Source organism: Podarcis cretensis (assembly GCF_951804945.1).
Source record: "Podarcis cretensis genome assembly, chromosome: 5".
Taxonomy (NCBI): domain Eukaryota; kingdom Metazoa; phylum Chordata; class Lepidosauria; order Squamata; family Lacertidae; genus Podarcis; species Podarcis cretensis.
The window spans coordinates 34,671,689-35,825,121 of NC_137174.1; the positions used below are offsets into that span (position 1 = coordinate 34,671,689).

Genomic DNA, 1,153,433 nt, shown 5'->3' on the forward strand with positions numbered 1-1,153,433 from the left:
AAACATTTCTAATTATTTCTAGGTTAAATCAGCATAACTTTGCTGAAGCCAATGGAGCTTTGTAAATTTACAACTGCTGGGGAGCTTCCATAATGGAATTCTTAAGCTATAAAACTGTTCTAAGTGAAACATGAATCAGGCCCCTGGTATCAGCAATATACTCATTATATAATGCAATAACCTTTGTAGATGCATAGAATGGAAGATTAAAGATGATGCAAAATCATTTACAGCAGGGATGTTTGTGATAATTAATCTTGGGAGGTTTTTTTTTTAAAAAAAATTCTATCTTCTCTGGTAAAGCTGTTTCCCCTCTCATGCATCCGTTTTTGTTTGTGTCTACAGCTTTTATGATTAATCAATAATTTCTTTACCTTATGGCAACAGCGGCCAGAATTAAAATGAGAATGACGGAGGCACTTGAATGATGTCAAGAGACACAAAAGGTAATCAGGCGATGAACTCAGATCCATTTATTTTCAGCTACAGCTTGTCTTTGGGCTAAAGAATGCAAGACAGATTCCAGGCCAAAAGGATTCCACCACAAATTCCACAAGGCCAATGAACACTGAACCTTTAATAAGCTTAGCTTACATAAAAATGACCTGTCAGGGACAAAAAGGTCTGGGCACATCAAAGAAATGTTTGTTTGCATAAAGTTAAACCATGATATATTACCCCTGGGGAAAACTGGTTATAATGATATTTTGACATTTCCCTTACAGCTCTGGCCTGCTTTGTTGGAGCCCAATCAAATGTGACTGCTATACAGAGCCAGTGATCCCCCTTTCACACTTTTAAGAGGGTATTTCTGCATACAACCCATATAATTAGATTGACAGAAAAGGTCTGCAGATTAACTTGTGCCTGCATAACACGTTGCACATGTGGAAACGCTCATTTGAGTGATGCAACATCCTCCCAAACACATTATTACCCACATCTTAATGCAGCAGCAGTAGCAGCATCAAGGCAGAGCAGTAATTTTTTTGCTGGATTCAATCCAGCACCTGTGCAACCTAAGAAGGGGGAAAGCCTTTATCCTTGACCAGTCCTGTGACCATTTGTGTGAGTTTTAATCCAGGGCTTAATTTAAGCCCAGATCTACCAGAGCTTTGCTTTAAAATCTCCCTGAACAGGTGAAGCAATAATAAATGCCTTGCACAGGGTGAGGGGAAGAAGGCATTCAGGTGAGAGGGCATTCAAACAAGGGAAGAATCACCCTTCACTCTTTCAGTTACACTGCCCACTTCATGGCCAATGTTTCATGTAAATTCCAAAACGAAAATAAGACATTTCATTAAGCAAACAAACAAACCTAAATATAGGTACTACTTGTGCCCCATTAAATTGGCTAGGGAACTGAATCTGCCCCACAGCCAGATCTAGAACTGAGCCACCCTCCCTGAGCTACTATTAACAACTGGGCAAGGACATCCACCTGAATCACCCACCAGGTGATTCAACTTGAGTAATCAGGAGCACATTCTAAGTGCACTCCTCTTTCTTCCCTTGCAGCCCCAGCTTTAATTTAAGCAAGGGCTGCAAAGGACTGTATCAGGCTCCTCAATTCTAGTGGGACTTGCACCACAGCAGATACCATTTCTTCAGCCTCTTTCACCCAGCACCTCCACTGGACTTTATCTTCACCCCATGGCTCACAGATTTGGTAATGTACTCCTTCTCTGTTGTTTCTTGTCTGGCTTTGAATGTGCCTGCTCCATGATTTAGTCTTCTTTAGCAAAGGGTTCACAAATACATTTACCAGGAGGCCACTGGTGATCTGTACCTCCCCACCCCCACCTTTAGTTGTAATAGCAATGAGTGACCAGCCTTCCCATCTGTGGAGGAAAGCAGAGGTTCATCCTCTCCAGCCCAGTTATGCAGTGTCTTGAGCTCAGTATAAGGTCTCATGATTCTGATGACTTCCCCTAAAGGCAGGACAGGGCCAAGGTGAAAACTGTTGGAAAATTACATTCTGCCTTAAATAGCAGACATGGGATTGTTACGTGTTACATGTCTGTTTACATTCCAGCACAGCTTGCTGGGAACTTCCGTTCTGTGTATAGCTTTTGCTTCAGCCAGTTATGAAGGCCAGCCAAGATTGATTGGCACTACCAGCACCTTGGTTCCATTTTGTCTTCTTCAACTCTTATCAAGAGAGATGTGCTTTTGATGTGGAGATTATGTTCCTATGTTTCCGCAGGGGGGCTGTGTACCATCTTTTGATGAGACTGAAAATTGTGGGGAAAGAAAACCCATTTACAGCCCCTCAAACTGAGTTTTATTGGATGTCTGAAGTTATAATGATATCCATCGTAAACCCACTCTTAATATTACTGCCTCATTGTACATATTTTGACGGAGTACTGAAATTGGGATAAAGGATACAGATTGGAAAGAATTATATTTTGTATTCGGAGCATAGAATGGTAAAGGAATATGCACAGAACTGTGTGCCTCATGTGCATTTTAAAGCACAAAATAATGAAGCAGAAGCTTGTGGAGAGCTTTGGCAAAGATATATGAGGGCTGCTCCCACAAAGCAACAGTCTGTTAATTACTGATCAGTGTGATAAAGTGTGTTTGAGTTCTGTCCTGCAAACAGCACAGCATCCTTCTCTACAGGTGTAAGTTAATCTCATCCCTTAAGTATCATGAATTATGATTTATTGAATTTTTAAAAAAACATTGCTAGTGAATCTGAGGCATTATTGCATTTTAAAAAGTGTAGACATTTTGGAATCAGTATTTCTGAGAGGACATGATTTTAAAATAGGGTCTATGCTTTGTTGGCAGCATAAAGAATAGATGTTATTTGTTTTGGTTGCTGTTTTAGAATGAGCAGAACACAGAGTTTTGCACGTATACACAAAACTTGCCTACTGGTAAAGCACACCAGCTTTTTTTATCAGGAGGTGCCACATAGAACTCTGGCAGAAAGCACTTTCCCTGCTCCGTTCAAACTTCTTAACACCATCAGGAATCTTCTTCAGAGTGAGGGTAATGATTCCTGCCCTCTCTTTAATTTGTCTTTGTGATGCTGTGGTCAAGACTGGCCGCATGATCATGTTTTCATGTCACCTCCGTGATCTCTGATTAGTTAAGATTGCCTCAGGATAATGCTATTGTTTTAAAAAACGAATTGACATTTCCTCATTGGGGAGAGGAGCAGCTGCAAAGAGGCACAAGGAAGTTAAGCCCCTTCTTCCCACCCCAGCTTCTGTGGATGAATTTTTTTTTTAACATCACTCTTTTGTAACACTTTCGTCACAATAAGCCTGCAACTTACACACATTTAACTTGTGCATATTCAGCTTTGCATGCTTGTGAAAAAATAAAAAATAAAAAGAGGATGGAAAAGGAGTGGGCATACAAGAAAAAAGAATTTGGCAATCCCACCTGCCATTGAACCCAATATGGTTTGACTATACACAATTTTGGTTTTAGGCATGATCTTCAGAACGGAACTCCTGTGTAAGTTGCAGGCTTACTATGTTTGTTTGTTTAATTGTTTTTATTTAGTATTTTCTTGGGTTGCAAAAGCACATACCTCGTCTCTATTTTCAGATCATAAAGGTTGTATACCGTATAAGGTTGGGGGAGAAGGGGGGGAGACTCTCATTCTTTTAAATAGTGTGTGTACAAGGTTTTTGTGTCAGTGTCACATGGGTAGGTTCTGTTTTTACTCATTTATTAGTTTCCATTGGTGGTGAGAGAGATTGGGGGCCCAGGGCATGGTTGATTGCCTTCAGTTGACTGCAGTGAGTTTTGGTTGTATGTGAGAGGGGGAAGGGTTCTTGGTCAAGTTAGCCATATAGATTCATATGCTGTTGGTACATTGTTGTTGCGCTGTGTGCATAATAAAAGGGAGCCACACCAGGGTGAAGGCATCCTCTTTTATTTGTCCCTGTGCTAGTTTCAATTTGTTGGTTAGCTTTTATAGTAAGGCTGTTTCCCATACAGTTTAGTGTCATGTTCACTCCTGACAGGTCCCTCCAGTGTCTAGCTATGGTGCTCCTGGCTGAAGAGATGAGCTCTTCGTAGTGTGAGGGCGCATTATTGTTTTGGAAAATATTCATTAGGGCCAGTTCTGGGGGTGGCTTCTAATACAGTCATACCGCCTGTTGCATTTGCTTCATGATACGTTTTTTCAGGTTGCATCCCGCGGCGACCTGGAAGTACCGGAGAGGGTTACTTCTGGGTTTCACCGCTCACGCATGTGCAGACACGCAAAATGACGTCACGCGCATGTGCAGAAGCGGCGAATCATGACCCGTGCATGCACAGACACGCAGACGCGGGTTGCGTTCTGCTCATGTTGCGAACGGGCCTCCGGAAAGGATCCCGTTTGCAACCAGAGGTACCACTCTACCTGTTTAGTTATTTCTTGTTGGACTGATGTCCCAAATGGTTGGATTTGGGGGCAATCTCACCACAAGTGGAGGTATGTGCCTCTCCAGCATTTTGCTGACTCGACTCTGTTTTTTGTTTGCCAAAAAAAAAAATCACTTTAATGGTTGCCAGTAGAATTAAATGTTGAAAGCGGTGCAGTAGGGATGTCAGTGGCACCACCCACCCATGTTACTTTGGCAGCATGGGAGCTCAGCCCTGTCCCACGTGAGAAGCCCTAGTATGGCTTCTCCCCATGCCAGCATCATCTATCCTAGATATCGGTCAGTGCTGGCACAATACAGAGTCGTGTTGTGAGTTCTCCTTTTGTGATTCAAGAGCATAAATAAATGCAGGATAGGATTCTGCCAGAGTCATTCTCACCCCACCAACCTAACATGAAAATGGTGTGCAGGTGGCAGCTGTGGTGATGACATAGTAACTATATTTTACCATAGGAAACAACATCTGAAATGGCAGGAGAGACTTTGATTGCCCTTCCCTCCTGTTCCTACCACACACTGTACAAGCTTTGCTGCCAAAGCCAATTACGCTCTGCTGGCTGCGCTTGTTTCTGTAGATTGATACATCCAAGACACCTGGACTCTTTTCTTACCTGTTAGTTGTGCTGGGTCCCATGGTGGAACTCTCGGGTTTTGTTATACAGGAACAGCTAATGTCTTGGCAGAGCTTCATGGCATGGGGCTCCCTTGTACATAAATAAATTGGGAGCTTCATAATTGAGAATTACTATGGCTTGCAGAACCTTTTCTATCCCATTTTCCCAGGAAGCGCAACTCATTGTCACTGTGCATTGTTTCTTTGACCCTGGTAGCTTCAGAGAAATCTTGTTGTGCCATTTAAGTTTTAAGAATGAAACATACTCAGTGGAACTAATAGAATTATGGAGGGTTTGGAAGTGCAAACCTGGTGGTGGTTATGAACTCTACCAGAGATGATGAATGACAGCAGCATCCATTTTCTTGCTCTGCAGAAGAGTGGCCAGATACACAGCTTTTGCAAATGAGCCCATGCATACATTAGTGGAAATAGCACACTAAATGCAACATATTAGGCAAAGCTGCATGCAAAAACAAGTATATTAGATGTAATTAGATGAATTTTCATGAATTCTTTATTTTTAAAAAAATGCAAACTCGTGGAAATGTGAATAACTCAATTGAAGATTGGAAAAATCTTTAAAATGCACCTACTAATGTGTATGTGTGGCACTCCCCCCATGTGACCGGAGGAATCTTGACTCGAGCCGTCCCGAAGTCTATATATAATATAAGGGTCTCTAAGCATGTATAGAGTGCACCATGATAATAGAAATTTAAAAAGTAATGTTACTTGTTGTAACTTTAAGAATTGATAACTGAACTGGTTTGCTTTCCTCTTCTCTCCTCATCCATTTTTCCTTTTGTGTTGTGTCTTTTGGATTGAAAACCTGGGGGCAGAGACCACTCCCTCTGGGAGTCTTGTTGGCCAAAGAGTGAAGTACCTGCAGTAGAGGGTAAATAGCAACGGGCTTTATTCACACATTGGCAAGATAACTGTAAAGTCTGTTACAAAGTTAGAAAACATTATCTTTATATGAAATAAGGCTCAAGTTAAAAAGAACATAAAGCTCCATCTTTAATGCTGCCTTTTGTTTCTGGTAGCCATGCTAATGTTCAGACACAGCTTCACTAAAATCCAGGTTTGGTTTGGGTTTTTTTTAAATGGGAAGCTGTCATCACTTTTGTTCTGAAGGAGAAAGTGATACTTCAATTCATTATAGAGAATTACTGAACGGCAAGCAGAAACCCTTAGCTAAATGGAGCTATTTTAAAACCATGGCATAAAATACCATTACCTTACATTAAATGTTATAATCGGATTTATTGTCGCAGAAACCATAGAGCTGGAACAGCAAATACAATTTCAGGCATGCATTTGGGGGGATCTTATAGAAAAGAGGCAATTCCCTTTTGATAACCCTCCATTTGTTCACCTCCTTTTTCAAAGCGTGAATTTGCGTAAGGTTACCATACCAGCCATAATTACCAATCGCTCTTAAAGGCTTTAATCATAAGTTTTTTAAAAAGGGTTTATGGCTATACGTAGAACAAAGCTGTCCTGTTATACATGGACTACATGCCCAAATTATAGGTCTAGGAAACCAATACATTTCATAAACACATAGGCCTGGGCATTACATTTTGAATAATTCAAAACAGATGGAAGATGGGCTTGGCTCGCATTCGTTAGCCACCAACCAATCAAAAGCACTGAGGGCCTAGAGGAGAGGCAGAGTACAGTCAGGTCTAGATCTGTGAGGGAACCTTCCATCAGGCCCTCAGCCAGCGCCCAACCTGACAGACCGCCAACGCTGGGCCTGTGGCTACCTGTGAAAATGTTTACTAATACCAATGACGCTCTTTGAGATAAATGATTATGAAGGTTCCTTGGTTTTGAGGGCAAGTCTCCCTTGCCCTTAGTGGCTTCTGTTTCACAGCTTCAAATGACACTGAAATGTCATCACGAGTGGAGTATTCTAGGCCTGCTTACCTTCACATTAGAAAACAAAAGTGGTGATTCAGCAAAATGGCTCCTGAACTTTCCCATTGCTTGCTAATGAATCATTCACAACCCATTTTTCTTCTCTGTTTATAGCTGACAGCTCCTTAAGGAGATGTGCTCTTCCACAGCCTTGGCACATGACACACACGCAAAAAGCTTCCCAGGTGATGCTGATGTTAAAATATAGACTCTGGGTAAAGCCTGATTGCTGGTGCTTGAAGGCTCAAAGAGTCGTTGCGGGGATTGGTACAAACTGTTGCATTGCACTAAAGCCTCCGCTCTAAATAGCTTTTCGAATCTGAACTTTTCACAGAGCTGCCTCGGGGATGCAATCATCTTATACTGTAAACATACAGCAAGGAAGAGGAAGTGGTTGTGAAACTGAGGGAATTAAGTCCCAAAATCCATATTAGGACAATGCCTTTATTTCACAATTAGAATTATGATTTTTCACCTTAAACCTCTGTGAATGACCATCCGAAAGCCATTTCATATTTTGAAAAATGTTTTCATGTGATACAGAGTGGTATTCCAATTGGTTTTTTTATCTGTTGTCCATTCCAGCTGATGAAAGCAACTAGAGACTACATCTGCAATTTTATGTCGCAATCTATTCCCATGTAAAGTTGACCTCCATGAGACCTCTGATTGTATTATCAATGAGAACTTTCACAGTTCTTATTCAACATCTCTCTGTTGAATTATTGCACATAGTGGATGGATGAATGGAATGGATTATAAAAAAAATTAAAATAGATTTTGATGGATATTAATAGATTAAACTCTGGAGATTTGGGGCAGGGTGTTCATTGATATGCTATGCTGAGAACATTTAGCTCTCACTCACTCGTTCTCTATTCCTTCTGAATCAGGAGTGGCTGAGCAGGTGCTTAGCCAATGCCTGGAGGCAGTGATGGGCTGGACTGAGGTCACATCCTGATAAAACAGAGGTGGTGTGAGTAGGTCTGGGACTTAGATGGGCAAATGTGGGTCCAGGGAGAAGGCCTCTTTGAAATGGAGTTTCATGCCTCCTGAGGGGAAAAAACACCTACATACCTTGGGGGTTCCCTTTGATTCAAAGGTGTCATTGAAAGTGTAGGTAGTCTAAGTGTTGTAGACTGCTGTTCACTGCCTATAGACATGCAGTTTGGACTCTGATCTGTGCTTTAATAACTTCATAAGTGGATCACTGCAATGCACTCTGTGCAGGGCTACTTTTGAAGATGGTCCAGAAGCAGCAGCTAGTGTATGACATGGTTGCCAAGCTGTGAAACAGGGCAGCTATATAAGGCCATGTTGACACTGGTCCTTGCAGTTCTGCACTGGCTACTGGACCCAGTTTAAGGTGTTGCCACCGGCAGACAAAGCTCTAAATGGTTTAGGACCCAAGTACATAAATGAGAAGGGATGCAGGTGGCGCTGTGGGTTAAACCACAGAGCCTAGGGCTTGCCGATCAGAAGGTCAGTGGTTCAAATCCCTGCGACAGGGTGAACTCCCGTTGCTTGGTCCCTGCTCCTGCCAACCTAGCAGTTCGAAAGCACGTCAAAGTGCAAGTGGATAAATAGGTATCACTCCGGTGGGAAGGTAAACGGCGTTTCCGTGTGCTGCTCTGGTTCGCCAGAAGCGGCTTTGTCATGCTGGCCGCATGACCGGCTGTACACCAGCTCCCTCGGCTAATAAAGTGAGATGAGCGCCGCAACCCCAGAGTCGTCTGCGACTGGACTTAACGGTCAGGGGTCCCTTTACCTTTACTTTTACATAAATGAGTGCCTTCTTGTGCCTACTGGCCTGTGTTCTGACATCACCAGGAGAGGCCCTGCTTGCAAGCAGTTAGGTGGGCATGGTTTGTGGAGCTGCCATCAAGAAGGTGGTAGCTCAGACCAGAGAGAACAACCTTTTTGATGGCAGCACCCCACTAGTGGAATTCCCTCCCCAGGTAATTGCAGTTGACTCCCACATGCCACAGTGGAGATTTGAACCCAGGTCTCATAAGTCCTAGTTTGTCACTCTAACCCCTGTGGCACAGTGAATGAGGCACAGAGGCTGCAGCAGGCTGAAGGGAGCATTGCAGTCATATGAACAGTCCTAAAATTCCCTGTATCTCTGAAGGAACCTCCTTACTCCGCTCTCTGTTCCTCAGATTTCATGTTCTGATTTATTCATACTTTTACTTTCTGTTTTATCCTTAGGAGTGAGTGGGATGGTGGGGTAGAGCCAGCTGAGAGAAAGGCGTTTGATGCGAGGGAGGGGCAGGTGGGAAATCTGTTGCCTCTGTAAAAAAACAACAACTGATGAAACGTCTATGAGCTTTATCAAAATTAAAACAAAAATGCCTTCCTATAGTTGGCTGCAGTACATTTAGTTTCCAGTAGGGGTCACCACAGGACAAGGGACTAATGAAGTCAAGGCAAACCAGGAAAAGTTATTTGATAGAAATGTGGTGTTGATAGGAGGACAGTGACTGAGCTGCTTCTAATTTTAGATTTCTATTTAAGAGACGGTATATATTTATTATTAGTAAGCGATTAGAACCATTGTGCCTGCAGTCTAAGAGCTTGCCATAACAATGCAGAGCATCCGTTTCTGAGGCTGGTTTCATGGGCTGCCTTATAATAACAAACTGGCCTCTAAAACAGGTTTTATAACTGTTTTGTCAAAACAAAATTGAAGGGTAGTGTGTGTGTGTGTGTGTGTGTGTGTGTGTGTAGCCAGCGTGAGAAAAGCATCTCTTTTTGGCCATAAAAGGCCTTGCCAGCTGGTCATCTGTGAGGGCTTCATTCAAAACAAACTTAATTTCTTTTTTTTTCTTTTTTCTTTTGCCTTGCCTTACCAGAACTACGTTCCTTCCACCCTATGCTTCCTCCATCCCAGATTATATTTAAATAAGGGTTTACGTGTAGTAAAAAGATGAACAGTTGCTTTCGTATATCCATAAGCCAACCTGCTACTTAAATGGATTTTGTGCCGTTTATTTTAATGGTGCTGGTGGAGTACATAATGGTCCTTGAGCTGTATCTTTAATGAAATGTGTTAAGTGTCTGCATGTGACTGAAAATACATATAATTCCCCCCAGTACGTGCCTTTTGTACAGTCTCTTTAATATGCTGTGGCCCAGACGCCTGTTCCAAAATTTCTGTCCTCCAGTTTCTATTATCATCTGGGCTTCAATCCAGTGCACAGTTATGCAAGCTTTTCCATCAATTCCAACAGGCCTGGAAACTATTTATAACTGAACTGGACTTTTATTATTGCACTTATTTAGATTTATAACCCCACCCTTCATCACTTTCCTGATCCCAAAGTGGGTAAGAGCTATTTATTCTGTTTTAGTTACAGATTTATAAGCTGTTTCGCAACTCAAAGTAACAGAAACAGTGCACAGTCAAATATAAAATACAGTAGACCTGCAACTTGCTTACATTTAACTTGTGCTTAGCAAAAAAAATAAAAAATAAAAATAAAAATTAAAAGGGGCAGGTGTCTGGGAAAAGGGGATTTTGGCAATCCTTCCCGCCATTGCACCCAAAATATTTTGACTATACTTGATTTTGGCTTTATGCACTATCCTCAGAAATTAACCCTCCATGTAAGTTGCAGGTCTGCTGCATAAAAGATTACAAACTCAGTAAACTAACAGCAATAAAGCCTCTTCTACAGTTGTGCAATTATAACTCCATGAAGTGACTGGGTCGCACTTTAGGGAAAGCTTCCTTCTTTAAAAAGCTATTAACAAAATTAAAGCTATCTACAACAGAAACACAGTATAAAACAGCAGCCAACAACGGTCCAGGAATATGCAAACAAACCCAACAGCTGAGCTAGGATGAAGGATCTCCTGCCTGTAGGCGTATTGCCGCCTGAACCAAGATGACTAGGAAAGCCCAAGATACAGTGGTGCCCCGCAAGACGAACGCCTCGCAAGACGGAAAACCCACTAGACGAAAGGGTTTTCCGTTTTGGAGGCGCTTCGCAAAACGAATTTCCCTATGGGCTTGCTTCGCAAGACGAAAATGTCTTGCGAGTTCCTGCGGCTTTTTTTCCCTCCCCCCCCTTTTCCTAAGCCGCTAAGCCGCTTATCAGCTGATCCGCTGATAAGCCGCTTAACAGCTGATCGCTAAAAGCCGCTAAACCGCTAATAGCGCTAATCCACTAAGCTGTCAATGGGCTTGCTTCGCAAGACGAAAAAACCGCTAGACGAAGAGCCTCACGGAACGGATTAATTTCGTCTTGCGAGGCACCACTGTATGCCAAACCAAACTCTCTCATCCCAGAAGATCTTGGGTTTGGATTTCATTGCTGGTGCACTTAACCCTGCTATTATAAAACTAGCTTTTGCCCTGTTTGATAATGTCACACCACTGGGATGAATTTTTTGCATTTGCTTCAGTGGTGAATGGGATTCCTCTTCTTCATGCTTTGTTACTGAGTAGTGTGTGGCTCTGCCTGTGGAAGCCTTCACAGAGCCATGCTAATAAAAGAAGCACCTCGTCCTTAACCTCCAATGAATTGCCAGGTTGCTTGCTGGAGAAATATACAAACTGCAAAAGCAGTCTCCTACCACTGCAAGTTTATAGCTCCGGGCATTAGACATTAAACAGTGCAGCAATGACACATCAAGCAGCAAATAAACCAGTCAGAATATTTCAAGCTTGGAAGTTAATAAGGCACAGATACCAAGTCCTGGAACTTGTTTTCTCACCATTGGCAGCTGGGTGTTTACTTGCCTGGCTCCCATCTAAAGGCTGTGGCTTCTGTGGGATCTACTTGTGAGTCTGAGATGCCCAGGCAGCTTCAGCTAAGCTTCTTCCTTGAATCATATTTTACTCTGGTGGATGAAAACAGTGAGCCATTTACTGGAAATTGTATTTGACAAGAAGCTAGTGAGGGTTTTTGTACCTCTTTGGCTGAAATGAAATTGATTTTATTGTCATGATATTGTTGTGAAGGGGTTTTTTTTGGTGGGGGTAGCCTGTATGCCTCGGTCCCTTCTAATTCCTGGATCCAATAAGATTTCAGTTGCTGGAATAGCCAGGCAAGGTTTATTGGGGGTAATGGCTTAAGTACAGTTTAATAAGGTCACAAAGGGAGTGGGTCTGTGCTAGATAGGTAGGAGCCCCTCCCTCAACTGACTGTTAGCTAGAAAGACAAAAGCTGGAGTTAAGGTGTGTGAGCTTGAAGCTAGAAGCAGGCTGGGCAGCTGAGAGACACAGCTAGGCCTGATTTCTGCTGGCATCCAAGGCTGTGGGAATGGGAGAAGCAAGACCCTCTTAGGGTGTTAATACTGTGAGCCCCTCTGTCTTAGGTTCAGGTTGTATAAAGTAAAGGGTAAAGGGACCCCTGACCATTAGGTCCAGTCGTGACCGACTCTGGGGTTGCAGCGCTCATCTCGCTTTATTGGCCGAGGGAGCCGGCGTACAGCTTCTGGGTCATGTGGCCAGCATGACTAAGCCGCTTCTGGCGGACCAGAGCAGCACATGGAAATGCCGTTTACCTTCCCGCTGGAGCGGTACCTATTTATCTACTTGCACTTTGATGTGCTTTCGAACTGCTAGGTTGACAGGTTGTATATGTATCAATAAACCATATATCATAAAGACACCACTTAATGAGCCCTTTTGGCCTGATCCAACAGGACTCTGCTTGTGTTATTCTCTACCTTATAACAATCAAAAATGGTAATTCAATATTTTTAGTCTAACCCCTTTCCCTGCCCCAGATGTGTATTAGAGAATAATTCCAGTAAGTTTCCCTCTACTGAGTTGTACTGAGTTTTTCAGTGTCATAATTTGGCTGACTATTGTAGATGTATTTGCAGAATCGGCATCCGCTCTCATTTTCTGCCCAGTTGACTCATACTGGTGTTAAGCAGCTTCTGTCTTTTCATATTTGTTTACTGACTTGTGGTTTCTATCATCTGTTGATAATTGTCTTAAACGCAGTCCTCCTTTGCTTATTTGCATCCGATTTCAATACTTTTTCTTCTGTTTCATTCCATTGTCTTATAAGCGTTCTTTTGGATTTTTGTTCTTTCCCTAATACTTGACTATCTCCTTCCGATAGTTACTTCTGCTGCATTTTCTTTTACTGGTCTTCTCTTTTCCTCTGTTGCTTCATCCTGATAAACATACTGACAGGATTAGATTTCTTTATTGGTTTTAGGTCTTGGCTGTACCTCCCTTATTTTTTTCCTTTTTAAACTTTTTAAGTTTCCTCCTGTTGATCTTTTGTAACATGTTGATCTTTTTTGTCCTACTTTCCTTCATTGCCCTGTCTGGATTTACACTGGTATTTTTTGCTATTGTTGTCCTGCTGAAGCTTTTAGCTGCTGCTTTTGACACTGCTCTGTATATTTTATGAATTGCATGTTTTTTACTATAATAAGTTTTTACCTCCTGCTTATGCTCTTAAACATGTTGCAGGTTGTTTGGAGCTCTTTTTTGTATAACAAGCAACTATATGAAACCACAAAGTTTTGGAGTATGTTGCCAGCAATACGCTGGTGAAACATAGCTCTGCTTCTCCTTTACATCTATAGCTGTGGCAGTGGATATTCCCACAGGGTCCAGTCTGCCCTCTTCTCCGTTTTTCCTTTTGCCAGGCAACTGTCAATTCCAGTCCCATGCAACTGCCTGGAGTCTCTGGCACAGCCATTTTAATTCTCCCACAATGCAGTGCCAGACAGACAGCTAGCGGTGTTGGCAGAAGAGTCCAATCTGTGCAGTTAAACCTTTTTGGTTCTGCCATTTTAATTCCCCACCTCCCCAGAAAAATAGTACTACAGTGGTACCTCATGTTAAGTACTTAATTTGTTCCGGAGATCCGTTCTTAACCTGAAACTGTTCTTAACCTGAAGCACCACTTTAGCTAATGGGGCCTCCAGCGGCCGCCACGCCACCAGAGCACGATTTCTGTTCTCATCCTGAAGCAAAGTTCTTAACCCAAGGTAATATTTCTGGGTTAGTGGAGTCTGTAACCTGAAGCGTCTGTAACCTGAAGCGTATGTAACCCCAGGTACCACTGTATCTTCTTCTTCTTTGGCGATCACTCGTAGCCGAGTAAAATTGTCTTCCATAAACACGGTTTTAACAATGAGTCCGTAAGTGACTGTGGAGGCCAATTCTGGATCCACACGTCCTTCCACAGTGGGGACATTGGTTTCTGGGTGGGAGTTGATCACGGTGTGGATTTGCCAAGCGTGCCTTCCTCTTAGCACGTTTCTCCCTTGCATCCTGAGTTCGAGTGTCTTCAAAGCCCATGACACCTTTGGTAAAGTCTGTTCTCCAACTGGAGTGCTTGCAGGCCAGTGTTTCCCAATTGTTGGTGTTTATACGACATTGTTTTAGATTTGCCTTGGGACAGTCTTTAAACCTCTTTTGTTGACCACCAGCATTACGCTTTCCATTTTTAAGTTCGGAATAGAGTAGTTGCTTTGGAAGGCGATCACCAGGCATCCGCACAACATGACCAGACTATACTATACTATACTATACTATACTATACTATACTATACTATACTATAGCATTTTGCCCCTCCCCCCACCAATTTTCCAGCCGTCAATGTACCTGGAGCCAGCCCTGCCATTGGATATTTCACCCCTGGTGCTGTCCCATGCTGCTTGTGCTTTGTGACTGCTTGGGCAACTTTTTCTAAGGAGACCCCTAGGTTCTTTGATCCAAAGCCAAGTCTGCTTATGCTGACATTGACTTTATCTCTGAGGCAAAACACCAGCTGATGAAGATCCCATGCACTTTACTCCTATCTCTTAGGCATGCTTTTCTGTTTAGTGCTTTTTTCCTGTCTTGCAGTAATGCCTGGGCGTTCAAGCCCTATTGCTTCAAAACCTTATCATCCTGGTTCTGCATCATCATCTTGTTTAGAGGAAATATTCTGAGTGCATGATTTATGACGGCCTGCTTCTGTGGCTGGCAGAATAATAGCGTGTTGCAGAAGAGACTGATGGAGCAGAACATAAAGTGGTTTATGAGGAATCACAAGGGTATCAGCCATGCCATTTTTCTTTCCCCAAGAAACTTCTGTGATGGTAAGTTGGTAATTAGCACTGTTGGCTTACATTGCTACCTATTCAAAGAGCCCAGTGCCAGTATGATTAAAAAAACAACAATACAACATTAGGTTTGCCAACTAACACTTAAGAACTTTTCATTTTAGCAAGGACAAGAATCATTGTCAGATGAATCTGACATTGTCAGATTCCAGCTCACAGCAGAACCAATAGTCAGGGTTGATGGGAATGGTGTCCAACAACACCTGAAGGGCAAACCCAAAACATTTTGCTGCCTGATCCAAAGGACAAAATTATTTATTTATTTATTAAAATTTGCATATTACCCTTCATTTGAAGATCCCAGAGCAGTTCACAACATAAAAGTACAAAATGAGAGTACAAAATACAGAATAAAATAAAAACAAACCAAGAAACCGCCCCCCCCCATTCCCATAGACACATTTAAGAAGCCACAGACTGTTAAATCAGCTGAACACCTGGTTGAAGAGAAATGTTTTCGCCCGGTGTCTAAAGTATGCAACGAAGGTACCAGGTGAGCCTCCCTGGGGGGAGTATACCACAAACAGGAAGCCACCGCAGAAAAAGGCCCGTTTCCATGTTGCCGCCATCCAGGCCTCTCATGGAGGAGGCACATGAGGAAGGGCCTCAGGACAGTTCATATGGGGAGTGGCGGTTCTTGAGGTGTTTGTAGTCTTGAGCCATTTAAGGCTTTTATAGGTCAAAACCAGCAGTTTGAATTGGGACCAAAAACTAATTGGCAGCCAGTGCAGTTGGGCCAGGAGCTGCATAATATGCTCGAACCATCTTGCCCCAGTGGCTGCTGAATTCTGCACCGGCAATAGTTTCCGAACTGTCTGTGTATAACGTGTTGCAGCAATCTGACCTAGAGTTTACCAGAGCATAGGCAACAGAAGTTAGGCTATCCCTGTGCAGATAGAAGCGCAGCTGAGCCACCAGCCGAAACTGATGAAAGACATTCTGTGCAATCCAGAAACTATGCGCAAGCTGCCTACACACTCTATCAAAGGGTGTGTAATCCCACCAAGAGCAGAGAAACCCCCAACCACTTGGTCTAGGGAACTCCCCACTAACTTTGCCTCAGTCTTATCTGGCTCTCATCAAGTTCACTTCCATGGCAAGACAAAATGATGACCACTGCCTCTCCTCCATTCCATCTGTAGAAGCTTCCTAGAGTGGCAGTTCAATCTTACATCTAGATTCTTGATGAGTATAGGGCAAGGTCTATGGCACACAGTCCCGCCTTCTGACACTCCTTAGCATCTGCTGCCTGAGGCAGCTGCTTCACTCTGCCTAATGACTTTGCCTCACTTTCAGTAGACAGCCTTTGTTTAAGCTAAAATTCAAAAAGTGACTCTAAAATATAAGTATTTAATACAGAAAAAACTGTTCTATTGAGTAACTTTTGGAGACATGCACATTTCACCATCACCTCGTGCTGTAGCAAAAAAATAAAAATAAAAATCGGCTCTTGATGTCCTCACCATCTTAACACCACTTTCAATTTTTGATTGCGGGCCAATCAAGACAGAAATGGGAAGGAACTGTTGAAATCATATTGGCATTTATAGGTTCTGAGGGTGCCCACACCTGAAAGAATTTCATGTACTGTTGGAAAGAGGGGGGAGTTTTAAATAGGCATAGCTATCAGAGTCAAGTGCTTTCAAGAGTTGATTCGAAAGCTGGCACCTCTAGGTCTAACTAATGTGGCATGCTTATTTGCACAAGGGTGAAAACATCCCAAACAAGAAGGAGAATTGTTCATTTGCCGCCCCAGTGAGATCATCTCTTCAGTGGGTGGTAAAACACTATTTTTCAGCCCTCTACTCCTTCCCAGCGTTGACCAGTGTTAATTATCCTAATCTCGCTTGGTTTAAACACATGTAATGCCGGATAAAAACTATTTCTTTGGGAGGACAGTATTTGTTATCCATATTATGCCTATTCCAAAACTAGGCAGAAGAGGGCGCTGCCTGCATTTCTGATACGTCTTTTAAAAAAACAAAAACAAAACAGCTTTCCAGTAAAGACTCACTTTCATTCATTGGAGGGAAGAGTTCTTTTTGGAAGCGTTTTGTTTAATCATTTATGCCCTTTGTTTGTTCTACTTGTGACTTTCTTCAACCACACTTCTTGTGGTATAAGCCATTTAGCCGAACCTGGAAGTTTCATATCAAAATCCACACAATACAAAGGTCAACAATTTCTGGTAAGAGCTTCCCAGCTGACATCACAACCTTGTTATACAAAAGCTTAAATGAAGTTGTGTGTTCAGGCTTAAACAGACATCTCTTTGAAGCTCCTAAGGGAGAAAAAATACAGAGGGATCTGGCAAAGGAAGCTTTGTGCAGCTATAGCTTTATTCAGTGCTTTTTTCTGGGGGGGGGGGACACAGAGGTACGCGTACCCCTAAACATTCTGTGAACCTTTGCGCTTTTGTCCATTTACTGTATTTATTCTCCCCAATTTGAACTATAAAATGGTGATTTTTCTTGAATCAAAATGGGAGCACCCCTAAACATTTTTTTAAAGAAAAAAGCACTGGCTTTTTTACATTGTCAAAGTAATCAGCAAACTGTAATGCAGACCTGCACAAGTTGAGGTCCACCAAGCCAAATGGGATACCATTAGCTTATGTATGATAGCCTGCAGAGTGTCTGATAGCCCACCTGTTTTTTAAGTTCCTGGCAGGCACAGAAAAAGAGTCTGATGGGCTACCGTCCATGACCAGTGAGCTAGAAGAATACATACAATAGTCATAGTATCATGACAGTATTAAAAAACAGCATAGATGTATTACAAATACATACACTGAGATTCCGGGGAAACGTCTCTATTTACTAGTGGGGAGTGCCTGGGAATTTGCAGAAACAAAGAAAAAGTGATTTTTAATGGATAGTGCAATTTGCGAGTTCTCCTTCAGGCTAAAGGTCAGCAAAGTCAAACCAAATCCACATTTGGTTCCATCATCTTGATTCAAAATGGTACCCGACATCCAACAGTCAATAAAGACCTCCCCCCTCACCTTGGCAACCCTTATGCCAAATTTGGAAACAATATCTCAAGAGGCAGCTGGACCTATGGAGGTTAGATGGGCAGACAAACCATTTTCCAAAGCTTATGGTAGAATTATATTTATACTCTTGACAGAGTGGATCACAGAATTACAACATAGGAATCACCCTATGCCATATCAGACCAGTGGTCCCTCTAGGTTGGCTGGCAGTGGTTGTCCAGGGTTTCAGGCAGGGATCTCTCCCTTTCCTGCTTGCAGGCCCACTCATGAGGCAGGATGAGGGGACTGCCGCAGGCAGCAGGATCCGTAGGAGCAGCAGAACCCCTCGCTCCTGATGTGGATCTCCCCTCACCCCTTCTGCCCTAGTGAGGAGGGGAACGCCATTTGGTTGTTTGCCTCAGATGCCAAAATGTCCTGGGTCGGCCCTGCCTATGTGAAAATGCTGGGAATAGGAAGCTAGGCCCTTCTGCAGGTGAAGCAGATACTCTACCACAGAGCTATGGCTCTTCCCCATAGAGAAAAGCACCACTCCCTCTTTTTCCAGTGTCTGGGACATTGGGTGTCAATGTAGCCAAAACAGCACAACCAATAAACAAAAGAGTGGAATCGGCCTATGCGGCAAGTTTTGCCCAAGTTCAAAAATAAAATAAAATTAGGGGGGAAACAGCTGTAAAAGAGAGAAATCCCTCAAAGCAGCCAAATTAGGACAAATGAATTTCATTTGTTGAGAAAGCTGGAAACCAGGGTGGTGGTTGAGTGTTGCCCTGTGGCATCAAAGTCCAGCAGACCAGGAGCCCTGTAACTGCAGGTGCAACATGGTATTCCACATTAAGCACCTTCCTCTCACCAAGACTGATTGTAGTGAATTACCAAGTCGGCTACAAAAGTGCATTCATATTTAGCTTCCCTCTCAGTGAAACTGCCATGAATCCGTGTTCATTGACAGTGCATGAAGAAGTTGATTGATACTGCCCTCAGTGACTTTGCTCTCAAGGACCTTCTTGTGGATTGCAATTAACATGACCAGATCAGTCAACTGAGCAGCCTTTTGTTTGGAAGCTTCTCTGTTTGAGTTGATTCTGCCCAGCAGCTCTTCTCCATCCAGAGCTAATACATTCTCTTGTTCCCAGATAAGGTTCTTTTGTGGGTTGAAATCTCAGGCTAGCCTCACCAAATAATCCAACTACTGCTACCAAACTGTTATGCCCTAGGAATGTTGTTATCACGTTAGTTGCCCCTCTGTTTTGAGTTCCTCATGCCACAGCAGTTTCAGTGCTGCTTTGCAGAAAGCCCATCAATACCAAGATAATAACTCATTAGTAAATCCAAGGACATCTGGTAACTCCCAGATTGGATGGTTTGTCCTGCAAGCTCCTGATTGCCAGGAGAGGGGAGAAGAGGTCAAGGGACCCTTACTGACACCCACAAGCCCCACTCAGTGACCCCAACCAATAGTGCCACAAGTTGGCCAAGCTGCCCTTCCACCAGGCTGATGCAAACCCCAGGGGTTAATAAACTTGCACAGTCAATATGACTGTTTCAACGTATAGGAGCCAAATATGAATGCTGATAACCCCAATTCTATTTCTAAAATTCTGAGTTCCTGGGGAACAGGGATTGACTGTTAAGCAGCTCTGAGAAATGTGAGAGGAATAGGGATCTCCTTACAACTCTCAGGACCCTTTTAAAACAAAACAAAAAACAAAAACCTACAGTTCCCAGGAAGCCAGGCCAGTTTGAAAAGAGTTATGACACTGCTGTAAATGTATAGTGCAGATGAGACTTCAGTCTGAGCATAAGATAGAAGGGCTCAGAGCATTGATGCTGCAATAGACACCCCATTAGGTTTCAAGGTGGTCTCCCAAATGATATAACTGGATTCTCACCAAGAGCAAAATCAGGCCTACGGATGTTCCCAGCTCCAGCTGCAAAATTAAACTAGCTGCTCTTATTTCACACTCAAGGGAGGAGTGTGACAGCCATGATTTCCATGTGGGTCTCTCCTTTTAAGAAAAGCCCATCCATTTAGAGACACTTCCTTAAAAGAAGAGAGTCATTGACAACTGTCCCAGGGCCATCAAGACAATCTCCAGCAGTCCTGCTTGTTCCCTTAGCCCTCTCCTGATCAAACCTCAGTCCTTCAGCCAAGAGCACAGGGCTTCAAGGGACTATTTAAATGATATCTAGACAAACCCACCCAAACTAACAATGCAATACACAATTTTTGCCAAATCAGTCTCTTCCCTATTTGTTCTTCAGTCACCATTGTTTTAAAGTGAAGTTCCATCTCAATGAAGTCTTACTAGCCCTTCTGTAATTATTCTGTTGATAATGCATGTGTATAGTCAGCATTTTGAAGAACTGTCAATACAGCTTCAAATAATCCGGGGACGGGGAAATTTCACCCTCCTTGAAAAGCAAAACCCTTTTGTATTCATAAATTGTGCAGCAGCAGACTGGTCTTGTACAGATCCCAGGTAGATATTGCAACTAAGAATGGAAGAACCTCTTGTAACATACTCCCTGTATAGTTTCTTGTTTTTATCATAGTAGCTTAACTTCTCTGCTTTTTCACTTCATTTCTCGCTGAGATCTGTTTCTAAAAATACAACTTCAATATTTGTTGCATGTAGAAAACTGATGGCTCAGATCAAAAGCCTGATCTCCTCAAGCTCAGATCATATTCTGAAGACAACAAAAGCTGCTTCCAAGTATGTGTTTATTGTGGGACCAATGCTTCATGCTGGCAAGGGTCTCTCCCCCCCCCCCCGGAGTCTACATGATCTTGCTGCCATCAAAATGCCAGTTTGTATTTTCATCCATTTAATTCATTTTTTAAAAAAAAGCACAAACTCACTTGTGAATATTTCAAAGGCTTGTTTGCACATAATTTATCCACCTTACGGAAGGTTAAGCCAGTCTGAGTCTGATCATTGCCTAAATAAGTGTCTGCTTAGGAATCCTGTGTACAATGCCTTGAATTCTGTGATGGAAGAGAGGTGGAATATGAATTTAGTAAATAAATAAGATAGTTATACAACTCGGATACATCCCAAATGTATTCAGCATAATCCTAAGGCACTTATGCACTTTATGCGCTTATATCCCTTATGCACTTTACAGCTGCTTCTCCCCTGTAAACCATGGCACAAGTAGATCTCAATACTACCCAGTGTGAACTGCAGTAGGGACCATGACAAGGTTATCCTTTTATGTACCTCAATGGCTGACTTGCATGAGAAAGTCAAAACATAGGCAAAAGGAAGGGATCAGCTGAGGCACATAATGGAAGAACCTCTGCTGGAGTGGGGCCCAGTGAACCTATGAAATGTCTCAAGAGTGAAGGTTCTATTTGTTTATGTCATCGTAGCTTGGAATGATTATTTAGGACAAGGATGGTGAACCTGTGGTCAACCAGGTGTTGGACTCCAATTTCCATCAGCCCTAGTCAGCATCAGGGTTCAGAGATGATGGGAATTGTAGTTCAGCAACATCTGGATAGCCAAAGGTTCCCCAGTCCTGTGCTGGAGAGTCCTGCTCTCCCTGCACCTCACCTGAATCAGTGTCTGGTTCAAGCGCCAACCTTGTGTGGTCTGTCCTAACAGACAAATAAATTGGTACCAAATGCCCAAAATGCTTGGAAATGTATTGATGCTGATCTCCTTTGGGGGGGCAGCATTCTTCAAAGGTTTCAGACTTATAAAAGGCACTTAAAATGAATACACGTAGGATCTAAACTGATTGATTAAGAGATGAAAAGGGCAGATCTAATGGAATCCCAAAAGAAAACAGCTTGTAATACCTTTGTAGTCCACACACATTACTGAGATTCCCTGAAAGCTTCTCTTATCATCATAGTTCTAGGTCAGTGACTCACAGGCAAAGGCATCTGGCTGAAGGGAGGGGAGGGGGCTTCTCTATAAGGGACTGGTTGAGATATTTTGTAGTTAAGCTACAATATCCACTGACGTCTGGCACTGTAGAATTCAGGACTGGGATTCATCACACCAAAAAGAGGCTGTATCTTCTGCAGGTTCTTTATTGTTGAATTTGGTTATTTTAGTCTTGATATTTAGTTGCAGGCAACTTGTTCCAACTAACCATGAGGAATTTATTTTATTATTTATACCTTTTATTAGATTAATTTATCAGTTTAAGCATAGAATATATAAACTGTATGGGTATGATCCAGTGATGTCATTCAACTGATGGTTTCTGGGTTTCTATCAGTGGAAACACCCTCTCTAACTCTCTAAATCTGGTGACCCTCCAGAGCAGAATTAGGGGAAGTATGGGGAGCTGCCTGTGGAAGTTAGCTATGGTTAGATTATAGAAGCTAACTTCAGGCTATGGTTTATGGAGCTGGTTTGTTTCAGCTAAGAATACTTAGGATTAATGATAGTTTGTCCAGGTCTGGATGGCATGACTGTGTTCAATCTAAACAGAAGCTTTTGATCTTCTGTCTGCCAAACTGAAGGAGAAGAGAGGAGGAGTATATGAAGGCCCAGTTCTTACCATGGCTCATCCTCAGAATGCTAAACCAGTGTTTAGCAAGCTGGGCAATAGACCCACCCTTTTTTAATAGATTCAAATGAGACACATTTGTTCAAGAATGACATATTTAATTTATTGGAAGGAACAGTTATATTCTAGTGTGATTATGTGTGCAATTATTTTGCTAAGTGCAAAACTCAGCATTCCCATGGAATGGGAGATTATTGTTGAGAAAGCAACAGATTTGAACACTAAGGATCAAGAAAAGAGATGATTGACACAAAAGGGAATTTTGCTTCTTTAAGGAATGTAGAAATTGACCTTGAGTGTCCATGGTAAAAATAAAAAATATGAGCTTTAAAGGACCAATAAACTTAAAAGTAGGATTTCCTATGGAATGATAAACAGAATTGCAGGCGACACTGCACAGGAAATACTTTTTTTAAAACCAGTATACCATCAAAAGAAAAGCAGGATACATAAAACTGATTTAAATCTGACTGAAATACTCAGAATGTCTACATCATGCCTGCGAAAACCAAAAAAGGCGTACAAATTATGTTGTTGAATCATGCCAAGACCCAACTAAGGCTTGTCAGATGCTGGGACAAAGTGTCTGTAATTATGGCAGTCAAGCAAAAGAGCTATTCTACTCAGATATTCCCAAATGTTCCCTCTCTATGGCTCATAATCTAAATACATTATGTGGGAGATCTTACATGGGCACCTCACAGGATTCTTGTGAGGGTGAAATGAGGAGGAGAACCATATACACCACGTTGAGCTTCATGAAGGAATGGATGGTGCATCAAGGTAATAAATACATGTAATAAATAAATTAAAATGAATTAAAATTGTGGGTGAATCATAACCACCTGCCACAGTTTCACATGCCAATGCTGGCAAGCCCTGTCAAGCAGCCCTAGTTCAGTGGGGACTCTCAAACCTAGAGCTGACCCAAATGTTGCTCTAACTGTTATGTACTGAAGTTCTCACCCTGGGCCAGCAGGGGGATACTGTAGATAGTTTTCACTCAGGTCCACATATGCAAATAAAGGATTGAAAGTGACGTTCAGTGATTGGATAGTTACAGAAAATGGTTACTGTTGTGTTCTAGTGGAGCTGTATATAAGCAGGCTGGCTGAACCCTTCAGTTCAGTTCTGTTCTGGCCTGTGAATAAACAAGAGCTGTTTGAAGAATCGCTTTGTTGTCTGATATGTTCACCCACAACTTAACACTAACTCTATAGATAAAATCAAAGTGAAACCAGCATGTTGTCCAAATGGGGGTTTTCCAGGGGTATAGCTGAAAAGCAGGTCACATTTCCTGCTCTTATGGTTGTTGCAGGAAACTTTGTATGGCAGCTTGATTCTGGCATGTCGTTTTTTTTCTCCCTCCTTCATATGATATGCCTTCCCTAGAATCTCTCCAAAAGCGCTCTTGCAGTGGGCAAATGTAACACCAGTAGGGGGTCCTTGAATGCTATTAATCAGGAAACGTGATGACAGAAATGAGCTATTTTATTAGCATGGAAGAGGATGTGCTTGCCCTAGTAAAACAGAGAGCTATGAAAGCCAAGCGTTGCGCTTGGTGGCGGCAACAGAGAAAGCATTTGGACCATGCAGCGTGGCTCGCCACAGAGATTCACATTATAGCTTTATCTAACAGATTTGACGCTGTCATCCTCGCTGCTCAGGGCCACCCATCACTGTCCAAGGCATGGTTTTGATCTCCCAACCACCTCTACCAAAAGGCAGGCTCCATACTTGGGATGAAGAAAGAGAAGAGAGCAAGAGTGATCTGGTGCCTCCTTCAAAAATCATTAACTCAAGGCTAGAGAAACAAAGCTCACGGTGACAGATGTGGTTTGTGACATAAGCAGGCTGTTGTCTCCATGGGTATTAGCACAGACAAACAGCCTGGAGCAGGGCAGAGACACACTGCTCTGGTGTGGCTCTGTGCAAGAAAACAGGGAGAGCACAGCCAGCTGCGTGTGTTTTGTATTAGTGGAGGGGATGCTTGGCGACAACTTCACCATGGCTAAATGACTGACAGCCATTTATCACAACAGGAACTGCCTCCCCCCCCTCCCAACTGCTGATTGATACAGCAATCAAAAGATTTTGTGTGTGTTCAAATGGTCTTGAATCAAACTTTCCATACCCACCCTCTTTTCTATGTAACACCAAATAATTGCTTTTTTAATTCATTTATATACATATATACTATATGCTCCGTGACATGATAATACTTAGTTTATTTAAGAGGGCAGAAATATTGAGTCGATTTGTACATTGTTACATCAAAAAGGACCCAGAGTTCTCTTGCTAGGTTTTATTTCAGGCAAAGTGAGTTGTCCATTTCCAGGTTTATACAGGCCATACTCTCTAAAAACTTTAGGAATGTTCATTTGTGGTGTATAAGGGTTAGAAATAGATCCTCGGTCCCTGGCTTGGAATGCTAAATGAGAGCTAAGCTACACATTATGTTAATAGCTTGTTTAAAAAGTGCTTAAGACCCATGATGTGGATTGAAAGATTGTTCGTGTTCCAGGAGATTGGCCATCTCTTTGTCCTCTGTGGGTTTACTCTCCCCTCTGAAAGAACACATGTAGATTGGAGGTGCTCCTCAACCTATTCTTGTCCCTTGAGGCTCAGGTACCCTCCATAGTTAGGAGTGTCTACTATTAGCTCTGACTAGTGCACCAAATACAGGTATTCCTGGACAGCGGTAGCCTGGCTGCAGGGATTCATTGTTAAACTCAAAACTTCATCATTGCAATTTGCTCTCTGTGGGGTAGAATCTAGACACACACATATATATATATAAAACCACCAGGAAAATGCTCCTTTTTTAAGCATATTGAAAAACATATTGAATTTGCCATAAACTCACCATCACCCTCTAGTGTCACATTTGTAAAGGTAAAGGTAAAGGTACCCCTGCCCGTACGGGCCAGTCTTGACAGACTCTGGGGTTGTGCGCCCATCTCACTTAAGAGGCCAGGGGCCAGCGCTGTCCGGAGACACTTCCGGGTCACGTGGCCAGCGTGACATCGCTGCTCTGGCGAGCCAGAGCCGCACACGGAAACGCCGTTTACCTTCCCGCTGGTAAGCGGTCCCTATTTATCTACTTGCACCCGGAGGTGCTTTCGAACTGCTAGGTTGGCAGGCGCTGGGACCGAGCAGCGGGAGTGCACCCCGCCGCAGGGATTCGAACCGCCGACCTTTCGATCGGCAAGTCCTAGGCGCTGAGGCTTTAACCCACAGCGCCACCTGCGTCCCTGTCACATTTGTATAATGCACTTAAAAACACACTTAAAATATTATGATTGCAGCTGTATAGCTGAGTCCTGGGGCTACCCTCCCACCTGGTTAGGAAGCTCCAGCTGCTGCAAAATGATGTGGCTAGACTGATGATGGGGATAGACTACCACCATGCCAAAACCCCAGTGCTTAAAAGTTTGCATTGGTTGCTGGTATGTTACCAGGCTGAGCTCAGTGTTCTTGTATTAATTCTCATGGCCCTTAACAACATGGTCCGGGGTATCCTAAGATGATAGTGGTGCTGCAATGAAACTGCTTGCACATTTGCAAAGCTAAGCAGGGTCCAGTATCATTTTGAATTGGATGGGGGACAGTGTGTTGGGATGCCTGCATTGCAGTGAGTTGGACTAGTTGACCCTTGGGGTCCCTTCCAATGCTACAATTCTGTTGTTCCTTATATACCAGCCTGATCACTGTGATAGTTGGGTATAGCTGTCAACTTACAGATTTGAAAATAAGGGACCAGCAGCCTTGAAAATAAGGGACCTGCAGCCTCACCTGTTCCAGGCACTCCAGTCTTCCTGACCTCCTGCAGACTGGTCAAACTCACGCTGGTAGCTTCAAGAACACTGTCCAACCAACTTTGTAACCAAAGGTTCAACTGACTAGAATCTGAATCACATGCACCACAAGGCCTATGCCACCTCAACTTAAGATGGCTCCCCAGCCTGGCTTTGCACTGCAAAGTTTGCAGCAGCACATGCAACAAAATGGCATCCAGCATTCAAAACCCCACTCAGCTTGCATTAACTAGCCACACACAAGGAATGCAAGCTCCACCCCCCCCCCAGTCGTTCTTAGAGTTCTTATTGGGTGAGCAACACAGCCAAGCAATGCAGTTGGAGCCTCCCTCCTCCCTGGCTGGCAGGGAGGGAGGGAGAGGAGCTGCTTCCTTTGAAATTTAAGGGACATCATTTAAGGGACATTTAAGGGACATCCATCAATAAGGGACAGCAGTGGGACATGGTGCTGGAATAAGGGACTGTCCCTTCAAATAAGGGACACTTGACAGCTATGTAGTTGGGGAAGTCTCTGTTGGTGGTCCCCTGTGACTCGGATGCATGGATTGTAACTGCTAGCCCCGAACAAAGTGATTTTTCCTGGTGCATTTGGCAGATATGGAAGCTGTGCATCCAGCATAGTGGGCCAAAGCCTATGGAACTCCTTCCTCAGCTGAGATTAGAGAGCTGAACTGCAGGGACATGACTAAGACTCATTGTTGCAGCAGGGATTTTAAAGTAGTTTTTGGGTTTATGATAGGCTTTTATTCTACTATGCAAATGAAGGCTTTTATAGTAGTGACACCAGTACCTTGGAACACTGCTCCTATTGAAATCAGGCAAGCCACTGCAATTCTGGTATTTTCCCTCTTGCTGAAAACATTTCTGCTTCACCAAGAGCTTTTAGAGAATTAATTTGAATCGGTTTGGTCATTTCTTTTGCATTTTATGGTTTTATAATTTTATAGTGTTTTAAAAATGTTACATCACTTTTGAACAAGTTTGTGGTGTGGAAACAAATAAAATAAGTACATAAATAAAATATTTGTTTATTGAATTAAAGTGGGTGAATTGTTTTTTTCCACCTGCACTCTTTGTAATATTGCCCGCACAATACACAAATTGGTTGTGTCTCCCAAGTCAAGAAATACGGCTCTCTTCTCTCCATTTCTCCCCCTTTGCTCTTTAAACTTGGATGCAATTTGAGAGACTTGGGTCTCATATTAGTTTTAACTGCTAGCATTGTAGACCTACTGGCACCATTAACAAAAGGGGAGGGCTCTGACACTCAGAAAAGATGCTATTATTTCACTAGCCAACAAAGATTAAATAGCAAACCCTATTATTAGTGCTAGTGACACACAGATTTACCATATGATTAATCACTGAAGTCAGAATCAAAATTCTGGCTGGCTACTGAGAGTTTATCCAGAGCTCATTAAGCCTGTCTTTTTTAATAGGACTTGTAATTTACTATTTCTATGATATCAATAAACTTCTTTTGATTTAATATTTTTTGCCAGCATCTCAGGACATAAAAGTGGGTGGGAGAGCCTGTTGCAATTTATGATGGAACACTATTTCCCAAACCCTTTAAGGAAGGTAATGAGAAATGAAACAATTATTTCCTCTGTGTGTGTGTGTGTGTGTGCGTGTGTGCGCAAAACTGTACACAAGTGAAAGACAGGGCAACCCCTATTATTACCCTGTTTTACTTCCGTATTTTGCGATGTAAAGTTGAAAAAGTTCATTTAAACATTATCTATCCCACCCAGGCTTATAGATATAGATATATAGAGATATATATATAGTGAGAGAAATATCTGGCTGATAAGGTATTGTCTAGTGACAGTGAAATCAGTTTTACATACAGATCTTGTGTTTTAAGTTGTCTAGAGAAGCCATTACCTTGTTACATATCACCATATTGTGCCACTAATTACGTATTCTGGTTTGTTTGTTTAAAAAATGGATAAAACAGAAGCAGATTAGCCAGTTAAAACATGTATTTGTTTGAAAGGTCTGTTTACAAACTTCCAGAAACAGGATCCTTTCCATTCCCCATTTGCAATACAACGGGGTCCGCTGGGATACATCTTGTCCATTTAAGCAGAGACACCACCTCTGGTAAGTTTCTCTTGTAGTGAGGTTAATAAGCAGATACAGGGATGACATCCCGGTACTTTTGACTTTGATGCTACGACAAGGGGAGGGACAGCAGGAATGTCTCCTCATTGGCGTCAAACAGTCCCCCTGAAGCACGCATGCAATTTAAATTATTACAAGGCAATGTTACAAGTACGAACTCTGGTACAAAATAAAGTAATTACATTTAATTAGGCAGTCAGAAAGGGGTAGCCAGCCACTCGCTGCCTTAGAGCTCAGCCTTTTGTTGACTTAACACAGGACAGGTATTGAATGAAACTTCAAAGTGCAAGTAGATAAACTGCTGCTTAATTAGTGGAGACAAAGTTAAGAAACACAAGCAAAACAACAACAAAATCCTCAATTTTCCTTTGCCGGGGAGTTCAGATAAAGACTGTTGTGTCTCCTTTGCGGGTGACCCCATATTAGGATGGTTGTTCGGCTCAGAGTTTGATGATGCACTTATGTTCAAAAGGAAAGATTTTGGCTTTAATTAGAGTAGCACTTCAGAAAGGTGCTAGATTGACAGGCCTAAAGATGGGGGATTCCTGGCTAGCTCAATGAACGTTTTTGTCTGCAAATAAGTGGTTTAGGCATAAACCGCTCCTGTCTGCCGCTGTGATTAAGTACAAATACTTAACCTATTTTGTGCTAAGTTTTAAAACTAATAGTCCCAGAAGCTACAGAATGAACAAATGAATTTTGCAGGGAATGCTGAAGGACCTAGCCAGATCAGACACGTCCAGTTCAGCATCCTTTTTCTAGATAGTCAAATGTCTGTGGGAAGCTGACTACTATGACTACTGACTACTATGACATGAAGGCAACAGCCTGGTATATTGTCATTGAACATGAAATATCTCACCTTCTTAAGTTTGTGTAAACCATCCCTAAAGCCATTTAAGCCACAGGCCGTCATCACAGCTTCTGGTAGGGAATTGTGTATATGAACCTGTCTAAGTCATCCCATTAGCTTCAGAGACCCTGTCATCATCAGGTCAACCTCTGTGCTCATACCAGGTGCAGAGCCTTTTCAGCGATGGCTCCCCAACTGTGAAATGATCCCAAGGGGGATCCCGCTGCCTTTTAGTGTCATTTTATTGATTATAGTGTTTTCATTAGTTTAACTTCTGTTTTTGCTCACAGTTTCTTATGAGCTCTACAAAACAGTTTATAAATTACATGAAATAAATAGTAAGTAATGTTGTATGGGTAATGGATTCAAGCATATTCCATGATGTAGGCATCACAATGAATTTTTTAATTTTTTTACTGCTGTTGTTGTTCGGTCTTTTCTTCTGTGGCAAGAAAAAAAGCTTTGGTTTGCTACATATATTTAAACAAATTCTGCATCAGTTCTTTTATATCCGCTAAAGTTCACTGTGAACAAGCCAGAGCCCCATTGTCTTCAATAGGACTCAGTCATGACTAACTTTAGCAGGATTTGGATCATTGGCTTTGATCTCATGCACAACTATTGTAGAATGGAATATCTTATTGATTTCAATGGAAGTCACTAACAGGAACAACTGACAGGGTTAGTACCTAAGTTTTATCTGAAGATAACAATGTCCAGGTCAGCCTTTCCCAACCTGATGCCTTCCATATGTTTTGGACTGAAGTTCCCATCAGTCCTTGCTGGCTGGGAGTTGCTCTGGTCCAAAACTTCTAGAGGGCACCAAGTTGCAAAAATCTGATCTATGTCCTGGCTGTCCTCAGACACATTGGGGGAAGCAGGTGATAACATTTGTAAAGATGTAGGGACTTGCAGTGGATATACACGCAAGGATCTCTGATTTGCCATGGCTCTCTAGCACATGTTCTTGGTCATCCAGCTCTAATCCCATTTAAACAAGCTGTTACTACATGACTAAAAGGTAAAGGTAAAGGTACCCCTGACCATTAGGTCTAGTCACGGACGACTCTGGGGTTCCGCACTCATCTCGCTCTATAGGCCAAGGGAGATGGCGTTTCTCTGCAGACAGCTTCCAGGTCATGTGGCCAGCATGACTAAGCCGCTTCTGGCAAACCAGAGCAGCGCATGGAAACACCGTTTACCTTCCCACTGGAGCGGTACCTATTTATCTACTTGCACTTTGATGTGCTTTTGAACTGCAAGGTGGGCAAGAGCTGGGACCAAACAACAGGAGCTCACCCTGTTGCAGGGATTCAAACCACCAACCTTCTAATCGGCAAGTCCTAGGCTCTGTGGTTTAGACCACAGAGCCACCCGTGTCATGACTAGGTGCATGACTAGGTGCATGCAAATGTGGACAGGCACGTGCATTTTTGGAATGCTTATCCCATTCATATTTGGAATGCTTATCCCATTGAAAGCATTACAGTGGCAATAGATCATGTCCTCACTCCAGTTCACATTCATACAGTGGTGCCTCGCAAGACAAAAAGAATCCGTTCCGCGAGTCTCTTCGTCTAGCGGTTTTTTCGTCTTGTGAAGCATCCCTATTAGCGGATTAGCGCTATTAGCGGCTTAGCAGCTATTAGCGGCTAAGCGGCTATTAGCGGCTTAGCGGCTATTAGCGGCTTAGCGGCTTAGAAAAAGGGGGGGAAGGGGGAAAACTCACAAGACATTTTCATCTTGCGAAGCAAGCCCATAGGGAAATTCATCTTGCGAAGTGCCTCAAAAAACGGAAAACCCTTTCGTCTAGCGGGTTTTTCGTCTTGTGAGGCATTCGTCTTGCGGGGCACCACTGTATATACATCCAGATGATGCAAAGTTCCCAGTCCAGCAAATGGTACATGTAGACAGGCTTATCTTTATAAATACATGTCTCTTTAGGTAGGTTGGTACGCCATGTTGGTGCAATGTTGGGAAAGGCCATATCTCAGTGGTTCTATGCTAACATCTCTTGGCAGCACACTGGGGAGAGAACCCTGTCTGAAATCCTAGAGAGCTGTTGACAGTCATTGTAGACAGTACTAGATGGATCAATGGTCTGTCTCACTATAAACCCATTTCCTATGTTTCCCTGCCAGTGGAAGAGAAGTAGGATCAAGTTGATTCTTAGGTTCCAGATTTTTTGTTCATGAATTGATAAAGTACTACCTGTATTTCCTACCAAAGGAATGGAAATGGAAATATTGAACTGTGAGCAAGGAAGAGCTGAGAGATGCAAGGAGGGAGGTAAAGTGGGGGAAAAGAAGTAAAAAAAATATCGGGGTGCAAAGGGGCATGCAGAAAAGGAAGGAGTAGGAGGTACAGGAATTGGGTTGAAGACAAAAGCAGGGGCATAAAAGGGTCTGAATAATAGGAGGGGGTGGCGACTTCATAATTAGGCAGAAAGTGAAAAGGCTGTGAGAGGATGAAGATGCAAGAGGATTCACCAGGGGTGGTTTGTGTGCACAAAAGGATGGGCTGAGGCATTGGCATGAGGGTGAATGCGGAAACAGAGGTGCTAAGCAGGGTGGCAGAAGACAGAAGTGCCTTCAGAAATGGGGTTGGGAAGGTGGAAAGGTAGCGTAGTAATTGCATAGGGTGATTAGAGGAAGCTCTAGGGGGTTAATGTGGGGGAATGGCAAGGAAGTAGGCAAGCATAGCGGGCAGGGACACAGATCGTAGTAATACATACCTGTAGCCAGTATATGATGCTACTTTTCTTTGATTTCCTATGATTTTTTTGCAATTCACACTTTAAAAAAGAAGCTTGCGAGCCAGACAGTGTTAAATACTGCGGAGTTCTATTGAAATGAATGAAATGTAAGCACACGGTTGGGAAGTTAGATCCCAGGGCCTTTGATCCCAGCATCACAATTTCTACTTGTGCAGCAACCAAATATCCTTTTTATGTTTCTTCCTTTATCTTTCCGTTCTGCAGGTGATAGCAATCTGATTTCTTAATCATCTGCTTTTCACACAGAGGCTATTGAATTTTCCACTGTATTCTTCAACAGGAAAGATTTTCAAATTCTATGAAACTGTGACAAATAGACACCAATTTGATCTGAAAATTCAGTGCAAGCCTGTGTACAAGGCTTCCTTCTGCAGTTGAACTTCCCCATTGTTCCTTCTGCTCTCCTTGGCTAGTATCATTTTATTAAAGACATAAATAGCTACTTATAAATTTCTATATTTAAAATGCCTCGCTGCCTTCGTGCTGACTCTGACAAGGAACTTTGATGACAAGTTATGGACAGCATTTTTCATTTTTATCCTAGCACTAACATATTCTGGGTTCATGGACTTGAAAGTGATAATTTTAGCAAACAACTTACTTCCTGTTTTTCCCCCCTCTTGGATCATTCCCCCCCCCCATCCTGGCAGACATACAGACTCCTCAAAGGTACTTTCATAATCATCTGTTCCCTGCTCAGTTACCCACTTCCGCCTGTTCCTCACTTTCATTTCACATGGTGCTGATGCTCTCAACGCTGGTTCAAAATCTCATTGCATATCACACAATCCATTCAATTTAATATAGGAAAGAGGATAAAAGGAGCAACCACAGACTGTCTAAATCCACCACTTTTCATTCCCTTATATGCATACTATAAGCACCAGAGATTCAAGGTATGTGCTTCTACTCATACCATATTGCTCAACTGTCCTGACTTAAGTAGGACATCCCGGAACCACAGAAGCCATCCCGGCTTCTGATTGGAACCTGAGGTGTTCCATTTTGGTTCCCACAAGATCACAGCCCCAAAAGACACCCATTTGGCGGGGGGGGGGGAGCATGGTCCACGAGTGTTGCTTGGCTGCCACGACAAACTTCATGCATGCATAAGAACTGTCTCACTGCCTTTGCAGAGCAACCTTTCTTCACACTGGTAAAGTGGAGGCAGGATAGGCCTGCTGACTCCCACCTGGACACATTTCCACATCAAGCTGGCTGCTGGGGGTGGAGGGCCGTGGGAGGACACTTTTCCCCCCCTGTCCCCATGACTGTGATGTGCTCACTGTTGCCAGCTTCCCTACCCATCCTCAACTGCAGTAGTTTTGAATGTGGACAGTGTCAATCTCTAGTGAATGGGACCAGGAAAAGATTTTACTCCTTGCCTTAACTGGCCATATCAGCTACCCTATAGCAAGGCTGTAGTATCTATTACTACTTAAAATATTTATGTATCGCCCTTCAGCAAAGATTCCCAGATTGTTTACAAAAACAATAATACAAAATAAAATCAGACTAAAATATAATAAATTGCAGTATGTTCTTTAAAAATCATTAACAGTGCAATCTTATACACGTCTACTCAGAAGTAAGTCTCATTGAGTTCAGTGGATCTTACTCCCTTGTAAATGGGTATAAGATTGCAAAAGGTAGGCGAGAGTTTTTGCTGAATCAAGCTTATTTTTATCTGATTATCTGAACAACGTTCGATTATAATTCTTACGGACTTTCCTCTTCCTACACAAATTAAAGCAACAAATTAGCTAAAGGCAGCAATGTGGAAGAAGACTGGTAGACTGTGGTCAAGACAGATTTATGGGTTTTCCCCTTAAGCTGCTTTCTTGAGGAAGCTTTGATAAAGAACACATGATCTCAATTATCATTAACTCTGTGTGGTTTCTACATTGGGATCTCTCAGACTTTAGAAAAGCAGAGAGTGAGATGTTGTGAGACTATAAAGTCTTTTGAGTATGCCTTCTGACAGAGAGTGGTATGTAAATGTAATGCGAATTTATAAGCGTGCAAATATAAATTAGCAGAACATACAGTAGTATCTAATAAATATATTGCATACTCATTTTAAAGTCAGTTTTGTCCTCACTAGAGCTGTGCAATTACTCTGCCCAAATCACAGATTCCAAACCTAAGTGGACCAATATTGCCTGTGTCTCCTTCTCTCCCTCTCCTCTCCCCCCCCCCCCAATCACATAACCTTATGTTGAATAAGGTTAGAAAACTAATTACACACTGTGTAAATATCCCAGGTTTAGGACTTGGATATGGGTTGGGTCAGTGGCGTAGCATGGGGGGTGCAGGGGGGCCGGCCGCACCGGGCGCAACATCTGGGGGGAGCACACTCACCGCCTCCGGAGTCACCGAAGAGCCTCGGGCGCAGGCTGTAGCAGAGCCCCATGTCTCACGGAACCGACGAGCTGTGCGCGCGTCCGGGCTGAAGGCGTCCGGCAGGCAGCGGCTCTCAGCGCTCGCCGCGGTCCCCACGTGTCAGGGCCGCGGAGGGCGCGCCAGGCAGCCCCTCCTCACAGCCCCGCCGCCGCTGCTGCTGCAGCTGCTGGGCCATGTTGCATTTTCCTCGCCTCTCTGCCCTCCTCCTCCTCCGGGCAAGCGGCGTCGTTTGGGCGGCAGCGCCAGCGGCAACTCACCTCAGATCACCTGACACGGACCCGCCGCTGCCGCCGTGGCTACCTTACCGTAAATACCCCAGCCCAGGCAGCAGCAAGAAGAAGCTGGCAGCGGCGGCAGGTTAGGGGTTAGGGGCGCGAATTACTTGCCTTGCCCCGGGTTAGGGGGCGCAAATTACTTGCCTTGCCCCGGGTTAGGGGGCGCAAATTACTTGCCTTGCCCCGCGTGCTGACAACCCACGCTACGCCGCTGGGTTGGGTCGACCCCAGATCATTCCGAGGCTGTTCTGAAATGCTGAATCAGGCCCCAAATTGGATTGGGGCATGTGCACAAACCTAGTCCTAACCCATACATCTGTATTCATAGGAACCTCATGTTCCTCCATACCAAAAAATTCCAGGGCATAGAAAATGTGCATGTTGGGATGAATTAGAGTTGTACACTTCCTGATATCTAATTTGCTATGTGGGGGGGGGGGTTATTTTACAAGCAACGGCCATTTCATGTAGGGGTTCCGTTCCCAGCCCCTGTGCATGTCAGTTGTGTGTGCATAAGCGCATCTTGCCCTGTTCTGTTCTGGCCCATTCTTCCCTCCTCCAGGTCCAAAAGGACCCGTGCATTGGCAATTGTGTGTCATTTGGAAGCAATTAAAATGGTCACCCCCTTGTATTTTAATGATTGCTATGGAAGAGTATGCAGTCATGTAACTTGCTCCTCCATCTGAATTTGTGTAACTGAGAAACCAATTTGCACCTAGAAATGGGGAAGAAATTCAATTTTGTTTGCACTTTATTGAGTAACTACCTAATTTTGATTTTTTAAACCAATATGTTAACTCAAAGACAATTCTCCTTATGTCCCTGAATTTTGTAATGCAGTTATCCAGCCAAACATTGTATAAAAATACTTATATTAGGGGAAGGTGTTCATAAAAAATGCAAATATTAGTAAAACACAATGCATATAATGTGGATTATATTTGGGGAAATTGTCTGCAAAAATCTGTATTATTAGTCATTTTACATTGCCAAAGGCAGACCAACAACCTGGCACTGTAGTAAAGTCAATCCAGGTAACTGGTTTGTTAGTTTCCATAATCACAGCTGAAGTAAAACGCACCAGTCAACATGCAAAATGAAGAAGAAGAAATCCAGTAGGCAGCCAGGTTGGCAATGTCCATATGAGCTTGCCTTCTGGACTGAAAAGTCACCATGGGGAAGAGGTGAATCTCATCTGGATTGCAGCAGGGAGGAAAGAATAAACCTTCCTCCCTGTGAAAACTGTAGAACGATCACAGTGGCTATTAACAATAAAAAAAGACACTATGGTTCAGTATACCTGAAGGAGCGTCTCCACCCCCATTGTTCTGCCCAGACACTGAGGTCCAGCACTGAGGGCCTTCTGACAATTCCCTCCCTGCGAGAAGTGAGGTTCCAGGGAACCAGGCAGAGGGCCTTCTTGGTAGTGGCGCCCACCCTGTGGAACGCCCTCCCAGCAGATGTCAAGGCAATAAACAACTAGCTGACTTTTAGAAGACATCTGAAAGCAGCTCTGTTTAGGGAAGTTTTCAATGTCTGATGTTTTATTGTGCTTTTAATTCTGTTGGGAGCCATCCAGAGTGGCTGGGGAAACGCAGCCAAATGGGTGAAGTATAAATAATAAATTATTATTATTATTAGTGATGGCTTTAACACCATCATTTCTTGTTTGGCCCTACACATATCTTTTTTTTTTTAATCAAAGCTAGAATCCTCTAGGACCAGAATTGGGATCCTGTGGCTCTCCAGATATTGGTGGACTACAACTCCCTTCATTCCTGATCATGAGCGCCACTAGCTCAGGCTGATGGAACTTGGAAGCTAATGACACCTAGAGGGCCAGACATTCCCCATTCTCTGCTCTAGAAAGTAGCTGTAGCCTCTGGGTTGTATCCCAGCCCATTTAATATGCTCGTGTTTATTTTTACATTAATATCTCTTCATGACTATATAATTTATGAATTTAAATCTATAACTATAGTTGAATCCCACATTTCCACGAATCCATTTGTTTCTCTGCATGACTTCCACCATCAAATGTGCAAAACAAATTTAATAGTTTCTGGATGCCCAAAGCAAATTGTTTGGCTCGAGTCTTGATATTAGTGAGCAGGCATGGTCTAGCGCTTTTACTTAAATTTACATCTATTAACTTGCTGGGTTTTTACCCTTTTAAATCTCAGTTCCACTGTAAATGGGACTCATTTAACTAGAATCCGGTTATCAGAGACCACAGGCTTCTACAGTAGGCAGGCACCACTACCTAGAAGTAATTTTCAGCATCACTAAATAACAATTTGAAATGCGTACTGCAGGAGAGTGTTTCCATATCTTTCCTCCACGTACTTATTAATCAATTAGTAAAATAAGATAGGTCTGAATTAATTTTGGAAACTTATGAAAACATTCACTTACAGCAGGGGTCGCAAATGTGGCACCCTTGAAGTCTGATCCCCACAAAGCCTCTGGGACCCTTTGCTGTCAGGTGGAGGGTTATCGTTTTGCCTCCTTAAAAAGTACATAGAGTAGGAATTTGGAAGAGTGAGACATGCTCCCCCAACATGTCCTCAAAAAGCTTGGAGTTTTACCAGCCATGGGGCAGGCATAGTAAATTCTCTCCCACTGGTTGCAATGGGAGGGGACAAAATTATAAACGTATTCTCCCCCAACTTAGCTGCTACTAGCCAGCAAGACTCTGGGCCTTCTCCTAGTAGAGAGGATTGCTCTGGAGCATAAGAAGCCACCTGTCAGGCTTCAGGGAATCGACTTGCTCCCCGTGGCAGTAAAGAAAGGATCAAACGAAAGGAACATCTTACCAGTTGGAATCTTTAATAATCACAGTGAGAGAACAAAGAACATGTCTCCTACAGTGGCGGTGCTCCCAATTAAGGGCTACTCCCCACTCTGTCCCTATTAATATATGTCACTCCTATGTCTTGTAATCTGAGTTTGTAACCTCTGCACTTTCTGTTCTGACACTTTCTGAGCTCTCTGTGACTTTGGAAAGGGAGGGGGTGGATACTCTCTAGAGACTGTGAATCTGTTAACTCTCTCCCTCCTAGTGTTTCTCCTGCTAGCTGTTCCCAATCCAGTATTTCCCAGCTTCTGCCTTCTGAACTATGCCCCTCTGCAAACCACTGCTACAAATCTATACTGTCCTCCTGCTCCTGGGAAGATTCAGGGTCAGGAGGAGGGGGTGACTCCCACCATTCTTCCTCAGTGCTGCCCTCCTCAGCACTGTCCCTGATACCACCTTATACTAAGTCAGACCATTGGTCCATCTAGCTCAATACTGTCTGCACTGACTGGCAGGAGATCTCCAGGATTTCAGAGAGAGGACATTGCCAGCACTACCTGGAGAAACGTGGGACTAAACTGGAGACCTTTTGCATTCAAAGCAGATGTTCTGCCACTGATACAATTGGAAGCATTCATTGGTCTATGTCCTAAAAGCTGAGATATATATTCATTCACAAAAGGCATGTTGGATTGTTGTCAGCATTTACATGTAAATGTCAGTATTCAGTTATGTATATTTTGCACACAACCCAGAGGTATGTGTGCATTGAATGGTACTTAATTGCATGGTTTTTTAGTTACCTTTTAAAAAGATGCCTGCACAGTAGAAATTGCCGTAGAAATTTTTTTAAAAGAGTAATAATTAGAGGAAACTGAAGAAGCGGAACAGTACTTGTAAGATAACAACATTTCTCTGTTTACTTTGTGTCATGCTCTAATATAAAATATGCCTTTTTCTTTCCTGGAAGAGGTATGTCATAGAGGCCTTTGATTTTACCGTAATTATCAAAGTTTACATTCTGTGTTCCTTGACGTACCAGGATTAACTAAAAGTCTAATCAACTAATCCTCAGATTTCTAAAAAGTAGGATGTGCTTGTTATTTTAAGGTTCAGATTCCCAAAATGGCAATCGTGGTAACATCTGGAAATGCAGAGGAATGACAAGAACAATGTGAGCAAGGTTTTGGCAGAGCTTAGAGCTCTTTTATAAAGCAATAGCTTTATAAAATATTTATCTGAAATGATACCCCTGAATTATTTAAAGTCAGAGGTGTTCACATATATTTGAAGAGAAGCAACCAATACAGAGGGGAAATTTGACATGAATTCTGTTTTATACATTTTCCCAACTGCTTGGTCAAAGGCAGGAAGTACACTTTAAAAGCAGTGAGCGCAAGACCTTCAGAAATCAAATTGCAGTGCTTTGGGCTCAAAATAAATCTAATGTCAGGAAGTGGTCTTTTAGTCCAGTCTGCAGATATTTTATTGTTTGTGTATATCTATAAATAAATGTTTCCACTGCCCACTCATTATATTGATAAATTGATATGACATCTTTCACAGGCAACCAAAGAAAAGTGTGGGTGCATGGAGGGTAAGTTATAACTGACACAACTGGTGACATTGCACAAAATTATTGCTGGTCATGGATAGAAATGAAGATGAATTTGGCAATGAATGCAAACTGAATCAAATTTATAAAAAATCACTCTTTCCAAAACAATATGAGAAGTGCAACACAGCTATCCATCAAAATTGTGGCTAAGGTAGAATAGAGTTGGTACTGTTACTTCCTTTGATTGGGACACTAGACTTCTGTTGATGCAGCCTAGAATAGCATTAGCTTTTTTGTTATTGTTGCTGCGGCTGCATCTTACTGTAGGCTTGTGTTCAGCTTGTGGTGTACTAAGACCCCTAGATTTTTACATGTACTACTGGCAAGCCAGGTGTGCCCCCATTTTATATTATTGCCGCTGATTCCTAAGTGTGGAACCTTACATTTGTCCCTGTTGAAATTTATTTCATTAGTGTTGGCCCAGTTTCTCCAACCTGTGCCAAGCTAACAAAATTAATTTCAATAGGGACAAATGTGAGGTTCTGTCAGCTTTAAAGCAAGAGGGCCTTTGAGAGCACTGCAGACCAAGCTGATCTAATTTATTTTTAAGGACACTGGCATGTGTCAGCGAAGGAAGCCAACACATGGGGAGGGAAGGTCAATCACAAGCTCATACCCTCCAAGTGTCCCGATTTTGCAGGGACAGTCCCAGAATCATGAACGCCACCCCAGCTTCTGATTTGATCCTGGAATGTCCCCATTTTCCTTGCCAGGGCCGCCAGTGCCAAGCTCAAGGAGGAGGAGGCAACACTTGTCCTGAGCGATAGCTCAGGTAGTGGTAGTAGTGGTAGTAGTGGCAGCTGCGAGGGAGCCACCCACTGCCTCTCCATGGACGCTGCTGACAGCCCTCCTCCCTTGGACAGTTCATAGCAGCTGCTGGAGAGCAGGCAAGGAGGAGGAAAGGCCCAGCCCTGTGTGACTTGCTAGCTCTGAGGGGCAGGCAGAGGGCAGGGCCACCCTGGAAGGGAAGAAAGGGTGAGCAGAGCAGAGTTCAAGGAGTCTTGGTTTTGTTTTGTTTTTTAAAAATGCTTTGTTCGTCCACATCTAATCTTTCCCTTACCAAAAAGCAATGAAAAAACGGATTAAGGAGTTTTCTCAGGACAGTGGAGGGTGGGTGTGCTGTGTCCAGTTGTAGTGGTAGCTTTTGCCTTTCTTCTGATAGGAAATGCTTGGGGGAAAAGACACAAAAAATGGGGAGGGGGTCAAGGAGGATCAGTTGGGTGAGTGTAAGAAATGTCTCTATTTTCATCTGAGGAATGTTGGTGGGTATGCAAGATTGCTGAGCAGTTTAGATTTCACTGTTTTGCTTCTCTTGAACAGACAAGAATAAAAGCATGAGCCTGTCGAAGTGAACATATTGTTTACTTCATGTGATATATGAGAAAGGGAGAATGAAAACACCCAGAGACAGATTTGTATGTCGGTTGTCGGTTTACTCATGCACACACATGCACACACAAATGCAGTCCATAAGATGTTTCTTGTTATATGTGTCTATTGTATTCAGTAGGCCTCCCTTCCTACATCTGAATTAAATATCACCAAAAATAGATTTCTGTAACAAGTTATTTCAAAGCACTGAATCCTCTATACACTGGGTGGGCAGGAATTATCATTTCACAAACCACTTTCAACAAGACAGTATATATATGTATGTATATATATATATACACTCTTTCTTTCCCTCTCTAGGGGTATTATCTTCCAAAGTTCTGAAACCAAGGATTAGCAAATGTGACTTGCTGCAGCTTTGACTTTTGTAGGGAGTCCTGCGAACATAAAGCTTTTAATATTCCTGGGAGTCGTTACAACCACATTAACATTTCTTTTTAGTAATTCATTTTATAAAACCTTTAAAATTAGGCAAAACCCGCACATCTTGGGTCGCCTTAAAGTTGAATGTGTTTCTTGTGGTATAATGTTGCATGGACTAAAGTCCACTTCATCAGATGCATGAAGTGTCATTCTCAACTGGCAAGTCAAGAAATAAGTTCACCCAAAGTCAGTGGCATGGTTCAAATGATGGTTCAAGACTTCAAAGAATTACAGAGTTGGAAGGAATCCCCAGGATCATATACTGCAACCCATTGCAATGCGAGAATTACAGCTAAGGAATCACAATTAAAGAATTCCTGACAGATGGCCATCCAACCTCTGTTTATAAACCTTCAATGAAGGAGAGTACACCTCATTCCAAGGGAGTCCATCACTTATGCATTTGGAAACTTGTGATGTGGTCAAGCACATCCCTTAGTCCTATCACACACTGGCTTTGGCAGAAAGAACCTGGCCTGTATTAAGGCAGATTTCCTGTTTACAGAAAAACTGCGCCACTCTGGCTTAATGTTAGATATGATCCTGACGTCTTCGCCCAATTTGTTACCCAACATTAAGCCAGAATTTCCTGGTTTACTCACAGCATAGCCAATGGTGTGCTTGTCAACAATCTTGAGGTGCATGTGAAAAATGACTCAACCCCAACACTTGTTCCTGGCTGGAAGCTGTGAACAATTGTCCAAATCAAGCCATTGAGATGTACTTCATAGATATGTTTGTTTGGCTATCTGTAACTTAAACATTCCCAGCAAGGCAATCAAATGACATTTCAAACTATATATGTGTGTGTGTGTGTGTGTGTGTGTTAAATAAATGAGCAGTTGCATAGGATCCAAATATTCCCCTTCAAGAAGACGTTGATCCTGTTACAAAATGATAGCATATGTATATTGTACCCATCTGCCAACAGACTGTTACTGGGAAAATCTGATCCTATGCATCCCTACTAATTCTACTATTCATAATGTGGTTACAATATGGAAGGTGGCTGTTTTGAGCGTCTTCTACTGGGCTTCGCCTGTGGCTTGAATAATAACCAATGCAACATTGTTTAGAAATGTTAATTCCTTAAATAAGCAAATAAGGAAACAATTTTTTCTCCCAAATCATATTGCTTTTGACCCTTTTTTCTTGTTCGTTGCATGCAGGCAAGTGTTGGACACTCATTCAGCAACTGCTTTATGAGCTCCTTTCTGAGATAGCCCTCACAACAGTTTCTGCCACTGAATCTGCGCAACCGCTCTTATGTGCAAGAGGACATTGTCCCACTGCTATAGCTTTCTTTAAAGGGGAAGCAAAGAGCAACACAATCTCCCTGTTTCCTATAACATTGTGGAAGAGCCATACAATTAAAGCACATAATAAAAAAAAGTCTGAAGACCTTGTTGAGATAGTGCTTTGCCATAATATGGTTTCTTCATTGGGAAGGGCAAGCAGATTCAGCTGGGTAATATATAAGATAATTTTGGCTCTGAAAACCTAAAGCTGTGGCATATTTCTGTGTAAGTCAAATGCTTGCATATTGGCCCAGCAAAAAGTGCATTTTCTGTGTAAAGGTTTATAAATAGAGTGCAACAAACTGAGTGCCGAGCCCGACTTCTTCAACACTTGAGTCTGGGCAAGACAATATTTTCAGGTTTTCCATTTGTGTGCTGTTTAAGAACTCCCAGTTAGCAGTTCATCATATTGCCAGCCACATGGAGCGTATCACATTAGGAATTTTTAAAAGCCCCATAATTCCAATCTGTAAAAATACATCAGTTCCAGAGGGGCAAAATTGTTACCTTCTTGGGATATACAATGTCACCATTTTTCCTGATCCTATTACTGCTTGGGACTGAAGCCTACCTTGTTTATGATTTGGCTACCCTGATCAGTAGTAATTGATATTGCTCTAATATACAACTTCAGTTGGTAGGAAGGCACCTTTTGTATTCAAAAGACTCAATCTGTTCATTTTCTGTGGTAGTAATTAAGACAGATCATTAAGCAAGGTTTGCCAGCTGTGGTTTCTACAAGAAGGCAACAACTACCTAATGCTAAACATTCCTTAGTGGGGTTGTTTTCAGTAAATCTTTGACTGAGTTTTCATGAATTTGTGCAGAGCTCAAGTTTCCTCTTTGCAACGGTGAAAACCACATGGCAAAGTTAAACTGCTGTAATTGGATGTAGACAAAATGAATTATGGGGAAACTAGTTTAATTTGGGATATATTTGAATGAGTTAAGGACAAATACAACATGAAATAAAATCTGCTTAAAAGTCTTAAGAAAACTACATGGAGATCCCAAAACTACGGTTTCTAGCTGAAATGTTAAAATGAAGGACATTATTTAAAAAGCAAAACTTTCTATTGTGGTATCTACAGTCACTTTAAGGGCATTATGATTGTTGCAAAGTTGAAAATAAAATCACCTACTATTAATCACATTTCTGGTCAATAGTGTAGCACAGTACATGTGATAATGATGCATTTTCTATTTATAAATGGTGCAGTGATATCTCAGTTCATATGCCAAGTATCTAACAAGATACACGTACAGTGGTACCTCTAGTTACAAACTTAATTCGTTCTGGAGGTCTGTTCTTAACCTGAAACTGTTCTTAACTAGAGGCATGCTTTCGCTAATGGGGCCTCCTGCTGCCGCTGTGCCACCGGCACACCATTTCCGTTCTCATCCTGGGGCAAAGTTCTCAACTCGAGGTAACTCTTCCAGGTTAGTGGAGTTTGTAACCTGAAGCATTTGTAACCTGAGGCATTTGAAACTTGAGGTTCCACTGTATAGTGCACAACTTACTCAATTCCACAAAAGTGAAAGCGCTAATCAAATGATACAGTACAATGAAATATCAGGTCAGATAAAACACAACAACAGCACACACAAATCTACAAAAAAGGGTGTTGTGTTAATCTCATGGGAATGAAAATATAATTTAAGAGAACCACACCTCTAGAGTCTAACCATTTGTAAAATAATGATGATGATGATGATGATGATGTTTTACAACAAAGCATTCCTTGGATAGTTTAGGCATATTACTAAATCCTTTGCCTATCTAGAATTTAAGCTGTAAGATATTTTCCTTGACACCATTTGAACTACATTATAAATTAAGACATGGGAGAGGGGGGCTTTTGAATGCAGCTTTAGCCTGGGGCAGGGGGAAATAACAAGTGTGTGTGTGTGTGTGTGTGTGTGTGTGTGTGTGTTCCTTTAAAATTAATTGTATTATAATCTCGGATTAAGCTGTTCATAATAAGATGAACTTTGTACACATCAAACTCAAAGTAAGGAAAAAAAGTAATTATACATTTTTAAAATTTTCTTATTACTTCAGAATTGCCAGTTGCACACCTATAATTAATGCATTTACACATACAGTGATTTCAAGACTCAAGAATTCCCTCCTTGAGAACTTAAATTGCTGGCCACTGATCGTTGGTCTCCACAAGCCTGCCTTCATGGAGTTCTCCTTGTTGTTGACCATGTCAAGTCAATATGGGAATGGCATTCCAGTGAGACTTCACAGTTTAATACACCAGGTCTATGTAGGTTTCAGAAATGCATGTCTTTAAAATATTGGAAGTGACATGGATACCAAATGTGGTGGATTTTTAAAAGTTAAATTACAAATTCCTGCACATAACGTTTGTTCTCTATTGCTTCCACACTTCCTTTTCACTGCCTTATCCCCCCCAACCCTGCACCCCACCCCCCAAAAAAGTCTGTTGCTTTCATGTTAATCTTGGCTGGACCCATTTGATCTTGTTTAATAATAATAGTAGGACTTGGTGACGCAAGAGAATCAAGACATTTTCGTAGCGCATCTCTTCTAGCCTGAAATTCAATGAGTACGGGTTCTCTCCTTGGTGTTCTCAAGCCATAAACACGTGGTTTTCTTTTTGTGGTTACAGCCCAGATGAAAGCCATGTGCTTATAGTGGGAACTACCATGAAAAGCAGTTTTCTCATGGCATTCCATCAAAGAAGAGAAATCTGAAGATTAGCAAGGGGGGTCTCAGAACCTCATTCAGATTATTTATTTTAGCTTAACACAATGCGGAATATTGCCATACATTTTCATAATGAGCACGGGTAACATTAAGGCATCCCTGCCGGGTTTCAGGGAGTTCTGCCCCTTCTGAAATGGGGAACTAGCATTGAAAGACTGATCATGTCTCAAATATATTGAGCTGGATACAAAGGTTCTTTACCTCCGACTAAAGCCGTTTCCTCTGCAGTACTATGTCCTCTATGCTGCAATTGCAAATTTGCAATTTCCTGGAAGGGGGCATGGTTAAGTGGAAGAGTGCTTGCTTTGCATGCAGAAGGACCTATTTTTAATCTTTAGCATCTCAGGTAGGATTAAGAGAGACTCCTTTCTGAATCCTGGTGAGCCTCTGTACTAGATTGACGAATGGTCTACCCAGTGGCGGAGGAAGAGGAGTGCAAAGGGAGCGCTCCACCCCCAGCAGCGCGATCCTGGTGGGGTGCCATTGCAGCTGCCCCCCTGCCCACGCAGGGTGCCACACCCCCACAGGCAGTGTGCCACAATCCCGGGCGGTGCGCCCCGCCCCTGCCTGCTCTCCGCCCCCTGGTGCCGGAGCATGAAGCTCCACCACTGGGTCTACCTCAGTGTAAGGCAACTTCCTAGGTTCCTAGCTTCTTGTGATAGAATAATTCCAACCAACTCTAACTTTCCTTCATTGAAGGTCTTTGTGTTGTAATGCATTATCAGGCTTGTGTGTCCAAGCCTGATAAGGAGGCTTGTGTGTCCAACTGAATGGGCTTACAAACAGCCTTCAGACTTCCCCATTCAACATGGAATGGTCAGGGGTTTGGGCAGGCAGCTCTACGATTCTTACGTGTGGATTCAGGTTGATCAGTCAGTGAACTTTCTCCTACAATTTGAGTCTAAGCATTTCTCATTACTGTTGGCTTAGGAGTATGTTCATCTGAGATGCCTTAATGAACCAACACCTCCCATACATCAACCAGTTATCAGTACTGTGGCTTATATTGTTCCATGCTCCCTGTTTTCCTGAGTGGTAGGATATTCCAAGAGAAGGCTTCCACACACCATCCCTTTCCTTGTAGGGAGAGAGGACGTGTTTTAACCCTGTCCATTTATTTACAACCTGAACTCTGTGCACAGGATAAATAGCAGCACAGCTCCTCAAACAATATCAATCCCCAAAATTAGCAGCGGTCCTGAGATTATTTTTTTCTTGCCTGCCAGTGGCTAAAACCTGAGATCTTTGGCCAGCTGAATACAATCTGCTCCACCGTCTCCTTCAGGAAGGTGAGACATGTCTCAAATCCCAGTGGTTCAAGGCATCCTCTGGTCACCAAGCTATACAAAAATCTAGAGACAAGACCATGATTTAGTTAAAATACTGATTTTATTAGACGGCTAATAGCTGTTGCTCTTTCGGCATGTGAGAAAGAGAAAAGGGGGAAAGAAATGGAAATTTAAACAAAGCAAAAATCAGCATCAAATATGAAAACATCCTTAAACTGAAAAAAGGACTAAAAACTATACCAAACAGCAGAAATAACAACTATAAAAACAGTGGATTTAAAAACAGGAAACTTAAATGAAGCCAGCTTAAAAAGCAGCAAGTTTTAAAAGCATGAGAGAAAAGAAAGGGTTTTGCCTGCTGCCAAAAAGATATCAAAGTAGGTACTATCTGAGGAGCCCATTCAATAGCAATGGGGCCACCACTGAGAAGAGCCTTTCTCTTGTAGCCACCCACTATATATTAACTGACAGTAGCAATCAGAGAGGGGCCCTGTCACTGATGGTTTCAAGTGCATACCAGAAGAGGTGATTGTTCAGATACTGTGGGCACGAGCCATGAAGAGCTTTAAAGGTCAAGCAGTCCCACCTATACTCTACTAGGACAGCCTATCTAGAAGGATACCATGGCTGATGGAATCATAAGCCCCATGAGGTCCAGAAGAAGCTGTAGGGTTGCACTCTCCCAGAATAAGTCATTCCACAAGGCAACCAAGGAAGTTTCAGTACTGAAACCAAACTAAACCATGATTGAAATGCATCCAGAAAATCATATTCACCCAAATGTGCCTGGGCCCTTTTTTAAAAGCACAACTGCCGTAATATATATTCAGGCTTATCATTCACAGAGTTTCCTGGACTTTACAACTCAGGAAGAGAGCTGCCTCTAGATATTCGAGCAGCATAGTAAACAGAAGAAATGAACTAACATTGTCTGGCTCTAAGAGACCAACCTTATGAAGAATCAGGGAAGACCTGTATTTAAGTAGTTTGGATACTGCACATTTTAGCTCCTTGGTCTTCAAGGCTGTCTCCTTTAGAGAATTGATAATTATAGTTCCCTGCCTAATGGTATGGTATCCCAAGCAATTACAGGTATTGAAGCTGCCATTAAGTTGCTTTATCATAAGCAAGGGGCTGATAAGGGGCACATAAATAGTACTTAATGTCAAATGCCATGCCATGTTATGGAAAATGTAGGTGAAATGGTTATCTATACTACGTATGAGCAAATAAGTGATATAATTATTTCCTTTCTTCATAAACTATGCATTTTCAGATCAAAGGTATCAATCAAGTCTTGTTCAGCTCATGTTCTAACAGCAACCGTTCCTTTTCTTCCCATTTCCCACTAAAATGTAAATCTGAACTGGCATAGAGCCAACAGAATCTGAACTGGCTTAGAGCCAACAGAAGTTGCTCTGAAAGGGGAGAGTAAATATCTTAAGAAACTGGAGAATGCCATACAGGAGGGTTTTTTGCTCCTTGGAATGAATGAATAACGGATTCAGGATTGTAGTAGCTGCAGTTTTCCTCTTATACCTAGTTGCTGCATTGTAAATTGCTGCTGGCTAACAAAGGGCAGGGGAAAGCAAGAGCTTTACAGGACTTGAGACTTTTGCTTTGTTATAGCAAAATGCGGAGCTGAGCATTTGCTGAAAAAATAACTCATAAACCACATGTTGCCAAAGGCTCAGAGGATCCTGAAAAACTCTATGCTGTTTGGTGGAATTTTATCATATATACAACAAATACAGACACACAGGTCTCCATCTCCATGATGCAAAATAAATTTTGGCTTTCCTAATAGAGTATTAAGTACTCCACTTGCATGTCCTGGTGCGCTCACAACTGCAAGCCAGATCCTTAAGGGATTAACTGTGATTACTACTGTGATTCAGAAGGATACTGATGTCTCTGGAAGATCTAAGATAGCGGTGGAAATATCCAGCTTGTTAGCCTAATTTATACCAAGCCACACTCACCTGCCCCTCACCTGACATCATAAGCAGCACCAGGTGTGAGGCAGGTAAAGATATGTCGGGGGGGGAGAAGAAGGAACCTTAAAGTTCATATTCCTTGGCAGGCATATTCCTTTGTATTTGACATCATTTAAATTTGGTGCCAAAGGCAAAACCTACTGGTTGCACTTGGGAGTTCCCTATTGGAGTTTGCATCTGGCAATGGCCGGCTGATTGAAATCAGCTCCACTCAAGAGTCTCTGGATTGCAGCCGATTTCTGCCAAAGGAGGGGATTGCAGTTAGTGCTAATCAGCTGGTTGGCAGCGGCTGCAACCTTGCTGAGATCAGCTGAACTTGGGAATTCCTGAGTGGAAATTATCCAGGCAAGTCAAAACTGAGGTTGGCATCTGATGCTGATCAGCTGATATGCAGTGGCTACAAATTGCACTTCCTTTGCAGCTCAACTTGAGTTCAAGCTGAGCTGAAAAGGAGGAAATGAAAGAATCAGAGTTGGGTCACCTGGTGATGTCAGGTGATTGGCAGGTGGGCACCTCTGCCCACCTATCAAAGCAGCCATAGGAAGTGAGGCCACACTTTCTCTGCCCCTTTTCTTGTATAGTTGTTCCACCAAGATAGCCAAAGGCTGTTTCCATGAACATAAGATAAAGTTTCCTGAACTTTATCTTCAGCTATTTCAATAATGCACCCAATGTCCACACTTTGTTTCCTGTTGTGGAAGAAAATGCTGCTGACTTTAAATGAGACAGACTAGATTCTTTTTAAATGTTATGCGTAATATGTATCCTGGTTCTAGGATGCTTGAAATTATCATCCCATTCAATGATATAGGATTTTAAGCGATTCAACCAAAATAAGTGGAATGCAGGTTTATGGTGATATAAAAGAAACAAGCATTTAACATAAAATTGTGGCTAAATTCCTAATCCTTTTCTCCTTGGGGCACCAGTACATTCTGATGAAATAGCATGATGAATGATGGAAGAATTATATCTGCATTTTTACTTTACAATGTCTCTCAAGATCCATAAATGTTAACAGAATGACAAATCATAATAGTTAATATTGTTAAGCTCAGATCTAATCATTGCACTTCATGCATCCATTTCCTTCATTAACCAGCTTATAAACTCAACACAGTTTGACCTTCAGTAAGTGAGCAGGGGTGGAGGGACCCAGAAAGGCACCCTGTCAAAACTGAAAATAGCCCTTTCAGGAAGCGATCTGGCCAACTGATTACATGAGGCACCAGAACTTAAAAGAGGATGGGGTGATTAGCAGCAAATACTACACAATGTTTTAATTCTGTTTTGTAGCCTTAATTTTTTATAAACTTGCAGACGTTATAAGCCTTGTCTTATACTTGGGATCCTTATCATTTGATTGTACTCACTGAGATTAAAGGACATGTTTCTATTAGCCAGTAGAATGCCTTTCTTCTAAGATGCATATGGAAACACTTCTCTGGAATATTGTGCCATTTTCTTTTACAACGTATATTTTAGTTACCCATTAAATGTATTCTGAATGAGCCATATAGACAAGTCATAGGAAGCAGGAAATTATTTTATGTACTACCAAGAGAGCAGTTTTCCAAATGTTTCCTTGTTATCATTCAATAGTTACCCTACAGTTTAAGATCTGCTAGTTGGAACTCATCTTCAACAGTTGCTTAATTTTTTTTATTATTATTTTTGAAAAATCAAGCCAGGGGGATTATGAATAAAGATGTTTATCTTTATAGCATCAGCGTTTTTTGAGTTTCTGTGCATTGTATTCCAAAATTGAAACAAACTTTCTAAAAGCTGAACAAAAGAGCATTAGCATTTAACATGGTACTCCAAATCTTCCTCTGTATTGCTTTTCAAGATCCATAAAATATTTATTTATTATTTGTACTTTATAATGGTTCCAACAGGTTACAAAAAATATCACAATTAAAACAAACACAAATTATATTAAAATCATAAAATATATGAATACAACTAAGCAATAGCAAAGTTAACAAAATAGCAACTCAGAACAGCAGTGCAGGAAGAGAGAAGACATCCACTCAGCCCAAGCCTTGTGTAAGGAGATACATGCTGACGGATTGGCAAAAAGCATTAAATGATGGCCCAAGACACATCTTAGAGAAGATGTCATTCCTCAAATTGTAGGGCCACCACAGAGAAGGCTCTTTCTCTCATGCATTGTCTCAAACCACAGACAGTGGCAGCTGGTCCCACAGGACCTCCCCACTAATCCTAACCACCCAGACAGGTTGACATGGGAGGAAATGCTCCTTCAACCATTTGGGGCCTAAGGGCTTTATATTTCAGTGTTAACACCCTAAATTGGGCTTGGTAGCAAATTGGCAACCAGTGCAGATATTTCAAGACCAGGATAATGTGTGTCTGGTCAGAAACCCCCACCAGCAGCTTTACTGAAACCATCTTCAAGAGTAGCCCCACAGTGAGCACCTTGCAGTAGTCTAGTCTGGTAGTTGGCAGAGTGTTGATCACTGTTGTCAGGCTATCCCTGTCCAGGAACAGCCATAGCTGTTGAACTATCTGGAATGGCTGAAAATAGGCCATTATAGCCACCAAAACTACCTGGGTCTCAAGGAACATAGATCAAGGAGTAACCCCCTCCCCCTGCCTGAGACACAAACATCTAAACAAACGATACACTTGCTCCTGCCAGGGAATGAGACTGCATTCAAAATAAGAAATCATTTTTTTTCTTTCTATCTTATTCTGAAAACCGACATTACAGAAATTGCACCCCCATAATTGTAGTTAAGGTACCAACATAAAAGCATTGAGTATATTATTATTACAATTTTGCAGATCTAGCAAAACTTCATTAATTCAGATTGAAAATCCCAGATTGTTTTGATTACTTTTTACTTAATTTCTTTAATAGTGATTGAGTGTTCTCGTGCTTGCTCCTCTATCATATTTTCCTGCCCCCCATTGTATGATAACTAGGAGCTAATTTATATATCCAAGCAGCACATTTTTTAATCTCCATGAAAATCACTCATCATCATGCCTAAATATTGGATCACATAGATAACGTCAGTGTGAACCAGGCTGAGTGTGCACAGATAGAGGTAGCAGCATCTGGCTGCAATTTCCACTATTGTGGCTGCACTTTTTCTCACTGCCATGATGACAAGAATTGTCGCTGTGGGTATCTGCTGTTGTTCTTTTACTTTTGCCAGACCACAGGGAAGTAGCCAAAATATACATATATCTGTAACTATAGCTGGTGCCTTCCTGACAGCTGGGGCTATGGATGACCAGACACACAGGATACTGGGGCTATGAGTTTCAGCAGAATTGAACTTGAACATGGAAGGAACTGCAGAACTGAGAGCAGATGTAGGCATGCCTGGAACGGAAAGAAAGGGAAGTTGGGGAGAGTTGCTGCTTAGAAATGCCACACCAAGTCATAATCCCCAGGTAGCCATTTTGTGACTTGCACCCACAGAACTCTCTCAGAATTCAAAAATTTGGTCCACTGATCCAAAAGGTTAGTAATTTATGCCTTAATTAACTACACAGAAGCAAGTCCTATTAATTTTAATATGACTTACTTTCAAAATATGCTTTTAGAATTAAAATGCACGTTTCCAAACCCATTTTCAGCGCATGATTTCAATATCTTCACACTTAGAAGTCAATCTGTTATTTGCAGGGCAGAGAAAAACTTCCAAGTTATTATGTATAGGAATGTGTATATGCACACCTTTATCAATTATATTTGTAGATTTTTACACAATTCATACAATATATGGCTCTATAACCTTTTCCCTCTCTATTTGCAATATGCAGTGCCTCCTTGTGATAGTCTACTTCTTGAACCCCTGTGTTGTTGAGAGTTTCCTGTGCTTTACCACCTCTACCCCCTTAATCAACTCAGTGTTATTAGAGCCATAGACAAAATTTGCATGCATCTAATGATGCATGGTAAACTGCGGATGTTTTTGGAGCTGACTGGTGCCATGCATCCCCAGATGTCATTTATCAAAACCAGATGTGCTTTGTATCAGTAAGACTTCTAACGATGTCTACGTGAAGTTAAATGAAGAGTAACTGAAGCCAGATAGGCCTGTTTTGATTTAAATAAATCAAAGCCCATCATAGCCATAGCAATTAATAACCTAAGACGAGAGAAAACATGAACAATAAGAGAAGTCCATTTAGGTTTTTTTAAAAAAAACCCAACACGGAAGTCTCTGAAGAATGGAGGCAACATCCTTTAGTTTAAGCGTAACAGCTCTCGTTCTAATCATTGGAACTAATTGGTAAGCCCTGAAAATTAAGAGCCCAAATAGCAGGAATAAATCAGCAATGGAAATTTTGATTGTAATGACTTTTTAGTCATGACAGCCTCTGAAAAGCAATTCTTCACTCAAATCATTGTGGGCACAAAAGCCAAAGTTCTGGTTAATGATGTAAGACAAGGTCTTGAGCTGTAATTATGTTTCTTACATCAGATATCTGGCAGAGGTATTAATGAATCAGGGCTCCAATGATTTTAAATAAAGGAAAGAAGTTCAAAAATGAAGAAATATCTGATCCTACATCCAGTGAAATCAATGAAGATTTGAGCTGCTTACCTACAGGGGGAGGGGGGATATTTTATCCTTTTAACATCTCACAATCCTTGTATGTTGTGCTTGTATTAAGGCGATATATTAATGCAGGCAATTATTAGGAGCATTTTGAGCAATTGTATTCGTAATAACTCCACATACAACCAGTGTAACAAGTTGAGTAGTTTGGTTTTTATTTTATCAAGGAGCTTAAGGGGCGCCCAAGATCTGGTGTAAGATGTGTTATTAAACTAGTTGGGAGCAGGGATTATAGTGCTATTAAATTAAATCTACATGTAAATGTCCAATTGCTTAGAAAATCCAACACAGTCACATTTGAAGTTGATGAGCATTGCCATTCAAATGGTGTGTGCACCCCTTCTCTTGTGATCAATTATACGGGGTGAAGCTTTCATTCTTCCCCCAATATTTTGTTCCAGTTGGCACCCCTGCATACTATCCTAACTCCACCCAGTCTGTTGTTCTTGCTTGTTGCAAGCTGCTCAGAGTTTAAATAATTTTTAACTTGAAGGGGACGATAGACCACTTAGTTCTATCACCAAAATATTTCCCAAAGCAGCACTTTCCGCATAATATGTTACTAGTGTTTTGACACTACAATGTATATCTGTATCTATACACACATAAACACACACTATGTGCACATATAATACACACACACACACACACACACACACACACACGGTGTGATGAAGGTGTACAAGGAAAGAGGGCAATTCCCAATCCATACAGCAAAGAGCAGTATGATTAGCCAAGTAAGCTCTGGAACATATTTTGATGCTTCTATATTTCTTGATAGAATTCCTTCTATGGAGGGAAAAGCTTGATCACCATGAAAGGAATGTAACCATGTTACCAACAAGGCCAGTGAAATGATGGCCTACTTCCTGATTGTATGTTGCCCATATGGTGGAGGAAGAACATGTGTGATGTAATACTGTTATGGGTATGTGTGGAAGACCAGCGGAAGGAAATGTTACTAGGTTGTTGCAGGTTGTTGCTTGCAACCATAAAATTAAAATCCATCAGTGACAAAGCACACAGTGTGTAGGCCTTCCATAAGGGATATAACACAATGCATACATTTGAAATGTCTTTTTTTTACTGCTTACAGAAAAGATGGGGGGGGGGATGTGAGTAGCCATAATAAGTTGCCTCTTTATTCATTCATGCAAACCAATGAGCAAACACACACACACACACACACACACACACAGAGAGAGAGAGAGAGAGAGAGAGAGAGAGAGCCCTTTTTTGCTAAAAGAATGTTTAGAGGTACTCTCATTTTTCCTACTCCTATTGAAATACTGCCCCTCAATGAGGCCAAACTTAGATTCACAAAATGTTTAGGGGTATGCGTACCCTTGCGTCCCCCCCAGAAAAAAGCACTGTGTGTATATATGTATGTATGTATGTATACGTACACACACATGCACAAAATTCATATATCCTTTAAAAGACTATATGCCATATATGCTTCAGAGTTGGAAGCTTTGCATATATATGGATGTTGGCTGTCTTTTGACATAGTTAAGCAGTTAACTTGTTACTGATGGGGATTCTAATGTAGGTTAGCGTGTGTAAAGGAGTCCATCAGTCATTGTCGAACAAATCAATGACTATGATGAAGCAAACAAATCACTTGTGATTTGGAGAGTCTATTACTGACTCAGTAATCCAATGAATTCCCATTTCCACAATGGAAAAATGCTAAGCAGAATAGTCAGTTGATAGATGAGGAGAGTAGTGCTTCAACTAGCTTCAAATAACCAATGCACACAATGTCATGAACGCCAGAACTACTATTCTCAGCATCTGCCAGTGGCAAGAACAGCCCTGAATGCAGTGTTTCTCCTTTTATATACTAGCAGGTAGCAGTTCTGAAATGTGTCTTGGTGCAATTTCAAACTATATCAGTCATGAGGGAACAGGGTTGTAACTGTAGGGTCTGGGGAGGAGGGTCAGGTTCCTTTGCACCTTGATGTACCTCTTGTTGGCATCCATCTGTCTCAAGAGACAATGGACTGTACCTCCAGGGGTGAAGTCAAACCAAGCCCGGGCAGTATGTATGGAGGTCCTGCTCCCCAGACGACAATTCCCTCTCTTGGCTTTACTGATATGGTCCAAAGGAAAGCAGAGCACTGTAGTTGGCACCAGCTTGGCTGCAGGAGTTGCCAGTAGGAGGCATACAAGATGCCACCCAACCGTCATAGGGACTCCACTCTGGAATGGTTTAGGATTCACTCCTCAGCCTTTTCTTCTCCCGAAGATATCCTGCAAGGCACCTCAGTCCCACTAATAATGTCTGGGTGGGGACCTTCCATTGATAGCTATGGCTAATATCAGCTTCAAACCATGGTCTCACTCTAGCTCTGCCCTATATTTAAATAATTAAAATGTACATGTTAAGTCACAACTGCAGGATGTGCTGCTTATAGTAGAATAAAGGATGCTAGCTATACAGAGGAAATGTGTTGTTTAAGGAAAACCCCATTAGCACCCAATACATATGCTTTTTGCTGCACCCTTAAAAAATATATATGGCAGTGGGATTGCAAACTTATGTGCTTCAACTTAGAAACCCTCCACTAAATTAGGACATAAAACTCCTTCCTTCCTTAATTTCTGTACTGTATGCTGGTGGTTTCTACTGTTGATAATTAAAGACATATTTCCTATGAGCTCTTAAGTTCCATAGAGTTTTGGCTTTGCAAAAGATGAGTGCTTAGTGAAAACTCCATTCTCCTGGCTCCCAAAAAGCGAGAGATAACCAGAGCATGTATCCCTCTAGCGAGGCAGTCTGCAGGCAGGTAGGGTCTCAGCCAGTGTACCAGATGGAGCTGGTAGACAGTTATTGTCGTCAAATCCTGCACCAACCAATAAGATATACTTACAAGCTGATTGGAGTGCCTGGTTGCCCAGCCAAATGCACAGTTGAACTGTTGCAGCCCTTAATAGGATTCTAAGTGATCACAAACACTTAGAAATAACTGCTACATGGTGCCTTGGATCATGTGCAATATGTTTGGGGCAACAGCAGGCTTTAAGAAAACTAACTGAACTGCCTGGGTGTCTTTGGGGGAAATGAGGTGTTGTCCTATAAAACAGATTGGATCTTTATATTTATATTTCTATCTTCCTTTTCTTCAACTTAGCAGTGGAACATAGAAAACTGCCTTGTACTGAACTAGACCACTACCAGACCCAAGCCCAGTATTGTCTACAATGACTGTTGAAAGGCAGCCCTACGTAGAATACATTACAGTAATCTAGCCTTGAGGTTACCAGCGCATGGATTATAGTGTTGAGGCTATCCCTGTTCAGGAATGGCAGTAGCTGGTGAACCAGATGAAGCTGCTAAAAGGCATTCCCAGCCACAAAGGACACTTGCTTGCTATGGCATAAACCAGTAAACAACAGAAATTATCTAAACGGTGGCCATGAGCTATATAATTTTCAAAATAGATGATCCACTGAAAGAATATTTGTCAGAGCTGCCTCCAGGTCCCAGCTCACAGAGGACCAACGCTAGGCTGTAGTTATGTACAAAAGTCTTTATTGAGATTCAGTTTCCATTTTAAAGCCGCAGCGTGCAGCTCTACGTCCCGACCTTAGACCGGCGAAGTCCCGTCTGAGTCTCCTCCCCTTCCACACCAGTTTAAGACTCTCGCTTTGCTCCACCTCTTTCTAAGTTCCTTTCTCCTCTGGGCCCTCCTGCCCGCTAGGGTCTCATCCTTCCTGGACTCCTCTGACGCTGACCCTGACGATTCTTGCCCCTCCTTCCGGCGGGCTTTAGGACCTGGTTCCCTATCCGGGCTACCTTCTGTGCCGCTCGCCTGTACCTTTGAACTTGGCGCGCGCGCCCAGCCTGCAACTTTCCTCTTGACCGTTAACTCGCTCTCCGATGGAGGCGTGGTCAACCCTGACTCATCTTCTCTCGCTGGTGGTGCATATGTGGGCTCTGACACCTGGAACTCCTCCCCCCCACTGCGCTCTGGTGGGGAAGCTGGTCCTGATTTCCAACTGCTGCTCTGGGAGTCCCCGCTGGCCCCTTGCTTCTGGGGTGTCCCCCTTGGCTCGCCCCTTGCCCTGCCCATCGGCGCCCCCTTCTGTGAATCTTCCGATTCGCTGGAGAGGCTCATGGAATCTCTCGGGCTGCTGTCATATTCTCCTACGCTGCCCTCGGATTGCTCCCCCTCGCTCTCCATCTCTTCTCCTCCCTGCGCTCCCACTGAGTCCCTGACAATATTGTTTTTCAGCTTCTCCTTTAGGAAAAGCATTCATGTTGGTTTCAACATTCCCTGAGCTTCGATGGTTTTTAAACTGTCAAAGGAAAGCACAGTTCATAGGAATTGTTTTATTTAGTTTGTCAGTTTGTTTTATGTTTCATCCAAAAGGATTATTTTCTTGTAAACCACAGATAATTCCTATAAACTGCTTCCTCCTACAATACATTCAGTGAAATCATTCTCCTCCCCCGTGAATTATATTTAAATACTTTTCCCCCCCCCTCCATCAGATGACATTGCACAGAAAATGCCAGAACCACATGGAAGAAATGGTTTCATGTGTTTTTCTCGCCTGCAATTTCCCCTCCTGTTTTATAAACTATAGCAGGCAAAGCAATAGAATCCTTAAATTTGTGAGACTTCATCTTCAGCTTAGTTGAATTCAGTTCTATAACCTACCTATTTATTGTCATTTCAAGGGCATTCCAAAATGGGAACAAGACCAGTTTTTTGTTTAAAATAAAGAGAAAAACCTTATAATTATGATAAGATGAACATTTGTAACGTTCACCTCTCCACCCTCCTAGTCCCCAGACACCCCACTCCTATTTCTTGGGGGTGATAAATGGTCCTGTGAAAGAGGGTGCATATTCAGTTCAGCTTGACCAACAATATCCAAAAGGTTGTGGAACATCTAACATTAATGGTGCCAAACAAATCACTACATATCCAGGAATTGGTGTTTGGGCACATGATAGAAAAACACTCCCAATTTATTGAGGGAAGGGCTCTATGCACTTCTGATTGCAAGTATACACTAATGAAATAGATCCTTTTTTTAAGGGAAAGGACAAGATATATGTGGAATATGCCAGTGTGTGTGTGTGTATGCTAAACCAAGCCAAATTAAAATGCATGCATTTCAAACCTTTTCAATATATTTATATTAAATAACAAGCTAACGTAGCTATAGGCCAGTTTTGAGACTTCTTTTCTTGCAGGGTTATGGGAAAGGAAATAATTTTCACTGAACACGAAACTCAAATGAAAAGGTAACCCAGCTGTACTGAAACAATCGAAGCAACTCTAAGGTTTTGGGAATATCCATCCCCACAAAAATAATGATAATAACAGGCAGCTCTGTACTGCAACACTCCACAAAGGTCTGGCATATTGAAAGGCCAATCGTTCCAGTGGAAGATCAGGAATACTAGCAAGTCAGTGTTTTGTCTGAGATAAGAATGTAGGCAGAAGCAATAAAAGAAACTGTAGAAGCAGAAACACTAAACTGAGATGCTTTTGGTACAAGGTGATAGACACCATAAAAAGCTGAGAGGTCTCCTATTCCTTCCTCAGTTGACTGAACACTGCCTTTAATTCAATCATGCTAAAAAAAAGTAGAAGCAAGCTCTTAACCGGATGTGCCTAGATACTGCTTCTTAATGAGATTGATGTGATTTTTTTTTTAATCTTCTGGCTCTGGCAATTGTACAGACACAGAGGGGGAGTCTTAGGGACTACAAAAGAATTAAATCAATACAGCAGAGTGCTGCAGCAATCTTCCCATTGGAAAGGACTCTGGGCCACATGGTTCAACACTGTGTAAGCGACACTTCCGGAATTTTTTTAAAAACCTCCTTAAAGAGGATGCTTAGTGTCCAACTGTTCGTGTAATAGTGGAGGAAGTGTGGCAGCAAACAGTCAACAGGAAGTGGGCGTGCCACCTCCATCTGACCTCACATAAGTGCTGCATGCTGAACAAAATGTTTTATCAGCAGATCAAATCTCAGAGGAACACATGGAAAAGTAATTGCTAGCATGCATGCATGCTAACATACTAAGAACAGATAACTGGACGGGTCCCTTCCTAGGGCTAAGGTCCATGGGTGAGTTGATGAGAACTGCAGTGTGTTTTCTTATCTAAAACAGGAAACATTTTCCTCTTAATTTTCTTGACAGTATTACTACACTAAGCCTGAAACAAAGCTTTTGCTGCAGTTTGACAAGACCAAATCCATATTTTCTGAAACAATGTGCAATGCAAAACACAGCTACCATTTGAAATTTAAACTTATCTGAATTTTGCAATCCAGCCAAGTAAAGTGTGTGTGTGTGTGTGTGTGTGTGTGTGTAGACACACTAGAGTAAAGTGTGCGCCAAAATGCATATATTGGTAAAATAGCATTCAAAAAAGCATTATATTAAGAGGAATTGCTTTTCAAAAATGTGAACATTAGGTAAAGATGCATAAAGAAAAAATTGTAATAGGCTAGTGAGAAAGGATTTACTTATGTAAAAGACATGCTGCTTCTGCTCCAGAAAGTCTTGTTTTTTGACATGCTTGGTTATTTTATCTAAAATACTTTCCACCAGTTTTTGTTAAGCAAGTCGGTCTACAATTGGGCAAACACACTTGTAAAATGTGTATTGTGGAGGAAATTTGCACAAAAATGCTGATGAATTTTCATGAGTGCTTTTCTTAAAATAATAATAGTAATCACAAAGTGATGTGGAAATATGGAGAACTCGAGATTGGAAAAATGAGAAACTGAAATTGATATATTTGCCCATCCATACCTGCAGGTAAAGGGACAGGCATCATCCTCTTCATTCCTGTGGTTCCTTTCCTAGCAGAAAATTCAGGTGCCCATCTCCCAGCTGGCTCCTGGAGGCACTAGGAATGGCTCCAAGGCCAGAGACCACTTATAGCTACAGGCGCCATCTTTGTGTCATAGGGTTAGTTTTTAAAAATAAAATAGTTAACCAGTTCAATTGTATCTTGGAAGCAAACAAGAGTTGAAGTGAAAAAATACACTCTTGCAGAGTTCTCTGAGAAGAAGGATTGATAGTTAAACCACTCTTGAGAATAGTAATTCTGTGAGGAAAACAGGGCTGTTCTAACAACTCTCAGTATCTTTAGCAAACTATATTTCCCATAATGCATTTTTTTCTTTGCTCCTTGTCCTATAGCCCGCTAAAACTTGAATTTAGCAAAGAACAGATTAAGAAGGGTCGACAACAATATTACTGTAGCCACCTTAGTGACACATGTAAGCGGTCTCCTTGTGTGAGCAGTTTTACTTCAAAATAAAGAAGTCACACAGGCGGTGGCGCCGCTGCCTTGGGTTTCTCTGTTGCCGCTGAGTCGGCTGGCCAGCTCTGCTGTGTGCGCCTCGACTGCCTGCCCAGAGCGCTCCTTGGGGTGGTTTGTTGTGCTGGGCTCCTCTGCTAAAAAAAGGTGGACAATTCTGGGCAACCTGGGGGGGGCACCAGGCGGATCTGTGCACCCTGGCGCCGCATATGCTTAAGAAAGCCCTGCATAGTTCAATCACTTTGGCATAAAATAGGCCGCAACTTGAGTGATTAAGGATCTTGGCAGGCATTGGGTGTGTATCCAGTATCAATGAATCCACAGCTGATTGATTGTTTGGCAGGGTTAACCAAGGTTAAGACTTGCCCTATGACATACATCAAATGGGGGCCACTCTCCAATATCACCATTTTGAGATCACCATCAGCCACCATTTGGGCATCTGGACAGAAGCACCTCCCCTTGGATCCCCTTAATGCAGCAGTTCTCAACCTGTGGGTCCCCAGATGTTGTTGGACTACAACTCCCATCATCCCTGAGCTCTGGCCTTGCTAGCTAGGGGTGATGGTAGTTGTAGTTCAACAACATCTGGGGAACCACAGGTTGAGAAAGGCTGCCTTAATGGGATATTGTCAGGATGCTGTCAGCGGCTCCTGGCTGGTTGCCCAGAAAAGTATAAGGACAAGGAAAAATTTCTTACCGTCCTTTTTTTATTTCTGTCTTTACAGAGAGAGGCTATAGAACCCAGCCTCTTGGATAATGGTGTTGTCCTGAGTGAATCTCCATCAGCACTGCCCCATCTCTCCCACTTCCCCCATCCGTCATCATCATCACCCCTTCTATGGGTGCTGCTACGTGCCCTCTGTCTTTGAGCTCTTTGCTCTCCTACTTTTAAGGATCATCGGGTTCTGGGAGATGGGGGGTCTGGAATGCTTTCTAATGACAACGTGTTGTTCCGGCTATCCCATGATTTCCTAGCTTTCCCCCTCATCTGCCTCTGAGCTGTGACCTGCCTCAAACTCTGTTGTAAATCTATGCTGTCTTCCTCTTTCTCCTCCATGGAAGGGTCAGGATGGGGAGGTGGTCTCCACCACTCCTCCTCTGCCCAGTCCCTGACAAATACCCTTCCTTAGGATCACAATGGGTGGGACTCCAAGGATGTCCACCTTGACTAAGAATCCCACCCTATGCCTTAACTGCTATCAGGTTGTGGCAAAAGCCCCAGTCCAATGCAGTCTGAAGACCAATTCCTCCCTGGCCCCGAATACAATAGCTGAAAAATTATGAGACCTGGAATGTAACACTAAGTGTGGGGTGGTAGGGAATTCAGCGCTAACTGAGCCCAGGTGCAGAGCGTGACTAGCTTATATAGGCAGGGAGTAGAGCAGAGGAAAGAGGTTTCCCCTCTGGTCCACTTCCGAAGCCATGCCCCTCAGCTTGCCCACAATTAGCTGCAGTTGTGGGCAGGCCCTGGAAGCCTAGGGAGAAGGAAGTGGTATCCTCCTCCAGTCTGCGCCGGCACCGGAAGTCCGCCCAGTCACCATTGGGGCCATGCCAGACCACAAACACTGCCCCCCATAGCAGCCGGTAAGTGGTCTATTTGGGGCTCTCTCCAGTCACCGCTGCCAGTACTAACTGCTAGAAGGAAATCTGCTTGTTTGATTATACATGTATAACACATGGATTGGCCTTTATTTATGGAGCCTGAAAAGAAAACAAGGCACAGCCATTGTCCTCTGGGTGGGAGCAAGTATTATTGGCCTGGTGATCAGCCTAAATGCATCATGTACAGCTTCCATCCATATGTGTTTTTTCTGCCTTTGTGGCCACTACTGCTGCTAAACGGCTATCATTTTGTACACAAACATGTCTATCTTAATTTACTCATTCAGTAAGTTGAGAAACCACATAATTGGAAGACAGCAAATAGTTCAGTATGTGTATGCTGCTGCTGTTTTGTGTGTTTCAAAGAAATGATTTTCTAAAATTAAGATCTCATATGAGAATGTCAGCAAAGACTTCCTAGTTTTTACTACAGGGAGGAGTGGGGAAAACTTACAGCAGTTCAGAAATATAATGAACAAGAGGCTGCAGCAGTTTCCTCCACAAAGATCTGTAGATATATGATGATGGCATGCGTTGCATATTAAAAATTAGGATCACTCTGTCAAGCCGCCACTTGGAGATCAATTCATGGTGGTCTCAAGCAATGTTTTTTGTTCTGGCACATTAAACAGACTGAAGACATATGTCTAAATTTAAGACATCCTTTGGGTTGTGTATACATATGAGCCAACTGAGAAATTTGAACTATTTCAAAGCCTTGGAAAAAAGGAATTGTAGACACATCCTTTGTTTCGGCATATATTTCTAATTATCTTGCCTTTTACTATTCTTCTCCAGTCGAGTATAATCAGACAAAATAGATCCTGCTGGGCATCGTCATGCTTAATAAAAGTAAGGATGAAAATCTGCAGATTTGGCGACACTGTGGCGCATGTGATGCACCAGTGGCTCTGCTGCAGTCTTATTTAATTATAACACCACATGCAGCTGTAATAAGGTAATTCTCTGTTTACATTCATTCTGGCACTCCTGCTATACTTTTGCTCATCTGGGGTGCTAAGGATTTCCAACTAGTAGCACTCTCCATTATGGAGGAAACCCAAGTGAAAATAGTGGATGGAGAAAGGAAGTATACTGCTCCGACCAGGAATGCAGGCATTTAGGAGGAGCATCGGTTGTTGGGACTGATTGGGTCACACCCTCTCATGTAAATCAGGAGGAAAGCAACCCTACTGGAAGAGATGAAAGGATATCAGTGTGCACCAACAGAATAAATTAGTTGGTTTTTCCTTTGTTCATAGGCGTGAGTTTCCCAGATTATATTTTGAGGCTGTGATCTAGGAGTAGGTGATGTGGAGCTCTCTAGAAGTTGTTTGAGTCCAACTGTCATAAGCCTCAGCCATCATAGCCAAAGACTACGGGAGTTGTGGTCCAGCAACATCTGGAGAACATCATGTTGGCTACCCTTGCTGCAATCTTTTACACACTTACCTGGAAATAAACCCAACTTGAAACCAGTGAAGCTTACTTCTGGCATGAATAAACATGTACCGGATTGTACTGTTAGTCATGGGAGAGTTCATTCAAGTTACTCCTGCATCTTCATTTTATAAATATGCCAATTAATAACTGAGACATGAGAAGTACTATGCTAAGATTCTGGAACAGATTCCCCAGTATATGGAAAGGGTTTGTTCCCTGGACATGGTAAATATCATCTCTGTGGACTGTGACTGTAAATATTCAACACTATGAATGAACGCGTGAACCTATCTAATATGATCGTACAGACTTTTTGCACAACTTAAAAGCCTGATTTGCCTGCTTGTTAAAGCTTCATGCTGGATGGCTGAAGTCCTAGTACTTAGGTTTCACTCATCACTGTTGGTCTCTTACGCAAACTTGCTTTAACATGCATTGTAATCTGTTGTGCTAATTAAGTTAAATTAATTTAGCAGGAGGGAATTGATTCAATAGCATTAGTAGGACATAGCGGTGTTAGATCCAAGTATCTTGCCCTACACATGAGGTAAGGCAATCTATGTCATTCCCCAAGTAGTTCTCAGGCATTTAATGATTAAGATCTATATTCTACCTTTTGTAAGGTAGGAAACAGGCTGGTAGAAGCCTCTGTGTAAAGCCTAACAATTATTTGCAGCCCATATTCATGATCAAGGATCAGTAAGTGCCATGTCCCCTTTGTTGGGTAAGGAGCGGTTTGGAGAACATTTATAATAAAGTACAATCTTCATGAGTACAGCATGAATAAATCCATCATTCAGCAGATTTAGTGAAGCATAGGGATAGGCTTTTAAACTATTTTTAATACACTCCAGCTGCTTTAAGGTAGCTGCCCCCCACCCTCTGCTCAGGACCACAATACCTCAAGGACCGCCTCTTCCAATATGAAGCTACCCGGACCCTGAGATCATCTTCCGAGGCCCTCCTCCATGTGCCACCTCCTTGAGAGGTCTGGAGGGTAGCAACATGAGAATGGGCCTTCTCGGCAGTGACTCCCCATCTGTGGAATGCTCTCCCCAGGAAAGTTCGCCTGGTGCCTTCATTATACACCGTTAGGCACCAGGCAAAAACATTCCTTTTTAACCCAGCCTTTGGTTGATCTTATTGACATCCAACACCCTTTTAGAATGTGGCTCTTTTGGGGTTTTTTTATTGGGTTATTGTTTTTGGTTTGATTTTATATGTTGTGGTCTTGTTTGTGAACCGCCCTGAGACCTCCAGGTATAGGGCGGTGTATAAAATGAATTAATAATAATAATAATACCCTAATGCCATGAAACAGACCACACTCTGAAGTAAGTTCAAAAATGATTTACTTACTTGATCCAAGGTCACAATCATGTGTTATGTTATGTAGCAATAAGAAATGCAGGTCTATGTTCTTAGGTAGAAAAAAATAGCAAAGGCAGCCTCAGACACATGTTTGACACAGATACCCATGTTGAGGCATGTCTGACTCCATTGCATGCAGTGTGAAGAGAGGAGGAGGGAGAAGAGAAACAGGAAACAAGACTTACTTCGTCCCTCTTAGGAGAAGAGGAGATGTGGCATATCTGACACTACTTCAGCAATTAGAACTCTGTGGTCCTTAACCCCTTCATATACTAACTTGCAGTGTTAGGTTTGACTCCCACAGAAACTACAATTCCCATTATCCTTTGCCATGTGCTTTAAATCATGTGTTTTAAATGTGTGCTGGATGCACTTTCAATATATGGTGTAGTTCTGCCCAAGCTCTTCTGTACTCCCTAGCTGTAAACTGTAAACTTTGCGCGCATATATATATATATATCCCATCCCATAAGTAAGAGCACTGCAGGAAGGTAACAGCCTTGCTGGGGAGTGCCTACAGTACATATGTGTGCTTTCCAGCTGGCTTCTCAAATTCTGATTTGGAGGCAGACCAAATAAAAACAGATGTTGTAATTTTAGGAAGCTGACATTGGGGACAAATTTCTTATTTGGGCTTGGCTCTTGAATCTTGTGTCATGGAGGCAGGGAAAGGGAGAAAAGTATCACTCCTTCATTAAGGCCACAATCCTATATACACTTACTTGAGAGTAAGACCCACTGAATCAAGTAATATTTGCTTTGAATAGGATTGTGCTTTATGGGTAGTTTGATGACTGTCCCCATAGACTATGTTTGGGCAATAGTTTGTTTCAACAGTTTGTATACCACTTAACACCATAGTCTCTGGCTATGTACACACATTTAAAGCACATCCTCCCCCGCCAAAAAATGCTAGGAACTGTAGCTTACCGCTCACCGAGCTAAAGTTCCCAGCACCCTTAACACACTGCAGTTCCAAAGATTCTTTCAAGGGGGTCCTAAAAAGTGCTTTAAATGTATTGGATGTATACAGCCTCTGTGGGTTTACCTTTCCCCCATCTTCTTTTGCGGCTTTCTGGTCCTGTGTGGTCAAAGATAGGTATGCAGGTCTTAGTCCATAGTCTCCAAGTCTTGCTTTCCTCTTCTTTGCTCTTGTTTCCTTTTGCATCATAGCTTTTAGATGGTGAGCCTGCAGGCTGTCTTATTTTTTATATCCATATAATGCTTAGCATAAATATTAACAACTGCACTGCGGTCCAGCCCTCTATTTTGCACCATACTAGCTACTACTTCATGGCGCCTGAAAAGACCTTCTTGAACCATGCACTACTAGTATGCATGGTACAAAGGAAGAGCAATCAATGGGGATGTGGGAGGCGATGCTCTTTGCAATGCCCCTCCTCCATCTGTCATTTAGTAGCTGGAGGAGGCAAGCTGGATTTCAGCAGGTCTTGTGAGAATTCAGTTTCCAGCATCATTTTACACATACCCAGATTAGATAGGTCTTTAGTCTGTCAGATTTGACATGATAAAATGATTAGATTTGTTGCACAGTGTTCAGAAATTTACTCCTGCTTGTTGTTTCTTCACCAGCATTTACCATTTTTAGAGCGTTGCTGTCTAGTTGTTGTTGGTTTTGTTTTCTTTCTCTCAACAGCTGAACAATTCCACTGTAAATATTCCACTGCATCCCAATTCTCCAAATCTTTGTGGCTGCCCAGAAGAGCTTCTGTAATGGGGACAGCTTCTGGCAGAGAATCATGACTGGTGGTTAGCAAATGGCCACAAATTGAAGACAGCAGAACACTGTAAACCGCAAACAAGAGATTAAAAATAATAAAGTATATAAGAAGGAATTTTTTTGTGTGTAAACCAACAGTAGAACTGTTGATGTATGGGTGGCCTTCTGCACTTTCAAATGCATCACTACTTGTTCTAAAGGTAAAGGTAAAGGTAAAGGTAAAGGTAAAGGTAAAGGTAAAGGTAAAGGTAAAGGTAAAGGTAAAGGTACCCCTGCCCATACGGGCCAGTCTTGACAGACTCTGGGGTTGTGCGCCCATCTCACTTAAGAGGCCAGGGGCCAGCGCTGTCCGGAGACACTTCCGGGTCACGTGGCCAGCGTGACAAAGCTGCATCTGGCGAGCCAGAGCCGCACACGGAAATGCCGTTTACCTTCCCGCTGGTAAGCGGTCCCTATTTATCTACTTGCACCCGGAGGTGCTTTCGAACTGCTAGGTTGGCAGGCGCTGGGACCGAGCAGCGGGAGCACACCCCGCCGCAGGGATTCGAACCGCCGACCTTTCAATCGGCAAGTCCTAGGCGCTGAGGCTTTAACCCACAGCGCCACCTGCGTCCCTACTTGTAGAACTACTTGTTCTACAAGTGGACAAATGTATTCTGTTCTTAGGAGCAAACCTGGGTGCAGAGCTGCCTATAAGGCTCCAATAGGGAGATAAATAAAGGAATGGGCCTACTTATTCTCTATTGGGTCCAGAAGTGGCTTGACTGGTGGTGGGGTAGTTCTGCTGTGCAGGCTTCCCATCAGATGGGTCACTGCTACTTACCAGAAGGTGGATGGTCAAGGAGGAAAGCACTGATGCCAGTGCATTTGCATCATGCCAACCTCCCCACTGCCTCACCTTTTCCCCACAGTAAGCTACAACAGGGACGCGGGTGGCGCTGTGGGTTAAACCACAGAGCCTAGGACTTGCCGATCAGAAGGTCGGCGGTTTGAATCCCCACGATGGGGTGAGCTCCCGTTGCTCGGTCCCTGCTCCTGCCAACCTAGCAGTTCAAAAGCATGCCAAAGTGCAAGTAGATAAATAGTTACTGCTCTGGCGGGAAGGTAAACTGCGTTTCCGTGCGCTGCTCTGGTTTGCCAGAAGCAGCTTAGTCATGCTGGCCACATGACCTGGAAGCTGTACACCGGCTCCCTCAGCCAATAAAGCGAGATGAGTGCCGCAACCCCAGAGTCGGTCACGACTGGACCTAATGGTCAGGGGTCCCTTTACCTTTACCTTTAAGCTACAATAACCCATCTCTGCCACGATGTTCCTACACAAAATCAGGTCCCCATCCTGAAACATAAAGCCCTTTGCTGCAAACTATTCAGGCTGGTGATTTATATGCAATATAATTCAAATCAAGTCATGCATTTGTGCTGAGTTTTGCAACATCCCTGTTCTTCCTGCCACATTTTGATTAAGAGATTATCTTGATGGCGGGATTCACCAAACTGTCATGCAACATGAAAATGCTATTAAGAGTATTCATCCTCTCCTGTCTCTCTTCACCTATGGTAATAGAGATAGGCAAGAATTAACACAAATGAATTGTCCACCACTGTATAATGCCTCTCATTTAGCAACAGGAATGATCCAGTGCTGGGTAATACTTCTCACTGAGCAATGTGAATCACCTGAAAAGACTGAACTATAATGCTCAGGATTATATTTTTGGCTGAGTCCCCCAAAGCTCAGTGTATGTGTAAACCTTAAAATGCTTCTATATGAAATGGAAGTGTTGAACATTTTCACTTGTGACTGCAGTCTCTCGTGTCCCATTGGATGCCACTCCAAAAAGACTGCCAATCTTTCTGGAGGTGCAAGTGGTAGGAATCTTCCAGAAGCATGAACAAATCTTTGCATGTGACCCATCCTGGACATATTATTTCCTAAAGACACAAAGGCATTCCATTGCACACAAAAAACCCCCAACTTTATTAAGTGTAGAGCTAAGGCATGAGCAATAAAAGCAATCAAAACATTTTCACAATTAAAATTGGGCACCAGCATTTCATTTCAAAGGTGGGTGAGGGGAAGTCTGCTGTTTGATCTGAAAATACCACTGATCTCATGGCACTTCCCAACCACTGTAGCCTTGAGAATGACTAGTGGTGTCTTTGATCCTCAAATCCATGTTAGTAAATTTTCCATGTTTGGGTGGTGTGGCCGGGGTGTGGGGGTGTGGGAGACTGCTTGTATATAGAAGAAACAGACTGTGTCAAATTGCCCAGTACTTGCGTGTCAAGGCCCCCAAGCCAGCCCCCCTGTTAGAATAAAGAAATTCACACTGGCACAGAATTTTGGTTTAAGATTATTGGGCAAAATTTAGGTCACAACTTTATTGATTACAGAAAATGTGAGCAGTATTGGCTTAGGCATTGGCAAAAGACTATAGCAGACTCCTGCCCCCTTTGCAGGAAGTCAGTAAGGGTAAACCACCAAAAGACGGAGCCACATTGGGGGAACCCGCCTGCAGCTTTCCTCGGTGTTCCCAGAGGCCTAGCGTGGCCCTAGCCCCTCAATCGGACTTCGGACAGTGTGAAGCAGGTGCTTGGCACACGTCGTGCTGCCGCCTTTATACCCCCTCATGATCACCCCATTCAAAATGATTGGCCAATAGGCCTGGGGTGATCGTGGTGCCACCCTGGCATGAGGGTATTACTCCACCCATGCCAGGGAGGGGGTGAATCTGAGTTGAGGGCCTGCCTGCAACCAGGACCATCTTTTAAGATGATCCTATTTATCTTATAGGTTCACAATCAAAATTCATATTAGCCCTTGGAAATTTTCATTTTGGGACAGGATAACTTCTGAAAACCGCATTTAGACTGCTGGTCTATACTTACTAAATCATAAGCTTGCCCATGGCTGGCAAACTTCATATTGAAACATAGGATGGGTGTGTGGGTACGCGTGCTTACACACACACACACACACACACACACACACACCAGTGAAAAGACTGTGTTAGTCTGATCACCATTCTGTCTAATGTGCAAGTTGTTTACTGAATAAAGTGTTTGGGAGCCGGTTGCCGACAATCATAAGCATAAGTTAAAATTATATATACTTTATTCTGAAGTGACTGTTGGCAGGCTGAAACCGTTTGTCAGCCTGGTACATAGATAATAATCTACGTGGAACTTCCAGGAGTGACAGTGTAAATACAGGCAGTTTGCTCTTTTTAAAAAGTAGTGCTTTAGCAGGAGAGGGGGATGGAGAAGCGACCTAGCCCATAAACATTCCTAGTGTGCCAAAAGAACAACATTTGCGCAGTTCAGATTTGAGTTGCAACTGCAGCATAACTCAGCTAGAAGAGTTGGGGATAAAGGGGGAGGAATAGGAAGGGGAGAAGCACTGTATCAAATCCTCTTGCTGTTGTAAGAACAACATGAGGGACTTGAGGAAGATGTGGAAGCTCTAAGGAGCTACACAACCCTTGCTTTCTCTATCCTCTTCTGCAAAACTGTCATGCAGCTCTTGGTCTGAGATCTGCACTGGCCAAGCCAAAAGAATCAGTTAATCAGGTTGCAATAATCTGTTAAACAATATAACAATATAAAGAAAGTTTTATATGCTGTAATGACACTTACAGTTTTTACAAGCACCCCACTTCCCTGAGCAGTGGAAAGATCCAGGGGCAGCACTGTCTGGATTTGGCTTCTGAATTTGGAATCATAATTCTGAAGAATTATGATTGCTGTTTTTGTGATATATATATATTTGGCTTATTTAGAAGCCGAGCATAGGTGGAGGGGAAGCAGCACTTGCATGCCTACCAGGCAGCAGATCCACTGCCAACCTTGATGCTAAACATGGCAATGCTATTAAGAGCTATAACAGTAGGAATTTTCATCATGACCACAGCAAGGAAGCAAAGGACTAACTTCCCCTCCCTGTGCGCAGCTGTCCCAATGAAAATCATTGCTGGGGGAATATGGTTAAAAACAAACCATAGACTTCAAGTTAAAGTCATCTCTAGTTTGGACCCAAGATACTTCCAGCCTTCAGCTCATTCTTCTCTCTATGCTTCATTCTTCTCTGTCCCCCAAAATGCTTCTTTTGATCCCAGTATATCTGAAGGAGCGTCTACACCCCCATCGTTCTACCTGGACACTGAGGTGCAGCTCTGAGGGCCTTCTGGAGGTTCCCTCACTGTGAGAAGTGAAGTTGCATTCCTGGTGGAATGCCCTCCCGTCAGATGTCAAAGAAAGAAACAACTATCTGACGTTTAGAAGACATATGAAGGCAGCCCTGTTTAGGGAAACTTTTAATGACTGATGTTTTAATGTATTTTTAATCTTTTGTTGGAAGCCACCCAGAGTGGCTGGGGAAGCCCAGCCAGATGGGCAGGGTATAAATAAATTATTATTATTATTATTATTATTATTACTTTCCATGCCTTACATAAGTCCCTTCCTCCATCTTATGACTAATACTTAAGATCAGTCTCGACTATTAGCTCCTGTTGAGGAAACATTAATCACCACATTAACAACCAATCTTACTAATAAAGAAATGCCTATCTGGTACAGTAGTGTTTGCTGTGTGGAAATACTTCAGCACCTGTTGAAGACCTTCCTCTTCCCACAAGCCTTTTAAATGCAGATAGTTGAATTGCTTAAGGTTGTTTTATGGGAAGTGATTTATAAACGCACTTGATGATTGACAGTGACAATGAGGATGAGGATGACTAGCCGTAGTACTTTACTATAGAAGTATTAATGATGGCATTCGAACTGGAAATTCATTTTCCAATATGTTGGTTCTGCTAGAGATTCCCTCTGCTGTATGTTTTGTCAAGAGACATTGGTCACTTGAAAGTTCCCATGGTGAAGGAGTTTTAGCCTCTGTTGTGGCCGAGTCTATTATGCCAAAATTGTTACTATGCATGGTTGAGGTTTTGTTATATGGAGGAAGCTGAGGTTGCTTGGGAGCATATGTATTGGCTACTGACAAGTCCGGATCAATTGATCAAAAGAAAGTTATCAGATTAAAGTTGATTAAGCTTTCATTAGAGGAATATGCTGCAAAACGTCTTATTTGAGATCAGGCATCTCCAGCCCCATTTCTTGCACATTCAGCATGTAAAGAACCAGGACTTTCCATAGAAGACAAATGAATTGCATCTTGCCACAAATGCTTTACAGTCACTTCTGCCTCTCTTGCTCTGGCTGCTCCAGTTGTTGATTCACAAGAGTCTAGCATAGATTTCTGGACTAAATTTGGCAATGGAGTTCCAGACGATTTATCTGAAGCACTGCAGGTCTGTCCTTGCGTGGTAACCATATTAAAACTGCAGTCTCCTTCAGTTGAGCTAAGCGCTGAGTCAAAACAGCCTTTGTCCCACTGCCTGCCCTCCAATTAAAATATATGGCTTTTAAGCCCATGTGAAAGTAAAAGTAAAATAGATAAAACAGATATGCTCATTGCCTGTATGTTTCAATTAACATTTAACAGCTGAGTCAACTGACTTTAAAACTATTCAAAATTAAAACAACTTAAAACAGACCATGGAGCTCAAGGACAAGCAGCCTTACTCGTTGCCTTCTTCAACCGAAAGTCAACAGGCCTACACTGGTGTCAACAAAATAAACTATATGCTGTTTCAACAACCTCTTTTATTAACTGCTTTTAGCATTGTTTTAAAGTTTTGGTTATCCTTCATATAATTTTACTGGTCTTCTTAATCTTTGTAAGGTGTTCTGAACGACTGTTTAAAGCAGGATAATTATGAATATGTGTGACCTGCAACAAAACGTTGCAGTATTTCCTGACCTTACTCCTAAAAAAATAGTACCTCTATTTCCATCCAGTCAAGCATGTCATTCCACCCCCACCCCCCAACCATGTACTATTTTTCTAAGATGAGGGTTCTCTCCGTGTGTGATATGACATGCCACTCTACATTCCACAGCCATTAAGCATGTTCAGTTCTCACTGGGCTATTGATGGAGTTGACCCCCGTGAGATTTTTGTTTTAAGTAAGTGTTGTACTTCTGCTGACATTGCATGCCAGTTTATCCTTCTTGTTTCTCAGTGGCCTTATTGTAGCTACTGTCCTGCTGGCCTCACCACCTAAGTTCATTATTAAAAGAGGTGATAATAGAATTGTTGCTGTTGTTTATCAGAATCACTTTTCAAATGACTGGTGTTTCAGTTTTTGGTAGGTTAAATGCAGAACAAAATTTTCTTTTTTTTATTGAAAGACCCTGCCAGTTTTAGATTTGACCACCAACAGCATTAAGTAAACAGTATATTTATTCAAGGGAGAACCTGGTTCTTTATTAAAAGCATTCTCAGCTCACCTGGGTTTTCTATTTCATAGCGTCTTGGAAGCCCTGCACAATTTTGAGGACTATTCCATTGCTACAAACAATTATAAATTGTATATTGGGGAGGGTTGGGAAGAAAAACTTACTGTTTGCAGAAGTCCAAATTATTACAGAGAAAATTAGGGTCCCCCCCCCCCCCCCCGTAAATGATCCTTACCTTTTAGTCACACCACATGCTGTGTTTGTTCTAAACAGCATGAAGCAAATACTCTGGCTTTTCATGGCTTTAAACATCCTACTTCTCAACCTTGCTACATCCTTTTAAAAAATAAGTGTTCCTTTCAAAATGGTCAAGATGAAAGTTAGAAATAATTTCAATTTTCAAAAGCCAACGGCAATTGAATTAAATCTGGTTAAAGAATACTGGATGTGAAAGCTTTGTGTTTGCTAAGTGGACTAGGCTTTCATCTTACAGCTGCATTATCCCAACACATTGTTTGTTGTTACCAAAGCAGTAAATGTTGTTTGGCTTCTGTGGAAAACCTAGGGCCCAGGAGACTTTGAAGTATTTTCTGTGACTTAGTGTCACCTACTGTTCCTGTCAGCAAACTGAGATAAATGTGATGGACTCAAGGTGTCTGGTCTAATTCCTTTATTGACACATTGTCTTGTCTTCAAAAACTTGTGTAAATGAATGTATCCAGAGAGTAATGCGTCAGTAATGGCCTTCGAGATAAAGGTCATTGTTTATGTACTGATTCCTTGCTTCCTAAGTTCTTAACAGCCTCCAGATCTTACAAATTAGCACCTCACTGAGATCAAAGTCCTCCCTATTCTTTCTTCAATTAGTTGCTTGCCTGGTGGAGCCAAAGGAGACACTTCTAGAATCTTCTGGTCTTGGCTGAAGTCTGTATTTTGTAGAGGGCAAATGGTGAAACTATGCACTGTCTTTTTACATTTCATTGAATTTCTGCAGACACATTCAAGACCCAACAGAACTCCCACAGTTTCCAGCCTATTGGAAGCAGCGGGTGAAACAAACTTTGCCCATCTTAACAATGAATCTCCCTGACTCTTGGGAATGGCAGCAGCAGTTGTACATACTACGTTGTATATATTAGCTAAACATGAGCAATGTGATGTGGCAACAAAAAAGCTAATGCAATCTGAGGTTGCATCAACAAAGTTCTGTGCAAAGACTGTGAGAAAAAGAACATTATTATTGTTTGGTCAGACCTCACCTTGGAGTACTGTGTCCAGTTATGGGCATTGCAGTGTTAAAAGGATATTAACAAATTGGAAAATGTCCAGGGGAGGGTACCAAAGATGGTGAGAAAACAGTTGCCAACAGGATTTTCTGGACCCAGTGAACTATATGTCCATCCCACATGCAAAAGAGAACACTATTTTTGGAGTTTATTTATTTATTTATTTATTTATTTATTTAAGAAGAGTTGATTAGAACTATCCCGTGTACAAAAGCTTTTCTTGCTACACAGTAAAGTCAAGAGAAAATTAAATCCTGGATTATCCCCAATAACAACTTTATTTTATAAAGAATAAATGTAAAAAAGCAACTTTGCCAGGCAATTTTCATTTCTGGAAAATGTATAGATTGACTGAGATTAAAAATTGTTTAGAAACAGATCCTTTATATTGGACAACTATGAACTACCCAGAAGTTAAAACATGGCCCTATTTGAGAAAACACCGAATTTGAATCTCTAATGCTAAAAGATCAGTCTCAGAAATTACGGAGCGAAATATATGGTATTATGAATATAGATAACAGCAATTAAAACCTATCAAGCTCAACACAAAGAGATCTGCGACATGAAATACCTGTATCTGCATGAAAATATTTGTGGCAGTAGGTTTCACAGCAAACAAACAGCACTGCTGTGAAATATTGATTGATTGATTGATTGATTGATTGATTGATTGAACACCCTCAATATTTATGGAAGATTAAATAGTTTATGTTGGAAGTCTAAAGCAATTAATGGTGATAGATACCATGTTTTTTGGTCTTGCTCAAAGATATGATATTACTGAACAGCTGTTATAATAGATAGAAATCACTATTAGGTGAGACTTACCAGCATATCTAATAGCTATGCTAAAGATTTAGTCTCGTTAGAGGAGTGCCAATAGCCCACACAACTATTAGTTACACTTGGTGGAAATAATCAATGTACTAACACTGGAGGACAATACAAAGAGTATGAGGAAGAATAATCACTTCACTGAAAAATGGAGCCTTTTTGTTATGTACTGGTGCAACGAGACACAAGATAATGTGGAACAATATGCACTGCTGGAAACATTGTAATTCATACTAACGCTTAGATTCTTGCATGTATAACTTCAGACAAGGAGAGGAAAACAATTAGCTTTAAACCTCCATTGTAAACAATTGATCAGGCTTTCATTAGTTTTCAAAAGCCACTCATTAATGAATCCTGGTTCTTCAAATTTCAGTAGGAGGCAGATGCATTTACCTGTTACTAGAACATTTCCCATATCTATAGGATCAGAGGATCCTCTCTACTGCTATTACATCATGCTCTGTTTATAAGCCTCCCAGGAGCATATTGAAGACTTGACTAGATCCAGAGCATAACAACTATGTAGAAAGCTACGTAATTGTGTAGGGAGTTGCATGAGTAGGAAACCGATACTATGATCTCATATCTGTTTGGATCTGCCCACCTGGGACTTGCAACATCTCTTCCTGTTCTGTGTTTGTTCATACATGATCATTTGTAATGAGCGGATTGATAATATGAAGAGTAGAGGGAAGAAGGCCTATTCTTTCCTTTATCTCTTCCTACATTATGCAAGAATTCTAATATATTTCTTCCTTCCTTGCCCACATGTGTTCATGATAAAGAGGTTAATAAGTGCTTGAGGGTTACAATTACAAATATATTGGACTAATTACAATTTTAAAAGATCACAGTTACCTAGCTGCACTATTAATATAAATGAAAGCATTTTGCTTGGTCTCATCCAGGGCTGAACTTGCATTCGGGGAAAAAGTCAAACGGTTCAGCTAGGGATTGTGCTTCCTCATCCCACATCCAAGGGCTGTGAGTGGAAAGAAACTCTGCTGCGATGAGGGTGCTCATCCACCCCCACAATGCACTACCTGAGGCAATGGTCTCTTCCTGCCTCATGGAAGCCCTCTCTCTCTAAACCAGGGGTGGGGGAACCTTTTATGATCCAAGGGCTGCATTCCCATCTGAGAAACCCATGCCAATGATGCAGTGGCATAGCTAGCCATGAGGGCGCCTGGGGCAGCACGTATGCCCTGACCCCAGGGGTGGCGTGAGCAGTCCATGGCACAGGGCGAGCTGGGGCAGGGCACCCAGTGGAGCCTCCAAAGAGTCCACTTGCCACCTCCCCCTCAGTAGTAGGGTGGCTGGGAGGGAGGCGGCAGACACATGCAAGCCCCATGCTGCTGTTTCGGGCAGCACGGAGCTTGCATGGAGTCCATCTGTCGCCTCCCCCTTAGCCGCCCTACAGCTGAGAGGGAGGCGGTGGGCAAATGCAAGCCCCGCACTGCCATTTTGGGCAGTGTGGAGCCTGCAGGTGCCAGAGCTACCGCATCACTCCCAGGAGAGACTCATGGCTCAGGTGTGCTGCAGGCCCATGGTAAGTGCCGTCCCCCCATGGTGTGGTGCCTAGTGCGTCCCACCCACCGTCCCTCCTAGCTATGCCTCTGCAGTGGTGGGTAGAGCTAGAGGGCGGAATTTGCAGAGCAATTAATGTACATTGTACCTTTGCACAAAAGGTTATCTTCTGCACACACTCATCCAACCATCCCTCTCCATCCAGACAAGTAAGAGGCTGTATCAGAATTCCAGGATACATTCCAGCCAGACAAAAACACTCAATAAGGATGTGAATCAGGGGTGGAGCAGGGTGTGCATGAGAACAATCTGAAGGCCAAACAAAGAGGCCTAGACATCTGCATTTGTTCCCCACCCCAGGACTGAGATGACTCATCCCTGCTGTAAACTTTGCCTTCATCAATTCCTAGAGCATCACAGTTGAAAGGAAGGTTTACTTGTATGCAGTCAAGCAACCATTCTGCTTATCCTCTTGCCTTGGTTTTCTGCTCCATATATGAGGTTAATTATTAAAACTGGGTTTTATGCTGATTCTACAGAAGACTTAATTGCCATAAAAATAAACTTTTTTGTTAATTTATTTTCTTCCTTCATTAATGGGAACAATATGCTTTCCCCCTAAAGTTAAGTGTTCTGTCTTGGCAGTGAAGAACATAACATTCCGCTCTATTAGCAAAATTAAGTGATATGAAAGCAGCTAATGACTTGCTTTGGGAATTGAGAAGATTAGCTTTTCAAATCATTTTAATTTTGAGCAGTCCGACTCAGTCCGTTTAACTTTACAGGAGGGACATATTCGTTTCCAACACAAGTGCTCATTAAAGCCAAGCAGTGAGATGTTTTAAATTTTAATTTAATTTATTTTTTTTAATAAATGAAGCTTCAGGTTCAATTAATAAGTGGGCTACCCAGGGCTTAAATTCATTGAAGCATCCCAAGGAATAAACAGATAAAAATACCTAGTGCTGGAAGTTTCACAGGACTTACTCACTGAAATCACTTCTATTTAGGGAACTATACTGTTACAAGTTGGGGACGCAGGTGGCGCTGTGGGTTAAAGCCTCAGCGCCTAGGACTTGCCGATCGAAAGGTCGGCGGTTCGAATCCCTGCGACGGGGTGCGCTCCCGCTGCTCAGTCCCAGCGCCTGCCAACCTAGCAGTTCGAAAGCACCTCTGGGTGCAAGTAGATAAATAGGGACCGCTTACCAGCGGGAAGGTAAACGGCGTTTCCGTGTGCGGCTCTGGCTCGCCAGAGCAGCGATGTCACGCTGGCCACGTGACCCGGAAGTGTCTCCGGACAGCGCTGGCCCTTGGCCTCTTAAGTGAGATGGGCGCACAACCCCAGAGTCTGTCAAGACTGGCCCGTACGGGCAGGGGTACCTTTACCTTTTACTGTTACAAGTTAGGGATGGAAGAACCCCCTAAACCTAAGAAATTAATGGATGTCAGGATCTACCGTATATACTCGAGTATAAGCCGACTGGAATATAAGCCGAGGCACCTAATTTTAGCACAAAAAACTGGGAAAACTTATTGACTCGAGTATAAGTCGATTCACCACACCACAAACTTGGTGGTGGTGGCAGCGGCGGAGGAAGAACAAGCAGCCCACAAGGGTTGCTTTCAGGCTGCTCGTTCCTCCTCCTCCACAGCTGACAATGGCAAAGGTGAAGGAGGAGGAAGGAGCAGCACAAAAGGGCTCCTTTTGGGGCCGCTGGTCCACCCGCCGCCGCCTCTGCCACTCGCAAGAGCAGGCATAGGAGCCGCGGTTGGGAGAGGCACAGCACAGCTGTGACCTCCCACAAACCACTGTTGTAAATCTACACTGTCTGGAAGGGTCAGGATGGGGAGGTGGTCTCCACCACTCCTCCTTCTCTGCCCAGCCCTTGACATCACCCCCCTCTCCAGTGCCCTCCTCTTCTGCCCTGTCCCTGACATCTGGATGCATAAGTAAAAAGGAGGGCTGGATGAGAATAGGCTGAGGTTGGTGGGACAATGCCGCATTCACACTTATGGAGCAGCCCACATTGATGGAGCAGGGTCTGTCCAAAGAACATGTGGGATCGCAGCAAGCATAACAGGCTGGATACCAGGAAGAAGCATCAAGCCATGTCTTTGGTGTACCAACATGAATGGAACACTTGGACACTTAACACTTCTAGTTTGCATCAATGGAACATGACTAATACTAACGTAGTAGAGAAAGCATTGGGACATAAACGAAGGTTGGTCTACAAACATTAATTTCTAGAAGTTTAGTGGACACTGAATTCTGGTTAGGCTTTGGGCCTAACCCAGAATCCAGCCTGCCAGTAGTGCATTTGTTCAGTTTAAAGGAGAGATGCTAAGTCCTTATTTTGTCCACAGTCTCTCATTTCAGCATATCCCTAAATATACTGTGCATGCCAAACAGACAAGCAACCTGCTATCAAGGGTCTTCTGGTCTCTCTTTGTGCTTAGAAAATTGAGGGTGCTTGGCACCTTAGAGTAGATGCCCAGTATTTTGTACTGTCAAGCCATAAATAAACAAGACTTATGTGGCTATTCCAAGTTTGGTAAACTAAAACTGAGGGTCCATTCAGTTCAAACCAACCTTTGCCCTATGTTATTTGCAATGTGCTATCTTTAACTCAAGATCACAGTTTTTAGCAAGTTGGACTAGAAAGTCATTTAAGCAGGTTGGAATTTGGCTGGCAGCTGGCAAGCTTTGGGTACTTATTTCCTGTTCCTGTTGTTTAGCTACTTCTACAGCTGACACCAAATTAGTGCCGCAGGTCACAGCATCCCCCATTCTAGCTGAATGGCATGATCCACAAGTATTGATGCTGCTGATCTTTTCTGAATATAGTGGGGCTGGGTTGGGGGGAAAGGAATAATTACTGTGGGGCAAGTGGCACATTATGAAGATGCAGACAAGCAGAGTTCCCGACTGAGCAAACATCAGTCACAGCTGCCTGACAAGACTACCAGTGCGTTATACATAAATCTGTTTCCCTTTTCCCTTCAGAGCAAAAAAAATAGCTTGAGGGGGATCAATTTTGACAGCAATATCAGCAGGCATGCAAAGGGTTAGCCATACTTCATCATCTTAATGTCACACATAAATATGTAATGTGACAAGGAGATCTCTAAATTATTATCTTTCTTTTTAAGTTTTTGTTTTTTTAAAAAAAATTACAACTAGTTTTCATCATCAGTGCTATAGGGGAGTGAAACGTAATCCTCATGTGAGAGGTAGGGAGGGCAAGTGCTTTTGCAAAGGGGTGTTGCTGCTGCTTCATTTAAAAAGAAGGCTTGCCCTTTAGCGCTGGCATACCCTTCCAAGGAAAGAACCATAGCTTATCAGTAGAACAATGCTTTTCACATGCGGAAGATCCCTGGTTCAGTCCTTGGCATATCGTGTTAAAAGGGTCAAATAGCAGGTGTTGTGAAAGACCCGCTTGAGACTCTGGAGAGTCACTGACAGCCAGAGTTCAATAGACAATATTGGGCTAGAGGGGTCAATGCTTACCTTGTTTAGGAACATAGGAAGCTGCCTTGTATTGTGTCAGACCATTGGTCCATGAGTAAGAGGTTCCTGGTAGTGGTTGTGGGCAGAAAGCACCTAAAAGGGGGCAGGGTGGATCTTGACTGTCCATGGACCCCCTGGATCAGGCATAGGCAACCTCGGCCCACCAGATGTTTTGGACTACAACTCCCATGATCCCTAGCTAACAGGACTAGTGGTCAGGGATGATAGGAATTGTAGTCCCAAATCATTAGGGGGTTGGACTCGATGGCCCTTGTGGTCTCTTTCAACTCTATGATTCTATGAAAACATCTGGCGGGCTGAGGTTGCCTGTGCCTGCCCTGAATCCAAAGCATCTACAGTTCCTCTGTTATGCCACAAGAAAAACATGCCACCACCTTCCACCCCGAACAGCAGGAGTTGGCAAGGTTGTGAATGCAGTGGTAGCCCCATCGCTCCCTTCATCCTACAAGCTGCATCAAGATTGCTCTGTAATTGCCCAACCCAATGCATGCTTACTCAGGAGCAAGTCCCACTGTGTTTAGTCAGACTTAACTCCTAGAAAAGTATGCATAGGATTGGATCTTCAAATATGTTTCCAGTAGCTTACCTGCACAAATTATTCATTGTTCTGACTGCCACTATGTGCTTTAGTCCTTCTTTAAAAGATTCCCCCCCAACCCCAGTTCAAGGGCCATAAATCTCCTTGCTAAGGAGAAGAACCACAAGCCAATTGGAAGTTAAATTGTTGGGAAACCCACAATCTAATTTAAACTTTGGCTGCTTTATTTTTACCATTTGGAGAAAACTGTAGTTTTGCATAGGGTATAATCATGTTTATTTAAGTGCAATGTATATCTCTATGGGGGAGAAACAGCCAACTGTGGCAAACTGCTTTCAGCAGAAACATATGGAAAAGACCTAAGAAGAATGGATGGCTCAGTGAAGGTAGCTATGAAGTGCTTTTTAAAGGTAATATGTAGAGAAAGATGCTGAGTGGATTCAAAGCAGAGAAACCCAGAAGATAAACTGAACTCTCTGTTGTGCACGTTTAGGGGCTGTGTGTCTACTATATATTCTGAACAGTGGTTTGATTGTCTGTCTGTCTGTTCTCTATGGCAGAGGTTTTCAACCTTTTTGAGTCCACGGCGCCCTTGACCAACTGCATTCTTTCTGTGGCACCCCTGTGGGGCTCAGGAGCCCAGTTATGTCACCCCTTGCCTGCAGAGCTGGCAGCCTCTCACCCCTTTTCGAACACTCTCCCTTGCGGAGTGTTCCCTCAACCTTCTCTCCTCTCTTCTCTCCTGAGGACTCCTCTGGACAGCCGCAGCTGATGCCCCGGTCTCTGAGATGCACATCGTGCCCCAAAGAGAGATGCCTTCTCACACTGCCCCACCGGGGCCTGGGAAGCACACCCCCCCCCCCCAGCCAGCCACAGAGGCACCATTCACCTGAGGAGCTTGTAGCCAGGGCTGATGCAACAAACAGTTGTGCAAGTCACTGGGAGTCAGAGACACAAGAAGGCATCAGAGAAGGGAGGGGACACTGGTTAAAAACTACTGCTCTATGGATTTGGCCACATCCTGAGATATCATCACCAAACTTGGCACAAGGGTTCCTGAATTGTGGGTGGCAATTTTGTCAATGTTGGACTGCTGCCTGTAATTTGAATCAAGATGACAGTCCAAAACATGGTTTAGGCATGACTTTGCCCATATTTTGGCATAGGTTTGGCCGCCTCTCAAAATATCATTGCCAAATGCAGCATGAGTGCTTCCAAAATAAGGCTGGTGGTCTTCATGGAAGCTGGGTACCATTTTGATGCAAGATGGTGGACTGAAACGCAACTTTGGACCAACTTTACCTGGTTTTTGGTGTGTCACCCCTAAGAACTCACAATTTAAAAATTGTGAACTCTATCAATTTAAAAATCACGTTTTTGTGTTTTCTACACATTCTCAGGCTCTGACCATGTTTTTTGGTTCCTGTTTTTTGGCTCCTGGCAGGGAGATGTCTTATTTGATGTAACGGTATTTGTAGTACAAATTGCAAAGGCTACCATTCTTCCAGACAGAGCTTTCTCCTCTGTATAAAAACCATATTCTGGGAAGTGTTTTACTGTAAGAATGTTTTAATACTTTAAATGCTGATCAGAATGTGAAGAGTTAACTGTAAGAAGAATAAACATGTATTTTACATTGACTAGAGCCGAAATATACAAGGTCAGCCAGCAGTGGGCCAAGTGACAGTTAAACTGTCAAAGTTGATCCCTGTTGCTAAGAAGATGGCAGAGTACATGCTGTGTTTTGATTTTTATATATATACCAAGCAGTCGCATCCAAATGTGGACAGCTGATGGCTGGTCATTTGGTGGACATTCCATCCAAATCTATTGGTCTGTAATTATAGGCCAATGAAAGTTTTGAACAGGAACAAATGGATTGGCTTGATAGTCTTGACTGAAAGGAATTTAAGGTCAGGTCCGGCACTGTTTGAAGTAAGTCAGTTGGACAGTCTTTGCTGTACTGTAAACAGCTTCAGCCCAGGACTCAAGAACAAACTCTGAAAGCCAAAAAAAATAATCTGAGAGAAAGAGAGAGATTGAAGTAGCAGCAGCTGGGGAAGCCCACCTGGAATCTGAAATTACTTGAGGTGAGAGCTAAGAAGGCTTCCAAGAGCATAGTGAGTGATTTGAGCATCAGGCTTTGGAAGAGCTGAGGACAGGGTAGGGATGGGCAAATCTGTCCATTTTGGTTTCTTTCAGTATTTATAATATTTATAATCTTAAATTCAGTTCTGCATCCTTCCACATCAGTTTGCAGTTTTAAAATGAAAATCATCAGCAGTTTAGTGTGCATTTCTCCTAATACAATACTGCACGCACATTTTTGTATGCAACTTTTGCCTAATAGGCTTTTTTTAAAACCAGCAATATTACCAAAAATGTGGTTTTTGTATGCTATTTTCACTAATGCATGCATTTTTATGCTTAGCCTAGTATAAGCACTTTTGAATAAATTCCTTAGCTTGCTTGACTTCAGAACTGTGCTGCAAAATTGAGAAAAGTGGGAATTTCAAATGATGCCTGTGTTCTGGTTCACCTATTGAATCAAGTTGGTTTGTCTTTAAATATGAATGGAATCCAATTTCTCTTCTATCTCTAGGTCATAGTGACTGCAGAGGGAAGCTGTCCTGAGTGAAGACTTCTGATGAGGCCCTTTGTAAAGCTAGAAAGGAACCTAACACTCACCCAGAGGGAACATTTCAGGTAAAACTCTCTTAACAAGCCTGCTAATTAATAGAGGGTGAAGTTAGGAAGGGCACTTGTCTCAAGTTATTGTAGAGGGAAAGGAGCTAGAGCAAATACCTAGCTATCTCCGTAAAGCAAGAATAACACCATAAATGTTTTATGTAACATCTATTTAAACCAACAGTAAACGTTACATAATGACATCTTGTATCTAAGTCAAGTTTTATTTTACAGCTTGCCTGCATGTAAGCATGTTATGTGTTGTAATAATAATAGCCAGAAAATGACACGGTTATGCTAGAGCATGATACTGACAAGGTTGCAGGTTTGATCCCCATAATGAACAGCTGCATATTCCTACATAGCAGGTAAAAAGGTAAAGGTACTCCTGCCCATACGGGCCAGTCTTGACAGACTCTAGGGTTGTGCGCTCATCTCACTTAAGAGGCCGGGGGCCAGCACTGTCCGCAGACACTTCCGGGTCACGTGGCCAGCGTGACAAGCTGCATCTGGTGAGCCAGCGCAGCACACGGAACGCTGTTTACCTTCCCGCTAGTAAGCGGTCCCTATTTATCTACTTGCACCCGGGGGTGCTTTCGAACTGCTAGGTTGGCAGGCGCTGGGACCGAGCGACAGGAGCGCACCCCGCCGCGGGGATTTGAACCGCCAACCTTTCGATCGGCAAGTCCTAGGCGCTGAGGCTTTAACCCACAGTGCCACCCGCATCCCACATTGCAGGTAGTTGGACTAAATTATTCCCAGAATCCCTTCCAACTCTATGGTTCTCTGATAATAAGTTGCAATGTTTTCGTTTGACTTCTAAGTGAGAATCTGTTTTGTTTTGTGATCGTAGAGAGTTTCCTGTGTTTGTTGGGCTCTGAACTAGATTCCCTTAGCAGCCCTTTCCAAGTGCATGTTTCTATGGCTGCATTCAGACATGGGGTTTGTTGCATTCATTTTACTGGTTATAATGCTAGCACTTACGTCCTGGTTTCTAACATTCCTTTTGCACTGCAATCCCTGTTACATTAATGGAGACGGGGTTCAGACCTGTGTCAGGTCAGGGAGGGACAATATGTTTACTGAGGAGTTAAGCAAAGGAATCTGTGTACAGTGCTGTGCAATAGAGAAGCAAAAGTCAGTTTATTAATAGATTTGGCATGATTTGTAGCGATGCAGAGAGTGCATGCTATGGCGCAAAGAGAGGTTTTTTTAAGTAATAAAAGGTAAAGGTAAAGGTACCCCTGCCCGTACAGGCCAGTCTTGACAGACTCTGGGGTTGTGCGCCCATCTCACTTAAGAGGCCAGGGGCCAGCGCTGTCCGGAGACACTTCCGGGTCACGTGGCCAGCGTGACATCGCTGCTCTGGCGAGCCAGAGTCGCACACGGAAACACCGTTTACCTTCCCGCTGGTAAGCGGTCCCTATTTATCTACTTGCACCCGGAGGTGCTTTCGAACTGCTAGGTTGGCAAGCGCTGGGACCGAGCAGCGGGAGCGCAACCCGCCGCAGGGATTCGAACCGCCGACCTTTCGATCGGCAAGTCCTAGGCGCTGAGGCTTTAACCCACAGCGCCACCTGCGTCCCTTTTTAAGTAATAGAATAGGTTAAAAAGAAAACACTACATCAAAATTATAATAAATGTCTTCTAGCAGCATGGTCCTTGTGGGATAGCAATACAGCAAAGCGGCTTTCTGAGTTGTCCAAGTAGGGCATCCTTTCTCCATGATGGGCAACACAGCATCCTTAGTTAAATAGTACTTTCTGCTCTGTACATATCATCAGGTTATCTTTCATCTCCAGACACAACAAACTCTTTGACTCATCATTCTCGCACACACATAACCTGTCAGACCTGAAATTTCAATTCCTCTTGAATCCCTCCACATTTCTACAGTCTCAGGTCTCATCCTCTCATAAAAGAAAACTAAATTAGGTTTACAGAAATCATGCCCTCCATGCAGCTAATGCACTCCGTCTCTTAGAAACCAGACAGCTGCTGTCTCCAGCAGTAATACTTTAGTTCCATTCATTACTTGTCAGCCAACCTGCTCCTTGCTTCACCATTTCTCCAGCTTGCTCTTCAAGACAAATATCCAGTGCTGTTGTTGTTGTTGTTGTTTAGTCGTTTAGTCATGTCCGACTCTTCGTGACCCCATGGACCAGGCACTCCTGTCTTCCACTGCCTCCCGCAGTTTGGTCACACTCATGCTGGTAGCTTCGAGAACACTGTCCAACCATCTCGTCCTCTGTTGTCCCCTTCTCCTTGTGCCCTCCATCTTTCCCAACATCAGGGTCTTTTCCAGGGAGTCTTCTCTTCTCATGAGGTGGCCAAAGTATTGGAGCCTCAGCTTCATGATCTGTCCTTCCAGTGAGCACTCAGGGCTGATTTCCTTAAGAATGGATACGTTTGATCTTCTTGCAGTCCATGGGACTCTCAAAAGTCTCCTCCAGCACCATAATTCAAAAGCATCAATTCTTCGACGATCAGCCTTCTTGATGGTCCAGCTCTCACTTCCATACATCACTACTGGGAAAACTATGGCTTTAACTATACGGACCTTTGTTGGCAAGGTGATGTTTATAAATACATCTGCAGTACAGTGGTACCTCGGGTTAAGAACTTAATTCATTCTGGAGGTCCGTTCTTAACCTGAGGTACTACTTTATCTAATGTGGCCTTCCACTGCCGCCGTGAGATTTCTGTTCTCATCCTGAAGTTCTTAACCTGAAGTACTATTTCTGGGTTAGAGGAGTCTGCAACCTGAAGCGTTTCTAACCTGAAGCATCTGTAACCCGAGGTACCACTATAGTGAGCAAATGCAGAAGGCTTAGAAAACTACTGTGCCATGTGCAGTGGATAACTATGTTAACTTTTACAGAATCCTGAGAACCTTAGCTTGTATTTTTAGACAAAGTAAGTTTGTAGTCCTTAACATACCTTAGTGCCTCAGGAAGCAAAACTCTGGTATAATTCCATATGCTCATGCTCCCACTTCCAAACATTCACAAAGAAAGATATTAACTGTTCACAATAAGTACCTGTAAATGTATAAGGTTTCCAAATAGTTTTCATTGTCAACTTTTTCCCACAGAGCAACAAGTCCTGTAACTAATAACATTGGCTCCTATTGACTTAATTAGTGTTGTGAGTTTGTGGGTGCTAGAGACCCTGAATTCCTGGGTCTAGTAGGTGTTGGAATTTAATCAAGCCTTCTGAACCCCTAGATCCTGCAGGGGTTAAAATATTTTTTTTTTTATTACATATTTATTAAAGTTTTTTGAAAACAAATGCATAAATAATAAACAACATTATTTATATCATAGCATAGTTTCATCACTTCTTTGGACTTCCTCACATCTCCCGCTCACACTTACATCGTTACAAAAAAAAGTTTTTCCAAGCAAATTACCCACTTGTTTACAATCTTATCTCCGCTCATTTAAATAAAATCTAACAATTCTCCAAAAAATTTATATTTTCCTTAATCTCACTTATCGTCAAAATCAGATCTAATTCAGTGGTGGGCAGTTATTTATGATCTAGCATCCTTCTTAACATTCAACCAAATTACAATATTTTTGTAAATAAATCTTGAATTTCCTCCAGTCCTCCTCAGCCCTCTCCTCTCCCAGGTCTCGGATTCTGCCATCCTGCAGGGGTTAAAATATCAGGCCAGTCTCCTGATGAGGTAATTGCCTGAAAAACGAGCCATTAAGATATCTATGGAGAGGAGCTCTATGCCAGAGGTTAGTAGGTGGGACCCGTCCTCCAACTCTAAGATAGTTAGTAAGAAAACAAAGGCAGAGTTTGAAGTAAAGTTGGCTGGATGTGACCTGGGGTGGGGGGGAGGTTCCAGGCTGTTAAAGTCAGCAAGGTGGAGAGAGCGTCAGTATACAATAGCTGGTGTCTTTTCGAATCCTAAGCTGTGTCTGTGGAAGAAACAAGACCCTAAGCTGTATATATGTTTAGGTCAACCACATATAATAAAGACACCACAGTCTCCGCTGTGTCTCATTCCCAAAAGGCAACATGGGTAAACATGCCTTAAACCCCTGGAATCTCACACTGCTTAGAAATTGGAGTGGGAATTGTGCAACAGTAGTATTTAAACACCTGAAGGTAGGACAGCAGCCAATATTTGTTTAGAATAGAATTATATGGTTTTCATAATTTCCCTCTGCCTCTTTGTCTGTTGACAATATGAAAATAAATTGAGAACTGGCTATTTTCACCAGGGGAGGCCTAAAAACAGTATGTAATACTGGGCTGCAACTCTGACATTTATATTCTCAGATGTTTCCAAAAGCAGGCTTTTAATTTAGAAAGGACAATAGGGCAGGTACTATGTAAGAGACACAGTGTGTGTGCATAACAATAAACTATCATATTAAATATTAAATTATTAAAGGATGTAGACCAAAAAATACTTTTTTCCAAAATTTATTAATAATGTTGCATTCTAGAATCTAGATAAATAGACATGATCCAGCCAAAGTTAAGCATTTTTGTTTCCCATATATTCAAATCAGAACTAGTTGTAGCATACATGCATCTCTACCTTTCAAAGCAAGGGCACTTACATGCCTACCAACATTACTCCTATGATAATAGGGACATCCCATTCCATTGTTTTTATTTTATTTTATTTTATTTATACTCCGTCCACCAGGCCCCAGCCACTCTCTCAAGGAGACAAGTAACTATAGAACCTTTAGAAGACATCTGAAGGCAGCCCTGAATAGGGAAGTTTTTTAATGTTTAATGTTTTATTACGTTTTTATATACGTTGGAAGCTGCCTAGGGTGGCTGGGATAACTCAGTCAGATGGGTGGTGTATAAATAATAAAATTATTATTGTTGTTATTATGGAAGAGGAATTCCCTATTTTCATCTAAGAAATGTTGGAGTGTATTTAGATGCATAAGTACAGTCCATTGAATCTAGGGTTGCCATATTCCAAGCGGTAAAAATCTGGACACAAAAAGTTTGCTTTAAATTCTAAAAATCCCCCCAGATGGGCATTCAGGCCCCACAATAAAGGACAGGTCCGGTACTTTCCGGACGTATGGCAACTCTAACTGAATCCATGTACAGAATCGTTTACAATAAAACAGCTCCAGTTGCTTCACCACCTGAGTAGCGTAATATGAAACAGAACATATATTGTGGACCAGCTTGTATGTAACATAGTTTAACATTACAGTAGTGAGCCTGATCGAGCTTATAGGGCATGAGTGCTTCCTCCTTCTATCCAGTGAGACTGCTAGGAGCAGATTAGAAACATCAGCTTCCTGTTATCATTACATCTTAAGTAAGAACTGCAAATAAGTTATAAATCAAGATGCACTGAAACAGCTCAAATCAGGAACCGCAATTTCAGTTTTCTGTTTCTATAACCCTGTGCATGATTTCGACAATATTGCAATCCCTGTACAGTGGTACCTTGGGTTAAGAACTTAATTCATTCTGGAGGTCCGTTCTTAACCTGAAACTGTTCTTAACCTGAAGCACCACTTTAGCTAATGGGGCCTCCCGCTGCCGCTGTGCCTTAAGCGATTTCTTTTCTCATCCTGAAGCTAAGTTCTTAACCCAAGGTACTATTTCTGAGTTAGCGGAGTCTGTAACCTGAGGCGTCTGTAACCTGAGGTACCACTGTATTAGGTGTATTAGGTGTGCTCAAGAACTCAACTCAAGAATAAGCGATGCAAGATTTCCCACTTTTTCCCAGGAAACTCACCAGTTGCAACAACCTTCCCTCACCACACCTCATTCTGTTCAGAACAATTTAGGCTGCTAATGCACAACATTTTATTGCAGATGAAGAGTGGGTAATTTTTTTCCTGCATAGGAAAATCTGTTGCATATATATATATTTTTGCTCTTAAAAAGCATTCCAGTGGGTTTCAGTGCAAAAAAAAAACAACCCCCAAAAAGTTCATTGTAGATTGATTATGCATTACTACACAGTGTGCCCCTTTGAAAACAAATTAAAACTGTCCTTACAATGGAGTGTGTGTATCCACACCTGCCTAGTGACCTGGTGGGTGGGTGTATACCAAGATCACAATCACCACTTCCTTTTTCATTCACCCAGGATATGTGCAAGGAAGAAAAGGTGTAGAAAGGTTTGCAGATGTGTATTGAGTAACCACACCCACCCTTGTGGGCAACAGAATCAATCTAGGTTGTTGAAGTCAAGGCATGATTGAACTCCAGATTAAAAAGTACATTTTCCTATGAAAAATGGGTTAGTGCACAGAGGTGTAGAGAAAGCAGGGTGATGTGGTCCCCTCTGTGACTTCATTGTTTCCAGAATGGCATTCACTTGGGGGGGGGTTGTTTGTTTTACTTTTGGAAATATAAGCCAATAAGTGGGTTCTCCTCCCGTTTTCTGTTGCGTTCATGGAGCAACACAGGCAGTGCAGATGTTCCTTAACCTACTTCCCTACCCTCAATACTATTTCCAAAACCTTTAATTATTGGCAAAGAGAGAGAGAGAGAACAGAATCAAGCACATATAAATAAACAAACAAAATTAAAGCATTGTTTTTAATTGCCCAGGGATGTAATCCCTTTGTTGAAGAAAAAGATGAGGTTTAATAAACAACACCCCCTTTACAATAGTAGTTTTTATTAGAACTGAAATAATTGGATATTTGGCCAGCTGTATGCATTTCCCTACCTCAAATGGGATCAAGATTCAGTTACCCAGCCCTGTAGCCAAATTAGAAGAACAGGAGTGAACAGCTTAAGCAGATGGCGTACCTTGTTCTTTTCTTTTGTTTAATCATTAAAACTTCTCTACCAGAAAGCAAATCACCTGCTCCCGCCCCCCCTGCTTTTCAGTAAGTGGTTTTTTTTTAAAAAAAAAAAAAACTGCACATATCACTTACTTAGTGGGATCAAACAAGGAAGCTTGAAATAGGTTTAACCTGATTCTCTGTACCCTTCTGTAGCCAAAATGGAATTAAAACTACACATGCTTGGCAAGTAAATTGTCAGGAGGGTGGCATTTGTTTTAAGAGGGAAATTGTGTATCCTGAGTTGAACATTGTGGGCATATCTAATATAATGAATGTTGCAGTCTCGTTCATGCATTTATTTGCAGGGTTATTTATATACCACATTTGGGAGCATACCTCAACCGAGGTATATAACAATGTTTTAAAAATAAAAGTACAAGCAATCTAAAATGATCAAAACTGACAAAGGGGGTTATTGTTTGAAAAGGCTGTTCACATTTAATTTAGAATAAAGCCCACTGAGTATAATAGCCATGGCTTATGAATAAACACAAGGGACGTGGGTGGCGCTGTGGGTTAAACCATAGAGCCTAGGACTTGCCAATCAGAAGGTCGGCAGTTCGAATCCCCGCGACGGGGTGAGCTCCCATTGCTTGGTCCCTGCTCCTGCCAACCTAGCAGTTCGAAAGCACATCAAAGTGCAAGTAGATAAATAGGTACCGCTCCGGCGGGAAGGTAAATGGCATTTTCGTGCACTGCTCTGGTTCGCCAGAAGCGGCTTAGTCATGCTGGCCACATGACCCGGAAGCTGTATGCCGGCTCCCTCGGCCAATAAAGCGAGATGAGCGCCGCAACCCCAGAGTCGGTCACAACTGGACCTAATGGTCAGGGGTCCCTTTACCTTTACCTATGAATAAACATACGTGTGATTGTGCTACATGCTTGCAAGACTTTCCCCATTATTAATTTAGGACTCCAATAAGTGGTGCATTTAGGAAAATTTTAGACTCCAACCTTCATGATCTTGGAATCGGGTCTCTGTCCATCTTCTGCTTCAAGACCTCCAGAGAGGGATAGAAGGGACAGCCCAGCACCTTTGTAGATAATTGATTCCATTGTTGGGCAGCTCTTACCATGGCAATGTTTCCCCTAATGGTCAGCTGAAATCTACACTCCTGTAACTTGAGCCCATTCAATATAGTCCTGTCCTCTGGGGCAGCAGAGATCTCCTCTGTGACAGTCCATGTATTTGAAGAGCACTCTTGTTGTGTCTCCCCTTAGGCTTCTTCTCAGGCTTAACATGCTGGTAGTGCCTGCAAAGTACTGTATGAGTTAGCAAAGGTGTTTGCAAACCAGCAAACATATTGAGAGTTAGGCAAACCTTATGCATAAGATTGTACAAAGTTTTGTGCCAGTACACCTTTTGCAAGGCAGGGTGTAAAAGTTTTTACAGTGCCTTACGCTAGTAGGCATCTTGAGGTACTGTGCAATAGACTCAACAATCTGGCGCTAAGAGAAGTATACATCTAGATTTCAGTTTTTTTCTCACACAACAAATGTATGCTAAGTTGGAAAAAAGCCTTATAGAGTAAGAGCCTTGCACTGTTCAAAGGTTCCCCTGAATCCTGTGAGTTTAAATGCATTGCCTGAATCATAATGTGGCCATTTGTTGTCTCATCCCTATGCACGTTTATTGAAAAGTAAGTTCCAAGTGTTTAGTCTCAGATAAATGTACAAAGAATTGCAGACAAAATTTTTGACCTTGTGTGATCAGGCACCTGGTTCTAGTTTACAACCGAACAAAAATCTTAATGGTCAGATGTGATTTATAAATTAATATCACATTTGAATCAATAAATTATTTCAACCAAGCTCCATTACAGAGGAAACTTGTTGATTTATGTCCATTGTAGTCCTCAAAAGTCCCACTATGTTCAACTAAGCTTACTCTCAGGTAAGATGCACAGGATTGCAGGCCCTATGTGCTTAATGACTAACAGGGAAAGTTTCAGAAGGCAATTGCATGGCGTTGCAGAAAGCAGCCAACCATTTGTTCCAGGGGAAATCCATTGTGAAGTTAAAGTAAGTGACCTCAGATTAGGTGCTTCTGTGACCTCGGGGAAACGATATTTTGCAACTAATTGTATTTGTTATTTAAGAAACAGAAAACACTTTTGAGATCCTCTCCTTAATGGGACTGTGTAAATACAAAGAGCTATTATTATGGGTTACTTTGATGTTCTGTCTTCATATTATCAAAGCACTCTTTTAAGAAAATAAATGTTAAAAAGGCACCACACCCACAAAAACCCTCTAGACTAGAACATTGTATGTAAACTATCTTTAAAGTAGGGGAAGATTCATATTAGGTGTTACATGATGATCAGAAAGTAAGCACACACCCAGAATTCAGGGCACCCCAGACTTTTTCGAAATGGTGCGCACAATTGAATGTCCATCAAAGAAGTCCTTGGAAGGGGTGGGAGAACCCCTTCAATGTGGTTATTTCCTGAATGTCTGTTCAAGCTGCTTCTAATTGATGGTGTGACTGCAGTTGGAATACTGTTTATGCTCTGACCATATAATCTGGAAAAGGACACTTTAAGAAGGGATAGATAATCTGAAGAATATGTATTCACTCAGTAACAGAAGAACCACTATGTTGTGGCCATCCATGGGAGATGAAATTCCAGTTGGGGAGCCACAACAGAGGAGGCCCTACCCCATGTCACTACACAGCAAGCTGCACCTGCTGGTGGGACACTGGGAAAGGGGCCCCCTGTTGATCTCAGGGCCCAGGTCAGCTGAAACGAGGGTAGGGAGGCACGACTGTGCCAAATATCTAAAGTTATTTAGTGCTTTGTGTGTTAACACTGACTCCTTAAATTGGGTCCAGTAATGTATAGGCAGGCATTGCAAATCCTGCAGAACAGATGTTGCATGACATTATATAGAAGTCCCAGCCGAAACACTGCATTCTTCTGTAGCCCTTTGCAAAACATATTACAGTAGTTGAGACATGAGATCAGTAGAGCATATAAAGCTGTAACCAGGCTATCACAGGAACAAGCAATGCATGCAAACCAGCCAGAGCTGTAAATAGGCACTCCTTGCTACCAAGGTCAGGTGTGCTCAAGTAACAAAGCTAAACAGCACCTACAGTACCTGTTCATTCAGGGGGAGTGCAGCTCTCAGTAGAACAGATCAAATATCCAGCTCAGATACAAGAAGCATCGGTCTCTGTCTTGTCAGGATTCAGTTTCCATTTATTAGCCCCAGTTCCAATCCAATGCAGCCTCCAGGCAGTGGTTCAACACCAACACATATGGCTAAGATAGTAAAGAGCGGTAGAGGAAGGTGTCACCAGCATACTGATAACACCAGACTCCCAAATTCTCTGATGACTGCACACAGCAGCTTCATACAGATATTTAAAAGCATTGGGGACAAAGTGGAATCCCGTGGAACTATACAGAATATTTGCCACTGGACAGAGCAGAAGCCACCCAGCATTACTCTCTGGAAACACCCCTGCACCTAGGAGTTAAACTATTTTATCACAGTGGCACCTGAGGCCAAAACCCCCAAAGCACCTCCCCCTGGGATGAAGAATACAGTAACAATAAATTTAGAATTTTCCAATTTGAAGCTTTGTCATGACACCCCAAATCAGCTGCCTGCGGTAGTCAGCTCACTCAGTCTAATGGTCAGCGCCAGTTATAGGGTGGTGTGGGCAGTTCCCCCCCTCCAGGTCATCAAGCAGATGGGGTGCAAAACCATGACAAAATGCACTTGAGAGCATGCACAGAATGCACTGCAAGAGAAGGGAGGATGCTGAATTTTGTCCTCACTCAGTGCATTATTTTACCCAAGCCCACCCCTGCTAATAGTGCAGAGAGTCCAGTGGCTGTGGAGACAGGGCCTCATCTAACTATTCAAAGCTGAGTTTAGATATCTAGATGCTTCCATGTATTTTCACAGGGACTTAGCATGGCGAAGGTCACTGTAATGGAAGAACAGTTTGTAGCATTCAGTGGGTGAGATTGCTCAGACAGAGGTGATTCTTTCGGCAATGTAGGAAGTGTATAATCATATATTAATATCACTGCTTACATATGAGAAATACACACATTCATCAAACATCTAATACAATCCAGGACAGCGATATAGGAAACAACTCAAAGACATTTGCTTCAGGTGCGCTCCGCAGCAGGCGTTTCAAGGTGGGAAGATAAAAGCAGGGAGCTTCTGATCTCAGCTTGTTAAAACTTCAGGGTCAGGCACATTGCCAAGGTGGGTGGGGGACTTGCTGAAGTATACAAAAGCATGGGCAGCTCCAACAAGGTACAGGAATCACCTGCTGAAGACACTGGTTCAGGCTTTGATTACTTCTCATTTGGATTAGTGTAAAGCTTTGTTTTCCAGCCGGCTTTTCTTCCAGCTTCACTTCTTGTTAAGAATTCTGCTGCCTATACTAGGTGGCAAGATGCAAAATAAAATAAAATAAAATAAAATAATAAAATAAAATAAAATAAAATAAAATAAAATAAAATAAAATAAAATAAAATAAGTGTGTGTGTGTGTGTGTGTGTGTGTGTGTGTGTGTGTAGCAGGGCTTGTACACCTTTAATGGTTGTGCAAAGAATGGGATTTCAGTAGGTGTAATTTCTGTGACAATCTACTCTTCTACAGAACTCTTAAAGGTGGAGTAGCCCAGTACACACAACCACCTTTATCCACTTAGCAGCTTTGTGATCATGTGAGTTGATGCTTTTCATCCCATCGGCTCCTTATTTCTTTCCAGATCCAGTATCGGTGCTCAGATTAAACGCTCAGTTAGTCCAGCCTCTTCTTGTTGTCACTTCTTGTGGCAAGATATACAAGGGACATATAGGTCCCCATCCAGAATCTAGTTTGTGGCCCCCGAGACTCAGTTTCTTGCCAAAATCTCCCCCACCCCTGCGCTACTTGTTGTGAATTATGGAATTTGCATGCAATGTTGCAAGTGAGCAGAAGGCTGTTGTTCTCCTCTCCACAATCTTGAGATGCTTCCTTATCCAGTCTCTGTTGTCTCATCAGCTTTTAATTTGTCTCTCAAATCTTCAACTATTCCTGCCTGAATCTTTTAGTCCAACTCTTCTTCCGTACTACATGGTAGCTTCACAGGGCTAAACCTTTCTTTATTTCTGTCTCTTTATACTATCCACTTTGCAACTGCATTTTCCTTCCTGGGTGCTCGTAGGTAGTTCTAGGAATCGTTAACCGCTCTTCAAATTCTCAAGTCCCCTTCATACATGAACCAAGTAGAAATGAATGTAGAAAGCAGAAGTCTCATGGTCATGTAGCTCCTTACTCTCATCCGCAACATCCATTCGCACATTGAGCGCATTGGCTTCTCTTTCGATGGAAATAGGGTTTAATTTTGCTCAAAGTGCTATTAGATTCCCAAGGGAAGCCAAAGGTATAAGCTACAGTTTGAAATGGGATACAAAGGAAGTGAAGTACCATTGTGTGCACTGCATTATGTTCGCAGAGCTATTATGCTGGGTGTCCCTATTAAACATAAAACTGCCTTCAAAAAGAAGCCACAGCTGGGAGATAACCCACATCAATGCGCTAATCTGGTTTGCATAACAAGCGCAATTTATATAGGCAGATAAAATAGGGGAGTCGAAGCCAAAAAAAATGGAGTTTCTCATAGAAGCAAAGCTCAGCAGTGTTTTATTTTGCAAACCCTTACTTGAACCTTTTTGTCCCCAGGCTATACCCATAAAATGTATATCAAAATTAAGAAGATAGTTTAAGTAACCTCAAATGAGCAACTCTATATAAACAGCCCAGGCTCACGAAGAATCAGATGTATTTAAACACATTGCTTTCAATAGCCTTAGTCATGCCTAATGCTGCTCAGGCTTAGATTGCAGTAGGTAAATTTTAATTGAGCTCAGTGGGACTTGTGAACATGATGAGTAGGATAAAATTCCTTCATCTCACAAAGGTCCCACACTGGGGAGCAGTCTCTGTGCTGTGTGCTCAGATGTATCATCTGTATGCCAGGCAAAGGGATTCCACTGAAAACTGCATCGGGCCACTACATTATTGCCATTGAATAACGTGTTTAGGTTGGAATCCTCAACACAGTACTTCCCAAAATGAAACATTAAAAGATGCTGCATGGATGCAGGTGGAAGACTTTGCGTGCAGCACATGCCTTTGAGAAACAATATTTCACTGCTTCTGCCTCTGTGCCCATTCAACTGAGCTCCCTTTATGATGGTGATTAATGCAGGAGTTCTTATAGAAGTAGCATTCTGCCTTTCCTCATTCAGGTCATTTTCCAGGGTTAAGTTTTCCTCCTCTGTTCTGGCCTTATGTCTCCCAAGGCTGCACAGGTGAATTTGATCTGGGGCATTGTAAGTGGCAGCAGGGCTGGGAAGGGGGAAGGAGGATGTGGTTTGAAAAGGGAACACTTAATAGCTTTTCTCCCTCTAAGGAGCTGCCTGTCACTTCCCTGCAAATGATGTTTCCTTCATTCTGCAGCAAGCGGTTTCCGGTTTCCTCTCCTCTGTTGTGTCTTCCTGAGACCCTAGCCACAGATGATCACTGGGAGGAGAGCTGCATCTTCTTGTGGCAGATAAAGGCTGGCAGAGGGAGGGGGGATAATAAGCCTTCCTCATCAGGCCACCCCACCACAAGGCAGTGTCACAGCAATCACATTTCCTTTGCTTTGAAACCACCCTGATGTCTTTGCAGCAAAGCCCCTCAGGCCAATTTACTGAAGCTTAAGATGGCACTGGAGAAACATACAAATAATGGAGCAATGGCTGACCTTGCCTGAATAAAGAATGCAGCTGATAATGATCTATGGGGGATTGTGTGCCTTAACCTTTAAGAAGTGCTGATTCATCATGCCAAGAGAATGTATACTGCTGAAAAGGCCTCACAGTCAAATGATTAGCTTTAAAAAAAAGTGCAGGGAGAAGGGAAGAGTGACCAAATCCATCTGGGAGAGGAAACTAAATAGAAATGACAAGCAGCCCTATCTGAATGCTTTCTCCTGGAGTTGGCATTTGTTAAGACCACCTTCTGTCAGTGATGGAGCATTCCTGTAATTGGAAAGCTCCATCTTCAACAGCCCCATCATGCAATAACAACGTATTATCCCATTAAAAGTAATCCACAACCCTGAAGCAAAAGTACTGCTATCAAGAAGAATTGGTGTTCCCTAGGTTTTGTCTCTTGAATGATGAGCTGGAAGGGAATGGAATGAAGTAAAGAACTCTAAAGTACTCACAAGACCATCCTCAAGTCCCAGCCATCCTCCCCTCAACAATGAGATCCTGGGAAGCTTCAGCAAGACCTGTATGAAGGCATTTCAGCTCTTGCTTGAATTTCCAAAGTAGTTCAGTTTGAGATGCAGATGAATGCACCTCAAGCTTGCTTGGGGTAGCTGCATATTTTATTGTTAGCCACCTTAAAATATCAATGAAACATGTGTTCTTAGAATTACAAACAGAACACACATTAGATGTCTATTCACTGGAGAAAGCATACTTTATAAACAAAGTTCTGAATGAAGATCACTGTGGGTGGATTACCTTTTAATTTTGAGGGTTGTCAAGCATAATGGTGCAATACTTGCACACACAACGCTTTCAGAGCCCAATTAGTTTAGCAGAGATAGAAAATTTATCTAGGTGGCAATTTGCTGCAACCCCTATACTTGTACTGCTGTTGAACGCACCTCTGAAATTGCCAGGAGAGAGGAAGAGTAATATTTCATGCTAGATATTCTCTAGACTTACTGTAGAAACCCAGCAGTATAAATCTGCAACCCACAGAATGGGCTGAAGTGATGGGGAAACAGTTACCAGAGTTACAGCCTAGCACACCTACAATTAGAGATCTGAAACTCTTCCCCAGTGTTTGATCAAAACTGAAGAGTGTCAGATGTTTCAAACCTTTTCTAACTTGCAAGTATAATCCCTCCCTATAATTCTTAGGTTGGTGCTTCTGCACTCACGGAGACAGTATGTGATCAGATATTACTGTACAAAAAGATTCACAAATGATGGCTATAATTATTCCAACTAACAGAATCACCACCCAACAGATAATTAAAAGAAATTTATTTCACTTGTCAAAACAATAGGCTCAATAAAATAAAACCAGTGTGTACAACACATGTCACAATAGACAAGATCATGCAGCACTTCGGGAAAAATTAAAATCTCCCATCGTGTACAGTTAAGTGCCACACCCAAGAATTTACAGACACAGTAATTTACTGTAATTAGTCACTTTTAAAAATAGTTCCCTAAAGAAACATGCTTCATCCTCCAGTTTTGAGGGGGCAAGATGCTGGAGTACTTTAGTGTAAACTCTAAAACATGTCAGTCCTTGGAGGTGATTTTTCCAGAACAAGAGTATCCCACACCTCAGTCTCTTTAAGTCCATCAGGTTAAGTAATAAAAATGCAACAGTTAATGCCTCTGGCAAGTATGTAGTCTGGGTGAGTTGCTGATTGTGTGGTCTCTTTGTATCCGACAAGTCAATCCATCCCCACAGCTGCATCTCTGGAAGATCTCCAAACCATGAGCACCTTTCTTGCGGTGTTTTGTGCACACTTGGCCTTCCTTAAGAACCGGTTTGCAAATCTTGGACCAGAAATGACGGGCACAGCACAGTCCTTCCATACAATCTGAGGAGCGGAGACATGAGTCACCTTCTTCACCTGAGGAAATAAAGGAAAGGGTAATTGAGAACAGAGTGATACTTGTTTATCCCTAGTCCTGTTTTCTCCTTAAGCAACTGCAGTGAAAGCCAATGGTTTTCAAAGTGCTTCCCTGAAAATTTCACCGTAACTCGCACATGCTTTGCACATACCACAGGTATATATGTGTTTATGCAGGAGCATAGGAAGGCCAGAGGCCAGTGCCACACAAGCTGAGTATGTGCCATAGAACCCTCTAACACAATTTGACAATATTAAGAGTTCCTTAGCAGATCCATTGTGTAAATGTGTTCCCCGCAAACAGGAATTTGCAAGCCATTGAACCGAACAAAGGATGCTGCCCAGTTCTGAGAGCATGTCTTTGGGTTGCTGCTAACAGTTGTTGACATGTGTGTCCCACTATATAAGTACCATCCGTTGCAAGGAAAACTTTGTGGGGAAAGCATGCTCAAAATATTGGCCACCCAAGTGCTAGAAATGTGTACATAGTTATTGAGAATGTCACCATTTGAGGTTTCGAAAAGAAGCCTTCACAGCGGAAGGCATCAATTTTAAGAGAACCCTGGAAGGGATGAAATGCCTATATAGGGACAGGCATAAAGCTATCAGTTTTTTAAAGCACCACTGCAGTGGTCAAAACAGCAGTCTCTACAACACATGAGTTTGCAGTGGGACAATCACCCCCAATGCATCCATTATCTGTCAAGATCTACAATTGTTCCAAGACTTTGAAAAACCTTAAAAGTGCCACATTTGCCTTCTTTCCCACACCACCCCAGCCCGTATAGCTGCTAACACCCTTACCTTTTGCATAGTGAAACTGGGATGAAATTGTGGTCCTTTTGGGGTGAAGGTCCAAAGTGCCATGGTCTGAATTCTCTATGATAGTCTCCTCAATCTCCCCAGGATGGAACTTATCATATTCCACTGGTACACAGATCCCTAATAAAAACAAACAAAAACCAAAACTCAGTGAAAACAAGCTGATAGCTATGGAAAACCATTTCAATCATCTGCTTTGTTGTTCCTGGGTAGACTCCCTCAGATGCTGGAGAAAATCTTGGTGCTCTGTTTATAAAACACATTTACACAGTGAAATACTAATACTAAGTTGCATGCCTCTTATCCCTGAAGCCTATAACCTGTTCAGGACCTCTGTGCTAGTGCCCAGTAACCCAGCTGTTTTGGGTAATTTACCTAGTTCTTTCTCCTACTGTTGGGAGTCCTCCTTCAGGTGTTACTGAAAACCTGAAACACCACCAGTAAGGAAAAGAAGCCTAAGCACTGGAATGGGCTTGCTCCTCTGTATTCTTCAAACGCTTAGCCTGAGACAGCACAATCTATTCTGGAGCCAACTTCAGGGAGGGATCATAACTCAGAACACATGTCAGGCATGCAGAAGGTCTCTAGTTCAATCTCCCACATCTCCATTTAAGAAGGTTAGGTAGCTGGTGATGGAAAAGCCCTCTTCTTGTCCAACACTGGGCAGCCGCTACCACTCAGGGTAGACAGTGCCAGCCTAGATGAAGCAATTGTGACTCTAGCTAATGCAATGCCATTTATTACTGTGTTTTATCATCAGTTCTGAAATCCTAGCAGTCGGCCTCCGTAAGTAACAGTCCCTCACTATACCATCAACTTTTGAGAGAGCATCCCAAGGCTCTCTGGCAAGATTAAACCCGAACATTCACCATAAATAAGCACATCCTGCATTTAATTTAGAAGGCAGTCTCCCTATATTCAACGGTGCTTACTCCTAGGTAAGTGCTCTAGCAATTGCACATTGTCAGCCAAGCTTCTCCCCCAACTCCATTGACAGGTAGGATGTTGGCCAAAAGGCCAATAAGACTTTCCATTACTTCCAGCTCCAACACACGCACATTCAGATGGGCAGGTTTGGGGAGTGTGTTCTTTAAACAACCACATCAATTTATTTCGCTATTTTATTTCTACCTCCAGCAGTAGAACACATTGCCCCCCCCCTTTATGCCGGTCTTATCGACACCCAGCAGGTCCAGCCTCAGGCAAACAAGTAAAGCCAAGCAACACTCACCGTTACTGCAATAAGTGCCCGGACAGCACATGGAGTCGCGATGGCAGCGCTTGCGGCGCCTGCGGCAGGCAAGGCAGATCTGTGCCGCCGGGTAGCCCGGCAGGGCAGGGGTGGCGCAATACTCTCCCGCTCTGCAGTCGTCGTCCCCGATGCACGGATAGCCCTGCAGGCGAGGAAAAGCCAAGTGAGGAAGCGCCAGCGAAAAGGAGAAGGCTCCCAGGAGCCCCGTGGGTAGACGGTGACCCCCACCCCACTCAGCCTCTCCCTCTCGCGCGCAAAAAAGGAGAGACACACACACCCCAAACACATACCTGGTGCGGATCGACGGGGTGGTGCGTGTTACTCCCGTCGTACACCGACGGCGCCGGGGTGACTGGAAATCCGGCCGCCGCCGAGCTCTTAATGATGGCGTTAGAGATAGAAGCGGAGTTCTCCGCGGCGTCGGCGCAGCCAGAGAAAGAGAGAGCCAGCACCACCACTGTAACTAGACGGCAGGATCCGTCCGCGCACAACGTTAGCATATTTGAGACGGCGAGAATATTGTATAGCAGCTCGAAAGGTCACGGGTTCAGATCCAACTCGGTCTTGATTTTTTATTTTGATTTTTCAAAGCCCCCAAGTAGAGTGTGTGTGCAAATTCCCAGGAGATAAGGGTCCTTCGAGCCTTGCGGGGGAGTTTAGGAATCTCCGCTCTCTTCCTTTGAGCTGACTTTATACTCCCCGGGGTCCTAATTCCCGCCCCTCGGGGGGAGGGGGAGGGCGCGCAGCCCCGCCGAGGATGGGATTACAAAAGGATCATCCGGCGGAGGTGGGGGGGGGGGAGAAGATGCGACGCACCCCCGCAAAGCCATTCGCTCATTGGGCGGATGTCCTAATTGGGTATCGGCCGGCAGGGGAATTCTCACTTGCTGCAACGCCATGAATCTTGATTTGATTTGGATACAGACAATTATTCATAGAAAGCGGGGGGGGGGGGGGAGCGGGTGTTCCGCTGGCTTCGCAGCAGCTATCCCTTCGGAGCACCCAAAGAGGAAATTTATTGGTGTGAATTCTCTTCAGACAGTTCCGTGTTTTAGCTGTCCATGTAGGTGCGCTGCCTAGGGAATCGGGCAACCCCCGTGTGCATATTTTAGCTCTGTGGCAATTACTTCCGAGTAAAAACGCATAATAAAACACTCCCTTTCCAGTGAACGCGTCCGGCTGCAATCTCTAGCACCGTAACTTTGAAACAATGAGCATAGTGCTTACTTTCGAGAAAAATGAAGAGAAGATGGGGAACGAAGGGTGACTCTGACTTTATAACAATGTCACCCCTCTTTCTCTTGCAGCCCCTATCATATTCAGTAGCGAATTAGATTATTAGTGAGAAGAGAGTGTTACCTTTGCAACCTTAAGTAAGCTTTCCTGGAAGCAGGTACCACTGACCTCAGTAGAGCTTGCTTCTGAGTAGACATGTACAAGATTTTTACCATTAACAAATTAGTTGCAGTGGAACAGGGCAACATTCCTTTGCTATGGAACATTAATAATAACTGAAGGTGACGATCAGGGCAAGCCCAAGACAGTTGTGTTTTTCTCTTTGTTTGTTTGTTTGTTTACATTTCTATCCCACCTTTCTTCCAAGGAGCTCAAGGTGGTGCATGTAGTTCTCTCAATTTAATCTTCACAACAACCCTGTGGGGCGGGTTATGCTGAAAGTGAGTGACTGGCCCGAGGTCACCAAGCGAGCATCATGACAGAGCGGGGATTTGAACCCTGGTCTTGCAGGTCTTACCGTCCAACACACCAATCACTACACCACACTGGTGACCCTGCCTCCCATCCCATGTACAGAAGCTAACTGGACTGGCAGCTGAATCTTACTTCAGTGCTCCTCATGGCATCATATTCTCCCCCACACCTGGGGGCAGAATAGTGGATGCAGGGCTGCCCACATGGCACACACAGCACTGTCCTCTAAAGAGGATAAAGGTCTATGCTTCCTTTAACATCTGCTACCTGAAGCAGTTGCCTCACTCAGCTTAATGATAGAGCCAGCCCTGGAGACAACTATCAAAGATGCTTGAGTGTAGTTGATTCCACAAGTTACGTTAAAGCAAGCCATTTTCCTCTGAGATGGCACTGATGTTGCACTGAAGTATCTTACGACTAGTGTCTGTGGATTCTGGGCTGTTTCAAAGCAACTTGATGAAAGGACCCCTCTCCCACCTTCCAGTTGTCTGTTTTAAAGATATATTTTTCATTACAGAACTTCGTAATAGGAGGTTGCAAACTGCCCACAGCTGGATTTCTCTTGATGTTTCACATCCAGCCATTCCCACTCTTACCTTTGGTGTGGGGAAACTTATATAACGAGGCTTCATTTTTTAATTTTGGGGCATCAAAAAAGATGGACCAATGGGAACAGAGCTTTCAAGTTGCTCTTTGATGGCCTATTAAGAGGCAAGGCAATAGACTGGAGTTTGTTAATTGCAGATTAGAGAGGGGATGAGTTGCACTGTGGAATTTGAAAATAAATAATTAAATGCAAGATTAGCCTAGTCTGCTTTCCAACCCCCCCTCCCCCTATCGTGCATTTATTTTTTTCTGCTAAGATTTTTGAATTTGGTATCATTGGAGATGCTAGTTAAACAGCCAATGGAGATCAAAGAACCACTACAGGCTATGAACAAAAATCATTCTCACCCTTTTAGTCCTCTCAAACCATATGTAGTTTGATCAGCTCATGTTGATAAGGAATCCTCTGAACTGCAGCTTCTTTGGAGGTGCAGAGAGCTAATTGTTTCTAGCCATGGGCCTAGATCTTCCTAGGGAGCTTAGGTTGGTCAAGGAGTTCAAAGAGGAACAATTTTAATGGGTGCTAGCCACGCCATCCACAAACCATTTCTGTGTCCCTTTTGTTCTTAAATTGGCATTGTTCCTTCAAAACAATGGTTGTGCCATATGTACTAGAGAGCGAATAGATGGGAATTCCTTGTGACAACATCAGTCTCTGTCACCTAAAATAAACTCTGCTAATTATCCTGTTTTTACATCTCAGGAGAAATCATAGCTTTGAAAATAAATAAATTTATATTACGCTCCTCTGCATGTTTGCTCAGAAGTAAATCCCACTGTGTCCAAAAGACTCACTCCCAGGTTGTATGCTAAGGATTGCAGTGTGCTAGAAGCTCTATTGAGCCAATATTTTTTATAAAATACAGTCAGATACAGATTTTATATTTATAGCATTGGAACAAATATGTAGCATACATATAGCACAACAGATTTAGATAAACTGTTGTTGCAGCCTAAAGCCTATTGAACTTTTCCACCAAAAACTGTAACTTAGGGTGGCCAGGTGGAAAAGAAGAAAAGGCTCCTGCACCTTTAATAATTATTTGGCATAATTTCAGCAGGTGTTCCTTGTCATTAAATTGCAGATAGGAGCAAATTTCAGTGGGTGCAGTTTGTCATGCGGGCTACACCGGCTGAGATTCCCTCTTATGCAGGTACTTATCTTTTTAACTTTGCCACCATAACCTTGGCATATCTAGTTCATAAACATTTTCGAATGTTCATGTCATCTGTTTTCTGCTTGTATCCAATTACATGTTATCGTGGCAGTTTGCATTTTGTAATTAGGCTGTGTTGTACTATAACATCTAACAGCTCTCTGGTATACCTTTTTTATTGCGTCAGATTTATCCCTATGCAAGGATAGAACATAACCATATGAATCACTTTACTGAAGCAAGTTTGTAACAAATGAGAAATGAAGTAGTCATATTAGGTTTATTTTTATATAACTTTTCTTCAGTTGCTGTGGTACAGGTACATTGAGAGTACTGCTTAAAAATGAAACAAAAAACAAATGGATCAGACCAAAGGCCCAGCTAGTCCAGCATTCAGTTCTCACAGTGCCCAGCTAGCAGGCCTGAGCGCAACAGCACCCCAGTCACTTATGATCCTTAGTAATTGGTATTTAGAGGTATACTGCCTTCAAAAGTGGAGGTAGAATATAACTATCTTGACCAAGCTGATGACTACCACACACCAGAAATAAATCCAACAATGATTGCTGCGAATAATGATGTTCAATACAATAATGAAAACTGAAAATGGGCTGGCTCCGGGAAAATAATTTCAGTAGGCAATCAAATAATATTCAGTTCCTAAAGATTTATTACACTAGACCAGCGATGAGGAGCCTATAATCCTCCAGATATCGTTGGACTCCAGTTCCCATCAGTCCCTGACAGCATGGCTAATGGGTAGGCATGATGGAAGTTACATCTGGAGAGCAATTTGTTAGCCACCTCTGCATTAAACAATTCATTTGTCCAATTAAAATGAATCAACCACAATTTAACTTAATCCAACCAGGCAGGAGTGCCATACTAGGCTCTTCTGAGCAGCTTATTTTCTACTACCTGAAAATACAATTTTCTGACCCCTGAAGACTTTGCATTTTGAAAGTCACATCTCTTCCAATCATTAAGTAATAGTAAAGGCAGAGGTAAAGGTACCCCTGATCATTAGGTCCAGTCACGGACGACTCTGGGGTTGCGCGCTCATCTCACTCTATAGGCCAAGAGAGCCGGTGTTTGTCTGCAGACAGCTTCCAGGTCATGTGGCCAGCATTACTAAGCCGCTTCTGGCGAACCAGAGCAGTGCACGGAAATGCCGTTTGCCTTCCTGCCATAGTGGTACCTATTTATCTACTTGCACTTAATGTGCTTTCGAACTGCTCGATGGGCAGGAGCTGGGACTGAACAATGGGAGCTCACCCCGTCACGGGGATTCGAACTGCCGACCTTCTGATCGGCAAGCCCTAGGCTCTGTGGTTTTAAACCACAGTGCCACCCGCGTCCTTTCATAGTACACACTATAGTACACACTTTAATTTGATACACATAATGTCTGTTTTCAGTTCATAAAGTCCTTTCTACAAGTCAGTTATATTTGCTGCAAGACACAGCTGTCATAGTCATTGTGAGGTTTTTTGGGGGGAGAAGTGGGAGAAAGAGATGGGGTAATGATAGTTTATGCGTGAAGTTTTGTGACTGTGTCTAGTGGGTAGGTTCTTTATGTATTCCTTTTTTTGTTTTTGTTGGTAGTGTGAGAAGTCAGAGAGCCCAGGGCCTGGTTGGTTGCATTCGGTTTCTTGCAGCAAAGTTTGGTTGCATGTGTGAAGGGGTGGGGGGATCGTTGGGTCAGGTTAGCCATATTAATTTATATGCTGTCGAGGGCGGGGTGAGGTTGTTGTCTTGTTGGGCTCTTTGTTTGTCCCCCATGCTAGTTTTAATTCATTGGTTAGCTTTTCTAGTGGGACTGTTTCCTATACAGTTTGGTACCAGTGGTCTATGGTCACTCCTGATAGGTCCCTCCAGTGTCTAGTTATGATGCTCCTTGTTACTGAGAGTAGGTGTCTTATGAGCCTTTTGTAATGTTGTTGTCTTGGAAATTGTTTAATAGGGCCAGTTCTGGAGTTGATTCTAATACCTGTTTTGTTATTTTGCAGATTTCTTGTAGGACTTGATGTTGTTTGTTTAAGTGAATTCAGTTTCTAAATTAACCAGTCACAGGAGAGTGTTGTCTGCCATATCTTAGCATGATTAATTGCTCTTGCCTTGACTTGTCCCAAACTGCTACTGGGAATTGACCATTCTGCTGTATCTTTGTATCAGATTGACGTGTACCTCCAGTTTTTAAATTCCAGGCAGTGAGGAAGTGCTGCTAGGAAATACTAATAAATGTAGTCTAACAATATGGGGTGTGTGTGTGTGTGTGTGTGTTTGGGTGTGTGAGGCTGAGTGGGTTGATTTGTGTACCAGGGATTCTGAACCATTAACTTCCTTATTTCTATGGCCAGCTAGAGAAACCTAATAGAGTAAAGTTGGATATTGCAATATCTGCCTAAAGGAGGTTATGGTTATAGACACCTGCATAACCATAAAAAGGTAAAGGGTAAAGGTACCCCTGCCCGTACGGGCCAGTCTTGACAGACTCTGGGGTTGTGCGCCCATCTCACTCAAGAGGCCGGGGGCCAGCGCTGTCCGGAGACACTTCCGGGTCACGTGGCCAGCGTGACATCGCTGCTCTGGCGAGCCAGAGCCGCACACGGAAACGCCGTTTACCTTCCCGCCGGTAAGTGGTCCCTATTTATCTACTTGCACCCGGAGGTGCTTTCGAACTGCTAGGTTGGCAGGCGCTGGGACCGAGCAGCGGGAGCGCACCCCGCCGCAGGGATTCGAACCGCCGACCTTTCGATCGGCAAGCCCTAGGCGCTGAGGCTTTAACCCACAGCGCCACCTGCGTCCCTACATAACCATAAGACACTGTAAAAATAATAATCATTCAAATACATTGCACCTTAGGACAGTTGCCTGCTGGAAAAAAATTATTTTTCAACTGGATGATTCTATGATTCCATTGCAACTGGAATAAGATTATGATTTAAAATGTTAAGTCCTGTTCACAGGTTCCCATTTTCATAGGCATGGAAGAGGAAATGACAGTAATCTACCCTGTTGACGTCAGCAGGGTTTCATCCTGGCCATAGCCCAGACATTGGTGCATTCAGCTGACTGCATGAAAAGAGCCTGTTAGTGTGCATAGGGGCTTATATACAATAGGAAAACCTTATCCTAAAAGTTACTATGACTGTGCATATTTGTATAGAAGTAAATATAGCTGTGTTCAATGGTGCTCACTTCCAAAATGTATGCATTGAATTAATAAGTTTTTAAAAGTACTGTTACAAGTTATTATTGGTCAGCAGGCCTAGATTCTGAGATATTTTTCTTAGAAATCAGTGATTTCCAAGTAAGTTAGCATCTTGTTGTAGAAGTAGAAATTGTGGTAGGTTCCCTTGGTGGTCTGCTACTCCGACATCTATAGCCAGATTTCAAACTTCAAACCTTTTACTTTTCTGTGCATTTTTTCATGTGCTAAGCAGAAGACACCAATGTTGTGGGTATAAGTCACACCTCTGATATCAATGTCTCTTTAGCCAAATTCATAAAAATGATATCTATGTATGCCCAGATGTACATGAATAGGGAGAATCACGTGATCAGCAATGCTCATGCTTCCTTCCCTGTACAGGGAAGCACCCAGCAGTGGTTAATGCCTATGGGAAGTCCAAGCTTCAACTCCTAAGTCACATCTCTGAATTGATCCAGGCATTTGTGTGGTGGACTAAAGTTTCTATGGTAATGCAATTCTGGTTCTAAACGCAGCATAAGGGGTCTCTGTAGTATAGGTAAAGGTAAAGGTACCCCTGCCCGTACGGGCCAGTCTTGACAGACTCTGGGGTTGTGCACCCATCTCACTTAAGAGGCCAGGGACCAGCGCTGTCCGGAGACACTTCCGGGTCACGTGGCCAGCGTGACATCGCTGCTCTGGCGAGCCAGAGCCGCACACGGAAACGCCGTTTACCTTCCCGCTGGTAAGCGGTCCCTATTTATCTACTTGCACCTGGAGGTGCTTTCGAACTGCTAGGTTGGCAGGCGCTGGGACCGAGCAGCGGGAGCGCACCCCGCCGCAGGGATTCGAACCGCTGACCTTTCGATCGGCAAGTCCTAGGCGCTGAGGCTTTAACCCACATAGTGTATTTTAAATTGGGGTTTTAGAGTTTTTAGGGGTTTTTGAATGTTTTATGTAGTTTTTATGTAGTTTTATGTAGTTTTTCAATTTCATTGTTCCGCAAGGGACAATGACAATAAAGATATCGTAATCGTAATCGTAATCGTGACCAGATGCAAGGGAGGATGAGACCTCTGCAGCTTTAATGGTTGTGTAGAACAGGGACTTTCAGCAGGTGTAGCATGCATGACAAGCTACACCTACTGCAATTCCCACATCTACACAACTATTAAAGGTGCAGAATCCCGTTTTTGAAAATGACAACCCAACGTGGTCTGCTTGTGTGTTCTTTTAGTAGTAGAGAGCATGCAGTACATGCTGTTTTTCCTTAATGCATTCCAGGACATAAGACACACACATTCTGAATAGAAATAAAGTTCTCCCTTTCACTGCTGTAGTAGCCCTCTCAGTGCTGCTGCAGAGTAACCTAAACCTATTTTACCTTGCCTTTACGATAAACTCTCCCTGTTTGGTGGGTACCCATACCCTAGTTTGGATAGCTATTCTAATTGGAGAGCTGCCTCAAATTATCACAGCTACAAGAACTCTGTTTAATGAGGGCAGGAAGTCTCCCTAGCTGTGGCACTTACTTTGTGAGCCATACATCCAGCCAAGTCCTTTATGAGGGCTGTCGGTCTGGGGGCTACTAGGAAATAGGTGAGTGCATTCTTCTACTGTATCTTCTTGATGATAAAAAAACAAAATAAAGGAAGAATTTTAATGCCATCTAGCTTTTCAAGAGCAGTCTGAACAAATTACTAACAGGAAAAGAAGAGGGGGTGACTGCTAGGCTGAGTGGGTTGATTTATACATCAAGGGCTTTGAAACAAAAGAAAATCTCCCGACAAGAAAGAATTAAATTCCAGGAGAGGGAGTTAAGAGATAAAGTAATTAGGCAGGAAGAATTGTTTGCTGCTTGCATATACTAAGCTATACAATCCTAGGGAGCATAATCCAGTGCACAAGACAGGCCACCCAACTTCATAGGGAAGTTGAATGCTATTGCTGTAACACTACCTTAAAGTGGGCCACACATACCCCCGTAGCAACAGAGAGCCCTACAGCATGTAGCAGACTGACATATTTGCTATGGCGTAAGCTCTGATGGTCTAAACCACAGAGCCTAGGGCTTGCCCTTTGGAAGGTCGGTGGTTCGAATCCCCGCGACGGGGTGAGCTCCCGTTGTTCGGTCCCAGCTCCTGCCCACCTAGTAGTTCAAAAACACATCAAGTGCAAGTAGAACGGCATTTCTGTGCGCTGCTCTGGTTTGCCAGAAGTGGCTTAGTCATGCTGTCTGCGGAAGCTGTCTGCGGACAAATGCCGGCTCCCTCAGCCTATAGAGCGAGATGAGCGCGCAACCCCAGTCATCTGCGACTGGACCTAATGGTCAGGGGTACCTTTACCTTTACCTTTAAGCTTTGATGGACTTTAGTTCACTTCATCTGCTCTCTGAAGGGTTATCCTCAGTTACTAGGTCTATACACATGATGAATGTAAAGGAATTCTTTTTTATATTGTAAGTAATGGAGTCAAATAGCAAAGGAGCCAATTTCCCAGGCCACTTGGATTAGTTCGCTTTTCACCAGCACCCGCCTTCCCAACACAAACACACACATACACATGGGTTGGGGCTGGCAGTTGCCAGAAGCAAAGTCTTTCAGTTCTGAAGACCAAATATTTTATCCTAAGCATTTATTTAATTACACCCTGTGAGGGTTTAATGTGTGATGGTGTCACAACTGAGGCACCAACTTAACTTAACCACCCTCCCATCCTGATTGGCTGATGGTCTCACTAGCTCTCACTGGATGCTGGGTTACCTGGAGCCCCTCCCCCTGATGTATTGTAGAGCGTTGAGATGGGTCATAGGTGTACATAGCAGCACAAAAGGAAACTAAATGTATGTGTCCTGGTGCCATTAGAAAAGGGAAGGACTGCAGCTTAGTGGTGATCTGCTTTGTCTGCAAAAGGTCCTGGGCTCAAATCCTGATATTTCTTGTGAAAGGCCACCCACTCTCTGAAATCCTAGAGAGCTGCTGCCAGTCAGTGTAAACAGTGCTGAGTTGGATGGAGCAGTACTCCAAATGTGGACAAGGTTTCAATGCTCCAAACAGCCTTCTTCAGACATTCAATGAACATACATCAGACAAAGGCAGAATTATGGTGGCTCGCTCTGCCCCCTCCCATTTTATGCATATTCGCTCTCATTCTGTAATATGACATGTGTACAAGTGCCAATACGCGGCAGTAACGCAATGGAACTTTCTATCCTCTCCGTTTTTGAGGAGAATTCTGTTGCCAATTGGTGTAGACGGCATTGAGCCACGTGGACCAATGGCCTGACTGGGTGTGTAAGGCCGCTTCCTTCACTTGTTGGGCGTACCCGCAATTCGGGAATTATTTGCTACAGCTGAGTTGTTGTCTTGTGCTGAGAACTGCCCCGGTCCACGCCTCAGGGCTCGCTTATCGCCTGTGTTTTGGTAGGGAAAGACCTGCCCCGAGTTAGATCTGGAGGGGAATTTTATCTAAGGCAGGGACAACACACACAGAGATGGGGTTGTGCGCCCTGCGCAAAATACTCCTCCTGACCGGCCTTTGAACACAAAGCGAGGCACTGAAGCGAAATGGGAGGCCGCCTGTTGCAGGTAAGCAAGCGGCCGCTCTGCTTGGCCAGCTATAAAAGCCAAACCGGGCGCGCGGGACTTGTGGTGGCACTGCCTGAAAAAACAAACAAGCCGGGCAGCCCCTAGCGGCCTCGCAGCTGCCTGGAAGCCGTAATTTGTTCGCTGCCATTGGCGCCTGCGCCGTGTTTTCTCAAGCCGTCTCTGGCGAGCGGCGTCGAGTGAAGCTCCAGCTCAGGACTCCCTTTGAAGCGCGGGAGATCAAACGCCTCCGAGACCCCCGTCCCACCCCAAGGCCTTAATCAGCCCGGCTGGCTGCGCCCGTTTTGCTCTCTCGGCTCTCTCGCGGTAGACACATCCGAGCCCCGCTCAAAGCCACCATTCACACGACCACGGGCGCCGCCTGTTTGGCCCGGACAGCAAACAAACGAGGCGCATTCGAGGGGCTTTAATGAAAGGGCGGGAGATGAGAAATAAACGGCGGCCGCCGGTGCTTCGCTTTACTCTCGCCGGGCGACTGGGCTCTCTCTGCTCCCTCTGGTGGAGACTTCAAAGTTTTGGCTTGTGCGCCTCCGTGAAAATGGCTTTTTCTTGCTTTTTTTCCCTTTTGGGACTTGGCTATGGAGGGCGGTTTATTAATCATGACGTGTTTTTTCTCAGAAAACTGCTGGGCATGTTTTCTCTCAAGTTCGAGCGGTCCTCTCCTCGTGTCAGCAAGGAGGATTACTAGAGGCGGGAGGGGGGGATAATCCCTCCATGCAGAAAAAGGCTCAAGGAGAGGGTGCCAGGCCAGTGAGGGGCGTGGGGCTGGGTAAGAGTGTGTGTGGGGGGGGCTGCAGAGGATCCCCACCCCTGGTTTAGGGTGGTCTTGTTATGCACAAAATTTGAAATGGCTTGAAGGGGAACAATTGAGACCAGTAAGTTGAAGCAGAACTTGGAAGAGCACCTATTGCAGCAATTGCAAGATCTGGAGGAGTGTAGAGATGATCTGGATGCAGGCAAGTACGAAATTCAAGATCTTTAAAACAACAACAGCAACCACATGTCAGTAAAAAAAGCAGAGAGAGAGGGCAGGAATGCCCCCCCCTTTAATTGGCAGGTTGTGCAGGTGAGCTCTCTCTGGGCATGGGGACAAGTGTCACGGCCCTGCTGGTAGTCTGAGGTGAGGACCAAGCTGGCATGAAAGGCACAGGAGCAGGCCAGGCCTGTTCATGTTAAGTTGGTAATAGTATCTGTAATAGTAGACTGACCCAGAAACTCCAGCGGGTGCAGAATGCCGCAGCGAGACTCCTTACGGGGTCTTCGCTTAGAGATCACATTCATCCGGTGCTATACCAACTGCACTGGCTCCCGATGGAGTACAGGATCAGGTTTAAGGTGCTGGTTTTAACCTTCAAATCCCTATACGGCCTAGGGCCCTCGTACCTACGGGACCGCCTCTCCTGGTATGCCCCACAGAGGAACTTACGATCTTCAAATAAAAACACCTTGAGGGTCCCAGGCCTCAGAGAGGTTAGGCTGGCCTCAACTAGAGCCAGGGCTTTTTCGGCTGCGGCTCCAACCTGGTGGAACGCTCTGTCACAAGAGACAAGGGCCCTGCAGGACTTGACATCTTTCCGCAGGGCCTGCAAGACAGAGCTGTTCCACCTGGCATTTGGTCAGGGCGCAGCCTGACCCCCTCCTCTGGCAATCTTTACAAAGCTTTAGTTTATGGTTGCCATCAATTTTGATTTTAATTCATTTTTATAATGTTTTATAATGTCATATTGTTTTATTGTTGTTAGCCGCCCTGAGCCCGGCTTCGGCTGGGGAGGGCGGGATATAAATAAAATTTATTATTATTATTATTATTATTATTATTATTATCTCTATTCCCATACCATTCAAGGGCCTCATTTTTGGCCTTGGGAAGGAATCACGAGGGCCCCTTCCCCAAGCCCTAGTTAGTGCTTACTTGGCTTTGGGAAGGAGGAAGCACCCGGGGGGCCTTGTCAGAGAGCCATTCTGCCTCCTGCCCATAGAAGCCTCTTGCTTTTCTCTTGCCATGCAGGAGGGGCTCACTTTGTTCTCCCGCACCTCCAAATTTCCCCCTCTCAACACACCCCTAACATGGGAGTAAGCCTTGTTGAAATTGGTGGGCTTACTAGGGGAAGCCCCTCTTGTGGGCGAAGTGGGACACAGCCCTGCCAGGATTCTGAACTCCAGCCTTTTTTCTTGTCACACACTGTAATAGCAACACATTTCCAATACATTTCCCACTCCACATGCCACCTTTCTGAAAGGAGAGGTGCTTGTGAAGAATTGCCCCCCTCCGAATATACCCAAGAGTTAAGCAGTAAGTGTGTGTGTTAAAGGGGGGGGAGGGAGTGATGCTGTGCAAGAATAGCAGATCCTCGCATAGAGACAAGAGATAATTATTACTGTAATATCCTGCAAGAAATGGTAGCTCACTGTGATTTCAAACAAGGGCAAGGGTCTGTTTGTGTGTGTTTTTTGCAACTTGGGATCTTCTGTGTGCAAACTTGCTTCTGAGTAGACATAGGGCTGCGCTATTAAGTGTTGCATTTTCTGCATGAAATAGGAAAGGCTGCAGCTGGCATTGTGCAGGAGGTTGGACTAGTTGACTCTTGTGGCCTCTTTTCCTTGCTCTCTGCCTGGAGCAGCCAAGAGGTTCCTGCCGCTTGACTCAAGGTTTAACAGCAGCAACAGAACTTCCAGTTCCTAGAGTGGAAGGGAAGGTTGTCAGAGAGAGGAGCTTATGTTTCACCCTCTTCCTAGCTCTGCCTCTGTTACTGGAGAAGAGGAATGTAAGTGAGCCCAGGCTAAGATGTATTCCAATGAACTGGGCCCCTGAATGCAAAGTCAAAAATCAAAGAGTTTACACAAAGTTTATAAGTGCAAACTAACTTTTCACCACCTAACGCTTAGATCTTCCACTAAGATGTTATCATGTAAGAGGGGAGAAGGGATGAGAAGTGAAGCATGAGGTTATTAGAACATGGTGATGTAGCAACACTGGGCTTCTTCATCTTCCTAGTGCATCCAGTGTTGAATTCACATTATCATGCAGTGTGTATGCACCCTAAAGCACCCTGCCCAAGAGTAATGGGAACCCTAGCCCGCTATACTGGTGAAAATCGAAAAATTAGAATATCGTGGAAAAGTTTATTTATTTCAGTAATTCAACTTATGGGTGAAACTAGTATATGAGATGGACTTATGACATGCAAAGTGAGATACGTCAAGCCTTTATTTGTTATAATTGATGATCATGGCGTACAGCTGATGTCATGAGTCTATCTCATATTAGTTTCACCTTTTAAGTTGAATTACTGAAATAAATGAACTTTTCCACGATATTCTAATTTTTTGAGTTTCACCTGTAATTTTTTCTAGGAGTGCTGAGAATCATAGTTCTATGAGAGGTGAACTACAGTTCCCAGGATTCTTGGAGGTATGCGCTTTAAATGTATGGTGTGTACACAGCCTGTGAATGTAGAACTTGTTCCATAGCCATATCCAGTATTTTTTTTTCCCCAAGAGGAAAAAATGCCGGAACTCACCATGAAGCTGTTACAGTAAGTTGTGGAAGACTCGGGGCAGCCCTGAACAGATCCCAGAGCCCCTGGGAGTAAATTAAATGTACTCCCACCTCCCTTGTTCCCTTAGATTCAGGTGGATGGCTAGGGCAGCTTGGAAGGGCCCTCGTGCAAATGCAAAAGTTTTTGTCCCTTAGAATATCACAGCAGTAGAGTACAGTATAAAGGGACAAGATAGTGTCCCCCCCATAACTTGTATTAATTTTTATTATATCTAGTTTACTGTTTGTTCTGGATCCTCAGTACTGTAGTCATAGAATCATAGAATTGTAGAGTTGGGTTTCCAAGGATCCTCTAGTCTAACGCCCTGCAATGCAGGAATCTTTTGCCCAAGGTGGAACTCGAACCCACAACTTTGAGATGAAGAGCCTCATGCTCTTTCCCTTTTCTTGTGCTATGTGGCAGCTGGTGTTCAGAGGAGAGGTACCCTGCCCTTGAGCCGAGAGGCATCTTTAAGATAACATCTTGGTTTCCTGTGAATTATGGTGTTTTGAATGTATACTTTCTATTGGACTACCATGAAAAGGTAAAAGTCTTTGCTAAAAGTCTTAACGTGCAAGAAAACCCTCCCCGCGCCAGTGATACTGATGTAGAATGGAATGTCGCTTTTTTCCTCTGAGGGATGTTGGGAGGGTATGTCTTCTGAGTTTGGGTCCCAGAGTGTAATGTTTCACTGGCATTGGTATTACCATTTATTAGATCCATACTCTTCACCTCTCTCTGAAAGAGCCCAGAGCTACAAGCGTACCATCTTAATACAATTAAAATTTCTAAAGGACAGTGTAAAACAATCTTTTAAAAAACAATTTGAAACTGCTAAAAGTAATCGTGTCCTCTCAATTGCAGGGTTTCTAGGGTCAGAACTTTCAGCCAGCAGAAGCCTGGGTAAACAGGAATGTTTTGTAAATTTCTTGTAAAAGTTAATATTAAAGGTAAAGGTAAAGGTACCCCTGCCCGTACGGGCCAGTCTTGACAGACTCTAGGGTTGTGTGCTCATCTCACTCTAGAGGCCAGGAGCCAGCGCTGTCCGCAGACACTTCCGGGTCACGTGGCCAGCGTGACGACGCTGCTCCGGCGAACCGGCACCAGAGCAGCACACGGAAACGCCGTTTACCTTCCCGCTATAAAGCGGTACCTATTTATCTACTTGCACTTAGGGGTGCTTTCGAACTGCTAGGTGGGCAGGAGCTGGGACTGAACGACGGGAGCTCACCCTGCCACGGGGATTTGAACCGCCGACCATGCAATTGGCAAGTCCTAGGCGCTGAGGTTTTACCAACAGCGCCACCCGCGTCCCTTTAAAAAGTTAATATTATTTTTACTAATATTTAGGGCATTTATAGTCCACCCAAGGAGCCCAGGGCAGTAAACATATACAAGTTAAAAACAAAAAGGAAAGCAAAAACATTCAAAAAACAGTTGCAGTTAAAAACATCTAAAAGCCTGTACCTTTGCTAAACCACCATTCCCAGGATGCTTTAGGGGAGAGACATGGCAATTAAAGTGCTATAAACCTGATGCATTTGTAACATAAATGTGCTTAGAATCCCATATAGAAGAATAATGGATTGTCTCAGGCTTTAACTTGCTTCCTTGCAAGTATCCTGTTAGACCCCCTTTAGACATTCCCTTACATGTAGTTGCTCCTATGCTCATCAGAATGTCAGAAGACTTTAATCTGTGAGGATGTATCAGATGTCATGGTTAGTAACTATGCAGGCAATGTAGATCCCAAGGGACTGGCCTTAATTGCAACCGTGATGTCTGAAGAATGAGCAACCAAAACATCTAGGAGGGCTCAAAATCCTTATTAAAAAAGAAAGTCTTTAACTGCCCTCTTAAACCCAAGCAATGAAGGAGCCATATGGACCTCTCAGGAAAGAGAGTTCAACTGTTGTCACCTTATGAATACCTGAGAGATAGTGAGAAGCGCCTCTGTAGAAGATACCAGTTCTTACCCAGGGTGATATGGAGGAAGGTGGCCTTCAAGTAAACCTGGGACTAATCTACACTGGTCAGTTACAGCGTTAAAAACTTGCTATAAAAATGTGGCACCAGAAGGCACTGTAGAGCAGCAGTCCATTGTCAATGGGAAATTGTATTGAGAGTTATATTACGTGGTTTCTTTATGCATTTTTTCAGATCAGTGTAGATCCAGCCCTGGTCACAAGCCATTTGGACTTTGAGGCATAACACATAATGTCTGCTGTGGTGGCTTGGTATAATGGCTGCTACATGTAAAAGAGCCAATGGGTTTTATCACTCACCATGCCCCAAACAATTAAATTGAAATAGGACAAGTGGGCTTGATTTATAACCATTTCTTTTTGGAGAGACAATCCAATATTTCCATTTCCTTTTATTGTGTTGGACAAAGCTCAGCTGTAACGCCATAAATGGGTAACAATAGCACGCAAATAGGTTTGACTAAATTCAGATTAATTTTATACTGCTACTGGCAATTTGAGTACTCCTAAGCATAATAGAGCAGTACTGTTACTTCCCTTGATCTGGACGCTATGCTTCCGTGGATGCAGCCTAGAATAGCATTTTTTTTGCTGTTGCATCAATCACACTGTTGACTCATGTTAAGCTTGTGGTCCACTAAGACCCCTAAACTTACTGGTATAAACTGTTTTTATTTTGAGTATGAATGAATAAAAATAATTTCCTCCCTTTAATCTGTGCATAAAGGAAGTGGAGTTACATTATAGGACCTTTCCTATACTGTCAAGGTCTCCCATCAATTTCAGTCCTAATTCAGGTATTCCAAATTGCAGGTTTTAATTTAATGGGACCACAGGCAGGACTTCAAATTGATGGAGGTCGAAGGCAGTTACATTTTATTTGGTCATTCTATTTTCTAATGAGGAAGAGGTGCTATGACACCCCCCTTGAACACCAGTACCCTGAAACTAACACACTTTATAATAAGGACAGCAGGGGAAGCTGATAAACCAGTTACTAAAGCCCCATCCTGGTTTTGTGTCTCTTGAAAATGCCGCCTAGCTGTGAAAATTCTCTTGATAAAATGAAAAGTGACAGAGCAACTGGGATTTAATACCAAAAAAATCGGTCAAAATCGGGTTATATGCTTCCTCAAGTCTATGGAAACCATGCTTTTTAATCCTGTGCTGACTTCAGATCACTTTATGATGAGATGATGTAGTGCATGGCAATTAAGTCTTCTGTAAGAAGCTACGGTAATCCATATAGAATTCAACACTATTTGAACGTTGCACGGGTGACCGAAAACCAGTGTTGCTCCCAGTCTCAAGTGGTGGTGTGATGTGGTTTCTTGGAGTTTATTTTTAGGAAAAGCAAAGAAAACCTACCAAGCATTTATTCAGAGTCTATCACTGAAATTTGTTATTTAGGGAAGCATGCAGCAATTAGGTTTGCTTGCGGCCTGATCCAATGCAAGAGGTAGTTCCCACGGAGCTCAGCTGGCCGTACTGTTTGGTACATGTGTATAGGATTGCAGGCATTCTGTGCAGAGTTTGGCATGTTGCCTAAACCCAGGAAATCAATAGATTTTCACACTGTTCTTCTGTGTGCCAATTACAGAATTCCTGATGAGTTGCATAAGATAGCTTTTCCAGATTATATGTCCCCTCCTGACATTGTTGCTGCCTAATCTATAAGGAGAGAATGGTGTATCGCAGTGGCACTGAGACAAATTCATCACTAGGGGGTTCCATCAGGTCTTAATTTCCCCTGCACTGAGCCATGTTGCTTAATTCATTCCGATTCCTTTGAACAGTTTCTCAATATTCCCAGAGAGCACAGGCAATTCATTTTACTGATTTCCTTCACTGAGGATAGATAAAAATATCATTAAACTTATCAGCATGAAAATGGTTTTGAAGGCAGAAAGAGGCAAGCAATAAAAAAATCCCCCTCAAGATTGCACCAGTACCCACTTCATCAAAGCAGGACAGATTATAAATGTTAATTTCCCTTAAAAGCTGGGTGTTTATTTCATAAAATACAATCCTTTAATTACAGCTGTGTAATAACTGACCACCCACAGGCAGCATTGTTGTGGGTAGGATATTGTCAGGTCTTGCAAGGAATTTAGGTAAGGCCAGTAAGTGTGTGGGGATAGAAAACCTTTTCAGTATTGCAAACTGCAACACTCTTTGCGCTTTTTTGGAAGAAAAAGGAAAAGGGTATTCTCCCCGTTTCTAGAATGGTAATACAGTGGTACCTCGGGTTACATACGCTTCAGGTTACATACGCTTCAGTTACAGATGCCGCTAACCCAGAAATAGTACCTCGGGTTAAGAACTTTGCTTCAGGATCAGAACAGAAATCATGCTCCGGCGGCACGGCGGCAGCGGGAGGCCCCATTAGCTAAAGTGCTTCAGGTTAAGAACGGACCTCTGGAACAAATTAAGTACTTAACCCGAGGTACCACTGTATAAGTGCAGGTAACATGCTGATATTTCTTTTTAACCTGTCATTAAAATGCTCTGATTTTTTTAGTGGACTGCCCCTTTCCACCCCACCCATCACTTTAAAGTTTTATATTATCCTGTTGGTGCTGCATTCTGTTTATTAATCGCTTATATAACTATGACTGATATAAAAGGGACTGCCTATTTCTGTATAAATGTACCCTCGGGTTAAGAGCAGCCTCTGAGGCTCTGCTCCAGGTCCCAACACTATCTGAAGTAAGTTGGGATGTGGGATCTTTTCTGATGTGGAACTCTGTTCCCTGAACCAACTTATCAATTGGCACTATCTTTATTTTCATTTCAGCACCAGACAATTCTTCTAATGTTAGTTTTTTATAAAAATGTTTGTTAATTTAATCTATTGACTAGTGTGGCTGTCATGGTTTTACATTTTTAAAGTATTTAAAAATACTTTAAAATATTTACTTAAAAGACCCTGGTTTTTCTATATTTTACTCAAGACTATATAAACAACTGTCCAACAGCTGTGTAGTATTCATAACACTAATGCTTCTTTATAGATTTCATGTCTACTTAATTTTTATTTTATTAATAAAGTAAATCAAAGTTAAAGAGCAAAAAGAAGTTACAGCAGGTTGAAAGCAGCATAAAGTCGGACATTATAAATGAAATTTTTTTTTTGATCCAAAATATTGTAAAACATATCCATTCCCCATAAACCTCTTAGGCTGGCTTGCACGTATTCTTTGGTAATAAGTAATGTCTTTGAGATAACCAAGCAGAAATCATTTAAGTTCCACAGGTAAATATCAGAGATATTAGCCTGAACGGATTTCTGGAATATTTCTATTTGAGAACAATTCCAAAATAGGTGTATGTAATCTGCTTTATTGATTAAACAGAGCCAATTAATTATTAAATAAGACAGTAGTAGAGAGGCAGCAACGGAAGTTAACAGACTCTCCAAGTGTCCCTATTTTCCAGGGATTCCAGTCCTGGATTTACAGAAACTGTCTTGGTTTCTGATCTGAACCCAGAATATCCCGTTTTTCCTTAGGACGTCCCTATTTTCATCAGAGAAATGTTGGAGAGGAAAAAGTTATGCAACTCACAAGCCAATGAGATAAGTAACTATACAACCTTTAGAAGACATCCAAAGGCAGCCCTGTATAGGGAAGTTTTTAAATGTTTAAATTTTATTTATTTATTTATTTATTTATTAAACAGGACATCCATATTTTCGTTGGAGAAATTTTAGGGGGTATGAGTTAAGTGGGAGTTAAGTCAGGGTGTGTGCAGAGAGGCATAGGCTCCCTAAAAAAAGGTAAAGGTACCCCTGCCTGTACGGGCCAGTCTTGACAGACTCTAGGGTTGTGCACTCATTTCACTCTATAGGCTGGGCGCCAGCGCTGTCCGCAGACACTTCCGGGTCACGTGGCCAGCGTGACAAGCTGCATCTGGCGAGCCAGCGCAGCACATGGAACGCCGTTCACCTTCTCGCTGGTAAGCGGTCCCTATTTATCTACTTGCACCCAAGGATGCTTTTGAACTGCTAGGTTGGCAGGCGCTGGGACCGAACAACGGGAGAGCACCCTGCCGCGGGGATTCGAACCGCCAACCATGCGATCGGCAAGTCCTAGGCGCTGAGGTGTAACCCGCAGCGCCACCCGCGTTCCCCCTTTTTTTTACAAATATTTTAGGGTAGGCTCCCTACCGCCTTGCAAAAGCAGTTGCCTGTCAATAGGTTTTACATGGTTTCATACCCACACAGGGCTGTGGGTGTGTGAATTTGTGTGTGTGTTTATTTCTGGCATAACTTCTTTACCCTGAAATGAGGAGTAAGGGATATGCTTCCACAAAGTTGTGAAAGTACTGAGCGCAGGACAATACTGTATGCCATGGGTAGGCAAACTAAGGCCCGGGGGCCGGATCTGGCCCAATCACCTTCTAAATCTGGCCCGCGGACTGTCTTGGAATCAGCATGTTTTTACATGAGTAGAATGTGTCCTTTTATTTAAAATGCATCTCTGGGTTATTTGTGAGGCATAGGAAGTCGTTCATTCCCCCCCCCCCAAAAAAAATATAGTCCGGCCCCCCACAAGGTCTGAGGGACAGTGGACCGGCCCCCTGCTAAAAAAGTTTGTTGATCAGTGCTGTATGCTGTCTTTCCTTCAGCTAGTATTCAGTGTTGAAATAATTGACAGCTTAACAACTGTTTAAAATGCAATTCGAAACACATCAGAAGGTAGAAATATGAACAAGGCAAAAATATTCAAAAGTAATTTTTTTTATTTCAACTCTATAAAGTATACAACAGGCACTCGGCAATTACAGCTGCAGGGAAAATACAAAGCAAAACAAAAGCAGTTAAGTTTATGATAAAAAGTTTTTGTTTTCGTTTTAGTCTACATCAAAAGAGTGCAACTGGTCAAAGACCATTTGATGAAAGTGTATTCTTGGACAAACAAAACTAAATCCTCCTCTTTCATGTAGAATCCTCAGTAAGAAGAAAACCAAAGGAAAAATAGCCATTAAGATTATAAAGGAAGCCACCAGTGTAAAAACAGCATACATTGGAATAAGTACGGTAGTAGGCAACGCTGAATCAATTTCCCTTTGCTATTAAAGCCTGAAACATCAATGTCTCAGTGCTGTGGTCTGTTTATGGAGTGGACTGTTCACAGAGGAAGAGGACAAATAACACACTTTCAGTGTTTAGCTTTCTAGGTGTACTACTGAGAGTTTGTCTCAGAAACATTTGCATATACAAGGAAACTCATAGAAAGCACTGGTCCTGTTTTGTTCAGTGGTGCAACAAGATTCACTCCTTCTGCAGTCATTGGTTTCACAATGGAAATAATATGTTTTTTTTGTTTGGTGTAAATTTGACAGTCAGTTTGCTAATCATTGGTCTGATCGGAATATTTTTGCAATGGAGCCTATTATAAAATGTGATATGTTAGAACTTTTACTGCACTACAGTTTTAAAATTTGCACAGCTTAGCAAAACAGGAATACCTGTATACAGACTGATAGTATGTCATATATTAATTTGACCTGCACATACATTTATACATTTCACAGAAATGACGCTGTATCTCATTAACAGATACACAGCTCTGGTACATTTATAACAGAAATAAGAGAACAACTTCATCATTTCTGTAATTCATCAATATTATATAATAAAGGCTTATAAACTGTTAGCCGAAAGAACTGTAAAACGCAGCAAGCTAAGAAAGGACAACATTTTGAGGTGTGTTTGTCTTTGTCATGCAGCATAACACCAAATTTGTATTTTTTTTAAATAGGATGCCATGAATTTTAAGGCACTTGCAACAATGCCAAATAACTAGATGATGATCTAAAAACTATGGGACAGATGGACAACGGTACAGTTGACATAAGTTTCAGTAATACTGACAATTATGACATTAATTCAAGTCTACTTTGATCTAAAAACATTACCTTACAAATAAGAAAATGAAAGAATAATGCAATGAAGTTCTAAATAAAAAGCTATATGTGTACCACAAAATATCAACACGAAAAAAATATCTATTTACATAAATATTTGCTTGTGGTCCTATTATTAAATAAGAATTTTCTGTGAATGATGCAGCACTGTAATAATAAGCTAAAGCTTACCTGTACCTTTAGAACCCAGTTCTAGCAAATGTGTCTCCATTATGACAGCAAATTTCTTTTTTATGCAGATACACCATCATTTCATATGTTAAAGGGAAGCAGAGATCCCAAGCACATTTATAGGGAGTAAACTCTACCAAAATGAAGGGACCTTACTCATGAGCAAATTGATCTGAGGACTGCAGCCATAAGTAATAAGTAGTCTGCATACAAAATTTCCAAACAGAACTGCTGGCAAGCTTTCATTCCCAGCCATGTGATTTGGACTTGGGTCATTGGGTGATACAGTGGTGCCCCGCAAGACGAATGCCTCGCAAGACAGAAAACTCGCTAGACGAAAGGGTTTTCCGTTTTGGAGGTGCTTCGCAAAACGAATTTCCTATGGGCTTGCTTCGCAAGACGAAAATGTCTTGCGAGTTCCTGCGGGTTTTTTCCCCTTCCTCCCTTTTTCTTAGCCGCTAAAAGCCGCTAAACTGCTAATAGCGCTAATCCGGTAAGCCGTCAATGGGCTTGCTTCGCAAGACAAAAAAACCGCTAGACGAAGAGAATCGCGGAACGGATTCTTTTCGTCTTGCGAGGCACCACTGTATTCAGTCAACTTGGGAGTTGACCCATTGAAATTAATGGTCATGACCAACTTAGCTTCACTGATTTCTACTCTGAATAGGATGTAGTTGACTTATTTCCACACACACACACCCCACCGCCCTCACCCTCAAATTGTGTGGTTTTTCCACTCTGGCCTGCAGCTACTAATGATATGTGTTGGAGCTAGGGACTTCTGTAATAGTATGGCCCTGCTTCATGTCCTAGCCAGGCACAGAAAACTCACCATGGGATGGATTCCATTCTTCTGTGGGATCTGCATGGAAAGAGTAGCATGTGCACCAGTTGTAAGTTGCAGTACACTGAAATGTGAATGTGTGTGTATATGCTTTTGTATATATATGTGTGTGAATAAAATGTATTACTTATAAATGCAGGGTTTATTAATACACACACGCTAGCTTAAGATATTTAAAATACATTTGGTGAAGAAGATGCCAGTGAGTCATATGAAAAAATAAATCTGTATTAAGTGCACACCGCACCAATTATATACTATTGAATGCGGCTCAAGGACAAACGGAAGGAATCAAGCCTAATAATTCATACCAAGCTCCCTTTGAAACTTTCCTTGCATAATTATTACTAAATTTGTGTGTGACTACTCTTCAGCTGAATGCTTTTAGTTTAACACATTGTCATTTGAGCTATTTAGAGTGGAAATAGCATGTTCTCGTGTTTATAACCAGGAAAAGTCAATTAATCAAAAAGAACAAATTTTGCATTTAAGTTCACTCAGCGTAGGAGTATGAATTAAGCTGGAGTTCTGGGAGTGCTTTTTAGAAGTGAGTCCACCTGCCACCTACAAGGTGACTTTTGTCCAAGATGACTAGTCATGTTCTAGCCCTATTGTATAAAATGTCAGGAAATGCTTCGGATAGTGTTCAAATGCTTAAGTTGAGAATTGCATATGTGTTGGATGGTGTATAAAAGTAATTGGCAGATGTAGCAAATGCTGTGCTGTACTGGTTTAATGAGCAGCAGAAATGATAAATTATGATGTAAAGTTTTTTGCTGTCTTTTATTGGTTTATACTTTAAAAAGGAGGAGGCTGACTATTAGTTTTAGAAGCCTGAGTGACATGAAATTATGTTCTTCTAGAAAACTGTTGATATACATCATTCTCCAATAAGTAAATATATCTGTTTAGAAAACCTCTGTTCAAGTTGTTGATAGCTACATGAATGTGAAGAATTGTTGGATTAAATTGTAGGATAGCGCTGAAGTGGCATATTTGATTTCATGCACTTGCAAGCAAAGAGAACCCTGTTTAATGATTTTGACAAAGGGTAAAATCAAGGTAAATGTGGTTAATTTTACAAAGAAAAAGCCTGACCCCCATTTTTTTTACTCATTTAAAAAACCTGTCCAGATTTGGACAGAAAAGATCATGGGTAGGCAAACTAAGGCCCGGGGCCCGGATCTGGCCCAATCACCTTCTAAATCCAGCCCACGGAGAGTCCGGGAATCAGTGTGTTTTTACATGAGTAGAATGTGTCCTTTCATTTAAAATGCATCTCTGGGTTATTTGTGGGGCATAGGAATTTGTTCATCCCCCCCCCCCAAAAAAAAATACAGTCCGGCCTCCGACAAGGTCTGAGGGACAGTGGACTGGCCCTCTGCTGAAAAAGTTTGCTAACCCCTGGAAAGATTATGGGTCCATCCAGCACTATCTGGGATTATTGCCACAATGGTTAACTAGCTTTTGCATGCTGGGAGGTCTGTGATTACAGCTACCATATGCAGATTCTGTAATAATTCCTGGTATGCAATAAAGTACCTCCTATAGACTGATTTTATAGGATTAAATAAAGTAGCAATTTATTTTTGTTTTTACTTCACTTCCTTCTGCTTTACTTACCCATATTTTAATTGCAATATTTTAATATAGTTTTATGTCTCGTTTGATAAATTGTAGTAAGCAAACAAATAGCATGCCCTCTTCAGCTTCAGCACAATCCAGTACAGTACTTAGGAAATGGTGATATCTCTGTCTAGCTGCACCTCACTAGTCAAGAAGGCTTCATAGTCCTTGCTGATGCTGGGTTTGGCCAGAACAACTCTAAGCAGCTCATAAGAAGCTGTGTGAGGAAGAGTGTTCAAATGCATCAGTATAGGGGAAGACTTGTCATGTTATAGTGGTGTAAGTTTTGGAAGCTCTGAAGTAGACTGCAAATGGTGCTGCTGTGTTTGCTTTGTGGTTGGGTCCTAGTGTTCCCACAAATATTCCTATGTACTGGAAGAAGAGTGCTCTTTCCTAAGATCCAGCGCTTATGTTGTTCCTGACCACTAATGCTCATGGTTGTTTTATCACAATCAATCACGTGGATGCCACAACAAATAGTGGGAAGGCATTCCTGCTCCTAAAAAGGGCTTAAATATCTTGGTTATTTCCACCAGTAATGAGGTGGAAATAGGATCACAAGTTTGCTGTAATGTATACCAGTGTCAAACAGGAATGACTCCTGAAAGAGTTAAGCTAATGTCAAATGTGCAAGTATATAAGGAAGGCCATGGCATCTCTTTTTCACTCCTTAAACCCACATGTTCTCTTCCAATGTATAAGACTAGGAGCCTGGCGGCCTTGAGAAACTGAAAAGGTTGATTGAGCAGCTGCTAATTTTTAAGAAACGAAGATTTTGAGGGCTATTTCGCAGTTTATATTGAGTTAGTAAAAAAACTGCATTGTATCTAAACATTGCAAACTGAAAGCACAATTCTGCTGTGTTTCCTAAATCATGTAAGTCTTAAAAAATTGCAGTGACGTACATTTAACAGAAAGTGCTGTTGCAAGTTATAACTAACGGCTTTGAATGCATATAAACAAGGGAGGGTTTGAAAATTTACATTAAACAAATTGGGTTGGATCTACACTGAGGCTGCTATCGTATGCATTCTTTTTTTTTGCATGAAAACAGTGGGATTTACTTCTGAGTAAAGCATGCACTGGATCGTCCTGTGAGTTAGTTGAACTTAAGTCCCATCTGGAATCAATGAATAAGTCAAGATTTTATAGTAAGTTAAACAAGTTAGTTTTGCCTGAACTTAAACCCTTTTAATCCCAAAGGAAGTGAAATATTGAAAAGGGCAAATCAAGGAGGAGGGAGGTGTAAGTACAAAAAAGATGGAAGCTAGGAGATACACGGATTAAAAAAAAGAGAGAGGGTTAAGTTAACTCATAAAGAGCAAAACTGGAGATGAAAATTGCTTTTTTGGATTCAGGTTATTGTGAGACTGCAGTGGTGTTACTTTGACGGAAATGAACAAGGGGATAGATGTGTTTATCTTCAGTGGCATTTCATATTATGTGATGGCATCTTAAAAGTGGGTTGTAGGGGTTGTTTTTTATTGAACTAATAAAAACTCTGTTGTATACGTAAGGCTGCATTAGCAGTGAGATTACTTCATCTAAAGGTGCAAGTATATTGGAAGTACATGTTTCCTGGTAGATGTCTTCACCGAGATTGCTATCATTATTCTATGTTTTTATAATCTATTACTGTCAAAAGAGTGACACATATATGTTAGAAAGCTCAAGCCTAGTAAGTATGATTCACCCAAACTGGAACATTTTAAACTCTCATTAATTTCCGTATGCACTCAACTCTCCCTTTGAAATGAATGGGATTTTGAAGTGGCCCATTTCAGCTGCACACATTTCAGCTCCATGCTTTTTAGACTGATTGATATAACTTGTGGTTGTATTACGTTTCACGAGGAGAGCGGAATTATTTAACGTTTGCAATAAATAAAATACAGCTAGAAAACAGTGGGACTAAGGATTTGGCAAAAAGCAAAACAAATGATGGCAATGCTATATGAAGGAGCAGCAAAAACGTGTGTGTGTGACTATTATTTTGAGATTTTAGTTGACAATCACATTCTTTGCTACATATTTTCCTGAAAAATGATTGTGGATGTTTGGTTATTTCATGGATTAAAAAATGTACATAGCACCTATATAGTATGCAGTGAGTCTTGCATTTTCCCTCCTTGGGCTCTAAAAGGTAAATGTTATTTTAAGTTCAGTGTAAATTCCTATTGGACCAGTTGGCTGCTATCATTTCCTTTCTAGGACCTTTTGATAAGCACATTTGTCTTTGTTTATAATATAGTTATTATATATATATATAATATGTAAAATGAGTAGTTTTATGAATAATCTTCTACATGCTCTTATGTAGCTGTACCAACAAAATTAAATGTTAGATATACCATGTTCTCACATATGTGTGAGAACCGACCAACCCATACTTGCTTTAACAGTTCAGTAAAAACTGTAGCAGTTGTGCTTTTGTTATCAGTTTGGGAGGGGAAAAGCACATCAGAACTTAAATATGGAAAAGGGTAACATTCATTCTTGTCATGAATACTGCTCGAAAAGAAAGACAACCTATATAGCACTGCTTTGACATGAACTCCAAGACCAATAGCTTTGTGGTCCTCATTGGTTTAATACGTTGGCCCGCTTTAAGAGGCCCAACACACTCCTTTTGCTTTTTTGGGAGTACCCCAGATCCCACACTGTAGATTCTACAGTACTTAACATTTCAGAACAGAATTAGCAATACAATGATATTGCAGCTAGAATTATGTGCATCTTATTCTATCAACTTTCAAATTATGACTGGAGCGAGTTCATTACAGTGATAGAAAACACATTTAATTACTGGTGAAAAAGGCTTTGCTTCAGGACCACCATGTCAACTGCTATGTTAAGTTCAAACAGAAAACATGTGAAGAGCACTATTGTCATCTAAGCAAGAAGTCCTAATGCCACTGTAGTGTTACTGTAGCAGCATCAATCAAGGCATCATGGTGACCCCGAGCACTAATCCTTCCCAATTCCTTCAGGTCTGCTGGCAGCCATGTCTCAGGAAGCTGTCTTCAGCAAGGCAGAAGCAGGTAAGAGAAATACATTAAAAGTCTATGTCCCATCCTGAGTTGTCATCAGGTGGTGGTTCATCGTTGTCCTCAGGGAAGCTATCAAAATTGCTTGTATCTGTTGGAGATGCAACCTGTCCAGTGGGGAGAAAAACAGACTTTGTACTGTTGATGATGATGATTTATGCCCAAGCTGTTTGGAATCATTAGACAGTTTTCCGATTTCAAAACTATAGCTTCATGCTTGCCAGTGAGAATTCCAAAGAACAGCTTTGGAAAGCTCAATAATTCAGATACTACAGTTTCCATTTACAGTACTGCCATGAGATGTTTTGTTTGTTTAAATTTTCTGAACAAGCATGTCATGGGTTTTGCATTTCTGGTTATATAGTTTGCGATCTGACTAATGTAAATGTTTTTTTACTGGCTGCTGATGGTCACTTGGATGAGAAATTTATCTGCAGCGATGGGATCTGTGATGAATGCTTGGAACAGAGGCATAGGGGGTGGGGCTGGGGCCATGGGCACAGTTTTTTGTGGGGCAAACCTCTTATGATGCCCTGCCAGCCCATGGGCCTGACAGTATGTCATGAGCTGTTGTGTCCTTTTCACAGTGCCCCCATAGCTGGAGGGTGCTATGAGAAGGACACAAGAGTTCACAGTGCCTGCAAGCCTGGCACTATTTTGCACCCTGCCCTGCTGCGTCCTTCTCAGCTGCTCTCAAGCAGGAGGGTGGCTTGAGAAGAATGCAATAGGCATGCTGCACCTTGCCTGACTTGCACCACTTTTGTAAGTCTTGCAAAGCAGTGCTGGGCTTTGCATAGGTGACATGAGTGAGCCCCTTGAAGCAGGACAGGGCTTCCCACTGTGGCACAGCACAGCCCTGTTTAGCTCCATTGGCCGCCCACAATGAATGCTCTGTCACTGTCTTGGAATATTTTGCATGAGAAACAGCAGTTCAGGAGCATTCAGCAGTTTGGAAAAGGCATGAAATGACATGAGAGAAAGGTGCTGAGTGGGTCAGGGTACAAAAGGAGACTTTGTAAAACCTTCTCAGCCATGAAACTTACTGGGTGACCTTGGGCAATTCACCTTGATCTCTCAGCCTAACCTATCTCACAGGTTTGTTCTGAGAATAAAGTGGACAGGGGGAGAACCATGGCCGCCACCTTGAGCTCCTTGGAGGAAAAGGTGGGGCACAAATGTAGCAATAATCATACCAATTCTATAAGGTACAGATAAAAATAGTACATGCTTTGTTCTTGAAAAGAATTGATTTGTTTATTGAATTATATACAAATGGCTGTTGCAGTAGAAAAACAAGAACCAGTACAATGGCCAGAATAAACACAACGCTAGTAGAACAGACGTAATTGGAAATGGTTGGGCCCAAATAGCAATGGTTAAGCATAGGGCACCACAGATACAAAAATATATGTTTGTATTATAAACATGAAAGCCAGTGATACAGTGGGCTAGTTTGCATGACACAGTAAGCCAGACTATGACTCCATGAATGCTGCAGGCAAGGTTTGTTCTTGATTACAGCTCAAAATTAGTGAGGAGCCTGCTAAACCACAAATCCCAGTTTGGACAACTTGGGAAACCAAGCCTTGACTTAGCTCCTCTCCAGGAGACCGCACATTTGTGTGTTAAAAACTAGTTATAAAGCTTACAAATTCATAAAGCATTTTATGCATCCTTATCATTCCTTTTTCTATGGGGTCAAGGGGGGGGAAGCCCCTGACCACAGCAGAAGTTGGTGGTGAAGGAAATGTTATTTTATCCATATAAGTATATTTTGAAAAGAAACAACAGGTGACAGTGTTAAATTTGGAAACATGGAGAGAAGGAAAGAGAGTTTTGAGTTGGCTGAAGGCAAAGCATCTTGGGGTGATGGAGGAGCTCTCTCTCTCTAGGGATCCATACAGCATAATGGAATTTCTAGGTTTCAGGACTGCCTGTTTGTCTCCACTTAGGTTCTGCTTGGATATTTGGAAATAAAGCAAATAGTACAAAGACACCTTAAGTCTCCAGTGCTCGCTCATCCAAAGGAAACTAAACTCGGAAGCGCTGCCCCTGGAACTTCTGACTGCTTGGGTAAGTGGGGAGAAGGTAACAGTCGGTACCTAAAGATAGAGGGGAACCCACTATTTTCAGAAAACTAAGCTTCATGACTCCTAAATAAATTTCAAGGTTTTGTACATTTAAAAGTGATAAATTCATTCATAATTTGCTGCTTTAATTTGTAATTTACTATTTGTTTTAGGGATTTTCAAAATTGATGGATTGTTTTTCAATATATCACATGAGTTGCAGACGGGGAAGTGGGTGCTTCAGTTTTCACAGTGAATTCTTAAAACCAGAAAAGTGAAATATTAAAGCATAGTTCACTGTATGAATCAAAATCAAAAATTCACTTTTATTCGAACATTGGAAAAACACAATTTGGTTAAGTCATGAAGCTCATGCTTTCAGGATTATACATTGCTTAGCAATATAATATGGGGAAAGGGTTGCTGAGGATCTGAGAATATTTGTTATCTAAACTAAAATATATCAAATTAGATTGTATCCAAAGAAAAACCCTAAAACAACCAGAGCTTTCACCATTCCTCCTTTTGGAAAAATCTGTGGGCTTAAAAGGTGAATGTTTGCAAGTACCGTATTTTTCGCCCTATAGGACGCACTTTTTCCCCTCCAAAAATGAAGGGGAAATGCGTGTGCGTCCTATGGGGCGAATGCAGGCTTTCACTGAAGCCTGGAGAGCGAGAGGGGTTGGTGCGCACCGACCCCTCTCGCTATCCAGGCTTCAGGAGAGCCGCAGCGCCAGTCCCACAAGGTCGGGGGACAGCGGGGAGGCGGAACGCCGCCATCCTGCTGTCTCCCGATGTGGTTTGGAGGCTGACGGCGGGGAGATGCGTGCTTCTCCCAGCTGCCAGCCCCGGGGACAGCTGGGAGGCGCAGCGCGTCCTCCTGCTGTCCCCGGACCTGATCTGCAGGCGGGCGGCGGGGAGAAGTGCGCTTCTCCTCGCTGCCTGCCCCGCAAGCTCCGGGGACAGCTGGGAGGCGCAGCGCGTCCTCCTGCTGTCCCCAGACCTGGTCTGCAGGTGGGCGGCGGGGAGAAGAGCGCTTCTCCCCGCTGCCGGCCCCACAAACGCCTGGGGGGGGGAAATAATTTTTTTTCCTTTATTTCCCCCCCAAAAAACTCGGTGCGTCCTATGGGGCGAAAAATACGGTATATAGTGACTATGGAGAGCTTTCTCCCATTGCTTCATTCCCTGTTGCTACAGTAGGAAACATGGAGGTACATCCATGAAGTTTGGAGCTCTGGTACAGAAACAGCTGTGCTTCTGTTTAGTCACTTATACAAAGATTCCTCCAAACACAGTAGTTTATGACTGGTGGAGGGGGAGTGAAGAGGTACCAAAAGCAAACTATTTTGGACTACTGTACTTTTTTTGGTGGGGAGTGGTGGTGGGGTGTGCCATCAGCTTTGACTCTGCTTTATCATTTGGACTAGCATGGAGTTAGTACAGCAGTTGCAAGTGATAGATATATGCCTGACAGCAAAAGCACAGCCTTTAGCACGGGTATAGAATCGCAGGAACTTGGCAATTGGGAAGGAAATAAAGGGCATGTTGGAGAGACAGGAGGAAGGAGTAAAGGGCGAAGCACAAGAGAGCTAAAGCAAACAAGCAGCTTTACTACAATAAAAAGAAAACAAAATGTCTCTGGAAATACATCTCAGTCCAGGACTCCATCTCTACATATGTGCACAAGCTCTGATGCATCAACGTCAGGGAAAACTCTGCACTCTTAATGCATGCCCCTGACAACAGCATCAGTGAGAAACATGCTTATATAGATAAGCTCCAGTATAGCTGGAGGCCCACAGAGCTTTCAACCAAAGCTGTTTGTTGTTGTAGCAGTGAGTGTCTCCAAAAAAATTCTTAATTCTCATCTAGCATGTATGAATGAATAACAGAATAAATGGTATACTCACACTTGGTATTATAGGAGGTGTCAATGTACCTTTTCTTAAACCTTCCCAGTTAAAGCCTTCAAACCACCTAAAAACAGGGAAATGATACTATAAGGCAAGGAGCAGGATTTGCAGCCCCCCTAAGTCTCCTGAGGGTTGGGGGAACTGTCTACAACTGTATGGGATATGGCATAGAGGGTGGCAGTTATGGCAGTTGGTAGGGGGAGTGGGTAAATGGGGTGCCTCATTATGCACCACCCACAACCACTTCCGCTAGTGAAAAGTCACACTGCATATATAGCACTATAGGAACAAGAATGGCATTTCTCTATACATGGTAAATGTCAAACAAAATGGGACATATATATACAGAAAGCATGATGTTTGGCACCTCATTGATATGTTGAGTGGGAACTATTCCTGCATTGGTATTTTTTAAAAAATATATAAATTATTGTCAAGTAAAAACCACCAATATATTAACCAACGTTCCACGTATTTGTTTCAATGTAAATAGCTCACAGAGCCAATGACACCCAGTTTTAGGAGCTATAAAGCTCAAGTCCATTGAATTCCCATCAGTGGGAATAGGGACTGCACAAAGAAATATTGGTTGCACCCCAAAAGCCTAGAGGTGGTTTAAATTCAAAACAGATGCCTCATAATAAGCAATGAACTTGTTTCAAGCTTCAAACTAAAAGAAAGCCTAAACACTGCGTATATACTTCTCCTGTTGCCCTTGCTTCTCTCAGAATTTTCTCCCTCCGTTTAGTACTGGGGCAGGACTGTTGCTGATGGTAATAACTTTTCAGCATCTGAAACATACGTACTTGTGCTTTTGAATATCCTTGACACCGTTTTTTAAGTTCCCTAGTCTTTCTGATGGGTTGTCCCTGTAAGAAAAAGAAAAAATAACACCCCAGCACACAACAGAGTGGGATGAAAAAGCTGGCAGGTAATTCCATTCTCTACTGTCCTCTATTTATTTAAACATTCTCTATCCCAGTGTTGTTCTCAGTAGTATGCAAGGGAGCTAACAATCAAAACAGTGGACTGTCCAAGCATGACTCTAAGGCTGTAATCTCAACCATGTCTATTTTACACCCAGGCCTTTGACACCTGAGATGTGTTTTCAAGACCCACCCTATTATTGTGAATGTAGTATGCTTTATAACTGCCTTTAATTCAGAAACAGATAGGTAGCCGTGTTGGTCTGCCATAGTCAAAACAAAATAAAAAAATTCCTTCCAGTAGCACCTTAAAGACCAACTAAGTTAGTTCTAGGTATGAGCTTTCGTGTGCATGCACACTTCTTCAGATACACTGAAACAGAAGTCACCAGACCCTTCTATATAGTGAGAAGGTGGGGAGGGGTATTACTCAGAAGGGTGGTGGGAATGGGTGATTGGCAGATAGCTGTGATGAGCCTGTTGACGACTCTTAACGACTGCAATAGGTCTGGCTCTGTTGATCTGTTGTCTAACTTCATCTGCTGGGTATTTTAGTTCTAAAAAGGTTTGCTGTAGATCTCTTAGGTGAGAGTCTCTGTCTGTAGAATTAGAAGAGATGCGGCTGTAACGTAGTGCCTGGCTATATACAGAGCCAGACTGATACCCAGAGAGAACTTGCTGCAAGACAGACACAAAAAAGAAAATAACAGAACACCTCTAGTCATCACATACAGCTCCCAAGTTAAAACAGTACAACGCATCATCAGAGATCTACAACCTCTCCTGGACAATGACAGTTCTCTTTCTCAAGCTCTGGGAGGAAGACCTTTCATTGCCTACAGCCAGCCACCCAATCTTAAACAACTCCTAACCCACAATAATACTACTACCAGACTTAACACGGACACTGGCACCAGAGCCTGCAATAAACCCAGATGCCAACTTTGCTGCCACATACACCCGGACAACACCATTACTGGCCCCAACAACATCACACATACCATCTCGGGACTATTTAATTGCTCATCGTCTAACATTGTGTATGCTATCAAATGCCAACAGTGTCCTTCAGCTCTCTATATTGGACAAACAGGCCAAACCTTACGCCAAAGGATAAACGGACATAAATCCGACATCAGGAATCACAAGACAGAGAAACCAGTAGGAGAACACTTCAATCTCCCAGGACATTCTATACAAGATCTCAAAGTAGCTGTTCTATTACAAAGGAATTTCAGAAATAGACTGGAAAGAGAAGCTGCTGAATTGCAACTTATTACCAAACTTAAAACCATGGAGAGACCTGGTCTGAACAAAGACATTGGATTCTTATCTCATTATACATGACAAAGCCATTTTTCACCTTCTCACCCCTTGCTTTTTCCTGTAAGACCTATTGCAGTCGTTAAGAGTCGTCAACAGGCTCATCACAGCTATCTGCCAATCACCCATTCCCACCACCCTTCTGAGTAATACCCCTCCCCACCTTCTCACCATATAGAAGGGTCTGGTGACTTCTGTTTCAGTGTATCTGAAGAAGTGTGCATGCAGACGAAAGCTCATACCTAGAACTAACTTAGTTGGTCTTTAAGGTGCTACTGGAAGGAATTTTTTTATTTTGTTTTAATTCAGAACATTAGGTTGTTGCAATCCACCCTGTGACCTGCTGGTGAAGGGCAGGTAAAAGAATTGATAACAACAACAACAACATCTATTCAGAAGTACATCAGGACCAACCCAAATACCAAAACATGCACAAAAATTCTATAGAATACAACCAGCATCAAAATAGCAAGAACTTGTGGTGCTAATTCACATTCCCTTCTTGACAAAACTACAAATGCAATCTACAAAGTGTTTACCTGCATAGTTTTTTAGTTAGGTTAGCAGCATTTTTGGCAATCTTCTTTGGAAATTCAATCATGTCAATCCCCCTTAGTATGATGTTATAAGTTTTCATGGGGTCTGGGCCTGAGAATGGTGGACTAAAGAAAAGAAAAGAAAAACCCAAAGTTAAAAATCTGTTTTAATATGTCGTCAATGTTATAAGATGAGGCAATAAAAATGTGTTAAACTCAAGAGCATTCATTATCTAGCAGTTACGTTCAAGCTGATTTTAGTGCTGTTACTAGATGCTGTACCATCTACAGTAGCATTCCCCATTGTGGTGTCCTGCAGTTGTTTTAGACTACTACTCAATGGCTGGGGTTTATGGAAGCGGTAGTCCAAAACATCTGGAGGGCATCAGGTTGGGAAAGAATGATGTGTAGGCCCTTAAAACCAGCAATACCCATGTTACCAGCAGCAAATACATATTAAGTTCTGCAACTTTAAACACAGGGAAACACACATTTTAATGTGATATGCCTATTTATTTTAAACTCTGACAGAATGCAGAATTTTTGTGTTTCTTTGGTGTAAGGTAATACAACTCTTATCATAATTCCTTCTGAGTTGTAATATAGTCATCATGTTGGGAAAATCTGAGAATTATACTGAGTGCATCATTCTAGGAACAGTCAAAGGTACTTTAAAATGCATATATTTGACCCTGATTTTATCGCACAACAATTCTGAAAACTCTCCTGTAGGGGAGAGATAGAAAAGGGGTTGGTTCAGAATTCCTATGTGCTTAAAGTTCATGGATAGAAAAAGGAAAGGATAGGGTGCCTTAATGACTTCCCAACTAAGTGAAATATTGTCTTACACAGCAATGTTTCCTTTAACGTTTACATTCCGCTAGCACAACAGTTTAGCTGAATAAAGGCCTTTGGTGTTCTTTAAAAAAAATGCCACAACCATGGCCAAAACATATTTTGGAGGACAATATTTTTCCAGCATGTTTTGTGAATTGTAGCTTGCTAATGCTAAAATAATGAGGACCCTAGACCATAGCATCATGAAATTGTTTTGTCCTGCGTGAGTTAAAACTGAATAACTTTTTGTGGCTATTCTATTATTTCTAGACAACAAGTGATAATTTGTCTGCTTACCAAATAACATAGTTTTCTTAAGTTGTAATATCTGGAAATTACACAAGGTGTGCTATTGTTATTAGAAACGGTTTCAGTACCACATCTTAGCATTCAAAGTGCTTTACAGGAATACATTGTCCTTTTAAAGCTGGCACCCCCAAACTCAGTCGTCCAGATGTTTTGGGACTACAGCAACCATCATCCCCAGCTAACAGGACCAGTGGTCAGGGATGATGAGAGTTATAGTCCCCAAAATAGCTGGAGGGCCGAGTTTGTGGATGCCTGCTTTAAAGGCTAAGCTGTGGTGCTCCAGATGTTGTTGGACTCCAACTCCCACAATCCCTGACCATGCTTCTGGAAGGCCACAGGTTAGCCACCCACTGTTAAATCATTCCTGACAGATGCTATGCTGCCTCTTAGAAGTGTAAAAACAGACCTGTTTTACATGTGTTTGCTGTACAAAAAACAACAAATGGCTCCCAGAAGAACAAGGAATGGAAACCAAGAGATTTAAATTTGTAACTCTGCACCTCTGTTGTCCAACCTTTCCCCTTCTGTCTGTTCCATACCCTTTATTTGCTAGAATGCTGACTGTGAACCAGAGCAAAATAATAATGAGCAACCTCAACAATAAGTTTTTAGACCTTTTTTTGGGGGGGGGGGCATAATCATTGCATATGCAAGCTCTGAACCTCTAGTGCTCCTAATCAAAGTGACAAAGGCAGAAATATTCTCTAATTTGCTGATCTATTTTTATCAGTAGCTCCAATTCAATGCCCATACCTGCCAGTCAAGAGTTCATACATTAAGATTCCCAGTGACCAGTAGTCTGCTGAAATGTCGTGACCTTTGTTCAGGATGATCTCTGGGGCTACATATTCTGGAGTTCCACAAAAAGTCCATGTTTTCTTTCCAAATCCTATTTTTTTTGCAAAGCCAAAATCGACCTGTGAAAGAAAGTTCACACACCCATCAAGAAAGAAAAAAATAAAGAGCAATTATGCAGACACAAAGGCTTGAGGAGATGCTCATGCTTTGCTTAGAAAAAACCAGTTCAGAAAGAAATCTTTCATGGGAATATACTCAGAGTGAGAATGTTGATTGCCATATAGGGCTGTCACAGAAAGCAGAAGTACAGGAAGCTATGTAGGAACATCTTTCAGACTTAAGATTTGTACAAAAACAAAATGAGTTCATAACACTTGTTTAAGACTTCGAGTTTTACAGATGGTCAATAATTTGATCTGTCCATCTGTCAGCCATCATAACTGGCTCTTTTATGTAGGAGCTAACCATATGCAGGCAACTTCTGTTTTGCTCGCATTCAAAAAGTGTGCAACCATGCACGCATGGGCCATTTCCGAATCGGGAAGAGGGTGGGCTTATGCACACTCCACCAACACACGCAGTGACCCAGAACGTAACCCCCACGCAAAGCAGGGGTTGCCTGTAAATAAATAACGTAGAGCAGTGTTAAACAGGTTCAGCTGTCCCTAGTTTCAAAATGATTCTATTGGGGTTAAGTTACAAGAGAGTAGATTTTGTCTCAACATTAGAATAAGCTTCTTAATGGCACTAATGGCCTAGATGGGTGGTGAGCTCTCACTGGAGGTCTTCAAGCAGAGGCTGGGCAGCCACCTGTTAGGAACACTTTAGTTCTGGATTTCTTGCATCAAGCAGGGGTTGGATTAGATGGGCAATGAGCCCCTCCTCCAGCTCTGTGATTCTGTGTGGTTTGTACTTGAACACTTGATGGTTTATAGCATAAAAGGAAAGGCACTCCTATCAGCCTTAACGATTGTCCCATCTGCAGCCATGAAGATCTCTTTCAAGAACAGCATGTAATAAGTCAGGCATGTCTGAGGCCTAATTATTTTTTTATCGATAATAGTGTAGCACAGCACACAAAAACTAGGGGATTGAAATAACGGACTATTCGCAGAAATAACAAAGGTATGGTTTGAAAAAGAGCCGTTATAGATTTAGTGTTTCTTTGGATGAAATGTTGGGGAAGATGTCAAGCTCTTTATCTAGTACTGGAATCATGTGTTATGAACAATAAATTTCCGAGCATAATGCCACAAAGGCTATTTAAAACCAACTGTGAACTTCAACTTCTGCTCGCCTAAGATTCGGAAACAGTGAGATTAATTTGTTTTCATTAGTCCTTTTTACAAACTGATTTGTCCTGGCAGTACAGAACTGAGTACTGCTGTTCAGCCAGAAGCACTATTTTATGGCTGTTATAAACCCATTGGAGAAGGCATTTTATTATAATGGCGAAGGAGACAGACCCTTAACTACAATGCAGTGAGCATCTCAATGTAATATTTTATTGCTTTTTGGAAGACAAACATCATGAGTACTCACCAGTTTGGCATAACCTCGGTGATCTAAAATGAGGTTTTCTGGCTTGAGGTCCCTATAAATGATTCCTTTGGAATGCAGATAGGCAAAAGCTTCTACCACACATGCAGTATAAAATCTGGTTGTAGAATCTTCAAATGAACCTCTGCAAGCAGGGATATGGGGTGTGGGAAGTGAGAGGAGAAAGACTGAGAGATCAACAGTGCTTTACATTTATGCTTCACATGAACATATTTGTATTTAAAACATTTCATACACATTGTTTCTGTAACAAACACATCTGTTTGGGGTTTTTTTTTAATCTCCATGTTGCAGATAATGAAATACAGTAGCAACTTACCTTAAGGCCACTTGCCACCATGGGCTCCTTCAGGAGCAAGGGCAGGATATAAATTGACATCATCTCATGACAAAGGTTAAAATTGAACTTAGGGCACCCTGGTTCATAGCTCAATGTCTTAGTTATTACACAACACCAGCAGAGAGGCAAATCGTATCATTTTAAGGACTCTCTCTTCTGATATAAACTTAAACCAGTCAACTTAGCTCATCTCCTGATGCCCAGTGCTATATCCCCCTACCATCTGACATACAGTGAGACAGAGCTCTTCTGGAGCTACTGATACAGAAATGTGCTGCAGGTGCTGGAGGGTTTGGATGAGAAAAGGAGCAAAAAGGCATCCCTTCCCTTCTATACCTGCTAGTTGAGCAGGTAATGGGTACTGGGGCCTCTTGGGGATTTTGAGGATGAACCTGACCCTGTTAATGGTCCTCGTTATGACGCAGTGGATGCTGCAGTATAATCTGACTAGTAATTGGGTTCAGAATAAGCCTAGATATCCCCCAGTTTTGTTTGGATGGAGGAGGGGGAAATTGCTGAGCCTGGTTGCTGAGCTTGGTTACAAGTCATACTAGAGAAGGCTTCACCAATTGCTAATCTCTCACAAACCACCCTAAACACTCATAAGCCACTTTGTCCATTTTCCTTAGAAACCTAAATCCTAGGTGACAAATGCCCCCCTCCCTTACCCTGTAGGGAAGGATCAAAATAGCAGGGACTGGCCAGTTAGAACCACAGAGCATGTCTAATTTGGGACACAAAGAACCTAGAAGCTCCATCATTATGAAGGTAGGCATCAGATTAGTTTTGGTCTGCACTGTAAGAAAGGTTGTCTTTTGCATGGCTGAAAAGTACTTTGGGGGACATTGCAGTGACTTGTGTAACTACATACAGGGCTTTAAGTGTGGAGTAATTGCTTTTATCTCCACTGGCAGCAGTAAACCTTACAAACTGAGAAAGCATCGTTCAACCATTTTTAGCATGTAATGCATACAAAAACAACCTAAAGGACTTGTGGTGTCAGGAAAGCATATTTCATATATTTAATGACTTGACTGCAGCAGCCCCACTGGCTGCCAGAAAAACACTACTGTGAAACAGCTGTAAGGTTATCATGGAATCATATTTCTTTGCTTGTTTGCTTAGTTGTTGAAGGCTTATGATTTTTTAAAAGCCACAAATATCTTCCTCACATGCTGCACTAAAAATAAAAATAAAAGTATTCCAGTGGGAACAAAGAAAGGTATTGATACCACAATATTCTCACGAGCATACCGCAAGGTCGAAAATAATTGGTATATATTACAGTCAGCTGTCAAACATTGTATTTCAGGAATTGGAAATATTAGATCTTAAATTCTTTAATAATACTCCAAACTGTTTATTAGAAAGATGTTTGCAGTATGCCCCCACCCCCCGTTAATAGAAAAAAAGTCTGCAGGTACAAACTTGTTTTCAACAACTATTCTACTCTTACATTCCCCACAAATACTTTAAAGAGAGCACTTTAAACCCTGGGCTGAAGCTTTGAAAGTGTTTCAAAAATCCAATCATTTACGAGCCATTTAAATATTGTACCAAGCATTTCCCCCCAATATAAATTCAGCTTCTACCTTGAATTTCAATGTAAGCTGAGTTTCAATCATAGGTTAACATTTCTATTTCTGCCTTATAACTGGTCAGGAAATTACCTTTAAATCTACTGAAACTTTTTCTATTTCCAGAGGTGAATGCTGTTTTGATACCATAATGTTTCAGTTACTAAGTAATATTAATGGATGGTCTGAGGAAAAGCAAAAGATAAACCCTTTTCAAAGCTAGATGGCAGTATATACCATGACTATCAGCAAAAAAGAATTACAAGCATTTCAAAGTTTTTTTTTTTAAATAAGTAAATAAACAAACCCCAGCGCCTTGCAATTTGAATGTGTTTGTGTGTGTGTGGTTTTTGTTTTTTTTTATTAAAGGTTAGGAATTTACTACTGACATTTTTTTGAAGGACAAAAGAAAAGTAACTTTCGGTAAATAATTATTATATCCTTCTTCCCTTTGTTGTGCTATTATGTTAATGCTGCTGGTTACTAACTTTCTCCCTATTATCAGTAGTTTATTCTCACTAATTCTTAGTGAGAGTGACCATTCAGTATGCTGGAAGAATTTCATTTCCTATCCAAAGGAATGATGCAGTTTCCCTTACCTGTCCCTGAGAATTGTCCAAAGCTCTCCACCTAAACAGGCTTCCATCAACATATATAAATATTTGCTGTCCTTGAACGTCCTGTATAGCCTATTCGAGAGGGAGAAGAAAACTGTAATTTTATGTTGTGAACTGCCCTGAGTTCTACAGGTATGGGGGGGTGTTAAACAAATTTAATTAATAATAATAATAATAGTACTAGGATTTGAACATTTTAATCAATATAATCTATGTATTATTATAATCTAGGGGGCAGGAAGGAAGAACTGATCTCCAGAGAGTTTAGGGATGATATTTTTGATATTCTGAAACTATAATGCTATGCCCATTTGCTTGGATGTGACTCACTGAACTCAGTGGGGCTCGCTTCTAAGTCAACATGCATATGATTTCACTTAGTCAATTGATGCATCCAGCAACATTGTATAGGGCAGCCTATACAGGCAGAGAGGCACCTGACTGCAGAAGTTAACATTCCAACTCATTGAAAGTGACGGGGACAGCAATGGGGCTTAAAGCTTAGCATGCTTATCTCTCCCCCCCCCCCCCATCTTACGTTGAGTCCACTTGGAAGAAAAATGCCTTGTATCTTTACTAATAAAATGCATATATATATTCCTGTATTTTGATCTCTTCTGTTATTTTGGAAGTTTTATATTGTGCTAGGTTTTACCTTCAAATACAGACTACACTGCAACTCTCACATAAATCATACATAAAGATAGAGTAAAAGATAATTCACACACTATGCACACATGTACAAGCACAGCTTGCTCCACCCCTTCTTCCGTCTCTTGCTAAGGTTGTTAAAACTGCCAGCGAAGAAGGGATGGAAGGTGTGTTCCCTTCCCCTGTTTGAATGTTCTCCCATGCTTTTGAAGTCTCCTTGAAAGGGTTTGAGATTGGATTATCAAGGTATTGGTATAAATCAAAGCTGTTGCATTTGATGCCTCAGGCCGTTTGAATGTTAGCTGTAATGTTTAGAACACATAAGGAATAATCTATGTTTAATCAAACACTGCAAGTGGGGTTGAAAAGCAAGTTCCATCTGCACACACACCCTTATGGTAGGTCAGATCAGTGATCCTTCAAGCTCAGTATCGCCAACATTGCCTGGCATCAGCTCTGCAGGATTTCAGACAGGTCTCTCGAAGCCCTACTTGGAGACAGTGGGGTGGGGCCTTCTGCATGCAAAACAAATGCTCTAACGCTGAGATACAACCTTCAACCAGTAAGGATTTATCAAGGGAAACCACAATAGTACCTCACAATAAAATCTGAGTGAGCCCCTTGCATGATCTGCTTCTCTGAGCGGATGTGCTCCTGCTGTCTTGTGTCCACTATGTGGCGTTTCTTTAGTATCTTCATTGCAAACGTTTTTGATTCATCGCTTTTCAACTGGACCTTAAGAGGGGGGGGGGGAGAAAATGGCAGATTGGAATCAGGGCACACAATGACTCCTCAAGTAGCTAAAATGCTGAACTTTGAACTACAAGTGAAGATAAAAGTTAATTCCGTTGATATATTTTAACATCTGGACCCTATAAAGTTTCTAAAAGTGCAAACACAAAACAGGTGGCCACACACACATATACATACATACACATAAGAATAGTTGGCCTCAAACTGTTGGAAGGACTTGCAAACTTCCCTTTCCAGCATGCTCACCAACTCTGCATCCTGTCTCCTCGCATCGTGTATTCTTCAGTTACAGTGCCTTTTGCAATGAACCACATGCTAGCATTGATTTCAATTCAGAAATTCATCAGTCTCAACAAAACAGATGAGCTTCTCTGATATATATGCACTTCAAACTGATATTAAAAACATGTTTACCAAACAAAAAACAAACCCTATAATCCCTATTATCCACACCAGCTGCAGTTCTCATGTCATCTTCAAGGTCATCACACAGTAATCAGATCAAGAGGCTACCAGAGGATGGGCTCCTGTGGATTTTCTGTGCAGGAATGTCTGCAGCTGGCTGACCAGCCAAAGTGGGCCAGACACACTTCAAGCAACTGAGGTCACCCAGTCCACAGCTGGGCCTAGAAATACCTCCAAGTGTAACCCCTTCTAGAGTATGCCATACCTGGAGCCGAGAACCACAAACCCACACCTGTAGCTTGTCAGGATCCAGCTTATTAGCCCTTATCCTGCTCACTTGATTCACATGGCTAAAAGTAGATACTGATGGCACCACACTCTGAATCCCCTGATTACCACTCCCACTGGCTTGAGGTATTCCACAGCTTAATTGCCATTGAGCAGAGCAAAAGTCACCCAATGCCACCTTCCGGAAGTAACCCTGCAGTTAGGAATACAGCCAGTTACTACATTTCCCCCTCTGTTGGGGCAAAACCACATTTGCAATCCATTAAACAGACATACTTTGGAGAAATTTGCTTATTCAGTTCTCTAACATTTGCTTTCTCACATACTTCTGGTGGCTGTCCCCTTTTAAAAAACAAAAAAACCCCAAAAGCACCAGTACTCATTTTAGATGTTTGTTCATCATGTTAGTTTTTGAAGAAGAAGAATGAAAAAGTTGAAATTTGCTCCATGGATTAAGTGGGCAACGGTGGCAATGAAAGGTAGATTTGTGATGAGGCAGTTAACATCCAATCACCTTTCTGCACAACCTCTTTCTACTAACTGGAGGAACACATTTTCTTAAACTTAATCCTGGAAAGGAAACTGTTCACCTGAACACAATTCAGTGCATACACTTCCATAGCAACTTCACTGCTCAAGTAATATCCATTTGCATGCAGCTCCAGACCAAAAGCTGATTTGTTTAACAACCCTGTGCTCTGGGATGACTTGATATCACCAGTCTGCAGTGGATGAGGAAACACTCTTTCATTCTCAGTTTCTTTGCGGTCACTAAAAGAGAGACAATTTGGTCACTTAAAAAGGCTTTCTGCCTGGATTCTTCTTTTGAATTCAATTGACATTTTCTCCAATAGGAGTAAACTTGAGCAATTTAGCAGTTTGGTTTCAAGAGCTAGGATGAGATACATGTACAAATGTCTCACATGTATGGTTGGTTGGTGTGTATGTGTGTGTGTGAGAGAGAGAGAGAGAGAGAGAAAGAGAGAGAGAGAGGAGGGAGGGCTTTATTCTACAGTAGTCCAATTAAGGCCACCAGAAGTATCCTACAACCAATGGCTTGACAGCTAAACTAATAATCCTAAAAAGAAAAGAAAAATGGCAGGTCATCTATAATTCAGGTGTAATAGAAAAGAATGCTAAAATTGAGACATTAACTTTTAAGAAGTTTCCAATTTATTTCAGTGGGAGAGTTAAACCATTTTTTTTTAAAAGGCTTCTAAGTGAACCTCTTTCTAACATTTGAAAAGCACATAAGCTAGGAATGAAATACCTGTGGGGTTCCTGGGGCCTTCCTCAACATTAAAATGAGTTGGACAGCTCACGCAGAGATCTATATGTACTATGGAGCTGCTGGATTGAAGTAGTAGTTTCAGAAGTTGACTTGGGACAGAAAAAGTATGTATGTATGGATTGAATGAATGTAATGAAGGTGCTTACGAACCAATCCCATTGTTCTTAAAAAGTTCCACCTGTGTTTGTCCTATGGCATGATAAGGCTTTTTACCATGAATGTCTGCTTGTGTATCAGTGTGCCGAACATCACAGCTGAACATTCAACAGCAGTTCAAAGCTGGCAGAGTGAGGGATAGCAGAATTAGGACACATTCCTAGACAGAGCCCTTCCATGCCCTCCTTTCTGCTTGAGAAAAGAGGCTACTGGGTCATTCCCCAATTGACTTGATTCTTTACCATAATACAACTGGCAAATTATTGCTCTGAAAACCATTCAGAGAACTACAAATATTCATTATAAGTACAAAGTACAGATGGACTGTGAGGGATGCTTATATGGGGTTCCAAAATACACACAGCCTGATAAAAACAAACACAATTCAAATTGGGTGGGTGATGCTTATTTTTTAAAATATATATATGTTTTTATAGGCTTTGTCAGTGATTTTCTGTTTATGTATTGGTTGGTTGTCGCAGAACTATTCAGCTATAAAAATAAATGACAAAAGAAAACAAATCCTATTTGTAATGCCTGCATTACTAGCCTGGATGGCGTACTTGCTTTTGTTTGAAATTATTCATGTTGGCAGCTGTTTTCTTTTTATTGAATGCATAATTTTGAGAGGAGCCTGGGCAATTTGGCAATGCTAAATGGATTGTGCAGTAAATGCAGTACTAATTTTTAAAGCTTTGTAGACATAACACACAAAATAGAGGATAAATGCAAAACTTCCAACAGTGGGAAGTTGAAGGAAAACATTTCCCTTCCAGCTGACCAACAAAACTACACATTATTACATCAATTGCAGTCATAAATGTAAGCGCTGCATGAATGAGTGTAACCTTGTGAAAAGCAGAACGGCTCTTCCTTGCAATAGGGTAGTTATGTCAGCCTAGGAGTATTGGTAGAGCACAGTAAGCTGCCTTATATTGAATAAGACCTCTGGACCATCTAGCTCCGTATTGTCTAGACTCTAGAGTCTCTAGACTTACTGGCAGTGGCTCTCTAGTGTATCAGGCAGGGGACAATCCCATCCCTGTCTGTAGATGCTGGGGATTTAACCTCTGCATGCAAACATTTGCTCTGCAACTGAGCTATGACCCTTTTCCCATTCTTAGTTCCATGATGGATTGAAACAGCTAGCCAAAAATGGAAAAACTCAAACACCAGAAATGAAATAATACTGAAACTCAAAAGCCATGATCCATCCTAATGTTTGTGCAACAGCCAAGGGTGTGCACACATAGCCTGATCAGTGAAAGAAGCTTGGATCCCACTGTTTGGCAGGAAAGAGAAGCTGGGGCAGAGCTGCATCCAAGTGCTCTGTTCTTCCAGATTTCCTGGGATTCCAGATCTTTGTTTATTGGCCTCTATATGTAGCATCTTGGTTGCTAGATTGGAGTGGGGAATTCTGTATTCAGCATTCATTTACACACATGAGTCTCCTCTAGGAACCCGACTTCTAGCTGGATCCAGATGGAAGAATTTCAGAATTTCAGAAAAATATATTGCCTCTTATTCCATAGGATCCATTTTCCTTTTACAAAAGGCAACAACACAGTTGCTCCAACAGCCGTGGTAATAGTTTAAGCACACCAGGCTTTTGCAACAAGTAAGAAATGAACCCCGTTCAACTGGCTTTTCTGAAACAAAGCAGTTTTTTCTTCAAACAGGCAGGAACCTTTGCAGAAAGTGGATCCCTGGCAAGCAATATGCAAGAAATCTAAGTAATCTGAAGGAGTGCTATCTGTCTTAAGTTTCCTGATATCATTAGAATTCATCAATCTTAAATAAACTGTGTCATACATAAGTCAAGAACTTCTGTCGCTTTTTCTAGGGGCAAAGAGTAAAAGTGATTGATGTCTCCGACAAACATCCACACGCTTCCTGTGTCTAGGGTCATTATAGGTGGAACTTCTTGTGTAGACTCAATAAAGCAATGATTTTATGAACATTTTGTCTGCAGGGGGAAAAATGGAAAGTTCACAAGCAAAGGGTTTTTTTCCTTCAAATATACATTTAAAAACTCTTAAATTCTTCATTGTAACATTCAAATTTCTGTGATAGTGGGCCCAAATCCTGCAGCTGGATAATCTTTTAAGGCTTTACGGAATGTGCTTATTTTACAGTTTGTTTCGAAGGCTTTCCGCACCCCCAGCAGAATTTATAAGTTTTGGGATTCACATCTCCTTTTGGGAACAAGGCAAGTATAAGCTATTATTATTATTATTATTATTATTATTATTACCCCAATCCTTTCGGAGCTAGGTTCTTGAATTGCTGGCTGCTGCTATTACTTATTTGCTCTTATATGATATTTTAGGTTTTTTATAATGTTTCACAATGTTTTCCTTGTTTTGATGAAAACAATATTTGTGTATTTCTACTTAGGGTAGAAAAGTGATATGTAGATAACAATAATAATAAAATGAGATCTCCATGTTTTCTATCTGGAACTGTGCAGGATAAACTGTAACCACATTACTGTGGAACTCAGTATTGCAAAACCTATTCCCATACTCACAAGTGCATGAATAGTTGAAGAGCTTCCTATGTATATTAAGTAAAGGCTGTGAAAAAGCATATGTGAAGCTTTAGTATGCTATAATGCTGTCTCATTTATTTTACAACTCATAATGCTAAACATCCATAATTGGCCTCAATTCATGCCTTTGTGCATCTTTTTATTTGCATATTCTGCACCCTGTTTAGGAGACATTTTACAGTTTCTGCTAAATATCTTTTTGTTTGGACATAAGATCTATTTCTGCAGGGCATTAACTGAATAACAAAATGCAAAGAGACAACAATACTTGATATGATCTGGACTGCTCATAGCATGGGTCTGTGCACGTCCTCTTTATGGATTCTCGTAAATGAATGCTCTCTCATGCATAATGAAACACTAAAAGTAACCTTGGTGCTTGAATCCCACACTGATATTTGCAGCATAACTGTACATGAGGCACACAAATAGAACTGAGGGTCTCTGTCTCTCTCTTTGGAGGGAGGGGGAAATGGTCTGCAGACTAATGACATGAGCAGAACGAATCCTTGGTTAAAAATAAATTAGCCAGCACAAGCTGAAACATGAGAAAAGCGGTGTCCTTTTTATTTTCTGAAATGCCTTGCTTCATCAAACACCATCATGCCTAAAATGCTGCATGGATAATTAACTAAACCACAGAACCTTATTTAGCCAATGCATGTGGTCAGTACAGTGTATTCCTGCTCAGGTTGCTATGTTCATGGTGACAAGATCAGCTGAATTTGTGTGTTATGGCATCTGTGCAAAAGTTATGTGGATTGTCTGATTGCCCATTTGGAAAACAAAAACAGCCAACCACATTTTAGTGGACATTGTAACTGGTCCTGATACATATAGAGAGCAGGCCAAGATGTAACATTGGTTCCCTTCTAATTACAGTGAAAAATTGGGAGCCAGCTTCATGAACGTGCACTTCCTCCTTGTAGCCCAGGGATGGGGAACCCAACCTTTTCAAAGTACTTGAACTGCTTAACACTGTAGTGAAGGACTGCCCTGGAGAGCAAAGAAGCTGTAGCATCTCCAGATGTTGTGGGCTACAGTTCCCATTATTCCTGACTGATGGCTCCACTTGCTAGGGCTGATCTGATGGCGCTTGAGTTCAACAGCATCCTGAGTGCCATGGGTTATTCATTCCTGCTACAGGTTTTTTCCTTCCTGGAGCAAACTCCTTCACTACAAGTTACAGTTAAGCAGTTCAGTGCTTCTGAACTTAGCTTAGGTGAAGTCCTGGTCTCCCAAGATAGGAAGATAACAACAAAAGAAACATTATGGGGAAGTAGGATCTGACGGAATGTTGATGCTCTGAACCTCCCACATTATGCTTAGCCTATATGAATACAAACCTGTGTGAATAAAATCATCAGGCTCAAGTAATCCTCATTCCAAGGAAACCAAACTCAAGGTACGGCTGGACCTCTGAAACTACTCACGTATCCATGATTGGGATGTGCAAAACAACATTATGCATTCTTAACACCCTGTACGTGCTGCTTGCTGCAAATACAAAGTGCAAGAAAGATGTTGATCAGCCTCCAGACTGATTTACACCCATTTTTAGGAAACTGGATTGAAGCTAATTTTGAATATTTCGCCTTTATGTATATGGGAAAGATTTGGCCTGCCTAACCTTACAAACTTCAATTCTAAGAGGTTATATAAATTTCTGGCCCATCTCCATGACAACAGGAAATTAGCTCTCCTCTCCCCCAAATATCTTAAATAAGTTAAATAATTGGACAGCTTTGTCCATTTCCTTTTTTTTCTTCAGATGCTCAGCTGACCTACTAATCAACCTTATTGCCAGACAAAGTGAACGAGGTCACCATGCTTTGAGCACCTCTATTTTTTCTCTGTCTCACAAGTTATGCATCTTATAGATTCAGAAACCACTGTTTAAAATAGATTTGACAAGCTTAACTGTGGTTTGGAAGGAAGGAGCGTGGGGGAGTGAATTGTCTGGGAGTGCAGAGCAGGAGGGAATCACATTGTAGACAGGAAACCTAAGGCATTAGGGAGGCTGCATCCCTTCGCGCTCTAGGAAGAAAAACATGGCAAAGGAAAGACCAGCTTAGCCCTATCCTTTGGCCAGAGAAGGAGAAGTTGCAGAGGATTTGCTTCTCCCCTCCTTCCCTGCAGAGTAAGAGGGAAAACCTGTCCTGGTTCTGTCATTGCCCAGGGAACTAAAAGCTACTGGATTTAAGGCATATGCATGAGCCGGAGTGTCTGTGTTTGTACTACTGCAACCGTGGGAAAATTTTGACTGAAAGGAGGGCTATAGATTTTAAAAATAAATAAATAATAGTGTTATACAACAATGACTAAACAGACTAGTGAATATCCTTGGGGGGGAGGGGGGGAATCATGATTAAAACTATCTGTGTTTTTCTGTTGAAGTTAGGAGTCTCACTTCTGGGAGATTCAGGTTTCATTTGGAGAACTGGTTTCAGTTTAACCTCTCTGCCATGGGTAATTTTGATCCTCTTTTTTGTTGTCATGGAGAATATGTGCTGGAGCATAATGGAGGCAGGTGATAGCCTTGCTAAGTCCTAGATATAGCCTTGGACATGGACTCAGGTCTCTTAAGAATACTGTAACTGCGTAAGTATACAGCTCCTAAGTTGTGCAACTCCCCACAGAGGTTCATCTGGCAACTTCAGCCAGATGAACCTCTGGCTTCCAGCAAATGCTGAGGACATGCCTCTTTACCTTGGCTTTTGACATTTGAGATGCATATTTTTAAGATCAATCTTATTTCCATGACTGGAAGTTGTTCTGCAACTGTTTTAAATATTGTGTTCTAATGTTGTAATCTGCCCTGGGACCTTAGGGTGAATGGCAGAAATAACAACAACAACAATATACCCTACCCCCATGAGGTAAAGATATACTATGCTATTTGTTTTAAACCCTCTGCATCTAACCCACTTGTCAACTTACAGAGTGGAAGAGTAGATTGGGATCAAGACATGCACAGAAGCAATTGCATGAGCACGTACTCAGTTGAGGAAAATCTCAAACCACATGTATTCAACCAATATCTCCACATTAAAAATCCTGCGTATGACGGGGCTCTATGAATTATATGAAAAATCCAACAACTATGATACAGACCAGTCAGGCCTATTCCATGCAGACATCACATCATGTTCTAAAACTGATTCGGGAATAGATGAAGTACTGCCAATTTGTAAAGTCTGCCCTTTCATATCTGATCACTCTTCCACATGAACAATGCTCAGTTCTTAAAGTTCCCATAAGTACAGTACATATTCACTGAGCTATCTTAGAAACAAGGAGTAAGTTTTTTAAGAAAACAACATTGAATTAAACAACATCCCCCATAATTCACTTCAGAATACAATAACACACAACTATACAATCTATACATCATCAATCATTACTGTTATCTATTACTAATCTACAGAACAGAAAGAAAAAAGGAAAGAAAGAGAATTAAGAGAAAATAAAGTTGACTTCCGATTACACCCATTGTACTATCACTTAATTTGATTGTTTTACACACAACATCATGGTATTATTTTGTTTTCCTAATTCTTATCCAAAGTACATGATTATTTATCACATTCGTCTTACAATGAATAACTTGGAGCTTTAGACTTGTAGTCAGGCTCTAATTTTATTTTTCAACTAATTTTGTACCTGATTAAATTTGCTGAACACTGCACATAAGATCACTTGGGTCAGGAGGTGCTAAAATTAGGCAGAATATTCTCCCACATTGTTCTTGAAGTTCCCATTTCATTTTCTTGACATGTGTATGGTTCACTCAGCTTCATATAAAATGTTTCCTTGTAGCAGTTGGTCCTAGGTTGCTACACTAATTGCATACAGGGTTGACATTTTTCTTGTATCATTTCAAACAATGATAGATATATTTTGATCTTTTTCTTTTTTATATCAACTGTTAAATAAATGTTCATTTTGCTGGAGAGTTAACAAATGACGGAAGCAAAGTAACAAACAAAACCACCCCGTTGAAAAGCTTCATGGTGTTTTACAGGTTTTGGAGTAAGGAATTCCTGAGCACACTTGTGAATAATTAAGAGTTGCATGTCTTGCCTTATTTTCTCTGCTTCAAATACTTGCTTGGGTTTGCTCTTTAAACTCTATTGTATAACTGAATCTCATCCATTGATTTGAGTTAGTAAAAAGCTTAAAAAGATAAATGAAGGCCACAATTCAATGAAGGTTACACAATTTAAGTTAGAAATTGTCACAAGGGGAGAATTAATGGGACTGAAAAGTGCTTAACTTTTTCCAAAATGTAGCCCAAATAAATAAATAAATAAATAAATAGATAGATAGATAGATAGATAGATAAGCAGACCAGGAAGCACAAAACACTGTAATTATCTTAGAGAGGGAAGAAAGGGACATATCAAAGCAAAGGATACTCTGAATGCTCACAATCTTTTAGAATTCTGCTATTCATTTCATCAATGTAACCTTTGAATATTGATTAGATGAAGAAATTGCAATCACCTAATTCGCAATTATTTGTCTCCACAGGATGTAAGTTAATGATCTAGGTCCTCTGGTGTATGAACTTACATTGTTTCATGAGCTTATGCTCCATAGTATGGTTACATGCATTTCTTTCTTCTTCTTCTTTTTGAATGACTCTATTCACTCTGAGAACATTTAGAGTGGTCAAGAGTGATTACTGCTCTGCAGAATGGCACAGTTTTTATAGGATACAGCATCCTAACCAATGTAAACCACCTGCCCTGGTATGTGCTGTGTTGGGAGAGTTAAGCGGGCCCCCACTTCCTCAAACCCTCCTTTAAATTAATGGATCCACAAAGTGTATGTGTACTTCTGACAGGCCACGTGTAGAGGTCTTCATTTGTAAAGATAAAGTGATGCCTAGGCACCACTTGACAAGTATTAATTCATTGGAGGATAGGCACAAGAGCATACTTTCCTTCAGTCCTTCAGTCCTGAGTCCAACCAACTCTCTGCAAATGCATTTATGGGAATAGGGAAAGAAGCATTCTCAAGGATGGATGGCGGCTAACAGATTGAGGTTGAATCCTGACAGGACAGAAGTACTGTTTGGGGGTCAGGGGGTGGGCAGGTGTGGGGGACTCCCTGGCCCTGAATGGGATAACTGTGCCCCTGAAGGACCAGATGCACAGCCTGGGAGTCATTTTGGACTCACAGCTGTCCATGGAGGCGCAGGTCAATTCTGTGTCCAGGGCAGCTGTCTGCCAGCTCCATCCGGTATGCAGGCTGAGACCCTACCTGCTCGCAGACTGTCTCGCCAGAGTGGTTATCTCCCGCTTGGACTACTGCAATGAGCTCTACGTGGGGCTACTTTTGAAGGTGACTCAGAAACTGCAATTAATCCAGAATGTGGCAGCTAGACTGGTGACTGGGAGTGGCCGCCAGGACCATATAACACTGGTCCTGAGAGACCTGCATTGGCTCCCAGTACGTTTCCAAGCACAATTCAAAGTGTTGGTGCTGACCTTTAAAGCCTCAGTCCTGTATACCTGAAGGAGCGCCTCCATCCCCATTGTTCAGCCGGACGCTGAGGTCCAGCGCCAAGGGCCTTCTGCAAGAAGCAAAGTTACAGGGAACCAGGCAGAGGGCCTTCTCGGTAGTGGTGCCTGCCCTGTGGAACGCCCTCCCATCGGATGTTAAGGAAACAAGCAACTATCCTACTTTTAAAAGACACCTGAAGGCAGTTAGAAAAAAGCTCCTCTATCATAATTTTGTGCATGTATATGTGTGGAGAAGGGGGTCGGGAAGAGATATTATTTGAACTTGAAGCACCAGTGACATTGTAAAAAAGATACTCCACTGATTTTAAGGGAAAGGAGAAGGTGGTTTTCAAAAGCATGTAAAGCAACCACTATGAGTTGTGACTGAAAAGCCATAAGAAGTCAGTGCACATTCTTGGCACTATTTTGGGCACACACAAAATAAGCTGATGGATAAAGTATATCTTAATAAGCACATGCTAATTTACACAAGGCATATGAGTAATTTTAAAGCAGGCATAGGCAAACTCAGCCCTCCAGATGTTTTGGGATTACAACTCACATCATCCCTAGCTAACAGGACCAGTGGTCAGGGATGATGGGAGTTGTAGACCCAAAACATTTGGTGGGCCGAGTTTGCCTATGCCTGTTTTAAAGCATAGGAAGAAATGATATACTGAAGTGGAATCTTGGGCTTTGTACCAATGTACTGACAAGATCTGTACACAGCAAGTCAATAACAGAACCTCTCTGATAGCAATATGTTATGCTTAAATGATAGGTATTGCAGCAGACAGCCACTATATAATGGACCCACGAGAACAGTGGTAAACGGAAAGCATTTCCAAATCAATAGTTCTGACTGACAGGGCTTGGGGAACAGACTATAATTTCTGCCAAAGTGTCCAAAAGTTTCAGATATGTTTTGTATTCACTGATTATTCTTTTTTGTCTTTCTATAAATATTCTCAACTTTAAAAGTGTTCCCCGCCATATACTCAAACAATTTTATCCCACCTTTCCACAATTATACACCCAAGTTTTGCGAACAATACAAAATAACAATTACAACATAATAAAAGTTTTAAAAATAAAACTATAAAAGCATATAACGCAAGCCACTAAAAAGCAGTAGTCAACTTCAGTAATAAGGTTCTTCTGTTTAGCTTTAAGAGTCCACAAGGATGATGGTGATCTTAATAGTACATCAATGCATGGGGGAGCAGCATATGCACTCCCTTTTTTTCTGGATATACACTCTAGGACAGGCATGGCCAAACTTGGCCCTCCAGATGTTTTGGGACTACAATTCCCACCATCCCTGACCACTGGTCCTGTTAGCTAGGGATGATGCGAGCTGTAGTCCCAAAACATCTGGAGGGCCAAGTTTGGCCATGCCTGCTCTAGGATCGCCATTATTTTTATAAATTTGTATTTTTGTTAGCAGCCTTGGATGCTTAATTGTGGAAATGCAGGATAACAATAACAAATAATAATAATTATTAGTTCTTGGTCAGATCCCCATTGGAAGCCAGAGAGATCATACTGTCTTGCTTTCAACACCCTACATTCATTATCAATAGGAGATTGAGCCCCCTGCACCCAACTCAAAAACTTGGATTATACATCGAAATAAGCCTAGATCCAGCTGCTGGGAGGATTCTTTTCCAGGAGCAATAACAAAATAACTTTCCCACAGCTTTCAAAACTTTGGCACATGTCAGTGAACCTCATGCATCAAGAGCAAATGACAATTAGCATCAACTTGATCCTTTGGATAATACTTTATATTTCTCATGACTGCTACTTCCCTGCTACCATCAAAATCTCCCTCCAAGTGTGTGCTCATATGGAAGGATCTTGGCAGTGTGATGCCTCAATGGAAACCCACTGCTAGTGTGTCTTTCTTGTAGTTTAATTAAAAGCTTATGTTTTTACAACAAGGACAAAAAGAAGTGGAATACCTGAATGATAAGGCCCATCAGGCCTGACCAGCACCCTTTAGGAATTAAGTGTGCAGTTTAGAATATGCCCTAAAGTTCTCTGGAGAAGACAGGATTCACTGTGGGTAGGGACTTTGGAAGCCACTATGAGAAAACTATTAAGTTACATTCATAATTGTTGATAGCTGACAGGCCCCATTGGGACTAAAACCAGGTATCCTTGGTTTCCTTTTTTGGCTACTCCATGTAATGAGCCACCATGGCTGAAGCTGAGAGAAGCTTCTTAGGCAGTGAACTGTTGGACTTCCCATGCTCTGATTTGCTCCCCACCCACCCCTGCTGGCCATTGGTTCTTCCAAGACAGGACAAAGTATAAAACATTCCTATCTAGACTCAGGCGTGTTCTTCAGCTTTGCCTCCTGGATTTGTCCCTCATCCTTGACTCAACTCCTAGTTCCCAGCACCTGGCTTTCCTCTGACAGCAGCTGACAACTATCTTCAATGTATAAGCAGGGTCTTATCCAGTTAGGAGATTTGTTCATTTCCTGTCTTTCATTGTAGTAGTCGCTGCTAAAGGCTAGATTTTAGTTTTTTGCATTACAGCCTATGTGCTTTACAAAAGAGATGTTCCGTATGGCGCAATGTATGAGGTCTTACAGGCAGGCATAAAAAAGTCAGCGTGTGGAAACAGCCTCCCAGAGGGAAGGTAATATGTAGCTCATCTCTTAGTCAAAAGACAAGAATGACTTTGTTTATTTCTGTGGCGCTATAGCTGTTAAAACAGGATGTCTGGCTATCTTATATTGCTTCCTTTTATTTCATCTTAGGCAGAAACATGAGCTGGATATTTCTTGGAATAGCCTCTATTTACTTGGCAGACTCAGTAGAGATTTATGATGGTGGCTGTTAGGAGGTCACTAAGTCTGATAAATGTGTAGGTCAGGCATAGGCAAATTCGGCCCTCCAGATGTTTTGAGACTACAATTTTCCCATTATCCCTGACCACTGGTCCTGTTAGCTAGGGATGATGGGAGTTGTAGTCCCGAAATGTCTGGAGGGCCAAGTTTGCCTATGCCTGGTGTAGATTGTGGGCATCATGAACTGTTATTTTTATGCACTTCATTTATTTATTCATTTATTTATTTACAAAAACAGACTAAGGGGGCAAAAGGGGTAGATTATTTTCTATGGTTCTTTGATAGGAATGAATACTGAGGGGCCAGAGTTACAAACCCCGCAGTCCTTTGTATGATTACTTAACCCATATTTCAAACACCTGATTTCTAAAGGCAACGTTACCAAGGCTATTGTGTTTGAATTATTATCAGTATTAATACCAGCATTTATTTATTTATTTATTCCACTGGATGCCAAAATAGGCTTCTAAGCGCTTTGCAAATTTCATTATGTTCTTAGTGGATGTGTGGAGATAGATTTGTAATTATTCTCGCTAAAAACCCAAATCTGCGAGCCATTTATATTGTTTGCTTGAAAATTGAACAAGTCTCTTCCTGTCTCTTTCTGCAAGATCCTTATGGACGCCACCAGCCATTTGAGGTGAAGAACAGGACTAAAATAGTACCTACTGAGAGATAGTGTAATATGAGACTAAGGCCAGATTCCTTAAAACAAAAAACCACCCAGGGAACTCCATGAATAGTAATACAAGTCTTCTGGAAATGTCTATTAATTTATAAAGACAACCAAATTATATAGGAGGGACCCCATTACTGCATATGATAGCTCACACTTTTCACTGCGTTAAGTTTTATGATGTGGCTTACTATGATGTGGCCTTTTATGCTGAGGAAAACTCCAAATTTGCTAAATACCATTCCAATCTTCCTTGAATTGACAATTATTTAAATGTCTGTCTTGTTTAATGGACATGTACCTGCATCTAAATTGGTCCAGGGAACACATTCTTAAAACAACTGGCACTCACAAAAGTGTCTGGAGCACTATCCATGTACTTATAACAAGCCACATCTTTTTTTTTTTTAATTTCTTTTTATTGAGTTTCTTTTACAACATACACAAAAAAAACATAAATTAAAAAAGAAATACAGCTACAAATAATACAAAAAAGAAGATAAAAAAAGAAGAAAAAGACTAATGTACATAACAGATTTAGGTACATAATTAAAATACACAAACTGACTTCCTTCCCTGCTGATTACGGGTTTCTTAGTTTGAAAACTTCATTTTCTACAGCTGGTATTGATTACTGGTTTATACATCGTAAGATTTATAACAGTCCTGCTATAGTTGGTAAGTTTCTATAATTTCCCTCAATATAGACCATAAATTTATTCCAATCACCAATTAACTTTGTATTTTTTTGATTTCTAATTTTTTGCGTCATTTTTGCCAATTCGACAAATTCAAATAATTTTGTTTGCCAATCCCTCACCGTTGGTATATTTGTGCTTTTCCAATTTTTTGCAATTAATATTCTGGCCGCTGCTGTCGAATATTGAAACAGAGTTTTGTCTTCTTTCCTTATTTCTTCTCCAATAATACCTAGTAAAAAGGCCTCTGGTTTTTTAGGGAATGTGTACTTAAATATTTTTTTTAATTCGTTGTAGATCAAATTCCAGAATTTCTTGACCTCCTCGCATGTCCACCACATATGTATGAAATTACCTTCTTTTATTTTGCATTTCCAGCAGGCCTTATTACCGGTCTTGTACATCTTGCTTAATTTTACTGGTGTTATATACCACCTATATATCATCTTCTCTAGGTTTTCTCTAATTACAACACTTGCCATGAATTTTATTCCGTCATTCCATAATTTTGACCATTTTTCATATTCTATGTTATGTCCCAGATCCATCGCCCATTTTATCATGACCTCCTTAATTTCTTCGTCTTTTGTATCCCATTCTAGTAATATATCGTACATTTTAGATAGTAACTTGGTTTTGCTTTCAATTATTTCAATCTGGAATTTGGATTTCTTTTCATTCATTCCTACTTTTTTATCTTCTGTCCATATTGCATTTATTTGATGGTACTGTAACCAGCCTGTTAATTTTCCTTTCAGATCTTCGTATGGTCTTAATTTCCAGCTGCCTTCAGATCTTATCAATAGGTCTTCATATGTCAGTCTTTGCTCTTCCATGTTTATTTTTTTGATTATTAGGATATCTGTGGGGGACAGCCACCAAGGTGTTTTCCATTCCAAAAGTTTTTTATTTTTCTCCCAAGCTTCATACAGTGGTCCTCTAATAATATGACTTGAAAACCCTTTGTGAACCTTCTCTTTATTTGACCACAAATAGGCATGCCAGCCGAACCTATTGTTAGACCCTTCTAAATCTAATAAATCAGTGTTTTCTAGGGTTATCCAGTCTTTAACCCAACATAGGCAAGCAGCCTTGTAATATAATTTTAGGTTCGGAACTGAAAAGCCCCCTCTCTCCTTTCGGTCTGTAAGTAATTTAAATCTGATCCTCGGCCTTCTCCCCTGCCATATGAATTTCGAAAGGGTTTTCTGCCAATCTTTAAATATTTTAGGACCTCTGATCACTGGAATATTCTGGAACAGGAACAACATTCTTGGGAGTACATTCATTTTTATTGCCTCCATCCTGCCCATCCACGAGAGTTTGACTCTGTTCCAAGTATCTAGGTCTTTTTTAATTTCCTTCCATGTTGTAGAATAATTATCTTGGATTAAATTTATATTTTTTGGTGTGAGCCATATACCCAAATATTTAATTTTTTTAGCCACCTTGATTCCGTATTGTCTCTCTAATTTTTCTCTTTCGTCTTTTCCCAGATTCTTAGTCATCATTTTTGTCTTTGATTTGTTCAATTTAAAACCGGATAGCTTGCCGTATTCCTCTAATACCTCCAGCGCTTTGCTAATACTTTCTTGCGGCTCTTCCAAGGATAGCATCAGGTCGTCTGCGTAAGCTTTTAGTTTATATTCCTTTATTCCTACTTTAATTCCTTGGATCTCTGGTATTGTTCTTATTTTGTTCACTAACACTTCTAATACCATAATAAATAAAAGCGGGGAGAGAGGGCATCCCTGTCTTGTTCCTTTTTCGATTTTAAATGAATTTGTAAGGTTATTATTTATAATCAATTTAGCCGATTGGTTTGAATATATTGCCTCTATTCCTTTCATAAATTCGCCCTCAATCCCTGCTTTCTCCATAGATTTTACTAGGAACAACCAAGAAACACTATCAAACGCTTTTTCCGCATCTATGAAAATCAGCGCCGCCGGTATTTCGTTATTGGTTTCCAAGTATTCAATTATATTTATAATATGTCTTACATTATCTTTCAAAAACCTATTTGGGAGGAATCCTGCTTGGTCTTTGTGGATTAAATTTACTAAACAATTTTTCAATCTGTTCGCCATGATATCTGCGAAGATTTTATAATCATTATTTAATAAGGATATCGGCCTATAATTCTTGATATTCAGTTTGTCCGTATCCGGTTTAGGGATTAACGTAATATGAGCTTCTCTCCAGGACTCTGGTATTCTTCCTCCTCCTAAGATGTTATTCATAGTATCACGAAGTGCTGGTATCAGTTGATTTTCTAAAACTTTGTAGTATTTGGCAGATAGACCATCCGGTCCTGGGGCCTTTCCCAATTTCATTTTTTTTATCGCATTCTGGATTTCTTCTATTTTTATAGGTTTATTTAACTGAATTCTTTCTTCTTCTGTTATGGTCTTCCCTCTGCAGTCCTCTAGATATTTTTCTATTTGGGTTGGATCTTCCTCTTCTTTCTTATATAACTTCTCATAAAATTTGAGAAAGGTTTTTTTGTATTCTTTTTGGGTCTTCTATCACTTCTTCCTCTATCTTTATTTTGTTTATCACATTTTGTTTTTGCCTTCTCAATTGCCAGGCTAGTAGTTTTCCTGTTTTGTTCGCTGATTCGAAATATTTTTGCTTCATTAACTTAATTTTCCATTCGATTTCTTGGTTTGTTAATAATGAGTATTGTGTTTGTAATATTTTTGTTGTTTGTATGTTTTGTTCATCTTTCGGGTTTTCTATTAATTTTTTCTCACACTCTCTTAGCTGTCCAAGAATTTCTTCTTTCTTTTGCTGTCTTGTTTTCCTCTTATAATTGTTTTGTTGAATGAAGAAACCTCTTAGAACAGCCTTGCTGGCGTCCCAAACTACTTCTATGTTTGTTTCTGCATTGAGGTTCAGATCAAAAAATTCCTTTAGAGTTGTTTTAGCTTTTTCAATAATTTCTTCGCTATCTAATAAGTATTCGTTCAGCCTCCATCTAAAACCCCCCTGTGATACACCTTTTATTTCCAATGTTATCGGATTGTGGTCAGAGAGGGTTCTCGGTAGGATTTCACATTTTGTAGATCTTAAGGTAAGTTCCCTCGAAATCCAGATTTGGTCTATTCTGCCCCAGCTTTTGTGTACTTCTGAGAAGAAGGTAAACTGCTTTTCTGTTGGATGCTTATGTCTCCAGATGTCTATTAAGTCCATGTTTTCTTCCAAATCTTCAAATGCCTTCGGTAGCTTCCCTTGGTTTCGTTTTTTTCTTTTCTGTTTGTCTATCGATTTCTGGTGTTGGCACTGCATTGAAATCTCCCAATAGTATCGTCCTGTTGTTTTCTAATTCTAATAAGATTTGTTCTAATTTCTTGAAAAACTCTAATTTATTTGAGTTTGGGGCATATATGTTTACCACATTTAGTTTTTCCCCCTGGAAGTTGATTTGCACCCCCAATATCCTTCCTTCCTCATCTTTGTAGATCAGTTTAGGTTCCCATTTTTCATTGACATATGTTACTACTCCTCTTTTTTCTCTACCGTGGAGTTTATAAATTCTACTCCTAATTTCTTATTTATCAGAATGTGTTTATGCTTTTTGATCATGTGAGTCTCTTGTATACAGATTACATCCAACTTTTTCTTTTTCAAGACACTTACAATTTTATTCCTTTTGGTTTTTTCATTCATACCATTTACATTCCATGTTAAGATTTTTAGGTTCATTGTTACGTTTGTCTACTAATAGACCAGTAAGTTACCAATTTAGATTCGGGTGGTTTTGCTTTCTGCTTCTTCTTCCTCTTCCGCTTCCTCCTCCCCTCCTCCTTCTCCTTCCTTCTCCTCCTCCTCTCCCTCCGCTCCCCCTCCCTCTCCCCACTCGCCTTCTCTTTTATGCCTCCTCTCTCCTCGATATCTCCGCTTTTCCTTCCATATCACTCCTCAATCTTCCCAAGATCTTTTTCATATCTACGCAGAAATTTACCCACTTCCTGGCTTTCAGTAATCTTGAATCTTTTTTCCTCCCATCTATGTTGTATGCTGTTCTTTTTCAAAGTATTTACTAACTGTTTGTACCCCTCTCTTTTACGCAGGAGCCTGATTGGTATTTCTTTGAAGATAATAATTGGTCTACCTTCAATTATTAGTTTTTTTTGGTAACTTTCTCTTAGTATTACATTTCTCATCTCTATCGATTTGAAAATCACTAAATAGTCTCCCAGAACCTTTTTCAATTTAGTTTGTTTGGACCTTATTTTTATTCTAAAGGCATTTTCTATTGTTTGCGCAACTTCCTCTTCATTGAGTGCTAACCACTTTGCTAGTTCCTTGATCATTTTTCCTTTAATATCCTCATTAACAACTTCTCCTACTCCTCTGAATTTTAAATTTAGCTGTTTTTGTTTCATTTCCATCATTGCTAAATTATCCAAAACCTGGTCCTGGGTCCTACTCAATTCTCCAAAATTCTCTTTTAATTTTTCTGCCTCCTTTCTCTGATCTTTCATCTCTCTTTGTATTTTTTTATTTGAATCTTCTAAAGTCTTTGAACGGGTCGTTAGTTCTTTTATCTTATTTGACAATTCCCTCTATCTTTTTATCAATCGATTCGTGCATCTCTCCTAATTTTCTCTCCATATGAATTTCATTCTGTTTAAATTCCTCCTTTATTTTCAGCCATAATATATCTAGATCTTTAATTTTCTCTTGTCGAGATGCTTTTCTCTCTGATGGTGTTCCTACTGGCTTTTTCCCATTCTTTCCCGACATTCTCCCCACAAGCCACATCTGAACATTAAAGTGTCGGCCAGTGCATTCTTGACAGCCCACCAGCCAGTACTAGCTCTGAATCACAGACATTCCAGTTTTCAATCTTACCACTGATTACATGATAGCAAAGTTACACCTTGGTGATGGGAGAATTCCCACCACAGAAGTCAAGTTAGTGCTATAAACAGCATGTAAGCATTTTTTTTTTTTACTTAATGTTTTTCCAGAGAAATAAAAAATACAGCTCTAAGAACATAAGAAGAGCCAAGCTGGATCAGGTAAGTGGCCCATCTTGTCCAGCATCCTGTTTGCATAGTGACCAACCAGATGTGCATGACATTCTACACCTGTCACTGCACAGCAATTTGGTGCTTGGCGGGGAATGGAGAAGAAATTGGTTCGGTCCACTTTTCACAGTGGTCTAACCCATTCCAAAGTTCTTGAACTTGCTTGATATGAAGTCTTTTAGCTTAGCATTTTCTTTTCACATGCCTGTAGTTAGGTTGGCTGAGATTATTCTTAGTCTAGGTAGATGAACCGGGCATGTCCAATTAAATGCCGGACATCCCTCCCAAATGGCAGGCCCCCAATGCCATATCACAATCTCACCTGGAACCCCCGTCTGTTTCAATATGCATTATATGAGCTGTTCTTCAAGGAATTGTGGCACAATCATATGCATATTTACTTGGAAGTAACTCCCACTCTATGAGGCTTACTTCTTCCCTGGTAAGTGCATTTAGTATTGCAGCCTTAGCTGCAAAGTTCTTTGGCTCATAGCAATCACCTGCTTAAACTTTAAATACAAATAATTATGGGTGTACTGTGTGTACATCTCTGGATTGTGCTCACAAACTGCAAGTCAATCCAAAGAAAAGGTTGTTAATGGCATGACTGCTTGCTTGCCTTGCTTTTATGGAAGGGATATCCCTTTATTTTTGGAAAGGCAGCAGAAAACCTGTTTACTGCACTGTACATAACTTAAAGGAGTTCCTAAGAGTCTGACAGGTGTCACGTATCAGGGAGTCCTCCTTGTTGCTATAAATCTGTTACTCACAAATGAGTCACCCAACTAATAATATATTCTCCTCTTTTTATACATTTGAAGCATACACATATATAGAACCAAAAAAATACATATTGATCACCAGTATCTTCATTTTATATATATTTAAAGGTCGATATAATTCTGTTAATATTGTTTACTTATTTATGTAATATATATCACATGCCTTCAGCATAAATTCCCATGGGACCTAACCATACAAAGCCATATAAAACAGAATGCAAACAGAATATATAAAATTAAAGCAACAACAACAGCACATTAAAATTGCTATTTTGGTTATTGCATAATTCTATTAAAAGTTGGAAAATGGTTGTTTTTTATCTTAATTGCAAATACCTAGAGCAAAGCAAACATAATAGCAATGAGGAAATGATAAATATTGCATTATTTCTGAAACTGTACCACAGCCCATGTGAGTCCTTATTTCAATATATTGGCTGGAAGATTCCCCTGCTCCCCCAGCTGTCACATTATTTAAATACAAGGTACTCTGGAGAATGAAAAACCCAGACTTACAAAGGCAGTGACAGGAGTTTATTCAGATTTATTTTTTTCTCACTACTGCAAAGTTTATCACTGCTTTTTAGTGACTGACAGCTTTCCACCCTTATCTTCACTAATATTTCTCTTCATTGGGTACCGAACAAGGAAAAGATAAATATCCTTCCCAATCCTCTCTCCCCCCCACAAGCAAACCCACAAAACAGAGTTAACATGTTAAAAAGAGAACTGTTACCTACCAGCTCAACTCTTCCAAAACCTCCAACTCCAAGTGTGTCAATGATGTTGAAGTCAGATAGTTTCAGGTTGGCAAAGAAGGCAGCTTCGGCTTCATATCTGGATTTTTTAATGCGAAAAAATGGAAATTTCTTAGAAGTGCAAACATGAGTGCTACATAACTCTGTTCCTGGATGACATGCGCGCTGAACGGAGTTTACAAGCTTAATTTCCATCTTGTCTCTCAAAGTTTCTTTGTTTTCTCGCCCATTGTCTTATTGGTCCACGTTCAAAACCTGTTTGCATTTCCGCCCCCAAAATAAACCAGAGGTGCCAACAGAATGTCTGTGTAATGCAAATGCTTTGCGCTATAATTCAATTCCAGTTATCAACTGAAGGCTACATCTTGACAGTTTCTATTAATCTTCTCGTGAAGGTGGACGGGGTGGGGGTTTTTTTTGGAGGATTTTAATTTTTTTTTTGCTTTTCAATATTTCTGGAAGATAAAGTCTTTCATATGAGTTTCTCTTGTCCGCAAGCTGGCAGTTTCTATAAATGTTTATTGAAAGTGGCAAGATCATTAAGGTCCCCGGAGAGAAACCACAGCCAGGTTTTATGAAATCAGATCCAATAAGCTGAGGAACTGGCGTGTGGATGTCTGAAAGGAATTATTTCAGACACCCATTAACATTTCTAAAAGAACGTTTCCCCTCCTCCTGCGTTTAGAAACTCAGCCTACAAATTGAAAAGCTTTGTGGTTCCCAGATCCAGGAGTTGTCTCTCGAGTCTGTGTACAGAGAGGCTTGTAATAAGTGTGCACAGTCCGAGCTATGTAAGCCATGTGAAACTGACACATGTGCACATGCCAAAACTAAGCCTCCCAAGGGTATACCCATGCAGATGCATCTCCCAAAATAGCTTCTTCTTGGGGATTGCAGTATTTTTAGAAAGGCTAAGAGGGCAAATGGGAGAACAGGTTCCACTCACTTACTGAAGTTTCATCTGGGAAGTACTTGGGTGCCAGAAAAAGAAAAGACCTCACCCATGTGCTGCCACCTTTGTTCTTCAGAAACTGTATATGGTTCTAACATTTACCATGTACAGAACAGATGGTTTCTCAAGCATTCCAAAACAGACTATGTGTAAGGTCACATGGGCTAACTAAGTAAAAATTAGAGGGAACTTATTTAGCCGTGCCCTTTTAGCTCATTTATTCCAGCTGGATGTAGGTGTCTTCCTGAAACACATTCAAAAGCGCTGCTTCTTTTTTTAAGTATAGTCCTTTAGGTTTCAAAAACAGGTGACCATGTATTATGGGGGTGAACACAGTTCAGAAGAAACTCTTGGGCATTTAAAACTAGTTACACCTTGGTCAGTGTGTTTAATTTACTAGCATGCCTAATAAAAATGTGAATGTTTGGTGTTAATGGCATTTTTTATTAATTACACATGTTTATTTTCTGCTGGTTGTCATTACTCGGGAGCACACTAAAATGCACACCTTCATTTGTGCCGGAGAGTATACTACCAGCAACAAAAATAAATAAATCACATGACCAAAAATAACCGCATTTGACTGCTAACATGACCAGCAACATATATATATATATATATATATATATATATATATGTTAAATGTTATGTTAAATATGTTAACATATATATGTTAAATGCATGTGCAAAGCAACCCTAAGACATTATGCTTGACTAAGGTTTCAACATTTTATTCACATTGCTAGACTAAAAAAAAGAATGTAATTCTGATAGACCTTCATGAATATTATTTTTCTCCCAGTTTACTATATGTATATAGCAGTGATTCTGTCATACCTGTAACTGTTTAGAATCTAATCCATGTGTCTGGACAGGATTGTGTAAACAAAAATGTTTTAAGCAGGTGCAAACAAGAGTTCAGCAAAGGCACCTGCCTGATGTCAATAGGCAGGAAGTTCCAAAGTGTAGCTGCCACACAAGGTACAAATTTCTTACAAGCACAGATATTATTTGACACTTGTAAGCAAGCAGTGCTGGTTCCACAGACTGAAACAAGTTAACCAGTGCAGATCTTTGAGCAGAGGTGTCACATGCTGACAGCAACTGCAGTTTCCAGGTAAAGTGTAAGGGAAGCCCCGCATATAGTGCAGTGGTACCTCGGGTTAAGTACTTAATTTGTTCCGGAGGTCTATTCTTAACCTGAAACTGATCTTAACCTGAAGCACCACTTTAGCTAATGGGGCCTCCAGCTGCCGCTGCGCCGCTGGATCACGATTTCTGTTCTCATCCTGAAGCAAAGTTCTTAACCCGAGGTACTATTTCTGAGTTAGCGGAGTCTGTAACCAGAAGCGTATGTAACCCGAGGTACCACTGTACATTGCTTAGGCTCTCCTTTAGTTAAAGAACTTTGGGTGGGTGGCTGAGGTATGGCCAGCTGTCTTCTTTGCCCCTTGATCCACTGGTCCATTCACAAAACATGGGTTAGCTTTAAGGTAGAGAGTGTTCCCACTCTCTCTACAGCTGTTATTTTCCTTGTGTCCACTACTCAGTGGGTCCAGACAGAAAGGTGACAAGCAGCTGCAGCAAAAGTCACCAACATCCCTCTCTCTCTGGGCATGCCATGTGGCAGTTCATGTTCTTCATCCTTTTTCCTGCTGCTACCTGATGGACCCAGAGGGAGAAGGCTCTGGTTCTTGTGGTAGTCCCTGTTGCTGCTGCTCTCCCTTAGCTGATAATATTATGAGCACTGAGGAGCATACACACAGTGATAAAGAAAATTCAGCCACAATGTTGGGAACTCCAATCAGGGCTCCTGTCAGCTGTTGCTGTCTGGGACTTGGGCCATGGCAGCTGCCCAACTATGTTGTCCCCTAATGGCCGTAGGTGGGGAGGGGGATGCTAGAAGTCAGAGGCGCAAAAAAAGATTACAAAAAGCAAAAGTAAATAAAAAAACTGCAAAAGCATATTGTGAAGCAATCCTGGTAATCCTATTTCAAAAGGTTCTGATGGGAAATAAACTCCATTTGATTGTTTATTAGGTCCTTTCCATAACCTTGCATCTATGGCCAACACATTACATCTGATCTTGGAAGCTAATCAGCTCAGAGCCTGTGGTGGTTCATGGAATAACCTTGTTTGACACAGTTGCTTATTGATCATTTTACACTTGCCATGATGTGCATGTTAAAGGGGGAGAAGGCTAAAATGCTGCCAAATGGAAGATCAGCTTACAAATCTCTTCATAGCTGAATTATAAAGAACATATTGTGATAAGCTTTGTAACCTAGTCAATGTACTTCACAGATCTATTTTTAATCCAGTTAGGATGCTTTTTTTAGCTCTTACATCTTCCATCATAGTTTATACTGGGATGTTTCTATTTGTAATGTAGGTAAAATGTAAAGGTAACAGACCCCTGGACAGTGCAGTCAAAGGTGACTATGGGGTGTGACGCTCTTCTTGCTTTCAGGCCAAGGGAGCCGGTATTTGTCTACAGACAGCTTTCTGAGTTATGTGGCCAGCATGACTAAACTGCTTCTGGTGCAATGGAACACTGTGACAGAAGCCAGAGCGCACGGAAACACTGTTTACCTTCCCACCACAGCAGTATGTATTTATCTACTTGCACTGGTGTGCTTTCAAACTGTTAGGTTGGCAGGAGCTGGGACAGAGCAATGGGAGTTCACCCCATCACGTGGATTTGAACTGCTGACCTTTGGATCACCTTATGGTCTAAAGCAAGAGACTCCGTGGTTTAGACCACAGTGCCACTGCGTCCCTCTTATTTGTCACAAGTCTTAGCTGAAATTACTAATCTTATTTATGTGGAAGCAAGTCTCACTAATCCAGAAACAAGTGCTTCAGAAGAATCCTCCCTGTTGAGGATTACAGCAAAAGAATGGATTTGGAGGACCACACCATTCACATGATGATTACTAAAAGATAACCTGCATTTAAAGGTAAAGGTAAAGGTACCCCTGCCCATACGGGCCAGTCTTGACAGACTCTAGGGTTGTGCGCTCTTCTCACTCTAGAGGCCGGGAGCCAGCGCTGTCCGCAGACACTTCCGGGTCACGTGGCCAGCGTGACAAGCTGCATCTGGCGAGCCAGCACAGCACACGGAACGCCGTTTACCTTCCCGCTGGTAAGCGGTCCCTATTTATCTACTTGCACCCAGGGGTGCTTTCGAACTGCTAGGTTGGCAGGCGCTGGGACCGAACGACGGGAGCGCACCCCGCCGCGGGGATTCGAACCACCAACCATGCGATCGGCAAGTCCTAGGCGCTGAGGTTTTACCCACAGCACCACCCGCGTCCCTAACGTGCATTTAATAAAACAGTAAGTAGCCATACAAGGTCTATTCCTTAATGGAAAGACAGTTCCATATTAATGGGCTGTTAAACACATTGTCTGAATCCACTTTAACCATACATTGTTAAAATAACATAGCATCTTGTTTCCTTTGGGAAACAGGAAGCTGGAATAGATAGGCCTTTGGTGTGATGCAGCAGGAGTATTTTCCTTATGTTTGCATATTTATACAACATCCTAGTAATCATAACCACATTCACCACCTAATTGTAGCCACACTGACAGTCCAAGGAAATGCCTACAGTGGTACCTCGGGTTAAGTACTTAATTCGTTCCGGAGGTCTGTACGTAACCTGAAACTGTTCTTAACCTGAAGCACCACTTTAGCTGATGGGGCCTCCCACTGCCGCCGCGCCACCGGAGCCCGATTTCTGTTCTCATCCTGAACCAAAGTTAACCTGAAGCACTATTTCTGGGTTAGCGGAGTCTGTAACCTGAAGCGTATGTAACCTGAAGCGTATGTAACCCGAGGTACCACTGTATTTGATTTTTGTTCCAAACATCCTATTTTGTAGAATCCTTTAAAATGTAGCTTTTAGCTCACAGCTGCTACATATAAGTCCTTGCCTCTACTGGCCATCCAAGCATGGAGAATAATGTTTTAGATTCATGCCCTATCTGCCATGAGCAAAATCAGAAAATTTACTAGTCGTGTTGCAGTTTTTTGTTCCTCTTTATACTCCTCAAATTTTTATCTTGAGCAAGAATTTCCAAATTCACCTGGAAATCATGCTTCATGAAATAGTTGGTAGATACAATAGTGGTGCATTTACCGTATTTTTCGCCCTATAGGACGCACCAGCCCATAGAACGCACCTAGTTTTCAGGGGGGGGGGGGGAAATCAAGGAAAAAAATATGATTTCCCCCCCGCAGCTCTGGGAGCAGCGGACAGGCTGCACGCAGCCTGTGCGCTACTCCAAGACCTTCTTCCTGCTTTTGCGGGAGGTGGCGGAATTCCCCCACCTCCTGCAACCAAGACTTTTCAACCAGGCTTTTCAACCAGGAGGGAGAAGGGACAGAAATGGCCAGTCAGTCCCTTCTCCCTCCTTGGGGAAAAGCCCCCAAGAGCGGCACGCTCTTTAAAGGCTGCGCGGCTCCTACGGGCTTTTCTACGAGGTGGGGGAATTCCCCCATCTTCTAGAAAAGCCTGCAGAAGCTATACAGCTGCTTTAAAGAGCGCACAGCTTTTGCCTGCTTTTGCGGGAGGTGGGGGGAATTCCCCCACCTCCCGCAAAAGCCCACAGGAGGGAGAAGGGACGGACTCCACCAGTCCGTCCCTTCTCCCTCCTTGGGGAAAAGCCCCCAAGAGCTGCGCGCTCTTTAAAGGCTGCGCGGCTCTTGCCGGCTTTTCTGCGAGGTGGGGGAATTCCCCCACCTCCTAGAAAAGCCAGCAGAAGCTACACAGCCGCTTTAAAGAGCGCACGGCTTTTGCCTGCTTTTGCGGGAGGTGGGGGAATTCCCCCATCTCCCGCAAAAGCCCACAGGAGGGAGAAGGGACGGACTCTGCCAGTCCGTCCTTTCTCCCTCCTTGGGGAAAAGCCTGCTTTCTACCACCGCCAGCCTCCAAGCCAGGTTGGAGAGTAGCAGGAAGGCTTCGCGCGCCTTCCCACTGCCCCCCATCCTCTGGGGCTGGCGATGGGGGAAGCACTGCTTTCCCCACCGCCAGCCTCCAAGCCGGGTTGGAGAGTAGCAGGAAGGCTTTGCGCGCCTTCCCACTGCCCCCATCCTCTGGGGCTGGCGATGGGGGAAGCGCTGCTTTCCCCCACCGCCAGCCTCAAAGAGCAGACTCTCCTGGCTTCAGCGGAAGCAACGCGAAACCTCTGGAGCGCAGGCTTCGGAGGCTTTGCGTTGCTATCGCTGAAGCCAAGGAGCCTGCATTCACCCCATAAGACACACACACATTTCCCATTCATTTTTGGAGGGGGAAAAGTGCGTCTTATAGGGCGAAAAATACGGTAAGTCACTGTAAACCTGGTCTTATGGGAGTCTCTTCTGGCGGTTCCCTCATTGCGAGAAGCAAAGCTACAGGGAACCAGGCAGAGGGCCTTCTCGGTAGTGGCGCCTGCCTTGTGGAACGCCCTCCCATCAGATGTCAAAGCGATAAATAACTACCTGACATTCAGAAGACATCTGAAGGCAGCCCTGTTCAGGGAAGTTTTTAATCTGTGATATTTTAGTGTATTTTTGGTTTCTATGGAAGCCGCCCAGAGTGGCTGGGGAAACCCAGCCAGATGGGCAGGGTACAAATAATAAATTATTATTATTATTATAGATGGCAATGTGTATTACTTGGATTACTTCTAAACATGGTAAACCAGGTTTGCTGCATTTGAGGACCCTCTTGCATTTTTTTGAGTGAGGAGCAAAGGCTTCTGTCTCAAAGGCATTCCCTAACTATCACCCTTGCTGCCCACACAGAATTTCTTAATTGTTTCAGAACACCAAACAGGACATCTAATCCTGGTAAGAAGCAGACGATAGTCCACAACACAGTTGGGCAACTTGCATTCATGTTTTTCTGGGTGCCAATACCACCCCTATCAAATTTCATTATTCCTCGCCCCCTCAACATTCATTTTTCCTTCCAATCTAAGCTCCAAGAACTCACTTTAAACCAGGTTTGGTGACCTCTCTACTCAGATACCTACAAGGACATGCACCACTTGAGTTCTAATGCTGCATGATGCAACTGGAATGACAAAATCTCAAATGCAATTCTTTGAAATGTACTGAAAGCAACATAGCGTTGGAGCAAAAAGAAAACTAAATTTCTGTCTGATCATGTTTCTGAAACCAGTTATATTACATAACATTTTATTAATTTTAAAGTGAATTGCTCATATAAAGAGAAAATCCGCTTGTGCTTCGAGCCCCCAAACCCATCCCCCATGGAAATAAAGACACAGTGGAGACAGAATTTAGTTTAAATGTTAATGGGCAAATTTTGGCCACAACTTTATTAAAATACACAAATGTGACTAGTATTGGTTTAGGCATTGGTATCAAACTATATCTGGCTCCTGCCCCACCCTGCAGGAAGCCTGGAAGGGTAAACAACCAGCAGGGGGAGCTCCGTCAATGTATATAGACTGGTGCTCACCCCTGGGGTTCCCAGGGGTCCTGGCATGGCCCTAGCCCCTCTCCGGGCTTTGGACAAGATCCAGACCCCCGGATTCCTTTAACGGAATACCCTATTCATTTGAGGGGCAGGTGATGGCTGCACATCCCCTCCCCACATTCCCCTAAACCAATGCCTAACTGCCAAACCTTACAAAGTTGTGACGATTGCTAAGAGGTAGGCAAAAACCAAGTGGCCACAGCCAATTTGCCACATTGGAAAAAATTCCTACCTGGCCCCCATTCCAAAACAGGCGACCAACAAAGTCCAAAGCAAGGCCAAACATGACCTAATTAACGGGTGGTTGGGTGGGTGTTCGGCAGCGTGAAGCAAAAGAAGGTCCCTACGTCGTACTGCCAAATAAATACCCCAAGCCTTGCCACACTGCTGATTGGCTAATTGGCATAACTGTGGCACCACTGGCCTGGAGTGGGGCAACCCCCCCCCCAAAGCTGATTAGGGAAGAGTTTCAGGGCCAAGCACAACATGGATCCTCTGTTAGGAGGATCCAACTTGTACATCAACATTATGGGGGAACAGAAGGAGCTCATACAAAGAAGCCCAAAAGCATCAGGGAGATTTTATTGTTCTAAAGTTAAGAAACTCCTGTGTATACCTGTCAGTGTTTCATAGTTCACCTGGGCTGAATTTGGTGTAACAGGCAATTATAGCAGCAAACACCAAAGAAAAATCCAATCTCAAGGCTATGAAGTTTAAGTATGTAAAACATGGCTACATTTAAACTCATCTCTTTTTACTCCTTCCTCTTTTACCTTTCCATCTGTAGTCTTCTTCCCATACACTGTCAAAATTTAGATTGTTAGCTCATTGGCGCACAGATCACATAACCATTCCCTCTAGTAGCAAATACGGTGGCTTTGAGCCAACCAGAAGGGCAATGAAACTGGGTCACCCACAAACAAGGCACATGTTTCTGCATACACTCTATATATGCAGAAAAGCATTGCATTGTAAAAACGTAACAAAATCGCCCTGGAGCAAATCAAAAAACAAAACAAAACACCCAGAATACTGTCAAGAGCTACGGATGAGCAAATTCCTCCAATAAGAATGGAAATTAGAAGCACTTTAGAGGCCTGACAATAAGAAAAGTGGGAGAGGGGAAGTTGGGTGACAAGAGTTGAAAATGACAGCCTGAACAACTGGAGCAAAGTATCAGGAGTATTGTAGACTTCGTAAGAAAAAAGAAAAGTACAGAATAAATCACAGACCAATTTCTGAGACTGAGGGTGGAAATATAATAGGAAAGTGTTATAGCATAAAATATTCCATTATATATCTAATGACAGAAGAAGGGGAAGAAAATAAACTATTGGCAGTTTGCAAAACATCAATAAGATGTCCAGATTTCAAGAGCAGCAACTATTGAAATTGAGCAGATAGGTAGTCAAGTAAGTCATGAATTGGAGCCCCATGTTGGGCAAAAGATTCCTGCATTGCAGGGCATTAGATGATCCTCGTGGTCCTAACTCTACAATTCTATGAGGCATTCTAAGTCAAGGAAGGAGAAATGAAAAATACAAATGTGAGTTGACTTCAAATTAAGACACTAACCACTAATAGCAAGTCCAAACAATAGCTCAAGAACCAGGGTGCTAAGAAGCATTCATCCAGTGCTATCTTTTGGAACCATCCCTGGGGATAAAACCAGAACCACTGCAGAAAAGTGCCCCTTATACCCATCTCCCATAGACAGCCCAGGAGGATACCATGGTCAATGGTATCAAAATCTGCTGAGAGATCTAGTAAGAGCAACAGGATCATACTCCCCCTGCCCCTCTCTCTATAGAAGTCATCATCCACTAGGGCTACCATGTCAGATTTAGTCCTGAACTCAGGCATGAGTTCAGATTGGAATGGGTCTAGATAATCAGGTTCCTCCTTGTGAAATTTGGAACATCAAAAATAATTTGGGGAAAAAGATAATTGGTTCCTGCCTGCAGCTACATTGCCATGACTGGCAGGGGGTCCAAAGGACCCATCATTGGGCTCATACTTGCAAGCCCCTTGTAAACCTCATCAGGCTGCAAAAAGTAAAACTGATCGCACAAAACATGGCATATTATGTCATTGGAAACCTCTTGAGATTGCATCTATTGTGGCATCTAGCTCACTACAGAGATGAATGACTTTGTCCTCTAAGTGCCCAGTAAAAAACTCACAGAGAGTTTCAGAGGTGTCTCAGGCTCCACCCACTGAATGGACCATTATGAATTAGCAATTCTTAAAATAGATGAATTGTGAGGGGTGGGGCGGGATTTGAGCAAAGGACATCTATCATTTCGAAAGATAAAAGTTGGGTGTTTGGTTAAGAATGGGCACAGAAAGGTTGTAAGGGCTGGATACTTTGAGGTACCTATGTGTAAAAGTGAGCAATCCTTTCCCTCTCAAACATGGGAATTTGAATGGGTAAGATGGAGTTAGGAAGCTGTAAGTGTTATCTTCTATGTAGGATTCTCCATAAATGTTCCTATTCTTGTGGTTTCTCAGCTGGTTCTTACTTGTGATGGCAGGTTTGTGGCTGTGGGCTGATTCTCCCTTTCCCAATGGACACATTCCCACGCACTGTCCTGATTCCAAGTCCTGGTTTTATACAACAGCTGCTATGAAATAGTTAATTATTAATGGCACATTGGAATCTAACTAATCAAAATGCAGCATATCTGTAAAACAATGAACAAAGATATTCCAAAAGTGTGCCAATGCAAACCTCTAACAATTCTTGTTGTTATAGTAGAAAACTGCATAACAAATAGGGAAAAGTGTGTGAGAAGCAAATTGTTGCAAGCCCTATGTTTAAATGCTCCATTTTACTTAAAAGGCACCACAGTTCTAATCATTCACAAAATGATAAATGAGGTCTGAGTTTTGTAATTATTCCGCTTTAGGTTTATGAATTTGGTTTTAGTAAATAAAGGAGATGTGTTGAGAAACATCAGACATCTGTTACGTGCAGCATCCTCTCAGATAATCAGCATAGCTTAATTCAGCTACGCAGTAAACTACTATGTAGACAGGAATTATAGCCAGCTGGGAGACAGCAATATCTGAAATCAAAATAATCTAACATTAAATGATGAAGACCTGTCTTTCAAAAGGAAAGTTCATGCATACTGCCTGAAAGATTCCAAGTACAGTGGTACCTCGGGTTACAAACACTTCAGGTTACAGACTCGGCTAACCCAGAAGTAGTACCTCAGGTTAAGAACTTTACCTCAGAACGGGAACAGAAATTGTTTGTTGGCGGCGCAGCAGCAGTGGGAGGCCCCATTAGCTAAAGTGGCACCTCAGGTTAAGAATGGTTACAGGTTAAGAATGTACATCCAGAACAAATTAAGTTCGTAACCAGAGGTACCACTGTAGTATAAGGCTACAAGTCAAAATATAGTGGTAGCAACTTCCCTAACTGGTTAGCCACATTTTGGACCTCTTCTAAACAATGACACATTCCTTGAGTACTCAAGTAGCCAGCTCAAGGTAGAAAAATCAGCCCTATATCTTTTGCACATCCCATCAATTTGGCAAGCAGATGGGAGTTTGGGCTGCAGCTTCTTCCCACATCACTCCCACTTGCTTAATTTCCTTCCCCTTCCTTCCTTGTTTTAACTTCTTCCCTTTCATCCCCCAGATGGCAGAACAGGCACCCATTATCTTGTTTATTGCTGGTTGCATATCACTGTAGTCTTTGTACTATTATGTACTTAAACAGGAAGTATTCCACGTTCTGTATGTACATATATATTTGTTGTCCTAACTACAGATGAGTGCATCCATTTCAATTCCTCTCAGGTTCTAATTCTTCCTATCTTAAATTCAGCTCTCCTCATTTGGTTTAAAAAAAAAGTCCTAATGAAAATTCACCAGCATTTTAGTGTGAATTTTTCCTAATTCACGTTTTTGTATTCAACTTTGCCTAATATATTCACTTTTGCAAAGCAATTTCTTTAATATAATGTATTTTTGTAAGTTATTCTCACTAATACATGCACTTTTATACACACATTACCCTAGTATATACTTGTTTGTACACATTTGTCCACTGGAGAACTGCATTTGTAAAAAATTGTGAATTTCAAAGGCTGGCTGTTGTTCAGTTTGCATATTGTTCCAGAAAGTGAGAATTATGTAGGCTTGCCTTTAAATGAGAACTGAATAAAATTGCTCCCCGTATCCCCTTGGCTGCTTGCAGATATATCCACATGAAGAATATAATAGGAGTTCAAGGAGACTATGCTGAAGAAAATATATTCAGGACATTTTGTGCATACATTATTTTAAATCAGAGAGAGCAAGGGGCAAATGTTCAGTTGCAAAGTTTGTTTCTCAAGGTAATGGTGCCAGGACTCATGTTTGGCTTCGATCCTCTTAAGGAATATGTGAGAAGAAATTCCTTTCTAGTATAGACATAATTTCTGTGCTCAAATATCGCTGCCAAGATTAATGTGAACCCTTGGCTCAAGCTAGCATAAAAGCACTTCAGCCAAGTAGCTATGCAAGCCAACATGGTTTTTGTGTGTGTGTGTGTGTGTGCGTGCGTGTAATAATAGATTTTGGATGAAACATTTGGTCTAGGCCTGGCTGAATGCAGGTGTAGGTTATAAAAAAAGTAGCCAAGATGAAGCTGCCAACTATGATGCTTTGTTACTCATGAAACTCAAAGGAAACACTAATGGACTGGCAATATAAATCAGTTGCAGTTGACTATGATAGATAGTCTCACTGCTCTAAAACAACAGCTCTGGGTCAATGACTTGGTCTCAAGAACCCACCATATTCTAATACTCTCTTTGGTTCATTGCAAAAATTTCTCAAATTGCTATGCCATAGTATATCATAGATAGTGTAGGCCTAGTACCTGTTAAATTCAGGCTTGGTAGGGCTTATTTCCTTTTTCTTCTCATTTCAAAACAAGCACTAGGGCATGCCACTGTGATCCAATCTTTATTGGTCAAGCAAGGAATACTAAGAAAAGTGGAAAATCTCAATAAGATTAGGCAATGGAGGCAGGGCAGTAAACCAAGCAGGGCTCTGTATCACATGATCAGCTTCTAAAAACCACTGTAGCCATGGGAAACAGCTGCAAATTGAGCTATTTTTCTACCTTTCTCTTCCAAATTTTAGGTGCAGTTTTCCTAACACACATTTAGAGACATCATGTACATTCTCAGATAATCAGAGGATGTAAGCCAGGGTTGGCCCACACACGAAGCCAAGTGAGGCAACCCCCTCAGGTGGCAGGAACCACAGGAGCAGCAGATCCTGATGTATAGATTTAATCCCCTGCTTGTTCCAGATGTAGACTGTCACTAACCTCTTCTTCCCTAGCAGTGAGGACAGTGCCATTTTTGTGGTTCGCCTCAGGTGGCAAAATGTCTTGGGCCGGCCCTGATGTAAGCACATCTATTAAAGATGAAGAAGAAGAAGAAGAGGAGGAGTTTGGATTTGATATCCCGCCTTTCACTCCCTTTAAGGAGTCTCAAAGGGGCTAACATTCTCTTTTCCCTTCCTCCCCCACAACAAACACTCTGTGAGGTGAGTGGGGCTGAGAGACTTCAAAGAAGTGTGACTGGCCCAAGGTCACCCAGCAGCTGCATGTGGAGGAGCGGAGACGCGAACCTGGTTCCCCAGATTACGAGACTACCGCTCTTAACCACTACACCACACTGGTACCCTTGGAGGGGCATGAGGCTTTAGGTTTATGAAACATCTTTAAGGATTCTTGTGGGAATCTCCCATATGTTCATGTGCATCATTATGGCAAATGTTAGGTGACCACAGCGAACAGCACTTTGAGCTCTCCTGAATACCCCCATTCAGGATTCTGCAATTATTTTCTTGGGTTGTACTGCCGTTCATGCAGATTTCTGTGAAACATCTGCATCTATAAATAATTGCTGCTCTCCTACAATACCTGTCTTTGCTTCTACCTCTCAATAGCTTAAGTGAGGCAGATAAATACATATCGAGTTCTGCAATGCTAATGGATTAAAATATGATCATTAATTTTTTTTATTAGTCAGCAAATGGGACTGTTGCACTGATGTTATAATATTGGCAAAGAGCTCCTAATTGGTCAACTGTGCTAATTTTGTACAGTGAATTCCACCCTACCTCTTTACCAAGTCTCACGAGCAGATAAATATATTTCACATTGTTAATTAGAGGCCGTTAACTCAAAATCTGATCATCTAAGCATGTAAATACTTGATGGGCCTCTTGTCTCTAGTCTGGAGACTGAAAGATAGCATGGCTTGCATAAATAAAATGTTCACCACGGCAACAGCAATGCTCTGCTGAATAACTTAATTGCTCTTTTTGTTTATTTTTTAAAAAGAGAAACAAAAAAAATGGAAAGGAGAAAAAGAATCACATACCATCTGCCTGCCATATATAACCTGTTTGGCATGGTGCATATTTATTTGTCCTGCTCTTCATGTCCTTTAATAACTATGTATTGATTGAAATTGCAATGGGGAACAAGTCATATTGCAATTGCTCAGATCTCTGGCTCTTGGGAAACTATCATATTAACCTGTTCCATGTTCAAAGATTTCCTTTCAAAATCAATTGGAAATATTCCCTTGACAAATTCATAGCCTCCAAGCTTAAGCACTTGGACCTGTAAATATATCCAAGGACAATGAATATTGAGTTCATTGTATGTTTTATATGCACTGACTTCTTGTTACAAATCTTTATTTACTGTAAATCATTTTGGGATATTTTATAGTAAGATGTCTGCAAGATGAAGAGATAAATAATATGAGAAGAATACATTTGGATTTTAGTTAGCTATTTCGTCAAAACCAAAAATCAATTTTTGTATTCATCAAGTATTTAAAAAACGTAAACATCATCTCTGATAGTGACTCAGGTTTAAACAATACATTTTAAACTCTTTAGTTTTATAGCTATGCCCGTGTCACAAAGTTCCCTAGTGTAAAATAATGAACGTCTATTGCCATCCTTATTGGTTCTGCCCCCAACTCCAAAGTTGTAATCAAAGTATTCAACCATATTTCCTAACAATGAAGAATCAGGACCATATCTATATTGATTTCATAGGACTGAGTGTTTTAAACAAAACAATAAAGGCGAAGATATTCTAATCAGTGTTGTCTGTTGCTCTGTTTATATTTCCCATTTCGTTGTTGCAACTGGTGATTTCATACAAGAACATATTAACTACAGTGGTCTCCCTATAATTAGTTAATAGTGATTGTTTTACCATTTTAGCAGATTGAATAGCTACAAAACTCTGTCTAGAAGGGAGGGGAGGCTAGAGTCAATGCATTTCCTCATTCCCCCACACTCACATTTCATTTTCCTGCTAAACAGCTGATTTGCAGGATTTCAACACATATCCATATATTTTAAAAGGCTACTTGTGCTGTTTGGAGTTTTAAAAAGTCATTTAGGAGATTTAAAAACAACAATTTAAGTTCATTTAAAATTGATTTTGTGTAAAATTGTCCATGTGTAAGTATCGGTGCACATAGATACAGGTTTAATAAATGAGAAGATGATACCAAATAATGGCCTGAGAACAGTGGTGATTGCATATGCAATGCAAAACACAGAATTCTGCATAGTGAAGTGGTAGTTTTTTAAAAAGTTTTTGCACTCTCTCTTACACAGCAGACTTAACATGTGCTAAAGGCTGCTGTGAGGTATGTTTTATACTTCCACTGGGGGGCAAACATGTTCTAGTCTTTAAAAAGGAAGAAGACCTTCTTGTAAATGTTATTCATTTAGCATATACAGTGATGGACTTACATTCACTTGAGGAAAGGTTTTTATATCATGTAAGCTTTGGGATTTCCTGTAGATTTCTTACCAATCTAGATTTATTTATTTTTTAAAATCTAAACAACTGGGCTTTCAGAGGAATCAGTGCTATCCATGTTTTTGTGCTATAAAATGCAACTATTTGAATATAGCACAAGCCTGCATTTAAAAATAATGTATGCAGTCTTAAGGGGGGGAAACAATTCCCCTATGTAAACATTTATTTATTTATTCAGTCATTCTTTCATTTAAAGTGCTATGTTTCCGAGCCGAAAAGATAAAAAGACAGCTCACAGTAATAACAAAAATAGTATCAGAATATGAAATGTTACAATTAAAACAACAACTTAATAGAATGAAAACCCAGCTCTGCAATCCACAGAAAACATAATGAGACTAAGTTGTGGTATTTTAAAAATCCATCAGATTTTATTAATAGTGGATTGGGGGGGAGTTACTTAAGCCTCATTTAGAAACGGCTAATGAGGGGGCCAAATGTTCATCCTGTGGGAGAGCATTCCACAAAGGTGAGGCCACTGCTGAAAGGGCCCTGACTCTAGAGCCCACCAATCTGATTATGCATCATTTAATCTATTTAATACTTGCTGATTCCACTTTTGAATCTCCTCACAAAGCAGCAAACATAACATATTGTTGCATGCCACCCCAAACTTCAAGTGGTGCAAGTTGCCAGGGGTTTCAGGTGCTTACCCAGGGTATTTTTGTTTGGAATAAGGTACGGAGGAGACTGAGGTGTCTTTATCCACAGAAGCCGGAAGGGACCACAAAGGCCATCTAGTCCAGCCCCCTGCCATGCAGGAAACTTTCTGTGCAACGTGGGGCTCGAACCTACAAACTGGAGGTTAAGAGTCTCATGCTCTACAGGCTGAGCTATCCAGCTGGCAAGTCATAGGGGTCATTTACACATACATACAACCTGAGCCTACAATGGAGGGGTTGGCAGCTTTAATACTGCAAGAGGGCCTTGCTTTCCCCATAGCCACAGACTTGGATTCAAACAGAAATCAAGCATCACTCTGCCCCTCTGGCTTCTCAGCCTGCTGCTTCTAGCTTCTGTCACTCAACCCTCAACTCTCACCTTTGTCTTTTTAACTATTAGCCAGTTGAGGAAGGGAGCCCATCCATTTGCTGCCTAGCACAGAGCTACACCACCTTACCAGGAAGCGAGCTTGGCTATTCCAAGAATTTGAGTCCCTGCTTGAATTTTAACACTTGCTGGATCCAGGAGTTAGAAGGGTCTCTGCATACAGCCTACTCCACACAAATCGTAACAACATGATAACAATACAAAACACAATTTTATGCTTTAATACACCTTGGATCCTTAAAAATAGCCAGCATATAAAAGAAATTCAGCTAACATGGCTACAAAGCACAATAGTACCAGCAAAACAAAACAGCAGCAGCAGCAACAGCAGAACACTTAAAATCATTCAATAAAGGGGGCAGAGTACAGATATCAATGTAAATTTTTCCTAAGGGTAAAGCTATACACTACACAAGAGATCAGTGATTGTATTTTCTGGTATATATATTCAAGTGCAGTTGGGGTCTGGGTTCTACTAGTTTGCATAACTGAGAAAGGTAACCATTCTCTCCAATACCATTTTTGTGCTCTAAATCCCCTCTCTCAAATCTGTTATCAGACCCATGTGCGAAAAACAAGTCAACGTTCCCTTTGCAGCGTCATCTCCCCTATCTAAATTGACGCACTCCGTGCTACAATTAGCCTTGCGGGGCGGGGAGCATTCTCAAGCAAAGGTAAAGAAGGTAAAGAAAAATGGCTTTAGGAGAAACAGCTCTGTAACTTTACACTTCCCTCTTATTCTGAAGATCATATTTCTGTGTTTTCTCTCCCTTAATGGGCATATTGTCAATTGAAACTCCCAGCAGAGCTTTAATGGCTTCTATGTTTCCGGAAATTAGCACTAGTGGTTTCAAATTAGTATCTATTTCTACAATCTGGAGCTGGAAATGCACTTGAGAAGTCTGAACTTTCCTGGGCCTTTTACTGTAAAACACCTGACTATAACATAGAATTTGCTGTCTGATTAACAGTAGTGAAATCACTAACCTTCTCTTTTCCCAGCCCCAGAAAATTCAAATCTGGAAATGGCATCGTGAAATGCCACGGGCAATAATCCTGGACTTGGAGATGACATGAGAGCAGAATGCACAACATAATATCCACAGTCCAAGTGGGGGCAATTGTCATGTAAAGCAGAGGCTGGGGTTGATGGGAGCTGGGAATCTAACAGTGTCTAGAGGGCCACAGGGTCCTCACCAGGAATTGTGAAAAGATTGGAAGACAACTTCAGTAGAATATTATTATTACTGCATCTCATAGAAAGAAGGGGAATGTAAATCCATCAGAAGTGCTACCTCTCCTTGTATTCCATAATGATAATTCCTTAGGAAAACCATATGTCTAGCGAGTTCATTGATTAAACATGCTGATTATTAACCCAACTCTGGCAGAACACAGGACAGACTGGTTTAGAGAGACAATTAGAAAACCATAACAACATGAAGCTCAAATGTACTGGGGCATGCATCTCTTAACAATATAATAAAATAATAATAATAATAATAATAATAATAATAATAATAATTATTATTTATTTATACCCTGCCCATCTGGCTGAGTTTCCCCAGCCACTCTGGGTGGCTCCCAATCAAGTGTTAAAAACAATACAGCATTGTCAGGGAACTGACATCGGAGCCAGAAGTGGAGGCAGGGCTCCCAAGCGATGCCGGAGAAGGGCCAAGCAGGGAGAGAGGGAACTCATTGGCTGGGGAAGGAAGCGTAACACCAGGGATAAAGGGGGGCGGTTGGGGGAATCGGAGAGGGGTCTCCAGGACTCTTCGCACAGGTCCTCCTCTGCCCATACCCACCCTGCGCAGAAGACTTCCGCGCAGGGAAAGTAGACGTAGACTTGGCATCAAAGAGCGCTACTGACGGATTCTGCTAGCGACTGAACAGCCACGAAGTGAAGGGCTGTCCAGTCAGGAAAGGTTTAACCAGGCTACCTAGCCAGGTGTGGTGGCAATTTACGCACGAGCAACCCCCATACATTCATTACAAGCATTAAATATTAAAAACTTCCCTGAACAGGGCTGCCTTCAGATGTCTTTTGAAGATAGGATAGCTGCTTATTTCCTTCACACCACAAAATTTGCTGCCCCTCAGAACTCCCTAAGCTTTAACTGCAACAACTGAGCTCTTCCACCAGGTGCTGTAAAATAATGCTGCAATCTATATATGGGTTAGTTAAAGATGTTATTTTCATTACCTGAGGACTTCATTAAGTAAATCTATCTCACTATCTACTAGACGTCTGCTTCCAATGAAAAAAGCAAAGAAAAATGATCTGTGACAGTTTTTACACCCTAATTGAAGGGGGGGCAGGACAGTAATTGTACACAGGCTAAAGATATCAAGCTAGGGACGCAGGTGGCGCTGTGGGTTAAAGCCTCAGCGCCTAGGACTTGCCGATCGAAAGGTCGGCGGTTTGAATCCCTGCGGCAGGGTGCGCTCCCGCTGCTCGGTCCCAGCGCCTGCCAACCTAGCAGTTCAAAAGCACCTCCGGGTGCAAGTAGATAAATAGGGACCGCTTACCAGCGGGAAGGTAAACGGCGTTTCCGTGTGCAGCTCTGGCTCGCCAGAGCAGCGATGTCACGCTGGCCACGTGACCCAGAATTGTCTCCGGACAGCGCTGGCCCCTGGCCTCTTAAATGAGATGGGCGCACAACCCCAGAGTCTGTCAAGACTGGCCCGTACGGGCAGGGGTACCTTTACCTTTACCTTAAAGACATCAAGATAGCAGTAGAAAATAATACAGACCAATATGTTGGATGAACAGAAAACAAATAGTATGGGAGTCATACAGTACCAGGAAAAGCCCTATGGTACAATTGCAATTCTCAGAATGGCTTGAAGTATATCTGTCAGGGGTTCAGGGAGAGAGGCGCAGAGGAGGGAGGAGACCGAGAGTGAGGGAGAAGGATTCCAGCCTGACGAGGAAGAGGACGACAATGACCCGAGATGGTCCATGAGTCCGTCCAGTGAATCGGAGGATTCCCAAAAGGGAGCCCCCCTGGTCAAGCCAAGGGGAGCCCAAGGGGGAAGCAGTCAGGAGCAGGGGAACGTAGGGGGAACCGCCAGTGGGAGTTGGAGATCGAGACCTGCTTCTCCACCGGAACGGAGTGAAGAGGGTGGAGTTACCAGTGTGTCGGGAGGAACAGAACAAGGAGCAGAGGGGGGAAGGAGATCGGGGCAAGACGTCCTGCCGGAAGGGGCGGAAAGCAGTACCGGGAGCAGTGTGGCTGTTGAAAGGAAGGTCAGGAGCAACGTACGCGCGCCAAGTTCAAATGTGGAGGCGCGCGGAAGTGGGGAGAGCTCTGGGGAGGAGCCTGGTGCTAAAGCACGAAGGAGGGGGCAGCAGGCAGGAGAAGACTCAGCCTCTGGGGAGTCCCGGAGAGAGGGAACACAGGGGGGCAGGAAGACCCTGCGGAAAAGGAAGGAGAGGAAAAGGTGGAGCAGCACAAGCCTCTTAAAGTGGTGCAGGGGAGGGACGGACTCAGAGGGGACTTCTAACATCTAAGGGTAACAGATGCGGAGCCACGGAGTTTGGATGTAATGACGACAATGATCTTCAATAAAACCTTTTGTATATAACTTGGACTGGACTTCGGTCTCTTGTGAGCTGGGACCCAGGGTGGCTCTGACAGTAAGTCCCCTCCAAAGAACGCAAAAATTTTTTTTTGCAAAGCTCACGAACGGTGACAGCCATGAGTGCGGAGGAGCAGTTGACAGCTCTGCGAAATACAGTTTCCGAACTCACTGCTGCAGTCCTTGCGTCTCAGAAGGAGCATGACGAAATGGAGAAGCGCTGCCAGGACCTGCAAACCAGGTGGGAACGTGCAAGCAGGGAAGGGTTCCCAGGGTCCAGATCAGAAGGGATTGGACTTGGACGGAGGGGGGGCCGCCTAGTCACCCACTTCGATGGGAACCTGAAGCACTACCCCAGTTTCAGAGCAGACGTTTTGTATGCATTGCACTTGCTTCGTCATGACTTTAAAGATGAGGAGGAGAAAGTGGGGTTTATTGTTTCTCACTTGCATGGGCCGGCCAGAGACTGGTTGCGCAATTTGTGGCGTGAAGATGGCCCTGCCCGCCGCGATGCAGATGAATTCATTAAAGCAATGGATGCCTGCTTCCAGTCAACTGTAGATGTGGATCTTGCACGCAGGGAAATTTTTGGATTGCGGCAAGGCAAAGCCACTGTGCGTCAGTACCATTCCAGATTTTTTGCTTTACTGACTGCGCTAAGCTGGGAGAAGGATTGTGCACCTGTGAGGGATTTGTTCTGGGAGGGGCTCAGCGGTCCCATTCAGGATGAACTTGCCAGGGGAGACAGACCCCAGACCCTGGAGGAGCTTGTGCAGAGGGCTTTGGCGATTGGGATAAGGCACGAGGGACGTCCTTGGCACACTGAGGAAGAACGTCAGGTGCGTCCACCAGCGAGGACGTCTTCTTTCATCCCCAGGGAGTTCAGTCAGTCACATCCTTCGCCACTGGGAAGGCAGGGGGAGGAGCCCATGGAACTTGGTGGTGCTAAGGCTCAAGCAACAGCCAGAGCTCCAGCTTCCGGTGCAGTAAAGGCAAAGCCTCCTAGAGGGACCAGGAAGTGTTACATTTGCGACAGTGCACAGCACATGGCGAAAGAGTGTCCCCAGAGGCTGCAGAAACACACTGCAGCTTTAGCAACTGTTGCAGCAGAAATGATGCAAGCAGAGCAACCTCAGGGAAACGACAGTGCCTGGCTGGAAGCAGAGCTGCTGGGGCTCAGCCAGGCGAATCTGTAGAGCAGTCCCCAGCGCTTTTGCAACGCACAGACCCTTTACCACCCAAGCCAGCGGTGCAGCTCACTGCAACGCTTCAGTTGCCGAATGGGACCACCCTGGAAGTCCCCATCACGATTGATTCTGGGAGCAACGCAGATTTTGTGGGGACGCACTTTGTCAAGCAGCATCGCATAGCGCTTCTGCCAGCGACAACACCTCTGAACGTAGTCACGGTGGATGGCAGGAAATTGCTAGGAGGACAAGTTGTGCAACAGACGCCTCCCATGGTGATGAGGATTGGAAATCATCGAGAAGTCATCAGCTTCAATGTCACCCGCCTTTCAGACACGCCTATAGTATTAGGCATGAGTTGGCTGGAGAGACACAGTCCTGCTGTAGCGTGGTACCAACGGCAGATCACCTTTTGCTCATCGTACTGTGCTCAACATTGCATCCAGTCCAGCCAGGAGGAGGGAGCTGAGCAGCAGTTGCAACTTGGCATGGTGCAGGCAGTACCCCGCAAGTACGAGGGGTTCCTGGAGGTTTTCTGCGAGAAGGAAGCTGACCAGTTGCCGCCCCACAGGCCTTATGATTGTGCCATCGACCTGGTGCCAGGGGCGCAGTTGCCGACTGCAAAGCTGTATTCCATGTCTGAGGACGAGATGCAAGAACTCAGGGAGTTCATAGAGCACAATTTGAAGCGCGGATTCATCCGAGAATCGAAAGCGGTGGGGGGCAGTCCTGTTTTCTTTGTAAAGAAAAAGGACACGCCCCAAAAAAGACTCATTGTGGACTATCGATTCATAAACAGTAAGACCAAACCCAAGGCCTTCCCCATGCCCAAGATAGATGATCTCCTGGCAACCGTAAGGAAGGGGAAGATCTTCACCAAATTGGATCTGCGTGGAGCATATAACCTCATACGCATCCGGGAGGGCGATGAGTGGAAGACGGCCATGTTCACGCCTCTGGGCACGTACGAATACAGAGTGATGCCATTTGGTCTCCAAAATGGATCTCACGTCTTTCAAGCATTTATGCATCACGTGCTAGCGGGACTTCTCTACAAGAAATGCGTGTGTTTCCTCGACGACATCCTGATCTTTTCGGAAACGGAGGAGGCCCATGAGAAGGACGTAAAGGAAGTCCTGCAGAGACTACGGGAGAACAAGCTCTACGCCAAGTTAGAGAAGTGCCAGTTTGATGTGACGGACGTGGATTTCCTAGGCTACAAGCTGTCCGACAAGGGGCTGGCCATGGACAGCGCCAAGGTCCGCGCGGTGTTGGACTGGAAGAGCCCTCGCAATCGGAAGGAAGTCCAAAGGTTCATCGGCTTCGCCAACTTCTACCGCAAATTCATCAGAGGTTTTGCAAAGGAGACGGCAGCGATCACGGACACTCTCAGTTCCAAGAAAAAGAGGTTCGTGTGGACGGAACAGGCGGAGCGCTCTTTTCAGAAGCTTAAAAGCCTTTTCGCCTCCGAGGAGCAGCTGCTGCACGTGAATCCAGGCAAGCCCATACGAGTAGAGACCGACGCGTCAGACAGAGCGGTTGGAGCCGTACTCCTGCAAGAAGATCCACATGGAAACTGGAGACCCGGTGCCTTTTACTCCAGAAAGCTCAGCAAAGCGGAGCAAAACTACACCATATGGGACAGGGAGCTGTTAGCCATTCACGCAGCGTTCAAAGCGTGGCGACATTTCCTCATTGGAGCCAAGCACACAGTGCAGGTCCGCACGGATCACAAGAATTTAGAGTATTGGCGCACGGCGAAACTCCAGAGCCAAAGACACATGCGCTGGGCAGAGTTCTTCGCGGATTTCGACTTCAGGATAGAGTACGTCCCAGGGGACTCCAACGTTATAGCCGATGCGCTCTCCAGGAAACCGCAATATCTTGAGGAAGCGGCGCCAATAGCATCCAGGCACATTTTTGCACCGCAGGCGTGGGCGTGCGCTGCCATCGCTGTCGACCTGGACGCAGTGCGACGCGCGTTGCAGGTAGATCAGTTTGCACAATCCAAAATAGAGGAGCTGCGTAGGGGTTCGCTGAGAGACGATGAGTTCCAGTTACGCGACGGACTGTTAACTCACAAGGGTGCCCTCTACGTGCCGAGCGACGAGCTCCGAGCAAAGGTTCTGCAGCAGTTGCACGACGCTCCCAGTGCGGGCCATTTCGGCAGGGAGAAGACAATAGAACTGGTGGCCAGGGACTTTTGGTGGCCCCAGATGCGAGGAGAAGTAGCGGAGTACGTCGCCAGATGTGACACTTGTCAGAGGTCCAAGCCAGTACACCAGAAGCCGGCGGGCTTGCTGGAACCACTGGAAACACCACAGCAACCGTGGGAGAGGGTGGCGCTGGACTTCGTCACTGACCTGCCCAGTTCCAGAGGCAAGACGGCGGTACTGGTGGTGGTGGACTTGTTCACCAAGATGGCGCACTTCATTCCCTGCGCGAAGGTGGCGACGGCGGAACAGACCGCCAAGCTCTTCATCGACCACGTGTTCCGGGCGCATGGGCTGCCGCGGGCCATCCTGTCCGACAGGGGGCGCCAGTTTATTTCCAATTTTTGGCAGAAGCTCCTAGGTATCCTGCGCGTCAAGATCAACCTAGCGTCGGCAAGACATCCACAAACCAACGGCCAGGCCGAGAGGGTCAACGCGATCATGCAGCAGTACCTGAGATGTTATGCAAATCAGCGACCCACAGCTTGGGTGGACTACCTACCGATGGCGGAGTTTGCCTACAACAACACGAAGCATGCGTCGACGGGGGTGACGCCGTTCTTCGCGAACAATGGACGTCATCCCAGGACCTTCCCGGGGTTCGTAGCACCAAGAGAGGGGGAGCCGCAAGAGGCCGACCAGTTCGCTGCAGAACTACAAGAGGTGCACGAGGAGCTGCGGAGACATTTGGAGCTAGCCAAACAAGCATATAAGGTGCAGGCAGACAAAGGCAGAAGAGTGGGAGAGGACATCCAGGTGGGGGACTGGGTGTGGTTAGCGGCCCAGGCGATGCCAACCAAGTCGTTGGCCAAGAAGAAGCTAGGGCACAGGCAGCTAGGACCATACCAGGTGGAGGCTAAGATCAACCCCGTGGCTTTTCGACTGGCCCTCCCCGAAGGTTCCAGAGTCCACCCGGTTTTTCATAGGTCGGTGCTCACTCCCTACAAGGCCCCGCACAGGTTTCAGGAGTCTGAAACAGTACCGCAGCCACGCACAGAGTCACCTAGGAGGGAGGGATCGCCTAGGGTCGAACCACTCAACGAGGTCACAGAGATCCTGGACTCGAGATGGGGGGAAGAGGGAATAGAATACTTTCTAGTCAGAGAGGGTGCACCAGTCAGTGCCAGTGGGTGGGTGCCGGACTACGCTTTAGACGAACCTCTTTTAAAGGACGAGTTCCATGCCCTTTTCCCACATAGACCCATGCCAGCCGAGTACTTCGATGACTGGCTCTTTACCCCCACATGTTCAGGCAGCACTTTCCACGGCTTCTCTTCAGCCGAGGAAAGAACGCCGAACTCAGACTCGCCCAGGGGATCGTGTTCGGGGGTGGACACAGAGTCCTCTTATTGGTGGGATGAGCAACCAGAGGAAGCCTGGCGCAAGAAATGGCTGAAGGGGCCTTGGCAGGCAGCACCAGACGAAGTAGCAATGGAAGAGGGAACTGCGAACATTTTGGGTGAAGAACCCGAATTCGAACACACGTACACCGAGCTGCCAGCAGAGGTCATGGACGTAGCCGAACTGTATCCTGCATCTACCTCCGAGGAGCTGCAGTTCCCACAACCCGCACCCGATGGGGGGGAGGGGGGAAGGGGGGGCTTCGAGGGGGGGATGGATGTCAGGGGTTCAGGGAGAGAGGCGCAGAGGAGGGAGGAGACCGAGAGTGAGGGAGAAGGATTCCAGCCTGACGAGGAAGAGGACGACAATGACCCGAGATGGTCCATGAGTCCGTCCAGTGAATCGGAGGATTCCCAAAAGGGAGCCCCCCTGGTCAAGCCAAGGGGAGCCCAAGGGGGAAGCAGTCAGGAGCAGGGGAACGTAGGGGGAACCGCCAGTGGGAGTTGGAGATCGAGACCTGCTTCTCCACCGGAACGGAGTGAAGAGGGTGGAGTTACCAGTGTGTCGGGAGGAACAGAACAAGGAGCAGAGGGGGGAAGGAGATCGGGGCAAGACGTCCTGCCGGAAGGGGCGGAAAGCAGTACCGGGAGCAGTGTGGCTGTTGAAAGGAAGGTCAGGAGCAACGTACGCGCGCCAAGTTCAAATGTGGAGGCGCGCGGAAGTGGGGAGAGCTCTGGGGAGGAGCCTGGTGCTAAAGCACGAAGGAGGGGGCAGCAGGCAGGAGAAGACTCAGCCTCTGGGGAGTCCCGGAGAGAGGGAACACAGGGGGGCAGGAAGACCCTGCGGAAAAGGAAGGAGAGGAAAAGGTGGAGCAGCACAAGCCTCTTAAAGTGGTGCAGGGGAGGGACGGACTCAGAGGGGACTTCTAACATCTAAGGGTAACAGATGCGGAGCCACGGAGTTTGGATGTAATGACGACAATGATCTTCAATAAAACCTTTTGTATATAACTTGGACTGGACTTCGGTCTCTTGTGAGCTGGGACCCAGGGTGGCTCTGACAATATCTAAAACATTAATGTCAAGATTTTTACAGAGAATCATTTCACACATTATGCAGAGGCAAAACCAAGTGTACATTCAGCAGGGAACTGCAACTAATCACACATGATACATGTTTTTTTCAAATCTGTTTGTGCAGTCACATAAATGCAAAGTGGCCCAGAAAGACAGTATATTGCTTAAAATTCTGTGGGGTTTATTTTGACTTTGCTTGGTGGCTATACACCTCCTTTGTAGGGCAGTTGACTCTCAGAGTGAAACTCTCAGTGGAACCTTACTTGCACCAAGGGGAGCAGACAGATCAGGGTGGCCATGTGTTTAAGAGACGACAATTCTCAATTCTCACAAGCTTTCAGATGAGTCCTCTATTTCAGGGGTGGGGAACCTTTATGGCACTTTGTGGACCAACTTTGACAGACGGGTGGGGCAATACACTTGTCTATCACGTGGCATCAAATCTCTTATGCCAACCATTTAAGATTGACCCCACAATCCTGTCTGAGCACAGGAGAGCTGGGACTCAATGCTCTTTGCAGCAGTCTCAACGCCCCTTTAAAGATCACTCCAGCAACCTTTGGAGGGGTAGGGAACAATGCTTCAAACAGTGCTGAAAAACACGTGCCTGTTTCTTTATCACTGTGCAACTGGGTGGTCCTTGTCAGAGTCAATGCCTGTATAAAGCAGACATTGCCTCTGGCAGGGATGCAGCAATGAAGAAAGAAAGAAAAACAAGAGTCTGCTTGCTTTCACTGCACATGCTGATTCTTTTTGGAGACTGAAGGGATCAGGGCAAGGTGGGTTTACATCACCCATTATGGCACCTGATGGACAGCTGGACATGGTTTGGGAAAAATGGGTGTGTGGGCCAAACTGGACTTCCTGGTGGGCCCAGATTGGCCCATGGGCTGTAGGTTTGAAGATTTGTGGGCTCTCTAGCCTGAGTCTGGTTTAAGAATAAGTAACCATAAAACAGAAGAGGAGCCTAAATCTGCCAATTAGAAACACATGGCTAGCAGACTCAGTAGATATACAAATTCCCTTCCGTATTCTCTACTGTGGTAAGATTGCATTTTTATTTACAGCACTGCTGCACGCCACTCCAATCTACAAGTGGTGTGGAATTCCAGGGTTCCAGGCACTGACCCAGGGTTCATGTTTCCTTTTGGAAATGAGGCACAGCTAGGACTGTGGTGTCTTTATGATATATGGTTTATTTACACATATAGACAACCTGAGCCTATGGTGGAAGGGTTCACAGTATCAACACCCTGAAAGTGTCTTGTTTCTCCCATAGGACTGGATTCAAACAGACATAAAACGCTGCTCTGAAACGTTGCTCTCCATCACATTACTGCCAATTCTCACCTCTAAACTCAGGCCTTTGTCCTCTAAGAGTTGGAGGAGTGGCCCCACCCATTTCCTGTCATTCCCTTTGCTCTCTCAATGGACCATCAACGTCCCTCTTTTCTCTTAATGACCCATCACCTAAGCAATTACCTCATGAGCAAGCTAGCCTGCCTTGTTTTTTCAAAAACACTTACTGAATCCAGGGGTTAAGAAAACTTTATTAATTTCTAACACATACTGGATTAAGGAATTACAGTGGACGCTCGGGTTGCAAAGGTGATCCATGTGGGATGCACGTTCACAACCTGCAGCATTCATAACCAGTGTCTGTGCGTCTGCGCGGGTTGCGATTCGGCACTTCTGTGCATTCGCGACTGCTGAAACCCGGAAGTAACCCGTTCCAGTACTTCCGGGTTTCGGCGGTCCGCAACCCGAAAAAACACAACCTGAAGCGGCTGTAACCTGAGGTATTACTGTATAGGTATCTGGCACCCACAAACTCATAACACTATAGTAATTGTTTATAAATTTGACATAAAAACAATCACATGCAAAGTAGTGTCCTAATTTATAATTTTCTTTGGTGATGCAACTTATATTTTTTGGTCATGCACAACCCTCCAACAAATTATTCTGTGAACCCCTGCAATTTGAACAAAGTTGGATGGGGATAATTTCATGCATACGTATGCCAGTGCTTTTACTCTAGAAAAAAAGGTGCATACCCTTGAGTAAAGAAAAAGGACTGCTTATACCATATGGTCTGACATTGGGCTGCCTTTGGGAATCTCACCGAGCTCTTTCCTTCAGAGCACTTCCCATTTCAGTGCATAAATGAACCAGGCACTTTAGTTATGTCAGGAGAACCAGAACAAGTTAATAATTAAGTTGAACAGAATAGGCTGTGCAGCGGGCATGGCTGCTTCCCTATGCTGAAGGCACTGAATTCTCAGGACCCCTGCCTGCCAACTTTAGTTCTGTGAGGTAGCTGTCAATTGAATACATCCTGAGGTCTGCTTCACATGGCCATTCAATGCTCTCAGGGGCAAGTTTACCCACATATTTTTATGCATACATACGAAATGTCTCAGGCCAATCGTTCATCTATCCAGGTATGCTTTTCTCTGAAAAACAGTCTTTCACATTACCTTCTACCTGATTCCTTTTCCTTTCAATATTCTTTTATTAGCAGAAGCCAGGAAAGTAACCTGGGACCTACAAAGCATGTAGTCTGTGGCTGAACTATGGTCCCATACACACAGTGTCCTTCAAATGTTATGGAAAAACGCTGTTGTGGAAATGTAAGAATTCATTATCTCAGCAACATGTGAATTCTCAACAATGAAACCGAAAGGCACCAGTGGAAAGATAAAAAAGACATTGTTCCATGGCCATAAATATATTTGGTACATGGTGACATGTCCTCTGCATGGTACAACAATATACTTATGTTTTCTTTTTAGACATTTACAGCACCATGGTTTTTATTTATATCTCTATGAGAATGATTTGGTCCATTGAAAACCACTGTTCTTTAGGAGTAGGAATTTAGTAGCTATTGAAATAAACATATTATGGTTTTCAGCTTATTATGGACATACCTTTGTATGAAATCTCCTATTTGGATAAAGGCCAGATGTCAGCCTCTTCCAAGACTGGGTTTATTTATAAGATTTTATTAAAGATTTTTCATGATACAATAAAGCTTTTCATCTTTGTCTATATAAGTGTCTCTCTGTCAGTAGTGCTGACTTGGGCCCTAGATTGTGGATGCCCAGCAGCACGAGCACAACATGACACATGACATGTGCGCACCCACTGCATAGTCTCTGCCTTCTGGTGCTGCCCACTGCCTTGCCTCTGCTGGCTCTCTGTTGGGGCCTGCTGTGGCCGCAGACATGCTTGGGCACCCATAGTGGACGTTTTGTGGGTACCAAGGCACCCAGGGCCCCCCAGAGTTTATGCCTATGCTCTCTGCTGTCATAATATACTGAGATATTATTCCGTAGTTCTTTTCTTACCATGTATTCATTATTTTGCACCCAGTTCAGTATATTCGGTCCCATTTCTTGTTGTATTTGCCATAATTTTCATTCCATTTCCTTTTCTTCCATTCTTTTTCCAAAGAAGCACGAGAGGTTTTATAGCATTTTCCTCTGAATTCATTCCAAATTATACACAGAATCCTTTCTCTCTGAACTCTATCTCTGCCATCTTAGAATATCTCTTGATCTCTCCATCCACACCTTTGTTCCACTCCTCCAACATCACAACTCTGCCATTTGGCTGTTTCAATTCTTCTAGACACCTGTGTGAAGGACTTGTCTATTTCACCATCTGTTGCCTCCAGTTCTACCATTTCACTCTCCTGTTCTGGCAATCCATTATCAATATTGTTATCTAAAGTCTCTGATTCCCCTTTAATTTCATTTCATTCTTCTCTGTTCCAGTGTCATGCTCCATTTCATCAATCCCAGTTCTAATTTCTTTTAATTGCTTATCCAATAATTTCTGTAAGGTGCCAAGAGTCAATGGAATGTCCCACAATGTATTTCCCATATTGAATGTCTTTTTGAGTATAGGTGCATGGATTACTAATAGAAACAGACTAGTAAATTAGACTATGCCCTTTCCACTCTCCCTCCATAAAATTTGCAATTTTATTTTCTAGAATATACACAGCTCAAATGCTAATACCTAGATTATTTCTGACGGGTATATAATCCATGGAATTCTATATTGAGTTCATTTATATCCTTGAAGAACTGTCTTCATCTCTTTATTCTCTGTTGTCATACCAATTCAGGTTTCCATGGAAACTGAGACGAAATAGGGAAATTGTAAAATCTAAATGAGCAGGAGTAAGTTGACAATGTTATGTTTCATAATACATAAAAATGCAAATAAGCCAAGAAGTTATGGAATGAACAAACTAGATATAAACCTAAAAAGGTTACAAAGTATTGTAAAAAGTGATATTGCATTTTAATGTGAAAACTAGTCGATAAACCTTAATAGCACACACTTGTACTAAATGAGATAATCTGCTATATATTAGAAACTGAGCACATTCAATCACCATATTTGTGGAAATTACTGTTTATTTCTGTTGAAATTTTGGTGCTTCAGCTTTGGTGTGACATTTGCATCAGAATCTGCAACAGCTGAGAAATGAATTTGATTAAAGCAGTACAATTATTTGGTAACTTGAAATAAATAGTACAGGTCTACAAGAAGTAAACCTGAGACATGGATGGGAAAACACACTTGCTTAAAAACTTTCTTGAAGTAGAAATCAAATGGCTATTCCAACTTTTAAGTACAGATCCATGGGCTCTTTCTGTCACATATGCCACCAGATTGCCTGGGACAAAACTATGTGTGTTACATATATTTACATCATTTCTATGCTATTTGACACTCTTTTGTCCCTGTGGCTGCTGCCGTTTATTAGACCCTTAAAAAGGTTGTCCTTGCTGCCAGTCCAACTTGCCATTATGGTATTAAATATGTTTGGCTGTGATGCGCCTGGTGGTTTTGTTGACCACTGTGATGCTCCCTCTAAAGTTCTGATGTCATAAACATCACAACACACACACACACGTATCAGCACAGCTAATCAGATAACATATCAATGGTGTCCAATGGGGCCAAGGAAAGTGAGAACAAGAATTAAGTTGAACTATGAAAATGAGAGACTTTCAATGTTTGGCAAAGTATTTTTTCAGCTATTTGTTATTTGGAACACATGCAAATTTTAAAGCAAATATTAAGTATTAAGACACTATCCAAGTGAATACTGATAATTATTTGGTTCAGGCCCAATTTATATACACCTGTTTCTGGCAGGTGTGTATGCACACAGAGTATATTTTTCTATCTTACTTTCCTTCCAATGTATGGCTAATCTGTAGCACAATGTACTTCAATGAAGAGCTGCAAACACACAATCAACTGAAAGATTTTCACCTTTGCAAATGTAGGTTAAGAATGCAATCAGGAAACTAATTAACTACTCAAGGATCTCATTGACTTTAACAGAACTTCTCATGAGTAAGCTGTTGAACACTTAGAGCAGTTTAGAGGAACAGATGCAAAGATAATTGAGTTGTCCTTACATATGGTTTCATTTCATCTGATACGATAAGGAGTCGCTTTCACTAAAACAACAGCTTCTATTGCTGATAACAGAATTATTTTAGCAACTTATAATGCTTATCTCATAAACCTTTTCGGTACTCAAAGGTATGTCCTGATCCTTTCCAAGGGAATCACTTTATGATGCTGTAAACAATGCATTTTGTAAATTAGATACGTTGATGAATTAAAGACACAAAATTAGAGTAATTTTGATTTGCACTGGGACCTGAAATTTCAGATGAGACTAGAGCAGCATTTTCACTTCATAAATAAGATGGGGGAAACATATAGCAATTAGAACTCAGATACTTTGAGCTACAAACAACCATAAAAAGAAACACATGCAAATTTTCATAGGAAATAATTTAAAAGGAGTCAGAGAGTCATTTGTCTTTCTTCCAACTAAAATTGGTTATATTAAATATGCAAGTAGACACTTTAAATGTTATGTTTTATTTTATCCTTTATAAAACAACCTAAGCTTTATTCTTATTTTATTTGTTTTGCTTTTTTATTTATCACAGCCTTTTTGATACCAAGGCATGTTCTAAACATAGAAAAACAATAAATAAAATGCACATGAATTGCATACTATACAAAAAGCGCAGATAAAAACCAATACTCAGATCAATCTGCTTTATTATTAGTTACAGGTAGGTAGCCGTGTTGGTCTGCCGTAGTCGAAACAAAATAAAAAAAATCCTTCCTGTAGCACTTTAGAGACCAACTAAGTTTGTTATTGGTATGAGCTTTTGTGTGCATGCACACTTCTTTTTTTATTTTGCTTTATTATTGTTTACTACAGCTTATTGCTTATTATAGTAATTTTTATTATAGCTATTGCCCCGATCAATTGAACCACATTCAACGTTATCTCTGAGTATCATCTTATATTAATTCCACACTCAACACACCCCTCTCTAGACTACATCCAGGCAAGCAAGAAGAATTATCAGAGTTCAGGGATACTTTCCATCCAGACAAAAACACTCAAGGAGGGTATGAAGCAGGGTCAATGAGCGATGAGGCTTGGGAAGGTTGTAGCCAGTCCAGAGGGCCAGGCAGAGAGCTATGAGGCCCATATTTGGTCCCCAGATCTGAGGCCCACCCCCCAATCTATCCCATTCAGTACAGCTTCTCTCTGTGAGAGTGGCAGTAGCTGAATAATGTGCCCCCCCAGCCTGCTGATGGGGGGAACTGCCCACACTATTTTGTGGTCCTGTCTATTTTTCTTCTCTTTTAGATATGGCAGTCATGGGATCTTGAAGGCCTCCCAGAGGCTTCAAAATCCTTTACCTAAGATGGTTACACGGCTAAGCTTTATCTGCATTATTTACACTGCTGAACAGCAATGAAATTTCAGAGTAATGAAACATCAATAGTGACATTGTCTTAAATAGTTTGGACTAGCAAATCTCCTCCATTGTATTATAGGGCTACAGTTTTGGCTTTATGTGAAGGGCGAGACAAATGAATCACAAATGAATCTGCCTTTATAAGCAGAAATTGGAGCAGATGGGTGGGGTAGGTGCTACAGCTTTTACTTAGAAAAATGGCTTAATTCAGCAAATTTATATATGATTCATTGAAAACATAAACTTCCACAAATGTTGACAATTAAAAAGGTTACATACATTATATAAAACTTCAGACATTAAAACTGTTCAACATTAGGTAATTAACACTGCAGTACTGGTCACACTTCAGGGAAAACTGTGTAAAAATACATATTTAGCAAATGTCTAGTACAAAAGGAGCTTGCTTAACATGCACTGGAAGGGAGTTCCACACAATCAGTGGTGCCACATTGAATAATCTGATCCTGGTGACCACAGAGTGGGAATTGCACAACACTATTAAAAGCACTATTATTTATGAACATGGTGGTTGGACTGGAACGTTGTTGTTGTTGTTGTTTAGTCATTTAGTTGTGTCCGACTCTTCGTGACCCCATGGACCAGAGCACGCCAGGCACTCCTGTCTTCCACTGCCTCCCGCAGTTTGGTCAAACTCATGGATCACTGCCTTGCCATGGTGAAGGGGCCTGAATAACTCAGAGAAGCTATGAGCAATGCCGTGCAGGGCCACCCAAGATGGATTGGTCATAGTGGAGAGTTCTGACCAAATGTGATCCACCTGGAGCAGGAACCAGCAAGCCACTCTGGTATCTCTGCCAAGAAAACTCCATGGACAAAGACAACAGGACTGGAATATATGTGGCAAATAAACTGTCCCCCTACTTGCTTTTGGCCTTTAACATAACATGTGAAGCAGGAACGTTTTCTGTTAATTGAACTGGGTTGAATGTTTCACTCACATGAACTTAGTGGTCTTTTTGCAGCGCAGTGTTAGATTTCACAACATTAGAATCTACATAAGCCAGAACATAGTTTTTGTAAAGAAAAGAAAAGGCACTATCCTGTTATTTTCAAACATTAACATAATGAGCAGCCCCATTACTTTGTGGAAAGATGTTTAATTTGGGAATAGAGGGCCAATAAACACATTCAACTTCTCATTATAGCTTTCCCTTGAACTAGCTTAATTGGTCTTTCTTCCACTCATTGGCAAGTTTACTGAAGTTTCATGGATAAGGAGGAAAACATTCTTAGGCTTCAAGACATGTTCTTAGCTGTTGGCACTTTTTAAATGTAAAAAGTTGTTCTTATTCAAGTATTTTCTTTGTTTAAAGATCAAAACGAAGCCATTCAGCGTCTTCTCCTCAGTGCCTCTAGTGCTTTGTTTCCATCTACCCTACATTGCTCTTGGAGCCTGAGCAGCAGCATAATAACTGCAATGAGGAAAACTGCCTAAAGCTAGAGGAAAAGCCAGTGCTGAGTGCTGGACAGATTTGGAAACCAACCCTCTGCTCAGCCATGAAGCCTTGGTCCAGTCACCATCTCTTCACGTCACAGTTTATGTTGTGACTATAACATGCAAGACAACAACCAGGGTTTTTCTTCAGCTGGAACTCACCAGAACACAGTTCCTATACCTCTTAGGTGGGTGCCATTGCCATTATAAGAGAACAAAGGAGGCTGGTGAGTTCCGGCACCTCTTCTTCTAGAAAAATAGCACTGACAACAACAAAAGGCCCATGTATGCCCCCCTTGAGATCCTGGGAAGAAGGGTAGTTTGCCAAACATCATTAAAATAGAGAATTTCTTATTTGGGGGGGGGGGAATGTAATGGACCCAAAAAATGACATCCTGTATATGTAAAAAGTAAATGGAGTCTGCCTTAATTTTAAGTAAATGTAAAGAAGGGATTTTTGTATCAATAAAAATTGTAATTTGTTCTAATTTGATGTGACCCAAGTATAATGCATGGGACCAAGGATAAATATTACACATAACTTTATGTGTACTTTATTGCACTATTATTGTATATTTCTTTTATATTCATCTGCTTCACACCACTTTGGGAGTCTATGGTATATACACAAACCATCACGTGACAAATATATGCCATCCAATTGCTTCTTAAGCAGTCTATAAAAATGACAGCAGGGCATGCAATAGGCAACAGCATTTGCTCAAAGGCCATAAAGGATTCTGAAACAAAAATGAATTCCTACAGAGGAACAGAATATACAAGCCTAATTTCAGATAAAGGGATCTACCTTTGCAATGCTCATTAATTTCAGTGGATCTACTCTGAGTAAAACTTAGCTGGATATTACTCATAATTTTTAGGCAGGTAGGGCCAAGCTGTCTATATATACACACACACACACACACACACACACACACATATTTAAATGTACTAAACAGTCATGGATAACTTTGATATTCAAAGTTGATGCTTCCCATTATAGGAGATCAACTCTTTTTAAAGAGTGGTAGTTCACAGTGGTTCTATGAATATTGAGTTTATTATTATTTTATCCTCCCAGCAACCCCTTCAAGGAATTTTTTTTAAAAAAAGCATAATAGGTGGATCACTCCAAAATACACAGCAAATTAAAAACAATAATTCAAAACAGCACAACTACATACTAGTGAGCTGCAACTGCTGAGAGACAATGAAGGGGGAGATGATTCCTCCACTTTCTTATGAAAAGGCATCAGTGAGAGGAGAGACAGCAGAAATAGGGGGGCTAAAGGCACTAAAGGGTGCTATGATGGTGCAGAGCTGTTGAAGAGCTAGCAGCACCCAGCAAAAGACATGCTGCCAAACACTGTGTTCCTTTCCATCCTGATCCATCTACCATTGATTTGGAGGGTTTTCAGAGGTTCCAATTGTAGCTGTTACTTTCATATTAGTAAAGGCAAGGAGTCCTGAATTTAAAAAAGGAAGGAAGGAAGGGGGAAGGGCCAACTCTACGTAACAGGTAAGATCCAATTCTTCTCGCACAAGTGGAACACACTGTTGGCCATGTCCCTTTTAGGGCAGACAGAACAAGTAATCACTACTGATGAGGAGTCCATCATAGCACACAGAGTGCTGCTCCAGAGTATGATTGCTACAGCCACCCAGCCCAGTTCTTCTCCACTAAACGATGGGCCTTTAAAATATTTAGCTTTCAAAAACTAAGCAGGTTCATCAGCACATCTTTGTCTGGTAAGCTCCCAGGGTGTGTTGAGGCTCCCACAAAGCCATTTCCTCACCCCTCTCCCCAAATCAGAACTGGGCCTGTCTGCTGTGAGGGAAAATGGGATAAAAAATACATATGTATGCCAAACCAAGTGTCTTGAAGGAAAGACAGGAGACCAAAATAATAAAGATTTAGATATTCCATAACTTAGGAAGCAAATTAAACATTAAAAAAGCAGACTTTTGCTGGCAATGAGTCAACTGCTTTCTTCAGCTGTTGCATATGGAATTTGCTTCACAGATAGGCAACAAGAATTAAGTCCTAATCTAAAATGCAGAGCGAAAATAGGGTTGGAAATTATTTTTTGTAGTGTTGCCATCTGTAATTCATTTAAGTTGATAGGAGTTCTTTCCCAGTCTTATTTCATGTGCAGCATAATTAAGCCATCAATAAAACAATGCTTTTTTTTTGAGAACTCAAGAATATTTAAAGGAAAACGTGTAGATTCTTGTTCTTTTGGCGCTACCACATATTTTTTTTTGCAACATGATATTAATATTGATGTTTGAAGCAGAATTTATGAAGGAATTGCTTTGAAATGTCTGTTTATGATATACTGAAGCACTGTAATTTTTGTTTATTTTATATCAGTATTTAAATGTAAGTAGCTGGGTGAGATTCACCATAGTGCAAGTGGGTCTCTGTTCACTCAGTAGGGTTTCTCCTTTCTTTTGCCACCCCTGGCAGCTGCCCCTGTTCAAAAAACCCCCTGCTCTGGAGGGTTGGGGGACCCTGCAGAGGTTTTGAGGGGACACAATGGGCTGGAGGGTGAGAAGAGATGTTCTACTGTGCAAACAAATTGCAGTTGCGCATCACAGGATGTCATTCATTGTTTACTTGATGTTACAGCTGGAATTCTACTCATATGTAGGATTTACACATTAGAGAAGATTAGTATTGTATATGCATTTACCAGGCTGACAGTATTTATGACTATACCATAACTAAGATAATGTGGTACTGAAAGGCATCCCCTTGTGGCTGCTTGTCTATAGGAAGAAAGCAAAGTTTTCTAGAGCACTGCCAGCACAAAGGCTGCATTCAGACATCACACAAAGCCACGGTTTCAACTGTGCTTGTTTCAGAGAAAAACAGTTAACGTTAACCAGTTTGTCAGTTCAGACACGACAAGCTGTGGTTAAGTAAAAATGAAAGCAACCGCTTTTGAGCTCTTCGCAGCTATACCAGGGGAGAGGGGAGTGCAAGTGCCCAAGGCTTCCTGAAGCTCATTCCAGCTCATTTACACTGCACTACAGTATGGTTTAGGGATGTGGATGGTGCTGTGGTCTAAACCACTGAGCCTCTTGGGCTTGCCGATCAGAAGGTCGGTGGTTCGAATCCCTGCTGCAGGGTGAGCTCCCATTGCTCGGTCCCAGCTCCTGCCAACCTAGCAATTCAAAAGCATGCCAAAAAAGTGCAAGGCGGGAAGGTAAACGGTGTTTCTGTGCCCTGCTCTGGTTTCTGTGTTCCGTTGCGCCAGAAGCTGCTTAGTCATGTTGGCCACATGACCCAGAAAAACTGTTAAGCGAGATGAGAGCCGCAACCCCAGAGTCATCTGTGACTGGACTTAACTGTCAGGGGTCCTTTACCTTTTTTACAGTATGGTTTAGAGCGACATCCAAACATGGCAAAAATCTTTTCATTATTCATAGCAGATTATATGCAATAGTGTTGTGGAAGAAGAATCACAAACACTTTAAGCTTACTTAAGACACTGTTTTATCTGAAATATATATATATATATATTACTTCTTCACTATCTGGGAAATGCACAATCTGTTCCCACATCTCTGTTGCACATCCCCAAATGAGTGATATCAAAAGTCTGTGTTCCCTTGCACACATCATGTTGTTTTGCAACGCCACTTTATCCGAAGCTACTAATAGTAGCTCAGGCTGACAACAACCAAGTACAGTGATATTATTGATATGTACAAGATAACTAGTCAATGCTCATTGGCTGAGAATTATTCAGCATGATAGATTAAAATTGATCTGGTGATGGGAAAAGGAGACAGCAACATGCATGGGAATGTGAAATTGGGATTCGGGCATAGGTGATGCCAAACAAGTAGTCTATGTCCCTGCAAGTGACATAGGACTTTCTCCTATTTGTGTACCTGCGCCGCCCCCCCCCCCCCATCTAGTATTTTTCTCTGTCACTGCTACTAGTAGGAGAGGCCAAAATAAAGCCACTGGTTGCAATCCAGCAATTCAAATGCAAACAATGAGATTTCTGTGTGAGGGGATTCTCCATTCCCTTCTCCAAGAAAGATAATACTGCACAATGTGAAATACCTGGGCACATTGGGGTTTATATTCTTTTATAGAGCAAACTAGAAGGAACCTCAGATGTGATAAATCTTTGAATTGCACACATTGTGGCCAGGAATCAATCACTGAGTCAGCTTTCTATATATAAATAAGTAACTTAAACATTCCTCAGAGTCACTATGATCGGTGCTCAATAATGTGATATTTTCCAGTGCAAACTGACAGAAAAGAATATTCTGCCACTTATCTTATTAGCAAGTGTGCACCTTGCTTACACAGAACTGTATCTCCTGCTGTCAATTCACAGCCTGATACTTGAAATATATTCCCTTGAAAGGCAATTAGTTGAAGTCAATTAGAGCAACATGAAAAACCATCTTATAGGAGCTCTGCCAGATGAAGGAACTGTTGAACAGAACACCTTTATGAAGCAGGTTTCAGTATGGCTTCTGTTAGATACAACGTATTCCATATGGATACTTTCAACAATCCTAGCAAATCTGTGTGTGGTATTTGACTAATATATTTTCTGAAAAGTTGTTGTGCTTTGTAACTTCTAGATGTATGAAGCAGTGATACCTTCATCTTAACAAAGTCAAAGACCACTTAATTCAGCCACTTTAGGATTGCATAGACATGCAAGAAAAGGATGGGCAGAGCAGTCTTAAGAGGGGCCTGGGAAGAGTGGAGAAGCAGATTATCCACAGCATCCTCAGCCCTGCCAGCTCCTGTCAACCAGGATGGAACAATGGGAGATTATTTTTTGCAGCACTAGCCCCAGGCTGGCATAGCAGAGGCCCAAATCAGGCCCCCTCTGGGAAATGATTCAGCAGATCTATGAATGCCTCAGCTCTGCCACCACCCTAAAAATTAATGCCCTGTGTCAGGTTCCTCTGCTGGCTTCCACTGGAGCTTGCTAGACATCTATCATGTTCTGACTTAACATCAGGATCAAAAACATACTAGGCTCTCTTACACATTTCTCAACAATACCCTAGAGTAGTTGTAAATATGGCAATAACAAGTTACCATTTAAACTTTATACTGTTTAGGCACCTTTCAATTTGTGCCTCTCAAGAACCTTGAATTCTGCTCATTTTATTGCAAAAAAAAAAAAAGTCATTTCTGGTTTCACAGAGAAGATTAAACTATAATGCACACTTGTAAGACTTTCTATTAAGATCGTTCAGGCAGGAGAATGTCTAAGTCGCAATTATAGCAGCCCTTATCATCAATTTGTTGGAATGTGTACTATTATATACAGATTTCTGAGGAGTTGAGAACATATTCCCAAGTTGTCGGTGTTGTGATTCCAGCTAGTCTGCTGGTGGGAATATTATTCCTTTCTTAATATGAATGTTGACTGAAGCACTAGTTAGTCTGTCAAACCAACCTTTCTAACCTGCTAGTTATTTTTAGCTGCAGTTTGTGTAATAATTCCTGATGTGGGGAGGGGGGGGAGTTGGGTTTATCAACTAGGGGTGAAAAGGATGGTGTAAAGGGAGAAATCAGGCTGTCCTCCTCTCCATTGTCCTCTCCTTTCTATGTGCAGGACCAAGCAATCCAGAGGTTGCAATTGCTGCTGCAATGTGGTCACTCAGCCGATCCTGGGATGTAGCTGCCTTGCTTTGGTGTTAAGAGTGAATCTACCAGCTCATCTTCTCCATGTCTTAGGCCAGAAGGGCAACTGCCTGCCTCCTTCCAGCCCATCCCAGGCCCATATCTCCTTGTGTCACCACTCCTCTTTGGCAGGACAAGCAATGGGAATAATTGCTGCTATAGGAGCCAGCCCAGGTCTGCACTACTTGAGAGCCACACATTTTTTTTTGACTTGTTGATCTTTTATTTATTGTCTCAAAGAAATACTGTGCAACATAGTTGTACTTTTGGAATACGGTAAAAAAATATACAGTGGGACCTTGGGTTACAGACGCTTCAGGTTACAGACTCTGCTTACCCAGAAATAATACCTCGGGTTAAGAACTTTACCTCAGGATGTGAACAGAAATCACGTGCCAGTGGTGTGACGGTAGCAGGAGGCCCCATTAGCTAAAGTGGTACCTCAAGTTAAGAACAGTTTCAGATTAAGAACGGATCTCCAGAACAAATTAAGTTCTTAACCCGAGGTACCACTGTATATACATTGGTACTGATCACATTTCTTTAATTTTATATTTTTAGGAGTTTTCTTTTACAACACTAAAGGACTGTTTTCAGAAATATTTTAATTTGGTTCCCCCTCCCCTTTCTTTTAAATAAAGAAGCACAAAGGCAAGTATATTGAAAGAAAGTATATAAAAGAACCATTGACTGACACTTACTTTGCTTTTGCTTCGGCATCCTCATATGCTTTATTGGAAACATCATCCAGGCCTCCAATCAGATGTTTGAAAGAGCTGTAAAGTAAAAGGCACATATGTTAAAAAAATATTCGAGTATAATAAAAACACCGTACAAAAAAATCACTCATTAATTACATATTCCTTTCAAGAAACTTCTAAAACATCATGGTGGGAGAGGGGGAATGGAATATAATAGAGGTTGCAATTCTATACTGGTCCTGTTTGTTGCCAGTAATCAAGCCTAGTTGCCTTGCTTTCTTAAAAGCCTTTGTGGGCCTGCCAGAGGCTTCAACTTATTGTTAAGAAGGACTGAAAGATGAAGTACAAAGAAGAACCAAATTTGCTTTTGTGGTAACATGCAACAGAAGAATTATCTGCCTTTAATGTGCAGCAACAAATATAAGTGCCCCATTCCTGAGAAAACCAACAATTAAGTGGATAATAATGGGATGCTCAATATGGGGTGGATCTTAGTGATTACTTATTTGAGATTTTTTTTTTTTGAGGGGGGACAGCTTTTAACCGCCAGAATACTTGCTCATCAAAGCAAACAATGGATATGTTTTTGACAAAATCAGCACTATTTATCTGATACTACGGAGACCTTGCTCCTAGTGTTGTAGAGCACTCCCTCCAGAGGCAGTGAGGGGCACCAATCCAGATGGCTTTAAAGAATGGTTTAGAAAAAAATCATGGAGGACGGCTTTCAGTGGTTATTAGCCATGATGTCTGTGCACTGCCTCCACGGTTGGAGGCAGCAATGCTTCTGAATACCAGTTGCTGGAAATCACAGGAGGGGACAGTGCTCTTGTGCTCAAATCCTTCTTGTGGGTTTTCCCAAGGCATTTGGTTGGCCACTGTGAAAACAGGATGCTGGACTAGATGGGCCATTAGCCTGATCTTCTTATGTTCTCACATTAGTATATCAATGAAAGAAGAACAAGCTGCCTGCTAATACAGTAGTAACATGGCCAGAGTTCAATTCTCCTTTGAAATGGAAGGTTATAGGAGGGTTCATATGTTATAACCAACTAAAATGGTATTTTAAAAATAAAGAGTATTGGGGAAATCAATTCTTGGCAGAGTGAACATTAATATGTATTTAACTTTCACAATTTTTGAACTTCAACAGGAATGCAGAAATACTAAGGACATGGGCCAGTAAAGTCAATTCTTAAAGTATCACCTTGAGAAATGAGATAAGGAGCATTAAGCTGATCATAGCAACAACAAATACAAACCATTAATTAATTATTTGGTAGTGGTAATTGCCCGAAGCAAATGTAAGAAACTAAATTAAACTTCAGCAACTTTCTAAATTAATAACTCTCTGAACTAATAATTAAAAAGGTTGCTGCTTTGGCTCTGTTTTTTATTCAACTGTAAAATACGAGATAAACATAATATTAAACATAACAAAACCATAGCAAAAGGATTTCACAGTTTTTGACATGCAGAATTATATGATTCCTCATAATCCCCTCCAGCCACTCATTTGTGCTTTCTACTTTACCTGTCATTCTTCTTTTTTCTAAAAAGGTATCTACACACACAAACATGGGAGGTTTTCCCCCACCCCATAAATTGTATTGACTTTTCATCGTAAAATAGACTAAAAAAAAATCTAATCTAAAAAAATTAAAACAAAACAAAATAACATCAAAAAATAAAGAGAGGAAGAGCAAAGAAAATACAGAGCCCTCTCTCAAAGGTAAATATTAATCCTTCTCTCACACTGAAGGGGGTGGAACTCCCCCTAAATCACAGCACATCAACATCCTTGACTAATTAACAACATATATATTTTGGCACTTTTAAGTCATATATCAAATAACATTTCCAGAATAATGGAGACTATGGCATATGTGATTAGTTAAAATATATGGTTGAGGTAAGCACAAATTTTAATTTTATTTGCAATCATTTAACATTAAAAATATGATGGGATTCATCTCTTAGGCATCATAAACCAACAATATTTTGAAGAGAGAAACATTTTGCACATACTCAGCTGCACCTACTTGTTTTTGCACTTACAGAAATAAATTGTAACATTTAATGCACAGGTTTTCCAGGGCTAAGATTCATCCATGCCAACTGGAAAGACATGTTGCCTTGCCAATCAGCTGAGAAAAAAAGTGGCATAATACCTGAACGGGGGAAGGAAAATGAAAGAATGGTCTATCCAGGGCAATGTTGCCTTGGATTAGTGCTTTCCATACTGTCTGCTGGAATACACTAGTGTACTGCAATAAAATACTTTTGTTAAATATTTAAAACAGGCATAGGCAAACTCGACCCTCCAGACGTTTTGGGACTACAACTCCCATGATCCCTAGCTAACAGGACCAGTGGTCAGGGATGATGGGAGTTGTAGTCCCAAAACATCTGGAGGGCCGAGTTTGCCTATGCCTGATTTAAAAGCTATGATGACCCTAATTTCAGAAGGGGGCATGCATAGAACCTGTGAATGGCTGCTCCATCTGGTGAGCTATCAGAACTGCAGCTTGGAACATCTTTGCGTCAAGCTCTGGCTTTGATTTCAGATCTCCATTCTCAGTCCAGGCACCAGTTAAATCTTGCAGCACACTTATTTCAGAAATTCCATAGCTAGATAGATATTTTATGGGATGCAACAGTAAGCTAGTGGAGACAGTACTGCATCCAGTTTTCTTGTAGAATTAATGGTGCATGAGTAATGCAAAGTTGAGGGAATGATTCAGGTTATATTATGGAGCTTCCTTTTACTCAAGCTCTTGGTTCATCTAGCTAAGTACTGTCCAGTCCATCTGGCAGAAACTCTGCAAAGTTCCAAAGTTTGTAGCTGAAACCCATTAATTAGAGGCAGCAGGGACTAGAGTTGGGAGCTCCCAAATTCTACCCGAGAGTAGAAAAACTGCACTTTTTTAAAATCATGGAAGCAGATCATCTGCGAGTCTCTTCCTCTGACATGATACCAGTCATATGAATAGAGTAGCATTCATAGGTTGGCCAGCTGTAGTAACATTCTGGGCCAGTTCAGTACAATGCTATGTCTAAATGCCATTGATTCCAACAGCCTGATTGATAGATATGGGTCTGGCAAATGGCTCGATTCCAACAGCCTGATTGAAAGATATGGGTCTGGCAAATGGCTGGGAGCTGCTGGCAGAGTCTGAACAATCCTCAAAATTACAATATCAATAGCAGAGCTTTCCAAACTATGTGTTGTGACATGTTAGTGTGTCAGCTGCAGTGTGTAGGTGTGTCGTGTGAACTACAGTTACCAGCATTCTTTGGTGGAAGTCCATATGCTTTAAATGTGCTTTAAATGCATGGTGGAAGGGACGCAGGTGGCGCTGTGGGTTAAAGCCTCAGCGCCTAGGACTTGCCGATCGAAAGGTCGGCGGTTCGAATCCCTGCGGCGGGGTGCGCTCCCGCTGCTCGGTCCCAGCGCCTGCCAACCTAGCAGTTCGAAAGCACCTCCGGGTGCAAGTAGATAAATAGGGACCGCTTACCAGCGGGAAGGTAAACGGCGTTTCCGTGTGCGGCTCTGGCTCGCCAGAGCAGCGATGTCATGCTGGCCACGTGACCCGGAAGTGTCTCCGGACAGCCCTGGCCCCTGGCCTCTTAAGTGAGATGGGCGCACAACCCCAGAGTCTGTCAAGACTGGCCCGTACGGGCAGGGGTACCTTTACCTTTACCTTTAAATGCATGGTGTGTGCACAGGAAACCAAATCTACCAAAATTCATTTTTCCTTCACCCATTGTGAAGCCATATTCCTGTTTTATCTGATAGCAGAAGATGTAGTTACTTAACTGGATTTATAGAGATGGTACAGCATTCACATTAAAAATTTAGAAAGGTACTATGAGCAAATGGCGAATTTATAACTCTGAAAAGCCTGAGAACATGTAATGCAGCAATCAGCACATTTTTACTTGTTCCTGTTACTCAGAGGCGGTAATAAAAGAAAGAAACCTAGTCAAGCAATTATGCAGATGATGCGTTGAACAAGAGGACAAACATTCCAGTTTGATTTCATGATAAGGTATGACATGTGCGTTCCCAACATAGGGACAACATATTTTTCTGCTGTTAACAGCTCCACTTTTTCCTCATTCTTTAATCACTTCCTCTAATAGCAAACACAGGCATTAAATAAGGCTGGAAAAAGGGGGGAGTATCAACATTCCTTTTCCATTTGGAAAATGAAAATGAAAAACTGGGGTCAGGGATGGAATGCCCTGCGTTATCCCCTTAAATATCCTGGAGAAAGACATGGCTAAATATGCAGGAAAATAATTTTGAGGAGATATGGAAAGTTTTTGTAGAATTTGTACAAATCATCGCAAGAGGTGTTTGGGAGTTTGGATAGTTTCACTGGAATGGTCTCGGGGGTGGGGTGCACATTCTTATCCTTATTTATTTATTATTATTACTTTGTCAAGGAGGAGGCGGCGGCAGAGGAATCCTAAATATGAATACTCCTTCTAGCAGGAAGCATACTGCAGTATTCAGTTGAAGGTCCCATCATTCAAATATAGAAACCAGTCAAAAGGGGGCACAATTAAGAAGCAACAATAGCATACACACTATGCCAAAATGGTGTGCTGAAATTTAAACTGCTTATAGATATCCCCTAAGCACTCAAAAAAACAATCTGCATTTCAGTGCACAATTGTCAATAAATAGGGGTGTGGGGAAATATGGCATGTCTACTTTTATTTTTATTTGCTCTTTGGCTAGTTGCCAGATATGCAAGATGATGATGATAATTTTTATTATTTATATGCCGCCCATCTGGCTGGGTTTCCCCAGCCACTCTCATTCCTTCCTATTTTTCTTGCTATGTGCCTAATTTGATTCAACAATGCTTGTGCTGGGCTGTGGCTCCAGACCTCCTAAAAACTGCTGGTATCAAAACCGCTGATTTCAAGAGCTTGGCAACCTTCCTTCAGTGATGCAAACTGCGGTAGGGAAAGCAGATAAAACTGATTACAGTCAGAGACTTCAAATATGAGTCTAAGGGAACTGTAAGTAGTTTTGAACTGGGGTTTTCAGATGTTTAGGGCTTTGGGCAGAAACAGTCAGGAGTTTTCTGAGTTTGTTGGGCTTGGATTCTGTCTTGGGAATCCATCAGTCTAAGCTGGCTGTTCCTTCTCTACCATTCCTTCTCAGCTTTAGACTTCTAACAACAAATATATTTTCACAAATTCACCAAACAACTCCAATGATCTTTTCTCCAAAGGACAATGCCCTGGCAAATGTTGCTCAAACTTCCTACTGCCTGGGGTAATAAAAGCTGAAGAATTCTATTATTTTAATATACCATCCTGCAGAGTCAACTAAATATCCTAAACGAAGAAACAATAAGTTACTTGGGGAAGACTGTGATACCATAATTCAGTTCACAGCAAAATAAAACATGGTTATAGACGTGGTGAAGGTGAAACCTCCTTCTCATGTGCAAAAAATGAAATGCAGCTCAACAGCTTTTGCTCTTAACATTGTGTATACATATTAATTAGACCAGTCTGCTTACCCACCTTGGGTGCAGCCGCATTGCAGGCTGGCAATGCCTCCTGGCACTGAGACCTGATGAGGACTTTGGTATCTGAGGATTGCCCTGCTGGCATGGGACAGCTTAGAGCTCACCTTGCTGGCTGGTGTCTTGGATCCAAGCCTGCCTGCAAATTGGCCAATGACAGGCTTGGAGGCACAGCTGTCCCAGGGGGAGGGCCTGATGTTTTTTATTGCATCTCCCTGTTGAATGGTCTCTTTAAATGTGAAGGTTCATTATTGTTTCACAAGATGTGTATGTCTTTAAGGGCTAGGGCAAATAACGAGACCCAGTTTTACAGCTGTGAAACATAGCAGGTGCTGCTAAGTTGTGTTAATTAAGCTGTGTCAGCAATTGGGTATAGTATATAAAGAGCAGCACCTAGCTCAGTACCTTGGGGGATGGGTTGGTGGTTGAGTCATGCTTGTTGTTATCTTTAGTGTAAAATGAGTTTTTGTTATTAAAACCTTGTTAAAGTTATTTTGAGTTCCTTGTTATGCATGGTCTCCCCAGCAAGTTCTCTGCAGCGCTACTAAACTGCAAATAGCCAACACTCCCACCCACCTCCTTTCATGCTGTCTCAGACCTTACTATGGTATTGGTGGTCATAGAATCATAGAGTTGGAAGAGACCACAAGGGCCATCGAGTCCAACCCCTTGCCAAGCAGGAAACACCATCAGAGCACTCCTGACATATGGTTGTCAAGCCTCTGCTTAAAGACCTCCAAAGAAGGAGACTCCACCACACTCCTTGGCAGCAAATTCCACTGTCGAACAGCTCTTACTGTCAGGAAGTTCTTCCTAATGTTTAGGTGGAATCTTCTTTCTTGTAGTTTGGAACCATTGCTCCGTGTCCGCTTCTCTGGAGCAGCAGAAAACAACCTTTCTCCCTCCTCTATGTGACATCCTTTTATATATTTGAACATGGCTATCATATCACCCCTTAACCTCCTCTTCTCCAGGCTAAACATGCCCAGCTCCCTTAGCCGTTCCTCATAAGGCATCGTTTCCAGGCCTTTGACCATTTTGGTTGCCCTCCTGTGGACACGTTCTGGTTTGTCAGTGTCCTTCTTGAACTGTGGTGCCCAGAACTGGACACAGTACTCCAGGTGAGGTCTGACCAGAGCAGAATACAGTGGCACTATTATTTCCCTTGATCTAGATGCTATACTCCTATTGATGCAGGCCAGAATTGCATTGGCTTTTTTGGCTGCCGCGTCACACTGTTGGCTCATGTCAAGTTTGTGGTCAACCAAGACTCCTAGATCCTTTTCACATGTACTGCTCTCAAGCCAGGTGTCACCCATCTTGTATTTGTGCCTCTCATTTTTTTTGCCCAAGTGCAATACTTTACATTTCTCCCTGTTCAAATTCATCTTGTTTGTTTTGGCCCAGTTCTCTAATCTGTCAAGGTCGTTTTGAAGTGTGATCCTGTCCTCTGGGGTGTTAGCCACCCCTCCCAGTTTGGTGTCATCTGCAAATTTGATCAGGATGCCCTTGAGTCCATCATCCAAGTCGTTGATAAAGATGTTGAATAAGACCGGGCCCAAGACAGAACCCTGTGGCACCCCACTAGTCACTCTTCTCCAGGATGAAGGGGAACCATTGATGAGCACCCTTTGGGTTCGGTCAGTCAGCCAGTTACAAATCCACTGAGTGGTAGCATAGTCAAGTCCGCATTTTACCAGCTTCTTTACAAGAATATCATGGGGCACCTTGTCAAATGCCTTGCTGAAATCAAGGTAGGCTACATCCACTGCGTTCCCTTCATCTACCAGGCTTGTAATTCTGTCAAAAAATGAGATCAGGTTAGTCTGACATGACTTATTTTTCAGAAATCCATGCTGACTATTGGTGATCACAGTATTCCTTTCTAGGTGCTCACAGACTGTTTGCTTAATGATCTGCTCCAGAATCTTCCCTGGTATTGATGTCAGACTGAATGGACGGTAATTATTTGGGTCCTCTCTTTTACCCTTTTTGAAAATAGGGACAACATTTGCCCTCCTCCAGTCTGCCGGGACTTCGCCTGTTCTCCAGGAATTCTCAGAGATGACTGCCAGTGGTTCTGAGATCACATCTGCCAGTTCTTTTAATACTCTTGGATGCAGTTCATCTGGCCCTGGAGACTTGAATACATCTAGACTAGCCAAGTCTTCTTGTACTATCTCCTTAGTTATTCTGGGCTGTGTTTCCTCTGCTGAATCATTTGCTCCAAATTCTTCAGGTTGGGCATTGTTTTCTTTATCGGAGAAGACTGAGGCAAAGAAGGCATTGAGGAGTTCAGCCCTTTCTGTGTCCCCTGTTTGCATTTCACCATCTTCTCCTCTGAGTGACCCCACTGTTTCTTTGTTCTTCCTTTTGCTACGAACATACCCATAAAAGCCTTTTTTGTTGCTTTTCACCTCTCTAGCAAGCCTGAGTTCATTCTGTGCTTTAGCTTTTCTGACTTTGTGTCTACACGTGCTGGCTATTTGTTTGAATTCCTCTTTGGTGGTTTCCCCCCTTTTCCATTTTTTGTACACATCCTTTTTTAATCTTAACTCAGTTAAAAGTTCTTTAGATAGCCACCCTGGCTTCTTTAGGCACCTTCCATGTTTCTGTCTCATTGGTATTGCCTGAAGTTGTGCTTTTACTATCTCCCTCTTAACAAACTCCCAGCCATTATGAACTCCCTTTCCTTTTAGTATTACTGTCCATGGGATGTCACCCAGCACTTCCCTAAGTTTTATGAAGTCAGCTTTCTTAAAGTCAAGAAATTGAGTCCTAGTATGCTTGGCTGCTCCTTTCCGCTGTATAGTAAACTTCAGAAGAGCATGATCACTCGCGCCTAATGATCCTTCCACTTCTACCCCACTAACCAGGTCATCAACATTGGTTAGGACCAGATCTAAAATGGCTGTTCCTCTTGTTGCTTCTCCCACTTTCTGGACAATGAAGTTGTCTGCAAGGCCAGTGAGGAATCTGTTTGACCTTATGCTCTTGGCTGAGTTTGACATCCAGCAAATATCCGGGTAATTGAAGTCCCCCATTACTACTATCTCCCTTCCTTTTGCATGCTTGGCCATCTGTTCCAGGAAGGCATCATCTATGTCCTCCGTTTGGCTTGGGGATCTATAGTAAACTCCCACAATGAGGTCACTGTTATTCTTCTCTCCCTTAATTTTGACCCAAATGCTCTCACTTTGGCTTTGAGGTTCTAAATCTTGGATCTCTTCACACGTATACACATCCCTGACATATAATGCCACTCCTCCTCCTTTCTTGTCTGGTCTGTTTCTCTGAAATAGATTGTATCCCTCCATTGTTACATTCCAGTCGTGGGACTTATCCCACCAGGTTTCAGTGATGCCTATTATGTCATATTTACTTTGCTGTACCAAGAGCTCAAGCTCATCTTGTTTATTTCCCATGCTTTGCGCATTAGTGTACAGACATTGAAGTCCATTAATCATTCCCCCGTGTCTCTTATTTAAGGATTTTTTCCTCCCACCACTAGGTCTGCGTGCTGTTTGCTCCATTTGGTCTATGACATTTGGATGATCATCTTCATCAATTGATAGACTCCTACCTTCAGGAGCACTGTCTCCCTCCCCCACATTAGTCAGTTTAAAGCCCTTCTGATGAGGTTTCTGAGATTTTTGGCAAAAACATTCCTCCCAACTGTTGTGAGGTGCAGCCCATTGCTTGCCAGAAGTCCATCTTCAAGAAACTGCAGAACCGTTCCTGTTTACACCATTTGCGAAGCCAGCTGTTCACTTCCACTATTTTCCCCTCTCTCCCTGGGCCATGTCGTTCAACTGGGAGGACAGATGAGATGACAATTTGTGCATTTAATTGCTTCAATTTCCTGCCCAGAGCCTCATAGTCTCTTTTGATCTTCTGGAGGCTATTGCTTGCAGTGTCATTGGTTCCCACATGAACCAAGAGGAAGGGGTATTTGTCAGTGGGTTTTATGATTCCTTGCAGTCGTTCAGTTACATCTTGGAACTTAGCCCCGGGGAGACAGCACACTTCCCGAGACATCTTGTCAGGACATTGGTCCTGACATGTTCAGGCCTGAGCAGAAATTTGTCTACTAGGCAAATTGGCTCCAGCCTGGTGTTTTTGCCCACCTCATACCAATCATCACAACTTTGGAAGTTTAGGCATTGGGCAAACATTTGTCTTGGTTGGGGGAGGTTGTAGTTTCTGCCTGCCCTTCCCAAAATCTAGGGTATCCAGTTAAAGGGGTCTGGGAGGAGCTGCTTCTGTCTGTATGCCCAGGCGGGGGCTTGGACATCAGGACTCCTTAAGGCAGAAACCCCCATGGGGGTCCCCCCATTTGATGGAAGTCACAGGAACCCCCATTGCCAGATTGACCCTTGACATCACTTCCGGCAGGTGGACTGGATGTAAATGGTTATCCAAAACCTATGCCACACCTCTTTCATATGTTGTTAATAAAGTTATGACCTGATCTGAGCCCATTCAAGCTGTGTTGTGTCCTTTATTTACTGTTCAACTGGAGAGGTGGGGGCTGGGGGTGGGAACTGCGTAGTCTGAGCAGGCAACCATAGAAGTTTCCTATTTGAGACACTGGAAAACAACAAAACAACTCTTAACTGCATGGGGTTGGGCAAATCAATATTTGTTTCCCTCATGCTGCCCCAAGCATGTATACTTGGCTCAACATTTAATTCTCTTCTGCTTTTTTATTTATTATATGCAGGTTTTTGAATCTTTTCATAAGGATTTAGCTGTGAATACCCACAGAACAACTTTAGTTGTTTCGGGCCACAAACTCATTCCAGCAACTGTTGAATATTTACTGCTAAATAGTGCCAACTTTATTATGGAGCTGGCTGCTCTTGAGACCACTGTCTGGAGAGTAGCATGGCCCACAAGATTACAGAATTTGGCCATCCCTGATCAACAGGCATTTTGTGATGTGACAATGCACTGACTGCTGGGGTTAGGATTTTTGAAAGAGCCTTTAGGAAACAGCTATGGGCTGAAGTAGAAAATAAAAATAAAAATCTGCTTGGGGTGACTGACCTGAAATACAGATAAACTAGATTCTATAGTCACTCCTTTTTTACATACGCTCTTCAAAAAGCCTGAGGAAAAAATAATTTATCCAAAGAGACTGAACTGAGCCACAGTCAGTCCATAAAAATAAAGAAGTATTTGAAATCTAAACCATGACTGAAACCTATACTGCATAAATAAAATGTGTTTGGTATTATAACAATCACCAGATGTAAGTGCTCCGTGACCAAGAGAGTATAAAACTGACAGGAATAAATGGTACTGAAAGTAGATGCAGCAAGTAGGTTTCTATAAAATTAGTCAGATCGTTTGGTAAAGTGATGTAAGCTAGATAATGGTAGATGCTCCTTTTAATTTGAAAGGACATCAAAAGTTGTAACATCTACTCCAAAGGGTTTTGCTATGAATTTGATTGTGGCTTTGGAAACAGCATCCTCAGCCTGGAGTTGGTGCAGGGTCAGGCCCAATCTGCCTGCCTCACCTCACTCTCAACCTCTGACACCATGATGCAGATACGGTGGTTGTTCTGCTGCTCTCCAGAGCCCCAGTGGTGGCAGTGGGGAGTTGGGATTGCTATGTTTGTCTGTGGAAGAAGAAGATAATTCATATTCAGAGGAACACTGTTTCTGTGTTTAGAGGGGGTGCATCTCTGAACACCCGTTGCTGGAGAAAAAACAATGCAAGCAGGCTGTCACCTTCATATCCTGCTTATTAAAGGTAAAGGTAAAGGTAACCCTGCCCGTACGGGCCAGTCTTGACAGACTCTAGGGTTGTGCACTCATCTCACTCTAGAGGCCGGGAGCCGGCGCCGTCCGCAGACACTTCCGGGTCACATGGCCAGTGTGACATCGCTGCTCTGGCGAGCCTGCACCAGCACAGCACACGGAACGCCGTTTACCTTCCCGCTATAAAGCGGTACCTATTTATCTATTTGCACTTTAAGGGTGCTTTCGAACTGCTAGGTGGGCAGGAGCTGGGACCGAAAGACGGGAGCTCACCCCGCCGCGGAGATTCGAACCGCCGACCATACGATCGGCAAGTCCTAGGCACTGTGGTTTTACCCACAGCGCCACCCGCGTCCCCTATCCTGCTTATTGGCTTCCAGCAATTATCTGTTGGGGAAAGTAGGACTGGCCTGAAAGTGGCTCACCCTCTCTGAAGCCTTGTTCTCAGGCTGTAGAGATGGTAACTCAGTTTCTGCACATTTGAGAAGGCACTAAAGAAATTGCTGTGATTTTCAGGAGTGAGAGATGAGTGAGGAACTTACCGTTATAGAATTCTGGGAGACTGGAGATGTTTCTATTTGTCGTTTACATGTTTATTTATTTATTTTTAAAAACGGGTTTGCCTTTGTGGGAAAGTGGTGGCAGTGATCTGCCCCATCTGGGTCCATTTTTGCCTGCAAAGCATCTGAGGAAGAAATCTACATCACATTGTAATATCCTTCAGAGTGCATTGCCAAGCCCACCATCCTACCACTACTACTACTACTACTACTACTACTACTGTATGGAACAGGAGACAGTCGTGTTTTCCTCTATCTGGAAATGAAACTTTTAATTTCTTCCTCAGATGCGCTGTGGTGACAGTGCCCTGGAAATGGGGGTGATCATTGCCACCACTTGCCTATGCTGATAAAATCTATAAAAATCTATAAAAAGTGAAGGGGCGGGGAGAGAAGCCCCTGCTGGTGACTCATAGATTACAGTTGTAATGGGGTTTGGGGTTGCTTGTGCGTAAGGCGCAAACTGCTCCAAGCTGAGTAGTTTGGTTAAAACTTTCCCCTGACTGGACAGTCAGTACTCCGTGACTGTCTCAATCACTGGCAGAATCCGTCAGTGGGCGTTTCCTGAATTTCCTCCAACATAAAAGTTCTTTGACACCAAGTCGCCGCCTAGCTTCCCTGCGCGGAAGCTTTCTGCGCAGAGTGGGCGTCCCAAGGGGAGGTCCTGTGCTCTCCCCACTGGTCTCGCTGGAACAGTCCCGGAGCCTTCCCTCCGAAGCTCCCTCAGCCTCCCCTTCCTCCCTGGCGTCACGTCTATTTCCTTCCCCAGCGGAAGCTCTCCCTCTCTCCTTGCTGGTTCCCTCTCCAGCGTCATTGGGGAGCCTTACCACCACCCTTGGCTCCGATGGCAGTTCCCTGACAACAGTGTTTCTTAAATTTGGGTTTCCAACTTCTGTTGGATCACAACCTCCCATCATCCCTGGCCATTGGCTCTGCTAGCTAGGGTGGTGGGAGTTGTAGTCCAACAGCAGCTGGGGACCCAAGTTTGAGAAACACTGAATTACTTATAACAATAAGTCACAGCTCAAAAAAGTGTTCCAGGCATCTTGATAGTGTTTTCATGCCATTGTGTTTTCTTGCCCTGCCCACACCCTCACGAATGTGCCAAAAATATTCTCAAAAGAATGTTCAGCACAGTCCTAGGGTAAAGATGGATGTTTCATCTGATCTAGCAAGGCTCTTCTTGTGTTTTTATTTACTTTTCAATTGTCTATTTTGTTGTTACTTTGGACTTCAACACATATACTCATTTGGCTAGTGGATAAAATGGGAAATTGCTGCAAATACTTTACTGGCATATTTCCTTTAATCCTGTAAGCTATTCTCAGCATGGTATTTCACTTCATATCACCAGTATTCTGTCAGCACTAATGAGGCTCTCTTAAAAAAACATAAAAAAGAACCAGAACAACAAATTCAGAGAATTGATGTTGGGAATACTCGGTAAATCCATTAGTGTTATATTATACCAGCTGCCCTAGACCAAGCTATTTTAAGTCCTAACCTGTCTGCTCATACATCTGTTGTTAACATAGGGTTGGTTTCAGATAACCTTTTCTTTTTCTTTTTCTTTTTTGGTGCCACAATATTTTTATCCTTCAATTTCCTAATGTTTAAACATGGAGCTGTACTTCAGAACAGGTACTTATTTGCCTCAAAAGTCACGATTGTGAAAAGGAGAACCCATCTGCTGGTTGGATCACGAGGTTCGGCAGAGGTGTTTGGAGAGTTTGACATGCAGGTGTCTGCTTGATGTGATCTCTACTGGTAGGGCAGTAGAGCCCAGTGGAGAGGACAGGTGTGGTGCTTTGCCCACAGTGATGTGTGTCACTGAGATGCACAGAAATGGAACCCATGCAATAGACATGAGATCCTCTTTCTTGGATTTGATGAAGATCCAAACCTCTGAGCTGATCTTTTCTACTTGTTCTGGAGGAAGAGAAGTTGGACCTCTGGAGGTGCCCAGCAGGGTTTTCAGGTAGACTAGCTGATTGTTTGGATTGGCTCTTCTTGAAGTTTACCAGTAACCTATAAGTCTGGAGGGTGTTGAGAGTGGAAATTTTCTTTGTCCCAGGTGATGGCAACCCATGCTGTGCCACTGGCCAGGAGCAGGGTTCCTGAAGGAAGATGTCCACAAACAGCCTGCTTAATCTGTATAAGCATGGCTTCTATTGACTGAAAAGGTGGAGGAGAAAAATCAAAAGTGGTCTGAGGCAACAGGTGCCTTAGCAGTAAAGAAAGGGGTCTCCCTGCGATTTCCCACCCCAGTGAATGCTTGCCACCAAGTCTTTTCTGGCTACCCGCTTATCTGTGTGGTATGAGGTAACAACATTCTTGCCTAGTGAAGGCAGAAATTGTAAATGCTTCTGGCAAACTGATCTAACTCCAGAGAAGGAGCTTGTGGACCAGCAGAACAGAGCAAGAACAAGCTAATGAATTAAAAACAGCAATGTAAGAAGGGGCAAGACAAGGTATGTGTATTAAAAACACCCAAGGAGAGAGCAAAGAATGGGACAAATGGAGATATGGCTACATTCAACAAAGGCATAAGCAAACTGAATTCTGGGAGCCCTGCATCCCCAAATGCTCCTAGCTACCTTTGAGCTGCGGGCAGAGCCAAGACCCAATCTGCTGACCTTTCATTGCAGGTATGGGTAAATGGTAATTCTCATAACAAAAACCTTCTTTATGCTTTCTGTTCAGATTTAACCATTTCATGGGATTATACAGGAGAGGCTCACATGTGATTAAATACTCAAGTGTGAAAATTTTGCAAGCCTGGTTAAATTGGAATCCAAGGGATTTAGATTCTCTGTTACCTGTGATTAACTCTCTCTGGGGTTGCACTCAAGTTTTCAAATTCAGTGGTCTTGTGAGAGCAGATTTCATTCACTACAAAGCTAGGGATAGTTCTGTGGGGCCACTCCCTTTGTTCCTAAAGAGCCGCCACCTTCACGGAATTGAATAGAATTTAAGAATACAAGAGCAGCTCCTCTGGATTAGATCGAAAGCCTATTAAGTCCAGCAACCCGTTTCTTGTGGTGGTGGACAACAAGATTCCTCTGAGAAACCCAGAGACAATTCTTAAAGAAAATAACCCTCTGCTGTTGTTGTAGCCCAGCAATTTGGGGGAAGAGCTGTGGCTTAATAAAGCATCTGCTTTACATGCAGAAAATCCAAGATATTCCCAAATTCTGGTGAGCTACTGCCAGTACATGTAGACAATACTGAGCCAGATAGACCAATGGGATGACTCAGTGTAAGGCAGCATCCTACGTATGAATGACATTCAGTGGCATAATACCTTTGAGCATGGTGATAACATATAGCCACTATGACTTGTGGCCATTGATGGACCTAAACATGTATTTGTTGAATCCTCCTTTTAAAGCCATCTAACTTTGTCATATTCTTGTGGCAGTGACCTTCATACACTAATCAGAGAATATTCATTTACATCAAGGGAGCTCTGACACCCACAATAAAATATGTAAGTTTGACATCATTGATTTTAAGGGACATAAGCAAGATGATGATGATGATGATTAATGGTTTCAGGACTACATCCTCTATATGCAACTTGAATAATGTGTGAGGGGGAAAGCATTGACGTAAGCTATTAAAGGAGACTTCAAGCATGTACTTTATTTATTTATTTTACAAAGCCTAATAGGTTTTCCATAATCTACAACGAGTTTCTCCACTTAGCTTCATGTATATAATTAATTGAGTGTTGGAAATGGATACGCTGACTGCAAAATCAGATTCTCCAGGGTCACAATACAACTAAGTACATATTCCACTATAAATAGCATGAATGCAGTCACACTCAGCTGCACGACATTGTTGAAATCTCTGGTACGCAGTGGATTAACTTTGAGTCCCAGAAGTTTAGAGTTATATATGCACTCTCCTGCTACTTCAAGGACATTGTCAGTAGTAAAAGAAAAGCATATTAAGCTACTGTCATAAGAATCAAAAATAATTACCAAATGATTAAAGACTAATTTTGGATTAATTCTACCTATTTATTTTGATTATGATTAAGTTCCAATTGCAAAATGTTTGTACTGAATAGTTCAAATAAAATGTGAGTAATTATTTAGCGGCTTTCCTCAATGAATATCTGTCGAATGTGTCTAATTGGGTTCATTAATTTCCATCTTTCCCTATGGATTTATGCAGCATAATGGCTGGTTTATGTAACATGGAACCTTTCTTGTAAATGTGTCACAGAAGCTATTTAGTTCAAATTCCTAACAGCCCCCATCTGTTTATATCAGATACAGCCCCTGTGAAATTCCGGTGGGTCGTAAGTTAAATTAACAATGTATTTCCTTTGAAGGAGTGTTTTCTTACACTTCAATAAATAGAATACATTGTGAAATTAACTTCTTGCAGCTAGTATGTATGTATGTATGTATGTATGTATGTATGTATGTATTTAACCCCCCCTTACACATTTATGGTCACAATAGAGCTCAAAAGTAACAAAATAATCTAGAACTTTTTGCCATACTCCATGTATTCTCTCAACATTACCATCTAATGTTTCACCCTCCATCCCTTTGAGTGTAGTTCAATTTGAGGATTTCATTAAAAGGGTATGGGGATCATTTATAGATTGATTAAAGTGAAATAAGAGTGCATCCAACATATTGTAATTTAAATGAAAACTCTCATTTAGCAAAGACTCTCCTCCCTGAAAGAGAGGGGAGTGGTTGTGGGCGGGAGCCCGAACACCGCTCCTAGCAGGGGGCGTTGCCCCCTGCCTCCAGCTCACCTGGCTGGCGCTCACGCCCCCCCCCGGTGGCCGTCCAACCAGGTGCCATGGGGGGGGGCGTGTCCAGCAGCCTTTATGCTGCAGCGCCAGCCTCTCCCCGGCCTCATTTCTCTTCGTCGTCCTGTGCGAGTCACCTTATATCACGTGTCCCTGTGTCTTCATTTCACTTCGCGGGGGTCGGGTCCTCGAACCACAACCCAATAATTGCTTCATATTGATGTAGGAATTAAGATAAAGAAATGCTAATTATTCTGTGGTTTTTTTAAAAAAATTCACATCCCCAGGAAGCTTTGAACTGCTGAATTTTTCTGTTGCGAACTGCCCTGGGACCTTTGGATTAAGGGTAGTAAACAAATTTTAACAACACACACTGCACGATGCTTCCCTTGAGGATGGTCCGGAAACTGCACCATAGTCTTTGGCAAAACTGCTGCCATGGACCAGTAAAGTACAAAAAGTAAGGCTTGTTTAAGGCTGCTTGTTTCTTTGCTGTACTATGTGAAGGTGTGGCTGTTTGAGTATCTGAATCTACAATGTGTACAGTGAGGTTTGGGTACCAATTCCTCATGTTTGGATAAGTGGATTTTTCTTATAAAGAGCATTTGGCTAGCGGGACCTAAGTGTATACAGTATTGTCTTAAAAGTCATCCTGTGATCACTTGTATGATGAAGGGCAATACACACAACTTCAATAAGGATCAGTTTGAGATAATTGGTATCATAGGGTAAAAAATGGCACACTTACTCTCTGTCGATGACAAGACATGTTACGGCTTCAGCAGCGATAACATTGGCTGTCCGAACATCTTCCCTGAAAGGACAATAATGTGCATTTTACACAATTTGCCAACAGTCTCTACAGTAAAGTAAACAAATGAGAATTATGTTTTAGTGATTTATTATATTTTAAACCATTACAATATAATGTCTTGTTTTGTTTTAAATCTTGCGGCTCTTTAGAAATGTTTCCAAAACAACATTATCATAAGAAGTCATTTTCTCAGCAGATAGGTTACTCAGTCATTTCTATGCCTTTTTACAAATTCATTTATCTTGAATATGGGTCTCTCTGACTTTGCGGTTCAGTATGAGAGAAATGAGCAACTAATTCAGCACCAAGGGCCACGTAAGAAGCATGAATATTTAACTGAGTGTTATTATCATTATCTGCACGTCATTTTTAAAGATGCCAAAAAAGTTCTTCAGAAGATCACATCCCAAACTAGATGAGATTGCTGCAGAACTGCGGCTTTAAAAGCAAGCCTGTTCAGGATTAAAATCTATTTTATTTATTTATTTATTTATTTAGACTATTTAAAGGCCACTTTTACAAGTTGAAATCACTCAATACCACATGCAAAATAGCAGGTAAAATACAATTCTTATCATAATAAAATATAATACATTACAAAACTTCCCATAAACCCAATTACTAAAACCAGTGATAACAAATACACATTCAGCCCTAAGGCAAAACACAGCATTTTTTAAAGACCACTAAAGAACTAAAATGCAGCATCACAGAGAATCACACCTACACATGCCAGTGAAAATAATTAATTGGGTTTTCAAGGCTTTTCAGAGGAACCGAAATGCAGCAGCTTTGCTGGTAGTGAACTTCAAAGTCATGGGGCCACCACAGAGAAAGCCCTCACCTTTGTACCTGACAACAGGCAGTTGAGTTGCAATTTAAATAGTCAAATGTACTAAGTCTGCCCTTCTGCTTGGGTTCCCCCCTACAGCTTTTAGAAGACCACCTTGTGGTACTGGACTGTCAGTTTGTGTGTGTGTGTGTGTGTGTGTGTGTGAGAGAGAGAGAGAGAGAGAGAGAGAGAGAGAGATGGGTTGCAGGGACAAAAGCAGTTGGCAGGGGCCCATTTACAGACCTCCAGTCTGCCACAGTCATGTAGTTTTGGGCCTTTATACCATCATTATTTTGAGCCAGTACCGGTATTTACCATATAGCCCACAGCCAGGGATAATGGGAGTTTTAATCCAGTGAAATCTGAAGAGTCATAGGTCCCTCACCCCTCAATATATACATATTGCAAACTCAGGAGGCAATACATAAGGTGCTAAAACTTCAGCAGGGCCTCTGACAGTGGGAGTCACAATGGCCCAATGAAGATTGAGCATGATCAGTGGCAATAGAATATACAGTGACTATTAAAGGAGGAGGGGGAACTGAATGGAACAGTCTTCTGGACAAGAAAATGGCACACTACAACATTTCACTGTAGCTGCCACTTGTTATCCTCACATTTGGATTTTATATTGTACCTGCAACACCATCTCTGTAATGCTGTTTGAAGGCCATTTGCAATATTGCACTGATAGCTTATCAACACTTTCCGTAGAAGTACTGCTCAATCAAAAGGGGTTTTAGTACAAAAGAACTCTGTTCTCTTACTGATAAAAATGATACTTTTATATGATATACAAGTATACAAATTGACTCTCAACTTTATAAATCAAAATCTGATATGAAGTTGGCAGTGTAATATGGCTTTTTAAAAAGGTATGTATGTAATAAAATTATGGTATCAGCAAACCTGCAGTAACACATCAATCCTGATCCACTGCTTTCAAAGTTTTAGCTAATTGCAGAATACTCCATTTCTTCATTGCATTGTGTATGCATCTTTAATGCTGCCCTCTGGTTACCGTCATTGATGACACTATATGTATTGCCTAGTGAAAATTGATTTTTAGTGTCGAAGCACAATGTGCAAAACACAGAATTTACACATGCCTTCTTTTTCTTTTTTTAAAATGCATTTCAGTACTGGCTGTGAAGGCAGGGGTAGATCAGGAAGAAACAAATGTTACTTAATGTTTCCTTTAACGTAAAGCGTCACACACAATGAAAACAGTAACGTAACAGAGCTTACTACAGTTTATTTTAGAAACTGAGCTCAAACTTTTAGAAAACTAGCAAAAAAGAGCCAAGTTTAATTACAATTTAGGAATACTAACCCAATTACATTAAGTTACATATCTGTCTGGCTATGGTGCTTAATATACCTCTAAGTTAATAACAGTTTGTTTACGTCAGTAGATTAAGATGTGAGAAATGATTCCAATTCCAAACATGCAGCAAGTTATTAATACTCCTTTCTATTAGTCTAATCCAAATGTTCATTATAATGCAGTACACAGTAAAAAATCACAGTGCCAACCCCGCTCCCCCCCCCCCAACACACCAGTATAAAATCATTATGAAAATACAATCTGGTGAGCACTGACTCGCAGGTTTGTTCAACTTCTAGGCTGTATTCTTCATCACTACTTCCAGAGAGATAACCCTCATTTTCAGAGTCACTTTCACTGTCAGAGTAGCCCATAGTTAAGAGCTTGCGGTTACCATTTTCCTCCTTGGGAAAACTACTGTTCCCTTCTATCCAACGACCCTACCTTGGGCTCTGGCACAGCTCAGGAATTTTACAGACCTTCCAGCTTAAAACCTTTTAGGCTTGGAAAAGGTCACAGCTGCTCTGGGAAGTATCTCCTGCAAGCAGGATGCAAAATATAAGCAGAGCATATTGCTGAGCCACAAAGCAGCACAAAGTTCATCTACTTGAAGGCACCTCCTCTCATCATCCGCACTCTCTTAACAGCTCTGCTGCATTGAGACCTTCTGCCGCCAACAGATGTAGTGGCAAATGCTTTATACTAGCACACACTTAAACATGACACCTGTTAACCCCACAAGAGATCGAGCTAATCTGCAAGCCAAAACTTTTTTTTATTCTTATTTTCTTGTCTAGCTCAGCAGTTTCCTACAGTTCCTTGTGAAGAACACATTCTGTTCTTCAGTATAAAAATGAAGCTGCTTGCTAAAATAAAAAGAAAACCCTTAAAGGCGGGTGGGGAGGAGCTTTATTCGGTTAATGATTCCTAGAATTGGTTCAAGATGCATAATAGTTTTATGACAGTGCTACTCATAAGTAAAACCCATTGATTGCAATGGAACCCAAGTATGAATAAGATTGCAGCCCCAAACAGGCCACTAGAGCAATATGACTATTAATTGAAATACACCACGTGTTATTCTGGAGAAGAATAAATTTTCATGAATATTCATGCTAATAGTAATAATAAAAATAATAATCCATAAATATAATTCAGATATATTTATTTCTTTCTAGTTATATAAATACATGTGTTAAGTGTTATTTGTAGGTTGCAGGGAAATGCAAACTTTCTGCTGTTGTATTCATTAACATCTGATTGTGAAAATCACCTGATATATGAAAAATGAAGGATAACAACTATTATTTGAAAAATTGAGGTTTAAATTATTGGTCATTTGATTGTACTTCAAATGAGAAATGCACAATATATGTTTTTAAAAATGAATGTCAGACACAGGTGTCATGTTTTACTGGGATCTTCACAAAGTACTATTACATCTGATTTCAGTATGGAAATCCTGCCTACAATCTCATGTACAGTTAAATGGGTTTAATCCTGTGTTGGATTGTGGCCAAAGTGTTTTACAATTCTTATCTATCTTTCCTTTGAGGTAGGATGAGTGATAATGACTTGTTCCAGGCTGCCCAGATAGTGTCATGACAATTTCAACATTAATCTCCTATGTCAAATGCTATCCACTTCACCACACTGCCTCCAGGCAAATATGAATGAGAAATACATGTCTCCCACCAAAACCCATTGAAATAAATCCCTGTAGTTCCCAGTGCATGCCATTTCAAAAAAGGAGACAAGAGGTTCCTGGTTGAGGTTGCACATTTGACAGAGTATCTCATGCCACTGTAAATTGAAGGGCAAAGAAGAATGCAAGCATTTATTTATTTTTAAAGGAAACAAACAGGAGTCTGCACCTTGGCATAATCTCTATAAATGCAGGATTTTGACAGGGAAACCAGAACCTGTTAAACCTCTTTTGGCCAAGCTGCTATGAAAGCATTCCAAGAACTGGCCGTCATAATAAAAGACAGTTGTCTGCAGTGGCTGCAAACTGCAAAAGCTGAGGATCTCATTGCTCAGTATCAAATGGAAGAGAAGTTGTGAAGGAAATGGATTTAATATTCTTTATGCTTGAGTATATAATTTATGGCACCATATGCCATGTTTCCTAAATATTTTTTATTAATTGCCACTGAAACCCTGCTAAGTGTAGCTTTTCAAATGAACCCCTGATTAATACAGTCAAGCTATAGTTTTCTGCTGTACACAATCTGTGCTAAGCAGGTGGCTATGCTGAACTGACAGTATTAATTTTTTTCTTAATTCACCAAAGAAGATTCAGATTACAGAGCAGGCAGAAGAAAATTATATCAGCCATGTGTAATTCATAGCCATCACTGAGTCCTGGAGATTAGATGCTTCTGAAATGTCCCCTTTATCATGATTTAGTCATGCACTTCTTTCTGATTTCTGTTAGCAGGTTCACGCTGTGAGATTCTTTTCTTTTACTCCCTTGCTAGCACCACAGAAGTTCTGGTGCCAAGACATATTATTCGCCTTTGCTTTATATGTTCTACTGTGGCTGCATCCTCTTGTGACTGGCATCTCCCCCCACCAATCCGGTACACCTCTGTCTATGCCCATGCATGTGTGTGATCTTGGCATGCATAAGTTTGGGAACAACATGGAGCACCACCCTTAGACTATAATTCAGGGGTAGGGAACCCTTTTCAGCCTGAGGGCTGCATTTCATCAGATGCAACATTATGGGGGCCAAATGCCAGGGATAAGTGTGGCAACGGATGCAATTCTTATCTCTGTACAGTAGGCTGAAGTCCAACCACGAAAAATTCCACCGTTTCTACACATGCATATATATATATATATATATATATATATATATATATATCTCCAGACAAGCAAAAGGCATTGCTGTGCTGTAGGACACATTCCAGTCAGACAAAAGAACTGGAGGGGCCTGAAGAGTGGGTGTGTGGCCTGATGAGAATCTCAACGGTCACATAGAGAAGTCTAGAGGGCAACCAATGATCCCCTCCCCTGGCCCTGAGGTTTCCCATGGCCCACCCAAGTCCCCCACGCTATATCCCATTCTGTTCTGAAGGGTGCCCCAATCTTCAGAAGCAGTCTTTGGGGATTCATACGGTCACTGGGCCGTATGATTCACTGATCAGTGAATATTAGTCTCTAGCCTTGCATGAGTCAAACCATAATCTTGGGTATGAGCCAAAGTAATCCCCCCAGCCCAGGCATCATCGTTAATGTTTTATATTCATAAAACTCAAAGAAATTAACTTTTGTTGTTGTGAAAAATGTGTTATAAATACTTCTAAATTCTCCTTTTTGCTGGAGGGCAACAAGAGTGGAACACAAGGAATAATGAAACCTCACAAAGGTAACAGAGTAGAGTTAAGAACACCCACTCATCCCTAGTAATGCCCAGAGGTCACAGAATGGACCTCTAGGGGTTTTGGTTGAGGGATATAAGGTTAATCTCTGGCATTTTAAAACATGTTTTTGCCACTGGGATAACTGTAGCTTCAAAATTGTAAGATATATTGTCAAAGGATTTTTATGTTTGTTTAGCAGAAAGCTTCTAGCTTTTGCGTTGAAAGGATGCTTCACCATCATCATCATCATCATTACAATGCCACCTGCCTTCTATGGCAGTGGTTGAGGAAGAAGGGAGGCATGAGTATTGGTTTGTTTGCACACTCCAATCACAGCTGAAAGTAACACAGCAATATCTTATAATTTCGAATCTAAAACAGTGCCAATGGCAAAAACATATTTTATGTTACCAGATATTAGCTTTAAGAAAATAAACTCTAAAATGAATTTTTACCGACACTCCTTTTGAAGTATCATAAATATTTTATGCAAAGCTGCGCTCTGTAATCTTAAAAAGTCCATCCAAACTACGGAGCTGACTTGAAAAGAAATTAACTACTCTCTAGCTCCAGTGGGGGGTGACATTAGTTCGACCTACAGGAAATTATGTTGCTGGGCATATGATAGGAGTGTTAAGAGAGCAATTAGGGCTGTCATCCACCATATTCCCAGAAGGATAGGGATGGATTTTCATTTCTGTGTTTTACACAGACAATGCCTTGCTGTTGAATGTAACTCTTCTCTAAATCAAATCTTAAAATCAAAGAGCAGGCTTATCAAAGTTTGTACAGTGGTACCTCGGGTTAAGTACTTAATTCATTCCGGAGGTCCATTCTTAACCTGAAACTGTTCTTAACCTGAAGCACCACTTTAGCTAATGGGGCCTCCTGCTGCCGCCGCGCCGCCGGAGCACGATTTCTGTTCTCATCCTGAAGCAAAGTTAACCTGAGGTAATATTTCTAGGTTAGCGGAGTCTGTAACCTGAAGCATATGTAACCTGAAACATATGTAACCCGAGGTACCACTTTACTTTTCTTTTTATGCTGGAAAATCCATCCCTGAGCTTTCGTTCTGACTTCTAACCAATGCATTAATTACATTTTTTGTCAACTTTATGGAAATTAGGTATATGTTCATTTGCATATAATAAAATACAGCTAGAACACAGGTCGAGGTTTGGTATTTAGCAAACTCTGAGGAGCCACAATTGGCTATTGACATGGTGTCAGAATGCTTTGCCTTCGTGACCTTGCCTTCCCTCACCTTTTCAAGCTTGCAAAACGTTTTAGTTCTTACTGATTCTGCTGTTAACACTTGCTTTCTGGCTTGCTGTTATGTATGTGTCACAGCTTTAGCCTGCATACAGTGAGGGATGGGAAAAGATGAAAGACAGGGTATAAATTTGACTTCTGAAACACTTGAATAAGCATGTTGGACCATTCTCCTGAAGGATTTCAAAACTTCAAGATGAAGGATGGAGCCATCCATTCTGTTTCTTGGAAAGCGTATTGATATTTATAATTCTGTTTCACAACAGAGCAACACAGCTATTCTGTTAGATGATGGCAAATTCTAAAAACAGATCACCTCCATATGCAATGTGTTGAGATGGTAAGGGAATCTCAGAACCAGTTATAAGATGCCAGTTACTTCCTCCAAGAAACTGGGAAGAATTTGTTGGTTGAATATCTGTTATGACTATTTTATGAGCTAGCTTGCACTTACTTTCGGTAAAAGCCCAAAAGAAAGACCTACTTTAGGGAGGACAAAGTGTAGGGTAATGGGGGGGGGGATGCACCCCATGTGCTACCCTCTCCACTCCCAACTTTTGTGTGCTTAACACTAATGTCTGCACAGAGTTTCAACGCAGGTTCAGCTAAGAACATTTTGAAGGCTCCCTATAACTGGGATCTGTATTATCAGTGTTCTAAATCACAAGAAGGTTTCTACACGTTTAGACAAAGCCACACTTTTGTTTGTCAAGTCACAGGCCTGAGAAGTTTTGTGTTTGGCCTGCTGTTTTCCCCATGAAAACCCACTGTTTACTGCAGAATTGGAACAAATGTCAATTTGCAGAAAGCCTGATAGATGTTTGTGGCCTATTTAATGCTCAAACAATGTGTGTGTGTTCCTTTTGGCCTTGTCCTGCAAAAAGTTGTATTCAAACGGCAATATGATCATATCTCTTTCATAAAGCTTCTTAGAGCCACGAAGCACATTTACATACAGGTGAGGTTTGCACATACAGTATTTGACTTATTAGTTGCGAAACTAGTTATTTAGTTCTGACCATGTTGGTTGAAACGTGCTTGGTTATGCTTAAGGCTCTAACCTTTATTTGTTCAGTTTGTTTTAATTCTTGTATATTTTTATGGAAGTTCATGAGCCATACTAATCAATTTTGAAAATTTTTGCTTTGGACGTTATTAGAGAAATAGTTTTCAATTGGTATTAGATGTTATTAAAATATCTTTAATATACTATAGACACTCCATCCATTTATATTTCCCCATCACATACAAGGAAGTCCCACACAGTGCAACAACACTTAGAAAGTATGGCAAGTGTTCTTATGCTACAATATTCAAAATGTGTCTCCTTGCATTTCAAATCATTCTAGAAATCCTTAGATTTCCCAGTGAGTTTTCAGAGCAATAATGGAACATGGCATTTATACTGAACACTGAAAGTGCCCTTCCTATCGCAAAAATTATTGTGTGTCTAAGAATATAGCAGTAGGTACAGTTAATTTTATTCCCAATAAGAAGTAAGCTCTGAATAATTGATTAATTAGATGCATTCATTTACCATAAACTGCAGATTAATTTAGCAAAGTTCCACACTTAAAGAAATAAACAAGATTACAGTCTTCTTATTCCCTTCTCATTTCACACAAATTTCCTAAGTGCAATATGTGATTAACCATATTTACATAAGGCAAAGGGATTCTTTAGGTCATTAACATCATGTAACTACCAAACAGGGAAAGCAAGCACAGAGGAAAATGAGACTACCTCCACAAATGTCAGATTTCATTAGAATGATATACAGCAACTGTCAGATAGCCACGTGCTCTGAATTTCACTCGTTTATTTTGCAATTCGCTTGGTTGTATTTAAAATCCAAGGATCTATTTTCAACTAAATGATGTATGAATTTTTTTTACAATTTTGACATAAATCTTTAAAATTACTAACATTGGTAACTAAGAGATCAAGATCAAATATGAGAAAGGGCCGACTGCTAGGAACTCCTAAAGTGACATATTATTTGGTTGAACAATATAAACAACTCAGGCCTGTGACCCACAAGGTTATAATCCCAGACTGCAGAGTAGAATGGCTTGATTTAAGCAGACCTTTCTAAACATAGGGTGTTTTTATTTCACTGTCCGATGCCCTTTTGCTTCCCTTCGCTGCTGCTTCTCAATACCATTTAACTTCTTTTTTGCCCTCATGGCACTCAGCGTATTACTGCTGCCTGATTTGATTGGTTGGAAGCTAATGGGATTTGCTTAGGGATATCAGTGATGTCATCACGTCAGGCATAGTGTTATGACATCATCAATGAAAATAAAGGTCTCCACAGCCAATCAAATCAAACAGCAGTGAAGACAAACAAGGCCAATGTAGGCAAAAGAGGAGAAAAATGCCACATACACTGCATATTGTCAACAGCAAACAGCTCTAACCCACTTAATCCATGTGATGACACAAAGCGGCTGCCTTCTGCACACATGACCCATTTGAACAGGAAATCATGTGTGCAACTTATGGCCTCGTGTGCAGTTCCATCTCAGCTCAGTTAGCCAGGGCAGCCCATCCAGGGTACTTTGGTGTGTGTGTTTTTTTAAAAAGCTACATAATGATGTGAGCAGCACTGGGGGGTTGAACTCAGTCCCTCCTGCCCCTTTCCCCTAACAAACAGCTTCTTAAGGTTGTTAATAAAAGACCTGTGAAGCCCTGAATGATCTGCAGAGCAACATTGGATCAGATCACTTTTTATGAGGCACTCAGAAAAGTTTTCTGTTTGGTTTCCATGACAGTAAAAGGTTTGACAGACAGCTATCATAGTAGCATAGGAAGGATTCAGGTTGGAGGGAAAGCATTCATGTAGAATGAATAAATAAAATTTTAACAGTGCTGAAAATATATAGAAATGTATGCTCTTCTTTGTTACCACTTGTGCATAGCATGTTATCTGTTTTAAAGGATTATAATTGCAAAGTTTTGACAGTTATATTCTCTTGCTTCTCAGTGAGGATTCTTCAATAGATTCCCATGACACCTGCTCTGTAAATCAAGTACAGCTCCAAGGAACAGAGAACAGCAACATTTCACTTCACTACTCTAGTTTTTGTTTAATTCACGATCTCACTGTTTGTAGGCAGCAAACAACTTGGTTGCATTTTTAAGCAGACTGATTTCTTAGATGAACAGTTTTTCAGAGAATATGTTTCACAGTCCATATACAGTATATATATATATAGAGAGAGAGAGTTATCATTTGTTACCTTCTTTATTTCATTATTAGTATTTGGGAGAAGTGATAAATCAGAAATCTAGATTAAAATAAAAGTTGACAAAATTAAGAAGTGCCAGAGAAGTAGGATACATTTAATTTAATAGAACTAGACAGCAAATACCACACAGGTGGAATAGGGAATATGTGGCCCTCCATATGTTTTTGGATTATGACTCTCATTATTCCTGATCATTGGTCATACTGGCTGGGGTTGATGGAGGTTTGAATCTAACAACATCTAGAGGGGCAGAGGTTCCTCATCCCTGACATGCAGGCAGTGCTGGATTTATGTATAAGCTAAACAAGCTATAGCTTAGGGCCCCACTCTCTTGCCCCTCCCCCAAATTTAAATTCTTCTTATTTGTATTTCAGTTCAACAATTACTTTGATAAAATACATATTTTTATGTGCAAATGGCTTTAGATACCTATTAGGTCCATTAATTACCATATAGCATATATTCAACACAAAAAACAGCAACAATTTGTTGTTGACAAAGGACAGCTGGACATATAAAGGGCCCTATTACCTTCAGTAGCTTAGGGCCTCATCAAACCTAAACCCGGCCCTGCATGCAGGGTTGCAATAATTGTACTACAAGTGAGATCTATACAAAATTATTCCAGACAGAATGCTCAATCTTGATTGGGGTTGCTTTGTCTCTTTAGGGCAGGCATGGCCAAACATGGCCCTCCAGATGTTTTGGGACTACAGTTCCCATGATCCCTGACCACTGGTCCTGTTAGCTAGGGATCATGGGAGTTGTAGTCCCAAAACTTCTGAAGGGCCAAGTTTGGCCATGCCTGCTTTAGGGTTTTTGTTTTAGTGATTCACTGTAATTCCACAAAACTTGGGTTTCCACTGAACAAGCTGATGCCTCTCCTCTTATTTCCCATATTTTGATGCTGGTTCTACTGGCAGTCACTACTTGAGTTTGCTATTAGAGCAGGCATGTCCAACTCCTAAGAGACTGCGATCTACTCCCAGTATAAAAAACTGGCAGTGATCTACCCATTGTCATTGGAGAGAGGAGGAGTGTGTGGGGGGTGGGTGGATTGCCCAGAGTTGTTGAGCTTTCTTTTTTTAGGAGGGAAGTGCCCAGAGTTGTTGAACTTTTTGGGGGAGAATTGCACAGAGTTTTAAAGCATTTTGCACACGATAAGGATCCCACAATCTACCAGGATCAGCCAGGAATCTACCAGTAGATTGCAATCTACTGGTTGGACATCCCTGTATTAGAGGAAGGGCCAAGAAAGGTTAATGAGATGGAAAGAGAGAGAGAGAGAGAGAGAGAGAGAGAGAGAGAGAGAGAGATGCATCTGTCTAGCTTAGAAAAAGAGAAGATAGGGAAGACACAAGATATAAGGTTATCATCCTTCACATCCACAATATACATTTAAAGCACATGGTTTCCTCCAATGAATACCGAGAATACCTCTCAGAGCTACAATTCCTAGAACCCATAACAAACTATAGATCCCAGGATTCCTTGGCGAAGCCACATTCTTTAAATGTAATTAAAATGTATGGTTTGTGTTATGTAGTGAAGTTTCACCCTGGGCCAGCAGTGGGATACTGTAGATAGTTTTCACTCAGGTCTGTAGATAGTTTTCACTCAGGTCCACGTCAGTTATTTTAGGCGGGAAATTCTGGGTTGTTGTTGCTACAATGTTGACAGCCGGCTGCCTATAAAAGCAGGCCGGCTGAGCTGTTTGCAGTCAGTTCTATTCCAGCTTACAAAATAAAGAGCGGCTTTGGAGAAATCACTGTGTCGTCTGCTATGTCAACCCACAACATAACAGTTTGGATATGACCAAAGTGTAAATAAGGTTCAGTTGGCTACTATGCACAGGAAATAAATAATCAGTTCAAACAAACCAGGGTTGGATGTTCCACATAACACAAGCAGAATATCCTAGCTGCACAGGGGATATGGTGAAATCTTAATTGCTGGATAACTTTCAAAGCAAGTTAGACAAAAATGTGTTGAAATGAATTCAATTCCTGAGGCAGGAAGATCTCTGCTGGCCCATTATATATATTCCTTTATATCCAAGAGCACTGATAAGTGGGGGTCCTTTAAAATGAATTCTATTGTGTACTATCAAAGTGTGCATGCACACAAAAGCTCATACCAATAACAAACTTAGTTGGTTTCTAAGGTGCTATTGGAAGGATTGTTTTTATTTTACCCCTTGATGTATATATATATATAAAATGTATTATATTTGTACAAATACTGCAATGCACTTTCACCTCAGGGACTCATGGAATAAATCTAAGCATTTACATTTTGCTCCTTCTAGTTAGTTGACATTAAAACAAAAGAAATTCAGAAATATTCTATTTACAGGTTTTCATGTTATTAGCAGCCCCGTTCAGAGATTTTCTTTACCTTCTTGCAACAATTTTTTCTAACTCCCACTGAATTATTTAATTGGTGTCATAGTCACATAGGTCGTGAGCAGTTTGTGGAAAATGCTAGATAATTAAAGAAAAATCCAACAAATGAGGCGAATTCCTCTGGTGCTCATGGTTTATTGATCAGTTATGGGTCACACTTTGTAAACAGTGTAAGAAGGGACTTCTGTCATTAGCTTTTTACACAACACATTCTACAGGAAGAGGCCTACTAGCCTGATTGCATAGATAGTAAGACTGATAATGAAGTAGCGGTAATTGTTGTCTTGCAAAGCAGCTTCAGAAATTCTCTGCTATTTTACCTGCCATTTACAGCTGCAAGCTTTTAGTGTATTTTATTTAATGCATGCATAAATCTAAAGGAAGGTTACTCTGCTTAATGTAAATCGGAAGATGAGTATATAAAAGTTTTTGATCAAAAATTGATCCATGTAGTCTATATAAGAGGCAGACATCTAGACCTAGACAGCTGAACCTGAGTGCCTCTCCCTGTACTGGCTTGCTCTAGCATTAAAATCTTATGAGAAGGCCTTTCTCTGCATCTCACTTTCAGGAGCTATGGGGACACAAAGGGGGACCTTCTCCATGGTGGCACCCTGCCTGTGGAAACTCTCCCCTTCTCTGAGGTTTGGCTGGCGCTGACTTCAGCATTGTTTCAGTGCTCTGAGACCAGTGTGGTATAGGCCAGGCTATAAATAATTTAAACAAATAAATATCTCTGGCTGATTTTTGAAAAAGAACGTTAAGTTGGGAGTTCTATTTACGGAAAGCCATTATAACCTGTAGTTTGGTCCTCGGATTTTCTCCTGCATACATGTACTATAATAGGCAGTAGAGGAAAAAATAGTAATTAATAAGGGAATATGAAGAGAATCTTCATATGAACATGCACTTTTATTTTAGGTTTTGAAATCGATTTTAAAGGTCAAATGAAATAAAACAGATACTAAGATATTAATGCAAATTATTCACAAATTCTGTTAGCTGTTTTAACAAATTACTCTTTCAGTACAACAAATTATTGGTTCACTGATAAAATTAGCAAAAAGCTTGTTACCTAAAATCAAGTAGGGGGAGCAAGTAGAGTACTCTTAATGGAATCCATGTGCTTAGAGAACAATGCTTGTTCCCCTGAATTATTCCCCCAGAAGAGTTCAGTTTGTTTATAATGCACTGAGATTTCTTGAATAAATATTATTTCTTTTACCATTTTCTATGTTATAGCTTGAAGGAGTTTTCTGTGAAAAAGATTTCCCAGTGTATAAACACTGAGCCAAATATTTCTTTGCAGCCTGAAGAAAAAACTGGATGTCCCAAATTTATACCATGAAAGATAATGTGATATTTATGCCATTTAATTAAGTCCTTTGACATTATGGCTTTGGAAGATGTTGCTAAAAAATAATATCCCATGTAGATGTATTTCTCATTAAAGTTACAAAGCAATTTACCTACCTGAATACGAACAGCTTAGTAAATGGAAAAGTTGGCATATAAAGATAAGTAGAAAGTACAGGTGTCTTTTACCTATTCTTGCAACTCAGATGCGGGGAGATAACAATAACTGTACATGCTTCTTTCACAGCTTCTGGCTGCATTTCAAAATCCCAGTTGTGGAATTTGATGTCAACTTCTTCCCCATATAAACACTTTCCCACTGAGAAGCTACTTGAAGACTCAGGGAATACATTTCTGAGGCAACCTTTGAAGATGGCAAATGCATCGGTTGCAGTCCAAAGCTTTCTTGGATTCAGAAAGGTATGTGCAGGTGCCCTTCGGCTTGTTTGTTTCTAAGGAATGTGAGCCTCTTTCATGACATGGAAAAATATTTGTTGCTTTTTCTCCTTCCACATGAAATCCTTCAATTCAGAGGTTAATGTGTCTGGCTGGTCTGCAAAGTAGAGAAGTTTCTGAGGAAACGGCTTGTATGTTTCCAGCAGGGCTTACCTTCAATCAGTGGTCTTCCTCCTCTTCCTCATTATGTACAGTTTTCCCCCCATTAGTGGCCAACACTCTCTTGGCTCACCTCAATTTCTGTTGCATGAGTTAAGTAAACAGTGTACTAGAAGAAAGCCTCCTTAGAGATCAAGACAGGCACATGATTAAGGCCTGCCACTGCCTTTTTCTCTCTCTCTCTTCTTCCCTGACCCTTACCCTCTCTGGTGGTCTCTGCCTCCCGTTGTCATGTTCTCTGTCTCTCTTCCAGAGACTGGAATATAGCAACTGCATATCCTAGGTGCAAGGAGCCCCAGTGAAATTAATCTCCAGAGCTCCTGCCAATGGATAACACCCATGTGCATTGTACTGAATGGAGTTTCTGTTAAACCTTTTCTCTGTGATAGGTCATGTCTAGGACGGAATCAAAAGATCTCTGTCTGTATATTTGTGCATCTTCCATTTCTTTGGACCTAAACTATGTATATTCATCTTTTATTTGGCCTGTTCCACGTTAGCTCAGTTGCTGCCTTCCCCCCACTCTGAATCTCTGAAAAGCAACATCATACTGACTGACTACTCTATAGAAAGACAAATAGCAGACATGCATAACGATCTTTAAATGCCATTTACAGATCTGTGTGACAATGTTTTCTAAAGATGCTTCAGGACTCCTGAGTGCAGAAAAGTGGCATTTGAAAAAATAAAACAGGCTGGCATTTGAGAAATGTGCTTATCTAGAGACCTCTTCCCCAAATATATTTAATAATGTCATTAGGGTCAGTCTGTACAAAGAAAGCATATGGGAATCCATTCTTCTTGAAGTATATCCTAGCCTGGGATACAGTTATAACTAAATCTGATTAAAAGATCAAAAGCATTGGCTGGAAGGAAACAAAGCCCTATTATTGGGGAATCAATGACTTTTCAAATCATGTTAATGAGCTGAATTTCATGTAATTAAATAGGAGGAAAGTCTAGGATCAAAGTCTAGCTAAGGAAAACAGATGCTCTCTGGATTAACTTGAACAGAATCAGTCAAGAATATGGATTCCCTCCCTTTCCTTCATGTCCTAATTTAAGGCATTCTCACACATTTAAGGGACGCAGGTGGCGCTGTGGGTTAAAGCCTCAGCGCCTAGGACTTGCCGATCGAAAGGTCGGCGGTTCGAATCCCTGCGGCGGGGTGCGCTCCCGCTGCTCGGTCCCAGCGCCTGCCAACCTAGCAGTTCGAAAGCACCTCCGGGTGCAAGTAGATAAATAGGGACCGCTTACCAGCGGGAAGGTAAACGGCGTTTCCGTGTGCGGCTCTGGCTCGCCAGAGCAGCGATGTCACGCTGGCCACGTGACCCGGAAGTGTCTCCGGACAGCGCTGACCCCTGGCCTCTTAAGTGAGATGGGCGCACAACCCCAGAGTCTGGCAAGACTGGCCCGTACGGGCAGGGGTACCTTTACCTTTACCACACATTTAAATTTTACAAAGGAGGGGAAAGTAAGGAAGAAATGGTGGGTGGAGGTTTTCCTTGTATTAATATTTATCTGACAATACAAACAATGGGTGGCATTCAACAGAATTTTACTCAAAGTAGACCCACTTAAATTAATATCACCCATTGTTATAGGCATGTTTTCTATTGTGCAATGTGGCTCCTTCATTGAGCTTGGCATGACATCATAGGGGAAAGAAATCTATTAACTATCCCAAGTATTTTGAGGTAATTAGAGTGGTCCGAGTGGGAATTGAAAGCTAATTTGTAGTCTTGGGGGAAAACAGTGTGCAACAAGTGAGCTGAAGGAGAACAGGTTATGTTTGGGTTTGGAGCTAACCCCAGATGTTCAGGGTTTCTAGTTAATAAGCAATTTTGAGGTGTGAGGCTGATGTTGGTTTAGGAATAGCACTGCCTTCTTGAGTGTTTGCTTGCTGCTTGCTCTACTTGTAAATAAAGTGATGAAGCCAATATCATGTTAGGCTCCCAAATGACTTTCAGGGTTATGAATGAGTTGTTTCAAAAGAGTTCACAGAATACAATTTTGATCATTATTTAATATGATCAAGGTAGTTTTTGAGCCAGTGTGGTGTAGTGGTTAAGAGCGGTAGTCTTGTAATCTGGGGAACCAGGTTCGCGTCTCCGCTCCTCCACATGCAGCTGCTGGGTGACCTTGGGCCAGTCACACTTCTCTGAAGTCTCTCAGCCCCACTCACCTCATGGAGTGTTTGTTGTGGGGGAGGAAGGGAAAGGAGAATGTTAGCCGCTTTGAGACTCCTTAAAGGGAGTGAAAGACGGAATATCAAATCCAAACTCTAAAAGAGTAGCAGATTGACTGCTGTTATACGCAACTCAATCTAATCTCTGAATTGATAAAACAAATTACAGAAAACAAGGGACTAAGATTTTGAAAAGGCCACACCACACTCAGGGGCTAAGTAGTATATTTCTGCATTAAGAGAATCACTTGTCCACTCCACAAGGCCTGCAATTTATTTCACGTCCTCCCCCAATTCATTGCCATTGGTGACCTTCCAGAGCCAGAAGCTAAAGGTCACCCTTCTTCAATTTCCATCTTCAGTATGGCTATCTCAAATTAGAATTCCCAGTCCTATGCAGGTATATGCGGACGTAAGCCTCAATTGTGTTTTATGGGGTTACTCTCTCAATAAGAGTACAGAGACATGGTTTTTCTGCAATAAAAGATAAAGCTGTTCTGGAAAGCAACAGAAAGTAATTCTTGCCTGACTTTAGTGTGCCACACATGCACACATCACAAAGCCTGCCAGTTTGTTCTCAGATACCTAGGTAGGGTGGGATTCTTTTCCCCAATCCATACAACAAAAATGAAATGAAATGTAATTGGTTTGATCAAATAAAATGCCTCCCAATTGTTCTAAAACTATAGAGGACACCTTAAAAAGCTAGGAAAAATAATAATAGAATATACAGGAGTGAAGGAGCTTTCAAGGGATGAGAAAATTGGGGTGTGTATGGAGGTGTTAGGGCCTGCACAAAATGAGGTTGGGGGTCCATGTGGCCCCCCAGTCACTGGTGGCCCACTTGTGCTTTGAGAGGAATAAACACAGGCAGAGGTCATCTGGTGTCAGCTTCTTGCCCCAATGAAGGGACAATGTGGTCACTAATATACTAGTCAGGGGAAACAGAACAGCCCTTTGCCTTTCATTTGATATCTCCAGTTCAGCACACAAAAAGAAACTGTGTTTCATTCCTTTGCTTGTAAATTGAGAGCATAATTCTGCGGAAGGTTAAACAAACTTTTTTTTTAGACATAACAAGAAGAACTGTGTTAAACTATAACATGCTTTTCTAAATTAGTCTGTATTCCTCTGTGATTTTGTGCTTGGAAACATATTTGAAAAATGTCAAATCTTTCACAAGTGCACAATGGCATTAATGATGGAACTTAAACCTTTTTGTAATTATTTTGCAGCAGCAGGGCAATACACCAACAGGAACAAAAGAATTTTGTGTTCAAAGTATTGCCAAGTCTCTTACATAGGACCTTCTTCTGCAAAAATGTCAAGCTGTTAATTTATTTCTTGGAGACGAGTGAAACCTTTAGCTCACAGGATGTGGCTCTTTGTCTAGCTGAAAGGCAGGTATCCTACACAAATGGCCTCACGCAACATTACAACACTGGAATGAAATAAATGGCACTCTATTAGAATTAAAAATGAAGTCAGTGGCATTCAGTGCAAATACATCATTCACAGCATAATGCGTCAAAGTACCTAATAAAACCACTTGTGAAGATCTTAATCTTGGAACTTTATTTTCATCTTGAGATTGTCCTATTTGAGTGATTTTACGCCAGATATGTGGACACCAATGTTTGCAGAGCTAAAGGCTTGCTGATACATAATTTGCTTGCAATCTACAGAAGATCCCATGTTGGGCTCTTAGCATCTCTAATTAAAAGATCTTGGAAGAGATCTGAGAGTCTGGAAAACCCATACAAACCAGACTAAAAGTACTGGGCTATACAGACCAGTGTTCTGAATCTATATAAGATGACTTCCTATTTCCAACTCCATAAAACGTAAGGAATGTAAGTTTGCCAACAGGGACACACAGTGGATTTTTACCAGCAAGCCCAGTACCAACCATGGTTCTTATGGTCCACCACATGTGCCCAAGTATTTGGAGATATCTGTCTGTCTTGTATAATAAATAATAATAATAATAATAATAATAATAATAATAATAATATATCCCGCCCTCCCCAGCCGAAGCCAGGCTCAGAGTGGCTAACAACAATAAAAGTGACACAGCATTCTAAAATCAATTCATTTTAAAATCAATTCAAAATCAAATTAATGGCAACCATTGGGCTAGAGTTCTGTGAGGAATTACCAAAGGAGGGGGTCAAACTATGCCTTGGCCAAAGGCCTGGTGGAACAGTTCTGTCTTGCAGGCCCTGCGGAAAGATGTCAAGTCCCACAGGTCCTAGTCTCCTGTGACAGGGCATTCCACCAGATCGGGGCCACAGCCAAAAAAGGCCCGGCTCTGGTTGAGGCCAGCCTAACCTCCCTGTGGCCCAGGACCTCCAAGATGTTTTTGTTTAAAGACCGTAAGGTCCTCCGTGGGACATACCAGGAGAGGCAGTCCTGTAGGTATGAGGGTCCTAGGCCATATAGGGCTTTAAATGTACCTAGATGCAGAGCCCCACCCCCACCTCCAGGACCCTGGCCAACTATGGGAGTAGGAGAAATGGAAACAGCCACCCACCCTGGAACCTGGTGAGCAGCCATTTCCTGCACACTTCATGGTATTTGGTATTGCTTACCAAATACCATGCACTTACTATGTAAAGTAAGACCTAGGTTTGGTCTAGGTTGCCACTATGAAGCGTAGAGCTCCTTGAAAAGTAAACAATTTTTCCTTTAGAATTACTTCTTGAGGTAAATTAGCCCTTTCTGTGACACACACACATTCCTATGTGGTTGTCGATCAATTTAGACACTTGCACTCAGCTAATAAGCTTAAAATAGTACTTTCTTTCTCTCTGTATACTGATTTAATAGTATACATTTACTATGCATGTTTGCTGAAAAGTAAGCCCCAACATGGCTTCTTCCCAAGAAAGGGCGCACAGGTTTTTAATGCATTGGGAAATAAGTTTTTTCCCCCCATTCTACAACTTTTGTTAAATGTTATTTGTAATCATTAAGCATTTCAAACAAATTTGACCACTTTGCAAAGGCTTTTCTGTTCTGCAAGGCTACAATGACAGAAATATCTTTGTTTCTTTGACATTATGTCAAAGAACTCTTAATTACAATTACACTGCCATTCAATTCATGGCCCAAGGAACAGGAAAACCATCTGATACGTAGCCAAGAGGAACAGTTGATGGAAGAGAGAACAAGTTGCTTAAAATAAAAATTTCAAAGATGGCTGTGTTTATCTGCAGATACATGATGTTATGCAAGCCTGAATTATGATGATTTCACTTTTGTCATACTTGTCAAGAATATACCACTTGCGTAGTTTACCATTTAAATACTAGCCTCCCATTGTCATGTCTAACCATTTTGATGCAAATGTTTAAAACTCCTAAATGTGTGCTTTTAAGAAGTTTCCCAAGAGCTGAATTTAAAAGAAATCAAGGCCCTTTTCTGCGAGGGTGCTAAGTGAACCACACAATAATAGATGTTTCTTGATATCATATTCCCTGGTTCTGCTACTATTTAAACTATGAAGGTTATAACAGAACTTGGCAGTACAACATCCATTCCACAAACTCACAAAGTGTTCCAGAAAATCTTCACAGTTACATTTATTTTTCTGGTAAACAGCCATGAGTGTAAAAGAAGGAACAGGGAACTGAACTCATATGTACAAAGTTAGCATGGTGATGGTCAGTAATAAATGATAATGCCATGCATTTAAAGGTTTACTGATTTACATGTGTTTATCTTTCACCCTGTCATAAGTGCTCCATGCAGATAACAGCTTTATATCCCTGAATATATTTCTTAGTCTCAAAGTGCTGTAGCCCTTTCCACATTTACTTGGGAGGTTCACTGCACTCAGTGGGACTTACCTCAGAGTGAACAGGTATAGTCATGAACTTATGATTCCCTTGTTGTTGTTGTTATTTAGTATTAGTATTATTAGTATACCACCTTGCATCTGAAGATGCAACACAAAACATAAAACGAGAATACAAAATACAAAACAAATAAGCAAAAAACCAACAAGAAGAAAAACCCACATTGGGCCAGGGCCAGGGGCAGAGGAAGGTGTGTGTGGTGGGGGCGGGCCATCCCAGGTGTCACCACTGAGGGGGAGATGACAAAATGCCGGGTGGCACTCACCACGGGGCCTGCAGCACGCCTGAGCCATGCATTTCTCCTGGGAGAGACGTGGTGGTTTTGGCGCACGCAGGCTCCACGCTGCCCAAACAGTCCACCCACTGCCTCCCCCCAGCTGAGTGGGAGGAGGCAGGTAGACTTCTCAGAGGCCCTGCAGAACATCCTACATCGGCTCACCCCACCCCTGCGGGCGTCTGCCCCCCCCACCCCCGTGCCGCCCCAGGCGCCTGATCGGCTTGCTCCACCACAGCATTGGGCCACATACCCAACTGGCAATACCTGCCTAAGGTAGGCAGACATCTCTCACAGTAATGCTTTTAGCTGACAAAGCTGTGGGTTGAACACATTCCCTTTTGAGTGAAATGTATGTTCTCTAGCACTACGCTATGACTCAAACATTCTTGGTTTTCTCCTTTCTGTTACTTTCTTTTAAAAGATAATAAATTAAATCACCTTATTTATTTTTAAGTCAGATTCATCTTGACACTAGGATGTGAATATTTTCCTCCAAAGCTACCCTATTGCATCACAAATCATTCCCTCTCCTTCCCAACATACTATAGCTATAATCGTGAAGATGATTCCAAAATATCTAGCACAGCCACCAAAAATACCTCTGATTAGGTGCTGTCCCCTTTGACAGTTAAATTATGGCCCTTGAATTCAAGACTGGGAGAATGAATGTGTTTTAATTAAGCGACAAAGGCTCATCAGTGACAGAGCCATTTATACCTCCAGGGGGATGGAGTTCCAGAGTCAGGGCACAAGGATCGAGGCAGCCCTGTTTCTATGTACATATAACAGTGAGAAAAGTATCCAGATGATAACAGAAAATGACATTAGAACAACCCCTTCTATGCATGCAAAGGTTAAGAACAATATGTATTCCATTTGGAAGGCCATGCTCAGATTTCTTGTTTACTTAAAAACAACATGTGACCACGCTTATTAATAGCACTGTCGTTGTATTTTTAAACACTGTGGGCACAATGCACCAAGCAGCGCTCCTGCTTGTTCCAGCTGAGCTTATTCAGGAGCCTCATGCAAACACCTATGAAGTGAACTGAGGCCAGTTGCAGTTTGGCAGACTGGAATTTCCTGTCCGCAGGACAGAAAGACAGAATATGCTCTTTGAGAGGCTTTGTCAATGAAGTGGTGTGTGTGTGTGTGTGTGTGTGTGTGAGAGAGAGAGAGAGAGAGAGAGAGAGAGAGAGGGGGGGGTGAGGAGCGAAAGTAATTGGGATGCAATCATTTTTCCTTGTGCTGTCTATTCATGTTTTCTTGTCCTCTTTTCAGAAACATACTTGTTCTACAGAAAGCAAATGAACGGTGGAATTTAGTCATTTACTCCTGTACAATGAATTGTTAATGAGTATACTCTTAATGTAAAATACTGTTCTCAAGCGTGTCAAGACTGTGCCAGTTAACTGGTGTGTGAGCGCTTTTGTGTGGGAAGTTGGAGGCTAATGAGTGGAGGGTGTTTGATTCCTCAGAAGTTGGGCTAGATGTCCAATTGGTTCTTTCTAATACAGCGTATTTTAAGAAAATACAAAAATAATCTTCTAGTACTTACAAGATGAAATAATCTTCTAGAACCCTGTAAGATTCATTGTGGAATAGGATTTGTGTACCATTCATCAGAATCCTTTTCCTTAAGGTTCCACTAAATTATTTTCTGTGTTTACTATAATCTTTCTGTAAGACTTCAAGTACCATTCCCAGCTCTATAAATACTGAAAAGGTTGTGCTGAGTAACTTTTCCCCACATCTTCATTTGCATTCTCTCCCTTCACATACTTTAATTGCTCCCATTTCCAGCTTCCTTGGAGATCAGTCTTAGGGTTGGGCACAAAGCACAGCCAATGTTTCCCTACTTGCTTCAAAACCAGCCCTTTATACCTTAGGCAACCCTCACAAGTGGGAGCAAATCCTTCTGGGATGCATTAGCACTCAAATAATTAGAATGGAAAAAGGTGGCTGGGGAGGGGAGAGAGAGATGATAAGCTGAAGACAGGGATGCAGCAAAATTAAAATACAGTAAACTGTAAGAAACAGACATGTTATTTTGCTCCATTAAATGCTGGAGCAATCTCAGGCCAGGGAAGCAAGTGAGAAGGCTCTTAATTTCTATTTAGAAATCTCCTGTGTTATAAAGGATTGCCTGGGTCTATCTCATAGGCAACTGAAAGACTAGAAATGGTACAGTAAAATCTATGAAGATCAACCACTTCTGTATTACCTGAATGTTTCCATAGGTTGTAATCAAACTATTTATTCCGAAAGAGAGCTACTAAGAGTTCACCTAATTAGATTCACACAAGGGGCTATTGGGGAAGGTGGCGGTGAAGCTTTTTCCCCATGAAATTCCTTGAGTTAGCTTATTTTGGGCAATTCTCTCCTTCCCTAGCAGTACATTACTTCTCATTTCCCATTTCTCAGGAGGCTTTTTGGGGTGGAGCACAAGTAGCTGCAGGGGAAAAGAAGGGGACAAGGAACTTTATTTCCATGAACTTCATTTGTTACATTATTAGGTAAGTTTTTTAAGGTGGTTGTAGCCACTTGTCCTGGTTTTATCCTTAAAATTATTTTTCTGCACTTCAGGTATTAAAGGTGAGTGCTTTTCCTATCCCTTCTATAACTCCACTGCCACCATTTAGTTGCAAATAATTCCAGTATTCACCTTTTCCCCAATATAATGGCTGTATTTAGGAATACAATATGATACAATATTATTGACAAGTAAAATGTAACATCTTTGGTAGTTATTTGCTTTAAGATGTAATACATACTTTAAAGAGAAGACTATTGGCTTGTTCTTGTTCTCTTTCCTAATCTAAAGTAACAGCCAGTTGCCTTTATGCTTCTCCTCCCTCAGTTAATTCACAGAGAGGAGTTCATCCAAAGTCTTCCTTCTGCTCAGGGATTCATTCACCCAGTAAACCTACAGAATTCACCAGGGTCTTTACCCAAAGTCTTCTTTCTGGTCAGATTCATTGCTTCCTGAAGAAAACTGCCCCCAGCTGACTATTAGCTCTTCTGCAGAATTGCTGGATGACACTGACTGACTGACTGACTGACCCCCCAATAGTGCTGCCCCAGTGCTCCCCAGTCTGAAGGCTCTCTCACCTGCTAAACTGTCTCTGGTGGTTTCCCTTGGTGGCAGCAGCTCCTGCTCCTCTTATCTGAAGCCTAGGGTGGGAGTCTTTTTAGAATAAAGTTATAAACTCAAACAAAAAAAGCAACTGGTCCCTGGCAGGACCTCCTGGCTGTCTTAGCCCACTGAGGCCTGGGACAACTGTACCTGGCTGCTCTCACCCTCAGCACAGGCCTGCTCTCAAGCTGTCTCTTACCTCTTCTTTAGTGCCCCAACAAATCACATCAAGTCTCCTATAGACCAGCCAACTGATTTAATGGCTGCTAAATGGAGCCTACCCTTTTATTCTCTCCAGAGCCCTCCAATCAATCACCAGGTTCTTATTGAAAATCGAAAACCTTGTTGGCCTGTAACTGTGAACCAATTGGTTTCAGTGAGATGTCTACAAAATGACCTTTTAAACTGTACCCCATCATTTAAAAGCTAAATTCCACAGCCATTCTCACTAAAAACCTCACAAGTTACCTAGGGTGGATCTAAACACAGGGAAAAAACTGCTATAAAATCATTACAGCAAAAGATGTAAAAATGCTATAAGAAGGTTATGTGCTCTCTGGTGCCATCTGGTATTTATGTTGTTGTTGTTTAGTCGTGTCTGACTCTTCATGACCCCATGGACCAGAGCATGCCTCCCGCAGTTTCGTCAAACTCATGCTGGTGGCTTCGAGAACACTATCCAACCATCTCATCCTCTGTTGTCCCCTTCTCCTTGTGCCCTCCATCTTTCCCAACATCAGGGTCTTTTCCAGGGAGTCTTCTCTTCTCATGAGGTGGCCAAAGTATTGGAGCCTCAGCTTCAGGATCTGTCCTTCCAGTGGGCACTCAGGGCTGATTTCCTTAAGAATGGATAGGTTTGATCTTCTTGCAGTCCATGGGACTCTCAAGAGTCTCCTCCAGCACCATAATTCAAAAGTTACATGTTTATAACACATTCAAATAGCTGTATTTTGACTAATGTAGCTGAGTCTCTAGTCTTCAGTGACACTATCGGCTCTATCTGTTCTTGTAGACTGTCAACTGAACCCCAATATCTCTCTAGTTTCGGTAAGGTCAGTCATTTCCCCTCCACACGGTTAACTGTTAGAAGAGAATTTCTCCCAATAAAGATCTGATTTCTTCACAGACAGACATACAGTTGTTTTAAAATATGGCCAGACAAATTAAACATGAAGCCTGACCTAGTATTTTTTCTTTGTAAATGTGTGACTAACTTACCTGGAAACAGCTTTAATTTATATTTTAATTATATTTCTCTTCATGTGGGGTAACCCATATTTGTCAAAATAGGACATTCTTAGAGACTTTTTTTTGGGGGGGGGGGATTCTAATTTCCCAACAGTGAATTATGCCTAAATCTCCAGTCCCAGCAAAAACTTATTTTTAGAAAAAAACCAATTGTGTCATTCCTAAATTAGCACACTGCCAGTAGGGGAAGCTAGGCTGTCACAAACTGGAGGCACAGCTGGGCTCTATTATACCATGTTTACCAAAAGCCATGCGCAAGCCACAGCGCCACTTGAAACTCTTTGAATCATTTGCGCAAGCTCCAGGTCTGGATTGGAATGCACTGCATTTATGGCACTTCTGAATCAGGAGCACTGACAAAGGAATGCAAGATCAGAGCAAGAACATAGGAAGTTTAAATAAGAAATTTCTGACAAAGTCAACCAATATTCTACTTCCCACAAAAACAAATGGTTCCAAAGATTTTTTTTTCATTAAACTCTGCTTTTTACCTTTGCTTGAAGCCTTGTATTGATTTTGGAACTTCACTTTATAAAAATACTTGTCTTACAGATTAAAAAAGTGGACAACTTTACTTCTCTTTTCTTGAAAGAAGCATAAACTATTCATGCATATTAAATAGAACTATAATTTATCTTCTAATAGACTTTTGCCAAGGGATCTATTTTTTTATCAGGCAGTCAATTAAAATTTGGCATTTTCTCCCTCTTACAATACATAGAAAGCAGGTTTTATTCATGGAATTTTTATTAACACGATTGTTTCCTTTGAGTATCTAATGCATTTCATTATTTTGTGTTTTATGTAAACATGTTTTTTTGAAATGCAAAGTGGCAATTTGAAATTCAGCACAGAAGGCAGACAGCTGATAAGGCACAAAAGATTTCAGTTTCAGTGTTCACTGATCTTCCAGCTCCAGTGTATATTATATTCATTTGTTCATTACCCATAGTGCTGTATTTGCTAATGTTGTTCAACTGGGATGAATTGCTGTGGTTCCGTTTTATTATATAGGAAATCTACATAAAAGCACACAGGCAATTGCACATCATTTCAAAAAGTCTTAAGACATTTGCTGAAAAGTTGAAAAATAAGCTCTTGCTTATAATAAAACAAGCTCTTGCATTACTTAAATCCAATATGACTAGAGTCTTTTTATGCAACTAATACAACAGATTTTCAAAAGAGTTTCATTTAAGTCATAATCCCTCCCCATCAAATACATTCATGTTCCCACTTGAAAAACCTAATGAAAATTCTCTCAGGTATGTCAGCTGGAAAAGTCTCCCAGATGCACACTTGCTGAACGCTAATGTATCAGAATTCAAGATGACCAGCTGCTGATTTCACATGATATCTATGCATCTGAAGAAGCAGTTTTTCCTCAAGCACAGATTGCAATGTGAACACGAAGAAGTAATTGCCTGAATCATTCAAACTAAGCTGTAATCTTCCATGCCAATCAACTTCCATAAACATGTAAAACTGAGTGATGGCCCTTTCTCCAAAAATGTTGCCTGCATCATACTCCAACCATTTTGTATTTATTCTGAATGCTAAGCAAGTACTTAACTTTTCCACTGAACTCTATGGTATGTCAGAGTACTTACGTTTGCCTGAATCATGCCTTGAACTCCATCAAACTTGTCTCTATTAACACCATCAATACTACAAATGTATTTTTTTATTTTTGCCATTTTCCAGAATATGTATGCAAAAGTAAGTTTTGACATATTAAAAAGGAATATGCAATATATTGGATATCAAATTCGAATAAATGTTTTGAAATAAACAATGGAAGAATTAAAATGACAGTATCTTATAAATAAACGTTGAATGAATGAGAATAAAAATAGGATGTGATCTTATTTGTTACCTCAGTAGGTCTGTCATTTAAGCTGCCTACATGCCCATAGTATTAAAGATGTTCTTGAAATCATGTTTAAAAAGGAAACTATAATAACCTTTCTCAAGGGGATCACATGTACAGCACTGGAAGGTTATTTCTGAATATAAGCAACATGCTCTCCATGACAATGCCAACCACTAAAAGTATGATTTTTTTAAAAAAAATGTGATCATAAGTCCCTATGGTCCCACATATGTGCAACAAACAAAGGTGTCTGCTGCTATAATTTGGAGCAAGGCCATAGCTCATTGGGAAGCCTCATGATTTGTATGCAGAAGGTACAGGTGAAACCTATAGCATCTCCGTGTAAAGAACCTCATGTAGTAGGGCTGGAAAAAACACATTGACTAAAATTATACTGAAAGCACATGATGTATGTGCTTGTGCTCTCAGTATTTTGATCATATGAAATAAACTTTGCTGAAACACACATTCAATCAAAACAAAGCTACTAAGGACATTTCTATTGCGTAGGTCTGCAGCTTTTAGCTCAGGGGATGTACACAACACAGCTTCAGCATTTTTTATTGTCTTATTGAATAGCATTCCTCTGAACTTTAAGCAGATTTTTATTTTTATTTTTTTTAAAAGAAGAGCTCAGAGGTTAGTTTAACGTAATATTTTTACTACAGGAATGTAGAAATACTATCTTTTTCTCTAGTACTTCCCACCTTGTATATTGGAGCTCACCTGAAATCTTACTTAACTGAGATCAAACTTTCCTAATCATTGGGATTCCCACACTCTACATATTGGTTTACTACATAACAGAAACATATATAATAAGATAAACAATGTGGCACGCATAAAGACAGTCATCAATCCCCCTATTCTCTCTCTCTCTCTCTCTCTCTCTCTCTCTCTCTCACACACACACACACACACACACACACACAATTACACATATTTCCAATTCTCCACCACTGCCACCACACACACATTTGCAGGGTGTGGGAGACAGCAAGTCTTTCCTCCATTAAATATCGCCATATATATTATTTCCCACTCATCCCTTTGGTTTATATATTAAGTCATTTTACTAATCAGCTCAGGATGAAAAAGCTCCCAGCACCTGGTCTATCTGGAGCAAATTAAGCTGCATTTACACATCCATGCAAACAGACTGTCAGAAGCATCAGGAAGATCTCCACAGGAGCACTCATGTGCACTAAGGTATTTTCAGAGTGGCTTTGAACATGCATTGCACGCAAATGCCACCAGCTGCCTGCACAATTCCTTGTACACTTCTACCTTAAGAACTTGTTTGCAATGTTCAAATGATTTAGTGCAAAGGAAAGTTATGTTGGCTGTGTAAACAAAAACAACCTAGGCAGTAGCTGATAACAAGTCACCTGTAAAACCTGAAACTGCTCTCAGATTTCACTAAAACTTGCCCTAACTTGAGGTTATTCCTCACACACTCTTTTTAAGGATCAGAAGGTACAAGCATCAAAGAAGTTACAAGTAACTAGAATTTGCTGTATTTTTACTACACTAAGATCGCTTAAATAAATTCCAGATTTGTTGATATAAATTGTCTAATAAATCCTACTTTCTGCAGAAACTGGAGATAATTGTGTTAAGAATCCAGCAGCTATTGAGATTCAAATGAAAGGCATGGCATTATACAATCAGACTGACTCCAGAACTGATGCACCATGTTGATATTGAATGATAAATCTACCAAAGGCGATTCAAATGGCATTAAAATACACAACTATTCAGGCATAGCATAGACTGAGAGAAATGAGAATGAATTTAGTAAATTAAAACTTGCATTATCTATCCCAACAGGTGATTTGTAATACGTTGTAACGTCCCTGTGTCAAATGAAGAGGAAAATAGGAAGCCATTTGGCAAACAATGGACTGAAAGAGCAGGTTATTTCTATTTGTAACAGGAGACTAGCTTCAACAGAATCTCATTTTGTACCTGAGATTTTGGTGGAAATGTACAGTCGCCTTGTGAACCTGGGGCCGAATCTACCTAGATGCTATCCTGTGTCACTAACATGAAAGTGGCAGTGAAATGAATATGAATATCAAGACAAATCTCAGGAAGACTAAGCTCAAGACCACATCCTCTGGGTCAGCTACAGTTCTGGTGGGGAATTGCACCAGAGCTTTTACAAAGCTTTTGTTCATTTCAGTGAGGCTTATACAGAAGAACTTGCAGATGGTTCGTGCCCCTTACCACCTTGTGAATATGCAACAAGTATATATATATGCTCAAAAATTTGAAATTTTTCAACATTTTGAACTAGGGAGGAAATTAAGAAGCAATTATGGAAAAAAATAGGCATCTCAGTTCAGTAACTCAAGTAAACATAGTACAATTATTTTGAACATATTGTGTGGGATAGCTTTAGTTTTACTGTTGTTTAGCTGTTGTTTTAAAAGAATGTTTATATGCTGTGGTTTCAGTTTTATTGCTTTCATGGTGGTTTTTATTGTTCCTTGATATCGTACCCTAGCTTGGTTGACAGGATAGATAAAATTTTGCTACAGTTCTACTTTGATGGTGCAAGTTCTATGCTGGAAATAAAGAATGGCAGACAGATCTTCTGCAACGTGTTGAAGTAAAGACCTGGTTCACACATAACACTAAACCATGGTTTATGAAACTATATTAAACCATGGCTTAGCATTATGTGTGAACTCTTCCCAGCAGCTTAACTATAGTTTTTTTACTGCCAAAAAAGCACAGTCTGGAGTCATTGTTTGTTAAAATATGAAGCTTGGTTTGTTTTAACTATAGATCAGTGTTATATGCAAACTCAGCATCTCTTTTAACCGGGACTTGTTTGAACACCCCACTGCAGATATTTGCAAAACTACAAAAACACTAGGCAAAAGTGACTGAAAAACAAGAGGAATTGGGGGGGGGGGGCAAGCTGTAGTTTGTTCCATCACTTGTGGGAAAACTCATGAATAATTCATGTTTTGTTAAGAAAACATTGGCTTTACACAAACCATGGTTAGCCTTACGTGTATGCCAGGTGTCTCTCAGACCCAGAAAAATCCCAGCAAGCATTCTCTCTCCAATCCATCATAGCTACTGATGATCAATATGGTATCCCACACATTCCCAAAGTTCTTTTGGGCAGCAATGATGCTGAGTGAACTCTTGAACGTTGAAAGGTTGATCTTGATTCAAAGTGGAATATACAACTTACTTAACTCAGATGCACAAGACCTATTTGCTCTGTTGGATTGTGAATTGACTCCTATCAGCTATAGCTTTGGGATGTTCCTCCATTCAAGGAAAAATAATACCCTACTCTGCTTGGCTTTATGTGAAATAAGAAACAAATAGGATGAGAAATATAATGATTATACTGCACAGAAAACCTCCCGGGGTCTAGAACAGAAAAAATAGGTGCTAAAATGAAAATGTAATATTTGTATTTGTGCCTCTGAATAATTAAAGCATGCATGCATAACCCCCACCCGCCACAGGTATATATTAAAAAATCAGCAACATTGCCCAAGCCACAGTGCATTAGTGTTCTAATGCATATTGATTTCTGGGCAAATATCATCTTCTATAAGCTCTTAAGAAACTCTCTTTGGCTCTTTTTACAATCCACAAAACTTTATATAGATTTTACGCTCTAAAAAATTCTATATCTGAAAACCAACCTTTCCTAATGCATTTTTTCTAACTATTCATGGTAAGGTTTTTAAACTCTAGTGAATACAAGCAAAAAGACACTGCACATTAGGCAAGGGAGCATAAGAGGAGCCAAAAATAAAATCCCGAACAGATTATCTTTCATGCAAAACTGCATGAAATCTAAACGTCATATCTAGTGTAGTCTCCTAGTTTTGGGGCAAACCCTATAGAAATGTTCCTCCTTGAGTGTCACAGGACACACAAAAGGATGGCATTAATTTAAGATTTACTAGTGTGCAATAAGGATACGGAACACATTGTAGATATCTATCAGACCACAGAAAATAGCGATTATAATGGAAAATGTCACACACAGGGAAGCATAACAAAGCTTGTGGTCAAAGGAGCATTTAAAGATTTAAAAGGGGGGAATGACCAGTAAACAGAATAGTACAGTGCCCTTGTCAAATGGTCTATCAGATAGCAAAGAAGATGAAGCTCAACCAATAGTCAAGCTAAAGTTACCATCAACAGACCTTCTCATGGTATAAAAGATGGGTAGTTCCCTGATGTGCACATACTTTCCAGATTATTTTTTAAGCCTCATGGAAATTTCCCAGAATTTTAGTACAAAACATTTCTCCTAAGGGCCACATTTTTTAAAAAAAGCAATTTACTCTACTACAATGGCTTTCTATAGGTTATTTGCACTGACATGCATTTTTGTACACTTTTTGTTGTTGTTGGAGAACTGCCATCTCACAAAAATGGAAGAAATGAGAATTTGGAAGCACAGCTGCATTTCACTTTGTGTATTTTTTTTTTTTTTGAAATGCAAATTAAGTAGGTTTGCATTAAAATGTGAGGTGTACCAAATTTCTCCCCATCTCTAATGGTGGCATGCTTTTGTTCAGGGTTCCAGCTAGCCAAACATGCCCATTTTCAGGATACTGTTTTCCATTTCTTCACCCCTAGCCTGATTTTCTGGTTCTTTTCCCACAAACAGAAACGCAGCATCCTGTAGTCTTTCTTCATGTCCAGCCCTTACTAAATAAGGGTGGGAATGTGTATTCACAGTCCACCCTCCAATATTCTATTAATAGTACTTCTGCAAATTGGACTTCACCTAAGCCAAAACTGCCTTCTTGTTTGCCAGTGTTCTAGGTTTGGCAACATAGCTGTCGCCACTCAGCATCTGAGTTTGCTATCATAGGGTGTGATGGGCCAGGCTGCCTCGGAATCCCTCAGGCATTAGCCATTCAGAGTGAGGGAAAAGCAATTAGCTTCATTTGCCCTCTAGGATATAATTTAATTCCTGTCATAATTTTATTTGTATGTACAGGTTGCCAGAGAGGAAGAAGAAAGAAAACATAGTGTTGCTGCAGCAGTTGTTTTATGCAAACTACTATGGAAAAAGGAGAGAATTAGCACCAAGGAAGGCTTTTTTTTGGGGGGGGGAAATATCTTGTAAAAGTGCAAAATTTGCTCTAAAAAGTTAAGAAGTTGGATCAGCCCAAATATTTTTTTTTCTTCCTGTAGTTGTAAGAAATTAGATAAGATTGTAGAATCAGCTCATCATTAGGAGCTTCACCCTTCCTTATGATATGAAGAAAGGTGTTTGTGGGGCAACACTGCCATGAGGAGAACATACAACACAACCTCCTCTCATATGGTCCATGCCTTCTGACTTTGCTTGAGTGATCTGTGAAGGAGCCGCACTGCAGCAACTTCTGTTGTGCAGAGATTTCCAGAGCTGGAATTGTCCTTTCAAAAAGTTTAACATCTCATAATCACAGAGTAAATATTCACAGCACTGGTTTAAAGGTCTTGCCCCATATGAGAATCAACGGACAACAATCAGCTAAAATGCCAAAGAGGCTTTGAAAATATAATGCTAAAACACAGGTGGGGAAAAATGATCCAATCTGTGAAAATAATAACATGCCAGCTGCTTATCTTGGGCAACTATTCACCAGCATATTTCACTGATATGTAGTGATATCTCAGCAATTTAACAAGTATTGCTGAAATCAAGTCTTGTTCGAACACAACAAACTTGCTAGCAATCTAGGCCCTGCAGGAGTTCAAGAATGTATTTTTATTCAAAAAGGATTTGCATAATTAAGCTTTCCTCTATAAACTGGGAACGCTTGATAAATAGTCCCACTGTTTCACCTGAATTTCAGAAATCAAAGTAATGGAGTATTTTAATGTACAAAAATTGCCCATGTACCCTTGTCAATGAATAAGAATTCAAATGAGTAAGAACTGCCATTTTGGAATAAATAATATCAATACAAACTGCTTAGGGAGATTCATCATTTCATTTTGAGCATCTGGTCTTCTGCTGAAATGGATTAGTTTGGTTTCTTCTAGTTTTTACGTTAATTTAATGAAGGATAGTTTATAACAAGACAACTATAAAGTATCAATACTGGGAGGTGATGAGGAACACTCTGTGCTTTGTATACCAATAGAGTATTTAGGAGAATGTGTATTATCTATTATATGAAAGAATGGAGCTGTACAAAACAATAATATTTGGTAAATATTAATGCCAATCTTAGAAGTAGGGATGCCTGAGGAATTCAGTCTCTGTAAATCTGATATAAACTGAGTTAATGTGCACCTCCCAAACTAATGTGCAGAGTAGAATTTAGATCAACTAGATTTCACCTTTCTTGAATGGCCCAGCTCAAAATGCATATTAAAATACTTTTCAAAACGCTATTTGAGGAAAAAAATGTTTAGAAATTGGGGGGGGGGGGTTATATGAATTAAAATGTGAATTTGTGCGGGAATTCTTAAATATACAATGCAAATTAATGAAAACAACAGGACAGGCTTAGGGCAGATAAAGATGTTTCACTAGATAGCACTCACTGGGCAGTATCTAACATAGTACTTCTGCTAGTGCAATGGAACTTCTCCTCCCTTCCCTCCCACCCCAGGCCCTCCCCAGATTTGCTCTAGAGTGTTTAGGGAAAACACAAATTGGGGGTGGTTTGGAGGGGTGCAAGGGAAGGAGGGGAAATTCTATTTTGCAGCCCAAAGTCATTGCACTCTTGGAAGTACGTTGTTGGATAATGACCCCCTGTCTCCAGTACTACCCTGGAACAGGTGAATAAGGAAGGAGATTTTTTCACACTACAGCTATGATCATCGGTTTGTACTAGTGAACTGCCCCACCAGCCACAGAGTCTTCTCTTCACCATTCTTGCATAAAGTAATAAAATACAAATCTGAAAAGTCTATTTAGCAATCCAACCACAGCTTTATTTTACATCTTTTGACTTCTTGCAATGCCCCAGCAAAGTTCAATGAAGTGAAAATAAAAGGGGAAAGTGGGAGGCAGGAATGAAAGCAAACATTTTAGCAGCTTGATAGATCATTTAGAATCATAACAAGGCTTACATACAATTGCAAAGAATTATAAATCATATGCAGCCTGCCTTCTGCTTTAGTACAAAACGATGAGTGAGAGTGGCCGAGAATTCTATTTCCTTAAGTTCTAGCTTACAATTTAGCACAGCTTTCATTATAATGTGGCATTTATGCCACTAATTTTTCAGCTATTCAAGACAAACGTTACTTGAAGCAAATCTAAATTGTGTATGTAGGCAAAGTTTAATACTTACCCCTGGAGTGCTTTTTCTCCAAACCAATCTCCCTTTCCTAAAGTACGGAGGAAGATTGAATCTTCTCCAGGCGAATCTTCACGAGTAACATTTACCTGAACAGAAGAGTTTTTAAAAAATGACAGTGAAAGGATATTGGCTCTGAAAAGGTATATTTTACTGAGAAAAAGCTGTAAACTAAATTTTCTGTTCATATGCTAGTTCCATAATGAAGCCTTCAAGAGACCTTTTCCAAGCTAGCATTTTCAAACGTAGGCACCATCTTGAAAAACGGGGCTATAATACTGGACTAGGAATCTTGCAAGTGTTACTAAGTTAATTTAAGGGTATACTACAGAGCACGGCATTTCTATGTGCTGCTCTGGTTCGCCAGAAGCGGCTTAGTCATGCTGGCCACATGACCCGGAAGCTGTACGCCGGCTCCCTCAGCCAATAAAGCGAGATGAGCACCGCAACCCCAGAGTCGTCCACGACTGGACCTAACAGTCAGGGGTACTTTTACCTTTTACAGAGCAAAAAGAAAAGATGTCATATCAATACTTTGCTATCCTCTTCATCGTAACACTGTGATGTCAAATACCTAGATTTTGTAAAAGCATCTTATGATGCAGAATATCATGTGTTTCTCCACCCAAAGCCAACAGATTTTGTTTCACATGATTCACAACACATAACTAGAGCTGGATTGGGCCAGTTTTCTAAGTCTTACATTTATATAAGCCCTGGCTCATCCTGTTTTGAAACAGAAAAACAACAGAAATACTAAACAATACTCAACCATTTATGCAGTTCAACAACAGGGTTATAGGACACACACAAAGAACTCGAGTTATATTTTAAAGAACTGAGAAAATACTTGAGAATCTTTTTTTCCTTTCCCAGAGGTATGATTGGCTCCATCGGTTACTATAGGGGTGGGGAAAAGATGCTGCAGGAGATAAATCTGCAGGGGGCAGGCCTTCACTGGGGCATGGGGACTTTGTCCAACCCCTAGATTTGGCCCTCACGTGTTTTAAAATCATCAATATGCAATGCAATGTGGGTATGTGGCCAACTTTCAGAGGGTTTTGGGTATCTTTGCCAGCTGAAACAATTGCCAAAGCGCACACAATCCCTGACTGACAAAGGCTTTGCTCAAGCAGTACAAAGCATTTTTCAGGCGGAGAAGGCAGTAATTCTTCTCCTGATGGATTTTCATCCAAGCGGGGGTAGGGGGAATGAAGGTTTTAAGAGCTTGCATCTCTCCTTTGAGACAGGCAATTTAACAAGCCCATGAAATTCTTTCCTGAGCCTGGCGCAGGAAATGTTCACTCACATTCCCAGTTTGGGTTGATATATTTTTCTCCTAATAGTTTCACAAGGCTGGAACTGAATGTTATGGCAGGTGCTGGGTTGCTGCCCAAAATAGCAGCCCCTCATTCTACCCCCTTGTTCATAATGTCAGGAATATGCTACATGGGACACAGACAACATCATACAGCTGCGAGTTTTCCTGTTTAAGAGTGGAGAATGGAAACTTGCAATGTAATAAAGTCATGCAACATCAAGGATCTCCAGATATTTAAGGGAGAATGAAAAAGGCATGTGGGTGAGGGGCTCATATCTGTCATAAGGTGAGGTTTCAGACTCAGAACTGGCCCAACTTCTGCTGGCAATTATGAAAGGTGGGGCTCCCCACCTGCCAGTCACATGACATCATATGACACCAGGTGATTCAACTTCAAAAGCAGGCTGCAATGGATGAATCAATTCAAACTATGGGTGTAAAGGAAGATTCTCCATTTGCAGCCATGACTTGAATTCAAACATGTGTCTGATTCAAGCCGCAGTGGCAACTGCAAAGGAAGAACTAGAAGTGCACACGGTGACTGCATTCCTATGGCAGTTTTCTCTAACTGTTAAGTTCTGCATTATATCTGAGCTTTCACACGACGTAAAGCCACTTCCAAAACTATAGTAGAACATAGTGTAAGTTTAGTATCAATTTCTGTGTTATTTACTTCCAGAAAAAAAGCAGTTTGCAAATAATATGGAAATGAGTTTTAAACTTATGCTATATTCCACTATAGTTCTGGAACTGGCTTCTACATTGTGTGAAAGCTCCAATATAATGTGGAAATTAACAGTTAGGGAAACATCGTGAAAGTGGAATAAACAGCTATCTGAACGCTCATCATGTATACTGCCAGTTCCTCTTTTCCAGCTTTAATTTGGTGCTTTAGCTCTTTATTCTGTTGTCAGAGAGACAGAAAAAGGCATCAAATTCAAAAACTGAACTCCACCCACAGGTGGGAAAGGAAGAATTGGGAGTGCATTTCAATTTCTTTTGAATTTGGTACTACAGCTTTACCTGTCCCATGCCTGGTATCATATGACATTAGATGATGGACAGATGGGTGTGTTTTGGGCCAAGTCACAGCACAGGTCAAATGGGGAGGCTGAACTGTTGTAATTAGGCCTGTAGGCTGAGGTTTCCTACCACTGATACTAAGCTTCATTATTCCCTCTAGAAAAGCCAATCCTCCACATGTTTCCTCCTAAACACAGTTGCCATGAAATCAATTGCTGGAGTTATGGCCAGGGAGGTGGGGGTGGGAGGAGAGAAAACTAATATGTAGTATACTTAACATAAATATAATAAATCCACTTTATTAATTTCTAAGGTATTTACATAACTTATGCTTTGAGCTTAAGTAAATATCCAACATTAGGGTCATTATGTTCGGTTACCAACTAGTCTTTGCTCATTCTAATTACCCTCCACATTAAGCAAACAGATAAAGCAAAGTTCACATCCAGTAGCTGAGAAACAGAAGAACTGCAGATTATGCAGTTTAAGGAGGAGGTCTCCATAACAGGTCAGAGACAGTTGCAAGTTTGAGGGCCATGTTTCTGGCAGGCTGCCCTACATCCTTTCTCGATAAACAAAGCTGATCTCTGCAATAAGAGGCAATGCATGTTCAGGACTTTCCATCTAACTTATTTTGTCTGCCATACTAATTTGTTTCATCCTTGTTAAACAAAACATATTAATAAAAATTAAAATAGAGCACAGCAAAACTATTGGGGTATAATTAATACAAAGCATGTAATTTAATGTAGAATGCACCAACAGTAAAATCTCAGAGCCAGATTAAAATATTACTAAACTGGAAATAGCTTTTCTCTCAAAAAAGAACTCTACTTTCAGCCTGCTGTAACAGTATTTATTTATGCTCTACATCTTTGGTTTACTTTGTTTATTAGTAATAAATAAAGAACTCTACTGAGTGGGCACTTCCACTGAAACCCTACCACCTACCATGGGGCCTGGCAGATTGGAGAGCCAAGAGAAGGGCATACAGAATAGTAATCAGATGAATCAGCTAGAGACAAGCCATAAGATTCATATGGTGCAGACTATTTAGACAAGTAAAGATGATAACCAGCACACTGAATTGGTCTGAAAAATAGAAAGAAAGCTTTTTCAGACAATCTAGAAATGGAATAATGTGCTCTCATAACCTGTTCATGATAGATGTGGCACAGAATTCTGCACTGACCACAACACAACCATGACTTAGCATTGGTGACAGGCCAAGTCCTCCCATCCTAACCAGATTTTCTATAAAAGAAGTTGAGTTCCTTTCCAGAAAATAATAAAGATAGACAGTTTGGCTCACCCCTTCCCTCTTGCCTGGTCATCCTATCCCTGAATTGTCTTCCCTGATATTCCCCTGATGCCCCCAAACCCCTTATACCCTTCTGTTCAAATTATATTTAGAGATGGCACACTAGGAGCAGAAATGGCGGTGAAGACTACAGCAAGGACAGAGATAAGCCCTCTCCAATCTTTCCTTATAATATGCTACTACCATGCAGGACCAAAAGTCCTGGCAGCCCTTGCAGGTTGTAGTTTTTCCAAGGGTTACTGCCTCTCTCCTTATCTTAGTCTTTGATGCTGCCTGCCAACACTATTGCTGCCTCACTTTCCAGTACAAGCGTTATTTAGGGGGAAAGGGATTAGGGAATCAATGAACTGATGGTGAGGAGGTCTGAGGTATTGGAGAAGCCAAAGAATAAATTCTGGAGCTCCTATCTGAGCCTGTTCATCATTAATCTGCACATTGACAGTAATTCACAATTTATGTAAGTACCAAGTTTCAAAACTCTTGAGATTCAAAAGCCGTTTGCTATACAGTCTGAGTGGGCTGACGTGTCAAAACAGATGCAAAAAACTCCAGAGAAACGTGCAGATCTCCTGGATGTAACTTTGTTGTATTAGAAACCAGCGTGTTTATATTTCTGTACAGATCTGGGGATCGTTCACAGGAGTCTTATCGTGTTTGGGAAATGTAACAGGTAAATTAGTTTTAACAGCTATGCAATCATGTGATCCCTGCAAGGGAAAAATGTGTACAGCTCTGTGTAATAAAACTCTTTAGGTTTTTCATTTGAAAAGTGCAGCCTCCACCGCCAACACCAAGTCACAACATCAAATTAAATGTGAAATATTGCACCCCCCTTGGCACTGCATGGGGAAAAAGCGAGGGTTGGTGTTACATCCCTATAATATGCAACTATTGCTTATGACATGCACTTTAAATAGGGTGCCACAAGAGCTTACCTTGCCTTTGCTGATTATGAAGAAAGTGTCCCCGCGAGCACCTTGCCTGATAATGTACTCTCCATTTTCATAGTGCGTCTGCAGAAAATAAAAAATTACAAGAACAAAAGAAATGTTGAATGCTTGTCACCCAACTTGCAGCTTTACAGTTTCATAACATAATTCTTAGTGATGCAGCAACAACAACAACAACTTTGTTCAGGCATTGCAACTTGCATACTTTAAGAAAATACCTGTGGCAAGGAGTAAAAACAACTCAAAAGAAATAAACAGTCTTTGTCATAGTTTTCATCAAAGTATATTTCACACACTGTCATATACAAATCTGGTAATTAAGAGACGCTTCACAAGTCCTCCTATCATTGTTTGTAGTAGTAATTCTGCTTTTCACTTTTCTCATTATCAGTAGTCATGATGAAATGGCAAGATAATATAATTTTATTTCTGAACCAATCTGAATTTGGCCATTTAACCCACCAAAACATCCAGTCCTAAACTTGTCATTTGCAGAGGACCCAAGGGCATATTTTCCTGTTAAATTGACAGCTCTGCAAAAAAGGAAAGGTCCTTCCGGCAGAGCAGGAGCTTAAAGGTAGCTGATGTCAGTATAGAGGCTACATTCCCAAAGCCGGGGGATGGGAAGGTTCCTCTTGCCCAAAAATTAAGTCCACTGAGGTAGTCAGTTCTTCTTCAGCAAGGATAATCAGGGGACAGTGTCTTTTATCAAAGTTTTAAATTACATTGTTCATTAAATGACATTCTATTATGTGGAATTCAATGTAAAAAAACAACAACCCTGAACAAATAATCATTGAAGCATAAAAAATGAGGAGTATTAAAAAGGTGTAACAAAGTATAGACCTAGTTTCCTTCCAGAAAGTTGTTCACCATACATACTGATTTGCTTGCAAGGAAATTAGACAATGTCAGCTATTTATTATAGCTCCCATATAAAACACAGTCCACAGCAATATGCTTGTTCCTCAACTATGGGAAAAAGTAAGTGTATGTGTGTTTGTGTGTAGATCAGGAAAATAGTATAGGGGAAGGCCTTGAGGGATTATTGTCTGGAGTAATAATGGATTTTCCACATCTTGCTTGCTTAGGTCCTAAATTTAAACCAATAAACTTTGGCTGTGATCGCTGTGTCTCTATTTGGGGTTCGGAGACAGTGAATACTTCCATGAGAAGTAATCAGGGCTGACCCACCCATGAGGCAAAGTGAAGGGGGCAGGACCCAAAGGGGTGTTCCAGCCTTCAAGGAGCACATTACCAGCTGCTACAGTGCCAAGAGTGGCTGTAGCCACTTGGAGGCTGGGTCAGCCTCCTCCTCAGCAGCCCCCCCCCCCCCGCTAATTCCACAGCACCTCTGGGCAAACAGGCAGCACTGCTGGTCTCCTCCCACCCTTGAGGAGGGAATGTGGAGACTGCCCTCTGGGGTGTCCTGGACAGGCCTCTTCATCCTGTAATCACCTTTGTTTCCCAGTTCAGCTGTTGGGTGAGGTTAATTTGATTCCTCACCCCCTTGTTCCCAATGTAGATCTTCATTCCCCCTCGTCTCTGGCGGGGAAGCACCATTTTGTGGTTAAACTCAGCTGCCAAAATACCGGTATATCAGGCCAGCTTTGGAAGTAATCACATTATTGTTTTTAAAGGGGGAGGTTTAGAAATAGTAAGATGCCTCATTTTAATTTCTGACAGGACTAACTGCATGGCAATTATTTGTAGAATGTAAATAATAAATTTATTTATTAGTGGGATTTTTTTTTATTAAACTCAGGGAGAAATTGTAAATTCTTCATGGGGTGGGGGGGTAACCAATAGGAAGGCCTCAGTTATCCAATAAAATAGCATAACATTTCATAGACGCTGTAGCTAATTATGCCCTGAAAGAATCCAGAATTTTCTTTGTTTTCCCCGTTTTCCTTTCCCTGTTTTTTAGAGACAAACATACATTTCAATGTATTCTATTAACTGTTAGCATAACATTACAATAACTCTAAGACTTGAAAATATATGCAAACTAGTTGTTGTTGTTTTTTACAATGTTAATACCTAATACCTTGAGGCAAATAATTCTATTGTAAAATTATCCAGAGTAGCAACAGAATCCTATACATGTCTACTCAGAATTAAATCTTATTGGATTCAGTGATGCTTTCTCCCAGGTAAAAGTTTAGAATCCAATTCTTATGTTTAAATTATTTATTTCTGAAAGAGCAGCACCCTTCCCCATCTCCTTTCAAAAGAGACACCTTCACTCTTTTTAGACTCCATGCTCTTAATCGTTCTAGCTGCCCTTTCTGAACTACATTCAGTCATGCAATATCCGTTCTGAGATGAGGTCAGCAGTATGGCAAGCTATATTTCAGATGAGGATGAACCATTGACTTCTATAATATCATTATGGTGTTTTCTGTATTCCTCTCTATCCCATTTCTTACAAATCACACTCTAGGCAATTTACCCATGTAGAGCAATGCAGTATACAGGAGACACATTACTTACTTCCATTCCACTAATGTGAATGGCACTACTGTGATTGACATTGAATTTCATTCACACTAGAGAAGTTGAATTGCTAAGGTTAAGAAAGGCCAAGCATTATTAAATCCTCCTCCTCTTGGAATAAGTTAATTGTTGGTCCTAAATATAGTAGTAGTAGCAATATATAAAAAAGGTAAAGGTAAAGGACCACTGGACGGTTAAGTCCACTCAAAGGTGACTATGGGGTGCGGGGCTCATCTTGCTTTTAGACCGAGGGAGCCAGTGTTTGCACACAGACTTCTTTCTGGGTCATGTGGCTAGAATGACTAAACCATTTCTGGGACAATCGGACACCGTGACGAGTACCAGAGTGCAAGGAAACACTGTTTACCTTCTCGATGCAGCGGTACCTATGTATCTACTTGCACTGGCATGCTTTCGAGCTGCTAGGTTGGCAGGAGCTGGGACACAGCAATGGGAACTCACCCTGGCAGATTTGAACCACCAACCTTCTGATCAGCAAGCCGAAGAGGCTCAGCGGTTTAGACCACAGTGCCATAATAATAATAATAATAATAATAATAATAATAATAATGCTCATTGCTATACCCAAGCCAGGATGGGAAGGTGCCTTATATATTGCATAAACACAACTGAGATTTACCAGTCAAAACCCTGCTTATGTGTGGCATTCATGGGTTGTTCTTGCTAGCACTTGGTGATGAAATGGCAGGGCAGTAGGTGAGGCAAGGTATAATGTTAAAAGCATGCTGCCGCTTTCAGGGTTTTTCTTGCTACAGCCCTAAGGTCTTCTGCTGTCTTAATGACTCAATTTTTCAACTTTGCTATCCGGCATATCTCCCCACGGAAGCCCTCTGCAGATACATCCTGCATTTTCTGGAATGCAGCTGAAATTCCCTTAGGTAGCAGTTAGCCAAGAATAATAGGGCTCACAATGGGGTATTTTCACTAATAGCAGAAGCTGAAGGATCACATGAATCTTGACAATTAGGCAGTGTTGCCAATAACAGTTACTTGGATCTCTCATTAAGTTCAGTGGAAAGGTTTACTGCACTATCCAATGAGCAAAATGGGGAACATAGTTTTCACTTGCACAGATGCAGTCAGTACTTTTTATGCCTTTTCTCTCCCCATAGAGGGCTTAATGGAACTGCCAAACCTATTTTACTGTAAGTTTGTATATGTGCAGGAAATCTAAAATGGGTCATTTTTGTGAAATACCCAGCAAAGCCCTACAATTTATGGTGTGTGTTTTTTACCACTGTGGATTATATGTTTTCCTCAATCAAGCAATTAGTTTTTGTATTATGCAAATAACCCCTTCTCAGAAGCAAAGTCAAACACCTGCTAGATACTCTCAGGATTATAAAAATAAAAAGTTTGTTACCATTTAAAACTGTCACGTGAAGGTTTACATTAAAATTTTGGTAATTAGATTTCTAGCTGATTCAGTTTGCATTTAGCAGAAGACTGTGACACACTGAACAAATGAATAGGTGTTAAACCACAGCAGTATACAACAATTCAGAGGTAGCACTCCTGATGGTTAAAGGAGACAAGCACAAAGTTGTCACAAAATTCTTGTCAAACTCATAATCTAACCTCCCTCCTGGTATTGGGGGTGCTGAATCTTTTCCCGAGGTACCTGAGCACCTAGGGGAGATGTCAGAAATGACATCCCAGTGCTCAGTAACACATGGGAGATGTATCTTTAAGGATGCTGGATGTTCATATTAAGGACTAAGGCACCTTGGAAACTACAGTGGCCTGGCAGTGGTTAGTTAGCCAAATGTTTCGCAGAGACTTAAAACCAGGGGCATTATGGTAATATTCATCTCCTTTGGTTACTCTACAACATTTAATAATGAACGTTTATTGTCTTAAAAGGCCAATAGCTTAATTTATTGATCAATCCATCAGTTGACTAGAGCAGACTAATAATCACAATAATTTATGACAAGTGAATGGGGGCGAGTCATCTAGATAGGTTGGTGGACCAGGATGCTATCAGAAAACACACATATAACTAATTAGGAGTTTTAGAATGAAGGCTGCAATCCTGTCAGTGGTACTTGTGGGCAGGATTAAATTCCAGGTGAACAATTAAGTTAAGCAGGGTGACAACAAATCATAATCAAAGATAGTTGATTCCATGTTGATAATTTAATTCTTCCAGCTACTGTACTTACAATCAGTCTAGGAATACTGGACAGCTAGGAGAGTAGCAGTTAAGTTATTAACAAAGATTGAGAACTGTTATTAGGAGGTCTGCTGCCTGGCGATGAATCTGTTTGCAGGTGGCAAGTGATGATTGCCTCTCATAATGAGAACCTTTCAGTGGGGTGTGGCACTGTCTGCTTATTATTGTTGCTATTACCATTTTTATCTTAGTCTGCCTTTTGTTCAACAGGTCCTCAAGATAGCTTACCAAAATACACAGAAATATAAAGCATACTCAATAAAACCTCTCTAAAACAATCACAAAAACAGTTCCTGAAGTAAGTCTGCTGCATGAAATTAACTAACCATCAATATTGCATTCATTTCCCAAGAAGTGGTAAGAAGAGGATTTACAAGCCCTTCACATTTCCCCCTATTTTGGTCTAATTCCTGGAGCCATTCACTTATTCGGCAGTTATATAATAGCTGAAAAACAACCTCAAGTCATGTATTCTCTGGTTATTCTATTAATTGGAGGAAGTGAGAAGTGGTAGCGTAAAATTTCTGCTAAACATCGCTGGATGACAGCGTGCCTTCTCTGGGCTGCTGAGTGTTGTAAAACCAAGCTCTTGAATGGCACTATAATTGCATTTGACAGATGTCTTGACTGTAATCTGTATTTAGAGTTTATGATGACTAGAGCTTATTTTAGGTATTTAATATATTGCCCTATGTTACCAAATTCCAGGTCAGCTTTCAAAATACAAGCTGCATATTTTAATACAACAGTATCTCTAAACATCAACACAACAAACCACAGTAAAAAAACAACAACACACAGCTTGTTATTAATATCAACAAATGCTTGACAAAAATACTTTTATAACTTTTGCCAAAATACAATTAGTGTCATGGAACATGCCCCATTTGGGAAGATTGTTTTCATGTATGTTTTCTTAATTAACTCGTTTTTATTCCTTAACTTCTCAACTTGTTCTCAAAAAGCAAATATGACAATGATCAAGTTTTACTGATACCCGAGTGTCATTACCTGGGACCCAGGTGAATGTCATAATCTGAGACCCACTGGGGTCAACATAGCAGGCAGGCATTTCTGAGCATACATTGCTCTCATACATTGCTTTCACAGCACTCATATTTCTGCTTTGAGTCAGTTTCTACTGAACAATAGCTTACAGTCCACTATCAGCAGCTCGCAGGACAGCAAGGAGAGGTTGTGCCGATTAGGAACACAGGAGATCTGCCAAGTTCCTTCATGCTAGCTGGAAGGTGAAGTACAGAGTACCCCTATACTGACATGCTCTCGCCCTCTGTCACAGAACAGGTTTCTGATACACAATTGACCTCAGCCTGCTGAGCCTGCATAAACATTTTCAGTCACAACCACAACATATCTGTGCCATTGTCCTGCATAAAGGTATATAACTAGCTAAGCAGAGATTTTTCATGCACCTCAACCTGTCTTTTTGCTAATAAGCAGGGGCTCGCTTATCAGCTTTACATACCAGAAATGTGAAGTGGCCTTGAAGAGACTAGAAGCTCCAAAATGATCGCTTCATGTAACAGACGACCAAAAATGCAACATTTTGAACAAGACAGAAGAGGAGTGAATTTATAAACTTTGTTCAGAACTATCTGTTGCCATGCTTATTTGTCAACCAATTAGAAGTAAACATGAAGAGTCAACAAGCTGTCCACAGATTCTGTTATCCAATCATGTTGCTGAAAGGGATTGTTCATGAGCTAAGCATGTAAAGAAAATGCTATAAAAGTATCTTGAATTTTGTATTTGGGCTCCAGAATTTGGAGAACTCCTCTGGATCATTTATTCTTACCGCAGTCTGCAATAAATCTGAACTCTTTCCATGATGTTGCTGTCTTTATTTAGCTAAAGAGGACTGGCATATTTCCAGACCCCCTTTGTAGGGTAGCATTACTACTCCTTCAATAAATCCTTACATCATTTGCACAAATACTAAATATGAAATCAATATTGTGCAACAGGAGCTGGCAATACATAGTGCAAACCAACATATTGGCGATTACATTTTCTCTTAATTTGAATACATTTCCTTTCCCTAACTATCCCTTTTTCATATTTTGCCACAAGGAAAATATATATATATATTTTTTCTGGTGAAATACAGGGTGTTGGTTTAAAAGAAAGACGATAAAAAAAAAGATTAATTGCAGCTGTTCATACAGTTTCAGTGACATGCTGCAATATAATTGTATTCTTAGAGCCTAGATTGCAAGGCTTACCATACAAATCACAAGGCCTTAAGAGATGCACATATCAACAAAGAAATTATTACTTAAGCCATGAGAAAAGTTACAGTATTGTTGAGTTGCATAGCTTTAGAATTATGCAAAAGTGAGACATTGAATTGTATAGTTGGAAAGGGGGGTCATCTAGACCAGCCCCCTGCAATGCAGCCATACACAACTGCTCCATGCAGGAATCAAACCTGCAACCATGGGATTATCAGCACCAGGCTCTAACCAACCTCAGCCACTTCCATCTGATCATGGAGCACGGAGCACTCCTTCACACAGCACATAGGTAAACTATGGAATTCTCTGCCACAAGTTGTAGTAATGGCCACCAACTTAGACCACTTTAAAGGGGTCTAGACAAATTCATCATAGCAATAAGGCTATTAATAGCTACCAGCCACAACGGCTGTGTACTGCTTCTAGTTTCTTGGGTGGCATGCCTCTGAATACCAGTTTCTGGAGAATTAGGGAGAAGGTGGTTTTGTTCATGTCAAGCTTATGGGCTTCCCAAAGGCATCTATTTGGCCACTTTGTGCGTAGGTCACTGAAACAGATGGGCCTTTAATCTGACCCAGCAGGGCTCCTCTTTTGTTCTTATTTATACCCTTGCAGCAAGTCACCACAAACAATATTTTGCTAAAGCTGCTATTTAAAATGAGAGATCTTTTACAATTACACACACACACACACACACACACACACACACATTTTCCACTTAAAATAGTAGGGAGCTATGATAATGAAAACAGTCACAAACATTCCTTTCAAATTGCAAATATGGCTGAATCAATTTGAATGTTTAACATCCATTTTCCTCCCTAGAAGGTACAGAGCCAAAAATGAAAATCTAACCAAGCTTATTTCTAATACCAACAAATCAGGCAAACATTTTGGACCTTGTACGCTTCAATGAAACAAAACAAAAACCACCTCTCTCTGAACCATAATCCCAGTACATAAATAATCTCAGTACCTATGTTAAAACTGAGTAATCCTCTGCACCAGAAACCAGAGTTATTAAGAAAAAGGGATACTAGATGTCATGAACTGGCAGGACAACAGGGGGAGGAAGGGGCGGATCCCAGCAAGGGCTGTAGCTGGGACTGGGACACACCAGGGCAAGCTGGGGATGGGGAAAGAGAGGTTGGTATAGGAAGTACTCACAGGGAAGATGATGATGAGGTGGGAGTCAGCGCATAGGAAGCAGAGCAGCAGCACCCATCACCAGAGTGGGCCCTGTCTCCACTAACACAGCAGGCTCTGAGGTGTAGGGAGCAGCAGGCAGGTGCTCCAGTAGGCTGAGGCAGGCAAGGGCCCACTAGCTAGCTCTGGGAGGAAGTGTGTGATTCCTCAGTTGGAGTAGGCTTGGAACAGGTGAGGGTCATATGCCTCGTCAAGCCCAGATGCTGCAATCAGCAGGCAAAGTGCAAAAGGGAAGCAGAGCTGAGGTGCTGTGTCTGCTCAATTGCCTATGCTGATGGGCCTTGATTTGGATGCTCCTGGACCTCCATGGGACTGTGCTTCAGGCTTGACTCTAGTATCTTGACTGCTGGCCTTGGCTACTTGGATTGACCCTGAACCTCATTTCCTGAGTCAAATCAAATCCCTGCTCATCCATGAAGCTAACTGTATTATCTTAGCCAAGTCACGCAAGAAGAGTTTTGCTGGGTCAGGCTGACCTAGTCCAGCAGTGTAACTGGTCAACCAGATGCAGTAAGTTCCATCCTTAGTTATGAGATAAGTATGTTATCACTTGAAAGAAACAGCAATGTGATTATTAGATCCCCTTTGAAACCTCTTGCCTGCTGGAATGTTAGGATTCGTTTTACCCCATTTCTTAATTAAACAAAACAACAGAGAAGTGTTCGAGTTTACTTGCTTTAATGTTGGAGTATGTTTTCCAAGTATGCCATCATTTTGGCACCATGTAATAGTTGTGAATGTCAACCAGGCTGCTTGCTCAGCGCTCAGAGGATTCCCCCTGCATTTGGAATCTAAATACAATATTGGCCCACTCCACATAGAGGGGCTTCTGCCGCACCACATCTGTCAGTTCTGACCTAGCTATAGGGATTTGGTAAATAAGAAAAATGATGCAGGCAGCTCATGTTATAGCCTCCAAGCATATAGTCATTGTGACAGCTAATATTTCATTTCTACTGCTAGACATCTGTTATATCAAAGTTGTAAACTGCTGATGAAGAATCAAGTATCATGAATCAGGGGATTAAAGTTCCTTTTGCTGTGTATAACAAAGGTCCATAGAGAGAAACCAAACATGATTCACTCAAAACTGACACTTGCCCTTGCAGCTGGTGTGTAACATCTAGGAATCACTAAGGCTTGCACATTGTACAGCTGGATGTATCTGCTCGTTAAACAATAAACATCTAAAGCTGTATTTGAAAGGCATGGATCAAGTTCTTTACAAAAGCCTGCAAAATTTTCCTGTTTCTGCCTATGTTTTCCTATGAAAACTATTTCCATTTTTATGAGGGCATTTGATGCACAATCCCCCCCCCCCCACGGGAAGCTGGGTTTCTGGTGTTTTCATGCCCACCTGATAGGCAAATTGTTTTCATCTAACAAGTTGGTGCTGAACCGCATGCTCCAATGTCTGAAAATGACCACTATGTATCAATGCACAATGGTGTCTGAAAAAGTGCACAACTGCTTGGAGTCAGTGTGTGCTATGCCATGTTTAATTGCCTTTGCAGGCATTGCTATTCCACATGGCTTCATATCTGAAAAATATCAGCATGTATTAGTCCACAGCCAGTATAAATCTAGTGCTTTTCTGAAAAAGTGCACAACTGTTATGAAAAACTGAGCGACATCACCACACTAAGTTTTTTTCACTTTTGTTTAACATAATGGTGTTGTATTCTAATGAACACCAAAAGAGCATTGTGAAGTTTACATGGGAACATATAGATATGCCTTACTATTGGTCAGACTATAGGCTGGCAGTATGGTCTAAGGTATTTCCCAGCCTTGCTACATAAGATTGATCTAAATTGTAGATTTCAGAGACTGATCTTGGGTGCTCATGGATACAGAGAATTTGGAATACCATCGGGCTATGTGTCTTCCCAATCAGGCAGCTAGACCTCATTTGGCAAGCAAAGATGCTGGTCCATGTACTAACATGTTTTGGCAACTTTGGTTCAGTGCACTGTTTGTGTATTGCTATTTGACCCTGCTGGGTGACATTTTAATGCCCAGAATCCTTTGAAACAATATTAATAAACAAACAATCTTGATGGTGAGCTGAAAACCATTTTTCTATTTAATGGAAAATAATTGTTTGAACAAAATGTTTATAATATCAACCTTTTCGACTAAAGGTTAGAGGCTTTTTTTTGTTTTTTTAGGATACACTTTATTAAGTTGTTAAATGTCATGTTCAAAAGAATATACAGAACAAATGAAAGAGAAATGTCCCAATCCAAACACCTATAAGTCACAACAATGAATCTTCTACCCCTTGTGTTAAATTCAGAGCATTCTTCTCAAAGCATATAACTCAACAGGTGGTGAAATCTAAAACTGAACAATCATTCCTAGTATGAAATAAAATATTAGTGCCAAGTTCTTTTTACATAAAGGTATATTATTTTAAAGCTATATGCTGCCTTATAGGTCCAGACAAGGCAGTGAACACAACACAATGCAGTATTATAATAAAACTTTAAAATTAATATGTGTCAGAAGGCAGTACATGAAAACCAACCAGTATGAAAGCCATTTCCAGAGGCATCGCAATAAAGCATCAATAAAACAGCAGCATGACAATAAAACATACATTAAGAGACACGCATAACTGGTTGGTTTTCAAAGCGTTTTGAAATACTGCAAATGAGGGGTCCAAGCACACCTCTTAGGTGGGGTTGGATTACACAAGGCAGGGATCACTACTGAGATGACACAGCCCACCAGTCTAACTCAAGACCAGTAAGTAAAGTGCGGCCTCCAATGCCAAGCTTAAAGCATGGGCAGGTTTGTGTGGCATAGGCTGTTCTTTAAACAAGTTGGGCCCAAACTAGGGCTTTAAAGGTCAAGTCCAGCACTTTAAACGTATCAATAAAATATGTTGTCTGGCCTCAACAGTCACACCAGCGGCCACATGTGGTAACCAGCTGGTTTCCAGATCATCTTCAAAGGCAGCCCTATGTACAGTGCATTAAAATTTTAGTTAACTAGACTGCAGTCTAATGCTAGTTAACCCCTGTTCTCTTCACACGCTTTAGCTGACTTATTACTGGTTTCAACCTACGGTATATTTTTGTAGGCTACTTTGAAAATGTTCCTTTAAAGTGGGTCAGAAATTCATCATTCTCAGCATTAGAATTTATATACCGCCCTATACCCAGAGGTCTCAGAAATCATTTTAATGTAATCATTTAACGAATAAATTGTCTGAAATATCTGCCAGGGGCAACAAAAGACAAATGCATAAAAGCAGCTGGTGTCGAGGTGAGCACTGACATCTGGATTGAGGCAGAAGGTTGTGGTGTGTATGTAGATACAATATTAATTATTCCTTAATTGAAATAATTTGTTATTAAATCTGATATTGCATCACAAGTCCATAATATCACAGAACTAGATTCAGCTTAGCAATGTATTTATACCGCAGAAGGTTAAACAGGAAGAAATTTGCTTTTAATGCAGCGATATATATATATATATATATATATATAGGCTTTTGAAAAAGATAGATATTCTCATTGATTATTTTTAAAAACCAAGGCAGAATGGCGTTCTCTAAAACATTTTACCCTCTATGTTTAATCTTCAGCATTGCTTCACAATATGAATTAGGTCACAAAGAGTAATAATCTATTTTCACTGGGACAGAAAGATGCGGCCAATATGAGGCGAGATCTTCAGGGCTGCTATATTTTATACAAAAAGATAAAACTGCACACGTTTCTAAGAGCAGCCAGGGTCAACTAATAAATCAGAGTGATAGGGCAAAGTGCCGTAGCAGAGCACTACATAAAGCTTTCTAATCTAAGATATAAATCCAAGATGAAATGTTGTCATCCAGCAAGAGAGACAGACACAGCACTGGGGCAGTGTGGCTTGAAACATAGCAGAGGGCAGCACTGGAACATGCTGATTTCAGTACTGAGTGAGATTGCTCAGCGGTTCTTGCAGAATTGAGCCCACATGGCAAGATGAGGATAAATCATATAGCAAAGCAAAAAAAAAAAAAAAAAAAAAAAAAAAGTGACATAAAAACTAATGGCTATGCCCATCTCTGAATATCAGTTATTAGTGGGGAATGAGTGCCATTTCAGAAGTTTAATTTTCAGTGTATGTTGAAAGCATAGTATCTGAGGGATAGAAGCATGTTTTAAAAAATGATATATACAGTGGTTCCTCAGGTTACAGATGCTTCAGGTTACAGACTCCGCTAACCCAGAAATAGTGCTTCAGGTTAAGAACTCTGCTTCAGGATGAGAACAGAAATTGTGCTCCGGCGGCACAGCAGCAGCAGGAGGCCCCATTACCTAAAGTGGTGCTTCAGATTAAGAACAGTTTCAGGTTAAGAACGGACCTCCAGAACGAATTAAGTACTTAACCCGAGGTACCACTGTACATATTTCTGTGGGTCTCTCTCTCTCCCTTGTGTATACATACATATATTCTGTAATATGTGTAAGTGGTTCTAGTGATGTTCAGCACTGTGTTCCCTTGTCTGTGAATCGAGTACAGTACAGGCAGCCCCCGATTGCACTCTGGGCCATTGCGTGTGATGGCAGAGCATGCATAAGCCCATGCCACCCTGTTATGGCCCCTTTCTGGCCACTTCCGGGTCACAGTGATATGCACATAAATCAGTTGTTGCCCAAACATTGATATGAACTAATTACATTGGCTGTAATAGGATGAATTTTCACCCTCAAGGGTTTCACAGTAGCCTGGGTTCTGTTAAGGCAGAACTTTAACATTAGTGTGTGTCACGGCACATTAGTGTGTTGGCTGCAGCGTGTAGGTCTGTCGCACCTAGTTCAACCTCCAGTTTGTCAGTAAAACTGAATCACTGTGCTGCAAAATGATGTGTGTCTAAAAAGTGTGTCACCCACACGGAAAGTTTGGAAAGCTCTGTATTAAGGGGTCAATGTTGCTGGCTGTGGGAGCAAAGGAAGGAAAGGAGAAGTGCGACGAGATAATCTTCCATTATGTTGATGATATATGCCTTAACCAGTGCTGCGCGTTACTACAGACGGTAATGGCAAGCAACAACAGCTATTCTTGTGTATCTTGGGCCAAAATGAAATGGTTTAATTTTACCTTTCCCTTGTATCATCTGATAATCAAACGTATGAATAAGGTCAAAAGGCCATGGCTTCCTATTTTACTATTTATAAAACTGTTTTCATCCTGTCTTTCACTTAAAAATATGTCTTAAGGAAAAGTTACATACTTGTTCAAACTTCTCTGAAGCAACACCCTAAGGCAGTATTATAACACCACACTCTTTAAATAGTAGCTCATCAGCCTTAAGTTTACCCATGAATAATTCATTATTAAAACAGTCATTTTCTGCTCTTCAGTCCTTTAATTACTTGGCTGTCTGTTAGGCTCTGCTCCAATTGTTCACTCAGAACCACTCAGGATTATACCAGATGAAATAACCAGAAAAGAGCCCCGTGTTTAAAAAAAATATCACAAATGATGTAAATATATGAAATTATGGTTTATTTATTTATTTAGAAATCCAAAGAAATTCAATTTTTTTCTTTGTAAGAATAAGCTTATAACAATTTATTTTATATATATATATATATATATATATATATATATGAAATGTAACTTCTCCTTTAACAACAATTAGCACTTCTGACCAGCACCCTATCTTCCATGTACTGAAATATAGAAACTAAAAAATATTTCCCAAAGGCTGTTGGGGAAAGAAATAACAGCAAAAGGGTAAAGTATGGATTCTGACCTGCTGGGAGCCTGAAAGCCCCCGGTTCCTGCCTCTTTCCACCTGGCCTAGGGCGGGGCCTGACAGGCTTCATAAGAACTGCTGCTGCTCCTGCCCAGCAAGGACTGGGGTATTTTGGGGAAAGTTTTGTCAGGAGTTTTTGCTGTTATTTATATTAATTATAACACAGGTGGTGCTGTGGTCTAAACCACTGAGCCTTGGGCTTGCTGATCAGAAGGTCAGCGGTTCGAATCCACACGATGGGGTGAGCTCCCGTTGCTCGGTCCCAGCTCCTGCCAACCTAGCAGTTTGAAAGCACGTCAAAGTGCAAGTAGATAAATAGGTACCGCTCTGGCGGGAAGGTAAACGACATTTCCGTGCGCTGCTCTGGTTTCAGTGTTCTGTTGTGCCAGAAGCGCTTTACTCATGCTGGCCACATGACCTGGGAAAATCATCTGCGGACAAACCCCGGCTCCCTTGGCCTTTAAAGCGAGATGAGCGCCACAACTCCAGAGTCGTCTGCAACGGGGTCCTTTTTATATAATTTTTTTTGTTTCTTTATTTTTATGTGGAGATTGTTCAGTTTGGTTATGTAGTTTTGATGTTATTTATGTATTTTTATGACTACTTTGCTATGTTTGTAATTATGTAAATCTTTTCATATTGTAAGCCGCCTTGAGCATTGTTTTAACTGTGGAAAGGCGGCATACAAATAAAATGATGATGATGTCAAAAAATAAAAACAAAAATATTAAAAATCCATCTCATAACATAAAACCAAGGACAGGATGAAACTAGCATTGAGGTAGGAGAGACAAACTTAAAATTAAAAGCTAGGAAAAAAAATTCTAAATTCTGAAGAACTGGCCTGAAGCGTAAATGAGAGGAAAGTAACTAAACTGCTCAACCTGAAAACACATTTTTGCAAGAATTTTCACCCCCCCCCCACACACACATTATACAGAGGGTAAATGATACAGCTAATTAGTATTATTTTTTATATGCAGACCACTAGAGGAAGTGCATGACTGATGCACCACCCATTCTTTACTGCTCTCCTGCAGTGAGTAAAATCCATCACTAATTATAGAAATGGTGAATGAATGCTGAGGAGAGCACCATGTTCTGAGTTACAGCATTTCAGTGTTCATCAATATAATATTTATGAGATGGCTGTGCATACATGGCCTAATTGAATTTCAGAAAAGTTAAAGCAGTTTTAAATCCCTTCTGAACAATTTTGCAGAGCTAACACCCTAATTTATAAAACCACCAGCAGATGATCACAAGGTACATTTTAATCTGCTTGCAATTCAATGTTTTCTGGATTTCAACACACTTTTTTATTTGCTTAAAACAAAGATGGTGTGTCATCGCTGGGTCAATCCTTTCGTTTCTATCACAACTACACAACAAAACACCAACACAACTTTTTAAAATGCCTCACTAGAAGATATATTCCTAGGGGTTGACAAATACCATGAAGGAAATTATGTAAATCCTTTACTTCTTTAGCTTCACACATTGGCTTAGATTCATACATTTGTGAAATGGGCATGGGCCACTATAGAACAGGGTCAGTGCCAAACTGGAGACCCAACAAGAGAAAAATGATATGACACTATGTATGATCTAGTTGAGATTCCTGCAGAGGGTTGTGTTACAGTTAGATGATCCTTGGGGTCTCTTTCAACTCCATGATTCTATGAATCCATTACCACAATGGTATGGATAGTATTGTTATTCTGGTTATAAAGAAATTACCCCAAGCACATAAGATGATAACTTTTCCTTTATTACATAACCAAAGACCATGTTTCTTGTTGTGGGTGGCGGGGATCTGCTATGACCAGTGTATTTTTCTGGGGAGTACATAGGGGTATGCATACCCCTAAACATTTTGTGAATCTAAGTTTGGCCTCATTGAGGGGCAGTATTTCAATATGAATAGGAAAACGAGAGTACCCCTAATTTTTTTTTTTTTAAGGAAAAAGCACTTTTACTGTAATCCTGTGTACACCTACCTAATAGTAAGTACCATTAAAATCAGTGGGCTCTACTTCTGAGTAAACCTAATTAGTATTGTGCTTCACATAGTGTACAAGAATCAGAGAACTTGTGCCCCCAGTTACACCAATCAATAGTGCAATCCTATGCACAGTTTGCGTGGAAGTAAACCACACTAAACTCTAAGTAAAACCAGGCATAGGACTGCTTCAGATTTATAAGCATTGCCACATATTTCTTACCAGTGGAGATACTGCAGTGAGGTGACTGAAGGTGGCAGGGGAGGAAACAGGAGGCTACAGAGGAGCAGGCAGCAGTGAGGGGGCAGAAGAGGGTGAGGAAAGTGGCTGACAAGTATGGATGGCGGAGAGATGCACACTCCTCATGGACCCGGATCTGCCATACCCTCCCAGCTGCCCCCAGCCTGCCACCTGAGGCGGCTGACTCACAAAGCCTTATGGGTGGGCCAGCTCTGTTCTTGCAGAATGTAACAAACTTAGGGGGAGAAAGAAGTTTGCATTTCTTAGTACAAATGCTCTCTGCTGTGAGAAAATGACCTTCTAGCTGTGAAAAGTTAATGGGCAGATTTCTATATAACTATGCTATTTAATAATGGAAGAACAGCATGTGGCATCAGGACAATGGCTCATCTAGTCCAGCATCCAGTGGGCAAGCAGATGCCTGTGGGAAACTCACAGGTAGCACATGAGCACAACAGCCTCTGCCCACCTCCAGTTCATATTGCCTCTTGACCTCCGAGGAAGGGCATTTATCTACTTGTCATTTGTTATATGGTCACGTTGATAACAACAGGAAATAGAATAAAATCCCCATGAAACCAAGCCCTAACAAAAGCATCTTACAGAATGGCAGGTGGATTGGCTCACTTGTTTATGTTTCATGGAACTATTGCTTTATGGACCTCTTTTATTCCCTTGAACATATTATTTGATTAAAGTGCACTGAGATTCTTGGTTGTCTAGGCTGAACTGTAGTAAGCTACTGTTTAGAAATCAATGTGCTTTGCTGGCACAGACTGTGCAATCTAATGTTCAGAACTAGTTTTGTTTTTGTGTTAGCTAGACTTTAGAATTTAATAATCTTCCTCTCTTCTTCCCGAAGTTTGGGACTGACTTCCCCATACCTTTTATTCTAGACTCCTTTATGCTCCCAGAGTGTTCTGTGCCACACTATTGCACTTGAATTTATCTTGAGTTTACAGATCAGTTTCTTTTTATGAGGTATGCTATTCAATTCTGTCAGCCTCTCCACTCTCATTATTCACAGAGAGTTGAATACAAACCTGTTATGGGAGCACTGAACAATTGAGTCCTCCCCACTTCAAAAATACTTTTTAGTGACAAATACTTGAGTCTGACGAAACAAACAAAAAAAAAGGGTCGCTTTAACAGCTTGCTCTAAAAGCCAGTTAAACTGAAATGCTAGAATTTTGTTGATAGCATAGGGGAAACTATTTTTCTCCCATCCAATGATTCAGGGCTCACATATCCATACTTAAGACTCACACAGAGGTACGTGTGTGCATGACTGGAGTCATGGACTGCAATTTCTTACTTTATTTATAAAAAATATTTATAAACCAACCACCTGCATAAAATATCAAGGCAGTTTAAACCAATGCATACAGATACAGGCAACCCCCAGTTTGCATGGGGGTTGCTTTCCGGGTCATTGTGTGCGATAGCAGGCCATGTGTAAGTCCACCCCACCACATTATGCCCTATTCAGTGTCCAACCATGGTGCATGCATGTACGGTCATGCGTGCCTTGAACACACACAAAATGGTCTTTGTCTGTACGACACATATGCACCAGATCTATGCATGCATCTTTTGCTAAATGCCAACACTGTTGCTCAAATCCAGTAAACATTGTAAATATTTAAAAGTCAGGTTTTTTACCTGGACCTCTGCTGGGTTGTTTTTTTTTTTTTTTAATGTTATTACTATCACCTTTTTTTCTATGCAAGTTAATGGGATATGTATCCCCCAAAATCTGTGGTTGGGGCAGAAAGTCCTATGTCTTAGCAATCACCCTTGCTGGGAAGATGACATTTCTCCCAGGACTCAACTAGACTGGTAAAGAAAAAACGATTTACCGTATATGCGTTGTATGGGCGATATGACATGGCACTACCAGATGGCGACATGGAGTCCCATTTTTTCTCTACCTGCTTTCCCTGGTTCAATTTACAATGCTTTAAACTGAAACACTTCTTTGATGTATCTAGATCCAGCCCCAGTCTTTCCTCAGGATCCATGGTCTTCCCCCGCTCTTTCCCCCTCAATCTCTTCTCAAGTTAATGGAGAGATTTCTCTCCTCCAGTGAGAAGAACCAAAACTCAGGGGTAGGGGAGCCCACCACCACCAAAGACCTTGCGATACGAGGGCCCTTGCTAGAAAGGGGACAGTTTCTTCCACTACCATCTTCTCTGGTGATCCAGAGTCTTTTTCCACCTATACAAGTCAAGAGAGAGATCTCTTGTCTCCAGGGAAAATAGGCTATAGCCCCCAAAATTGGGGGGTGGGCAAGGCACAGAAGTCCACTTCTCAGCAACAACCCTTTGGGCAACAGGGACCTTACTGGGGATAGACATTTTCTCACATCAGTCTTTCTTGGGGATCCATGTTCCTTCCCCCTCCCCCACTACCTTCCTGCTATGATTCCTATTTCACTCCCAGCTCCAAGGTGAGATCTGTTCTTAAGGGAGAACCACTGCAGGCATTCTGAAGCTTGCCCCTTCTGAAGGGGTATACTACAGTTCACATTATGTGGGGTAGGGAAAGGGGGAGTTGCAGCCATTTTTAGATTCCCTATTATAGTGAATGGGGCTGAAACCAGAGTTGTTAAAGTAAAACAAGTCAAATTGGAAAGGCCCAGAGTAACAAATCACACTGCTTCCCACAGCTACAAATACAAGCTAGATCTTGGGGCTGGTGTGCACACCATCCACACACACTGAGATGAGATGGGGGAGGGTATTATTTTTGTGTGAAAGAGCTTTCAATCATATTAGCTCTCACCTTTAGTCTAAAGTTGCACTGTGCATTGGAACAGACAGAAATGTTTGCACAGAATTGTGGTCTTAAGCTATTTTAGTTCAATGATCAGTATTATTCTTATACTATATATATTTAAAATAATTCACTGATATTAAGCATGCCATAGGATGATGACTTGCAAGGCTGTCTTAAGCATATGTGGTGCTAGTGTGCAAAGATCTGCCTGGCGCCCCCCTGGTTGCCCAGAGTGGTCAACTCCCCCTTTTTTGGGGGGGGGATAAGCCCAAAGTTGACCTTTTTTTAGGGTGGGCCGGTGAGGCACACACGGCAGAGCTGGCCTGGCCGGCCATCTCAGCAACAACAGAGGAGCCCGAGGCAGTGGCGGCAGAGCAAGGCCTGGGCCAGACACCGGGGAAGGAGCAATCAGAGCCCAGTGCAACACTGCCTGAGGCGGTGGCAACTGAGCAAAGCCAGGCACCTCGTGTTAGCAGCGTGCGCAGGAGGGCGGAGCCGGCCGGCTGACTCAGCTCCTCGCTTGCCCATAGCAGAAGAGCTGCGGTGCTCCGACGGGCTCTGCTCCGCTCAGCAGCGACTGTCGGCTCTTCCCAATTCCCGGACTCCAAATCTTGGCCCCGGACTCTCGGCCTGGCGCCCCTGAGAGCCCAGCGCCCTGCACCCCTAGCGCCTATGGGTAACACGGCCCTGATGACTTGGTGCTTTGATAATTCACATCCATTACAGTATGCTAAATAAAATCATCATACAATTTCCAAGTTTAAAGATGTGATCTCATTACATAACAGCCTTTTTACCACCATCCTCACAACAGCATTTGCACATAAGAATCGCCTAATGGGCAATTTCAAGTAGCTTTTTTTTGCTACTGTGTATTAGCTAACAGTTTGTAAGAGAGCTGCACTTCAGCCATGCTAGATTATTCACAGTTTCATAAGGAGAAAGAGGATATTAAATTGTGCTATGAAGAAAGGAGAGATTATTCCTTGCCTCAAACAGTGCCTGTCAGCTATTCTCATTCAGTGCTTGTAAGACTACCAACCTAGATAAAATGCAGTTACTTTGAAAGATAATTTAAGTACCTTTGATTTTGATGAAACATCACAGGCAGAGAGATTTCTATCATGCATATGGAATGCTATCCATAAATAAAAACAAAACAGAAATCCAGAAAACCTTCCGAGATAAACCATATTAGATAAGGTTGAAAAAGAAAAGCTGTGCTCCTAAGCACATGTATTGGTAATAGTGCAATCCTATATATTAGCAGTGTGCAGAACCACAGAATTTGGTTCAGACCCTGCTTATGTGCTCTGCAGATCACCTGATTCAGCTTGGGGTCCTTAAAAAAAATCTAATTAAAACTCCTCTGCTTTGCTGTCTGATGGAGGCTGAAGTTCCAAAACCAGCCCTTAGTATCCTAAATGCAATCAGAGGGATGGGAATGGGATGGAGGGAAGTGCAACTGGATGTATTTGCAAAAGGAAAAGCTATTGAGAAGGCTTCCATGCACTTTTCTACTCTGCTTCCAGCCATTAGCTCCTATGTCAACAAGTTACCTACTTGTCCAACTCTTTGGTTATGTATAGAGAGAAATTTCTCTAGGGCCATGCCATTCTCAAAGGAAGTGGAAACTGATTTGAACATTTTTTGAAGTTTCTTTTATGGCCTAATGCAATGTATGCAGAAAAAGGAAATTGCTAAAATGATACTGTATATCCATTATAGACACTTTATTTATTTATTTATTTATTTATTTAGATCATTTTGATACTGCTTAATCTATATTTAAAAAAAAAATGAAAGTAGTGTTTACAAGCATATAATACGCGAGTGCACAATTGTAGTTGTTTATATTCTAATGCAAGCTGGAATGGGGAAACTGAGAGCAAGGAGCAAGACAGAAATTAGGGGGAAATGGTGCGGAATAACCCAACATTGAGATTTTTTAGAATGGTTTTCATTTCTAGAGGGGAGGTGTCTGATACTTGTGTACATCTCATGTCATGCTTCTTATCGTTATTGATGGCTGATGTATTTAAAATTAGGATGCAAAATTAGGGTGGAACTATACAACACAAAGAACAAAGGGCTCCTTCACTGAATAATATTTAGTTCAGCCTGATATCATTAAGATCCGCACTAACAGCAGCCAATTATGTAGAGTAGGCAAAAGAAATGTTCATTGTAATAACATCAGGCACTAGAAAGAGAAAAACAGGTACTGTACTTGAAAAGGGGGCTATGGCTCCCAGCCTCAATTTTTCTTAACATGTGGTGTGGCCTGGGAATATTTAATTATAGTGTTTGTTCTGCAGGCTCACCACTTTCCCCATATACCTTATGTTTCAAAGGAACAGTTTACATGTTATACAATTTGTAGCTCTTTCCCCAAATTACTATTTTTCCTTGCACATCAATCTCATTGTCCATGTGCTAGAATCTAGCAGCTAGATAAAAGCAGAAAAAGACAGTATATAAATATTAATGAAGGTCAGATGGTAACTGCTTTTAAAATGTCAAAACTATCCTTGTGAACATTTAAATAGTGAGTTGTTGCTCAAGAAACACAGCTTATTTTCTTGTATAAACCAAGAACATGTGAAAATACATAATCGCAAGGAGAACAGCACACAGTTTGCATGTATAGATGTCATATAATTAACGCACATAAGATGACATATTAATGGACATTAATTGTGCCTACAGGACTTGCTAGTATGCAATTTTGCAGGTGCAAAAGTAGTAATTAAGAAGCAAATTACAAATAACATTCACAAGTTGCTTGATGTGAAATTAACATGTATTTAATACATTTTGAATGAGCGGATACAAGACTTCCCACATCCCCCAGGACTTGAGGGTCATTAAAAATGGTTCATCAAAATTCTAGCATTAGTATACCTTAATTGCATGGAATTATATGAAGTCTAGCTCATCAGAATTCCACTGAAAAGTGAGATGGGGCAGAACTGCAGAGAAGATGGAAGGCATAAGGCTACAAGAGTGATGGAGAAAAAGAAGGCACCGACTCTCCTATAGGCAGTGAAACATGTATTCATTTTAAAAAGATTCATGCTAGCAGTGCAACTGCCGAAAGGCAATGTATTTTAAACCTAGTGAGCTTAATTTCAATGGAAACATTTGTTAGACCAAGTAGCATAAGTTGGTCAAAACTTCTGTAGTGCCAGACCAGTCAGAAAAGACAAGGAAGTCTGGTAGAGAGGTATCTGGGACCCTGTTTTAACATTCCTTCAGGTCTTTTATCACTTACAGTTTTCAGCCAGTCTGACATCTAGGAGCACTATGTCAGCTGTACATGCTGAACTCAACTCTACAAAAAGCTGTGTTAACAATTGGACACGTGATTTCCCTTGAGCTGAAATCTTAATTGACTAGATATTTTACACTTTTTTTTCTCTGCGAGAGCTTGGAAAGACTGAGCCCAAGTGAGTTGTTACCAATCCTCCACAATTTCTGCTCTCCAAATTTTCTTAAACTTCCCTTGCAAGTTGAGGAAAGGGAACCTAACAGTGAAGGCTGACAATGGCAGAGACCTCTTCCTGAGGTCTCTAAGCTCCCTAGCAGAAATTGATGCTTTTGGCTTTCTTGGCAACTATGGCTGCTATATGACTAAGGCATCCCCTACCATCTAAAGCCATTCTCCATTCCCACTGGAGGCTACGTTTAGGAGATTCTGAGCTGATTGTGGTGGGGTGGCTGTTAGGCTTCAGGTTGTAAAGAGCTGGGGATCATTCCTGAATTCACAATTCCAACCACAACCCCCATAACAGCACCAAGCACCACTATTAAATGAATGCCAAACCCAAATTGAGGACTGAGGTTAGTATCTGGTGCCGTGCTAATTCACATCCAATACAACGAGTATGAGTATGCTAAATACACTTTTAAAGTTGTTTTTTCCAACTTTGAAGGTGTGATCTCATTGTTCACTCACAGTGTTTAGTCTACAAGCGCTATGTGGACAAGTCTTCAGGAAAATGTCAATTTTGTAATTCCCTAGAAACAGAATTTCTGCTGAAGTAGACTATATGCCACTTGATCTTTTCACCTTATTTTTTTTTTCAAAGGACATCAGTTGTACCATAAACACCATTATCCAAGAGAAGATACTTTACTTCAGTAGAAGTGCCCCAGAAGTGGCTGGCATAGGTGAACTACTTTTGTAAACAAAAGACTTCCTACTATACTCTTCTTACTAACACAAAACATTAAAAGTTAAATACCTCTTCCAGGACATCAGCAAGCTTACTGAGTATCTCTTCAGGAAGGCTCTGGAATGTAGGAACGCTGTAATATAAAGTGAAAAAGGCCATAAGGGTATAGATAAAATCACATCTAGATGCTCGTAACCACTTACAACAGCAAAGTAAGTTATAGCTTTTAAACAGGTTCAATAGTTCTTTTCCAAATAAAAGGTTAAATGCCAATTTTATATTTAGCTAGAAGCATCAAAGTGTTTAGAACATACTAACAGAAAAAATTGACACCATTTTAGGAGGCAGATCAGAAATTCTGTGTATCTTTTCAAACTGTGTACATGCATATACTCATGAGGAACTTCTGTGTCTAGCAAAAGGAGATCAAGGACTGTAATATTAATCGGCACCACAATTTTAATGATATTAGGTTATTCTGAGTTTTCCTGGCAATAAGGATGTGAGTAAGAATACAAAATAGAAAATCAGTGTTGCGCCAAAATTTGTCTTCTAATTTCTTAAAAGTTTTCTTTCACCAAAAAAAGAGGCTTCCATCTTTCTGCTCATTCATAGGGCACTTTAAAATTTCTTTAGAATTTTGGGAAGTGGGAGGTTGCACTTATCACTGCTATATATGTGTTTTTCTTTCCATTAAACATTTCTCTAGCGCTCTGCTGCCGACTTTTCCTGATATGAAAATGCCCCATGGATAGAATTAACTCATGTCTTTCCCTGGGCTTTAACTGAAGCATGGGAAGCTGGCTACAAAGTGCCGCAAATCAGCGTTCTTGGTGGTTTGTTTTTAAATGGGAAGTCCTTCCTTATATTTACCTTGCCTGCATATATATATATATATATATATATATATATTATAGATTTTCACAAGAATACAGTAACATAAGCAATAGACATTTCACATAACAGTAAACCACAGATCCATCCTTCTGAGAACTTTCAAATTCCTATCCATGAGCATACTATCTAAGATAAGGTATTTTCCAGTAGTGAATAAAATTCTGTTAGGAAATAAACTCTGCAATGTTGTGCAAGTCTGCAATATGGTTAGTGAAAAGACAAAGGCAACAAAGTGGTAATGCCCAGATCTCTTTGTAGGCAACGTATTCACACCAGCTCTGTTCCACACTGTCACTTGGGGAAAAAAGAGAACGAAGCAGCACAGTAAAAAATTGCTGTGGAAATTGGTTAATTTTGCCCCCTGTCGTGCTCTGAATCACAGATTAAAGTCATAATTAACAGAAGCTAACTCAGCAAATTAGTGCAGGCAGAAAATGGAATGATATTTCAAACTGTTAATAATGGATAAAGATGGAGCTACCAAAGGGTATGCCCACAGGGAAAAGATTTCTGTGAGGGCTGCTGCTGGACTTGATTAAATCATTTCCTCGAACTTTGATATATCTGATGAACTTTATCTCAATGAACTAAAAAATCTCAACGTTGCAAATATAAGGTAAGGAGCAAATTAAGTTCACACGTAAGTAGGGAAAATTGGGGGGAGGGGGAGCATTCATTTCTAAAGCATTATTTCAGCAACAGAGCAGATAATTAGGCAGTTAGAAATGTTGACAGAGCACAAGTCCAAAATAAATGATGTCCCAGAGTGACAAAATTACTAGAATAGTAAACAAGACACTTTTAACAAGGATTGCCAACAGTACACATAACCCATGAATGCTTCTAAATACCTGGAAAGTGACAGCATTTATATATTTATACCTTATACTACTGAGATAGCGTGATTTTTTTTTAAAAAAGAGCGCGATGAAAAATACATATTTACAAGAATGTATAAATGCAGAATTTCATACTTGAATTATCAGCAAAAAAATATGCTTGAGTTCCTTGGCATCATCAAACTGATGACTAAAGACTTAACAGCATTTCAGTAAATGATTTGACAGCATGGCCCATACATAAAATTCTGTGGAATTTCTATGCATATAGAAAACAAGCAGAGGAGATTCTTTAAGGCGGGGAGTTCTTTATCTATTATCAGCCAACCTGAGAGGTTTAAATATGGTCCTTCCAGTGCATTTGCATTGCTCAGAGGGGCTTACAACAACGTTTAAAATACAAGGCTGTAATAAATCAATATAAAAACAGTAAGTGTGATGTCTCCTGCGATGTAAGGTTTTTCCAGCTGGGGATGGTGGAGATCTTACAGGTTTAGGATTATACAGCATAGCAAGACAAATCTACTCTGTCACGATGCATTATTTAGGAGCAGGGTACAGAACAGCCCCTCTGAAATAGTCTTTTTTCTTACATGTATTGAAGTTTTAAATGTCTGCAAAACCAAAATAATTCTAGCACCTGGAATTAATTTTATTTCTATCCTACTTCTCAAATATTGTTTCCCAAAGCAACTCACATCAATTTTTAAAAATGAGATAAACTGTGCCCTTTGGTTTAAAAACTAAAAAGGCATAACATACAAGGAAATGGGTGTGGAGGGAAAAGGTAGAGGAGAACCATCACAGCAATGCCAAAATGAAATACATAAGTATTTCATGGCCCACTGGTTTTCAAACTTCCTTCCCATTAAGCACTTTTAACTTTAACTTTAACAATAATTCCTCTGCTACAAAGCATCTCCTGTGCATTGCAAAGGATTCTGGAAATCACCATCTCTGTTGGGTCAATGTGGCTCCCATGCACTAAGACGTAACCTGGAAAATATAAAAGCTCCCCTACAGTTGCATATTGAAGGGTAGAAAGGCTGTTTTTCGAGGGATATTTCTCCATCAGTACTGATCTTATCAAGGAACTTCAATATTCCTTATTTTAAAAGCCTAGATTTTAGTTTGCACTTCTGCGATCTGTTGATAAGGGGAACAAATGTTTTACAAAAGCCTTTTAGTAGTAATCGTGCTGCCGTGCTTATCCTTCACTTTTTCCTTAAGCCAGCAGTCTTTACAGATGTGTATATTGAATGAACAAAGTACTAGAATGAGCATGGGAACAACTCTCTATTTCCCCCCATGCTTCTGTGACTTATGAGCCACAGCATGTACTTTCCAATCACAACATCGTTTTTAAACTATCATGTAACAAAATTGGGGCAGGGTGGTACATGAAATGACCCAAAAGGAAAAACTATATATAATAAAAATGCCCAAAATAAATAAATCAGCCAGTCACATGATTTGGAGCTATCAAGTCACATTACGTTAGGTTGCCTGAAGTGTGAATGATGAAATGAACTCTGATACCATCCTGCATTTAGCAGGCAAAATTTCTGCAGCAACTCAGAAGTATGGCAACATCATTTATTATGCATGGGATCCCACAATTTCATGCTGGCTGTAGCACACTCATGACTCTCCATGAGTTACTGTGTAAGGCAGGGATGGAACACCTTTGCCAGCCTAAGAGCCACATTCCCTCTGGAGAATCAACTGGGAACTGCACAGCAGTGGTGGGCGGAGCTGGAGGTGAAAGTGGGTGGAGCAAAGGCAAAATTGGGCAGAGCAATGGATGCGATAACACTCTTTGAATAGCAGGCTACATTCAAGCCACACTAAAGCCAGGAGTTTGTACACACACACACACACACACACACACACACACTTTCCATCCTCCTCGCCAGGCAATGAAGATACTTCACACTTCATGTCAGCTAAGCAAAAGCACTTGAGGAATATGAAGCAGATGATGGGCGGCGAAGGGGGGGTGAGGGTCAGATAGAGAGACCTCAATCACCCCCAGGTTTCTGATTTTCAACATAAGAACAAAAAAAAGTCTTCAGAAGAATAGTTGCATTATTTGACAGTTAATTTCTTTTTGATATTTATGGATCTGTTGGACACAAGATTACTTCAAGACTCTGACATTTGAACCTAGGAGGCTGTATTCAATCATGCCCCTTTGATAACTGAAGGCTGTTGGTATCTGCAGGGGCATTTGTTAGTGGAACAGGAAAACTAAACATCCCCCCCCCCCCCATATTTACACCCTCCCTTCAGCTCCATCACCCCTAGTTTGGGATATGCTTTTAAAACAGTGGGGAGAGGGGAGTGAAAATTGCATCCTTGCCCATTATATTGATTGGAGCTTCCACTGAATCAAAGAGTCATCAGTCAGCAAACTGGATACAACTGACAATCATTTTGAAGACCATCAGGAAGCAATAGTATGCAATACAGGTTGCTTTCCGAGAAAGATGCATGGTACCTTGACATAAAGAAATAGGTTTTCTTTTTTCTGTTTAGCAAGTTACCTGAAAACAGAAGTGATGTGTGATAAGGGCTATAGGTTCAATATGACAACTTTAGAAGCCTAAGTAGATGGAGCTGTGGCAACACTGTTATCTAAGAATGATGTTGGCACTAACAAGATGTTACACCTGGTATTCAGGGATTTCTGCATGGACAGCCATTGCATTGTTCAAGGGAGTGTAAGAAAATTGAATTTTAACAGGAGAAGCCAATAAAGTGTGGCATTTACCAATCTGTCAGCCATACTAATATTTGTCAAAAGGGACAGGGAGTACCAAATGGACAAAGTTTTGCTTCTACACAGAATATATGATCCATACAAGTGTAACAATTACATAGGCATCCTTGACTTGGAATATCATTTCAGAATTGTGCATTCACTCTTCTAAGAGTGTCCAAGGAAGTACTGTCTCTAAAGGCTATTTTTATATATCTAGACATTTGGGTATTAATCTCCTTAAAGACCAATGGGATCATTAGGGCAAGGGGTACTGAACCTTGTCCGATATGTCTTCAATCAGTGATGGGAGCCAAATGCTCCAGGCCTCTCTACCCAGCCTCAGGACTCTCGCCAGAACACACCCCACATTGCCCCTGCTTTGTGCCCACCTCAAGTACTTTTGTCTGACTGAAAGATGCCCTTGAGCTACAAAGCCTCTTGCTTGCCTGGGTGGTGTTTGGGCGTGTGCAGAACCCTGTGATTTTTTGTGTGCCTGGAGTATAGCCTGACGTATGAAGTTAAGTCACATCTATTGCACTGCACACTTTTTGCCCCCTGGCTCCACCTATCACTGGCATCCAACACCTATAAGGTTGCCCATGGGTGGGAAAAAAATTCCCCAGCTCTAACACAAAGGTTGCAGGCATTATCCCAGCCATAGAATATCTTTTTTAAAAGGGTCTCACTGGATGTAACAATCTAAATGAATTCTTTTGCATGGCAAAATGAGCATCTGATCCCCATAAAATCATAGAAAGCATACTGGAGGGAGAAAAAAGCCAAGACCTAATCCTCTTACTATTTTGACACTTTTAGAGATAATAAAAACAAAACTGTCTTTGTAAAAGACAAGCTGAAGCTCCAAGTCACAGACAACACTAGCTCCTTAGTCTTAGTGAATGTCAAAGCTTCTAACTGAAGAAAAGGCATCACTACACTGCAATTTACATTCATTGAGATATGAGCCTTATGATTTCAAAACTAGTTAAATATTCACTGACAATATCTACAAAGGATATTTATGATAACCTAAATCAAGTTCAACTGACCATTTGATTTCAATCTAACAGCAATGCCTGCTACACTTGACAGTATATCAGCATAATAATATATGTTTTGGATATTACTTTGGCAGGACAATTGCAAGTCATTTTTCTCATTATTTTCAACAAAAAAGGAAGGAATTGTACCATTCATCTAATAAAATAGGCTTCTTTTCTAATATTACACATTTTCTATACAGAATTCTATACAGTCATACACCATGCTGTATTTTTCCTAGAGCATAATCATTCGGCAAATGAGGATCTTCTGTATGAAAATAATTGTATACGCTTTCTGATGGACTTTTGGTACAAACAGATTGTTCTGAGCATAAAGTAGGTCCACACCTTACAAAGAAATGCAACATGTTTTTCACTGCATGCAATATTAACACATTCAGTACACTCTGCTTTGCCAAATTTCAGATGCAACCTCTGATGCAAACTCCTTGAAGGAAGGAATTTATTGTTTCTAATTATATTAAAATGTGTACCTTGAATGTGGAGGCAAAATGTATACAGGTAGAAAGGTCCTCCAGGAACATCGGAGGAAGAGCCAGTTGACTGCTTCCCAGTGGGTCCTTGGGGTCTCAAAGTTCAGTGGTGCCCTGTGCAATGCCAAAATTTGCCTCCCCACTGCTTCTCATGCTCTCTAAATCACAGTTGTGGTGTCCCCTGCAGCACCCCCAAAGCTCAGTACCCAGTACAACCGGACCAGTTGTGCTCCCCTAAATCCGCCTTTGCAGTGGAGCACTTGAGGGTACGTGGCTCCTCGCTGGACTGAAGCTCTGACTCAATAGCTCCAAGGAACATCTGCCACAGCTGAACTGCATCAGTTGGACAAAAACATTCTTCTCTCAGACCTTTGGCTAATGAAACAATCTATGGCCTTTTAAACTGTGAGGGAGTTCCTATTTTTTGTTTATTATTGTATTATGTATTATTGTGTTTTTATATTGTGCTCTTCAGATGAAGGTAACATAGAAATTTATTAATAAAATAAAATAAATACACTCAAGATGGCTTACAATGCCTTAAACTAAAACATGGTAAAATATAATCAAATAATATTTGATATCAATAAGGAAGACTAAACTGTCTGGAAGGTATTGCTATCCTTGAGAAATGGTCACAATATTTTTTTTTATATAGTCTAAATAGGTATTCATATTTATCTTACAAAAGAGGTATATGTTATAATGCATTGATAATGGGATCTTTTCCACAATGAATCCAAATATATTTAGAATTGTTTACAAGCAGAGATGCCAACAGCAGTAGTAAAGGTGTTCCAGATCTCTTGAAAGGCTGATACATCGGTTCAGAGATCTTTAGTTCTGAACACTAATTTCACTGAGCAGTTCAATTAGTGTGGTAGGACTCCATGAAAGCTGTTGTTTGACTAATTCCTGTGTCTCCCAACTAACATAGCGAAGAACAAAGTATCCTCTTAATCATATAACCTGCACAAGCTAAAGGCTAACCTAAGCAGAATGCTTCAATAATTGATACTTGTGCAGAGATGGAGGAAGAATACCCACTTCAGGATTTGCCCAAGGCAATAATATACTGACAACAAGTCTATGCCTATTTTAAGAAATGTCACCACTATCTTTGCAATCTTCTCATTTGCTGGTTTTCTAAGTATAAATGGAACAGACATTATTGATTGTATGTTTTGTAATTCAGGACATTTACCCTCTGTGGATTCCTGAAAACTAACAAATAGTTGATGTTTTTAATTCAGCATTTAGGCCTGATTTTTATTATCACTGTTCAGTATTGACCTCTGTCCCAGTGTTTAACTTGACATGTAAGTGACTTATGTTCAAGAATTGTGTCCTTTGTAGTTCAGCATGTACCACTACACTTGTCTACTTACAGATAACCATCTACTTTTCACACAATTTTCCATAAAGAAACCTTCCTTCTGCTATAAAATTAGTGGTTTAGTAGAACCACAGACACTATATCCTAGCACCAACAATTACTGTTAATCTGACAAATGAACAGACAAAAGTAGGGCTGGACCAAATATCCATTTGGGGATATATTTGGTGGTGGCTATTTGACAATTTCTGCATGTGAAGCATGTTCTCTGCTGGTAAAATATCTCTTCCTCTTGACAATGGAAACAGTGACAAAACTGGTTCCAAAGTCTCAGCATATTAGGGCTTCATTCACAGATGTTATAAATATTATTATGCCTTGGCCAGGATGAAACTCGACAGATGATCTGGCCTACCGCTTTCCCATTATAATGGAATCTGATTATTTCAATAACTTGTTGATCAGCACCAAAAGTGCATATTTTACTAAAATCTACCAAAATGTGTACAGTACAGAAATACATCTTGCATACAAATACATCCCAACTTCACCTGGGTGTGGGTTAGAGGTCAATGAGAATGGGGATCATGAGCACAACTGGGCTAATGGAGATGCCATATTCCAAGAGTTGCTAGACGTTCTGCTCAAGATTTCCCCAACATTGACACTGATGATGATAAGTAAAGCATGCAAGTAGTTGCAAGCTTCACAATTCTGGCCCAGTTTGCATGTCACATATTTAACCCAACCCATGGCTAAGCATGCATATGCAAGCATGCAAGCACATTGACTGAATATCATGGGTGATTTGTGCCTCATGTGATTGTGCTGCTGCCACACCACCCAGAATTAAGCCATGGCTTGGGTTTAGCAGTAATCCAAATCCAAACTCATGGCATGCCTTGGCCATGTGAGAGAAACCACAAGTCTGGGTTCACTGTTCTAACGTAGACTTGGGAATTCAGAAATGTGATATATTTCATTCTGTCCCATAGCAATAGATAATTCCTTGCCACTACACCATTAAAAACTAAAATGTTTAAAGGCAGTTAGATATTTTAGTGTCTTGTTCTGCTGATTGCCAGGTTCCATGATAAGGTAGTTTTATTTGAAATCAATAGAAGTTACTACCCAGTAAAAGTGTTATAATTAGAAGGCTGATCTACTATTTTTGACTATGCTAGTATTTCATCATTCAAGACTGCAGGACATGTTCATGTTCCAAGTTTTAGAATGCTGCTGGCTGTGATATACAATTCCTTTGAAGTTACTGTTACAAACAGGATATTGGACTAAAAGGGTACAATCCTTCAATTCTGTTCTAACGTTATTTAGTATATTCAGCTTCAGATGGCTGCTTTTCATGTCACACATTAAAGAAATGCAGGAGTTCTCAGAAGCCATGCAAAAGCAAAAGCACTTATGAACAGCTGTTCATTTCTCATAGATTACCACAGTGAGTAATCCACCCATTTTGCCCCAGGAAAAAAAAGCAAATTGGGTTCCCCTGATTTCAAGTGTGGTGAGTCATAGTCAACAAGAAGTTAAATTACAACTGCTTTTATACAACACACTCTATTAAACATAGGGTTTTAAATAAGGTCTCCTTTAGATACTGCTTCTTTCTCTTATAATTTATTTTCTATTAATCATAAACACTGATATGTATGTATCAAAATACATTTGATATCTTAGTTCTTCAGCCTGTATAATCCCTTTAGGATAAGCTCATTATGGGTACTTTGTGGCGAAATGCCAAATCTCGAGTCAATTGCAAATCATGCTCTGTGCAACAAGTAAATTGAAAGGTCAAAATATCTGTCAAAGCATTCTCACAAATGACAAGATTTAGCCCTCCCTTTGCAGTTGTGTAGAGAAGGCCTTCCAAAAAGGGCATGGATAGTTGCCGAAAAGGTCATAGATGAATAGAACTATACTAGATATTTTCCTATCTTTTAAGAATTCTGAGAATTTTAATAGTTTGCACCAACTGGGTGGATTTTAGGACCATTTTTCAGGTTTATATAAAGCAGGTTTTGATCACCTTCTCCATTCCTTATTTATTTTCCAGAATACAAATAAAGCATGGAGATGAGCAGCAGGTAAATTGGGGAGTTTGGGAGCTAAGTGAGCTAGATATTACATAGCTCAATAGTAATAGTTCAGAGGAGACTGAGAGACATATACCCTCACTGCTAGTATCTTTTATTTTCTGGTTGTGGGTCATTGTTTGCAGTTGGATCTTCTCTCTGGTATTACCTGCTGCTCTGGTGTTGTGGTAACTCTAGGCTTCCCACTGGGCTTACTGCTACCTTCACTCCTGAGACTGAAGGGGAGAATCAAGAATCTAGGCAGGGCTTGGGATGTGGTTGGAGTGGATATTGAGTTGCTCATTCAATATATTCATGATACAGGGCACTCTAGGCTGTCTTTTCATAATTTTTGCATTGAAAGTATTTCAATGAAAAAAGATAAAGTTGGAGGTAAAAAAGGAAACAAAAGGTGCATAAAAATTACCCCAAAATAAGAATTTAAATTATTCATTATTATTTATACCCTGTCCATCTGGTTGGGTTTCCCCAGGGATCAGAGCTACTCCTCCTCCTATCCTGCAACTACAGTGTTGTGTCATTGTATAACTACTGGTCCAAGACTCCCTGGGGGGAAATATTGACTATTAAGCCAGTTTGTGTAAGTGATGTAGCTAGTTCCTTAAAATACACAGGATTTTTGAAAGCCAAATCTGTATAGTTTCTATGGTGAAGAGTTATATAGGGGTCTGGAAATAAATTCCCTGAGAATGAAAATGACTCTCATTCTCACATGTAAACTGGCACTCACAAGAAATGAAAGAGCGTTGCAGTTATAATAATTTACATTTACTGAGATTTTTTTTTAAGTCTTAACATTAACTCAGGCTACAAAAGGAAGATTAGCAAGTTGGAGATACTCTGAACTACAACTCAGATCACCATAAGAAATATGCAACATTTAAGAACTGAAGCTGGGTTGTATTTCTTAATACAGTTTTTAAAAGGCCCTTGCATTAAGTCACCCTCAATGTTATATAAACCAGATATTAAATCATTGCCATAGCAACAAAGCTTGTATTGCCTGCCCTACGTTTATATCTTATGGTCATCATTCTCAGTATACTATTTTGCTGAATCAATTATAGCTCAGCTTGAAGTAGGAAAGCTATATATAGTTGTATAAGGTACCCAAAAGGCACTTCCCCCTTGGCAGGAATCTGGTGGAAATTCATTGGGGAGGAGGGAAGAGAAGAAGAAAAAACCATTTACAGTTTAATGGAGTTTTAAAATCAATTTTCAATAATTATGACAATACAGAGGTGAGAGCAACTCAGATAATGAAAATATGCACAGAGACAACATAATACATGCATGAAAACAAAAATTCTGGGTTGAATCAAGTACCAGCCATGGTCAGAGAAGATCCATTGAAATTAACAAATGTTACTAAGGTTCATTAATTTCAGTGGTTTAACTCTGAGTAGGACTTAATTGCCTACAACCCCTAAGTGCCTTAGACAATTTCTTATATGCTATACAATTCACCCTACTCCCATCAGAAGGATTCACAAATCACTGTCTGCCACCAAACTTAATGCAATCTAGACCTCTGTGTGCAACAAGCAGAAAGAACTGGTGTTTCACATTATGCTGCCTGAATGAATGAAGTATAGCAGCACATGCTTCAGTGGAAGGTACAACTTCCGAACTTTCAAAACAGATGGCGCGCAACATGTTAATAGCAGAATTCAATAGAATCTTTCTACATGCAAGCAGTTGGGATTTGAGTAACAAACACGGCCTTTTTACAGATTCAGTGCAGCTCAAAATATACAGTCATCCCGTGCTGAAAACTGTGAGTAGACGTGCTCCTGGGCTGTACCAATCATAAACTGGATTAATCCATTGAAGGACTGTTTAGTCCGAGTCTGATTTAAAGATAAATAATCCCAAGGGCAGGGGCCTTGAAGTTGTCAATCAACAATTATTACCTAGACAACCCAGTGAGTTGGAGCACAGCTTACCTGCTAAGCCTGCTATTATGAGATATATTGCATTTCTATCTAAATTATAGTAATTGTAAGCTAATTTTCATATAGCTTTGCAAATGAGCACATACAATTTTTCTGCAAACCTGTGCCCCCTTTTATTCTCTTTTTGAAGATGTTGTGTTTTATCGCCTCATTGAAGATGGCTACTGGGAAACATGGTCAACATTATGGGTATGTTAACAGAGAAGACTCGTTCTGTATTCACACAGGGAAAGTCTATAATTAACTATTTGTTGTAGCAAAGTGTTACAGTATATTTATGTGAAGGCTGCCAGTATCATCCACTTAATCCCCACCCAAAGGTTCCAAGGAGGAAGACAAAACTGTATTTTTATTTAATTACATTCTATAAGGGTTTAATGCTTGATGGTTTTGCAAGTGAGGCACAAAACTTAGTTTACCGTAAACTCTTAACAGATAAACTTTTAATCAGCACTATTTTCCAACCAAGTCTCAGGTAGACTTTTCCCATCTAAAATGGCGATCAGTGTTCCTAAACAGCAACACCCACTCAGTCCTTCCAAGGATTTGACTTTCCCTCAGGGAATCAAAACCAGCTTGCATTGCCTAGCTAACCCCACTCAAGAGTCCAACTTTTGTCTGCCCACAGACAATCCCTATCTCTGAGAGCCAGTTCACTATCTGTCTCCGCTGACAGAGTACTGTATCCTATCTGAGTGCCACTCAGATAGAGACCTCTTCTGCCCACCCAGAAAGAAAGTCCCTATCTGACTATTAAATTGTCAGCAGCTCACTTAAACTCCACTCTCTTCTGATTGGCTGATGGTCACACCAGTTCTGGTTACTGGGAAAGCTGGAAACAGAAGCAAGGAAAAGGCTGACAAGCTGGGGAAACTAGATGGCTGTGAGAACTCTTCTGCAGAAAAAAAGAGGGAGATGTGTAACAGAAGTGTCTCATAGCTTCTGCATGATCAAACATTTCAGTAATTTATAGACTGAGATTAAAGAGAGCGTTGTTTCTTGATCTTCCTGATATGTTACAGTAGGTAATTTTTGAACCCACAGGTTAAGGAACTTTACATTTGGGGAGAAAAAAAATCTGAATTTAATTAACTTTCAAATCATTGCCATTTGTTTATATATGAAGTGGCATCCTCTAATCCTCCAGATCTGCCTCCTAAAGCACCCTGTAATAATTAATGACCAATTGCCCAGTCAATAAAATATTATTATTCCTTGTCAGTTGTATTTAGGCACTTGATTTGCTCAGTTCCAAAGGATGTGTCTGCTGTTGTATTAAATACTGGAAATGGGTTTGAAGAATATTTATTTTCAGTCCGTTCTATCATTTGCTTGGAAATCACTGCAGTCAATCAAGTGACAACGGTTCAAAAGATTTAATAAAAAGTCACCATCTAAATTCAGGCAGTGTTCACACAATCATTTTACATGTGGGAAAAGGCAAATCATCCCCCTAACCCCCCCCCCCCCCGATATTTATTTAATATCCTTTAGCTTGTTAAGACAACATGAAATTCCACTGAAATGTCACTATGAAGCAGACAAAAAAAGGATAATGGGCCCTGTTTCCAATTGTCACTCAATAAAAATTCATAACTTTTCCTTCCTTTTTACAAGACAGCAACAACTAAAATCATTGTGTGTCTGTGTGAGAGAGAAACTGCGACGCCTTGGTCATTTTAGGGTTTTTGGGTGTTTTATAAATAACTCAATGATTTTACTGAGGTCATTTTTCATGTGCTTACTTCCACGAGGGGTCTGGAGGATGGCAATGGGCGTTTTCTGCAGCAGCTTCCTGCTTACTGAATGCTCTCCCCAGGGAGGCTCGCCTGGTACCTTTCGTTACATGTCTTGAGGCACCAGGCAAAAACATTTGACTTCTCCCAGGCCTTTGCCTAATTATGGCCTTTTAAACTGTGTGTGGGCTTATTGGTTTTTGTTTGTTACTTTGTTATGTACTTGTTGTGCTTTTTTATTGTGCTCCGTGATCCTCAAATGAAGGGTGGTATAGAAGTTGAATAAATAGATAATAATATTGTTTCTTCAAGGGGAGTATTGCCCCATCCAAAACACACCAAATTCCTGTTCTTCGCAAGAAAGACCGCTACCTTGTGTGCATTAAGCTTCACTTGTTTTGGCCCCCTCCAGCTCTGCACTGCTACCAGGTCAAGCCACCTCAATCAATCAATCATCTGGCCACTCTAGCAATGCATATTGAAGAATCAAATCCATAGGTAACCCAGAGACTACTGATACTAACAAATAACACTGTGCACTGAAACACGCTATAGAACATTAGTAACAAATTATAGTTATTTATGTGTATGCAGTTCAACCTACACACACATTCCTACACACAGCCGTAATGAACCACTGTTTATGCTGTTCAATTTCCTTTCATAATGTGAGCAAACGTAATCATTTGACAGGATAATTGTCCAAAATTAGTCAATTTACATTTGTTTGGATAGCTCTCTCTCATTTTTCCCCGAGTGTGAATTACTCTAATCAGGAAATGAAGGAACAAAATCTGTGAAAATAAAATAGATAGTGATCATCGGGAAATCTGTAAAGAAAAAGAAAAAAAGAATCTTGCACTCAAGGAACCACAGCAAAACAAAGTCAGGAAAGCTCTTTCATTTTCTTAATTAGAGATATACAGCACGTTGGTTCCACTTCATGTATTTAGAACAAATATAACTGGAGATTATTATTATTATTTGTTTTTAAAGTAGCTTAAAATTACCATCGCTCAGCTGTGTAGATTAATAAATACAGACCCATGGCCACAATAACCAATCGTCATTATGTGTGTTCTATTACATATTATCATTAAATAATTGTCCTGATTAGTACAACTGTAAATAGGATGAATCTTTGGCCCTGCAGTAGTTCATGCAAACATTAGCCTACACAGCTGACTTATGTCCAGCGTTTGTTTTATTTTGTTTTTGAAAGGAAATACTTTTACATTCATTGAGCTTTGTCCATCCTCATCCAAGATGAAGCTGAGAGTGCATGAATATCAATAATAAAAAATACATGCAAGCATATTATAAAATATAGCAGCTGAAAGCCACAGTAATCATGTATAACCCATATGGAGACATTATAAGCCAGTGATGTAACAGCACAATGGTAGCCAGTGGAAACAAAGTTTGTTAATTTTTTGTGGCAAATGCTATACTTCTGCCCAGGGTGTACTTTAGAAATAGACTTTCTGTATGCATCTACTGGCAATTTTCCTGAGAATGGGATGAACCAGACTAAGTTGTTTGAACTTAAGTTCCATTGATTTCAATGAGAACTAAGCAATGACTAATCTTGCCCATTTATTTCAATGGTACCTAAATGTAACTAACTTATTCTGGAACCAATCCAATATACATAAAAGTAGCAATGCCTCAGGTGGTGCAATGGGTCAGTGTGTCTGGCTATTAACCAGAAGGTTGATGGCTGTGGCAGGACTAGATGACTCTCAAGGTCCCTTCCAACTCTACAAAAATTCTATGACTACTGAACTGATAGTCGTTGGAATGATGTGATATTTATTTGTTTAACAAACTTCTAATTCGTGTTTTAAAATACATCCTTCACAAAGCAGCTTACAACATTACCCCCCCAAAAAAAATCCCAATTAAAACATTACTATAAAAACAATACTATAAAAATGTTAGTACAAAAGCAGCCAATAGCCCAGCATAAGGGAAAACTTGCTATTTTAGTGGTTGCTATTTTATTTATTTATTCAAAGGCATTGATAAACCACTTAATATCAAACAGCAGTATGCTGTAGACTGAAAACAGGCTCACCTCAACAAATATTTCTCTTAAAATAAGCACTGATCTCCTTTACTTCCTTTGGCTGCTCCAAAATCTACAGTTGGAAGCTGTTATGTACCTACGGACTTGGAATCCGTCGAACATAATTACTTATTTCCACTTACAAGGCTTTGACATATACAGTGCATAAACTTTACTATATTATGACCAAATAATATAGTAAGTTTTCTTATTTACACAAGAAAGGCATCAAGAAAGGGCCTCTCATGCGACTGAAGTGAATCAACAGAACTAGATACCCTTATACACCCATACGAAGCAAGAAACTTGTTCTATTGCAGTGATTCCAAGCTCATGCTACTCAGCATATACAAATGTCTGAAGCTGAATGGCCAGATGTTTTACGTATGTTAGGACTGCAACAGGGACTAGAGGATACTTTTTTGAAACTTGCAGCAAATAACCTGGGAGAACAAAATCAAATATAACTCCTTGTAAAGCTTCCAGTCATACATCTGAAAGAATTGAAAAACCTAAGAGCAAATCCCCAAATCTCTGGCAGCCAGAGCAGTGACCCCATCTTTCTTGTTTATAGTGTGAGACAGGTCACTTGATTGCTTACAGCTATTTCTCCGATATCTGAAGATACAGCTGAACACCTAAAGGGCCGATATGATTTAGTGAAAATTGCTGCCTAATTGAGCCAATTTCTTGTCAGAAAGGCTTTTTTGTACTATTCCATCCAGCTGTCTACGGGATGGTCACCTACTGTATCCACTTGTTATTTCTTCCAAGGGGGATTGCTTTCCCAAAGGTTCACAAAAAGTGTAGCCAACTTGGACACAATTCTCTCTTTAAAGACACTGCAACTTTATGAATTATCATTCCCAAGCCAAGTGGGCGGGGGGGAAGGAATAGTACTCAAAATTTGCTAAGCTTTAACAAGGACTAAAAACAAAACAGACAGCTGAAGTTAGATAAACCTTGCAAAAATAGAGGGCTGTCTCATTGGCTTCTTACACAGCATATCAATAATAGAAGCAAGCCTAGGCTATCCAGGCGTTTGCCCAAAACCTTTGGGCTAAAAGTGGGGAACACATGTAAGCCTTGCCTCAGGGTCTTCACATGTGCTGGATACACTTCAGATCTTCCTGCACTGATAGGGGAGGTATGAGGGGGCTTCAGAGTATGTTTAGCTAAATGTGCTTTAAATCTGCCCCATGACTGAAAATCTTGATAAGCTGGAAAGTGCTGAAGTGGAACAGCCACATGCAGGGACGTTTGGGTTTGTATGCACACCCTGATGCCTACTCCTCCTTTTAGCCCGTGCTAAATACAGTTTCAGCCTCTACCTAATGTAGATTACTAGATCTCCACTCCGAATGTGAATATAGACTTGCACACTGGGAGAGTGAGGTGAAACCTAGGGAAGGTTTAGGGTCCTTGTGGGTAAATTTATGGGGAGGTAGGTTATAAGGTAGATCTTGCTTCTCTGGCACACCAACCAATCCCCCTACATATCATTTTGATTATTTTGTTTTTACATTGGTACCTCGGGTTAAGTACTTAATTCATTCCGGAGGTCCGTTCTTAACCTGAAACTGTTCTTAACCTGAGGCACCACTTTAGCTAATGGGGCCTCCCATTGTCGCTGTGCTGATGGAGCACAATTTCTGTTCTCATCCTGAAGCAAAGTTCTTAACCTGAGGTACTATTTCTGGGTTAGCGGAGTCTGTAATCTGAAGCATATGTAACCTGAGGTACCACTGTACAGTGGTGCCTCGCAAGATAAAATTAATTCGTTCCGTGAATTGCTTCGTCTTGCGATTTTTTTCGTCTTGCGGAGCACGGATTCCCTGGGTATTAACGGCTTTAAGAAAAAAGAAGCAAGCCCATAGGGAAAATCGTCTTGCGAAGCAACTCAAGAAATGAAAAACCCTTTCGTCTTGCGCGTTTTTCATCTAGCGAAGCATTCGTCTTGCGAGGTACCACTGTATTGTACTTTAAAACCCTCCCCTTACCCTTTTTATTGCTATGCAAATGCATGCTCCATTGGGAGACGACCCAACAAAAATCCAAGGAATCTCACAGTAACTCTTCCATCAGAATCCATAGGAAAACTCATATACGGTGGTACCTCCGGTTGTGGACGGTATCCATTTTGGAGGTTCGGTCAGATCCCGAGGTTTCCACAACCTGAGGACCGCTTCTGCGCATGTGCAGACCATAATTTGCTTGCAGAAGTTCCAGTTATGTTGTGGCAGTGAGCTAGAGGAGTTGCAGATGCATAACTGTGTATGCAGTTAAGGTAAAGGTAAAGGTACCCCTGCCCGTACGGGCCAGTCTTGACAGACTCTGGGGTTGTGCGCCCATCTCACTTAAGAGGCCAGGGGCCAGCGCTGTCCGGAGACACTTCCGGGTCACGTGGCCAGCGTGACATCGCTGCTCTGGCGAGCCAGAGCTACACATGGAAACGCCGTTTACCTTCCCGCTAGTAAGCGGTCCCTATTTATCTACTTGCACCCAGGGGTGCTTTCGAACTGCTAGGTTGGCAGGCGCTGGGACCGAACAACGGGAGCGCACCCCGCCGCGGGGATTCGAACTGCCGACCTTTCGATCGGCAAGCCCTAGGCGCTGAGGCTTTTACCCACAGCGCCACCCGCGTCCCTGTGTATGCAGTTAAGGATCACTAAATAGATCTTACACTGGCATTTCTTATAGGAAAAGATCTGTACCACTCTTTGGAGACTGGTTGGCTATAAGAACTACTGTGATAAAGCCTTCATTGTATGCACCGATCTTTTGCATAAACACACACAGCTTAATTGGATTACAGTTTGCATTGATAACATTTTCAAACACCACCAAGCTATGTGTTAAGTTTATTCTGACAAACCAGATCATTTGCCAACAAAAAGCAGTTTCTTCCTTTCATTAGAAGCCAGTAGAGTAAATCTAGTGAAAAGAACACTTACAATGAAGGTTTTGGTTTGTTTTGCTTTGAAACTTAACATTATATCTTCTAAAACAACAGACCCTCTGGCAAATTAGACCTTATCCCAGTAAGAAGACTCGTGGCTCTATTGAAAAGGACATTTTTTAAAAAGTCAAATACTTCAAAATCCTTAACATCCGCAGATGTCTTATTACCTGCTACCACCTGTGGCCTCTGTTGCAGAGTCTGTGGCTTTCATTTTTATGTGCTACAGTTCTGTATAACAAGCTGTTTCCTAGCAGACATACCAATTCATCATTTCAGGAAAGCCCTAAATTGCCCCACAGATGGACATTACAGAGAACAGGAACAGCCAACCCCCAGCCTTTTGTGAATTATTTGACAAGTCAGAATTATAAGTGTCACGGGCAGAGGTAATCATATGTATAGCACTGGGATGTATTGTGTTGGTTTTTTTAGCTATTAGGCAGGCCTTTGGTAAGAATGCAAAATAGCATATCCATATGAAAGAAGCAGAGAAAATACAGGTGGCAGCTATAAGAAATAAAATAAAACTGAAAGCATCAGCAGCGTTTGTTGCAGAACCTGTAATTATATAACTATAATAAACACCAGGTTATGTAGCTGTAGATTGAAACCACATGATCTTATTCAGCTGCTGCCATTGCTGAAAAGTTAAGAGAGTGGGGTCAATGGATTTGAGAATTCCATGTTTCAAAAGCTTTTGGGGGCAACCTAAACTGCCAAGGGCAGAGCCCTACAACCTAATTGCCATTCTCATTATACTGATGCATATTTATTTCATTTAGAAAATATTGCCCAAGATACGTGTCTCCTTCCAAATTGTTTCTACATCTTTCTCAGAAGATATGCCTCAGAATATCTACCAGGGACCCATCTCCACAGAAAGTCAGGGAACAGATAATTTATGGTTATTGTATAAATATATATTCACTGGTTTGCCCCAAGACTGAAAAAGAAATAGAGGAACAATGAGAAATTCTTGTTCCTGCTCTATTTCATACAAAAATGAAGAACTGCAATGGCCTGGTGGTATACACCTGTATGCAGAGGGTACCAACGCTTGGCTTATGGACATCTCAAATGGTATTTGAGAATGGTTGCAGGAGCAATAGGGTTGTCAGCAAGCCGGTAAACTGCCATCTTTGGTAGCATAGGAGGCATTAGGCCAGGGGTCCTCAAACCTTTTCAGCAGGGGGCCACTGTCCCTCGGACCTTGTGGGGGGCAGACTATATTTTTGGGGGGAGGAGAATGAATGAGGGACGATGAGCGGCGCGCAAAAGGGCTCCGGAGAGGGGCTGCTTTAAATGGCGGCCGCTCGAGAAGGGTGCTCAGCCAACAGCGGCTCCTGTGTCTTGCGAGCAGTAGGGGCTGGTGGCGGAGGGATGATGAGCGGCACACGAAGGCTCCGGAGAGGGGCTGGCACCAACAAAGCCCAGCCCCCTCTCCTCTAGGCAAGGCAGGAAGAAGCCAGGAGGAGGGAGGGAGGGGGCACCGCCGCTGCGGTGTGAGGGAGAGTAAACAAACGCATGCGCTGGCGATCCACACAGCGATTCCTGGATCATCCGCGGGCCCGATTTAGAAGGCAATTGGGCCTGATCCGGCCCACGGACCTTAGTTTGCCGACCCATGCATTAGGCTGAAGGGATAGGGGAGGGGCACTGTGTCACAGCCCACAAGGATGGGGGGCGATTTATGTCCTGAAGTCTAGCTCTGGGGCTGATGGGCCATGATGCCCTAGCTGCGGCTCATACCATGGTGAATCTCAGCAATTGTCAACCCCTGCTGTCAAACCCCTGCTGTGGTCTACTTTTATCCAGTGCAGATTGTGTTTTTCATTCTTTACTACCAACCCCACAGCTAAACTGTATAAGGGTCCATGATTATGTATGCTATGCTATGCTATGCTATGCTATGCTATGCTATGCTATGCTATGTATGTTTGCTCAAAAGTAAGTGCACATAGGATTTCACCCTTAATTTATCTAAAACAGATACCATTGACACTGCAGGTGGTGATATCTGGAAATTAATTTTCAATATGTGACTCTTAAATGTGATAGCATCTCTAATCTTTACTGTAGAGACTACAGCTGGCCACTAACGACATGCCATTTTTCTTGCTGTCTGCTATTTAAATATTTTGAAGCTCATGCTTAATTCTGAACTTAACCGACTTTCACATTGAATCACATCTAGCTTCCAGTACAATCCCTTATTGATATGCATGGGTTCTCCAGCTGTAGGAACTATTAGCATTAAAGTGAGTGCTCCATAGATGTCCCTGAACTTTATAATGATAGTAAAGAATCAGTGAAGGCTCTACTAATCAAAATATTGAATACAGTGAATACCTAATTTAAAATCACTTTACTACCTGTAAGTAGGCCTAAGGTATGTTATATAAATCCCCACAGACTTGTTAAGGAAAAGTTCATTTCCATTATTCAGATTTCCTTCTGTGTAAAACCAGTGAACCATTTTTTTTAAAAAATGTGACAGAAAAGGCACAAGCATTATTTCCTCTTCGGCTGGGGCATATTAACACTACAGAAGACACCCCAGAGAAAATTCCTAAGAAAAACTCAGTCCAGAAAAAAAGACTTCATGTATATAAAAATATAACATAATCTACTTTACATATTTTGCTAGTCATTGCTCGGTGTTACCCTGGCTGAGAAGTGATTATTAAACTTTCACACCCAATGTTAAAATTCTCAAAATGCCATCCCAATCCTATGCAGACTTTTAAATAAAAATAGAAAGTCAACTGACCAAGGCAAAAAAACCCCCAAACTTATTAAAATGGGGAGTATAAAATTGACAGCTTGATACTTTGGCACTTTAGTTCCGCTCTACTGCTTGGCTGTGCTCACAGTTTTAGTGAAAAACACCTTATTGCTTTCAGTTCTTTACAAGCAAACCTCCTTCAGAAATAATATCCATGTGTTTGGACTTCTAGATGCATTTAAAGCAGTATGGAAAAAGAGGATAAATAAGGAAGGGACCTGCTGTTCTTATAAAACTTGTGCCATATGCTGCCCTGAGGACCCACTTTAAGCCCAACATTTGTCTCGTAAAAAAACTACCCAATGCTGGAAGAAACTTGCACTGTGGCTTGAAAGCTGCCCTGTCTGTGCCAGTGCTTGATGGTATTTCACTGGTGATGAAATAAATCTTCCTACCACACATCTGTAGGACCACATACAGCAGGAGGAACAGCTTTTGCCATCCTGGTGCCCTCCAGATGTTTTGGATTACAACTCCAATCAGCCCCAGCCAGTTTATTATTTATTATTACTATTATTTTTAATAATAATTTTGTTCTTATTATTTCTAAAGAGCAGTGCGAAACAGGGCTGCGTTCTCACCCCAAATCTCTTTAGCATATTCTTCTCCCTGGCGCTCTTATATGCCTTCAGCATGTAAGAACTGTTTCACTCGGCTCTTTATAGGGAAGACATTATAAAGATGTCTGAAATGTGTGACATGGAAGCTGCCAAAATCTTGGTTCAGTGAATTAGGTTATCACTAGCCTTCAATGAAATCTGTTTAGCTAATGTAGATATAACACACTCTGTGTTAGCATTTCACACCTCTGATGCTGCAGATGAGATTGGTGTAAATCACATGCTTGTCTGGGAAGATTGTGGGAACGGAAGACAGTCTTATCTCTTCCACTGTATGTACTGTACTTTTGCTTTTACTTCTGCCCATATCTTCTCTTGGAGCTGGAGAGAGAGAGACGCCATGATTCCTTTGTCTGTACATAGTGTGTAAATAAATAAATACGTAGATTAGCTCTACAATGTCTCATGCTTCTTGCTGTGTTATGCTAGAAGATTAGTGTGCATATATCATTTGATATATGTCGCTGAAGCGCACTGGAGAAGAAGGGAAATGCCTTTTCCAGAGCTGCGCATACCAGAGGAAGCTCAGACTTTGGGGGCTGCAGGGGCACCCCAGGACGTTTTCCAACATGCTGTACCAAGAGAACTTGGGATCCAGATCTTGGATCCCCAGTCCTCTTTTCGCTGCAGAATCTACACAGAAGTAGACCTATTGCATAGTCATCCTAGGACAGGGTGGAAAACCTGTGGCCCTCCAAAGGTTGTTGAATTCCAACTCCCATAAGACTCAGCCATCATGGTCAATAGTCAAATATAGTAGGAGCCTCAGTTCTACAGATTCTCCATTCATATTTTAGCTTCTGATACCTGCATAGAAGCAAATAATGTCCCTGAATTTCATTTAACATTACAGCTTTGTATCTGGCACAAAAATTGTACAGAATGTTTCTGGAGCATTTGAATTTGCTGCTGGGATGTCAATTTGTACCAGTTAATCTTAACATACTGTAGTAATTGAAACTCATCCAATGATGAAGATCTAAGTGTTTAAAAATTTTCTTTTGAAAACCAGAAAGAGCCTTGGGGGGGGGGACTGCCCCAAGAAATTCTGATTTTTGCAAAAATGTTCCATCCTATTTTTCAAGCAATAACTGATCCAGGAAAGCAAATATCTACAGACATCACATTTGGGGAGTGGGGTGGGGCATTTTAGTATCCCAAAATAAACCAATACTTTATTGCGGTCCAAAGTCCCACAAAACAATTTCAAAACAAGATACAGTTAAAGACCAGACAGACAGATGGAAGAAACCAAGGCAGTCATTTTGTTTTATCTAGGGCATAATGATCTCTGTTTCTTACAGCCTCCGAAAGAAACTTTGCCACGGCCAGTGTAATATCATTTGACCTGTCTTCCAAAAGATATTTAATATGGGAGGCTTCGGATTTTCCTGGCAAATTTGCCAGTAAGGGTTTGATCAGTGGATCCCTTGCTTGCTCATACTGCCCACAATGCAGTAGGATATGCTTCATACAATTGATGTCCTGGGAACATAAATAAAGCCTATTCTGATAGGGGATGCCTCTCAGTCTGCCATTTAGAACTTCCAAGGGAAATACATTTAGTCTGGCTTTGGTAAATAAACCCCGATAGGTAGGTACAGAGAAATTCCTAAGGTATGAGGGTATCTGAAAATTGTACCCGTATTGGATTCCAGCTGATACTGGGATACAAATTACATAAGACTGGGATCGCAGGTCGCTATGTAAGGTGTCCCAAAGCCTTTGCCTCAGGGATTCAAGGGCAGTGTCGGAACCCAGATGATATAAGAGGAATGATGGCAGTCCAATTGAGGTGGCTTTTCTGACCATAGTTTTTAGCCATGGGCTGTCAAACTTCTCGTTGGTTAAATGTACTAATAATCCCTTCCCCAGGCCGAATACTGAGATCTTGAGTCAGTATCTCAAGGAAGCCCACCATGCTTTGGTGGAGAGTGGGCATTCACCTGTTTCCAGAAATAGAATAAACTGGAATGTAGCATGGGTCAAAAAAATACTTATAAGTTTTATTATAGTCCTGTGTCACAGGCCTAAAAGGAATGGGGAAGACAAGAGGAGGAAGGGGCTTGGTGAGCCTCAGAAATGATTAGGAAATCCAGAGACTTTACATCTGCACCAGGCCAGTATTAGAAAGCTCCTCTTAATTTCTGTCACATACTGCTTGCTTTCAAATTAAGGATGAGCAAACTCTGTGAAGTCTGCATCTAAATTAATCTTGACAATCTTTTAGAAAAGCTCTACTAAAATCTGAAGCTTAATCAGTTAATATTGGCAGAGCTTAGAAAAAGACAGAGGGATAAAATTATAATTCTGAGATTGGAACTGAAAGTAGTCAGTGTATCATTTTGGGGGGTTCATAATTTCAGAAATCTCCTTAAAAGAACAAACCAACATTTTCATGCCTTCACCCAAAATAAAGTAAAATGTGACAAATCTGTGGTGATCATGATTCAGAACCATTTTGTACAGAAACTCAGATATATAAGCTAGGCGCCAAAAGGCTCCTTAATCCAGGGTTACAGTTGCCAAAATGGAATGTCTAGTTGCCATTTTGGTTGTCGAAAGAGGCATGTTATTTTCTCTCTATTTTTGGTCAACAATATACTTTCCACTTAAAACTTTTGATTACATTACCTTGTACTATATGAAACTAACTTGCATCTTGGGATATTTTCTAAACAATAAGCTTTGATTCCATGGAGATCATCTCTTCTCTTTTAGACTGGGATGGAAACCAAGTGCAACAAAAGTAATTATCAGCGGCTGATTGCACAATACCTAGGCAAGATAATAACTTAATCGGTGTACTCAATCAGATCATTTTTCCTGCGGGTTTTTTTTTAGCACTGACCAAAATCAGCAAGGAAATTGGAACCAATGAGATAGTGACCACTATGTCCCTGGTGTGAACTGGTTATTGTAAGAAATAATAGATGCCAAAGGCCAACACAGAAATGTCTTGAAATGTCTCCAGCTCTATATATGTCTATGCTGCAGTTACTTAGGGCCTTGTGCATCCTGGGGACGATTAAGGACTGAATCAACCATAAGCACTACAGTGTCATGATGCTTATGATTATTGAACATATTCGTATAATGAGTTAGATGGTCCATTGCATTTGCCTTTTAATACATGAGTGTTTTTATCTGCAACATAATTTGAGCTCAGGCCACTGTTCCACTCAATTGCTATGAACCAGCACTAGGAACAGAATCAGCCTTAAATATTAGGATATCCAAGGTCTGCTTGGTTTTGTTTTGATTACAGAACTACAAGCAATAATAAGATCCAGAAAATTTAAAATATATATATGAAGTATCATAGTTGCAATTCACTTTACAAACTATGAGTAATCATACCAAGTCTGTTTCAACTAGGTGTAGTATTACGAAATCCTATTTTCCTGAGGAAAATTATTTTTGTATTGGATTCTAATAAGAAATTCTGCCAAGTTGCAACCCATCTACCTGAATGGAGATAACAGAATTCCTCCTGTTATGACTCAGTCCTTGTACCATTTGCAATAGTTTACTACCTATGCCATTAATTAACGTCACCCCCCCCCCCGCCGAATACAACCTATCACTCTTACCACATGAATGTCAAATGGATTTTACTTTATCAAAACCTGGTGGTAAGAATCACTGCTTGCACTTGGGTTTTGTGATGTACAAACATGATAGATTTCATCTAGTTGAAATGGACCCTTACTATCATTCTGTAATAATCAATATGATCATTTATATTTGCATGGTGCACTGCAATTATGATAATGTAAAATATATACATATATATGTTATATATATATATATAGCATTTTGGCTATATATATGTTATGTGTGTGTGTGTGTTTTATATATATATATATATAGAGAGAGAGAGAGAGAGTGTATTTTGGCTCTCACACCGGTTTTTGTATTTTCTAACTCAGTACCACAGTACCTCAAGGACCATCTCTCACCATATGCACCAACCCAGACCCTGCAACCATCATCTGAGGCCCTTTTTTGTGCCCCTCTTCCACAAGAGGTCCAGAGGATGGCCACACAAGAATGGGCCTGTTCTGCGGTGGCTCCTTGTTTGTGGAGAATTGACACAGACCTAATTCTTTATCATGTGAGCCCCAGCCTATTGAATTACACTGGTCATGGGGGGATTCTGGTGCCCTTACCAGTTTTGTTGGTCATCTTTGTGACTGCTTGTAAAAAGCTACAGGGAGATATCAAATGGCTAAAATTTGCAGATATCAAGGAATGACTTGTGAATTCCATTACGGCCCCCTCTACCTTTCTCTTATAATTTGAACACTACAGTACCATCCCATAATTTAATATGCTCTAGACATAAATTGGAACCTCACTAAGAACTAAGCTTTAGTTGGGCCTAATAGCCCACTCAGCCCATTAGGACTGGAAGAGCTGTTCTGTTAATGGGTAGACAAAAAAAGCATAATTAAAACCATTCACTAATGAATAAAAGCAGCAAGGGGAGCTCAAATTATCTGAATTTCTAGATCTCAGCTAAGGAGTTCAGAACAAAATCTAAGTGACATATACATTACAATTCTACTATGTGAGTGTACAGGCATAGATTCTCCAGTCTTCAAAGTTTTTCTTTCAGTATTTTCCACATCCAGTAAATCATTTGTCATTTTGCTGTGCTTTGGGGCTCAATGTAATAAAGCAGGTATCTGAATTTCAGCAACACGACTGGCTGGGACCAAAGTCCATGTCCTAGTGTTAAGATTCCCCTGTTTGTTTTCAATCAAGCTGAAAAAAGATTTCCACTCCAGTCTCAAGCCCTTGTCACTCCCTGTTATTGTGTTATAGGTTGGAATTGTGCAAGACAGCACGTTGTGACAGATTGTAGTGACAATGCTTATAAAGAGGGTGGTGGCATTAGGCAATAAGAAGAAGACAATTTTACAAAGATCATTTCAGGCACTATGAAGAGTGCAATCCTTATTACTATATGGGAAATGTTCCAAAATGTTTAAATTTGTACAAAATAAGCAAATTTAATAACTATTCAGATTTGCTGACTTCATTGATTATATGGAATTTTAATATACTTTTTTCACGTTGTATATCCAGTCTACATTGCACTGTCTGGTGCTCTAACCACACTGTTCTTTCCTCCATTAAATATATGCTGATCAGAGTGTTCTCTTAACAAATTATGCCAAATTAGGCATGTTTCATGAATTAGTATACCAGCTGATCTAATCCACACTACCCATACTAATGTGCAGGCTGGAACTCAAGTTATTTCACACTTCCCGAATGTCATAACACAGTTATTGGCTCAATTAAAAAAATATCAAAATGAATATTTTAAGACCAAATACAGGAGCTTGGCATGTTTAACCTGGAAAAGAGGAGACAGAGATGAGATAAGATAATCATCTTCAAATATCTTAAGGGTTGTCACAAGGAAGATACAGCAAGCTTGTTTTCTCCTGTTCTAGAGGGTAGGACTTAAACCAATGGCTACTAGTTAGAAGAAAGCCGATTCCAAATAAACATCAGGAAGAACAAGCCTCAGGAGGCTGTGGACTCTCCTTCACTGGAGGTTTTTAAGCAGAGGTTGGATGGCCATCTATCTTGGATGCTTGGAATAGATTATCCTTGGGGGTCCCTTCCAACTTTATGATTCTATGTTTCTAAAATTCTATGTAAAACTATACAATTAAGAAATAATAATTCATAGCTTAATACAGGAAAAGATAGCCCAGATTTAAAAGTGAACACATACAAAAGTGCCATGGATTGGAAATAGTCTGATTTGTCCAGACCTACAACAGACACGCTCAATTAATAGATATAAGCAGCATTTGTATGTTTTGGGGACATACTATATGGACTCTGAAGGTAAATAAATCTTATAAGTAGGTCCCATGTTTTTTTTTAAAAAAATCCTTCAGAAAAACACGGCTTAGAATCAATGTCAAGTTGTCTACTGTATAGCAAAATCCCTTATACTTCAGCTCTCATCACCCATTAACCCATAAAATATTTTTATATAGTATCATATAAGCAAAGTGATACAACATAATACAAGCACAGTGTAATAGATGCAAATACAAGGTGAGACATAGCTCAGTGGTAGACCATTGCTTTTCATGCAGAAGATTCCAGGTTCAACGCCTCGCATCTCCAGGAAGAGACGCCTGTCTGAAATCCCATCTCAAATCTTGGATAGCCCCCTAACAAGTCAGTGTAGCTAGATGGACCAATGATCTGACTCAGCTTACTATGTTCAAAGCAAATAGTTCTGGATAATTCAAGTAAGTGTGCCAAGTTAATCAATCCTCTTCCACCCCAGAAGAAGGACAAAGCAAGCAATCTAGCTTGGAGACACATTTTTTATGATCCCAAATATTCCCAGTAGTAAAACTGAGAGAATGTCTAGAAACCATATATCAGATATTCCCCAAAGCTGTTTTCTAGGGTACCACCACCCAGTATTCAGTTGCTACAGCAACAGATGTAGGACAAGCAGAGGAAGGAGAAGTACGTATTTATCAAAGGGCACTATGGAGCTTCCATTGATCTTTGTGAGTTCAGAGAAATTCAGTGAGACTTGTTCTCTAGTAATTCAACATAAGCATGCAGCATAAAGTCCAACCTTATGCTGAGTCAGGTATACCTAAGCCTGGGAGACATACAATGATGCCCACCATGTTGCAAAACAAATTTCTGCTTCTGCTTCTTCTCACTTGCCCTGTAGCCCCCAACCCTCTGAACCAGGTTTTGGTGATGTGAGGGGGGCTGCAGGGAGGCAACAGAGGAAGGAGCCACACTTGCTTGCACAACATTATCCCTAGCTCCACATGGGATCAAGATGAAAGCATATTTATTGATAATGGCTTTAATTTTTACAATTACAGATTCACCATGAGATTAATCGACTTCATTTGGAAATGGCTTTAGCATATTTACTTAGTACTTCAGTTCATTAATCTACAAGATCTGTTCTCTTTCCAGGGCTCTGCAAGCTTGACACATAGAAACAAACCAATCATTCGACTGAAAGATTCAATGGGAGTAGGACAAAAGGCTAATGGGAACACTGTTGCCCAGGCAACAAGACTTGTTGGATATTCCTGGTGGCTTTTGGTGGTATTCGTTTTTTCTCTGAACGAGGACCACATGTTTATTTTTAATTTTTGATTATTTATAATTAAAATACAACTAATATATACATTAATCAGCTGTGGTAGGTTTATAATGTGGTAGGTTTATAATGTGGTAGGTTTATAATGGTAGGTTTATAATGATGTGGCGGGGAAGAAATACTAGCATAATTTGTGAGAGTTTAAATTCAAGTTTAAGGGATAACAAGACACATCCTTATGCCTCTCTTCTTCTATGACTCATTTGACCCATATTTGCAGATGCCTCCAGCAAAAAAGCTTTTGTTTCTCTTAAGCCTCATAAATTGCCTCTATTTGGAAGTTATATATATGAAAAAATGTTTTAAGTGCAACAGTTTGCAAATTAGGTCATATACCATTTTTCTAAAACACATTTTTCTGAAATGTCTTTTTTTTAATGAGAGATCTTTGATTTGCACATATTGAAAATGGTATTTATATGCTTACTGTATGTTTGATGTTGTTGTTATTTTTCCATAAACAACCATGCAGATGAATTATAATGAGTGAAAAGCAAACAGTTAACGAGGCTGAGATTTTCAGTTATCATTTCCCCTTCTTCAAGCTCTTATGCCAAACAAGTGGGTAAAACATAAAATTAAAAGTGATGAGCAGAAATGAGTGCTCATTACACTGCATTCAAAAAAGAAAGAGAAAAAAAGATCCCCACAAAAACCCAAGAAGTGAGGGCAGCAAATTTAGTGTGTGTTTCAAAAAATAAACAAGTGTCATACCTTTTTAAAAATTCCATATACTCTGTATGCTTGATGAGGCCTGTCCTCATCATTATTGTTTGAAAACATTGCCGATCAATAGCCCAAAGTTTCACATTTACGAGAGCTGGAAAAAAAAAACAAGACAAGGGGAAATTTTAATTAGCAAATCTTAATTCGAGGGGAAAAACCTTTGTGAATTGCAAAGAAAATAATTTGTGAGAAAACGTGAGAATGATCAATTTCTTTTTCCAAACTATAAAATTAAAAAGAAAGAAAGAAGGAGAAAGAAAGAAAGAAAGAAAGAAAGAAAGAAAGAAAGAAGGAAAATCTACCAAGCAATGGATTTCAGATGCATTATTCCAACTAAAGAAGTTTTATTCATCATCAGCTGATTCAAAGATCTCATCATAAATTTGGAAACAAACTTAGAAAGAGTCATATCCTCAAGAATAATGAAAGGAAGATACAAAATGAATTTTCTTAAGCAGAGCTCATACCTAGTAATTTAATAAAAAACCTTTTGACACGGCACAACCCTTTCCTAAGATCATATGATCATATGACATATGTAGTAGAATAAATTCATTTCTCTTGTTTTGTTTGAAATAAACAATCAAATTCCTAAGTACATCTAAAATAAAAAATAGGATTCTCCAATGAAAAGCTGACAAAATACAAGTTAATAAATACTTATTTATGACTGTCTACTATTATAATAGTTTATTGAGTCATATGACTTTTACAGAAAAGTTTTTTTAAAAAAACTTTAATAAATACTTATTTATGACTGTCTACTATTATAATAGTTTATTGAGTCATATGACTTTTACAGAAAAGTTTTTTTAAAAAAACAAACAAAATATATACATTAGGATATATAACCATTTTTTAAAATTCTCACTTTTCAAAAGTCTGCTAAGTTCACAATGTTGGCAACTACAAGTGTGCACTGAAGTTAACCTGTGTAACAGTCCATCAACCTAAAAAGCTGATTTGACTTTTCACACCCAAATATCTACATCAGTTTTTAAAATATGCCTAGTCATTCTTATGATGATGACCATGACAATTTGAAGGCCATGCATTTCAAAGGCTGAGACACTAGACTGCTCACCAACTCCCAATCTCCCAGCCTCAGTTTCTCTCCCACAGAATATCCCTCTCCAGGACCACAATACCTCCCTCTGCCAGCCTGTTTCCCTCCCCATAACCACAACATCTATATTCTCCATTCCTCAATTCCACCCCCCCCTCCGGCCACAATGTGTTTTTCACCCTCAAAAATTCTCCACAATAGATCCCCCACAGATCACACTTTCTCCTACCCACAGTACCCTGCCAAATGATATATATCCTGACAGAAAAAGCTTCCATTTATTTGGGACTTCCGGGTTAGCGCTGCCGATTAATGGCGGATTCCCTCCGAGCTCCGGAGGGAATCGGCTCCGCAGGATCGGGTCTTGTCCGCGCCGGCGACGCGGGGACCCTTAAAAATCACAGGCGCTGATGCCTGTGAATGTGGTGACTCGGCGGGCACCATTTGCGCCCCCCCAAACCGCGAAGGAGCCTTTTTAAAGGCTCAGGAACGGGGACGGCGCGGTGCTGTGAGTCGATTGCTCCTTCTGCGGAGCGAAGCCGCATGCCATTGTCGGAGAAGCGCTGACTTTTTCCTTGGAACATTCGGACTTAAAAACAAGAACCCGTGAGTAAATATGGAATTTGGATCTTAAACAAATTTTTTCTGAATTGGGAACGAGCGGGGAAGGGTCAAAAAGGAAGTCGCCCCCCCCCTTTGAGTAGATATTCTAACGCAAAGAGCTTGCAACTTAAGGTCGAGAGAACTCTTTTTTTTATAAAAAAAAAACAACCTTCACGGCTTGACGCTATAAACTTTACTGGAGGATAAACTTAACGTTTGGAGCTAAAGTTTCACCCCCCCAGAACCCGGGGGCGCCCCGTGAGAGAACCTGTTGAGGAACTATTGAAGATTTTGACAGCTGTCAAAATAGCTGTCAAAAGGAAAGGATAAAGGGAACTCTGTCTTTGTTGCATCTGCTGGCTATATTTGTTGCAACTTCTAGAAAATAAGGGAGAGCAGCTACAAATTAACTTACTGACTGGTTTTTAAACTGAGAGACACTGCAAAAATGGCTGAAAGAAGCAATAATCAGACTAAACTCAACAAAATACTGGCTCTCCTGGGAAAGTTACAAGATCAGACAGATGTTTTGACTACAAATGCGAACACTCTGGCCCTGGCAGTAAACAACATTGTTGAAGCTGACAGGGAGTGGAGGCAGGAAGTTTATATACATCAACAACAAGAGGAATCTGAGAGCCATGAGACTGTGGATTTTGAGGAAAAGGAAGGTGGACTGGTAATTTTGCAGATGTCAAGGGAGAATTACAGTTTGGGGCCTGGCATGCAGACAACAAAGGAGAATAAAAATTTGAGGTGGAAAGTTTGGACTGAGTTGGAAATTGCAAATTTGAGAGTGGAGCACCTCATTAGTATTAATCTTAAATATGGAGGGCCAACTGGAAAAATCATGGATCTTGTTGGGTCAGAGCCCCTTCGAGCCTTGGGGCTTAACCTAAAGGACTATCCAAGAGGTCGGCAGAGAGGAACTGAGGGTGACTTGAGAGCCTCGGACGTGAGATCTCCAGGTTAAACAGTATTGATTGATGAACATTTATTGGGGACCAAACCGGGAAAGGGGGGTTGGAGTTTGGTAATCCAAAGGGTACAGAATTCTTAATTACTTACTTTTAATTTGTTTTGATATTTGTATGGAAGTTGGGAAAGCCATGGAAGGGAAATATTGACTTTAAGAAATATGTTAAAGAATAAGAAATGATGTATAAGATGTTTAAGATTAGATAAGCTAAAATTGGTGTCTAAAATGGTTAAAATGAAATGAAAATGAGGAATGCAATAATAATTTTATGGAAGAATGAGGAAAGGTAAAATTACAGTATGTTAAAATTATTAAGTTTAAGGTTGAGAATTAAGTAATAAGGATTTGCAGGACTAATAATTTGAACTGGAATACAAGAAGGGGAGGGGAGAGGAGGTCTAAGAAAGAAGTTATATGAAAATAAGCAATTGAAATTTCATTTGTTTTTAATTGTTTTCTTTTTCTAAATTTTTGTATTTTTTGTTATTTTTTCTTTTTTGTGTGTGTGTGTTTATGTGTATTATTGAAATGCTAATAAATATTTATTAAAAAAAAAAAAAAGAAAGAAAAAGCTTCCATTTATTTGTGCAGCATGTAGAACTTGACTTCCTAAACATATGCTGTGTGATGGGGGGCGGTGTTCAAAAAATTATTCTCTGAGAAAGTTTGGCTCCACCCTAGGATTAATAACCAGAAACGACCAAAGCCACTCCTCCCTCTAAATGCCATGCTCAGTTCTTCTTTCATATAAAAAAACTATCTTAATTCAATAGAGCTGGGGGAGGGGGGAGTTCCTTAAAAGCAAAAATACATGAGTCCAAAACTAAGAAAGCAGAATGAAAATTTCAAATGATCTCATGATTTGAAAACATCCTGCATTAGGTGTTTGGATTGTCATTCAGCTTTTCAGGCTGGGGCTTTCCGTACCCTGAATGAATGCATGGCCACTTGCATGGTGCTGAATAGCAAATACTCTGGTTGTCTGCAAGATGATAGAGCGACTGCAGAATGAATTGAGGCAGTGTGCTGTCATGCGTTTGAAGCTGGATTAAGAAGTCACTTAGAATTTTGCCACTGAAGTTTGCCATGCCTGCTGCATCCTTTTTTGGCCTATTTTTCTGGTTCTCTAAATCAATCACAAAACGATTCAAAATGCTCAATAGTAAAAAAAACCACACACACACAAAACTAAAAATCAGAAGAGTTGCCTTGAAGATAATGAAAATGTTCTGGTGCATTCATGCATCTGGTAAAACTCATCAATAGCCACTTGTTCAGTTTTGCTGAGGGATTACCTATATCCGTGTATATAAATATTATCTCATATGTAGACATAATACAAAGGCATAATTGTGAGGGCAGACGTTGCTGTGAAGTGGAGATAGACATGAAAACGCTTTTGAATTTGACTTGGTATTCTGTGTTTGAACACTTTGTGTTTTAATTTATCAGCTAAAATACCTAGGGAAAGAAGAACATGTTGTACTTGCTCCCCAAAAATGTGTCTGGTGATAAATGCAATATGAAGGAAAGCATTTGCTGGGCAGAAATGGCTTCGTGTGTTTGTGTTGCTAACCCTTCATGAGTTAGTCAATTTTAAAATGGAAATAACTTCACCTTCCTCAGTCATTTCTCTATGTGAGGAGGAAATAGGGGAAACCTGGCCAGGTAGCATGTGCAAGAAAGAATTGCAGCAAGGGTTAAACAATGGCACCTGCCCATTAGCTGTCTGCTGCAAATCCTGTCTCAGTCCCACCTCCGCATTACTATCCTGAGGTGAAGGTGAATTTCCTTCACAATACACAGTTCTTCTCCAAGTCTCCATTTTTTAATAGATACCCTCTACTAATGTCTCCCTTACTGAGGAACATCATCTCAGGCAACATTATCAACTTCCATGAATATCCACTAATATAACAGAAATTCACAAATATCAATTTTAGTTATAGTTGCTGTGATATTTAGTGGTTAAAGATTCTCAGCCTAGGATTTAGGAGAGCCACTCAGGCACAAAATCCATAGGATGACCTTGGGACCATCATTGTTTTTCAGTCTATAACCTGTTTCACGGAACTGCAGTCCGCAGGGATGGAGCGGGTGCTACTTTGAGCTTCTTGTTAGGGAGGGGAGAGAGAATGCAGGATATATACATAGTAATAATAATAAAAAAATGTAATCTACTTGCACTTTGATAGTGCAAGATATTTATCAAGAACAAATACATGCATGCAACATTACTCCACTGACCATTTTTAAATACGAAATCAGCTTACAGAAGAGTAATCTTAGAAATGGAAGCAGGGGGTATGTAACCCTGACCTGGTCCCACTTTTCCCATGAAGCCTTTTCCAGTGGGGCTCCATGTTTGCAGTGACCCTGATACTGATTTGCAGTGAGTTTTCAAAAACCAATTGAAACACTACTGAATGTGGCAGTTCCCTCACACTTTCAGTAACCACTAGCCTGTCTCAATCAGGTACAGTTGGAGACTCGTCTCTATTTAGACAGAAATGCATAATTCTTATAAATTTGTTGTGGCACCTTGAAACTTGCTGTGCATGCCATTCAGAGCTCATACATACAGTGGTACTTCGGGTTATGAATGCTTCAGGTTACGAGCTCTGCTAACCCGGAAGTAGCTGCTCCTGGTTGCGAACTTTGCCCCAGGATGAGAACGGAAATCGTGTGCTGGCGGCACAGCGGCAGCAAGAGGCCCCATTAGCAAAAGCGTGCCTCAGGATAAGAACAGTTCAGCTTAAGAACGGACCTGCAGAATGAATTAAGTTCATAACCAGAGGTACCAATGTAGATCCATGTGCAAGAGATCAGGAGTATCTTATGTGACTGCAGTGAAATGCTTAGATAAAAAGTATCTTTTACTTGCTACAATAAGATTCATAAAAACTTATCAATGGTTTGTGAAGATACTACATTCATTCGAAACACACCTCAAAGTCTGTGTGTGTGTGTGTGTGTGTGTGTGTGTGTGTGTGTTGCGATAAGCCACATGTAGATACTTGTATGTTCTTCATCAGCAAAGGCATTCTGAAATAGAACATCTTTCCCTCTCCACCACCCTTGCACCACAAAATATATCTCAGAGGATCACTGCTCTAATGCACTTGCTGGGTTCATACTTGTTTATAATTTGTTTCACAATCAAAGGCCCAATGAATTCAATTTAGTGTGCTTTTGGCAAAAAACTTATTGCTGTAAGTCTATGCCATGTAATGAACGTACATGGACTACTTATTAAAGGTAAATTAGGTTGGCCTATAATCAATCACACTTAACGGCTGCTGTTTATGCTGTTGCCCCTTTCAGCTGCAAATTAATATATGAACCTGAAAAACACTTAAGTGCTGGACTACGCAGTTAACATTTTAGTACACATTTGGGTACTATGCAAAAACAAAAACAAATCACAAATGAATAATTATAATCTCTGGGTTCCGCCAAGGACTATGAATTGTGTCTAAGGACTATCATCTTTCTCACTCTGAGGATAATAATGTATTCAACAGTAAAAGAACAAAACACTTTTTTTGTAAATTGCTTTAAGCTGCAATCCATATTCGTGTTCCTCAGGCTAAGTCACAGTGAACTCACTTTGTGGGGTTGGGATGTTAAGAGCTTTGTCTTTCATTCTACATTTGTGCACACATCTGAATAGTAGTAATAATAATTCAGCATAGGACTACTAGAAAGAATCTTCAGAATGATCCAGAGTGTGAATTTGCTTTTGATTGTTTAGGACAGGGTTTACTACAGCACGATCCAAAGCTATGATACCCCAGAACAAAGTAAAACTCAAGCGCACGCTCTCTCTCTCTATATATATATATATTCTAATTTTAAAATAAATATAAACTGACCTGCGTTTGCATGGCATCAAAAGCAAAATGAGAAAATAATGCCATTCAGAAAGGACCAAAACAAGCAGAATTGTGGAGCAGAGAGAGAGAAAAATGATGCTTGTCAATGCAAGTCAAAGCCTTGTTTTGAAACTGTCATTTTTATTCCATGCTGAAGCACGGGAAAGTGATTGTAAAGTATATATGGAATAGAAAGCAATCTCAGCTTTTTGTAAAACACAAGCAAAAGGCTAATTCCTTTTCATATTCCAGAGTGGATGGAGATATTATATATATATATATATATATATATATATATATATATATATATATTACACACACACGCTTCTAAAGTCTGCTTAGAGCTATCAGGCTAAAGCTATTTTAATAATAATACACGGTAACCTCTCTATAGCCGTTTTCCAGTAAGGCAGACCATTATAATGTCACTGTTTTTCCTTTGAGCTATAACTCACCCACTACTAAAATATTCAAGAAACATTGTGGCAGTTGTGATTACATGTTTGAATGGTTTACTTTCAAATATATGTAATATTATACTCAGCATTCACTGTGCTGAGCGCAAATAAATGTAATTTTAGTCCAGGCTTACAATTTCACTAGGGGATGGGCTGCTGCCCCTTATTTGAGCTCCTGTTGCTTCTTCTCCCTTCCAACTGTCCACCTTTCACCAAAGGAACCACAGATGCCAAAACACTGCTGTCTGCCCCGAGTTTGGATCTTATGGTATGTGACACCCAACTTTGATGCGTGAATAAACTGAAGCTAAATCCTGGCAAGATGGAAGTTGCATAGGTAGGTGTTTCATCTGCTAATGGAGATGGGGTTCCACAACTTCTGGATGCAGTGACACTCTCCCGGAAGGTACACTGCTTGGGGTGCCCCTCAATACATCTTTGATATTAGACGCTCAAGAACAAGCAGCTTCTGTGGAGCTTAGTGCCTTCTACCAGCTGAGGTGGCTGTGCCGGCTGTCTTCTCTCCTCAGCAGAGATAGCTTGGCCACAGTTATCCATGCTCTGGTGACATTCAGGAATGTCTGCTGTATTTTGTTCTACATCAAGCTGCCATTGATGATTATTTGGAAACTGCAGTTAATACAAAATACAGCAAGCTGGGTAGTAATAATTGGGACTGGGTGCAGGAAACATAGCACACCAGTGTTTTAATAGATTAAATGGCTCCCTGTCTTTTCTTCTTCCTTTTTAGCAGACGTCAAAGTACTGGCACTCACTTTTAACACCATACACAGTTTGGAGACCTGGGTATCTGAGAATGCCTGATCCCATATCAGCCTGTTCATGCACCAAGGTTATCTACAAAGGCTTTCCACTGAGTGCTCCTTCAGTCTTATGTGAGACAGGCAGTGACCAGTGAGACAGCCTTCTTAGTTGCAACACACACATAATGTTTGGAATTACCTTTGTAAAGAAAAGTTTGCTTGACAGCCACATTGTTATACTGTTAGACCAAAGTAAAGACTTTTTGTTCTCCAATCCCTCCGAATTTGATGTATTGTTTTAATTTACCCTTTTATGATCTTGCATATTTACTATTTTTATACAGAACTCTATTGCTGCAAATGCAGAATATACATCACAAACATACACACACACACGAGAGAGGGAGAGAGGGAGAGAGGGAGAGAGGGAGAGAGAGAGAGAGAGAGAGAGAGATACCCTGCATATGCAACACGGAAGCCAGACCTGAAAACCTGAAATTTGCCAAATTTGAAGCAAAACATATGCAATAGTTACCCCCACGTTCTAACTTAGTATGTATTAATCATCCACCTCAGCAGTGCTAGTGTACAGACTGAGAGACACAGCAAGACATGGAGTGCACTGTCCAGGTGGTCCCAATTAATGGGGAGGGAGCACAATTCTGTCATGTTTGGTTGTACTTGTTGCTAGGTGGCAGCAAAGGAAAAGGTGAACCAGGGTTAAAATCCAGTAGTACAGTATGTTGGCACAGCTTGCTTACATTGGTTGCTGTTGATCATGGCACCTAGAGCAGTGAATGATGGCCCACCCCCAATTTTCCGCCTCTGCCAAGTTTTGGCTCCTACCAGTTAATACAACCTGCCCTCATCCTTCTATTCACATAAATTATTGAAAAGAACATTTTTACTGTTAGCTCAAGAAAGTATTTATTTTTTTTTTTAAAAAAAATTAATAGTACAGAATATTCTTCTTCTTTCGATTTCTACTTCCTACAGTTTTCTGGATAAAGGGATAAAGAAAATAAATTTCATCAAGAAGCAGCACAAGTGAATTTAGTAGTTTTTCTTTTATGTCCGAAAAAGGTCAAGTGATGCCCTATGCTTCAAAGCCAGGCAAGAGCATAATATAAATTCATGATACCTAATTCCATCAATAAGTTACTGATACCACAGGAATGGTCCAAAATGATAATTTAAAGCAAGCTGATTTACGGTATATGCTACATCTTGTTTAGAGTGAGCATTTTCACCAACAGGATTGGATATGACACTTTGAAGTGAATGCTAAGATTAAAGACTTGTTATGTAACCACAATAATGTACAGAAGATGTAAAATCATCTTGACAAGCTTTTAGAAAATCTATTAAAGAATTGCAGATTATCTTTTCAAATATGAACTGTTCTGTTCAACATTTCTTCTGAATTGCTACAATAATTGTAGTATACACCAGGCATTACTCTTTTTCTTTCTTTTGCTAGGAATTCATTCCTCCCATCTCCCAAGTACACCATTGTTTTTAGGCTATAAAAATTATCTTGTACTAATGTGGATTAAGGAAACATTATAAAGTTTGGAATTGAAGATAAAAAAGGTATCCAGATGATAATATGAATCAACTTGGTATGTAACTAGATAAGAAGCTTGTACATTGGCAGCTAGAATTGTGATAGTATATTCGTGGGTCCCTCTGAAGCTGGTCAGAAGGCAAAGGGGGATTTTGAAATTGCAGCCGGATTTGCTATGGAGGTCAGAAACGAAGCATGTGGTTCCTTAGCAAGAAGATATAGGTCAGAGAATAGGTCAGGCAAAACACCCAGAATTTTCAATAATGTCTAGCTAAATTTGTAGCATAACATTCACAGCGAGCTTGTGCCCAATATATTTATGACTGCAATATGTACAGCACTGCTGTTTGGATCTAGAGCTTGGAGTCTGAAGAGGAGAAATGGGAAGCCAAAATGGAGTTTGCAACAGGAGCAGCCTGCAGGGAGGGGGTGGTGCCACAGACCTGGGCTCTTGGCACCAGCATCACTGTTATGCACAAAGATGTGGAGGTTCAAGGCAGTAGTGAGGTTGCAGAAGGCAAACACACCAGTGGAGACAATCCAGTGCTCCCATCAGTGAGCCCACACCACCACCCTGACCTTGCCTCTCCCTTTCAGTATCCTGGTCAATGGCAGTGAGGCCAGTGCTAGGGGACTATCTTCATACTTTTCTGTCTGTTTTCCGGGGTGGGTGGGTTGTCTGCTTCTGTTTTGGTGAACTGACCTCAACTTGCTTCTTTTGGTTTATGGCTCTGCCCTACCCTTCAGTGAGATGCTGTGTTCCAACTTGCTTTATAAAGAAGCCCAGACCTTACTAAGAGGAGAAATGAGGGTCTCCACAGTGTGTGGCTTAGCCCTGTCTTGCATTACAGCTGATTTGGCAGAAAAGCAGCATGTGACAAGGGCATATATGAAAATTCAACTCAGAACTGTTCGTCTTAACTAGTTGTTAACAACTGATGGCTCTTACATGTTGCAAACACCTGAGGAATTTTGCTGAAAGCTAAAAGCATTTGGATAAGGTTAGAAAAATAATAATTGGTGTGGTGGTGAGGTACCATGTGCAGTTTTGCATCTACTGCACCACTGCTAAGTGTAGGCAGGAGTAGATGGAATGATCATGGTGTGGTGTTCACCTGACCTTCTGACAGCTGAATCACTACTAATTTGTGAGGAAGAGAGGAGGACCAAGGAGGTAGGGAGGTCAGCATGGTGCAAACACACCAGCCAGGAGTGCCAGCTTGGCTCTGCACTATGCCACCTCAATCAACTGACAGGTGAGAGCAGCAGACCCACCATGCTATTTACTACTGTGTGTTGGATTTTTCTCTATGGGCTGAGCACAATGATTAAATTATCAACCTATCAAATCTGAGAAACTGAAAATATGTCCCCACCTTGTTGATAAAAGAGAATGATAAAAGTCCACCAGTATGCAGAATTGTGGAATCTTACTCACCAAAAGGAAAAAGAAAAACAGATGGCAACAACACTTGGATTAACGTTTAGGATTTAACCATGCATAATACTGTCACCATTCATATTTTCTACAGCACATCTCTACATAATTTCTACAGCACATTAGTCTGGAGACTAATTATCATATTTGTCCTTAAGATAGCCTGCTGACATAGGCGATTGTTACTGTTCTTTTACAGAATGGAAGAAAATGACTTGCCCTTGTGCATCTAGAGCTTAAGAAAGACTCCAGCCGAGATCCAAGTACAGCATTCAAGAGTCGTGCAAAGCTATATGCAGGCTAAGAAGACAGATTAGAAAATAAATAATTCATTCAAGATAGGTCAATCGCATAACACTTTGGTAAAATACATTTATGACTAAACAAATTGTGGGAGGTAGTTTAATTTCATTATGTTTCATAATAACTAAAAAAAAAAGACATTATTTTCATGTCCTTCCAATTCTAAAGGATGCTTTTTGTGATATTACATCATTAGCTGGACAGATATATGGAAAATGGCTAGTGGAGTACACTCCTTATAAAGCTTATTCAAGCAACAGACCAGCATGAAGCCATGTGGAAATCCATTTACGCAGTTAGATACTTTCACTTACAATCCAGCCCTGCTGGATACTTTAATTCATGAATAATAACAACCCCCAAAAAGAGAGAGGGCGAGAGAATGAGGCCTAGGCATGGCTTTGTTGTGTTTGAGAAACTCACAGAGCATCTCACAGCAATTCATTTTTTATTATTTGAATACCTCAAAATAAAAATAAAAACCTCTTGCCTCTAATTAGAGCCACAAACATTAGTAAAAGCAGAAAGAGAAACCCCATTCATTACGCATAGCATAACAAGCATCAAAACATCCTTCTACTACTGCATCTCATGGTTATATTATGCATGGTAGCACCTGACACTTTTGAGTACAGAGTTTACTGCTAAGCCTAATAAGTCCCCCAGGGTTTCATCCACAATTTCACTACTTTCTCATCTAACATTCTCTCTCTTGGAATCACAGAACGGTGTATAAACTGAACAGCATTGAGAATGTAAAAATGTTTCATCCTAGCAACCTCCCCCAATTTCAATGATTGTTTCAGCAGGAGAGAAAAACTTACATACAGCACTTATTCATAGTAAAAAAATATAAGATAAAATTAAGTTAAAACAAAAACCATCCACACACCAAGAATACAGTACATTGGCAGGGCTGGGGGCAGGGAATTACAGTCAGATTTTTAAAAAGCAAATTCTGCACATATATGTTTAGAAAGGGACATGCCGAAAACTGTACTAGCAGGGTATTACAAATCACAGTATGGTGCTGGAATGGAGGGAGATTTGTCAGAATAAATATACAGGACTGAGGTACCTAAGAGGCAAAACTAATCTGAGCACCTTTGGTCTAAGATGCTGTACTATAAGGAAAGCTGGAGTTCCATTCTGGGTCACTGTGCACATCACCATGACATATACAAGTGGGTATTCCCTGTTCTGCCCATGCCCCGCTCTGCTCTATCCCCTTTCAGTGCCATTTTTGGCACATGTGTCAGCGCGCGTGCTGATCGTGTGCAAGTGGAGACACCCCTGTATAGAATTCCGCTAAAATGTTTCCTAACGAAATTGCCTTCTTGAATTTTGCGACATTTCTTATTTCTTTCAACATTTTTAATGGACAATAATATACCAGTGTTGTCGGCTTTCTTAAATCTGAGGATGAAAGCCCCTGGCAGATTTATGCATCCTCAAACCCTATAGCAAACACTACCTATAGAAAGTACTCATGGTGTCTGAATATGTTAGTCCTTTATTTAAATGGAAACCTGTTTTATCTGCTTAATACATCCTTTCTAATACTTTGAGCTTGCCTTATGCACACTAGAAGCAAATATTTTCTTTCTACACCTCTCTCATTCAAGCAAATTTTAATCTTGCAATGTAGAATTTCCTCCTGGACTCATTTCTGTCAACCACTTTCTATATACAAACTTATCTTTCACTCTGTGTAACGTGGTCAAAGGTTGACCGTTATCTGTACTCCCTCTCATTCTTTCTATCTCTAAATTGATGCTGTAGCTAAGTCATATTGCTTCTTTATGATGTCGCGGAAATTCATGTTTTACTTTGTACTGACTCAGCAAAATCCTTTAGCTTTTATTGCACATTTCTGCAAAGCTATATTTTCAGTTGTTTCATAGTGCAAATACATCTTTGCCTCTTCTTCTTGTGTTATATAGCTCCCTTGCCGGAATGATCAAGTATCTTCACTTTTCTCATCATCAACTTCTCCCATCATATAAAGTTGTTCCATCTTACTTTTTAAAAGTATTGATGGGCCTGGCATTCCCTATCCCTCTTCCTTACTCTCTCTTTACCTGCCTTTCCACACACATTCTTTTAGTTGAACTTTCTTCTCCCTGCACTCTTTTCTGTCTCACTGAATAAGGTGATGTTCTATTTTATTTAAAACTCTCTTCAAGTATCATTCACACCTCCAATTTCCTTTCCCATTTTGAACATTGACTCACCTCTCCCCAAATCTTTACTTACTTCCCTTTTTCTTCTTCCTAGCATCTAATGAATCTCTTTCCCTTCCTCTCTCCATGTCCCTCCTACCTTCCTTTTTTGGTGTACGTGTGTGTTTGTTAAACACACACACACACACATACACACACGTAATATATATTAATAACAAGCACCATGACCAAAGTTAAACTGTTAATAGATGGAAGAAATATAATTTAGTACTATTACCTTCTTCCAATCTCACCACATGAAGCTCTATAAATCACTTTCAGCCTTAAAAAATAAAAAAATAGTAATGAACTAAATGCCAGGTGTTAACATTTGCTACAGATGATGAACAAATACTTATTAAAACAAGGCAGACAAAGGGAGCTTCACTGTCTGCAGAACATTGCTTCAGAGAAAGCACAGCAAGAGATTTACATTTCTGGAGAGAGCTATAATAGACTGCAGCCCTACAGGGTGGAACAGCTGAAGATAATGTGCCACACAATGATCCATTTTAGAAAGCCAATGCCAAAGCAATGAGTAGGCTTTCTTCCTCTTTTCAAGAAGACACAGCTGTTGTTAAAGCATCCTCTTTATTTCCAGAAATGGTAGGGAGAATCCATTTATATTAAAGGTTTGCATTGTTCATGTATGTTTACTTTTGCTACATGTTTACTGACAGCATTTTCAAACAAACACATATGGAAGCCAAATTCAGAAATGAAGTAGAAAATAATTAATATTTCTAACCACAACAATGTTAAGCAGATTATTGCTTAAGCCACAGATGCATTAAATCTACTCAAGATAGAAAAAGCTCTGCAACTTGCCAAATCACTTTTTGGCTTTAAAAAAGTCCTTGATAAATGAAAATAAAGTGGGAAGGCTATGCACAACATAGTAAAAATCAAAACTAAACCCTTAATAAGTTCAGAGTGGTCTCAAGAATTTAAAAGGCAGCTTTGTTCAACTAAAACATTATTTTTTAGTAAAGGTTTGCTCCATATTAATAGATATAGTATTGCAATTCCATGTCTGTTACTTCTACCAAAAAGATGCCCTAGATAGTGAAAAACCTTCTAGAGTTTGTTTTTATTTACATTATTCTGGCTGTTTGCTTGAAATCTACCCGATGATAGATATGGTTGGAAGTTGCCATTAACTATTAAGGAACTCAGACTCCTTCATAGCAATCCGATAGGAAGCATATAATAATACTTTACCAAAGATAGCCTTCTTGCTGTACAAAGATCCAGTACGCAGAGGCTTCAATGGGGCTTGTTGAGGAGAGATAGAGCAGAGAAGTATGGTGCAGAGATGGAGGCCAGGAGGGGACTGCAACGGCTGGTGTGGGTATGAGGAAACAGTAGCAGGGTTGCACATTCTGATAACGATGAGGGATTGGCACAAGTTCTGGAAGAGGAAGATGTGGCGATGGAGGTATGGGAAGGTATGTCATGGCCCTAGCTTCCAAGTTCAGAGGAAAATGAGTGGCCAAGTCCAAAGCTTCTGTATCACTGGCTGAAGAACTGAAATGGGTTCCTAATATTGAACATGAGGTTAGCATGTAAGGAGCATGCAGAATCCAAGGTAGGATGAATTCACCCAAGCCTGATTCATCTGAACACCCACCCATTTCACAAATGCTGCCCAACAGTGCAAGGCGCACACTAAGTAGGAGGTCACACAAAGCAGTATACTTGCTTGCCTTCAGGGCAAGGGGATGGCCCACATGTTTCAGGTGAGGGGGAATGAGCTTGGAAAGGGTTGACTATATTTGGAGTATGTTCTTCACGATGCTGCAACCACAGGACTGCCTTGGGGTACTTCCTATCGATGGGTCAGAATGGTTTGCATGGTTTTTTTTCTTAAACACTCTCTTGATCACTTCAACAGATTAGGAGTCTGAGCAAGAATTCCAAATGGAAAACATCCGACTCGGGTGGCAACCATTCTGCTGATGTCACCATGCTTGCTTTTAGCTAGAAGAGATTGGATCGGATGTCAGTATCTAATCATTGTGCCATCCTTTCTTTTCATAATAATAGAACTAGAAAACAAATCAGCTGGATTACAGGAAGGATTTGCTGCCAGTGAAGCTTTTTCCAGGAGGAAAGGAAAGTGTGTTTTCAAGCTTTGCAAACTAGTGACCATATTTCAGCTGCCTCTGATGATAACCGATAACAGTGGGTAATAAGAACGGCTTTCACAATATTCTCCCGTGAATTCAATCAAAGTGCTCATTGCTCTAACATTGAACTTTTGTTTGTGCGAAAAAGAAAAAGAAAAACCATTTTCTATCTGGGGACTGTGTGGCTTAGAGACTGGAAATAGCACATAAAGCTCTTCACCTCTGGGGTGACTGCTCAAATCTGGCTAGGTCAGTGGAGCACCAAACTTACCACTGCATGCTGGTTATTAGCTGGCTTATATGGGGAGTGAAAGGAAGAAAGAGTTAATGATTTCAGAACTAAAGCCTGATCTGTGCACACTTCACTGAAACCATTTGCAGCAACAGAACCCATATTGTTAATTTAGATAATCTCCCATAATAAGATGGGCCACATAAGGAAAAGTCAACTTCTGAGCAACAGAAGCGTATCTAACTTCCAGAACAGGAAGGGTTGTACAATCTGTCAAAGAGGAACCCCATTCCTTTTGCTGAGGTTCAGCCAACAGCAAATGCTTTGTATCACTGTGTAGGGAGAAATAGCACCTCCTGCCCCAAAAACTATTTGCCCTGTTGCTTAGTGGATTAAGCATTAACGACGTCTTCTGAGTGATCAGAAATAGGTATCTGCTAGAAATGCAAGCCCCACACCATGTGGTTCTTTGGATCCGGGCTCATGAGGAGACACAGGATTTTGTTCCCACCCGTTTCCTTCATAATGTAAAGGCATACATCTGCAGATGTAAATCAGCAAGAAGGAAGAGTGTTTAATAATTTCTTTGCATTCCAAATCTCTCCTGCAAATGCTGCCCACCCCCGGCATTTTAAGTTGTTCCACCCCAGGCTTTGAGACCAAAAGAAACCTGCAACAAGAAAAAGCATCCCATGGGCATTTGCTGAAGGGAATCAACAATGCAGAAAGTGTTCAACATCCCTCTCTCGCCTACTAATCCTTCCTTCCAAATGCCCCTGCTCCAGGATTAGCATTCACCAGCAGGTGCGTGTTTGGGAAAAATATCTGTCATTATAAAATCCAGTTCTGCCCTCAGTCTTTAGCACTCACAAAGAAAATGATGATGCGACATCCACCCCTGGGTAGCCTTATTACTCAGGCAAATGAAGAGTGCAAAACAATATTGTGTGCGAGGTGGCCCTTAGAATAATGCATAGTAGCTTGCCTAGGAGCAGTCTATATGTGAATGCATTTTAAATTATTTTTAATTATGTTACAAATGGGACCTTCAACCAGCGGTGGACCTCGGAGTCTTAAATTTCAGCAGCACCTTGTGCAACAGCAAAATTTGGCACCCCCTTTGATTCTCACCTTCCATTTTACCATAGTAGTGGCGGCCCTGGCAGTGCCCCAGAGGCTCCATGCCCCAGTGCGACCAAATCAGTCATGCTCCTCTAAATTCGCCTTTGCTGCAACAGTGTTATTCTTCCCAGTTGGTGTGCTCATGTTCAGGGTTCCAGCTATCCCATTCTCTCCCCCCCCCCCCGGTCTTTTCATTTTACTTCTACTACCAACATTTAGCATCCTCTAGCTACTGAGCATGCTCAGTCCTCACTGGTCCATGATGAATCAACACCATCTAAACAGATGGAATGGATATTCCCCTACAGTTAATCAGATTGTGCTTGTTCTGGTCATGACAGAAAAATCACAGCCAGCCTCTTTAGTCTCTCACATGGGCTCTCCCAGGATGCCAGAGCGCTCTTGCAGAATATCATGAATCCTGTTAAGAGTTCAGTTCTTAAAAAATAAGTCATTTTTTCCTGGCTAAAACCTGAAAAATGACTCACAGCTTGGTATGTTCCTTCTATTGACATCACATCCAGACATTAAGAATATACAGTGGTACCTCGGGTTACATACGCTTCATGTTACAGACTCCGCTAACCCAGAAATAGTACCTCGAGTTAAGAACTTTGCTTCAGGATGAGAACAGAAATCGTGCTTCGGCGGCGTGGCAGCAGCAGGAGGCCCCATTTGCTAAAGTGGTGCTTCAGGTTAAGAACAGTTTCAGGTTAAGAACAGACCTCCAGAATGAATTAAGTTTTTAACCTGAGGTACCACTGTACTGTTTAAATTTAAGTAGCTGTGCCCCTTCATTTTCTTTGTCAATGAGTTTTACACTTCGTTGGCTATTTTCCAAGCTATTGAGTACATACCAAATCAAACACAATTCTGTACATTTTATTAGAGAAAGCAGCGGCTTTTCAAAATACACTGCAGGATGGCACTTAAGAGGGGGGAAACAACTCTCCTTCTGCTTCCTTTGAAACTGTGTGGGTTGCACATCTAACACGAGCTGTTAAGTGAATAGAAATATAGTGCTGTAGTACAAAGGCACCATTCTACTGTTATAAACAATCTCTTTTTTAAACCAAAAAATACCACTTAAATCATTGTCTGAAATGAGAACTCATGCTGAATAGGGTCTAAGGGAGCTCTTTTGTAGAGAGAAATAGATCTTTAAGGAAAATCATATTTTCTCCTTGTGGGCATTTCATACAGGTGCACTGATGTCAATAGAGACTAATACCCACTTACCGAGAGTAAGCCCTATTGAAACAAATAGAGTTTACTTCTGAGCAAGCAGGCATAGTATTGCACTTTAAGACACCAACAATGGCTGCAATTAGGTGTAAGTAATACCATAGAGCTGGTGGGCTGAGAACATGTAGTTTTCCATAGGACTGGGCTGCAATTCTGCTGGTCTTTACAATTCAACTTATCACAGAGATCAGCAATATAAAGCAGTCCACAATCTGCCTCAGTATCAGAATTTCATTATGGACAGTTCCTTGGGCCAGTCACACTTCTTTGAGGTCTCTCAGCCCCACTCACCTCACAGTGTTTGTTGTGGGGGAGGAAGGGAAAGGAGAATGTTAGCCGCTTTGAGATTCCTTAGGGTAGTGATAAAGCGGGATATCAAATCCAAACTCTTCTTCTTCCATTTCTCATTTTCCCATTATTAAATTCAGCCCTCCACAGTTCTGCAGCAATTTGCCCATAAAAAATTACGAAAATTGTTCAGCGTTTTAGTGCATTTCTCCCAATAAACCTATTTTTGTATGTAGGTTTTGAATAGTGTATGCATTTTTGCAAGCAATTCATTCTAATCAATGCATTTGTGTGTGCTATTTTACTAACATATTCATTTGTATGCACATTTTACTCATTATATGCATTTTTAGAAACACTGGTCAACTGGCAAACTGCATTGCAAAACTGGGATATATACAAATTTTGAAGGATGTATGTATTCCAGTTCTAATATTGTTTGAGAAGGTGCAAGTCTGAAAAGATTCAGCTTTTAATGTCAACTGAACTGAAATTTTCTCCTATCGTTCAAGCATGGCAGATACCCAATGAGTCTGTGATATGTACACATTAAAACAACAGAACTCACCCAAGGAAACAAAGATATTTCTTGGTTCTACAGATATCACTCTATGGAACAGTTTTCTTTGTAACTCTGTTTCTTATGCTAAACAAGCCGCGAGCATTACATCACCCAGATATTACCCTTGCACATGGAGTTACCTCAGAGCAGCTCCAAAAGGAACTAGAGATTTCCTGAAGCATAAGCTATTTTGGGAAACCAGAGAGGATGACATCATTTGCAGAAGTGGCTGGGTTTTGCTTTTAAAAGCAAATTTTCCCAGCTCCTGTTGGAAATATTTCAGTGTCTATTACCTATACCTCCTTCAAAGCCTGCTTTTTACTTCCTCTCATTGGTACTGCAGATTTTCAAAAAAAATTCAACTACCTAAGGTCCCTTTATGGACTTGATCTCTGTACAGCAGGCATCATTTTAGATTTTGCCAAATGGATGTAGCTACTGGTTTTTCTGTGTTGCATTGATTTATTTTTATCTTTGAAATGCAACGTATCTTTAAAATGATGGAAGCTGAAATAAACATAATTAAACTCCTGCCCCCATTGAAAGAGTACAGACCTATGTAAAGGATAGCATATGACACTCTGCTTAGCACACAAAGAAAACATTTTTAAAATACTGAATTATGGCTACAGGAATACTTACTGCTTTAATTTATTTATGGAATATCACTTTTCAGCTGACATTCCAAAAGCAGCTTGTACAATAGAAATTAAAACCAATCCATAGAACAGTGCTCATTTGAACACAACCTATGTAGCGGGGGCTGTTGTGGTGTCATTCCCACTGTGTCCAGAAACAGCACTATTGAGGCAGTGGCTTCGAGATCAAAGCCAAGGTTTGCTCTCTTACAAAAGTAGTTTTCTTCCATTACGCTGGAGTCAGATTCCTCCTCTTCAAGGGGAGGAAAGTGAGGTATCTGAAGTAGAAAGGAATGGCCTTGCAGGGCGAGGTCCAGAAACACTCTCAGATGAGTCTATGGGGCCAGTGAACAACCAGCTCATCCACCATAAACAGGGCCGGATTTAGGTTTGATGAGGCCCTAAGCTATTGAAGGTAATGGGGCCCTTTACATGTCCAGCTGTCCTTTGTCAACAACAAATTGTCGCTGTTTTTGTGTTGAATATTTTAGGGAGCAGGCTAGCAGGCAGGGCCCATTACTTACATAATAGGAGCCCACAACACAACACAAAACACTGTTGCTGTATGTAGGTTTTATTTTATTAGTTTCTTATCTTATATTTTGTAAATGTACATCCAGGTTTTTTTTCCCCTTTATACTTTTTTGGTGCCCCCAAAAGAGTGGGGTCCTAAGCTATAGCTTGTTTAGCTTTTAAGTAAATCCAGCACTGACCATAAACTGCTGTAATAAATACTCAGAGATGAGGTGGAGGGGAAAAGGAAATGGCACCTGGGACCTTATGCATGGAAACAAAATGCTTTACCATGAGGCTATGGCCTCTCCCCCTTCCCCACTCCCAATTACTTGCTACAATTTTACTGTTGTTTAATGTGATCTTATCAATGTACAGTGGTGCCCCGCAAGACGAACCCCTCGGAAGACAAAAAACTCGCTAGACGAAGGAGTTTTTCGTTTTCTTAGCCGCTTCGCAAGACGCATCTCCCTATGGGCTTGCTACGCAAAACGAAGCTTACCCCGCAAGCTCCGGGGATAGCGGGGAAGCGCAGCGCGTCTGCCCGCTGTCCCCGGACCTCTTTTGAAGCAAGGGGCGGCGGGGAGAAGATCGCTTCTCCCCGTTGCCAGCCCCGCAATCTCCGGGGACAGAGGGGAAGGCGCACACCTTCCCCTCTGTCCCCGGACCTGTTTAAAGCAAAGAGCGGCGGGGAGAAGATTGCTTCTCCCCGTTGCCTGCCCTGCAATCTCCGGGGACAGAGGGGAAGGCGCGCGCCTTCCCCTCTGTCCCCGGACCTGGTAAAAGCAAGGGGTGGCGGGGAGAAGATTGGCGGCGGGGAGAAGATTGCTTCTCCCCGATGCCTGCCCCGCAATCTCCGGGGACAGAGGCGAAGCAATCTTCTCCCCGCCGCCCCTTGCTTTTACCAGGTCCGGGGACAGAGGGGAAGGCGTGCGCCTTCCCCTCTGTCCCCGGAGATTGCAGGGCAGGCAACGGGGAGAAGCAATCTTCTCCCTGCCGCCCCTTGCTTTAAACAGGTCCGGGGACGGTCTCCATAGGAACGCATTGATTGATTTTCAATGCATTCCTATGGGAAACTATGCTGCGCAAGATGAAAAACTCGCAAGAAGAAAAAACTTGCGGAACGAATTAATTTCGTCTTGCGAGGCACCACTGTATTTTAGTCCAACTTGTAAACTCACCCCCAGTACGTAGGGATGGGTGAATCTGTCAGTTTCAGCTTCTCAGTTTTCCAATCTTTTCTACAGATTTCCACACCAGCTTTGCAAATAAATAAATAAGATCAAAACAAGTCTTCACAAAAAATTATGAGCATTTTAATGTGAATTTCTCATAATATATACAGTTCTGCAAGCCATTTCCCTTAATATAATGCATCTTATGCTATTTTTATGAATATGTGATTGTTTATACACACACTGCTCTATTAGATGTATTTCTGTATGTAGTCTGTGGCTGGAGAACTGCATTGCAAAATTCAGAGAAGGGTGAATTTCCAGGGAAGGCTGTGTTTCTATTTGCATATTATTTCAGAAAGTGTGAGTTAGTTAAGTTTGTTCAAAAATGTGAACCGAATCGAATTTCTACCCCACCTCTACCAGTAAGGCAGGATATAAACAATTATAATGAAGAAAACAGTGTCAGAAATAAGAGAAGGCAGGGTGGCCGTTTAGTTGAATTATTATTTTTTCCTAGCTCTTTTCAGTCTTTCTGAGGTTGAGTTGTTGTATTAAACTTATTTCTTTTAAGCTGCTTTGGATGTGCATTTGCCCAGTATGGACATTTGTGGGATTAAACACCATTTTGCAGAGAACTCTCTTGTTGATGTATGGACATTTGACCTGTGGTGGTCCAAAGAATCATCTTGGGTGTCTACCCCCACTTCCTTATTCTTTCTCTACACATTTTGGTGTGCTTATATGCACTTGACAATCTCTTGAGGAAGCTTTGGCCTGGCAGGATTCAACACTCTCCCAGAAGCTTGGATGTATGATTTGTGGTGGCCCAAAGCATATTCTTCAGTGGCCTCTGCTGGTTCCTTATTTTCTATCTTCATGTTTCAGCTATTTTGGAAGCGCATATATAGACTTCAACTGTGCATTTACTTTGTTTTGAACATGCATGTAAATAGGGGACTGAGAATGAATAACCAACTTCAGCATAGTATTTGTTATTTGTTAGGTATGTGATAGTATAATTTATGTCACCCACCAGCATAAACCAAGGATAAACATTGGTTTTACAGCCTCATGGTTAGTCTGGAGAGAGCTAAACCACAAGCCTGGGTTCCAACGATATACTAAGCCAACCTGTGGAAGTGTGGCACAGCAGCAACATGAGCAGAGAGGAATAAAATGTCCACAATCTCCTCCCCAGGAGCCTGCATGTGTGGGAGCATAGTTTGGCATCACATGACATGCAAACCAGGCCATTCTCTTCAAATAAACCCAGCTTCTTCAGAGTACATTTCCAGTTCCACTTGTTTATCTAGAACAGGATTTACCTGAAGAAGACTGATTAGCCATGTTTCTTACTTCTTGCACGCACACATGACCTCCAGGACTACTCAGTCAGCTTCACACACACAACCAAGTTCAATGAAAAATGCAATAGATGCAAATACACATTGTCCGTTTATTTTGCTCCTTCATTCTCCTTACTGTGTCTCTTTTCATTGTACAGTGGACCCCCCAGATATGAACTTAATTCGTTCCAGGGGTTTGTATGTACGCCAAAAAGTCAGCATCTAGAGGTGTCACTTCTGTGCACATGTGCAACGTGATAGAGCTCTTCTGCGCATGGCAAAATCCTGGTTTACTGCGTTCGCAACCCGAAAGTTATCTTACCCAAGGTAACGTAACCCAAGGGGCCACTGTATTTGTGTAGCACCTACAAATCTAGACACAAAAAAATCTAAACAGATGCCATTCATATCAAGAGTGAAAGCCAGATAGACAGACATTTCTACAGAAAAGCATATATAAATTACTGTATACTAATTAAAAGGATAGCATAGAAGAGCAAATATTTTAGAAGGCACAATATACATTAGACTGAGTTAATTCGCTCCAAATGAAACCTGCCAAATTTTACAAATGACAATGTCACATTAAAGAAAAACACCTGAAGTTACACTTTATGGATTTGATTATGAATTGTATATAAATCAACTTCAATGCTAAGAGAAAAAAACCCACAGGGAAAGAAATTGTTTTGATTTGGGGTGGGGGAATGAGAATGACAATGCAATCCTGCATTCGGTTTTTCAAAAGCAAGTTCCACAGTGTCCAACAGGGCTGAGTCCTGGATAAATAGGTTTAGGACTACAACCGAAAAGAAAGATGTAGGGAGGGAAAGAAGGAGAAGCCGACAGGATATCTTTAATATTACATAAGCATAGCATCTAATGGGCTTTTCAGCACAGAAAACACAACAGTGTTTCAAAACCAGTTCAGCATCCTTTGAGCTGGTGACAGTTCAACCTGAACAAAACAAAGCCCAAAACATACTGAGAAGGGTAAGCATATCCTCTTGCTCTCCCAGGAGTTTGCCTTCATTGGTAACTCCAGTAACAATTGACAGTCTCTACACTAGCTGTGCTAATGGCAGTTGTCACAAAGGCAAGCATCTGTGCTTCAAGCTCAGCTATATTTACCCACACCTGGGTTTTCTTGCTCCTTTCTTTCTCCATCATCACAAAGTTTAATTATTGTCATTATATATCCTACTTATACAAAGGAGGCAATTCTCAGAGTGTCCTGCTAATGGAAGAAAGGTGGGGAGTCCGGAATATACTATAGTGATTTCCCTATCGTTACAGAATCAACTTCCCAGACACGCCAGGTTCACCCTTTACTGTGCTTCAGAAATACAGCTTTTTGTCAGGCGTTACCTAGTTAGCTGCTTTTTAAATAGCCATTTGTTTAAATAATTGTTTTCAATTACTTGTGCTCAGAGCTTAGAAAGTTTGTTTTGAAAAGGAACTAGCTGTAGTTTGAGTCCAGCATGTCCCAAAAGGGACTAATTTTTGCTTACATTTGTCTCTTTATGAAACAAACAAGTTCTGTTCATAGTTCAATTCAATTTAATCCAAATGGTCGCCAGCATTTTTTTAATCATTCATAATACAAGCTGCTGTGCTGAAGTGTAAAATATATTTAAGGAGACCATGAAACCATCAAAGCACACATGCAGTAGGATGTGAGCTGTTTAGTTTATTTTCCCCAGCAGTTTTGATCTTTAAGAGCCCAAAGAGTCAGTGCCATGTAGTGGTTAGTGTGTTGGACAAGGACCTGGGCCACCAGGGTTCACGTCTCCATTCAGCCATGACCTTTGGCCAGTCACTAACTCTCAGCCTAACCTAAGGTTACCAGATGTCCCTGTTTCCCAGGGACATTCCCTGGATTTACAAATCAGTCCCCATACAAAATCCATTGAAGTTGAAAGGTGTCCCTGGATTCATTGAAAAAAATCTGGTAACCTTAGCCTAACCTACTTCACAGGGTTGTTGTGATGATAAAATGGGGAGGAGGAAAACTATGTTGCCACGTGAGTTCCTTGGAAATGGGATATAAGTGCAATAAATAAAAAACAAATAAAAACAAATAAGGAGTAAGACAAAAAATGTAAGAGAATAAACTTGAAAATTAACTAGAGATCATTCAAAGTTCTACCCCGAAACAAATTTAATTTACAGTCAGTTCACGCAGGAGTGATGAGAACTACTTTCATGTATATTTCCGATTTTTTGGAACTAATTCAGTGAACTTCATTAAACTGAACTAGTTCACTCCAAGCCCTGATTGTGTTACTCACTGCTATCTTTTGGGGTGCTTATCTTCATTTGTGAACCTCTTGGACAACTTTGGCAACAAAACCACACTAGTGTTATTCTAAATATTAGCATTGATAAAACATAACAAATGCTGTCTACATATGCAGTAAAATGACGTACATGCATCTATGAATCATCCCTCACTTTCCACAGAATGTATTTAGCATTGGGCTGCAAGATTGCATTCCCCAATCCATTTATGGCAGGACATATTAAAGCCCAATAAAAAACAAGTGGTGCTTGCTTCATAATGTGTTGTGAGGTGCTCCTACTCAGAGTTCTGGCCAGTCTGCCATGCCCCTTTCAAGGATACTTCATTTCAATCCCCTACCCGACAGCAGTCAGTCAACCTTCATTAAGCAGTTTCAGTTCCACCTTTAATGACATAGTTTTGGGCGTTTGTGTGGGTGGGTGGGGGATATGTTTTCTGCTGTTTTGACTACATGAGGACCGGCACTCAGAAAATTGAGCACAATGATGACTTCTGGTTAGTTTTCAGACGCATCATTTCATACCATCTGAAAGCTGACTCCTAGTCAGTCTTTTATTTTTTTCAACGGATTAACAAGAAGCTTCAACTTTATTTTATGAAACTACAATTAGAATCTTACAAATGGTATAATTTGGGAAAGGGAGAGGTTGTAATCTATGCATGTAGAGGCATTCCTGTGTACATGCAGACATGACTCCGTAGAGCAGTGCTTTCCAAACTGTGTGTCGTGACACGTTAGTGTGTCTGCTGCAGTGTGTAGGTGTGCTATGCAGACCTCTGGTTTGCTAGTAAAACTGAAGTACTGTGTCACAAAATGATGCACGTATAAAAAGTGTATCACCGACATGAAAAGTTTGGAAAGCTCTGCCACAGAGTGCTACTTCCATTGAAATGAACAGTGTGGCCTGCAAAGCCAGGGACTCTATATGCATTAGAGAAGCACATGCTTTGTTGGGACAGTTGAATATATAAATCTGTCTTTACAGGATATCATATGCTTATGGATTTTTTTATTACTCTTTCCATTCTATGTATTTATAATGAACAAAAATGTCACCAGCTAAAACGCAAACATTATTCTTAATTTACTACAAGATGAAAAGCATTAAGAAAACATGTACAGCATATTTCCGACAAGAGATAATTCTCATGTGAAATTAAATATAACTGCTCATTCCTCATAGGCAGAGGAACGTCTATGCAGAGTCAGGCTGTATGTCAGGTTTCTTTTAATAAAGGAAATAGCTTTTTATTGCTCTTCATGTTAAGCTTAATCTAATGTCTTTGGTAAAGGCAGTTAGGTCCAGCGCCAAGGGCCTTCTGGCGGTTTCCTCACTGTGAGAAGCAAAGCTACAGGGAACCAGGCAGAGGGCCTTCTCGGTAGTGGCACCCACCCTGTGGAATGCCCTCGCAACAAAGAGATAAACAACTACCTGACATTTAGAAGACATCTGAAGGAAGCCCTGTGTAGGGAGTTTTTTAATGTGTGACATTTTAATGTATTTTTAATCTTTGTTGGAAGCCGCTCAGAGTGGCTGGGGAGACCCAGCTAGATGGGCCGGGTACACATTATTATTATTATTATTATTATTATTATTATTCATTCATTCTTAGGACACCTCCAGATGGAATGCTTTTTGAGTGTCAGGCACACTGATTCTGGAAGGTTAGAAAATTACATTGGGATATGGAACAGAGACAAGCTTTTTGATGCAGAAATTCCAGCCTAAAAGAAAATAATAATCAGTGGAATGGGGTTCTTTGGAAGAGAACTCTGCTAAATTGACCAAAAGCTGTGCTAAGCTTCACACAATCAAAACAAACTCAGCATTATTAAGCTTATAAATGTTGGCAGCTCTATCATTTCTCAAGCAACCATATAAACTTTGGTATTACTTTAGTATTGATTTGTTTTCAGTTCCTTATTCCTCTAATGCAACAAGACATCTCTTTCATAAAATCCATGAAATGAATCCTTCAGAATTGTAAATGCTAGACCAAACATTGCTCCCCCCCTGCTTTCTACTTGAAGTATCTTATCCAGTTGCTCTCTTGATGTTTGATATTGTCGCATTCCACCCCAATCTCTGAGCAGTGCAAGATTCCAGGGGTCCCAGGCGTTTACCCAAGGTTTGTGTTTTCTTTTGGAATGAGGCACAGTGGAGACTGTGGTTTCTTTATGATATATTGTTTATTTACACATACACAACCTGAGCCTACGAGGGAGGGGTTCGCAGCATTAACACCCTAAAAGGCTCTTGTTTCCCCTATAGCCACAGCCTTGGATTCAAACAGAAAGCAAACATTGCTCTCAAAATTTGCTGTGACTCTCCTTCCAGGTCACATTACTGCAAACTCTCAACTCCAAACTCCAAACTCTGTCTTGATTCTTCTAACTAACCGTGAGCTAGGGGAGGGTCAGATTTCGGTGAGATCTTGCCAGAAGAGGCTGCTGCTTCTCCAGCTGAGGAAGCAGGCTGAGCAGGAAGCCTGAAGGGGCACTAGCTCTTGAGGGTCCACCACCCAAGGCGGCTGTCTCAGCCCTGCCTGTAGGGGCATGTGTGCTAACACACTAGAAATAAAACACAGGTTTCTCTGGAGGAAATCAGGAGGCAGGGTGGATACTTACAGAACCATGTATGCTCTTACAAGTTGTGGGAAAGGCCTTACCTCATATGTTTGATTCAGCATCTAATAAATGCTTGAAAAATGGCCTTTGCCAAATATAGGCTGAATTATTGGGCGTGGCAAATAAAAGCTGCAGTTCATCAAGCGGATTTTACTAGAGCCACCACATATCTAGTTGGTTGTCTGAAACTTAAGTAAGAAAAAAACTGGTATTTTCTCTTCTGCAAACTGCCCTCCCTTTTTTGTCAACCTGTGGCAAACTTCTGAACTGAGTTTTGCATGTGCTAGTTTTATCACTGAGGGCTGGTGCTTTGAAACATTTGCAATGACTCAAGAGAGAACCAATGAATTCTAACTGATTCCCTGGATGTTCCATGAAGATCTCCTGTCATTATCGGGCTATGATTTATTCTGAAGAAACCAATGGTTTGGTCCATTTCTAAGAAAAATTGTTCCTAGAAACCTATGTCCAGGGTAAAATACATTCCCAGAACTAGAAAAGACTATTTAAAAGACACATGTGTTTTGAAGGTTTGAAAGGTTTACAAACCCAAACTGGAAAACATTTAGGGTGCATACCCATCTGCCACAGATTTTCTTTATTAAGTAAGTTATATTAACTGAAGTACCTAGAATTGTTGCAGATCCCAAAATAAAGGCTAAAACCAACTTGTTTTAACACCAACCAGGATTCAGCTAATACTCAGTGTAGCTCCTAGAGCTCAGGTCTGATATGATCTCTAGCTGAAACACCACTTAATAAAGCACTTTTCATTTTCTCTCCATCTGCTTTGGCACTTGAGATATAAAGCACCCTTTCTCCATTTAATAGATTTTTTTTGCAGCAACAATGTGCTCTCATGCAGCTACTATAAAGGCAACACTTAATTTTATTTTAGTTAAAACTTCTGGTTCATTTTGTGAATGCTTTCTGATAATGGAGCAACTCCTAAGTGGCTGGAACTGTGGCTCACCTCCGAAGCAAGAAAGAAAAACAGAGGTCCTGCATCTTGCTGTATACTGAAATACACAGACCCTAAACATGTTTACTTAGAAGCAAGTTGTACTGAGCTCAATGGAAATTACAATACTGCATGGGACTGCAGCCTATGAAGCGTTATTTATGACAGCTAAACCCCCAAGGCATAACATAAGCAGAGCTAAGCTGAAATAATCTTTTTAGTTCTGTTTTCATTGTCACTATTGCTAAAAAAACCACCTCTATACTTTCAGTTCCCTTTTCAGAATTTCATTTAGCTTTCATCTTGCAAGTCCTGGAAAACTGGAATGCACTATGCAAAAGCCTCCAAAGGCTGGCATTCAATAATCCAGGGAATTGTGCAGTCCCTGAGCTACCCTACAAAAAGTACCATAAATATTCATGCTTTTTACAATAAAAAAGCTCGTGGACTCTCATCGTACTAGACAACCAGTACCACCTGTTAACATAGGAACATAATACCGATAATATCCCTGCTGGATCAGGGCAATGGCCCATCAAGTCCAACATCCTGTTCTCAAAGTAACTACCCAGATGTTCACGGGAAGCTTGCTTACAGAAGCTAAACACAGCAGCACTCTCACCTCCTACAGTTTTCAGCCAATGGTATTCAAAAGCTTAACCCTCCAACCATGGAGGCAGAATATAGCCATCGTGACTAGTAGCCATTAATAACGTGGTCCTCCGTGCATTTGTCTAATCCTCTTTTAAAGCCACTCAAGCCATTGGCCAGCACTGCTCTAATGGAAGGGCATTTCGCAGTTTAACTATGTGGAGAAATAATTTATTTTGTCTGTTCTGAATCTTCCTACATTCAGCTTCACGAGATGTCTGTGAGTTCTCTTTTCTCTACCCGCTTTCTCTATGCCATGCAAAATATCACACACTTCTATCACGTTGTCTCTTATTTGCCTTTTCTCTAAGACTAAAAAGCCCTAACTTCTGTAAACTTTCCTCATGTAGAAGTTTCTTCACGCCCCTGATCATTTTAGTTTCTCTTTTCTGAACCTTTTCCAAATCTACAATAACCTTTTTGAATTTAGGTGACCAAACTGCACACATTATTCAAAATGTGTTTTTACCACCTATTTGCATAACAGTATTATAATACAATTTTTATTTTATTTATGACCCCAGCATTAAGTTTCACAGAGCAGGAAAAAAAATTGTGGATTAGCTTCAATGTGGTCAAATTCCAAACTACAATCCTTTGATTTCATATTTTCACCACTGAAATTATTGTTATTGTGCCCCCCAGGTAATCCAAGAACTGGGTATCTCAGTGACAAGGGAGCAAAGGACAGCGATTAAAAAATACACTTGTCACAGAAGTTTGTGATAAAGTGTCTTGATAAAATCAGTGGAGTATTCCTTCTCTTTCAGATGTAGGCCATTTATTGTAGCATCTGTTTATAGTCAGATAATTTCTGTTAAAACACACTGCTTTCTTCCAACATCCTTCTCAGGGTTTTAGAATCAGTATCTTTGCCCACTGGTTACAACCTTATCGCTTATGCACTTCTGAGATAACAACAGAATCTGAAACATGTTCCGCTCCTGATTCAGTCTACTTTTTTTTCTTTTACGCATTCCTCTCCCATCACTGTGTTTTTTAACAAAGCACTAGGTATCCTGCTGGGTGTAAGAAAGTATTTGGCTGCATACTTAGCTGCCTAAAGGAACTGAATTTTATTTAGCACACTTTGTTGACAGCCTTGCAATATAAGCGTGGGATAAACAGTTACACATTTATGTGGGTTAAATGTTAAGTATCAACTTTATTTGGGCTCATAGCATTCCCAAAGTGATAAAAGATAAAAAAAAGCTTTCTTCCCTCATGATTATATTCTATGTATCCATACTTTGTGACTGCTTAAAAACTTATTGTGGCATTATGCAGTATATACAGTAAGTAATAGTTGTAGTAGTACTAATAATGATGGTGTATTCTCCTCCACAAAGGGGAAGATTCTTCTGTGACATTTCATACCCCTTTCTCACACTCTGCATGTGTTCCAATGGTGTGAAGATTTCATCAAAAGGGATTTAGAGTAAGCTAAATTGCAGTTAACATGAGAAGAAAAATGAACAGCATGTTATTGGGACCTAAATTACTCCAGCACTGTGAAAACTTTAACTTTACAGCAGGATACCTACTTTACGTTGATAATTAAGGAGGAGGGAATCATTCAGTGGTCCCCCCACCCCATGTATTTTAACTAGAAGACAGCAAATCAGTACAACCCCATACATGTAATGATGTACAGCACAGCTCTGCCTGTTCCCCAAATGACCATTGGCCAAAACATCAAATTGCTGTATGTTTGGTAAGCATTAGAAAGGATTCCACACACAAGGGGGAAACCTAGGCCAATCTGGAATGCTCCTTGTGCAATGTTTATACATGGCTGAGCCAGGATCCACCCCTTACATGTAGAAGACCTCATGCTTGCTGAACATGTGGCTGAGAATGATACTTTTGGGGGTTGAGGCTATACAGTGTGACCCTAAAGCCTCCTCACATGTTTTTAAATGTGATTGGATAATCTGAACCCCAACCTCATGTATAGACTTGAGGTAAGAAGTGAGTAGGAAAGGTTTCAGAAGTGTGTGAGGCCATCATAATGTTCTACCTTACCATCCCTGTATGATTATACTCTAAATAATATCCTAATAAATTGTTACATTAATTTGGAATCATCAACAAAAGTAATTTAACTGGGATTTATTTGATTCTAATATCACACACACACTCATACACACACAAAGTGTAGAAAGGTCAAGAGTTCTGTTTACTATTTATAATCAACTTGGTTTTTTCCTCTGTGCTGTTTGTTTGTTTTAGCCTCTCATTTCCTCTCCTTGCTGTATTAATAAATGCAGTGGAGTATATCTTACCTGACAGCTATGAAGTGCTGCCACAAAAGCACTTATGGGGTATATATATTTTTAGCATATAAAAATCCACCCTATGAATAACACAGGCTCATTAGTAACAAACATTATCATGGGAGAAAATAATAAATGATACAATGAAACCACTGTCTGATCTTGTTTGCATACTGCAAAACTGGTTGTGCCCCCTCAAGGAATGTCTTCCTGTCAAAACATATAACTCTACAAAGCCAAACAACCACGGGTGGTCATTTAAAGATTCATGTATGAGTAGGATGGAAAACAGAAAGACGATCCATTTGTTGTTTTAAATATACAACCACTGAAAGAATTTGTGTCTGAAAATATGTGTTTCCTCACTGAAGAAGTGAAGAAACAGATGGAAAACAATATGAGCAGATTTAAGTACAGAAAATAAAGCTTCATTTTAGGACACATTTTAAGTTCACCTAATCTCAACGTCTCTCCAGGTTTTGGAGCTTGGTTTTGTTTCCCAGGCGGAACCAATGCATCAGAAATTCTCCAGTGCAGACAGCACAAAAGAGACAGACTGATACTGGATTTTAAAAGGCCACAAATTTATGTAGTAAACAACAACCAGGCCAGTGGCGAAGAAAGTACTGGTTTGGCTCTCCTGCCACAAATGTCCCATGAGCCCTCTGGTCAACCTGAACTGTTTATATTTGGGCAAGGGGACCCTCCCACCAAGGATGAGCAATGATCTCTTCAAGTCTCCTGAGCACCACCATCCATATATTACCCTTGCTATCCCTGGAGAACTCACAGTATCCACTGCTGTCTGATCACTTCCCTATAATCCAACTATTTGTGTGTGTGTGTGTGTTCTTTTCCACCCAATAGCTCCTCCTCCACTGCTGGTCCACCTGCTGAGTTGTACTAAGAATTCCCATGTATAAATTGGCTCCATTCTGAACCCTCCATCAGTGTCTGGGGAGGATGAAAAACATATTCTACCACATGTGATCCATTTAAAAGTATTTCCCTGAGAGAAAAAATAGGGCACATGCTCCTGATAAGAAAAAAATAGGGGGACACGCATGAAGCCTGAGTGGCTCAAATTAAGTGGAAAGGGGTGCATGAAACTGGTTTAAATAGCCCCATTTCTGGTTTATGTTTAAATTCTGGCAGTGCTTAGGAACTCCCAACTACCATAGTATTTCAACTGAAATGCCGTTCACTGATCACCACAAACCCTCATGCTGCACAGTAGAGATGAGAGGTCTTATTCTACTTTTTATTATTTCTTAATGTTGTTATTATTTATATTATTTCTGAATTTTGTACAAAGCACTGTGTACAGTGGAACCTCAGGTTACATACCATCCTCCTTATGAATGCTTTGGGTAACGAGCTCCACTGACCCAGAAGTAGATGCCCCTAGTTGCAAACTTTGCCCTGGGATGCCAGCAGAAGTCACGCGCCGGTGGCACGGCAGCAGTGGGAGGCACCATTAGCGAAAGCGTGCCTCATCTTAAGAATGGTTTTGGCTTAAGAACGGACCTCCAGAACGAATTAAGTTTGTAACCGGAGGTACCACTGTATTTCAATTTTCCACTGTGTTCATATTAATATACGCATGCTCCCACATTTTTTTTTTAAAAAACCCTGATGTGAACAATACATAATAAGTAAGCTCCCTCTTTTTAATAATATTGGTGTGGCCAGAGCAAATAAAGAGGCCCCTCTTTCTTGTATTTTGTTCAGCTAGTACATTATGCTTTTTTCAGTGAATACTAATACTACATCATGTTACAGATTTCTTTTAATGTTAAGTGGTATATAATTTTATTCCCCCCCCCCAACACTTCTTGTAAAGGCTGGTGCTTACTAGCAATCTTATTTAATATTTATTTATTGAAACAACTTATATAGAAGCAACAACCATTTTAGGCGCTTCTAATTGACGTCTGATTACCAATGTGTGGGTCCTTTTGGACACAGAAGAGGGCAGAACAGGAGCGGGGCAAGACATAATGGGGGGCAGTTATATGTGCTCCACTGACATGTGTGGGGGCCAGAAATTGAACCCCTTGTTTTAAATGGTCATTGCCTGTACCACTTATCTACAAATGCAATAAATAAAAATAAATGTCTCTAAGCATTGTACAAGTAAATACAGGAAAAGCTAAAAATTAGTAAAGTAATATTGATGTGATTTTATTCTTGACTACATGCCACGTTTATTGACACATGTATATCAATGAATCATCCCTAAATTTGGTGTGTAATTCAGAATTAATTCAAGTGGCTATAGTTATCTGATGCTTTTTCGTAGAGAACTGATTAAAAGCAAAACAAAATTCAAAAAAAATAAAATGTAAATGCCACTTAATGTATCACAAAAGCCTTACAGGAAATCCTTTCATTGTCGGGAAACAAATGATTTAATTTGGCTGATAAGGTCAAAATGATCAGCAAGTCATCAGAGCATTATGGATCAAGTTTTTCATTAGATGATTAAAAAAGGAAGTTAAGTATTTCTGTGACTGTTTCAACTGCTTGAGATTATTACTGTACTCTGTAAACACTATAAAGATGTTGTTTGAAATATTTATCTCACTCTTTGCAAGTTTATTAGGAAATATTAGCACCAGCTGTCTTTCCTGTGTGATGAATTCATCTCAGCTCGTATCCATGGTTAGGTTGCTAATTCTACCTTTCTTCCTGGGGAAATCTGTTACCCATTAAGAGGTACCAACTTTGAGACATTAGATTATAGCACAAGAGAGTAGGAATCCTGACAGTGTTTGGAAAACTGAACTAGTTCTAGTTCACTCTGTCTAAAAAGGAACTAATTCCAGTTCACCCTTTTACAAAATGAATTAGTTCAGCTCAAGTTCATAAAAAGTTGATTTGAAGAAGAAAAATCAGAATTCAGTATTCAGAATGTTACAAACTTCTACACTGAAATATAGGTTCTAAAAGTAAACCAGGAGCCACACACAATTTATAAGATGTCTCACAGACAGAATGTCAGCTGGTGAAGCTTATTCATACCAAGTATGTGATTAATAAAATGTGGAGACAAGTACTTCTGGTACGTTGGTACTGCATGATTTGCTTCTCCTAATGCCTTGAAGAGGGGATAATGATCCCTGGCTTTATGTCTGAACCAAGGATTTAGCTTGTTTCTTTTCTAACAAACCAATATGTGTAGCCAAGGTTTATCTCCTAATCACGGTTTGCCTTGAGTGAGATAAGCTGTGACCCCCAGGTTGGACATAACACTAGAGATTGTGGTTTGGTTCTCCTGCATGCTAGCATGGAGAAGCAAGGCAGACACGATTATTGTGTTTGTGGTAAACAATAAAGTGTGACTTATTATGATGGAGGAAATGTGATGGGCATTAGTGTGACATTGGGCCAGATGTTATTAATTATTCCAAACCGCTAGCATTTGCCAACAATTTAATTGGCTGACTTCAGCAGCATTACCAACTCTAGTTCGGGGGGGGGGAGGGGGGAATTATGAAAACTTTCATACTTCACAGTCCTATTATCATAGTAAAGAGTCAGAAAGGTACCCAAACAATCTCACTCCTCATCAGGTGCCTTTATGGCCCCAGGGCAAACACAGCATTGCTGGGAATAGCAAACAGGATAAACCAACTTCAGTCAGTTGTCTGTCAAGTTGCTAACCAAAGTCGCCCAACAAAGGTGCTAAACAGTCCTTTGGGGCTCTGCTTCACAGCAGGTTTCATCTCCAGTTCAAAGACTGCTGCCTAAAACCTACACACAGTTCTGAACTCGACCCTTTTTCAGATTGACATTATATTTCCTTCCCTTTCAAATTTGCTGGAAGAGGCTTTAAAGAATATATTGACAATATGCATTTCTCAAAGGGGCAGCAAAATGACCTCTTTTGCAACCTCTTTATAAGCCAAGCATAGAACCTATGATCATTAGATGAAAAACAGCTCGCTGCTCCTGACATTTCTAGAGTCTAGGCTCCCTGAAATCTGTAATGAGACCAAGATGTGCCTTGCAAAAAGAAGCTCAAAAGTGCAGAGATTCACTGAAAACTGTCTGCATTACAGAAGGATCATTTGATCGAGGATGGTCACTTAGCAACTCGTACTAGGCAGAGCTGAAATAAAATTCTGAAAATCATTCCAACTATTTATTTTTTTACTCTTTCTGTTTAGATAAGCTATCTATTCTGTTGAACCAGGGGAGTTAAAAATGTGGTTTGCTTGTCTGGCAATAATTGATGGCTGCAGGAGTGAAAATTTGAACAAAACATCCAGCTGAATACAAGCAACAGTGCTTATAATATTTAAGAAGTATGACAAAACCTTTATGAAAGAAGCTGTAGATACAATAGTCTTTTGCGTTGCTTACTCATTTTAATTAGGATTTTGAAAAACTATTAGACTAATAACGTTTGCAGAGCCAGATCACACTTGGTGAAAATAAACAGTGGGTCTGCTTTGCCCAGTTCAAGTGTGGAGATGCTGCATGTGCTCAGAAACTTATAATGAGCAGCGCTAGCAAAAAACAAAACTGTAAATTTTCACACATGGACTGCTGATGTTGTAAAGTTGTTCATGTTGCCACTAAATTCCTATGCTGACGAAGTAGTGGATGCCCTGTTCCTAAAATTAATGCACTATTAGATGCAGCTGGTACATGTCTCAGCAAAAGCCAATCACACCTTAATTCACTGTAACATTGCTAAGCATTTGCTTCAGCAGGCTGGTGAGCATTCAAGACCTTACCATCAAAAAAGTTGATGGTATATACCATAACCCCTTCATGGATCACTGCCTTGTCGTGGCGAAGGGGGCTTGAATAACTCAGAAAAGCTATGAGCTATGCCGTGCAGGGCCACCCAAGACGGACAGGTCATAGCCGAGAGTTTAGACTAAATGTGATCCACCTGGAGAAGGAACTGGCAAACCACTCCAGTATTTTGCCAAGAAAACTCCATGGATATAAAAAAGGAGAAGCTTTAAGAATAAAGTGAGAGTTTCCAAGGCATGCTCTGGTTTATGGGGTCACAAAGAGTCAAACACGACTAAGACAACTAAACAACAATATACCATAACACTTTCTGTACAGGTACTTCATTCAGGTGTTAATTCTTAAGCACACATTTAAGCATTTCACTGAATTACCGGTACCCTACAGTGTTCCTGTTTCAGCTCTAATGTGACAGTCATAGTTCCAGAAAGATTAAAACCAAATGGTAACAAGTCTCCAGATAATTTAATTATTGTAGCAGGAGCATGCTAGCTAGCTTGTAATAATAATAATAATAATAATAATAATAATAATATGGAAAACACTGTCAAGTTTTAAAAGATTTGTCCCACCAATTCACTTTTTTTTTTCTTCTGCAGAAGACAACACAAAATCAGGACACAATTATTTAGTTAAGATCGTTCAGGACCAAATCTAGGCATGGGGAGAGAAAGTATGCATAAAAATGCATGCATTCATGAAAATAATATACAAAGTGCATTGTGTTGGGGGGAATGCTTGCAAAAGTGTGTATATTACATAACATTGCACAGAAAATTGTGTATATTAGGAGAAATATCCACTAAAATGCTAATGCATTTTCAAGAGGATTCTCCATATATTTTTTAAAAAATGCAAACTGACATGAAGATGTGGCAAACAAGATTTTAAAAGATTTTAAAAAACAAGAAGCAGAGAGAAACAGAAATTCTTATATTCTTATGTGATCTAGACACTTGTGACTGACATGTCAAGGAACATGTATCAGTATCAGTTGCTTATCTAAAAGTATATATGCTTGATCTGAAGTTTTAACAGATAATAAGTTCACCTGAAAGAACAGTTCAGCTCTTAAGATGTTCACAGGTGGAAATTAAGACCTGGACTTCCAAGTTTACATCTTGGCATTCCTTTCTAGAGACCATGCAAGGTATATTATACCTTTTATAACTAATTTTACTTGTTGTCACCATAAGCTTAAATTTGTCTCTTCTTTGAGTGTTTGCATTTACCGGCCCAATGCTACTGCAAAGGTAATCCCTCACCTGCTTATGCATAAAGCCCATAATTAATATTTATTCCCAAAACTTGGGGTGATTGCTTTCAAGCTAATGTCACAAAATCACAGACTATTCATCAGAGGATTTCAAGTTTCAATTGCTACATCTAATTAACCTTTGCAAAATTTTGACACAAGTAGATAGATATATTAGCATAGATTTGATAGAAATAATATTTTGTCCCTGCATACCAAAGAGCTATCTAAGAAGCAACTGCATTAATATTTTCTCACCAAAAAACCCTTCTTTTAATTACATCAACTTGATTATATCACAACAAGCACTTAATGATTCAACAGACTCACCCAATTAAAATGACCTATGATGATCGTTCCTGAAGAAACAAACCCCCAAAATGTTATTCTTGGGGGAAAGGGATAGAACGAGAAAAACTACTAAATTTCATTATTTTAATCCAGATCTTGAACACTTAATCAGTCAAACATACCATGGAATTTAATTTTCATATTGCTCCGGAACAGGACTATAGCCCTTGAAGGGACTGCAGTGAAATGCACCCAGACACTTCACTTTCAAAAGTTATCAGAAATGGCTCCTAAGCCTTGCTCAGCTTTGCTATAGAAATTCACCTGAGGACACCTGTATTCTTCAATTGCAATATACCTTATTAAAAAAAGAAGCAGGCAGAGACTGCCGACCGGCTGGTGTTATTAATCACTCCCCTTGGCTGTGCTCTGAACTCCCCCTTTATTTATTTATTTATTTATTTATTTATTTAGTTGCAATACATATATGATTTGAACTTTTTTCTTACTCTTTTGTTATTTGCCTTGCTTCCTGAATCCTCCTGGGTCTATCGGCCCTTGTATCTTATTTATTTACTGGAGATTATACTGCTTGCTATAATATAGAAATCTCTAAGAGGCTTATATAAAAACAGTAAAAATACAACTGTATTCAATAAAATTCCCTAAAACCAGATAAAAACAAAGTAGAACTGTATGTCTGTGGGTTTTGTGGGGGTTATTGACATATGTAATGTAAAATAATCAGCTGATATTTTGTAAATAAAACTGAGCAGTGTAGAAGATAAAACATTAACAACTAAGAGTGAGAGTCCTTGAAAGCTTGGGTACAGATTCCTCAAGGGTTAGCATTCAAGGTGGGTGCTATCGTCATGAAGACCTGCTTCCATGTTGTCACCAAGTGACAATCTGCTGACTATTAGCACAGGGTCTCATCAGAATCATTACCCTGGTGTGGAACTTCTTCTCATTTGGGGCAGGAGCATGGGGTAGTGCTACTCAGTAAGTCACTATGTGGCCAAGAAAGAGAGCAGAGAAATGGTACAACAGGGAACAGGTAAAGGGATAGCGAAAAGCCCCTCTATATATGGCACCTTGTGCTCCTTAGTGGGACAGCAAAATACAATTCAGTCAACTTCTTCCTTTGGGTAATCAGGAAGCCAGCTACATTGCCATAAACCTACTTCCTTTCCACAGATACATTAATCTTTCTATCTAAATAGCAGTCTCAAGTCTTCAAGTGTGGAGTGTGTGTGGCTAAAACGACATCCTCCACATGTAAGAGGGAGGTATCAATAGGCTTGGGAGAAAGTCATGGTTGCAGAACTACAACATATGTTTAGAGGGAAAACTAAATGCAGGGGAGGCAGTTGTACTATGGGGAAGAATTATCTAGTCTAGCTTCTGTCTGGATTCATACCCACATCCATCCTGGTGGGATGGTTATATTTTAATCAGCTTAGGTGAGTTGGAAAGAAGGAAAGAAAGAGAAAGGAAGAGTTGCCCCAAGCAGTTTTCCAAGAATCAGTAAAGAAAGTCTATTCATAAATGGAGGGGTGGCAGAGATTCCAAAAAGAATCCAGGGAGGACTGAGTGTGCTCACTGGCCACAAAACTTTAACCGGCTGTTGCCACAGGCGGGGTAGAGCAAAGAATGGGACATAAAAAACAAATGGAAAGGGGAGCAGAATGGAGTACCATAAGGGGCATCTCAAGAGACTGTGCTGCCTGAGTTAGGAGGAGGGAGCCGCCCTTCACACTCTTCCTCCATTGTGGAAAGTGTTTATAATCAAATTGTAAGTCAGAAACAGCACAGATAGCATCCGCACATGCTACACGTTGCTGGAATAAAGGTTGAAACTATTCTGAATGGCAGTACTGCAAGTATACATATTTGTAAGATGCAGCAGAGATGTTAGTAAAAATCCTATATACAGTGCTAGAGAGTAAGTTGTGGTTGGTACGTAGCTTTCAAACAGGGATGTAATCAAGAGTGGCGAATTAGCCAGACCGACATCTGTCAATTAGGCAAATTGCTTTTCATCCCAAGATCTTTTAAACTGTTGACTCACAAGGCATTTGGGCTGAAAATCTTTGAATAAGGCAGAGTTTTAAAAGATGTTAGTCATCAGCTGTATTCATTTTTCTTGCTTGTGATTTAGACAGAGGTGAAGCTGTTTGTATAAGAAAATAAATGTGCATAATTGCAGTGTTTTGTGACTGAATATAGAATGATTTGAGACTCTTCTAATTGAAGTGAAACAAGGAAAAATTACTTTCTCTTTTTTCTAGAAGGATCATACTTCAGTTAGTGCTATTTCACTCACCATAAAATCAAGTCAGCGTATCAAATGAATGTTTTCTAATTTTCATGATCAGAAACCAGAACCATTACCAGAGTTTCACTAAAGGCTCTAACCTGCCTTTACAACTTGTAACCACAAAACCAAATGCTACCAGTCATGTATTGCTTACAGCTGAGCGATACCTCCCCCTATCAAACAGCAGAAACAAGTGGTTTATCAAGCCCTATGGCTAGCAGGCTGCCATTTGCTTGAAGGCTCACAAGTTGGGCTAACCTAGTTTTAACTGAGAATAATTCTTAAAGAAAAACTTATAAATGAAATGATTCGATCAACAAAACCAAATAATCATATTTCCAGTATTCAATTATCAGCCACAATGGACTACAAAACAAACTGCTGGATAAAGTGTTTGTATTTTCTCATATAAAGCTATGGTTTAAAATAAACATACCATTCCTTATTAAATATAATGAAGTCCAAAATTAGTGAAGAATTCAGTAATATGCCTTCTAGCATGGGGAAAATAGTGTTCAAACATGGAGTTTGGGTCCTGTTTCTGCAGTAGATGCCATGTAAGTGGAACCATGAGCCTCAACAGATTATTCTAGAGCAGTGTAATGTTTCAGAAGGGTAGAACCTGGTGATAAACATGTTTATTGAAATAATACAGGTTCATCTATCTCTCTTGCAGACAGTACCAGAAATCATATTGCTTTGACATGTCCTTGAATACCAGTGCACTAGAATATCAAAAGCACCCACCCAATACATGTGCAGCCAGCCAAGCCCTAGCAAAAACCAATGGCACCTTCTGCAGTTGGGCTGTGATGGAGGACCCCCTTATGCAGAAAATATGTCAGTGACAAAGAGCAAGGCACCAGTTGACAGAGGTAAGAGCATAGAGAAGCAGTAGCAGTGCAGCAGTGGGTCAGCCCTAGATGCATGAAACCACTATCCAAATATGGGTTGAGACAGACTTTGCCTGCTGCAAATGGAAACACTCATTTTCATCCACAGAATACTTTTAATCCAGCAGAGGTATCCCACTGATGGAGGGGTAGAAGCAACTTTTGTGGAGCTTCCCCTTCCCCTGTGGTTACAGTGTCATATCCCACATAGTTTCAGGCAGACCCCAAAGCCTTCAGGACAGTGTTGGGAGTGATATTGGGGAAAGAAGAAGAAGAAGAAGAGTTTGGATTTGATATCCTGCCTTTAACTCCCTTTAAGGAGTCTCAAAGGGGCTAACATTCTCCTTTCCCTTCCTCCCTCACAACAAACACTCTGTGAGGTGAGTGGGGCTGAGAGACTTCAAAGAAGTGTGACTTGCCCACGGTCACCCAGCAGCTGCATGTGGAGGAGCGGAGACGCCACTCTCTTCCTCTCCTTCCCCCCTCCCACTTTTCCTGCTTTCTCAACAGTTGTTGACCCAGATTACGAGACTACCGCTCTTAACCACTACACCACACTGGCTCTCGCCAGTGCCTCCACTGGCGGAATCTTCCCCTGGGGAGAACCCCACTTGCAAAATATTCCCACTGGTGGGAGCAAAGCCTCATCGAATCCCGGACGTTTTATTTCGGCACTAAACCCAATGAAACTGTATGGCAAAGTAAACCAAATATTACGCCAAGGAAATCAAAATAATCCTACCGGATTTGTTTATGTTGCATAATTCATTCTGTTTCAGCTACTCAGCTTTGGTTGGCCCGGAGGCTACAGATGGTGTGGCTTGGGTGGTAAATAGTGCTTCATGTCAAACACATATCATGCCAGTGCTAAGGAATCTGCTTCCTCTTAACCAATGAACCATTTCTAAAGCCCTGCTACTTCCATCCATTCAGTGTATTATCCAGTGTTTTGCCATGGACGGATGGTTATCAGATTGTGGTAACAAGGCAGGATATTTCACTGGTGGCACCAATGTAGTGGAACGACTTCATTGCTTCAGGCCCCATTCCTCCTGTTTAGCAAGCATTCCCCTGAATATGGACTCCTTGATCTAAATGTTTAAATTGTTCTTTTAACTGTTTTAACTGTTATACTGTATGTTGTAATGGGCTTGATTTACTATATAATATAATTACAGATGCTTTTTCTGTTTTGATAGAATTGTTTATTTCTTCATTTTAATTATGTACGCATATTTTATGATTGAATTTATACTTGTAAACTGTTTAGCAGCAGTATATACATTAATAATGATACTACTCAAAGGAGCTGTAATAAGATCACTCCCTGACTTATGAAGCTTCAGTAGACATTGGCGACACCCATGCATCACTATTTTGACAGCTATAAGAACTATCTTGGATGCTGAATTTTACACTGAAATCTATGCTTTGAGTGCAGTTTTTGTATCCCTTGCTTATGAACCCTCCATGTAAGGGTGAGCCGTTAAATTTAATGGATGTTGGGGTCTACCTGCAGACCTTTGAAGGAGATGCATTTTCTACCTATTTTCATTAATTTGTCAATGGCACAAGATACTGTTCTTCTTTATACAGGTATTTTTACAAACTAATTATCACATTATTCTGGTAATTGCAGCAATTTATCAAACTGTGCTCAACTAGATCTTTCTTTTTTAAAAAATGCTACTTTTGCTGGTGGAAGGAGGGACTGTCAAGTCCCATCTTGTTATAACACAGCAAATTAAACCATCCTCATTATTATGTATGTCTAATCATAGTTCGTCAGGGTTACTGGTAGAAATGACTCCGGCAAATTTAGAAATAAATCAATGCCAAGAAAATGCTTTTAGGTTCTTAACCTTCAAGCCTGGTACAGCAGGCAATGTGTGCTTCCCTAGAAATGGAGTCATCCATGTCAAGCTATGTGTCATGAATGTGTCATTATTAAAGAATGCAACTCATTAAGAGTTTAGCCATTGTACACACATGAACAATTCCATATATTCCCTTTGTACTTCAGAACTAAGGGAATATATCATACTGCAGTTGCTTCATTCTGGACAAAATATATATTATTCTGTCGTAAGTTAACTTACAGCAAAACATGACCTTACGGCATTAAAACATGGCTCCCTAGTGTCCCTGCTTGAATATTTTCAGTCTTACCAGAGGGGCACTGGACCGTGTTTTTCCTTAGAAAAATAAATAGCTGAGGCACTGTACCAGCTACACCAGAGGAAGTGAATTATGTTGCAGAGAGAGTTGGAGGAAGGCAGTTGAGGTTTATGACTAAAAAATACGAGCTACAATCCTCCATTCATAGCCTTTAAAAATGGCACTAGATATTTTGAGTGTGTAAGAAATGCTCAGTCAGACCCTTTGTGGCAGTCTGCAAATCTAGAAGGAAAACTTGGAGGCATTAGATTACTCACTGGCATGTCAGATGTCAGGAAAGTTCACCCAATTTTATAGTCATGCTGGTATCTCAAGTTGTAGAAACAACTGTAAAGTTAACATGTCCCTTTGGGATGCTTTCATAGCTGAACTAACTTTTCGCTGTGTAGTGTCTAGACATTTTATACATTTCATTACCAGACTTGTCACTGGTAGACTTCACTTATATGCATTATTTAGGAGGACACAGCTAGAGTTTGCATATCAATCTGAGGTTTAGACCAAAGTTTCCTGGTGAGTATCTACTACCTAGATTCCAACACAACTACCAGCAGCCCTTATAACCTTTACAAGCCAAATACCATATTCTCACAGGGGTCACACCTCAATCTTTTTTCATGTCCAAGAAACCACAGCTCTAGTTTCTTGAATCTTCTTTTAAACACCTACTGGATTTTCGTATCAAACTGTATTGGAAGAGACTGGCCTGCATTTTAATGAAATACAAGCAGCTAGTTCTAGTGCAGCTGTTCTTGAGTCTGCATTTAATACCTTAGAATACCGGCTACCCAAAATTTCAATACATAATAACATGACAGTGACATTTGTGTCAGTGTATGCTGTATGCTGGGACAGTCTCCTCACAAGTAGCCTGGTGGTAGCAGAGAGCACATGCATAGCTCTCTTATTTGGCAGCTGCTGGCGAGAGAAGGATGAACACTATTGAAAAAACTATTACAGATAAGGTCTTTCAATGCGTTTTATAATTTAAGATAATACATAACTGTTGCCACTCTGCTGAAGGCAGAGTCACTCTACACACTGAAGGAGAGTTGTGCTTTGGGATGCTTTCCATGAGCACATCTCTCCTCCTGCTCAAAGAGCCACAGTGTTCAATGACTGAAACTGAGCAACAAGACACCCTCTGAGTGACTTCTTGCATACTGTGAAAGGAGTGATTACTCTGAGGTCACAATATGAGACGTGGGAGAGCATACAATGCAGCCACAAGGGTGGTGGCAGTACAAAGCTGATTAGGGTAGAAATACTCAGAAGGTCTCCTAACTTTTTGAGCAGCTATTAGCCCAAGTGAAGAAAAGAACATATGCCTGTATCGTGCCTGGCTTTCATGCAAAACAGGCCAACAGCAATTGGGGAGGTGATATTCTGCTCAGGAAAGCAGTGCAAGGACAAAAAGTTAACCTTACTTCCCCAGTTGTACTTCTTTCACTCTATCCTAGTTAGATCCTAACTTCTTCTGTAAGCCAAACACTTTAGATTCCAGTACAATATTTGTACATTTGGCCAGAGTCACATTAGGCCTGGATTACTACATGTTTCCTATCTAGGCATCAGGTCAAAAGCATACCACCAGCACACTTGAAAAAAGTATAATGTGCAATAACAGGGGTGCCAACTTGAATAAAATATGGGGGCCGGGGACCAAGTATGCTCCACCCTGCATGATCAATCACATGACATGGTGTACGCCCACCATTTGAATGGCAATGGCCATCAACTGGAGAGGGTGGCCCCCTCAAATGTTTTATTGCAGGGGCTGAAGTCCCCATGGCCCCTAGGAGTTGGCTCTTATGTGCAATAATATCTGCTCTTAGGGGCTCAGGCTACATACATCAGTTATAAACACCTATATAATGTGTACACTGGTGTCTGACCACACATTAAATTCCCTAAATAAAAAGTACATTTACTCATTATCTCATAGCTGTAATGTTCTGTACCCCTCTAATTAAGTTTATTTTTTTGACTTTTCCTGCTAATTTGTTCACTGAGTACTTAGTGTCTGTGATTCAGAACTCTGGGCCAAATACAGCTTGGAGACATCCTGTACAGCTTGAAGCATCCCAGAGGATCACTATATCTCAAGTGTGGGGATGCTGATGGGAAATGTGAACAAAGCCTTCATCAAATAAATGTGAATCATTATACTTTTCATAGGCTGCATACAGCATTATACATCGAAAGCATTTTCTCCATCTTCATTTAAGAAAGCATTTGAAGCTTTGCACTTACTTGCCTTAAAAGCACACAGCAATTCAAAGGGTATCTTAGATATCTAGCTCCAGTATTCCCTTGGTAATTCAATAGCCAAGGAAAGTGGTGGTTAAACAAATAAGGAGAAAAACATTATGGCGTATGACATATTTACTTCTCAAGTCTTTGCAGTCTTTTAATGTCTGTGGTTCTTACAATGTGATGTAATTCCAGTTAGCCCCCCCCCCCAAAGGTAGGAAAATGAATAAAACTAATATAAAAATGTGGAATCGAAATGCCTATCTGTGAATTATTTGGCAGTGGGAATTATATCCAAACAGCAACTATGTACAGACAGTACTTTAATGACTGTACTCTTGATGATTCTATACTTTTTGTTTTCCCCCGTCACTGGCCTCTGGAGTACCACAAATGCCTTCAGAAGGGCCTGGTTCAACAGCCCTAGGCTCTTTGGAAGAAACTAGATCTCTGCATTGTCCTCATTCCCAGCTACTGAAACCCTAAGAGTCCCTAACCAGTCCACACGTGCCTTTCCAATATACTAAGAAAAATTCATTATGTAGTAAGTACTTAACTTTGTGATACAATCCATTTTATTGATGACCAGTACCAAAATAATCCCCCAATTATTATGCTGTTTTACAAACATCTCAATTTTCCAGTACCTGTGCAACATCTTTTAACACTTTGACATTTATTAATCTAAGTTTGTTTCAATTTGTCAAAGCTTTAGAGCAGCATTCTTAAGTAGATTACTGCCTTGTCCATTGATTGTTAGCTACATGTCTGCCTTGAGTCAAAGCTTTTACACATTATCCTTCTCAAAATCTGGACTCTTCAGTGTAACATACTTTGACAAGTGTAACTCTTGTTCATCAATAATGACGGCACCACATATAATCAAAGCTGTCAACTTTTCCCTTTTTTTAAGGGAAATCCTATTCAGAATAAGGGAATTTCCCTTTAAAAAGGGGAAACATTGACAGCTATGCATAGAATAGGCATGCAGGTTTAAAAAAGGTTCAGAGCAGAGAAGTAAGGCAAATATTTTTCACAGGAGTCATTCTGCAATGTAGCCTAATGAGTAGCTGGGAGGAAATTTGCTTTAGTATGTTTTCAACAGATTCCTCTTAATGTCCCTAATCATAAAGCAGATGCTTTCCTCAAAACTCTTAATTATTTCTCATAAAAGACAAAGACATGGGTGGCAAGTACTATCTAAGAAAATGCATTCCTTTGCACTTTCAAATTTAAGTGAAAAATTAGAGAAAGTATCCCTTTCCCCCTCCATACTTATAGCCATAGGTAAAATTAATTAAATTGATTAATTAATTAATTAAATTGACCTCAAGTTTTCCTCCCAACATTTCTCAGGCTATGGATTTTGTTATAAAAATCCTCAGCTCCCTTTCCAAAATGAGTTTTTAGCCCATGTGTTTTCCACATGTGTACATTACCCAAGGATTTGCTTTTCCTGTAAAATATACTGGTAGTTATCAAACAGAGGGCTTCTGCTAGTACAGAAAAATAATCTGACTGCAATAATTTAGGAGAAATAAGTTTTACACAGTAGAAGCCCCTACAACAAGTGAATGCGTTCTAGCAGAGAGGGGAAATACCTTGCCTCTGTCCTCACAAGGAGGACATTTATAGATCAAACAGCTGGCAGGTTACCTCACAGGTTACAACACTGAAAGATTTTTAAATAATTCATTTTCAGCATTCAAGTATCCCACCTGATACCAGTCTTAACTCCTCAAAATACCATCTGCTGTTCTTTTCAGTAATGTAAAGAAGTAATTTAACTTCTGTATTTATTTGGGCAGGGTTTGATCAATGAGCAGGTTTTTGTCTATGTCTGGATACAGCTGGACTTGATTTTTAATCAAGATGAAGAAATAAACCTTTCAAAACTGCTGTGTATGATACAAGAAAAATATTTTTGTGTCTTGCCATCGTTTAATCTGTCTCCTTCTGTTCTGCAACCTATACATAATCCATGCACTCTAAACACACTGAGGATCTTGGGGGAAAATGGTAGTGCTGCTTTTCTCCAGTTTGTTCAGCACTCCAGCCACTAAGCTCCAGGTTACAGATGTGGGTTTGCAGATAATCATTTTATTGTGGTAGAATAGAAAAAGAACTTGTTCAGCTCATGTAACTTTTATAACAATGGGACTCCAATTTATACTGAACAAGTCAGCCTAGTCGTTGGAGGTCCATGGCTTAATTGGCTGCGTATTTGTCAGTTCCAGCATTTATTGGCTGATCCTATTCTCAAGGCACAAGCTTCTTGATACTTCTGTGGGCCTATTAGGTTTCACATTTACCTGGGAGAAGGACCTACAATTAAAAATAAATGACTCTAAGTGGAATGCAATATGGGCATCCTAAGTCCTACAAATCAATCTCAGCCTATATAAAGGAATGCTTCTTAAAAATTCAGCATAGGCAGCACTGTATTCCTGCGCAGCTTTCTCAAATAACCTACAGGCAGTGCTTTTTTCTAGAAAAATTGGTGCTGGTACTCACCATGTTGTTACAGTAAGTGCCACGGGACTCTCTCTCACACACACAAATTACACATTTCTAAGGGTAAGGAAGATAAGAATTCTATGCCATTTGATACATTTTCACTTCTTACATGTCAAACTCAGATATACAAAACTCTCTTCTCTCACCAAATCATGAAATTTGACTTCCATGCTCTGTTTTGCTGCTTTTCATAGAATCATAGAGTTGGTAGGGACCCTGAGGTTCATCTAGTCCAACCCCCATGCGATTCAGGAATCTCAACTAAAGCATCCATAGCAGATGACAATCCAATCTCTGCTTAAAAACCTCCAATGAGTCCACAATGTTCTGAGGGAGTCTGTTCCACTGTTGAACAGCTCATACCAGCTCTTTCTGGTGTTTAGTCAGAATCTGTACCTATATTTAGTCAGAATCAGTACCTATATTTAGTCAGAATCTGTACCTATATTTAGTCAGACTTCAACATTGACAGTATTTGTTGTGGGCCAGAACCTGCAGATATGATATAATCAGAAATGTTTTTTTATCAAAGGTTAGTATTGTGGAGACAAAGGAAGATTCTTCTTGAGGAGTCTGAAATGTTAATCCCCATTTAACACAAATAGTAATTTGAATTGTTTTTTCAAAAATAATAAAATAATTTACATAAATCTCTGACCCAAGATAACTACATTTTATTTTTTACTTGTTTTGTTTGTCATAAGTCCACCTGACAAATGTTTATACTTTGGAGAGTCTGAAATAATTTGAGGCCTAATAGGAAAATTATTTATAACGTATTTCAAGAATAGTCTATCTTATACTCACTAAGGATAAGTGGATACTTCCATTTTAAACATGGTCTGTGTCTTGAGAATTTAAATTGTACTTGGGCAATTATGCTTTAGCCTCAAGTTCAATTAACCTCTATCTCTTTAGGTCAAATAATGGCAGACCTTTAATAGCTACAATAGGATCAAGCAGGAAGATATACAGGTTTTCCTCCTGCTGAAGCAAACTCTGCAGCAAAATGACAATGATAAGGACATTCCCACTTGTGTGAATGTGAAAGGTGACGGTCTCTTCCAAGATGGGGCGTGCTGTCTGTAGTCTTATATTAAAGGTAAGTTATCTTTCTTTAATGTCTGCCCCAATAATCAGGGACACCTTTTTGGATTTTAATATATTAATCCAAATGATTAATCAACAATTAAAGGTGATACACCTACTGCCAATGACTGGAGCTCATTCCACCATTTCATCATTCTATGCCTGAATGGGGGTTCTGAGGGCTGATTACACATAGTCTAGAGTACACTATGCTAGGTCCCAAACATAAAGAATGAGGCCCAAGTCCAAGCCCCATAGTCTCTACTGTCACATGCTTGCCTATACATACAGAAGATTTCCAGTTTATAACCCAATATTAGGATAAATCAGACATTGCCATAGCTACCTTCCTTTCCCCAGTTGAAGAGCAATGCACGGTTATTTTTCCTAAACAGAATTGTCAGTGCTACAATAACTTTGCCAGCTGGTTCTTTTCATACTGTTCATACATCTCATTGTATTTTGTTGCAATCCTTTTACAGTCTGTGCTGCAGAAATGTGGAGAACTGGATTTTAGATTAAAGAAAGTAGACAGTGAGAGAATCTAGACTGGTAGATTTGTCATTTCCTACCAGTGGTCCTTCCCAGGTACAAGGGAGGGCTGCCATATTATGAACCAACTGAAATTTCCCAAACTTTTTCATGAGCAGCATCAACTACAATGAAATACACTCATCAAGTTGAAATGTTATTGGGGCATGCATGACAGTGGCATGGTCTTGTATACCTATATCTAAATCTATTTCGAGCCTAGTTGTTAACTTTTCTCTGTTCCCTTTTTTAGCTTTACAAGGGGAATGCATTTCCTAAACAAAACAGAAGATCAATACTTGATTTCAAAGAGGTTTTTATGCTTATTTGCTTTGCCTTGATTCTAGCAGTTGTTACATGGATTAATGACCATAACATAGTTTGATTTTTTAAATTGAAAAGTCAGCAAGAATCACATTTTATGTGATCAAATTAAAAGCAGAAACTTTTGAATTTGAAAAATAACACTACGTTTTTGCAGTGACCGACTTTAAAATAATTTGTAATAGATGCTGTATTGTGGACAATGTCCTATAAAGGCTGTGATTTTAAGACCTTTTCTTCTGGGATTCAGAGGTAATTACAGCTATTTGAGAGAAAACAGCAGGGCTTAAAAAACTTCCTTAGTACACAGATGTGCAATGTCTTTTTGGATGTGTGGGATGCTTCCACCTGCTGAGTTTCATTTCAAAAATGCACATAGATAGCCATTTACTCTTGCTTTTGGCTTGCACCAATTTTGTTTTAAAACCTTCTATGTTTGCTGTAATATGGCCCTACATGTTTCTTTCTGTCTGGCATGTACTGCATACCCAACTATTTTGGGAGTTATTTATATCCCTGGCCAGCAGAGACTGGGCTTGATTTCACCAAAGCTCATGTTCAAAACTGTGTTGATAGTATGTCTTACTTAGGCCTAGGGATGGGTTCCTAAGAATTTTATTGAAGTAAGCCATTGTAAGTATTCATCTCTGATAGAAATTCACCTATAGACTGATAGAAGAACCAGCTACAATTCAGTATCCTCTGAACATTCATTCTAGTATCATGGGATAGTAAACAAGGTCAGCTGTAGGTAACACAAGGCCTGTGTTCCTTTCTTTGCCCATCAAGGCTTCTCTGTGCAGCTCCATGCTCATATTAGTCCATGCAGAGCCGGCCCAGCCATTAGGTTTGGCTGATCTTTATGCCTGAACCAGACTAGTTTGTCTGGAGCAAGACAAACCACAACCTGGGGTATAGATAGGATGCTAAGCCAAACCACCTGGGGAGTGCAGCAGCAGCAGCAGCAGCAGCAGCAGGACTTAAGGAGTTCAGCAGCTGTGAGTTTTGCTCCATGAGCCCCACATTTGCTTGTTCATGCAAAGCTATGTTTTGGCTTTGTGTTCAATGTGGACCAGGTCTTCGTCTCACTTTTCGCCATTTGTGGAGTTACTCTTCCAATGCAGGAAATGATGTATTATTTTTGCTCCCATTTAACTCTCTTTCAGTTACTAGTCTATTACTGGCACAGTATCTTCCAATATGGAACTCAACTTTATGGTGGACAGAGATAAATCTGCTATGAAGGTTCTGTTGCTTAGGAAAACCAGGGCTGCCATACGTCCAGGATTTCAAAGGGGAATGTGGTGCTTTGTCCTGAATCATAGGAAAGTTAATCAAAAAATTGAGGTCTTTTTAAAAAAGCTCAACAACTTTCAGGGTGTCCTTCAGCCACAACTTCCATACCCTGAGTATACTTTAAAATACACTCATGTTAGCAAATTAAATTTCAACGCCCCATGTTACTGGAACTTTAAAAATCTTTAAATATCATTATTAGATGGAAATCAATTCATTGAATTTGTATAGGCACATCAAGTACCTGAAGTGTGAAGTGCAAAGAGGTCTATGAGCACTTAGTGATGAGGGGGAATCCTATGATTGGCATCTCAGAACATTACATACATTACATGCTCTAGTGCTTCAGTCTAAATGTGTCACAGCACTGGCAATATGTTTCTCAACCTCCTATCTTATTGGTTTATAGTTTAGTTTATATAATGTACTGTAAATACACAACCTATTTGAAAAACAAAGGTGACAGTGATGTTTCTGTTCATCTGTCTTTCCTCCTAACAGTTTTGTTGGTGTGGGCTGAAGAGAATTAACTGGAAAGCTGAGAGTAAAGGGAACATAATGGAATGTGCCCCCTTCCCCAAATGTTTCTTTCTCCATGAAATCCATAGAGGAATAGCTTTTCCTAGTTTTAAGGACACATCAGTGCCTTTGTGACATCAGCAGCTGTTTCTCAACACCCCATTTGTATCAACGTGGGTGAAACTAAGTAGGGGGAGTTGGAAAGCAGACAGGAAGAATAACTCAGTGACTCAGAAAGGACGGAGACAGAACGATAACTAGGAAGTGACTCAGCTCAACAGCAAATGGAGAAAGCAAGAGGGCAACAGAGTAAAGGAAGTTAAGCAACTACAGGCGCTAATAAGGCTGTTTCTGTAAGTAGTACTAATTTGATAACATATGACATAAAAAGGGGTAAATGGAATCAAAGTACAACCCCAGACATGCACATACTTCTTTTTGGAAGAGGTTTTGGGGTACAATATGAAAGATAATTAAATTTCCAGGCTTTTGATATCTTTTAAGTCTCTAGATTTGTATTTAAACATTTGTGTACCATGCCTGCTCTACCATTTTCCCCCACTCATTGTACAGTTTTATTGATGTTTGTGTTCTACTCTTAAAAAATAATAATGTCTGTAATCCACTCTAGGAGTCCTTTGGGACTGAAGAGAGGAATAAATAATATCTGAAATGAATGAATGAATACATGACAGCCTTAGAACATTTAGCTTGGCCCTACACCCCAGCCTTAATAAACTGTGGTGTATGGAAATAACTTCCTGCTTTGAAATAATTAAATATTAATAAGAAGAGTGTCCAGCCCTATGTATAAGGGAAAACAACAAGAAGAATAACAGCCCACTAAAAATACAGCAACAGCTGCCTTTTCTGGCAGCATATTTTGTCTATCTGAATAATAATTGACTTATTATTAAGAAAGACCTTTGACCGGTGGTTTCATCATAGCATTTCCCCCCCATTTATGACAAAAGCATCTTTATAGGTTAACATTTCAGTTCTACATGTTTTGACTGCTGTAGTTTAATAAACCGTTAGAATGAAGGGGATGTAAGACAAATGTATTGTACTAGTTTAGGAATGCTTAGCAAACTTCCATTCCAGCCCCCACACAAACTCGAACACTTTCTATACATCTGTTGATAATGTGCATCAGTTAAGCACAGGCTCCAAAACAGCACATAGCCCAGTTGCAAGTTGCTATATGCCCAGCTTGCGGGGAGCTAATCAGAGGCCAAGGGCGGAAGTCTTGTCAAAGTTATAAACTCAAACAAAAAGGCTTATAAGATGAGCCCTTCAAGGCCCAGTACAAGTTTACCTGGCTCCCCCCACCCTGCAAGGCCTGCTACTAGCACTCAGTCACGAGTCTGCTGGCTATCACAGGTATGCATTCAAATGAGGGGTCAGTACTCTAGACTAGGGCTCCTGCAGGTATGATGGCATGCTGTGGCCTATGTGAGGTCTGGGAGATGTACGGTAATTAGGAGGGCACTATAGCTCCGCAGTAGAGTGCATGTGGAAGGTCCCCAGTTCAATTCTTGATATCCTCAGCCAGAAGAATCAGGTAGCAAGGGGTGATAAAGACTTCTGTTTGAGACTCCAGAGAGCTACTGTCAGGAAAGCCCACAGAAATAACTGGCCTCCTTCATTGCCAGCCAACTGAGTCCTTAACACCGCCTGGGTGGAAGTGGGGGAATTCTTCTTACAGTCCCCATCAGAATTTGAGGAAGAAGAGTTTGGATTTGATATCCCACTTTATCACTACCCTAAGGAGCCTCAAAGCAGCTAACATTCTTATTTCCCTTCCTCCCCCACAACAAACACTCTGAGGTGAGTGAGGCTGAGAGACTTCAGGGAAGTGTGACTGGCCCAAGGTCACCCAGCAGCTGCATGTGGAGGAACGGAGACACGAACCCGGTTCACCAGATTACAAGTCTACCACTCTTAACCACTGCACCACACAGAAGGGCCTTATCTGTGGTGTGACCCTGACTCCAGAATGACACCCCCCTGGAAGCATGTCTGCTGCCCTCATTGCTCCTCATCAGATAGCAACTGAAGATCTTTATCTTTTGTGACTTGGGTCTTTAATCCTTTGCAGCAAAGTCTGGTGCAGTGTTTTAATATTTATTTGTACTGCTATATTTTCGCTGTTTGTATTATGATGCTTACATGTTCTCTGAGAATCACCCTGAACTCCTTTGGAGGAAGGGTGATCTATAAATATTTTAAATCAATATATTTTAAATGCATAAACAAACATCAATGCATGGGCAATAGCAAGACTGAGAACAAGAAGACAGAGAGAGCATTACTTGCATGATTCTAATTGAATCTGGGCAACTGAACACTTAAACAAAGTGTGGGGGAGGGGGAGTGATTTCTGGTGGCAGCCAAAAGCAACCTTTCTTTACTAGTCTTTTATAAACATGAATGTTTCTCACTGAAGTTTGGTATCTAGATCACTGCACAAAGATCACATTAAGTGCTTCTTAGGTTGACTGACCACGTAATGCTTTTATATATCATAATTATGCACACACCTGTGCTAAATATGGTTTTATTTACTCAAAGTAATAGCCACACAATTTTTAATTAGTGACACGTTGGAACCTGATTTAATTATCTAGGCAAAACTGTAAATATATGAACAAAACATTTTATAGAATTCTCGTTCCTTTTGTGCTCTCTATCCTCCAAAAGCAGGCAGATGCCACTAACCAAGTTATTTATGTTTCTATAAAAATATCATACTGTGCAGAACTTTCAAAATGCTACGCTGTCTTAACAGCTAACACAGCCTTTGGAACAATAAGGAGCATAAGCTAAGTATTCCAACTCAGTAATCCAGTGACAAAATAATAGATTCAAAAGAGTGACCAGATGAATGTTGGTTTGATTTATTATCTGATATAGAATAGCGAGCAGGTGTAAGTAAGAGATAAAGATAGAAGAGCCCTGTCCACTTTGCTCTCAAAGGAACTTCATGGATGACTTGTGGAAAGTTGCAGAAGAGGCAGGGTGGGCTCAAGGTTATGCTTATTCCTGGAACAACAAGCTGTGGGTTTAATTTCAATTAAGAAAAAAGTGTGCCTCACTGAGGACTAATCCTACCATGATGCATGTGTAAAGTGCATAAGCAGCACAATAGCACTCTCCCTTCCTGTGGTTTCCACCAAATTGGTATTCAAAGGGATACTGCCTCCGACAGCAGACATGAGGCCCAAACTTGTAAGATTCGCTGCTTCAAGTGTCAAAATAATTTGACCAATCTTGGGTACTACACACCTTGAGAGAGGAGTTAAGGTAAGGATCTCTTGTTGCTGGTTAAGCAGCAAAACACCTTGGGCTGGCTTTGTAGTTGACCTAACATGTAGTATTAGTCAACTTATGCATTGTCCCAACTGTTTGAAAAGTATATTCATTACAGCCAAAAGCTGGAGTGCCTGACAGTCATAGGAAGGCTCTCCATGTTGTGCCTATTTATTTATTAAATTTATATATCACCCTTCATCCAAGGATCACAGGATAGTTTACAATGTCACACAAAGCCATCATATCAGGACTCTTTCAGACATCCTCCATTAGGCAGGAGACCAAACTACAATTTCCTCATTCTGACCCTCGGCGAGACAACAGGCGTTGGCCCTAACCTTTTGAGTGCTTTCACTATACCACCTTCAGAACTGGTACTCCTCGCTGATAAGAAGAAAATAACATCCGTAGAAAATACCGAAGAGCTGATCACTACTGCAATACTTTCTGTCCTCCCACTATGTACCTGTGGGACCTTAGCTCCGATTGGCAGCTCCAGGCATACATAATGCAGCCAATAACTGAAGCACTTTCCTTTTTTATGTATTCACCTTTAAATGCTAAGCACCTGGACTCTTCCAATAGCCTGGACTGTTCCGCTTCAAGTTCCTGAGATGTGGGTATGTATTCACACACAAACACAGTGGTTTCTGCAAAGCTTAAGGATGACCATTCTACCCATAAGTTGTTGGGATCAAAACACCTTCTCTAAATTCCAATGTAATCCTGTTGCTCCCACCAACTGTATTTACAAAGAAGCAACAATGAAATATGACAGGTTGGTTAAAAAGCAGTAAGGTTCTATCATTGTACATGTTAGAACAATCACACAGTGTGCTTTGATTTGGTGCCTGGCAAATGAGAAATGGCAGACAGAGGCTGAGAACTATGAATGTGATCAGACCTAAGCAAGATAATAATAAAGCACTAGCATCCCCCTCAACAGTCAAATTATATTTTTTTAAAAAATGAAACTATTGTCTTTGCTTTAGTTATTTTCACTGTGTTCCTTTGAACAGCCTTGAAAATGCCAGCTGAGAGATGAAAAAGGGGGAAAGCAAAGTTACAAGGTAACATTATCTCAGGTAGGTTTTTTCTTCCCACAAAGTTGTCAACTGAAAGGCATTCTCAGAACCAATTCTGTCAGAATCTAATCTACTATCAGTGTTCAAGTAACATACCAGCAGAATTTAAGGAGCGATCACAAGAACTTTTCATCATGTGAGAGTTTATTCCAGCAGTATTTGCCCTCCATAAAATTCACATTCAATCAAGAATACTACAAATATCTAAAACCGGGAAGTGTCTCTTCTCTCTACAAGTGATGGCAATATTGCTTTGGAAACATGCACATGCTCACAAGACGTGGCAATATTGCTTTAGAAACACATACAAAAGCAGAGATTTATATCACCTTATAGCACAAGTTCATAGATAATATGAGCCCAGACATACAATAGGACTGACAAACAATGTAAAAGCAATCTAAAGAAATAAGGAAGAAATAAAGATGTACTCAGTGAACAAAATAATGATTAAATTCCATACATCACTTTAAACTGCTCAAACTCCTTCATATACAGAGGCCTCATTAAGACATAGTGCTAAACTAGGAGCCTTAGACTTGCACAATACTTTCTCTCCTCCTTCTTCCTCTAGCATGGCTGCATGGAAGCTTTCACATACATTTTTAAATTAACTACACTTTAGTGTTACTGCTAAATTCTAAACAGTGGTTAGCCTTAACTATCATTTAACAAGTCAGCTTCATAAACCACAGTTTGGTGTTTCAGCAAACCAGAGTTTAGACTAAGAACAATCTGTTCCTATCTGGACATAATGCTAAATTGCAAAAGCTTCCAATTTCTTCCTTGTAGCTATGGAAGAGGAGAGGGAAGGGAAGGGAAGGGGGAGCACATACTTATTGTTGCTCATTCATGCCCTTCCAAGACCATAGTTTAGTGTAACATATGTCATCCTTGTAACACTCTCTTAGCTATCATCCTTACAACACTCTCTTAGGGTAGTGTACTTCCAAACTGTAGATAGGGGCCTGAGGCTGAATGATAATAGCTTAGCTAAGACCAGTGCAGGGCAAAGGGGAGAATTGAACTGGGAGTGTCTTACTTGACTCTTACTTGACACTTAGTTGACACTTCAGCCTCTGTTGTAGCCATTATGCAACATAAGCTCTCAAAACAACTTTAAAACGGAGGGACTCCTTCATTGTTTACTTAATTCCCCTTTAATTTAAAGTAGTCCTAATTCAATGTTTGCCACTTAAAGTAGTTAAACAAGAAGCAGTATATTTTTAGCATCTTCCTTACTGCAAGGAGAGGGAATTGAGAATGACAGAAAATTAGGAGAGCATAGGAGAGCAAAAGTTGATCACAAAATCTGCAGTGTCCTAATCTTTCTACTTCTTTGGTCATATTCTTACATTTACAGGCTTATATTATATATTAAAAAGCATTTAGGAGAATAGTTCTCAAAGTTTGTTAAATAGTTTTCAAGTTTCACTACTTCCTTATCCCGTTAACGAAACAAACACAAATTCTGGCAGAAACAGCTAACACAGCATCTCTAAAGGTTTTGGTGAGTTAACTAAAGAGGAAAATAAGTTTGAAGCTGCCACATGCTAGGCAGTCTTTGTAGTTCAAATGGTGGCAGAAGTGTAATTTAAAAAATCATCCAAGTCAAATTTAGTGTTTAACCAAGAAGTCATAAAAACAATACGAAAATGTCAACCGGTGGTTCAAATATGTGTCTTTAAGACCAACAAAGGTAGAGGGGAAGTTGCATCAGTTTCTAAGCTCACAGCAAAGTTTACCAGGCTTTATGAACTATCAACATTTACTAAGGCTGCAACCCTATACATTCTTACTTGGAAGTAAATCCCATTGAATTCAGTGGGGCTTACTTTTTAGCAGACGTGTAGCGGGTCACACTGTAAGTCCAGAAACAAGGCCTTTTACTGAATAACAGTTTCCATTTCTTTAGCCCCACAGCATTGTTCAATTTTTCTACTGCAACCCTCAAGATACTGTAAAGTCTCAATATAAACCCTTAATGTAAAGAAATCTTTGGAAAGGCTGGCAGGTCCCAATCAGAGCTTTCTAAACCACTGTTAGCTTTAATGTAAAAATGGTAAAAAGTTAAGATTTGAAGTGCCCCCATATCCATACTAGAAGATTAATTGCTTAGGCTGGTGTCCATTGAAATTGAAAAACACAACTATGTTAGGTCCTTAAATTTCAGTAGGTCATAAAACTTCCGCCATCATAATGCCATTATATAAATCTGTGATGCAACCACATTTGTGTACAGTTCTGGTCACCTTACCTCAGAAAACATTGTAGAGTTCTAGAAGGTTCTGAAAAGGACAACGAAAATGATCAAAGGGATGGAGTGACTCCACTATGAAGAAAAGGTTTCAGCATTTGGGGCTTTTTAGTTTAGAGAAAAGGCAAGTAAGAGGCGACATGATAGGAGTTTATAAACTTATGCATGGCACGGAGAAAGTGAATAGAGAAAAGTTTTTACCCCCCTCATAATGCTAGAACTCAGGAACATCCAATGAAGCTGAATGTTGGGAGATTCAGGAAAGATAAAATAATGTACTTCTTCATGCAGCGCATAGTTAAGCGGTGGAACTCCCTCTCACAGGAGGCAGTGATGGCCACCAACCTAGATGGCTTTAAAAGCAGATGAGACAAATTCATGGAGGAGAGGCCTCTCAAGGGCTACTACCCATGAAGGCTGTGCTCTGCCTCCACAATTGGAGGAAGCAATGCTTCTGAATACCAGTTGCTGGAAAGCACAGAAGGGGAAAGTGCTCTCATGCTCAAATCCTGCATCTGGTTGGCCATCATGAGAATAGGATGCTGGACTAGATGGGCCTGATCCAACAGCCTATTTTTATATTCTTAAATACCCCCAGAGCATCCACACTCCTTTTGCCCTAACAACCTATGAAGCACCAAATGTTATGTTACCCCAATAGTAGAGCTTTCTATTGCTAGTAAAAGGAGGATCTGCACAGCAGGAGGTCTACAATATAATAATTAATTAATTAATAATAATTTATTATTTATACCCCGCCCATCTGGCTGGGTTTCCCCAGCCACTCTGGGGAATACAATATCCTATGGCAAGCAGGGCCACAGGAATATAAGTGGCCCCTGCAGATTTTTGATTAAGCATGCAATATTCATTCTGTTATTTTAAAGCCAAAAACAATGGTAATTGAATATAGAAATGCATTCTATTGTTATGGCAACCTAACTTTAAAAAATACATTTAAAAACGATACCTCAACCAGAACAGCAGTGTGTTGTTATAGCAACTAAATTTTCCCAGAGTATTTGTGTTTAAAGTTATTTCTTCTTTTCAGGCTTTTACAAAATGGTATCATCAAAAACATGGAAATTTAACATTTTGTATAATTGTGCTCAGTTTCAGTATATAAACAGAAAATGGAAATTATTTTTGATATATGAATTGTGTAGTGAAATTATATAGTGATAGTTGCAGGAAATTAAGCTTTATGCCGGTGTAATCAAGATCAGTCATGAGTCACTAAGCAAACCACTGGTTTGATATATACAAGTATGTTTTGTATAGATTCATTTTGCAGGAATAGCTTACATTTATACTGCATCATTAATTCTGAATTATCAAGAGTTCCTTTGCTCATGTTTTGTAAGGTGTGACAAATACCTGAAATTTATTTTTACAAAATATAGTAAACAAGGTTTCAGAAATCCAAACACAAAACATAATTACCTATTGCATTCTAACATTATTCCTTTGATCCTTCTCTGTATTTGCAATGTGTCTTATGAAACATGATTTCCAACTTTACTCCAAATTATTTTTCTCATTGATCTATAGCACTGTTTCGGATAATACAAAAATGAATCTTTCCTACACCAGTTTAAATTAATAACATTACTTTTATACAACCTTAAAATTATGCTTAAAATAAATGGAAACAACAGGAGCTTGCTTTAGATTCAATATTTACAGTTTCAGTGTTGAAACAACTGGAAATGCTATTGTGCAATTATTTTTTCTTAGAGTTGGTGGATTTGGAAACCACCTAGCCTTATAAGCTTCCTAATCACATGAATGGTTTGCGCACTAGGGGTAAGTAACCTCTGACCCACGGGCCAAATATGGTTCAAATCGGCCCATGAGGCCATTTTCCCCAAACCATTCATGATGTCATCTGATGGGTGGGAGGTCAGGGTTAAATCCTGTGTTGACTCAATGCATCTGTGCCCAGCAGGAAGTCAGTGCAATGCCAAACTGAGTAGGATTTAACCCCTCCTCATCACCTGATGGAGAAGGGCTCAAATCCTGCTCAGTTCAGCTAGAGTCCATGGAAACCCCCGCTAAAGCACAGGCAGGAAAACCTTAATTTTTGCAGTGCCTTGCAATGTGCTTTGAAGGCCTTGGTTAAAGACTTCAAAGCACCTTGCACTGACTTCATTGTGAAGACAGATAATTGACAGGTGGGCCCACTCACCTATCAAATGTGGCCCATGTGGCCGATCATGCTAAGGATCTAGTCCATGAAGCGACAAAGGGTTCCCCATCTCTGCTGTACTGTTACCTGATGGAATCTTTGCAAAGCTTGCAAACAATATGACCCTTGCACAGACCCTTCAATTGGGCCTGGGCTAACTGAAATTGCAAGGCTTTTTAAGAAGACTGGACTTTGCTGTTCTCAGAGCAAATTAGGATTGGATGGAGGAGTTCATGTTCCTCTAAAACTAGTGCACTCCAGTATTTACACCCACATTTATGCTTGGATTATTGTAAAGAAACATCTCCAGTATTCCCTCTTCCCAAGGATATTAATCCTGTAAAAGCTGCCTTGAATGAATGAATGAATGAATGAGGGAAATATATAAAGGAATAGTTCCCATTCATCTTCACAATGATATTAATATTAACTAAAAACAGATCACAATTACAAGTGTCCTCTAATACAGGAAATCATTCATAGTTTAACTCAGGCACTGTTATAATTTTTTAATGTGTTTTTTCTATTTACTGTTTTGGGGTTTGTTTGTTTTTTAAAAAGACCATATCTTCCTGGATGCTTAAAAATAACAATATGGTTCTTGTCAGCCTATTCAATGGTATTCATACAGTTTACAGTTTAATAAGCACTAAAGAGAAAAATAGTACTATCAAGCTGAGTTTTTTGCTTTCTCTGTTAAATATTTGTTTTGTCCTTTGTGTTTATTTACAGATAACACTTACTTTTATAAGCTTTTTATCCCGCCCCTTCTCTATTAGGGTTTAGAAGATAACTTCAAATCTCATTTAGCGCATTCTAGCAAGATTTCTCTAAGCGGTATGAGTCTCTCTTGCATCTCTTCCCCTCTCTGCAGGGATAAAGTATTGAATGAAATGGGTGGATCACATTTATTTGAATGCAGTGGATGGAATTCTGTGTCACACATTTCAGTTTGTCAGATGGAACAATTCCTCCTCCCCTTCCCACACAAGCTGTTCAGGGGGTTCTCCTGACCTCCCACCAATCCACAGTGCCTCCATCATCTGAGGGTTCAAGCTCAGTGTATTGGCCCTCATCCAGTTCACTTCTGTGCCTAGACAATAGTGCAGCTCATGTACAGACTCTCCTAACTCAGATGTTATGGAGTTGTGAGTTATTGGCTTACTGAACCCCAAATACAGCACACCATAGAGCAAGGACCATTGAGGTGATAATGCAGTTTCCCAAAGCTATTATCTGGACATGACCCTGTATGTAGGAATGGAGCCTCTGTAAAACTGTCTTCTATGCCTATTCCACAAAACCAGTCCAAGAGGGTACTACTCCTGTCCTGCTCTTGATACAGGTGATCCATCAAACATGGCTGATTTAGTCACAAAACTGCACCTGAACCCAGACTGACATAGATCCATGTAATTCAGATCCTCCAGAAAGTCCTGCAGCTGCCTGGCCACCACCTCACCAAACAAAGGAGCATTTGTGACTGGGTGATAGTTGTTAGAAACCACAGGATCCAGGGTGGTCTTCTTTAGGAGGGGATGTACTTCTCACCATAATGGGGGAGACTGAGACTAGATGCTATCTGGTGTCTGCTTTGTCTGCTTCCAGGTTCTAATTGCTGATGGGCAACTTCAAGGCGCTTGCTCTTCCTTATCTTTAAAACAGCCCTTCAAACAGAAGTCCTGTAGTGTCATCTGATTTCCCAGGCCAGACAGATCCCCAGTTATGGTAACACTATCCTGCATGGTTCAAACCCTACAGCACCGGGCAATATGGTTCTTCATGGTACACAAGAAAGGGGAGTGACCAAGTGCACAAATAACTCTTACACGAAGTCTCCATTTTCACCAGTATATAACACCTGTACATGCACACTAGGAACTGCCTTCACCCTATTTACCTAATAATTTATAGCACACTTCTTCCATAAATGTACATCTGGCAGGTTTCAAATCCTGACACATATGGAATAGTATTGTAGCATTTTGCACTTGATAATTATTCATTATTATCAAGCTGATGGCATTGTTACATAAACACTAAGAAGCCACAGATGTAGTTAGGGGGGCAGTGAGCAGAGGTGGGGTGGATGTCTCAATAAACAGCAAACAAACAGTGATTGCCACTCTGCTTTGCTTTGTATGTGAGTCTGGGCTGGGCTGTGGAGGTGGTAAGTGTGAAGGCAAATGCTAAACATAAAATATCTGTAACTTTCTGCTATCTTGGCTATTTCTACTTTCCAGAAATTGCTCTTTAGGTCATTTTTATGGCTTTTCAGAAGTCGGTATACTGTTGAAGAACCAACATTTTACTAGACAAAAATAAATAAATGCAGAAACATACAGTATGAAAACCTGTCACTGAAGCAGCAACAAAAAATACCCTTCAGTGTCCAACTTCATGTCCTGGCCTAACCACAGATTTGAAAAGAAATGAATGTAAAGAAATGACAAAAAAGGCATTCCACCTCCGACATCCATTCTATGACTAAGCTTATACACAGGGGATTTGGCTTTGAACAGAAAGTGAGAGGAAAGAAGAAAGAAATTCTGCCAAGAGCCTTGTTCAAGACTCATCTTGAGAAAACACAGCACTTTTTGGTTGCTTTTGTGGCTATATCATTGTGCTGTCAAGAAATGGATATTGTGCAGCAGAAATAGTCTGTTCTCCATTCCTATTGGTGTCCCCCAGTCCTGTTTTTTTCAAAGCTGGAAAACAACTGCATGTAACGTTAACAATGCAATTTTTTTTAAAAAAGTTTGCTTATCACTAGCCATGATTGACATGCATTTGAGGTTACCACCTGATGGCTTGTTCTTGACATTCCCAGTACTGCCTGGTTACCTACAACACTATTAACAATGGATTCTGCTGGTAGCTTGCATGAAAAAGGTTGGAGCTTTCACTCAGTCTCACAATGAGGATGCCATATAAGAGGCAAAAAACAACAACTACATGGCATATAGATTGACATTGACAGGCAACTCTGAAAGTATGCATTCACTCTCATTTAGCATTGCCTGCCCTCATTCAGTTACTTCTGTCCTCGGGATCATAGGCAGAATTTTAATGTAGGGGTGAAGGAAAGAAACATAAAACATGGGGTTCAAATCCCAACTATTGTCAGAGGTTCCATGATTAGCCCAGGGCAAGTGGCAAATTAAGTTCAACCACCAGACTAGACGGGTTAAGGGCATGCTACATATATAAACAAATCTATTTTTCCTTCAAAACTTCTGAGTTTGGGATATGGCAGGACTTTTGGAAGCATGGGTGACTGTACCCATAGCGAAGCACAAACAGTATTGTATAATCTATACAAAAAACCCTGTATGGATGATATTTGATTTCAGCCATTATCTCAAAGTATCATATGCCATCTGCAAAGATGTATATTGTCGCGTCTCAAAGGACAGTTGCAAAGATAAGAGATTTTTTTAAAAACCTAAGCGCCTGACTATCGGTGGACTAGATAAACAAAAAGAATGATGGTTGTAATGAAATTCTGCCTAATGAGTTTACTAAGACCTGGGAAACTGGGATCACACACACATTCTTCAAACAAATACAGTCACAACTTTGACAGCTAAACTTTTGTTGTTGCTGTAATAATGATAGCGTTCACTGCTAAAAAAAACCACCTTGGGTGGCTCTTCCATCTTTAGGATATTCAAACACATCAGTTTTGATTTATACTGTTATGAGTATGTGGGTGCTAGACTCCTTTAAATTACCGAGTTCAGTGTTAAAATTGTGCTAAATCTATGTGTATTCCAGCTGTGCATTAGCTGCTTCCAATCCTCTGGAACCAGCATGTGTCAAAAGCTAATTAAGCCAGGACTAGCCTGCACGGGGTGATAGCCTAAAGGAAACATGGACCTTGGGTTAGTGCATTTTGAACCCCTGGAATGTTGTACCTCTCACAAATAGCATGTAGCAATATGTGATGTGCTGTTCTTCACTGTGATTGTGTTTATATATCTTATATTCTAGATAGATGAATATAATATCAGGAGGGGGGGGTGGACCTGCTGCTTAGCCACAGGCAACTGCAGAGATAACTTGAAACCTGTTTGTGAGTTATTCTCATTCTGGTCCAAAAGTGACATCAACTCTGCTAGGCTTAAATGATTTTATGGCAGATTCTTTCATGCAATCTTTGTGTTTTGCTTTGAAAAATAAATACATTAACTCCAGAAGGACTAGACACACAAGCGGCAGTAAAAGTTAGGGTATGATTAGGTTCAAGCTGCTTTACTAGCTCAAATACAGGGGGAAAGAGACAAACCTTGCTTTTTAAAAAGTTTTAAAAAGGTCAGAAAAACATCCCTTCCCATCCAAACATTATTATCATTATTATTATTATTATCATTATTATTATTATTAATTATTTATATCCTGCCCATCTGGCTTCTCCAGCCACTCTGGGTGGCTTCCAACAAAATATTAAAATACTGTAATGCATCAAACATTAAAAGCTTCCCTAAACAGGGCTGCCTTCAGATGTCTTCTAAAAGGCTAAAGCCTAAAAGGCTGTCATTGCTAGTTCACCTTGTTTTAATTCAAAATTTTGCACTTGATAATAATGAACCAGCTCACAGATTGACATTTATGTTGACATTTTCAGATCAAATGTAATTTTGATAGTGTGAGTTCTACATGGAGGAATGGGGGAGTCATATATATGGCTTATTTTGACCCAAATCCAAAACAAGACTCAAGCCTGCAATTTGCCTTGAGCAGGTGACCTGAGGAACACCACAGGGGTTTTTAGCCTGTTCTCTAGCACCTAGTTCTGGTTAAAAGAGGGTAGGTAAAGGTAAAGGAGCAATGACAAACCTAGACAGCATCTTAAAAAGCAGAGACATCACCTTGCCGACAAAGGTCAGTATAGTTAAAGCTATGGCTTTCCCAGTAGTGATGTATGGAAGTGAGAGCTGGACCATAAAGAAGGCTGATCGCCGAAGAATTGATACTTTTGAATTATGGTGCTGGAGGAGACTCTTGAGATTCCCATGGACTGGAAGAAGATCAAACCTATCCATTCTTAAGGAAATCAGCCCTGAGTGCTCACTGGAAGGACAGATCCTGAAGCTGGGAAAGATGGATGGTACAAAGAGAAGGGGATGACAGAGGACGTGATGGTTGGACAGTGTTCTTGAAACTATGAACATGAGTTTGACCAAGCTGCGGAAGGCAGTGGAAGATAGGAGTGCCTGGCGTGCTCTGGTCCATGGGGTCATGAAGAGTCAGACATGGCTAAACGACTAAACAACAACAAAAGGTAAAGGACCCCTGGATGGTTAAGTCCAGTCAAAGGTGACTATGGGGTGCCTGGTGTTGCCCAGGAATTCTAAGAAACCAAATAATATTGCCATTTTTAAACAGTGTAATTTGTGAGTTTGGGGGTTGTGCACATACGCACATTGACACATGGTTCAGTGCATTCAATGTCATCCAAACATAGTAAAAGCCATCTCCACCTCAGAAAACCTTGTTGGGCAACAATATTTTGAAAGGTATCTGATCAGGTGCAATTTTGAACACTGGGTGATGGTACGCCCAAACTGGGTGATAATATTGTTAGGGACTTTAAAATGGTTGTAATTTGGATCCCATCATGCCAAATGATGCAAAAGCACACCAAATTTGGCCACAATATCTTCAGAGCCATCCAAATCGGTACATGTTGGATCAATCATGCTAAATTTGGCAAAGTCGTGCCAAACTGGGTGACAGTAACTTCAGACATGTCCTGATCAGCGTAGTTTGAGTCCATCATGCCCAAAATTGGGCAAAGTCACACCAAAGTCACATTCAAGTCTTGATTCAAAATGGCACCTAGCACCCCATCATTGATGAAGGCTACCACCCCTACCTCGTGAACTCTCATGCCAAGTTTGACAATGTTGTCTCAAGAAGTGTCCAAAACTATTGAGAACAGATGGACCAATAGATAAACCACTTTCCAAAATATGTGGTAGATGGGGTGAGGGGTAATTTGTAAGTGGTCACCCTAGGGAAAGGCCACCCACACTAGCAAGGAAACCTTTTTTGCACCAGTAGGCCAGAACTAGTCAGAATGAGTCAGTCTCTGGCTTCTGAGTTGTTTATGTGATCCTTTATGTGAATCAACCACCAGGTTCCTTAGCTTACCCTCAACCTAGCAAGAGCGAAGTCCAACACACTTAAGTCCACTGATTGATATGGGTTTTAGCAAGTTTTACTCTGTTTTGTATCCTGGTTCTTAACTTAATCTGAGTGATTCCAACACCAATTTGATAGCTTCCAAATTATTTTTTTCCATGCATCAGAACATTTCCGTTCAGTTTTTCAATTAGAACAATCCTTTGGGGTCTTTCACTGTGGCTGGCAGATACTAAAAGCATGTTGCTACAGGGCCCATGAGAGTTATCAAACCTTGCTTGTTGGCTCACCAGCTGATTCAGTAGGGAAGTAGCATTATCTGATAGTTCTCTCTCAGAGGCACTTCAACATCTCATGGGAAATGAAAGCAGCTTAGTAGCAGGTGAGTGAAGATGAAACTTTCGTTTTTAAGATGGGGCGGGATTGTGTTGGGCTGAACACAAAGCAGGACCTGATGGTTTAGTTTGATCAAAAAGTTTGTTGCATTTATTCTGGTTGCAGAAATATGTTGTCTTCAGATGGAAAAGGCTCTCATCAGAAATCTTCAAAATACCTTTTTGGATTATTTCCAACAAATGTTTATTTTATATCAGCTTCTATAATGCAAATATGTCACTGCACAGGTTAGATAATGTTAAGGTAACACAGTAGATGAACAATAATTGTATGAATATTTACCTTATCATGTTGTTACCAAAGAAGGAAAAGCTTTAGTAACTTTACCTGTGCATCTTCATTGTGCCCTAAAAGTGATCTGATTATTTTACATTCAAACAATCTAGCGATTTCTATGGGCTTTCCCCCCTGAATGCCACACATCAGATAAATCAACCTCTCTGATTACAGCACTATGATTTGGTGCAAATTCATGTGAGCATAGGGTTTTTTCACCTTCCTTCATTTTCTTCCTGTCTTTAAATAAATTCTGAGCTTTATCTTGCTAACACAAATGATCCAATTGAAAGCATCATCCAAACCATTTTGGATACTTTCAAAGAGACAATTCACTTGCAACTTAAGTTAATGTGGGTGAAATTTAGTGCTATTACATGAAGTCGGAAGTGAAATTTTCCCAGTGACTCATGCTATTGAATACTGATTCTATTGAAATCAATATGATGCCACCTATTATTTATTTAATGCAATCAGAATGTCTGTATTGGTAGTGATGAAAGGGCAAATGCTTTTCAAACAGGACCATTAATGATTTAAGTGCAGGCTTGTCTTTCCAGGTGCAGATCAATTTGGAGGTTAGAGGTTATTATGCTAAACTTCTAAATTTAGCATTATACATACCCCACACTTGTTATAATGACCCCAAATGATGGGTGTTGCATGGCATTAAATCAGAATGATTGATGACTTTGCTAGGTAAAAACTTGGCAGGTGGGAGTCCCACCCCATTAATATGACTCTGCTGCTTCTGTACAGTTCTGACCTCCTGTCCCTGACCCTAGACTCCATAAACCTGGACCACTGCTCCTAGTGCAGCCAGCCTCACCTTTGCTGTCATGTAGCCTGTGCATAACAGCTACTGGGACTCATTACACATTGCTGAGCCTGAATTCCTTCTCTGCTGCCATAAATATTTCTTCCTTACTGTCACATAAGAGCCTCTGTCTTTGTGATCTGGACAGGAGCCAGGACAGCCCTAGCTGAGATTAGATACGCCTCCCCCCCCCGCCGCCCTTGTTGAATTTCTAATCCCTGGCAACAATCTTTTTATTTCAGCAGCCATTTTGAGTAAATTTTCAGATTTTATGATCAGCTGAACTGATCTTATTTTTATTTTATTGTATCTTTTTAACCTTACTGTATACAACTCGGAAATTATGGTATTAATCTGAAAATCATCATCATCACCAGTGTTAACCCACAAACATCTGTATTAACCCACAAGTGCAAATTTTACAGGAGATCAATTGCTTTTATCTGTTACAATAATGGTCTAAGGCCACAATTGTGTGCGCACTTTCCTAGCAGTAGGCCTAATTTAGGGGTAATCACCCTTTTTATACCTACCGCCCACTAATGCATCTTTCTTGATGGTAAAATTTCCTTACTGCTCACCCACTTGATGGAAGGAGGATTCAGCTTGTGCTGTAGAACCCCCTACCACCCACCTGGAATCCTGAAACGCCCACTAGTGGGTGGTAGGGACCAGGTTGACTACCCCTGGCCTAATTGAACTTGATGGAACTTACTTATGAGTAGATAGTCACACTATTTTGTTCTAATTGTCAGATTAATGAGTCATAAATAGCTTTCACAATCACAGCAAATAATCTAAAATAATACCCTTCCAAGAGGTAACAGTGAGTTGCCTACCAACAACCAGATTAGCAAATGATACAGTGTTTGAGATATTTATACATGTTTAATCTCTAAAGTGCTAGATACGAATGACTGATATAGCATCTTTTCTACATAAAGCTGTCTGCTCTACAGTCACTGCAGAAAAAGCCCTATAAGGCTGCTGTGTTAGCTTAAACAGAGTTAATTTTCTCATAAACAATTATGTAAGTTCTTCAGCACATTTACACATATCCAAGAGAGGTGAGAAACCCTCCCAATTTTTACGTTAATCATGCTTTGGGGGATAGCTTTAATAACTCAAACATCTGCCACTTCACCTTGGGAACATTACGCAGAAGTGATGAAGAATAATTTTTCACAGCTCTGAGAAACATTTTAATTTTTATGCATAAATGCACTCATTGCTCAGGTACTTATAATCTAATTCACAATTATGTGGCATCACCCCTCTCTCTCTCTCTCTCTCTCTCTCTCTCTCTCTCTCTCTCGTGTGTGTGTGTGTGTGTATAAAAGAAGTATAAACAGTTTTCCACAGCAGGTCAGTATAAACAACCCACATGATGGGTGTTGGTGGCAACTAACGGGTCTTGTGTCTAACACCCACTGGAGATCAAGACTAATAGTCTCATCTTACAGAGAATCAAGATCATTATCACAAGATAATTAGAATAGCAGAAGCAGAATGGTGGGTGGGGCTAGCAATAGTTGGGAGGGAATGACAACACATAAGACTGAGGTACAGAAAGTTTTCTGATGACTTATCCAAGAGGAAAGATCTCTAAGAACTGGTTGAGTAGAATTTACTGAGGGCGCTTCTGACATTAATTGTGAAGGATGTCAGTTACTGCTGGGTTATATCAGAAGTTCATCTTCCTTTCTGCAAAAGCTAATTTCTACACACACATCTCTCTATCCTCCATCCAATAATAATAATAATAATAATAATAATAGCAATAGTAATATTTTAAATGCTGTAATCTGCCCTGGGATTTTAGGATGATGGGCAGATAAAGAATATAATAATGATAAAAATTAAAAGATACATTATAACTAGGCAAAACACTTGGGGTGTGAAGCACAGCCAGTGAGGTTGTGGTCGGGGGGGGGGGGTTGAAGGCCAGCTTGAGAGGCGTGGCGGGCCAGATTCAGGCCCTAGATCAGAGGTACTCCAAGAAAGTAAGCTGTAAATTTATAAACATTCTTCACTATGCAAAATGCACATTGATAGAAAGTGTTGCACACGTTACTGGTTAAAACAGGCGTTATTAGGTTGCATTAATTCCTAACACCACAATTATTTTAAAAGCTTAGAAGCTAGACCATTCCAATATAAAGTATCAATGGGTCAGTTCACATGTACGTAATGTGAAAGCATGGTGTCAGAGCCACCCTGGGTCCCAGCTCACAAGAGACCAAAGTCCAGTCCAAGTTATATACAAAAGGTTTTATTGAAGATCATTGTCGTCATTACATCCAAACTCCGTGGCTCCGCATCTGTTACCCTTAGATGTTAGAAGTCCCCTCTGAGTCCGTCCCTCCCCTGCACCAATTTAAGAGGCTTGTGCTGCTCCACCTTTTCCTCTCCTTCCTTTTCCGCAGGGTCTTCCTGCCCCCCTGTGTTCCCTCTTTCCGGGACTCCCCAGAGGCTGAGTCTTCTCCTGCCTGCTGCCCCCTCCTTCGTGCTTTAGCACCAGGCTCCTCCCCAGAGCTCTCCCCACTTCCGCGCGCCTCCACATTTGAACTTGGCGCGCGTACGTTGCTCCTGACCTTCCTTTCAACAGCCACACTGCTCCCGGTACTGCTTTCCGCCCCTTCCGGCAGGACGTCTTGCCCCGATCTCCTTCCCCCCTCTGCTCCTTGTTCTGTTCCTCCCGACACACTGGTAACTCCACCCTCTTCACTCCGTTCCGGTGGAGAAGCAGGTCTCGATCTCCAACTCCCACTGGCGGTTCCCCCTACGTTCCCCTGCTCCTGACTGCTTCCCCCTTGGGCTCCCCTTGGCTTGACCAGGGGGGCTCCCTTTTGGGAATCCTCCGATTCACTGGACGGACTCATGGACCATCTCGGGTCATTGTCGTCCTCTTCCTCGTCAGGCTGGAATCCTTCTCCCTCACTCTCGGTCTCCTCCCTCCTCTGCGCCTCTCTCCCTGAACCCCTGACATCCATCCCCCCCTCGAAGCCCCCCCTTCCCCCCTCCCCCCCATCGGGTGCGGGTTGTGGGAACTGCAGCTCCTCGGAGGTAGATGCAGGATACAGTTCGGCTACGTCCATGACCTCTGCTGGCAGCTCGGTGTACGTGTGTTCGAATTCGGGTTCTTCACCCAAAATGTTCGCAGTTCCCTCTTCCATTGCTACTTCGTCTGGTGCTGCCTGCCAAGGCCCCTTCAGCCATTTCTTGCGCCAGGCTTCCTCTGGTTGCTCATCCCACCAATAAGAGGACTCTGTGTCCACCCCCGAACACGATCCCCTGGGCGAGTCTGAGTTCGGCGTTCTTTCCTCGGCTGAAGAAAAGCCGTGGAAAGTGCTGCCTGAACATGTGGGGGTAAAGAGCCAGTCATCGAAGTACTCGGCTGGCATGGGTCTATGTGGGAAAAGGGCATGGAACTCGTCCTTTAAAAGAGGTTCGTCTAAAGCGTAGTCCGGCACCCACCCACTGGCACTGACTGGTGCACCCTCTCTGACTAGAAAGTATTCTATTCCCTCTTCCCCCCATCTCGAGTCCAGGATCTCTGTGACCTCGTTGAGTGGTTCGACCCTAGGCGATCCCTCCCTCCTAGGTGACTCTGTGCGTGGCTGCGGTACTGTTTCAGACTCCTGAAACCTGTGCGGGGCCTTGTAGGGAGTGAGCACCGACCTATGAAAAACCGGGTGGACTCTGGAACCTTCGGGGAGGGCCAGTCGAAAAGCCACGGGGTTGATCTTAGCCTCCACCTGGTATGGTCCTAGCTGCCTGTGCCCTAGCTTCTTCTTGGCCAACGACTTGGTTGGCATCGCCTGGGCCGCTAACCACACCCAGTCCCCCACCTGGATGTCCTCTCCCACTCTTCTGCCTTTGTCTGCCTGCACCTTATATGCTTGTTTGGCTAGCTCCAAATGTCTCCGCAGCTCCTCGTGCACCTCTTGTAGTTCTGCAGCGAACTGGTCGGCCTCTTGCGGCTCCCCCTCTCTTGGTGCTACGAACCCCGGGAAGGTCCTGGGATGACGTCCATTGTTCGCGAAGAACGGCGTCACCCCCGTCGACGCATGCTTCGTGTTGTTGTAGGCAAACTCCGCCATCGGTAGGTAGTCCACCCAAGCTGTGGGTCGCTGATTTGCATAACATCTCAGGTACTGCTGCATGATCGCGTTGACCCTCTCGGCCTGGCCGTTGGTTTGTGGATGTCTTGCCGACGCTAGGTTGATCTTGACGCGCAGGATACCTAGGAGCTTCTGCCAAAAATTGGAAATAAACTGGCGCCCCCTGTCGGACAGGATGGCCCGCGGCAGCCCATGCGCCCGGAACACGTGGTCGATGAAGAGCTTGGCGGTCTGTTCCGCCGTCGCCACCTTCGCGCAGGGAATGAAGTGCGCCATCTTGGTGAACAAGTCCACCACCACCAGTACCGCCGTCTTGCCTCTGGAACTGGGCAGGTCAGTGACGAAGTCCAGCGCCACCCTCTCCCACGGTTGCTGTGGTGTTTCCAGTGGTTCCAGCAAGCCCGCCGGCTTCTGGTGTACTGGCTTGGACCTCTGACAAGTGTCACATCTGGCGACGTACTCCGCTACTTCTCCTCGCATCTGGGGCCACCAAAAGTCCCTGGCCACCAGTTCTATTGTCTTCTCCCTGCCGAAATGGCCCGCACTGGGAGCGTCGTGCAACTGCTGCAGAACCTTTGCTCGGAGCTCGTCGCTCGGCACGTAGAGGGCACCCTTGTGAGTTAACAGTCCGTCGCGTAACTGGAACTCATCGTCTCTCAGCGAACCCCTACGCAGCTCCTCTATTTTGGATTGTGCAAACTGATCTACCTGCAACGCGCGTCGCACTGCGTCCAGGTCGACAGCGATGGCAGCGCACGCCCACGCCTGCGGTGCAAAAATGTGCCTGGCTGCTATTGGCGCCGCTTCCTCAAGATATTGCGGTTTCCTGGAGAGCGCATCGGCTATAACGTTGGAGTCCCCTGGGACGTACTCTATCCTGAAGTCGAAATCCGCGAAGAACTCTGCCCAGCGCATGTGTCTTTGGCTCTGGAGTTTCGCCGTGCGCCAATACTCTAAATTCTTGTGATCCGTGCGGACCTGCACTGTGTGCTTGGCTCCAATGAGGAAATGTCGCCACGCTTTGAACGCTGCGTGAATGGCTAACAGCTCCCTGTCCCATATGGTGTAGTTTTGCTCCGCTTTGCTGAGCTTTCTGGAGTAAAAGGCACCGGGTCTCCAGTTTCCATGTGGATCTTCTTGCAGGAGTACGGCTCCAACCGCTCTGTCTGACGCGTCGGTCTCTACTCGTATGGGCTTGCCTGGATTCACGTGCAGCAGCTGCTCCTCGGAGGCGAAAAGGCTTTTAAGCTTCTGAAAAGAGCGCTCCGCCTGTTCCGTCCACACGAACCTCTTTTTCTTGGAACTGAGAGTGTCCGTGATCGCTGCCGTCTCCTTTGCAAAACCTCTGATGAATTTGCGGTAGAAGTTGGCGAAGCCGATGAATCTTTGGACTTCCTTCCGATTGCGAGGGCTCTTCCAGTCCAACACCGCGCGGACCTTGGCGCTGTCCATGGCCAGCCCCTTGTCGGACAGCTTGTAGCCTAGGAAATCCACGTCCGTCACATCAAACTGGCACTTCTCTAACTTGGCGTAGAGCTTGTTCTCCCGTAGTCTCTGCAGGACTTCCTTTACGTCCTTCTCATGGGCCTCCTCCGTTTCCGAAAAGATCAGGATGTCGTCGAGGAAACACACGCATTTCTTGTAGAGAAGTCCCGCTAGCACGTGATGCATAAATGCTTGAAAGACGTGAGATCCATTTTGGAGACCAAATGGCATCACTCTGTATTCGTACGTGCCCAGAGGCGTGAACATGGCCGTCTTCCACTCATCGCCCTCCCGGATGCGTATGAGGTTATACGCTCCACGCAGATCCAATTTGGTGAAGATCCTCCCCTTCCTTACGGTTGCCAGGAGATCATCTATCTTGGGCATGGGGAAGGCCTTGGGTTTGGTCTTACTGTTTATGAATCGATAGTCCACAATGAGTCTTTTTTGGGGCGTGTCCTTTTTCTTCACAAAGAAAACAGGACTGCCCCCCACCGCTTTCGATTCTCGGATGAATCCGCGCTTCAAATTGTGCTCTATGAACTCCCTGAGTTCTTGCATCTCGTCCTCAGACATGGAATACAGCTTTGCAGTCGGCAACTGCGCCCCTGGCACCAGGTCGATGGCACAATCATAAGGCCTGTGGGGCGGCAACTGGTCAGCTTCCTTCTCGCAGAAAACCTCCAGGAACCCCTCGTACTTGCGGGGTACTGCCTGCACCATGCCAAGTTGCAACTGCTGCTCAGCTCCCTCCTCCTGGCTGGACTGGATGCAATGTTGAGCACAGTACGATGAGCAAAAGGTGATCTGCCGTTGGTACCACGCTACAGCAGGACTGTGTCTCTCCAGCCAACTCATGCCTAATACTATAGGCGTGTCTGAAAGGCGGGTGACATTGAAGCTGATGACTTCTCGATGATTTCCAATCCTCATCACCATGGGAGGCGTCTGTTGCACAACTTGTCCTCCTAGCAATTTCCTGCCATCCACCGTGACTACGTTCAGAGGTGTTGTCGCTGGCAGAAGCGCTATGCGATGCTGCTTGACAAAGTGCGTCCCCACAAAATCTGCGTTGCTCCCAGAATCAATCGTGATGGGGACTTCCAGGGTGGTTCCATTCGGCAACTGAAGTGTTGCAGTGAGCTGCACCGCTGGCTTGGGTGGTAAAGGGTCTGTGCGTTGCAAAAGCGCTGGGGACTGCTCTACAGATTCGCCTGGCTGAGCCCCAGCAGCTCTGCTTCCAGCCAGGCACTGTCGTTTCCCTGAGGTTGCTCTGCTTGCATCATTTCTGCTGCAACAGTTGCTAAAGCTGCAGTGTGTTTCTGCAGCCTCTGGGGACACTCTTTCGCCATGTGCTGTGCACTGTCGCAAATGTAACACTTCCTGGTCCCTCTAGGAGGCTGTGCCTTTACTGCACCGGAAGCTGGGGCTCTGGCTGTTGCTTGAGCCTTAGCACCACCAAGTTCCATGGGCTCCTCCCCCTGCCTTCCCAGTGGCGAAGGATGTGACTGACTGAACTCCCTGGGGATGAAAGAAGACGTCCTCGCTGGTGGACGCACCTGACGTTCTTCCTCAGTGTGCCAAGGACGTCCCTCGTGCCTTATCCCAATCGCCAAAGCCCTCTGCACAAGCTCCTCCAGGGTCTGGGGTCTGTCTCCCCTGGCAAGTTCATCCTTAATGGGACCGCTGAGCCCCTCCCAGAACAAATCCCTCACAGGTGCACCATCCTTCTCCCAGCTTAGCGCAGTCAGTAAAGCAAAAAATCTGGAATGGTACTGACGCACAGTGGCTTTGCCTTGCCGCAATCCAAAAATTTCCCTGCGTGCAAGATCCACATCTACAGTTGACTGGAAGCAGGCATCCATTGCTTTAATGAATTCATCTGCATCGCGGCGGGCAGGGCCATCTTCACGCCACAAATTGCGCAACCAGTCTCTGGCCGGCCCATGCAAGTGAGAAACAATAAACCCCACTTTCTCCTCCTCATCTTTAAAGTCATGACGAAGCAAGTGCAATGCATACAAAACGTCTGCTCTGAAACTGGGGTAGTGCTTCAGGTTCCCATCGAAGTGGGTGACTAGTCTGCCCCCCCTCCGTCCAAGTCCAATCCCTTCTGATCTGGACCCTGGGAACCCTTCCCTGCTTGCACGTTCCCACCTGGTTTGCAGGTCCTGGCAGCGCTTCTCCATTTCGTCATGCTTCTTCTGAGACGCAAGGACTGCAGCAGTGAGTTCGGAAACTGTAGTTCGCAGAGCTGTCAACTGCTCCTCCGCACTCATGGCTGTCACCGTTCGTGAGCTTTGCAAAAAAAAATTTTTGCGTTCAAGAGAGGGGACTTACTGTCAGAGCCACCCTGGGTCCCAGCTCACAAGAGACCAAAGTCCAGTCCAAGTTATATACAAAAGGTTTTATTGAAGATCATTGTCGTCATTACATCCAAACTCCGTGGCTCCGCATCTGTTACCCTTAGATGTTAGAAGTCCCCTCTGAGTCCGTCCCTCCCCTGCACCAATTTAAGAGGCTTGTGCTGCTCCACCTTTTCCTCTCCTTCCTTTTCCGCAGGGTCTTCCTGCCCCCCTGTGTTCCCTCTTTCCGGGACTCCCCAGAGGCTGAGTCTTCTCCTGCCTGCTGCCCCCTCCTTCGTGCTTTAGCACCAGGCTCCTCCCCAGAGCTCTCCCCACTTCCGCGCGCCTCCACATTTGAACTTGGCGCGCGTACGTTGCTCCTGACCTTCCTTTCAACAGCCACACTGCTCCCGGTACTGCTTTCCGCCCCTTCCGGCAGGACGTCTTGCCCCGATCTCCTTCCCCCCTCTGCTCCTTGTTCTGTTCCTCCCGACACACTGGTAACTCCACCCTCTTCACTCCGTTCCGGTGGAGAAGCAGGTCTCGATCTCCAACTCCCACTGGCGGTTCCCCCTACGTTCCCCTGCTCCTGACTGCTTCCCCCTTGGGCTCCCCTTGGCTTGACCAGGGGGGCTCCCTTTTGGGAATCCTCCGATTCACTGGACGGACTCATGGACCATCTCGGGTCATTGTCGTCCTCTTCCTCGTCAGGCTGGAATCCTTCTCCCTCACTCTCGGTCTCCTCCCTCCTCTGCGCCTCTCTCCCTGAACCCCTGACATCCGGTATTACAACAGGGACAGCTAACATGTCATTCTTCAGATGCCATTGGACTCCAGCTCCTATGAGTCCCAGTCAGTATGTCCAATGGTCAGGGATGGTAGGATTTTGTGTCCAACAACCACAGATTTGCCACTCCTGTGTTACACGTATGAGCCTTTGCTTGCATGCTCTGCCTCTGCCCTTTCCTCACATGCTCCACTTTAATAAGTGAAAGTATAAGTGGAAACTTTATTTGTAGTTTGGCTGACTGACCTAACATGATGAAATTTGGATAGTAATGTCCTGTGCAAGGCACTGTAAGAGAAATCTGCTAGACATTTTTTTGACTAATATCAATTTACTTAAAACAGAAGTATGAGAGGTTGATTTTAAAAACTCACAAGCATTGTCATAGCAATTGATTGGATCCAGTATTGTTCTTCTAGGTAAGGTAAAAAGGTAAAGAACAATACTGGATGGTTAAGTCTAGTCAAAGGCAACTGGGGTTGCGGTGCTCATCTCGCTTTCAGGCTGAGGGAGCCAGCATTTGTCCGCAGACAGCTTTCCAGGCCATGTGGCCAGCATGACTAAACCTCTTCTGGCACAACGGAACACCGTGACAGAAACCAGAGCGCACAGAAACGCCGTTTACCTTCATGCCGCAGCAGTACCTATTTATCTGCTTTCAAACTGCTAGGTTAGCAGAAGCTGGGGAAAAGCAATGGGAGCTCACTCCGTCGCAGGGATTCGAACCGCCAACCTTCTGATCAGCAAGCCCAAGAGGCTTAGTGGTTTATACCACAGCACCACACACATCCCTATTGTTCTTCTAATAGATCCCTAAGAGAATGAAAAGCTAGAAAGGTCCAGGATAGCCACCACTCATCCCTGATATTTATGCAAAGGAGATTAATTGTTTTCCAGGTAGTCTATAGACTAATTTAAATTAACTTCTCCCTGACTGGTTTTGTGAACAAGTTTTAAGTTCAGAGTGATAGATAGCAAGAGAAATTGGTGATAATTCAGCACACCAATGCTGTGTCAGTAGACAAAATTTACCTCTCATCCTTTATACTGCAGATCTATGGTTAATACCTGTTAGGAACATTCTAGGCAAGACTGAGAAAGTCAGTCAAGGATGTCAGGTCTCCTACATGACAGGAAACACATTCTGTTGTTGTTGTATTGACTCCAAAAGTTGAGTGCACTTGTAATCCAGTTAAATGTTCATCAGCAAAATGCAGTTCACACAGGCTGCCATCAACATTTATCAACTGAGAGATTTCTATTTGGCAGGCTAAAAAAAAAAGTCACTTGTAATGATATGAAAAGCAGAGGCCTAGAAGAATATGTGTCTATCTTACTATACAGCAAAATAAATGAGTGTCAAATCTGATATTTTAAAAACGATAGGGAATGTTAGAAAATTTATTTCAGAACACTTAAAGGCAAACTTTCATCTCACCAACTTTGACAGTAAGTTTCAGCTGCAAAGGAAATCAAAACTGACAGATTTGAACAGCTGTGAGATAAATTCAGTGTTTGGCTAGTTTTTATTTTGAGTCAATGCTGCTTGGCAGGTCCAATTACAAAAAAAAAACAAAAAAACATTTTGGTTTTAAAAACTGTTAAACAAATTGTCTATACTGAAGCCTGACAGGATACAATTTTCCACCAGAGCTAATGTATTTTCTCGGCATTTGTGCATTCTTACGATTTGATCATTTACTTCAGTAGACACACACACGTCAGAGCTTGTCAAGCAATGAAGCACACATTAATTTTGGACGGATAGGCAACAATGATTTTCCTATAAGATGAGTTGATTACACCTTAAAACATTTCTTTGTGGTATAAGTTATAACAAGATGCACTTAAACTTTGTCCAGAGGATATTAAGGAAGAAACATATTTTTATTATCTATTAAATTTACTGACTTCTAGTCAATATCAAAGATGTTGATTTTATGCTGCTGATGTCCTATTGGTATGTGAATTTCCAGCAATATAGCAGGGATCCATTTGAGGAAAACAAGAGAGCAATTTTTACGTAGGTCACAGCTGAGAAAAATACTAGTTGTGCTAAAGCAATTTCTTCAGCAGCATGAAACCATGTGTGTCTTATATGGAACAATGACCTTGGAATTCATCTCTAGATTTGGTCTTTAATCTCAGAAGCAATATTTTAAAATGACCATTGTAAGAAAATGTATAACAGGTATATATGTTAGTCTTTAGAAAGTAGAATTCCCAATAATCAGCAATGAAATTCCCAAAAGGTACGATATGAGTATAAAGTTGTGGTGCCTATAATTCAAATTATATTTTGAAAATTCTAATACCAGACCAAAACCCACCACACTTTGGGTAAATACACCCTATTTTTGTTGGTGCTGGGAAAGAGAAAATCAATTCTATCATTTGCCTTTCCCAGGAAATGGAACCAGGCCACTTTCTATTATTAGAAAGTCCAAAAACAGGCCAGGATTTTGGACCCATCAAGCCAGATATAGCCCACCAGCCATGTATGGCAGCCTACAACAGAGTGGTGATATTTTTGTTTGCTTTGCCTAACAAGTCTACTGTAGGACTTAATATACCAAATTTTAAATTGTTGTGTTATTTGGAAGATACAGATGAGACCTTTAGCATTTGTTGTGCTTTTAAAAACAGCTTCAACCTCTCCCCTTCCCAAATAACGCCCCCCCCCCGTGTTTGTTTACATTTCTTATTTCCTCAGCTTTATTGTTCCCAGGCTACTCAGCAGCTATTTCCAGAACAATTATCAGTATTGGATTAATAAGGTCCACTGTGCTGCTCATATTCACAAATTGGTTGTTTGTGTTGTCTGTTTATTTTGTTTGGTGTTTTTGTTTCCCCACAACAAGGAGAACAAATCACTTTTGTCTGCATGAACAGGAAAGTGCAAATCAAGTTGTCACTCTCAAATAGTATTATGGACATACAACGAAAACATGTCCTCTAAATAATGCCATGCTACACTGGATCAGCAAATGATTTACCAGATACACGGAGAATTTGAAATTGGTTTCTAATCATAGCACATTCCATTATTTTAGGCAGGGATTTATATGAGAATTATCTTCCCTTCAATGTAAGATTTTGTTAAAACAACAACACAATTGTCACTAATTTCATACTTAAGTTTAGGTGGTCTTACAAAATACACATTTAACAAGCCACCTTTCATTCTCTTAGCAATGCATGATCAAAATCTGAGCCTTTCTTGTATAAGAACCTCTGCCCTGTTTAACAAGCCCTTGTTTGCAAGGCGAGGAAGTTTCTTTTTGTCCATATTCTCCAAAATGGTCAGCTCATGAGTTGCAAAACATCTGGCAGAAAATAGAGAAATATCCTCAGCTGTACACCTTTTGAGGACATTTCCAGATACTTATTGTTTTCTCTGTGCATGGCGCATTTAGAAGCATCCAACATACTTTTGATGCTGTCACCTTTTCCCATACAGCACACACTCTGTTTGCTTCTTGTGCAACATAAACATGGCTATTTTTCTTTACATGTTTTGTCTTAGTCTGCCTGGAGATTTCTGCTTGTCACACCACAGTGATCTATGGTTTATGCTCCACATATAAAGGATGCTGTTCATTAAGTAAGTGCTGAAAGTCCACTTAGTAGTAATCCAGTATACCTCTAGTGCAGGCATAGGCAAACTCAGCCCGCCAGATGTTCTGAGACTACAATTCCCATCATCCCTGACCACTGGTCCTGCTAGCTAGGGATCATGGGAGCTGAAGGCCAAAAACATCTGGAGGGTCGGGTTTGCCTCTAGTGCATTAGTTATAAAGTTAATGTTTTCTTTTTGTTTCCAAAGCAGCCTACTATTTTAATTCCTTAACTGAAACCTTCAAAATGTACTGAAAATCAGAAGTCTAAAGTTGACTGACTTGATGTATAGTTTGGGACTTGTCTTACTCACATATAACTAGCTTTAAATTTACATTTGCTTAGTCATAGCCATTTAAAAGCAAACCTAATGAAGATTGTTGATACCATAAGACAGAGTTTTCCATATCATGTGTCGTGAGAATGTTCCCCATGGTCTTCCCAGGGCTGGAAAGGGGTTAGTTTAATTTCTGGTTTGGTAGTAAAACTGAATCACTGTGTCATGAAATGATACATGGCTAAAAAGTGTGTCACCAACATGAAAAGTCTGGAAAGCTCTGCTGTAAGGTAAGCACTCTACAAAACTTATTAGAGCTTGCATGGTAGAGGTACTTGATTGGCTATACCCATTAAGCCTACTTTAAGCATTGGGAGAAATGCTTGATCCATGGGTAGGCAAACTAAGGCCCGGGGGCTGGATCTGGCCCAATCGCCTTCTAAATCCAGTCCGCGGACGGTCTGGGAATCAGCATGTTTTACAGGAGTAGAATGCATCCTTTTATTTAAAATGCATCTGTGGATTGTTTGTGGGCCCTGCTGGTGTTTTTACATGAGTAGAATGTGTGCTTTTATTTCAAATACATCTCTGGGTTATTTGTGGAGCATAGGAATTTGTTCATTTTTTCCCCCAAAATTTAGTCCGGCCCCCCACAAGGTCTGAGGGACAGTGGACCAGCCCTCTGCTGAAAAAGGTTGCTGACCTCTGGCTTAATCCAACTTTTTGCCAGTGCTAGCTGGGGTTTATGAGAGTTGTCATGCAGAAAATCTGTACAGCAACAGGCTGGCAGAGGCTGGATTAGTCAAAATTATAAATTTGTAAGATGAAGTACACATTAATAATGCAGATTCATTCAGCTGACAGTGACCAGTTCCTTACTTATGCATAATTTTGAACTGTCTCCTGCTTCTATTCAGGAGATTTAAAGGTGGTGGCAGTGGCAACTTAAAATAAAGGTAGCATCTCTTGAGTCCACACCACTATGCAGAACAGTATGTAACTTCATTACACGGAAATAAACCAAAGACTGATATGTAATGTCATTTGCAGTCGCTTTACTGCGCTGCCTCATTATGTGGAGAGGAAGAACAGTAAAGTTTGGACTTGTATTACGTCTGCTGTGTTATTCTCACAAATCTTTTAGGCTGCAACAACCACAATTTTTCACCATCCCACACTGACTCATAAGTGTCCTACCATGCTCCAAACAAGTGACTTTATTAATCTATTTATAACATTTATTTCCCTATTCCTCAGTACAAGGGATCTAAGAGTGGTACACAATAAACTACCAACAATAAAGCATTGTCAGCATAAAAAATGTCAGTAACAAAACAATGCTAGCTGTTTGACCGCAATAATAGACATTCATTCATTTGTTTATTAACAAAGCAACTTATTTTACATGTGTGTCATGTCGCAGCTGGCAAATTCCTCATCAAAGAACAACATGGCATCCCCAGCATTATACCAAACCCTGGGTCAGGCTCAGTCTAGGGGTGAGGAGCCAGGATCCATAAATAAGGCAGAGGAAGGGCAAGAAAGAAACTTGTCTCATCTAGAGAAGTTAACTACAGACAAGGTCTCCTTGGGAATAAGACCCTCCTCTCAAGGAGACATCTAGATGAAGATAGGTGATAGGAGTCACCTGAGGTCAGGGTGTGTTTTAGCAGCTCCAGCTCAAAAGTCCCACTGCTAGGCTGGAACAGCAGCTGGAACAATGTCTTTGTACCAACATTATGCTTTATCAATCTCCTGCCTCCTAGTCAGAACCTGACTGTGGATTGCCCATGACCTGTCTCATGCATTCTTCCAGAGTACTATTTATAAAATCAATCTATCGTGTGTACAGTCGTACCTCGGGTTACAGATGCTTCAGGTTACAGACTCCGCTAACCCAGAAATATTACCTCGGGTTAAGAACTTTGCAGTGGTGCGGCGGCAGCAGGAGGCCCCATTAGCTAAAGTGGTACCTCAGGTTAAGAACAGTTTCAGGTTAAGAACGGACCTCCAGAATGAATTAAGTTCTTAACCTGAGGTACCACTGTATTCCCTTCTTTGCCATGGGACAATTGGAACATGATCCTGGAGTACCCTGATCTTGCCATTTGCCTGACCCCCTTGTTTTGGACTCTGATTACTCAGACCCTGACCTTGAATCTACCCTGGAAACTGTTGCTGTTTTTGCCCATGCTGGTCTTGCTGCTGAAAAGTACCGCAAGTGTTCAGGAACTTAGTGAGAAGAGGACAGCACACCTAAACATCTTTATAACCCATGGGTAGACAAACTAAGGCCCGGGGGCTGGATGCGGCCCAATCGCCTTCTCAATCTGGCCCACGGGCGGTCTGGGAATCAGAATGCTTTTACATGAGTAGACTGTGTCCTTTTATTTAAAATCTCTGGGTTATCTCTGGGTTATCTGTGGAGCATAGGAATTCGTTCATTTTTTTCCCCCAAATATAGTGCGGCCCACCACATGGTCTGAGGGATGGTGGACCGGCCCACGGCTGAAAAAGGTTGCTGACTGATGTCATAACCTGACTGAAAATCACAACTCATATGTACTGATGAGTACAGGTCCATAGTTGTGCATCAGACGACAAATTTGGTTGAGATTTTCCCTTGGGGCACGAAGCCAGTGAAATATGCCGAAATGCTTACAGTGGGCTCAATGAGTGTAGAGAACCCAGTACCACTTCCATTCAAGCCCTATTAAGTTCTGTAGAGCTTGGCAGGACACTTTTTTTTTGCTTACTTTAAAAGCTATTTTGAATGGCTACTGCTAAGCAAATTTAAATCAATCATCGTGATCACTCTCATCTCCTGAAAGGTTTAACTGTCACAGTCTATTTCAGAAACTAAATACCATGCAGTACATTTTTATTCCTTTTTTGTTCTTCCTTGCATGTTTTAAAGAGGCATTAAATTTCAGCACAGGTTGACTATTTGTATGAGTGCTGGCTGAGGCTGCCTCAGACATCATGTTAGTCTCCTGAACTAGAGACACAGGTGTGAGCAAATTCCTGGGATATAGGAAGGGCTCTTACTCACCAGTAGAGTTCATATTTTGCATGGGCCACATTTAATAAATACAGTATCTGAGATAGCAGGGTTATACTACTACCCTGGAGGGTCACTGCCCATCTCTGTAGTTATAAACAGCTCCCAAAGAAGAGGGGGCTTTACACGAGAAGATTTTAAAAAGCAGTATCTCTTCTTTCCAACATCTTTATCCATTTCCTTCCAGGGAAAAATAATATCTTTCTTGTACTAACAAATACAATCAGGGCAATGAAAAGAAATAAATCATATGTGTACGACACTTAAGATGCATGTCTGTATAGATAAATAAGGCCATGTTTTTAGCCCTAATGACTAAATTCGTTGATTGTTTCCAAAACTTATTTATTATTAAGTGGTGACTTGCATCACAGATAGGAGATCTGGAATGATGTAAAAAGCCTGTGATATTTGATCTGCGATGCAAGTCAGCACTGGCTGTGCATTTTTACCCTCAGTCTTGGTATTTTTAAGGATAGTTTGCCTGTATATTTATCACTTGATAACTGCAGCCTCACATTACAAGAAAAAGGAAATAGAAAGACCCCCACTGGCAGCTTCTGTTCTATGGAAAGCAGCTGAAGGGGGTGGGTATTGGCATCGGATAACTGTACTCCAAAAAAGCTTGTGCCATAATAAATCTGTTAGTCCTTAGATGGTATCTGACACCTAGTAAATTAGCAAAAAAATATGTGTCAGAATCAGATATCTGTTGGAAGTGTAACAAGAAAGAGGGTGCCTTTTTCCATATGTGGTGGCCATGGCAAAAGCATTCTGGGAAATGATTTATAATGAGTTGATAAAAATGTTGAAGATAACTTTTATTTAAAAACCGGAAGCTTTTCTCTTAGGAATAATTGGTTCAGAGGTACCCAATGAACAGGAAAAAAGTATTTATGTATGATATCATGGGTGCTCGAATGATATATGCCCAGAGATGGAAAGAGGAAATGGTTCCAAACAAGGAAGATTGGCAACAAAAACTGATGGAGTATGCAGAAATGGCAAAACTTACCAGAAGATTAAGAAACCAAGAAGATAGATGTTTTAATACAAAGGGGGGGATTTATAGATTAGTTGAAGTATTGTTGTAAACAGCTTAAATCATTAGCAGGATTCACATAAAAACATGCAGTAAGAATAACTTGAATAGAATATAGATAACCAATAAACAGATTTGAATTGGATATGCAGTGGTAAATATATATATATAAGTAACCACAAAAGGCGGGGAGGTCGATATTAAGATTTGGAGTCTTAAATTGGTTGTGTACATTTATTTTTGTTATAATGAGAAAATAATTATTAAATAAATAAATAATTCTGTTAGTCTTTGCCACCCCCACCCCCCATTTTATTACATGTTTGCATGTGGTGATTGGCCCTGAATAGGCCATGCACAACAAGAAACATCCAGCATATTCAGGGGAACCCTTCCCAAAGCAACCAAAGAAAAAAAGACTTGCTACTTTCCATAATTGATTATTTGAAAGAACTATTTACAGGTAGGTAGCCGTGTTGGTCTGCCGTAGTCAAAACAAACAAACAAAATTCCTTCCAGTAGCACCTTAGAGACCAACTAAGTTTGTTATTGGTATGAGCTTTCATGTGAATTTTTTTTTTAAGAACTATGTTTTTGTTGCCATGGTTTTGGGGAAAACTATATATTGCATGCCAATCCATGTACAATCACCGCCCCTCTCATTTTTTCTTGCTAAAGAAACAGTGTGGGGTATTCTGTAGAGTGATTATTATCTTATTCGTCTCTTTTGAGAGCTTTGCTTTCAGTCTTTGGAGAGTGAAGAAGCTGATGCAAACAAGAGAGCAAAATTATTTCTGATAACATGCAAAAAGCTGCATTCATGAAGCAGTAGTAAAGAGTGTAATTTCCCAACCAATTACATTCCCTGAATGCTCCTTTAAACTACTGTCAGGGAGAACAAGTTTAAGCATCTCAAAAATAACTACCTAATGATGAGGGAAATAACTCTTGTAGAAAATTAATATCTATAGTGTTAAGCCATAATTCTGAAATGAAAATACAGGGCAAATGTCATCATTGAATTCTATACAAATTGTAAACTAATGAAGCACTTCTTATCCAAGGGGTAAGCTTTTATATTTGGGGTAAGGTTAGCTAGCATGCTTGGACAAGAGGCTCCGAACTCAATTCCTGTGGTACTATGTGGGCAGGATTATAAATGTTCATCATGGGTAGACAACACAACCCCTTTGCAGGGGTATTGCAAGCCCTGTGTCAGTTCACTGAACAAGGGGGTCATCTGGAGCTCTGGCCCAATCCACTCAGGCCCCACAACCAGAAAAGACCTCAGAGGTACATGGAATCACATGCTGGAAGCAACTCTTCCAGCAACTGTTCTGGCAACACTCACCAGCCATAGGCCATGCATTTGTAACAAGCTTAGCATTACAGTCATACGTTGAGCTGCGTTTGCTTCACATTGCATTTTTTCAGGTTACAAATGCGGCAAACCCAGAAGTGTTTACTTCCAGATTCGCCGCTTTGCACATGCACAGGAGTGATCTGCACACTTCACACATGTGCAGGAGCGCTCTTTCATGACACATGCATGCGCAGAAGCGTGGTCTACTTACAGACTTTTCAGGCTGTGAACGGCACCCCAGAACGGATCGCGTCTGTAAGTAGAGGTACCACTGTATATCCATCTGACACTACAACTTGTTGAATTGTTGAAGGGCCATTCCAAATCTGACAACTGCTAATATAGCCAGGTTGCCGGTCTGATCTCTCTTATACATAAGATAAGCTTCCCCCAGCCCAACTTTTCCTGCTATTTCTGGCATCTGGTTGTAAGAAGCTAAGCAACACCTGTAAAAAGAAGCATGAGGACAAGTCAAGTCATGGAGCAATCCCTCTTGTAGCCTAGAATAATGTCATTCCTAGAATCTGAGCCTGCTAAATCTGCTTTGGATCTGATTCAGCAAAGCTGAGCAATATGCCAGCCACAAAATTGACTTGAACGCACTGGGAAGCCTGGTGGAATCAAAAGCTTGCAACAATTCTAGGCTAATAATCAAATTCATATTGTGACCTCTTAACAGCAGACATTTTCCTACCATTTCACATTATACAGAAACATGCTCCTCTTGAGAAGAATGGAAAAGCAGCCCCTGACATAATCAAAGCTTATTAGGATTTTTGACATTTATAAACCTCTAGCATTGACCACATAATTCCTGGGATAAAACTGCCTGCTACTGATAACTGAGAAGCCTTTTGTACCCCCTCTTCCTCAATTTGAATTGCTGCTTGCAAACAAATTTCAGTGTGCCTGTGCATGTACACAAAACAAATATAAATGAATTAGCTTTCAAATGTTTGGGACAGAATCCAAGATAAAAATAAGGAATTTAAAAAGTAAAAGGAAATGATGGCTTGCAAATGTTTAGAAACATTTCATGCCATTAAGGCTGATTAGAGTAATACACCTGTCCTTGCATTGGAGGCAAACTCTGAGAATAAACCATCTACTATAGTACATATAAATGTTAGAATTCCTGCTCCATGATTGCAGTCATACGATTTTTGTCTTTCACATGACGGTATATGTTTTGACTCCACAGAGTGGGAAGTGACAAAGACAGGATGTTTGTGTTACTGTGTTCCGTGAAGTGGGACTATTGCCCTTTGTTCTTTTTCTCTTTGCTGTCTGATGCTAGAGAAAGAGGGAGCCATGTGGCAGTGCTCCATGTGTGTAAATAAAGTAGATTAGCTAAAATGCTGAGTTGCTGAGGTCTGTTATGCAACTGTGCAAACTCTGTGGACCCCTAAGTGTGCCGGTGTCGGTTGGCATCGGTCGCTGTGATGTTTGGGCAGAAGAAAGCTTTTGAAGCTCCCGAATGATCGACCAAGAGGGAGGGAACATGCCAGTTGGGCATGTGTCTCTGCCAGAGTCCTACTCAATTGTAGGCTGAACTCCTGACAATAAATACCTAAACAAGATACACACTTGGATTAAATCTAGGAGATATTTGGTTACTTTGTAAATTGTCAATCACATGGAAATACTTGGTTCTAAAATTATTATTATTAATAATAATAATAATAATAATAATAATAATAATAATAAATTACCTAACAATTATCTCTGAAAGACAGTTTGCCCACCATTGTTGGTATTCCTTGAAATGTGCAACCACCTGAGAGAGCATAGTATGTTTAGGGACACTCTTTCCTCACATAGGTCAACAACAAGCCTGAACAACACATCAACGGGAATGGGTGTGCATATCAGAACACGTCCAATAATTTCCTAGAACATAGAATGTCCACGGATTGCTTGATAGACTAATTAATGTGGATAGGGTTCTTGTGAAGGTATAATGTTTGAAAAGTATGGCTATAAATTGTTCACAGAAGACTTAAAAGAGATGAAGAAAACACAGGTATTTATTATGTGAATGCATACAGTAGCTCTTCTATTCTGCTGCAAATTCTAAGGGTTTCCCTCCCCAATAACCTTATGTTATGTGAAGTTGGTTTGCTTTTCATTTTAATCTTCAAGCTGCTTGACATCTTTGAAAATAAAGGATCCAACAGCATACATGCAGCATATATATATATATATATATATATATATATATATGCATGCAACATCTATCTCCATTTCCATTACAGCAATTTCCTGCATCCAACTAGCTTTCAAATTCAGCCTCATCCCCAAGTCAAGTACTGAGTGCTAATGTAGTTAAGAACATCAAAAACAAAGAAAACAACCAGGTAAGTCCCAAATGTTCACAGGCCTACAAGGCTAAAAACAATCTGTGGCTACAGCTGGTGTTTTTTCTCAAGTAAGACAAACCATAAGCCTGGGTTCAGACATAATGGTAGGTCAAACCATAGCCTAGCTTTGGGTACAATGGCAGAAGCAGGAACGAGGAAGAGAAGCATAGGCACAATTTTCCCTCCAAGCACTCACACACTCACTCATTCAAGCTTACTAATAGTTTGGCTTAGTATTACCAGGCCTATGGTGACCATGGTTCTTGTGGATTTAAAAGTATGAAGTCCAGTCCTCAGCAGATTCTCTTGGAAGTAAGTCAATAAATTCAATGGCTGCACAGAATTGAAGCCATGGACATTTATTTCCTATTGTTACATTGAAAACTTGAGTTTTTAGAAGCTTAAAACCTAGGAAGTAAATCCAATGAGAAACCAAAAGAGAGAGTTTCATGATTCCCTCTTTTACAAGTGAGGGCTTACTTTGGGCTTATCTTTCACACTTACTGCACACTATTCTTTGAGCTCATTAGGAGTTTTGGCAGGCAGTAAAGAAAATGGATATCAAAGTTTATGTATGCATAGCATTTATGGGTAATAGTGCCCCGCGCAGGTGGCGCTGTGGGTTAAACCACAGAGCCTAGGGCGTGCCGATCAGAAGGTAGGCGGTTCGAATCCCCGCGACAGGGTGAGCTCTCGTTGCTGGGTCCCTGCTCCTGCCAACCTAGCAGTTCGAAAGCACATCAAAGTGCAAGTAGATAAATAGGTACCGCTCCGACGGGAAGGTAAATGGCGTTTCTGTGCACTGCTCTGGTTTGCCAGAAGCGGCTTAGTCGTGGTGGCCACAAGGCCCGGAAGCTGTACGCCGGCTCCCTTGGCCAATAAAGCGAGATGAGCGCCGCAACCCCATGGTCAGGGGTCCCTTTACCTTTAGTGCCCCCCGCAGCTTTAACATGGGAACACTTGCATTATACCCTTAATAGTTGCAAGCTAAGAAAAAGCACAAAAAGCAAGCATGGTGACAGGAGCACAACTCTTTCCATGGCAACAAGAGACCCATGGGAGAATCCACACATAAAAAAAATAGAAGAATTGACTCCAGGGTCTCTTCACTCCGCAACTGACATTTTGAAATGAATGATATGACATTGCTCTAATGTGCACATTCATATAAATCACTAGGGCAAATAGAAACTGCTCCTATAAGAAATGCTGCCCTTCAACTCTGAACATTCTTTTCCCAATTAACTTTCACAAGAGGGGTGGCAGTGCTGGTACTTGAGAATAAAATGGATCAGGAGCATATGGAAACTTAAAACTACATTATACTTTGTCTAGACGCCCATAACTGAAACAATTAACCTGACCCCAAAGGTTACACTACTACCTACTGTCATTTTAATAGAGAAATTAATATGGAAATTAAGTTACTCTTTATCTTCATTAAGTGACATGCAGTTGATATAATCCATTATTTCTTTTTCTGCCTATAAAGTCACACAAATAATGAATTAGGCTGACAATGCATAATAAATGAGATTCTTGCCAAAAGATTTTAAATGTCAGAGTTGTGAGATAAAAATGGCTAGCTTAGAAGAGCAGACCCAGCCCAGTGCCAAGTAATCCTTCCATGTATTACACTGGAAAAGCTTATGGTTTTTAATGGAATAAATGTGCTTAAATTAGTTTGGTCTTCATGTACTAATCACACATTGCTTTTGCGTTTAAAAAATGCAAAAAATGGTGAACTCTAGAATTTGTTTATAACCACTGATGACTTCATAGTGCTATATTTAAGAACTGTGTTGCTGGGTCAGAAAAAAAAAGCCATCTAGTCCCAACATCTTGTTTCCAACAGAAACAATCTTCCAAGAGCTCAGACAGCATGTCCACATGCTTGTGCTGAAGATCCTGAGTATGTGTTCTGCTTCCTTCCTTCTTCCTTCCTTCCTTCCTTCCTTCCTTCCTTCCTTCCTTCCTTCCTGATGATCTACAGGGTCATCAACCCATTGCTAATTCTACATCATTTAAATTTTAGTAGACAATTGATGGTTATGCATTGTATACAACTGTGTCTCTGTAGCCAGGGAATCCAACTGGGTCTCTCTTGTCATGGAAGGCTCTTTGATACAATATGCATGAAGTCTCCAGGGTAGCAGTGGACCCTTTCTGCTGGATATGTCCCATATTGGGATAGGGTCATGGTGGGGAAGAGTAAGCACTTGTCAGTAAGCACTTTGGCAGAGTCTCAGTAATAAAGACAGAAACAGGACTGATGGTGGCATGTAGTGACACTGCAGATAGGTGATATGATGAAGGTGATACAACACAAAGCAGCAGAAGTTTTTGTTTCTCTGGCATCATTGTCCTTTACCAGATACATAAGAATCAACATGGAGACTCTTTTCTTTTCCATTAATAAAAAAACCCCTTGAATTTACAAAAGAATTACTTCTGTAATTCTGGGTGTCTTGTGTTGCACTATGCAAAAATGTATTGCTTCTTTCAGCTGTATCAGAATTATAATTACACAGATCCACACTTAAGAAGATCAAAAGAAGATCAAGGTTATTACAGCATATGTTTGATTTGTTCTGAGAATTCCATTGATTCCATTGAAGAAAGGATCATCATAAAGCCAGCTGAAACAAAATAAACTACAAATGTATTTTAATATGACTGTAGCCCTATAGCACATTTGGCTGCATGTGGTTTCCAATGGTCTTGAAGGTAAAGGTATGAGATAAAAAAAAATTTATATAAACTTTGCAAATATACTTGGAAAAACAAGGTCATAGCTGAATGAAACAAGTCTGCATTCAAATGACATGATTTAAACTACTATGGACTTACATAGATGTTATCCAGGAGGGATCTTCCATTCCTTCAGCAATAGAAGTCAGGCTACGTAATGGATATGTGGAAAGTTGAAAAGAAAGCTCTATGTAACATTCCTACACGTAAATAATTTAGTAACGAGGATGTGTACACTCTTGTTCTTCACCAGTTTAACATCTCCCTCTGGAGTGGGGAACATGGTCATCCTGCTTATCAGTTATTTCCATTTCTATGTCCATAGCAGCTGTACCATGCTGAGAGAGAACAGATCACCTGCCTCATCTGAAAGAAACCAAAACTAGAAAACTACATGCCACCTTACACTTTATTGTGGGTTTACTAAAAGTAAAGGGACCCCTGACCCCTGACCATTAGGTCCAGTCGTGGCCGACAGTGCCACCCGGATCCCATGTGGGTTCACTAGGGTCTTTCAAAATCCCACGTTTTGTGCCAGAGAGTATAAACCTAAATCTTTGTCTTGGCACAGAGTAAACAAGAACGAAATGTAATGAGTCCAAAACCCCATTAAAATGTTGGAGTATGCAAACATGTCTGTACATCTGAAGGTTTATTTTGGAGGACTGCCTCCCAGTGACATCTGCTGAATATTCTAAAGCAGCAGTTTTAGAATACTCAGATGTGTATTAACCTAGCAGTTCAAAAGCACATCAAAGCGCAATTAGATAAATAGGTACGGGTCTGGCAGGAAGCGGCTTAGTCATGCTGGCCACATAACCCGGAAAAAATTGTTTGCAGACAAATGTCGGCTCCCTCAGCCAGTAAAGCGAGATGAGCACCACAACCCCAGAGTCGTTCATGATTGGATTTAACTGTCAGGGGTCCTTTACCTTTTTAAAGGCTGAACCTGATGCTTAATAATATGCAGGCTGAAGGAGAATCAAGTCAGATTATTCAGTATTTTGAATCAGCAGCAGCGATGCCAGTAATTGTATTAGTGCATCTTAATATGTAAGACATTACTCACAGTTAGAAGTTGCTAAGTGACAATTACATTTAGAAAAGAGTGACTTGATGTCAGATAGCTACAGTCATTTCAGTGACATTCATCATCTATCTTATCCTCTCAGAACCATCCTAGCAATTTAAAGGTAAAATGGTTTTGCATCTGTTTTGTGTGTGTGTTCACAGCTGTCAAGTACTTGATGTATGACTATTGTCCCCCGTCCTCGAATTGACCGATTATTTTCATTCTGTGGTCTAAAATTATAGGATTATAGAAGCTCTAGAATGCATTCTGCTCTATCACAAAAGTTAAAAGGTGTATGGGGGAAAACAAATATGTGACATACAGTAGTTCAATTCTGTATGAGGCTCATAATGTGAGCCTCACCATAGGCAAATAACCGTAAGAAGAAAAATTAAGTTGTCGTTTAACATACCAGTTCAAGCCTGCACAGCTTGCGACCCAATAAGCTGTATGCAGCTCACTAGCTACGTATTGTGGCTGCCAGGTTCTTGATAACCTCCTTGTTTTTGAAGTCTCAGGCAAGCACCAGAAACAGCTGGTTGATTAAGTCCCTGATGGGCTGTCCTATATGGTTGGAAGGCTGTATTTTGGCTTGGCGGGTTGGGCAGTAAGTTATTCAATGCTAAGACTATTATACTATAACAAAAGTAGTGCTGTATTGAAAGCTGTTTGCAATGTCACAGTTTTAAGAGGAATGGTATAGTTATGCACATCACTGTCTACATGCTGATGAATTCCAGATACAGTGTTCCTGAAAGACTTGAATAATCAAGTAGCTGTTTGATGCAATGCTGTTGCAGATAATCTTTCAAAATTCCCAGAGTTGATTTCAGTTTATAAATTCCATGTTTGTTTGATGGTGTGTGTTGTCTAATTCTGATTGTGTGTGTGTTAATTTGTATAACGAAGCATTGTGTAGCAATGCTTTCATATTCTATTTCAATGTGAGTGGACTTGGGAGGGGTTTAGACTGAAAAGTGACATGCAAAAGCAGAAATTAATGAAATCAATAATTCATTGGTTACTATTGTTTCTGTATCTTAATTCCAAAAACGTCCCAAGGCCTATAGAGGTGTGGCTTTTAGGAGAAAATGTGTATATATTCTTTATTATCTTGAAAGACAACAGCTTTCTGCTACGTCATAAGGATTTCAGCAGATGGAAATGTGTGAAAAATTAATACTAGCCTTTAGCAGATTGTCAAGATTAAAGTTCTTGGATCAATAGAACCAACTGCATTTTTCCAATCGAAAATATCTGAAACAAGTCTCTATGAATGTCATACTTTAAACTATTTATTATCATAGCCTCTCAGTGGTTACACTAAATGTGATGTGTAACATTTCTATTTCACTTCTTTTATGGTTACATCTTACAATGTGAGTGAAAATATTATCCTATGTGTGTTTACTCAAAGCAGATATGCCTAGGGTTGCAACCTTATTGCAAGTCTTATTCATTATTATTAAAGAACACATTTAATTGGTCATAAAAATGTTTTCATTTTATTGACTGCCTAAGTGGTGAGTGCTATGGATTCATAAGTGACCAGAACTTTTTAATTAAACAAAGTGGGAGGGAAATAATTCCCCGTATATAAAGGAGAAATGCTTTCAGATAGGGGCAAAGCAGGGGAAGAATATTGCCTTTTTCTGCTTGAGGGCTTCCCAGAGGCATTTGACTAGCCAAAAGATACAAGATTAGACAGACCTTTGATCTCATCCAACTGGGTTAGTTCAACTTAGGTTAGTTCTTCTGAGCTTTCCTGTTTTTTATTATATTTTCAGAGGAAGAATGCGAAACTTATCTTGACATAAATGCCAAGTACATAAGGATCCTGAGACTTGGAGAGGAGGAGAAGGAGAAATGGATAACTAAAAGGGAGATGGCTCACAAGAATCCATGAAGGAATGGTTGGAAATTTAAGTAAATTGGCTATATTAAGTGTGGATATGTAGAAAGAGGCTGGAATATTGAATTCAATACACTAAAGGTATTATAGAAGATGTGAGAGGGATCAAATATGAAAAGAGTAAATAGTTACATAATTACTGAGTTGTCTTTCCTAATGGGACAATTTCAAATACAGTGGTACCTCGGGTTACATTTGCTTCAGGTTACATACGCCTCAGGTTACAGACTCCGCTAACCCAGAAATAGTAGCTCGGGTTAAGAACTTTGCTTCAGGATGAGAACAGAAATCGTGCGGCGGCGCCGCAGCAGCAGGAGGCCCCATTAGCTAAAGTGGTGCTTCAGGTTAAGAACAGTTTCAGGTTAAGAACGGACCTCCGGAACGAATTAAGTACTTAACCTGAGGTACCACTGTAATGTTGAATTCATTAACAGAGTGCCTGGTTTTCACAGGATATTTTGTTCTACATTTGGGCAATATTCACTACTCTGGGGAAATCTTCTCACATGAATAAATGTAAAATGCAAGCCAGGTAATCACAGAAACTGAAGACAGTGATTCTGATTTTTATGGCAGGACTTTCTCCAGATGTTACAATCAGTTATTGCTACTAACTAGATACACATTATATACTTTGTGTTTGTGTTAAAACTCATATTCCACGACAGACTACTTGAGATGCAAGAAATTGTGAGAGCCAGCTCTCTCAATTTTTATTCATTTATTTATTTATCCTTTGACACTCATCAAATTAGTTTGTTCATTTTAGCTGCAAATAACAGCCTGCCTGCCTGTCTTATACAAATGGGATTCTGTTGAATTTCTAGGAAAGGAATATATGCCAGCAGACTGCCAAAGGAAGCTGTGAAGATTTCCGACTTTGATACGCTCTGTTTTAGCTCAGCTTGGTTTCTAAATATAGCATACTCTGGGCAGATCAGCCAAGTCTGCATTTGTAATCTTTTTAATATGGCCTTATACCTTCTGCCGGTGGGTGATTATCTTTGGACAGTGACTATTGTACAAGATTCACTGTTCCATACAGATTAAACTCTTTAGTGTTTGGAAATGGAAGACCAAAGGAATTTAGCTGCCTTAACTGGAATCAAGTGTGTTCAAAGAAAGTCTCAAGCCAAAGCTGTTACCTGATACAGTTTCACAGAAGTGCTCATACAAGCTCAGCTCTGTGCAAAGCCACGCAATGCTTGCTGATAACTTTCCTCCATCAGTTTGTCATTAATGCATGCACAAATGCTGTACTGCAAGGTTTCTCTAACTTCCAATAGCTTTAAAAAAATTAATCTGACTTGCACTTGATTCCAAAAGCTTTGTTTTTTAAGTGTGTAGGAGTAAGTGTTGATGTACTCCCACACACTCTGTTTCTGCATGTTTTGTTGATATCCGTGTGCCACCTTGAGAGGCAAGTAATTCTGTTGTGCCTCTTTATTGGAAATGATTGATCCAATTGCACCTGCTGGAGAGACAGGGAGGAATTGTGCACCCCCAGTAGAGGATGACAAGGAGTCGAGACCAGCAGAGACATAGTAGACAACCTCCTCTGGGTATAAAGAAAAGGATTAAAGTATTTGCCATATAGATCACAAGTCCAACGAGAAGCCTAATTCATGAGGCTCACCTGACTGCAGGTAGCAGGAGTTTGCTCAGGGTGACACGCAAACTGAAAGCAGAGCTGAGATAAGCACTCGACTTGCACAACTGGACTCACAGAGCCTGGATTGCATTATGTATAAATTAAAATTGCTGCCATAGCTTCCAGCTTCATAGAACAGTACAGTAATACCTTTCAGCATTGCTTCTGATGGCCTAGTAATAGGGGCAAAGCACCTGACAGGAATCTTGCAAGAGCCTATGCTGTTGGATTTGCTGGTGCTATGCCACCATTTTTATTTCCTCATAATGTAGTGCCCATGACATATGTGCTGCAGGCATTTCCTTATGGGAAAATTAAAGTGGTACTTATGACAGCAAATCCAGCCACTTATGCATCATGCTGCTATCAGTACTAGCCACTCAAAATCAAAGGGGGGGGGATTCATTGTGTGAGCAATGGGTCCTACTGGAGCCCCATAGAGCTGTATGCTGCTACAAAGCCTACATGTTCTGCATGCAAAAAGGTCTGATCTCCAGGTCAGGCTGGCAAACTTTTATCTGAAACATGGGATAATAGCTGCTACTTAGTGTAGACCAGGGGTTGTCAAGTGCAAGTAGATAAATAGGTAATGCTCCAGTGGGAAGGTAAATGGCATTTCCATGCACTGCTCTGGTTTGCCAGAAGCAGCATAGTCATGCTGGCCACATGACCTGGAAGCTGTATGCCAGCTCCCTCGGCCAATAAAGCGAGATGAGCGCCGCAACCCCAGAGTCGGTCACGACTGGACCTAACAGTCAGGGGTCCCTTTACCTTTACCTTTACCCCTGGTGTAGACAGTGCTGAGTGAGGAGGAGAATGGTCTAACTAACTATAAGGCAGCTTCCTATGTTCCTGTTTGAAGCCTAGTTTAGACAAGCTAGCCATTGTGTTCATGTTCTGGATTATGATTCTTCATCTACCTACACTAGTCCTAGACTCAGCCATTAGTGAAAACAAGTAGTGGTGGTTGTTGCTCATTGAGACTGGTGGTGGACAGAGCAGCTAAGGAGGTTAAGGCACATTTACCTGTTCAAGTGCTGATGACATGAAATCTCTTTCCTTTAAGAATTCACCACATGATGAAAATTATAACTCGGCAAGCCCCGTTTCTCCATTGTTATTGTTTTTATTTAAACCACTCCATGAACCAAGAATGTGTACGTTGACCACTAATAATGAACCATATGTTGTAGATATTACTGCAAATCTATGCTGTTTTGTGATGTACAAATGACATGAGAGGACTTGGTCTATTTATTTGAAAATTAAACAACTTATAACTCCTTAAAGTAAGTACCTGCATTTAAGAACATGGCTGGAAAGCACATAAAGCTGAAAAGAGTGGGGTGGCTATGCCAAAATTCTCAGCTGACCACTCAAGTTAAATTGAGCAATTTTTCTTGTGTGGCATGGGAAATCTAAGAAATCAATGTACTTGATAAATTAGTTTGATAAATTAGATTGGAAGCTAGGCTGCAATGTAACAGTCGCCAAACTTTCTAGTAAAAAAGCAAGACAGGGCTAGATTTTGGACATGCCCTAGAATTGGCTTGCTAGATATTGCATAGCAAGTATATAGTTCCAGAAGCAAACACCCTATAAGCAATTCAGAATAGCTTTTAGCAAATTAATTGGCATACTATGCTGTAAAAAAGCCTAGGTTTTCTAGGATCCTAAAAAAACGCAGGTGGCGCTGTGGGTTAAAGCCTCAGTGCCTAGGGCTTGCCGATCGAAAGGTCGGCGGTTCGAATCCCTGCAGCGGGGTGCGCTCCCGCTGCTCGGTCCCAGCGCCTGCCAACCTAGCAGTTCGAAAGCACCTCCGGGTGCAAGTAGATAAATAGGGACCGCTTACCAGCGGGAAGGTAAACGGCGTTTCCGTGTGCGGCTCTGGCTCTGGCCAGAGCAGCGATGTCACGCTGGCCACGTGACCCGGAAGTGTCTCCGGACAGCGCTGGCCCCCGGCCTCTTGAGTGAGATGGGCGCACAACCCCAGAGTCTGTCAAGACTGGCCCGTACGGGCAGGGGTACCTTTACCTTTTAAAAAATGTGTACAATGAGGGCTCAAGCAACCATTTTTCAAGCTTGTACAAATATGTAACACAGAGGCCCCTTGCACATGCATACCATAATCCCATCCCGTACATAGATTAATGAGTCATGAAAGAAAACATTCTATTTTAATTCTGAAATTACATTAAATAAAATAAAATATATATATAAAAAATGTAACACTCCTTCTAAAGAAGAGTCCTGCCCAAGCTTGTTGACTATTTTATAACTTTCTTTGGTCCTAATAAAGATATTATCTTGTCAATGTTTCAATTTTTTACAATCATTATTCTAAAGGACCCATTTGGCTGCAAACGTTTTGTAAAGTTTTATTGTTCTGGTCCTTTAATGGCAGAACCATTAATTATTTCCCCACAGTCAGTTTATCTTGCAAAGTCACTATCAACAGATAAAATAACTAGGTGGTTGAACTGTTCTTGCTCATAGTAAAACACCTGCTGTTTTTCACAAGTTCCAATTTGCTCAAACCTCTCAGCATCTACCACAGTCAATGACTGTGTGCAAATAACCCATAGGACTATGCACACTCCACCGAAAATAAGATGAAGGAATGGAGGGATTTACACTCTCTTCCAAAAGATTGTGAGTGTGTATTGAAGCCAGATATAAGATAACATACATTTAGTGAATAGCCTTCATTTAGTTTACCAACATACTACTACTGCTTCAGGAAAAAACTGACATGGAAAACAATACAGTGCTCAGTTTGTAGCTCTCAAGACAAGTCTGTCTCTTCATATTTTCTTTCTCTTGAATGATGTCTTAAATTTGAAAAGAAATTTATTCACATTTAGGCTGGAAACCCTACCTGCAGCATCACTATCCCCCAGTATTATGAGTTATCAATATCCCTGCTTGATTATTATTTTGTTCTACTCTCCTGGCTAGTCACAAAGAACTGTGGGACTGGTCGTTCTCAAGAGAGCATGCTGCACAAGGAAGCACAAAACTTCCTGTTTCCAAAATGCTAATTTTTAAGACTCTAAAGGCTGACCTGTGTGGCTGACCTGTGTGGGACGTGGGTGGCGCTGTGGGTTAAACCACAGAGCCTAGAACTTGCTGATCAGAAGGCCGGTGGTTTGAATCCCCGCGACAGGGTGAGCTCCTGTTGCTCGGTCCCTGCTCCTGCCAACCTAGCAGTTTGAAAGCACGTCAAAGTGCAAGTAGATAAATAGGTACCCCTCCAGCAGGAAGGTAAACAGCGTTTCTGTGCGCTGCTCTGGTTCACCAGAAGCGGCTTAGTGATGCTTGGCCACATGACCTGGAAGCTGTACACCGGCTCCCTCGGCCAATAAAGCGAGATGAGTGCCGCAACCCCAGAGTCGTCCGCGACTGGACCTAATGGTCAAGGGTCCCTTTACCTTTACCTTTAATGACCTGTGTAGCTCCCGAGCCTTCCCAAAGGATTCAGGGGAGGGGGGAACTTTGCAGCCTAAATCTGCCTGATTGAGTTTATACAAATGTATGGTACATACACTCTGTAAGCCCTCCTGCATCTCATGATAGTCCTAGTCCTCCAACCCATTATATAATCACATGGGTTGGAATGAGGAAGATTTTAGTGAGACAGTTTCACTGAGTTTGGGGCTTTTGAACAGCTCCATTTATTGGTAGACCTAGTGGGAGAGGGGGAGGAAGCACTGTTTAAGTTCATGAAAATCTCACAAGTATCCTGGGCTATTCTGGGACAGTGCAGGATGGGCAGGATCCCAGGTGCATTCTGTTGTAGAAAATGTTGCATTTTATTGATTATGATGTTCCTTGCACACTGCAGTACCTGATGCACTGTGGCTTTTTGACCAATAAGTGCGGTCAAAAATGTAGTAGCTTGCCATGCTAGGTTTCACTCATACTAGTGAGTGTTGTGTAACACAACAAGCGTCAACAAACGAAGTTGCAACCCCCTCACACTTCCTGCACATGCATGCTTCTGCTTCCCCACGAAAACAGCAGGAAAGAAATGTATGCCAGCAGACTGCCCAACATTCTGCAACTTTCCTCCAGCAATATTCTGGGTTAATGGGGTTGCAAATTATTTTTTATTGATGCAATTAACATGGAAATGAGCACTAAACTTCCACTACATTCCACTACATTTTCTAGAAGTGGCTTTTACAGTGTGCGTAAGTTCTCATATAATGTGGGAATTAAGAGTTGGGGAAATGTTCAGGAAAAGAAGTAAACTGCTGTGCGAATGCCCCCATGTATTCCACAAAGCCACTGGCTTAAGTCTTCTTCAACTCAATTTTGCACTGATTTATTTTTCATACATTTTTCAGATTTTGAATATACATAATACATTTTCCAAAAATTATTAAAGAAACATGCAAAAGGTGATGTACAGGTGGTACTTGACACCCAGCAAATTGGAAAAAATGGATTAAAAAGGATCCAAACTGTGCTGGAAGTGTCAAGAGGTTGAGGAAACCTTAATGCACATGTGGTGGACATGCAAACAAGCCAAGGTTTATTGGGAAATGATCTATGTAGAACTAAAAAGTTTTTTTAAAACAGTTACGTTTCCCAAAAAATGTGAGGCCTTCCTACTAGGCATAACATATGATGATATCCCTAAAAAGACACTTTTTCTCTTCTTATATACAACCGCAGCAAGCCAGAAGAATATATGCCAAAAAATGAAAGGAAAGAAATCCCGACCAAAGAACAATGGCAAAATAAATTGAGAGAATACACAGAACTAGCATACATGACAACGAAAATAAGAAACCAAGACGAAACTCAGATAAAGAGTGGAAATACCCATGGAAATACAAATAGGAATAGCAGTATGAGCAGAAGTTACCAACAATAAAGGATGTTTATCGGATAAAATAGGATGGGAAAAAAGGATATGCAGCAAAATAAGGTTTGATTAGAATGTCATGGGGGGGGATGGAGTAGCAAGTTCTGAGGGAAGTGTGTGTGTTTTCTTTTCTTTTCTTTCAAAAAAGGTATGGTGTATATTCAAAATCTGAAAAATGTATAAAATAAATAAGGAAGAAGAAGAAGAAGAAGATTCTTTTTTTCTTTTTTTAAAATAATATTTATTAAAAATTTTCCAGAATAAAAAGGAAAGATAGCAAGAAAGAAAGAAAAAACAAATATGATTTACACTTGGTTTCAGTGGCATCTTTCCCGGACTTCCCCCCCTCCCCCTCTTGTATTCTGTCAGGGAACTGCCATCGGAAGGACAGGTGGTGAGAAGGCTTCAGGAGAATAGGAGAGCCTCTTCTTCAGCAGAAGAGGGAACCAGTAGGGGGAGTGCGAGAGCTCCAAAGGAAAGGGAGTCGGAGGGGAGGCTCTGGGATACTTCCAGTGGGAACAGCGAGGAGGTATCAGAACAGCCCTTAAGAACTCCCACCCCCCGCCGGAAACTGTCACGCAGGGAATCCAGGAGGCGCATGTCTGTGAAACAGCTTTTATGTTGGAAACGTTTCCGCAAACGCCCACTGTCAGATTCTACCAGCGACTGAGGGAGCCATGCTCAAGGGCTCCTCTCAAGGCAGGGTTTTCACTACACTGAGTGAGCTCTGAGGGATCGAGTTTCAACGCACAAGCAGCTCATTATCCCACCACAGCAATCTGACAGTCCCTGAAAGCAGCTTGTGCAAAGAGAGGCATCATGAGCAACCCAGCCGGAGCCGGAGATGGGGGAGCAGCTGCAGCCGGTCCTAGCCTGGAAGAAAGGTACAGGATGTTGGAGGTACAGTTAGCTCTGCAAACGGCGAGGTTGGAGGAGAGGAGGGCTCATGATGCAGAAAAGGGGAAAGCCGCCCAGCTCTCGAGGAAAGTGCCAGGACTGGTGCAGAAGTTTGGGGGTGATCCCAGGAATTATCAAGCCTTCAGGACTGAGATGCAATATGCCCTCAATCTGCAGTTTGATGATTTTCCTGATGAGGATTCGAGGGTTGCTTTTGTGATTGGGCATCTCGAAGGCCCGGCCAGAGATTGGGTGAGACCACTAATGGCAGCCAATAATGAAGCCCTAAGGGACACAAGGAAGTTTTTTCGCGCCATGGATCTGATGTTTTCCAGCGAGATTGAGCAGGGAGTGGCGCGCAGGCAGTTAATGGCGTGTAAACAAGGGAACCGATCTGTCCGTGAGTACTGGACTGAGTTCACCATGTTGATCCATAAATTAGGATGGGATTTGTCAGCGGAACCGATACAAATGCTGTTCGAAGAAGGACTATCTTCGGCAGTGAAAGACGAACTTTCCCGGGGGCCCAGGGCGGAGTCTATGGACCTTCTGACTAAATCAGCGCTGGCCATAGGCTCACGCCAGGAGGCCAGAGCCTTGGAGAAGCGGGAAGGGAAAGGGGAGCGTTGGAGGGATTTCCGCATTCCAGAGATGCCAGAGCAGCCTTCTCTGCCAGCAGAGCCGATGGAAATCGGAACAGCGCGCGCGCGCGCAATTTCAAACCCCAGTGAAGGGCGGAAGAAGGAGGGAAAAGGCGCCAAGAAATGTTTTCTCTGCCAACAGCCAGGTCATTTTGCCAGAGTTTGTCCGCAAAGAAAGGAATGGCAAGGAATGGCGGGAGCTGTTGGGGAGGAGGGAGAAGGAGCTAAGGAGCAAGTAAAAGCCAACGCCTGGCTGCCACCGACGGGGCACAGCAGCCAGGCCAAGGAACAATAAATGTGCCCACGCCAGAACCCCCAAGACCAGCTCTTGTAATAGAGGTATTGCTGGAGCTGGCAAACGGACACCCACTAAAAGTGAAGGCGTTACTAGACTCAGGCAGCTCCTGCAACTTTATGAGTAAGGAGTTTGCAGCCGCCCATCAGATACAAACCATTCCTTTAAAAAATCCCCTGCAGGTGACCACGATTGATGGGAGGGCGCTGTTGGGGGGAGAAGTAGACCAGCAAACTGTCCCCATGACAATGAGGGTGGCAAGACACACAGAACGGATAGCGTTTAATATAGCCACGTTGGGAGGAGCGCCCATCATTTTGGGGATGAGCTGGCTAGCGCTGCATGATCCGCTTGTGGGATGGCACCAGAGAGTGGTTTCCTTTGGGTCAGCACATTGTATGGGACACTGCACAGAAAGAGGGGGCCAAGTAGGGACTCAGGCCACGTTAGCAAAGATAGAAGCAATGGAACAAGGTAGGGTACCACGACAATATGCAGATTTTGCCGACGTCTTCAGCGAAAGGGAAGCAGATAAACTACCCCCGCACAGACCCTTTGACTGCCAAATCAACTTACTTCCAGGGGCGCAATTGCCAGTGGGCAAGGTGTATGCAATGTCTGACAGAGAAATGCAGGAGCTAAGGGAGTTTATTGACAAAAACCTCAAGCGTGGGTTCATCAGGGAGTCACGAGCGGTGGGGGGTAGTCCAGTGTTCTTTGTAGACAAAAAAAACTCGGACAAACCGAGATTAATTGTGGATTTCAGGGCCCTAAACGCAGTGTCCGAACCCGTGAGCTTCCCTATGCCCAGAATCGATGACATTCTGACCCGGGTGAGAAAAGGGAAGATTTTTACCAAGCTGGACCTGAGGGGGGCGTATAACCTGATACGTATGAGAAAGGGAGATGAGTGGAAAACCACTATGTTCACCCCCTTGGGGGCATTTGAGTACTGCGTTATGCCCTTCGGCCTCCAGGCGGGTTCCGCAGTATTTCAATCATTCATGAATCACGTACTAGGACCATTGCTGTACAAGAACTGCGCTGCGTTCTTGGACGATGTACTGGTGTACTCGGAGGATGAAGAGCAGCATGTGCGAGATGTGCGAGAAGTACTGAGCAAACTGCAAGAAAACCAGCTGTGGGTGAAACTGGAGAAGTGTCAGTTCCACACCAGGGAGGTGGAATTCCTTGGGTACCGGTTGTCGGACAAGGGGCTGGCCATGGATCCTAGCAAGGTGCAAGCGGTGCTGGAATGGAGGCCACCGAAAACTAAGAAAGATGTGCAGAGGTTTTTGGGGTTCGGAAACTTCTATCGGAAGTTCATCAAGAACTTCGCCCATTTAACAGCCCCCATCACGGATTGTCTCAGCAGTAAGAAGAAATTTGTCTGGACGGAAGAAGCGCAGCGAGCTTTCGAAAGTTTAAAGAGGGCGTTTGCTTCGGAAGAACAACTCTTACACGTGGATCTGCAGCAGCCGATGAGGGTGGAAACCGACGCGTCTGACAGAGCGGTGGGGGCCGTGCTTCTGCAGCCAGGAGCGAATACGTCGGAATGGAGGCCGTGTGCCTTCTTCTCGAGGAAATTGAACAAGTCTGAGAGGAATTATACAGTGTACGACAGAGAATTACTCGCTGTCCACGAAGCGTTCAAGAGATGGAGACACCTGTTGATTGGAGCGCAACACAAGGTTCAAGTGCGGACAGACCACAAAAATCTAGAATACTGGAGGACAGCCCGAGTGTTGAACCAGAGACAAGTAAGATGGGCGCAAGAGTTCTCCAAGTTCAATTTTGAGATTCGCTACGTGCCAGGGGCTGAGAATGTCAGGGCGGACGCTCTCTCCAGAAAACCTGAGTACTTGGAGGGGGAAGGAGGGGCGGAAGAAAGACATATCATCTCAGAGGACCACTGGGTTTGTGGGGCGGCATTGGTGGGGCAAAGAGAACTGGTAGAGGGTATTGAAAACGATGAATATGCCCAAGAGAAACTTAGGGAACTCAGGGAGACAGGTGAGAACGCAGGGGGGTTTGAGGAAAAGAACGGAAAACTATATTACAAAGGGGCGCTCTACATACCAGGTGGGGAACTAAGAGGGCGGGTGCTTAAGCAGTTGCATGACAGCCCCACGGCGGGGCACTTCGGGCAGCACAAAACCATGTGGTTGGTTACCAGGGAGTTTTGGTGGCCCAAGGTGCGGGAGGACGTGCGGGAGTATGTCAGGGGATGCGACAGGTGCCAAAGAGCAAAGGGAGAGAGGTTGGCGCCAGCGGGGTTATTAGAACCCTTACCCACCCCAGAAAGGCCATGGGAGATGGTATCCATAGATTTCATGACCGATCTACCGAGATCCAAAGGGAAAACCGCGGTCATGGTGGTGGTAGATCTACTAACTAAGATGTGCCACTTTATAGCTTGTTCACATGCAGTGACAGCGGAAGAAACCGCAAGGTTGTTTGTGGAGCACATTTTTAGGTTGCATGGCGCCCCCTTGAGGGTTTTGAGCGACAGAGGAAAACAATTTACTTCTAGGTTCTGGAGGAAACTAATGAGCATGTTGCATGTGGAGGTAAGTTTTTCCACCGCCAGACACCCAGAAACAAATGGGCAAGCAGAAAGGGCAAACGGGGTTTTGCAACAATATCTGAGGTGTTATGTAAAGGACAGAGAAACGGATTGGGTGGACTGGTTACCTCTGGCAGAATTTGCCTACAACAACGCGGAGAACGTGTCCACAGGGATGAGTCCCTTTCTAGCCAATTATGGGTGTCATCCTCGGGCGTTTCCAGGAGAGGGCGGGGGAAGGTGGAGTGTACCTGCAGCGGAAAATTTTGTTGAAGAGATGGAAGCGATCCACCGTCAGCTCCAACTCAACTTAGAGAAAGCCAAAGAAGAATATAAGAAGCAAGCTGACAGAAATAGGAGGGAAGGCGAAACCATAAGGGTGGGTAACCGGGTGTGGCTATCCACCCAAGGACTGCCGTTCAAGGGAGGGTGTAAGAAATTGAGACCCAAACGGTTGGGACCCTTTGAGGTCATACAGCAGGTGAACCCAGTAGCATTCAAACTCCGATTGCCCAGTCACATGAAATTGCATCCAGTATTTCACAGGTCATTACTGTCGCCATACAGAGAGGGGTGTGAGTGGGGGGAACACGAGAGGGAGGTCACCCGGACACCCGTCATAGAAGAGAGAGAACGCAACATGGATGTGGCAGGGATCATTGATTCCAGGTGGAAGGGGAATCAGGTGGAATACTTGGTAGAATGGGAGGGGGAGGAAGAGTCAGAAAACGCATGGGTACCGGCAGAGGAAGTCAAAGACGAGATTTTAATAGAAACGTTTCATCGGCGTTTCCCAAGTAAACCACAACCAGTGGCAAGGTTTAGGAGGGAACACTTCGGGACTACAGATGAGGAAGGGGAATTTGAAGGGTTCCCAGAGTCGGAAGTGGAGGTGGAAACAGATTCCGACGAAGAAGAGGAAGAGGGGGAAAGAGGCGGTAGGCCGTGGTTAGAAGTGTTTGAATCCTCGGAGGATGAGGGGAGTTCCTTCCAGGGATTTCCGTCCTCGCCGCCAGTAAGAAAAGAGGCGGGAGGGGGTGAAGGGGGCCCTGGGGGGGAGGTGGATGTCAGGGAACTGCCATCGGAAGGACAGGTGGTGAGAAGGCTTCAGGAGAATAGGAGAGCCTCTTCTTCAGCAGAAGAGGGAACCAGTAGGGGGAGTGCGAGAGCTCCAAAGGAAAGGGAGTCGGAGGGGAGGCTCTGGGATACTTCCAGTGGGAACAGCGAGGAGGTATCAGAACAGCCCTTAAGAACTCCCACCCCCCGCCGGAAACTGTCACGCAGGGAATCCAGGAGGCGCATGTCTGTGAAACAGCTTTTATGTTGGAAACGTTTCCGCAAACGCCCACTGTCAGATTCTACCAGCGACTGAGGGAGCCATGCTCAAGGGCTCCTCTCAAGGCAGGGTTTTCACTACACTGAGTGAGCTCTGAGGGATCGAGTTTCAACGCACAAGCAGCTCATTATCCCACCACATATTCCATTTCCCTTAAATTGATTCCACAGATTCTTACCCCAAATTTTAAAACCTTATTTGTAATTTTAAATAACCCATTTATTCCAAATTAATTTATCTTATTTATCTTAATGAACCATTTCTCCTTATATTTTATATAATTCCCTAAGATCGACCCCATTTCCCTTCCACAAATTCCCCTATTTTTAAACAACAAACATGAAAAAAGAAAAGAAAGAGATAATATATAATTTTACAGCCTTTGGATTCCAAATCTCCCCCCCCCCATTCCCCGGTTCCAATCCCCAAAGTTCATCCATTGTCTACTGCCAGCCTGGTGTATCCACGTCTATATCTCAACTCCACTTTGCCGTCTTTTGATAGCTTTTAATTTCAGAAAGTCCAATCTCGAAAAAACTCTCAGAAAAAGTCATTGTTCTTCCATCCAGACCTCTATGTTTAAGAGTCTAACTTAAATTCTATTTCTTGGTCCTTTTAAAGTCTGGATGTTCCAAATACTCCGGCTTCAAATTTGGTCCAGCTCTTATTCCTCAGGTTGCTTTTTCCTGTTCTGCTGCAGAAACCTTCTAATTCAGAAACTTCTTGTTCTCCACAGAGGCTTTTGTTATTCAGGAACATAACTTGCGTCAAGTCCCTTCCTTTCTTCAATAGATAAATCCATTGTCTCCTTTAGTATAGAAACCTCTGTAGACAAAATAATGCTTCGTTTTTGCAGCTTTCCCAAGAGATAACAGATCCTGCTCAAATTCATAGTATTTTTCCACTTGCTGCTACTGTTGCAATGTCCCAGCCTCCCTCTAGAGGGAATATGGTAACTTAATTTCTTTCAAAATCAGACCCAAAAGTCAAATAACTTGTTGCCTTTATTTCCAATAATTTATGTCCAAATTGTAACAAATCTAACCAGCAAAGCCATCGTAACAAAGTTCTCTTTTATTTTCCTGCTTTGACAGCTACTTTGACAGCTGTCAAAGTTTCTGTGTCTCTTCACCAGTCTCTCATAGCGGATCGTTCCCGGTTCCCGGGGGGGGGTTGCATTTTAGTTCCCACAAATCAGTCTTCCCCTCCAGCACAATTATTGTAATTTCCCTTCGTGAAGTTAAAAATTTTTTTCAGGTAAACAAGTTCATCTCTCGATCTTAGTTGTCAAATCCTTGCGTTGAGCCATCTACAACAGGGGGTGGGGCGGACTTCCTTTTTGCACTCCCCCCGCTCGCTCCAAATTCAAAGATCAAATTTCCCTTTTAAGTCCAATCAATTTACTCACGGGTTGTTCCTTTTAGTCCAAATCCAAAATTTTCAAAGAAGAAGTCGTTGCTCTCTGCCGAATGGCATGCGGCTTCGCTGGGCAGGGGAAGCATTGGACTCACAGCACCACACCCCCCCGTCACCCGCTCCGCAGCCTTTAAAAAGGCTCCTTCGCGGGTCGGGGGGGCGCAAACGGTGCCCGCCGAGTCACCAAGTCCATGGGCATCTCCGCCCATGGTTTTTGAGGGTCCCCGCGTCGCCGGCACGGCAGGACCCGACCCCTACCCAGCCGACTCCCTCCGGAGCTCGGAGGGAGTCCGCCATTTGGCGATGGCGCCGACCCGGAAGTCGAAGAAGAAGAAGATTCTTCAATTCAAATGGCATTTAAGGACATTTGATGACACTTGCTCCCTGTTTGTGTTTGACTTGCCTCTCCCTTCCATTTCCTCGTTTTTCTCCTGATTGCTGTTTGCTGAACTGTTGAAACTTGGATTGTGGGCTCATTGTGGCAGGGGCCTGTCTTTTGTTGGTTATGCTATTATAGAAAGCCATGTATCTAAACAACAATCAACAATCTATTTAGCACTTACACCAGCCATATTTGGAGCTGGGATGACATTTTGGATTTTAGGTTATGGGGGATCCCTCCCCTTGCTCCTAATGTGTCCTTCATGTGTCACCAAATAAATTTATGCAGCATCTGTTGTGCTTGGTGATCTGCAAATGGTCAACGTCACAAAATAAAATCTCTAATTAGGCAGAAGCGTCTCTAATTAGGCAGAAGCGTCATTATTTATTTCCAGGAATAATTCATTAGCAGACGTGTGCCCTGCCCTGAAGATTTAACAAAAGCAATTATGGTACATTCATGTCTTGGTGCTTCTTCCCTACCACATGCTTAAATAAGTATTTTTCTTCCCTTGTATTTCTTTTGCTTACTAATAGCTTAGTGATAAACAAATCTATTTACAACTAATGGCAGGGTTCAGGAAGATTTAATAAAGTTTCTGGGAAATGACTTTCTAATAAGGACTCTTACAAGTTTCTGAAAGGTTAAAGATATACTTCAAGATTGAATGAATGCATAGCGTTTAAAAATACATGGATTTTTTCATTTACATTTCCCTAGGGTGCAGCCAACTTCAAAAGCAAACAAACAGGAAACAATAAGCTGTTATGCAAGCAACAGCTGCCCATTATGGATAACTATAACAATGTTTGCTATAATGGTGTTCTGCAGTTTGGCTACTTGGGTATTCAAGGCATATCAGATGAAATACAAGCCATATTTTTTTAAAAAACCACATCAAAACTATTACATATATATATGTGCAGAGTAACTAAAAGTAACTAAAGATATGGTTTACCCAAGTATCTGGCATGTGTGTGTGTGTGTGTGTGTGTGTAGATACACACACACACACACACATATACATATATATATACACACACACATATACAGTGGTACCTCGGGTTACATACGCTTCAGGTCACATACACTTCAGGTTACATACTCCACTAACCCAGAAATATTACCTCAGGTTAAGAACTTTGCTTCAGGATGAGAACAAAAATCGCGCTGCGGCGGCGTGGCAGCAGCAGGAGGCCCCATTAGCTAAAGTGGTGCTTCAGGTTAAGAACAGTTTCAGGTTAAGAACGGACCTCCGGAACAAATTAAGTACATAACCAGAGGTACCACTGTACACACACACCTGAAGGAATAGGCTGATTCTATTTACAATATGTTCTTGTCCACACAAAGAACTATAAGAACAGGATAGGTCTGCACTTAAGGTTTGAGTCAACATTTTGTGTTTATGAGCATAATAGAACAATATTTATATGGCACAACAGCTGATAAAAGGTGAAAGAGTAAAGAACAAGCAGGTCAGCATCCTATCAATTATTCCAGGATCAGGACCAACCTTTGCATTGCAGATCAAGGAAAATATGAGCAATGAGTAAAAGGGTAAAAAAGCAAAACAAAAACAAAAACACCTAATATATCAGTCACACAGCCTTGTAGATCTTCAACCCCCTGTACACCGTAACAGGGCAAATTGAGAGCTATGAGAGCAATTAGCTTAGCTGCCAATCCTTCCCGGTTTATGTTACATTGGATAGATTACTGTGTTTGTCCTATAAGGATATCTTCCCCTGTCTTTAAGGGAATGCTGCAGTCACAGAGGATTTCCTTTTCTTCCTCACAAAAAAAGAATTGAAAATAATAAAGGAGAAAGTGAGAGCTGGCAATGCAATTTTGCTTGAAAGCAAACAAACACACACACCAATCAGATATACAGAATTTCAAGGTAAGCAAAAGTTTGTTTGTTTTTTCTTAGATGAATTAAGTAAGAGTAGTAGTGGTCCATACAGCTGTAGGCAGAGCATCAATAGTGTGCCACATGCTTTTTGTTCAGTTTTTGTAGATAAGTAGAAAATGCAGGTGCCATTCCGGGCAAAGAGAGTAAAAAAGCACTCCTGCTCAAGTTTCTTCCTATCTTCTGCTGCAGATGGATAGAGCCCTTCTTATTGTGATATTTGTAGCACACAGACCCACAGAGATATGTTCTTAGTCCCATGAGGCAACTTCATATGTGTGTGTGTGTGTGTGTGTGTGTGTGTGTGAGAGAGAGAGAGAGAGAGAGAGAGAGAGAACTAGTGAGACAGAAAGTAGCAGGTTTTCAGCTCAAAAGGAGGTGAAAGGACTACAAAAGCAGCTATTCACAGAGTATAAACTCTTCTGATGTAAATTCTTCTCTTGTAGTATAAATCTGACAGAAAAGTGCAGCTCCTCACAAAAAAAAAGTGTGTGGGGGGGTGTCGCTGTGCACAGCCACATCATTCAACCTCCTAGATACTCACTCCCCATCAATCAGGCTTGCGTGCACAACACATGAACTTTCAGATAATGTGAACAATGACTTGAACTGACAGTAAATCCAAGTTTAAAAGACATTTGGCTGTTCCTAACGCAGAAGAAGCTACACATGAAATCATCCCCGCTTCCTCCTGAATTTACACACACACACACACACACACACACACAAACATGAACACATGAAGCTGCTTCATGGGATTCAGAACATTGGTCTTTCTCGTCCAGTACTATATTTTGACTGATAAGCATAAGTAGGCAGAAATCTTTGCCAAAGATCTTAACCAGAACTCCTTTCAATGGATATGTCCAGTTAAGAATTGAACCTGCCATATTCTGCATGAAAAATGTACTACAATGTCCAGTCCCTGCAGGAATCTAGATGCAGGTATTTGAGCCAATCGGGGGTGGGAGTGGGGTGGGGGAGAAGAAGCTCATTTTGCCCGAGCCTCAAGCTCAAAGAGCATCTCATATTTAAACACTTGGCTTCTTTTTTTTAGCATTTACTAAGTTTTGCAACTTGTTTTTATGCACATCAGACAAATGTGTAGTACACTCTCGCAGCTTAGAGCTACAAATTTAAGCAAATGAGAGATTTGATTTGGTAAAATATTTAGTTTTTGATAATCAATAGCTAGCTTGTCTTGCTCTTGTGCCTTTGACAGAATTTTGATATGCAGAAATCTGCTGTGAAGCTTTGTAGGACAAGTAACAAACATTATCACATGCTAGTTTCTGTAGGAAAAAAACTTATGGTAGAGGAGCTGAACAAAACATGGCAATACTACTGGTATGCAACCCTACATCTGTGCCCATGTCTTCAACAGCTTTGATAAAATATATTAGAGGAAAAATCTGTCTTGGACACATTAGATACACAGGATGCACATTTTCTTTTTCTTTTTCTATAAAGTATTAGATCTCTGACTGTGTTCCAAAGGGAACTCAGGAATGCTTCTCCAAGCTTACTATCTGAAAGTGTTTGCAACAGAAAACCTCCATGTTAAATATTCTGAACACAATGCACTCCAGGGATCCTGTGTCAAATGCAGTTATCATCTTCAGAAAGTAAGGGAACAGAGTAATCTGTGCCATCATTATTGCTGTTCAGGAGGAGCAGAAATGTCCAAAATTTTAAAGGATCCTTAGCAAAGGAGACAACGAGCATTCATAATCTATTAGAATCCCTAAGACACTGATAGGCATTCAAATCAAACTGAGTTCATACATCTAGTTCAAAAAGTTACTTTTGTTTGAGGAATTTGTTGTTGTTGCTGCTGCTGCTGTTGCTGCTAATCGTATCCATTTTCAGCATATGTGTTTCCACTTACAGCTTTATTCTTTACAATATTTTTGTATTAGAATCTGGTAAAGTCTAATAGTTACAGGAGTGTGATATGAAGCAGAAAGTCACCAAGCTGAATACTGCCTCTGCCATGAACTCACTTTAGGAAAGCTGCTCTTTCCTAGCCTCAGCTGCCCATCTGAAATAATAATATGGACCAGCTATTTATTTTAAGGAGCATGGCTTGGAATCTGAGATCTGTGAAAGGAAGGTAATTCAGAGAAATGAATTTTATTCCCCTGTAGGGTCCCCAAAAACCACACTGCAGAATTGGGAACCCTCCTAATGTGAATTGTGAAGACTGCTAGTAGAGGCACTAATTGCCCCAAATTAATACATTTTCCTTGTATGAGTGAAGCTTTGGTCCTCCAGACTGTCTCTTCCCAAACATTCAGCCATGAAATGCAGCCTCTTAAAACAGCAGTAATTTTATATGGATGGCACCTAATTAAATAGTAAATCCACCTATCTGCAGTATAAAATCATTTAATAAGAAAGTCTTTCGTATAAGGGATTATGAGCACTGAGAAACAAAAATAATTTCATTCCTAATGCACATCTTAAAATGAAGAATTAAGCAATAATTTTTGAACCACTTTTTTTTAGAGTAGCCCCACTGATACTAATAGGGTTAGTCCACAATAGTCTGAGGACTACCAAATAGCCCACAACCATACAGTCTGATTCTATGAAGTAAAGCTAGCTGAGCTCTAAGGAATTTACTTCTAGGTAAGTGTGCAAGGATTGCAACTTTAGTTTTGTAAATTTGATCTATACAATGGAACCAAACTACAGGTCCGATGCGGTCGACAGGGACAGCTATCAAACAGCATCGAGATGACATGGGGGGGGGGGTGAGACAGGGTTGTATTTTGGCTCCCACATTGTTTTGTCTATTCTTAAATGACCTAGAAGAGAACTTAATGGACCCAGATGGACACATTCCAAAAATAGGAACAAGAAGGACCCCCTTGTTGTTATATGCTGATGACGCGGCCATCATCTCACGTTCCAGACCAGGTTTGAATTATCTGCTGAGGAAATTTTCGGATTACTGTTCTGGAAATCCATTAATTATGAAAAATCTAAAATTTTAGTCTTCAAAAGAAGATTCTCCCAGTCTAAATGGGTGCTGGATGGCCATAACCTTGAACAGATAAAATACTTCAGTTATCTAGGGCTCACATTCCATAATACAGGATCTTGGAAGCACCACTGGCAAACCTCCCTTCAAAAGGCAGAGATTACAAAGCTAGCCATACTCAGATTCTTTTTCAAATATGTCGCAGCAGCCTTAAGGGTTTTCAACACAAAGCCTGTTTCCCAACTCCTGTATGCAGCAAATGTCTGGCATAATGGGGACCTGCCAAAGCTAGATGGCTTTCAGGCAAAATTTCTACCATCTCTGCTGCAGGTACCCAACTGCGTCCCCAGCTCCGTACTTCTGTTAGAAGCTGGTGAATGCCCAATTTCAACTAAAGTGTGGTGGGCTGCCCTAAAACATTGGCTCAGGATTTCAGTGTTTAATCTAGGGAAGGGTTTGTACCAACACCTGACCAATGAGGAATTTGTCAACAAATGGCAGAAAACCATGGCTAAAAAGCCATCTTTTTTGGTCTGTCTCCCCCACCCCCCAGCTGTATTACCTGGGTTATGAAGGCGCCCAAAAGATTTTAAAGCAAAGATTATGGGATAATGCACACAGTGACTTGTGATCTCGATCACACACAGTCTGTAGTCCGCTGGCAGTAGGAGTTCAATATGGGTATGTCTTTAAGTTAACATCTTACATTAAAAACCTGACAGTACCAAACTACCGAAGGCTTTTCACCAAAGCCAGACTAAATGTCTTTCCCTCTGCAGTGTTGGATGGCAGGTTGAGAGGAGTTCCCTACTAGGACAGACTTTGCTCGTGTGCTCAAGACATCGATTCCATAAAACATATTTTGTTGCATTGTGCAAAATATGAGCAAGCCAGGGCTGAACTGATACTACCCTTGCTGGTAGCTTTCCCGGGAAAATCAGAGGCTTACTATGTCAGGCTCCTACTGGAAGACCGGACAAATGCTAGAACGTTAGCAGTGGCAAAGTTTTTATCAGTGGTTGCAAGAACAAATGAGCCCTATATTCTAAACAAAATGCTTGTTTAACCTGGAGGTAGGCTGTATGAACTGTGTATTGATTTGTAATGATTTGTTGGGTCTCTGGACCGTAATAAAGATTGATTGATTGAAATTTGATCTAAAAGAATTGTATTCTGAAAATGAGGGATGGCACTCAACATTTGGATGAGTTTCAGTTAATTAGGGCTTCAGTTAATTAGGGCCAACAACTAAGATCAATAAAAGTTTTCAAACGGAAGAGGCAGAGGCAGCTGCGAGAGGCATCTGCTGCGGGGAGGATCGTGCTTGGTATGAGTGGAGTTTTCCTCTCCTTCTGCTTTACTCGCCACCGAGGGGGACAGGCGGAGGTGGAGGCGGGTCAGCCGCGGTGAAGGCAGAGCAGCGTCGACCCTCGGACCGCTGGAGAGCGAGCGAGAGCAACGAGGAGGGAGCAGCCGAGCCAGCGTTGCTGGCGGGCCGCGAATGAGCAGCCTCCCGCCCGCCGCCGGGTCATCGCAAGCGGGACTTGCTGGGAGCACCGAGGTACCTGGACCTCGGTAGGGCCCTGGGCATGGGAGCGGCAGGCAGTGGCCGCAGCCTCGCTGGCGCGGCTGGTCGTTGGCCAGGGACAACCCCGGGGAATGTTGCACGGTTTCCTGTGTAGAACGGCCGGCGCCGCTAGAGGGCAGATGTTCTCTGGCTTGTAGGCTGCCGCGCATACGCTGAAGAGGCGGCTTTCTTGTGTCAAAAAAAAAAGCAAGAATAAAAGATGAAGGCTGGCAGCCGCCGGCGACTACACAGGCCACATGATGAGGTCTGGCAGGCCGGATTCGGCCCGCGGGCCTTGTGTTTGACACCCGTGATCTACACTGTTCTAATCTTAAAACAGATAGTAAAACAAGATTCCTCCCAATCAACCACACACAAAAACTGGATTCTTCTGAACATCCAGAATATGATCCACAATCAGTAAGGTTGTAAGTAACATGTGTCCAGAGGCCTAATTGTGGACAGGCACAATTAGGACTGCATGGATGAACAACATGACCTATATAATCAGTGAAAACATCCAGAACTCCCAGATTCCAGTAGATCCCCAATCTAGGAGGGGCAATACTGCCATGGACAGACCAATAAAACCACACAAGATTCCAAATTCTTGGCAACCTCACCACCAGCCTCACCTTATATTAAAACACAGTTTGGTGCAAACTTGTAAGCAAGCAAACTTATAACCACTAAGATACAAAGTATTGGTTTAGTAGTATAGTTCAACATTAAATGTGATGCACTCAAAATTACTTCACTGACAGCACTTGTAGTCCTTTAAATGGTTTTGTCTTTGAAACACAATTTCCATTATAACCTATCGGGGCTATAGTTTTTTCTAGAGAGCTGCAGAGGAAAATTCTCTTTGAGGAAACAAAATTTGTCACCAAGTGGCTCGATGCACACTCTAAATGTTCCACATTAATTTTCTGTCATGCTAGGAATCACTTAGCCTTGATTTCTAGCAAATTCCCACACACCAAATTCTTGACACAGAGATTATGCCATGAAGTGGTTGCACTAACATTTTTAAATGTTAAATAGAGTAATTAATGCTGCCATCCTAAACACACTTACTTGGAAGTAAAAGCCATTAAAATCAATGTGACTAATTATAAGTAGAAATGTTCCATGAATAGTAAAATTGAGGAGAAGCAGCTGTGGCTACTAGATTTTGCTACACCTGAACCAGGGGAAGATAAAGATGAACGGCAAGAAACTCCTGCCTACCCATGCTGGATTCTTCTATGATAGAAACTTCTAGCAAAATATGTTGCCTTAATGGAATAGGGTCAAATATATTTTTGGACCAAGTGAGACTAGAGGACAGGCATAGCAAATACCTGCAGGGTATCTGCTAAATTTTGCTGCCATCAACTAGGTTGATGCGGGTACAGGGACATACTGCAAACTCTGACTGCAGTTTCCTGACAGATTGTGCAACTCTTGGCAAAAGGTATAATCTATGCACTAAAGTGGGGGTAAACAAGGGGCTCTCTAGGTGTCCTGGAATACAACTACCAGCATCCCTGACCATTGGGCCCTGCTGAGTGAGGATGATGGTAGTTGTTGTCCCAAACATGCGGAGAGAACAAATTTTGAAAGACAGAGGTTTCAAAATTTCCAAGAAGGCAGAAAATCTTTTAGCAGAATTAATAACAGAGACATATTCCAGTATGCAGGCAACCAGATTGAAAGTAGCCAAGTCTGTACTCTACTGGTCAGGCTGAGGAGTCAAGGCAGAAGCAAAAGGTTTCATTGGACCATCTGCAACTCTTGTGTCACTTGAGGTGATGACTACGCACAATACTACCATGTTCCTGTCATAAGAGAAGGCAAGCAGTTCATCACTCTGGCAAGTTATTATGACAGTGCAGGGAGTAAGGTGCCCGAGTTCCACTACCAGCACACCTGATTTAACATATCTGACTATGTAAGCCAGGAGTAGCCAACATGGTGCCCTCCAGATGTTGTAGACTACAACTTCCATCACCACTGAACAGTTACAATACTGGCTGGGGCTTATGGGAGTTATAATCCATAACATCTGGAGGATACCATGTTGGCTACTCTTGGTATAAGTGATAAATCGATTGTTACTACTACTGTGTTGGCTGGGTTTCAGACCCACAATGAATTAAGACCACTCATTGCACATAAGAGATTGACTTAAACCAAGTCTGGCCTTTGGTCCATCTAGCTCCTTATTGTCTATGCTGGAAGTGGCTCACCATGATTACAAACAGAAGTCCCAGTCCTATCAGGGGGTGCCAAGGACTGAACCCAGGATCTTCTGTAGTGCACGTGCTTTGTCACCAAGGCACTGCCCTGAACCTTGTTACGTTATAAAGCTTTTTTTTTTTTAGAAAATGAGAAGTGTTTGAAAAGCTGCTTTTGCAATATGGTGGGGGGGGGCGTGTTAGCTCAATGTTTGTTGTTTTATAAAAAATCCACTCAGCTAGCACAAACCCTTACTCTGAACCTTGGAACATATTTTGATTCTAGATTATGTCTAGTCTCTTTTCAGTCTGTGCTAGCTGTACCCGATATTGTTAAATCAAAGCATTGGCGATACAAGCGTCTTGATGATGTTTCTGCCTGCCATTTCTGCCGCAACATAATGTTTTTGCCTCTTCTCATTTTACGAGGCAGTGTAGAGGCTGTGGAGACTGGAAACCATCTCCAGCGCATCTGAAGTACTGATTGTTTTTCAGCACCAATGTAAAGGTTTGCACAATCATCATCAAGAAACAAATAAAGTTGTCAAAGTCTATTGTCTGGGGGTTCTCGAAATCTGTCGCGAGACAACTAAAAGTTTTCCATTCTAATTACCTTCAGAAAGGAGAGGCAATTCCTGCTACATAATGAGGTTTTCACTCTAGCAATGCTAAGAACCATTTTTTTTATTCAAAGGTCTATTTGATGTTTTATTGATTTACTCTATATTCAAGAGGTTTTAAAAGGTTCTCACTCCGCAGGGTTTTAAATCCAACCTATCAAGGAATATATTTTGGACAAAATTGCAAATAAATTAAATGTGTCACCTCGTAATTCAAAATACAGCAGTTCCCCATAAATATACTAGTCTGTGTGTGTGTGTGTGTGTGTGTGTGTGTGTGTGTACTATTCCTATATCTATTTATCCTCTATGTGTTTCTCTTTTCAGTGATTTCTTTTACCCCTTTTTGAAAGTATGTAAATGCATTCACAAGAAGTGTGTGAGGAAGTACACCACCATTACCCAAGGCAATTTGAGCAATGATACCTTCCCTCATCCAAATGCACATAGTTACATATGACTAGCTGGAGCAGAATGTAAACAGAGCTGCCATTTATCTACACTATGTTTGTGGGAGGCATATTCGAATGCACATCTCCATCCAGATTTCCAAAACCACCACCATTGGGACAAGTAGAGCAGAAGGCATTGAGACCAACAGTATGCAGAGTCAGAGCCAATGAAAGACAAAGCCTACTAATTCCAGTTTTGTTCCCATTCTCTTTCCTGCCAAGTTTTACAAAAGCAGCCCTGAGACTTAAGGAGGAGGGAGCTGACAAGTAGTGCCACACCATGGACTGGCTGGAAATAAGAAGGCAGGCAGCCTGACAAGTGGGGACTGGCTGAGGGCAGACAGACTAAAGGAGCAGTCCCCCCATTTGCCCTAATAATTACATGACTACTGCATGAAACTATGTGTGACTAGAGCTGGGCTAGAGTAAATGGCTTCCCACACAGCACCGCCAGGCAGGCAATGAAACAAACAGTATAGTTTAGGGTACTGTACCTGACAGAAGGTGGCACATCAAAAGAGAGGTATTCCGTATGTTCCATAGGCCCACACCTGACCAAGGGGTCAAAGAAGGAACTGCTGGAGTGATGGCTTTCTTTTCAGGTCTGTCGCTTCACAGGCAAACTTCTACCATATCCCAGGTTACTCTCAACAATAAGTATAGTCGACCTGGAGGCCTCCAGTCTTGGGGTACCTGGTTTTTGTGCCCTTTGCCTCAGCAGGAATAGCCCAGAATTTCCTGTGGAGGAAGTGGGCTGGGTAGAGTTGGAATGCAGATATTCCATATTTGGAAAGAGTCTCTGGCAGAGGAGTAGGGCCAAACCTCCCTTCTTTGTGTGGAGGACCCCTCACTTCACAGAATCCTAGAATCATAGAGTTGGAAGAGACCACAAGAGCCATCGAGTCCAACCCCCTGCCAAGCAGGAAACACCATCAGAGCACTCCTGACATATGGTTGTCAAGCCTCTGCTTAAAGACCTCCAAAGAAGGAGACTCCACCACACTCCTTGGCAGCAAATTCCACTGTCGAACAGCTCTTACTGTCAGGAAGTTCTTCCCAATGATTAGGTGGAATCTTCTTTCTTGTAGTTTGGAACCATTGCTCCGTGTCCGCTTCTCTGGAGCAGCAGAAAACAACCTTTCTCCCTCCTCTATGTGACATCCTTTTATATATTTGAACATGGCTATCATATCACCCCTTAACCTCCTCTTCTCCAGGCTAAACATGCCCAGCTCCCTTAGCCGTTCCTCATAAGGCATCGTTTCCAGGCCTTTGACCATTTTGGTTGCCCTCCTCTGGACACGTTCCAGTTTGTCAGTGTCCTTCTTGAACTGTGGTGCCCAGAACTGGACACAGTACTCCAGGTGAGGTCTGACCAGAGCAGAATACAGTGGCACTATTACTTCCCTTGATCTAGATGCTATACTCCTATTGATGCAGCCCAGAATTGCATTGGCTTTTTTAGCTGCCGCGTCACACTGTTGGCTCATGTCAAGTTTGTGGTCAACCAAGACTCCTATATCCTTTTCAGGTTAGTCTGACATGACTTATTTTTCAGAAATCCATGCTGACTATTGGTGATCACAGCATTCCTTTCTAGGTGCTCACAGATTGTTTGCTTAATGATCTGCTCCAGAATCTTCCCTGGTATTGATGTCAGACTGAATGGGCGGTAATTATTTGGTCCTCTCTTTTCCCCTTTTTGAAAATAGGGACAACATTTGCCCTCCTCCAGTCTGCCGGGACTTCGCCTGTTCTCCAGGAATTCTCAAAGATGACTGCCAGCGGTTCTGAGATCACATCTGCCAGTTCTTTTAATACTCTTGGATGCAGTTCATCTGGCCCTGGGGACTTGAATACATCTAGACTAGCCAAGTCTTCTTGTACTATCTCCTTAGTTATTCTGGGCTGTGTTTCCTCTGCTGAATCATTTGCTCCAAATTCTTCAGGTTGGGCATTGTTTTCTTTATCGGAGAAGACTGAGGCAAAGAAGGCATTGAGGAGTTCAGCCCTTTCTGTGTCCCCTGTTTTCATTTCACCAGCTTCTCCTCTGAGTGACCCCACTGTTTCTTTGTTCTTCCTTTTGCTACGAACATACCCATAAAAGCCTTTTTTGTTGCTTTTCACCTCTCTAGCAAGCCTGAGTTCATTCGGTGCTTTAGCTTTTCTGACTTTGTGTCTACACGTGCTGGCTATTTGTTTGAATTCCTCTTTGGTGGTTTCCCCCCTTTTCCATTTTTTGTACACATCCTTTTTTAATCTTAACTCAGTTAAAAGTTCTTTAGATAGCCACCCTGGCTTCTTTAGGCACCTTCCATGTTTCTGTCTCATTGGTATTGCCTGAAGTTGTGCTTTTACTATCTCCCTCTTAACAAACTCCCAGCCATCATGAACTCCCTTTCCTTTTAGTATTACTGTCCATGGGATCTCACCCAGCACTTCCCTAAGTTTTATGAAGTTGACTTTCTTAAAGTCAAGAAATTGAGTCCTAGTATGCTTGGCTGCTCCTTTCCGCTGTATAGTAAACTTCAGAAGAGCATGATCACTTGCGCCTAATGATCCTTCCACTTCTACCCCACTAACCAGGTCATCAACATTGGTTAGGACCAGATCTAAAATGGCTGTTCCTCTTGTTGCTTCTCCCACTTTCTGGACAATGAAGTTGTCTGCAAGGCCAGTGAGGAATCTGTTTGACCTTATGCTCTTGGCTGAGTTTGACATCCAGCAAATATCCGGGTAATTGAAGTCCCCCATTACTACTATCTCCCTTCCTTTTGCATGCTTGGCCATCTGTTCCAGGAAGGCATCATCTATGTCCATCATCTACTTCGAGGCCTAGCAGTCCCAAACTATCCTCTGGACTTCTTTCCCTCTCTATTAGGTATTTTATATCTTCCAGGTTTAACCAACCTTCATTCTGGCTGAGGCTCTACAGCTGTACTCCTTCCTGCCCATCAGGCAGATTTATGAGAAGGCCCCACCCTGCTCCTTTTAACACAGGTGGAACCTTCAGGCTATGTCCAAACATCGTCCCCTCAGGAGCCGTTATCTGATTGGTCCTTGGTGGTTGAGACAGGGGCCTCCTGAAAGGGCAAAGTGCTGGCAAAGGAACAGAAAGCCTCTGTGGCCCATCAAATATGCAAGAGCTTTGTTAGTCTTCGGTGATGCTGTAACGTAGTCATAAATAAAGCAATGCTATGGTGATAAGTATGTAATCCCTGATGGACGGGAGCCAGTGATGAAAAATAAAGAATTTTTAAAAACAGCACTGTTCCAGCTAATGCTGTGACTGTGATCAGGCATGAAAAAATGCCAATGATAATAAAGAGTTTCAATAGGCTTTTCAGACTTCTGCTATCCCAAAGTTTTAGTGCAAAAATTTGTCACAGCACTTTACTTGATTTGATTGACATCCTATGCCCTTTTAGCATGTGGGGTTTTTTTGCAGGGGGGAGGGGTTATTGGGTTGTTGTTTTTATTTTGATCATATGTTTTGTGGTTTTATGTTTGTTTTGTGGTTTTATGTTTTTTTAATGAATTGCACCAGGTCTTCAATATGCATTACCCACATGATTCATCACTTCCCAATACTTCTTGATGCTGAAAGTACATTTTTGATACAGTTTGATAAGCCGGAGATATGCATTTTAATGAAACCAGTGGGACTTACCCTGCAACGAAATGTCACAGTGAATTACAGCCTTGAAGGAGCCTTGTAAGCCTATTGAGGCCCCACAAAAAGGGGAAACAGAAGTGGAGAAAGAGGAAAATGCTATCTTTTCTATTTCCCCTTCCCTGGGATTTCCTCTTCTATGTTAGAGAGCAGAACATAAACATTTTGTAGCTTGGGGGTGAGTGTAGTGAATCTGGAAAATGGGGAAAATGTGTCTTTCTGAAACATCCTTGAACAGTGAAGTATGCATTCCTTCCACCTCCAAGATACTCACTGTAAGTAAAATGTTAGTGGCATGAGCAAGTCAATTTCTTTTCTACCTTTGCCATCTGCTTTCCTCTCTAGCCCTCGCAGATGACACTCTCTGTTTCAAAAACTGTCAGGCAAAGCCTTCTCAGAAAACCCTGGGAAATTCCACACAGATTCTACTTTTGCCATCCCTTTCGTCTACCCCTTCTTTCTGTCAAGGAATCATTCTTTGTTCGCCCTGATGCATCTTTTTAACTGAGATCAGCTAATACACACACACACACACACACACACACACACACACACACACAAGTAACCTACTTCAAACCAGAGATAACCAAATACATATTGGTGCCTTTGAAAGAATAAATAATTGGTGCTCCCCAATGGTGAAAACATAACAGTAAATCAAGTAGCAGGCAACTTTTCTGCCCTTTCCTTGTAGCTTAATATCGGCTCTTTGAGGCAGGCTCCTTCTTCCCGACGTATTGGTAGAACAGGCTCTGCCCCCACCTGGTTACTTCACAATTTCCTAGTTCTGGTTTTCAAAGAAGAAACTGCTTTCTTCCCACACTGCAGAAGTGAATATAAAATACTGAGATATTGTGGTAGAAAAATAACAGGTGTCTTAGAAAGTGGGTGGCTTTCAAACAGTCTCAATCCCCCCTCCCAAATTATGCACATACCTGAATTTACACAGTACATATTTCCTTATCTAGTGATTTATATGGAAGTTGATGGAAAGCAATTGCCGTTTCCATGCTCAGACTTCCTGCACCACATTAATATTAATATTAAGCCAGCACTCTCAGTGTTCTGAACACGTCAGAAATAAGAATGCATAATAGTATTCTATTAGACAAGATACCTGAAAAGTATTGTGCCCTCTGTATTCCATGGTTTGGATCCCACTCCCCTCCCTCCAGTTTTGTACAGTTTCTCATTTCCATACGTAGCCAGAATCAGCTCCTTCCAGTGTTTCTGAGCTGTTTGAGAATGTACATTGGTCAATTATGCCTATGTTATGATCCCAATCTCATTGTGAGATCTTAAAATATAAGTCAGAAGAGATACAACATTTTGAACTGGCACGCGTAGAAACTTTTGAAAGAAATATGCATAATTTACTTCTATGTCAACTACACCACGAATCAGAATTTAATGAAATAAAATATTCCCGTGCCAAAGGGCAATTTTGAATCATTTGGTCACTAGCATATGAATTGTTAAAGGCAGTTTTAAATTAAATAAATTATCATTTGATACCTAAGGATCTATTAAGACGAGAAACCTTGTCAGTGTGTTGTAACTTTAATTACTAAAGTCTTTAATTTAGAGGTTGAACAAAAGTGTAATTTCCTGAGGCTTAACCAGAATATTTTTACACATACTTTTTGCATGCATTTACTTCTTTCTCCAGAGCAATGTTCTAATGGAGTTGCTATCCTACATGCACATACCTTCCCTGTGTAGTCATTGCACTTGACCGTGCCAAGTGGCAGCCCAGAGCATACTAAGGACCTGCCAGAGCCCAAGCCAAGGCCCACTGATTCTACAGCTAAGTTGGCTCTGCTGGGTGCTGGCAGGGACATGAAGATGGCTAGATCCATACATCACGCCAAACCCAACAGCAGCAGCATCTGAATTACACCAGCTCTGGTCCCAACAAGCATGCCTAAGAAGCAGGTCCACGATTATTCAGACAGTAGCATTAGTGAATATAGGAACGTGGGCCAAGTGCTCTGCCATCCAACACACAAACACACACACACACACACAGAGAGAGAGAGAGAGAGAGAGAGAGAGAGAGAGAGATGCTGTTACATGGAAGTAAGAAAGATTTTTTATATATAACAATTTTTATTAATTTTTCAGTTTATACATCTCAAAATAAACATTTTACATAATACCACGTAGCAATTGACTTCCCTCCTGCCCCTTTCATGGTTCATTTTACTTACCTATCATTCCTGCCTATGTTACTATAGCCAATCTAATTGTTTCTCCATTTTACATCCTTCAAATATTTACCATACTGTTGAATTTATGTAAATGCTACCAGCATTTTCAATTGTACACAATTATTTTTTTACATATTCAGCAAAAAAAATCCACTCCTCTTTGAATAAATATTCTTATTGCTTTCTTATTCTATAAGTTAAGCCTGCTGCTTCCATAAATTTTATTATATTACGGTAAGTTGCCAATCTTCCTTACTAGGGATGTTGCTTACTTTCCATCTTTGGACTAGTGAAATTCGAGCCGTTGTGGTTGTGTACATAAATGTGTTTTTTTCCTGATAACTGGGAGCTTCAAACGGAAGTATTCCTTTTTTTAAAAGCCTCAGGTTTTGGGGGGAATGTTGTTGTTGTTTTTAACTCATTGTAAATCATTTCCCAATAGCCTTTAACTTTTTTACATGTCTGCCACATGTGAAAAAATGTTCCATTTCTCTGCATTTCCAACACAGATCTGACCCAACTTTGTACATCTTGACCAGCCTACTCAGGGTTAAATACCATCTAGGCATCATTTTCATATAATTCTCTTTCAAAGTATAACATGGTAAATGTCAAATCATTCTTCCACAGTTTCTCCCAGAGGTTTAGGTCTATGTTATGCCCTATATACACAAAATAAGAAAGAACTCTTTATCCAGACAAGGAGTAACAATTCAGGAGTTCAGGCGCAGAGCTAAATTAATGAAGATGTCCCAACAAATTTCTCCATATTCTGTACATGTGTAGAGCAAATTTTGCAAAATGTTTTTTTTCAACTACAAAGGATGTATTTGGACATAAGCTGCACTATGGCTTAAGCTTTACAAGAATGAGCCAAGGCTCTTGTGTCCCCTGTTCTCTAGTGCAGCTGTAAGGAGATTGGAAACTTGCATTTTAGATTGAATACAGTTTGCCATGCCATCTAAATCTAGGCAAAATGTGATTTGCCTTAACTATAGCAAGTGGAAGCAAGACACCTTCAAAGTTCAAACTATAGTGTACCATGGTTTGTTTTTACTAGCCACAGTTAAGATGAGCCAAAGTTTAAGATCTGGAAGAAACAGAAAACTAGTTACTCATAAACATAAGTGGACATTTTAAAATTCTCACTGCAGCAGAACTAGAAGAGATAAAGGACCATACAAAGCCTGAGGGGAGCAAGGAGCCTAGACTCATTTTTTGTAATGCTAAACTATATTTTAATATTACACCCAAGACAGCCCACTGTTGGTTCACATGCTTATAATATCAGAAATCTTTACATAATCAGTATTTCTTCCAGTATTTATTTTACAGTTACTGAAATTATAGAAATACTCAATAATTTTAATGATCTGTTGCTTTTTCCCTGATATATTTTTCAGGTAATAGATATCAAAATATTCAGAAAATCAAATTAACTGTCAGGCACATTTTAGTGTTTCATAAATTAATTTCAGAATGCTAATTAAAGAATGTTTTTCTTTTCAAATATGCATTACACCAACTCAGAAGGTACACATTATGACAATGAGGAACTTATTGTTGGGAGCAAGGGAGAGGAGAATGAGTAAATCCCATTGCACAGGAACAATGGCACTTCAGTCAGAAATGAACTGGTAACTCTTAAAATGTCTGCCTAGCATTGCATTGCCAGAAAACTGTATGTAACCTGTAAGTATATGCTGTTGAGACTCATCACTTGAAAGTTAGTAGGGAAGAAAAACAGGGAGAAACTGTTGTCTTTCAAGGTGAACTGTAAGTCTTCACAAAGCCTCTAGAAGACCCTGAATGAGCTAGGTATTTAAGTAATAGTCTAGCTTTAAGCACATGAGGTGTTCAAATGAATCCACTCAGTTTGACTTCAGTAGGAGGTCTCACTTGCTTAAAATAGGTACTTAATCAGAGACGAATACTTCAATTTTCTGTTCCCTAATGTCCCTGGAATACTGCAAATAGCTTTAATTGTATCCAAGACTTCCAATGAGCCTCACAAAGCACCTCAGGGCATATTCTTTTTCCTCATGCCATTAAATAGGATTGCAATATCTTCATTTGATAAAACAGCTCAGGCAGCTCCAAAAATATTAATTGTTACTGTGATTCGGGGAGCCCTTACAAAGCAGGACTCTCTCACACACACAGGCTGCACTCCTAAATAATGAAAAACCTGTATTGCAGAAGTAGTGATTTGAAACCCAGCGACTGATGATGATGATGAAAGTATCTGACAGTGGGCTGCAGTAACCTGATCTGTTGAAGTTTCAAAAGACCTTTAAAAATAGGGTTCCTTGATGCTGAAAAGTAAACTTATGGCCTTTCTTCCACATCTCTCTGGAGTCACAAAAGTGATCTGGGAGGTTTTGTAGCTTTTGAAGATCTGTTGATGAGTGAGACAAACACTGAGTTCTCTGCTTCACACCTACATGCTTTAAGCTCTGAATCAGGCTAACATTGGACAGTTGCTTCTTCTGATAGCTGATCTCAAGCTGGGTTTGATTTCTGTCCATGGTTTAACTTCTGTACTTTATAACCTGTGTGGTAGTACTTTGTAATTAACCGTAACAGTAATAGGAGAAGCTGGAGTTTTTTCAATAGACATTCTGTTTGAGTTCCCCCATCTCACCACCAATGGTTTTCTCTAGCTTCTTCTTACTACTGCATCATAACCTTGTTAGGGGAAGAAATCAGTTCACTTTGCATTTTGATATGTACTTCCAGATATGGACTTCACAAACCAACATATGAACCACAGCACGCCTTTCATGCTAAATTCCAATGTGATGTAGTTCTCTGCACACAAAAATGCATACAACAGTGAAAGGCTCATACAGAAAGTGTAGAAAAATGCATTCTACTGGGGAAAACTGATTGCAATAAGCCACGTTAGGTAAAATTGCAGTGAAAAATTTATATGTTGGGAGAAATGTGCATGAAAATGTGTATGAACTTTCACAGAGACTTAAAAAATAATTCTGACATAAGTCACTCAAGGCTCTCTTGAAAGAAAGAGCAGGATATTAAATAAATAAATAAGAATAATATGCAGGAATAAGGTTAACTGAACTTAAGAATTGGAAAATGAGAAACCAAAACTGAAAGATTTTCCCATTTCTAGTTAAGAATCTCTCACTGGTGCTCTTATAGCTAGATTCTTAAACTGACATATCAAGAAGCAAGCCCCATTGAACCCATGAATAAATATATTTAGGACCGATCTGTACAGGTCAGCTTTCTAGCCAGGGCTTTTTTTCCCAGGGGGAACTCACTGGAACTCAGTTCCAGCAAATCTCAGGAGGGTTCTGGAACCGGCACCTCACAAGAGGGTGCATTGCTATTGTCCGACCCAGTGGTATGCTCTGTCCTATGAGACTAGGGCCCTTCAGGATTTAACCTCCTTCCATCAGGCCTGTAAGACAGAGCTATTCCACCTGGCCTTTAATTTGAATTCAGCCTGATCTTTTATTTCCCTTTTCTTCCCTTCCCCTCCCCTTTTATGAAGATTACCCGCTGTGAGACCCCACAGCTAATTCTCCCCTGGCCTCCTCACTGGCCCAAGTAGGTCCAATTCAGCCAGCTAGCCCTAGGGATTATCTAATGCTTATTTTCCCTAAATTGATTTCTGAATAAGCTTGTTACCAGTGCTGCAGAAATCTCAATGTCATCTTGACATACAAGCTGGCAAGTCAGAATTATGATATGGTTGCACAACAAAATGCTGGGTTGGCTGAAACTGTGTCTGGGGGTGAGGGTAGGTAAATAATACTTCCTCCTCCCCCAGCCACTTGAAGAATTCTACCGTAGTGCTGTATAAAGGGCTAACTGCCCAGCCCAAAGCTAAGCACATTATACCTATGTACTACAGGGGGGGTGTGGTTCTTGAAAGTAGTGAAGAAAAAAGGGGTCCCTATTCTATTCTTGTCTCTGAACCAGGCTTCCTCAAACTCGGCCCCCAGATGTTTTTGGCCTACAGCTCCCATGATCCCTAGCTAGCAGGACCAGTAGTCAGGGATGATGGGAATTGTAGTCTCAAAACATCTGGAGGTCCGAGTTTGAGGGAGCCTGCTCTGAACTCTTCCTGCAGTTGTATCTATAACTTCGAAAACAGACATGCAGGCCAATCCTGTGCATGTCTATTAAAATATACATTCTGTGCAGTAACAAGGCTGATAGGACAGCTCAATTTGTGTCCATGTGAACAGTTTCAAGTAATCCAGGTACACATACTACATAAACAGTATGATTTTTCTAGTCAGACAGACATCATTTTCCTCAGTCTATCAAGTGAATAAGGTATGTGTGCATATGCTTCCTCCTCCCTTCACATACTTCTGCTTTATCAAACCACATTCTGCTGTGACAATCAAAATGGAAAACTTTTTGGATTCATCTCTGCAAACCAGAGTTGCAAACCACTGTTTGATCCCAGTTTGCAATCCTGGTTTTTAGGACTTGATCAAACCACAGTTTTCCAGTTCAACAACAAACTGAGGTTTAATAAACTAGTAAGTATGCTATTAAGATCATAAGAAGAGCAAAGGGGAAGGGTGGAAAGCACATACACACAGCTCATTCCTTATTCTCCAAACAATAGTTTGGACGATTAGAGAACATTCCAGACACATTATGTTAACTCATATGAGTACATATCCAAGGATGAAGTGCAGTGATACCAGATATAACTGAATTTATAATTTACAAATATAAACCAAAAATAATAAAAGTACCAATCCTGGTAGTCTTGGCTTTAGGTTCATCATGGATCAGTCAGCAGAGTCAGCCAAATCCCATTCTGTTCACTTATACATTAAGCATTACCAAATTTTATGAAAGTTGCTGCAACGTGCATTTCAGTATTACTGCAGCCTTGTCAAGTTCTGAATTTTTTAAAAGTTGGGAACTATGGGAATTGGATAATATGACCAAGTAAAAGAATATTATGAAAACAGCTTAATGGGAGAGACAGACCACACAGAAGACAAAGTTAGCAAGAAAACAACAGAAAATGCCCATAGGACCCAGATATAATAAAGTTAAGTGACAATATTCTCTGCATCAGGAAATAAAGCAGGAAGGCTGAACACTGAAAATGCTAGAGGCAAACAAATAATTCTAATAAGTGAGTACTAAAGAACAAGAAATGAGTCAAGAAGTAGAGGAGCAAGACAAATTAAAGATCCCAAATGCTTCCCAAGAGGTGAACAAAATCAAAGCTTCAATTTTGTTAAGCATAAACACATACAAAAGAACTAACCAGCAATGTAATCTACCCAGTTTAACAAATAGCAAACCCTCGGGAATGTTTTTGTATTGGTTTGTTTGTTTTTTTCATTTAAAGACATTCAAAGAAATCCTTGCTAAAAACTTTGAAGTCAAGCAGATAGCCAACTGGAGGTTTACTACATCTCTGGTAACTTAAAAAACAACAACAACACAAACAACACAAAAAACCTAGCATTGTCCTCTGCAAGTTTTAAATTTATTGCCTGCAGTTCTTGGTATTAGGACTCAAGTGTACGGAAAATAATTTTGTATGAACAAAACTAGCATCCTTATCTGCCCTCAGAATCTGCCATTTATGTCAGAGCCAAGTCGCATGTAATGCATCCAGTAATCATTGTGCCTTGTGTCTGAACAGGGAGGCTCCATTCCTAAGTATTTTGACTAAGTGCCTTAGGGATGCATCTTCTCCATGAATGCATCCTACTCTTATTTGAAAGAGCTATTAAGTGCTATCCTTCCCTGCCACAAAGAATCCCATAAGTTTATTATGCATTGCATAAAGCAGTGGTTCCCAATCAGCTACGTGGAACCCCTGTTTTTCAAAAGCCAAACCATGGGAATGTCAGTATCTTTGTGGTAGTTTGTGATATGTGAATTGTGCCACCACACCCTCCAACATGTTCCAGTGCAAAACCAGGGTGCACATCTTCTGGCTCGCGCTCCTGCATGAGTCACACTCATTTTGGGTGCACCATGCTCTCACCCATTTGTATTATTGATTGACACAAAGTTTGAGTGCTTGAGTGCTCACTCTCCACTCCATTCATACTTAAGGTATGTGATACACATACTTTTCCTGGATCATCTGTCCTCTGTGAAGGTGTTGGCAGGAAACAGTCAACATTTAAAAACCTTTGGTGGGAAGGGTTGCATTACCTTAACATGAGTCAGCTGTGGGTTTTTCTTTATTATTATTTTTCTTTCTTCTATGGGTAAAAAGTCTTGCTGCTTCATGTGGGTGTTCTGAGCAGCCAAGTAGCATTCCTGAGGACAGAATGCCCCTTGAAATGATGCACCGTACCCAAGGGCATTCTTGAAACAGCAGCAAGACTTTTTCCTTATCAAAAGGAGACAATAATAAAGGGAAAACCCATGATTACTTCTCCATGGGAGAAGGTAACCCCCACCCCCACCCCCACCTTGAAAGGTCTAAGAATTCCCACCATCACCCTGAAGATGATGAATCAATCTTCAGGAATGCCGTCACCCCTACAAAATGCTGAGAAAAGCTGACAATTAATAATTTTATAAGCCTCTGTCACTATAATGATGTTTTGAATTATGATTCATGGCCCGTAAGTGGATTGTTTGAAACGTGACGTGAATTGCAGCAACGGCACTACTTCCATTTTTGTTTGTTTAAAGTTTTTAAAAAACAAAAACAAAGAAAAGATAAAAAAGAGAATGTCCCAGTCCATACAAAATGACATCTGTTTAATAAACCATAGTTTGTTAAGCCACAAATGACTGGGTACAGCGCCTGAGCACTTGAGCACCCTTGTGGGCACATTTCCCCTTTTAGATGAGACCAAGAAGCATGTGGGGCAGAGTTCATATGTCCTCTCTTTGCTACTTTCCTGGGAATATTGGAAGTGGCTCACTCTCAGCAAATAAACTGCTCAAGTCTGGGAGATTAGCTACATGCCTTGAAAATTTCTACCTGGATATTATCACTGAAGTACACTGCAAACACGCACACACAAAAACAGAAGGTCAAAGCCAACAGTGATTTACTGAAGGATAGATATTAGTGCTTTCCAGAATTCCCAGTGCAGTTTGAAAGCACACATTCTTCTTCAGGGGAAATGTTACATGTTTTATGCTTGTTGTAGGGCGGAAGCTGCTTCTACATTTTTCAGGTTTTTATTACCTAAAAAGAGAATGTCCGAATACCAAAAGCATACAAGAAAGAAGAAAAAGTATATTGTGTCAAATCTTCACCCTTACCCAGAACTTAGCTGACTTTGGCATAGGAAAAGTGCTGATAAAATATTTTTACAAGCTTAAAGTCCAGAAATAGAAATATGGTTTTGATTTTCCCAAAGAGGAATGGCTAACACTTTTCAAAGCCTGGGAAAAGAGATAAAGCTGCAACCAATTATGTTCATATAATCTTGAATCTGCACTCAGAACGCAACCATCGTTGTTAGTTACAATGTAAAGTGTCTGAACCCACATTATTCTGTACAGTTTTGCCATATTTGCTGTATTTGTCTACAACTAGAGAAGCTCCAGGTCCCAAAAGATTCCTAGGCAAAAATTAAAATTTAAAAACCATTGTTTTGCTCTTCTGTTTGCTTCTACACATCTAAACTATAGCATGTAGCCACTTTAGAGCAATCCAAATATATGGTAAATCTGGTCTCCTTTCTGTTGTTCAATAACAACACCCCGTTAAGACTCAAAACATTTTTTGCTTATCAATGCTGTGCTTATTTGTCTTCTCCTTGACATTTTCTATCTAATTTTTAAAATGCAATCTTTTCACCTGTTTAATTCCTCTGAGTCTCCATGCTTTGCAGCACTCTGATTTGAAAACCAGGCAGAACTTAATGAAAAGTATACGTTGTGTTTGCCAGTTCATCTGATTCTCATTAAGTTCTGAATTCTTTTGGAATATTATGCAGTTGCAGAGAGATAATGTTGTAATACTAAGCTCTTGGACCATGTCACAAAGTGGTGAATTGACATCATGCTTGAAGAGGTAACAAGCTCAAGATCTCTAAGAGCAGGCATAGGCAAACTCCAGCCCTCCAGATTTTTTGAGACTACAACTCACATCATCCCTGACCACTGGTCCTGTTAGCTAGAGATGATGGGAATTGTAGTTCCAAAACATCTGGAGGGCCGGAGTTTGCCTATGCCTGTCTAAGAGGCTTGTGCTGAACCACAGCCACATACTTATGGTTCTCCTTTACATAATTCACTGTTATCTTTTTGTAGGATCCCTATTCTTTACAGCACTTTACTGTTAGCTCTGGTTGGTTTTTTTTGCTTATTGGCTTTTAAAAATAACAATAATTATAATTATAATTATTTATACCCCGCCCATCTGGCTGGGTTTCCCCAGCCACTCTGGGCAGCTTCCAGCAGAATATTAAAATACAATAATTCATCAAATATTAAAAGCTTCCCTAAACAGGGCTGCCTTCAGATGTCTTCTAAAAGTCAGATAGTTGTTTATTTCATTGACATCTGATGGGAGGGCATTCCACAGGGCAGGCGCCACTGCCGAGAAGGCCCTCTGCCTGGTTCCCTGTAACTTCGCTTCTCACAGTGAGGGAACCGCCAGAAGGCCCTCGGCACTGGATCTCAGTGTCCTTAGAAGCTCAAAGTTACTTAAAAGCTCAAAATGTTTCAAATAACAACATTTCCGTTTGCAACGCATTATACACACACAGTGTGCAGTGGATATCTTACATTCGTGTGCCGTGATCACAGCATTACACAGCTCTGAGAGACTGAAATCATCGTCTTATTCACAGAGGAGCTATTGTAAGACCAAATGGCCATATCACTCTTCCAGAGGGCATCAGCTGTCCTAATGAGTTCCAACTGTGATATCGAGTCTAAGATTACGTATTCACTAAAAACTGCTCTGGAGGGAAGAATAAGACTTTTAGATATAGCATGACTGGAACAATGAAAAGGCCTTATCTACTGCATGCCCTATCACACCTCAAACCTACATGATAAATGCAGCAGGAACTTGTCTTGCATTTATATCTGATTCTTTGCTGTTCAGCAGATCAGAAGTGAACCTCATGTATACACAGCTGACTAGCTGGGGGGAAAAGCTGTCTCAAGGTTTTATAAGAATGTTTCCACTGTGCTTTCCACTATGATAAATGACAATGATAAATTACCGTATTTTTCGCTCTATAAGACGCACCAGACCACAAGACGCACCTAGTTTTTGGAGGATGAAAACAAGAAAAAAAAATATTCTTAATCCCAGAAGCCAGAACAGCTGTGCAGCGAAAGCAGCGATCCCTCTTGCTACTCTGGCTTCTGGGATAGCTGCGCAGCCTGGATTTGCTCCATAAGACGCACACACATTTCCCCTGACTTTTTAGGAGGGAAAAAGTGAGTCTTATAGAGCAAAAAATACGGTACTTCCCACCCACCCACCCACATTACCCTTAATTTAAAAAAAAAAAAAAATTGAAAGAAAAATGCAATTACCGGTATATATTCCCACTATGCTGACTAACTTCAGGTTACGTTTTCACCACTGACAATACTAAAAGAAAAGTGTGTCTGTCTATATTTTCTCTGGAAAAAAATGTTTGCCTATTTACCATACAGATATATAGCCCAGGCATACTTACTATCCCAGGTGGTTTATGATAATTAAAATCACAACAGTAAAATACAGCAAGAGTAACATCCAAGGCTACAAATCCAGCCTGCTTTATGGAGACAATGGTAAAAACACCTCAAGAAACCCTCACTGGATTCAGAAAATCTAACTAATTACTGGCCAGTTGCCAGTCTCACCTTCTTAGGCAATGTTCTTGAATGGGTAATTGCAGATGAGTTCTAGGTGCTCTTGGAGGAAACTGATTCTCTAGATCCATTTCAATTGGTTTTTTTTTAAATTTTCCCTAGATCCCCAGTAGTAAATGTTGAACTCTTACTGGGAAACAAGGGACAGTTATTCTCACCTCCCCCCCCCCCCCCGCTTCCCGGTGATGTTTTAGTTTCCAAATAGACATGACATAGGTTTCTAATTATCAGGGTACGTTGATCTCTAGAATGGTGAAAAATGAGTATAACACTGCAGTCGTGCTACTTTATTAGCACCACAGCTAATGGTGCCATTTATAATTTAATTGTTTACTATCCTGGCACTGTAGAATGCATAATCTTTTGAATAATTATTTGGAACCATTTCAATCACAGGCAAAAAATTAGCAGTTAATCATCCGCCCTGATTTCTGCTTTCTCTTCCATACATCATCAACATCCGTGCTATTTTCTTAATAGTCTTACGTTGTTTAACTTGTTTTTTGCTGCTCTCTTTTTGAGTGGCTGGAGCAGGAAGAGTTATTTGTTATTTATGTAAAGTTCAAAGAAGCTGAAAGAAGACTGCTCTTTCACTAAACCTCTGCAGGCAGTTTTGGTTAATTCAGGTGGATAATGTGGTTAGTCCTATACCTCTCAGATGACTGGGGAGCAGCTGTAATCATCTGAAGTTGCCCTAAACCTCCTTCCTTGCTAAGGCTGCCATTGCCACCAGCGGCGTAGTGTGGGTTGTCAGCACCTGGGGCAAGGCAAGTAATTTGCGCCCCCTAACCCGGGGCAAGGCAAGTAATTTGCGCCCCTAACCCCTAACCTGCCGCCGCTGCCAGCTTCTTCTTGATGCTGCCTGGGCTGGGGTATTTACGGTAAGGTAGCCACGCCGGCGGCGGCGGGTCCGTGTCAGGTGATCTGAGGCGAGTTGCCGCTGGCGCTGCCGTCCAAATGACGCCGCTTGCCCGGAGGAGGAGGAGGACAGAGAGGCAAGGAAAATGCAACATGGCCCAGCAGCTGCAGCAGCGGCGGCAGCGGCGGCGGGGCTGTGAGGAGGGGCTGCCTGGCGCGCCCTCCACGGCCCTGACGCACGGGGACCGCGGCGAGCGCTGAGAGCCGCTGCCTGCCGGACGCCTTCAGTCCGGACGCGCGCACAGCTCATCGGTTCCGCAAGACATGGGGCTCTGCTACAGCCTGCGCCCGAGGTTCTTCGACAACTCTGGAGGCGGCAAGTGCGCCCCCCCCAGATGTTGCGCCCGGTGTGACCGGCCCCCCTGCACCCCCCACGCTATGCCACTGATTGCCACTATTGCTCACTATAAATAGTTAAAACAAAAACAAAACAATAATAGTGATGTTCAGATGTCAGTGCTGATTATTATATGCCTAAAACTGCACCTCACACACATGAGGGAGACGTATCAACAGGCTATGGGAACTCTAAGGTTTGTAGAAGTATGAAAACAATTTTTTTGGGGGGGCTAAGTAGACTCTTCACCCCTAAATCAGTCCAACAAGAACTGAAAATGCTCGGCAGCCACAGAAAGAAAAATGTTTAATTATTTTTATTTTTTTCAAAACTCTGAAAACAAAGAGGAATGTAATTTAGTGTCCTATAACATGAGCACACTATGCTGCAACATTTTGTTGTACGTTCCACTTGTAGTGCAACTTCAAATGATTAACTAGTTTGGGGGTCAATATGATTTAATGAGATAAATAGATAATTCTGTAAGATACTTATAAGAACCAATTTGTATGTCTTTTACTGGATCTGACAGCTTGAGCCAGGGCTTTTTTCAGTTAGAATATCCATCTGTTAACAAGAAAAAAGATTAATATCTTATTTCTGAAAGATCAGAGAATTGCTTTTTATCAATAATACTTTATGTGCTGTCTCCTTTATTCTGAATTTGAATCAGTGACCCATCACTTAATATGAACAAATGGAGCTGTCAAGTGTAAAAACTAGCACAAAAGGAAGCTGCTGAGCCCCACAAGCAGCACTCTTTATTTTATTCGGAGAGAAGGCTGGTGTGTGTGTGTGTGTGTGTGTGTGTGTGTGTGTGTTTGCATACTGATTACACTGGGCAACAATTTTTTACTTTTTGAATGTTGTCTAGATTTCTACAACTGATTTAGGGTATTTTTGCACTGCTGAATCAGGAAATGGCATCCGTTTCTCTCCATCAGGTCAGGTTTACTGTAAACTGAATGGTGGGCATTGATAAAGGTAAGTACACATAAATTGCATGTTGCTTCACCATTTTTCAAACTTCAGGGCTTGAACTTCTGTTTCTTGGAACTCCTGGAATGCTCAGCGGCAGGGAGGTCTCTCTTCAGAGTAGTCAGCTATCATGACTGCATCCCAGCGACCCTGGTACCTGGTCTCCATCTCTTTCATGTGCTGATGGAATCTCTCCCCCTGCTCGTCACTCATTGAACCCAGGTTCTCAGGAAACCGGTCCATATGTGAAAATAGGTAGTGCATCTTGACGCTCATGTTGCAGCCCAGGTTTCTGAAAGCAGTCAGCAGGTTGTTGACAAGTTCTGCATAGTTTCTGGCCTTATTGTTGCCAAGAAAGTTCTTCACTACCAGAACAAATGCCTTCCACGCTTCCAGTTCCACTTTGTTCATTGAGTTTCCGAACTCTGGATCTCTGATGAGCTGACGAATCTAAGGACCATCAAAGATACCAGCTTTCAACTTCTCCATGGTCAATCCTGGAAAAGCCTGGCACAAGTAAGTGAAGCAGTCACCATCCTTGTCCAGAGCCTTGGTGAACTGCTTGATTAAGCCGAGCTTGATGTGCAGCAGTGGGAAGAGTATTCTGTCTCTGTCCACCAGAGGGTCATTGATGACGTTCCTTTCTTTGCAAGGCACCAATTCCTCCCGTACAGGCCAGTCCTTCTTCGTGTAATGCTGAGCACAGTCCCTACTATCCCACATGCACAGAAAACATGGGTACTTGGTGAAGCCAGACTGCTGTCCCAACAAAAAGTTCACCATCTTCAGATCAACACAAATAAACCACTTATGCTGATCATAACCAATTTTCTCCAGCACATACTTCACTGCTTCATAGTTCTCCTTCAGTGTACTTGAGTGAGCCAGGGGTATAGAGGCAAACTGGTTGCCGTTGTGTAGCAGAACACATTTCAGTGATCGCTTGCTGCTGTCAATGAACAGTCTCCAATCTTTGGGTTCGTACTGTGGCACTCCATCTTGAGCAGAAGCTGCGCAATATCTGCACAGTACACCAAGTCCTTCTCTTCCGAGAAAAAACGGAGGTACTCTTGATGCCTGTTGCAGAAGAAGCTGGTGCGAGCACTGTCAAGGGGGGTGGTTTTTTTCCTTCAATCTGGATGCCAACAATTCGGCAGAGTCCTTTGACAAGCTGAGGTTGTGAACTAGATCATTCAACTCCTTTTGGGAAAATGGATGTGGAGCATCATCTTCAAGAACCACTTCTTCTTCATGTCCTTCAACACTGGAGGCATCTTCATCACTAATTTCAGGAAGTTCTCCGAAGATAGGCACTGGAATTTCATCACAATGAGCTACAGGACAACGTGCTGATTGACGATCAGGATACTTTGTGGGGCGGCTGCCCCATTAACTTAGTTTTGATCCCCCAACTTTAAGCTTGGCCGCACCAATTTATGGAAGATTTCGAGGTTTTATGACTTCAAACTGATCCCTTTTTGGCATAATCACCCAGAACTATCGGACCTGAATACTTCTTGTCATTAAAATAATCATTTCCAATCAAAACAATTATTCGACATGGCATTTTACCCCCACCAACTTCTTCTAAAATGCTCCACACAAGCGTACATGTGAACAAAAACGTAAAAAAATGACATGTGGCCATAGCTCAAAAACTTGACCTGATTGAGCAAAACCAATGTGATTTTTGGATTCAGCGCATCAGATTTGTCCTAAATCAACTGAAAAACCACAGACAACAAATTTGTTGTTGACCAGTGTTATTTGGGAAGGGGGGAAAAAACTAATGCAAGAGCAAGTGTTATCACGTGCCAGTGACTGACTTGAATGGGAAGGCATGCAAACACAGCAGAGACACACAGGTAGCAATACTGTAAAGATATGAATCCACACATTTACAGATGCAGTGTATGAGCATGCAAGACATGGTTTTAAACATCAATATCATGTGCTTTTTGAAAAGCAGGATGCAAAACGTAAGAAATTTTTTTAGGTGCAGTGACCTTTCAAAATCCAGCTGAGTACCTCTCGGGCAAAAATATATATATGGATTGCTCCACTTCCAAATGTCATTACCCTATTGTAATATTACACTGCAGTACCACTACCATTGGGCATTACCTGAGATGCACTGCATTTAATGCCTCCTTGTTTGCTGTACAACAAGCCTAATTGCCATTGATATGTTCAATCTATGCAACATTCAAGACTCAAGTCATGCAATTTGCATGTACCGGGCCATTAAAGAACAACTGATCATGCAGATGCTGTCCTCCCCACCCCCCACCCCTGGCAAGCTGTGTGTTAGTTAGCAGAAGAAATAGCAGAGTTGGGTGGTGGAGGTTATAGGAGGTGTTATGTCACACAGGAAAAAATGTGTCCAGGTCGGGGAGGGGGGGAGCAGTTATTTGGAGCAAGGGTTTTTGGGAAGAAGGGCGGAGCCAGCACTCCAGGCATAGGCCATGCAGGGCAGAGATGTCTGGGAATCCAATACTGGGCTGCTGTGAAGGACAGGATCCTCCTGAGATGTGAATGCTGTGAAAGTTCTCTCTTTTGAAAGCTTCCAGTGTACATATGTGTAAATAAATCATATTTCAAAGATGCTGCAGACTCCGCCGCACCTCGTTTTCCCCAAAGCAACACACTGGTTGAGTGTCAATACCCCTTGGTATCTTGTGCACTGCTCAGCAGAGGTTGGGGTGGCCAGTAACAATATTTTACTGGCATTTGAGAAAGCTTACAAAAAACTATTTACAAAAAGACAGAAACAAACAAAAAAAAAAGCATACTTAAAATAGCACAGAAGAGCCAGCTAGATCCCAAAATCCCTTGCAAGCAGACTGACACCTCACTTCTTTAGGAAGACTAATAATGAGGAGCACTGATGAATTTCTTCTGGTACCAAAGCTACAGAGCCAGAACTGTAAAGGTCCGGCTCTTTGCAGAACTTTAAAGTTACTCTGGAAGGTGAGAACAAGGTTTTAACATGCAACAGTTAAAGAGAAATGGTTCTGCCAGAACTGACAAACTTTTCAGGTTGCATTTTTGAAGCTGAATGCTTAACATTATCATTGTTTCCATACGGTTGCCATTCCTTCTTACCAGCTGCATATTCAGAGTTGCAACAAATACGCCAAGTTGTCTTTAGACAGGAGAATAGACAGATGTTCCAGCCAATTTCAGAGGCAATAGCAATAATGTAAATGTGTTAGTCAATAATGTTTCTTAAATAAACTCTCTGCACTTCAAGGAATTGCATGTGTTTATCTAGAACTAGCAGAAACGCCTCCAAATGCTAACTGGTGACCTCCCTGTCAAAGAGAAGGAATATCAAGCTAATTACAATTATGACTGCCATTCAGTTATTTATGCATTAATGAGTGAGTGAAATTACAATGAAGTCACTTGTTAGCATTCTAAGTGGCATTGTGCACAAAGTCATTGCCTACAGAAGCTGCATAATTGCCATCAGTTGAAACATCCATGGGGTGGAGGTGGGGAGGGATAAAACAAGTACAAAATTACTAACAAATATACTGCCAATTTCTCTTCAGAATTTCCCATTTCAGGATGACAATAGTTCTGGCCTCACCACCAGTCCAGTTTAATGAGGAAAGGGAGTTGCTGTTAAATATCAGACACAAAACAACATCTTGGGAAGGAGGTGGATAAGAAGGGAGATGCTGTGAGGAATAATAGGTATAACAGCACTGGCTGGCTATACACATTAACAGTTTCTAGCCTGTTTGCCCTAAGTATGTGCAAAAAGAAGGGCATGCGAACAATGAAAAAATAAGTGAGACTCTATATCTTTATCACAGCAACACTTCTATTCTCCACCAGCTCCTTTAGCTCATCTACTAGAATCATCTACTCTTTTAGATGTGTTTTTTTAATGCATTTTTTTCTTAATTTGCATAGGAAATGGAACAGTTTCAGTTGCAGAAGCTTTTGTGAACTAAAGGAGGGAGGGTGCAGAATCTATTGAGTGAACTTCCGAAACACAGATTCTGCAAACTGTCATATATCTAAACCACTTACACTCAGTCTTCAAAGAACAAACGTTGGAAAGAACAAATGTTTCTCAAAAATGTGTAGACCTGGAGCGTTTTTGTTTCTTTTTACAGATACGAGCACTTCACAAAACTGCTAAGTGACCGAAGTGTGTCTGGACTGAATATCAGTATTTGTCAACATTATGACTTCAGGATTAAACTCCAAAATATCCTTACTTTTGACGGTGGCTGTCCGGGTACAGTTGTAAAGGATAGCGAGTTCCCCAAATACCTTGCCAGGTCCCATGGTGCACAGTTTCACACCTTCCTTTGTCACTTCAACCTTTCCATCTGTGAACAAAGAACAGTTCCACATCACAAACTTTTATATCATTTAGAATTTGTCCTGCATAACAGTTCATGAGCATGAACTGCTGTAACAAGAGTGGAGAATTTGTAGCCCTTCAGATGGTGCTTCCATCCTTCCTGACTATTGACCATGCTGGCTGGGGGTGATGGGAGTTGGAGTCCAACAACATCTATATGATCACAGCTTCCCCATCCCTGCCCTCTCACATTGCACAGATGGTAAAGAAATCAATGTTGTAATGATGCCATGCTTTACAGTGTAAGTATGCTTTGTTTTCCATTTGTTTAATCTTTCAATCTGTAGTTGAGGGAGACATTTCCACATACATATACATTCTACATATCCAGAAATGAGCCTCAAATGATATAAAACCAAAAGCGGATAAACTTTGAAGATTGCGTAACTGTGTATTAAACAACAAGCAAACCTAGACACTAATTCTTAAAGTTGCAAAATTCTTAGGGAGACGAATGGTAACAGTTCAGGGAGAAAGGGAGCCAAACAAGGCTGATATCTCAGCCTAGCTGACTGAGTGACCCTGCAATCCCAACTCTCCCTCTACTGTTCCAATGGTGAATGGCAGCTGAAAAGTGACCATTGAGGGAGTGGAGTCAAGTGCAGCTAGACTGAGCAGAACCAGCCTAGCTGTCCCTTTTTCTACTGTTTCTTAAGAGCAGGCTTTCCACCAGGCCGCAGCAGAGCCTGCAGCACTTTCTCAGCAGAGTCTGTGGAATGGGCCCTAGTTCCCACCCCCACCCCCTAAATAAACATATTCCTTGGCTGCCAAAGATGTAGACTCATAGTGTAAGAATCTGGATACATCATTTGAGAATTACTTTTTACTAATTCCAGGGACTGTAGTAAATAAAACAGACATTGAAAAAGTCTAGCCTCCCACTTTCTTTCTGAACTTGAAAAGATTGGACACTGACGTCTTCCCAGAAAGCACAAAACTCACATATTTTTTAGCTAAATGTCATGATACTCTGTTCAGCAGGCCCTCTTCTTATAAAGCAATCTAAGCAACTAATTTTGGTCATTTTAAAAGGGGGAAAATCCTAATCCTTGTGAACATTCATCCATGAAGAAAGAAGCTGTTCTCAAAAGAAATTATTTTGACCCATTTCCATTGCATAATTTGCATTTGTATTTGCATTCAAAACAATTAAACTAATTTTATCATGTCTTTAAATTAAATTAAACTAATTTTATCATGTCTAAAATGAGGCATTTCATATCTAGAGGCAGAAAGCAGCCATGGCCAACCTGTCTAATTCAAAGTGGCATGATACACCAATGTATTTGTGTGCCTTAGGTTTGACTACCAAAAATGCAAGTTCCTTAGAGCCCACTTAATGTGGAGTTGCCCAATCACTGCCCCTTTCTGATCAAAAAATTTTTTGAGTAAATATGTTCTGCAGTTCTTCATAATTGAGGGAATTAATGTTACATCTGTGTAGACTTCAAAGACCTGTGACCTCCCAACCAACCAGCAAGTCTGGCTTTTCAGGCACTCACTAAATATATAATTATCCACCACTGCAAGAGCAAATCTATACCAATCACAAGAAATTGATGGCAGATATATTGCAACAGGCAGCCATGGAACATTTCCATCTTTACAAAATTGAGTAACCTAGGTAAATTCAAATACACTGGGAGATCATTTCTGAAGCTATGTATATTTTAGACAGTCTCCAGACTGCACTTACAGAAACACTGTGTACACAAGGAAACACTTGAGTACATGCAGGACCAAAAGGGTTCTTAGGTGAAGCATCAATGTGCTTAATGGCAGCCACATGTTCAAAGGTCTTTCCACAAAACGCAAGGTAAGGATGCCCCTTATCAAGCAGTGAATAACACCAGCCATTGCTTGCTGGAGAATTCATGTGTGCAACCTCTGTCTTATGAGTTTCCCAACCTCTATGTCTTACCAATATTATATAGCCTATATTTGGGCAGGGATAGCCTAACCTCTGTTGTCTACACTCTGCTGATCTCTAGGTTAGATTACTGCAATGCATTACACATGGGGTTGCCTTTGAAGATGGTTCGGAAACTGAAGCTGGTGTATAGCTTGGTGGTCAGGTTCCACAGCAGGGCAAGATTGTCTGAGCACATAAAACAAATCCTGGCTCAGCTGCTAGGCTACAAATTAGTTTTCAGGCCCAATTCAAAGTGCTGGACCTTATGCATCTCAGGATCCCAATACTACAAGGACCACCTCTCCTCATATTAACTGACCCAGAACATCCAATCGTCATCTTAGGCCCTTCTCTGTGTGCCTCCCTCCATGGAAGGGTCCAGAGGCTGGCAACATGAGAACGGACCTTTTCAATGGTGGCTCCCTGTTTGTGGAATGCCCTCCTCAGGGAGACTCACCTGTCACCATCATTGCATATATTTCGGTACAAGGCAAAAACGTTTCTTTTCTGCCAGGCCTTTGGCTTTTGATTATCTGTAGCTTCCTTGAGTGGATGGGATTTTTTTTAATCCTGCCCTTTAAAAATATGAACACCATATATATATATATATATATATATATATATATATAACATTGTAACGTATGTGTTTAGTGTTGTAAGTCGCTTTGCACTTTTGTAAGAAAAGCAACCAATAAGCTTAATTGGGGGGGGGGGGGTAGCAATAACCCCATCAGTTATTCGGTATAGCAGCTGTCTACCCGCCCTGCATAGATTCACTAGGCAGTGTACATTCAAACTACATGGGCACACTAAGTCTATGCACAATTTGTCTGCCCATAGTAATTGTTCCTGTAGTGAGAGCTTGTCGCTTGAAGGCAGGGCTTACTGCTTGCACACACATACACATGCTTCATGTAAAGAATGTCTGAAGACCTCTGTAGGAAACTGATCAACTTTTTGATGATTAGATATGCATATTTCTACAGTTAACAGTAATTTGAAAGCACTCCAGTTACAATAGTTAGTACCCTGATCTCTTTAAAAATATGCCTGAGGGTAAAATAATCCTGCATTTTTTTAATAAAAATATATATCAAAATCCTTGTTAGCTCATTTATTATATACTATTCTGCAAGTTCCAAAAATATGTTGTACCAGTCAGGAGTCAAGCAACCAGAACAGAACTGCCGTAGGGCAATTTCTGCCATTGTAGAGCTGGGGGGGGGGGTAGATTTTCATTGCCTGCATCCTTACATTAGGCTTTCCAGATAAACAACAGAATTTTGCATAATTAAGGTCCCTTGTTTAAAACTGCCAGAAGCTTGGAACAAATGAATATAATCATTAACTCACTAAGTCAGGAGACTGCACAAATAATGTTGGACATCACAGGCCCCAACAGCACTCAGAGAAAGAAGAACAAATGAAAATAGCAATACAGTCGCAAACTACCAGTAATGAACATTTTCATTAGGGAAGATAGTATGTAGACTATTATTTCAGGATCCAGGTCCCAGGGAGAGCTGCTGCAGCTGCTGCGTTTTGACTACTGAGAAATGCTGATGTTTCTGGCTTGGCAAAATAGCCAAAGAATTTCAAGGAAGGCAAATTACTTCAGTAAGGGATGGTGAATTTTATCAAAGTATATGAAAGTATATGAACACCACTACCTCCCAAAGAACTAAACAGCACATGGAGTTAATCGTGCGGTTTGCCCTCAAGTGGAAGATTTTTCTTTGCAAAATTCACAAGGAGGCATATTCGTATCAAGTTGGGTATTTTGAAGGGCCTGCGAATATACTGGAAAGTGACATCTCTGTTCCACTCTATTTGGTGACGTCTGCTTGCTCAATCCAAATACAAGCTCTGATCCTCAAAAGCCCTAACTCAATATGGAGGCAAAATCGCACATTCTCTTGTCCTCCACAATGAAAGCGAAAATAAACTAAGGGCTGCTTTTTTCGGTTACGGTGTGAACATTTGGTACTTTTAGCACATTCAGTCCAACCAATTAAAAATTAAGTAACACCCTTAGCCGAATTGCACTTGTGTTTCTCTCATAAATTGGTCTATAAACTAAACAGCCCTATCACATTCTCATTTATTGTAAGGATATTTCCCCCCTTCCAATAATTAAATGGCCATTTTCTCCTTCTTGCAAGCAGGGAGAAGGAAAAACAGATTAACAGACTCTGAGAATGTCAATCTTATAATCGCCAATAATCTAATGGTTTATTACTAACTTCCAGTTTTGCCGTTTAGGGTTAATATAGTTTTATGAAATTGAAACACTTATTGAGATCATTTTGATTCAAAAGCACCTTTATCAATATATAGCATCTTTATTCTGGTTGAATTAGCAAAATAATTCTACTAATGTTGCTGCTATAATATAGGCTTGTATAGCTTGTAACCCACAAAATTAGATGCAGTCTATGAGCTATGTATTGCTTCCTCACTGATAATGACAATTCCCCACTCTTCACCCAGCGCTTTTTTTGGGGGGGGGGGCACTTCCCTACATGCACTGATATTGGTTGAAACCTTGCTCTGAAGCCCAGACCAACAACTACATCAGACATGAGCTTTTCAGTGATGACACTATCACTGTGGATCTGTCTTCTAGAGAAGGTTACTACTCTCAACTGTTTTTTAACTTTTCAGAAACTAACTCTGCACTGGTGTTGCTCTGAGCATCACACACAAAGTCCTGCCAGTCAAAATGGAAAAATTGGGGGAAGGGCTTTTTTCTTTGACAACAACTTCCTGTTTGTAGGGGGGTTGCATTCCAGGTTCTCAAGGATAGAATTTTATGTGCTATAATGTGCTTACTCACACACATACAGAAATACAGATAGAAACCCTACTTCCTCTTCTCACCAACCTATTAGCTGCAGCAGCATAAAGTCTCCTCAGTTTAGTGACAGCTATTTTTCTTTTAGGAAGAAGCTCCACCCTGGAAAGAGTCTTGATTTGACACTGAGTATGCCTTGCAAAAACATTGTCTGAAATATAGAGATAGCAATAATCTAAGTTGATTCAAATCATCATAAGTAGGAAACATCTTATCTCCCATATGTGCAGATGATACTTCCACATTTAAATCTTTCTACGTGTCCAAAGCTCACAAATCAGGGACTAGGCTTCTTTCACCATGTTTTTCCTGCATAGTTTGCCAACATTCCTGATAGACCTACTTAGTTCCTTTTCCAGATATTTACTTGTTCAAAAGAGATGGGACCTCACACACCCGTTCCATCAGGGCCTCTGGCAAAATAGCAATTCTTGGGTCACCTTTATGTAATACATTTTGGGGGAGGAATGAGGGGGCGATACTCAGATAGCAATAAAGGTGCCATAGGCAGCAGCACAGCATGGATGCCATGGGCATAAAAAAGGGTGCTGGTGCTCCGTACCTGTGAGTACTGTCACAAAAGGTCCACTCTTTACGCATTTTTTGCTGACATTTCTTCCACTTTTATTTTGTTCATTTTTTATTGCCTCTGACATCATTAATACTTAAGCAGCAATCCAGAAGCCCCCTGATGTTTCAAAACCATTCCATACATGGCATGTTAAGGAGGAATGAGTTCACTAAATGATGCACACAACTTGAGACTGAGTCCTGAGACTTTTAAGAGGTAACAATTTCAGATTTTTCAACCCCCAAAGCTATATTACTGAAGGTACGCAAAGCTGAAATCTAATCTTATGAAGTCTAGAGGGGGAAAGGATTTAAAATATATAAAGGAAATAGGAGAGCTGAGCCTCAAAATTTGCAGGCAGAAGCCTGGGGGCACATAACAGAATTGGCAGCTATCTGGGAATACATACAAACACACTGTTAAAGTTGTCTTGCTGTTGAAAAATTCTACTGCAAAGCTTAGATGAGAGGAGTGCACTAAAGAGAGAGGTGAAGAAAAGTATTTGGGGGACACCAAAATGCCCATTGAAGAGAGATGCTCTTCAGTAATTAGTAGACGGAAGGCAATATAAAAAGAAGAGTTTCTGAGAACTTGATATCACAGTGATCTGCTTTATGATTTATTTATATTTTACTAAATGAGTGCAGAAAGAAGAAACGCCATAGTGCATCTGCAGCAGCACAACTGCACGCTTTCATCTTCTCCAGCTGCAACAAAACATGTCTCTCCTGTATTGGTCTCTACAGCCACAGCAGGCAGTATAACCTTCCAACAGTTTGACTTCTCCCCCAAAGGTGCACTCCTAAATTGTCTCCCAAGATAACAGATGCCAACAACTATGGGGAAGGGCTATAGCTCTGTGACAAAGCATCTGCTGTGAATGGAGAATATCCCAATTTCAATCCTTTGCACCTCCAGGCAGGGCTGGGCAACTTTAGCCCAGGATAACAACTAAGGACAACCTTGCCCTGCATATCCAAAGATGATCACTGAGATCATATGGGGAAGCAGTAACTGTAGTCCCCCATGGACCAGTAGCATGACTCACGCGAGTATGAAGTTTTTGGATTTCATAGAACTCCCTCCCAACAAATCAGGCAGGCACTGTCTTTGCTCAGTTTCAGATGCCTGGTTAAAACTGTTTCATTCCAGGGGTCCTTTGTACCATGAATGCTGCTCTGATTATTTAATTCCCCAATTGTTAAATTTTGTTTTAAATGTTTTATATTGTTTGTTTTTATTTTGTCAGCTGCTTTGGGACTCAAATAGTGAAAAGCAGGGCATTGTATACATTGCAAAAATAAATAAATTCTCAGCACAATAAACCATAGTTCATAATGACATCCAAATGCAGCCAGTATGCCTTTGAATACCAGATGCTATGGCAGAAAGTTATTGTCACCTTTATAATTGGCCTGCAAGTGCTATTGAGGCATTAGCTGGTTGCTGTTAGGAACAGAATGGTAGACTAAGGAAATCTTGCTCTGACCTTTGCCCTGGCTATACTGTCATCCGAGGCCAGAGGTCATACGATGGCAAACTGTTGCTAGAAGAGATGCAAGTTCTTTCAGGTCTCCTGCAAATTGCCACAGGGAGCAGGCACACATTATGACCACTGATTTCAGAAAGAAGAGGAGGAGCCTTTGTGAAGTACAGTGGTACCTTGGTTCTCAAACTTAATCCGTTCTGGAAGTCCATTCCTAAATGAAAGCATTCCAAAACCAAGGTGCGCTTTCCCATAGAAAGTAGTGCAAAATGGATTAATCCATTCCAGACTTTTAAAAACCACCTCTAAAACACCAATTTAACATGAATTTTACTACCTAACAAGACCATTGATCCATAAAGTGAAAGCAATAAACACTGCACTGCAGCCACACAATCAATCAATCAGTAGCTGAACTGGGTTCCACACAGTCACAAAAACAAGACAAAAAAGCCACAAAAACAAAACCACAAAATAAATAGCAAAAACAGACAGACCTCAGCGTAACACTCAAAACGGAAGTGTGGCACTCAAATCAGAAGTGTAACACTCAAAACGGAGCACATTTGGCTTCTGAAAAAAGTTTGCAAACTGGAACACTTACTTTTGGGTTTGCATTGTTTGGGTTCCAAATTGTTTGAGTACCAAGGCGTTTGAGAACCAAGGAACCACTGTACCATGAACAATGATGCCCAGTCCATTTAATTATCATGTTAAGCCTATTCCTATTCCTATTTTACTTGAAAACAAAAACTAGGAGGCAGTGACTGCCCTGTTCTAATTCAAAACTTAAACATAAAACCATTCCTATTTGAAAACTCATTAAATACTAACGCAGTTGGTTAGAGTGGGGTGCTGATAATGCCAAGGTTGCAGGTTCGATCCCCACATGGGATAGCTGGCATATTCCTGCAATGCAGGGGGTTGGACAAGATCATGGGTAGGCAAACTAAGGCCCGGGGGCCAGATCCAGCCCAGTCGCCTTCTAAATCTGGCCCCCGGATGGTCTGGGAATCAGCGTGTTTTTATATGAGTAGAATGTGTGCTTTTATTTAAAATACATCTCTGGGTTATTCGTGGGGCATGGGAATTTGTTCATTTCCCCCCAAAAAATATAGTCCTGCCCCCCACAAGGTCTGAGGCACAGTGGACCGGCCCCCTGCTGAAAAAGTTTGCTGACCCCTGGACTAGATGATCCTCAGGGTCTCTTCGAACTCTATGATTCTATGGAGTGCCCCCTGATGTGGGTGTTGAATAACATGGAGGGCTACGGCCAGCCAGTTCAGCTCAAATATTTATTTATCAAATTCATAACTCAAGCTGTCTATAGAAACATACAACCTACCTAATAAAAACATCCTGACATGAAATAAAGTAATTAATTAAAATAAACACTGCCATATTTGAACAGTTGTTAATATATGCATTCTACCTGGGTCAGATAGTTTTCCTACAATCTATTTTAGCTCTCTGATCCGACCTTAAGGGAGATTTTGGTGTTAACTCTTCATATATTAAATGCTTACTAGCCCTTTAGACAATATCACATCAGGTTGTTTTCAGAAAAATAAATGCATTTGTAACCAAAGGACAAAAGCACCCCTTGATTTATTTTGGAAGTACCTAGATTGCTTATGTCACTCAAGAGATCTGATTACTTTCTGAACACTATCTCAAGTGTCTCTGATAATCACCTAAAAGACAAGATTCATTATGTTCATCAGTCCTAAACAGCTGTTGGATTATACCATTCAAATTTATATTTTAACCACAACAGCCATTCTTTTCCCTTTCAGGGTTATGCTCTTCATTTCCTGGCTTTTCAATATATCTTATAAATTTGTTGAAGGCTTTACAAATAATTAAATAAATCAGGCATTAGAAATTATAGCCCCATGAAATATTAGAGCTGACCATCCACGGCAACTTTAATTAATTCATTTTGTTACAATGGAGCACATGGACTTCCGGGTTAGCGCGATCCGGTTAATGGCGGATTCCCTCCGAGCTCCGGAGGGAATCGGCTCCGTTGCAGACGGGTCCCACCGCGACGGCGACGCGGGGACCCTCAGAAACCGCAGGCGCGGAAGCCTGCGGACCTGGTGACTCGGCGGGCACCTAAAGCGCCCCCCCGACCCACGAAGAGCCTTTTTAAAGGCTACAGAGAGGATACGGGGAGCGGCGTGGTGCTGTGAGTAGACCGCTACTGCAGTGGAGCGAAGCCGCGAGCCATGGCTGGAGACCGCTGACTTTCTTCCCTGAAATTCGGACTTTAATTAATCCGTGAGTAGATTGGAATTTGGACTTTAAAAATTTTATCCTTGAATTCGGCACGATCGGGGGATGTGCTAAAGGGAAGTCCGCACCCCCCCTGCTTACAGAAAATTTAAAGCAAGGATCGGAGAACTAAGGTGGAGAGTTCTTTCTTTGGTGTTTTGTAAAAGATAATATTTGCACGAATTTGACAGAAGAAGATTTGTGCTGGAGAGTAAGAGTGGAATTTTAGAAGCTTTTGTTTAAACCTCCCCAGACCCGGGAGTGTCCTTTATGTGAGCTGGAGAAAAAGGAACGAGGAGTTTGACAGCTGTCAAAGGAGCTGTCAAACGGGCAGCGAAAGTTAAAAACTTTATTATTTAACACCTTTCTGGACTTAATTTGCTACATTTGAACTAAAGTGGTTGGAAACAAAGTAGGGAAATAACAAGGTAAAGGACTATTGGGAAAAGACTATTAAGTAACCAGAATCCCCCTAGGGGAAACATTGAAACATTACAATGGCTGCAGATGGAAAATTACAGGCAGAGTTAGAAAGAATGTTTTTTCTTGTGGGAAAGCTGCAGGAGCAGACTACGGCCATGAGTAAACAACTTATAACCTTGAACTCTAAAATAAGTGACTCTGCTGAAGGCACAATGGATTTGACTGGGAAAAAATCTGCAGCGGAATCAGAAGAGATAACTTTGGAACAGGGGGAGAGTGAGCAAGGGCCAGTACAGATGGAGAGTACCAACCACAAGCTTACATTGTTAGAATACAAAGAAGAAGACCCTTGGATTACAAATCTGCGAAAGATGCGAAAGAGGAGGGAGGAAGCCCCTGGAACATTTGGAATATTTGAATTTAAAAGAAATAAGAAATATGACTGGGGCCTCCTCTTCGAGTATGGATTGGCTGACCTTCTGCAGCAGCTGGTGTCAAGTACTTTGGATGGAAGAAATTCTGATGAGACCGAGCTGGAACTTCCTCGAGACCCGAGGACCAATGAGGAGGGCTACCAACAAAACCGGCAAAGAGAGACTGACAGGGACTTAAAGGCCTCAGATGTGAGGAATCCAGGCTAAAAACTGTTTTTGTGGACGGCGGGACATTGGGAAGGGACAGAAACCGGGGGGGGGGGGGACTTTTTAAAAATGTTTATGACTTTTGTGTTTGATTATTATGATCTATTTTTAAGATAAAAGGGAAATTTGTGGAAGGAACTCGAGTCGACCTTAGAAAAGGTTTTAACATTTATAAGAAAATTGGATAAGTAAAGTCTGGCCAAGTAAAAGGTTTTTTAAAATATATATATATATAATAATAATATGTAAAGGATGAGAGATATGAATTTGCTGAGTCAATTTAATTGAATTAGGATGTATGAAGGGGGGGTGGGGGGAGGTCAAGAACTGGGGTTAGGAAAGTAAGGTTATGAAACTTCATATGTGTTGTCTTTGTTTATGTGTGTGTATGTTTGTCTTTATAAAATGTGAAAATTTAATAAAAATTCTTATAAAAAAAAAAAATACAATGGAGCACATGTTTAGTATTTGCTGTGCTGAAAAAGGAGGGGGGAACACATTGCAGTCTCTCATTATGACGGACAATGAAACACGGCCAAAGGTGGTGATTATCCCTTTGACAAGGACAAGGACATTCTTCTCACATTTATGGACAATCATGTTGGCAGAACAATGAGTACATTTTAATTTATAGCAGATATGAAGTAGTTGCCCTGTTGTGTAACTTCTCAGATACCAGACAAGCAAACTTGGCAAAACAAGCCAAAACTACAACTCTTCTAATCTCATTCTAAACCACTGAGTAGGATGGCTGTGGCTGGTAGGAGGAGGAGTTTAGAAAGAGATGGAGGGCCACCTCTTAGCCCCCTCCCCATTGTACAAATCCCATCCAATAGTGTCTATGCAACTATATTTTACTCAGAGTAGACCCATTGAAATTAATAAGCATGACTAAATTAGGTCCATTGATTTCAGTGGTTCTTCTCTGATTAAAACTTAGTCAAATACCACCGCCCCATATGTTGTTGAAACAGCACTACTAGATTTTACTGCCTTGCATCTTGACACCTATTTTTTTATGTGATACAATGCATAAATACTGGTCTATAATCACTTCTTATTTTTCATTGTCCCTCTACAATGCTCGCAAAGAAAGCTGCTCCTTCCCTAAATACCGTTTTCACATGCTGTAAAATGGAGAGCAGAAAACAATTTGATAAGTTAAACCTTTGTTTCTGGGACGGAGTGCAAGCCAGGCACAGGAAGTGATGACTTTACAACAGAGAGATCACCACCTAACAGTGAAAACATGTAAGAGTTTAAATATATATATATATCAGGAGGAACTGCAGGAGGTTGTGAATGGGTGCTCACAAAGTCAAATTGTTAAACAGAAAAAGTAACTATTGATATTGTGTAGCAACTGTTGTATCCTGTGTATACAAGTTTTCAATCTCAGGTGTCTGAAACTAAGAAGGCAAATTCCCTTTTAATTAAGTGTGCAACCAAGTATAAATTGAACAAGCTTCACAAAGCAAACTTTTACACCAATAATGCTGCAATTTGTCATATTGCTAGTTAATCCAATACCTTTGATATTTAATATCTGAAATGTGTACTTTTTATTATCTCTTGATTTGTTTGTAACATTGACTTAATATTATTAAACATGTGATTTAACTCCAAGGACATCACGTGAATCTGAACACCACTGGCATTAAACAATGGAAAATTGACATGTTCAGTTCAGTTTCCTGACTTTGGGAATCATTTACGATAAACATAAAAAAGCAATATCATTAAGACTGAGGCAAATAATCAGATTAGAGTATAAGGAGTTATTAAAAATCACTCACTCATCCTGTGCTAAGTTATACCATGCAACAACTTTCAAAGGTCTAACCCAGAGACAACTGTATCATTTACAACTGAATGAAGTAACATGGAATAAAACATACTGATTTCATAAACAAAGTGCTAACACTGCAGCAACAAAATACAGTGTTAGCAAAGGTCTAGGAAATTGCTACCAATCCAAGAAAATATATTATCTAACAATGCTGAAAGTGATTTAAATTACAGAGGCTGGTGAAGATCAGAGAGTAATGCGAAGAATAGTACTTAATAGCCAGTATCGTATTGGAACAAAATCCATAAAACATGAACAATACACATTCTCAAAAATATGATTAAAGCTACTGTTGCTTCTAAGCCATGAACTTTCTACCCTATAACCAGCAGGATATTTTGACTTCCTGTTTTATTTTCTGCCCAGAGTTCTGTACCTTATCTTGATTTTTTTCTTAACTGTTTCCTATAGACTGCTTCCCCTGTAAAAAGAAGCAATTGCCATAAGCTTCTGAAATAATAACATATTAATCAATTGCAAATGTGGCTTTCATTTATTATTGGTGAAACTGAGATAAGCCTCACTTGGGGAAACTGTATTTTTTGTGATATGACATATATTACCTTTAGGTGCCATCTGATCTTGATCTATTTCAGGGTAGTGAGACAGAAACAGTGTTTCAGTAGCTGGTAGTGGGTCTGCCTGTCTTTCTTTCTTTCTTTCTTTCTTTCTTTCTTTCTTTCTTGAACTTAAATGACTTTGGAGGGTGGTAGATCACTGCCAGTTTTTGATACTTGTTGGTAAATCACAGCCTACTTGAGGTTGGATGTGCCTGCTCTAAACCATACAGCTATGGTGGCGGAAATGGGAGAAATGACACTCTAAATCAGGGATGTCCAACTCCCAAGAGATTGCGATCTACTCCCAGATTAAAAAAAGAAAAAAATAATGATCTACCCATTTGGGGGATGATAACCCAAAGATGAACTTTTTTTAGGAGGGCAGACCAAAGTTGTTGAGCCTGAAACCCTGGAGAGTTGCTGCCAGTCAGAGTAAGGTAAAAAGGTAAATGACCTCTGGACGGTTAAGTCCAGTCAAAGGCGACTATGGGGCACGGTGCTCATCTTGCTTCAGGCCGAGGAAGGCAGTGTTTGTCCACAGACAGCTTTTCTGGGTCATGTGGCCAGCATGACTAAACCGCTTCTGGCGCAATGGAACTCCATGACGGAAGCCAGAGCACACAGAAAGACTGCCTACCTTCCTGCCACAGCGGTACCTATTTATCTACTTGCACTGGTGAGTTTTTGAACTGCTAGATTGGCAGAAGCTGGGACAGAGCAACGGGAGCTCAGCCTGTTGTGCAGATTCAAATCACCGACCTTCTGATCAGCAAGCCCAAGAGGCTCAGTGGTTTAGACCACAGCGCCACCCGCATCCCAGGCAGAGTAGACAACACTAAGCTAGATGCACCGAAGTTATGACTTGATATAAGACAGTTTCCAATGTATTTATGAACACACAAGTGAATTCATGCAATAAAATGTGTTTCTAAGATGTGCAGGCCCCAGTACATATGCTTTAGAGTTCAAAACCAGCAGGCCAAACAGCTGTGATAATCCTGGTTGCTTATGTTCCTATTTCCCCATAGCCAATTAGGAAGTAGCCTGCAGCACTCTGCACAAGCTGAAGCTCCTGTACCACTTTCAAGCAAGGTAGGAATTTGTTCTATTTATTACAGTATTGAGTTGTATATGAAATAATAATGGAAGACTGATGAAAAAGAACCCTAAAGAATAGAACTTAAGCATGAGAGAGAAAACAAGTGATGAAGAGTAAGAAGTTGGACATGATGAGATAACTGATGGTAGAAACAAGGCATCCCGGCAGCCAAATGGGACTACGTTATTTGCATGGAGCTATGCTTATAATGCAGGACCTCAGTCTAAAGTGATGCTACCCATGCTTTGTAGCTGTGAATAAAGAAGCAACTGCTGCCAATTTAATTGCATGGAATAAGCTTGCTGTACCGCCAGATGAAACATGAAGCTGGGAACTGAATGCAAAGTGTAGCACTCAGCTGGTAATAAGGAGAAACCTGCCTGTTGCCTGCAAGAAAGAAAGAAAAACCTGGTTTCCCATCATCACATTTGTGAAAGCTGCCTCACACAATGAAAAGCTGGATGTCACAGTCCTAGATCATCAAAACCCAGGGCACTCTTTTTTCCGTAACAATAAAAACGATGCACTGAGACTGCAGAGTTTCAGACAGTTAAGCATGTTGATGTTTCCCCTGATTCACTCTTGTAATGCTAAGTCACACAGGTGGAGTAAAATATATGTGAAGATGCCCAGCTATTATCAGAGGAGGAAGGGCTTGCCGTACATTATGCTTTGGTCTGTGCCATCTACACTGACCCTGGTAGCTCTTTGGGGTATGCAGATGAGGCATACTGACATTCAAAAAACACTTTACCTCGAAATGCTGTAAGTATGATCTCTAATATTAGGGGATAACCACATACTTAAATATTTGACCTCTTATAAAAGCTCTTTTTGTTCTAATGAAGGAATGGGTTAGGGTTAGTCTAATAAGGCTACACTAAAAAGATCAGGACAAAGTTAACCCTGATATATATACCATATATATATATATATATATATATATGCAGTAAGATTTATCCAATGTGCTCATAATAAGGAAGATTATGTTTCTATTATCCATTCTGTCCTAGGCTACTGGCTGCAACATGTCACAATGTTCTACTTTTGGCCTGCAAAAGTTGGAGTACTATTTCTCATTTTAATCAGGTGCTCATCCCAAAATTCACATACTTTCCCTCTAGCTTAGAGCCTGCAATCCAAATTCCATTACTTGTGGCATATATAAAATGTTTGTCATTTCCAACTTTCAGAATAAATCAGCACAATCCTGTCCAATGATGCCTAAAACTTTTGCAGGCTTTATTTTTTAAATAAAATGGCTCAAAAAGTCATTACTTTAGTTTAGATAGACAAACAGAGACAGGAAAATGCTACAATGTAACTCTGGCAACCACTTCCAAAATACTCCAATCCCAAACCCAATTTTCTTCCTATATGAAGGAAATAATAGCACACGCTTATTCAGAACCACATCTGAAAACAATCTAAGTAGTGGCCCTGAGTTTTCATGTTCAGCTCATTCATAATTTTAGAAGCCTACATAGTCTTAGGACACATTGGCATAAAATCATTTTTATTTAATGTGCTTATTCAAAACATCACCCAGAGAATCCAGATTATGAAAAGGAAACTAACAGATATAAATGATAAATGAATAAGAAATGTAATCCATCTATTCTTATCTGCCAGTGTGGATGCATGGACAGGAAAAGATTTGTAAGGGAGAGCCGACGGACAAAGGAAGAGAAGCAAGCCCTCTTGCCTCCTGATTTCCAGCTGCATGTCCCACATACACACATCAGTTCGCAGCATGAATGTTGCAATGCAAACTCCAAAGGTAACAAGGAATTGCATGTAGGTGAGCGCATGAAATTGCATGCAAGCAAATCAGTGGGCTGGAAGAAGAGTGATGGAGTGCTCTGTCTCTCCTCTGTACCCAGCAAGGATGCTAAGACAGAAATGCAGCACTGTGCTACACGAGGAACAGAGCTCTCCACCTCTCCTCTGTCAGCCCATAACAGGCTAGTAAAAAAAAAAAAAACACCAAAAAAGACTGAAGGATGGCAGTTTCTCTTGAGTTTTTCTACAAGGCTGTAAAAACCTTTAGTTTGCCTTTTTACAACCTCATCACAATTTTTTATTATTATTATTATTAATCTAGATTTTCAAGATAGCCTACAAAAGAGAACCATAAAACAAATATGAAAGATCAAAACATCAGAAACAAAAGCAATTATTGTAGCAACAATAAAAATACACAAAGCAGCAGTTATAAAATCAGTTAAAATCCAGTGCAATCGTGTGTGTGTGTGTCTAAAACGTGGCTCTCCGGGCAACCCAGTCACATGGCAATATATAAATAATAGCAATTATTATTAAAAAAGCCTACAGAGTGACAGGGATATTTAGAGAAGGACTTCTGGTGCCAGACTTAACACGTTTTTTAAAAAAGAAAAGAGGGAAAAGCTAACATTTTCAATGAATATATCCCATCCACAGACACCTCTGTTATGATGTTGGCATTGAAATATCATCACAATGCTTAGATCATCATTGGGTCCCCATTCCCTCCCCTTTTGGTTGGTCCAGCCTGAAGATGAGCGTGCAGCTGCCAGTTAGAACTTACTATGGTATATTGTAATTGGGAGTTGACTGTCTGTAGGTGTTTGCTTGCCTCATAGCATTTGTCACAACTTAAGGCAATGGGTTGGAATTTTAGCTAAATGGGTACCCCATTAAAGAGTGTCTAGGAGGGTGTCTCTGTCTAGGACTGATGGGCCATAACACCTTTCTGATGGTGATCTTGGGGAAGAGCACCCCAATTTGGCTTGAGTCATAGGGCGATCTCCCTTCCAGCATTGACCCAGCCCATCATCAGCTGGCTAGTGTACCAAAGCCTACTCCATGTGTAATCAATAAACGTTGTGGCCTATTTCAACCCAAATAATGATGTTCTCTTATTTCTTACCAAGGGGTGGGGAGCAGCCTGGCTGGGCAGCATAATCCCTGTACCTAGGCATGTAACAGGTACACCGCCTTGAGCTCTTCGGAATATTTCTAAAAGTTCTGACACTCAGGAATTTGATAAAGACAAATATGCTTCAGTCCTTAACTTATAAGAATTCCCATTGCTTTCAATGGGATCTCTTGCCAGGGGAGTAAGCTCAAGCTTGGAGCTTATGTCAGCTATTCAAACACAAATTCTGTAATAAGTTTTTTCTGATTTGTTTGTGCATGTTTGATTTGTTTAAATAGCTGTCCAAGGCAGCAGGGGCATTCTTCCCTCTTTATTTTGGCATTAATGCAAACAAATCACTAACACTGACAGGAAGCTGAAGCTGTGAGAGACGACTGAAATGATAAGAAATGTTTAAGCCGCTGATTAACGTTTAGACATTAGTTGCTTCAACATTTCTAGCATACTGTCAATATCAAAAATGAACTGCAAAAGAGTGTCAGCGTGTATCGTTGAACATTTGCAATTTTTATCTCAACCTGGTACGGAATTAGATTTAGGGAGGATGTGGGTAGGGGTAAGAGAAAGAAATAAGCTTAGAAAAATCTGCTTATGCAGGGGTGAAGATGTGGAAAAGGACAAGAATGCCAAGGAGAATCAAGAACATATATCTCTACAAATGATTCATCTTGTATGTGTCAGAGAGAGCCACGTTATAAAAAATATATTAAGGGAAATGTTAATCTATGCACCTTGCCACAATAAATGTCACTGAACAACAAAGCTGTTCAGGGAAAAGTAATTAACATACTACTCTACAATTTTGTTTTGCTGTGGTATCTTAGAATTGCCAGATAAGGAATGTTGCTCATGGCATCAATTTTATCGTAGCCCATCCAGATTTACATTTTGGTTGTTTTATGTCTGCCTTCTTAGAAATTAAAGGACTCAAAACAGTCTGGAGAAAAGTAACATCCAGATGAAAGAGTCCCTGATACAATGTGAGAGAAAACATTAACGATGGAGATGACACTTTGGAATTTCTCTTCAGGGATAAAAGAAAATGTAACGCTATAAATATTTCTGCATAAAACAAAGATGACATGCCAGACAGTATCAAGGGTAGGCCCTGTATATCACAGACAGCACCTTTTGGACTGTGTGTGCACCCAAGCAGGATTAATCATACTGGTAGCAATTCAATCACCAACCGATTTCTCTTCTCTGTCTCCTTCACAGGGCTAGAGTACCAAGGCTTCATCAGAAAGAAAGAAACTCTACACAATTACAACAGACCTTGAAATACCACAAATCCTTTCTTTCTATTTTTATTTTTCTCTTTATTTCCTTTTGGACACAGGAATTGAAAAAGGGTCAAAGTTTATGGTTTCATGACCCCAAAGAATAAATATCACATATCAGCTCCACCAGGCAAACAAATTTTACTTCTTTGCACTCCAAGATACATTCATCTTCTATTTTAAGAAAGGGGAAAAGAATTAGGTGTGTTGTCAAATTATGCATTATATGACAGATCATCTGGTATTTTGTGTTTCACTTAAAAGCAGTCACATGGTCCCCAAACTGGATGGGAATAGTGATTTAGTCCTTGCACGAATTCCTCCAACTCACTGCTATTTGCTCCACTGAAGGAAACATACTTGCACATTTCCTTCAGTAGGGATAACTGCAGTTTTGGCGGGAAAGGGAGATTGTAACTTTTCTCCTTATCAACTAGGAAAAATGTATCAGGGGAAAAGTTTAAAAGCCACAATGAGGCTGCTGCAATCTAATTCAGGGGCCCCTGAATCAAGGCATCCGACCACAAGATGCCTCACATAATTTAATTCTCACATGCACGCACTATTTGTGAGTACAAATTACTCTGGGCTGCACGCCTGTCCAGTCTGCTCACCAAAATCCCAGCCATTCCCCTCAGATCAACCCCCCAGAGCTTCCCCTTCCCACCCCAATTTTTGAAGCCACTTCCCTTTTCTATTCTGCAGCCCCATTTTGCATGCATGTTACTCAAACCTCTGTCATTGTTTAAACTCACCACCACCTTTCCTCTGTTTCCATCCATTCCTGCTTTATTCAACCATGTGCTATTGTTTAAAACTACTATTCTCCACCCACCCGCTAACTGCATGCAAATCCAAGATTATGATGCAGCACTACAAATCTTCCAATGCAATGACAGGATTGCATTTTTATGTATACTGGGGAAATAGATTCTTTCAAACAAAGGCATTAATTTCAATGCATACTTAGCAACTACATCCAGATTTCCAGCACAAGAATTTTTACACTGGGTTTTTAACATCAGACCACATTGTGCAAGGTCAGGAGGGTTTAACCTTTTCCTTTGCAGCTACAAACTTGGGCAATTTCTCCCCACACAGAAATTAAGAAAGCAATAGTCTCCCCTCGAGCACCATGGTCCTAACTGGACACATTTGCACCACAACATTCCCCCTCCCCAGATTTTCTAATGTCACATCTAATTGAATCCTCACGATTTCCAGTTTTGTTTCCCCCACTCTTGCCTTCATTTTGTAGTCTTTTCCCTTCCTATCAAGATCTCATCCTTTAAATCTCTTCCTCAAAACTTATTTCTTTCGCAAGCCTTTTCTTGGCCCAATGTATCTTTTCTGCATTGCCTGCTAGTATTATTGCTACTCTCACTACTGCTTTCTTGTTTTGTCCCTTTGTTGGTGTCCTGTATGATTTATTTAGTTTAGTTAGGCTGAAGGCACTCCAAAGCATGATCCATATCATGACTCAATTACAAAAGTGGGAAGAAATAAGAGTTATGTAAATATAATTATTTTCTTCCTACACATGGTAGATAATAAAGATGCCTATATATGACCATGTGTTGGAGAGCGAATAAGGAACAGAAGCCTTGAAGCACAGATTCCTTATGCGTAGATAACATTTTGTGGTAGAGGGTATTCTTTTAATGAATATGATTGCAAACCAGGAACCAAATTCAGTCTTCTGGTATACACGACTCTCACGGTAGAATAATGTATAACAACAGAAATGGGAAACCTCTGCCCCAGGGAAGCTGGATGTAGCAGCGGATGCTACATAGAAACCTGCATCCTCAGTCCATCCTAATGCAGTAATTAGGCTTTAAAAAGCTCCCATTGAATAAAAGTTTTTTTTCCCCAAAAAACGTAATTGCGCTTTCCATACATTATGACCTCTCCCTAAGCAGCTTTTAGGATTTAAATAATTTCCCAGAGGGCAATTAGAGGGGAGGGCACAAAGAGGGAGGGAAGATCAATCCTCTTCTACCCATGTGCTGCAACACCTCCCACCAAGGCATAAAAAAGAGAGAAAACTGCACCCCCAGCCCCACGTACCACTAGAATGTGCCCTCCAGAAAGTTCTCATGAGGGAATGTGACCCTTAAGCTGCAACATGCTCCCAACCCTATAGTATAAGCAAGATACAACTGCCATGAAAAACAGCAAATCTGAGTCAAGTTTGCAACATATATTAAACTCCCCTGATATTCTGCTTCCTCACACTCACTGGTGAGAGTCAGTGAAGTTGAGAAGGTTTCATGAAGCACAGAAAGTGTTGAGAACCAGGCACTTTATATACATGATATAGGAAAGGATAAGAGCTGAAACAGGGGTGTCATAGTCTGTGGCTGGGTTATTTATTTAGAATATTGACCATGCCTGTTGTTCATACAGGGGCAACTTCCCAGTAACGACTGCTACAGTGCAAATCAACTCTTGGTTATTTTGATTATTTAATTTCTATATTGCTCAATATATTATAAATATCTAAGCTGTGCACAAAAACCTGAAGCAACAACAGGCACTGAAATAGCACAAAAATGTGCAGTTACATATAAAAATGTTACTTTAATACTAAGTTGCTGATATATAAAAATCAGTATCAATTCATTTTCCTTCCGACACACCCTCCCTCTCAGCCTCCAGGTTTTCACTCAGGATCCAAACAAACAAGCAACTCACCCACAAAAATATCACAATGAGAAGAGTTCCTGGAAACAGAGGAGTTTGCTCTAGACTTGTTTTTAATGGGCAGGCCCAATGTGCCTGGTACTTCCTCAGGCTGCCCAAAGCTGTGTCTCATTCATACCCAGTTCCAGGTGCTGCAGGTTTGTTGAGTTTCCTAGGGGCTCTAGAGGATGTGGAAAGGGCCCCACTCCAGCTACAGCTCTTTCTTCACCCTCTGTCCTCTCCTCCTCCTCCTCCTCCTCCTCCTCCTCCAGCTGCTTTACTGTTCCATGGCAGGGCAATATATACAATGTGTTCTTGTTACTGGTGGTGGCTAATGTATATAGTATTTTAAAATATTCAGCAGCAGACTGAGTAAATGAGGGTGGATAGGAGCCAGAAACACTATTTGCCACAGCGATGTATAAAATTTATCACTATAATGAAATGAAGCAGAAGAATTTGGATTTGATATCCCGCTTTATCACTACCCTAAGGAGTCTCAAAGCAGCTAACGATCTCCTTTCCCTTCCTCCCCCACAACAAACACTCTGTGAGGTGAGTGGGGCTGAGAGACTTCAGAGAAGTGTGACTAGCCCAAGGTCACCCAGCAGCTGCATGTGGAAGAGCGGGGAAGCGAACCCGGTTCACCAGATTACGAGTCCACTGTTCTTAACCACTACCCCACACTGGTGAAGAGATGCTGTTGCATTTTATTTATTTATTTGTATTGTGGTTTAAAAATCAGCTTTCTATTTTGTTGCTCTTCCTCAGTTTTCTACTAGAAGAAGTCATGAAATATTTACTGCTTTTTCAACTCTTATCTTCTCTTGACATGCATACAGAAAGAGCTCCACACTGCAATTCTGCAGATAATTAAAGCTGAAGTGTAAAACAGAGTGGCAGCCATCAAGAGCATGCATTCCACTGATATGTAAAAACTGCACAAATGCTAACATTTCTTACTGGACATTACAACACTGCCTAGGCCAAACTGCCTGTTGTAGAGACAACAGAAAACACTGCAGCATGCCACTGAAATATTCAACCATTACAGCTGCTGAACACATAAAACAAAATAAAGAAAATGTCAGAGTTAGGACAAGAAAGAAACAGCAGTTCAGGGAGCAGGGTGAAGCCTGTTCTCCTCTGCTGACCAGTGATGCAAACTAGATCTTTGTTGGTTACTGCCAGAGATTCTAGAACCTGAACCAACAATTCAGAGGTCTTGATAATGCAATCTTCAGCCTTGCAATTTCTTCTGGGGATTCGTAAATGCATTTATTGGATTTATATCCCATCTTTCCTCCAAGGAACTCAAACCAGTGTACATGGTCCGCTGCATCTTTCTTTTATCCTCAAAACAATTCTGTGATGTATGCAAAACTCAGGAATGGTGACTGGGCCAACGTTATCCAGTGAGCCTCATTGGCTGAGTGGGGATTTGAACTTAGGCCTAATCAAACACTAACCACTACATCCTCCTCAATGGCACTTTCTTCTTTCTGTGGCGAAACTCCCGTTCTTAGTAATTATTCTGTTGCTACCTAAAGATGATAAGCTTAGCAAGTAGCTGGGAAAGGAGGATAGGATGAAGAAAACAGCAAACCTGGAATGGGATGGTGAAAAAGGTACAACTGGGCAGAGAAGAGAGCGCAGAGATGAAGACAGAAAGCAATGTGGCCATTTCCTTAGTACCCTGGAATTTGTGTGTGGATAAAGACGTCAGAGAAGCCCTCCTCCCAGGTCCAAGGAGGACTAATTTAAATGCAGTGCAAGACGTGCAAGAAAATCTCATTTAAACTCTTTTTATCTCAACTATGCATGCATTACTAGCACACCACGGAGCAGGGGTGTACTGGTGTGTTAGCACTGCAAATGCAGCAGCTGGGGGCCAGTTTAAACATAGTACCTTTTGAAAAGAATGTCTCATAAATATCTTTTTCGTACAGATCCCAGCATCATATTTAAATTGGGCTTCAGGGGCCATTAAAGCTTCTTTGAAGAGAAAATGGATTGTTATCTAAGTTGAGAGAACAAAACAGAGAATAAACATCACTTTTTTCAGCAGAACCTTCCTGAAAACGAATTAAAAATAAAAATAAAGCATAAAAGTGCCTCTCCAGAATGCTTAAAGCTCCTGGGTTCAGAATTCGGATCATTCCTGTGCTAGTGTTGCCCCAGTTGCAGCCCTTGATGACTCTAAGACTGTGTGCATGCCATTAATTTAAAGCACATTGCATCCCTCCCAAAGAATCACTTATCCCTGGAAATTTACTGTTTACAGAGATGAAATTCCTAGCACTCCCAACAAGCTACAGTTCCTTGAATATTTGTGGAGTGCTTTAAATGTATGGTGTGTAAGGTAAAAAAGGGAAAGGACCCCTGGATGGTCAAGTCCAGTCAAAGGCAACTCTGGGAGTCAGGCCTGGTCATTGTCCTCTTCAGATCACCACACAAATGCTTCTTGTCTTTTATAACTTTTATTGTGCATTAACAAAACAATCTTATAAATGGTTCTTAACTATTCTTCCTCAGAGTCACTTCTTTCAGATACCTTCTGAGCTCTGCTTCTCCGTGACCAACCACTCTCAAAATGGCAAAGGCGCCCTTCCCTTCGCTTTCCCGCTCTTTTTTCTAACCTCCTGGGTAGAGCTGGCCTGTATCTCCCCTCCTCCGAATCTGAGCTAGAACTTAACCCTTGCCTTTCCTGTGAACAGCCGGTCCCTCCCTGTTGTTCCTGTTGCTCTCTTCTATCAGATTCACTGCTCTCCTTCCCCCCTTGGGGAATGCTTTTTCCCTCTGAGAAACTGGAAACTTCTAACTCTTCCCTGACACTGGGGTTGCGGTGCTCATCTTGCTTCAGGCTGAGGGACCCGGCGTTTGTCCACAGCTTTCCAGGTCATGTGGCCAGCATGACTAAACTGCTTCTGGTACAATGGGACACTGAGACGGAAGCCAGAGCACACGGAAATGCTGTTTCCCTTCCTGCCTCAACAGTACCTATTTATCTACTTGCAGTAGTGTGCTTTCAAACTGCTTAGTTGACAGGAGCTGGGACAGAGCAACAGGAGCTCACTCCATTGTGTGGATTCAAACCACCGACCTTCTGATTGGTAAGCCGAAGAGGCTCAGTGGTTTAGAATGTGACACATTTGAAAATAATTGTGTCTGAGGGATGACTGGCAAAGAAAAAGGTTTGTTTTCAGTGTGCCACTGCAATAGCTCGTTCACACATGGATTTTATCCCTTAATGTGTAGTCCTCAACCACAAATGGATGTGTGAATTAGACCATAAATACCTGCCCTGTGACTATGAACTGTGTATTTTATCTAGCAAACAGCACCAATAATACTTTTTCCATTGTTGGTAGTGAGTCACTATTTTTAGCATAAAAGTTGACTTGTCATTCAGATTTGTTTCATTTTGTTTCAAAAGCTTCCTGCTGTTATTTAGAAAACATGCTCCCAGACAACATAAAGTAATGTCTTGTTCTAAATGGTATTTAAGGTTTAAATAATTTCATAGAGCAGATGGCTATTATGAAAGAAGGGGGAAATTCCAAGGCATCTCCCCCAGCCATTCTATTAAATCTGTTTAAAATGACTATACAAGAAAAAATAATACATCAAATGAATCTGATAAGGGGCATAGGGAAACCCAAGTTTTTTAATGCAATATGTCAAATTTTTCACGTACAAATCAAAGGATAGAATATCCTCCATCATCTATAACACTGAAAGTATGACCCTAATAATGAACATTTAGTAACAATGTTTTTTTATTTCTGTTTCAATATTACTTGCAAGAACTCTATTAATTTTCATTCCCTTTTGTCTTTCTCCATATGATACATAAAAATAGAAAGGTATATGATTTACAAATTATTATGGCAACTAAGAATAACAAGATTATTAGAACCAAATGTTATTACAACATATCCAAGAACTACAGAGTTAGAATTTTTCTTTTCTTAACAATTTTTTTTGTTATATGGAATATTTTTGATGCTGTACAGTTCTGTCATATAAATAAAAATATTTATTTTTTAAAAATTGCATGTTTCCCCCTGTTAGCTGTACAGTAAAATGTGAAACTATGTTATGCTGTGAGCTTATTGTGTCATTTTATCCAGTGAATATGTGCAAATATGGTTTGATTCTCAGGAACAGATTAGATAATTTTATAAAGTTAGTTTAACATTTTTTCAATGTTTTCAGAAGCAGTGTGGGAGCAGTGGCAATGTAACTGCTTTCATTCTGCTCCCAATATTATTTCAAGTGAAGTGATCTTGTATGTAGCAGTGTTCATTATGTGGTGGTTACTTCCCATGGCTCCCAAGACAGAGTGCTGTCGGTATGGAAAGGAACCATGCTGTGAATTCCATGTATATATGACCTATTTTCTTCAAATGTGGTTGGGAGTAGCTACACCCTCAATTTAATGCTGTTTTAAAATAAATATTTCCCTCTGTAAAAAGCTAGAATTATTAGGTACTTGTCTGTCTCAGTTTCAAAGAACTGAGAAAAATGTCAAATACTCCTACTGAATTTGATCATAGTAACCCAAAACCATTTTTTTCTCCATTAACATTCTATAATGCAGATTTGCACCAGAAAAAAAATGGAAACAGTGTACTGTACATTTTGCAGCATGGCCCTATGAACCTTTGTGCATCAGTAATGAAAAAGTGGATAGGGTATTCGAAGAGACATGGTCTGTTGTTTCACCATTGCAACCTGCAGTGAAACACAAAGGACCAGTGACTCATCTCCATATTCTACAAAGTTGTACTGCAAAATATTTTCACAGGATACTTTTAAGAGACACATGGGGGCAGAGTTGAACTTCCAGTGAACATAGTACCGTTTACTTGTTGCTTTCCCCCCTCCAAGTCACCACTGCAAAGGCACATCTGCTAAAGTGCCAATGCAGAACTGAGCTGCAGATCATATTGTATTTAAGTATTATCTATTTTAAAGATTTTTATCCTGCCTTTTGATTGTAATAGACACCAAGATGCTTTGCAATACCTGTTAAAACAAATTTAAAAGAGCAAGAATATTTATAGAAAGCAATAAACAGTCTAAACAAATGAGTGATGCACATTAACAGCAGCAAAAATACCAATAAATTTGTTAGAGCTAAGCAGTGTTAATTGCTATTATATTCTCAGGCAAACAGGACAGACTTGGCCTGGTATCTAAAAGCTATTAATAGCAACACTACCTAACAGTATAAAGGGACGTGGGTGGTGCTGTGGTCTAAACCACTGTGCCCAGGGCTTGCGGATTGGAAGGTCGTGGTTCGAATCCCTGTGACGGGGTGAGCTCCCATGGCTCTGTCCCTGCTCCTGCCAACCTAGCAGTTCGAAAGCATGTCAAAGTGCAAGTAGACAAATAGGTACCGCTCCGGCAGGAAGGTAAACAGTGTTTCCGTGTGCTGCTCTGGTTTCGCCAGAAGCAGCTTAGTCGTGCTGGCCATATGACCCGGAAAAACTGTCTGTGGACAAACATCGGCTCCCTCGGACAGTAAAGTGAGAGCGCTGCAACCCGAGTCATTCGCAGCTGGACTGTCAGGGGTCCTTTACCTTTACCTTTACCTTTTTAACTAACAGTATAGCATTTTCAGAGCTTCAAATTGATTGAAATGCATTATCTAGCTGAAATCCTTACAGCATCCTAAGTTACAGGACTGTCTGTCAGTCCATTTCTAGACACAATTCAAAGCGCTGGTTATGCCCTACAAATCCTTAAATAGCTTAAGACCAAGTTATCTCAAGTGCTGATATCCTCCCAAGATTTCATCCTATCTGTCCAACCAACATTTAAGATATACAGTGGTACCTCGTGTTAAGAACTTAATTCGTTCTGGAGGTCCGTTCTTAACCCGAAACTGTTCTTAACCTGAGGTACCACTTTAGCTAATGGGGCCTCCCGCTGCCACCTCTGCGTGATTTCTGTTCTCATCCTGAAGCAAAGTTCTTAACTGAGGTACTATTTCTGGATTAGCGGAGTCTGTAACCTGAAGTGTCTGTAACCTGAAGTGTCTATAACCCGAGGTACCACTGCATTTGGTGAAAACGCAAGAAAAGGCCTTTCAGGGACCACATCCAGACTTTGGAGCTGTCTCCCAAGTAAGACTTGCCCAGACCCTTCATTGATGGCCATATGCAGGAAGGTAAAAAGTATATTAAGCATGCATTTGTTTTACTTCCCTAGGACCAGCATGCAAACCATACGTAGTTCCTAAATTAATTTCCACTTTTTCGATGCATTATCTGTATGCTTATTAAGGAAACTTAAAACCCTTGGATTATCACCAAAGGGGGGAGGGAAGCAACCATTACTACGAAAATGTACACACATCTCCAAGGAGTCTATTAATGTTCTTATACAATTAAACTGCACTGCCCTTTCTGTTTATTGCGAATAAGTTCAACTACTGAGCTGATCTGAGGTGCAGAAAAAGCACTTTTGGTGTGACATTTGCATACACAACTCTAAATGGTAGAAAGATGTTTACTGTTAATGCATTGTTATTTAACACTGTGCACAAGTTAGCAATGCCTTGGGTCCATACCAGAAACACAAATTCTACTTTTTAAGAGTGAAGATCAGAGAAGTTGAAGCTACGGTATATCTCTGTAAGTATCACAAGAGTAAACAGCAGTTACTGAAGACCTGAATCGCCTTTGCCTTGCTTTCCCTCTGCCTTTGCATTATTGCACTGCCAACAAGTCAGGTCTGACAGAATATAGCAATAAGAAGTCTCTTGGCTTTTAACATAACATTGAATCCAAATATTAGAACACCTAACCTGGTTTTATTAGTAAATCATAAAACTGGATGGTGAAGCCTGAATCTAGGCATTTGGCACTTTGAAATGTTGGCATGTATCAGCTGGATTCTTTACTACATTCTATGATGGCCTTTGAAAGATTTGTGCATTCCAGCCCTAAAAAATGCCAAGCAATAAATCAACAGGGAAAGGGAATTAAGGAATTCTTCACATTATAACCAAGCTCTTCATTTTGCTTAAGAGCAGCCTTTTGCTTCAGTATTCATTTATTACTTGAGCAAAGAATAACTTCCATGTCCACTGATTTCTTACACAGGAAAATAAAACATGTATTTCCACTACATAGCCTGCAACCTGAGAATTGCCTGGCTGGTTCAAATCAGTATGTGAAATTCAGCCACTCCCTGCTCTCATTGTTACAATGGTCAGTGGTCATCTATTAAACATTAAAAGATATATCAAGATATCAAGCCTTTTGGGTTATAGATACTAGAGCAGGAATGGAAGACTTCTATCATGCTAGAACCATCAGCTGCAGACCCTTCAAGTTTCCCTATTTTCCAGGGACATCCCTGATTTAGAGACGCCATCCCAGTTTCTGGTTTGACTCCAGAATGTCCCGCTTTTCCTTAGGATGTCCCTATTTTCATTTGAGAAATGTTGGAGAACATGGTAAAGGTAAAGGGACCCCTGACCATTAGGTCCAGTTGTGGCCGGCTCTGGGGTTGCAGAGCTCATCTGACTTTATTGGCCGAGGGAGCCTACGTACAGCTTCTGGGTCATGTGGCCAGCATGACTAAGCCGCTTCTGGTGAACCAGAGCAGCACACAGAAACACCGTTTACCTTTCTGCCAGAGTGGTACCTATTTATCTATTTTCACTTTGACGTGCTTTTGAACTGCTAGGTTGGCAGGAGCAGGGACTGAACAACGGGAGCTCACCCTGTTGCGGGGATTTGAACTGCCGACCTTCTGATCAGCAAGTCCTAGGCTCTATGGTTTAACCCACAGTGACACCCGCATCCCTCGGAGAACATGGTAGGATGTCCCTATTTTCATGGGAGAAATGTTGGCGGATATGGAGTTATCTGACCCCCGAGCCGTCTGAAGGCAATCCTGTATAAGGAAGGTTTTTTAAAATGTTTACTGTTCTACTATTTTTTATATACGTTGCAAGCTGCCCAGAGTGGCTGGGGCAATCCAGCAAGATGTGTGGGATATAAATAGTTCTTTTTGCATCTTTTAAGGAACTGATATACTAAAACATCCAGAGTTCTCCTTAGCTATGGAGATCAAGATCATGAACTAGTGGGAGGCTCTCTGATGCTTAGACTAAAAGAAAACATAGAAGGAAATGAGTTTCACTGCAGTCTTCTGCACTATTAGATAGAGAAATGAAGTCAGCAAATGAACTCAGCACTTCTAAAGAGAATTTCACTGTCACTGCTCCAGTAAAAGCAGCTATTATACCAGACACCACTTCTGTGTGACAGCTTCTGCTGGCAAATACAAACTGAACAATTTGTCCTCTTCCACAAGCCATGCCAACCAGTCTGGAAAATGGAGGAAGATAATATTAAGCTACCTACCTAACACATGGAAGTATTTCTGAATTTCTTTAAAGATCTAAACGACTCCATAAAACTTGACATTTGATAAAGACCAGTACATTAAGCTGCAGTGTAGTGTTTGGATTCCATTCATTTTTTGAGGGCTTGAAATATTGAGGTTTATTCAAATTCATCTACAGTACTAACAATAACTAGACATCAGAAACCAAGTTTTGGCTAGCTCTGGTGAAACAGTATGTGGAAATAATCTGCTATCCTTGCTATTAACACAAAGGAGCACATATAGCCCCCATCATGCCTGCCTTTTTATTTTTTGTCCAGAAATGCTGACCATTTGCTTTCCTAATACCAGCTATACCATTAACTGGCAATGGTTCACACCTACCACTAAACCACAGTTTAGCAAACTCTTGGACTGGGGTATTGTTTGGGGTTTTTTGGGGGGGATGTTGCTGTTCTTGATGTTAGTTTTTAGTATTTTTATTTTAGATTTTGTGATTTATATAGAAATTGTTCAGTTTAGCTGTGTATTTTTTGATGTTTTGTTTATGACTACTTTTTAATGTTGCAGTTACATATTTTTTCATGCTATAAGCTGCCTTGAGCATGGTTTGAACTGTGGAAAGGTGGCATACAAATACAATTGTGTATGTATATATTATGAGGACAAACTTCAATGAGCCTTAGGGCTTCCTGTTCCCAGCTGCTTTCATCCAAAGCAGTGACAAGGAGGTTGGAAACTTGTGCTTATGTTTTAGATTAACCACAATTCAGCAATATGTCTGTACCCTGAACTATGATTGAAACAAGCCAGCTTCTTAAACCAACTCATGAAGGGTGATCAGAATGGTGATAGCAGGTGGACGGCACTCATTCCCATGACCTTTCCATGGGTTTACTCAACCCTGATAATTAAAGCTTGCAGGAGGATAGGACTGAATCCCAATATTACTTACAGAAGCAGCCTCTTTCAGTGGATGCTTCCAGAATATCACTACTGTGAGGGAGGACATCAAGTGCGTAACGGAACTTTAGGTTTGCTCAGTTAAAGTGGATTAAAGGATTCTGTCACCATAGCACAACAAATCCACTCTAAAAAAAAATCAGACTTTTTGTGAATCGGAAAGTAATGATGAAATATACTGGAAAAAGTGGGACGAATAAATGACTAATAGGAAGACATATAAATACTCCACAAGCCAATCAGGATAAATTCAGGACAAATGTTCCTTGTCGTATCACCATCCAAGAAAAAAGTCAGAACAAATACTCAATAAAGACTGGATTTAAATGAACTACATAAGCTTCATGCAAGCAAATGAGGATGAATGCCCAAAAATAGGTCATCTGGAGCAGCCCCAAACACAGGACAAAAGATCCACAATTAGGGTAGTAAAACCCCAGAAAATGAAGAAAACACTTGAAGCAAGTACAGGCAGACACCAAAAATAAAAAAGGTGGCAGCCTTCAAGAACAAGCCAACAAGGATGCTGCTCAAATTACTTCTCCATATGCAGAACAGCAGATACTGGCCTTCCTCTTGAATAATGCAATCTGCACAGTATTTTACCATTGTACAAGGAGTGCATGAATGGGAGAAGTATCTGGGTGTTATAGAATGTTGATCAGATCTGTCCTTCTGTACCTTACTGCCACTCCCTGCTTTCTCAAAACCCGCCATCCGAAGCATCTGCTTCCCTTTGCCTAATGGTAGGGTCAACCTGGTAGATGGATAAATAAGAAGACAGATATTGGGAGGATCAGTATGCACTTGGGTGCAAGAGGACAAGAAGAGGGCATGGGAAGCATTTGCCAAGGCCTCTACTGGCACACATATAACCATTTCATTTTTGTCCAAGATGGCAGTGGATGTGCCAGTAGCCCATGACTGGAACCTGGTGGGTTATCTCTGTTTACAAAACACAATGAAAAAGAAAACAAAAGCAACATCAAGTAAGAGGTACTTTATTATCATTATTGGCAGAGACAGTTCACCAACATGCTCAACCATTACCCCTTAAATCCACCTCAAAGAGGACATTTTGACCCATGAAAACGCTGATGTGGTTCAAGAGCTTATTGTTACCTCTTATGGACTTAACTTTTGTGTTTCATTTACTAGGCTGAGAGCCAACACAGCAGCTTTCATGAATATCAAAATCCATGCTCTTTTCTAGCCAGGCGTGTGTGAAATTATTCATCTCATCACTTGATAATGGAGCTAATTGTTCCCAAACTCCTTGATGGTATCTATAAAAACAGATTACCAGGTGGGGGGAAATTACACACAGTTTCATTGCTTAACCATTCCTCATACTTAACACTTAAAGAATCCAGAGATCCCTGGTAGTTCTTACAGCAGGAATAGGGGAGGGGTGTTTTTGGTTGTTTTTGTACAAGTCCTGACAGCTGGCATTTTGCATGCTCTGATACACCACAGGGTTCTTTTCACCCATACATGCCTTGTTTTTGAAAGGTGCTGTGCACATCAGCATCTTTGGGATTTGGAAGATTTATCCCCACCAGCTGCTATATGGCAACAACGGAGGAACCAAGGCAGAAAAGGGAGCCAGCATAATGAGACCAAAAGAGCATTAGGAATTACTGAAATGAGAAACAATTGCTTCGGTAAGAGCACACGACTTTAAAATTGCAAATCTTTACCATTTCAACTTGCCTAATTGCTGCTACAGTTGATTTCCTTTCACTTAATAAATCAGAGTAGATTGAATTCCACAGAAAAGTTAATTACCTCAAATGACACTTGAAGAGGTAATAGATACACACTCTCCCCTACAAAAAAAAAGTTCTTCCCATTGAAATCAATGGGAAACTTAATTTCAATTCCTTTCCTGCCCTATTCTTTTCTCAGTGCACCGTAACCAAAACCGTGTCAGTTACAGTACGTTGGAAGATGTCCAATAAGCTTCATGTTTGAACAAGGTTTTGAATCTAACTCTTCAGTGGTCAAACCCAACATTCCAACTCGCAGCTCCCACCTGGCACTTAAGCTCACTTAACAGGACGTGCTTTCCTTTCCCTTTCCTCCAGATAGTTTCTGCACAGCTGTTACTGCTCTTCCTCGTTTTATCTTGTTTCATTCAGTGTATACAAGCCTCGCCAAAATGCATGTGGAGGGCATTTGGAACAGATACTACAAAACCTGAGGAAATTCCAAAAGCTATCCTTCCTATTAACATAATCTCATTTGTTTATCTTGACTTTCTTCTTACTTCTCCCCAGATCCTAAACACTGAATCGTAAAAGCAAGACATCAATGAGTGAAAACCACGTTCACAACATGGTTAAGATGCAGTACAGAATGAAGTCTTGACACTTGACAAATGGCAACGTTCTGCAGCGTTCTGAAATTTCAAGCCTAATATCCTAGTACTTAGAAGAATTAAATGAAGCAATTACTGCACATCTAGTAAACACCCAGCTGCTTTCTGTAAGGTAGTGTTGCTGCTGCTACTTCAACAGGGTGAAAAATGGCTGGGAACCCTTCAGAATTCTTATACAGTGATACCTCGGGTTACATATGCTTCAGGTTACAGACTCCGCTAAGCCAGAAATATTACCTCAGGTTAAGAACTTTGCTTCAGGATGAGAACAGAAATCGTGTGGTGGTGGTGCGGCGGCAGCGGGAGGCCCCATTAACTAAAGTGGTGCTTCAGGTTAAGAACAGTTTCAGGTTAAAAATGAACCTCCGGAACGAATTAAGTTCTTAACCCGAGGTACCACTGTACATGAAATTAATGAAAGGCCTGCCAGCTTTGTGCTAACTCCAAGGCAGCTTCCAAATTAAGACGGGCTGAAACACAGAATTTCCACAAGTCAAGATTGGGGCATGGGTGCTATTGTCTCCTTTTTCCATCCTTTCTCACGTGTTCTTTTTACACGTGGATAGTTCTGAAGAACTAGCTATAGCAATCAGCTAGGACACCTGAACCACATAAGAAGATGGGGAATCCAGCTAGGATTAACCATTATTAGCACCGGTGCAGAAGTTAACAGTGAACTATGAATATGGTTAATAAAGGACTGCCGGGGGAAAGGAGGTTTGCACTGGACGGGAAAAGATAGCTCTTCATTTTGATACCGCTATGCAGGGAAGCAACACTGACTACAATGAAAATTATTTTTGTTGAAACTTTTTCTTTACAATCATAGATACTGGCAATGAAGGAAGAGTTTAATGTCACAAACCAAGAAGCACAAATAAGTTATATGTAGTAGTACAGGAAATCAAGAGGTCCCCAAGTATTTTGACTTGTGCTAGCTTTTCATCAACTGACCCCCTGAGATGCTCTATAGTTTTCAAGAGGAGCTGCATGACACCCATATCCTGCAAAGAGTTACAGCAACAAGTCATTCTCTAGGGGTGGTTTCCAAGTAAGTTTTACTCAGAGCAGACCCACTGAAATCAACGAGTCCAATTTAGCCATGTACATTAATTTCAGTGGGTCTACTTTGAGTAAAACTAATTTGCATACCACCCTAAGTATCTAAGAGGGCTAACTAAGCCACTTTACCACAGGATTTCCGGACAATACTATCTTAAATGATACCAGAACAGGAATTCCATTGAGGAAATGTATAACAAATACCACAGTAACACTTTCCCCATTTAATCAGAGATTCCTAGGCTTTCTCATGTCAAATTTATGGTGTGGGAGCTGCTGCAACAAACTGCCTTCACATATTGCTATTGCAATGGCAATGTCAGAAGCCATGGGCTACACTGATATTTTTTCCAACCTCAATGTTTCCTCCTTCACCAAATGAGGTGATGCAGGTGTGAAGGAACCTGAACCAATGTGGCCCACGGCTTCTGGTATTACTTTCATTGCATGAAAAGGAGCAACAATACAGTGGCTTCCATTCTTCAAATGCCAAGGTTCCCGGAGACCAAAGGCACACAGATAAATACTCTATTCCTGAAGCACTATATGGTCAGCCCTTATTGTACAGAGCAATGAAATCTAAAATGCGAACGCCCTGATCTTACTGAATACTTCATTCCTTGGAAGAATCGCAAGTGTCTACTTGTTCTTGCAAAATGCTTCAGCCTCAAAGAGAGCCTAACTATGTGGAACGGCAAAGGAATTTAGATTTCATAAAACTTCCCATTGCTCTGAACTGTTCAGCTGGCTGTCACAGCATGAGCAAAGAACAACTTCTTTGTCTCTGTCACACTCCCAGCACTAGAACATAAAAATTCTCTCTGCTGTTATCAATCTGACTCGGAGTGCATTTCTTCCCATCATCACTTGAGCTTCCTTCCTTGTCACTTCATTAGTCACATGGTGACCTGTGAAGACCATGAAAAAGTAAAGGCCATATAGGTTTCAGGCTCCCAGTGTCTATGGATAAGTGATTTTTTATAATATATCACTAAAGCTCAGTGACAGAAAAGCTCAGAAGACACATGACAACAACATCTTTCAAACCAGGCTGAAGGGAGGGAATAAAGGTTAATATGTCTCTATGGGCAGCTCATCAAGAAGCATCTCCAACCCTCTTCCCAGAGGACAAATGGAATATCATTTGTCCTTGTGTCCACTGACATTTATCGACAAAACTCAAGAATAATTATCCCAATATTTGTTGAGGTTACTTTTAAATATTTCATTCTAATCAAAGATAAAAGGGCAGCTAAAAATTGGTCTGAAACAGGGGTTGAGGGGAGGTAACACCATTCCTAAAAGGTTTCCTGACAGAATATAGTGAACCATTTCAGTAGGGAAAAATTTCTATGACCCAAGATCTGAAGCTATCACCTTTCCTTTCTCCTTAACCTGACCCCAACATTTAGCCAAATGTTATTTAGTGGTTTGCTGAAATCCTATCAAGTCTCCTGATTGCAGAGGTAAGTTTGAACATCGGATGTATCCCATTGTGTTCTTCAATGTCAAAAAGACTTGCTTGTTGGTAATGATTAATGTATGCATTTTTATGTTCTGAGCACATGAATATTTGTCAATGCAAAAAGAATATACAGTAGGAGGATGTTCTGTAAAATGAACACAATCATCTTAATTGATTTTATACTTCCCAATCCATTTTGTTGTGACACACACTTTCCTAAGGCTAAGATTTCACCTGTTGTAACATCCTTGCCTTTGCATCATTTGCAAAAACAAATAATTACTATAAAATGCTTCTGCCATGGTTGGTTTAGTAAAATGAGGCAGATTGGGTGCAGTATTTTTTAAAAAGTTGTAAAGAACTGAAAAATTATCTGAAAACTATAAATGTCAGTAAAGAGGGGGTTTTTTTAAAGTCTATTAATAAAATGCTTCAAGCCTCTGTATCACTTTCCCTAGTGCAATTTTACTGAGGTCAATGGACCTGAATTCACAACACCATTTTAATGTCTGTCTCCTGTCCTGCCTCTAACATCTAGCTATTAAGTGCCAATCTACAGGATGGATTTTTAAGAGTAATGTCATCACAACTTGATTTCTCCAGTGGTTTTCATAGGGTCAACCAATCTTGTAAATGCTACATCCATCATCTGTCGAGATAACAATTCACCACTTTCTGAAAATGAGGAGACAAACTTTGTAAAAGTTGAACCAGGCCTGCTTGATTCCAAGGAATAAAAGTGATCATATGAACTGGTTCTGAACACCTCATACCACAATAGAACCAAGCTCAGTAATGACTATGTGCCACTGGAAATATATGGATTTAGGTTAATTATGACTAACATGTTCTATTGGTTTTACTGGGAACCTGTGCCCATATCTAAATTCTCAGTTGCTTAATCTGCTGTTTTCTGCATTTCTTTTGTTGCTTTTATCTGTGATAATTAACAGAAGGAGAACCAATAAAGTTTGCCAGCCCATTTCCATCTGTTTTGCAAACAACATAAAGTTTGTCCCATATTCATATATTTAAGCATTTCAGACATGATCAAGAAGCAGGTAGTTTAAATTTTATTTCTGTGTTCGTTGCTAGGTAACTGTGGCTGGATAGAATTTGATTGGCTATGTATTCAAAACGCTTGCCAGAAATGTTAGTACACACAAACAGGAGAGGGGGGGCCAGCAGGCAGGCAGGCAGACAGACAGACAGACCGACAGACCGACAGACCAAAACTCAGATACTTAAGGATGCTTTCTTTGGAAATCAGAAAGGAGTGACAGGTCATCAGCCTGCTTTGTCCCTCACAATGACCAGAATTCTGTAATTAGGAAGCAGAAATAATAGAAGAACACATAAGCAAAAACTCTGATTCAGTATCTTTATTAATAAGTCCTCTATGTATAAATAATAAGTGGTGTATTTTAACAAGGATGAGAGGCATTTCATGAGGTTTCTTTGCGCATTTTATAACAAATATGGGTGAGCTTGAATTTCCAGCATTAAAAAACAACAGCAGTCCACAAAGCACTAACAAAACTCTTACAATCTATTTTGGCCTTTTTTCAGCTGCTACTTCACTTTACCGTATCCTCTGCTGTTGTTCTGCCCAAAGAAAAATAAAACATTTTTTTTTTAAGTCCAGCAGCATCAGAGAGAACATTAACTTCAAAACCTTCATTGCATCGTACTAAATTGACCCAGTTGACACAGGATGACCAATCCATGTTCTATCCATCATCAGGACTATGCCTTGGGCTTAGTTCAAACCTTCATTTCTAATTCAAGCCATGTTAAAGCTACAATTGCAGTTCTAATTTGCAGGCATACAATTGTTCATGGTAACCACCATTTGCCAAATGTGAACATCATTACGAGTTATGGTTATCATGAACCAGGACCAATGGAGGAAATCAGAGTGCACAAGGTAAGGAGGAAATATGTGAGCCTGAGGCATAGCCCTGGCAATCAAACCATGATTTGACTGTGAAATGTGAAAGGTAAATATGTAAGAAGAGCCTGATGGCTCAGACTAATGGCCCATCTAGTCCAGCATCTTCTCACAGTAGTCAAACAAATGCCTATGGGAAACATGCTTGAGAACAAGAGCACTTCCTGCCTTACTGTAAAGCATAAGCCTTACTCAGAATACCAACAAAAGCCTGCACAGCACAGACTATGTAGATACTGGTTCAGAGCTCTACCAGGAACCTCCTAAACTAGAGACATGAAAACCAGAAGTTTCTGAACTGGTATCCCTCAAGACTGTATTTCTGGACTGGATACCACCAAGGGTCTTATCATGTTCCAGTTGACCATCACAGTCAGAGTACCAAGTGAGAGATTATGGACAGGCAAGAGTGTCAGCTTCCAGGCTTGAGGGCTACCCCTTTAAGATACGGATGGTGGGTGGGTGGGTGTGCAAAAACATAAGAAGAGCCCTTCTGGATCAGGCCATTGGCTCATCAAGTCCATCATCCTGTTCTCATAATGGCCAGTCAAATGCCTATGGAAGCCTGCAAGCTGCACATCAGCATGGCAGCACTCTCCCAACTAGTTATTCCCAGAAACTTGTAACCAGAGGCATACCACCTCCGACACAGGAGGCAGGATACAGTTAAGGGTTTAAGTAACAGCAAACACATTTTTGTCCAGGGTGCTGAAGTATCTGTCCCAGACCACCCTTGTTTCCCAATTCCACTTCCCATTGTGCAAGTGGATACACAGTGCTATGCTCTTGCTATATGTACCAACCTGCTATAACCAATGCAAGACCTGTTTACGCAAAGCTCCTCCAAGACTCATCATGAAATGAAGACAGAAAACTAGAAAGCTCATACTGCATAAACAGGAAGCACAAGGACATTAAAGAGCATATTAAATAACATTTTGCTAATATTGTCTCTACACTCCTGTGCTACACATATAATGGATGTGGTATAGATAATCCTGTTTATTTAAGTGACACCATGGACATCCAAGACATTGAGGCAATGAAAGAAAAAGCAGATGAAAAGGATGTGCTGCTTACATAAACGTACCATTGACATGAGACTGTGTGGGTGGCAGCAAGTAAATTTAGATCATTAGATAATTCTAACTCAGAAAATGTATTAGCTGAATTCAGTCTTCATTTTGGGAAGTAAAAATGTTCAGATATGAAGTATCAGGTGTGGTGCCTCCCAAAAGATTTGTGGGTTCCTATTCACCATTCTTGGCCTGGCATCTTTGCCATCAGTTTTTCAAAAACTAGCACCATTGCATGTATGTACCTAAGAGAGCCAATAATTCATATTACTCAACAAGTAATTGTCAGTGTCATAGGGATGAGATGGGACACTCAGTATATTTAGACCAGGCATAGGCAAACTCCGGCCCTCCAGATGTTTGGGAATACAGTTCCCATTATTCCTGACCACTGGTCCTGTTAGCTAGGGATGATGGAAATTGTAGTCCCAAACATCTGGAGGGCCGGAGTTTGCCTGTGCCTGATTTAGGCAGAGCTAATTGTAGTACCATATAAATTAACTTTTTTTGGAGTGGCCTAATTGAAACAGCACAGCCAAGCCAATTACAAGGACTACTCTATGACTATAATGGATACTTTAAGGTGTCAATCAATTAAGGATGGGCAGGATCCCCTAAGAATTAATGAGATCTCACTGCAGTTCCATGGTGCCTCAAACCTACATACAGCTGTCCATAATAACCCCATTCATAATGGTTTACCCCTTAGACCTCCCTACTGATTCTTCCTAATTTGGAACTGCATTCTCTGGAGCACCGAAATAGCTAGGACTTTCTCTCACCAGTTTATTTTAGTAAACATAAATTAGCTATGGAAAAATATCCATGAGAAGGAAAGCTGCTCTTGAAGATGGTTGGTCAAAAAGTAAATTTACATTACAAAATTTATTAAAAATAAAATGTATGTGTTAAACTATTAAATCTACATAGATTCAATATTATTATTATACTTTTATAGAATAAAAATATGCACACTATTGCTGTCAAACGTATCCACTGCAAAGTCCAATTGAATTCAGTAGGAATGACAAAGTGTGTTCTCCCTCATAGAGAGTACATGTTGCAGTGGGGTCTGCCAGGCCACCCCTCTGCTGCCAGGCAGGGTTAGAAAGATGGCCTGTGGCAACAGTTGGATGATTGGGTTGCTGGGGTAATTTCTATGTTGCCAATTTGGTGGGAGGGATCAAAGGTTTTATGTTATGTGCACACAGCTTGGAGCTTTCTCTTTCGCTGCGTGCACCCGCCCACACGCCCTAATTTCAGGAGTTTTTGCGTTGACCTTACTATGCCTGTCATGGGGTCGTCTGCTTTGGGGGCAGGGGCCTGGTAGGAATTTTGTCCATCTGGCTGATTGGCTGGGCCATTTGGTTTTTGCCTACTGTGTAACAAATCGTCACAACTTGTAAGGTTGTGGTTAGGCACTGGTCATCAAATTGGTTGGAGGAGGGATAAGGATTGGCTGTGCCTGCCCCTCCAATGCTGCTGCTGAAAGGGAATTCTGTTAAAGGAATCCAGGGGCTTGCCATGTTTTCGTCCGAATCCCTGGAATGGGGCTAGGGCTGGCAAGCCCCGGGGAGCATGCAGGGAGAGGTGAGGGCCTGTGGCTCAGCTCCATTTCTCCCCAATATTATTTTCCCTTAATGGCTTTCGCTGGAATCCAGAAGTCAGTTCTGTCCCCGGGCAGGGGGACAGATAGTTATAACCATTGCCTAAGAACCACTTTATGTATTTTAATAAAGTTGTGGCCAAAATTATGCCAAAAACCTTAAACAAAAATTATGTGTGAGTTGTGAGTTATTTGAGGGGTGGCTTGGGGACCTCGACACGCAACTGAGAAATCATACATAGCAGCCTTCCCAACTTAGTCTCGTCCAGATGTTTTGGATTACAACTCCCATCAGATCCAACCAGCAGAACCAATGATCAGGGATGGTGGGAGTTAAGTCCAACAACATTCTAAGGGTGCCAAGTAGGGGAAAGCTGATCTTGTAGACTGGTCTGGAAATGCAATACTTTTCCAGAATAGTAGTCCAGATAAGTATTTAGTTATTTTTAAAAAAATTAATCTCTTTATTAGAAAGAATGGTGTGTATAGTTTCGGTGAAGAAAAGCTTGACACACTTCTGAAAAAAACATTGGCCACAGTAAAAATTTACCTACTTGCAAGTGTCAACCTAAATCCTTGAAGCTTACTGCATTGCAGTGGCTGTGTTATTATCTTTGTGCAGAAACAAAGAGATTACATGAGAGAGATCTCAAAAGTAAGAAAAAATGACAGGTTAGCGATGAAAGCTAAGTGTTCAACAGCTAAAAGGTTCACCCCCCCCTCCTTTATTAAGGGCTTTGTCTCCAGGCAAAATTTATTTTTAAAAGACAGCAATCACTATATATTGCTATACAGACTGAGCAATGGAAGTCTCTAGTAAGAATGGGGATGAGGAGAAGTACCTTTTACTCCCCTTCTGTAGCTCAGTGATTTATGGGCATGAGCCAAATTACATTAAGGATTTCAGGCTTCAGATTGGGTCCTGATTTAAATATGCTCCTAGATTACTAAAACTGCATACCTATGTGGTGACCGCTTCACTTGGCTGTATGCTTAAAACAGGGCTCTCAGGTGTAATGTTAGCATGCTGCCATGGATCACTAACCCAGCCAGTTGTCCCACTAACATGTTAATGCAAATGCATAGCAGCTGGATTTAAACATTAAGATGGATTGTTGGATATAGGTTTAGTTTTAGGGATGGCTCTTTAGCATTAGATTACCAGGAGGATTGCTTCCTTGAAAAAGCTGAGTGCTGCTGAAATAAATGTGTGTCAATGTACAGTGTCCTTTGAGGACATAAGGTTCTGATGGATCAGACCACAGGCACCCACTAGTTCAACATCCTCTGAACCACCCCAAGATCTTCAGGTGAAAGGCAGTATACAATTTTAATAAATAATAATAATAATAATAATAATAATAGTAACAATAAACATCCTGTTCGCTACAGTGGCCATTTGTGCCACAGTGGGTTGCTCTGCATTGAAGTTCCCAGGGTTTGAAATGCTTTGAAGCACAAAATTTACTTTCTGAATTCTGGAAAAGCATATATCAGGTTATGAAACGTATTATATGGACTGATTGCTGTTGTGGAACTAGCTTTTAAATGGCGATTTCGGAAAACAGAATGTGTGACCAGTAACATTGAGGGAGAAATTTGTTTCAGATTGCATTTCAGTGAATCAAACTGACAAAGTGAATCAAACAAACAAAACACAGCCATCCTTAGAAATTCAAGTTTCTCCAAATTTTGCAATGAAGTTTTCTAGCCAAGTAATGTGTACAAAAATTGATATGCTAAGGTGCATATATTAGTGAAAATAACACACAAAAATGCATTATGTTAGGGGGCAATGCTTTACAAAAGTCTCTTAGGCAAAAGAGAAGTTTGATAATTAATTCTCGTGCTGTTTTTAAAAAGAAAACAAATCTCAAATTGATGTAGAAGAACTGAACCTAAGAATGGAAAAAATGAGAAACTGAAATAAATTGAAATTGATAAATTCGCCCATCCCAGTTAACTGTCAGTCCCCTTACTAAACTGTTCCAGAAGTTTTCAGAACTGAACCATTGTCTATAGTGGTTGGAAAGTCTCAATGTTCTAACATTCTGATTTCTGATTATCCTTATTTGTACATTATATATTTTCATTATTGAGTATTTATCCATAGTGGTCCCTATTCCTCTTGATGCTTAATACCTGATTTGGTGGAATATTATCTGAGAAATAATACAATACAATACAATACAATACAATACAATACAATACAATACAATACAATACAATACAATATCCAGTTGTATGATCTGTATTCATGTTCTTATTTTGTTCAGGGACAAAACCAGGATTACCAAAGTTTTGCATTTCTTTTCTTTGTTTAACAATGAAATATGGCCTTGGTTAGTGTGCAAAGAAGAGAAGTTCAAGTGTGGGGGGAAAGGCATATTTGTTTTGCTCTCACCAATAAGAAAAACAAACAAAATATGAGGGCAAAGAAAAAGTGACAGAGCAGGAAAGAAGAATGATGGCACACGTGACATATCTCCTTGAAACACAAGTTCTATTACAAATTCATTTCCTTCCTATCTTTTATGGTATTACAGCATAGTCCTGCCTAGATCAAACCCTAGAAGTTATTTAAAATGGTTCTTTCTCACACATGGACCAGGAAAGGTGGCAAAAATAAAAAGGAAATATTTTAAAGCAATCTCAACAATATAATGAATGTATTTTTAAAAAAACAAAAAAAATGGGATTGCTTCCCATAATGACTGTGCTTAGCAGTGCAGTACCAGGGAGCATAACGCACAACTTAAATAATGTAATGATTGTCACAATCAGTGCCTTTTTTTTTCTTAAAAAAATGTTTAGGGTACTCTCATTTTCCTACTCACATTGAAATATTGCCCCTCAATGAGGTCAAACTTAGATTCACAAATTGTTTAGGAGTATGCGTACCCCTGCGTCCCGCCAGAAAAAAACGCACTGGTCACAATACGTTCTTTTGCTGCATTTCAGTACAGCACTGCCTACTATATTTTAAATGCTTTCACAAACGATGAATGATGATTTTTAGAATATTGTTTTAGATTACCATACTGGGGCTTGGATTCAAAGGTGTAGCCTTTGGGGCTATTCTAAAGGCCTAAAAAGCAAATCCATTATAAAAATGTTCTGGTAAAGAGGTCTTAGAGGGTGGAAAATCAATACAAAAAAGCGAGAAAATAAATAGTAAAGGTAAAGGTAAAGGTACCCCTGCCCGTACGGGCCAGTCTTGACAGACTCTGGGGTTGTGCGCCCATCTCACTTAAGAGGCCAGGGGCCAGCGCTGTCCGGAGACACTTCCGGGTCACGTGGCCAGCGTGACAAAGCTGCTCTGGCGAGCCAGAGCCGCACACGGAAACGCCGTTTACCTTCCCGCTGGTAAGCGGTCCCTATTTATCTACTTGCACCCGGAGGTGCTTTCGAACTGCTAGGTTGGCAGGCGCTGGGACCGAGCAGCGGGAGCGCACCCCGCTGCAGGGATTCGAACCGCCGACCTTTCGATCGGCAAGCCCTGGGCGCTGAGGCTTTAACCCACAGCGCCAGAGGGTGGAAAATCAATACAAAAAAGCGAGAAAATAAATAGAGGTGGCCTAAATATTTATTTGTTAGTAAACTATTGAGTAGAATACTGCCTCCATGCCATTCTAAGGTTGCGGTGTTAGTTGTAAATGGGTGGTGAAAATGAAGGAAAGGGTCCACATTAGGCAACATTTAAAAAGAAAAAAAATCTAATATCTAATCCTCTCCGAATTTCACATGAATATCTACTATATTACACTTTCTAATTCTTTTGCATGTTTACAAAACTGTACAATTAAGCGTCCTATATGGAACAATTACTGAGTGTAAGTTGTTCGTATTTGCTGAAGAAAAATAGAGATTTTAAATGCTTCGCACAGAAGCTGCAAAGTATATTAACAAATGCAACTGTGTTTCCCCACTCCCCATTCCTCACTCCTACCCCACAGTGATGCAATCTGCCTCCTCTGTAGCAATGTCCTAGCTATAGGACTCTTTCTATGGATTAAAGTTTCTTAAATATGTTTTTTTAAGCACAAAGAAACAACCTTTCTTCCTGATAAGAGGAGATTTAATAATCTTTGTGTTTTTAAAGAGTTATGTGGATTTAGCCATATGATTCCCATTAGTGTCAATAGGACCCATGCCGATTAATCCCAAAAAGTTATTTGAAAAGATGGAGTTGGTATGGCTAGATCACAAGAGCATCATATCTAATAGAGAATCAACTTCTAACTGATTTTTACTTGACAAAGCACTCCAATAACATTTGGAAGCGGTGCGAAGTCAGACTGTCAGCGGTTAAAAAAACCAAAAACATTTGTTGCACCAGACCTGTAAATCTTACTCCATAAACATATGAAATATTCTAGTAGGCATGGTCTGCAGGTATGTAAAGAAGTCAGCTGTATCTAACTTATGCATTGCTGGCTCTTGACTGTTGTGATACACTCCTGATTAATGCTTTTTGATACATCGTGGCTATTCCAAGTCACTGGAATTTGCACCATCCATCCTATCAGTTAGAGAGAAGCTAATTTTTTTAATCTGGATAGAGACAAATGGCAAGAAGCAGCCTGGAAGAGATTCATGGTCATGCTCTTGTTTTTGAGAAACTGTTGCTGCTTCAGGATTAGTTCCAGTGCTGTCTGGGTCTGTCTGCCTGCTCTCCCACTACTCAGGCTATGCATTTGTAAAATACCCATGAACAGGCATTACAGTGGTACCTTGGGTTAAGTACTTAATTCGTTCTGGAGGTCCGTTCTTAACCTTAAACTGTTCTTAACCTGAAGAACCGCTTTAGCTAATGGGGCTTCCTGCTGCTGCCATGCCGCCAGAGCATGATTTCTGTTCTCATCCTGAAGCAACGTTCTTAACCCAAGGTAATATTTCTGGGTTAGCGGAGTCTGTAACCTGAAGCATATGTAACCTGAAGCGTATGTAACCCGAGGTACCACTGCACTGTGTGCAGATCCAAATATGTATGGTAGTTGCTTCCATATTTAATGTGGGTCAAATGCAACACTCTTTATCCACATAGGTAAAGGTAAAGGTAAAGGTAAAGGTAAAGGTAAAGGTAAAGGTACCCTGACTGTTAGGTCCAGTCACAGATGACTCTGGGGTTGCGGTGCTCATCTCGCTCTATAGGCCAAGGGAGCTGGCGTTTGTCTGCAGACAGCTTCTGAGTCATGTGGCCAGCATGACTAAGCCAACTAGCAGGCCCAGAGAGGGCAGAAAAGGAACCACAAGGACCATGGCAGGTTATAATTGTTGTGAACTGCCTTAGATCTACAGATAAGGGGACGTATAAAAGGGTAAAGGGGACCCCTGACCATTAGGTCCAGTCATGACCGACTCTGGGGTTGCAGTGCTCATCTCGCTTTATTGGCCGAGGGAGCCGGCGTACAGCTTCTGGGTCATGTGGCCAGGATGACTAAGCTGCTTCTGGCGAACCAGAGCAGTGCATGGAAACGCCGTTTACCTTCCCGCCAGAGGGAAGGTAGATTTATCTACTTGCACTCTGACGTACTTTCGAACTGCTAGGTTGGTAGGAGCAGGGACCGAGCAATGGGAGCTCACCCTGTCGCGGTGATTCAAACTGCCGACCTTCTGATTTGCAAGCCCTAGGCTCTGTGATTTAACCCACAGCGCCACCCGGGTATACAAATTTAATAAAAATAAATCATGATCTGCTCCCCTGCCCTACATTGACTCAACTAACCTAAAGCCTCATCTGAATCAACCTACTGACAATGCCAACAACTCACAAATAGACATACAAATATTGTTTTCCTTTTTTAAAAATAATAATAATATGATTATGTGTTCCAGAACAATGAGCTGAATATGACACAAGCAGGGGTACATACAATAACTGGATGCAAAATTATAGTTCTAAATAAAAACAGATTTTAAAAAATGAAAGGCTCATAAGGAGAGCTCTGCTTTATCAGATCGAAAGTCCATAGGTCTATGTACCTATGGTGCCAACTAGATGAATATGGGATGCATCTTCACCACTTGATTCTCAGCAACTTTAAGAGGCATATTTAGACACAACTGGCCTCGTCATGAGTTATGTAGAATCATGTGGGTTCACGCACCAGAACCAAAGGATGCTACCTGAATGGCCACTTACAAGGCACAAATGACTGCATTGCCAGTCACCACTGTGTCAGTGCTCCAGCCCTTCTGACTGCCATTCCTAAGCTCCTTCCCTCTTGCTCATTCGCCCACTGCTGAGAAAGCAGCAGCAGTCAGATATTCCAGTCAGATATTCACTCTGTGTGAGGCACTGTAGGTGAAGAGAGCTATGGAGCATCTTCATAACCACTGCTTTGCCACAACATCACCAAATTACTATTTAAAGCTATTAGATGGTGAGGAGTTTAAATCTATCTATCATCTATCTATCTATCTATCTATCTATCTATCTATCTAGTCCACAGCCACCTCACTTACAATCCCTCACTCTGAGGAAGGAACCCCGAGATTGTGACATGGAAAGGCTGCACAATCACCATTTTCTTGGCAGTGAATTGTGGAGGAAGATGAAAGAGGCAGCAGCTGAGGTCAGGAGGAGAAGGCAGTAGGGGGAAGGAGGAGATGCAGTGGTAGTTAGGAACACCCTTAGGAGGTGCAATGTCTTGCACAAACCTTGTTTTTAGATTTCGAGAAGCAGGTGTACTTGGGAACAGGTTACCTGGCTATTGTTCCCCAGTAAGCTGCAGCTAGATATAGTAACTTGGTTGTGTTTTGTTTTGTATTTTTGGTATTCTATTTATATAATTAAAGGAGGGGGTGTTCCAAGGCAATGCTTATGTTCTTAAGATTTCTTGTATGATTACAAATAGTTTGCACATTGCCTAACAAGATTTCTCAAAGCAACAGCTGTTATGCATGCATGCGGCTTTGATATCAAACACCTCAACTTAGAAGTCAATACGCAGATACTACTGATAAGGTTTTATTATTTAGACACTTTCCAAGTTAATTTAAGGAGCGTATATCTGAAGGGAGTGGTTGGGCGGGGTTTATTTAAGGTTGTGGGTCACCCACTATTTTACCTACACTTTCGTATTTTTCTTTTGGGTGTGCTATCTGGTTTTTTGTTGAATAAACCAGAGCTGGAAGATTCCCCCCCCCCCCTTAACCTACCTTCCTTAATTAGAGCAAACTCCCTGATGTGATGTGATCTAATCTGCCCTAAATTCCTCAAGCCCCTACTTCCAAATGCATCCACATCACTGGCTCTCCCCAGCAGGCAATGCCATATTCCTTGGTTTTATTAACTGACCAGATATTCTTGGAATCAAACTCGTCTAGTGCAGGAAATCTTGTCCAGTTTAAATACATGATGATCTATGAAGCAGTAACAAGTCCTGGGCCAATATACCTTCAAGGTTTCTCTCTTCTTTTGTTTGCCTGGGCAATTTATTCATTGCTTGAATTTAAACCAGATTTCCCAGTTGCATCAGAACATCTAAGTCCACCTTAGGCTTATTGTGAAGGCACGCCTTTTGTCAGAAGCGGAGTGGTTATGTTTTAAGCTCCAGTATCTCTCTCTCTCATACACACTTTAATTCTTCTTGTACAAATTAATCCCTGTTTGGGATTATGCTGCATATCAGCTTCAATCACAATGCAATAGCTTGAATGGATTATGAATCAGGCTGATGGAAGCTGGAGTCCCCCCCCCCCCCCCGTCATGTAAACTAAGGAGAGGAAATAAATATTTCTCAGTTGCCTTTATTTTTAGAGTAATAAAAAAGGGCTGCTGAGGATTTCCCCAAACAGCATGTGAATGGATGTGAATGAATGTGAAAAGAGAACTGAGTGTGAAAAGATACATCCTTAAATAGGTGCTGCCTCATTTGCATTCTATTTACAAAAAAAGATAGTTGCTTCTTGACAGTTTGCTGCTGGCTGACATCTTGGTGTGCTAGAATGACCTTAATTATGTACAGATTCCCTTTGCTTCATTATTTGAGCACAAACTTTTTTTAAAAAAAAAAACCCACACATTTATTTAACACTTAGCATTTGCTGACCATTCTGTTCTGCAAAAAACATTCCCTGATTTGGGTGTAAAAAAATAAATATATTGCAAAGCTTTGGTTTCTTCCGCTTGAGGAAAGCAGAGCGGAAGTGTGAGAGTATTATTTAGACAAGATGTTCCTGCTATGTTGAAAATGGGAAGAAATGCTAAGATTTAGCAGTTTAACACCACAAAAGGAAGCTTACACCCCAACACAGCAATGTGCCACTAGTAAGCAGTGCCCTGGTTCCTTCTGAAAACACAAGCAGTAAGAATATGTCAACATCACAATGATGACTGCAATATGCTTTAAAGTCAGGTACTAATATAATTATTATGGGCTTGAATGACGCACCCTGAAACTAAAAGCAACTAAACATTTACAATATGATATTATTCTTTTTCTCCCCCCCCCACCCCACATCCCTTCAGCTAATTATATGCTTCCCTAAGTTTAGGTTTTGTGCTTTATTTTCTTCCCACCTACACACAAGCAGTAAAGCCATAGAGGAAACATGCTGAAGCAGAGGCTTGAAGTGTGATGCAGGCCTTCCCAGTCAAGCATAGATGCTTACTGTTAAGTTGTGGGTGAACATATGAGACGGCACAGTGATTCTTCAAACAGCTCTTGTTTATTCACAGGCCAGAACAGAACTGAACTGAAGGGTTCAACCAGCCTGCTTATATAGAGCTGCACTAGAACGCAACAGTAACCATTTTCTGTAACTATCCAATCACTGAACGTCTTTTTCAATCCCTTATTTGTATATGTGGACCTGAGTGAAAACTATCTACAGTATCCCCCTGCTGGCCCAGGGTGAGAACTTCAGTACATAACACTTACCAAGAGGAGTGTGAGCTGTTCCCTTGTCTCCAGCCCAATGGATCAGGAAACAGAAGCCCTTCTAGAAGTTATGGTAAACATGTGCACAGGAAGGGAGGTATGGTAGTGCATAAACTATATGCATGTAGGTTCTGCACCTATATTTCAAACTCCTTCCCAGCCCGCTCCCCACAAAAAGAGTCCATTCCACAATCACAATGTTATTTGAAAACCTGCACGCTCTTCCACAACTATGCTGAATGTTCCCAAGAGATGGGATCAGGGGCAGGTGGCTTCAACATCAGGACAAGTTGGCATCCCGGGACAGCTGCCAGGACCCTGGCACTCCTGCAGAGTCCACAGCTGATACCCTCTCTAGGTTCTCCTTTAAACTATTTTTTCCAGCCTGATACTCTTAGTAGAGCTTGTTGGCCACTATCTTAATTTCTCACAGTGCCCAAGAATGATCTTACATTAGGAATACTGCAGGAAATTGAAATGAGAGCTAGTGTCGGTTTCCCAATGCTACTTAGAGCACACCTCAGAGCACTGCTGCTGCCGCCTTCAGCGGCACCAGCAAACTCACTATCACATTAAGGAAGGGCACTTTCCCCTTTAAACCTGGAGCTGGCCCTGATGCTCATATTCTGTTACATACGCTATTTTACTATACCATTCAATAAGGGCTGGAATGTCAGTGCATTCCAAGGCAGAGCCTTGGATTGCAAGTTTACTGCCTTTACCCTATTATTCAAGTAGCAATATTTCTTGGGGAGGGCATGCAGCTTGTGTGGCAAGGCCCAGGGACCCAAAGTTCCTCTTAGATAATAAACAGATGGCCACAAATATTTTGAGTTAATGGGATAAATAAAGCCACAACTTTATTGGTTACAGACATGAGTGGTTTGTCTTAGGCGTTTGGGTGAAGCCAGATTATATCCTGACTCTCCTGCCCATCTACAGAAAGTCTCTAAAGGGTCAACCACAGAGAGGGGGAGCCCTAAGATATACATCAATTAAGAGCACCCCCAGGGTCACTGATGGGGTCGTGGCATGGTCCTAGCCCACGCCCAGGCTTCGGACAGGATCCACACACCCGGATCCCTTTAACAGGATACCCTTAATGAGGAGGGGCAGGCAAAGGCAACAACCTTCCCTCCCATGAACCAGGCTTACCCAATGCCTAACCGCTTAACCTTACAAAGTTGTGAGGATTGCTACAAGGTAGGCGAAAACCAAATGGCTGGTGCCAATTTGCCAAGTGGAAAAATTCCTACCTGGCCTCAACAATAAGGTAACTGACATTAGTCCATAGCAAGGCCAAAGTCTTTACCCTATTATTCAAGTAGCAAGATTTCTTGGGGAGGGGGTGCAGCTTTCCGGAGTGGCCATGGTTTAGAAAGTTCTGTAGATTGCAGCCTGCTTCCAGCCTGCTGTGTGGGGAGGGGGACCCATTATCGCCTCTTGAATGACCTCTGTTAACTTTTCCATCAGTTTCCAGTTCCATTGAACTGTAGAGCTGAAAGGGATCACAAGGTCATCAGAATCAATTGAATAATTGAAGTTGATTCCACAAAAAAGGACAAGATACAATACCAAACACCTCCCTAGGAACTGCCATCATAATAGTTGTCCTAAATACAAGTGACTTTATTTTCAAAGTCTTATGCAAACATGCCACAGTGGGCCTTTGAACAGTGGCGTAGCGTGGGGGGTGCAGGGGGGGCCGGCCACACCGGGTGCAACATCTGGGGGTTAGGGAAATCCATGGGTTAGGGGGGGCAAATCCACGGGTTAGGGGGCGCAAATCCATGGGTTAGGGGGCGCAAATTACTTGCCTTGCCCCGGGTGCTGATAACCCATGCTACGCCACTGCCTTTGAAGAATCCAGAGGTGTGCCTTCCACAGACAACAACCTATGGACCAAGATGACAAATGGAGGATGCAAAGTATCTCTTCTTTTCTGTTCTTGGTACCACCTGATAGGTGTGATTTGTTGGCCTCAGAGTGAGATTTCCACTACCTACATAACCGAATTGCATCCGCTCCTTTGCAATTCTATGAAGGATGAAGGGGAAATCAAGCTGAAAACAATATTAAATTTAAGTGAATATGCTGCATAAAAGCAATAGTCCCATGCATGATCTCATACAGTACATACATACTGCTTAGGCAGATGTTTTCACCAGTCACTTATTAATCTTATGATGGAGATGAACCACCACCAGATAATATGCGAAAATCCATTTTTATCCCCTCCTAAAATGCTTTTCTTCAGTTTTAACTTTCAAGACAATCAAATTCCCATTAATCTGTTGTTAATGAACCAAAGCAAAGAAGAAAAGTATAACTTTCCGCCTAATACTGGTAGAAAAAAATAGTTCAGATTTTTTAGATAATAATCAGAAAAACATCAACTGAGTTAATGATGCTCTGCGTTTCAGCCTTGGAAACAGCATTGCACTGACGTACTTATACACTTCTGCTTTTCGAAGAGAAATTTTGAAGCTGGCCTGCTTCAACTCCGTTATTAGTCCACATATTAAGGTGCTTTTCTTCTTCTGCCTAAAGCCATATATCTCTCTGGCTGTTGCTGGTTGTAATGCTTTAATAGTAATTCTCTGCTTGAAAGCAGAAAGGTTGTGAGAAACAATTCACACTGCTGTCTGCAGATATTTCATGATTCTCAGGAGCATTTTATAAAAAACTGTTGTTTGCACAGTACTGACATGGTCCCTGTTGCCTACAGAATCATTCACTGATTTGTTCAGCCCTTAGTTACCAATGGAGGTGGGGTGTTATGCAATCTTCCCCCAGATTGGTGCAGGGTAAAGGTTGCATGTGCCTACTGCTCTCCTGTAAGGGACGTGGGTGGCGCTGTGGTCGAAACCACAGAGCCTAGGGCTTGCCAATCAGAAGGTTGGCAGTTCAATTCCCCGTGATGGGATGAGCTCCTGTTGCTCGGTCCCAGCTCCTGCCAGCCTAGTAGTTCAAAAGCACATCAAAGTGCAAGTAGATAAATAGGTACTGCTCCAGGCGGGAAGGTAAATGGCCTTTCCGTGCGCTGCTCTGGTTCACCAGAAGTGGCTTAGTCATGCTGGCCACATGACCTGGAAGCTGTACGCCGGCTCCCTCGGCCAGTAAAGCGAGATGAGCGCCGCAACCCCAGAGTCATTGGCAACTGGACTTAACTGTCAGGGGTCCCTTTACCTTTACCTTTACTGCTCTCCTGTTACGCTGCCACCAGAGAGAATAGCAAGCCATAGGTAGCTCTTGCTTGTCAGATCTGAAGTCTGGATGGCTGAAGAGAAGCCCTCCTGTTTTTGCATGCATGCAACATTAGCTAAACTGGGGTACAAGACTTGTCCAAGGCTATCCAGGCTCCTGCCTGCCCAAGGCTCATGGGTGAATGAGGATTTGGACCCAGGTCTTTCTGTGCAAAGTTCACCACAACCGACTCTACACCATACTTCCTCCAAAGGGCCTGCATATCCAATCAAATGGGGAGTGGGGGAGCATGCTTCCCAGCAACACATGTCCCATCACTCCTCCTAATCAGGATGTTGTACAATTAAAACTCTTCATAAAAATCTAAAGCTATTTTAAAATGCCTGCTGAAATAAGAAACTTTAAACCTACAGCTACACCGGCAAAACCTAGTGGCAGTTCCTAGTGAGTGTCCATATCTCAAAAGAGTACATCAGCTTAATCAATCACAAACTGTGCAGTTCTGAAGCAGAAAATGTGCTTCAAGAGAAACAGCCAAACAGGATACTTTGATAACTCAGTACATTTTACTCCAATAAATACCTTTAAGACCCTGAGATCCATAAGGTTTAAGGAGGTAAAAAGGCAGTTATTTCCTTTCCAAGCTGCCTTCATCCATCCCAGTACTGTTTCCATTCTGCTGCAGTTTGGCTTCCACCAAATAGGTAAAGGTACGACTGCCTGTACGGGCCAGTCTTGACAGACTCTGGGGTTGTGCGCCCATCTCACTTAAGAGGCCAGGGGCCAGCGCTGTCCGGAGACACTTCCGGGTCACGTGGCCAGCGTGACATCGCTGCTCTGGCCAGAGCCAGAGCCAGAGCCGCACACGGAAACGCCGTTTACCTTCCCGCTGGTAAGCGGTCCCTATTTATCTACTTGCACCCGGAGGTGCTTTCGAACTGCTAGGTTGGCAGGCGCTGGGACCGAGCAGCGGGAGCGCACCCCGCCGCAGGGATTCGAACCGCCGACCTTTCGATCGGCAAGCCCTAGGCGCTGAGGCTTTAACCCACAGCGCCACCTGCGTCCCTAAAATACCACCAAATACTAAGCTATTAATTTCACCATCTGCTATTTGACATTATTTGTGTAATTATTTACACAATTTATGAAAGTTGTGATGTGAATGTAATTAATGATGTAATTATTTCCAAAAAATTAACTTCAATGTAAAGGAAATGTCATAAAAACATTGTAAAAGGGGGGGAAATACATATCGTTTTCAGGCTTTTAAAAAACACAAGAATATTGTGAATGAATACCAATCACATTCACCGGACTGATACCAATGATATTTTCTGGATTGGTTTCTGTTCTAGAACTGGGACGAAAACATGAACAGCAGTCATTTTCATTTCTGTTTCAGACACAATTCACAAATAAGGCTACAAGCATAGAACAAAGTTTAGGTTTAATATTGATGATCCAGGCTATCCTATGTACTTCAAGGAAGTGTAGTTGTTTAGGTGCTTTATAAAGAAGCATTTCCACTAAACCTCAATATTATGCTGTAGGTATGCATTTCAAATGCTACTAAAAGTTTTGAAAGTGTGTTCAGAAATTACAGCAAGTGCAAAGGGGGAAAAGAATCAGAAGTAAATACTGGGTCATATTTTGAGTTCCAGTATTTATTGTTTTCTTTAAAGAAAGTTTGGATTTTCAATAAAATGTTATAGTCTTTAGCTTTGGGGGAAAATGCAATAGCAATAGCAAACATTTTGGGAATCAGTTTCACTAGCATTAGAATCTGTCTGCCCTATAGCAAAGAGAAAAATGTGTTTTGTTTGCAGTCGTGGCAGTTATTGAACTCAGAATATACATTATTCCCACTGCATTCACTTCCACACAAGGCCTGCCTTTCAAAAACAAAACAAAACACTGAGGTAGAAAATATTATGGTCATAAAGGGAAATATGGAACAAAACATGTTCCCCTACTGTTTTGGCTCTGGGCCTTTTCTAGGGAAATGATGATGTTATGATAAATCAAACACTTTATTTTGACATTGTTTTCTCATAATGCTGTGTTTAATCAAGGAATGCAATGGGGCCATTCACAATTGTTTTCATCTTTCATAAAGGTGCTATGCCAATTCCCTGTGCAATTAATTAATTCAAGTTCAGCTGTATATTGCAAAGCATCGGAGTTTTAAAAGTCACTGCATCACGAGAGACATGTGGGCTGTAAATTCAAGCAGCTCTCCTAAAGAATATGCTAATATTATCTGAAACAGCAGCAAGTTTATGTCATAAAAAGAGTATATCATATGCTTCAACCATCCCTGTTCACCAGGTGCTAACCAATAAATCATAGTCCTTGTTTTGTCTTTAGAAGAGACATTTTAATGTGTGCCAATACGCACTAGGTTTCATATCCTGATCCCTCCTACCACATGACACCTCCCAGCACTGCTGAATAGACTGGAATTGCATCTATTCTATGAAAAAAACCCAAATCAATTGAACACCCTTCTAGAGGACTTAAAAACAGAGCACAGGACATATATTTAAAAGTAACATAAATGAAAAAGAGATTGTTATGATCAATTTACTAACTCGCTCAATTCAGAAGTCAGTAAAGGTGGGCTAATACTAATGAACATTGCATATGCCAATGTCATGAAATAAGCCTGATTTTTACAAGCTGGTCAACCTGTGCAGCTCTCTGTTTTCTAAAGCACAACCCCCCCCCCCATATTCAGTTTTCGGCTGCTTGTCTTCTGTGGAGGAATTCTAGCTAACACAGGGAGTCAGATGTGAATTCAAGGTCACACAAGCCATAGAAGATTGTCTTCCCCTTAATCGGCATAATATATGGAAACATCATGTGCTTAATCTTCTGGTGTTGGATAGTTTTTTCAACCCCCCTCCCCCCTAAATCAGGCATCCCCAAACTTGGCTCTCCAGATTTTTTGGACTACAACTCCCATCATCCTTTGCTAACAGGACCAGTGGTCAGGGATGATGGGAATTGTAGTCCCAAAAAAACATCTGGAGGGCCGAGTTTGGGGACGCCTGGCCTAAATAGTCATTCTACCTACTCTGATTGGATCAGCCTTTTATGCAGAAGGAAAAATGCAAGCAATTAAAACAGCAACTTACTTTCTATTTCAGTTGGAGAGATTGAAATATGGGCTAGAATTCCTGCTTCTCCTTGCATCTTTAGCCCCTTTTGTGTGTTAATGGTATGAGGGGAGTTCTATGTGATGACTGGGGAGCGGGGCTGCACAGGCCCTACTTCTGGTGTTGGGATCACCAATCTGGATAATCGAGAGAGTTGGCCAATGATGTGTCTGAAAGTAGGGTGGTGGGAGACCAGCAGCACAGCTCTGTTCCCCAGTCATTTCATGGAGCTGCTTTGTGGGAGGTCAGTAACCAAACCTAACTAATGCATATTCTTGCTAGTTAGCATGAGAAGGGGCTAACACTACAGAGCTCTACTGGTGATATGCAGATACTCAGATCATAGAAATACAATTAGTAGAGGGGCCTCTGTGTGATGTCATTTCCCCTCCTCTCCTGGAGAGCAAGAAGCATTGCTTTGACCAGCACTGGATGCAGACATGCCTCTGCTTGCTCCAGCATTAGGCACTTATACTGTACAGTGGTACCTCAGGTTAAAGACGCTTCAGGTTACAGACTCCGCTAACCCAGAAATAGTACCTCGGGTTATTATAGTCTAATGGCTATGCTTTTAATTTTGCCAAGGATGTGATCTTGCAACTCTGATAAACCCCCACACGTATCCCTGGAAGGATAGACTGCAATGGCACTGTGGGTTAAACCACAGAGCCTAGGACTTGCCGATCAGAAGGTCGGCAGTTCAAATCCCCACAACGGGGTGAGCTCCCGTTGCTTGGTCCCTGCTCCTGCCAACCTAGCAGTTCGAAAACACATCAAAGCACAAGTAGATAAATAGGTACCGCTCCAGCAGGAAAATAAATGGCGTTTCCGTGCACTGCTCTGGTTCACCAGAAGTGGCTTAGTCATGCTGGCCACATGACCCGGAAGCTGTACGCCAGCTCCCTCAGCCAATAAAGCGAGATGAGCGCCACAACCCCAGAGTCGGTCACGACTGGACCTAATGGTCAGGGATCCCTTTACCTTTACCTATTAAAACCCATCCTGCAGCTTTCACATAATTAATGCATAAATAGGCTTCTATGGGGACAACATCTGGTTGATTCCATTTTGAAATCACTTGAACAACAACAAAAAACCTCTGGGAAAAATGTAAATATTTGGCAAAGCTTACTGGATATAACGTCTAGGCATATCTTTCTTTTTGCAATTCATACTTTCACAAAAGAATTAACATACATATAAATACACATGTGAACTATTAGGGCTAGAGTGTAAAGCTTTTGGTCATCAAATATTTAAATTTTCTAATTTAATCTCTAAGCTGATCCCTATAACAATTATCTGCTCAAATAAATAAAAGATTTCTAGACAGAAATGTATGTGAGTGGAAAATGGAAATGTGAGCAATTAGGATATTTTAAAACGATCCAGGCTGCAGGCTGTTAAAAATGTCAAGGAGCACATGCTTTACATGTGAGCCAGTGAGGTGTAAGCGTGCATATAATGTGGTCTCAGGTTGCAGCCATATTAAATATAATTTACTTGTCATTTATCTGTGCTCTAGCTCCCCATTGTAATTTGCCTGTGTTGTAACTCTTGAACTTTAAACGCTGTGTAATACATGCATTTAAATGATTAATTAATTTCACTATACATGATTAATGTCCATTGAAGCATCATACCTAAAAAAGAAAAACAAGTTATAAAAAGCCAACAGTAAAACAAAAGAAATGCCTTAAACATTCCCATAAGGATCTGAGTATGACACTGTAGCCCATTACTAAATGATAAGATTTAATTTGCTAATTAATATCCCATGGAGAAAGAACTAATACTTTCTTCCATAGAAAAACGAGACCTGTAATTTTCCAGAGCATAGCAAATTTCATTGGAAATGTGTGTGCAGTCAGCTGCCTTCCATCTGTGTCTTACCATCTGCATATATAATGCAGCTATTCTGTTCCTACTTATTGGATAGCATGTCAATCTGGATTATTCACCTTCTTCATTTAAGTACATTCACTGCTTCTGGAAGGTAGTTATCTTGGAACGTCAAACACCTTATATGGCGCTCTTATATTGCTGCAAAGAGCAATTTGGTTTAAGCAGGCTATACAGGAGTACTGGGGATAAGCAAACCTAATTGCTACATGGTGACATTTTGCACATGTTTCACATGTCAACGTGCCAACATACCTATGTTTGCCAGCAACATGCATCACAACCAATGTGTAAAAACTGCATCACAGGTATAGCTATGTACTTTACCACATTCAATGCTTTATGCTTTTTAGGCATTTCACACACACACACACACCACTTTATAAAGATATAAAACTACAGTGGTACCTCGGGTTACATACGCTTCAGGTTACACACTCCACTAACCCAGAAATAGTGCTTCAGGTTAAGAACTTTGCTTCAGGATAAGAACAGAAATTGTGCTCCGGCGGCGTGGCAGCAGCAGGAGGCCCCATTAGCTAAAGTGGTGCTTCAGGTTAAGAACAGTTTCAGGTTAAGAACGGACCTCTGGAACGAATAAATTACTTTACCTGAGGTACCACTGTATGTGTGAAAGACCATGGATACCACCTTTAACCAAAAGGTTCCATGTGGTGTCTGTGGCAAAAGGAGGAACATTCTGCAAGCCATGTGACAACAGCGGACCTTTATTGGAAAGCATCTTTTTTCTTATTTAATAATAATAATAATAATAATAATAATAATAATAAATTTTATTTATATCCCGCCCTCCCCAGCCGAAGCCGGGCTCAGGGCGGCTAACAACAATCAAATAATCAAACAATCAAATAATCAAACATTCTAAAAATATTTCATTATAAAAATTAATTAAAATCAAGTTGATGGCAACCATTAAGCAAAATTCTGTGCAGGTTGCCAGAGGAGAGAGTCAGGCTGCACCCTAACCAAAGGCCTGGTGGAACAACTCTGTCTTGCAGGCCCTGCAGAAAGATTTCAGGTCCCGCAGGGCCCTAGTCTCTTGTGACAGAGCATTCCACCAGATTGGAGCCGCAGCCGAGAAGGCCCTGGCTCTAGTTGAGGCCAGCCTAACATCTCTGAGGCCTGGGACCTTCAGGATGTTTTTATTTGTAGACCGTAGATTTCACTGTTGGGCACACCAGGAGAGGCGGTCCCGTAGGTACGAGGGTCCTAGGCCGTATAGGGCTTTAAAGGTTAAAACCAGCACCTTAAACCTGATCCTGTACTCCACCGGGAGCCAGTGCAGCTTGTATAGCACCGGATGAATGTGATCTCGCAGCGAAGACCCCATAAGGAGTCTCGCTGCGGCATTCTGCACCCGCTAGAGTTTCTGGGTCAGTCTCAAGGGCAGCCCCACATAGAGCGAGTTACAATAATCCAGTCTGGAGGTGACCGTCGCGTGGATCACAGTGGCTAGGTCAGGGCAAGAGAGATAAGGGGCCAACTGCTTAGCTTGGCAGAGATGAAAAAATGCCGCCTTTGTTATAGCTGTAATCTGCACCTCCATAGAGAGGGAGGTATCGAAGATTACACCCAAACTCTTAACGGACGGTGCTGGCACTAATTGTACCCCCGCAAGAGATGGGAGTTGCCCCCTCAATCCCATATCGCCCTGTCCCAGCCAGAGGACCTCTGTCTTCGAAGGATTTAACTTCAACCGGCTCCCACGTAACCATCCAGCCACAGCTTCCAGACATCTGGTCAGTGTGTCTGGGGCCGAGTCAGGATGGCCATCCATCAACAGATAGAGTTGGGTGTCATCGGCATACTGATGGCAACCCAGCCCAAAACTCCGGACAAGCTGGGCGAGGGGGCGCATAAAGATGTTGAAAAGCATCGGGGAGAGTATTGCACCCTGAGGCACTCCACACACCAAGGAGTGGCGCGATGACAATTCCCCCCCAAGCGCCACCCTCTGTCCCCGACCAGAGAGAAACGAGCGCAGCCACTGAAGGACTGTGCCCTGGATCCCCACGTTGGCAAGGCGGTGGTCCAGGAGTTCGTGATGGACCATGTCAAAGGCTGCTGACAGATCTAGAAGAATCAGCAGCCCCGACCCACCTCGATCCAGCTGCCTGCGGAGATCATCTGTTAGGGCGACCAGAGCCGTCTCGGTCCCATGACCAGCGCGGAAGCCGGACTGGAATGGATCCAGAGCTGATGTTTCATCCAGAAACCTACCAAGCTGTTCAGCAACCGCTCTCTCAATCACCTTACCCAGGAATGGAAGATTTGAAACCGGGCGGTAATTGGATAGATCTAAGGGATCTAATGATGTTTTCTTTAAGAGCAGACGCACCACTGCCTCCTTCAGTTCCCCTGGGAATATCCCGGTGCCAAGGGACAAATTGATGATATCCCCCAGGGGGGCCCGCACCTCGTCTGGACACGCTCTAATCAGCCATGACGGGCACGGGTCAAGAGGACAGGTGGTAGGCTTTCCAGCTCAGAGGAGTCTGTCCACATCGGCTGGAGATATCCGGTCAAAGTGGTCCAATACTGGACCCGAGGACAGTCGAGGGGCCTCCAGTTCATTTATTGTATCCAAATTGGCAGGGAGGTCATGGCGGAGCAACAGGACCTTCTCCGCAAAAAAGCTCGCAAATGCCTCACAGCTGTTTGTCAGATTGTTATTTAAATTTGGCTGTCCTTCAAGGGACGCTAAAGATCTAATTATACTAAATAATTGCACTGGGCGAGAGCTAGCGGATGCAATGGAGGCCGAGAAGTAAGACTTCTTAGCGGCCTTCACTGCTATCTAATAGGTTTTCATAAAAACCCTATAAGATGTTCTTGAGGCTCCGTCACAGGCACCCCGCCATACTCGCTCTAGCCGTCTGAGGTCCCACTTCATTTTCTGAAGCTCCTCGGTAAACCAGGGAGCCCGGTTTCTGCGGGGTCGCAGAGGGCGCTTAGGTGCGATCTCATCGATGGCTGCCAGGAGCTGGGTATTCCAGCCCTCAACAAGCTCAGTCAATGAGTCGCCAGGGGGAACAAGGTCCCTCAAGGCTTGACGGAATCTATCAGGGTCCATCAGCCTCTGCGGGCGAGCCCAAATTGGCTCACCACCTAAGCAGGTTGGGGGTGGGACGTCAATCCTGGCTTTCAGAGCGTAGTGATCAGACCATGGCACCTTCATCGAAGGAGACATGATCACATCTATACCGGCACCAAAGATCAGATCCAGCGTGTGGCCTGCTTGATGTGTGGGGCCCGAAACAAACTGGGAGAGCCCTAGTGTCGCCATGGAAGACACCAGGTCCAGAGCCTGTGACGAGGGAGTGGCATCAGCATGGATGTTGAAGTCCACCAATACCAATAGGTTAGGGAACTCCAAGGCCCAGCCGGCCACCGCCTCCAGCAGGCCTGACAGGGTGGCTGCTGGTGCACTAGGTGGCCAGTACACCAGCCAGTCAGCCAAGCTCACCTCAGAGCCCCACACTAGGCCAACACATTCAATGCCGGGGATCGATGGTGATGGTAGAGCCCTGAAAGAATAATCTTCCCGGATTAATAATGCCACCCCTCCCCCCCCGGCCCACAGTCTGTGACTGGTGGAGGATGGAGAAACCCGGGGGCACCATCTCTCGTAAGGTAACAGTTTCCCCCTCGCGCACCCAGGTCTCCGTCACACAAGCCAGGTTGACCCCCTGTGAGGTAAAGAAATCTCACAGGGTGGCGGTTTTGTTGCCTATAGACCTAGCATTGCACAACACCAGTAAAGGAGGTGAGTAATCCTTGCTCACCCTACCCTCGTCCCTCGGGATGGGGCGCAGATTGGAAGGGGTACAAGCATATCCGTATCTCGATCCCCTTCACCTATAACATCTGCCCCCACCACCATACCTCCCTCGCCCCTCCACGGTAGCAATCCCAAGCCTCATACTTGCCTCCATTTACAAAATAGAAAAACAAAACAACCAAAAACAATTATACCCAAACAAAACCAATCCCCACCCCACTCAATATCCAACCCCAAACCAAAACAAAACGGAACAAAACAAAAATACATAGATAAAAACCACCATTCACGGTGGTACAACAAAGTAAACAGTAAAAACACCTTTAAAACACCTTAAACATTTGCTGCTGCAGCACCAGTGTCCTTAAAGCTGTCACAGAGGTGAGCCTGGGCCCCGCCCCCTAGGCCTCGTGGAATTAGCCTGAGAAGGGAGCGGCCTTCCCCCACACTCATGGTGCAGCAGCAGCGATGTCCCAGTGCCTCAATGAGGCCTTTTAAAGCTCTGGCGAAGGTGAGCCTGGGCCCCGCCCACTAGGCCAGATGGAATTAGCCTGAGGAGGGAGCGGCCTTCCCCCACACTCATGGTGCAGCAGCAGCAATTTAAGTTTGCATCAGTACTTTCAGGAGATGTTCCATTCTATCCTTACTAAATGTCACATACTGGGTCACTGATATTCTCATTTTAAATATGGGGAGCATGACTTGTTCAAGCACCTCCAGATAATTCATGACTGAGCAAGGTTTCAGGTCAGGTCCAGCCACCACACGACACAGAATGATGGGTTTATTAAAGTAACATTAACGGGCAAATATCCTCGGATTCAAAGCAGCCAGTATTTGCCAGACTCTATATTTATGGGGCTCAACAGTTTAACAGTTTGGGTGGTCTCCTTAAAAAAGCTCATCCCACAGTGCACATCAGTGTAAAAAAAAACCCCAACTCTTAAGAGCACTTCTGTAATAAAAATAATTAGGAAAGTCTTGCCTAAGCACTAATATTTATTCAAATGTGTTATCTATTAAGACATATAGGTTTGATGTGCTCCGAAGGTGAACTATGCCTGCTCTAAGCTACAAGGGTAGCTGATCCAGAATGTGCACATGTAGCTAAGGAGGCTACCCTATTCATTTCTACCACCAACTGCCCTATGGAAAGGATGCTAACGAATGGTGAAATCTTAATATTATTCATTGTGATTTTATTAATGTATCTATATGTTACTTGTAAGGATTTGTAACCTGAAATGAGGGATATATAAATTTTTATGTAGATATATCTATATATATGTCCCCTTCATGGATCACTGCCGTGGCGAAGGGACTTGAATAACTCGGAGAAGCTATGAGCTATGCCGTGCAGGGCCACCCAAGATGGACAGGTCATAGTGGAGAGTTTTGACCAAACGTGATCCACCTGGAGCAGGAACCGGCAAGCCACTCCAGTATCCCTGCCAAGAAAACTCCATGGACAAAGACAACAGGCATATAAAAGTTATGATGCTGGAAGATGAGCCCCTCAGGTCGGAAGGCGTCCAACATGCTACTGGGGAAGAGCGGAGGACAAGTACAAGTAGATCCAGAGCTGATGAAGCGGCTGGGCCAAAGCCGAAAGGACGCTCAGTTGCGGATATGCCTGGAAGCGAAAGGAAAGTCCAATGCTGTAAAGAAAAATATTGCATAGGAACCTGGAATGTAAGAACCATGAACATGGGTAAGTTGGAGGTGGTCAAAAATGAGATGGCAAGAATAAATATTGACATCCTGGGCATCAGTGAACTAAAATGGACGGGAATGGGCGAATTCAGTTCGGATGACTATCATATCTACTACTGTGGGCAAGAATCCCGTAAAAGACATGGAGTGGCCCTCATAGTCAACAAAAGAGTGGCAAAAGCTGTATTGGGATGCAATCTCAAAAATGATAGAATGATCTCGATACGAATCCAAGGCAGACCTTTTAACATCACAGTAATCCAAGTTTAGGCACCAACCACTGGTGCTGAAGAAACTGAAATTGACCAATTCTATGAAGACTTACAACACCTTATAGAATTGACACCAAAGAAGGATGTTCTTCTCATTATAGGGGATTGGAATGCTAAAAGTAGGGAGTCAAGAGATAAAAGGAACAACTGGCAAGTTTGGCCTTGGAGTTCAAAACGAAGCAGGGCAAAGGCTAATAGAGTTCTGCTAAGAGAACAAGCTGGTCATCACAAACACTCTTTTCCAACAACACAAGAGACGACTCTACACATGGACATCACCAGATGGGCAGCATCGAAATCAGATTGATTATATTCTATGCAGCCAAAGCTCTATACAGTCAGCAAAAACAAGACCTGGAGCGGACTGTGGCTCAGATCATCAGCTTCTTATAGCAAAATTCAAGCTTAAACTGAAGAAAGTAGGAAAAACGACAGGGCCGGTAAGATACAATCTAAGTCAAATCCCTTATGAATACACAGTGGAAGTGAGGAACAGGTTTAAGGATTTAGATTTGCTGGACAGAGTGCCTGAAGAACTATGGATGGAGGCTCGCAACATTATACAGGAGGCAGCAACGAAAACCATCCCAATGAAAAGGAAATGCAAGAAAGCAAAGTGGCTGTCCAACGAGGCCTTACAAATACCGGAGGAGAGAAGGCAAGCAAAATGCGAGGGAGATAGTGAAAGATACAGGAAATTGAATGCAGATTTCCAAAAAATAGCAAGGAGAGACAAGAAGGCCCTCTTAAATGAGCAATGCAAAGAAATAGAGGAAAACAACAGAATGGGAAGAACCAGAGATCTGTTCAAGAAAATTGGAGATATGAAAGGAACATTTCGTACAAAGATTACCATAATAAAGGACAAAAGTGGTAAGGACCTAACAGAAGCAGAAGACATCAAGAAGAGGTGGCAAGAATACACAGAGGAACTATACCAGAAAGAAATGGATATCTCGTATAGTAGTGTGGTTGCTGACCTTGAGCCAGACATCCTGGAGAGTGAAGTCAAATGGGCCTTAGAAAGTACTGCAAATAACAAGGCCAGTGGAAGTGATGATATTGCAGCTGAACTACTTAAAATTTTAAAAGATGATGCTGTTAAGGTGCTACACTCCATATGCCAGCAAGTTTGGAAAACTCAGCAGTGGCCAGAAGATTGGAGAAGATCAGTCTACATCCCAATCCCAAAGAAGGCCAGTGCCAAAGAATGCTCCAACTACCACACAATTGCACTCATTTCACACGCTAGCAAGGTTATGCTTAAAATTCTACAAGGAAGGCTCAAGCAGTATATGGACCGAGAACTCCCAGAAGTGCAAGCTGGATTTAGAAGAGGCAGGGGAACCACAGACCAAATTGCAAACATGCGCTGGATTATGGAGAAAGCTAGAGAGTTCCAGAAAGACATCTACTTTTGCTTACTATAGCAAACTATGGCAAGTTCTTAAAGAAATGGGAGTGCCTGATCACCTCATCTGTCTCCTGAGAAATCTCTATGTGGAACAAGAAGCTACAGTTAGAACTAGATATGGAACAACTGATTGGTTCAAAATTGGGAAAGGAGTACGGCAAGGCTGTATATTGTCTCCCTGCTTATTAAACTTATATGCAGAATTCACCATGAGAAAGGCTGGGCTGGATGAATCCCAAGCCGGAATTAAGATTGCTGGAAGAAATATCAACAACCTCAGATATGCAGATGACACAACCTTGATGGCAGAAAGTGAGGAGGAATTAAAGAACCTTTTAATGAGGGTGAAAGAGGAGAGCGCAAAATATGGTCTGAAGCTCAACATCAAAAAAACGAAGATCATGGCCACTGGGCCCATCACCTCCTGGCAAATAGAAGCGGAAGAAATGGAGGCAGTGAGAGATTTTACTTTCTTGGGCTCCATGATCACTGCAGATGGTGACAGCAGTCACGAAATTAAAAGACGCCTGCTCCTTTGGAGAAAGGTGATGGCAAACCTAGACAGCATCTTAAAAAGCAGAGACATCACCTTGCCAACAAAGGTCCGTATAGTTAAAGCATGGTTTTCCCAGTAGTGATGTATGGAAGTGAGAGCTGGACCATAAAGAAGGCTGATCGCCGAAGAATTGATGCTTTTGAATTATGGTGCTGGAGGAAACTCTTGAGAGTCCCATGGACTGCAAGAAGATCAAACGCATCTATTCTTAAGGAAATTAGCCCTGAGTGCTCACTGGAAGGACAGATCGTGAAGCTGAGGCTCCAATACTTTGGCCACCTCGTGAGAAGAGAAGACTCCCTGGAAAAGACCCTGATGTTGGGAAAGATTGAGGGCACAAGAAGAAGGGGACGACAGAGGACAAGATGGTTGGACAGTGTTCTCGAAGCTACAAACATGAGTCTGACCAAACTGCGGGAGGCAGTGGAAGACAGGCGTGCCTGGCGTGCTCTGGTCCATGGGGTCATGAAGAGTCGGACACGACTAAACGACTAAACAACAACATCTATATATGTATATATATATATATATATATATATATATATATATATATATATAGATGGGGTGTATGGGGTGTTGGGGAGGGATAGTACCTCTGGTGGGGGAACACATCTTGCTCCTTCTAGGGTAATTTGTCCACTTTTGGTGCCAACCCTGCACTCAGCTCTCATCTGTGGTTCCTAGAGCTGTCATCATGTGAGACTGACCACATCCTAGGAACAGCTTTGACTGGCTAGTTAAACCAGATGAGGGTAGCCAATGGGACCCAAACCCTTGGTAAGTTAGGGACTTCCCCTGCATGCAAAGACAGGCTTCGGCAGATTGAGCAGACAAGACCAATAGTGGGTCCAAGGGTCAAGAAGGTGGTTTCTTCACATGCTGTAGAGGGAAGTGAGGGACAGATGGGTCTCATCAACCTGGGAAGGTATCCCATCTAAGAGAAGGAAAACTCTGATCCTAAACATCTGCTGCCTTGTGGGATATCTTCAGAAGAAAAGATACTAGGGAGTAAACCATATAGAAATCTGGAGTGGAGTCCCTAAGACAATTGGATGGCACCTTCTACACCTCCTTCTAGCAACTCTTGCAGCCAAGCTGTTGCCAAATGTATTGCTCGGCTTTCTTTTGGACCACATCTGCAAGCCTAAAGGTGTTCGTCTTGTTGTCTGGGCAGCCGAGGACCCACATACACACTGCCCAGGTTTGCACCCTAGGGAAGTCACTTCAGTGCTGCTAACACAGCAGTTTGACTCCAACCCTGGATGCCAACAGATATAACTATATAGATATAGATGGTGGACCTGTATCTGCATCATTTTGTATACTGCAGCCCACCACTCATGTACACTTAAGAGGACCAGAACAGAAAAAACAGCTGTGAACATTAGACTTCCTTTATCTTTCAAGGGATGGCTGATGAATCCTCCGACCCATACTTTTCTTCCTTCATATTGCCCCCACTAAAGAGTGACTTGGGACGCAGGTGGCGCTGTGGGTTAAAGCCTCAGCGCCCAGGGCTTGCCGATTGAAAGGTCGGCGGTTCGAATCCCCGCGGCGGGGTGCGCTCCCACTGCTCGGTCCCAGCGCCTGCCAACCTAGCAGTTCGAAAGCACCTCCGGGTGCAAGTAGATAAATAGGGACCGCTTACCAGCGGGAAGGTAAACGGCGTTTCCGTGTGCGGCTCTGGCTCTGGCTCTGGCCAGAGCAGCGATGTCACGCTGGCCACGTGACCCGGAAGTGTCTCCGGACAGCTCTGGCCCCTGGCCTCTTAAGTGAGATGGGCGCACAACCCCAGAGTCTGTCAAGACTGGCCCGTATGGGCAGGGGTACCTTTACCTTTACTTTAAAGAGTGACTTGCTGGGCTGCTTATCTCTCAGAAAAAGGAGGCAACTTGTCTGTCATTCAGGAGGAGAAAAAGGAGTGAAGATTTTATCTGTCCTCTCTAGTGTGGCTGTTTTACATAAACAGATGTAAATCTCTCTGCTGATAACCTCTCCTTACATAATGAACCACTGTCTGCAGTTCACACTGGAGATTCTATTCTTGTCATTAGCAATACAATATGCTCATCTAACATCCACCTGACAGAGCAAGCAGTGTATCTCCCTACCCAGCAAATGGAAGCATGGCACTGCAGACCTCTGGCAAAATAATATTTAGCACTGGTAAGTAACATCAATTTTTTGAAGTATCCTGTGAACAAGGACGAGGTCAGGACTAATATCATGTTTCCAGAGCTGAAAGTGCTCCAAAACCTACATGAAAGTCACCCAGGATCCTGCTTGGGAGATCCATGCTGGCAAATGTTATGCAGGTAACCAGTTTCCATTTTTGCATTCTCATACCAAATACTACACGGGAATTGGTTTTAACATTCGGCGTCACAAACCTTAGTTTTATACCCCCGCTCTAAAAACTCATTCAATGTCAATCTCTCGATACATTAATGATTTAGATTTCAAGTGAACTACCAGATTCATTGGTGCCAATACTTTAGCCCTATGCATGCACAGGGGCATAAGGTATGTAGGGGAGGCGCCCCCTCCCATCCTCATGAATGCTGGCTCTGCCTACAACCTTTCCATATTGAGCAGGTGGGACTGCCGAAACTCCTCACCATGATTAGGGGCTCTGCATTATCCTAATTTCTGATTGTCGGTAGACTTGCGTGCCCAGGCGCCCGCAGCCCCGACACCCTGACTTTCAGAATAATAACCAGATAAGACACAATACACTTTTGGGTCAAATAAGGCCACAAATTTTATTGATTACAAATGTAGGAGGTTTGGCATACACATTGGGTATAACCATCAACAACCAGCCAGCTTGCTGGAAGTATAACCATAGGGATCGGCCCCGAGGCGAAGAGGATCGCCTCTGTGGGATTCCTGCCTTGAAGAATGCTATGGCTTAGCCCCCTCCTTGGCTATGGAGCACCTCCTCCTGGATCCCTTTAATGGGATACCCCTGCCCTTGGAGGCGTGGGCAGAAGCTTACAACCTCCCCTCCACAAATAGTAAGGCCAACCCAATACCCAAACCACCAAAGTTGTGATGATTGCTATGAGATAGGCAAAAACCCTGGACAGGGACAATTAACCAGAGGGAAAGATTTCTGCCTGGCCCAAAATCTGGTGACCAACGTAGTCCATAGCAAGGCCATGCATATACAGAGAAGACTAAAAGGGAGGGTTCGGTGGGATATTCGAGGAGGAACTAACTGTGTGTGGAGGAAGGAGCCAGGCCTCTTTATACACTCGAGGAGCAGTCCCAAGTGAAGCCTACTGGCTCAGTTGGGCCCATTCTGGGTGAGTGCCTGCCCCAAAACCTGCTGTTGAAAAATATTCCACAAGTCATCTCCCTGCCAGGAGAGTGTTAGAGGAGACAGTGGCCAGGCCACAAGACGGTAACACCTTTAAACAGGTAAGTGGACTTCATAAAAGCCCACTTCAGATTTTCCTGCTCAACACAGAAAGATTGAGGATATAGCATGTACACTCAGTGTATATGCGGACATTGGGGCATAACAGCAATGATCAGAATGACAGACTGAAAGAAAAGGAATGGCTACATAAATTGATTCACTGCTATCCTCTCCATTGTGCATTCATAGCTCCTTTTCTTTCACTTTGGTTATGACCTTCCACATATCAACACATTGTCAATCTAGGAAGAACACATACTTTAGCTACAAGCTAATATTTCACTCTTGACAATGAGCAAATTTTGACAAATATTTTGAACACAATGTGTGTTTGAAGGATTAGGATATGAATTAAGCCCCACTGAGGTCAACCATAGCTCCATTTCTTAATTTTGGAAATTTAGCATTTGACATAATGCACCACCAGGAACATTAATTGCCCTGAAAAGAACCTCATTCTACTCTGTGTAGTTTTGAAAGAAATTCAGCCCCACACAAGAAAACAACCAGCTCGTACGTATGTGCAATGTGTTCCTAGGAAAATAAAGTACTAGAGGGATAAAAAAGAAAGTTTCTTAACTGAGTATGCACTCATGGGAATCTGTGTAAACCATTATAATTCACTAATTTTGTATTTATTTTCTTCCCAAGAACATACTTTATTATCTACTTAACACTTCTAGCAAAGATCCCTGAGTAATCTCATTTCCTCCTCATTTTATTGTGCACGGTTTGTTTCCATCTGCCTGATAAATGGTTATCATTTGGAGTGCAATTCCAGAGAGAACAGTTGTTCTAGTGCTTGTCATGTGAACCTGTTATTCTCCATAAAAAGATGTTGCAATCAATCTACTTTATGCTTAAGAATGCAACATTTCTCAGAGTTCCTCTACTAGTGAGATAGCATTTCTATGGCGCTGATTCATCCAACACAAAACGATTTCACATATTATGTTAATATGAAACAGTGTAATACCATTTCCTCTTTCATTTTTCTTTTTAAAATGTGTTTTACTTCAACTCAAAATAGGATAGCTTAAACTTTTAAAAGGCATCTGATGATATTCTCTCAACTAAATTAATATTTCATGGTATTTTTGCATAACATTTCTTAAAGATCAGAATTTTTCAACTTTGCCAAATTGCAAAAATGCAATGCATCTAAGCAGAACTCCATATTTTTATGGAGCTTTCTGTGACAGCTGTACATCTGATAGATCTCCTTAAGTTCACGGAGCTATTTCCCCTTCCACAGCCAGTAGTCAGAAAACCCATCTCTTTGTTGTTCGCTGCCCCCAATTAATCTTAACTGAGAGCTTTAAATGAAGTTCCAGAGTATGGCTACACCCAAGCAATCAAATATTTTATTATGCACTGCCATATTTTAATGTTTTCCCATCTGTGTATCTATAGTTATAATGTGGGTTAGATTAGGACTCTTTTCTTCCTTTCTACACATTTGATTTGATTTCTCAGAGGTGATAATATGGGGATAAAATGAATCCCTACACACATACCACACACCTCAGTCACCATCTCAAAGTTTTCTGCATAGACTGGATAACCAGTTAACACTGATTATCAGTCAAGGTCAGAGCTTTCCTCAAGAAACAGTAATTTGGAGCAGATAACCACCAGATCCATTCCACTTATGCCACTCTTTGAATTAATCATCCATTAGTTATTTTAGCTCAAATTTTCAAAAACATATTTTTCAGATATATACATGTAATTTATTTACCAGCAATACACATATGAAAAGCAATTAAAGAGTGCCACTTAGTTTCATACACTAACAGCTGGTCAGAAAATCAACTTCTACAAATATAAATAATATGGCATATTAAAAAGTATTCTTTTTTTCAGAAATGAAAAGTGTGAGGCTATCCATCCTATAACATGACATAAAACATTTCTCCAGCTTTACTTCTCCAGATTGTACACTGCCCACAGCAACCTTGCCTGAAGAAACACAAGAGAATGAATCACTGATTTCAATTAGTAGCAAACACCATATGTTTTCATCTAAGGAATATTACCTGTTACTCCTTCTTTTATATGGGTCAAAAATTCCACAACAAAAACCATAATTAAAGCTATCATTCATCAAGTAAAAGCTCAACTATGATTTCTCTCACACTAAAATGCACATGTAGCCAATATTTGCACTGAAAGGAAGGCCAAAAATCACAGCTTGCCACCCACAAGCCACCAGGTGGAATATGAGATTTGAATAAGAAATATGTACAGAAAACCCAATGCGTGTAACCTTAAACTCACAATTCATTTCCATCATACAGCCTGAGAATCACTCCTTTAATTGGGAGCTCACATGCATTTCATTTAGCATTTTATATATGTATAGGCTGCATTGCAATATTGTGCTCCTTTGTGACCATCCAGTGGGACAGTCACAGAGTGGGTGAATTCAGTGAGTGAGACCTGATTTTCCACCACCCAGGTAACAGGGTCATCAGGAAGAAAATATTGCCCTATGCAGGCCTCACAGTTCACACAAAATGCTAGAAAATTCTAAATACAACTGCACATCAGCTACTGAAGGGTCAGTTATTAAATATAAAAATCAAATATGGAAGTGATATGCTTTCAGATGTCAAACACTGGCACTGAATATTGAATACTTGGCAACTGTAAAAATGTACAGATGAAATTTTGCAGAACGTTTAACAGAGCTGCAGCTTTACACAAGTATTTTTGTCACCACTGTGGGTTGTTATGGTTCATTTTCATAAACCAATGATGAATTTTTGTTCTGTTTTGTTTTGTTTTCAAGCAAGTTATTTTTTCTGTATTTAACAATATCTAAAAACCTGTATCTAACATTTGAGTTCATTTCTTAATTCTCCTAGATAATGAGCAGAAAATAAATTTGTAGACTAGAGGGTCAGAGACAGAAAAGTGAAGAATACAGAAAATACTCTTTTTCTGAATCTTTAAAGATGGGCCAACAAATACCAGCTACCAATTAAATGTATCACAAAGTGTAGGCTGCTCCATTTCCTCTCAAGGACCAGTAGGGTTACAAACATTTTCTGCATACAAATTGAAATTACTCTCTCAAGGTTGGTAGGACAAACCACACATGGGCATAATTTGAAATAGGATTCTTTTTACTGAGTTGATCATTGCAATGTGGACTGCTAAGCATCATATGCCAATAAAAAACTGGAAATGATACTTAAATAAAGGTAATTACTGGTAATGTATCATTGTTACACAAGGCCTATTTATTTTATGGAAACAAGGACTTGTGTGGAACTCTCTATTTACAGGCCAAATTCACAAAACTAAAAGGTTCAACTTTTCAACAGCATACTGTATTTACATAACAGGTTTGAAATGTAAGGCATGAAGCTACATCTGAGTGCATGTGCTCTATCTCTGTGACACTTTTTATGCTTGATGGCATCAACTTATTACATAAATCCTGACCAACTTTATGTGGCACAATAAATTCCTAGGCTACTATCTAGAGCACAAAAAGGCCTCCCAAGATTAGAGAAACTAGCCAGTCTCTGAGGTAAATCACACCCTCCCCCAGTATTTATTTTTATTTGAAATATTTCTATATTACCCTTCAGCAAAATTGGTTCCAGAACAATTTATATAATTAAATATATTTATGACGGGGGGAAGTCAGTTACTAAGGACTCAGCTGTGCTTTTGATAGAAACCATGATCTGGGAATCCTGGTTGCTGCTAAACAATGGAGTGAGAGTAAGCACATTTTGTAGTGTGGAATCAGCCAATTAGCAGTGCTTAAAACTCCATGTGTCCTTCTATGGTGGAAGTGCTTGGGGAAAGTGGCACAGAGGGAAAGTGTTAAGCATCTCCTCTACTACATTTCTGCAGCATATCATGCCACCTCTCTACTCAGTAGTGGAGGAAGGGGTGTGCGGGCCGCCCCAGCTGTCATCGTTGAGGGGGTTGACAAAATGACAAAAAGATGAGTTAAAAAAAACTGGGCTCACAAAACTTTTTAGTTCAGTCAACAAACATAAAGAAACATGGCTGGCACTGGGCGTCACACTGCGGCGGCTGGCACTTACCGCCCTACAGCTGAGGGGGAGGGGGCAGAGAGGCTCCATGCAGCACGCCCCACCCCCATGGGCTGCTTGCCCCACCCTTGGCTGCAGGACATGCGTGGCGCACCAGGCTAGCTATGCCACTGTCTCTACTGTTTTGTATTTGTTACCCTTCCACCTAGCTTCCATGTTTCTGGTCTGCCACTGAACATCTAGCTGGGCTCTAAGTTACAACTTGGTTGATAATGGGTATGGCTAACTTGGGCCCATTAATTTCAATGGGTCTACCCTGAACAAGCTGGGAACAAGCCTCTCAAAAAATTAAGTGGTCAGGTTCATTCTTCTCTTTTCTGCGTGGTTGCTTGGCCAGAGAAAACAGGAATGTATCTGTCCTCTTCTTACAGTAACTTGAAAGGCTTCCTGCCCCTAATGATAAAGGTAAACAATATCTCCACTCCTCCCTTCTTTTTAAAAAAAAGAAAGATGAAAAAATAGTCATTAAAATATTTAAGGATGCGCCATTTCAATGGAACTGAACAGTAATTACACCCACCCTCTTTCTCAAATAGCATGAAGCTATTACTTTGTCTGAAAATTAATGCTGCTTATTTGTAATAACTTGAAGCAATGGCACCTCATTATAGGACATAATCAACAGCCGTAGCACAAAAGGCCAAGCAAATGAGATTTTGTATGTTGGTGAAGTAAGTTCATATTTAAATATAATTTGCCTCTGGTGCTAAGATTTCTCCCCCAACCAGAAGTGGGAATGTTTATCTCTTTATGATCTGCTTCATAAATTATTTCAGCAAACAAAGTGACTACAATAATCATAAATGGAAATATCTGCCCTCTGACTCAGATTTGTTGAGAAAGCAAGGTCAGCTAATTATACATGAAAGATAGAGCTGCCTTTGTGAGCTGCACAGCGGATGAGAAGTGAATAGAAGTATAAAGATATCATTCAGGATGGAAAAAATAAGGTAATGTCATGCCACAGTCAGCATACAAGATTAGATCATCAGCTTCCATTAGTACATACTGTGTGTTCATTTTCAGGTTTCAGTGGGGAAGAAATACTAGCCTTTTCACTTTAGTCCTCAGAAACATGACCCAGCAGATCTGAAACTCCAACAGCTTAAGAGATTCAGTGTTGGAATAAGAACATAGCTTTGAGAAATCTTCATTGGATTTCATGGTTTATTCAATGCAACAGCCATTTTGCCCTGTTCAGAAGTAGAGCTTAATATTTTTATCTTCCACAAGCATGTATGGTGGTTGGTATTGCCTAGCACAACTTAGGCAAACAAAAATTGCTGAAGCAATGATCGCCTGTTTGTGCTCAACTTCTGATTGCAATGCTAAGAGAAAATCCAGCTCCTTCCCCACTGAAACTGCTTTCTGCCGTCAGTATTTATTTAAAGTCAAGAAATCCCACCCTCTCTGCAAGTCCTCCATCACCAGTTTTAAACATTTCACTTGTAAACAGGAAGGGAATAGTCCTTTTACCGACTGACATGTCATAAACTACCAAGCCCCACCAGGAGCTCGATAACCTTCCTGATTTTGCAGCCTGTCTGAGATTGCAAAAAGCAAGTTGCCAGGCACCTATCAGGTAACATTCACTAGCAGCCAGGTAAGGCTGATGGACTATATTTGGCCTGGTAGATTGCTTGGACCTGCTTTGAGAGGGCACTTGGCAGTTACAATCTGGCATTAGCAAAAGACAAAAGGAACCCTAAGGGCAGTCGAGCATGAGATTAATGAAGGCTGGAGAGCAGCAGTGCTTGGCTGAATGCTTTTCTTTGGCCTCTCATCAAATACCTTCAAACCTCAAATCCACCTCCTGGCTGGGTAAGTCCCCTGATCTTTCAGGCAGCCTTTCTCTCAAATTAGCTTAAGCACTCTTAGCATTTGTTTTCTAGACATGATAAAATGCAATATGAAAATTTGTACAAATAAACTTCAAACAGTTCTCCTTGAATTAAGTTAACAACTGAGCTGACCCACCAAAAAGAGAGAGAGAGAGAGAGGCAGAGAGGCAGAGAAAGACAAAAGAGATAAGTGAAACAATAAGTGGTACAATTTGTATTATCCCTGGTCTATTCTTTTATTGTACAAAAAAAGGATATTTTAGACATGTACTTAAGGCTTTAAGTGGTTTGCTGCCAGTTCATATCCTACACCAGCTAAGTCTTACTAGCTCACAGCTATCAAAGCTTTTAGCTTGGGCTTCTATTTGCACATCATGCATTTCTCACTGCAGGAGGAGGTTTTATTTTATGCATTCCTTTCTGTCAAAGAAGGTTTTTAATAAAGGGTTTTATGTTTCCGCATTCAGCTCTTCAAGACAACAACTTCAGAAGAAAGAATATACTATCAATACAGATGGAAGGAACCATCAGAACTGTAAGGGTGACCATTCCATCTGTACAGCCAATGTGTGGAGGGGGCAAGAAGTTGACCCTGATAGTCCCACCCACAACATTTACAGCCATGCACCACTGTCTGTGTATTGTGTGCATTGTTATCAATGGGAAGTAAATGCATATAGGATGTGCAGAGTCCCCTTAGTGGGACCACTGTGGCGTTGGGACTCCTGTTGGTAGGGAGAGACTCTATGCATACCTATGTATGCACACAGCCTCTCCCACCCTGCTGACATTCTTTTTAATGGACAGATACTGGGATGAGGCTGGTCCAGCTTTTCCCTCCAGACACTGGCTATATGAATAGACTGGACTTATTTCAAAGTGTCATTATTACATCCCTGCTAAATATCCCCTTCATTTTCTTACAGGAACCATTTGCACCAGTTTAATCCTGGGACTTCTGTTTGCATTACTCTATTTATTATTATGACCACTTTTACAAATTACCGTATTTTTCACTCTATAAGACACACTTTTTTCCTCCTAAAAAGTAAGGGGAAATGTGTGTCTGTCTTATGGAGCGAATGCAGGCTGCGCAGCTATCCCAGAAGCCAGAACAGCAAGAGGGATCGCTGCGCAGCAATCTCTCTTGTTGTTCTGGCTTCTGGGATTCATAATATTTTTTTTTCTTGTTTTCCTCCTCCAAAAACTAGGTGTGTATTATGGTCTGGTGTGTCTTATAGAGTGAAAAATATTGGATAATATAGCACCTTCTTTGCTAAACAGCTTTTATGCAGCTTTTATGCTAAAACTCCCATGTACAACTCCTGATTTTAAAAAAAGAAATGCTGGAAATAAGATTCAGTATATAAACACCATATCCTGATTCTAATGCATGGAAGGTGTAATGGAACAAGGTTAAGTAGTACCTGCTGAAGAGCAGGAGCTACTTAACAGAATGTATTAAGCACCACATAAGTGGTGCTACACTGTCCTTTGTAAATAAAATTAAAAAGCCAGGAAGTTTGGAGTGCACTTGAGACACAACACAAGTGGGGAAAGAACTAATTATCCACAATGAATTGTATGAAAGTTGTGAAGACAAGGAAAAACAAGGTAGCAGTCACAACAATTGATTGGATCAACCTCCTTCCCCCTCCCATCATACAAAGTAAGATTTTCTTCAGGCAAAGGGGAAGCAAATGGTGCTGCAATGGTCTAACCACAAGATTACTGTTTCAGGCAAGTGTTTGGTTTGTACCTGGTACACATCCATGCTGAAGTAGTGATGGAAGGCCATGATCTGCTTTTACAAGAAGACACTGCTGCATTGGGTACATGAAATGTTCCTTTCACCCAGAAGTGTGTTGAGTGTGTATGCATGCACATGCACACACGCATGGCATCTCTCTCTCCCTCCCCCCTCCCTCTCTAGCTTTTTCTTTGCATTTCCACCACAAGCTATGCAAACAGCATGGAGACAGAAGGTGCACATTTCAGAAACAGAAGCTGTCTATCTGCTTGGATGAAACAGCTGTGATACTGGAGCTAAGCAAAAGAGGGAGGAATGGGAGCAGCAGTTGATATCCATCTACCCTGATCTACAAATCATTGTCTACAGCAATGGGATACACACCCACAAACAAAGTACTAGTGTTGAATTGGTGACAAAAGTCTTTAGCATATTCAGAAGGGGTCTGAGTACATGAATCTTGAGAACAGTGGGCTTACATGGACCTGTGTCAGTACAAAATACTTCTTTTCCCCTACAAAAAGCTACTATTACTAGGCAGTGTCATTAACTTTGGCTGTAAGGAGACATAAGGACGGGTAAAGAGTTGAAGGCAGTTTGAAAGAGAAATGGCTACTCATGCCATTTTCACTTCTAGCAAATGGGTTTCCAATTTTTGCAAAAGGTTTCAAAAAAACATATGGAACCTGTTTGATCACAGTAATTGTCAAGGGGAGAGTACACCTAAGTACACAATGGAAGGGAAGCCTCTATCACATCAGCTTGAACACATTTGACAAATGCTGCATGTCCCTTGGCTTTTGGCATTTTGTACCATAGCATGCCCTAAAGAGCATGGAATTATAAATACACCTACTGAAAAACATTTAAGACTTATTTGATCAGATGTTTATGAACATAGAAATCCTGATGAGGGGCAGGGGAAGCACAGAACAGTACATCCTTCACTACATCGGTAACACTGCTGGCTCCTGCTGGCCAGAAGAGAAGGTGGAGGGTGTTTTTCTGTTCCAGTTTTTGTATGTCAGCTCCAGCTAGTAAAGCTAGTAAGGCTTGAAGACTGGGCCCTTTTGGGATTTGATGGGGCTTAGGATCCAGCAGATCTCAAAACTCTGGCACACCACCTCCATCATAGCCCAATATGCCTCATTTTGGGAGGTTCACACCCTAACCACTCCAGCCACCAACACGGTGGCAGGTAAGACCAAGGTCAAAAAAGCACTAATCCCATCACCTTCTATGCATGGATAAACTTTCTTAGCAAAACTGGCCAGCAACTGCAGGATGATTGGGTGGGTGTTTATCATAACATCAAGAACAAAAACCTACTGGAAGTATTTTTACCAATGTAATGGGAAAATGTAATTATCTATAGGAGCACAATCTTTTCTGTCTGCCTATACTAAAACAAGAATAGTATGATGCAGTATTAAGGTTGAATGACACTTACAGAAATTATCGTGTAAGAAATAAAGAAGGAATGTCTTGGTATCTTAATTGAAAGGAAGGCAATTGCAGTGATTTCATTAAAACAGTAAGCCAGATATAACAGCAAAAGCTTAACTCAATGACCTGGTAGTCTTGTCAAACTCAGTTTTTGTATCACAAAGTGCCTCAGAAGCAGGAAAAGTCAGAGGAGAAAAGCAAAGGGTAGAAATGTGATACAGACAAAGATGAAAGAACATGAGAGTGAAAGGTTTTTAAGAAGAACTAGACAGGAAGAAAAGAAAAGAGAAAACAGAGGAGTTGACAGCAAAGTGGGAAATTGGCAGTACAGATTGATGACAGCAAGGAGAGGTGAGTTATGACACGGGAGATATAAGGGGGAAAGAGAAAAATAACAGCGAGAAACTGAAAATGTGACGAAGGCAAACTATTTAGGCATTTGCCTTAAGATGACAATAATCAACTGATGTCATTAATTTAGTTCCAGATAAAAAAAGGTGTTTCTGAATAAGATTTCCTCACTTTAACAAACAAGAATTTAAAAAATAAGTATGGAGATACAGCAACATTTAACCAACTGAGAAGCAAATCATAGAAGATGACAAAGACATAGACGCTAGATATTAGTGAATCAAATAAAAAAGGACTATCTAGCTAACAGTTACCAGGCAGTTACCTACTAGCCTAATAATTTCAGTATGCATATTTTGGTACTGCAAGGATGTAAAACAACAGAGGACAGCTGTTGCCTTCATGCTCTACTTGTGATATCCCACAGGCATCTGGCTGGTGAGTGTTAAAACCAGACCAACCAGACAATATGGATTTTGAGGCTCATCTAGTAGGGTTCATCTTATATCCTAAGGACTCAGAAACAATATTTTTGTATACAGTATTGGGAAGTGAGGCTAATAACAACTTAGGCTTCCGGTCAGCTGGGAGATTAAGAACCAGATACTGCTAATTTAAATTACTGAAAATAATTAGTTTGAAACAGATTGAAACACGTATCAGACATGTGGTAAATTAGGGGGGCATGAGGCGAAATCGGGTAATTTAAGGGTGCATAAGACAGACTAACCTGTGGTCGCAGTTCTTTTTTCATTTAAAAAAAATGTTTGTATGTTGTTGCAGCCAATGTTGGCGTTGGTGGAGCTAACAGAAACAACACAATGGCAATTCAAATGTGAAAGCTGCCCCTTAGAGTTTCTGGTAGAGCGCTTTCTGAGCCCTGCTACCTGAATTTATTTTTTAAAGAAGGAAGGATGGGGATGATGAATGGAACTTTGGCATGCAAAGCTTAAGCTATGTCCCCTACCAAATGAAAAAGCAGTTTGCATGTGAATAAGTAGTATGGACTAGATAATATAAAGGCATAGTTCACCAGGAACTTTTACTGTATAGACTCCAGGAAAATAGAAGGGAAATGTGAAAAACCCTTTGTTCTAGATCTATTAATTTAAATAGGGTTTGTGCAAGAGAATTTTCTTCTGCCAAAGGTAGTAGGTAACCCGCAACAACACCTTAATTATACAGACTGGGTCAACCTCCAAGTGCCACAAGTGTTGGTGTTGTTTTTAAAAAAGCACACAATATTAGTGCTATAAGTAGAGAGGAATGACTCTCTTTGGTAAAACATAATTGCTATTATTAGCTGGATTTCAATTTAATTTTATCTACTTTTTGTTGTAACTGGATGGCTGTCATGCTGCTCCTGCCCCTCAAATGTAACACAAATAATCATCTCTATTATCTGAAAATGGCTATGTCTCACTCTTCCTTTCAGCTCCACCTTTGCTTTACAAGCTGGAGCTGAGATGAGCAATTTGCTGGTTAAAATTTAGAGTGCAGTTTTACATTAAATTAATCTGAGCACTCGATGAAATTAGATAGCTTTCAATATATAGGACAGTTCAAGCTCTCATCTACAGTATAATACAATTACACAGGGTAATTAACCTGATACTTCTCCTCAAGACAGCTTTTAAAAATAATAGTAGTGGTAGTAATAATAAATTTGCCAGATGACAAAAAGGATATACATACTGTAAAATATGCTCACAATGGTCTTTTCAATCTCCCACAAAACCTCACTGAACCACTTTTTGGTCCTGAATAGCAATTCTTGAAACTGGGGGAGCAGCATTTGAAATAGCATTAAGGCTGTAACTGGGAGGAAAAATATCCCCTCTCTCATGCCCATTTGGAAGTGCTCTGACTGTGCCATGGACTACTTTACATCCCAAACTTTATTTTTTGTTATATTTAGTTCCTTGTCTTGTTGAATAGATAAAGAGTACTTGCGGGGGTGAGGGCATAACAGATCCAGAGGTGAAACATATTTAAAATATACCCATGACTTGCTGTCATTGCTTATTTCTTTGTATATTCATTAACATTTTTGTTAATTGTGTTGTGTAAAATCTGAAATTGACAAAATACATTGTAAAAGCCTGATTCCACAACTTTGGCTTTAATAATTGTTTCCTGCACTTTGCTACTCTTTTAAGTACTGAAAATGTCTCTGAAAATGTCAAATGTACACTGTTTGACTTACTGTTTCATTTAGAAGTGTTCTAAATTATTATGTTTTTCACATGAGAAACATATAAACTTATATGCCACTATAAAAGATACATAGGTATACACACACACACTGCATTATTACGAGCACACAAGAATTGGGCATCTGTGGTCACAGAACCTTCATAAATACCAATGAGCTTTATGCTGAAAATGAAATGTGGATGAACCATAACTTCATGAACTGAATATTATTGATGGGCCTGGAAAATGCTAAGCAAACAATTTATGAAGCTGAATATCAATCTGGAAGAGCACTCCGGAGCACTCATCCTCTCTATATCCTTTTCTCCTGGCAACTCCCAGCCTTTAACTGAAAAACTGATGACAAAAATGTTTATGGCTACAGTACTGGCATCCATCACATGGTCCTGACTCCTAACCCAGGGAAGAATTCAACCTCATGCTCTCCTGCACATTGCATCAGAGTTCTATACCATTCAGCCATGGCCCTTCTTTCTAAGGAGTAGGATCTAGGCTGTGGAATACTCTCCCGGGGGTTTTTAAATATATGATTTTATTTTCTGGACTATCTTTTATTGAGAACTCTTGCTGCAAAAGTGAGGTCCTTCCATCTGCATTTTTTTGAAAATGTTGCAATGTATCATATTATATCTTTAAAAACAAAAAGAGAAGCAATATTTCTATTGTATGTGTAAAATTATGGATCAACTCACTGGCTTAATCAACCAATGTAAAATACGGTAACACTTCCTGTTGTAAAAATTAGCTTAGCCATGCTACATAAACGGACATTTGCCTTAGGAGCTGCCATGGGACTGCCAGAGAATGTCGGGGAGGAGGAGGAACATTCAGAGGGAGGTGGACAGGAAGTGATAGATGGGGAAGGGAGAGAGAGCCAGGAGGCGGAAAGGCTCTTCGATGCAGAAGCAGAGCCCCAGCACCGCACAGGAAGTTCTGGCACCGATGGTGAGGTGGTGCCTATTCTGTCTGTCCAGGAGAGGAGAGAGTTAAAGAGGAGGGGGGAGAGGCGTCACAGGAAACTTCCCCGTCTTTTCTGTTGGAGGAGAAGCCGGAAAAAGCCACGCCCAGAATCTGAACTGGAGGATTCAGATGCATGATTGTAATGTGCTGCCTGTACATATGTAAAATAAAGAACTGTAAATATCTCTGAGTGAGCAGAGGTGCTTATTGCAAAGAGCATACACAAGCCATCACAGCAGCTCAGTTTTGTCATGAAATGCAAACAGATACTTTACAACTGAGAACATAAGAAGAGCCTGCTGGATCAGGCCACACACCCCTCTAGTCCAGCATCCTGTACTCTCGGTGGTCAGCCAGATGCCTGGGGAAAATCCACAAGAAGCCCTGGAGCACAAGAGCACTCTCCCCTCCTCTGGTTCCAGCTATGGGTATTCAGAAGACTTATTGCCTCCAATCATGCAAGCAGAGCAGATCCCCTACGGCTAGTAGCCACTGATAGCCTTATCCTCCATGAATTTGTCTAATCCTCTTTTAAAGTCATCCAGGTTGGTGGCCATCACTACCTCTCGCGAGAGCAAATTCCATAGTTTTATCTCTCCTGAATCTGCCAACATTCGGCTTACATTCAACATTGTTTCAAGCAGACATCACTTTATATCAGTCAGGATAATTTATCTTATTCATTCATTTTATCTCAGGAAAAAAAGGCATATGCCAAACTACCCTCCAAGAAAATCATGATATCAAGGATCAAATTATATATCCTAAAACTTCAAAGGAAAAAAAAACCCTGTCTTGCAGGCAGAGGTATGCCACAGATGTACCTTACCTGTGAAATCTAATGGCCAGTTCTCTGAATATAGAGTGCCGGGTTAAAACGATAGAAAAGGAGGGGGGAGTACAGTTTGTGCAAGTATGGGCAACGTGCCCTGCTTGTTTAATAAAATCATCTTCTACAAGTGCTAAAGTACGATATGCAGCCTCTTTTAAAAATTGTTCACAATTTTCCAATCACTAAAACTGTTTCAAAAGAGGCGCTTTTTTGAGCACCGCAACAGCTGGGTTTCCTGCAGTTTTACAAACAATCCAGATTTTGTGGTTTCAACATTTAGAACAACTTTCACTCTATGATGAAAAGTTCGTCTGCACAGATTTAGCAGGGTTCTTCTTCAGATCACTGCTTCATCTTCGCAGAGGGCGACTACCCTAAAGCTTGGTTGGTTGTATCATCCTCCTATGGGTTTACACTTTCATTTAGCCCTGTGCTTTCTAGGCAAAAGTCCAGGCTTTAAAGTGCCATGTTGAAGCCCTTCTAAAAAAACATTATTTTGTCCCGATTCTTTCCCTGTGGAAAATTGCTCTTTAACACTGAATCAGGAAAAAACAGCAATTTTGCTTTTTTGCAGTTTGCCCCAATTCAGTGGGAAAAGGTGGGTTGTCGTGGGGAAAGCGCTGGGACAAAAAATAAATAAAAGCACTCAGGTACAGCACTTTAAAACACAGACCTGTGCCTAGAAACACATAACAAAAGGAAGTCTCAATGAGCCCTAGAAGGATTTTAGTTTTACCACACATTGGACACAGATCTGTGATAGAAGGTGTAGTAAAATAGGTATCTGTTCCCACCTAAAATCTGTGCAAATGCAATGAATTGGGTTAAAATGCATATTTTACTTGATTCTGATCAAAGCTGGTTGGGGGGCAAAACATCAAAATGCATTTCCAGGGAGGACATAGCAGGTCAGCTTCATCTGTCAGGATGATTGACAATAGATATTATCTGTCATTTTATCTCTGTGGAACAGAGGCAGCATTGGGATAAATTTCAAAACGCTCTGAATGGATTCCTCTCTGTCATGAGATCAAGAAATCCGCTTGGCCTGTTGAGTGACCAGGAGTGGGTCCTTGTCAACCACCTTTGAGGTCCAAGGAGGATTTCTTTAGGAACAACCTCACAACTGCCTCCTTCAAGGCAGCCTACCCCACCGTAAGAGTCATTCCTCACTTTCTGGACACAGCCAGTCTATCCGTTCCTGCAAGAAAAATCTACCCATGAATCTACCCACCAAATACCTTGTCTACACCCCCACTAAGGTGACTTTAATTACAATGCAAATTTATTGTTATATTCCAGCGGCTGTTACTTATTTCATCATAGTGTTGCCTATTTTAAGAAACCTTATTTTGGGTCATAGAAGATTTATGAATGTATCATCTTCTCCTCAGCTAAGCATAAGACATAGTTTGAGGTTGAAGATACTATGACAAGCCTTCAAGTTGCTTGGGCAATAATGTGCTGGCTCTGATCTGAGTCTGTGATGGAACTCTTCATATGACCAAGGAACTGTGATAAAAATATAATAAGGGGGGGGGGTTCACCACACTCAATGACTTCATTCAAGTTCACATATTAAATAATCTGTTCTGGTATTTTGTGAGCAAATTTTATCATCCAGTGATGCACTTGTAGCTCAGACAGCAAGCTTGTTTCCATAGTAATTGAGTCAATGGCCTAATGTATCTGCTGATTTTTTTTATACAACCCTGATTTATATGCAATTTTTTATTGTTGTTTAAAGAAAGGGCCTCAAGAGACTTTAATAAAATAATGAGCAAAGGTAGATACAGTATTTACTCTCTTTCTCTCTCTCTCTCTCTCTCTCTCTCTCTCACACACACACACACACCTCATAAGCGGGTGCACCACAGAGGCTCTAGCTTCTCAGCACGATTGAGGGGGCCTGATGTGATGTCCTGTGCTTTGGCTCCTGGGAGCTAGTGCCTATGGTGCATCACTTTCCTTATTAGTTTTGTTTTAATCTATTCAAATTTAAGCCAACTTTTAGTCAAGTGAGTCATGTGATGACTCAGCCAACCTTCGCTATCCTTTATGGGATATTAAACTGGCTTATTCCCCCTACCCCCCCCAAAAAAAATCCCGTTATTTCTCATGGAACTTTGAAGTGTCAGGCATAGCTCTAATGACTTTAGCCCAAACGTAGAAGAGTTTTCCTGCACAGCGAAGAAGCTAGTTGAGGTGGAAATGACTAGTCAGCTAGACTCAGAATAACTATTTACAGGATTTATTAAAAGGAAAAGAAACCAGCAGAGTTTCTGCATACAAAACAAAGTAAAATAAATCCTTTCTTTCTCTCTCTCTCTCTCTCTCTCTTAACCATACACAGCACTCCTACTCCTAACACACCTAACACCAAGCTGTGCTAGCATTCCTAGATAACAGAGTTGAGTGCTGGTCATTAACCAATCGGAGTAAGTAGTTTCTAGGTCAAGCAGACCTTGGCTTTCTGCCAAGAGTAAATTGACACTGCCTTGAGTTAAATGTGTGAAGCCAGAATCTGTAAGTTTTCATGAGAATCAATTAACAGAAACTGAACAATTTCTCATTCTGGACAAATGGAGGTTGGTTGTGATTATTCAGTGATGCTCCCTGCACATGGTCAGATGTTATCTCACATCTGAAGCATCTAGCCATGACACTGAAAATAAGTTCAGATGGGCCCTGACTCAAGTAAAAGCTTTGCACTTTTTCTTTTTAAGCAGGAAGACCAGGACTTAAACAGTTCTCATCATTCTTTCATTTTACAAGTGCGGTGCAAAAACAGGTGTGGAGAGCCATCATCTCAAAAAGCCACCAGCGGTTATCAAGCTCATCACCTAAGAATGGCTATTTAACTGCATGATGAGGCAGGTTGTCACACTTCAGCCGACGTGTAAAACTTGTGATATATATTTTTCACAGGTCTTCCTTGAGTTGTAGTGCATAACTGTCAAATTCTTAACCCAAAAATGTGCAATCGCAGCTGCTTTAATATCAAAAAGGCACAACCTATTCATGCTCATAACAAAAGCAAGCTATGTTAGCTGTAGCGTCATGGTGGGGGGCAAGTTTCTAACTTACAAGAAGCATATTTGTAACAACTGTATAGTAGGGAAAACATCTGCAGGTTAATCTTTTCCTGACATAGTGTAATGCTATGATGTTGAAAGCCATGCCTCCATGCTAAACACACACACACACATGCACATCTTAGGCAAAGGCTCCCCCTGTGCTCAGAAGAAGCAGATCGACAAGAGTTTTACAAGGTCAGCTTTGTCTGCAGCAAAGAACTGGCAATCTTTTGATGAATGTGGAAGACTTATATAGCTACAAATATAAAATATGGGATGAATAATCAGCAAGCTGTATAAACTGTTGGGGCTCACACAAGCCAAGGCAAAACCCCACTTTTTAAAAACTGATGCTCAACTGCCCTTGATATTCCATGGCTCAAAGAAGGGTAATGAGCATGCTTTAAAAATTAATGTTGTTATGCATACATAGTGAATTTCTTCAGGGCATAGAAACTCTATGAGGAGTCCCAGTCATTGCCCTGTTTATATGTACAGGACCACCATGTTCCCTGTTACATGGGGTGGTGACAGTCACCTCATAGTTTCAGAATGAAATACAAACTTTCAATGTTGTTGTTTTTTTAAATAGCCATTTGACTTGATTTTTGAACCTGAAGCAAAGTGTCAAAACGACCCTTTTATGGGTTTGACCAATATAAGGTGCTGTGTACATCAAATAAATGAATACATAGGTAATGTTCTAGCACCATGTTTGCTTTGGACCGGAACTCAGTTGTGAACACAAGAGATGAGAATGACAGCCTTCTTGAAATCTGCTGCTGGAAAACATCTGTCTCATGATACATGTTAAGCTTCTTTCTGTGTGTTTTAGCTTAAGCCTCAAGCTAGTTCTTTAATAATTTGCTCTGAATTAAAGCAGCATGATATCATCTCATTTTTCTACATTTCTCTCTATCTTCCCTTAAGTTAGTTAGCTTTCTGTATAGCATACAACAAGTGAAAGAAAATCCTATTCTCCCAAAAAGTAATTCACAAAAGATAACCATAGCAACACATTAACCTCAGAATTGATCTACGGATTTCTGGGATACAGGATTCTACTGGCCTTTAAGAAGATGATATTTAACTTGAAGCCATGTCTAATTCAGCAGTTTTTATTTCAAGTGTTAGGCTTACTCTGTTAAGCTGTTCCTTTCTCACTGGATTCTCAACCATCTAAATTTTACCTAATTTTGCCCATGAGCAGTGCATATGAAAATTGCTGGCCTGTCTTTCAAATATATTAACACTACTTCATTTAAAGTGAGAACATTTGCTCTGAAGTTTTTATCTGTTAGTGCTTCAATACTATGTAAACGTGATCTTCCCTATTTTGTTTATTCTGGCCTTTGTCTTTTTCCAATAAAACAGAAGCCACTACAGTCAGTGCCCAAGCATAATGCTTCTCTGAACTTTGTCCAAACATATAGAGAACCCCTTCTTTTCTTTGCTTCCAAGGCCTTGTCTGTCCGTGTTTGTTTTTTGGTGGAGGGTGGGGTCAGAGGGAATATTGAGTGATGTCCTTTAGTGGCTTCTTTCACTCCCTTTATTGAATCTCCTAACAGTTTGAATCTCCCTACAGATTTGTATTTATAGCAAGACATGGTATTATGATATGTACGGTATTAATTATTTAAGATGCAAATGCCCTTTAAACCCTGTTTTCCTGTACTTGGGATACAGTGTTAGGTCTTCTATGCAGTTGTGGCCTAACTACACAACTAACAATTTGCCTACACATCTTCAAGCATTATGGCTTTGTGATATCATTATTCAGTCACACATGGTTGGCTATGTGACCTTTTCATGTCATCAGATATCAGGACATGATTCCCAGTTGACTGGGATCTATTATCATCAAGAAGCAGCCGGTTTCAAAGAAAACACACACAGTCCAAAAAGCATACTTACCAGGTAGCAAATAATCAGCAAAAATGGTGAGGGGGCAAGGGTGGATGCCACACCTAGTTTCACACTGAAAAGGTTCATAGGCAGACATTTGACACGGTCCTCTTAAGAGTTATTGATACTGCCAAACAGATGCCGAAAGGAATTTGTCCCCAATACCTCCTAACAAGGAACCTTACTGTCTCTGATCATGGAGATTACATTATTAGCAACCAACACCAATCACTATGAAATACCTTCCCTAACCCATCTCTGTTAATGGCCATGACAACATTTTACATTATGTTTCAATGCAGTTAATGGTTAAGCAATGTCACATTTGAGTTTTTTTAAGGACTTTCAAGTGAATGCCACACAGCCCCAGTGACCTTGTCAAACCAGTGTGAATGACATATATATCAGAAATACATGGCCAATCAAGGCACCCAGAAACATGTACACAGGCTATCTACAGGCTGTGTTATGAACACAAGTGTGTAGTCCACACTTTATGTATTTGCTATCAGCCTATACTTTTTTTTTACCTATGGCTAATAGCACACAAATTGGGGGGGGGGGAGGATTTGGATCTGGGCTGCAGTGCAAACTCCAAACTGCCACCCCAATAAAAATCTCTGCAGTTCCATGATTGCTTTTTGGAAAATAAAAAGACATCAGACATTTCAATCATGGAATTTGTAACATCATGTGCTTTTGGACCCTGTCATAGATACCAGATGTAGCAAATGACAAACATGATTGCCACACAAAGAATGAACCAGCTCATTACTAATAGACATCAGTATAGTCCAGACATGTTCAACTGGTTGACTTCGATTGACAGGTAGATCGTTGTGTTGCTCCAGATTGACCGTGGGATTAAAGTAAGTGATTGCCTGCTTTCTCCTGACTGATCGCGTCACAGCTCACCATAGTGCTATGTTGCATTGCCGCTACAGAGTGGGGGGACGAGGGAGGACGGCAGACTGTTGTGTGAGCGATTTTATGCAAAAAAGCTCAACAACTCCAGCCAATCCTTCCGCAATGGCAGTGGATAGATCACTGCTTAGAGAATGCTTGCTTCAGAACCTCAGAAAAGACCAAGCACTGTTCAACATCCATCGGACTGAGCATAATATATTGGCATATAATTTTATGCTATTCAACTCATCCACAATTTAACGTAAGATGTGCAGGTCCACTGCACATTGTGTTATTCAAGGTCCTGTTGTCCAAAAGTGTAAATAAAGTGAGGCTTATTTGTTAATTTCTCTTTAGCGTTCATACACTGCCCCATCAACCATGTCATCTGCACAGCCATTTTGACCATCTGCGCATGCGCGTGCGGCGAAACCCGGCAGTAACGTGCTCCGTTACTTCTGGGTTGCCGAGGATCGCAACCCGAAAATACTTAACTTGAAGCACATTTATCCCGAGGTATGACTGTAGTTCTTACAAAAGAGCAAGAAACACTGGAGAACATAGCTACTCATTGCATCAACATCCTTCCACCAGAGCACTATGATTGCAGAGCCCTTGTGAAATCATTCCCTCTGATTACAAACTAGATCTGTCAGTCGCAAAGGAAATTGTCATACCTTGGCAATTTCCATATATGGTAAGCTTAAAGACATGCTTTCCCTTTTATCAGAAACAGTGTATGCAGATACTTTTATTTTAGCATCTGAATTGCTCATGTCCCCTAAAGCATTTTAGTACAGGGCAGACCCTACTTCATCTCAGGCAAGCCCAGAATCCTTTTAAAGCATCCCGTTTCAGCTCAGGATTTGACCAAATCTGCTGCACAGCCCTAGAATTAACACATTTTTAGTATGGTTTAACTGCAATGCCTGATGTACTTAGTAGTTAGTACAGAACTACTAATATTGTTTGAAATTAGGCTTGCGACTTCATTTTACATGTTTTTAAATGTTACTAAAAATGTATGTTTACAATTGCTATGTCACTATGACTTTAATTCCTCCCCCGTGTTACCTAATGTTATAATATGTATCAAAATAATATATATTGGGTGTCCACTAGCTGGGTCTGGATGTTCATTAGGGGACAAAACTATTAATTTTTCAAAATGGCCTAGGAATGGCACATACGTCTGACCATCAGAAATAGAAGGGATGTTATTTACCATGATTTTTATAAAGGTAAGGTAAAGGACCCCTAGAAGGTCAAGTCCAGTCAAAGGTGGCTATGGGGTTGCGGCGCTCATCTCACTTCCAGTCCAAGGGAGCCAGCGTTTGTCCACAGACAGCTTTCCAGGTCATGTGGCCAGCATGACTAAACTGCTTCTGGCACAACGGAACACCATGACGGAGACCAGAGCACACGGAAACACTGTTTACCTTCCCATCACAGCTGTACCTATTTATCTACTTGCACTGGCATGCTTTCAAACTGCTAGGTTGGCAGAAGCTGGGACAGAGCAATGGGAGCTCACTCCGTCGTGGGGATTTGAACAGCTGACCTTCTGGCTGACAAGCCCAAGAGGCTCAGTGGTTTAGACCACAGCGCCACCCATATCCTTAGCTTCATAGTGGCTATGAAGGTGGTGGCAGCAGCAGAGCATAAAATTGTGAAATAATGCCTCCTTCAAGATGCTGCAAGCACCATCCTTTAGCATCTAAGCAACAACATTTAGCATCTAAGCATGCAAATAAAGCTAAATAATCAAGCTCTGCTGGACATGGACTCCAGTGATTAACAATTCAATAAGAGCTATGCATTAAACATCCGTTTACCAGTTAGGAAGTAACACTTATGAGGAGTAAAATAAAATGTGAAACGTATGGAGACTGAAACAAGGGACATATTTAGCTTCCAGGATAACTGTGACTAGTCACTCTGTAAGAAAGCCTCAACTCCCCACCAACCCCTCTCTATCACTACCAAGGAAATAATAAATGATTAGAAAGAGAACATACCCAAGTGACGCTGAAAATAAAACCCCCACATATATACTAAGTAAAAGCATATGTTTTCCCACCCCACCCCTCCACCCTTTTCTTCTCCCCCCCACCTTATTTTGTATACAACACTAATGTCCCACATCAAAGGTAACTGATCTGTGTAAAAGACTCTATAACCTGAAAAAAGAGACAATGCACGTACTTTTGTAAACCAAGAAAATATTTAATAAAAATCATTTTTTTAGAAAAGAAAGCTCCAATCAACAAGTATACTGAATTACTTAATACTAACCCCAATTTGAAGGGAAAACTTGGAAAGATTGCTGTGCATTGTATAGCAGGGTTCCATTTTTTCACTTTGTCCCACACCATCTGTTTCCTTCAGCCTTTCCCTCTTTGCTATCTTCCTTCCATGTCATTCACCTTCTTCCCACACAAAATAAGCAGCAGCTGCATAAGCCAACATTAAAGACCATGCTTCCAGTCACTTAATAAGCAGGCGAATGTCATTTTGTTTCTACCACGGAAACAAGACATCTCCAATTTGAAATGCCAAATGAGCTCATAAAGGGCAACATAAGAAGATATCTGCTGGATTAATCCAACGGCCATCAAGTTAAGCATTTTGTTCTCACAGTGGTCAACCATATGACTATGGGAAGCCCTTAAGCATCTAGATGACTACTGTGAGAGTGCCATGTATTTTCCACAGAACAATAGATAACAACAATAGATTGCTCCCCACCTTTGTACAATCTAGTTAACCACCATATCAGTTTGAAACTCAATCTTCATTCCTTTATTTCCTATTAGCAGTCACATCCATACTAACAGGTGACAAAATTAAAGTTGACTAAATTAGCAGTTGAAGGCAGGAGTGCCTGGCGTGCTCTGGTCCATGGGGTCACGAAGAGTCGGACATGACTAAACAACAACAACAACAACAAATTAGCAGTAGCGGCCCAAGTGCAATTGGTTTGGCCTCTTGCAAACTTATGAACTGTAAAAAAAAAAAAAAAAAAAACATGTCCTGACTAAAGGGCACTACTTTCTTTTCTGCTCCTTGTCCAAACATTAAGAGAGATTTATAGAAACAAGGAGAAGAAATTATAGGGCAAGGATTTACAGAGAACCTACCTATTTGTATCCTATTATGATTGGGGGAAAAGATTATTTGAATCAGATAATTAATCTGAGTTTATTAATCCTTTGATTTGCCATAGGGATAATTTCAAATGGCACAGGTAGCAGTATTATAAGCATCCCTGTGTAGAAAATGCAACTAGAAGCCAAATTAAAATAATTTGGCAAAATTAACAGCAGCAGAATCTGTCTAAGCTCCTCAGAGCAGGGGGCAATCCTTTTTGCTTGCATTGCCCTGTCAAGTGCCATGCATGTCAATGGAATTATGTAAATAAGAAACAATGAGCCAAGCTCTTTCAAAAGGAGCTTCCCATATCAGAAAAAGAACACATGTAGATGCTTGAAACATATGCAATTATTCCATAATTCATTATGTCCTCCGCAAAGCATGTCAATATAGACAGGAAGCTTATAGTACATTCATTTGTCAGTATCACCACCTTTGCTGAAAAAACCATATGTATATAACCAAAAATACTTTCTGAAAGAGCTGATCTTCATTTAGCTTATTCATATAAAGAATTACAGCAAAATTGGCAAAGATAAACTTTACTCACATCAGAAGCAAGGAAACTGACCTATGACACCTTTGGCAGAGTAGATAATTGCTTTAAAAATATAGGCCAATGTTCATGAACATTTTGATTTCTTTCCCTATCTACAATCAAAGCCATCTGCTATGCATGGCTGACTTCATGAATTTTCAAGTCCATTTCTATGCTGAAAATGCAGAAATGGCTTTTGTCATTAGGAAAAATATGGGAGAGCACATAACACTTCATTAAAACAGAATATTGCCTAGTCTAGGCATTGGGCTACCACTAAAATACAGATTTAAAAGCCTAACCTGATTACTGTGCTTTGTTTACAGATATTTTCAACATATTTCAGAATTCACACTGTCACTATCTAAAGCCCACTTCATTTTTTAGGTGTATACCTATTATACCTGTACATCTGAAATTGTAAATGCAACTAACACATGCTTCCAAATATGCATTATAGAGCTATCCTTGTCTGTGAACTGTTTTTACTGCAACTACATGCTAGTATATCTTCGCCGCTTGGCTAGCTTTGCCTATGCATAATGTGTGAATCGCCTCTATGTCTTAAGCAGGTCTTTTTTTAAAAAAAAAAAAAGCCTAATTCAATATCACTTCAAGACACCACACACTCTATTCCCCTTCCATTTGAGTCTGTTTTCCTTTATTATTTTTTTGCCTCCTAGTCATTCAGTATTCTATGCCTACTGAGCATCTCAGTCCTTATTTTGAGACACACACACCCCCACACACACATTTTGTATTTCCACCCTCTATGTGGGGGTTTGAGGAGACAGAGCCTGGTACCAAATCCTGCCTAGACCCTGTGGTGTCTCTGTTTTCTAATCCTGGGAATATATTTTTTAAAATAGTTTCTCAGTGTGAACCAAGAAATGGCCTATCCAAACGATGAAATATTGTACTCTACCCTGTTTAGACCTTTGTCTCCACTCCTCCCTCTTCTCCTTTAAGTTACTTAATACCATTCCTTATCTTTGGCTAAACAAAGAAAGCCTTGTGTAGTTAGTAAACACTCCATTTTGGCCATGTGGCAGTGTAGAGTCCCAGCATTCCACACCATCTACTCCCCTTCATTTCCCTCCCTTCCAAGCTCCAACAGCATTCTGTGCCCATTGAGCTGCATCACTCTTTATTGGCCTTTTTAGACTCCCTCGCCTCCATTTGGAGCCTCTCCCTAAATTGGGTGTTTTGAGGGTGGGGGCCAATGGTGAATACAAACAGCCGATCCCAAATGTATTAAATTGTTTTAACTTGTGAATTAATATCCATGGGCAGCTCTCTTTTCCCTCCCTAGGATATTTAAAAATAGTTTCTCAGTGTAAGTCAGGAACTAACCTGCCCAGGTAATTAGAAAGCTCTTTTGGCCTTTTATAGGCCCTTCCATTAGACAGAGTGAGGCAGAAACCTCAGGTAGCATATGTTGAGTGATGGTGAGTCTGTCTTAAACCTCCAAGTAATTTCTGCATGTGGAATGGGGTGTGGTCTTGTCCTTCAAGCCACAAAGAAGATCATCTCTACATGTCTTCACCAAATAAAGGGAGGCAGTTACTAGGGAAAGTGCTTTTTCGGTGGTGGTGCCAGAGATATGCAATGACTTCCCCAGAGTGTCTCACTGGGTGCCTATATTGTGGTCTTTTTAATGCCAGGTGAATACCCTTTTTCTTTCCCCAGGCTTTTTAGTTACAGTGGTACCTCAGGTTACAGATGCTTCAGGTTACAGACTCCAATAACCCAGAAATAGTGCTTCAGGTTAAGAACTTGCTTCAGGATGAGAACAGAAATCGGGCTCCTGCGGCGCAGCAGCAGCAGGAGGCTCCATTACCTAAAGTGGTGCTTCAGGTTAAGAACAGTTTCATGTTAAGTACGGACCTCCGGAATGAATTAAGTACTTAACCTGAGGTACCACTGTATATGCTTTTACCACCTTTTGGATCTTTGACACTAATTATTTTCCCCTACACTGTATTTTGAGTGGATTTTATTCTGATTTGATGTTAGCCTTTGTACTCAGTTTGTGTTGGTTTAATGCTGGACTTGATGGTTTTGTGTTCATTGCATAAATGCTGTTTTTAATACATGTCTTGTATTTTGGGATTTATTGATTCACAACTTTTTTTAACTACCCTATAGGACTTTGTTGATGGTGAGGTACCAGGTTGTGTGGAGAAGCTATTTTTTGAGTGGTGCCCACAGCACATTCTCAAAATCTGAAATGTGTCCACTGATCCAAAAAGCTGGTGATTCCTGCTATAGATGATATAGTTGTGACATACTTCCATATAATCTCACAACAGTTAAACTGTGATACAAAATATTGCTTCTACCTGGACCCACTGGCTCCTTCCTTCTGGTAATGTGAAGCTAAACTGAAGTGTGAAAATGAAGACAAAAATTCTGATGAAGCCAATGTCAACATGATTGCTAATATTAAACGAAAGAAGGATTAGAGGCACCAAGGAAACTGCATTATTCCTGAACCAGTAGCTGCAAAGTTTAATCTCTACAGCATGTTCTATCTTATTCATTGGTTTCTGGAAAGAAATTCATTATTGTCTGAGTAGAGGTAAGGAGCCTATAATTTCATCTTGTTAAGTCAAAATAAAAACAAACAAAAATAAAATAGGAAAAGTTTCTGAAAGATCTAATCACTGTAGTGTGAAATGAAGATAATGGACTCTGCTTATTCTATATAACTTTTGTTGTTGTTGTTCAAATCCATGGCAGAAAAACGCAGATTATAGAAAGACTGAAACATGAAAAATCCAGATCATTCAGTTTACCCTGATAGGGAATTAGAGTTTTAGCTTCTGGGGGTTGCTCTTTATATATTTTACCATGAGGAGATTTTTTTATTATTATTAAAAGCTAACAGCAGCAAGCCTGAGATTTTAAAAGCATTTCCATCAAATGAACAACATTACTGTCAGTTTGATTTGGCCTGGAGTCTCTGGGTTAAGACGATATTTCTTGAAGTTAGTAAACGGTGGCCAGGAGCTTAAGCTGCAATGGTCCATTTATGACATGACGCAATAGGAAAGGGGGTCACAGTGGCTGCATTCAGCCACTACAAACCTCAGATGTTATGCATACAGTTAAGGAATATAATAGGGGACGCAGGTGGCGCTGTGGGTTAAAGCCTCAGCGCCTAGGGCTTGCCGATCGAAAGGTCGGCGGTTCGAATCCCTGCGGCGGGGTGCGCTCCCGCTGCTCGGTCCCAGCGCCTGACAACCTAGCAGTTCGAAAGCACCTCCGGGTGCAAGTAGATAAATAGGGACCGCTTACCAGTGGGAAGGTAAACGGCGTTTCCGTGTGTTTTGTCATGAAACTCACTGGGTGACCTTCAGCCAGTCACAGTTTCTCAGCCTAACTTACCTCACAGGGCTGCCGAGCTCACTGGAGAACAATTGGGACATAAATGTAATAACAAATAAACAAACAGCCATATCTTCTCCCAAAGAATCCTGGGAATCTCACTTTGTGCTGAGAGTTGATCCCTGGGAAGAGGAATTCATTGTTAGATCAGTCTGAAAATTGTAGATATGTGCGGGGAATAGATGTCTCCTAACAACTCTCAGCTCCCTTAAAATACTACAGTTCCCAGAATTCTATGTGGGAAGCCATAAGTTTTTAAAGTGGTGTAATGCTGCTTTTTAAAGTGGTGTAACGCAGGTGGCGCTGTGGGTTAAAGCCTCAGCGCCTAGGACTTGCCGATCGAAAGGTCGGCGGTTCGAATCCCTGCGGCGGGGTGCGCTCCCGCTGCTCGGTCCCAGCGCCTGCCAACCTAGCAGTTCGAAAGCACCTCCGGGTGCAAGTAGATAAATAGGGACCGCTTACCAGCGGGAAGGTAAACGGCGTTTCCGTGTGCGGCTCTGGCTCTGGCTCTGGCTCTGGCCAGAGCAGCGATGTCACGCTGGCCACGTGACCCGGAAGTGTCTCCGGACAGCGCTGGCCCCTGGCCTCTTAAGTGAGATGGGCGCACAACCCCAGAGTCTGTCAAGACTGGCCCGTACGGGCAGGGGTACCTTTACCTTTACCTTTAAGGAATATAATATCTGCAGTTACTTACTGATAAGAAGAGCATGCAAGGAGGGAGTGTGTCTGCAGTGAGTTACTCCTCCTCTTGGCATCCAGTTGCTGAGACCCACAAGCAGGGATAGTTGTACTCAGGTCCTGTTTCTAAGCTTCCCATAGGCATCTAGTTGGCAACTATAACAGGATAGTAGACTAGAAGGGCTAGTGGTCTGTTGCAGCAGACTCTTCTTATGTTCTTATGCTTACCTACACAGTGGAGAGATTAGAACCTCTATAGGGAGAGAGCCTTTGCACAGACAGGCTGCCACTCCAAATGGGACCCTGATTACTTAGGTTCCAGATCCTATGGAAGCTTGTATGTACATCCTTTTTTTCCAAACACTTGTGCTGTACATATGGATAGCAGGAGGAATAGCCCCACTCCTTGCACATATTCTCCTTTACTGTAAGTTAATGTTCTCCTTAAATGCAGGCATAATGGCTATTAAAGAAGTTATGGTTCGACATGTCTTCAGACCAAGATGAAGACCAATGTAAACAGAAGGGGTTGCTCACAATGCCTGTGTGCTGCAGTTACTACACACTTCAGATGATATATTTACAATTAAGGGGAACATGCAAGGATAGAGTGGGCCTGTGTGGGGTAGCCCCCTCTCTGTTCAGCATCTATCCATACAGTTCAAGCATTCTAATATCTGAAGGAGGGAGTGCTTTGTATATAAAGGTTGCTCTGCGATTTGGAACCATGATCACTGAAGGTTACAAATTGTATGGAAGCCTGTACATGCAGAAAGCTTCTTCCTTCATTTCAGACATTTGCACTGCATGCATGGATAACAGGAGCGGGTCCTGCTACCTGAATGTGTGTTCTCCTTAACTGCAAAATTTCTGAAGAGGTATTACGGTTTGACACAAAGTAAAAGCAAAATCTTCTAATCCCATCCCCTTTCAAATGAAGGCAGAGTTGTGCTTGATGAGGCTACTGCTATAATGCAGTTTTGACATTCTGAATTTTGAAACCCTCAACACTGTGAAATGCTTCAAGCCTCAGACCTTCCTTGACATAAAATCTGAAGGCTCTCAACTTATGCCACAGAGGAAGAACAATTAAATTAAAATTTAGCTATAAATAAGCAATAGATCAGATAATAGAATTCCTGGAAATTGCATAAACATTGTAGGCTAATGGGCCTATCAGACACTCAACACTCTGTCATGGACAAATACAAAATAACACTGGAGGTGAAGGGTTGGCTTAAACTCCACATACACTCATAACCTTCCACAAACCACCTTTTTAAACAATGCCAGAGCCAATATACACTCTACTTAAGAGTAGATCCACTGAAATTAATGGGTATATCTAACTTGGGTCCATTCCATTCAGTAGGTCTACCCTGAGCAGTTTTACATAACCCAATGTATGCCTCACATCCTATGTTTCTCACTTACCATAGAAAAGATTGGGCTGTTGCAATTGAACAATGAATGTGTGGTGTACTGGACAAACCTAAAATGTTGAACTAGGGTTGAAGAGACATAGGTTGAAATTCCCACTCAGTCATGAAGCTCACTGTGTGATCTTGGGCCAATCATTCTCTCTCACATGATTGCTGGGAGGATAAAATAGTAGTGGGACCATACATGCCACACTGAGTTCCTTGGAGGAAATGTGGAATATAAATGTAATAAATGGTTCTTATAACCTAACATATGAGTCATGTCAAGGTATTTTCCCATGCCTTGTTAATGAAATATTATTTGCACGCACTAATACCGCTAAGGGTTGTTTCACAGATACAAATCACACATACATTTCATGCAGACATCCATGGGTATGGGGTATGAGGAATGCCAGAGCAAACTGCTCTTGTTCACACAAGAGCTAGCAGAATCCAAGTGTGATGACAACGATGGCAGTAAAAACAGCTCAATGACACTATTTCAAAGACTGCTGCTAGCCACTAGCTGGTTGTGGCTCTCTATAGTCCCTTCTCCCAGATTTTTCAACATGGTTCCACATGGGAGCACAGCTGAGAAGGGATTGCACAGAAAAGGTAAAGTCAATGTGGTGCCCTCTAGATGTTACGAACTACAACAGCTTCCGGGTCATGGGGCCAGCATGACTAAGCCGCTTCTGGTGAACCAGAGCAGCGTACGGAAATGCCATTTACCTTCCCACCGGAGCAGTACCTATTTATCTACTTGCACTTTGATGTGCTTTCAAACTGCTAGATGGGCAGGAGCTGGGAACAAACAATGGGAGCTCACCACGTTGCAGGGATTTGAACCACCGACCTTCTGAACGGCAAGCCCTAGGCTCTGTGGTTTAGACCACAGCGCCACCCGCGTCCCCCACACTGTACACAGAAGTCTATTAAAGAGAAAAAAGCCACCTCAGCTGCCTAATGAATGAAGTAAAATATTAAAATAACTACTGTTCAACTTGAGATCATGTTTTAAATAGTATTTTCAAAGTTAAGCATATCAAAGGTATTCTAGAATGTGGATGTCATCAGTTGGCACTGAAGAGGCTTAAAGAGGGCATGAATGAAGAGGTAATGGACAGACGATATCAATTTGTCATAATTGTGTTCCTCCCCTCACCTTCTCCAGTGACCTCAGGGTGCACTGCATAGGATAGCCTCATTTTATTCACACTAAAACCCTGCCATGCAGATTATGTCAAGACTTGTTCCTGCACTGAAACCCTATACCAGAGCTTTCAAAACTTTTCATATTGGTGACACACTTTTTAGACATGCCTCTTTTCCTGACACAGTAATTCAGTTTTATTAGCAAACCGGAGGTTAAACGAACCCTTTTCCAGCCCTGGGAGGAGCACAGGGAATGTTCGCTTGCCACACCTACACACTGAAGACAACACACTAACATGTTGTGACACACAGTTTGGAAAGCTCTGCTCTATATTGTAGTCACCATGCCACACCAGCTATAGATAGAAAGTGTTAAACATTGTAAAACCTACTGGCAAACAGCTGTCTTAAAAAATTAGTTACCCTTCTCAATTTAAAAGGGATTGATAATCAAGTATACTGACAGCATTTTCTCCACTTCATTTATTATTTATTTCATAAAATTTATATACCGCTGGATAGTAAAAAGAAAAAAATAAACCAAACAACTTCAAAGTAGTTTGGGGGTGGATTCAGTAAGAAGAATTGACAGCAATAATTGAATTTGTAATGTTATCTTAACTTTTCAAAAAAGATGTAAATACAATTCATTACGGCCCCATGCATTAGGTTTCTCTTCTAAGGCTGACATAGACAAGACAGCACTGTGCTGCCAGCACAAAAACAACGCCTTTTCACCTATTTGAAACTACTCAGGTGGACTTCAGCACTTTCCTCACAGCATCAGTAAATTTGCATACCTGTCCTTCTGTGTCTGATAATTGCTACCCTCTTGCTGTATCTTTCATATGCCAATAAAAAGTCTAGTCTATCAAATTACTTGTCATTGTTTGGCTGTCAAAATGACAGTTTGCTGAAATTGGTTGAGAATACAGCAGGATGCACAATATGCAGTTACTTTCTATATCCCAAAAAGCAAAATTAAGATTCAAAATAGTGTACTTTCTGAAAAAACCTATACCTACTTTATAGTTACGACAGCGAAACACTCCTTGCATTTTATCTGCTGCATGTACTAGCCTTGAACACTGCAAAGTTTCTGGGCAGCTTTATAGGGTCATTTTCTTATGGAGGTGAAAGCACTGGAGTTTCATCTTTCTAGACTTGCAAGTAAGTTCCCCAAAGTCACTAATCAATGTATATTTTCACTCACCTGCTTGACCACAATTTGCAGCCTAAAAGGGAGAGGGGCAATATTTTTTTAAACTTCTTTGGCTGGTAGCCTAAAGACAATTTGTATTCACCCAAAGTGACCAGATGAGTCACAAGTTTCCATTATTTTCCTAATCAGTGTTTTTCTTGCAAACATAATTTTCAAAGATACTTGTCCCTTGTCTGCAATTACTAGAATCATCCACAAAAACATAGACATCAAGCCTTGAGATGTGTTGTTACCTGAAACAATTTAGCAGCAGATGGTGCCTTTTGTTTAGAAGCTGAATGCTTTTAAAACAAAGAAAATTAAACTAGTCTAATTAACAACCTATTGACAAAGGTTGTTCATTATCAAAAACAAAGACAGCTGCCAAGGAGCAAACACAACTTCACCCTTACCCTAATAGGGGGGAAAGTACCTTTAAAATAAACATGTTTACAGAGAAAACTAATTTAAGGCCAGAGAGATTACTTTCCCGTAGCCTCCAAAAAAACTTAACAAAGTCATTACCATTTAGTGGGTGCACAAACACAAGGTATTTTTTTCCCCTAAACAGCTTTTCATATAACAAAACACCCAAAAGCAAACAACAGAGGCTTTGGAAGAACAACTACTTGGACACCATTCTGGCAATGGGTCCAGCTGACATCCCAGTGTACCATCTAGTCTGGTTTTATGGGACCAGTTCCACCTCTGAGGCCTGAGGATGTGGATGAGGTGGTTACAAAAGTTCAGCTGACCACAGGCTATCTGGAGCCTAGCCCCTCATAGCTAATTCAAGCTAGTGGCGGGCAAGTGGTGTGGGGGCTGACTGACTAGGTCCAGGGTGTTGTAATAGGCCTTGTTTGAATTGTTTTTAAAAATACAGTTTTAAAACATTTTAATTTGCTTATTATATGAGAGGTGGGATGCATATATATGTGAGGTCACAGGCATACCATGTCCTCTATCCATTTCTTTCACATCATACATAGCTTATTCACTTCTATCATATCCCTTCTTCCCTTTTTTTGAGCCTAAACTAAAAAGGTCTAAACCAAACCTTTCCTAACTGGGAAGCTGCTCCAACACCAAAACCATTTGGGTTGCCTTTTTGTGAACCTTTTACAATTCTACACTAGCTTTTGTTGCATTTAAAACAGAAAACAAAAAACAATGATTCTACCAAACCACAGCTCACAACGAATCTGACTGTCCTGAAGCATTTAGATTATGGTCTAATAGGAGAATCCACCAAAAAAATAGATGTGAGATATGCAAAATAATATGAAATGTGTAAGATTCAAACTACCCTTCCAATGAGAAAAATAAGACATTCATTAATTGGAATCTAAACGTCTCTCCAGATTGTCCCCCCCCCCTTGCCCCATGTATATTCTGCAACATGCCATTGATGCAATAATAGCGAATTAATGGAAAATTTATACTGGATCATTCACACTTTATTCTACTTTATGGATTGTTCTGCAATGCTTCTCCAATATTACTGCGCTACAGCCATCTGGAGAGGCACTTTTGCCCTGCAGCACAACAGAAGTGGAACAGAACAAAACCCAGAAAGTAGGAAAAGTTACAGGAATTTAACAGGAAACTACAGGGCATGCAACTACTGCAAACAAAGTGGTATGATCACCCCAAAACAATGGCTGTCACAAATGGTATTAAAAATGTGATCACTTGTAACTGCCCCAATAAATCATGAGCAGAAATCATGTTAAATGCGCAATAAAAAGGTTATCTGGAGCAAAAGCAGATACATTAATAATCTGATGCATTTGACGTTTCTGTACATCTCTGTCAGTTTGTTCTGCCTTTTTATTTGGTGTTGTTCATTCGTTTGTTTCAATCAGAAAATAGTTAAAACAGATACAATTTTTAAAAAAGATATCTGTAGCGAGGGGGGACCTAAATCTGACAACTGTGTTACATTTTTTCCTTTCTTGTTGCAATGATCATGCAGAACGAGAAGTTACCCTGCATAGGCCTTGCTGAAATAAATGGGAGAAGCACTATGTGGTGCTAAGTTCTTCCTTTTCATTTCAATGGCTGTTGAAACATAGAGCAATAGTTGTAGGGACAATGAGCACTGCCGAAAAGTAACGATGAGCAAAAGGAATGACTATTCCAAATGTCCTTTGTAAACTGCTGGCCCACTATCATTCTTATCCCTAGCATTCTCATCTTATACGGGTATGTAAAATAAATGCCAATAATGAAACTAGACAAGGACAACTTCATTGTTTTCATACTCTACACTTCATTGTTATATATGTGATTAAGAGTGAACCTCTTCCACATCCACCAGCGTTCTCCTGCCCAAACGTATCCGATCATGATGCCTAAGCAATCTGTGTAGGGTTCATCAATCTATTTCTTCTCTTCTACCTCTGGCATGGTTCAGCTTTGTAGCTGTTTCCATTTGCTTGTGGCCAACTACAAATTGAACAACACAAAGTAATCTCATAGGATTTGAAGGAAGAATCTTGCCTCAAACCTTGTAACTGGACTCAGACTTTCTTCAGCTTCATGAATCACCAGATACTTTCCCCCCAATCTCTTCTCTGCAAAGGTGGAAAAATCAGACTAATAATTTATCTTCAGGAAGAAATCTGCTATGGGTCATGTAGTCTCTATTCATACCTCTACCTCTTAATTCACGCCCTTCTCTTGACAAAATTTGTGCTTTGGTACCGAATATTGCAAACTACTAAACTACTAATAATTCTCCTACTAAAACTGGAACAAATATGCAATGTAGCCTTTCCAATTACTCATCTCAACCACCTACTCATTTAAAACATCCACCCTGTCCTGTATTGTGCGCTAAGGGCCAAGGAACACTGTGTTTGTACCAATTGTGTGTGATCTTTGTTTTGTGACAGGCTAATGTCTGTGTCTTCGCTCTTTCACACTGAACCGAATACATCAAACCTTTCCGCAGGAATGCCAAGGTGCTAGTCACCACTGGGAGTTTGTCACATCAGGAATCTCCCTGTTGCTTACTGCAAGATTCCTGTTATCTCCAATCAGCAGCTCTTCTCAAAAAGCCTGAAGATGAGAAGCATTGAATATGGGAAAGATCAGTATGAGCATTTGGAGAAGCAAAGAAGGAATAGAATCAACAGGAGAGCAAAAAAAAAGGAGGGAGAATTAAAAGGGAAGCATCAGTGCCTAAACTCTCAATAACAGGAGCTGTATTTTTATGTTTGAAGGTGTGATAGGAATTCTGAGGTCTAAGATATGTGTTAAATGTTCATAAGTATACCAGCCAAGCATGTACATAGATCAGCACAAGAAGACCGACCTGAAACCATTTTGATTCCCAAACTGACCAAATGTTTTCCCTTACAAGGAGGGAGGGGTGATCAGGGAGCCTTCCCATTGTCTCAGGAATTGAGTAATCAGCATTTTAATGGGTGACAGACTATCAGGAAAGGCAAGCAGATAATGGGTGACAGACTATCAGGAAAGACAATCAGGAAAGGCAATCAGATAACCTAGCAAACAGGAAAAACAACATTCAAATTTCTGTTTTAGACTGCCTTTTCTGTGATGTAGGTATGATGTATCTGGGGGGTGGTCTTAGGTTACACCCCTTCTGTGATGTATGTATGATGTTTCTGGGGGTGGTCTTGATCTATAGGGTGGCAATTTCAAAAGTCCATATAAGGCCTTGCGCACCATTGTTCTGGGTTCCTCCTCCCTCCTTCGTGTGGTGAGTGAGGACCCTGTTGCAACAAATGAATAAAGATCAAGCTTACTAGCTGCTTTGCTTCTCAATATTCTCTGGTTGGCCTCTGTTATTTTCTCCTACCAATAGGGAACCTACGCAAGGACTCTATATGGGCTCTTGGATACCCCATAAGGGAAAAGGGCAATTTTTGTTTACAACAAAGGTATAATAAGCACTGTGTCACAAAACTAGCATGTGGAACAGAAATCCAAAGCCACATTAAATATGTCCAACACTTCGGGAATGCGTTTGACTGAAAGTTTTAACAGTGGTATGTACTTTGAATAATGACAGAATTTGTACATGGCACTGGTAAAACCAAACATTTGAATTGGGTGTTCATTTTTACAGGCAAGGAAAATTCCTGCCTGCCTGTTTGGTCTCCTAGGTTTTGGGGACGAGATGAAGTGGCAGGAAATATATTCAGGAGGAAAAAGATCTCCCAAGTTGCTACAATACTTGACCAAAACTATTGACTTTCTGTCTCCATAGCATGGTTCAGTGGAAAGTACGATCTGTCTGTAGTACAAAGCCTGACAATTTTCATCCTTACTCTGATCAAAACGTCTGACACATTTCTTTTTTTTGGTAGATTCAAGGTAAGCAGACATTTTACTGCTGATGTACAACTTTAGCATCCTCACTTTAAAATAAATAAATATCTCACAGTATCTCACAGCTGGATGCTTTCTTATGTGTTTTCAGCTAGGCTTCTTATTTCCTTTTTCACCCCTCTGACTCACCAACTCCACATAGGTTGTCTTTTCTCAAAAGTCAACAGTCAGGCAGCACTGCATGAGACAGATTTTCTGAACACAGCAGGACAGGAAGATTAGCACCACCAAGGAGGCTAAAAGCATTTTTAAAAAGATGTATTTCATACACTTTGAAGCAAAAGGAAACTATGACCAGATCAATAGAAAGGCAGAGAAAGGAAACTGACCTATTATATACTAATCTGTACTGGAAAAAACCATCTATTGCAAAAGTGATATAAACCTAAACACATCTATGCCAATGGAGGCCCAATATTTTGCTAAATCACCCAGAAAATAGATTATTTGCTGAAAGGTCACTGAAAACATCCGCTCAAGGTATGAGGCGGTTTTAAAAAGGACCTTTCAGTGTTGGAAATTATTATAAAAATATATCAGCACATCAGAGTGCTTTTGTCTTATATCTATTATGTGCTCATGTTTAGAGTAAGCAGTACAATTCCATTGAAATGAGCTTTTTAAGAGCATTTATGTCAATCTTGGTTTTGCAGACAGTTTATATAGTTTGTATAAAGCCTCCAAGGTGAGCAGCTATGGGTTTAAAGAGAAAAGGGGTGGGATATGTGCATAAGCTCCACCACTCAGTGCTCCTCAATGCATCTAGGAAGTCTCTCAGTCAACTACCAAGTTCAGCTTTCTTAACCTAAATCAATCATCAATCACTTCACAGGCTACAATCCTACAAAACACTTGCCTGAAAGTAAGCCCCAATGAACTCATTGGGGCTTAATTCTGAGTAGACATGCACAGTTATTTTTTAAAAAACCTCTTCAGGTAGTATTTTCCATTGGAAGAATGGCTTTAGAAGTAAAGGCCTTTTAGATTAGAAGAGAAAACCAAGGGGAATGTGTTAGAGGAGGACTATAAAACTATCAGACAGAAATATTTGGCCAGATCCATCAAGGAACTTCTATTCCTAGGCTCTTAACTTGGGCCTTTACAACAACCAGACGAAGATGTCCATACCAATAAAAGTTTCTCTGCTTCGCCTTAACAACTCAACTCACTCTTGGGGAACCCAACCCAAGGGCTGCATTCCCTTATGTGCAAGCTGCCGGCAGAGAGAGGCAAAACTGAGCAGAGCAATAAATGTGAAGATTACTTTTGTGCAGTAGGACCATTTCTAGATGCACTTGCACACCTCTCTATTATCCATCTCTCCACTAGGGTTGCCGCATGTCCCTAGAAAAATGTGATCACCTTTTTTGGGGAGAAAAGTGTCACCTGTCCTGTTTGGACTTCAAATTGAGTACCTTTTTTCACGTATTTAAATTCCTCCTCCTCCTCCTCTGCCTCCTCAAACTGTGTCGGCAGAGAGTGGGTCCAGTGCGGGGGGGGGGGGGAGGAGCGAGAGCCTGAGCAGGAGTTTGTGTGGGCAGAGGGTGGGTCCATGGGGAGGAGAGCTGAAAGTGAGTGTGAGAGTTATCGGGTGACCCAAGCAGAGGGTGGTGTAGGGCCAGGAGGAGGAGTTTGAGAAAGAGTTTTTGTGTAGGCAAAGGGTGGGTTGCAGAGAGCAAATGAGGGGGTTTGCAGGGGGCTGGGCTGGTGTGGGAGAGAGAGCTTTTAATGTGGGCAGAAGGGTCAGGGGTGGGTCAGACTCAGAGAGCAAGATATGGGGTTTGCATGGCCCTGGTGGAGAGCAGGGAAGAAAGAGAATTTCTGCATGAGCTGAAGTGGGTGTTTCAGAGATGGAGACTCGGAGTCAGAGAGGAAGAGGGGTTTCTGCATTGAATAATCCACTGCAAACCCTGTGTACCATTTTAATGGATTACTTTGAAGTCATTTCTGCACCAGGTAAAGTAATTTTTAGCTCTCCAATTGACTTGTCCCATATTTTGCCCGACCTGATCTTTATTTTGCCTGAACAAAGGCGGCAACCCTACTATATCCACCCAAGCAAGCAAGAAGTATTATCAGAGTTCAAATATTTGTTTCAGCCAGCCAAGAACACTTTAGGGGGATTCAAAGCATGGGTGGTGAGGGGTGTATCCTGGGGAAAGGGTGCATGGCTAAGGATCATGTGTGGCCTGGAGAGAGTGCAGGTGAAAAACTGAAATGTTTCAATGACCACATTTGGCCTCTACTAACCCAGGGATGGGGAACCCCAGGCCCAAACACAGAAAAGGAGAGGGAACATGCTTGAGTGTGCCAGCTCCCTCTGCCTGCCCATCCCTATAACCTTACATATATTCAAGGGTGACTCCAGCAATGGAGAATTCTCCTGTACTTGTGGGGAGCCTTTGTATGCTGTGGAACCTTGGGAAATCTTTCCATTGTTGGACGTGCATAAGGTGACATGAACATGGGTGGGTGGTGGAGCTAGCATATTCACGCATGCGCTTCTCCTCTCCCCCTTGTTTATTTGCTCACCCAAGACAAGCAAATCCCTGAATAGGGCTCTTATGAAGTACTAAGCACTTTCCTAAAACATAGAATGCTGAACATGTAACACTTTTCAACACTTGATTAAGTTAGATTTTTTTGTTTGGTTTATTTTCACCATCTCATTTTACTGAACTGAGCTGCACAGTTGAAAAACCAGACAAAGCTGGCTACAGTTTTCTGCTGAGTCCCTGAACATTTGAGTCAGATAGGAGGAAATGTTTTGAAGTTAGGATAACTATTTATTTACTGGAAGCATAATGACTGTATGCACAGTTTAGGAAATAACTTGACAGGCCCCGTTCAAGTCTCACATCTGAGCTTCCAAAGTGGATTCAGATTTTAAAAGCTGGTGCCTGATCTCCTGGAATTTCTCCTCTAGCTCCTTACTTGGAAATAAGCTGTACTGCAATTAAGGGCCGTTGAGGAATTAGATTTTTTTTTTTTTTTTGGCAAATTTTGATTTGAACTGAGCAAGAGTAATGCAAGAATTGGAACTTTGTTCTCCACCAACATCTGCCTTTCTTGACTGCTCCAATGTACTCCTTGGCTCAGAAAAATGCTTCCAAGTTATATTTTTTAATGTGTGTTTTAAGAGAGAACATGTTTAAAAATACATATTTTTTTTAAAAATGCTGATTAATGCAGAAACAGGACTGAACTGACTTACTGGTGAAACATGGGAAGTGGCGTAGACCAGAAATAGACCACATCACCCATCCCTCTTGGTACTTTCATCAAAGAAAACTGATTGAGATTCTACAGCCACTCTAGGGTGACACAATTTAAGATTACAATATAAAAAAACACAGAATAAAGAATAAAACAAACCAACAATCTCCTTTCTCATAACACATTTAAAAGGGCATTAGCTGTAAGTCAGCCAAAGGCCTAGTTGAAAATAAATATTTCGCCTGGCACCTAAATGTACATAATGGAGGTGCCAACCAAACCTCCCTGAAGAAAACATTCTACTGCAGGACACTGCAGAGAAGGCCCGTTCTCGTGTTGCCACCATACAGACCTCTCGTGAAGAAAGCACACAAAGAAGGACCTTAGAGGATGATCTCAGGGTCCAGATAGGTTCATATGGAGAGAGGTGCTACCCTTGAAGGGAGAATGTTCCCCAAAATGTGTGTTGTTGTTTTTGTAATTCCTGGAGAGTTGGCTTTGAGGGTATCCCCTGCAAGAAGGTCCCCTCAGAGACTCCTTAGGACCTTGTGTATTAGCATGCTGCTAAAGCACAAAGGCTTTTTTGTTCATTTAGTGCTCCAAAGCAAGGTTCCTGGGCTGTACAAGCATGGAATGGAAACATTTTATTGATTTGGATGCTGCCAATACAGTGCATAGGTGTAGTGGTTAAGAGCGGTGGACTCGTAATCTGGTGAACTGGGTTCGCATCTTCACATGCAGCTGCTGGGTGACCTTGGGCTAATCACACTTCTTTGAAGTCTCTCAGCCTCACTCACCTCACAAAATGTTTGTTGTGGGGGAGGAAGGGAAAGGAGAATGTTAGCCGCTTTGAAACTCCTTCGGGTAGTGATAAAGCGGGATATCAAATCCAAACTCTTCTTCTACTCTTCTTCTTTATGGGAGTTCCGTAGTAAAGGAAAGCTCAGTAAACCTCAGTGACATTTATAATAATAATAATAATAATAATAATAATAATAATAATAATTTATACCCCTCCCATCTGGCTGGCTTTCCCCAGGCACTCTGTAAAATACAGTAATCCATCAAACATTAAAAGCTTGCCTAAACAGGGCTGCCTTCAGCTGTCTTCTAATAAATCTTCTAGTTGTTGTTCTCTTTGACATCTGGTGGGAGGGCATTCCACAGGGCGGGTGCCACTACCGAGAAGGCCCTCTGTCTGGTTCCCTGTAACTCGACTTCTCGCAATGAGGGAACTGCCAGAAGGCCCTCGGCACTGGACCTCAGTGTCCGGGTAGAACGATCGGGGTGGACACGCTCCTTCAGGTATGCTGGACCGAGGCCGTTTAGGGCTTTAAAGGTCAGCACCAACACTTTGAATTGTGCTTGGAAACATACTGTCCAATCCTTCTGCGCAGGACTAAATAGCATGGGGGGAGGTATGCCTGTTTACTGGCCCCAGGAGAGTAAGATTGTATCCTAATGGAACAGAATCCTGAAAGTCCGCATTGTGCTCCTCACACTTACTAAGCTTGGACAGAGAATGCATTAGCTACCCAGAACTGGATCTGGCAATCCTCCTGCTTTTCTCCTGGATCTTGTAATCACAGAACCCCAAAGGTGCCATGCACTACTATAGCTTAATCACTCCTGCTCTGTCCCCCTGTCCTGTCCCCAAAAATAAAAGGGGCTTGGTAGCTTCATTTAAGAACAAATAATCTATATGTACTGCATTACGATTTTCAAATGCTGTAACATATAAGACATTTTCATTTCTTTTTTGCAGTAATAAGTCTGAAGAATACTCATTTGATTTACTTTGGAGAGGCTAAGCATTCCCCTCATGTAAATTAGCATCAAATTTAGCCTTCCGCTACAGAACCTGGCTATAAATAGATATTTCCTGAGTAGATCAATTACTGGGGAACTAATTGTATTAACTACTTGTGTGAACAATAACCCAGTTCTCTAGCTTACAGCTTTTATTCAATAAAGCTGAGATAAAACACATGCATTGTATGATGCCAGTGGGGCATTATCATGTAATCCAATTGCATCCAATGCAAGGCATACATAGGCATTTATTGGACATAAATTTTTCACTGATTTAAATAACCACATCTATCACTCAGCCAAAATGGTAACTGATGTACACGTATTTTTGGATCTCATATTGTTACCAACTTATGAAAATCCCAAACAATGACAGAGAGGTGGTAGGAAGTTCTCCAAGATGAGACAGCTGCATGCCACTTAGAATGGTTTTTAATATATATTAACAGAGCTTATTTCTATCTGTAAAGTTTCATCTTCATATGCTAGTGCCAGTTACCGACCCCTGAGGCATTATAAAGTTATACTGCAGAAATGCATTTACCCCTGTAGTTCTTCTGCAGATAGAATGGAGGAGAGAATAACTCTAACATTCCCATGGGTAATGTCTATTTTATCCATTTTACCACACTGCCAAAAAACGAAACAGCATAACAATAATCTGAATTAGCACTGTCTTTGGAAGAATATATCTATGTTATTAAGAATGGCTAGCCATTTCTCATATTTTATTTCCCAGGCTTAACTTGGAAACATCTATGAAAAATAAGCTGATATAGTGAATATAAACATCCTTTTACATTTTTAGAACAAATTAAAATATTTCACTTCCTTCTCTCTGCAGACATTTGTTTTAGATTACTTGAAAGTTTCTGTTTCCCCCCCCCCTCCATCCTACATGAAAGAGTATGGTTGTAATTTTTAAGTATGCTTTCCTTGGCATAAATATCTTTGGTCACAAGGGAGCTTATTTTTTATGTAATTTCTTTATTACACCAGTTTTTATACCACTTAACATTAGAATACCAATATTTACTTTTGAATATGTAGGAATGTACCATATGAGATGTTGTAGAAGTCGATGGAACAGGCGTTTGTCTGCAGCTTCCGGGTCATGGGGCCAGCATGACTAAGCCGCTTCTGGTGAACCAGAGCAGTGTACAGAAATGCCGTTTACCTTCCCACTGGAGCGGTACCTATTTATCTACTTGCACTTTGACATGCTTTCACACTGCTAGGTAGGCAGGAGCAGGGACTGAACAACGGGAGCTCACCCCGTCGCAGGGATTCAATCCGCCGACCTTCTGATCAGCAAGCCCTAGGCTCTGTGGTTTAGACCACAGCGCCACCCGCGTCCCTACTTACTTCCACTTAAATCTTTGAGATTAGTAGCCCAATATTTGCTTGATTTTTGACGTCAGCCTACATTTGGAAATGGAAGCCGGGTGCATTAGTCTATTTCTGCTTCATGTCACTTTTACATGTATTCACTCTGTGATTAAAATATATATATATATATATATAAATCCACACAAGCATTTGTATATAACGGCATATTTCTGAATTTGCATTTGTAAAGCTATTTTATCTCACAATATAGATTTTAAAATATGCTCTAATATGTGTTTTTTTAATCCAAGGACTGCATTTCAAAATTCAGAGAAGTATATAATCAGAATGATAACTATGCTCTTATCTATGCATAAGTCAAGGAGGTGTATACTATAATTCAAATGACAAAACACTAAACGGACCCAAGCTTCTGGGATGTTTGGGATGCATTGAATTCTGCAGCACATTCTAAGCTTCTTATCAGCATTAAATATATAGGAGTTCACAACACACACGGTTCTCCCTGTACATTCTCTTCTATTGACTTTATGTCCCATAGGGATTGCTATCAGGGTACACAAATTAAAACAAAAGGAGCTAAAAACAGGAGTGAAGCTCAAGGGTGGTTGGTGTGGTCCCTAGCTTTACACAATCTTCACACCAATTAATGACCTGTGTAATTAATGACCTTGTTTGGGCACTGGGAATTACAGCTTTGTGAACTTCAGTTCTAATGATTCCTGGTGGTGGAGCTGTGCTTTAAATGCATGGTATGTACACAGCCTTAGAGCAAGCATCAAAAAATGAAGCTCCATAGTAGGCTCTTTCCAATGATGCAGAAGGAAAATGAATACCATCAAGGGAGAGTAGGATTGAAAACATGCCATGAATTATAGGAAGTGTTATGATAGGGTATCAATGACATAACGTGATAACAAACCTAGGAAATACACCAAGATAGCTGCCAGAGGCCACAGCAAACTATGGCAAGTTCTTAAAGAAATGGGAGTGCCTGATCACCTCATCTGTCTCCTGAGAAATCTCTATGTGGGACAAGAAGCTACAGTTAGAACTGGATATGGAACAACGGATTGGTTCAAAATTGGGAAAGGAGTACGACAAGGCTGTATATTGTCTCCCTGCTTATTAAACTTATATGCAGAATTCATCATGAGAAAGGCTGGGCTGGATGAATCCCAAGCCGGCATTAAGATTGCCGGAAGAAATATCAACAACCTCAGATATGCAGATGGCACAACCTTGATGGCAGAAAGTGAGGAGGAATTAAAGAACCTTTTAATGAGGGTGAAAGAGGAGAACGCAAAATATGGTCTGAAGCTCAACAACAACAAAAAACAAATATCATGGTCACTGGGCCAATCACCTCCTGTCAAATAGAAGGGGAAGAAATGGAGGCAGTGAGAGATTTTACTTTCTTGGGCTCCATGATCACTGCAGATGGTGATAGCAGTCATGAAATTAAAATACGCCTGCTTCTTGGGAGAAAAGCAATGACAAAACAGCATCTTAAAAAGCAGAGACATCACCTTGCCAACAAAGGTCCGTATAGTTAAAGCTATAGTTTTCCCAGTAGTGATGTATGGAAGTGAGAGCTGGACCATAAAGAAGGCTGATCGCCGAAGAATTGGTGCTTTTCAATTATGGTGCTGGAGGAGACTCTTGAGAGTACCATGGACTGCAAGAAGATCAAACCTATCCATTCTGAAGGAAATCAGCCCTGAGTGTTCACTGGAAGGACAGATCGTGAAGCTGAGGCTCCAATACTTTGGCCACCTCATGAGAAGAGAAGACTCCCTGGAAAAGACCCTGATGTTGGGAAAGATTGAGGGCACAAGGAGAAGGGGAAGACAGAGGACGAGATGGTTGGACAGTGTTCTCGAAGCTACCAGCATGAGTTAGATCAAACTGCGGGAGGCAGTGGAAGACAAGAGTGCCTGGCGTGCTCTGGTCCATGGGGTCATGAAGAGTTGGACATGACTAAATGACTAAACAACAACAACAAGCTGCCAGAGGAGCCTACTTAGGGAAAATGTTATATTAATGGAGCACCACAACAAACACAAGCATACACACTCACCCCACCGAGTAGAACTGTGTCTTGCATGTTCCTGGGATAGTGCATATACGCCAAAATGTGCATAGCCAAACTGCACACTTGAAACAGCCCCAGCGAGACAGACCATCCTTACCTTCCAAGCAAAGCAGAGAGCTTTTAATGTCTCTGTCTTAATTACCAGGGTGTGGGATGCTCTTGCAAGGTCTCACGGGACTGCCCAAGTTCCTACGAGATCTCCCAAGAGCACCCCAGAGCCCAGCAGGCAAATCTGAGAACTTAAAAACTCTTTCCACGCTGGGAAAACCCGGTGCAAAAGGAGCTTTTAAGCTGTCTGCTTTGTGGAATTTTAACCAATCTGCTTTCAACCACACAAGGTTAAGATGACATGGTACTTTATTTCTATTACTCTAGAATTCTAATGTGTCAATCACCTCCCTCGTAACCATTTTTCTCTCTCCATTCAACTCTTTTCAGTATTTTCTTACATGGAAGGTGTTCCCTGATCAACTATACCCCCTCACAAGGAGTAAATTACATACTTGAACCCAATATTTTAAGCTATGAATGAGTCAAGCATGTCTCAAGGAGAGCCATGATAATTTAAATATTTCTTACTATCCCTTTCCTAAAAATCCTAAATATTCTTACTGAATGTTTGGTGACTGTTGTGCAACAAGCTATTGAAAATTATATTTTTACAATTAGGAAAGCAATCAGCTAGAGCTGTCAGATAATTCCAACAAATACAGAAATAGGAGCAAAAATTGCTAATGTTCCCTAATTCTTCCCATGTCTGGAAAATGAAATCAGTTCAGGGATATAATCAATATCCACTGTTGTTGTTTTCAGTCCACATAAGTTATTTAATTATGCATAACTGATTATTCCCACTACAATTTGCATTACATTTTCTTTACATTGAAATGAATAGAGTGAAATTACATAAAATTTTAGCATTGCAGACAGTGAGGTGTACATCATAGATTTTGTCAGAAGCTGAACTGCAGCAGAACAGAAATATTGCTGCATGTGCAGGACAGAATGAAAACCAATGCCTTCTTACAACACTTCTTACAACACTACCACCAGCCTCCACGCTTCTGAAAACATAAAACAGATTTACCATGCAATTCTATATTATCTCCTTAGAAGTAAGTGTGGCGTTCGTACGGAGCCCCCGGTCGTCTCATGGACTTTTGACCCGTACACCACTAATCCGCTGCCACCAACCAGGTCCTCCCTGGTAAAATCACTTCAGTCTCAGTCAGCTTTTCAATTAATAAAGAAGAGTGTATTTTATTTCAGACATAAAACAAAACTTTTACAGCATTCCAAATGGTGTTCCTCTTTACTTTCTTAATCTTATGTTCCTCTCTCTATCTCTGCTACCTCCCCACACCCAAGGACCAACTGCCCTAACTGTCTCTCATTACCAACTGCCTTTCCCAACCAGCCAACCCACTCATACCAACCAACCACCCACCCACCCACAACTCCCAACTAACTAACCCCCAGAACTCCTCCCAGAACTCCTTTATAGACCCACTGACTCCACCCCCCTGGGTCCTGTCTGTGCAACCCATTTAACTATTTCCCCTCCAGCACTCTCTCATACATGGTAACGTCACAGTAAGTTCCACTGAGTTCAGTGGAGCTTACGCCTTACACATATAGAATTGAAGCATTTGCATAACATTAAAACAATGATTGGCTCCCCTCCCCACGTATAACTAGAAGTTTTTGTCTATCACAGTAGCCTGGTCTACAAAATATGCCGAATATACAGTGGTACCTCAGGATGCCAACGGGATCCATTCCGGAGACCCGTTTGCATCCTGAAGCAAACACAACCCGCGACTGCACGTTTGCGCAGGTCGCGATTCACCGTTTCCGCGCATGTGCGTGACATCATTTTGACCGTCTGTGCATTCTGTTACTTCCGGGTTGCCACGGAGCACAGCCCGAAAGTGCTCAACCTGAAGCGTATTCAACCTGAAGCGTATTCAACCCGAGGTATGACTGTATACATAGGCAGAAGAAAATAGGTCCTCTCCAATACACTGGGATCTTAATCATGCCTCCTCTGCTTTGTAAAAGCTTGACCTCTCTGTCATTTATATTGCAACCTAAGCATTAATACCACAAACTACTGAAACATCATCCCACAATTGACCTTGCCTGTAGGTTGCAGAAATGTGATTCTTGTAACTATAGAAACTAAGCCATCAACATTTCATCTTTGATTCATTTGATTAATTTGAAGGCAGAAGTATCGAGAAATTGAAAATTAAAGTTTGGTCCATCTCAAGAAAGCAATTCAAATGCTAATAGCAGGTAGGTTGCCTCAGGGGGCTTGGGATCCAATTCACTGATATTTAATTACAATATAAGATTATTGAAACATGTGTCAAAATTGACAAATAGCAGAGTTTCTACAAACCCAAATTTTGCAGCTCAATCTTATTAGAAATGTACAGTGCCACATTAGACTTCCTTATTATACGAAGAAAGAGTCAGATATCAACGCTAGGAATAAAATTCACATTGAAATCTTATATATATATTTTCCAGCTTAGAGGTCCACCCCTGCTTCAACAGACTGGTTCTGGTTAAAATGTCAATTGACATAAATCTGCTTTACAGTTAACCAACTAAAGCCACTTTGTACATTACAATACGTGATTGAAGACTGACTCTGCCTCTTCCAGTGTTCCTGATCACAGGAACACAGCTGACATATGCTTCAGTACTTTTTTAAAAAAAACCCAACCTTTTAAAAAATCATATTGTTTGGGGCTGCAATCCTGCATACAGCTAGGCTACTTAACTCCCCTTGTGGTCAATGTTATAGTTGGAAAGGTGCACTCTAGGTCTCTGCGGAATTGCAGTCGTTGTGTTTTTTTACTGCATGAAGTAGAACTTGCCCTTCTGTCTTAGATGTCTTGAAGTTTTCCTTCATGTACAAAATCAGTCTTCCATGCTGGTTTCAAATACCCTGAAGAAAAAAAGAACTTTACACAAAAGGAAAGGAAACAAAAGAAACCGGTCTGCTGTCCTTTTCCCTTACAAATAAAGGACTGCCAGCTTATACCCTTGTCTGAGCAGATGACAGTTCTTACAGAGCCAGTGCTTGGGTTTAATAGCTGCAAAATAATCAGTGACAGTATTCTGGTAGTCAGCCTGCAAGATGTCAAGAGCCAGAACCAATGGGAGCCTAGAAATCTTCACTGAAGCTTTGCCACTAGCTTGAAGCTACAATGAGGTTTAAATGGGCATAGGCAACTGGTGGCATATCAAGCCATTGGAACCAGGTAAACAACAAGTGGTGTGGGGAGAGAATGAATTTCAAAGCCAACATAATTCAGAAAATTGCAACTAGTAGTCTCTATAGCTTAATCAGAGCTCATTAGAAAGAAAAGAGTCTAAAGTGTTGAATAATAAGGAAAGCCAGGATATGAAAGGAAGGGATGTGAAGAACCAGTTGACTCACAAAGAAGCAGTCAAAGTAGGGTAGGAATAATCACTGGGGCAAATCTCAGTTTCAGGACATATCCCAGAAAAGGACGAAAATGTAACTGATTAAAGGTCATGAGCTTGAAGACCACCACCCTAATTTCATCTACTGCCCAATTAAGGAAGTTTCTGTTGTTGTTGTTGTTGCTACTACAGGGCCTTTCCAGTGGTGGTTCCCAGGTTATGGAATACTCTCCCTAAAGAGGTGTGTCTGCCTCCATCATTATTAACTTTCAGCAGGAATTTGAAAACATTGCTGTTTACCCTGAAACAGTATGCCTGAAGAATATAATTCCCGGCAAACCCAAAAATGTTTGTAACTGTAACTGATTTTAGATGTTTTTAACTGCAATTGCTATTACAATATTTTAAGCCATTTTATAAGGGTTTTCTCATTTCTATGTCTGTTTGCTGTCTTGGACTTCTTTGGAAGGAAGAGTAGGATGTACCGTATTTTTCGCCCTATAGGACACACTTTTTCCCCGCTGGGCTCGCAAGGCTTGCGGATAGCAGTCTGTTCTGGGGGCTGGGGGTGGTGGAAGCTCGGGCTAATTTTTTTTTATTCATTCCTCCCCCCCCCCCCAAAAGGAGGTGCGTCCTATGGGCCAGTGTGCCCTATAGGGCGAAAAATACAGTAAATGCAGTCAGTCAATCAATCAATCAATCAATCAATCAATAGTTCTGTCTTTTATAGCCTCACACTAATCAAGAAAAGAATTATGAATACATATTAAAGATATTTGGGAGACTGAAACTTCTGCAGTGCACATAGATGTGTTCTTATATTTGGGACTTTACATTTCAGCACCCTTAAGTTCTCTAAGAGCCTTCAGCTACCATTCAAGTGGTCTCCAGTCTTGCTACGCTACTTACAAAACATCAGGTACCTAAAAGCCAGCAGTAAGTGAAGTAGCATCATGTTGTGCTGCATCTTCTAGGGAAGAGCTAGAGATGGTTTGGACCAGTACAACTTCCATCTGCTACACAGTCATTTTAGGGATGGGAATTTGAAAGGCAGCTGCAGCTACAGCAAGACTAACAGAGCGCATGAATGGTAATGTACTTTGCCTTCAGAGGATTGGATGCCTCTGCCTTCTTTTCAACATATGCAGTAGTCAAAAACGGTCATTTATTTAATATTTAATAAATTATTTTATTTAATTCAGAAGTCCACATGCTGCATGCATGCATTCTTCCCTTATAGTCATACACTGCAGAGGACATTTCCTTATAATTTATTTATTGAACTTTATTTTTGTATTCTGCATTTTTACTGACAGTATATATATATATATATATATATATATATATATATAGTTGTTTTTACTTGCATTTTAGCAATGTCATTTCATGGTTTTTAGTTTGTAAAACGCTTAGAGGTCTTTTTAAAAATATGTTAAGCAGGCTGTGCATTGATTAAATTTATATATTGATTGCACTATACCATATGGGAGAAACATGTGGCTCCCAATATATTGCTGGACTGCAGCTCCCAACATCCCTGAACATTGGCCATTCTGTTTGAGACTGGTGGGAGTTTGAATCTAAGAACATCAGGAGGGCCACGCATTGCGATTATTTTCTTTGACTGGCCTTTCAATAATTTCTCTACATTTACTCTTAAGTCACATGCCAGGTATCGTGTATTTTTGTGAATGACTAGTAAAGACACAATGACAGGGTAGGCTTGATGGATACAGCTCTGCGCCCTCCCTCTCTCTCACGGGAAATTAATCACTAAGGGTATACTTGCCTGAATAAGATGGCTTAAGTGAATTGAACTTTGGTCTCAATCAGGGCTTTTTTTCAGCCGGAACTCACCAGAACTCAGTTCCAGCACCACTCTGGTGGGTGCCATTGCTATTACAGTGGTACCTCGGGTTACATACGCTTCAGGTTACATACGCTTCAGGTTACATACGCTTCAGGTTACATATGCTTCAGGTTACACACTCCGCTTACCCAGAAATAGTGCTTCAGGTTAAGAACAGAAATCGTGCTCTGGCAGCGCGGCGGCAGCAGGAGGCCCCATTAGCTAAAGTGGTGCTTCAGGTTAAGAACAGTTTCAGGTTAAGAACGGACCTCCGGAATGAATTAAGTACTTAACCTGAGGTACCACTGTATAAGAGAACAAGGGAGGTTTCATGGTGAGTTCTTGAACCTCTTTTTCTAGAAAAATAGAACTGGTCCCAATGAAATCAATGGGACACATTAGTCATGGGAAATCAGTGCAACTACCTTAGTTTGGATCCAGACAATTATTTCCAATATTCTCAGAATTACAGGCACTGCAAAAACCTTGAAGCATGTTTCTAAACATTCTGATTAACATACTGTATACAGCTTTGATTTCCCCTTGTTGTGTGTGGACATTTTGGGGGTATGTAAATACCAAGCTCTGTCACACATGGTTGTATGGCTGAAAACTCACATTACAAAACTGTGAACTCTGAGCTTTTAGACAGCACAGGAATCAAGTGTCTTCTAGCTTGGTGTGTCTATATTTGGCACCCTCAAATGTGTGGAGTCTGGACTTAATATGCAGATAGCTTTCATTTTACCAAACAGAAATGTTGGGAATTAATCCTGTCATGCTCCTAACTGCCCAACCCACCTACCAAATTCACTCTATCAGTTTCGTGCAATATTTTAAAAATCTAATATGCCAACTGTGGTAGTTCAGAATGCTGGGGGGTGGGAGTCGAAAACGTTGTGGTTTGGGGAAACATTTCCTCTCCAGCTAATTATATTCCACTCCTTAGCTAATTAAGAAGGTCCCCTGCTGTCATTTCTTATTAATATTTCAGCATAATTGAAAGAATTAATATTAGGAGATAAGACCAGTTTTCCAGAAAAAGTTACTTTGGCATTACAGTACCTTTATTCAGAAACGAAAAAGCATAATTAAATGGTATCTGTCCAATCGTCTGACTGTATACACAGCTAATGTAAATGAGCTCTGCAGTCTGCAAAATGCAAACAGAGCTAATGAAAGGAGTCTTCAGCATATTGTTTATAGAGCTGGTTTGATATTTTATTAACACACATTAGCAACAAACCAAAACCAGTGGTTTTTGAATTACTCACCACTATGTCTCAAGTCTGTACACTGGCTTATTCATTCTATTATCCACAAGCACATTGAAATCCTACATCCAGGACTTTGCTTAATTTCCAAGGGAAAAGGGAACAGGAAAAACAACTGCTATATATTCATTTGTTGGAGGGATTCAGATTTGTAGGGTATGCAGTAAGTGGTATTTCAGATACTACTGAAGTTGTTTACCTGTGCAAATTTTGCACACATGCATGGCTGACAAGTAAAGACAAACTGAAGATTTCAGTACTACCTCTATGACGGGAGGGGGGGGGATGCAGATCAGTGGAAGTAGCATCTCCCTCTCTAAAGCAAGTGTTGGGCCCCAACAATATTTTATTAAAGTTGGCACTCCTGGGTTTGCAATACAAATACCAATTCTGCTGCTTTTTTGAGGGGGCAGAGCAGTTTTTCAAGGGGGTTAATTTACCCTAGTGTACTGCAAGGGGAATAAGAGTTCCTTCCCTGTTTTCAGAGGTTTTTTTATATTCTCATTGTGTCCTCTTGTAACAAGCAATGAGGCAGCTCCCTGCCTGGCCCCAGTGCTTCCCCATTGCATCTCCTGGGGGCAGGGAAAGGCCCATTGCATCCCCCCATAGTGAGTATGAAGCTTTTCTGTGCAGGCCCACACTTCTTCCCTACAACATTTACTGGGCATTCAACAGGAAGGTTCCTTTGCACATTCTTCTGGCCCAAACCCCAGGAAATGTCACTGCTTTGAGACCATTGTAAGCTGGTATGAAAAGATCTGCCTGAGGAGATATGGCAGCAAATATATGCTGCCGTGTAGAAAGACTCATCATTCCTATAAGCAGACAGACATGACAAGGCTTTTTTATAACTGTAAAGTGGGGGGGGGGACAGGGACCATTGGCCACTTATTTATTCAAAACATGGATATCGCCAAGACTCCCAAAATAGCTTACATATCTATAAAAGCAATATGGTCCCTGCTGTCAGGCCCATCATATAAAAAAAGCACAACCCAGAATGGAAAGGGGAGGGGTAGAGGAAAACCAGAAAACTCACACAACAAATGGTAAACAAAATTCTGTGTCCCCATTCCTGTGGCAGCTATTTTTTTTTTAAACACCATCTTGAATTGCCAAATTTGCACTGTGTTGAAATATTGGTTAAGTCAGCTGCACTAACATCTGCATCATCACAGTGACTGAAATAAAAAGATCTGTGTGGGTTGTGTTTTTTTAATGCATTGCTGACCTGGGAAAACTAAATATTTGGTCTCCTACTGAGACTGACAAATAGGAAAGTTGATTGCTTGCCAAATCATTCCTTTTTTAGCAAGACCTCTTGGGTTGCCTTTGATATCTCAATGAACTTGATGCACGCAGCAGCCTTTCAACTCTATAGGATACGCATTGGCCCTCCTTACAGCATCAAATGTAATACAGGGTGGAAACAGCAGACCCTTTGTAAGCTATTTGTCAACTTTTAAAAGACTCACAAGGAGGATCTAAGAGACAGTGTGGGGAGACAGTCATCCAATAGCTCAGGCTGCAGAAAGCCATCTCCCCCCCCCCCAAACATAGCTAAATCCCATGCCTATTTTCTCATAAATAACCAGGGCTGGATTTAGATGAAGAGAGGGGGAAGAGGTGACAAAACTGATTTCCAATAAGTGCCCCCCCCTTATTTTCATAACAAGTCCTTGAGTCTGTACTCTGAATGGTGACACCAGGGACTTATAAATTGCAGGGCTTGTCAGTCCAATCCCTGCACAGTCTCATCAGGGCTGACCTTAAGGCAGATTTTGGCTGTGAACTGGGGCCCTGCCAAAAAAAAAAGTTGTGCCCCACTGTTTCAAGTTGGGCCCCACTGGCTAGCCCTGAGTCTCATAGTTGCTGGGCCTGAGTTGCCCTGCCCTCGCATGAAGTCTTCGGTTTGCAATTTTGGGAGAGGGGAGACTGCCTGCTGGGGAGCGGGAGGGCTGGGGAGGCCCCCTAGATTTAGAGGCCCTAGGCTTCAGCCTACTTAGCCTATACATAAATCTGGCACTGTAAAGAACCCTACTCTGTTCAATGGGGCTTACTCTCAGTTTTAGGAATGAAGCCTAGGACTAGTTTAGGATTTCACATTTCAAGGGAGAAATAAAAGGTGGTTTGTAATTTAAGTTCTATGCATATAGTTGCAACTTCTGAAGTGTAACTTGCACAACTTCGTTGCAATGAAATGTGTGAACTTCAGACAGAAGCACCTAATGCATCGTGCAACTTCCCCCTGCAACACACTTTTCTTATTACCCACATATTGCAAAAGCATAAAAAGTGAACTGAAAACTATCCGACCCAGATGTCTTTCACAACTAAGAAATGAAGGAGAAAAACTGCAATTAAATTTATGTCGGTTTATTTAGATTTAGAATATCCAATGAAGAGCCTCTGTGTCTCCCCCATGAAACTGATTTGTGTTTCCTCTACATTACCCCAGCTGCTTATTTTAGCTGTAGAAAAATAGACTGTGGCTGCTTGCCACACAATACTAGGCAAAAACATGGCTTAATGTGGTGTGGCAGCTGTGCCAAAGTTTAGCTTAGTGTATCATCCAAACGTGGTATAGTGGTTAAACTTTCTCCTCAACATTACATTAGTGAGGAGAGAGCTTAACCATGATCCCATGTCATGCTAAGTCATGTTGAGCTAAAAGGACCAGGCGCAAGCAGGCGCAAGCAGGAGCCAGCATGTTCATGAAGTTCCGGCTAACCAGACATACTGTGTCTCATGATAATCTAAGATGCTCCCTGCCGAAAGATTCCAGGGGCCAAATTAGATATGAAGTGAATTGCAGTTAACATACACATTTTTATTAATGTACAGGACAACTGTGAGCAAGCCTATGCAGACTTGGGATTGTCAGTGTTGGTATGGAGAAGTTGCTCTCTTTCCCACCCTGCACAGTACAAAAAACAAAAACAAAACAAAAATTACTATTTGAGGTTCCTATTGGCACAAATGACCTTCAGGGAATGCAAATATTGGAGAGTTCAGAAACTTAATGTTTTGTTTTGCCTATTTGTTTCCAAGGGCTGAAATAAAATCATTAACAAAATGCCACCCCCTTGGCTTAATAAAAGAGAGGCAATAAAATGATCAGCTGGTTGTCGGTGCTTGCAAAACCCTGTGCCCATGGCTTCCAATTGCACGGACAAAGAAAAACAGGGCTACCTGATGGCATCAAGAGATGGGAAGCCCCGCCCACCAGTCACAGTCGTCTCATGGGGGTGGGCAAGAGGAGGTAAGGGTCCTTCCCACTGGCCAGACACAGTTCTTTGCCCCTGTATTAATGTAGGCACATTCTCTCTTTGTTTTTGTTTTAAGAAACAGGAAGTCAGAATGCTGTCACTATACACTTGAGTAGACATTAACCTCCAGGTGCATATCTAGGATCACTTTACTAGCAGCATTGCACAGAGAAATCAAGCAGGCAAAGCATTTACGGACATAGAAGCAACTTTTCCCTGCTAAATTTCTGTGTGGCAGCCTTTTGTTAGGAACACAGCCAGCAACATAGTAACCATGTGAATGAGGTTACAAGACCCTGAACTGACCCTAATATTTTCCTTCTGTGACTCAAAAATAGTCACTTTCTGCCAAGTTATTTTTTTATTTTTCAGCAATGACTGTAAACTGAGCTGCGTGTTTATAGTTTATGACTGAAACAAGCCAGCGCCACAAATCACGGTCTGAAGTAGCACTTCCCCACTTGGTCACTTGGGGACTATTATTACTTCGTGGGGACAACCTGGTAGCACATCTTGCTGGCTCTTGCCTTGTGCTTGTAATGTAATATTTTCCATGTGATGTGGAAGAGCCAGGCTTAAAGTATAGTGCAATCATAGTCCATTCAGTTATTTATTCTATCCACTACACACACACACACACACACACACACACACTGAATGAGAGTGAAACAAAAAAGTGTATTAATTCTGCCCATTAGAAATTTAATGTATGCACCATTACAAAATGTTATTCTATTGGGAGGCAATGTAGATTAAAGCTGTTGGCACAGCTCATGAGTAGGGGTGACAACTGCTATACCATTGTACCACCTTACTTTCTGCTTCCTTTACAATGTCTAATACAGCAGCAATTTTTTAATACCCCAGGGTAGATTAGCATAAGAATAGTGAAGTGCTCACTGAGAATAGAAGTTTTTTTAACTGAATAATGTTCCACTCTGAATATATGCTATAATTCTCCATTTTCACATGTACTGCAGTGCGCCTTTATTACAAAGTTATAATCAAAGCCAAGGTAAGAACATTTAATAGCAACATAAATATCATTTATATAAGATGCTTCCCAGGGATGCCAGTATGCTGATATTAATATCTGCTTTTTCATAATCTTCTGTATTATAGCAATACCTGGTAGAGGTTAATCATAGATTACAAAATATTTTATGTTCCAAGGTGGGCTGTTGTTTTTATATCACCGGAGGTACTGCTGCCTCTGCAAATAAAGATATTTGCATTCTATGACATGGCATGTGTGGAAAATATCAGCTACAAGTTTGGAAAAACAGGTGTAAGATTGGCAATCTGATGTCAACAGTAGGTTGATTTCAACACTATGGGGCAACCTCATATTGTTGAGAAATTTTTGTAGTAAACTATGAATAAATGCAATAAATAGTAATACATGTTGATAATCTACATTAATGCTTTTCTGCAGTACTGCTGCTCATGGTTTACTTGTGAGGCATACAATACCTGCCGGTAATAACGCCAACACTTCTTCCCCTTTATTACCGCTTTTTGCATTCTACGTTTATGACAACTTGTGGGTTTTTTTACTGAATTGCATTTTTCTTTTCCTGTGTATTCATGTAAACCAAGCTTCTGCTATTATTACTATTTTCATATTGTTGGCTTCCGTCTGACTCTAGTGCTGTGCCAATCAGCAATGTGCAAGGCTCTTCATGATGTGGGTGTCCATGGAGGAGGAGAGCTAGCTGTAGAGGGCTACCTCTCCTCTCAGTCAGAGTCTGTGCTCATACTGCGACCCTCGGCACCCAGTCCTCTTCTGGACTGGCTTTCTTTTCTGACCCACCTCCTGCCTCTATCATCTCCCAGTTTGACCCTTCCACAGACCAGTCCTGAGTGTCCCACTACCACTGTCCTGCGTCTAAGTCTTCTTCCTCTGTGTCATCCCTTCTTGGGCTGGCGTCTCCCACCACTCTTCATCATCCAGCCAGTCCCTAACAGCTACAACTTTTGCCATTAAATTATAAGCATGTTTCTATTTTAATTATGTTTCTATGCCTGTGGATTATTCCATGTTATGCTCACAACAGCTCAGTTAAATTAGGGTTAGAGCTAGTGATTGTCCTATGATCAGCCAGCTAGCGTCATTGCTGAGTATTATGATTCCATGCGATTTAAACAAACGCTGGAGCTCTCAGGGATTTTAGTTCATTTTTTAAAAGGACATTTGCACTCCCAACCACATGAGGTCCACTGGGCAGATTACAAGAAATAACTATTAAAAACAATCTAAGTATAAAACAAAACCATAAAATAAAAAGGCACATAACTATAGCAAGAAAACAAAACTCATAGTGCGTCCTAAGCAAAAATACTTTTGTCAAGAGGCTCAAACTACACGAGTTGTTAAAAAAGCCTTCACCAGAAGCAGACTGGGAGAAAGTTCAGCTAACAAAGGACAGATGTAATAATGTCAACCCACTTAAAAATCTTTTATACATATTCTGGACCAGCTGCAGTATCTGGACCATTTTTAAAGTCAGCCCCACGTATAAGATGCTACAAAAGTATAAACAGGATGCTGTTAACTTCCTGTACTTAGCAGGGGGTTGCAGTAGATGACATCCAGGGTCTCTTCCATCTGTAAAATTCTAAGATTATGTAAAGCATCAAGAGCGCCACAGGGACCCATAACACAATACGAAGATCAGAAATGGCAGTTGTGGGAAGAACAGTGTCAGATGGAAGCATCATGGAAAAAACGTGAACAACACACTCCTGAACTTGCACTCGTTCTCACCTGTGCTACCTTAAGGTATACTATTCACTGTGAAATTTTTGTCCTTTTTTTTTTTTCAAAACTGAGCTACTCCTAAATTATCTCTTGCCATTGTGCATTGTGATTCAAATGGCCAAATACTGTAGTATTTAAAATGTGAAGCAGCACTGTGAGTATAAGGATCAACTCGTCAAATAAATTTGAGTAATACTAACAATTCCCATGCCTCTGCATCAGTGTGATAGATTAACAACATAATGTAGAGTATCTCATCATAAAAATAAAAGATGAGAATCATTTATCTTCAGTACAGCTTGTAGACAAATAATAGGAATATATAAGAAAGGCAGACTCAGTGGATTTAAGTCCTTGGCATAACACAGAATTAGGAGGGGAAACAGTTTTCTGAACACTAATGGGACAATGAGACAATTTCTAGGCATTATTTCCAACAAGTTATTTACTGGAGACAAAATGTCATATTTCTCAAGTTCTGTGGCTAATTCAGAAGCCTGACTCTGTTTAATTAAGATATTGGATGCTTTTTGCTTGACATTTGTTCGGAAAGGCCTTACATATATATTTGTTCTACCTTTTCTTTCAGTACCTTTTTAATATTAATGAGGTTTATTTAGCTGCCGGAAGCCCAACCCAGTCCTCTCACTTTCGTTTCAGTGGATCAAGCAGACAGTTGTGCTGAATTAACTGGAACGGTATTGTTCCCTTTAGAAAACCCTCTCTTCCCTTGAAAGGACAATTTGCTAATTCTAATTATGCTAGTATCATGCTAGCGTTGTACAAAGGAGATGAGATGTACAATGAAGCATAGGATAACATTTTCTTCAGCCTGTCTGAACTTGCACGCTTCTCTCCCAGAGAAGCCACATAGAGGTTTTCCAAGCAGTTGAACCATGCAATACGTTCTCCAGAGAGCTGACACCAGTGTGGTGATAATGTCACTTTGAACAACTTGGGGCTCATCATCTGATCTTGTACTCCACTGTTACTCAAACCAAGCATAGGATCTTGATGAATCTCAAGTGGATAAAAGCAAAAGTAACTTGCATATTGAGCATGCGGGTGGCGCTGTGCGTTAAACCAAAGAGCCTAGGGCTTGCCGATCAGAAGGTTGGCGGTTCGAATCCCCGTGATGAGGTGAGCTCCTGTTGCTCGGTCCCTGCTCCTGCCAACCTAGCAGTTTGAAAGCACATTGAAGTGCAAGAAGATAAATAGGTACAGTTCCAGCAGGAAGGTAAACGCCGTTTCCGTGTGCTGCTCTGGTTCACCAGAAGCTTAGTCATGCTGGCCACATGACCCAGAAGCTGTACGCCAGCTCCCTCGGCCAATAAAGCGAGATGAGTGCCGCATCCCCAACGTCGTCCGCGACTGGACCTAATGGTCAGTGGTCCCTTTACCTTTACCTTAACTTGCATATTACTAAGACAATTACAATAATATATTGTACTACTTACAAATCCACCAGTGGAAGATTTGGGCTGAATTACAGCCTAAACACACAACCATCACAGTACGTTTCTGCCTCCAGAAAATACCCAGTAATGTGTAACAGGTGTTACACAACTACCACTGATGCATACTGCACCGAATGGTTTTTTGTGCATCTCCACAAAAATCAAATTATAACCAGATGAAATGTATGCTCAGCATTCACTAATATAATGACACAGGCCTCATCAGTGTGCTGCCAGGACCAGAACTCAAACACACAACATCAGGTACATACAAAAAAGGTAAACCATCTGTATGAGGACTTCCACTTGTGCAGCAGGACTTCCCCTCTTTCTCCTCTTCCCATGTACTCCTTATCTACCACTGCTCCCCACCCTGGCTTCTACTCCAGAGGGTTGGGAGGAGGGAATCCAGAACATATTTGGGGTAAGCTCAGGAAAACAACAGTCTATGTGACTTCTGCCATGCATGCAAAAAGACAATCCAAGCTGGACTCAGTAGCAGCAGGCATATAGACAGTTACAACTGGAAGTTAGCTAAAATATATATAGGAATGGATGCTGGATTGAATTCTGGTACTGGACATGTAGACTGAGTTGGGAGCTTAATACACATTTTTGTTGTGTGAATGTTTAGTCTGACAATAGCAAAAAGTGAACAAGAGAGAATAAAAATAATTGTTTTTCTCTTACATCCATATATTAATCTTTTTTAAAAAAAAGAGAGAGAGAGAATTTCTATGCAATTTTCCTCAAGAAAAGCCCTTTTGAAGTTACTATTAATCTCCACCCTTCTCAAAAAGTAATCAAAGTATTTTATAAGAAGCTGAAATGGAACAGAAAAATCAGGTTAATCCAAAGGTGTCATAATTTTTCACTCCTTGTTGTGTTCTTAATTGACAACAAGACAGATGAGAAATGTTTAATGTTTTCTTTCATGAGTGTGTCCAGTGTGTATGTGTGTGCGGATAAATAAATAGATGTGGATTATATCCTACTATATATAGATAAAGCAGGGAAGCAGGGAAGAAGCATGTGGACATGCTGAAATCATAAACTGAGAGGGAGCATGGTAGGAGGGGATCTTTACTAGTGTAAAAGAGATCCTAGTACTGTAGAAAAATACAGGATGATCAAAATGTCTCTTTAACTATATTTTTGTTAAGGAGTAGGGTGAAAAAATTATGGTCCCAGGGAATGGTATAAAGACACCACTTTTCTAAAGCTAAGCAGATCTGGATCTAATCAGTGCCCGGACGGGAGACCTCCAGAGAACCAGATGCATGACACTTCGGTAGAAATAAGAAAATAAACAAATAGGTTGGTGGGCACATGAAACAGGGCCTTTTCTATAGTAGCCCCTGCCTGGTAGTCAATCCTGAGTGAGGACTTAAATTAAGAAGCTGGTGTCTGGTAATAGCTTTAGCTGTGCTATTTTGTGTTTTGCTGGTTTTTATATTTCCACTGTAAGATATTTATCTTTTTTTTGTAATTTTAAATGCTTTATGTGCTTTTAAATACTTTATTGTTTTTCTTTCTATTGTAAACTGCTTTCAGAGACAATATTCCCTGAAAATCAGTGTAGAAGCCTAATTAAGCAATAAAATACAATGCTTAGAATAGAATAGACTGGACTGGACTAGAATATACCCTCTGCCCTGCCCCCCCAAAAACAGCTGTGGATGAATTGCATTGGATGAGCACTGCCTAGCCAATGAAATGAGCCATGAATCCTTATCTCTTGCAGATGCCTTCAGGGCAAAAGGAGAGGAGGAAATAATTGGACTTCAAGACTGGACTTTTTGGTATGTTGCCTGCACCTGCAACTTTCCCTCCCTGCTCCTTCCCCCACTGCTAGCATGGTTGTTTGGTGGCAAAGTGAGGCTGAAATCTTCTTCTTCAATGCAACCACAGGATTTGGAGGTGAGGTGAAGAAAAGTTGAATTAAGAGACCGCACACACGTCAGAAAACACCACTTAGTTGACCCAAGTCTCTGAAACCAAATTTCTCTCCTCACCACCAATGGGCACCTGGGGATCAAGGGAGAACACAAATGGAAATGTATAGGAAAAAGTGATTTTCCCCATTCCATTCTCCCCATTTCAGCAATAAAGAATTTATCAAGGTGAGGACAGAGCTCAAGAAAGTAGTCCTCTCATCCCCTTTCCACAGCAATTCATCTCCCCGTTCACTCACAGTTTTGTGGTAATCTACCCTTTTATCATTCCTACTTACAACCTCTTTTCCAATAAAAAATATTTATCAAGTGATACAGGAGTCTCTTTTGAGTAAGGATTACAATGATGTAATTGTAAAATAAAATAAAATAAAATAAAATAAAATAAAATAATAAAATAAAATAAAATAAAATAAAATAAAATAAAAAATAAAATAAAATAAAATAAAATAAAATAAAATAAAATAAAATAGTGGCTTACATGAAAATGTGCTCTGTCTGCATCTACCACATTTACTGGCACTTTTTGATATTAAATGTGTTATGTTGCTTACTTGCTGTTCTATACCGTATTGGCCTGAATATAAGCTGCACTTTCCCCCCAAATTTCAACAGTGAAAAGTTAAAGTGTGGCTTAAATTCACAACCTTACAAAAATTGGCTTTTACGATATCACTATAGGATTTTCTTCTACATTTGCCATTTACAGGTTTGAGTGCCTGCAGAATTTTAAGGGAGCGGCTTCTATTTGGGTACAGTGGTACCTCGGGTTAAGAACTTAATTCGTTCCAGAGGTCCGTTCTTAACCTGAAACTGTTCTTAACCTGAGGTACCACTTTAGCTAATGGGACCTCCTGCTGCTGCAGCGCCACCAGAACACGATTTCTGTTCTCATCCTGAAGCAAAGTTCTTAACCTGAGGTACTATTTCTGGGTTAGCCGAGTCTGTAACCTGAAACGTCTGTAACCAGAGGTACCACTGTATTGTCTTTTTTTTCCCCTTGAATTTTAAGGTGCGGCTTATTTGCAGGTGTGGCTTATATCTGGGGCAATAGGGCATTTTTTTAATGCTGTCATTCAAAATCAAGGCCAAATGCACTTTTGCATAATATACAATTTTAGCATCTGACTTGTTAGTATCTCAGTGATAATCGTTCCTTCCAACAGTGCACTGGGGTGATCAAATCACTCAGTCGGTACAGCCTGAGATTCTTAATTGCAGTGTCATGGATTTGCGCCTCATGCTGGGCAAAAGATTCCTGCACTGCAGTGGGTTGGATGTGATGGTCCCTTCCAACTCTACAATTCTATGAAATGCCTATTTGTTTGGAAGCAAAACAGGGCCACCCATGTACTCAAAGGATTCCCTATGTTTACAGAAGCATATAGGTTTAGAAATTACATTCGTAGAGATGTGTAAAATTCTAGGGGGATCTTTTTCTAACTGGGGTCAGCCAATGAAGTTGACTTGGGAGATTCAGGAAAAAAAGAAAGTTATTCTTCACCCAATGCATAGCTAAACTAGTCCACAAGATGTTGAGATCACTGGCAATTTGGATGACTTCAATTCATCAATAGAGGATAAGGCTACCAACGGCTATTTGTCATCAATACAGCCTCTGAATACCAATTCCTGGGGCTCATGGGGGGAAGACAACTATTCCACTCATGACATGCTTGTGTACTTCCTAAGGCAGTTGGTTGGCCACTCCAGGAGCCTAATGCTGGATCAGATGAGCTTTAGGGCTGAGCCAGCAGCACTCTTTTTATGCACTGCTATACAATTACCTTTGCAACTTTCCTGCAATCATTTCCTACCTTTAGTCCAAGAGGACTGTTCTGGTGATAAGCAAAAGACAGATGGTAGAGAAATATGCACACATCCATGGTTCATTACAGACGTTTTATCCATCCTGGAGGCCTACCAAAACTCCCACCCAGGTTTATCACAGCAAAGGCTGATGAAATTTCTTCAAGAAACCCACCAGCAGAGCCAAGACATTCATCCTGAGATCCAATCACGCCATCCATTCAAAACCCTTTGAATCCATGCAAGTTAGGAACTGAATTTACGTCTAATAAACTTCTGCAACAATTAGATATAATTGGAATCTTAGCTTTGGTGTGAATGCAACTAAGTAAATGTAAATTAGCTTTAAATGGGGCATAAGGAAAATTAAAGAAAGCCTCTCTTAATTGTATCTCTCATTTTGGAACAATACCGCCTGTGTAATGTGATTTGGACTGGCTTCTTATGTAAGTAATGCATTTTTTAAAAAATCCCCCTACCCCCAATTTCATCCATTTTACTGTTCTGAGTTTTACTGACTTCCACTTAAGAGCAGGTGCAAGCAGGACTTGTGTCTTGGACTGTATCAGAGAGGACAGCAAATAAGGTACTGGAGTGTGATGAGCTGCCTTGAAGGATTTAACACAGGGATGGAGAAATCTGCAACCCTCCAGATGTTCGACTACAACTCCCAGTACCCTTGGTGGCCATACTGACTGGGGCTGATGGGAGTTCAACAACAAATGTGTAAATTTCTTGTTGTGTAAACAGCAGTTGAGAAGAAAGCTGAGCAGACCTGACCACAGCCCTGACAAAAATCCACTCCCTGAAGCTGCTATTTAGCTCCTTTCCCCAGCACTGAGATTATTATTAATAATAATAATTGAATTTCTATCCTGACCTACACCCGCAGGTCTCAGGATAAAAATAATACACACACTATGTAGATACACACACACACACACCCAGAGAGAGAGAGAGAGAGAGAGAGAGAGAGAGAGAGAGAGAGAGAGAGATGGATGGTAGGAATTCTTGAATGTTCTTGTGAACCACTTGCTATTATGTATTTTGTATTCAGATAAAGGGTGGTATACAAATTTAATAAATAAATAAAAATAGACAGAATACTATTAAAACCCTTATTATGCTATATTTCAGCTGTTTTTAGAAAAGATAAAATAAATGGTATTTAGTGGGAGTGGTGGGAAAGGAGGGCTGACAAGAAGAAAATTCTTGAGGCTCTATTAACTTCAATGAAAATAAATGAGTCCATTATCTAAGTGATCTGCTTGATAAAAGAAAGCTTTGCTTGAGTCTATAATGCTGGGAAAGAAGCAGGCACAAACAACATCAACATCAACTATGATTACAAAATGAGGAAAAGCACAGCATTCACTGACTTTCTTCAGGAATGTAAAGCTGGCAACAAACTAATAGGTAGCAAAAGTCTTTAAAAGAGCACAGGCTAGAACAAGATCAGTTTGATTGTTTATAATCAGAAACAAAAATCAATTTTGTTTTTAATATGTTTATGTCATCCTTACATCTATCCTTTCTGCACGTTGTACACTGAAGTTCTAACCTTTAAGCAAAGGGAAGAAAGCAAAAAGCTAATATTTTAAAGAAAGCTAAGGACACACAGTGGGCAAAATGTCAGGACTAATCAGAAAAAAGGTGAATATGGACAAGTCCTAAAGTAAACTCAGTGTGTCACCTTTAAATTATTAATACCTTGCCAAAATCTCCAGGTCAATTTCATACATGATTCAGAGATGGGATTTTCACCACAGAGCAATTTAAAGTCTGTACAGTATTTACATGCCTGCCAACAGAGATACTACCACGCCTCTGGAGACAGGCTGAATGCAATGTATAGGGGAAACAGTACTATATTAATGTTTGATTTTTCTATTGCTCACAATTTAGACAAAGCTTCCTAGATTTTGTTACTGTGGAATCTGTATTATTAATAATTGATTGGGTTGCAAGGCAATTTGTTAATATCATATTCATTAGCTTACCGTATATTTGAATTGTTTCCTCCAGAACTTGAACCACTAAGCTTTCATTAACCGCAGTTGCGTTCATTGACGCTTCTGTCGGAGTGGATTAACTATCAAACAAATGCACTGCTTGAGGGTTTTATTTTAAAAAGGCCTCGGCTCATCAGTACTCAAGAGTACTCTTAAATTTTCAAATACAGCTAAAGAATAATCCATGAAAGAAGCACACAGAAGTGACTATGTCCTGCCTGAAAATATAGCATCTACAGTGGTACCTCCGGTGACAGACACTTCAGGTTACAGTCTCTGCTAACCCAGAAATAGTCCCTTGGGTTAAGAACTTTGCTTCAGGATGAGAACAGAAATCGTGTTCCGGCGGCGCGGCAGGCCCCATTAGCTAAAGTGGTTAAGAACAGTTTCAGGTTAAGAACGGACCTCCGGAACAAATTACGGTAAGTACTTAACCCAAGTTACCACTGTATATGAACATTATTAAGTGCCAAGATCCTCTTGTAAGACCTGCTAAATATGGTGCTATTAACTATTATTATTATTATTATTATTATTATTATTATATAATAATAATAATAATAATAATAATAATAATAATAATATTTATAATTATTATTTTCTGTACTCATGCACACAAAGCAGCTCAAAACATAAAAATAGAAATGTTATTATTTGTTTCATTCATATGTTGTTGTTTTTTTAAAAGACCCTTTTGTTCAGTCTCGTCAAAAGAGAGAGAGAGAGAGAGAGAGATACCACCCTTCATCCATAGATGTCAGGCTGGGTCACAATATAAGAATACAATATAAAAACATAAACTACGTAATAACCACAAGAACAAAAAAACACAAACCAATAACCCCCCCCCAAAAAAAAAAAACATTTAAAAGATGTATAGCATAGTAATCAGTCAAAGACATTCCACAATTTGGGAGCCACTGCAGACAAAGCCCTTCTCATGTTGCCACCCTCTGATCTCTCATGGGGAAGAGTTTTGCCGTAACGTTTCCACATGGGCTTGTGCTAGGCAGAAGGGTAAGACAGGAGGTCGCTTCTACTCCCTGCTATTTTTCTGAACTAGTACATTTTCCTAGGATGCCTGCCCATGCCATACCCACTTTAAAAACATACATGTCTGTGGTCCATTTGTACAGATTGAGAATAAATTCTCTTCCGTACATACAAAAAGAAGGAAGTTTATTTACTAAGGATGAAAACCAGACATCTCTGCACATATGAGGATCTGTGCATGAACTAAATAAATAACCACTATGAAGTGGCTGAAATAAGTGTGCCAAGAATCCTTAAGAACAATAATTGCAGAGACTGATTGTAACTTTGTACTCACATAAAACAGCATAAAGCTCATCTCTTGTAGTCACTTCTCATATTTCTTATTAAAATCCCTCCCCCCACAGCCCCCATCCACGAAGCATGCAGGATGTTTCCCAAATGTTGTTGTTAATCCCATACAATGTAACTGTGGATGATCTCATTAATGACTAATCTTTCTGAATAAAGTTAATCTCTTTAAGTCAATGATATCTTGCTTCACAGGTTAATTATGTGTTACGAAAAGTCCTTCTTTTTAACCATTTTAAATAGGGCACCTTTCAGTTTCTCTAGATGCCTTCTTGTGTTTATCTTATGGTGTGTTTTTTTTTAAAAAAATGACTGCCCCAATTCATTTTTCTGTACATTATTTTGTATGTTACAATGTTGTCCTTTATAACCAGGCTTCCGACTGTTCTCACTGTCCATTTATGCAACCTGAGAATTACACAACCACAAAAATGAAAGGACAGTTTAGCCTGCAGTTCATCATGTCACACAGAATCAGTGGGAACTTCCAAGGTGAACTGTGTTAAAGATGCTTGCAGGCCATTTGGTTACATGTGTTCAGATAGCTTGTGATAAAAGGCAGAAAAGCAAAAGCAATCCCCCAAGATCATGACTTTTGTTTTCCCTCAAGTTTACAACTAGACATGGGGAGAAGGGTATCCTTCATGATTCCAACCAAGGTCTTCTCAGCCGTACACAATAGAATAATAATAATAATAATAATAATAATAATAATAATATCAGGGCACCTAACCCTTATCACACCAATGGCCACATTGACTGCTGGCTAATCTTCCAAATAATGCCAGTGATGTGCACTTTAAAGTGAAAACTGACATAGCCAGTTTATGGAAAGACACAAAGGAAGACATAATAGTGTCCTCTCTTTCCTCTGCCAATCCATGCCAATCAGTAGAGGAGTGGAAGGAGGAGTGAAGATCCACTTCTGTAGAGCAGAGAGAGATATTTTCCTTCCTATTACACACTGGCCTGGATGGAAAGGTTCCTGGATGGGGAGAAAGATATCCCTGTCCAGTGCTTTCCTTTCAAAAATGTTTCTCCTTCCCTTTGAAAGCCACCACTCATAGAGCTCAGGCGACAGAAGGAGCAGCACAAATTTTACCGGGGGCTTGCGAGACATTAAAAGCATTTTGTAGGGCCTGATCAACATACTCTTCCACACCCTGGAAAAAGGCAATAGTTCCTGACTTGCAGCAGCTTTTCTTTCTCTTCCCATACTTCACAAAACGTATTTTCTTTCTTCTAACAATCCAATTCATAAAAGTTTGTTCTTTCATTGTTACTGCTACTGATTAAAGTATTCTGTTGAATAATCATAATCATCAAACCCATTGAACCTGAATAGAAACACTTGCTGCAAGTGGTTGTGAGGCTGAGAGATTATTTATCTTTACTGTACAGAATATGAAGATCTTATTGCATAAATGAAATTTGATATTTCTGTTGCAAAGACAGCTTACTAACTTATTGATATGATTTATTATGCATTTTCAAAATTATTCTTAAATATATTTACCTTAATTAACTTAACATGCTTGCTGTTATATACGGTTTCTATAGTAAAGTTTCTACCACACTGAATGATCCCCCCCCCCAGTAAAATATGGTGTGGGAGCACACACTTCATTGGAAAGGCATGCAAGCAAATGCTTTTGAAGCAGCCTAAACTCTCAGCCTGCTTCTAGAAATCTGCAAGGCTATTTCATATTCCCATGCTAACTTTTTCCATATCAAAGTGAAAGTGGAGAGAGTCTCTGGGAAAACAGTCCCCCATCCCATTTTAGCAAATGGTACTATGTCAATTTTTTTCTGAGTGGTTCAGTCTCTTCCTTATTATTATTTCAAAGCTATGTAATGAATAAGGAGCTCTCTGTATGACTTCTACATCCTACCAAAACTGTTTATATGCATAAGGGCTTCAATTACATGTCAAAATATGCTGTCACTTTTTGTACCAAATCTCAGGCACTACTGCAGGAACTGTATAACTACTCCTTTGATTTCATGCATAATTTATGCTGATTTTCTTTTCTTGCAAGCTTTTCACACTACATTAACAAAAAGCTGACAGATTTAAATCATAAGACTTTTTTTAAAAAAAATTACTTGTGTTGCAAGAAAAGGAACAGAGACACATTTTTAGATATCATTTAACAATACTAATGAAACATTGTTTTGTTCCATGCTAGTAAAAATAAATAAAATAAAAATATCCATTGCTGTGAATCTAAACTACTACAAAAATAGCACAGCATATTCCAACCACCAGAGCCAGCTCCTAAGAACGTAAGACGAGCCCTACTGGATCACACAAAGACCCATCTAGCCCAGCACCCCATTCTCACTGTGGCCACTAGATGCCTACAGGAAGTTTGCAACTGGTAATGGATACTCATCCAATGTCTATTGTTGTAGCTTTTGAACATAAAACTTCATGGTCATCAGCTCATGTTCAGCCAAAGGCCATTTGAATCCTCCCCTCTCAGTACTATTATCTGTTCGTGGATATTATACCTGGCTGCAGAAGAGTGAGGCCCACTTCATCAGACTGAGGAGTTCAGTTGACATTTTGTTTATCCTCTCCCAGCAATAGTAGCCATTCCACCTGACCATTAATCCTTAATGTAATGTTTCTGAATTTGCTGGGTTTTCCTGTTCCCACCCCATCCTTTCATTCTTTTGAATTATGCTGAATCATGGGACACAAACCAGAACAAACCATAGACCAACCAAAGGCAGACATACTGTATTTTTCCATGTATAAGACTAGGTTTTATCCCTTAAAAATAAAGTCAAAAATTAGGGGGCATCTTATACATGAATACATCTCCCCCCCCATTTTCTTATATCTGAGTCCCCCAAAATAGGTGGCGTCTTATACATGGGGGCATCTTATAGATGGAAAAATACGTTCGTTGGCATGCAAGTGTGGGAATTCTCTATACTCATCAGCTGGATAGAGGGGCACAACAAACAGTGATCCCATCTTTCACCAGATGATTGCTGCTGGCAGTTATGCTTCCCATAGCCTGACTAACAGCTGTTTGGTAAGGAGGGAAGAGTGACTATGATGGGCAGGAAGGTGCATGGGGAAAGTTATTCATGCACACCTTCCTACCAATGTAAATTATACTCCCTGTTTAGCAGACTAATAGGGCACTGGGAAATCCTGGGTGGGTTGTGGGTTGTCCACCTATGTTGTAAATGATCATGTAACTGTCATTTCAGTATTTGCAAAGACTTTCCCTGAGCTAAATACCTTCACTTCCAATCAGTGCTGCAGAATGGAGGGTACAGTGGTACCTCGGGTTAAGTACTTAATTCGTTCCGGAGGTCCGTTCTTAACCTGAAACTGTTCTTAACCTGAAGCACCACTTTAGCTAATGGGGCCTCCAGCTGTTGCCACGCCGCCGGAGCACGATTTCTGTTCTTATCCTGAAGCAAAGTTCTTAACCCGAAGTACTATTTTTGGGTTAGCGGAGTCTGTAACCTTAAGTGTCTGTAACCTGAAGCTTATGTAACCCGAGGTACCACTGTACATCTGAAATTCCAAATTATTTCTATGTCAGTTTGTGTCATATGATCTGTGCCATATCATCTGTGTTGATATGCAGCAGCAACACATTGCTATTTTATGAAACACTCTGCTTCGTCTCTGGTGTCCTATCTACTAAACAAAATTTGAGCTGAACTATGTGTAGATTATGCACATAGATTATGCACGCAGTTTCTGCAATGCGGACAGAGAAAACAATCCTATCAACATCAGCATTAAGTTTGTTGCTATTAATTACAAGATTCCATTTCCCTGTTCCGAAGTAAATTTGGGAGCCAGGCTCCTCCCTCTATCAGCAGTCACTTGGCAGTAGCCATCACATCAGGCTACAGAAGAGGAAAGAGAAAGGATACTCTGTTGGAGCCCCTAAAAAACAAGCAACTTTTGCTTCCTATTCTCTGAACGTTTTCACCCAAGCTGCTCATTAGAAGAACTTGCAACTAAGAATGTGCACAGGAGTTTCCTTACATTCCTTCTCAACCCATTTTCCTTTTTGTGTCATGCCTTTTTAGATTAGAAGCCCAATGTCAAGGGCTGCCTCCTTTTTGTGATCTGTAAAGCACCTTGAGGACTTTTTCTGACTGAAGAGCAGGATTAATAAATATTTAAATAAAGTAAATAAACAAAATCCATTATCTACCCTTGCTGACCCTGATCCTACTTCAGTGAGTGAAAATTATTTGTGAGGAAGGTGATTACGAACTGAAAGACAACCAGAGAAGATGTTGAGCCCTGCCGGTCCTTTCCCTGCTCCACTTCACAGTCTGCCCAGACTAGTTTTTTAGGGTCTTTTATTTTTAAAAAGATCACATAGCTCAACATAACATGGAATTTCAGCTAGTCTATCCTCATTTATTTGTTCTAGCATTTGTGAAGTAATGCAAACACCTCTAGTTTATGTATTTTCAATATAGGGATCTGATTTGCTTTAAATCAAAATTTGATCTCTTCCTATGAGCATCCAGCTCTAAAATAAAATATTATTAATTACTTGCCCTCATATTTCATGCAAACTGCAATTCTTGTGAAATAATATTTTAAAACTGTAAATTTATTTATATTGGCATTCATTAAAAAGCTTATAATAGGGCTATCATTTAAGTGATCAATTATATTGTTGTGGGGGAATCATGATGATTCAGTTGTTAAATATGGCACACTAATGTAGACACCTTTGGAAGAAGCGCAATAGGATAAAGATTTCTACTTCCAAAATGTGAAATAACACATTGATCCTCATTAGGAAGAAGCAACACCCACACATCTGATAGCTGTTAACCTAGTGCAGCCTTGACGGTATTAAAATGCCACACCATCTCTTCATAATGACCTTTGCGAATAGTTTAATTAAAAATAATGACTGAAGAAAGCTGAACATGTTTAGCAAAAGGAGGCACACAAAGAAAGCAGAACTGTGAACTACTGCTTTGCATTAAGATAACAAAATGAAGTATAACTGAGCTCTGAGCTTCAGCTGTTTATTCTGTATCTAAACTAAGCAAAGATACTGGCTCAGGTGGGGAAAGTGTGGCCTTCAAGCTGTTATTGTACTACATCTCCCATCACTCCCTGACCATTGGCTATGCTTGCTGGGAATAATGGGAGGTGGAACCCAACAACAGCTGGAAGGCCACAAGAAAACCAACCAAAAATTATTGCCTTGTGGCATCAATGGCAGGAAGCGTGGTTTTGAATATCACACAGAAATTTATTTCATGGACTTTACAGTAAACATAACTACATTTCTTTGAAACGCTGTTGGAACACTGTAACAATGTTTTGGGCCAAGTATAATTGGAAAAAGGATAATTGGCTTTGGCCCTGGCGACTGTACTATACGTGTCCAGCCCAATTTTGCTTTGTTTGCTCCTCAACTTTAAAAGTCTCCTTTCTTTCACTTCTCCCTTTTCTGTGTCAGCTTCAGCATTCTAGCAATATTTAGGAGTTGTGAGAGGTCATGGAGAATTAGCCTGATTCTTTCAAGCAGTCTCCAGAGGACATTTACTCACACCGCACACACAAATCTTCCAACACTTTATTCGCTCTAGGACATGGTTGCTAAGTTACCTCTAGGTATTGCTCAGGTTCATGGGGTGTGACAGCCTCAGCTGATGCCTTAAAGCAGGTGCACAGAAATGAAAACCAACCATCCCACAACTGCAAAGTCTTCGCTATCCTGAACTTTCAACTTCATAGAAATAAATCTAATTTCTTGCAATGGGAACTAAATGGCGATGTCACTGAAGTGAAGGTATGTACGCTGGTCCACCCATGATGTGCACTTAGGCGGGTAGTGACCCTATGGGAACCCTATCGTTGCCATCAGTGGCAGAGAAGCAGAGAGATTTCACTGGAAGCTGGGTATACTTAGGACAGTACATGACCTTGAGCTCCATGGGGGATACATGGGATAGAAATGTAATACAAGCATCACCCTCCCCACCCCCTTAGGTGCATCCAAGTCTCTGCAAAATTAATAAATAAATAAGCTGGCTTTCCCTCCTGCCTGGAAGTTGCTCAGAGCTGCTGACCAAGCAAGGGAAGGGCTACAGCACTTTCAAAACTGCCAAGTCTTGAAGTAGCCGGAGCCCTCCTGGCGCACAGAGGGAGAGGTGCCTCAGCTTGGCTTCTGACCACCTGCTTGTTCGCTCGCCTCCCTTCTGGCCAGGGCAGCACATTCACCCTCCTGAGACTGTCTACCTGCCTCTGCCTGGCGCCCCATCTGGGCGGCGCTCCATGCCCGTCTGTGGCATGTTGCAGCCAGTGTGCTTTGGGGTGGAGGCTGCACACATGCAGAGCACCCCGATCCCCCGCTTGGGAATGAGGCACCAACTCTCTCTCTCTCCCTGACTTTGCTCATGCTTGGGTTTGGGGGGAAAGTGGAGGGGGCAGAAGGTCAACCTGCCTAGCCCAACCTCATCCCCCTGACACTCGCCTGGTCCACCTCACTCCCCCTGCCCCCCACCACTGCCTCTCCGCACACTGGGAGAGTCGCCAGCTTCCAAGTCTTCTTACTCTGGAGTCATGTTGTGCACTCTCTCTATCTCTCTCCTCCTCACATTCCCTCCTTATAAAGTGGAGTGCTCCCCACTTTATGCGATTGCACTTATCATGCAGGGGCCTGGAATGTAAACCCTGCGTAAGTGGGGGGAAGCCTGCAATGATAACAATAAGCGAAGTACAAATGGAGCATGTGCTATCTCATTTCATGCACAAACAGCACAACCCTTATGGAAGCATGGTTGCTGTTATTGATGGCTGCTCTGTTAGTGCACCCAATGACCATGACTAGGGGCAGTGCATGACTATTTCATACCATTCCAGTGACAGTCATCCTTATTAGGGAGAAAGTGCAGGTTTGCATAACCTTTCAGACTTTTCTCTCTTTTTTCCAGTCCTGGCTTAGCGCATGCTAGGCATCATAAAATACTAATGTGTATCATAATCACCAATGAGAAGTGGGAGGTCAGAAAACGACTGGGGGAAAAATCGTTGACAGGTTGAGGGGAAAGTGTTTGCCGGAATTCATGCTAATAAATGCCATGCTTCTTCACTGAGTGCTCTTATGGGGAATGTATAACCACAACAAACACATCCTGTTTATGATATTGTTTTTTGCATGGTGTTATACAACTAATCTCTCATGCAGAAACATGACCAACACTGCCAAAAGTGTAATAACAAAACACTGCTAAAAATCAAGTGGGTTTAGGAAAATTCAGACAAGCTAATAACACAATCATCAAAACCAAAATTATGTATTGAAATTGCAAACACTCATGGGCATAGACAATAACAATAAAGAAAAATATTGGTAGTTATGCAATATAAGTAATACAATGTAATACCTCTATGTAACTAATTTCCCTTTTAAACATAATGAGTGGAATTCACCTAATGAGCTCCATCAGCAAAAGCCCTGCAAAGAACAATCACCCTCTCCTCCCCCACATTCCCCCTGCCCACATACAGAGGGAGTAGAGGGGGAATAGTTCTGTCTAGTAAGCTGAAATGCTTGCACACAGTGGCGGAGCTTCATGCTCCGGCACCGGGGGGCGGGGGGGCGGGCAGAGAGCAGGCGGAGGCAGGGCTGGCGCGTGTCCTGGGGGTGGGGCACGCCATCTGCGGCGGTGGGGCACCCAGCACGGGCAGGGAAGCAGCCATGATGGAACCCCACCGAGATTGTGCTGCCAGGGGCAATGTGCTCCCCCTGCCCCCCCTTTCCTCCGCCAGTGCTTGCACACACTGGAAATACATCATAACGCAACAGTGAATTCCACACAGTGTGTTTTCTTGGATGCATAACCATCCCTTGCATTATTGTTCACAGAAAAGTAAAGTAAATCATTTAGTAAAGCAGTAGAACATGTTACTGCAAATGAAGAAACAAGGATAACACAAGATTCCTAAGAAGATAAGAAAAGTCTGCTGGATCAGAGCAGTGAACCGTCTAGTCCAGAATCCTCACAGAGCTTAGTCACTGGCAAATTGTTGCTAGATAGTGTGCGTTGGGAAAGAGGCCTGCTTGATTGCCCCACTTTGCAGAAGAGAACTAGAGTTGATGCACTTTTGTTCCCTTTATAATATTCCATAAAACATCCAAGTTCTACCCGTATAATTTTACAGGCAATGTATCTAGTGTACACTTCAGTCTTTACTCTATATACTGGAATTATTGCACTAGAGATGCAGTTGTGGACATCATAAACATTTTAGCATGCAGAGCTTAGAATGTCTGTAAGCTGCACCTTTGGGTTTTATAAACTCCACAGCAGCAATTAGAGTTTACATATGCTCCAAACTGCATACAGATTTCTAAAACTGTTTGAAGAAAATTCATTAGGGGCTGCAGAAAGGAGAACGTTCATCTATGCACCAATTTCTATTGCAGTTGAAAAGCAGATTGGCCCCCTCTGAATAATTGTTTCTTAAAAATAATTTGAGGTCTGATGCTGATATGTGTTGTGCAGGAAAATAAGGAAAGAGGAAGGTATGGGAGGCTGGTCCACTTTGGATCACTGCTAACGGTTGACCCAGGAAGACCCGGGAATTATGGAGCTCAACATTTCATGAAGGTTAAAGAACAAAAAATGTGCTTTCTACCAGATGTAGTGCAGGTAGAAGGGAGACACTTCTGGAAGTATTTCTAAGGTTCCACATAAATGTTGAAACACAAAATATGTCAACTAATTAAATATATGCTCCTCTGTGTGGTAAATGAGTACAGAATAAGCAGTATATTCTGCAGGTAGTCATGAATCAGTAAGCTCTAGTGAAAATGTATATTACCAGTGAAAACAAGCATTTGATCTTGCTACCATCACATCACTCTAGTTGCCATTGTCCATTACTTTGTTTAATTTCTTTATAATTTCATTTTCAGTATGCAGATACACCTAGACTGGTTAAGCCAGATAAATTCCAGAAGCCTGAAAGCATTCTCTGCATTATCACATCTGGTGACCATCAACAGACTGGGCTGTACTTCCCAGTAACAGCTAGCTGACGTTGCAGGGACCTTACAACTCTATGGGAGCCAATAGTACTGTGGCACATGAATTCTTACAATCCAGGTTAGCACTAATTCTCAACCTTTTTAAGGTTCTCTATTTATTGCAAGAGCTCTGTAGAAATTGGACCCCATTTAAATCTATATATTGACCCAGTCTGCCAAACCATGGCTTAGTGTGAATGGGAAGCTTTGTAGATTTCCAGAGATAAGGTAGCAGCTGCTTTATTCCTTCTGCCCTCTTGCCACTACTGCACAACTGTGAGGTAAGCCATGGATTGGCTTAACATTACATTGTCCAAAACCAGGCTCCTGGTTTATCTCACTCTAGACCAACCATGGTCCATCTGTATTCATTTACAAAGCCCTGTACCTTAGGAACAGCCAAAACCCTCATATCCCAGCTCAGTCATCAAGGTATGTCATTGGCTAGCTCTGGAGTTGGAAAGGCTCATCAGACAACAAGAACCCAAGTCTTTAGTGTCATTGGTCTAGTCTTGTGGAATGCTCTGCCACTAGAGATTCAGCTGGTGCCTTCTGTTTCAGCTTTTAACAACACCTGCTGAAAGCACTTCTGTGCCACCAGTCCTATGGAGAAAATTATGCAATCCTCTTTTCATAATAGCTGATGGCTCTTGACTTTAAGCATTTACATTGTTTTTATTATATGTTGATATTGTTGTAAATTGCTTTGATATTTTTTATGATACAGTGGTACACAAGTATTTTTTTAATAAATAAATAATACGAGAATTTCATTTTGAAAAGTACTTCCATTTCACATAAAATTAAGATGTGCCCATGCCCATGCATTTTAACACATCCAGATGCTGGAAGCAGCTCATTTACAAAATAAAGTAGTTGCTATTTCACCTAGGATGATGCTGCATAATTGTGTCAAGTGATAAGTGTTCCCAAAAGTATAACACTTTTGGGAGAATCACTAGGTGGGAGGAAGAGGTGCATAACCCTCCAGCACCCACTGATTCTTCTCTGCAAATGTCCCATCCCTGAGACCATTTTCCCCCTAGCTGCGCTTATTTCTAGTCTCAGAGACTGCCAGGATGAGGGAAGGTAATAAAAATGTCCTGGAGACTTTTGTAGCGGGAGGATTAAGCACTCTTAATTGAACCTGAAGTTCTCCTCTGCCGGTGTCACTTAAATATCTATATAATACTAACATTTTGAGAAACGCCATTATTTCCTGGTAATGTATTTTTTTTGTTCTCATATATTATGCCAATGGAAATTTTGAAGTTATTGCTTCCTATATGAAACTGCAACATAAAATTTGTTAGTACTGCTTCCTACACAGTATGGAAAAATTGCAATCATAACCACCACACTTACCTGGGAGTAAACCCTATTTAATTTGATAGGACTTAAATCTGAGTAGACATAGTTAGGACTGAGCTACCAAGTTCAGGGACCTCTCTCAGTCACCAATTCATAATGCACAACATTGTTCTAGTCAAGCATGCATTCCCAGAGCTGAAAGAAAAACAAAACCGCACTACGACAAAAGGGCTTAGCCTTAAAAGGATAGGAAAACAAACTTACGACAGCAGCTTTTTAAAAAAAGTGATTTAAGAGTAGCATTAAGGTTTTGGAATAAAATTACATTTCAAAGCATAATTTGTAACTTTGAGGCCCCTTTTATTTATTTAAGCAACCAAAACAAGGAAGGGCATGATTGACACAGGCAAAGTTAAACATTGTTTCATAGATTTCAACAGGTGAATAAGTATGTGCTTAAATTTCTGTCATTGAAAACATTTAACTAAAAATGCTTCAATCCAGGCTGGACCATTTTACCCAGAAAACCAATATACTACACAATATTGTAATAATAGGTCCATTTTTTTCACACCAAACCAGAAAGCTAGAGACTTATAGGAGATGCACTGAGCCCCATAAAAACTCTACAATCCAACCCCTAGCAAGCAGCCTTAAATATCTTGGAAATCCATGGTATTAGGTTGTGACCAGAAAATGTATTAATTTGCCTGGGTTGTTTACTGGTGCAAAAAAACCCCACAAACATGAACAAAAATCTGCCAAATTAGACCCTCTGATAATGACAAATAAAACATGTATAAATGCAGTGCCAACAACTGCACCACCAGCTGTTTTTCAAAGGTGTTGAAAACACAAGGAGAAAACTCAGTCAGTTCTCAGACGCCTGTCATATTCTCTGAAATTAAATTGTTATACAGGAAACAGATAGATTATTAAACCTATCTTGGGCCCTTGAGACTGTAAAGCTCTTCAGTTCCTCCTTTCAGAACATCTGACAGTGCTGTAGCAACATGATAAAACTTCTTACATCATGTAATACAAATTAAGGATAAGAACAATATTTTGCAATTAAGTGATACTTATAATGCATGAAGCTATCAAGGTACTTTATAATCAGCAATCTTAGTATTAAAAACACTGCACTAAGTGATAATTTTTCACTTTTCTGATCTCCTAAAATGAATGATCTACCGTATTTTTCGCCCCATAGGACGCACTTTTTCCCCTCCAAAAATGAAGGGTAAATGTGTGTGCGTCCTATGGGGCGAATGCAGGCTTTCGCTGAAGCCTGGAGAGCGAGAGGCATCGGTGCGCACCAACCCCTCTCGCTCTCCAGGCTTCAGGAAGCTATCCACAAGCCTTGCAAGCCCGGCGGGAATTCCCGCGGGCTCACAAGGCTTCCGGGCAGCAGCCTGCAGCCCGAAGCATGGGGCGCCCTCCGGAGGGTGCCCTGTGCTTCGGGCGGGTGTCTGCAAGCCTTGCGCGCCCGGCGGGAGGTCCTGCTGGGCGCGCGAGGCTTGGGGCGGCAGCCTGCAGCCCGAAGCATGGGGAGCCCTCCGGAGGGCGCCCCGTGCTTCGGGCAGGTGTGCGAAAGGCTTGGGGCGGCAGCCGCGGCTGGGGGGGGGGAATTTTTTTTTTATTCATTCCCCCCCCCCAAAAAAATGAGGTGCGTCCTATGGGCCGGTGCGCCCTATAGGACGAAAAATACGGTATATGTAGTAATGACAACAGGTCATTTCAAGTTTTCAAATACAGGTCTTCAAACTTCTAGTTTTTTGACAGTCTAAAACTACAGTCACTACCTTCTTATGTTGTGTACTCCAAAGATGACAACAGGATTCCACATGTAACCAAATAGTTAAATAGATGATAGGGTATGATAGGACTGCCATATGCCTGGATTTTCCCAGACATTACCAGGATTTCAAACGTGGAATTGAGGTCCAAGGGGGATTTCTGAAAGGCAGCACTTTGTCCTGGATCTTAGGCAAATCAATCGCATTATTTCGGCATTTTTTTTTTTAAGAAAAAAAAAGCTTGTGGTGTCCTGGTTTTTACTTTTTGAAATATGACAACCCTAGGGTATGATCAAAGTATTAAGTCCGCTTTCCAGTTTAGAATTTCACAGAAACTGTGAATCATCCCCAGATGTGAAAACATCATGCAAACGTGATTAAAATATACATCTAGATAATACGCATAGTGAAATTTCCTAAGTAGTTCTGCAATGTGTGTGCCTTTCACTCAGCTGAATATGCACAATATAGCAGTGTTCTAAACTGTTATATTAGGAAGCAATCCTCAGGTTGTGTCTGTATCAACAAAAATCTGCACTGGATTCTGCCCAGTGTAGTCCAATCCATTCACTCAATATGTACTCTAGCCCTGCACCCAATCTGCAGATAAGTGTGTTCACAACCTCTGTATAGCAGCAGGGTACCACACACCACCACATGGTTTCTCACTCAAAGTGAAAGAGACTAGATTTGCAACACTCTCACTTCAGTGGTATTGTTCAAAACAATGCACTGTAATCAGGGTGGGTTACCTGTAGCCCTAATGACCAGGAGTGGGCAGATATGGATCTACTGCAAGGTCTCTGGGTAGTTTGAAATAGACAAGGAGTTCTTAGTTGTAGTTATTTAAGAACAGCAGTAACAAGACGTGTTTGCCCTCTCACCCTAAATTATAGCATTGAAATGAAGAATCCTTCAAGGTAACAAGGAGTGGACTATGAGCTCCAGGCAGTTCTAGAACTCAAAACAAGTCCTGGGCTCAGAATTCTTTACATCTAAGTGTGTGTCTTTTGCACTAGGCTCTGGCTCATAAATCTCAGGGTTTGAGCAAAGAACAAAAAAGATCACTCAAATATGAATTCTGCCCACCCTTGCACCAGGTGTTGTTGAACTCCAGTTCTATCAGCCTCAGCCATCAGGACCAATGGTCAAGGATAATAGGAGACTGAGGCCAATAATCACCTGGAATGCCACAGATTTCCCAATCCTGAATTGGTGTAAGTGCAGATACACTGCACTTACTGATATAGTTAAAAATGGATTCTAGTATTAAAGTACCATACTGGGTATGAAAGCAACATGCAATGAGTGGAAACGCTTTATAAGAGTAGCCTCCTCTAGCCACTATGGAATGTTCCATGTAATATAGCAATAGTCCCTCTGGAAGCAGCTAAGAGGGAAAACATATATATATATGAATGAAACAGCTGTACGACATACCTTCCATGACATATACCAGTGAACCGACATCTCCCTCTTTGATAATGCAACTGTCCTTGCCATATTCCACTGGATACATACAATCCACAATCTCCTGGATCTGTGACAGTTCTAGATTCTTCATGAAGTCATTGTCAAGAATAGCTTCCTTTATTAGATCCTTTGACCTATGGAGAGAAAGGAAAGATATGTCAAAATGTGCTAATCAACTCCCAAAAGCAGCATATGTGAATGTCATTGTGTGATGTGAAATATTTTTTTTAAAAAAACTTCTTACTTTTCAGTTTGGGAAAATACTTATAACAAACAATTCACATACCACACACACACACACACCATTACATGCATATACAATACAACTTATTCACAAAATCTAAATCTAGAAGCAGGGGAGTGGGGGTGGGAAGTGGGGTGCTGAACACCTGTATGTTCAGAATTTGTTTTTGAGATTGACCTTTCCTGGTTATGAACCACAAGAGGAGGATAGTTATGCAAATACTGTCACTACTTGGTCTATGCTTAGCACCCATTGAAACAGAATGTACATAAACTGGGGACTTGTTAATTGTTCTCTCTTAGTCAAAAATACAAAAAACTGCAATCATGTTGTGGGAATAAAGCAGTCCAAAATTCAGACATCTCTGCAAGAAAAACTACCATATTTTTTGCTCTATAAGACTCCCCTTTTCCCTCCTAAAAAGTAAGGGGAAATGTGTGTGCGTCTTATGGAGTGAATGCAGGCTGTGCAGCTATCCCAGATGCCAGAACAGCAAGAGGGATTGCTGCTTTCACTGCGCAGCGATCCCTCTTGCTGTTCTGGCTTCTGAGATTCAGAATATTTTTTTTCTTGTTTTCCTCCTCCAAAAACTAGGTGCGTCTTGTGGTCTGGTGCGTCTTATATAGCGAAAAATACAGAATGTTGTTATGAACAACAATAACTTCATGTATTAACTCCCACCAACTTTACCTCAGCAGTTCCCCCAGCTTCCAATACCAAAAATTATAGAGGTAACTTAGTTACATAAAAACTTCTTTAAGGTTTGAGGTCGTCTGGTTTTAATGAAAGAAATATAGAGTAACCACATAGCTTTTCGTAATTATATTTTTCAGTAACCGTTAAAAGGACCATGTTCTCCCCAGTGGTACTTGTAATAGTTCTGTAATTTTTGAATAACCTTTTCAAAAATCCCCATAGTTCAGTATCTCAACAATGCAGGTAGGACCAATCCCTTTGTTTTTTCATAATGTTTTACAAAGCTTTTAATGAAGCATCAGCATAAGACTTGAAGAATTATCTACTACTCTGAATCACTCAAGCCCAAATGTTAACTGTGCTCTAGTCATCATAATTTACATATTGAATTTCCCCCAGTATGTCTATCAAATCTATCTTTATCCATCTGATAATACTGTGAACAACATAAAGATTACAGACAATAATTGTTTAAAAGCTTCTTAAGGGATTTTGTGCAAATGAGCATCTGAAAATTATAAATGTGAACAAACAGGGGCTTAAAGAACATAATTTATAAATGGTAACATTCAAAAGATAAATATCATACATCAATGTGTATTTGTGAGATTCTTGGTTAATTTTGTTTGCCAAATCCTGCCTTTAGTTATTATTTAAATATATGCCAAATAAATATTTTATGGTCTCAAGGTAGCTTCAACATTAAGGGAGAGCATGTGGGTGACTGTGGGTGCATGCAAATAGCACTTCACATACAATGTGCGGAGCAGAAACATCTGCTGTTTCCTAGATTCTCCAACCAACCAGGGGAGAGAAGGTTGGCTGGTTTAATTGCTTAGAGAACTATGTTTTGAAGGTTGTTTTTCCCCCTCTCAGTTTTTTCCCCAAAAACTTATACAGAGGTAGGAAACTTGTGGCTCTCCTGGTGTTGCTGGGGAGTACAAGGTAGTGTTATGAATTTGGGACTCTTCTAACCCCTGGATCCAGCAAATCTCTCTGAGGTCCTGCTTCTTCCATAGTCATAGCCTTGGATTCCAACAGAAATCAGGTCTCTCTCTCTCTCTCTCTCTCTCTCTCTCTCTCTCTCTCTACCTTTCTAGCCTGCTGGTTTTGCTTCTGGCTTCTAGCTCACATCACTCAACTCTCCAAAAATCTGGCCTTTTGTCTTTTTAACAAACAGACAGTTGAGGGAAGGAGACCCACTCGTTTTTTTCCTCTGGCACAGAGCCACTCACTTTGTTACCTTAATGACCCATACTTACTTAACGGACCATTACAAGGCTGGCCTGGCTATTCCAGCAATTGAATCTATGCTGCATCCAGGAATTTGAAGCGGGGCTCAAGCCTACAGCCTTCTTTTCTCCCCCACAAAAAAACTCATAACAATATTATACATAGCCTTCTAAATAAGGGGCACCCATCTATAATAATAATAATAATAATAATAATAATAATAATAATTTATTATTTATACCCCGCCCATCTGGCTGGGCCTCCCCAGCCACTCTGGGCGGCTTCCAAAAGAATATTAAAATACTATGATACATCAAACATTAAAAGCATCCCTAAACAGGGCTGCCTTCAGATGTCTTCTAAAAGTCTGGTAGTTGTTGTTCTCTTTGACATCTGGTGGGAGGGCATTCTACAGGGAGGGCGCCACTACCGAGAAGGCCCTCTGCCTGGTTCCCTGTAACTTGGCTTCTCGCAGTGAGGGAACCGCCAGAAGGCCCTCGGTGCTGGACCTCAGTGTCCGGGTAGAACGATGGGGGTGGAGACGCTCCTTCAGGTATACTGGACCAAGGCCGTTTAGGGCTTTAAAGGTCAGCACCAACACTTTGAATTGTGCTTGGAAACGTACTGTGCTCGGAAACGTCTAAGAGCAATGGTCTTCGTAATGAGTTACAATTTGTTGTTACTTCATTCATAGCACCAAGCTGATCATCAGGTCATTCAGCATAAGTAGGCTCATCCTCAAGCTTTGTATGTTCTCATGCTGTTACACTCAGACTCTCCAAGTGACCCTATTTTCCAGGGACAGTCTCGAATCTACAGAAGCCATCCTGGTTTCCGATTTGATCCTGGAATGTCCCTATTTTCATCAGAGAAATGTTGGAGGGTATGGAATAGGACATCCCCATGGCCTTTTTCCAGCCGGAACTCACCTGAATTCAGTTCCAGAACCTCTCAGGTGGGCACCATGGCCATACTAAGAGAATGAGGGAGGTGCTCGTGGTGAGTTCCAGCACCTATTTTTCTAGAAAAATAGCTCTGGATGTCGCTATTTTCACCAGAAATGTTGGAGAGTATGTATGCTGCCCTATCAGATAGTCTGTTGCAACCGTATTTTAATCACCTCACCAAACTGTACACCTTGGCATTTTAACAGCACAAACTAGAAGTATTGTTCTTTTTTATATATAAAAAATACACATAATGTAATCTGTGACTCCTCCAAAAAGATATACAAGTCAGTCTTTCAATACTATCTCCTCTGCAGTGCCTCTGGGGACATCTCTGCATGCTGTCACTTTGGTTAGCTGCTGAACCAGTCTGGATCATACAGCACATGCCCAGCCATGCCAGCTGCTAGAGCTATACATGGCCAGGAGTCTAAGTGGCATGCATAATTATATTAAATGCATCACATAGTCTCTACCCCCCAAATTGATATGGTAGAAGCGTCTTCACAAGAACACCAAGGTAACCTATTTGAGAACAAAGCCACATTGCTCTTCTTCCATAATAAAAGTCAACTTTCAATCTATAGAATATTATACAGTTGCAACATAAATGCATGTATGTTTACTCAGATGTAAGTCAGTGTTCACTGGGGCTTACTCCCAGGTAAGTGTGCATAGCTGTAGGTTATTAACATTTCTTTCCAGTATGTCCTTCAAGTTTCAACCACAATACAAAGATCTTTGTTCTTTTATTCTTTTAAAATGCATTCTTGTAACCTTTTATTGAAAGTACAGGAACTTCCTTCTCCCTGATCTTCCTTTAGTTTAGTACATCTTTCTCAAATTCTGGTCAGTAGGATTATTTGCCTTGTTAGCTGTGCAGACTGCATAAAAATTATTTTCAGTTATCTCCACTAGCTATTCTTCTGTCTTTGATCAAATACAAACTGTTTTCCAGTTCTGTATACCTTGACCCACTGTGACCTTTGACTGACATCTCTGGCTCAGTTCAGACATGATGGCAAACTAGTACGATTTGGCACTATGTTGAAGAGCTTGGAATTAGGCATGTGTTCAAAGATTCTCTCTTATCTTCCCCCTTGCACATGGAAATTCCTCCCAAACTTGTAAATTATGGTTTGTGCTAGCCCTGCAAGCTGGGATTTTAGACAAAAATTGTAAACAAACAATACTTAACTGAGAATGACAACAGCGAAAGGTTCCTGCAGTAATTGGACAGCTGCACCCCGGACAAATCCCACAAGCAAATTAAATATTATGCACAGTATTTTTTTATATAAACTTGCTGCTGACATAAACTTCAAATTGAGCATTTGGGGGGGATTGAAAAGCTCTACAGAAAGAAGTGAACTGAAACACACCTAAATATTTAAAGCCACATTTCTTGCTAGTAAAATGATACAGCTTCTCAAACAATGACACTACTAGGGTTGGTCTACGGAGGGTCCTACATTCATTGAACAAAATACTGATATATTTGCCCTTTGATTGTAATGAGACCTCTAAGCAGTTTACAAAAATGATAGTGCCACATTAATGACAAAAGTCATACATAATGTGTTTTCTTTCTTCTTCATTTTAAACTTTTTCTACAATGGCTGCACCGTTGCTGGTGGAGCAAAGATCCAGAATGATATGTCCACCTTTTTTTTATTGACCTGTGTGCCTCTGGGTCTCCTCAAACCCATTATCATCACCACTGCTCCCCAAATATTACACTGGCAGGGATTTTCATGTAAAACACAAACAAATGTTATGCATTTTACTAAAAAGTTATTATATATAATGTAATATACAATGATCACACTGCAAAGTATGTAGGTGTAGACAAGTGCATTGTAGAACGGCTGCAATTATACTGTTTCTTTGTACAACCAAGTGATGTTTCTTGATAATAGCAGCATCATTAAAATGGAATCTAAACCAAATTTCCCTCAAAATTCACACCAGTAAATTCCAAGTGAAAGTGATATTTGCATCTCAAGACTTCCCTGTTAAAACAGTTTTGGAGTTGGCATCTCTCTCATACACTCTCTCTCTCTCTCTCTCTCTCTCACACACACACACACACACACACACACAAACGTCCTTTGTGAGCAACACTTCTACAACTGCCAATGCTTATAAAAGCTCCATGTGCTCACAGTTTCCATATACAGTGGTACCTCTGGTTACATACGCTTCAGGTTACAGACTCCGCTAGCCCAGAAATAGTACCTGGGGTTAAGAACTTTGCTTCAGGATGAGAACAGAAATTGTGCTCCGGCAGCGCGGCAGCAGCAGGAGGCCCCATTAGCTAAAGTGGTGCTTCAGGTTAAGAACAGTTTCAGGTTAAGAACGGACCTCTGGAACGAATTAAGTACTTAACTCGAGGTACCACTGTATTGATTTCATGTAATCTCACACTTAAAACCACAATTTTATCATTTGATTCAATTTCAAAAGTTGATCATGTTTCTCCTAAGTCCCATTTTATATCGCTCAGTTCATTCATCCTACCATGTACTTTAGTCAAAAGAACAACAGCAGAAGTGTAGCAGCGGTGGAAGAATCTTTTTGCCTTACTTAGTTGTGCACAGTGTTATGGCAGATAACTAATTAAAATACAACTAGTACGTGTTTTTCATCTTGGTGAGGTTTAATTCATTACAGAGACCATGAGAGCAGCTTAGCATCATTGCAAATCTTGTACATTCACATTTTTCCCAGGTACCTGCCAAACAGCAGTGATTAATTTCCTCTAGAGCATTTAATGAAATGCAGTTTACATCTTGTATAATTGAATAGTTACTTCAGATAAAAATACATTGATATTAGGGACAGTTCTGAAAGTATCTGAACCTCATATCATGCTTTATTAAAAACCAAACCCACACAGTTGTGCTTAAGTTTTACATAATTTCTGTTATCTATGAAATAAGACATTTAACTCATCCTTTGCTTTGCTTTTTCGGGACAACAAATAGCCTTTGGCTACTGTACTTTCCTTTGTTTTTGGAAACAAAAAGCCACTTCATTGAACTGAGCTAAAGGATGAGTTTATTAGAGACAATCTAAACAAGCCTACCATTTTTACTGGACACATTTCAAGGCAGGTAGGCTTTTGGGAATATTCATTTAGCCTTGGGGCCACCAACGTTGTGTTTAGAGGTGCCCCCGACATCTCCATTGTCACCACCACCCCATGCTTCCTGTCCTTCCTAATTAGTAGCAAATTTGGGGAGTTATTGTGGTTCACTGATATGTAGTTTTACCATTGGGAGAAAAGCTTGAGTTTCCAGCCACTGTCTTCTCCCCAAAATGCCTCTGAACTCCACCTGGCCCCAGAGGCACTCTTAGAATAGGAAAGGAAGAAGGGCGCTTGGAGCTGGTGCTTTGCTTTCCAGTTTGCACAGCTGAGCTGACTTTTTATTCTATTCTATTTTTTTTAAGGAAAGGAAGAGGAACTGCCTGATAGGTGTCTGGAAGAACTGGGGGAATGATGGGAAGGGAGAGCATTTGGAAGTGCTGCCTGTTACAATTTGAGGAGGGTGATGTGTTGGGTGTTTTGGGGGGGGGGAGTGTTGTGGGGAGGAACAGACTGTTGCTTGGCTGATTTGCAGGGGTTGTGGTTTGTTTTGGTTTTCCAGGGAATAATACCAAAAAAAAAAAATGTAAGCCTCTCACTTTTTTGCATTTCATAAGACTAGAAGGGTTTAATGTGATCACTGATACAGAACACCATTAAGTGCTGTACACTTAGAAAACAAGAGAAGTTCAGACTAGTATAATTAGCAGGTAATTTGCTCACAGTGCAGTGATTGAGTAGAGTTAATCTGCCAGTTATACATAAATTATACAGAGCACAATTACTGTTTATGGAAGTCTTTTGAAAACATTTGGACAATGTGGACGTTTTAATTCCTCGTAGGGTTAATAGCATCAGTCACATATAATAAACATTATGACAAAAGTTAATTAGCATCTCTTTCTAAATCAATCACAAAGCATAAAAGAGCAGAGATTAGAATTTCAGAAGTGGATTGAACACCTGATGAGTTTACATTATATTAAGGGGTTCAGACTTTTAACAGCTCAGGAGGTGCACAAGGTGTCGTGACATACAACCGAGCTTGAATTTCAGCTGAGTTTTGTACCACAAAAGACATCAAAAACAGCTCTAAAGAAGCACGAACACCAAGGTTGTCAACATTTCCAAAGGGCAGAGAGGGAGTACAGCCAATGCACATTTCTTTATTTGTTCATTTAATCCAGGAGTGCAAATTCATTTTTTTGTGTAGGGCAATATTGACAGTAATCTGCGAGGGACCACACAGGGTGGTGGGTGAGACTACAGCCCAAAGTGAATGGGGCCTTTCGGGGAAGCAGGTTTGTTGTGCAATGCGACCCACACAATTATATTTATGCAACCTGAGTTTGTTGGTACGTGACTGAATGCCATTGAAAAGTGGCAACAGTCTGGAATCACAGAGAGTGAAGGCAGGTTTGTTTGCTTGAATGAAGAGGCGGGGGGAGGTGAAGGCATGACCTTTCTTTCATTCCTCCTTATTCCTGATGGCAATTCCTGATGGCAGATGAACCCAGTATAAAATTAACACAGATGCTGGTGACAGGCTAACTAACCTTTGTATTTTCATTGCACTGCTGCTTTGCAACTTAATACAGCAGGAGATTCTAACATGTATTTTGTTCCTCACTAACTAGAGTCTTCAAGCCAAAGCACTGAAATCTTTAAAATTTAAGAATTGTTTCTCTGGATTAGTGGGGACTGTACTGCCCTAAACAAGGTCAATCCCATTTAATCTGGGAAGCTCACGGGACCAGACTAAGTCAGTACCTGGATGGGAGTCTGCTGCAAGGGAGAGGGCCATGGGTCAGTGGTAAAGCCCATACTTTAAAAACATAAGGCTCTAGGTTCAACCCCTATCATCTCCAGATTAAGCTGGGAAAGACTCATCTAAAACCATAGAGTGCCTCTACCAGTCAGTGTCAACAATTCTGAGTTAGATGGATCAATGATCTGACAGCATAAGGCAGCTTCCTATATTCCTATGATTTTATGAATAGCCGAAGATCCATTTCTCCAGAAGTCTCTGAAACTTGCAAGCAGGGCATGAAAGTGTTGTTTGACCCAGGCATGTTAAGGCATTGTTTGGTTATCATTCCTCATTTTCACTGATAGACCTCTATACCACATATGTATCTAATATTTCCCCCCAAAGCTATCTATTGCAGAAGGTTTAATAAGATTATACATCAACCAGTTTACCAAGACAACTTTCTAAACAATAGTGAGTATCATTATTTTAGAAATGGAAGTCACTTCGAATGGGAATTGAAAAATGATATAGGCCTAAACCCAGAGAAAATATTTTTTCACTTTAATTTATTGAAAATGAACACTGCAGCATCTGTCTCACTTTAATCCCATTCCACCACCCTACCTGTGGAATTATTAGGGTTCCCAAATTAAACTAGACAACGTGATTCATACAGAGTTGGAGGCTAATTCTTCCTACCAAAGGTCACTGGGAAAATTGACTTCACTAAGCGCAGGCAAAGTCACTAATTTGCTCTACTTAAAGGCTGTTATTGAAAGTGAAATTTAAAAGAACATATGTGATCATTGTGAACTCTTTTGCTTAAAGCAGAGAGAAATATTTCCTAAGCCTGAATTAGAGTCAGTGACATTAATACAGAAATCAGGTGGTGAGTGCTGACAGAAATGGAGCCAAAACATGGCTAAGAAACTAAGAAACAAGAGGGAGGTATCAACATGTTCAGGAGAATCCTATGATTTGCAGAAATACCAACAAACAAACAAACCTACCTAACATACACAATTCATTGAGAGCTGAATTATGACTCAGAATGCTCAGATTTGGATAAAATATGCATATGGTGATTCATAAGTATATATGCAAAATTAGCAATAATTACTATAATTTAAATAGAAATGTAATACATCTCATCATAGTGGGGAACCAAGTATGACCAGGTGACCTGTGTGCTCAGTCTGCGATCCAGGTGTTGCTAACTGTTGGTGGACAACTTCAAGGTTCTTAATCTTTAAAGTGGACTTGGAATGCGGGCCCTTCAAACAGAGGACCGTTCTTTTTTTAAAAGCAGGTCACATGGCCACCCCCTAACAGCAGCTAAAACTTTTGTGTGTGTGAAAGTTTCAAGAATGAAATGTGTAAACAATGTGACTGTAAAACAATCTGACAAGATTTAACTGGGAGGGAAGAAAAGCCAAAGTAACAAATTGTTAGGACACAGGAAGGAGGATGGTTGTCTCTGGAAGGCTTACAGATCTGGCAGCAGGGGGAAATGATTTCTGGTAGCTTTCCCATGGCCAAAGGATGCCAAGACTGAGAACACTGCTTTCCAGGATTTGAATATACAGTGATGTTGTTTTCTATATTAAGCACACACAATCCAGCTGAATATATTAGTTACCATTATCTAATATTTAGCTTTTAAAAACAAAGCAAAACACATAGTTAATACAATCTGTTTCCAACTTTTTTATCTCATTCAGAAAAATTCAATGTCAGCATAATGATGAAGTAGACTTGGGGTACAATGTGGAAATGCCACATTTTGATTTTTACAATATGCACCCTTTTTACCTCAGCATACCAGCTCTGACCTCCTGTGACAGTGAAGGGAAGCACATGCAAAGTGTCATTGGTTGCATGATTCCAAGGGGGACTATTCCAGGTCTTAGGACAGGGTTAGTCAATATGGCAAACCCTCACCATGTAAAACTCCTGTCTGGAAACCTATGTTGTCTCCACTGTGGAAGGATGTGTGGATCCAGAAATGGCCTCCACTTATGGATTTGCTGTTAAGACCGTGTTCATGGAAGACAATCTTACTTGGCTACAAGTGATTGCCAAAGAAGGAGAAGGAGAAGGAGGAGGAGAAGGAGGAGGAGGAGGAGGAGGAGGAGGAGGAGGAGGAGGAGAAGAAGGAGGAGGAGGAGGAGGAGGAAGAGGAGGAGGAGGAGGAGGAGGAGAAGAAGGTGGTGAATGGAACATCTGGAGACACCACATTGGGTACCCCTGCCCTAAGAAGTCTGCATGTAGGAAGTATGGCCAGCACCATCTTAGAGGCACGTTACCAGAGAAGAAAACAGAGGTTACTAATTCATTAATACTGACTTTTCCATGAGAAAAATTATGAACATCACATTTTGTGGTGTCTCCTTCTCTTCTCTTTCCTTGATGCTATAAATATTCAGGCTGCATTAATAAAACATATTACATCAACACTAAAATTTAATGTTACAAGTTTAAAACGCATGGCTTAGTGTAATTACAAACTTTCCTGTATTGTATTATGCTCTATATTGGGGAAATTCCTTTCCAGAACGTGTTTAGGAGATTAAATTCTCAATGGAAGCTGAGCTGTTTTGTCTGAAAAGATGATGATTCACCCTTTAGGTCCTCAAAAGGCTAATGAACCTTTTAAGACTCTCTTTGAGCTCTGCATCTCTTTAACAAGTATATGACAGCAGAAATAATGCTGGTTGTGATAGAGAACAAATTGAGAAAGGAATATAGTCATAAATAAGGACATGGTTAGTCAACACTTGACCACCCCAGACCAGATACACCTGTGATTTACCATGTTCTTTTTGTTTCCTAATTGAAATAAAATATAGTTACCTGCTATTTATTCCACCACAAAACCTGGAGTTCAAATGCCAGTGGGAAATCAGCTTAGCGATTTCTTAGGCTTGCTAGTTTCTCTTTGTAGGTGAGTATACCCAGGAGACCTACTCACAGAGCCAGAAGGATCAACTGATTAAATTATCTCAAAAGATTTCTACTATCCTGAGTGACAGACAACTTGCAACAATTCTTCCCCCTCCCCTTTTCCTTCTTTGATTGCACTTGAGATGCAGCTGTAACATGGACTGTTAAATGCTGATACATGTATTTCGGAATTGAGAAACAAGGGGTAACATTCTACTCTCTTCTGCAGCCACTACAAAATGTCATTTGTATACATTATTTTCCTTTTCTGCTGCTCTGATTAGAAAGATAGAGAACCTTGTTTACCTTGTCTTTATTTACTGTTTATTCCTGTGTGAATCAAGTACATTCACTTTAACAAGTAGGTTGGTTTTTCCTTTTTTCAAACTGGCTAATTTTGTATAGGACCCGAAGGGTTAGTAAGTTTGCAAATGCTACAGTTTGAAAAGGAAGCATCAAATTCTACATACAAATGTACAGTACTGCAAACCCCACACCAAGTACTGTGTAAATAGGCCAGCATCCATCAGAATTCAGATCCAGGGTCTATTTTGAATGTGAGGGCTGAGACTGGAATGTATGATAGAAAAAAGAGTGACCAATAGTAGGAAGACCCAGAGCCAACGACAGGCAGAGCCTGACTGGCTGTATGTAAAAAAAAAGCAACACAACATACAGATGAGGGCAGAATGAGAGTGATGAGGCAGTTTCTCATTCACTCTAATGGACTAACCTTCACTGATTACCAGTTCACTTGTATCTGGAATTAAACCCATTGATTCCAACACTGAAAGAACAGCTTCGTGGAAGTATTGAGCCCCAGGCAAACAGCTCCCAAGACATTTTGCTACCTGAAACAAAGGACAAGATGCTACCCACCCTCCGCCCCCACCCTGATAAAAGCTGACTGGCCTGACATTTGAATCTTACTTTAAGTCTGTTGAAAACTGATCATCAATTGCACCTAAATGCAGTCAGCTATCTTAGAGAACACACAGCCATGCCCTCTGTAACAAAAGTGTGGAGCAGGCAGGAGAGGCAGAGAAAACCCTTGGCTGGTGCCTAGGGTTGCCAGGTGTCCTATTTTACAGAGAACACACAGCCATGCCCTCTGTAACAAAAGTGTGGAGCAGGCAGGAGAGGCAGAGAAAACCCTTGGCTGGTGCCTAGGGTTGCCAGGTGTCCTATTTTACAGAGGGCAGTCCTCTGAATGTCTCCACTCCTATTCGAAATATTTTTGTTTTTGTTTTTACAAGAACAAATTTAAAACAACGAAGAAGAAAAGCTTTTTAACATATCCATATATGAGATTTTCTGAATCTCATGACTTCCCCCATCCCTTGCAAGGGTCCTTAAAATACATATCATTACGTTCTCCACAGTTTTCATCTCTCTAAATTATCCATGTCTTTCGTTTCTTTACAAGTTATTTTTAAAGTCCAGCTAATGTTTTTATTTGTTTACAATGGTCTCCTAAGTAAGTTATGCATTTTCCCCATTCTTTTTAAAAGTCGTTATCTTCCTGATTCCTGAGTCTCCCAGTCAGTTTTTGCCATTTCAGTATAGTCCAGCAGTTTGGCTTGCCATTCTTCCCTAGTCTGGACTGTTGGTTCTTTCCATCTATGAATGTCTCCAGTCCTAATCCACTTTAGAGATAAAGAACCACTAGAAGGGAGAGCAGGGACTCTGAAGTTCTCCATCAACAGTTAGCAGCACGGATACAGAAAAATGAGCAGACACACAGGTCACATGATCACACGGCTATCTTGAACACATGGCTTGATGTTCTGTGCCACTAGTCTGCTATATTATATATATGAACTCTAATAGATTTCTTTCTATTTTTTGAATGATATCATTATTCTATTATATATGCTTTAACAGTTATTAGCCTACGTATTGTGTCTATATTTCTGTGCCTCAATCATTCTGCCTAGTGGTAGGACTGCTGGTTTTCTGTAATTATAATTAGCAGTTGTGTTTAGAAGGCCTGCAAAGTCTGTTCTCTCAGTCTTGCAAATGAGCCCACAGAAGTTACTAGCCCAAACATTCATGTCAGTCTGTCTACCCACACATACGCATGTTTGTGCCACATAGATGGCATGCAAGAAAAAGAAGGGGGGATAGTTATCCAATTTATAAAGGTTTTCCTGTGTGATCACGTGGAAGAGATTCATGCCTACTACAAATAACTAGGCAAGTACGGTAGCTGATTGCAGGACTGCAAGAGTTTTACCTTGTGCTACCACAATTTTCAAGTTTTTCTGACAACCTAAAGCCTCTTCATAGCAAAAGTTTCTTTTCAAAGTTGGAAACTTACAAAAGTACCATAATTGGCCCTGAATGCACCCAGGAACAAAAGATTACAACCTCTGAAATTTACTGAACACACTGGAAGTCACTCTTCTGACTATTATCCTTTTAAACCATGGGTAGGCAAACTAAGACCCGGGGGCCGGATCCAGCCTAGTTGCCTTCTAAATCCAGCCCATGGATGGTCTGGGAATCAGCGTGTTTTTGCATGAGTATAATGTGTCCTTTTATTTAAAATGCATCTCTGGGTTATTTGTGGGGCATAGGAATTCATTCATCCCCCCCCAAAAAAATACGGTATAGTCCAGCCCCCCACAAGTCTGAGGGACAGTGAACCAGCCCCCTGCTGAAAAAGTTTGCTGACCCCTGTTTTAAACACTCTTACAGCTCCCCTCACTTGCATGCCTTTTCTCATTCTACAAACTAAATTAACATTGAGGAACATAATCTGCCATAACAAAGAACAGAACGAAAGAGCTGCTACAAGAATGTAAGAATGCACTCAGGTCAGCAGTAAATTGCAATAGATCTCTTCTCAGCCAGTGTAAACTACTTCACTTTCATGCCTGCAGATAAAACAACCTATTTTTATTTTTTATTTTTTTAAGATGACCACTGTATCTGCAACCATTCTGGAAAAATAAGCCTTTAATCATAGAATCATAGAGTTGGAAGAGACCACAAGGGCCATCAAGTCCAACCCCCTGCCAAGCAGGAAACACCATCAGAGCACTCCTGACATATGGTTGTCAAGCCTCTGCTTAAAGACCTCCAAAGAAGGAGACTCCACCACACTCCTTGGCAGCAAATTCCACTGTCAAACAGCTCTTACTGTCAGGAAGTTCTTCCCAATGTTTAGGTGGAATCTTCTTTCTTGTAGTTTGGAACCATTGCTCCGTGTCCGCTTCTCTGGAGCAGCAGAAAACAACCTTTCTCCCTCCTCTATGTGACATCCTTTTATATATTTGAACATGGCTATCATATCACCCCTTAACCTCCTCTTCTCCAGGCTAAACATGCCCAGCTCCCTTAGCCGTTCCTCATAAGGCATCGTTTCCAGGCCTTTGACCATTTTGGTTGCCCTCCTCTGGACACGTTCCAGTTTGTCAGTGTCCTTCTTGAACTGTGGTGCCCAGAACTGGACACAGTACTCCAGGTGAGGTCTGACCAGAGCAGAATACAGTGGCACTATTACTTCCCTTGATCTAGATGCTATACTCCTATTGATGCAGCCCAGAATTGCATTGGCTTTTTTAGCTGCCGCGTCACACTGTTGGCTCATGTCAAGTTTGTGGTCAACCAAGACTCCTAGATCCTTCTCACATGTACTGCTCTCAAGCCAGGTGTCACCCATCTTGTATTTGTGCCTCTCATTTTTTTTGCCCAAGTGCAATATTTTACATTTTCTCCCTGTTAAAATTCATCTTGTTTGTTTTGGCCCAGTTCTCTAATCTGTCAAGGTCATTTTGAAGTGTGATCCTGTCCTCTGGGGTGTTAGCCACCCCTCCCAGTTTGGTGTCATCTGCGAATTTGATCAGGATGCCCTTGAGTCCATCATCCAAGTCGTTGATAAAGATGTTGAATAAGACTGGGCCCAAGACAGAACCCTGTGGCACCCCACTAGTCACTCTTCTCCAGGATGAAGAGGAACCATTGGTGAGCACCCTTTGGGTTCGGTCAGTCAGCCAGTTACAAATCCACTGAGTGGTAGCATAGTCAAGTCCACATTTTACCAGCTTCTTTACAAGAATATCATGGGGCACCTTGTCAAATGCCTTGCTGAAATCAAGGTAGGCTACATCCACTGCGTTCCCTTCATCTACCAGGCTTGTAATTCTGTCAAAAAACGAGATCAGGTTAGTCTGACATGACTTATTTTTCAGAAATCTATGCTGACTATTGGTGATCACAGTATTCCTTTCTAGGTGCTCACAGACTGTTTGCTTAATGATCTGCTCCAGAATCTTCCCTGGTATTGATGTCAGACTGACTGGGCGGTAATTATTTGGGTCCTCTCTTTTCCCCTTTTTGAAAATAGGGACAACATTTGCCCTCCTCCAGTCTGCCGGAACTTCGCCTGTTCTCCAGGAATTCTCAAAGATGACTGCCAGTGGTTCTGAGATCACATCTGCCAGTTCTTTTAATACTCTTGGATGCAGTTCATCTAGCCCTGGAGAGTTGAATACATCTAAACTAGCCAAGTATTCTTGTACTATCTCCTTAGTTATTCTGGGCTGTGTTTCCTCTGCTGAATCATTTGCTCCAAATTCTTCAGGTCGGGCATTGTTTTCTTTATCGGAGAAGACTGAGGCAAAGAAGGCATTGAGGAATTCAGCCCTTTCTGTGTCCCCTGTTTGCATTTCACCATCTTCTCCTCTGAGTGACCCCACTGTTTCTTTGTTCTTCCTTTTGCTACAAACTTACCCATAAAAGCCTTTTTTGTTGCTTTTCACCTCTCTAGCAAGCCTGAGTTCATTCTGTGCTTTAGCTTTTCTGACTTTGTGTCTACACGTGCTGGCTATTTGTTTGAATTCCTCTTTGGTGGTTTCCCTCCTTTTCCATTTTTTGTACACATCCTTTTTTAATCTTAACTCAGTTAAAAGTTCTTTAGATAGCCACCCTGGCTTCTTTAGGCACCTTCCATGTTTCTGTCTCATTGGTATTGCCTGAAGTTGTGCTTTTACTATCTCCCTCTTAACAAACTCCCAGCCATCATGAAGTCCCTTTCCTTTTAGTATTACTGTCCATGGGATCTCACCCAGCACTTCCCTAAGTTTTATGAAGTCGGCTTTCTTAATGTCAAGAAATTGAGTCCTAGTATGCTTGGCTGCTCCTTTCCGCTGTATAGTAAACTTCAGAAGAGCATGATCACTCGCGCCTAATGATCCTTCCACTTCTACCCCACTAACCAGGTCATCAACATTGGTTAGGACCAGATCTAAAATGGCTGTTCCTCTTGTTGCTTCTCCCACTTTCTGGACAATGAAGTTGTCTGCAAGGCCAGTGAGGAATCTGTTTGACCTTATGCTCTTGGCTGAGTTTGACATCCAGCAAATATCCGGGTAACTGAAGTCCCCCATTACTACTATCTCCCTTCCTTTTGCATGCTTGGCCATCTGTTCCAGGAAGGCATCATCTATGTCCTCCGTTTGGCTTGGGGATCTATAGTAAACTCCCACAATGAGGTCACTGTTATTCTTCTCTCCCTTAATTTTGACCCAAATGCTCTCACTTTGGCTTTGAGGTTCTAAATCTTGGATCTCTTCACACGTATACACATCCCTGACATATAACGCCACTCCTCCTCCTTTCTTGTCTGGTCTGTTTCTCTGAAATAGATTGTATCCCTCCATTTTTACATTCCAGTCGTGGGACTTATCCCACCAGGTTTCAGTGATGCCTATTATGTCATATTTAGTTTGCTGTACCAAGAGCTCAAGCTCATCTTGTTTATTTCCCATGCTTTGCGCATTAGTGTACAGACATTTAATTTAAGACTCTCCATTTAAGAGTAACAATTTGGCACTTCCAGTTGGAAGGGATTGTAATACATGCAGCAGATTGCCAGGATGTCATAAATTAGCACAAAAATGCTTCCTGACAACTTGGCACTAAAAGAACAACTGTGTCTATTAAGCTTGCAATCCTAGACATGCTTACCTGGTGTTAGTTCCATTGAAATACATAGGGCTTGCTCCTGAGCGGACATACTGTGACTTACTGTGGAGAATAAGCATTCAGAAGGAGAGTTCCACAAGAAAAAGGAGGGCGATCCAAGTACCACTGAACCTTGTGCATCTCTGAGAGACATGCTTGGTCTTCACCTGTTCCTAGAATGCCAAGTGTCCTGCTTTACAGAGGATGTTCTAGTCCTCAAAGAAGGGTTGTCAGATGACAGTCCTCTGCTTGAAGGACTGTTCAGTTCAAGTTCATTTTAAAGATAAATAGCCATAAGGAGGGACAGCAGGTCCCCTGAAGTTGCCCATCTACCTGGACTGAGCAGGCCAGGTAGACACTCGTCACCTGGTTACCATGCATTTTTATAAAAAAATTAATGGTAAAGGTAAAGGACCCGACAGTTAAGTCCAGTCGTGAACAACTCTGGGGTTACGGCGCTCATCTCACTTTACTGGCTGAGGGAGCCAACATTTGTCTGCAGACAGTTTTTCTGGGTCATGTGGCCAGCATGAGTAAGCTGCTTCTGGTGAAACCAGAGCAGTGCATGGAAACGCCGTTTACCTTCCCACTGGAGCGGTACCTATTTATCTACTTGCACTTTTATGTGCTTTTGAACTGCTAGGTGGGCAGGAGCTGGGACTGAACAACGGGAGCTCACCCCGTCACGGGGCTTCGAACCGCCGACCTTCTGATCAGCAAGCCCTAGTTGCAGTGGTTTAGACCACAGCGCCACCCACATTCTTATTATTATTTCTATTTATGAGTTGATTCCCACACAATTCTCAAAGCAATGTACAAGAATTAAAAAGCTAATACAAAGAACAGTATTAAAACCTGATGGAGTACAATTATTGCATTACAATAAGTGTTTCCAACATGTAAATTGCTATATAGAATTGCCATACAGAAATTACATGTAGGAAAAAATTCAACACACTCCTCCAAGTGCAAAAACACACACACTCAAAACAAATAAAAGATATTGGTGTGTGTCCCCCGCCCTGCTTTAACTGCTTCGTGGTTAAAATAATAATCAAGATATTCCAATTACACATCTTACACCTCATCTATGTCTTAATATTTGATACCATGTGGTAGGCTTTAGTTCAGCTACTATCCTTTCAACACAATGTTGAAACAAATCATCACAACTACTTTAAGAATTTAGGCCTAGAAACAGAAGTACAAATGTGACAGGAAGAATAAGGGCTAATAACTAGTAAAGGCTAAGCTTAGCTGCATAGTTTAAAATAAATAGCTAAATTACACTCTGTTCTTAACTAAGACTAACAGCTGTTTCTTCTTGAATGAGTATAGTGAGACAGTGATTTCTTTATAACACTCTTTTGCCTTTGCTAGCTGTGATTATTCTGGGGGAGGGGGAGACAGTTACCTTTCTTACAAGCCTTTGCAAATCTTGCACTCTTGCTTAATAATACTGTATTGCCTACAATTACTCTCTTGGCCATTTTAGATAAGTTTAAAATAAATTAAAAAGCAACCAGTCACAGCGAGTAAAAGCTAGATTTGCATAGCACCTTGAAAATATATCCATTTTGTTGTCTACAAGGGTTTTTTTTTCTCCTAAAGTGTTGTTATGGCAATGGTCTGTTTGAAGTTCTGCAGTATTGTCAGTGGGCTGAGCAAGGCATCAGACTGCACAGAAGTACTGTGTCTACTTTGTTTGCTTCCTAGACAAACTGCAGCAAGGTAGCTTCCATAGTAATATAAAAGAGATGCTCTTGCTTTCATCAGATAAAATATACTGGAGGGTTCAAGTGGAAACTGCACCAAATGCTGCAGTGTGCAGTGTTCTTGTTCACTCTCCCAGTCTGTCAGCCATTCTTTCCTACACAATACTCCATTGCAACCCCCTTGCCCACTATACCCAGTCATTCAGCATTATGTGGCCACTGAGCAGACTCAGTCTACATCAGGCTGCTTTGGTTCCTCTCCCTTCACCTTAGAGGTTTCCTCCCCTTTTCTTTTCTGTATGCAGCTTCCAAACATCCTGTCTAAGGCAGTTCTGCTTCCTCCATTTCTGGAAGAACAGGCACAAAGGGAAAGAAAGGTGAGCCAAAGCCAGATCTCTACAACACAGGGATGATGGGAATTGCAGTCACATAGCCTCTTAACTGTAGGCCATACAGATTCATATCATTTTATGGACAATGTAAGAATTCACAACTTCCTAAAGCCAATCAGACACCTCCTGGGATGAATGTTATTAAACAGCATGGGCAGTGGTTGAGCATGCTAGTTGTAGGTCAACACTCTCCTAGTGCCTAACAGCATCTTCAGGCGGCAGTAAATGAGGCTCATTCAAGCAATAGCAGCAAAAATGGATAAGGAGATAGACAGACCATTAGTGCACCTAGCTCAATATTGTCTACACTGACCACCACCAGCTCTTCATGATTTCACAGGAAGGATACATTTCTCAGCCTGAGGATGCCAGGGATTGAATGTGGGAACTTCTGCAGATGCTCTACCACTAAGCTTTGGCGCATCTCCCAGGACGTCCTGTGATAGTGCTGTACCCAACATGGAATCCACATCTAAGAAGATCTGAGCAATTTTTTTCAGAAAAATGCTTAGCAAATGAGTCACAGATTGTCGCTAGAGTTTCAGAATATTCCTTACTACAACAGTTCCATTGTTTGGCACTGCATAGCATCTCCAATGTATGCAATATCACCAGCTGATAAGCTGACAAGCATATCTGCAGAATTCAGCATTACTTTACAATGTAAGCTGCAATCATTTTCTCAGACCTCATTTTGCCCTATGCTACTGCTGATGATCTGAAGAATCATAAGCATCTCCCTCTTGACTAATTGATAAACTTCAGAGGACCACCATAAAAGTGGCAGCCAGTTTTGATGAGGGACAGCTAGATTGTTCTTGGTCTTGGATAACAGATGTTTCTGAGAAATGTACCAGGATGGTTGATGGAGAAGATAATGATACTTGGAAAAGCAGACGGCATAGCAGATGTTGTTGCTTAGTAGGAGCAGGGATCTGGCAGTATGAGAATCAAAGCGTGTTCCCCCTTGTGCCTGATATCTAATAAACAAGAATGGCACACAAAAAAGGACAGGGCTTGTATTGCTGGTGGGGAAATTGTGCCATTCAGCCTTGCCATATTTCCCCAATTAAATGCCCACACACCCTATTGGCCTTCTTCCTGCAACCAGATCAACCAGATTAATAAATCTATCAAATGCTTTGAGAAAGGTAGTTCAGAAGTGGCTCATTCCCTGGAGATTTTCAAACGAAAAAGAGTATATGACCACAGAATGGAAAGAATATGAAGGAGAGATAGAATTTCTCTCCTTAGAATGACATAAGACCTTATTCTGCCAACATTATCTCTAGGCATGAAATGCCATGTCAATGACAGCAATTGACAAAAGAAAAAGAACAAAATTCAAACAACCCTGCCACTTTATATTATGGAAGGCCAAAAAAAATGAGAAAGTTATTCCCATTGTGAGAAACTTCATTTCAAATAGCAAAGGGCAGCACGTGTTTATACTCTAAAATAAAACTGCAAGCCAAAGGAATACTAATCAAAATTGTGCTTTTAAACATTTACATATATCTGCATCCAGATAGTCAGGTTTCTTATATCAGTTCTTGCTTAAGCAATAATCAACCACTTGAATGGAAATTGCGATCAGGTAAGCCTCACCATGCCAGCTGTGCTTCACTGATTTATTCCTTGCCATTCCAACAGTAGCCTATTCATGTCAAGTGCCAAAAAGTATAGGCAGGGCTATGGCTAGGAAAGACCACTGGCTGAGCACTTGTGCCACTTGGAAATTAATTTAAAGCAGAGCCTTATGATGTTTTCTTTGCTATAGGATTCTTCCAGGAGCAGAAGCAACCTGGAAAGCTGATTTTAATTATATAGGTTTGAATTCTAAGCTGCATTAAATTAAGGAATTGCACAGAAGGAACTCCTTACGCCACCTCTATGGTCTCTTGGAGAGACTCTCTGGAGGTCAGGAGCCTCCTGAATAAGATGGGATGGAACTTGAGGGATTGCTTGGGTGGGGTGAAGGGTGAATCACCTCAAGTCAGGCTTGAATCGTAATATACTAACTTAGGAAGTGCATAGGAATTTCCCCTCCACTCTCCATAGCAGCCGTCTCTTATATAAACTTCCTTAATCCAAACCATTGTTTTTTCCAATAATGGTACAGCAAATTTTACTCATATTCTCCCCCAGGCATATTTTCAGCTATTTCACTTGGAAAGAACAGCATACAAACAATCATGAATGGATAAACAGCTCTCCTTCTGCCTTTTCTACTTCCACTGACACAAACAATGGAATTACCGAAGTGCATGCAAATATGAAGCCAAATTATTCAGCTACTTCCATTAACCCCAAATTTGGTGCCACATCTTGGTGAATCAGATCCTTAGGAATGAAAAGATTTATAATAGTCTAGTAGAGTCAAAGTTCCCCTTTATTATGATGACTTGCAGAAAGACATAAAAACAATCACTGCTGGGTTTTCATTCAGCACAATGTTTGCATGATCATGTTTTGTCTCAATGTCAATGCGATCTGGAGCACGAACAAAGCAAGCTGCTGCGGCTGTCATACCATGTCCGCTAGTGGTTTCAAAGGTTATGCAGAGGCAGCAGTGGTGGAAACACAGATGAATGTGACTTCTGGTGTAGCTTTCAAGAAGGAGCTCATTAACCTCTCCCTGTGCTGAAATGCATGAGCACTTTCCACACCTGGAAATTTTTATCATGGGGAAAAAGGATGATGAGATCCTGCTTCAGATGCTGCACTAGGAACATGACATGTCAATAGCCAATAGATTCTGTGAACAATGTAAGATTCAAGAGAGTTCTGGTTCATCTTGCTGGCCTACTTCACATATCATGGTACGCCGAACTCTGGCTTACCAGGACCACACAAATATGTTGGCACCCCAAAAGTGCCAACTCTCTTTCCTTCGTCCCTGTTCTTTCAGGCCAGGCCAGCATCTAAGCCAAAGTTGACTTAGCATGTTGGCTGAAGCCAGGATCATGGTTAAACTCTCTCAACCATGAGCTGTAGCCAAGCCCCAGCTACAGCTCATGGTTAAGGAGAGGAGCTTAACCTTGATCCCAGGTTCAGATGATACTCTAAACTTTGGCTTAGCTGCTACACCATACTGAGCTAAAAGGACCAAGGAAGAGTCAAGCAGCTGCAGTCTCCTTCCGGGGAGCCTATACATTGATGCTAAGCAATGGTTAAGCTTAGTATTATTACCTGCAAGTGTAGCTACTGGTTACCAGCTCACTGAGAGAACAAATAAGGTGTGTAACATACAGAAAAGACTTTCATGCTTTCCTATCTTTTCATGGGCTCCACCACCTTTACAAAGAATTATAGCAAATGTTGGCATGAACATGATAAAGCAACAGTAGCTAATCAGGCTGATATAATGTAAAACCACTTTTTACAACTCTTTCCCATCCTATTTAATGGCATTTGTTTTGTTAATACAAAGAGCACTGCACTTGTATGTTTACTGGTCCACTAAAGCTACACACACTTCCAAATTTTCATAAAAGGCATACCACAATACAATTAAAATCTGGACTTAATGTCTTCTGAAATGTGATTTAATCCATTTAATCTTATCTGTCCATTAAGACATGGTGTCCATTTCCTGAAAGCAGTTTTCTTCATTTACGTTTAGAGTCACAAAAACACAAATCAATTTATCTCCTCCTCGATGGATTTTTTTTACCCGAGTCACATCAGATAGTGTATAGACAGAGTAATAAGCAATGGCAGATTCTAAGCGCTGTTATTGTGATGTGAAGTGGATGAAAAGAAGACTTAAAGCCTCTATGTCTGCAATTAATTTTTCTAAGGTATTATATGAATTTGTTACAGATAGGTAGCCGTGTTGGTCTGCCATAGTCAAAACAAAATAAAAAAATTCCTTCCAGTAGCACCTTAAAGACCAACTAAGTTAGTTCTTGGTATGAGCTTTCGTGTGCATGCACACTTCTTCAGATACCTTCTTCGTATCTGAAGAAGTGTGCATGCACACAAAAGCTCATACCAAGAACTAACTTAGTTGGTCTTTAAGGTGCTACTGGAAGGAATTTTTTTATATGAAATTGTGGTTGCCAAGCTGCAGAAACCAATATAGTTTCTTCCCTCAAAGACTAATTCCTTTTGAGGCACATATTTTTAAGTATACTTTTTAAACAAGCTGTAGTATGATCCAAGTTGTCATGCACAGTGCATTTGAACCAGTACAGATGCAAACACACACTTTTCAAACTGCAGTTCAAAAAGGGGGGGGGTGCAGCTGACGCAATAACGATTTCCATAAGCATGTAATATTAAATAGGTCTTGTCTACAAATATAGTTAAAGATGTGAACTGAGTTCACTTCATTATTTTTAAATCTGTTCATTTTAGTGCATTTATCCACATTTTAAAAAGATAGTATCGTCTCTTATTTTCCATAGCAAACCTTTAGATTGTTTTCACAAGGATCACCAAGAATGCCTTTCCTTCTGAGATACATTCAATGGTGGATTTTGTAAATGCCTTACATATGTGTTATGTACTGAATTGAATAGGATCCAAACTGCAGCAACTGATTGGTCCTAGAACAATAGGATCCAAAATGCAGCAGTCTGATTGGTCCTAGAACAATAGGATTCAGAATGCAGCAGTCTGATTGGTCCTAGAACAATGCAGCAGTATGATTATTGGTTGGCAGGAACCACCCAATCATGCTCCAGATATAAGTGAATACACAACCTGATTGGCTTACAGTAGAATTCCAGAATTAGCCAATCATGTGCAGCCCATTGTGTAAATACTGTAATGTATATAAAGCAGATACTTTGAGGGGACATTCACTCATTCCTCCTCACCACTATGAGCTGAATAAAGAGCATGAAATCACTTTGAGACTCTGAGTATATTTCAATATGTTTTAACACACCCATAATAGTTTGGATCAGGCCATCAAAATGCTACATAATTTCATATTTGGTCTGGAAAAATGTAGCTACAGTCATACCTCGGGATGAATACGCTTCAGGATAAGTATTTTCGGGTTGCGCTCCGCGGCAACCTGGAAGTAACAGAGCATGTTACTTCCGGGTTTTGCTGCTTGCACATGCGCAGACGGTCAAAATGACGTCATGCGCATGCGCGGAAGTAGCTAAACGCGACCCGCACATGCGCAGATGCACTGTTGCGTCTTATGTTCTGTTCAGGATGCGAATGGGGCTCCGGAACGGATCCCGTTCACATCCCGAGGTACCACTGTTATGTCATAACAGTTGTTTTACATTTTAACATCTCCAGAAAATATTTTCATAATCTAAAGCGTGTCCCCCTCAAAGAGGGGTGAAAAAAGTGAAATATCTAGGGGTGAACTTGACTTCGAAGAATGTAAATTTATTTAAAGATAATTACGAGAAGTGTTGGTCAGAAGTGAAAAAAGATCTTGAAATTTGGACAAACTTGAAACTTTCCTTACTGGGTAGAATTGCTGTTATCAAAATGAATGTATTGCCAAGAATGTTGTTTTTGTTTCAGACGCTACAAATCATTGACAAAATGGACTGTTTTGAGAAGTGGCAAAAAGAAATTTCTAGATTTGTCTGGCAGGGCAAAAAGCCCAGAATAAAAACAAAATTCTTACTGACGCAAAGGAAAGAGGGGGGTTTGCCCTGCCGGACTTCAAGTTATATTATGAAGCAGCAGCTTTTTGCTGGCTGAAGGATTGGCTACTTCTTGAAAACACGGATATTTTGGATTTGGAAGGATATGATAACGTTTTTGGGTGGCATGCATACTTGTGGTACGGTAAGGCTAAAGTGTACAAGACATTTAAAAACCATATTGTCAGGAAAGCATTGTTTAATGTCTGGATGAAATACAAAGATTTATTGGAAAATAAAACCCCTAGGTGGCTCTCACCTATGGAAGCAAAGGCCTTAAAAAAACTCAATATGGAATCTAACTGGCCAAAATATTGGGAAATTCTGGAGCAGGAGGGAGATAAAATGAAATTGCAAAGCTATGAGAAACTTAAGGATAAGGTGCGAGACTGGTTACATTATTTTCAAATAAGAGAGGCCTATCATTTGGACAGGAAAATTAGCTTCCAGGTAGAAAAATCAAAGTTGGAAACAGAATTGTTAGAACCCAATGCTAAGATATTGTCGAGAATGTATAACTTGCTGTTGAAGTGGAATACTGAGGATGAAACGGTAAAATCTGCTATGATAAAATGGGCACAAGACGTTGGTCATAACATTATGTTTGTTGACTGGGAACAGTTGTGGACCACCGGTATGAAATTCACGGCATGTAATGCCTTAAGAGAGAATATTATGAAAATGATATATAGGTGGTACATGACCCCAGTCAAACTTGCAAAAATCTACCATTTGCCCGATAATAAATGTTGGAAATGCAAAGAAACTGAAGGGACATTCTTTCACCTTTGGTGGACGTGCCCAAGGATCAAGGCTTTCTGGGAGATGATATATAATGAACTGAAAAAGGTATTTAAGTATACCTTCTTGAAGAAACCAGAGGCCTTTCTTCTGGGCATGGTCGGCCAATTGGTGCCAAAGAAGGATAGAACTTTCTTTATGTACGCTACAGCAGCAGCAAGAATACTCATCGCAAAGTATTGGAAGACACAAGATCTACCCACTCTGGAAGAATGGCAGATGCAAGTAATAGACTATATGGAACTGGCTGAAATGACTGGCAGAATTCGAGATCAAGGAGAAGAGCAGGTGGAAGAGGACTGGAAGAAGTTTAAAGTTTATCTACAAAAACACTGTAAAATCTTTGAATGTTGAGGACATTGAAAAAGAAAGAAGGGGTTCTAGTGACTGAGTTAAATAAGAGTACAAAGGGAGGGATCAAGAATCAAAATGAACAAAGATTGAGCTTGCTGAACTAATTATTACATAGAATACAAGATCGGGAGGCGGGTGGAAGTAAGGAAAATAAGGTTTTGAAGGTTATAATTGGAAAGTGAGGGATTTTTTTTTGTTTTTTTTATGTTAAAATCTCCTTTTTTCTCTTCTTTTTTTGTCTATGTTTTCTTTTCTTCTGTAATGTTTGTGAAAATTTTTCTTTTTGTAATGTTTGTGAAAATTTGCTTTTTTGTTCCTTTTTGTGAAAAATGCAATAAAAATTATTTAAAAAAAAAAACAAAGAGGGCACGTGTTGCTGTGAGACCTGGAAACTGACCTCCTGTGTTGTGGGTGGGTATATTGGACAAGCCACAACACCCGATTGGTAGGTCCTTCATTGCTGGGCTTAATCTGGCCAATGGGGTGCAGTCTAAATGGTTTGAGGGACCTATATATGCCTATGCACGTGACCGAGAGCTTCCTCTTTTGGCTCGTGCATCAGAACAGCTAACAGCATGTCCTCTGCATAGCCGAGAGACTTGCCTTCAACGATCGTCTTTGGTGATACCTTTCCGTTATTCCATTTATTTCATTTATTTCATTTCATTTCATTATTTATTTATTTCCATTCCCCCTTTATTTTAAGTTGATCCCTTCCCCTTCCCCATCCCTTCTCTTCCTTCGGTGGCTTTGCCCCTCATGGCTTTAAGCCCCTTGAGCGCTCCCAGCTATGGAGCTTGCTGCTGCTCCTTTTAATTTCCGCCGACGGGCGCAATTGCAATGGCTTTGTTCTTGGACTTTGGCTGGCTGGCTGCGGCTTCAGGGCTTTATAGCCATAGGGCAGCTTGGAGTATTTCGCGATTCTTGCCGCCTTGGGCTGCTGCCTTTAACAGGTTCCAGTTATGAGAGTTCCCTATCCTAAAAAGAATTGCTGTTTTCAGTTTGTGTAAAAAGGCTATTTGGAGTTTGTTATTAAGGACAGGAACCTCCCCCCCCCACCCCACCTCCACCCGGTTGCCATTTTGGGTTCCCTTTTTGCTTTGGGAGAGGTTCAGCTCCACTTGGTTTTGGCAGGAGCGCCATCTTGTTTTGGCGGGAGCACCATTTTAAGTGTTGGGGGTGCCTAATTTATAGTGGGGGCCTTGATTCAATACTCTCCCACCCAGTAAGAAAGGGATCAAAAGAGATGCCTATTAAAAGGAATCCCAGCCCAGCTCTTCCTTCTAAGAGGATGATTAGGGATCAGTCGCAATCCCTGTGTTCTGTGCCAGCCTCTGCGGTTCCCCGGCACACGCTGGATCATTTGGGTGCAATTGTGGCTAATATCGATTCAGACCCTGCTGCAATTGCTAGGTTCAACGCTGAACTTGAGACCCTGGCCCAGCAGTTTGGGAGGCTGCCTGATTTACAGTCTGGCCCTTCCACGTCATCCACTGTTTTTGAGGCTCATGGTCCTTCAGATGTGAGTGAGGGGAGTGAGGCTTATGACCCTTCGGGTGCTTTGCCCTCTCAATTTCAGCCTTCCAGGATCCCCCTTCTAGCCAGTCCTAGGGGTTGCCATAAGAGTCTGAGTGCCATGATGCAGTGGGCCTTTTGGTCGGGACTGCGTTGTTCGCACTCAGCACCCCCAGGGTCTGGGAATGTTGGGCCTCAACATGTGGGTGGAAGTGTCTTTCCCCAGCCAAGCACCTCACATGTTTTTAGTTCTGTGCAGGTTTGATTGGCCCCTGCGAGGGAGGCGCTCAGTGTCCAGTCTTCAGGGGAGGATCTCCCGGTGCCTAGAGTCCCTTCATCTGGTGGCAAGCGGCAGAGGAGTCGTCGCTCCAAGCGGAGGGCCAAGAGGCACAGAGATGGTGATTCCACCTCATCTAGTGATATGTCCTCTCAGACCTCTGATGATGACTCAGAGGCGGTTCTGGGTTTGTACTGGGGTCATGGTGAGGGAGCTTTGGGCTTTCCCGGGTGGAAGTCCAGTGGAAAGTTGTCTTGCATAAACCACCTTATTATTAGTATGACCTGTTCAAGAGCAAGGTACGTATTTTGGTGAAGCTTACCCAGGAAAACTTCCTCATGGATTTCACTACAGGCCTTGATACCAGGGGAGGGGAAAACAATCACTTGAATCTTATCTTGCATCCCTGTTTTAAAATCTTAACACCTATTATTTGCTGGTAATATTAAAAACCAAAGTCTAGTGTTACAAGTTTTGGTATACATTCTTATGCACTAGTTTCCACCTGGGGTGGGAGGGATCTTGTGTTTGTTGTTGCACCGAAAAGTCCACAATGCTGAAGGTATACATGCATATGCTCTGCTACTGGTGCTTTTATAGTTGAAGAAAAATTCAAAGGCATGTCCACTGCACATCTGTATCCATTCTAAATGAGGGGTGGGGTGAGGAGGGAGCTGTCTAGGGAAACCTAGACCTCCTCAAAGGAGGAGGACGGGGAGGAGAGTGTCTATAGCTTGCTATAAACTGACACACATCTACCATAACTCCATTATTACAGACACCCCTGAGATTATATGCAAAGGCTTCTATGGGAGAGTGTGAGTTCTTGTTACACTTTAAGTGCAGCACTCCTTGTTTTAGAAATTAACCACTAGCTGTACATCCCATCTGCATTAGAAGTGAACAAACATATTTAGCTTGGCCTATTGCAAGGCAAACACACTCAGAAAGAATAACAATAGGGATTGTATGTTTGTCAGATTTTGTGCCTATGAACCAGTGCGACTTTTTGGAGAAGGCTTCTATCCTTAGTCTTCTGCCTCTGGTTAGAACAAACTATGTTTGGCTATCTCGAATCATTTGCCATAAGTGCATTACAGTAATGTTTTAGTACAGAAGGTCCTGCCTCAATACTGTTGCCTGCACCTGAAGATCTTTGTTAGGTACATGTTTGCTTAACGTTTCTCTAACAATGTTGAATATGAAAAATGGGAAACAATTCCCGCCCCACCCCCATTACAGTTTGTTCAATAGTTTTTTCTTAAAAGCCTACAACAACAGTTGTAGTGCATTTGATTCAAGCAACAGACTGAAGACTGCTGGATTTACTTCTAAACACAGAGAAAGCTGAGATGGCATAATCTTCAAGATAAACTCCTTGAAAAGAGATTTAAAATAAAATAAAATGCTACACCTGAAAAAAGTTCCACTCACTAGTGCTATTTTAATACCAGGAATAGAGCCACCCTCTACCCACCCAGATAAAAAAAAACACAACTCCCTTTACCGAAGTTTAAAAAAATGCCATTAGTACAATATGGGATCAATAATACAAGCCGAACCATCCATAAGGCAAGGTGAGACCTCAGGTGGCAGAAAAACAAGAGGCAATGGTCTTCCTACCCCACCACTTCCACCACTACCAGAATGCACCCTTCTTGCCATTGAGAGAAAGGCATTCCAGCATGCAACATTGCTTCCCCACTCTCAGGTGGAGAAGCCAAACAACAATGCTTTGTGGGATGCCCTGTGTCCCACAGCTTGGCAAGAGCTGGGGCGTTCCTGCATACTATGTTGTTGCTCAGTTTCCCAGGAAGTGGTGGGAGGGCAGCAGAAAGGGGTGCATAGTGGCAGGGGTGCAGAAGGCAGCAATTCCTGTTTTGCCTCTGGTGGCAAAACGAGAGTGTGTGTCCTGATGCCAGGTACTTAATTACGTCCCTATCATTTTTCAGTAAAAGACATTAAGCAATGGGAATAGTTGTGGCTCAGTGATAGAGCACATGCTTTGAATACAGAAGATCCCAGAGTAAATCCCTGACACCTCCTGGTAGGCATGGGGAAAACCCTCTCTGAAATCCTAAAGAACCACCACCAGTCACTGTAGACAATACTCAGCTAGATCTACCAATGGTCTGACTCAGCCTAAGGCAGCTTATGTTACTTATGCTACTGAGACATGGCAGGTGATCTGTGTTTAGCTTGGTGAATCACACACTGTCTAGGTGGGATGTAAAGATTTGAGGAACCCTTATGCCTGGCAGGCAAGAAGAAAACAGATGATACAACTTTCTCAAACAACTCTAGTACCGTAATATGTTGCAAGATATGCAAAGAATACATCGTGGCCAAAAATCTCCATGCAGTATCTCATAAATTATGTGTATACAATCAGTTCCTTAGAATGTAAGAAGGGCCAATCTTCCATCTAATCCAGCAGCCTGTTCTCAAAGAGGCCATCCAAATGCCTATGGGAAACCTGGAAATAGGACCTAAGCACAAGAGCCCTCCTGTGGTTTCTAGCAACTTGTATTCAGAAGCATTACTACCTCCCACTGTGGATAAGTGTAAAAATATTAGGAAAGCAAGTCTCTTGCTTCCAAGGTAGCTGAATCTTACTGATGCTCCTGAACGTCACTCAATGGAGAATTAACAGAATTCCCACACACAAGCACATAAATTGTATTTGTTAACAAAGATGACAGCCAATTCATTTAAAATTCTATCAGTTTCCCAGCAGGATTAGTCTATGTGTGCTAATAGGAGCTAACAGAACAGTGACAGCTTATTAGAGGATCCCTCCCTTTCAGACTGTTTTAGTCATACAAATGGCAAGACATCTTAGTTTGCTACTATTTTTATACAACAAAACAAACATTTATAGTTTTATCATTATCAGAAACGTCAGGTGCTAACATGAGGCTTTCTTCATAACTTGCTACATGATAAGTAAGGATGCCAACTGCACAAGAAGAAAATGACCCAGGCGGGTTTTGGATACCCAGTTCCTATACAAGAGAGGGGGAAAGCCTGGGTCTGTGTGAACACAAGGGGCAGGACAGGAGAGAAAGAGAGCAAACTTCATAGGTCTGATCTTAGACCAGAGTGGGAAACATGTGGCCCTTCAGATGTTGCTGGACTCCAACTCCATCAGCCCCAACCATCACAAGTGATGGACAGGGATGACAGGAATTGGAGTCACAGCAACACATAGAGGGCCACAAATTCCTGATCCCTCTTAGGTTATCAGTCTAAAATGAATCTGGATCACGCAATCCATGAGAAATGTTTGGACTAATGTGGCAGCTCTGCTGACCAATAGCTGATGGTGTGGTAGGGCTGTGCTGCTACTTGATCTCTTTCTGGTTGAGTCATGGCTGAATACCAGGAGGGCAAGGCTGCCAAAGCCAACTGGGTGCTCCTGCTAGCACATTTGCACCTCACCAGCATCTTGCCCCTTCCTCTCTCCATCAGGCTGTGGAGCAGCCACTCAGTTAGAAGGAAGTCATGTGAGCAGCAAAGCCCCACATGCTCTCTATTACTGCTGTAACAGGCTTCTTCTCTGCCCCCAGTGCCCTCAAAATCAAGCCCAGAGGATTGGGGGACCCTCAGGAACAGATTTGGGGGGGGGGAGTGAAATGGCAGAAACAGAAGTTGCATTATGAAAGCGGAACTCCTCATGCCATGGTAAATACAACCATTTGTGTTTTCTATGTGCTTGATTCTATGACCACATAATGCATGTGTGTGATTTTCTTTGCCTATGGCTCGACATTTTCCTGAATGATTCACTCTGCATGTGATTTGAGTTCTCTGCCATAGATTCACTGGTGACCCTCACCATTAGCAGAATGGGAACATAATTTTTAGAATGTTCTCTAAATGCTCAGTTCTTAACAGTATGCTGCATATGTGTGTATCATACAGGTAGTATGCAGCTGAGTTCCCCAGCTTGAGTTATTTATTCTGCATGAATGTTTACAGTTCTTGCTTTCTGCATGTGATGCAGATATAGTTTGGGTAGTATAAGGGTCATCTGTGTTAGCCTGATGTGATTTGTGGGTGTATTGCTCAGTGGCAGGTGAAATAGGGCATGTGTTCTTTTTCACACATATCGTAAAAAGCTGTCTGCAGCAGAACAGGAAAAATAGATGTGTTTAGTCTTGCGGTTAGACTGAAGCAAAAATAGAAAGCAAGCAGAATAAATGAAAAGGTCAGAGGCACATGATGGGAAGTAAACACCTATGGACTTCCTGGGACACTCATAGACAGTACATGGGTGATATTCAACTAAGTTTTGCTCAGAGCAGGCCCACTGAAATTAGCGAACATGAGTAAGTTAGGTTCATTAATTTCAGTGGGTCTACTCTGAGTAAAACTTTGTTGACTACCACTCCATGTGTCTGACTTCTGGGACAGAGGCCAAATTCACATGTGTAGAAAAGGAGGTGTTTAGAAATACTGCAATTGAGGCACATCACCTTACACGGACTGCACCCCTACACTTATGGACTATGTCAGAACAGTGGTCCAGGCAGACAGATCAGCATCAATATCCCTGCTGTCTTGGAATGTAAGAAATGTCTCTTTTGTTTATTCTTTATATGCTTATGTGCCTTTATTCCCTTAGAGGTTAAACCATAGGCTAAAGGTTAAACTGTAAGTGAGATTAAGCCATAACTTCATTTGTTGTGTTGACACCATAAGTCTAGTGGATGACCAAAAGCTCCACAGACCAGGTGAAAGTGATAAGGAAGTTTAGAAGGAGCTTCCAGATCAAACTTTCAATTAACTAATTAAAAATCCTCCTAAAATTAAAACCCTACATAGGTGACTTAGAAGTGCATACAAGTACAGTAGTTGTACAGCTTAGATCAGGGTTTCGCAAACTTGGGTTTCCAGCTGTTTTGGACTACAGTTCTCATCATCCATGACCACTGGTCCTGCTAGCTAGGGATGAAGGGAGTCCAAAAACAGATAGGGACCCAAGTTTTGAAACTCTGCCTTAGATGAACACAGTGGTTTCTGTGGTCACCATGCCATAGGTGTACTAGGCTCCATTTTTTTTCCTGTTGGGCTATGCCCAGGGTGCACCAGGCTTCATCCCCCAGGTGGGCCTGATGAACTATGCCTGGGTGCCATAACTTTATTTAAGTAGAGTCAAGTTGAGCGCACCAAGACTAAGGCCTCATGCATCAATTACAATTGTTGGCGCAATATACCATTTCTCACAGTGCAGCATGAAAATGTTTTGTTTTGTTTTTAAAATGTTGTATAATAGACATTTAATATTGCAAACGTTTGTGCCTTCAGCCTCACTTCAGAACTTGGAAAGCTATGACTTTCTTAGGCCTGTTTCTGAAAGAGTGTCAAAAACTGTTTGGCTACAATTTTTAGATATATTGTTTGTTTTGTAGCGTAATCTTGGAAGAGTGCCATACATTTGCAGACCTTTATACATGTCTACAAAAAGCATTTCAGTGATATCATGGAAGTACTGTTCTACACATTTTGCAGGATGTGGTCATTAGACAGAGTGAGGCAGTCACTTCAGGTGGCAGATGCTGGAGTGACAGATGCCAGAGGGGCAGTAGCAGCCCCAAACCCTAAGTCATTCCTCCTGAGCCCCCAGCCAAACCCCTCTGTAAAAAAGATCAGAGCACTGGAAGACACTAAGCCATTGCCATTGTTGAAGTAAGATTCTCCAGTTCAGTGAACTTCTGCACATGGAATAGAGAGTGCCATCTTGTCCTTTGCTTCAGACAGCTAAATGTCATGGGCAAGCCCTGAATATAGTAGTAACTCTGGATTAAACTAGTTCAGACCACATATATTTGACTCCCACTTAAAAAAACAAACGAACACCACTTTACTTGTATTGAGAAAACTAGCACATCAGGTAGGATGTTAATTTCATTGAATGTGTAGAACAGTTCTTTATATAAAGTGTATAAAATCTGGTTTCTGGTTTCTAAAACCCTTTCTCCCTGTGAAAGTGGTTTTCATTTTTTCTGCCTCATTCTCAGGGTACTTTATTTAGGAATGGTTGGTGATGTGATGTTGTGGATAATTGTGAAGTGGATGAGAGTTGTGTATTTTCCCCCCATTAAGCACTTCTCCAGTGCCCTGCAGCCTCTTTAACTACCTGCACATTGAACCAAAAAAGACCCATGGGACAAATTGCTTCATGCTGCCTTCCCCTGAGCTTTAATTGAAGGATGGAAAACTAGAGAAGCCTGCTACTGAATGCCTGAAGTTGGTACACTCACTGATTTTGTTGTTAAGGCAAGCCATTCCTTTCATTTACAGGGTGAGTGGGGAACCTGCAATGATTTTTTTCAAAAGTAAAAATGTGTTATTTTAAAAAATATGAACTGCTGTTACACAATAGGAAGCCCCCCACCCCAATTCCTGCAATTGCTAGCAAGCTCAGCCAAGGACATCACAGCTTTTTTTTAAAAAAAAAAAAGTCTGGAAAGTTATTCCAGCACTCCAAAAACATAAAGCCAAGGCTCCTTTTGAGAATGCACCAGTTAGGGATGGTGACACCTGTTGTCTTTGGAAAAAAATGAGAAACAATATTAAATGCAGTTCTCCCCATTTTACACATTTCTGCAGCAATTTGCAATTTTAAAATCCTCATGGAAATTCAGTAGCATTTTAGTATAAATTTCTCCTAATAATTGTGTTTCGTATGAAGCTTTGACTACTATACAAATTTTGTCAAGCGATCTTCCCTAATATAATGCAATATTATGTTATTTCCACTAATACATACAATGTTATGCATGTGCTTCCCTAATATATGTGTATTTTAGTTGGAGAACCATATCACACAATTCAGAGTGCAAATTTCAAAGGCTAGTTGTGTTTCGATTAGCGTAATGGTTTGATGAATATTAATTGGGTAGGTTTTAATTAAAATTAGCACAGCCTTCCCCAACCTAAAGTAGCTCTCTGGATCCCAGGCAACACCTGTGGCTGTTACTTGGAATTCATTCAAATCACTAGGATTTACTTCCAAATACACAGGGTTAGTTGAACTTAGATCTTTGTGACTTTCCTGGGGGCTGCTTCAAACATTAGAGAGGGGACAGCACCTCCATGGGAAAAAATACAGGAAAGTCACGTATAGGATCACCACAACTGTTTTTCTTCAAAATATAAAAACTGCATGTAATATGGCTCTAACCTGTGCATCAGCTTGCACATTCCTCATGGCTAGGTACAAAACCAGGGTCAATGCCATCATCAGGCAAAATGAGGTGGCGTCTGAGGCAACAGGTGCTGGCCATCATGAAAGGGCAACAAATTGTCCATTATTTAATATGTTGATGTTGTTGTTTTACACGGGAATGGGTGATTTTGATCGTTTGCCCCAGGCGCCAAAAATGTTTCGAGCCACTTCCCTAGAAAATTATAACTCTTTAAGATAAAAAATGTCTAGATATGTTTCTTTTCCTTTTTTTTACAACTACGAAGGCTACTACAATTGGGAACCTTTTGAGCTAGAGCACATAATATCCATCCAAGCAGTCCATTGGAGTCCCCAATCTGGAAGGGCTATAAAATACTTGGTCAAGTAAGGCTTGAACTCCACCTTGATGACAAGTACTTATAACTACAACCGCCTCACTCCAAACTTTGTGGAGACTGGTTTTGTTGCTTGCCCACTGCAAAATTATGGCTTCTCAGGCATCAGCACCCCATCCCTGAAATTCCAGTCAATTTCTCAATCTGATGTTCCCTGCAGAATAAAAACTTTGTAAGAGATAAAACAGATCGATTTCTCTTTTTGTCAAATTACTCACTCTGTATAGAATACACTCCTTTGGATTGGTCCAAGACATTTTGCTGCCTGAGGCAAAGGACAAGATGGTGCTCCTCTACCAAATTCATATGCAGTAGCTGAAAAGCCAGGCGCTTAAACTGTGCTTCAACACTAGCAGCTGAATTGCACCCCACATTGCCCCTGAGGGCAGCAGGCTAGCTTGGGGAGTGCAGGGCAGGCTAGTTTATGGTGCTCAGAGGAGTCTGAGGCAACCACCTCACTCTGCCTAACAGTAGGACTGGAATTGCTACTCCAGTCTTGTACACCAATACACACAAATGGATATGCATTTTTGAATCAGTCATCCAAGTCCTGTTTCCCCTATGACTAATAGCAGTGACCTCTGGAAGAGAGCTGGAGAGGGATCCAATGTAGAATGTGTACCCTCTCGACTCTTTATTCTGTTTGACATAAAATATGTACTCCCAGCAAAGTTTGTGATTTCCACAGGGACATGCTGTACAGTTTTCAAAATGCATACAGCTGTTGCCCATCAGAAAAGAAAGCATTTTTAAAAAGCATAGTTCTTTTCCCATAGTGAAGAAATAATAAAAGGGCCCTTATAAAGTGTAGTATTTGTTACGGATCAGTTTGAAGCACACGGTCTAAAAATAGTTTTCTGTAATACAAACTGCTATGAGAGAGTTCATTCCAGGCTAGGATAAAAGACTGATCCATTCATGTTGTGTTTTTTAAGGCCACAACTTACGTACTTAACCATTTTGCACGAACATATTTGTGGTAGGAACATTATTTTCCTTATTTTCCAAATAAAAAGAGTATTGTTTACAGAAACTGGTTTTTCACTGACACGAGCTTCGGAAACACACCTTTTCCCCAAAAATAAAGTTCACATGTTGAGTTAGACTTAACAGCAACTTTTTTTAACACTGAAAAAGCTTGTTCATTTGGAGATAGGAAAGAAGGCTGAGAAAGCTAGAGTGAAGCACATGTAGAAACAGAACAAGAAGATATTAATAAAATAAGGTTTCTACAACACAGGAAGCTGCCTTATGCTGAGACAGCCCATTCATCCATATAACTCAGTTCTGTCTACAACGATTGGCAGTGGCTCTCCTGGATTTCTGACGGGTCCCTTTCAGCCCTACCTGGTTGAATCTGAGACCTTCAGCACACAAAGAAGATGCTCTACTACTGAGTAATGGCCTCCTAAAAGCACCTCTTTTTCCATTTTTCCAAATACCTCTTTTTTTGCTCCTATGTACACTTGGGTAGTTAGGTAGTTCTAGAGACTAGTCTAAATGTAATGGTCATCTTACAGTTCTTCTTACATGAGATGTTCTTTAAATAATGTGAAGGGCTGTGAATAGGATGTCGTTAAAGACCAGATCATCAACTAAATCAGGCCAATTCAGACAGATTCAAGCTTGGGCTTGATCAAGTTGAGACAGCCCTGGATCATTCCACCTGGAGCAATCTGGGGAGGTCAAACAGTGGGCCGGTCAGATGGTACGGGGGAGGAAGGAGAGACAGATGGCTTCCATAGGATGTGTTTTGCCAGCATGTTCCCTGCAGTGACCCTGACCATTAGGTCCAGTCGTGACCAACTCTGGGGTTGCGGTGCTCATCTCGCTTTATTGGCCAAGGGAGCCGGCGTACAGCTTCCGGGTCATGTGGCCAGCATGACTAAGCTGCTTCTGGTGAACCAGAGCAGTGCACAGAAACGCCGTTTACCTTCCCGCTGGAGCGGTACCTATTTATCTACCTGCACTTTGATGTGCTTTCGAACTGCTAGGTGGGCAGGAGCTGGGACCGAACAACGGGAGCTCACCCCGTCGCAGGGATTCGAACCGCCAACCTCCTGATCAGCAAGTCCTAGGCTCTGTGGTTTAACCCACAGCGCCACCTGTGTCCCTCTCCCTGCAGTGAATGTACTGGCAAAGAAGCACCCAACACGACTGAACTCGCCATTCATCAACTGGTGAACAGAAGATCCAATCCTGCTCTCTGCAGGGATTTGCTTCACTAGTGCATTCTCCACAAGGAACACACTGTTGGAGCAGCACCCAGCACGAGTGAAGTCTGAGTCGAAGGTTCAGTCGTGCTCTGTGTAGTGTGTTCAGGAGGGAATGAATCTCCATCTTCCTCCACCCCCTCCATCTTCCTCCACTCCCTCCCAACTGTATGTTTAATTAGGAATTTAAAACTCTGATTAAACATGTGGCTGGGAAATGGAGAAGGAGAAACCACAGCATCGTCTTCTCCCTTTCTGCCTCATATTTAACAGGGTTTAAAATCCCAACTGAATTTTAGGGATTCTCTTAAATTGATTTGGGGCCCACATCCAGTTTGGGTCAGTCCCAGATTGGCCTGGGTTTTGTGAGGGCTGACACAAAGTGCCAGATTGAATAGAGGGAGACCATGCACAGCCCTAATAATGGAATTACTTCAATTTCTTCAAAATGTGGTAACCCAGCCCTGCTGTGTTTAGGGGCCCTCCTCTTCACTCTGCTGAATGGGACCCTGGGCCTCTGCCCCCAAACCCTGCCCTGATGGCACCACTGTTAAAATGGGGGGTGGGGTGGTCAGTAATCCAAGAATTTGTGAAAGTAATAGCCATCAATATAACCAACTTACATTGCCTTAGTCGTTCTTGAGATGATTTTTACTCAGGCACAATAGCCAAATGTGGTCCACCTGCCCAGTGGCGTAGCGTGGGTTATCAGCACCCGGGGCAAGGCAAGTAATTTGCGCCCCCTAACCCATGGATTTGTGCCCCCTAACCCGTGGATTTCCCTAACCCCCAGATGTTGCGCCCGGTGCGGCCGGGCCCCCCTGCACCCCCCACGCTACGCCACTGCACCTGCCCCTCAGAACTCTTCCCAGTTCACAATATCATGGGCCCTTCTTTGCACCTCAAGTATTTTTGCCTGACCAGAAAGTGCCTCTAAACTCTGATAAAGCCTCCTTGTCTGGATGGAGGATAGAGGGAGCACTATACACTATACAAATAAAATTTACATTATTTGCTTCACCACCGTTTGCCTCTGGCCCCACCCACCACTGGTACATAGTCCTCAGAAGGCTGCCCTGAAGGGAATGTGGCCCACAGGCTGAAAAGGGTTCATCACCCCTTCTCTATACAGGTACATGCTTCAGGCTGATGCGGGAATCTCAGAAGTAGAGCAGGGTTAGAATGGACAGCCAAGGCCAAAAACATTTCAAGATGCATTGTCTTTACATCACAAAATCCAAGCTGATTTAATCAGTACCTCTTGAGTGAAATATCTGTAGGAATTCCAAGGGAACTTATTTCAGTAAATTTCAGGGTGCACTTGTCTGCACATCTTACTTGAATGGAGATGTCAATATATTGTGTCCATAATTTCCTCAAAATTATATTTTGCTCTTCTCAGGTGGCCTAATCGGCAAAGAAGTTTCGCAGTCAGTAAGAGTTAATAATTCCAGCTTATTTGGATGCCTTCGAATGGAGAGTTAGAAAAGGAGATGGAAATCTAGAATTAAACTGAAGCCAAATTCCTAAGGCAATAATGATGCAAACTGAGGTGAGGTAGGAAAGATCCTGCAAGGCCAGGGTGGCGAGAGTGCAGTCAGCAACTAGTGAGGAGTTATAACAACCCAGCCTTTCTCCCACACACCTACTTGTAAGGAGCAGAGCAGCACCGGTATGTTCCTATGAAATACAAGCTTAGATACACTTGTTGGCTAAAGAGGGGAGCAAGCTCTGAAGCAACAAGGTTGCCCTGACCAAAGTGCTGCATCTTTATCAAGCTTGCTTGGTTCAAGCTTTCATAAACTATCAATTCAGGCTGGAGTGTGGCATGCTGGAAACAAAAACAAGAGGAGACAGAAACTTCCCTGCTGTAGTCACCACTGAAAAAAACAGCTGCTTCTGAGATAGGAGACCAAGAGAAAGAATCTTCTCCCCCCCCCCCCCCAAAAAAAGAGCAGCTTTAGAGGTAAATAATGTTATCTGGCAGCTGGCTGTGAGTCTTCCTATACCTTAACTCTTCCTGGGTCCTTGAGAAGAAGTCTCGTATCTTAGCTTCTCAGAATCACAGTTTCCCACCTTAGCAGTTTCAGGGTTGGAGGCTGTCCTGCAGGGTATAGGTCATTTCCTGACAAATCTTTTATTGAGAATTCACCCTGATTTGGGGGCATCAAGTTTGCAGGGAGGTTAAATGCCATTGGCTATTTATTCTGATCTGTTTCTGGCAGGATACAGGATGTTGCACCATTCAAATGTTATTCCACACTTTCCACTGCATTTCCCCATCACTTTCCTAATTGCAAAAAGTCTAATTTTGGGGGTGCAGGGAGGATGAGTTTGTTGTTCACTAAAGGAATTTTAATTGCACGACCTGAATCTGCTGGCACATGAATGTCCCTATTTTCAGGTAAGATTCAGTCTCGAAGAACCCTTAGTTTAAGCATCACCTTCTTCTTTTATTACATCCAGGAGATATATATCAGTGATGATTACTCTAGTTTATCCCTTCTAACAGAGGTTATTTCAATTTTTTGCTTCAGGTGCCAGAATGTCTAAGCACCATTCCTAGACATTATGTCCTCATAACGTACCAAGCTCTTTACAATAATAATACAGTACCATAGGCGCCGGCTCCATGGGGCCTGAGGGGGCCCGAGCCCCCTCAAAAATTCGTTTGGGGGGGCTCTGCCCCCCCAATAATTTAAGAAAAACAAAGCCACTCCCGATCTAGAGAGGGGGTGGGGTTGCGGGCTCTCGACCCATCAACAATCTCGCGGGGCTGGCGTCAGCCCCGCGAGAAGCGGGGATTCCCCCTAGCTCATTAATATTCACTGCCCATGGCGGCAGCCAATCGGCTGTCGCCAAGGGCGGGCCCTCACAGGTTCACTTAAGGTCGGGGCAGCCCGGGGCTCGCCCCTTTCGTTCCCCCAGCAGCAGCGGTTTGGAGGTCTTGGGCCCCCCCAATATTTTTTATAAGTCAGCGCCCCTGTACAGTACACATATTTCTGGCAAAAAAAAAAAAATTAAACAATGTAGTAAAAACAAATTGCATTTGTCTATGTTCAAATTTCTGGTAACCTTACAATTCAGTCATTAACCACTTTAGTAATGACTTCTAAAAAGGAAATGTATAGCTATTGATGTCTTCTTCAGAAACATGCAAGATACAGCCTTCAGGAAAAGATGGATGGCTGGATGGCTGCAACTGGACAGAATACTAAACCAGTTTACCACTACTGTATGCCTGAGTGAGCCACAGGCTCACATGCAGCCATGAAGAGACTAAAAGCTTTCACTTCCATTTTAAACTAACAGCGGTTATTTGTTTTGTCTAAGCCAAGAACTGTGGTTAGGAGAAACCAGGATTATAAACAGTTTGGTCACTAAACCATGGCTGACACTAACATAATGACTAACCATAGTTCGTTAAAAAGAGAAGAAAAACATCTGATGTATATAAACCAAACATTAAAAGCTGTAGAAACTCTTGTCCTAGTTCATGAACTATAGACTGTCTTCCGCAACTCTCTGTTTCAAGTATGGATTCCACACACTTGAAATTCACCTAGATATGCACATAAAAAGGTAAAGGTAAAGGTACCCCTGCCCGTACGGGCCAGTCTTGACAGACTCTGGGGTTGTGCGCCCATCTCACTTAAGAGGCCAGGGGCCAGCGCTGTCCGGAGACACTTCCGGGTCACGTGGCCAGCGTGACATCGCTGCTCTGGCCAGAGCCAGAGCCGCACACGGAAACGCCGTTTACCTTCCCGCTGGTAAGCGGTCCCTATTTATCTACTTGCACCCGGAGGTGCTTTCGAACTGCTAGGTTGGCAGGCGCTGGGACCGAGCAGCGGGAGCGCACCCCGCCGCAGCGATTCGAACCGCCGACCTTTTGATCGGCAAGCCCTAGGCGCTGAGGCTTTAACCCACAGCGCCACCTGCATTTTATAAATGCAGTTGTATATTGAGAGAAAGAAAAATAGTACATTAATAATTGTTCTTTAGATATGCACATAAAGAACAATTATTAATGTACTATTTTTCTTTCTCTCAATATACAACTGCATTTATAAAATGCAGCCCACCAGCACAGGTACTATTCTGCAAACAACATCCATTTTGCAGGGGTTATAATTCCTTGGAGAAATTGCAATGAAGTGAATAATGACTGTTCAACAGCAGTGTCTGTTGGAGTGTTATTCAAAGTATTTAAGTGTAATAGGCAGATTTATGATATAATAATGCATTCATAATGGATGTATTTATTTTTTATTATTTTCTCTCTGTAATGAATGCCCCAGTATCTCTAGTAATTCTTATTACACTTAATGTGTTTTGTATGCTCTATATCTCCTGAATGCATTTTCATATTTTAAAACCAGGAATGAAAATAATACCTAGTCATTGACACTGATTAGATGAAGCTTATTATCATTAAAAGTTATTTGCAATTCTATTAAACATTCACCCTGCATATAAAGCATTCCATATTGACAATCTTAGCCCAAGGTATAATGATTAAATTACATACTGAAATGGGCCTTATCAGGAACAATTAGTAACATGTAGCAACTTACCAGAGCGTTTAATGGTACAGAAAGGCAGAGAAAAAAATACAACCTCCTAGACAGATGCTATGGTAGTCTAGAAGGTGTTCCTGCCCTGAGATAGCAGGTTAGGGAACAGCTGCGTTAAAATGTAATAATCTACCTAGTCAAAATCCCATAATTAAAATACATGGTCAATATCTTCTTTGGAGGGCAAGTACAGACTGTAATTTTCCAGTTGATATTATATGAGAAACTATGGTCTGTGTTAACAGTAACAACACAATCCAGTTAGGTTGGGATAAGAACCACTGATCTCAACAAGACTTACTCCTGAATAAGCATACATAAGATTGAATAACCAAATAATTCTGAGATAGCATGGGGAGGAGTGAGCCTGTGAGTCCTCAGCAACTTCTTTGCTCTCCAGATTATTTGGAGAATTGTGTGTGACCATTTATCTTTAGCAAATGGCCCCCAAACCTGACAAATTTAGCTCACAAACATTCAGAACACCAGCAAAGTTGTTTTTTAAAAAAGTGTGTGCATGCTTGAGGGACATATGCCCCATTAAGCAAATGCAGCCCATATGTATGATTGCCCATATGTATGATTGCCTTACTGGAACTGCAAATGCAGGGGAAGCTGTCAAGTTATCATCATGACTGGGGAGTAGGTAGAATGACAAGCGACATCTGCTGAAATTCTCAACTCTGCTTAACTCTGAAAGGTGCAGGAGTTATGTCATGTCTTCTCCCCCCCCTCCCCCCACATTTGGCCAACCTGCTGGTGGGCTGGTTCAGCTTGGTGGGTCACGAATTGTACAATCCTGTTAGTATATAATCGAGAGCATGATAGACAGTGGTGATGGGGTGGAGGTGGGTGAGGAGCTATTGTTGGTGTGTTGCATCCAAGTTCCCAAAATATCCATTTCTCATTATGCAGAAAGACAATTAGTCATCATTTAAAACACACACACACACACACACACACACACACGTTTTTTATAGCAGCAGAGGCAGGCAGAGAGTTCCATTGGTGTTTGGGGAAGAGAAAATACAAGCACTATGAACTGGCATATTATTAGAGAATGGATTTAGGTGAAGTATTTCAATTCCTTAGACAAACAGGTAAAATGAAATACAGTTGCTAGTAAAATGCTTTTGTTAAAACATACAGAAAATATGAGCATTGTCTTTCATATACTGAAGGGACCACTTTTCACCTTTGCACATAAGACTCCCAAAGCTAGAAAAAAAATCTACATAGACGGGTGGATACAGTTTGCATTCAAACCTATCAGTCACCAATCAATATCATGCAAATGTACTAATAAAAATAACAAAGGTAGTCTCCACATTGAATTCAGACTACAGAATTAAAGCACAACCTTTGACAGGAGACAGGTATCAGCTGCAATGTTTGCACATGGATCAATTTGTGCTGATCTGTTGTGACTGCTAGAAGATGTCAGGATCCAGGTTTTACGTCTTGAGATTTGATGCTGGCCAGAAGTATAACCAAGTCTGAAATAAAATGTTCATATACATCTTTCCAAATACTAGTTTCATGGTATGTCAGGGGTTGCTAACATGGTGCCCAACCAGGGGGAGGGCTGTAGATAGTGGTAGATCACCTGCTTTGCATTCAAAAGATTCCAGGTTCAGTCCCTGGCATCTTCGGTTCAGTTTGGGAAAGATGTCCTGTCTGTAACTCTGGAGAGCTGCTGCCCATCAGTGTAAACAATACTGAGCCAGAATACCAATGGGCCTGACTCTGTATATGGCAGCTTCCTAGGTTCCTATGACAGGAATTGTAATTCAAAACATCTAGATTAGAGGGTGCAGCATTGGCAACCCCTATGGTAGGGTTTGGGCTCTCTCTCTTTTTGGGGGGAGGGATTCTGTTGCAGAAGAATAGTGCTATTGGGAGGTTATCTTGAGGAATTGGGAGGTAATGAAAGACCCAAAAGGGGGATAGAAATTGAATGCTAAATCCCATTTCACTGTCCACCCCAATCTTCTTTTAGCATGCTTCCCCTTCTCCTGGCTTTTCCTCTCGATTAGTACTTTCAGCAGCAGCACGTAGCTCAGTAACTTTTTGCAGAAAGCCAGATGTTTGCAGGGGATGGACAGAGGAAATAAAGAGAGAGCTTTTTAAAAAATGTCCTGGTACTCTGTCACTGCTAGTGTAGTCTGTTTAAAATCGAGACTCAGCACTGATCAAGCTATTTGCCTTAAAAGGGCAAAATATCTGTGAAAATAAACTTCAGCTGGAAAGACAGGAAAGAAGGGGATGCTGAGGTCTACAGCAACTTAGTCACTATTGTGAATGCCCTACTCCTTCACAAAGAAAATACAAGCTTCCTAGAAACTGAGAACAAACCAGTAAGGACAAAGGGAAAGTTATTGGTTACAGAACGGCACAAGGGATGGGATTATTATTGGGAAGAGCATTGTTGTTATAAATATGCTGGTGGTGCTCCTGTTTGCAGTCTGAATTGTATGGACTTGAGCCTGCTTGATGCAGTTACATAATTTTGGACTTAAAGGTTGCATCCATCGCTGCCATTCCACTTGTGCAATAGTCTTCTGCTTGTGCCATGGAATCTTCCCTTGCCTCTCCCTTGCACAACCTCAGCTCCTGCTCCAGAGGACTCTAAGAGCAGATGGGGATGGGAGGAGCATGTGGAGAGAGAAGAGGAAGGGGAAGTCCCATTGTACAAATGGAATTCTCACACAGTGCTGAATACTGTATAATTCAGTGGTCTTACATCCACCAGCTTTAGTAACATGTATTATTTCATTTATTTCAAAAATTGAGAAGTCAGTCTTGCTGCCTTTGGAAGCGCCCCCCCCCCCCGGATTTCTGTCCCAAAGTCCTAATGGTTCACACACACATTTTCACAACCTGATCACTGCAACATGAACTGAACAGCTCACATCTGGGTGAACTATCACAAATTACAAGAATGTGTGACGTCCCCACATACTCCATGCTTTTCCATGTAGTACTTCCTTCTCTGATACTATAAATTAAACTGGACTGGAAGAAAAGTATCCCTGGAAGGATGGACTGGGGGTTATGAACAGCAAGCAGGGAAAAGGCTCTGAATGCTTTCTCACATACTACTCTAGGCCTTGAAATTTCACCTTATTCCTTACATATCAGTGGAGCAAATCTGCATTAAACATCCAGGTCTGCATCAGCCTTCATGTGCTATCTGGGTCCGCGAGAGACAAAAACCTGAAGTAAGTGAGCGAAACAAGACAGATCTAAAGAGACTGTCCTCTGCCTGTGCTGCCCATCAAACACTGAATAGTTTTACAGCATACAGCTGAGGCTTCATCACAGTGGATTCTAAAACAAGGAGCAGGAAGAACAAACAGAGAAGCGACAGCACCGTTCAGGTTTTGTAGCAGGCTCTGATGCTACTTAACCTGAAGAACCTGCCTCTGTAAACTAGAGATCTCCCTTCAGATTGAGGCAAGTTCCCCAAGGCACCTCATTGACACAGTCAAGGCAACTAAATGGGTGGGGGAGAGAGAGAGGCAGAGATGGCAAAAAGACCAGCAGCCAAGCATTTTAGCCTGTGGTTGCTAGGATACTGTGGAGACCCTCCACTGCTAAGCAGACAAGGGAGAAAATAATAATAATAATAATAATAATAATAATAATAATAATAATAATATGATGTGCCTAGGCCCTATGGACAAACAGCAGTAACAATAGAAAGATGCTGCTTCCTCTTGCCCATCTCCACTAGTGAATGATGTGAGTTTCCGGTGAAATAATATGCTTTACAAACCTGGAAACTGTAACTCAGTAGGCTAAGGAGAAGAAAGACAATTCATATTCTAGAACAGCAGACACTGGGCCTCTGGTTAATGGCCATTCAGTCTGCAATTTGAAAGCCAGTTTTCTAGGACACAAATCTCCCCTACCCCCTAGAGCATTTAGAGGTTATCTTATCAATGTCCTAAAGGTTTCCATGGCAATGAGCAGGGCTCTTTTTTATTTAGAGAGAAAGAGAGAGAGAGAGATCAATTCTGATTATTTTCTTCTTTAATAAGTAGTTATTAATGCAAGAGAGGTTATCTGAAAGATTACAGTGTCATTCCACATAAAACTGCCAGGAATTTTTTGCTGAAGGGTTAACGAACGTAAGCAGGAGTCTTATTTGGCTGTTTGTCCGAACACATGAGGACATAAAATGGGGAGAGGGCACTGCCTCAGCTTTGTCCTCAGTGCCCCCGTGCATCCAGATATCTCTTCAGACCTTTATGTGTGTTTTACATGAAGGTATGAAGAACTCATCTACTACACATGTCCCCTGCCTTATCAGGGTTTCCAGTCCTGAGAAGGCTTCTGCATGTGTTCAGCAAGCGAATGTAGAAGCCGCCTTCAGACCTTTGTGCAAAGGTCTGAAGAGGACCCTGCCTGAGTGAGGGCACTGTGGGCAGGCCTTGCATGCATGCTACCCCTCCCCACTTTAATCCCTTGAATGTTCATATGTCATAAGGTTACCAGATTTTTTTCAATGAATCAAGGGACACTTTTCAACTTCCTACTAAATAGGTGGATTTTGTATCGGGGCTGATTTGCAAATCTGGGGACTGTCCCCAGGAAACGGGGACGTCTGGTAACATATGAGCATCTGAACAGGGCTAGATTATTCACATCATCTCAATGTTTGCATTTTCTTTTCAACAGCATGGTTCTAGCAGTTATTACTGCCAACAGCAAAATATATTATGGGTATTGCTTAATGATGATCATAACACACTCCTTCTAATAGACTTCACAGTTTCAGAGGGACTGAAGATTACAGTCCTACAAATCCTGAATTTATGTTGTAAAAGTAACTGTATTCTAAAACTTCGCTAAGACATATAGTGAACTATTCCAAATAAAAGTTTCTCCCGTGTTATAGAACAACCCACAACTTTCTCCTATATTGCTCTAAAGGTGGCTGAAACAATTTTATAAAATGCATCATTTGTAACTGAATTCCTTAAACGGAATGACACTGGCAAAGTAACTTATTTTGAAATGGCTGAAGCAAATACTGACACAACACAGTGAATTAAGCCTCCCACTATCTTATAGCTGGTTATAAATGGTCAGTGTACTACCACACAGAATGGAAGTCTGAACAACAGAAGTGAATATATTGTAATATATATATATTTCTTTATTTTGATGTTAACTCACTTTTCAAAAGGAAGCTGCCATGTATAGTGCACATTTCCCATTTTTATTTTATTTTATTTTAAAACCATTAGTTATCCAGATAGCTTAGCTAGGACTGGGTTGGTACAACCATTCAGGCAGCTGTTTGAAATGGCACAAATATTTAAAAAAACCACTTCTGGAAATAGGGTAAAAGCTCAGGTTTACGCACTACAACTGCCTGAGCTGGTTCCCCATGAAAGCATCTCTACAACATTCCAAATAGAATTTTCACACATTTCTCTGAGAAGGGATAAGCTCATAAGAAGAGCCCTGCTGGATCAGGTCAAATGTCCATCTACTCCAGAATCCTGTTCTCACAGTAGCCCACCATATGCCTATGGGAATCCTGCTTGTAGGACCTGAATGCAAAAGCCCTGTCCCCACTTTTAATTTCAACAAATTGGGCCATGTGAACATCTCCCCATGGGGACATTGTGGAGAAACACCAGCACACAAGCAGGAAATGACACTTGCACTTCCTATTTCCCCCTCACATCTTCTCAATCATGCCCTATCAGCAAGATCTCAGAAGCCTCCTCAATGATACTGAAATGGATTTTGGGACGCACTTCATTTTGTGTATGGATCCTCTTGCGCTGCTCCTACCCCTTCCCCACACATAATAGCAAAAGCTCTTGAGCTAGCCCTGATCATAGGCATCTGGCCTATATTCACCACCCTGTCAGAGAATTACATTCCTCTTGAGTAAATGCAAATACAATTTACGCAAATCCTTTTGAGTCCTCTCCCTCACCTCCCATTTATACAAATCAGTCCACAGTCTGTGCCAAAATTTCTCATGAAGTCTGCAGGTACATAATGAATACTTTCAAAAGCATTTTGCCTCATATCTGTTTGGCAGCTCAGGCTTAGTCAAAGGGTGAAACCCAGCCTCACAATAAAAATCTCAGCAAAACGCCCACAATGAGAAACAATGGTAACTCTGCAAACATAAAGTTGTAAAGGACTAGGATCATTGTGCAATAGACCTTGATGGCACTTGTGTGCTGTGCAGAGATGCTTTAAAAATTTGTTCTTTGCTATACATTAACTAACCTGATTCTACAATTCCCAGGCTACTGCAATGATTGGAATGTAGTTACTCCGCAGATTTCACATGTCCATATTTTACCATGTGCTTAGTGGTTCAAAAAATAAGGTCCAAAAATGTATATAAAGATGTGTACTTTAGGATAAAATACACACTCCATAGAGATTTTTTTTTAATTGCAGCTTAATGTGGAAATGGGATGGAACGAACATACGCAAAACGGGCAAGGGCTGACCTGCCCATCTCTAGTGTTGTAATGTAGCCTATATATTTACTTGGAAATAGATTCCCACTGAAATAAGTGGAATGTACTTCTGAATAAACAGTACAACTACATACTTTATTGTTTTATGAGACCGGGAGAGGGAGGATAGGCTATAATCCAAAAACTTGTTAAAACAGATTTTTTTTAAAAAAAAAAAAGTTTTCCTGTTTTACCACTTAAGAGAAACAGATGAGTAAAGACAGTCCTCATTTCGAAACATCCAACTTAGTTGCAATGCTTGAAACTTACTGAATGTTTAAAGTGCAAAATAAACCTGTATTTTATTTTGATCAATACTGCTATTTGTTCGTTTGTTTTATTTATATCCCATATTACTCCAAGTGCAGGACCCAAGACAGCAATGGGGCAAAAAAATTAATAAAAAATACTGTAGCCTTTAAGGTGCAATTTTTACTGCTTATCTTGGGATTTACTTATGCCCAGGTTATTTTGCATAGGAGTCACCTTTCTATAGGAAAAGAGAATGCAAACTAACAAGAAAACAATAATCACAGATCCCAGCAAACAGCAAAGAATGCTCTCATTTATAGTATTTATTTGAATGAGAGAGCTAATGTGTAATATAATTCCTTGCTATTCAGAGCAGTGAGCAGCAAACCTGCCTTCATTCACAATTTAATTGATCATATTATAAGAGGGAAATGTTATGCATAAACATTAGACATTGAAATAATGAGGTTTCTCTCTCCTTCTGGTCTATGATTACTTATAAGTGACCATAAGTAAGGGAGAAACTCTCCACAGAAGCAACAGTTCTGAATGTTAACTCTAAGAAAGAAAAGCTTGATGGTTATGCATAACCCCCAAGCAGATCATGCATTTGATCATGTCAAATGGCTAAACAGAACATTAGTTCATCAGTGAGCTGTATCAAATAGGGAAACGTAGACAGCAACATTGTGTTTACAAAAATCAACATTTAAGCTATATAGTCTATCTTTGAGAAGATTTCCCACATCTGCAGGTATTTTATCTACCTCACAGTAATTATTAATATACCATCTAAATTTGTCAAAATAAACTCTATTTGCAAAATACCAATGCAAGTAGCAACTGGGATGCTACTAATAAATTAAATCACATAGTGTGTTTTGACATAAGCCATGAATTGCTTCTTTTAAAAAAGAAGTATGCATGTTTTTCATGATTACCAAACCGTATACATAAAGATTGATTGGACAGTCATGAAAGGAAATTAAGAATCATGTGAAGGATGCTGTATTTCTTCTTCGGAGGTTTCAATTTCTCAATCAAAAACTTGTGGCAGCAAGTGAGAATCAAGAATAGATTATTTCCCTCAAATTTATTTTAAAAGATTCAAAGTCAGATTTATTACAACTGTCCTTTCTGAGCAGGTAAGCCAAGCACAGGAAAAATATTCTGAAAGGATTCTTTTTTCTTCTTCCTCTCCTTTGAAGACATTTCAAAACCACAGAGAGAAGCAAGATCAGGAACGCTAGGGCAATCCTCTGAGTAAGTGCCAAATGGGACTTGTGTGCTATGTTCAGGCTCCGTATCTTATCTTTGTCACAATGGATCTTCCCTGATTTTTCTGCTAGTTGCAAAGAATGTCAGACAATAAGGAGCTCCCTACACTGAATGCCCATTCACTCAGCAGCATCTTATTGACTGTTGCTCCACAGTTTGCTGCCCACAAGGTTTCCAATAGGATTTTGTTTTATGAGAGTATTGTACCTTCCCTCCCCCTTTTTTCAGAACACACTGTCACAACCTCTCTCCCATTTTGTCATTTTGTCATTATAATTTTATTGCTTGGTCATTTTTTTATTCTGAAGCAATGTATAAATCCAATGGGATGCCACAAATCTGTCCTCCGTAAAGGAAATGCACTTTGCAAATTCTTCCTTACCTGAACATGTATTGTTATTTTTAAAAGGGCCAGAAACATCATTAGATAAATAGGCATGATTAGGACCCCCAATAGTATATTCTGGAGGAATGATGGCTCACCTGCTTTGCACGAAGGAGGTTCTTAGTTCAATCTCCAGTTAAAATAATCAGGTAGCAATGAGAAATACCTCTGCTTGAGTCTCTGGAGAGTCACTGCCAGTCAGAGAGGGTAATACCAGGCCAAATGGACAGACAGTGGCATAAAGCAGCTTCTCGTGTTCCTGTGTTATGGGCTGGCCCACAATTTGCATTTTGACTCCCACTGGAAGGGAGAATCTCTAACTGAATAATTATCCCCTCCACAAGTTATACTCCCCCATACAAGATATGCCTACCGTGCCCCGTTTATCTGTGGCTCTGGATATGACAGCCAGTGAATTCAATTATCGTATTTTTTGCTCTATAAGACTCACTTTTTCCCTCCTAAAAAGTAAGGGGAAATGTGTGTGCGTCTTATGGAGCGAATGCAGGCTGCGCAGCTATCCCAGAAGCCAGAACAGCAAGAGGGATTGCTGCTTTCACTGCGCAGCGATCCCTCTTGCTGTTCTGGCTTCTGAGATTCAGAATATTTTTTTCTTGTTTTCCTCCTCCAAAAACTAGGTGCGCCTTGTGGTCTGATGAGTCTTATAGAGCAAAAAATATGGTAATTGACAAGTGACAAGCTAAATCACCTCTTACATCCTCTGTTATCACTTTCTTCTATCACATACAGAAGGTCAGCAGGCATCAGTGATACAAGGAAATCCCAAGAGGAACATATTCTCAGGCACTTGAACAAAGAGAATGTTTTCACAGAAGTCATATAGAAAAATATGTATCAGAACATTATGGAGCTGGGAAACAAAGAAAACCATTTATACTCCTACCCTTTGAGTATTTTTGCATATATATTGTTGATGGTGATGTAGAAGCATGTATGCTCTGGTGTTGGAATCACAAAATACTTTATGTCTCCACAGAGCTGAATGTAAACTGGGGCATTTGTTTTAACAGAATTTTACTTATTCTGTATTCTCAGTGGAACATAACGCTGAAGTGAGAAAACTCTTTGTTTTTGCTAACTGCGTGAACCTTTACAATTCAGTAATTTAATCTGCATGTTGGAAAATTAAATCCAATGTTTCTTTCAGTCTCTTTGAGCCTTCTAACATGGGGCTGGCTATTCATCTGACAAATAAACAAACAAACTATAAGCCACCTCAGTGTACTTTCCAGCTGACCAGTTGTTTGTACACCCAGATAGGCTTAAACTGGCCTTGAAAGCTGATGAAAGGAATTACTCACATCATTGGTTGAACAGAAATGTGGCAATGATGGAGCAATTTGACAACTGCCTATCCAAATGGCCGGCTCCAACATGCAATGGATTCCCTTAATGTTGCCACAAACTGAGAGCCAACTCTTGAATATGCGACTCAATCCTAAGCTTCTGTGAAGGCATCTTTAGCATCCAGAGTGTGAGCCAGAAAAAGTGTTTGTGTGTGTCACATAAGCACACAAGTGAATTTGCTAGAGTTTCATTCTAGTACAACAGGGAAAACCGGCATGATGTCCTCCATATGCTGTAGCCAACCAGGGAGTTCTAAAAATGTACAAATATGGATTGACAGCAACGATAACCCAGAGGTGAAATCCCAAGATAATCAAACACATTTTCTGTGTTCTAACACATTGTGTTGCACACCATAAGTTCCTGTGAGTCTTTCAATTCATGCCTTCATCCTGAGTAGCAATTCTAACTTGTGTTGATGATTATGAGTATAGGAATATACAGAGTTGTTGTTATGTAATCCTGAATTTATTTATCCTGATGAAAAAGGTATGATGTGCAGGAGTATTCTTAAAATGTTTTCACTTAGTAATAAAAACCTGGTGTTAAGGGATTTACACTAATATATGTGCCTTGAGAACTACAGCTTATGTTGAGCAAAAGTTTTCCTTAAACTGAGAAAAGAAAAACTAGGTAACTCAGAGAAGCCCAAAGTCCAACAAGAATTTGAAAAAACATGAGGAAACTGAAAAGAAATGTATATTTTATGGATGTGAGTAAGTTTCCAACACTCATTTTTCAATTTTACTCAGAAGTACGGCTCAATTCAATGGGATTTACTCCACAGACTTGTCATTATGTAGTCCTGGATTTATTTATCCTGAGGAAAAGGGAACGATATGGGATGGGTGTTCTTCACTCAAGAATAAAGCCCTTGTATTTACTCCCTTTGGGAGTAAGTCCCATTGAACTCAATGCCCCCTAATGCTTAATAAATGTGTATAGGATCATACTGTCCAAAGGAACAACTGAACTCAACCAACATCTGTTGACTATTGCAACCCATAGCTTCCTGCTTTCGAAGCAAAAACATTGCATTAGCTTTTGACACCTCTTAAATTCTAACTTAGGTTGTCAGAAAGAGCAAAACAGACACCGTTCCCCCTTGCTCTCCTCTCTAAAAAGCCTTGTCAGTTTTGACTGCCTTGGTGGACTTGATGAGCTGTGAATGGTGAAGTGGACCAGACTTCTCCAAAGAGACTCAAGAGAGATGAGAGGAAGAAGTAATGCTGGCAAATGGAGAGGAGTCAGAAGGAAGTCCTGCACTGGTGTCGCTGTGCCCCAGAGACACACTAAATTATGTACTAGAGAAAGCCCAGGCTGCAAACTCATGCGGACCAGCACTGGCAGTATAAACCAAGGCACCTCTCTGTTTCAGACAGCAGTTCAGCCAAGAAGAAAGACAGAAAAGATGAAGGTCTAAGAGTAAGCCACACTCTTCTCAGGGTCACTCGGAAGAATGCAGAGAACAGTACATATTTTGAGTGCAAGGACTGAGTCTCCCCTGCCCCCGTACATGGGATGCAGTAACCAATAAATGCAAAATGTGCACAGCGTCCCTGCCTTTACTTCATCACCAAATAATTGCAACAAGGCACCATATAGCTTGAATTAAAGGGTTAGGATGTCAGGGACAGAGGCAGGGCTTGACCCTTGGGCACTTTACTTTTGAGAAATTAAGCTCTGGTCTTCTGTGTTTCCTCTCTTTCTTTGCAGCCTCACAGCCCCCATCTCAATACACCAGTAAGGAACTGCGGACAAAGTTTGAAATGAAAGAGTAAATAGACCCAAAGCCTTCCACTACCCAGGAGGAGGGAACAACAGCCACCTGAGGGTCAGAGGAACAAAGAATTATCCACAGTAGAAAAGGAAACTTGTTCTGAGGTGTAGAAAGATAAGGCTGCCTCTTCAGATTCTGAGAGGACACTAAAGATGGCAATTCAGTGTCCACTGACCTGGAAGTAAGCCCCATTTGACTCAAAGTGGTTTACTTCTGAGTAGACATATAGGACTGTACTGTGAAGGGGCTGTCTAAACCCTTATAGTCTTTGTATTCTCACTGGGAACAGAAAGAGGAAAGTGACTGAGTGGGGAAGGTTGTCGCTCACATTCTTACCTCTACCTTGTGATACCACCAATGCTCAGCTTGCAGATAGATGGCCTTGCAGGCAAAGAAGTGAAAAGCAGCTTTGCAGAGAGCTACTAAGTCATAGATATATGTCACAGATAAAGAGCATCCAGGTCACCTTTTTATGTCACACAGAATGGTTAAAGAAACTACCCCAAATATTTTTGCCTGAGTAGGTTCCAAAGACAACTTAGGTTCATAGGAGAACATGTTAGCAAAAACACCCCTCTCTCTTTAATAAATACCTTGTAAATAGGAAACGGGTGCAATTAAAAAAAAAAAAAAGGTCCGTGAATTTGGTTCACATAGTTCAAATGGCAGGCAGTCCCCAGTTAAATTCAGGGCAGAAAGCCACAACAATATCAAAATCCCAGACAGAAACGACATACCACACTGGAAGAGACAGTCTGATGATGCGGTTACTGCTGTGATAATTTTGAGAAAGGGAGAAAGGGATAAAATGAGAAAAACTGTGCTCCCCCGCCCTTCACATTTCCACACTCTAGGAACTCTCATTTTTCTGCAGGGGGATTTGGATACCTTGATATCTGAAAAGGACACAGAGGAATGTGGCGTTGGAAATGTGGGCAGCTCAAAAGATAAAAGAGTTTTTAGCGCTAGGAGGGAGGGAAGGCAGATTGGGTGGAAGCAATTTCTGAAGCTGAGGAGGAAAGCGATGGGAAGCAGAAGGCGGCGCACAGGGATCCACAAGGATAGTGAATGGGCAGTGCGGGCGACAGAGACAGATACACGGGGGGAGAGAGAGAAAGAGAGAGACCGAGACCACATCACAGGGACGCCACACGGACACAACGCTTAACCCCTGGCTTACTGTGGGCTCTTGGGGTAGAAAGGCAGGGTGACATGGCTGAGGTCCTGGATGTCAAAAGCGGTGGGCTCGGCTGAAATGGCCTGCCTCTTGGTCCTCTGCTCGCCATGCAAGGTGGTGGAGCTTTGCTGGTGCGCCTGTTGGGTGGCGGGCCGGATAACCGAGCGGTACTTGTCCAGTTCGTTCTGCAGCTTCTGGATCAGCTCGTCCTTCTGGTCCAGCTCCAGCTCCAGCTCGTCGATGAGCGCATCCCGTTGCCTCAGCTCCTCGATCTTCTCTTGCAAGGCATATTGTAAATCCCGCAGCGTCCCCATCCTTCAACCTCCTCCTCCTCCTCCGCCACCACCTCCTCCTCCACCTCCGTGGGGCTCCTGCCTGCGCTCCCCTCTCCGCGCGTGGCAACTTTCCCCCCCGCCCCACAAAGAAGTAGTAGTAGCCGCCGCCGCCGCCTCCGCCTCCTCCTCCTCCTGCCGCTTGTCCCACTTCAAGCCAACTTTGCCAATCGTTCCTCCGATCGACCTGCTGCTGCTGCTGTTGCCGCCGCCGCCGCAACCTCCGCCCGCAGCTCCTGTTAGCCTTTTAACGCGCGCCTCCTCCAGCCTGGCTGGCTTGGAGTCGGCGCTGTTTTTGGCTCGGCGCGGCGATTCAGGCTACGCGAGGAGGCTTCGAAGAAACATCATCGTCTTAAATGGTGCCCCATCGGCACCAGTTCAGCGACGGCTGGGTGGTTAACTGTGATTTCTATCTTGCCTGCGTCAAGCTAGACTGGAGAGAAAGGCAGCGAGAGGGAGAGAGAGGGGGAGAAAGAGAAGGAAACGGAGGGAGGGAAGGAAGGAACAGAGCGCGCGAGGGGCGTCTGCAGCATGCCGTAGTCCAGGCACTTTCCCTCCGTCGCTCTTCAGAGGGCTACTAGGACTCGGCTCAACTAGACAGCCAGCGGCTCGCTTCTCCCCATTCCCACCCCCCTGGCCGCCCCGCCTGCTCGAGGTAGGTGAGGGGGTGGGCGGTGTGGCATGCCAGGCACTTCACGCTGAAATGGGCACGCCACGTTTGCAAAGGAATGTGCAGCCTCTCTGGACACTTTTCATCGGGAGGGCGGGCAGACAGCCTTAGTTACGCACGCAGACAGGCACTTCGGCTATAAACATCCACAGGAGTAAGGGCTTGGCCAGACCTTCTCCAGCCGTCCCCCCAAGCAACCTCCAGCTGTGGTAAGAGAAGTTCCGTTTGGACGATGGGCACACGCAAGATCTCACACGCGCACCAAGCAGTGCCTTGCGGTTTAAAAACGCACAAATAAATTAGAAGCAACAGGGACTGCAGAGCCATCCCGGAGGCACATTGCTGTCTGGGGTTAGCGAATGCCCCCTTCAGCCCCAGTTAAAGTGCATAGTGCCCAGCGCTGGACAGGCTGCTTTGGAACCCAAGGCAGAAAATAGCACAAGCATTTATTTCCCAGGGTTTTGTTCGTTTGTTTGTTTGGGTTTTTTAAAACAACAACAACAATTAATTTACTAAGAGTTCGCTGCCCATTTATAACACCCAGAAGCACTCTACTTAATAGTAGGAAGTGCTTTAACTAACCCCCAATATGTATTTTGGACTGTTTATGGTCACTCAGTTGGAAAGCAAGTCACTCTGTATATGCCAAGGCTCCACATGTTGCAGAGAACACAGTGACTGCTCCTCCACATTCTCCTTAAGCACTCCTAGTAAAAGACAGATCTTCACAGCCTGCCCAAAGCAACCTAGCCTGCCTAAAGCAATCTCCAGGTTTAGGGAAAGATTTATCTGTAGCACCGGCGAATATATAAACACTTAGAGACACACACATCTAAAATATTCATTGTGAAGCCATTACCAGGCCATTTCAAACAGCCCTATAGCAACCTCCAGGGGTTTTCTATCTTTCTGCTTCCTGATACCTGAATTTCCATTTTTGAGAGCTTAAGGAAGCAGGGCATAATTAGTTTTTCCAGAACATCCACTTTTTCTCAGGACAGTTATGTCACTTGTCCTACTGTGTTACAGTTGGGTAGTAAACTCACTCACCCACAGTGTCGTTACAGCCACACACAAAAAGAAGGCAATTATCTGAAAAGAAAAACAACTAATTGACCAGAGGCTGGGAAAAGTAACATTTTAAATGGGTTTTGAAAGAAAAGCTTTGGAACAGCTCACTGGAAAAGGCTGCTGACTATAAAGTTTTTTTTGTTTTTTTTTAAAAATCATACTCATTCTTGCTTCAGGCGTGAATGGGTTGAAAGGTAAGAGCTTCATCAACCTGGGATCTTGCTGGGTTTTGGCCTCACACCCTCAAACTGTGTAACCAGAGGAGAGAAACAGGTGCAGCCTTCATTCTGCACCAAAATCCAAACTAATTTAGGCCCAGGCTGTCCCTACTTAGCAACTGATGCATGACTTCAGATAAAGCACCTGGATCCTGCACACTCTAGCCAATATTCTTTCTCACCTGCAATTCCAAATCTCATACCAGGAAACAAAACACTGCCATGAAACCCCATTGCTGCAGAAGAAGAAAGGAGGTAGAGTGTGCAATGCGTCTTACTACAAATGCTTTGAGATATCATGGCAAAAACAGATTATTCATGCTTCTTTCTGCAGGCAATTTCTGCCTTATATAATTATGTGCAAACTCAGAACTACAATTCTGGCTTCTTAATCCTGCCAAATCTGCATATAAATTAAATTAATCCACAAAATTCAAATGCAGAGCTGCTCTTCAGCTCACTTCTATGTTATAGAATGAAATGCTCCCCCATAAACATCCTAAAGTGGTTTTACAATAAAAACATCATCAACAAAATCTACATTAAAAACCCCAACTTATTGGCCAATGCAGATGAACACTATAAAATAATGTCTACTTAAAAGGTTTGTTGGAAGAGGAAGGTCTTTGGTAGGTGCTGAAAATACAGTAAAAGTCTGATATATAATGGGAGAGAGTTCCAAAGGGCAGGTGCTGCCACTCGGAAAGTTTGATACATATATCATATGGAATGGACTTCCTGATGAGATGGTATCTGCAGGAGGTCCTTTCCTGCAGAGCACAGTAAATGAGGGGTGAGATTATATTTTAGGTATCTTGGTTGGAAGCTATACAAAGTTTTATACACCAGCACTAGCATCTTGAACTTTGCCCACTACCTAAGTGGCAAGTCTTTCAACAGCAGCATAAAATGATGAGAGATATTCTGCTGCAGTGAGTACTTAAGCTGATGCATGTCATAGTTGCTGCAGCTTCCAGTTCAACCTCAGCAGCAACCTTACAAAAAGCATCTTCCAGTGGTTCAAACTGGAAATTACTAGTACGTGGACAACAGTAGTCAGGCTGTCAAACACAACATGTCACACAGATGAAAATCAAGTTTACACTGATCCTTCTACAAACATGGTTCACAGGATTGATGCAAACATATATGTTTGTCGTGCAATAGCATCAACTTCACATGTCACAAAATTATTTATTATTATCTTTTTTAAAAAAATAATTTTTATTAACCGGCCAATCAAATCAAATTAAATCACATCACATAAATTCCAAATTACAAAGCCGAATTTTAAATTTTCTTGGGGGGACCCATATTTCAAGATCCGAAGGGGGATCCTGATCATCTTCTTGCTACTGCGTTAATGTCCAAATCAATCCAAATCAGTCCAAACAGAGTTCATAATTCTATCCAGTCTTATCTTGCTGTTTTCACATCACATCTTGTTCATATATTTTCTCTTTTTTCTTTATGATCTCTTCTGAAAGTCTCCTAAAGCCGATAAACACCAATAATAATCCTGTGTGAATTTTCCGTTCTTCCAATCCTCAAATCGAGATGGTTTCCATATATCATCACCTTCATAGATAACAGCGCTCTTTCCATCATTAATTACAGAACTGTCATTCTTAAGTCCCACTGAGGAGTTTCACCCACAATATAAAAACAGCTCTATTTCTCTATTTCTCCTCTCAGACTTAAGTCCTCCGACAGAACTTCCCAATATGGTGACGGCATTTTTAACTGCGTCATTCCAAAGCTCTTATACATTCCACGCTCTTCTTAAAACATGCTTTGGTTCGAAAGTTTATCTCCACACAGCCTTAAATCCACAGCTTCTGACTCGTGAGGGGAGGGGATTCTTGTTTAATCACATAAGGAAAGAAAGGAAAGTTTTTTTCCCTCCCCCATCAGTCATTTGCCATACCGTATCTTGGCGTATCTTCTCATGTTTTATTCTTGTCTTGGTTTATCAGAGATCTCTTCTGTTAGCAGTCTTTACTCCCCCTCTTTCCTTGAGATATGTGCATTCCTTCATCCAAATTGTTTCTTTTGAAGTTCTTGCAGCTAGTGGCACGGATCAGGGACGGCGTCCAGGAGTGCTGGAATCCCACAGGAGGGCTTTGTGCCTAGTGCCCCCATCCCCACAAATTAGGGGGTGGTATAGGGCACAGCAGGCAAGGGCAGTTCCCCTCACCATCCTGGGGGGGGGGTTAGGGAGGCTAATTACTCCCATCATAGCCTCCAAATTACCTCGTGTGGGTCGGAGAGATGTTATTGTCAGCCACCTTCCGCTGCGCCCCCTAGTGGCCCCCTATTATTATTATTATCATCATTATTATTATTAGTTACCATCACAGAATTTTAGTATCTCCTCACATTGTCTCAAGTGAAATGCTTTTTCAGCAGAGTCAGTTCACACATTTAGCTACTGCCAACCAAGTGTTCAGTACTAAGGTTTAAATAAACCAAGGGATGAGCATACACGTGTGGTGCAAATATCAAGAGTTTGAAATGGCATACTCCCATAAGGTAAAGGTAACTGGCAGGAGAGATGTATTATCTAATGGCATTAGCCATCACAACTAAACTTTGAACTTCCATGTACTGAGGCAGTAGAGCCAGATTATAAACTGTTAACAATGAGGGTGGCAGTATTCATCATTCTCTGGTTGTTGGCTCCCAGTGGCTATTGGCTGGCTGTTTCTGGACACAGTGCTGCTTTAGACAGGCCAGGGGTGTGGAATGGACATCTGTGGCCCTCCAGGTGTTGCTGGAGTACAGCTCCCACCATCTCAGACCCTTGGCCATTCTGGCTGGAGCTAATGGAAGGCAGAGGCTGACAATGTAGGTCTTCAGTGAGATACAGCAAGGCATTTTTTTCTGTTCTTAGAGATGAGTACTTTCCTCACCTAACTCTCTTAAAGTTATTTATTGTTTGCATTTTTAGAATGGCTTGATGCACTGGAACAAAGATTACATTTGTCTCCCAAACACCATAATGAGGGCAGCTGTGTCAGTAAAGACAGATGTGATGTTTCTGTTTGTGACAAATTTGGAGGGAGGGTACCTGCATGAAAGTAATATGCCCCTTGTGAAGAAATGTACACTTCAAAGTAGTTGAGCTGGCAGGTTTGCTCATAGCTTTATGAAGAACAGGCGTACAATGAGGTTTGACATTTTCCCTCCATGGAGGAACACACATGAAAAATGTTACGTTACAACGGAAAATTGACATGGATTGTGCAAGAAAGATCTATGAACACGAGCAGATAACTCTATAATCCCTTCTTACAGAACTTTCTTGTACTAGAAGATCTGTGAAGATTTTGAATTCTGGGCTGGATTCTTAGAAATGCTTCGACTCTCATGGAAGAGACTACAAACAACACATACAGTTCATTTTTAAAGAAAGAGCATCCTTGGATGGAGGAATAGCAAGAAGAGAAGCTGTCCTCTGCTCCCACCAGCTATGTTCTTCTGCTCAGAATAATACCTCAGTGGCTTCTACTCCCCCACTCCCTTCCCCGCTGGAAAGTATAGGCACCATTTCTGTTTGTAGAGTTGTATCTAGGCTCCCTTGCACCCTTGGCAAGGAGCCATATTGGCATCCCCCATTCCTTGTGCCCTTGGCAAAGAGCTGTATAAGCATATCCAAAGCTGGGAGAGATCATGTACCAGAAATTCAACAAGTTAGCTTTTCATCACCTTTCATGCCCCATCAGGGATTTTCTCTGCATCTATTAGGATTAGACCTGCTCTACTCTGTCTCCCCTCCTCCTCCACCAGTCCGTCTATCTGTTTCCTTTGCTTCCTCCTTCCCTCTGCTTGCTGCTTTCCCTTCTGCCTGCCTCCTTCCTTCCTTCCTTCCTTCCTTCCTTCCTTCCTTCCTTCCTTCTCTTTTCCTGAAACTCTCTCTCACAGGACTTTCTCTACCGAGGCATCCAGAGGAACGGAGGAGCGGCCCAAGAAGCAGGTGGATGGGCTCATAGCCACTCTGAGCCAGAGTGGAGAGGCAAGATTTTTGAATCTCCCTGGGACAATCCCTGTGTGTTTGTGTTAGTGAGAGAGACTAGTGAGACTAAGGTTTTGAGCAGAAAAAGGATTGAAAGTACAAGGTTAAAGCAGCCACTCCCCTAGTAGCTCTGTTTTGTGGTGGCTTTGTTCCTGCCTGACAGAAAGTGCCAAGTAGCGCTGGGACATTAATTAGTATACTGATTCTACTCAGCTATAGTTCATCTTTGCTTTGAATCCAAGTGATGCAATGGGAATTGCATTTCCCCTTCTTAAATATTCTTTTTTGATTCTTTTTAAAATCTTTATAATTATTTATAGAATACTGTTTGTTTCAATCATTTTTAGCTGCCTTGAATACTATAGCAGAAAGACAGGGCAACAAATGTTTTAAATCAAGCAATCATTTCCCATGAGTCTCTTGGCAGGAAAGTTTGTGGACTGAACTGTGGTTGACTGGTGTGTGGAATGACAGGTATATTATGAAGTCATGTTTGAAATCACAGTACAGCTTCCTAGTAGTTAATGGTCTTAATGCTATCAAATGCAGGCTTGGGGGAGTATTTGTGCATGGTGCTGGGGTCCATAGAAGGGCAAGACTATTTTGTGTAAACATCTGTAATGTGATGTTTGTTTCAATCTTCATATTACAGATGAATAACTTGCTTTCAACCTCTGGAAGTACTCCAAGTGCTCATCTTGTACGGTTTCACAAGCAAATGCATAATTTCATGAGTATTCATGTGAGAAAAACATTTTATCAAAATCAGCTGTAAGTGTTTGAAACAACTTGTAACAATCTTGAGCCACATCTCTCAGGATTCTTTTAATAGTATCAATGAGCATGTAGATAGGGCGGGGGGGGGGGGTGGATCTGGTAAACATTGTATGTTCAGACTTCCACAAAGCCTTTGACCAAGTTCTTCACTGAACAGTCCTGAGAAAACTTTGCAATCACAGAATAAGGAGCCAGAGCAAATCACGGTCAGAGCTAGAGCCAATGATAGCTGGCACCACCTAAATCTGCTTTTATCTCCATCCTCCCCTCTGTTGAGTTCTACAGAGGCAACCCAGAGACTATGGCGGAAGAGACCGCCAGCCAGCAAGTGCCATCAACTAGGCTGGTTGTAAGTAAGAAGGCAGGCAGATGGGGTTTGGCTGAGGGCAGCCCGCGGTTGGTGGAGCAGTGTTCCTCTTGCCCTTGTCTCCATTGAATTTATCTCCTTTAAAGCAGAGTAAGTGTGGTAGAGACACCAAAAGCAGGTCAAGCCCTCCATTCAAAATATTTCAAGATGATTTGATTAATGAAACTGCAGAAGGACAGATAGTCATTCTGTTTTTATAGTTTACAAGGCAGGTTTCATTTTCTGACATACATTTCTCAAGAGACATATTTTAGTTCCTCCCAGCCCCTTCCATCCCCATTACAAGTTTCACAATAGTATGATAAAACTGGAATTTCCAAAAATTTAGGTTACTAAAGGTCTGTACATTTGAATCTTAGTGGTTTGTGGATGTCCTTCTAAAGACAATCCGCACAGCCACATTCTTTAATGCCTTGCTAAGATCAAAGGGTTTGCAATTAATGCTATAAAGAAATGCTTAACATCAGAGAGATTTCTTTCTGTATGAAAGGAAAAAAACCTAACCACCATGAAATAAAACCAGCTCAGTCTGCCAAAGTACAAGACACAAAATACTTGTGGGGCTGGAATCCTACACAAAGGTCTGTGCAGCGCAACACAACATTACTGAACTACATAACTGTGGTGTGAGTACAGTCATCTACATGCAAGAAGAAAATAAGTTAAATAGCTAGATATTATGAAAGTAGCCATTCCTTCTTTCAGCTCATCTCAGAACACATCATCCTTCTCTTTCTCTCTCCCACAATGAAAAGTGATTACTGTCATAATATTTATCAGGCAGAACCAGCAAAACTAAGACTATTGCTGCAAAGCACATACATCCCAATACCATAACTTTTTAAGAATAATCGTATATTGATTTATTCAAACGTCATAGAAAAAGTGTTTTAGAGAGTGGGCTTCTTGAATATTAATCAAGGGGGGAGCCCAAATCATTATATACAATCAATAATCCCATAACAAGCATAGAAGGTCAGGAATGATATGATTTATGAAGCAGCACACACCCAATGGTATTCTGTAACAACTAATTGACAGCTCTGGGCATAGAAACCTGTGCACATACAGCTCACCCAATCTATAATTCTCACACAGATAATGATCCATAAGGATGCTGGTTCTTTGGTTTTGAAAGATTATGAAAACAAAAATATAATGAAGTACATTGGCTTGGATTTTAAGATAAGTCAACTCAACAAGTTCATTTGAATAAGGCTTCCTGTCCCCCCCCCTCCATTTACAGTACCCTGAAAAGTCTCCCCAGAAGATCAGAGGCCCTCCTAAACAATGCAGGATGGGTCATGAGGGCTAGGAGACAGAAAAGGGTAATTGTCTAGATTGAATAATTTTGTGCAACTCCCCCCTTTCCAAGCAAGCCCTGCCCCCCTTCCAGTCACACACACATTATTTTGTCTTAGAATGCAAATCACAAACTGCAAATGATATAGGCCTTCCTAGGATTCAGTGGCCCTAGAACTGCTGCAGGGTTAGCCTTGCCATGTAGCAGCCTGGAACAACTTGCTTCAGGCAGCATTAAAACGAGGGATTGGATAAAGGCAGGAGTTGGCATCTAAACTGTGCAGTAAGGCAGTTTCAAAGTATATTATAGTGGGAAGGGGGATGCCATTTAGGCTCTGCTTTATGCAGCAAAATGTTTTGGGCCGGCACTTGAGTTGATGTTCGAGAAGGGCTAATCAGAATGTGAGTCTGATTCAAATCTCGTCTCAACCATGAATTTACGAGATGGCTTTCAGCAAGCCACCATTTCTCAGTCTCCCACTGACCTATCTTACTATGTTGCATACTTGGGAGAAAAGCAGTAGCCGGTAGGACTGGTAGATATATCATCCAAAACCAGTCTGAAGTCTGATATGATATTGGTTTCATAATTTTTGACCTGGCAATATATTATGAATCATGATGTCTGTGCATGTTTCTGCATGCACTTTGCAAAGATCACTATGTGGGGAGAACCATGAGGCCATCCAATGCCTCTACATAGCTTCATCCTTATTTCAGACATTATAATATAAGGGTGTATCATGATGTTTAGCTGGTGATATATTGAGATGTTGAAAACCAGGTATCACCCAGGCCTAGTAGCCGGAACCAACTGCAAAGCAGGCAAACTGTTTGCCACTATCTTCCTGCAGCACTGGAATGCAAGGAGCTCAATGCAAGGAGTCAACAACGGGTCTTCTATGACCATTGCATCATGGAGATTTTTCTATTCAAGATAATTCAATTATCAAGATTACTGCTGCATTTGCAAACGCATGGAGTGAATTTTGCCTTTCTGGTATCTCTGAAAGAAATGTTCCATATATTGATACTGTTGCATTTTCACCTTTTACCTGTTCATCTGCTATAAATTAACATCCAATGCAATAATATGAGAAAAAAACATCTACTTGTTCCCACCTCTACTATGGAAGGTTATAAGAGTGTGAGAGAATAATAACCAACAGAATCTGAAGGGTTGGTTGCAGGTCACAGATAACACAAGGCATATAAAATTACATATATGACTCATCTTATGACCTATATGACTTTGTGAAATAATTGAAATCACCTCAAAATGTAGATTCTTGCTTAGAAAGAATGTTTAGAGATAGCATTTGTTTGATCAAATGTCTGTTCAAGGCTACCTGGCCAAGAATGGTATTCTGAAACCAAGGAGGAGTTTAGATAACTAAAAGCAGATGGCTCACAAAGAGGAGGGGGTTAGAGAGAGACCAAATCTATGCTACAATAGAAAGAAAAAAAGACACCTGCTGCAGTGACTAAAAATAAATGATGCACTGAGCTATAACTATAGCTTTTTATATCTCATTAGAGCCATAATACAAGAACAGCAAAAATGAATGGCAGTCACGCAATTTAAAACTGAAGCATTACTGCACTTGCAAATAAAATTAGTCGGTTCTGCCTCTGTTCTATCATCCCATGCTTTGTAAAATAAACAGATAATGTTATTTTTGTATTTCCTTGCACCTCCCAAAATAATAAATAACATAAAAGGGAAAATATGTTCACAAAGACCAACTTCTCCCTGTTTATTATTGTTGTTGAATATGGTAGATCCCTTCATCCTTGATGAATTTGTGGGGTAGAAGAAAAACAGCAGCATAGTTAAACTGGTTCAGTAAAATGTCCTTCTGGATAGCTTGCTATACCCATCCTTAAGCAGCTCTGTAATGCAAATGTATGCGCAGATGGGTGTGCGACAGGGACACAGTGTGCGGGGGGACCCGGGGGGTCATAGGGCCGGGCACACAATTTTTAGGAGGCATGAGCCAGATGTCCCCATGCAAGGATCCCCATCCTGCCCTGCCTACCACTGGGGGTCTGGGCCTTGGAGCCTGGCCTCGCCACCGCATCCCTGGCTGCCTTGCTGAATGGCCGCCTGGCCAGTGTTGGGGGGATTTGCCCACCAAGGGCCTGCCTCCTTCCTGCATGGGTGGGCTGGGGCACAATGTAGCTCTGCTTGGCTCCAGTGGCCAGGGCTGAAGTGGCACATGGGCTCTGTGAATCCTCCGCACCCTGTGTGTGCAAGCCCGGTAGTGTTGACGGTGAGGTCTGGGCTGGCGCAGTGGGTACTGTTGACCCTCCATGCCCCACCCCCACCTGGCATGCATGCCCTGGGCACTAAGAAAACGATGCAGCACCGCTGATGCATGTGTGCACGCAGGAAAGGGAGGCACAGGGAACGTAGCAGAGAGACATGCTGCAGGACACAAACAACACTTTTAGTGGGGAAACAGTAAGAACATGAATCAAGATCCAGCCAAATCCAAGCAGTTACCAGTCCTGCATATTAAATATTATTTCTGTCCTGTGTACATTTTCATGCTGCAGAACTATTCTATATACAGTGGTATCTCAGGTTACAGACGCTTCAGGTTACAGACACTTCAGGTTACAGACTCCGCTAACCCAGAAAAAGTACCTCGGGTTAAGAACTTTGCTTCAGGATGCTGTGCGGTAGCAGCGGAAGACCCCATTAGCTAAAGTGGTACCTCAGGTTAAGAACAGTTTCAGGTTAAGAATGGACCTCCAGAATGAATTAAGTTCTTAACCCGAAGTACTACTGTAGTTTATATCTAATTGCCCTCCTTTTAAACACACACACACACACACACACACATTTGCAACAACACACTGATCCACACACAAGGACTGAGACATCACATGTGTGTGCAAATCATTCCATGATTGAGCATTTGAATTATGTACATACATACATGTTCAAATCAGTCTCCAAAAGACAAATCCAGAGGGCCCAATTTGCAGTGCTATTTTCTATAAGATTGTAAAAAGATAAAAGTTAATATACAGCAATGAGCCATGAGCATAACTGAAAGCCTCATGCAGTGTTTCTTTAGCTGAGATGAAACAAGTCTCAGAGACAGGTAATCACTTTAGTGCAGGAGATAATTAAGCCAAACAATGCTGTTTATTCAGTCAGAAACCTTGCATGAGCCAACCATGGCATGTTTTGAAATGTTTTTATTAGGTTATTCTATAAAAAATAAAATAAATAAAATCAGCTTTAGATACTTTCATACAGCCAGATCTGGTTCCAAATTAGAATAGTATTTGTCTCATTCAGACTCACAAAAAACTTTAGCTGACATTAGAACTAAGCATAGGCGGAAATAGGTTAATTCAGCAACAAAAGGAAGAACTGATAACTACAGCCCCTCCAAGTGGTCTGTTTTCCAGGAACAGTCCCAGATTTACAGAAGCCATCCCGGTTTCTGATTTGATCCTGGAATATGCCGCTTTTCCTTAGGATGTCCCTATTTTCATTGGAGAAATGTTGGTGGGTGTGGCAGTTATCTGGTTCCTGAGCCAAGGAGATAAGTAACTATACAACAGACATGACCAGACTAGGCTCTCCAGAAGTTTTGGGACTAAAACTCCCATCATCCCTAGCTAACAAGACCAGTGGTCAGGGATGATGGGGAATGTAGTCCCAAAACATCTGGAGGGCCAAGTTTGGCCATGCCTGCTATACAACTTTAGAAGACACAGGGGAGTTATTTTTAATGTTTGATGTTTTGTTATGTTTTTACGTATGTTGGACACTGCTCAGAGTGTTGTTGTTATTGTTAAATACAATGTCCCTATTTACACTGGAAAAATGTTGGAGGGTTTGTAACTAGCGGGCAATGGAAACTTTTGAACCATCAGTTGTTCATTTACAGACTACTCCTAACTCTACCACTTCTGTGCTCTTGTAATTTCTTAAAGGTCCAGACTCTTGAGGCATTGTTTGCACATGCAACTGAACTAATTGGGAATGAGTTGGAGAATGGACCATACCACTTTAGGCTGCACTTGAGTGCTGCTTTCCTACCTGAAGAAGTCCCTGCAGATAGAACACTAGCAGAGCAGGGAATGAGCAGAGCTAAAGCATCTGTCTCTGATGTGTAACTTTTGCTTGCAGGGCCTTTACATGCCTCAGCTGGGAATACTCTACTCCAGGGGTTGTCAACCTGGTCCCTACCATTTCAGGATTCTAGGTGGGCGGTAGGGGGTTCCACGGCACAAGCTGAATCATCCTTCCACCAAGCACTGGTGGGCGGTAAGGAAATTTTACCACCAAGAAAGGTGGATCAGTGGGCAGTAAGTATAAAAAGGTTGACTACTACCCCTGCTCTACTCAATCATGTCAGGATTCTGACTTTTCAGTCTGCTGTGTATACAGAGCTGGCCTCAGCAACCACACTTTTCAGTGCTTCATAACATTTTTTAAAAATAACACACACTTGCACACAAAAACAAAAAAAAGCCTCTATGTAAGTAGAATATTAGTACAGCAAGGAGAGAACAAGGCCAGCACCTTTCCCCCCAGCTGCCTCAGTTCCCCCACATTACTGCCTCAGTTCACTACCTCAGTCTTCTACTACCTAATTCAGCTGCTTAGGTAGACACCTGAGTTGCCTATCTTGTACTTCACCCTATCTGTAAGTGTCATTAATACCACTCACCCTCCAAAGGATCTGGAACTTCAAACCTGCTGGGCAGGAATTCATGCTGTTTGCCATTCACGATTCCTATATCCAAGCAAACCACAAACTAGATGTAAAAAAGTTATTGGGCAGTAGTTGGCCAGAACAGGTGATTTAGTAAGGCAGCTGATCCCTATATCTAAGTTCTCTGGTGTGAGCAGCAAAGATTATTCCGCCACAGCTTTGAGGGCTTACTGTAGACCCAACTTTTTCCTTGGTGTTGGTTGGCTCTACTTCATTGCAACCTCCCTCCCTCCCAGGACATTGTAACCTGACTGTAGAAGTTCAGTCTCACACCCCTGCAGGAGCAGGGTATCAGAAAAACAGCTCCTAGCTTAATATTTCACCTGGCCTTTGGTTCTCGACCTATTCTTGACCTAACTATTTCTGATATATTTTTAAAGCTGGTTGTATGAAACAAAGTCAGAATTTCCTAAATGAATGTATAATATATATGGCAACCTCCCTCCTCAACATTTTGCTCCTGAAGCTTTCAATAACATCTTTGTAGCATCACCCTTCAATATCATGTTAGGCGATCTCATGCATAAATATGGGTTATAACACAGCTGAGTAAAATATATCAAATTTAATTGTACACTAGCTTTTGTGTTACCACTGTGGCATTGTTTACTTTCAAAGCATTATTTGCTGTGGCAGCTAAGATCAAGCATCTGCACTCAACGTAACTCATCTCACAACACCAGAAATGTCATCTCCCATTTCCAGAAGCCTACAGCAATTCTTACAAAATGCAGAATACATTTTTATTGTAGCTGTGAGACAATAATAAAACAGTTTAGAATAACAAATTTAAGAAAAACCACAACTGTAAGTCATATCAGGAAATGGAAAGACATTCATAGATACCTTAGTCATTATATATATGTATGTATAAATAGCTCATTTTATATTTTATTGCTTCTGCTCTTGCTAGCTTCCAGTACCAACAGTCTTAGCTGTACTATCAACGTCTGATGTCTGGAGTTCCGGACTACTCATCCAACAGCCTTCTAAGCCCAGCAGCACACCTTATCATCTCCTGCCAGTAATAGACCACTTTGCTATAATTTATAATCAACTAGGCCCATGTGTTACATAGCAAGTCCTCAGAAGAGCTGATTTCTTATACTCGGAAGTGGATCCTTTATAAATGAACATTATGTCAGTGAGATCAAAGTTGCAATTCTGCATTTAATATTATATAGGATGACAGTTACAAAAAGTGTTGTGCGTTTGTGTAAACACACACACACACACACACACGGCCCTCTGCTTGCTGTAATTCAAATACATATTACTCCTAAGCCTAGCTGGTGGGATGGGATGAGTGAGTATGGACATACATGTAGAATTAAGGAACAGGATGCATCTCAGTATGTGTGCAGCCCAGAAATCTGTCTCAGTACTAGAATTGAGTTTACATTCCATTAAACCAAAATGTATTCCATGTTTCTTCTTTCCCCAAACTGTCTTAGTTTAGGGCAGGAGGAGGCACCTTTGTTGCTATTGTTAAAACAATTTTGAGTCAGAAATTCTGTCAATCTGCTGCAAATCACCCAGAGTTCTCCTAGCAGCCCCCAATGTACATGCTGCCCACTCCAGACTATGGACACACCATCTATTTAAAGCACATCTGCCTCCAAGAATCCTGGGAACTGTAGCTTTCCCCTAACAGAGCTACAATTCCCAGCACTCTCAAATTCCCAGGATTCTAGGTGGGTGCTTTACATGTATGGTGTGTACGCTGCCTCTATCTAAGTCTAAGCAGTCAATCATGAGGCCCCAGAATGTCATCCCCCTGTGACATCACAACAGCTAAGCCATTTTTTTAATTCCTGACTTTGCCATGTTGTTGGACTTAGGATAGCAGAAGAAGTGTGGTTAGTAGGCAACTATCTCTGCTGTATGAAAACCAAAGTAGGTAAAGATGAAGGAGGGGAATAGCACCAACATGTATAGGGCTGACTCTGTACTTGTCATAGAGCTAGGCACTTGCTTTAATTACAGAAGACAATGCTAAAATCAAAACAAAAAACAACCCAAGTTCTGCTGTTTCCATCAAAACTTATAGCAGGGAAAACTGATTTTAAGTTCTAAAAAACATGTCTCCTTTTAATTCCTCTGATCATAAGATTGTATGTTGAAAATTTACAAGAGGTTGGTTTAGTAACCAGGTTCATTTTTAATGAAAATGTATTCTTAATGTACAGATAACCCTAAAGTCTTCATGTGGGGGGGGGAAACACAGTTGGATTTTTTAATTTTATTTTTAAGTTGACTTTATTGTGTTTCACCACAGAGGACTATTGCAATCAGCCATTACATTCTTTCCCCCTCCCATCCTTAGTGTTAGTGTCCTAGAATTAAAGAGAACAACATCTCTTTCTGTCTTCAGCCTACACAAAGTTCCAAATTTGGCAACATTTGACATAACATTCTTGTGCATACGCATATGCAATGAGCAATGCTCCTCAGTCCTGACAATCCAGGTCCAAGTAAATATTTTGTAATTATAGTATGCCATGCATACTGCTACCGCTTCCCTGTATGTTCCTCAATAATGACCTACAAAGCACTGAGTTTTACCAATAATTGTAATATATCTTAATATTCTACCCTTTTGCCTTTAAGACGCTACACTATTCTGCAGTCATGTTCTCAAGCATTTCTGCATAATCATTAATTCCAGAAAGCGTTTATGAAAATTCACATTCTTAGCATTCCAAGCACAGAAGTCCTAAGAATACTACTAACTACCCAAGGGGTAGACAATCTTTCTTCTGTTGAAAGGAAAATCTGTTGGGGGCTGCATTCTGGTGGTAGGTTTAACAGGATTACTCTCAAGTAAGCAGGAAGAGGGGTTGTTGGTTTTTTTAAGTACAACAGATAAAAACAACTACAGTTCTGGCAAAAAAGTGAAAGCAATGCTTTTCTGACTTCAGTGTCCTCCACACATACCCTTGACAAAATCCTACACATTTGTTCTCATATGGACGATGCAGTGTAAAAAAAAAAGTTTCCCAAGCAATATAATCTGAAAAGGTTTTAAAACATCAGTTAATTTTTTTATCAAATAAAATACTGCCCCTTACAATTGCGTCAAATTACATAGAAAGAGTGGGGTGTGCTCTAAAAGGCCCAGAAAAAACAGGAGGTTGAAACAAATAATAAGGAAGGAACTTGAGGTATTGGGCAGGGCACATAAAATGAAGCTGGAAGCCTCAGGTTGTCTACCTGTGATTGATTGATTGATTGATTGATTGATGTGATTGCATCTATTCCATGCCATTTAGCCAAAAAAGGTATCAGAGCAACTTGCAAGAATCAGCCCTAAGATGGTTCATGCCCTCAAGCTCATAATCTAAAAAAGAAGCAACACCCAAAAAATGGAATGGGAGGGGGAAGGGAAAGCAAGCTCAAGCACAAGTCACAATGCTTCAAGTTATGGTTCTTGCAATGCAAATTATACAGTTCTGTCTATGAAGATTTTGGATGTTTAGAAGAGTAGCAACTCCTCGCCAATGTCAGTGGTGGTTCTGGCTGTCATGCCCTTGATGAAGAACAGTTTCTCTCCTAAGCACCCTCCCCCACACCAGATCATATTCTGGTGACATTTCTGGTCCAAGCCTGGAGGACAGGGCAGCTCCTGCTACACAGTCCTTCCCTCATAGACCATTGGCCTATGACTGACAGCTTGATTGTCCCCTGAGCAAAGGCGGGTTTATCAGTGGCACCACATCCAGCCATCCATTCACCCATTCATTTTCCTCTTTTTTAGAGAGAGAGAGAAAGACTGTAGAAGTAAAAGGACTGCTTCAGACATTAGGATCTTTATGTGGAGTGGCATTATGATTGCAGTGTATGGAGGAAGCAGCATGTGACTCAAAGCATCCATGAATAGGAGTGATAATTCATAGATCATTTTTAAGCTGTCTCGCATAAACTGACACAGGAAACAGCATCTGTGTTAGTTGATGTGCCAGTATAGCATTTTCTTTTCTTTTCCCCTATAGTACCAGTATAAGTAATGGAACAGTAACCAAGTAGGCTCAGAGAGATAATTTTTAAATAAATGATCCATATGCAGATTTATATGCTCCTGACTTTCCCAAATAGCAAGAAGTTCCAAGGGCAACAATACCCAAAGCACAAGAGGAAGCAAGCAGAATACATGCTCCTGCCAGGCAAAAGCTTGGGTGCCTCACATCAATTCTCCATAAATATACCCTGTGCTTCAGGATGCTTCCAGCCTTCAACTAAAACTGTGCTCACACTCCTGTTTACTGCACCTTCACTGCATTTCCAGTGCCATTTTTTTAAACCCACATTAACATGATGTTATCCAAAATGCATATGTATCCTCTACTTTGTTATAAAATCCTACTGTTTGGTGTATTGTTTCTCAAACCAGCTTCACACCAACTGGAGTCCTTATGCCATTCCTTCTTCATCTCTAGTCAAGGTATAAACACTTTTGGATAGGGTAAAAGACATCCCCACCACCATCGATGTCCCCTGGTGCGTACACAAATAGAAATGAAATTGACACTAATGAAATCATGCTGATGTGAACAGCTTGGGCATAAAGAGCTGTGAAACACATGGGGCAAGAGATCACAACTTCACTGCACTCTAAGACACTAATGAGCACACACCCTAACTCTTAGCTCTTTCTTGCTCACTCTGCTTCTTTCGTCCCTTCATGAATATATTTTATATCATCACACACTCCCCAGTTGGGGTGGAAGTGGGAAGAATAAACTTGTTAAAAGCTGAAGAGTGATATGCAGGTACTATCCAACTATGAGAGTCCACTGAGAAACTATCAGCCACCCTGGACCATTAGCAAGAGAAAGGATAGCTCAGTCAGTGAGCATGAGTCTTTAAATCTAAGGGTTGTGGGTCCAGCCAGAGTTTTCCTCCACTCACAGTTGAGCTGCCTCCCAGCTTGTTTCCTTGTCCTAAACTCTGGAGTATACCAGGGAGCCAAGCAGTCTCCATGAAGCGGGAGGGGGCACTCAGGGACAATTGTATCATCAGCCCAAACCATTCAGATGTCCCAGAGGAGTGCCAGTCATACCAGTCAGAAAATCCCCCAGAGCCATCTGGAAACCCATTGAATTCATCAGCTTCTGAGAGTGGACCATCCTAATCAGTCCCCTGCTTCTGCAGAAGGGAAAAGATGCTGAAAGAAGCATCTGACCATGACAAGGGACTGATGCAATATCCACCACTTTCAGATCATCCTCTCCCTATCCCTTTGAGAAAACAAGGTCCGGTGTGGCCTGCCACATATGTTGGGCCAGTGACATGTTGGGACAACCCCATTGTTGTCATGGCAGCTATGGAGTCCTGAGCCAGTCGCCAAGCCTCAGTGATACAGACCAGATCAGCCTCCTCATCCATAATCACACCATGGATGAGGGGTGACTTAGTCAGAGCTGACCTGGCATTCAACAACAGCAGCTGCAGACCCAAGGGCTGACTGGTAGGACAACTGCAATTCCCCAGGCTGGAGGAGGGGCTGGCGCATGGCATAGTCACCAACTGCCTGTGTCGTGTGCCCCTTATCTAATGTGAACCCACCCCACCCCTTGTCCAGAACTACTTTGATAGGGGGCACCCCTGCTCTCCCCTGCTCCTCTCTTCCCTGGAACATCTTACATTCCTTAATCATAACAAAGCAAATTTTAAAGCACACAAGTTAAAAACCATTTTAAACAATTAGAGCAATAATAACAGCATTAGAACCTCCCAACAAAATGCCCTAAACAATATCCCAACCCAAGAGTCTGTTCAGCTTCTGTGGCTGGAGTCAGTCAGGGCCTGCAAGGCAGGGAGCAGGTCTTCCAGGATTCACAGCCAAGATATTGCAGATACTTTTTGATCCTGAGAGAGGAGTAAAAACCAAACCCACAGAATCTGCATTTAAGTGAGTGGGGTGAGAGGAAAATAGAGGTGGCAATGCAACAAGACTTGTACTTTCATCTAAGTTACAAGCCAGTTTCTCTCAGCATATAGAGCTCAACTACCCAACACAACAAGACTATGAAGAACAAACTACAATTTAGGGCCTCTGTCTCAGCCCCACCCCCACAATATGGGCATGATATATTTCAGCCTCATTCCAACTCATCTGTAATATGGCTGCAATATTATTGCACAGTGCTATTCGGATGAAAGGCAGTATTTAAATGTAATAAATAAATATTTGTCTATGTTTGGATATAATTACAGTGGTGCCTCGCAAGATGAAATTAATCCGTTCCGTGAGGCTCTTCGTATATCGGTTTTTTCGTCTTGCGAAGCAAGCCCATTGACAGCTTAGCGGATTAGCGCTATTAGCGGTTTAGCGGCTTTTAGCGGATCAGCTGATAAGCGGCTTATCAGCGGATCAGCTGATAAGCTGCTTAGCGGCTTAGGAAAAGGGGGGAAAGGGGGGGAACCCGCAGGAACTCGCAAGACATTTTCGTCCTGCGAAGCAAGCCCATAGGGAAATTCGTTTTGCGAAGCGCCTCCAAAACGGAAAACCCTAGCGGGTTTTCCGTCTTGCGAGGCATTCATCTTGCGGGGCACCACTGTAGATGTCATTTTGGATCAAGATAGTGAAGTTAAGCTTTTAAAACTGCCCTGATTTTTGTGTTGTGGTTTCTCAGAATTCCCAAGCAACACCAGGTACAAGGTTTCCAGTAAAATATTTAATGACACAATCCACACTGCATGACAGTATCAAGAAGAAGAGGGAACAGGATCATAGTTACCCAACTCTGTCTTTCTCAAATAATATACAATGTAGGGGACTACAGGGAGTGTGTACTAACCGTAAGTAATAAAAGGGTGCTACTCCTATAACCTGCATGAAGTCTGGGATTCCACAGGAGCATGGGGGGGGGGAGACAAAGAATGTGATATTAGCCATTTAAAAAGTAGCATCTTTCTAACCATTACGGTATCAAAGATATGCTGTAAAGCTGGGTAGCAAATGTGGCATCCTCTAGCTGTTGTTGAACTACATTTCTCCCAGTCCCTGCCAGTATAGTAAATGATCAGGAATGATGGGATTCATAGTTCAACCTTCAGAGGGCACTGCAAGCTGTGAAACCTTGCGGACAATCTATCTGCTTGCCACACCTTGACGTATTCCGCCGCCGCCGCCGCCCCCCCCCCCCCCCCCCCGAAATGGTATTCTTGTTTTTGTCCTGCACAGTGTCGCCACATTTCATACCTTTCTTTAATGGAACTGAAAGCAACATACCTTGGACTCCCAGGCAATCTTTCATTCAAACATTGACTAGGCCTGGTCCACTTAGTTCCAACAAGGGTGCTGCCCCATGAGCCTTCAGACAGTGCCCCAGAACAGTGGCATGTGTCCAAGTGAAACTCAGTTTTTAAACCTACAAATTCCTTTATTATAATGTGACTTGGCATGAATGGCATTCTTAAAGAGTTTTAAGGGATACAAAGTGACCTTTTTAGTCTATGACATGCTTTCTAAATATATGTTTAGGGGTCATGATAATTATCCCTTCTGTTAAGGCTATAAAGCTAACATACCATTTCAATTCTGCATCAAATAGCTTTGGTGACATTTCATGAAAGCTGCAGATCTGCAAGGCCAAAAAGCTTTCTCACTTTAGTTACTAAACATTCTATTAGTGGTTGCATTGCCGATATAACATCATGAAAGAGATAATGCTTGCAACATCTTGCCTTTTTTCATAATGATAGGCTAGCTAACAGCAAATAGATTTATAATGCATTTCTGGCATTCAAATACAATAGTGTAACTTCTGTGCCATTTTTCTTAAATGTCACTGTTCTTTTGCGAATACATTGACTTCTCTTTTTCAAATATAATTTGTATTTTTATCCTTCTAGTAAGTGGATGTCATGTTTTTCCTTCTTACTATAGCTGAAAACAATCAGAAAGTTATTTCCCCTCCTTTCTTTTTTCTGTTGCTTTTTTTGTTTAGCATTTTTTCTGTTGCCTTAAATGGGCTGTAGGTTTACCATGCACCACATTCATCAGATTTTCTTTCTGTGTTAATTTATGGGAAGGATAAAATACAAAATCTGAAGGTACAATTGTGCCCTCTAGTGTCTCGTGTTCCATGACCATATTTGAGTCATCACATCACTTCACCGGAATGCAACACAAACCTGCCTTTAGGCTTTCAATCATTCATCCAAACTTTTCAAAATGAATGAAATAAGCATATATTTTAGAGAAGTATTTGAAGATCGTAAGTCAAATGACTTTGTCAGATTTCTGATGACCGAATTTAACTTTTATATACTGAGCAATTTTAAAGGCATGTTACTCATCTAGGCACATTTCAGTCGAGCTTCAGGCTTGGTTATGGTACCAAAACAGCCTTAGTCCCCCTCACTGATAACCTTTACTGGGAGAGAGATAGTGAAAGTGCCACGCTTATGATTTTCCATGATATCTCTGCAGCTTTTGCTATCACTGATTATGATATCCTTCTGGGATCACTCTGAACTTCTGCTTACAGGTCCATTACCAAAACAGTACTGAATGACTACTGTTTAGGTCCATGGTATGTATATGTGCTATGCATTCCTCAAGGGGCCATCTAACCCCACTGCTCTTTAACATCTATATAAAACTATTGGAAGCTGTTATGCATGCAGCATGCAGATGATACTCAATACTATCTCTTGGTTCTACCTGAATTCAGGTGAATCAGTATCTGGACACTGACAGTCGTCCTGTGGGTCAACAATACACAGGTTCAGTAACTGGAATGTTGACCTGTTCTGGTCTATGTAACATTCCCCCTGAGGGAGCAAGTACATATATGAAAGAGTGCCTTCTCCAATACCTTTCAACTCAAAATTTGTGATCTAGGACATAGGCCAAATAGTGGTCCCACCAGCAGGAATCGTATGAAGAACAGGAACCTACAATAGGGCATTCTTGGCAGTGGCACCCTAGGCTATGGATCTCACCCCACCTCACCCAAGGGAAAGCAGGCCACCCCCCCTCTTTAACTACATCCAGGAAACATGTAAAGACTGTATTTTATTCATTCAGGCTTTTGGCCAATAATTCTATTAAGGTTTTATTTAGCTAGTTTTGATAGTTAGTGGTGTATCTTCCTATATACATAAAAATGTAAGGCTGCCATCGTGCAGTCCCCATTGAAGGATTTATAGTGCGGTATCATAATTGTGGATTGCATGAAATCAGAATGGAGCCACCACTGGAGAATTTGTAGTACCTCATCCCAATTCTGGATTTGCACAAAGTCAGAGTAGGGGAAGGGAGCAAAAGAGAAGGCAGGTTTTATGGCAGTTTTAAACACGGGCAGTTTTAAACACTAGCAGAGGTTTGAATTCAGAGGAGTAACATTTGGTTATTTTGAAGAATTATTGTATCTACAACTGACATGGATAGTTGAAAATCCTTTTTACTTATATCTTTTATTTTCCTCTTTATTCTTATATTATTTCCTTTAATAATATTATCTCTTTGTTCCCTTTCCTTTTCTGCTTTATTTTTGTTTGTCCTCTGCTCTGGTCATTTATATTTTTTGTGGTTCTCTATTCAGCATTAAAGAGGGGCTAACATGCAACTCAAGTTGATGAATAGTTGATGAAGATCCCTGAGTGTGATGTGGGGAATGGAAGAACTCCCAGGGTAGGAGGGTGGGAGAAGAAAAGGAAGCCCCCAGGTGAAAACCTGGGAGGGTCCACCTTTCTCTATGTGGGGCAAGTTAAGATTTATCTATGAAAAAGGACTTCTTTAAGTTTCTGGTTTTGCTTAGATTAGGTGTTTTTATTGTAATGTATTATGAAGATCTTAATAACATTTTATTTTTTAATAAGAGGGGGGAAAGGAGGAAAATGATTCCAAATGGTGCCTGGGGTTCAAATGCAATGCCAACACCCCCACCTCAGAAACCCCCAAGATGAGTTTTGCAACAATATTCTGAGAGGTATCCAAACACAGAGAGAACAAACATTTTTTTCAAAATATACAGTAGATATTGTCAGACCTATACTTTATAATCCAGTTTCCACTAACACAACTATATGAACCATATCACTTTAATATGCAATTTCCTCCTAGCTGTGAGCTTTATGGATTAATTAAGGATAATTACTCATTATCATGGTCAGTTTGCTAAATTTCGAGCTTGAATTATTTAAGACATATTAATTATTTACATCTTTTTATTTCATTCAAGGAAGTTATTAGGAGCCAGATGCAGTTATTAGGCTTGGCAGACAAAGCAAAGTGCTGTCTCATGAGGGTAAACTATACAGGGAAGGGAAAGGGGCTGGCTTACTCATGATGACATCTGTGGATTACCGAAGAGATGCAGGACATGCTTTTAACTCCATCAAATGATGAAGACTCTGTATTACCTCTCTACTTACTGTCTAGCGCATATTCCGATAAATCCTTGCCCGTGACCTTCACTCTTCCAACTCCAGAACCTTGAAACTGCCCTCCCCCCCAAAAAAGACCTCTTGCACCTCAAATAAATCCATTTTTGTCCCTTACTGTTCCCTGTGACTGGCATACTTCTACTATACTACTTCACTCCTCAAAACCCAACTTTGCCATGAAGGTGTTGGCACAAATTTACATTCATAAATTCACTAGGAGAGACAAGAGCCACCATGCCACTTACCTGGCAGATGGGTTGCTGTTGCTTACCGGGTGGTGAAGTGAAGCAGCAGGGAGGTTGGCATTTTGCAATGGTACCAGCAGAACTAATCTGGTGCTTTTGCTGATTCATTTGCACCACACTGGCATCCCTACCACCTCCTGCTCCGGGTAAGTGGCTGCTACCCACCAGGCAGGAAGCTAGTTTTGTGGCTCTCACCTGTTTGGCAGGTCACTTCTGATTGTAATTCAGCTGTAACTGAACAGCATGCATATTCTTCCCATTCCTATCTCACTTTTTCTCCCCACCCTACCCCACAGTGTCCAATTTTAGTTTCTTTAAGCAAGGACTATGTTTCAATACAACTGGATAGCCTTTTGAATAAAGATGGTGGGCTAAGCCTTTCAAAACTGTACTAATTTTAATCACTGATTTCAAAACAGCAGTGGTGGTGGTGTTTTTTTTTTTTTGGGGGGGGGTAAAAATTCCCAAGCAATGCTGGGTACTGGGCTGCTAGTTGTCCCTCACTTCTGAATAAATGGTCAGCTTCAAAAATACAATATGGCAACAGCACAACTTTAAAAAAATAAACAGATCTCTTTCCACCCCCACTAAGCTTCTGTTCTAGACCAGAGGTTTGCAATCCTCCTCAAATCAAAATAACAAATAGTTGAGCCTTCCCAAGTGTAACTAAGGCCCCATTACACATGACACTAAATATCACTGGGGACCAAATCAGGTCTCCCCCCCCCCATTGGTAGCAGGCATAAGGAGGGGGTTGATTTTCACTAGGGCCACCCTTTCCTTCCCTGCTGCTGTCCTGATGAAAGCAAGGTGAAAACAGCCATAAATGAAAATCCTACTTCTCTGCCCTTTCTGAAAATATCATTAGTGGTGTGAGAGCCTGCTATGGAGAAGAAGAAGAAGAAGAGTTTGGATTTGATATCCCACTTTATCACTACCCTAAGGAGTCTCAAAGCGGCTAACATTCTCCTTTCCCTTCCTCCCCCACAACAAACACTCTGTGAGGTGAGTGGGACTGAGAGACTTCAGAGAAGTGTGACTGGCCCAAGGTCACCCTTGACCATGTCACTGCTCTTTCCCATGTCAGCATCACCCTTGCAAGGAACTAAAACAGCACTGGCATGGGAAGGAGGCATAGTGCAGACTATTCCCAAAGGAACTCTTACTTTTGACACTATCTTCTTGAGCTTTGGGAAGGGTGACACTGCAGTGGCTTCCATGCCACAAAAAAGCCAAGAGGAGCCCACAGCAGATGCAGCTGCTGGAAAACGGTCGTGTAAAAGGGATAAGGCAAAAAGAAAAACAATCTCATTGAAGCAAAAACATAGAAAGCTTCCTTATGCTCAGTTAGAATATTTATTCTTCCAGCCCACAAACTGATGGCCTCTAGAGATTGTTGAACTACAACTCCCATATTTCTTGGTCATGCTGGTTGGGACTGATGGGAGTTAAAGCCCAAAACTTCTGAAGGTTTGTGAGGGGTGACTGACAGTGACTCTCCAGATGTTCAGGCATATGATTATCACATCATCTGTTATTTGATTCTTTTAGCTAGAGATGGCAGGAACTGAACATGGGGCCTTTTGCATGCAAAGCATGATGTAATCTACAACTGAGGGAAAGTCACCCCAGCATGTTTCTGCAAAAAACAATCCAGGAAAAGGGTGGGGCATCCATCTCCCCCAGCCATGGTTTTAATCTCTATAAAGGTGCCCACCTCCCATTTTAATAACATTAGGTTAGTGAACTTTTCTGTCTGGGCATTTTCCAGCCATCTAAAATGGATATTCCATATATAGTTTTCTGACAGCAGTAAAAGTATTTGCTGCATTCCAGTTCTGTTTGGAATCCAACCTCAGAGGCTTCTCCCCACCTAACATTTGTTTTTTTTCCAGTCGGGTGGATTTGACACAAATTCTTCTCTAGGGTTAGAACTGATAAAAATACCAGTGATTAAACACTGGAGCCTTTCATTCCCTCTCGCCTTGCCAGGCCCAACACCAGCCTCAGTTTATATCTGTGCAACCCCACTGAGAATGTGGCACTATGTACTGTAGCTTGTTTAAAGCACACACAGAGAGACAAAACATTAAACCTTGTTTGAAAATTTGGTCTTTCAGGATTCTCTGAGGCTCTTTTCTATGAAAGGACAACATGCAGCCCCAAATTTAAAAGCATTTTCCATTCACGGCACAGATTTTGCTCTCTGACACTCTTGCCTCACTGTTAGCTCTTCGTCTTGAAATTGCCTTAGGCTGCAATCTTATATATACTTACCTGGAAGTAAATTCTATTGACCTCAACAGAGCTTATTTCTGCGTAGACATGGATAAGATTGCACTGTTTCTTTTTATCCAAATCTCTCACGTGCATATATAAGCTAAAGAAAATTTCTGAAACTTCTTGAACAAGTAACATAATCTGGAACAGGTTTTCCTGTGTTGTGAATTGTGTTTAGTGCTAATACATTTGCATCTCCTTTAACATTTCACAGATGGAAATAGTCGCACACCAGCATACTTGCAACAGCCCTATTCTAACACCATGGATTGCTGCCGGAGAACTCCCACGCACACTATTACACATTGTAGAAGGTTCTTCTGTGCTGTGTTCATTTACTCTGCAACAGACTGTTCTGCACTGGCTTGCTTCCTCATCATAGTTTCCTTATTTGTTTGTTTAGACTTACTTTTGAGGCCCCTGGAGCTTAAGGTTGCTGGTTTTTTGTTTTTTTTTTAAGTTAAAGAACACTTAATCTCACAATGAATCTGGCTGCAGCTATTATACTCTTAGGCTTGCCCTAACTTTTCCAAATGGTGAGAAATTCCAGGGGTGCAGTGCCTACTCAGGTTTTGTTTCCTCTGGGAAAAAATTCACTGGGGAGCATAACAGGGATTTATAATGTGCAGCTGGAAAAATATTAGGTGTTTGATTATATAAAGTACAAACACTAGGGGAAACAAAGGTGTGAACTATCTCCAGGCAAGAGCCCAATGCATCCCACTGTTCCACAGTAAGACAGGGACTTCAACCAGCTCACTTGCTCATATGGACTGCTTTAATATGAATCCTCATCAAGCCTCGTTCTTAAACCTTCACCCTTATGTAAGTCAGACAATGAACTGACAAAACAAAGCTGATAGTTGCATGAAATGTTTTGATTCCATTGCCCCCCCATAATTATAACTTCTGAACTGAAAACACCACATACTCAGTTCTTGCAACTAGCAATGAGCTATATGTAACACTATTTCAATTATTGATTTTTGCAAAACTACTGTGAAATACTCCTCAAAAGATCTTTGACATGTTTTATTTCCCCCTCCACAGAGCGGCTTGCCTCCTTCAGCCCCAACCACATAATTTTGGTCTGAGCAGAATCCAAGTACATAGCCATAATAATAATTTAGTGTCAATATCCTAATCCAAATATACTCATATTTCTTTGACAGATGCCCATGATTTCACTTTTAACTGATCCATTACATCTCCAAAATGTTACTTCTCTCTATGAAATGTCAGCTGATCATTTCTTTTCTATGTTACGCATGCATTGTTCTGTAGTTTAGACACTTGAAACTTTTTTTTAATTAAAAAAAAGGGAACGCTGACTATTTCCAAGGACACATTCACATTAAGAATACAATGTGGTCCTGCTAGTTCATGCATAGAGTTGTAATTTGCAGTTTCTGCAACCATGGCAGCACACATTTCCTGCAATAGTTGTAGGAATTGTTCCTGGGATTCAGAGCCATACTGTGACTGTGGACCACCATATGTGTATCTCTAGACTTAGTGTGTGTGTTCTCCTGAGGTCAGTGGATATTGGAGCCTGCAACATTAACGCACAATATTTAAAACAGATTTAAACAACAATATCAGTTCCAACCAATCTAGAGGTGTTATACCGTCTGCCAAAAACAGGAACTGTATTGTCTTCTACACTTGAAGTGGGTGAGACCTGAACACATAAGACTCACTAGCTTGGGTCCTACCCAAAGATTTTGAGGCTCCCATTCAAGTATCAGAAACCCTCACACTAGCTAGTTACAGCCCAGATCAAACATTATAATCCTCACATGGATATGTTCCGAGATGCAATCCATAAATAATTTACAGTGGGAGAAACTGACATTTCCTCTTTTCTTAAGTCTTTCTGGCCTGAGAAGTCTCCTCTTTATTTCGATTGTGGCCCCAATAAATTGAGATATGGCTCCATTTTGTGCCATCTTAGTCAGACCTCTGCTCCTAATAGCGTGAGATAATGTATCAGCAAAGCATTGCTTGAAAGGATTCACAATAAATGGAAATGTACGCAGATTTCTTATCTTTTAGGTTGTGACAGATGCATATTTATTGTCTTACTGAGCATTTTAAAAAAATCAATATGAGAACCTTTTATGCTACTCTGATATTCATAGTTAAAATATTCATTAGCCTTTTCCTGAACTATAAAGAGACAGCTGCATTCAGACACAAAGTAGCTTGGAACTTTGAATGTGAATGACATGTGCCCCACCCACGATTTTATACAGTGTTTAATTCAAGGCACTTTCTTGTGCGTCATCTGCTGATTCTGTGAAGTGTTGGCTCCTAGACAGCTAGCTAGCAACACAGTAGCATAGTGTAGCATCATGATCACAAAGCCCCATTTTTTCACAAAGGCACACTAGCACAAGCAAATCTTATGCACGAATGCACCCATCCACCCACCAAAGAGAAGTGTTCGTTCTACTGTGAACCTACTGGTCATTCTACAGAACTTACATATTGGATCAGAAAATGGTTGTTCGTGCATAAATAATATGCAAGGAACAGTGGAATAAACACAGCTGATTGTAACCAATTATTGGAATACAAAGGACTATGATAGCACAGCACTAACAATACCTGAAATAAATAGCTATATGAAGGTTACTTAAAGTTCATTAGATTTACACTTGAAATAGTGGGAAACAGTAACCCAGGCTAATAAAAACAGCAGGCTTATTTAGGACTATAAGCAGATCAGGTACTCTAAGGGGAAATAAATTTGTAGAGCACTAAAGGATGCAAAGCCCAAGACTTGACCTTAACAACATCATAGGAACTATAATTTATTGATTGTAACAGTAACATATTGCAGAAGACTTTTTATCAAGATGTCCAAACGGTCACATTCACTACCCATTTTATCCACTAACCATTCCATCCACTTCATTCAAACGTAAAATGAGTAGATGATTTATTCCCATCCTAGCAACCAGGGATTAACAGAAGCAGGGGGAAGAAACTAGTAAAATAATGCCATTGCTGAACATGTTTGTGAAACATTGAAGTACCATATGGCCAAAAGCTTATTCCAGTTTGCTCTCTTTTTAAAAAGTTTTTGGTTTTTCACATTGTAGTCTCATTATTTGTATTAAATAGAAAACTAAACTTTAGGCAGGCTTTGGCTTGGATTTCCCATCATGCATAGGCTAATTTTTATGTTACATGGGAGTGGAAGAGTGGTTGTTGTTGAAAGTTTTGCATTTTCTTCATGTTTAATCAGTCAGAGCTTCAAACCCCCAAATCTAACCTTTATTTATTAACAAAATGTGATTTTGTTGGTGACTAAATGTAAACTAGTAAGACCTTGTTATCCTGAGAATAATTCTTGTTTGTTATATCTATGTGTGATGGGATGATGAGCTGCTTGTGCGTAAAGCTTAGTCCCTCAGAGTCTGGCCTGGTTATCAAAGCTCTGTCTATAGCGGAGCCCCCTAAAACATGACTCCCTCAATCGCTGGCAGAATCCGACAGTGGGCGTTTGCGGAAACGCTTCCAGCATAGAAGTTCCTTAACGGAAACGCGTCTTTGGGATTCTCGGCGCGACAGTTTCCGGCGAGGGGTGGGTGTCCCTATAGGAGGTCCTGAAACTTCCCCACTGTTTTCGCTGGAAGTCTCTCTGAGCCATCCCTCCGATTCACTTTCCCTTGGAGCTCCTTCTCTCCCCCTGCTGGTTCCCTCCTCTGCTGCCGAGTCTCTCCTAACCTCCGTGAGCCCTTCCACCGCCTGCCCTTCCGATGGCAGTTCCCTGACACTATGTGTCATAGCAAAAAACTTGTATGTGTAACAGTGCATATGCACAAATATCTTCCAACATTACCTCCCCTAATAAAATGAAATATGTTTAGGTCTCAACTGATTCAATCGTAAATAAAACAAGTCTTTTCCAGAGCTGAATGACCCTCTTTTGGCCTCCTTTGAGATTTGCAAGTAAAATCAAAGATGTTTTCTGAAATGCAAATTGTACTTTCCTATGATGTATCAACAGATGGCTTTCACTCGTCCTTACAGACTAATTTCCAATGGACCAAGTTTTGTGTCTAAAATCTAACAATGCTAGCACTAAAGAATTAGATTTTAAAAAAAAAAATACAGCATCAGAAGGACATTTGGCTTGACTGTTTTCTTCCATATGTGTACACAGATGTAAGATACAAAATAAGGCATGTGTATACCATTACACATGTAATTCACAAGTACATGTTTTGTTATGCATACATGTTTTAGAAAGCACCACAAGTCTTTGTAAGGCAAATTATGTGCTCTGTCAATTTTCACACGTAACTGTGCATCTAGGGTTTACAACTTTTTATTGTGACATCTCTGCAGTGAAAAATGTAATATGCAAAATTGCTCTTTACATGCTTCCTTATTAATGAGCTCACAGAGAAATAGTCACACAGCACACTTTAGCCAAGTTGACCCAGGGTTGCAGTCAGTGAAGTTTTCCTGTTTGCACAAGGACTTCTACTTATACAGCAGAACCTCCTCAACCTCTCCTTCTCCACACTAACTCTGTGAGAAGTATTTCACCAACCTTCTAGAGCAGATTTGTGAGTGGGGATGAGCAAGAAAGAGAGGAGAGGGAGGGGAAGTTCTGCTGCACAATTGGAAGTCCTAGTGTAAATGGGAAAGCTTCATTAGATACAACCCATATACACTTTCTCTGGCACTAAGGCTGCAATCTTTAGCATAGTTACTGAAAAACTCAGTGAACTTATTTCCACACTAGGTGACTATTACATAATTGCCATTCACTGCTCTGCACTGGTTTTTATGGAGTATCTACATATTATCATCAAAACAGTGTCCTCTGTTTTCCCCACACTCTTTCCATCTTTTCTCAGGTGGCAGAAGTCAAACTTTTGCAAGGAAGGAGACAACAACACAGTCTCCACAGATGCGGGCAAGAAAAGGCACAAACTGAGGTACATGTACTGATCTTCACTATAGGGACAGGCATTGTGCAACTGTTACGGGGAACATTTTGGCATATTAACTGCTGCATGGAACCTCAATTTTAATTATACTTCCAGCTGATAGTGCGAAGAGCAAACTTCTTCAAAGCCTTAGATGTCCCTAGTGTAGCTGACTAAATAAGCATGTATCGCTACTATCCTGTGAGCAATTATTTAAGATTAAGCTCCACTGAACTCAATGGGACTTACTTCTGAGGAAACACATATAACTGTGAGATTAAATCTCTGTCAAATTGTCAAATAGAAAATGGGCATTAATTGGTTCACCATCTAGTACCAATAATACAAACAATACTAGCAATCTTTGCCACCATACAGTTTCACAGTCCATCTTCAGCTTGTTCTGTCTCTTCCCTTTGCTGGAAAGAGCCCTGGAACATGAACTTTGACTTCAACTGCTGCACAAACACCCATGTATAATGTAATGTAAGTGTAAGCCACTTTGGTAGTCAATCTGACTCTAAATATAATACAAACAAGCATAAAATATCATAACCAGGAATAATTTGTAACATTTGTAAACTTTTCTGAAATATGTGCTTCTTTCCTTTATGCAGGACCTTCTAAAACAATATATGACCAGAACCTTTTTCAACCTGAGAGCCACATTTCCCCATGAGCAACATTCTAGGGGCCACATACTAGTGGTGGGTGGGACTAGATGTGAAAGTAGGCAGAGCAACTGAAGTGAAACTTGTCCAGTAGGTTACATTCCAACCATGCAAAAGACAGAATTTTCTACACACACACACAGTTCTCCATCCTGCTTCTAGGCAAGCAGCGGGCATTATCACAGTTAAAGAGCAGTTTAAGGTGTGGCCTGTGAGAGACTGTTTAGCCTGTGAAGAGTCAATATCTGAATGACACAAGGTTACCCATGTCTTCTGTATGATAACAATAGCACCTGCCATGGGAGATATGTCGTGGAACAGAGACAGTGCTTTTTTCTGGGGGGACGCAGAGGTACGCATAACCCTAAACATTTTGTGAATCTAAGTTTGGCCTCACTGAGGGGCAATATTTCAATATGACTAGGAATATGAGAGTACCCCTAAACATTTTTTTTAAGAAAAAAAGCACTGAACAGAGGCATACAATTGGGGAAAGTGCTACAATACAAAATTACAGGAAAATATTTTTTAAAAATCATAGGGTTGTGTGGATCCATTTAGAAGATGCTGTTTTATTTCCATACTTCTGACTCTTAATTGCTTTTCTCACATCAACTCCTTCCTCTAGGTATCTTCTTTCCTTTCTGCCAGTTCCTACCCTCAGACAAAGATTAACAGGTGCATTTTTCCTCTGTGCATTTATATATGTACAAAACTGTTTATTTTATTCTCCAAAGTCATCAGAATCGCAACCATTGACCATCCCCTCCACTTTCCACTGCTAGATATACAGTATATAATCCTGCTCCTGGGCATACTCCATTTCCACAGTGACACTGGGATCTAGCATTAGGTAACTGTACCAGCAGTGAAAATTAAAAAGATTAAAAAATATGTTACCTAAGAAAACTATCAACAAAAGAGGCTCAGACAGGGTATGGTGGGGAATTTACATTTACACTGACCGTAGACCTTTCCTAGATCTATAGCGATCAACTTCTTGTGCTTCGGAGTGGTAAATCAAGAGGTAATCAATTTATGAAATTCTTGTTTGCTTTAAAAAAAGAAAATCTCTCAAAGTGGTTTGCAAACAACAACAACAACAACAACAAACCAACCCAAGAAAAATCAAGGAAAAAATTACAGTCATACTTTAACTCATAACAAAAGTTAAAATACTAGAACGCATTAAAATCACCTCCACTTTCCAAGCATTTACCAAAACACAGAAGCAAAAAAAGGACAAGAAGGCCATTATCAGAAGCAATCACTGTCCTAAGGTCCTCTGCCTATGAAGCACAATTGGCCCACTTGACCCAGGTTTGGTCGCAGTGGCCTAGAGCATGCAAAGAGCGAGGCTGGCTCAGCTGCACTACACTGAGGTGACTTGCTTCAGATGACCCAAGCAACAAGCTTTACGGGAAGAAACATGTTTTATTAATGTTCATTCTATTTATATTTAAATATCTCTGCTGCTTTTCTAATGCAGGGTATGCTTCAGGATATTACTGAGGGGCATCCTGCCTGATTGCAAATGGGACACAAGTAAAATGCAAGGTAATTCAAATCACAAAATAGCCTGCTGTAAGGTTCTCTTAAATACACCAGGGAAGACAAGTATCAGATTTCTTCAATATAATGTTGTTTCAGGGAATAGTTTTAGCTCTGAACTGTGCTAGCTGCCTTGCACATAACTCCCAGTCACAGTTAAATATAAACCAACCTTCCAGAGGGTTTCCCACCAAAAAACATACCAAAATTCTTAAAGGGATAGAACTTTCTTTTTATTTCCTTTTTAAAGTAACACTAAAAATCAGTAACAAACAACAGTACAAGGTAATATCAGCACACAACAACTTTCAATAAGTGTGTCTTGCTTTCTTCTGGCTTTGTTAAAACCTTTAAAGATTGTATTAGTTTCTGATGCCTGTTTGCTCATAGTTTTCTTTTAAAGGGATTTGGGGAGTTTTCTCCCTCCAAAACATACCAAACCACAGTCTCCCACACACTAGTTACACAAAAGAGGTTCTTTTCCCTCACAACCCTTTCAGGGAGAGCACTTCATAATTTTATACTTCTCGGGTGCATTCCTTTGAACTTAACTAGCACTACTAACTTTGTTTAATTGCCAGTTTAATACTTAGAAAATTGCCTTCTGATTTTCAATGTGCAGTCATTAACGGTTGAATAGATAGCGTGCTCACAGTTGTCTTGAACCTAAATAATTCTCTCACATCTATTAAAAATGACTATAATAATGAAGGGCATTGCTTATGCTTTCTGTGCCTTTTTTTTTTTTTTTTACCAGACCAAGCCGCTTCACATCAATGTGCCTAGCATAATAAGCATACTACTATAACAGCTTAAATGTTTGGCAGTCGCATGGATTCTGTGAGAGAAGCTCAACCATTTCCATAAACTACACAACATGACAAAGCACTCCAGCACAAAAATAATATATGGGGAAAGATACCTTCTTATTCGGGACTGGCCCAAGACATTTTGCTGCCTAAGGTGAGGGGCAAAATGACAACTCCCTCCAAGCCACGTAGGGAAGCTAAGACCGGCAGTCGAATCTTACTTCAGTACTGGTGATGGGATAATATGCTTCACTGCACCTGAGGGCAACAGCCCAGCCACACCTGTGCTAAGCATTTAAAGCACTATCATCTCATTTTAAACAGTCCTGGCTTCTCCCAAGGAATCCTGGGAACTGTTGCCTGTTAAGGATGTTGGGAGCTGTTTAGGACACAGCTGACTATCACAAGAGTGGTTTAAAAAGTTCATCTCTCTTCCCAAGGAACTCTGGGAAATACAGCTCTGTGAAGATCTCCTAACAACTCTCAGCACCCTAACAAACCAAAGTTCCCAGGATTCCTTGGGGAAAAGCACAAACAATCAACTGTTCAAAGTAGTATGATATTATTTTAAATTTATAAGCTTTGATGGGGCCTTTGGGGATGCAGGGCATGTCAGTCCAGTCCACTCCCCACAGCTGCATCAGTCTGCCTAATGGTGGGGTTGGGCCTGTTTATATTTGCTGCATACTAGGCCAGCTTCATGGGACGCGGGTGGCGCTGTGGGTTAAACCACAGAGCCTAGGACTTGCCGATCAGAAGGTCGGCGGCTCGAATCCCTGCGACGGGGTGAGCTCCCGTTACTTGGTCCCTGCTCCTGCCAACCTAGCAGTTCAAAAGCACATCAAAGTGCAAGTAGATAAATAGGTACCGCTCCAGCGGGAAGGTAAACGGCGTTTCCGTGCGCTGCTCTGGTTCGCCAGAAGCGGCTTAGTCATGCTGGCCACATGACCCGAAAGCTGTATGCCAGCTCCCTTGGCCTATAAAGCGAGATGAGCGCCACAACCCCAGAGTCGGCCACAACTGGACGTAATGGTCAGGTGTCCCTTTAACTTTAACTTTACCTTAGGCCAGCTTCAGAATTCCAATAGCAGATACAGCAAAATAATAGTATTTTTTTAAAAAAGAGAGAACAATGAACTGTACCTACTGGCACAAAGCTTCCTAAAGGAATAGTCTGTGCATTTGGTTTCTTAGCACCATATTGAAACAATATAGTTTTAATTTAGCCCTGCTCAGACAGTGGCCCTCCCTTTTACACACACAACACCTTGACAAAATTACTGTTCTTATAGTCCCAGGTAGGCAGCAACAAGAGGTTTATTGAGTCCTTGGAGGACTTGATTTGCATTTGGCGTGGTGGCTCAGAAATGTCACAGGCCTGTTTTAATACTTTTAGAGAGCAGAAGTTAGGCCCCCTAATTTCAGTAAGACTTAGAGGCACTCTAGATGTCTTTTTTATTGTGCATTCATGATTATTTGTGCTCATAATGCTACCAGGGTAGTCATGCACAATCCCACTTTCAATAGAGTTTGCGGCTGCAAAATTTTTGGGGTGGTCACACTTCATTTCTAATCAGTGAATACCCCATAACTTCCTCCTGAAATCCTGTAACATTTTATACCACAAATCTGGTTTATTTTTGCATCACTTTTGTTGCACTATAGCCCCTCCAGACAACAATAATGTAGTAGTAACATTGGAAGAAGAAGAAGAAGAAGAAGAGTTTGGATTTGATATCCCGCCTTTCACTCCCTTTAAGGAGTCTCAAAGCGGCTAACATTCTCCTTTCCCTTCCTCCCCCACAACAAACACTCTGTGAGGTGAGTGGGGCTGAGAGACTTCAAAGACGTGTGACTGGCCCAAGGTCACCCAGCAGCTGCATGTGGAGGAGCGGAGACGCGAACCCGGTTCCCCAGATTACGAGACTACCGCTCTTAACTACTACACCATGCTGGCTCTCTCATTGGGGAAGCATTGCAGAGCAAATTAGAACAGAATAAATCCACCCCAAATGTACTATTATTGTGTTAAAAACATATTGTGGAATACACCTGGACATGAGTCTAGAAGTTCCCTAGAAGGTGTGCTTAGGATTACAAGCTTATACTGTAGGTATTATCAAAAACCAGAGTTAAGTGAACAATATTTTGGCTTTCAACTAAACAAATCCTTCTTGGTGGTTCTTGTGGATTTCTGTTTGGTCATAGGCACCAAACTCTGATCACAGCCCAGTCAATTCTGACAGCTCATGTAATATAATATTGTTGAGCAACAATGGACTTTAAAAGGGTAGGCAGCTGTGGAGCAAACTTCAGTCTGACAATTAATTGTAATTGTTGCTTATTATAAATACAGGGCAAATTAAAATTATCTAGCTACAGATAATTTTGACACTAATTTCCATGAGTTTGTTTTCAGATGTCACAGCCCTAGCTGTGATACCGATTACATTGACCTACATTGCAACCTAACGTGTCAAGGGAGCAATTCACGGTCGGTACTTCCTTGCACATGCTACAGTATTCCATATACAGCAGCATCCCTTATGATACATTATGGATCTGGGTGACACAACCAGCCCCCTGCCCCCAATTGTGGTGCTTTCCTGAATTTGGGTTAGTGCCTGCCAGTGTGCTGATTACTAAGATGACATCTACACCAAATATTACGGGGCTTCTGCAGCAAGGCCTTTAAATGTGGCTGAGGCATTATTGCTCTTGTACAATCAGCTGGAAGTGAAATTAAAATGATGGTCCCACACAACACTTACAATGCAACCCTATGCACATTTACTCAGAAGTTCTGTGGAGCTTGCTATCAGGAAAAGGTACACACAGGAATGCAGCTTTAAATAGCATTGTTTTTTCCTGCTAAATATCTGCAACTACCTACTTTTCCAACATAATTATGTGTGAATCAAATAGAAGAGAACCTCTTGCCATATATATATATATATGGAACAGTGTCCAGATACGGAGCTTCCTTTTCATTCTTCTTCATCATGCAGGACCACATGATGACCACTTGAATTTGGATATGGTACTGTACTTGGAGAAGGCATCCTAGCATGGCTTGCCTGGGTCCTGGTGACAGCAGAAACATGAATACTGGCCTGTCTATGAAATCTAGCAACAGGCAACTGCATCTAATACTGGAGTTCTGATGCCTACCCTCCTACACAAACTTGCAACCCTAGGTGACTTATTCTCTCCCATGAGGTCAGAGCTGACATGATAGAGAATCTAGTTGTACCTTTCTCCCTTTCCCATTAAAAAAATACTCAAGAAGCTCTCTCCTTTCTCAGAGAAATTTGGGGGTTTGAGGGTGGGGTGTTCGGATGGGACAATCATACTGTGAGATGTGGAAGAGGGCAAAGAACAATTTTAAACTGATGTAACAGTGATTCCGTCCCCGTTCCCCCCCCCCAGGAACTCTGGGAACTGTACTTTCAGGAGGGAGGAACTTTAGGTCCTTACCGAACTACAATTCCCAGAATCCTGGCCTGACAGCAAAACTCCTCCTCCTCCTCCTCCTTCATAGTCTGCCCATCTGGCAAACTGTGTAAAACTAATATAATTCATAATATAGAAGTGTGATTTCCCAGCAATGTAGATGTAAATCTTACAACCTTTTAATGCTTTTAAAAGATGTTTCCAGAAAGTGCATAATCTGTTCCTGTTTTCTTTTAATGCTCAAGACCAGCTTTAAGAAAAAGGAAAAAGTACTGTCTTGTATGGTTCCAAGTGAATATGGAATTAATTTTGTTCACAGTAACCACATATACTGTATTACAAATGTTCCTTGCTAATTTCCGCTAGAACCTCACTTTGCTCTGGGTTACTAAGCACCCAATTAGCCTTCATTCAAGTATTAACCTCATTTTAACAATTCTCTTAACAGCTGCACTAGTAACTACCCATGCTGGGTCAGGCACGATGTCTGTCACACTGGAACAACACCATGGAAACAGCTACCATTGACAGATGTAGTACTATAGGGTACAGAGAAGTGGGAAGAGAGGAAAATGCCAGGCTAGTGGAAGGACTTAAGGCTGTATTAAGGAACCCTCAGACCCATTAAAATCCAGGAATAAAAATACAGTTATACTCACTTGCTAAGCAAAGCAATTATAAATGGTATTACAACCAACAGAAATCATAATAGGATGCAATTATTACCACCCTTTGCTTAGTTTAGGATGCTGCTATAATTACACCAGGGCTGCTTACACACTCTACCTTTGAAATGCATTTCCCTCTTCCAAGAATTCCGGGCACTGAAGTTTGTAAAGTGTGTCTTCCCTAAAAGAGGGCATGTGTTGCGGTGAGACCTGGAGACTGACCTTGTTGTGGGTGGGTATACTGGACAGCCACAACACCCGATTGGTAGGTCCCCCGTTGCTGGGTTTAATCTGGCCAATGGGGTGCTGTCTTAGCAGATCAAGGGACCTATAAATACCAATGCACATGACCCAGAGCTTCTTCTTTCAGCTTGTGCATCGGAACACCTGCCCACCTCTCCCTATATTTAGGGAATTTTGTGATTGACCTTGCTATGCCGTCGTGTGTCGTCTGTCATTGGGACAGGGGCACGGCAGGAATTTCCCCCACTTGGCTGATTGGCTGTTGCCATTTGGGTTTCGCCTAGGTAAGGTAAAGGTAAAGGTACCCCTGCCCGTACGGGCCAGTCTTGACAGACTCTGGGGTTGTGCGCCCATCTCACTTAAGAGGCCAAGGGCCAGCGCTGTCCGGAGACACTTCCGGGTCACGTGGCCAGCGTGACATCGCTGCTCTGGCGAGCCAGAGCCGCACACGGAAACGCCGTTTACCTTCCCGCTGGTAAGCGGTCCCTATTTATCTACTTGCACCCGGAGGTGCTTTCGAACTGCTAGGTTGGCAGGCGCTGGGACCGAGCAGCGGGAGCGCACCCCGCCGCAGGGATTCGAACCGCCGACCTTTCGATCGGCAAGTCCTAGGCGCTGAGGCTTTAACCCACAGCGCCATAGCAAATCATCACAACTTGTAAGGTTGCAGATAGACACTTGTTCAGGTGATAGGGATGGAGGAATGGTCTCACCATCCCTATGTGAAGGATATTCCGTTAAAGGAATCCAGGGACTCAACTTGGTTTGGTCAACCCCCAGGAGGGGGTTGTGCCCCTGCTTGAGTCCAGGGGAGCATTTGGGGAGTGGACATAGCTTGTACCCAGGCTTTCCACCTACCCCAGGTGTTCACCCTTGGCTGACCTATGACAGAGCTCTGGGTCAGCGCTACCTGCAAAGGTGCAGGGAGCTAGTTGAACCAGAGCCTATGCAACCACTCACTTTCTGTAATCCATAAAGTTGTGGCCTAAATTCCACCAAAAACCAAACTAAAATATGAGTCAAATGTATTTTTATTTAGGGGGGAGGTCTCTGGGTCTGAACATGCAAAGGGTTTCTGAGAATTATAACTCTGTGAGGGATAAACGACAGTGCCCAGAATTCTTCGAGAGAAAGAATGTGCTTTGAACATGCTTTAAAGGTACAGTTGTACTCAGTCAAGCACAAGCTATTCCTTTCACAACTGCAGCTCTGCACTGCACTGCAATAAAATGCAAGATGTTACCTTGAGGATTGTTTCTGAGTAGGTCTACTTCTTTACCTTAACCATACTAATCATCACTATGGTCAGGGTGCATGGACTGAACTGCCACATTTTAATGTAAAAGGTTACATTATCTTTTGTAAAAGGGTGTATATTGAAATGCTTCAGAAATAAAGAGTACTGTCATTTCCTGCACAACTGTTCCTTAATCTTTACCTGTGTGTTTTCTGAGCCTGTTTGATCTCTAGATAAGTCACTTCAGCTGCAACAAGGTGTTCTGCACCCTCTGCAAACACTTAAGGCAGGCAGAGAAGATGAAAATAGACAGGTCAATGGGCTTTAGAAGCTTCCATGGATTACAGATGCCTTTCTAAAAACATATGCCAAATGGGAGAATGCCAGCAAATAATGCATAGCACAAAGTAACTGCCTACTGAATTCAATGGGTTTTACCCTCCAATAAGTGGGATTAGGGATTGCACCTAAATTCAGCAATTATTCAAACCCTGCTCCACAGTCACAATTTATGGCACAATTTAGAGCTGCTATACCAGACTGCATAAAGTGTGGGAGACAGAAAGGAAACAATTGCTATGTAGCTATAACAGCTTCAGACTGGCGTGCTGTGGTCCACGGGGTCACAAAGAGTGGGACATGACTAAATGACTTCAACAACAACAACAACAACAACAACAACCTTATTTGAACAAGGTGATGTCACCTGCAATGAGCATGCACAGGATACAAGTTGATACAAAGCAAAACTCCAGAGCACATGAAGCATAGCGTATGAGGAAAGCCTTATATGTAAGAGAGTCTATGGTAAAAGTCGGCTATTACTCCCTGCAAAAGTTTCTATCTCGGGACCTCTCATACGCACTCAGGAATTAAATTCTGTAATTGTACTTTATACTAACTGAGCCTGACAAGTATTTATTCTTCTAAATATCGCACTCAAGAGAAGTGTTCTCCTGCTATAATTAAATATAACATGTCTTACTGATGAATGCCAAGGCAAAGAAAAATCAAGTATCAAGAATAATAAACACAGGGGCAAATCTGAGCTTCATGTAGTATTTTTTTATTCAAATAGCTGCCTTTTTCATTCCATGTTATAATACTAAATATATAGATGAACTGATGTAGAAGATGAACATTCTGGTATAACAATAAAGCTGCACTGCTGGCAGTTTAATGCATGAATTTACAATTTAAATTTACATCCATTGCACTCCAACAATTCACAGCTTGGATGCATCAAGTTAACTACTTAAAGTTCTCATATTGGTTAGGCAGTTGTTCATAATAATTTTACAGGAGTGCTTACACTTCATGTGCTCACAAATTACATGGCAGTATCTGGGCAGATTCATAAGCATTTACCTTCTAGGGGGCCCAGATAGTAGGATGAATACTTACCACATTATCCAGCTCATGCAGATGTATCCAGATCTTTCTTGAGTCTGTGATGGTTCTATGTTTCTGCATGTGGTCCATGGGTGCTATTCCAGAATTGCATGCATCTAACATTTAAAAGCCATATCTGTGTCTAATCTAAATGCATTAAAGTTGTAGACACTGGTTCTTGCATCTATAGCGTTCCTTTACCTAATTAGCCATTTTCTTTTCTGTGTGCCTCTGTGATGCTTTTGTGGGGTGCTATCATATCCCCCTCCATGACCTTTTTGCTTGCCTTAACAGAACAAGCTTTATCATTATCTGCTTGTAAGATAAATGGTCTGTTCCTCTGATCATTTTGGTTGCCTGGTCTCATGTGTTTCAGCATGAATGCCTCCTTCTTCAACCTTAATAATTTAGAGTGGGCACATTATTGAACGCACAATCTTAACAATGCCTGCTACAAGGATGTCAGTACTTTCCAAAGCTGTCCGTACTCAACAAAGCTGATATTCCAAAATGAGAATAATAGATGATGGGGGTCAGGTGCCAATTTAGACTGGGGAATGGTGCCATAAAAAGAGTTCTGTACCTCACCACCTCATGATCTGGTTCTAATTTTCAGTTCATGTGGCCTGCTTTGCAGTAAATAATAAAAATGGTCACAATTTTCTCACGTCAGATGTGTTTTGGCCAATAGTGCAGTTACATTTTTTGATCATCTCTGAAGACTTAATTTCTGTACTGGGGCATCAAAGACACTTAGGGGTTAATTTAACATTAGATAAAATCCTTATACTGATATCTTTTCCCTCTTCAATCATTTCCCACTGCTGAATGTCCCACCCAGTGACGCAAATGCTAATTATCTGTCCCCAGATGCATGACCTTGAACTCTACACTACTGAAGTTCAGCAGGTCTGTTACTTAAATTCAGTTCATTCTGTTTGATTTGTGGATTCTTTTCCATATGTGGGATATTTCTGATCCAGGGCTTTATTCAAAAAATTATCTAATTTTTTAAGCAAGCATATGAGTACCTCCAAGTAGAAAAGGTACAGTGAGAACTGCTCCACTACCCAAGATCCTAGATTTTTGTTGCATCCAATATTTAGACACAGTTCCACTGAAAGAGCTTGATAACTCCCACATAACATTCCCATGTGCCCGTGTTCATAAAATCACTTTCAAAAGTCTGTTGTAGTCTCTGACAACTACATCAGAAATGTAAAATGTCTCCTCCTTTTTAATCACCTGAAAATAGGATCAGTATGTGCTTACTTCCTCCAGTAAATAAAATACAGTGGTACCTCGGGTTAAGAACTTAATCCGTTCTGGAGGTCCATTCTTAACCTGAAACTGTTCTTAACTAGAGGCGTGCTTTCGCTAATGGGGCCTCTTGCTGCCACTGCGCCATCGGCACACGATTTCCGTTCTCATCCTGGGGCAAAGTTCTCAACTCGAGGTAACACTTCCAGGTTAGCGGAGTTCATAACCTGAAGTGTTTGTAACCTGAGGCGTTTGTAACTCGAGGTACCACTGTGTAATTGTTTATGTTCTCTCCGCCCCATTTGTATTACCATATGTTTCCTTCATGGAAATGAATTGGGTGGAGAGAGAAAAAGACAATGTAATGATATAATGAATTGTGTAAATTACGGTATGTATTTTCAGCACAGTAGACAGAAATAGTGTAGTTTTTTTAGCAGAAGATGAACTGCAACAGAACATAAACAGTGCTGCATGTGATGAATGCAGGGCAGAACAGAAAATGATCCCTACACTCAAACAGCATATAGCAGAAAACCACAAGCTGACAAGCTTGGTGTAGCATAGAGCAACGTACATAGCAAAGGTTCCAAATGCTAGTGATATATTCAGTGGCGTAGCGTGGGTTGTCAGCACCTGGGGCAAGGCAAGCAATTTGTGCCCCCTAACACGTGGATTTGCACCCCCTAACCCGTGGATTTGCGCTCCCTAACCCTAACCCCCAGATGTTGCGCCCAGTGCGGCCGGGCCCCCCCTGCACCCCCACGCTATGCAACTGGATATATTTACTCACCAAGCTCGACAGAATTCTTCACAGTCAAAAGAAAACACTATGTGCACCTATAGTTTTGCAGTTATCTTGGTAGAACATTGGCCACCCTGTAAGCAGTGCTAGCCCTGCCATGCAACTGGATGAAGGTACCTGCTTCAGGTGTGGCACCATGAAGAAGGATAGATGAAGAAAGGAACTGATGTTTGTATATTGCAGCAAGTTTTTTGTTTTCAGTGTTGGCCCAAGCAATAGGGAGATGCCATTAGGGCTCCACTTCAGGCAGCAAAATGGCATAGGCCAGCACTGACTGAAAGTGCCATTTCATTCTTTCTTTGAGTGTAATCCAGTCTTTGTGCCCCAACCTTTAGTAGCGGCAGAAGAAGAGCGGTGCTTGTTGGTGCAGTGGAAGTCTGGTACATAATCCACCCAGTCCTTCTGTGTACTGACGACTCTCCTGAAAGTGGTGTATTTTTTGGAAGGGGAAAAAACAAAAAACAGGATGGCCTGGAATATTATCTCTTTGAATGCCCTTTCATATCATCACTGAAAATGAAAGCTGATGTTTCACCTTGTGTGCCCTCCTCCAGCTTTAACATAGAGATCAAGTTACTTTCTGGAGGCTGAGCAACTGCATTTCCTGAAACCCAAGCTTCTTACACCTTGTGATGGAAAAAAACAATTAGGGCAAGGAAGAGTAACAAAAAACATTTGAGTATGAAAAAAGATTTTAAAATGTGAATTAAAAAGAATCAAGGGTGGAGGGGACATACTTGATGGATTTCCCTCTTTTTGATAAGTTAAAGTAAGATGGCTTTGCAATGGGGAAGAATGGCTGGAAGCCAGGGATTGGACTGCTTATTTTGCATCATGCCTGGTGCTTCCCTTGGCTGCTATGGGCATTTGCCAATAAGCAGTTTAGGACCAGTGAGAGGAATATTTAGTCATAGTGGAGGACCCACACAGGTTCCATCTGCCTCATCCAACATGCAGATACCGCTGCCTAAATTTGGAGTGCAAAGTTGAAAGAATATGGGAGGTATGGGATAATCCCATGGAGAAGCAGGTTTCACCACTGTACAAATTAAACTAATTGTGGGAACATGAGGTAGGGACATCAAGGCCAGAAAAAGAAAAGCGCATAAATATAAGATCAGAAATGCATCAAATCCAGCATGTGGGGAGCTGCTTTAACCAAAATGTATGAATTGGGAATAAATTGGTATTTGAGTAATTGTATTTATCGGGAAGCAATCGCTATTGTTATAATTGGGCTATTATTGGAAAACTAATAAAAATTTATTTCGAGGCAATGAGATAGCATGTTCCTACAACAGCTGGAAAGGAAGGGTGGCAGGAGCAGAGTAACAACTTATTCAGAAGCACATTATCAACATTCCTATATTCTTGAAGAAGTTATTAGATGAGTCAATTTAAAATCTGTGATGCCTTTATGTAATGCTTCTTTAATGTGCCACAATATTACAATTTTGTTTAAGTATTAAAGAATATTTGCTTTGGAAAACAAAAACAAATGTGCATTATTAATGAACAATCACAACAAAAATTTACAGTTCACGCAAGGGTAAGTTTTAACCAAGACTTACAAAGGGAAAAAACAACCTTCATTTAACTGCTAGCCAAATATATTTATGTAATATATTCCTGGTCATTTATTTATTTATTCAGAGATTTCTCTACCGCCCATCACCAAAAATGGTCCCAATGTGGTTTACAAAAAGAAGAAGAAAGGGGGTTATTTAAAAACGTAATACATAACAAAAATATTAAATATAAGGTGCAATTCTCATACATTACATGAATAATATAATTAAAAGCACTATAAGATAACCCATCAACCACTAAAAGTCTGGTGAAAAATGTACTGTTCCTATTTCTTATGATTAATAGTGATATATATCTTTCTTACAGCATATTGAACTGGTCCCTAATGGGTTGTATAAGATCTTATAGAGCTGCCACTTCACTAGTGGAAACACGCTATTTTTGGTGAGGTTGGAACATACAGACCAGGAGGAGACCCCAGGAACTCCCACTACAACCATGGAAAACTCCAAAGGCATAAATGCTTCTGTGGTGGTAAAAGGCAAAAAAAAAAAAAAAAAGTTGTGTTGAGAGCTGACCAGATCTCACTGGAGCACTGGATCTGCGAGATCCAAAGCCCCCTCGTTCTTTTGAAGGGTGAAAGAAGAGTTGAAAAGTCTACCTTCCCCAGAGCTGGCACAATTATCAGGGTCAATGGAAGAGATGAGGAGGTGGGAGTCCAAATAGGAGGAAATGGAAAATGTACACACACATATGCACACAGCAGGTCACCGCCCCCTGCCTAACACAAGCTGGTTGTTTCTCTGCCACAGAATCTCTCCTCCACTGCCACTTTAGGATTGCTTTGATACAGCACAATCCTATGCTTCTAATGAGAAATAAGCCTCATTGATTACAACAAACCAAAAGATTTCAAGATTGGAATTCTGCTACATTACATTGGGGCCAGACATGAGAAAATATTTTAAAAATGCTGAATATACAAGCAAATATAACCAAGGCCATCACCCTCACCAAAGCAAGGAGAAGAGCTGCTATTACGATCCGGGTCTGCTCTTAAAGAGATAGGTCATGCATGCTACAATTGATTACCATTCATTTCTCTTAAGCCCTCCCTGGGAATGTGGCAGCCCCACCTGCACAGATGTCTCAGGCAGAGATGATAAATTATAGACAAGAGGTCATCAGGGAATGCTGCTGTTGTCTATCTGAAGTAAAGGTGCTTAGATCCACAGATCAAATGGGTCAATATTCAGAAATGTACGACCATTTATAATGGCGGAAAGAAAGAAAAACACTAGCAGAATCTATTGGCTCAAAGTCACACAGAAGTCTTAAGGGGGAAAAAGGCAGTTCTATCTCCCTGAAATTATATGTGGTTTTCATGCTGTCGCAGATGAACCCTCAAGAGTTTCAGGTGAAGATGAAATTGTTAAATAAGTAAAAATCCAAAAGGCTCCAGGCTAGTTTTGAAAAACCTCCTACCCTAATGATCAATGCTGTGTACAACTTGCAGAGCACAAACAGCGTGAAGTCATAAGAGAAAAATGGAAATCCATACCATTTTATGTATTATTTATCCAAAGTTTTGGTCTTTTTCATCTTCTCTTCAGACATTATTGCCCTCCAGTGATAAATGTGTAAAGACCAATAGCAGAAATGATTTCAAGTCCCCAAGGGAGAAATGCTCTATCACTGCAACTGCATATATATATATGCATATATATATGCATACACACACACACATTTTATATATATATATAATGTGTGTATGCATATATATATATATATATATATATGGCAGAAGTGAATTTCTTCCTTAATATTGTGCAGAAATATTGTGCTTTACTTCAGTTTCACACTTTTATGTTTGTGTGATAATCATCCACCTTTTCTCCAAGCTAGACTCAAGTCACATTTGTCAGTAGCTATATACAAAAAAGGGTGATATCTCTAGATAAATGTGAACAAAAAATGGAAGGGCCTAGCAAAATTCTAGGCCTTGAAGCCAAAGTATACATGCATAATCACATCCTTTTATTATGTAAAAATTTAATTTAGCTCACCACTGCGGACACAATTTAGAAACACTAACCAGTCCAAGCACACATACTGAAAGAGAAGAGAAGGAATGGAAAATCCAGCCTTCCCCAACTTGGTGCCTTTCAGTTGGTTTGGACTACAACTCCCATCACTGATGGAGCTAATGGAAATTACAGTCCAAAACATCTGGAGGATTAGAGGAAAGCTTTAATAATCCTTTCAGCACCCAAGCACAGAAGAAAATGTACTTGCCTATTACATGTAAAGGAGTTCAACGTGGCATTCATGGCTCTCCACCCTTACCCCCCCAAACCCAACTTTATCATCACAGCAACCTTTTGAGGTGGGTTAGCTTGGTACATGGTTATCCAGTGAGTTTTGTAGCTAAGTAGAGATTTGAACCTAGGTCTCCCGAATCCAAGTCCAACACTCTGACCACTAAATTACACTGGCTTCATTACTTCTCAAATGATCTTGAAAATGCAACCAGAGGTACAGTGCTAGATGGGAAGTGGGTAGAAAATAAGAAGAGAGATGATGTCTTAGCATTGAGCCTTTAAAGCCTATGTCCTGGGGTCTGAAAATTGTGCACACTGAAGGCCAGTGGCACTTTCAGTGCTTGGAAAGTCCATTTTTAACAGGAACTCGTTCCAGTTCATTGATCACAGAGTTGGAAGGAACCACGAGGATCATCTAGCCCCAACCCCTGCAAATGCAGGAATCATCTCATCCAAAAAAGGAACTAACTCCAGTTCCAATTCATCCTTTTACAAAACAAACTAGTTAAATTCAAGTTCACCCAAACACTCATTTCGCCCTTTGGGAACACTCTAGTGCAGCTGAGGGAGCTCATTTGTTCTGTATCAAAGTGGTTTGCATTCAAGCAGCTTCCAAAAACGGTGCTAGGAAGGGGTTTGAAAGGGAGAAAGCTCCTTCAAAGGCCCTCTTCCAGCATTGATCAGCTGAGTGGCCCTGGGAGCCATCCTTCAAAAGGGCTTGCTGCCCTTGCTTGAAGCAGTTGCATTCAAACTGCTTCTTAAAATGGGGCTTTTTCCTCCTCTGCTGCTTCTACCATAGTCTAACTTGCTGATTTTCTCATGCCTTTGAAAACTATTTTTACAGTTTCCTTTATATAGTTAAGTTATTTTTAGGCACATAAAAATATTTCACTTTTTTTTTTAGTGTCCAAAAGTATTTCGGAAAGGCAATAATTCTGAACAGCAACTATTTTATTCCCTTTTGAGAAAAGCACACATCAGAAATGTAACATTTTAAACTGAAAAACTGTAAAACAACTCATACTGTTTTACTGGCTTCTGTATAACTAAATTCTTAAAAAATCAGTGCTTGGGTCCAGTAGGGTGGGATTGGGTTTCTTTTTGGTCCTGCTCTTATCTTACATAAAGTACTGCTTTCATTTTAGGGCTCTCTCAACCCCTGCCTGCCCCACCTCTGAAAGCAATTTAAAAGAACTCAAATTAGAGGCTGTCTTTAGAGAATAACTAATCAATGTCATGTCCTCTGGGGTTTGAAGTTATAGCAGCCACTAGCTTTTTCCTGTCTAAAGTTGCAATTTTTACATCACAGCCTCTCAGTGGTACACGCCATTTATGTCAAACCTGAGTCTGGGGTCATTTTGTACCTGATCAGTTTTCTCTTTCCCATCCCCTACCCGTGCCTCCACCCCCCCCCCCCAAAGGAGTATTCAGGATATTCTCCACTTTTTAAAATTATTTTTGTGCCAGCTACTACCCAGAAATCTCCTTGACTGACAATATGCCTGGGTTGTTGTGGATGGTGCAAAACGGCATCCGAATGGCCAGCACTATTGCTACTGCTGCTCCTTGCCACGGCAGCAAAACATGTATCAGGAAAGGAGAAAAAGCTGTGCCAGTGCCACTGCTAATGGCCACCTCAGAAAAACTGCTAGAGAATTTATTCTCCTCCTGGAGAAATGTGGTATAGTAAATTCCTCAATTCCTTTGCCCATAAATAGGGTGGAAAAACGGAACAAGCCATTTGCTCACAGCTCTACTACAGTCACACTAAGGATTAGATGTCTGAATCAGTTAACTCAGACCTGCTACTGAAGTCACATGGGGGTGGGGGGTTTCTCCAGTAACCTGCCTTGCAATGGCCATTGAAGGGTGGCACATTAGCAAACTGACCATAACATAAACTGAATAATGAATAACTGAATAATGTTAACTAGATGCTCACTTATTGTAGCATGGCTGGAACAACTCAAACATGTGTACTATCCAGATATGCATTTGCAAGATGCAAAAAGAGTGGATGGGTGGAAACATAGAAAACCTTATCCTGAGCAAGACCATTGGTCAACCAAGCTCAGTTATATCTGCATTGACTGGCAACCACTTTCCAGGGTTTCATACTGGGTCTCTTTACCAGCCCTACCTGGAGATGCCTGGGTTTGAACCAGCAACCTTCTATATACAAAGCTTGTGCTCTAGCACTGAGCTATGGTCAGTGAGTAATGGTAGGGAATGGAAACCAACCTTCCACTTGTATATGCAGTAACATTTTACAATGATAATCCCCAAAAGAGCCAGTGTGTAGTAGTTGGGAGTGCTGGACAAGTATATGGGAGACAAAGGTTCAATCCGCACTCACCCATGATGCTCACTCAAATTCTGCTTCAGAAATACACAGAAATGCTGAGCAGGAAGAATGACGAACCCTTCCTTTCTTCACTGTACATCTTTTACCATGGAAGGTAAATGGAACCTTTAGATACAACACCATGTGCATATTTTTCACAGTTGTATCTTCCACCACTATATACTGGCATTTGCAGTACAAGTTTTAGTTGTAAACTGCTTTTCACTTATTTCTGTCTTTATTTTATTTTTTTAATTCCTGCATAGATTGCAGCCTGAATGTACATTCTTCTAGACAATGTCATTTCCCCCCCAGTAAAATATAATTCGGAAACAATTCAATACCACGTGCAGAAAAAGACAACAATGACTTAGTTGAAAAGCCATCATTTCACTTCCGACTCCTCATCGGCACCTAGAACGGCAATGCAGCTAAAGCCTGCTCAAGGATTTGAAGTCTGTGCTGTGGCTATAAAGCATTATCTCCCATTACCCAATCCACACACCTGTGAAGTTGCAGTTTGGCTCCTTTTGATAGGAGGACATGCTTGGCAGCCACTTGTCTCTTCTTCACAACAATATTTAGCATTTAAATAGCTTACTTTCAGTATTCAGAGGGCTTTCCATATATTCTTTCGGTAATCCTTACATCTGTCCTGTAAAACAGGCTAGGATTAGATTGGACTTTTTTTAAAAAAAAACATCTTCAGATGGCAGTGGCTCCCTAAAGTCTCACAAGGAAATGGGAGAGGAGAGGAGGCCGAGGGGACATTTCACAAGAGAGGGTGTTTGAGAATGGATGAGAGGCTGCCAGCTTTTCAGGCAAGGGCTCCTGAGCCCCACAGCGATGTCACAGAAAGAATGTACTTGGGCAAGGGAGCAGTGGACTCAAAACAGTTGAAAACCTCTAAACTAAAGGAATGTGCTGCTGGTTCCTAAGGTACCAGAATACTTTTGCCTTCTTGTTTATACAGACTTAACACAGCCATTTCCCTGAAGTACATAGTTTGAGGATTTCACAACAGTGCCCTTTTTAATCCTACCACCAGCAACTCATATCAAAGTGTCTGCCACAGCAGAATTCTATCCTGCCCACATGCTATCTTGGGAATTATGCAAAGAATAGATAACACGTTTTCCTGCAATTTTTAAAATGAGCTCATATGAAAGATGTGATCGATTGGAGCAGTTTATCACAGCATTGTCTTGAAGCACCTCCACAATATTTCTTAGGTTTCTGTATAACCATATTTTCGAAAATTCATAACAAAGCCATGAAAAATCTCTGCAGGCTGAACATTGTATTAAAATGTAATATCTCAAATCCTATGAAATCTATAAGACAGTGGATTACTTCCCTGAGGGAACCTCCTGTCTCTTCGGTCATTTGGAAGTGGGCAGAAAAAAGCATTTTAGTGAACACTCTTGGGAACAATCCCATTTTTTCGGGGGTGGGGGGATGCATGAAATACTCATCCTATGACTCTCACAAATATATGCACATGTCTGGTCCCACTGAATTAACTACAGACCTACCTCTGGTTACGAATTTAATTTGTTCCAGAGGTCCATTCTTAATCTGAAACTGTTCTTAAACTGAGGTACCACTTTAGCTAATGGGGCCTCCCGTTGCCGCCGCACCGCTGGCACGTGATTTCTGTTCTCATCCTGGGGCAAAGTTCTTAACCCAAGGTACTATTTCCAGGTTAGCGGAGTCTGTAACCCAAAGTGTTTGTAACCCAAGGTGTACAGTGGTACCTCAGGTTACAGACGCTTCAGGTTACAGACTCTGCTAACCCAGAAATAGTACCTCAGGTTAAGAACTTTGCTTCAGGATGAGAACAGAAATCACGCAGTGGCGGAGTGGCAGCAGCAGGAGGCCCCATTAGCTAAAGTGGTGCTTCAGGTTAAGAACGGACCTCCAAAATGAATTAAGTTATTAACCCGAGGTACCACTGTACACAGTAATATTTCAAGTTAATAAGATCCCTACCTTAGGTTTATTTAAATGTTACTCTCAGAATTGGAGAAACACAAAATTATGCCTTTTGCACTATCAGATCTAAGGTATCATATGTGATGATGTCATTGTCTTTGAGTCTCTCTCAAGGTATTCATGTGAAAAACTGCTTGCTGTTACTGTGGAGAGGGTGCATTTGAAATGAGCATTCTGATCAGTTTGGGTTTTTAACCATTTTAGACGATGACCCCATGCTTCTGTCAAAGTGGGCTCTTGCCCCCTGAAAGCAGTTAAAAACCAACTGCAGCAAGAAATGCATAAGGTTTCATGTTAAACAATGCCCACTGCTTGCCTTCAAACTGCCAGTATTTTGCAGGAGGTGTTCAGGTACATACTGGAAATTTAGGTTTATGCAAATAAAGCTGATCAAAATGCTCTGTTGCCATAGTGCAACATATAAACTAGGAAAAATAAACAGGCCATTTGCAATTAGGAAAGTAATGAGGAAATGCATTGAAAAGTGTGCAATGAATGAATAATTAATGGGAAGATATAAACACCGCACAAGCAAATCAGGATATTCATTGTCGTAAAACCTCCCCACAAATAGTCTAACTTTAGCATAAGCTTTGTATAAATGAATGTTTAATAAACAGGACGTTGTTTCACTTGCTGCTATTCACATTACCTATATGTCCAATGAAAGGAATTATTAAAGCCTTATTCACATGGTACAATTGGCTGTTGGCCTTCCTTTTTCTCCAGCTCTCATGTGAGTGGTTTGTTCACATAAGCAGTATAAACGTAAGCTGGACACCAACAAAAGTGTTTGAAAGCAACTCTTGTTATTAGAGAAGCTCTAAGATTCCTTGATGCCATTAGTTACTGCTGTTCGCAGATTACATCAGTTCTCATAATACATGTTACACTGCTTGTACAAGTAGATGATTTGTGCAAGCAGCACTGGGGATCAGGGAGATTGAAAATTAGCCAGCTATAACATGCAAAATCTGCTCACAGCTATTCATAACCAACCTTAGCACAATTCAATTGATGGACTTGTACATTAGTGTTCTTGTGGAATATTCATACTGAGTGTTATAAAATGCAAGCCATGACATCAGAAAAGATTGCTTCACTTCCAGGCTCTGGAGGATTATTGCGATTACAGGCAGGTACAAATGAATGAAATCACCTTCTTGCAAAATGCTGAATGGAATGCTCCAGGGGAATATTGATTCAGAAAATTGAAGTCAATTAGACATGACCTCATTATATCTCATTCCCTGCTATGCTACCCCATCAGTGGGAAATGGATCTTTTCCTTGCAACAAAAAAACGGCTGATCGCACTTCCTAGATACTGTCTTCTTTGAGGGGGAGACTTTATAAAGTTTCTGCACTTTCATGCACACATAGAAAATTTGTGAATGGTATTTGTACCACAACATTTCTCACACTTCACACAGAGACACCTTCATGGATGGGATAACTCCTCTGGATTTGTTTTCACTGTTCTCTATACTGCTAGGTTAGAAACAGCCATTAAGCAAGAAGTTTTGTTGGATTCCATCTGTAGTCAAATATCTGGAAGGCCATAGGTTTCTCACTTCTGCCTTACAATGGGTTCTTCTTGTAAAGGGCACTTAATTATTATCTTACATTTTTATTCAGCTTCTTCTCTGAGCAGCACATTGTAGCAAACATGATTCTCCCTTCCATTTTCCCCCTTACAAGAGTCTTGTTAGGTAGCTTAGGCTGAGAGATAGTAAGTGGCCAAAGTTTATCCATTGAGTTTCATGCCTGAGTGGGGATTTGAATCTGGATCTCCCTGATTCTTAACAACTTTTGGATCCATGCTGAAGTATTTGGTTATTTTTAATACTGTGATTATTTCTAAGCAAATGAATTTGTACCTTAGGTAAGCATATCTAGTGCATTGGTTCATTCAGTGCTGTTTTTCTAGGAAAAAAAGTGGTGCCAGAATTCACCATGAACGCCTCCCTTCTTCTCTTACAATGGCAATGGCACCTACCTGAGAGGTGCCAGAACTGAGTTTTAGCAAGTTCTGGCTGAGAAAAAGCCCATGGCTCATCCAATTGCTTGTTATAATAATAGTCAGGTCTCAATCCTAAACACACTTATTAGGGAGTAAGCTCCACTACTGAGTACATATGCAGACTTTCATAGTCAGATACACAGAACCAGGGGGGAAATATCACATGGGGTCTGAAATGAAGGGAAGACTGAAAACACTCTGCACACTCTTCCTTTCTTGACTATTTTGTAATCTGGCATATAAAATAAAGCCCAGTAGCCAGGACAATTAAAGAACAATAGGAGTTCAAAACAGCACTAAGGAGATTGTCCCATCAGCACAAGTGCTTCTGCACTTGCTTGATAGAATTATCTCTCTCCCCCCCCTCCTCCTACCTGTTCCCTGTTTTGGGAGTCCGACCCCCCCCGACCCCCCCTTCAGTCAATACTATTAATTCTTTCATAAAGTTACATCATGATGTAGGATGGCAGAAAGCAATTCTGACTGCCATCATATATTCACTTACCTAGGTGTAAGTCCCACTGAATTTAATTCTGAATAGACATGGATAGGATTGTGTCCATAGAGGAATGGAAGTTTTGCAGTTTATAAAACATATTCCAATGGAATTGTATGGGGCTTTTTTAAAGTGTTGGCTGTTTCATGTCTGCCTAACTCTGTAAACTGCCTAAGTTTACAGAATAAGTTAAATTTTATTGATCTTAAAAACTCGGAACTTGCTTTATTTACTTGCTTATAATTTGTTACATTTATATACCAAATTTTCTCCCAAGGATTTCAAGGTAGTGCACATGATTCTCCTCACAACCCGTGAAGTAGGTTAGGCTGAGAGATGGTTACTGGCCCACGGTCACCTAGTAAGCTTTACGGCTGAATAAAGATTTGAACTCTGGTCTACCATAACTAACCATAATACCACAGAAATATATAGTGGAAACCAGTCTGTGTCCCTGAAATTGCAAAACGAAACAGACTCATTTAATGCTGCCTGGTAAGTACCCCCCCAAAAAAAAAAAACACTGCTGCCTGGAGATGAAAAGGCAGACTTTTTGAAAACTGAACACCCCCCACCCTAATAATGCAAGTTAAACCTTAGCTCCCGCTGCCATCTTGTGGCTAACTGCATGACAACCCTATGAGAAATTAGAGTTTAGAGCTTTAAAACAAAAATAAATACTTTTTGGCATAACTCTCTGTGTATATGCAATGGGGTATATTAAGAAAAACAACATTAGCAAAGGGAAGAGATAAAAAATATAGGCATTTTTAATGAACAGCAGTCCATCACTGCCACATTATATCCAATTTTACCTCAAAATGTGCTGTATCCTTTACATTTCCCCTTTGTTAACATAATCTGGGACTCTTGGTATTTGGAATCTAAAAACATTATTAAAGCTTATGTGCCAACATACATTTGAAGCACATGACTTCCTCCAAAGCATTCTGGGAACAGTAGTTTGTTAAGGGTTCTATAGCTCTGTGAGGGGAAGCTTTCAGGGGTTGTCATTTGCTTTAAATGAGTGTTGGGTGTGTTTTAAATGTATGGTGTGGATCTGCCGTACATGTCTTAATTGGCTTACTATTCCAGGCAGAAGAAGCGTGCTGGATGGGGTAAAGCTACTACACTAGCTTCCCAGCAGGTGGGTCACTGTTGCTTAGGGGGAGAGAGAGGGAAGGGACAAATATACCAACAGAGTCTACCCAGTACGTCTGCTGGTGAATGTGCACCATGTTGTCCCATACCTTTCCAGTGAGCAACAGCTACTTCACTTGCTAAGAAGCTTGTGCAGTGGGGCTTTGCACCACCAGGCAAGCAGCTTCTGATGCCAGGATGTCTCTGTTGCTAGAAGATTCTCCTCAGGAATGTAAACATTCTACATTATAATAGAAGATATTTTGGTTTACTGCAGAAAAATAGCTACTATGGTGCCTTATAGCATCATTTATTCACTGCCGTATTCATAACAAGTGTTAGCACAAAGGGAAATTCTGTAAAATTTCCTGAATGCATGCAAGAGTGAACTCTAGTGGGCTTCTTTACATGGGGCAAGTACAAATAATGGCCTGCTTCTTGTAGAGGCTATCCTTACTTCCTACAATGATGGAAAAGGCAGCCAGGCATTCAGTGAGTATCTTCCTTGGCAAATATGAACAGGTGGGGAGAGGGGAAGGCTTAAAGGTTTGTCAGTCCCAGGTGGCAAAGGAATTTAAAGAATAGAAACAGAACCTTGAACGGGGCTCAGAATGCAGCTGGAAGGCAGTGCAGCCAGCACAAATTTTGTTGACTATTTGCCCACCTCTTCACATTATTAAGGAAGCAGGCCAAAGCACTTTGCATGAGCTGAAAGTTCTGAGTTGTCTTCAAGGGCTGCCCCGTATGAAGCGCATTACAGTAGTCAAGCCAAAAGGGTGTGCACATGTGGATGTGGGTGGTCAGATTCCCTTTCACTGAGAAGAGGCAGTACCTTCATCTTTAATGTAACTCTTAGAAGATACTTTTACAGTACATGTAACTGTTGTTGTTGTTTAGTCGTTTAGTCGTGTCCACCTCTTCATCACCCCATGGACCAGAGCACCCCAGGCACTCCTGTATTCCACTGCCTCCCACAGTTTGGTCAAACTCATGTTCATAGCTTCGAGAACACTGTCCAACCATCTCGTCCTCTGTCGTCCCCTTCTCCTTGTGCCCTCAATCTTTCCCAGCATCAGGGTCTTTTCCAGGGAGTCTTCTCTTCTCACATGTAACTGTTAGTACCACTATAATGTCTTCCTCCAGGTACAGAGATGGATCCAGAGACCCATACAAGGAATAGTTATTTCTGTCCAGTTTCCAGGATAGCAACAGCAACAGCAACAATTTTATTATCTTTATGCTGCCCATCTGATCGGGTTGCCCCAGCCACTCTGGGTGGCTTCCAACACACTATGAAAACACAAAGGATGAGGTTCTATTCCTCCTCCTCATGGTATGGCAAGAAGAATAAAACTTTGTAAGGGCCAGTTTTCAACCTACATTGACGCAGACAAAAAGTCAAACTACCTAAAACAAATGGAAATAGGATCAAATGGCAATGCTTTTCCTTATTAGCTTTTTTTTTTTTTTTTGCTCCAAATGCTTATGAAATGTTTTAAATGACTTTTGTTCAATTGTGCATGAAATAAACCTGATTACAATCATAAAGCTGTATTAGCACGCAGGCACGCAGGCACACACATATATATCTGCCATATATTTGTCTTCTAATGACACGTTTAAATAGCATTTTACCATTTCTGGAAACATGACGCTTCCTAATGGCTTGAGGAAGTTATGAGAATGTAAAAATGGTTTTTAAAAAACCCCCAGGTTAAATACTTCTTTTCCAATATTCTCAGTTACTATTAAAATAGTTTTATTGTAGTTCTAGTCTCAATAACTCTTTATACATTTGTTATGGTTTCATCTCTCCAAGGAAATCAGGGTATGGATCCCTCCCTCTCACCATTTTACCACTTCCTACAGTACTGTACAGTAGGTGAAGCTGAAAGAATGTTCCTAGAAGATAGCTCCCAGAGTTTTCAGACTAGCCACCTTTAAAGATTATATTTTTTTCAAAAAGTAGAACAGCCATAACTTTCTTGTGGCTTTGTTCAAACTGAGGTCTATGTTAATCCAGAACCAAGCTCAACACTATATCCACTGCACCATGCAGGCCCTCAAGGTATCTATTCACCTGTTCAGATCTCAATCTACCATAACTCAGGGACCATAACTCTACAGTAGAGGGCACGTTTAACAAGCGGAAACTTTCGGATTCATTTCCTGGCCTCTTTGGGCAAAGGGATCATGGTAACAGTTGGTGGGAATGACATGTGACCCGTCCAAGACCTTGGAGACCAGCATAGGACCATAAAAATAGCCCTGCTGAATCAGGCCAGTGGCGTCCTGTTCTCATGGTGGTCAGCCCGATGTTCATGGGAAGCTTTCAAGTAGACCCTGAGTGGAGCAGCACTCTTCTCATCTGTAGTTTCCAGCAACTGGCATTAAGAAGCACACTGCATGTCACTGTCACTCAGCTAGCCTACCTCACAGGGCTCTTGTGAGGATGAAATGAAGAGGTGGAAATGTGTAGGCTACTTTGAGCTTCTTGGAGGAAACGGTGGGAGATAAATGTAATAAATAAATAAAATAAACTTAGGTTGTGAGACTAAAGTGACTTTTTTGCATCACTGGTGTGAATGCCTACAGGTTGCTTTATTCTGAAATAAAATTTATCAGGAGATATCAAAGATTATTAAAACAACATATTTAAATTTCTCCCCAGTTAACCCTACTAAATATGTGGACAGATACTTATGAAGACATCTCACCAAAAGGAAGTTTTGACATGGACACTGCCAACTGCCAGGATGTCTGTAGCACAACAGCAGAAATCTTTTTTTTTAAATGTGACTTTAAAAAAACTCTGAAATTCGGTTATTGCAGGACAAAAAAATAAGGCATAAGTTAGAGTCTCTAAGGGACAAGTAAGGTTCAGTATGGTGGGATTTTATTTCAAATATTTTAGTTTCAGATTTAAAGGTATCTTTGCTGTCTAGAAAAAAGATGGTGGTCATGATTTTATATTGGGTGTTATTTAATAAGCTTAGGTTTTGTATGTCCTGTCTTTAGTGGGATATATTATTAAATATTTGTTATTTGTTTACTTGTCTTTGCAGCTCCATAATAATTTGAAAAAAATAAACATTCTTTAAAAACTTAGCTCAACCTACTTCAAAGTGCTGTTGCAAATACAAAAGGTGGAGAGGAAGAAAACATTCAAAACCTTGAGCTTCTGGGTGGAGAAGCAAGAAATAAATTTATGACACACAGCACATGATTAAACAATGGAATACACTCCCACAGGAGGCAGCGAGGGCCACCAATTTGGACAGTTTTGTGCAGGATACGCCTATGAATGGCTACTAGCCCCAACAGCTATGCTTTGCCTCCATTGTTGCAGGCAGTATGCTTCTGAATACTAGGTGGTTTAAACCACAGGAGGAAAGAGTTCTCCTGTGCGCTGGTGGAGGAAGAGGCGTATGGGGGGAGTGCACCAACCCCAGCAACGCGATCCCGGTGGGGTGCCATCATGGCTGCCCCCCCACCCGTGCTGGGCCCCATGCCCCAAGATGCGTACCACGCCCCTATGTGTGGCATGCCCCATCCCCAGGACGCATGCCACACCCCCGGGACACAGGCCAGCTCCACCCCCGCCTGCTCTTCGCCCCCTGGTGCTGGAGCATGAAGCTCCGTCACTGCTCCTGTGCTCAGGTCCTGCTTGTGGGCTTCTCATAGGCATCTGGTTGGCTGCCGGGAGAACAGCATGTTAGCATAAATGGGCCACTGGCTGACCCAGCAGGGGTCTTCTTATGTTGCTATTCAATGCCATTCACAGTTTATGCAAATAAAGCCAGAAAAGCAGCCTTCTAGCTATAACTGCACCATTCTACAGTCCTCATAATTACAGCACAGTAACAAAACCAAGAAAAGGTTTGCCAGCCCTGATAAATAACAACAAGCTAAACATGTTTCATTGTAATTTGCAAACTTGCTTGAATGGCAGGCACAAAGGAAAGAGCAGCATAATATCAGGGATAGGGAACATGTGGCCCTCCAGGTGTTTTTGGACTACAACCCCCCCCCCATCATCCCTGACCATCAGCTGTGCTGATGGGAGTTGGAGTCCAGCAACATCTGGAGGGCCACAGGTTCCCCATCCCTCATATAAATCAATCAATAATTGTGACGTTCCCATTTTGCTAGTGGTTCTGTTTTCTAGTTGTGCTTGGTTACAGCTTTATCTCCACGGAGGGTGTCTGCCCCCACAAGAGAATGCCTGTTGATCAGAAATTGTTGGCAAAACAGGAAAGGAGACGAACTTCACCACTGTCAATTCTTCAGGCAAAGGTGGTGCTTGGAGAGAATTGCAATTAGCTGTGGCCTTATTTTTATGCCAAACTGGAAAGAAAGAAAGAAAGAAAGAGAAAGAAAAGTTCTGCTTCAAGAGACTGTTGGCTATCCCAAGGCATAAAACAAGCTTTACAGCCCTAAACTTCACACATTAAATTAGTACTCAAGTATAATTTTACAGTTGACTGTATGAAGGGCACCCTAGAAATAAATAAACCAAAGCAGCATTAATTAAGGGGGCGGGGGAGGGGGAAGACTACCGGCTGTTGTCACCATAATTGCAACGGCTGGGTGGATATTTAATATCAAAGAGCTGTGTTTCACATACACCCCTAAAATTAGCTGCACTTCGGAAATCTAAATTTCTCACTTCAGGTATACACATTTCTAAATTTAAAGTATATATACTACAATCTATTGACGTCTAAACTCATGATGACCATCCCCTTTTCTTCCAGCTATATAGCACTTTCAGTATGCATAGGGCTTTGCAATGTTTTTAAAATAGCTAGCACTTCCCAAATAAAGATGGAACTAGAAGTTACAGTATAAGATTCATGGAGCTGTCTCCACTCCTTCTCTCTTCCTCCCTTCCTCCCAGAAACAAGGAGTATGGAGGTAGGGAATCTGTGACCCTGCAGATGATGCCGCACTCCAACTCCCATCAACCCCAGCCAACTTGGCCAAAGGTCAAGGATAATAGGAGTTACAATCCAGCAACATCTGGTGGCCCACATGTTCTCCATCCCTAATGTAGTATAACACAACCCATAACATGACATCACCATGCTGTGCATTTCCCCCTCTCCTACCTAACACAGTTGGCTGCCAGCTAGATTTCCTCCCCAGGCTGCTGACCTTTTGCTGACACATATATTATTCAAATGCCGCATATAAAAGAACACGCAAACCTTCCCCAAATGATTGCCCCTTCCTTATAGCATTTAACAAGGCTGCAACACAAGGTATTATTAAAGGAGGTCCAGAATAAAGATTAAGAATACATTTTATTGCTTTTGATCTACAATAATTGGATATCATCCGAGAACAAAATTACACCAGGTGTCTTATAATTAAAAATAAAAAATAAAACACAAGACTGGATCCAAGCTTAGGTCTTGTATGCGTTCGTGGGTTCCCCCAAAGAATACTGGGAACTGTAGTTTGTGACGGGTGCTAAGAGTTGTTAGGACTGGAGAGCCATATTCCCCTTACAGAGCTACGATTTCCAGAGTGGTTTAACAATCAACCCTCTTTGCAGGGAACTCTGGGGGGTATCTTGAGGGTCAGAGAGAGAGGCTTGGAAGGCTGCCTTTGGCCCCTGGGCCTGAGGATCTGCACCCCGATCTAAAAGATCTTAAGATGGAAAAGCTTGGGAAGCTAAATTCTTCATCTGGTGCCAAAATGTCCACTGCCTAATGCCAGGTAAGCCTCTCTGTAGGAGTCAATGCTGCCACCACTTCAAAGAAGGGGTAGGATAGCTCAATTGGTTAGTTAGAGCATGGTGCTAATAGCAACAAGGTTGCAAGTTCGATTCCCATAATGGACAACTGCGTATTCCTGCATTGCCAGGGGGTTGGACTAGATAATCCACAGGGTCCCTTCCAACTGTATGATTCTATGGCTAATCAGTAGTTGTGATTTAGACATGTCCCTGCTTAGCCATTATTATTTCTTGCACTTTTCTTCAAGCTGCCACCAGAAATGGAAGACTCAATGAGATTTGAAGAAGAACCTTCACCACACTGATGAAAGGGCAGTAAGGAAGTCCAGCTCTTACATCAAGGAAGGGAACTTGTGGTTCTCCTGATGAGACTCTAGTTTGCAGTAGCCCCAGCCAGCAGACCCAAAGGTCAGGTATGATGCGAGTCACAGACCTTCAACATCTGCAGAGCCAAAGGTCCCCCACCACTGCCTTACCTGCACCCAAACTATTCTGAGGTTCGCTATCTTGCATCTGTGTGGCTAAGGCTCCAATCTTAAGCACAGTGGCTAAGGAATAAGTCCCACTGTAAACAGCAGGACTTACTTCTGAGTAAACACGCATACAATTACACTGCTGCAGAAGTTCGTCCTATGTACTTACTTAGGTAACTGTAACTTGTTCATCAATTGATCCAGCAAGTGGTAGGTACCATTTTACTATGTAAGATATACATTGAGGTTGAACTAAACACACACAAAATCACTGGTTCTCCTGACTCAGGGTGGAGTGGGATGTCAGGAGAGGTGACATTTCGAGTATTGTGAGTGAGAGACAAAACCTACTGGAGCACCAAGGACAGCTCCCAGACTTTCCTTTAAAGCAGGGGTAGGAAACCTCATGCCTGGGGGACAAATGTGTCTCGCTAAACCCCTTGATCTGACCGTGAGGACACTCCCCAGCCATACCCCTTTCATCAAACCTCAACCATCATTGGCCCTCCTTCACATGTTCCTTGAGTTTTTTGACCTAGCCTGTATCCATCAACTCTGATAATGCCTCTTCCTTGCCTGAAGGCAGGATGGAGAGGGCCACCACTGGATGTGGCCCGAGGAAGGTTGCCCAGAAGGCAATGCGGCCCTCAGACAGAAAAAGACTTCCCATCCCCGCTTTCAAGTTTCAGGAAAAAGCAGCTACTGCATACCTTCCAAGTGCCATGATTTAACCATGGCACCCCCAGAAATACAGAAGCCATCTTGGCTTCTGATTTGATCTGGGAATGTCCCGGAAATGTAGAAGGGCCTGGGGTGCCTGGGTAAAGGTGGGGTTGCAGGGAGGATCCTAGAGTCCTCCTGCTTCCTTCCCGAAGCTGGCAAGAACTTACCGGCAGTGGCGGAGAGCAGGCGGGGGCGGGGCTGGCACGTGTCCTGGGGGCGGGGCACGCTGCCTGCAGGGGCGGGGTGCCAAGCATAGGCAGGGGACAGCTGTGATGGCACCCTGGGGATCGCACTGCCGGGGGCGGTGCGCTCCCCCCGCACTCCTCTTCCTCCACCAGTGCTTACCGGGCTTTGGAAAGGAAGCCGGAATGCTCTCAGACCCTGCCAGAGCATCGCACCTCCTTCCCAAAACTGGGCAAGGTCTTACCAGGCTTGGAGAAGGAGGGAGGAGAATCTGCATTTCCCTGTTTTCACTATTATAATCTGTCCCAATTTTCATCTGTTGAATGTTTGAGGGTATGCTACTGTGGTGGCAGCAAGTTTTTGCCTTTTTATTACACTTTAAAATGCTGCTTGTTGTAGGGTAGCAGTGGCCCAAGCTCCAGGATGCTGCTGTGAAAGTGTGGAGTGGTTTGTTCAGAACCCTTTTTACTTTTTTCATGCTAAAGGAAACTTTTTATGGGTACAACAGGAAATGTGCCTTCAATTAAGAAAGAAAGTGGGTTTTGGCTACCAGAAATCTGGGGAACAAAAAGATAAGAGAACAGCTTCATATATCATTTTGCCACAAGCAAAGATGCCAGCTCATCACTAACAACATCACAGCTCTCAAAATTCTTAACAGAAATGGCTGCGGAGCATTCATGTTAACGGTATATAAAGTCAGGAATTACAAGCAATTATGATAGATTTGTTTATCGTTTCACACATACCAGGAGTAGAGAACTTGCAACACTATCACATGAACCAAAGGAAGTGTTTTTTTCACAGCACATGCCTGATCTTTGGAATTTTGTGTAATGTCATGCGATAATGCCCATCTGGATAGCATACTGCAAAGAACTAATCCAGGGCCTTGCAACAGAAATAAACCATATTGACAGTCACAAATATTTTCCATTTTTTTGTTAGCATGCGTAACATAATTTGCATTATGAATCCCAAGCTATGTTTGTGGACATGAGCTTTTTTTCTTAGTCTAAAAGGGCGAAGAAGAGCTTTTGAAGCAACTCTTTAAAACCTTGCTGGTGGGAATTAAACAGAATAGTAATTGGAAAAAACAATTAAGCTGGGTGCCTCTTAATTTGCAACTTAGCTTCCAGGCTGTTTGCTGGGTAGTTTTTTTCTATAATATTTTCAAACCTCTCTGCAGTTACTATGAGAGCTCAGTTGGAGAACCTCAGCATACACAAGTGCCAAGCTTCCATTGCCAAATCAGAACAAGCAGTTCACGAAAGACATGGATATTAGGGCTTTATTGCTTAATAGATTAATCTGTAAGATGCCCAAGCAGCAGATTTTTTAATGTATTATTATTGTTATTTTTTAACACATGTTATTATTATTAGATTTCACTCCCATCTCTCTACCAAGGATCTCAAGATTTCCCCAGTCCCCTTAACCTCACAACAACCATGTGAAGTTGGTAAGGGTTGAGAGTGACTGACTCAAGGTCCTGCAGTGAGCTTCATGGCTGAGCCAAGACAGGGGGTAGGCAACCTAAGGCCCATGGGCTGGATACAGCCCAATAGCCTTCTCAATCTGGCCTGCGGACGGTCTGGGAATCAGCGTGTTTTCACATGAGTAGAATGTGTCATTTTATTTAAAATGCATCTCTGGGTTATTTGTGGGGCCTGCCTGGTGTTTTTACATAAATAGAATGTGTCCTTTTATGTAAAATGCATCTCTGGGTTATTTCTGGGACATAGGAATTCGTTCATTCCACCACCACCACCCCAAAAAAAGTCCGGCACATCACATGGTCTGAGGGACGGTACACCGGCCCACGGCTGAAAAAGGTTGCTGACCCCTGAGCCAAGGCCTCCAGGCATACAATGCTAATCATCACAAAATGCTAACCCTGTTATGCAAACTGCAATGACCTTTTGAAAAGAGACATCCCTCCTCTTCTAAGAGGGAAAGCCTGTTCTAAAACATCTGCATGCAACATCGAAGAAAGAATGCTTCCAAAATATTGTTTTTAATCATAAACAAGTTTACTTACCATATTTTTCGCTCTATAAGACGCACTTTTCCCCTCCTAAAAAGTAAGGGGAATTGTGCATGCGTCTTATGGAGCGAATGCAGTCTGCACAGCTATCGCTGAAGCCAGGAGAGCAAGAGGGATCGTTGCGCACCAATTCCTCTTGCTCTCCTGGCTTTAGGGATAGCCATGCAAAGCCTCCTGAGTGCAGTGGGAGTGCACTGCATTCAGGAGGCTTTGCGTGGCTATCCCTGAAGCCAGGAGAGCGAGAGGGATCGGTGCGCAACGATCCCTCTCACTCTCCTGGCTTCTGGGATAGCCACGCAAAGCCCCTTCAGGGCAATGGGAGGAACGCTCCCCCTGCCCTGAAGAGGCTTGGCACGGCTATCCCAGAAGCCAGAACAGCAAGAGGGATCGCTGCTTTTGCTGCACAGCGATCCCTCTTGCTGTTCTGACTTCGCTTCACTGGAGAGGCCGCTGAGCAGCTTTCCCTCTCTGAGCAGTGCCTCTTCAGTGCTGAAGGTGTGCTGCGCAGAGAGGGAAAGCTGCGCAGTGCCCCTTCAGCAAAGCGGGAGGAGAAATGGAGCCCCTTCCATTTCTCCTCCCACTTTGCTGGAGAGGCGCTGCGCAGAGAGGGAGAGAATATATTTTTTCTTGTTCTCCTCCTCTAAAACTGGGTGTGTCTTATGGTTGGGTGCGTCTTATAGAGCGAAAAATACGGTAATAAATTGACTTAGGATGCAATCCTATACACATTTACCTGGAGAAAGCCATTTACCTGGAGAAAGCCCCATTGGATTTCTAAGTATTTCTGCATAGGATTGCAGTGTTAGAACTCATACTGTAGGGACTTCCGGTTGACAGCGATCCGAGCGCAAGCGGGGATTTTCCCTCCTGGGGAATCCCGAGTTTTTCGGAGGATTGGGGGCGTCACAGGGCGCAGTGACCCCCTGAAGTAGTGTCAGGAGGGTGTCCTGACACTCAGGTTCCCGCAGGCAGCCGAAACGCGAACCTCCCGGCCGTCAGGTAGCTCTTAATAAGAGCGACGAGAACGGCGGGGGGGAGAGCGGGTTGCAGGGAGGCCATAGCTACCTCCGAGAAACGAAGCCCCGAGCTTGCAAGGAGAGCTCTCAATTCTCGATTTGAAAGGAATTCGGACTTAATTGGATATTAAGAAGATCATTGAAAATTAAGGAAAGTAACCGGAGGAAAAATTGGAAGCTACGAGACCAGCTTTCCGTCCGCAATCAGCTTAGACGCATAGAAACAACAAAGCGCTTAAAAGTGAAAGTAAGTTACCGCTCGCGGCTATTGTTTCTTCCCCCCTTTTAACTGAACAAAAATAACCCTTTTTGGGAAGATACTAGTTATCAAAGAAGATTTAAAGGAAAAGGGGGGACAGAGGAGCAAGACGGAGTTGTTCAAGTCCTTTGGGGGGCTTGTGAAATTGACTTATTGCAATCAGACTTTGGTGCGGTGGTGAAATTAAAACTGCGCAATAAAAGGGGATTTCCAGACTCCATTGTTAAAGTTATACAGGATTGTCTGATGTTTGCCGAGAAAAGAAGGTTCGTTTTAAACTGATCTGGACTGGCGCTTAGGACTAAACATAATTCGGCTCACTCTTTTGAAGATTTTTTTTTTTTTTTTTTTTTTGGACGGCAATTTCTTTTTATTGAATAATTAAATATTTTGAGCAACTTAACACGGTTTGGAGACCTTGCCCCTAGTGGTCAGAAGATATACAACAACTTGTTTTTTATTTGCTTGGTTCTCTTCGGGATTTTTTTCGGTTTTTTTCTTGTTTTTTTTCTGATAAACCTCTTGGCTTTGGGATTACTGATATACACAAATTTGGATTAGCCTATTTGGTGGCAGAAGATTTCCCATTTATATCGACTTTAAGGATTAGCCTAATTGGTGGCAGAAGATTGTTTTTGCTTCGTTTTGGATACTTTTCTTCTTTGGGTTTCCTCTAACTCCAGCAAATTGGTAAAAGTTGGGTCACATTTAAACAAATACCCGTATTGATGGAATAGCCAAATTGATGGCAAGAAGACGTTCACAGACAATTTGAACTGTGGAGTTTAAATTGGACTGTATCTGATTATATTGACTATATTGAGACTTGGGACTGGGCTGGATGGTTTTTGTTTTCTTCTTGAATTGAATTTTGGAAAAAAGTGTCATTTATATATTTGAGATAAGAATTGTTTGGAGGAGGGACACAGTATAATTTAAGGTTTAGATCCAACGGAACTGGGGATAGTGGGACTGCTTTATATAAAAAGGGAACGGATAGAAAGTAAGGAGAGGGAGAAAATGTCTCACCCACAGAAGAAAGCTGGGGAAGGAGGAACACCGGGAGAAAGAAGGGGTTCAAAACCTGAGGCAGATTTCAAATCAGAAATTTTAAAAATGTTTGCAGAAATTAGACAAAGTGAAAAGAATTTGGAGGATAAATTAGAACATGTAAATACTAGAATTGAGCAGGTGGATAACAAAATAGGTAAAATGGACCAAAAGATTGATGATACAGTAAAAGAGCTGAAAGGTCAAATAAAAGAAGTTAGTAAGAGAACACAATCGGTTGAGGAAGGATTAAAAAAGACAAAAGTGGAGATAAAAGAAGTTAAAAAAGAAGAGGAGAAGATGAAAGCGGGAATTTCAGAAATGACTAAAACACAGGAGGAGTTATGGGATGCAATCTCCATGAATGAATTGAGACAACGGGAGGTGAACCTAAGATTGAGAGCAGTTCCAGAGGTTCAAGGAGAAGATATAAAAGACAAATTAATAACTGAAATTGCTCAATGGCTGGAATTACAAAAAGAAGATGTAGAGAAGAGAGTTCAAAACGCATTCAGGATGAGAGTAAGGACAACCAAGGCAAGGAAAGTCACAGGAGATTGCTTGATTACTTTCAAAGATAAAGACATGAGGAATTTAATACTCCAAAAAAATAGAGAGAAACGATTGAATATTGATGGGAGTTACATAATTATTTTCAAAGATATACCGGTGAGATTGTTGAAACGGAGGGACCCTTATAAACCATTGGTCCAAATTTTGAAGAAAAACAAGATTGAATTTAAGTGGGAATTCCCTCAGGGGATTTCCTTTATATACAAAGCCAAGAGACATAGATTGACAAGTCCCGAAGAAACAAGCAAGTTTCAGAGACGTTACAAAGAATTGATGGTAGAAGAGGAGGAGGAAGAAGGTGCAGTAGGAGGAGTTGACCCAATGGGAGGGAAATTTTTAAAGGAAAAATCTAAAAAGAACAGAGAGACAGATGAAGAGGAGGAGGAGAAGGATGAAGAAGAAGAAGAGGAGGAGGAGGAAGAAGAAAAAGAGGAATCATAAAGAGAAAATTTGATAAAACTGTATATTTTAATTATCGGAAGACATGGCGTTGAAATTATGGAATTGGAATATTAATGGGATGAACGATAAGAAGAAAAGAAACAGTATTGAACAATATTTAAAAAGAAAAAATTTGGATATCATCTGTCTACAAGAAACACATGTGGCAAAAAAGCACAAAAAAATCTTGATTAATAACAGATTGGGCAATGAATTTATATCCTCAGACAAAGAAAAGAAGAGAGGCATAGTCCTTTATGTTAGGAAAAACATAGAAGCTCAACAGATCTTCAAAGATGAAGAAGGAAGAATAATTGCAATACAGATCAATTGGCAGGGCGAAAAACTAATAATTGTCGGGATCTATGCACCTAACGGAAATAAGACTGATTTTTACAAGAAATTGGAAGAAAGACTGTTTGAATACATGGATCAAAAAATCATAATAATGGGAGATATGAATGGAGTTGTTTCAACGGAAATGGACAGATTAAGAGAAAAAAGTGACAGCAAAGAGGGGAAACTACCGAAGACCTTTTTTACACTGGTGCAAAACCTCAATTTAATCGATATCTGGAGACTCAGACACCCATTAGAAAAAGAGTTCACATTTTATTCAGAACCGAATCAGTCCATGTCAAGAATAGATCAAATCTGGATCTCGAATGAATTAACTACTAGAATTCAACAAATAGAAATCCAACCTAGAGTAATTTCGGATCACAATCCAATAAAAATGGAGATAAAGATGTATGAAGAAAGAACATTTAGATGGAGATTGAAAGACTATCTTTTGGAAGATGAAAGAATCATTCTAGACGCCCGGAAAAAACTGATGGAGTACTTTGCAGATAACATGAATAAAGGCACAAAGATTAGTACAGTTTGGGATGCAAGCAAAGCGGTAATGAGGGGATTCTTCATCCAGCAGAATGCGATCAAAAATAAGAACAGAGAGAAAGGGAAGAAGGAAATCCTAAAACAAATAATGGACAATGAACAAAAGTTAATTAAGAAGCCAAATAACATCAAGATAAAACAAAATATTAAAATTCTGCAGACACAATTCGCCATGATTATAAACAAAGAAGTTGAATGGAACATTAAAAGGCTGAGACAAAGGAACTTTGAATTCGCAAATAAACCTGGAAAATGGTTGGCATGGCAAATAAAAAAAAGGAAAGAACAAGGTACAATTAACAGAATTATTGTGGATGGCGAGGAAATAGAGAACCCAAAAGGTATCAGAAAAGGATTTTTGGATTTCTACAAACATCTATATGCAAAGCGAGAGAAAAACAACATAAAGAAGATAGAGAACTTTTTGAAAGGAAAAAAGGTGCAAAAGATCCCGACAGAAATGAAAGACAGACTGAATGCCCCAATAGAGAATGAGGAGATAGTAGAAATTATAAAACAGATGAAAAAAGGAAAGGCACCAGGACCAGATGGATTTACAGCAACGTATTATAAAGAAATGAGGGACTCCTTGACGGTACCACTTAAAGAAGTTATGAACAACATCTTGAAACAACAGGACATACCAGGAACATGGAAAGAAGCCTTTATAACACTCATACCTAAACAAGACTCTGATCTCACACAAGTGAAGAATTATAGACCGATATCTCTGCTAAACACAGATTATAAGATTTTTTCGGGTATTTTAGCATCAAGATTTAAGAAGATATTGCAACAGCATATCCATAAAGATCAAGCAGGTTTCTTACCTGGCAGACATATGAAGGATAATGTAAGAAATATAATAAATATTTTGGAATATTTGACTGCCAGCAATGAGAGACAAGCTGTTTTAATGTTTGTGGATGCAGAGAAAGCGTTTGATAATGTTTCATGGGAATTTATGTTGAAAAATTTGGAAATGATGGAAGTGGGAGAAGATTTTTATAATGGTATAAAGGCAATATATACAGAACAAAGAGCTAAATTGATAGTAAATAATGTAATTACAGAGGAAGTGAAAATAAAGAAGGGTACAAGACAGGGATGCCCTCTCTCACCACTGTTATTCATCATGGTTCTGGAGGTCCTACTGAGTTCTATTAGACAAAATGAATTAATAAAGGGGGTAACAGTAGGTCAAAACCAATATAAAGTTAAAGCCTTTGCCGATGATCTGGTAATTACGATGGAAGATCCGACAAATAGTTTAAAAGAAGTCATAAAAGAAATTGATCAATTTGGAAGAGTGGCCGGATTTGTATTAAATAAAAGGAAAACTAAACTTATGGCGAAGAATCTGGATCAAAGCGCGATTGAAGAAGTGCAAAGAGAAACAGAGATGGAAGTGGCGAAGAAGGTAAAATATTTAGGAATATGGTTAACCCAAAAAAACATTGACTTATTCCAAAACAACTACGTGACAATTTGGAACAATATTAAGAGAGACCTCGAAGTGTGGAGTAGGATGAAGTTATCCTTTTGGGGCAGAATTTCTTCAATCAAGATGAGTGTGCTTCCAAGGATGTTGTTTCTATTCCAAATGATTCCAATAATCAAGGGGACAAAGATCTTCAGAGATTGGCAAAGAACGATCTCAAAATATATCTGGCAGGGCAAAAAGCCACGAATACAATTTAAACTACTAACTGATGCGAAAGAAAGAGGTGGCTTCGCCCTGCCGGACTTGAAACTTTATTATGAAGCATCTTGTCTCTGGTGGATAAAGGATTGGATAACACTAAAAGACAATAAGCTACTGGACTTGGAAGGGTTTGATAATAGGTTTGGCTGGCATGCCTATTTATGGGCAGGAAAGAAGAAAGCTCATAAAAGTTTTGCCAACCACATTTTCAGAGGTGCCCTTTTAGAAATATGGGACAGGTACCAAAATATTTTGGAACCAAATGTACCACATTGGTTATCCCCACTAGAGGTCATGAGTGTTAAAAAGATAAACATGAGAGAGGATTGGATGACTTATGGAGATATTGTAATTAAAGAAGGGGGGAAATGGAAACTGAAGCCATATGAACAAGTTAAAAAATATGTATATGATTGGTTGCACTACTTCCAAACAAATGATATGTTTAAGAAGGATTGTAAAGAGAGGAAATATATTGAAGGAGAGTCTAGATTTCAGAAGGAAATAATTAATAATGACTACAAGGTATTGTCAAAAATGTACAAAATGTTACTGGAATGGCAAACAAAGGACGAAGAAGTTAAGTCAGTTATGATACACTGGGCCAGGGATTTTGGTTATAATATACAGTTAGCAGACTGGGAGAAGGTGTGGAATGAAAATATGAAATTCACTGCATGCATGACGATAAAGGAAAATATTATGAAAATGGTATACAGATGGTATATCACTCCCGTAAAATTAGCAAAAATGTATAAGACATGTAACAAATGTTGGAAGTGTAAAGAGAGGGAAGGGACATTTTACCATATGTGGTGGGAGTGTAAGAAGGTAAAAGGCTTCTGGGAAATGATATATAATGAGTTGAAGAGGATGTTTAAGTACACGTTTGTGAAAAAACCAGAAGCTTTCTTGTTAGGAATTACAGGAAGAGAAATTAATAGAAGTGATTATAAACTTTTTCAATATGCAGTGACTGCGGCAAGAATTTTAATGGCTCAAAAATGGAAACAAGAAGAATTACCAACATTGGAAGAATGGAGACGGAAATTGATGGACTTTGCTGAACTAGACAAACTGACAGGAAAAATTAGATACCAGAAAGATCACAAGTTCACACAGGACTGGAGAAAGTTTACGATTTATCTGGAAAATATTTGTGATGAACAGACAACGCTAGTTGGATTTAAAGAGGCTTTGTGATGAGAAAGGGTATTGTGGGAGGGATAAGAGTTGTAAAGATTAATTAACTGGCAATACAACTATAAAGGAAATGTGAAATAAATATAAAATTATGAGGATTGTGGAGGGAGCGGGGGGAAGTCCAAAAGAAATTTGGCATTATGGTTGATGTGAATGTGTTATTTAAATCTGTAAAAGAAAATTTTTCTAAAAAATTAATAATAAAAAAAAAAAGAACTCATACTGTAAATTGGTTGAGATTTATTTTATTGAGTGACAAGTGTAGTAGCGAGGATCACTGGATCATATTAACTGAGCACAAATTCACACATGCATGTGCATTTTTTGTTTGTCCTGGACAAACAAAACACGACCCATTAATAACCACTGTGTGTGAAATGGTTGATACGAAAGTTCCGTCTGTGTCAGATGGCTCAATCAAATATTCCAGTGACAAAATATGAATGGTGAACCAGGCCATCTATTATGATACAGTTGATGTGCCCAAATAAGTGATTGCTGAAATCTAAAAATAATCAATGAAGCCTGACAGAACTGATACCTCCAGTCTAAAGTATCTAGTACTATCAAGAATAGTGCTATTTGGACCATTGCTCTGAACCAGGAAGTTGTTTTGCATGGCATAGGGAAACTCTATGATTTTGCAGCATCTTTTATGTTTGCACTTCTTACGAGGCAAAAAAGGATGCATGGAGTCCGCTATGTGAGCAGATTTTAGCATTGCTCCCCCACACCTTAAATGTCCAGCTGTCACATTGCCCAAATGTCAGATCAGCTCCTATTATTGGATTCAGACTCCTCACTACAGTTTTCAAGCAATCTGGCCAATCTGCACTATGCATTGCCAGAGGGACTCCAAATTATTCAGCAGTGCATTTGGACTCCTGAGGGAGGGAAAGGGAAGGGGTACTATTTCAATAATTTAATCACATACTTGAAAAATGCCATAAACGTTTCATATCATTCACAGGAGCCTTTAGCATATCATGTGCTGACACATAAATCAACATAAAGACTTTGATTAATGTATATATTTGTTTTATTACCGAAAAAAAACCTTAGCATTTACCAAGTGAATATCGTGTGCTCAAAATGCTTCATAGACATCACCTCTGTAATCAGAGAAATCTCAGCCCAACAGAAGTTGTGTTGTTTGAATATTATAGGAATAATATTTAAGTGGGAATGAAACATACAGTATTTGTATTTGTTTTCCCAACAATGAGAGAGGTCAAGGTGGAGAGTTTCAGTAAAACAAATTTTTAAAAGTATCCTGCCATTTTAACAGCTGTTGTTCACTCTGTATACTTTAGGATCTGTGTTTGACGGACTCTTCAATTCGTCTTTCCATCTCTAGTATTCTATCCATCAGTATAAGGCCCTTTCCATTCCCAGCACTAAATCTATCACTATTAATTTGTCACTATTTATCATCATCTTTTAGCAGAGAAATCCAGAAAATACTCTTTCATCCTGATCTTAAGCATATTTACTCCTGTTTACTTACATGAGAAGTTAACCGCATAGAGTTCAACTGCGGTTTGTGGACCATCACTGGTCTGTGGATTTGTGATAGAAGATGGGGGCTAGCCCACTTGCCCCACTGAATACACTAAACTCGCAACTTCTGCTCACTTTTTTTACATGGATGCAAACTTATGTGGTTAATCGAAAAACAGATAAATCGGGAAAATGCAGGGGGAATCAAAATAATCAGTAGAAAAACGTCAAAAGGAGTGGGGGGGGGGGGAAACAACAATTGGCAGTCCCACCAGCCATTGCACTCACCCTGGGAGTGTGTTCAGGCATCATCAGAGAGTCCTAGCGAGAGCAGAGAGAAGGGTGGTCTAAGAGCAAGCTGAGGTGATCTGAAGCATGGCCCCAAAATGCAAGACAGCTTCCTCTTCAACTGGTGGGAGAGCTATAAAGCAGAGATGGTCTTCCTGGCTTTACACCTTTTTGTGTTTGCGCATGATTCCTGGGAACCAAACCCTCGAGTAAATTGTGGGCTTACTGTTCATCTTGATTTTTAATTGTATTTTTATTTCTTCTTCCATTTTTTAAAAAAGAATTATTTATTATAGACGTATTATATTGCCTTAGAGTTTGAATACTATGGAATTAAAATTGCTTCAACAGGCAGACAAATCATTAAGTAGTCTGCCAAGACCCTCAGCAACTTTCCAGTGGTCCATGGGAGGGGGCAGTTTGAGACCCACTGTATACATATCTACTCAGAAGTAAGTTATATTAAGTTCAAATGGGATTGCTCCCAGGTAAGTGTGTATTAATTTAGTTTAATTAATTAGTTTTAATTTAAATACTTTAAAGTAAAGCCTATAAAACCATAGTACGATATAATAACACAGATATAACTTTTTTAAAAACCCTAAAAACCTTTAGAGCCAACATTTTGTATCTTTTAGGGGTGGGGGTAGAGAGAAAACTGCCTGTGGTATTGTTACTAAAAAGACATTCTGTTCCTGTTCTTGTGCATCTCTCCCACCCTCAATTCCAACCATTACTATCTCCATATATTATACTTGTCATAACTCCCTGTTACAGTGAGTCAGTGTGCTGAAAATAAACTTCATGGCTTGTATTCTATTCGAAAGCAGAAGCCCAAACATTGAGGGGGGGGGCGGCGAGAATTTACCCTCTGTCCTAGTGTAAACCACAAAGAAGAGGAAGTTGGGACTTAATAATTGCAATGAATGTTGGAAGAAAAATGTGTGCTCTTGACATCTGATGGAAGAGATAAATCTGTCTCTGTGAACTGAGACTAACTCTCCATCCCCACAAGTTTCCCAGTTTGGGAAAGAGTGGGGAGGCGTGAAGGAGTGCGACATCCACAGCCTTGCGAAACCTCTTTGAAAGTCATTTTTCCAGTGGGAATATCAGTCTCATGGAACCCCTCACTTAAATCCTATATTTACAAGGCCAGTTTAATTTTGACACAAAAGACCTACAGTGCTCTCTTTCAAGTGAAGCTGTGGCTTCAGAAGCAGGACTTTCAAAATTCATAAAATAACCCCAGTCATTAATGCAGCCTTATTTTTAAAAGGTGACTGCAGCAAAGGGGCCAGTGCATCCATTTTTTAAAAAAATTAAAAAGCCTCTAAGCGAACTGGGTGTATTAAAGATGATGACAGCCTTCCCCAATCCTACCCCGACCTCCCAAACTCCAGGCGTTTTGAAAGATGAGACACCCAAAAACAGAAATAAACTAAGGAACTACACCAAACCCACACACTCACACACATTCAAGCCACAGTTGACACTGTGAGGAAGCCAATTTTTAATCACACCCTTCTGGCTTTTTTGTACGGGATGTGTCTAACACAGATTTACAGAGACCACTTGGACCGCTGTGTAATTTTGTCACTCCAGCAACTTCTTTTTCAACAGAAACAAATCTTTACTGTTCCTCATTCAGACAACCTCATCTTCCCCCCCCCCCCACATCCAGACTCCCTCTCCTAGATTTAAGATCAGTAACAATTATTTCACATTTGCTGATTCCCCATTCTAGACAACTTCTTATAGGGTTTAGGCTACCTGGGAGCAAGTTCCCTTGAATTCAGTAGAACTTTTTTCCAAGCATGGTTAGGCCTGCAGCCAACATACAGATGTCACAAGAGTCAGCAGTGTTTATGTAATTGACTAAAAACATTCTCATATATTTAAAAAAAGATCCCCTCAAGTAACCAAGCAGTGTTTATAAATAAAACATGCAATTTATATTCTTTTATTATTATAGAAATAACTTTATATATTACTTTTATCCATTATATTATATTATTATTATTATTATTATGTCTGTATTACTTGAATGGGGGATGCGGATGGTGCTGTGGTGTAAACCACTGAGCCTCTTGGGCTTGCTGATCAGAAGATCAGCGGTTCAAATCCCTGCGACGGAGTGAGCTCCCGTTGCTCGGTCCCTGCTCCTGCCCACCTAGCAGTTCGAAAGCAAATCAAAGTGCGAGTAGATGAATAGGTACTGCTCTGGCAGGAAGGTAAACGGTGTTTCTGTGCACTGCTCTGGTTTCACCAGAAGCAGCATGGTCATGCTGGCCACCGCAGCCCCAGAGTCATCTGCGACTGGACTTAACTGTCAGGGATCCTTTACCTTTACCTTTTTATTACTTGAATGAATATAAAGCACTACCACAGAAGAGGAATTTTCCACACACACAGGAAGCACTGCTTCTTCTAGCAGATAGTGTCTGCTGCAGTGCGTGTAAATCATCTAAAAAAATTGTTTATAGTTGCCCCCTCCCCTTTAGAGCTATTGTTTTGTTCAAGGGCAAATCAATTAAAACTCATGATTCATTAAGTACTTAAAAAAAATCCTTATTAATGACACTTTTTCTTATTGTTCATTGTTTTCATAGTGTCAAGGTGCATGGTACTGTAGACCCATATAAGTGGTTGGGTCCCTGCACTGAGAAGCTTACAGTTAAACGTAAATTAAAGTGAATGAAGATGCAGGAAGGTTTTAAATCTGTCATCATCCCTGAAAAAAGAGAAAACGAGCCATGCCCATTCTGAGCAGTTAAGTTTATTGTAACACTATAAAGAAGGAATCTTTTACGTTTCCTATTGTAGTTGGAAGGTAATTGTGCTTCCCAGATCCCAATACTTGGAACAGTGGCCACTCCAATGACCTCCCCTGCTTACCTTCATCGCTCTGGGAGCCTACCTCAGGTTAACATTTCTACACAAGAAACAATGCAGAAGGGTCTCAGAGAGATTTGAGGGCCAGTTTAAAAAAGTCGAGAAATATGGACACAGCAGTAAAGGTGGCAAGAGAGGAGATTCCAGCTGGACACCAGGAAGAACTTTCTGACAGTGAGAGAGGTAGTGGACTCTCCTTCCTCAAAGGTTTTTAAACAGAGCTTGGATGGCCATCTGTCATGGATGTTTTTGTTGAAATTCCTGTGTTGCCCGGGGTCCCTTCCAACTCTATAACTGATTCTAATACATACAAACTCTGAAATCCTCATCAGCACGAAAACCAAGTCTCGAACTCAAACCGTCCCATCCCTACCAGACAAAACTTTGGCCCCCTCGAGTTCTAAGTTTACACACAAACACACACACACGTGTCCAGCACGTGCCTGGTACCTCTCCTCTCTCACTAAGATCCTTCCCCTCCCTCCAAGGTATGATCATTCAAACTAGGCAGGAGAGTAACAGATGATGATGATGAAAGGAAAAGAGTCGGGGTGGGGTGAGAGAGGGAGAAGGAGAGACGCCGTTTAATGTGATATTCAATATCCTGCAGCATGCATTTTGAGCTCTGCACTTCCAGCGGCTTAAAAGCTCATAATGCGCTCTGTACTTCCTCTCGCTAATGTCCACAGGGGGTTTAATGCTGGGGCCGATCGATGGGGCTCCTCTGGTGTCACGATCTCTCTCTCTTTTTCTTTACTTTTTCTTTCGCAAAAAGCAGCAGCGTAAGCCAGACTGGGAAGGGACGGGCTAGAGGAGGCGGGATTATTTTGGAGCGCCGGGAGAGGGGGGAGAAAGGAAGGGGTGAAGGAAAAGGGAGGGATTTGGGCTTCTCTCCACCAGGACCTCCCCTCCAGATTTCTTCCTCTCCCCTCCCTTTTTATTTCCCAAACGTCTCTAGATTACCCACTCTACACCTCCTTCGCCTCCCCCCCCCCCCGCGTTGTGAGAGCAGCCAATTCTAAGGGCAAAGGGAGGAAAGGGCAAGCGGCTTCGACCGTCGCGACTACGCATGCCCGGCCATCCAGGCATGCTCAACAAAAATAGAAGGGCAGCCCAACTGCCAAATGATGGGGAGCAAACGAGGCTCTTCATCTCGGTAGGCGATGGGCTTGCAAAGAAGAGGAGCAGGGGAGGGGAGGGGGGCACAGGAGGTGGGTGAGGACTCTTCCAAAATATTCCCAAGAACTCCTGGAGGAACTTTGCCACGCTTTGAGAGCGCACTATTCAGATGCCCGAGAGGGTTTGCTGTCAGCCCGGGTTTATTTTTTATTTTTTATTTTATTGGACTCTTCTGCACCGCTCCAAGGCAGCACGTGATGGGCAGGGCAAGAAGGCTCCACCGCTTTCTTCACCCTTGAGAAACTTGTCCCCCTAACCTTGGGAAGCGGGGCTGGTTGGAGGGGGGGGGGAGGGAGAGAAGCGGCAGCCCCGCCAAGGAGAGAAGGCAGCAGAGAGCGAGGAGGGGGTTTGCACACACCCCAACTCCGCCCCTCACTTGGCTGTAGCCATCCAGCTTTAAGGAGACTTTGGGGCTGGAGGAGACAAGGGTGTAAGATGTGACACACGTATCTGCACGCGCTCACACGCGGACGTATCCCCCTCCCCTCTCCAAACACACATACACCCTCTCCGTTTTCGTCGTCCACCGTCCCTACCTTTCGGATTTGGTGAATTTCCGAAACGCCTGCCGGAGATCGTGGAAGGAGCGATAGGTCTGGGGCTCGGCGGAGATGCCTTGCGCCCGGGTGGTGCGGGGTCCGATGTGGGTGGTGGGCGCGGGCAGCACGGACTGACACTTGTGCAGCTTCCTCCTCAGCTCCTGGATCTCCTCGTCCTTCTCGGACAAGCGCTTCTCCAGCTCTTTAATCCGCTCATCCTTCAGCAGTAAGAGCTTGGCAAAGTCCCCTTCCAGCTCGCTCATGTTTCGAAAGCCCTCGCTCCGCTGCAACTTTTTCTCCCTTCTTCTTTTTGGTATCCCGTAAGGAAGCGAGCGGGGGAGCGAAGGAGCAGCAGCAGCAAAAGCAGCAGCAGCAGCAGCGACCCAGGCGAGCGCGGAGTGAATGGAGCCTCTAAGTAAGAGAGGGAGAGAGAGGAAAGGGGAAAGAGAGGGAGTGAAGAAGAAGGGGGGGAAAGTCAGTCCAAAGCAGTGGGGAGAGATCTGCTGTCACTAATGGGTGGTGGTGAGCGGCTTTCTTCGATCCACTTACTGCTGAATGGGCTGTAAATGGAGGCAGCAGGATGAGAGAGGGCTGAGATCACTGGATGTTGAGTGCTAATCTGGAAGCGTCCCTCGGGACCGGGTGATTATCTTTCATTGAGAAAGCAATTAGAGCTACCCTCCTGCTGCCGCCGCCGCCGCCGCCCTTCATACCTACCGGATTCACTCGGGGAGGAGGAAGAGGAGGAGAAGGAGGAGGAGGAGGATGGAAAGAAGAGGCATGCGAATAGCCAACAGCAGCCCCACCAAACTCCTAAGCTCTCTCATCAGGACAAGAGCTCTCCCTTCCTCCATCTCTCTCTCTCTCTCTCTCTCACACACACACACCACATCTTCTGTGTTAAGTGGTACAGACAACAGAGAGAGGAAGAAAGTTGATGGAGAGAGAGAGATGCAGTCCTTAAAATAGCAACCATTATTACTATGCAGCCTGAAGGGTGACACAGCTCCCTGTAACCAAAGCGTCGGGTCCGGGGTTGTAAAATTAGATGTCCTTCATAAATTATTGATCCCTCCCCTCCCCTCAAAATAACCTCCACAAATTGGTTCCTTCATAATGGTACTTAGCATTTGGCCAGGCGTATGTCAAGGGCTCCAAGCACTCCTGGTGCGTTTTTCTCCTCGAGAATCCTAACAACAACCTTGTAAAGTGGGTCAGTGTTACTAACCGGCTTGCTATAATTGGGAACCGAAGGCACTGGTGGCTCGCTTAATAGGACACGTAGGGTAAATGTGAGGAGGGCTCCAAAAGCTGCGGCCAAGCGCCTCCAAAAAGCTAAGGAGCAGGTCATAAAGGAAATTGGCTTCTGCACGTTTGTCCCCGGTGTTTGCTATTCAGAGATATACTTTTCTCTGAACATGGAAGTTCAGCTATTACAGCTGATGGGGGAGGGTCATAGATCTATAGTACAGACCTAACAAACCCATCACCGCATCCTGTGGCAACTAATTCCACAAGTTAACTCTGCATAGTTTGAAAAAGTAGGCGCCTTCTTTTTCTGAACCTGTTCCCAATTAAATTGTTTAGATGACCCCAAGTTCTAATATTAAAAGAGGAGCAGGGAAATCTCTCCTTTCATTCATAATTTTACAGTATTAACTTTTGTCACGTCGACCCTTCCCTTCCAAATTAAACAATTCCAAAAGTGTAGCCTTTTCTTGTATGGATAACATTTCTTATCAACTGGCTTGTTTTTGTTCTATATCTTTTCCAGGACTGCAGTATTCTTTTTTCTTTTTAATGATGGTGTGATCAGAACAGTACAAGAAAATTCCAAATGTGGCTGGGGCACAGATTTGCATAAGGGCATTGTGACAATGGCAGTTTTCTTTTTGACCTCTTTTCTATAATTCCTGACATAGAATTTGCCTTTTTCTCTGCTGCTACGCACTGAGTTGACATTTTCAGTGACCTATTCACTACTAATCTTTCCTGGGTAGTCGTAGACTAATCAGACCCCATCAGTGTGTGTATATAGATTTTTGGTTTTGTTGTGGGTTTTCTTTTTCACCCCAATGTGTATGACTATGCACTTACTTATATTAAATCTCATTCACCATTTTGCTGTACCTTCATGCAGTATGGAGAAATCCTTCCAATATTTATTCACAGGCTACCTTGAGTTTCATAATCAAATAAATTTGGCAACTTCGCTGCTCACTCCTGATGCTATTTTTGAATAACATAGCTGACTTTCCTTGGGCATGAAAACTTGCTAGTTTATTGCTGACCTCTGCTTCCTACCCTTTTGACCACATAAGAGTCACTTGATGTGAGATTTGAACTGAGGACATGTCAGCTCATGGCCTGCTATTACACCATAGTACTCTTAATAGGGACGCAGGTGGTGCTGTGGGTTAAACCACAGAGCCTAGGACTTGCCGATCAGAAGGTCCGTGGTTCGAATCCCCGCGACGGGGTGAGCTCCCGTTGCTCGGTCCCAGCTCTTGCCAACCTAGCAGTTCTAAAGCACGTCAAAGTGCAAGTAGATAAATAGGTACTGCTCTGGCGGGAAGGTAAACGGCGTTTCCGTGCGCTGCTCTGGTTCGCCAGAAGCGGCTTAGTCATGCTGTCCACATGACCCGGAAGCTGTACGCCAGCTCCCTCGGCCAATTAAGCGAGATGAGCACTGCAACCCCAGAGTCGGTCATGACTGGACCTAATGGTCAGGGGTCCCTTTACCTTTTTACTCTTAATAATCTTTTTATTCCTTCCTTACTGGGGCCTCTCAGAATTCCAGGGCAGAGTTCTCTTGCTCCCATTTCGAGTACCCCAAGTGCTGCTTTGGTGAGTGCCTATGCATTTAGAGTATATAATCTTCACAATAACATATATGTGAAGATACTGTTCTCATATTGTGCAGTGTAACCCTTCCATAATAACAAAAAAATAAGTCCCACTGATTTCAATGGCTAGAGGTTGGTGCTGAAAGGCAATGTTCTCAAGTACACCTACTGGGTTCAATGGGGCTTTCCTCGAGAAAGTCTGGAAACGATTGCAGCACCAGGCGGAAATCCTAAAAGGGCCATAGCTGCAGGCAAGCCGTGCTTCTTCAAGGATGTTCCAGCTGCACATCTTTCATGCTGTTCAAGGATGTTCCAGCTGCACATCTTTCATCTACGTGGGGCTGCCCTTGAAACTGACCCAGAAACTCCAGCGGGTGCAGAATGCCATGGCAAGACTCCTCACGGGGTCCTCGCCATGGGAGCACATTCATCTGGTGCTTTACCAGCTGCACTGGCTCCTGGTGGAGTACAGGATCAGGTTTAAGGTGCTGGTTTTGACCTTTAAAGCCCTATATGGCCTAGGACCCTCGTACCTACGGGACCACCTCTCCTGGTATGCCCCACGGATGACCTTAAGGTCTGCAAATAATAACACCCTGAAGATCCCAGGCCCCAGAGAGATTAGACTGGCCTTGACCAGGGCCTCTTCGGCCGTGGCCCCGGCCCGGTGGCATGCTCTCTCACAAGAGACAAGGGCCCTGTGGGATCTGCCATCTTTCGCAGGGCCTGCAAGACAGAGCTGTTCCGCCAGGCCTTTGGTTGGGGTTCAGTCTGATTCTTTTCTTTCTGTATAAGAACAAGCATTAAAGAGGCCTCCTAGCCTGCTCACATGTCCTTTATAAGACCTGTGGTAACATTTGGCCCTGGAGAATATTAACCACTCTCAATTTTACCCATGGACTGCCATCTGCCCATATTTTAATTTGCTCTGAACTAATTTTAAGATGTATTTTAATTAACTGATTGCCTGTTTTTATGTTCTTATGTTCTTTGTATACTGTGTTAGTTTTATAATGTTAGCCGCGCTGAGCCCAGCTCCGGCCAGGGATGGCAGGGTACAAATAAAAATTGTTGTTGTTGTTGTTGTTGTTGTTGTTGTTTTAAGGGGATAAGCCTCTAGTGTAGCTCCATAGGTTGTTGGACTACAATTTACTCATTCTCTGGTCATTACCCTTGCTAGATGGGAAGGCCCCAAAATATCTGGAGGGCTACAGGTTTCTTACCCCTAACTCTAGCGTTGTTGTTGTTTAGTCGTTTGGTCATGTCCAACTCTTCGTGACCCCATGGACCAGAGCACGCCAGGCACTCCTGTATTCCACTGCCTCTCGCAGTTTCATCAAACTCATGTTAATGATAATAATAATAATAATAATAATAATAATAATAATAATAATTTATTATTTGTACCCCGCCCAGCTGGCTGGGTCTCCCCAGCCGCTCTGGGCGGCTTCCATATAAACCAAAAATACACTAAAATATCACAGATTAAAAACTTCCCTGAACAGGGCTGCCTTAAGATGTCTTCTGAATGTCAGGTAGTTATTTATCACTTTGACATCTGATGGGAGGGCGTTCCACAGGGCAGGCGCCACTACCGAGAAGGCCCTGTGCCTGGTTGCCTGTAGCTTTGCTTCTCGCAATGAGGGAACCGCCAGAAGGCCCTCGGCGCTGTACCTCAGCGTCCGGGCAGAACGATGGGGGTGGAGACGCTCCTTCAGGTACACTGGGCCGAGGCCGTTTAGGGCTTTAAAGGTCAACACCAGCACTTTGAATTGTGCTCGGAAACGTACTGGGAGCCAATGTAGGTCTTTCAAGACCGGTGTTATGTGGTCTTGGTGGCCGCCCCCAGTCACCAGTCTAGCTGCCGCATTCTGGATTAGTTGTAGTTTCCGAGTCACCTTCAAAGGTAGCCCCACGTAGAGCGCATTGCAGTAGTCGAAGTGGGAGATAACTAGAGCATGCACCACTCTGGCGGGACAGTCCGCGGGCAGGTAGGGTCTCAGCCTGCGTACCAGGTGGAGTTGGTAGACAGCTGCCCTGGATACAGAATTGACCTGCGCCTCCATGGACAGCTGTGAGTCCAAAATGACTCCCAGGCTGCGCACCTGGTCCTTCAGGGGCACAGTTACCCTATTCAGGACCAGGGAGTCCTCCACACCAGCCCGCCCCCTGTCCCCCCAAAACAGTACTTCTGTCTTGTCAGGATTCAACCTCAATCCATTAGCCGCCATCCATCCTCCAACCGCCTCCAGGCACTCACACAGGACCTTCACCGCCTTCACTGGTTCTGATTTGAAAGAGAGGTAGAGCTGGGTATCATCTGCATATTGATGGACACCCAGTCCAAACCCCCTGATGATCTCTCCCAGCGGCTTCATATAGATGTTAAAAAGCATGGGGGAGAGGATGGAACCCTGAGGCACCCCACAAGTGAGGGCCCAGGGGTCTGAACACTCATCCCCCACCACCACTTTCTGAACACGGCCCAGGAGGAAGGAGCAAAACCACTGTATAACAGTGCCCCCAGCTCCCAGCCCCTCTAGACGGTCCAGAAGGATGTTATGGTTGATTGTATCAAAGGCCGCTGAGAGATCCAGCAGAACTAGGAAACAACTCTCACCTTTGTCCCTAGCTCGCCGGAGATCATCAACCAGCGCGACCAAGGCAGTTTCAGTCCCATGATGAGGCCTGAATCCCGATTGGAAGGGATCCAAATGGTCCGCATCCTCCAGGTGTGCCTGGAGTTGTTCAGCAACCACGCACTCAATCACCTTGCCCAAGAATGGAAGATTTGAGACTGGGCAATAGTTGGCCATACTGGCTGGGTCTAAAGATGGTTTTTTAAGAAGCGGTTTAATGACCGCCTCTTTCAGCGAATCTGGGAATGTTCCCTCACAGAGGGAAGCATTCACCACCCCGCAGAGCCCATCGCCCAGCCCTTCCCGGCTTGCTTTTATTAGCCAGGATGGGCAAGGATCAAGGAGACAGGTGGTTGGTTTCACGCGTCCAAGCAGCCTGTCCACATCCTCGGGGGTAACGGATTGAAATTGATTCCATGCAACTTGACCAGACAGAGCTCTAGCACTCTCCCGCCCCAGCCCTGCTCCCACGGTGGTGTCTAGCTCCTTCCGAATATGAGTGATTTTATCTGCAAAAAACTTTGCAAAATCGTTGCAGGAGATCTTGGTGTCTTTACAAGGCCCCGGTGGTAAAGGTGGTTCCGTTAAATTGCGAACCACCTGAGTCTCCTGCTACTATTTTCTGCAGATGCAATAGAGGCGGTGAAGAAAGTCTTCTTCGCCGTCGCTATCGCCACTTGGTAGGCTCAACGTTGAGCTCTAACCTGTGTCCGGTCAGATTTGGAGTGAGTTTTTTGCCACCGACGCTCTAGCCGTCTCAGTGATTGTTTCATCGCCCTCAGCTCTGAAGAAAACCACGGGGCTGTCCAGGCTCCATGCAATCGGAGAGGGTGCTTCAGAGCCAGACAGTCGATAGCCCTGGTTAACTCCGCATTCCAGCGGGCCACCAGGGAATCAGCTGAAAGGCCATCAACATGGGATAAAGCATCCCCTAGAACTCTCTGGAAACCATTTGGATCCATTAAGTGGCGGGGGCGGACCATCCAAATTGGTCCCACCTCCCTGCAGAGGGGAAGGGTCGCGGAGAAGTCCAGTTGCACCTGGAAGTGATCTGACCATGGCACTTCTTTTGTTTCACTTTTACTTAGTGTCAGATCACCCACATCACTAGAGGTGAACACCAGGTCTAAGGCATGTCCATGACTATGAACACCAGGTCTAAGGCATGTCCATGACTATTCAGGGACAGCCCCATGCAGGCCATGCTTTCCACGAAGTCCCGAGCAGCCCCTTGTAAGGTCGTGTCGGCATGGATGTTAAAATCCCCTAGGACAACCAAACTAGGTGTCTCCAGGAGAAAATCCGCCACGACCTGAAGCAGCTCAGACAGGGAATCCTTGGTGCAGCGGGGAGGTCGGTACACCAAAAGGAATCCTGTACTGCCCCTATTGCCCAACTTCCAGAACATGCACTCAGAAAACTGGATCTTCCCAGTAGGATGCCTGGTGCAAGCTAGTGACTTCCTAAAAATCACTGCAACCCCCCCCCCCCCACATGACCTGGGTTGCTGTGCGTAAGAGAAACCTGGTGGGCAAGCAGCGGCAAGGACAGGCCCATCTGCTTCCTCCAACCAGGTCTCTGTCACACATGCCAGGTCAAATCCTCCATCCACAATCAGGTCGTGGATGGCAGTGGTTTTATTCATCATTGACCTGGCATTACACAGCAACACCTTCAGGTCATGTAGGTTTCCCCTGTTGATTCCAGTATCCATCGGTCAAGGCCAGACCCGGAGGCAGGGATAGTCTTCAAACAACAATAGCTTCGAGAACACTGTCCAAGCATCTCTTCCTCTGTAGTTCCGTTCTCCTTGTGCCCTCAATCTTTCCCAACATCAGGGTCTTTTCCAGGGAGTCTACTCTTCTCATGAGGTGGCCAAAGTATTGGAGCCTCAGCTTCAGGATCTGTCCTTCCAGTGAGCACTCAGGGCTGATTTCCTTCAGAATGGATAAGTTTGATCTTCTTGCACTCCATGGGACTCTCAAGAGTCTCCTCCAGCACCATAATTCAAAAGCATCAATTCTTCAGTGATCAGCCTTCTTTATGGTCCAGCTCTCACTTCCATACATCACTACTGGGAAAACCATAGCTTTAACTATACAGACCTTTGTTGGCAAGGTGATGTCTCTGCTTTTTAAGATGCTGTCTAGGTTTGTCATCGCTTTTCTCCCAAGAAGCAGGCGTCTTTTAATTTTGTGACTGCTGTCACCATCTGCAGTGATCATGGAGCCCAAGAAAGCAAAATCTCTCACTGCCTCCATTTCTGCCCCTTCTATTTGCCAGGAGGTGATGCGACCAGGAGGAGAAAGGAGTTGGGGTGGGAAAGGAGAATTGAGAGCAAAAAGGCCTTGCTGAAAGCTCGAAGCATCTCTGCAGTGGGGTGGGGGTGGGGATCTTGCTGTTGTGGACAGGTGAGTTATTACTACTAAGTGAGGTGGCTGAGAACAGTGTGTCACACTCTGCTTCAGGGAGGGGCAACTGTAGATTTTGGCAATCTGTCATGGATGCTTTCCTTGCGATTCCTGCATTGCAAAGGATTGGAACTAGATGACCCCCAGGGTCCCTTCCCACTCTGCAATTCTACAAAATAACTACAAAATAGTTAGATGCATATCTGGATGGAGAAACCAGTAGCCCTTGAGATGTTGTAGGACTATAACTCCCATTACCTCTGGCCACCAGCCATACTACTTGGGACTAATGGAAGTTGTAGTGCCACACATTGGCCACCCATGCCCTAGACATAAGTTCCACTGAAATCTATTTAATTATATATTTATATTGAATTTGTATACCACCCTTCATCTGAAGATCACAGGGCAGTTTGCAATATAAAAATGCAAAAATACATAGCATAGTAACAAAAAATAATACCCCCCCTCCCGCCCCACCACCCCAGTTTAAAAGGCCATAGATTGTTTACTTAGCCAAAGGTCTGGGAGAAGAGGAATGTTTTTGCCTGGTGCCTAAAGATATGAAACAAAGAAGCCAGGTGAGCCTCCGTGGGGAGAACATTCCACAAGGGGGAGCTGTTGCAGGAAAGGTCCATTTTCATGTTGCCATGCTCTGGGCCTCTCATGGAGGAGGCACATGAAGAAGGGACTCAGTTGATGATCTCAGGGTCTGGGTAAGTTCATAAGGGGAGAGAAGGTCTTTGAGGTATTGCGGTTACAGTTCAACAGCATCTGGGAGCTAAAGATTGGGGAGGTTGTTTAAGTTGTCCCCTTTGCTAATCTCCATTGCTGAAGAATTGTGTGGTCCCCATGAGCAGCTTGGCTGGGTTCCGATGTTGAACAGAGCAAGGAAAAGCTTTGCTTTTCTAGTTGCATTTTCCATGCTTATCACAGAGCTCTGGTTGAGGTGGGGCTAGAGCATGCACTGCCCTACTCGGACTACCAATTCACTACCAACAAACACAAGGCAACATACAATTGCCTTGTATACAATCTGTGTATACAATACAATTTGTAACATTTTCATTAAAGTAAAAACATTTTGGGAATATTTATTTTATTTATAATAAAACCATTGTAGCAACCTCACATGCATTACACAAAGTAGCTTACATCAATTAAAATCACAATATAAAAATAAAAAAGCAACATCGCCAATATAAAAATCACAGCGTAACATCCACAGGTGACAGATGCAGTTCGCCAAGGGCAGGCAGAGCACATAAAACAAAGTTTGTCACTAGAATCAACCCAGCCTAACAAATTAAACACATGCTAGAATAAAGAAGTCTTCATAAGCTGGTGAAAGGCCATCAAAGATGGAACCACTCAGGTACTGAGAAGCCCTTATTTCTTCTCTGTAGATCTTAATGAATGGACAGGCTGGCATGGGAGGAGGCAATCCCTCAGGTGTCCTTGACCCAAGTCATTTAGTGCTTCAAAAGGCAAGCACCAACACCCTGAACCTCAACAAATTGGTAATCAGTGCAGTTACTGCATGACAAGTGAAATGTGATCAAACAAACATCCTGACCACCACATGATGGGCCAACGTAATTTCCCGAGGACTCATCAAAGTTAGCTCTGTGTAGAACGTTGCAGTAATATAGTCCAGATGTAACTAAAGGGCAAGGCACATTTAATTAGGGTCAAATCAGACCTCTTTAGGAAAAGGCACTGCTGGTTCATCAGCTAAGCTAGCCAAAGGCACTCCTAGCAACTGCCACCACCTGGGCATCCAGGTTCAAGGATGAATCTAGGAACATCCACAAATTGAATACCTGATTCTTCAACCTGCAAACTCAATACCTGATTTCTCCCCCCCCCTCCCCCCAAAAAACCACACTTTGAAGTTCTATTCTAGAGTCTATCTTCTTCCTGATGAGGAACAGCTCTCTCATCTGGATTAAGCTTCAGTTGATTAGCCCTCACCTCCAGCCTATTGCTATCAGCAGGCAGCAGTTCAGAACATCAACAACTTGGTATTAGATGGAAAGGAGAAATGAACTATCTGCTTGTTGCTATCTGCAACACCTTGTATCCCAATTTACAGCCAGCATGATGCTTGAATCTTATTCCATGCAGTTGTAATTATACTATTTCCTATCTGCATGTTGATTACAATACACTCTAAACATTCAGACAACCCCGTTCAGTAGTATGTAGATATTGAACAACCTACCAAAGAAGATAGTGATGCCATACGCAAATGACCAAGGCATTTAATTAGTCCTCCAGCATCACTTTCTGACACTCAATGAAGAGCCAGAACCATAGCACAGTACCTCCTAGGGCAGGAGTTGTGGGGGAGTTGTGGCCCTCCAGATGTTGTTGGACTACAACTCTTGTAAGCCCCAGCCAGCATGGCTGATGGTCAGAGCTGGTGGAAGTTGGAGCCTAACAACACTTGGAGGGCCATGGGTTCCCCAGCTCTGTCCTGGGTGCATTCCCTTCAGACTGTCTGGAAGTGTACAATGGTCAACAGCATCAAACATTCCTGAAAGTTCCAGCAGAACCAAATGACATGTAAATTCCTGGTTAAGAAAAAAAAGGGGGGTTCAAAAAATATCATTTTGGTGCCACCCAAAATAATAGCGCTCTAAATACTATCCAGCTTACCCAATAAGCTCTGCCTATCCCAAATTCTTCCTGGTGGATGTTTTAAAATCATTATCACCATTTTTATTATACTTAAATGATCCTGAAAGAGATCCTGATTATACTGAAAGAAATGGCAGAGTGCTTAAAGGGGCAACTTCAGGAAACTTTAAAGAACTTTTAATAAACTTTAGTTTATTTAAGGAAAGTGCTGTGGATGTATCAGTAAAAGCCTCTGAACTTAAAAATAATGGTCCCTATCAGCATACATGTTTCTTCTGCTAACAACTCATGGACACTAAAATATACAGAGACTGTGGAGCTTTGAGAGAGTTACAGAAATCTCTGATGGAGCCTCACCTGGAAATGCGGCAGCCCCACCTAATGAGAAAGGATGGCTACCATCCTGCATCTATGGTTGTGAGCCATCACTGTAATTGAATGCCTGCTGTCCTCACTACCTGCAAGTAAGATAATGTAACACATGAAAGGTAAGACCTAGGCTGCAAAAGGTAAAGGTAAAGGACCCCTGGATGGTTAGTCCAGTTGAATTCAACTATGGGGTGCAGCACTCATCTCGCTTTTCAGGCCTACGGAGCTGACGTTTGTCTGCAGACAGCTTTTCCGGGCCATGTGGCCAGCATGACTAAACTGCTTCTGGTGCAACGAGACACCGTGATGAGTGCCACAGCGCAAGGAAACACCGTTTACCTTCCTGATGCAGCAGTACCTATTTATCTACTCGTGCTGGTATGCTTTTGAACTGCTAGGTTGGCAGGAGCTGGGACAAAGCAATGGTAGCTCACCCTGTTGTGCGGATTTGAACTGCTGACCTTACGATTGGCAAGCTCAAGAGGCTCAATGGATTAGACCACAGTGCCACCTGCATCCCTAGGCTGTAATGCTATGCACACTTACCTGGGAGTAAGCTTCGTTTAACTCAGTGGGGCTTCCTTCTGAATAGTAGAACTTTGCACATAGGGTAATGTTTATCATTCATGGATTTGCTCCTGAGCACATGAATAGCTTCCACTGAAAGCAGCCCGGTGACTTTCAACTGTTTTAGACTACAACTCCCATCATGCTGACTGGGCTTATTGGAGTTGTAGTCTGAAGCATTTGGAGGGCACTGGCTTGGGAGAAAGCTATGCTTGATTATATAAACTTTTGGGTTTCTGATAGCTACACCACAAATGGAAATTATCACTTATTGTTTGCAGCCTCCAAACCCTGAATTGTCTGTGAACGTATCTTTGGTAAAGATATTGGTTGTAAACTGAACTTTGGAAACATACAACTGTGAATTTTTCTTCAATGCTATATAATAAAAACAAAACAGCTAGGATATGACCATTCTGAGTTTTGTGTGTGAAGATTTCCCCATTATCTTCCTTTCTCTTTATCAACGCATCCACAGCATCAAATAAACAATGCCCACAGGCATTCAGTTGTTATATGTGAGTTTTCCTTGTAAATTTGTTAGGCTTTGAAATCCCTGTTCATGCTGCCACTGCCGCCTTGTGAGAAGTAGCCTTATGGTTCTATTTGCAAAGTAGTCTTAAATGTTTCCACATTAAAAAAGAAAATTAAATACAACTCTCTCTATTGTTCCAAAAAGGAGAGAGACAGCTCTAAATAGCACCAACATGATATATCAGAGACATAATTAGCAAGCCTTGCTTGATATTTAAAAAAAACCAGTAACCTGAAAATGTCACTTCTTGAAGAAACTATCATGATGTAATTAAGTGGAAAGTTAGATAGTTTTAAAATGAAACCAATTAGGTTTCACCAGCAAATTATAAAGGCATATTAGAACACCTTGTATCCCAATTTACAGCCAGCATGATGCTTGAATCTTATTCCATGCAGTTGTAATTATACTATTTCCTATCAGTCACATACATAATCTATTTTTCATAAGCCCCACAGTTTCAGCACATTGCCACTCTCCCACATTTAGCACCCCTAGAGAACCACTCCTGCCAATGTTACTGGAATTATTTGGGGAGACAATTCACAGGCAGCTTATAAGTGGTGTTGGCTTCTGCTTTGGGGAAGAGTTTCAAAAATAAAGCCCATTTAAGTCATTGGTGACCTTGAAGTTGACTGCCCAGATACAGTGGAAGCAAGTTGGATATGGCAATGGAGGTTGTGCATAACTTCCTCCCAGCTGGATTGGACCCAGATGCTCAAAGGATTGCTATCAGGTGTGTCAGACCCTGCACCAGGCCACCCAGTCTGCTCCCTCCTAAATCTGTTCTAGGTTCTCTCCAACCCTCTGGAACAGATTTGGGGAGGATGTGGGGTATATGTGGGGAGAAGAGAAGAGGGGGAGTTCCATTGTCAAGCAGATATCCTTGCATGGATGGAACACATTACTTGAATACTGCCCTGTCTGTTACATCTTCTTAGTGCAAATCTCCCCTCCTCAAATATTACAAGCAATTGCCAATCCAGTGGGGTTAAAGCACCAGACGTTCACTTGGAAGAGCTAGATTCAAATCCACACTTGGTCATGAAGCTTCTTTGATGACCTTGGGTCAGTTGCTTTCTCTCAACAAAGAGTGGGAGATATATTTGATTCAGTTCACATTTAAAGCCAAATTTCCAAAACAGCACAAGAACTGAAACATAGCTTAAAAATTCACACTTATCTGAATTTTGTATCTGAATTTTGGGATGCAGTTTTTCATCCAAACAACATTTTGAAAGATGCATGTATTAGGGGGAAATGGGCATAAAGGTGAATATACTAGTAAAAATAACATACAAAATGTAAATTGCTTGCAAAAATGGGTACATTATTCAATAGTATGCTTTTATTAGGTGAAATTCACATTGAAATGCTGAAGGATTTCTTTAGAATTCTTTTTTTAAAGCAAATTGCTGCAGAAACCTGGAAGACTGAATTTAAGATTATAAAAGTGAGAAATTAAGGTGAACCAAAATTTACAAATATTGGAAGCCGCCCAGAGTGGCTGGGGAAACCCAGCCAGATGGGCGGGGTATAAATAATAAATTTATTATTATTATTATTATTATTATTATTATTATTATTTCCATCAGTACTCTCAACCTAACTGACTTTGCGGGATTTGTGGGAAGGATGAAAAGGATAGATAGAGGAAAGGTGAGGTGTAAATAAATAGATAAAAGTCAGATGAAATGGTGGCAGGCAGAAAACAGAGTTTAAGTGAAAACAGATATTCTACAGCTGCTCCTGTCAAATGTTTCAAATGCTGCCTTACACAGATGTGTGGCTGTTGGTAGAAACTGGCACTTCAAGCTCAATGAGAATGGATGAGAGGGAAGGCTTTTTAGGGAGTGTCCTTATCCAAAAAGGAAAATGGAATTCCATCCAGTCAGTGCTTCTGCAAATGCATACCATACTTGAACAATTCTCATGGGTCGTAGGGAAAGGATTTAGCTATGGGGGATGGGGAAGGGGAGCCATGGTGAAACACAACACTTTTGTGCAAAGCTAAGGCAGATGTGACTTTTTATGGAATATTTTGATGGAATACTTGGGTCATTAACAAAAATGAAAAATGCTTCTAAAATAGAAATTACGTTACATAAACTTTGATAGGTAGAAGAATGTAACCAATAGCTCTATGGCCCTATCCACACATTACACAAAGGCATGGCATTGCCGGAAGCAGGCCTGTGCTTTCTATTGCCACCCCTGACAAGCAACCATCTGATGCGCTTATTTGTCTGTAGAGAAATCTATATGCAGGTGGTCTTGCTCACCTGTAAAGGCTTCAAGCAGTCAGGACCCCCAGCTGTGCAGAAGAAAGGCACAACTCTTTTGAGGAAGGTGGTGCAGTTTCTGAAGTAGGGCTAAAAGCATGGCCCCTCTCCAAAGTAAACATGGCCATGCCTTACGTTTGAGTAATGTGTGAAAAGGGCTTATGTTTCATAACAGTAATTTGGGGAGAATTTAAAAAGGGATGCCCAATACTCCCCTGAAATCCCCCCTGGGAAGTTTTGAATCCCGCCCACCATCCTTGCCAGGCTCCACAATGCAGTGGAGAACTGGCACGCAGTGTGGAGTTTAAGACATTTGTATCCCTTGCTTGATTTTATTCTGCAAGCATTTACCCTGCCCTTAAACTCTTAAGAAAATGTGCATTTGGCAACACACATGTGCTGACTCTGCATGTAGTTCCATCCTTTTGCAGGGAGAAGGATGGTGGGAGATCTGAGTAACTTGAGAAGGGCTGTGCTCAGGCAATTGCCAAAAACATAGCAGAGAGGAGGGAGGAGGCTTATTTAAAGAAAGTTCAAGTTGCTATTTAAGGAATCCTTATTTTTTAAAAAAAAAACTTCTCATGGGGAAAAAAAGAATCAGTTCTAAAATGTTGAGATGGAAGCCTTTCTCACTATTTTAGATTAGCCTACCTAACGACAGAAAATAGTTTCTTCATAAGCTACTTCATAAGTTTCTGGCCTGGTCAGACTTAAATATATTTAAACTGATTTCTGAAAGCACAAAATCATTGGACACAAATCAGGGGAAATGAAGCGTTACTCAAGTCCTGTTGATTTCATCTGAAGAATTAAGCTCCCTCCTGTTTATGGAAGCATGGAGTGGGGAAGTTTCCCAAGTGAAAGCAGCCCTAAAAGGGAATTAAATGTTATATTGCATGTTACTTGTAAGTAACAGAAGGCTTGGTTAGGTCTTTTTTCTTTTAAAAAACAAACTAACTAAAAAAACAAATAAAAGGAAAACAGCGCCCTCTCGTGTCTGAAAGCACCTTGTTGGAGCACTGAAGGATGTGGAAAGAAATATGACCATGGTCCCAGAATACAAAACTAAAATGATACTTGGTGAAAGGTATTTGACGTTGTAGCAGTCTAAACTGGTTCCCTGGCTGGGCTGTTTTTAGCTTTCTAAGCCTGCCTGCTGTTTTAAAGGATATTTGAAGAGCAAGCAATGATTTTAAGTGATGCACTGCATGGGGGGGGACTGTATTACTATTATTATTTATTATTATTTCATTACATATGACCCATTGCCTGTTACAGTTACAGACTGCTGCAGAGTTACAGTCCCCTGCCCCAAGAAGCTTACAATCTAATTTTCAGTGCAGGTGAAGACTAAAAATAGAGGGGAGAAAAAATAATGTGGAAGAACAACTGTGCCTTTTCTTTCACTAGTACTTAAGTTGCGTAGGGTTTTATGTCAAATTAGGAAACATGGGTTTTGAGAAGTTATTTGACAGTAAAGAGAGGTGATGGGATGGGAAGCCTGATGGGACTCCCAACTCTCATCAGCCCCAGCCAGTATGGTCAGTGATAATGATCTTGATAACTGCAGATGGAATCAAGCTATAATCCTAATGCTAATAATCCTAATAATAATCCTAATAATCCTAATCCTGTGTGTTTGCAGTTACTACGTTTAACATCTACGTTTAACGTCCTGGCCCACAAGTCAATGTGTTGCAGCTTGAATGTGTTGCGGTCAGGGTTTACAAAAGGTCTTTGTGACTGATGGACTTGGACTAAAAGTCAACAGCCTTTGGACTTGGTTATTACAAGTACATAAATGAAATGAGGATAAAGGGCTTCATGTGGTGGTAGAGACGTGTGCCCACCACTCTCCAATACCACAAAGATGTCAGTTATGAACTTGCCAGTACCCAGCTGTGCACAGGGGTGAACGAAGGCTAACCAACACCTGGGGCAGGGCAAACCACTGGCTGCGCATGCGTTGTACCGCTATGTATGACGCATGCGTTGCTATGTAGGGTGCATGTGCGGCATTGCTACATACAGTGCATGTGTGTGACACCGTGCATGTGTTGTATGTAGCAGTTTGCTGCCAGCGCTGCCCGAGTGCTGTACGGACGGTGGTGGGATCCTCTGCTCGCGGCTGCAGTGGTGGCGGCGGAGGGATCGTCCGCAGCTGTAGCGGCAACAGAGGGATTCCACCGCTGTCCATATGGCGCTCGGGCTGCGCCAGCTGCAAACCGCTATGTACAGCATATATGCAGCATTGCTACATACAGCGCAGGCGTGTGACACCGTGCATGCGTTGTACATAGCAGTTTGCCGCCAGCACCCGAGCGCTGTACGGACAGTGGTCAGATCCTCCACATGCGGCTGTGGCGGCGCGATGGCTGCTCGCACCGCCGTGCCCAGGGGTGGCGGGGCAAACACCCCATGGGATGCCTTCTTGTCACCCCTCCAGACTTGGCACCCGGGGCGAACACACACACACACACCGCTCTCCCTTACAACACCACTGGCTGTGCAGAGATATGTGCATGGTTCTTTCCATGCTGGCTGGAAGGGGGTGCAGGGATACCTCTTTCTCTGCTCTCCCAGGAACCATGGGAACTTATTGGATTTTTTTGATTTTTTATTTTGGAGAACATGCAACCTTTGTTTTGAGCATGGAATGCTCTTTTGATTCTGTGATTCTGTATTCTTTGCATTTTGTTGTAGCTTTATAAACATCTCTAAGTAATTTATATCACAATGATGGTATCATTAAAAAAATAATGATGGCCCTGACCAGGTCATAGCTCTCCTGACAGATGATTTGGTCTGGAGCCACAGTGTGGAAATAAAGGATGAGATTGTCCACCAGATGAGTGATAGGAACTGGAGTTGAACAACATCTGATGGACCACAGGCTCTCCATCCCTGTCATAGGCAGTCTGCCATTTCCCTGACCTAAAACAACTTTCGGGGTGTCCTGGTTTTACTTTTTGAAATGTGCAACCCTAGGATATTGCAGAAGAGAGAGAGAAAGGGCCAAGAACTCCTCTGAACCACAGCTGCTCCTAGGTCAAAATGAAACCAGATTGCTGATTTAACCTACACTTGTCTATCTTGGCTCTTCCTTCCAGGTAAGCAAGTTTAGGACTACAGCCATATATTGTTTAAGATTTAGGTAGAAATGCTGCATCATGCTAGGTCTTAATGGGATTTAAGTTCTCTTTTTTTCCTGTGCTGTACAAAAATAGGTTTTGAACACCTTGCAGGAAATTTTTGCAGAAGTTTCTCAATGCTGAAATTTAACACCTCCTGCCGTTAGCAACACATCTCACTGGCATCGGCTTGATAAGCTGCCAGACACATTTCCTGGTTAAAATAAATAAATTGATACCACAGTATGCCGACTATTTCCTCCACCGCTCCCTACTTCAAAGCAGGTTTCTGGTAGTTTATAATTCTGTCAGTGGTTTTAATATTAAAAAATGAGGGGGGGGGGAATAAATATTCTGGGGGTGAATCCACTCGGGCCTGAGGCCTTGTTAATTTTCAGGATCAGTCACTGTTATCTCACATGCCAACCTGTGTCATATTTAAATGGTGTGGCTGGTACAGAAGGCATTTGCCAGCTACTGAATTCATTTCTGCCTCTCCTGGAAATCAGCATACATTTGGCCTAGTTTGGTAGAAACACTAGAAGACCAGTTGTTATTTTTGGACCTACATGGCATAATATTTCATTCCTAATTGCCCCTCAGACAGTGATCTTGTATATTCTAAGTAGTACATGAATGCCATGACAATTTTACTTTTCGTACTTGGTATTTTATGTTCAGTTCTAATCTTAATAGGTCAAGTTAACCACGGTGTAGAGATTGAGCACATTATTTTTTAAAAAATTTGAAGGATATTAAATTATATTTATTAAAACTGAAAGCAGATTAAAAAGGGCAAGTTATTTAAAACCACCTGATGCACAAAGTCAGAAAAAGTCATGCTCTTAATCCTGGAATAGTCCTGTGTTTGTGGTTTCGGGAAGATTGTTTGCTGGAATATTCCCAGAGGCCTTCATGTGGGGAACTTCCATTCCTTTGCTCTGAGGTGCCTTTTAATGGAAGAAATGAATAAATGTCCGAGCTAAAGTGAACCACAGTATTATTGTGAGCTACAGTTTGAGAATACCTTTCCTCTCTCTTAACCCTTCAAACATTACTCAGACTCACCCTTGCACAACTTCTGCCACACCAAGCCCAACCTAGGCCATCAGTCATGTATGATGGGACCTTCAAGACATACTGTTTATTGTGCATTCTTCATGATTAGTACTTGGGATGCTGTCAGGGCAGTTATACGCGATCATGCTTTCAATACCATTTGTGCTTGCAAAAGTTTTAGAATGGTTGTACTGCTTCAGCTGCAACTGGTGTGTGTCCCACAGTTTCTTGCTAGGATCCTGTAGCTTTCTGTACTACAGGTGTTCTGTTTGTTGGGGGGGGGGTTACTCCCATTTTTAATGTGCTTTATAGCACAAGAGTTCCTTGACAATACACTGAAATATATCCATTTCCTTGTGGCATAGCTAGTTGCACATACTTCTTAAATGTTCCAAATAGAGGCATTCCCAAGAGGGCCTTGTATATGCATGTGGAAATGAGTGATGGTTTAGCACAGCAATTGCAGCCTGACCACAAAAACTTCAAAAGTGTAAAAAATGAAAGTACAGTTGGTACCTCAGGTCACGTACTTAATCCGTTCTGGAGGTCCGTTCTTACACCAAAGCGCTCTTAAATGGAGGCACACACTTTCTCTAATGAGGCCTCCCACCACCGGTGTTCGCCTTCCGTTCGTCTTCCAGGGCAAAGTGCGCTAACTGGAACACCTACTTCCGGTTTTGCGGAGGTCGTTGTCTGCAGCGTTCATTAACAGGACTGTTCTTAGATCGAGGTACCACTGTATGGTGGTGTGGCATCATAGGGCAATTAACTTGCACAAAGGCAGGAAGGGGAGATGTGAGGATTCATTTATTTATTTCATAAAATGTATACACCACTTGACTGTAAAAAAACAAACAAACTTCCAAGTGGTTTAACAAAGGATAGTGGGAACATAGACAATGGAATGGGCAGAGTTAAATTGTGGGTGAAATAAAGCAGGGACCTTGGGAAAGCACCACAGAACACCTAATAATGCAGGATAACATGGGGTCAGTCCAGTATAAATCCCCTTCAAATGTGCTGTTGGCAACAGGTTTCTGCAGACACCTGTAATGAAACCTGGATGGGCCCAAAGTTATGGCTTTGTTCTCTCCCCTCCCCCACCAAAGAATGCAAAAACAGGGATTGTCATGCATCTAGCAGACTACAGTGCGTGGCTCGTGGGGTGTCCCAGTTCCAATGAGGCCCTGCTACACTCCTCCAATGTTCTCTCTCAAACGGCGGCAATTGAAACTATTCCCAAGGCATGGAAGTTTTGAAAAAGAGTTGAACTGTAATTGTGCATGTATGAAGAATTAATTTTCTGGTTCAAGTACATCACAGATACACGTGCAACATGTTCACTCAGAAGTAGGTGCCACTAAGTTTAATTGAGCTTACTTCCAAATAAGCAGGCAAAGATTTTCCACTGTACGGCACCATATGTTGATGCAAAGTCAGTGCAAATATATTCCATTGCATTGATTTCTCTATTGAATCCACTCCACAGGCCAACTCCCTGATGAGTAATCGGCAAGTGCCAGAGACACCCAAACCCACAATGCTTTAAAGAACCCTCATTCCCCCAGCTTTCATTTGATCTTTTATCTCCTGACCTCTCTGGGTTTACCTGCTTTTGGGGCATATGCAATGAGATCCTGCTCCATCCTTAGCCCTGTGCATCACAGTTTTGTGCTGTTTCAACCTTCCTGGCAGCCCAGCATGAACACTGAGAACATCACGTCCCTTTTGTTGGCTGTGCAATGCACAAAAGACTCAAGGGGCAGCCTATCTCCCTTTGTACTGGATCCTTTGAAGTTTGATGCACTATAAGAGAGACTTGCTCTGTATCTGATCTTCCTAAGAGTCCAGTGTGCTGCACAGCTAAAAAAAGGCAACATAGCAGAACCAGTGGGTCCTTCACAGATTTATGAAGCAGCCTCTGACCTGGCCCTGATTTCCTCCTTAGTCACAAAAATTAGCCACTGATTTTTTCAAAGAATCTAACCTCTGGTTATGCTTGGGGTTGGGGTGGGGGTCATTCTGTGGCTTTTTTATCATTAACTTCACAGGGTTTACACAGCCAAGATTGCCAGAACATTGTCTCAACTCCTAATGGCATTATTACTACTACTCCCCACCCCTGCAGATAGTAGATATCAAAGACTCGCCAGCTATTGAACCAGGAAGAGCGGGTGCCTTCATTCCTCACTGAGAACTCCCTCTGACAAAAGGAGATCACTTTACAAGACAGAATCACACAGACATTACTCACACAGTGGCTGCAGTTATCCATTTAGGTATCCTTCCAGTAAATCTTTTGTGTGGCTTCTGCAGAATATTCAAGGTACCACTGGGTTGTATTCAGGTGGGGGGAAAGACTCAACAAACTTACTGTTACACAGAAAATTTGGTTATCTGCTAGTCTCAACCCTCAGTATGCACATAGCTTCCAAACTTTCCCTTCTGAAATTCTGAACTTTCCTTTCTGAATCATACGCTGTACCATGTAAGGTAGGGTTAGCTAACATGGTGTCCTCCAGATGTTGTAGACTACAGCTCCCATCACTCCTGCCCAGTGGTCAAACCCTTCCAGGGCAGCATAACCACAACAGAGAAGTTCTTTCCCCATGCTGTTAACGATATATGTTATGACAGTGTGAGAGACAACAAGAACCTGCTGGATCTGGATATCTAGTCCAGCACCCTGTTCTCACTGTGACCGCCCAGATGCCCCCAGTCAGGATCTGAGCACAAGAGCCGTCTCCCCTCCTGCAATTTGCAGCAACTGGTATTCAGAAGCTTACAGCCTATGGCAGTGGAGCCAAAGCTTAGCCATCAAAGCTAGTAGTCATTGATATAGCCTTATCTTCCGTACATTTGTCTAATCCACCTTTAAAGCTATCCAAAGTGGTGGCCGTCCCTGCCTCCTGTGGAAGTGAGGTTCATAGTCTAACTGTGTGCTATGTGAAGAAGTACTTTCCATTACCTGCTTTGTTTCATCTGATATATTTTCCCATGCTTGCAACACCCCCAAACTCTCATTCACTGAAGCTGTGATCTGTGCATACGCTACAGATGTCTGAAATCCATACACCTCAGTTTGGCTTACATTTTCCAATCTGAAGCTGGTTTGATAGAAAACATGCCAAACACCAGTATTACTCAAGAAACTACAGAACTCCTATGCAAAAAAATGTCCCGTCTTCTCATCTTCAAACACAAGTTTGGGGAGTGCACTAGAGCCACAGTAAATGGTAATGTGTACACAGCCCAACTAAGCTGAAATCTGAAACTAACCCAGTGGCATTTACATAACAGAAAGGGACAAAGCTATGATCTGAAAGCTTTTTCCCCTGCAGTACCATTTAAATCAGACCACAAATTCTGTTGAGAGTCTATTGAGCGATGCACGTGGATGTAGGCTTGAACCAGCCCTTGCATAAAAGTGGGGCAATTCATATTGTTCCTTTCTGAAGTATGTGATGAGAGGGCACTCTCCATCTGACCATATGAGGACTCCTTCAAAATTCTATGCTTCTAGCTCTCACATGGAAATACAATACAAAAACACCATACAATACAAAAATAGATCCCTCACAACACTGGACAATAGAGCTCTTTCACAATGCGAGTCTATGTGTTTTAAGAGCTGTTCTGGATGATTTACAGCTGTTCAGGAGGAGGATGTTTGGGGATGACTTACCCCCCATCCTTCTCATTACAGAAAGCAAAAAAATAAAAATTGGGGTGTGTGAGAAGGAGTATGGATAGGCTTTAGCTATAAACTTCACACACACACACACATATACATATACATACATATACATTATATATATATATATATATATATATATATATATATATATGTATATATAATTATTATTATTAAGCCCAAGAACCACAAGTTATGGTCGATGTTAGTATTTGCAATTTTCTTTTCATTTTGAAACTTGGACAATTTTCTTTTCTTTTCTTTTTTTGTCTCTGTGCATGTATATAAATAATGCCTAATTTTAAAAATTGGTGCTGCATAGGTAGGCAGCAGAATTCCTGGGCAGCATGATTTGGCCGTAGGCAGGTGGCGATTGGGGAATTTGGTGGGAGGGCAGTTTATGGGAGCTGCATCCAATCCATGGGTTGCCTCCATGTGGTTTAAGAGACACTCTGTAATTACCCAGTGTTAGAAACCATGCAGAGTCACCGGGAAACTGTTAAGTGCACCTGCCAGTTAGTTATTATTTTACATTCTGTTTTATGAAGTGATTATGACATTCACAGAAGCGAAGAATAGCATAAAATTCAGAACGTGCTAATTTGCATTTTTTTAGACCTGGCTCACAACTCTGTATGAGGCTTGCAGAACCCGATCTCATTTATTCTATTTCTGTTGTTGCCTGGAAAGCTTAGCTGTGTTCTTCTAATCACCTTGGATGTACTCTGTCTTGTTGTTATACTTTCAAAGCCATAAAGACTTTCTCTCCATGCACAACTAGTATAGCCATTTTCCTAGACAAGTCTACTCGTTTAGCCATAGTTCTCAACGATACTAAGCACAAAGGGACTGCTTTCAAAGCAGCATCCTGAGGGTGAACGTTAAAGCAGTGCTGTGAAGCCAAAAGGGACTTTAAAATAGTTCACGTACTTGCTTTCTTACCTATATATCCCACCGTTCTTCCACAGTATGGCCTAAAGTTATGAACGTGTGGGTTCTAAGCAGTTGCCCAGGTACTGCCCAGAACCAGACATCTTCACAAACAGGTGTCCTGATCAAAGGAAGGATTCCACTGAACACAGCTGCAGTCCCTGCAGACCTTGATGTCACTGAAAATAGCTCAGCTGGTAGAGCATAGCACTTAATCTCAGGGTCGTGGGTTCAAGCCCCACATTGGGTGAAAGATTCGTGCATTGCAGAGAGTTGGACTGGATGGACCCTCGTGGTCCCTTCCAACTCTAAAATTCTATGGGTCTAGGAAGAGGAGGGAGTGGTGTACACTTAGACATTGGGGTGAAGCCAGCACATGCACACTCATGCCCTCTTCCCAGTCATTGCACATTCTTTTGAACACCTGAAAAGTGCTATTGTTTGCTGGGTATCAAGTGATAAATGCTACATTATTTGATAGGACAGTTCAGAACTTCTGAATTTATTGATCTATAGCATATGCTGCTATTCTTATTGATTTCACTAGCTCTTAGAATTATTTTATATGATTGTATTATTATTATTATTTATCATTTTTTTCTAGCTGAAACTATTACAAAAGATAAAATAAACAAAACAGAATACAAACAAAATAAAGTGCATTGCACAGTTAAAATAATTATTAAAACCAGACATCCTGTCAGATAAGAGTTTGGTCCCCTGAATAATTTAACTTATCATCCCCACAAACTTTTCTGCTTAAGATTGCCACTCTAAAGGCGAAACAGGCCACTTTTTCCAAGATGTATGGGAAACCTGTCCCCTAAAAAAAAGTTAATCAAATACTCAATTGATCTCCCAAGTGGGAGATTTAAATTTTTGAACAAAGCTGGTCTAAAGTCCTTGTAGATCCGAGAGCTGTTCAACGAACTTATTCCCCATGGGAACTGTGGTTTGTTAAGGGTGCTGAGAATGGCAACTCTGTGAAGAGTAAAGTACATTTTCCAGAATTCTGTGGGAGAGGTTATGTGCTTTAAATGCACTTAAAATGTATAGTATGTATGGCTTCTTCTTTGGCAGTTGTATGTATGTAGCCCTAATTAAAATGTTATTGGGCTGAATGTGTGAAAGCTACTCATTACTGATGACCAACATGACTGATAATAACAGTTACTTCATTTTTGGACCCCTGGAACATAGACTATGGAATGACTGTAGATGGTTTCCCTACTCAGTATACTGAACCCAAACTTATTGCAAACTATAAGGCCACCTTGTGAGTTTAGGTCAGAGAGGTGAGATTTAAATTGGGGCACTTCCTTGTTTGGACCTCAGCCTTTGAGCCATTAAGCTTCTCCAGCTCTGAGACAGTTTTTTGCATTTAAAAGACCTCTGCATGGGCTCTGCTAATCACTGTATTCAAATGACAGATGCAGCAGATGTGTTGTGCGATTTCCCAGTCCAGTGAGAACACCTGGATTTTTAAAAAAGGAAAGGAATTTGCTACAGTTTAAAACAATGTGGGGAAAAGTCAAATCTCTCATCAAGATATCCTAATAAGGCAGTGAGCTGCATAACTGTTACTACACATGGAGGCACAAACACACATGTCTCCCCAAACAGATTATTAGTACTGTCAGCTTTGGTGGTTCTGATTACTTGTTGGGGAAGGAGGAGATTAAATCAGTGCTCAGTTTTGTTCTCTGAAACCTCAAGCTGACCCAATGCAAATGAATAATGTATAAAAGAGGGAGCATATTCATGTGATGGATGCAGCGTTCTTCCTTCTGTGGGTGCAAAGCAAGAAGAACTCAGAGAAGTGAACCCATACACAAAACAACACAGATTGCCTTTGCTGAATCAGGCTGCATGTCTTCAACAGCATATATATGTTAAAATAGGCAATGTGGTTTTAATAATGAGCCTGCCCAACTCCGTAGAAACAAAGTTTGAGAAACAGTATGCTGCTTGGCTCTTGGAAATGTTGGTGAGTGCCTAGCAACAGATCTATTGTATTGGAATAAAAAGGGAGGGGGAATATTATTGAAGGGGAAATAAAACCAATATAACTCCTTCTAAAAATCTTTTCAGTGTTTTTGTTTTGTTTGTAGAAAATGATTTTCACAAACAAGGATAAAGCAATCTGCCAAAAGCAAGTATTCAAGGCGACTCCTTTTACTCTGCATTTATTACAATTGGTCAAATTATACCTCCACTCTTAGACCAGACAGCCAGGGTCACCTGTGTAAGCCTCGATGAAGCTTTGACATTTGCTTGTAGACTGATGTTAGCAATGCAAGGCTTTCTTATGGTATGTTTGTTTCTTTAATTTGCTTTTTTTTTAATAAATAAATAAAGACTGCATTTAATGAAGTAATGTACTGTAATCCACTTTATTGGGAAAGGGTGAGTTTCTAAGCTTTAAGATAAGATAAAGGTAAAGGTAAAGGGACCCCTGACCATTAGGTCCAGTCGTGACCAGCTCTGGGGTTGTGGCGCTCATCTTGCTTTATTGGCAGAGGGAGCCAGCATACAGCTTCTGGGTCCTGTGGCCAGCATGACTAAGCCGCTTCTGGGAACCAGAGCAGCACACAGAAATGCCATTTACCTTCCCGCCGCAGCGGTACCTATTTATCTACTTGCACATTGACGTGCTTTCAAACTGCTAGATGGGCAGGAGCAGGGACCGAGCAACGGGAGCTCACCCTGTTCTGGGGATTTGGAACAATGACCTTCTGATCGGCAAGTCCTAGGCTCTGTGGTTTAACCCACAGCGCCACCCGCATCGCTAAGCTTTAAGATAAAGAGAACTGCAATCCAATGCATGTCTGCTCAGACATAAGTCGCACTGAGTTCAATGGGCCACACACCCAGGTAAGCGGCCTACATTACTTATGTAATTATTTGTTGAGCCCTGAATATTTATTTGTTTATTTACAAAAGTATCTATATATATATTGCCCTATCATCAAACATCAGAGTGGAACACAGTGATTTAAAAAACTGGCTGGCTAGTCAATAAAGTTTTAAATAGCTGCATAGAGACATTTGAAAATCAAAAGCGAGGCCGCCTGCCCAATCTTTCCTGGAAGAGCATTCCACAGCCTGGGACTGGCGAAGCTCAACTTCTGGCTGAGGCCAGTCATGCCTCTGTAATGGGTGGGGGGGAGAGAAACTAGCAGCATTCCTCCAGGTGATCTCAATGGCCAGGTTTCAATTTAAGGGCTCAGGTAACCTCTTAAAGCATCCTGGATCCGAGTTGTTCAGGGCTCTGAATCTCAACACAAGAGCCCTGGACCTGGTCCAGTAGTATATGAGCAGATGTTTTTTTTTTTTTAATAATATTTATTGAACATTTTCAAATATAACAGAAAAATGAAAAAAAAGAAAAAAGAAAGAAGTTTTATACCCTTATTTTCATTAACATCCTTCCAGGACTTCCCCTCCCCACCCCCTCTTGTATTCCAATTCCTTCAAATAAATTCAACAAGTTCTTACCCCAAATTTTAAACTTATTACAATTAACCCAATGTTAAAAATGTTTTTCCCTCCCCTAAAAATCGACCTCGCTCCCTTCCACGAGTTCCCCTTTTAAATATGCAGAACAAATTAAATTAAAAGAAAATAGAAAAAAGAATAAAGTATAATTTAACACCCTTTGGATTCCAAATTTCCCTCCCCCCTTTTCCGATTGCGTTCCCCAATGTCCATCAATGCCTGTTGTCGTCCTGGAGATCCCACATCTAGGCCGAGATCCTTGCCAAGTCCACTTTGCCGTCTTTTTAATAGTCTTTGCCGTCTTTTAGATCATCTTTAGTTTCGAACGTCCAATCTTGGAAAGACTTTATCTCAAAAAGGACCATTTCTTCCATCCAGATCTCTATATTTAAGAGTAAAAACTCCAATTTTGTTTCTTTAGACCTTTCAAATCTGGATGTCCCAAATGTTCCCACTTCCAGCTTTATCCAATTCTTGTTGTTCATATTTTTCTTATTATTCTCTCTCCTCACTTTTCTCCAATTTCTTTTCCTGCTCTCCTGCAAAAATGTTCCAATTCCAAAAGCTTCTAAATCCCCTACAGAGGCTTTGTTATTCAGGAACAAAACTTTACGTCAAGTCCCTTCCATTCTTCAATAGATAAGTCTATTGTCTCCTTTAGTGTAGAGACCTCTGTAGACAAAATAGTGTTCCATTTCTGCAGTTTCCCAGGAGATAAAAAGTCCAATTCAAATTCCATACCAGCAATGCTTGTAATGTCCCACAGCCCCTCTAGAGGGATTATAATAACTCAGTTTCCTTCCAGATAACACCCAACAGTTAAAATAGCTTGTTATTCCTTGTTTTAAACAATTTATATCTAATTTGTAACAAATGTAACCGGCAAAGTCCTCGTAACAACGTTCTCTTTTTTTTTTATTCTTCAGCTTTGACAGCTCCTTTGACAGCTGTCAAAGCCTCTGTTTCTCCTCTCCCGGCACTCTCACGGTCCGCTCCCGGTTCCCGGGGGGGGGGGTTGCATTTTAGCTCAGGTTCTACTTTTCTCCTCCAGCCCAGTCTTATAATTTTCCATCGTGAAATTAATAACTTTATCAAACTTAGGTAGCACTCGATCTTAGTTGTTAAATCCTTTGCTTTAACTCCTCTACGACAGGGGGGAGGCTGACTTCCTTTTTGCACCTCCCCCGCTCGCTCCGAATTTAAAATTTAAAATCTTTTCCCTTTTTAAGTCCAGTTTCCAATTACTCACGGGTTGTTCTTTTAATCCGAATTTTCAATAGAAGAAGTCAGCGCTCTCCACCAAATGGCATGCGGCTTCGCTCGGCAGGGGAAGCGGAGGACTCATAGCACCACACCCCCCCGGCACCCACTCCGTAGCCTTTAAAAAGGCTCCTTCGTGAGTCAGGGGGGCGCAAACGGTGCCCGCCGAGTCACCATGCCCATGGGTTTCAGCGCCCATGGTTTTTGAGGGTCCCCGCGACGCCGACGCGGTAGAACCCAGCCCCTGCCGAGCAGGCTCCCTCCGGAGCTTGGAGGGAGTCCGCCATTTGGCGATGGCGCCAACCCGGAAGTCAGTATATGAGCAGATGTTTGAGCAGAGGGGTCTGCTATTGTTGGTTGTCTGCTTCCATTGGCTGAGCACTCTACATGTGGATGCTAAGGGGTGGGGCAGGAGTGGCTGTCAGCGAGGGGTGCTGCTATGGACCTGGCACCCTAGCAGTGCTGCGGCCTTCTGGGATTGCCCTGAAACCCACGCATCCCATTCAATGCCCAATACTGCTTCTGGGAAGCCACATCCATAACCTCTGGCTGCTCCTGGGCTGGGGCTATATTGTCCAAAGAGGGCTTTTAAACGCACACTCGGAACCTTATAACATTGCCCAAAAAAAGAATGCCGGAACAAAGCAGCATTTTTTATTTATTTTTTGAAAACTTCTATCTAAATTTAGACCAGAAGAGCTAGTCGTAATTAGCTGATGTCAAGAACTTTGTAAGGATTTTGATGTGGAATCTTTCCAATTTGAAATGTTATGTGGTAGAATTAGGGAGCACTCGGCTGCCAAAACTCAGCTGGAGCCCAGAAATCAAACAGAGAAAAGCCTCTGCTGAGTTTCAGATATATTTCAGGCTAGCTCCTAGTTCAAAGAAAGCACAACTAACAGAGGAGGGAAATCCCAGCACATTTGCACTCTTCAAAAAGGCCACCTTCTTTTCTTGGTTTATATTAATATAATAAAATTATAGGGAGAAACGGACTGCAAAAAATTAACTCTTGAGGGTTCATGTCATTTCTTCTGGCAACGTTGACAAAGAAAGACAAAACAATTCTGGGAAAGGAAGCAGGCTTGTGTTAAGATAGAAGAGAAATTTAAAATCCTTGATAACTTAGATTTCCAGGTTGTGCTTCATAGCAGTCAATAAGAAAGAATTGCAGCAGGTCCCTGGGTAAAGCAATTACACAAATATATACATTCTGCTGTTCTCTAGTACAAAGGCTGCTCCAAAATCCTGGAGCTAGAATGAGTACCTAGAGTTTTGAGATTATGGCTAACGATCTAAGGAAAAAAGGGTCATGTCAGAGATAGAATGGAGCTGGAACATTTCCAGCAGACTATGTGGTAAAATGGCTTAGATGTAGAGCTGAAGATAAGACAATGGAGCAAGAATGTTTTTATATATGCTCAAAACTGCCCAGAGTGGCTGGGACAACCCAGTCAGATGGGTGGGTTACAAAATAAAATAATAATAATAATAATAATAATAATAATAATAATAATAATAATAATAATAATTTGTAAGCTAACCGCATCATAGAGTGCTCACTGCCTCTCTCTGGAGAGATTATGCTGGCAGTGAATCTGAAGTTTCAGAGTTTTTCAGCTGTGCATCCACCCTTGCCTACTCAAATATTACAAAACACCATAGGGCTCTAGTAGGGGTGGAAGAGACATTTGATTCAGTTCTCATTTAAAGATGAACCTAGCAAATTCTCACTGCCTGAAACAATGTGCAAACTAAAATTCACACTTCTTTGAATTTTCCAATGCAGGTCTATCAGCAAATAAAGTGTACAAAAATGCATTACGCTAGGGTAAAGTAAATATATAAATGCAAATATTACTAGGGGGAACTTACAAAATGCATCTTATTAGGGCAAATTACTTTGCAGAAATGTGTACATTAGGAGAAATTTGCAAAAAAAACAAAACTGGTGAATTTTCATGAAGATAAATACAGAAATATAAAAAACTGAATTTAAAAGTGGAAAAATTGGAAAACTGAGAGAAACCAAAATGGGCGTATACACCCATCACAACCACCAATCCATGGTCTTATCCTTGACTATGAAAGGAGGAGCATTCACACAATTTCCACTGCTATAACTAAGAATGTGGGGAGAGTGGATTATAATGTGCTAGATTGTAATGTTGGTTCACACCCCAAAGACATCTCTGCCATATGTATTTATTCTTTACACACAGGCATTCTGACATCAAGGATATATTGGGTGCTGCTACTGCCATTACATAATTCTTAGGGATTTCCTTGAAAACTCAGGTAGCTGACAGCGTGGACAGATTTTCAAAAGCAAAATTTAGGGGAACCTTACAAAGCTCTTCAAGGTGGTCTTTGATTTCTAAAGGAGAAGAAAAGTTGTGAAGAAAAGTTTAAAATGTTCTGCCCATTGTTTGTGGAACACCAGTCAAAGGATTTGATCAAATCAAGCATTTCTAGTTATATTGATTGCACTGGGAGAGACCTAACACATGAGTCACTATCCCATTAACATATGGGTAACCAATGTGGAGATCTCTAAATGTTGCTCAACTGCAGCTCCCATTATCCTCTACCACTGACCATTCTGGGTGAGGCTAATAAGAGATGAAGTTCACAAAATCTAGAGGGTATGACATTGGCTACCCCTGCATTAACACTAAGGTTCCTACCAGTGGCTGGGTTGTGACCATTAATTGTACAAAATAATGAATTTTTAATATTAGTTAATAATCTGCATACATGGATTTACTTTGGATGTTCTCCTGTTCTTATTCTTTTTGGTGTGCAGAATGTAATTTCAGTATTTTGGGTTATTTTGGCATTATAAATTTCTCCCTTGGAGGTATAGCCATAGAAATATTAGTCAGAAAAGTATCCTTTTAAGAAGTGCTTTTTCCTCTCTCTTTCTGCCCATTTCTTAAAAAAAAAAAATTAAAACTATATATTTAAGGTGTGGTTGTGCCATTTTCCTGTGATCTTCCCTCAGAGAACATTTTTTGAATCACACAAATATTTTGTAATAAAAATATTTTTATGGCTGTGTCCTGGTCTCAACCACTCTACTGCCATAATCCTAATTTACTTAAATGAAGAATGTCTGCTAGTAGAGTCAATGAACTAGGACTTTTTTTTCCCATGAAGGGAAAAGGAAAAAGCTATTATATTAAACCTGCAAAACCTTTTATTCAAGTTCTTTCAGGTGACTTTATATTGGCAATGATTCTGATCATTGTCTCCTATTAAATTGGTTCTTATTACAGTGGTACTTCAGGTTACAAACACTTCTGGTTACAGACCCCACTAACCCGGAAGTAGTGCCTCAGGTTAAGAACTTTACCTCAGGATGAGAACAGAAATCACGCAGGAGTGGCATGGTGGCAGCGGGAGGCCCCATTAGCTAAAGTGGTACCTCAGGTTAAGAAATGTTTCAGGTTAAGAACAGACCTTCAGAACAAATTAAGTTTGTAACAAGAGGTACCACTGTTATTGTTTCCATCACTGAAGTGTCTCTTTCTGCACTTCTCTCAGCTATCGTATCATTTTAGTGGAACTGCAGATTTGGAAGCGGGACATTGGATCACCTTGTATGAACCACAATGTATCCCATACTGAAGCATGACTCTTCAATTGATGGAAGGTGCAAAGTCAGGTAAAATGCATCAATGGTTCCACTGTAAATGTCTCTTTTAAAAAACTTAAATTAAGGGGCAAGCAGATAAAGGAGAATAATATATACAGTGAAAAAATAAAATAGAAGTGGGTTCCTCATTTCAGGATGGTCTCCAGATCCTCTAATGAAAGTTCTTGGAGAAATAAAAACATTTAAAAAATGATAATAATTAAAAACAATGGGTTAAAGACTGTTGATCTAAACAATCACTAGCACATTTTTGTAAGATTGGTTGATTAATCATATGTGCAAAGGCTAAATAATGAAGTATTCAAATTTCATAAAAATGTTATTATAATGGGCTGGTTAGTCATGCTTTGGTCCCATTCTATAATTATTTATGTAAAATGTGGAAACACGTAATGAATGCTTGAATTGTATTTCCTATAATTTAAATTTTGCACATTAAAAAAACTGAGATAGATTCACACTGCTCCTTATTTAACTGCAATGGGTTATCCCCCCCCCCCCACATCATCACTACCTGGAAATAAAATAATTTAAGGAGGAAAATAATATTAATCTGACAGTGCGTCTATTTATATCTAAGATCAAACTTTGATGAAGTACATTTTTCATGGTGCATCAGCAAAGCGTATGATGCAGGAAAAACTGTACCCATTGTATTATCTTCAGGTCCATCAGTTTTTATCAGGTTTATGCTGTATGAAGAATTTTAATGGAAATCAGCAACTGTAGCCATCTAGTGCATGTTGTTATATAATGAACTGGAGTAAGACTCCAGGAAGACATAATTACTTGCACTGGGAACAGCCTTAAGCACATTGTGTAAGGTGTTGTAACCGCACGCAGATTAAAACACGATAGTCTCTGCCCACAGCCTCACAATCTGGAAGATATGGCACAAAAAGAAAAAGGAATGAGAAGGAAAAGAAAATATATAATCAGTTCTAAACAAAAAACACTACAGATCTTAAAATGACCAGCTGGAATAGAGGCAGTCCAAGGAAGGGGAGAGCCAGATGACAGATGGCTTATCAACTGAACTAATGGAGTTGGCCTTGCAGCCCCCTCTCTCCCACCTGGGCATTCAGGCTGAATTTTCTCCCATCTCCCATCTCCACCAACTTGGCTGAATTTTCTTGATGTCCACCAACTTGGAGGGCTTTAAAAGAGTATTGGATGAATTCATGGAAGAGAAGACTAACCGTGTTTACTAGCCTCAAGGGCTACGATCTACCTCCACTGTTGGAGGCAGTATGCCTCTGAATATGAGCTGCTGGGAATCAGTTTACCTTCCTGCCAGAGCAGTATCTATTTATCTACTTGCATTTCGTGCTTTTGAACTGCTAGGTTGGCAGGAGCAGGGACCGAGCAACGGGAGCTCACCCCGTCATGGAGATTCGAACCGCCAACCTTCTGACTGGCAAGCCCTAGGCTCTGTGGTTTAACCCACAGCGCCACCCACATCCATTGAAAAGTTTACAGGATTCAATATTATTTTTTTACACACTGTTCCTGCCTGCTCATTTTCACTGCATTTTCTTTGTGCTAAAACTACTAAAAAACTGCAAGAGCACAGCTTCCTGAGGCAGGCATCCTATACACACTTACCTGGGAGTAAGTTCCATTGAACTCAGTGGGTCTTACTTCTGAGCAGAAATCTACAAGATTGTGCTCTAAAGCTTACAAAAACTATTTCCCCAATAGACTTTATGAAAAGATTTTTTAAAAAAATGAACCTGAAATGTTTGTTCAGTTACTTGAGTTGCCATTTCTGTACAACAGTTTGGAAAACAGGACTGGAAAAATACTCTCACAGATGTGGAATTTTTTATTTATTTAAACTAACACATTTTTTAAAAAAGAAAAAAGGGGACGACGATACAAGGAAACTTTTAAGGCTGTAAGTTGGCTCCTGTTTATACACACACACACACACACAAGTGGTTTGTTTTAAAAGTCAACATTTGAAAATAGTAGCATTTCCCAAACATCATTATGCCATGGCAGTAGTGGCTAAATATCAATAATATTAGCCTTCAGATGAAAAGGAGAGAGAAAAATATGGATGGTATGATGACCAAATAGTATTTCATACTAGACACCTACGGTGAAGGGAAAATGAAAAGCAAACATTGACATGAAGGCTGAAATCCAGTGCTCAGTTACCTGAGAGTGAGCCCCATTCTTGCCCAGTAAAAACACTAAAATCAAATATACAAATCACAGCAGTAAGAATTATCTAAAACAAGCATAAGTGTAAGCAGCTAAAACAATTACAAGTCATATAAATGTACAAGCTGTATAAAACCAGCAAGGAACAAAATTTGGTGCAAATATCTAACACACCAGGTAGATGTAGTCACTATGATTAAAACTGAAATTAAAATGGAAAATAATATGAAACTCAAAATAAAGAGCCACCAGTCTTGGGAACGAAAGATTAAACAAGTCCTTTTCATACATTTTCTAAACTCTTTCATCACACACTTCCAATATGATTATAGTTTTCACACCTTCAAATCACAAGGGCACACATAAAATAGGATCTGCCAAAGCAGAAACTCGTTCACCACTGCATGTTAATTTCAGTGGTATACTGAAATTACAGTATACCTTGTAAAATGTTCTATTTGGATTGAGAAGCTACCCTTTTTCTCCATAGAATGATCCCACCCACATCACCCAAGCATGTGACTCTTTTTTAAAATAAAAAGCTAAACATTTACATTTTCCACTGTTTCTTTTTTCTGTGAACATTCAAGCCAAATGTTTCCTGAGTGCTGCTTTTCTTATCCTCAAGGAAAAGCAGGAATGTTCAATATTGTTTTACAATTCTTTTGCAGCCCCAGAGGGGAGAGAAATTAGACAATGCATGTTATGCACTGCCAAAAAAAAAGAGAGGACCAAAAATCACACCACTTTGCATGAGATTTGCATATGGTTGTGTGTGTTTGAAAATTTAGAAAGAATTACTATGATTTAAATACAGGCAATTCCCCATTTACACAAGCTCTATTTGCGTACGACTGTGCATACACGTGGTGCCGGGAACCCGGAAATGGGGAGCACCCTGCAGAGTTCTCCTGGCTCGCAAGGAGACCCTCCCCAGAGCATGAAGAGGATGTCCTAACATGCAGGGTAGCTCATCGGCTGTCACTTCGCCGTGCATCAGCTGAGCAAGCTCCGCTGCCCCTCTGGCTCGCGCAAGCCGGAGGGACAGCGCATCTTCTTGACCGGCTCAATTGACATACAGGGAAGAAGCAAGGCCCACTGCCAATCCCCTGGCTAGAAGAGACAGAGAAAAAAGATAACACAATGGAAGTCAATAAAAATAAAAACTCACTTTCCCCCCAACTCCAAAATGCCCTTCTGCAACAGCCTTCAAAATGCCTGGCATTTACACAGAATCATAGAATCATAGAATCATAGAGTTGGAAGAGACCACAAGGGCCATCGAGTCCAACCCCCTGCCAAGCAGGAAACACCATCAGAGCACTCCTGACATGTGGTTGTCAAGCCTCTGCTTAAAGACCTCCAAAGAAGGAGACTCCACCACACTCCTTGGCAGCAAATTCCACTGTTGAACAGCTCTTACTGTCAGGAAGTTCTTCCTAATGTTTAGGTGGAATCTTCTTTCTTGTAGTTTGGAACCATTGCTCCGTGTCCGCTTCTCTGGAGCAGCAGAAAACAACCTTTCTCCCTCCTCTATGTGACATCCTTTTATATATTTGAACATGGCTATCATATCACCCCTTAACCTCCTCTTCTCCAGGCTAAACATGCCCAGCTCCCTTAGCCGTTCCTCATAAGGCATTGTTTCCAGGCCTTTGACCATTTTGGTTGCCCTCCTCTGGACACGTTCCAGTTTGTCAGTGTCCTTCTTGAACTGTGGTGCCCAGAACTGGACACACTGTAAGTCTTCTCTCCCTTTAAGCCCTTGCATTTATTTCCTTCCCATCATTAGTTCACCAGATAGTTGACATTCTCTGGGCAGTCAGGAAGAATAGTTCTTGTGTGCCACCTACAGCAGATCAAGCATTTAAATTATGATCAGGTCTAATGTGACATTTGAGCACCAAGACTAAAGAGCTTTAGCAGGAGGTGGATGCTTCCTCACACCCTCAACTCTATAAACCTGTTCTACACAACCTCAGTACAATTGGAGACGAATAATTTTGTCTCTGTAAAAGCAAGTGAAATCCATTCCACTATTTTTAAATAAAAAATGTTTAACAACATGCCCACATTTTTAAGCTAGATCAAAATGACATAGCTTTTCTAAAATACTAAATAAAAAAAGCTTCAGTGGCCGAAAACAGTCAACTGGTTTCAGTTTGATTTTTTAAAAAATGAGTCTTAGGTCAAGAGTTGATCTGTTACACAGAACACAGGCAGGAATTTATACCAAACACTACAAAGGGGAATAGAAAACAAAGAGAGAAAAGAACTAAACAATGTGTTCTTAATAAAAACAAAAGGAACATCAACTTCAGACTGTCATGTGACTAAGGACTATATAACAAATGATTCCCAACCCCTGAGAGAAATAATTTCCTGTGGGAAAAGTGGGCAGAATTATTATGTGTGACGTATTGTGTGCTAAGGTTTATTGCCACACACTTTGAGAAGTCCATGTTGGAGATACACAGTTTAGGACAGTATTTTTCAACCTTGAGTTCCCATATATTGTTGAACTACAAATCCCATCATCCCCAGCCAGTTTAGCCAATGGTCAGGGGGAAGATGGGTCTTGTAGTCCAACAATACCTGGAGGGCACCTGATGAAGCTAGGTAGTTTAGGAAATGTCTTGAAGTTGCATCAGTCCGTAAGTATGTGAAACCTATCTGAAAGATACAGTACTATTATATATTTATATCTCACTTTTCTGTTTTAAAAAATTTATACGTACCCTGAACTGACTTCAAAAATAGAAGAAGATGTCTAATCGGAGGTTGTTATCAGCATGTGTACATAAGAAGAGCCTGCTAGATCATGCCACTGGCCTATCTAGTACAGTTTCCTTTTTCTACAGTAGCTGACCAGATGCCTATGGAAAACCTGCAAGCAAGATTTTAGTGCAAGAGCACACTCCCCTCCTGTGACTTCCAAAAAACTGGTATTCAGTACATGACTGTGGAGCCACTAAACAGCCATTGTGGCTAGTAGCCATTGACAGCTTTATCCTCCATAAATTTGTCCAATTCTCTTACAAAACCATCTAAGTTGATGGCAGGGGACATGGGTGGTGCTGTGGTCTAAACCACTGAGCCTTGCGAATCAGAAGGTCGGCGGTTCAAATCCCCGTGACGGGCTGAGCTCCCGTTGCTCGGTCCCAGCTCCTGCCAACCTAGCAGTTCGAAAGCACGTCAAAGTGCAAGTAGATAAATAGGTACCGCTCCGGCGGGAAGGTAAATGGCGTTTCTGTGCTCTGCTCTGGTTCGCCACAAGCGGCTTAGTCATGCTGGCCATATGACCCGGAAAAACTGTCTGTGGACAAATGTCGGCTCTCTTGGCCAGTAAAGCGAGATGAGCGCCGCAACCCCAGAGTCGTTCATGACTGAATTGTCAGGGGTCCTTTACCTTTACCTTTACCTTTAAGTTGATGGCTATCACTGCCCTTGTAGAAGTGAGTTCTATTGCTTAACTATGTGCTGTGTGAAGAAGCACTTTCTTTCTAATATGACAAATATAAAATAACTGTTGTGTGTTCATGATGAATTTCCCACAATGTGCCAGTTCTGTTTTAACCTGTCATTTCTATATTTTACCAGAATTGAAAATAGGAGTACAATAAAGGATGGTCTTGAGGATACCTCAAGAAATCTCACCCTTTATTTACCCAGCACAAAGCTCTACCCTGGTAGAGGTATCCTTCCAATATACCTTCTAGATATTATTGGACTAAAACTCCCATCATCCCTGACTATTGGCCATGCTGACTTGTGATGATGGGAGTTGTAGTCTAACAACATCTGGAGAGCATCAGGTTGACTAAGAGCAAAAATCCATGTTGGCTTTGGACAGCTTTGGATAATTTTTGTACCAAATCAAGAAGAAAAAATGAAACATATTTCACAGTGCTTTGAACCAAAGCACCTCCTTCTACCAAATGATGCAAAGATAGTTGCCATATTTCAAACAGTGAAAATCACAAAAAAGGCCCTTTTGGAGCTATTTTTATGGGAAATCAGCAAAAATGGCACTGACGACATGGGCAGCCATATGTCCGGATTTTTCTGCACATTAGAATGATTTCTGCCCAGACACTGCTGCCAACTGCAGTATTCAAGATATGTCCAGGAAATTCCAGGTGTATGGCAACCCTAGCAAAGATATGAAGGTTGTAGGAGTGGGGGAGGGGAATATGGTTTATTTCACAATTTACTTCCAAGTTATCTGATTCACACTTCCAGGGAAAAAAATATGCAAACTGAAACAGAGCTTTCCTTCACAATTTGCACTTCTCTGAATTTTTCAGTGCAGCTCTCTAACCCAAAAAGTTGTGCAAAATGCATATATCAGGGCGGAAATATGCATTCAAATACATATACAGTGGTACCTCGGGTTACATATGCTTCAGGTTACATACGCTTTAGGTTACAGACTCCAGAAATATTACCTTGGGTTAAGAACTTTGCTTCAGAATGAGAATAGAAATCGTGCAGTGGCAGTGCAACGGCAGGAGGAGGCCCCCATTAGCTAAAGTGGTGCTTCAGGTTAAGAACAGTTTCAGGTTAAGAACAGACCTCCAGAACAAATTAAGTTCTTAACCCGAGGTACCATGTATCGGTGAAATTAACATAAAATAATGCATTGTATTAGGGAGAATTGCTTGGAAAATTACATACAAATAGGTGTATATTATGTCAGATGTGCACAGAAACCTTAACAATTTTTTGTGAAACTATAGTTGACAAATTTGTCTATCCTTAGCGTTGGAAGCAAGAATGTGGAGCCCCCTCCTGGAATCTGCCATCAAAGCAACCACTTGCCATTACATCATAAGAAGGCTGGTCTTGCTTAAAATATCCGCAAGGCCCTTTTTAAACAGCGTGCATTCCTGAACTCTGACAAATATATTTCAACACTGATTTTCCATGTGTCTCCCATTATAGTACAAAAGGGGGGGGGCACACTGCAATCTTGGTGATTCAACTGTTAGAAAAAGGACATGAAAATGGCTTATTTATCTCCAAAGGCCATTTTCCCTAACATTTTTCTGCTTCTTCCTAAAGTCCCAAACTTTAAACTCAAACTGATCTGCAGTTGCTGCTAATTAAGGCAGCCCACTTTGGGACTTATTATAGGTGACTTTCAAAGTTTCTGGTTCCAACTTTATGAGTGGAAGCTATCACTTTATAACAGCTTGGGGGGGTAATAGAATGTAAATCTTTTGATTCATACATACATATATACTATATATATACTACACACACACACACACACACACACATACAGAGAGAGAGAGAGAGAGAAGAATTGGTCTTAATTTAGGTTCCAAAAACCAAACCAAAACCACAGAGTCTGTACACTGTTCACTAGAGTTATTCACTATCCACAGAGCTAGCTTTTCATGCCCCTATTCCACTGTCCTACAGTAAAAGGCCTCTTCCTTGGATATTTATTCTGCATGTTACTAAAACCTGTCTTTAGTTGTTTTTCTTAGTACAGTTTTTAAAAGAATGTTTAATTGATTTTATGGTATGTTTGCAAATTGCCATGTGACTCATGTGAACAGCAAATCATTATACACACACACACACAAACATACTTTTTATATATTATATATGTCTATATACACACATATTTGAGATAACCATAAACTGCACTGTAGCCAGGCTGAGTCCTTGGTGAAGGCAGGATAGAAATCCAGTCAATATACACTAAGTGCTTTTTTTTTGTTTTCAAAAATTAAGTATCAGTATTCACATCTTGCTAAAAGCGCTGTGGGTGCCCGCACATAATGGTGGCCATGGGCAATGAGAAAATTGGTGCCAATATTCCGTTCTGGTGAATATTGTCACAAAAAAGCTCTGAATACACTTAAATCCATTTTATTTGGTATATGGTCATGTTCTATACTCAAAAACACTATGCAGCAAAAAGATAGAGATGGGTTGATCGTATAACGTATTATTATATGCAAATAAGCAAAAACGTTGATGCTATGGAGATTAGAAAAATCTGCCTGGCATTAGGCATTGGGATAAACATTGTCTAAGATTGCTGTCCTATGTACAGTAACCTGGGTGTAAATTGCACCAAAATCAGCGAGACTTACTTAAAAGGAACCTTGCATAGGATTGCATTGCGAGCCCCCTTCAGCTTATCCTCATGAAAACTGCTGTGTCAGAAGTTTGAGAATCTGTTATCTTGTTCTAGGCATGAATTCATTAACACTGTGTCCTGTTTACTAATTAACGCCGTGTGTCCTGTTTACAGAGCACAATGTGAGACATGAACAAAAGAAACCAGATTCTGCTCTTAAGACAAAAATAGATTTTGCTCACTTTGAGTTTCCATTATCTAACCTCTCTACAAAAACAGTCTGTTTCTCTAAAACTGATGCAAGAGAGACAATGGCGTGTGTGGTTTTTCATGTCTAAAAATATTGCTTAAATCTATGTTAACATACATATTGTTTAATAATTTATTTAACTATGTATTTTTCCATCTCTCATGTTTGGTATGTATTAGCATTTATGTGTATTTTGTGTTACATCATTAACTGCAAATTGGTAGCAAGAAGACGGGTGAGTAAATAGAAGCTGAACTTTTTGCAGTGAGTATGTGGCAAAGTGTTCATGTGATCCCTTCATTTCATGCTCAGATCCCAGTTTTACCACCTGACTACTCAACCCACTTTCCAAGAATAGCAATGTGGTGCCAAGCATCCAGAAGACAAAAGACGAATGGAGGCCTCTTCTCACAACCCAAAGACTGTCCCCACTCACTTTAATTAATAGAATATTATGTCAGCGTAATTTATCCCAGTTACTGTACTGAGTGAGGGTTTAAGTTGTTAGTCCATCACAACTACCCACTCAAAAGACCTATTTTTCATTTGTGTTTGTATAAAAATATACTATTCCTAAGGGTAGTCACCTTTGTGACTACCTATGCTTGCAGTTTCTCTGTTCTTTAAATAAAATCTGTTTAACAAAACTTTTTTTAAAACTACAATAAAAAGCACTCATTTTAATGTATGTGGTTTTTTTTAAAAAAAAAATTACAGGTTTAAGTGCCCTTTGCTGTTCGTTGGATTATACATCCTTGTACAATTCTTCAAGACAGAGAAGGAAATTTGAAATCATCATAAAGAGGCATTTTTTTGTTACAGTAAGATCTATTATCCCTCCCCACAAGACCATGCACTTCTGTTTATGACACAGATTCTTATCAAGCAACATAGAAAACCTTGTCATTGGATCATATGATTTTAAAAGCTAGACATCATACAAACTCAGGTCAACAATCCAAACTTTCTGAAGTTCTAAGGATTATTTAAGGAACATTCAGCTATGTGATAAAGTCAATTACTTTCAGTTAAAAATTCTCTGTCCGAAATAATATTTCCCCAGCTAACCTAGCAGACTGGTTTTCAAATGATATCCTTCTCACCTCGCACACATTTATTCAGACCCACAATTGACTTTTGCCTTGTGCATTTTGTAAACATTGTGTAGACAGTGAGCTGCAATGACCTAGCTATCTGGTCAAAGGGCTGCATGGAACAGAGAGATACGGCCAGTTAAAGTTTAACCGACAGAACTGTAAACCAACCTGGGGTTTGTTGAACCTTTGGAGTTTGATATGATGATTAGAGTATAACCAGAGTGACACGTCGCAAATTCAGCATAATCAAGGAGAACCCTTCCAGGTGGTGATCTCTGAAATTGCTCAGGTACAGTTTTATTCACTCTGATACCTTATTAAAAAATAGGGGGTAGGCTGCTAAGTTTCTTACTGTCAGTTATTATAATTTGTAAGGAAGGACTTAATCTCAGTTTGTTCAGAACAAGAGAAGCATTTGAAATGTAAAAATTCAATTGCATGAGTGCAGCTCACAGGATGTATATGGCTTTGTCTGCAATCATGTGTTTATCATACAATTTCCCCAGTGCTGGTAATCAGTTGTTTACCAGTGGCATGAGTATGTTGATTTTTAGTATTTGCAAGATGCAGACAACTGCTGGGATAGATACATTAGCGGCAAAGGCTAAAAAGTTGCCTTCTTGTTGTTTGCATGGCTTGCCTTCTCTAGCTTTTCGCCCAAAGCATTGGACATCAAATGCAGACACTGCATCCAGTTTTATAGGAAAGGTAGCAAGACCAAACAGCCACCAGAGAGAAATTGGTTGCTTTCATTTAGAAAGAAATGAGGAGAAGGTAAAAGAGGAGTTCCTGACAACCCCCCCCCACCGCTCCACCAATTCAATTTAGATTTGTTAAAACACAACTCATGGAGGCTAATCATTGTGTGAATGTTTCACTTACAAAGCAGCTACTCTCTAAGATAAACAGAATTCTTGTTCTATTTCTGCATCCATAGCTGTCTGGTTTGTAAGCAAGCACCTCTATGGCTAGCCAAGATAGGTGCCTTTCACTACCGTGTACCAAAGTGTGTACTATAATTTAAAACCAGGGAATGCAAGATAACAAGTAGCATCTTTTACTCACAACTATTACCTCTGGCCTCTATTTTAGATCTGGAAAAGATGAACAGAAAATCAAATTAAACAAAATGGTTCATATTAAATTGCCCGCTGACAGTTCAGCATTTAATGCAAATAGGGTAGCAGCAAAAGACCGACCCGCTAAATTATTAGTGTTGTGGGCCCAGAGTCACCTTTTGAGGATGACATACATTATACCTTTGAGGGCAGGGACTGAACGAATAAAGGTATCTGTATTACTGATACGGTGCCATTGCAAGAAAAACTGAACACAACTTAAAGCATACATCTGTGGATGGAGGGGATGGGAGAAAGAGATGATGTATTTTGCCTTATTGTTGCCTCTGTGTTCAATGGATTACTACTTCTTGCTAAAGAAGCAGTATCATGGGCAGTCAAAGGCAGGGAGAGAAATGCAACTACTATACAAGTGGAACCAGCAACAAAATGTTGCAGAGTGGTGCACACCTATTCAGTGTTCCAGACAGCCGTTTTTCCTTTCAGGAGACCCCATTCCATTCAGCCCGCACCTCAGTTTCTCATGTTTTCCTTCCTAACAGTCAGCATTCTGTAGCCCCTAAGCATGTTCAGACTTCCTTAAGCTTTTTTGCAGAACAGTTGGTATGCTTAGATTACCCCACAAAAAAATATTTTTTGTTGTTCTGTAAACTTTGGGGCTTTCCTGACTATGTTGACATTTCTCTCTTGGTTGAAGTTGGTGTCATTTTGGCTACACAGGAGAACAGCACTCAGAGAAATAAGTTTGCTATTAGTGTAGTTCCCATCAACCACGTTTAGTTATCTCATGCTGCACCTTAAAAAGGCAACCTTTGTGTTTATCTTTATCATGAACTGGATTGTGCATGATGTTGAAGACTACTTGCCTTGTGACATATACATGTGTTGCTTACACACATACACACAAACAAACAAACAAACACAAACACACACACACACACACACACAAACCCCTAATCCTATCTCACACAATCAGAGGTGTTTGTTTCAGTATTGGAGCTGCTGTCAGCAGCTATCCTCAGGTAGGAGATCTTGGGCTCTAACAATAATTATTACTTTCTCTCCCAGCAATGAAAGAAATATTGGCAGGGCAGATGGGAAAACAGGCAAGTGCATCAACTTGAGGGCTAACTCCCTGTTCCACTCTTGGGGGGGGTGGATCCTAGATTTCGGGGTAGGAATAATTTCTGTTCAAGCCCAATGAATATATACTGAAATTTGCTTGTGTCTTATAGTGAGAAAAATCCAATCATGATGTAGTCCATTTATGAATTGCTTGGCAACTGTAGTTTGCAGTACTTTTTGTTCCACACTCAGGCTACATCCACACCATACATTTAAAGCACTCTTATAGCACTTCAAGGGTCATTGCTTCCCCGAAATAATCCTGAGAACTGTAGTTCCTAAGGATGCTGAGAGTTGACACGAGACCTCTGCAGACGGCAACAATTCCCAGCACCCTCAAAAAAGTACCATTCCCAGGATTAAAGTGCTATAAGCATGCTTTAAATGTATGTCGATGTAACATCTGTTCACCTAAGATGAAATTGTGGTCTGCTTTTTTTATTTGTTCCCAAACATACTGTCCTTTACCATTCCAATGCGATTTGTCTAGAAGTGTCTCTGGCAAGTCAGTGTTTTCAAGTGAGTTGGTCTATTGATCTGCAGAAGACAAACACCATTTTTCTTATCTTATTCATGGGCACAGTTACTAGGCTTCCAGCAAGAGCAGCTAACAAGCAGCCTCCAAAAGCAAAAAAAGGGGGGGAAAGCACAGCAGGAGCCTGGAGGGAATGGTAATACACTGGAAACCTGTGTTTCCATCAGATTGAGAAATCCCACGATCTCTATCTTCGCAGTGTGCATTGATCTTTGAACAGTCAAGACAAATGTGTCTGCAGATTGGGAGAGGAGGGGGAGGAGAAGCCACAGCAGAGTGAAGCATTATGAATTAGACTGTTCCAGCTAGATCCTCAAAGGGAACTGAGAGCCAGCCATTAAAATGAGAGTGCAACATGTAGCACGGCTTGTCAATCTTTGGTTATTTTGGCAATGCTGGCGTTATTATTTGCCCATGGCCGTGCAATCGAAAAGAAGCTGGCATCAAAAGAACATGCAGCAGAGGTGGGGTGACCACAGCTCAGTGGTGCCATGCATGCAGAGGATCCTAGTTTTATCCCATTCTAAAAAATAATAATAAACACAGATATTAACCAACACTACAAGACTATTTTATATATTGGCATGACTAGCAATGATTAAGATGAAAAGAGATGGTAATGGGATAGTTATCTTATATAATCTAATGCTGTAATCAGTTGGTTTTAAAAATAAAAACATGGGGAGAGGGCCATTGAAAGCTACTAGCCATGATGACTAGGCTCTACCTCCACAGCTGGAGGCAGCAATGCTTCTGGATGCCACTGGCTGGAAACCACAAGATCTTGTACTCAAATACTGTTTGTGGGTTTCCCCCAAGCAGTAGGTTGGCCACTGCAAGAACAGGATACTGAACTAAATGGGTCATTGGCCTCATCCAGCAGTCTTCTCTTAAGTTATTATTCCTTAAAAAAACCAAAACCACTTACTAAATGCATAATGGATGACATACTGTTAGGGAAATATAACCCACCTCCCCACCCCAACCCCAGAAATGAAATGCCACAGTGAGCAATAAGGAATATGTTTCCCCAGTTTACTTGGGAACTCTAACTTATGTACCATATATATGAAATGAAGAGAATAAGTCTTGTATGCTAGCTAGAGTGCTACCTTAGAGAAAACAAAAAAAATTCCTTCCAGTAGCACCTTAAAGACCAACTAAGTTAGTTCTTGGTATGAGCTTTCGTGTGCATGCACACTTCTTCAGATACACCTTCTTCAGTGTATCTGAAGAAGTGTGCATGCACACGAAAGCTCATACCAAGAACTAACTTAGTTGGTCTTTAAGGTGCTACTGGAAGGAATTTTTTTTTGTTTTGACTATGGCAGACGAACACGGCTACCTATCTGTAACCTTAGAGAAGGAAGACTCAGGTTCAAATACCTGCTCAGCTATGAAGATCACTGGATAACCTTCAGTCAGTCACCATCTGACTGAAAAAGTCTGCTGTTCTAATCTAGACTTGAGTGTATAAAAGGGAAGAATGGGGTTAAGTTCACCGGTTCAATCCCAGTGTCTCCAAGCAGGATTTCCTCTCTGAATCCCTGGAGAACTGTTCCTGGTCACTATAGACCAGGGGTGGGAAAACTGTGACCACCCGAGATGTTGCTGGACCTCAACTCCTTTTTAAATTTTTTGCTAGAATTAGATGTGATTTGGAGGCATGGTCTCCCCCTCCAAGGGGATGAAGCTTTCTGAATTTCAGAATATTAGCTGCAGTGGTTGTCAGTGTTTGTAAAAAGCAAAAAAAAGGGTTCTGACCTCCCTTTGTCACCTCAGCCTGGTCCTCGGACCCTTGTCAGCATAAAAAAGTCCACGAGAAAAGTATCCTTGCAGAGTACTTTCTGCTTTTATTCTTAAAAGTCTTTCTGCAAAAGCGACTGACCAACTGCACACACATCAACACTACCAGCTTTCACTAACTAACCAACCAACCAACCAACCCAACTCAACACCAAACTAACATTTCTCACTCTATATATACAACCTGGTGCAGGCCGCTGACTCATGCTGACCCAGCTTTTTAAAGAATTAAAGAAACAGCGGCCATTTTAGCCGTGACAGTGGTTCTCTGACTTCACCATTTTTGGGTGGGTAAAATATAAATCATGGGGTGGAGAGAGCATGGGTCTGCAAGAAGACTGGGGTGGAGAAAATGTGAAAAACAAAACACCTAGCAAGAACTCTTTTTGCCCAAGGGTCGCTGATGTGAGGTGGACTTATGCCCTGAGGTATTTGGGGAGATATAATGAAGATTTCACAGAGGAAAGCATAGATTCGCATGAAAAGCAAACACTGTTTTTAACCTCCACCAAATCCCCGTGACTGGAATGCCCTGGAAAAATAATTCACTGTGATTAAAAACTAGATCTGTCTGTCAAAATGAATTATCTTCCCCACCTCTCTATCCCCTGCCTTATAAAGCTCTGGTCATTTCCCGAGTCAGCTTGGTTGTGTTTTTCAAGAAAAAGAGGGAAGAAATGGTTGTGAAATTTTTGGAGAGTCGAGGCTACAGAGTGACTGCTCAGAGTCCCTGATCTGCCTTGAGATGCCTTGTTAATTGTGAAGTCTAACTTGGAAACATGAGAAACTTCTCTGCCTCCCCTTGATTTGCATACTTTGGGGTGCACATGTAAGTCGGTGCACATTCCTAGCTGCTGCTACTTCTCTCTGGGCTCACCTCCTTCCAATCAGCATCTTATGTGTGGTCTGGTCTGTGGGAGAATAATTGGGAAATGTTGCTTTGGATGGCAAAATAGTGTCAGTCAGGTTTTTCCTTCCCTTGGTGATCAAAAATATGCTATGTATTACAAAGTAATTTAGATACAGTCATGTGTATTGTCTGAGGTTTTCTGCTGGTTTCAGTGCTCTGAGATACATTCCCAGAAGATGGGAATTTAATGGGTGTCTAGACAAAGGGAGCCTCTATTGTACTCAGATTTAATTATTTATTTTACTTGTTGCATGAGCTGACAATGCCCACATCAAAATTATATTAAAAGGGCAAAAAGATTGTATTTCGACTAAAAAAAGGAGAAATTATATTAAAAGTCCCCTTCTGAAGCAGCTTTTGAATGGGAATAAAAAAGATGCTCTAATTTTAAATGGCCAATAGAATCCCTTTCTTTTTGTAACACTGCGCTTCCAATTCTGAGCTACAAAATACTAAGGAAATTAGAGTCTTAAAAGCAATCTGATAGTGAATAATATCCACCCTATAACAATTTTGCAAACATTGGCAGCTTCCAGTGTTTAACAGAAGCCACCTTAGAAGAAGTGAGATACTGTAAATGTGAAATGGTAATGCAACTTCAGACAGTACTTCACAATCAAACAACAATTAAAAATTGTTAAATTCCCCTGTTAAAGCAGGGAAGTAATTTGATAACAAAGGCTTAAAACTGGATATGAATGGGGCAGCCATATGTATTAATGGGTATGCCTGCACATTTTTGGGGGGGAGTAAAAAAGTGCATGGGTGAGGGTAGCTAACCCCCCCCAACACACCCCAGACACTTATACTTTACTGGGTGGTATTCAACCATCTGTTACTCAGAGCAGACCCATTGAAATCAATGTACTTGACTAAGTTGGGTCCATTAATTTCAGTAAGGTTGACGAAAACTTAGTTGACTACTACCCACTGTGTTCTATGACTTCAAACATTTGTATCCTCCAATCCAGGCTTGCTTCTGGTATCACAACACTTCACACATTCCCATTCCCCCGTTTTATATGTGAAAGGGGCACAGATACATACATAAATCCATGTATCTGCCCTGTTACATCTCGTTTCACTCTTACCTATCAAAGCATATCCTCCAGCATGTTTAGGCCAAAAACCAGGACGCACATCTTCCTAGCTATGTTCCCACGTGAGTCACAGGACCCACGTGAGATCACAGAGCCCAGAAAAGTGCACTTTGGGACTCTGCAATCTTGTGCATTTGCAGGGCTCTGTGATCTTGCAAAAACAGATTGAGACAGTCGAGAGGTATGTCAAACTTATTTACCTAGTTTAAACATTTTAAATTATCCTTTGATGGTAGTGGCTTTCCAAGTTGAGTGTTATTGTTTTCAGATTCATCTTAATACTACTAAGATGGTGTCTGCTAAATTCTGGAAGCTACTACAGTTTGCAAAGCTGTTACAGGCTAAATATGGCCATGAAGCTGGGTGGTCTTAGGCCAGTTACTGCCTCTCAGCCTAACCATCCTCACAGAGTTGTTGTAGAGATTAAGTGTGGAGGAAGAGAACCATGTACACCACCTTAAGCTCATTGGAGAAAGAAGTGGGATAGAATGCAATAAATAAATATTATCTATCACTCATTGGTGCTAACTTGAGCATTATTTAATGTAAATTCTCTCCCCCAAATTAAAACTTGTATTTTATGCTGTAATTAGGATGCAGTCCCATACCCACTTACTATCCTAATACAAACAGGCTCCTAAAATTTGAGTTTCTTTGTACAGGTGTTCATTCCAACAGCATTGTTTACATAAATTCACAAAGCCATCATCATTTACTCAAGGTATGTACAGATCTCAAACTGGCAAAGCAAAACAAACCATCAGTTTTCATGTTGGTTTAAAATCACCAACCACTGTCACACAAGCAGGATATGTGAAGTGGTGAAACTTTCATTATTATATTACAAGGAGTAAAGATAAAGGGACCCCTGACTGTTAGGTCCAGTCGTGACCGACTCTGGGGTTGCGGCGCTCATCTCGCTTTATTGGCCGAGGGAGCCGGCGTACAGCTTCCAGGTCATGTGGACAGCATGACTAAGCCGCTTCTGGCGAACCAGAGCAGCGCACGTAAACACTGTTTACCTTCCCGCCGGAGCGGTACCTATTTATCTACTTGCACTTTGACATGCTTTCGAACTGCTAGGTCGGCAGGAGCATTACAAGGGGAAGGAGCTCCATATATACAAAACTCCAGCAAGTAGTAATGAAAAGAGAAGGGGGAGATAATAGTTTGCCTTAAATTCACACACTGCTTCTGTTAGGGCTAAAAGGCACTTCTCTACATGTGCTGTTGCTTTTTAATGCAAATTGCAACAGCAGGATGAGGGAGCTGAAAATTAAAAGACCAGAGAAGGCATGGCAAGTGAATTTAACCTCATCCTCTTGTGTTGTGATCCAGAGGGGAATCCCGCCAGTATTTGCTATGGGTAAAATCTCCCATTGACATGAAACACTAACTTCAAAAGACCCACACCGAGGGAGGAAAGCCTTAAATTTCTTCTCCACACCTGCTCTCAGCCCATCAACCTCCTTGCCCCCCACAAACTGATTCAGCTCACATTTTTAAAATAGTGCTCATTAGGCACATTTAGATAAACTTAAGGCCTTAGATAAAGGTAAAGGTAAAGGGACCCTTGACCATTAGGTCCAGTTGTGGCTGACTCTGGGGTTGTGGCGCTCATCTCGCTTTACTGGCCGAGGGAGCCGGCGTACAGCTTCCGGGTCATGTGGCCAGCATGACTAAGCCGCTTCTGGCGTACCAGAGCAGCGCATGGAAATGCTGTTTACCTTCCCGCCAGAGCGGTACCTATTTATCTACTTGCACCTTGACATGCTTTTGAACTGCTAGGTTGGCAGGAGCAGGGACCGAGCAACGGGAGCTCACCCCGTTGCGGGGATTCGAACCGCCAACCTTCTGATCGGCAAGTCCTAGGCTCTGTGGTTTAACCCACGGTGCCACCCGCGTCCCTTTGTAGATAAAGTAAGGGCCTAACTATACATGATGCCACAATTTAAGGAAATAAACATTCCAAGGGGACCAATGGGATATTCCACCCCCCCACCCCCCCTCAGTGTTAATTGCTATGCTGGGTTGTTAACTGAAAATATGGCCCATTAAGGGAAAGTGGGCCAGGTGCCTACAACAGCCACCATTGCCCCTCAATGACGCAAGTTAATGACGTGTGTGTGTGTGTGTGTGTGTGTGATACTGATGTGATTGAGAAACATGCCCACACATTCGTGGTACAAGAGGCAGTTCATTGAACTTGACCATGGGGGGGGAGACTTTTTGTTCTCTCTCTTTTTAAATACAACTTCTCTCAGAGCCTACTACCTGAAATCACACTTTCCCTAAACACAACCATTCCCTGAAGAAGGCTTTTCTGAAACATGACCCAGTCATGTTATACAATATTAACTGTACAATTGTAGAAATTGTTGTATTGTTTTTAGTTTATTGAGTCTGTGTCTTATGTATTTCATCTTTTCGTACACCACCTGGGTTGCTTGTGGGTGTGAAGTGTTTTATAAATCTTCAAAATAAAATAGCCTTTATAGTTCACTTTGTAGTGAGGCCTGCTGTATATTTCTTGCCTGAGAAATCTACAAAGTCCCCCCTTGATTCTCTTTGCTTCGTTCAGGTGTTGGATCTTCTACTTTTGTTTTCTAATTCTTTTGAATGATTCGTGTACAGTGTCCCCACCCATATTGTGGTGCTTTCTTTTTCAAAAATATTAATCTGCTTAATTTATCTCAAATTTGATTACAGTGAGCACCCCTAATTAACCTGATTTTTTGGTGATAATCACTCACAATGGAATCAAATCAAAAATCCGGGGATGGATTGGCCGGCACACAGAAAGAAGCTACCCTCCGCACATTAATGCAGCGCACAGGATATAGTTTGATTCAGGTAGGAGTTTCCCTGTCAAATTATTTCTCCTTTGGGACTGCTAATTTAAAGGTAAATTAGGCACCCCAGCTAAAGTTCAATCAATGACTTTCAGAACTTAGTGTTTAAATAAGCTGTCTCTCCCTTCCCACCCACAATGTGTATTGCAAAAATATAAACATTATTCTGTTATAAGGTACAGTACTGCATGCAATGGGACATTTGATTCCTACCTATGCTGCGCCTGGTGGTATTCCAGATACAGAATGCGGGGGAAAACCCCATGTGATCTGGCTTATACAGCAGCCATGCAATCTCCTTCAGGAGGGTGTGGTCTTCCAGAGGGTTCACATTCCCACAACTGGAATGAAAAAGGAAGGAAGCAGCGGTCGCATGGTGAGGGCAGCATTTGCATGCACTGACAGCTTCACATGATAGCTCTACAGTCAAGCGCTACAATGTAAGCAATTTAATTGGCAAAACAAAAGTCCACTGCAACCATACAAATCCTACTATCTGTATATTCTACCCTCTCAAGTCTGTCCTGGTCCCACAATCTCAAGTGGGCTATGGGACAGTGTTGCTTTTGGGGGGGCACCAAATATATTGACTTGGCTGAAGTCTTGAACTGTGTCCCCTCCAACTGTTTTGGATTAAAACTCCCAATTTTTCTAAGATACATCTAATGAAAGCCAAGATGCAAGAACAGACAAAAGCTATGACCAGGCAAAGAAAACCTTCTGGTGTGTTTAAAAAGATATGCAGTGTTGAGAAGAATTAAGCCAGTTTTCACAACATCTTTTGTTCTCTTCAATTCAGGAAAATGGCCAAAGGAAATATGGAGGGCCACCACCAGGCTGGGATGGACCACCACCAGAAAGAGGCTGTGAGATTTTCATTGGAAAATTACCCCGTGACCTCTTTGAAGATGAACTCATCCCGTTATGTGAAAAAGTAATGATTTAAACTGGGCAGATTTCATTCACTTACACACACACACACATTCATATTCTAGGAATTTGACTGTGCAAACAGCAGCAATCCTGAACCTCTCAGCAGAATCAGGGTGGTAAAATAGAAAAGACTCGTGCAGCTCTTCACACATAATAGGACAGGCATGTTTCCTACTCTGAGAATGTCTCTAGTAGGAAGAACACTGCCATACGGGAAACTGCCAGTGTGCCACAGTGGCTCAAGCATTAGCCTTCTGTGTCTAAAGCCCAGGGTCAAATCTCTGGTTGACTAAAGCTATAACTAGGTGGCCTCACAAAAGTCCTACCTTTCAACCTAATAGTTACTGAGTGATTCTTATAAGGCCAAGATATTGCTTTGAGCTTCTTAGACTGCAGGTTTCCCACGGTCATCTAATTGGAACAGAATGGGGGACTAGATGGCCTTTGACCTCATCCACCAGGGCCATTCTTATATTCTTCTGATGCAATTCTGAACAAAACACAGTTCTAATAATTTGCATATGACTATGACCCTGTGTGGTTTTAAGTACTTACTGGAGGTCGCTAATTTGCAAATACAATTCTCAAGTCAGCTTCCAGCTTCCAGGGTGCAAGCCACAGAAACCTAAGTATATAGTATCAGGAGGACTTTGTGTGCGCAATGCCTAAGAATGATTTCACAAGTGATACTAAGAATACTTTTTAGCCTTGTCTATGCCACTTCTAAGTGTTGTTAGTGAGATATATAAAATGGAAAGAGAATTTTTTAACTGAATGTAATTATGGAGCATATGGTGCTATTTTCATTTCCAGTTACGGGAATTTTGAAATGCTAATTCAGATCCAGATACCCCTTCACCAAAGTAGCTGGAACCAACCACAAATACTTACAATAGTTTCCACTGCTTTATATAAATGTTTTGAGCATATTTTATATGTCTGGTAACTTGCATCTGATGAGGTTGACACTTGCTTCTTCTCGTCTCCTGAGACATTAAATGTGTTATGTCTTTAAAGGTGCCACAGGATTCATTGCTGTTTTTTCTTGCAGTGGACAAACTTCTGTAGCTTTTGGATTATGTATTCTCAAAGCCCATTTATAAAATACCTAAACAAGTCAATTGCTTTCTATGCTGAGATACCACATTAACAGATCCACGTTCATTTGGAAACATCAGTTCATATTAAGATTCACAATGTAAACCCATAGGTTAAAATGGAGAGCGCCAGAGCAGTTGGGATGATCTATTACATGCTCAAGGCTGCCAATCAAGCAACAGCTACCATATCACTTCATCACTTATTCTACCTGTATCCCACTATCTTGGTTGAAATGTAAGTGCAGAATCAGGAGAAGCAAGGAAAAGTTGGTATCTTGAACTAGGTTGTATTGTTTGTAATACTGATATTGACAATACTAGTGACACCCATACAGTGCAATGGACAGAGTTTGGGCCTGGAAAGACCAGGATTTGAATTCCTGCTCGGCTATGAAACTCAGTGAGTAATCAGGTGGCCAGGTGGCCTGCACTTTTGATATTCATATAGAAGATGGAATTTCAGCAAGTGAAATTTCCCTCTTCCACACAACTCTTAAATGTGCAGCAGCACAGTCTTCTTTTGCACCTGCCCCCCTTGCCAGATGTACTTCACAAGTTTTTGTGGTGATATCATGGGAATACACCATATACTCTCTTGAACTCCTTGGAAGAAGAACAAGAAGCAAACATGATAAAATAAACAGTACAAATCTTCCTCCAATAGGATTATCCCTGCATTTTGGGATCTATGTCCCATTTTTTATATTCAGCACCGTAATAATCACTTTCTTGCAGCTTAGTTCTAAGTGATAGAACCTCTGAATATGACAGTGAGAGCTCTTTAGACATGAATTGCTATAACTGTGTCCTGAGAGAACATTCTTATAGCCTTTATTCACATCATTGCTCCCATTAACATCAATAAAACTATTTTTGACAGTACCGCCTAGAGAAACAAGCCTTGGCAACAGGGTCAAAGGTTTCTGCGATGAGACAAAGTATGGGGGGAAGATAATGGGTGGATGGGGTAAATATGACAAGTCCTCAACCACAGCCCATTTCCTACTTAGCCAAAAAAAAGTATGGCCACTGCTCATGACAGTGCTGTTAAAGATGTGGAAAAAGAAAACTGCATTACGTGAGTATCTAGCTAAATCTTCATGTGCAATGGAGCATTGTCTTTTCTGCTGTTATCAGAGCTTTGGTTTTTGCTGTCTGTGGAACTGGAATTGTTCATCAAAATTTTGAAGTGTGGTTGCAATGCCCGTGAACACTACTAAGGGCATCATTAGCACAGACACAGTCCTGTGTCATATGCCAACACCTTCTTGTTTTGATGCCTTGTAGTGATTCTTAGTGAGTGCACAAACCATGCTTCCCCTCTCATGAGACACACCACCAATATGCAGGGGCAATTGGCTAGTGGTACAGTATTTATACCCAGGCTTTTAATGAGGGCTGGAAGGGATCCAGTCATGATAACCCTTTGGGTGAAGGCAAGACCCGGCAAATCCAAACAGTAGCTAAGTAATATAGGGTGTGTTATTGTCTAATGTGTGAAAGCTGCTCTAAGCCAGAGCACCCTGCAAGACATAGATACACACGTGTGTGTCCCCCATCCCAGGTTTATGGTGTTATCTGCACACAGGAGCTCAGACAGGGTGTTATCAAGGTGTGTTAATTGAGGTCATTTGCTTTGCTAACCTGCCCAACGGCTCCAGCTCAGCACAGCCTGGACTTCGATACATGCTGCCTCTGTTTATTTTGACTTTGTACATGGGTCAGAAAGCAAATCCTGAGTAAAATGTGCTCTGGTTTATGGTCAAGGCAATGGCCAAGCTAATCTAGAGTGAAGCAGAAATACAAACAGAATCACAAGAACAAGAGAACTTTGTCCAGAGATGTTCTCTAGTGCAGACAAAAGCTCCCTTTCCATGCTCGTTTATGGAAGTTCATGCTTTTGCTTTTGCAGATTGGCAAAATCTATGAAATGCGGATGATGATGGACTTCAATGGAAACAACAGGGGATATGCTTTTGTGACATTTTCTAACAAACAGGAGGCCAAAAATGCAATCAGGCAACTGAATAATTATGAAATTAGGTAAGCATTGTTTGTTTACTAGTTTTGCATATCTCGCTGACACCTGCAAAGCAGGTCTCAATTTGAATATAATGCAACAAATGCAATAAAAGTTGTGCTCTTTAAAACAAAAAAAAAAAGGGAAAACTATAGAAATTGTCTTATATCAAGTTGGACTATTGGCCTGCTTAGCTTGGTATTGTCTACAGTTATTAACACCAGGAGTAGGTGCTCCTTGCCTAAAACCATGTGCAGCAGAACAAAGCGTCATGTTACTAATCAGCAGCTGAAAAGCCTGTGGGCCGTGTCTGTATGCCTAAGACTCCACAGCTGCCAACTAGAAGCAAGAAGGTCATGGAAGGAAAGTGGCCTTTGTGGCAAAAGAGAATTCAAGAAGGCCAGTTTGGGTGCAAGAGGAGTTGATCCCCAACTCCACTGACAAAGTGATACTTTGAGAAGCATAGTTGGTGTCTAGAGATGACTACTATTACTACCACTACAACAAGAAATCATTACTATTTTTGTCACAGAATAAATACACATCTGTTGATTATGTGTTAACTAGTGCTTGTTGCATGTGAAACCTTATGTTGTTAATATCATTATTTTTGGTGAGAACTACTTGCATGAGCAAATTCTCTAGCCCAGGGATAGCCAGTGTGATATTCACCTGACGCTTTACCGCTCTCATCAGTCCCAACCAACATAGCCAATGGTCAGGGATGAGGGGACCTGTAGCAGAGCAAAATTTAGAGAGAACCACCCTGACTATCCCTGCTCTAGGCTACTCTTAACATTTCTCCTCTAAAAAAAACACCTCTGAATTTTATTTCTAAGTAATGAAAACTGGGTATTCTGCAGCCCTTTATATCAGGGCACAGGCAAACTCAGTCCTCCAGATGTTTTGGGACTACAACTCCCATCACCCCTGACCACTGGAGTTGTAGTTCCAAAACATCTGGAGGGCCGAGTTTGCCTATGCCTGCTTTATATTTTTAAGGGCTGGTTCACTTGACTTCTGCTTGACTAACTACACTGTTCAGAAAGTTTGACATGAGAGCATTGGCTCTAAACTGTAATCATGGGTCAAGATTTCACAAAGAGCTAAGCCTGTTTCACCATAAAAACAAACAAACCTGGAACTGTTGTTTGTATGCAGGAATGGTCGACTCCTAGGGGTTTGTGCCAGTGTAGACAACTGCCGTTTATTTGTAGGAGGAATCCCGAAAACGAAGAGGAGGGAAGAAATTTTGGCAGAGATGAGGAAAGTTACAGATGGTGTCATTGATGTCATTGTATATCCCAGCGCTGCCGATAAAGCCAAGAATCGTGGTTTCGCTTTTGTGGAATATGGAAGCCATCGGGCAGCAGCTATGGCAAGGCGGAAACTGCTGCCGGGTAATGTGGAAAGAAAGGGGATTTTAGCATGTCTTACACTCTTCACTTTTCTCCATTCCTTATGCCTATTGGCTTTTAGCTATCGTTTGTGCCTCTTTTATATATAATTTGAACATGAATAGTGGAAAAATTCCCCTAGGATTCAGTACATTATATGCTAGCATTTTAGGGTAAGCGTTAGCACAGTTCTGATTATTTCACAAAGTGAAGCTTCACTCACAGTGCACGCCTGAGCAATGAAGAAATCAAATAGTAACTATGAGAGCCTGTGTGTTCTCATCTATATGCAATCAATAGCACATTTTACAATTGTGTAAAATCATTTTAGCAATAAACTTAAGTACAGAAAACCTGTATTGACAAAATCACCTACTTAATGGCTTGTATCTAAGTTACACTCAGAGTAGACACACTGAAACCAATGTACTTGATTTCAATGAACTGTTCTTGAGTAGGACTTAATTGGACTTCTTTGTCCCATTATCTTTCATTTTATTTATTGTCATAGTTGTGGAATTCTGATTACTCCACAGGAAGGATACAATTATGGGGACATCCCATAGCTGTAGACTGGGCAGAGCCAGAGGTTGAGGTTGATGAAGATACAATGTCATCAGTCAAAATCCTCTATGTGCGAAATCTTATGTTATCAACCACGGAAGAGACAATTGAAAAAGAATTCAACAATATTAAACCAGGTAAATAAAATTTAAAAGGCAGCTTGGTCAGAGTTGCTCAGAGTTTGTTGGTAAACTAATGCAAGAACAATAAACTGTTTTTCAAAAATACTAAAAGGAAAAAAAAATGTGGGAATATCAGGAAAGAAACAAAGCATTTTCCATGAAAAATCTAGGATTGAAAAAAGAATACCACAATTTACACGCTACTATGAGAATATATCTTCTCCACTTTCCTCTTGTGGATCCAGAGCTAAACACTAGAATACATATGCTATATAATATACTAATATAATTTAGGAAATATATATATAGGAAATGTTTTATTATAATATATATTTAGGAAACATAATAAAATATAAGAAATTTATTTCATTCAGGATGATGCATTAACTAGAAAATGCCCAGAATGGATATTTTTAATGGGAGAAATTGGCAATCCTCTGCAAGTTTGACAAGAAAACAGATATGCTTTCTCCTACTCGTATGAAGCTTGACTACTGACTGCTTTAAATCATATGAAATCTAAGATGTTACTGAGTGCTCAGGTTTCAAAACAAGTATGGAATGTTCTTAAGAGCAATATTTCACTTTTATAGAATTCAGCATTGCATTCCCTTTCAAGAACTCAGCAAGCTCATTCTTCAAGACCTACACCCCAAAGATTTCCTGCCCACCCTTCCAGCACATAGAAGATGGCATGAGCAAGGCAATGTCATTCATTGCAATGTCAGGAGGCAGTGGTGTAGTGGTTGGAGAGCAAGACTAAAATTGGGGGGGGGGGACTCAATTCAAATCCCTACCCAACCATGAAGCTCACCTTGCGCTAGTCACCATCTCTCAGCCAAACCTGAGGATAAAACTGGAGGGGGCGCATACACACACCATGCATGCCACTTTGAAGTCCTTAGGAGAAATATTTGATGAAAGGATATAATGATCAAATTGTCAGACTAGGACTTGGAACTGGCACACCGCATAGCCAGCATGCAGATTATTTTTGTGTTCTGACCTGTGCAAGCAACCAAGTTATGGCATCATTGGTGGCTCCTCCACTCTGTTAAACTGGACTGCCGGCTGCCAGAAGTTAGGATTGTTCCATAAACCAACTAACACTCAGTTTTGTTTAATTGCATATGCTTGGAAGAAAGCTTACCCCCCCCCCCCCTTGTTTTTGGTTCTGCAAACCCAGGACCTCAATTAACATTTTTAACAGACCATACTCTCTGAAATAATTTAATAAAATATTGCATAATCGGCCATCAAAACAGAAATTAACATGCGTAAAACTCCCATTCCATTGCGCAGAACTCTGAACACAAATTCTCCAGTGGCTCATTATAGGCCCAAAGCTACGATATAAAAACTGAGTGATAAGAGAAGCAATTATACTCAGCTTCAGAAGTCTACATGCTTAGCTAAAGATATAGCTTCTGTGAGAGGATATTTTTTAAGCTTTATTTTTCCTGAAGTTATATGTGTGTTTATTCAATATTACAGTTCTGTTACTTTGGATTTTTACTCTTCCTCTATCCCTGAGGGGTTCACAACAAATTTAGTAGACGTAAAATACCCAAGTGTTCAGAAATCAAAACCACAGCCCAAACATGTCCACCCATGGCACCTCTTTCTACCATTTTCCCAGTGCCATGTGTTCATCTATTGTTGTGCATTCAACTTTAAGTAACTGAGATTAGACACAGGAACTTTGCTGGTAGTCGCTTCTGCTTCTTATCTATCAGCAAAGTGATGATTCAGGCAAGAATTCTTGGGAAATTCCCACTCATCCAGAAAATCGGGTTTTCAAATCTCGAGAAGAAAATCTGGAACATTAGGTTGTGAGGATTAAGTAAGGACTGCAAACCTTCCCATCACTACCCACCCACATCCCCCTCTCTAACTATGGACTTCCTCACCATAAAAATGTTTTAACAATTTGAGATAGTGTAGAAATATTTTGCTTTTAAGCTAAACCCTGACCTTCCTTAAATTAATTACATCAGGCTGACATCCACACACAAAATCAGACCATGTCTCAGAACTACTTTTCACATGCACTTGGGGAGGGGGTGTCTTTATGTTAACATGATGCTTCCTAATAGGTGGATAAGCCAATGTGCCAAGAGGTTCATCATACCCATTTTAGGAGCACCTTTCTGCAGGCCAAAGGACAAAATAAGCAAGACTGGGCACATAAGTTTCTATAAATGGTTCATGGCTTGCAATGCCCAGATCTAATATTTATTTACTGTAGAATATTTTATAAAAAAATTAATCATATTAGCATGGCAGATTAATGACCAAGGACACAACTCAAGCAGACACTTTCCACTGTAGCAATATCCAAGACAGACCTAACCTCCAAATCTTTTCTACAGGGTCAGTGGAACGGGTAAAGAAAATCAGAGACTATGCATTTGTGCACTTTAATAACAGAGAAGATGCTGTTGAAGCCATGAAAGTGTTAAATGGAAAGGTAATGCTGCATTAATTTAGTACTGGCTAGAAGGGATGTAGAGAGAGTTGCATGTATATGGCAAAATAAGATTTTACAATGTGTGTATATGTGTGTATATGCACTATAGTGCTAGCAGAGGCTTGCCAGAGTTGTGCATGTTTGACCTGGATGGTTTTGGTTTACACTAAAGTTATTTACTGGTCTTTCAATTCTGTGATACTTGTTCCATTGTTATGGTTTGGATCTTGACACCATTGCAGTAAGACTAAAATCATGCTTCCTATTTATGGTTCTAGAATCGTTCCAAGTACCAGTGCAAACCGTTCCCCTTTCATTATTCAATTTCCCCTCCCTCTGGAAAGGTCAACTGTCAGATTACAATTCATATACCACTTGACTGCCACTTGCCCACTGAGCAATCGTGTGGGCATATCCAAAGCACCAGGAATGCATGGTGCTGGCATGGAAACTGCCATGCATCCATGTGATGGCAGGCTTTCAAACATCATAATCCTCCTACATGGACCCACTGTTATATGGAGACATCTTCAATAACCTTCCACATGAGGGCTCTTAGATGGGAAACGGCAGGGCCTGTAGGGGTGACCTCATATGAGAGGAAGCTCCATACAGAAGGAAGCATCCCTTCAGGTACTATGATCCCAGATCACATCTGAGATGTGAGAGGTTTAGTATCTGCCACAGTATTGGAGAGTGTATTCATGCATTGATATGCCTCATTTTTCTGTCATGTCTTTTTTTGTTTAAAGGTAGTGGATGGCTCTCCCATTGAAGTCACATTAGCCAAGCCAGTAGACAAAGACAGCTATGTTAGATACACCAGAGGCACAGGAGGGCGAGGAACAGTGTTGCCAGAATATACTTATACATTTGGGCACGTATATGATCCTACTGCAGCCTACTTGGGAGCCCCAGTATTCTATGCACCTCAAGCCTATGCTGCTATTCCCAACCTTCATTTTCCTGCTGCGAAAGGACATCTCACCAACAGGGGCATTATCAGGCCACCATCCATCAGAGGTAATGCTTGCTCACTGGAAGTATATAATGTTACCAGTACAGCCAAAGTTCAGAAGAATCTTGTTTACATCCTTTATAGCATGGCAAGTAATTACATCATTGCAGTAAAAAAAACCAAAAACCTGGGCACTTTCTCTCAGATGGTAAGGCAACTAAATAATAGCTTCCATAGGCAACCTGAGTGCACAGATAGGTTGGGATCAGGCATTCCTTCAGGTAAGCACCAGATATTTGAACTGTGCTTAGAAATAAAGCAAAAGTCAACGTTCTGTTGCATACCTTCAGTTTGCCTTTAAAGGAGGAATGTGGCCCTCCAGCCAGCATAATCAATGATCAGGAATGGTGGGAGTTGTAGTCTGTTAGTACCTAGAGGGCCACAAAGCCCTAAAGCTTACTACAATGGTTCCCCTTAATACAGTTGTCTGTGCTACCACATATTTTATTATTATAGTTCTCTATCCTGCCCTTCCTCCAGCAATCTGTGGATGTTGCTTTACTCATGCTCCCATCAGCTCCAGCCAACATGGCCAATGGCCAAGGATGATGGGAGTTGTAGTCCAACAGCATATGGAAAGCCACAAATTCTCCATCCTTGCCCTAACAGTCTCTCCCCCCCCTCTTATTTTGCATTCACATCTAACTTAAGTACCACCTCTCCCATTTATGAGTCTCCACATAAAAATTAGACTTTAAGCAAATGAAAATAAAATTGCACAAAGAATCTTAAACAATGCGGTATATGTCCTCTATAACTCAATGGGGCTTACCTCTGAGTAGGCACATATAGGACTGCACTGTGAGGGATGAATTACTAAATTACATACATGTGAGTGTGTACCATCTCATAATCTCAGTTGGAATCTGTGATAGGATTGGGGTGGCATATAAAAAGAAGTTTCTAGTTTGATGAAAATGGGGTCAAATGTAAACACCGAAACTGATAAATTTAAATTCATTCCTTTCTATGTCGATCAGTCTAATTTGTAGCTATTGCTCTTCATCCATAAAATGGGGATAGATTTAAAAATGGGTATAATAAATCAAAACAATCTGTGCATGAGCTCAATGGAAAGGTAAGCTTCATATTAAGCCAAACAGAAGAAAGGAGATGAGGAGAGTAATATATAATTAATATGTTTTTACCCAAACCACCATGTATTCCGGCAAATCACAAAATGAAGACTGGCCCGAGACCTGGCTTGTATTATTAACAGTATGCCTGGAATTCAGTGCAAAATGATACTGCTGGAAGGATGCACTTGTGGCATATACATTGCAGCAGGTGCAGTTCCCCAGTTCACATTGTTTTCTTGACTGAGGCCTTTTTTAAAAAAATGAACCCAAGGTGCCTGAAGCTTTGTGAGCTAAAATTACAGTTACTAAAAATAACAAACCCCTCCACAAGGTACAGTCCCATCGGTGCTTGTGCATATCCATGCACATTATTGCCCTTCACTTCAAAGGCAATAAATGGATTCTGTGCTTTGAACATGGCTACTTTTCATTGAACTATGTTCTGTAAACACGGAAACAGCACAATAAACTTTAGTATCAGAGGCATAGGGCTGTATTCAACTAAGTTCTACTCAGAGGAGTCCCACTGGAATTAATGACCTAAGTCAGTCATGTTTCTTAACTTCAATGGGTCTAATCTGAGTTGAACTAGCATTGAATGCAACCCATAAAAGCTTTACTCCACACTGGTGGGGCTAAATATATTGAAGTGATTGAAAAATTGTCTACGCAGCACTGTCAAAATCTTCTGCCTGAGCTCAGCCACATCTCCTTATCTAACTGTAGGGCTTGCCTTGCCCAACAGTTGAGCTGGTCATGGTGCCCAATAGAATTTTATATCGCCATCACCAGTCTCTGTAATCATGTGTCAGTGTGTGGGATCAAAGTCTTCCAATGAATTAAGAATCGGAGATTTTCCGGTAATTTGATTCAGTTTAATACCTTCTTACATTCCTAGAAATTTACATGAATGTACCTGTAGGGGCTGCTGGAGTTAGAGGACTAGGAGGACGTGGCTACTTGGCTAACCCTGCCCTGGGTCGTGCATACCAGCTCAAGGGAGAGAAAAAAGGGGAGGACAAGCTCTACGACCTTTTGCCAGGAATGGAGCTTACGCCAATGAATCATGGCAGTTTAAAACCGCAAGGAATCAAACTTGCTCCACAGGTGGGTAAGATATTTAGAATAAATGATGTTCCAGCTTTTGGCCAATGCATGTGTCTTTCTGTTAGCTCTAGATACGTAAAGCAGATGTAAAGAAAAATAATTCCTGGGGTTCATCTTTGTCTTCCCAGTGGCTATGGGGTTTTTCCAGCTACAATTTCTGCTTCTGCTTCTCTCTCTCTCTCTCTCTCTCTCTCTCTCTCTCTCTTTACCAATTTTATCAAGCCAAATTTGAATCTGAAATAGCTGTCTTAAGGCTGATAGATCCAATTGTTCTTTTAAGTGGAAAATGTCCATAAGAAAAAAATTTCCTCCACTTTCCTCATCTATTTGTGGACAAACTGTGGGGATGTTACCAGCTACTAGGACTGTAACTCAGTGGGAAAGCACCTGCTTTGCATGCAGAAGTTCCCAGTTTCAATTCCTGGCATCTCCAGGCAGGAGCTTTTGCCAATCACTATAGACAATGCTGAGATGGACCAATGGCCTGCTTCAGTATAAGGCAGGTTCCTGTGTCCTGGAAGCTAGAGATAATCCAGCAGAGCAGGAGATGGCCAGTTCATCCCTTACAGAAGGCTTACTACACAGCAAGATCAGATTAGGGTAATATATGTAAATGTTATTTGTGGGACTGATCCAGAAGGAAAGTGTCTTCCAGCCAAACAATCTGCAAATTACAAATCAGGATAGCTTTGATGAGGTCAGATTAAACATTGTTTGCGCCATTGCACTGTGGCCTTTCTGATTAGGTCTTGAAATATACTCAGAGTCGCAAAGCGATTTCATGCTCTTTATTCAGCTCATAGTGGTGAGGAGGAATGAATGTCCCCTCAAAGTATCTGCTTTATATACATTATTTACACAATGGGCTGCACATGATTGGCTAATTCCGGAATTCTACTGTAAGCCAATCAGGTTGTGGATTCACTTCAATCTGGAGCATGATTGGGTGGTTCCTGCCAACCAATCATACTGCTGCATTGTTCTAGGACCAATCAGACTGCTGCATTCTGAATCCTATTGTTCTAGGACCAATCAGACTGCTGCCTTTTGGATCCTATTGTTCTAGGACCAATCAGACTGCTGCAGTTTGGATCCTATTTGACTCAGTACATAACAGGTCTTGTAGACTGATTTGGGTCTGTAGACTGGATAGAACCTAGAAACTACTCAGAGAAAGATACAACGTGTTTAATTTAGTTGTAGTCAGCATCAGTGTGTCTCAAATTACAAACTGTGTTTATTCAGTTTATTTTAAATTGCTTGGATTGAATAAATTGTTTTGCTTGCAAAACACTGCTTTTATCCTTTTACTTGCACTCCTTCAAAAAAGTTGGTCCTAAGGGTTGGGGGGGTCATTAGAGAATAGCATGGGGTCTGCAGATGGAGGAAGGCAGCAGTGGATATCCTCCTCACATGAGCTGAAGTCACTTCCCATGCCCTTTGGATCCAACCCGTAATTTATATCCTGCCTTTCCACCTCAAGGTCTAGACTTCAAGGCATCTTGCAATCCATCATTTTAAAAGAATCAATATGAGCAGCCTAAAAAGTAATAAAAGTTATCAGCCTCAACAAAAGACAAAACAATTAACAAAGTCAATTAGCAGCAGACATAAAGATGACATAAGATCATAATGTCATGAACTAAAAATCTGGAGAAAAAATAGTTTTCACTTGGATGCCTAAAGAATAAAAGTGGGCCCCAAGCAAATATTTCCAGGAAGGATGTTCTATAGTGAAGTTTCCATCCCAGAAAATGTCCTGTCTCCCATTGCTATGCATCTAAATACAATAGTATGTTTGCTGATCTCAAGAAACAGTGACCCTGTATCAAGGGAGGGCACAAATAACCGGGCAAATATAATGTATTCAAAAAATTTAAAGGATATGATAATATAGTTTCCAGACTGCAGTAATGTATTCTGTTATTCAATGGCTGCATTTTTCATTCTAGATATTAGAAGAGATCTGCCAGAAGAATAACTGGGGACAGCCAGTCTACCAACTTCATTCTGCCATTGGGCAAGACCAAAGACAGCTGTTCTTGTACAAAATCACCATTCCTGCCCTTGCCAGTCAAAATCCAACTATGTATGTAACTACTGCACTTGCTGGGTTTAACCCTTGTGTTTGAGTGGGGGGAGGGCTGTAAAGTTTTATAAAATAAAGGCATTTGATATCACCACTAATCCCTCAGTCATACAATGCATTGTTTATAATATATGCAACTTGGGAAGAAGGGGAAACGTTAACAATATAGATAATTTAAAATATATTTTAAAAATACTTAGAGCTAGTTTCAACCAAACAGTCCTGCTTTCAGAAGCCATTGTTAGGTCTTCCTCCAGCACAACAAGGCTTTTTGCCCCTTCTCCTCCCCTTGCACATCCCACCCACTCATAAATTGGCTCAGGGGGCTCTGTGGAAACCCCAAAACAGCATGTGGGAGCTGAAGAAGGGAGATTGTTCCATGTGTCAAGCTGAAATGCTTGTGCTAACAGAACAATCTCTTTAGCGCTCTGTTGAATTCCACCCACATAAATTGCGGTTTGCCACCAGGTGCAAATTGTACATACCCTGAACCATTATCCTCTCAATTTTTTAAACAAGCAGATTTTCAGAGTTTGGGGCCTTATTTAATTAGTGGTTTCGGTGATTCAGTCAAACAACAACACTTTAACATCTTGCATCAAAGGATACGATGGATGTTTGCCAAGATGCCAACCATAGGAAAATGAAATTAATGTTTACCACTGATTTGCAGGCATCCCTTCACGCCATCCAAGCTAAGTGCCTATGTAGATGAAGCCAAAACATATGCAGCAGAATATACTCTTCAAACCTTGGGCATTTCCATTGAAGCAACAGAGGCCCCTGCGGCTACAGCAACTTTCCCAGGTATGTTAAGGTTGTGCAAACATTTTCTTCTCTGGGCTATTTAACTGCACCTCATAGGTAGCTCAGCCACAGTTGGTGGTAGAGAATCTGCAGAAGGTCCAAGATTCAATTTCTGGCATCTCCAGGTAGTGTTGGGAAAGATTCCCTGTCTGCCTGAAACCCAGGAGACAATGACCAAGGGGACGTGGGTTAAAATCCCAACACAGCTGTGAGGGTCTCATTGGATGACCTTGGCCCAGCCACACACAGACTCAGCCTAATGTATCTCACAGGATTGCCGAGATGATCACAAGTATGCCACCTTCAGCTCCTTAGAGAAAAGCTGGGGTATAAATGTAACAAACAAACAAAAACTCAACAGAGTGGCGTTCCCCTCTATTAGCCACTTCACTTTAAAAAGGCAATTCTAAGCAGTGTACCTATACTAATATTAAATAATTATCAATAATGCACAGTAAAAACTTGTGCCGCACCACATGTTAGGCTCCCCACATGGTTTGAAAATTGATCTCTCAAATATGAGCATACAAATTCATGAGCATCTTTTCACTAGTGTGTGTGTGTGTGTGCGTGCATGTGTGTTGTGCAACTTCTCTATCTCTTGCTCTATTTACCCTCTCCCTCTCTGGCTCTTCCCCTTGCCCGGGTCCTGATCATTTCACTCTGCGCTCCTTCCCAGTCCTCACCTGTCTCTTTGGATCCCAGATGCATTCTAGGGAAATGAAGTTGGTGGGTGGCCAGCTGTTTACTTTCATAAAGGTAAAGGTAAAGGTACCCCTGCCCGTACGGGCCAGTCTTGACAGACTCTGGGGTTGTGCGCCCATCTCACTTAAGAGGCCAGGGGCCAGCGCCGTCCGGAGACACTTCCGGGTCACGTGGCCAGCGTGACATCGCTGCTCTGGCGAGCCAGAGCCGCACACGGAAACGCCGTTTACCTTCCTGCTGGAAGCGGTCCCTATTTATCTACTTGCACCTGGAGGTGCTTTCGAACTGCTAGGTTGGCAGGCGCTGGGACCGAGCAGCGGGAGCGCACCCCGCCGCAGGGATTCGAACCGCCGACCTTTCGATCGGCAAGTCCTAGGCGCTGAGGCTTTAACCCACAGCGCCACCTGCATAGAATTCTAGAGTTGGAAGAGATCCCTGGGGGCCACCCCTGCAATGCACACTTTACTTTGCAATGCACACTTTACTACACACCCAGCAACCAGGTAAATAAACAAAGTGGGACCTTGGTTCTCAGACAGCTCAGTTGTCGAACAAATTGGAACCCGAACGCTGCAAACCTGGAAGTAAGTGTTCTGAACATTTTTCAGAAGCTGAACATCCGACGCAGCTTCCTCTTGAGTGCATGAAACCCTTGCAGCCAACTGGAAGCCACGCCTTGGTTTTTGAACGATTTTGGGAGTCGAACAGACTTCTGCAACGGATTAAGTTCAAGAACCAAGGTACCACTATCTTTTAAAAGACGTCATCAGGGGTCTCACAGGCACCAAGGAGGTCTCTTGTACTCATTGCAGCACTCATGGGTGCCAAATGGGAGAAAGGAAGACTGTTTCATAGCACACTGATCATAATATGAATTAGCTAGTTAGAACAATATGATTATTTTAATTAACATCTTTTTAGAATATCTTTCGTATACAGAAAGCTTGGTTAGGTAAATTAGTGCATATAAGGAGGCGAGACATAAATTGAAATAACATTATAAGTAAAGCTTTCTGCACTGTATTTATAATTCTTTCTTTCACATTACTGGAAATATGTGCCCATTAATATTAATATGTGTTGATTAATATGGAATCTTTCAGGAACATCAAGGCTTTCTTAAAAAAAGAAAAAAAAGTTTAAAATCTATGCAGCTTCCTGCCACAGAGAAAAATCAATTTGTCTAGGCTTGTTCAAGCTTCCGCATTATGTAAGATACACTGATGCTTTATTGAACCCAGTGCCATTTACGGCTTAATTACAATGACCTCTCTCTTTCCTTTATTTTCTGTTACATATGACTTGGAAGACTGAGAGGTGCCTTTTCTCCATTCCAGTTCAGGTGTCTTTGGTAGTCTGGGAACAATCTCTCAGGTTAGCCAAAGCGAACAGAAAATGCATCATTCTAAAGAATATTTTCTTCTGTACTTCTTGGTGGAAGAATGGAGTTGTCTAGATATTCATTGTCGAAACAGGGCTAAGTGTCATTTATAGAGGCTACATAAAGGAAGGATGTTATTCTTTACTGTAGTGTTGGATGAATGTTTGGCCTCCTTACAGTCTATTTACCATTTTTATGTGTATATAAAAAAGTGTACAAATAGAAAGCAAGATAAAACAAATCAAGGCTGTAATTCTACTGTTTTGAGTAAAGGGTTACGCTGTAAGTGTCAATAATTAAGGCAGGCGCTATCAGTAAAAGCAATATATGGCAACAGTAAAACAAAACTAAATAGCACCAATAGCTCTGGGATGGCTCAGTTGGTAGAGTATAAGACTCTTGATCTCAGATTTGTGGGTAACAGCGCCATGTTGGGCAAAAGATTCCTGCATTGCAGGGGTTAGACTAGATGACCCTCGTAACTTTGTTTTGGCTTGTGTGATTTTTGTGTGTGTAATTTAGGGGTTTTGTGTAATTTAGGGTTGCCATAAGCCTGAAATTTCCCGGACATAGCCAGGATTTGGCCATTGGAAACAGCGTCCGGGCGGAAATCGCATATTCTTTTCTACTGTCCATTGTACAACCAGCTATGCAAACCCATGTTACCCCCCCCCCCTTTTTTTTGGGTAGTCTAACATCACAGCACTATGAAAATATCAGATTCTATCTGTCTGACATTAACCCAGAAGTAACTGCAAGGGTGGCTGAGGTTTTTGCCTATAGTATCTCTTAGAATGGTGAATGGCACTATTTAGCGGGAAGAAATCCCAATGAAAATCCTCATTATTATATATTTTACAAGGCTGTTTAAAGCTCAGCAACTTTGCCCCAAAAAAGGCTCAACTACTTTTGTGTCTGGATTTTCACTTTTTTGAAATACAGCAACCCTATTATATTCATTTTGCAGCCAAATCTGCACATTCAGTTAAATCAAAGTGCTTGAACAAGAATGTTTAAGTTGTTCCCAAATAAAGAAGTGAATAAAGGATTATAGTCAGTCTCTGCAGCTATAGCAAAATAGCCTTGTGTTTTTTGTTTTGTTTTTAATGTCCCTGCAGGATACATTGCTAATGCAACTGCCGCAGTGGCAGCTACTCAACTCAAGCAAGCAGTGACTCTGGGACAAGATTTGGCAACCTACGCAACCTATGAAGCTTATCCAGCATTTGCAGTAGCTACTCGGAGTGATGGATATGGAGCATTCTAAAAAAACAACCCAAATGGCCTGTGTAATTTAAAGCAATGTCTTACATTTAATCAAGCTATGGCAGGGGGCAGGAGCTACTTCAAGCTAATGATTAGTCAGGTTCAATATGATTCTGAATTAGTGATAGGGCAAATTCTGATGTAGCAAGGCTTCACTGCTTTTAGAATAGCAGTTTAATAATGGTAGACACTGATTTTTATTTTTAAATCCACTTTTTTTTTTACAAGCAGGGGGGTAAGCCTAACCTAAGAAGGAAAAGAAAACTTAAAGAGTGTGTTGTTTCATTTGTGTTTACAAACGATGGTCCGTAATTGCAATTTTCAATAGTATTTTTGTAATAATGTAAAGCAATGGTTTTCAACCAGTATGCCGTGGCACCCTTGGGTGCCTTGAATGATGGTCAGTGGGCCATGGGCAACACTGGCCTCTGTCCCTCTTTCCTCCCCTCCCTTCCTCTAATGCCCTCTCACATCTCTGCCTCCCCAAGGCTTGCACAGCTGTTTATTGCAGCAGCCCTGGCTACAAGCTTCCCAGGCGAATGGTGCCTCTGGGGCTGGCCAGGGGGTGCTTCCCAGGCCCCTGTAGGGCAGTGTGAGGAGGCACCTCTCCTTGGGGCAGCGGCAGCAGCTGCCTGGAGGACTCCCAAGGAGAGGGGAGAGGGGAGAGGAGGCTAAGGGAACACTCCACAAGGGAGGGTGTTCAAACAAGGGTGAGAGGCTGCCAGCTCTGCAGGCAAGGGGTGACATAACTGGGCTCCTGAGCCCCCACAGGGGTGCTGTAGAAAGAATGTAGTTGGTCAAGGAAGCCGTGGACTCAAAAAGGTTGAAAACCTCTGACGTAGAGTTTTTTAAGTCATGGGGCTTTTATATTTCTCAGATATTCTTGTTGTAAAGCATTTCATGTAGGTATGAATCCTGCTTATGATGGTGTGCTAGCTATAATCTTAGGGATAAACTAGATGCTCCATTAGATGCTTGACTGCATTTAAAGGTGTTTTTAAATGCAAATAGCAGACACTGCAGGGGAGGGGACCCTGAATATTGCTGAGGTCACTGCAGACAGGATGGGGAAATTTAAGCCTTTCCTCTCCTGCAGTTGCCCTATTCATCCAAGGCTCTCATTGGTACCACTGGCTTCTGTCCTGCATGCTGGAAAGTATATTGGAGCTTAGAAGTATGGGAGCAATGTCTCAAAGATAAATAAATTGGTCCCAATGTTCATTTTCAATCTTTTAGAAACATTATATGGCTGAATAATTATTCTGGAATTTTTAGCTTCAAATATTAAAGAAAGGTCCTATTCAACTTTACTCAGAAGCATGAGCCACTTTGTTCAATGGGTACTTACTTCCAAGTAAACATGCATAGGATTGCAGCATAGCTATCTCAAGTGATTTTTAATTGAATTGTGCAATCCAATCCCCACATTTGTAAACCAAAGGAACACCCTAGATAAACTAGAATATACACCCGAAAGAAAGATGGAAAGAATCATTTTGTATCTTCTATGAGCATCATTTAGAAATGATGCTTTCCTGACTTAAGATGTTATTTTAGCATCTTCACAAATGTGATTATAAATTGACTGATTTGCGCATGGGTTTGGGGGAGGATAATATGTTGTGCGCCCGGCCACCTGCCCCCAAAAAGTCATGTTGCAGTACTGCACCTGAAAGGAAATAAAAGCAGGTTTGGAGATAGTGATAGTGGATTTGGCTATTGTATTGCAGCACAACTGCAATGGGTGTGGATAGTGCCTGTCTGAGCTGATTCAGGCGAGTCTCAAGCTTGTGGTTCTTAGAGGGCCACTAATATCAAAGTTGCCAACTACTAAAATGGCTTACAGTGTCATGGAGATTGCCAACTATTTGGTGAGAAGTTGCAATAAAGAAGGGACCTCTAGCAGAGGTCCACAAACATAGTTGTCTCATGTGTCCAGTTGTCCAGTGGCAGTGACCATAAATTTAATCCTGGTGACCAACAGGGAAAGCCTCTAAAAAGCCTCCAGTGACAACACAGGAATGCAAAATGCCTCTTTTATAATTTTGTCAGGCTGCAGCTTGCAGTGAGACCAAATACAGGACTGCTGCTGCCCCTCCACCAAAAAAAAATCACCTCTGCTTGTTCAGCAACAGATGCAGAAGGGCAGCATTAATTTGCTTCCATGGAGCAAGGTAAGAAAGCAAAAACTTGCCACCTGCCAGAAACATGGGGTGACTTCCAAGGCCAACCACAATTTGCAGGTGTCTGACATTTAGACTACTGCCAGAACCTTATTGCTAGAAAACCACATTCTGTGTCAGGAAGATAGGAAGCTGTGCATTGCATGCACGATGACCTACTGCATCAGGAGTAGCCCGACAAGGCTTCCTCCTGATGCGACAGTTGCCTGCCAGGCTGTGCTAGTCTGTGTGGCCTCTCCCAATGGTGCATGGCGTGGTGCAACATCCTGCCAGGCTGTGCAGCATCTCTTAATGTGTCACGACCAGGAGCGACTTCACACCAAGCTGTGCTGCATTGGGAGAAGTTGCACAGCCCAGGGCAACTTACCTCCAGGCCTCCTTGGCCCCCTCAAGATTGGGAGGGACTGAACCCCATCCCAGCAGAACTTGGGAGTTGTGGAGGCCTTGTGGAGGTGATGCCCCTGTCTAAAGTCCAGGCCATCCCTGGACTTCAGACAGGGATTGAACCTGGAACCTTATGACATTCTACTCATCTATGATCCCACTTCTAAGGTCCAGTATTCTGAACACATGCAGACCAATCCACCTTCCGCCACCTCGTATGATCCATATGTATGCATTGGAATCAAGCTAAGTTGGAACTTTCTTTCCATGCTAGCACCAAATTTGTAGGTGGAGGGTGAGTTTATAGGGGTCTTCAAACAGCCTCCATGTGTGAGTTCAACCTAAATCATTTTTTGTTAATTATACACTTGTGAAACTTGCCTAGTGTCACTGTATTCACACCTCTAATGTTAGCAACAAAATACTTCTATCTGGTTGAAATCATTTCTTACTTTTATTTAACTGTATACTCCCCCCCCCAGCTATTATTTATACACAGTAAGATAAAGCAGGTGCCTGAGACACAGAAACAGTATTAAAATGTGTGCATAAAAGCACTTATATTTTTCATACTTTTAGTAGTCTTTGTATAGAACTGCGGCAACACTGTGAAATCATGGAGGTAACTTTATTTGGAACAACTGTTCATTTCAAAAATGGAAATTCAGCAAATTGAATAGTGAGCCATCAATTAAGAAAAATAATGTCAGGTGTGAAATTCTGTAAAACTGTGTTGTAAATCAAATTGTGATCAAATGGATGTTAAGAAATTATTAAACTTCCTTAAATAATGTTGACGTGTCTGCTTCTTTTACAGCATTTTGCCTGACAGATATCTTTAAAAGATGGTATTCCAACAACACTTAACATCCACCAGAATATCAACATCTGATTCTACTTCCATGGCCATCTATCTATGGCCGCAGTTGTTAAGCTTCTTTTAGCACAGTTGTTGAGCTTTTTTCCCTGGGGGGGGGGGGGCAAAATCCCAATAACAACAAATAGTTTTTGAGCTATTTCTTAGGAAATTCACCAATAGCTACATTTCCAACATGAGTTGCCATACATACTTCTGGACATCTCAGCGATGGCCACTCAGACACTGTTTCCGACTGCCAAATTCCGGCTATGTCCAGAAAATTCCAGACGTATGGCAACCCTAGCATATTAACTGGTGTCTTCTTTCTGACCACTTGAAACCACTCCATCCAACATTTAATGGATGAAAGTAGGAACACTCTTATGTGGGCATCATAACATACTCATTCTCACACCAAGGATCATGACCCTCTCTGCTACTATATTCTGCTAAAGGCTCTTTGTTGGTTATATTCTGCAATAATTTTCTCCGTAACAATATATTCTGCATTGGTTTCTGAATCCGATGTGCTAGTAAACAGACTAAAAGAGTTTCCTTTGTTTATTTGTTTTTAATAAACAACTCTTTACCCTCCTTGCATGTTTTTCGCTGGCTGAAATCTGTCCCTGAACTGTGCTCATCCCCTTACTTTCTCTGGGTATGGGATGGAAAAGAGTGTACATTACTCCACCCATTTTTGCCCCTTAGCCCACCCAGCAGCAATATTTCCTAGGTATATTGCCCAGGGCTACTAGAATGTCTGGCTCTTTAAAAAGCAATTGCTGGTGCAGTTTTAAAAACAGAAACATGAAACATGACATTTGAAGCCCAACGTTTACTGCAAGATGCATGGGTCATCTATAAATGCCCATTTAAGTCTAGGCCAGCAATTGCCCGGTTCCTTTCCTATAGACACCGTATACTGTGTTGATACATGCTGGCACTTTTCCACTAGGTGTGCCACAATCAGGCAAATAAAACAATGAAATTAAATTGCATCAAAGGGCAAAGGTGCGTGAAATCAGGATTCAACATCTCCACTAACTGTGCATTAGGTACACATTCTGATGTTCTGAAAGAACATGGATTGTGCCATCTAGTGGAGGCTGGGCTCCTTTTTTTCCTTGGTAATTGTGCCAGTTATGTTGTAGAAATGATGTGAAGAACCTTGTCACTACCGCTTGTCAGAGTTAGGCCCCAGATCCATAGGAGCAAAGGACTTACACTGCGTGGGGAGGGGAGGAGCTGTTTCTCCTAAAAAGAGGCCCAATGGTATAGCTTGAGCATTTGAAAAGACTTGCACATTTCTGTTGTTTTATGTTAAGTTCTAAACTCCAGAAACTACAATCTGTGCACAGTAAAAACATCTTACATGGTGATGTGTGTTTTACTTCATTTACTTCAAAATGTGGCTGGGGTTCGGAATCCCCTGCTCATTCTGCTGGAATTTTGCCTCAAAGTCCTGCCCTGATACCATGGCTGGTAGTGGCTGCAAAGTTAAGGGCCATGGCGAGGGAGGCGGTGGGTGGAACTGTAGCCAACCTAAAAAGGATCCTGCATACTGTAGAGGGACTGACAGACTGTCAGTGCTAGATCAGGAAGAGCAGAATTCAAATTCCAGCTCAGATATCAAGCTTAGAATGTGGCATTGGGAAAGTCACTGTCTAAGCCTAGTCTATTTTAGCAGGCTGTCGTGAGTGTAAATTGGAGTAACCTGATATGCCAATAGTGGGCCTTCACTATGCCAGATTTTGTTGGACTACAACTCCCATCATCCCTAACCATTGGCTATGTCAACTGGGACTTATGGGAGATGGGAGACTACAACTCCCATCATCCCTGACCATTGACTGTGCCAACTGGGACTCATGGGAGATGGAGTCCAACAATGTCTCGAGGGTTGCAACACCTTGAGCTTCTTGGGGTAAGGATAGGATACAATGTGATGCCAGACAGACAGGGTCCTGCAAATGGCAGCAAGCCCCTTCCTCAGTGCAAGATGCAGAGGCCTCCAAAACAAAGGACTTTTTGTGATAAGGAAAGAGGCAGGAAAATTCACCAGGAAGTGTGGGGCAACACTTGCTTCGTTACAGAAACATCTAACCTCCCAGCAAACAAATCAGGATTAATATTCACTAAATAGTCAGCGCCATCTAATCTCGCTACAAATTAACCAGGATAAATACTAAAACAAAACCAGTCATTTGGATATGCCCTGTGCTGAACAGAAGTGGATAACTGAGCAGAAAATTCACATGGGGGGAAGGGACTGTTTCTCCTAAAAAGAGGCCCAATGTATAGCTTGAACATTTGAAAAGACTTGCACATTTCTGTTATTTTATGTTAGGTTCTAAACTCCAGAAAGTACAATACAATACAATACAATACAATACAATACAATACAATACAATACAATACAATATGTGCACAGTAAAAACATCACCACAGCAATCTCTGTTTTTCCATGCAACTGCAGTCCATCAGGTCAGATAATAGCAAATTGTTTTGTACAGTCAAGGTCTCTCCAAAGCGTGAGATAACAGCATTTGTTTGAAATGTAGCCAGGCCTGACCTGTTGCAGAGTGGGGGGTGGGGGGGAGGGAGGCAGGAAGCCCAACCATTTTCAAAGCATGTGGCTACTTTTTCTTTTTACCTTTCATGAGCAACTAAACAAGCCCCCATTTCTCGTGCTTCAAAGGGCCATCAGAGTTTCCATATCAAAACCAAAGGGCTCTTTCTGAGCAAAGGTAACTTAGTTCCCAACTCCTTTATCACTCAAACTTACGGTGACTGGTTAACAATTGTTTTTAAGAAATAATAATCTAAAACATGCTAAAATACATCAAATTCCAGGAACTCCATACACACCACCAGGCTTGCACCCCAGAGTGGTCACATCAGTGTGGCTAATACAACAGGTTAATTTCACCCCTGGAGGCACATCTCATTGTCTCTTCAGGATACAAGTAACATCAACATTTCATGCTTGCTGTGCATGTTGCATATATGATGTCTGCCAGAACAATCGAGGTGCCAATGAAACTAGAATACTACTAGAATTTCAAGACTGGAGGGATATATATTCATAAGTACAAATTTGAATGTAGAATGAAACATATTGCTTTCAGTATTTGAGTGATGAAACTCGACATTTTGATCATTTTTTAAAGAAACTTTTGGCCCAGCTTGGCTGGAAGGAGGCATACAAGGCACCATCCAACCGTCTTAGGGACTCCACTCCAAATTTGTGTAGCGTTTACAGCAGAGCTTTCCAGTGCTCTTTTTTCTGGGGGGATGCATGGGTACGCATACCCCTAAACATTTTGTGAATCTAAGTTTGGCCTCTTTGAGGGGCAGTATTTCAATATGAGTAGGAAAATGAGAGTACCCCTAAACATCTTTTTAGAAAAAAACTCCGGTCGTGACACCTTAGTGTGTCAGCTGCAGTGTGTAGGTGTCTTGTGCAAATGCTGCCCACTCTCCTCCCAGGGCTGGATAGCGGTGAGTTTAACCTCTGATTTGCTAGTAAAACTGAATTACTGTGTCGCAAAATGATGCAAAACTGAAATGTGAAATGATACATGCCTCCTTTAAGAACGAGGCATGATTTCTCTTTTTTAAAACCCCTCCTCCTTCCCTAGCCCTTTTTCCTTTCATGTCATGTCTTTTAAGATTGTAAGCCTACATACAAGCAGAGACTGTCTTTTTATAGATTTGTAAGCTGGTCTGAGAGCTTTCAGATGTGGAGCAAAGCAAACATGCTTTAAATTAATATAGTTAACAACAACAATATCTTGGACACAACTTTTTAAAAATCTCAGATGTTGCAGTTGATAAGTCTTAAAGCTCAGTTTAGCGAAAAATGCTTAAAGTAATAAAATTGAAAATTTGAATCTTTGCCATTTTGTAGGAGTGGTGCCTTGTAGTCAAACATATTTGCTCACAGCAGCAAATCATAGCATGAATTGTGCAGAAAACTGCAGGATGAATTCATCAACTATCAGCACTGTGCAACAATGCCCAGGAATAAGTGGTTCTTGCAAGGCAGTGCTGAACAAATCCAAATGAACTAAATGGAGACCAGCAGTGTTTAACACAGTATCTGTTGCATCCTTCTGTCATTGTAAAGATGGCGCAATGCATATCCCATCTGTGCTCTTGGCTCACGTGGTGTTACTGGACTGTGTCAATGTTCTTTAGACTGGAAGGAGGATATGGGATGATAGAACTGGCCTGTTCATTTTCTGCTCACAATTTTGGACTATGCAAGGGAATGTCACATTTAAGTACTAAGCTACATTTTAATCAAAGTCATAGATTAGGGAGGGAAACCATCCAGAGAAAGCTTGCTGACTCCAGTTACAGTGGTCTCAAAGACTATATTTACATGCACGCTGCTGATGCCCTGTAGCCATATAATAATACTAACACTAATCCTCAGCGTGGGAAAGAAAACAAGCAGGAAACCGATTAACATCAACAACAAAAAGTAATTAGACCAGTTAAAATGGGCTAATACTAGAATGAAGGAAGACTAAGGAACAGTCCAACATTTATCACTGACCAGTGGCATAAATAAGTGTAAGTACTTGGCCAGAAAGGGTAAATATAGTGGAGATAAACAGTACACTAGTCCAAGCTGCATAAGGCAGTGAACTGCAAATGGCCTGCTACTGCACTGAGGTTTGTAAGCAATGACTGGATTCGCTTTTGAGTTAAACCCTTTCCTGGAGTAAGATTTAACGCATTTAAATGTCTCCGATTTACACCAGTGGGTTATGTACGCCTGGCAGTCAGCCCCTTCACTGACATCTGAAAGCTGCAGTTCATTTGGTGTCGTGTCTGCAAAAGTTCAGGTTTCTCTATCGCTTCCACACTGTCTTTTAGTTTTTGCTATCTTGAGTAAAGCAATGCCTGAAATAAGCAGCTGTGCTGACGAACGGCAATAGTGGCATCATTGTCTCAAAAGATAATGCCAGGCTGCTTAATGCATTTTGATGCACAGCACAATTAACCTTGTCCTGCGTGCCAGAATTTCCACTAGAAACAATGACCTACTTGCTATGAGGTGTCAATGAAAATAGCAATTATATTTAACCAGGGTACAAAGGCAAGATATTGGATGTTGCAGAGCTCTGCTGTTCCCAATTTCTCTTCCTTTGGGGGGACACTAAAAGCAGATCTACAGAGCCGGCAGCCTTTCTTGCAACTGTTCCATCTCAAATTACAGAATGGGAGGTGTCAGATTTCAACCCTTCTCAGAAAAACCCTTCCTGCAAATGAGAGGTATGCACATGAGGGTTAAATAGTCTAGCTAGCTGGTCTTTTCTGTGATGTACCAAGGTTTGTATCCAATGCAATGCTAAGCAATTATCCCATCAGTGCAAGGATTTCTGCTTGTGCCTTGGAACTTTGCCCCGCTACCCTTGTCCTGCCCCACTCCCAGCACATGCAAAGATGATATGGAATCATAGAATTGTAGAGCTGGAAGGGCTCTCAAGGGTCATCTTGTCCAGCCCCCTGCAATGCAGGAATCTAAACTAAAGCATCCATAACAGATGGGTATGTCAAAGAAACTCCTAGTCTTCTCTCTTGCCAAGGTACTGGGAGTCATATTCAGTACTGGCTTTCCACCAGCTTTTAAAGATACACCTCCTTACATAAGCAGTCTCATGATTGAACCTCCTATTTTACTTGTCTTAGTCGCTGGCTTGACAGTTTTAATTGCCATGCTGTGTTAATAGGTTTGTTTTGTTGCTCCATTTTAATTGTGAAGGTTTATTTTTATTCGTGTGAACTGCTCAGAAGCCACCTTGCCAATTAAGCAGTATATACATTTAATGATATTAATAAACATTGAAACGTATGTACTATCCATTCACTCAGATACACTGCACACGTCTGCTGAGATGGTGTGCTCTTTCTCAAAGGGCATTTTCTTGTGTTGTGAGCACCAGGTGGTCAAACTTTATTTATGGCTAGCTGTCTTTTAAAGCATATTTTTAAATAACCGATGTAAAGACCTATCAATAAGCCCAGACAGGAAACGTGTGATGACTGACAGTAGGGTGGATCATCAGGCAATGAAACGCTGGCAGAACTATATTGTCAGATACATTAAAACTATCAACAACAGCTACTAGCTATGTTCTGCCTTCATGGTGTTTTGTCAATGGGTTCTTTATCTGGGATGTATGAAGCAAATGCAAAACACAAGCAGTAAAGGAAGTCTGAAACTTATTGAGCAGCATGCTTCTCATACACAAGGATACAGAATCACTCCTTTGCACAAGCATAGACACAAGATAGGATAGACTAACATGCCAGGCCCTCCTTTACACAAGGATATCAAGCAAGCAACAATCCCTCCTTTACACAAGGATAGACACAAGAATAGAATGCACTAACATACCAGGCGAATGGCAGAATGCCTCCTTTCAGCTGCTGGAAGCACCAAGGATGTAGCAGCAGAGTAGACCCTAATCTGGCCAGACTATACAGCACATTCATCAGTTTAGGCCTGCATCAATACTGCTACCCCCCAAGTTACCTTCACCTGGCTTGATTGTTACTACCTTCACCTGCCTTGGGAGTCTCATGAGCTAGGCCAGCAGGCAAGCAAAGCAATTTTGCACCAGAAGCCCTCCTGTGAGCAATCAAGTCAGCCGAACTCAGCATTAGAATCACTGCTGCTGAGCTCATGGTGACATGAAGGGTTCATTGTGCAAGGCCACCTACACCTCCTTGGTAACCATCCATCTTCTGCATTTCCACTACTCCTAATCAGAGGAAGTATGCTTCTGAATATTAGTTGCTGGAAATCACATGTGGAGAGAATGCTGTTGGATCCTGTTTGTGGGCTTCCTACACACAGGCATCTGGTTAGTCACTGTGAGAACAGGATGCTGGACTAGATGGGCCATTGGCCTCATCCAGCAGGCTCTTTATTATATTTAGATAGTCTCATGGTTGCCTTTTGTTTTGCTTTTGTTTTTGTTTGTTTGTTTTGCTTTTAACAGGAGAGCTTTCCACAGCAAATTACCCCATTCATTGATCTTGTCCGGTGCTGCTTACTCAAACCAACAACAGCCCTTCAAGGGAAAAGGTCTCTATGGATCCTGTTACCAAGATCCTTTATCTGGAAAAGCTGGGCAGTGAATCTGGTGATTTCTAAATTCAGAGCACAGGCACTGCCAGTGGGTTGCGCTACATTAAATATATACAATTGGAACATGCAACAAAATCCCTTTTGTAGTAAATCCTCACCTTCTATCAGCCGTGCTCCTGTTTAGGGTTTTAGTCAGCCATGTCCCATTCCAGGAGGATAGGCCATTCCACTTAATTCCATCCCATCCCACAGCACTAGTTTCTTCTTCTTCCAGTCATTAGAATTCTGCGGCATGCTCAGTCCTCATTGGGCTGTTCAGAACGTTGTGAGTTTCTGCACCTTTAAGGTCCTATTTTCTACTTGCCATTTTGCAAATCTCAAGGATCCCCCAAGCATGCTGATATCCTCCTCATTTCTCAGTTGTTTTGTTTTGACTCCAGTTCTGTCAGCGCTCACCACCTGAGTTTGCTCTTAGATGGACTGCTAGCTACCTCTTGACAACAACTCTTGGTAGGGCTTGTAAAATGGGAACCATTTTAAGAACATTTTAACCAGCCTTTCAAGGGGCATAACTTTGAGTGCCTCTTTATTTCCCCCTCATTGCTGGCTGCGCAGGAAAAGTCTAGACATTACTCTTCTTGCAGAGAGGAGGAGGAGAATAACAAAGAGATAGAGGCAAATTCCCACTGAAATGAGTGAGATGTGATTTCAAATGCAGGTGTGTATCATTCAAGGTGCACAGTTTGGATAATGGATTTTTGCCTGTATAATCCCCACAGAAGCAAATTCAGTTTTGTTGCCACTGATCTTATCCAAGTGAAGAAAATAGGCTGAGGAATACTCTAACCTGCCTTCTGGAATATTTATAGCTTCCCATTCTTGCATTAATTCTGTATTCTACAGTGAAACAAGTTGTGTTTCTTTCTCCCAGAGGGAGAAACAGGTAGCATTAAAATTAGGTTCTTGCTGCCTCCTTAATGAGGCATCCTCATTTGTTATGGATGTGCTGTACTCTGCCAACCGGAGAAGTTTTGACTTCAGCTACCATTTTCCTATACAAAAGACCTCAAAGTCTGATTGGGGAAAATATCAGAGATCTTTTAAAAAGTGGGTGTGCTTGTGAAAAGGCCTTTGGTTTTGTTAGGCACCTGTGTTTCAGCTCCAAATGCAATTAAATCATTACATTGTACCTTTAAGTTCCCTGACATGGAATGGGCATGAGCACAAAATTTGCATTCTCAAGAATCTCCATTTTAATAATAATAACAATATTAATAATAAAAAACCTAACCGAGGATTTTATCTGATTAGTCCAAACAAATGGACCTAAGTTAGTCATGTTCATTAGCATCAATGGGTCTGCCCCAATTATGATTTCCCTCATGGCTATAAATATATGTGTGAGCATGAGCGGGCTGGATGATGCTTGCCAAAAAATTAATAATAGTAATAATAATAATAATAATAATAATAATAATAATAATAATATACCCCGCCCACTCTGGGTGGTTCCCAACAGAATATTAACAACACATTGAAAAATCAAACATTAAAAACTTCCCTAAACAGGGCTGCCTTCAGATGTCTTCTAAAAGTCAGATACAGTAGTTGTTTACAGTGGTACCTCAGGTTAAGTACTTAATTCGTTCCGGAGGTCCGTACTTAACCTGAAACTGTTCTTAACCTGAAGCACCACTTTAGCTAATGGGGCCTACTGCTGCTGCCGCACCGCCGGAGCACGATTTCTGTTCTCATCCTGAAGCAACGTTCTTAACCTGAGGTAATATTTCTGGGTTAGCGAAGTATGTAACCTGAAGCATATGTAACCTGAAGCATATGTAACCCAAGGTACCACTGTATTTCCTTGACATCTGGTGGGAGGGCGTTCCACAGGGTGGGCGCTCCACAGGGTAGGCACCACTACCGAGAAGACCCTCTGCCTGGTTTCCTGTAACCTTACTTTTCACAGTGAAGAAGGCCCTCAGAGCTGGAGCTCAGTCTCCGAGTTGAGTTATGGGGGTGGAGACGCTCCTTCAGGTATACTGGGCCGAGGTAGTTTAGGGCTTTAAAGGTCAGCACCAACACTTTGAATTGTGCTCAGAAACGTACTGGGAGCCAATGTAGGTCTTTCAGGACCAGTGTTATATGGTCTTGGCAGCAACTCCCAGCCACCAGTCTAGCTGCCGCATTCTAGATTAGTTGTAGTTTCCGGGTCACCTTCAGAGGTAGCCCCATGAGGTAGCCCCATGTAGAGCGCATTGCATTAGTCCAAGTGGGAGATAACTAGAGCATGCACCACTCTTGCGAGACAGTTTGCAGGCAGGTAAGGTCTCAGCCTGCGTACCAGATGGAGCTGGCAGACAGCTGCCCTGGACACAAAATTGACCTGCGCCTCCTTGCACAGCTGTGAGTCCAAAATAACTCCCAGGCTGTGCACCTGCTCCTTCAGGGGCACAGTTACCCCATTCAGGACCAGGGAGTCTCCCACACCTGCCCACCCCCTGTCTCCCCAAAACAGTACCAGAGAGATGGCGGAATAAGAGTTTCAGTGGGTGGAGTTAAGCATTCAATGTGTCCTACAATTTAGCAAAACATGGAAAACTTCAATATAGATGAGGTGGAGAAATAAGATAAAAATACAAATTTGCTCGATATGTACCATTTGGGCATGTCACAGAGTTTACTGTGGCCTGCCACGGGCTTAGAATTGCCCAGGTGCAGAATTTTAGTTGGATTTTAGCCTAGATTAGTAAGTCAGCTCCAACTAGCCTTATAGCTCCATGTGGTTTTCAAGGGGCTACTTGGGAGCAGAAAAAGAACAGTGTCACTTCACAGTCTATCCTAAGAACACTCAGAACAGTCACATGTCCCTGGCAATAGTACACAACAGGGCAACATCACCATTCATGTGACACTTGGAAACTCTGTTAAATTGATTTATTCCCACCCACAATTCCATTTATTGTTCAGTTTATTATGCTGGCACTCAGTTGTCCTTCCCTTTTCATGCTGGGTTGTTTTTGTGGAATAGTTTCAGATGCGCTGAGAAAACTAGAAAACAAACCACTACCCAGACATACCAACCACACCTAAAATCTGTAAGCATGCTAGACAACCAGGCACATTTTTTAGCACATATAAAGACTCGTTTTACTTCTGGCATTCCATGTGCCAACAGCTAGAAAGAAGTTTGGGAACCATAAAATCAAACAAACTCTGGTGTTTTTTCAATTATTTTCAGATGATTTCATTGGTAGGACCAAGGAATTGCTTTTTTTTTAAAAAAAGTGTTTTGGTCAGGGTTTTGCAGGAAGGATTCAAGTGCATGTAGGGATTGCACAACTGGGATGAATTAAAGTGCTTTTTGGCCTAACACAATAAATCCACTTTTTTTAAAAAAAAAAAAGTGGACTTTTTGCAGTTTAGAAAGTAATGGGGAAATTCACTGAAAAGTGTGGGGTGGAGATTCATGGGAAGACATATGAACACTACGCAAGTAAATCAGGATGATTTGTTGTCATATCACCTTCCCGTAAACAAGTCAGAACAAACACCCAAGCAAGAAAAGACATAGTCTAACCTCCCCATTAGCATTACGCAAGCAAATCAGGACGAACACTCAGTAAACAGGATGTTATAGCCCTGCCTTCTCTAGTGCTGCTCAGACACCTCTTCCTTTCCTTTTCTTGCTTGGTGCAGCTGAAAACGCTGTCATGCTTTGAAGGGCACTACTTTAGGCTTAGTCCTCCCTAAGAGCAGAGGAGGTGGTAAACCTGTTTGTGGACTGTACCATGTCAGATGGAAGGAGGGGTAATGGCAGAGCTTTTTTTTTTCAACTGGAACTTCCTGGAACTGAATTCCGGCAGCTCTAAGAAGGTGGAGATCCTAAAGCTCAACAACCTTGGGTGGGTGCTCAGCAAGTTCCACCACCTCTTTTTTCTAGAAATAGAGCCCTGGGTAATGAAATGGCCAACTGCTCCCCGTCCAATAGACATTTCTTGCACATAGAAAAGTGGCATGTCCCTTGGACTTTATGGATTGGCATGCCAAGGGTGTCTGATGTAAATGCCCTACACCCACCCTCCCCTTCTTCAGACATAACAGCACCCCAACCTCTGCAAGCAGGCCTGTGCAGAGCTTGTTTAAGGTCTGGGGCATGAGTCTTATTAGAATAAAGTTATAAACTCAAACAAAAAAGCAGCTTATAATTTACTGGGATGCTTTCTTAGGGAGGTCTCTGATTTTATGTGGAACACTAGTGACACCCGGTGGTTGCTTGTACTCATTACAGTTTTACTTTTTTGAACAGTATCTCCATTGCATGCAAGAACATGCCTAACAACCAAGGTCTATGAAAAAGGAGTATATCAACAAGGCTTCAGGGTTTTTTGGTGTTGTTTTGTTTTTCTGCAGAAACAGGAATGGCAGCAGCAGCAGCAGCAAGTAAGCACAGTTGCGTAGCGTGGGGGGTGCAGGGGGGGCGCTCGCCCTCGCAGCTCTCTGCCCCTACTAAAATCCACGGGTTAGGGGGCGCAAATTACTTGCCTTGCCCCGGGTGCTGACAACCCATGCTACGCCACTGAGTAAGCACATTTCTGACCTTAGTGGCTGTAGAATACAGGGCATCAATCAAGTGTAAAGATCACAGTTTAATGATTTCCAGAAAGGAGCAGCCAAGTTAGGCATGTCTGGAATGTACTTCAGCACATTTTTGAAAAGGGAATTATTGGGGTTAATGCTATTCTAACACTGTCATAGTACTAGATCTGTTCCACAGAACATATGTGTTACCTAACCCTCACATACAAAAGGGAGCATTTTTGTTGTCACATTGAAATAAGCTACTGTAGCTGAGCAACTTCCGCACGTTCTCCCACCAGCTAAACCTGCCCATTGGGTTCTGAGACAGGGCCAGCCATAGCTCAGTGGTAGAGCATCTGCTTTGCATGCCAAAGGTTACAAGTTCAATCCCTGGCATCTCCAGCTAGGGATGGGAATGCTCTTTGTCTGAAGCCCTGGGGAGCCACTCACTGACAGTCGGTGTTGACAGTACTGAGATGGACCATAATATCTAAGAGCAAGGAAGCTTCCTATACACAAAATTTCCAATGCAGGACATTCTGTTGCCTGAAGCAAAGGGCAAGATGCCACCCTCTCATTCCACATACAAAAATCAACCAGACTGGCAAATTAAATCATATTTCAACACTCTAGCAATGAGACAGTGTCTTTTACAACACCTGAAGGCCAACGGCTAGCTTAGTGGGTGCAGGGGAAACTATCTCCAAAACAACAGCAATGGACAGTTCATATTCAATAGCTTTACACTGCTATTGCACAAGAAGTTGGTTTTTTAAATTAAAAAAAATCACTTCAGATCTGGCCCCAACTCTCCTTTATTTTTTGGATTCCTGGCTTGTTCTTTTCATGAGCTCATTTCTGCCTTGGGCTTTCTGACACAGAATGTGCAAATGAATTCAGTCCTCAACTCCAACCCCTAGCTGACGGATAAAAAACACGTACCCTTCTTTCAGGACACCTACAAATGCAACAGGTAGAAAAGGGCGTTCAGTCATCACGTTGTTCCTTCTGTCTTTGAACCTGAAATGGCTATTCATGCATTCTGCTTAATGGATTACTTATCCCTAGAAAATATTTTTCTCAGTAATAATTGGGAGATAATATCCAAGAATTCCATGTGCATTATCCATGCACACACAGAGAGATTGAAAGTGTCAATCAGTATTATCAGCATCTACTAAATGCCTTCCATCCTAAACTCTTTTTATAAGGAAGTTAAAATATAATCCAAACATGGAAAACTTTGGGGAAAGCGAAGGAGAAAGGGATAATGACACATGATCCAGGTTTCGTCTTCTGCAATTGTTAAAAGCCTTGGATAGGATTCATATAAAGAAGTTATCGAGCTAGTTTAATAGGGCCCAGCTGAGCATTAGCGCATGGATACAAATGAGTATTCAGGTTCACATTTGCAGTCTCATTCATTGCACATCTGTAAACCTGCTTGTGCTATCAACATCTCTTGCTAGATTAGATGCTGCTTGCAAGCCTGAATAGGTAAGATAAATTGACATATGGAGGCAGCTTGTTCCAAAGAGAAGAAATAGAAAGCAAAAACCGTCAAAGATGCAACATGAAAGAACAAACCTTAGGCATATGTAAGGCAGCAAAAGGTAACAGGGAAACAGATGCCTTGTGACAGGTTTCGCCAGCCTTCTAGTGCTGGGAAGTTGCATAAACACAAGGTCAAAGTCTGCAAAGCAGAATAGCAGGAAAAGAAGCCAGCAGGTTTTTCCCCATGCAAGGAAGTCAATGGTCAAAGCATGAGAGCACTTAGGAAAGGGTACAATTCCCCTCTCTGATAATACTAGGTTACGCATTTGAGGCAAAGGCAAAGATTGACACACCTGCAGTCCTCGGGGTGTGGGTGGGTGTTTATATATCTGTATCTATAATCCTCTTAAGTGAAAAATTCTCAACAGAGAAGAGCCTTTTTAAAAAGCAAGAAGTCACCAGAGAATTGCTCACCTGAGGCCCCACGAGGCATCATTATGAATTACTTGCTCATTTCCTGAAGTGTTGGAATATTTCTCCTCTGCAAGTAAAGTGTGAAAAGCCTGGAATAAAAATGCAAACAGCCAGATGTCAAATTGTAAGATGATAACTGATTTGGTGCATAGCATTACACAATGGCTAAACTGCCAACATGCAGTTGTAGCCAGCTAACTTCTACACAGAGTAGACCCTTCAAAATGAATAGACCTAAGGTAGTCATCTCCATTAATTTCAGTATGACTAAGATTGTACAGTACTCAACTGAGGGTGTGATAGTATATCTCTTTTCAACCACCTTCATTGGCTTCCTGTTTACTTCTCTACTGAATTCAAAGTGCTGGTGCTTATTTATTTACCAAGTTTTACATCCTGCCTTCCTTCAAGGAATTCAAGCTGATTGCATAGGATTCCCTGTGTAACTTCAGCAAAATGGTTGCCTCATAACCCTTCAGATCAAATTTTCACTTTGGAAGTGGTGTTTGAACTTGCCAGTAGCTGGGGAATGGGTGCTGAAATGGCAGTAAAATCTAGGGGTGTTTTTTTTTTGTTTTTTTTTTTGGTAACCAACTTAGGTTTGCTTACCCTACCTGGAGAGAATGGACCTTGCCTTATTTATTATCCAGGATGCCCTACTTCAATGAACGCTATGTGTGTGTGTGGGGGGGGGTCTCCTTAGAGATGGTTTGGAAATTTCAGCTGCTCCAAAATGCTGTTTGGGGTCAGTCAGTCAGAGCATATCATGCCCATATTGTTACTTCAGTCTCATTTCTTTATTGAGTTTATGACAGGTGTTACAGTTAAAATGCTTTTGACACTTTATAGCTTAATACCTTGGTTCATGAGTGAGGGACACTTTTCGTCAGTTACAATTCTACCACTGAGGTACTCCAATTAGAACCCAGGGAGTTACCTCACCCCTTGTTACCAGCTTGGGAATCTTTTCCTAGAAAAACTCTCTCCTCCTGACTGGAATGAGACCCAGGGAGTCTGTATTCCCACAGCTTCTACCTCTCCTGCCTCAGACTCAGCCCTCCAGTGAACTCCTGTCTGTTTACCTTCCTCAGACACTCAATGCCATGTTCCTTTCGAAGCTGCGAGGCTCTTTCCTCTTGCTGTCGATGGTCTCCTCAGAGCAGATGTTCAATTCAAATCAGATTCTCTCAAACCCTCTCCTAATCCCCACCTCCCATTTCAAATCGAGCCCTCTCTCTCTCAAACTAAACCCTCTCCCTTCTCTGACCCTGTCTAACTCTGTCCCTCAGAAACTGCTCCTTTTCTTCTTCCCTCCAAAGTGCTGTTCCACACCCCCCCCCCCGGCTAGCTATCTTGGTGGTCATCAGGGTCTGGGTGCAATTGTGAAGGACTTCATCACCAGATTTTGGTCTGGTTCCGCTGTCTATCACAAATACTATTATGTTGGTGGTTATATGCAACAAGACCTTCTCAGAGGTGGCCTCACAGCTGTGGAATTTCATCCCATGTGAGGTCAGGCAAGCCCCGCCCCTGGATAATTTTAAACAGGCCTTTTTATGGCCTTCAGACGCTAATTGCAAATATTGCTGTATAAATGGCATTGCAGCCTAGTTTCTAAATAGGCTATTTGCTATTTCCCTGCTGGCTTTTAGAAAATACGACACAGATATTTTAAATGGTTTTAAAATGTGTTTTCAAATATAAATCATTGTCAATTAGGGTTTGACGTGAGTGTGGAGAAATTACCATTTAAAGTGTGTTTCCTGAGACAGGGTTTTGTTTTTTTTAAATAAGAGTTTGCTGTGGATGTGGGGTTATGTGAAGGATTAAGTTTAAAATACCATGAATCTGAGGGTAGATGGCAGTTGGCAGCTACTCAGTTGCAAAAAGAATGGTCATGGAAAAGCAGGTTCTTTTTATATGAATTGTAAAAGAGGATTGTAAAATTTCACTGGGTAGAAATTCTTGGTCACTTATTGGACACAAACAAAGTGGTCTGGTGAGGGGGTAGAATTATATGCCCCTCAAATCTGACTGGTTGGTTGCAAGGGTAGGCTGGCTGGAACATAAAAAGAACCATTCTCAATGTATTTTTGCTCTGCAACACATTTGAAAAGGGCGTGTTCATTCTTCCACTGCTGCTGCAGCAGCAGCTGCTTCTGCCATTTTCATCCTGCACTATTTCAGTTACCTTTGAGTTGAAATCTGACAAACTTTTTTTGTGCTTGCTTTGCACGAGGAACCTGTTAATGCAATGTCGGGGTTATTTGCAATGAATAATACATTGACATTTTATTCTCCTGAGGAAACAACTTTATTTTGAATTCTTTGTTTTGGTGTGCTCATTTGAGGCTGGAACATTTTGTACACTTAGCTGCAGGAACTGGAATAGCTGGTTGCACCCTTCTGCTCCACTTATTAGGATCCCAGCAATAAAATTGTCTAATTTCATACCTACTCACGTATGTCCCCCCCCCCTTTACTGCTGATGTAATTATTTTAATCAAAACTGCCCTATTCCCACAGGCTCAGGCAAACTTACTATTAATAAAGCAATATTTCCTTTGCTTTTTGCTTATCCTCATCGTTTACTTAACCTCCCTACAAATACTTTTCATTGAAATTATTTTAAACAAAATCTTAAAAATTGTCCTCTGCCCCCCCCGGGGGGGCAGGGAAAATGAAGCAGGCACTGGGTAGAATGTGCTAATTATTTTGTTCCTATCAGCATCCTATTGGTTGCATATCGAACCGACGGCAATCTCCAAAGGCAGCCACAGACATGTAGCAATCCCAGGAGCCCAGTCTGAATTTAACCAGTGCAGGACTAACCAAAAGCAAATTGCCATTTTCTGCTAGCTTTGGCAGCCTAGCAAAAGCTGGTAAGTGTTTCTAGAGACCAATGCTACCTGGGTAAGCAGAAACACTGAATCACAGAGAACACCCAAATTGCATCCTTACCTTTTTTAGCTCTCTCCATATCTTCACCCCTATCTTTGTACCATTGTTTCCAGTTCTATCTCTCCCCATGAGCTTCAGTCCTCCAGTTTGAACCAGCTCAGCCACTAGCTCTGCCTACTCTTCCTTGCTACCTCTCGTGCCTACTTCCAAGAGTATCTAGCGAACGGGTAGATGACGTGGTGCCCCCCCAGATGTTTTGTGGACTACAACTCTCATCAGCCCCAGCCAGCATCACCAATGGGCAAGAATGATTGGAGGATTGGAGATGCACTCCATTGGTGATATTCCATTAAATATCTGCACCAGTGCAATGGGATTTCCTCCCTCTCCTCCCCTCCTGTGTGACCTGAACCATTACCAAATCTGCTCTGGAGAAATCTTGCATTGGAGGAATGTTCTCCTTATTGTTAGGTTGAATACAAGCCCATTACACCAAGAGGGCACCACGTTGGCTACCCCTGATCTAGATAGTGCTCCCTTTTTGTCTTCATTCAGATCCCCACCTTTAAGCTTCACCTTGCCGGTAAAACCTTTGGCCTACCCTTTTAAGTCACCATCGCTGGCTAAATTTTAAGCTGTGTTTGTATCTTGTGTTCTCATCCTGTGAACCACACAGGGATCTTTTTATGAAGGGAGGTATATGTATTCATTCATACCCACCCCTTGCCCCTTAACATCAGCTTCTCTCGGCAGAAGCTCGTCTTTTGGGGCTAACTCTGTACAGTAGCACATAGACTGATAAGATTTCAACCAGCGCTGGCAACAGGGCTCTATATTGTTACAAGTTCCTTAACATATATCCCAAGCTGCCTGTGGCTGGAAACGAGGATACTAGACTTTGATGGGCTACTTGCTTCACCTAGTGTTCATTGCAGTTTGAATCTGAAGCTGCAAGCAAGCACCGACCGCAACCAGTGCACAGAGTTGGTGTTTGGTGTTGCCGCAGTCATCCCCACCGTTAAGGAGAAAAGTCCCAACTGATGCAGCAAGCGGGAGAGATGAAATGGCACAAGAAGAGCATTTTGGAAAGCGGATGAAGACGATGCCGCGAAAGAAATGCAGGAGCCAGGTAGGAACACTCAGAAAGGTGTCGGGTAGGTGTGAAAGCATGAGATCCACTACATTTAGAACAGGTTTAAACATATTAAAATTCTGGACCCACTTTCAATAAGGCACAGGATTCATGTTTGTTTGTTTTTCTTTTACCATATACCACCCCCCCTCCTTTTTACACCCTTACATTATCCAGAGACACAGAAAGAGAGAGGAAGCTAAAAGTATATTGTTTATGATCAGAGCGTAGGTTGCTTTGTGGACAAAAAGACTATATAGTTTCAAAATTCCGAGGGGTAAAGAGAAAAATCATATATTGTTTGTTTGAACTCAGCATAGCTAAAATTGTACAATCCTTCTAGCAAAGCTGAACATTTAAAGCCAAGTTTTAAAGCCAAGCCAAACAGAATGAGCCCCACAAAAAGCCAAAGCCAACACAGATGGCATTAATGTTATAAAAAAGAGACTACTTGTTTAAAAGCCTTTTTATTTTCCTTCACCATTATTGTTTTACAATACAAATTTCACCTTGTTGAACACACAAAAAAACCCTACAGAAGATAACTCTGTTTCACGTAAAATACAGAATGAATATATATATTTTTATATAGATAGATAGATAGATGCTTCTTCATTCTTAAAAAACTATTTTGTTCTGCACATTGGCAAGTATAGAATAGAATACTTCCCCCAGACACAATATGTATGGCAGGACTGAAATTTTAGAGTTACATGCAGTTTCTGCACAATTCTGTTTTCAAGAAATCAATTGTTTTTCAACAAAATTTTCATTCAGGGATGAGACATTGTTTATAGTTTGATTTTTGATTTGCTGATCATTTGGAGAGAAAAATAATCTTATAAAAAGGAATCCATAGCTGTTTTCTTGCTATAGTTAAAATCCATGTATGGAATGGACAATAAAATAATTTAAGAAGCAAATTTCACTCTAACCTCTCCACAATATGTGAAGACTTGATTATGGTATTTGGTTTTTCTTCCAATTTAGTCATCTGAACATTGCAAGCAGATTCCCAATTTAATTTAGATATGAAATCAAAATTTAGTAATGTATACAATACATATAATATTTGTTTCATGGAATACTTTATTTTAAATTAAAACTTGTAAAGACTGCCTACTGACCATACTATCAAGACAAGAAAGGCACTAGAAACAGATACATCTCTCTCCCAAGAAGCTTTTTTTTATTTTAACTCTTTTCTCTGACATGTAAAAATCTTTTTTAGATTTTATTTTTACGCATATCATTTTGAAAAATAAAGTTAGGAAATACTTAGAAAAATCACTTTACAACAGAATATTTTTTTTGCACTTTTGACACTGTCACTGCAGATTTACAAAATCAAAGTTTACCAAACCTTTCTGTGTCTATCATTAGTAGCTTCAGTGAAACAGGTAGAAAGATTCCTGTATATTATTATCCCAATCAGGTATTTAGAAACCTTCATATAGACATTTGCTAGAAAATGGCTTACAGCCCAATCTTTGGGGCAAGAGATATGAAAATTATGTTTTCCCAAGAAAATAATACGCTTTGTTCCCAGACGAGACTGGAAAGACCAGAACTTATGATATAAAAGCCTCTTTTTCTGTTTACGCTGCTGCATCATATACAAAGAAACATGGTGATGAGCAATGCAAATCCAAAATCTATTAACAAGAAATGTATACAGTGCATGATAATTTACGGTTTCCTTATTGTTGTCCATCGCAGATCCTTTGGAGAGAGAAAAAGATCACAGTGCTTACCAGGTAAGAGACTAGATTACAGTCAAAGTAATGGTTAAAAGGTAGAGGAAAGGGAGCAGTTCAGTTTTTATGGCATCTCTTCTTGCGGAGTTCTTAGCACTTTTGGACAGTTCTTTTGCCATCTCTTCTTCTTCTTCTTTTTTGTAGCTGTTATGTGTCATTCACCAATCTGCTGTACTTAGGCTGTCTACCCAGTCGGAGAGCTTGCCAGGAAAATGGCCAGTGGTAAGAGCGTGGGACAATGCCCGGAACATTCTTTTCAAAGTACTGGAAGGGTCTATACCACCACACTCGTGCAAGGAGGTTTGTCTGGGAAGCTTCTTTTAGCACCTGCAAAACAACAGCGTTTACAAATGAAGCCTCAATAAAGGAAAACCCGCAGGCAGCAGTTTATTTGCTCTTCCAATATATTCCATGCCTGAAACATATTATTAGGGTCCCATTATGACTACTACTTTTTGGGGCTGGGGGATAGAAGAAACACGGGGGAGAGCTTGCTATGTACCCCATCACACCAACAGAAAAGAAGATGATCACAACAGAAGTGGCACATGCAAACTATGATTTAAATGTGCTTTGCTTCAGGAACTCTTTTTCTTTATCATACCTTAATATATCTCGGGAAGCAATCAATGTTTTTGCATAGTATCTATTAATAATGGTTTCACATCTTAGAACAAAAAAAAAAACCCCTGTCCCTGACTGTTTCACAAGTAGGAAAGCACCGAGCAGGAAGTACTTAACATATTCAGGACAGGGGGCGCTAGGGGGCGCCTTGGAAGATGGCGGATATTAACATCTATCCAGCTCGCACGAGGTAATTAGAGGCTGATTATAGGGAGTATATCAGTCTCCCTTCATCTCTCCAGGGGGGAGAGATGCCGTTTTCACCCGCTGTTGCCATAAATCACCCCCGAGTTCGGAAGAAGGAGGGGGTGAGGGACTGGGTGCATAACCCTTGGCGGGCCTCGGAACTCCTCCGGAGCTGCTTCCAGGAGCGAAACTAGTTGCGTTACTTAAAAGGAAAAAAAATGGGAAAGATAGCGCACATGCTTCAAGAGAGGCAGGAGGTTTTTATCTGCTAACAATTTTACCACTGAAAGGAAGAAGACTGAGACGGACTGAGAAGGAAGATTACATCAAAGTACTACAAATATGGTATGTGGATTGGAATGCCGGAACTAAGGGGGGGAATGACTTTTTATTTTTTTTGCTCTATGTGATTATTAATAACCCTCCCTCTGAAGATCTGCCACAGAAATAAATTGCAAATGGGACTAAAAATGAATTGTGTGGGAATAATTATGAACTTAAAGGTTTTACTCTGTGAAGGATTTGGAAAGAAGAAGGGCTCTCTCTTGTGACGCAGTAAGAATGGAAACTTGATAAGAGACCTGTGTTGTTAGAGTTGGTCTTGGGGAGGGCGAGCCGAAGATATATTATTTTCGAGGAGATTGCGAACTGGAAGGGGCAGCCCTCCTGCAAAAAGACTAATTTATGATGCAACAGGTCGGAAAAGCTAAAGAGCGAGTTTCTAGACTGTATTTCATCGGAATGACAAAAATGGCGATTACTCACTCGAGCGGAAAAGACTGTTGGAGGAGAGTGATTTACGAGAGAGCAGCACAAAGCCCACACAGAAATACAAATAAGACTGTCTTTTTCAACCCACTTGTGGAGCATATCGGAGGAAAATGGAAAGGAAAATGAGTAATGACAAGTATTGAGAAGAAGAGACTGGAAACATCATTCTTAATATGGAAGCAGAACAAATATTCGAGGACTGGACTCCTGCCAATCAAGAAGCTTGGGTACCCCCCACAAAAATTTACAATTTGGAAAACAATTGGATTATATGATATGTATTGTTATAATTTGGACTAATTGATTTGATGTGTTTAATTTGGAAATATGAAATTTAATAAAAAATATTTTTTTAAAAAAACACATATTCAGTACAAGCCTGAAAGGCAAATATGAGTAGCCAAACTTGTTTGGGTTTGTTGCTTCTCACTCTCCCACCCAAGTCCCCTCCTCATGACAGAAAGTGTGAATGCACACATATATAATTTTTGCTTTCCTAGAGGGTCTGGATAAAAAATCAGATCCAGTGCAATAACAAATGTATTGGAATAGGTCAGCTTAAGCTGTTGGGGGAAGAGAGACTCACTTGTTGGTTGGCCATTGTGTGATACCACCAGAAAAGTCTTGTAGTGATGTAGTAAGCCACCACCACATCCACAGTGTAGTGGTCATGAGCCAAGAGGATACAGAACATCCCCACTAAGCTGAGAGTCCAACAAACCCAATGATACCACCAGAGTCGCCGAGGTGAATCTGAAGGCAAGGAAAGGTGGAAAGCATTAATGCCATGCACACAGAACATTCTCTTTCACAGGATGAAGAATTAAACACAGTATCATAAGCTGAACAACTTCAAATGGGATAACCCCCAGCATTCTGTGGAATGGAAAGAGGATAGTAACAATATCATAGATATCTGTGGCTTCAGAACTCTAGCTGCCATTGCCTCCCTGAGAACGTTTCAGGGAATAGTGCAGCTATTCAAATGAGAGCTCAATTTAAGCATGCATTTCTTGTTTACTTACTATTGCTATCATTGTCACTACAATTTATTACCTGCCCTTCTTCACCCCCAAGCCCCAGGGTGGGTTACCACAATTAAAACACAGTATTAAAAGCAGTTTAAAGCAATTTGAAATTGCCAGACACACTTCTGTTGGAAGGGAGTTTCACAGCCTAGGGTCTGCCACAGATAATGCCTCTCCCTGGACCATCACCCTCCAAGCTTCTGAAGGCTGTGGAAGGGTGCTCCCTCCAATGATCTTACTATCCAAGGCAGTCTGTAGGGAATGAGGTGGCTTTTTTCCAGGTATTTGGGGCCTAAGTCATTTAGGGCTTTAAACACTAACATGAACACATGAATTGAGCCCAGAAACTTACTGGCAACCTGTGCAGCTGTTTTAAACAGGGGTCATATGAGATCTGAAGGGAACCACAGACCACTGCACTCCCTCCATCTCTCCCTCAATAATTGTTATCAAGCACGGCTAGCAAAGTGGTCTGAAACCAGACTGGAATGGATCCAAATAACCAGCTTCCTCCAAGCATGCCTGAAGCTGGACTGCCACCAGCTTCTTGAGCACCTTGCCGGAATGGGATGGGGTGGGGAAATGGGGTGTTTGCAGGCTTTATCAATGGTGTTTCAAATATATGCAATTTCACTTACACACGCAGTGCCTCAGAACATAAATGGGGAGTTGCCTGTATACTGTAATAGTTTCCACTTTTAATAAGCAGTTATCAGCCATAAAGCATACAAAAACAAAATTGAAAGAACCAAAATGAATGGGAGGATCATGATTCTCCAAGAATTACAAGTGTATGGGTATTTATTGATGCTTCAACTCTGCAACTGGTTTATAAACGGCTAATACTGAAATTTGGTAGCAGAGAATTACGGTAATCATGACAAAGGGAACCAAAGACTTAGGCTAATCTTCTTCCAATCTCAGTTGCTTTAGAGTTGAATTGGTTTTCCCATTAATCTTGGCTGCAGATCAGAAATGACTGAGCCAGCCACACCAGACCAGCATAACTGTATTAGCATTCAGATGTGATGTCAGGTAAAACTTTTATTCAGCAACTATTTTCCTTGGAAAATACATGAACATAGACTACACTCCAATCCCAGCAAACAAATATTATTAAGATGAGATGTGCCTTTCCTTTTCCCCCAGTTTGTTTTACACCGTAAGTTGTTGTTGTCATAATAAGAGAAGGATGAGAATGCTGTGCAATGAGTTTAGATAGAAGGGCTAAATTACATTTTAATCCCATTGTATGTTCCTCTAAAAACATGCTCAAAGGAAGGCTAGCGTTCTTTGTTAAGAGTTTCTGTGTTTACTTTCATTGTTGGATATTTATTTCCACTGACATACTTTTTAGCAAAAATATCAAGGTACAAAGCGCTAACAGCAAGGCAGTATTTTACAGTGTGTTCTCATATTAACCAAGATGCATTTTTTAGTCCGAAACTGAAAAAGTCAAACTTACACTCTTTGATAAATAAGTATGTAAGTGTTAGCATAACTGTGTGACCGCTGAACAAGTAGTCACCACACAGATCGTGTGATCCTGTGATGGACAGCCCGCCTCCAGCAAGCATCTTCATTATCCTCCTCATGTGCGATTCCCAGTCTCCAAAGAGCTGGTGGAAGGAGAGGGGGGAGGAAACATCAGCACATTTCATCAGTACCATTTAGAATAATCTTATAAAAGAAAGCTTAATTTACATTCAGAACCTGGCAATTAAAAAAAAATCTTATTAGGCATTAAAACTCTATACCATTTAATGTATCATAGCATTCAATAAATAAATATCTTTTTTAAACACACACACACACGATCCTAAGAAGCCAACAACCATGTCTTTGCATTCATGAATTTTTCAGCAAGGGAAAGGCTTAAGAATTGAAATAATATCACTTTAATTATTTCAACTGCAAATGCATGAGTAATTAAAAATAAAGGGTTGTATCAAACAAAGCCATCCCATTAGCGCTAGGACTTCTGCTTGCATAATTGGATTTCTTCTCCTTTGCTCATACCTTCCCTGCCCCTCCCTCCAAATCAGCTCCAGAGGGTTGAGGAACCCCCTGAACACATTTGGGAGGCATTCAGAGAGAAGAACTCCCACTGCACAGGTGCTAGTAGTATGACTTTGTTCAATACAACCCAAAGCCAACAAAGCAAATAACTTGCCCAGAACCATCATTTGCTAGGTCTGAATAATTTGGCGAAAGAGAAATCAATTGGCATCTTCTTTAAAGAAGCTTGTTGGCTGATAAGAAATGGCTGACATGCATGTTATCCTCCGTGGCTACTATGTACATAAGGCAAGATCCAGCCAGTGTTGCACACTTTTAATTGCCAATGGTCTCACATGTTAAACACATGCCTATTAAACATTATAAATCTCGCCTGAAAAATCATGATATTGGAATTCATAAAACATCTGGGATTCACATTGGCTTCTGAGATCATTACTCTCACTGCTATTACATTTCTCTCTCTCTCTCTCTCTGAGATTTCCCTCTGCAACAAAAGGAGCTAAAGATAATTAACAGGCTGTAAGCAGCTCACCTCCAATGACCATGCCTGGGAGCATATCTTAACAGCAGATAAATGGCCATTCAGATACAATAAAATAAAACTAGCAAGGAATAGCGAAATGTTTATAAGTGCTCCCATTTAAAACCCTGTCCCTGCCCCCAACCGGGTGTGCATGGCTCACAATGTTAAATGATGCCCATTACTGTGTAGAAAAAGTGTTCCCGCTCAAGCCATGTAAATGGGTAACTTGTCTGTATTCTCTCAGTAGCTATAAAGGCATAATTGAGAATGGTTTGTAAACTGTGGCAGCACACTGTGGAACGAAAAGGAGAGATGTAGAGCTCCTCCTAGAAGAACAGCTGTTCAATCTTGTATCTAGCACTTGCCTTCTATAATATACAAGTGCTGGAACATAGACAATAAACCAATAGCAACCATGTGTGAGATGCTCCTTATAAGTACCATGGCTTCATATTATTTCAGCCAAATAGTAATTAAACTTGTCAAACAGCAATATCCAGTGGAGCCCTGCAGGCACTAACTCTGCATGAATCGGGTCAAAACAGATAAACAGGAAGCTCCAGCTGCCTCTCACAAGCTGCTCGCCATCGTCTTGGATTCCTCTCACCCCAACATTAGTTCTACAAAATAAGAAGGTTCACCTTTGGATATACAAGTATATACAAGACTTGGTCTGCAGGATTTGTACATCGACACCAATGACTGTTTTGGCATCCAATAAAGACCTACAGGTCCACTGGAATAGTATGCTAACCCTTGACATGGTATATTTAGGAGCTCCTCTTTCTCTATCCCAGGGGTGACAAACTTGCAGCCATCCAGCTGTTGTGGGAGCCTCATCTGCTCTAGCTAGCATAGCCAATTGTCAGGGATTATGGGATCTGTAGTTCAGCATCATCTGTAGGGCCACTTCTCCTTAGGTTTGTTTAGAAACAGGGAGCTTTGCGATGGCAAGGCAAACAACAGACAAAAGATTCACAAAAACCTTGCTGCAAATGGCATGCACAGTGCTTGAGAAAACATTATGCAGTGAAGAATATAACTCTTTCCCGTTATTGTGTCTGCCCTCTATCATGCAATGAAGACTTATAGAGGATTGTTGAGGCTACTCCTCTTCCAGTGACAGAGTTATGGCATGTTTGTGGGATATTGTGCAGATAGCAACACTTGCATGTATATAATCTGAAATGCCATTGGTAGAACAAGGTTGATGCCAGAGATAGCAACAACAACCTCCTGTCATGCTTGCTTGTACAACCAACGGACCTCATCTGTCCTGCTTGGTGAAAATCACTAAGCATCCCCAGTGCTCTACTGCATAGTATAAAAGTAACAATTGCCACTGAAGATGGTAGTCACAAACAATCCCATAAATTATGAACCAGTCATTCGCATTTTCATTTCAGGGATGGTGACTTGATGGTTGCAACTCAGCTCCTAACTACTCTGGCTTTTCAAGGATTTTTATTTATTTAGCAGGATTTATATACTGTTTAATCATCAAAACCTAAGTGAGTTACAAAATTTACTAATAAAACTCAGGTATTCCAACACAAAGTTAGCCTAAAGATTTTCCAAATAATATCAAAGAGTTTTTAAAATAGGCATTGTAAATCAAACTACATGTTTAAACACATGTCAAATGCATGTCTCTAGGCAGGTTCCCTCAAAAACAAACAAAAAAACAACCCTTTCTAGTGGTTGCTGAAAACAGTACTGCAAAAGCACCTGCCTAATATCAATGGGCAAGGAGTTCCAAAGTGTACTGTAGGCGCCACTGTACTGAAAGTGATGATTTCCTGCAAGTTTGTCAGCAACATTATGTGGCACCTGTAGAAGTGGCGGTTCTATAGTTCCTGTCCAGGATCTGGCCTAAGCACGAGGCAGAGATATAGTAAACCATAGTATGAGTTGCATCTTTATACCAGCAGAGGGAAATCAACACTACTGAGCTTTCTGGAAATTTCAGCAACCTGCTACATGTGTCTCCAGCAGAGCTGATGGTATAAGCACAGGTTAGTCCTAGTAATGTCTAAAAACCATGTTCAAAATGTGGCAATAGGGGACTCCCTACATTCTGGGAATGTATACAGCTCTATCCTTTGTAGTGAGGAAGTCACTAGTAGTTTTGCTCAAGCTCCGACGGTGCTGATCACCTTTCAAGAGGGCTGGTAAGAATGTGGACTGCCTTCAGAATGACAATCATATGACTGCTCTCAAATTGAACACTGTTTGTTTCAGGTGATCCAAGGAAGGTGGTACTGAGCTAAATTCTGATAGAACATGTTTATTATCAAACACTACGGTTGAGCAACAAGCAATACTGATCAGCCGTGAAAGAACTGTTGCCAATTCTCCTTGGCCAGCGATTCGCAGCTCACCCTGACTAAAGTTTTCCAAATCTTTGGGAAAATAAAGAGTAAGATTTTAGACAACAATAACACAAGGGGGGGGGGGAGTTACCTTTGGAGAACAGTTGAAATGCATGCCAGGTACCGGGAGGGTAGTAACATACATCGTAATACACCGATACAGGTACAGTGTGCCAACTATACAAAAATATCGCCTGCTAATAATGGACCTGGAGAGAAAAGGGAGGAAATTATGCATTATTTGAAGTTCTTCAGGATTGTAAGTGTTTTCAAGGCAAAATAAGCATGGGGCTCTAGATGCAATTTATGTGCTCTAGGACAATAAATAATTCATATTCATTTTGGTAAATGAAACATTCATTTAAAAACAAATGGAAGCTATTATTCTCACTTAGTGGAATAGACCAGAAAAATCAAGATAGCAATGGCAGCAGGGTAATCGGTTCCAAACATTCCCTCCTAACCTGACCAAGAACAGAACTGTGGGCAGAATCATCCAGATATCAGCAGGCTATTGGACAAAGCACAGGCTGTAATCTGGGATCCAGCTGAGGGGCAGAACCAGTGGCATGTGGTGAATTTTTGCATAGGGGAACAGTCAGGGCCAGAGGCGCCAGCTTGCAAGGCAGATGACGTCACGCACATGAGCATCGTGCTTCCCTCTGGCAGGATGCTGGAGCCCTCCTGCTTCCTTCCCAAAGCTGGGTGGGCTTTGGGAAGGCTGTGGGCAGGCTTTTGGACCCTCTGGAGCATCATGCCTCCCTCCTTAAGCCGGGTAGAAGCTTCCCAGGCTTTGGGAAGGAGACGCCAGGGGAACATTTAGGGGACTAGCCTAGACTCCCTAGTCCAATGACCGCACGCCACTGGGCAGAACCCGCCTCTAAAGGGGCAAAATACAGCCTAGACTCCAAGTGGGTCCTTAAATAAATGCCTTTATTCTCCCCATGCCCCCATAAATGAGAGGTTGTCATTTATTCCTTTGGGGAAAGGTGAAGTGCACTGGAGGTCCAGTATGACAATGCTCCTGCAGAGGAAGGCAACAGGCTTCCATGAACATTGTGCAGAAGCTTCTGTTTCTCCAGTACATCAGTGTGAACCATTTGTTTCTATGGAAGAAAGAGGCTTAGAGGAGAAAATCGGGAAGACCTGAAGGTAGGCTCCCCTATTGCCTCAACAACCCCCCTCCTTGTTTACACAGACTTAACTTTCTTTCACATAAGCCAATAAAAGGCATTCAAGAGAGAAAAATAAATGTATCTTGCCATGTTTATGGGCACCTCACTTGTTCTGTACAGGCCAATTTTAAGTGCAGCCAGCCAATTAGTATAGCTTCATTCTAGGTCTTTTTGATATCTACACTAAGCTAGCTTGGAACATAAATAAATATCACAAGACATTAAATGCCATTTATTGCTATTCCTTTTACAATTGGAACTAGTAAGTACTTTATATATTAGAAAGAAATATTATGAAACACATTTTGAAGTTTTCTTTATAGCCTTATAAGGCAGAATTTCAGCTGTACTGGTAGCAAAGTGTGGTTATAAACAATTTTCATAACATTCCAAACTATCAGTGCATTATAGCCTGTGGAGAATTTTTATTCTTATCTCTTAGGAAGTGAAGATAATGACCTGAGAACAGAGGATATACTCACGAAATGAATATATGTGTGTGCATGCGCAAGCACAAGCACACACACACACACACACACACACACACACACACTATATTGTGTATAATGTACACACACACACACACACAAATGTGTTTGAGGTGTAATGTAGATAACAATGAACAGGATCCAAAGCGGCATGGGACTTTAGGCTATTTTCTCTTAAGTGCAAACATACACTTCATAACCGAGGCCATATCTCATACTGCTTTTGCAAATCCCCCTCCTGCCTCCCCAGTTTAAAAAATGCCATGCCATGAGGCAGGAGCTGCTATGCAAAAAGCTTTATTAGATGCTGTGCACATTTATTATCTTTGTGCACATGCTATTTTTGAAATACAATGGAATCTTTCCCTCATAAAACATCAACACATTTTCAAAACTAAACAAACGAACAAAAAATGAACTCGAGGCTTGAGATTGCATTTGTGCAGGCAGCATTCTAGGGGGAAACCATGCTGCAATACTACTATAAAGGGCCCTCTTCCTCAGGCCTTTAAAAGCAAGAGTGGCCGTCTTTTTCAGCCAGGTGGCAGCACTGAGAGTTGGCCAACCCTCTGACAGCGGCATGCCAGCAACAGAAATTGCTGAAGGGGCCAATGCACACATGCACATGTGCTGACATACATACACCCCACACATTCTGATGCCCCCCAACCCCCGGAAGGAAAACTCCCTCCCTTGTTACCTAAACCTCTACAGCTTTCTTTTTAATGGTGCTATGCCAGAGAGAGAAGAGGCACTTTTCCAAAGTAAGGTGAGGTGCCCAATTTTGGCAGAGGAAAGGCTGACTGCTCTAGGCTCTTTCATGGGCCTGATCCGGCCCATGGGTCATAGATGTGCCATGTCTGCTTTACAGCAGATCAGGCACCAGTGATCTTAGCTGCATGAGCAGCCCAAGTGCTTTCTCCTCCTCTGGACATGGCTCTGAAGGCACATCATGCAGCAGCCTGGCTGAAGCTAAGCAGGTCCATGTATTAACCGGATGGGACACTGCCAGGGACTCCCATGCAAACTGCCTTGAATTGCATGGAAGGAAGGAAAACAAAATGAATAAAATGGTCCTTTGATACTAGAGGAGAGCAACATAACTAGTATGGAGAAGCATCGTCATCCTGCAAGGAGAAGGAGGGGTAAATTACCAATGCAAGTGAGCAGTATTGGGGCTGGTGGGAAACTTCTTTCTAAATAATTACTTACAACCCAAGTTAACATCTTAGTATAAAAAAATCCTTATATATCTGTTTAACATACAGATTTCATAAAATTACTGTTCTTGCCTCTGACTGTATTTAACACATCTCTCCACCACATTTTACAAGCCAGGCTCATTATTAAAGAAGCAGAGTCAGCTTGAAAAAAATAAATCAGCAAAGTATAAAAAATAAAATAATATTAGTATCTGGGACTGAATTAAATATTATCAAAATATGCATGTACTTACTTGTATTTTAAGAGCAGCCACTGAACTGCCCAGAGTCCTACAAGGATCAAACCATTAATTTCACAGATAGAAAAGGCCCATTGAACTCGACTAAAGTGATCAAAAAAAGCGTCTGGTAGGGGCGGATCCACCTCCTTGGGAGGCACTCGTTCATGGACAACTGAGATTGTCACTGTTGTAAGGACTAGACAGCAAAGTGCATAAAAGAAAGCCAAAAATGTCTTCCCCCATTCCATGGGATACTGAGAACGTTCCGGTTCTGGCATGTGGATTTGTATCATATCCTTCCTGTACCCATTTGGCATCCCGTTTGGTTTGCTTTTGCTGCTGAAACCATTTTCATTGGTGAGGGCCTCCGTACTGATGACCAAGTGGCCATTGGCATGCCCGTTCTTGTGTACCTCAATATGGTGCTCCATTTTCAAAGTCTCTATCATGTCCAGCAGACGTTGGCCATTGTCCGAAGACACACGCGACAAAGGGGGCTTCTTGAAATCCTCCTTCGTTAGGTTCACCAAGTCCTGCCCAGTGAAATTCTTCAATGGCTCACAGTATTCTGGCACAACATCTGACAACCAATCGACCACTTCCTCGCATGACCAGAGTGCGATTTCTTTCATTTCGTCCAAACACTTGCCTGCAGTCTTAAAAATCAACTTTAAACAGGACAGTTGTCACTATTTTTGCTTAACAGGAAATCCTTCTTTGACTTGCTCATCCTGTCTAAAGATCAGTAGAAACCAGTTTTGCAGGTCGATGCACAACAGCTTCAAATCGCCTGGTACAGATATTGACATGTGGCATGTAAAAGGAATGTTCACTTCATTTTGCATTTGCCTTTCTACAGTTAAGGGAGAGAAAGAGAGAAATGCAGTTAGAACATTCATTTTTCTTACTGCTGCAAAAGACATGATATTCAGGCAATATCTGCTTTAATAGAATCAGATGCATTTCATTTATTTATTATTTGTACTCACAACCTGCCCTTCACCAATGGTCCCAGGGAAGATTACAAAAAAACCCCACAAAATTAAAGCAGCTAAAAAACTAAAATAAGCTACAATTGTAGTAAACCCATAAAATAAAAACTGTGAAATTAACAAACTGGCACAGAACATCAATTCAGCAGGAGGGATAACCCCTACTCAACCAAAGGCCTGGATAAAAACATATAATGATTTGGGGGAGGGGGGACTCATTCCACAATTTCTAGCTTCTCTTTACTTTGTGCCAGCAAATAATCATGGCCAATGTGTGTCTGTGTCATTCCAAACACTTTGAATCACAGATGGCATGAACTTGCTGGCGGAAGTAGAGAATAAGGTAACCGGAGCCCCATCCCTTCAATGATCAGAAGCCAACCAGACAGGCAGCTGAATCTTACTTTGACACTGGCAACAGGACAGCATCTCATTCTGCACCAGAGGGCAGCAAGATAGGGGACAGACGATGGCCATATAGCAAAGCAGGGCAGTGGGGGGTATGGTTGTGGCTGTGACTGTGACTGTAACTGTATGTGACAAAAGGCAAACATATTGCATGACCCAAGACGAAGCAATTTGCCCTAAGTGGGAAGGGTTTATTCACTGGTGCAATCTCAATGGACCACAGGAGGTTAAGGGATTCCACCTGCGATGCCTTAAAATTAAAAGAGATGATGAAATTGTCATTCGGATCAATTTCTTCTGGCAAGTGTCGGGGTGTGGGTGGGAAAATCACTCTATTGAGAAGATGGTTTGAGATCACATAAGTACCAACAGGCAACCTGTTGGGAGAATCAGAAAACAATACCTTGGGCCGCAATTCTTAAGCATAGCGTTCCTTTAAAGTGAATTACACAGAGAATTGGGACGCGAATGGCGCTGTGGTCTAAACCACAGAGTCTAGGCCTTTCTGATCAGAAGGTCGGCGGTTCGAAACCCCACGACGGGGTGAGCTCCCGTTGCTCAATCCCTGCTCCTGCCAACCTAGCAGTTCAAAAGCACATCAAAGTGCAAGTAGATAAATAGGTACCGATCTGGCGGGAAGGTAAACGGTGTTTCCGTGCACTGCTCTGGTTCGCCAGAAGCAGCTTAGTCATGCTGGCCACATGACCCGGAAGCTGTACACATGACTCCCTCGGCCAATAAAGCAAGATGAGTGCCGCAACCCCAGAGTCGTCCGCGACTGGACCTAACAGTCAGGGGTCACTTTACCTTTACACAGAGAATTAAAGGGCACTTTCAAGCAGAGGTTCTTAGGCTGAAAGTGCAAGTCACATTCACCCTTCTGCAAGTCAATGAAGAGAACAAAACACATGATGAAAACGGGTCCCTAGCCCTACTGTTGGAGGTGGGGGGGGGGGGAGAAGCCTGGAAGCATGTGGGCAGTGCATGAAGAACCTCAGACAGCCTACTGTTGCTGAAAAGGGAATTTCACATCTACCCACAGAGACACATATAACCCTTCTCTCTCCCTGACCCCCATGCATAAGGCAATATAGTCAGCTTTGTGAATAGTGAGACTTTTAAATATCAAGTCCCCCAAAGCAGCCCCCACAACCACATTGCAAGGGAAAAAAGACTCCAGAAACTCTGGTTTTCAAAAGGTTCTTTGACAGAATAAGAAGCTAATTCTTGGGGTTGGAACACCCCTGTGTGTGCAAATCCACGTCTTTTATAGTGGGGTCATTTGGACTACGGCAGTTCAAAATGAAATCTGTTTCTTTGGGATTTGTTTAGCCTTATGCTGGTTACTTCTCCCTTTAGAACAGCATGCTAGCTGAAAAATGACATCTGGGTAAATAATCTTGGATAAAGCAAAGTATTAACTTCAGTGGAGATACCAAGAGACAAGGGATTGCACAAGGCTAACTTGCTGGCAGAGGAACAGTTTAATATTTTTCAAGAATTCAGCAGAGATGTCTGCCTATTAATTGTCTGTGCAATCCAAGTAGGTGAAAGGTTGGGTTGAACAGTAAGACATAAGATGGGAGCATGTGTTTGGAAACTGAGTGGGTGAAAAAAATGTAGTGGGTGAAAAAAATGGGTGCAGCAATACTGAACCTGTTCCCATATAAACACAGTACAGTGGTACCTCGGCTTACAGATGCTTCAGGTTACAGACGCTTCAGGTTACAGACTCCGCTAACCCAAAAATAGTACCTCGGGTTAAGAACTTTGCTTCAGGATGAGAACAAAAATCGCACGGCTGCGCGGTGACAGCGGAAGGCCCCATTAGCTAAAGTGGTACTCCAGATTAAGAACCGTTTCAGGTTAAGAACGGACCTCCGGCACGAATTAAGTTCTTAACCCGAGGTACCACTGTAGTAGGGACTCAGGACACACTGTTACTCAATCTATTGTTTGGAAGTTCATGTAGATTCAAGTAAATAAAGTAAACATGTTTAACCAAGGAAATATATAAAGCAGAAGGCAGAGGTTTTCATTGAAAAATTGTGCTTGCTAATGTACGGTCTGATTAACTAGCCAAAATGGCCCAATGTAATTTGGTATCATGATTCTGATGACAGATTCTGCTTTAAGAAGTAAAAAATCAAATAGTTACATACTGTCATCCATATGTACAGCAATGGTAGCCAATATGGTGCCCTCCAATGGTTTTGGACTCCAAACCCCATCAGCCTCAGCCAGCATGGCTTGTAATTAGGGATGATGAGCAGTTATAGTCCAACAACATCTGGAGGGCAGTGTGTTGGCTTTACAAAGAATTAGAGGACAACTCCCTGGCCCAAGGGGCTTACAATCTAGATAATGAAAGAAATAAAAAGCAGTGGAAGAGGAGGGGAATAGAGGCAAGAATAAAGAATGATCAGTGACTAAACAGATTCATTCCTTTGATGTAATACATATGTAGGAATTATTCATTTCATTATTGCTGTTTTGTTTTGTCACTTGCAGGTTTTCCAATTAACTATTTATTAGGGTTCTGGGTCCTTTTATAGATAGATAGATAGATAGATTCTTTATTGTCATTACACAAGTGCAACATTGCACAGTGCAACGAAATTGGATGTCATCCCTTAAAAAAAAACAACAAAAGCAAAACAGCAACAACAACCAAACAAACCACATTCCAGCCACACCCACACCCACACCCATCAAACTCCCAGGTCACACTATCGAGTTACAGCATTCAAAAAGGCCACAGCTCTTGGATAGAAACTATTTTTCAGTCTATTTGTCCTTGACTTGATGTTTCTATATCTCCTGCCAGAAGGCAGTAGTGCAAACAGACTGTATCCCGGGTGAGATGCATCCTGCAGGATGTTGTTTGCTTTCCTAAGACAACGGGAACCGTACAGTTCTTCCAAAGATGGGAGAGGATGACCAATAATCCTTTGGGCTGTGGTTATGACCTTCTGGAGCACCTTCTTCTCCCTAGCTGTACAACTGGAGAACCAAGCACAAATACAGTATGTGAGAATGCTCTCTATGGAGCCTCGGTAGAAGGACACCAGCAGTTTCTCACTTATATCAGTAAGGAGCTAAAATAATTTCTTCATTGCATTCTGTTAAACTTAAAGTATTGCTCCTGTTGCAAGTTCTCCTCTCCGGAATTTGCATCATTGGTAGCAGTGTAGCACTTGACTGCATAGGCAATAAATAGGCTGTAGTTTACAAAAATGTTTCATTTCTTATTCTTCCTGCATTTCTGGTTCTACCGCATCTCATGCAATTGGTGAGCACTAGTTCTAAAAATGGTTAGCTTATTTTCTTATGCTTGTTTCCATGCTTGTGCATTTCATACATTTTTGTATATATAGCCCAACAGAGTTGCCAAACTGATGTATCCAAAATTGTAGTGGCCTATGTCACATCTCTTCCCCAAAATTTATTTCAATGAAGCATTTTTAGGCATAATCTGTCCATGGTAAAATAAGAAGAATCTGACATGCATAAACCATGCTGTAATCTATCTGCTAGCTCAAACAAAACTCAAATTAATTCTGCAATAGGCTTTACCAATGTTCAAACTATCCCAGGCTGAGCCAATAATGTGCTGACAGCCTGTTATTTCTGTGAGTAAGGCTACAGAGCATTAAAAAGACAAAAGGGCAAAAGTGTATGCTTACTGTGAACACAATCAGTGGAAACTTTATTCATTAAAAAAAAAATGTGCCAGAGTGTTATTTCTTTGTAGACTACTTTCAAAACAACTGGTCTGTAAATGGTCACTTTCAGGAACCCTAGGAGACAAAGACAGGTGCTGGAAGAGACACAAAGTTTGCTCTGATCTTTCCCTATAACGGTTTCTATTAATTGCTTCATAAATGACAGCCAAACTAATGTGTGACTTTTCAAAGAGAACTAGTACACTACAATGTAATCTAGTGATTAAGAGAATCGGCTGTGAAATTGGTTATCAAAAGTGGGGTAGAGAGACTAGATTTTGTGGTGTACTGTACACTAGAATATGATGCAAGCAGCTGTTTTTATGTTTTCCATTCAGTTAAAAGCTTCTTTCTGTCAGCAACCTGGATCCAGTTGTTTCCAAAGTCTTAAATAGGTACTCACAGAAAAGCTAATTTTGGGGAATTAGTAATATTACTGCTGGGAACTTTACTGGCAACCATTGTGCACACACAGAACACCATTGGCTTTGAACGTGGTGCTTACTACAAGAGATATGGCAAAGACCAATAAGAACCTGATATTAGTGTGCCTGCTCCACAGAGCCAACAATAACCACACTGTTGTTGCAAGTGTGATATTTATTCATATAAAAAAGGTTTAAAGGTAGTAACGTGACAAAACAAAATGATTCCGAAGCAAAAAAATGTCGCTGCAACTTGAAATGCCACTATAAAACTAATGCGTACACAGGCTACCCCAAAGTGTTGCCTGGTCTATATGCTTAGTTACCATAGCAGAGATAAGACTAGAGATGGAGAGTCACCCAATTTTGAATTGTGAGGTGGAATCCTAAGAGCTTTGCTACAGAAAAATGAAAGAACAGGGAAGAGAAGGAGCGCTGTTAGATGCAATTATAGAATTTTTTCCTGTCTCATGAGAGCCGCAGAACTCTGGAAAAACAGGAAGGCATCCAAAGGTTGAGATGCCATATTTATGCAGCAGGTGGTAGGGAAACAGCTTAATTTCTTCACCATAACTTAAAGGTTCACTTTCACAGACAGGTAAAAGGAATCTTATTGAAGTAGGCCGCAGAATGGCAGCTACCCATCAGAATTCGTTTGCAAACCCTTTGGTAGCATCAGCCTCATCCTTTTGCTACCCATTACAACTTGGAGATAACAAGCCAATGCTGTTATAAGAATTACTGAGATGTTATACGTGAAGCACTTTGAGGACTTTGGGAAATTGCTTTTGAAGTGCAGTTTATAAAAAATATACTACGGTTGCAGTTCTGTGTACATTTATGTTGAACCTTGAAGCAATTCATTACGAAGTAGCCTGCACAGCATTGGGCTGCATAGTGCAAACCTATGTACAATTACTTCAGATTAAGCCTTGTTGATTTTAGTGGGATTTACTTTCAAATTAAAACGCAGAGCATCTGGCCATCAGAATAAATCTGCAGGGACTCAGAAGCATACATTTATTTTGTGCTTTGCCACCTTGAAGCATATTATGGATTGCTGAAATTCTGTTCCCTCACTTTTGCTGAACTCACTGCAAAAGATAAACAGGGCAAGATGAAGCATTTCACTGCTGTGCAGCAATGCAGTTAGTGAAGTTTTCTTCACTCAGCCACATCACTTTGCCTTAAGGGGAGACATAAGAAACAGTTGCAAGTTATTTGCCATTTTTGCTATATCATTCATCCTGCACTCATCTCTCACCTGTGGATCCTAGAAGCTGTCAGCATGCGACAGTGGCCATACCCTGGGATCGGCTTCAACTAGCTGGTTAAACCAGGTGAGGGTAGCCAAGGGGTCTCAAACCCTCAGTGAGTTAGGGACATGCCCTGTATGCAAAGACAGACCCTGTCGGATGGAGCGGACAAGACCAACAGTGGGTCCAACAGTCAAGAAGGCAGTTTCTTCACATGCTGTAGAGCAGGCTTCCTCAACCTCAGCCCTCCAGATGTTTTTGGCTTACAACTCCCTAGTTAGCAGGAGCAGAAGTCAGGGATGATGGGAATTGTAGTCTCAAAACATCTGGAGGGCCGAGGTTGAGGAAGCCTGCTGTAGAGGGAAGTAAGGGGCAGATGAGGCTCAACCTTTTCCATCTAAGAAAAAGAAATCTCTGGTCCTAAATCTATGCTGCCTCGTGGGATATCTTCAGGAGAAGAAAAACCTAAGGGGTAAACCATGGGTAGGCAAACTAAGGCCTGGGGGCCTCATCCAGCCCAATCGCCTTCTAAATCCGGCCTGCGGATAGTCCGGGAATCAGTGTGTTTTTACATGAGTACAATGTGTGCTTTTATTTAAAAGGCATCTCTGGGTTATTTGTGGGGCATAGGAATTTGTTCATTATTATTTTTTTCAAAATATAGTCCAGGCCCCCACAAGATCTGAGGGACAGTGGACTGGCCCCCTGCTGAAAAAGTTTGCTGACCCCTGGAGTAAACCCTACACAAATCTGGAGTGGACTCCCTAAGACAGTTGGATGGTGCCTTGTACACCTTCTTCCGGGCTGGTACCAAACATATTGCTCTGCTTTGCTTTCGACCACATCAGTGAGGCTGGGGGTATTGTCATCTGACAGCCTAGGACTTCCATACACACCGCCCAGGCTTGCACCCCGGAGAGGTCGCTTTGTTGCAGCTAACGCAGCAGTTTGACTTCACCCCCAGAGACGCACTCAGTTGTATCTTGAGACAGACGGATGCCAACTATAACATTACCAATTTCCTTGAGTTTATTGTGAAGCTAAAGGAGTTTGCGTTACAAAAGAATGAGTCACTGTAATAACACTAAACTGTCAACCTAAACCAAAGAGGTGATTCAGAAAAACCATGGCAAGCAAAACAAACTTCCTACTTCTTTACAACCCAATCAGCAAACTTTCCAGCCTCTGCCGTTTTAAAATACAATGCAAGTAATTTTAAAATACTAACTGGAAATTTTCTTCACCATAAGTATCCATATCAGTGTCTGACATTTGTCATTTTAAATACCCTTCCGAGAAGGAGAGCGTTTTAAAATATTTACCCCAAGAACCAGGTGAGCCAGAGTTGAAGAAGAGAGACTGGCTGCTACTGATTTACTATCTATTTAAGTCAAGGCTGAATGAGAATTTGAACTGAGATCTAAAACTACCCATTTTTCTACTCAACCCGCTTGGCTCTTATGCATTTAATGCCTGGAATTGCATTGCAAGGGCAAACACAAAATAACAAACCAAACAAAGGAGTTTTCAGTAAAAGCCTAAATGACATTGGATTGATCTTTAAATGCACGTATGCATTACCTGGTGTATATGCACTGGACAAAAAAAAAGGAGGAGAGAAGAATGTTGTCTTCTACCACAAACGTGAAGCCTACTTAAGGGCACAAGTATGTAGAAAAAGGCAACATTTTCTTCGGGACTCCTATTCAGATAGCTCTCTTATATCAAAACCTGACAAAATTGTCCAGTTACTGGTGAACCAAAAGTAGCACAAAATATTCACACTGCTTTTGCCAGCATTTTTCCCCTAATCCCATGTCTTGTCTTAAAATTCCCAAGGAAATTTTACCTATATGAAACTTTCATCTCAAACCCACATGCCTAAAGCCATTCCATTACACCACTGTTCTGTCTGTAGGTTATGATGTATCCCTGCCTGTAATGCATGGTATCTATGGATACATTAAAGGTAAAGGTAAAGGGACCCCTGACCATTAGGTCCAGTCGTGACCGACTCTGGGGTTGCGGTGCTCATCTCGCTTTATTGGCCAAGGGAGCCGGCGTACAGCTGCCGGGTCATGTGGCCAGCATGACTAAGCCGCTTCTGGTGAACCAGAGCAGTGCACGGAAACGCCATTTACCTTCCTGCCTATTTATCTACTTGCATTCTGGCGTGCTTTCAAACTGCTAGGTTGGCAGGAGCAGGGACCAAGCAACAGGAGCTCACCCCGTCACAGGGATTCGAACCGCCGACCTTCTGATCAGCAAGTCCTAGGGTCTGTGGTTTAAACCACAGCACTACCTGTGTCCCTATGGCTACTTTACCTTGTTTTTTTTTTTGTTTTTTTTATTAATTTTTTAGAAAAGTTTTCTTTTACAAATTTAAATAAGACATTCACATCAACCATCATGTCAAATTCTTTTGGACTTCCCCCCGCTTCCTCCACAATCCTCATGATTTTATATTTATTTCACATTTCCTTTATAATTGTATTGCCAGTTAGTTGATCTTTACAACTCTTATCCCTCCCACAATACCCTTTCTCATCACAAAGCCTCTTTAAAACCAACTAGCGTTGTCTGTTCATCACAAATATTTTCCAGATAAATCGTAAACTTTCTCCAGTCCTGTGTGAACTTGTGGTCTTTCTGGTATCTAATTTTTCCTGTCAGTTTGTCTAGTTCCGCAAAATCCATCAATTTCCGTCTCCATTCTTCCAATGTTGGTAATTCTTCTTGTTTCCATTTTTGAGCCATTAAAATTCTTGCCGCAGTCACTGCATATTGAAAAAGTTTATAATCAATTCTATTAATTTCTCTTCCTGTGATTCCTAACAAGAAAGCTTCTGGTTTCTTCACAAATGTGTATTTAAACATCCTTTTCAACTCATTATATATCATTTCCCAGAAGCCTTTTACTTTCTTACACTCCCACCACATATGATAAAATGTCCCTTCCCTCTCTTTACACTTCCAACATTTATTACATGTCTTATACATTTTTGCTAGTTTTACGGGAGTGATATACCATCTGTATACCATTTTCATAATATTTTCCTTTATCGTCATGCATGCAGTGAATTTCATATTTTCATTCCACACCTTCTCCCAATCTGCTAACTGTATATTATAACCAAAATCCCTGGCCCAGTGTATCATGACTGACTTAACTTCTTCATCCTTTGTTTGCCATTCCAATAACATTTTGTACATTTTTGACAATACCTTATAATCATTATTAATTATTTCCTTCTGAAATCTAGACTCTCCTTCAATATATTTCCTCTCTCTACAATCCTTCTTGAACATATCATTTGTTTGGAAGTAGTGCAACCAATCATATACATATTTTTTAACTTGTTCATATGGCTTCAGTTTCCATTTCCCCCCTTCATTAATTACAATATCTCCATAAGTCATCCAGTCCTCTCTCATATTTATCTTTTTAACACTCATGACCTCTAGTGGGGATAACCAATGTGGTACATTTGGTTCCAAAATATTTTGGTACCTGTCCCATATTTCTATAAGGGCACCTCTGAAAATGTGGTTGGCAAAGCTTTTATGAGCTTTCTTCTTTCCTGCCCATAAATAGGCATGCCAGCCAAACCTATTATCGAACCCTTCCAAGTCCAGTAGTTTATTATCTTTTAGTGTTATCCACTCCTTTATCCACCAGAGACAAGATGCTTCATAATAAAGTTTCAGGTCCGGCAGGGCGAAGCCACCTCTTTCTTTCGCATCAGTTAGTAGTTTAAATTGTATTCGTGGCTTCTTGCCCTGCCAGATATATTTTGAAATCGTTCTTTGCCAATCTTTGAAGATCTTTGTCCCCTTAATTATTGGGATTGTTTGAAATAGAAACAACATCCTTGGAAGCACACTCATCTTGATTGAAGAAATTCTGCCCCAAAAAGATAACTTCATCCTACTCCACACTTCGAGGTCTCTCTTAATATTGTTCCAAATTGTCATGTAATTGTTTTGGAATAAGTCAATATTTTTTTGGGTTAACCATATTCCTAAATATTTAACCTTCTTCGCCACTTCCATCTCTGTTTCTCTTTGCACTTCTTCAATCGTGCTTTGATCCAAATTCTTCACCATAAGTTTAGTTTTCCTTTTATTTAATACAAATCCGGCCACTCTTCCAAATTGGTCAATTTCTTTTATAACTTCTTTTAAGCTATTTGTCGGATCCTCCATCGTAATTACCAGATCATCGGCAAAGGCTTTAACTTTATATTGGTTTTGACCTACTGTTACCCCCTTTATTAGTTCATTTTGTCTGATAGAACTCAATAGGACCTCCAGAACCATGATGAATAACAGTGGTGAGAGAGGACATCCCTGTCTTGTACCCTTCTTTATTTTCAGTTCCTCTGTAATTACATTATTTACTATCAATTTAGCACTTTGTTCTGAATATATCGCCTTTATACCATTATAAAAATCTTCTCCCACTTCCATCATTTCCAAATTTTTCAGCATAAATTCCCATGAAACATTATCAAACGCTTTCTCTGCATCCACAAACATTAAAACAGCTTGTCTCTCATTGCTGGCAGTCAAATATTCCAAAATGTTTATTATATTTCTTACATTATCCTTCATATGTCTGCCAGGTAAGAAACCTGCTTGATCTTTATGGATATGCTGTAGCAGTATCTTCTTAAATCTTGATGCTAAAATACCTGAAAAAATCTTATAATCTGTGTTTAGCAGAGATATCGGTCTATAATTTTTCACTTGTGTGAGATCCGAGTCTTGTTTTGGTATGAGTGTTATGAAGGCTTCTTTCCATGTTCCTGGTATGTCCTGTTGTTTCAAAATGTTATTCATAACTTCTTTAAGTGGTACCATCAAGGAGTCTCTCATTTCTTTATAATATGTTGCTGTAAATCCATCTGGTCCTGGTGCCTTTCCTTTTTTCATCTGTTTTATAATTTCTACTATCTCCTCATTCTCTATTGGGGTATTCAGTCTGTCTTTCATTTCTGTCGGGATCTTTTGCACCTTTTTTCTTTTCAAAAAGTTCTCTATCTTCTTTGTGTTGTTTTTCTCTCGCTTTGCATATAGATGTTTGTAGAAATCCAAAAATCCTTTTCTGATACCTTTTGGGTTCTCTATTTCCTCGCCATCCACAATAATTCTGTTAATTGTACCTTGCTCTTTCCTTTTTTTTATTTGCCATGCAAGCCATTTTCCAGGTTTGTTTGCGAATTCAAAATTCCTTTGTCTCAGCCTTTTAATGTTCCATTCGACTTCTTTATTTATAATCATGGCGAATTGTGTCTGCAGAATTTTGATGTTTTGTTTTATCTTAATGTTATTTGGCTTCTTAATTAACTTTTGTTCATTGTCCATTATTTGTTTTAGGATTTCCTTCTTCCCTTTCTCTCTGTTCTTATTTTTGATCGCGTTCTGCTGGATGAAGAATCCCCTCATTACCGCTTTGCTTGCATCCCAAACTGTACTGATCTTTGTGCCTTTATTCATATTATCTGCAAAGTACTCCATCAGTTTTTTCCGGGCGTCTTGAATGATTCTTTCATCTTCCAAAAGATAGTCTTTCAATCTCCATCTAAATGTTCTTTCTTCATACATCTTTATCTCCATTTTTATTGGATTATGATCCGAAATTACTCTAGGTTGGATTTCTATTTGTTGAATTCTAGTAGTTAGTTCATTCGAGATCCAGATTTGGTCTATTCTTGACATGGACTGATTCGGTTCTGAATAAAAAGTGAACTCTTTTTCTAATGGGTGTCTGAGTCTCCAGATGTCGATTAAATTGAGGTTTTTCACCAGTGTAAAAAAGGTCTTCGGTAGTTTCCCCTCTTTGCTGTCACTTTTTTCTCTTAATCTGTCCATTTCCGTTGAAACAACTCCATTCATATCTCCCATTATTATGATTTTTTGATCCATATATTCAAACAATCTTTCTTCCAGTTTCTTGTAAAAATCAGTCTTATTTCCATTAGGTGCATAGATCCCGACAATTATTAATTTTTCGCCCTGCCAGTTGATCTGTATTGCAATTATTCTTCCTTCTTCATCTTTGAAGATCTGTTGAGCTTCTATGTTTTTCCTAACATAAAGGACTATGCCTCTCTTCTTTTCTTTGTCTGAGGATATAAATTCGTTGCCCAATCTGTTATTAATCAAAAATTTTTTGTGCTTTTTTGCCACATGTGTTTCTTGTAGACAGATGATATCCAAATTTTTCCTTTTTAAATATTGTTCAATACTATTTCTTTTCTTTTTATCGTTCATCCCATTAATATTCCAATTCCATAATTTCAACGCCATGTCTTCCGATAATTAAAATATACAATTTTATCAAATTTTCTCTTTATGATTCCTCTTTCTCCTCTTCTTCCTCTTCCTCTTCTTCTTCGTCATCCTTCTCCTCCTCCTCTTCATCTGTCTCTCTGTTCTTTTTAGATTTTCCCTTTAAAAATTTCCCTCCCATTGGGTCAGCTCCTCCTACTGCACCTTCTTCCTCGTCCTCTTCTACCATCAATTCTTTATAACGTCTCTGAAACTTGCTTGTCTCTTCGGGGCTTGTCAGTCTGTGTCTCTTGGCTTTGTATATAAAGGAAATCCCCTGAGGGAATTCCCACTTAAATTCAATCTTGTTTTTCTTCAAAATTTGGACCAGTGGTTTGTAAGGGTCTCTCCGTTTCAACAATCTAACCGGTATATCTTTGAAAATAATTATGTAACTCCCATCAATATTCAATCGTTTCTCTCTATTTTTTTGGAGTATTAAGTTCCTCATGTCTTTATCTTTAAAAGTGATCAAGCAATCTCCTGTAACTTTCCTTGCCTTGGTTGTCCTTACTCTCATCCTGAATGCGTTTTGAACTCTCTTCTCTACGTCTTCTTTTTGTAATTCCAGCCATTGAGCAATTTCAGTTATTAATTTATCTTTTATATCTTCTCCTTGAACCTCTGGAACTGCCCTCAATCTTAGGTTCACCTCCCGTTGTCTCAATTCATTCATGGAGATTGCATCCCATAACTCCTCCTGTGTTTTAGTCATTTCTGAAATTCCCATTTTCATCTTCTCCTCTTCTTTTTTAACTTCTTTTATCTCCACTTTTGTCTTTTTTAATCCTTCCTCAACCGATTGTGTTCTCTTACTAACTTCTTTAATTTGACCTTTCAACTCTTTTACTGTATCATCAATCTTTTGGTCCATTTTACCTATTTTGTTATCCACCTGCTCAATTCTAGTATTTACATGTTCTAATTTGTCCTCCAAATTCTTTTCACTTTGTCTAATTTCTGCAAACATTTTTAAAATTTCTGATTTGAAATCTGCCTCAGGTTTTGAACCCCTTCTCTCTCCCGGTGTTCCTCCTTCCCCAGCTTTCTTCTGAGACATTTTCTCCCTCTCCTTACTTTCTAAATTCCGTTGGATCTGAGCCTTAAATTATACTGTGTCCCCCTCCAAACAGTTCTATATCTCAAATATATAAATGACACTTTTTTCCAAAATTCAGATCAAAAAGAAAACAAAAACCATCAGCCCAGTCCCAAGTCTCAATATAATCAAAATAATCAGATACAGTTCCAATTTAAACTCCACAAATTCAAATTGTCTATGAACGTCTTCTTGCCACCAATTTGGCTATTCCATCAATGCAGGTATTTAACCAATTTGCTGGAGTTAGAGGGAACCCAAAGAAGGAAGGTATCCAAAACAAAGCAAAAACAATCTTCTGCCACCAATTAGGCTAATCCTTAAAGTCGATATAAATGAGAAGTCTTCTGCCACCAAATAGGCTAATCCAAATTTATATATATTGGTAATCCCAAAGCCAAGAGGTTTATCAAAAAAAAAGACAAGGAAAAAAAAAAAAACCGAAAAAAAATCCCGAAGAGAACCAAGCAAGTAAAAAACAAATTGTTATATATCTTCTGACCACTAGGGGCAAAATCTCCAAACCGTATTAAATTGCTCAAAATATTTAATTATTCAATAAAAAGAAATTGCCGTCCAAAAAGAAAGAAAAAAAAAAGATAAATCTTCAAAAGAGTGAGCCGAATTGTGTTTAGTCCTAAGCGCCAGTCCAGATCAGTTTAAAACGAACCTTCTTTTCTCGGCAAACATCAGACAGTCCTGTGTAACTTTAACAATGGAGTCTGGAAATCCCCTTTTGTTACGCAGTTTTTATTTCACCACCGCACCAAAGTCTGATTGCAATATGTCAGTTTCACAAGCCCCCCAAAGGACTTGAACAACTCCGTCTTGTTCCTCTGTCCCCCCTTTTCCTTTAAATCTTCTTTGATAACAGGTAACTTCCCAAAAGGGGTTATTTTTGTTCAGTTGAAAGGGGGGAAGAAACAGTAGCCGCGAGCGGTAACTTACTTTCACTTTTAAGCGCTTTGTTGTTTCTATGCGTCTATGCTGATTGCGGACGGAAAGCTGGTCTCGTAGCTTCCAATTTTTCCTCCGGTTACTTTCCTTGATTTTCAATGATCTTCTTAATATCCAATTAAGTCCGAATTCCTTCCAATTCGAGAATTGAGAGCTCTCCTTGCAAGCTCGGGGCTTCGTTTCTCGGAGGTAGCTATGGCCTCCCTGCAACCCGCTCTCCCCCCCGCCGTTCTCGTCACTCTTATTAAGAGCTACCTGACGGCCGGGAGGTTCGCGTTTCGGCTGCCTGCGGGAACCTGAGTGTCAGAACACCCTCCTGACACTACTTCAGGGGGTCACTGCGCCCTGTGACGCCCCCAATCCTCCGAGAAACTCGGGATTCCCCAGGAGGGAAAAATCCCCGCTTGCGCTCGGATCGCTGTCAACCGGAAGTCTCGGCTACTTTACCTTGTAACATATTGGGAAATGGTTTTGTTTTATATACGCAGGGTATATAAATTAACAATGCATGTGGGATTACATGAAAGGTTCAGTTCAAAATACAAAATATCTGTTGGTGGTTGTCACATAAGACTAGCCTGGGAAAAGTGGGTTCTTTTTATACTGAGCTAGAGGAATTGTAAAACCTCGCTTCTAATTGGCCTGCTGGACGGAAATTCTGGATCGTTCGCCACACAGGAAAAGTGGTCTTATGAGGAGAGAGAATTCTATGCCACTCAAATCTGACTGATTGAAGCGTGGGCTGGCAGGAACATAAGCAGACTGGGTCTACCACTGTTCAGAGTGTGTTGACCAGAAGGAGTAGAAAAAAGAAAAAGCTGGGATAGAAGACAAAAGGCTTCTGGATGGACAGGAGGCTACTGAGGCAAGGGAAAACCAGGAAGTACAGTCTGCCCCCAAAAGAGCTGATTCACTGGCTTATGCCAAAGATTAGCAGAGAAACCATGAAAAGTGTGTGAGCAGTGAAGGGAGAGTTTATAGCAAGAAAGCTTCTGGAGCTGAACAGAGAGAAATTCCGGCAAGCCTGGCTGATAGGAAAACCAGCAGAAGCCATCTGCACCCGATAGTGGTGATAGCTGCATGCCTGAGGAAAAGAGACTATGGATAATTGGCACTTTTAGGAACTGCGTTTTAGAAATCCATCTTAATTCAATTTCTGTATTTGAAAGCAACTGTCATTATAACAGTGTCGTTATAAAAGCAAGCATTAGTGACCAATTTAACTGCGGTATTGCCCTTATTTTACCCCTGCGGGTGGTAATAAATAAAGAACATTTCATTGTTTTGATTTGCTTACAAAGCTGCTTGGTTACTGGGTTATAGTTTAACATGTCTGTAAACAGTAAAGCAGGGACGCAGGTGGCGCTATGGGTTAAAGCCTCAGCGCCTAGGACTTGCTGATCGAAAGGTCGGCGGTTCGAATCCCTGCGGCGGGGTGCGCTCCCGCTGCTCGGTCCCAGCGCCTGCCAACCTAGCAGTTCGAAAGCACCTCCGGGTGCAAGTAGATAAATAGGGACCGCTTACCAGCGGGAAGGTAAACGGCGTTTCCGTGTGCGACTCTGGCTCGCCAGAGCAGCGATGTCACGCTGGCCATGTGACCCGGAAGTGTCTCCGGACAGCGCTGGCCCCTGGCCTCTTAAGTGAGATGGGCGCACAACCCCAGAGTCTGTCAAGACTGGCCCGTATGGGCAGGGGTACCTTTACCTTTACCTAAACAGTAAAGCATAGATCACATGGTGGCGGTGCTTAAAGGGTTTTGAAACATACAATAATGGTGGGAGTATAACAGAAACTGTTTCATACATCTGATGAATCAACAGGGAGAAATAGAAGCTGTTTCTGCGCATATAAGAGGAAGTAATTCTCCATCACAGAACATTATAGCGCGGCTGAATGGACCCTTATGATAAGAGAAGGTGGAGCTACACTAACAACACACTGCAGCCCTCAGCAAAATAACTTTGTAGGCTGGCGTGCATGAGAAAAACAGGCTGAATATTGCTATCATATCTTAACACTTGTATAGTATAAGTAAAAAAAACCCAAAACTAGCAATGCCAGTTTCCCAACAACTTCAGGGTATGATTATTTTCCTACCTAGTGTAAGAAAACAAGTGTTAAATAGTTGCAAAACATTAGCCACACTACTTTAATTTTGTTTTTCAACAGGAGACACTCTCCAGAATTAAGACAAGTCACCTAATACCCATTCTAGCCACAATTTGAAAAGCACTAACATGCTGCTAGGTCTTTCCACTCATGCTAGAGCAACAATCCAGAAAGCACCAGTGGTTTTGGCCTACTAGAGAGTTTCCTCTTTAATTTCTAAAGCAGCTTACCATGGACCTGGGGGGGGGGAGGGAGGGAGGGAGGAGGGAGAGTGCTGCTGTTGCTGTTTGACGGGAGGAGAGTGTGTACCTCCTAGCTAGTCACATTGTTCTCTGGGTTGTGGCCAAGATTTGAGCTTAGTTTTGCAGCTTAGAGTTGTTTGAATTGTGTGCTTTTACGTAACTTGAAGCTGGTCCTGAACAGATATTACGGCTTCGACCAGTTATACTATCTTTATTCCCTACTCACGTGGAACTGCAGTGATTTCAAAAGATCACCACATATGTTGTGGATACTGAGAATGAGCCATAGGCGCAGGAGCAGATGTCAGTCATGTGGACAGTATGGGGGGAGGTGCAAAAGGGCAGACTGTGTGGTGCTTCTCTGAGACAACAACTATGGCTGCTTCTAATTACATCACTGCCCACAAATTATCCTGAAGACATTGCCCTGTGGGTTTCTGGGAGTGGCATCTGAAATGCTAAAGATTAAGAACATAGCACAGCCTATTTCCACTCTCTTTAAAAACAACAACTGGAGACTTCAGATTTGTCCTGGCTCTTTTGACTTTAGCATAATACTTTATGTGAACCTGAATAGTTTTGCTCCCCCCCCCCCACCTTGAGCCTCCAATGTGTTGGCCCCACAGTGACCAAGTGTCCTACACTACAGATGACAGTCCTCTGTTGGGAGGGCTGTCCAGTCCAAGTCCAGTTTAACAGACAGATAACTTTCAAAGGGGAGAGCAACGCCCCTGAATTTTCCCATTAACAGCTAACATCAGGACATCAGACCAAGAAAGACACAGTGGTCACCTGTTCAGTCTTATTATTTGCTATTGGCAAGGTATATAATATTTCTACGTATAGTAATTCTTTCTAAATTTGTGCGTGTACCTGTAATTAGCACATGCACATTTTACATAGTTCTGTGCCCTCTTTTGACTTTTTTGAGGATGCATTTCTTCCTTTTCATGGCAACACAGAAGGAAAGGTTCATCATACATCGAGCTCAACCAGCACAGTTCCCACTCATCACAGGGGATCCATATTGTGCATGCACTCCTGTCTGAAAAAAGTGTTAAATCTTTTAAGACTATTGTACTAATGTTTAGCTATAAAGACTACCTCACTTCATAATCTTATGTACAACCAGTCCAGTACTCAAGCCTTCTTCAAAAGATGAGCAAGATCTCTACAATGTTTGGGGAAAGCAAATTTACTATGGTTTTACCTAAAGCTACAGTCAACGTCTATTGATATTTTTAGTGTTTCTAGATGGAGATTTTGCCTTGTTACTCATAAAGCAGCCAACGCTGAACAGCATTTTTTCCGCAATATCTTCAAATTCAGCAAGACACTATGCAGAAACGTAATAGACTCAAGGCACTTTGGAGTACTAAAATTGCATTCACTAGTGTTCATTTCACTTACAAAATATATGTAGCTGCAGTAAGTGGAGAATTCCCATCAGGAATTCCTAATACTACCTAAATTGTTTAGTCAACCATGGAGACAATGAACCTCATACACTAGTCTGAAGTTCACAGACTGTGATCCATTGCTAAGGTGTTGGCCGTTCCTCGCATCCCAACACCTACACTGCATTTGAAGATGCTAAAAATACAATTGTGCCATGGCATAATCCTATTATGCCGTGAGTCACCAAGTGACTATTAAAGACGCAGCACAGTCCTAAACAAGTTAACTACTAAAGTATTAGGGCACCCTTGGCTGGAATCCTTTATACAGAGATTACAGCTGACCCAGATAATGAAGACAGCTTTGTTACGGAAACCTGGATGAAAGAAACACACCGACAAAAGTGCCCATTAAACAGCCAGTACAATGGACCCTGAAACCTGTTCGCTTTTGAAATTGCCCACTATTGTAATGATACAGAAAGTGCACCCTAAAGAGAAACAGTGATGGCAACTTCTATATTCTAAAACATACAATGGTAGAGAACAGAGGTAGGTAACCTAAGGCCCGGGGACCGGATGCGGCCCAATCATCATCTCAATCCAGCCCGCAGACGGTCCGGGAATCAGTGTGTTTTTACATTAGTAGAATGTGTACTTTTATTTAAAGGCATCTCTAGGTTATTTGTGGGTCATAGGAATTTGTTCATTTTTTTTCTCTTCAAAATATAGTCCAGCCCACCACATGGTCTGAGGGACGGTGGACCAGCCCACAGCTGAAAAAGGCTGCTGACCCCTGGTGTAGAACAATATTGTTAAGTCTTAAGTAGGTTTTAATTTGCTTTTCAATTTATCACAATTTCTAAGCAACCAATCGGCACGTCCACACAGTGAAATACAACACTGCAATCATTATCCCTATTTCAAGTGAGAAAATTTGGTTCCTTGTTTTCTTTAACCGCTGCCTTTGCCATGTGCAAGTGCAAGAGGCACTTTGGCAGACTGGCTTCAGAGTGCTCACATTTGAGAACTGCTACTTCCCTGCCTTAGTGAGAACTCCCCCATGCTGTGTGATCAGAGAGTAAGGGGAGGCTACGATTACATGAAATCATAAGGAAAAAGAAAAGAGTCGGAACTTCACTGAAAGTCACACAGAGAGCAGCAACGCCACAACAGACCAAGTCATACATGCCTAGATAAAGCTCTTAAATAAAACACTCACGTTTCCCCTCCCTCCAGCTGCATTTCTCCATACAATGTGTACAAAGCGCGACATCAGTAGCTTTTAAGAAAAAGAGGCGGAGGAGAAGACTTTACTGGGGAATTCGGTTCATCTGGAGGAAGCCTCTAACTTATGTGGGAGGAACTATGTACCGTTAGAGAGAACTTTAAGCCTATCGCCATTCACAAATGCTAGATTTATTTCACTGCAGCTTTCACAGATCAGAGAATGAGGAAGGGTGTGCCAAGAGAATGTAGATTACATGGTATGTTGGGTGTGGTGGTATTCAGCAAGCTCAGTTTTCCAGTGCTTAAAAATGGTGGGGCAATTTTAGGATTAAAATATATTGCTTTTAATTTCTTTTTTGCTCCTGAAAAGTATCTGCAACCTAGATAATTAAAGCTGAGTTACGAAACTCCAGTTTTGAGTATCTTAAGTATATTAATGGGGCAATCCAAAATTCATTCCAATTCCTACCTATGTAAGTACAGTGGTGCCTCGCAAGACGAAATTAATCCGTTCCGCGATTCTCTTCGTCTAGCGGTTTTTTCGTCTTGCGAAGCAAACCCATTGACGGCTTAGCGGATTAGCGCTATTAGCGGTCTAGCGGCTTTTAGCGATCAGCTGAGAGGCGGCTTATCAGCAGAACAGCTGATAAGCGGCTTAGCGGCTTAGGAAAGGGGGGGGAGCAAAAAAACCCGCGGGAACTTGCAAGATTTTTTCGTCTTGCGAAGCAACCCCATAGAGAAATTCGTTTAGCGAAGCGCCTCCAAAACGGAAAACCCTTTCGTCTAGCGGGTTTTCCGTCTTGCGAGGCGTTCGTCTTGCGGGGCACCACTGTATTTGCAGATGCTAAAGTTGCAAATTGAAAACACAACAGTCAGTTACTGTAAAGAAAGCCTTTGTTTTTATTGGTTTTACAAACAAAGCTAATTCTTTTAAGAAGGGTGCAAAATCACAGAGTGGATTTTAAGGGGGGAAACTGAGAAAAGGCAATCCTATTTTTACCAAATTACTCTGTCAAAATATTAAACAATTACAGGGAAAAGGAGGTTTCTAAAACTGATCTTTTAAACCCAAGTTCCCTTAACAGAACACGGGACACGGGTGGCGGTGTGGGTTAAACCACAGAGCCTAGGACTTGCCGATCAGAAGGTCGGTGGTTTGAATCCCCGCAACGGGGTGAGCTCCCGTTGCTCAGTCCCTGCTCCTGCCAACCTAGCAGTTCGAAAGCACGTCAAAGTGCAAGTAAATAAAACGGTACCACTCCGGCGGGAAGGTAAACGGTGTTTCCGTGCACTGCTCTGGTTCTCCAGAAGTGGCTTAGTCATGCTGGCCACATGACTTGGAAACTGTACGCTGGCTCCCTTGGTCAATAAAGCGAGATGAGCGCCACAGCTCCAGAGTCATCCGCGACTGGACCTAATGGTCAGGGGGCCTTTTACCTTTCCTTTTCCCTTAACAGAGACACATCAGAGGTCAAGGGATTGTACTGTGCCAATCTGATCTTTTTGACAGTATAAGAACTTATAGACCAATTCATATTGTAATGCTACTACTGTAGTTGCAGTTGCTACCTGCTACTAGTTAACACCTGTAACAAAGTCTGACTGCCATTCAATGTTCCTTTGCCACTACTGATACACACTTACCGCTGGTCTTAGAAACACTTCTCCAATGCAACACTCCAGATATAACAGCTGTCCCCAATAACTACTGTGGTTCTCAGGCATGACCCATCCCATTTCACCACTTGAGGCGAAACAGGAATTACCGCCTCCTGCCCCCTCCTACTTTCCCACCAACATTGAAATGTCCCAGCTCTCACTGAGCTCGGCAAGCACTGGGGTGTTCCTCAAAGTGTTGCCTCTCAGCTTTTCCACCTTGGGTGAGGGAAGACTAGCAGCAATGCTGCGTGCTGAAATGTCTCCCTCTTGCCAGCAAGAAGGGGCGTTCCAGCAGCAGTGGAAGTGGCGAGGTGGGCGGAGTTCTGCCTCTTGCGCTTTGCCCACCTGAAGCAGGTGGTTCTGCTCAAGTAAACATTCTCAACAGAAGTTACCATGGTTGGTAGCTTACCAATGGTGCAACAACTACTGCTAAAAATATTAGCACTTAAAAGAGTCAACAGAAGAGGTAAGAAAGAGCAAGAGTCAAGAAGTAAAAAACAACACATGGTGTAAATAATCAAAGTGCCAGCACACGTTCCTAAATAAGAATGAAAAAACTGCAAGTAAACACACACACATAAAGGTAGAAATTGTTTCATGTGTGGTCAGAGAGAATATCAAAGCAACTTCAGCCAGGCAACAAATAACTAACATTCATAGAAAATCATTTAGTATGGTAATATGGGGGAAGGAATAAACCAGAACTACAATTCAATGCATGTCTATAGAAAAGTAAGCCCCACTGACTTAAATGGGGTAATGTAAGTATGCACAGGTAATATGCACAGTAGGGCTGGGCGATGATTTTCAACATCGCAGTGTATCACCAGCTAAACACTGAAGTTTGGCAATATATCGCAATGCTGAAAAGACAAGATGCATTGGCCTCTGCCCGCGAGACATCAGGTAAAACTGCCCCAGCTCTCACCTCGAGAGCTGAGGCCGTCTCACCCAGGCTCACGGGCTGGGACAATGCAGCTTGTTTGTGTCTCTCAATTGTGGGGATGGAACTCCCCCCCCCCCTCCGACTGAGACAGTCCCGGTGCTCTCGCCACTGGCACGTGAATGGCAAGATCATCGGGGCTCCTTTAACTGCTCGCTGCAGGGAGCGGCAACCGCAACTCCCCTCAGTCAAGCAGTCTAAAGATGCAGAGAGAGGAACAAGGTCTATCCACACCTAGCCATGTGAGGGCAGAGTGGGTAGTTTCACTCAGCGATATATTGCTGGTGAAACCATCACCGCTGCTGAGTCCCTCTGCTAGCGGTGCCGCTGGAGGAAGGAACTCTTGAAATGCAATGTCACAAAAATTAAACGGAAGTGTAAAATTAATTCTCGAATCAAAATAGGAAGGAGAAACAAGGCAAGTGTACTTGCTGAGTTCTAACATTTCCCACGCAAAATGCAGTTCAAGTCTGCACAGGATTAAACAGAAAGGGCAGGCATTGCCTCTTTCTCCTGCCTCAGTGCCACTGCCTTTCCATAAGAATTGCCATCTACATCACCAACGCAGAACGTGTGTTATGTGGACTGTGGACAGGACAAAGGTCAAAAGATTAGCCATGCTAAAAAGATCTATATTCTCCCCTTGAGTTTATGTTCTAAGAATAATGCTGGTCATTGACCATAACAAAGAGATTGATTGATGAAGGCAGAAATATTAGCAAATTCTACATATGGTATAAGCTTCTTTGCACTCTGAACCTCAAAAGCATGGAGTACATTCTGCAATCTCGTATCAGATATAGATCTCTGAGTGGTTACTTACAGTTCATGGGCTAGCTGAGGAGTAGCTAACATAGTGCTTAACCACAAAATTCCTGATTTGCCATGCTGGCTGAGACAGTAGCATTATAGCTTAACAGCAACCTTGCTTTAAATATACAATTCCCTCTTATTTTTTTTCCATGAAAAAGAAAATAAGAGGGAATAGTAGAAGATTAGCCACATCCACACAGTCAATAAATAATCTATGGAAGTAAACTGTAAAGTGGCAAACTTGTTTCAGGACCTGCAGGAGTATCAGCGGGGGGCAGGGGGGAGAAAAACCCTCAACTTTGCTGAAGTCTCCCTCGTAGAGGCTCAACAAATGTGGGTGTTCCTCTCCCCAAAAAGCTCAACAACTTTGATAAAGGCTCCCCTAAAAAAGCTCAACCAATGGGTAGATCATTGCCACTTTTTATAGTGGGAGTAGATCGCAGTCTCTTGGAAGCTGGACATCCCTGATATGAAGCGGGCGAGAACCTTTACAAAAAAAGATTGTCAGCCACTAGAATACATATTTGCGAAGCTATTCAAAACAATGCACAAAATATTTATTTAGCACATTTATATACCTCCCTTCATAATGCAAATTTCAGGACCGTTAAAATATGAATTGAAACTTGCAGGAAAATCTTATATCCCACATTGTTACTTCATGTGCTCACTTTTAGTACTTTAGCCTGTGTTTGCACACAGACACACACACAAACACAGATGTCTGTATGTGGCGAGAGATTTGATGGTGCTTGCAAAAGTACATGGGAGAGGTGAAAGAATGCAAGAGATTTTACCTTCAGGGATGACTGATGAAGTACAGTGATAACTGCAAGTTGTTGGGCTTTTTTAAAAAAAATTATCAGCATTTCTTAGGAATGTAAGCTTTCTTGTTTTGCCAAAATCCAGAGATCCCCTCCCTCTATCTAGACTTTACAACAAAACGCATTTCACATGCTTTTTTTTATATATAAAAAAAACTTGGCTTCAAAGTTTCCCCAGATATTGCAAATGAAAGGATCACTTACACATGAACCAAACTACATTGCAATTTTGATTTCAAAGTATTTGTAAAAACAAACTGGATAGTATGAACTTTGAAGGTGGAAAAAAAAAATACAGTCGTACCTTGGTTTTCAAACGCGTTGTGAGTCAAAATGTTTTGGCTACCAAACGTTGCAAACCTGGAAGTGACTGTTCCAGTTTCCAAACTATTTTTGGACCTCAGATATCCAACAGGGCTTGTGCGGCTTCAGAAGCTGTGCTCTGGTTTTTGAACATTTTGGAAGTCGAATGGACCTCCAAGGTATGACTGTATATTCTAAATGCACACTAAAAAAAAAACAAACTACTATAAAATGTGTGAAATAGCCAGATTAAGATTTGAACTTTGCAAGGTGCTTTTAGACAACTCTTGCATAGTACTAATACAGCTATCTATACTATTTCCTAAACTGGCTACTGTAACACCCTAGCAGGAACAAATTTAACATCTTAAGTATATGACATCAGAGTTTTATTCCATGCAATTAAAGCTTTTTATTTTATCATGAACAGTACAAACAAGTATTTGGAACAAATATTTAATCAGATGTCACACATGGTGGGGGGAAACCTCTTCTTAATTCAGAAACATGGCCTCTGAAAGAACATACTCAACTGTGCAGATAGTTGGTGACTTGAAACTGGGCTAAGAAGACATGCCTGCATGAATTAAATAGCACCAGTCTTTTTCTCTCTGGTGTGATACTTTACACATGTACTTTTTAAAAATAAAGAAATGGAACTGCCTTACCTATCTTGCTCCTTGAAGTCATAGTGTCACCCATCCTTTCAATTTGTTGCTGTCTTGCCTTTCATTTGTCTCCTACCAAGCAAGAAGAACTTTTTCACTAATTTCTCACTCAATGACATTGTTTCATATATATTTTTCTTACATACATTCTATAATACCAGGAAATACAAATTTAATTTTGCAAACATGTGTTTGGTTGCTGCTGGAATTCTCCTCATATACCCCACTCGCACACAATCTTGAGGATTGGACAAAAGTCCAATGTATATTTTTTGGTCTAATTTTTATTCCTGGGCAGCACTACAAATGTCCTCTTCCCCAATCCAATACTTATTTGGAACTCACATTGCAGCATTCCTGTGCCTCTGTGCCAGTTGCTGTGATGATAGGAGGCAAAGGGGAGTTAAAACAGTATCTGTGCCAAATTTCAACTACCTCAATCACTTTTCAGCGAGTGAATGAAGATCAAGCTTCATCACATAGAGACACTTGAAAGTCAACGTTCACAAACAATTCCAGCTACTTAACATATGTAAAATACAACTGTAATTGCAGTGCAGTTAAGGAAAATTCATTTAACTCATCAGAAAACAAAATACAGTGGTACCTCGGGTTACAGACACTTCAGGTTACAGACGCTGCTAACCCAGAAATAGTATCTCAGGTTAAGAACTTTGCTTCAGGATGAGAACAGAAATCGCGTGGCGGCGGTATGGCGGCAGCAGGAGACCCTATTAACTAAAGTGGTACCTCAGGTTAAGAACAATTTCAGGTTAAGAACGGACCTCCAGAATGAATTAAGTTCTTAACCTGAGGTACCACTGTACTTTACTGAAACTACAACATCTCGTTAACATATATCTGCACACGCATATATCTAGCAAGAGCCAGACAAAGCACTTGTAGGCGGCCAGCACAAGGTCTGAGGTGAAAATTCCTTGCTTGATTGTCCTGTCCCTGTTTGCAAGCCAAACAAGAACATCTTTGATCCACTGAGATACAGGGCCCCAGAATGCAACAAGACCAACCTTATACATTTTGAGAAGAATGTAGCTATGCTGGAAGAATTTGACCAGCTTCCAGGAACAGAAACAGATGCTGTTTCAAACTAAAAACAGCAGGAACAGGCGCACACATTGCTACACAAGTGTGGAGTGGTGGTCAGAGTGCTAGATTTCGGTATGGGAAAACCCAGGTTAAAGAGCTTTACTCAGCTGCAATATTTATGGAATGTCTAGGGCAAGTCACTGTTCTCTCTGCTTTATCCCACCTCTCTGGGATAAAGATCCTTGAATCAGCTGGCTATATATAATAAAAAATGGTTACCCATTCTAATTTTATTTGAGATGCCTATTCTCAGCAGCACATTTCTCAACAATTGCACACTATGAATCGGGTTGTTACTTTTATTGGTTTCTAAAGATACAGAATAAGGATTTCTGCAAGTCACCTAAGAGAATGTGGGGCCTTTCGAATTCAGATGTCTTCAGTGGTTTGGAACAAGATCAGATCAGTGATCTTCTTGCATGATAGGCTACCAGTAACTGCAGAGGGTATACCATGTACATTATATGCATAGAGTTTCTCTTATACTCCCCATCCTCATGCTGTTAACAAACCAGGAAAATAAGCCAAGACAGACATACAGACATTAAGTCAGGGTTCCCTGGTTTGGATGCAACAGGGAACGGCGGCTTAATACAAACTAGAAGGGGTGAGGTATAGGAGCACTCAGCCCAAACATTAAATAGTGTGTGTGTGTGTGTGTGTGTGTGTGTGTGAGAGAGAGAGAGAGAGAGAGAGAGAGAGAGAGAGAGAAACCTGCAGGACTGCAGCTAACTTGAGTATTGTTTTATAAATTGTTTAACAAAGGACAAATGCCAATTTTTAGTGGGTGGGGGATGCATGTGCATACTTTACAATAGTCTGATCTAGAATTGTAAAAACTCTGGAAAGTGTTTGACTGATTACATGCACAGTAACCACAGTTGGGTCTCTCTTTAAAAAAAACAAACCAAAAAAACTCTTCAATCTTTTCAGCATTTCTGCCATCTTTAACAGTAAGAACTAGAAACTTTAAATAAACACACAGCAGATGGTATTCTGGGAAGGGTCCGACCAAAAAAAAAAATGCATAAGGGGCTGTATTGCAGTCACTTTCCTACATGCAGCCTGCCTCAGCCTTCTTAAGCCAAAAGGGTGTTTCCCCAAATGCTTTGCTGTGGCAACAGCTCCAAAACAAAAACAGTTGAATTGTACAGCCATGAATAATTTGCAATATTCAACAGCAACAGTTTCAGTTCTTCCCCAAAATGAATCATAACATAATACTTTCAAGTCAGTCATTTCCATGTCAGTATCCGTTGCCATAGTGGCAGACAAATGCCACCTTTATTACCTTACCCAAAACCTTATGATGAAGCAGTGTGCTTTTACAAATACACCTTCTAAAGTTGCATCAAAAACACTGAGCAGGTCTCCACACAAGCTATTAAATATGCTCATTTTGAGAAAGGTTTGTTAAGATGCATGTTAATCAAGTACAATAAATCCCAAGAGATAGATGTGTTTTCCTCTGCTGTCCTTGGCAATTATCCAAGTTCTTAAAAAACACATGAAAAAACCTCCAGAAAGAGTTGCGATCATTTTCCAAGACAACTCAAGGCTTAGAAAATGTGTTCCTCCATGCACAACAGATCTTGCATCTTCTAAAACAACTTTCCTGCTGGCCCCTCCAAACACCCCACCTTCCAACTGGTTACTGGCATGTAGAAATGGGAGCACCTCTTCATCACTCTAGTGTTTTGCTATACTGTATACTAAGGAGAAAGGCACTTTGGGTGTCATAGTTCATACATATCAAGGGCATTTGTGCCAGTGTGCTGGAAATGGAGGAAGGGGATAGATCTTCCTTCCCTATATATCACCAGGGTGGGGAGGGGAGAGAGAGAAAGGTGGGCAGGGAATTTAATATGAGACTGAAATAAACCAGAGAACTTGTAAGGCTCACCTCCACCATCAGGTAGGCTTTTTTAGGAGCCACCAAAGTTATTCTCAAAGTTTTTGACCTGGGAGAACTTTGCCAGCAATCTCCAGTGATTTCCTTGAAACTTGGTAGTCCAAGTGCCATCAAATCTTTCTTTTAACCAACAACATAACTACAGGCTTAGCCACATTATTTATTTATTAAAAGTACATCCTGCCCTTCCAACAGCATGCTCACAGACAGCTTAGCAAAACTGTGAAAAGGAATTACACAGACGAGTATCAAATTAATAAAATTCACAATATCTACTTCTTCAAGAAGGGATGACAAACTGAAGGCTATTCCTCTCCTATTAGCAATTGGTAGACCTGTAGCTACACCAGGAATTGAGAGCTTTATTGATTTGAGTACTCCTGGAACCGAAAAATGTGGTTTTCAACAAGGGTGAAGAGATGATCACACTATGGATAGTGGCAGTTAAAGAAAGCAAACATATATATATCACGTGTTACGGGGCAGTGGTTTGCCAACTTTGTTGTATTGCAGAACACACTGCTAGTTCTTTGGGTTCTCAGCTCATTTTTCAGCTCCAGGAGTACTCTAAACAATAGGAATCAAAAGTAAATAAATGTTAACAACATAGGACCAAAACAATTGGTGTGAGCCGCAGATCTTACAAGCTTTACGACAATGCTGAAGTGAAGAACTAAATCAAATTCAGTGTTGCCTGTGGTACCCAAGGGTCATCTAGTCCAGCCCCCTGACATGCAGGAATCTCGACTCAAATATCCATGACAGGTGGCTTAAAAACCTCCATGGAAGGCAAGTCTACCACCTCCCTAGGGAGACTCAGAATCTGAGCATCTGAGAACTTCCTAGCCAGGGAACTGAAAAACAGTAATTGGCATCAAAACACAGTTTGCCCTCTTTTTCACTATGTTGAGCAGAATACCCCCCAAAAAGTTACAAAACTGAGTTAGAACATGGTATGTACTAAGCAAGTGTAATCCAGAGTGTTATTATAAATAAAAATTACTAATGAGGATCAGGATTGGATATTGCTGAGGCTCAGTATGCCCAAAGCTAAACATGAGGTTCATGAGCTTGAAGGTGTCCCTTGGAAACCCAGGTCCCAAGCCATTCAGAACTTCATTGCTTACTGCATGCACTTTGAATTATTCCTGAGATAGACTAGAGGCCTTTGATCTGCAATTAACTTGGCTTATGGGTTTCAACAGAACTTCATTGTGATTAACTTCCACTGGATCAGAACCAAAGTCAATTTCCGTAAATTCACTACTGTTGCTAGCACCAAATCATAAAGGTCAATAACCAGTTCCATCTTCACCAACAGAAAGGTGAGAGAAGATGTGATCTTATGAAAGAGTCCAAATTTCTAAACACTGGCCACAATCCAGAGCACATGGTGGACTTTCTCCCAGCCAGCTGTGAAAGAGAAAGAACCTGATGTACTCAGAGCTGTTTATCATAGGTGTCACTGAAAGTCCTATAATCTGAGGCATTGCTCTGAACTACTGGTGTGCAAGATAAATTTGTTAATAAACTAGTAGTACTTATCAACATGCCAGTAGCAACAAGAGCTTGGGCTCTTTTTTTTTTTGTGGAAAGAAGAGCTCATTTTGTTTAGCATGACTTTCCTGGAATGACTTGCTACTCCAAGCAGTTCAATAATCCAGTAAGTCTGTGCTTACCAGGAATGAGATAGATAGCATAGGCTAGTTTACATGATGTGGTTTGACGGGAGAAACCCAATTATTTTTTCAAAGGCTTAAGTAACCAAGTTGCAACACTATTACCAGTTCAGTGGAAAACTCATAGTGAAAATGCATCTACATCACAAATACTATACCCTGTCCAGTTAAAATTACTCTGCTTTCAACAGAATAAATTCTACCCTCTGTCAGTATTGCTACACTTTTAATACAGCACATGTCCAGAAACAGGTTTCATTACATTGGCCCATTTATTAGGTTCAAAACAGCATGCAATGGAGTTTTTATTTACTTTGTGATTACACTGTCTTTGCAACTTACTACTGTCATGTCCTCTTTGCAACTCTTGAACTGCCAGGATTTCAACAGAAACTGAAAGGGCACTTTATGAACTGTAATATATAACAAGTCAAGAACTGGATGTTACTCTGAACGAGACTGCAATGTTCACTGGGAAATTATATGCAATACTATCAAGAGAATAGCAGCAAGCAATAATACAGTTGTACCTTGGATCCTGAACGCCTTGCAAGTTGAACGTTTTGGCTCCCAAACGCAACAAACCTGGAAGTGAGTGTTCCAGTTTGCTAACGTTCTTTGGAACCCAAACATCCGACGGGGCTTCCATGACTTCCAATTGGCCGCAGGAGTTTCCTGTAGCCAATCAGAAGCCGTGCCTTGGTTTCTGAACGTTCTGGACTTCCAGAATGGATTCCGTTCAACTTCCGAGGTAAAACTGTATGCCAAGTATGAACAATTACCATCATACCCACTTCACCACTGTTTAACTCACTAGTGGAATTCTAAAATTGTGAAATTGGCAAAGGGTCCCAAAAAGGCACAATGCACCATTTAAAATTGGAGGGTGATATGAGAGGGTGGGGTCAGGAACTTATCTTAATAGAAACTGCACAGGCAGGGGTGTGGGAAGCAAACCTCCCTTTCTCTTAGAGAATGATCAATTCCTCAGTAAGTATGGCAAAAGAAAAATTCAAAAACATGGAGGGAAAGCTCCAATCCTTCAGGTAGCAAGGCCTGATTAATAATTGCTAAAATAGGTTATATTATGGTTTATTTTTATGCTGCTTTTTGAACCCCCCCCCCGACCCCCCAAACAGTGAATATATTAATACAGAATAAATATGCAGTAAAAATACAACACATACAGTAAATCAAAACAATGTACGACAGCAACATCACAAAATACCTGCCAGCCACACTGGGGAGGAGTTTGTAAGCTGCATTCATGCTCTCACTACAGATACAGCTCCCCTGCATAACTTTCTCCCATAAACCAAGTTAACCCATATCCCTCCCACCCCATGCCTCAGCTGCCACAACCTCTCACCTAGAAGCAAGCCCATCTACAACAAATCGCCCAGGAAGAGTGCCCTCACTCTCATCATGCCACAAAAAAGTGGGAAAACCCTTTCGGTGTTTCACCCTTCAAGACCATCCCATTAGCGCTGGCCTGCCAGCACTAACCCACCACCAACAGAGGCTTTCCCATTGGAAGCCAGCTACGGTTGTGGCAAAATTCATGCTCTTTACTGGCAGGTCTAGCTAGCCAAACTTTCTGTTTCCACTGACAGGCTGCAACAGAAAAGGGCTGGGGAGGCTAAGGTTGCTATCCTAGCCTCCTAACGAGCATCAGTCATGTTACGGCTACCCGCTTCCTCTCTGATCCAGTGGTGGCTTGACTCAAGAGGGAATGGAAATCTTCATCAACCAATAGATCTTGGGAAGAAGTAGGCTCCTACTGGATGAGAAGAGACACTACCCATTGTGGAGTGCTGTCTGGTACAAGCAGAAATTAATGTACACTGCAGATACCCTTTCGGACATAGGCTGTCTTACAAACCTAGGTACATGGAGGTCTAACCCTTCAAATAATTTCATATGGTATGCTCGGCTCTATGAAGAAGTGACAGTTTTTCAAATATTTGGTTCATTGCACCCAACTGGCATATTCCTACACTAAAAAAAGAACCATTGTTACATTTATGTTAACACTCAATATTTTTCTTTCGCAGCAAGTATTATACCCCTGACTGCACAAGGAGACTTGTCTATTTATCAGAACCAGAATGCATCACTTATTCATCATAATCTTTTTTATTATGTACCTAAGGATACATTGTCTTTATTCTAGAGACACAGAAGAATAACTAGGACAAATTATTCCATATCAGTGACAAACTCTTTTTCTAACCTGCTCTAAACCTCTGGCTGGAGCTAGCAGGATCAACGTTCATCATTTCTGAATTAAGTACACCAACTGAATTTGGGGTGGGTGAGGTGTTATTTTTTATTTGGTTTTTGTATTAATTTTCCGCTATACATTTTGTAGGGTTCATAGATGTGTAATTCTCTTCTACTTGTACCATTATCTGACAACTGATCTTGGAAGCTGTACTTGATGTTTTATTACAGTATTTTTAAAAGTAGATGTCAAAAAAATAATATCCTTATATTTATTCTCATAAGGCTAGGCAAGAAAGCGTTTTTATTTTTTTTGCATGAACATCCTACAGTGCTCTCACAGTTATCATAGAATGAACTACTGAAGAAACCCTGTGGCAGACAAACAGCAATACAATCCCAAATGCACCATTACAAACTGGGGGGAAACCAAGCAAGGTGGTTTCTGCTGCATCTGGTCTAAAACTAATTCCTCTTCTCTTACCCTACATTTTCCCCCTCCCAATATTGCCTCAAGTATTTTTCTTAGATGTGTTAAAATATTCAGAACAGGAATATTCCTCCAAGCGAAACGCAAATTACTTATTTCTCAAACCCTTAATTAAAACATGTTGTAAGAAAATCAGCATTTAAGTAAAGGGTGGGGGGACTGCATGAATAGCTCTGCCTCACAGCATGGGATGGGAACACATGGGAGTCTTGGCCCTTCCAAATCCAATCTGTTTACAGTGTAAGTCTGCATGGGGAGCACATAGAAAAACACACAAACCTCCTAGCAGAACAAATGACATTTTATCTGTGTAAAGTGATTGATTCAAAACGTTAATAAGCAAAGTTACAAGCATGGCGATCTCCTGGTGCTGTTGGAAACCAACACCCATCAGTCCCAGCCAGTGGCAAAGCTGCATGCTCCGACAGCTGGGGCGGAGAGCAGGCGGGGACGTGGCTGGCGCACATTCCAGGGGCGTTATGTGCATCCCGGGGGCATGGCGCGCTGCCTGGCATGACAGGGGGATGCACGGCGCGTTCAGGAGCGGCCATGACGGAACCCCCCTCCCCCATGGTGCCAGGGGCGATGCTCTCCCCCTGCCTCCCCATTCCTCTGCCAGTGGTCCCAGCAATGCATAGGGATGATAGGAATTGTAGGCCACCGAGGCCAGAAAGGCATCACACTGATTACACTGATCTAGAGGGTAGGAACATTAAAATAAGAGGTGGAGGTCACACTGAAACAGCCACACTTTGACTCCTTTACATCTAAATTTGACTTGGTATATGAAAGAGCAGCTATATAATCTGTTACATCATGTGGGCAACAACACTGGAGAGAGCAGGGTGCTCATTGTTAATGAAATCTCTTTCAGCAATGGGCTTTCATTAAGATCCAAAATTCCCATTTTGCTCAGTTGTTATACCTGTCAGTTTTTTTGGTCTTCTGAAATTACGCTTTTTTGTGCTCCAACTATAACCACAAAGGGATTGTCTGCAGTTGTTGGTTTTTAGTCTTTTTAAACTATTTGTATATTTATGTGTTGCCCAATTAATTCAAGGGCAGCTTTTACGTAATCAAAATATTTTAAATTTAATTCAATTAACTGACTGATCAGTGAAAAGCTTTACAGGAGTAGAAAATGTACACTTGCATAATAATAGCTAAGCAATTTAACAATGCCAAGCAAAAAAGAAAAAGAAAAACAAGTTGTGAATAAGTATAATAGAAGGGCTGACAAAACCACAAATCCCCCTTCAGCCAGGCAACTCACTAGGGGGCCTTGGGCCAGTCACTATTTTCCAGCCTAATCTGCCTAACAAAATGGGGGGGGGGGGGAGGCAGAGAATACTATTGATGCTGCCTTGAGCGTCTTCAAAGGAAGGTATAAATGCAGCAAACAAATTTGTAATTTTTAATCACTTTTTTCCCAAAGGCTATGCAAATTTAAAATAAAAAAAAATTAACAACATAGGTGAAAAGCACTTTAAGAAATCACTCATTACACGGACTGTCCCATAATAACCATTGACATAGTTTCAGATAAGTGCATTCTATTTTCTAAATTGAACAAACTCAACAGAATAGTGGGAATTTACCATCATAATGCAATTTTCCATCTGAGATTAATCTTCTTCTTAGCTTCAAACGTCTCTTTCTAGAAAGAGAGAGAGAGAGAGAGAGAGAGTGAGTAAGCCTATAGTTCTTTTTTAATATTTCAGATAATTATAGCTTTCAGAGTGAATGCATTCCCCATTGCTTAGTTTCTCATTCTTGAACACTGGATACACAAAAGGGGGTTATCATCTTTACCTATCCCATGCACACAATACTTTTGCTGCAACTTGGCTTCCCAAACTACGCAAGTGAAACAACACTCAAGGGTGTGTGCATTCTTCCCTGCTGGCAGCTTATCTTTGTGTAAAAAAACAAACAAACAAAAAACCTCCTGAAGGGGTCCTAGATTCAGGCATGATATTGCTCAAATATTCTCAAACTATTATTTCTCCCATGGCTTGTGCACTGTAACCAACCATATTAATTACATACATTAACAGGCTAAAGCCTTATTTTTCTTTATGGCCAGCCGTTTTCTTTGCCAGGTTTTTCTGATGCTGAAAGCATGGGCATAGGGAAGAGGGGGTAGCTGCCCCCCATTCAAGTAAATAAATAAAAATGCTTAACTAACTGGCCAATTGCATCACAGATAACTCGGTTCTGCCCACCAAAACATAAAGCCTGCCTCCCCCCCCCCCAATTAAATCCTGGCTATGCCAATGCACTTAAGTACCAGATTTAGTTACACTTTAACTAGGAATAACTTAGAAATTTTACTTATGATGCCTACGACACAGATGAAATCCAGTGTAACTTTGGATTTTGCCCTCAAATGAAGCGTCGTCAATGTGTTTTATAGCCATAATTTTACTGTTCTTACTGTGAATAATGACTTGGAAAGTATGTTGATAACTTCTAAAACAAACTAGTTCCCTCCGCCATCAAAAGCTGTGCAGAATGTGCAGTAGGAAACGGCAACGGATACTGATATTATGGGTAATGTTATTTTTGGTCTCAGAGCATAATTGATTGCTATGTTAGGGATCAGGAAGGATTTTCCACATTTTTCCGATCTGGTGGCTGACTCAGGCAAGAAAGGAAATGTTGACCTTTCTGTGCAGCATGAAGGATTGTTATATCCCTGCCTGAGTCACAGGAGAACCATTTTACTGTGTATACCTATCCTCCTAGCATCCAAAGCAATCAGTACTTTATGCTAATGTGACAAGCCCAATTAACAGGAAACAAATAGTAAGCCAACGGTATTATCATGCTCAACAGAATGGGGCCCCCAACAGTCATTTGATTCAGCTGTACATAGAGAAACTGCTGTCCTTGCCACCATTACAAATCCGCACCATGTTCCACAGAAAGATACAGTATGAATTATTGGGAAATATAATGGGGAAAGTCCACATTTCATGGATTTAAATAAAAGACTGCAATTACACATGTGTTCCTCTGGGAACACACCACTAGCTTCCATATTTTGGAGCAGTGGCATCTAATACCACATGTCCTATGAGTAGCGCAGGCATTAAGCACTCGCCTTTTCCATCTTGAGTTACATTAACAATGCAATTCTAATCACATCTACTTAGAAGAAAATCCTACTGAATTCAACAGATAAGTGGGGTTAGCACTTGAAGCCTAATCTATCTTCTTGACCGAGAGCTCTTGTATCATAAACCTAGCCAACCCAAGGAAATTTTGAAGTTAAATGTTAAAGAGTTAAATCTAACCCCTTTCAATGTTCAATCTACCCAATCCTAAAATCTGTGACCCAAGCTTTGGTACTGATTGTGAAGATTCTCTATCTAGGCCAAGTCCATTATGTAATTTCAGTAATCTTTCATACTAACCCTCATTAGCTTGGCACATTCTCCAGGGTATCTTGGGTCATGTGTTACATACTGTTCCCTTTTCCAGTTAATAAATTAAGGCACATACACACAAAAATCGTATAGACCATGCAACAGCATTCTGCCTATTTGTTGTGAATTGGGGATGGCTGAAGATCTCCAATTAGCTGATAGTAATGCCATCCTTATTCCAAAATCAGTGGTAATACCATTTCCTACTGCTCCTTCCCAGTTTAAGGCCCTATACAAAGAAAGCCAGTCTTCCTCCCTTATGTTGACCTCTACAGTCCTAATAGGAGCGTTGGCCATTCCCATCATGTACAGTGGTACCTCGGGTTAAGAACTTAATTCGTTCTGGAGGTCCGTTCTTAACCTGAAACTGTTCTTAACCTGAGGTACCACTCCTGCTACTGCCGCACCGCCATGCAATTTCTGTTCTCATCCTGAAGCAAAGTTCTTAACCCGAGGTACTATTTCTGGGTTAGTGGAGTCTGTAACCTGAAGCGTCTGTAACTCGAGGTACCACTGTACGCAGCATGGCAAAGCATCTTCACCCCGGTGCATCCGTCTCATGAAGGTAAGGCAGCTGGCAGTGGGTGGGTGGCGGGCCAAGTCGGCCTGGCCAGGTTGGGGGGTGGCGTGTGACATCATGCACACGCAATGCCCCCCCCAAATGTTGGAGGGACCTCTGCATATATCTGTTTACACTTCCATTCTTGCAGCTGTCAAATAATCATAGAATAGTAGATTTGGAGGGGGGCCCAAGGGTCATCTAGTCCAACCCCCTGAAATGCAGGAATCTGACAGGTGGCCATCCAGCCTCTGCTTAAAAACCTTCAATGAAGGAGAAACCACCACCTCTCATAGGAGTCTTTTCAACTGTCGAAGTTCTTCCTGTTTAGTCAGAATCTCCTTACTCGTAACTTGAATCCACTGGTCATCTTCACGTTTGATTAGCATTCCCTCAATACATTAATCCAAGTTGTTTATAAATATGTTGAACAACAGCGAGCCCAGGGTAGAATCCTGCAGCACCCCACCTGTCACCTTCCCCCCAGAATGATGAGGAGACGCTAGTGAGCACTTTCAGGCAAATTCTTTATTACCGTATTTTTCGGCCCGAGCTTCCCCCGACCCCAGCCCCCAGAACAGGCAGCTCTCCACAAGCCGTGGGAGAGCTGTGCAACTTCGTGCAGCCCTCCCATGGCTTGCAGAGAGCTGCGCGAAGCCCGAAGCCTGGGGGGCGCTGAGCTCAGCGCGCCCCCAGGCTTCAGGGTGCAGGCAGCTCTCCACGAGCCATGGGAGAGCTGCGCGAAGTCGCGCAGCTCTCCCACGGCTTGCGGATAGCTTCCTGAAGCCTGGAGAGCGAGAGGGGTTGGTGCGCACCGACCCTCTCGCTCTCCAGGCTTCAGCAAAAGCCTGCATTCGCCCCATAGGACACACACATTTCCCCTTCATTTTTGGAGGGGGAAAAGTGCGTCCTATAGGGCGAAAAATACGGTATTTATTTTTTTTCCCCTCACCTGTACTGTGTTCCCTGTGTTTCCTGCAAGTATTTTGTTCTAGCTTTGCCTTTCTTAGCATTCCTCTCTCTTCTGAGTGTCAGTACAGTACAAGGTGAACTTTTCGTCACTGTTACAGTTAGTACATTGTTTCTGTTTAATCAAGCATCATCTCACTTTCTACGACAAGACCAAATAAGCTCACATTAACCTGCTATCCTCTGCATTAGAAATAATTCAAAATAGAAAGCAATTCCCTTTCCTTACCAAAGGACTGCAAGTTTCCTTTTGCTGTGATAGAAACCTACTTTTAAAATATTTGCCATTTCCCTGCAACCATCAGGATGTAGCACAAGTAATTTAATATATTTGTATCTGTATATGAACTGAATAATTATTTGATTGCTATACTGTACTAAATATCAAAAAACCTCACCCAAATATCAAGCTATAAAAGCCAGCAAATGGGGGGGGGGAGTAACCTGACATTTCTCTGGCATACAATTATGTTGAAATTCAAAGCAATCATCAGACAAAAAATTAATATAAACATTATGAGTCACAGCGTTGGTCTGTGCAAACCTCGCGTATCTATCAGCCTGGGGGTCCTTGCAACAGGAATCTCACCTGCAATATCAACAGTTGGGAATATAGGTGTGGTGTTACCGCACTGGGAAATTAATCTGGTTCAAACAGGGTCAACATTTCCTTGCTTAAAACAAAGTACTTCACATGGAAATATAATTGTACCTGAAATAATTATCCATGAAATATTCCAGAAGTAGGATTCTAGCTCAAATGTTTGGGTTTTTTGTTTTTTGTTTTTTAAAGGAACTGTTGCCTAAACTATGGGAAGTGACAACTGTCAATTTAGCAAGTGAATGGCCTATTTAAAAGTGAATATAAAGGGGTGCAGGATGCGGGTGGCACTGTGGGTTAAACCACAGAGCCTAGGACTTGTTGATCAGAAGGTCGGCGGTTCGAATCCCTGCGACGGGGTGAGTTCCCGTTGTTCAGTCCCTGCTCCTGCCAACCTAGCAGTTCAAAAGCACATCAAAGTGCAAGTAGATAAATAGGTACCGCTCTGGTGGGAAGGTAAATGGAGTTTCCATGCGCTGCTCTGGTTCGCCAGAAGCAGCTTAGTCATGCTGGCCACATGACCCGGAAGCTGTACGCCGGCTCCCTCGGCCAATAAAGTGAGATGAGCGACGCAATCCCAGAGTCGGTCATGACTGGACCTAATGGTCAGGGGTTACCTTACCTTTACCTTATAAAGGGGTGCAAAAGAAGTTTGGTTTTTTTTAAAAAATGAACCTGGGCTTCTCTTGTCAGGTTTCTAAGGAACAAGCCTTCATTTGGAATTCAAGACAAATATCGTTTTTAAAAACACATTTTAAATTACAACCTTCTAATAATAGAAATCAGTCACTACCGGTTATTTTGTAATTTGTGAAACATTAAACAGCAAATGAGAATTAGATAGTTTCATTTTCAGAGATTGGCAGGAAAGTCCAACACTGTTGCATTTGATTTCATAAAAGGAAATTTATCTAAAATGACAGGGCTAATAAAAAATGTTAAAAGGGAAAGACAATGGATTCAGTTCTCTCCAGAACACTGTGGGTGGATCCAACTAAGTTTTTGTATGAGTAGAATGAGGTTCGCTCGTGCAATGGGACTTCCCCAGTCTCCCCCCCCCCCAAAAAAAAAAAATCTGCTCTGGAGGGCTGGGGGGAAACCCAGAATAGGTTCAGGGGGTTTGGGGCATGAATTTCCACTTTTATATTTTAACACTATACTGAATTGCACCTTTGGGGATTAATCAAAAAGCATTCAAAGAAGCTGAGCTGGAATGCATACTGTCACATGAAGGGTTGGTTTTCATTAGAAGCATGGTAGGAAAGGGGTTAAGCCTCTCCTCCTGTGCACCGTGCTCTGGATGAATATTGCCTTCCCTGAACCTATGCTGAAGTTAGACAATATGTTAAATCATGTGGTTAGCAACCATGTAAGGGGATTTTGAAAAATACTAGGTACTAACTTTACGGATGCATCCTCTCTACAAGAAAAGTCCACAGTTTCAACACTTTGTAGTTCAGCAAAAGGGAAATTACAGAGGAACATGATCAATGTTCATAAAAACCTTGCAAGGGTATAGAGTCTAGACGAAGCTTCTTTTTCCACCCCTCCCTCAATATACTGAACCTCAGGCCATCCAATTAAGTCAAAAAGTGGGAGATTCAGAACAGACAAAATGGACTTCTTCGCATTGTGCAAAAACTATGAAATTAGGCAACACAAGATGTGGTGATGGCCACTACCCTGGAGGCTTCTAAAGGGGATTGGACAAACTCATATCAATGATACAATGGCTATCTGCTACCTCCAGGATCAGAATGTGCCACTTTTTATTTATTTGTTCCTTTATGATCAATTTTAATTAAGATTTTCCAACACACTATACAATAAGAAACTAACTAATCTAGAAAGAAATAATAGAGAACAATATATAAAAACGGAAAGAAGGCAGGAGAGAGGGGGAAACAAAATAGTAACAACCGCCATAATAGTACTGATTCTAATAAACACGAAGTTACATATTTATGTACATAGGTCTCTATCATCATTTAATCTTAATCTTCCATCTACATACAGAGTTTCCTCCTCCTAGCTCCCACCTGGGAGGCTTCCCCCCTTTTTCAGCCTCATACCCAGAGAAAGACCATATACTTGAATACAACCCTGTCTTGCCTAAAGCCACCCAGAGAGTGCCAAGTCTTAAAATTGAGATGAGTACCCGTAGCTCAGCTGTGTGTTTTTAAACTAGAAGGGAACCCACTGGATTTCATAGAATCATAGAATTGTAAAGTTGGAAGGGACCCTAAGAATCATGTAGTCCAATGCCTGGAATGCAGGAATATGCAGCTGTCCTGTACTTGCAACCTTGGCATTAATCAGCACGATGCTCTTATCAACTGAGCTACCAATCTTCATACTGCAGCCTTATGCAAACACAGTGTTGTAACTTAACCCCAGCAACAGTATAAGCACACCTGCTTGGCTGGAGATTATTGCTACTTGGTCAGCCAGAAAAAGAGAAAAATTGTTTTACTAACATATCACATCTAGCCTATTGGATGCTAGAAACCCTTCATGTCAAATGGTGAAATTTTAGACACATATATTTCTATGCTTCTTAACTATGAATCAGAACGGTGGTCCAGTATATGGGATGTTGGACTTTTATTGAGGACCCTGCACTCAGAAAGACTCACCGAATAATACTCAATAGGGCTGTTGTGAAGATTAATGTTGTATTACTCCTACCTGAGTTTTAGGTCCGCAGTCTCTTTGAATAAATTAACCCGACTCCATCCATTTATCAGCAACAAGAGGAGAGTAGGGATATAGATTTCTACATATGTGCAACTCTTAAGTGTTTGCTTTACTTTTTTTAGTCTTCCTTTATTTCTATGAGACAAAATAGCAGCTATGTACTTGAAAATCACAGAAATGTCAAAGTGGAAGGGTTTTAAAAAAGAGAGTCCTAATGCAAATGAGTTCCAATAATCAATTCTGTAGTGGAGAACAAAAAAAAAAGTGAAAATATATGCATCCACTACTAAAACTATTCATACTATTGCAAATAATGATGTTCCTAAATGGAAAGAACACTGCTAATTGCCTGCTGTCTGAAACCAGAATTTGATAAATAAGTTCAATTATTTTCCCTTGTAAATCCTTAATGGCACCTTGTCTGGCACAGGATATTTATTCTTATTGAAGGTTTGCAAAACCTGGCAGGTGCTATGAGACTTCCTTTATCTAGGCAATAAATTGTTAAAGCTGGGAGAATATTTGAAGCATGTATCATATTTACCGTGCAAGATGATCTAGAAGAAAATAACAGTTTCTTGGGGTTTTTTTAAAGCCAGGCAATGATATAACGCCACTACAAAACATTCCCCAGACGGAAACAGTTTTACTTCCAAAATGCACTTTCTCACTATGTTAGAAGTGGGTGTAATATCCCATGTTCAAATAGCCAATTTAACTGGGGTGGTATCAACAAACATGGATAAATCGCATAGCCAAAACGTAACAAAAGAAGGCAGACTACCCAAAACATTCTTTGAATTGACTGACAACATGGACTTGATTGACATCTGGAGAACAAAGAACCCTCTAGGAAGAGAAGGAACATTCTTTTCTGAAGCCCAACTGACTTGGACAAGAATCGACCAAATCTGGACAACTAGAGGCCTGGCACCCAAGATTAAAAAAGTGGAAATCTGCCCAAAGACCTGCTCCGACCATAATGCTGTAAAGATGGATATGAGATTAACGCCAACCGGCTCCTTTAGATGGAGGATGAATGACAATTTGTTTAGAGATCAGGAGATCAGTAAAAAGGCCCAAAAAGTTTTGAAGGACTATTTTGAAATAAATTTGAACACTACGGTGGAAAAAAGAATTGTCTGGGACGCAAGTAAGGCGGTTATGAGGGGGTTTCTGATACAGCAGAATACTATTAAGAAAAAAGCACAGAATGAGAAAAAGGGTAAGATTTTGGAGAAAATTAAAGAAGGTGAGAAGAAATTAAGATTGAAACCGAAGTCAAAGGAGATCCTAAGAGAAATTAAACATTATCAAGCACAATATTCAAAATTGATAAATCAAGAAGTGGAATAGAAAGTTAAGTTAATGAAACAAAGATCTTTTGAATCGGCAAATAAATGTGGAAAGCTGCTAGCATGGCAGCTGAAAAAGAGACAAAAACTGAACACAGTAAAAACTTAGAAATTGAGGGAAGAAATATTCAGAACCCAATGGACATCAGAAAGTGCTTCCAGAGATATTTCAAGCAATTATATACACAAGGGCCGCAAAACGAATCAGAGATAGAACAATTTTTAAAGAAGAATGGATTACCAAGGTTATCTCTACGGAACAGAACAATCCTGAATTATAAAATAACACAATCAGAGATCGAAGAGGCCATTCAGAACATGCAATTGGGCAAATCTCCAGGGCCAGACGGGCTTACCTCCAAATACTACAAGACATTGAAAGATTATTTGATACATCCATTAATGGAGGTTTGCAATGAAATTATGGAGGGGAAGAAGGCACCGGAGTCGTGGAAAGAAGCTTTCATCACATTGATACCCAAACTAGAAACTGAAAAGACACAACTTAAGAATTACCGCCCTATCTCCCTCCTAAACGTGGATTACAAAATATTTGCAGACATTCTAGCAAGTATACTTTAAAAAGTTTTAAATGAAGTAATTCATAAGGACCAGGCAGGCTTTCTCCCAGGTAGATATTTGTTTGCTAATACAAGGAACATTATTGATATTTTGGAACTCTTGCAAACAAACATCAATACAAAAGCAGTGTTGATATTTATAGATGCGGAGAAGGCCTTTGACAATATTTCTTGGAAGTTCATGAAGAAAAACCTGGAAGGGATGGGAGTGGGACTGGGGTTTCAGAATGGGATAGAGGCAATTTATTCAGAGCAAAAGGCAAAACTGATAGTGAACAATGTAGTGACAGAAGAGTTTAGAATTGAAAAAGGTACACGACAAGGTTGTCCTATATCCCCTTTGTTATTTATATCAGTCCTGGAAGTGCTCTTAAACATGATCAGAGGAGACCAGTTGGTGGAAGGTATTCAGGTCGGAGCGAAAGAGTATAAACTTAAAGCATTTGCAGATGACCTAGTACTGACTTTACAGGAGCCAGAGTCTAGTACCAAAAGGGTTTTGCAACTGATTTATGAGTTTGGTCGAGTGGCGGGATTTAAACTTAATAAGCAAAAAACCAAGGTTCTAGAAAAAAACTTGACTTCTTTAGAATCAGAAAGGTTTCAGAAAGAGACAGAATTAAATGTGGTTAAAAAAGTAAGATATCTAGGGGTAAACATAACAGCGAAGAACAGGAACTTATATAAAGATAATTATGAAAAATGTTGGTCTGAAATCAAAAGGGATCTAGATGTTTGGTCAAGATTGAAACTTTCCTTGTCAGGACGTATTGCTGCTGTTAAGATGAATGTATTGCCAAAAATGCTGTTTTTGTTTCAAACTTTGCAGATTGTGGATGAAATGGAGTGTTTTGGGAGGTGGCAGAGAGATATTTCTAAATTTGTCTGGCAGGGCAAAAAGCCCAGAATCAAGTTTAAGATATTAACTGATGCTAAAGAAAGAGGGGGCTTTGCCCTGCCAGACTTAAAGTTGTATTATGAATCAGCAGCTTTCTGCTGGTTGAAGGATTGGCTACTTCTTGAAAACACTGATGTTTTAAATTTGGAAGGATTTAACAATGCTTTTGGTTGGCATGCATATTTGTGGTATGACAAGGTTAAAATACATAAGGCTTTCAATAATCATGTTGTCAGAAAAGCAGTGTTCAATGTCTGGTCGAAATATAAAGATTTATTGGAAAATAAGACCCCAAGGTGGTTATCACCAATGGAGGCTAAGGCCCCGAAAAGACTCAATATGGAGGCCAACATCTGGAAAGCACAATGTTGGCTAGACCTGACCAACACATACTAAAGGCATACTTCTGAGTAGACATGGACAAGATAACTGTACATCCCAATGAGTTAAATGGAGCTTAGTCACAGGTATACTAGGATTACAGCCTTGGGTGGTTTGTTTTTACTTGATTAAATGAACTGCTGTAGCTAGCTTCTTATATTTATTGGAAGCTGCTCCAGAAGCTCCTATAGCCCACTGGGTGTAAGGACATTTGGCCGCCGTATCTCCCTCTGGACTCCGGCATAAGTAAATATGTACATAAGGGACTGAATGGCTATCAACATTTACATCCATTTAATACAAACAACATACATTGATTATCAGGTTTCACTGAGATAAAGAAGGGTGGGGAACCTGTGGCCCTCAGCTTAATTTAGGGAGGTGGGGGAGTCTGCAAGGAGAGATGGAGGGTGAATACTAAAACCAATGGAGCAATGTGAAGAGAAAGGGGGAAAGCCCTATTCAAGCATGCAATTCAGACCTCAGACAACAGCAATTTCTTCCTTCCAAGGTAACCCACTTGTGGGGGACCGTGTCATGTGACAAAGACACATGATAGCAGAAGCAGCAAAGCAGGCTGGGAAGTGCTAGGACTGCACAATCATTTGGGCCTACTAAGGTTATTCAGGCCTAACTGCTAACTGTTGAGTCACTCTGACATGTGACTTAGCAGCCAGTTTCTCTTTTGTGCTCTCTGTAAGATGTCAGTCAGAGTCAGTCTGTTTCAGTTGTGAACAGTCAGTATGTAATCTCAGTCAAACTGTTTGGAACCATGTTGTTTATGAAGAAGTTTATTTTAATTCAGTAAAGCTTTTATTCTTTAAAACTCTGCATTATTAATTTATGCTGCGTGTCAGACAGGACTATATTTTGAAAAATAAATAAATGAATGAATTCCTATGCACCACAAATAACCCAGATACGCATTTTAAATAAAAGCACACATTCTACTCATGTAAAAACATGCTGATACCCAGACCGTCCGTGGGCCAGATTTAGGTGATTGGGCCAGATCCAGCCCCCGGGCCTTAGTTTGCCTACCCATGCACTAGGATGAGAAGAAAGATTGTATGTGAGGGTGACAAAGGGTAGCCCTACCCACTTTTTGCTCCAGCCCCACCACCCACTGCTACTCAAATCCACCCTCCCCCAATCATTCATTTGGCAAAACAACATTAGGAAGCTATTAGGATCAGAAAGTCATCATTTATAGATAACTTAGACTAAACTAAAATTTAAGAATAATTCTAAAGAAGTGTAATTAAATGCCTTTGAAAGAATATACATATAAACAGAGGTGTCCATGTGGCAAATCCAGAGGGTGCTCCTGTACTGATTTACAACTGAAAGAAAATTTCATGCAATTGACATAAATGCATAAGTTCCTTTTGAAAAACAATGATTGCCTCAAAATACCCCTTTGAATACTATTTTTTGGTCATAATTCCAACTCTTATATCACTTCCAGTAGACTTTTATAAAGGGCACTGATGAACATCTAGGGAAAGCTGTAAAACATCAAATTGTTCTACAATTATGGTGCTGCCTTCAAAAGTCTCTGTGTGGGTCAGCATTGTATAATGGTACTGATGGTGTCAGCATGAGACCATCGTAGCACCACCACAGGTTACAATGAACTTTTGTAGTCTATCTTGCAGCTTTTGAAAAATGCAGAATCCATGCAGCCTACAAGCTTTAAGCCAATTCTTCTCTATTTCAGCAAAACAATTTATTTGCAAGAATACATAGAGAGCAATCAAAGGCAGGAAGATCTGCCAACACTTTCCATTTATTAAGGCAGAAAAGTGTCAATTACAGTATTAATTTATAGCACACTGAAAAGACAATCATTAACATCTGCCTAAATTATTCATAGCATTTTACTACAGAAAAGGGAGAGAAAAAGAGCAGCAAAGTTTGAATTCATAGGGTGCTGCTAGTCACTGCTGTTTCTAGGAGAAGAGAATGTGTTCCATTGTTAGTCTTTACATAAGTGAAAAGCTTGGCAGGAATTTTAAAGTCCCTCATGAAAAAGAGACCCAGGTTCCACAAAGATTTCTGCAGAACTGTCAAGCTAACATTATTCTAAAAATGTTGGAGACGCAGAAAGCCTCTTTTCCAACTGAACAGCATTTGGACCCGTGTGCCCCAAAATGTCAACATTAACAAACCCAGAATTAACAATAACTATATTTGGCCACCTCATGAGAAGAGAAGACTCCCTGGAAAAGACCCTGGTGTTGAGAAAGATTGAGGGTACAAGAACAAGGGGACGACAGAGGACAAGATGGCTGGTCAGTGTTCTTGAAGCTACTAACATGAGTTTCACCAAATTGAGAGAGGCAATGGAAGACAGGAGTGCCTGGCGTGCTCTGGTCCATGGGGTCACGAAGAGTCGGACACGACTAAACAACAATATTTTATTTCGTATAGACCATGGGCAGGCAAACTAAGGCCCAGGGGCCGGATTCAGCCCAATCACCTTCTAAATCCGGCCTGCGGATGGTCTGGGAATCAGCATGTTTTTACATGAGTAGAATGTGTCCTTTTATTTAGAATGCATCTCTGGGTTATTTGTGGGGCCTGCCTGGTGTTTTTACATGAGTAGAATGTGTGCTTTTATTTAAAATGCGTATCTGGGTTATTTGTGGGGCATAGGAATTCATTCAATTTTATTTTATTTTTCAAAATATAGTCCGGCCCCCCACAAGGTCTGAGGGACAGGGAGTCTTCTCTTCTCATGAGGTGGCCAAAGTATTGGAGCCTCAGCTTCAGGATCTGTCCTTCCACTGAGCACTCAGGGCTGATTTCCTTAAGAATGGATCGGTTTGATCTTCTTGCAGTCCATGGGACTGTCAAGAGTCTCCTCCAGCACCATACTTCAAAAGCATCAATTATTCAGCGATCAGCCTTCTTTATGGTCCAGCTCTCAATTCCATACATCACTACTGGGAAAACCATAGCTTTAACTATACTGGCCTTTACTGGCAAGGTGATGTCTCTGCTTTTTAAGATGCTGTCTAGGTTTGTCATCGCTTTTCTCCCAAGAAGCAGGCGTCTTTTAATAGGGTAAGGCTAATCTCTACTCAGGGTCTAAAGCAGGAATGGGGCAGGAAACATAATTTTGACACTTCTTGTATGTCAGGTGTACGAAAGTGTCAAAAGAAAAGACTGCTGTGGCAAAGATTGAGTGGACATTTTGTAGCAAACAAAGAATTCCTCAGCATCAACAAGCTACTGTTCTCCACGAGACAAAAGCAAGCTCTAACTTCTGTAACTTAGTACATTTACTGAATTCTGAATTACAAACCAAAAGGAAGAGGAGGGTTTTAGCTCAAACGCTTTGATTCCAGCAACTCCAATACATATTTGTAGCTCCAGGTGCACAAAAGCTTCACTGAATGCAAACCTTTCCCTTCAAAAGAAGAGGGCAGAAACTGTTGTGCATATATGTCTTGTGCACATTCCATTTATCTATAAAATGTGCTGTGAAAAAAATATTGCCTGCTTAATAAATGAGGCGGTCAACAAAATCATTTACGCTTGCTTGCTCCATCAATGGACACCCTTTCTTGATCAAATGTAAATTACTGCCAACTAATTTTAAACTTTGATGTCTCTTGCTTGATATCTGTGTGAAAACATGTTTGTATTTATAGCACGAAAAGGAAGCAGTTCTAGAAAAATAGCTCTATTATCTGAAGAACAAAACAAAAGTTCAAGAACAGCCCAAAATATTCTTAGAAGAGATCAAGTGTTCAGCAAACAATAGACATTTCCTTCAGGACCTAATGTACTTGCTATGGGACAGGGTGAGGGAAGCCAAGGGAATAACTTGCTACACAGGACAACAAAAGTCCCAGCTAATTGAAAAAGCTCCACATTATGGATGTATTCCCCGTATTGTCTACAAACAACAACACTGACTATCTTGTTTTCTGGAAACACACACCTACAAGGTCATAACAAAACCTGAGAGAGATATTGCTTCTATTTTGCTGTAGTTTTGTTCAACATATTCTCTTCTAATATATCACACATGGGGTTACCATTATCTTCCTCAACAAGGCAAGATCGGGAATATTATACTTGTAATATTCTAAGATAGATTCTTTACACAATCATTGTCACTCCAGCTCTCAACGGCAATTTTCTTAAACTCTAAATGCTTGAATATCGGCAAAGCAAATTTGTTTGTCTTTTCAGCAGGATAACACTCCTAGCTGCCCAGCCTGGCATACACATAGAAACATGAAAATAAAGTTTTATAAAGCAAACAAAATTCAATTCAATCAGAAAAAGTCCTGGTAACAACCACAAACCTATTGGTTATTTTTAGTAAAATATGTAACAGTAAGATTATATAATTGAATTTAGGTCTTCTGTCCTTTAATTCTGGTGGGAAAAACTCCACTTTATATATGTCAACCTACTGACTTGTCTACGAGCATTGTTCATAAGAGAAGGTTTAGCCATGTGCATGGCTTGGACCTTGAGCCAATCCTACTCTTCTTTTTAATAAAAGTACCCTGTCTTGTTGGGGAAACGGGTGGCGCTGTAGTCTAAACCACAGAGCCTAGGGCTTGCCGATCAGAAGGTCGGTGGTTTGAATCCCAGCAATGAGGTGAGCTCCTGTTGTTCAGTCCCAGCTCCTGCCAACCTAGCAGTTTGAAAGCAAGTCAAAGTACAAGTAGATAAATAGATATCACTCCTGCGGGAAGGTAAACGGTGTTTCTGTGCGCTGCTCTGGTTTCACCAAAAGCGGCTTAGTCATGCTGGCCACATGACCTGGAAGCTGTCTGCGGACAAACGCCGGCTCCTTCGACCTATAGAGCGAGATGAGTGCCACAACCCCAGAGTCGTCCGCGACTTGACTTAACGGTCAGGGGTCGCTTTACCTTTACCCTGTCTTGTTACGTGCTGGTTTAAGTTTCAAAACTAGAATTAGCAATTATCTGCTTTCTAACGAGCATGAGGAAGCAGCAGCTCAATATGGTTTTATAGCAAAGCCCCAGGGACCATAACAAGACAACTGATCGACAAGACTGTGGATGGAGATGGAGAAATGCAGACACAACAACACTGGATGCATTTGTGAGTGACATGATCACTCCCCAGTACCCTCTCTGGCTGCAGGAAACCCAGAAACCTTATTGATCTTCTGAGGAATTCCAGGCAATGAAATGGGCTGGATGGTTAGAGCACAGGTGGCACGAGTCTTGGGTGAATACAGCAGAGAATATGTAAAAGCATATAACCATGGCTACCATGTGGCGCTGTTGGCAGAGTGGAAAGTCTATTTATCTGCCTCTATTGCATCCTCAGAACAGCTCTGGCTGAACAGGCTGGTTAAACCCAATCTGAGGGGGGAGAAACAGCTAATCACTCAGAAGTGCACTGGGATGCATTTACAAAAGCACCGAGAACAAAGCTGCAGACATCTGTATCAAACTAGACACCACAGTTGAGGCAGGTCCTGCAGATCTGTGGGATCAGTTTCAATTCCTGAGGCCTGAGAATAATAAACTGGACATTTGCAGGCAGTGTTAGAAACTCAGATATGTAAGCTAGGCAGCTAATAGCTCCTTAAAACAGGGTTATGGCCACCAAAATTGAATGCCTAGTTGCCATTGGGGGCCAGATGGCTCGAAAGTCGTATTTTTCAATATGCATTTTTGGTTCCTGAAATTTGTTCTGATTGTGCAAATAAAATATTACAGATAGAATTGTTGTTGCTTGTTTGGGAAAACAGGCAAGATCCAAGGATTCCTAGGCATGCACCTACAGATGGTGGAGACATCAGGTGCCATCCTGGCACCCAGGCATCTTCACTTAGTGACAAGCTACATACAATGTGCCTGGTGCCTGATGAATTTCGAACACTGCTTTCAGGGGTTAGGCTCTGCGAATGCTCTCACCCCATAGTTTAGAGGAGATCGCAGTTTAAACCAGCCTTCCCTCACCTGGTGTCCTTCAGATATTGTTGGCCTCAAACTCCCAGTCTCAGCCAGCCTGCCAATGGTCAGGGAAGACAGGAATTTTAGTCCAAAACACCTCGAGGTGTAACCCATATATCTTCAAAATAAGTTTTCACATCACATTTTGGTCTTCAGTTTCACTTCCAAATGATAAGAATCCTATCAATGGACTACCTTATTTCTGTTGTTCTAAGTATTAAAGTTGTGCATAATACACTAAAGCTAGTTATTCTGCTGCAAATATGAAACATAAAAGAAAAACAGTGCAAAAACAGGGGTGTGATGGCCATTAATGAGCTAATTATCAGATTTCCAGAACCTGTAAATTACTTTCTGTTGGGGAAAAACCTAAGAAGTGCATACTAATTGTGTGTGACTGGAACAGTCATGCAAAGGCACTGTTAATTAACTTTTAAGTTCAACTTGCTGTGATAGTTGCATTTTATTTACGATCTTATATACCTCTTTTTAGTCATAATTGTTCTGACAAGTGCAATATGAATGACAAATAGTTGTAGCTGATGTCCAACATGCTAGTAGTGTTCAAAGCCTGTTCCCAGCTCCAGCTACTTAGCCCTTACACATGCTTGCCATTTCTTTTAAGAACAGTTTCACAGGCTACAGCCATAAGTGTGCTCATGCACACCTCTAAGTATTCCATTGCCTAAATATTTAATGTACTGCAAAATAGAACCACTGAGAAAAAATACTTATACATGAGTGTATCCATATAGTGCAATAATCATATGAATTTCCCATATGTTTGAAAATTTCAGTGTAAGAATTCACTGCTGTGATACATATAAACGGCACCCCAAACATAATGCAGTCCTAAAATTGCACCAAGAAAGCAGCTTGTCTGTTCCCCATAAGTTTATAAAATGACAGAATTGTAGACATGGAAGGAACCCCAAGGGTCAACTAGTCCAATCCTCTGCAATGCAAAAATCACTACTAAAGAATTTCTGGCAGATGACCATCCAACCTCTGTTTAAAAACTTCTGATGATGGGGAGTCCATCATCTTCCAAGATAATCTGTTCCACGGTCAAATAGCTCTTACTGACCAAAGTTCTTCCTAATGTTCAGTTCGAATCTCCTTCCTTGTAACTTGAATCCATTGGTTCAGAGCCTACCGTCTGGAGCAGAAGAAAACAAGCTTGCTTCATTTTCCATGTGACAGCCTTTCAGTTATTTGAGGATGGCTATCATATCACATCTCAGTCTTCTCTTATACAAGCTGGACATACCTAACTCCCTCAACCATTCCTCATAAGGCTTGGTTTCCAGACCCTCTGTCATCTTGGCCACCCTCCTGTGCAGACATTCTAGCTTGTCAATATGTTTCTTAAACTGTGGTGCCCAGATCTGAGCCCAGTCTCTTCCTGTAAAGCCTCTTCCCTTGCAAATGTAAAAGCAGCTTGGTAAGAAAATTTTCAACAGGAAAATGCCCAAAGGAAAGTGGTTTAACCATCTATATTAGTACCAGTTCTCAAACAACTTGGAAAGGAGCTACTTCTCCCTTGCTTCAATTCTCAATCTTGTTTCTCTCCCCCTCCCCCACTTATAAGACTATCAAAAATCAGTAAATATTTTAGCTTCAGCTGAGAGAGTTGCTTTTTTAAAATGTTATTTCATACTACTGCTTATTGTTTTTTGACTGTAAGTTGCCCTGGACTTTTATGGAGGGGAGGATATAATTGTTTTAAGTAACAAATTGTCACTGAGTGGTTGGACACAGAGGAATAGTGAGAAGAACCAGCTGGGAAACCACCAAGGGAAGAAGGCTTAGAGCCAGGGGAGCAGTGGTAGGATGACAACAACGACTAGTCAGAGGGAGAAGACTGGGAAAGGGAGGTGTTGGAAGCTAAAGATGTAACACAGCTTAGTGAGCTGGGAGAGTCTTTGGCAGAGAGAAGTCCAGAATCAGAGGCGGAAGCCAAGGCCAGCGAGTGGGAGGAGAAATGAGGGCAAGAGGCAGAAATGAGTCAGGATGGTGAAGAATCATGGGTATCTCCCCCTCCTACTATGCCAACAAGCACCCCCCCCCATCCCAGAACCAGAAGGGGGCTGAAATGGCGGAGAAGCGACAGGCTGCATGCAGGTGAAGTGTCTGATTGCTTGGGGAAAGCCCTGGAAAGGAGAGAATTTAGAAAACTCTGGGGAGGCGGGAACTTTCAGTCTCAGCAACTGATTCATGGGATAAGACCTACCAGGAATGAGGTGCAGTGCTCATTAGGCCTGACACTCTGCCAAGTCTGTGGAGATCATGTTTTTGCTTACAAAGAGTTAACTCCTAACTTTGAATGGTCAGATTTACTGTCAACTCGCTCTTTGACATAAATACACAAATAATAAATTTCCAGCATCCACTGTTAGGAAAAAGAGGTGTATGATTGATATTCAGAAGGCAAAAAGGAATGTCAAGTATGCTGTTTCTCACTCTCATCCAAACATGTTTGAGTTAGCAATTACAAGACTCCTGGGCATACTAGCTAAACAGAAGTATCAGCTGGTAAGAGAGACATGGCAAACAAAACCTCCCATAAGAAACTGTTGAAGGCATGCAGCTCATGTGAGGAAAACATGTGAACACACGTATACATGTTTCATCTGAGTAAATAAAACAATGTTCTCCTTTTTCCTGTCCCCCATTACTTGAAGCTGCTAACAACTCAAAGTACCAAATGCTAGAAAAGATTTGGAAATATTATCAGAATTTCTCTACTGAATTGCATACGGAGGACAATTGCTGCATGACTAACTGTCCAACGTTCTCATTTCCCCTAAATATCTTGGGGAAGGGGAAGGGAAACTTTTCTATCCCTTAGATAAATGCTGTGCCTGGATGGAATGGCATTTATTTAAGCAATGCAATGCAACTGTATTGCCCAGCACAAGAAACACTGCCACATTCCAGGGACTCACATTATAAATCAAACTCCCTATCAACTTTTGCTTTCATTTGATAGCAAAACTGCTTCTTTGTTTAAGCTACAGAATGGTATCCTTGTTATTATTGGGCTATCTTGCCCAAACAGCGTGTACTGCACTTCTCACAGCAAGACACTGCAGTTCACTCAAGCCAAAAGGTAAGAGAGAATGACAGAGTAGTTCTGCAACAACTAATAACCAGATTTGCAATACATATTTCTCAAATGTCTTTAATAGTTCCCAAATAACAGCCTTGTTAGTCTCCTACCCTAATCAAGACATATCTTGCCCTTTTTGGTTTGCCACAATATGTCAAATTACTTTTCCTCTTCTCAATCCCTCAATACCTACCAACTTTTAAAACTAAATAGTTAATCCACCCAATGTGCTCTGGTCCATAAAACCTAATGCAGCAATAAAATTATTAAGTCTGTAAAGTATCCCAGAACTTTCCTCCTTTTTCTTGACTACCCAATCTCTATCCACCTATACATTTCAAGGTTGCAGTTGCCTTTTATTATATGCCTAAAAAGAGGAACACATAGTTTATGCTGTGAGGATTCCACTAAACCTGTAATCGCATTACATTCTTTGTAGTCTCAAATAATTCCCAAAAAGCCTTTATCACTGTTACCCTTTTGCTCCCTCTCTAAACTGAAAACTTGTCTGGTGTCTTCAAGAGATATAGAAAGGCTAGATATCAGTGCTGACTGGTGAATGTTGGTGTCAGACAAGGAATCACTCACTTCATTTCCTGTACATCACTGTAAGTTTACCAAGTACTAAAATCCATTTGTCGTTTCATAAGCTGGACATTTTATCTTGACAAAACTCAAGGTTTCACTTCCCATTTAGGTGGTACTCTGCTGAAGTGACTAAGCGGAACCTCCTGTAGGTAAAAAATGAACAGTGGTATTTCCTTTGGTAGACCTTTGGGCAGTATTCCACTAACGAGTCTCGTCAGTGCAAGGATTTTGACTTCTACAACAGGCCTTTCCTACCCTCTTCTCCACCCACACGAGTCCAGCACCTACCTCAAATATTCTCCAGATGGTTGAGGGAACCCCTGGAATAGATTTAGGGGCATGGGGAAGGAGAAGAGGATTAAGTTCTGTGGCACAAGCAGAAATCCTTATGCTGATGAATGGCTCTCCTTAATGCTATGCTGGATTCCACCCTTTGACTTTGAAACCAATTCCTTTCTTACTTGGATAGTTATGAGTAGATGCCAAATGTGAAAACCAAGGGAGTACAACCAGACTTCATTTAATTAGACACCTGAAATGTTGTTTTCTATTATGACGAGAAAGTGTATTCTCCAGACACAAAGAAAGCAATATTGTTTTACATGCCCAATGGGTTTCCCCATAGGATTTTTTATTATTATTCTGGAATTAAAAAGAACATTTATGTTGCAGAACAATGATTTATTACATTTTTTAAAAATGTAGGAAATATAGGTCTGTGCTACAGACAGAGTTCAAAGATTCATATTGCCCCTATTAGGAAGAAAAATACTTAATTTCCAACCTACATTGCAGAGCCCAAACACTGAAAAATGCTGTGGCACCTTTGAAAAGGTCTGACTAATTGCTTTGAGCCTCCTTAGGCTAGAGTCCAAGCATGTATCTTTACAATTCCTTTCAGTACACTGGTGGTAGTTCTGCAGAACATTTCACAATACTTATGTTCTAATCTGTATATAAATAGGTCTATTCTGGTTTGGCAGAGCAAGAAGAACTTCAATAGCATGGTGAGTTATTACTTTAAAGCAAATGGAAGATTGCACCAGAAGTTGACAATAGTATGCCAAGTCAGCAGTAGGAGATCAAAGGTTCAATACAAGAAAATTTCATGAACTTAAGGAGCAGTCTGAGATGGCAAGTGAGACAGTCTACCTAAAAGGGCACAATACTGTAGAGCAGGCATGTCCAAAGTCCGTTTCATGGACCTAATTCGGTCCGCCAGTCAGTTTAATGCGGCCCCGGTGGCAGCATATGTCCTGGGGTAAAATCCTAAAGAAAACCTCAACAATTTTGGTTGGCCCTCATGCATGTTCCCTTCAGCAAATCTGGCCCTCTTTGAAAAAAGTATGGGCACCCCTGCTGTAGAGGCAGAAATCTGCTGCTGATGGTTGTCACAAACTTCAGTTGATTACATAGCTATTACACATAACACACATACTCATGGCTCAACCCTATGCATGATCATTTCAGTCTTTCAGAAATGAGATGTACATGCATGGATAGTCATGCCAGCATACTACCACAATCAACAGCACTGAAGTAATGACCAGAGTAGCCTCCAAAACTGATGCTACAGAAGTGGGCTGCCTACCCATTTTTGTCAGAAACCCAAGACCCAGCCAAGATCTAGAGGTGGGGTTTATTGCTTTATTTTTACTGATAATGCTAGTGTTTCTGTCCCAATTTCAACCATTCATTTTACACTGCAGTACCTACTGTGTTATGGAACCATGGCTTTTTTTATCCATATACCACCAAGTTGTGTTAACTTTTATATAGAAGGAAAGAACTGCATACTAAGATACCACCCAAGATTTCAACACATCATCAGCAGTGGTAAAATCATGTAAACCTGAGGAAAAGCACAATGCTAATCTCTATGGTTTTCCAAGCTAACACGATTGCTAACCATTTTTATCCGAAAATGGATAACATGAAATGAGCACTAGATTTCTGCTAGACTCTACTGGATTACCAAAAGTGATTTTTAAGTTGTAATAATAGTAATGATAGTAGTAATAATAATAATAATAATAATAATAATAATAGTTGTTGTTGTTGTTGTTGTTTATATGCCACCCATCTGACTGAGCTGCATAGCCACTCCGCTCTGGGTGGCTCCCAACAAAAAATAGTAAAAGTTCAGATAAAATGTGTAAATTAACAGGTAAGGAAACATCAGGAAGATGGGGGGAAAGTGCCATCTGAATGCAGTCATTGTGACAAGTGACAGCACTGTGTCACTATGGATGTGGCATGAAGCTTATACTGTATTAGTAGAGACTCATCAGCCAGTGAAACCACACATACTTGAATCAGCAAACTTTCCTCACGTTATTTGATGAGAGCACATGAATCATCATAGCATGGGAACCAAGTCAGTTGCTTCATAGTAGGCTTAATATAAAACCCTCAGGTGAGAAAAGAGAATTGAAATTCAGGAGTGCTTCTGTAAGCACAAGACATTTTTTAATCTCTTTGCACAATCATCAGCTAACACGAGATTTCATGCAGCACCTTGTACAACATGTCAATATGCATGCTTGTGCTATGTTCCACATTTTGCTAACTCTTGTGCAACATTTTACAAAACAGTACCACTGCCAGAATTCTTTCCATTGTTCACATCAAGAGTATTAGAGAGGATACTACTTTTAGTATCAATTTTAAAAGTCTGAGTGCACAGTAAACAGAAACTTTCTTATTCCCACCCTCCTCAATATCATTGCAACCAGCCTCTTCTTTAGATACAGAAAATATATATACTGTATGGATACCATTGCTATCTACAACACCTACTGAAAATAACCACAGAAGACAGGAGACAAGAAATGAAAGGTAACAAAAATGAACAATTTGCAGAAAGGGTTATGCAGTACTAAAAAAAAAAAAACGTATTTTAAAGTGCTTTAATATATGTAGTACTGTTTATCTGAAAGACTTTCTATACAGTCTACATATTTTGCTTTTTTAAAAAAAAGAAAAAGAAAACAATCAAGAAAGTACTCATTATTCCGTTTTAATGACAACATTCTAGAGACACATTCTAGAGACTTGTTGATGTATTTTGCAGCCCAACCATAAGAGAAATTCCTGATTTATAGGACTTATTTCCAAGTTAAAGTGTTCTTAGTATTGCAATCTTAGCCACAACAAGCTACCTGGCATTCGCAATTTCAGCAGAACGTGTTAAAGCCAACAACAAAATTAACCCACATGTTAAGCAGGAAGTGGCAGAGAAGGTACTAGAAACATCACTATGAAAGACTGCATTAATATTTGAAGCACTACTTTAGGTGAACACTGCTGTGTGTCATTCCCTCAAACAGCTGCCAGATCTTAACTGTCAGGCTGATCCTACGCATACTTACACAAATGTAAGCTCTATGTCCAGTGGAGGTTACTTAGAAGTAAGGAATATATGTTTTCTATCTTTGTAATACAGCATATAGACCATACCACCTTCTATTAATAAATCACCCCTTCAAGAAAATAAAAGCCCTGTAATGACAGACAGCAACCCCCTGCTGTTGACAACAATAATCATAAATTCACGTACAGCCTCATTCCTTTGGTTTTTGACAATCCAAGCTTGTGGGTGCATTTCTTGCAAGAAGAAACATAAAATAGGAATAGAAAATATATGTGAAAGGGAGCCCTATACTAGCAGCTGTCCAGAAGTTGTTGGACTCCAACTCTCTTCAACCCCAGTCAACACCGTAAGAAATGACGGGAGCTGTACTCCATCCAGCACCAACTGGAAGAGTTTGGGGTTCCCTACTCCTGCCCCATAATATGCTCTCCTGTTCAGCATTATTTATTAATGGAACAGATTTATATAATACTTTCTGCTATCTAGGTCTCTAAAATGGCTTACAAACTTGTTTGTATAAAATGTATCTTCTGAGCAGGGACAGGCCTTAATCTTATAGATAACCTATTTTCCAGGTTATCTTTTAGCATTAAATCAGACCTAGCAATCAAAGTTTAATATCAAAAACCTAGAGAAGAAAGGGAACTACTGATGAACTACAACACACAAGTCCAAGTTTATGACTTATTTTGCGAGGAAGCTAAGCTAACACAAACTTATTTTTAGATGTCAAACTATTAACAAAATAAAACTATCAGATATATTGATTATCTTGTGTGGCAATGCTAAAGCAGAAACCTATGTGCAGCAGAGTACTGAATAAAGATATAAGACTCCAGTCCTTAGCACACTTGCAAGTGCGGTTCATTGAAATTGCCAGGAGTCTCTTTCAGGTAACCTCATTATAGTCAAGTTGTAAGAATCTTGATTATGAGTTGAATTCCCTGCTGTGCAGAGTTCACAGTGAAAACTCTCATGCCAGCTCTTCAGATCATCTTCTGTAACTGAAAATTGCATTATCTCACTTAGCTGTTATTAACCATTATTAATATTTCATACAAAGCCACAGCTGGAATACAGTAAGCTCAGGAGTAATCTCAACTACAAAAGAGAAGAGGGTGTGGGAAGAAAAAGGACCTAACATTCTTTTACTTTGAAGCACTTTTCAAAGCAAAAACTCCACCCCTCCAGAAGAATTGTTTAAATATCATGTTTATTATTGTTTCCAAATCAAAGACAACAGCTTCTAAACACAACTTTATCTGCTGCAACAGCAGATGAACAAGTGACTTGTACATCACATCTGCAGTTCCTGTGTGCAACATTTGGAACTGACTTGGGATGGGTGGAGAGACTTTATGGTACAATGGCATCTAGGAAAAGTAGCAATGTTAAAGTTTCTAGTCCGTTCATGCAGAAACTTTCTTCCGTGAGCAATCAAGTTTCAATAGTTTGAAAAGCCTTAAATAAAGGGCAGCTGGCCACCCGGTTTTATAAGCAGGCAAATCACTGCCAATGCTAACATGTGAAACTCGACTAAGCTGCTCTGTATTGTGTACAAATAGTTGCTAGCTCAATGAGTGCTACTTGACCCAGAGGACTGAGGTAAGCCACATGCTCTGCTCCCACCATCATAACAAACCTTCTGCTAGGCAGAAGTCCTACTATGCAAGATGCATGGAAACATAGGAAACTGCCTTATAACTGGGTCAGACCAGTGGCCCATCTAAGTCATTACCTTCTTTGCTGATTGGCAACAGTTCTCCAGGACTCGATACAGCAATTTTTCCCAGGCTTAACAAGAGATGCTATGGATTACAGGCTTGTTAGCTGCTACATTTATAACTAGAGCAAGTGGAAGATAAGCAAAAAATAATTATATGCAAGCTCCTCCTACAATTCTTTTCAGCTTCCTAACTAGGCCAAAATCCCACTGTTACACAACGTAATAGCATCAACTGTCTTCCCAAGCTCCTTATTGCAATACACAAGTTCTCAAACTCTCATTGCCTACTGATCAGGAGAACTGACCAAGATTTTGTTATACTCTGTGGAAAGCTGTATTTACTGTTAATTATTCTTCTAGTCAGCAGAGAGTGGGGCACAGAGGAAAGGATTAACTCCACTTCTAGAAGGCAAGGTCAAAACGGTATTAAGCTTCCTGTGACCATCCAGAAGAGGAGGGGGTCAGTCCCCCAGTCCATAGACTTGGTCCTAGCAATAACAGTGTCTCCCACAGACTTAGAATGGTAGGTACACCAGTGCTATACATTCCCTGACCAACCAGTTAATGGTTCCTCTGGACACTTTCTTTGCCCTGGGCCTCTGCCTTGTAAAACACAAATAGGGATTCTGTGCATTTCAACTCTTTAGTACGTGACAAATAGATCCAGACTCCCCTCCGGACATCCAGTTTATGCCATTTCTTTTCCTATGCTTTCTTTTTTCTTTTCCTAGCTTTTTCCTAGCTTTGAGAAGTCAAGCAATATAGACCCCAGGAACGGGTGACAACTAGAGTTCACCTTGGGTAGGAAACTTAGATCAAGATGCAAGGCAACCCAGTTCAGGATAGATGCCACATAGTTCCTGACTGACTGATTGATAGCACCCACAATTTCCCAATCTGCTCATGGAAGCAACTGCCACCAGGAACACAAACTTCCACATAAGCTCATGTGGGATGGAACCCAATGATTTGAAGGAAGATACCATGAAGGTCCTCTGCATAAAAGGAGACATCCCAGTCAGGAGGTATGTGGATTACCAGAGGGGAAATTATGGAAGCCACTCACAAAAACTGAGATGTACTCTGGTACCCACATAATGCTATCCAGGGCCACTGGCTGGTGTTTAAAAATGTTGGGAGCAAGGCCTTGCTTCAGATCTGCCTTCAAGAAATCCAAGACTACTGGGACTCTAGCCTCCAAATGGCAGACTGTGTCACGTGCACCTCTGGAAAGCCTTCCACAAAAAATGTTGCAAAATGTGTTAGCAAAATGTGGAACATAGCACAAGCATGCATATTGACATATTGTACAAGTTGCTGTATTAGGTCTTGTGTTAGATGATGATTGTGCAAGAGACTGAAAAATGTCTTGTGCTTGCAGAAACACTCCTGAATTTCATTTCTCTTTTCTTGCCTAAGAGTTTTATATTAAGCCTACCACAGAGCAACTGACTTGGTTCCCATGCAATGATGTTATCATGTGCGCTCATCAAACAATGTGAGCAAAGTTTGCTGATCCAAGTATGTGTGGTTTCACTGGTTGATGAATCTCTACTAATATACCGTATTTTTCGCCCTATAGGACACACTTTTTCCCCTCCAAAAATGTGCGTCCTATGGGGCGAATGCAGGCTTTCGCTGAAGCCTGGAGAGCGAGAGGCGTCGGTGCGCACTGACCCCTCTCGTTCTCCAGGCTTCAGGAAGCTATCCGCAAGCCTTGCGCGCCCGGCGGGAGTTCCCGCAGGCTCACAAGGCTTGCGGGCAGCAGCCTGCAGCGCGGAGCACGGGGCGCCCTCCAGGGGGTGCCCCGTGCTTCGCGCAGGTGTCCCCAAGCCTTGCAAGCCCGGTGGGAGTTGCCGCCGGGCTCGCAAGGCTTGCGGATAGCAGCCTGTTCTGGGGGCTGGGGTCGGGGGAAGCTCGGGCTTCCCCCGCCCCAGCCCCGCGGCTGGGGGGGGAATTAATTTTTTTTATTCATTTCCCCCCCCCCAAAAAATGAGGTGTGTCCTATGGGCCAGTGCGCCCTATAGGGCGAAAAATACGGTAATCTGCATGCATAGTGACGCATAATCTCATATATCCAATTAGTAGATACTTCTCAGTGACTATGTTGAGGAATCCCTCTTCTAGCAATGTGTGTTGTTCAAACTCCCGATGCAGAGTTGGAGCTAGTGCGTGTAGAACTGCCCTTGGAAAAGCCCAGGCATAATGGAAGTCACCATGCCAGAATGGAAAGTCCAAAAACCATGGTCCCCACAGTGCAGAGCCACTAGAAGGACCTGGGCCCAGAGAGCCCTAATCTGGGTAGAAGAGTTGTATGCACTTTGGGGTCCCAGAATCTGGACACAAAGAAGTCCATTTTCTTGTTGTTCATGGCAAATGGATCAACAGTGGGAGGCCCACCTTTGTTTATGATGGATTGAAACACTACTGGATAGAGATACCACTCCCCTGATCAATCTCCATTCTGTTCAGCTAATCCACCTTGATGCTGTGGTTTACCCAAATGTGTTCTACTGAAATTACAAGGAAATGTTCTTCCTTGTAGGACAGTAATAAGTTGTTTCTGTTTGATCAGATCAACAAAGGCTAGGAGGATTAAGTAGACAGACCTCAACTCTAGTCAGCTGATGGGAGTGGGCTGCCTTCTCCACACACACTTGGACAAAGCTGCCTCTCCATCCAATCACGCTGACATCTGGAACAACCCTGAGCAGTTTTGAGAAGTGCAATCACCACTGGAGGAGGTGGTGGCGGCGTTCCCTAGACAGACATACCAACCAACTTCCCAGCTATCAAGATCTGGAAGTGCAGAAGAAGCCATTGCAGTGAATGTGGCATGGAACCGCCCTAGGGCAGCAAGTTGATGACTGCCATGGAGCCCTGAAGGCAAGCAAAGTCCATGGTCTAATGGTTAAAACTTGGAATTGGCCAGTTCTCTCTCTTTTGAGCAGTGCTTATGGTCACCTCAAGATGTTGAATTTAATGTTAAATGTTGAGAGAACTCTTCCAGTGATTCTTATCTGAAGGAGCATGGGTTCATGATGAAAAAAATAACCTGAACATTCCTGGTTGATTTGGTGTAGGAAAGACCCTGATCATCTTACCATTGACACAAGGATACGAGTATAACCCTATGAGCCACAGCTGGGCCAACAGTGCCAAGGACTGAAGAACAACTCACACACCCTTCCCCCTACAAAAAAGGTATGGTGGACAACCTTGATTTAGATTATTGATTGCCTTACCAGGGTTTGAGCCACAGGTTATGTCCCTGCAGCACTTTCTGGAAGAGCTGATGAAGATAAAAAGAAAGATGGTAGGGGGAATGAATGTTCCCTTTGTCTCTTTGATCTATGCTCTCAGTGCCTAGGCAGGCATGAAATACATTCGGCAAGTGTTTCTTTCATAACCTCTTAATTAAGCCATATCTCTGTGGGCAAGTGGATCTGATCCCCTGAAGGATTCACTGTCCTTGCAGCAGGGCTATCCCCAGATAAAAACTCCTGTCCTTTGCTACATGTCTGAAGTTTCCCTCCATCCAAGGAGATGATGCCTCGCAAGCAATGGAAGCACGTCCCACTCTTCTCACTAAGAGACATGTTGGGCCTTCAATTCCTTCCCTACACTCTCAAAACATATAGTCTGTATTCCCAAGCAACTGGCATGGGCCAAAGTTTCCTGCTACAACCTGCCTCCTTACTGTTTTTAGAGATGGTGAGGAGACACAGAGCTGCCTGGAGCACATTCCTTGCCTATCAACCTGGCCCCAAAGAAACAGAGCACCAACATGAGCTAGCCATGCTGTGTTTAGCACTGGCCCCAATTTTTTGTTTGCTCAGGAAGAAGGGGGGGTGGAAGGACAGATACATGCTAAGCTGTACAAAAGCATGTTGTTGTCCCTCTGCATGGTGGTACGCTAGGGAGGGGAAGAGCCAGAAGGGGCCTCTAGATATACCCTCCCCTTAATCTGGATCCCTGTCTCTCCTGGTTACAACGCTGGGGTGAACGAAAGATAAAATAAGAAGCTTCCCTTCCTTCAAAACATGTGATGCTGGAGAGCAAAGGAAAAGGAAAGGGAAAGAAATCATAACTGCTCCTGCCTGCAAAGCACACAGACCTAAAAATTAGTCATGCTCTCTAATTGAAAGAGTCAAAACTGTGGGGGAAAGGTACCTTCCTCTTCTGGGCAGCCACAGCAAACCGTTTTTTAAAATATAGTTTTGACCCTGCCTTCTAAAAGCAAAGTTAAATTTTTTGTCTATGCTCCACTCCTCCAGTGACCAAGAACTAGGTATAGTATTAAAAAAATACTTTACAACCACAGAAGATCTTTGACAATTCTAACAGTGCATGCAACATGGCATGCGATATGGTTATTTAAATGTTCTCCTAAGAACTGATACCCATAGCACTGCTAAAAGAGACTAACAGCACACTAGCCAGGTCCAATATTTCCCAAACACACCCCTCTCCAACCTTCACATTAACCTCAGATAGTACACAAATCTTTCCAAATCAATTTCCTCTATGGTGAAAACTCTAATTTTAATCTTAGCACACCTTCAGATAGCATGCTAAGGCTACAACTCTAATAATTTCTACTCAAAAGAATTGACAGGGATTGCTTCTACATAAGTGGGATTAGAGCTGCTTCCTAAGCAACTAGTTCAAAGCCAACATCAGGTATGAACTCAAATGATGGCTTTATGCCAGAGGCGTAGCTAAGGGGCAGCTAGCCAGGTTTTTTGCCCTGGGTGAAGTCTCCAGAGGGGTGTGCCATTGAGGCTCCCAGCTTGTGTGTGTGTGTGTGTGTGTGTGTGTGTACACACAAATGCACATGGGGGGATAGCCAAACTGAGTCTTTGACACGGTTGAAATAAAGCCTAGTTTTACCCCTGCTTTATGCCATCACCCAAAGCCCCTCATCTGCATGGTGTCTAATATTGCCGCACTGTGCATGTGCACTGATATAAATGCACACAAAGCAGTTTGACGGAACAACAGGTGTTATCTAGTTTTCACTGCAAAACATCCTGTAGCCTCCTGTTCACACACACAGTTAAAACCTTACTACTCTTAACCAGAATCACCAGCCCCACCTCATCCCACTTCCTGCCTTATATATTTACCCCAGGCTGTAACCCTATGCACACTTGAGCGTAAACCCATTTAAGTCACTGGGACTTCATAGGCCCAGCCTTTCTTCAAAGCTGCTGTCTCACCTCACACACACACACACACACACACACACACACAGCCCTGGCCCTGTAAACTGCCTCCAGTCATAGTATTAAGAACCTAAGAGCTGCCTTTGCAGGATCAGACCAAAGGCCTACCAAGTTAAGTCCAGCTTTCTGTTGGCCAAGCCAGATGATACCTGGGGGAGGTGAGGGAAACCCACAAGCGGGGCGGAAAGCACAACAGCACTCTCTGCCGTCCACGTTCCCCAGCAACTGGTCTCACGAAATACTTCACCTGGTCACTTCAGACGGGCAAGGCGTGTGTACACAACAGCTCTCGACTCGACCGGCTCCTGGCTGAGGCGACGAGGCCCCACCGCCTCAATTTCCTCCTCCTCCTCCTCCTCGCCCCCCCCCCATATCGTAGCAACTCACCTGGCCAACAACCGCAACCCCGTCCTACGTAACACACCAGCCGCACCTCGACCTCGGCCGCCGGAGTTGCTGCTCTCCTTTCCTCGCCAGCGCGCGCCCCGCCCCGGCCGCATCTCCTCGCTCGAGCAGAAACCCCGCCGCCCTCAGCCGCCCCGACGTTGCTAGCAGAGCGAAGGCTTAATAGGAGGACGAAAAAATACCACCACCACCACCACTATTACTACTACTATTACTACTGCTGCTGCTGCGACTAGCTAGAGTGCAATTCCTCAAGCGTCGACCCCCGCTCTCCCGGCCCCCTCCCCCGGCCACTCTTGCAAACATCCCAACCCCACACTCGCGCCTCCCTCGCCCCCAACTTCGGCGCGTTTCGCCTCTGCTCCCGCCTCCCCCCCCTCCAGCCACCAGTTCGCATATGTCTCCAAACCTGGCCCTCTGCCCGCGCTCCCCTGACGCGTCAAGAGCTATATTGGGAATCCCGGTTGCTCCCGCTGGCGCCGCTGGTTAGCAAGCGGGGGGGGGGGGGCGCCGGGGGCGGGGGGGATAGGTTCCCGAGGGGACCCACCGGGCACTCACCTACCTTCCTCTTCCTTGGGCCGCTTTCCCTCCGGAGGCTCCCGGTTGCCAGTGCCTGGCGTGCAGCAGCAAGCAGCTGTGGTTCTGCAGCAGGCGCTTCTCCGCCGGCTGGGCTAGCTCGCGACGGGATGGAGGAGGCTTCTTTGGACGGGGCTGCCTCGCCTCCTCGCCCGCCAGCAACACGGGGAGCGCGCGGCGGCGGCGGCGGCCCGTGGGGTCTCGGACGGAGGCGGAGGAGGAGGGGACTGTCGGCCGGGCGCGCGAGCAGGCAGGCAAGCAGGGAAAGAGGGAGGGAGGGAAAGCGACGGCTCCGCCACGTGACGGGCCGTGTCATCCTGCGCAGCCATCTTGCGTCCTTGCCGCGCCTCCTCCTGGAAGAAGGCGGCGGCGACAGGGCAGCGGCATCCCGGCGGCCTCGGAGCTGGCTTCCCAGGCGCGGCCTAGAAAGAGGAGGCGGCCCGGGGAAAAGGGACGTCATGCATGCAAGGGTGGCTACTCGGCCGGCTTGTAGGGGCAGCGGGAGACCCGCCGGCGCCGCTTTCTATAGGCGGAAAGCCGGTGACTTGACTCGGGTGTGAAAGCCGCCAGGTTACTCGGGACCTCACCTACCTCGCAGGGTTGTTAGTGAGGATGAAATTGGGGGGGGGGGTAGAAGCATGTTGAGTTGAGCTCCTCGGGTGGCCAAGCGGGGTGTCCGTGTGAGTAGGAATTAAAAAGGGACAAACCACCGACTGGGGAAACCCAACTAGGAGCTGCGAGTACGTGTGTGTGCTGTTTGAGTGGTTTGCTCAAATAGTCCCCTGGGCATAATGCAGAAAATGTGCACAGGGTTGCATCTTGAACCTATGCACTTAACTTAGCAGTGAATCCCACCGGGTTCCAGAACTCCTAAACAAGGGTGTGAAGGGTTGCGTCCCAACATGCAGGCATTTGAACGCGTGAAGCCTTTACCGGTATATAGGGATTGGGGTTAGGTGGGAGTTTCAAGCTGCTGGTATTTCTGCATGGCAGCTTACTGTTAAAAGATTGCTAAAGCGAATTACATTCGCTTGCAGAGAGTGAGTAGTTATCCCAGGGTTCAAATAAGTTTTCTTTGTTTTGTACAGTAGTATCTGTTTCCAGTGGGATGCAGGTGGCGCTGTGGGTTAAAGCCTCAGCGCCTAGGGCTTGCCGATCGAAAGGTCGGCGGTTCAAATCCCTGCGGCGGGGTGCGCTCCCGCTGCTCGGTCCCAGCGCCTGCCAACCTAGCAGTTCGAAAGCACCTCCGGGTGCAAGTAGATAAATAGGGACCGCTTACCAGCGGGAAGGTAAACGGCGTTTCCGTGTGCGGCTCTGGCTCTGGCTCTGGCCAGAGCAGCGATGTCACGCTGGCCACGTGACCCGGAAGTGTCTCCGGACAGCGCTGGCCCCTGGCCTCTTAAGTGAGATGGGCGCACAACCCCAGAGTCTGTCAAGACTGGCCCGTACGGGCAGGGGTACCTTTACCTTTACCTTTTTATCTGTTTCCAAGCAAGAATGTCCCTAACATATATCTAAGCTGTAGAATAGGAATTTCTGACACCCTGTATATGTGAGAAGACTTGTGCACAAAACAGTATTTTGATCACCCCAGACACCCCCCCCCCCCCCCCCCCGGTTTTGGGAGTTTGATCTGGAGAAATTCTGCTGGTGCAAAGTAGTAGTGGTTTTATTGGAGAGGAGGAACGAGACTATGTATACTAATCGCTTCACTGACATAAATAGCAATAGACAGTGCCTGGCGTATATAAATAGCTCCATTTCCTTAGTGATGAAACCACTTCTCCGTATTATAGACTAGCAGGATAGAAGTTGAGAGAACAGTGACTTGTCTGAGACCACCTGAAAAGGTGATGGCTGAAATGGGATTTGAACTGCGAATTGTCTAGCTTACATTCATAGTTATTATACTATAGTGCTTCCTCACAGTGCTTTTTTTTTTCAGGGGATACCTCTTTTGTTGTTAAAAAGTGTGGCACTTGACTTACTGCAACAACTCATGGTGAGTACCTGCACCTCTTTCTTTTTGGTTAAAAAGTGTGGTACTTACTATAATAGCTTCATGGTGAATACAGACACCTATTTTTCTAGAAAAAAAACACCGCTTCCTCATAACAGTTTAAGTATGGGGGGTTGCTTTTAAATATAAAATGTAAACAATATGGAAAGGCACCCTTCGTATTAATTACATACATATTTTTAATACCAAAGTACATTCTCTATTTCCCCCTATAAATAAAATCATCCTGAAATCAGTATATTTGACCTAGAATCTTTTCCACTCACACTCTGCTCTCTAGGAAGGAAGTATTTCACTATGGTGGGTGAACCTAGAAGGGGATGTATGATTACCCTTCCCCCTCCCACCCACCAATTCTCAACAAATATATCTAAAATGTCCAGACATTGTTGGGAGGGGAGAGGTTAATATAACAATACAGGCAGTAACTGGCATAAAAGGAACCTTGAATAACTGTTTTTAGATAGCAACCATAGCATATGACAGTTGTACAAATGCTTATACTTCAAAGTCCAATAACTTTAATAAGCTTTAGACCTAGCTCTATGACAAATAGTTCAGTAGTTACGGAAGAGAAACACAAAAGGCTACATCACAAGGAAGGACAACAAAGAAGGGACTTGGAAAATAATTGGAATGGGGGTGTATAGAAAGAACAAGGTGTGATAAATTGGATAAAAGGAGAATAAGCACTTAGCCAATGTTAGGTGTTGACTTGAAATTTTTGCAGTTCATCTCTCCTCCATAAATTCAACAACTAATGGGCTGTAAAATTGACTATATAATACAACTAGTGTTCAGTGCTTGACATACTCAACCAAAGAGGAGTCCTCTGTAAGTAAGCAAAATACTTGGGGAGAAACATGCAGGAGTTTTTATTATTATTTTCAATTGCTTGTGCTTCCTTTTTAAGGAAGGTCACTGCCCACAAGGTGAATCTTGGTTTTAGCAAATTCAGGGTATGTCTACACTATCATTCATTGTCACATTTCATTTCCATTTATCCTAAAACTGCCACTCACTTTTTGACTATAGAAAAACACACTTTCTCCTCTTGGGATGTTGGGCTCAGTTTTTTATATATCCTGCCCTCTCCCCAATCATAATGATAAACAATGTGCCTCTACAGGTATCAATATTTTTTATATAGCATTCCAGAATGCTATATAAGGGAGGAGGTGGCTGACTGGGCCCAACCTTGGATACTTTTAACAGTATAAAGCATTTAACATCAAATAAACGTTTATAAATGAATGCACATGAAACTGCACTACACTGGGAGGAAACGCATTACAAGCAATTGGTCTGTCTATGCCAGTAGACATAATCTGGCTCTCAGCATCAAGTGAGTGTCTTTTGGATCTGAAATCCTTGTAGCTGGAGATTCCAGTTACTGAAGCTTGGACTTTTTGCATGTACAGCATGTGTTCTTAACAAAAGTATGCACAGAAGGCAAGTGCAGAGCAGAAGCTCATGCAGAATTGCAACAGGCAAACTCTCCTGAAGGCAGATAATGCAACAGCATACCTGCATGGACAATGAAGGAGTAGCCCTTGTCCACTTGGAAACCCAGCACAATTATACCTACTCTACTCTCACAGGCTTTGGGAGTAAACCCCAAGGAAAAATCCACACCCAGTGCCTTGTGAGACATCTTTGGGAGAATAAAGAGCTAAGGAGTAAACCCTACACAAATCTGGAGTGGTGTCCCTAAAACGGTTGGGTGGCGTCTTGTACACCTCCTTCCGGCAACTCCTGCCCCCAAGCTGGTGCCAAATGCATTGCCCTGCTTTCCCTTGGACCACATCAGTGAGGCCAGGAAGGGGGTCTGGTTGTCTGGGTAGCCCAGGACCTCCATACACACTGCCCACGTGTGCGCCCATGGAGGTCACTTCAGTGCTGCTAATGCAGGAAAATAATGCAGGAGGCAGCAGTTAGAAGTTATTGGTCTCTGCAGCCACAGCAAGTGCTGTGATTTCAGCAGTTTGACTTCACCCCCAGAGGCACAGTCAGTTGTCTCTTGGGGTAGATGGAGGTCAACAACTCACACAGAAGAACGAGACAGTTACCTAGAATTACTGTTCTCTCTGGTTTGCTCATTTTCTGGGGGAAAGGGGCCATCGTGGAAACACACAGCATCTGTTTTGCATGCAGAAGGTCCCAGGTTCAAATTCAACACCTCTAGGTAGGACTGGGAATGTCTCTCCAGAAAGTCACTGCTGGTCAGTGTAGACAATACTGAGCTAAATGGACCAGTGGTCTGACTCGGCATAAGGCAGCTTCCTGAGTTCCTCACATTCCTATATCAATAAAAAGGTAAAGGTAAAGGTACCCCTGCCCGTACGTGCCAGTCTTGGCAAACTCTAGGGTTGTGCGCTCATCTCATTCTATAGGCCGGGAGCTAGCGCTGTCCGCAAACACTTCCGGGTCACGTGGCCAGCGTGACAAGCTGCATCTGGCAAGCCAGCGCAGCACACGGAACGCCGTTTACCTTCCCGCTGGTAAGCGGTCCCTACTTGCACCCGGGGGTGCTTTCAAACTGCTAGGTTGGCAGGCGCTGGGACCGAACGACGGGAGCGCACCCCGCCGCAGGGATTCGAACCGCCAACCATGCGATCGGCAAGTCCTAGGCGCTGAGGTTTTACCCACAGCGCCACCCGCGTCCCCTATCAATAAAAAGAGGCATAGTTTTAATCATAGCCCGCCCCGGCCCCCCTCTCACACACAGGGCAATCTAAGGGGAATTAGCAACACTAAATCACTATGCAAATAATTCATTTTCTTTTACTGCATGTCTGTTTTCTATTATCTACAAGCCCATGTTGGAGAAATGGGCAAATGTTATTTCGCAAATAATAAATGCGTTTCTGTTATTGTGTAGATTGGTGGGTTTTTTTGTTTTTGCAATAGTCTCAATAGAGAAACTATAGCTTCTGATTGGAAATACCAACGTCACGCAAAGCAAGACCTTCATTTCTCAGTTCTTCTGTTTTGACTTTGTCCAAGCAAATAAGACAATGAAATTGTAACCTTGAAGGTGTTTTCAGTGACAAACATGAATGCAAACTGCTTCTCATTCCTACTCATCTCATTCGCTGTCCTTGTTTTTTAATAAAAGTTTTTTTAAATAATAATCAAGAGTTTGTTTATTGCATTTATAACTTGGACTTGAACCTGAAGGTTCTCAGGGCAGTTCAGAACATTTCAATAAGATTCAACATAATCTAACATTTTGTTAAAATACAGCATATCAAATAAAACATAGAACCCCATAAAATCAATGTCCTTCTTCAAAGTAGCTAAGAGGCAAGCTAAAAGAAAGAAAGAAAGCTTAAATGTGAATGATGGATATGAGCTAATATGATGGTAAGTATCAGGAAGTCCTACAAGAATAAATTTAGTTTCAGAATTGGGTGGAAGTTCTAGAAGAGAATCCAGGAAAATGGAAAGTGATTAAAGAGGGTTTCAAAAGACTAGTAAACTGGGAAAACAGAATACATGGCAGCCTCCTGTGTGCTTCTAACCTCAAGCTGCTACCACAACCATTGGCTGCTCTTATTCAAAAGGTTTGCAGTTTTTCTGGTTTATGCAACTAGTTTATTGCCACTTCCCCTCTGGGAACTTGAAGGAAACCCATCAAATCTTACTTTATTTGGACTGTGTGCAATGAAAATACTTTTGTTGGTGCCTTTAAGACAGCAGGGAAAGTGTCTTGGTTGGTTTTGAACTAGAGTCCCTGAGATTTCAAATACATTCATACAAAAAACCTGTGGTGGCACCAGACTTGGGAGCACATTCCCACATCCTCTTTCAAGCTGTACATAATGTGTTTCATGTCAACTATTTCTGAAAGACAGAAGGCAAAGACCACAGCATGTCTAAACTCTTCTGTTAATCTATTGTCATGAACTGGCTGGATGCCATGGAGTGGTGGGAGGCACCAGCTGGGGAACCCCCAGGGGAAGAAGGCTCAGAGCCACGGGAGTGGTGGTGGAATGATGATGAATAGAGGGAGAAGACTGGGAAGAGGAGGCATTGGAAGCTGAAGAGGCAACAGAGTTTAGTGAGCAGGAAGAGGCTGTGGCAGAGGGCAGTCCAGACTCAGAGGCAGGAGAGGAGGTTAGAAAGACAGCCAGAGAGCTGCTCTCCAAGTCGTTTATGCTCTGCTATACTCTGCTGTGCGATTACTGTCTTCTTGTGGAAGTGAATCCGGTGCTCACAACTCTAAGCTGTGAGTCCACAGCACTTTGACCTGTTCCTGTGCAGAAGGTGGTCTCTGGAAGTGCTACCCAGCTCGCCTGGCCCAGTCGGGGCTGAAGTGGATGAGTCCAGTTGGTGGCACTGGCTCAAGGGTGATGCTGACATATAAGACGCACCGGACCATAAGATGCACCTAGTTTTTGGAAGAGGAAAACAAGAAAAAAAATATTCTGAATCCCAGAAGCCAGGACAGCAAGCGGGATTGCTGCGCTGCCCGGGAGAGGCTGTGCACGGCTAAGTCTCCCCCAAGAGCCGCGCTCCCTTTAAAGAGCCACGTGGAGTGTGTGTGTGGCTCTTGGGGGCTTTTGCCCGAGGAGGGAGAAGGGCAGCCCTTCTCCCTCCTCGGGGAAAAGCCCCCAAGAGCCGCACACACGCTCCACGCGGCTCTTTAAAGGGAGCGCTGAGCAGAGCCTCCCGCCTGCATTCGCTCCATAAGATGCACACACATTTCCCCGTACTATTTAGGAGGGGGAAAGTGTGTCTTTACAGAGCGAAAAATACGGTAACATGCCTGACTTCACTTGTGCTTCAGCCTGGCTTCCGGTCATTTATTCCAATGATGGTTCATGACAGCAGGTCAGTTGCTACCAAGTTGATGGTAATAACCACTGAAGATCATACGGCACAGTGTTTTAATAAGAGATGAGTTGGGGTGGAGGAATGAAAGGACCTTATTATTTAGCCTATTTCTTAAAATTGGGTGATTGCAGCAGCATAGTACATATTCAAACAGTAAGGCAGTCATTTCAGATTTCATTGCATTACATTAAGCATTTGACCACTGTAGATTGCTTCAGTTTCAGTGAATTGGCATATATGTATATCTTGTTTTGTTCCCCACCCCCCTGACGCAATGCAGCTCTCCATAAAAGTGTGGGCTGTCCTTTACAGATTAATACCTTCATGAAAAAAATTATTTGTAATCTTAGCAATGGAATTTTCATTATGCTTTATTGTATTGTTGTGTGGTTTGTCTATAATCTTTTGATTGTGAGCAGCTTTGGGAGGACTTTCAGCTTTGAATACATTGCAATATAATAATAATTATTAACACTAATGAAACAGCTTGGGCCCCTTGGAGATTTTCCAATATGATTTGACTGCGATCTGGTGGTTGTTGAGTTCCTGCATAGTAAATCCACATAAGCCAGTGCAATTTTCCCATAAGATTATTTCTGCAGCATCTGTTGTAGAGGTACAGAATCTTTTTCTGGGCTGATTGCCATTTCATCTGTTGACACTAGGGGAATAAGAGCAAGACTATATCCTGTAGATATAGATTCCTCACTGGCCTTGCAGACAACTTCATTGTCCAGAAAGTGGGAGAAGCAACAAGAGGAACAGCCATTTTAGATCTGGTCCTAACCAATGTTGATGACCTGGTTAGTGGGGTAGAAGTGGAAGGATCATTAGGCGCGAGTGATCATGCTCTTCTGAAGTTTACTATACAGCGGAAAGGAGCAGCCAAGCATACTAGGACTCAATTTCTTGACTTTAAGAAAGTCAACTTCATAAAACTTAGGGAAGTGCTGGGTGAGATCCCATGGACAGTAATACTAAAAGGAAAGGGAATTCATGATGGCTGGGAGTTTGTTAAGAGGGAGATAGTAAAAGCACAACTTCAGGCAATACCAATGAGACGGAAACATGGAAGGTGCCTAAAGAAGCCAGGGTGGCTATCTAAAGAACTTTTAACTGAGTTAAGATTTTAAAAGGATGTGTACAAAAAATGGAAAAGGGGGGAAACCACCAAAGAGGAATTCAAACAAATAGCCAGCACGTGTAGACACAAAGTCAGAAAAGCTAAAGCACAGAAAGAACTCAGGCTTGCTAGAGAGCTTAAAAGCAACAAAAAAGGCTTTTATGAGTATGTTTGTAGCAAAAGGAAGAACAAAGAAACAGTGGGGTCACTCAGAGGAGAAGACGGTGAAATGCAAACAGGGGACACAGAAAGGACTGAACTCCTCAATGCCTTCTTTGCCTCAGTCTTCTCCGATAAAGAAAACAATGCCCGACCTGAAGAATTTGGAACAAATGATTCAGCAGAGGAAACACAGCCCAGAATAACTAAGAGATAGTACAAGAATACTTGGCTAGTTTAGATGTATTCAAGTCTCCAGGGCCAGATGAACTGCATCCAAGAGTATTAAAAGAACTGGCAGATGTGATCTCAGAACACTGGCAGTCATCTTTGAGAATTCCTGGAGAACAGGCGAAGTCCCGGCAGACTGGAGGAGGGCAAATGTTGTCCCTATTTTCAAAAAGGGGAAAAGAGAGGACCCAAATAATTACCGCCCAGTCAGTCTGACATCAATACCAGGGAAGATTCTGGAGCAGGTCATTAAGCAAACAGTCTGTGAGCACCTAGAAAGGAATGCTGTGATCACCAGTAGTCAGCATGGATTTCTGAAAAATAAGTCATGTCAGACTAACCTGATCTCGTTTTTTGACAGAATTACAAGCCTGGTAGATGAAGGGAACACAGTGGATGTAGCCTACCTTGATTTCAGCAAGGCATTTGACAAGGTGCCCCATGATATTCTTGTAAAGAAGCTGGTAAAATGCGGACTTGACTATGGTACCACTCAGTGGATTTGTAACTGGCTGACTGACCGAACCCAAAGGGTGCTCATCAATGGTTCCTCTTCATCCTGGAGAAGAGTGACTCAAGGGGGGCCACAGGGTTCTGTCTTGGGCCCGGTCTTATTCAACATCTTTATCAACAACTTGGATGATGGACTCAAGGGCATCCTGATCAAATTTGCAGATGACACCAAACTGGGAGGGGTGGCTAACACCCCAGAGGACAGGATCACACTTCAAAACGACCTTGACAGATTAGAGAACTGGGCCAAAACAAACAAGATTAATTTTAACAGGGAGAAATGTAAAGTATTGCACTTGGGCAAAAAAAATGAGAGGCACAAATACAAGATGGGTGACACCTGGCTTGAGAGCAGTACATGTGAAAAGGATCTATGAGTCTTGGTTGACCACAAACTTGACATGAGCCAACAGTGTGACGCAGCAGCTAAAAAAGCCAATGCAATTCTGGGCTGCATCAATAGGAGTATAGCATCTAGATCAAGGGAAGTAATAGTGCCACTGTATTCTGCTCTGGTCAGACCTCACCTGGAGTACTGTGTCCAGTTCTGGGCACCACAGTTCAAGAAGGACCCTGACAAACTGGAACGTGTCCAGAGGAGGGCAACCAAAATGGTCAAAGGCCTGGAAACGATGCCTTATGAGGAACGGCTAAGGGAGCTGGGCATGTTTAGCCTGGAGAAGAGGAGGTTAAGGGGTGATATGATAGCCATGTTCAAATATATAAAAGGATGTCACATAGAGGAGGGAGAAAGGTTGTTTTCTGCTGCTCCAGAGAAGCGGACACGGAGCAATGGTTCCAAACTACAAGAAAGAAGATTCCACCTAAACATTAGGAAGAACTTCCTGACAGTAAGAGCTGTTCGACAGTGGAATTTGCTGCCAAGGAGTGTGGTGGAGTCTCCTTCTTTGGAGGTCTTTAAGCAGAGGCTTGACAACCATATGTCAGGAGTGCTCTGATGGTGTTTCCTGCTTGGCAGGGGGTTGGACTCAATGGCCCTTGTGGTCTCTTCCAACTCTATGATTCTATGATTCTATGTGTCAGGCTTTAGTATGTGATACTTTACCTAATGCCTTTGTCTATATTTGCTTGTAAAATTAGGTTTCGTGCATTTTTACTTAGAAAAACCAATTTGTATATGTACGCCGAGGTTCATTGCTTTCCGGATGACAAGGATAACTCTTTCTTGTTTCTCAAATATAATTAGGTGATTTTGTAAAGGTGGTCTCTGACATGAGTCAGAATAGATCCAGTCAAAATCCACTGATTTCTGTGAGCCTACCCTTAGTGTGACTTAGTTCATCCTAAACTTTGTAGTGTTAATTCTCAAAAGAGGATATAATCACATCCATAATGTTGTCCTTGTTTAACTATCTGCTAAACTTTTAGTTTTGAATACAGTACTGTACTGGACCTAAAGTCAGCTTTAGCTTTAAGACACTGAACTATCCTGCTTTCTCAAGGTGGTGTTCCCAGTTGTAGGACTCCCAAGAACATTTAATAACAATAATTGGGATTCTTTAGTAGCTTCAAAGAAAAGCAATTTATTGTTGTTGCTCCTTCAGTGGTATTTCATTCGCAGTGGCTCAAACAGTGAGCAAGGGAGGTTGCTCTTGAGATTTCTAATACATGGTCTGGCAAGATGTAAAAATGAAAGAGAATCACTATTGAGGTTTTTTTTTTCAGTCTGCTATTATCCGGTTTGACCCTTCCCATCATTTAAAGCTTTTTCTTCCATTCATACAATTATTGCATAATCATATTGGTATCTTTATTAAAGGTTATGTAAACTGTGTGGCTGCATTCCAAAACCTTTCTTTTAATGTGGGGTTTTCCAAAATGTTGACTACAGGAAAAACAGCTTCTCAGCATAATTATTTAGATTAAATCTGTGTAGACTTCATCCTGGGTTATAATGACATGACTGAAAATGCTGGAACTAGTATATTTCTATAGATGGGATTCCCATTTCTTCTGTTAAGTTTCCTAGATCCTGAGATCTAGAAGAGTCTTCCTCAACCTCGGCCCTCCAGATGTTTTTTGCCTACAACTCCCATGATCCCTAGCTAGCAGGACCAGTGGTCAGAGATGGTGAGAATTGTAGTCTCAAAACATCTGGAAGGCCTGATCTAGAACATGACTATTAAACTAAAGATGTTTGCCTTTTTTCTTCCCATGCTCCTGCAATTAAATTATTTTAGTTTAACTAAAACTCACGTTGTTGGCATCCATATGTCTCACAAGACAATGGAATGTGCCCCCGCTGCATTAGCAGCACTGAAGTGACCTACCCAGGACACAAACTTGGGCAGTCTGTATGGAGGTCCAGATGGCAAGACCCCACCTCCTGGCCTCGCTGATGTGGTCCAAAGGAAAGCGTAGAAATATGTTTTGGCACCAGCTTGGCTGTAGGAGTTGCCAGAAGGAGACATACAAGGCGCCATCCAACCATCTTAGAGACTCCACTCTGGATTTCTGTAGGGTTTACACCTTAGCCTGCCTTCTCCCAAAGATATCCCGTGAGGCAGTGGAGGTTTAGGATCAGTATTTTCCTTCTAGATGAGTTATTTCCCAGGTTGACAAGCCCCATCTGCCCCTCACTTCACTCTACAGCATATGCAAAAACTGCTTTCTTGACCACTGGACCCACTATTGGTCTCATCCATTCAGTCCACCAGTGGCTGTCTTCGCATGCAGGGGAAGTCCCTAACTCACAAAGGGTTTGAGACCCATTGGCTACCCTCATCTGGTTTAGCCAGCCAGTCGGAGCTGTTCCTGGGGTGTTGCCATTGTCACATGCTGACAGCTTCTAGGAGCCACAAGTGAGAGCTGAATGCAGGGTGAAGACCAAAGGTAGACATACAAGGTAAAGGTAAAGGACCCCTGGATGGTTAAGTCCAGTCAAAGGCGACTATTGGGTTGTGGCGCTCATCTCGCTTTCAGGCCGAGGGAGCCAGCGTTTGTCCACAGACAGCTTTCCAGGTCATGTGGCCAGCATGACTAAACCGCTTCTGGCTTAACGGAACATCGTGATGTAAGCCAGAGCGCACAGAAACGCCGTTTATCTTCCCCGCCACAACAGTACCTATTTATCTACTTACAATGGCGTGCTTTTGAACTGCTAGGTTGGCAGGAACTGGAACAGAGCAACAGGAGCTCACTCTGTCATGGGGATTTGAACCACCGATCCTCCGATCGGCAAGCCCAAGAGGCTCAGTAGTTTAGACCACAGTGCTACCCACATCTCTACAATGCCTACAAAGACATACTATCCCAGAAGGAGCACAACATGTCCCTCACCATTGGTACTATCCTTCCCCTAACACCCCATACAGCCCTATATTTACTCATAGTTCTTACATAAGAAGAGGCCTACTAGATCAGGCCAAAGGCCAATATCGTCCAGCTTTCTCACAGCAATCAGATGCCCATGGGATGTCCACATGCAGGGTATGAGTATAATAGCTTTCTCCCCACTTGCGATTTGCAGCAACTTGTATTTGCAGGCATATTTCCTCTTACAAGGTACATAGGATCCATGTGGCCCTTTCTTTCTGCCGCTTCTCATATTTCGCTTGAAATGTTACTGCCTCAGTGAACGTGAATGTTCAAAGAAAGATGGTTTGAGAAGCCTTCAAAGAAGTGGTTTGTGGCAGCAGAAACCCAATAGTCTCAAGGCTGGCCAAGGCAGCTCTGGGTCATGTCACAAGGCTGGCCAAAAATCTAGCTAAAGTACCGTAAGTTACAGTAGGGATCAGCAATCTAATCCTGCGGCCAACATGAAGAGCACTTCCAGTAGCCAGTATAATGATTGTACTATTGTAAAATTGTGAAACAATATTTGACAGACAGTAGGAGAGACGTCTTCAGCATCTTTCTTGCCCACAAGCTGGCTCTCCTCTAAATTTAATGGATTACCAGCGCTCTAGGCCAACATGTGGCTGCCCACTCTGGGAAGCAAAATGCTAAATTTGATGGATCTTTGCTCTCTTAGGTGGTGGTGGGTGTCTCTGACAGCAGAGGGATTTGTGAAACAAACAGGGCTCTTCTCTGTGCTTGCAGTGATATTGTTAAGCCACACCAATTTTGTGAGCTAAAGTCATATGGAGACTAAAATAGAATTTTATTATAGGAGTTCATTGCAGCCAGCACAACAATATTTCACAGTTAGTGGTCGGGAACTGTACTATATCACACCATTATTCCAGCCTTATAATCCTCCCCAGGTTCAATGTATTGTCAAAATGAAAGGTTCTCGGTGAAATGACCCAGTTGTCTATAGTCAGCTAATGTTATTGCTGCTTTTTGCAATGGCTGTGATTAATTTTCCCATGCAATAAAGTACTGTATTTGGAAATAATATATATTTTGCTGTCTGAATAGATAGGTGTACAGCTTCTCTCCTGGGAAAAGATCTAATTACTTGTTTGAAATAACTTACTGTAGGCAATTTGGACTTTCTGTTAAGATTAATTGACTTTAATTGGTCATTGAATAATAAAGAGATGAGAAAAATAGGGGACAAATAAGCATGTAGAAAAATGGAGAACTATTAAGTCCTCTGCAATCCACCAAAGCTTTTATGATTATTTTATTGTTTTAAGCAAAGAGAATTATGAACCTGAATTATTTTCCCTTAGAAATGGCAAAAACTCCAGTGTTGTTACATTTTCAAACTAGTCCTTGTTATTTCTGGTTTTTAATTCTTATTTGTTTTTATGACTTAATCTGTTTTATATTCTATTTCTGTACTCCACTTTTTATGTTGGTTTATTGTTTGGTTATACTGTATTTTGTATCTTTTTATTTTATTGTCAGGTGGAGTTGAGATTATAAGCTGCTTTGTGGAGGACGTTCCTCAAAAAGTGGAATATGAATGTTTAAATAAATATTTAAATTAAAGAAAACACTGCTTATACCTTATACTAAGACATCCTGTAGGAGAGCAAATAAATGAAGGTATCAGTAGCAAGCATAAAAGTGCTGAAATGGAGATAGGAGAACAAACAATACTGATTATATATATATATATATATATATATATATATATATATAGTGTTGTAGTCTAGATTTTTCCAGATTGCATATTATGCTTATTATGAAAGATTGAGGCAGTGTTTTGAAAAGTAGCTCCTCAGTTGTCAGTGTAATGTGTGCATTATCAACTAGGCATCCTGGCATATGAACCCTTTAAGAAAAATAGCTATGACCCAGGAAGCCTGCTTCCAGAGAGCGGACGCAGAAGTATGGTCTGGCTGGAGAAGCTTTTTACTACTCAAAGAAGTTTCCCTGACATCATCAGAAATTGAGTCTGTTAACCATTAACCTGGCCTGCGGTGAGTTTCTTCATAAAAAGCTAAAAACAACACTGAGAGGAAATTCATGGGGATTTTTTTGGCTAAAAGGGGAGAAGGAACCTGAGTGTTTATTGTTTCATTGTTCATTTTATGCAATTGTAAAATACTCTATTGTAAACAAATACAGTGGTACCTCGGTTTAGGAACTTAATCTGTTCCAGAAGTCCGTTCTTAAACCAAAACTGTTCTTAAACCGAGGCGCGCTTTCCCTAATGAGGCCTCCAGCCACCAGTGCCCTTCCACCGTTCGGCTTCCGTTCTTAGACCGAGGTAAAGTTCTCAAACCAGGACACCACTTCTGGTTTTGCGGAGTTTGTAAACCAAATCATTCGTAAACAGGATTGTTCTTAAACCGAGGTACCACTGTATGTATATATCAGTGGAAACATGTTCAGCAGTTTAAAGATGAAAGTGAATAAAAACTATCATTATCCCAAATAGTGGGGGGGGGGGAGGCATTATAGTGTTACTGAGAAAATTAAACGTGTCCCCCCCCCCGCCGCCGCTTTTAGATTTAATTTCAAATTATTTAATTCACTTTTTTACTTTTGAGAATGAACACCTCCCCACTACAACAAGATGTGTACCTGCCGAAGCTAAAAAAGAAAGGAAGATCGTGAGGTCTCCTTTCAACAACCACCAGCCATTTTTGTTTGTATTTTTAAAATGGTGTTATTTAGGAACATAGAAATCTGCCTTATACTGAATCAGACCCATTGTTCCATCTAGCTCAGACTGGGGACATTCCCAGCCCTGCTCAGAAACGCCAGGGATTAAGTCTGGGAACTTCTGCATGTAAGACAGGTTTTGAACCACTGAGCAATGGCCCATATGAGTTCCAAGTACTACTTTAAACCTATAGATCCATTGGATGTTCCTGAGCTTTTGCACTGTGTGTATAAATAACTCTTCCCTATCCAGTCCCTTCAGAATGCTTGTAAATTTTATATAAGCCTATCGTATCTCCAGTGCACATTGGGATAAGGTTAACTCGTTGGTGTTTCCCAGCATGCTCATCATTTAAGGAGTTAGGAAAGTCCAATGAAAAGATGCCATAAATCTCTGGTGTTTTGATAGCACAAAGATAAGAAAGGTTAATGGAACTATTAATATTGCGAAACCAAGATCAGTAAGAAGAGCGCTAGGAGGAGAAAACAGGTTTTGAGTTTTAGTGCTTGCATTGTCCCTGCTAGGAAGTACATTACCATTAATCTTTATTAATGCTGACATGCCACCTATTATAATGCCAACGCCAGGGACAAAAAATAACCAGTACCCTTGAGGAAGAGAATGTAAATTGAATTAGTTTAGAAACTTAGCTAAACTACAGGGAATCTGCCAGAGGATGCTTTTTTAAACGATTTGGCTCAAAACACCACTTTGGAACCTGTCTGTATAAATAAAAGGGGGAAGATCAAGCAAGAGGAAACAAAAAAATGGAAAATAAGTTCAACAATTTTCAAAAGAGATTCTGAATTGGATCTGAAGGTGCTGTACTGCTCGGGGAATGACTCCTTTGGACCCAATCATATATCTTTGGCTTTTTAAGCTAATTTAAGTATCTGATCCAAAGCATATTTAGATGCAAGGATGTACACTAATTACTTGGTGGGGGTGCTTCTGTGTAAGCTTAGAATTGCTGTGTAAGTTTGAAATCCTATGCACATTTATTTTAATTAAATTATTTGTTATTGTTTTTATTATTTAAAATTCTATTCTCAAGAGGATCAATCCAGTCTGGAGCTGTATGAAGTCTATATAGCAAAAATGTAACATGAATTTAGTTTTCCTGGGATTTTGTGGATTCATTTGACTTTTTAGCATCACCAAAGATCCTGGGATCTACTTCATTACTAAATGTATTGTGTACCTAACGTGGATTAACACCAATTGTAAGGAATGATGTTTATGTCTTGCAAGAGGGGTTTTGACAAAGTGCCCGTTTGCTCACTTTCAACTATGGTTTTTATTGATAAATAGTTTTTTAAAACCTATAGCATTTTAACTATACCTGAAAATCTATCAGTCTAAATAATTTGAGGGACAATATCAGGAAGAAAATATGGGAAGGTATGAAGATGCCTCCTGATTTATACTGCCGAATCAGAAACATACTCAACATTTTCCATTGTTTCTTAATTAGCTAACAGAAAAGAAGTTACTTATCATTAGGAATGCAGGTGGAATTTGATATCTGTGAATTCCAAAGTGGACTGACCTGATCCACGTCACCCCAACTAGCATGTGGATTGGAACATAATTGTCCTTCAGACTTCTCTGAATTTTTCCTATACATTTCTCAGCTCAGAAACATACCACAATGCATATTTTAAAAATGTATCTTTTGTGTTAAAATGTGTTTTTAGAAACACATACTTTGAGATAAAATACATATTTTGTGAAAAAAAATCAAAAGTTAAATATAATTCTCATGGTTTTTTTAAAAGATATATTTTTACAAATTAATGTGTTAAGAGGAGAACAGACTTATGAATGAGTACATGCATGCACAATTCACACAGAGTGAAAATAGGCTGATCCAGCCATAATCAACACTTAGTATATGCCTGTCTGGCCCTGTTTGGTAGCATAGAAATGTAATGCCCCCAAGTGGAATATACCAACACAGCACCTTAAGGCAGTATGAAGAAGAGCAAGGGATCTTTTCTAAGTTCACAAAGCTTTAACCTATGATATTCTGATTAGATCTTTTTAAAAAAATAAATAAAACGTATGTGCATGTAAGGGGGTGGTGCAATGCACTGTCTAAATTATACAGATTCGTTCCTGGAAGCTAATTTGCTTTCTAGCAGTAAAGAAAGCGAAATCCAGGAAATAGAATGAAGTGCTCTTCAAAGGATGACTTGTGTGCACTTGGCAATAAAATGCATCCCTTCTTGAAAATATGCCGTAGAGTAGGATCATTACTCGGTCCTGTGTGAAAGACGCAGACATTTTTTTGAGAATTACTAGAGTTGGTTCACATAAGCTGTCGATTGATTCAAATGTGTTGTCTCGGGCACATCCAGACCCCACATTTAAAACACTCTTATCCTACTTTTAACAAGCATGACTTTCCTGCAAAGATACCTAGAAACTGTAGTTTCGTCAGGATGCTTGGAGTTGTTAGGAAACCATTAACTAACTGCAATCCCCATGTCTCTTTGGCAAAAGCCATGATGCAATAAAAGTGCTTTAAATATGTAGTGTTGACAGTACCAGTATTCAATGGGACATTTCATAAAGAAAAGCAAAAGTTGAAATCTGCCGCACAGTGCAGGTTTTTCAATAGTTCAATTATGATTAGATGTTTAAATTAGGAAACTGAAAACCTACAGGTTATATAGATGGATGGTTTGCTTTGACATCACTGACTGACAGACTCAAAAGAGTATCAAAATTCCTTGGGTTTTCCCCTGACAGAAAACTGATATTCATGGATTCCAATATATCTTGCATTTTAGACACATCTGAAAATAATATTTTCTTATGCAGTTTCTTTGGCACCTGGACTACGTGCATTACCTCAATGTAACAATTGGTCCATATGGACAACGGATTGCCACAATGTGCTAGTTTCTTAAATGAACACCAGATTTGTGGAGCAGGGAAGGGAATGTAAATGAGGCTGGGAATGTAAATCTGAATCTGGAACAAACCACAATCCATCATGAGAGATTTTTGCCTCCTACGTTATTTAACAGAGGCAGTGGGAGGATATTTACGCTAGCAACTGGGAACACCTCTACATTCAAAATTCAAGCTGGTTACGTAGACAGAGACTGGATACACATATGGCATCCGTCCCATGTGCTGGGTTGAAACTGGGTGTGTACCTGACTCTGAAGCTCTTGTTGAAAACAGTACCCTGTAATGCTGTTTTCCTATATCAGAGGGATGGTATTGCTTGAAAGTGCATATCTTGAAATAAAGCCCTTGAGCTGCACAGATAATGGGAGGTACTGCCCCAGGAATTTCAACTTTCATTCAGAACAAACAAAATTTGTGACTGCTGTCTTAGCATCACATTATATGTTTTATTTTCTGTCAAATAATATTTTTTAGTTTTTCAATTTTTTAACGAATCAATATCGAATCACGTCAGATTTAAATTATTTCCCCCCAAAAAAGTTGGCTTCCAACTCTTTGCCCTAAACGCATCCCTACTCCCCCCCCCCACCATTGCTGCTTGATATTACATATTTATCTCTAATTCACATTTCATTCCTTATATCAGATTTTATTTTCGGATATATCTTTCCTCAGTGATGTAGATAGGAGACGGCTGTGGAAAGGACTGCTCTGTAAAAGGGGAAGATTTTGCAGAGAGAGCCAAGCTCATGGGGAGGGAAGCTGCAGTGTGCCCCACATGCCCCCCCTTTATACAATGAGTTCCCATAGAAGAGTTTTATCAAGCCTGATTGATGTACACAGTGGAGGGAAGGAGGTGAGGCAATACCCATGGCTAGAGTTTTCCCATTGCTGCTGTAACTTTTTCTGTGTAGCTTAAGCCTGGGATATGCCTAACTAGTTCCTGTATTACTCCATGAGAAGCAGGTCACATGTGCTGCCAGGACCTCTTACCTTTTATCTGGCTGCTCAATCCTCCTCCTCTAATAGACAGGCCAGACCTTGCCATGCACCTCTAGGCTTGATTACTGCAATGTAGGGCTACCCTTGACGACTACTATGCAGCTTCAACAGGTACAGATTCCTGGGGGCCACTAGGGGGCGCATCAGAAGATGGCTGACAATAACATCTCTCCGACCCACACGAGGTAATTTGGAGGCTGTGATGGGAGTAAATAGCCTCCCACCCCCACCCCCCCAGGATTGTGGGGTGGGACTGCCCTTGCCTGCTGTGCCCTATACCACCCCCGAATTTGTGGGGATGGGGGCACTAGGCACAATGCCCTCCTGTGGGATTTCGGCGCTCCTGGACGCCGTCTCTGATCCACGGCACTAGCTGCAAGAACTTCAAAAGAAACAATTTGGATGAAGCGGATGCACATATTTCAAGGAAGAAGGGGGAGTAAAGACTGCTAACAGAAGAGATCTCTGATAAAACAAGAAGAGTCGAAGGAGCAAGTATAAATCACGAGAAGATACGCCAAGACTCAGTATGGCAAAGGGACTGATGGGGGAGGGGGGAAAACCTTTCTTTCTTATATGTGATTAAACAAGAAACCCCCCCCCCACGTCAGAAATGTCGTTTTAAGCACTTAAGCTGTGGATTTAAGGCTGTGTGGAGATAAACTTTCGAATCAAAGCATGTTTTGAGAAGAATGGAATGTATAAGGGCTTTGGAATGATGCAGTTAAAAGTGCCGTCGCCATATTGGGAAGTTCTGTCGGAGGACTTAAGTCTGAGAGGAGAAATAGAGAAATATAGCTGTTTTTATATTGTGGGTGAAACTCCTCAGTGGGACTTAAGAACAACAGTTCTGTAATTAATGATGGAAAGAGCGCTGTTATCTATGAAGGCGATGATATATGGAAACCATCTCGATGTGAGGATTGGAAGAATGGAAAAATTCACACAGGATTATTATTGGTGTTTATCGGCTTAAGGAGACTATCAGAAGAGATCATAAAGAAAAAAGAGAAAATATATGAACAAGAGGTGATGTGGAAACATCAAGATAAGACTGGATAGAATTATGAACTTTGTTTGGACTGATTTGGACATTAACGCAGTAGCAAGAAGATGATGAGAATCCCCCTTCGGATCTTGAAATATGGGTCCCCTCAACAAAATTTAAAATTCGGCTTTGTAATTCGGAATTTATGTGATGTGATTTGATTTGATTGGCCGGTTAATAAAAATTATTTTTTTAAATAAAAAAAAGGTACAGATTCCTGTTCTGCACTTTCTAAGTGGTTTTAAGGATTCACCCATATCTGTTTTGTTCTGTGCCATACATTTTCTGGCAGTCTGCTTCCAGTTCCAGTTCAAGGTACTAGTTTGCACGAGTGTTCGAAACTCCCATTGTTCTAGGCGCATTTTTGCAACAGGGAATTTCATTAGCGCTCTGGGTGCAGTACTGTGCCTAAGTTTTCAGAGTGGAAGGAAAGGAGGACCCTTTTCTGCCTCCCCAATTTTAGCTCTTCTCTGAAGACTGGAAAAGAGACCTCCTTAAGAATATTAGGGGGGTGGGCAGGGGAAGGACTAGACCATGTGAAAAATGAACGTAATATTTTAGCTGCAGTTCATTCATTTTTAGCTTTGTATTCTTGTTATAAAAAAGCGTGCCTAGACATTCCCTTGCTGCACCCATAACCTAAGTTTAAGATGCCATTTATCTCCTGGCTTTCATATCTCAGTTTCTAACACTGGTTCGAAATTTTCAAGCCTTCCATGACCCCAGTCCCTTGCCTTTCCCTATAAAAGCCCACCTACAGGTTTTCTCATCTATGCCACCTTTGCAGCAGGCATGGGCAGCTTATATTAAAATTTTTACAGTAGCTGACACTGGACTATCTTCCCAGTAGAAGGGAAGAAGTTTGCAGGCCTGGACCTTTGAAAGGGCTGTAGGAGTATGTAATCTTTTCCACCAGATTTTTGTCCGGTTTCTGTAGGAACTGTTAAGATTTAGAATATTTGGTACTGCTGGTGGTATTTAAGTTGTTTTAAAATTATTCTTTTATTGTTATGTAAACTGCTTTGTACATTGGGGAAAGTAGTATAAGATTCATTTAAATAAATATGGTTCAAAAATATTCTTTATAGGGTAATCATTTCTTAAGCAACTTGGCACAGCAATATAGGAGGAGGCAGGATAATGTGGAGGGTAGGAACTCATAGTCCCCAATATAAGCTTGGGGATCGCTTTGACCCACCCCAGCCCACATCAGTTTCGTGGGAGGAGGAAGTTATCCTACATACCAGCTGGCTGAGCCAGTCCTGCCAGTGGGATTGGTGGCAATTGACTCTAGTAATTGCAGCACATTGTATTTCACACATGCAGCAATGGAAAAATTAGACAACATGTTTACTCAGTAATAGAATCATAGAATTGTAGAGTTGTAAGGCGTCCCAAGGGTCATCTAGTCTGCAAGTAGGAAATCACTGCATGTATCATATGTAGTAGATATATGGCAAGATGTTTAGAACTCTGTTCATAATAGCTCAGTTGATAAAGCATGATACTCTTCCTTTCAGGGTCATGGGTTCGAGCCCCATGTTGGCCTAAAGATTCTTGCATTGCACGGGGTTGGACTAGATGACCCTCAGGATCCCTTCCAACTCTACAGTTCTGTGATTCCATGTCACTAACATGTTCCTCCATTCGCTCTCAGGTTCACCTGATGGTCTTATTAAGATAGATGTCTTCTATGGAGTTCCTTAAATATGCCCCATATTATGCCCCCAGACTAGGAGACCTTAGTTCCAATCCCTATTTAGCCACAGATCTTTTGGAGTTAAAGACAAAAAAATGTGACTGCTATATTAGCATCAGACTATATTTTCTTTTCAGGGACACATACAGGCATATATTTTTACACCCATACTGCACCAATTTGAATGCAAACTGAAGGCACTCGGGGGGGGGAGGGGTGCATTATCAGTAATTAGGTCTATAAGCAATAAAAGCGCATGGTGTTTTTCCAAGTATGAATCATGTCCCCACTAGTAATACTAAAAGCAGGGTTACCCTAGGCTGGGCAGAAAGCTATGCAACAATTATGTTGAAGGACTGGGCATGTGGTTGGCTGTGTGTGTGTAAAAGATTTAGTACACTCAGGAGCCGTAAAGCTGGCTTTCTTCTAAAGCTTAAGGAATATGTTTCGCGATACACTTAATTATGCCACCCACTTCCCATGATTAGAGTCAGTAACAAAATTGGCTTCAAGTTATTTGGCCAATGAAATAGAGCCAGACTGTCCCTCGATTTCGCAGTCCCAGAGCACCTGGTGGTTATAACACAGTTCTTACTGGCAGTGGGTGTGGAAGAAGATGTGATTTTTCTAGCCAAGGGCTGGGCCTAGTCTGATCTTCCTCATAGCATGGATCGTTTGTATTTTTTCTGTAAAAGAAGTAGTATGGTGTCCTATTGCCTCTGAGTCCTCTGGCAGATGGATGGGGACCATTTGGGCTTCCCTTCAGTTCTGAAGTCCCAGGGTAACTAATAGATTATCAGGGGTGCCCAAACTTTTTTCAAAGAGGGCCAGATGAAGTGAACATGCGTGAGGGCTGACCAAAGTTGTTGAACTTTTTTTAGGATTGAAGTTGTTGAGCTTTTTTTTACAATTTTCCCCCAATTGTTGAGAATTTTACCCCAGGACATCTACTGCCACGGGGCCTGGATTAAATCGACCAGCGGGCCGCATTAAACCCCAAAATGGATTTTGGACATGCCTGGATTAAATGGTAGCTAGAGTTTCAAATATGCTTTGAATTGCTTCTGTTTGCTTCTAGTTTGCTCAACACTCTAGCCGCATTTGGCGCTGGTTTCTGGATTGCCTTCATGAGTAGACCCACATAGAATGTGTTGTGTTATGTTTGCTTTTGGTACCTCATTTATTTTATTTGCTTTTTCATTTATTTTACATAAATCAAACACCATGGGTTTCCTTGGTGGCTGCTCCCAGACTACCTGCCAAAGAAGACCAAGGCAATACTGTCTTTTACGACTTTCCACTGGTAGGCAAAAGCCTACTTTTTCAGGCTCCTGATGCCGATCTGTACAAATTGGCTTCTAATAGTTGTGTTTGTTTATGTTTATGTGCCTTGTTTTTTATTTGTATTTTATTACACTTCTTTGCATCTATATTATATTAACTGTCACAGTGGGTAAAAAGTCAGGATACAAATGTAACAAATAAACACATTTATAATAATAAATCAGTCTTTGCACCAGTCTTTGATACATTTGCCTTTCTCTTCAATCTGATTTGAATTAGGCCATCTAAAGGGTCTTTCATTATTCCTTGGAATTGTAACACACCAATTCCAGATGCTTCCAAAATATTTGTGCACAAATCTGCATGTATTTGTTCAGCGCTTGCCCTTCATTCAGAGTTACAGGGAAAGAAATGTGATGATCTGTTCATTATTTCATTTTATAAATGCAAAGATTACCCAACACCACAGACTGAATAGGAAAGAGACATGACTCAGAGCCACGTGGACTCAAAACAGATGATCAAACTTTCCTTCTGCCAGAAATGCTACCTTTGCTTTGCTGATGTTGCAACCTCTTTCAGAGTACACAGTGGTGATGTATTTGTGAATACCTCCCATTTCTTCCTAACATCTTCTGTTTGCTTCCCAGTCTGTACTAATTAAAGGTGTGCCTTTCTCAGTCACTGACTCGCTTGTGTTTGAACAAAGCTATTAAGAGGGAGCTGCTCTGTAGTTTTTAAGGAAAAGTGTGTTTCGTACTGGGAGTTGTCTCTCTGAGACAGTTCTTCACCCTCAAGTTCAGTATCTGAAACCCCTTCCAAATAGTGTGAGCCACTTTACATATTTAGTGAAAAGTGTAGGATTAGAATCATTCTCTTCTTCTGTGTCACTCACCAGGTCCTCAGCACAAGAAACTCTTCTTGTATTTGTACTGAGTGTTTGTTTGTTTGTTTGTTTGTTTAAGACCATTTCTAAACCTCTTCATATTAAAAATCTCTACACAGTCTCCAATAAATCCCAAATGTACAATAAAACCAGCCATATAAGCCACTAAAAACAACATCATAGAAAAACACAAATGCAATACACCGTCATAAAGTCCAAAAGGACAGGGCCCACCTTTAGGGAAGCTCGAAAAAAGAGGAAACACAAAACTCTTCTTGCATAGGAAAGGGGAAATGTGATGTTTCTTTGATGTTTTGTTGCTGCTTTTATTTCCATTTCACTTGCTTCCAAATAAGAGAGCATATGGACTGCAGTCTTAGTACTTTTGATGAAGGGAGATCTGAGTGAATTTTTTTTTTTTTTTAAGAACCTTATGTGTCAAAGAAAGACATATGGGATCATGCTTTTTATTGATTTTGGTTTTTAATTGCTCGGCACATATTTTCTCTGTTATTTTATCAAATTGCAATATTTCTGTAGCTGTGGGTGAAGTAACTTCCTCTAGGATGCCTGGAACACAGCCCTTTTTTCACCATTATAGGCAGTGCTTTTTTCCTTTAAAAATGTTTAGGGGTACTCTCATTTTCCTACCCATATTTAAATACTGCCCCTCAATGAGGCCAAACTTCCATTCACAAAATGTTTAGGGGTACGCGTGCCCCTGCATCCCCCCAGAAAAAGAGCACTGATTATAGGAGCTGCCGAAGGGAAGGGAAGAAGGAGAAAGTTGATGATCTGAGAGAGAATAGAAATACTGGGGAGATGGTGGGGGGGAAGGGAGGGAACCATAAAAGATCACGGAGAAGAAAACAGCCACAACCTTCTTTCCTCACACAAAAGCAAAAGCTCCACTGTAGGAGTATGTGGCAAAGCATCTCAGGGCTGTATTGGGTCCTCTCTTACTGTGTTTTCATAGAGCAGAGTCATTCAGACGTACTTTGTTGTTTTGGGGTGTGGTTTTTTAAAAACTAAAATCCCGCTCCACCAGCTGGAGCCTGGTGTAACACTTCAAATTAAAGAATTCTGAGGCCAAGAATTAAGGAATTTGAAGGGCCATGGTTTGTTTTCTAAAAAACTGAATGGAGCTTACACTCTTCCTACACAAAACCCTCCCTTGGTTTACCAATCCCCACCTGGGCTTTCTTCATTTCAGCAGTGTCAATTATGGGGCAGTGGGGTGTAAGTTTCTTGCTGCTAATGTTAAATAGGAGCAACTCACTCAGAGATCTGTCACTCAGAGATCTCTAAGCAATGGTCAGGGATGATGGGAGTTGTAGTCCAACAGTGTCTGAAAAGCCACAGGTTCCCCATCTCTGCTCTGGGTAAAAACATGGTAAAATAAAAGTGTTTGTCTAAAGGCATGAAAACACCACCAATGATGGGGTCAGCTGGGCCTCCCTGGGCACAAAAGCCTGGGTGCCACAATGGAAAAGGCCTTGCTATGTCCTCACCAACCTCTGTTTGTGGTAGGAGGCGGATGAGGGCCTCTGCCAAAGACCTGAGTGGAAAGACAGAATCACGTGGCACCAGGCAGTCTTTTGAGTACCTTGACATGATACCTAGTTTGCTGGGCACGCTATTTGACAACTTAAAGAGAGACAATTGCACTGAGACATAAATGCATGTTCTATCTGTGGTATCACATTACAACTCTTTATTTGAAGCATCCCACTCAGGGTGCTAGCCAGACTTCATCTGGCTTTTCTGGTTCTATTTTTAAACACTGACATTAGTTTTTCCATGCTTATTATCTGCCTTGTATGTAAATTATTCATTGATTGCAAGATGCCAGGGAGGGATGTTTGCAATGCTTAATAATCTGTTTGTGGCCTGCTAATAACAGCAATCTGGTTAGTTTCTATGAGCTGGCACTCTGCTTATTAGATAGCCTCAGTATTTCCCCTGCTCTCCCTGGGAGAAGTCTCTCATCAATGGGTATGAATCACTGCACATTGTTGTTGTTTTGGAATCTTGTAGCTTGGATGCAGAAATTTAGCATATGCTCAATATACAGTTTCTCCTCTTCCCTCCCCAATGTGGTTTTTTTTGTTTTTTGCAGGAGTGTGGCTGAGGTATAGCAGGATCTAGAATATTCATAAAGAGCAGCTCTCCCTTCTCTGGAGGGGTGAGAACCTCAGCTCCCTGCACAGGGTCCTCTCAGACCAGGAACTGTCTCTGATTCCTGCAAGCAAGCAGCTTGGTAGCCTTGCACTGCCGCTCCCCCCGCCCCGCCCCCCCCCCCCCGCTTTTTAAAGGCAAAACCGCCAGATATTTCACAATTTGCCAGTATTATCTATAGTTTGAGCCTGTTTGTTGTAAGGACCTAGATGTTCCTTAGAATGTAACAATGTTGGGTAATTACAGAGAAATTACACTGCAAGTTTGCTGTAAATCTTTCAGCCTTAGCCTCTTCTGTTTCCCAGATTATAGGACTGGACTGCATTGCAAGGTTGTTGTTAACCACTCACTCAGCCTTGACCCCAGCTTCATATGAGCACAGGGCTACTTTGAGCCACGGGGGTGGGGAGTCTAAACATATCTAAAATAACAGCGTTGGCATCACCCAAAGTCCATTCAACCTGCAGTCAAAGCAGCCTTATAATAACTGGGATCCGCAGCAACATTTTTTTGTTGTTTGAGTATTTCTGACAAGACCCTCAGTAAGATATATGGTCGTGTGCTTATTTTGCACAATTATTCCGCCTTCCCAAGGCGCTGAATGGACTTGAGGGAACAAGGGAAAGGGAAGAATACATGATAGTGGTAGAGGGGTGCTTGTTTCTGTCGGCTGCCCTGTCGGCTTTGAGAAGATCTTGTCAGGCTTCCTCAGCCTCTCTCAGCAGGTTCCCGAGGAGGCTGAATGCCACTTAGGGCTGGGCACTGTTGTATATATAGGATGGCGGGGAGAACGGGGAGGGATAGGAAGCGACAACCGCCATCTTGCTTGAGGGCGGCAGTGGCTTAAAGCGTTTAGAAGTCATGCGGCGAGGTGGCCATTTTGGGTGCGGGCAAGCAAAAAGTGGGCGGGGAGCCGCCGACCAATCAGCGGAAAGGAAAAGCCAAAGCGCGGAGGGGGAGGCCCCTGTGGCTCGACTTCCTGCGTGGGCTTCGCGCTTTACATCGGGGTTGCGGTCCGGGCACCGCGCTTAGGAGGAGAACAGCTGCTTCCTTGCCGCTCTCATGCTGCGACCCGACGGCTGCCTCTTGCTGCTGCCGCTGCTCTTCCTCCTGGCGCCGGGGCCCGCCGAGGGGAAGGCGGAGGCGGCGGCCGAGAGGCTGAGCCCCTACTTCGGCACCAAGTCCCGCTACGAGGAGCTGCACCCGGAGCTCCTGCGGGACCCGCTGTCGCTCGGGCCGCCGCAGCCGGGCTTCCCGCTGCCGCCGGCTTCCTGCGCCCCGCTGCAGCTCGGCGCCGTCTTCCGCCACGGCACCCGCTTCCCGACGCGCAAGCAGATCCAGAAGCTGGGCCGCCTCCACGGACTCGTCCAGGGAAACGCCGGGAAATGCAACGCCAGCGCCGCCTCCCGCCTGGCGCGCTGGACCATGTGGCTCTGGCCGGACATGGACGGCAAGCTGGCCCCTCGGGGGCGCCGCGACATGGAGATGCTGGCCAGGCGCCTCGCCCGCCGCTTCCCCAGCCTCCTGGCCCGGAACCGACGCTTCGCCTTCGTCAGCAGCTCCAAGCACCGGTGCCTGGACAGCGCCGCCGCCTTCCGCGAAGGGCTCCGGCAGGCGCTCGACGGCCAGCGGCAGGGCACGTCCCAAAAGCATGGTGAGAGTAACCCCACATCCTTCCCACTCCCAGCAAGCCGTCCATTCTCTGCTTCATTATAACCTGCATGGGCGTAGCTAGGATTTATGTTAGTGAGGGCGGGGACACCCACCTGTCATCGTCCTCTGTTTGGCTCTGTCCAGCAGTTTCCGAATGATATGTCTCAACAACAGTTGAGTGATTCTACAATTGCTACTTTCAGTGAAGTATTTGGAGGGGCGACTGCTCCCCACCCCCAGCTATGCCCATGATAGCTGATGGCACTTTGGGGTGTGGGTGCAGAGGTCCAGACCATTTAAAGACCCCAAGGCGGCAATCATGTACCCCACTTACTATTTTTATTTTTATTATTTTATTATTATTTGCATGTATTAGGCACTTTAGGCAAAGAAGAAGCATCAAAATGAAATGCACCACGTGAAAGCAGTTTGGCGCCTGGGAGTAAGTGTCATCATTGAATTCAGTAGGACAGGGTTGTCAGTAGAGAAGCCTAGGTTTGCAATATGAGACTCTCCCCACCCCCAAGCAGATACATTAAAACCAAGAGGAAAAGAATTAAATTAAAACACACCCCATCCACTTCTAAAAGGCCACAGAGATAGTTAAAGGCCTAGTTATAGAGGAAAGGTTTTGCCTGGCAATGCCAGGCTGGTGTCTAAATATATATAATCATGGCGCCAGACAATACTTTCTGGAGAAAGCATTCTGTAAGTTGGGAGGCACTGCATAAAAGGCACCTGGTGTTGCCACCCTCTGGAACTCTCATGGAAAAGTCCTGCAATGCTGATCACAGGGTCTGGGTCAGTTCAAATGGGGAGAGGCAGCCCTGGAGGTATTGCAGTTTTGAACCGTTTAAGGCTTTATAGGTCAAAACCTGCAATTTGAATTGGGCCGGAAATTAATTGGCAGCCAGTGCAGTTGGGCTAGGATTGGTGTTATATGTTCAAATGGTCTTGCTCTGATGAGCAACCTGGCTGCCAAATGTGAGCCCCACAGATAATATGTAGCAGTAATCTAACCTAGAGGTTGCCAGAGCATAGATGACAGAAGTTAGGTTATCACTGTCCCTGGGCCACCAGCTGAAGCGGATGGAAGACACTTTGTGCCACCAAGGCCACCTGAGCCTCAAGCGACAGCAAAGGATCCAGAAATACCCGCAAGTTGCATACCAGCTCCTTCAGAGGGAGTGTGTAACCCCATCAAGAGCAGGCAACCTCCTATCCATCGGTTCTAGGGAACTACCCACTAACAGTGTCTCTTTCTTATCTGGATTGAGCTTCAGTTTATTGTCTCTCACCGAGTCGATTACCGAGGAAAGACATAAATCCAGCACATCCACTACCACACCCTGCACGTGTAAATGAGAAGCAGAGCTGTGTGCCATCAGCATATTGCTGACAACATACTCCAAAATGCCAGATAACGCCACTCAGGAGTTTCAGGTAAACAGCGCGGTGAATGAAATCGAACCCTGAGGAACTCCACATTGAAGTCTCCATGGGGCTGTACAGCACTCCCTAAGCATCATGCACTGGAAATGACGGTCCAAGTAGGACTGGAACCATTGCAAAGCAGCATCACCCACCCCTAACTTGGACAGCTGATCCAGAAGGATTTCATGGTTGATGGTATTGAAAGCTGGTGAGAGGTTGAGGAGAATCAACAGGGGGACATCTCCCTGTCTCTCTCCTCTTTCTGTGCCAAAACTGGGTCTAAACCCTGATTGAACTTAGGGGGTTGGATAATCATTTAAGACCCCAGTCCCAGCCCTTTTCTCTTGATAAGGGTTGCTTTTGTCCCCCTTTGTGTGTGGTACTGGTCCCTCTCCTAAAAAAAGAAGACCTGGCCAGAACTTTCAAATCATAGTTAATGTGCTTATCTAATATTCCTGCTCACTGCACAGCTAACTTAAATACCAGCCTTTTTTGTTGTGGTTTAACACTCACAAAATGTTTGAAGGCATGAAGGCAGCCTTTGGACCAATAGTAAGGAAAACTGTACTACTGAAAACCTTTTCTGGAGAGATTATTACAGCAACAAGCAGGTGAAGCAGGGCACTTTTAAGAGTTATACTCACAGGAAAACAACAATTATCTGACACAACAATTTTCAACATCCAGACTCTTGACAGCAGAGCTAGGTTCATCTCTTGCCCTTGGCAAGCTGAGGAATGCCATCAACTCTCAGGCATGTGGTAAAGCCCCAGGACAGGTCAGAATCCCAACAGAAGTGCTGAAAGCCGGCCTCAATTTCTCCCTCATAATACACCTCCACAGCCTTCTCTTGCAGTGTTGAAAACAAGGATCCATGCCACAAGACATGTGTCACCACAGTGTCAGAAGTGGATGCCAGGAACAAATCACACAGAGTAAGTGACGTTAATTCTTTATTGGAAGAAACAAGGTCTGCTCAGGAGTGCCTGGCCTAATGATCACCATTCAAGGTGGAGGTCTGTTCAACCTGACATGTCTCCACACCAAGACAAAAGTGTGGCAGGTTCTTGTCTGCGAAATGTTGTTTGCAGATGATGCAGCCTTGACAGCACACTCTTAAGCAAGCTCTGAAAAGACTCGTCAGCAGTTTTGTCCAAGCTCGCATGGAGTTCGGCCTCACCACCACCCTGATGAAGATCGATATATTGGGTCAAGATGTTACCAGCACTCCAGCATCAACATTGAGGTGGTAGACAGTTTTATCTATCTGGGCTCCACCATAACCAGCAACCTTTCCATCAATGCTGAGCTGGACAAGTGCATTGGCAAGGCATCTATCTATGGCAATGGTTTCCCTCTTCAAAAGGGTAAGGGAGAATGTGATGCTAACAACCAATGCCAAGATGAAGGTCTATTGGGCTTGTGTGTTGAGCAGGCTGCTTTATGGAAGTAAGTTCATGGGTAACTTATACCCACCAGGAGTGATGCCTCAGTGCCTTCCATATGCATTGCATCAGGTAGATTTTGGACAGAGTCTCAAATAAAGGTATGTTCTCCCAAACCCACATTCCCAGCATGTTCGTAGTTCTGTCTCAGTGACATCCCTGCTGACTTGGTCATGTACACAGAATGGAAGTTGACAGGATCCCCAAAAGGGAGCTGTCACTAGATCTGTTGGCAGACCAAGTCTGCATTACAAAGATGGCTGCCAACATGACACAAAGGCTGGCAACATCAGTCCCGTTGTATGGGAATCCCTTGCAGATGATTGGAGTGCCTGGAGAACAACAGACAGGTTGTGCATTTACAGCAGTGACCAGAGGAGGGAGGACTACTCGGAGGAATGCAGACAGAAGAAATGCCATAGTACACCTGCATCAGTGCAGCCAGACTCCTTCATCTCCCCCAGCTGCAATAAAACATGTTTCTCCCTTATTGGTCTCTACATCCACAGCAGACGCTGTATCTCTCCCAACGGTTCAACTTTATCCTCGAAGGCACACTCCTACATTGGCTCCTGAGACTGATAGAAACCAGCAACAATCATGATCAGGAACATCTGTTCTTTTTCCTTGTGTTCATAATAGCAAGCATTTCTATTTTATTTTTTCATAAAATGCCTTATAGGTTCTGTTTATTCTTCCGGAACAGAACTGGCAAATTATGAATTGTTTCCTAACTTTCCTTAAATGTTTTTATTCATCCTTAAATTGACATCCCCCCCCTCACCCTTCTACATTTATCAATATCTATTTGCCATGCTAAGTAAGTTAATGGAAACTGCAAGTTCAGAACTTGCAGTGGCTTAGAATATCAGAAGCTGGATAAAGAGGGTCAACATGTCTGTGTCCTGTTTTATGAGCTTCCTGGAAGCAACTGTTGTATGGAACAGTAGGCTGAATTAGATGGATTTTGAACTAGTTCAGCCAGATTTTTTATTGATCTTTTGCTTACTCAAGCTGTTTTTCCAAAAGCCATACTTACCCATTTTACTTTTTGAGGATTATTTAATAAATCACAGAATTCCTGCACATTACACGTGTCCGCTTTACCACAGAACCTTTAGATTAAACCTTATTCCACAACAGAAATTAAGCTGAAGTGTATAACTATCATTCTCTAACCTTGATCCTCAAAAGTTAGCCTCACTCCCCCCCTGCACCCTGGTTAAGTTGGATCTTCAAAAACGTTTGTGCGTGCGTTTGCTTTTGTTATTGTATGAAATGACACGTACTGTACAGAGATAGCACTTACTACTAATAATACATGGCAGATATGCTTGCATAGGAACTAACATGATACTCAGTATAGATTGGAAACGTTGGCATTTAATACATTTCAGGTATGAAATATATTGCAGTATATTTAAACATACAAATTTAGTAATATTAAGGAAATTTAAAATGAATAAAGTGAAAATATTTTATGTAAATCACTTCAATGATTAAGCGATACACTAATTGTGTTAAATAAACAAATAACATAAGACACACTGTTGGTAACTGGATAGTACTGCGTATGCCAGCAGTTAAAATTAATCTTGAACCAAAGGCTCCTTGGGTCATATTCAGCGTTTGGGCCATTTGTTCCTCGCTCACGATATAAACAGTGCATACTGAGAACTGCAACCAACAGATTGAAAAACCAATGTGATTGATGTCAGAGTAGGTTAAATTTACATGAGATTTTCATATTAATTGTTACACAGAAGATAGGCATGTTGAAACACATGAAACATTCCAAGGTAGTGTATTCTGTTTATATGTAGGAACTGGGGGAGAGGAAGATCAGTCTCAGATTTTTGTACTGGGATTTCAGGTAGGGGCACTCAGAATGCTAATGAGCTGTAGCACAAAGTTGGGAGATAAGGAATAATGGATGTTCTAAAGGGCACTGAGCAAAATCACTTCCTTAAGTTCCAAGTGCCCAGAAGTGAGGGGTGGTAGTTACTGGGAAGATAATCATAATTTTATGAACTAGGGAAAGTGCAGAGCTTGGTATTTGGAAAGGATAAAATAAGAGCGGTCCAGGATCATTCAAATGGTTGATTTTAGTGAGACCCTGAATAGTGTCAGGCAGGCCATTGCCTATGGTGATGTGACTTTATGGTCCCTTGTTTCTAGAATCAAGCCCACAATATTCTTTGCGCAAACCATTCGTCCAGTTTACTTTTAGCAAGGTTTTATGTTAATAGAGGAATTCACAGAACCCTTTTGAGAAATTCTGTGCAAAATGCTTTATATAAAAAAGCATATGCCCCCTGTAGTTTACTTGAAGCAACTACCTTTAACTCAGTGTTTGACAGAAGATTATTCAGTTTTAAGAGTGTGTATTTTGCAACATGCTTGCTTTTGTGAATTTATATTCCACTTTAAAGCAACTTACGACATTTAACAACCTTTTGCCCTTTCATTTTCAGCCACGACGACAGAAGGAATTGAAACCAACGACAAACTGATGAGGTTTTTTGATCTATGTGAAAGATTTGTTAAAGATATAGAAGACAATGATACGGCTATGCATGAGCTGGATGCCTTCAAGGAAGGTCCTGAGATGAAGGAAGTAGTGGGGAAAATCGCAAGTACTTTGTGTCTACCAGTGAATGACTTAAATGCAGGTAATGTTCTTTTATCAACTTCCTACCTGTTCTCATTTATTACGAAGAGCAAATAAGCAGTAAACATAAACATCTGTTGGAAAAGCTTTAAAGGTTAACTTCTGTTGAACCTGACTGGGGGACATAAAATATTTACCCTTCCCCCGCCCCCGCCCCCAGTGCCTTGTTTTCATTTTCATCGCTCTTAGGGACTGGTTCACATAAGTTAAAGTATCTCAGCTGCATGCATTGTATGACTCTCACAAGTGCAGAGATGCACACTTGTGCCACGCAGAGCGAAAACTGAAGCTTAGTTCATGTTTCTGTGGTAGCCTGGAGAGAGCAGACAGTCGTGCTCCATTGAGACACACTCTTAGAAGTATTGAAGATGCTTGGGAAAATTTGTACGATGAAGTGCGCAATGCAGAAAGGAAATGGCCTATCAACTCTTGCATGCGGTTTTCAGGTAATGGTGCACACATCCCTATTTCACTGCTACAGTGCTTTTTTCTTTTTAACTACAAAACATCCACTACCAGCAAGCTCTGTAGCTAGTAACTAACAATATCCATGTCATGACCCATTATCAACATTGTCTTTTAATAAGCTTTATTTTGGTGTGTGGCACAAGCTACTGGTGTCGGCACCCTTTCAAGAACCTCTGTAGGAAGAGCAAACAACTAAAACTATCTACCACAAGAGCTGCAACTTTTCCAAAATTATGCCTAGAAGAAATGTACAACTAGTTCTCTGTGCCCAGCTGATATCCACCCACAACTGACTGCTGCCAGAGTTGTTTAAAGAACTGCTGGTGGTGAAGCATAGAGCAAGGATGTTTGTGGTTGGTGTTCTTTGTAAGTCTGTTTCTCCTGGGTACATGCAGATGTTTGGGGCTGCCTAGAGGAATGCTTTGGCTTGTGGTCAAACACTTAAGAAGCATGAGAAACCAACTATCGTGTACAAGTTCTTTGTGGCAACCTTTTCCCCCTTCCTGGGCCACAGGCTAACTTTATTAGATTTTACCAGGAAGAAAGTACCGTATTTTTCGCTCTATAACATGCACTTGACCATAACACGCACGTAGTTTTTAGAGGAGGAAAATCCGTAGGCATGCCACCCGTAGGCATTCCCTCCATAACACGCACAGACATTTCCCCTTACTTTCTAGGAGGAAAAAACTGAGTGTTATGGTGCAAAAAATACGGTATTTTCATGAGAAAAGAGAGGTCCTCATCTTGCTGTTGTTGTATAAATTTTATGGATCCAGATGGTGATAGTGCTTTTTTTCTGTGGGGGACGCAGTGGTAAGCATACCCCTAAACATTTTGTGAATCTAAGTTTGGCCTCATTGAGGGACAGTATTTCAATACGAGTAGGAAAATGAGAGTACCCCTAAACATAATTTTAGAAGAAAAGCACTGGTGATAGATATTCCGCATAACTTTGTGAATCAAGACGGTGTTAGATATTCCAGTCTGGTACTAAAAACCCACATGCACCCAGTTTCGTGGGACACAGATGAACAGTGAAATGGGCATCTGGATGTGCATTTGCATTAATTATTTGTATTATGGATCTCCTTTTACTGAATCAGGAAGTATTATTTCATTCTACAGTATTTTATCCTTTCTATCAACCGTTTCAGGTGGTTAACATTCCATTCCTATCAACCGTTTCAGGTGGTTAACATTCCATTTAAAATACAACAGAACATCACTAAGCACCAATCAAACACAAAAAATGAGGAAAAGACATACTTTTATTGGATGAACATAGGTAGTATCATTATTACAGTTCACTACTCCCCAGAGCCACTGCAAACAACTCTATCCTGTTTTTATTTGTGATAGATAAAGGCAGGTGCATCAAATCAAGTTTTCTAGCAGCATAAAAAGTCCTTTCTGTCTCACTCTTGAATTCATTAGGCAAGGGATTTTGAACCATAATTGATGGAGAAGGAGCTCTAAGATATGCAGATATAAATGTAGTAAAGAAGGTCAGTGTCATATGATATAGTATTGACACTTCCGTAACTCCAACTGATGCAGTTTTGACAGTTTCATTTGTCACTTGCCTTTTCTACAGATTGGGTTCTGGTGTCCTTTTTCACTTGACCATCTGAACTAACTAAAGAATATTGAGTTTCCTGTAGTGTACATGCAACAATGATTTCTAGTTACTTTAATCATAACCTCTTTTAAGAGTGATTGAAACAAGAGCAGGTAGTAAGATGTTGTCTGAGTATACGTATTCACTTATAGGATGCATGCTGGGTTTTTTACAGAATATATGATTATGATTCTTTCAATGGTAGAAAGTTTAACATGTTAAGTTTCACCTAACAGCCTTAAAAACGAGGCTTATATTTATACAGTTTGCAATTTTAATTAAGTTGAGTTTTTGAACAAGTTTGTGTATATTTTCAGAAGCACATGCATGCATAAAACACTCCAGGCACTGATGTGTTCTTGTTCATACAAATCTAATCAAATAATTCATTGCAAATATTTAATACCCACCATGTATTCCGTGTTTATATCATATGTTAAAAACATGCTTGAAATACATAAAAATCCCATATTCAGTAGCTCATTTCTTTTTGCTTATAGTTTGTAGTGTATTATATGTATTGATTCCAGGGATGCAGAAGACTACGGACCCATTTGTGGAATTGCAAGCATAATTCTTGCTCGTCACCCCTCTGTTTGTGCCAGGGATAGGGGAATTTCTTGCCTGCAGGCTAGATCTAGCTCCTGGTGCCTTTAGATCCATTATGTCTCATCCCTCTTTGCCCCTCCTTGACACAGTAATTAGACTAGAAAAAAGCTTCTGTTGTTGCCAATGGAAGCTTTTTTTTTCAAAGCCTAATTGATGTACGGAGGATAGGAGTTCAGAAGTGAGAGAAAATCATGACCTTGCCCCCCACGCTTGGTTTTTTTTTTTTTAATTTCATATTTATTAAGGTTTTTGAATACAAATGCATAAATAAAAATTACTTCTATCATAACATAGTTTCGTCTCTTCTTTGGACTCCCTCACCTCTCCCACTCCCACTTACATCGTTACAGAAGATTTTTTCCAAGCAAATTACCCACTTGTTTACAATATTTATCTCCGCTCATTTAAATAAAATCTAACAATTCTCCAAAAAAATTATATTTTCCTTATTTCTCACTTATCATCAAAATCAAATCTAGTTCAATGGTAGGCAGTTATTTATGATCTAGCATCCTTCTTAGCATTCAACCAAATTACAATATTTCTGTAAATAAATCTTGAATTTCCCCCAGTCCTCCTCAACCCTCTCTTCTCCCAGGTCTCGGATTCTGCCAGTCATCTCGGCCAGTTGCATATAGTCTATCAGCTGCATCTGGCACTCTTCCAGTGTGGGTAGATCTTGAGTTTTCCAATTCTTAGCGATGAGTATCCTTGCTGCCGTTGTTGCATACATAAAAAAAGTTCGGTCCTTCTTTAACACCTTCTGGCCGACAATACCCAGAAGGAAGGCCTCTGGTTTCTTAGTGAAGGTATACTTAAATACCTTTTTCAACTCATTATATATCATTTCCCAGAAGGCCTTCACTTTAGGGCAGGTCCACCAGAGATGAAAGAATGTTCCTTCATGTTCTTTACATTTCCAACATTTATTATCAGACAAATGGTATATTTTGGCAAGTTTAACTGGGGTCATGTACCATCTATATATCATTTTCATTACATTTTCCTTCAGAGCATTACATGCAGTGAAGTTCAGCCCAGTGGTCCACAACCTTTCCCAGTCCTCAAACATAATATTATGCCCAATGTCCTGAGCCCACTTTATCATAACCGATTTAACCATTTCGTCTTGTGTATTCCATTTTAACAGCAGGTTATACATTCTTGATAATACCTTAGTCTTTGGTTCTAACAATTCTGTTTCCAACTTCGATTTCTCCACCTGGAACCCTACCTTTTTATCATTTTTGAAAACTTCTTTAATCTGAGCGTAATGTAACCAGTCTCGCACTTTATCCTTCATTTTCTCCAAACTCTGCAATTTCCAATTGTCTCCATCTTTTTCTAATATTTCCCAATATTTTGGCCATTTGGCCTCCATATTGGGTCTTTTTCGGGCCTTAGCTTCCAGAGGTGAAAGCCACCTCGGAGTTTTGTTTTCCAATAAGTCTTTGTATTTTGTCCAGACATTAAATACTGCTTTCATGACAATATGGTTCTTAAAGACCTTATTGATCTTAACCTTATCATACCATAAGTATGCATGCCAACCAAAAGCGTTGTTAAAACCTTCCAGGTTCAGTACGTCAGTGTCTTCGAGAAGTAGCCAGTCTTTTAGCCAGCAGAAAGCTGCGGCTTCATAGTACAGTTTTAAGTCCGGCAGGGCAAAGCCCCCTCTTTCTTTCGCATCAGTTAATATCTTAAACTTAATTCTGGGCTTTTTGCCCTGCCAGACAAATTTAGATATATCTCTCTGCCACTTCCGAAAGCACTCTGTCTTGTCCACAATCTGCAATGTTTGAAACAAAAACAACATCTTTGGCAATACATTCATCTTAACAGCAGCAATTCGGCCTAACAAAGAAAGCTTCAATTTTGTCCAACTATCCAAGTCTCTCTTAATTTCAGACCAACATTTTTCATAGTTATCCTTAAATAAACTCAGATTCTTTGCTGTTATATTTACCCCTAGGTACTTTACTTTTTTAACCACAGTTAGTTCTGTTTCTCTCTGAAACCGTTCCGACTCTGTATCTGTCAGGTTTTTCCCCAGCACCTTAGTTTTCTGTTTATTTAGTTTGAATCCCACCACCCGACCAAAATCTTGAATCAGTTGTAATACTCTTTTTGTACTAGATTCTGGCTCCTGCAGGGTCAGAACCAGGTCATCTGCAAAGGCTTTAAGTTTATATTGTTTTGCTCCGACCTGAATCCCTTCCACCAACCGGTCCCCTCTAATCATATTCAAGAGCACCTCCAGAACCGATATAAATAACAAAGGGGAAATCGGGCAGCCTTGTCGTGTTCCTTTTTCAATTTTAAACTCTTCTGTAACCACATTATTTACTACCAATTTAGCCTTTTGTTCTGAATATATTGCATCAATCCCATTCTCAAAACCCCGACCCACTCCCATTTCTTTTAAATTTCCCTTCATAAATTTCCAAGAGATATTATCAAAGGCTTTCTCCGCATCTATGAAAATTAGCACTGCTTTAGTGTTTATGTCTGTTTGCAAAAGTTCCAAAATGTCAATAATGTTCCTTGTATTAGCAAACATGTGTCTACCTGGGAGAAAGCCTGCCTGGTCTTTGTGAATTACTTCATTTAAAACTTTTTTAAGTCTACTTGCCAGGACATCTGCAAATATTTTATAATCCACATTTAACAGGGAGATGGGACGGTAGTTCTTAAGTTGTGTCTTTTCAGCTTCCGATTTTGGTATCAATGTGATAAAAGCTTCTTTCCACGATTCCGGCGCCTTCTTCCCCTCCATAATTTCATTGCTGACCTCCATCAGTGGTTGTATCAAGTAGTCTTTTAGTGTCTTATAATACTTGGAGGTTAGCCCATCTGGCCCTGCCCCCCACGCTTGTTATCCATTTCCCAAGATGTTATCCCTGAGGAAATACGACTCTCAGCGTACAAAAGGTTCCCTAGCCTTGTTCTATACACAGGACTTGGTTCCCAGATAGTATCTCTTTTTATTGCATACCTTCATAGCAGTTTTGTAAAGGGGCACTTTGTTCACCACTGATGTGGTCCTTGTGTCTTGCCCTTTCTGCGTAAACATTTCATTGATGGCTTGTGGCATCCTGCCTGACGTACTGTTGGTGTGTTGCTAACTGTTGCTTTTCTTTACAACAGATTTGGTTCAGGTGGCATTTTTCACTTGCTCATTTGAGCTGGCCATAAAAAACATTAGCTCCCCCTGGTGTTCGCTCTTCAGTGAAGAAGATGCCAAGGTAGGTACTGTGTACACATCTGCAACCCCCTTAACTAAAGAAATGGAGAATTGAATGTTGCAGTGTATTGTGAAAAAAACTATTATTCGGTCTCACAGAATTATATAGGACATAGCGGGTAGTATTCAGCCAAGAGTAGAGCTGCTGAAAGGGATGCGGGTGGCACTGTGGGTTAAACCACAGAGCCTAGGGCTTGCCGATCGGAAGGTCAGCGGTTCGAATCCCCACGATGGGATGAGCTCCCATTGCTCTGTCCCTGCTCCTGCCAACCTAGATAATAGTAGATAAATAGGTACTGTTCCGGCGGGAAGGTAAACAGCATTTCCGTGCACTGCTCTGGTTCGCCAGAAGCGGCTTAGTCATGCTGGCCACATGACCCAGAAGCTGTACGCCGGCTCCCTCAGCCAATAAAGCGAGATGAGCGCCACAACCCCAGAGTCGTCTGCGACTGGACCTAATGGCCAGGGGTCCCTTTACCTTTACCTAGAACCGCTGAAATTAATCAGCATTACTCAGCTAAGTCCATTAATTTCAGTGGTCTACCATGAGGAAAATTTAGTTGAATTCTAACCATGAGCTGAAATCTGGCACTCACTTAACATGATTTAATTTGACCAAAACAGCCTACTGAGGCACAATGAGAGGCACAAATACAAGATGGGTGACACCTGGCTTGAGAGCAGTACATGTGAAAAGGATCTAGGAGTCTTGGTTGACCACAAACTTGACATGAGCCAACAGTGTGACGCGGCAGCTAAAAAAGCCAATGCAATTCTGGGCTGCATCAATAGGAGTATAGCATCTAGATCAAGGAAAGTAATAGTGCCACTGTATTCTGCTCTGGTCAGACCTCACCTGGAGTCCTGTGTCCAGTTCTGGGCACTACAGTTCAAGAAGAACACTGACAAACTGGAACATGTCCAGAGGAGGGCAACCAAAATGGTCAAAGGCCTGGCAACGATGCCTTATGAGGAACAGCTAAGGGAGCTGGGCATGTTTAGCCTGGAGAAGAGGAGGTTAAGGGGTGATATGATAGCCATGTTCAAATATATAAAAGGATGTCACATAGAGGAGGGAGAAAGATTGTTTTCTGCTGCTCCAGAGAAGCGGACACAGAGCAATGGTTCCAAACTACAAGAAAGAAGATTCCACCTAAACATTAGGAAGACCTTCCTGACAGTAAGAGCTGTTCGACAGTGGAATTTGCTGCCAAGGAGTGTGGTGGAGTCTCCTTCTTTGGAGGTCTTTAAGCAGAGGCTTGACAACCACATGTCAGGAGTGCTCTGATGGTGTTTCCTGCTTGGCAGGGGGTTGGACTCGATGGCCCTTGTGGTCTCTTCCAACTCTATGATTCTATGAGGCAAATACAAATGGTACCACCACGGTTTGGTTTTGGGGAGTGTCATTTAACATTCCTGCTCTCGTTAGATACGCTCTCCTACTCTGCCCAACCTTCCAGCCTATCACCCTGAACATCTGCATGTAGATGCTTAGGGTAACAGATGCATATATATTGGCTATTTTCAGTCTCTTTCTAAGGAATACTAAGTTCCTAAAAGTAGCATCTGCTTTTAACAGGGCTCATAACCAATGTCTTTAGCATTAGCTGCACCTATTGACTTCACTCCTGTGCAGGAAAACAATCACTCATATTCCTATTAAATTGTAGACTTCAGTGCTCATTCCCGTTTGCTGTTCCTGGCTTGCCCCTGGGAGGCTTCGACTGCAGTGTTTTAAAGGCAGGTCTCTGCCAAAGCATTTGCTCCTGATTGCAATGGTGGTGGGGTGGGAAGAGGAAAGAACCCATTGCCTGGGGTGGAGAACGTGTTATCTATCTATATTGATGGGTTAGGTACCAATAGTTATATGAAAGTTTGTGTGCGTTGGAATGGCCTGCCTGCAATTTACTAATTTATCTTGTTGCGTGTAAAATAATACTTCTCTGTAACAACTTTTAAATGTGTGTGATACTAGGTTCTTGAATATCTGAATGATCTGAAGCAGTACTGGAAGAGAGCTTATGGGTATCCTATCAACAGCCGCTCCAGCTGCATTCTTATGCAGGATATCTTCAAACATTTGGACCAGGCTGTTACAGAGAGTAAAAGGTAAAAAGTGTGTGGTGGTGGTGGGAAAACATACTCTGTTTCGTGGTCCCATTCTAGGTGTCACTAAAATGGTTCCACCTTCTTGAATGTGCCACAGCTGCTATTTGTGGAATGATCAATATATGTAAGCATTCTTTTTTATGTTTTAAAAGACCAAAATGAGTGTGTGGCACAGAGCTTTCCAAACTTTTCATGTTGGTAACACACTTTTTAGACATGCATCATTTTATGAAACAGTAATTCAGTTTTACTAGCTAACCAGAGGTTAAATTAACCCCTTTCCAGCCCCAGGAGGAGTGCGGGGAGCATTCACACGACACACCCACATACTGCAGCTAACACACTAATGTGGTGTAACATGCAATTTGAAAAGCTCTGGTGTAGCAGGTGGTGGAAGAAGGGGACAGGGAATGTGGGTTGGCGAACCTTTTTCAGCCCAAGGGTTGCATACCCTTCTGGGCTATGTTCCAGGGACAAAAAGAGGCAGAGCAACAAGTCTGAATGTTAACTTTGTACAGTAGGCTAGTTTTTCTACACCCCTGCCTCTTCCTACAGTCAGAAAAGCCCAAAGCATCGCTCATTCTAGCCAACCAAAAGCACTTGAGGCCACAGAGCAGGGAAAGTAGCCTAGGGAGGAGGGGGCGGCCGGAAAAAGTCCTGAATGTCAGATACAGATGCTTACAAAACAAGAGGATGATTTATTGAGAGAAGTGTCTTCTACAGGACCGCCTCTCCTGGCATGCCCCACGGAGGATCTTAAGGTCCACAAATGACACACTTTGGAGGTCCCAAGTCGCAAGGTGGTTAGATTGGTCTCAACTAGGGCCAGGGCCTTTTCAGTACTGGCCCTGACTTGGTGGAACACTCTGTCACAAGAGACCAGGGCCCTGCAGGACTTGACGTCTTTCCGCAGGGCCTGTGAGACAGAGCTGTTCCGCCTGGCCTTTGGTTTGGACTCAGTCTGACCCTTATGTTTCCCTCCCCTTATGGTTTTGATCTATGGGCTACTTTTAAAATGAAGCTGCATTTTAAATTGTATTTTAACTTGCATTTTAAATTGTTTTTTTTCTTTTTCTTTTTCCTATTATGTTTTTATTGTAATTTTACTGGTGTTAGCTGCCCTGAGCCCGGCTCTAGCTGGGGAGGGCGGGGTATAAATAAAATATATTGTATTATTATTATTATTATTATTAGATTTAAATTCAATTGAACCGCTCTGGTCACAGTTAGGTGTATGAGCAGGTATTTTATTTGGCTTGCAGCCCACTTGCGACTGATTTCCCACTTCAGTTTGGATCTGTGGCAAAACCTCCCTTCAGTTTGTTTCTGGATGCCTGGATATCAAACACATGACTATAACTTTTTATGTTCTAAAATGAGTGGAGAACATATGGTGTCCGTTCTTTAGTGAGCATTTATTTTGAATCATTTGCAGAAAGGCAGTATGACTTCCCATCAAACATTATCCCAGTTTTTAGGGCCCTTCCCTGTCACTTTCCTTACTGCAATAAGTCATTTTTAATTTTTTAAAAAATGGATTTGTTGCACCAGAGCACTTTAAATTGTGCAGACCTAAATATCCATAAGCTATTGAATCCCTCCTGAAAAATAGTGGCAGTCTGTAGGCAGCTGATTGTTAAACAACAAAAAGCTGCAGGAGATCCCAGTTATGAATTGCCTGCATCGTGTCTAGATTTGATATAATTAGGAGCTTTGTGAAACAGTGCTGTTCCTTTTCCTAACAGTTGATGGCAGTATAAACAGAAGATGCTAATCTAAATTTTGAATAGGTTTCTCTTAACTAAGCTTAGTAAACTAAAGTACCTAATTGCCTCTTTCACCTACCAGCTTTTTCTGAATACTGATCATTGTTTATCCTGACAAGGGAGCAGAGGGCAGCTGTTGCCTTCTATGGAGGATGAGTTGAGACACACATGGAAACAAAGTGACTTGCCGTATGTGACACTTAGAATCGAGTAGATAAGTTTAACTTCAGGCACTAATCCCCAATTAAAGCTGCAGCTAGATGAGATAACGTATGCAGAGCTAATGTAAAATAAGCATTCTCATACCTCGTTCAAAATAACAAGTCACTTTTTTATCTATCATTTTTCTATTAAAATGTACTTAGTATGGAATAGTAGAGTATTTAATCAGTGTTACTTGTACCAAGAGGCAAACAGTTCTTTCCCACAACATGAATTAATGTTTAAAAAACATTGGAAGTCTTTAAACTCTATTATAATTTGGGGTAGAACTTAATTTTCTTCCATGCGAAGGTAACATTTTGAGAAGTGCCCATCTCTAGATATGTCCTATTCCACAATTCCATTCAGTATCATTCATATATATATGAATATACATATACATATACATATACATATACATATACATATACATATACATACATACATGACCAGGCATTTGACTAAGCCAGGCATAGGCAAACTCCCATCATCCCTAGCTAACAGGACGTGTGGTCAGGGATGATGGGAGTTGTAGCTACACAGAAACATACAATTGTAGAGTTGGAAGGGACCCCAAGTGTAATCTAGTCCAGCCCCCTGCAATGCAGGAATCTCAAGCAAAGCATCCAAGGCAGATGCATAGTTGCTTCATAATTTCTTCCTCCTCACTTTGTAAATTGTCCCCCCCCCTTAAGAATTTTAATTTGTATATGATATGTTTATTATAAGGTTAGGTAAAGGTGAAGGGACCCCTGACCATTAGGTTCAGTCGTGACCGACTCTGGGGTTGTGGCGCTCATCTCGCTCTATAGGCCGAGGGAGCTGGCGTTTGTCCGCAGACAGCTTCCGGGTCATGTGGCCAGCATGACTAAGCCGCTTCTGGCGAACCGGAGCAGCACACGGAAACACCGTTTACCTTCCCGCTGGAGCGGTCCCTATTTATCTACTTGCACTTTGATGTGCTTTCAAACTGCTAGGTTGGCAGGAGCTGGGACTGAACAACAGGAGCTCACCCCATAGTGGGGATTCGAACCGCCGACCTTCTGATTGGCAAGTCCTAGGCTCTGTGGTTTAACCCACAGCGCCACCTGCGTCCCCTATTATAAGGTTAACCCCTGCCTTAATAGAGTGACCATATGCAAAGGAAAGCACTGCCTCTGTGCTTTTTAACTGAGGGAGGAATTTCAGCAGGTGCAGCCTATCGTATGCATGGATAAGAGACACTTTGTGTGCTTAAATCTTCTACACAACTTTTAAACGTTCAGAAGTTCAACTGGGTTATTCAGCATTGTGATTCATTAATACCTTATGACCAAGGATTTATTTGAATCAGTGAAGGGGTGTGTGTGTGTGTGTGTGTGTGTGAGAGAGAGAGAGAGAGAGAGAGAAAGAAAGAAAGAGAAAGAAAGAAAGAAAGAAAGATTCTCTTCAGTGACTGGGAGGGATCACTATTTGACATCAGAAGACAGCCTTATTATTGACCCTATATGAGATATGCTCCTCTGTGTATTAATCTTTGTGTGTTTAGGGATTAGCTTTGTTTGGAATGGCTTTACGGAATGTTTAATTATCATAGAATCATAGAGTTGGAAGAGACCACAAGGGCCATCGAGTCCAACCCCCTGCCAAGCAGGAAACACCATCAGAGCACTCCTGACATATGGTTGTCAAGCCTCTGCTTAAAGACCTCCAAAGAAGGAGACTCCACCACACTCCTTGGCAGCAAATTCCACTGTCGAACAGCTCTTACTGTCAGGAAGGTCTTCCTAATGTTTAGGTGGAATCTTCTTTCTTGTAGTTTGGAACCATTGCTCCGTGTCCGCTTCTCTGGAGCAGCAGAAAACAACCTTTCTCCCCTGGTGGACCGTAGCCACAGCCTCAGCTTCTGAACAACGCACACTGAACATTTCAAAGCCCTATGAAGTGAATGGTTGTGTTTCTGTTGTGGATTCCGTTTATTTTTACAAAGACACGGCCATGTTTTTAGTCCTCTTGTGTGCTATAGAAAGAAATTGAAGAAAACTTAGAAGGAGCAATGGCAGTCCTCATAGTTGGAATCATGGAATTGCAGAGTTGGAAGGGATCCCAAGGTTCATCTAGTCCAACTATACTGTACCTGCAAACCCAGTGACCTTTGTGACGCTATCAGCTGGCAGCTGATGTTCGAATAGAGATAATGCATTACATTCTCTTCCTTACTGAGAACATTTCACAGATCAGAGCTGTTGGGTTGTCATCGGGCCAACAGGTGGTAGGGAGGGTAGCATTAGGGTTGGTTTGAGAATTCAGTGTTGAGCTGCGAGTGCCGAGTTCTGTCACCGTTGCCTTATAAGCTTGGTGCCAATTTCTGCCTATTTTTTTGTCTTCCTGCGTAGTACTGCTTTACAAGCATAACTGAACGCAGTAAGGCATGTGTATGCGTAAGACATGCACAGGTTTACACTGTCAGATACTTTTCAGAAGGGCAGGGAGAAGCAGAGCAAGAACTGAAGATGCTACCAGTGTTATTTCATCAGATTCAGCCTTTGCCAATACAGTGTCCTTCAAATGCTCTAGGGCTACAAGGGCTACAACTCCCAACATGCTGCCTAGAATTGAGTTTTACACTGAGCTTTCTTCTTCATTGCAGCTTAGAAATGAGAGGGTAGCTTCTAGTTATTATATCATTTCAAAAGGCATTTGGTAGTCAACAGAAGGAGTAACAGGAGTCATTTAACAACGATTGAAGTTGAGATTATGTACTCTGGTTATGGGTATATACACCTTCCTTCTTCTGAGTCATACCATCTGTCCATCTTCGAGAACAGTGTTCCTCAACCTTCGGTTCCCAGGTAACATTGGACCACGACAACATCCCTGACCACTGGCTAACTGGATGGATCCAAGGTTGAAGAACACTGCTTTAGAGGGTGGGGAATCTTTTCCTGGGGCCATATTGAAAGCTCCCACCTCCTCTCATGGGCCATCGTGACAGGTAGATGGGGTCCAATGGGAACTCCGATGCCTGCAGATTTGCTGATTTGCACTGACAGCAAGCCTTGCTTTGTCAAGGAACAATAGAGAGTGCTCTCTAAGGCTCCTAATTGTTGGCAAACACGTCTCTACCTGCTCCACACTTAACATCGCAGATAATATCAGGTGTCGGGCAGGTTGGTGTGGCTTGGGGAAAATGGTCTCATAGACCAAACTGGAACCCATGCTGGGCCTGACTAGACTTGTAGACCGGAGGTTACCCATCTCTGCTGTAGAGTCTAGACTGGGACTGGTGGTATTTGAAGTCCAAAACATCTGAAGCAGGCTTCCTCAAACTCAGCCCTCCAGATGTCCCTGACCACGGGTCCTGTTAGCTAGGGATCAGGGGAGTTGTAGACCAAAAACATCTGGAGGGCTGAGTTTGAGGAAGCCTGATCTGGAGAGTGCCAGATTGACCAAGGCCGATCCAGCCCTGTGTTATGTATTGTGACTTGCAGCAGCTCACCCAATAGCAAGGGATAGGTTTTAAGGTTTCTGAACACATCTTGACAGCTTGGTGGCACGGTATTCTGTGTGCTGAATTGACTTTGGGATACCCACTTCCGATTCTTTGAAACAGAAATAAAACTTTAAAATGCCAGCATGTAAATTCAGATTTGATTGTTTTCTGATATCTCTTTACTGAATGGGTTTGTACATTACTCCCAAACTCTTTTATTACACAAGCTAGAGAATTTTGGATGTTGTTGTTGTTTAGTCGTTTAGTCGTGTCCGACTCTTCGTGACCCCCTGGACCAGAGCACGCCAGGCACTCCTGTCTTCCACTGCCTCCCACAGTTTGGTCAGAAGAGAATTTTGGATACAGTGGACTATCTCATTAGGCATTAAACTCCTGAGTTCATGCTTGAGAGAAACGCCTTCTTTCTAAACCAGTCAGACACTGCCTTCATTTGTGGGTGAGGCTTCTAAGCTGGCAGCCAACAGATGAAAATGCCAAAGATCACCTTTTGCCTAAAGAAAAAGAACAAAGATCTGTTTGCTATGATAGTTTACTAAACAGAAAGCAATTTGTGCTGTTCTTTCAGATGTCAGACGTTGGCAGAAACATTTCTGCTCCCAGAATTTTGATACTGATTTCTGATCAGTGTTCAAAAATGTGCGATAGCACATTGGTACAGGCTTCATTTATTTGAGTTTTATGTTGGAGTTACCTAGCTTATTCTTATGCGCCTTATTAAGCTATGCATCACCTGCCAACCTAGCAGTTTGAAAGCACGTCAAAGTGCAAGTAGATAAATAGGTACCGCTCCAGCAGGAAGGTAAACGGCGTTTCCATGCGCTGCTCTGGTTCGCTAGAAGCGGCTTAGTCATGCTGGCCGCATGACCTGGAAGCTATACGCCGGCTCCCTCAGCCAATAAAGCAAAATGAGCGTCACAACCCCAGAGTCGGCCACGACTGGACCTTATGGTCAGGGGTCCCTTTACCTTTAGGCTATGCATCAGAGAAACCTGAATGTAAGAAGCATGTACTAAGAAGCACTAGCCACATGGCAAAGACTATAGGAAGCAATTGCTTTGGTAAAGGAGGCATCTCATCAAACAGCTAAAATGTTCATCCTGACCAAAGACTAAATTCACTTGTGTCGGTTTTCTTAATAAAATAAAATAAAATAAAATAAAATAAAATAAAGGAAAAAAAGAAGGAAATTTGGTATTTGTTGCTTGCATTGGGTCAGTAATTGTGGGAAAGGGGAAATTGTATACCTTCATTTCCTTATGTAAAAAGTTTTTAGTCTGATTTCTTGGGCTTGCTAAATCACAGTATGGTGGGGAATTTCTTCTGTACTACCCCACCATAAGCACAAAAATATGTATATGAATTCTTGGAGAAATGAGTAATCTATCTTATTTCCTTAAAGCTTGCGACCGGTTATAAAGAAATGAGGATATAACATAACTTATGCAGTACTTTATTATGTCAAAGTGTCATTTTTAAACTTCAGAAGCAGGATACTTCAAAGCATTCTTCTCTAAATGGGACAGGTCAACAAGTAGTTGCATTTTATTTCCTTTCTGATGTTACAGGTTAACTTAAAGTACCAAGAACTTTCCTCTGTTGAATTAAAAACTGTATTTTAGCTTTGGCTTGTTGCTTGGCCTTCGTATGCTTGTCATAGCTGCTGCTAATAATTCTAAGGCTTGAAAGTTTTTACATTTAATTGTGATGAAAACCTGGATTTATGAACTGGGCTTTGTTTATTCCATTCACAAAACACAACATATGTAAAGCATGGTGTCCCCTAATGCAAATTATAGTTACACCTGTATGTTCCTTTATATAGCTTCTAAAGGTAGGGACAGCATAATCTGATAAGTATCTTATCAAGCTTATTACTGAGAAGCTTGGTTTAGCTGGAACTCTAAACATACTTATTCATTTCTTAAAATGTATACACCGCTTGATGCGGGAGACACACCTCAAAGCAGTTTACAAAAAGATAAAACTGAGAAAAATCCACAACCTTACTTCAAAGCATACAAAGAATAAAAATACTGGAGTTGACATTCTGCTTTACTATAACATGAGCACATGGAATCATGAGTAACATGGGATCTCGGACCTTTAAATTTTCTAAAAAATATATTAACTATAAATAGTAGTGATGATAATAGTTTTGGGGAGAAGAAACTAGACAGCTGCTTTTGCATTACTTTTTTATATTGTACCATCACCGCGGTACATTAGAGTTACATAAGCAACATAGACGCTGTAGGAACTTACAATCTGAAATGAAACAGGCATTTGATCAGTTGACTGTCAAGGTGGAGGAGTGGAGATCATGGGCAGAGATAAAATGAGAAATAGGAGTCAAAATATAGGTTGAGCAGGGGTAGAGAGAGGTCTTGAAGGCCAGGCTTTCTGTTGACTATAGAAGATCATGGGAAGTCAGGGAAGGAAACAAATGATGTGGTCAGATCAGTGAGAAATGAGAATAATTTTGGTTTTGGTTTCTCGATAGACGGGAGAGGACTAAGATGTGAAAGAGGAAGAGGCCAGAGGCCTTACATAAACCAGAGTTGTAGCCACAAGGACAGAGAGGAACAGTTGGATTTTTAGTATGTTGTACAGGGAGAAAGGTCCATAACATGGCCGTTCTAAACAGGTGGGTAGCAGTGGAGAGAAACTAATCCAAGAGAAGCTGTGACACTTTGCCTGGACAATAGGGTGAATGAAGTTGTCGCCATTCATGTGCCAAAAAAATCACTACAGAGTGAGCGCATCATCTGTAGATGAGTTGCGAGTTGCACATTCTCTGCTTTGCCATTCATTCTCTTTAGAGAATTGCTCTCTTCCACTGCACCCCAATATCCACATGATCTCAGCTGTAACTGCAGGTCATCTCTTAACCGGGAATGAGATTGAACTCTGTAATCTTCTAGTTCTTTTCTTTAAAATAACATATTATTGTTATTATTATCATTATTATTTTAAAAATGATTTCTTGACCAAGTGTTTTTTAGCAGTCAAATGCCATTCCTACGGTTCAGACCACCAAAAGTAAAACAACTCTTTTACAGTAGCATAGTTTGCTAATTCTTGTAACTATACAGTAGTTGTGCCTCACTGCTTGGAACTCCACTACATTAGTAAAAAAACAGCGTTTTGAGTGCGTTATAAACATGCAACACCAGATGGTGCTGGAGAGTGAAAAAAAATTATGTGATTTTCCATAGCGTTTTTCTTTTGTTATAACGATTTAATTTCTGACTTATTTATAGCGTGTTTTTCCCCGAATGTGTAGATCCACCCTTAGATTCATCTAACTAACCATCTTTTGCTTGGCTTTTAAACTTTCTAGTTCGAAGCCTATTTCCTCTCCCGTGATCCTCCAGTTTGGACATGCAGAAACCCTTCAACCTCTCCTTGCTCTCATGGGCTACTTCAAAGACGAAGAACCTCTTAAAGCTAACAACTACCACAGGCAGATGCACCGGAAATTTCGTAGTGGCCGCATTGTCCCTTATGCCGCAAACCTGTTGTTTGTGCTTTATCACTGTGATCAAGCCGCAACTCCAAAGGAAGAGTACAAGATCCAGATACTGCTCAACGAGAAGCTGCTGCAATTTCCACACACGGGAGAAACAGTTGCTTTGTACACCGATCTGAAAAACCACTATAATGAAGCCCTCCAAAATTGTCACTTTTCCGAAGTGTGCGACATGCCAAAAAATACTACTGAAGGTGATCTGTATATAAAGGGGACAAAGTAGAGGAAGCGTTTTTTGTGTGTGGAAGTGTTTGATAAAATGTAGCTCTTTTGCTTTTGCTACTTTTTAGGGAGATGTACCATCACACTTTAAAAAAACAACTTCATAAACTGTTTTCTCAAATTCAAAAACAAAGATACAGGACATCTCAAAACATTCAAACAAACCTCTGAAGCTGTTTCTGGGGGAAAAGCTGCCTTTTTTAGGATCAAGAATGATCTAGGTGTAATCACATGGTATTTGGCATACAGTTTACTTCATAGCTATGCCAGTTATTTAATGTGAATAGTTTGGAAGTTATTGTGGATCTCAATTGCTGCTTCACTGGAATATTCACTTGTGAATACAGCCTCTTATGTACAAACATCTCCTAAGTACAAACATCTCTTATATAAGATTCCAGGTGGTTTTCATGGTTATGTTTTGCAAAAATAATTGGTTTTTGCCAAGTATTTTGGAGACCTTGCATAAAAGGTTGCATCTAGTTAAGTTATACTCAAAATAGTCCACTGAAATAATGGACTTTACTAATTACTGTTTTTAATGGGTCTGCTCAGAATATGACCTATTTGCGCACAACCCCCAAATTGTAAAGCAATAGGAGAATACCAGTGCTGCTTAATCTATTTTCATAATTCAGTCTTTTTTGTGTTTTGTTTTGGTAGCTTTTGCCCAGCAATAATGTGGTTCTGTGGCTTCAAAAAGAGGCGTCGTACGTTTGCCAATTGGGCAGATGCCAATCTGTGATGGGCATTCAGGTATTCTATAATAATAACATTGAAGAGAAGGGGGTCACTGCTTTGAGTTCAGTTTCAAAACGAACAAAATTACTCAGCTAGAGAGAGCACAGTTGTACCTTGGAAGTCGAACGGAATCCATTCTGGTAGTCCGTTCGACTTCCAAAATATTTGGAAACCAAAGCATGGCTTCTGATTGGCTGCAGGAAGCTCCTGCAGCCAATCAGAAGCCCCATCAGATGTTCAGCTTCCAAAAATAGTTTGCAAACCGCAATAGTCACTTCCTGGTTTGCGCTGTTCGGGAGCCAAAATGTTCGAGAACTTAGCTGTTCGGAAACCAAGGTACAACTGTAGTGCATAGTGTACATTTTAAAGAGGAAATCCATGATGCTTTAATATGGCTTCCCCCTTTAAATCCATTCTTGGGTGTGGTTTCCATATGTAAACTGTAAAGAGACTGCTTTTCCCAACTAAATATATTCAATCATGCATTGAAGCAGGAATTAGTTTTTCAGAATTGAAAATAATATTATCACCTCAGTCTTGGCTTTTTTTGGGGTCTGTTTCTCTGTAGCTTTTTTTCATTCCTATGAACCATTCCTTGAAACCAGAGTGTTGTTTTTTTAGTGGGGCACTATCTTGGATACAGTATCGCTAAACACTTTGAAGATTTTGGTTTTGGTTTTTACCAAGAGTTGCTGCTAAAAAATCCATGCTTTAAAGAAAAATTAATAAAGAACAACTATCCATAAAAGAGACTGCATCGTGGTTATACAGTGTGCAGCGTATCTCTGTGTTAAATTGCTGGTCTATAACGTGAGGTGCCATACACCACCATTTTGAAGGGAGCTCTTTCTAAAGAGAAGGTTATACTGACAATTTTGGGGGTGGGGGTGGGGAGGGGAGGTTCTTAATTGGTTGTGTCAGGTGAACAAACCTGTAAGGATAGGTCTGTTGACACTGAAGTCTCGTCTATCCAATTCCACAGGAGAAATGAAATGTAGCATATCACATGATAAAGCTGCTTTCATACTGGATGAATATAAGTATTTGTGAGCAATGTGGTTGCTAAGGTGTGTGCTTACAGTGGAGCTTTTTGTGTGCCTATAATTCAGTTTATGGTTTCAAACTCCTGCATATCATATAATGGTTTGGTTGCTGTATAACAAAGGAAGGAAAACTTCACGATAGTACAAGCTGTTTAAACACCTCAAATGTTGTCAGATAGCTAAATCACGCCATTCTAAGAAAAAAAATTAAAGAAAAAAAGTAATTATTGGACTGATTTGTCTCATTTGTTAAATGCAGGATAGATGTTTAGGCTTAAGGCACAAAATGCACCATACAGACCTAAAATGTGGGGAGTAGTCATTTCAAGTGGAAGAAGAGCAAACTAGAGAGGCTAGTGAACTTTTCTCAGCCAGCTGCTTTTCCCCCCCTGTCTGGGCTTGGAGACTGGAAATGAGCTCAGTTTCGGGAAGGTGTTGTGGTAACAGGGCTGGGAAAGGGTTTAGCACCTCCCATTGCAGCCTCTGCCTCTCTGCTTGAAGTTGTATTCTATACATATATACCTGTATGTGCGCACACATATACACGCACAATTTTATACCTGTTCAGCAACCCATGTCCTAAGATAAGAATCAACAGGAAGTGATGAGTCATAGAACAGGGCTATGTAGATAAAAGGTGGAATAATGAAGAGATGCAAAAAATGCATGCAATTCCCGATGAATAACTCTACCAACTAGAGGCATCATGCAGCTTTCCTTTCTACTTGTGGCAGGGCAGGGAGATGGAAGAACTATATACCGTATTTTTCGCTCTATAAGACGCACCAGACCACAAGACGCACCTAGTTTTTGGAGGAGGAGAATAAGAAAAAAATATTCTGAATCTCAGAAGCCAGAACAGCAAGAGGGATTGCTGCGCAGTGAAAGCAGCAATCCCTCTTGCTGTTCTGGCTTCTGGGATAGCTGCGAAGCCTGCATTTACTCCATAAGACGCACACACATTTCACCTTACTTTCTAGGAGGGAAAAAGTGAGTCTTCTAGAGCAAAAAATATAGTATTTCATTACTTGAAAACTAGGGTGAAAGAATGGTGCCCCTTTCTGTATGTTAAATAAAACAATTTAATTATTGTTCTGCACTTTCAGGTTGGCAGTCAGCCTGACCTACCTCACAGGGTCGTTTTGTGGGGATTATATGAGGAGGGGGGGACTATTTATGCTACTTTACGCTTCTTGGAGAATAAAGCTGAAGTATATAAACAATAATACAGTGGTGCCTCGCAAGACGAAATTAATCCGTTCCGCGATTCTCTTCGTCTAGCGGTTTTTTCGTCTTGCGAAGCAAGCCCATTGACGGCTTAGCGGATTAGCGCTATTAGCGGTCTAGCGGCTTTTAGCGATTAGCTGAGAGGCGGCTTATCAGCGGAACAGCTGATAACCGGCTTAGCGGCTTAGGAAAGGGGGGGGAAGCGAAAAAAACCCGTGGGAACTCGCAAGATTTTTTCGTCTTGCGAAGCAACCCCATAGAGAAATTCGTTTAGCGAAGCGCCTCCAAAACGGAAAACCCTTTCGTCTAGCGGGTTTTCCGTCTTGCGAGGCGTTTGTCTTGCGGGGCACCACTGTACTAAGGTAGCTCCATTCACTGCAGTGGGGCCAGCAAGTTTGCTATTTGAAGAAATAATGATGACTCGTACCTGATGCCCTACTTAAATGTGGTATGAGGTTATGGTAGCACACCTGCTTTCTAAATTGCGCTTGTTAAAATAGTGATTTGAGCGGCTACTTTTAAAGCATTGAAGATAAAACAGGGACATGATTTGCAATCAATTAAAAATGTTTGCAGAAGGTGGGGAAATGTATTTTAGTGCAGGAACAGGCTCTGGCTTCTGTAATTTACAAAGTGGGTCAAATGCATCTGTCCTTGAGCTTTAAGCTGGCAGCCCTTGGGTCTTTCATTCAGCTGTTCATTGGTAGTCCTAGCATGGGTCATAACACTTAAGATATCTCCATATTTTAAGACTACAGTGGTACCTCGGAAGTTGAACAGAATCCGTTCAACTTCCAAAATGTTTGGAAACCAAGGCATGGATTCCTATTGGCTTCAGGAAGCAGCATTGGATGTTTGGGTTCCAAAGAACGTTTGTGAATTGGATCACTTACTTCCGGGTTTGTGGTGCTTGGGAGCCAAAACATTCAAGTCGCAAGGCGTTCATCAACCAAGGTACGACTGTATAATGTTAAATGTAGTCAAATGTCCAGGAAAATGCAGTTTCATGTTTACAGAGCAGCTTGGCAATGGTACCCCAAAATAGTTACTACCTACAAAGTAACAATTGCATTGTATTTGCCTTATGTAAGCTTTTTCTTTTTCTTCTTGGCAGCAAGCCATTAGTCCTCAACAACTTTCAATGAAGTGATGACAAGTGGATTAAAAAGTATTGTTTACATTGCTTCAAAGAAATTAAAACTCCCTGCAATTAAACTTTTTTTTTTTTTTAAGGTAAAACTGTCTTCTTGAATGGTTACACAATTTACCCATATGAGTTTTCTACCTTCCTGCTGATCAGGAAGCTGACACAGCAAAATTGAAAACACAGATCATTTGTTAGAACAGGGATGGAGGAGGGAGAGAGAGAGACAGAAAAAGGTTCAGACTTAAATTGTTCTGTGTACAGTCCGAACCCAATAATGGTAATACACTGCAATGCACAGTTTTGGATACAGAGAAATAAGAGCATAGAGAATTTATGCAGACAGATGGAGGTGCTAAGAGTCACATTGATGGCTCACTGGAGAGAAATTTCCTTCTCACAAGGCAGTCAGTTTGTACACACATGCAAAAATATCTTAGCAATCCATTGCCCTTCACAAACACCCTTCTTAAGAAACAAAATAACAAAATGGACGTTTTTAGTGGCTCCCTAATTGTGGCTCCATCCCTGCTCCAGAAAGCTTTTCTGCATTTTCAACCATAGGATGAATTCTGGCATCATGCAAATATTTTGGTGAGTCATAATGTGGGTAAATTTATTACAAATTCTATAAAGAAATCTACTTGCACTTATACTACCTTGTCATGAGGAGACAATGCCATGCTTGCTCACATAAACGTTCTCTGCTGCTCGCTTTCATTTGCTGTTCGCATATCGCTGCATCCGTAAATGAATCTCATTTCTCATTTGGGGTAGCTAGTGCCGGAACTTGGAATACGATTTGCCTAATAGACGTTCTGTAAGATCTTTGGGTGTACTTCCCAATCTTTGACTAAAAGCAAGGCAAACAGTTGCCTGACTTCTTGAAGACTGGCCTTAGACTGCAGCAGCAATCTGTATGTTTTAAAATGCAAGAGTAAACATGTTGATGCAAAGCCAGTCCTCCTCATCTCATAGGCCTTGCATGCATGCTTAGACTTAGAGGACCTGAGTGACACATAACCTTTTGAAACAGGCAATACTGATTATTTGCATGTTGTGGCAAAGATATTTCTAATCAGGCAAATGGAGGGAAAGGGAAGTAGAGGGCTGTCTAGCTGCAGCAGCAGCAAAGGTATTTAAGCCTGTATAACCAGCTTTGCAGTCAGTTGGGTTTTTTGCTTGTTTGTTCTTTGCAGCTCTTAGGAGGGAAAAGGTGTGGGTTTGTTTCCGTAGTGAAAAGCCACAGCTTCTCCATGGAAAGCTTTATGACTCCTTTTTCAGCCTCTCTTCACCACACCCTCCCTTGCATTGATGAAGCAGTCCCAAGTGAAGGTGGAATAATGCACACACATAAAAGCAAGTTGCATACGTGTTAATACATCACGTGAACAGAGGCTTTTGCACACACAGCGCACACAGCGTTATAGATTTTAGGACCTTCCTAAAACATTAATTACTAGCAGGCTTGTGTCTGGCATTGCTTGGAAGTCCTAAGAAAAAAAGAAAAATCAGTACAATTTTGAAAGGGTTCAGTCCACCATCTTGATTCAACATGGAATCCAATTGTATCCAAACAGGTAAAAACCCTGCTCCTTGATCTCAGGAACCACCACGTAAAAAAGTGATTATGATATCTTAAGAGGTGTCCAAGTGCACAGTGGACCAATGAACAATTTCCCAGAATAGATACTAGATATAGCTGAATTTAGGGACGCGGGTGGCGCTGTGGGTTAACCCACAGAGCCTAGGACTTGCCGATCAGAAGGTCTGCAGTTCGAATCCCCGTGACGGGGTGAGCTCCCATTGCTCGGTCCCTGCTCCTACCAACCTAGCAGTTCGAAAGCATGTCAAAGTGCAAGTAGGAAGGTAAACGGCGTTTCTGTGCGCTGCTCTGGTTCACCAGAAGCGGCTTAGTCATGCTGGCCACATAACCCGAAAGCTGTACGCCGGCTACCCCGGCCGATAAAGCAAGATGAGCGCCGCAACCCCAGAGTCGGTCACGACTGGACCTAATGGTCAGGGGTCCCTTTACCTATAGCTGAATTAAAAGCTTTGAATTGATCTTACTCCCATCTTCTTGGAGTAGAGTACCCCCAATACCTATATACACAATGTTTTTACCAGCAATAACAACAAAAGAGAGAAGAGGGCGATAGTATCTCTTCCATACGACAGTCTTCTGTGAATGGTATAGTATGCTTTTGCATATAAATCATTGCGGGAAGTCACATTTCTTATCATCATCTGAGCATTTGGGATTGGTTTCTGTCTGTCTCAATAGTCAATGGAGTGTGCCTCCAGGGGTGAAGTCAAAGTGGTTGCATTAGCAGCACTGAAGTGATCTCTCCAGGATGCAAGCCTGGGCAGTGTGTCTGGAGGTCCTGGGCTGTCCAGATGACAAGACCCCACCTCTTGGCCTCACTGATGTGGCCCAAAGGAAAGCAGAGCAATGTGTTGGGAACCAGCTTGGCTACAGGAGTTGCTGGAAGGAAGCATTCAAGGCGCCATTCAACCATCTTAGGGACTCTAGATTTGTGTAGGGTTTACTCCTTAGCCATTTCTTCTCCCACAGATATCCCGCTAGGCAGCGGAGGTTTAGGATCAGAGTTTTCCTTCTCCTAACTACCTTCAGAGGTGGTTGAACCCCATCTGCCACTGACTCCCCTCTACAATACAGCAATCATCTTCCTGACCAGTGGAGCCACTATTGGTCTTGTCCGCTCAACCTGTTGGAGACTGTCTTCACATGCAGGGGAAGTCCCAGACTCACTGAGGGTTTGAGACCCACTGGCTATCCTCACCTGGTTTAGCCGGCCAGGTGAATCTCTTCCCAGGGTGTGGCTACTGTCCTATGCTAACAGCTTCTAGGAGCCACAGGTGAGAGCTGAGTGCAGAGTTGGGACTGAGGGGGGACAAACTACCCCAGAAAGAGCACATCATGTCCACTACCAGAAGTACTACTCCACTCCTAGCACTCCATGCCCCCCATCATCTGAACAACTGGCTGTGAATTTCAACATCAGAGGTGCTTGGAAAGTAGTTCATGCAGAACTAATAGTATGGTGATTTCATTTTTTGTAGTCATTTAAGGACATAGCTTTCCTAATGATTGGACTCAAATGTGCGTGCCAGTAACTCATGATGACTTGGCAACTTATGTTTCCCTGTAAATATTGAGTAATTCTTTCAGCAGTCCTTCTCTCCAATTCCTGACTCTTGTTTAGCAGCTGAATGGTGCTAAAATCACTCAAAATGCATCACAGGAAGTATAGCTTGCAGCGGGCAGCTTCTTATCCTTGGTATATGTCACAGATGAGAATAGAGACACATACATGTGTGTGTGTGTGTGTGTGTGTGTGTGTGTGTGTGTGTGTGTTTGTGTGTGTGTGTGTGTGTGTGTGTGTGTGTGTATTGCTTCTCTTCTCGCCACTCCAATGCTAGACCATTCCCTTCCATATAGTTGGAGATTCTCTTTCACCTGCTTGACAGTAATCTGACTATAGCTGTTTGCTTTATTAAAAAGAAACAGGAAAGCACAATATCACAATCGTTTCAGCTGTTCTTCTTATATAACAGATGCAGGTCACGCACACCCATAAACATTTATTCTGTGTATACAGACATTTATTGAGGGGATGAGGTAGAAGGGCATGACACTCACATATGCATTTATTTGCATGCACACTGAAGTCAGGTTGCAAGACACACACACAACCTCCAAACTGTAACTTCTAGAGCAGAGCTGAGGGGCATTTTCAGCCCAAGGGCTGCATTCTCAGCTGGTAGAGCATGAGAGTCATGCTCAAGGGTACGAGCCCCATGCTGGGCCAAAGATTCCTAAATTGTAGGGGGTTGAGCCTGATGACCCTTCCACCTCTACAATTCTATAAAACCTTCTGAAGGTCGCAGGCCAGTGTTGGGCAGGACCAGGAGCAAAAGCAGGTGGAGCGAGATATGCTAATCTTACCTCCCTGCAGTGGCCTAATTGCTACACAAATTCACACTTCCCTCAGAGGCATTATTAGAGCTCAAGGACACATTTTAGTCAGATGAAAGCACTGATGGTTGCGTTCAGGAGACAGTTCTGAGGCCTGGGTAGAAGGACCTAAAGGACCTTTCAGCTCTTGTGCCTGAGGTTCTCCAACCCTGACAGAAAATCCAGTGGAAAGGGTTGAAACCTAACAAGTTCTTGGGCCGCCTTCCCCAACCTTAGGGCGCTTTTGGACTCCTGTCATCTCAGACCATTGGTCATGGTGGCTGAGGGTGGTCATACTTCAACAACATCTGGGGACCCAAGGTTGTAGGACATGGGTGCATGCAGACAAGTTGTTTTTTTAAAGGCATTGTCATCTACCAATGGTAGCTGTTACCATGGTGTTGTTCCAGTGTGACAGGCATTGTGCCTGATCCAGCACTTCTACCAGTTACTAGTGCGATGTGTGTTGCGTATGCAGTGTATAATTGCATAATTAGAGTGACTTCTACATGAATGGAAGATTTGTCTTCTCTTAACTGTTCACTTTAGACTAATGCATAAAAGGCATATTTTCGAATGATAATGTTCCCTATGTGAGTTTCTGGCTTGTAGTGGCGCAAAGGTTTACACCTCCAGCTTGTTCCTTTAAGGCGGTGATCCCCCGCCACACTGAAAACTCCCTTTGTCAACTTTTGGCCTGTTTACTCTCTCTCACACACACACAAAAATCTAACGCTCTGCAAAGGCTGTTTGTTCTGAACAGCCCCACTGGAATCAAGTGTGTACACACGTAGCTGTAGTTTCCCAAGTAATATAGCGTGGAAGAACCAGTCTCCCAACGCTGGCGTTGTTGTGGCTGACCTGACCAGGATAGAGATGGGTCAGTAGTCGGAGAAGGGCTATGTGAATGCCCAGTGGAGCCAATCCAGTATTCACATAGCCCAGTTCTACTCCCATGCAAGAAAGTAGCAGAGGTGGCTCTGGTGCCAAGAGAGTGGCTCCACTCCACAGCTTGTGCCACTATGGCACTGTAGAGCTCTACATTCCGCTTATCCGCATGCATCTACTAATAATGAGTTCAGGAGGCTCCCGTTTAAAAATGTCCCTTCACAAAGCATTTTGGGTCTATGTTCTAAAAACAATTTCATCTTAGCTGAGCCTCAGATACTGGATTAGAAGGGGGGTGCTTTTTTAGTGCGCTCCTACGCGGGTGGCGCTGTGGGTTAAACCACAGAGCCTAGGACTTGCCGGTCAGAAGGTTGGCGGTTCGAATCCCCAAGACAGGGTGAGCTCCCGTTGTTCGGTCCCAGCTCCTGCCCATCTAGCAGTTTGAAAGCACATCAAAGTGCAAGTAGATAAATAGGTACTGCTTTGGCGGGAAGGTAAACGGCGTTTCCATGCGCTGCTCTGGTTCGCCAGAAGCAGCTTAGTCATGCTGGCCACATGACCTGGAAGCTGTACGCCGGCTCCCTCAGCCAATAAAGCAAGATGAACACTGCAACCCCAGAGTCTGTCACGACTGGACCTAATGGTCAGGGGTCCCTTTACCTACCTTTTACCAAACTATTTGCAAAACTGAAATGATTCAGGTCTTCTTAGCTTCCTTTCCCTGATGGTGTCACCCAGAACGTGTTCCACACAAAAACCATTTCTAAATCACATTAGTTCCTTCTTGCATTACAGTCTCCTCCTCCAGTCTTACTGTCATCCGATGATTTTTTTATTTTTAAAGGTGCTGGTACTGTGTACCCTTGAGTAACCCCCCCCCCAAAAAAGCACTGTGTCATAATTTTCTGTGATAAACTGCCCATGGCCTTCACTTTGTCTCTTGGACTCCTCCCTTATGTTATTCAGTTCATTCTCCCTTTCAGCCAGTTTTGCCTTGCCCTGTCCAGGAATACCCCACACATTGAAGTTACCTCTCCCCCCTCTTTTCTTTTAGATTCCTCATGAAAACACACCTTTTCCAGTAAGCCTATAAAGAAAACACTCACATTACAATAGCAAGACACATTGCTTCAACTCATCAGTGCATAAAATTAACGTTGCTGTTGCATTTTAGTTTTTTTTTTGGGGGGCGGTCCTTGTTTGTTTGTTACTCGTGTTGTGTGATCAACCTGCAACCAATAAAACTGCATGAGGTGGGGTACTCCTTAATTAATTGTGCGTACTTTTATGTGGGAGGAAGTGGAACACCTCAGGGTCTACTTCTGAGTAAATGTGCACAGGATCGGTCTGTTTAATAATTAATTTGAAGACTAACACAGCTGTTGGGAAACTAGTAATTCCCATTTCTGAACACTTGCCAGAGGCAAGATTAGTTTCGCATTTGTTTGAAATCCAACACATCTTTGTGTTAGCAAAAGCTTCAAATGCATTCCTCTTTGTTGCTTGAGGTCAATGTGAAGGCAAGAAGGAAGCAAAATGTTCTCAACTAGATCATTTTTCAGCTGCTTGGGACCTCTACACAGCAATGCCCCTGCCTTTTTAATCCTTTGGCAAAAGGATTTATTCTGAGGCTGTGTATATGTTACCGCTTACTCTGGCTCCAGAGTGCTCCCACCTCTGCTGTTTTGAAGAAGACATTAGCCGCAATGCAAAGGTGTTGTGTAGTTTCTTGAGAAATGGCCCCATCTGTTGCTCTTTCACTCTTACCATCTTCCATCCAATTAGCAAACGGAAGTCATGGTTAAACTGAAGTGGTGTGTACATTTCAGGAAGCTGTTGCACATGCAACAGGTGACAGCGCATGCAGATGACAGCTTTGATGAATTGGAATTTGGCACTGGGGAACGAATCAGGTAATGGGCACCAGGTGAAGACATCCACACCTCCTCTCTAGTGTGAAGAGCAACATAAAAAGTGACTTGAAACGCTGGGGTGGCGGGGGGGGGGGGGATAGTGGCAGGAATAACCTCACTGCTTTTTGAGCTGCTGGTATGTACATAGCCTGAGTTTAGATGTGAGTGGCAAATAGCTGAATCAGCCATTTACACAACTCTGTTCAGAGTCCTGACAAAAAAACAAAACTGTGAGCAAATAACTAGCTGCAGAAAATGTACCTTGATCAGGCTGTGAACTTTGTGTGATGTTAGATAACTAGCTTAAAGGCAACTACGAAAAGGGGATAATGGGAATTATCTGAAACTGAGCTCCCTCCATTCTGTTTAACTGAATCCCTTCAAATTACCTTGCTGGTTTTGAGTGCTTCTAGGTGAAGATCCCCACCCCCCACCCCGAAGATCTCAAGCATACTTTATGAACACACCCAATACTTGCCAAGATTAGCAGAGTCAAAATAACTGCCACGATCCAAAAGAGGAGTTGCACAGGGCTTGTTGCATAACAGACACACATTCATAGAACTTTTGTACTGCTTCTCCGCCCCTCTCTATTCAGAGAACTTCTTGCCAAGCATCTTAGCTGTGTGAAAGCTTGCTGTTTTCTTAGCTTGGTTAACTAGGGGAAAACATTAACATTGATGCAAAATTAAAGCCAAACGTCATATTAACTTTGCAATCCTATGCAATGTTCACACGGCAGCAAGTCATATTGTGTTGAAAAGGGCTTTCTCCCTAGTTAGTATGTTTATATTGAAGGCTAACCAGATAAATTCTAGATATTTTTTCTTCAGCATGCGCTGTGTGAATAATATTTCTTTTTGTTCCACTTCTGCTTAACATGATTCATCTAGAGCACAGAGAAAGAGAGAGGTTAAAGATGGCAATGAAATGTAATTTACCAGCACTGTGCAACCACAACATTTTATTATAATTTGAGCAACAGAAAGCCTCATACATTTTTCAAGCAAAGCTAGAACAAAAATGCTAGGACGCCATATCTTGAAATGGTGTGGGTGTACTTTTAAATTAATCACTGGGTCATTTCCAGATAAGATTCCTCAAAAGCACAAAGACAGATTTTGAGTGCCGTACAAAATGTTACACCCAGAATACGATGATAGTTTCACAAAACCATTGGCCCAAGACAGCGATTACATTTGATGTATGTAGGCCTGGTCTTTCAGACCTGCATAATCCACTTTGACTCTCTTTTGGGGTGGGGGGGCAGAATTGCATATCCCTTTTCACACTATATCTCTGGGGCTGCTCTCCATCCCCATTCATCCTTCATTCTCCAACTTGGTCCCTCCAGGTATTTTAGTGAATGACAAATATCACTCATTGGCCATTCTGGCTGGCATCGATGAGAATTGTAATGTGAAACATCTAAAAGGGCACCAGGTTAAGGAAGGCTAGTTTAGAATCTAAAGTTTTAGGGCAGGGGTAGCCAGTGTAGTGCTGCAGAGCAACATAGGAAGTGACATTATACAGAGCCGACACTGACTGGCAGCAGCTTTCTGGGATTTCAGAAAGTGGCATTCCCAGCCCTGCCTTCAGTTGCTGCTGATTAAACCTGAGACCTTCTGCCATTGATCTACTGCCCTTTCCCACAGCTGATGTGGAATAATAATAATAATAATAATAATAATAATAATAATACTTTATTTATACCCCGCCCTTCCCAGATTAAAAATTGGGCTCAGGGTGGCTCAGGGCAGCTAACAGCAAATATAAAACATTGATTATTGTAGTCCAATAACATCTGGAGGGTTACAGATAGGTAGCCGTGTTGGTCTGCCATAGTCAAAACAAAATAAAAAAATTCCTTCCAGTAGCACCTTAAAGACCAACTAAGTTAGTTCTTGGTATGAGCTTTCGTGTGCATGCACATGTGCATGCACACGAAAGCTCATACCAAGAACTAACTTAGTTGGTCTTTAAGGTGCTACTGGAAGGAATTTTTTTATCTGGAGGGTGTTGGCTACTCCTGTTTCAGAGCCAAAGACTGGATGAAGGGGTGTGGTACCAAAGCAGTGGAGTTAAGCCACAGCTGATGGTTATCTCTGTTAATATATTTGGCTGGTATTACAAGAGAAGAGGTTTCTGGCAAGACTACTCCATTGATTATGTTGTGTCATCATCCTAAATGTTTACTGAACTACATTCCAGAATTTATGTAGGACCCGCTTAAGGTCTACCTGGCCAGTCCTTATTGCTGTTGGGGTGGCTGAATGTGCTGAAACAGCACAGCTGAAGCCCAAAGGAGCTCCAGGACACACAAGAACTTGGGAACTGTTCTTACCTATACTCCATTGAAGTGTTTCCCTTGAACAAGTCTTGCGCTTTCCCTGTAAGAAGTAAACAAAGGCAAAGGCCAGCCACTATGAAGTACTTCTCCAGGACGGGTAAATGGTCCCATTTAACATTGTAAGAAGGGGCTGGATGAGATCATCTGAAGGCTGAAGGTCTATTTTTCATTTTCAGTCGACCTGGAGTCGTTTTCTCCACTGTGGATCTTTGCTTCGGGAGGGATATTAATGGGCTAGATGTGGGTGAATAAACAAATCTGAATATTGGCAAAATACAATGTTGTGATGCTGGGTGTTACCCTGGTTAGTTTAGCTGGGAGAGTGTTTGGGATCAGCAGATCATTCCCTACTACAGCAGACTTGCCAACAAATATAACAGTTTCTGAACATTTCCCTTTGGGATTTTTGAAATATTAAAAAAGAGCAATAAATGTCAACAAATTTCTGACATCACAACGTATGTATGTTTCCATAAATGCCAAAAACATAATTCTTAAGCTTTTTAGGAGGATGTATCTGTGCACATTGCAGCACATTTAAAACACATACTTAAAAAAAAAGAATATTGGGAACTGTAGTTCTTCAAAGGTGCTGGAACTGTAGCTTTGTAAGGGGCAAACTAGTATCATTTTAAAATATTGGTGATAAATGGCAGTTGATGTGAGCGAGGTAACAAAACTCACACTAAAGGTTACATTTTTCAGGCTCCCCTTTGTGCCACAACAACATAATCCTGTCTACATACAAGAGGAGTGCAATTAACAGTGATGAAAGCATTGCGTGAGAAATCTCTCCCTACAAATGTGCGGTATATCATAAACCTGTGTTTGATGAGGTCGTTACCACCTGACATCTTCCAGGTCATGCAAGATATTTGTGCAAGCCTTTGCACAGGCATTCTTACTTGTTCAGAAGAATTATTACGCTGCCTGGGGCTTCATAGCAACTTTTGCCCCAGTTCTTCCCATAGCCTCAGAGTAAGCTACTGAAATCGATTCAGTGTTGGAAAATATGGGTACCATTAAGCAAACATTTGAGCTGCCTAACTAACACTCGCTTAGATTGGTTGGTGTTAAGCAGCTTGTGGACACAACTGCAACCTTTAAAAAAATGTAAATTCTAATTAACAATTGTGGCACATTGCCAAATGCTACACCTCTCCCTGACCCTGCAGCGCTCTCCAAACATCATTACCAGCCCTACAGATTCTAAGACAGGAATGACCGCTCCCCACATCAAATGGGGGGCACGTTTTGCGTGGTCGCGTGCAGCTCCCCGGATCCTATGTGGCTCCCAGCCATATAGCCTGGCTTCGCCCTTCCCAGGTTGGAAATCTGGAGGTCTCCACCTACCTCAAGCAGTTACCCAATCCCACCTGGGGAGGCGTTGCCAGGGGACCTGGCCAGGTAGGAGGAGGGACCGCCATACTCACACAATAGAGGGTGGATCTTACCTGGGAATTGTCAGTTGGCTCCAGAGCTTCTCCCACCCTGCCCTCTCTCAGTTAAGCCTTCCTTTGCAGGTTAATCTCTTCTCCACAGGTACGAGGGCGCTGCTACATCATGGTCGCTGTTGAAGGGCCGGAAAGGAATTTTCCTGCATTGGCAGGTTTTGCCTTCCTTATAGCAAAATGTCACAACTTTGGTGGTTTCAGGCATTGGGCAGAATCCTTTACTCTATCTTCCCTTAATGGGGGGGGGGTGAAGCAGTGGCCCACGCTCCCCCTGCAGCGGCGATCCCAGGGTTCCCTGTTAAAGGGGTTGTTTTGAGGGGAGGCATTGGCCATACGCCAATTGGATGTCATTGCTCTTCCCTGCAATGGCGGCGAAACGGGGGGCGGGCTCTCTGCTTGAACATATGTTCTCCAGAGCCAGCCCAATCCCCACACATTCCGGATAACCCTGATGTTCCCCAGATCCCCGGCCAGGGACTGGGAGGGATAAACGCCCAATGCCTAAGCCAAGGTCTCCCTACATCTGAAACTTTAACAAAGTTGTGGCCAATTTTAATCCCGTAGCACGTTGTCTTGAGTTGTTATTCCACTCGGGAGTCGCCTGGGGCTGGGGGGACTCCACCTGTCCATGCAATCCCCTCCCTTTGCTGCCCCACTTTGTCCAGCAGGGCTAGCACACCCCACCTTAAGGTTGGATCCAACACATGTGGCTTAAGAGTTCTTCATCCTCCTCAACAGCCTGCCCAATCGTCTGTGCTCCTTTTGCAAGTTCAGGAGGCAGAGCTGAGGTTTGCAGTTTCCCATCTTCTGGACTGTGTGTAGATAAACTGTACTTTAATTGCTCCATCCACTTTTGCTTCAGGCCCTACCCGCCTCTGATATGTGGTCCTCAGGCTGTAAAATTCATCCTGCCCCTGCCAGCTTATTTCAGGAGCAAACTGTACTATTTTTCCTGCCAACCTGTTCAACCTGGGAAGCACTGCAACAAATGGGGTGTGTGTGTGTGTGTGTGTGTGTGTTAGGCCTGTCACTCCCCTCCAGTTACCGTAGTCTCCCATGAAAAGCAGCCTCAGGCACTTTGACTGGTTTCCTTGATTCCTTCCATCCACAGGATTCTGGAGTCTTGCAACCTCTTAAGCAATATCCCCGCTTTTCTAGCTGCAGTCCCTACTGGCTGGGCAAGCAACGAATCTAGCATGAGTGAGCAACCAGTCCAGCAAAAGTTAAAATCCCATGAGTTACTATGGATGTTCAGCCTCAGATTAGGGGGAAAAAACAAACCTCTTTAAAGATGAGTGCAGTACTCTGTTTCCTTTGGGCAGACACAAGGGTATTTCAACACCTCATCAAAACAGGAGGGTATTTTACATGCTTAACTTAATACACATTTGTTTGTTTTTAAAAAAGCTCCTGTTATTTTTTTCGTAAAACCTATTATGCAAGGACAAACTTCACAAGCATTTGACCTGTAACCTGCAGTATTGATATTGGCCCCATTGCATGGCTGTTGTGAACCTCTCTCTTGCTCTCTCTCAACCTCCAAAACAGCAATATGGGAATAATATATTATATTTACACTGGCGTTTCATTGGCAGGATTATTTCAAAATGTTTTTTTCTCATGGAATATGACAATAGAGTAGTAAATCCTATCTCTGCTGATACTTTTGCATGGCAGTAGGCATGCTGCTGCCCAGCCAGTACTAAGATATTGGTGTTCTCCACTGATTTCCATGGGTAGCACTCACTTCCATCCTTGGGGAGGTTGAATTGCTTCCAATAAAAACCTGGAACCTCCCTCTCCAGACAGTGAGATGGATCTCTGGTTTCATTTTGTGGAGACTGTGTTCATACTCCCATTTACTGTGCACTCACTGGGGTTTATCCACACTTCCTCTTGACCCACTGCTTCCTCCCAATCCTGGGGAAAACTGCTCTTAAGTGCTCAGTCAGAACAAACATCAGTTTGAGTTTTCCTCTTCATGCAGACCTTTGACTTATTTGAGGTGTGAGTTTGTTTTTGTTGGATTATGTTCCCTGGTGATAACTGGTATTTATTAGCTGCCGTTTCAACCATTTTGCCCTCTTCTGGGTCCAAAATGACCCATGTCAATTGAATGCCCGCAAAATGGTCACAGCCTGTACTTTCACACCCTTGTGTTCTTGCTTAACCATAGTTTAGTTTGGCTTCACATGCAAACTGGACCGTTGTTTGTAAACCAGTTTCGCTCCATTACCTATGAGTGTTCAGTATGCATTTTTCAGGTTTTGCAATTTATTGTTCTAAGAGAACAAACCATATTTAGGAATAACAGTCAGCAACTACATTGGTCAATGGGCCAGTGTATGGAAACAAAAAAGCAAAAGGCCAAGCCCCTTCCCTTGCTCTTATCAGTGGACACTTTATTTTTATTTTTTAACAACTTATGAATTGCTAGAAGACCTGGGATATGTGTGCAGGGAAGTAACACACACTCCCACTTTTCCCAGTTTCCCAGCCAGCCATCTTAATTTTACTAATACCTGAATAAGCTTGAATAATGTTTCTTGTCTTAGGGAAGCTCATTGTCACAAGTATGAGAATATGTGCTCATGAGATATTATTTTTCACCAGCTGTAGGACAAAAAGCAACCCTGAGAGAATTCACAGTGTGTAAGTAAATCCTCTGAAACAACAGAAGCATAGAATAATAAATGTAGTAAATGTATACTAATCTGTACTAATCCTCATTATTACAAGAAGGGAGCTGTGTTGTGTTGCCAGAGGGGCAGTTTTTATTTGTTCAAGAAGAAATATCTCAGGCCAACATATTCACTCTATTTAGATATTTGTTAGCAAAAGTGACCAACAGTTTAAAATGTTATCCAGGAAATATTGTGTACAGATTGCAGTTCTTTGAGGAAGGGAGTGAGAAGAGTGCTGCTTTTGAAAAAAGGCTCTCTGCTTATCTGTACCTACCTGGAGTTACATCAGTTATATAGTATTCTAACACTTTACTTCAATTTCCTTTGTGACAAAGCTACTGCTGGATCTTCCAGCCCAGTTTTAACTCTTGGAGCCACAAACAAACAAACAAACACATCTCAATGGATTACATTCCAAATGAGTACAGAGACTCTAAGCATGTTGTTGGTTCAAACTCGTGTGTGTGACATAATGGAAATTTTATCACACCATAAGTACCTTTCTGTGGATTAGCTATTCACATTTTATGGCTTGGTTTTACATTTTCTTATCTATGTAATCAACTGCTTATAGAGTATAGCATGTTCTCCTTCTATATCACTTAAAATGTGTGACAGAGCAATTGCTTGTTCTGTACAAAGGGTTTATTTTAGTGCAATGAACCACAAGATGTATGCCGGGTTTACCTTCCCACTATAATGCTATTTACAGGGCTGGCCCACCAAGGAGGCCAGGTGAGATGACTGCCTCAGGTGGCAGGATCCACAGGGGCAGCAGATCCTGATGTAGAGCTTTATCTCTCCGCCCTCTGTTCCCAATGTAGACCTTTACTCTCCCATTCTTCCTTGACGGGGAAAGGAGCACCCTTTTGTGGTTTGCTTCAGGTGCCAAAATGTCTTGGGCTGGCCCTGACTATTTACACACATGACAAGAAGAAAGAACAGGAGTCATAAATTTATTTTCCAATTAAATTGCCTTTCTCACTGCAGTAAATGAAGAATGACCACCTAAATGTATCTGCAGCAGCTTTTTGGGGCCAACATGGGGAAACCCTGCCAGACGGGCAGGGTATAAATAATAAATTATTATTATAACATTTGAAGTTCTCACACATCTGAACCTCCATGGCACACACAGCTACTCAGTTTTTTCAGTGTCACATTCCCAGTCTCCCCAAGGCAACACTTAACAATTTAGGGCCAAGGCAGGCTGTGCATCTTGCACTGTTGGCTTTCTACTCTTGATACTAGGGATTCCTGAAAAACAACAACGAATCCCTGCCCTTTCTATACTGTATTATATATAGTGGCCTTGTCAGATGATGTGGGCTCCAGTCCACAAAATCTTATGCCATAATAAAATTTGCCCGTCTTTAAGCTTCCTGTTGTTTATGTAGCAGCAGGCTAACAAGAGCAGCCCCTGTGGAAATTGTCTCAAGTGTGTGAGCTTCTCCTAGCACTGCTGCTTCTTTGCAGCTGGAGTGAAAGAAAATACAGGGATGCAGTTGGCTTGAAGCGGAGGCGAGGAAGGACAGAAGAATTAAGGTAAGTGGCACTGTGGGTTAAACCACAGAGCCTAGGACTTGCCAATCAGAAGGGCAGCAGTTCGAATCCCCGTGGCGGGGTGAGCTCCCGTTGCTCAGTTCCTGCTCCTGCCAACCTAGCAGTTCGAAAGCACGTCAAAGTGCAAGTAGATAAATAGGTATCGCTCCGGTGGGAAGGTAAATGGCGTTTCCGTGCGCTGCTCTGGTTTGCCAGAAGCGGCTTAGTCATGCTGGCCACATGACCCGGAAGCTGTAAACCGGCTCCCTCGGCCAATAAAGTGAGATGAGCGCCGCAACCCCAGAGTCGGTCACGACTGGACCTAATGGTCAGGGGTCACCTTTACCTTTATGGAGGAGAGGACTTTTCATGGCACTACTGCCTGAAGCTGCCACGGTGTTGCTTTTGTCCCTGAAAGCTGTGTGTGTGTCTTTTAAATGTGCTGGTAGCACTGCCACCTCACGCCCTGCCTGTAGGGTTGAAACACACCGTTGGGTCGTTATTCTTACTATGATCCATCGGCCCATGTCTCCACCTTACAGCTTCTTCTTTCTAGAACACATGTGAAGCACTCTTATGCCACTTTAGCAGCCACAGAGAATCCTGGGAAATGTAGTTTCCGTGGGTGCTGGGAACTGTAGTTCTCTAAGGTCAGCAGCATTTGATAAACCGCTGATTCTCCATGACTGTTGTGTCATCAGAGTGCTTTAAAGGTGTGCTGAGGATGTGGCTGGCTGTGATAGGCTATGATAACAACCGAGGACCAGAAGGAAGTGCTATGAACAGCTCCAAGTATCCCTAATATATCGCGCCTTTACTTGCCTGCGTGGCTGTGTCACTGCAAGCTGCTTTGGGCTGGGAAGCAGGCTTTATATAGAAAAACAAAATAGGCAGCCACTTTCCAAGCCCAGAATCACCCAGAGTGTCCTTTGACATACAGTACTTTGCTTTTTTTGCTCTCAGGCTTCCCTAAACCAGCGTTTAAGGCGAGGGAAAGCCCGGGGTTGTTGTTGCTTTTGTTCGTTGCACAAAGGTGAGATTCTTGGCGAGGGTTTGACCTCGCCTCCGTCCAGAATTAGCCTGCAAACCTATAGCCAGGGAAACGCGTGGGTGAGACGGTGTCCCCTATCCGAGCAAGAACACACGTTTTTGTTAAGCGAGCGACGTCTGAGGCGATTTAAACAATAAAAAAGCGCGGGGGAGGGGGGGAGGACGCAGGCACGAGAGGAGAAAAGTTTTCCTGTGAATATACTCTCGCGGAGCCCTTTCCCCTCACAGGGAAGGGAAAAAACCCGGCACTCTTCCCCGCACACTGTGGCAGCCGGGAGCAGAGCAAGCAGCGAGGGGAGGAGCCAGAGGAGGGCGCGGGGTGTGAGCCGTGGGCTGGAAAGGCGGTCCGGGGAAGTGCTACGTGTCTCCTCGGCCGCTTTTATAGCTACTCCCTTCCCCTCGCAGCTTCTCAGCAGCCCGCGGGAGCCAGCCGCTTGCCTTCCTGCCCGCCACCCCAGCCCGTCACTGCTGCCAGGAGCCGAGGGAGCCGCGAAGCCGGCGACATGTCCGACACCAAGAAGCAAAGGATGGTAGGTGCTGCCTCAGCAGTTCTCTCGCGGCGGCGGCGGCAGAAGCAGCAGCAGCAGCAGCGGCATAGTGCCGGCGCCCTGCGGGAGGCGCCTTTTTTTGTTTTTTAAGCATCTGCCCCGCCCCACTGCGCTCGCGCTCTTCTTTCTCTCTGCTGCAGCCCCCTTCTCCGCTGGGGCAGAGGCAGTCGCGCCAGGGCGCAGCTGGAAGATGCCCTCCTGGTCCGCGCAGCAGCCCCCGGGTCTACCACAGCGGGGCGGGGGAAGTCCTCTCCCTTTACTAGTCCTCTTTGCGCGCCGCCAGAAAGGGGATTTTTGTCAGAGAGACCCTCCTTAGAGGAGGGTTAGCATCCTGTGGCTAAGAGTTAAACTGGCACTTTGTGGCTGAGGTGGGTTGGGGTCATAGCTGTCAACGTTTCGCTTTTTTAAAGGGAAATTCCCTTATTCCGAATAGGATTCCTCGCAAGAAAAGGGAAAAGTTGACAGCTATGGTTGGGGTGTCTTCCCAAACCCCATGGTTATGGCCATGAATGGCCATGAGCAAACTTTTGAGTCCGCTAGGCTGGTGTGTGAGTGTGAGAGGACATTGAAGTCATGATGCCCGTGTCTTGGCAAATATCCTGTTTTTGTTGTAGAGTCGTGGCTGCGTTCAGACGCATGGTACCCTTAAAGCACCTTTGAAGCACATTCATGGATGCTTTAGCTGAGATTCCTGCATTGGCTGACCCTTGGGGTCCCTTCCAACTCTACAATTCTATGATGCTATTATTCTCAATTATTATTCTCAATTCTATGATGCTATTATTCTCAATTATTATACTCAAAGATTTCTGGGCAGTGTAGTCTAACCATCATGGAGTTACAGTGCCCAGGACTCCTTAATAAACTCTCTCTCTCTGTGTTTGTGTGTTCTTCAAATGTGTTTTAAAGGCATAGTAGTCATCGTCTTAGGGGACGCAGGTGGCGCTGTGGGTTAAAGCCTCAGCGCCTAGGGCTTGCCGATCGAAAGGTCGGCGGTTCGAATCCCTGCGGCGGGGTGCGCTCCCGCTGCTCGGTCCCAGCGCCTGCCAACCTAGCAGTTCAAAAGCACCTCCGGGTGCAAGTAGATAAATAGGGACCGCTTACCAGCGGGAAGGTAAACGGCGTTTCCGTGTGCGGCTCTGGCTCGCCAGAGCAGCGATGTCACGCTGGCCACGTGACCCGGAAGTGTCTCCGGACAGCGCTGGCCCCTGGCCTCTTAAGTGAGATGGGCGCACAACCCCAGAGTCTGTCAAGACTGGCCCGTACGGGCAGGGGTACCTTTACCTTTACCTTTTAGTCATCGTCTTCAGAATTGGCACTGTTAGTGGGGCTTCGTTTCCTAGTATAGGAGTTTGGGCTGCAAGTCTCAGGTCCAAGTAACCACAGGTGTCCTGGTCTAGGTTTACAGGGGGAGAGTCAAAGACCTTGTGACTATTATTTCTTTAGTGGGGCCCCTGCCTCCAACAACTAAGAGCTGCCTGGTCAGCAAGAAATGAGAGCTTTGTAGCTACTGAGAAGAAATCTTCTCACCTTCTGTGCTGATTGGAGACAGAGTGAAAAGAGGTGAGTCAGCTGCTGAGGATCGGGTCCTAGGGTCACTCTGGTGAAAGCGTTCAGGAAGGAACACAGAGGAATTGCTGTTCTGTATGCTCCAAAGCTAAGCATTTGGGAACACTGAAAACGTGAGCCGCTTCGGTTTCAGGAGAATGGTGTGCACGTCCTGTTACGTACAATGGAACTTCAAGGAAAACATAAGCTCTCCTCTCTTGGCACCATGCAGAGGAGATTGGACATGAACCGCAAGCAGCCACCTCTGTCTACTAACCCACCCTCTTTATCATCCCAGTCCACATAACAGTGCCGCCTACAGGGAGAGCGCAGGTGGTCAAGTGGCAGGTGGTGGCTCCTTCCCTGACCTTCAGCTGTGCTTCACCACCTGTAGAGAGCAAGTAAGAGAGTGAGCAGATTGGGCTTTGTCTTCTTAGAAGCAGTGGCCATTTCCTCTTTTTGCTCGCTCACTCATTCATCCGGGGGCTTCTTTGGGGCCCAGTCATTCCATTGCACAGCCTAGGGAGCAAGGATGTGCAAGCAGTGAGAGGCACTGGGGTAGCCATCCTTTGCCTGATCCTTCCTGTCAAGAGAAGAACAGTCTGAGCAATTATATGGAAACGCAGCAGCTGCTCCTGCCTCTTCTCAATCACCCTGCCTCATTGAGTGGTATGTTATGGATTGTTTATGCCAAGGATGGGGAGCCTCACACCCATGGCCCCCAAGTGACCCCAAGGTCCCCCTATCTGGCCCCTGGAACTCTCTTCAGGCCACACACCCCATAGTGGTCCTGCTTCACACCCTAAGTGCTTTTGCTTGGTTGGAATGCGTCCTGGAATTTTGATGATGCTTCTTGCTTGCCTACTGTGGCAACTGTGATTATTCCGTGACAGGGCAAAAACACTCTGCGTATGGACAGAGGAAAGAAGTCTGTTTCCATGCATCAAAAGCTTTGAAAATAGATTCTGGATTTGAAGCCTAAATCAGTTCAATGCTTGCTTGAAAGTTTCTAGATTAACATTTTAAAATAACAAGTTTTTAACAAGGGGTGCTTGATTAATATTGATTTATTAGCATTTCCTACACCCATGGGAATTTATGTACACATTCTATATTGTCTGAAATATATGTTCCATTTAAAAGTAGTTTCCTTTGACATTCTGCCTGGCATTAACAGGAACATACATGTGTGATGAATTATAGATTCAAATACTTTCTTGGCATGACTTGTGAAAGCTGCCTAAGTTGGAAGTGTCTGTTTTGTGGTGCCATAGGATTCGGGGGGTGGGCGGGGCGCTGATGTATTGTGTCAAGATGCTTAGGAAATGACTGCATAGGGCTTTAGCTATGGTGGGGGATGTATTTGAGACATTTACCTGACAGGGTGATTTAGCTGGTTTACCTTTCCTTTCAGTACCCAGCATCATTTTCTTTGCACAGAACCCAAAGTTTAACCTATGTGGTCCCCTGCCCATCAGCATAGTAGACACGAGTGATAACAATATGTTAAGTCACTCTGTGTAGATATACAACTGTTTTTTTTTTAAAAAAGAGGTGTGGTTATTTAATTAAGAGCATTTATAACTCTGGATTCATTTCACTGGATACTAGGATGCGGCAAAAGGTACAGATTCCATAAAATTACATTGCACTATTTGCAACCCACAATTACTGACCCAATGCAAGCAACAAATACCAAATTTCCTTCTTTCTTTTCTTTATTTTATTAAGAAAACCAACACAAGTGAATTTAGTCTTTGGTCAGGATGAACATTTTAGCTGTTTTATGAGATGCCTCCTTTACCAAAGTCATTGCTTCCTATAGTCTTCTGCCATGTGGCTAGTGCTTCTTATCACATGCTTCTTACATTCAGGTTTCTCTGATCTATAGCCTAAAGGTAAAGGGACCCCTGACCATTAGGTCCAGTCGTGGATGACTCTGGGGTTGCGGCGCTCATCTCGCTTTACTGGCCAAGGGAGCTGGCGTACAGCTTCCGGGTCATGTGGCCAGCATGACTAAGCCGCTTCTGGCGAACCAGAGCAGCGTACGGAAACGCCGTTTACCTTTCCACCAGAGCAGTACCTATTTATCTACTTGCACTTTGACGTGCTTTCGAACTGCTAGGTTGGCAGGAGCAGCGACCGAGCAACAGGAGCTCACCTCGTCACGGGGATTCGAACTGCAGACCTTCTGATCAGCAAGTCCTAAGCTCTGTGGTTTAACCCACAGCGCCACCCTCATCCCCATCCACATTTTAGGTCTGTGCTAATTAGCATTTTACTGTATTTGCAATGACCTATGCTTACAAGCAATAAATATCAGTTGTGTTGGATTTAAGGATAAAGATCAGCTAAAACCAGGCTACAGTTACTGCAGTTGATTGCTATAGCAAAACACTGAAAAGCAGCGTGGAGAAAGGGGTACTCCGGGGGTGGGGGTGGGGAACCTAACAAAACCCACTAGGGAGATAGAGTTATTTTGCACAGCAAAGTTTGCAAAGTTTCCACAGTGACCACCTTAACTACTTTGTCTGCCATTTCTTACAAGGTGCCAGTAGAGTTAGATTGCAGGACACAACTTCTGTATCTGGAAATGTCCTCATTGAGCACAGAATGCTGGAAAGTCCCTTCCTTGTAGTTATTATGGCCCAGAATGCAGTGTTCCTAGAGCAGAGAGAAAGAGGGGCCCAAAGTACGGGAAGCCAGAGGTTGTTTCAGGAGAAGGAATGATATTAGCAAGACACACCTAGGTGGCTCAGGCAAGAAAACCACCAGCAGTGTAAACTGCAAAGAGAAAAGCCAGTGTTCTGAAATGCTTAGCAGTTACAACATCATCCTCTGTGCCCGTTAGGAGACTTGCCAGATACTGAGCATATAATCTTGTGGCTGGGCTGGGGTTATATGGTTCTTTCAAGAATGTTAATAAATCAGAAACTGCTGTCAGGGCTCGGGTACAGAGATGTCAGAGTGACAAGGCTGGGGCCCAGATTATAGCCTTATATCCTGTAGCTAGGTGATCCCGCTGTATTATTTACATTATTTCATCAGAGTTACTCGGCTGGTAGCATATATTCTGCTTCAACTGCAATGCATTCTTGAGGAAGTAGCTAAGAGATATAAGATGACAGGAGAGTAGAAACACTGTAAGATCCTCCCTCCCTCCACTATTATCATGGTTTTCTTCATATTGTGATTGCTGCAGCCTAGGAAGCTCTCTAATCTCATTTGCTTCCTTTTTAACGTTCAGCTTCATTGTTTGACAAATTGGCACTCTTGACTTGTGTTTCCTAGGCTGTTTGAAGGTTCTCTCAAAAATCTTATTGTACACAGGACTGAAGTGACAATACAGAAGATGTAACTCTTTATTGCTCTAATTTCTTTTGTGTGAGCAGTGATGGGAAAATATTTGAAATTGTTTAGGGGCGGGGGGGGGGGGGAAGCAACAACAAAGGACAGCACCAAACAGTAATGTGGCCCTGAATGTTGTCCCTGAATGTGTTCAGAAATGTAATTGAATGAATAAATACTCTCTTTTCATATCTGCTTGAAGTTTGCTTCTTTTCTTTGTCTTTTTGAATCATGTTTGTAGGACCCAGACTTATAGAAGGCCTGAATAAAGATGTCATATATGCCCAGGAAACAACATAATATTTTGATGTGCCTGGGATTTTTGCAGTCCCCAAATCAGGGTGTGCACACTTTCAGACTTCACATAGCTGTTTACAAGAGAAGAGAACTACGAAGCGTGAAAGCTTGTAGCACTGTTGCCAACATAGGTTCGGTGGGTCTTATAAACCATGATTACTTTTGTCTCTAGCTGATTGTCATCTTTCAGTATATGAAAACAAAAGAAAGAAGAAAGAAGCCCATTTCTCCCTAGTTGGATGTTACACTTACATAACTATTTGTTATTTTTTTTAGAACCTCGTGTCCTTGGCTTAGATCTGAACTGTGCTTGTTAAGAAACAACTCCAAATGTCAGGAATGGATGTGCAGATAAAGAGTTTCTCTCACCAACATTAATCACAGCCAATTAGGCACATTGCATCTCACAACAGTTTAAATGCTTAACATTGTCACAAGGGACACCTCAGGATTTGTACAGCTGTCATGTTTTCTGGATATGTTGGTGTATTGTATTTAACAAGGGGGGGGGAATCCCATAAATAAACTGATGACAACAGACAAAGCAGAATTAGTGACCCCTTGCTTTTAAAAATGTTTAGAGCTGGGTGAGTGGAATGCACGCTTTTAAACAGTATTGTAGTTTGTTTTTGTCTGAAAATAAAATACCCAGTGTATTTACATATAATCTACATTGAACTGCTTGACAATTCTTGGCAATAGGAACTTTGCCAGGATATTAAAAGTTGAAACTAAGGGCTCATTGGAGCCAAAGTCCTTTCAGTACCACCAAGTCCCATTTGTTTAAGCATGGGAAATCAATGAGCTTTGGGTTGGGGCTTACCTCAGCCTACTTTATGTACCCTGATCCCAGTCATATTTACAGTGGTACCTCAGGTTAAGAACTTAATTCGTTCTAGAGGTCCTTTCTTAACCTGAAACAGTTCTTAACCTGAGGTACCACTTTAGCAAATGGGGCCTCCTGCTGCCACCGCTGCGTGATTTCTGTTCTCATCCTGAAGCAAAGTTCTTAACCTGAGGTACTATTTCTGGGTTAGCGGAGTCTAACCTGAAGCATCTGTAACCCGAGGTACCACTGTATTGGAAAGTTAAGTCCTATTGTTTCCAGTGGAGGCTCCTCCTCCTCCTGAGTCAGTGTGTGGCATGATCTAGGGTTGCTCTACCAAATAAGTGTACAGTGGTACCTCGGGTTAAGAACTTAATTCATTCTGGAGGTCCTTTCTTAACCTGAAACTGTACTTAACCTGAAGCACCACTTTAGCTAATGGGGCCTCCCACTGCCTCCGTGCTGCCACTGCGCGATTTCTGTTCTCATATTGAAGCAAAGTTCTTAACCTGAGGTACTATTTCTGGGTTAGCGGAGTCTGTATCCTGAAGCGTCTGTAACCTGAAGCGTCTGTAACCTGGAGCGTCTGTAACCTGAAGCGTCTGTAACCCAAGGTACCACTGTACTCTGGGGTTACCTGGCTTTGAGCCAGCCAGCCACTGTAGCTTTGCCTGTAACAGCAGAATGATGTTCAAACACTGACAATCAGATGGTGATGTTTCTCTGCATGCTGTCAAAAGGTTTGTGTGCTGCTTTCTGCATATCCAGCTTTTCTGAAAGGCACACAAGAATGCCACTCCCCCTTTTTCTTGGATAGTTAGAAGCCCTCATATGCATAGGATTGCAACCTAGGACATAGGGCACCTGTTAGTTGCCTGCACCTCACTTCTGGGAGTATAGGCAGGAAATAACCTATACTCAGACTGCCTGTGAGTTACCATTACCTCACAGCGAGCTGGGTTTAGACTTGTTATTTCCCAGGTTTCCTCTCACTCTCAGCCTCTTTCAAAATGACCCCCCCATGCCACCTGACCTGACTAAACCTTAAGATACTGAGCAATATAACTGGGTATCCATCTTTACTTGGTCATGCTTCCTAAACACACAGGTGCAGAATGTAAACATGGGTAATGCGCAAGTTCACAGGCAAATCCTGAGTAAAAATTGGATAAGTGTTTTTAACACTTCTCCTGGATTAACAGCTCTATTTGTACAAACACTATACATAGCAAGTGTAAAGGTAAATGGTAAAGGCCCCCTAGATGATTAAGGTGAGTTAAAGGTGACTATGGGGTGTGACGCTCAACTCGCTTCAGGCCAAGGGAGCCAGCATTTGTCCATGGACAGCTTTCTGCATAGGAAGTGTAGTCAGACAATTGCTTCCTTACATTCTGCGTGCATTTACCTGGAGGGGGGCGGATACTGTTCTTCTGTTACCAGCATTACTAATACGCATTAGAATAACCACTCTGTAGTTCAGAGAATGTAGATTAGTTAGCTCTCATCATTGTTTATGTACTAATCCGCAGCGGTACCTATTTATCTACTTGCACTGGTGTGCTTTCGAACTGCTAGGTTGGCAGAAGCTGGGACAGAGCAAGCGTCCCTGTAACTGGACCATCTATTGTCTGCAGACTGGCAGCGGCTCTCCAGGGTTTCCCAGCCCTACGTAGAGATGCTGGAAGCTGAACCTGGGACATTCTGCAGATGCCCTACCACTGAGCTGTGGCTCTTCTCCTTGCATGCAGACAATACATATTAATATGATTGGTAATATGCAAAACATTTAAATTAATTTGTTAAAATCCAGGAAATTGGCCACCTAAACACTGTTAACTAGTTCACAATATTATTTTTCAAAATCGTAACAGTTTCATTGTGGATTAATGTTCTACGTAGGAATCACCAGGATGGATGAGACTATTACTCTGCCCTCTAGAAATTCCTTAGATGAATGTTATATAACAGCTCTGTAATACATATAAGTGAAATAATCTTGTAGGACATGAGTGGATAAGCTGTCAACCTTATGGACTTGCTGCCATAATAAATGTTAACTTGATAACCTTGTTGGCAGCCTGGAAGTTAAAGGACAATACACTTGGCGAGTGAATGATTTTCTCACATCGGGAGCAGAGTCTGAAGGCCACTCATGGCTGACATGTACTGGCAAGGCAGACTGAATCAAGCTCATAAATCTGTCAGTGTACACTTCAGGGCTGTGAGCTAATAAACCTTGGGTTTAAAACTTGTTTAAAATTTTCAATACAGAGGTCAATGAAGGAATCGACCTAGAAGTAAGAATTGCATTCTGCTTTGCTATTCCTTTTTAAAAACAAGGGGTGGGGGAAACCCCAAAACCTGAAATTTAACTTACATTTAATCGGCTTCTAGCTATTCAGCTTGCTCCATAGTAGACTGATTGATTCCAATGGATCTTATTTTAAAGCAAACATGTAGATTGAGACCCAGGACTGCTGTCCTCAAATGACATGCTCTAGATAACTCAATTATTTTAAGAGTTGTGCTATACCTGTTTTAAATCAAAACCTTAAGAACCATAAGGTATGGTTTGCTGCTCATCTGGGATTACTCCGAGAGAGAAATGTGAACTTGTGCTTTGGTGCTCTTTTTGAGTTGGGGAAATACTACAGAATGCAGAAATGGTGAGCAGCTAGGCAGGGGAAGAAATGACTTGTGGGAATTGGGTGGGTTTTCAACAGTATTTGAAAGGCTGCTTCGGACAGCAATGCATTATTTTTTTTACTGATAATTGACACATAATCACATAAACCGACTTTAGCAAATTTTAGAAGAGTGGATGTATGCTCAGACAACAATGAAATCAACAGAGTGTGCATAAGATGACGGTTTACAGTAATATTTATGTCCTTTTTGGCAGCAAAACCATGTTGCATTGCTTTTGTTGTTCTTCCACATTAATTGTGCTGTTTCCTAGTCACTACTCATTAGGAGAGTTCTTTGGCTGGAAATAAGTCATTAGAGAGAGATCCTCATGGGACTTGTCATAGTCCAAAGGATGTAAAATCTGGTTAGCTTATGCTGTGTGCTCAGTTGTATGTGTCCTGTGCCAAGATGTGTTAGAAAACTGCAAGGTGTAATCATGGCAAGGCCGTTGTAGATCAAGTCCACGTATGACTGTGTGTCTTTCATTGTAATAATTCCACATTCTTTCTTCCTACTGGTAAAAGCCTGTTTGGAATCCAGAAATCTGCAGTGATTAATCTTCATTACTATTTTGTACCTTATTTTGCACATGACACTTTATATACGCTAAAACAGCTCAAATAAGGCCAGACGGAACCGTTTCCTTGGAATTAAAGAATGAGACATGCCCAACATTCCAAACAGCAGAATTGTTGTACTTCAAATAATGTGCTTAAAAACTATTCTGTACAGATAGTTACTGTTACTGCCTTGCTAACTAGGTCTTGAAAGTATTGCCACACAAAGACACGTTAGTTATTTCTGAAATGTGAGGGACCTTAAGAGAGAATTATAGTCAGTTTTCAAAAGTTTTCAAAAGTTTCCAAGCCTGGTCAACTGGACAGAATTCTTGGTCTCCCCAAGTTATCGGAGGAGTAGCTAATTACATGTTTGAATGATCATCAAATGTATTTGGCTTTTGTACAGCAGGCCTATGAGTAGAAATGACTGGTGTTTTGAAGTCACCACCCACTCTATTCTCTTGGCAAAAAAAAGGCAAATTAGAGACTAGATGGTAGTTGTTCATTATCAAAGGTTCTAAATTTGGCTGTTTAAGGAGCGGTTTCACTGTCACCTCCTTGAGGTAAGGAAAAACCATTCCCTCTCTCAAAGTGGCATTAACAACCCAGTCCCCCAAATCTCAAAATGAAGTGCAAGGGTCAAGCAAGGAAGTTGTAGGTCTTAAAATTCCAAGCAGTTTGTCCAGATCTTCAGGCAAAACAAGCTAAAAATCATCTGTCCTGCAAGTGGAAGATAGTATCCTAGTCCCATCCATCTCTGAAATTGGACAGAATTCTACAGCTTTTATTTCAGTCTAGTAGATCTTGATTTCAGGTACACATGCAGGGCCTCTGAGGCTTCTCTCAAGGCCCAGGCAGATTCATAGGAGTGCAGGCAGCCCTTCAGAGAACCTGGTCCCTTTAAAAGTCCATACCAGCACTGTAACTTCGAACAAAAAATGTATGGGCATCCAATGCAGCTGGTATATTTTATGTGTAGCTGTGAGAAACTGGGTCATAAGGTTTTTTGTACAGTTCTCCTGTGATCCCCATTTATGTGTTAGAGGTGTAAACATTGTGATGCTGTGGAAATTAAGGTTTATGACTTCGTTGCCATGTGAAAACTTTAATTTGGTTCCATATTATACAAAGCAGACTTATCCAGTGGAGACCAAAAAAGGAAATTACTCTCCCCCCAGAAGATATGAGTTACACTAGGGATTCTTATTTTCATAACAGAAACTCCCTCAAGTAGAAAAATAACTATTTCTTCCCTACTGCTCTCCTTTATTATGTTATTCTCTGTCACAAACACCTAGTTTCTTCTCAGACACCATAGGTTAATAGGTTGGTGGAGGGCTCAGGTGCTGAATGAAAACATTTCACCCACATATATCACTAAGTATAGAATGCCAATGTAATGTTACGGAAGAAGATGGGATCTGCTTTCGTCACTGCTGATGAGGTGGTTTTGAGGAATAGTTCTCTCATCTTTGCAAACTTAAAGGCTTGCAGCAGCAGCAATGCTGAGAGTGGTCAAGTTAGAATTCATGCCTTTGCTTGTCAACTGCCCAAGAGTCATGGCAGGTGTCAGAAAATAAATGGATCAACATACTACACACAGAAAGAGACAGACAGAATTATAGCTGTCCATTAACATGGAGTTGCAAACGCAACTCACTAGATACAAAGTGCACGAAACCAAGGCCGCTCAGAAAACACAAATCGAGTAAGATACACAGAGTACATCTGCACCAATAAAAAGATACTAGACAGGAAGAGAAACAAGCTGTTACAACTGATCCACAAATAACAGTTCAGTAGTCCAGCTGCTATCAGTTGCATGGCTCCATGGGAGGCAGGATCAGCAAGCTAGCCTATTTCATTTAAAACTTTGGTCGTGAATGTAAACAGTGCTTGAGATACATTCTCATGTATATATTCAGGGAAGAAGAGTTTCATTTCCCAAACCATTAAGAACTCAGAAGACTGGTGATCTAGGGCTGCAGAAAGATTATGCAACACAAGTGAATGTTTTCTTTTCTTTTCTTTTCTTTTCTTTTCTTTTCTTTTCTTTTCTTTTCTAGTTTATTTTTGGCAAAAGAAAGGCATTTTGTTGGATTCAATGAGCAACTGTAGAGCCAAGCAACATCTGTTTGTTATAACAGAAGTTTTCTGCCATTCTCCCCACCATCACCTCTCTTGTGCATTATTTCTTGTCCTAAGTTTGGAGCTTCCTGAGATCTTCTAACCAGTTTTGGACATTATAATACTGTATAATAACTGTATGTCTGCAACCCTTTTGAAAAGTTATAGCTACAAAGAGCAACAAGCAAGCAAGGAAGCCATTTCTTTACATTCCACCTTACTGGCTGCTTTAAGACTGTAATGTGAAGTTTAAAGGTTATCATTCAAAGGGAAGTGGCTTTTTAATAGTTAAGAATAGAGCACGTGCAGTAAGAGCTTAGACTGGAGTGTGCAAATAATTGCATTGCCAGAACATTCTAATGCCTTGTTTGTACCAATACCTTGATGCAAATATTTGGACCTGCTGTTAGCATAACTTTGAATCCCTACATGAGTACGGCAGGACTATGGCAAATATAATTTCTTTGTTTGTTTATGCACATGGCTTCTCCCAAAGAATAAGGGGAAATGCACTTTATCCCTTGCAGAGCTACAATTCCAAGTATCCTGAGCAAACTACAGTTCCCAGCATTCTTTGGGGGAAGCTATGTGCATTGGATGTTTGGTGTGAATATGACCTGCATCCCACCCCTTGCTTCTCATTACTTACCGGTAATCTGATTTGCCTTGGGGCAAGTTTCTTCCTTGTTCCTTAACAGTGGTAAAATGTTACTTCAGCAAATATGTTAAATACTAACTTGGGTTCCTCTCTCAATCAGAATTTGAACGCCAGAGTTCAACACCTGAAATATTTCTAGACTGAGGTCAAAGAGACTGCAATTCTACAATGGCTTATCAAAGAACATTTTATGGAGAAGAGCGGTTACTTTAAACAAACACAATGTTCTTGTATTATTGCAGAAATTAAGTACATTGCATTAGCTGAACATCTTCAGCTGAAACCATAATGTTAAAAACAGGGAGATTTATAATGTGTCGTGAATGGTATGAATATTTAGATAAGGTTGCACAAAATGTCATAAGGTTGGCCAGTAACTACATCATAAATTTGCTCTGCACATTTCAAGAAATTGCAGATACTAAAAAAAAAATAATAGTGAAATGTTAACATCCAACACTGCAATAAACTGATTTTACTGCAATTGTACATGATGGATTTTTTCCCCCTTGACATTTTCCCCTCAAGTGTGTTTACTTCCAAGCTGTGATATATAATGCCATTACGTTACACAGTATTAGTGAAATACAGCTGGTTTATTTCTAGTTAGTAGAGATTTTGTAGCCTTGTAAAGCAAAATAAACATTGTCTAAAATATATGACACTCCATTTTGCTTTATAATTTAGTTTCAGTATATCTTTCAGGTCCAGTAGGCATCTCAATATGGAAAGCAGATTTTTTAATTTATTTATTCAGCACTTTAATGTGTAAAATACTTGCCTTAGGTTGACTTTAATGCTATCTGCTTTGTTGAGCAGCACTGGGTTGTCAAGTTTGATTATGCACAGACACAGAGAGCCAGCTGCTATAGAGGCATTCGGGAGACTGATATTAATATTAACTTTTCAGATAAAAAGTGTTATTTCCTCCAATCCTTTTTCTTTGCTTTAGCCACCTGGACCCTCACAGCACCAGTCTGACTTCAGGCACTTCCTTTCTCTCCTTCTTTAGATGATCAGTCCTGTTAACTGATCTGTCTGGCGGGGCTAACGTCAAGCACAGCAACAGGAGTGCCGGTTAGCTTTGTGGACTTTGTTGTCGTTTAGTCGTTCAGACGTGTCCGACTCTTCGTGACCCCATGGACCAGAGCATGCCAGGCACTCCTGTCTTCCACCGCCTCCCGCAGTTTGGTCAGGCTCATGTTTGTAGCTTCGAGAACACTGTCCAACCATCTTGTCCTCTGTCGTCCCCTTCTCCTTGTGCCCTCCATCTTTCCCAACATCAGGGTCATTTCCAGGGAGTCTTCTCTTCTCATGAGGTGGCCAAAGTATTAGAGCCTCAGCTTCACGATCTGTCCTTTCAGTGAACACTCAGGGCTGATTTCCTTAAGAATGGATAGGTTTGATCTTCTTGCAGTCCATGGGACTCTCAAGAGTCTCCTCCAGCACCATAATTCAAAAGCATCAATTCTTCGGCGATCAGCCTTCTTTATGGTCCAGCTCTCACTTCCATACATCACTACTGGGAAAACCATAGCTTTAACTATACAGACCTTTGTTGGCAAGGGGATTCCTTATTGTGACCTCCCTGAGATCTATGGTTATAGGGCAGTATACAAATTTAACAAATGAATAAATAAAAATTCTTGAGCTGGAGGTCATATGTTTTTAGCAGGAAAATGGAGAAGAATGAAATTTCCCCAACCTTATCAGGAGCTATGTTTTGGTTCATCAGAATGGTTTTGAAGCTTGCATTAACTTGAGAACAACTATGTTTCAATACGACTCCTTAAAAGTGGGAGACATTCTGTTTTTAATCTTGGGGTTATCAGTTTTAGATAAGCTTTGCAGTTAACAGATGATTGTGTTATGATCTATGATGATGAAGATTATCTTGCTTATCTTGAACCGGTACAGCAGTAACAAAGGTAATGTTCTTTTATGGTTCCCCCTTGGACAGAAGGGACTTGAGTTGAGTCCCAGGTTCATTTAAGGTAGTGAAGAACAGAGGGGAATGGCCATATGGAGCATGTGATTTGCATACAAAAGGTTGCGGGTTTGGTACTCCACATCTTTGGGTCTGGCTGGGAAAGATGCCTGATGGAGCAGTGTAGATAATACCTATCTAGATGGAGTGACAATTGAATTTGGTGCAAGGCAGCTGCTTAAGGTATGTTGTGTGCTCTGAAATAGTACCTAAACATTTTCTACTTTCACATATATGCAAAGTGTAAAAAGCCCATGAACTATGTCCTGCTACATATAGTGACTTAAAACAGGAACTTTCTTTAAACCTGCTCTTCCATTGCTACAGTATAGTACATGGCCTTGGAGCTTATTATTTGTGGAAAGTTGGTCACGATCAACTTAAGCCCAGTGGGATCTAAATATGATGAATTTGCTCAGGATTCAGCTTTGGTTGTCCTTCAGTGTTATGGATCCTTCCATAACAATTTGGATATGTTTATAGTTTGCCTATGTTGTGCAAATTTCATGTTGCTTGCCATAGGCAACCCATCCTTACTCTGAATACAAAGCTCCTTTTTGCCTGCTGTTGTACATGCTTAGACAGAATTTTATATGTGAACTTAAGCTAGGATAAGGTAGGTAAAGGTAAAGGTACCCCTGCCCATACGGGCCAGTCTTGACAGACTCTGGGGTTGTGCGCCCATCTCACTCAAGAGGCCAGGGGCCAGCGCTGTCCGGAGACACTTCCGGGTCACGTGGCCAGCGTGACATCACTGCTCTGGCGAGCCAGAGCCGCACACGGAAACGCCGTTTACCTTCCCGCTGGTAAGCGGTCCCTATTTATCTACTTGCACCCGGAGGTGCTTTCGAACTGCTAGGTTGGCAGGCGCTGGGACCGAGCAGCGGGAGCGCACCCCGCCGCAGGGATTCGAACCGCCGACCTTTCGATCGGCAAGTCCTAGGCGCTGAGGCTTTAACCCACAGCGCCACCTGCGTCCCTAGGATAAGGTAGTCTAGGGTTAAACTTTTGCTCTGCCTGAGGAATATGGCTGGTAATGGCATTTGGAAAGGCAGGGCAGTTGTTCAGGGCCGATGGTTGTTTGAAGGGCTCATCAAGCTGAACCATAGATATGGCGTAATTATCCACCCTCTTCAGTTCCTGTGCTCAGAAGATCAGGAAGAAGTGAATTGAGAAGTGTGCAGATGATAAACTCTTTCCTTGAGGGATGGAGAAATAGCCACTGTTTCTTGTCTAGGGCTTCGCATAAAAAATGGGAGATGGCCTCAGTGGTCAGCAAGCTGTTGTAAAACCAGGATCTTGGCTATTGCGTGATCTTTGCATGTGTTTTAAAGGAAATGACAATGGAAGAAAAGTGTGTCTAATATAATATAAAAAGACTAATACTCAGACACTGGCTGATCTTGGAAGGAACAGAACATTCAAGTGCATTTCCCATTTTTTATTCATGTGCGTTGGCCCTTTTGATTGTTTTGCAGAAACTTGCATTCACTTTGCTTTGGGGAAAATGTATGCTATGAGATTTATTCCACCTTTTCCACCTATGTTTCATATTTGCTTAACTTTTTTTTTTACCTAGTCACTATCATTAAAAGAGTACCATGAAAGTAATTATTCTGTCAAACTGAGGAACCCTAAATGCTTCTTGGAGTAGCTTATTAACTTGAAAATAAGAGACGGTCTGTCAAAAAATCCTCCCTGTAGGTCCCATCAACCTCCATGGGCTGCTCTATTGGGTTCCCCAACACTTAAGAGCACATTTTGGGATGGGGGGGCTGTAGGAGCAAGTGGAAGAAGGGAAAATTCCATTGCATGAGCAGGTTTGCTCCTGCAACATTGGATTTCCCTCTATATTATTGTCACAACATAGGATCGGAAATCAGTTGATCTAGTTTTTCACTAGATTGTGGAACTAATGTTAAGTGGAACCCTTCAATTTGCTGGACTAATGAACAGACAGGATTGGCTAGCTGCCATTTCAACTCGAGTCCGTTTAATTAAAAGCAGTGTTTAGAGTAACTTTGGTGGCAGTTCTCAAAAGCAGTCACAGTGAACAAAAGCAACTTCAACATTGCAGTTGGATTTTTATTTTTGCAATTCTCTTTAAAAAATAAAAATAAAAACGCACGAGCCTCATGTGTAACTTTTGGTGTTCTGTTTTGTTTATTTGCTGTATCATCTTCCACTACCTTAAATGTTTAGTATAATTCGGTCTTTAACGTCCCTCGAAGGACAGCCAAATTTAAATAAAAATTTGACATACAGCTGTGAGGCATTTGTGAGCTTTTTTGCAGAGAAGGTCCTGTTGCTCCGCCATGACCTCCCTGCCAATTTGGATACAATAAAGGAACTGGAGGCCCCTCGACTGTCCTCGGGTCCAGTATTGGACCACTTTGACCGGATATCCCCAGCCGATGTGGACAGACTCCTCTGAGCTAGAAACCCACCATTTGTCCTCTCGACCCGTGCCCGTCTTGGCTGATTAGAGTGTGTCCAGATGAGGTGCGGGCCTCCCTTGGGGATATCATCAATTTGTCCCTTGGCACCGGGACATTCCCAGGGGAACTGAAGGAGGCAGTGGTGCGCCCGCTCTTAAAGAAAACATCATTAGATCCCTTAGATCTATCCAATTACCGCCCGGTTTCGAATCTTCCATTCCTGGGTAAGGTGATTGAGAGAGCGGTTGCTGAACAGCTTGGTAGGTTTCTGGATGAAACATCGGCTCTGGATCCATTCCAGTCCGGCTTCCGCGCTGGTCATGGGACTGAGACGGCTCTGGTCGTCCTAACAGATGATCTCCGCAGGCAGCTGGATCGAGGCGGGTCGGGGCTGCTGATTCTTCTAGACCTGTCAGCAGCCTTCGACATGGTCAATCACGAACTCCTGGACCACCGCCTTGCCGACGTGGGGATCCAGGGCACAGTCCTTCAATGGCTGCTCTCGTTTCTCTCTGGTCGGGGACAGAGGGTGGCGCTTGGGAGGGAATTGTCATCGCGCCACTCCTTGGTGTGTGGAGTGCCCCAGGGTGCAATACTCTCCCCGATGCTTTTTAACATCTTTATGCGCCCCCTCGCCCAGCTTGTCCGGAGTTTTGGGCTGGGCTCCCATCAGTATGCTGATGACACCCAACTCTATCTGTTGATGGATGGCCATCCTGACTCAGCCCCAGACACACTGATCAGAGGCTTGGAAGCTGTGGCTGGATGGTTATGTGGGAGCAAGTTGAAGTTAAGTCCTTCGAAGACAGAGGTCCTCTGGCTGGGACGGGATGATATGGGTTTGAGGGGACAACTCCCATCTCTTGCAGGGGTGCAATTAGTGCCAGCACCGTCCGTTAAGAGTTTGGGTGTAATCTTCGATACCTCCCTCTCCATGGAGGCGCAGATTGCAGCTATAACAAAGGCGGCATTTTTTCATCTCCACCAAGCTAAGCAGTTGGCTCCTTACCTCTCTCGCCCTGACCTAGCCACTGTGATCCGCGCAACGGTCACCTCCAGACTGGATTATTGTAACACGCTCTACGTGGGGCTGCCCTTGAGACTGACCCAGAAACTCCAGCGGGTGCAGAATGCTGCGGCGAGACTCCTTACGGGGTCTTTGCTGCGAGATCACATTCATCCGGTGCTATAGCAGCTGCACTGGCTCCCGGTGGAGTACAGGATCAGGTTTAAGGTGCTGGTTTTAACCTTCAAAGCCCTATACGGCCTAGGACCCTTGTACCTACGGGACCGCCTCTCCTGGTATGCCCCACGGAGGAACTTACGGTCTTCAAATAAAAACATCTTGAAGGTCCCAGGCCACAGAGAGGTTAGGCTGGCCTCAACTAGAGCCAGGGCTTTTTCGGCTGCGGCTCCAACCTGGTGGAACGCTCTGTCACAAGAGACAAGGGCCCTGCAGGACTTGACATCTTTCTGCAGGGCCTGCAAGACAGAGCTGTTCCACCAGGCCTTTGGTCAGGGCACAGCCTGACTCCCTCCTTTGGCAGTCTTTACAGAACTTTAGTTTATGGTTGCCATCCATTTTGATTTTAATTAATTTTTATAATGTTTTTATAATGTTGCACTATTTTAGTGTTGTTAGCTGCCCTGAGCCCGGCTTCAGCTGGGGAGGGCGGGATATAAATAAAAATTATTATTATTATTATTATTATTATTATTATTATTATTATTATTATTATTTTCACTGGTCTCTCAGGCTAGCAGGGCCACTCTGGATGTATTGTCCAGCTCATGGGTAATAATTCCCAGGCGTCTGGCAAGACTTACTTTTCAAGCCTTCTACACAAATTTCACCAGTTTACAGAAATGATTCAAAATAATCAATTCATTTCAACATTGAGAGGAAAATAGTGTGATATACAATATATGTATTGTGTGTTTACAATGCAGCAGGATGGTGTGTTAACTTCTACAGACTTTAAAGATTCTGTTTGGCAAGTTTTTCTTGTGTGCTTATTTATGTGCAGTTGACCTACCTGTGTTGGAAAACAGGCATCGCACACATTCCCATTTACCCAAGGGCACACATATTCACATTTCACTAGGACTGGAGCTATACTGCTGCTGTGATGAATACTCAGGGAGGGGATGGAAAACCATACAGCTAGAAAATACAAAAATGGCATAAAAATAACAGGCATTTTCCCCAGCATCCCTAGAAATGCTGCCAATGGACCAGTCAAGAACTGTGCCAGCAATGACACCCAATGCTGCTCACACATGGAGAGAGCCAACTCAATGTGATAAGGATATACCCCCAGTCCACATCCCTGCACCACCATATACACAACATGCAAGACAATCCTGCAGTGCCCCAGTTTCATCGGCCCTACAGACTCAGCCCGTAACAAGTCTGCTGTTGCCAAACCCCAAGCATCCCTTCAGACAGTGGTCTGAAGCCCCCTTATGCTCCTTCCAAGCACTGCTTTATGAGCCCAACATGCAAAGGAGAGGAAGGACAGCCTGTACAATGCAGCACCCATGCAGCTCCCCTTGGGCGGGACACCTGCAGAGAGTACACACAGTCCTGCCTGGCACCCCCAGTTGTTGGGAGTGGCGTAGAGTTTGGTATGGCGTATTTGTACCTGGAGTCTCGAGCAGAGGTGCTTTAGAGCTGTAGGCAGAGCTGTGTAGCAGTGAGCTCAAGTTCTCAGGTGTGTTCTGAAGACAGACTGTTTTGTGCAAAGGTATCCCTTTTTTGTGTGAAGTGCCCTTTCTCCGGGTTTCCATCACCAGAGTTCTGCTGTGCAAGGGTCTAATTGTGCAGAAGATGGGGCCAGAGAGATACAGCTCCATGCCACATGCCATAATATCAGAGAAGTGGTCTCGCCATTGTGGGGCTTGCATACTGGTTGTAATGTGTTTTCATAGGGTGCATGTGGAGTTACACTATAATCTAGGCTCTGCCATGGTGACGTGAGCAGATCTGTTGACAGAGTACTGCTTTGTTTTTGTTTTTTTAAAAAACCCCTCATGTTGACTTTATGGGGGGGGGGAGATTTCTTGCACCAGGTTTGGGGCTGGTATAAAGTTGTGCCATCCATGGGGTTGTGGCCATTGATTTAAAGGGCACAGGGGTTTGCTGCCATTATGCTTTTCCCAAGATGGCCCCATTCCGCCATTTTGCCAGAGTGCCTCTCCCAGTGTCACTGCACCTGTGCCAACATGCTGCCTACAACTCCCATAATCCTTGGCCATTGGCCACGTTGGCAGGATTGATGGGAGTTGTAGTCCCACTACATAAGGAGTATTAGTTAGCCCTGCTGCACCCTTTTAGCTTGTGGAACTTCAGAACAAATTTGCGCTCCACTTGAAATGATTAAGGATCTCTTGAAAAATCTCCACTTGTAAAGTGACGATTTACAGTTGAAAGATTATTGCTTCCTTCATTTCGCTATAATTTACCATGACTATAAATTGCTTCCTTAATTTATTAGTAATAGAAGGGGGAAAGGTTGTATTTTATTATATGTTACTATGCAAAATGAGTTTTGAATTTATTAATGAAACTGCTGATTCATCGCTGCAGGAGGACAAAACAGTGTGGATTTCTTTTGACTACGTGATTGAAACATATTGTTTTTCTCTGTTTTGGGAAGACTATCCATTAGGTTTGTCACACTTTGTAACAAATTTTGAAACTGCCACTTTCTCCTTGTCATATTTTAGCAATGTTTTAGCCAAATCAATAAAACCAATATGAAATATTCACTTTGTCACAGCTTTGTGATTCCTTTCTTTCCCCTCAATGGGTGGCATATTCCTGAGGGGTCCCTGAAGTATGGGTAATTACTTATTTAGTGAACAGAAACACAGTGACATATAAACACCTATATAAATACAGTCGCACCTTGGAGGTTGAACGGAATCCGTTCTGGAACTCTGTTCGACTTCCAAAATGTTCGGAAACCAAGACACAGCTTCTGATTGGCTGCAGGAAGCTCCTGCTGCCAATTGGAAGCCGCGGAACCTGTGTCGGACATTCAGGTTCCAAAGAATATTGGCAAACTGGAACACTCACTTCCGGGTTTGTGGTGTTCGGGAGCCAAAACGTTTGACTTGCAAGGCGTTCGACTGTATATTCTTAATTGGTTCTGATTATGCCTCAGTGTAACAGCACTTGCAGTTCCACAGACGGAAAGATCTAGGTATATTAAAATGAACTTTATGTGCTGCATTTCATGTTGAATGATACATGAAAGCTTGATTTCTTAACAGCTAGAGTATTGTTGGGCTAGCAGCTGAGGAGGAAATTTTTTGTCAGTTCAGAGACCTTGGCATTTTGGTCTGTCTGTCTCCAAGCTGAATAGCTGCTTGTTTGAGGTAACTAGGTTGTCTTTGTGGATCTCCTTGGGAGAAAAAAAACCTTCTGTGTTACATATCCCAGTAGAGGCGAAAGACTGGGGTACTAGTGCCAAAATTAACAGGAACAAAGTGCTAAGATTGTACCAGTGGGCAAAAGTGGTTTCTCTCAAGTTTGCTCAAAGAGCACTGAATGAAAAATGAGATTCTGAAAGAGCAATTGCTCTGGCACTGGTAGGTAACTATAGCTGAGGCCATGGAATAAATGAGTATTTATGTAGGAGATTCTGTACCTCCATGTCAGACTGCTGCTTTTTAGGCTACAAGGAAGCCTTTTTGGCACTGGAGACACTGAGGACTAAGGCTGGACTCAGGAATACCCTGCTCAATTATGCACTACGCAGGAGTGAATGAGGACAGCGTGTACACAAACTGTAGAGTTCCTAAAGGAACATCTTGTTCAGGGGCCTGCCTATTCTGAGGGGGGATGCCCTGCTATCTAAAATATTCCCTGAATGTGTATTTCCACCATTTCCCTGAAAAACCTCAAAAGGTACAAGGTGTACAACTGTTAGTGACTTGCTACTGTAACAAGCTGCTCTGATTTAAACTTTATTCTTTAAAGTTTAACTTCAACCTAGATCCCTGGCTGTCAGCTAGCTTTCTTGGAAGAACACTTTAAGAACTGAATGAGGGGTTATAGCCCATCTCCTCAGCTCCATTGGCTTCCTAAGTGGGCCTGCTGGCAAGTTCAGTTCCCACCTTATTTCACATTATTTTCTGGCCTACATCGGCACTTGAGGGAGCAAGTTTTGCCTCATAGCGGGGCAGATTTGGCCCAGGAGTCTCCAGTTGCTGACTCTTAATTCTATTCAGCTCCATCTAGGATAAAGTCGTTGCTTTGGTCGCATTCCTTGGGGACGCAGGTAAATAGTTTCCTTACTGCTGTTCTTTTAAAAAATGTTTCAAAATGTATGCTCTCTCTCTCTGTGCTGCAGGGAGTGATCACGCCTGCTGTCCTTGCCCCCTTCCAAAGGCTGATTACCTGTGGTTTTTCCAAATGTATTTCAAGCAGGGGCAAAACTAGGCTTTGTTTCACCCAGGTCAAAGACCCATTTTGTCACCTCCCATGTGCATTTGCACACACACGCACAGGCTGGGAGCTTCATGGTGCCCCTCGGACAGCTTCACCCTGGGCAAAAAAACCCCACTAGTGCCACACACCCCAGCTATGGAGAAAAACCAAAGGATTCCATCAGGAAGTTATGGGGCCTATTCTGAGTTATGGGACACGCGCTGATTGAAAACAAAGCACTAAGACTGCCCCAAACCCTTGCAGCTGCAAACAGGACCAACAGCAAGGACACATTTAACCCCCTCAATGTCATCAGCAGCACAAATCATCATGAATGCACAGTAAGGGGGGAGGTCTAGAGAGGCTCTGAACCTGCACTCTGCCCTTGTTGCTGGTGCTATGTAAGTAACACAAGCAAGTTTTGACGGGAAGCAGGTGTTCCCTTTGCCTCTTAATAACAGTCTTGCTGGTTTCAGCTACCTTTGCTCCACCTTGGTTCTTCTGCAGATGCTCTCAGGCTCTAATTCTGTCCCTGCTGGGACTAGTGCCCAGCACCAACTCTGGCTAGGTTGGGAGTGTGAATTCTGAAAGTGACAAAGAACAGAAACTGTATGTTATTACTACTTTGGAATCTGTATCGCGGTAGGATGCCAGTGGGTCGCGGGTTGCACTGTGGTCTAAATCAGTGAGCCTCTTGGGCTTGCCTTTCAGAAGGTCGGCGGTTCGAATCCCCGCAACTGAGCTCCTGTTGCTCGGTCCCAGCTCCTGCCAACCCAGCAGTTCAAAAGCACACCAGTGCAAGTAGATAAATAGGTACTGCTGTGGCAGGAAGGTAAACGATGTTTCTGTGCACTCTGGTTTCTGTCACAGTGTTCCGTTACGCCAGAAGCGGTGTAGTCATGCTAGCCACATGACCTAGAAAGCTGTCTGTGGACAAACACTGGCTCCCTTGGCCTGAAAGCGAGATGAGCGCCACAATCCCATAGTTGCCTTTGACTGGACTTAACCGTCCAGGGGTCCTTTACCTTTACCGAGGATGCTGTAGTAGGTACAAGCATGTTGCATGTTAATTTGGAGGGTTTTTTTGTCGCTGAAACAGGATTTTCAAAAGTATCAGCGTTCCCAACCCCACTTGCCTTGCATATTAGCAGTGTTATAGTTTGAAGCCTAGGAAGTGGGTGAGTAGTTGATAGCCTGCAGTTTGCCTGCTCCTTCGTGCTTTCTAGATTGGTTGCTTCATCTGGGATGCAGATGTGTTGTGAAAAACCAACACTGTCTCTCTCTCTTTAAAGACTTGGGACCTCAATGGCATTATAAATATACATGTTTCTCTAGAATATATTTGCATTAGATTGATAAGGTCTATGAATAACAGTGATTTCTTTTAGATCAGAAAGATAGATTTCAGTTATATGTACTGGTAAGAACAGCTTTCCGTGTTTGTCAAAATTTTATAAGCATTTCTCTTCCAACAGAGCATTTTTTAAAAAGGTTCATAAGGTTGCCTGACTGTAATAATATGAAACTTATGCATAATGAAAACAACAGGAGATTTGTTGGGAGGATAGAATAAGAGTGTGGATTTATTCTGCACAAAACACAGCTGCTAGGGACTTTTGTCTCTTTAAGAATGATTCAGCTAAAAGGCGAAGAAAGAACAGGTCAAAAGGGAGTTTGGGCCCATGCTGGTATTTCCTGCAAGCTAAATAATTCCAGCAGGGTACAGAGCTAAACAAACCTTGAACGTTTCTAGAGTTTATAAAGACAAGCTTCTTACTTGGGACTCCGTGGTGATAAACAAAAACGGATTTTAGTTGGAATTTTATAGAGTTTTGGGAGATGCTATAGTGAAGATTCAAAGAGTGTGATTGTATATCCTCCTTTCAAATCTCTCTTCAATGTGATAAGGAAGCTTCTGTCTGTGACTCTTAGGCTGTGTACACACCATACATTTAAACCACACACCTTGCCACATCAAATCTTGGGAAATTTAGTTTAAGGTGCCGGGAAATGTAGCTTTGTAAACTACAGTTCCCAGAAATCTTTGGGGTGGAAATGTGCTTTAAATGTATCTGCAGTCTTAGTCCCTGAATCTGCAGTATGAGAATCAAAATATGGGGGGGGGATTGACTTCCAGAATTGTTGTAAGACTTACTGAGATAAGGGAGGGTTGTCCAATGGTGACCTTTAAGCTAACTGAAAGGGCTTTTGCTTATGCATGGCTGAGAACCTGGTTTTCACTGATTCCAACCCCCTGCCCTTCTCAGCCACCTGCGCCCCAGCCCAAAAGCTGCTCCTGAGGATTGAGGGGTGCTCCAAAACAGTATGGAATATAGCACAGAATGGTTCAGTGTATAGTGTCCTGTCTCGTATGAACAGAAGTACGTTCTGCAAGCATGGGGGTTGGGGGTTCTGTTCCCAGAGCCCACTTGAGAGGGCTGAAGATTCCTGAGGATCAAACCCCTCCCCCTTTGTAAAGCCTCATAGCCCTGCGGTTGCGCAGCAACATGTGTTCCTTCTTATTATTTTTGCTTTATGATACGCTCAGGTTGTTTCGTTACTGTCAGTCATGACATAAACCGTTTCATTTCATGTTATCTCTGTGTGTTTCTGTGTGCTTAGAATCTCCATAGGTCCACCAATGTGGTCTACCAAGCTCACCACGTTAGCAGGAGTAAGAGAGGGCAAGTCGTGGGCTCAAGAGGTGGCTTTCGAGGCTGTACAGTGTGGCTCACAGGTATTGTACTCATGATTAACTCAGCAAGTTGGCGCATGGGAAAAGCTATTCACACAGTGAACAAAGTTACTGTATTGCAACTGATGGGTCCATTATAATAAGTCACATATAAGGAGAAAGAGGTGTTGTTTAATGTTCAGTTCAGCATGGCCAAGAGGTGTAAGTTCCAAATGCTTTAATATAGCGGTGGTGAATTGCTGGCCCATGGTTTGTGCTTGGCTCCCCAACCATTTTATTTTTAGTTCATTTGTTCCTGCCACAGACACCCACCAACCTTGCCAGTGGCGTGGCTCATCTGACAAATAGTTAGGGGGTGATAACCCCTGTGTGTCAGCTGATCTACGTGTGCCCTGTATCTGTGTGTGTTTGGTGCGTGTGGCATAGGTGCATATGTGAGGCAATGTATTTGTAACTGTCACTGGATGCTCAGAAATTGAGACTTCATGTAGAGCAGTCCTGGGTGGCCACAGCAGCTCCCTGGCTCCCATTTCCCCAGCTAGAGCTTTTTTTTATGTCTATCTGTAGCCAAAATGGACTGAAAGAAGCTTGCATAAACTGTTCTGTTAGTCAACACTCCACTGTAGACACCTTTTCCCTGAGCAGTTAGAATATTTGTGAACATTTCCCAGCAGCTCAGTCAATGGATAAAGAGACTCATACATGACCAAAGACAAACACACATACCTGTTGTTTGATAAGTTAGATAACTTGTTTATAAAGGAATAAAAATGTTTTATTAAATGAGTTTAGTTGCATGATCTTTGAGAACTTATTTTATGACACATTTTTGAATGTGATAGGTCCTTTGGTTTACATGAAAAATCACAGATTTTATGCACTGCCTATTATTAATACAGGTCTTTCTGGTGCTGGCAAGACAACCATTGGGTTTGCACTTGAAGAGTACCTTGTGTCTCATGGCATCCCTTGCTACTCCCTTGATGGGGATAACATTCGTCACGGACTCAACAAAAACCTTGGCTTCTCTGCTGATGACCGAGAAGAAAATATCCGCCGCATTGCTGAAGTTGCCAGGCTGTTTGCCGATGCCGGACTTGTTTGTATAACAAGTTTCATTTCCCCATTCTCAAAGGTAAACCTTTTAAGAAAAACAGCATATTTCCCATGCTGTAAAACCTACCTTTACTAGTATTTGTGGAAAGAAGATACATAATTTCCGCCCTCCCTTCCCAACAGGTGGGCGGGGTTTGCGACACTGAGCGGGCTTACCTGGTCTGGTGCCTCCCACCTGGGTCAGGGTGGCTATCGTCCAGCCCCCGGCCTGGGAGGACAATGGACGGCCAGCTGGGGGTGGGGTGAAAGCCAAGGGAAAGAGGCCAACCCCTTTGGCCAAACCTCACTTTGTTTCTTCCTCTTTCAACATTCGGAGGCTAAAAATACAGTCCTTTAAATATATTGTTTCCATGTAAAGCATTGTCAAGGAGTGTTGGAATGGATGTTGGTCCAATATTTTTATTCAGCATTATGCAGAAGAATTCTGTTTATAAAATATAAGCATTTTTCTGGCAGAGAGAGAGAGAGAGAGGCTGTGTCATGTGTTTGTGTGCCCTGTAGGTCTGGATACATCCCATGTTTGGATTGATGTTGGTATTTTAAATGTGGGTATATCACTTCTTTTATTTTAAATGTTATCTTAATGCTGACGTATAGTGCTGCTTTGCTGCTATTTGTGGGTAGATGCCCTGAAAAAGCAGGATAAATACCTAGAAACAAATGAACAAATAATATAAGAGAGAGAGAGAGAGGGAGCTTTGTATCAATGTCCTGTCATGTCTCTCTCTGTGTGAGTGTGAGTGTTTGTACTGTAACGTAAAAGGAAACAAATGTTAGCATTGGTATGCTATTATTTACTCTGCTTTCCTTTTATACAGCACCGCCAGAATGCAAGAAACATTCATGAGGCAGCTGGACTTCCTTTCTTTGAAATCTTTGTGGATGCTCCCCTGAATATCTGTGAGAGCAGGGATGTGAAAGGCCTTTATAAAAAAGCACGAGCTGGAGAAATAAAAGGTATGCCAGTTTTGGCGTCTACTGATAATGTATTCTATTCCCCACATGAAATCCCCAGTTCACATCACCCCCCACACCACTTCTTCCAGAAGTCTCCCTTGAGCCGCAGACTTGCTTTGGCTGAAATCTGCTCCAGTCTGAATTTGTGTGTTACTAGATACCCAGCTGAGAGATGCCAGGGGCCTCCCATGGCTGTGCCATGGCTAACTGCAGCTATGGACCCAACACAGCTGTGTTGCAGGAAGGAAGGGGCACTCTGGTGACACATTCTCCTGTTTGAAACCCAATGAGCTAGATAGGAAACTCTGCTGCCTTGGAATGTAGCGATTTCTCTGTCATGTTTTCACTTAAGTAGTTGATGAGAGGTCTCCAGCAGTTCGTGCAAAAGATGCAAAAGCCATTCCTAAGCATGGGTGTCCTGAAAGAGAACACATTTCCTTGCCCTTTTTAACCGCTTGACTGCCATGCTTATGTTTATGTAAATGAATATTCCACACTCTAGGATTCACTGGAATTGACTCGGATTATGAGAAACCAGAAGCGCCTGAGATTGTGCTGAAAACCAACATATATTCTGTCACTGAATGCATCCAGCAGATTGTGGACCTCTTGCAAGACCAGGTACACTGTTTAAGTAATGAAACCTAGAAAAGCATGAATCTCTCCCCCCCCCCCCCCCCATTCCCAGACCCATTTTAAAAAATGAATATTGTCACTAAGGGCCTACACATCTTCTTTTTATCCTCTAGAACATTGTTCCGCCAACTGCGATCAAAGATGTTCTTGAACTGTTTGTCCCTGAAAATAAAATTGAACAAGTTCGGGCTGAAGCCAATACACTGCCTTCTGTGAAGATTACCAAGGTAAGAGAGTAGTAACCTGGAGGAGTGAAATTGTGTTAATCTGCTGTAGCAAAACCATCCAATGGTAGTGGATTTCTTCACCCTTACATTCCTTCCTGTGTTCCAAGGATTATGCATTGTTTGGTGCACTGTGTATCAGGGAGGTCTATCAGTGCATGGAGCCACTAATTCTTGTTGGTGCCTCTTCACCACCATCTTCATTCACATCTAAAGCAGCATCATACCACTTTAAACAGTCATGGCTTCCTCCCAAAGCATCCTGGGAACTGTAGTTTGCTAGAGGGCACTGAAAGTTGTTAGGACTGCAGACCTCTATTCCCCCTCACAGAACTACAATTCCCAGAGATCCCTGGGAAGAGGGCTTGATTGTTAAAACCTCTCTGGGAATTGTAGCTCTGTAAAGGGGATGGGGGTCTTTGAACAACTCTCAGCACCCTTTAATGAATTACAGTTTCCAGAATTCTTTTGAGGAGAAGCCTTGGCTGTTTAAAGTGAAATGATGCTACTTTAAATGTATAGTGCAGATGGGACTAAAGCCTGTGGCAGTGTATTCCCAAGAAGGCTCTCCTATCCTTATTTCTATATATGTTCTATCAAAAGATAACAAAAAAAAAGACCCAGAACTAGCTCTGCCATCAAGCCAATCAAGCAAACTGCATCAGCTTGCCAGTTTTATAGTTTAGTATATTTTTATTACTCTTGGAGGGGTGCCATCTGAACGTTCTGCATCGGGTATCAAAATCTCTTGGATTGCCTTTTGAATGCTTTCCAATCCTAGATTTTTACTGGCTTCTTTTAACTACTTCTGGATTTTAATGGATATATGTATAAAATAGTTGCTTTCCTGTTTGTATTGCATTTTGGAAGTGATCTTTGTAGATTTTAATTATGAACTTACTGTAACTTCATTGCCCGTCACCTTGTCCACCTACCTGGTAGAGAGGCGGCTGGCAAAGGTGGTAAATAAACATTCCCAGGGCACCTTAAAGACTGACACATTCACTGTGGCATATGCCTTTGTAGACTAGTATCTACTTATTCAAATGCAAGATGGGAGAGTAAATTGGATAAATAGTTCTGTTCTAGGTAATCATCCATATCACTCTGTCTACTGTGTAACTAGGGAAATCAGGGTCTAGCTAAATATATGTATCCTTCTCAGTGTGTTCAGTAAAATACAGTCATATATAATCAGTACTTAAAACATTTCTTTGTTACCTTATGCCTTGTGTCATCATTGGGTGCACCAGGGGTGAGGAACTATTTGTTGAACTATAACTCCCATAATCTCTGACCATTGGCTATGCAGGCTGGGCTTGTTGGGAGTTACATCTGGAGAATTAAGGATTTCCCTTCCTGATTTACACTATGGAAAGGTTCCTCAGAAAGACCCGTTTCCTCTCAGCTAACTCTGGCAGAAGTTGTTGGCCCCCTTATCTGTCATGGACATGCTAATGAGAGAGTTTACAAGATGGGTTGCCATTATGCCTCAGGGAGCCAGAATCCAAAATCCTGCGTGTACCTTAGGTTTTCCCAGTTCCATAATATTCAAACTGTATTCTAAGGAACCCTCTAAAGCTTATCCAGACTTTCATAATAATAAGAGGAGTAAAAGGCTGCTTGTTTGCCACTGCCAGTCTCCCTCTAGAACGCACTAAGTTGATAAAGGAGAGTGTTTGATGTATGCTTAGGCCACCAACCTTTAGCTTACCTGTGAGTTTGGGGACCCATTTCCTAATTGTTATTATTATTTTTACTGTGTATCTGTATGGTGGTAGTGCTGTTGTTGTGGCCCACTTCAGATCAGGCCACAACCATGTAAGTGTGAGGGAACTTCACCATCTGAAGACCAATGTTCTAGGTTAGTCATTCACTTCAGCCAGGACTAAACCAAGGCCCAGTGGCCCCAGTCTGCACCCTGTGTTAATTCCAGGGTCTAAAACATTCCTTAAGGTACTCAGCTACACACAGGTGTCCTGTGGCCGACTTACAGACAAATCAGTTTAGAAAGGATTCTCTGAGGGCAAGATGTTTGAAATTCCTTGTACTGGCTAAGAATAGATCTCTTTAAATGCAATGCCCTTGCTGTTTTCTTTTTTTAAAAAAACAAACAAACATAAAATGAAGATTTAACAACCGCTAGTCAACACTGAGTTTATTCCAGGCTTCTTTTATCTTTGATGCTTTTCATCCCAATGCAATTGGGCTCAAAATGATTCCCACGACACCTGTGGCCATCTACTGGCTAATATTTGCAGGTGCAGCCATTTACACTTCTACAACTGCATGATTAGAAATTAATATCCAGCTGCTTCTGTAGAAATGCTAGCTTTTTTTTTTTTTTGAGGGCTGTGTGTATATTATTATTAATTGCATGCCCTTCGTATATATTTGAGTTGGGGGTATGTTGATATAAACCGGCTATAAGCAAGCAGTAAATTTCCAGAGCTGTGAGGGGGATCCAAAACCTGCCTCCTACACAGTGTCTACCAGGTGAAGAGGCTTTACAACCTTAATGATGAATCCAAGTGCACCTTTTATTTATTCCTATATCAGAGAATGGTTGGTATTGCTATTGAAGGAAGAGGAATTGCATGTGGGGATAATATTGCATTGTAGCGAAGGTTTCCCAATATTGCTGGCATTGTGTGATCTGGTCATGAACCATGAGAAATCTCTTGGGGAGATACAGTTCACAGTATATGGGTTTCCCTCAACATAACCTGCCCATCATAATGACTGACACCTGCTAGTAAAAAACATGTGGTTATGATGTTTTATGCTTTTTGTTTTGGTCATAAGTAACTTACACTTTTTAGTAATTGGGCTTGTATTTTAGTAGTGGAAATGTAGTCGCTTTTATCTAAGAAAATATTTTTTTGGGGGGCCAAACAAGAATTGGGGACACTCCATTGTATTTAATTAGAAAGTAATTTGCAATACTTAAAAGTGTGAAAACAGGCAGTCTTTACTTGTGTTGTAAATCTGCCATATGGTGTTCTCTTTTTTTCAGTTGGATCTACAGTGGGTTCAAGTCCTAAGTGAAGGTTGGGCCAGCCCATTGAAAGGGTTTATGCGGGAGAAAGAATACTTGCAAGTTATCCATTTTGGCACCTTGCTTGATGGTATGATTTTCCGGCTCCTACACTTTGTCTTTAGAGCTTTTGCCTGCCTATATGCACATTGCGGGAAATTCAGCAGAAGAAATCAGTTCAGAACACTTACCTGTTGAGGTGACTGGAGCATAGCTTTTGAATGAAACAGTTCACATTACTGCTGTATTGGGAGATGTGAAAAAACCTGCTGATCACAGGTGCATCCATGCCAGATTCTGGGCATGTCCAGTTGAACTAGACCTAGCCTCACTCCCAAGGGCCACAGAAAATGCACAAAGCCTAAGCCTTTGTTTTGGGGGAGCATTTCAGGCAGTCACAAAAGCTTTCCTCTTTATTTCCCAAGTCGCTGGGCTTTAAAATGCTATTTGTGGTGTAATGGATAGAGTGTTGGTCTAGGAAGCCTTGGGTTCAAACCCCCACATGCATGAATCTCACTCAGTTATCTTGGATCACTTACTGGGCATAATGCAACAAAAGTTAGTTGTAACTAAATTCCCCTGAAACCTAGAGCTGAAAGTAGTTTAAGGGATGCTTTACTTCCCATGGGGTATGCACACATTTCTTATGTCCCACCATTGCCCCCTGCAAATAGGATTTTGTTTTTTTGAAAGAATACACAACCTGGAAATCTTAGGAAAGTGGAATGGAGCCCTCTTCACTTAAGTCCTATTCCACTGCTTGCCATAATATTTATTTGCAAAGAACCTTCGTGAGGTAACACATGTGATCTTTTAATCTTGCCTACTATATGGAGTTGTTATTAACATAAAATAGGAAAACCTCAGAGCCCTTATCATGTGCAACTAGCGGCCCCAAATAAAGACCTACATTCTCACCTGCATAAAAGGACAGATTCAGTCAGTGGGTTCCAGCCTTGCATCATAATACAGAACAGGATGCACAACTGCACCTGCGTTAGTTGCACCCTTGAGAACCTTTTCCTCTCTTCCTGCATTGGTCTGAATGAAGCAAGAGGATGTTGAGGGTTAGAACATCAAATTGAAGTTATTTGCCTGGGGGTGGGGGGGTGGGCCAGTTAAAATATGGTTGATAATTGTGCTTATATTTTGCCAGGAAGGGGTAGAGTTGATCTATCCGAGCTTGGTACGTATTCAGTTGTTTTCTTCCCCCACTATGGTATGAAAATAATTACAGTTATGAGATTTTCATTTAAAAAGTTAGAAAATGTATGTTATAGAAATGAAATTTTGATGTAGAGGGCTGCAATCCGTTACGAGTATATTCGTGATCCAACCAGTTACCAGTACCAGGTTCCTCAAGCATTTTTATTGGCTGGGAAAGGATATGTCTTAATTGGCTTTGATCCCTGATTGGCAAAGCTCTTATTAATTTCCATAGATCAGGCTTGCACTCAGTTCATTTGTTTAAGGCGATTCCTCACTGAATATTAGCCATGTGCAACTTGTCAACCACTGACCAACATGCAGCTCTCCAGTCCCATACGCTGAATATTTGATGATAAGGCCATTGGCGGAATCTGCAGTTTTATCTCTAAAATCTATATATTTCCAAAGAGCTTTCGATAAGACTTAAATAAAAATGCATCTGGTTGAATTGCACTATGAATATATTATAAGTTCCTGATTATGCATGGATTAAATATGGGTGACCTATAGACTTGGTAAGTATAAAATTTAAACTAAGGTCAGCAGAATCTGCACGGTGGTTTGGATTCAAAGGTTCCCCCTCCGTGAGCAGAAAACCTCTTTTGATCATGGAAGGGCTGTGGAAGAGTGTTGCATAAGAACAGTTCTTCTCTTTCCGCAATACCATTTGCTATTATTGCTCTGGATTCCATACAGTAACTGGTTTTACTTTACATCCCTGACATATGTGCAAAGCAAGCCCTCGCAGCTGGAATGCAGAAAAGCACTTACAGCAGCCACTTGCAAACACAGCTATTTAAAATCCCCAAGCACCAAGAGCCAAGCAACCCTGGCTTTCCTAATGTTTGTTAAGTGGCTATTGCAAGCACTTTTCAATGGGGACATGTTTGCTCTCCAGCCATGATGTCATACTTTCCAGGGGTGAACGGCATGTGTCCAATGTAGTTGCACAATTAATTTGGATGCTGCAGTGTAGTCCAAGATACTTTATTGCATTAGACCTTCAGCTTGTAACCCAGCCATTAAGGCTTGCTTTGCCCAAATGTAAAGGATTTAAATAAAGTCTTCAAAGAACAGTGCTAACGACTGTACTTGCTTTTTGCTTGTGCGTCTTTGGATCCAACCCATAACCAAGATGATCCTTGGATAATCTCAAGGATAGTTAGAGTAGTGCAAATAATCACCAAATCCATTAAAATTTTACTTTGGAATTGTAATGAAAATCACATGCATTCAATGGTTAAAACTGCCATGATACTTCATTTCAAATTTGTCATTGATTATATTTTTTATGAACTGAAACCTTCAAAAAAAGTTTTAATACGTTTGCGAGCGTTAAATACAACCACCAGCTAAAAAAAAATTGGGTAAGTTTACTAGAGGGTATAGTTTTTACAAAGTAAATGTTGTGTTTGAACAACAGCAAAACAAAACTGATTGTAAATATCCTGGCATAGGAACACTGGATGCACAACAAAACAGAAAGGCAAAGTGATATTTTGATGCTAAGAAGTGGCATAAACTCAATGTGTGATAGCCAACATTAGTCACAGTCTGAGTAGACCTATTGAAATAAATCAGTTTACATAACTCTGAGTAGGTCTGATGTTGGGTATTACCCAGTATTGTACATACTGGAATGAGCAAGAGCATGAGTAACAGGGTTTTTAGTGCATAGGGGGGTGGATATGCATTTGGAAAATGTGCATTTGGAAAAATAATGTGCATTTGGAAATATAATGTGCATTTGGAAAAATTGGTGTGAGGGATGAGACATGTTAGATATATTTGTTTACTTTACTGTGTTGAGGGCAATATGAACACAATCATGTAAGGAAAGAATACACTGAGTTTCCATATTACTGTATTAAAAGACTTTTTTCTCTGGGGCCAGAACCTCCTTTGCTGCACCTTCATCTTTGAGAAGATAATGCTTCTTTGCATCCTTGTAAATACTCTCAAAGTACTCCTGTTTTGTGCCTTAGGCCTGTCTCACACCCTGTGTTCCTTCTTCAGTCTATTCAAACACAGCTGGTGTTTTGATATTCTATTATATATTTTGATGTTATAATGATGTTATATTATAATGGATGTATTAGAAGTGTTTTGTTTCCACAAATTCTTGGGTCCTGCTTTTCATTTTGAGTCCAGTGTTTGCACTTACCAGCCTTTTGGTGCTGGCATGATGGGTTTTGGTAGCAAATATACGGGTGAGGATTGCAGAAGGGTTATTGCAAATTGATGACCCTACAAAGAATTTGACCTTGCCCTTCAAATCCATGGAGCACACACTCTCAGCACAAAATGGCCCAATTTTTCATTAATGAAAACATAGTTCACATGTATGTATATATGTATGGATACATATCTTGGAGGAGTGCTACACTCACCATTTTCCTTCCCCCATTGCATGAAAGACAAATATCTAACTTCAGCTGGGTATGACAGGCAGAGGAGATCCAGTCAGTGAACTACCGTAATCCAGAGAACTCCCTACTAATTTATTAATCCCTTTTGGTTTTGCTCACTAAACTCCTCTTTTTCCTAGTCAGGCCTTTCAGTTGACCAGACCAAATATAGGCCTGGACTGAGTCTGAGGCAGACCTTCTAAAAACACTTTGAAAAAGCTTTGTTGGTTGGCAGCTTAATTCTGCAGACAAAATACAGCTGTGGCAGAAGAAATTGAGCAGGCCACTCTGCTGATTTGAGAGCACACTTAACCGAACTGAACTGAACTGTCAGTCTTGCTATAGCTGTGCTGTGACTCCACTGAGTCACCTACTTGAAGGAGCAATTTGTGCAGAGTTTATGGCTATATATGTCATTTGATCAGCGTAGCAATCATATGTCCTCTTTTTCCAGGACACTTCCTCTTTTTCATGGGTAGAGTCATCCTAGAGAACCATAATTAAAAGTAGAAGTTGGCCAATGTCTCCTCTTTTTTCGCTCTTCAAGATATGGCAACCCTACAAATTTATAGATAATTTTTTCTGCAAAATCAAAGAAAACAAACCTTAGTTTAAAAAAGAAGAGAGTAGCTACTGGTGAAGAGCAAAGGTCCAAAGATCACTCATATAAAATGCTAACGATTATATGAGTCTTGGAAGCAATCAGCAAACAAACCAGTAATCATTACAAGACATCATATCATTCTGAACTCTGGTTCTGAACTAAGGGATTCACTTTGTCCTTGATCCAGGAGTTGCACAGCCACTCCTAAGTGTTCCTGTGTGTTTTTCCCCATTCGCTCCAATAAGGGGGCACAGTACTGTGTGCATAAAGGGATGTTGACACAGAACTCCTCCTATTGAAGTGGATGAAGAAATCCTTACTTGCACCTGAATGCTCATTCCTTGTGGCAACATGCGAGGAACCAGTGTGTATGGATCTGTAATGTTCTAAATAAAAGCAACAACTTGAAAGTCCAATAAGGAGGTAGATATTGCATCCTCTAACATCTTTGTTGAGGTTGATGTGGTACCAACAAACTGTAGTGGTATGAAAGGGTGTTTGTTTTTTACAAGGTGAATAAACTTTTTATTTAGTAGCTCATTTGGTGTCCAACCTTTCAAGTCAGTTCAAGTTAAGTCCAAAGTATGAGGTTATGCCATCCAGTACTCTCTTGTGACTCCCCATGCTTTGGTGTTATTTAACCTGGTTTTAATCACAGATTTAATGTAAAATGTTTTTCATTGCTCCGATGCTTTAATTATTGCAAATGGTTTTTTATTGCATTTTGAAGGGTATTGCCCTTGGAGTAGAAACACCAAAAGGTTCATTTATAAAACAAATACATTCACCATTGGGTGTGTCAACTGTGACAGCTCCTGGACAGAAACAACCTTAGCAAAGTGATCCATTCTCTGCTAACCTACAGATTAGACTACTGCAATATGTTAAAGGTGCAGCTGTCTTTGAAGACTGTTTGGAAACTACAGTTAGTTCAAAATATGGTTGTTAGACTGTGAAGTGGGGCAGCTGATTGGGAGGTGTCTCAGCATGGAGAAATTGGATGGGGACAAGTTTTTCTCTTTTACATATCAATTTATGCTGGATCTGTTTTTAATTGCTGCTGTTTTTATCCTGGGGGGTCCCACCCTTTTCTTTTCTTTTCTTTTCTTTTCTTTTCTTTTCTTTTCTTTTCTTTTCTTTTCTTTTCTTTTCTAAGTTTTATGTTGTAAGCTTCCCTGGGTGTTTTGTTTTAACATTAAAGCATGATGTATAGATTGATTGATTGATTGATTGATTAAATAAATAAATAAATAAATAAATAAATAAATAAATCGCCAAAGGACCTTCTCGTTTCAGTGCTTCCAGATGAGCAACTTAACCATCCTTTTCACATATCTGTGTGCCCTGCCCCATCTTGTTGAGCCACAGCTCTGATCATCAGTGGCTATTGGCCATGCTGGCTGGAGCTGGAGCCCAGCAACATCTGTGGAGCCATCCCTGATGTACTATATATATATATATATATATATATATATATATATATAGTTAATTGAAATAAAATTTCTTTCAACAGATGGCGTTATTAACCTGACCATTCCAATTGTACTACCAATAACTGCGGAAGACAAGAAACGCCTGGAAGGATGCAATGCGTTTACACTGGAGTACAATGGGCGGAGGGTGGCCATACTGCAAAATCCAGAATTTTTTGAGCACAGGAAAGAAGAACGTTGCGCACGTGTTTGGGGAACCACATGTGCAAAGCACCCACATGTAAAGGCAAGTGATCACAGAATAAGTTCCTCTATTGCTGTGGCGATGAATATGAACAACCTGTCTACCTATTTAGGTTGATAGCTCTGCATCACTTCAATAGAAAATATAAATTCTCCTGCAGCAAGAATTAGGGCCTCCTCGGGAGTGGCCCCAGGACTCTTTCAAGAGGTGCGGTTGCATACCCTCCTCCAATGGCAATGTAAAAGCTCACTCAATTATCAGGAAAAACTTTGGGGTTTCAGTAGCCACTTGCTATGTTTTTAAATTGCTCACAACATTTCTATTTTGGGGCAGGTGGGAAAGGTAATACAGTCGCATTTGTAATTACACTGGGCGCTTTTCAACTAAATTATGGTGCTAGTGCAAGGATTTGCACTAGTGTAATGGGTTGTCCCCCCACGTGCCACTTACATCATTTCCAGTTGTGCTCTGGAGAATTAGTGGAACCCCCAGAACAGATTTAGGGGGTTTAGGAGAGGGTGAGATCATTCCGTTGCACAGTGAGAAATGCCTGTGCTGACAGAACAATATGCTTAACGCTACGTTGAATACAACACATGGTTGTTGTTGTTTACTGTGGCTATTAATACTGGGTTTTTAAATGCCTTGAGTTTTTCTTTTCTTTTCTTTTCTTTTCTTTTCTTTTAAATGAAGGTTGGCAAGGTTTGAAATAAATACATCTTTGTATTAGGAGCTAAAGATAGCAAGTTTCGTAAGAAGGAAGTATGCAGAAGTCTCCACGGCTATTTTGCACCAGTCTACCTCCCACCCCCTGGCCTTTTGAATGGCTGCTGGGGTTGCTGAAGGCTTGTGCCTTCCAGCTAAGCCTGAGCCTTTGCAACTCTCACCTAAGCACTGCCTGAAAATTGGAAAATTGAAAGGATGGCAGCGCATGGGGGGGGCGGGGACAGATTAGAATGCACCAGTGAGAACAGAATCTGCCCTCCCTGGCATGCTCAGGGCTCCACATGTCACTCCTTCCAACCTAGTTCCTGGAAAGTCTTTCTGAACTCATTGCAAAATCAAGTTTATGAATCGGAAGCTAGCAACAGTAGACAATTTATACTGTAAATAGGCAAAGTTCCGAGATCTAAGTATATGGCAATATGGCCATGATATCAGAATTTTCAAGCAATGTTTTTCTAAACATGTAGCTGGGAGAGGAGAAGCGAAAGTTGTCATTCTCTGCTTCAAATTATCTTGAACTTTCTTGAACTGCCTGGAAGCCACAGTTTGCCTGCCACTCCTGCCACATTTCTTCTTTTTAAGCAGTCAGCACCACAAAACCTCTTCGATAAGGTCCCTCCTTCATTTTACCATGGATAGCAGCTGTAACCCCACAGTTACATTATACTGTAAATTTCGCTCCATAACACGCAGATTTTTCCTCCTAGAAAGTAAGGGGAAATGTCTGTGCGTGTTATGGAGCGAATGCCTACAGATGGCGGGGGAATCTGCTGCAGTTGTGAGCAGTCCGTGGCTCGCTTTGAAACAGCAAAGCGGGTGTAAGCGGCTCCTGTCAGCGAGCCGAGCTGGGGAGGAGGGAGAGAAGCAGAGCGGGCTTGGCTGCTTTAAAACAACCCCGTCCTCTATGTTCCTCTCTCCTCCCCACTGAGCTGCTAAGTAGCAGCAAAGCTTTTCAGCCAGCCTAGCCGGGAGGAGGGAGAGAAGCAGAGGGGGTTGGCTGCTTTAAAACAACCCCATGCTCTCTGTCCCTGCCTGCAGTTTTTTGCTGTCCGATTTTGGATTAGCCACCGTAGGGGCTGTGTGTGTGTGTGCTTGAGCTATCGTTCTCCTCCTCCTGCTCCCCGTTCACTCTCCCTGCGCCCCTGCCCTCTCCCTCCGACTTTAGAATTGACACTCTGTGTGTCTGTGTGTGTGAGAGAGAGGGCTCCTTCTCCCCCTCCTGCTTCCCGTTCACTCTCCCTGCCCTCTCCCTCCGACTTTAGAATTGACACTCTGTGTGTCTGTGTGTGTGTGAGAGAGGGCTCCTTCTCCTCCTCCTGCTTCCCGTTCACTCTCCCTGCCCTCTCCCTCCGACTTTAGAATTGACACTCTGTGTGTCTGTGTGTGTGAGAGAGAGGGCTCCTTCTCCTCCTCCTGCTTCCCGTTCACTCTCCCTGCGCTCTCCCTCTTTAGAATTGACACTCTGTGTGTCTCTGTGTGTGTGAGAGAGAGAGGGCTCCTTCTCCTTCTCTTGCTTCCCGTTCACTCCCCCAGCGCCCCTGCGACTTCCAGCGCCCTGCAACTTTAGGGCCAGTTCTCTCTCTGCGTGTGTGTGTGTTTTGACCTCACTGCGCTTGTTGGGGGAGAGTGTTGGTCGCAATTTTTCTTGATTTGTCTCAGAGTGGTTACTATCATGGTTTCCTTGCTGGGGAGGAGGGAGAGACGCAGAGCCTGCTTGTTCTAAAGGAGCAAAGCCGGAGAGGAGCCTCTCCTGCATTATCAGCAGCATCCTTCTCCACACCCCCCATGCGTGCTCCTTGTCCCTTGAGTTCTTTTCCTTCCCTCCCCACTTAAAACGTGGTTACAAAGCACGGATCCACATGGATCCTCAGGATTTTTGCACTAGGTCACCGCAAATTCACCATCAGATCACATAGCATATCCATGGCTACAGCCTGCACCAAAAAACACACGCACCCACTGTTTCATGGGGCCGCAATGGCGCAAAAACGTGGTTACAAAGCATGGATCCACATGGATCCTCAGGATTTTTGCATTGGGCTACCCCAAACTCACCATCAGATCACATGTCTGTGGCCACAGCATGAACCACAAAAATCATACATCCACTGTTTCGTTTAGAATATTTTTTTCTTGTTTTCCTCCTCTAAAAACTACGTGCGTGTTATGGTCAGGTGCGTGTTATAGAGCGAAAAATACGGTAAGTATCATTTTGCCTTAATTAACTGTGGTGTCCTTTGATAGATGGTGATGGAAAGTGGAGACTGGTTGGCTGGTGGAGACCTCCTTGTATTAGAGAGAATTAAGTGGAATGATGGGCTGGACCAATACCGCTTGACTCCCTTGGAGCTGAGGCAGAAGTTCACAGAAATGAATGCTGGTAAGTGTTTGCATTTGCAACATTGCTTGTACCATGTGGCAGGGAGCAGGGCTTTCTCCCTGGTGGTTCCAACACTCTGGAACTAGATGTCTTGCAAGTGTTGAGGAACATATATAAACCACACCGATCCAATACATTATGTTGCCTGATGCTGAGCCCAAGTGGCGTCCCCCACTAAGGTAACACGTTAAAAAGATTTGCACCATCCAGACACCAATTCCTGCCTGCATCTATTCCCACCCTCCAGGAGTTCTGCCGAAGTAGATGGTTTGACCCTGCTCTTTGGTCCACTGAGACTAACACAGTGGTGGCTGTGCTGTCCTTCCAAATGATGGGACAGCAGCATTTTCGAAGCCTCAGAAAGGCAGTAAAACAGGAGTTTTCCTGAGCGCATAGCTGGCGTTGAGCAACTCTGTTGGAGAGTGGTGTTTAAGAGAGGTTCTGATTTAGGATGCTGAATTTTCTTATTAGGATGATTGTTTCTGATGTGCAGATTTGCAAGTGTCTCTGTGATGCCTTTATTGTTCTTTTATTAGGATTTTTGTTGTTGTGGAAGTCAAGAGATGTTGAAAATGAGGTAGATCATAAAATGTTTAGAAATGAAAACAATGTGATTCTCTCTTTCATTTGGGGCGGCGGCGGGGGGGGGGGAGAGAACGAAAAGTTATGTTCTTTGGATCGTGCCATGGAGGAAAAAAATTAGTTTCCTACTATAGAAAGTCAAAGGCCTCCCAGGAGTGAAAGATATTCATACTAGAATTCCAATGCTGATGTTGGCTTTATTAACAGGGATGGGGAACCAGTGGCCCTACAGAAGTCACTAGACTCCAGCTTCCATTGGCCCCAACCAGCGGTCAGGGATGATGGGAATTACAGTCCAGCAACATCCAGTGTGGAAGGGCGCAGGTTCCCTATCCCTACTTTAGGGATCTCTGTGTGTATTTTTTATATTATTATTAAGCCTGTAAATATTAAAAGCTGCTGTGTTTAATGTAGGTCCATATCATCTACTTTTCACTGCTTAGCATCGTGGTGCAGTTTTGCATGTCCTGGATCCTCCCGCACCTGCATTTCTCACTTCTTACGTTTCAGATGCAGTGTTTGCTTTCCAGTTGCGCAATCCTGTGCACAACGGACATGCCCTGCTGATGCAGGATACCAAACGGCGCCTCCTTGAGAGGGGCTATAAGCATCCTGTGCTGCTCTTGCACCCTCTCGGGGGATGGACCAAGGATGATGATGTGCCTCTCGAGTGGCGCATGAAGCAGCATGCTGCAGTGCTGGAGGAGCATGTGCTGGATCCAAAGTCCACCATTGTGGCCATTTTCCCTTCTCCAATGTTGTATGCTGGACCGACAGAGGTATGCATTATTTTGCTGTCCTCCTTTGCTTCTCCCTACAATGGGATTCTTTTCCTTTTAAATTATTTCTCTTTAAGTCTTGGGAATTCCCTGGGAATTGTAGCTGCAGTAATGGGGACTACAAATCTCCAACAGAACATGATCAGTGCCCTCACTAACAGAACAATCCTGTGCATACTTAGTTCAGTGGGGCTTATTCTCAAGTAAATGTGCATAGGAGTTTCGCCTAAACTATTATTTCCAGGATTCTTTGGAGATAAACATTGCAAACTGGTGCAAAACCATTGTAAGCTCAAAAGGGCTTACAAATATCAGTGAGAAAACAGTCTCAGCCCTCGAGCTCACTGTAAAGGTAAAGGGACCCCTGACTATTAGGTCCAGTCGCGACCGACTCTGGGGTTGCGGTGCTCATCTCGCTTTATTGGCCGAGGGAGCCGGCGTACAGCTTCCGGGTCATGTGGCCAGCGTGACTAAACCGCTTCTGGCGAACCAGAGCAGCGCACGGAAACGCTGTTTACCTTCCCACCAGATCGGTACCTATTTATCTACTTGCACTCTGACGTGCTTTCGAACTGCTAGGTTGGCAGGAGCAGGGACTAAGCAACGGGAGCTCACTCTGTGGCGGGGATTCAAACCGCTGACCTTCTGATCAGCAAGTCCTAGGCTCTGTGGTTTAACCCACAGCACCACACACATCCCTAGGCTCACTATAGATGCAACACAAAAGAGGGGTTGGGAGTGAGCAGGCAAAATCAAGTTCAGGCACTAATTCTTAGTTACAGGGATTTTGTGGTGAGCATATGGAGCAGGGGGGGAATGGAGAGGGGAGTAAAATTGCTGATCTTCCAGCAAAGCTGAGGGAGAAGTCCTGTAGCCTGTCTTTTCTCCTCTCCTATAGTGTGATGGAATGGCTGCTGAAAGTTGAGGGAGGAGCATGAATTTGTTATGGGTTTTCATCCAACCCTCCTTGGAAGTTTTTTAGCAGAGGTTGGATGGCCATCTGTCATGGATGCTTTAGCTGAGATTCCTGCATTGCAGGGAGTTGTGGACTTCCAAGTCTACCATTCTATGATCCCTCAAAGTTTTTTCAGCCAAACTCCATCCATCCATCCATCCGGAAAACTCTAATCCTGTGGCGCTTCCTTAGGTCCAGTGGCACTGTCGGGCTCGGATGATTGCTGGAGCCAATTTTTACATTGTGGGCCGTGATCCGGCAGGTATGCCTCACCCAGAGACCAAGAAAGATCTGTACGAACCCACACAAGGTGGGAAGGTGCTCAGCATGGCTCCAGGACTGAACTCTGTGGAAATCATTCCCTTCCGAGTAGCAGCATACAGCATAGTACAAAAGGCGATGGTCTTCTATGATCCGGACAGGTAAGTGACACAGTAAATGACCACCTGTAGCAGAGGCGTAGTGGTTTTGTAATGGCTTACCTAGGCCTATGTGCTCATTTGCATCAGAAATGGTTCTTTCCCACATTCTCCTCCACATGAACTAATTGAAGCCTCACAGATGAAAAAAGTATATGTTGTTAATTTAAATTGCTCAAAACTGTGGGGAGGCTCATTTTGCAGCATGCGAAAATGTTTGAAAAATCTGTTTCTGGGTTATGGATTAGCCAGGATGTTGAAATATAACTGCCTGTAGCTGCGTGGCAGCTCACTCTGCCCAAGATTCATTTTGGAAAATTACAAAATCAGAGTTTGCAAAAAGACCTGCCCAGCTGATAAGTGCCCATAGAGAAATAGCGCGACGAACATTATGTTCTGGTTCATGGGCTTGATTTGCTCCTGCGTGATATTGTGAAACGCAACCTTGAAATCTGGGTTTCAGTTCTGGGATTGTTGGAGAGCCCATTGCACCCATTTCCATCTCATTTGTATGTTCATTAAGATGAACCGAAAAGTTGCAACTTCTCTGCGTTGCTGCTGGTATTTCATTCTTTCGACAGTCATACCTTGGAAGTCGAACAGAATCCGTTCCAGAAGTCTCTTTGACTTCCAGAACATTCAGAGACCAAAGCACGGCTTCTGATTGGCTGCAGGAAGCCCTGTAGGATGTTGGGCTTCCAAAAATAGTTCGCAAACTGGAACACTCATTTCCGGGGTTGTGGTGTTCGGGAGCTAAAACGTTCGAGAACTAAGCTGTTCGAAAACCAAGGTAGAACTGTATTTGTAATGTCTTCATGGATAACTTTTTTTGCTTACTAGGCACAATGAATTTGACTTCATTTCTGGCACACGCATGAGGAAGCTGGCTCGTGAAGGTGAAAACCCCCCTGAAGGATTCATGGCCCCGAAAGCTTGGAAAGTGTTAACTGAGTACTACATGTCACTGGGAAAAAATAATTAATTTTGCTTTTATCCAAGTGCATCTTGGTTTTTAAAGATGGGCTCTTTCAATTGATTTATATGCTGTTCTACATCTTCTACTTTGAAATTTTCTGTTTGTGGGCATTTTCTTCCCAGCTTTCCCCTCTCTGAAGTTATTAGGAAATTTCCTCTTAATTTCAAAGGAAAGCCATAGAAGAGATTTTATTGTACATATATATATATATATAAAGAGAAAGATTATGGTAGTCCAAAGCAATATACTGATTTATCACAGCCTTTCAAAAGAGGTTGTCTGCACTGTGCAGAATTATGCAGCTGAAAAATTTGGAGTTATTTATCTGTTGTTCTTTGTTGCTTTTAATTCATTCCCCAGCTTGCTCAATGCAATTAAGTAGGACTATTGCTCCTCCTCCTCCTGAGCAGCACTAAATGGGAAGTTTACCTTCTGCCTAACTTTGGCATGGCCTTTCATATCTTTTTTAGCAGGTTGATGCAACATTGTTTTTTAAATTATGGTGATTATTAATAAACACCAGCATCCTGATTCATCTGCAGAAACCCTCATAATTCCACATCAGATTTCTCCCATCATCTCAAATCAATTTTCAAACTGTTGCAAGCAATTTGGAGAGTCCTGGGAAGTTGATTTAACACTTAGCAGGAGTTGCAGGGCCAGCTCAGAGCGATTTGTTGTCTGAGGCAGAACAGCAAACAGTGCCCTGCCCTCCAGTTAAAAGCGGATAGTATCCAAAGCCAGTCAAGTTATTTTGGCACCCGAGGCAGAAAATTCGCTGTACAGCTCAGTTGGTTAGAGCATGATGCTGATAAATCCAACGTCGCAGGTTTGATCATTGTTCTGCTTTTGAACTCCTAGATTTTTACACATTGGATGGTAAACATTGCAGGTGCCGTGAAGGAACTAGGGTGTTGTGGTCTGAAGTTGATACCATGAATCCATTGCTGAGGTTTGTCTGCCACATTCAATATGTGAAGCTCTTTGGAACAGCCTGGAACTTTTATTGAATCCAAGCTTTTTAAGTGAATCCCTAGCCTGAATGCAGACTGGATGTTGTATTGGCAAAGATTGTTCCATAATGCAGAACAGATCAGCCATCCCTGGGGCTATATGGGAATTCCAGCTGCTAGTCATATTCTCACAATTTAGCAATAGTTGCACTAAACCTCATTGAGGTTTCTGGTTAATCTAAGGTTCTTCCGAAATGTGATCTAGGCATTCGAGTGCAAACACGATTTGTTATACAAATATTAATACGCTTACAAAAGCAGTGGTTCTTTGTGCCAGTGCTTCAGTCGATTGTGGCAGCATATTAAATTTATTATGAGACTTTAGCATAGAGGGGGGAGAAAGCATGATATATTCCTTCTCTTCAATCTTAACTGCTGTAGTTAAAATAAAAAAGGCACTTGAAGCCCAACACTGAGTTAGGCACAAGAGCTAGCACACTGGTATCAGTCCATCTTATTCTTTCAGAATAGTAACTAAATATTTCCCTAGTCTGCTAAAAATGCCTTTTTAAACAGTGCATTTCTATGCATGCTAACTCAGAAGTCTCGTTAAGTTTAATGCCGCTTACTCTCGGGTGCATATAGGATTGCTGCCTTAATTTCTTCCACATGTGAACATTGTTCATATGGAATACAAAGAGAAATGTATTTTTGTAGCCCACGTAGGTTTTACATTCAAATTACAGATTCTGGAACCGTAGCAGGTGCTTTGGTCATGAAAAGCACCCATAGATTTAGAAGAGGAACCAGATGTTCTTCTGTAAGCAGAAAGAGTCCCATCTATTTGTCTAGGAGAGGAGGACAGCTTATCTGCAGAATTCACAAAGTGCTGGTGGTGGTAGTAGTAGTTGGATTTAAGATAACACAAACCCATTGAAGTCAATTTCACCAAATCCACCTGATCTGAATGGTATTCAGTCGTACAAGGGACAGAGCACAGAAACAGGCAGTGCTTGTGTATGTAAACTTGCTGTAAAAGTTAAGACCATAACAGGTTAATGACAGTACACGGGGACCAAACTCTTCTCCCATGTGAGCAGATTGCATGTGTGGGACTCCCTCCCTTCCTGCTCTTCTTCTGATAAGTTTTCCTCCCAAATGTTGAGAGCTGAGCTGGCCCAACAGAGGCCCTAGGCCAGGGCATGGACCGGATTGCGCCCAAACTTTGGCCAAGTGTTTAAATCAAATACAAATTGCAAACTTAAAAACAAGATCTGCCTTTCCATCTGTCTTATCTAGGAATGAAATAATATGGTTTCTAAAGATTGTGAAATTATGTTCTTATTTCCTGTAGCAATCATGCAACAAACACATCTTTACCATCTCAAAATCGTATTTGAGAATGCCTTTTAACGGTTCCAGCTTTTAAAGTTTTGGAATCCTCATGACAAAAACCCTAAAAGTATAGTAGGGCTGCATCCAAAAGTTGCTCTGTTGGCGCAAGGACTTTTGCTTGTGCACTGGAACTCCTCCTCCCCCCGTGCACCCCAAATCTGTTCTGGTGGTTCCTCCAAAACTCCAGAACAGATTTGTGGTTGGGGTGCAGCAGCATTCAGGAAGAGGAAGGGAAAGTTCCGTTGTGCAAGAAGTCCTTGGGCGGATGGGATGACTTGGTCAGATACAGCCCCTGTGTTCTTACAACTTGTGTGAAACAAATGCAGCCACTGGGCAGAGAGCATCCACTGTTTTTGCTGTACAACAGGCTGCATGGGATCTGCAGTAAACTGCAATGAATTAACTAGAGATTGAAAATCAGCTAATGTATATTAACAAGAGTGCCTTTTATATCCAAGCCCTCTGGAAGGGACCTTGAAGAAAGAAACGATCTTGCCATTTTATAATTTAATTGATATTTTAAATAGTGTTTATATATTTCATTTCTTTTTAACCTTATACTACTATATCCATTGCCATCATTCAAATATATATGGGGTACTACTCCTTTTAAATAGTTAAAAGAAGAATATTCTGTAATATTTTATAGCATATTTATTACAGACACGAGACTGGAATGTATGCCTTAACTGATATATATATATCTTGATTAAAATGTCTTCAGAATTTCGTATTCTACTACTAGAATTTGCTTTTAATATCAATAAATATTTCTATGTTTAACTATTTCCTGACATTTCTTATTTATCGAAGGCCAAAACCTGCTGCCTACTGTCTGCAACCCCAAAAGCCATTGGCTAAGATGCTGTGATGTCATGGAATGTTCTGTGTGGCACTGTGTCACGCTCAGTGTGAAGTTGCCAGCGGCAGAACGTTGTCAGAGTCCAACTCGGAAGAAAGCAAAGCTTCATTTACATAGGCAGAAGAGCTATGTGCTGTTACTAGGAAGGCAAGATGGAGGCAGGAACAAACGGGGTGTGCAGAATGAAGGTCGAGATCAGAATAGGAAGCAATCACATGGCAAGCTTTTGCTAAAAAGCATGATGTTAAGTATTTTAAATCAAAAGGAGAGCTAATTGAGTCAGTAAGATAATTCCATGGAAGTGTCTCGGAAGTACTGAGCAGAAGCACAGAGAGCTGAGGAAAAAACCCAGAGGCAAGACAGAAACCTCTGGCAGCTGATTTTCCCCTGCTGCTTCGTTATGGCAACACTATCACTGGAATGAAGTAACCTGATTTTAACTTGGTTTGAATGGGGAAGATGGTTATATGGAATGAGACTGGAGCTTCAGGTAGGGAGGGCTCTACACTGAGATTGGGTTACATGTTCTACAAACCTAACTCTTCTTCACTTATTCCCCACTTGTCTCACATTAAAAGAGAGCCAGTGTGGTGTAGTGGTTAAGAGCGGTAGATTAGTAATCTGGGGAACCGGGTTTGCATCTCCGCTCCTCCACATGCAGCTGCTGGGTGACCTTGGGCTAGTCACACTTCTTTGAAGTCTCTCAGCCCCACTCAACTCACAGAGTGTTTGTTGTGGGGGAGGAAGGGAAAGGAGATTGTTGGCCGCTTTGAGACTCCTTTGGGTAGTGATAAAGCGGGATATCAAATCCAAAATCTTCCAAACATTCAAACAACCAGTTTGCACATGACAGGTTGTGCTTGGGCAGCCCAAGAATGTGCAGAAGGGACTGGGCTTGAACCACGCATGCAGCTATGTCCAGTCCCTATGCTCTGTCATCCACCACAGGTGGGTGAGTCATAGATGCATGGAAGGATGTACGTAAACGTCCAATCCAGGCAGTAGGCTTTTGACATACAGTGAGGGGAGATGTGCCAACCTGAGCCCTGCTCTTGTGCCTTGCCATATGTAAAAGTCACACAGCAAATCAGCATGAAATGGTCCAAGACCTCTAGTGGCTTATATAATTCTTTTAAGGGAGAAAAAAGAGCTCCTCTTTAATGAAAAATGAGATTAGGAGGGGGGGAGTGGAAGTTATTTTTCCATGTACACACTTCGGAGATTTAACTGCTCACTTGAAGAACAACAAGCACCTTTTGGACAAGGTTAAGTGTTTTAACTGACGCGGGTGGCGCTGTCGGTAAAACCTCAGTGCCTAGGACTTGCCGATCGTATGGTCGGCGGTTCGAATCCCCGCGGCGGGGTGAGCTCCCGTCTTTCGGTCCCAGCTCCTGCCCACCTAGCAGTTCGAAAGCACCCCTTAGTGCAAGTAGATAAATAGGTACCGCTTTATAGCGGGAAGGTAAACACCGTTTCCATGTGCTGCGCTGGTGCCGGCTCGCCAGAGCAGCTTCGTCACGCTGGCCACGTGACCCAGAAGTGTCTCCAGACAGCGCTGGCTCCCGGCCTCTTAAGTGAGATGAGCGCACAACCCTAGTCGGACATGACTGGCCCGTATGGGCAGGGGTGCCTTTACCTTTACCTTAAGTGTTTTAAGCTCTAGAGCTCTGTAATACAACAGATTTCTTTACAAGGGATGTCTGAGACCAGAAGTAGGTATGTTTGTGCACTTTACTCAGGTATCTGGCCTGAGTACCATCTGGCACTTACTACCATGAGGGAGAAAATGGGGGCTAAATTGAAGATTGTGCTCAAACAAGTTTATGCAAACATATCTCCCTTTCTAGGGTGTCTGGATCTTGCGATAAACTCAGAAGCAGTGTTAGAATGAAACAAGGAATATTCGGAACAGTGATACTGACTTCCTTTAGGACAGAGAATATACAGGAAACTCTAGTACAGAGTGTGTTAAAAGAGGAGTGCCACTCGGGGTGACCTGATTTCTCAACAACACACAAGACCCCAAATTCCTTCCTGCTGGCATCGCTTGTGCACAGGCAGCAGGGTGTGGCAGCTGCCTGGCAAGCCCTAGAACACTCAGGTTCATTGAGATTCCAGAAATCACAAGGCAGGGCTGATAAGAACAGCATTTACTGGCACAAGGACATACATTATGCTTTTGGTCTCCATCCAGAGGAACTGATATTAGATCCTGCACTCTGAAAGCAGGATTTAAATAGTATTTGCATGTAATTAATATGCACCTAGGCAAAACTGCTGTGTTGGGCCATAAATACAGGTAAGATTAGAGTTGGAGGAATCTTGTCAACTTCTTGCTGGAGCTGGAAAGTCCAGTTTAGAGCAGCCTCACCCAACTTGGTGCTCTCCACATTCTTTGGACTACAACTGCCATCGCCCTCAGCCATTAGCCACACTGGCTGGGGTTGATGGGAGTTGGTCCCAACACCATCTGAGAGCACCAGGCTGAGAAAAGCTGGTTTAGAACATCTCCCAAGAGATGGCTGTCCAGATGCAGCTTAAAGCCCTCTAGTGAGGCAGACTTCGCCATCCGTTTAGGCAACTGGTCCATTGTCGAACTGAGTTTACGGATAGGAGAACTTAATGGTCAACTGAAAGCTACCCTCCTGAACCTTAAGTCCATTAGATCTACTCTGCCCCCTCTAGTAGCAGAAACAAAGCCTCTTTTATGAGACAGCCCTTCAAGTATTTTTAAGAATGCCATCATGGTCTCCCTTAGTCCTCTCTGGGAAAACCACACACAGTTCCTTCAGCCTTTCCTTATCAGACTCGTTTTCCATGCAGCTGAGCATCTTTGTTGCCCTCCTGTCAATCCATTCCAGTTTGGTTACGAATTTCAGTGTAACACTCAGAACAAGAGACAGTCCTCCAGCCTGAATGAAACACTATGAGCTTAAATAAAGGGTCAGAAATAAGTTGCAAAGGGAAACCAGTAATTCTCCTGAATTTTGAAAGGACAAGCAAAGGCCTTTGGGGAGGCCAACATTACAACTTTCTACAAGGTTTGTGCAAATTATGCTCAGGCATTCAAAGAGGCAAACTTAATTCAAAACGTCATTAACTCAAATCCATCAACATTCTGCTTGCCATCACTCCAATGCAAGCTTCTTTTTATAAAAGGTATGGGACTTCCTAATTTGGGTTATAATGGCAGCAGGGAGAGAGCTGTGCTAAACCAGATGCCGCTTTAGTCTTGCTAGTCACTGAGGGAAAAGCTTACTACTGAATAAAGCTGCACTGCAAAATCTTATTATGTTCAGCCAACTTTACACCTTTGCAGGGGAAACATGCAGGCCGAAGACTGTAATCCTGAACACACTAACAGCAGCAACTCAAGCAGGGGGATCTGTAGCAGAGCTCACAGCAACACAGACAGAAAGGGGTAGACCTCTATCCCCCACCTCCGCCCAAGGCCACCCACAGCTTCTTTTACAAAATAAACATTACATTTGTGTGCAGGTTGCCTCTTACTTGGGTGGGGGGGGACCCATACCACCCTAACGGAAGAATCTTCTTGGGAAATGAAATGGAACACAAAGACAGAGCTGGACTTCGAAAGGAGGCCAGATAAGAGTTTTATTTCTTTTCCCCTCATTTACATTTCACCATTAATACGTGTACTTTTGCTTGATCCTAAAAACCATGTGGAAAATGTTTTTGCTGCAGCAGCACACAGAAAAAAAGCACAGTTGCAAATGTTTTGCTACAATCATCATCAAGCTTATTGCTTCATCATCCATTTAAACACAGCCAAGGCCAGTCTCATTTGTCACAACATATTTTTTTTGGATTTGGGGGTTGGGACCGTACAGATCACAATTCTTGGTTAATGGTAGTAGCGGTATTGTTTTCTCCTGAGACCCGAGGAACTCTGCTTTGAATTCAGGTAGGAGCAGGTGTGCCTTAGAGACAAAGCACTTTGTTTGTTGCTTATATGTTAAGTACTGTATTTTTCCGCGTATAAGACTAGGTCCCCCCCACCTAAAAAAGAATGTCAAAAATTGTCTTATACACGGATGTATCCCCCCATTTTCTTAAATCTTACACATGAGGGTGTCTTATAGACGGAAAAATACGGTAACTCACTGAAGCAGAGCTTCCTCAAGCAAATGGGAGAAAATAGTGAAAAGAAAGACAACTTTTCAGCTTTCAAAACAAGGAAGGATAAGCAATGGCCACCCACAAAACTACTGTTCGCAGGTCCACTTCAGACATCTTTGTGTGTTGGAGAAACAAGTATAGACTCCTTTCCTCCTCCTCCACACACACACACACACACACACACGCATGGCAGGAGCTCCATGTACAGCTACATGGTACATGACATGTACACCTGACCTTTTCTCTGTCTCTTTTCCAAGAGGTGCACACAATGAACCCCAACCCCACGTTAAGTGCATGGTACAGGGGAAAGGTGTTCAAACATTCTTTCACTGTGCAAAAAAAGGTTGCTGAATCAATCTACACTGTTCCAAGAAGTAGGGTAAGCCACGAAGCAGCATAACTTGACAATTCTACCACCGCCAACAACAACAACAACAAAAATCCCTAGTGGGCTGAAAAGCTCCACAAAGATTTCTCCAGAATAAGTGACTGGATACTGCTTAAGACTGAGCCTTGAAAAACGTGGAGCAAACGAGCTGAGCATTAAGTTGAAATTAATGCAAGGAGGAGATAGCTTGTTTGCAGTGAAGGCAGTTGTTTCAGCAAAAAGGCAAAAAAAAAAAACATTGTTAGGGTTTACTGGGGTATTTGAGGGGGCAATAAAAAATAAAACAACAATGTTATCACAGTGAAGACTTCAATCCAGAGAAAATGTGATTTTTAACTGAGAGAGAGAGAAGTGCCCAAAACTCAGGCAGACATCTGCTGGACAACAACTTAGTATAGCAACTTCAGAATCTACACGTATAGTGAAGAATTAAGTCACTGGCTGGAAAGCTAGAGACATACCGGCAGACAAGAGATAAACGTGCAGAACATGCAGCGACAAAGCAGGTAGAAATATAAGTATAAAAGAATTATTTGGAAGGATAAATGCCCGAAGAATTGTTCTGGGAATCATTATGGCAGAATGGTCCAATTTATGTTGCATTAGTAATTTAAAATCTTCGTATGGTTTACTGCCCTCAACCAGTCTAAATCATGCCCAGCAAACAAGCATTATGGGAAAAGCAGTTGGGGGGGGGGGCACAGGACACAAACACTTTGAAATTTCCAAATAATGTATCACATATAGTGATATAGCTACGTTTCTTGTTTCAAAGGCTCTATTGTTTGAAATCACAGGAATACTGAGCAGGATCCAAAGAGACTTGTATGGACACTTAGTATTTCTGTGCATGCAGAGAGACGCTGCTGAGTTTCCTGAGCTGCTACTACCTTTGGAGCCTAGCAATTGCAAACAAAATTAGATTTTCCTCCAGGAAAATTGGCAATTGTAAATAACTGGAAAAGGGATTCAATAAAGCCTTTCACTTGGTTGGGAGGGGGACCTTCCTGTTGAATGGCACACCTTCTATTATTTGGGGCTTCTTTGCGCCTGAGTTAACAAAATTGTAAATTAACATATTAGGTAGAATGCAAGCAGGAACAATACACTGACAACTTCTTATTTTTGCAGGAAATGGTCATAATTCTTTTTTTTTTTTTTAAGGCACAAATTTTTTGATATGAACTCATCATTTGGAGGTTTAGCTCAATTTGTGTGACCTTTTTATTCACAAGCAATAGGAAATGGTAGAAACAAACAGCACGCCTATGAGGTGCTCAGATAATTATACTGATTTTGAATTCTGTGCTTTTAATGAAATTCAGAAAAATAAAATGAAGGGCATGAACAGAAAAACGCTATTCACTCTCTCAAAATATAGACACTCATGATTATCAAAAGGAACTGACAGGTGACAGACTGTACAAAGCAGTACTTTTGCCATAATTCTACCTATGCACGCGACTGTCCAAGTTTTGCAAAAGCAGCTCACATAAACAGCTCTTGAAAGGATTCAGTAACACAGATGTATCGGTAGATACTAGCTGCAAGAACAAGTAACAACATTTCAGACAAAACATGGCTGAAATCCAAAGGAACACATAAATAAGCATCAGGATTTTCCTCTAGAAGTTGTTCCACAAAATTGTCCCCAATAACCATTTTGGGACTGGATGAAGAGGTTTTGAAAAACAAACAGAGTAAAAGAAATCACATACTGCAGCAATATTTCCCCTTAAAGAAGGAAATGCTTCATGCAAAACCTCAAAACACCTATTCAATCTAACCCAAATAGTAAAACGGATCTGGGGATTTTCTTACAGGCTCCTTCTGGGAAGAAAACTGAGAAAAAGTGATGTAAACACAGGTTATAAACCCACACCCATGAGCCCCTCTGGATCTTGACCAAAACCTGCACTGCACTTGGTTTTATTTAACCACAAACCATTTGCTAACTTCCTTCCTTGAAAGAAAATGCAAACCTATGAGCTGAGATGCAGGAACATTCAGCATTTTATATAAACGTGTTGTGCCCAAAATAGCACCTGCAAGAATAACCATAATCAAGTTATAAAATGAGTTGAGGGAAGTCTAGAATTAATCATTCCCTTCATCAGTTTTTTTACGCATCTTTTTCAACACTCATTTCAATTACAAAAAAAAAAAAAAAGCTTATGAAGGCTGTGACTGTTTTGGGTAACTGGCTATTTTGATTAGTGTGGATTCATATGACCATTGAACAGCTTTAAGGGTTAACAAAATTTTACTCTTAATGCTGAAATGCTACCTCACCATTACTGAAGAATATCTGAATGTTATGTCATTCCCTCTATCCACTAAAAGACCTGTGGACAGCTTCTCAATTGAGCAAAGTTAGGGGAGAAATGAAATGAAGCAAATGTTTAAGATCGTTGTACTTAATGTTATAATGTTGTGACCACTTATAGATACCAGCAAGTGAGACAATATAGTCTTACAGTGATAAAGGAACTTCAGCAATAGGAGCCCTCCAGGTCTTTGAAGTTCAGAAATTCAGAAATAGAAAAATAAATTTTGGTAATATGCAGTTACTGATGTTCCATAATGGTTATCATGTGACCATATAAAAAAAGTTATTAAAAAAAAAAGTATTGGATTCATATAAAATCAAAAGGTTCACGAGGCATTATGTGTTTTTTCTACCTAAACTGATTGGCACCAGTGGATACCATAAGTTAAATGGAAGAAGTCAAATTTGCCTGCGTTCCAGAAATTTATTTTCCTGAAGCAGGTTTTCTTCCTTCATATTAAGGTACTACACAAAAAATAGATGTTTACTGAAATATTTTAATCCCCTGACTTGGTTTGATCCTGAAAATGAGTTGTTGAGTGTTTTTTTAAGGGAACGAGGGAAAAGAAAAAAAGAGAGAGAAGGCTTTTCATATTCAAGTTATCTACACATTATGTCTATATATAAAAACTGTGTGGATATATATATATATATATATACATATCATACACACACTCATACATATATGTACATGAACTGAGTTTGCTCCTCCCCAAAGAAACAATGTGCCATACTTGAACCAACCAACAGGCTTTTAAGGCTGAAACCATGAAGCAAGACATTGTTTTCGAGCTAGACTACATTCTCCCATGTCATGATCTGTTACAGAGGCCATATCCAATTTTGCAATATTATCAGATTTCAATAACTTAAGATATCTGCATATAAAAAAACAATTCTGTCAACACTTATTAAAAGGATATTTCTGCTTCCAATTCATTTCCACTATCTAAACGACAAAAAAAGTCACCAAGTGAGACCGTGTGAGGGCATTCCTTAGCCTTAATCTAAACTAACGTGCATTAGAACACTCTGATTTGTAGCATCCTTGGACTTCCTCATCTTCTCAATTGCCCGGTTCAGATCCCTCTGCTGCACGGGTCGAATTTCATCTTCCTCATTACTAAAAAAAACACCAAAAAGCGTAAAGAGGATTTAAATGCTGTGCAACACAAGTATGGTAGTTTAATCCTCAGTAAGGAAACACACCAAGAACATGGTACGTATAAAAGGTGAGTGCTTTGAATGACTCTCACTTCCTGTTCTTTGAACTTCTCTGTAAAGTCCAATGTGGAATTAGTGAATATTCTGCCCCCCATAGGCAGAGAGATGTGCACACTGTTCCTGCCTCAGGGGCACACGGATCCCACCAGGGAAAGTGAAGGGATAGGAAGGATGTCATTCCCGTTTTTGTTGTACTCTGTGTAAAGTAAAGGGACCCCTGACCATTAGGTCTAGTCGTGACCAACTCTGGGGTTGCGGTGCTCATCTCGCTTTATTGGCCGAGGGAGCCGGCGTACAGCTTCTGGGTCATGTGGCCAGCATGACTAAGCCGCTTCTGGCGAACCAGAGCAGCACACGGAAACGCTGTTTACCTTCCCGCCAGAGTGGTACCTATTTATCTACTTGCACTTTGACATGCTTTCGAACTGCTAGGTGGGCAGAAGCAGGGACCAAGCAACGGGAGCTCACCCCGTCATGGGGATTCGAACCCCTGACCTTCTGATCAGTAAGTCCTAGGCTCTGTGGTTTAACCCACAACGCCAGCCGTGTCCCTTTGTACTCTAATAATAATAATAATAATAATAATAATTTATTATTTGTACCCCTCCCATCTGGCTGGGTTTCCCCAGCCACTCTGGGCAGCTTCCAACAAAGATGAAAAATACACAAAAATGTCACATATTAAAAACTTCCCTGAACAGGGCTGCCTTCAGATGTCTTCTGAATGTCAGGTAGTTGTTTATCGCTTTGACATCTGATGGGAGGGCGTTCCACAGGGCGGGCGCCACTACCGAGAAGGCCCTCTGCCTGGTTCCCTGTAACTTGGCCTCTCGCAGTGAGGGAATCGCCAGAAGGCCCTCGGAGCTGGACCTCAGTGTCCGGGCAGAACGATGGGGGAGGAGACGCTCCTTCAGATATACTGGACCGAGGCCGTTTAGGGCTTTAAAGGTCAGCACCAACACTCTGTATTGTGCTCGGAAACGTACTGGGAGCCAATGTAGGTCTTTCAAGACCAGTGTTATATGGTCTCGGCGGCCGCTCCCAGTCACCAGTCTAGCTGCCACATTCTGGATTAGTTGTAGTTTCCGGGTCACCTTCAAAGGTAGCCCCACGTAGAGTGCATTGCAGTAGTCCAAGCGGGAGATAACCAGAGCATGCACCACTCTGGCGAGACAGTCTGCATGCAGATAGGGTCTCAGCCTACGTACCAGATGGAGCTGGTAAACAGCTGCCCTGGATACAGATTTGACCTGTGCCTCCATGGACAGCTGTGAGTCCAAAATGACTCCCAGGCTGCGCACCTGGTCCTTCAGGGGCACAGTTACCCCATTCAGGACCAGGGAATCCTCCACACCTGCCCGCCTCCTGTCCCCCAAAAACAGTACTTCTGTCTTGTCAGGATTCAACCTCAATCTGTTAGCTGCCATCCATCCTCCAACCGCCTCCAGACACTCACACAGGACCTTCACCGCCTTCACTGGTTCTGATTTAAAAGAGAGGTAGAGCTGGGTATCATCCGCATACTGATGAACACCCAGCCCAAACCTCCTGATGATCTCTCCCAGTAGCTGCATGTAAATGTTGAAAAGCATGGGGGAGAGGACAGAACCCTGAGGCACTCCACAAGTGAGAGCCCAGGGGTCTGAACACTCATCCCCCACCACCACTTTCTGAACACGGCCCAGGAGGAAGGAGCGGAACCCCCAGCTCCCAGCCCCTCAAGACGGTCCAGAAGGATGTTATGGTCGATGGTATCAAACGCCGCTGAGAGATCCAGCAGAACTAGGAAACAGCTCTCACCTTTGTCCCTAGCCCGCCGGAGATCATCAACCAGTGCGACCAAGGCAGTTTCAGTCCCATGATGAGGCCTGAATCCCGACTGGAAGGGATCCAAATGGTCCGCTTCTTTCAGGCGTGCCTGGAGTTGTTCGGCAACCGCTCGCTCTGTGTACTCTGTGTACATTTAACTAAATGTGAAGTTGTACTCTCCAATACAACATCCTGAGATAGCTCAGTCGGTAGAGCACGAGGCTCTTAATCTCAGGATCATGGGTTCAAGCCCCAAGCTGGGCAAAAGATTCCTGCATTGCAGGGGGTTGGCCGAGGTGACCCTTGGTACCCCCCACTTCCCACGCGACAATGCTATGAGTCTATGATTTCTGTTTTTAAAAAACCACTTTAAAGATAGACACCGGGTTAGAGCTCATATTAAAAATCTCTGTAGTTTCAATGAAAGTTACCTGTCTTCATATGCTGAATTAACATATTCCCTGACGCAGAGCAGCGCGGCATCACGGCACATTTCCTTCAAGTCGCTTCCCGAGAACCCGTCTGTTTCCTTAGCAACTTCAAGGAGATCAACACGCCTGTCCACCTACCAGCAAACAAGCAGCAGAATATGAATGCCTTGAAAACATTTTACCAAGTTCTAACAGCGGTTCAGATTGAAGGAGGATTAAGAAACGTTATCACAACTGACTCTGTTCCAACATGGACTTTAGCAAACAGCAGCAACAACAAAAGACTAGGGGCACAATCCACAGTGAGAGCTGCGCCCTTTCAGCTTAACCGGCATCCATTAGAGAAAAGTAAGCACCATGACTGGGATGCAATAGCTGGCTGAAACCATTACAGATCCTACAGCCCTTCCAATAATGCAAACCTTTCCAAGTTCTGCTGCATAAGAAACAACCGACTTACATTCTCATTCTTCAAAATCAGCTTCAAGATTGCCTCTCTCTGCTTCAGTGCCTTTAAATTGAGAACAAAACATTTGTTACAAAGAACAGGGTGGCAGCATTCTCACTGATTTTGGATAAACAGAAATTGATGTGCTGTAATGGCACGGCATCACGCTTGTGCAATTCCCATTCGTGTCACTGGGCCTACAGAAGGACAGCAGAGTGGTAATACATTCACAATCTTCAAAAGTAAGTGAAGACTACCCCTTGAAGCAATAGGCTTTTACTCTCCCCCCGTTAGCAGCGCCCAAAGTTCCCTTCCCTCTTCAAGGAAGAACTAGGACCGGCTGGGACAATAAACTCCAGGGAAAGGAACTTGAAACTTTTTTTTAAACTACCCGATTGTATTACATTTTTATCAGTATATTGTATATTGTCTTAGGGATCCTTTGGTCAGAAAAGTAGCTGTAAATAATAAATAATAATGGTCAACAGATAACTGAGGAGTCAGGCCATACAATTCACGGCTGTGAATCTTCTATGACTTACAGGTTGATTGACATGAAATCGTGTGGGCATTCTTCTCATAATAGCTGAGTCAAGATCCTGAGGGCGATTGGTAGCTCCCATCACTATCACCTAAAAGAAGTCAAAAAAGGAAGGAAGAGCAGAAAGGTTTTTTGTTGCAAGATAAATCAGAATCAGAAGTCAACACAGGCCAGACAAGCTCAGGGAATATATAGCTCCCACGAGTATTTAAAACCAAAAGTGATTAGTGCCCAGGATTTGGGTGAAAAGTAGAGATACACTTCCTGCTTTGAAAGACAAAAAAAGTTCACCACAGCTGAAGATGAAAATTTTGGCACGACAATCGAGATTCTAAAAGGTTTGGCTCAGCTCAATGTACTTTATGAAGCAGTATGTTCCATAATATATTCCACAATTTTCCTCAAGTACTAAAGTGCTTTGGTGTAATTGGTTTAAAAAGCTCTCCTGCCCAATAGGAAGCAAAATAGGTCAGTCTCAAAAACCTGAGAAAATACCACCATATTGCCTCTAAACAATGAAAGAAACAGGCTGATTAAAGATGCCATCAATAAATTGCTGGGGAATAGTCTTAGAAGCCTTCCACCCCAAAAGTTATCTGCTAGTAACAAAACTGGTATCTGGAGTCAATTGTCACATTTTCAAAGTTGCATGTGGTTTCAGAAATATAAAATAGTATTAGATCAAATGGGGGAAAGTTCTGATGTTCACCTTCTACAACTGATGCAAAGTAATATTTAACCATTCTAGGTTACGTGTCTCCCAGCGACCATTTCCCAAACTTGAGCTTGACCAAGCATAAATACTGAGACTTTTTGTGGAGTGGGGGTTTCTTTTTAATTCATTTAGTTCGACATTCATCCTCAAATACTGCTTTCTCAGTCTTGTACCCTTGCCCTGCAAATGCCACTGGCTTAGATTTGTTCCAAGCATCATCACTTTTTGTACAACACCCACAATGAGACAAACACACATCTGTGCCACAGACAACCCTATTTTCCTGTACAGAGAAAAATGCAATGTGTAAAGGAGCCTGGCTTGGAAATACTGCTCTGTTTGCTGAGAGAGAGAGAGAGAGAGAGAGAGAGAGAGAGAGAGAGACTGCCCTCTAGAGTTGAAAAGACAAACCATGCCAAAAGAATTCCCCTTTACGCAGAGGAGAAAGTGAGGTACTGGCCTGCCAACAGGACAAAACTAGTCATTGGTAGTGAGAGGCAAGAATATCACCAGGGCCTCTGAGCAAATGGGATCTCGTTGAAATTTTGGAGGCTTCCTATTGTAAGCCTATACTGGACAGAGAGGCTTTATCTGTAACTTGCAGGCCAATTTCCCTCCTGCAAAGCTGACTTGAGGCCTTTTCCCTCTCTGATCTCTGTGGTGGCAACCACAAAATTCTGTGGTTATGAGATCACCACCTCAAGTTTCTTAGTCTGAGACACTTCAGAGATACAGATCTCAACTGCCAGAGTCATCTACCCTTTTCCTGAATTACACACACGACCAAGCCGAGTAAGAGTGAATCCAATTAAATACCCAATATGACAATCATCTCAGGAAAGATCGGTGGCCGTCTACAAAACACTGAAGCCAAAGTCCCAGGAGCCTGCCTTGTGTAGCTGCCTTGAGAGGGGCATTCCTGTCCAACCTTTCAAAACCTCCACATGGGAAAGTGAACCTTGGTGTTAATTCCTTGCTCTCAAGGAAAAGAGAGCTCAAAGAACGGCAAAAAGGTAAAATAAAATACCAGTTTAGCTGCAGTTAGCAGAAACGGATGAATTTTGCATGTCCTTGCTCTTTAGCATTTAAATCGTCCTGGCCTTTTGGGGGGCCACTAGGTGGCGCATCGGAAGATGGCTGACAATAACATCTCTCCGACCCACACGAGTTAATTTGGAGGCTATGATGGGGGTAATTAGCCTCCTTAACCCCCCCAGGATTATGGGGGGGGGACGGCCCTTGCCTGCTGTGCCCTTTACCACCCCCAAATTTGTGGGGGTGGGGGCACTAGGCACAAAGCCCTCCTGTGGGATTTTCGGCACTCCTCGATGCCGTCCCCGATTTGCGCCGCTGGTTGCAATGATCTTTAAAAGAAATAATTTGGACATGATTAATTGCACATACATCAAGGAAAAAGGGGAGTAAACACTGCTGACAGAAGAGATCTCTGATAACAAGACAACAATAAAATACGAGAAGAACGTCAAGATACGGTAATGACTGAGGGGGGAGGGGGGGAAAACCTGCCTCTACCTTTTTATGTGATTTAACAAGAATCCCCCTCCCCTAATGAGTCAGAAATTAAGGACTTAAGCTGTGGATTTAAGGCTGTGTGGAGATAAACTTTCGATCCAAAGCAATGTTTCAAGATGAAGCTGGAAAGCTAAGAGTTTTGGAGTGACGCAGTCAGGAAAAATGCCGTCGCCATTTTGTGAGGCATTGTTGGAGCTCTTGGGTCTGGGAGGAGGAGAAAGAGAGAAATAGAGTTGTTTACATATCGTGAATCAACTCCTCGGTGGGACTTAAGAGCGACAAATGCCAAAATTTACGATGGATAAAATGATGTTATCTACGAAGGAGATATATGGAAACCATCTGGACTTAGTGGAGGAACGGGAAATCCACACAGGATTATTACACTTGCTATCGGCTTAATGAGACTAACAGAAGAGATCGTAAAGGAAAAAGAGAAATTATACGAACAAGATATGATGTGGCAACACCAAGATAAGACTGGATAGAATTATGAACTTTGTTTGGACTGATTGGGACTGATTTGGACATTAACGCAGTAATAAGAAGATGATCTGAATTCCCCTTTGGATCTTGAAGTATGGGTTCCCCCAACAAAATTTAAAAATTTGGCTTTGTAATTCGGAATTTATATGATGTGATATAATTTGATGTGATTGGCCAGTTAATAAAAATTATTTTAAAAATAAATAAATAAATAAATAAATTGTCCTGGCCTTTTTATGCATATAAATTTCTGCCCTTTTCTCTTAAAAATTATTACTTACTTGGCAGTTATAGTCGGTGTCCAGGCCATCCCAGAGACTCATGAACTGGGCTTTCATCATAGCTGTGGCTTCATGATCGGAACTTGAACGACTTCGTAGAAAGGAATCTGAATTTTAAGAGAGCATTTGAATTAAAGCTTGTGCTTATGGCCATTTTATCTTATTACTCTGGCTACCGCTATTGTATTGAACATTATTGAAGAAACATGCACCAACTACATAATACTAGAAGAATCCCAGAAACCATACAACTAGTTCTATATACTTAAGGGGGGGGGGGTCTTGGCTGGTGTTTCTCAAGCAAGAAGCCCACAGTTCCTCTCTTGCCATAGAGTAAACTACTTCTGACTATGATATGGGAAGAATGGAGAGAAGACTGCAATGTCGAACTAAGTGGATTTTGTTCAGATCCTGCAATACAAGCTGCCTCACCTAATGCTGTTCATTTTTCTAGACGAAAAGGATTAGTCTCTCAGAGAACTGGATGTGCCATCATAAAAAAGAAGAATCTGTCATATCTACTAAGTGGGATCACCTCCAACCATTTTTCCGAAACAATACATTCATCTGCCAACACACAACTACTATTTTAAAAAGTGAATGAAAAAGTGCAAGTTCAACAAAGAATGAAGTATGCAAATGTACAGGACTGCTAAACTGATTAACACAAACTATTGTTGATTTCTTCTGGGCAAATAAATTGTATTTGCTTGGTCCAGAATTCTCCCCCCTCTAGCATGCCTCCTGCCTCAGTCTTGTAAGAATTAAGTGGCATATAACATAGAATATTCACACCGAAGCACAACATTAGGCAAATGTTACTTTAATTTTCCCCCACCATATTTTAATTGTTCAGCTCCTGGAATAGCCAAATTGACAATATGTAAATAATAAATTAAGAGCTAAACAATTAAAGTATGCAAAAATTTAAAGAGATATAATTTGTACATTACTTTTGAAATTTGGAGTTTCATAGTGAATGTAAATGAAGGTTGAAGTAGGTGAGATAACTCTGTTACATCATCAATATCTGCATCCAAATGAAAGCATTTTTCATTTCTTCCTGTAGTAAACACCAGATATTGAGTACACGTATATTTGGCATTAGCAATAAAGATCTTTGGCTACAACCAAGATAAACTTGTGCTACCGAGCATTTCCTTATTTTCAGAGTGACTGCCTTCTTAACATTGATATTTTGCCAAATAAGGCATGCATACCTGATGAAATTCATTTAATTTTTAAAACTTCAATGCAATTATATTTTCCTATGACTACATACAGAAAGTACGTATTTTACCTATTTCATCAATAAAGATGATGGAAGGTTGAAGCTTCATAGCAAGAGAAAAAACAGCTGCAGCCAGCTTCTGAGACTCCCCGTACCATTTGTCTGTCAGTGTGGAGGGTTGAAGATTAATAAATCGGCAACCTGCTTCCTTTGCTGTAGCTTTGGCAATCAAGGTTTTACCACAGCCTGGAGGGCCGTAGAGAAGTACTCCTAAAAAGCAACACATTGTTAACATTTATTGCCGCTTGGTTTGACAGACACAGCATGAACACCAACGGAGTCACATTTGCTATGAATAAGATTGCTCCTAAGTGCCTTCGGATACTCAAGATTTGCACCGCCATTCATATATGGCTCCCATACCCAATGAATCCTGAACATGTTACTTTGTTCAGGCTACAATCTTTCTGTTAAAAACCAAAGTGATCTCAATGGAAGAGAAAAGGGAGCAACAGAGGCATAAACTGTCACTAAGATCTGTTCAGCTGAAAGTTAAAGAGCACTGGTTCCATACAGCTTAGCACTGAAAGGTGTATTTGGAAATAAATCCCACCGAGTTTACCGGAAGTTGCTCTCATGTAAATACACATAGCCTTGTGTTTCACCAATATTCATAGGAAATGGTCGTAACCTTTCAATCTGCATTCTTCTGTTCACATAGAGTAAGAGAGGATCCTGCGGCTCTCCAGATATTGCTACACTGGAACTCTCATCAGCCCCGGAAAGCATGGGATGATGGGAAATCCAGTCTGGCAAGACCTGGAGAAATACAGGTTCTGCAACTCTCGACATAAAGAGTTATTGCTTTTTGTTAACGAAACATCTTTTAAACCTTTTGATTACTACGAATTGAATATTTGAAATCTTAGCCCCTGCCTCCCCGGAAGAATATCATGGCAAGGGGCAGAACAATCACTCCACCGGCCAGTGAAAGAGCGGCTGCTCTAGTGCCTGCTTTCCTCTTCCCTTCCCATTCTTTTTCCTTTTGTATGTCTATTGGATTACTAGCCTGCAGGAAGGGTCTATCTTACCTTTTAATATATGTACAATCAGTGTAAGTGTTAATCATAATAATGGCTTGGTAATCATGACAAAGCTATTAACCAGATTCCTGATTCGGAAGAAAGAAAATTGTAGTTAAGAGAAGACTTCCCGATTTATTTGCTCACCTGCTCTGAATATGGGCTCTGTGTGTGCACTTGAAAAGGCTTGTTCATGTCTTTGTTTATTAAGATGAGATACAAGTGTCTGAATGCAGCTGAAATCTACCATGGCCAGTTTCAAGAAAACATCCTCTATGACCTCTCTATACTTACCTTTCGGTGGCTGTAAGAGTCTGGAGTTCTGAAACAGATGTTTCTTCCTGATTGGCAAAATTACTGTGTCCTTCAGGTCTGTAATAACTTCGTCTAAACCTGCAATGTCATTCCATGTTACCTGAGGAACAATTACAATATTAAAGAGTCATCATCAAGTAAGAAAACAGTCACATTCTAAGCTAAAGAAGTTTATGGCTATCTGTAATTGTGTGTATTCAGATATAGCAGATAAGAGTGGAGCCACAGTAAGATTTGTGGTATTACTTTTTTGATTATCATGTTTTAAGTCAATTTAAGATGCAATCCTAAATCATCTCATTGAATTAAGTGTGGCTTACTTCTGAGTTAACATGAATAGGATCACATTATCTCTATTTTACAGATCTGACTGCAATTATAATTAGTTTTGTGATATGCAAAGCAGATTATAGTTGGCCCTGAAGTAAAGTCTCCTGACCCACTTCCCGTTCTGTAAAATATAGAAGATGATTTCCTGCTAGAAAACAGCCAGGAACACTTGGAAGTTTCCTAAGTTAGGAAGATTCTTCATTTATTAGAGTGTAATCCCTGCATGAGTAACAGCAGCTGCATTTTACAAAGTTTTATCCCAAATATTACACTTTATTGTCTCCCCGAAGCACCGTTTTTCTAAATAAGTAAGAAAAAGTGAGAAAGAGAGATGCTTACGTGCATGCTAAGAGGGTCTACGAGATGTGCAGCAATGCTCATTTCATACTCTGTAAGCTTCACATTTTTCACGCCTATTTGCTTCATTAACTTTTCTGCCTATAAAGAGGTTTTTTAAAAAGAAGTTAACATTCAATAACATTACACTGTTCACTTTTTAAAGTTAATAATTTGGAGGTGTGTTGTTACTTGAAAACACTGAAGGCCAAAGAATTGAAATTCGAAGATCTTTACACAGAACCATCAAACTTTTCACCTGTTTGAATGTAGCGTGACTTCACCTCCACCCCTTTTAGTTAAAATGTGACTCCTCTGTTATTTGATAATTGTTCAACAGGTTAAGTACACGGAACGAGGTCACTGTCTCAGGGTCTTCCTCTGTGATAAATGAAGGCAAGCCCCACCTGCATTTTACTACTGTTAGAGTAAGGCAGCAGCACAACATCCTATCAAAACATAACAGATTGGGGCAGGAAGGAGGGAAGGGGGGGGAACAGCCTTGATGCAAATTTCCCTTGCCCTGTTTACAAACAATATTCAAGGGAGATGCTGTGACAAAAAAACTCAGCTGACTTTCATGCAGGAATTAAGACAGCAACATACACTATTGGGAGAAATAATATTTCCTCAGCAAAAAAAACACACCTGTGGTTTCAAAAAAGGAACAATGCAACACCCACGTAAGAGATGCAGAGCAGACGTAAATCAATGCTTGGGGAAGGGATATAGCACAGTGGCGGAGCAAGGGCTTTGTGTGAAGAATATCCTGGGTTCAATCCCTGGTATCTCCAGGTAGCACTGGGAAGACTCCTGTATGAAAGGACACTGCCAGTCAGCACACGATGCTAAGATAGATGGATCAATGGTCTGACTCCTCTTCCTATATTTCTAACTAGCCCAGGAGCTGAGGACCATTTATAGCCCTAGGGCTTCACTCACTCATGGCTAGTTGGCCGTTGTCTACACATCCGTGGTGGGTGAAGCCACTTCACACTTACATGTGTATGTGCACACACCTCTTCCTGCTCCTCAGCTGATTTTGTATCAGTTAGATGGTGTGCGTATGCAGGTTCGTGATTTTTTTGTGTGTGGATCAGAAAAAGAGGGAAGTGATTCATGGGAAAGCACATCAGGCTTCTAGCAAAGGCACTATGTGCGTGTAAAATTGGCTTCTGCTTTTCCTTCCTTCTTCCGCCATTAGTGATGTAAATCCAAAAAATGTAGCAAGTACTTTCCAGAAGCTTGAAGGGGAGCAGCAAATCAAATGTGCTCTTGCGTCTCAGACCATGCTGAGAAGCGGACATAGCAAAAAGGATCCTGGTAAGGGGGGGGGGGGAGAGCTGAATGCTTTGCCACCACTTGCTCAGGGCAAATTTGAGGAAATGCCCCATGAAAGTCAAGCTGGAAAGCAGCCAAGTGCCTTACTGCTTACCCTGTTCCTTTAAAAAATCCTAGGCCAGGGATGTGACAGGTGAGTGAGAGTAAGTCCAGGCTCCAAACATCTGTGCTGACAGGTGCTGACTTTAAGCTCTGTGAGATCTAGCAAGAAGTGGAGCATAAGACTGGCAGTCACTTTAAAGCCCTGTTTGTTTGGGCTTGGATTTTCTTTTCTAGCGTGGCTTAATTCACTACAGCACATAGGAAAATTGGTCACCTAACACCAGTGACATGAGATGATTGACTAGTTTATACCTCCCCGAAAAATGGCCCACCATTGGCCAGATTCAGTTCCTCACTCCCATGTCTAAATATTAGCAGCCATTAATGACAACAATAAGGATTTGGAAAACGTTCCTTGAGCACTTGGCCTTCCCATTCATAAGCTTTTATGCTCCAAAATGAACATTCTGAATAATTGATATTTAAGAAGAAATATTTTTATATGCTCCTACCTGTTTCTGAGCTTCTACTTTTTGCTTCCTTGTTGGATCGATTGCATCTACCATCCACTTAATAGTAAAATAGGTCACAGCACCAAATATTGTCAATCGGAAAATTAAACCTACAACTTCATTCCGACTAAGAGGACGAGAGAAGGCTTCAGCATGTACCATTTTGCTTGTTTCACCTACGACAAAAGAAAGGAAAGAGAAAATTCTTATAAAAGAGTGTTTTCATATTGTGTTTAACTGGCAAAGTGGCAAGACTATTGACGTGTCCAGCTCATGTGTCTTTATTCCTACTTGCTATCAAGGAACTGCCATCATCTGAAGCACTGTTCCCATCTTAAGATAGACAGTATTTAAAAACAGTCTATACCACTACAGCCATACCTTGTTTTGCGACCGGGATCCGTTCTGGAGCCCCGGACACTAGACTAAAAGGACACATGGCAAAACGCTGCTCTGCGCACGCGCACGGAGCAGTTTGCACCGTCAAAGCAATAAATAACTACCTGACATTCAGAAGACATCTTAAGGCAGCCCTGTTCAGGGAAGTTTTTAATCTGTGATATTTTAGTGTATTTTTGGTTTCTATGGAAGCCACCCAGAGTGGCTAGGGAAACCCAGCCAGATGGGCGGGGTACAAATAATAAATTATTATTATTATTATGCACATGCAGCAAACCCGAAAGTAACCCGTTCCGGTACTTCCGGGTTTGCCGCGGATGTTCAACAAAATGGACGCTCAATGCAGCAGACACAAAACGAGGTACCACTGTATGCAAGCCTGCAGAATGTCCTCAACCTTGGACGCACCAAGCAAGAATTACAGCTGCTAAGTTCTGGATACTAGAGGGAATTGCAAACTGCAAACATCACCTGAATTCATAGGCCTTGTACTGTGAAAATGCTGCTTTCTACTACTGCCTTTACAAATAGAGGTGGCAACTAATTTGCATGGGGATTCCATTCCTGGCCTCTGCATGTGTTGGCCGAGCATGCATAAGCCTGCTACACCCCTTGTTCTACCCTTTTCTGGGTCCAAAAGGACTCACGCATCAGTGGTCGCGTATCAGTTGAACACACACACAAAATGTCTCAGCCCTTCTTCAAGTACAAACTCTTGCCAGGAGCCAGATCTGATACACGCCCCCAGAACTACATAATTTTGGGGACCTGTGGGCATTGCCCTTAGAATGGATCCTCCAGATAAAACATGAGAATACATTACCTTCATATATGATATTGATACAAAAATGTACTACACCACTGATGGGACAGAGGCAGTACAAGAAAGTCATACAACGTGGATGGAGTTCCAATCAAATCTCACATACATAGAAGGAGCTGAAGCCCAAGAAAAACAAAGAAGGCACCTATTAAGAGTCTTTGCTCTCACTTTCCACTCTGCTTCCATACAGCTTATGCTCCAACTAATGATTGCAATTAAAACACATCAACTTCAATGCCGACCCAGAGCCTACTGCAACAGAAGAGGATAACTGGAGAGAGGCACACAGCGATCAACTTGGTATTTGGGTCAAATTGATTATTTGCCCTGTGGATATATTATGCCTGCATTTCTTACAAGTACTTATTGATCAGAATTATTCATCTATTGTCACTTTACTTCATACCCTGCTCTATGGTCCCCCTTCCCTCCCTGCAACCAACAAGACTGACAATTTTGCATTTTGAACTAATGCAAAGCAATTCCACACAGAGATTGAATCCTGATGCCCAAACATATTTCCTAATCTTAATTCAAACTGAGATTTTGTGTCAACTAAACACAACCTTTTTATCTTTTTCTCCTAATATGCGTCATTTCCCCCCCTTTCAACAGTGCTTAATTTACTATAAGCAGAACTTCTGGTACTAAAAATAGCTTTTTCAGTGGAAAATGTCCCCCCCCCCCGAAGAGCACCAAAGCCCACAACAAGGATATTTGAGAAGACAGAAGGAAATTTACATTATCTCAGTGTTTCTTCTTACATTCAAAACAACTGAGTTAACTTAGCTCTAAATGTTTGTCCATAACATAATGGGAATGTCAACAAACAGCTAATTGCCTCTCCTAGCTCTTCAGTGAAAAGAAGAATACTGTAGTTTCATTAAAGTTGAGCCAATTACATCACTCAATATTATATATTGACTTAAAGAGTTATATTTAAGTTTACCACTCAAGTCTTCTCTTTTCTTAAATAGGAACATTTATATAGACGCAAATACAAATCAAATGTAAGGCCAGTAGACTACAAGAGGTACTATTTATCTGCCAGAAAGTGGTCAAGCATCCATAGCTAGTATGCCACATACAGCCAAAAGCTGAAGCCCTCAAGCCATATACAGAATATTATCAATAAGTTGTGGCCTGTCAGGTGCATTGTAGTCACAATTCTTGTTGCCTGCTCAGGCAAAAATTGGATTCATCAAGAACATGACAGACCTCACATATCACCAGTGTCCTATGCTGCCAGGCTGCTTAGCTAAGATGTGCCAAGTGCATAGGCATTGTATGACATTCTCTACCTGCTTTCTGAGTTTCTTTAAAAAGCTGAGTTAAAAGAGCCAGGACCACAGTACTATTAACCTGTGTTGTGATAGCTCCAACTTCAGTGAGAAGCATTGACATGATGAACAGCATGTTACAACATTTGTAGCACAATTCTAACCCTATCTACTCAGAAGTCCCACTGAATTCCATGGGACTTATTCCAGGTAAATGGGAGTTAGGACTGCAGCCTTAGACAACTATTTGGAAACTTAGAGAAGCAAGGCAGGGAGTGCTATTTATTTGTAAAAAAATATTTATATACCATTGTATCACAGAAATATCACAGTGGTTTACAACAATATATAAATGTTAAACCATACAGTAAAATAATAAAAAGGGAAATAATTAAAAACAAACTTCAGTAGACAATTATGGGGGATGTACTCTTAATTGCCTGCATAGGCCTGACAGACTAGAAAAGTTTTCAGCAGGCGTTTAAAAGTTGTTACAAAAGGCGCCCACTGAATTTCCATTGGCAGTGTCTTCCACAGGGAGGAAGCAGCATGGCAAAGGCAAGACAGCTCGAACCTGTGCCTAGAAAGCAGAGAACAAGTGTGAATGAGCCCTCAGTGGCTAGAAGACCTTTTACTATCTGCAACTGGTAAACTACCACCACAGTAGTTCTTGTATTAGCTACTTCAAGCCTGGATTACTGCAATGCACTCTATATGGGACGTCCCTCGTGTTTGGACCAGAAGCTTCTATGACTGCAAAATGCTGTAGCAGGATTGCTAAAAGGAATGAGACCATGCATGCATGCATGCATGCATACAACACCTCTTCTCAGAAACCTGCACCGGTTGCCAATTTGGCTACCGGGCCCAGTTTAAGGTGTTGCTATCAGTATATAAATCCCCATAAAAGCTTGGAGCCTGTTTACCAACAGGGATGCCTTACCCGCCCCCTGCCCCACCTCGAGCCTGCATGGCCAATGGTCAGGGAGGGCACCAGGCTGGGGAAGGCTGCTTGCAAAGCAATGCATAGTTGCCAAGTGCTCTGAGCGGTATTAACGACACCCGTACAGGCAGCTTTTGTGGAGGGATGCGGAGGGAGGAAATGGAGAAACCAATGCCTGGGGTGACCTTGGGTCAGCGAGAGGAGAGAGACTGACCATAAAGCGGGGTGGGTGGGCTTTGAGCCTGGCAAGCGCACAAAAGGGAAAGCAAGACCACATAAGGGGAGGAGACACAATATATTAATAATCATAATTTATTATTGATACCCCGCCCACTTGGCTGGGTTTCCCAGAGACTCGCCTTCCTCCCCGCAAAGTCACCCAGGGTCTGTGGCCTCTCGAAAGAGATTGCACAGGAAGGCGCTTTACACGGTCCAGACGAGCCCGTGAAGGAATACGAAAGCGAAAGGAGCGGCCGCCGCCGCCGCCGGGCTCCCTCGCGGTGACCTTCCCGCCCGGCTTGCTTTCCCCTTGCAGCGCCTCCTCCTCCTCCTCCTCCTCGGCGCCGGGACAAAGGAGGAGCAGGGCGCGGAGCCCCCAAAGGAGACGGGGCTTGCAGCACGAGGGACACTCACCCCGACCGGCCAGCAAGCGACGAGAAAGGAAGCGGCTTCCAGCGGCACCAACAGAAGCAGCAGCAGCAGCAGCCACCAGTGCCTTGTAGGCCTCGCCTCTTTCCCCGCCTGCCCCAGGGCCGCCTGCGAATTCCCTCCGCTTCTGCCCCGGAGCCTCGTCGCAAAGGTTCCGCTCGAGACGGAAGGGGGAAGAGCTGCCGCTGTGGCAACGGCGAACGGGGGTGGTTTCGTTACTAGGACTTCCCCTGCTCTGACTTTGGGCGAGCGCTGCGGGGTGGGGACGCACATTCTTGAGGCAGGAAGTCAAGAGCCCAGGCTAATAATAATAATAATAATAATGATGATGATGATTTTATCATTGGTACCCAGGGCCCATCTGACTGGGTCACCCCCAGCCACTCTGGGCGGCTCGCTCTCTATATATGTATATATAAACATTACGCGTTAAAAGGCTTCCCTATACAGAACTGCCTCTTCGGATGTAAAGGCAGCACAAACCCAAATATATTTATTGAGTCCTAAGCATCATGGGAAGGGACGCAGGTGGCGCTGTGGGTTAAAGCCTCAGCGCCTAGGGCTTGCCGATCGAAAGGTCGGCGGTTCGAATCCCTGCGGCGGGGTGTGCTCCCGCTGCTCGGTCCCAGCGCCTGCCAACCTAGCAGTTCGAAAGCACCTCCGGGTGCAAGTAGATAAATAGGGACCGCTTACCAGCGGGAAGGTAAACGGCGTTTCCGTGTGCGGCTCTGGCTCTGGCCAGAGCAGCGATGTCACGCTGGCCACGTGACCCGGAAGTGTCTCCGGACAGCACTGGCCCCTGGCCTCTTAAGTGAGATGGGCGCACAACCCCAGAGTCTGTCAAGACTGGCCCGTACGGGCAGGGGTACCTTTACCTTTACCTTTAAGCATCATGGGACTGGCTCCCATGCGGAGCCCCTTCCTGTCCTTGCTTATTTGTCAGTGCACCGCAGCGTTCTGGGGGATTAAATGAACTGCAATCCTGCGCAGTACTCGCTTTTGGGAGGAATTAATGGCAGCACAACTGATATGAAAGTTGGCGGGTGTTTTCCTCGTAGCAAGTTCCTGAGCGTGCACAAAAATAAATAAATCAAAAAATCATTTTCATCCCGACTTTCCTCCAAGGAGGTCGAGGCTTCCCAAATGGTTCCCCCTTCTCTCCTTCGTTTTATTCTCACAACTCTCACGATACCGTGGCTGAATTGGGGTTCACACCTGGGTTGCTCCCATCCTTAGTCTTCTAACCAGACCCTGTCTAACCACTACATCACCACACTGGCACCGACAAGCAGAAATTCAGCAGGTGAAGTTCTTACTTTCACTGTACTTCCAAGTTGTGAAAAGCGGTCTCTTTCCGGCAGCTGATGGGAATCATTGGCATTATGGTGGGGAGCTGTGGCAACCCTATGTAACCCACACATCTTTTCTACTCTGCCTTTTATTAAACAAGCAAGTTATTATTATTTTAAAAAACATTTTCTTTTAGAGTTTGGTCAGATTTTAAAAGCAGATTATTGGGGTGGGTTTGGTGTTCTTTGTTCATTTCTACATCCTCTAGATTTCAGTGGGATATTCTTAATAAATACAGGTCAGGTGATAAATTGCATGGAATGAGGATATATTTTAGAATGAAGCACAAGATCTGATTGCGTAGGAACTGTATGGCTATTGAGTTGAGCTCTACTTAAATGCTAATTATCACAAAGTATTTATATTTTTAATAGGATGAGGGTGTAATCCTGTACATGCACACTACAATCCAAGGCTGCAGTTGTTTGTATGTTTTCTCAGAAGTCCTGTTGTGTCTGTGGAGATTACTCTCAAGTAAGTGTACACAGGATTACAACCTTAAATTCCTTTGGACATGTTGGAACTTACTCCTAAGTAATCATGCCTAGGATTCTACTATGAAGAGTGTTACATTATTTTATTGCTTGCCCTGAGAAACCCCCCCCAATTTGGTGAGGTTGGCTAATGTTACAAATCCCCACCCAAATTAAGGAACTAAGGTTGAAAGTGACTTATCTAAATGAGTCATTGTCTGAAATGAGATTAGGTCAAAATTTCCCAGGAGCAATACCAATACTTTACCAACTGGTCTCTAAAAGGAAGTAATTCATTCCTTTTAAGCTTTCGTAGTCTCACACCCTGACAGTGTACATGATACAAAGATGCCACCCAGGGCAAGTGCTATGTGATTCCAGAAATCCCTATTTTACAGTTGGTTTGCTTTCAAAATATCACAGTTCCAGCAAACATGTTGGATGACCTTAATTACACAGTATATTGCACAGGCACGACGTTCCAAAATGGAATTGTATTTTTAACAGTGTGGGGCCCAATAATGAATGAAATTATAAGGACTCATGACATGGATTGGGTTTCGTGAACGTTTCCCACCATTTCTCCACAATCATGAGAGAAAAATAGATTTTCTACAAGAGGTCCACACCATTTGCTGCATGTTTATATATGCAAATATATGGACATTTGTATTTGTAGTTGTTCTACTGTGAACTAGACTCTACCTGGCAATATTGTAGCCTACCTTAAATATATCTTAAGGAAAGATTACAACTACCCATCAGAATAAGATATTATAGAGAAATCTATTTTCATTGAACTTGCCTAACATGGTCCTGATTCTCATGGTACCTCACCATCAAAATCTACTTTCTGTCAACTCATTCTTGTCTCAATGTAAGGAGTCTGAGGTGTCACAAACAAATTAGATGAGGTGGGATATGCATATTGTTTTGAGTTTGGGGTAGAGGAAGTAGGCTGTATGCAAGATCCTTCTAACTCCTGGATCCAGCAAGTGTTAAAATATAACCCAGGCTATCTTCCTGTGTTAAGGTGATATACCGGGTGATGGGCAATTAAAAGAAACAAAGGAAAGGCGCTGTATGTGAGGCAGCAAATGGGTGGGACCCCAGCTTGTGGTTAGTTAGAAGGAAGCCAGATTTTGGAGTTGAGAGTTGCAGTGATGTGACCTAGAAGTAAAGCAGCAAGCTGGAGGAAGAGTGAGAGTAATGTTTGATCTCTGTTTGAATCCAAGGCTGCAGCTATGAGAGAAATAAGTCCCTGTTGGGATGCTAATGCTGTGAACCCCTCCATTGTAGGCTCCAATTGTATATATGTGTAAATAAACCATGTATTTTAAAAGTCACTAGTCTCCACTATGCCTTATTCCTGAAGTATAAGGTAAGCCCCTGGGTAAGCCCCTGGAATCTCGCACTGCTCAGAGATTGGGTTGGTGTACAACAATATTAAATGAATGCACTCATGGCAGTGCTTCTACAATCAAAGATTGAACGGCTTTGCTGCCCATTTGTAAATGATACAATAAAAGGGAGAAAACAATATTTCAGATATTTCTTGCCTTACCGAAAGATTCCATGTTTTTCTAAGTGGTATAATCACTTGCTGTCTTAACAGTTGAGAAAACTAACTAGTGAATCCCCTCTTCCACCTCCCATTTTCTTGTTTTGGCTCCTCATCCCATCCTTCTTCTTTATTTGCAAATTTAGATTGTTTATATAGTCACAGTACATTATACCTAATCCAATTCAAGACATTTACATAGTGCATTGAACAGGTTTAAAAAAATCAGCAAGGCCACATGTTAAGGATGTGTGATCTGTACAGGCATAATACAATGGTCTTGTGACTACCACACGCATAATAATACAGTAGGTATGGGAGCAGCACAGACATAAGACAGTAGTATTTTGAATATCTTTAAAGTTTGACTAATGTGTCAGTCTTTTACAGAGACAGGTTGAGCTGAAGCTGATTTTGCTAGCCTTTAATCTGCAGTCTATAAACTAAAATCATAACTTTGTTTCTAAGATGCATATGCATCAACATAAAGGTTGGTAATCAGCTACGTTTTACTCAGAGTACACCCATTGAAATGAATAAATACGGCTAAGTTAGGTCCATTAATTTTAATGGGTCTACTCTGAGTAAAACTTAGTTGAAAAGCACCCAAAGTATTCTCAGGGTGCCTCCCAAGTACAAACAGGCAATACAAGGCTGAAGAATGACCCACAGAATCAATAATAAAAATTGAGCAGTGGGTAAATGTGGCATAAAATTTAACAATGGCATTCATTATCATCATAGGCCTCACCACAGGAGAGAAAGGGAAGTTCTGTTGCACAATAGGAAATCCTGACGGGACTTGTTAGAATACTGCCCCATGACTTAATCAGTACTTTCTAGTATGAAAAAGACTGTCTACAGATTTGTGGGTGCTTTGTTTGCCCCCAATACACTGTCCTTATGGTACAGTATAAGTATTTTTCCTCCCAGATTAGTATCAAGTATAACTACTGGGATCAGCTGCAACTGTACCCAATTTTGACACGTGACTTGCTGCCGTATAGACAAACCCTTACATTCTGCAAACCTTTCGTTGGGAGATAACATTCTATGTAGCACCTTGACCTTGTTTTATTGGCCTAAGCTGCTGTTATGCAAGTAGTGGCTTGTGCCAGTGAAGGTGAATTCAATGCTGAGCGAGTTGAGACTGCCCTGCTTCTCTGGAAACTCCAGTCCCTGTGGCTGATGCAGGACTGTGCAGATCTCTGCAGCTTCAATGAACCATAAAAGCCTATGAGTAGATCCTGCCCTTCTCCAACTTCAACGCTACATTGGTGAAATTGTGGGCTGGGATTGGGGATGAAGCAGTATATCGAATAGATTTCCTATAGCTTGGCCAATCTATTCCAGCATGACAAATAGTTCTTAATACAACACTTCCTAAATGTGCCTTCATTTTGGGGGGGGGGTAGGGAGTGGGGGTAGAATTATCAAATAATACGAGAGCTACACTGTAGGACACCAAGCCTCTTAAGTTGTGCAGAAACTCTTAACTTTGAAATGACTTTTTAAAAAAACACTGCTGCATTTATCTGAAGGTATTCATGGTTTTTTTTTTTGCCCCCCTGCTGTCACTGAGAAATATAAGCTTACTGAGATGTTTAAAAGACCTTTGGAGATGTGGAAATGTGGGGTTATATTGGAATATTTCTTACAGTCTCTGCTAACTTTATAACATATAAAATTTTATTGCAACTTTTAATTGAAAGACATTGGAAGGTAGTTACCCATGATCCTTCAATGTGACCTCTGCAGATGTCCATCCGCATTGCTTTGGGGTGAAGTAATGACCACAGTTCTGGGATATATCAGTCATGAAGCAATGATGTGTGGTTTGAAATGTTAATTCTCCAGTCCCATAAAGCAGATTGATAGATGAGGCATAAAATGGTTCCAGATGCTGTGTTTTTCTAACTGTTCAGCTGTGCTCGCTTTCCCTATCTCTATAACCCGGAGCTATGTTATTGTAAGTAGGCCACCTGCAACTTCTGATTTACCTGCATGTGGAAGAATGCCCTTGAATGTATTTGTAAAACAGTATGTCACCACTTCATTTTATTTCTGAGTGGTTGGAAAGCTATGGCAAACTGAACTAGGTAGTAATTACAGAATTATTGCAACACACTTGCATTAATCATATTTATATATATTCTTTATTACTGTACAAGAAAATCAAGGTGGCATAGATGTCTGTCTCCCCTCTCCGGTGTATCCTTACAACAACCCTGTGAGGTTGGTTAGGCTGAGAGACAATGGCTGGCCAAAGATCAAGCAGTGAAATTAATGGTTGAGTGGGAATTTGTACCCGGATACCCCCAGATCTGAATTTGACACTGTCTGACCACTACAATGTACCAGCTAGTTGCAAATTCATATGATATATGAATAGCAAACTTGTTCTCTGAGTGTTGATCCTTGACACCAGGTACAAGAGAGAGGTATCAGCAGACTTGTACAAGCCCCAAGATTTGCAGAAATATTCCCCCCCCCTTAGAAAAAAAGACCCTAAGGGGGCAGCCCCCCCCACCTCAAATATACCAATTCAGTGAGCATGCTCAGTGGCTATGAAATGCTGGTTGTCTGTTGGGTGGGTGGGGAACAGGAAAAGCAGAAGTGTGGGTGGCGGAAGGCACAGCAGATGGGTTTCCTGAGTGGTTTGTGCCCTGAACAGGAGTACTATACACAACAACTTTTGTTGCAGATCCCCTTGTTAGAGCTATATATTATGATATGAATATTATGTACAGTATGGGCACAATGCAGCCAAAGTTAAGTCCCATCATATGGGGCTTGTGAAGAGGGAGACCCATGAATGAAAACGTTTGTCCTTGGAAATCTCCCTCTTGCATGTTCAGAACTGCCCTTCACTCTTCTTGCTGTCATGCTGGCTGTAATGGCAAAAAGAGGGAATGCTGGATCCCAAAGTCCTCTCAATCCTGAGAAGGGGAAACAGGGGGCAGAAGTACCAGCTGATTTACTAATTTTCCCTCTCACTAGGACCATTGCAGGGAACATTCTGAGTGAAGGGGGCCCACGGATGCAAAGGGGGGGGGGGGGAAACACTGCCTGCTCCCAATCTATTTCAGATTTGTTACTGCATCTACCATAACTCTTTCCTCCCCATACAAGGTAGGCTTGCTTAACTCTGACCTTGTAATCACGTGACCTGTCTTTTTTTTTACTGAACATATTGGCAGAAATTTGAAGAATCAGAAGGATGGACTGTTAGTTTACTTGAGCTGCAATAAGATGGAGCTTTCTATGGAGTCCACAGTGTGAACTAGGACAAGTACTAGTTAAGCAGCTTTACTAATGAGAGTTGGACCTTGGCCAACTTTTAGTCTCCTCTTTTCCTTCTGGGATAATTTATACACTGCAATTTTGAGTCTTGCGACAGACGTGGAATATATAAAATTTAATTCTGTAATAAGCTCCCACAACCTCCCCAAACCAGAGTAGGATATGAAAATCAAAATAAATAAACCCTTATGATTTTTCCATGTTTTAAAAACTCCAAACTAGTCACCTTTACCAAATTTTACGTGGAGCTGCCATTGAAAAGCATGAGGTCCAAAAGATTGCTGTCAGGTTTTTGTCTGGGGCTGTTTGGATAGAGCACATTACTATGCCCCTTTGTAATTTCCATTGATTTTCTGCTTGTTTGGGGGCTTAATTCAAGGTGTCTGGAAAAACACTGAATGGCCTAGGGACCATATTCTATACATTCATTCCTGAGAACTCAAGAGATCCTGCACTGGGTTCCACCATTGACTTTGTGAAAGAAGGCCCCATTTCATTTGCCATGTCAGGATTATGGAATACCCTTCTCAAGTAAGCCTTCCTGTTTTGTTCTGCTGTCTTGTTAAGATGTGGCTTTTATCAGGCAGGCTTTTTACTGTTTTTTGGTAGATGTTGTTGGACTACCTGCCATCTGACCAAGCCTACATACCACTGGTCTACACCTGCTAGACTACATCCAGAGGGCTACTCCTGGCTACTCCATATTACTCCACTAATAATTAAAACACTAGTTTAACTACAGTGGTCTTACTATTGTATGAAAATTGTCAGCCCTGCAGTTTGCAAATGGCAAGCTAATTTCCATTTAATATAGTTTATTATGTAATTTTGCACAGTCTTTAGTCTCTTTTGTTGACATTCCCGAAAAGAGAGTTGTGTGACTCATCTTGTCGTGTTCTGTAAAGTGGGTGGGGGAAAATGATGGGGGAGCTGTTACCAAACCAAACAAAAACTGGCTTGGAGGATTCTATTTCATCCCACTTGAGAGGCAAACAGTTCATTATAAAGCTCATACAGCTTTATTATTCCCGGACATTCCACTTTTACAGGACTTTAAATTTACACTGTGCTTTGCAAACACAGATTAAGATGTGTTCTTTACCCTGAAGAGCTTGCTATATAAATAGCTGCTGCTAAAGGTGACTTGTAAGAGAAAATCCTGAGTTGATACAATTTTGCCCCTAGCAAAGTTAATTTTTTTTAAAGGCAAGTGTGTGTAGTAAGTCCCTACACTGTACATCTGATTTAATGTTTGTTCTACTGTTTCATGGTTTTGCAGCTAATGTCCAGCACGGGCTGAGCTGTTGGATGATAATATATTTAAACTGAGACAAGTAGGCCTAGAAATTAAAGCCATTTGCTTTCGTTAATGTGGGTACTGAGACACATTTCAAGTGGCGAGCTATATAGCCCATTATAGGTCTCTGAAGTATTTGCTTTCTCACTGTACCTCAGTTTTCTTAACTATCAGTTAACGGTCTTCAGCTGCTGGTTTGGAACATGCTACCTAGCATGGCTTGCACTGGTAGCATTGTTCCATCATTTTTGTTTTGGGATTTAGTTTTTATATAGGGAAATAATTGGGAGGTAAAAAGCAGCGAATACAGGTGTACATAGCAATAATTGGGTTACATATTTTGGCCTAACAGTAATTTTGAAAAGGATGAAAGGCTGAAGCAAGCGCTAGGAGGTTACTTAACTTTTACATCCTCACTGTAGATGTGTTGAGTTTTTGCAAAGAATGAAAAAAATGTAGCACTTATACAGATGAGCAAAGCACCAAGTATAGGCAAGTTTCATTCTATTGCAGTAATCATATACAACCATTGAGGAGGATGTGGAGTGCATTCCACCTCCTTCTGAAATCAGCTGGTTGTTTGGAGCTACGGTAGTTATAAATGATGTACCAGAACTGCCTTGCTTGAGCCGTGATGTCAACATGCAGTGTTGCTGCAAAGAAAATCAGTCAGTATGGCTGTGAATAGGGGCTTCCCCTCTTCAAACACTTCAGAAATGTTTGTAGACAAAAATATGCAAATGGGACACCAGAGGCCTCATCTGTGACCAGCTTGTTCTGTTCTTGCCCCCTCCTTAGTTCCTGCCCCATAACGATTCCTTGTTACCAAGGTGAAGCAATCTCCCCCCTCCCAATCTTTTCTACCCTCGTGCAATCTGAGGCATGCATTAAATGTGTCTCTAGAGGCTCCTAGATAGGAAATAACCTTGAAAATGCAAAACCATTTTTAATTAAAGCAGGTACAAATGATTTCAATGAATACACAATTGCACAATTCTCACAGTAAACATCTGGAGGTAGAAAGGATGTAGGAGAACCAACACATCCCTAGGAATAGCTGAAGTTGCCTTAGAAAAAACAAAATGTATGTGAGCATGCAATTATTTCCAAAATGCATGGTGATGAAGTTTCCAATTATGTTATGTACACGCCACAGCAATTTCACACGATATGTTCAAGGCACAGAAGTTGGAGTTGGATCTTCTCTTTGAACCTGTTATTACATGTAGCATCTACATGCAGTTCTCAAGAGCTTAAGTTCATGGGCTTTCCCAAAAAATATTCCTAGAACTCTACTTACAAGTCCAATAAAGTTGGACTGCGAGCGAAGTCAAATGTTATTGTCTAAACAATTCCTTTATAGCAATGATGTTTTGACGACAGTAACAATGGACTTGGGGTATTAGTGCAATAATAAAGACTGGTGGACTGATACTTAGAATAGCTATGTGGGTGTCACACATCCATAATACATGGATCTAGGAAGTGTTAGAATTTAATCAGGGCTTGGGATGTTAAACTGGGTGCTAGACCTTTTAAATCCCTGTATCGAAAAGTGCTAAAAATATAAACCAGGCAAGCTTCAGGCAATCTCCTAATGATGGGCCATTAAGAAAAGAGCAAAGGAAAAGTGATAGGCCATTAAGAGAGCAAAGGAGAGGGGGGACTCTGTGCTAGACACCAAATGAGTAGGGCCCTTCCTCCAGTTTTTAAATAGTGAAAACAACAAGGTCAGAGTTGAGAGTTGGCTGTAATATGACCCAAAGGAAAAAAAGGTTGCTGGCTGATGAAGGCAGAGAGCGCTGTGGCTGAATGCAAGGCTGCAGCTATGTGAGAAACAAGACCCTTTTGAGGTGTTAATGCTGTGAACCCCTCCATTGCAGGCTTGGGCTGTATATATGTGTAAATAAACCACATAACATAAAGACACTACAGTCTCCACTATGTCTCATTTCCAAAAGGAAACATGCACCCCGTGTAAGCATGGAACCTGGAATGCCTGGAATCCTGCACCATTCGGGGATTGGAGTGGTGTGCAGCAATATTGTTGCTATACTAAGCAGTCTCATGGCATGGCATTCATAAATGGTGTAGCATCAACTTAAATATCTACTGTCCTAAAGGTTTCTCCTTCATTCTAAAGTGAACTATGTGAAAGTAGTTACAATGAAATAGCTACTAATGTGCAAAATAAGGAAATAGATGCAATTCCACTTGTTTTGTTTAGGAAACCACTGTGCCCTCCCCCTTTTATCGGAGCCCCAAGTGGAGTGGATTCCATAAGCAAACTATTAGCTGGTAGGAAGTTGCAACCATTATTATAAATGAATAAAATACATTTCTACATCTTTTGAAGAAAGGGGAGGAATCACAATCTTCATTACACTCTGATGTGAGTTTAGTAATAAAAATGGTAGGATAGTAATCAGAGTTTAAAAATAGTGCATGTTCTCTAGAGTGTTCTGTGAACCCTTTTAGAAGCACCTGAGCCTTTTTAAAATTCAAGTTAGTTTAAAAGCTTTTTAGGGATGTTTGATGAGGGAGTTCCTGGAAGGGAAGCAGGAAAACTAAAGTGTGCATATTAATGGTTCACAGCCACAGTTTATAACAGAATAACTAAAACGAGTAAAGCCCAAGTGCTCATACTTTCTCATGATAGAAAGATACATTAAAATTCACTAAAGGCAGGAAAATTACCAAAGAACTAGCCAGGCCACCAGAGCACCAAGGCATGAGACAACCACTTAAGGCAGGAACGTTGCAGAAAAGCTAATGAATTCTCCCCATCTGTCCTCACAAAGGTGAAGGACCATCAGCTGAAAAATGTTCATCAGCCTGAGGGGGGGAAGAGACTGTAAACTGATGCAAAGCAAAGTACTGTACAGTGCTGTAAAAGACACAAGATATAGTTTGCTAAAAATTATCGGTTGGCAACTCTAAATCTGCAGCATGTGCAAGATAAGTTTCCACATAAGACCATGGAATCCTAAGGGACTGATAAATATTTTAATGTCTTCTCTAGCCCACATAATGGAGAACATTTTTTAAAGGTTGGGAAAGCAGAGGTGTGTGATCAGTTTTGCTTTTCGCTGTTGTTTGGCTTTGAGTATTACCCCACCCCTTCTCTCTAAGGAGTAGCCCATGTATTTCTTTATTTTTTTGACGTGCAAGCACTGAAGCATAGCTCGGGCGCCCTAACAAGAGGTGGGTGGGGCCGACTGGGCCGGGGGCCCTGGGAATTTTGAGGAGCAGGACAGCGGCGGGGTGAGGGCGGGCGTTGCGTGCGCTCATTGCAACTGCGGTTTCCTCTTCCAAGGCAATAGGTGGCGCAGCAGCCCTGGCGACCGCTGCATCCGTTTCTTGCCATGCTTCGCTGTTAAAGACCAAGCTCAGACGGAAGCCATGGAGCGAAGGGTTGCTGCTGATAGTTCTCGCTGCGTTGCAGCCACCTGGGGGCCACCGCGTTCAGGGCTGCTCTTGGCACTTCCCTGTATTCGCCCCGCTGCTTTTGATCACTACTTGCTCTTGCACGATCGCCCCGACTCGCCTGGCCTGGCTTCTCTTTTCCTGCAGCCACTTGTGACCAGGGCGACTTTGCTGTCAGTTTTTTGAGCGCCGGGTGACATCAGCAACTAGGCACGCAAAGCCACGAAAGGCAACCCTTCCCTGTTAAGTTTACAGGTGTCTACAGGACTGAGAAAGAACACTTTTTTATTTTTTAAAGATCCAGCACCAGGCAGGAGGCTAAGAGCCATATTGCAGGGATCCAACGCTCAGCTTTGCTGAAAGGACGACGCAGCCACCCATTTCGCCCACCGCTTTCTATCGAATAATGCTGCTGAAGCAACCAGCTTTCCAAGGCCCAATCTGTTAATTTTACCAACATTAAAGCACACACACGCACATATCTGCAAACATTATCAGGTGATAACCGTTGCAAACTTGCACCTGCCGATTTCTACAAAAACCAAACTGCTGCAAAAAGCGCAAGAGCAGGCGAGGTCAGGCTACCCCCCCCCGGTCACTTTGGCTACCATATTTGCAAACGGCCCGGACTTCAAGCGACAAGATTTGCAACGGCCAACGTCTAATATCTCCAGTCCCTATTACTAAAGTACAAAAAACCTGACCACTTAAGAAGGGGGGGGAAAAGCCCCGTCGCTGCATAGGAGCGCGGTCGAAGCTGGCAGCGGCGGTGGTTAGGAAGACAGGGAAGCGGGAAGTCCCCCCGCTCCTAGCGCTCGTCACGTGACTCCTCAGGGAATCAGCCCGTCATTGCAATGAGGCAATAGTCTATTGTATCCTTCCGCCACTCAGTACGTGTGTGTGTGTGTGCGCGCGCGCTCTCCCTGTTCCTCCCGCCCTCCCCCCCCCCCTTTGATCGGTTATGTCTCGGCCAGACCCTTCCGTGTGAGAAGAGCCAAACCTCCTCTCGTTAAGCGCTATAAGGAACCTGGACGGCGGCGGTAGGGGGAGGGGGTTGCTACTTGGCCAGAGCGCGCAGCGAGCCCGCTGGAGCCGAGGAGGCGGTGATGTGGCGGTAGAGAACTAATTTTTTCGTACGCGGCGGCAGCAACGGCGGAAGGACCTAAGCGAGGAGTGGTGCCGTAGCTCCGATTCTCTCTTTCTCTCTCTCTCTGAGTCTCTCCCCCCCTCCCACCCGCTTCTTTCTCCCTCTCTCGCTGCCGTTCCCTCTTCTCCCTTCCCCCCTCCCTGCTTCCCTTCCCTCATTCGCCTCCTCCTCCTCCTCCACCCCCCTCCTCTCGGAAACTGCAGCCATGATGGCAGTTTGAAGCTCAGGCGGTTGGCGCTGGGGCTCGGGAGCCACAGCCCAACGGCCGGGGAACGGTCGAACGAACTGACGGCACTGACGCTCGTGGAAGCCGGGCGCGCGGCGGAGACGGCAGCAGCAGCAGCGGCGACGACGACGCGGGAGCGGCGGTGTGAGGGAGGGGGGGTGGCGCTCGCTCGCGGTGACAGAGATCTGGCGCTGAGGCGACGAGGGAGCGCGCTCGCCCCGATGGACTGAGGGAGAAGGAACTATAACGTCGGCGGCAGCAGAGAAAAGGAAAATGACACGGGGCAGCCTCCAGCCCCGCGCGCCCCTCAGGACCTGAGCTTGCTCTTTCCCTCTCCGCTTCCCTCCCTCCCTCCCTCCAGGCCCAGCCGCCTCCCCCTCCCTTTCCTTCCCCCCCTTTTCCCCGCCTGCTGCCCTCCCCCCCCCCAACCACCGGAGGTGCGAGCCAAAGGAGCACCGAAACTTTCAAGCCGGCCGCCTTCCGCGGAAAAGCCTCAGCCTGCTCGCCTGCCCGCCCGCCCGCCCGGCCCCGGTTCACGCGGGGTGCGGTGCTCGGCGGGGGGCGCGGAGAGAAGGAAGCCAGCCGGGGGCCCAGAGCCCCGCCGCGGCCGCGGAGCTGCTGTCACCGTTTGTGCTGGAGCGCCGCCGTTCGAGCGAGAGGGAAAGGGAGCGCGGCGGCGGCGGCGGCGGTTCCTCTTTCTCGCCCAGCAGCAGCAGCGCTAAGGAGACTCGGGGCCCCATTTCTCCCCCGCCGCCGCCGCGCTCAAGGTATAGCTTGCCTGAGCTGAGGGGAGCCGCGCCAGTGGCGGGAGCTGCAGCAGCGGCAGGAGGACTTTCCTTGCAGCAGCAGCAGCAGCCGCCGCCGCCGCCTTCTGGCCAGGGCCCTTGTGCCGCTGCGGGGCCTTCGCCTGAATTGCCGCCGCAACCACCACCACCAGCAGCGGGCCCTGTCCGCGGTGCCGCCGTCCTCGCAGCGCCCGAAGAAGGAGCAGCAGCAGCAGCAGCAGCAGCATCGCTTTCCAGCCGCCGCCGCGGCCGCCCTCTTCATCACCGGCGGCGGGGAGAGGTGGGGGAACAGCCTCCTCCGCCGAGGCTCCGAGCCATCTGCGCCCTGCAGCCGCCGCCGTGCCTATCCGCGCTGTTCCTGAGCGGCTCCCGGCTCCCAGACATGACCGCCATCATCAAAGAGATCGTCAGCAGGAACAAAAGGCGATACCAGGAGGATGGCTTCGATTTAGACCTGACCTGTATCCCAAATTTTGTGCAGGCCTGGCCTGGCTGGGCCGGGGACGCTTTTCATTTTTTCTTCTTCCTTAGGGGAGGTGGAACCCATATGTCTTAAATTCCCCCCACCCTCCCTGTACTCCCCACCCCCACCCTCAGTCAAAGGGAGACCTGTGTCCCCCTGTCCCTCATCGCGTTCTCTCTCCCCCTTAGGTAATTCTTTCAAAAAAGCTGCTGTGATTCCCCCCTCGCCTCGCCTCCCCTCCCCCCCTCGCTGATTTGCAGCAGCTAGAATCTGGCAGGCTCAGGCCTAGGCCTGGCACTAAAAGGTAGAGATGAAATTCAAGTGGAAAGCAGTAGTGCACATACAGCTGTTGCATCAGAATTATGCAGCGATTATCTAGCATGTTTCTTTCAGTGTCTTTTGTATAATGTGATACATGGTGTAGTGCAATCTAGGATTGCAGCTTCGTCTGTTTAAGACTTTACCAGTTACAGTGACAAAGATCTGGTTGGTTAGTTTGTAATGCCTTTTGTCTTCTGGAAATTGCTCCTTTTTGGAGTATAGAAAATGCACACTGAGTCAATTTACAGTACTTAGTGTTGTTCCTTTTCTTGCCTGTAGAATGAGTAGATTGAGGGTTGTTCATAAGTTGCAATTTTTGTGTTTTATCATAGCTATTAAAATAAAACTCCTAAATGATAATGCCACATAGATTAATGCATATTCATATGTTTTAAGCAAAGAGTATTAGTGGTCATTTGGAATAAAATTATTGCGTGGCATTATTTAACATGCATTTAATGTGGGGTGTTACGTCCTACTTAAAAGTACCTAATAAGCTTCAGACTATTACTGCAGTAACTATTTTCTGTTAAAGTGTTGGTGTGGTTGATGTACCCATGGTTGATGGCAGCATCACTTTAAATACATAGGGATGAGAAGACAATTTTCTTTAACAGTCCTAAAATATTGCATTGATAATATGACCCCAAAGCAGTTAGAACTGAGAATTTGGTTCTTAACAAAACTTTCATCCAATAGTTTATGTTGCATCTGCAAATGCCTACATTGTTTAACATTGTGAATTCTTTCACCTCCCCCAATAGAAACAGCATGTTATAGGGAAGTGATTCTGTGTTAAATTGTAGCCTAGTAAATTTGAGAAACAATGAAAGTGCGAACACTTTTTCAGTACAGTATACCAGCATTAGGCTAATATCTCTTTAGAAGGAATACTGATGAGATAGGTGGTTTTATGGGGTGGGAGGCTGTTAAATTTGTAAAGATTTTGTATTGAGAGGCTCTGTGGTCTTACTCTAGATTTCTCTAATTGGAATCTCAAGTGTTCAGAACTGCTTGCCAAACAGTTTGTTACATCTGCTTAACCCTTTGGTGGTTTTTCTAATCTTTTGAATGTTAGGTATTCTTAATTGGTGAAAGATACATATTCTTATAATAAAATACTCGTTTAAGCAACAAAACTTAAATTTTTTTTATTAGCTCAAATTACATTCCATCTTTCAATTAGTTTACCACATTCACAGTACTTGTGTATGTTTCCTCAGAAGTATGACTATGTTCAGTGGGCTTACTGCCAGGTAAATATGTATAGTATATTTTTGCTGCTGATATCATAGCAAGCAATTCACACTGCATGAAAGTGATAACTTAATTATATCACTGATTATTTTAAATATATGAATAATAGAGCTGCTTTTACATTGTAAGATTATTGATCATAGAGCAAGAAAATTCAAGTTATCTTGCCACTGGTGTTTCTGCTAACAGCATTAAAAAATGTTTAAAAATGAAAACTAGTTAGTTCTTATTCCAATACATAATTGAAAGACAGCTCTTTTAACTCACTGTTGGACAGTGTGTGTGAAGTTGTAGCACGGAGAATCCAAAGGTTAAATATTTGATACTGGGACAGTAAAGTGTCACCAGTGTATTGGAGAATCCTCCAGCCATTTAATAAGTTGAAATCTCTTCACACATCACAAGGTTAAAATGAATCTCTTAGGCCAGGCACAGGCAGAAGTTAGATCAGAATCTACTGACAGATATTCTTGATCTACTGCAATAATCCAAAGATCTGAGTCTCAAATTGTTTAACAATAAGAACAACAAAGTGCCCCCTTCCCCAAATAAGTTGCTGACATAAGCAAACCTTTGGGTAACCAAGAATAGATTTTTGTAGGAAGTAACTGAACTCATTTTTGGTTCTTTTGATCAGTAGCTGCTCAGAGACATCCTTTTCTTTAATTCTAAGTGAATGACTTTTGTACCTGGCTTTAGTTGTTGGGTCTTGGAGTTAAGGTAAAAAATAAGTAGATTCTGCAAACCTGAGGCCTGCCCACCACTGTCTTAGGCTGCAATATTAGCAACATTTCTTAGAGCTTGAGGTTGCAAACTTATCCCTGGGAATAAGCTTCGCTGAACACAGATTGCTTCGAAGGAAATATGTATAGTGTTATGTTGCATGTCCCATTGAACTTAGATGGGCTTATTTCTGAGAAAACAAAACTATGGCTGTGCTGTTAGACAAACAAAAATAATCCAAACCATTTGTTAAGCCAATAGATTTTAAATTAAATCAACTCATATATAGAAATAACCTATTGGTAAGCATAGAAATATTGTACAAGGCATTTCTTAGTCATATATACAAAAAGCAATAAATGAAAATACCTATTTCAGAATTACTCCTCTGGAATCAATTACGGTACCTAAGGATTGTAGTTGTGCTGTGGCATGGGTATTTCTTCCTCGGATGTAGCCTGGAAATATTTCACTTCTTCCATTTGTAGAAAATTGTACTTCCTACTTAACTTGATGAGACAAGTAATTATATGTCCTGTTCGCTAATATGAAAGACAGTGTACATGATCAAACAGAAGTTAGTTGCAGCTAATTGCAATCCTGTTCATACTTGGTTGAGCTTGTTTAAACTTGGGGAGACTTTACTTTTGAGTATACATGCTTAGAATTACGTATTGTAAATCCTCTTCCATTGCTTTCAGTGGAATGTAATACCTAATATAATGGGGCTTACTCCCAGGTAAGTGGGCTTGGGAGACTTCAGTCCTAAACTCATGTACCTGTGAATAAGTCTCATTGAATTAAATAGAGCTTACTTCAGAGTACATATGATTAAGGCAGTGCTGTAGTTTGGATTTTGTAAATTTAGTTACCTAGCTTTAATGAAAACAGAACGGGATGTCTTGATTTCTCAGACGTAACTTCGTATATTTTAAATTCTGTTTCTGTAGTATATCTGTCTTTTCATCCTTTCTTTGTTATCAAAATCTAAATTGCTGTACACTTAAAATACCTGATAAACGGAATAATTGTGGATATTTTCATGGAAGTAAGATCTTCTGTGTTCAATGCAGTTTACATGTTCATCTGTTTAGGACTGCAGCCTAATATAGGTAGAATTTCTAATCTGAAAGATTGCATGCTTTTTAAAAATTAGCTGTTACTCTGTATATGATTACAATGTGAGTCATAGTATGTGAATAAGAGTGGATATTTGATCCTGAAAGAGGTAGTAGAATTTACCTTAATTTCCTTAAGATTTACATTTTATTTCCAAAAGGTGTAATTATTCTATTTTGCCAATTTGAAAGTCATTAAAATAGATAGTTAATAGATTCTCTTATTGTGTGTACATCTGAGATCATATAGTTTTGGTACATAGTGGTAAATTTAAATACCTGATTGATTCTTGTTGTAGTTCCTTGAGTTTTCCTCAGTTCTTTCAAGTGATGTGGAATGGCATCCCCTTCAGCTGAAATTACTTAACTTGTGTTTTAGAAAGTTGTATATAGAATGTGCAGATTTGTAAAGTTATACAAGTTAAACATGAAGTTAACAATTAACAAGTGTTACTGTGTACACAGTTTAAGTCTCAAATTTTGGTCCTCTTTTCGTCAGTAATAGTTGTAGTACAAGCAGTACCTATATGATCTGTGTTTTAGTAGAAACTTTGAAATGGTGAGTAACCTATACATTAATTTGCACTGAAAATGGCATTGTTTTTTTCCTGATTATGACTTTGTGAGTGTGTATAAGTTAGGCCATTGCTCTGCCTAGATTAATATTGCTTGTTTGGACTGGCAGTGGCACTCCATGACCTCAGGAAGGTGTTTCTCAGCCTTACTGTTGAATACACCTTTTAATTGGAGTTCTAGGTTTTGAACTTTGGGCCTTTATGAATGCAAAATGTGTTATATTCTGATGCTTGTGCATCCGTCTTTATAAACTCACTTCAAACTGCTTTTTAAAGTATCTCCTCCCATATTGAGGATAGATTAATCAGAGGCTTTATTTTAGACGGAGACACAATGCATTTTTACAGCAATATTTTAAATCTCTTTAGATTCTGAACTGTGTTACAAATTACACATTTAATATCTGTAATTTACAAGTCAATCTGTGCACTCATAAGCATCTTCAGCATCTGTCAAGTAGCATGGAAAACACCACTTTCTGTCCTTCCTGGTGGGTAAGGAGTACACTTCCCATGTCCCACTGAAAATAATTTTTTGGCATCTACAGTTTATTTTCACTAATTCTGACACAAAACCACTATTTCAGAGTAATGATGCATATAATGGATACCTATAAATATCATGGTTTTTAGATATTGCATAGAAGTGCTTTAAAGCTGAGTCTTCCCCAGGATTTCCCTATACCCATATTCCTAAGAGTTTAGGAATAAAATAAACATTTTAGTTTGCAAATGTCCAGATTATGGTGTGCAGAAGGTAGAATGGCTTACTCTGTCAGTAGCGTCCCTTGTTAACACAAGTGTTTCAAAGATGGAAAATTTGTAGAAATTCAGGGGGTTAACTGCACATTTTCATTTGCTGTCTTGGGTCTCAAATAATGTTTTACCTGCTTTGAGGTGAGCCAAGTACCACACAAAGTAGATGGTAGTCTGCAATGGAGTGTACCTTGTCAGTTGGATTATATAACACAAACACATCATCTCTAGTAATAATCTTTTTCATCCTTTTTTAATTTAGTGAATATAATGCAGGCTTCTGGGAGACTGTTTCTCTATCTGGACTTCTTTCTGCCTCTGGGAATGCTCAGTGGCTTACTGTAGTTTTCCAGAGAGATGGAACTCCCTTCACTTTGTCTCTGTTTTCTCAGCATAGGTTCAACAGGTAGTTACTCCCCCCACCCCCAGTAGCAAAGCTTTCCATTTGAATTGACTGTTGGTCATGCAGTCTTGATAGGTGCATTTTGAGTGGTTGAGTGGTTGATTCTCAGGTTTTTTTAGCCTTTAGAGACAGATCCTGCTTTTTGTCTTGAGAGTTTAGTTTCTCTCTGCATCATGGTTTAGCCGGTTGCATTCTACCACAAAAGGCAAAATCAAAATGGCAACACTGCTGCTGTGCAGCTATGAACTGCCTTTTGGCTATATTTGGCTAGCTGATTCAATAAGATTTTATTTAACTTCAATAAGATTGTTTAACTTTTGTATTTGTGAAGATCATGAAATATTATTCTTAGTATGTCAATTTTATCTTGCTTAAAGAGTTCAAAATATTGTAAATCAACCTATAAGTGTTGGTATTGTGGATTTAGGTTGGACCAGCCTAAAATGTAATTCCTGTGTAAAACGGATCCAGAAATAACCTGCCTTTTTATTGGACTGGCTAAATTGAATGCATGTTTCTGTGAATACTTGGCTATACTTTAGCAGTATAGAGTAGTATATAATCTGAGATAGATTAGGCTGAGAGAAAGACTTGCCCAAGGTCACCTAGTGACTTTTTTGAGTGAGAGATCTGAAGCTATGTCTTCTCTCCTGTAAGTCAGATATCCTTGCCACCAACTATACCACAATGACTTGTGATTGTAGTATGTCTTTTCTGACAGATAGGGTGCTATACAATCTGTTCCAGAATGAAAGGCAGGGTTTGAATGGAAGCAGTGTTTGGAAGACCTTTCCACTTTTGATGCTTATTTCCATGTATGCACTTGCACTTTCTTATGACAGGCACTTAAAATAGAAGACACAAGATTGCAGCATGGAGTGCTCCCATTCAGGGTGTCAGCCAACCACCATGCTCTTTCTAGCCTACCGCTAGGATTTGTATTTTCCCCCTGCAACAGTCAGTCTGCACTCTATAGCTGCTGAGCATGCTCAGTCGTTGTCCTGATTTTTGAGTACCCCCACCTTAGGGATTTCCTAATTTGCTTTTACTTCTACACAACTTGGTTTCCCCCCAAGCCTGTTGATGCATCTCTCTGGAGTTTGTATGATCCTGTTTTTGCTATGTAAGGATATTCACTTTGAGAACTGGATTCATTCTGTGTTTATTTGTGCGCACAGAGATATACGCATACATATATGTCTTAAAACAAAATGCTTCAGATTGTAGATTTTTAGCGGCTCCATTTGTAAGATATATCTGACTTAAAATACAGTGTCCCCCCCCCTCTCTCTCTCTCTCCGTGTGTGTGTGTATCAAGCAAGTATGTGATGTACATGAACAATATTGGTTCTGTAGATGAAGTTTCATCCAGAAGGGGTACACTGGTAAAGGCATTAGTTTTGTGGTGCCAAAGAAAATGGGGTGGGGAAGAAGAGTTCTGAATAGCAGAACCTTCCCATTTCTCCAGTGGTTGGGCAAACAAGGCTAAATAATGTTTCTAATCTGTACACTTCCTCTCAGAAAGGATGCGTCGTTTTCATAAAGTTTGATACTATGTACAATGTGCATTTACTCTTGGCAGCAAAGAAACCAGAAATAATTCTATTGTAAATCTGATATTTATCTCCATTTCCCACTAGTTCCTGAAAACTGCTGAATGCCTTTCCTATGGGCTTTGTACTTAGCAACACCGGTCAGTGCAAATTAAGCACAGTTTCTCTTAATATTATGTGACTTGGCCCCCACTAACATGGTTCTTGCAGAAGAATGTCATGCATTCTTCTAACTGTAAACTAACATAGCTTACAGAAGCATTGTGTCCCTTGGTATTCCTGCAGTGTATGGGTCCTTTGCTCACATTTTTTGTTGTATATGGTTACTAATACCTAAAAAGCAGTGGGGTTAAATACTTTAAAAAGGTAGTTTCAGTGCTGTTTGAACAAAATTATTTAGTTTGTCAGCAGCTGCACTTTGGAACTCCCTGCCTATTGAGATAAAGCAGGCACCTTCACCATACTCTTTGGCACCTGCTAATAGCATTCCTGTTTAGACAAGGTTACTAAAATACTTAGAAAGTTGAGATAATTTTAATCTGTTTTATTACTTTAACTTTTGTAGATTTTAATGTAGGGTTGTAATTTTTTTTATTTATTTTACAGTTTTGTTTTCTGTAAAGTGCTTTGAGATTTTTTACAATCATACGGTGTATAAATTTTTATGGAATGAATAAGCAAGTAAAATAAATAAATTGATTCCTTTGGTGCAATGAATACAGTCATCCCATGCCATATATTGGTATGTGAAAGCTGTTACTCATTTTTTATGCTTCTAATCCTCCTGGATTTTTATGAATTTGGTAAAGTTCATATTACCCAATATAACAAGTTTCACGTAAAATGGGAATTTTATTCTTCTGCCATAGAAAAACCATTATGGGGGGGCCTCCTCCCTGGACAGGCTTTTTTGATGGGTAGATAGTAAACGTTTTTTCTGCTATTAAATAAATTAAGTCGGGTCATAAATGTTCTGAAAGTTGCGCCAGATGTTCATTGGGAAAAGAGCAGTATTATAGTTTAAGACCGTATATTTGACATCCTCAGTAGATTGTATTTTTTTGGATTAAAAAAAATGTGTCTGTACCTATCTCAAGAACAATAATGATAGAATACAGTAATATTTTAATGCAGAAAAATTTCCTTGTGGTAGTGCATATTTTTAGGGAAAGTAGCGATGACTCTGAAAAAAATATGCAAAAGGAATAATGAGTTATAAAATAGTTCTGGTTTGGCTTAAAAAGTGTCTTTTTCCTGGCAGGGATTTTTTTTTTTTTTTGCGTGTGTGTGTGTTATGCACATATATATCAGTTAACAGTGCTTAATAACATCATACTGCTGCTTTGGTAAATATTCTAATGGTACAGTTCAGTAGCTTTAAGAAGACTTGATTGAAAATTCAGAGAAATGCCATTTTTACAGTAAGAATCCATTACTACTTTGCTGTTTGTTTTAACAGGCCATTTGTGTGTTCCCCAACTAAATGAAAATGAGTCCTTAGTCTCTAGCAAATTTAAAATCCTTACATTGATAGGGGGACAGTAGAATAAAAACACCTAAAAGGGTGTTTTAGTATGTCTTATTCACATGATGTATGCATAGAACTTTCCAACAGTGATTTTCAAAATAAGTAATGCCCAGACCTTTTTCCTCCCAGAAGTTGGTGTTTACATGCATGCACTAATGTACTGGAATTTGATCTTTAAGGTTTTTAAGAACTTAGATTGAAATCTATACATGCACACTTGGGTATAAATATCAATGAACTCAGTGAGGTTTACTGCCAAGTAAGTCTGCCATAAGATGTATTAGTTCAGTTAGAAAGTGGTGGTTCCTAACTAGTGCTGTCATTTTAAATTTGAATATAATGTATGCCCATATAATGCCCATGGTCTCCTACTTGCCTTTATCTCTTTACTTGGAAAATATTGCCATCAGAGTAAACTAATAAAGACTAGTTGCTGGGGGATGATGAACAGTAGGGGATGGCTGTTACCTGCATGACCTGGTAGTATGCTTTCTGGATGTATCTGACTAGGCAGTGTTAGAAGCGGGATGCTAAACTAGATTGATCTTTGTTCTCATCCAGCAAAGCTGCTCTTATTATATTATCAATCTTTTGCAGTTTATCTACATCGTAGTTGACTTCTGTTGCCCAGAATTGAACACAAATGAGATCTTCATCAGTGCTGAATAGAATGCTATGGTTATTCATTTGTATCTTAAAGACAGTATTGCTCTTAATGTGGTCTATAATGGCATTGCTATTTTGTTCCACTACATCACATTGACTCATTCAGTTTATTCCCTATAAGCTGAAGTTTTTAGAAGTGCAGCTGTTCACCCAGTTAAATTTTTTCTCCCTCGTCTCCCCTGCCCACAGTATTGTATGTGTTTCTGTATAGTTCTTTGTTTTAAATATACAACTTTTTTGTTTTTATCATATTGCTGTGTACCTTACTTTTCATAGATACATCTAACATTTTAGTGTTTGCAATCCCTTTATTTTGGATCCAACATGGTGTATGGTCATCTTCCGCTGTGTTGATTAAGAAATTGAAGAGAGAATTACCAGCACGGCTGGAAATCTCTTTACAATTTGATATTGATCTATTTTATTTCTTTGTGCAGTTTTTCAACAAATTATATTCCTCTTGCAATAGTTTGTTGTTTGTTTGCTACCCTCCCAAATAACCTTTCTGGTGTGGTTGTCATGAAGACGGAGATCAGAAGCCTCGGCATAGCTAAGATATATCAGTGGGTTATTCTCTACCTAATCCAGTCTGGCTTCTTAAAAAAGCAACTTTGTTTGGCTCAGTACAATTTATAACCATTGAATGCTAGTCACTCATATTCTTCTCTGTGCTTCAGTATGTGCTCCAATTTTAAAATGCAGAAGCCAGAATAATTTTTTCTGCTTTCCTTTTAAAATAAAAAAGATGCACTTTACTTTTGCTCTGTAGTCTTTTGGGACTATGACATTTTCCATGAGTTCACACACATAATTACTAGTGGTTCTGAGAGACCAGCATAACTCCCATGGGATCCTTGAGTGAATGTCATCAGGACCTGCCGACTTGAATATGCTTACATTCTCCAATATTTCTTTGATTTCCTCTTTGGTTATTTATATACCACTTGATGGTAAACCCCCCCCCCCCCTCAAAGCAGGGTGCAAAAAAAATAAAACAATAACATTGAGAAAAATTCATAATCATACTTAGAAAAATTAAAATACTAAAAGAAATAAAAAATTACCTCAACTGTCTAAGTATCTCAGTAGGCTTGTCCAGACAAGTGTGTTTTTAGCAGGTGACAAAAAGAGTATGGTGAAGTTATTTATTTCATATATATATATATATACATACTGCTTGATTGTTGAAAAAAACTTCAAAGCAGTTTACAAAAAAGATTAAAAAAACTATTACTTAAAATTATTATCATAATTTAAAACATACAAAAAGTTAAAAGCACAATAGAATAGACTAAAACAAATTAAAACTTGTGATCTGTGACCTTTCCTCTCCCTTGGTCCCCCTCCCCATTGTGAAATATCCTATGTTTTATTATTTTTTATAAATAGCTTTCCTTACATAATTAAGTCACATTGCACTGCATACCTTTTGCTTAATTCATATGACTTGGTACAGTGGTGCCCCGCAAGATGAACGCCTTGCAAGACGGAAAACCCGCTAGACGAAAGGGTTTTCCGTTTTGGAGGCGCTTCGCAAAATGAATTTCCCTATGGGCTTGCTTCGCAAGACAAAATGTCTTGCGAGTTTTTCTGACTTTTTTTTCCTCCCCCCCCTTTTTCTAAGCCGCTAAGCCACTTATCAGCTGATCCACTAAGCCGAAAAGCCGCTAATAGCGCTAAGCCGCTAAGCCGTCAATGGGCTTGCTTCGCAAGACGAAAAAACCGCTAGACGAAGAGAATCGCGGAACGGATTCTTTTCGTCTTGCGAGGCACCACTGTACTTGGTTCTTTTCAACCATTCCTTGGTACTTGGTTCTTTTGAATCATTCCTAGGCATTTGAGCAATGCTTTCTAGAAATTCGCTGCTGCTAGATGAGTTTTTCAGTAATTTGCATTCTACTAGAGAAGGAACAATATGGGGAAAACTAGGCTTTTGTTTTTATCAAACCATGAGATACTAAGGAGGCAAGTTTTTAAATTAATGGCTGTACAGAGATGGCTGGTACCTTTGAGGGGGAAAAGCTGTTCCTTGGCCTGCGCCTAGATCAGCATTCTCAGAGGTTAAGTGCACACTGATAATAAATCCTTTGGTGTTTTTTTCTGAAGAATTCTAGGAAGAAAATATCATTGAGTTCAATGGGACCTATTCTGAAATAGGTGTGGATAGGACACAAGTTTGTGTTTTCTGCAGGCCCTATGCTGTACTGTGCAGCTTCAACATAAGAGTATTGGTTTTGTATGTTCTACTTGGGACACCTCCAGCCAGAACGTAACTATATCTTGCTGTCAACTGCAGAGAGGTGGAGTAAGATCTCTCCTAAAATGCCAGGTATTTAAAAGTATGCAATGGCTGAGGCCTTTTACAAAGAGGTTTTTGCAGGGTTGATAAGTGCTAGAGAAAGAAATAGGGCATGTGACTAAGGGTGTGCACATATGATTTCTTCCTGGAGATTAATACTTGCATATTTAAGCTGGTCAGTCAGAACTTGTTGTTCCTGAAAGATGAGTTTATGTTTTCTGATGTCATGTTCCCCTCCTGCTCTGTTCATTGCTCTCCCATTCCATCACTTTGTACTAAAATGTTAGCAAAGAGGAATGCTGGACATCAGGTAGAATAGCAAAACCAAATTCACTGCCAATAGCTAATAAGCCATAAGTCTTCAACTGTAGCTTGCTTCCACTTTTAAAACAAGCTTTTAACCTCTTTGCATTATAGCTTGCTGAAACAGCATTAAAAAAATGTTAAGGCACACTGAGGTTATGCAATGACAACTATTTTTTCTTACTCTTCCAGGAGTGCTGATAAATTAATTATTTATTACATTAAACCTCCTAAAATTGATAGTAGTTTATTTGCAAATTGGAGATCAGTCCACATCTATAGGCTATATAAATCAGTGCTTCTCAAGCTATCTGATGTGGTGGACCTGTAAACCCTCCCCATTCAAATAAACCAGGGACCAGTCCCTGAAGTGTCCCACACAAACGGGGCTGTGGTAGAGTCATCAGGGACCAGTAGCTGATGGCTTGCAAATCGACACCAGTCTGCAGTCCACCACATTGAGTAGGACATGCATAAATGATATAATATTTGGCAGTTGCTGATGTTTAGAGTCTAGGCTTGGGGTTTCCAAACTATGGACCACCAATGGTCTGTGATCTTCTTTTTCTGTGAACTGTCCCTTGGATCTTTCCGGGCCCCAAGCTGTTATTTGTCACTGCTCAATGACCCACCCTTGCATCGTGGTGTTCCCCTTCTGTTGTTAGATGTATTGGTTTTTTATGCTTCTGTGCTTTTATGTTTGTACATATTTTATGGGCTAATAGCCGTAAATAAATTTCAATTTGAATTTGATCTTCATTCAGGTGGTCTGGTATGTCCACCATTAAATATTCATACTGATTTTTAATTGCATTTTTATTGCTTCTTTTAAAAGAAACAAAAAAATAGCAATAAAAAAATATACAGTATATCTCATACACTCTCTACAACAGGCAGAAAAACCATTAAACTGTCCACCAAGACCATCAGCTGTTTTCTAGTGTTCTTAGGGCGAGGGAGGTTGAGAACCACTGGTTTAGACTTCTTATTGCAAAGGTAAGTCTCTGGTAGAAAAGTACAATAGGTTGGAGTGATTCTTGGAAACCATCTACATTTTAGCTTCTTCTTCTTCTTCTTCTTCTTTTTTGGTCCTTCCATATTATACACAGCCCCACCTGGGGAAGAACAGCTGGGCAGCTCTTATGACTGAAAAAATCTCCTTCCTGCCCTTGTTGCACTTTTATACCCCCCCCCCCCGCCCCCTGGAAATCAACAGTGACTAGATTTCTCGGACACTGGTTTGCTGCCATGATGTCTGGTTTGCTCCTTAGTCTATGTAAACATCTTAAGCAGCTTTGCAAATAATTACACAGGGAATGTTTGCCCGCCCTAACTAACCCTGTATACTTTGTGCTGCTGCTCCTTCATCCTTCCCCATCCTGCCTCTACTATTGTACCCCTACTATAAATGTGCTATCTTCTTGTTGCTGCGACACTTCACCATGAGCTTAAAAGTCAGGTTAATTGATAACTGGACTTCAGTATCAAATCTACATGGTTAGGATATCTGGATTCGTAAGTCTTTAACACTTGTGGTTGAAAGAGATGGGTGATAGAATGTTGAGGTAGAACTGACAGGTAATAGAGCACTGTGCTGCAGTTTTTCCTAACTAGGTGAAACAGTATAGAACTGTGGTTGTTAGTATGTTTGCATGCCTATGTTCTCTATTGCAGGCTTTTATATTAGTTGGCCCTTAAATATGAAAAAGGTAGAGAAGTGCAGCAAAGCCTTTCCTCCTCCCAGGAGGGGAGGGGTTGTGATAGGGAAATGATTCCCGCGTCATGCAGGGGGCGCTCTGCCCCCTGCTTCAACTCCAGGGCTGGCGCCACGCCCCTCCCCAGTTGGGCACCCAATAGGGAAGCTCGACGGGGGTGTGGCTTGCTGCTCAAATGCAGCCGCGCCAGCGATCCCCACCATTGCACACACATTTTCTTCGAGTCACCCACTCTCCACTCCCTTTAGATTAGCTGTTCCTGAGACTTTGCTATGGACCTCTGGTTGGTCGCCCTATTTACCAGGAGGCCTGGTAGGAGTTTTTTCCAATTGGCTAAATTGGCCCGGCCTCTTGGTTTTTTTCGCCTACCTCATAGCAACCGTCACAACTTTTGTGGTATTTGGCGGTTAGGCATTGGAATGTGTTGTTGGTGTTTCGGGTGGCAAGGTGTGGCCATCGCCTTCCCCGACAATTTTGGGTATTCCACTAAAGGAATCCGGCGGTCGTGGATCCTGTCCGATGCCCCTGTGGCAGGGGGCCATGGCACGACCCTCGGTGACATCAGGAAGAGAGCCTATAGTTGGATTAGCATCAGCAGGCTTCCCCTACTGGTGGTTAACCCCTCCTCAGACTCACCCCTCTACGAGTGGGTGGAGTCTAATGTTCCGTGGTCCAATGCCTAAGCCAATACCTTCTCACATGCTGTAATCAATAAAGTTGTGGCCTTTACCTTACCCATTAACCTTACATTCTGTGTCCACGTGTCTTTATTCCCCAAGCGGGGATCGGGTCCTCGAATCACAATTAACTTTGACATCTGACTCCTAAAATAGCTTTTCAGGAATAGCAGCAATAGTGGATGGGTAGGGTGAGTAAGTATGATGCAACCTAAGACTGGGGACAGTGACTGGTTTTCCCTCGCAAGTTGCAGACTGGATGGCTAGAAAGTTTTTTTGATTGTAGCCTTTGCTTATCTGTGCTTCCTTGTTAATGCAATTTAGTAAAATTGTTTCACTGGTCTTTCTCCTCATACCCACAGGTATTAGCAGTTGTCTCTCGTGGTCATAACTGCACTTTAGGTGTACCTATAGATATAATATTTTTGAGTTCTAGTCTTCAGAAGTGTTTGTGCTGCTCTTTCATACATATACTCATTGGAAGCTACAATGCTACTGTTAATGTTTCCCCCCACAATTTTTTGGAACGCTTGATAAGTAGAAATTGGAATAATCTCTAGGAGTGTAATTTACGGCAATAGATTTCACCGCTGAATATCTCATTGTGCAGAGGTGGTGAACACAAGGCATAGTGGGTTATGCTGCCCTCTTGTGCTGAAAGTCAGGAAACACATACCTTTGTCCATTAATAGCTCCCTTCCTCCTCTTGACCAGTCTGTTTCCTGTCTTGACCAGGAGCAGAGGTGTGTGTGTACTCCTCAGTTGCCTACTCCTCAGACTTGTGGTTGGTGTTTTAAATACATTTTGTCGGTGTGTGTGTGTGGTTGGTCTTTGTCTGATCTGTGTTTTGTATTGCTTGCCAGAAGTCCCCCCTCCAGGTTTTACCTTACTGGTGTTTTCCCACAACATCATTTTTTTCCAGCTTTTATTATCTGATTTTCACCATCAGGTCCGAAGGGTGGGTTACAACAGTTTAAAATTCATCATTAAAACAGTTAAAACAAATGACACCTTTGATAGTACTTAGTTCTTGGTAGAATTTGAGTGACTTGGCTGAGGGTTTACACAGGATGGTAGATGCAAGCTGAGATACTATGTATATATGGACAGTACAATAATAAAGTAAGTATACTTTAAATGTAAGTTAAATTGGCTTTAATCGTTTCTTTGACAGATAGTCTTCTGGATAGTTTTTGAAGATGTCAGTACTTTAGAATCAAAGACAAATAGATGAGTCTTTCTATATTGTATAATTAAACCAAAAATAAGGTTTCTGGGTCTTATACTGCTCCTTTGTGTCCATTTAAATAGCAGTTTAAGATTAAGATGACTAGCACTGAGCAAGTTCTTATTGCATGACAATATTCTGCCATTGCCTGGAGGTTTGAGAAGATACTACTTTCTTTCACTGACTTTAAAGTGGGGCTTTGTTTCTTTTGCCCATTAGTGGTTCTCTTTGTCCTCTGATTGCAGGATGCTGAGCAGATATATCTGTTCCAGTATTCTGGTTGTAGATCAGGTACTGAGCCAGAAATGTTTTGGAGTATTTATTCCATTTTCTTCGTTTAAGTATGTAAACACATGTGAAGCCTCAAGATAATAATAGAGGCTGTCAAGGAAGGGAACTCCCCACCGTTCGTGGATTCCATGAAGTGTGTTGTCTTTTCTGCCAATTCCAGAAGCTCCACAAGGAGCTCTGATAGGCTTCTGAAGACAATTGCGCTGGAACATTACTTTCATTCTAGTGCTCAACTTTCAGAATTTCTTCCAGTGCTGATTGCTTATCTGACTCAAGACTTCATCTGTGCACTTTCAACTTCTAGTTGCCTAAACAGTGCAGTTGGCTTATACTTTCAGTAGAATTCTGAAGTTTTCAGGTGACCCTGCAGTGCAGTACTTAATGGGTTCTTCAGCAAGTAGTCAAATATCTGTCAGGTTCCATGCCTCTTTATCAGGGAGAGCTTAGTGCTGATTGCGAAGGAGTGAATCCTATGCAGGTGACTCAACTTACACGCGGGTTACATTCCAGGGATAGTGCATAAAGCCAAAATCTCATATAGTCAAAACACATTTTGGGTTCAGTGGTGGGTGGGATTGCCAAAGTAATAGTTTTTTCCTGGACACCTGCCCTCTTTCTGCCTCCTTTTCAATTTTCTAAAAATAAAGAATTGCCTACTGTGTAAAGCTGGATGCGTGCAAGTTAAATGCACGCAAGTTGTGAGTTAGCTGTATAGTTAAGAAAACTTAACACTCTCTAGGCAGGCACCATTCTAGACCACTGCTCTGCACTCACCATAGCCATCAGGTCTCCTTTTCACTTTTCCACCAATGCCACTATTGAGAAGACCATGTCTCAAGGTATGCTTCTGCATTCCAGTCTGCCTTGGCTGAATGTCTCTGCCTGGAAGTTGAATAGAAGGCTCCTAAAGGCCACCCACCTAAAGTGGTAGGTACCGTTCTGTCATCCAGGTATCTTTCCGTGCTCTGCATTTATCATTCTGCATGATCAGTCTTCCTAGACAGTGTAAAGAAGTTCAACTGCATTTAAAGAATGCTGGGATTACTGCAGCATTTTCATACTACCTTGTCAGCATTGCAGAAGCTGCCATTTGAGTTGTTAAAATCTGTGTCTCTTTGTTGTTTCTCAGATTGGTTTTGCGAAAACCAATGATGACCTAGTTGTCATCACTGCAGTCTGTCATGGTGGTTGTTCTTTGCACAAATTTGTCATTTATCTCATAAACATGCTTCCATTTTCAGCAGGAGCAGGAGCTTGTCCTTACAACCTGTTGCTTTCCAGCCTTGGAAAGGGCATGGTATTGTCTGGATGTGTGAAGAGCTTTGAGGTTTGCTTTGGGAACCAAACAGTTTAGGCAGTCAGAGGCTTTCTTTAACCTTTTTCAGCCAAAATGACAGGGGGAGCGTCCACCAGAGCAAGGTGAATAAAAGGCTATATTTTCCTTGCTTTCATATTCTCTGACATAGCCTTTCCCATCCTTGAGTCCCCCAGATGTTGTTGGACTATGACTCCCATCAGCTTCATCCAGCATGGCTCAGTGGTCAGGGATGATGGGAATTGTAGTCTCAACAACATATGGGGACATAGGGTTGGGAAAGGTTACTCTAAATTACCTGTTCCATCTAACATTATGACTTACTCTGCAGATTGGTGGTAGTATCTGCAGTTTTTGCAAATAATACCCTACACAAAGTTTGTTGAATCTCCACATGGTCACATCCTAACCTTCTGAGAATGGTGGCAGTCTCTTGATGTGTGCAGGACTTTTTGATATTAATTTATTGTTCCTAACCTTTCAGACAATCTGATTTCTTGTTTGTTTCATTTCACTCAGCTTCTCTGAAGAGAAAGTTGTTTAGCTGTACCCTGTCTCTCCTGCTTCTAGAGTTTAAGATGTATCAGCTCTCAGTAGCAAAACATCTGCATGTATTTTCATTCAGGCAGGGTGGTTCTAAGGACATGCCTAAAATAAATTCAATTTTGCAGCAACAAGAAGAATTGATATTGCCAAAGTTTTATCCCACTTCTCCATGAGTAGGCTTGGCATTCTTTAGATGTGTGAAGAGCTATTAGAGCCTACGTTAATAGAACAAACTACTGAGGCAAACAAACTCTTTCCACCCTAACACCTTGGGATAGAAAGTAAGAAGCTACACCTTAGTTAGGTGGATTAAAGCATGCATCACATTAGCTTATGAATCACTGAAGTTATTTGTGCCAGAACATCTCAGCATATTCAACCATGACAACTTCAGCAGCTTTTTTCAGCAAATGCGCCTTTTGCAAAGTATGCAGAGTGGCTATGCAGGCTACACCAACAGCATTCATTAAGCATTACAAAATTGATAAATGTTCTTCAGCAAAGGCAGCTTTGGGAAGGAAGTCCTCCAGCAAGTTATTTAATAGGCAACTGTCGCATGGTTCCCACTGAGAGGTTTTTAGCTTTAGTGCATCTCACCATACCATATATTAGCACCTCTAGAGAAGGAACCCTTGCTCTCACTTGAAAGGGGTTTCTCAGAGGCATTGAACACATGGTAGGTCCTTGAATTTTGGGGATGACTGGCAGGCAGCATAAATGCTTAATTCTGTGAACTGCCCTGAGACCTTATAATGAAGCGTGTTATATAAATTGAATGAACGAATGTAGGGAGGATTGTTCTGCTTTCACAGTTGGAGGCAATATGCTTCTGAATACTAGTTGCTGGAAACTACAAAAGGGGAGAATACTCTTGTGTTCAGGTCCAGCACAGGTTCTGGTTTTCCCCAGGCAAATGATTGGCCACTGTAAGAACAGGATGCTGGATTAGAAGGGCCATTGGCCTGATTCAGCAGACTCTTCTTATGTTCTTAGGTTTTCTCCTGTGCTGCATTGCTTTGGTGATTTGTTCTGTATATGAGTAATGAAACAGACTGGTCAAGAGATGAAGGAGCAAGGAACAGAGAAAGGTCTGTGTTTTGTGTCTTTGGGCAAAAATGGGTAGCATAGCCCACCATGCCATCTGAGAAACGTATTTCAGGCAAGAAAAATGGTTCCTTTTCTTTTTAGTAGGCTTAAGTGCTTATGCAAAGGTAATTTGATAGAGTACAGTATATCAGGCTAAATATATGATACTTTGCTTCTTTATTACAGTACTTACTGACAATCTAATGTTAACGTGAGGCTTCTATTTGTTTGCTGAATTTATGCTATTTCAATTCCTGGATGAGATGGCTATAAAAAGATCCAGTATGAGAACCTATAGAAAATTATCTGTAGTTTTACTTAAGAGGAATGTAGGCTGTGTATAGTCCGTGATGGTTGAAATTATGCAAATGAGCCTGACTGGACTTTTGGCCTCTTTGCTTTCTCCACCCTTCCTTTATTTTTTAATATATATGTATATACTAAAATAAAATTCTCAACATGGTTACCGTATTTTTCGCCCTATAGGACATACTTTTTCCCCTCCAAAAATGAAGGGGAAATCTGGGTGTGTCCTATGGGGCGAATGCAGGCTTCCGCTGAAGCTTGAGAGTGAGAGGGGTCGGTGCGCACTGACCCCTCTCGCTCTCCAGGCTTCAGGAAGACATCCACAGCCTAGGCAGCCCTGCGGGAGTTCCCGCAGGGCTGTCTAGGCTGCGGATAGCAGCCTGCTTCCCGGAGTGCCGGGCGTGCTGAAAGCAGAGCGCCCGGCGCTTCAGGAACACATCTGCAGCCTAGGCAGCTCTGCAGGAACTCCCGCAGGGCTGCCTAGGCTGTGGATGTCTTCCTGAAGCCTGGAGAGCGAGAGGGGTCAGTGCGCACCAAGTTCCCTGCAGGGCTTCCCACACTGCAGATAGCAGCCTGCCGCCTGGCGCGAAGAGCACCCTGAAGCAGAGCGCCCCTCGCGCCGGGCAGACATCCGCAGCGTGGGGAGCCCTGCAGGAGTTCCCGCAGGGCTCCCCACGCTGCAGATAGCAGCCTGCCGCCCGGCACGAGGGGCGCCCTGAAGCAGAGCGCCCCTCGTGCCGGGCAGACATCTGCAGCGTGGGAATTTCCCCCCCTTTATTTCCCCCCCCCAAAAAAAAAACTAGGCGCGTCCTATGGGACGCAGCGTTCTATGGGATGAAAAATACGGTAAATGTTTTTTTTAAAAAACCCACTTAAAAATTAGATCTTCTTTCCTAGTTAGTAGGGCAAGGGCAAACCATATGTTTGCTGGTTTGGATTAAATGGAACATCATGGCTACCTTACATCAGGAGGGGAGAGAGGGATATCCCATGTCAGCAAGTTTAAGGCCCAGGCATGTTAATGTCAGAACGTAGCTTACCATTATTTTTGAACTATACCTGTACTTAGATCATGTAAATTGCTTCAGTGGAATTAAGATTTCACTTCCTTTTACATAAGTTCCCAATGAAGTGCAGAAATCAGCAAAAGACTGATTTAATATCATATTATGTATAATCTGGTGAAAAGTGTAGAATAGAATAACTTACTCTCTTTCTGGATGTCTTGCAAATTACTCCAACACAAAAGTTACTAGTGTACAAGATAGTGTGCAGGTTGTTGTTTTTAAAGATAAAATCAGATAATTCTGCATTTATCTTGAAATGAATCTCATTTCTATCAAGCATATGATATGAATTTCTGTGTAAAAGATTTTTTTAAAAAAAATTACTTCTGAGGACAAGGCGTTTGTGTATTTATTTATTTACATAACACAGTTTGTGTGTGTCTATATGAATTATTGTTGCAAATTTTAAAAAGTAGCATGATCAACCAAACAACATGGATGCTTAACACTTGGATAAGTGCTATTTTGGTTTGTAATTACCTGTTTTGTTTACTTGCAGGTGCAAGTGAAGGTTTTTGCTTTTGTTTGGTTAGACTTGACTATGATTTTGGGAAACAAGCCAACTTCAAAATATGGTTCACGATCCTAGCTTTGTTTCCTACCATGTATAATAATCACAATTCTCTGATTGGGAGAAATGAGTTGCTGTCATCAGTTTAAAATGAGTGGCATGCATGGAAAAGTTTTTTTCTTTTGTTACATTTATATCCTGCCTTTACACCAATGAGCTCAAGGTGTCCTACACAGGTCTCTCCCTTTCCATTTTATCTGTGGGTTAGGCTGTGAGGTAGGTGAGACCATAACTGACCCAAGGTAATCCAGTGAGCATCATGGCTCAGTGGATATTACTATACAGAAGGTTCTGGAGATAACAGCTGGTATCTGTTGAGCAGGTGCATTTTGCTGCAGATGATGGAAAGGCAAGTGTCAGTCTAGTTTTGTAGTTATGAACAAATATTTATAACAATGAGAGTTTAACAAATTGTAAAACTTGGAGTACATAAAATAGTGTGAGCTGGATTTGAGTGCATTATTCTGGTGAGAGACAGGATGATGGCTTTTGGAGTAGAGACTAGATCTTAACAAATCAGAACATTTTCTTTTCCCTGTGTTTATATGCAGATTTATATGTACCTTCATGCATACAAAAGAGCTGAAGGACAGCTTTCAAGCTCCCAGGACTTGCATTCTTCTCCCCTGTGTTGTGTGTGAGAGGCTTGGAGCCATATGACGCTGTGGTACAGGAACAGGAGATGTTCTATATCTCTTGGCAGCATATGCAGCTACCCAGTCTCTGAATACTCAGAGCTTGCCGAAGTAGCCCAAATGGGCAGACTGCTTCTGTTTGTACTCCACAGATGGTCTGACTGGAGCAAGCTTGCAACTTGGGAGGTTCTGGTGAAGGGAAGGAAGCGCCCTGGATGTGGAGATTCTGTAGCTCTTCAGTAATCTGATCCTTGCAAGGCTGTGTCTTGGCAGCTAGGAAACACTAGAGAGCAACTAAGTCAAACTTAGTGGTCAACTATGCATAAATCACTAGATCCATGGTGGCTGTTTTGATGATAGGGGCTGCATGGGTATGAAACAGTTTCTTGACCCTCAAGCTTAAGGGTAGACTGAATAAAATTGTGAGTTATGTGACATATAATACTGTTGTTACACTGCTTGATCTTTCAAAATGGTAGATATTAATTTCTCTCTATTGAAAACAAGACCATTCTGCTTCCAAGTAATTGTTAAGATTACATGTGAGCAATCCAAGGCCCTCAAAGACCTTCCCTATGGATTGGCAAACCACCGCCTGTGGCCCTCTGTACTCCCAGTCCTGTTCTTCTTAGCCTGCCAAACAGTTGTTTCACTGATGGTGGAATACTAGAACCTTTTTATCTATAGAAAGTGTCTGAAATGGTTGCTTAAATCCAGGCTCTATAGTTACTTACTTGAAATATTTAACACTTTATGTACTATTTCACAATGTTGCTCTGTAAATATTTCTCTTAACTTGACTATTCAGATATTTATCCAAATATAATTGCAATGGGTTTTCCTGCAGAAAGACTTGAAGGAGTATACAGAAACAATATTGATGACGTTGTGAGGTAAGAATTTGTGTCTGTGCATCTTAATGTCATCTGGGAGTAAATGTATAAATATGAGATTTCTTGGGGACAAAATGTTACATCCCTCTGTATGTTCCCTTCCACAGGTTTCCCCATTTCTGAGATTATCACATATTTTATTCAAATGAGAACCAAAACAATGTTTTGGTATCTTTTACAATGCAGTGTGTTTTTCTCTGCCAAATCTGAAACAAAAGCAAATATTAAGATTTGAAGTTTTAAGGTAATTAACTGAAGTATTACTTTTTTACATGACAATATATCAGCGTTATGTTTAATCTAGCTAGTGCATTCATCATTACTATTTTTATTTTTGTATAATTCTGCAGTTTGGTGTCAGTTCAGCAAATCTAGTACCTCTGAATTCATCTATGCACTTAATAGCCATATTGTATAAGGCAGAAATTAGTTGACATGTTTGGCTGTTAATTCTCCAGCTCTTCAATGAACGTTTGGCTTTCTAATTTTAATCTCTGCTAGTATGTGAAATCTGCGTATTAGGTATAACATTAACAGATTCCAATCCCAATCCCCTTCACTTTTTTTCTAATCCTCTCCTTCTATGCCAGCCCACACACGTACAATAGATGGAAGAAAGGGAGGGGGATGACAGAACAGGAATGACCTCATGATGATTTTATATAGTCTTGTTCCTTTTTTTGTCATTGTTTTGTGAAACTGTAATTCAAGTATTTACCCTCCCAAAATTTTCCACCGTAAATGACTTGTAGGGTGACTATAACAATTTATTTTAGCGTTATAATCTAAAAGCTGCGGGAGGGCAGCTACACAAAGTTCTGGTGATAGAGAAGTATCATATTTTAGTGCTGAAAGGTGAAACTCATCTAAAACCAGGGTAAATAAGATCAATGATTTAATAAAAACATTATTTTAAAAGAAAACCCACTTTTTTGGGGGGGGGGGAATCATATTACATGCTAGACTAATATTAAATATGGAAACAATGCCTTATGAGGAACAGCTAAGGGAGCTGGGCATGTTTAGCCTGGAGAAGAGGAGGTTAAGGGGTGATATGATAGCCATGTTCAAATATATAAAAGGATGTCACATAGAGAAGGGAGAAAAGTTGTTTTCTGTTGCTCCAGAGAAGCGGACACGGAGCAATGGATCCAAACTACAAGAAAGAAGATTCCACCTAAACATTAGGAAGAACTTCCTGACAGTAAGAGCTGTTCGACAGTGGAATTTGCTGCCAAGGAGTGTGGTGGAGTCTCCTTCTTTGGAGGTCTTTAAGCAGAGGCTTGACAACCATATGTCAGGAGTGCTCTGATGGTGTTTCCTGCTTGGCAGGGGGTTGGACTCGATGGCCCTTGTGGTCTCTTCCAACTCTATGATTCTATGATTCTATGATATAAGCATGTAAGTCCTGTTACTAATCTTCAAGCTAAGTAGATGCTTCTACGAGATCAATTGAGTTAAAGGAGAATTTGATGATTTCTGAAATATGAATGTTCATGCTCTATCTCCAACATAGGCATTTCATTTTCACCTGTTAAAAATGGGGGGGGGGGGGCGTTTAGGAAAATGCATTGCACTGGCATATGTATAAGCACCTGGAACTCTTTGGATGTTGCAGTTGCATCTGTACATAAAATTACAACCTTTCACAAAGTAGTTCAGGTGTTTCCACCTTCGTCCAATTTCTCATTACCTACCACAATCTCTAGCACATACCTCCTTCACATATCATATACACAAAATGTTCATGGCCAGTAAAGTTTAGGTGTTGATTGTGTGAGAAAAATGTATGGAGCAGAGCATCACAATAGCTTACTGAGGTTGCATGCCCTCATATTGGTGGCTACTATGCAGTTCCCTAGATTTTTATTAGTTAGTTGTGGTTTGATATGCTGGTTATCTAATAGCTTTACAATGGAGCACTTCTGTATATTTAGAAAGGAATAGCCACATATGAGTTAATTCTTTTTAAAAACCATTCTAAAAAATTTTTTTACACAAAAAGTAAAGGTAAGAAAATTGCAAATATTAGCACAAAACCTTTATTAACAACTTTAGTAGACCAACCAAAAAACAGCTCATATTAAAATATTTTGCAAGCTTTCAAGTTCTTCAGAATTCTTCATCAGACTACTTGGTGAACAATGCAGTTCAGCGGGGGAGGGAGAAAATTTGGCTGCTATTGAAACCATAGAGTGAGTTTCTTGTCATATTTTTAACATGAAATGGTCAAGGAAATAGCAGATACTTAAGTGATATGCAGGTATCAGGGCTTTAAAAAAAGAGTTTGAGAGGTATTGATTCATAAAGGTAGGTGATGTTTTTGCAAGATATACTTGTATCTATCTAAATAAGTTGGTGAATTTTATCAGGGATGTTGGTTTCAGTGGCCTTTATTACCCTGTAAGTGAAAGAGCTACCGTATATCAAAAGTGGCATAGTGCCAATAACTAATGCTTTCTGCTTAAGGTTTGGACCAGGGGTCAGCAAACTTTTCAGCAGGGGGCGAGTCCACTGTCCCTCAGACCTTGTGGGGGCTGAACTATATTTTTTTTGGGGGGGAGGAATGAACGAATTCCTATGCCCCACAAATAACCCAGAGATGCATTTTAAATAAAAGGGCACATTCTACTCATGTAGAAACATGCTGATTCCTGGGTCATCAGCAGGCCGGATTTAGAAGGCGATTGGGCCGGATCTGGTCCCTGGGCCTTAGTTTGCCTACCCATGGTTTGGACCCTTGCTAAATTCTTGTTTGCTTCCTCACTGTGACCTTGCTTTGTTCCCTGTTTTGTGAGAGCAGAGTACTGGGGAATTGTGCAAAAGTGAAAGTGTGCATAGAACAATAGGCAGTGTTTTTCATTGGTTATGGAATGAGTAGTGATTGATTATATGAGATTAAGGCTTGCACTTTCTCAGTTGCATTTATTTTGCAAGTTATTTGGAATTGGGCAATTAATGTAGTTTGTGATTAACTTTCATTTAGCTGCTTTAGTTTTCCTCATCTAAATTGAGGTTGAATCCCTTATTCTGAGGCAGATTCTATGAAATCTAAAATTAAATGCTAGTATTAAAGAGTACTAATTCTTACCCTTGCATAGAACAATAAGGCCATCTTTAGAACAACATCTGCTTCAGTTTCTCAATAAAAATGCTTCATGGAGTAAACTGCAATTTTAATTTCACACACTTTCTCACATTAGTAATTGTGAGGAAACATTTGTGCAAATTAAGGGCAGCAGCAATAGTAGGTACTACATACACATCAAAATTGATATCAACATTTAGGTGGAGATAGATACGTCTTATCGAACAACTATGTAAAATAATGATGTCAAATATATGTTTGTGTGACTTGTGTGTGTTTTTCTTTAAGGTTTTTGGATTCAAAACATAAAAACCATTACAAGATATACAATCTGTAAGTATACTTTGCTTCTTACATATACTGACCCAAATATTTCTAACAGAGGAAGTTAAGTTCCTTTTTATTTGATAGGTAGATCTCAAAGATATTCAACAGACTTAAACATGAAAAAATGCTGAATGTAAGCATTGTGAACTTATTTTGTAAGGGTGGTGGTATGGTGCAGTTTAATGTTACTTGGGCTGCTTTAAATAACATGGTAGAATGCCTACCTTGCAGCTTGTAACCTTATGATAAAGTGAAATTATTCCGGCAGTTTTTGTTGATTTCATGACATCGTCACATTGAAGCAAAATTGTTATGTGTTTCATTAAACTTTTTGTGGAAAGCCTTAGTTTGCTATTCTCAGGCTACATTTTATATATTGAATTCTTTCAGATTTTGCTATATAGTTAAATTTCATGTCAAGGATCCTAGGGCTTATAGTAAACTAGAAAGAAACAGATGTATGAGTAACATTTTTATCAATTGAAAAATATATATAAAGAAAAACATAAGAATGACTACATCCACACATGATACTTATGTTCCAGATTTGATTTTTAATCAACTGAACAGTTGATTTTTTAAAATCCAGAACAGTTTACCATTTTAAAAAAGTTATGTTTTTCAAGCTGTTAAATGTTTAGGATTTTTAATAAAAGAAATGATGTAACATTTCTTGATGTAACAGCTAGAGCAAAGAAAACCAATAAAAAGAGCAGCAGCCATCAGTTTCCCATTAAAAACAACAACATAAATTTACATTCATATGGGAGAAAGTGAGCCCTGAAGTACCTAAGGTCAAAATCATTTGAATTGTGCCTGGGAACTCAGTAGGACCTAATAAAACTTTTTCAACCCAGATGTAACATGATCAGACCAACATGTCTCAGTCTTGTTCTAATAGTGTCAAGTGGTTTCCATTGAAACAGCTGGTAAAATAGAGGGGGAAAGCTCAGTTTTAGCAGCAGTTTCAATGCAAACCACTTGGTGCTACTGGAGCAGCAAAGCTCTTATGCTGCAGTTCTCAGGTGCCTGCCAAACAGCTGGCTGCCGGGCACTTGAGAAGTACTATCCAGCTACATTATGTGGGCATGACAACCTACCTGTCACCCATCTTTTGTCATAATGAGATCAGATTGACAGGTTGATTGTCATGCCCCTCCGTCAAAGTTAGCTGGCAGTTTGGGGTCAGCTAAAGAGCTGGCCCATTGGGCCAAAAAGGTTTTCCACCCTATGTTACAGGAATAAGCCTACACAAGCCTCAGACTTGTACTGTTCCTGTCTGTCTTCCTAGTTTGTGCATGCACAGAGAAAATTGAAAGCTTTCCCTCTAGAACTAATCACAGTGACATCCAAATTCTGCAAAATGATTGGTTTTAACTAAGAATATCAGTGGCAAAGCTTTCTTCCTTTTTTGTGTTACAGGTTCATGTTATTGTTCAAGTCTGTAATATCTGTTACTTCTCCAGAATGTTACTCATTAATAGTAATTCAACTTGGTGGAATAATCTGCTTGGTATTTTGATTTGCTGAGCTTCTTTTTGTTTTAACTTCACCTATATCTACTGGCTTTAAATGTTTTACCTATGTGGTACTTAGGACTGTCACTTGGATACTGTACATGGTGAACTTTTAAATAACTCCATGGTAGATTCAAAATGTTGCATTTCATAGGCTTCCTTCAATGTAATATATACAACTTGCAATGGAAGCATTTTTTTTTATTTTTTACAATTCCAACCATATTAGCTTTAGAAGAAATTGCACACTTTTCAGTAACTGGCTTCATGATAGCTGTGGTATTGATCTAGCACAGGGATCAGCAACCCAGTAGGTGTCCCAGACTCTGAGCTTTCATTTTTTTTTAAAAAAAGTCTAGGCCTCCTAGAGGAAAATTGTGGAGCAAAATGTGCAGGTATCTTTAAAGTAATTAGTGTGGCTACCTCATCCCCCCCCCCCCCGGTAGTGAGAAATGCTCCCTGTTACTAAACAGCAACAGCATCTCTCTCTTTCTCTGTCTATGTGGTCTCTAGAATCAGGAATCAGGACCAGCAGCATATAGTTGACTTCCCATGATGAGCATGTCAGGGGTGGTGTTGTCTCTCTAATGTGTTATGCCATGCTCCTTCCATGACTGCCATAATTAGTGCTCCCAGCACTCTCAAAAATGTGCCTTTCACCAGGGCAGATTTCAATCTAAAATTCAGAAATAGCTTGCTGGCCAGTTGAGAATGTTACTATTATAAAGCAGTTTACCAACAGCCTGTTGATTGCGGTTGAAGGACGGAATACAGCATTTAGTTTTTGGGGACCAAATATATACATTGGGTTTTGTAAACCTATGGGGTACTATTAAATTCACAGTATCATTTGTAGTGATCTTAAGGAAATTGAAAAAGTTGTCTATCTTCAAAGTATTGTTTTTACCCTCTGCTCCTCTTTTACAAGAAATTTAAAGAACTAGTTTTGTGCTAAGTATCTGTAGACATAATGAGTACCTAATACATAGCAGTCTGCAGGGTCACATAGACCCACAGGAACATCTGTGTATGGTTTTCAGTTTTCTCAGTCATTCCAGTAGGGATAGAATTGATCCCCAAAACTGTAGGAAAGAAAAAAAGGAACATTTCACTAAATAAAGGAATCTTCTAAAATGTCATATGGCAATATAATAGAAAGGGAACCTCCATCTAAATCTGTCTTCATAACAACTTTTTGAAGTAGGCTTATTAGGCCAGGAGTTGGTGGTCTGACAGAGCGTGAAGGTCACCCATTGAGCTTCATGAGAGCATGGAAATGTGGATTTGGTTCTCTCTGATCCAGGTCTGATGCCTCACTGTTACAGACTCACCCTCCCTTCCATATCTGTGGACTTAACATGCACCACATATTTATTTATATGGCTTGAAGAACATCTGAAACTTCTGGCTAAACATATATATTAAGCTTAATGGAAGTGTTGTTTCTAATATGGATATAGTATTAGTTAAAAATGTATTTGAAAATGATAAATTTTCTCCCTGGTGAGTAGTTTTGTTGAACTTGTAGTTAATGTATTGCAACTTTTATTTCAGATGTGCTGAAAGACATTATGACACCGCCAAATTTAACTGCAGAGGTATGCCTGTTCTTTCATATTATTTCTCCTAAACTAAGAAGCAAAATGGATTGCAAGTGATTAGAGAGGGATGTTGCTAATGTAGCAAGCCACAGATTTCCTATGAATTTGATATCCAGTAATTTCTGTGTTGGCCCCAGACAGTAAATAATGATTAGGAAAGGAATTTATCTTTTCAATGAATCACTTTTTCCTGTTCTATATCATTCAAAATTTATTCGGAAGAGACTTGTACTTGGCAAGGACTGACATTCCCATGTATGGATACTAAGTACAATGTCTGTGCATAAAGCACTGTGTTTTCTCAGGTGTCAGTCACCTGATGTCATTATGACATCAGACGATTATTTGTGGGTCCTGCCCACCTGTCAAGTTGACCCGCGGAATGGAGGAAGATAAAAATCTGGCATATCCAGCCAAAAAGGAGCCCCACCCTACCCTGTGTTAAACAGTAGTGAAGACTTTTTGGATATAACAGTATGGCTATAACAGGCTGCTCTATGTACTGCAGTCTCTTTATAAATTTTTGATAATATAAATTACTGATTTTTGGCTGGCTCTGTTTTATTCCACGACCAAATTATGACATACCAAACTCTGTGTAGGCCATGAACAGCATATAGTAGCCCACGTGTGACTTAATTTTTTGCTGCCTTACTGGGATTCCCAAACACTTGGCAGGTCATAATAAATGCCTTATGGGCTGCATTTGCCATGGTATGTGACAAATTACACAAGCCTTTAATAGATGATTGCTTATGCAATTTGTATACTGTAAATCCTATAATGATTAAAACATCTAATATTGATATGTTAGATTTAACAGTAATCTGACTCTTGACTAATCAGTACACTCTGTTTTATAGTTGCACAGTATCCTTTTGAAGACCATAATCCGCCGCAGCTGGAGCTTATCAAACCTTTTTGTGAAGATCTTGACCAATGGCTTAGTGAAGATGGCAGTCATGTTGCAGCAATCCACTGTAAAGCTGGAAAGGGACGAACTGGTGTAATGATTTGTGCATATTTGTTACATCGAGGAAGATTTCAGAAGGCACAAGAAGCCCTAGATTTCTATGGGGAAGTAAGGACCAGAGATAAAAAGGTAAGAAGCTTGATTTTACTACATATGCATTATGCCTTTATTTGTAAATCAATTGTGTAGGGTATCTTGAAACTGGTGGGTGGTTTGTTTTTTGTTTGCTTTTTTGACATACTTATGTTTGTGCCATGAATGTACAGTAATTCTAAAAGTGGTACCATTTTTTAGATTTTTTTCTTCCACAAATGTAGTCAGCAACCTTTGCCAATAAAAGGTTGGGGGAGAGGAAACTCAGTCTTAGGTATGGGCAAAATTAAAAAATTCCTTCCAGTAGCACTTTAGAGACCAACTAAGTTTGTTATTGGTATGAGCTTTCATGTGCATGCACACTTCTTCAGATACTTCTTCAGATACCTCCAGATACCTCCAGATAGTTGGTCTCTAAGGTGCTACTGGAAGTAATTTTTTTATTTTTTATTTCCCCCCCGACTATGGCAGACCAACATGGCTACCTACCTGTAATTAGGTATGGACAGTCATGGGCAGGAATTCCGTTCCAAGATGGCGGCGCATTCATATGCTGCGGCTCTGAGCTCCCAATACCTCACCTACTCACGCACAAAACTGGTAAACATCGGGCTCACAAGAAAAATAGAGGTAACTAGAGAGTTTCAAAGGTCTCACTGTATACCAAACTGCATAGTAAGACCTCCAGGATCTCTATGGATTGTTGACGGGAGGGGGAAGTGCCGAAAGAAGCGAAAGAGAAAAGAGCGAAAGCAAAAATGTGGTTGCAGAGCTGGTCTGTTAACCCGGCTTCGAAAAAGACCCACGAGACCAGCACTGCCAAGCGTCTTCCTGACCAACACCAGATCTCTCGTCCACAAAATTGACCAACTGCAGCTGCTGATGGCAGCAAACAAGCTTCTTTGTGAGAGCTGTGTGGTAATTATTACAGAAACTTGGCTACATTCAGCAGTACCGGATGCGGCAGTTGAGCTGATAAATTGAATAATTTATCGCTCTGATAGAAATGGTAATTCTGGTAAAGCTAGGGGCGGAGGAGTCTGTATTTACATACACAATGGTTGGTGCGTTAACAGCAAAGTAGCTTACAAGTATTGCTCCCCAGATCTAGAATTGATGGCAGTTACATGTTGGCCATTTTATTTGCCTAGAGAAGGAACTGTCATTATTATAGCTGTTTATATTCTATCCGATGCTAATGTCAGTGCGGCACTTTTTAAGCTATATGACGTCATCTCCCAGCAGCAGCATATCCACCCAAAGGGTGCCGTTGTTGTGGCAGGGGACTTCAATCAAGCCTGCCTAAAGACGGTTTTTCCTAAGTTTGAACAGTTTGTGAAATTTCCCACTAGAGGACAGAATATTCTAGATCTCACGTATTCCAACTTGAAACAGGCATACAGGCCAATCCCCTCCCCCCACTTAGGCTCATCCGACCATTCTTCAGTTTTTCTATGTCCGAAGTACATCCCTCTCAGGAGAAGAATTCAGTCAGTTATAAAAACAGTTAGAATTTGGCCAGAGGGTCTCTTAGTCAGCTCCAGGATTGTTTTGAGAGCACTGATTGGAGCGTGTTTGAACATCAAGTTCTTTTTTTTTATAATAATAATTTTTATTAATTTTCCAATTTTAAAACAAAACAACAACAACAACATAAAAACATCAACCAATACAGACAAACACAAAAAATAAATTCTTAACCTCATTTTCATAAGCCTCCTTTCTCGGACTTCCCCATACCTCACCCTTTTTGCATCCTTATTTTACAGTTTTTCAGCAACCCTTTTAGCCAATTAAATTTAAGTTTATTATCTTTCTCAATTTCACCTTAAATCCTCAAACATTTTCAGCTGCAATTCTGCATCTTCCTTCCCCTTGACATTTTAGCACTCATCAATATTGTGACAGTTCTTAAGATAAGCTTTGAACTTCTTCCAGTCTTCCTCCACCGTCTCCTTCTCTTGGTCACGGATTCTGCTGGTCATTTCTGCCAATCCCATAAAGTCAATCACTTTCGTCTGCCATTCTTCCAGCGTGGGGAGTTCTTGTGTCTTCCAATACTTTGCTAGAAGAATCCTTGCTGCTGTAGTGGCGTACATAAAAAAAGTCCTATCCTTCCTTAACACCAATTGGCTGACCATGCCCAAGAGGAATGCCTCTGGTTTCTTATGAAAAGTACATTTAAGTACCTTCTTAATTTCATTATAAATCATTTCCCAAAAGGCTTTAATCTTTGGGCAGGTCCACCAAAGGTGAAAGAAGGTACCTTCAGTCTCATTACATTTCCAACATTTATTATTGGGCAGATGATAAATCTTCGCAAGCTTAACTGGGGTCATGTACCACCTGTAAATCATTTTCATAATATTTTCTCTTAGGGCATTACATGCCGTAAATTTAATACCGGTGGTCCATAACTGTTCCCAGTCAGCAAACATAATGTCATGTCCAACGTCCTGTGCCCATTTAATCATGGCTGATTTAACTGTCTCATCTATTGTATTCCACTTCAGCAACAAATTGTACATTCTTGATACATTCTTAGTATTGGGTTCTAGCAATTCTGTTTCCAATTTTGATTTCTCCACCTGGAAGCCAATTTTCCTGTCTTGTTTAAAAGTTTCCATTATTTGGTAATAATGAAGCCAATCTCGCACTTTGGGCTTTAATTTCTCAAAACTCTGTAGTTTAAATTCACCGCTTTCTTGTTCTAAAATTTCAGAGTATTTTGGCCATTTGGATTCCATATTAAGTTTCTTCACCTCCTTAGCCTCCATAGGTGATAACCACCTAGGGGTTTTATTTTCCAACAAATCCTTGTACCGTATCCAAACATTATATAATGCTTTCCTAACAATATGGTTTTTAAAACCCTTATGAACTTTAACCTTGTCATACCCTAAATAAGCATGCCAACCAAACCTATTATCAAATCCTTCCAAATCCAGAATATCTGCATTCTCAAGAAGTAGCCAGTCTTTCAACCAGCAGAAAGCTGCCGATTCATAGTACAGTCTCAAATCCGGCAGGGCAAACCCCCCTCTTTCTTTTACATCAGTAAGTATCTTAAATTTTATTCTGGGCTTTTTGCCCTGCCAGATAAATTTAGATATATCTTTCTGCCACTTCTTGAAACAATCCAGTTTATCCACAATTTGTAATGTCTGAAACAAAAATAACATTCTAGGCAATACATTCATTTTAATCACTGCAATTCGGCCTAACAAGGAAAGCTTCAAATTTGACCATATTTCTAGATCTTTCTTTACCTCTGTCCAACATTTGTCATAATTGTCTTTAAATAAGTTCACATTTTTAGATGTCATGTTAATCCCCAAATATTTTACTTTCTTTGCCACCATTAACCCAGTTTCATTTTGGAATCTCTCTCTTTCAACATTTGTTAAGTTTTTTTCCAGAACTTTAGTTTTTTGTTTGTTCAACTTGAATCCTGCCACCTGGCCAAAGAATTGAATTAACTCTAAAACTCTTTTTGTACTAGTGTCTGGCTCTTGTAACGTCAATACTAGGTCATCTGCTAATGCCTTCAATTTATAGTGTTTAGCTCCGACCTGAACTCCTTTTACCAGCTGGTCCCCCCTGATCATGTTCAACAAAACCTCCAGGACTGATATAAAAAGTAATGGGGATATCGGGCACCCCTGCCGTGTCCCTTTTTCTATGGATAGTTCATCAGTAACCACATTATTTACAATTAACTTAGCCTTTTGTTCAGAATATATTGCACTTATACCATTTTCAAACCTTTGGCCTACCCCCATCCCATGGAGATTCTTCTTCATGAACTTCCAAGAGATATTATCAAAGGCTTTCTCCGCGTCCACAAAAATCAGGACTGCCTTCGTATTAATATTTACAGTTAGCAGTTCCATAATATCAATTATGTTCCTTACATTATCTGATAAGTGTCTTCCTGGGAGAAAGCCTGCCTGGTCCTTATGAATCTCCTCTGAACATCAAGTTCTGCATAGATACACAGATGCTATACTCTCCTATATTAAAGTATGCATCGATAATGTAACATCGCAGAGATGCATTAGACTCTATGGGAACTGGTCGATCATGATCTTTTGGACCACCGCTTTGCCGATGTGGGGATACAGGGCATAGTCCATAAATGGCTGTGCTCTTTTATCTCTGGTCGGGGACAGAGGGTGGCACTAGGGAGGGAGTTGTCGGTGCGCCACCCTTTGGTGTGTGGAGTGCCGCAGGGCACAGTCCTCTCCCCGATGCTTTTTAACATCTTTATGCGCCCCCTTGCCCAGATTATCTGGAGCTTTGGGCTGGGTTGTCACCAATATGCTAATGACACTGGGCTCTATCTGCTGATGGATGGCCATACCGACTCGATCCCTGACACACTGACCAGATGTTTGGAAGCTGTGGCTGGATGGTTTCGTGGGAGCCGATTGAAACTAAATCCTTTGAAGACAGAGGTCCTCTGGCTGGGTCGGGATGGTATGGGGATGAGGGACCAACTCCCTTCTCTTGCGGGGTCCCAATTAGTGCCATATCCTTCCGTTAAGAGTTTGGGTGTAATCATTGACGCCTCCCTTTCCATGGAGGCGCAGGTTACAACAACCGCCAAGGCGACATTTTTTCACCTTCGCCGCATCAAGCAGTTGGTCCCTTACCTTTCCTGCCCCGACCTGGCCACAGTGATCCATGCGATGGTCACCTCCAGGCTTGACTACTGTAATTTGCTCTACGCGGGGCTGCCCTTGAAGCTGCATTGGCTCCCAGTGGAGTACAGGGTCAGATTCAAGGTGCTGGTTTTAACTTTTAAAGCCCTTCACGGCCTAGGACCCTCGTACCTACGGGATCGCCTCTCCTGGTGTGCCCCACGGAGGACCTTAAGGTCCATATATAGCAACACCCTAGAGGTCTCTGGCCCTAAGGAAGTTAGATTAGCCTCAACGAGAGCCAGGGCTTTCTCAACACTGGCTCCGGCCTGGTGGAACTCTCTGTCTCTTCAGACCAGGGCCCTGATCTCTTTCCGCAGGGCCTGTAAGACAGAGTTGTTCCACCTGGCCTTTGGCTCAGAATCAGTTTGATTCCCTCCCCCTTTTTCTTTTTCCTTTCTCCTCCTATGATGAGATTGCTCCCTAATTGTTTTAATATTGTATCTTAATCTTTTAAATTGTATTTTAATCAACTTGTTTTTATTATTGATTGTTAGCCGCCCTGAGCCCAGTCTTGGCTGGGAAGGGCGGGGTATAAATAATTTATTATTATTATTATTATTATTATTATTATTATTATTATTATTATTATTATTATTATAGCATCCACACAAGTTCTGCCAAAAGAAGATAGGTCTTCAGTTCACAGATGCCGAGCCTCTTCTTCCTTCCAATAGCAGCTCAAATGGTCAAATGGAGTGTAATATAATTGGTATATGATTACTTATTTCAGAATCTGAATTTGAGCATGAAGCATGAGAAATAAAGTAGTTGCTTGTGCCCATTGGGACTGGTAGGACAGATAGCAGCCTGCTGCCCAGAACGCGGGGCGCACTTAAGCCGCGGCTGGGGGAAAAAAAATAAATTTTCCCCCCTTTATTTTCCCCCCAAAAAACTAGGTGCGTCCTATGGGCCGGTGCGTCCTATAGGGCGAAAAATACGGTACATGGCATCTGCTTGGGAGAGGATCCTGTTGTTGACACAAGTAAGAATGGTCAAACCCAGAAAGCTTAACGTTTATTGGACAAATACTTTTAGACTATCATGTGGTCGCACTTTGTGTTCAACACCCTCTGGCACTCTCTTCTGACGGTCACTCATTCTGTGTTGTTCATGCAAGCTACAGGGTCCACTTCTTCAAAGACTTATCATCTGTCCTCTAAGTTGTCATTCAAGCCTTCCACTTTTAAGATGATTAGCTTTAAATTTTTGGCATTGAGATATTTTACTTTTTATATCTTGGCATTGAGATATTTTTTTTCTAGATCTGAAGCTATGGAACCTTCCTTCTTTGTTATTTCTAATTCCATGGCCGCTAAATCTCCCTTGATAGCAAATACAAGGTTACTTTCAAATGATTATGATTTGGGAAATGGCATCTGGCTCTACAGTAGTTGGTTGCACTGAGTTTGTAATTTCTTCTTTGAAGATATATCTCATCGAATAAAAACAACTGTATTTCTGTCCTATCAGGAGCTTATGTTGGAATTTATGATTCTCCTCCTCCACGTGCTATCCTTATGACTGAGACATAGGCTGATAGTGAGTAGCCCAAGGTCACCCAGGGAGCTTCATAGTTGTGTGGTGATTTTAACTCTGGTCTCCTATATCCTAGTCCTTCCATGTTCTGGAAAGGCAAAGAAGTGAATACATTGGGTTGGGGATTATATTATCAGTAGGGTTGAAAGTTTAGGGCATTGCCTTTTTTAGCAGTTCAGATTGGCACCTTTAAACAGTTCAGGCTCTGGTCCTATCTGGGAGGCATCCCCATGAAATTTAGTCGGTTTACTTCTGAGCAATATATGGTTATTGTGACATTAACACACACTCAAAATTGTGACAGCAGGGATCCCTTCTAAATGAAGATTGGACACTTTTCAGTTTGGTTAGGCACTAAGTATGTAACTGCAATGCTTTAGTGTCCACACCTTTGCAAGAGAGGATGGGATAAAACCAAATGGCCCTGCCCATGTGACTTTATTGGCTTCACATACATAACCTCTTTGGTCATGTCATGTAACCATTGCAGTTAAGCACTTCTCTTTCAAGTCCATTATTTTCAAAACACCTCACTTCTTATTTGTCCACCTTTCATGTTTGGTAGAGGGGAGTGTGGATATACTTATTAATGCTTGAAAACTTTCCACCCACAAGATTTGCTTATCTAAGTGCAAACTGCTCTCTCTCTCTGGATTTCTTGATTATTTTCCTCCTAGGGTGCCTCTATGTATAGTACTTAGTAGTGAATCATCTTGATCTTTGATCAAAGTACATGCACTGGCAGATTGGGCTTCCTATTTGCCTCTGGACAAGATGTTGTGGTTGATATGCCATAGTGAAAAACTTTCTTGTCATATTTAATTTGAGTACAACACCTGGAGTTTGCTCTTCCATCAGTCATAAGTAAACTCTTGGAACCTATAGTTAAGATAGGGTACAAATTGTGATCCTACAATATTGTTGCTTTGGCACTTACTTCAGCCAGTCATATTAGTGAATTTTCAGCTTTGTATGTTAACTCTTAAAGGTAAAGGGACCCCTGACCATTAGGTCCAGTCGTGACTGACTCTGGGGTTGCGGCGCTCATCTCGCTTTATTGGCCGAGGAAGCTGGCATACAGCTTCCGGGTCATGTGGCCAGCATGACTAAGCTGCTTCTGGCGAACCAGAGCAGTGCACGGAAATGCCATTTACCTTCCCGCCGGAGCGGTACCTATTTATCTACTTGCACTTTGACATGCTTTTGAACTGCTAGGTTGGCAGGAGCTGGGACGGAGTAACGGGAGCTCACCCCATCACAGGGATTCGAACCGCCAACCTTCTGATCGGCAAGTCCTAGGCTCTGTGGTTTAACCCACAGCGCCACCCACGTCCCATGTTAACTCTTACCTGCTTTTAATCCACTAATTTCATGATTTCCACAACAGTTACTCACAACGTTTTTCCTCCTCTAAGGTTTCTGGAGAAGAACATGCTGTTGTGCTTGAACTTGCAGAAAGTTTTAGCCATCAGTATTGATAGAATCAGATCCTTCCTTAAATTTCACTCCCTCTTTATTGCTTACGGCAATGGCAAAACTTAACACATTTGATTGTAAGTACTGTAGAGTTTGGAAACTAGCATATGTTTCTACTGTTAGGGATATCAGCTCAATTTTAACATCCAAAACTGCTTGTGCCACTAACATGCCTAATTGCTTATATCTGAAATATCTTTCCACTTGTTATTATCTTTACTGGTTGATCAGCTTTATTTGTTTCTAAACAACATTTTTGCATCTTGATAGAGCTGCCTGTACTGTATCTGATCAGTACAGAGGTAGTTGTAAGCATCTTTGAAGTTTGGGTGCTGCAGTACTTTGTTCTTAGAGTACAGAACTTGCATGGTTGCTTCTTGTATCAATTCGGTATTATTTGGACATGGCTACTTTCCATTAGCAAGTTGAGAGACCTAGGCTGGTAGGGGCATGGTCTGGTGTATGAAATAGCAGTGCTTGAACGTCATAGTATATCAATCTTTATAGAGCTGCTGAGAGGTGGAAAAGCAGTAACTATTCAGATTCACCTTGAAAAACATGAGGCATCATGGTGCTAGTGTTCTTGTACAAAGTCTTATATTAATTGCACTATCATTATAAAACCCAAGGAGCCGTATTTAATTATCCATGATCTCTGAGCAGGCAAGGGCTTCAGGAGGTAACTGGAGTTCTTTAACTTTCTCTTCTTCCACAGCATTGCAACCTATGAAGAATACGGGCTTCTCCACTGCAATATATTTCAGAGAATAACAGGGTTAATCCTCCAAGCTACCTTTCTTAATAGGATGCATACCTGGAAGCTCTTTAATTCTCTCCACCTTCCCATCCCTTGGTAACATTTTTATGCTTTCACTTAGGTCCCTGTTCTCTGTAGTGCTAGTTGAATACTTTTCCTGTTGATCTTGCTCATGGGAGGGGAGGGGGGATGTGATTATCTATGTATTCGGTATTGTGACATAAGGAATTTATCGTAAATACAGTGTTTTGCTTGGAGCCTTGAGGTTTTTGCAGAATTGAGCTGCTTTTTAAAGCGCCTAAAAAGGTTCAGAATTAATCTTGCTATAGTAGGCTGAACATCAAAACAAATGGAAAATCTCTGAATGTACAGGTATCAATATTTTTCTCTTCATTTGGAATGCAGAATTGATGGTACCTTGCTGGAGTTGGATTGTGTATATACCCTCAGAAGTGGATGATTAAATCAGTGTTATCAGAGTTGAGTTGTTATTTTCAGTACATTAATGTACTGCTATTTAGTGGTTTTCTACAGGTGATATCCCTGGTTCAACATTCTGGCTTGAGGGGTTTTTTTGTCTGAAGTTTTAGTGTTGCATTTATGTTTGGGGACAACAACAATGACTTACAGCTTGAAAAAGAAATCAGTTACATGTGAAGAAGAATCTGGAGGATAGAAATGTTATGAACTGTGAAAGTTAATGAGAGAAATTTTCCAGTGATTTTTGTTTCATTTGGATGCAGTTTGGCAAGAGTGAGTCTGAACACTTTACGTAACTATACCTGAGTGTATTGATGCTCAGCACTGGTTAAGGTCAAAATGATTTTCTAAACGTTTATTGAATATATGTAAAATAATTCTTTACAGCTGAAAACGCTGGCAGCATTAAGATAAATTCAACAGTGTAAATAAGTATTGAAGGATGCAATAATGGAATACTGATTGGTATAGTTTTTGTAAAATATGCAGGGATTTAAGATATGTAAAATGAACCATGGAAAGAGATTAACGGAAGTCACTGATATCTTAAGGATTTAAAATGAGTATTTGAAATTGTAAAACAGAAAATTTAATAAAAACAAACAACATGATTTTCTAGTTTCTAATCTCAATAAATACCTTGTTTCATTTTGGGCTGAATAGAATCAACATTTGTTTTGAGTTGTACCATGTAAATGGCTTACAGTATTGAACAAATATGGCATAGATTACGAGAACTACCCCTTGTTTAAAATAAATTGTTTTCAGTATACCAAAATATTTTGTATGTGTTGCAAAGTTCGGTCATTAATAGATTTAGCTATATTCCAAACTTCTGAAAAATGACTGGTGTGTTTAGAAACTGGAAAAGAACATGTCTGTGAATAGAAAATTCTGAAAAATAGTTACTTCATTATAGAAGAAAAAGCCTCCATAGTTTACAATGCAGATGCTTTCATGTGCATGCAGATCAAAGTATAGTGCAGAATGGAAAAATAATGTACAGTCCTGGTTTTGAAAACAGTTTTACGATTCTCAGTATTGGTTTGCAAAGGAAAAGGATAGTGGTTATACTATAACTTTCAGCTCTCATGATCAGAATTGGACCTGTACAAATAATCCATCCTATTCTCTGTGTGGAACATATATGAATTTAGGCCTATATTCAGATAAACTATGACAACTCAGCTGTGATTTCCATGACTAAAACAGTTGACTGCACTTTTATTTGTTTTAAGGACTGGTACTTATTTCCATACAATAACAGGAGCATGATGACTAGTGATAGTTGGTGATGTGTAGTCTGTTTTGAACAACTGAACAGGAACTTAATCTTCTGTATTAGTATTTTTATACATGGTAAAGTAGAGAAAAGCAGAAGATCAGTGGAGTCTAGTAGAATAAATTAGTGTTATCTTGATGCTTTCTGTGGATACTTCCTGCTACCATTTAAAATATCAGAACTACAGGGCCTGCTGAAATTTCTCCTTCTGCCCGTTTCTTCTTATATTTCTACTTCTTATAATGAACTACTTATGTATTATTGCATGTAACTTTGCTGCAATCGAAGACAGGACCTGGATAATCCACTTTTTAATTAACCCCACCCAATGGACTAGAATGTGGTCTAAATCTCCCTTTTAGTCCATCTCAGCCAAAAGAAGGGAACTCGCCCTGAACCTCACCTACAGGTGGTACTTAACACTATGGAAACAGGTGCTGATATGCCCAGGAACCTCACCAAAATTTTGGAGAGATTTCACCTCCACAGGCACATACCTCCACATGTGGTAGGAATGCCCCCAAATCCAACTCTTCTGGACAGCAGTCCTACAAGAAATATGCCAAATAGCTAAACCAGTATTAGAACTCAACCCAGAACTGGCACTACAGAACACCTTCCAAGACCATAATGACCACTCACATTATACGGAGCTTATAACCCACGTACTCTCAGCAGTCAGAAGCTTCATAGCCAGACACTGGAGAGACCTGTCAGGGTGAACATGGACCAGTGGTACCAAATCATATGGGAAACAGCCTTGCTAGAAAAGCTAACCTATAAAGTGGAACTGACACGGGGACAAATAGAAGAGGGCGCCTCCACTTCATCACATACACAGCCTAGCAAGACAACAAGAACCCACCAACAGCATACAAATCAACCTGGCTTACTTGACCCAGCAAGCCGCCCCCCATGCAAACACACCCCATTGCAACTAATCACAGACAACCAACCATACCCTGGGCCTCCAAACTCTCTCACTACCAAGGAAAAGTAACAAGTGACTAGAAAGATAACCTATCTAGTTGATGCTGAGACAAAACCCCGCACGTCCACTGTAAAAAAATATAAATTTCACCACCACCCCTCCTCTCTCTGCTCTTCTTCCTGACCTTATACTGTACTCTCAACACGAATATCTCATAATATCTCAAAAATGCGACATTTTTCCACCTTCGCCGCATCAAGCAGTTGGTCCCTTACCTTTCCTGCTCCGACCTGGCCACAGTGATCCATGCGACGGTCATCTCCAGGCTTGACTACTGTAATTCGCTCTACGCGGGGCTGCCCTTGAAGCTGTCCCAGAAACTCCAGCGGGTACAGAATGCTGCAGCGAGGCTCCTCACGGGGTCTCTGCCATGGGAGCATATTCACCCAGTGCTTTTCAAGCTGCACTGGCTCCCGGTGGAGTACAGGTTCAGATTTAAGGTGCTGCTTTTGACCTTTAAAGCCCTTCACGGCCTAGGACCCTTGTACCTGCGGGACCGCCTCTCCTGGTATGCCCCACGGAGAGCCTCAAGGTCCATAAATAACAACACCCTAGTGGTCCCAGGCCCTAAGGAAGTTAGATTGGCTTCAACCAGAGCTAGGGCCTTTTCAACTCTGGCTCTGGCCTGGTGGAACGCTCTGCCTCATGAGACCAGGGCCCTGCAGGATCTGATTTCTTTCCGCAGGGCCTGTAAGACAGAGTTGTTCTGCCTGGCCTTTGGCTTGGAGCCAATTTAATTCCCTCCCTCCCTCCCTCTCTTTTTTCTTTTCCTTCTCCTCCTGCAATGAGGCTACATTTTAATATTTTAATGTTCCATTATTTTAATGTTGTATTTTATTTTGTTTTTAAGTTGTAATCATTCATCTTGTTTTTATTATTGCTTGTAAGCCGCTCTGGGGAGGGCGGGGTATAAATAAAAATTATTATTATTATTATTATTATTATTATTATTATTATTATTATTATTATTACAAAGGTAAATGATCTGTAGAAAAGACTGTACAACTTGTAAAAAGAGACAAGACGTACTTTTGTAAACCAAGAAAATCTTTAATAATAATAAAAACCAACTATTGTAGGTAACCAGTCTTCTATGCAGCATCATGGAAGTGAGTGACAGAATATGGAATTAAACTGTTATAAAAGAAGAAGTTCAAGAAACATTGAATATACATAGAAAACCATTCCAAGATTTACGTAATGGGAAAGCATTTACTGATAGCTTTTTTCTTTTCTTTTTGGTTACAGTTAATTTTATAACATGCTACAGGCTTGCCAATGTTTAAGTGCTCTCATACTGGCTTTGAAGTGTACATATTAAGGAGCATAGGAATTAATTGAGAGATAAGATTCATATTCAGAAATCTATGAAAGTCAAGTAACAAAGTGTGAAAATGGCATACATGATTAGTATTCTTGATCTTATAGATATTTATTTATTTATTTAGGGAGTAACTATTCCCAGTCAGAGGCGCTATGTATATTACTATAGCTACCTGTTAAAGAATCATCTGGATTACAGACCAGTGGCCCTCCTGTTTCATAAGATGATGTTTGAAACTATTCCGATGTTTAGTGGCGGCACTTGCAGTAAGTATCTTTTTAAACATTTTTACTTTGAGAGATTGTCTTCTAATATTTGTATTTACATCTGTTCACTGTTGCTCTCATTTCATAACCACTTTAATTTTGGCAGAGTTAGCCATGTCTGTAGACTAAGGGTCAGAGTCAACTAGCCTGGTGCACAGTGGCAGCTAGTGTAAGGACTCATACTAGCACAATAGGGCTTTCCTCCTCTGTGCCCCCCACCTCCCTCAGATCCTCTCTGGAGGGTCAGGAGACACCTAAAACAGCACATGGGAGGAGAGGGGAGGCCATTTGTCTGGCAAGTAAAAATTCTTGTGTTGATGGAACTATCGTATTAGTACAACGTTGAATTCCATTTTCTCTCTTCCCTCCCTGCCTGCAAAAGAAATTGGCTGGAGTATTCATTTGTTCACCTAAATGCTTCATTACATTTTTTTCCTGTCACTTCTCCTTTCTAGTTTAGTTTGTAATTCAGAATGAATTATGAAATTCCCACTCTACATTCCATGTAAGAGGCACACAGCCTAATCATATGCATGTTTAAGCTGCTCGAAAATAAGTACCAATGAGTTGAATAGAGCTTATTCCCACATATGTATGCATAGGATTGTTGTCTTGGTCAGCAAGCTTATTTTGCTTTTGCTCAAATTCTTGGACAGGCAAGGTAAGACCTTTCCATACTAGCCTTTAGTTCAAGCCATAAATTCTCATTACTGTATTTTCTGTTTTTTTAAAAACTTAACATCATATGATAATATACATAATTGGTGAGTAGCTTTAGAGGTGAGAAGATGGGCTCTCAAGAGAGAAGCTTACAGCTGTTTTGTTACTCCCTGGTCCTTTTTGCTGCTGCACCAAGCCAGGAATTGGCTTAGTGTGTCATCTAACCCATGGCTTATAGTTAAACTCTGTCCTCAGTAAGCACAAGCTGTGTTGAAAGGGGAAAAGGAATGAGCTCCCCCACCACATGGATAAAAAGGTAAAGGTAAAGGTACCCCTGCCCGTACGGGCCAGTCTTGACAGACTCTGGGGTTGTGCGCCCATCTCACTTAAGAGGCCAGGGGCCAGTGCTGTCCGGAGACACTTCCGGGTCACGTGGCCAGCGTGACATCGCTGCTCTGGCGAGTCAGAGCCGCACACGGAAACGCCGTTTACCTTTCCGCTGGTAAGCGGTCCCTATTTATCTACTTGCACCCGGAGGTGCTTTCGAACTGCTAGGTTGGCAGGCGCTGGGACCGAGCAGCGGGAGCGCACCCCGCCGCAGGGATTCGAACCGCCGACCTTTCGATCGGCAAGTCCTAGGCGCTGAGGCTTTAACCCACAGCGCCACCTGCGTCCCTCTGACCACATGGATACTTGGCAGCAAAAATACCTAATTTTTAAGAAATTCAGTATCTTTACACATGTAATTTGACAATTTGAGAAGAGCTTAATTTGTTTCAACTCTATTATATTAACTGTTTGCGTTAATTAAAACTTGTATGTGATCAAGTATATAGAACAAACTTTCTTCCCAGTTTAGAAAAGCATAACTGATTCTTAACAATACTTTGCTGCTATGAGTCTGAAGTGAACAAAATAATTTGGCCTTCACATAGTCCCAGTAAGTCATAGCTTTGCTTGCCATTATGGAAACCAGGCCATTATGTTAAATCTGTGGTTCTGTTGAGTAGTTCTGTTCCTTGGTTGGCTAGATGTGTTCTAGCTAATTCAGCTGATTAAATTGCCAGTCACTTGCCTTCTAGTTGAGGCTCACTGTATAAACATTCTTCTATGGAAGGCTCTTAAGTAATCCAGTGCTAGATTGATGTATGTATTGAAAATATCACTGTTCACAACAGGCTTAACTTGGAAATGGTTGACTGCTTAGTATAGCAACATTCATATTGATAGTCATGACTCAAACGCTTTAAAAATACTTGCTTCAGGTAAGTGTCTTTCTAATTCTGGACTTTAAATTAATTTTAAACTTCTTGGCTATTTTTATCATGCAGATCCTCAGTTTGTGGTCTACCAACTTAAGGTAAAGATATTCACCTCCTCTTCAGGACCCCCAAGACGTGAAGACAAATACATGTACTTCGAATTCCCTCAGCCATTGCCAGTGTGTGGTGATATCAAGGTGGAATTCTTCCATAAACAAAACAAGATGTTGAAAAAGGTGTGTTTGTTTTAATCTGAGAAAATATTGATCCCCCCCCCAATTCCTTACAGTTCAGTGTGCTATTGGTGGCTTTTAGACATTCTGCCAAAGCGATAAGGAAGGAGATATGACTCACTTATGCTTTTCTTGTCATTGCTTCTGGATATTGTGTGAAAGGGGACAATCTGAGCAACCTTTTGTGAAAAATGAGATTGCAGGGCTGAAGCCCAAACATTGCAAGTTAAATCCAGAGTGGTACCAGTAGAACTGGGCTTGTAAACTGGGGTTTCCCAGCCTTTTCCCATAGCTACAGTCCATTCCCCTTGTCACGGAAAAGCTGTTCTTTGTAGTCAAAGGATATTGGCATGAGATACTGCAATTTTACAAGCTTCTCTGCAGTAATCTCAAGATGGACTTGGTTAAAAGCCTTACTGAAATCAAGATACACTACATCCACAGTGTTCCCCTGATCCACCTAGCTTGTAACTTTATAAATAATACTACTACTACTACTACTACTACTACTACTAATAATAATGAGATTTGTCTGGCATGACTTGTTTTTGAGAAACTGATGCTGGGTCTTAGTTATCACAGCATCCTTTTCTAAGTGCTCACAGACTGACCATTTAATTATTTGTTCTACAACATTCCCTAGTATTGATGTCAAGCTGACCGGTTGGTAGTTAGTTTTTCTAACTACCAGTCAGCATTTCTTAACAGAAATGAGCAAAAACACTGAAACATAATTTTGTAGGACAAGGTTGGCTCAACTGTAGCCAGTTTTTCAGCCTGTGCTAATTGAGCTGCTTTGAACAAAAGTAACTTTTGTTTTTGAACTGGCTTCAGAGGTATTGCATGAACAGAATGTGTTCTGGGATGGAAGCAGCCCAGTTGCGCTAGGTCATTGGGAGCACTTTTGAACTGTGCTTTAGTACAGTCGTACCACCTGCAAAGGAATCTTTCTTTGCTGCTGGTTTTTGCACGATGAGAGTATTTTTAAAAAGATGTTGCTATAACCGGCTTCAGCACAAATAGAATACAATTTGCATTTCTAGTAAGTTTCATTCCTATTTTTAGCAACCTCTTGTATCCTATATACCAGAGTGTCCTCTGCCACTGTAATAATGAGATATGGTTGCAGCCAACATCTTTCACCCAGATCATCAACAGTTATCCAAATAAGTAGTTCCTAAATAATTCTGGAATCTAGTTATGTTGGTCTGCCTTTAGAGATTTGTGGACTTACCTGGCTTTATGCCCTGAAAGCACAGATGAGTGTGCATTTAAGACATTAGAAGGTTATGATCCTGACTATCACAATGGTGTCTTAATACACATAACTACTTGGAATGTAATCTGTCCTCTTGCATACATGACTACCTTTATATATATAGAAAAGCAGTACAAAAGACTTCTAAATCTTGCAGATACAATTTATTGAGCAGTTGTAGATTGAGCAGGTGCTCCGTTTAGCAGCCTTTTCATCAGTGGCGTAGCGTGGGTTGTCAGCACCCGGGGCAAGGCAAGTAATTTGCGCCCCCTAACCCGTGGATTTGTGCCCCCTAACTCGTGGATTTGCCCTAACCCCAGATGTTGCGCCCGGTGCGGCCGGGCCCCCCTGCACCCCCCACGCTACGCCACTGCTTTTCATAGAATCCCCAGATCAGGAAAGTAAATATAGAAGTGTAGAATCATTTCTGTTTTTTCTATGATCCTTTCAGTATAGAACTATGAAACATCTGACTAAAACAATCAGCACAAACTTTTTTGGGGGGATGGGATGGCAATAGCTTTCTAGTGGAGTGTAAGGCAACAAACTTAGTCCAAACAGAATCTCTTATTCTTTATCTACTTTAACATTACTGTAACAGCAAAGTTACTCCTTATAGAAACAATGTTTCTTTAATATGGCAACTTGTTATGCTTTCCTTGCACTGATGAAAAGCAGGTTCTCTCCTTTTGCAACTTAAAAGGCAGAATATACATGTGAGAAAACAAACAATTTCTTATAGGAAGTATATAATGGAAAACATTTCTTGAAGGGAATTTGACTGTAGCAATGGATAATTTCAGTATCCCCATTGTGGTTAATTTTAGTCCTCGGTTAATGGGTACTTTCATTTCTTACCAATTGCAGCTACCACTAGCAGTGTCTAATCTACCATACAGACTTTCATGGATGTTTAACATCAGTAGACACACATATCAGAGGTTGTGAATGTTTTGTTTTGTACTAGGCCTGTTTTAATTGCACTTGTACAAAGTGGTGGTACTTAGTTGACGTGACCCTTAATTGTTGGAAAGGCCTCTAATGAATTGCATCTGATGCTGCCACATCTTGTAACCTCCAGGCCTGGATTATGAACCCTGGTTTATAGTGCTCGCTTTTTAATAAGAGGATGATCATTACAGTCACTGCATTCTTTTTTAGCTCATGGTTGAATATGAGTGAGAGAAGAACTCAAATCTTCCTCCTTCCCTTCCAACTGCCATCCATACCTTTTTCTGCACCTATCCATTCACTTGACGGTGGTGGCTGCTGCAGCAGTAGCAAAGGAAGATCTATCTCTTCCTGCTCCTCCAGTGACACTGGTGTCATGCTGTACCAGTAAACTATGTACCAGCACTTGTATAAAGTGGATATACAGCTTACCTTCTGCTGGAAAAATGAGGGAAGCTGAGGATGATGTGACCCCATCACAACCTCAATGCAATCATCACAAGTTCAACTTATAATTACTCCTGAAATATGTCAAGCCACTTCTCAATTTTTAAGGAAGTGGGAGAGAAGAGGAAGAAAAAGTTCAGTTCCCCAGGCCAATAAAGAGTTGGGGTGGGGTGGGGTGGGGTGGGGTTGTGTTAAAATTCTTGCCATGGTAGTTACAGTTAGGGGGACAGCATGCTCCTAATTCACATGTTTCATCTCATGATTTAGTCTGGCCAGATTTCAGGATGTAACAGCTGCGTATACAGGTATACATAAATTCAGAGTGGGAAGAGCATGCAGCGAATTCTAACACATACAGCCTTCTCCCCAAGATTGGAATTAGGGGTAACCTCCCCAATTTTTCATATCCATTGTGTCATCTGCCCTCTTCTCAGAGAACGCCTTATACGCAGCACTGATCATCTGGTCTTTGTGCCAGTTAGAAAGCTAATTATTGCAGTCGATTTTCAAGCGGTAAAAAAGAAGAGAAAAGATTTTTGAAATTAAACACTCAACAAAATTTGAATGAATAATCATGCTAGGCATTGGGGCAGCTCTACCAGAAAGGAGGGCAGTGGAGGTATATGTGTCAGTGCAGAAATGAAGATGGGGAAAACTCTCCCCACCATAAAACTTCTTGTGTATCTGTGTATGTATTCGTGTAGCCAAATTTCAATAGAATATATTCATATTGTGCCATGTTTGTTATGTTAAAACTTTTTTTCATTTTGTCTCTAGGACAAAATGTTTCATTTCTGGGTAAATACATTCTTCATACCAGGACCAGAAGAAAATTCTGACAAAGTAGAAAACGGAAGTCTTCTTGGAGATCAGGAACTTGATGGGATTTTCAGTACAGAGCGTTCAGATAACGATAAGGAATATCTAATACTTACACTAACAAAAAATGATTTGGACAAGGCAAATAAAGACAAGGCAAATCGTTACTTTTCTCCAAACTTTAAGGTAGGTATATTCAAAGGGATCAAAGAAACTTGAAGTGTACTCCGAGAGATTGAAAGTATGCCATGCATAGTAAATCTGGGGTCTTACTGTACAGTGGTACCTCTGGTTATGAACTTAATTTGTTGCGGAGGTCTGTTCTTAACCTGAAACTGTTCTTAACATGAGGGGCGCTTTCGCTAATGGGGTTTTCTACTGCTGCCGCGCGACTTCCGCTCGCATCTTGGGGCAAAGTTCACAACCAGGAGCATCTAATTACGGGTTAGCGGAGCTCGTTACCCGAAACGTTCGTAATGAAGACGGTACGCATCCCGAGATTCCACTGTATACCTTAAGGGTAAATGTGTGACAACCCAGCAATGAATTTATTTATTTAAAATACTTTTAGTCCATTCTTCATCACAAGTGATCCCAGGGTATGGTACAAAAACACAACTTAAAAATAACACCCATCTGCCCAATAAATATAAAATGAGAGTGGCAGCTTCAGAATCAGTATCATAAGATTTCCAGCAGACTGCACTGCTTCCGGGTCATCTTCAAGGGCACCCCTATGTAAAGCATATTATAGTAATCTAACTGGGAGTTACTAGAGCATGAATTACTCTGGCAATCTTACCGCTGAATATCAATAACAGGAAGATGTTCAAATTTGAGAGAATTTTGTGTTAAACTGTTTTACTTGTATGTTAAAACTACTATTACACTGACTTGTTTTCCTCTTTCATTTTATCCGTACCTGCATACAAATACAGCAAGAGCTGATTTTGGCAGAACCCAAGCTGAATTCTGTTAATTGATGTTTGGACTATAGTATGTGGGGGGGGGGGAATAGCTTCCTTTTACAATTCTATTTCAGAAGCACACATTTAATAAGAACTTTGTTAGGCTTTTCTTAAGGTTTCCAGGAACTTGCTAAAATCTTTTGATAGAGTAGATAGTGACCAGATCCTGAGTAGAATAACTGTTAGAATAACGACGAAGAAGCTAAAAATAGGGGCTTTGCCATATTAATAGAAGATTGGATCAGTCACTCTAGAAGAAATGAAAAATGTAAGATACTAATAAGCCTTGAAATTACTGGTGCTGCCTTAAAGATCCCCAGTTAGTCAGATAAAGTACTTGCTATTTGGGTTTCTGTCTAATGTTAATTCCTAGGTTGTGATAATATTCTGCATTCACTTTTCTTGTTCATAACAGTGCTGTGCACAGATGACCACACAAAGAACTACAGATGCAGGGAGCAACCTGTTATTTTCCAAGCAAATATGGACTGATACCTTTTGTCTTTTTTTCTAGGTGAAGCTATTTTTCACAAAAACAGTAGAAGAGCCATCAAACCCAGAGGCTAGCAGCTCAACTTCAGTAACACCGGATGTTAGTGATAATGAACCTGATCATTATAGGTATTCTGACACCACTGACTCTGATCCAGAGAATGAACCTTTTGACGAAGATCAGCATACGCAAATTACAAAAGTCTGAATATTTTTTTTTATTTGGGAAAAAATACCACAAAGAAGAAAACTTGAATAAACTGAATTATGGACCTTTTGAAATGGCAATAGGACATTGTGTCACAATTATCAGTTGTAGGAACAGTTCTTTTCCTGACCAATCTCATTTTGCCCTATGAAGTCTCTGGGCTTGACACTTCTTGTCCAGTTGAAAAAAAAGGTTACGTAGCTATGTTATGTATATACCTTTTCGTGTCAAGAGAACATTTAAACTTCAATTAGGAAAACACAAAGATGGCACTTTCCCATTTGATTCCAGTTTTATAAAAGTGGAGACAGATCTGATGTGTATACGTAGGGAATTTTCCTTTTGTGTTCTGTCACCAATTGAAGTGGCTGTAAAGCTCTTTCTAATACACAGGTTCACATCCTGCCCCTTCTTTGCACTTATGTGGCAACGGATAAGTCTGCAGTTGGCTTGGAGAAGTAACGGGTTTTACTACATTCAAATGCATGTAATATGGGTAGGAGAGTGGAAAGAGAAGCTCAGAAAGGATTGTTTTGTGCTGGACCCTGGACCGTGTACCATTTCCAGCTTACTTACATGCACCTCTTTAGCATGCTACAGTAATAAATCCTGGACATTTGAGGAATCGCCGCTGTCACTGCTTGTCTGTGCATTTTATTTTTTTTAAAGCATAATGGTGCTAGAAAAGGCAGCTAGAGGGAGTGGTTCTGTATTAGGGGTACAGGAATGAACCTTCTACAGCATCTTAAAAGATCTACAAATGAAGGGATATGAAAATTTGGTTACATGTGAGACACCGTAACAATGACTTAACCATACAAATGTGGAGGCTGTCTACCAGAAATGGGCTTACACAGTTGTTTGTGTGTTACAGTTGCCATGCCCCCAGCTGTGGATGATAAATGTTGAAGTAATATTTTTTCTAAAAAAAGAAAATAAAAAAAATCCTTGTCTTTCAAACATTTGGAACTGCTATTTCGAATTTCATGGTGTAAAATCCCATTGGTTTATTGGAGTTAAACTTGTTTATTATTGTCCCATTTGAGTAAAAGAATTTGGAATAATCCATTTTTCCTAGTCCATTAGCATTGATAACAAGGGTATATATGGTAACTAGTCAAGGCAGAACTCAGGCTGAATACCGAACAAAGGGGCAGCATGCTGCTTCAACATTCATTGGTAAATTTGCTCCCTTTTCTAATCTGTGTAGTTGCGTGCCTATAACTTCATATTATTTTTAGTGGAACTTGCGTGTAACTGCACAGGACCATAGCTTTCATCTATTACGTAAACTATTTTCAAAGCTAATGTTCAGATTTCCTCAGATTCGATCCAGTTCTACAATACCATAGCATAGATGGACCTTATTGGCGAGAGGTGACAACCGTGTCACCGTTGACTTTCTCCTGCAACTTACTTTGAGCCTGATTTATGTTAAGACAATTTGAAAGCCACATTAGCCACCTAAAAAGTTTGTGCTTTAAAATGTTTGGATGTTGACAGTGTTCGGTGTCTTGTACAGTTCTACTGTGTAACATGGGAGGGTCAGATTGGAAATATTTCAGTGGCCTTTTGCACTGTTCTTCCTTTGGAATGTGAAGGTCTGAATGAGGGTTTGGATTTTGAATGTGTCAGTGGTTCTGAGAAGCCTTGCTTACGTTTTTATGGTATAGTCATTGGAAAAGGAAAATGGTATTATATATATATTATATATATAATATATATTATGCATACTCTCCTATACTTTATTTCAGCTACCATCCCCATAGAACATGGCAAGAATTACTATGACTGAAAGGTTTGAGTCCTAATTAAAACTTTATTTATGACAGTATTCATCATTTAGCTTGAAAATGCATTCTTGTAGGTAATTTCTTGAGTTTCTGGACTGTGTGCTTAAATTCTTGGATGTGCATCAGCTTACATGTCTGAAATTACTTGAAGGCATCACTTTGACAGGAGCTTACTCTTAGGCCCTGTGCCATCCCTCATCATCTGTAGCCCTATTTAAAATAGTTTGTCACAGTAGTTAAAAGGGCAGTTGTATAAAATAGCACCAAGGTTATATGCTGTGGCACAAATTGTAAACTGAAGGGATGTTTACATGCAGCATCAATTGTTTTCAGCTTTAAGGAAAAAGAGTTTGGGGTGCCAGTGTGCAGTTCCATGTTTAAAATTCTAGCAAACGTGCAATATGTTAACGATGCCTGTGGTTGCCACAAAGTGCCTCGTTTACCTTTTTAAAATACTGTTAAAATGTGTCATGCATGCAGATGGAAGGGGTGGAACTGTGCACTAAAAGGAGGCTTTAACTGCAATGTTTGGTAGAGCTGCCTCTTTACTCCGCCAGTTCAAAATTCTCAGTCTGTTTTCATATAGAATATTATATATATATACATATATATATACACTAAGAAAAAAAGTCTGTTAAGCAGCCTTATTCTGATTCAGCCTCTTCAGATACTATTGTGCTGTGCAACAGTGGCTCTGTGTGTAATGCTATGCACCGAGGATACACAAAACAAGAAAATGACATGTACAGGATAATGTCTCATACAAATCAGATGTCCGTTTGTTATTGTGTTTAACAGCCCTTTATCGTAGTGTTAAAACTCCACTTAAAACTGATTAAAGTCTCATTCTTGTCACTGTGTTGGGTGTATTATTATATGGAAGCACATGGAATAAAATCACTTATATTTCAGTAAAATAATGAAAAGCACATGTGATTAAAAGCCCGGTGATTGCTTAATAGAGACGAACATGTTCAAAAGTATACCCAAATTTCATTGGGAGGAAAAATTGGTGGGTTTTTGACAATTTGTGATTAGGCTAGTGTAGGAATATGAATATGACTACATAATTTGGTTTTGTATTTTTGAATCTTCTGTAATAACTTCAGTATGGTGAACTTTTTTCTGGTTCATGAAAGAGGGCATAGCTTAGTGGGGTAAAGCTCAAGCATTACATAATAAAGTTCTAGGTTAATACAGAGCATATCCTCAATGGCTGTTTTTAGTACTGTAGTTGCAAAGACGAGAAAAACCTGTTTGAGACCTTAGAGCTAAGAAAGACAGTGCTCTGCTAAATAGGCCATTGGTCTAAAATGGTTATTTGGCAGCTCCTTTATATCTGTGCAGATCTAGAGCAATTAAACTATTCCTGTTCATTCTAATATACATCTAGCACAGGACAATTTGCACACCTAGCTATTTTCATGGTAAACTGTCAGCCTGAATACGTAAATGAAACTTGAACATCCGGGATGGGTTAATTTTGTAGCTTTAAAAATATTACCACCAGAAACAAGTATTTATATCAACCTGTTCCTGTGTACGAAATCAAATGCTTTGATGCATTGTTTCAGAGATGACTGCTACTGAACAATCAATTTTTTCCCATTGGTCCAGAATGGTTTTTGATGCTAGTTTTTTGTATTTATTCTGCTCAAAAGATAGCCTATTCAGATCTTACAGTGGACACTATATATTGCTTTACCATTTTTTATAAAGCGTGAAGAAAGGAAACTATATGCTTTTGTTAAATTAGGCAAGATTGTCTAATTTCTAGCGTTGCCATGTTAGTGTTCATTTAATACCTTAAGTTGTGAAAATCTGTATGGGGCAAAGATTGCTCCTAATTGTCCTAGACCTTTGTACAATACTTTCAGAATAATACGAATGTATTTCTAAAACCACAGAATAGTGTTAATGGAGGCTCAGAGCAGCCTTGTACTGTAACCATTCCATGTTTACGTGAAATGAAAACTGAAAAGTTGAGCCTTATGATACACTAACATTTCAGATTTTCTCCATTTTGTGATGCATAGTCCCAAAATCATGTTGGAGTGCTTGCTTATCTGTTGGTTTAAAAATCCCTAACCTTTCAGTTCTTTCCTACAAGTAGTCAAGCTTCTGATAGTAACACTTGAAGAAGAGAGAAAAAGGACCCATGTATTGCTCATTATATATTACCTGATTTCCCCTTTCATCATATGGAAACCTACATTCTAAATTAAATGAGGACACAATTGTCCTTTTCAGACACTCTGTAAGTTCCATCTTTAAAGTCACCCCTCTCCTGCTTCCACTGCCACTGTGATGAATGTAATTCCCAGAGTATGGTCTGAAAGTGCACGAGCCTACCTTCCGCTAAAGCAAAGCAGGCCTTAGTCTGAATGGGTGACTGCCTGGAAGCCACATTTGGTTTGAATTTCATGACAGAAGAAACGGGATATAAATGTAAGAAAAATTAACAACTGCAGAATGTTCTATCAAGGTTCTAAACCCTGTAAGGAGCCTCCATCAGAAAAGATCCCCTGCTGCAGAAAGTATGCTTAGTACGGTGATGGGAGCAGGAGGAGGAACACAATTCTGGGGGTCCGGGCTAAAAACTCTGCCATTTCCACCATGGTTTTCCTTCTGCATGCACATAATGTGTGAAGAGGGCTACATTGATGACACATTTATCTGAAGTTCTTGCATACTTAAAAAAAAATGTTTTTATTTGTTTTTCATGGTACAGGAAGTACATTTTGAGAAAACAATTGTTGCAACAGTAAACAAACAACTTGCCCCGATAAAATTGCAGACTTTTCAAGTATAAAATACCGGTATGCAAAATATATGAAATTAACTGGTAGTTAACCCAGTGTTGCTTGGGAATGGTAAGAAACCAAAACAACACAACAGCCTCCAAGATTTATTAATGGATTGTTTAATTTGTTGATTTCTGGGCTATACACCAAGCCCAGGTCCGGGGTGTTTCAGAGGGGAGGGATTATGGCAGACTGAATGTTTCTCATCGGCTTCTTACTGATGGACATATCAGTGTAGCCTCTGATGATAGCCAGATACACGTTTGACAAAATAAGTTGAAATGAAGGAATGGAACTGTTGCTTTAAAAAGTTTGTTCTTTGTGAGATAGGGAGATTGCAATTTTTCCTGCCTTGTGGTTTGAGTGACAAGAGGCCAAGGACTCATCTTGCCCAAACCATGCTGCAGTCCTATTATGGACACTGACCGCAAACACGTCCCTTTCTTAATTATCTTCAGAACAAGATAATTTACAACTCGGAAGCGTTTCTGCGTCTGCCAGTGAAAATTGGTAGGTTAACTGCTTTCTGGAATAAAGGAGAAGGAAAAAGCTACTGCTTATAGCGTCAAGTAAAAGTGACGAAAAGCTGGATTTATGGCGTAGAATGAGAAAGTTTTAACCTGACAAGGGGAATCTATGCAGCTTGAAGTGGATTATTTTTTATGTGTGTTTAGGAAATTGAAAGTTACTTTGCCAGCTAACACTATTCCTGGGAATGGAATATGCTTCTTTCAAAACGAGGCAGGTGCAAGCTGTGAAATTGTTGTAGTGATGGAAGCTGTTTAGAGACAGAAGTAATATTCCGTACTTTTCCGTGTATAAGACTAGGGTTTTTTTTACTTTAAAATAAGGTTAAAAATCTGGGGGCGTCATACACGGATAGTGCATATGCCCATTTTCTAAATTTGGGGTCCCCCAAAGTAGGGGGCATCTTATACATGGGGGTGTATTATACAGGGAAAAATATGGGGTCTATAAAAATTCAGGGAAAGCATTAAAGTTCAGAATATCACAAGAATGAAAAGGAAAAAAGGAGGCAAAAGGAAAAACGGTGGAAGAAAGGAGATCTTCAGGGTCCCTTCTTACTGTGGATATTCTTAAGCAGATGCCAACAGAGCAAACAAAGTCTCTTAATGCAAAAACGGAGGTTTTAGAGGGGAAAAATAGATAAAAAATTGACAAGATTAGAAGGAACAGTCAATGAAATGAGCAATGAAACTAAACCGGAGATGAATGAAATGGAAAAAGGGATCAGAAATGTTATAGATGCTCTAGATGATAAAGAACAGGTAGGACTGAGGGATGAAACTGGCAAAGCTAGAAGGAGCAACTGATCAGGTGGAAGAACCCACTATACAAATGTATGGAGAAATGAAGAAACTAAATGATAAAGCTGAGATTCTGGAAAAGAAAAACAAAGTTAAAAATGGAGAGATATTTTGATAATTTGACATCTATGGAATTGAGGGAGGAAGAGTTTTACCTACGACTTGGGAGTGATCCCAGGGGATAGAGCTATTAAATCCCTGGTATTCTTTTTGGAAAAAGAATGGAAGAAATGCATATGGAAACTGAAAAGAGAAGGCTGGAAAAACATGGTAAATACAACAGGAAGTGGAAATTGACAATACAGAACTGAGTGTGGACCAATGAATATGGAATATTGTCTCGATGTGTTCACAGCAGAGAGACTTATCAGCACAGAGCGGGAAAGATTTATCATAATTTAACATAGAGACATGGTTGCTGAAATGGTTGGCAGCAAAATTGTTATATTTAATTAGAAACTATTAGAGGGACATATCAATATTATTAATTGGGTACCCTTTTGTGCAATATTTGGGTTTGAAGATTGGGGAAATACTTTTTTATGGAAAGTGCAATAGTTGGATGTTGTCATGGAGCAAATGTTTTGAATAATTCTTTTAATGTAACTGACAGATGGAGAATCGGAAGTCCCTTTTCTCCTTTTTTCTTTCCCCCCTTTTTTATTTTGCTGTATCAAAAAAAAAAAAAAAAAGCTTTAATAAACATTAGCTAAGTAATAATAATAATTAACCCAGCTCCAGATCAGTTTGGGAATGGGGCTAATGTTTCATTAGGGATTGGGGGACAATGACACTGCAGCTTGTTTCCCCACCTCCTGATGAACCGTAGAGAGCATAATGGTTCAATCCTGCTGGATGCTGGTATGCTGGCATGTTCACTGCAGGAACACATCAGAAAGCAGTCCACTGCAGCCAACAGTCCTGCATAATTGGTGGTTCTCTCCTGCACTGCTGCTGCATGAGCTTGGCTCTTATGTTAGGTCTGCTTTCCCTCCCCTCTCTGCAACTAAGGTAGTTTCTTTTGTCAACCATGATTTTAGCAAATGCTGCAGTCCTTCCTCTGTCTTGAGTAAACTTCATAATTTACTGATGTTGGGAATGTTCCATCAGACCTAACGAGAGATGTCGAGTTAGATAAGATGTAGTGAGTGAGTTCTAATGCCATTATTGTTTTACAGATAGCATTATTTTACTATAGAATCCCTTCTGTCTCATCTTAAAAATTCCTTTCTTTAGGTAGGAGTCTTACCTTTATACAGTGAAATCCCACACATACCTCAGCATCTTCCAGCCAGGCAAACAAGGGGCACTGCCACAGTTCAAGGACACATTCCAGCCAGAAAAAAAGCACTTGAAGGTACAGAGTAGGACCATGAGGGACAAAGTCTAGGGATAGAGGACATGGCCTGGAAAGAGTCCAGAGGGATATACTTCTGGGCCTGAAGTTCCCCACCACTCTGGTAAATGATCAACCTGAGTTGCTGTGCCCTCAGTTGATGCATTCAGTTGCATATGGAGGAGGCCATCTTGCCTCTTAAGGATTATATAAGCTGCTCCCCCCCCCCCTGTTCTTTTATATCCCATTCAGCTCTTCTCAGGCCAGAGGAAAAGGAAAACTTAGGCATCCTACCACCAGCTTTGGCAGAAAGCATGTTGGATGCTTTTCTTGTCTGTGTAGTTTTGCTTTATTCATATACTGTTCCTTTACTCCTGATAATTATTGTTGTTGGATTGGATAGTTTGTTCAGTCAGCTTTCGTTATTCATTTTAGAGCTTCACCATATTTGACAGATATTTGGGTATATCTCTTGAGCGAAAGAACTGTCCACTCCAAGGTCCATAAATTCAGTCTGATTCAGTTTACATACTTTCGCTCGCCTAGCTCTTGAATTTGACCCCAGCATTAAAAGGGTTGAACAAAGCTGCATGAAATTGACTTAAATTCCTCTCATAAGTTGCAAAATATTTAATATGGGGGCGGGGGAAGAATAGTGGAAAAAGAGACTAATGAGCTATGCAAAATGAAAGTGATACAGAAGTGAGCAGAACTCCTTTTACTGTCTTCAAAATCTTTACTAGCTATAGCCTTCACCTTCATAAAAGTGATTTCTGAAAACACAAAGTTGGGCCGCTGCAGCAGACGTAGAAACCTATGTAAACACATTTATTGCTATCTACCAGTAGCAAACTAAGGCTATGTATGCCTTGCTACTTACACAGGTTTCAGCATGCTTCTGCCACTGGTGTTTGATGCAAAAAACACATGATGTACTTGGTCACAGTCCAAAGGTCATAGAACTGTAGAATTGGAAAGGACCCTGAGGCTCATCTACTCCCAACCCCCTGCAATGCAGGAATCTCAACTAAAGCATCCATGGCAGATGGCCATCCAACCTCTGCTAAAAACCTCCAATGAAGGAGAGTCCACCACCTTCTGAGGGAGTCTGTTCCACTGTCAAACAGCTCTTCTTGTCAGAAAGTTTTTCCTGGTGCTTAGTCAGAATCTGCTTTCTTGTAACTTGAAGCCATTGGATTGAGTCCTACCCTCCAAAGCAGGAGAAAACAAGCTTGCTCCATCTTCCATGTGACAGCCCTTTAGACATTTGAAGATGGCTATCACATCTCCTTTCAGCCTCCTCTTATCCAGGCTAAACATACCAAACTTCCTTAACTGTTCTTCATAAGGCTTGGTTTCCAAACCCTTGATCATCTTGGGCACACGTTCCAGCATGTCAATATCCAAGTGCCAAGTGTCTTTAAACTGTGGGGCCCACCCAGAATTACACACACTATTCCAGGTGATGTCTCACTAAGTCAGAATAGAACAGTACTATTACTTCCCTTGACACTATACTTCTGTTGATGCAGCCAAGAATAGCATTAGGGTTGTTTTTGTGTGTTTTTGCTGCTGTATCATGTTGTAGACTCATGTTAAGCTTATGATCTACTAAGACCCCTAGATCTTTTACACGTGTACTACTGGCAAGTCAGGCTTCCCCCATCTTATATTTGTGCAGCTGGTGCTTCCTGTATAAATGTAGAACCTTACATTTGTCCCTATTGAAATTCATTTTGTTAGTTGGGGTGTGTGTCACTTCTCCAACCTGTTAAGGTCATATTGAATCCTGATTCCACATTCTGTGGCAGTAGCTACCCCTCCTGTTTCCTGTCATCTAGCAATTGGATGAGCATTCCCCCAGTTCCTTCATCCAAATTGTTTATAAAGGCGCTGAACAACAGGCCCAGGACAGAATCCTACAGCACCTCACTTGTCACTTTTCCCCAGGATGATGAGGAACCATTTGTGAACACTTGTCGGCCAATGAACCAGCTACAAAACCACCTAACAGTAACCTCGTCCTGCCCACATTTTGCCATCTTCTCCGCACAAATACCATGGGGGACTTTGTCAAAAAGCCTTACTGAAATCAAGATACACTATGTCCACAGCATTCCGCTGAATTGGAGTTCAGTGAAGGAAATAAATCAGGGAATGGGCATTGGGTGAAGGCCTCCCCACCTATGCTCTGGTGTGAACATCAGTATAAAAATGCAACTTGAAATGCAACGGGTGCCCTCGCTGCAGTTCAAGCTGTTAATGTGTACATAGTCAAACTGTCTGAAGAATCTCTTTCAAAGAGAAGCTGTGCAGAGAACAATATAATGCATTGTGGAACAATCATTTCCAATCCTCTGACTGCAAATGCACAAATGCCAGCTTACAGGTATTTTAGCATATCTCCCCTGTGGGCATAGTTTGGAGTTTCAAAGCTGTAAATGCTTTCCCCACCGCATAAGCAGATAATTCAGAAAAGTAATCTGAAAGACCATAATCGTATTTCTGAGAATAATAAAATGATGAAAATTGCATCGCTTGAAGATCACATCTAGTTAGCAAGAGATCCTACTCTTTAACCTTATTTTTAAATCACTGCTTTTGCTATAGGAGTTGCAACCTTAAGGAGGTTGGGAAACGGTCCATGCTGAGTTAAGAGGGTTTGACATTTATTAACCCAGCTTTGTGCACATCTATTAGCAATTTGCTCCAAATAGTGTTTTTTGGGGGGTAACTTTGTACCTTGCATATGCTGTAATTTCCAACCAGTACAAAAGCAATGCAGTATAACTCTGAGCAATCTAGAAGAAACCTCAAATCTCATCATGGCACAGGGTAGGTTCAAAAGCAGCCTCAGATAATTTTTGAATAGTTTCTTGCTTGGCAACATTAGTCCAGCCCCAAAAAGAGTGACAGTAGTGCTTTATATGAGTGGCTAAACATGCTTGGGAAACTGCAAAGGGCTTTTATTTTACACTTCTCAAATGATTACATTGTCTCACAAGCTCTTATTATCAATTAGGAACGTGCAAAAGAAGTGATAAACTTTTGTTTGTGGAGAGACTTTCATTTTAAAACATTTGAGTAGCTTTTGGTCAGCATCTAAAATGATTCACCAGCAGCAAAGTAAATCACAAATCAGTAAGAGGTATAGGAAGCCTAGGAAGCTATTCCAGAGTTGGGGTGCCATCACTGAAAAGGCCCCTTCTGTACTTAATCTCTGAAAGAGGAAGGCCTTAGTGTACTGGGTTCTGCACTAGATGTGCTGCTCTTCAGACTGTATCACTTCAAGAAGACAGAGGTTGCATTTCCCCCCATGTTGACAGGAGGGAGAATTTCCTGAATAGCATGTGTTGATAGCTGTTTTGGTTTTTGAGACAGGGCCAGCCTCTAACATTGGGCAGAGTAAAGTGCCATAAACTGGAGGGTGGGGATGCCAAAAGCTATATGTACCACATGGCCTTCCCTGTGCCCTGTAAGGTAGTGTCTCCCTTAGGTATGATGGATGGTGTCACTTCAATACCACTAATGGAAAATTCAGCTGCCAGTCCAGATGTGGAATGGGAAAGGTGACATCTGTCCCTTTGCCTCAGGTGGCATAATGTATTTCTCTGAGGCCAAGTGTGTTGTGTAGGAGACCTTTCAATACCACGTATACATTTTCTTTCGGGTTACTTCTCACAAGAGAGGAAAGGCACTAACCCTTTGAGAATATTGATGTATTTTAGGATTCAGGCTGGGTTTATGCTTGAGTTACAAGGGTTTTAAAAAATAATAATAATAAAGCCAAGAAAAATGGCAATGGCGGTGACCCTGACCTAACCAGCTCTAGTATCCCAGCTCACTCACTGAAGACACTTCATGGAATGCATCTGTTCCCAAGATCTTCCTTGTCCTTGTCCCTATTTTTGTTGCTGCTCAGAATAGATAATGTTCTGCTTCCTCAGTACTGCGAACTTGCTTGTCTGGCAAGAGGATTCAAGTATGGCAAGCTTTCCATACTTTTAAATTAGCTGTTGTTTGTTTTGTTTTTTAAGTTGAAAGTGGTTATTTGAGATGGGCCTAGCCAATGTATGCAGGCAATTTCGGACAAGATATTAGAGTTACGACCCGTAAATTAGATTTAAGGGTGTGGGAGGGGGAAAGAGCAAAAATTGACTGGAATGAATGCTAGCAGGCAGGTTTTTATTGGAGGCAGATTGGGGTATGTGGGAAAATGCCTTTTGACCAGGAAAGTTGAAAACAAATGAATAAACAAAACAAATGCCTTAAAACCAAATAGTACACAGTAGATCAAAGGCACAGTCATTTAGGAATGCGAGTGAGTCCTTACCCAGCCTTTAATGGAGAGAGAAGTACTGGCTTGAGATTGGTCAGCGTGGATTTTCCCCCATCTTCTTTGATGTTGTGCTTAGAGTGGGTTCAGCACTCCTAAGTTATTCTAAAACCAATCTTTATTATTAAGATATTGAGAAATATCCCCTTACTAGCCAACATATTTGAAGATCTCATTGATATGTACCAAGGGCAAATGTGCCTACATACACATACAGAGAAATCACAAATACATGGAAATTAGATCAGAAAGATTAAAATATTTAAAAGCCAAGTAAATAAGGGAAAATAAAGTATACAGGTAGACATCATGATTTTGCTTCATCTATAAATGTACTAAATTTCTCTGTTAAGCTGTCTGTACACTATGCATCTATTCTAAAATATGCAAGTTTATTTTAAAAAGACCCCGAGTATGAGTATGAAGTATGAGTAGTTCTGACTGATTTCCAGTGAGCACCAATGGACTGTCTAGTTGAGATTTAGCAAATCTGTAAACAGTTCTAAGTACTTCTGAGGCTGGGTCTTTTAAAAGTCACATGAAGACAAGCCATTCTTGACCCTTGAAGAATTGCCCTTGTGTTTTGAGAACAGCATTGTTTGCTTACAAAGTTGGGCAATGCTATTAAAACAGAGTCCACCAACCATTCTGGGTCCATGGGCGCATTTGTGCACTGGAGAAACATTTGGGCATACCACAAGCTACACTCATTGGCTACAACAGAATGTTTCTTTCAATTTCAGTAGGGGGAACGTACCCTTTGGGTGCCATGGAAGGCCTACTGCATGTTGCAAACCCTGTTTTAAAAGTAATGTCTCTACCTCAGGCACATGGGTTGGAACCTCAAACCTTATATGGTAGGGTTGCTACCTTGACACTGGATGCAAATCTTCCATTCTCTCTTGGAGAGTGTTTGTGGCTCTTTCCAACCACCTCATCTCCTGGCCCTGTAGTTTTATCATTCCCACAACAGAATGCAGAAGGTCCCTTCTTCAATCCCTGGCATCTCCAGTCACAAGGATCAGTCAGTAGGTTTATGGACCAAGCAGTCAGACCTGGTATAAGGCAGCTTCTGATGCACCTACAGAAGTGAGGGGAATGTTGAGTATCTGGCAGGGGGAGACCCATAGCTAGTTGGGTGCATTTGTCCACAATGGCTCACAAGTGGCCCTCCTTAGAAATATGCCTCATCAACTAAAAATATCTAAAGGGCAGACTCGAATGACCTTTCATCCACTTTTCCTTTTTTGCTTTATGGCATGATTTTATTTCTCGTAAGAATATTGAGGCACAAGGTCTCTCAGTGTCACCATAATATTCAAACGCCTGGCTCGTCCAAGACTTAATGGAACGTTTGCTCTCAATAATGATGTCACTCACAGGTGGAGGATACTTTTATTTTTACATAACTTTGTTACTTGTAAAGGGAATGTTTCTATGAATCAGACTATTTCTTTGGAGCTGCCCTGTACCTTTCTACTTTTGTCCTTCCAAGAATTTTTTATTCTTTGTTTTTCTTCTTTTTGTTATGTTTACATTTCTTAACAAAATCAATAAAATGTTAAGTGGAAAGCACAGACACACAAGAGGTGTGTGTCACATTTGTGGGCATCCTTCACTGAGTACAGCAGCCATGCATATTGTTTTCGTTAGGAAAGTGAATTGCTAAGGATTCCTTGTGGGAAAGTACCTTGTAAGACACTGTGAAACTTGCACACATGCAAGTAACATGGTCTGATAAATTGTGGTGCCATTATTTGCAAGGCTGTGGTAGTGTGGTAAAAAGTAAAGAGTTTTGTTCTGCTGTCATGGAATCCAGAAGAGCTGACCGGCCGTTTGTCACGGCAGAAGTTTTTTTTGAAACATACTATTTCCCCACCCCTGCCCAAGTAGGAGAGAAAAATAAAGGCAACTCTGCCTTAAAGGAATGGAGTTTTCTCTGTTTTTGTCATACTCTTAATATGTACCGTTCTTTGTCTAATATTCTAATTAACTAGACCCATGTTTTTATTACTACATTTTGAGTCTTCCCTTGGGTAATGACTTATGTTGAGTTCAGGCCTTGTGGGCTGCAGTAAAATGAGTTGTTAGGATTGCATAATAACACACTTTGCACACTGTGTGTTCAGATCAGTTTACGTGGGTGGTGAGGAGAAGAATGGAGGGGAAAGTGGTGGAGTGAGGGAGAGGAAATAAGGTGAAGGAGATAAAGGGAACGGCATCCTCCCTTTGGGCTTTGGCCCCACCTACTTTTGGGTGAGGCCTGACTCACACCAGCACACAGCACATTACCCCCAGAGAGTGTGGGCCAGATGAGAAAATAAATAAAGCCAAAAGAGAGTTTGCAAGTAGCAAAGCGAAGAAGCCATAAATGTGAGCAAAAGCAATTTTGTGGATTGAGATGCGTGCATATAAATAAATTCTGGGGTGGTGCTTGTTCACACCTCTGTTCAAGCCCAGCTATGGCTCTATGTGTTCCAGTGAACTTCCCTAAGACTTCCTGCATTTTGGAACCAACCCATAGACCTTCTGGGCAAACCTGGGATTTATAACAGCCATGTGGGGAAAACCATGACCTCAATCCACAGGATTATTGTAGGGACAAATTTTCACACGGTGGAAGTATGTTGTTTGAAATTAAATCCCATGGAAATGACTAAGATTTCCCAAATAACCTCTTTAGGATGGGAGTGTAAAGAGTGCCATAGCAATGGCTAGTAATGTATAGACTTGTGCTGGAGCAGAGATAGAGAACGTGTGGCCCTCCAAATAGTGTTACACTCCATTGCCAATCAGGTCCAGCCGCCGTGACCAGTGATGATCAGGGATAATGAGAGCTGCAGTCTAACAATAACAGGAGGGCTACATCTTCCTCACCTCTGCGTGAGATGGATGATGAATGCCCAGGAGGTCCTCCTTCTAGGCACACCAACCAAGTTGGCACTGTTGTGCTTGCACTACAACTTTTTGCAGTATGTCCAGTGACATTAGAGAGCTGAGCCTTCCATCCTTTCTAGTCATCCTATCTGATCATGCTTCACATCAAAGGACTCCTTGTACAAAGTACTACTTTTTTAAAAAACAAAAACAAAACAAAGCAGGCTTCTCTGTTTTCTCCAAGCAGTTCTTGGCTCTTAGCCTGCCTAACTTTTGCAATGAGTTTAAGCAACATCTGCTCTGCCCATTAAAGTGATTTTTCCTTGCACTGGCCTCGAGCCTATGTCTTTGCTGCAACTCATTAACAGCAATTTCCTTCCCAAACCTAAGAGTTCACTGAACTCCAAATTGGATTGTAGTCCCACACATCTATATCATGAAATGCATGAGATTTCTGTATAACCAATCCTGGCTCCATGTTTCTATGTGCCTTGGCCAGCGGAGTATTAGGGGGCCCACATGACATGCCTGGCATTTGGCAAAGGCGCTGATGCTTCAGAAGTGGTAGCAGGCAATTATGCAGTATGGACCTCTTCTCCTGTGGCACAGCTGGCATTAATTACTAGCGAAGGGGCTGCCAGTCAGTGGGCTACATTTATGTTCTTCCATTTTTTAAAAAGGGTCATGTTTCTGGTGCCATTTGAAAAGGCCAGTGGGGTAACAGAGTCATCTAAGAGTGACTGATCATAGTGATGAATCAGCAGATAGATTTCAAAGTCCCTCTTGTTGCCATTGGCTTAGCTGCTCTGATGTCACAGATGCATGGTAAGCTAGGCTGGAACCAAGAGGCTTGCTCTCTGGAGGGTGTTTGACAGGGACAGATGTTTCCGTGATTCTCCAAGTTAGTGTGTGCTGCATACCAATTCCAGATTTAGGGCTAGTTTCCATGTGTGCGTGCTTGGTGTCCTAATTTCTCTGACACTTCTGAGCCTATACTGGTTTAGGAGCTGTGTGTTAACATATCAGGAGTGGACAGAAGACTGGCTACTACCAATTATCCAAGCATAGTGCTGCCTGACACTTTAAACTATGGAGCTAGAACAACAAGTGCCCAGCCTGTGTCCTGAACTCATGGATCATGGCAGGACCCCTAATTTAGAACCAGCCTTCAAGCTGTGGCTACCACACCACTGAATTTCCTGGTTTTGCTTATGCTGTCGTTACGTGCTGCTCACTTCCTATATTCTGGTATCTTAGGTTGATGGTACAGTCACAGAGGTGCAACTGGAATTTGGCAGCTACTGTAGGAGCAGATGAGTTTCTCTTAATAGTTTGCATGTGTGAGGCAGAACTCTACCCCAGAAGCTCATTTGCCTCTCAGTGTTCCCCCCACCAACTGAATATCTGGCTCTGGAGCACAGTTTTTAACTTGAAGCATTCTATGTTAACATCTCTTATGTCTGGGGCAATTTTTTAGCATTGTGTCTCAATTGCTCGATCCTGGCGACAGCTCGTCCCATGCTGACCACTTAAAAGTTCACTGAGAGGCAACTGGTAATGTAAGAGGAGCCAGTCATCAGCTGGAGGCTCCAGGCACAAAGTGGGTCAGATTTTACAAATTCCCCACTATCCTCCTTATCAGTTCATCAGTTTTACAGCTAACCACATGTGGTTGCAGTTACTTTGCAAGAAGCAACTGCAGGACAAATGCTCACATGAAGCTGCCTTATACTGAGTCAGAGTGTGCAGTCATTAAGCTCAGCACCATCTACTCTGATGGGGAGGAGGCCTGCTAAATCTCCAGCCCTGCAATATGGGGCCTTTTAGGCAGAGATGCTGGATATGTAGACCAGATCCAGGCGCTTTTGGAAGAAACTGATTTTCTGGATCCATTTCAATCCGGGTTTAGGTCCGGTGTTGGCACAGAAACTCCTTTGGTCGCCCTGTATGGTGACCTGTTTTGAGAGAGAGACAAGAGAAACATGTCACTGTTAACTCTTCTCAACCCTGTTAATTCTTCTCTGTAACATTGACCATGATATGCTTCTGGAGTGACTGTCCAAACTAGGGGTGGATGGCACCCCTTTGCGGTGGTTCCAGTCCTACTTGGTCATTCCCAGAGGGTGTTGCTTGGGGAATGCTTTTCAGCCACATGGAACCTTCAATGTGGGGTTCTACAAGACTCAATCCCATCCCCTACGTTGTTTAACAACTACATGAAACCTCTGGGTGGGGTTATCCGGAGGTTTGAAGTATGTTGTCAGCAGTATGCTGATGACACTCAGCTCTATTTCCCCTTTACATCTGCAGGTGAGGCAGTGGAAGTGCTGGACCAGTGTCTTGCCTCTTTAATGGACTGAATGAGAGCCAACAAACTGAAACTCGACCCAGATAAGACTGAGACACTGTTAGTGGGTGGGAGAAGATGGGTGGGAGGGAACCTGCTCTTGATGGGGTTACACTTCCTCTGAAGGTGCATGTTCATAGCTTGAGGGTACTCCTGGATCCTTTGTTGTCACTCAAGGCTCAGGTGGCCTCAATGGCCTGGAGTGCCTTCCATTAGCTTTGGCTGATGGCCCAGCTACGCCCCTATCTGGCCAGGGATAGCCTAACTACTGTTGTCTATGCTCTGGTAACCTCAGGGTTAGATTACTGCAATGTGTTATTCATAGGGCTGCCTCTGAAGACGATTCGGAATCTTCAGTGCAGAATTCAGTGGCCAGGTTGCTCACTGGAGCAAGACGGTTTGAGCACATTACACTGATCCTGGTCTGACTGCACTGGCTATCAATTAGATTCTAGGCCTAGTGCTGGTCTTGACCTATAAAGCCTTAAACAGTTCAGGACCACAATACCTCAAGGACTGCCTCTTTCCATACGAACCCAACTGGACCCTGAGATCATCTTCTAAGGCCCTCCGTGTGCCTCCTCCTTGAGAGGTCAGGAGGGTGGTAACACGAGAATGGGCCTTCTCTGCAGTGACTCCCCATCTGCAGAATGCTCTCCCCAGGGAAGTTCGCCTGCCGCCTTCATTGTACATCTTTAGGTGCCAGGCAAAAGCATTCCTTTTTAACCAGGTCTTTGGTTGATTTGATTGACATCCTATGTCCTTTTAAAATGTGGGGTTTTTTTTGGAGGGGGGGTAATTGGGTTGTTTTTATTTTGATTATGTATTTTGTGGTTTTATATTTTGATTTTATTCTGCAAACTGCCCTGAGACCTCTGGGTGTAGGGTGGTATATAAATTCTAATTCTAATAATAATCATAGAATCATAGAATCATAGAGTTGGAAGAGACCACAAGGGCCATCGAGTCCAACCCCCTGCCAAGCAGGAAACACCATCAGAGCACTCCTGACATATGGTTGTCAAGCCTCTGCTTAAAGACCTCCAAAGAAGGAGACTCCACCACCCTCCTTGGCAGCAAATTCCACTGTCGAATAATAATAATTAGACCCTGAGCTTTCTGCATACAAAGGATATGCTTTTCTATTAGTATTTGGGTCATCTCTGTTTAGCAAGCAGTGAAAAGTGAATAAAGAGCTGCAGCTGACAAGCCCCAGGTGATGAATCTGTTGTTGGGCTCTACGAGGCTTCAACCCAATTTAAAGAAGTGTTAATCAGTCAGAAGAGGTTTAGTTGATTAACCTATTGACTTAAATTTTGCATATGGGTATAAGTATTTCTGATGCATACTTCTTTCTTAGTTTGTAGCACCAGGTTATCTCAAAAGAGGCATTCTTTTGATCTGCAGGAGAGGTGCGAATAATGCCTCTTTCAACATGGTGTTGCGTTCTTGCCTTTGTACCTTTCAGGATCCAAAAAGGAGGCAAACCAACTGTAAAACCTTCTTAACTATTTACATTATTAATAAGGAGTCATTAATGAAGGTTAAAAATAGACAGGACTGCTGCAGGGGGTTGGACTAGATGACCCTCTGGGGTCCCTTCCAACTCTAAGATTCTATGATGTTCGATCACACAACTAAGAGGCTGCAAGTTAAATTACATGGCAATACTATTTAGGCACAACCCTCTTAAAATGATAGTGTCTACACAGAGGCTATTAATTGAAAAGCAAACAAACCAATTCATGAGGGACACCTATTTTGTTAATTAAATGTTTTGGATCAACTGGATCTCGGCATTTAATTGATTAAGCTATGGTTCACCACCTTTTTTTTAAAAAAATAAATAAATTAAATTTTCCATTTTAACAATCCAATCAAATCACATTAAGTATTCCAAATTATACAAATACATATCATATAGTCCAAATATTCTGCCAAATTATAAATTTTTGTTGGGACTTCCCATACTTCAAGTTCAGTGGACAAGTGGATATATCTGGAATTTTGAGAAAGTGCTATGGGTGCTAGTCACAAAATGGCTGCCATGGGGATGAGCCACAACATAAAATGTCTGCCATAGGGTGTGTGTGTGTGTGTCATAACCCCAAATGTCTGCTAAGGGGGACAGCAGAATAACACAAAATGGCCGCCCCATTTCAAAAGAAAACAAAAAAGAGCAGAGACTCAAAAAGGTCTGAATAATCGTGTCTTCTTCGTGGTGGGCACGCGTTGCGGTGAGATCACTAAGACTGATCTCACTGTCTGTGTGGGTGGGATCGTTTGGATAGCCACAACAACCCGACTGGGTCCCTCGGTTGCTGGGGTAATTCTAGCCAATAGGGTTGAGAGAATTGGCAGACGGGGACCTATTTATACTGCTGCACATTGTGTCCAGCTTCCTCTTTTCGCATCGTGCATTGGATCACCCGCCCACCCTCCCTATATTTAGGGTTCATTATGACCTTGCTATGCCGTTGTGGGTTGTCTGCTTTTGGGGCAGGGCCCCAGTAGGAATTTCCCCATTTGGCTGATTGGCTGGTGCCACTTGGGTTTCTCCTGCCGCGTAGCAAATCTTCACAACTTTGTAAGGTTTGGCGGTTAGGCATTGGTTCAAGGTGTGGTGAGGGAAGGTTGTCACACCTGTCCCTCCCAATGTGTGATAGGGTATTCCGTTAAAGGAATCCAGGTGCTCGCCATGCTTTTGTCCGATTCCTTTCCAGGGGTTAGGGTAACACCAGAGCACCTGGGAGCATTTTGAGGTGAGGTTGCGTCTGTGGTAGGGCCAATGCTCCCCCAGTATGTTTACCCTTACTGACTTCTGCCAGTTGTCAGTGCTGCCCTGCCGGCAGTGTAGGTGCAGCTAGTCGAACCAATGCCTAACCCTAACCACTCACATTCTGTAATCAATAAAGTTGTGCCCAACATTATGCCAATAACCTTAAACTAATATTGGTGTCAACTGTGTCTTTCTTTGCGAGGTCTTGGGGGTCTTTATACGCAATGCATACACCCACCCATGTAAAAAAGGCATCTACATCAGTCATCCCTATGCTCACTTGCAGAAAGAAGTTCTTTGCAACTCTCCTCTGTTCAGAACAGCAGGGAGAGTACCTGTCAAGTCCTGGCATCCAGTGAAATGTGGACATGCTTAAGGGGCACGTTTAATGAAAGAAAGGCCATGCCAGAACAAACAGGAGCAGGAGGAGCAAACAGCCTCTTGTGCATGGCAGGTTATTGAGGTGATAGTTACTGAAACCAGTGCCACGTTTCTAGGAAAAGAGGTGCCGGAAATCACCACCAACTCCGCCCTTGATGTCACGAACTGGCAGGACAATGGGGAGGAGGAAGAGAATCCCAGCCATGGGTGTAGCCAGGTCTGGGACATGCCAGAGCAAGCTGGGGATGGGGAAGGAGAGGTTGGTGTAGGAAGTACAGGGTGATGGAGGATGATAAGGGGATGGGGGGGTGTCAGTGCACAGGAACTGGAGCAGCAGGACCCATCACAAGAGCCAGAGGGGCTCTGAGGCATAGGGAGCAGCAGACAGGGCACTCCAGTAGATTGAGGCAGGCAAGGGCCCACAGCCCAGCTCCCTAGCTGGCCAGGTGGGTCTCGCTAGCTTTGGCAGCAGGTGAGAGATTCCTCAGTTGGAGTAGGCTTGGAACAGGTGAGGGTCATATGCCTCGTCAAGCCCAGATGCTGCAATCAGCAGGCAAAGTGCAAAAGGGAAGCAGAGCTGAGGTGCTGTGTCTGCTCAATAGCCCAAGCTGAAGGACTTCAGCTTGGGTGTGCCAGGATCTCTGCAGGACTTTGGACATGTGGATTTAACCCTGGACTGGACCTACTAACTTGCTGCCAGGTAGGCTAGAGGTTCTGGACACTTTTAGAATGGCAATGGTGCCCACCTGAGAGGTGCTGGAACTGGAAAAATAAGCCCTTTTGTGGGTACCATAGGACAGGGGTGGCCAACTTCCAATAGACTGCGATCTACTCACAAAATTAAAAACTGGCAGTGATCTACCCCTGTTTTTTAGGGGTTCAGGTCAAAGTTGTTGAGCTTTTTAGGGAGAGGGGGAAAGCCCCGTTTTTAGGGGGTTTGGGAGGCATACGTTCCTTGGCCAAACAATGTGATCCGAGGCTTTGCCGTTTCATACTGAATGTGAAGGACGGGCAGTTTGGATGTTCTTACAAAACTAGCACAATGGGGGGAGTTTCTAATGTAACCCTTTCCAGGCCATTGGGCAGAGTGAGACAGTTGCCTCAGGCAGCAGGAGTGACGACTTGTGGGATAGAGCAGTCTGTACCCCTTATTTCAGCCTGCATCCCTCAAATGCAATGGAGGAGAACAGTCTCCCCACACCAGATACAGGTGCCAGACTGGTCTCCTTCTAAAGGGGAAGGAGGAGGATCCCATCTTGCCCTTCTCCCCAGGCATCTTGGGTGAGCCTAGGTGGAAAGGATTTATGTGGGGGACAATTTACACTTGATCCTCCACCAGTGGCAGCATGAAATGACATGACTCAGCCAAGAAATATAACATGAAGCTTTTGCTTCTCAGTTTTTAGATCTTGGAGTCCGCAAGAAACCCAAGGTGCACGGAAGTCCATGCTTTTTATCCCCCTCCCCCTCTGTTCTATAAAATCTTTCGCATGTTATTTTGTTCTGCCCATGCTTTGCTTGCAGACAGGGATGTTTTCAAGCCTATTATGTGTTAATGTTTACGAACCTTCCAGTGCTGTAAGCTTTTGGCATGGGTCTGATAACAGGAATAAAACTTTGTTAAAGTGACAGTGTTCATCTTAAACCTTTTGCCCTGAGTTTCTAAGGGGTCGTGCGTTTGCTCAACCATCTGCTGTTGGGATTCTTACTTTGCAGTTTGTTTGTGGGGGGTGGGTGGGTTGGGGGAATTCATAATTATGAATGAGCTGGCAAGTCACCGTTTTGGAAGGACAGATAAATGTTCTGAAGGCTCCTGCCATATTCACTGGAGAGGGTGGGGGGATTGGGAAGGAATAGACAATTCAGTAGGGCACAATAATCTGGACTCTTGGTAAGCTTGTGGAAGCCCCATGGGTAGGGCTGAAGCCACCCCAGCAGCCAGCTGTGGAGCCAAACAACAAGCATGGGAAGATGCCAAACAGATGCTGCTTTCAGAAAAATGCATGCCAGAATCTGACATCTGTTTGTGGTCTTGGTGGCTTGCTCTTGCGCTAGAACAGACCCGGTGAGGAAAAATTGAGGGCAGAATGTTCCTCCTGACAGCTTATAAGGCACCGTGGACTGTCTTGAGTTGTGCCACTGGGTTTTAGGGGCATACTTCTGTGGAGTTTGATGCCAGTCTTTGCTGGGAGCTGCTGGAGTGGTTAGAGAAACGCACAAGTTCTCGCTGCCCTTTCTCCCCCCCCCCTCTCTCTCTGGATGCGGTGTGTTGTTTTTAGCTTTTGCAAAAAGAGGAACAGGGAAGGGAGGGAAAGATACGCATGATATAAATTAGGTAGGCTTTAAGGAGTGACTGGGGACTACATAAAACTTTGCAAATACTGTGCTATCCGTATCTTGGCCTAGTTGAGGAATAATCTTGCCAGCACACCTCGGCTGTGTGTTAAGGTCTCAGAGTCCTTTGCTGAACTTTCAAATGCTATCTTAAGCAATGAGTGTAAAAGAAATAAGAACAATGGGATTTTCACGCTGTGCAGTAGGGACCACGTATTTATCTAAGACGGCTGTGAATGTGATGCCAAAGCAACAACTATTACCTGGTTGCCCTCTGTATGGAGGTGGCAGTGGAATGTGCTGCTCTACGCTGGCCACGCAAAGTCACTTCTGCCATTAAGACTATAAGCCACAGAGTGATTTACACACTCATTCACCATCCATAAAGGATTAGACTTGCACAAGCTGGATCTCCAAACGTGCTTGTATGTTTTATGTGTGTGTGTTTTATTATGTTTTTATTATCTTTGCTTGTCTGTCAAAATCTGTTTGCTCATTTGTTTTTTCCCCTCCCCTCCCCCCTTTTTGGCTATAACTTGAACTTGGTTGACCAATAAACTTTGGAATTGAGATCTTCAACTGCACAGCTGTGCACATGGAGTCCTCACCTCCTCACATTTACTCTTAAAAAAAAATGCACTAAAGAGAACTTAACAAGGTAGGAAAATTCCCAGGAAACAGAAAATATAGACTGTAAGACAATATCTCCAATATTAAACAGATTTAGAGAAAAAGACTTATTTGCATATGTGGATTCAATTTATTCTTCACCTTCATAAAATGAATGGCATCCTGCAAAAAGTCTGTTTGCTTCTTACCATCTCTTAATAGCACAATCCTATATGTGTCTACTCAGAAGTAAGTCGTATTGAGTTCAGCAGGGTTTACTCCCAGGTAAGAAGGTGTAGCATTGCCACATAAATGTGTATATTTTATTACTTTTTCTACATTTTGGCAATACACCATGTTATGACTCAGCAATGTTTCAACCAAGGAAGTTATTTTATGTATTTTATTTCATTTAAAATACTCCTGAACTACCCCTTCATCAAAATATTTCAGAGCACAATACTTAAAAAGCTTCAAATAAATTTAATCCACACAATCAGAATTTGGCTTTTTACTAGCTATGGTGTCCTTTGTGACAAATTCCAGACCATTTTAAGATGCTTGGAATATACAGATCCATGCATATCGTCCTGAAGAAAAAATAAAGGGTCTAGAACAGATAAATGGAACCTGTGGCCCTCCAGCTGTTGTTGAACTACAAATCCCATCAGCCAATAGTCAGGGACCATGAGAGTTGCAACCCAACTATATCTGGGGCAGGGGGGTCAGAGGTTCCTAAACCTCCCCTGCTAGAAGCATTTTCTACCATTTGACTAACAATGAATAAAACCTTTCCCCCATCTGGATCATGTACACTAATGTGGAAAGTCTGTATTTGTTCCACTGTCACTTACATTATTACTCTGATATTCATACATGGTGCTGGTTTGGGCCTCTTTTGTCAAAATGCACTGCCAAATACTTTTAGGGATTAATATCTCTAATATTTCCACTCCCTTCACCCCCACCCCGGCCGCCATTTGACTGTGAAATAGTTGTTATTACGGAGATGAATACTCTGCCTCTGTATTTAAATGATCCCCAAGGCAGTTTAAAGCAGATTATGCCATTCAATATAAAGCTATTAACTTGTCTTGATGGAGGACAGTTAAGGGAGATGGTGAAGAACAGGACATTAAAACTCCCCCACCAACCTTCTGCTGTTCCTGGCCTTATGGAGCTTTCTACAAGTCCAGGGCAAATGCCCGCAAACACACCCCGCCATAAAACAACCCGATGAATTAATCCCAAAGCACTGATATATGATGACAAGATATTTATATATTTTAGTGCACAGCCCCTTTCCTGTTTCTGTGTAAGATTCCAATTGTTTCAAAGCTGTCGGAGTCTCTTAAACACTTCACATGTAATATTATGTAAGTGTTGCCTATAAAATGTCAGCTCTTCAGCAGGGCTGGATTAACCACATTGCTGAATAAACTATAGCTGAGGGCCCAAGTCTTCAGGAAGAGGCACATAAATTAGTATCCCTGGGTTACGCTACAACAGCAGCAAGGATACTCATCGCTAAAAGCTGGAAAACTCAAGAACCCACACTGGAAGAATGGCAGATGCAACTGATAGACTATATGGAACTGGCGGAGATGACGGGCAGAATCCGGGACCTGGGAGAAGAACTGGTGGAGGAAGACTGGAAGAAATTCAAGGACTATTTACAAAAACATTGTAAATTGTATGACTGTTAAGAAAGATGTAAGATTAGCAAAAACATGGCTTCAACAAACTAGTTATAAAGAATATAAATTTAAATTCAATTGGAAGATGAAAAGTTAAATTTGGGATAAGTAATATTTTATGATTAAGCTTCAATAAGAGTATGCTAAACCCCAAAATTTGAGACATTAAATATTGGAAAAATTATATTATATGAATTATATCAAGTTAATAATTTGCTGGTAAAACTTATGTTTAGAAAGCAGGAACAAGAGATGTGAGGAAGTCCAAAGTTGAGAATGAAATGTGGATAATGGAAAATATTATGTTATTATGTATGTTTTTTATTGGTTATACAAAATTTAATTAATATTAATAAAAAAAATTAATTAATTAATTAATATCCCTGGGAATTTAGCATTTCACTTTGAGGCTTAAAAGAAAAAGAAAGAGAAAACCCTCTTCACATTCTTAAAAACTACAAGCCCGATACTTTTAAAAGAAGGCTAGTATCCCCAGGATGCTGAAAGCGATGTCCAGTGCTGGTTAGTGCACTTGTGAGGTGCAAGTGCAGAATTTCAAACCCCACGACCGCCTCACGTGAGGATTGCTGTGGACAGCACAATTTCCCTTCTCACTCCTCATAATATGAACAACTAACTGCCGCAGCATATCCCACACCTTGCTTGTAACAATCATCCTGGTGGTCGCAATTCTCTCAATGAATATTTATCTTATCACAATTAAAACTGTGCTCCAGCATTGTTTATCTAATGTCCTGAAAGGTACACAGATCAGTACTTTCATCTGCGGCATGACTAGGGAGTGCCCCATTGGAAGCATCTCTTTTCCCACCCCTCCAAAAAATAGTTACAGAGGTGGGGGGATTTGGACTGGGGCAATGGCATAAGGGAAAGGAGAGTCTAACTTTTATTCCCCACAGTCCAAACCTACCCCAGGTATTGCTATTAGCTGTAGAGGTGGGATGTATGAGCTGAAAAGCTGAAGGACGGTGCAAACAGCTGCACCTCCCATTTTTCACAATGAAGGAGGAGCCAATCATTACACACACACACACACACACACATTATCCCACCCCCCCTTCTCATTTGTACATCACCCTGAGAACCCTAGTAATGCCACAAATAAATAAGGAAGCTGCAGAGTGTTTTGCATGAGACTGATGAAAAAAGGATAAGGTTGAGTAGTATCATCACACAATGGGAAACTCTCCGACAATTATGCCACAGCAGAAACTTGGATTGGGCTTGGGCCTTCCACTATAGCTTATTCAGCATTGTGGTTAATCCAACCCCTTTGAGGAATAGACATTATGAAACACATCTTGCGTTTTCCTTAGCTGTGGGTTGCCAAGGCTCTAGTCACTACAAGCCCTAATCGCTTGGAACGGTCTACTTAATTATAATCAAGATCAAATGTAGCCCCTTCAAAATTACGTTTACTTACAGATTCAGTCATTTGGCAAGCATTTATTTGGTGTTAGATGAGCAGCGCCTGCGAATTAAACATGTTATTTGGGATAATAGATGCTGCATGGATGCAATAGACTAGGATTGTGTTTCTGCTGCAGCTATGTGCTTAGGCACGTAGTGTCTAGGTTTACACTTGCAGAACTAGAGCCCAAATAAGCAATAAAATAAAATTTTCTGTTGTGGAAAGGAAACGGACATGCTTGCGTAGATAATTTGAATGAAATCTGTGCTGTAATGGAGATGAATGGGCAATTTCAAACAGATGCAGAAGGATAGCAGAGGGTGGTTTTGTCTGTCATTGGCAACCAACTTATTCTGGATGACTCCTGCAGCTTTAGGATGAATGAATACCTTGTTTTGAAATGCTGATCCTAAAGCAGTGGCCATACACCTACGTGTGCTCATGTTACACTAGAGGCAATGTCAGTTTGTCCCTAAGACAGTCTCACCTCTAGTGAATTACTGTAAGCCAGAAGTGTATTCCAACAGCCACAATAGTCTTGGGCTGCAGTATTAAAGTAACTGAGTTGTGCCTTTTTCGACTAATTATTAATACAGCATCAGCTTTCATAGGTTACACTTTACCACTTCAGATGGAAAAGTTGAATAGCTGGCAGCAAACGGTACAGGGCAATTAATGGGATGTTAACTCTGAATAATCCGATTTTTAGCAAGGCTGCAATCCCCTACACACGTACTTGGCACTTAGTAGGACTTACTTCCGAGTAGACAGTCTGAGTTGGATGGTGCTGCGAATCTTTTTTAATGGGAGGAAAAAATGCCGTCCCATTTCAAGCCTGCCTTACACAGTCAAAAGTGGTTTCTGAACTACTTCTAGAGGTAAACGCTGAAAGTGGAAGGAAAAGAATAGGGCACATGAAGAAAAAGACACAGAGATGAAGAGCAGGAGAAATAGGCAGAAAAGGGCAGTGTCACGAAAGCCTATTGGTGTGAGGAGATGTGATTAATTTTTTTAAGAAGTTTTTAGTATGTTGCTATTTACTTTCTAATAGCCTTTTGCTCCTCCTGACTTTGAAAATGATGGAGGATCAGGGCAAATGTCCTATTCTCTGGGAGCACTTTAAACATACGCCAAGGAAGCCTGAGTATTACAGAGAACTTTGGTAAACACTGTAGGGCACACTCTGCAATTACACATGGCAGAAGCCAGAAAGCGATACTATTGCCATGAACTGAGAGTTCACTCTAAAAGGCGCAACACATTCTCTCGTGACTGTGCATCCCTGAGGAGGACAAGTAATGACGGGCACTGGTCAAGCTGACGCTCAGGGCAGCTTTCTGCTGCTCTTGATCTTCTCCTCAGGGGAACCTGAATAAGGTTCAGTGGCGCCCCAATGTTCCCTGAACTACTGCTGTGCGCATGACTTGCCCTTCAAGTTCGTGTTTTGGACGGCTTGAAGCCTACAGTTATTCTTGGCCACGATCCCTCAAAAGACTGTCTACACTGTGTGTCTTTCAAATAGTAGACCGGATCTGCTTGTGAATGATACTTCCCTTGTGTTTGTTGACATTTGTGCCAGATTTAGGTTGTGGTATCATACTATGTTCTTCTCAAATCCCCTCCTGCCTATATAGGTCAGCCAAATTATTATTCCATCCAAGGCAAGATCTGTTTTAGTTTTAAAGCTGCTTCTGCAGGTCATGGAAAGTTTGCAAAAAGATAAAAATAAGAATGATTTAAAATGTATTTTGATTTCCTTTGTGTTTTCGTAGCACCTATTTTATTATGGCACTTCTCTTCTGTGTGCAGCTTTATGTTATGGAATGGTATTGAAAACTTTAAAATCTCTAGGCTGCTTATAATGCTGTCGAGCAAAGATGAATTTTCTGATTTGGTTTCCATTTGAAAATATACATACGTATATCATTTATCCTCATTTTTATTGGAGCAACTGATAAAGGGGAAAGCCAAAACATTTTGCTATAAGATTTTAAAATTTCTGTTTGGTTAGTCACTGCAACAAATACATGGTTTTAGTGATCAACTGCATGCTACTAAGATGCAGAACAAACTTGTCTGATGCTTTCACCACTATCTGTCTAAGAAAAGGAGGGGAGGTGACAGCATGGGTTGTAGTCTGCCTAGTAAGGACAGGAGGCAAGCTAGCCAGCTAATCCAGGAATATCCAATGTGGTGGTGCCCTACAGATGTTTTGAACTATACCTTCCACTGGTCCCAGCCAGCATAGGCCATAGTCAGAGATTATGGGAGTTGTGGTCCACCACATCTGAAGAGCACCATGTTGGCTACTGGAGAGCTAACCTAGCACCATCTATGATTCTCACTGGATGTCACCAACTGGATGTTGCTAGTTCTTGCATGCCTCCACTAAAGTCAGGATGGGCAATAGGTTTCTATCTGCTAGCCTTCACTGGAAGGGAGGCACAGCACCAGTGAATGGCTTTCTCTGCAGCAGAGACCAAAATGAGTGGTAAGCTTCTGCTGGTGGTTCTCCCACAGGCAACAGAGTCCAGACAGTATAGTCATCTGTAGTCCCACTGATTCTCCAAAGGGTTTGATCCTTGGGCCCCTTGGCTATGCTAGCCTGGAGTTGGCACAGCAGATATTTTTTAAAAAACAACACTGCCACTTTCCTCCCTGGCTGATAGATGCAGTGCTGGTTCTGTCATTTGGTCCCTCCCAGGCCCCCCGGTTTGGATTGCTATGCTTCTGTATTAGTGTGCTAAGACAATTAGGCTGAGGTGAAGAAGAAGAAAAAAAAGGCATCCGGCCAAGGGAAACAAACCAAGTTTTTATTAAAATTTTTGAAAAGCAGCAATTAAACTGATTACTATTAAAGTTGCAGTTAAGATATTTCTGGGTGGGGAAGTCAAAAGCAGTTCTAGCAATTAACCATAAACACAGTTGGGATATGGAAAAATGCATCCCCTGAAACCTGGGCTAGTGTTTTCATATTTAAGCCAAGGTTTAGCAATGTCAGCCATCCCACTCCGCTGATATAGTGCAGCTTCCAGCTTCTTTTTGTTCCTGGAGTCCAGTTTTTCTGCAGCACTCACCATTTTGACATCTTCTGATTTCTAGTTCATTTTCTCTCCCAAATTCCCCAGCAACAGATTGGAGAACTGGGCCAAAACTAACAAAATGATTTCAGTAGGGACAAATGTTAGGTTTGTTAGGTACTCAAGCAGGAATCACTAGTTGCACAAATATAAGCTGGGGGATACCTGGCTTTGCCAGCAGTCCATGTGAAAATGATACATATTGGTAAAATTATATATGACTTTATTACCAGTTGTCCACATGCACACTGTAGCAAGTAAATCGTAGCCTAGCTGAGAGGACAAGCTAACTTCTGTTCTGTCCAGATTCTTCCTTCTGCCACAAAGAGAAGCACCACAAAGAACCTGCTGCTGGCTGTTTTCCTCCAGAGATTCTTTTCTCCAGTTGCTCATCTTTTACTTGACCTTTATTCTTTCTCTATTTTCCCTCCTTTTGAGGGTTTTAGTTGATCCTGTCTCTTCTCTCCTGTACATCTCTGATGCTGTCTGTTGCTGCAATTTCTATAATTCATTTTTGAGGATGGGTGGCAATTAAATGGATATAAAACTTTTATAAGTGTGTGGTGTAGATATGAGGTCTTGGACGTTCAGTCAGCGTAATGTTGTCTGTTCATCACAGCCACATGTACAGCTACCTTCTCTCTCTTATCTCTTGTATTAAGATCCCACACACCTTGTCATCAAATCATGATGCTATTCAGTTGAACTTGCTTCCAAGTTAGAAAACCCCAAGACTGCAGACTTAGTTGACAAACATTGATCTGATCTGTATCATAAACTTTAGCCAAACGAATTATTCTTGAGTTGGGGATTTAAAGCCAAATAGAAATAGGTACCATCAGAGGGACCATAAAGCAACCTTAATCAATTGAAGTAATGGTATAATCTGCATTATGGATGTTTTGAGTTTTGCCCTTGACTCCCTTTTTATTTTCCTTCTAATGTCCTAAAGCTCCCTAACCAGTAGTAGCTATAATCACATTTTCTAGTACTTACACCAGGGTTCCTACTGCTGCAGCTACTGCTCCCAAATCAGTGCCATTGGCCTCAGTCCCACACGAAGGATGAAGGCAATGCTCTTGAATCCTCTAGCTGCCTGATGTGAGAAAAGCCCTGCTGGATCAGACCAAAGGTCTCTCTAGCCCACTATTCTGTTCTTGAAATGGCCAGCCAGGTGCCTACTGGAAGACAACAAGCGGTATATGAACACACTAATAACATAACAAGAGCCAATGGCCCATCTACTCCAGCATTCTGTTCTCACAGTGGTCAACTGGATGCCGGTGGGAAACCCATGAGCAGAATCTGAGCACAAAAGCCCTCTCTCCTTCTGTGTTCTCCAGCAACTGGTATTCGGAAGTATTACTGTCTCCACCTGTGAGGGCAGAGCGTAGCCCTTGTTGCCAGTAGTCCCCAATAGCCTTCTCCTCCCTGAATTTGTCTAATCCTCTTTTAAAGCCATCTAAGTTAGTGGCCACCACTGCCTCCCCTGGGAGCAAGAAATACTTCCCTGAGCAACTGGCATTCAGAGTCATTCTACCACTGATTCTCATCATGACTAGTAGTCAGTGACAGCTTTGTACTCCATTTAATTTGTCTAATCCAGGCATAGGCAAACTCAGCCCTCCAGATGTTTTGGGACTACAACTTCCATCATCCCTAGCTAACAGGACCAGTGGTCAGGGATGATGGGAGTTGTAGTCCCCAAACACCTGAAGGGCCGAGTTTGCCTATGCCTGGTCTAATCCCTTTCAGGCTGACGAATAATGAGACGCAAATCCCCAAGTTTCACGTGGGGTGGCAATCTTGTGCAGGCCTTGAAACTCAGGGCTACTCTGACTGGGTAGTGTGTTCTAGACCTGGACCGGTTTTAATTCTTTCATTACCTTTTAATTCTTTCATTACCTTTTTAACCTAATGTGCCGAGCCCATTCTGGGGCCATTATATGCTTTATATTCATCCGCATTCTAGATTCCCGGCGCCGGCAACTAAATCTTTACATTATTGTCTTAGGGTAATTTAAATGTCATAACCCCAGTAATATCATTTTGAATTTGTTTGGTTGCTTGCCTATACCATTTTTAGTTTGTTTTATCCTGCTATGGCTGTATGCTAATGCAATAAAGGTTTTGACTATGACTATGTAATGAGTAGTCCAAGGTCACTCAGTTAGTTTCATGGCTATGTGGATATTTTAACCCAGGTCAGTCTGCTCATAGCTTAACAAACTAGTCTCTAATTAAAGCAGTGCTGATGTTTTTTGTCCTTGCTACTTGCTAAAAAGTAGCACTAGGAAAGCTTTGGGAGCTGCCATGTCTGGTTTCAGCTTCTCTCCAGTGCTGACCAGTCATGTCTCCATGTCTCCAGCTACATGTCCAGTAACTAGTAAAGGTAAAGGGACCCCTGACCATTAGGTCCAGTTGTGACCGACTCTGGGGTTGCGGCGCTCATCTCGCTTTATTGGGCAGCATGACTAAGCCGCTTCTGGCGAACCTTCCTGCCGGAGTGGTACCTATTTACAGTATCTACTTGCACTCTGATGTGCTTTTGAACTGCTAGGTTGGCAGGAGCAGGGACGGAGCAACGGGAGATCGCCCCGTCATAGGGATTCAAACCGTTGACCTTCTGATCAGCAAGTCCTAGGCTCTGTGGTTTAACCCACAGCGCCACCGGTGTCCCTGTCCAGTAACTAGTAGGTGTCAAAGTCTACAAAGATGGCATTCTCTAGCCATTAACGCCCATCTTTAGTTATTACCTAAACAAGGGCCTGATGATTTCTTCTTCACTTGGCACTATGCAACAGGATTATCTTTACAATACTTTAGTCCTAGTTCCAAGTACAGCTAAGGCTCTAGTTCGAAATTAATATGTAGTGGATGCATTGCTTCCAGAAGAAAAGCTGTTTTGCTTTAGGAGCATACAACAAGTTCTGTCATTGTAAGGATAAAAATTCTATAGATTATAGGAGTTGCATCTGTTGGGCTAATAACTTGAAACTTGGCAGACACGATCCACCTGTTAAAATCTACAAAAGTGCCAATTTTCAAACCCAATCCAGCAAATCAAGTGCTGAAAATGACAGCCTCCCCCCCCCCAAGTTTTTAAGAAAGTATATTCTGCATTTCTTTTCAGTTTTGGTGAAAACTAATAATGTGCTTTATTCGGGCTTGAACCAACATGAGATAGTTTTAACTCCGATCTTAAGCTAGGAGGTTCTTTTTTTAAAATCAACAAATAGAATATTCAAACTTAATTTAAAAAAAAAGTTTGCTATTTGGGTGTGTATAGTGAGCTGCTCTCTCCCTGGAAAAGTTTTAAATCCAAAGGCTTATAGGTAAGAGGTTTTTTACCTGATGTATTCGCCCCACAGTCCTACTCTGATCTTTCTCCATCCATCACTCTATTGGCTCTCTCTGTTGCAGTTCAGATATGCCCAAACAAAGTTTGGTTTCTGGCGGCAGCTGGGGGTGGGGGGCTGGATTCAGAAACAGCAATTCAGTTCTTTGATTTTAAAAACACTAAGGAAGTGCTGATTCTAAAACCCCCAAAATATCATATGCTCTAGCTTGTTTAAAGACCTGCCGGGATGCTCAAGGGAGAACCACATACACAATACAGAGCATGCGCACACCAATTAACTGCTTATCCAAGATACATCTGCATATACACTAAGGGCCCAGGCCCAGATTAGAATCTCTCACAGCTGCTTATGCAGAGGACAGGTTCGGTCTATTCTTTTTCCATTTGACAGTACATAATTTCTTGCGAGATTCCATCCAGCCGAGAACATTAGTGACTCCTTAGGCTATTTGAAAACCAATGTTTTGCATCAATGTTCAGATTGAGTTTGATGTTATCATTCCCACTGGATAGCTATGTACAACTCTTCATTTTTAAAACAGCTTGTCGTGATCAAATGCATGCAAAGGAGGGAGATGAAAAAACTACAGAGTCTCCTCCCCTTCAAACAAAAATTAGCAGAAATGAAATATTATTGCTATAAAAGAAACTGCAGAATCTCCTGCAAACAAACAAACAAACAAACAAACAAACAAACAAAATGAGTAGAAATGAAATGTTAGTGCTTTTAAAGCTCTTAAATCTGTTCTTTCTCTCTCTTTCTCAATAAACTTCAACTTAGTTGCACTGCATTATAAAGCAGTGAGAAATTTTACTTTCTTGGGCTCCATGATCACTGCAGATGGTGACAGCAGTCACAAAATTAAAAGACGCCTGCTCCTTGGGAGAAAGGCGATGGCAAACCTAGACAGCATATTAAAAAGCAGAGACATCACCTTGCCAACAAAGGTCCGTATAGTAAAAGCTATGGTTTTCCCAGTAGTGATGGATGGAAGTGAGAGCTGGACCATAAAGAAGGCTGATCGCCGAAGAATTGATGCTTTTGAATTATGGTGCTGGAGGAGACTCTTGAGAGTCCCATGGACTGCAAGAAGATCAAACCGATCCATTCTTAAGGAAATTAGCCCTGAGTGCTCACTGGAAGGACAGATCATGAAGCTGAGGCTCCAATACTTTGGCCACCTCATGAGAAGAGAAGACTCCCTGGAAAAGACCCTGATGTTGGGAAAGATTGAGGGCACAAGGAGAAGGGGACGACAGAGGACGAGATGATTGGACAGTGTTCTCGAAGCTACAAACATGAGTCTGACCAAACTGTGGGAGGCAGTGGAAGACAGGAGTGCCTGGCGTGCTCTGGTCCATGGGGTCATGAAGAGTCGGACACGACTAAACAACATAATACATTAAGAGACAGAAACAAGCTGCATGTTGTGTCTCAAACCAATATATAAGAACAGGCCAACACCACCTTGTCACTAGACAAGGTGTGGGGAACCACTGGCCCCCTAGATGTGTTCGATTCCAACACCCATCATCCCCAGCCAACAAGCCAGTGGACAGGATGATGGGAATTGCAGCCCAACACCACGTGGAAGGCTTCCCATCGCTGCTCTAGAACAACAAAATTTATTCAGGCTTCCGGTACTTTCTTTTCAGCAGTGTGGAGTAACTATATCACTCTCTCTGGTATCCTGCAAGAACATATACATTGTGTGTTCTAGATAGTACACAACAGATACAGTGGCACCTCTGGTTACATACTTAATTCGTTCTGGAGGTCCGTTCTTAACCTGAAATTGTTCTTAACCTGAAGCACCACTTAAGCTAACGGGGCCTCCCGCTGCTGCCGCACCGCCACCGCGTGATTTCTGTTCTCATCCTGAATCAAAGTTCTTAACCCAAGGTAATATTTCTGGGTTAGCGGAGTCTGTAACCTGAAGCATATGTAACCTGAGGTACCACTGTAGTATATATGACTAAATCAAGAAATATATTTTCCCCTTATTGAATTGTTTTGAACATCCAGCTTGCGGAACAGTTTTGTGTAACCTAAAAGCTCACATTCAGCATACTTTGATTTAAGAGCCAAAGCTGGAAACCCCCAATTTCAATGAGGAAAGATGTGCCTCTCTCTCCCTTTGAATCCAGCAGGAGCTAAATATGCTTATTTAACTTTATAATTAAAACACTGAACTTTGGGTTGTTCTAATAAATATATCATTTTACTATACCTTTTGTTGATCTGTATGAAAACTGAGACTTCTGGTGAACTGGAAATTTTCTTGAATGATAAAAGCACTTTAAAAACAACAACGAGTTAAGGAAAATAATTGATTTCAGTAGGATTATGCTGGATTAAACTGAAGCATCTCAGCTGAGTGTTTAGTTGGCTGGGCTGTGTCACACTTCAGTGTTAGGTTATCTTGACCTCTTCCTTTTTGAATCTTAACTCTTTGGGCTTGATTATATATAAAAATAGCTAAATAGTGACTGGCGCCACAGTCCTGTGCAACTTCATTAGCAGATAGGCTTACAACCATCTGCTCGCAAGCTTGCAACGATGTCGTAATAACAAGGAAAGTTTCCAGAGCAGAGAAATCTCATATCAGTTGCAAATATTTTTAAAAAAACCATAATTTAATGTTGTGTTTGTATCTATTTCTATTGCAGCTATATACATGTATTAAATTATTAGTACTACTACTAGTATTCCCGCTTTCAGGACACAGGAAGCTAGCTTATACCAAATCAGTCCATTATTCACTACCCCCCCCCCCACATTGACTGTCAGTCAGGGTTGCAGTCAGGGTTCTCTCCTAACCTTGGCTGGAGATGCTAGGGATTAACCCTGAGAGCTTTTGCATGTAAAGCAGATATTTGGCCACTGAGCCAATGCCTTTCCTAGAGGGAAGTCAGTCATTTGCACTGCATACTGGTTTCATATTGTTCTCTCTCAACCACATGGGCAGAAGTGGCGTACTCAAGTGTAGCATGGGGGTTCGGAGCCCATATATATATATATATATATATATATATATATATATATATATGGTTGGTTCAGACACACAGCCTGCAAGGAATCTTACAGCAAAACAAAAGGGGCAGGTGCCTCTCATCAGGGCAGGATGCTGTGGGTATTTTGCATGTACATCTACACATGAGTAGTGCCAATTCAGGCAATCCTCTCCATCATACAGGCAACTCTCAACTCATCCTGGGGGCACACCCACCCACACACACACCCCTCCTTTCCGGACCCTTTTTAATTGTTTACTTTTTTTTTTTTTGCCAAGCGTGTAAAGTTGAATGTGTCTTAAGCTGCAAGTTACCTACACTCCCAGAGTTTTGGTTCTCCCTGTGGAGGCATGGCTTTAGAGGCTCCATACAGGAAGCCTAACTGATTGAAAAGCAATATATAATGGTAGAAATAGCTCAAAATAATTGAGTCTAACCTCCTGTTGCAATGTAAGGATATTCTGCACTTCAACAAGTGGAGCCTGCAGCGAAATGCTGCAGTGGGAATTGGCGTTCCAGCGAATGGAATGGCGTATTAGACAGTCCATCTGCTCCAACATCCTACATTCCACCCCTTTTACTCCCTTCAAGGATCTGCTGAGAAATGGGCCACTTAATTTGACTTCTTAGCAAACCATAGCAAGTCTGTTTAAGGAGGGTTCTTAAGGAGGGAACTGGTTAACTGACTAATCATGGTTGTTTTACCACACAGAGCCTTTCAACACACTTGCAGGTAACATGTACTTAGTCCCTGAGTTAATATGGCCTCCATATGAACCTGCCTGCTTATTCAGCTCCTCACTTAGCTTTATGCTCCCCTTCCTCTCATCTGATGTAAGGCAGGAGATCACACAGGCTAGGTAGGGACTTTTCGGTGATTGCTCCCGCACAGCCATGAGACCAAAGAAGATGTTCACTTAGGTATGTAGCATGAAGCTTCATATCTATCTGTTATTTAATAAGTGCCTTTGGAATGGAGAGAGCCATTGGCACCAATGGGGAATCCCACTGGCAAGGCTCCTCGTCTCATGGTGTGTGTGAGAAATCTCCAGTTCCCTTGAAATAAGGCTTCACCCCTATATGCTGCCTTTCCAGTAAGAGTTACCCTCCATGCCAGCAATTAAGTAACAGCACAAAACCTAGATATGTACTTAAATGCTGCATATCTAAGAAATGTCTAGTTTGTCCCTGAAACTCCCTTTTCCTGGAAAGGTTGTCTGGCTCCGTGACTCATCACTTAGTTCTTGGGTCTTGATGCCTCATGAAGATAATTCTGCCCTGCTGCCCCCTGGGCATTTAGACTGAGTTATGATGAACTGAAAATACCCTGATGCTGCTTGATTTAATTTATCTACGTATTCGAAGTACACACACCACTTTTCAGGTGCACAGCTTCCAAAACAGTCTAAAAACTGTGAAATGGTGTTGTCTCAAAGTACAACTAAACATAATTGCAACAGAAGTCCATTTTAAAAGCCAGATAAACCTATCCATCGTAATAAACATTCTGGGCAAATGAAGGGTTTCAGCTTACTGCTGAAAAGATAACTGCATACCCTCTAACATCTCTCCAATGAACATAGGGACACCTTAAGGAAAAGAGGGGCATTCCAGGATCATATCAGAAACCAGGATGGCTTCTGTAAATCCAGGACTATCCCTGGAAAATAGGGACACTTGGAGGTTCTGTAACCGAGGAGGTTCCAGTTGAACTTAGTTGGGGTGTAAGTTCCAAAGGTGGAGCCCCACATCAGGAAAGGCCTGACTTTGTATCTAATTATCAAGATTTTGGCTGTATTTAGTATTACATTTGTGTTATGTTCTAGTTGTGGTGTTTCTCTCTATATATAGTAACCTTGAATATGTGTGTCTGTAAGCTTATATCCAGTTACCTGGAAATAACTCCATCAATATCAGTAAGACACACTTCTGAGTAGACACATGTAGGCTTGCACTGTAAGTGATCAAAACTAGGATATAAAATCGTAAACAAAAAGCAATGTAGGGTGGGGATTGGACGAGGGACAGGACAGGTAGCCTGCCTAGTTTCATTTCAAAGGGAAGTACAATCATTATGCCAGGGAGGAAAGCTATTTGCAGAACACTTTTTACTTGACTGAAGTGAAGACATAGGATAAACATGAAGGCCAATGAGTAGGTGTACTAATCAAAGTGGAAAAGGGATTGGGATGAGAAATGGTAGGGGCTTACACACTTCAGTTCTCTGAGCAGTGAAAACTCCAGGGGTCCAGTGGGTGCTCAGGGTTTTGTTTCCCTTTGAAATAAGGTTGTGGAAGGTTTTTGGCATTTTGTGATACAGGATTGATTTACACACAAATATAGGCAGGTTTCACAACATTAAGCCCCCAACATGTACTGCTGCTCCATCAGATTTCTAGGGGAAATGCTAGCCCTGTCATATTTCTTACAGAGAGCAGCTCAGCTGTCTCTCTCCTTTCCTCTGCCTCAACTCAGTCTACTCCCCCAAACAACTGCAGGTTGCTTGCTTTGATCTTTCTCACAGGTATATCTCCTCTCCCTAAGACAGTGGGAAGGAGTTTTCTCCTTGTACCACCTATTATGTATTCAGCTATCTTCTGGCTCTCTATAGTCTTTTGCCAGGCCTTGAGAGGTATTGTCTTAGAGATACCCACACTGAAATAAAAGAGTTGGAAGGGATCCCAAGGTATCACCTAGAACAATCTTTTAAGAATAGATACATACAACAAAGGGTGAATTTTTGACATGCTCTGAAGCAAGAGGACTTGGCAATGATCTGGTTGTTGGATGAAAGGAAGGAGAAGGAACTGAAGACTCAGAGAAAGATGAAATCTCTAATGGTGTGAGGAAGCATATTTACAGACCTGAGATGAAGGCTGCAATCTGATGCACATCTGCTTGGGTATAAGCCCCACTGAAATCCCCTAAACAGGAGTAGAGATATCTACTGGAGACCTCCCAGCACCTCACAAACTCACAAACCATTGTTGGAGACAAAGCCATGACAATTAAAACATGTATACTGTTTTAAGTTTTTGAGGGGCCAAGGATCTCCTAAGCTTCTGGGTGCCAGATCTTCCTCATAATTCCTGTATTTAGTAAAAGAGGTTTGATTAAACTGCACCAAGCACTGTAATCCCTGGGCTCTGTTTGTGCTAATGAGCAGGCCAGCCTGGTAGAGCTCGCTGAGTATGGATTGTTAGGAGGGCAAAAGAAGATGATGGTCAGTCATTAACCCATCAGTGAAAGCCACCAACAAAGTAAGAGACTCCCGGACACAGAGCAGGGAGACCCTGTCCTGAGACCTGGGTAATTAGCAAAAGATAATACCAGAGTCAGGAGAGGGAAGTTTCCAGAACTGCAGTGGGTAATAAAGTAAACGAACAGGAAGAAAGAGCCCCTTTTGCAAGCTGGAGGGAGGGGGGCAGAGCACAAGGCAATCAGTCAGTTTTATGCTTCAGGGAGGGTCAGACATGATGTTTGGGGCCTCTTGGAATCTGAGGCTGTGGCAACAGGAGGAACAGGACGCTCTTGGGATGTGAATGCTCCGCACTCTCTCTATCTTCTTGTTGTTGTTTAGTCGTTTAGTCGTGTCCGACTCTTCGTGACCCCATGGACCAGAGCACGCCAGGCACTTCTGTCTTCCACTACCTCCCGCAGTTAGGTCAGACTCATGTTTGTAGCTTCGAGAACACTGTCCAACCATCTCGTCCTCTGTCGTCCCCTTCTCCTTGTGCCCTCAATCTTTCCAAACATCAGGGTCTTTTCCAGGGAGTCTTCTCTTCTCATGAGGTGGCCAAAGTACTGGAGCCTCAGCTTCACGATCTGTCCTTCCAGTGACAACTCAGGGCTGATTTCCTTAAGAATGGATAGGTTTGATCTTCTTGCACTCCATGGGACTCTCAAGAGTCTTCTCCAGCACCATAAACCATATATCATAAAGAGACCAGTCTCTGCTGGACCCCTGGAATCTCGCACTGCTGTGGAGATAGGGGCGGCATGTAACAATACAATTAATGCCGCTTTGTAGTGCAGCTACAAATGAGCGATTTGGGTTCAGAGGAAAAGTTCAAAGCCCCACATAGCCCCACACATCAAAACTTATGTGGGAACCCGATCATTCATTACTTACGTTCAGATCCCCAAACTATTCATTCTGGAATAGCCCCACTGAGATCCAGCCTGTTTGCTTTCTCCTGCCCCCCTACAATCCCTGCTTCTTTTGTTGAAAATATCTCTCACAAATGCAGCATTTGACTTCATTATGTCAAACTCGCTTTAATTTGGCCAGGGTGTAGGAGGCTGTAATGGTGGTTTTGGAAGGGCCAGGGGTGTTTTCCTTGACATCTGTTATTTTTAATCCACTTGTTTATTATTGTCAGGCTCATCTTTCTCCCCCTCTCCTTCTTTTTGCCACCACTTTTCTTCCTTATTTTTCTGTTCCCTCATGTATAAACTTTTAAATAAAAAAACCCCTCACACTATTAAAATGTGTTAATCTCTCACATTCTGAACTGAACACAAGCATCTGAAAGATTCACATCTTGTATCCAAAGGCATGCAACCCCCCCCCCCCATACTTTTCTCCAAAGCCCCTTGGCTAAACCTATCCTTGCAAAACCCAGAAAAGTTAAGAGGTTCCGTCAGAGCAAACTGCCTCTCGTGAGTTTGCAGAGCCTGTTCACATGCGGTTGTAGAAAAGTTTAGTCATGTGACTGTGCAAAAGGAATTTACACTTTAACCTTCAGATTTCTAGCTGGCATGTTTCGCCCTGACTCGTAAGGCACAAGAGCGCTTTTGTTTACCATGAAATTTCATGGATCTGCTTTAGACGAAAGAAGGATATCCCTATGTTTGGGAGGCTGCAGGAAAGGCCAAATTCTATGTATAAAAGTCTACTCCAGTTGGGCTGTTGGCTTTAGAAACCATTCTCATGACTCCAGAGGGCCATGCATTTAAATATGGGGGGATGGGGGATCTCCTGCAGGTATTTCAGCTTGATTTATTTCTATTATTATTAGTAGTAGTATGGCATTTATATCTCAACTTCCCACAAAGTCCTGCATATGATTCTCTCCCCGCACCCTCATCTTCACAACCACCCTGTGAGGCAACTGGCTCAAAGCCACCCAGCAAGCTTCATGCCCTATGCTCCAACCACTGCACCACACTGGCTCTCTGTTTTGATCTCTGTTATACATTTGAACTGGCATGCAGCCTTTTACCTCAATGTGCATTGCTGCTCTTTGCTGCTGTGCCTGGGCAACAGAAGACATTCTGGACCACATGGGAACAGTGCCTCCTTAAGCAGAAGCCACATTTCACTAACTCGGGTTACCACTGGCTTCTGAAATGAGCAGCTTTGGATGTGACTTCAGGCACAGGAAGGTGCAGTACATACCCTCCAACATTTCTCCGATAAAAATAGGGATATCCTAAGGAAACACGGGATATTCTGGGATCAAATTAGAAACCAGGCTGGCTTTTGTAAAGCTGGGACTGTCCCTGGAAAATGGGGACACTTGGAGGGTCTTGGCAGTGATGCTGCAACTCCTGTGCACATGAAATAACATATTTGAATCCGCAGTCACAATTCTCTTAGCATCCACAATTCTGTAGTAATTACTAGTTTCACATATTTGTGTTATGCAATTAAAGTACTCTGTTTTGAACCAATCATTCCTGATAATTGATCATGCTGGCTGGGGCTGATGGGAGTTGTAGTCCAACAATATCTGAGGACCTAAGGTTAGAAAAAGCTGTTCTGGGCTATGCACTGATGACTCCAACCAGATCTTACAGAGAATTCTGTAAGGAAAAACACCAGTCTGCATGTAGCTGTGAGCAAAGACAGTACTCTAAAATAAACCTCTTCAGACAACAACCATAGCTTTAGTCCTGGTTCTTATTTCGAAGAGTCTACCCACTCACCCCAGGCCTCTAAACAGCACAGCAGCAGGTCCTCTTTTTCAGTTTCAGGTACAATGCTTGGGGTTCATCTCTCAGTTTACACATTGTGTCCTTGGCACCACCCTCCATTTGGGTGACACTAGCAGCCTTTGGGCTTATTGTCCAGTTGGCTTGCCTCTCACCAGTTTGGATCTTGTTTTACTCAGGGGCCTTTGTAACGATAGAAGTGTATCTGTCGACGTTTGACATTCCAGAGAGGAAAATTCCCATGACCTTGAGGTTGCTGCCATATATCAAACTCACCCCTCCCTGATCCATAACAGGATTATTGTAAGACTCACTAGGGTAATGTATATAAAACACTTCTACTATGTAACTGCTATGTATTATTAGTATCTGTTGCCTCTGCACTTGTAAACTAAGCCATGAGCTCAATAAACAAGCTCTTCGGGCTGGAACCGTCCTTGTACTTTTCCTTTGCCACCACATTTTCTGTAGTTCTAATGAGCTCGCTCGCTATACTCAGTCAAATCCATCATTCTCGCATTTTATTTTTCAAGCAGTGTAACACCGAGAAGTTCTACACATCACGTTTTGTGTGCGTATCGGTTTCATTATGGACTCTCTCTGCACTCTTTAGATTTCCTTTGCTTTCCAAACCGCACTCATTGTGAGCCAGCACTTGCCAATCCCTGCCAAGACTTTTGATGGTGTTGACTGTGACTAATGTATCTTCCTGCTGTTCCATGTAGTATCTTCCTCAAAGCATTTGCAACCTGCTTCTAATAGGTTATCAGTCTGCTGCATAGATAACCACTTGTAACATGGACATTTCATCTACTTTCCTGCCCCCTCTCATCATAATACTTGTGCGTGAGTGTGTCTACCTATCTTTCTATCACGGCAACTCCAGAAATTCTGGATGGGGAAGGTTGCAGATAAGGGGAGTGAAAGGTTAGCAGATTCGGGGAGTAAGGATTTGCTCTGTACATTAAATATACATATGCTGTGACTCGCACCTGGGAGGGCAAATTGGGTAATGGGAAATATTTGGGGGGTGGAGGGCTCAGTAACCCCTTGTTACTTCTTGGTGTTCCCCCACTGATCTAAGTGCTGTTGAAGCCAATAATTACCTGCAGGATATCTGCAGGATTGCCACTGCTCATAGAAATGTACATGCTCAGACCAACACCTGAGACCTTACTGTACCTGTGGCCCACCTCCCCAGGCCACTTATCATAACACAGGCGGGCAATAGTGAGATGTCCTTTTCAGCTGCCACTTTCAATGGGGAGGTCCATTTTGACCTTTTCACTTCTTGCACTTTTCACATTAGGCAGGCACCTTCACAATATTGCTATAGATGCTTGTGTAAAACCTCTAGGTTTTAGCAGCCTATCTGCTTTTACACTTGTTGTAATGTTTTATTGTTTGGAAATATTTTTAAGATTCTTTCAAATTCTTCCTAAATATGTGCTTACTGCCATACACTCCTTTGGCCTCCCAAAGGGCAAATACATTCAATATTCAATACAGTCTCAAGGGGACTTCCATACAAATTATTTTTCTACACAGGAGTAAGAAAACATGAATAAGAAATCAATAATTGGGTGTCACCTTCCTTCTTGGGGACTACCCATCTCAGGGAATATATTTTTCATGTTATAATCTTTTTTTTTTCTTTTTGGAAAAAAAAATAATCCAATTGTTTTGAAAAATATACAATTGTTTGCTGTTTGCTGTTTGCGTGCTGAGATCCCCACTTTCCAGTAGACCTTGCACTAATAAAATACTATGTACTGAATGCTGTTGCCTCACATTCTTTCCATTCTTTCTTTTTCTTTCTTTTTGGGAGTGAGTCAGAGTGCAAAGATTCTTGGACAAGCTGAAAAGAAAGAGATCTGTCTAATTTCCATGGGCACACAGAGTACCCGCATCTGGACAAAGTTAGCAGCAGGCAGAAACTGCATGCAGCATTTAAATATCAGCACATGAAGTCTCCATTTCTTGACCATATGAGGCCTTTGGGTACTTGTGTCAGACCAAATTTTTAAAAAGTTCAACTTATTATTAAAAGAGGCTCCTTGGCCACTAAAAGTCTAGTCACCCTCAGAGAGATTGATAAAAGAAAAAGAAACAAAGGGTGGAATCCATTCACCTGGCAATTACAGTAGCTGGAGGTTTTGTTGTCGTTAAACTGACTTGTTCACATCTGGGCAATGAAGATTTGTCCAGTATATTCCAGGCCAGGTCTCCAGAAAGCAAGGAATTATTTCTCCCATCTTTTGAGAGAGACACTTTGGATCTGAGTGATTTATACAATTATGTTATTTTTGGAAGTCCCGTATGGGACCGTTGCAAAGGGAAATGTATCATGGATGATCTTCAAGTTTTTCCTTGACAGGTCTTGGACTTCACTTTATGCAGCTAGATCAATAACATCCACCATTAAGAACCAGAACTGTGAGAAAGTGCCAGGTCCAGATGGATCCCCTGCCGAGAGGGATGAAAGATGTGGTTAAATTATTATTCCGTGCTGCTCCTCAACATATGTTGAAGCCCTAGCGTGTCAGCTCTTGCCACCTACACTTTATGAAGGCTACATGGCAATGAATCACACTGAAGACCTCCCAGCCCTGCTTCTTACAGATCAATGTCCCTCTAGAACAAGAAGCTAATGAAAAGAAAGGCCATCTTATCTCTGGATGTTTCAAAACTGAGCAAGGGATCTTTAGGAATGGCCAGATTTGTGTTTCTATCACCCTTCCCGCCATTTTTAAACTGGGTGCACTATATGGAGATACACCGGGTGCCAAAGAGCTCGAGGAATACGCAGGATGTCGTTGCTTCTGGTGGGGGAGAATGCTAAGGTATGTGGCAAAAGCATTGCCAAAATGCTATTTCCCTATCACACAAAGACACCATTTGATTCCCTGGCAGGAAGTTCAGCAGTAACTTTAAGCAACTGGGAAGAGGAAACTCAGGGAAGCAGGAGGGAGGGAGCTGAAGCAGGGTTTGTATGAATGGGGAGGATGGAGCTCTGAACCCAATTTCCCACCCAACAGAATACTTCCTGCAGTGAGGAGAACTACAGTGGTACCTTGGGTTACGAACTTAATTCGTTCCGGAGGTCCGTTCTTAACCTGAAACCATTCTTAACCTGAGGTACCACTTCCGAGTTAGCAGAGTCTGTAACCTGGAGTGTTTGTAACCCAAGGTACTGCTGTATCTCCTAGCAGTTGAAAGGTAAGGGGAATTGTCTGTGGCAGCCAATCCATTCTTCCAAGTCAAATCCCCCCCCCCCACCATAAGAGACTTCTCAAAGCCCCTACAACTAGGAACTTCTGGTTTGAGTAGAGAAGGTATAGGACCAACCCAGATTGGTTTTTCTTTTCTTTTCCTGGGAGTGCAGCAGCACTGGCACAATTGTAGCACATTAGTGGTGAATTTATATTGGACTGGCCACACCTCATTCCACTTTATGAGTTGTCCTGTTATGTTTTCCCAACGTTACTGCTTTATTGCCATCTGGAGGGGCACTCTTGCACTAAAACAGGGATATCTGTGGTGTAGAAAGCTACAGGATTTCAGCAGAAGGTTAAAGGACGTGCACTGACTGGAAACGGAGCAGCACCTCTGATACTTTCACGCGCACACAGTTTTGAAAGTGGGATCCCGTATGACTGCCCTGATTCTATGATAGCACAAATAATGATGAATGCACCATAAAGATGACATCTGGGGCATGGCGGAGGGCTGTATTGATTTATTCTTGGAGCTGGTAGCACTGAGCCATGAGCCTGGCTAAGAGGGTGGAGTGGAAGGTTGGAAAATGCCTTCCTCTTTGCCCAGCACCTTTTTGCAAACCAGTAGCATTTTGGCAGCTGCTTAATGCTTGCTACCATCATTGCCGAGAAGCATATTCCAGTTCCCCACCCACCCAAGTAGTCACATGGGGATTTAGCCAATGGTTTTTATTAATTGGCGCCTACTTTGCACCAGCAGAAATAAACTCAGGAAAAGCATTTGTATACATACACCAGGTCTTTTTTTTTTTTTAAGTGAAAACAGTCAAAGTACGATTTGAGTAAACTCTCAAAGTGAAAGCCTATAGTCCTTGCTCCCATTAACTTCCATTTATGCAGCCGATTATCCTGTTTATAATAATGTATAAATAAAAAACCTCTTTGATTGCATTTCACTTTTCAAGCAGTATCAGAGGCAGGGATAGGCTTGAAAAGAGGCTAGTCCAGGTGGTTGAAAAGTTTTGTTTTGTTGCTTTAGTGGTTAAAACACATACACACCCCAGCTCTTCACCAATGGATTAATAACTCCAGAGACCTGCTTTGCAGAAGAAAACTTCCTTAACCATCATTATTAGGATGTTAACATCTTGGATCAGCTTATGCAAGACATTTTTAACAGAGTTGGAGAGGAAGTTTATGTTAGATGTTTATAGTGGAGGCATACTATTAAGGACACCCAGTCATTAATGTTATTACTTAGGCACTGACATAGGGGTTCAGTGCCTTGATCGGTTTTCTAGCCTGATAGAAGATGACAAAATGGCTGCCATCCTTCACCGAATCCATGGCAATCCAGGATCCTGGGAAGGACTTATTCAGCCTGCAGTCTCCATCTTGGAACTGAGTCTACAAGTTAACTTTGTGGCTACAGCATTATGTTTCTTACCTTGAACTCCCCCCCCCCCCCAATTTAATTAAATAAGACTAATAAAGGGCTGGTTCTCTTCTGGAAAACCCACTGGAACTCCCAGTCCTCTTATAGATGGCTTCTTGAGCAAGGCCTCCCCTTCAGAGCAGGACTGCAGAGCAGCTCCTTAGCATTTGGGATACTTCACCGTAAGCACTCATGTAGGAGGCAAGGCAGAGAGTCCTCAAATGCATCCAGTCTTGTGAGATCCTAATCCGCTTCTCTGACTTTATCAGAACATTTTCTTGAGAGATACTTAACCTTTCTAAGAAACAGATCATAAAACGTCTGGTAAGTCTTGCTCAACTCTGCCTCTTTAAAATAGCCATGGTACAAATCATAGCCTATAAAGAACACAGGAGATAAGAAGTGAACTGCAGAGGCTTCCAAGAAACTCAGCTGGTGAGATGTGAAAACACGAAGGGAGAATAGCTAAAGCGAGGGAATGAAAGATGTGTGTATTCAGAACAACCTTATTTTACCCTTTCGACCGTGCATTTAGTGCATGTCATGTTGGGACAGTGTCCGTTACCATTTGTGGAGCAGATTTGAGGTAGGATTAGCAGTACCCAGGAAGTGATTTGTAGAGCAGACTAATGAACATACAAGGAAAGAAGGGAGCCAAAGGAAGAAGGGGAAGCAGAGGGGAGAAAGAAATATTATGTCTTGTTCAGTATTCTTGCAGACCAGACTCAGGACATTAACATACAGCTTCAAAATTGATTAGAATGCTGGGCTTAGGAGCCGATCAGGGCCTAGATAAGCCCATAAAGGAAAGGGACACATAAAGAAAAGGTTGCACCAGAATTTATCCAATGGCCATTGGGCAGAGCAATGCAACCTCTATCCTTTATGCTGGGCTATGGGAGGTAGGGTAGGATAGTGGGGTCTCTTCACCCAACTGTGCTGGGCTCCATTGGCCTCCAGCTAGCTGCCAGCTATGATGTGGTGTTTCCAGAAATGTTTCCAGCAGATCTTGACTGGTGGCATCCAGTAGAAAGCCCCACCACCACAAAAAAAAAACAACTCCAGGCTTTCTGGGGCCAGGGAGGAGAAATGATTGAGCTGCCCTAGTTCTCACCGGATCCCAAATTTGCCCCATTGCCATCTATTTGGGCCTGATCACTGCACCAGCTCCAGTCTGGCACAAAAAGCTGCCTGCTCCCAACTTTTGTCCCACTTGCCATGTGTGACGGGCCAGTGGCCTTGCAGCTTTGTAAAATCCCACCAAGCCGGTATGATAAATTAGGATTGCTCCCTCAAGCTCTACTACCATGAACCTGCTTTCTCTATATAAGCTTGCACCTGCCATTTTATTCTTTGGATAAAAAAATGGTCTTAAGCTGTCTCAATGGGAGCAGCAGGGACTGGTGGAGGCTAGAGCACTGTGAGCAACACATAGCCTGGCTGTGGCATCTAAGTAAGCCACCTGCTCTCTGATGCTGTTGAAGATGCTGCACTAGTAGCAGTGGTGAAGTAAAACCTACTTGCCTGTCTAGTTGGCTTCTGTATGTGGAAATGGGAGGGGGCACCATGTTTGCTCTTCCTCTCCCTCACATGGCAAAATGCTTTCAGATGGCCATGGAGACCTAAGGTGCTGTGAGCTATTCAAAGGAAGAATGGGGTGTAAGTGTGAGAAACAAATAAATGAAGTTGATTTTACACATTATTTATCATTTCATTTATGCATCTCTCCCTATGAAGCACCTCAATGCAATTTTAGAACACATTTAACGCATACAGAAAAACACTTAAAACAATTATGCGTGCACACATAGAAAACAAATCCAGCACATATCCTGCTTGGGACACAAATAATAAAATAAAACCTCGTTTTAGAAGACTTGTTGGAAGAGGTAAGTCTTCAGCAGATGCCAGAAAAAAATACAGCAGACATGGGGCTTGTCTGATATGTAATGGGGAAGAGTTCAAAAGGCTTAGGTAGTGCCACACTCAAAACCCAATTCTGACATTGTGTGGGACGGACCTCTTGAGAAGGTGGAATCTGCAGGGCACAGAGATTTGTTTTGTATTTAAGGGATAAGATAATACCATGTGGAATAAGTGTAAGTTCAGCTCCTGAGCCACAATGTGAATGGAAGTCCTTAAAAAACAGTAATAATTCCACAAACACCCAGTAGAACAAGAGTTGAGAACTTCAGTTACACCCAGAGAAAGAATCTTCTGGTTCCTGCCTGGGCGCAACTAACAACCAAACTAACAAAAAGGCTTGAAACTTAAACTGAACTAAAGCAATTGCTTTGCCCTATGGGGCTGTGTCAAAATTCCAAACAGTACAGTTAAGGAATATCCCCAAATTCCAAATGCCAACAACAGATATTCCTCACGTTGTGATGCAAGCAATCCCTGAATGGTCTTTTCCAAGTGGTGGTGTTTATCCTACAGGCTGCAGCCATTTGGCACAAGGTGCTCTCATTGACATGGGCTACTCTGAAAATCTGTGTCCAAAACAAGTTTATGAGTAAAATGCTCAAGCTGCTGCCAGATCCTTTGCAGCGTCAGCTGTTTGAAATATTGGGAAGGTGATGATGCCTTGCTTTATATGGTCCTATTTGTACTATGGAATAGGAATACTGTATTGTAAGCAAATGCTCCGTTATCACTTAATGGTGCCTATAGATAAAATTATTTTAGTTGATTAATTGCCTGCCTTTTATTTCAGAGAATTGTTTCAAATCACATTTAAATAAATCTCTGTACTATACAAATCTCAATATAGGTGATTTTTTTGTAGAGTAAAGAAAGTATGAGATCCTAAGCCTCATTTATTAGAGGGAAAGGCAATCTTTAGTATTTCATCCCCTCTCATAATAAAACACCGGAGATAAATTAGCCTCTGATTTTGATAATAAAGTGCTCTTGGCTCCAGTTTAAAATTTGACCTCACCAAATAAACAAATAACAGCACAATCCTTTGCATGTTTATTTAGAAATAAGTTCCAGTGTATTCAGTGTGGTTGACTCCTAGGTAAGCATGATTAATCCAGCTTTACTTAATTAATCTACCAATTCCAATTGATTAACATTTGGGATTTCAAGTCCTCTTTATTAAACATTAACTGGGATGTAGAAGAACACAGTTTCTTTTACTAAAGAGGTATACATAGGAGGCAGATAGGAACCATCTCTACTGTTAGAGAGCTTTGTTTTTCAGCA

At 41.6% G+C, this 1,153,433-nt stretch overlaps 8 protein-coding genes and 5 long non-coding RNA genes across 29 annotated transcripts; 7 read left to right on the forward strand and 6 right to left on the reverse strand.

Annotated features, from left to right (window-relative positions):
• The first annotated feature begins 82,109 nt into the window (after positions 1 to 82,109).
• LOC307216330 lies at positions 82,110 to 134,855 on the forward strand. Of its 3 annotated transcripts, none has more exons than XR_013839019.1 (5): positions 82,110 to 82,599; positions 83,039 to 83,142; positions 128,036 to 128,086; positions 130,045 to 130,165; positions 134,641 to 134,855. It is a non-coding gene; the product is annotated as an uncharacterized lncRNA (long non-coding RNA). The 3 variants fall into 3 exon arrangements; XR_013839020.1 differs by lacking the exon at positions 134,641 to 134,855 and adding an exon at positions 131,362 to 131,435 and having other exon boundaries at positions 130,045 to 130,169; XR_013839021.1 differs by lacking the exons at positions 82,110 to 82,599; positions 83,039 to 83,142; positions 134,641 to 134,855 and adding exons at positions 121,186 to 122,865; positions 131,362 to 131,435 and having other exon boundaries at positions 123,170 to 128,086; positions 130,045 to 130,169.
• On the reverse strand, positions 98,016 to 101,379 carry DKK1 (dickkopf WNT signaling pathway inhibitor 1). The gene is made up of 4 exons (XM_079976489.1): positions 100,969 to 101,379; positions 100,658 to 100,820; positions 99,409 to 99,546; positions 98,016 to 98,604 (listed from the first exon to the last, which is right to left on the reverse strand). Exons 1-4 carry the CDS (start codon positions 101,176 to 101,178, stop codon positions 98,354 to 98,356), a joined length of 762 nt encoding a protein of 253 aa, XP_079832615.1. The 5' UTR covers positions 101,179 to 101,379; the 3' UTR covers positions 98,016 to 98,353.
• Positions 127,823 to 788,132, reverse strand: PRKG1 (protein kinase cGMP-dependent 1). 4 transcript variants are annotated; one of them, XM_079976269.1, is made up of 20 exons: positions 787,872 to 788,132; positions 732,136 to 732,549; positions 599,420 to 599,586; positions 452,996 to 453,109; positions 312,749 to 312,854; positions 283,317 to 283,380; positions 260,119 to 260,196; positions 255,513 to 255,607; positions 221,150 to 221,215; positions 203,742 to 203,816; positions 163,298 to 163,394; positions 142,144 to 142,283; positions 140,880 to 140,969; positions 138,346 to 138,487; positions 136,759 to 136,922; positions 134,863 to 134,985; positions 132,881 to 132,943; positions 132,072 to 132,138; positions 130,090 to 130,194; positions 127,823 to 128,199 (listed from the first exon to the last, which is right to left on the reverse strand). In XM_079976269.1, exons 1-20 carry the CDS (start codon positions 788,027 to 788,029, stop codon positions 128,101 to 128,103), a joined length of 2,427 nt encoding a protein of 808 aa, XP_079832395.1. In that variant the 5' UTR covers positions 788,030 to 788,132; the 3' UTR covers positions 127,823 to 128,100. The 4 variants fall into 4 exon arrangements, with proteins under 4 accessions (XP_079832395.1, XP_079832396.1, XP_079832397.1 ...); XM_079976270.1 differs by lacking the exon at positions 130,090 to 130,194; XM_079976271.1 differs by lacking the exons at positions 732,136 to 732,549; positions 787,872 to 788,132 and adding an exon at positions 654,125 to 655,083.
• On the forward strand, positions 669,250 to 678,074 carry LOC307216021. Of its 2 annotated transcripts, XR_013838885.1 has the most exons (3): positions 669,250 to 669,511; positions 674,251 to 674,416; positions 677,809 to 678,074. It is a non-coding gene; the product is annotated as an uncharacterized lncRNA (long non-coding RNA). The 2 variants fall into 2 exon arrangements; XR_013838886.1 differs by lacking the exons at positions 669,250 to 669,511; positions 674,251 to 674,416 and adding an exon at positions 675,610 to 676,155.
• Positions 788,133 to 816,732: 28,600 nt separating the features above from the next.
• On the reverse strand, positions 816,733 to 819,011 carry LOC307216341. Its single transcript, XR_013839041.1, has 3 exons — positions 818,904 to 819,011; positions 817,822 to 817,910; positions 816,733 to 816,811 (listed from the first exon to the last, which is right to left on the reverse strand). It is a non-coding gene; the product is annotated as an uncharacterized lncRNA (long non-coding RNA).
• A 3,294-nt stretch (positions 819,012 to 822,305) lies between these two features.
• On the reverse strand, positions 822,306 to 899,646 carry SGMS1 (sphingomyelin synthase 1). Of its 10 annotated transcripts, none has more exons than XM_079976407.1 (8): positions 899,462 to 899,646; positions 868,637 to 868,695; positions 859,628 to 859,699; positions 834,257 to 835,097; positions 831,229 to 831,346; positions 827,686 to 827,839; positions 825,779 to 825,945; positions 822,306 to 823,938 (listed from the first exon to the last, which is right to left on the reverse strand). In XM_079976407.1, the coding sequence occupies exons 4-8, from the start codon at positions 834,874 to 834,876 to the stop codon at positions 823,759 to 823,761; spliced, it is 1,239 nt and encodes a 412-aa protein (XP_079832533.1). In that variant the 5' UTR covers positions 834,877 to 835,097; positions 859,628 to 859,699; positions 868,637 to 868,695; positions 899,462 to 899,646; the 3' UTR covers positions 822,306 to 823,758. The 10 variants fall into 10 exon arrangements, with proteins under 10 accessions (XP_079832533.1, XP_079832535.1, XP_079832536.1 ...); XM_079976409.1 differs by having other exon boundaries at positions 899,458 to 899,646; XM_079976410.1 differs by lacking the exon at positions 899,462 to 899,646 and adding an exon at positions 898,882 to 899,214.
• On the forward strand, positions 899,586 to 913,211 carry LOC307216322 (uncharacterized protein; the record flags this gene model as incomplete). Its single annotated transcript, XM_079976512.1, has 3 exons — positions 899,586 to 900,029; positions 901,421 to 901,477; positions 913,179 to 913,211. The coding sequence occupies 3 exons, from the start codon at positions 899,586 to 899,588 to the stop codon at positions 913,194 to 913,196; spliced, it is 519 nt and encodes a 172-aa protein (XP_079832638.1). The 3' UTR covers positions 913,197 to 913,211.
• Positions 913,212 to 926,264: 13,053 nt separating this feature from the next.
• On the forward strand, positions 926,265 to 950,008 carry MINPP1 (multiple inositol-polyphosphate phosphatase 1). Its single transcript, XM_079976369.1, has 5 exons — positions 926,265 to 927,058; positions 932,411 to 932,608; positions 938,453 to 938,550; positions 940,525 to 940,658; positions 949,459 to 950,008. The coding sequence occupies exons 1-5, from the start codon at positions 926,467 to 926,469 to the stop codon at positions 949,868 to 949,870; spliced, it is 1,434 nt and encodes a 477-aa protein (XP_079832495.1). The 5' UTR covers positions 926,265 to 926,466; the 3' UTR covers positions 949,871 to 950,008.
• On the reverse strand, positions 945,956 to 966,366 carry LOC307216355. Its single transcript, XR_013839056.1, has 3 exons — positions 966,356 to 966,366; positions 964,609 to 964,724; positions 945,956 to 946,609 (listed from the first exon to the last, which is right to left on the reverse strand). It is a non-coding gene; the product is annotated as an uncharacterized lncRNA (long non-coding RNA).
• A 3,881-nt stretch (positions 966,367 to 970,247) lies between these two features.
• Positions 970,248 to 1,016,860, forward strand: PAPSS2 (3'-phosphoadenosine 5'-phosphosulfate synthase 2). Its single transcript, XM_079976519.1, has 12 exons — positions 970,248 to 970,414; positions 994,969 to 995,083; positions 995,941 to 996,176; positions 996,976 to 997,114; positions 997,617 to 997,735; positions 997,864 to 997,977; positions 1,000,991 to 1,001,102; positions 1,006,746 to 1,006,951; positions 1,009,880 to 1,010,015; positions 1,011,108 to 1,011,376; positions 1,012,524 to 1,012,753; positions 1,013,591 to 1,016,860. Exons 1-12 carry the CDS (start codon positions 970,388 to 970,390, stop codon positions 1,013,730 to 1,013,732), a joined length of 1,845 nt encoding a protein of 614 aa, XP_079832645.1. The 5' UTR covers positions 970,248 to 970,387; the 3' UTR covers positions 1,013,733 to 1,016,860.
• On the forward strand, positions 984,891 to 986,601 carry LOC307216348. The gene is made up of 2 exons (XR_013839049.1): positions 984,891 to 985,087; positions 985,461 to 986,601. It is a non-coding gene; the product is annotated as an uncharacterized lncRNA (long non-coding RNA).
• A 3,661-nt stretch (positions 1,016,861 to 1,020,521) lies between the features above and the next one.
• On the reverse strand, positions 1,020,522 to 1,044,153 carry ATAD1 (ATPase family AAA domain containing 1). Of its 2 annotated transcripts, none has more exons than XM_079976455.1 (10): positions 1,043,934 to 1,044,153; positions 1,036,454 to 1,036,629; positions 1,034,562 to 1,034,660; positions 1,033,872 to 1,033,992; positions 1,032,565 to 1,032,765; positions 1,031,265 to 1,031,371; positions 1,028,251 to 1,028,340; positions 1,027,721 to 1,027,771; positions 1,027,261 to 1,027,394; positions 1,020,522 to 1,024,919 (listed from the first exon to the last, which is right to left on the reverse strand). In XM_079976455.1, the coding sequence occupies exons 1-10, from the start codon at positions 1,043,944 to 1,043,946 to the stop codon at positions 1,024,799 to 1,024,801; spliced, it is 1,113 nt and encodes a 370-aa protein (XP_079832581.1). In that variant the 5' UTR covers positions 1,043,947 to 1,044,153; the 3' UTR covers positions 1,020,522 to 1,024,798. The 2 variants fall into 2 exon arrangements, with proteins under 2 accessions (XP_079832581.1, XP_079832582.1); XM_079976456.1 differs by lacking the exon at positions 1,043,934 to 1,044,153 and adding an exon at positions 1,040,532 to 1,040,690.
• A 9,610-nt stretch (positions 1,044,154 to 1,053,763) lies between these two features.
• Positions 1,053,764 to 1,106,772, forward strand: PTEN (phosphatase and tensin homolog). Its single transcript, XM_079976364.1, has 9 exons — positions 1,053,764 to 1,054,575; positions 1,076,325 to 1,076,409; positions 1,079,786 to 1,079,830; positions 1,082,896 to 1,082,939; positions 1,083,806 to 1,084,044; positions 1,096,685 to 1,096,826; positions 1,098,818 to 1,098,984; positions 1,102,415 to 1,102,642; positions 1,103,939 to 1,106,772. The coding sequence occupies exons 1-9, from the start codon at positions 1,054,497 to 1,054,499 to the stop codon at positions 1,104,122 to 1,104,124; spliced, it is 1,215 nt and encodes a 404-aa protein (XP_079832490.1). The 5' UTR covers positions 1,053,764 to 1,054,496; the 3' UTR covers positions 1,104,125 to 1,106,772.
• Positions 1,106,773 to 1,153,433: the final 46,661 nt, after the last annotated feature.

Excerpts from the sequence above, each read along its gene's own strand:
- DKK1 (XM_079976489.1), bottom strand. The coding sequence starts at position 101,178 with ATGCTAACGTTGTGCGCGGACGGATCCTGCCGTCTAGTTACAGTGGTG. Across the intron at positions 99,547-100,657 it reads GGGCACTTATTGCAGTAACG|GGATCTGTGTACCAGTGGAA; the intron begins GTGAGTGTTGCT and ends TGTTTTTATTAG. Across the intron at positions 98,605-99,408 it reads CCAGTTTCACTATGCAAAAG|GTGAAGAAGGTGACTCATGT; the intron begins GTAAGGGTGTTA and ends TTATTTCCTCAG.
- PRKG1 (XM_079976269.1), bottom strand. The coding sequence starts at position 788,029 with ATGACATCAATGACACCATCTGTAACTTTCCTCATCTCTGCCAAAATT. Across the intron at positions 453,110-599,419 it reads ACTGGTATATGTCATGGAAG|ATGGAAAGGTTGAAGTGACA; the intron begins GTATGTCGTACA and ends CTTTGTTCACAG. Across the intron at positions 163,395-203,741 it reads GATGCCGAAGCAAAAGCAAA|ATATGAAGCCGAAGCTGCCT; the intron begins GTAAGTGTCAGT and ends TAAAAAATCCAG.
- SGMS1 (XM_079976413.1), bottom strand. The coding sequence starts at position 834,876 with ATGAAAGAAATCGCACTCTGGTCATGCGAGGAAGTGGTCGATTGGTTG. Across the intron at positions 831,347-834,256 it reads TGGCTGCTCTTAAAATACAA|GTCCATTATTAGCAGGCGAT; the intron begins GTAAGTACATGC and ends TTTTCTCTCCAG. Across the intron at positions 827,840-831,228 it reads ATTTCAACTGTTCTCCAAAG|CTCTTTGGAGACTGGGAATC; the intron begins GTAACTCCCCCC and ends TCCTTCCACCAG.
- MINPP1 (XM_079976369.1), top strand. The coding sequence starts at position 926,467 with ATGCTGCGACCCGACGGCTGCCTCTTGCTGCTGCCGCTGCTCTTCCTC. Across the intron at positions 927,059-932,410 it reads GGGCACGTCCCAAAAGCATG|CCACGACGACAGAAGGAATT; the intron begins GTGAGAGTAACC and ends TTTCATTTTCAG. Across the intron at positions 932,609-938,452 it reads AGTGAATGACTTAAATGCAG|ATTTGGTTCAGGTGGCATTT; the intron begins GTAATGTTCTTT and ends TCTTTACAACAG.
- PAPSS2 (XM_079976519.1), top strand. The coding sequence starts at position 970,388 with ATGTCCGACACCAAGAAGCAAAGGATG. Across the intron at positions 996,177-996,975 it reads TCATTTCCCCATTCTCAAAG|CACCGCCAGAATGCAAGAAA; the intron begins GTAAACCTTTTA and ends CCTTTTATACAG. Across the intron at positions 1,011,377-1,012,523 it reads TGTATGCTGGACCGACAGAG|GTCCAGTGGCACTGTCGGGC; the intron begins GTATGCATTATT and ends GCGCTTCCTTAG.
- ATAD1 (XM_079976455.1), bottom strand. Across the intron at positions 1,031,372-1,032,564 it reads CATCTTTATTGATGAAATAG|ATTCCTTTCTACGAAGTCGT; the intron begins GTAAAATACGTA and ends CTTAAAATTCAG. Across the intron at positions 1,027,395-1,027,720 it reads TGATTTTGAAGAATGAGAAT|GTGGACAGGCGTGTTGATCT; the intron begins GTAAGTCGGTTG and ends GTTTGCTGGTAG.
- PTEN (XM_079976364.1), top strand. The coding sequence starts at position 1,054,497 with ATGACCGCCATCATCAAAGAGATCGTCAGCAGGAACAAAAGGCGATAC. Across the intron at positions 1,079,831-1,082,895 it reads CATTACAAGATATACAATCT|ATGTGCTGAAAGACATTATG; the intron begins GTAAGTATACTT and ends CTTTTATTTCAG. Across the intron at positions 1,082,940-1,083,805 it reads CGCCAAATTTAACTGCAGAG|TTGCACAGTATCCTTTTGAA; the intron begins GTATGCCTGTTC and ends TCTGTTTTATAG.